The sequence below is a fragment of the Lissotriton vulgaris genome, chromosome 9 (genome assembly GCF_964263255.1).
Source record: "Lissotriton vulgaris chromosome 9, aLisVul1.2, whole genome shotgun sequence".
NCBI lineage: Eukaryota > Metazoa > Chordata > Amphibia > Caudata > Salamandridae > Lissotriton > Lissotriton vulgaris.
The window spans coordinates 1,072,881,688-1,073,975,744 of NC_141697.1; the positions used below are offsets into that span (position 1 = coordinate 1,072,881,688).

The following is a 1,094,057-nucleotide window of genomic DNA, read 5'->3' on the forward strand; positions in this document are numbered from 1 at the left end:
TGACACTATTCCAGCCACACATAGAAATCAGACGCTGCAGTATCCTGAACCCAGCAACACTGTTACCTACAGCTATGACAGATCCAGCTCCGCATGATTGCATAGAGATCATTAATACAGTAACAAAGCCCCGACGAGACTTAACGGATGTTCCATTGACAAATCCAGACCTGACACTTTATGTGGATGGTTCATGTATGAGAACAAGTACAGGAGAATTAGTGGCCGCGTATGCCGTGACCACTGAAACTGAAGTTAAAGAGACACATCGTATTGATACACTGTCTGCTCAAGCAGCAGAGCTCATCGCTCTGACCCGAGCCTGTATTCTAGCCAAGAACAGAAATGTCAACATATACACTGATTCCCGTTATGCGTTCGGAGTTGTACACGACTTCGGCATGCTGTGGCAAGAACGAGGTTTCCTGACCTCTCATGGTGCCAAGATACAACATGGTCCCCTCATTCAAGCACTGTTAGAAGCAATACATCTGCCTTCAGCCATATCCGTCATGAAGTGTAAAGCACATATTAAAGTCACAGATTCTGTTTCCCAGGGTAACGACCTGGCAGACCAGACAGCAAAACATACAGCACTGACTCACACTCCGACAACTGACATGACAAAGACAATAGGACCGACAAATTGCATGACAGTCAGGGATCCCGCACTAGATGTTATCGATATTCAGACACATGCTACTCCAGAAGAAATAAAGAAATGGATTGAACTAGGAGGGATCCAGACAGATCAAGGTTGGATGACGAAGGGAAAATCTACATGGTTTCTCCCTGACTCTATGGTTCAAGTTATGATAAATACAGCACATAGCCCAGCACACCTAGGAGAGAAAGCGATGTTAGACAGTTTACAAAATCTTTGGAACAATAAGCACTTACGAGCAGCCGCAAAACAGAAAGTGCGTACTTGCATGATCTGTTGTCAGTTCAATCCAGGTAAAAGCGTCCCTGTAGAGCAAGGTGGATTTCATCCTCCCGATCACCCTTTTGAAGTCCTCCAGATGGATTATATCCAGATGGACCGTTGTCGAGGATTTAAATATGTTCTCGTAGTTGTCTGTGCTCTGTCCCGCTGGACCGAAGCATACCCAGTTCCAGATTACACTGCTCCGACCACTGCCAAGCAGCTGGTTCGTGAATTCTTCCCACGATACGGTTTGCCTCGTGTCGTGTACTCAGATAACGGTCAGCCATTCTCGTCTGCATTAATGAAAGAAGTTTCCTTATTACTAGGATACCAGTGGAAGTTCCATTGTGTCCGACATCCCGAAGCAGCAGGCCTTGTTGAAAGGCATAACCAGACACTTAAGATCCGCCTTGCCAAAATATGTCAGGAAAAAGGGGTCGACTGGATAGTCGCCCTGCCAGTGGCACTATTCTACATGAGAATGGTTGCCCATTCGAGATCAGGGCTATCCCCGTACGAGGTGGTCTTTGGCAGACCACCGAATATGTGGGGGACGCCCATTCCGAAAAGGATTACTGATGTTGATTCTAACATGTTGACAGATTACCTTGCCTCCTTGATGTCTGCACTCCAATCATGTCGTTCACAGGTTGCCGCAGCCTTCCCTGACAACACTGATGTAAAGCCACACGACGTCCGTCCTGGCTACCTTGTGTTCGTCCGCAACTTCGACAGAAAGAGTCCGCTGGAGCCCCGCTGGAAGTCCCCGAAGATCGTTCTTCTAACAACAAGGACGGCCGTGAAAATCGAAGGAAGAAAGGGGTGGGTTCACACGAGTCATATAAAAAAATTCTCTGGACTAAAACCTGACCGAGACTCGTCCACCCCCACCAAAGACTGTGTCGAACAACAAGACTTTACCGAATCTGAACGAGAAAGAACTCCTCAAGAAAATTATCGTATGAAACTCCGGTCTAGCAAGTCAGACAGTTTAATTGTTTAAGTCCTCCCCTAGGTGAATCGGTTAAATAGTTTCTGACATGTATCCCCTAGATCGAGATAGAGAGAGAGAAGCAAAGAAACGTACATATTGTAAATCACTTCGTAGTCACTGTATAGTGACACTATTAATCATGTTTATTCTCAGTATTCTAATCATTGTTGCTAGCATCCTGTTACCTATCTATTACCCTATTTTCAAGCGTGAACAATCTGTTTATAATGTCTCTGCTGAACACACTTTTAGTAAGTTACCTCCACACGAACTTTCCTACAGACTTGCGCTGCGCAACAATACATTCATTAGTATGCTACATCATTCTCATCAAACTAACAATGCTACAGACTGCTGGATATGTGGCCGACTCCCTCCCTTCCAGAATTTCAAGGGAGCTCTGCCCCTCTTTCCGTACCCGTTCACTCATAATGGCTCCTGCGGAGCATGGTTTAAAATAATTAATTCTTTAGATCCTGATATTGCTGTTTTCGATGGGGGCTGGGTTTGGGGAAACCTGAACTTGGTCCTGCTCGACGTCTGTTACCCAGATAAGGAAGGACTCCCCACTAGAATAGGAACTGATCTAGAAAATGAAGTGTATGGATTAGGTAATTATACAATTAGCCTTATGATTCTTACTGTTGAATCCGAAGACACACCTGTTATACCCACTATGTCAGTATTGCCAGTCACTGGCGCATTATGCATCAAGAAGAAAGGTTCTGTACACTTAGGTCATAGTAAATGCACTACTGTGGTCGAATTCAGTGATCATGGTAAGTCGTCCTTTAAAGCTATTAGTCATTCTTACTTTGTTTGTGGTCATACCGCATACATACGTCTACCTCCAGATTGGGATGGTACCTGTTACATTGCATTCCTTCTGCCACCTGTTTTCCTAGCTCCCCCTGATTACCATAGAAATACTAATCTAGTAAAGAATAGACACAGAAGAGATATCCCACTTGTCGACTACACAGAAACGGCATGGGAACAGTACACCGATTTTAATAAAGGATTCTTTTTCTTTTTAGGACCTGTCCAGAATAGTAAATTAATACGCAGATTAACTAGAACACTTGAAGCAGTAGTGAATGAAACTGCCTCCGCCTTAGGTAACTTAACAGAAGAGCAGTCCGCCATGCGGGTTGTTGTCCTTCAGAATCGTCTTGTTATTGACGTCATCTTGGCAGATAGAGGTGGAGCCTGTAAGGTCATCGGGTCAAGTTGCTGTGTTTTCATACCACAAAACGCACCATCTGTATATCAAGCTATTACACGTCTCCATAAAATTGCTAATCAGATACATCAGAATCCAGGCACCTGGACTTGGTCCGGTTGGTTCTGGACAACATTAACAGCTTGGGGATGGAAGATCCTATCCTTCCTAGGCATTGGCCTAGTCCTAGTATTCAGTTGCTGCCTGTGCCTGCAGTGTGGGCCAGCGATTTGTGGACTGTGTGCCACCTCTTGTATTGAACATTCCAGTTTTCTCTCAAAACGTAACCAAAAGAAAGAAGAACAAATGATGTTGCAAGAACAAACTGATCGATTCATGAGGATCGATATATCATGAAGGGTCCGTAGGGAACAAGGAGGGAATGAGGAAAATTATATTTTTGGTCATGTTATGTTCCCTAGCGCGTACCCCACCGACTCCATGTACCAGCTTAAAGTGCATGTAATTTCCCTCCTGTGCCAGCTATGAAAACGCAAATACATTTGCGTTCAACGTTAACTTGTCCTCTTTCAGATCCACCATGAATGGATTATATAGTCCGTTCTTAAATATGCTATGCCACCGTCTTTTTGTAGTGTACTTTACATGTTTTTCCTGCTCTGACAGAGTAGGCCCTGAATTTCTGCCATCAAACCTCTTTTGTGGCTCCTGACTCTGACAGCCTCTGCCCAGGCTACCTCTGTACCCGTGAACTCTGACTTACTTTCAGCACGGCCCCTCGCGCTCAGCTCAGCCTGCTTTCTGCCAAGACTGACTATAACCTTCGAGTTATCTGTTCCGCTCCCCGAGAATACATTCCTGCCTACTAGATCCTGTAAACATCCTCCCCAGCTGCAGAGCCAAAGGGCCGACCTGTCTCAATGCAAGTAATTCATAGCCTCTGTTACCATGCTTCCATGGAAGGCCTCGTGCCCCACGCTTCTCATACAGACACTTAGGCGCTTATACACGCATCCACAGTTAGCATAGAATAGCTTTTGCCTTAGAGACCTTTCTGCCCAGATAGTATGGTTCCTAAACATCAGATATCAGATACGATAAAAGTACAAGTTGATCTGACATGCCAGACTTCTGTCTCTTTCCGTCAGTGTAAATGTCAAGTCCCCTGCACCCCGTCAATCACACGTCACACGTCATGCAGCTGCGCACGCATCCAAGTTTCCGATTTCTGCTGACATTGCAACTATTCTGTTAGCACCACCCCTTGGTGCCACCCACTTGCGTCACCTATCAGTGACGTTTCTAGCACACACCTCTGATTCACGCCTAGTTCACGCCTCTTGATTACGTACTAGTAACACGTGTATACTGTTATCTTGTCTTCTCTCAGCTGTTACGCCTCTTACATTGATTCTTATGGTGTAAATCAAGTATATAAGCTATGTATTGTTAATAAAACGGGAGCGCTCTATCCCTTCTGACACCCCTGTGGTGGTCAGAACATGATATCCTGATCAGACCATTCCTTTATGAGGAATAAAACCCTTAGAAACTCTAACACCACGGACTCTGTCTTTTTTCATCCGATCTGAGTTATTATTGATTAAGTACTTACCTGCATAGAAATTAAGAGAGTAAATTAATTATTTACGTCAGCTTGCTCCCCACCCTCGTGAAGAAATGCCACTGAGTTTAGGAAAACAATACATATGCCAGTGCTGTGTGTGGGTTTGCATGTAAAGCAGCCTAAGAACCTGGAGTTTAAAAACAATAGTCAATGCTATCAAAGCACAAGAACCAGTTTATTCAGTGCATTGTAAAACCACTGCTCAGATAATAGCTGCCAATCATTGTAGATATGATCCAAAACAACGTGCTTCCATGGCATGTCCCTGACATGACTTCAGTACTTAGTTGTCCAAACTGGGAAGTACTGAATTAGTGGAACTGGACTGTTTTGAAAGACAGCACTGTAAAAACTGCTGAGCATGTGAAGATCCAAACAGAAATATTTAAAAGGCTCATCATCATCATCATCATCATCATCATCATCATCATCATCATCATCTCATCCGTGAATGTCCAAGGCAAGTCCTGCAACATTTGCTGGCGTCCCCTGCTGGAGCTTCGGAGCGGTTCAAGAAGATATCGGTAGATCAAACTGGAAAAGGACTTTGCAAGCTTTGTCATAAACCCCCAAGAAGATGAAACCTCCTAGACTGATTGTGGTAATTCGGGGGACAATGCCAGCAAATAACCTAGAAGAAACAACAAACATTACCAAGATGAAGTTATAATCCAGCAGAGTCAAGTGTACACAACAAGCATTCAACACAAGATAATATTAAAAAAACATGTCCAGAACATTGCAATAAATTTCTAATTAATGCGTTCATATTAGGAAGAAGAATGTCTAAAAATAGCATTGTTAATCTTAACAGAGCTCTAGGGCAAGCTCATTTCATTAAAAGCACATTTAATACCCTACTACAAATGTTCACAATGCAAGTAAAATCAATAAAGTCATGATAATGGCAGGAGTGGAACCCAACACCTACCTGGCATAAAAGTTAAAATCAACCCCATAGCATGAAACCACAACTAAAATGGGATCATCTGGGCATGGTTGGGTTGTGGCAGCCAATACTACTGGGCATGGTTGGGTTGTGGCAGCCAATACTGCTCTTCAACCGGCCCTCATTCCCGCCCTCCACGGGTGCAACATCCATAGCAATATTAAGAATTGGACAATTTTAAATACATAATAGACCACTGGCACCAGAACAAACATGCTAACATTGATTAGGAAGTACTGAGCTGGAATATTAGTCAGTAATGAGTACATGAATCACTGAAGCAAAGAAATGCGCCGTCATACAAGAACTCTCACAGTCTTAGTCAATGGAGAAGGCTTTTACCAATTTTTAGAGACCTTTCACCACCTGCCTGAAAGGACTGTGCAACAGCAGTCCTCTTTTCTGTGCACACATCTCTGCCTGCTCTCAGCGAAGAAAGAGAAAATGGCTGACATAACCAACTTCAGCCAGGGCTTTATTAGGTTCCTCAACTGATAAATGGTGCATATCACAGCACTGGTGCCAGCTGTCATATTTTCTGACCACATGAGACTTTTCTATATAGGTTAAGTAAAGCATTGGACCATTGTTGGAGATGGCCCTTTTTGCAGGGTTATCCCTAAACTTTTTTCTTCTTCCTCCTATTTTTTCCTGACCTGCTGTTGTTGGTTTTAGGACTCTGGGCACTTTATCACTGCGGATCATTTCTAAAGTGCATTTGCTCTCTGTGTAAATTGTGTTATGGATTGGTCTTTCCATGATTGGCATATTTGATTTACTAGTCCGCTCCTAGTAAAGTGCACTGAGTGTGTCAGGGCATGTAAACCAAATGCTACTAGTGGGCCTGCAGCACTGATTGTGCCACCCACATGAGTAGCCCTGAAAAGGTAGCTCAGACCTGCCACTGCAGAGCCTGCACACAGTTTGTAACTGCCATGTCAACTTGGGAAGTGCACCCACTTGCCAGGCCCTACTCATCTCTTTTCTTACATGTAATTCACCCCTAAGGTAGGCCCAAGGTACCCCTGTGGGCAGGGTGGGGTGTATGTGAAAGGTAGGACATGCCTTGATATATGTGGCATGTCCTGATAGTGAAATACTGGCAATTTTGTTGTATAACTATTGAATGGCTATCTGGCCCATAGCAAAGCACGGGAGTTAATTTAGAAGATCTAATAAATATAACTTCTCAATAGGACCAGATAGGAACATACAGTTTAGTATGCCTTTTAGTAAAGGTCATTTTTACATTCTTTGTTTGTAAATACCAGTCTTAGAAAGTAGGTATTTTCTTGCATAGCCATCCTGTGTGCCTCTGCTAGGATGTGTATTGACTGTCTGGCTTTGGAGTGACAGGGGCTGGGGAGGAGAAGTTCCTCCAGAGAGTCTAGACAGGTCAGGGATGGGCTAAATAGACCTGGGCTGCATTCAGAGTAGTGGGAGGAGTTGTCACTAGCACCTGAACATGCCTGGTCTGCATTTAGAGTAGTGGGAGGAGATTTCACTTGGACCTGAATAGGTCCTGTCTGCCTTGGACAATGCGGTCTCCCTCTCCTGCTGGGAAGCTGGGCCAGAGAGGACACAACTGGTTTGGACTAAGCACAGACACTCTCTGCCTGAGAGAACAAAGGAATTTGGGGTATAAATACTGGGGCCCAGACCCCAAAACATTAGAACTCTTTTGGACCAAGAAGACTGCCAAGAAGAAGAGCTGGAGAAGCTGTGAGGAGGAACTACCACTTTGCTGTATTGGCCTGCAGTGGCTGCTTCTGTCTTGGGCAGTGAAAGGACTGGACAGAACTTTCTGCAATCAATTCTTGTGAGTTTCTCCAAGGGCTTGTGGTAGAGCTTGCCCCCTGTTCAGGAAGTCTCAGGAACAGCAAAGACTTCAAGTTCTTCTGCCCTCAGCACTGGGGACAGTGTGTTTTGTGCTGCAACCCAAGAAAAAGCAACCCAACGCCTTCCATGACGCCGCTGCTGACTCTGTGTCCTGAAGGCACCGAAGCAACGCCACACTGCGACCATGGTCTCACCGACGACGCCTGCTGATGTTGCCACTGAGCAGCTGTGGGCACCGCACTCCGCATCGCACCGCTTCGCTTCACGACACCGCCTTGGTATCCCGGACGCCGCCGCTCCACGCCGAAATTAACGCTGCTGCTTGCACCGTGGTTCGGGGGCACCGCTCGTAAAGTTGCACGATGCACAGCCCTCATCCCACCCCGCAGCCTTGCCTACCAACACAGTGCCAGTGACTCAAGTTTGTTAGCTGACGACAGCGCTTCATCAATGACGACGCCGCTGTTTGCACCGTGACCTGCCAGCACCGCGACGAGCACTGCATCACTGTGCACCGTGAACCTTGTTTCACCGGCGCCGCCATCTGACGCCGCCACTGAGCCACTGTTCGCATCGTGACCTGAGAGCATCGCACGCCGCACCGCTGCACTTTGTACCGCAGCACCAGACGCCACCGTTCCTGACTTCAACCGCGGGGAGTTGGATCTGCAACGTGTGTGACTTCAAGGGCCAGAATACTCCAACACCGACCTCCAGACAGACGCCTGCGGACGCCGTGCTTTCAGAAGCTCATGAACATGTCGCCGACGCCCTGCATTTCTAAAGGTACTGTTTTGCGGGTCTTCCAGACACTGAAGCTGGCCCGAGACGCTGCGTCAGCCAGAATTGTTTGGATTTGTTTGTTCACGACGCCGTGACAGCCCCAGAGAGAGCTATTGACTTCAAGGAACTGTTTTTCGAGGTTATTTTGATAACTGAAGATGTCTAAGTACTGTATTGTGGATTTTTATAATTTTGGTCTTGTCTTAAGTATATAAAGATATTGGATATTTTTCTAAACTGGTGTGGTGTCCGTTTGTGGTGTGTACACTGTATTACTGTTGGTTATGTACAAATGCTTAACACACTGCCTCTAAGATAAGCCTGACTGCTCTAGCCAAGCTACCAAGGGGGTGAGCAGGGGATATTTTAGGAGTGTAACTCCCTTATCCTGACTAGAAGGAAGGGTCCCTATTTGGACAAGGTGCAAACCATTGCCAACTAGAGACCCCCTTTTCTAACAACCATGCTTCGATGAGACTTTATTTTCAAATTGTCCAGCCAGGTCGCAAAGATTTTCTACCAATACAATTTTCAACGTATTTGACTTGAGAAAGTCAGTTGTATGTAAATAGATACTAATGTTGGAAAAAAAGTACTGTAAAATGAAAAGACTACTTTGAAGAAGCTGTACTATGTTTCTACGGTTCACGTATACTGGCACAAACAGGTCTTTAATACTGGACTTTAGAGATGATGAAAAAAAGGACTGTTGTCGCAAATTGCTACAATGAATGTGCAGAACCACATCTACACTAATTAGGTGAAATTTAATTTACACCAGCACAATCGTACATCATTTCCGGAATATCATGATACCCTGTGAAATGCCCATGTTTATGCCATTATGCCACATCAGGCAATTGAGTTTGGAGTGGAGTAAAAATTCTTCAGCAGGAACAATATGGACAAACAGAACTTAAGCGGCTGTTGTTTGCATACCTTGCCACTATTTCTTAGCACCATATGCCCAATTGTTTCCAAAATGGATGCAAGATTGTGTTTTGCACTAAAAAATAACACAAAATGCCAGATCTCTGTAATAACATATCATGTGCGTTTTTTTAAACATTTTGAGTAATTGCAGCAAAGTAAATTAAGTCAATTTTGTCCAGACTAGGCCTAGTAGTAGTAAATATTTATAAAGTAGTAGTACAAGTATTTATATAGGTCAATTACTATCTTTAATCTTTGGCATCTTCACATATCTATTCCCTTCATATAGGAACATGCTACACAATACAAAGAACTGAGAAGAGGTCCCAATTGGGATCAGTCAACACATCAGCCGAACAGACTACTAGTGGACCACCTATGCAAATGGAGAATCTGCAAAAAAGATTGCAACCAAAATGTAATGCTTATAGGATGCATATGAGACACCCAAACGGCTGTCTTACAGAATCCAAACAAATATAGGAAATTTGAACAGCTATGCCTTAGCTTACATCAGGGGGAGTGGACATGAGGGGCGGGAATGTCTCCTGCCTGTTAAATGTGAGTGTACCGTTGCAATAGGTGACCCAACTGCATGGAATATCTGGTATCTGACTTTTTGTGGCCAAGCATGTGTGCTGAGGAATAATTCTTTCGTTTGATTCTGAGGTCCATAGTCTAGTTCTGAGACCTATAGATAGGGTGCACCAAGTGTACCCTATAACTGACATGGGACTGCGGTCCATATCTTGGTTTGCTGACACTAAGCAATGGTGGCAGCTTGCTATTTCTATAATCCTAGCACAGAACAGACATTTTTCTTTGATTCATTGGGGGGGGGGGGGGGGGTATGGTAGCTACCGGTCCCCACCCCTATAAAGCACCACTGGCATGAGGCATCCAGACCCTTGCGCTGAGCATGCATGTGCATGTTGAATGCATTATATGTAAAGCGATTCAGAAAAGGGGGTGGTGATGGACAGAGTATCTGAATATAAAAGAACACTCATACCCAGTCAACAGATCAGGGCTTGATCCATCACCGTTTTTTAGCTCACTGCACCATCCCAGCTCAGAACCTGGCTACATGCAAATTAGTCTGTCCCTGGCCCAGTGCATCATGGGAACAGGGCAGACCAAACTACCAAGCCAATTCTTATACTGGGAAGGAAACAAGCTTCCGGGGACCGGTTTCTGGCATTACAGCCGTCTTCGGGCCGGCTTGCTTGAATCCTGATAGTGCAATGAGCAAGGGACTCACATCTGAGTATACCCTTCCACGCTTATGGTGGACAAAACGATTCAGAAAAGGGGGTGGTGATGGACAGAGTATCTGAAGTAAACAGAACACTCATACCCAGTCAACAGATCAGGGCTTGTTCCATCACCGTTTTTTAGCTCACTGCACCATCCCAGCTCAGAACGGGCCCAGCTTGCTTGAATCCTGATGGTGCAATGAGCAAGGGACTCACATCTGAGTATACCCTTCCACGCTTATGGTGGACAAAACAATTCAGAAAAGGGGGTGGTGATGGACAGAGTATCTGAATTAAACAGAACACTATGTAAAGCGTGTACAATAGAAGGACACTGCTTCAATGAGTCTGAGATTGTTGAGACCTGCAGGATCCAGGGGGTGTGGCTTACGCGCCATGAAGGAATGGCGGATCCCGTGTGAGCTCCGCTTATCGGCGCAACTCTTTGCCGTTTTTGAGCCTCCTGTACCAACTATGAAGGAGTGCCGCTCTATGTGAATCATCCGGATGCTGCGGTGAGCCCGAGGAACTTTTCCCGAAGGACTCCCGACGTGATTTCACCATCTTGGCGGTTCCGGTAAATGTTGCTCGTTCCGTGACACGAGCGGCCTCCATTTCAGGCCGCCTTGCTCGTTTGTCTTTTTCAGGCTTAATTATTCAGCATTTTTTTTGATGTGGAACTGTTCTTCTCATGCTGCGACTGCTATTTTACCCGCTTTCATATTCTTGGCATCATTTTTGTGAAGTACTGTGGAAGTTTTTGTTTTCCTCAACATCGATGCTGTGGTGAAGTGCCTTGGATGCGAGAGGCCGCCATTTTATGGTCGCTGAGCTCGCGTCTTTCTTTTCACCGTTTTTCTCATTGCTGCCTCTACAGTTTTCACTGCCAATATTCAAATAACATCGTCTGCTGTTATATTCTCATCTTCAAACTCAGCACGGATTTTAGTTAAGTACCAATTAACCAAACTCATGACTTTACTCACCATGTGGCTTTAAATTTCATATTGATATTGACTATGTGGACTATCCTGCTATAACCTCCACATATAAATATATTATCTTTTTTTAATCCTCTGCTGCAGCTGTCAATGGATTTATGTTTTGCTGTATAGCTCCACTAGAGTCTGCAAGTATCAAGCTGTTCCAGTCACTATACTATTGTTGTCGTTTTCTTTGAATAGCATTGTGACAACAGGCATCTTTTGCTTACTCAGTGGCTTAGCAATGGCAATGTACTGATTTGCCTCAGTTTGTTTCATGTTGGTTCTGACACCTTAAGATATTGGATCCTCTATTATATCTGGGTTTTTTTTCTACACAGTGTGTCTTAATACCTGCTCTCCATCTGTTTTTTTTTTTTGCATTGCGAAAACTTGCTAATTTTGATTGGCAAACTATTTTTCCAATTTGGCGCTCTTAATATTCATTTATCTTCTTGTCATCTCTGTGGTGTTTTCCCTGCATCCTATAATGGCAAGTGACCTGCATTCTGCTAGATTCTCCGTCACAGGAACCAAACCAAAAAGGCATAAAAATGACCCTCCTCCCATTTATTCCTCTCAAAATCCTGTCTTAGATTCCAATTAGATGAAGTCCATGGTCTTTAACCCTTTAAGTCTGCCACCAACGAAAAAATGAAACAGATTGAAGATCGATGGATTATTATGGAGGGTAAGGTATTGGATCGGGAACAACGGGTCAGTGACTTACAGGATGCTTCTACAAAGATACCCTTACTTGAACAGGAAATCCACAAGTTAAAGATTCACACTGAGGACCTTGAAAATCGTAATCGTAGGAATAATTTACGCCTTTTTGGTTTATCAGAAAGTATTGAAGGTCCTAATATGGTGACATTTCTACAGAAATTGCTACCGGAACTTTTAGACCTTCAACCTACATCATCTCCTCTTAATATACAAAGAGCACATCGATTGGGTCGTCTCAACTCTAATGCTTCTAAATCACGTGGAATCATAATGCTCTTTCTTGAATTTACTGTATTAATGCATATCCTGAAGGCAGTTAGAACTAAACGACGTCTTATTTGGTCTGGTCATAACATTTTCATTTCTCAGGATATTTCCAATGCAAAAATGCTCGTCGCAAGGAATTTATTGCCTTACGTCCTCAAATGCGCCAACTTAACATCCAGTATGGAATTCTTCATCCATGTCTCTGCAGGATAACTCATGATGGCAGATCACGTTCATTTGATGACCCGGAGAAACCTAAATCTTATCTTCAAGGCCTTCCGTCGTCTGGAATGGATATTAATCCTTAAACTTTGCCTGCAATGTCTACCATCGTTTGGACTGGATGCTACTGTTTGACTTTTCTCCTTTCCAAGATTGTCACTTGTTTTTGATATGTATTTTCCTTCACTCCTTTTATAGGTTATATGTCTTTATATATTTATGAGGTTCTTCTTTCCTATCTTATTTTATCTTAATTTTATGGGGCCCAATTCCTACTGGCGCCTCCATGCTCCTCTCCTGTCATCTGCTTTTTGTCTTACAGATTTGTATGTTTTTCCTTGATCTGTTTTTTCTTTTCTTCTTCTGTCTCTTTTCTTTTCAATCTTCTTCTATTCTGTCTTTTCTCCACTGATACTATATTTTGGTAAAGTAGGTCTTTTTGTAATTCTATTTTATGTAGTATGTTTCATATGTAATTCTTTGTTGTGTGTTTTCCCTTACAGTTGTGTCCTTGAGATGTGTCATCTCCAACTATGTTCTACCCTCCCTTACCTCCATTATGTGTAATTTCGTTACGTGGAACGTACTTGGTCTTGGTAATCCAATCAAGCGACAAAAGGTACTGTCTCGTTTATCAAAACTTAACTCACAAATTTATTTTCTTCAAGAAACTCACTGTAATGGTGTTGAATCTCTTAAACTAAAAAGGCAATGGGTAGGCTAAGTTGTTTTCTCTCCTGCTATCCACAAAAAGGGGGGGGGGTTGCTATATTGTTCCATAAAGCTTTAGCAGTACAAATTTTATCCTCACAATTTGATTTTGATGGACGATGGGCAATGGCAAAGATTGTGATACAAAATAAAACGTTGGTTCTTTTGAATATTTATGGTCCTGTTAAGCCTGAACCCAAATTTTGGAACCATATTAAAGTCCTCCTTTCTTCAATTGAATGTCCCAATATTATTGTTGCCGGTGACTTCAACCAATGGTTAGATCCCTTTTCTGACAGATTATCCAAATGTAAATTTCAACCTGATAAATCTCACAAAGCTTTTCAGTCGGCCATTGCCTCTCCTCCATTATATGATGTTTGGAAGACTTGTAATCCTGACTTAAGTGAATTTACTTTTTTTCTAATGTACATCACACCCGCTCCAGAATTGATTATATTTTGACCAGTAAATCGTGCTCCCCTCTATCCAAAAATCTGACACATATTTCTCCTCAATTCAGTCGATGGAAATTTAATACCTTTTTGTTGAATGATACGGTTTTTCTAAAAGAAGCTTCCTCTTTTATTAATGAATTTTTTAGTCTTAATGACCCATCAGATACCTCTGTTCCTAACAATTGGGATGCCTTTAAGGCTGCTTTTCGTGTCTTTACCATCTCTTTTGTATCGAAGAAGTCCAAAAGAAAGAAATATGAAGATCAACTGCAACAACTTAATAGCTTAGAATATACATATTTTACTTCTCGTTCCTCTAATGCCCTTCATGATTTAATTAAGGCTAAATCTGAGCTTAAAAAGTTAGCAACAACTGATGCATGTCATATTTTGCTTAAGATCAAATCGAAGTACCATGGTGGGCAAAATAAAGCGGGGAAATTGTTAGCTAACTATTTAAAGATTAAATCTGAGTGTAAGCCTATTGGCCCTATTCTTAATGAATCTACTAATAAACTAGGATCATCGGATAAAGACATTGCTGAGGTTTTCAATGACTATTATAAATCTCTTTATTCCGATGAAACATTTTCCACTGATTTGAACTTAAAAACTTTCTTTTCCGGCCTACCCTCCCCTCCATCTCTACCTGATGAATTTAGTGTATTAGAAAATGACATCAATTCTCAAGAGATAACGAATGCTATTAAAGCCCTAAAGAAATCAAAAGCCCCGGGACCTGATGGATTATCTGTTGAATTTTATAATACTTTTTACTCCATTTTGGTCCCTAAACTTCTTCTCCTTTTTATTAATTCATTTATTGCGGACGCAAAAGCTTCTGGCTCTTTCATGGATGCTTTTATCGTTATCATACCCAAACCTGATAAAGATCATTCCTATTGTAAAACTTTTCGTCCCATATCTCTAATTAATTATGACTGTAAAATCTTTGCCAAACTTCTTGCATCCCGACTTGACACTATTATTCCTCTCTTGATTAAGACTGATCAAGTTGGATTCGTGAAGGGCAGATTAGCATCTGATAATGCTCGGATGTTTACTAATATCATTTCCTATGGTAAAAACTATAAATCTCCCCTTGCAGCGATGTCCTTGGGTGCCGAAAAGGCCTTTGATCGTATTAATTGGCAATTTATGTTTCACACTCTTAAATGGTTTGGTTTTGGATCCTCTTTTATTTCTTATGTAAAGCTCTTGTACTCCTGTCCCAGAGCCAAGATTTTTGTTAATAATCACTTTTCTAGTTCATTTTCTCTATCCAGAGGAACGAGGCACGGTTGCCCCCTCTTCCCTTTACTTTTTATCTTATGCCTTGAACCCTTCCTAGAACGCATTCGTATTAATTCCCAGATTGCTGGTATTAAACATAATTCTGTAGAAACTAAATTATCTGCTTATGCAGATGACATCCTTATTTATATGTCCAATCCCACTGACTCTCTACCTCATTTTTTAAATGAGGTTCCATTGTATTCCAGTATCTCCGGTTACAAACTTAACCTCTCCAAAACTGAAGTGTTACCCCTAAATTCTTTATGTAATCAATTTATGTTCAGTGATACTAATTTTGCTTGGTGTCCTTCTAAAATTAAATATCTTGCATTTGGTTTTCGTCTTCCCTACACAACACACTTAAATTCACTCTTGATGCATTATTAAATAAAATTAATTCACTCCTCCTTATTTGGTCACCACTATATCTCTCCTGGTGGGGCAGATTAGATACTATTAAAATGATGATTGTGCCTCATGTTTTATATACATTATCGATGCTTCCTGTTAAAATTCCTACTACATATTTTTCTAAAATAAATTCTATATGCATAACATTTTTGTGGAATAATAAACACCCACAAATTGCTTTACACAAACTTATACGCCCTAAGGATGAGGGTGGTGTGGGTTTTCCAAATGTTACTGCTTATCATTCTGCTTTTTTGATTAAACAATCTTTTTCATTAGCGTAGGATTTTGTGGATAGCCCTGTTCCCAAATGGGTTCATTTTGAACGCTCCCTCTTAAAAGATTTTTCTTTTCAACAGGTAATTTTTATGTCAAATTATCATTTTGCTTTTTGTCTACTAATCCCATTTTAAAATACTCCCGAGCTTTGCTCTATAATACTTTTTCTAAGGATTTTACTCCTCTCCAATGCTTCTTGTCTTCCAGTGTATGGTACAATAAATTTCTCAAATATACAGGTAAATCATTTTACTACAAATACTGGAAAGAAAAGGGTATTATTTTTGTTCATCAATTATTACACGATTTTTCTATTATCCCCTTCACTACCTTACAGGCACACTATCAATTACCTGATTTCTCTCTTAATGAGTATGATATTATTGTTAATGCCATACAATCTCATCAAATTACTTTTTCCCTCCCACCTCAGGTACCGTCTCTATCCCCTTCCACACCTTTATATACTTTATTATCAACTCACAGACCTAAAGCCGCTATTGTATATACGTTATTATTGTTAATTGCTGTTGACCGCCCTAAGTCTCCAATTGAGAATGCTTGGGAAGCAGATTTATCAGTTTCTTTATCTGTTTCCACTGGGATAAAATATGGTCCAAATTATTTAAAACCTCTGCTGCTGCTCATATAACTCAATCCTTGTGTTTTATCTATCAAAGAGCATTTATTACTCATGTTAGCATTTGTACAGTTCCACCTTCATCATCTCCATTATGTTGGTCATGTTGCACTGAAATGGGCACGTTAATACATTTACTTTATGAATGTTCTAATGTTTTATCCTTTTGGAATTCTGTTGGAATATTTGAATGTTAGTGTTTAACTTTACTACTACATTAACTTTACAGAATGTTTTCCTTGGATATTTATCTCCTGATTTAGATGTTGCACGTTCTTCTCCTAGATTATTTGATCTTTTTATTGCATTAGCTTTTAAAGTTATTTTGTCATCCTGGAAGGATAATTCAAAGATTTCTCTACTCACTTGGTGGAATTTTATTAGTGATGAACATCGGATTGCTTCCGTTTCTTCCTCTTCTGTTTCCCCAAAAATTAAATCAGATCTTCTTTGGCTTCCTTTTACTTCTTATCTTTCTACATATCGTCCTGCTCGTTAATTCTCTCTCTTTTCTCCCTTTCTCTTTTCTGCTCTTTCTTTCTTTCCTCCTCTTTTTAATTCTAATGTCCTTATTTTGGTTATTTGCTATTTGCCTGCTTATTCATCTTACTTATGTTATATATGATATTTTATGGCTTGTATATGTACTTGAAAACTTAATAAAAATTTCTTAAACAAAAAAAAAAGACCTGCAGGATCCACTTTGGATTGCCTCTTATTTTACATGGCACACAATAAAGTTTGTAATAAACACTCCTCAAACAGTGGAAGTGTATTTCCTACATTCCAGAGCTGGAATGTTTAACCCGGACACTGTTGTGCGAGAGGATGGAGACAGAGCTGCCTCTAGTAATTTGATGGTAACCTCTTAGCAGGGAATCAGGGATTACCTCAGCACAGCCATTTGGTGTATTGGTGGGAAGATTGTGGTGACTCAACAGATTCTGTTCATAGGGTATGGAGGCTTCTAGGCAGCCTCTTTTATCTTTCCCGAATGCTACTTCAGGAAGGCTGGTGACAGCCAGGGGCAAGGGTTTCACACATCCTTGCACTCATGTTTTCGTGGCTAACCCAGCCTGAAGTCAAAGTCGTTACTACCTGCTGTGAGAGCCTTCAACTTTTACAAATACTGTGTGAAGTATAGGAAGAAAATGAAATATGTAAAGAAACCACCGAATCCAGTTACTGGCCATGACAACGCGATTAACATCCCCAGTCTGAGAAGTGTCTATACACTAACCTGGCAGAGATCCAAGTTCTTCAAGACATCTTGCCCCAAGAGTGTGATGACTCTACCTTCTGCACACCAAGACCCAGACCTGCACCACCGACAAGAGGATGGAAGCCAACCTCCACGACTGCTGGGACTTGCTTGATCAGAGTCAACTTCCGAAGAGCTGCTGGGACCTGCTTGATCATAGTCAACTTCCCAAGAGCTGCTGCCTCTGCACAGAGCCCTGAGTAAAGAAGTTTAAACCACCTTGCTGTGGCACCACACCAGTATCTGCTCATTTGTTTGGTTGTGGTCCGCATGCTCGTGCTCAAGACTAACAAGCACCAGATATCTCTTATGAAAAGCATCACCTGAACTGAACATTGACAATGAGCTTTAAGACAGATATATGTGGTGCTTGAACAATAAACCTCTTGAAAGAGAACTGTCTAGTGAAGAAGATTGGGATTGACCTACAGGTAAAAGGAACCAGGGATGTATGTCATTACATCGCATACTATTACCGCGCGTGCCATTACAACGCGGTTATTACTACGCGATGTCAATGACATCGCATGCCATTACATGGCATACTTTTACCATGAGTATGCCTTTATCACGCATGCCATTACAACGCAAAGGCATGCGTGGTAAAGCTATACTCGTGGTAAAAGTATGCAAGGTAAGTGACAACCCTACACCTTCTCAACACACTACTCCCACCCCTACACTACCCCTAACCTAAAACACTACAACACTACCCACTCTACTCCCACACCTACACTACCCTAAATCATAAAACACTACTACACTACAACAACACCCACACTACTCCCACCCCTACACTACCCTAAACACTAACACACTACTACACTACAACACTACCCACATTACTTCCCCCTACACTACCCTAAACCCTAAAACACTACTACACCACCAACACTACTCCCACCCCTAAACCCCAAAGCTAATGATGCCATCTGTCTTATTGGCAATGTCTGCACCCTCTCAGATAAGGACATTTCTGATATATATTGAAATGCTGTGCATTAGGGGTAGACATCTTCTAATGGCCCATTGTAGTATTCTTGCATTACGTTTCATTTCCCATGATATCTCCTATGTTATCCTCTCCCTAGCTGCTCAGCCTGTGTGAGTGTTCTGAGTGGAATGTTGGTGTGTGGGCTATGAGTGGAATGCATGAGTATCTGGAAGAGTGATGACAGTTGGTAGATGGGGTTGAGCAGCTAGCAGGCTGCTCCTGGGGGGGGCTGTTGATAAGGACTTACTGAGGATTTATACTACCTGCCTACTTACCTGAATAAACCTACTTGGATTAGAACATACAAGTGTGCCATCATTACTACACCCATTCTACCCATCTTCCCTATTTTGCTCCACTCTTTGAAGGAAAAGGAGATTTTGTAGTTCCATAAGGGGTTTAAGGAATACACATGAGCTGCAGAAAATATTTAGTTGAACCAGACTGTTCCCAGTATCAGCCCAACAAATGAATAGGTGCATGGCCCGGCTAGCCTTCCAAATAGCCTCAGAGCTTGTCAAAAAGGAATATTAAAATGGCCGAATAAAGTCTTTGAGTCTCTCAAGTTCAGACAAGGTGTTGGTAAAATATTTCCAACAAAGGCGCCTCGAAAGGAGTTTATAAAGGACAATGGTGTGCAATTTTGTTCTAATGAGATAAGCGTTTCTTTTTTTAGCGAGATGTGGTGTCCTCCATCATCAAAGTGCATTTCAGAGCCCTATAGAGAATGAAATGAGCAAGAGAGCAATTAGAGGGATCAAGGAGAGTTTGCATTAAGCAATAATTTAGTCTAATATGATAGAGGAAATGGTATTAGCATATAGAATCACTCTTGGTGGTGAGAAAGAGCAAAGCTCATTTGGAGTAATGGGGTGGATGAATCTGTGTGTAAAGATGTGTATCATGATCTGAAGTAGCTATCACAGCAGGGAAAAGGCAAACAGCACTGGAAAGAGAGAAATCTCAAAGGTGCAAGTAACAGTAAATTTGTACTTGGCGATACCTCGCTGCCCAGTAGCTGGAAAGGTTTGGGTGATGTTTTGTCAGGCTAAAGGGTGGATTCTGGTGTAATGTGGATAGACCAGTGCAACTGGGGCCATATCATAAAAGTGAAAAAGGGGTGTTTGAGCCCCCTGGGACACTTTGGTATTACAGAAGGGGCTGCAGACGCTTGTGCATCCCCTTCTGTAATACTGAATGCATTGGCGCAGTGCTTCCTCGAGAGGACCTTCCCTCATTTGCATAGGGGCGTGACCCCATGCAATGAGGAAATCCTTGTGCCTCTGCGTCATCGCTGTATTACAGACGCGGAAGCTCCCAGGAGGCACACTGACAGTGAGCCACCTGATTGCAGTCCTCTGGAGGGGGGAAAGGGGAGCCCCATGGACCCCCAGACATCCCCTTGCAGACCGGTGCAGTCACTCACTGCACCTGTCTGTACTGTGAAAACACGGAGTGGCTTCAAAGCAGCTGCTCCATTTTTCACATTAATACGCTGCCCCCAGGGCAGTGCGAATTCATGGCTGCACTGGGGGCATCGTACTGACCCTAATACAGCGCATTTTCCTTGACTCTGTATAATACGGCCCCTGGTGTGAAGTCTGGTGAAGGTACTTGATTAGGCCTACAAAGGAAATATATATGGCTGAACAAAGGCATGTCAAGCAGGAGAGAATACATTCAAATAAATCATATTTAAAATGTAGAGGATCAAAAAATATCCCCAGTTGCATAGCTAACTCAAAAAAATGTAAAACACACTAGTATTTTTCAGTAGGGCTGCTATCCCTTTAATTAAACAGTATAGGCACCTCTCTGCAGAGCTGCCATTATTTCAATAGTACAGAACTGGCAATTGTCAGCAGGGCTTGAATACATGTAATGGAACAGAGCTGCCATTTGTCAGAGGAGATGCCATCCTTTTAATATGACAGTACAGAACTTCTCAGCAGGAATTATATACTTTTAGCAGGATAATGCAGTTAATTCTCAGCATCACTGCATTACTCGCTATGGGCAGGCCCAGAACATTTCCATTGGGCTGCTGTACTTTTAGTGGGGCAGTAAGAAGACTTTGCAGTAATGGTTGCCATAAATTTAATAGGAAAGTGGTGCTACTCAGTGGCGTAAAGAAACTTGAGGGCGCCCCCCAGTAAAGTACATCGAGGGCCCCCCTCCAGACTCACTCAGGAGCTCTCAGGCCAGGGTAGTGTGCTGATGGGGCCCCCAGCACTGCGGGGGCTGTGGGGACCTTAGCTACGCCACTGGTGCTACTTCCCAGCTGGGGCAGATATACATTGAATGAGAAAGTACTAACACTTCTTAACAGGTTTGTAACCCTTTTGCTAAGATACAAAGGTACAGAGGACACTTCCTTGTGTAGAAAATAAAGCATGATATTTCCAGAAAAAGAAGGCTTCAGACCCGAAAACGTTTGTCAAGGAAATCCAAGTTTATTCGCAAAAGTGACACGGCTTGACAAGTAAGGTTCAGCCACTGAACAACTCCCAACTGCCAACCCCCATGTATATATACGTTTACCCCCCCCCCACTTAAATATATACAAAATACCTTCCAACGTGCAAGGGCTTGTTACAAGTGGAAGGGCCACATATGAAATAGGCACGCGCCACGCAACTGTGTCATGCTGTGTTCATTTCATAACAGTACATCAAGATAGAAATGTAAACACCAACGCACAAGCGTAAACAAAGACTACGCTCCCGCACATGCAACACACCTTCTCCCTTTACTTTTTTTTCCATGAAAAAGGTTGTCCTGGAACCTCATGGGTGGACCCCGAGAACTCAGGGGCGTCTCCTCCATGTGGGCAGAGGAGCGTTGCCCCACTGCTTCTCGCAGTACAAGAAGCAGAAACCTAAATTGGTATTTTAAATACATTTTTATGTTTCTGCTTCTAACGATGCGAGAAAGCAGAAGGGTATGCCTGGTTGGGGGTGGGCTGGTCTGCTGGAGTCCAGGGGAGGAGTGGCTTGCCCACTCTGGGTGAGCTGTCTGTTTGTTCAGCCCCAGGGCCGACCAAACCAGTCATACGCACTCTGCAGCCTACATAGAGAAAATGGCCTCCCCATAGACGCCTATGGGGTCGGCGTCCCAGCGAATCACAATGCTGCGATTGCAGCGTTGTGATTGGCGGAGGGGAGAGAGGCTGCCTGTGGCTACTTACTGTCAGAAAACGACGACATGGGACGCACCTGCAATCGCATAAGTAGGTTAACTTAAGTTAACCTACGAGTCATACTGGTTGCGACTGCGAGATCTCACACTTCTAGGAGCTTCTTTGACAATATCTGCAACACCAGAATGAGTGTTTTGAACAGACTCCTGTTCCTCCACATCCAAAAATGCATTGCTCCCCAGCTTATCCAAACACACCTTCCTACCTGTAAACAACGGAGGTATATCAGGCGGCTGGGATCACAAAGCAGGATTAGTCCGCTTTATGAATGAGGGTGGTGGTGTGTTCGTGAAATGTGAACATGAATGAGTGATTGGGGGGTTAAGAGTTAGCTGGTTAAACGTAATGGCCGATGAATACAGAAACATTTTTAGAAAACGTTTTTGCTCAAAGTAAAGAGACACTTGAATATGGGCTAACTAACTGCATGCAGAGAAACATATTCAAAATATCGATGGCACGTATTTTTGGAATGCTGCTTCTATAAATTGAAACAAATGTTAATTTCTTGGAAATCCCAGTACGCCAAGATGTTTGACTGGGATAGACGTGCCCTAGATGATGACAGTGGCTGGATAAACTGTACAGGCTGGGTATTCCGAACCACTAATGGCCCATGGGTCAGCGGCTATCTAGAACTACTGATGGTGTTGGAGAGAACCCCTACCCCACACCTACCGGAGTCCAGTGGGCTTCTAAAATTATGTTGAGGAGGACATCTTTGCCTATGAATACTGACTTGCTCTCTCCCCAGAAGCATTTCTTTTAGAACGCGAAGTTAAGTCTAAGGAAGTAACCGCTGGAGGTTATGGAACAAATTGATCATGATCTTTAAAGAATGAAAGCTTTATCTGGCTAGAAGAAAAACTGTGGGCTCAGCAGAAACACATGGTTAGCTAGCCATCAGTAATGTGCTCATGAATAATTTACCCATTTTGTATTGCGGATAGAGCTCGTCTGTAGGGGCATCAACATTTTATTTTCATCAAACTGGAGGCTGAGGCCTTGTTTCTGCACTCCAGGCGTGAAATATCGAGAGATGAGTTAAACCTGCCAGTGGCTCTATAGACCTGTGTTAATAGTGATGGCTGTAATGTCAATGAAGTCTTAAGACATCAACAGCTTCTAATCAGTTGCTTCTTTGCTCACTCAAATTAATCAGGCATCTATGATCCTAATAGTCATGGTGTGGGAGCAAGGAGAAGTACCAGTAAAACAAGAGCTACATCAAGAAGGTTGTAAATGTCATGATGATGTTAACCTGCTTGAGGGAGAGTCTGAAGCACTGATAGAACTTTTCCTACTAGGTTTGAACCTTTACCTACTACTCCATGTGGGAAGTTGAAGCTTTGAAATTGCGCAAAGTAGCATCACCACCACAGACCTACGCGGGTGTGGGAAGACAGACACTGAGCATTCTTTGGAAGCCCTGTGACTATTGCTCAGTAACTATGAAGTTGTCCGCCAGTCAGTTGCTTCTTCTGGATCTCTTGAGCCCGTTGGTCGACCTGGCTCGATGTTTAAACCTGTGGCCCAGATTTACAAAGTGTAGGAAGCAGTCTCTTTATATGATATACCAAAGTGAGGTATGTTGTGTAAAGAGTCTGGGGGTTCCCTTAAGAGTGGATCACCTGTGATAATGTTAGCTGACTGATCTTCCATTTGAGAGCCATTTAACAGAACATCAGATATTGATTTTTGTAATGATCTGATAGAGGCATTTCTGGATGCCACCACAATGTCAGGGCTCTCAGCAGAAAGGGGTTGCTGAGCAAACATTGACTTTTGAGGAACCAGTCACTAAAACTAAGCAAGGTTTAATGTACAAAACGTCCATCAGGAATTCAGGAGAGTTGCACAGACATAATTGGATAGGAGTCTTGAGGTCTCAAAGGCGCAATCGATGACTTCATGGTGAATCTACCACTTCTGTGGATAGTGAAAATATCTGCTCAGGCTGTCTGCCCCGGTGTACAATGAGCAGTTTGGATCTCATCAACGGTAGGCAGAGCTAGGAAGATTGTCTTTAGCTTCAACACGGTTATGTGGAGATAAATATTTGGCCTGTCTCACAAGTACTGATGGAGAGTTACCTGTCTAAGCTTCCTGTCCATAAACTGAAGATTCAGTTGTGATGTTAAGTTGTGGAATGCACAGACAAAAGAGGCAACCCACCGTGAGTTGTAGGATAAGGCTGGGATCAGATACAGCATTGAACTTGGGCTCTTTGTCCAGCAACTGATTACAATGCTCTGCCAGTTAAAGTTGCAGTGACCACAGGTGGGTGACCAGCCCTTGATGTGGCAGTTAATCCCAGGAGAAATTATCTACTAGCTGGCCGATGGCCGTAAGTCTCTATGAAGGGGAAACACATTTGCAAGACCAGAGACGGACTTACTCAGAAAAACCAATGAGCATAATTGTCAGTTTACAGGGAACCCAAGGGTGAATAGGGACCTGATGTTATGGCTGATGAAGACTTGGACTAGATTTGTATGCCTTCCTTGACACTACTTTGACTATGCAGGTAGCAATACACAAAAAGGGGTGGGATAACACTGCCTGGCATACCAGCACATAATTCGCCCAGATGCATTGTGGTAAATGCAGTGCTTGATAACACTCACTTGAGTAGAACGTCTTTAGAATTACCATTGTTTTTGAAGCCAGATATGGGGTTCACTAGTAAGCAATCTGGTAGAAATAGGCCTTCCTCAACAGCAGAAAAGAAGCCATGGGTTCAGGATTTTGTGGAAGTCTCTGGAGCTGCATTGAATTGGAAGAACCCCATACTGGCAATGTTGCTCTCCCAATGTGCATGGTGGTAAATTCTTCTGTTCCTGCAGGATTGGTTTCCATCAGTGGCTCTTGAGATGTTGACTGAGACAGAGGTGGCCATGATGATGGTGGCTGGAGAAACTGTACAGGATAGGAATTCCGAACCGCTAACAGCCTGTGGGTCAGTGGTTATCCAGAACTACTGATGGTGATAGAGAGAATCCCTACCCCACACCTCCCGAAGTCCAGTGGGCCTTCTGAAATTATGTTAAGGAGAACATCTTTGCTTCTGAAGGCTGGCCCGCTCTCTCCCAAGAAGCATTTCTTTTAGAACGTGGAGTTAAGTCCAAGGAAGCAACTGCTGTAGGCATGGAAGAAATTGATCATGATCTTCAAAGAATGAAAAGCTTACTCTGCCTAGAAGAAAAACTGTTAGCCATCTACAATGTGCTCATGAATCATTTTGACCATTCTGTATTGGTGATGGACCTTGTCAGTAGGGGCATCAAATGTTATTTTCATCGAACTGGAGGCTGAGGCCTTTCTCCTTTGCTCCAGGCTTGAAATTTCAGGAGATGAGATAAACCTGCCAGCGGTTCTACAGACCTGTGTTCATGGCGGTGGCTTTAATGACAAAAAGTCCTAAGACACCAACAGCTTCTATTCAATTGCTTCTTTGCTCACCCAAATTAACCAGGCAGCTATGATCCTAATTAGGCCTGGGCGGTGAACTCTGCTTGGCCAGTGGAGTTTGTGCAGATTTTGCCACTCGTGCTCCGCTTGGAGCACAGAGTTCAGCAAAAGCTGCACAACCACCGCGTAGCAGAGTTTACCAGCTAGCGCTCACCCCAACTTGAAGTTCTCCACTTCTCTTGCTTACTATTCGCACCACTCACTTGGCTGCCCAAGCCCCTGTTGGCTGATTGAATGATTGATTGAGTGAGCTCACGTCCTTACGCAGATCTGAGTCCCGTGCTTCGCCTTTAATCAGTCCCTCCTCCCTTGAGTCACATGTTTGCTCTTTCTGGCCTCATCCAGCAGTTCGCTTTTGGGCCACATACAATCCCTGCAAATCCTCATTGTAGGTTTGGACCCGCTTCATGCTCACTCTAGAGCCTGCGAAAGTCCAGTTACCACGGCCTCCTGCAGCATTGTCAGTCCTGTCTCCAGTCCCAAAATGACGGCGTCAGAGGATTTACAGAGGCACCGACCCCCGCTCTTCCTGCTGCCCGCTGCCTTACCCACAGCTACAATATCGGACCCCGATGGCCCATGGGCCACAGGGGGTACCCTCTATCCTGCAACAGCAACACACGACTTACAGGCTGGACCAGGCAATGGAGGAGGCAGTTAGTTACCTAGGGCATCCTCAGCCTGAGCGGCTGCAACATGCAAAATTTCCCAGGGGGCGGCCACGACATGATGGACAGTCGGACACCACACAAGCAGGTGTGCTCGGAGGTTGTGGTTTTTTTAAATACTGGAATGGTTGAGCCGTGCTTTTTGATTATTGACAAGAAATATTGGTGCATGGATATTTTGGATTGCTTTGTTTGTGTACTTCCCAGTGCGATAAATTGTGCCAGCGATGGCCCATTGGTGATGTTGTTGGCCTTACATATCACTTATATCAAGTGATGCACTCTGGTCCTCTAAGTGTTATGACTGCACCGGTTATCACAATATCCGCCGATCAGTTGTCTGATGCCATGTCAGTTCATGATGCTAGCTTTTGAGCCTTTATAACGTGTCTCCATTATACAGCTTTTTCTTTACACTGGCCATTAGCAACACTGGTGCGATGTGGCCATGGAGGCCAGCGCCAAGGGGTCTCTGAGGTAGCACATAGCTGGGCTCCTGTGCGTGAATCCTGCCTGCTTCCACCCTTGTGCACTGAGATGGCTCCTGGTGAGGGGAGTCCAGTTGGTGCTGGCTGTGGCCAGCTATTCAGAACTGCACCGATGGCGGTGGCACAGAGAGAGTCTGTTTGTATCCTGCAGAGTCTTGATTGTTGTCAGTGCCAGCACCTCTGTGAGTACAATTGATGCGGCGCCTCTAGCAATCGAACAGGGTAGCTTCCACTCGCTAAGCATCAAGTGCACTGTGCGCCCACTGTGCTGGGCTCCCCTACCATGAAATCACAGGAGCTGCGGGGGACAGAGGTTCTATGTTATCATGAGCAGTGGGATTGGGCCTTCCATGCTCATTGACTGAGATACAAAAGGGGGTGGTGATGGACGGAGCATCTGAATCAATCAAACACTCACACCCAGTCAAAAGATCTGGGTTTAATCCATCACCGTTCTTTAGCCCACTCTGCCACCCCAGTTCAGACATGGCTATATGCAAATCAGTCTGACCCTGTGCCTCATGGGTACAGTCCAGCCCGAACTGCCAAGCCATGTCTTCCCTGGACCGGAAACAAGCTTCCGAGGACCGGTTTCTGGCATTCCAGCCGTCCTCAGCCCGGCTTGCTTGAATCCAGTGGCAAAGTGAGCAAGGGACTCACGTCTGAGCATACCCTGCCACACTTATGGCGGCCAAAAGCGGTACAAAAGGAGGTGGTGATGGACAGAGCATCTGAATCAATAAAACACTCACACCCAGTCAAAAGATTTGGGTTTAATCCATCACCGTTCTTTAGCCCACTCTGCCACCCCAGTTCAGACATGGCTATATGCAAATCAGTCTGACCCTGTGCCTCATGGGAACAGTCCAGCCCGAACTGCCAAGCCATGTCTTCCCTGGACCGGAAACAAGCTTCCGAGGACCGGTTTCTGGCATTCCAGCCGTCCTCAGCCCGGCTTGCTTGAATCCAGTGGCAAAGTGAGCAAGGGACTCACGTCTGAGCATACCCTGCCACACTTATGGCGGCCAAAAGCGGTACAAAAGGGGGTGGTGATGGACGGAGCATCTGAATCAATCAAACACTCACACCCAGTCAAAAGATCTGGGTTTAATCCATCACCGTTCTTTAGCCCACTCTGCAACCCCAGTTCAGACATGGCTATATGCAAATCAGTCTGACCCTGTGCCTCATGGGAACAGTCCAGCCTGAACTGCCAAGCCATGTCTTCCCTGGACCGGAAACAAGCATTCGAGGACCGGTTTCTGGCATTCCAGCCGTCCTCAGCCCGGCTTGCTTGAATCCAGTGGCAAAGTGAGCAAGGGACTCACGTCTGAGCATACCCTGCCACACTTATGTGCCAAAAGCGGTACAAAAGGGGGTGGTGATGGACAGAGCATCTGAATCAATCAAACACTCACACCCAGTCAAAAGATCTGGGTTTAATCCATCACCGTTCTTTAGCCCACTCTGCCACCCCAGTTCAGACATGGCTATATGCAAATCAGTCTGACCCTGTGCCTCATGGGAACAGTCCAGCCCGAACTGCCAAGCCATGTCTTCCCTGGACCGGAAACAAGCTTCCGAGGACCGGTTTCTGGCATTCCAGCCGTCCTCAGCCCGGCTTGCTTGAATCCAGTGGCAAAGTGAGCAAGGGACTCGCGTCTGAGCATACCCTGCCACACTTATGGCGGCCAAAAGCGGTACAAAAGGGGGTGGTGATGGACGGAGCATCTGAATCAATCAAACACTCACACCCAATCAAAAGATCTGGGTTTAATCCATCACCGTTCTTTAGCCCACTCTGCCACCCCAGTTCAGACATGGCTATATGCAAATCAGTCTGACCCTGTGCCTCATGGGAACAGTCCAGCCCGAACTGCCAAGCCATGTCTTCCCTGGACCGGAAACAAGCTTCCGAGGACCGGTTTCTGGCATTCCAGCTGTCCTCAGCCCGGCTTGCTTGAATCCAGTGGCAAAGTGAGCAAGGGACTCACGTCTGAGCATACCCTGCCACGCTTATGGCGGCCAAAAGCGGTACAAAAGGGGGTGGAGATGGACGGAGCATCTGAATCAATCAAACACTCACACCCAGTCAAAAGATCTGGGTTTAATCCATCACCGTTCTTTAGCCCACTCTGCCACCCCAGTTCAGACATGGCTATATGCAAATCAGTCTGACCCTGTGCCTCATGGGAACAGTCCAGCCCGAACTGCCAAGCCATGTCTTCCCTGGACCGGAAACAAGCTTCCGAGGACCGGTTTCTGGCATTCCAGCCGTCCTCAGCCCGGCTTGCTTGAATCCAGTGGCAAAGTGAGCAAGGGACTCATGTCTGAGCATACCCTGCCACACTGTTCCCATGAGGCACAGGGTCAGATTGATTTGCATATAGCCGTGTCTGAACTGGGGTGGCAGAGTGGGCTAAAGAACGGTGATGGATTAAACCCAGATCTTTTGACTGGGTGTGAGTGTTTGATTGATTCAGATGCTCCGTCCATCACCACCCCCTTTTGCACCGCTTTTGGCCGCCACAAGTGTGGCAGGGTATGCTCAGACGTGAGTCCCTTGCTCACTTTGCCACTGGATTCAAGCAAGCTGGGCTGAAGACGGCTGGAATGCCAGAAACCGGTCCTCGGAAGCTTGTTTTCGGTCCAGGGAAGACATGGCTTGGCAGTTCGGGCTGGACTGTTCCCATGAGGCACAGGGTCAGACTGATTTGCATATAGCCATGTCTGAACTGGGGTGGCAGAGTGGGCTAAAGAACGGTGATGGATTAAACCCAGATCTTTTGACTGGGTGTGAGTGTTTGATTGATTCAGATGCTCCGTCCATCACCACCCCCTTTTGTACCGCCATTGACTGAGATAGTTCCGCATTACACGATGTCTTCACTGCCTGAAAGTGTTTGAAAACATGCTTTTTGCCATTTGTTGGCAGCCCGTTCATAACAGATTGATGGTTATTGGTGATGTGAGAGGAGAGTTAGGCTGGAAGGTGTGATACTCCCCCGCTTGAGGAACTTAGCGGAATTCTTAGGAGTTTTAGGTAACTCCGCTGAATTCCGCGGAGTGAAACTCCGTGAGCCCCACCCTGGCCTATCCTTAATGGACCTGGTGTGAGCGCACAGAGATGTACCGGTAAAACACAAGCTATATAGAGAAGGTTGCAAATGTTGTGATCATGTTAACCTGCTTGAGGAAGAGTCTGAACGAACTGATATATCTTCTCCTACTAGATTTAAAGGTTTACCTACTCGTCCATGTGGGAAATTGAAGCTTTGAAATTGTAAGAAGCGGCCATCACCACCACAGACCAAGGCGGATGTGGGAGACAAACACTGAGCAATCTTTGGAAGCCCTATGACTATTGCTCAAGTCTATGAAGTGGTCCGTCCAGTCTGTTGATTCCTCTGGATCTCCTGAGCCTATTTGTTGACCTGGCTCAGTGGTTAAAACTGTGGCCCAGATTTACAAATTGTAGGAAGCTTGCTCTTTATATGATATACCAAAGTGAGGCATATTGTGCAAAGAGTCCAGGGGTTCCCTTATGAGTGGAAAGGGTCTTGCTCTAGCAATCCCAGGGTGCTCTTCTAGGGGGTAATGTGGTCGAGCAGCCTTAGGCTTATAAGAGAAGAATATTAAATAACTGCACATACACACAATAGTCAATAAAGGATGCACATGACTCAAGTTATAAAACTAACACGTATCTTTATATATCTTTAGGCCCCAGAATCAATAAAATCAGGTAAGTACGTTTTGCAAGAGAAATACTTTCATGTTTAAAAAGTCGAAACAGTGCATTTTTCAGAAGCTGCAAAGTGTCCTATGGGAGGAAAAACAAGTAGGGCATTCAGCTAGAGTAAAGCCACTTACGAGACAAATCTTCTGGATTTACGGTGAGTATTAGGCAAGGTCCAAGGCAGCACTAGCAGGTAGCTTACAGCAGGCACTAGTCCGGCGATTGCAGGGGTGCAATGCAGCGTCTGGTGACCAATGTTTGTCAATGGGGATAGGTCTGCATGAAAAGAAGCTGCAGGTTGGTACTGGGAGGCCAGTCAGGCTGAACCAACAGAAGAGTTAAAGTCTTGCGATGATAGGGGATGTGGGGGACACAAGTGGTCCTATTCTCCTTGGGTCGGGGCGGCCGGGTGCAGAGGGTCTTTGAAGTGTCAGGTTTCTTCATCTGGGAGCACTTGTGGTTGAAGGGTCCTGATAATAGGGGCTGCAGTAGGCATCAGGGAGTTCATGAGGGGCGAAACCAAAGTAGACTATCTCTTGGTAGCTTGGGGACACGCTGACACCATCGGCCCACTTTGACATGGGCTGGGGGGCATGGGTGCAGAAGCGCTTGGTGGCGACAGGTTTTGGCCTCACAGTTTTTCTTGGGGTGCCTTTAGGAGGCAGGGAAGCAGTTCCGCTGCTCCACAGGAGTTCTTGAGTCTTTATTGAAGGCAGGCTATCTTACCAGGCTTTGGAGGCATGACAGCTACAGGACAAGACGTCTTCGGTGCATGTTCTACGGGCAACAGTGGAAAGGCTGGCAGGTTGCTCTTCTTTAGTCTTCGGCTTTCAATCAATCAATCAATACATTTATAGAGCGCGCTACTCACCCGCGAGGGTCTCAAGGCACTGGAGGGAGAGGGGGGGGGGTGGGCTACTGCTCGAATAGCCAGGTCTTGTGGTGTTTCCTGAAGGTGAGATGGTCCTGGGTCAGTCGTAGGTGAGCGGGGAGGGAGTTCCATGTATTGGCGGCCAGGTAGAACGATTGTCCTCCAGTGGTGGCTCTGCGGATCCGTGGGACGGTTGCGAGGGCGAGGCTGGCGGAGCGCAACTGGCGGGTAGGAGAGTAGAATGAGAGGCGGTTGTTGAGGTATTCGGGGCCCATGTCATGGAGTGCTTTGTGTGTGTGGGTGAGGAGCCTGAACGTGATCCTCTTGCTGACGGGAAGCCAGTGCAGGTTTTTCAGGTGGGCCGATATGTGGCTGTGGCGAGGGATGGATGAGATGGCGTTGACTTGTGAGCGAGGAGTCCAGGATGAATCCCAGGTTGCGTGCATGGTCCGTGGGTGACGGTGCGGTGCCCAGCGCAGTGGGCCACCAGGAGTCGTCCCATGCAGATGGGGATTGTCCGAGGATGAGGACCTCTTTGAATGATGTCCTTTTGGTGGTGCGGATCAGCTGGTGGTGGTTGCGAGTGGCGTTCTTGGGTTTTTTCGAGCGTGCGGCATGATTTCTTTGAGTCTTTGAGGGCGTCGGTGAACCATGTACTTTTCCTGTTACTGGTCTTGCCTGGGAAGTTCTTCAGCGAGCGAGGTTGTCGGCGCAGTTGGTGATCCACTGTGCGAGATTGTGAGCTGCGTCGTTGGTGTCTGGGGTGTCGGCTGGTGGGTTCTGGCTCAGTGATGTGGTGAGCTGGTCTATGGTGACTTTGCTCCAGCATCTGCGGGGGTTCTGTAGCGTGCGGTAGTGTGTTGTAGTCTTTTTGTAGGTGAAATGGATGCAGCTGTGGTCGGTCCAGTGTAGTCCGGTGGAGTGGCTGAAGGAGACGTGGTTACTGGCGGAGAAAATGGGGTCCAGTGTGTGGCCGGTGTAGTGGGTGGGGGTGCTCACCAGTTGCTTGAGTCCGAGGTTGGCGATGTTGTCAAGCAGGGTGGTAGTGTTGCTGTTGTTATTCTCTAGGTAGAAGTTCAGGTCCCCTAGGAGGATGTATTCTGGTGAGGTTAGTGCGTGCGGGCTCACAGCTCTTCAGCATCCTACTTGTTCGTAGGCCATCGGGATCTGATCTTATGGTGCCAGAGTTCACCTAAATACAGAATTTAGGGGCATTAGGGGAGTGTAGGGTAGTAGCCAATGGTCTACTTAAGCCTGGGGTCACTACGCCAACTCTATGACCACTTCCTGCGGGAAGTGGGCATAACTCTGTCCCAGAGTTCCTAAAGTTGCCATCACCAAAATGGCTAACTCTGAAAAGCCATCTCAAATTGAGGTAGCCCACCTTCGGGGTGGTACTGGCCTGAGGGTGGACAAGCCTATCTGACTAGCTAATGTTCCCACCTGTTGAGGTGCCAAAGGGCTCTGGACAAAAGGGGTCAGCCTCCTCTCCTGTGAGAGAGCCAGATTCACACACCAAAGGCAGTGGGCTATTTGAAGTTCTCTTCCCTGGGAATACTAATATGCAAGTCATCCTGAGGGTGGGAGTGTAAGCATGCTCTGCCTGAGCAGGCTTGATTTCTGGCCTCCTGAGAGCAAAGTCCCTCATCCTTGGGGGACCAGGTTGCTCTGGTGGCAACCTGGTGAAAAACAGTCAGTCAGCACACCAGTAGATGGTAGGTCTTCAGGTATGCCTCTAAGGTGCCCTCTGTGTGCGCGCATCTATATATGCAGCTCTGGCATCAGTGTAGGTTTATTAATACAAGATGATTGATGCCAAACATCCCATTTTTCAGCGGAGCCATTATGTATCCGGCAAACTAATTTTCATCAGTGTCCATTGCATGTACTCAAAATGGTTCCCTGTTCACTTGTACTGGCAGCAACAGAGCTGACCAGAACAGGGGCATATCTGCTCGTTCAAATAGGCCCTCACATATACTATAGTGAACCCTGCCTTAGAGCTGTAAGGTCTGCCGTAGACGTGACTTAACTATACTGCGTGCAGTGTCTGTTGGCTGGCACACAGGGATGTGTGCCATGTTGTGTTTTCACTTATGACTGCACCAAGACACACAGTCTGCTGTGGCAGTCTGTATGTGTTTGATGAGGGGTCCATTAGAGTGGCACAATTTGTGCTGCAGCTCTTAAGGTCCCTCTTTAGCTTCCTTGCCCTAGTTACCAGGGGCACCACTTACAGGGAGTGCTGTAGGTATTTTCAATTGGGATACAATTGCACCGTTTTAGGAAAAGTGATCTGGCACTGTGGACCTGGTTAGCAGGAACCCAGTGCACTTCCAGACAAAATCACATCAAATATCAGGCAAATAGTTGGGGTGACCAGGTCAAAAAGGGCACTATCCTAGACAAAGGATTTGAGTTGGGTTTGTGTTACTTTTTTAAAGCAGACTCAATGCAAAATTGCGTTTGGGATTTACAAACTAACATGTCATTGAGGCGTTCCATTGATGGTGAAGGGCATTTACATGCACCAACCCATGGATTTTGATGTGAATTAATATCTACAAAGACTTATGAAGATGGATTTACACCAAAATCCTACATCAACCTGAGACTGGCATACTGAATGGAAGTATGTTTATTTTTAATTGTTTTTTCCTCATTCTGCATTATGCATACATAGAGGAAATAACTTCAAAGCAACTATGCAGACCATAACACAGACACTCTTGCATTATGGTGCAAGGGTGCCTGCATTGGCACATATTTGTGCAAAGTGGGTTAGTGCATGGACTGTGTCACCTCCTCGGAGAGATGGTGCTGGTCTGCTCTTTCCAGTTTACGCAACACAGGACAGAATCTTTGCTTGATGCCCTGCACTGCATGAACTCTTAGTAAATCTGGATATGGATGTTTTGGAAGTGAAGGTTGCCACCAAAGCATAGATGAATCCATTCTGTGGCATGGTACTGAAACCTTACAGGCCAGAGCTTCCTGGTGCGCAGCAAGTGGCAGTGTTGCAATGAAATATGGGTCTTCATGCAGGACGTCAAATGTCTAGATCCCCTAAGGCAAAACCTCTTGCAGGGAGGAGATATGTGGGATAACCTCGTGAGAGCCTCACACTTCTCTGATGGATTGTGGACCATATAAAGAAAAGGAGCCAGAGAAAACATTGGTGGGATGCTCACCGGCTGGGACATGCACAGAGGGCACTGGAAATTGAGGAGGGAGGACTGGGACAGTTATCTTCTTCTTCGGTTTCATACTCAGAGCATCCAAAAATGAGTGTGAGCGAAGGATGGAAGTAAACATGGAGGGAAAGCCTCTGCCTTAGTTCAAGTGACCTGGGAAGACATCACACCCTGCAGCTCCTGATCCGGTTGATCCCATGAGCATGACTTTTCCAATATGGAGTCTACCTTTTCTGAGAGGGAATGGGCAGGGCTAAATACAAAAGTGATTTGGTCCTCAACAGAGATAGATTGCTCGGACAAGCTGAGACCCAGGAGAGGCTCAGAGCCTCTGCCTGTCGTGAGCATTCTGGCTCACAGTTCTGCTCTTGTACGACCTGGAATGACACAGAGGACAGTAGTGTCACTTACTAATGGGTTCTTTTAAAAGGAAGTGGTGTTGGATCCAAGATGGCTATGGGTGGTTGACCTGTGAAGCGGACTCAGCAGAGGCACCTGCCTCCCAGTTTCTTCATTTGCCTCTTGTGTTTTGGGGTGTGAGTGAGCCTCAAACTTTCGTTATTTCGGTCTTGCAATGAGGCTACTCGATGACCAAATGGGAAGTTCTTTTACCCTTTTTAAACATGCTTTTCTGCTGAGCTATCTTGAGCATACTGTTTCCTCCTTCCTGCTCCACCATCACTGTTGCCAAGTGGTTTAGTGTTCGACTGTGAAGTCCAGTTCGAAAGTCTTGCTGCTCCATTGCTGTGCGAGCTGCATGGCAATGCTAAAGGCAAGCTCACCTTTGTCCATTCTCACCATTTCCCCACCAGCAGCCAGCTACTGTACCACACTGAATCAATATGGGTCTGGAGCTTGGGGTTAGAGCTGGAATAAGGGGGATGAAAATGCTAGTTCTGTTGGGGACACTTTTTGCGACATCCTAATTTCACAACAACAATTAAGACATGGTACCCTGAACTGCACAAAGGTAGGCAGGCAGGCTTGCTCTACTTCTCAGTGGAATGTGTTTGAAGCACCACATATAGAAGGGAATATTTTCTCAATTGCATTAAGCAAAGGTGGTTTGGGACTCTTTGTTAATGTGTGGAGCTGTGCGCCGCCCTGATGGTGCAACAGAGCCTCTGGAGCTGAAGAGAGTTTGGTTCCTGGTGCCCTCAGATACCCAAGATCCTAACATGACTTTACCAACCAGGTCAAGCACAAGTGTGTTGTGTGGTTCTGGGAGAATAGTGATAGGGTGTTTTCATATCCTCCAAGTTTAACAGCACCACTAAAGTATAGCCAATAACAGTGAGGGTGTCTCGCATACAGAAGAGGGACCCTGGAAATAGTGCCTCACTAACGCACTAGTGTGAAGTTTACCCATCACTGCGCCTGATGGCTTAGATTCTGAATCTATATCTTGACACTGCTTCATACTGATGAAATTAAACATTTTCTTGCAGAATATGTGCATACCTGTTCTGAATGCAAAACAGACTAGTTCAAAGGGACCCCAGATAGATGGCAATATACAAAGCACGGGCACGCAGTGGGTAACTGTGGTCAATACGAGAAACACAGTGGCTGTACATGTCACCTACTGCATTGTGTCAGTATCACAATATACATAGCTTAAAACCAGACGACTGTGGGGGATGATAACGGAGCTAAAAAAAAATTGGAAAAATAGATCAAACTGGATGAATGTTGTTTGGCCCTCGACCTTGCTACATATTTTCTGAGATTAGAGAGGAAGATTACAATCAACACTGGTAGAAAAAAAGAACCGCCAAGAAGACAAAAACATGCAAGGATGACGGGAAGATGCATAGGACGTGCACGTGCTTGTGTGGTAATAGCAAACAAAGTTATGTTTTATTACCGTTTGAGGCCAATGCCAGTCCCATTGACAAGTGCCCAGGAAACCACATGTTAAGAAGGGGAAGGAGAAAGAAAGCATGAGTAATTAGCATTACTTCAATATTTTAAAATGGGCCTCCAATGTAGAGAAAATAACTGTTCTTGTAACAGTATCCTATATCTCTAACAATCATGTACAATAGGCATTCTAGGATGTTGCTTTGTTTGAAGTTATGAGATCTGGTTGAGTAGTGTTGTGGCATCTTTTAATGAATCACCCTAAGATGAAAACAGAAGCATTAACAAAAAAAATAAAAAGGAAACAATATTTTTCTCAATGCTGATTTGATGATAAGATTTGCAAATACTGAAATTCTGCACTGTATATTTTTACCTAGACCACTGGCAAACCCACTTTAATGTGGGACTCTTTTGGACTGTGGGTACATCACTGAGTTGGGTAAGGCGATTATTAGGAGGAACAGGCTCTTAACCTACGTTAGCTCTCAAACCTTCCTTACACACAGACATAAAGACACACACACAATATCAGTAAAAAAAAAACAAAAATCTCTCACACCTGGATTTTTCCGCTACAGTATTGGCTTTATGACATTGCATAAGTCACCAGAAATAATCCCGGCCCCCTGATATAAAAAAAAATTGATGTCCAGAGATTTCCATTTTTTATTTATGTTTTGGGAACATTAGAGAAGTAATTTAGCTTGGGTAGACATTGCTGATCCGAGCTTAGGAGCCGATTATGGTGGCGGACGGACCCGAGTCCGTCCGCCACCATAGAGTAGGAGGGACCGTCCGCAGCGGCAGTGGCGGTCCCTCCATGCAGATTAGGATGTGACCGCCAGGGTGGCGGTCACATCCTCTATTTTTAACATTGCGGCGGGTGCAGCTTCAAGCTGCACCCGCCGCAATGTTAAAAATGCATGCACGGCATTTGCGTGCACAAAGCGGCAGGCACCGCGGGGTGCCTGCTGCTTTGTTCACGCAAATGCAGGGGGGGTACCATAGGTACACCCATTTGCACCCCCCACTCCCCCTTCACCCAGGGGGCCCGCAACGGGCCCCCGAAGTGAAGGTCCGTATGCTTTTCCACAGCGGAAAAGCCGCCGTGGAAAAACATACTTTCTACTCCATCATAATATGGCTGTCGATGTCTGATAGACACCGCCAGCCATGGTAATGCTTTTCCGCTGTGGTCGGAAGGGGAGCGCGGCGAAAAAGCGGCGGATAGATTCCAAGACCCACCAGCCATCCTAATTTGGCGGTGGGTCTTTCAAGCATCCGCGGCGGTTTTCCCGCATTCTCCGGGCCGGCGGTGGCTTCTGCCGGCCAGGAGGATGCGGGAAATCCGCAATCGTAATAGGCCCCTAAATTTTTCTGGACGACATTTTTAAAAATGGCGGATGTGTTGCAGTGATGATGTAATATTTCAGGAACCATGAGAACTATATGCTGCATTTTGGTCTCAAAACATAGGTTTTGGGGGTCAAGTAGTCTTATAGAGACAGAAAATAAAAGCAACTCTTCCGCCATTTTCCAAAATGATGGCTTTAATAGAGGAAGACGAGACCTATACAGAAATGAAACAAGTAATAATGGTTTTTAATCCTTTTATGTATACACCAAACAATTTTTATGATCCGAATATGAAAAAAGAAAATGTTTATCACTCCTGTTTAGACACATTTTCATAGTTCACATTATTTATTTGATTTGGCAATCACCTGTGGTACATTTGCAGAATTTTGAACATTTGAGAAGAGTACATTGACAGGGACATTTTTTTGTAGTGCAGGTTTTGCAAGTACATGTACAAGGTCTGTGGGTTGAGGTTTTAGAAATTTCGTAGCTTTTAGCATCCCATCAATATCTTCCCAACCAAATTCACAAGGATCTTTCTCTACATATGCATGATCCAGAACATTTACACATCTTCTGATCAAGAGGCATGCTCTTCTAATGTGTCCACCTACAGAATAGTACGTTGGGAGAACGTCACTTAGCAGGACTGATCCCTTAAACTCACTGTACCAAATGTGTGACAGTCAGACCTAGTTTTCCACAGATGCACAAGGCATTTTTCTACGTCTTGAAAGTCGCATTCTTCTTCTGTCTCAGCAAATCTTTTTAGAAACTTCACAGGTTCAGCAACTAAAGCTCTAAGCTGTGATCCAATTTTGCTCATCGTGTCATCTCCCGTAATAATATGTGCCTTGATAAGAACACTGGGCATTTCCGGGTCAAGTTGCTTGTACAGAATATGGAGCAGGATTAAGTGTCTTTTATCCGCTAATCCATAACTCTGACAATCCATGACTTATGAACATTGCAACAAATTTAGGTAGCACAATAAGAACATCTGTCATTTGACAGTAAAATTACTCGATTGGACCATTTTGAACAGCCCACTCAATAAGTGGCACAACATGAAGGTCAGCTTCCTCGAATTTGCTGTTAAGTTTTTGAACAATATGGCTCACACCTTTTGAATATTTCGCTGCACGCACCAAGTCCTCATTGACAATCACTCCACTTGCAAATAATTGGAAATTCAGTGTTTACTGAAGCATCAGCAAAATCTTGGAGAGTTAACATCTCCAAGTACATCTTGTTCGATGTTGATGACCAGAAATTATCAAGTTGCACACGTATAGGTGTCGAATTTCTGATGCAGGCAAGGTCAATCGTTCCATTTGTAGACATTCGTCTGATTCTCTCATATTCTTTGATAAATAGTTCGAAATAACTGTCAAAGACAATGTGAAGTTCTTGCAAAGCACACACTGACATCTGTAGAACAGTCTGAATGACCTCTCCGAAGTTTTGCATGGATGAAATCTTGCCCATTCACAGTTGTGACACATAGTCCACAACAGCAGTTTTCAATGAGGACAAATTTTAGAATTGAAATTCTTCAGGTGAAAGGATTTTTTCGAGCTCCTGTACAAGTTCGTGCTTCGCTGGTTTGGTTGCAGCATCTTCATCAAATAATATGTTTGTTGGAAGATGACCATGCAACTGAATTTCCTTGATAAATTCACCACTTTCTTATGCTACATCCATCTCTCTATGTGCTTGCTAAAGTTGTTTTTTTGTAACCTGTGTTGTAGTGGCTGGTTGGACGAAACTCTTACTATGGTAATTATGGCGTGGTAGTTAAGCTTTAGTCATTATGTCAAACGTCTTTTTTTCTTTCAGTACAAATCTATGCTGCTTCAGTTCTGTGTATAGTTTCGATCCACGTTCCAGGACACCTAGTAGACGTGTCTTTATATTGTTATCCATATATTGTTTGGTCACAAAGTTGTGTAGTCGCACAAGCTCACTCAATTCAAAGGGGTTTCCTTGCTGCTGCATGAAATAAAAAAGGCTGCCAAAATGTTTTTTAAAAGGCTCCCACATCTTTCCCACAAGTTTGTGGTGAGGAACAGTTTCACAATGGTCCATTCATTTTGAATTTGTCATCTCTCTGAAAACATTGGAAATAGAAAGACCTCATGGTAAACTGGCTGCCATTGAGCAACATATTCACTTTTAGGTGTCTGACGAAAACTCCCCTTGGAGCTTTTCTGTGATCCCTGGATTGTCTGTTACAGTTTCATATCTGGATCCACAGCATTAAACCTTCCCATTGTCTTTCACCATAAAATGTCTTTGGGTAAATTTTCTGTAGGGGTATGGTTTTTCCACCTCTAGTTTCTCCACTCTTTCCAAATACCAGAACCCATATCTCACGTAGTTTACGCAACAAATTCCCGAAACACAGTAATCAGTGACTCCAGTCTTCACATGCAGCTCCCAATCACCTTTCCGATCAGCATGTATCAATTTATTCACTAGAGCTATCATGTGTAAAACATTTCCACAGTACTTGCAAAGTTCTGATTTTTAATCATATTCTTTGACAAAATCTACGAACTTGTTTTTTTAAGGTTTCCTGAATTTGAACTGAGTGTATTGAACATTGCCTTGCTTTGCACTATGTCTTTAGAATGAAGTGGACCCTGTGCCTTTTTCACTCCTGAGCTAAGATATGCAAAACCTAATTTGTTATTCTTGTTCCAGAAAGCATTCCAAAAGAATGTTTCTATAGCCTCAGACAATTGCAAAGCGAAGCCCCCTGTTTTGCCAGCTAAGTGGGAGTGCATGGAACAGATTAAATGGTTTTACGGTCCTTCTTAACTTTCATCTCTGGCTTGCAGGTCATTGTAAGGCAAAAGGAAAGACGTTTATGGATGGGGAAGGGGCGTAAGAGCTCAAAAAAGCTTAAAATGGTGACAGAATGGAAGAGAAATGTTTTGAAAAGAAAAGAAGAAATACGTTAGAGGTAAATAAAATGAAATAACTTGAAGGAAGGAATAAAAAATGCAAATAACCGAAAGAAGAAACATTAATGGAAGCAGAATGAAACATAGGTACAAAGGGAAAAAGAATGGTAGGGGAAGAAAAGAATGAAATTTGGAAAATGGAATAGCAGGAAGAAACAAATATATAAAAATGAGAGGAAAGAAAGAAAATAAGCTGAAAATTGAATGAAAAAGAAAGGAAAGCTGAAAATAGAATGAAATATTGGAAAGAAGAATTGAGAGATAGGTAGAAGGTCAGTGGAATTAAAGAAAAGAAAGAATTAGCAAATGGAAGGAATTCACGAAGATGATAAAAAGAGAGGAATGAACAAGAATGTGAGAATGGGACTATGTAAAGGAAAGATAGAAAGCAGGAAGAAAAACTAAACATGAATATAAATAAGGACATCGAGCTCAGAATGCACCTGAAAAAAGGAATGGCTAGAACCAAAGAAAAATGGAAAAACTAAATGAGAAGCAAATGAAATGGAGGAAATAAATAAATAGAAAGTATATCAAAGAAAGAAAAAAGTAAATGCTGGCAAGTGTCAATTTTTGGCCACATTATTTGTAAATCATGCTGTAAAATGCATAATTCTGAAGCATTTTCCTCTGAGCAACAATGCACACAATCTCCTTAATAGAAAGGGTTGGGATCAATCACTTTGCTAGGACACTTCGTTCCAGGTGGCTCAAAGTGGGGGGTATTTTATTTTTATGGCTCCTCCCTAGACCTCAGATATGATGCACATACCTTGTGAAGGGCGAACATGAGTACCGCTCAATACTGACTGGCCAGTTTTGCTTCCAAAAATTTCAGCCTCAATAAGTGCATCGTCTATGTCACATCCACTGAGATAACTTCCTGCACACCACAAAGCAACTTTTGTCACACGGAAAACACCCATCAATGGATAAACACCATTAAATTCTACTGGATTGCTCACAAAAATATCAGCTACAATACAGAAAACAACTTAATCGCAAAGATTTGGCAGGATAGGCTGGTCTTCAAGCTGAGCAAGCACATTTTAGAAACTTTTTATAGCTGTGTATACTGTAGCGTAGTTTGTGACTGAAGATGGTATTACTAGTAAAAACCCAACCTTCTTCAGTGGAACGATATTCCTGGAATCAGAGCATGAATTCCAGCCCATGGAGAACGTAGCTTTTCTTTATCCTTCAGTCCGCACTGAAGAAGCGATATGATAAATTGAGGTAAATCAGCTTTGCGGACCGCAGAATCAGGTAGAAGATCCATGTCCTCAGACACTTTGAGACTTTATGGTAGACTGGGACGTGTGATGGCTTGTAGTGATTTTGCACATGTTGGCAATGCAGTTGGGTTATAAGTTTGCAGCTTTGTTTGTTTATGCCTACAGCTGACACAGCTTGTTTTCCAGCAGCTAGTTCATTGGTACAGTGTTGAAAAAGCACCATGACAGTATCATGTGTGCTGGATGTTCCAAAGAACGACTGTCTTCAAAATCAACATCCTCAAGAGCCGAAATTGTAAATCCTTTCATGGTAAAATGACTTGGAAGTGGCATATGGTCTGATTTTACAGCATGAGATGCTAATAAGTTCCTGCTCCGTATTATGTCATAACTTGTTGCTACACCTGTCCTATTCATTGAAGCGATTAGCTCTCTACTTTTGCACTTGTCATAGATTGCATGGGAAGTCATCGTGTATAGCAGAGTTTTATTTTTTACGTGAGGTAATTCATAAAACATGATTTGGAAAAGACAGTACATTTGCACAGCATAAACTGTCGGTTCATGGGATTGTCTTCGACTTCTTCGCTTATATCTTCAAAGCCATAATCAATATTGTTGGCTTAAGTTCCAAGCTCAAAACTTTAGTCCATAACAGTTTTGCTTTGCGGATATTAAGCAATGATGTAAAAAACGTTGAAACAACATCAGGCATTCTTTTTGATTCCCATGATGTGTGGAGCTCTGCGGCATCACAAAATTATTCATGAAGTCCAAAATCTAAATCTTTCAGGACATTTCTGAAAATGGTTCCTGCTGATTTTGCTGCATCCTATGATCTTATTTTGGCAGCAAGAACATCAGGAGTCAAATCTGCTGAGAACACCATAAGTGGCTCAGACTTTTTGTTAGACTGACAAAAACAAGTTCTGTCACTGTACATTCTCACCAAAAAAATGTTCATGTCATTATTATGGATCAATACAGTTTTATCAATGTTGACCATTGTTTCTCTGATCTCACGGAGTGTGAACCTGTAGCCAGTACTCAAGAGTGGCTTTAAAACTTAATTTGCTTTTTCAAAGAGTACACACTTAACTGAAGGCTGGTGGGTATGTTGCTGCTGGGAGCTCATTGTACATTCATATTTTCGAAAGTATGCATGCATGCAGTTCGGGTGGGCATACAAATCCACTGCAAATGCATTCACCTCGCGGTTTACATCAGCTACTCATCTGAAAACTTCATCTTGGAAGAAACTAGCAGCAGATAAAGATATGTTTCACCTTTGAGACTCACATACTCTGCACTTTTCATAAGTCCCTTTAACTTCTGTTCTGGCTCAACCATTGATAACACATTGAAGATCCTTTCATTTCTTATCAGCTGTTGGAGGTGAACAAGGGGTAGCCATTGATCTTCCAAGTGGATGGGCATTGGATTTGGTTGTCGTCGCTTTCTCAGAAGCCTCAGATTCTTGTTGTGATTCACTGGTTTCTGCAATTTTTTTAACCATTTTTTCTAGACTTTTTTCCATTTTATACGACTTGTAGCACTTCTTGTTACAATGATAAAATATTTGATCCTCCTCACCCATCAGTTTCAATCTTTTGTTAGCTTTCTTTCAGATTAGTTTGGCGTATGACACATTTTTCTTTGTTGAAGGAGTCCTCAGATTTTTTAGTTAGCAACACTTTGTCAGGAGGTAAAGATTCTCTTCTATCACCTACTTCACTCATGTTTAAGAATTTGAATCAATGGAGAACCTAAAACAAAAATAATATTAAAATACATTCAGTTAAACATGATGGCTAAAACACATCATTATGGAGCTGCCATTTTGGAAAATGGCGCAAGGGTGTTCTGAGGAGTTATTTTCTATCACTGTAAGACTACTTGACCCCCAAAAATTATGTTTTGAAACTGAAATGAAGTATGTAGGTCTCATGGTTCCTGAAATATTACATCATCACTTAAACACATTCGCCATATTTAAAAATGTTGTCCAGACAAATTCAGCCCGGATTAGCAATGTCTACCCAGGCTAAAATACTTCTCTAATGATACAAAAACACAAATCAAACATGAATATCTCTGGACAACAATTTTTTTTTACGGAGGTATATCATGGGGCCAGGGCTAACAGCAACAATGATTGTGCTTTCGCCAGTCTTATTTTTGCGCTCCTGACTGGCTGGCACACTAGAAGGACTCTGTTTAGTCATTTTGTAAATAAAGCCTGCCAAGAGCTTGTGGTAAGCCTGCAGATGGAAACATGCAATGGCTGCCCCAGACAGCAATTGTATCTATAATCATAATTGCAGCTTTAAAGCAAAGTAATTTGTACACGGCACCTTCTGACAAAAATCTTATAGTGGAAATTTCAGAAAAAGTGCTCTACACTATCATTATGGTGTAGTCTTTCATGTGGCTTCCGCTAAAGCCCTAGAGTCATTGAAGTAAACTACTGGACACAAAAACCATTAAAAAGCAGTCAGACTCGTTTTCTAACATTCTTAAACTTTCGCCTTTAAATGCTGTGCCGACATCTCAATATTTGTAAGTAGTTAAAAGACATAGCATGCGTGGTACCGCAGAACAAGATCCAAACAAGCATTGGTAAATGCAACATGTTTTGCCGAGAGTGATTAATAATATTTTGTTTGTTTGTAATCATTTCAATTTATCATTTTGGGAATGAAACATTAATCCAGGCAGGTAACTGCTAGAGACCTTTACCAGGTTTTATACTAATGTGCATTCTATTTATATTATTGTACCTGTCCTTGGCAAAAGAGGAAGCGAGCCATAGACAGAGAAGGTGGATAGAGCAAGGACGAGAAATAAGGTAAGAGAGAGAGCATTAGAGAGGTGCATTGGGAGAGCGCTTTGGGGTTACCCGTACTAGAGGGGAAGATCTTGCTGCAGGTCAGGATGGAGATGTATTTTCAGGACTGATTGTGGGTGCTGGCAGAGAGGTGGCAGCTGCATGCCAGAGTTGAAATCCATGGCAGGAGCTGTGCAGGGGTCCTCAGTTTTAATGACTGTGGGTCCTACAGGCAGAGTTGATGTTTGCTGGATGCCAATGCAGCTAGTGGTGCACGGTTTGGGCTTGGTGCCTTCTGTACTTTAGGGAGGCTGCTTGCTGAAGGGGGGCAAAGCGAGGGGCATACTTATCAGAATGAAGTGTATTTTTACAAGTCCCATTACCCATCGGGTTCTTTGTGGTGATTTTCCCAGTATGACTGCGTTTCATTTTATGGGCGCATCAGCAATCAGCCCTTCACTTTACAGGTTGAAAATTGTGTATGGCAATTGCTCGGGTTTCAGTAGGAGGTTCAGGCCAATTGTTAAGTTTATTGCACCTCGGTGAACGGTGATGAGGAAAACACATTGTTATAAGCTACAATGATTTCAATCAATCAGTATTTGAAAAGCGCAGCACTTTCCCCCCTAGGGGTATCTGGGCGCTGAGAGCACTGTGTCTCCTTCAAAAAGCCAGGTCTTGAGCTTCTTTCTGAAGTCCGCCAGGGAAGGTGCTGCATGGAGGTGGGGGGGCAGGTTTTTCCAGGTCTTGGCAGCGATGTAGAAGAAAAAGCGGCCTCTGCTGTGTTTGTGTCCAATGTGGGGGTTCTGTGAGGGCGAGTGAGGCGGAGCGCAGATGCCTTGATGGCAGATGGAAATTCAGTCAGTGGTTGATGTAGGATGGTCCTTGGTTGTGTAAAACCTTGTAGGCATTTGTGAGGATCCTTAACTGGCATCTCTTCTGGATGATCAGCCAGTGGGGGTTCCTGAGATGTGGGTCCATTTGGGGAGGCCCAGGATGAGTCTGGCAGCAGCGTTCTGTATGGTCTGGAGTCTTCAGAGGAGCTGGGTGGAGCTAGGTGGAGATACCAGTGTGGAGAGCATTGCCGTAGTCGAGGCGGCTGCTGACAAGTGCCTACATGGTGGTCTTTCTGGTGTTGCTCGGGATCCATCTGAGGATTCAATGAAGCATGCAAAGGGTGTGAAAGGAGGAGGAGGCAATTACGTTGGCGTGCCACTTCATGGTCGGTTGAATGTCGAGGATGATGCCGAGGTTGCATGCATGGTCGGTCAGTGTGGGTGAAGGGTCGAGTTTGGCTGCCATCAGATGTGGTCCCAGGTAGGGTGAAGAACAAAACTTCAGTTTTGTCGGAGTTGAGTTTGAGGCAGCTGTCTTTCATCCATTCGGCTATGTTGGACATTCTGTTGCGGAAGTTGGAGTTGGAGGGGTCCTCGGTGAGCGACAGGATTAGTTGAGTGTTGTCTATGTAGGAGATTATGTTGAGTCTGTGGGGTCTGATTACGTCTGCAAGGGGGGTAATGTAGATTTTGAACAGAGTGGGGCTGAGGGATAATCATTGTAGTATGCCACATATGATGTCCATGGGTGTGGACGTGTAGGGGGCAGTTGGGTGCTATGTGTGTGTCCTGTGAGGAAGGAGGCGATCCATTTGAGGGCGTTTTGCTGTATGCTGATGTTGTAGAGTCTGTTGGTTGATGAGGGTGTGGTGGGAGACAGTGTCGAACACAGCAGACAGGTCAAGAAGGATCAAGGCCACAGTTTCTCCTCGGTCGAGGAGAGTTCTGATATCATCTGCGGCAGCAATCAGTTCAGTCTCAGTGCTGCGGTTGGCGTGGAATCCTGATTGAAAGTTGTCAAGGAGATGGTTGTGTTTTAGGTATTCGGTAAGCTGTTGGTTGATGGCTTTCTCAAGTCCCTTTGCAGGGTAGGAGAAAAAGGAGATTGGTTGGTAGTTTTTTAGGTTGACATGGGTTTCTTTAGGAGAAGTCTGACCTCTGCATGTTTCCATCTTTCCGAGAAGGTTGCTGTAGAGATGGAGGATTACGATCACCTGCATTGAGAATGCTGGTGAGTTCTGTGCTGATTGGGTTGGCTCTGAAGTTAAAAAGATGGTGGGGGCAGGGGTCGGTGGGTGCCCCCCGGAGTGGATGGATGACATGATGGCTGTGGTGGTCTGAGTGATAAGTGGAGACTAGATGGTGATCGTTCTGCTGGTGGGAGGTTGAGGTTATCAAGGCTGAGCAAGTTGGGGAGGGGGGTTGAACTTGTAGATAGTAGGGATTTTGCTGTGGAATTAGTCCGAGAGTGTGTTGTAGAGTTCTAGGGAGGGGTGGACATTGTTCTCAGTGGTTGTCAGATTTGGAGAATTCCTTGAATATTTTGAAGAGCTCCTTCGTGTGGTTGGCTATGGTGTGGATGTGGGCAATAATGGCTGCTCTCTAGGCTTTCTTGAGGGACTAGTGGTAGTTGCTGTGGGCTGCTTTGTGAGCACCCCTGTTGGAAGGGTTCTTGGTGGTGTGCCATGCCTTCTCGAGTAGGTAGCAGCTGCACTTGGTGTTTCTCCGCTCTGGGGTGTACCAACTGAGGTGACTATGTTGGTGCAGTTGGTGAACCAGGCGGAGAAATTCTGGATGACCTGGTCAAGGTCTGCTGAAGTTACAGGTTTTGGGGGTGCTGAGGGCCTGTGTCCATTGTATCTCGGTTATCGTGCCCCAGATGCGGTGGGTGGCGCTGTGGTGCAAGAACAGCAGGAGGAACTGATGCTAATTCTAGGGCTGGAGAAGGTTGGTTTAGTGTACTGGCTAGGCTTTGAGTAGGGTGTATGTAATATTATGGAGAGGAAAAATAGGCATGCACTTCATATAGATTACAAAATTGGAACTGAGGGCTAACAGCGCTTCAGTAATTGACAAGGGTATAAATAGCAGTCTGTCGTTGACGCCAAAGTACCTCAGAGGACAGATAGGATGTGGTCTATGGTGTGAATTTCCTGGTTAGAATGCAAGACTCCGACATAATCAAGGGGTTGACCCTTGTCATGTGAATGTCTCCTCAGTCTTTGGGTTAGTATTGCCCTTATGTGCTGTCTGCCCCTCTTGCTCCAAAAGAATGATATATTGGACTATCAATGGCGCACTGCAATCCAGTGCCTGTCGAGCACTGTACCTGGTGGTGGTGATTGTTTGTGAGAGTTTGCTGAGTCCATTTTTACACCTGTGTGATTAGTTAGACCAGCCTGTAGGTAGAGTATTTTCAGGTTCTCCTGACTGCAGTCATTTGTTGTGTCTTGTGGATTGTTTTGACATTTGATTTTGCTAGTGGTAGCTTTTTGTTGTATGTTTTCCATTTTGAATTTAGTGATGCTTGCTCATGTTTGTGTGAGGCAAAGCCTTCTTGCCTTGACTATGTTCAGTATGGAGTATGAACCATTTGCATACTCTGTTTTCATAGGCACTAAATTCACATGCTACTAGTTTTAATGAGGAGTTGTAGTTGAGTTTTGTACAGTTTACACGTGTTTTAGCCCAATACATGTGTTTTCTTTTCTACATGGATGAGAATGGGGGGTTTCCACATTTAAGGACAGGGAGAAGTAGGCAGGTGAGACGGATTGATTAGTCAATTGCCTGTCCATCTTCCTAAGCCCATTTAATGCTGTCTTACATGTTAATTTTTTATATGTCAGGTAACATGCTGAAGTGCATTTGTCATCATACTAACTAATGAGTAGAATACCATAAAATTGTTCATGGACCCAAAACATCCTCATACACATAGTCCCAATTAAGCATATAGCCTACAATTGCTAATAATATAATAATTGATTTATTTAGCGCCAATATACCACAAGACTACCTTCAAACCACTGAGACCAGAAAATTAGAAAGGAGGGCCAGCTTCAACTAGGATACATTAAAATGTGAAGAATATCTTTAAAAGCAGAGGAGATCACAGTTACGGGTACAGCTGGCACAATAGTCAAATCGTCACATACAACACATATGCCACTGGTCTCTGCACTCATTATGGGTGGACATTTTAGAGTGTGGGACGATAGACTGCAAGTGTCTTGCCCCTTACCATAATCTTGTAATAAACTGAATGAATAGGAGGAAAGACTCAAGAAAACAATGAACCAGTAGGCACACTCTACTTTGACCAGGTTGTCTTATATGGTAGGTAAAGCATCTAAAATGCTATTCTTCCTTGGACAGCATGACAGTGGAGAGTAGGTAATAAAATGAAACATGGTTCCCTGATGCGAAGAGTTAGATTAGATGAAGAGTCTAAAAGTCTTTTCTAGGGTAGCACCAGTTAAACCCATTGCAATAATCTTGGTTAAATAAGGTGTTTCACAGCCCCAGGCTCACTTTGTCTGGTAGAGAGAACAAACTGAGGCTATTACTAATGGTATGAAGGCTACTAACCATATCACTGACCAGTTGCTGGGCAAAGAAAATAGTACTTTTCATGTCTTGCTTGCCAGACTTTGCAAACTTTCTGTTTGTGGAAAGACCTGTTGTCAGCTTACAGCCCACCCACTGCCTACCATTGTTTGGCTTTATTGCCACTCTGATTTGCTTGCTTTTTAATTGTTACCTTGTGTTGGCTTTCATTCCTCTTATGTGTCTTCCTTCCATGGAGTCTGACTGTATTACATAGACGTTTTAAGGCCTGGGCAAAGTAGGAAATTGCTCAGGGCCCCACCTTCCAAGTCGACACCACCTTCCAAGTGGGCCCCTTCATCTCTGTTCTCGGTCTCTAATACTTTTTATCACAACCTCTCTCTCTGCCATTACCTCTGATTGTGCATCTCTCCATCCAGTGTTATCGTATGGATTTTTAAGGGGACTGGAAAATAAAGCTTTCTACTGTTTCTGTGATCCTGTTTCTGAAATGTTAATACATATTCAGCATTGTTTGGCATGATGTGGACTTCAAATTGCAGGAAAAGGGTAATAAAATTCTAAGTTATTCTGAACAGGGTCCCCCAAAATATCTCTTGCCCCTACCCCATAATCCTGAAGCTGAGACAGGCAAATGACTTGTCCTTCCACTGCTTACATTTACGGAACTACTCTTTTCTTTTTTGCTTAGGCACTGCACAAGAGTGCATGTATTTTCCAACTATCTCACTTGTGAGCTTACCTACCACATCTGCACTCATGTTGCTCTCTCTTGCCTGTGATCTTCTCTCCGCACATGCAACTGTGTCCTTTCCTTGTGTTTCTGATCTCCGCTCCACTTTACTCTGCCTCACCCTCTGCTTCTCCCTTGCCCTCCATGTTGCTTTTGATTCCCCCTGTGTTGCTTTCTCTGCCGAACCCACTGTGTTGCTTCTGCCCCGTGCCTTCTGTGTTGTTTTCGCTTCTTGCACCCTCCATATTGCTTCTAGCCATGACCCTCTGAGTTGTTTACCTACAATCATGCACTCTGTGCTGCTACCCCCACCTGGTTTAAAAAAAAATTGGTGCTACCTTTTTTTATATACTACTTGAACTCAGATTGATACAGAAAAAGAAAAAAAGTACCTGTGTCATTTTGTAGATATGTGCCCACAAAATGACCTGCCAAACCATGTCATAGACCTTTTATTTCTGCCCTTAAGCCATGTTGCATAACATCCCAAAAAAACACTTGCAAAGCTAATAGATCACAAGGCGAGATCTATTGGTTTTTCCAATACTTGTTGAAAGTGTGTGATTGGGACTATGAGTGGGGTGATTCCAGAATAAAACTTCGAAAACGGTACATGTGGATGCACTTCCTCCTCATAGGGCGATTTAGCATCCACCACGTCATTGACTGCAAGCATTCAGTGAAGTTAGTGGGACACCAGGTCTGCTGGATCATCAAGCGCACATCGGAACCACTGGAAGACATATGAAAATTGAGGACTAACAATTCTACTGTAGCTATGAAACGGGATGTGCAGCGATGCAGGTGCCTGAGGCACACTGCTTACCATGGTAAGGCTTAAACTGCAAGCGGTGGTCCTGAAGAAATGACTAGAACCACAGCAGAACCATGTGTGTAAAGCTGATCAGCTCTTTCTCCACTAAATGCCCCTGGTTTAAAATTACATTTTAAGTAGATCCTCCCAGGTTCAAACTAAATCTAAATCAGCACTTATGCTAGTGTTTTAAACCCCCTAAAATGAACCTAAAATTCTATAACTTTATAACCATTTTTGTCTTAAAGGGCAGCACCGAAATTTGCCTAGTTTCCAAACACAGAAGGACGAAGGCTGGGTTTTGCCAGAATGAGAGCCACTGCATATCAAACACACAGATGTGAACACGGCTGAAGCAGAAGCTGACCAGAAAGGTTCAATCCAGCTGTGCCAACAGCTGAACTCAAGGACTGGCATGATACACAGCATAAATCCTGGGCAAGGCACAACCTGCAAAACTTATGACAGTATCAGTTGTGCAGGTTCTCCTCCACGTGAAGCCAATTCCGCCTTCTGGTGTAGATCAAGTAATAATTTATTGACCTACAGAAAATATGATTATGAAATATGTATTTTTTTAAACCTCACTGTTATTATCTTATCTTATCTTATCTTAGGTGTCATTTGTAGAGCGCACTGACGCCGAAGCTTCCTGGCGCTAAGAGACAGAGTGAGTGAGGGGAAAGCAAAGTAGCGGGGATCTAACAAAGGGGAGGGAAGAGGTGAGTTTTGAGTACTTTCCTAAAGTTCAAAAGAGAGGATGAGGTTTTGATGGAGAGAGGGAGGGGGTTCCAGAGTGCAGGGGCTAGATAAGAGAAGCGGAGACCGCCGAATTTCTTAGTTTTGATTCTGGAGGTGGCAAGTAGTTGACGATGGGCCGAGCGGAGGTCACGCTGAGGACAGTAGGGATGGATGAGAGATGTTATAAACAATGGTGTGGGTATGAATGTGGAACACAACACACAATTAGTAAATAAAAGATAATTAGCAAAAAAAAACATTTAAGAGGAAAATTGTAAACGACTCAAAAGAATGTAGACCATCACTTAAAAATCGAGAACGGTCTTTGTCAGATGTTAAGCTCTATTTTGAAACAGTTGAAGAAAAATGTCTTTTTACCCTTGCGTGGTTTCCAACTGTGACGAAAACAGGATAAACGGAAGCAAGTGAACATCAAAGTTTTATCAGTTGCTTTGAAAAGAATAAAACATATTTTGGCTCCCAAACTTCACCCCTGGGAGATGCCAAAAAGGCATAAACCAGACAATTCAGCAGTATTCTCGTCTGTCTAGACGACGTGGAAAGTATTTCCTTTCATTACCTAAAAACTGTCACATCCTAAAGGGGGGTTTCTAAGTGCTGTCCAAAACGCTCAAATATATCAAAACGCTACCTGACATGCTTGTTCAATTCATGGCTAGCCCATATTTTCTCTGGGAATCAGCAATCATGGTAGCTTATAGCAGTGGGAGAAACAATTCCCACTGTAATTTGAAAATGGCAGAAATAGCATAACGTGGAAAGAAGCTACTGATAAAAATAGCATGTCTGTGTACATGTGGTTAAACTCATCGTTGGAGTGCTAAAGAACAAAGGATTCATTTGTGGTCTGGGACACCTTTTTTCTGAGTGAGTGTTTGCATGGGTGTTTGGTTGTTTGGTTGTTTGAGTTGTGTGGGTGGTTGTATCAGTGGATTCTTTTATGAAGAGGTACACTGATGTTACAGTTACTTAACTATAGTACTATTAATAGTTCTAAACCTGAAAACCCTAAATCTTGATTACAACCCTGTTACTTTCTCACATTTCTCAATCAACAATCGCTAGGCCATATCTGCCTTTACATTGTTTGAAATGAAGTGCTGGGCATTTGGAGTTAGAAAAACTCTCTATAGCTCCGAATACTCCTCTGCATTGGACGATTTACACTTTGAGAGTAAATCATGATCAGGAAAGTGACAGCTGTGTTTTAATAAAAGTATGCATCCACACTGTCTACTTGGAAACAACCGATAACATTTCATCAGGAAGTCCTGTTTGTAATACTTAAAAGAACAATGTTCACAGACAAAATTCACTAAAGGGAGGGAGGAAAGTAAGGAATGTAGGACTGCGAACAGTAGGAGTAGGACTCCCAGTACTTAATTTGTCCGTGTAATTGCAAGAGGGCACCACAGGCCCTTACTTCAGGGGGGCACCACTTTTTGCTACGCCCAGCATTTCATAGTTCTGGTTTGCATCTGCCTTAATTTAGAAAGTGTCATGGAGAAGCCGACAACTCCATCTTTTATTTCCACTTTAGGAAAAAGGGTTATTAGTTGTGAAGGATGCGAATCCTTCCCAAGTATTAAGCCCAAAGAGGAATTAGTGTACTAGGCACCAGTGAATACAAAACTAAAAATAAATAAATACATCTTACAGGTGCTATATTATGTGCGTAAAGGTAGATTTTCATATAAAGAGAGTTTCAATAGATGGCTATATCAGACACAAATAATGACCTGTATTGTTTATGGTCTTAGGTGTCAAGGATGCAAATCTAATAAACAACTAGCATGCTTCACAGATCGCATATGTAAAAGAAATTTCCTGACTAGTAATGACCATTGTATGTCGTCATCTAGACAATAATAATGGATTTTTAATCTGAACACCTATTGTTGTTCTTTTCCAACGAGTGTGTTGTTAATGTTTTGATTGTGTTGCATTAATAATTTAAAAATTACCCACTACAGGTCGTTTTAATTGCTGCCCTTTTTCAAAAACATGAGTTGTCATTTTTGTTGTTGAACGCTGGCAGTAGATGGTGCTCCGAGGCTCATTAACCTCTTCCCAGCGTCGCGAATTCCGCAGCGGCGCGGTTGGGGCTAGGGGGTGGGCGTGGCGCTTTGGTGCTCATGACGGCTCCACGCCACGCCATGTGCTCATGACGGCGTGGTGCCGCCATGACCCTGCCCACTCATTAATTCGCCTGCACAGGCGGGGAATTAGTTCCGGGTGGGCAGAGCGGCAGCGGCATGACGGCTCCACACAATCATGAGCATACGCCTACCGTGACTCATGACGGCGTGGAGCCGTCATGAGCACCCAAGTGGTTAATACAGATTGTTACTTTATGGGTTGTCATCCTGATATACTTCAGTTGTAATCTTAAGTTACTTTAACTAAGTCACTTTTTCTATCTATTTATCCAAAATCTAACTTAACCATTACAATGATTTTTTAATAGTTATTAAAACAGTGGATGGATTACTTCTGTAGCTTATCCCAAACCAGAGTTACTAAAATGGTATTTTAATTGCACACTATTTTTCATGATAGAATCAGCCACATCCCGTACAGTAAACCTACTTAGGGTGAACTCATTTCATATTTAAAAGTAGGGTTCTTTACTGTCACAAAGGGTTTTTCTGACCGGTTGTATGCAGGTTTCAAAGCTGCACCTTTCAGACAACCTGAACCCTTGTTTTCTTTGTGAGCCTAGTGGATGGCACAACATTTCCTCTGTCTACAGGAGACATTTCATTTTCTAAGCAACTGGTGAGTTTTCTTGCTGCATATATTATGGCCTTGAGGAAAGTTGAATATTCCAGTTGCCCATTAGCTAATTTTATCATGTTTCGGGGTTCAGAACACATACACTTGGGGCTGGACATCAGTGTCCCAGTGTGCAGAGTTCAAACCTATAGCATCAGTGCATTAAATGAGGGTGACAACAAAAAAGGGTTACTTTTTCACATCCACTATGGTCTATTGAAACAGAAGGAAGCCTGATTTTTCATCTTTCAGTGCACTGGCAGATTCTATTTCCACAAACCACGATGGAAATAAAAGATGCCTTGTGACAGACTGCACTCTGCTCGCCAGCCAGGATGATTGTTGAGTCGATGGGCAAGGCGCAACAAGAGGTGGCGGGTGCGCTCCAGTCAGAAAGCTGATGAAAAAATTAGGAAGGTAATCTCTGCTTTCCTAGCCCACGCCTCTCATTCAGTCTCCCAAGTAAAAAAAAAAAATGGGGGATAGTCAATTATTTATTTTATTACAAATTAAGCACTGATGAGTGAGTGTACAGAGGCTTGCCAGTAAGTAATAACAAAACTACCACTTGATTCCTCTTTCTTGCCTAATTCATTAAATTATGCAGATATACCAAGTACTGACAAGTACTCGACCATCACGCCTCCACAGCTGCTCACAAAACATATGCCGCTCATGATTCTATTGAATGTACTGGTTCAGAAAAAACATTTAGAAAGACATAAAACTGTCTAATGACCCATAAAATCAATTGTCACTCTAAGCCTAAATTTCAGGTTAACTGATCTGAAAAATGGCAGCTTTAGTAATGGACGGGAGGTGTCAAAGTTTGGGACACAAAGGTACAACTTAATGTGTATTGGAGTCCAATCTTGAAAGTGTCGATCCTCTTGAACCAGGAATGGATAGACTTCTAAATAAGGGCCACATGTACATAGAAATAATTTGGTCAGACAGCCAGTTAGTAACACACAAGTCATAGTTGCTGAGAGCACATCAGAAAGGAAGAAATCCACTAAAAGACATTTTCCTCTGGCTGTGTCAGTGCCCCCACGTTTCCTGCTCCGAGTAGAATGACACATATTAAACTTACAAACAGCCGCGACCCGTGATGAGGGAAAATTCATGATTTATTTATTTTTCCCTCGTTATTGTCCATCGAAATCACCCCCACTTGGCCCCCACCGCTCTTACCTGCACGGGCCGCGGCTGCTTACAAAACAGATATGATCACTTCCCCCAGCACTAGGACACAATTTAAGGCAAGACTGAACACTTTCTGCACAGTCAGTGAGTAGCCCGACTCTCCAAAGAACCATGAAGATTAACTCTGCACTTCTTATGGGCAATTCCCAGAAAAGCAGGAACTGGCACCCATAACAAAGGTGACAGGACTAGTATAAAAAACATCTTGGCACATCAGCCACAACAACAAAAAAGCAACACCAAAGGATTAAAACAGAGGTAAGAGGACAAGGACTGACCCATCCTCAAAAATAAAATAAACAGTGGTACCTAGACATTAAATGAAACAAGCATTTGCAATGCAATAGGACTCGTATTTGCGCAAGACCTATTGCATTGCATCGTGAACAACGGGAGGGGGAACACAGACAATGGGAGTGCGGGCAGGGCGAGGGTGGAGAAGGGGGCGAGAAGGCACAGACAAAGTCTAAATAACACGGACTATAAAGTGTAACACTCGAAGGAAAGAGGCCAGTAGCCATGGGAGGGTCCAAATGACCACATGGCCATATTAAGGAGGGACTAACAGGCCTCATAATCAATCAGACGGCAGCATTTAAGAAAAACAATGACACAAATTAAAAACATGTTCGGAGAATGGGCGGAGCTTCCACTGAGCTTCCGCTCCATACTCAATTACTGCATGCCTTGTAAAGCGAGCAGCGCATGCACACTGTAGCTATTGGCTCAACCTAAAAAGGAAAAATGGTCAATTGCTGATATTAGATGAAGAAATATAGAAAGACACAAGCATTGGTGCAAACAAATAATAATAATAATAATAAAAGCTTGTAAAGCGCCTGCTTACACTAGAAACAGTGTGTCCCCGCACTGTGTAGATTCACTAAACCAGCTCGTACCCCTTGCCAATGGAAGTAGCGCCAGGATCCGTAGGGCCCTCCTATCTATTTAGGGGGAAAAGGTGGGTTTTAAGTTTCATCCTAAATCTCCTCTCTGATGGCTCCATCCGGAGTTCCAGAGGCAACGCATTCCAGTGCTTACTGACCAAATACTTGAAGGAATGCCCACCCATCCTGGCTCGATGGATGCGGGGAACCTGAAAAAACATACCGCCCAGTGATCTTAGCTGTCATTTAGGTTGGTACAGGGTCATTAAGCTTTAGAGATAAACAGGGCCCTTACCCTGTGCGATGCGATGAGCTACGCATAGAGTTTTAAATGTGATGTGCTCCTGGACCGGAAGCCAATGCAGGTTAGCCAAAGCACGGCTACCTGAAGATTTTCTAGAAAGATTCAGTGCTAACCTGGCAGCCGCATTTTGTACACACTGCAATCTATGAAGCCCCTTTTGACGCAAGCCAGCGTACAGTGAGTTGCCGTAGTCAAGGTGAGGAGTGACCAAAGTATGGATCAGGATTTTTCTACTGGTTTACTGGGAGGAGATCCAAAGTTTTACGCAGGCATTTTAAAATGCCATAGCATTTGCATGCCATCCCTCTAGTGTGATGTTCAAAAGAGAGGTTGGTATCTAATATGATCCCCAGGTTCTTCACCTGTCCTGCCGGACACGGTGTGGGTCCTAACTCCGATGGCCACCAGGCAGAGGACCAGATGGAGGGAGCTTTCCCTACCACAAGGACCTCCGTTTTGTTTGCATTAAGGCGTAAACAATTATTGGTCATCCATTCCACTAATTTCCCCAGACACGACGAGAAATTCGCTGCTGCCTCTTCTGGGGGCTGAGACAGTGTTACCACCAGTTGGGTGTCGTCCGCGTAAGACACTATCTCCACCCCAAAAGTTTCTACTAGCTTGGCCAAGGGCTCCATTTACAGGTTAAATAGGGTAGGGCTCAATATAGAGCCCTGAGGAACCCCTTGTTTTAATGCCCGCACTTCCGATTTGTAGGGAGGGCAGTAGACCTGAAATTTTCTGTCCGTCAGGAACGCCTTCAGCCAATCATGGGCCGGCCCCTCAATCCCTGCCATCCTGAGTCGGGAGAGCAGCATGGGGTGCGCGACGGTGTCGAATGCCGCAATGAGATCTAATAATAACAGCGCAGCCGTCCGCCCTTCATCCACTTTCCCGCGCACCAGTTCGGTCGAAAAGAGCAAAGCTGTTTCTGTGGAGTGATTAGCTCTAAAACCCGATTGAGAGGGGTGCAGGAGTTGGTGGTTCTCTATGTATTTCACCAGCTGTGCGTCAACAATTTTCTCCACTACCTTCGCACAGAAGTGGAGGAGCGAAATGGGTCAGAAGTTGTCTAAGTGATCTATGCCAAGATTGGCTTTCTTCTTAATGGGGATGACCTGCGTTGTCTTCCAATCCTGTGGGACATAACAGGCCTTAAATGACAACCCTACCATATGACTGATATGGTTAATGAGGAGTTCAGCCTGATTCCTAAAAATCTTCGGTTGAGCTGCATCTTTAGGAGAGCCAGATTTAATGTTCTGAACTATTTTCAGCAGCTCAGGGTTACTCGGGACACCAAACTGGCAAAGGCCAGTATTTCCTGACAATCTCCCTTCGTTCCTTTGTTCTGTGGAAGTTCCGATTGCTCCTCTTACGAAGGAGTTGTATATCATTTCGACCTTTTGGACAAAAAAGTCCGCAATCGCCTCACATGTCTTTCTCGAATGGGTTTCTGGAGCTGAGGTCCTTTCCAGGGATGTTAGCTCCTTATATATGCCAAGTAGCTCCTTAGTCGAGTTCTCTGCTGCTATAATTCTATTATTCGGAAAATCTCTCTTGGTCTTCCTGAGTAGACAATGATATTCTTTAATACCATTTTTGTATTCCCGTTTGGCTGTTTCCTCATAGTTTTTCCGCCAGGAGCGTTCTAAGCCTTTACACAGGGATTTAGCAGTTTTTAGCTCAGCGTTAATGGGGGAGTATGCCAGGCTATCCCTGACAGTAACATGCCATCTGTCAATACGGTGCTCACCCACTCAGCTGAAGAATTTGGAAAAGGGTTAACAAATCTACCTTATCTAGGAAACATTCCCAACAAGAAAATACTGTTAGAAGCTTCATAGAGAGTACCCAATCTTCAGCCGAGAAATGCGGGAGAGTGCAAGGCGAGTGTTAGATGAACCTGAAGCGAAGGAGAATGGAAACCATACTCAACAGCTCAGACCCAGGAATCGAAAGTAAGAACACTACAGGGTCAAACCTCAACACTTGCAGGAGAGAGTGTGTAATAGGGAAATAAATTGCTAGAGCATGACAATATTTGGAGTAGGAGATGCATTGGACTGAGACAGAGGTAGCATCAGTGCCACCTGCTTTGAAAGGCTAAGTTCCTCACATCCTCATCAACCTGGGAATCAAACTATTCCAATCAAGGAATGTTGCAACTCTTCACTACACTCGGGAAACATCATCAGTCACAGAACACGGCGCAATGAAACAGGAATAGCTTTCTATGTATCTCATGATGGCACCACACACTCTAAGGAGGAAGGGTCAACCATGAGATATTTCGGTAAAAAGTATTGTAACGCAAGATAAACTACAATAATGCTTGTATAAATGGGCCAAAAGACTAAATAAACCAGAAAAAAACATAGCTTACAGTAAAACAATACTCACTTTATATAGTAGATTAATTATTCTTTTAAGCAACAGAAAAAAAGTATTCATATTTTGGATCCATGAGACCTGTCATTGCAAGGTTCATATGGTCGTGAAAGTGGTTAACTACTTCTCGCAACAGTGTCACAAAGCCATTATCACTGGACCTAAGCAGATCGGCAGGAATGCCGAGGAGCAGCAACAGAATGGTGCATGGAAAATGTTACTTTTACATTTACTTTCAAATCTTGTTTTGGGAATAGCTTTACAAACTACTATTTTTGTCTGCACAGTATGTGTAATTAGGATTATATTATTTAAAACATAGTACTTGAGACCAACCACTCAGCATATTAGAACATATACACAATAAGGAGGAGGGGGGGGGGGTCCACTCCATGATCTTAAAACTGAAAAAGAACAAAGTGTTAACAAGCATAGAGACAGAAAATAGCTTGTCTGTAGCTAAACAAGACTGGAAATTCTACTTATAATCAATCACTAACTGGAGGTTTAACCCCGTGCATTATTACATGGCCTCCTACTCTCTGATCATTTTAATTTTATTAGATCTTCTAGCTCCTCCCTCTAAAAATTGTTAAATTGAGAAATATAGACCTCTCGCAAGGGAACCCTCAAGAGGTCTCCCACATTTGTGGCCGGCAATACTGCATTAGTATTACAGATAAATACGGGATCGGAAATTCTGGGTTACATTATTACCTGGAGATTATATGACGTAGAGAAAAAGAAGTGAACATCGCTGCAACATGATATTATTTTGTCATTACAAACCTTTGTCTGGAAACACATTGGTTGAGTTTAACCAGGAGGATTTGTTCCCGAAACCACTGCAATAGTAGCACAGGACTCATTACACCAATTTAGGTGGAGGAGTCTGCTTCCAACCGAATCAGTATTATGATCCGAATCTTAATGTGTTCCCAAAGGTTGCCTCCCCTGAATTGGGAAGTGAGGGTTGTTCGTATAATGTACCATAACATTTCTAGATGACCTTCCTCCTGTCATCATGTCTACATGCTATTGTTCTCTTTGCTCACTATATTCCAGTGAATACTCATGATTGCCATTCCTGCTTCACTAACCAAGTGAGTGTTGTGCCCAATTTACTCCTCTCCCTATGCAACTTCATGCTATATATTCTTTACATTCAAATTTGTGAATATCACCCCTTGCCATTAGGTAGTCCCTTCTCTTCAATGATGGTTCCTTAAAATGTCTGCATTTTAGAGGACTTCTTGTCTAGTTTTATATCTCACCCTATTGCATGTCGTCCCTGACCACAAGCTTGAAAGCTTCCCCTACTGCTCGCAAATTCCCTCATTCATTAAAATGCTTCAATATCGTCTACTCTAACACAACCAGACACAACACAAACAAAATGACAGAATATCTTATAGTGAAGCGAAAAATGTGTTGATTCACCTCAACATTTTATGAGAAATAAGATGTAAGCGCCCCCACTAACACAAATTATAACACCTTTTCAACAAGCGATGGCAATTTTATTCTGTTGGTATAAAATGCGTTAAATAATTTCTGGAAACCATTAAATTGAAATCAGGAAGTACGGTGAAGCATGCCATGTAGTTCTGCACTTCTTTTTAAATCTTGTAAAAAAAAAAAAGAATGATTATAAAAAACTATCGTCAAAAATGCCTGCTAAACTAATATGAATGTAATTGCAAGCTTGCTGCAATGCATTGAAACTGTCACATTAAATAAAAAGAAATTGTTTACAAAAGTTCTGGGCCTACCCAATTTAAACTGTAGCCACCATGCTGGGAAGTACTGTGTTTATCCCATGAACGTCAAGTAGCCTATTAAGTCCATTTTATGCATAGCAGTTCCTATGAGGAGTGTTAGTGAACTCTCAGTTAAAGTATAGCACCCATGGTGAGACGTGCTCTTGCCATATCATTAAAGGTATAGCATCCTTGTTGTGAAGTACTTTAGAGTGCCTCATGAAATAAATGGCATCGCTGCAGAAAAGTGAACATTCACTCCTTCTAAAAAGTCTCCAAAGTACAAATAGTTAGAGCCTGACAGCTTCTGGCCATTACTGTTGCCATTGCAGGAAAATACCCTGCATCATTTAGTGCAGCACCTGACTGATCAGAACAAGTCAGGGAAAGATGTTGACCATTTACAGCTCATTGAGAGAGGTGGCTAGGACTGTAGCTAGCCAGGATACATTAAGATGTCGGAAACCCTCAGATTTTCAGACACATCAAATCGCAACACGAGAGTCCTTGCCAACCAAATAAAAAGGGAGAATTATGCTAATGATGATAATGCCATAACACAAAAATAATACGTCAGCTAACACTGCTGCTGTAGATACATATTGTACATGCACATTGACAAATCCACACGTATGTCCCATCGATATTACGAAGAGCATGAAGCAAAACGGATACCATGCACATTTGCAAATAAGCAAGAATTACACAATAAAAAGCAGTGCGTAGGAAATATCCAAGATGCAACAATGTTTATAAGGGAAGTTGAACTTGATGGCGGTCAGAATAAAAATTGGGCAGTCATGGCTACTGCCACTATGAAGTAGCATGGCAGCAGGAGCGTCGGATGGGACGCGGCGGGGTTAGGAAGGGGGGGGATTGAGCGTTAGAATTAAAAAAAATGTAAAAACGTACCTCTTCCTGCGGCCTCCTCACACTTCGGTGCTCCTCTGTTATGCTGCTCCCGGCAGTACCTGGGACAACAGACTCTCCATCCAAACCAGACGCTGCTCTCATACTATGAAAGCGGCGGGGGGATTGTCCTGAGCGGGTTGGTTTTACACTCTGCTCAGGCACAGGGAGTTTGTGCCGTTCTCTAACCGGCTGTACAATACTAAGCGCACATGTCTGTTTGGCTGGCCGGCCTGCCACACAGACACGCGCACTTAGAAGTGCACAACTCTCCTCCTTTCCCCTCCCAATGCCCGGCCTGCCCCTCCCTACAACTGCTGGCTCAGAGGCAGCAGCTGAAAAATAAAACAATCGTAAAATATTGTTTTATTTTTCAGCTGCTGCCTCTGAGCCAATGGGGCAACATTCTTCTGCCATTGTGGAGGAGCCGCTGCTGAAAATGGTTGATTTATAAAAGCAATTTATTGAGCGTGCAAATACCTGTGTGTGTCTCGGCGTTATGGATCACACTAGCAGAAGAAATGGATTATTGATTAAAAAGCCATGTTTTTATTTGCCTCCTGTATGTAAGTAAGGAGGTGATTGTCTTAATTTGGGGCGGGAGGCTGTTACAAAGTTTAAAGGTGGCAACTAGAAAAGATCGCCCCATGAGACTTTTTTTGTTCTTGGAACCGTCAAGAGATTTGAGAGTAGGCATCTTGAGGGAGTATAGGAACGTAATGATTGTTTTAAAAACTGTGGTCCAGAGGAATGCATTGATTTAAAAGCGATACACGAAGCTTTGAACTGGGCTCTGTTTCTAACAGGTAGCCAATGTAGCTGTCGAATGATATTGGAAATTGGTTTAAATTTAGGGGTACCTGTAAGCAGTTTAGGACGATCAAGTAACAGGTACTGGTCTATAAAACTGGAAATTATGAATTCATATAAAATTAGAAGAGGTTTCTGAAAGTTAGCCTGCCATTTTTTAACCAATGCTTTCATTGAATTTGTACCATACACTTGGAAAGTAGTTTACATTTTTCTATCTCTCAGGTAAAATCATCCACCCTCTTTTAAGTAAGTTCCAGAAGTCCTAAAAAAAATTGAACTAAAGTTCAATCACACAATTATTGTTGCCTGCATAAGAATTTGTAGGCCCAAGGATGAGGGGGTTGGGGGGGGGGGCAAACAGTACAAATTCGCCATTTTGTGTGGTTCCCCAGATTTATGGGTTTTGTGACATCGGATTTACTGACATGGTCGGACTATGGGCACTGGGAAACTGCTAATCAGTCTCCAGTGCTTTACTCTGACTTGTAAACGTGGTATAAGAGTGGCTATCCCCAACTAGCTTGTCTAACATTTAGGTACGGCTGCAGTACAAATGTACAGAAATAGTACCATTAGCCAAAAGGTTTGAGTGTGAATTTATACCACCCATTGAAGGACTGGGTTCTTTAAGACCCAGCGGTGCCAGGGCACAACACCTGAAACCTTCGTGGGTAACCTGCTCCGGCGTACAAATCACAGAGACACGGGACACTTCCTTCGACGTCAAAGATTCAAGGTTTATTTGCTGCAGGGAACACAGATATCACAGGAAGTACATCGAGTGTAGTTCGGGGAGACTGCTTCAAATTGGTTCTGTGGATCGCTCCTTTTATACAGTTTTTACCCATAAGACAACATGGTACACAAAGGTTTACAACCCGGTTCCCACCATCATCCCCCAGAGGGGTCGCTTTGGTCACTTTGAAACACATGAGGTCCGGAACATAAGTGCGGAAACATTTGGTGGTTCCCAACTGTAAAAACCCATCTTCCCACCATTAGCGAATTCCAATCAGCAGTAAAACAGATCGAAATAGGAACAAGGACAGGTGCAGAGGAAGACGGAGACAGTGGGGAGATCGGAAAGGGTGTAAAAGGGGAGGTATCGGGAAACACGAGATACAGGCATCAAAGGGACGTGCCTAATGAGATGCACGGCTGAGACAATAAGTCCGTGCGGCAAGATGAGCCTCGAGCGGCGCCATCTGCCTTACAGTAGCATCCCCCTCGTCATAAAGACACTTACAAAGAACATGTGTCTTCCGCAAATATCTTGGGAGTCCCAGGGTCGCGAAGCGGACAACGTCCGTTCGCTGGCTACTTGAGGGCAAGAGACAAAATGGATGCCGTATCTAAGATGGAACCCGTGGGTACAGATAGAAATACCCACGTAACAGACGAACGGTTTAAGTTAGCGCAGCGAAACTGCGCACACTTACTAAACTCGTCATTTGCGGTTCATAGATACCAGACTCGACCATATTCGTGCGAGTCAAATGCACCACTTACGATTGTCACGGAACCTCAGACGCTCCTTTTGCCCTCATGTAGGCAAGCACTAGTCGGAATCATATTCAATATTCATCAGACCATCGAGATGTTGCTGTAGCATAGCTCTGTCCAACCAAGTCCCCTTGGTAACAGGTGGCTGTCTCATACACGTTGTAGCACAGAGGCCACATAAGGCAGGACCACACTGCACACAAAGGGAACACGTGAACAGGAACACCACAACGACTCCGATGATCATCAGAATCTTCCAACCCCAAGTCGACATCAGGCCCCAAAACCATCCAAGTAGCGTCCAATCCCCTACATCCACGTGTATGGATTCGGAGATTTTATGCAACCTCGAGATGGCTTGATAGACAGTTGGAGCGTTATCTGGAATGAAAATGCAGCAGCTCGAATGGATCACCTTACATACCCCACCTCGATCTGCTAAGATGACATCTAAAACCATACGGTTTTGTAACGTCATAAGTCTATCCGCCTGAAGTTCAGTGGTGATATTACCAAGGGCACTGGCAGTAATGTTAGCTGTTGATTCTACCACTCGAGTCAATTGTCTCAGGTTCCTACTATTGACCATAGGTCCCCAAAACGGGAGGAAACCCTTGAAAAAGTCTCCTGCCTCTTGACCGGCAGTATCCTCTTCGCTAATTACGCCTCGCACAACTCTAGTCTTATGATAATCGGCATCTACAGTGAACGTCGGAGGCAACAGATTTGCAATGAAACATGAGCCCATGAAGTCAGCGGGCAACCATGCGTATGCACGATCATAACAGATAAAGTATGTACCCTTGGCAGCCAGAAACACAGGGGACGAGAACATCGGCAGAATGTAATTTTCAGTGCAAGCACTCGCTCCAAGTCGGGCTTGCGATCTTCGACCACGACCCATAAGACAAAAATTACCAGTGTGGGGTACGACCCATATCGGAGGCGAGCTTTTAAGCTGCTTTTCGCTAGTGAACGCACTATATTCACCTCTACTTAGGACCCTATAGGCCTGTACCTCTTCCTCGGGAATAAGCGAGGGATCATAGATATCGCTATCTAAATCCTCTATAGCTATCGACAAAGGTTTTTGATACGAGGTAGGACCAGAGTAGGGAGAGCGTGGTTCTCGAATGGGGTGGAAACCCAGTGCGCTTCGAAACATTGTCTGAAATGCTCGAGCAGACCCTTGGGAACTATACGGTAACACCAGATATGGAATTCCCTTATCCGTAGTATGTGGCATCAACCCACACACCCAACAATTAGTAGTGTTAACCACTAACTGATGCTGATGGAGGAGCTGAATAAAGGAATTGTTGCGGAATTCTACACGTCTAGCCTGTTCGTGTTCGGGTAACATATGAAAGGAATGAGGAGAAACAGTAGAGGCAGGTTTAGGATCAGGAGTAGGAGTAGGTGTAGCAAAAGGTAAGAAGTAAGACATCATGTAATACACCCCACCCGCCAACAATGCAGAAGCAGTCAAAAACAAAACGAACAGTTGGAATCTAAAACATTTAGTACGACTGAGTTGCTGCAGCTTGAATCTGTGAACCTGAGCTCCTTCCACATCATTCAGCTTCGAGAATGCCATTCCCTACGACCGTCCGCAACGTTTCTTGACGCACTTCGTTCTGTGTAGCAATAGTCAATCCCTAGGAGTTCCCAGGAACCGACAGCCTTTAACCTAGCGTCAAGACCTACTATCCAGAAGGAAGTACGCGCGCGGCCCTACGGCCTTCAATGCACAATATGTATATATGCAAAAACAAAGTCTCTCAGCTGTGGAAGCAAAAAGTATAAGGAATGAAGCTCAATATATATATGTACAAAATAATTACAGTGATATGAATGTTCAAACTGATCACGGAAAACGGGATAATGCAGTTGTCAATACAGCAAAGCAGGATCTTTTATTAGTCTTTAGTGCTAGATCGTAGAAAGTATCGAGTTTTCCCAGGACGTGTCTGCTCGTCAAACAAAGGATCCGTTGAGGGGACAGCGTCCTGTTGATCAGCTGAATGTTTTGATCTCGAGTCTTTTGCTGACAATTGTTCGACAGTGTCTCTCTGCTGCACTGAGGATTCTCCGACAGGCTGTGCGTCGCTAAAAGGCACAAACGCCGGCAATACTTCGGTTTCAGTTGATGCAATGCCTTTCCTCACCCACGAGTCTGCTGGCAACGGAATGGGGACTTTCTTGGTGTGCGTGGCATGCACCCAATTCTTCCGCCCCTCAAGACGAACTGCAGTTCTCGTGGCAAGGAGGACCTGGTAGGGTCCGGTAAACCTCGGGTCCAGGTTATTCTTGCGTGAAAAAATTCTCTTCACCACCCAGTCTCCGGGCTGGAGCTGGTGGCCTGGACCCTCCGTCTGCGTCGGCAATGCTTCGGGAACCTGTTGGTGAATTAACCTCAGTTTAGCAGTCAAGTCATAAAGATAATCGATCAACATTGGGTACTCAAGATCACGAAAAATACCTGGCCTAGGAACCCCCCATACATTCGCAGGACGGCCGAACACTATTTCATAGGGACTAAGCCCTACTCGGGAGTGTACAGTCGCCCTAGTTGACAGTAATGCTAGAGGTAAAGCATCAGGCCACGAAAGACCAGTCGTAGCCTGAATCTTTGCCAGTTTTAGTTTAAGGGTGCCATTGTACCCTTCGACCAAACCAGCTGACTGGGGATGATTGGCGCTGTGGAATTTCTGATTAATTCCAAGGCCCTTACACACACTCTTCATCACACTACCCACAAACTCACTTCCGTTATCTGACCACACGACTCTAGGCATTCCATACCGAGGAAAATATTCCTTCAGTAGGATTTTCGCAGTGGACAAAGCAGTATTGTCTTTGAGAGGATAGGCCTCGATCCATCGGGAGAATGCACAAACCACAACTAAAACGTATTTCAGGTTATTGCATCTCTCCATATGGATGAAGTCCAATTGAATCACCTCAAAGGGATATGAAGGGGGAGCAAAACTGCCAGGAGGAGTCGGGGTTCCTTTGCCAAGATTGTACATCATGCACACCATACAATTCTTCACCAGACGTTCAGCACATTTCGTGATACCATCATTTTTCCACACAGGAGACAGCAATTTACAAATACCTTTTGCGCTAATATGTGCTAACCCATGCGCCATTGTCACAACGGCCAGCACATACGCATCCGGTAACATCCATCTTTTCTGATCAGACAAATCAATCCAACAACCATTCGCATCCAACTTTCCCGTACTTTCTTTCCACTTCGCCTTTTCAGTCTCGGTGGCCTCATTCTGAATTTCTTTCACACTTTCGATAGTGTCTTCACACATGCTCGATTCTGTAGGCCACCTAACCGGACTCGTCACATACATTCGAGTGCTAAGGTTCCGGGCAGTCTCCTTAGCAGTCTCATCCGCAAACGCATTACCACGACCAACATCATCCGTCACCTTACGATGCGCACTACATTTAACAATTGCAACTTGTTTAGGCAACGTAAGTGCATCCAAAAGATAATTCACAAGCTGGCCATGCTGAATCTTCGTACCATGCGACGTCAAGAAACCTCTCTCTCTCCACAACCGTCCAAAACTATGTGCGACGCCAAATGCGTATTGGCTGTCGGTAAACACATTCACACGTTTCCCTTTCGCTAACACACACGCTCTAGTAAGAGCAATCAGCTCTGCAGCTTGGGCAGAATTCTGATTTAATCTTGCAGTCTCAACAACAGTATTCAACGTTACAACAGCATAAGCAGTAGTCACATCGCCATTCGGCAACTTAAAACATGACCCATCCACATACAATGTACCATCCGGATCTTCCAATGGGGTGTTTTTAAGGTCCACTCGACCTTTTGTTTCCTCCTCTGTCCTCAAGTAGCAATCATGTTCTGCTACTTCATCTGACTCTGTGCTAATTGGTAACAAAGTTGCCGGGTTCAGAACATTACAACGTTTTATCTGAATGTGGCTTGCCAACAGCGTCAACTCGTACCCAGACAACCTCGCACTCGTCAAGTGCTGAGTTTTCGTACGATTCAAAAGAGTATCGACTGCATGCGGAACCATCACCGTAAGCATATTATCCATGACCAATCCTGCTGATTGTCGGATGGAGACCGCAGCTGCCGCAGTTGCTCTCAAACAACTCGGCAATGCTCTAGCTACTGGGTCCAAGGTCGAGGAAAAATATGCACATGGACGTTGCTTACCACCAAAAGGTTGCGTTAAGACACTCAAAGCACAACCTTCCCTCTCGTGAACATATAATGTAAACGGCTTACTGTAGTCAGGAGTACCTAACACAGGAGCCGAACACAATGAATCACGCAATTCAGAAAAACTTTTCTGACATTCGTCCGTCCATGGTAAAGGAGTTGAAACATCCTTGCACGTAAGAGCCACCAATGGTTTCGCTAGCAATGAAAAATTAGGAATCCATTGCCTGCAGTACGACGTGATACCTAGAAAGGCACGCACATCTCTTTGGGTTGTTGGCACAGCCATTCGCGCAATTGCTGCAATTCTCTCTGGGGTCAATCTCCTTCCCTCCTTTGACAATAAGTGACCTAGGTAGGTTACTTCTTGACAACAATATTGGAGTTTAGAAGGGGACACCTTATGATTCAACTCACAGAGATGTTGCAGCAACGACACCGTAGCGATATTGCAAATGTCCTGAGTATCAGCAGCTACCAATAAGTCATCGACGTATTGGATTAAGGCCGCACCAGCCGGCAACCTAAACGCATCCAGTTGACCCTTCAAGGCTTGGCTGTAAATAGATGGACTTTCACAGTAGCCCTGAGGAGCGCGTTTGAACCGGAAGCTACGTCCACCAAGAGAGAAACCGAAAAGGTCTCTGCTCTCCTCGGCAATCGGGATGCTGAAAAACGCATTTTTCAAGTCAATCACCGAAAACCACGATGCAGAAGCTGGAATCAGAGTCAGTAGCGCCGTGATGTCAGGCACAACAGGGAATTGAGGAACCACAATTTTATTCACCTCCCGTAAATCGATAACAAAGCGATAAACAGGCGGCTTTGAAGGATCAGTACGTTTAAGAATGGGCAGCACAGGGCTGTTGCACACGTTTCCCCGAGTCTCCTCAATAACATCTTTCTCGATCAAATCATAGATGATCGCTAACAGTGCTCGTTCACCATCAAGGGAGATACGATATTGGGGAATACGTGGCAAACGCACATTAGATTTCAACTGAACAACATATGGGGAGATATCAAGTAGGCCCACATCATTTGGACCCGTTGCCCATAAAGACGCAGGAAGAGAACTCAATTCCGGTGGGAGTTTATCGAGGGACAAGTACATGGGAGAGACAACCCTCTCTCTTAACGTAAGCTTTACACCCGCAGGAGAACAATACAAAGTCGCATACAAACGTTTAAGCAAATCCAGGCCCAAAAGATTTTCACCACAACCCGTAGTCAAAATCAATGGAGCTTCTAGCTCACGTGGCCCAATTTTAAGGGGCAAAGGGCGCGAAACTGGATTGCTAACAGGGGCGCCAGAGAATCCAACGGAAACATTTGTTAAGCCAGACAAAGGTGCGCCAGGGAGTTTCGAATGCTTAATGGAACTTTTCGCTGCACCAGTGTCCAACAGAAAAGGCTCAACGACGCCCGATGTAGCAACTGCGACGTAAGGCCCTCTCTGATCAACCGGAACTGATACCACTCCCTCTCCTTGTCTTTGGCTGTCCTAGTAATTACTGTCGTCAGTTCCCTGATCGACGTAATAATCATCTACATTGTACTGCGCAGATCGTCCTTGCGACGATCCACGTTGATCAAAACAATTATCGGAATTTGATGAGTTATCTGAGCGATCGTTCTGAGCACCACGACCTCTACCACGTGATGCCTGCTGCGAACCACCACGACCACCTCTCGATGAGTTACCACTATTACGTTTGTTTAGAACAGGACAATTGAATTTAATGTGACCCTCTTGTCTGCAATAAGCACATTGATTGTACCCTAACGAAGATCTTTGGGAAGAGGAGTCATTACGATTTTGAGATCTACTCGATTGCGACTGCGATCTATTCTGTTGCGAATTATTTGATTTGAACGCGGAGGATACGCTTGCTGAAGCAACACTTTAGTTTTCAGCTCTTTCGTCTTTTTATCAGCACGGTCGCTCTCTTCTTTTTCTCTATTCTCATAATATTGTGCCGTAGCCAATATCTGAGCCGAAGTAGAAACGGCCCATGCACTTTCCGAATTCTTTAATTTATTGCTCAAATCGGGCAATAAGTTCGAAACAAATTTATCCACAAACAACCTTTGACCACCCTCAGTACTCATATCCTGACCACTATGATCGATGAATGCCTCCTCGAACCTCGTAAAGAAGTCGGAAACACTCTCGTCCTTCTTTTGCCTACAAGCTGACAATTTGTCCCAATTTACCCTCATAGCTGGCATAAGAGTTTTCATTAGCGTTATAATTCTTTGAGGAAGGGCAGTAATCAACTGCTCGGGTTTAGCACCACCAACTTGTCGCGCATCTGCCACTACAATGGCAGCCCAAGCACCACCTAATTCGTTTGCGTGATTTTCCTGACGAATCTTAGCCCATACCGGTTGCGGTACAACATTGCCGAACAACATATCGATATCGGCTAGATTCATTACCGTAGCATCTACGAGCTGCGACAATTCTTTGTAATACCCTGCAGGATTCTTGCGAGGGTCAGGCAAAGATTGCTTCACCTGTAACACTTCCGATCTTTTCCATGGGAGATGTATCCACACTCTCTGGAAAAACGGCGGGACCGGAGGGTTACCTCCAGGGTTACCTGGCATCCAAACTGGCGGAACTTCACGCATAGGAAATTGACCAGACTCATCTGTCTGCCTTTCGACATCCTCAACAAACAAGGCTTGAGGTATTGGAGTGGGACGAAAAGATAGCAACCGTTCAACAGCACGTCGAACATTGGTGTCCACTATCAGTCCAGTCGAAAACTGAAGCTGTAGATCAGACAAAGCGGTCAGCACCTCGTCAGGCGCGTCGGCCGATATCTGATCACGAAGAACCTTACACATTTCCTCAAACACAAATCTCTGGGTTGGTATATTGAACTGACAAAATGTGTCGAGTACAACACGCGGTGGATTTCTAAGGGGGTGCGTCATCCAACCCATCGCCATATTATATAGCGAAGCACGTTCCCTATTACCAGGAAGCTGACTACGTCTCTGAGGACCATCTGAACCAGCGGACCCAAGAACAGGTCCGAGCGAATGAAAGAAGCTAGCCGCAAGAGGAGAATTACGACTACGAGTAGAGGGAGAAATATAGGACACAGGACTAACAAGTGAAGGAGTAGAAACAGAAACAACAGCAGGGGTTAACAGAGCAGGAGCAGTAGCGTGAGCAGGAGTATGTGGAAGCGGAGGAGCAGTAGGAATAGAAACAGACGAAGGAGCAGGAACAGTCGGAAGAACGGGTGCAGGTTGAGGAACAGGCAAAGGAAGAATAGGTGCAGGAACAGGTACAGGGGGAATCACAGGGGCTGTGGTACCCTGTACGTATGGAGGTGGCGACTTCATAAGATAGGACATTAAAGGATCCTCAACTGACTCATCCTTCGTTTCCGACTCCGTAGGCAAAGTAGGATAACATTTATCTATCGTCATACGCTGTAATCTATCAAACACTTCCTTTTCCCTAACTTCCTTATCATGCTGGAACTGCTCTGCTTTCTTTACAATGGTACCAGCACTATCTCGCTGATTTCGTTTAGTCTGTCTGATTTCTTTCTGTCGGGCTTCTTTGCGCCACAACCGAAAGGCATCAAACATGGCCGGCCTTGACTTTTTCGCGAACAATTTAACCTCTAGATTATCTAAGATCGGGGCTTCGAAGCTACCATGTGGCGGCCAGCGAAGGTCACCATCCTTCTTTGTATATTTGATCCAGTATTCATTAAAAGTAATCGGGCCTAGCCCATGTTTGCTATAAAGTTCATACGTGGGAGTTCCAACCGGAGGTATCGGACACGAGTCCTCCAGTCGGGAATCCATACCACAAGGCCTGAAACAACTAAACAAAGTACTGCGACCAGGCATCTTGCACACTAGCCGAGTTTCACAAACTTCAAGGGTTACGGGATTTACCAAGTCCCAGCAAAGAACAAAACCCTCGGTTTTTTGCGGCTGCAGTCGTCAAACAACACAACAAAGTACGCTAGCAAAGTGTCACCGACAAAAACACTCACACAGCGTTAACAACAAAAACACTCGCTAAAGTGTCAACAACCAAGAACTCTGGGAGCGACCCACAAATACTTAACTCAAAGATCGATGGCGTCTCCAGGAAGGCCCGTCAATCGTCTCGCTATACCAAGGTCTACGCCAGGCGCCAAAACAGGTCTACAGTCAGGGCAGCAGTCCGTCGCAGCCGTCAGGAGGCGGGAATCTTCGCGGGAAAAGTCTTCGGGCCACTTGTTTCGACAACAGGATCGATGAAGCGGAGTGCACCTTCCCTCGGAGATTTCACACGAAGTTCCTCACGATCGTCGGGCTTGGACTGGTACCACTGATGCAGCCCCACATTGGGCGCCAACTGAAGGACTGGGTTCTTTAAGACCCAGCGGTGCCAGGGCACAACACCTGAAACCTTCGTGGGTAACCTGCTCCGGCGTACAAATCACAGAGACACGGGACACTTCCTTCGACGTCAAAGATTCAAGGTTTATTTGCTGCAGGGAACACAGATATCACAGGAAGTACATCGAGTGTAGTTCGGGGAGACTGCTTCAAATTGGTTCTGTGGATCGCTCCTTTTATACAGTTTTTACCCATAAGACAACATGGTACACAAAGGTTTACAACCCGGTTCCCACCATCATCCCCCAGAGGGGTCGCTTTGGTCACTTTGAAACACATGAGGTCCGGAACATAAGTGCGGAAACATTTGGTGGTTCCCAACTGTAAAAACCCATCTTCCCACCATTAGCGAATTCCAATCAGCAGTAAAACAGATCGAAATAGGAACAAGGACAGGTGCAGAGGAAGACGGGGACAGTGGGGAGATCGGAAAGGGTGTAAAAGGGGAGGTATCGGGAAACACGAGATACAGGCATCAAAGGGACGTGCCTAATGAGATGCACGGCTGAGACAATAAGTCCGTGCGGCAAGATGAGCCTCGAGCGGCGCCATCTGCCTTACAGTAGCATCCCCCTCGTCATAAAGACACTTACAAAGAACATGTGTCTTCCGCAAATATCTTGGGAGTCCCAGGGTCGCGAAGCGGACAACGTCCGTTCGCTGGCTACTTGAGGGCAAGAGACAAAATGGATGCTGTATCTAAGATGGAACCCGTGGGTACAGATAGAAATACCCACGTAACAGACGAACGGTTTAAGTTAGCGCAGCGAAACTGCGCACACTTACTAAACTCGTCATTTGCGGTTCATAGATACCAGACTCGACCATATTCGTGCGAGTCAAATGCACCACTTACGATTGTCACGGAACCTCACCATATGACAGACTTTAAAATCATGAGGTGCAGACTAACATTGCAGGTTTGAACTTCTGCGAGCATAACTGCAGCAGGCATACGTTGAGGGAAACCATTTTTGACATATACAAAAATTCTACTATTTACATTTGTATTTCCTTTAATTAGCGCCTTAAATCCTGCAAAATCAGAGTCCAAATTGTCCAAATGTAGGTTATGCCTACTATTTAGATTCATTTGACTTGCAGTAAAAGGATTTAATACCACAGGCTATGTGTGACTAAACTTATAATTTTAAGGAGTACTACCCCTGACCAAAATGTCAACCATGGACCTTTCTTCCACAACTGTATCTTCACAGGAATCATGCTAGGTTTGCACTCTATAAATGCCAACTCATACATACACACACTTTTAGTTTAGTTCTGACCAGGCTCTTCATTCTCCGGTGGCAGTAACTAATTATTCGATAAGGTGCAAAATACCTTTCTTGGGAGAGATTAATAGGGTTGGTCTGCTGGCACAAAGGAGTTAATTACAGGCTATCAACTGGCACTTATCTTGGATAGTGAGAGAGGAAAAGGACAGTAGATGGCCCTTACAAAGAACTGTCTGAAGCCTTCCAGAGTAGCATGTTTATGGTAAACGGTGATATAGTGTCTGGGGTGCCTTTGAAACTTCTCTGCTAGGAACCAACCTGTCTTCTTCCACAACAGGTGGAAGGCATCTGATCTCAGAATCAGCCACAGCTAATTTTCCTAGGGAGTTCTCTCATCTCTATAGGACAGCCCGTAGCTGGGGATTGAGAGTTTCCCACTTTGACACAGTGATCCCGCCATTCTGGAAGGCTCCAGGACAGGGTTTTACAGGATTGTTTTACAGCAAACTGAGAGGAAGTGGTATAATGAGGGCTGTCAGAATTTACTTGTGACTGGCTAGTGACCGCTGTAGAAAAGGTTTCTACTGTAAACTCCTTGGAACACAAATGTAGTTGGAAAGAACAGAAGTGAAAGAGCCTGTGACTGTATCTACCTTTAAGAGAAAGGATTGAGGCTGGGATTTGCTATCCCTTCAGTCTAAGGTCTGGAAATGATTTTCAGCTGTCAGCCTGTACTCCAAGTGAAACAAAGGACAACAGAGGGCCTGAGATGGTCCAGCTAACCAGTAGGGAGTACACTGGACTTTCTGGAACAAGCTCTTGAGCTGGCTTCCTATGAGCCATCACTAGCAGTCCGGGAGCTGTATATGGGCCATGGTGGAAGATGTACAGCACATGGCAAAAATTGGGAGTCAATAATATTTTGACCTCTAAACAACTGAAACAAGGTGTCCAGGCTTACAGTAAAAGACATGACCTAAGCTACAAAGATGTGCTGGTTAGAGTCCTTTGGAGGATGATGTCCCTTAAATTTCCTAAGGGGAATTTCCTTTTGGTAGGCTAGTCTGTGCCTTGTCCAAATTAGGGTCAGGCACAGGATATATCTCAGCAAAGACCTGTTGTTTAAAATAGGCATAGTCAAAAAGCAAAAATGCCTGAGAGGCTGCAGGGAAGACACTTTTTACATATATTGTGGGGCTGCCCTTTGATTCTAACCTACTGGAATGGCATGCATGAGACATTAGAGGTGACAATCAGACTAGACATTGACAAATGAGCAGCAAGTCTACTACTGGGCATATGAAATGCAATTAAACTCTCTTGGTACCAAAATCTACAGGTTAACTAAGGCTTTGTAGCAGCGAAGGGGGATTTTGCCAAACAGTGGGGCAGTCCTTCACTTCTGTCGGTCGAGGAATGGACCAAGAGGGGCTGATATCAGGCCAAAAGGTAGGACAGTCAATAGGAATTTGTAAAACTATACAACATAGCACAGATGGTATTTGAGAGTCTGCAGGATAGGCACATGAAAGAATGGGTCCTGCAGGTCCAGGGACACTATCAAGTCCTTGGAATACACGGTCAATAAAACGTCACTGAGTGTCATTATTTTTAACTTCTCCTACTTGAGAATGAGGTCACGCCCCTGAAGCCCAAAACCAGCCTCATGTCCCATCCTACAAGTAAACATGTAACACAAATGAAAATGCAAAGAACAGAAGTGAAAGAACTTGTGACTGCGGAGAGGATGTGGCCTAACCGCTAGGGCAGTCAACATCAAATCAGGGAAACCGGGTTGGAGTCTCGGCAACGATGCTAAACATCCTATGATTCTGGGCAAATCACTTAATCTCCACGTGCCTAACAACAACAACAAAAAAAATGAATGTGTCCTTGTAACGCAACTGGTGCTCATGTAAAGAGCTCAGGTACCAGATAACTTCAGGTAAATTTTGCGCTATATAAAGCTCCGAAAAAAACAAGAAAAAAAATGGATTGTCACCACCAACATAACCTCAGTAAGGACCAAAGGGGCCAAAGTCAGGCTGAAAGGTGGACGGTAATTTTAAGGTTGTCAAGCCCCAGTACAAAGCAGATGAGTGTGCAGGATAGGCACATAAAAGTATGTGTCCTGCAGGTTCCGCAAACCATAAAGTCTTTGGGTTCGGAAGCCAAAAGAACCAGTGAATATTATCATTTTAGCTTCTCCTTCTTGAGAAATGAGTTCAATACGCTGAAGTCTGTGGGGGCTTGGAGGTATCTGGTATACTAAACCAGGTTCCTATGCTTCATGCCTGATTTCAGCATCATCACTAATTGGATTAAAATTGTCAATGATATGCGAAGATTTGAGCAAAAACTGGAGGAAACTGAAGCAGGGCACCTAAAAGGAAGTGCAAACCTTGTCGAACAATTTGAAAGACCATTTGTCTGACATAATAGAATGCCAATGAGGAAAACAACGCTGCATTCTGCCCTGTACAAACCATAGTTGACTGGTGGAGGGCAAGCTAAAGAGACTACATTGAGAAAAGAATTTTGATAACCTTTGTTTATACAGCATTAACAACAAGGCTCTCAGGAGTCGGCTACTGTGTCAGAAAAGTTGGATCTGCGGAGGCAGGTATGTGCTGTCTGGCAATAATGAGACTCATTGGTGGAATGCAGCAAGGTTATTCGTCTCAGTCTAGGCTTTATTAAATGGTAAAATGGGATTGGCCAGGAGAGAAAAAGTTATGTTAGAAGGTTTGCCTCAGTCTCCGGGTTAGCTGCAAATGTTGCACCTCCCCAGCTCTGCAAACTACCACTGCAAATGAGGACTCTCTTCCGTAGGGCTCCTAAACAGAGGATTCAGTTCAGTCTCTAAAGTGTCCATTCCACTTTGTTTAGTAGATCAAAATCTGAAGCTGGAATGGTGCAAGGGGGGGGAGGATGGAGGGGGGAAGGGGGGTAATGGCCTCTAGTGAGCCATGGCTCAAACCCACAACAACAGTAATACACTCTGTGCATCTGCCAGTATAAAAAACGGTATACACCTGTTACAACGCAACTTTTACAACTACCTACTATTACAACGCAACTTTTACAACGCATACCATTACAACGCATTGCACTGGGGGGCGCTCTAGGATAGGGAATAAGTATAATTTACTATCCAACACCTTCCCTAGTGTCCACGGGGACTGGAGTTGGAATAGTAAATTATACTTACCACTATCCAGCACCTCTAAGCGCTATGCGTTGTAATGGTATGCGTTGTAATGGTCGCGTTGTAATAGTAGGTAGTTGTAATGGTATGCGTTGTAACATGGTACATCCATAAAAAACGCACACACATGGCCCACACCCACACTCAACAACAGTAATACACTCTGTGCATCTGCTAGTATAAAAAACACACAGGGTACCACATGTGTAGTTTGGCTAAAATCTTAATGCGTCATATGAAAAATTTGCAAACACATTTCAAAAACAAAGTACATGCACTTTGGGCTATTCCTTGTACGTTTTGTGCAGAGCTGTCCAGCGGGAAACAGAATACAGGGGCAGAGGTTCCCAAAAGTGAACTTTCAATTTTAACTCCCATAGGATTCTTTGCTACACAAAACAGAAAATATTTCTCAACCAAATGGCACAATACTTGGCATGGAAGTAGAACATTACTCATGGGAGTGCCATTGCATAGTTTAGTGGAAATCCGTTCAGATGTTCTGGGGAAATTAGCTTTTAAAAAGTGTCCTGGGTTGGGCATGAAGAGGTTACATTTCAGAGACATTTCAACCGTTAATCCGTGAATTTCCGTAAACCTGGTTTTGAAAGACATCTCAAATCTAAAAAATCAACAAATACTCCAAACTGATTAGACGATTGGATGAGAACTTTTTTTTGTTTGGATATTTTGGGTTTACGATCCACCGCCTTAAGCGCAAAACTGAAACAATCTGATTGGCTGGCTGCAATTCCAGAGAAAAGTGTTGCAGCTGAAATTACAGGGTATGAGGACTCTGTCCCTGTGACCTTCAAATATTTTTGAAAGGGTACATAAGGGCAGGGTTAGTACATACAATGACCCATATGGGGCGACCCCAAGTGAACCTGCGAATCCTCTGATAGGAGCTGCAAATCTTAAGAACAACAGAGCCTGACCAAAGGCCAAGCACAGTGAGGGTACGTAACAACCTGGCTTCTGGCGAGGTTCTATGACCCACCCTCCACTGGCAGCTGAAGGAAGGTCACAGCAGGGAATGGGCAGGACCTGCTAAGCTTCAGCAGCGGGTTTAGGATGACCATGGAGGCTCTGGTGCAGGACAGAAACCAGGCCCAGTGGCCAACTCCTGCTGCACATGACCAACGTTTTGCACTGCAGGAGTTGACCACCTACCTAAGGTTGCGCACAGGGCATGTCTGGAAGCTAGGCCCTTTGCCTAATCCCCGCAACCGGCCAACAAACTGCACACAACCTCTTACTCAGTCTTGAAATCATTTTCTTACTCACTTTCTCTCACACACTCGCTCATACCCTTCTTCACTTCCATTTACTTACACTTTCTCGCTCTCCTGGTCACTCCCTTCGTCACAAACAAGCACTGTGATCCACTCACTCTCCTTGCGTCCAACACTTGCATTCACTCACTCAAACGCACTCAGGTAAAAAAACAAAATATATGTTCATCTTTTTTTAAACCATTACAAGTGATTCTGAAAAGAACCATTTTTTGTTTTGTTTCTTTATACCTTATGATTTTAATTTTTTGAGGAAAACAAAAATAGTTCTAGTTTCCGACACTGGTGTGGTAATACAAATCACAACATGGAAATCAAGAGCTGGGATAAATGAAGAAAAAAAATTGCAAGTCTTCTGGTGTTCTTGAATTTGCTTCCGCCAAGAATCCCTATTCTGCTCACCAGAGGAGATTACCCTGCCACACAACAAAGAATGCAATCTCACAGTATGGCGTCCATCCATTTAATCTCTCAGCAACTAACTAATGTTCAGGCCGAGCATTAAGATGCTTGCCCTTCAATCTGTCCCCGAAGCTGTATTTCTCTCAGTTGCACATGCTCAGTTTCTTCTTAAAGCAAGTGCAAGTAAGAAAGATCAATGCTATTTATTCAAGTTGGTATGGGATAAAACCTCCACACGTTGATTTGGATCTGGAAACTGATCATCAGTTTCACCAACTTCCAGTTCTTCTTGCCTCTCTTCCTCTGCATTTGATCTGCCTCAATCTTTTCGTCCAGTAGCCATTTATGAATAAGAACATTTTGTTTTAAAAAAAAAAGCACAGCGAAAAAACTTTATAGTCTCCTTTGATACAGAGCACTCTTATGGAAAAGAGTGCAATGATCTGAGCAAGAAAGTCAGGAGCTATTTGCATGTGAAACAGTAAATTTTCAGAAACCAATCAAAACTCTGCAATCGTCCATAAGAATTCGTAGGCCTTCAATGAACCTTAGAAAATAGCCAAGGGGGGCCAGAACGCGTTGGTCTTGCAATATCAGTAACAGGAACCTTGACTTCAACAAAGCTTAAAACTTAGAAAACTTCAAAAGTAACAATATAGCTATAATTGTTTACCTGTAGTTCGATTACTCCTACTTTCAAACAAAATATTAGAATTTGTAATCTTACCAAACACAACTTTTCTGAAAGTTTACAGGGCTTTTGGTACTTGTTGGATTTGACTGAGCAAGAGCCGCAAGTCTGGAAAATTACCACATGGTCTGAAAGTAATTCTTCAATGGGTGGATCGGCAAATTCTTAAATACCAAAACAAAGGAGCAATCTGATTGGCTGACATACAAATGATAGCAGAAAATAGGTTCCTATTCTTAAGAAACAAGTACCCCCACCCTTCTGTAACCATTTTAGAACCCACTTTGAACACAGGAGGACATTCAGTGGAGTGCATGTCAATATCTTCAAAAGGATAAGGACCCAACTACAGAGCCAAGAAACAGCAGGCTCCAGTTCACAACATACATTAATAGTGGCTTAAGATGAAGATATGGTTGAAGTAACAAGTGAGTATCCAATCAGAGAGTCCCTATCATGGAAATGTTTTACTCATTCAGAAGATTAGAAGGCGAATGCAAGAAAAGTCACCTGCACGTTGTGCAACCAAGTTTTGCAACATGTCCATAGTGATCTTTATTCATTTAGCACCACAGGGATGATAAAGCATCTGAGAATAATTTATGCCATTTGGTTGCCCCATGTTGACGTATAGTGGAGGAGACAAGAAAAGAAAGAGATTGGAGAAACAGTGCCTAGTGAAGTTCTACAAGCAGAGCGAAAAGAGGCTGATATACTTGCCTGAAATTGCAACCTACTGCACAAAGTGGAAAACACGAATAGAAGAAAACACAGATTAAACACTTAACTTTTGGACCATCGTCTAAAAAGATATTGAAAGAGTTTCTTTGTCTGCCTTATAGATTCATTTATTTTAAAAAAAAGGTTACACAAAAAAGTTACAATCATCTTAACCCCCCCTTTTGAAAAAAACTATTAAAACGCCCAAAATAGGCTGTAATAAAATATATAAAACAAATGTAAGCTAAAGGTTCACTTTCAGAGCCTATCAAAAAGCATTAAAGAAGGCTTAAGAATCTTTACAAAAATTAAAGAAGAAACCTATGCGCACTAGTGGTTGGCAGGACATTGTGTTTTGGCACAGAGCTGTGCAATGAACTGAGGGATTGGCTGCCCTTTTGAGGCAAATTTTTAGAAAACTTCAGAAATTCAATGAAAAAACATGGTTAAAGTGCAGTTAGGCTTACAAACTAAACATAAACGAACACCAATGTAGTTTGCCAGTTGTGGCTAAGTAAACTAAACATAACTAATGTATTGTCATGCAATACTCATGTGCCATGTTAAATGATATTGGTGACAATATCTATGATAGCGCTGTAGACGCTGGTCTGTGAACCATATAAAACTTTTTTTTAAATGTGCCTGCAGCCTTACACTGCATGGACTGACTGTGGAGGGATAGGCAAGGCTGTGTGCCCAATCCCTGCTAAACACCACCTGAGGTTGTTCGCATCAGAAGGTAGCTGCCTGCAGGGTTTTAGACGCAGATTCTGGCCAGAGGTGCACACATCAATGCCATGCACAGTGGGGTTAGCTGTATGGCATGGCAAATGACCAAACCATATAGCCAACCCCTGCTATACATAGCTGTAGACTGTGTGCGGTGTGAGTAAGGTCACTCACAGAGAGTTGGGCACAGGATTTGGTCCAGGGGCCAAGACCTACAGCGCACAGCCAAAGAGTATTGTTACCTCTGAATACTGTCAACAATAATGACATTAAACATGTCCTAAATTATGTCAAATGTAAAGTCATAAACAAGGCATGGCGGGTGTGCGGATTACGGATGGATTGCCTGGAAAATTGCAATGTTTTTTCGGTCTTATTTCGTAACCATAAATACATTTTAACCATCCCAAGCCAAAAGTGGCCATGGGGACACCATCCCCGGGGGTCTCAGGTCAGTGCCAGGGTGCCCCCCATGGCCCAAGCAAAACATTACATTGGAAGTGCTGCGGCGGAAACCCCACAGAGTCAGCCAGCATACTGGGTGCTGGTGGAAGCTGGCATCTTTCCTTTGCTCCCGCCTGGGTGGGAGCAGCATTTTTTAACTGCTCATGCTGGGCAGCAGCAAAGTGGAGTTTAATGCCTGGGAGAGTGTGGGCAGGGTATACCCACACTTTCTCGGGCAGGGAACTACAGACTCCTGGGGCTGAGCTCCCCAGGACACGTGCATTATCACACCCCAGGGTATGAGCTATCTGGGGCAGATATCAGCATGGGGAGGGGAGGCGCATGCTTCCCTCCACTCCTGTTAACATTATGGCACCCGGGGATTTTGTCCCACTCGCCTTCTTTAAAAACTTTAGCCCAGGGGTATGGAGTCCCTAGGGCCCAATGGTGGGTTGGGGACGGGGATGTGGAGTCTCGTGGGATAACGACTTTAAAAAACATACATATTTAGGCCCGCTAGGGAGGCATTGTACCCCTACCCTGCCTCATTCTATGTTTTTATTTTTTAAACACAGGACACAAGATTAAGTCCCCGTGTCCTGTAAATGGCTGCATGCAACATTTCTCTCCACGTTGCAAGCCACCACTGAAATTCACCAGCAATAGTTCAAAGTAAATATAACTCGTGCCCTGCCATGCACAGTTTTGTTCTCAATTATGTCATATCAAATGTTGTAGTCATGCAATGGATGATGTCAGAGATCAGGTCATGCACTGATATTTATATATGTGCTTCTTTAGATCAAAGCAGTCACAAGGAGTCTCCCATTGACCTTGTTTTGATCTGTTACTGTCACAGGCCCTAGGCCCAGCCCCACAAGTAGAGTAGCGTTTGTATCGGGACAGGTGGGGTAAACTGGGTGTTAGGAATGTTGTGGATTCTTGCTGATTTCGGAAGTTTTCATCATTTGTATATATAAGGAAAATGTGTGTTGTGAGCCAAACTTTGAGGTTTGCAGGGTATTGTGGGCGAGAAAATGCATGGGATCCACACAAGTTACAACACACTGCATGCAGTCTGGGCTAGGGTCCAAACTCCATAGCCAGTCAAGTTTTGGAAAAAAAGGGTCAGTTTTGAGTGAAAAAAATGATCTGTCCACGATATATTTTGGACTCTTTCTTGTCACAGGTGGTAGGCCCACACCCACAAATGAAGTACCATTTTTATCAGGAGACTTGGGGGAACGCTGGGTGGTAGGAAGAACTTTCCATCACAGAAATTAAGGAAAATGGATGATATTAAACAAAAAGAGGTTTGCAGGGCATAAGAAAATGTCATGGGATCCACGCAAAGCACACCACCCTGTACTCGCCCGGGTGTCCAGTTTTCAGAAATGTACAGATTTGGTAGGTTTCCCTTGGGTGCCGGTGGAGCTATGGCTCAAAATCCACAGCTAGCCATGTTACAAAAAAAAGTTCAGTTTTGGGTGGAAGATTTTGATTTATTTATGGTACGTTTGGTATCCTCTCCTCTTGTGGGCATTAGGTCAACCCACACAAGTGAGGTAGAACTGGGAGAACGCTTGTGGCTCCTAACAAAGTCCAGAACATTCCCTTAAAGAAATAGGAGGAAAATGTGGCTTTTAGGCAAACTTTAAAGTTTGCAAGGCATTGTGGGTCAGAAAACTTTGTGGGATCCACGCAAGTTACATCAGCCAGGACTCCCTCGGATGTCTAGTTTTCAGAAATGTGTGGGTTTGGTAGGGTTCTATGAGGGCCAGCTGAGAGGGGTCAAAAATTTGTAGCTGCCCACATTGTGATTTAGATTCAGATATTTACAAATAGCCACTGCTCCTGCACCCAGTACCTTCTGTACATTTCAGGAGTACATAGGGTTCCTTCACATCAATTTTTCACTCTTTAGATTTTACTATATGAATTGCTCTATGCTCTGTGCACAATGAAAAGCCTTTGTACGGTGCAGCAGTTGTTGGCTCTGGGTACCTTGTATTCTTGGAGAAACCTACAAACCCTATATATCCCCATGACCATAAGAGTCTAGAAGACATAACTGTATACAGCTTTTGTAAGTCGCTAATCGTGACAATAGTTACCGATAAAAAATTATCACAAACGGCTGTTTTTTTTATTACTCCTTTTCAATATTTTTTTTTCAATTTCAAATGAGTTTCTTTGGAAAAACCTTGAGGAATCTACATAAATGCACCCCTGCTGGATTCAAAATTGTGTCTACTTTTTCATAAATATATAGCTTTCCTGCATCACCCATGGGTTTTCACAAGTCTTTCCACCACATTAGGTTGAAAGCAAAAAAAGTTTAGAAAATGGGTGACCTCTTAGAAAAATGTCAACCTGTGGTAAAAAAAAAAAAAAATTGTTATACAGCTTTGCTTTTTCCTGAAAGCTGGGAAAATGGAGATTTTAACCCAGCAGGCCTTTTGTTTGTCTTGTTTTGTTAAGGCCTTTTTTAGGTGCAAATTTTTACCCATTTCTCACAAAGAAAAACAAATTTCAGCTATATTTCGGCTAACTTTTAGGTCCCCTCTAGGGGAATCCACAAACCATGGGTACCCTTAGGAGCTCTATGATGACGGGAAAAAAATAAACAAATGTAGCGTGCATACCTTATGTAAAAAAAAAAAAATTATGGTGGAGTAAGAGAAAAGTATCCCAAGTAAAAAAAAAGAGACTCAATACTGGAGTGGAAAAGCCTAAGAAGTTAAGGTGTGAACAACTGAATATTTGCATCCGTCATAGCTTTTTCATCCACATCTTTCATGTATACTTTATTTACATTTTCAAACTCGTAAGTAACCAGGGAAACGTATTCCTTCAATGAGAATGAAAGGAAAGAATGGGAGTTGAACTACGTTGCAGCTATATAAGAACCAACAACTGGGAAACAAATCACACTACATTTTTGAGGCACCTTGCATTCCATAAACAAGCTTGACCGGTAATGACCCCCAAAACCAGACATTTAAAATGAATTTAAGAAAGCCGGAAACATAGGTGAATGTAACATTTCTTAGCTATCTGGAAGGAAAGATGTGATTCTATTAAAGCCAAGGACAAGTGAATACCCTCTTCACTCCGCATACTTTTTACAGCATGCTGTCACAACGCGGTCGTAACAACGACCGCATTGTGACAACGCATACCATTACTCCACAAGTCGTTACGACTTGCGGAGGGGGGCACTGGATGTTGGAATAGTAAAATTTACTATTCCAACTCCAGTCAGTGCTGACTTTAGGGAAGGTGTTGGATTTCAAATCCAATACCTTCTTCCCCCCCTCCGCAAGTCGTTGTAACGACTTGCGGAGTAATGACATGCGTTGTCACAACGCAGTCGTTATAACAACCGCGTTGTGACAGCATGCGGTGTCACGGATGCGGAGTGAAGGTGCGTTTCCAGGACAAGTGTGTTCCCCAATCGACATACCTGCCGTCAGCATATGACTCACAGAAATGTTGGCTCGACAGAAATTTACCATGCAAAACTGACGAAAATTCAAAACATTGGTAATCTCTTCTGCTACCGGATTCACTCGCTATCCAGCTACCAATGATACACAGGTATTGCAGGCTGGTCTGTATGGCTTGTGGGTGCCAGTTGTATAAGCTTCTTTGATGATAAACACAGCCTGCAGCTCAATTCTTTTTACTTAGCAATAATCTTTGAAAGACACCAATCCATTATGTACACTAGACCAGCTCAAATCAGAGCATTTTTATTTTACCCTGTGTGCCACTCCTGAAGGAATGTACCTGTTGCTGTAGTGTTCATGGTCAATGACCAACTGAAAAGCACAGCCTAAATGTGAACAGGTATTTGTCTGGAGAGACAACGTTGTAACTAACAAAGTAAAAACTCCTGGTGTTATCAAAGACTCACTAGAATCAATTGGAATTTGTAATTCCAATAGGATTCCATGTTGGTCTAGCTTGGGAAGTAGCGTGCCATAACTGAAATCCCTTGTTACTTGCAATAATGTTAAAACCCCTTGGCTATTTTGGCTAAAAGGCAGGGTATTGTACCAACCACAAATCAGCCAGCCTTTTCCAGCCAATATGATGAGCCCTGCAACACTTGTGGAAGAGCCCTATTGATAGGGTCAGTTAGGACCTCCCAGAATTATTTGATTGGCACATTATTATAATGATGAGACTAGTAGCTGGCCTGCCATGAAACAAATAATGCCTGAATGCTTTGGCCCAACAGGACCAGGCTTGGAGGAACAGTTAGTTGGGTGAGCCCACACAGGAACTTTTGACCATAGGAGAGTTCTTCCAGTTCCTCGAAATAAGATGTGCGTCAATCACTATCACCAATTGAGTTCTGGGTGTGGACATTGCTGAATGTGTGCGGTCCATCGTCACTGCCTGCAGGAATAACATTTAAACTGCAACATCCATTTGTCCTTGTGAAAAAAATTAACTATGGTGAATATTACTTACTACAATTTGCACCTTTACTTAATTATTTTTTTTATTTAGATCATATTTTCATATTTGTACCAGGGCACTAAGAAAAATGGTGAGCAAATTAAAACTGAGGAAAAAAAATATGCCCATAACGCTAAAGCAGAAAAAAACAACACTAAGCAAAACAGGAAAAGCATAGCAAAGTTTAAGAATAAAAAAGGCAGAAAATACAGTAATTAAAACATAACCATGGACAAACAAAGCATTAATGGCCACTGAGTTATGACTTCATCCTATTAAAAGATTAAAAAAATGGAGCAAGGTATTGATAAAACAATAATCTTAAAATAAGTTTTACCCCAAATTTAAGACTCATTGCATTAAGTGTCTAGCAATTGCTTGTCTAAAACATGGTTAACATTGGCACAGTACACAAAGTTGAGTACTTTCAAAACAAAAGGCAGAGATGCCAGAGTGATAGGCACCGTTCAACTTTATGGGGGCATTCATTTCACATTTATTTTATAATTATTTCCATTTCCAGGCAAATCGTGTCATCATTCCACTTCAAGTCTACCAAATATGGCAATATGACACTAAGGGCTCGATTACAAGTTTGGAGGTGCGGCGCCTTGTCTGCCCCGCCGCCGCACCGCCAAAGCCGTGGTGAGGTCGCTAGCCAGATTACGAGTGTTTTTCATGTCTGGCAGGATTTTTTTGGTGTTCCAACGGCAGTGCCTTTAAAAACAAGCACCGCAATGGGAATGCCAAAAACAGTTTCTGCACGGTATGGAGTGGAAAGTCCATGCCGTGCAGGAACTGGTGTGCATGCACACAGGGGGGGGGGGGGAGCACAACCTGTGCATCCACATGCGGAGGAGGGACCTCCATTGTTCCCTCTCCGCCAGGGTTTACATGGAGAAAGAATCTCCATGTAAACCCTGGTGAAGAGGAAACTCTTAATATGCTTAGCAGGACCGCATCAGTCCTGCCAAAGATATTGCAGGCTCCTGACCACCGGAACACCACCAGGGAACAGCAGATCCCTGTCGGCTGCGGCATGGCTATGGCGGTCCACCGCCCGACTTGTAATAGGGCGATCAGGAGACCACCATTGCTGCGCCCCGTGAGTCTTACTTGTAATTGAGCCCTAAAAATGTGTTGTATTCTATGGCACGTTCCTCATGGGCAAATAGCTGGTATTACATTCTGGAGTAACAAAATGTAAATTCTAGAAAGTAAGTGATATCAATGAGTTATATCGAGTACAGGATGGAGTGTGGACCAGAGAGTGTTTGTTAGTACGTAAAACAAGACACGATTACGAGAGGGTCAGATTTCTGATTAGTGTACTATTTACTGCATCCAGTAATTACCAGCTGTGTTATAAATATTTCACCCTTTGTAAAAAGCAAGCAGTTCAAAACTTCTTGGATTTAGCAGTAATATGATGCATACTGTAACATGCCAATTTTTATATTTAAAGCACAAAAATTTGCATGTTATTCCCAAAAAACTCAAAATGGGTGCCCCCAATAAATCCTTAACCTTGGGAAGTCGCATTTTATCAGATGTGATTAAAAGCACTTATTTCTCAAACACAATCATAATCAGAACCGAAAAGGGTGAAACTATGTGGTAAACGACACACAAGTTTAGCATACTCAGGGCTCTGAAAATGAAGAAAGTAGCTGAAAGGTGTATGAGACAGTGTGGCGAAGGGTCTCAAAATGGGAACATTAACACTAGGTGGGTGACTTTCTGTCTCCACACTCACCCTGAGACAGTGTTTCCACCTTGTCAGACAAAATGAGTGAAAATGGGTCAATGGGCTTGTCAGGGAGAAGGAATCTAGGTCAGTGTTTCCCAAACAGTGGGTTGCAACCCACTGGGTCGCAAAAGTCCAAGCAATAAATAAAGATGTTTTTTAACATTTGCTGCACTTAAAAGACAGAGGTCATAGGTCAAGCTATGTCGTATGCCAAATCGCTGCTTATGTTTTTTAACATGGGGACTGCTGATTACAAACTCCTCTCACTTGGCAGTCACAGAAAGAAAAGGAACATGAATTATATCACAATCTTGCTGAGGAACAGGGAGTGTAAAAAGATGGTGCAGGATGTCATGTTATTCGTAACACACAACAAAATGTAAATACCTGTAAATGAACTGTACACATTAAGCAATTAGGAAAGCAAACATGAAGCACTTTTTTGTGTAATTCTGAAATGTGATAAAATAAGGGTTTAGTAGGATCAGAAAAAGTCAATTCACTTTACGTGATGATGAACAAATAATAAATATTCACTGAAATTCGATTTCCACACATCATTTGTGTGCAGTATCGTTTTATAAGTATAACTGAAAGTATTTTTTGATATATTTTTTAAATATTATTGCACTTTATGTTGTAACGGTTTTTACTTACTATACAATAAAAGATTTATTATAAGTATAACTGTATGCGTGTGCAAATTTAAATATAGTGGCCATTTCAGTGAAAAATGTGCTGTCTGTAAATGACAATGCGCTACCACATGATGCTTAAGTTTATGTTAAAAAATTGCCTGCCTCGTGTGCATTAATGCTCGGTGGTCCACAAAAGTCCGTCATTCTAAAATGTGGGCCCTGGTTTTAAAAAGTTTGGGAAGCACTGATCTAGGTGGTTCAGAATGGAAGCAGTGCCCACTGCCAATGAACCTCCTTCACACCACACCCCTCCCCCTCAGAGTCCGCCTGTAGAAGCAGTCAGTGGCTGAGCTTCTCCTGTTTCAGCAGATAATTGGCCATTTGTCATAACAAGGCTGTGTTTTCATTCCTGTCCAGACTGACTTAGTTTGATGTGTTAAAACACCAGGTTTCTGATTCTGAGGGAAGGCTGTTCACAAACTTCTAACGAGATAACAGCACGGGAAGCCCAATAGCTCCAAATTTAACTAAAATCTGAACAGTATTCAGCTGAGGCCAAACACCCGACATTTCAGGACCATCCAATATACTGCCTCCTTTAGAAATGAAATAAATGTGTTGCCTTTGTTGAATCAGCAATTGCAAACCTATGTCCAGTAGGCCACCACTTCTTGAAAAAAAATGTGCATGCTTCCTGCATTTATCCTGCTTCTCAGCGCTTCCAATATTTTGAAGCTCAAATGCTGAAGTCAATTACAATCACAGCGAGATAGCATTTGGACCAGGACTCCAACATTTAATAACGAAGGGCATCCTGGATTCCAAGTCAGGGTGCCAATGGTGATGGAAGGCCCTCTGGTAAAAAAAAAGTCAACACCACCATATGGATTCGGTCTGCCATTAAATGTCATCTTCGCTTGAGTCATTAGGCATGCTTGCTGTTGGCCCAACAAAATCATACTGGTAACAGAAGTAAAGCCGTAGGATGCATGAAGCTCTGATAATGTCTCTAGAAGTATCATTCCATGACATTCAACCCTTGATGACATCACATTACGAGACCTCACCCAATCTATGATCCTGATAGAATCACAAGCAGTGGATAAAATAAGCTGATAATATGTATAAACTAACAAATGTATTTATATATTCTTTTAAGCTCATCAGAGGAACAGAGGAGTCATAAGAAGAAGCATGTGTGGCTACAATCTGTAGCCTCCTAAATCATTACCGTCGCAGTTACTGTGCCACATGATTGTTGGCCAACAGCTTATTGCAGGTTCGGGCTAGAAGGGAGGCAAAGAAAATGTCCTGTGTCTCAGATTTTAGGAGTGCTAGACAATGGCAAGCTGCTCATGAGAACGCCTGGAATTGTGTGCAACTTGCTACTTCTGGTAACTCATAAATTACATCTATTCATGGAGACAAGATGATATTTCAAATTCAACTATACATGTCTTCAAGTGTCCATCTCCTAATGTGACAGGACAGGGCGTGTGTAGGACAACCCTGACTGATGTAAGCTCATCACAGAAATTACCTTTGGTACAAAAGGAAGCAAGTAAAGAGAACCTGGACTATGAATCACACCTTCAGACTTCATGAGATATTTTATGGACGGTATAAAACCAGATGAACAGGCTCCAAAGTTAATACAACTTTGCCAAACTATAGATCAAAATGCCATATCTTAAAATTGCTGTGCTGATGAATGAAGGAAAGTTGGCACCTATGCCAAGGGGCGGTGGAGGAATAGAAACAGAAACAAGTCTTGGAAAAAACCCTGACTGCTCCTGCGGCAGGGCCTCTGTTCAGCATCTCCCTGTCATCCTGCAGGCCACATGTGCACGTCTCTGCTATGCTTGGCTGATGGTCAGTACGAAAGCTTAGTTTACTTTTCGAGTATTGCATATGAAAAAAACATGCAGGAAATAGTTTCAATCCCGAGCTTTCATTCCAAACCTCGCAGTCAAGATTGTCTGCAAGCAGGTGTAAACATTTTTTCGTTTTTATTAAACCTGAATGAGATGCCACGTGTATTCTGTAGCTTAGACCTGTTTACTGAGACATAAAGCGCTTCGAATAGGTCATCTGGGGACAAACGCAAAAAAATAATAAAAACCACTAGCGTTCTGATGACTTCCTTTTAACTTTGCTAAGAAATCCAAGAATAAAGAAGTTGTATAACCAAGAGCACAATTGATGATCACTGAGCAACGAGACACTAGGGGCCAAGTATGACACATTTTGATGGTCGCAAACAGAGAATTGGGTCGTTTACGACCGATAAAGCATCGTTTTTCATGTACTAACCCTATTTTGCAAGTCAGTAACCTACCACTGACTTGCAAAATAGGGTTTGCGAGTCATTATTAGGAAGGGGTGTCAAGGGTGTCTCTTCCTAAGAGCGAGTCGCAGGGACATGTATGAATGCTTTGTGCCCGGAAAGCAGAAAACATTAATATTTTACCGACTCCGTGAAGGAGGTGGTAACCCATTCGCAAACGAGAAGGGGTCTTCAAGGGACCTCTTCCTCTTTGTGAATGTTGGCACTAACATTTTTTAAGAGCAGGCAGTGGTCCATTTTTAGGTTTCGCCTGGCGTCGGAGCTCCTAGCTCCGCCCAGGAGAAATCTTATGTCCCTACAGTGTAGGGCTTAGTCCCGCCCTCTGTTCCATTGGCTAGCTCCATAAATGGAGGCTAGCCATTGGAACAGAGATCTGTCCGTCATGGCCGGACCAGATTTGTGGGCGTTCCCGAGATTTTTTCGCTCTCCGCCTCTGCGATGTCGTCGCCGTGGGCGGGGTTTATTTTTTTTGCTCGTCGAGGTTTGTTTTGGCCATTCCGCGGCCGACCGAAGTCCAGGTGAGTTGCTTTCAGCCTCCATTCCCGTAACGTAATGCACTGCATAAAATCGGGTCGGCTCGGTTAAGATTATTTGAGTTTACATTTGAATTGATTCGTATATGTTTTCCCCGTGTTTCATTTGCATTTTATTAAAAAATTTGTGCCCACCATTCATCTGTAATTCTACATGGAGTTAATTTGTGTTTCGGGTGAATACTGTTAACAGACGTAACCTGTTTGATCCCCTTTAATTATTAACCCGTTGTAGGCTCGTGTACCTAGTCCTCTTTTGAGTGAAACAAGGAGTGCAGAGTGCAGAGTGGAGAGTGGAGAGTGGAGAGTGCAGAGGGAGTGCAGAGGGAGTGGAGAGGGAGTGCAGAGGGAGTGGAGAGGGAGTGGAGAGGGAGTGGAGAGTGGAGAGGGAGTGGAGAGTGGAGAGTGCAGAGGGAGTGGAGAGTGGAGAGTGCAGAGGGAGTGGAGAGTGCATAGGGAGTGCAGAGGGAGTGGAGAGTGCATAGGGAGTGCAGAGTGGAGAGTGCATAGGGAGTGCAGAGTGGAGAGTGCATAGGGAGTGCAGAGTGCGTGGAGAGTGGAGAGTGCATAGGGAGTGGAGAGTGTATAGGGAGTGGAGAGTGCATAGGGAGTGCAGAGTGGAGAGTGCATAGGGAGTGTAGAGTGGAGAGTGCATAGGGAGTGGAGAGTGCATAGGGAGTGGAGAGTGCATAGGGAGTGGAGAGTAGGGAGTGCATAGGGAGTGGAGGGTAGGGAGTGCATAGGGAGTGGAGAGTGGAGAGTGCATGGAGAGTGGAGAGTGCATAGGGAGTGGAGAGTGGAGAGTGCATAGGGAGTGCAGAGTGGAGAGTGCATAGGGAGTGCATAGGGAGTGCATAGGGAGTGCAGAGTGCATAGGGAGTGGAGAGTGCATAGGGAGTGGAGAGTGCATAGGGAGTGCAGAGTGCATAGGGAGTGGAGAGGGCATAGGGAGTGGAGAGTGCAGAGGGAGTGGAGAGTGCAGAGGGAGTGGAGAGTGCAGAGGGAGTGGAGAGTGGAGAGTGCATAGGGAGTGGAGAGTGCATAGGGAGTGGAGAGTGCATAGGGAGTGCAGAGTGCAGAGTGCATAGGGAGTGGAGAGTGCATAGGGAGTGGAGAGTGCATAGGGAGTGGAGAGTGCCTAGGGAGTGGAGAGTGCATAGGGAGTGCAGAGTGCATAGGGAGTGCAGAGTGCATAGGGAGTGCAGAGTGCATAGGGAGTGCAGAGTGCATAGGGAGTGGGGAGCGCAGAGTGCATAGGGAGTGCAGAGTGCATAGGGAGTGCAGAGTGCATAGGGAGTGCAGAGTGCATAGGGAGTGCATAGGGAGTGCAGAGTGCATAGGGAGTGCAGAGTGGAGAGTGCATAGGGAGTGGAGAGTGCATAGGGAGTGCATAGGGAGTGCAGAGTGCATAGGGAGTGCAGAGTGGAGAGTGCATAGGGAGTGGAGAGTGCATAGGGAGTGCAGAGTGCACAGGGAGTGCAGAGTGCACAGGGAGTGCAGAGTGCATAGGGAGTGCAGAGTGCATAGGGAGTGCAGAGTGCATAGGGAGTGCAGAGTGCATAGGGATTGCAGAGTGCATAGGGAGTGCAGAGTGCATAGGGAGTGCAGAGTGCATAGGGAGTGCAGAGTGCATAGGGAGTGCAGAGTGCATAGGGAGTGCAGAGTGCATAGGGAGTGCAGAGTGCATAGGGAGTGCAGAGTTGAGAGTGCATAGGGAGTGGAGAGTGCATAGGGACTGCAGAGTGGAGAGTGCATAGGGAGTGCATAGGGAGTGCATAGGGAGTGCATAGGGAGTGCAGAGTGCATAGGGAGTGCAGAGTGCATAGGGAGTGCAGAGTGCATAGGGAGTGCAGAGTGCAGAGGGAGTGCAGAGTGCAGAGGGAGTGCAGAGTGCAGAGGGAGTGCAGAGTGCAGAGGGAGTGCAGAGTGCATAGGGAGTGCAGAGTGCATAGGGAGTGCAGAGTGCAGATTGCAGAGGGAGTGCAGAGGGAGTGCAGAGGGAGTGCAGAGTGCATAGGGAGTGCAGAGTGCATAGGGAGTGCAGAGTGCATAGGGAGTGCAGAGCGCATAGGGAGTGCAGAGCGCATAGGGAGTGCAGAGCGCATAGGGAGTGCAGAGCGCAGAAGGAGTGCAGAGCGCAGAGGGAGTGCAGAGCGCATAGGAAGTGCAGAGCGCATAGGGAGTGCAGAGTGCATAGGGAGTGCAGAGTGCATAGGGAGTGCAGAGGGAGTGCAGAGTGCAGAGGGAGTGCAGAGTGCAGAGGGAGTGCAGAGTGCAGAGGGAGTGCAGAGTGCAGAGGGAGTGCAGAGTGCATAGGGAGTGCAGAGTGCATAGGGAGTGCAGAGTGCATAGGGAGTGCATAGGGACTGCAGAGTGCATAGGGACTGCAGAGTGCATAGGGACTGCAGAGTGCATAGGGACTGCAGAGTGCATAGGGAGTGCAGAGTGCATAGGGAGTGCAGAGTGCATAGGGAGTGCAGAGTGCATAGGGAGTGCAGAGTGCATAGGGAGTGCAGAGTGCATAGGGAGTGCAGAGTGCATAGGGAGTGCAGAGTGCATTGGGAGTGCAGAGTGCAGAGGGAGTGCAGAGGTAGTGCAGAGTGCATAGGGAGTGCAGAGGGAGTGCAGAGTGCATAGGGAGTGCAGAGGGAGTGCAGAGTGCATAGGGAGTGCAGAGTGCATAGGGAGTGCAGAGTGAGTAGGGAGTGCTAGGGAGTGCTAGAGAGTGCAGAGTGAGTAGGGAGTGCTAGGGAGTGCTAGAGAGTGCAGAGTGATTAGGGAGTTCTAGGGAGTGCTAGAGAGTGCAGAGTGAGTAGGGAGTGCTAGGGAGTGCTAGAGAGTGCGGAGTGACTGCAGAGATTAAGCTAATGGCAATGTAAATGACAATGCCATTTATTTATCTGTTTTCAAAACCAACACATAAATACAAATTTTGTCATTTACAATGCCAATAACTAACTTTTCCAAAGGTGAAACCATTGCATTGTAAATGCTTGTTATTTTTGAAATGCATACCGTTTTCGTTTAAGGAAACCAGGATGCATTTAAAAAAAAAATCACCTTTATTTAAAAAGCAATCACAAACATGGTGTCTGCTGACCCAAGCAGGCCACCATCCCTGTGATAACAGGCCAATCCCAATGGGTTGCAAATTGCGGCCTCCCACATGAATATTCATGAGGCGGGTCAATTACAACCTCTTTGGGAATCGCAAACAGTGTCTGAGACACTGTTGAACACCACATTTTGCGAGTTCCTAATTGCAACTCACAAAAAGTCGTAATTAGGAAGTCACAAAAAGTTTCCGTCGTACATGTGGCCCCTATGTCATTACCCAAATCCATGTGCAGAAGGTGCGAAAGGTGGTATGAAAACGCCATCGTCATTGAAAAACTTTTCTTTGGTCAATATTTCCAGCATCGAGAAACAAAATGTTATCCATTGTACCTAGATGCTTTTCTACACGAGCCTCTGCAAGAAAATACATCTTGCTTTTTCTTAGTGAGCATGCTTGGTAATTCGTGGACGTGTTTGTGTATGTGTGTTTGTATGGAAAGGCAACTTGGTGAATGTGGGTGTTATAAGAGTGATCCCAACCATGTGGATTATTGAGGATGAATGAATGGGTGTTTTGCAGCATAAATGATTGAATGGCTGAGAGGAAAATGAGTAAGCAACATCAGCGGGAGACAAGAGATCTCTGCCACAAATCTCACAATGGCACTCCATGCACTTACTCGCTCATCTTACCAATTCATCGATTCTTAGTCAAGTATTTATCCAGCCATATGCCCATGCATTGACTCACCCATTCAAACAGGAATTCACTTATCTGTGGAAATGTATCCATTCAACTATAAGTGCAGTCAATCACTCACCGATTCATCAAGCCATCAACCAGTACTTTTTCCTCTGACTCTCCAGCATTCACCATAAACCATCTAGCTGAGCTACCCCCACACAGACATACTCGTGAATCGACGAACAAGTACTTGCATTACAAAAGACACTCGGGTTTTTGCATATGTTTGTTTGTTTGCCACAGGGACTAAAGCTGTGAGGAAAGGATTAGACAAGCACTGGCGTTGCCAATAGGTCTCGCAGTAGGAAAGTTGGAGCTATTGGTTTTGTAAATGACAAAGCCCTTTATGTTTTAAAAATGATAAAAAATAAAAGGCATTGTTATTTGCAATTGTAATGGCTCCAACTTTCCTACTGCGATACCTATTGGCAACGTGAGTGGTGTTGCGTGTGTGAGTGGCGTTGCGTGTGTGAGTGGCGTTGCGTGTGTGAGTGGCGTTGCGTGTGTGAGTGGCATTGCCTGTGTGAGTGGGGTTGCGTGTGTGAGTGGTGTTGCATGTGTGAGTGGCGTTGCATGTGTGACTTGCGTTGTATGTGTGAGTGGCGTTGCATGTGTGAGTGGCGTTGCATGTGTGAGTGGCGTTGCATGTGTGAGTGGCGTTGCATTTTTTATTGGTGTTGCATGTGTGAGTTCCGTGTCATGTGTGAGTGGCGTTGCATGTGTGTGTTGCGTGCGTGTGCGAGTAGTGTTGCGTGGATGAGTGTTGTTGCGTGGATGAGTGGTGTTGCGTGGATGAGTGGCATTTCGTGTGTGAGTGGCGTTGCGCGAGTGAGTTGCGTTGCTTTGAGTGAGTTGCGTTGCATGTGTGAGTGGCGTTGCATGTGTCAGTGGCGTATCATGTGTGAGTGGCGTTGCATGTCTGAGTGGTGTTGCATGTCTGAGTGGTGTTGCGTGGGTGCGTTGCGTTGCATGGGTGCGTTGCGTTGCATGTGTGAGTGGCGTTGCATGTGTGAGTGGCGTTGCCTGTGAGTGGCGTTGCCTGTGTGAGTGGCGTTGCGTGTGTGAGTGGCGTTGCGTGTGTGAGTTGCGTTGTGTGTGTGCATGGCGTTGCGTGTGTGAGTGTAGTTGCGTGTGTGAGTGGCGTTGCTTGTGTGAGTGGCGTTGCTTGTGTGAGTGGTGTTGCTTGTGTGAGTGGTGTTGCGTGTGTGAGTGGCGTTGCGTGTGTGCGTGGCGTTGCGTGTGTGAGTGGAGTTGCGTGTGTGAGTGGGCTTGCGTGTGTGAGTGGTGTTGCGTGTGTGAGTGCCGTTGCGTGTGTGACTTACGTAGTGTGTGTGAGTGGCGTAGCGTGTGTGACTTGCGTTGCGTGTGTGCGTGGCGTTGCATGTGTGCGTGGCGTTGCGTGTGTGAGTGTTGTTGCGTGTGTGAGTGGCGTTGCGTGTGTGCGTGGCGTTGCGTGTGTGCGTGGCGTTGCGTGTGTGACTGGCGTTGCGTGTGTGAGTGGCGTTGCATGTGTGAGTGGCGTTGCATGTGTGAGTGTCGTTGCATGTGTGAGTGGCGTTGCATGTGTGAGTGGCGTTGCATGTGTGTGTGGCGTTGCATGTGTGTGTGGCGTTGCATGTAATGCTGGATTATTTGTGAGTGGTGCTGTCCTGTTGCAGAGATGTTGATGTGTTGGTGCTGAGTGTTGTTTGTGTTTTGCATAGTTGAGTAGTTGTGTTTTTGTGATGGTGTGTATTAATAGTTTTGTATATATGTTTGTTATGTAGTGTATTATATGTTGTTGCGTTATGCTTTGTGTTTGTTGTTTTATAGCAATTGTAAGATTTGATGTGTGAGTGTTATTGTGTTGCATGTATGTATTTTATTCTAACATGTCTTTGTATGTATTTATTTTTAAGTATGTGTTATGTGTTGTAATGTTTTTTGTTTTAACGTTGTGTATGAAGTGTTATTGAAATAAAAATGGCGGGCGCTATGTGTTTCCTTTACGTGAATTACGTTAAGTGTTTAGCGTTCTAGTCTTTTTTGTGTATTCTGAATGTGTTTGATGTATGACGTAATCCTTAGCCAATCGCAGGGCTACGTTTGGTGACGTAGCATTGCGTTTGACGTGCGTTAATTGGGAAATCCCCAGTTGTTCGGGAACTTTCGTGGGGGAAAGGCGTGTTGTTGTTCCGGTCTTCTTCCGGCGTCGTTTGACAGGTAGGTTTTTTTTTACAACTATTTAATGTATGATGTGAAAGTATTATAGACTATGTAGAGATGTATTTGATTAATTTTTACAGTTTATTATTAATGTTATACTTTTGTGTATCGCAACATTGTTTACGTTATCGTATGTATATTATTAAATATGTATTGAACTTTCTAAATTGTGAATGTGAAATGTTGTAATGTAATTTTATGTAATGTATAGCAATGTATTGATTTTAAGGTATAGTCAAAGTGTGTATTTTATGCATTTATTGATTTTGTGTACTTTTTTGTTTTTGCTAATAGTATTTCCCTTTGTTTCCGAGTTGTTAATTATTAATAATGTAATGTATTAAAGTATTGTCATGCTTCGATAGAATCGGTATATATTAAGTAGGTGTTGGGTTATTATTTCAGGTATCGTATGTACAGTATTGGTCTTGTATTGTTAATAACATGAGTGTATTACTTTTGTCCCTTTTTTCAAGTGCATATTTTGGGTGTAAATTGATTTTGTTTATTGGCGTATGTACAGGAATGGTATTTTAATTGTAATTTACAAGAGTTTTTTTATGTGTTAGCAAGATCTTATTGTGTAGGTGTTATTTTTGCCGTGTTATTTAGTCCATTATTACATGAATGCATTGTATTGTTTATTATTTATTGAAATGTGGTGTAATGCTATTATTGTATAGATGTTGTTGTTAATTTGTGATTTATATAGATAGTTAGATAGGTATATTGAGGGCGAGAGCTAACAACACATGCAGCATCACTTTCCAGCAGCCTAGCAACACTTAGCAACACAGCCGCATTAATTTTTAAACATTAGTATCATTGTGGTGTTGTTGTTTTGTCCATGTGGTGATGGAGAGTGGTGTTGTGATGGTGCTGAGTACTGTTGTATTTTGGAGTGTTGGTGTGGTGCTGTGTAGTGTTAATGTGGTGTTTGCGAGTGATGATGTGGTCCTTGAGAGTGGTGTTGTGGTGTTATTGGTTGTTGTTGTGGTGTTGCTGAGCGATGTTGTAGTGTTGCAGTGTGACAATGTTAATGTGCTGAGTGTTGCTGTGTTGGTGCATTGTGTTAATGTGTTGTTGCGGAGTGATAATGTTGTGTTGAATCGTGGTGTTGGGGTGGTGGTTAGTAGTGTTGTTGTGTTGTTGAGTTGTGCTCTTTTGATGCTGTTTGATGCTGTTTTGGTGTAGGTTGTTCCTGTTGTTGTGCACTTAGCACCTCCGAAACACTTCGTGCAACAGCAGCATGAGTTAGAGCAACACCAGAGTCGCGTGTTTTTGTGATTGCGCACTTTGTTTGCGTTTTTGTTTTTTGCTGGCATAGTTTAATGGTTTATTTATCCCTTACTTTAGTAAGTGCTTTATGTTGTGCATTTGTTTCCTTTAGCTCGCTTTGTCCACTTTTAAATTGTTGTATTATTTTGTGTATTTATGATCTTTGTGAAAGAAATGTTTTATTTTACAATCCCTTTATTCATTTTTGTGTATTAATTGCTGCACTGTCCTTGCGTTGCATTAAGTTTACATTTTTGAATAGCTATAAGTGTGTAATCTGATTAGTACGTATTAAAATAAATGTTGCCTAACGTTATTTATGTGTGGAGTTTGAGGGTGGAGTTGTAGTTGGAGGGTAAAGTTGTAGGGTGGTATAGTAGTTATAGGGTGTAGTTGGAGGGTGGACTTGGACGGTGTGAGGGTGAGTGGATGTGAGTGTTTGGGTGTTTGAGGGTGTGTGACAGTGTGTGAGAGTGATTGAGCGTGACTGTTTTAGTATGAGTGAGGGTGTGAGTGTTGTGAGTGTGTGTGTGAGGATGAGGGGGTGAGGGTAAATGTTGCCTAACGCTATTTATGTTTTTTACGGTGTAGTTGGCGGGTGGATTTGGACGGTGTGAGTGTGAGTGTGAGTGGATGTGAGTGTCTGTGCGTTTGATGTTGTGAGTGAGGCTGAGCGTGTGTTGGTGAGTGATGGTGTGTGAGGGTATGAGTGTGATTGAGGGTGTGAGGTTGTGAGAGTGTGAGGGTGTAATGTAGGGTGAGGATGAGTGAGGGTGTGTTCGGCTGAGGGTGAGGGTGGGTGAGGGTGTGAGTCATTGTGATGATGCCTATAAGTGATCATTTTTTCTCCGTGAATATTGTACACTTCAAATGTATTAATGTTGTGAAGCGTTTTTTGAGAAAGCTAATCCTGCCCTATGTAATGTTGATTGATGCTGTTGTTAACGCTGAATCAAAAAACAAACACATCAGTAACGTTTTTTATATAATGCATGTCAAAAGTTATTATTTTTTTGTAAGGTACACATCAATTTGCACTGCAAAAGCTTGGCTTGCATTAACATAGATGCGCATTGATTTTGTCTGTGTTTGCTTATTCGAGACAATGTTTACCTCCTTATAAATTTCCTACTACAGATGTGCATTAATTGTGGCAAAGTATAAGTATGAAGCCACCTTTAAAAATTGTATTGTTGTTGTTGTTTAGTTAGAGTGAAATACTTTCTTGTACTTATTAGTGAATTGCAAGTAGGATGTGAGGTCTAGTGCTCTTGTGATTACACACTTTCTTTGTTTTGTGGATTCTTTCCACCATTGTTTAATGGTTTATTTATTTCCCCTTACTTTAGTGACTGCTTTATGTTGTGAATTTGTGTCCTTTAGAGGTTTTTGTCCCCTTTTAAATTGGTGTATTACTCGCTGTGTATTCAGATGTTTCCCTTTTTCTTTGTATTTATTTTTTTCTGTAAAAAATGTTATATTTAACAATCCTTTCCTGCGTTTTTATGCATTAATTTGTGCACTGTCCTTGCGAAGCATTAAGTTTTCATTTTTGAATACCTACAAGTGTGTAATCTGATGTTTTGTTATTGAATTAAATGTTGCCTAATGCTATTTACTTTTGGAGTTGGAGGGTGGATTAGTAGTTGGAGGGTGCATTAGTAGTTGGAGGGTGGATTAGTAGTTGTAGGGTGGAGTTGTAGGGTGGTGTTGTAGGGTGGAGTCGGAGGGTGGACTTGTACGGTGTGAGGGTGAGTGGATGTGAGGGTCAGGGGGTGTGAGGGTGTGTGATGGTGTGTAAGGGCGAGTGAGGGTGACTGTGTGAGTATGAGTGAGGGTGTGAGGGTTGTGAGGGTGAGGGGGGTGAGGGTGTCTGAAGGTGAGGGGGTGAGGGTGTCTGAAGATGAGGGTAATGGGGTGTGAGTGTGTGTGATGGTAGGTGTGGGTGAGTGAGGGCGAGTGTTGTGAGGGTGTGAGTGTGTGAAGGTGAGTGAGGGTGGTCAAGTTTTAAGGTTGAGTGTGTGACTGTGGGTGAGGGTGGGTGAGGGTGTGTGAGAGGGTGAGGGGGTGATGTAGAGTGATGGTGTGTGAGGGTGAGTGGGGAGGGTGAGTGAGGGTGTGTGAGGGTGAGGTTGTTGAGGGTGAGGGTGTGTTGTTGAGTGATGGTGTGTGAGGCTGTGTGTGAGGGTGTGAGTTGGTGTGAGTGAGAGTTGTTGTGATGATGGCTATAAGTGTTTATATTTTCGCAGTGAATATTGTACACTTCAAATGTATTAATGTTGTTATGCGTTGTTTCTGAAGCTAAGAGACCTATGTAATGTTTATTGATGCTGTTGTTAGCGCTGAATCCAAACTCAAAGACATCAGTAATGTTTTTAATATTATACATGTAAAATTTTTTCATTTTTTTTTGGTAAGGTACACCAAGTTGCACTGCAAAAGCTTTGCTTGCATTAACATAGATGCGCTGTCATTTTGGAGGGTGGAGTTGTAGGGTGGTGTTGTAGGGTGGATTAGGAGGGTGGCCTTGGACGGTGTGAGTGTGATGGTTATTGAATGTGAGGTTCAGGGGGTGTGAGGGTGTGTGATGGTGTGTGAGTGTGAGTGAGGGTGACGGTGTGAGCATGAGTGAGGGTTGTGAGGGTGATTGGATGTGATGTTTAGGGGGTGTGAGGGTGTGTGATGGTGTGTGAGGGTGAGTGAGGGTGACGGTGTGAGTATGAGTGTGGGTGATGGGATGAGGGTGTGTGAAGATGAGGGGGTGAGGGTAATGGGATGTGAGAGTGTGTGATGATAGGTGTGGGTGAGTGAAGGTGAGAGTTTGAGGGTGAGTGAGGGTGAGTGTTGTGAGGGTGTGAAGGTGAGTGAGGGTGTCCGAGTTTGAATGTTGAGTGTGTGACTGTGGGTGAGGGTGTGTGAGGGTGAGGGTGTGTGAGGGTGAGGGTGAGTGAGGTGGTTTGTGGCTGAGAGTGTGTGATGTATAGTGAGTGTGAGAGTGTTGTGATGGGTGTGAGTAGATCGTGGGTGTGTGAGTGTAAGTTGTTTGAGGGTGAGGGGGTGTGTGAGTGGAGTTGCATGCGTGAGTGGCGTTGCATGCGTGAGTGGCGTTGCACGTGTGAGTGGCGTTGCGTGGGTGAGTGGCGTTGCGTGTGTGAGTGGCGTTGCGTGTGTGAGTGGCGTAGTGTGTGTGAGTGGCGTAGTGTGTGTGAGTGGCGTTGCGTGTGTGAGTGGCGTTGCGTGTGTGAGTGGCGTTGCGTGTGTGAGTGGCGTTGCGTGTGTGAGTGGCGTTGCGTGTGTGAGTGGCGTTGCGTGTGTGAGTGGCGTTGCGTGTGTGAGTGGCGTAGTGTGTGTGAGTGGCGTAGTGTGTGTGAGTGGCGTTGCGTGTGTGAGTGGCGTTGCGTGTGTGAGTGGCGTTGCGTGTGTGAGTGGCGTTGCGTGTGTGAGTGGCGTTGCGTGTGTGAGTGGCGTTGCGTATGTGAGTGGCGTAGTGTGTGTGAGTGGCGTTGCGTGTGTGAGTGGCGTTGCGTGTGTGAGTGGCGTTGCGTGTGTGAGTGGCGTAGTGTGTGTGAGTGGCGTTGCGTGTGTGAGTGGCGTAGTGTGTGTGAGTGGCGTAGTGTGTGTGAGTGGCGTTGCGTGTGTGAGTGGCGTTGCGTGTGTGAGTGGCGTTGCGTGTGTGAGTGGCGTTGCGTGTGTGAGTGGCGTTGCGTGTGTGAGTGGCGTTGCGTGTGTGAGTGGCGTTGCGTGTGTGAGTGGCGTAGTGTGTGTGAGTGGCGTAGTGTGTGTGAGTGGCGTTGCGTGTGTGAGTGGCGTTGCGTGTGTGAGTGGCGTTGCGTGTGTGAGTGGCGTTGCGTGTGTGAGTGGCGTTGCGTGTGTGAGTGGCGTTGCGTATGTGAGTGGCGTAGTGTGTGTGAGTGGCGTTGCGTGTGTGAGTGGCGTTGCGTGTGTGAGTGGCGTTGCGTGTGTGAGTGGCGTTGCGTGTGTGAGTGGCGTTGCGTGTGTGAGTGGCGTTGCGTGTGTGAGTGGCATTGCGTGTGTGAGTGGTGTAGTGTGTGTGAGTGGCGTAGTGTGTGTGAGTGGCGTAGTGTGTGTGAGTGGCGTTGCGTGGGTGAGTGGCGTTGCGTGTGTGAGTGGCGTTGCGTGTGTGAGTGGCGTTGCGTATGTGAGTGGCGTTGCGTGTGTGAGTGGCATTGCGTGTGTGAGTGGCGTTGCGTGTGTGAGTGGCGGAGTGTGTGTGAGTGGCGTAGTGTGTGTGAGTGGCGTTGCGTGGGTGAGTGGCGTTGCGTGTGTGAGTGGCGTTGCGTGTGTGAGTGGCGTTGCGTGGGTGAGTTGTGTTGCGTGTGTGAGTGGTGTTGCTTGGGTGAGTGGCGTTGCATGGATGAGTGGCGTTGCGTGGATGAGTGGGGTTACGTGGATGAGTATGAGTGGGGTTGCGTGGATGAGTGGCGTTGCGTGTGTGAGTGGTGTTGCTTGGGTGAGTGGCGTTGCGTGGATGATAGTGGGCTTGCGTGGGTGTGAGTGGCGTTGTGTGTCTGTAAGTGTTGCTGTGTGGGTGAAAGTGGCACAGAGCCTTTGATGTGACATTTCAGGTGCAGAGCATGAGATTGATGCAAGGAGCAGGCATGGGAAACAAAACCTTCCTGATGTGAGAGACGATAACGGGTGCATATGCATAGGAGGAGAATACAGGTATATGGCATGTGAAGATATCAGGTGGAAAGATTGGGTAGGGAAGATAATAGGTTCAGGGCTTGCAAGGCATGAGTAGAGTAAAGCATGACAAAATGGTGCAAGGCATGAAAAGAAAGTAATGCCAGGTGTGGAAATTGAGGAGTAAAAATAACGATACGGCATGAGATGTCCAGCAAGAGAATATAAAATGTGTGCCAAATTCAGGTGGCATGGGTAGGTAATGTAGTTCAAACAACTGTGATATAAGTGACATCACAGGCTTTGGTGTGCAAGGCTAGCGAAGGGCCGTCACTGATGTAAGGCTTAGGAAGAGAACATAAAACGTCGAAAACAAGGACAGCGAAGAAGATAGCTGTCTGACCATAGCTGATCCGAAAGTAGCCTTGTTTGCTATGATTACAAGTGCAAAGAATGTCCCGAGAAGGTAGGGAGTGCAAGGCATGATACAGGAAATTATGTGTGCCTTAAACCATGGTAATGTAAGCAAACTGATACAAGTTGATCGGCCGGGAAGCGGCCAGGAAACACAAGTACGGCCGGCCACATAATTAGGGGAGGAGAAGCTGCACAGCACACGCTGGGAGAAGCCCTTTGATGTGCTGTGCGGCCGCGATGCTCGCTCTGTGCTGGGGGAGGGGGGAGGGACATTAGAAACAGGACCAGATGGCCATGAAAGTGTATGGGCCAAATGCGCGTGCCTGTACGTGCACTCGAAGAAAACGCCACGGAAAAAATCGGTGGTTTGACTATCCGATGGAGCACATGAATTCTCCCCCATTTCCCATTGCTTCATTGTTTTGTTTCAAATATTTACGCACAAACAAGAACCCCCAAAAAAAAGCGAGGTCATTGAAACCAAAGCGGTCATTCGTCTGCACGTGATCAGATGACTCAAGGGATCTGTTTTTCATTTGTGGCTCTTTTTGACTGTTATTCAAAGAGACTGGCTCTTTCTGTGCAGTTGGCTCGGCGCTTCGTACATCTGCAGTTAAGAACAAGAACAAGTCGGGTTGGGGCGGGAGAGTGAGAGAGTGGGAGGGAAGAGCTGGAAAAGCCCAGGCTCGGCAGTGCAGCATGGCTGTGATTGCGTGGAGAGAGAGGGGAGGTGCTGGTGTGGGAGGGGGGGAGGTGCTGGTGTGGGAAGGGGAGGCTGTGATTGCGTGGAAAGAGAGGGGAGGTGCTGGTGTGGGAGGGGGGAGGTGCTGGTGTGGGAGGGGGAGGCTGTGATTGCGTGGAGAGAAAGGGGAGGTGCTGGTGTGGGAGGGGTGCTGCTAGGGCAAGGCTGTGTTTGCGGAGAGAGAGAGGGGAGGTGCTGGTGTGGGAGGGGGGAGTTGCTGGTGTGGGAGGAGTGCTGCTAGGGCAAGGCTGTGTTTGCGGGGAGAGAGAGGGGAGGTGCTGGTGTGGGAGGGGGGAGTTGCTGGTGTGGGAGGAGTGCTGCTAGGGGAGGAGAAGCCCTGGACGTGAATGCTCGTGCATGTTTGATCACGTGATTCACGTGAACTGCAAGAAAACCGCGGCTGAAAGCCCTTTGGTTTGAAGAGAAAATAGCCGACTTGAATTCTCCCCATTTCCCATTCCTGCGGAATGGTAAAGGCGAGACCTAAAAAATGGGTAGAAAGCAGAGAAGCAAATATAAAAATGTCAGAACAGCAACAACTTCACCGCTTTAATTTACTAGGACGGTTACACAGTGCCTTTTCAGAAAATACTCGGACACAGTGCAAAAACGAAGTTGTTGCTCCATCTTCACAGTGAAAGTGAATATAAAGCCCCTCTCTCAACTACAAGTGCCAACTTCCTCCATTATTTGCTTCAAATACTAAAAAAGTGGAAGTCCTGCTGCAGCACATTGTGGGGTCCTTTATTAAATTACGAAATATGCATTAAGGTTGTGTTGGACAGGCCTCGTGAAGGGCTCGCTCCCTCCCCGCATGACAGAGCCTGGACACCGGTTCTCCCGGTGTCACCAGAAGAACAACCCAGACGACCCACAGAAGCAACCCGCAACCCGTCCCGTCACTGGCCCGGGCCACCACCAGCACCATTGCCCGGCCCAGCCGCCATCTTGGACCCTGCACCACAAGGCCGCGTGGCCTCAGCTCGACCCCAACCCCGGGCCTGGCCAGGCCCCAACATCCCGGCACCACCATCCACCCAGGAGGTGAACGGACCACTTGGCAGGTCAATGGGAGAGAGGAGTGTCAATGGCTCTCCCCCGCCAGGTGCCGATCGCCCCCAGCCTCCCCGGGCGCTGGCTCCACCCCCCTGCTGGGTATCTGGACTCCCTCATCCCGGACCTCCCGACCTCCAAGTGCAAGGGTCCGGACATCAAAGGAGGCCAGACCTATAACTGGGGCAGCTCCAGAGCAGGAAGGCAGTTGTATCCTGGAGTCGAGAGACACCTTGAAGAACTCATCCTTGACGGACTGCTGGCGCTGCCGCAGCCCTGCCTTGTGAACCATCGTCCTGCCTGCCGGCGCTTCCGCGGCCTTCTGCAACCTTCCTCCTCGTCCAAGGGACCTGCTGGCGCTGCCGCGGCCCTCTGCAACCTACATCGTCCAAGGGACCTGCTGGCGCTGCCGCGGCCCTCTGCAACCTACATCGTCCAAGGGACCTGCTGGCGCTGCCGCGGCCCTCTGCAACCTACATCGTCCAAGGGACCTGCTGGCGCTGCCGCGGCCCTCTACAAACTACATCATCGTAGGGACCTGCTGGCGCTGCCGCGGCCCGACCTTCCAGAACTCCGAGCTCGAGGATTGTGAGCTATCCATCATTTCACCTCAATACCAGATCGGTATCAAGACTGTCCCGCTACCCCCTTTTCCTCCCAGAGACTAGAATTGAGAGGACCCTCTTGTCCCGATCTCACTGTACCGTGATACTTTGCTTCGAGAACTGCATATAAAGAGCGTTAACCTTATCCTTGTGTGGTGTCCATCTGTGGGGGGGAAGTTACTTGTCTGTACGATCGCTGGAGACGGCCCTCCCCGGAGGCCTCTCCCCTTGTCCTCGGCCGACCCTCCAGGTCCCTGTCTAACAGGTTGCATTACAGACAACTGAGGTATTAACAATTTGTGGGATGCAGGTGTACCATATAAAGCGGTTTATGCTAGAGGCATTACTTTAATGGAGGATTACATACCCAACTAAAGACATAAGCATTCTTCTGGTGTCGACATTTTGTAAATAGAACCCCTAAAGCGGTGCATTCTGAAAGTCAAGATGTCAGCCATCTGTAGCTTCCGCCTTTGACAGATCACCAGGAAGGCCGTACAGTTTATCTGTCTTCTATGTCCTTGGCCCTCTGTGCTGCTGGCTAAAAGGCCAATGCTGGCTGAAGGTGTTTCCTGTGACGCCCAGGAGCCATTTTGAGTTTTACCACCTGTCTATCCACATCTTTGAAACGATATTTTTGTTGCAGTCAGAAAGTAAAAAAGCCAAGAAACCGGCGGAGGATAAGAGGAAATCATTTAAATAGTTGAAAGTGAAACAAAATATAACCTTCTTTTAACATTAAATACTGGTAACTCCAAACAAATATAACCTTTATCTGTCCGCCTATGACATTTAATTTTTCTTGGGCAAATAATTGTCTAAAATGTAAACAGATCTATTCCTATTTTAAGACTCAAATATAAATGAATAAAACAGTTAACTGGTTATCCATCCTACGCAAATTCTTACCCAGCAATTCCTTGCGTTCTCCAAATACTACGGAGCGCAAATAACACATTCCCACGGGCAGTGCTGGATCCTGTCTGTGATACATGGAAAACATAAAACACAAAAAATTACCACAGTATCTCAGGATTCAGGTTCCTGAGTCTCAATTATATGCACAAAACACACAAACAGACACATACATACGCTATTGTACTATGTCGCTGCTAAAAAAAAATAGAAGCATGCATTGAGGATATTGCATTATTTACAAGATGCTCATGTTAATTCTCTCTACATCTGAATTTCAAAAGCCTGGCTAATTTAAGGTTGGTAAAAAACCCTTCCACTTCTATTTATTTTTATACCAGCTGTCACAAATGTTTGAAAGCATCACGTCGTGTTCATATCTGACTGATAGTAATACTCTGAAGACGTCCATATTAGCAGTAAATTTGCAATCTCTCTAAGTTAGAAGTTGGTGGAAATTTTTGACAAACTCTCAATAAACACTCATTACTTATTTATTAACAACCGGCTACTTGTAAAATTAATATATCTCAAGAGATTATTTCACATTACAGCCCCTTATTTCATTTACTTTTCAATTCTAAGAGACAAATTACAGCAGGTTTAACTAGACACATTTGTCCCAGCTTCTAGCCCTCTATGGTCTCTCACAGAATTTAATACAGAATTTTGGTCTCCTTCTTAGAGACATAAACAAGGTTATAGACAGACCCCACAGCTTATCAAAACGATATGACCTCTTGGAACTTCATAGTTTATTTACAATGCTGTTTCAATAAAATGAACTGGCTGTAAATGATTAAATCAGTTAAATTATTGTGAAACTAAGGGCCAGGTGTATGAAAGGAATTTGTAGCCTAAAGCGATTCATAAAATCAGAGTTGTGATGGCAAAATAACATTTCTTAATGGACTAAGCCCCTTTTCTAATTTGTAAATGCCTTTCCCAAGTACCGAAATGATAGTGAACAATTTGCATCAACTATTTGCGACCTGCTTGTTTCTACTTAAAGCCCTAAATGAACTATTTAGAAATGTCCTAATATTTCTGTGATGAGTAATGACCACCAGCCTAAAGAAGAGTAAGTGAGGTGTTCCCAGTAAAATGTACTTAAAAATAAAGTTCCTGTAGAAAGCACCACCCAGAAAGCTTAACACAGAACAGAAACAAATCAATGGAAACAGAGGAAAAATAGACCACACATATTACATACTCATGACATGTTCTATGACATCATATTATCACCATATCATATCACCTTATTCGGGCCTGGCGACCCCATTACCTGGAGTTGTTTATTTTTTCAAAAAGGGAGCGGAACCACGTGGCCCACCTTCCTGAGCTGGAGTCTCAGGAACCCCACCCCATGGGGCCGTCCGTTATTTAGAGGGGAAGGCAGGCCATGCAAACCGTCTCTCTGAGACTCTTTTAGCCCTGTGGAACCCATCCGCTGGGGTCGTCAGTCTTTTTAGAAAGGGGGAGGAGGACCAAGTGTCCCCCCTCCAAGCCTTATTAGGCCCCCTGGGATCCTAACCCCTGGGGCCATGTTATATCATAAAAAGGAGGGGGTGGTATTGTCCCCCTCCTCGTGCCTTTTTACATCCCATATTTTATTAAAAAGGGGAGGGAGCCACATGGTCCCCTGCCCCAAGCCTTATTAGACCTCAGAGATTTCATTCTTCAGGGCCAAGTAATTAATAAAGGGAGGGGGGCAAGTGGCACCCCATCCTGGAGCCTAATTAGGCCCCAAGGACCCCATGCCCGGGGCCAGTATTTAAATAAAAGGGGCAGGGGGCCACACATTCCCCTCCTCAAGCCATTATATGCCCTGGGGGAGCTCACACACAGGGCCACATTCTGTAACAGGAGGGGGGTCGTGCATTTCCCCTACATGAGCCATTATAGGAGCAGCATTCACTATAAATGGTGAACCTCGTGGGCTCCTATATCTTTATCTGTTCTTGATCCGTTTCTCTGCCAGCATCAAAGCAGGCAGGGAAACAGAATACCAGCATTCTTAAAGCTCCCACCAAACAATGTGCAAACACAAAGTCTTCTCACAGTTGGCGGGAGCATTTTTAAAGATCCCCACAAACGATTAGTAAACACAAAGTCTGATCCCACTATGCAGGAGCTTTGAAAAAGCTTCCACCAGCTGGGAGCAAACACAAGTTTCCACGCTGGTGCAGGCAGGGAAACCAAAATGTCCTGGGGTTGGGCCCCCCTGTGCACATACACCCCAGTTCCTGCACGGCATGGCCTTTTTAGTCCATGCCGTGCTGGAACTGTTTTTGGCATTCCCATTGCGGTGACCATTTTTGGGGCACTGCCATGGGAACACCAAAAAAGCCCACCAAACAACAGGAAACTCCTAATCTGGTGGGAGGCCTGACCACGTCTTTGGCTGTGCGGCGGCAGGGCGGACCCGGCACCACACCTCCAAATTCATAATGAGGCCCTTGATGTCTGCAGGCCTTTGGCCAGGTGCAGCAGTAATCTCTTGCCTCTGGCAGGCTAGTTTTCCAAAGTTCGTTGAGAACTAAACAAGGAACAGATTCTGTAGTGGTATAAATCCTGCAGCCGTTTAGGTATGTAAGTGCTGAGGACCAATTCAACCATGTGAAGGGTGAAGCATTAGTGGTTAAGGAGATAATCTAAAAGAGACTGGTGGTTTTTAATTTAGAATATTACAGGAGTTGCTTGCAATTCTGTGTGCTGTAGAAAGAGCAGTTTCGGATGGGTTGACAGCAAGTAGAGAACCAGGTATGGCTTTAGCTTAGATGGTGACACATTCATATGGCATTAGAAATTTAAATGTTATACTATTTACCAACTTTAGAGTATTACAGGCAGGAAGTGGGGGTGAAGAGACAATAGAGAACACAAATGTATCCATGTGCAAACAGTTTGGTACAATAGCAAAAGGGCGAATAAATAATATACTCGTCTACGCTTGCATGGCAAGATGTATGACAATTAGAAAAAGAGGTGTAGAAAATCTTCTTAACAGTAAAACCTTTCTATCATAAACTTTAATTACCAGTAAGTAAAATATTCACAGAATTGAGAAGCTAAAGTGTCACTTTAATAAACAACTAATGAAAGAACTGGAGATACTTTTCTATACAAAGATGTTATGATTGAGAAGTGAACGATAGAGGAAAGAGGCTTGTAACACTGTGAGTGACCTGTAAGAACCTAGAGTGGAAAGTTAATGATAAGCATGCTGTCATCTTTCCGAGATTAGAAAAAAGAGGTTTGATGCAATGTGCTCTGGTTGTAAAAAGACACAGCAAAAGAGACCAATACATAGTTTGAAACACATGTTATTTCTGTGAAGTCAAAAACATCTACAACAAAAATATATAAGACTACAATATCATCATAAACTTTGTAATGATGGCAAATTTTAACAATTATACACTATAATAAGTTGAAAAATATTACATAAACAATATATTCTATATGGTGAAAAATAAATAAAAAATCTAACTTATAAACATAAAATAAAAAATACAATTTAAAATACTTTCAAAAAATAATGAACATAATATTAAAAAAATAAAAGTATTATTTAAACATAAATAAAAATAATGCTAATAATTATAATACGGACACTACTACGATGTTGTTCGGAAAGGCTCCGAACGGGATTCGTTCGAATCTGATTTGGAAGCCTTGCTTCCGATCAACTCAGGAACATTTCAGAACTACCTATTATGATGTTCAGAAACCATTCGGACTGTTCGAATTGTTCCAAATTGCATTCAGAGTAACCGAGTCGTTCGGAGCCGACTCGTGTAGGTCCACGGACCGCGTTTCCGAGCGATAACGATGTCGAATTCGGACAGCCTTTCCGAATCGGTTGTTCCGACAGGGATCAGCTGTCGGAATCTGACTTTGGGGGCCTGTAGCAGGCCCCCCTTTACCCAGGGGCCTACTAATCAGGCCTGTGGGACACCATTTAGTCCCCTCTTTCCAAGCATGCACAGTGTTGCAGGCACCTTGGGATACCCCCCACAGGGAGCAAGATTTTCCGCAACCACCCCTTTCCTCAATGGGAGCCTGTGTAGTCAGTCGGAATACAGGCTCCCAAAAGTCCAGCCGAACAGTGTTGGGAACCATCGTAATCGTTCAGACGGACTCCCAGAATCTGATTCGGTCGGAAACCATTCCGAAATTGATCCGGTCGGAATGGTTTCCTAACTACATCGTAATCGACCCCTAAATATGAAACATTGAAACAATGTATACAATAATAATAAAATAGAACATATTATTACAGAAACAATAAAATAATTATTTACGTTAAACTAACTTGTAAAATTGGAAAGAAAACTATATGTATAAACAATTTAAAAAAATCTGATAATAAAATGAGATTTGGAGGGGTCAGATTTACCATTCTGACTCAAACGTAAACAACAGTAGGGAAAGAGCTGGACTTTGGAAGGTTCACATTTACCATTCCCACCCAAATGTAAACAGTAGGGAAAGTGTTGGACTATGGAGGTGTTATCTATACTGTTCCCACTTTAACAAAAGCAATGGTAGGGAAAGTGTTGGACTATGGAAGAATCCCCAGGCGATTACTATTAACACTCCAGTTTTAGCGACAGTAGGAAAGTGGTGGACTTTGGAGAGGTTAGATATACTATTCACTTCTTTACGACAGATGGGAAAGTGTTAGACTTTGGAGACATCAGATTTACTATTCCCACCTGGCATGAGCAACAGTAGTATAAGTGTTGGATTTTGGAGGACTGCGACCCACTATTCCCACTCCAGCATAAGCACCATTAGGTAAAATGTTAAACTTTACCAAGCGCAGATTTAATGTTCCCTTTCTAAAATCAATAAAAAATAAAATACATATATAACAAATAAATAAACAGTAAATATATTTCCATAAACATCTCAAAACTAAAAACCTTTTAACATGGTATATGTTATACACCTTATTACAAACTAAAAACACAACATCAGCATATACAATTACACATAAAATTATATCGAAAAATTATATTAATTAAAAATGTTTAAAAAATAGATTTACAATACTTGCGACCCTATTATCCTAAAATCCCAAAAACAAATTCAAATAATAGAAAACATAATACAATTTAAAAAAACTAATAAACTAAACAAAATTAGTCAAAAAACCTTAAAAATAACATTATTTAATATAATAATTAATAAAATAATTAAATGAATAACAAAACTTAGTTGACCAATTAAATATAAAATATTACCATATTTTTTAAATTATCTATGAAATAATTAAAAGCAATTCCGAGAACTAATTATCAAATTAACACATTGAACATTCTTACAAATGTATAATCAATAAAAAAATATTTTTAAAAGTTTCCAACCTATTATCCTACTAACACAACAACCCATTTATTTTAAATATTAAATGAAAAAATCTCAAACTATATTACAAAATAAAAAAAACTATACTAAAAATAATGAAATATATTCAACATTCAAATAATGACAAAAACAAAAGTAATAACACTTATCTAAATATTTTAAAACATTATGTAAAGACTTAAAAAAACAATATTCTTACCTTCAATATTTTATTCCACAACATTTTTGACATCACACCATTTGTGTCTCACAATATTTTTTAATATTATAATGGCAGAATACCTCACCAGCATTGAGTGAAAAACCAAACCTTGATGATGTGAGTAGGCCTCCTTGTTGTTATGTTTAGCTGGCAGATGCCAGATACAGAATGGGGCACTTTGATTCTGCATAGAAAGCTGTTTCATGAGAAGTATAAAACAGATGTTGACTGGGGAGTCTTGGGTTTCAGATTGTAATCAGTCAATGACAATGTTAGGATCAAGTGTAGTAAAGGAATCTAAGAGGTCAACCAGATCAACAGTGCTCAGCTTTATAATTCTACTATTCTGAGGAGATCAGCAGCTACAAACCAAAGAGGCTTCTATTCTGTGTGTCTCTCCGTAACAAGACTGATGAGAGTCCAGATGAGCAACTGTCAAGATTAAAGTGCTGCTAGGATCAAAACAGATTCTCCAGGATTTTCCCAAATAATAAGAGTGACGATATTTGTCAGAAGCCTTCTATTGCCTTTAGAGCCAGTGAAAGTTTGTCAGCATAAGTGTGTTTATGGCCTCTTTCAGTGACTTAGTAAAGATTCATGGAGAAAATCTAGTTACATAGAACGGAATTGGTGGACGAAGCAGGAAATGTTTCCTGTATTGGCAAGCAGCAGAAGTTCACAAGAAAACTTGATGAGCTGAGCTTCTGGATTAGGGAGAAAACACCCAAAAAGACACTTTTTGAGTTAAGAATAGAGGGATGGAAGATGGGAGTTGCAGACAGAGATAGGAGTGAAGAATGAGTAGCGGGGTTGGATTCTTAGTTGATCTCAATGTTGTTTTATAGGAAGCTCTGCACTTCAATGCACTGGTTCTTGAAGGAAGACAACAGAGGGGAATACTGGTGGATATTTTAAGACCAAAGCCCATTTAAAAAAAAAAAAAGAATTTTGGGTCGATTGGTAGCATATCATTTCTGTATACAATATGACTGCCTTTGGCAGAAGCATCTACTGTTGGTGTACTTCTTGGGTTTAACTTGACAATACAACTAGGGAAGAGTTTGAGTTACATGGCACTTTTTGATCATGATGGGGCACAGCTGCATTCACATTGCAGATACACCATGGGGCTCCCAGGCCTCACCCTCACAGAAAGATGCTGGTCCTTTTCCTCATTTTACAATCTTTGGTTCACCCCACCTATTCTACTTCATGGTCCATTTCCATAAGAACAGCATCTCCCTTGTGCAACAGAACCTGCAACGACCCTCCTGAACAGTTGTTTTTTTTCCTTCCCACAGAGCAGGGTCCAGGCAGCCCCTCATGAAAGTCTTGGCTGAAGTTTCCAGGTTTCTGTTACCGAACCTGGTACGGGTAATAGATGGTGGCTACCCCAAGCCACAAGTATAGAGAGTTTCTTGGTCGCCAAAGGTGTCAAGTCACCAGATTCTGATACATTGGCTTGATGTTTTTGCCCCATCTTTATAACAAAGAATGGCTGAGAATGGTTCTGAGCAGTTGCTGCCCTTTCACGTATTCCACTCAGCTGCACAGGCTGCAATCTTTGCAGAGTTTACTAGTAGTGGGTAAACATGTTAGTGATGTCAATTCAATTTCTGTTTAATGCCATTTGCACAACCCCTTAAATTCCTTAAATCTCTTCATCTGAATGTTCTTTGGGGTAGAAGGTTGGCAACCTGCTAGAATTGTCCCTTTTCTCTTATTTTTTTAATTAAGAAAGATTCATAGGCACCCTATGACTATTCTCCCACACACCTAAACATATGAGCCATGACAAAGGATCACAGGATTGTCCTAGAGAAACCCTGCTATTCACATTCATATCTGGGACTCCCTCCATAACTCCATCTTAGGTACCACTTGGATGTAGGAAACACAACATGGATTTCAGTGTGGCTAAAGCCACATGTGCTATACATATCAGTAATGTATACACAGGCGACATCCATATGTTACATAAATGTGCGGAAGACACTAAAAAAACAGAAAAATGTGAAAGAGGTAGGTCAGCAACTCTCCCTGGTAGAGACAGGGGAAAGGGCTTATCCTGCCACTACAATCTTCTGTCTGTCACTTCTGTCAGTACTCTACAACCCAGTGAGCTGATAGTAGTGGTGCTCTGTAACGATGGTGCACATGGTGTGACCCCACCAGGCCACACAACTCAGCTCTGAGTCGGAATCTATGTCAAAGAAAAGCCTTAAACTCACAGGAATGGTTATTGTGAGTGCTAAGTTAGGGGATCAAAAATCTAAAGAACTTGCAGACATGAACGGATGTCAGGGGTGCAGGCTCTCTAAAGCCATGTAGGGGACCTTACGTCATCCCAACATGGTCTCTTAAATTGCTGAATTAATGAAGGGCACCATATGTTCTCTGCTGTGGTCCTAAACAAATCATGCCTAATGGGAGTCCTGCAATGAGCCACGTGCATACTAATCTGATATTCATTACAGTTTAATGAGTTTTACCTCCCGGCACATCCCTTACAGGTTTAAGAACGGTTGCGATATCGACGGTATGTTTAGCTATAGTAACAGTGATCCATTTTACACTGCTTCTCCAAAAACGTCATATAACAGGGAGGGTGTTTTGAATTTGCAAGTTCAATAAAACACCCGTTCGGAAATACAACCAACCTCCCCTGAGGTTTGCCCACTAACACATCCTACATGTTGATGCTATCCAGTGAAATGTTTTGCTAAACTGTTCCAGGAATAGATTGGAAAACTTGCAGGTTTCCTAGTAGTGAGTAAACGCATTATTGATGTCAGCTGAATTTCGGTTTAATGATACTTACTCATCCATTATGAATTAAATACTCTCTTATTGTGTATTTTCTTATAGGCAGTAAGCTAGCAACCCTCTCTTTTTTGTCTGTTATTCAAAGAAGGAGGATTCGGCCTTTATGAAGAAAACATGAAATTGTTATTTGGCCCTCAGGTTTGTCCTGTACATTTTTATTTGTGAGGGTCTTAAATTTTTCTTCCAGTTCAGACAGCTGCATTTTCACTGCCATTTCCAACATGCTCTTTTCCTTGCCAGCTTGTCCTTCCTATTTTTAGTGTATACCCACAACACTCCTGGCATCCAGGTACTCTGTTCCCTAAGCAAAGCAAATTGTGAGATCATGAAATCTTTGTCAGGAACAGTTACCCACATCAAATACTGAATTCTAAGTCAATGGTAATCGATAATTATCTGATTTGCAGAGGAAGTGGTGAATCATTAGAATCCATCAGGAGAATTTCATTTCATAGGAATAATATAGCAAAGCTAATTCCACCTGTCAATAAATAATCCACTGGATTTATAATTTCCTCCACAAACCGGAAGATTTCCCACTAAAATCTCTAAAGCAGACTCTTAACTCTTGCAGCTTGATCAACAAGGGATTCGGACATAGTCCAATCCCCAGTATTAATAATGCGTGGGAAAAGGCAGGATTAGAGTTCATTTCATCTGTTCCACAATCAGTACCTGAGTCAGTAGACATCTACTCTTCTCATGTTCCTTCAGATACCTTCTGCCACAATTGAACTTCCTAGTTACATATTAGTTTTACTCTATCCATAAACCAGTAGTGCCAAATTATGAATCCCATTAAGGCACCTTTTATTATCTTGTAAAACTGCTTTACAACCTTGCAATCACCTGGAATGGTAGTGTATAAATTAACAACATATCTGGCTGCAGTTCTCTAATATATCTGCGTCACAGCAGCCAAAACAGCATCAGACTGAGAAGTGTAAAAAGAAAAAACAGTGGTGGCTGGCATGGATCAAGGGTGGTCGGGTAGAGGGGGGGAGAAGGAAGAAGAAAAGAAATTACACTTACCTCGTCATGGCCACGTCTCTCCTCTGCTTCTCTTCACAACAAGTCCTGGAAAGGAAGCAGGAAGCACACAGGCTCCCCTAAACCAATCACGACACTGCTGTCTCTATAACCGCGGCGTCATGATTGATCTGAGCGCCGTGGTTTGGCGCTCAGACAGGGACTATGAGCCTGGGTATGTTCTCCACCCAGGCTGTAATACAGCCTGGTGGAGAACATGCAAAGTGCGCCTGACTGTTTGGCCGGGCCAAGACAGCCTTCCAAACCGTCATGTGCAGTTAGAAAATACCCAAACCACTCCTTCCCCTGCTCTGTGAGCAGCCCAGCCCACCCTGCAAAACTGCCTCAGCAGGAAAAAATAAAATGATAATAACATTGTGTTATCATTTTATTTTTCCTTTTTAGCACCGCTGAAAAGTAATGAGGCAATGCTCCTCCGCCTTAGCGGAGGAGCCGCCACTGGAGGACAGGCCTTTTTAGGTCTCGGCCTGCGTCGCACTGCGTAAGCAGTGGGCTGAGTCCGAGATTTTATGTTTTGGCTACAGTGGGGCTTGAACCCGCCCCTCTTCTCCATTGGCTGGCTTCCTAAACGGAGGCCAGCCATTGGAAGAGAGGGGCATCACTCTGTTCAAGCCCCGTCTTTTTGCGATTCGGGGGCGTGCTTTTTGCAGTTTTTAAGCCGTGACATCATCCGTCACTCAACTGCTAAAAACATGCCCCCGAATCGTGAAAATGTCAGAGCTTTGCGGCAGCCATTTCAGGCCGACCGCCGCCGGAAGAAGTCGTCCTCAGGTGAGTGCTTGTTCTGTCCGTCACTGCCCCATGATGCCTCGTTCTCCCTCTTACTCTCTCTCCTTTACTTGTGTTCCGCAGCCTCTCTTTTGATCTGTGCACTTTCCCTCAACCTTGCTCTAAAGTTCACTCTCTCGCCCTCTAGATTCTGGTTTTTCCCTCGCTGTCTTTCTCACTGACATATTACATCTCTCTGCCCGTCACTCCGCTTGTTCTTTGTTCTTCGTCTGTGTTCCTATGCTGATAAGAGTTGTCATTCTGCGCAGCACCAGTGACGTAAAATTCTAGTCCTTCCAGTGCTTAATTTGTGCCGGTGCATAAAATATTTAAAGTTGGACACTGTGCCCGAATGCGTGGGTGAGGTCCCTCTAGAAGCTACAAATCACAATTGAAAAATTGATTTTTATGCCAGCCCGTGTCCGTTCGTCCTTGGCACAGAAATCTTTCCCCTTGAGGAGTCAGACAAATGCCGATCAGACCAGTTTGCCCAGTTTTGCCCCCTCCCTCCCCCCGCACTGCGCAGGCGCAGCGGCGCTGCTCAGTCGAGTCCACCCATAATCAGCAGTGTGTGCTGCTCTGACTGCTCAGCAGCGGCCTCGAAAACCAAAGGCAAAGTAAGTAACGATTCAATCACTTTAATATGTGGTAGTATTGTAGTGTGAAGCAAATGTGTTTTTAATGGCTGAGGACGAGTACATGCAAGGCACACATAGGGCGGGTTTGAGTCTGCATGTGGTGCTCAGTAGGGTTATCAATGCCCCCTTGTCGATGCCAGTGGTTGATGGGCATTGGTATATTGATTAGTGAACTGACTGCTGGAAAATATTGGAGCAAGTTCTCTAGGTTTGGATTCCTTTTTCTCTTGTTCCCAGGGCACTTCTTACACTAGGCAGGTTCAATAAAATATACCCTGGAGCCTCAGCTGCCCCAGTGTGGGGCGAAGGGGGCAGAGCTGTTGCATCTGATGTGGGATTGTGAGCGCCTCCGGCTCTGGGGGGAGATTGACTATATTAATGACGTCACTGAGCGCCATATTCTGCATTCACCGGTGACGTGTTTGTGGGGCTGTTCCCACGTCCAGCAAAGTATGAGGGCTGCTCTAGATTTATAGGATTGGATTTGATTTTAGCAAAGCGCCTTATAACCATTGAATGAATGGGGGGGAAGAGTTGAGGGGGCAGGTCCCTTTCTGCTTTGATCTCTACCAGCGGGACTCCTGGTTTCGCGCAGTAGGTATTAGTCAGTGAGCCCTGCCCTCGCCCCCTCCCTGGTGCTTTCCACCCTGTGTTACGTGCCAGGCTCCCTTTAGTTCTCCGCATGAACTTTTGTACACCTTGGAGCAGCAGATGTGAGACAACCGGTGGACTCGGCGGGGGAGGGGCTGCTAAAGGTTGAATGGTTTACTGTGGAGTCATTTGCTGCTGCTGTTTATGGTAATACTGATTCTCTGGCAGTGGGTTGTGGCGGTGCATGCATGCTGCATCCATGCCTACTGTTGGATGTGTGTGTTGGGTTCTGTGTTTGTAGCTTTTTTTGTAGGCGGGTCTGTGAAGGTGGCTGTGTGTGTGTGTAGGTGGCTCTGTGTGGGTGGCTTTGTGTGGGTGGCTCTGTAGGTGTGTGTGGCTCTGTGTGTGGGTGCAAATGCAGTAGGTCTCGCATGTGCGAGAGATTAAGCTATTGCCATTGTAAATGACAATGCCATTTATTTATGTTTTAAAAACAAATAAAAATAATATTGTGAGCAATGCCAATAGCTCTAACTTTAACAATGCCGACACCATTGCATTGTAAATGCTTGTTCACCTATGTAGCCAGCGTTGTGAACAACATCTTCCTATCTTCAGGACCGCCTTAATGCTGCTCCAATTTTGGAAAGAGTTGGAGACTCATTCACCTCTTTACAGAACCCTACATGATAATACATTCACAGCACACAACTCAGCTTGCTGTTCCATTAATCACAGACTTTAATCTTGTTCTCACCATGTACAGACGAATTACATCTGCAACGTTTGTATTGGCTGCGATTGTTTATTAACGTGTGAAGGAACTCTTGGTTTTTAAAGCTGTGCATTATGGTTTTAACATCTGGAAGACAGATGCATGTAAAGTAGCACAAAGGGTTGACAGATTTAAAAGGTACTTAAACGTTCCCACAAATAAGTACTCCAGTGACAACTGGCTCTGCAAACAGCCAGTCCACCAAAATGTGTCTGTAAATAAGTATTCCGATGTGTGATTGAAAAGTGATACGTTATAAAACAGGGCCATGCAAAGCGTTGACTCCCGAATAGGAACGGACTCGAATGCCTCTCTTTATTGAGAATGAAAGTAAACACGTGAATTAACGCAATCATTTAAGTAAACGTAATTAGGACAATCCCATTCTCTTCGTGATTGATTCTTGGCATCATGCATGCAGAATACGTCACTGCAGTGCTCCGCCCCCGCTTACCTTTGCCAGCATTATGCGTGTCTTAGCTACATCAAGAGGGGTGGTGACTGCGGCCGCACATCCGCCTGAAAGGATCATAAAAACACACAAAGCATTAAGACAGCGTTTGCTATTGGTACACATCCGTCACAAGCAACACGCACACCAGCCCCTGCCAAGACATTGCTCTAATGCGAAACACACAAGATCCCTACATATGCTAATACTTGTTCTGGCTATTTTCTCACTGAAAAGAAGTTTGCCCCATGTGGCTCCAATATACACCAAGTGATAGACTTTGGTTCAATCCCCGGGGAGCCAGACACCACAGCTGCGCTATTAATGGACATTTAATGTTGGTGCTTTGCAGGGCACTAGTGCCACCAACATATGTACTTAGAGCATCTCTTTTCCCTCACTCGCCCCAATCAGCTACACAGGCTAGGCCAGTGGCCTACAAACTTCTTAAAGCTGTGCCCCCTAGTGAAAAAATAAAATGAATCGCCCCCCCTCAGATTTTTTCACAATTATTCTTTTAAAGTGGCAATGTTTAAATATGTCTCGACTTATTTAAAAACAAAACATTTTTAAACATTGCTAGTAAATTACCGCTTTAAAAATGCAACCAAATACATGACTGCCGAATATGCCATTCTGGTCAGGCAGGTCTTACTGACGTGTACAAGTATCCACAGTCTGACTATTGGAAATGTGGGTGGGCTTTTTGAAGAATATTTGGAGCCTCTTCCCTTTTAAAACATACTCCCAGCTAGGATATCAATGATAAAAGATGTTAGTGATGCCCCATTACAGAGCGATTAATGGCACTCAATTATTTCTGCACTGCTATCAGCGTGCTTCTTTTGTTCAGAGCCTGGCGCCCCCCTGGGATTACTTAAGGCCCCCCTAGGGGGACCCACCGCCCAGTTTGAAGACCATTGGGCGAGGCACTACAGTAAAAGTAATTGTATTAACAGTGACGAAGCGGAGTAGCACATTACCCCAGAACTCAAAGGTTGATTAGTAGAGGGAACTAAAAATTGTTCTTCAGAGCGGTAGTAATGGTAAACATGTGAGTCTGTTAGTTGGGTGAATAGGATGAAGGATGGATAGAGGAAGGAAGAGTTTAGAAAGGATTATTTGAGTTTTCATAGTAGTAAAAGAGGTTTAGGATGAGTCAGAGAGCCATTTAGTTGGTTGAATTAGATAAAGTCTGGATGGAGGAGGGAAGAGTTTAGAAAGGATTATTTGGGAGTTCATAGTAGTAAAAGAGTTTTGGGATGTGTCAGAGAGCCTGTAAGTTGGATGAATAGGATAAAGGATGGAAGAGGTGTTTGGGATTTCATAGTAGTAAAAGAGGGTTGGGAGGAGGCAGGATATTTTGGAAGGGGAATAGGATGAGTAAAAGAGTGGTGGTTTCGGAAGATTCGTTAATTTTTTTTCTCTGCAGTGGGAAGAAAATATATACATATGTAGATACATAACCACATATAAGAGTTATACATACACAGAGATTCTAACATGATATGTTTGGCCAGTTTTACTCAGAATTAAACTGGAGCACGAACATTATGGTGCTTACTTTGCAAAATACGAAGACTACCTTTAATTTCTCAGTGTAGATATGAAACTGAACCGTGGCCGGGATATGTACCTGGTTCCAGATGATACAAGCTGGAGATGGTAACTTTCTGTAGGCAAATCAATTTGGCATACAGTGTTAGGTCGGTGCTCCATTAGTTAATTTGAATTTGGTCACTTGCAGTGACACAATACTTACTTTCACTATTAGCAAGGGAAGTCACCGGCGCAAGTGCAGCAGACACAGCTCGACAATGAGGTGGATCAGTCACCCTTCTACGTCTCAGTGTAAATCAAAACACACCAAATATACGTTACAAGAAAGCAATGTTAGTATCAAAGCTACCAAACCATGCTACTCCTTGACAATGACTATGTCTCAAAGCTGACCTCGCCTTTGATAGAAAACATTGAAACGCTTCTTTAAAATAAAGAATCCCAATATTCTTGTGCTGGGCTTCCAGGTTTGGCCCGATAATCCTGGCACAAAGCGTTTCTACTTCATTTATTTATTTATTTATTTATTTATTTATTTTAACTTTCATAACACATTTTGTGACATTTGGCATATTCTTATGTGACGCTAAATTCCGGAAGAGCATGTTAGTGCAATGATTTGTTGTGGTTTGATCTGCTCACAAGCAGTAGCGCTCAATACATGAATACCAGTGGGATTTAACTCCTTCTCTTTACTCTCATTGGTGCAGGAAAAGGACATCACCAAATGGGTGCCTCAATCTATCAGCAATGGGCTGAGGACAGGTAGACCTGAACTCCTTGGAAACTCCATAGTGACACAAGTGTGTAGTCCGATAACCTGAAACTGAACGTGGTTCAGATCCTTGTTGACCCTATGCCAGAAGAACAAATATATCAGAGCTGAATAAATGAAATACCATGCTGGAATGATAATCATTTGTCTAAACCATTTTGTAGGCTGTGAAGGATTCTTTTGTTTATTAAAACTTCAATGGTGCAACTAAACTATACTGTTAATAAACTCTGCTGGGTGGTATCAACATTTACAGTTTGTTTTCGCCTCTCCTCTGTGAAATGCGGTAAATATAGCACCAACTTCTTGCATTCTGGCAACTCAATTTGGGTATGTAATATAGGAGGGGGGATGTTCAAGTAATAACCTAATTAAAAATATTTTGGTGAGTGCCTCTGCCTCAACATGAACAGCCTATTTGCCAGACAAGTGTAGAGATTCAATAGCTGAATGTACACACAGGCGTCTTTCACATTCCCTGGTTACTCGTGCGAACCTGAGCTTAGAGACTGCGTCTTCCTGCAATAATTAGCGCTGCTGTGCCTCAGCCTTCCCCTCTGCTTTTATCTGCCCAATATACAGCCATAAATCTTCTCTTGAGAGTGGCCATCTTCGGTCCTCTTCGTAGATGGGAAAAAGACGTGAATGCTGTTGGCAACGACTAAAGACTTGCAAGAGTGTGTTTCACCACTCATCCTAATCAGCATGGAAAAGGAAGGTCTACTAAGATGAAGCCTGCACCACACATGCACTATTCACCCTATCCACAGAAAGGAAAAATATAGTTTTCAATATAGACACAGAAAGGGAAATGGGACATTCCAATAAAGGCCATGAACATGTGTGAACACCACAAATCCAAATCATAATGCCAAATGATTCTTCTTCTACTCTACTAGCTAGAGAAGAAATTCATTTAAGCTTCCCTGCTGATACAATTGAGATATGCCTCTTCAATGCAGTGGTAATCTGAATGTGATATACACAAATACGCAGCTACAACTAAGGGCCAATTCCGATCTCGGTCAGAAGGGCTCCGAATCGGGTTCGGGATTAGCGGGTTGGATTCGTAGGCTGAATTTCCATCCAGTTTGTACACGGGTCCGGACAACGAAGTACGATGTGAACAAGCGCGAAATCTCCGGCCCAATCGTTTCCAGGTCCAAACCGCTCCGTACGTCTCGGCCGTAAGCTAACTGGGCGCGCAATGGAGGCGAATTCCGACTGAGCCAGTACGATGCGCGATTCAGACAGCCGGATCGAGTCGGAGCTTCCGGCTCACAATAGCTCCCAGAGCTGGAATTTGGGGGTCCGCTTCGGACCCCCTGTTACCCACAGCCTTACGGCTCGGACACAGGGGGAGACCCATGGGTCTCCCCAACACAGGCATGTATGGTGCGGATGGCACCGACGCGTACACACTGTAGGGGGCGCACTTGTCCGGAACGTACCCATTCAGTCAATGGGAGCCCATGTACGCTTTGTACGACCGTCTCCCATTGACTTCAATGGGAGTCCGACCGAAACGAGTCCGACAGCATACGGCCGCATCGTACTCGCTCGTTTGGACTGCAGGAGTCCGGATCGGTCGGAAAACACCCCAGATCCGGCTCGGTCGGAGTGATTTCCGACCCAGATCGGAATCTGTCCCTTAATAGAAAACCCACTGCTCACTTTTCACAGATTTTACTGTAGATTGATTACTGTTCTACAGCTATATGACTCTAAAACTTGCCCTGTCCAGACTTATTCTAGAGATCATAGAAATAATTCCATCTTTTACTCCTACATATCCTCTCCCACTTGTGACCAAAACCAAAAGTCATATGACACTCTCCATCCTCATAATGGCTCAATCTTCTAGAAAGGCTGATCAAATCGGGTTCTAATTTATACCAACTAATTTCCCCTCCCAAGTTTTCCAAAATTTAGACAAAGAATCCTAATCACAGACCAATACCACTGTGTCCATAACGGGTGCCTGGAAGCAGACATTCTTTTCTTCTCCCACTACCCAGTTCACTGGGAAGAAACCCAAATTAAGGATATGAATGTCAGTGAGTTGAGAAAAATCCCACAAGGAGAGCAATTAGTGGTATCCTCACAACCCTTCTATGAAAACTTTCTATTTTCATTTTAATGTCTCTACTCCCCAACGCTCTTCTTTAAACTAAACGAAGACTACTTGAAGTCCGCACCCTTTCTCCTCAGTCTCAGAATACGTTAACATAGACTTCAGCTCGGTCACACCCACAACTTAAAATCCAACTCATCCTTTGGTCTCCTCATTTAGAAATTGCTTTCCACTTAAAGCTTATGTCCCGTATGATGCCACAATTGGGGGGAATGTTTATGTCTATTTGCATAACCAAAAATAAAGTTTATAAAAAAAAAGCTTATGTCCCATATCTGTGTTCCACACAAATGTGACCCATCCAGATTTCATGCAAATCTAATATAGCCCCCCCCACCTTAATCAAAGGCATTCTACCACCAAACGTCCAGCTGGCTCGGACACTAGCTGCAACTAATATTCTCGCCCACGCTAGTGTATCACTTTCGAACACTCCCTCTGAACAGCCCAAGGCAACTATGCAAGACCGGACTCCCTCATCTGCAGAACAAAATGTTCAATGGTCCGTGATACTGCAGTCTGCAACACTTTCCCTGCCTCTCTTTTAGAAAGGTGCCCAGCCTGAATATCAACTCCAGAATGTTGATGATGCTCAATATTGAGGGCAAAATATTGAGATTACAAAAACATCAAAGCAAGTAATAGCAAGGCTAAATGAATAGTTTTTTCCTTCAATAATAAAGGTTAAAATATTGATTACTAAAATATTGTAGTATTTTATATTGTTTTTCTGAATAGTATTTAGCTAACAAAGCGTAAAGTTATTACGTTTTTAATAATATAAAATAAAGTTTAAAAATTAAAGTTTTAATTTATTTGGGTTGCTGAGTTTTATTTGGGTATTGGGTGTGTAGTGTTTCATTTACAAAAGTCTTATTTTCTATGATGTTTGATTTTTTAATAAATCATGTATATTGTTGTTTATAAATATATATAATAATTGTATTCATTTTTAATTACAGTTTTATTGGAGGTAATATTGTAACACTGGGTGGGTGGTCTCTCAAATGAAAACATAAGTATTTGTAAATCATTATATATGTAAAATAAAAATATGTTATGATCTATTTTTTAAGATGGATTTTAAAATATATTAAAATAGTCAAAAAATGTTATTTATATTTCCAAAAATATGAAGAAAATAATAAATTACTTATTTTAAATACATTTAGAAATATTAACAAAATAATATCATTATATTAATATACTTTCAAATAAGTGTGCTATAGTTTAAAACTAATTGGAAATTAACAATGTGTTTAGGATTATATTTTGAATTAAAGTAAAGTTTTAAAAATGTTCTGAAGAAGTAGATCTATTTTACATTTAGTTTTATTATTAATTGTGATATACCCAATTATAAATACTTTCCACAATGTTTGTTGGACTGGAGAAGGATAGTAAATCTCTGCCATTACATGGACTTATTGGTATATATGTTGGATTGGAATCAGAATAGTAAATATGCTTTCCCCTTCCCCAAAGCTATATACACTTACCACAATATTTGTTGAACTGGAGCTAGAATAGTAAATATGACTTCTCCAAATAAATGCATCTTCTCCAATGTTAGCTGGATTGGAGTTAGAATAGTAAATCCGTCCCCGAATAGATGCACTTTTCCAATTGTGGTTAGAATAGTAAATATGGCCCTCACATATGCAAATTTGCAAGTGATAGCTGGATAGGCAAAGAACAATAAACATAACCCCCCCTCAAATGTATGGACTTTCTTGAATGTTAGTTGGATTGGTGTTAGTTATATTAGTAAGTTTTACAACCAAATATATGCACTTTCCCCAATGTTAGTTGGATTGGAGTTAAAATAGTAAGTCTGTCACCCTTTAATACATGCATTTTTTTCATTGTTAGTTGGACAGAAGCTAGAACAGTGAATCTGAATCACATAAATACATGCATTTTTTCTGATGCTAGTTGGACTGGAGTTAGATTAGTACATAAACTTCCCACAACTAATAGTCATTTTTAATTTTTTTTAAAATAATGTAAGTGAATGATTTTGTATTCCATATTATTTTAAGTTTACTTGGATCTTTCAGCTGGTTTACATTTAGTTTTTTTTTGTCAATTACTTTCCAAAATATATTGATGAATTATTATCTTTTGCTACACTGAGGTATGTGTAGGGTATGTGTTTATGTATATATGCCAGATTATTCAAATGTAAATGTGTGAAAATACTTTACATTTATGTACATTTAAAAGCAATATTTATAAATAATAAACATTAATTTATTTATGAAGATATATAATTTTATTTTTACATACAGGCTTCAAAACATTAATTTCGATTACATTTTTTGTAATGCAAAAAAAGCTATATTATTTTTCTATTATTTGTAATTTAATATATATATATATATATTGAAGCTACAATTACAAAATAAATTAATTTTAATTATGTAAAATATATTTTGAAAGTATTACTTTTTTGTTGTATTTTAATTAAAAATATTCAATATTTTTAATATGATATTTTTATACAATATTGTTTGATATTTATATTCTGTTAGTTTAAAAACGGAATATTATTGCAATCTCTATTTTTTTCGTTGATATTTTGTATGTTTAGATATTTTTGCGGAACAATATTTTAGTTTTTTTAAAAATAGCTCGATTTTTTGTAGTCATTAGGAAAAGCTACAACAGTTTTGAAGCAACTAACCAAAGGTGCAATCATCCCAACTCCAAAACGTCATTCATCTAAGAACGCACTTACACCTCACAATCTTAATTCCTTGACTGAAACACTGCTCATTCTCTTTTCGAAGTCAAATCTCTTATTTCCCCGCACATCCCCTGCATTGATCACCAAATTAGGGAACAAATGCAGCTACAATTTCCATTCCAGTATTTAAAAAAATACATGCATAGCTCTCTACAAGAACTTGCGGACCTCAAAACTGGAGTATTACAACACAAGTAAAATCTCTATCAACCTCCTATCTCCTGAAAGATACAGTGTTTATCCTTGAAAGTAGTTTCAGGTATCAGCTACACTCATTCAAGTGTACCATCAATATCACTAAAATAGTGCCACAACACCATGTATATAAAACTATTTAGCTTTACTCATAAAAACATAGCATCTATTGTACAGGTAAATAAATATGTGCAAATAATCTAGTGATCAGATTGTTATCCTTCTAGAGCATAAAGTTCTTATTGTCAACACAGTGACCATGATCCTCGATGTTGTACAATGTAAAGAATACAATTTCCTTAATTTCTTCTGATTTCACAAGCAAAAATCTTTATATAAACACCACTACATAAACATTTCATACATGTACATAAAAACATAAGAACATAAAAGCATAAGAAGGGAGAGTGCGTTAGACAATCATATTTGTCTTCAAAGAGTCACTAATCAATTGTAGTCGTTGGTCAAAGTGCAAAGGTTTATAAAATGATTAATATCTACAGTGTCACTCAATGCCTTCTCAGTTTTAGTGCAGAATTTATTATGCAGCTACGCATTTCGATGGATTCCTATTGTTCACAACCACCTCCTTCAGGAAAAATAGATGTCTCCCATCATTACAAAGTTAATTTGTTTTTCACTGTAGCTGGGGCTCAAATTTTTCTTATTCCTTAAAATTCCCATGTAGTCCCATAATCCTGTGGACCAATTTTGGTTTCATCCTTCTATTCATAAATGTATGTATTTGTTTGCGGGAATATATTAAATAATATTTCCAGATCTACTACATTAGAGGGCTGACACCACCAAAGAGAGCACTTCATTTACAATGGGCTGCACCATGTACGTTTAGTTTGGTGCCACAAGAAGGCAAAAGAAAAGCTGTATTCATGGCTGCTTGGAACATGGAATTCTAAAATAGCAACGCCATATTCTGAACAAAAGCAGAATGCTGCATATAGACACAACCCAGGTAAGTAGGTTGGCAAGCTAACGTGTACTGCTAACTGTCCTAGGGATATGGGCATATGAAAGCCATATATTTGAGTGAGCCGTCATAACTGGCCAGACCCCACAATCTTGGAAGAAAGCTGTGGTAGTGCCAATATTTAAAAAGGGAAATAGAAACGATCCGACCTGTTACAGGCCGATTTCCCTTATAGATGCCACATGTAAGGTGATGGGGAGGGTGATTCTGGCACGCTTGGAGTAATGGGCTGATAATGCTGAACTAATATCACATACCCAATATGGTTTAGGAAAGGAATGGGAACTGTCGAACAGTGCCTCAACTTGTCGATTATCATGGGCAAGTACAGGAAGGCCAGGGGAGCGTCGATCCACCTGGCTTTCATGGACTTGTCCAGTGCCTTCGACACGGTGTGCAGGAGCAAGTTGTGGGCTCTGATGGAAGATATGGGCTTCAAGGAACCACTTGTCACTCTCCTCCGCAGACTACATGCTTCCACTTCTGTAGTCATCCGGTATGGCCCAGGGGGAGAGAAGACAAAGCCCATCGTGTCGATGGAGGGAGTCCGGCAAGGCTGCATCCTAGCCCCTTTTTAATTTTTGGTTTATACAAATGGGCTGGAGCAGTTTCTGTTAAAAAAACATTTGGACTTCCCAAAAATAGCAGGTGTCCAAGTACCTATTATTGCTGACGATACGGTCCTGATGGCCTTGACTGCCAACAGACTTCAGGGATGTTTGGATGCTTTCACCGAATATATGGCGTCACTAGATTTGAAGGTGAATTATAAGAAATCCTTTGTCATGGTATGCTGGTCCAAATTAACGAAAACACGAAAATACACAGTGAATGGGATAGCTATTGAGAAGGTAAAACATTTTAGTTATCTGGGGAATGTTTTTAATTCTAACCTAAATTGGGACCAACTTTTAGTATCTCGGGTGCAACAAGCTTCAAGAGCTATTGAGGGGCTGTTTCGATTTGCGGCCAAACTTGGTCATAAGCCTGTTGCAGAGCTGATAATCCTATACAAATCAAAATGTCTGTCAGGAGCAACTTATGGTGGAGGAGTGTGGGGATATCAAAAGAGTACACAGATCCAAATAATTGATAACACATTTTTGAAGAGACTCTTATTTATCCCGACTAGTTGGCCTACCTTATTTTGTCACTCGGAGGTGGGCATGGATTATATTACAGACAGAATACACATGGCACCCCTGTTTTTATGGGGAGGGAATCTGGTCTGCAGAGGAACTTCATTTCTCCAGACTTGTCTTAAAAGATTGCATGAATCTAGACAATGCAAGGGCGGTACCCTGGTTACGCTTTGTTAAACAAACTTCTTATAAAATAGGGTTAGAAGATTTTTATGATAAACCTGAGTGTATACCGCCAAACATGAAAATGTCCATAAAAGAAGCTTTTGGATCTGAGCTGAGTATATCTTCTAGGTCCACAGACAAATCGGACCCCCCTTTTTTAAAACAGCAACAATTTTATTTGTCTTTTATTTTACAGGGAAATGCAAGTTTTTTAATGACCAGAGTTTGTTTAGGCACACTGCACTTTCTTGTGGCTTTTCCAAAACAGGTGGGGTGGTGTGAGAGGCTACCCCCCTGTCCTTGTAACAATACAGCCCAACAAAATACTATGCACCTTATGTTATTTTGGACATTATATAAAGAACCCAGGGCCCGTTTTCTTAAACCAATTTTAAACGGAAAATGTTCCTCTCCCATAGAGAGAGTTTTAATTATTTACATTTCCATTGTAGCTCTGTGTTTAGTTTTATTAAAAACAAAATGTATAATACGGAAACGATATGCAATGCAAAGGTATGTAATTGGGTGTTTTATTGTCTGCGAAAGATATCATTTATGCTTTTTTGTAAATATTGTCTTATTTTATGATTGTATGTATTCCTTGTGAACTTTCATCTGGAATTGAATAAAGGTTTCTGACTGACTGAGTGTGCCTAAACCTCCTAATGTTATCCGACCAAATGCTCCATTCTATTGAGAACTGAAAACCTATTACACAACCCCTTATGTGTTGTAATTGCATACATAAAGCCGGGAGCCCTAGTTGTAATGAAGAAATATGCAGGGGAGTGGTGAAAGGACACAACCATGACTGGATGAGCTAGTCTCAGTGCATAACCTTCAGGTGTCACATTGGTATCCAAAATATCTCAGAATATCCAAAAATCTATCATGTATACCAGAGAGCAACTTGCACATCAGTATGTTCTTTTCCCTTCATTAGAGTTGTAATCTGTGAAAGATTAGCTTAGTTGCATTAGAACACATCTTCCATACTTTTTACAATGGAGGTTCAAACTTGAGGATTAAACAGGGCACATATTCCTTGGGGAACTGCTCATATGTAAGCAGTATGGCTTGCCTACTTTTGTAATAGTTATAAGCTTATGGCAACAGGTAAAGTGCTTCCAAGTCTCTCGAGGACTCATAATGCAGGACTAGATACAGATTGGTGTTACCCTTTTATCCCCAAGCAATCCTTAAAACTCAGATTCTTCTTTTTTCATATGAGATCTCCTACTGGACCAAAGCATTGATGGGAATCACAAAGAAATACTTGCGGAATGTTTCCATTGAATAGTCTAAAGGATTTCAGATGACCTTTAGGTGTCCAGCGTATTTTGATATTGGCCTCCTGCAAGAATCTAAGCCCCTTAGGACAGCAAAGAGATACAAATTGGTAAGAGTGACATGGATTTCTTGGTGAAATGGAGTGGTTTTGTAATCCACCAAATCATTAGCGGTAAGCATGGTAACATGTTTATTTAAAAAAGACAGACTTGCAGGCCCTTTATCCCTAGAGGGCTGCAGATAAATATGCGTAGTTGTACTGGGAAAAATTAATTGGTTTGTAGATTGATGAAAAGTATGCAATCAAAAAGACTCCCTAAACACAAAATATTCTGAAGTGTTTTTTAATTGTTCACCAGATGCTCCAATAACACATCTGTCCTGTATGCAAGTCACTGTGAAGTTGATGACCTTGTTTGGACTTATTGGTGTCAGAACTCCGTCGCTGGTGAAGACTTCTGTCAAACAGAGCTTCTTCCCCTGAAGGGATGGTGGTCTTTGGCTTCTGAAGAATGGAAGTCCACCTTAAACTGGTATCCATATTTTCCAGATTATTCAAAGAGATGCTTAGCTTAGTGTTAGTCAGAATATGCAGTGGGTATGATGGATGGAGGATCTGTTGCTGGAGAGTGACTATTACTGTATGCTTATTTCAGAACTTTCTCTAGAAAGAAACACTTGTTCATGTTGCCAACAAGACTTAAGATTGATCATAATATTTTGCATCATTAAAAGTGGTGTAGTGGTTTTAACATTCAAATAATATCCACCTGCAGGCTTTTCAGAAAATGTTACCTTTAATTTTAAACGGCAGGGATAAAAAATACTGGAATGCACAATGACAATGTCGGTATTCTGGGAAAAGAATGTTGGTTCTATTTCTTCACTTATATTGATATAGTTTATATTCAGAATGCTGCATTTTGTTGAATTGTTGTTTCATATTTTAAATAAGTTTGAGTTTTGAATCATAATTGTAGTACTGTTAGGATGGTTGATATGTATATTTTTTAAGGTTTACTTTCTTTGCTCACTATCACAAATTCAGATTTCAGTTCAATGTAGTGATGGACGTTTGGCTGAGTGCCAGCAGTTTAAAACATATTTATATATCCTGAAATACATATTCTAAAGGTTGATGGTGGGAAAATAATCATTTTGCAATTGGAATCCGCATTTCATTTTCAGTCCTTTCATTTGACTCAAGAGGTTTGAAATAGCTGGTATCTGGGATGGGGATGTTGGAAGCAAGGAGGGTAGTTGGAACTCTGGATTAAATACTACTGCCAACCAGATGAAGGCATGGTTTTTACAGTATTAGTGACCCGAACTTGGGTGTAAGTGTCTTCTACAGTGCCTTTGTCATTTCAGTTTCATTACTTTAGAATGGCAGACCAATAACATCTTCAAAAACCTTAATATAGTTCTTTTGTGGGTATATTTAATATTGTTTTAAAAATGTTGGTCACTAAATAAATATGAACATTTATCTTGAATGTGTGTGTGGCTCTCATTAATTGGCAGATTCTACTTCATAACGTTTTGTATTAGATGGATAGAACACAATAAGTAAGAGGTATTCTGTAATTCTCAGGGAGCATACATACATCTTATCCACCACTATATGTTTTTCTCACATAGGAACGTGTTAGCCTTTCAAGATCAAAACCACACATTTTTTGCCCATTGTTTTGGATAGAGAAAATGTTGATCCAAGTTGAAAATGTATTTTGAAAAAGTGCCTTAGACTAAATGTTATCGTTTCTATTTTCTTAATGAGCTTAGTGCTGTGGTCCTATTGCCTAAACAAGTGTTCCAGAAATATATTTCTCTTTATTGGGTGTCCTCTTTTCTTTTTCGCCAAAAGTACTCATATCTGAAACCATAACTACTGAATAAACTGACCGATGAAGCGGTTCTCTGTACAAGAGGTAAATATATTTGCAACTTGCAAAATCTTTGAAACGCTCCTTCATGCGTATGTTTTAAGTTGCATATTCATGTCACCAGCATTAACCGACTGATAGTTTTTCATCAGATATATCATGTGCTGTTTGAGGTTTTGCCATTGTAGGACCTTTCCCTAAAACATAAGGCTAGTGCCTCGTTTACAAAAATTGGACTGTTTGTCATTCCAAAATAACTCTTTAAACATATTGATTTAGTTATTGTGAATATTTTAAAAGTGGGTCTTTTAACAATTTGTCATCATCAATATACGGTCTCTAATAGGTAACAAATGTTAATAAATTCAATTTATATAATGAGGCACCTTGGCCCACAACTGTCCATTTCCATATATTATCCATTGAGGTTTTAACTTTTGTCTTGCAAATATCATAAATATAATTATGCTTTGCATGTGGCCAATGTTATATCTGTGGATAATTACCTTTCTTTATTCCTTTTATCCCTGATCCCACCAAGGTGATTTCTTGCAGAATTTCTATAGCTAACTCTAGATGCTTTGGTGGTGTGCACTCAGATTTTAGTGCATCAAGAACTGGAATATATATGTTGTAGATGACCACTGTCAGTGGTTAGAAGCCCTACAGCAGAAAGGACCTTGATGGGACCAGAAGAAACAGGACATGTGGTTCAACTCAAAATCCTGTTGAAAGAAACATTAATAATCTAATGCCACATGGACAATTTAGCAAAGCAAGCTGGGGCTCGAGATGTAAACAAACTTAGTATCCATTAAGGTCATACATTTGCAAACGATTTTGTAAAATTACCCATGGGAAAGAAAATAAATTAACCATGGTACTAAAAGTATTCAGAGAATTACTGTGTTTAATTAGAGCTGACTTTTGTAGATCAGCTATGATCCATGAAACAAGGCTTGAAGCTAATCAGATGTTGCACAACCAATTGATCAATTAATCAGAATTTATATAGAACTGCCATTCACCCAATAGCGTATCCAGGCGCTTGCAGGTCCCGGAAGGCTAATTTGAACAGCCAGGTCTTGCGACCTCTCCGGAATTGATTAAGTGAGGTGATGGTCCGCAGCAGGATGGGGAGGCTGTTCTAGGTCTTTGCAGCGATGTAGGTAGAAGGAGCGTCCACCACTCTTGCTTCTTTGAATGCAGGAAGTGTGGAAAAGTTATAGGGAGGCAGAGCGTGTTCTTCTTGACGCTTGTTGGAAGTTCAGGTGTGGTTAATGTAGATGGTCCTTGGTAGAGCCTTGCATGCGTGGGTCAGCAGCTTGAATGGGCATCTCTTCTGTATGAGGTGACGAGTGGAGTTGTCTGAGGTGAGGTGTGATGTGGGCTTCTTCAGGGAGGTTGAGGACATGTCTGGCTGTAATGTTCTGTATGGTTTGGAGTCTTTGTAGGAGGTGTGTGGCGATTCTTATGCAGAGAGCGTTGCCATAGTCCAGTCGCCTGGTGATAAGGACCTGTGTCACTGTGCATCTCGTGTGAAGGGGTAGCCACTCGAAGATCTCCCGTAGCATACGCAGAGTGAGGAAGCAGGTGAAGGAGACGGCACAGATCTGTGATTTCATGGTGAGTTTGTTATCAATGATGATACCAAGTTTTCTGGTGTGGTCGGCAGGTATGGGTGCTTGTCCCAGGTCTGAGTGCCATCAGGAGTCGTTCCTGGGGTTGCCGTTGTTGGCGAAGATCAGTACTTTTGTCTTGTGTACATTCAGCTTCAGGCAGTTGTTCTTCATCCAGTTGGTGATGCTTGTAATCCATATGTGGAAGCTGGTCCTGGTGGCAGTAGGGTCATCAGTGCGAGAGAGAGTGAGTTGGGTGTCATCTGCATACGATGTTCGCCAGCAGTGTCATGTATACGTTGAACAGCGTAGGGCTGTAGGATGAGCCCTGGAGGACAACAAAGACTAGATACTTGGGTTCAGAGGTGAACATGGTAGGCTGACCCTCTGTGTCCTGTCAGTGAGGGAGTAAGTGATCAACTGAGTGCATTCCCTTAGATGCCGATGTGGTGAAGCCTTTCAATCAGCGTCTTGTGGGATATGGTGTCAAAGGCTGCCGAGAGGTCAAAGATGTTTAGAGCTGCTATTTCTCCTCGTTCAAGGAAGGTTCGGATGTCGTTGGTGCTGTTATTGCTGCGGAAGCTATATTGGGAGGAGTCGAGTAGCTGGTTCTGAAGGAGGTGCGTCGGGAGTTGCCTGTTGATAGTAATTTCCAGTACCTTGGCTGGGAATGAGTGCAAGGAGATGGACCAGTAGTTTTTGAGTTCTCTATGGCCGACTGAGTATTTTTTGAGCAGTTGTCTAATTTCAGCGTGAGTCCAGGGATCAGGAAATGTTGAATTGGTGATTGAGGTGTTGAGCAGGGTGGTGAGTTCCTGGCAGATTCTTTGGTTTCCAAGGTTCAAGATTTGGTGCGGGTATGGGTCTGTCCAAAGTGGTTGGATTACATTTTGAAGGTGGTGTCCTGGTTAGGGAGCTGGTTCCAGGTGGTCAGTCTGTGGTTCATGTCTGTGGTGACGATATGTCGGTCGAAGAAATCTGTGGGTACAGGCTGGAGTTAGAAGTTTTTGCATATGGTTGCGATCTTGTCATGGAAGAAGTGAGCGAGGTTGCTGCACAGCTCTTGTGAGAGTGTGATGTTGTTTTTACTGGCAGCCCAGTTGGAGAACTCTTTGACAGTGTTGGAAAATTTCGCACTGTTGATGGGGGCGATGCTGTAGGTGCAGTTGGTGTTCCAGGCGGGCAAGTTCTTAATTCCCTATTCCAGGTAGGTGGGGTCTGCTAGGTTGGAAGTGTTGAGGGTGTCCGTCCAACTGGTCTCTAAAATTTTGCTCCAGGTGCAGTGGGGGAGGTGGGGGGGGGGGGGCTGGACATCTTGGGAGTGGCCGTGCAGGGGTTTGAGATGATGAAGTGGTTGATGGAGAGGTCAGTACATGCGAGTTCTGTGATGTGCTATATTGGACATGGTTGCTGGAGGTGAAAATGGGGTCCAGAGTGTGTCCGGAGGTATGCATGGGTTCACAGGCAATTTGAGTCAGTACTAGATTGCTCATACTGTTGAGGAGGGGGCGGTGTTGTCATTGGGGTCATCAAGGTGGAAGTTGAGGTCGCCAAGGAAGATGTAGTCCTTGGAGTCCAGGGAGAAGGGTGCAAACAAGTCTGTGATAGTGCTGCACAAGCTGGAGCATGGGTCAGGGGGTTGGTATGCGAGGGTGCCTCAGATGGTTCTCTTGTCATCCATATGGAGCTTGAAGTTGACGTGTTCCATGGGGGTGGTGGTATTGTCTGGGTGGTGGTGCACTATATGGTCTCTCTGTTGATGATCGCTATTCCTCCTTCCGGTTTGTTGGTTCATTCCTGATGAGTGAATTTATACCCTTCGAGAATCACTACAGCAATGTCAGAGGCGGATGTAGGGTTGAGCAAGGTCTTGGTGAGGAAGGCGATGTCTGATGGAAGCGTGGCAATGAAGTCCCATGACTCTGTAGAGTGCCTCCAAATAGAGTGTTTATTGAGGATTAGGCAGTGGAGTCGATGGGTTGCCTTTGCTGTGGTGTGGTGAGTGGTCAGTGTGGTGTTTGGCGACATGACGGTGGTCGTGCTGGTGCAAGAGAAGGTCCATCTGGTGCAGAAGAACAGTCCTACCATATAGTGTGGTGCTGCATGGTAGCAGCGTTTGGCGGGCGACCGGTATTCAGAGCACAGAGGACGATGGTGTCGTACTTACGGGTGGGCCGGAAACCAGAGGTCCTGGTGCTGGGCGTGGTCAAGGCGCAGACAGGCACAGATGGGTTTGCCTTCGGTGAGCCAGCTATGCGTGGCCGCTGTGCCGCCAGGCTGTGGCCTTCTTTCAGTAGGTTGAGGCAAGTGGGAGGGGTGCTGGGTAGCAGGGGCAAGATTAGTGAGGGAGGGAAAGCAAGGTGGCAGCAGGGGAGCGTGAGGGTGGGAAAGAGCATGGAAGGCAGCAGAAAATAGAGGATAAAGAGGCAAATAAGATAAAATGGAGGATAAAGAGGTAAATAAAATGAATTAGATGATAAAAAGGCAAATAGAATAAAGAGGCAAACAGAGGGGGGAAGAGTAGAGGACAGAAAAGGCAAGTCAAAGAGCAATGGGTGGAAAGCGTCAAATAGTGGTTGGCATAAGGCAACGGATGGCTGAGGGTAGTAGCTGTTAGGGAGCCCAACAGCTATGAGGGGACAATGCCAAGACCTATAAATGTGCACGCTGACCCAGGGAAACCAGAGGAGCTCAAAATATTTATATAGAAAACCACTAAAATGTCTCATTTACCTTCATGAAAGAGCACGTCCGCCACTCCAGTAAATAGGATTGACTTCAATGCTAATCTTGGAGCCTGTGTTGAGAAACTGAGGCATTGTGTGAAGCAAATGAAGCTCTGGGATACCTTCCATTCAAAAATACCAGGTGGAAAGCTTTGGAAAGATGTTGCATACAAGATACGTTAGATTTGGCCTTGATCTATCTGCAACATGAGGCTAAAGTTATATCCACCAATTACAGCTTTGAGGTCCTTGCAGTACTTGACAGAGGTGATAGCATCGCCACCAAATACAAACTAAATACTGAGAGTAAGCCTCTATTGATGAGATGAAAGGCAATATTAATAATGGAAAAGGTGATGAGCAGCCCTACACAGTGCATTTAATATGACAGTGAGAATTTGCTTAAGGTGAAATTGGATCTTGGAGGAAAGAACCAAGGAATGAAAGGGGGACCCACTACAGATGTGATGGAGGGATGTGGCTTTGTTACAATGGTACTTTTAAACTGTCATGTAACCGAACTAGTGAAAAAAAGATGGATAGGCGTAAATATAGAAGCACACATCTTGCCACTGATTATTGGTCTGTATCTGCAAGTTCAGGGGCGAAAGATAATCTTCAGTTTTGAATATGATCTCTAGTGAACATAAAAACATCAGAAAAGCAAGCAAAACATACATGAGGATGAAAAAGATAAAAAGGAGACTTCCTAGAAGCTCAGTGCAGCAATTGTACAGGTTGTTGCCATTTAAAAGTGTTCCCAAAATATTGTGTTTGTGTACCTCTAGGAATAAGGACATTCCATCACTATTCAGAGGTAAAATTTCCTGAAAAGAAATGCACCTTCTCTTTGAAGAGGTTTATAATGATGATAACATGCAACAATCTATCAAGGTATGGTCTGAGATTGGATACTGGAAACGATTTGGAGAGGAGCCACAAATACAAATACATTAAGCAAATAGTAACAATATCAAAGGTTATTGTGAGTCATTCTTCACAAAATATAAAGTAAGAACTGCATTTGGCAAACATGGCTACCGCTACAGTGTTAATTCAGCTTTGGTCATGTTTTTAAATGCCCAAGTATGGTTCCTGATTGTTATGGCACTTCAGGATTGGTGGATACTGATTATGATCAAAAGCGTCCACCTCTTTGCAGGGCGCTAGGCATTCCAGTTTAATAATCTCTGTGTGCCATAGTTTCTGTTTATGAAACTGGACCGGCAATTTATGTGAAGCCCGATAGGCTGGTAAGTCTCATTGACACTGATGGCAAGCTCTTCTCCCCAGGAATGCTGGATAAGCTACAAGCCTGGCAGAGGAAAATGGGTGCTTGAGTTAAGTGAAAGGTGGCTTCTGGAAGTGACTCTTGACAAATGATCAGTTCTTTGTGTACTTCTGTATCATACACAAATAAGCCACCTTGAACAAAAAGCCTTTGTATGTTCCATATCTGGATGTTTTCAGTTTTTTTTACCTAGAATAGCAAGAAGAACTTTGATCAAAGATTAAAAGGATGGAGAGGGGTGATTTTTTTCTGGCTGTAATTGTGATCCTCGGTGAGCACCAACTGTGATAAAAATCAGCTAGTTGGTAAAACAAAGAAGTCACACGTGTTGTTCTTTTAACAAATAAGCAACAGCACTATGGGGGCACAATCAAGTTGGATAGAGAATATCTGGAAATGGTTAACATCTTCCCTTATCTTGGCATCCTGGCAAGCAAAGGGATTACCTGGTGCCCACATATAAAATATATAGCCAACACAGCATGAATAACTACTTAAGTGGATACAATATTAAGAGCTAAAGTAAAGTTGGGTATGGAACCCTTTATAAGCCATCTGAACATTCTAAAATGCATATTTGGAAAAATGTTCCTGCAGGAAGTTTTTCAACTGTACTAGGAAAACACAACATAGTGTATATAGCAGAAGAAGACTGAGTCAAGCCCTCAGAGTCAGTAACAAATACTAGTTATCAGTTGGTCATAGGATGGGAAGGGCACATAAAAATGTCCAAAAAGATTAAATCAATGTCAGCAATGATGTCAAGAACTGACAAAATGGGCCTGTGTCAGATAATAGAAGGACCAGAGAATACACTGATGTCTGAGACTGAATTCTCGTGCCCCAGTCTTGTAAGAGCTTAAGGGGAAAAAGTTCTATGTAAAAATAAAAAATACACTGCATTTTGGGCTGATATTTACTAAAAAGAAGGTCTTTCAGCAACGATAAAAGAGTTCTCAGACAAATCCAAAAAGAGAGACATATTTGCTTTGACAGGTTCTGACAGTCTTCCTCAGTGGACTTCCATTCCGACGCAGCAAACAGGCTATACCAGTGACGGCTCCTCTGCTTTGGCGGAGGAGCATCGCCGCACTGCTTTTAAGCAGTGCAAATACAGGAAACATACAATGATAATAACTGCAAGTTATTATCATTGTATGTTTCAGTGCTGCATTGCATGCGGGAGGATGGGCTGCTCTGCTCTTGGAGCAGGGGAGCAGTGGTTTGCCCTGTCCTAAGTGCACATGACTGTTTGGCCGGCCCTCTGGGAGCTGGAGCAGAGACGCAGGACCCGGCGGCAAGTTAAGAGTTTATTTTTTTTTCAAAAAACATTTTTATATTGCGCCCCCCCCGTGCCTAAATCCCTGCTCGCCGAGCCAAATCCACTGGGCTAAATTTCTTAAGTACTGCCATTGTACAGATGAAAAATAAAACGCACAACATTTGTCTTGCTCTTTCCTAGTTACCAGGTATTGAGAATGAAGATGGTGATGAGTATTTTGAGGAAGTGTTGACTGACAGCTAAGAAATCTGCAATGATAGCTCTTCTCACTAACCACCTCACCTCAGCTGTGTGACCGAAGTGTTATTATCATTCTCAGTTATAAAACATGTGTTTAGTATGCCTATCTGCAACAGCATAATGCCGGGTGTTATAATTCATATATATCTGCAATGTATGAGCGCACACTTGTATAATTCAAATTTGGGCGCAGTTATGCTTTTCGCACACAGGAACAATCGGCGTTGCCAGAACTGAACCCGATTGCAGATTTTTAGCACAGTGACTGTTAAAAATCTGCAGTCTGGTTCAGTTCTGGCACATGTTTTATAACTGAAAATGATAATAACAGAAACAGAATGTGTAGTGAACAAACTACAAGGCCCACAATCACTAGGAAAAGTGGAAAAGTGCCAGGCTATAAAGAGTGAAATAGAGAAGGGACAAATGTTAAAGACTACCGTGAACAGGAACGTTGGTTCGAAAGGCGTAGGAGAGATTTTGTGATCTGCAATAAATAACATCTTGAAACCAAGAGGTGTGCCGCGACTTCAGTTTTTGTGAAAATACTTAACGAGACATCGTCATGGTCTCGAAGCGAGCACGGACTGAAAAGTGCTACCTCCCACACTCAGGACTCTTTGTTGAATAATTATATATACACACACATATATATATATATATATATATATATATATACATATACACACATTCACACACATATATATATATATATATATATATACACACACACACACACACACACACCCCCACACACACACACACACACACACACACACACGCACATATATATATATACACACACACACACACACACACACACACACACACATATTACCTACTGGCAGTCGCCAGTAGGTAGTTAGAGTTAGGATTTTTTTCAATGCAAAATCTCAAAATTCTATTTGAAATAACTTTGGCGCCGGTTGACGAATCTGCCTGAAAATTTCCTCAAATTTGCCTCGTCGAGCTCCGGTCCTTCCCCGAAAGTTTGGGGGGATTCGTCAAGCAGTGGCCGAGATAAAAGGGGGGTCCCAAAACGTGTTTTCCCCATGTTAATTTCCATAGGGCGGTCGAACTCACTTTTAGCCCGAACGGCTGAATGGATTTCCACCAAACTTGGCAAAATTGTAGGGACTGGTAGCCCGGTGTGCCTTTGCTATGTCTCAAGATATGTGCTCCAGTGGATTTTGAGTAATTTAGGTTCAAAAAAATATATATATATCTATAAGTGCTCCCCGGTACGCGCACCGGGGTGCTAACCAGCGCGTCACGCGACTTGCGCACGGAAAGCTGATTGGCTCTCGGGTGTCTGTAAACATTCGAAACAGTCTGGAGCGGCCACCATCTTGTGTCTCGGTAGGATCGAGACACAAGAGGTGGCCAAAACAAAGGGGGAAATGACCATAAGGGGGCAGGGTAGACCCCCCTGACCCCCTAGGTTTGATGTGGGGGCTATAAAAGGGCCCCGTGGGGCAATTTTTTTAAAAAAAATTCGATTTTCGCGGAGGGAGCGCCCGGTACGCGCACCGGGTAGCGCACCGGGAAGCACACAAAAGAGAAAAAAGAATGCCAGAGTTTAAAATTTTTAGCAATATTTTATAAATGGGAGGAAGTTCTGAAAAGAACTTTTTTTTTATTCTTTTTGTTTTATATTTTTTTTATTATTTTTCTGAACATTTTTTTGTATTTTTGAACAATTTTATATATTTTTTGTGTTTTTTAAGGGAACAAACAAAAAACTGGGAATTGGAAATGGCTCAACAGGAGCAAAAAAGAAAAGAAAAGAATTACTGCTTCCCTTTCTTGCTGCATTGGTGGTTGTCCACAGCATTATTTATTAAGGTGACACTAAGTTCACCATAACAATGTTTTGCCACAGAAAATGCAAACTATTTTGATGGTGCCAAATTTGTGTTGAATATTTGGCACCATTTGGCGTTCTTCAGGACCAGAAAGTGAGTGTTCAGTAGAGGAGGTGCTGGCCACAGGGGGTGGGTTCTTCTGAAGTTCCTGTACTTCAGCCTGGGCTAAGTTATTGGGATGCCACCTCTCCATGTGGCGGATCATGGTAAAATTACCAAAAGAATATTTCATTTTGGGATTGCCCCTGGAGAGGACTTTGCCACAAATTAGACTGGTGACTTTGGGGGCGTTCACATTTTTTTTCTGGCCTTCAGGGAAAGAAAAGAATTGCCAAATAAAGTGCACTTTAACGTGCATTTGCCTTGGTTCTTCAGGCAGGAAGCGCCTTGGTTGTTCCTCCTCCTCCTCTTCTTCCTCCTCCTCTTCTTCTTGTCCTCCAGGGAACTGTGGTGGTGGACCTTCTTTTCTTGGTGGTGGTGGTGGTGGTGGGGGTGCACCAGCTGCAGCTACAAGTGATGCCATTGATTGATCCAAAATAGCTCTTGCTCTCTCAATGAAGAAAGTTAGAATGAGGAAAAAAGGAGGGGGCTTTCATCATTTGGAGAAAAAAAATGATGAGAACCAATGAAAAGTGTTATTTTCAAGTCACATGACCCAATGCGCTTACGTTACGCACTCCGGCGCGCTTCGGTTACGTGCTCCGGCGCGCTTACGTTACGCACACCGGGCCGCGCCGCGGAGCGCTTCCGGGTGCGTTTACGCAGTGCGTCATAAGACACATCGCGTGGCACCGCGATACGTCGCGCTTACGCGACGCGCCCTAAGACGCATCACGCGGCTACGCGATACGTCACGCTTACGCGACGCGTCACGATGTTGTTTTCGATCGCGGCAATAGCGCTAACGGGGCGCTCACCGGAGCGCGCACCGGGACGCTCCACAAAATTGCGCTTACCGGTGCACTCCCCAGTGCGTGCACCGGGGCAAAAAAAAAAACCATTAAACATTAAAAAAAATGTATTACATACATAGAAAATATAGTATACATTATAAAGAAGAATATATATTACAGCTATAGATATTTGCTATTAAAAAACCATTGAAATTCACTGAAAAAACCATAGGTTTCACACCAGTTATAGTTAGGAATTAGCATTTAAAAATCCTAGTAAATTCACTGAAAAAGCCATACGTTTCACACCAGTTATAGTTAGCTGGAAATTTTACTGACATAAAACCATTGAAATTCCACGTTATAGTTAGTTGGACTCACTATAACTTGCGCGCCTGCAATGCACTGCTGATGACGTCACATATTACATCACTCATGACATGGTCAGTGACATCACTCATGACATCACTGATGACACCATCCTTGTGACAGAGTCAGAGACCTCCTTTCAGTGTAATGTAACCCTTGAAACACATATTCAAAAATAGAAACAAAAATTTTCAAAAAAATGGAGATACACATACCAGTTACAACAACCAATTCAGTAATACCACCATCTATATAGACATCCACTCATTCACCAACAGTTCTATATAGTCACTCATACATATATTCACTCATCATATGTAGTGATACACCTATACATCCTGTTACACACCGACAGTCATCCAAAAGTTACTCACACACATACTCACACATGCAAATAAACTATTGAACATCCATTAATTTGCATATACGGGTATACACACACTACCACTTTACTTCTAAGGAAACTTGCACATACTCACTCTCTTAAACAATCACTTATAGAAACACATACTTATTTAAACAGGAACTCTTACAATCTCTCACTCTCACATATACTCACTTATATACATCAATACTCACATATACTAGATTAAAACATATGTCGTTACTAAAAGAGACAATAGTGAGACAGTCATATACACACTCATCCACCTATACAGTCCTGCACATATGCTGTCTTCAAAACACATACAAACAATGAGTCAGTCACCAACCCATGCAGCTACTTATATACAAAGTGAAACACTTATACATATATTTCAATATTTAAAAGTTACTTGTTAATATACGTATTCACTAAAATACACTTAATAAGGCAGTGAAACAAACAATGTATTTATAAAAAACATAATAAACATAAACATCCACTTAGACACATATTTTACCATTTATTCTTCCATCAACCTTTACAAATACATATATAAAACATATTTATTTTTCAGAAAGACACATATTCACTGGCTGGTGTCATCAGTGATGTCATGAGTGATGTCACTGACCATGTCATGAGTGATGTAATATGTGACGTCATCAGCAGTGCATTGCAGGCGCGCAAGTTATAGTGAGTCCAACTAACTATAACGTGGAATTTCAATGGTTTTATGTCAGTAAAATTTCCAGCTAACTATAACTGGTGTGAAACGTATGTTTTTTTCAGTGAATTTACTAGGTTTTTTAAATGCTAATTCCTAACTATAACTGGTGTGAAACCTATGGTTTTTTCAGTGAATATATATATATATATATATATATATATATATATATATATATATATATATATATATATATATATATATATATATATATATATATATATATATATATATATATATATATATATATGTTAATGTTTTACCTGTGCAGTAGCATTTATAACTTCTTTTATATTATTATATATTTTTAATTTAACTTTAACTTATCCCAATTTGTAAATGCTTGCACGAAAAGCTCTTATTATTGCAATGTGCTAATTGAACAAATCAAATGTATTAAAGGCTATGAAAGTGTTTTAAATGTGTATACAACTGAACATTTCTAAGAAACTTCTTAAAACCAGCTGTGGGAAGGTTGCGGATCTCAGAAGCCCAATTAATTCACAGCTAAATCAGGATGAAGTGTTTTTTTTCCTACAAGGGCACAGCGTTCATCATTGGAGATGCCTCAACAGACATGGAAATCACAACCCGTAGGCTCTAGGGAAATCTGAATGCTGAAAGTTGATAGCATCTCCCACCTGTTTCCTTTGTACACCGGGCAAAACAAGAGGCTCTATGCATACACTTTGGAACTGTTTGGGCACTAGAGATTATTTTTTTCTCAACACCATGCTCAATAGATTAAATGCATTGAAATGGCACATCACTAATAGTCAGGGTACAGCAAGACAGCTCACCTGAATCTGTGCAATTATCTCCTGCTTGAGACTTGGGTTGTGTTCCATCATATAAAGCTCTACAAACCTATGGCAGCCTTCCTTCTATACCATGGCTTCACCTGGATCCACTGAGTTCTGCAGCAGCAGCTTCCTGCTCTCCTAGCATGTACTGAGACTTCAGGATGGGAGTGTGTTAAGCTTTAACTCTACAACTGATCCCCTATTCACTAGAACAGGGGTCTCCAACCAGTAGCTCATGAGCAACTGCAGATCTTCAGCTACATCTGAGTAGCTGCCCAGTGTGCAGCTCAGCTTAATAAATTAGAAAGCTTTTGCTTGGTTGTATTAATATACATATTTAAAAAATGTAGATTTTACAACACTAATATTAGTATCTCTCAATGAGTTTCATTGAACATAAGTAGCTCTCAGTACAGAAAAGGGTGCAGACCCCTGCACTAGAAGCACCAGGGCATAAGAAAACTCTGCAACGCTTTCCAATGTATCTCTAGTCGTAGCTATTCTGTGTTCATTTGTCGTAGTTACTTGCCAGCACGCTGCAGCACAGAGACCTGCACTGCACACAATCAAGCATCATTGAAATGATCACATCTTTGACCAATACTGTCTCAAATCACAGTGCAAACAGTAATCGCACAGATATGCCATGACACCAAGATGCTAAAGTCATTGCTAATTCATGACTGCAGCATTGCTAATTAATGAGGGCAGGCAGGAGCATTCAAAGACACTCTTTCTGCTTCTCGAGCATTTCTTCATTGAGAAGTAAAACAAGCAGCAGCCTGCGCATACTTCAAATTCTCATTTATGCGTTAATGTACACTGAACAATATGGAAAAACTATTGAGGCTTCTCAGTTGTGTAGTAAGTGTACGCGAAAACAGGAAAATATATTTCTAAAATATGTTTAAGGATCGATTCATTCCTCATTTAGAATACGCCAAGCAGAGGAAAAAGTCTTATTAGAGGAGCAGTAAAAGCATAGTTCAGTGTATGTAACATGGTTGTATCAGTGCTTCCAAAAATGTAGACATATCACATCACAGCATAGTTCACTCATGATTGTTGCATCAGCAAAAACTGGTGCTACCTTTGCAAGTTTCAAAGCAGAAAAATCACAATGATCACAAGTTATCTACCATTTATTGCTATTAGTCATGGTAATATCATGATACTGGCTGCATGAACCGATTTACCTAACTGCGGTATTACAGCAGAAAATCTGACAAACACTGATTGCCAGAAGTACTACCCCTTTTTATGGTCGCAAAGAATCTGATTTGCAAAGTCAGAGCATTTGTTGCTACCTCAAAATTGCCTTTATCTATGTACCAGACCCAGTTGTGATTCAGTAACATATTACTGAATAACAACTTGGGTCTGCGACCGCATACTGAATTGATACTTGGAAGGGGCGTGTTTAGGACATCCCTCACCGAATAGCGATTCGGAATGGAATTCATCAATGTTTTGCAATTGAAATCTGCATGCAAAACAATATTTTATCAACATTTTAAAGGTAGTGGAAACCATGTGCGGGAAGGATGTCTTCGAGGGACCCGTTCTCCTTAGTGAATGCTGAAATAAACATTTTTTTTTAAAAGAGTAAGCAGTGGTGCTGTGAACCACTGTCTACTCTTAAAAAACTCATCGTTTCCATAGGAAAATAAACACTTTTTTTTAAGTGATTGCTTTATTTAAAAGCAGTCACAGACATAGCAGTTGCTGGCCCCAGCAGGCCACCGTCGTGTGATGGCAGGGAATCATAATGGGTTACAATTTGCAACCTGCCACATTAACATTCATGAGGTAGGTCGATTTGTGAACCTCTGCAAATCGTTATTTTACCGACCAACCTCTTGGTACATACTTCAGGTTGCAAAATACCAACTAATAGCATAAATACAGGTTGCAAATTATGACCAGTATTATGAGACCAGTGCTTAGGACATCTGGCCCACACCGAGGGTCTATGTGCATCTTCTGCTACCCTCACCCTTCTCTGACTGTGCTTTGGCCGGGGTTGGCCAGATGTCTGCGTCTCCGGTTGTGTAACTGAGAGCGCTTCAGCCTGCAGCCGTTTGCTGCAGTATCCCCTGCTCTCCTGACACCAGTTAATCTGTACTGCTGTCAAGCCTGCCACATGACCCGTGAGTCACGGACCTCCCGATGAAATCATTTAAAACCCCAGGAGAACTGCTTGGGGCAGACAGCTGCGCCGCCCCGCGCCCAGGCGGATTGTTCCCGCCGAGGAATTCACAGATCATCTCGAAAAACAACTCCAAAGCCTGACTGACAGGCCCGCCACTTCAAACAAGAGAAATTTGTCAAAAACAAATTGGCCGTCTTTCAAAAGGACACCTTTGTGCACTTTGCCCTCATCTCGCCTCCGAACTATCTCTAAAGCAGCTCAGCTTCTTGTTCCCGCGCGAGGAAAAAAAACACCTCAGAAAATCCTGCTCTTGCGCGCGCGAGCACCGCTTCACTTCCCGCCCGCCTTTGGCATTTCACAGCACAACGTATACTTCACCGCACCTGCGAGAGCTCCACAGACTGCAGACTGCCAAGAATCCACCACATGACCCTGCTTCCACGACCAGAGATCCTGCAGAGAGAGAGGAACGAAAATAAAAGTTAATAAACGTTGGAAACCATCTGAAAGCCCTCTGGGTTAACTCCGAGGATGGGAACTTATGGGAGAAGTTATTTTCGTGGCATTTTTCAAATGATGCAATGAGGGATGTTCCCAAAGAAACGTCACTGTGCCAGGATGCGAGCAGATGGTAGTCTGAAGCTGAAAAGCACACATAACAAATCACGTGCAGGACCCGTGATCTATTGCACAGCCCTGCAGCGATGCAGCTTTTGAAATATGCTAGAAGCTCATTTTTCCTCGGAGATGACAAATATGAAACTAAATACTGACGGGACGCTGTCAATGACGTGTTATGTGCCAGAGGGTAAACTGCAGCCTGTCTCGAGCTGTTTGTAAAACCAGTGAGGTTTTTGACACTCTTTTACTCTTTATTGTGATAGTTTGTCATAGGTATCACACAACCCTCCGCCTGAAAAGAATGGAAAGCCATTAAACATTACATTATCTTTAAAGTACACCACACTTAAACATTAAAATGCTCCTTATTTGTAAAGCGACTCACAACAAACCCCCCTAATGATAAACTTGAAAGTTTACTGCATTACCAGGGCCTGTGCTGCCCACTGGAGGTTCTTGAAATGCTCCAATTTAACTGATCAGTAGACGTCTCCTGACCATATATCTGACTACAGCTGCTGTATTATTCCTTTCTTACTGGCTTTAAGGATAGCAGCTCACTGACCATCTAGGGCCCAGTTTTTCCTCTTTCTTCACAGTTTCTGGGGCCCCATAATCTATAGGGAGTCCTAAAGTGACAATGTTGGCACTCATTGAAATTAGGCAGACCCTCCACTGGTCTCTCCACACTACAGTCCCAGTTTCCACAGCCCCTGACCAGTGGCAGCGTTATACTATTTGATGGTGCCTACCGGCCTAACCCATTACCATAGGTACAGTGGTTGCGGCAAACGGGACACCTTGGGGATGATTTTGCTATGCCTGTGCATGTTCACAAATATAATGTCCATAGTTTGCGAGATAATGACTGCCAACATTCAAAAGTGTGAGCCAGAAAGATTGTTAGCAATCATCAATAATGAAACTGACATTCTTAGCCTCAACTGATTTTAAATTTAAGTCTACAAGAAATGGTGAGTGAAAGATGGGAGAGGGAATAACTGCTGCTAACAGTGTAACAACAAAAAGGGCAGCCCCATCTCCAACTTTTTCTTCCTCACTGTTTTCTTTTGTCTCAAAGACCTGCTGGAAGAGAATACATAAAGGTTCCTGCTAGAGGCCCTGGAGGTTGCATTGTCATTCCCACATAGGAACTAGCCACCTCAGCGCATTCTGGGAAAGGGAAACGGCTGGACAAGCAGTGACGTAACTGACAGTGGTCTGATGCCCAACTGCAAATAACTGTACAAATATGCTGGCATCACGTCCCAGTTCTAAGACAAACTGTGACTTTGAAAAGCCCAGCATGCATCTTGTTGTGGAAGTTGAGAACGTTCAGCTGAAATAATGCTCATTTTTTCTTGGGTGAGAACAAGCCTAGAGGCTGTACTAAAGCATAACTTGCTTGCATTGCTGCTGATCTTCCTGCATGGAAGTCCGAGCATGTCCAAGGAGCCTAGAGCACGGACACATTACATTGAAGCTTTCTTTTTCCTCCAGACCAGAAGAGGGCTACCACAATAAACCATCATCATCAAATGCAGGTGAGTTGAGTGGTGACTGTCTGACTAGCTCATTACCTCCATTCCCCAGCTTTTGTTGTACAGCCTAGGAATGCAGAAGAACAGCACCCAGTGCCAGTGCTTAATTTGTAAATAAATAAGTGCCAGGGTCCTTGTCAGGACGCTACTGCAGTTTGCCAGTGGCATAACCAATACAACTACTAACCATCTCTCTCCTACAAGGGTGACAATTAGCGCTATTCCAGGTCCTCAAAGCTATAAGAATGGTTTGGGCAGCAGGTATTAGTCATTTATAATGTATAATGAATTAATAAATAACTGTTGTTGTGCTCATCTCTACATTAGGCTAACAACGCCACCATGTTGCAGAGTGCCATAGCGCCGATGTTGACAAATAGGTGCCGGTGCCAAACACCTGAAACCACCGGCTCAAATTAAGCACTGATTCTAGCCAGATCAGGAAAACGGGATTAACAACGCAGGCTTATGTGCAATGCAAGCAGAAAAAGCTTGCCTTAACCATGCACATGCATGGTTAAGGCAATCAGCGCTCCAGATGCAGAGTGGATGGGTGGGGGGAGGAACAGGAAGGATCGGGACAGGACGGAAAGGACAGGGACGCACCGTGTTAAGTAGGGCTGGGGTCGGGGGTGGGGAGGCATGGGGTAGGTTTTTAGGGCTGGGTGCGGGTTTTAGGGCTCAGGGTGGGAGGCCACGGTCAGTGTAGTGTTTAGGGCTGGGGGCTAAATTGTAGGGCTCAGTGTGGGTGGGAGCAGTTTTCAGGGCTGGCGATCAGTTTTAGGGTTCAGGTCAGGGGAGGCTGGGGCCAGGGTCGTTTTTCGAGCTGGGGCCAGGTTTTAGGGTTCTGGTAGGTTTTAGGACTGGGGCGGGTAGATGGCATGGCTTGGGGCCGCGTTTTAGGGCTTAGAGCAGGGGGAGGCTGGGATGTCATCTTTACCACACATATACCTTTCCTAATCATGCCTGGCATGTGTGGTAAAGGCATGTGTGGTAAAGCCGGGGTTATTGTTACGGGAGTTGTAGTTCCGTCATACAAGAAGTGACTGAGTGGTCCCAGTGAATGCCCTTTGTGTTTACACATGCCCCCACAAAGTAAGCCTGCCCTAAGAGTAGAGCCAGGCACTCAAACTTGTTAGGACCTACAGGTCATGAGATTTCCACAGCTATAGGGACTACCCACCTCCAATGCTAAATCAGGCGAGGGGCCTATGTTTTAAGGTTTATTTTATGCGCACCAAGTTTATTACCAAAACTGCTTTCTGCTAGGTTTCTTTTGGGACAGCATTCAAATGTATCACCAAATCTCACAACACCCACCCCTCAAATGCAAACATAACCATGACTTGTGGGAAAGCTTTTCTTTTTAATCTTTTTATTAATGTTTCAACCAGATGCTGTGAAAAACTGAACATTACATTGAACAATCAAGATTATTTTGGAGTACAAATCTTATTTTACTTCTGTGAACAGGCAATGCAACTGAGCTTTACACGTGCACTGAAAAGGCTTCCACAACTATGATTCACAGACCTTCTGCAAATTTCAATCAGTTATAGTAAGCGGGAATTTACTAGATCACTTGGAACTTCATTTGATGTCTAATGTACAGGGGGCTTAGAGGCTGCCTTTTGTTTGGCATTTGGTTGGTTTCATTGTCAGCTTCCATAGGCTTCCTTCCGCTTAAAATGTTTGTCCCTCCCCTGGGGCATGGACACATTACTTGTGTTCTTCTACTGCTCATTGTTTCAGACGCTGCTTTTTTCTTTTTGTTTGGGCACTCTACGAAAGTGGGAGTTTTTCAGCTGTATCTCAAGTACTGTGCATGTGGTTGCCCACCCCCTTACCACCCTTTGTCTGAGTGGTTGCCCCATCCCTCCCTTCCACCCTCTGTTGTCCATGTGGTTGGCGCCAGCCTATCCTTGCCCCCCTCTGTTGTCTGTCTGTTTGCCCCACTCACCATCAGTTGCCAGTCTGCTTGACCGCTCGCCACCCTCCCTTGTCCATCTGCTTGCCCTCTCTCCCACTCTCTTCTGCCTTGTACTCACCCACCTCCATTGCTCGTGTGCTTCTCCATACCCTCTTGCTTGTCCTTTTCTCCCTCCCTCACTTCCTGCCTCCCTCCCTCCGTGTTGCCTTGTGGGAGCGCCTGGCGAAAAGTAAAAAAGTGTTATGACACAGCTGATGTTGGCGGAGTCATAGCTCTTTTTCTTAAATACTTTCAGTGATGCTGGACAGCAGCCGCGCTGCTGTACAGCACAGCTACAAAACATTGACACAGCCAAATTATCTCATAGGCAAGACTTATTGGCTTTGACATTACTTGCTTAACATAATGACTGAAACCCCACTTGTATATCAATGACAACTCTTTCAAGAATCCGAGTCTCTGTAATCTAAATGGATCTCCCCATATTAACACATGCATTTGATTGGTTAGGGATGCATCCAATGATCTCTGAAGGAACACATCCATATATAGTAAATGCCAAGCAAAAACCTTCCAAAATTTCAATATAGCAGCATTCATAGGTCTTTTTTTCAGTACACCAAAGAAGGAGATTTAAATAAGACACACCCTTGAACCAAGCTAATGTGCCAATACTGGAGCCTGAACGCATCGGTAAGGTTTGAGGAACTTACAGTAGTAGATGGCTCCGCACTAGCTGTAGATAATAGCCTGAACACATGTATTAAATCCAGTGAAACTGAGACGATCCACCTCTCTCCTCCCACCCAGACGAGGCTTAGCCTTTTTCTCGAGCTTTCTCTACACTTAAAATAGTAATGGCTAGACGGGTGTACAAAAACCTCCTATCATGCCTGCTAGGGTAATTAAATTATAAAAGCATCTGTTGTGGCAACTATGCCTTTGGAAGCTCCCACCACAGAAAGTAAAACGCATACAAGGGTGACAAAGAAAACAAAATGGAAGGCTCAACCAGAGGCATGCAATGACACTACTGGGTCAATGAAAATACGAGACCATTCAGAACATGCAGGAGAGTCATAATGAAGCAGCCCTAGCACACCTGTTGATTAGCTGATTACAGCTTGTTTTAACTAGTTATTGTTCCTATCACCTAGTAAAGAGTTTTTAAATTTTTGTACAAAATGTTCAACTTTTAGTAAAGAAAAAAAAGCACAGTTGGAAGCATCAAGTCTTGCTTTGAAAACAGCTTTTAACAAGATCAATGTATCCTGCTTTTATAGGTCTCTCTTGGGTTTTCATTCTGTGCTATTAGGCACCACACATCTAGCTACATCCAGCTCTCCGTCATACTATTTAAAAGTAGAAAAAAACGACCTCAATATTTATTCAGTGAAGCGGTTTTAGGATTTCATTTTTTATGTATACACTATTAAGCATCTGTCAATATAGAATTAATGAAAAAGTAATCTGCATTTCTAGTAACAACTTCAAAAATGTCCCGAGGCTTCTTATGTAGCTGTTGAGGTGTGAGCCTGTCTTCGTGCCTACTTGAAAAATGAATGTGAGAGAAACTGAAGCAAAACAAAAAAGTTATAAATATTTATGAGCAAGAAGTGTTATTTTATAAATTAAATTACGAAACGAAAGTTTCTTATCATTATTAGCCCAGGGCAGAATACAGTGCATTTACAAATCAACAAAATCCAAGAACCTTCTTATCTTTTCAAAGTACATTGCTTGTAGATCTTGGCCAGGCTAGAGAAAGGTTGTGTAGCATTAATTTTCATAATATACTTCATGTAATCTCTTCTCCCTTTTCTCTCAGTGCCTAGTGCAACGTCGCTGATCATGCACAGAACGGGAACCATTTTATTTTTAAATGAATATTACATTTACTCTTAATTAGAATTCTGATTATAAGATATTAATATTGTTTTTGTAAGTTGTGGGTGCAGACTACGTGAATTTGAATGCGCCAGACAAATTACTAGAGTATATCTTTAAGGCATAGATTACTTAATCATGTCTCTTATTTTATTGAATATATTTTAAACTCGCTTTCGCACGCCCTACAACTCACACACATGCTAATTTTTTTAGCAGAGGACCCTACTTTACTTTGTCCTCAGTAGACTAAGTGTTTTTTAGAACAGTATAAAATGTTCACAAAAAAGAAGGTCGGTTTCTGGCCTTTCCAAATATATTTAGCGAATTATCAGGTATATATTTACCTAACAATAGCTGATGAATGTCAGAGGTTTTTAGGTATTGTTTTCTAACCGTAACTGCACAGCAACAGATTTTTTCTTTTATATGTTAAGGTCTTTTAACCAAATGTAGCACAATAGAATAAGCAACAACTCTGCCAGAGTGTACATAGCGGCCCCACAAGGGATCCTTTGCTTTAAGTAACGGTGACAAAAAAGAACATCAGAGCCAAGTACACATCACACAATTTTCATTTTGTTATTTCTAGTTTATTTATTATTCTGTTTAGATATTTTCAGGTAGCATGGGTCACGATCTGGTCCCTATGCTGTATTGAATAAAAGGAGGAAAGAACAACCTCTCATAAGATACATTTACAATATACATACATGTCCCACACACTCCCAGGCAACCATACTAAGGTCACACTCACTTTCACACTAATAAAAGCAATCACTCCCACAAACATTTATACATTACACTCATACTGTGCAGTAAAGGTGAAAATTAGCTGCATAAGCACAAACAAGACTGTGGAGGCAAGATGCGTAGGAGAAGATGGTTAACAAAGGCTAAGCTTCTGCCATCCACAGCCACCACGCCAACGCGCGTTTCGGTGTAGGGCCTGTTCAGGCCGCACCTTCTTCAGGGCGGAGATGTACCATGGGATTGGGGACTCACAAACTGCAAATAAAAATATTTTTTATAAACATTAAAATATGCAAAATAATGAGAAGCATACATTTGATATGGTCATATCTATCACATTTACTTAATTTATGTGTCAAGGCTCTGATATTAGGGAGTCACTCGGAATGATAGGGGTCTTTCCTCAATGGGATAGCACCAGTGGTCAAACATGATAGACCAGACGAAGAGGGTTAACAGCCCAGTGTTTAAACATTTCATTTAACATCCATCCATCATAACACATTCATACACTCAATCAATGGCGACAATGGGTTTTAGGCGGGAATCCTATCTATGGGCACCTCCTATTCATAGCACGTCAGGGGTATATACTAGTCAGGGTGAGGGGGGCGCATAAGGATAGGCGAGCACAAGTCCAACATTAGGAAAAAAAAGGCTCTGCCCCCATTGTTTCTCATTGTTTGGAGAAGTCACACACAGAGAAAGATCTCTGGTGGTTTATTTTTGGAGAAAATATCGGCCAAACCTGGAGTGGGCCCCACCTGCTTACGTAAGAAGAGAGAGGTCTTCTGGATTTTCATGTTTAATTCAGACAAAAATGGCCTCAATGAAGAGTGCCCCTGGCCGAATGCGCTTTTATAACGGGATATCTGGATAATATTTCAAATAAATCCCCCTCCCCCCTCCAAATGATTCTCTGCTCACATATAATTATTGGGCATCATTAGTGTCATCCGGCATTTATGGCCACTTATTCGGGTCCCCCCCTTACCTAACACATGAGAACGCAATATTAGACCATGTGTCCCCATAAAAAAACTCTTATAGTTAGAAAATTTGCCTTCATCTACAGAGCGTATTTGCATAACCAAAAGGGCAGTTATTTCTATATATTGGCCCCCCTTATCAACACCATATGTCAAGTTTTCCCATAATCTCATTCAGAACCCCCGCATGTGCCTTCTCTAAAACTCTTGCAGCTAGATAAATTGTGTTTATTTATCGCACACATTTATATAATCAAAGGGCTATTAAGCCTATATATATGCGCCCCCTAAATGCCATATTCTAAGATCACTAACAATTTTACTTTGACTAGCGGTTAGGAGGCGAAACACACGCTGGGAGGTGGGCCAATATGATAGACCAGTTCTCAGTACTCATCACCCTGAACATACACTTTTTATTGCCAACTCTGTTGAAATCAACTTTCTATAAGATGGCGGCCGATACGGAATCGTATCGTAATCAGTCCGCTTTCCATATCTATTGTCGAAAGCATCTGACACACCTGAGCTGAATCACCCGCGGGGACTCGGAGCCTTTAAAATCTGTGCTGGCCATGTGAGTTTTGCCAGTACTATCTGAGAATCGTTTTGCCACCCCGCGGTCCGTTTGGAGCTCGCCTCTTTCCCGGTAAGCTAGCCCGTGTAACGGGTTTCTTTATGACCCTCATTGCTCGCCCGAGACAGTCCATTCTGGATGCTGCACGTTCCCTATGAAGTACGGTGTAATAATCTGGGATTTTTATCTTTGCCTCAGGGGATTTGCCTTTTATCCAAGATAGACGCCCAACGCTGTATTCCGCATGCTGTTTACCTGATTTTATCTTCTACCTCAGACGGAATCCGCCACTTGTGGTGAGCTGCCCTTTGCCGACTAATAGCTTAACGAAAGTTTTTGATTGAGATACCGGCAGACGGTTATTCTCGTCTTCTCCCTTTTTCGCATCCCTGAGGGAAATCTATGCTTCATGTTTGACTCAGTGTACCAATCTGTCTTTCAGGAAACCACGCCATCCTTTACTGCTGTTAACGATAACCTACCCGAACCTTGAGAAATTTTGCTCGCCGTTTTTGCCAATCCAGCTAAAGGTAATATACATGTGAACCTGCAATAACACCTGAACAGCCCTCTGTGCTGCTAGTCTGGGAGGGCCTTTATTTGGAACTAGTATGAGAACCATCCTGATCAATGTATATATCCTTTTCTCTTCACTCGCAGGCTCCCGCTGTGTGAATCTATTTTGCCCTGACCCTACAGGATCTCCAACTGGAGTCCCCTGAGCCTCTATGAATGCATTTCGAGCCCTCTTTAGCACATACAAGATCGCAATATATTAAGGTCCCTATATATCGCTCTTATTCTCTTAGACCCTATGATGAAATGCCCTAAGAGACTCTCTGGTCAGGAAAAGCAATGATATATATGTAGCAGTTGACGCTGCTACTTTTAGTGGGCCTCTATCTGAAGCCCTGAACTGAATATCTCTGTCCGGCTTAAACATTCCTGTATTTGTCCAACAAGCATCCATCGCGCTATCTTATCTTTGACCTGACGAATCGGTGCTCCGGCTGGAGCTACTCGATATTTGACGCATCATTACTGAACGTGCTCCTTGGTACACAAAAGAGTACCATAATTACAGGTATAGACATTTTTATCTATTTTTTTACTCATTCATATGACAAAATGCCTGAAGAGGCTCTTTGCCCTAGAACATGCATTATATAGGCAATGAATGTATCGGTTTTCTCCCTAGAAAAGAAACCCCTGAATTAAGCCATCTGAACGGCTGCCTTGTCATCGCTATATTCCCTTCATTAATTTATTCCTGGTGAGTATACCCCCTCTCACCCTGACTAGTATATACCTCTGACGTGCTATGAATAGGAGGAGCCCATAGATAGGATTCCCGCCTAAAACCCATTGTCGCCATTGAGTGAGTGTATGAATGTGTTATGATGGGTGGATGCTAAATGAAATGTTTAAACACTGGGCTGTTAACCCTCTTTGTCTGGTCTATCATGTTTGACCGCTGGTGCTATCCCATTGAGGAAAGACCCCTACCATTCCGAGTAACTCCCTAATATCAGAGCCTTGACACATAAATTAAGTAAATGTGATAGATATGACAATATCACATGTATGCTTCTCATTATTTTGCATATTTTAATGTTTATAAAAAATATTTTTATTTGCAGTTTGTGAGTCCCCAATCCCATGGTACATCTCCGCCCTGAAGAAGGTGCGGCCTGAATAGGCCCTACACCGAAACGTGCGTTGGCGTGGTGGCTGTGGATGGCAGAAGCTTAGCCTTTGTTAACCATCTTCTCCTACGCATCTTGCCTCCACAGTCTCGTTTGTGCTTATGCAGCTACATTTCACCTTTACTGCAGGCCTGGCTGAACCAGTATGAGTATAATGTATAAATGTTTGTGGAAGTGATTGGTTTTATTAGTGTGAAAGTGAGTGTGACCTTAGTATGGTTGCCTGGGAGTGTGTGGGACATGTATGCTATTGTAAATTTATCTTATCAGAGGTTGTTCTTTCCTCCTTTTATTCAATACAGCATAGGGATCAGATCGTGACCCAAGCTACCTGAAAATATCTAAACAGAATAATAAATAAACTAGAAATAACAAAATGAAAATTGTGTGATGTGTACTTGGCTCTGATATTCTTTTTTGTCAACATTATTTAAAGCAAAGGATCCCTTGTGGGACCGCTATATACACTCTGGTAGGGTTGTTGCTTATTCTATTGTGCTGTTATACCCCCCTTTTTGGCCTGCCAGCATCTTAAATCCCAGGGATCTCCCTTCTATTTTGTTGCTTTTAACCAAATGTAACCATCCCTTCACATCACTTCACTTTACTATGTGTATATTACTTGGCATTCCTAACAATCACTCCAGTGGGGAAAGACGAGCCAGCACCAAGGGAGTTTACTTCTGATAGCAGTTTAATCGGCAGGTACAGGGAAACACAACACATTTCAACTATTCACAGTCTGGATCACATGACGTGTGGTTGTTGAACCCGAATTTTATTAGGGACTACTGCTGTCATTAACATAGTAAACAGACCTTGCTTCACTTGAAAGTGCTCTCACAAAAATCATAATGTTCAACAAAAAACGCAAATCCCGTTGTATATACCCCTTCAGTTGAATGAAAGGAAAACACAAAAATATGCTCACAAAAAGGAAGTTCCTTTCGGTGCATTTCAAACCAGTTAACTACGCACACGTAATGCCTATTGGATTTGGAACACTTGTTTCAAATGCTTCAGAAAGTATGTGGACAATCCCTATTTTTTTAAGGCCATGGTAGCCAATTACAGATTATAGGGATTTAGCTCCACGGGCTTTTAACAAACACTTAAAACCGTAACTGGTTGAAACGCGTTGTATGTACCTGCCGATTTAAGTGACTCAGTTGGTACTGGCTCGTCTTTTACCACTGGAGTGAGTGTTACAAGTGCAAAGTAATATTCCAGCAGTGACGCCCGCCACACAAGAAATATATATTTATATTTATTAATATCTTGTCTACTACCATTTAAAAGCTTCACTGTGATTTCTATTGTACAATTAATCTAAACTGCTCCTATGTTGTTGTTGTTCTGTTTATGACATGAGAGTGACATATACTCTGGCAAAATGTGCACGTGATCAAGGCTGCAGATGCAGTTGAAACGCGTTGTGGTGGAATAAACCTGGTTGCTATCTAACTTGGATTGTGTTTTTTGACCCTGAGAGCGCACAAACTTGTGACTATTTTTGTGGATTAATTTTGCCAGCACGCTCCGCTGGCGCGTGCGCCACCATCCACGGGTGCCCGCTGTCCGGAAGGAGGAGCAACGTTTATGGGTATATATATATATATATATAGATATATAGATATATATATCCATGAAAGAAGTGACTCAAACAGATAGATTCACCAAAGAACAAAAATATATTTCCACTACAACGTTTCAGCTTCCGCCTTCCTCAGGTAGTTTCAAGATGGTAAGCTCAGTGGCTGCACAGATGACACAGCTGAATTTTCAAAAAGCATCATGAATGAAGATTCCATTTGGAATGTGGAATCAATGCAGTCCTGAGAGTTCTTGAGATATGCAGTAATCAGGTTGTATTGTCAGTAATGTTCAGTCCATCTGGATGCAATGATTTTAAACGGTACATCCAGAAGTTTCCCTGGAGTCCAGTCGTTCTTCCTTTGAGACATGTTCCACGGGGAAAATCTTCAAATCTGATAGTGAATCATTCACTTGTGGATCATTCACTATCAGATTTGAAGATTTTCCCAGTGGAACAAGTCTCAAAGGAAGAACTATTGGACTCCAGGGAAAACTTCTGGATGTACCGTTTAAAATCATTGCATCCAGATGGACTGAACATTACTAATAATACAACCTGATTACTGCATATCTCAAGAACTCTCAGGACTGCACTGATTCCACATTCCAAATGGAATCTTCACTCATGATGCTTTTTGAAAATTCAGCTGTGTCATCTGACAAAAACCAAAGGTTAAAGTAACGTTGTAGTTTGGTATGATAAAAAGGTCTGTTTTTGTTTAATTTTTTTTTATATATATATATAGAAATTCACTGAAAAAAGCTAAGGTTTAAGTAACATTATAGTTAGGTGAGCCAGTGACAACATTAAAGTTTTGAACAAAAAAAAACATCAGAAATTCACCAACTAACCATAATTTGATCCCCCACAATGCACTGCCTATGAGCACACATATTACATTACTCATGACATGTTTTATGACATCAGTTATATCATTGTGCTGGGCTCTGTGGTCAACCCACCCGCAGGGCAGCCGACCTCCCTGCAGTCAGCCAAACTCACCCTGTGTACAGTCTTTCATCGCACACAGCATGGGGTTGGCAACAGGCAGTCACCCAGAGGCAGACAACTGACGGAGTGCATGGCCTTTTCTCATATGTGGCATGCTGCAGTCACGCACTGCTTCCAACTCCCTGCAGGCAGCCAACCACTCGCTGCATACAACCTTTGGCCATGCACAGTGGGTGTTGATCACAGAGCTTGGCCTGTGGCCTGGCCCTTAGGCCAAACCCCATCAGCCTGCCAGCACCACACAACCTCATCCCCAGAGCCAAATATAATGAAAAAGGGGGAGGGAGGCTGCATGGTCCCCCTCCCTGAGCCTTATTTGGCCCTGGGAACCCAATCTCACAGGGACATTTTTTTAAGGGGAGGGAGGGCCAAGTGGACCCCTCCCGAAGCATTTAAAAGGCCCTGGGGATTCGAGGCTTATTTTTAAAGGGGAGAGGGTTCCACGTGACCCCTTTCCCTGAGCCTTATTAGGGCCTGAGGAACCCCTCACCCAGGGACGGATATTGTTTTAAAGGGGAGGGTGCTGTGTGGCCTTCCTCTTGAGCCTTATTAGGCTTTGGGGACCCATATACTTGGGTCAATAATAATAAGTTAAAGGGAAGTTCCCAGGGACCCCATACCCCAGGGGCCCAAAGTATATTTTAAGGGGAGGGGGCCACGCAGCACCCATCCTCAAGCTTTAAAAAGACTGAGCGCTGAGGATTGGAGTCCCTGGGTCCGTAAATGGCTCATGGAGGATGACCATGTGACCCCCCCTCCACTTTAACTTAATTAGTGGCCCCGGATGATGGGGTCCCTGGGCAATATACAGGGACCCCATACAGCTCGGGAGGGGGGCTGTACAGACCCCTTCTATTATTAATGAATAGGGTCCTGGGTATGGGGTCTGGGGCTAAACACAGCTGGGGAGGGGGCTGCCATCCCCTGCATTACAAAATGTGGGTTGCCCTGTGCCACCATTTTGGTGTGTTTTCTTTCGATCCTGTGGGAGTATTGCTGGATCGTGGCAGAAAGTGCAATTTTACTTTTAATTTTTGCCCCGAGGGGTGCCTGTGGGTCCCCCTATGGGGCCTAGAGGGGCAGGATATCACTAACCTGCCCCCTTATATATTTTTTAATTTACTACTTTAGGATAGGGGACTAAGGCCCAGATGCATCAAGGTAAAATCCGCTCGCAAAGGGGCAGATTCTCAGAATCTGCCCCTTTGCGACCGGTATTTTTGCATTTGGGATGCATCATCCCAAATGCAAAAATCGCAAATTAAGAATTCGCTAAATTGCCATTTAAGGAGTCTCAAATTGAGATCCCTTAAATGCAATGCATCAAAGTTAAAAAAATTAGTGATTTCGCTAATAGGAGTTGCAAATTACCATGAAGTTCAACTTCATGGTAATTTGCAAAAACTTTGAAAAAGCACTTTTGTGCATTTTTCAAAGTTTCATGTTGCGTGCACACATGCCCTAAGGGCATTTGTGTGCGCAACATATGTGCACAGATCAATTTCAGGGGTGCAACAGGGTGTCCTTTGGACACCACTGCACCCTTGAAATTGCATTCTCAATTTGCGATTCACTAATTGCGATTCGCAAATTGAGAATGTCTTCCAATTCATTCCTATGGGCCTCTAGACCCATAGGAATGAATGGGGAGGTATTCCTTAATTGTGACTCGCAATTTGCAAGTCGCAATTAAGGAATTTTAAGAAATCGCTATTTTTTGAGCGAGTTCTTCTTGCATAGCATTTTGCTATTCCTTATTAGCGATTCCTTATTTTTCCATAATAAGGAATCGCAAAATGGATGCTTGATGCATCTGGGGGAAAGTCCTCGAGTCCTGTAATGGTTGCCAGAAACAATTTTCTGATGGTGAGGGCAGACAATCAGAGCACTAGCTCCCACAGGAGTCTGACTCTCAAGGGAGCGAGATGGCACGAGGGAAATAAAGCTCCTTGGGCCAATCAGAACACTCCATTTTTAAATTGGCCCGCCAGTGAGAGTCTCACAAGCCTCTACGGAACTTAACCATTCAGATATACAAATATTTTTTACCCTTAATTTCTAAAAAAAAAAAAAAAAACACTGAACGGATTTACATCAAATCACAAAAAAGCACCATCTGTGGATCAAGATCTAGCTTCTTGCCAAATTTAGTGTAATTCCGTTCATAAAGAAGTCTATGGAACATGCATGGAGATTTTGCTTTTTGGGACCCTCCTTTTTTTCTCGGCCCCCGCTTGAGGGATCACCCCAGAACCTTTCTATACACAAACTAGGCATAACAGCGCACGTTTCTGGAAAGTATCATGGAGATTCGTCCAATGTTGCCCAAGTTATTAGAAACAGAAAAAACGCATTTTCTATGGAAACACTGGCCTAAAAAAAAAAATATATATATATATATATATATACACACACACACACACCCACACACACACACTGCATGATGTATGAACATTCATGACATCACACTTTGAAGGAAACTACAGTAGGGTTTAGGATGGTATAGATTGATTTTAAATTTTAAATCAGAAGAACATTTCGGTATGAGATATGCTGCAATATGGTGTAGGGTGGAGTTATGTGAAATGGAATTACTAGTGCGGTGTGCCAGAGGGTGGTAGTGGAGGTGAACAGGCATGCGGGATACAGAGTAATGTGAATTATGGCAGAGTTGCATGGAAACGGTTGGTGGTAGTTGTCTGTTGAAGAACATTATGCGTGAATGTCTCTGCCGTGACGTAGTTTTCTGAAGTATGTGCAGATGTAAAGTATGCTTAGCTGGATTTTTTTTCTTATTGAATAGGGTGCAATACGGAAAGATGATAGGCGGTGTGTTGCACCAAACTGTGCATGACTTGATTTCATATTTTGTGAATTACTTTATTTGACTAGCAACATAGGTCAACATCACCTTCCTTGGCAATGAGTTATACTTGGAGAACAATCTACTTAAATCTGAATTCACAGCTGGCAATGCAACTTCACATGCTATAAGGAGACAGTCTTCACCACCAAAGATGGAGTCCGTGGCGTCCCAAAGGAAGAAGTAGTGAGAATCAGACGTCACTTCAAATAGGGACAAATGTTCACAAGTAAGGCACAAGTGGCAAAATGCAGGTTCAAGGAACAAAGGATGAAATGAAGCAGTTCTAAAAATCACACCTGAATACAGCAGCGAAAACAAACCACAACAGTTTACTTCAGCCAAAACAGAAACGCATGCAAACCAAAGAAGTTAGATTTTAAATATTTTCGATGGTCCAAAATTATGACCCCAATTAGGACAATATACAACGAACATTTCCAAAAAGCCTTGCGATCTCAAACGCCAACTGTGTGCCTTGAAATTTAAACAAGAAGGGAAAGCACAACAGATTTTATTTGCATTACGCAAACCACTTGGCTTTTTACATGCTCCAGATGTTCAATATGTCAACTAGGATTAACCAAAACCAGAGTTTCGCATATCAGGGTTCACTCAACCAAAAGATTAACCATCTAATCAACTGCAATAACTCTCACCTGGCGTGCATATTAATTGCTCAAGCAAGCTTTTGTGCCTTTGAAGTATTAATTGAAAACAAGAACACCACAAAACCATCAAGATATGCAGACGACAAAACCCCTTACTTAAAAGTACAAAATCACACCCTAAAACAAGCAGGAATTTCAAAAACAGATTCTAAAACCAACACACATTGGCAATAGCTCTTGCCAATGTGAGATTTATTGACTTTGTTAATGTTTTTTAGCTATGTTGGGAATGGCTGAAAGTAATGTAAAAAAACCTGTATGGCACTGCCAGTGTTGTCTGCGCTATTGCGCTTTTTTCAGTTATGCTACACTGAAGCTAGCACTGCTCTATAAACACATTGACAAAGCCAATAGTTTGAGACCTATTGGCTATGCTGAAGCTTGGTATGTTAAAGAATGCCCTTGCCAATGTGTTAGTGTGCCCAGATTCAGAAGCAGTTTAGTACCATACAAAAACTGTGAAAATGTGCCCTATACATGCACTGAATATAACATAAGTTGTAGGTGAACAGAAACATCTAATTTGCAGCTTTTATTACAGTGATGCTTTAGGCTATGTGTTACTTTGGATGCAATGGTTACAAAAGAACCCAAAAAGAACTCCTGACTGCTTGTTTAGTAGGAAAATATAGCATTGATCGGTGTTCAGTAGGTGTCCTAGACCTTTTGGCTCCAGTGTCACTGCACTTGCTGCACCATTAAAATCATGACCCTAGTGCCTGCAAGGTAATTGCACTTGTGACCGCTTGTTTAGCTGTAAAATATAGCAATGATCAGTGTTCAGAGGGTTTCCTAGACATTTTGGTCACTGCGCCACTGCACCTGCTGCACCTTTCAAATCATGGCCCTAGTGCCTGTAAGGACAAATGAGGAAATCATTTATATCCAGCAATATATGTGTTCCAGAAAAGCACAGTTGCAGATGGAATACATAATTATGTAGCTAAACATAAACACAAAAGCTTTCATAAAAAGTGCCTTTAAACTTAATTATCTAAATCTCCAAAACGAGTTGCCACAGATGTCATAAATAAAGATGCCATAAATATAGCATATGCTATATGAAAAACAAGCATTGTTAAATTATGTTACAATGTGGCTAGCTCTTTCCTGTGAAAAGATCTTATCCTGTGCTTGACAGTGAATGGGCCCTAAACAGTGTACACTGTCCAAGATCACCATATGTTATGTTAAGCTGATACTGAGACTGAAATGTGGTTTTGTACTTTGTTCCCAAAAAGGCTGTTTCACAAATTAAATGGACTCAACAAAGAGGAATTTTGAAAAAAACGTGCAAGTGTTTGTTGCAGCTGACGAAAGAGATACCTTTTGAAATGGCTATGTCTAAAATAAAATTTAAAAAAGGGCACAAGCAGGCTACATGGAGAAAGTATGCTCTTTCCTATAAACGCTATTACTTCAAAGTCATCTGAAAGCAAAATTAACACCAGACTCCCACGAAAACACAGCTGGACATTTGACCTCGATCTTTGAATGTCCAGCAATGTGACGAAATAACAAGATTTAAAGGCCTGTTTATTACAAAAAATAAGTTTATGGAAGAATATTGTAAACATAGCTTTAGCATGGGGAGGTACAAACTGAAGCTGCACAGCGTAAAGCAAATAAAGCCAGCAAATGAAAAGGCAGAAAATGTGAGTTACAAACCACAAGGCCAATAGCAAGAAACAGGCGAAATGCATTTCCAGGTCAACTTTCTGAAAGTCCCTAAAATGTCTTTCGCATAGCCAGACAGATGCACTGTCTGGTAGGCGGCGACCTAAAAACCACACGTGACATATGGCTGTTCAGACTGGATCAATGTAAATGGATATAAAAAATGAAAATTATAAAGAGTGAGCTCAAACACCATACTAAACGGCATATATTCCTAATGTGCTGAAAGGGATTTTTACAGATAACAGTTAGAATGACAAGACATTTGTGCAGCAAATGGAAAAAGAATATATATATTTTTTGAGCAGCTGTCTGTAAAACGTTAAAAAACATAACAGTGGGGGGGCGTGGCCAAGATGGCGACCTGATCGGACGTAGGTCTCAGTGGCTCCCTGCCCCGATCCCTCCTGAAGCCCCTTGCAATACAGCCTAACCCCCCCCGAGCACCACATACCTTGGCTGCCTGGTAACTACGATCGACTGTCACCCCCGAGGTGTTGTCGCTAGGTCTGTGTGACCCCCGGAACTGCTCTGAAGACGGAAGGCTGCTCAGCCGCGACTCCCGAAATGGCGGCCGCCCCGGAGCGGTGACCAGCTTTGCGCCTACCTTTCACCGGCCTCCAGTTATCGACGTGGCCGGACTGCCACCTGCGGAGCCTACAAAAGAGCCCTACTATCTGCGGCCCTGGGTCCGGGGTTGAAGCAGAGCGCTGGCTGCCATTGCGACCTGGCCGGCGGAGTAAGGAGGGGCCGGCCGAGAGTCGCGAAAATCGAGGCCCCGGTCCCGGGCCTATCCGGGACGAACAGCCGGCGCCTGCACCACAGCCTTGCCTGGTTGTCTCCGGGGTGCGGAGGCGACACCCGGAGCACATCCTACATGTTGTGATCCCCTGACAGCGTGAGACGGGCCGGCCGGGGGTCGCGAGACTGGAGACCCCCAGCTTCGGGCCTGGGCAACTGCCGAGGCAGGAAGGACTGCAGCACGAGGCCCAGGGCAGCTCTTAGAGAGGCTGTAAGGAGACCCGGCCGCCGCGACCGCCAGGCGAGGTGTGGCGGAGCCGGCCCAAAGGAGCAGCTGGCGTAGCCGAGGGGCCAGAGCTGAGACTACGTGTACCCTGGGCACCCTCGAGAGCGAAAAGCTGCAGCAGACCACCGGACAGAGGTGAGGAGCGCGACGGAGGGTTTCTGAAGAGGAGGCTCGGGGGGCATAATCTAGCTCCCGGTGCCGGGCCTGGCTGGGCCCGAGGGCCGCGCTGCGCTGACGAGGTGGTGGTGGGGCCACACGTTCTCCGGTGGCGCCATTGGATGCTGAGGCCCTGTCCACTGCTTGCCCTCCACGCATCTGATCACTCGGGGTCGCTAGAAGACAAGGGTTGGTACTTGGCTGGGGAGGCCTACCCCATTACACAGGCCTGTCTGGCTGCTCCCGCCCGCTGGCTGAGGTTCATCGTTGGCCAGAGGTGGGACGCCGGGATCCCTGAGAAGGCCGCCCGCTGACTTGCTGCCCCTTGGTGTCCCGGAGCTGTGGCTGCGGAACCTCAGCCTCTCAACCGCGCTAACACACGCAACGACGTGGACCGTGGTTGCGCTCCTACACCACAAACTTCCTCGGTTCTCCCCGGGCTCCCTGCCCGCAATCAAGAGAGGCCGGACACGAGGCTAAACGTGACACAACAAGCCCCAGAGAGGGACTCGGACACTCCCTAAAAGGCTAGCAGTGACCCAACCGTGAGAAGCAAGTACGGGCCATCCCTGACGCGACGGCTGGTCGCCGCGCTCCCAGTCGCGGATCCCCGAGACAGCGGTGACGAAGCCATTCTCCCTGTAACATAGATTGCAGTCACCCGTGCAATCTCCAAGCCTCTACATTTATTCCCAATCCCCTGAAGGTCTACGGGTGGGACCGCTCCAGCGGCTGGACACGACATGGCAAGCCTCAGGGGGAAAAAAGCTACTCAGACACTCCCGGAGATGCTAGCAAAAACCCAACACAAACCTGGCAAAGAACCACCCTCCCCTGAGGCCGCAAGAACACCGCCGGAGCCATCTGGGGACCACGTGCCTATCACCAGGTCCTTTCTGGAGACTTTGTTCAACTCCCTCAGGGATGACTTCAAGTCCCTGAAGCAGGAAGTGGCCGGAGAGGTTCGGGAACTCAGGAGAGACGTGGAGGGTCTTGGGGAATGAGTGGTCGCCATTGAAGAGGCTGACCAGACCAGGAGCAGCGAAATCGAACAGCTCCAGCAGGAAGTCCTGAGACTCACGGATCAACAGCTAGACCTCCAGGCCCATACAGAGGACCTTGAAAATCGCTCCCGTCGCAACAACATACGGGTCCGGGGGGTCCCTTAGAAAGCAGAAGGGGCGGATGTCACTGGCTACCTACAGGACCTTTTCCGAAACATCTTAGGGGAACCTGCAGACTTTGTCATCCGGATCGACAGGGCACATAGAGTGGGGCTTCCCGGGCATGCTGCCGCCCCGCCGCCGGACATCTTAGCCTTTCTTCCTGATTTCCCGCTCAAGGAGAGGATTCTTCGGGAGGCCAGGCAAGCACAACCTCTTCAATTTAAAGGTCACCCTGTCACCCTATACCAGGACCTCTCGGCCATCACACTACAAAAACGGAAAACATTTAAAGTGGCGACTGATTTTTTGCGACGGCAAGGAGGTTCCTTACTCCTGGGGCCACCCGTTCCGGCTGATATTTAAATGGAATGGGGCCCTACACCAAATGCGTTCGCTCAAAGACACTTGTGCTCTACTGGGACTTGACTTAGAGGAGGACCCATCACTGGTGAGAGCATCGCAGGGGCCTCCTAGAGGAGACTGGCAAACAGGGGGGCCGCAGAAGATCCCAGTTGAAACGTTTGAAGCCCGAGGCCCACATCACTACGCAGGAGAGGGCGACGGCCGTGGCGGAGGTGGCCAGGGACACATCACCCTCTAAATGATTTCTACACCCGGCGGGGGGGTTGTTCATAACGCATACCATCCTCACGGGCTGTGGGGGTGCCGGGCAGGGGGCCACGATGGTCGCCGCTGGACATGACCCTTGTAAGTAACTTTACCACGGCCCTGTGTGGACTGACAGGAGTGGGACTATGCATTCTTATGGTTTGGGGGTTGGGGAGTGGGCGGTGGGTGGGGGGGGATGAGCATTTGGGTCTGGGAATTGGGGTTGGCGGTTCGAGCTCCCGGGGTTGGAACGGGGATGGGGTAGGCGGGGCATGGTTTCAGTTGGGGTTGGTTTGGGACAGCGGGTGGGACTGCGGTTGGGAACCAGTGTGCCAAAAGGGATTTGTCAGTGATGGAATTGCTATACTTTACATTTGTCTCCTATTGCCTCACTTGCTTCTTCAGCTAGCGCCTTCCCTTCGCTCACCATCTCGATATGTCTTTAGCCACACACGACGCTTCATGTACACTTCCCTCCAGGACCGGGGTCTCGGGGGGTCCTCCTGTGCTGACTAGCTCACTACATCTCCATCTGCCACGGATGCGTGCCTCTGATTTTGCGACATACCATCTACCCTCCTTACTATGGCTGATTCCAGTTTGAAGGTGCTGATCCTCAATGTGAAGGGGTTGAATAATCCTATCAAAAGAAGGGCTCCCGTGCCTTCCCACAGCAGTTCTTTTCCTCTCTCCCAACGAAGAGGGCTGGGGTGGCTGTTCAAGTATCTAGGCACTTCCGGAGAAGGGTGCGGGACAAGGCGGGGGAGGTCAAGGGTCGCCTCTTGGCTTATACCTTTCTGATAGGTGACCGACGCCTGACGATAGGTTCCATCTACGCCCCGAATACGGGACAGGAGGCTTTTTTAAAAGGCGCAGTTTCGGAGTCACTCCAACCCTCTAACTTGCTCCTGCTCATGGAAGGGGACCTCAATTTGGTTATGGACACGAACAAAGACAGGTCAGGGCATCGCTATGGAGACTCAGGTGCTATCACAGCCACTGGAGCAGAATGGCTGTGGGAGAGAGGCCTGGTGGACCTCTGGAGGACCAAACACCCTAACGCAACGCAATTCACCTTCTACTCCCACGTGCACCGCACATATGCCAGGCTAGACCATTACTTGGGCTCCTCTGAGCTGCTTACGACCCTAAGCGAGGTTTGCATAGTGCCTGCAGCCCTCTCAGACCACGACGTGGTGGAGTTGCCGCTCAAGATCCCTGCACCCCTCCGCCCCCACGGGTCGTGGCGCCTACGCAAAACCCTCCTACAGAGACCGGAGGTCACCAAGCAGCTTCACAAATGTATCGTCGACTACTTAACCATTAATGATACTCCGGAGATATCGATGTCAGCTCTGTGGGGAGCCCTGAAATCGGTGGCCCGCAGTGAACTCATCGCGATAGCAGGAGCAGAGGCCAAGGACCGTAGGGCGAAGAGAGACGACCTCACCGCTCTAGTTTCTGAACTGGAGAGGGTTCACAGCCGCACCTGCGCTCCGCGGGTCTGGAGGCGGTTGAAGGCAGCCAGGGCCCAACTAGCCAGCCTAGATACTGACAGGGCAGAATTCGCTGCTCTCCGCCTCCGGCATACGTATTACGTTGGGGGTAACAAAACTGGCCACTTACTTGCTAGTGCTCTGAAAGCTAAGACCCAACGCTCAAAAATCTCCGGCCTTACAGACGACTCCGGCGTCATCCTCACTGAGGAGTCTCAGGTGGCGGAGGCGTTTCGGACCTACTATGCCTCATTATACGGGGCCGACACTGTGTCCCTCGGGGAGGTCGATGCTTATCTAGACTCAACGGCGATTACCGAGCTGTCTCATGCAAATGCAGATGCCCTAGACGCCCCCATCCGTCTAGATGAGGTGCTGGCCGCTATATCCCGCCTTTGCCCGCTTAAATCCCCGGGACCGGACGGCTTCTCGCCGGTTTTTACAAAACCTTTAGCCAGCTGCTAGCTCCTGTCCTCACCCGGCTTTTCAACACCTTTGAAGGCCCGAGCTCTATTCCCCCGGATATGTTGGCAGCCGAAATAGTGGTGCTGCCTAAACCGGGTAAGAAACCCACTCACTGCTCCGCGCTCCGCCCTATTTCGTTGCTAAACCTGGACCTGAAACTCTTCACCGGAATTTTAGCTGCACGTCTTGGTCCATGCCTGCCTGGGATCTTGGAGCCTGACCAATCGGGCTTTGTGCCTAACCGCCAATGCAGCGATAACACCAAACGGGTATTCCATCTGATAGACAAGGCCCATTTCCAGGACTTGGATTCTACACTGTTGGCCATCGACGCTGAAAAAGCATTCGATCGTGTTGACTGGACCTAATTACAGCGAGTCTTGACGTGCTTTCGGTTGGGAGACCGCTTTCAGTCCTGGATCGCCTGCTGTTACCACCGCCCCAAGCTCGGGTCCACTTGGCCTTCGATCAAACCCATTTGAAATCCAGCACGACAGGGGTGTCCCCTCTACCCCCTCCTGTTTGCCCTGTACATAGAGCCCCTAGCGCAGAAGATCCGGGATAACCCCGCTATCCGTGGCATCACATTCGGCCGAGAACCCCACACGATCGGCCTTTATGCCGACGACATAATAGCCGCTCTCGACCATCCAGACCACTCTGTATCCGCTTTTTTGGAGGAGATGGACTCCTTTGGTGCTGTCTCAGGCTTTAGAATCAATAGGGGGAAATTCCTGATATTACCTCTGGGCAAAAACGCCCACCCCGGCGGGTCTGCCTCCACATATGAGAGCGATCTCCAGTTTACCACACAACTCCCATACCTGGGCGTCACTCTCACTTCCTCGACAGAGTCGACAATAGCACTTAACTACAAAACCATAACTGCTCAGATCCGGACGGACCTCACGCGTTGGTCCAAGCAACCCCACTCCCTACTAGGGAGAGTCACAGCGGTAAAGATGTCTGTCCTACCTAAGATCTGATATCTTATATCTCTTTCAGACCCTCCCGGTCGCGCCCCCCGTAGGCGTCCTAGTGGACCTACAGGCCGCCCTCCACCATTTCATCTGGCAGGGGAAACGATCATGATTACATAAACGGCTGGCATACCGGAGCATGGATGAAGGGGGTCTTGGAGTCCCCAACCTATTGCAATACTTCCAGGCCTCTCAGCTCAGCCATTTGGTGGAATGGTATAGGCCGGAATCCGAGAAGAGGGGGCTGTTCCAAGATAGGGCAATGGCCCAGACGCCCCATTGGAGGGTTCCTTTCCTCATCCGACAGCACCGGCCGCGATACCTCTTGAAGTCACCTATCACCCGCACTATCATGCGGGTTTGGGACACGGTCGCTGTCAAGAGAGGTTTGACAACCTTTCCCTCCCCGTTTACCCCCATCCTAGACAACCCGGAGTTCCCGCCGGGCAACGATCCCCACGCCTTTTCGCAATGGCGTTGTACCAACTGCCGTTCTGCCGGCGACCTTTTAGATTTACGGGGCTTTCTTCCCCTCTCGGACATTAGCCAAGGCTATGATATAGCAAACCCTCACCTTTTCAAATACTTCCAACTCCGACACTGGCTCACCAATCCGGTCACCGCCACTCTAGTGGGTCGACCGATGACAGTCTTTGAGAAATGGCTGATGACAAAAGACACAGATAGACATCTTATTTCGGACATCTACAAAATGCTCACACCCGCAACCACCCCAGGCAAAACAGCGGGTCAGAAACGTTCGGAGGCTGAACTTGGCAGGTCACTAACACCTAAGGAATGGAGCTATATTTACTACAGGGCCTCACACACCACACGCAACACTGCGGGCAGGGAAACTGCGGTGAAGCTGGCAATGTATTGGCATCTCACACCGGTCCGGCTTCATAGGGGGAACCCGACCCGCAGCGCATTGTGCTGGAGGGGATGTGGGGAGCGAGGCACATTAACCCATCTCCTCTGGGACTGCTGTGAAGTCCGGAGCTATTGGGAGGCGGTCCTGGACGACATTGACTCCACCTTTGACACCGAAATCCCGAGATTCCCAGCCTACACCGTTTTGGGCCTACCTAACAAACTCACTTTTCCTTTGAAATCTACCCGGGGTCGCCAAATGGGGATTGCCATGCAAGCAAAAGGTTTGGCTCCCGTTGCTATCCCTCTTGTCCAAGGAATTGAACGAGATCACATGCCCCAGATATCTCCGCATTCTGCGCCTTACCGAAGCTACGCATGATCCTCCGTAATCTCATGTATGGTCGCAATATCCACTATTTGATTGCTTCTGAGACTGTTTCTTGCGCATGGCACACTGGTTGGGGTGGGGGGAAGGGGTGGGTTGGGAATGGGGCGGGGTTCCTGGTTTTTGTTCTTACAATTCTGCTCTTACACTGCCTACCATTTGTTTCCTTGGTATCATACCTCTGCTCGGGCATGTGTACCTCGCCTACTGTTTGATTTACAGAGAAGACGTGCCCGTCTGTCTCCTTCACCTTATATGCCTAATGCCTTTCCATCGTAATGTGATGCCTATTTTTGCTCTTAAAATCAATAAAACACATTTGAAATTAAAAAACATAACAGTGTACATTTTTGTAAGAATTCACACATTTTCTGTCTGTACGTACACACCCATAGTTTCAACTTTGTGACAGAACATACTGTGGTGGATGTCAAATTGTATAGGATATGTGTACATGACAGATTTGTGCAGGGGTTGCAACTGCAGTCCAATTGTAACCAGGGCCTTAAACTTTGCATCTTTGGTATAAGCAGAGGACACACAGCCTAAAACTCCACAAACACAGCAATATAAGTGAAAAGTTGCAAATGTGCTTGGCTATACCATTTGAACAAAAAGGTAAGTGAATAATGGGTGACAAAGGTAACACAAAGGAGTTCAGTGGAATGCTTGCAAAAAACTATCAGCCAGATTCATCATCGGCATGTTTTGCGAGTCTGTAATAGCGAATAATAAGGAATCGCTATTACAGACTCGCAAAACGGGATTCATGTAGGAATCGCTAAATAAATTGTGATTCCTACACATTCCTTATTTGCGATTAGCAAATTGCTAATCGCAAATAAGGAATAACTCCCCATTCATTCCTATGGGCCTAAAGGCCCATAGGAATGAATGGGAAGACATATCAATGTGCAAATCGCTATTAGCGATTCACATTTTGATTTTGCGATTTCAAGGGTGATGGGGTGTTCAATGGACATCCTGTTGCACCCCTGAAATGTAAATGTAGCCTGATGTTGCGCACACACATGTCCAAAGGACATGTGTGTGTGTAACATACCACTTAGAAAAATGCACTAAAGTGCATTTTTCTAAGTTTCCGCTATTTACCACGAAGTTACACTTTGCGGTAAATAGCGGCCAGAAATAGCGAATTCGCAAATAATAAATGGATAATGAATTGCATTTAAGGAATCTCTAATAGAGATTCCTTAAATGTAATTCCTCGCGAATATGCGATTTCGCAATTAGCGATTTTTGCATTTGGGATGATGAATCCCAAATGCAAAAACTGCGAATCTGGCCCTTTGCGAGCGCAAAATCCGGCCCTTTGCGAGCCGATTTTTCTTTCATGAATCTAGCTGTAAGCTACTTGCAACCACTCTAAGCTGAATTTTAGTGTATTGTTTTTCATCCACTATGCCACTTTCGGCAGAGACCAGCCACATGAAAATCAGCCTTTGTCCTGCTCCAAGTGGGCCATTCTAGCAGCTGAAACTGCCAGACCTGGTCCCTTCCGATTGGGAAAATAAGCAATCCCAAACTGGTTTTGACCTATTTAGTCCTTGTCAGTGAGGTATGAGTTCTGTGGCACAGTGAGCAAGGGACAAACATCTGGGAATACCCACTAAACTTATGCCATCACACTGAAGAAAACACAATGGTAGTAGGCTGTAATGGCTTCAAAGATATTAGCGACGGGGGGGGGGGACATCTATTACAAAGCAGGAATTACAACGCAATGCCTTTACAATGCAACTATTACAACGCAGGCACCATTACATCGCATGCTATTACAACGCATATACATTACAACGCATGCCATTACAACATATACTATTACAATGCCTGCTATTACAACGCATTGGTAAGTATAGTATGGTAAGTATTTTTTGGGTAGTTGTATTCATTTTTAATTAATATTCAGGTATTTTAATGTATAATATTTATATTTTTTATATGTCTTCTAAATATTTTATATGCGTTTATTTTAACACTCAGGGATTACATTTAGTACTAAAGTATTATTATTATGTGTTTTAAATATTTAGGATCTCGGGCGGATCGCCACCGCCCGCATGGCGGTGGCGATCTGCCCGAGATCTGTCCCCGCCCGCCACCCATTTCCCCCAGCCATATTACTATGGTGGGGGGACCACGGTGGACGGAAAGACCGTCCGCCGCTTTTCCGCCTGTGTCTGCTAGACACCGCCACCCATATCATGATGGGGGAGGTCACATGCCTTTCCGTGCCGGCAACAGCATGCAGGAATCTCTTGCGGGGGCCCCTTGTGGGCCCCCAGGGACTCTGGGGAGTGGGGGGGGTGCACATGGGGGGGGTAACATTGCAATGTACAACGTGGCAGGCACCGCACAGTGCCTGTCACGTTGTGCATTGGAATGCATGACGTGCATTTTAGCATTGAGGCAAAGTCCGCCCGCCATCCTAATGACGCCCTTAATATATTTAAAAAAGGCTATTGTTTATTTTAATACTCATGTATTCCATTTAATACTAAAGTATTTTTTTAAATAAATATATTTATCTATATATATAAAAACGAAAGTATGTCTGTCTGTCCGTTTGTCCTTTATGCATTACTACACCATTCATTCGATCGCCATGAAACTTTGGGAAGTTGTTGAGTACACTCCGGCGAAGGTTTCTGTCAAAAAAGTTTTTTAAAAATCGGCCCCCCGGGCCCTCAATCTTTTGAATACTGAAATAGACAGAGAATTTGCCAGAATCGTCGACAGTTATGACCTCCAAACGGAAATCGATTGGACAATCTACATCAGAAGCACGAAAGAAAAAGGCATTGCAAGCTTCAGAAACAGACAAGCAACGGGAAGCAAGATTAGAAGCTGTTCGAATACAAACTGCTCAAGCCCGTAATGCTGTTCGGATACAAACTGCTCAAGCCCGTAATTCTCAAACAAACGAGCAAACAGAATCAATATTGGAAGCCGATCGAGTACGCACTGCTCAAGCCTGTTCTTCTCAAACGAACAAGCAACGAGAATTAAGATTGGAAACAGATCGATTACGCACTGCTCAAGCCCGCTCAAATGAAACAGGAGAGCAACGAGAATCAAGATTAAAAAACATTCAATTACGCACTGCTCAAGCCACACTTAGAAATGTTTTCAAAAATAAAATGAATAAGTTTCAATAACAATGACACAATGTAAATGTAATGTTATCATAACGAGTTTCGTTGAATTTCCTTTCTTCTGAGATCGCAGCAACGCGTGACGGGTAAGCTAGTAATTATATAAAAGAGTGAATGTTTAAAAAAAATTAGAAAGAATAAAGAATGATGGTTGAGGAAATAATTGTTAATACTCATGCTTTTAAATAAATACTAGAGTTTCTTAAAAAAAATTGTAAAATTAATGTATTGTGATATATTAATATTATCTGGGAAAAGAGATTGATTTAATACATTCAAAAAATTCAAATAATTAATTAAGTAAATTGTATTTAATACTCCGGTACTAAAACAAGTATTAGAGTAATTTTAAGTAAATTTTTTAATAAATGCATTGATATATAGTAGTGTCATGGGGAAATGTATTATATAAATAATAATAAAATAGTAAATTTTGTGGATATTTAATAAAATATACATGTATGTCAATTAAAACTGGAGTTTGCATACATTTTTTTAAAGAAATGTTTATTATTAAAGTGAGAATTAAAGGGAGGCGACATTTTCCATAAAAATTCAATTTAAAAAAAATTGGTTTTGGAAATTTAATAAAATACTTGGGTAATAAAATTAGTAGTAGAGTACATATTTACAAAAAAATATATATTTGAAGTTTTGTGAAAATAGTCCTGTTAAAGGGGATTTCAAACTGTTTTAAAAATATATTATATTAATTGATCACAATTAAAAAAAAGTTATATATATATATATTGTCTACTGTTTATCATAATTTAATTTAATATAACATGAAGAAAGAAAAAACAGACATGTAACTAATTATTAACATATTTTTATAAAAAAAATAATATTATTATATTATACATATAAATTATAAAAAATATTCCCCAAAAAGTTTTTACAAAAATAAATTTGTAATTTATTATGTACATGAACGTTTTTTCACACATTCTAAACAAAAATTCCCATGCTTTTCAATGAAGTCAATGGGAGAAAATGTCCTTTTTCATTTTTACAGAAAGACATGGGGTTGCTGCGTATATGTAACTTTGCCATTACGAGGATCGTCGCGCTATGGATCAGATGCAACGGAGAGCACTGTCAAGGTAAGACAAATTTAAGTTATTAAAATACATTGTTTAGTAATGTTTATTGTAAGGAGATAGGAGGGAGGAAGAAAGATGTAGTAAATGTGTTATTGGTACTTTTGTTGTATGTTAACCAACTATTTCACTCAATAACAGGTAGCAGTAGTAGGCCCCCGCTGGGTATCGTTTTTTGTAACAATTTTTGTTTAATAAAGTTATTAAAAAGATATACATTGAAAACTTTAATAAACAAAAGTGGTTAGAAAGGTATTTTCTTTTCTTTTTGCAACTTTAATTTTTTAAAAGAAGGATTTTTTCTCTTTGCGGTTGGATGTATTTTTGATATGATTGAAAAAAAATTCATTTTGGAAAATAGAAGATTGGATATTTAAACATCCACTTCTTTTAGGTGTTTTGATTTTGGTAGGGTAAATTACATTTTTTCGAGATGGATTTTCGGCGAAAGATTACGGAACTTGGAATCAAAATGGAATTGTTTTAGAAATAGATTGGTTGGTATTGCTGGATTTTGTTGTGTTTTTTTCAGGAAAAAAACAATTTTTCATTAATTTTTTTGTGTAGATTTTTTAAAGTATGCACTGATTTTTCTTATTGAAAAAAAAGTGCACATTTAAAAATATACATTTGGGTCATGGATTTACAAAAAGGAATGTGATTATTGGCAATGGATTTAAAAAAGACAAAGGACTCTTGGTGAAAAATGGATGGAATTAAGTCCAAGAGTTGAAAAAAGAAGACATCTGAAGGTAAGGAGACTCGACTTTTAATATTAATTTTAATATTTAAATAAAAATGCCAAATGAATTGGTGTTATTTTTTTAGGGCAAAACAGGCAAGTAAGAAGATAGGGTAGGTTAGAAATGGAGGATGCGTGCAAGATTATCAAGGTAGCCTGAAGGCACCACATATGTAAACTGTGGAATTGTGTCCGATAGTCTTTCAGACATTTCCTTTGTTTTTTTTGGAAATCGTGGGTTCAGACTACCTGTTAATGATTGAGACATTCCCATTTCTTAGAAACTTTGCTCCTCCCTCAAATTTTCCAAGAAATAATCGAAATTAGGGTGAGGTTTGCCAATTGATTTATTGAAGGAGTTGTGCCATCCCTCTATGGCATTGTTTGTTTTTGATCCTCCCTCTAAGCAGGTTGTGTAGCAGTTCCACCACTCCACATGGAAACGTGGCTTCCTCCTGCGATCCAACCTGCTTAGATGGCCAATCCATATGTCTTCAAAATAATTTAGAATAGGTGCTATTTTATCTTCCTTTGAGGTAAAGTATTCAGACGCAGTTCCCGTGCTCTCCAGGCCACTGGAATCAAGCTATCCTGGCTGAAGAGGGGTGAAACCCCAAAACCGGTCCTAGGATGCTTGTTTCCAGTCCAGGGAGAACCTGGCTGGGAAATTCAGGCTGGACTGTTCCCATGAGGCACAGGGTCAAGACTGATTTGCATATAGCTGGGTTCAAACTGGAATGGCACGGTGAGCAAAAAAACGATTGATTTAGGCCCAGATCTCTGTACTGGGGTGAATGTATGACATTGTTCTGCATTCTGCCCATCAACTGTTGTTTTTGGATTTTTCCCCCCGAGTGGGACGGGTATGCCCAGACGTGGGTCCCGTGCTCTCCATGCCACTGGAATCAAGCTATCCTGGCGGAGGAGGGGTGAAACCCCAAAACAGGTCCTAGGATGCTTATTTCCAGTCCAGGGAGAACCTGGCTTGGCTGTTCGGGCTGGACTGTTCCCATGAGGCACAGGGTCAAGACTGATTTGCATATGGCTGGGTTCAAACTGGAATGGCATGGTGAGCAAAAAACTATGGATTTAGGCCCAAATCTCTGTACTGGGGTGAATGTATGACAGTGTTCTGCATTCTGTCCATCAACTGTTGCTTTTGCAGTAAGCACCCTTTGGAGTAGGAATAGTAATTTTGCCCCCACCACTATACATTAATTTCTCTGAGGCAAGCACCTGTTAGAGTAGTATTATTAGTTTAAAACTTTACAATATTCTACTCTTTTTTAATGTTAATACACGTTTTTGTATTTAAAAACATTAAATATTAAAACATATATAGTTTTGTTTACTTACACCATATATTTTTTCTGTGACTGGGTTTTCAATTGTGTTTAAATAATGGTAGATAATTTAGCAAATTAAAGTGTGTTAATGTACCTTTTTTGGGGGCCTCGTCCTTTTATACATATTCTTTAAAATGTAATAAGATGTGCATTTAATTTAAATGTTCATTAAAAAATTATATTGTAGTTTATTTAGCAATTATAAAATGTTTTTTATGTGTAATAAATATATATATTTAATAGAGGTATATTTTTTATTGCGCAATTATAAAAAAATACATGAGTATTAATTTTAGTACTCGGGTGTTGATTTCAATATATAGTACTATTTTGAAATACTGTTTATTAATACACGAACCCACCCAAATCCCCCTTTTTTTGCATCCTGTCCCATTGGTTAGTAGAAGATCTTTTAAATAAAAAAAAATCTGTGAGTATTAATTTTAGTACTCTAGTATTAATTTAAATATTTAGTGCTATTTTAAAATACAGTGTGCTAATACACTAACCCACCCAAATCCCCTTTTTTCTATGCGTCCCGGCCCATTGGTTAGTAAAAGATTTTTCAAATAACATTAATACAAGCGTATTAATTTTAGTACTAGTGTTAATTTTAATACTTAGTACTAATTTTAAGTATCCGTGTTTTAATACACTACCCCACCCAAAACCTCTATTTTCCCTGCATCTGTCCCAGTGATTTATTATACATTTTAAAAAAATGAGTTGTAAATGTATAGTATACATTGTAAATGTTTGTAATGCTTCATTTAATACATTAACATTATTTGGCGTTGTAATGGTATGTGGTGTAAAAACATGGGATGTAATGGAACTTGCATTGTAAAAGCATGCGTTGTAATGGTTTGCATTGTAATGTCACATATTCACTACTGGCAATTGCTCAGGCCACATTCCAGTCAATTGTCTTTCGCCTACTATGCCACTTCAGACAGAGATGAGCCAAAAGAAACTCACGATTGGTACAGCTTCCACAGGAACAGCCCAGCCCAAACTGCCAGGCCAGGTCTCCTCCGAGCGGAAACAGAAGCAACCCCAGATGCTCCTTACATGGAGGAAAAGAGGTTGATGACCAAGACAGACGGCTGGGAACACCGGTTGGATGCGAGACCACCCCCAGTGAAGGTCATAATCTTCTGGATAGTTGACACTGTGCTAAGTCGTCCGTGCATCAAGTATGTTACACATATGTAATCAAACATTCATTCATAGTACCTGTCTTCCCAATAAGCTAATTCATATTCGTGCCTCCTCTTTTACCACTTCGTATCCTCTTACATTTTAATGAGCAAAAACTGTTGTTTTGTGTGGGGTGTAAAGTCTCTATTTTGAGAAACTGTGCTTTATTTTACTTCTTGAAACCAATTAAAATGAGGAATTCTGTTTCTTCTCACAATCATTCTGCTAACGAAAGAGAATATCAAATGGTGTCCTGCATCAACACTGCCACATTTGACAGCACAAAGAATTACAAAAGGATGCGTTGCCGACCAGTGAACTGACAGTAGATGCTCGCAAGCAGAAATTATGCCCAATTAGTAATGTCTCATCCAAAAAATTGAATTACTTTGGTTAACTAAATAATGCGTATATCTAATTGCTCAAGGCTTGTTCTAATGAGAACAGCATGAGTATGAACAATGTAATTTCTTTCATGGCAGTCTGCACTCCCACTAACATCTGCAGTCATAGAGCAGAGAGGCCAGCAGTTATTACTAAATTGACAATGATGCAAGCCTGTGTTATACGTCCTTTAATAAAAGAAAGACTGAGGCAACATTGTGTTGTACTTCAAAGGCACTATCTCTATCGCTCGTTTTTCCTCTCATGAATAACAAATTGTAAATAATTAGTCTGGCTAACATAGAAAGAAGAAAAAAGCAATTAAGCTCTTATTTATCTTCCAGTTGGAAACTGGTTCCAACTGACATTCATATGTAATCACATACACGCGTAACGGAGGGGGCTACACACTGCACATGCATCTTTTAGTCATGTACATTTACTGCTCATGCTTCAGGGTAGTCCGGTGAGAAGAACTTCTTCATGGTCTGCGTTCTAAGCTGTCTGGAACACGTCATCATTATCACTTCCCTCCTACAAATCACCAACAGGCTCCAGATCCTGGCAAACTGTCTATCTAAATTACTCTATTGTAGCAACACAAAGTAAAGGTATCCTACAAGGCTACTCCAAAACTACATAGACCAGAACCATCTCCTCCTCAACTACCAGTCAGGATTTAGAACCTTTAGCGGCACAGAATCGATTCTAGTCCGTATTAAAGAAAAACAACTCCTCTAAATGTACGAAGCTAAAAAAACAGCCTTGGTGTACTCCTCATCCCCTCTGCGTCCTAGGATATGGTGGACCACAGAACTTTTCTAAAAAGACTTTAACGCTAGGCAGACATAATTTGTCTATTCAAAGCCAAGAAATCAGGATAGGGTCACTGGAGTCTTTTTCACAATCAGTGTCACATGGTATACCCCAGCGCTCAGTCCTTTCTTGTCTATTTCTCAACATCTATGTTTGCTGGTAACACAGATATCCTACTCCAACTGGAATTTAGACAAGTTGCTGCCAATATTACCTCATGCCTGAGCCATGTGTTTCAGTCGATGAAGAAAATCTTCCTTCAAACAAACAGAGAAAATAAATTGAGATTCTAGTTTTAGGAAGGGAAGAGTTGTTGTGGCGACCAAATGTTGGGACACTTATGGCAATGTTATAAAAATAAAAGAAACTGGGGATCCTCTTCAATGTGTACGCCTCTTAGAGCTGCAAATTAATACAGTCAAGATTTTAGTCAATATGCAACGCTTCATTCTCTGAAAAATACAACAATTTTCCAAACTCACCATTGCGTGGAGCTTGGTCTTGGGATACCTTTACTATTGCACAACACAAAAACTCACTGCCAAGTCTGTGTGATCCTCTTCAAATGTCAAATAACTTAACTGTTGGAAATGGCCCGTTTTGCAGGTTTATCCCCAAACTTTTTTCTTCTTCCTCCCTTATTTTTCCTGACTCTGGGCACTTTACCACTGCTGATCAGTGCTAAAGTGCATATGCTCTCTGTGTAAATTGTTATTGTAATTGGTTATCCATGATTGCCATATTTGTATCACCAAGAAGTCCCTAGTAAAGTGCACTGAGTGTGCCAGGGCTGGTGATACAAATGCTACTATTGGGCCTGCAGCACTAATTGTGCCACCCACATGAGTAGCCCTAAAAATGGTGTCTCAGGCCTGCCACCGCAGTGCCTGTGTGCAGTCTATGAACTGCCATGTCCACCTGGTCAGTGTCCCAGGGCTAACCCTTCCCTTTCTGTACACATTGGTCACCACTATGGAAGGCCCAAGGTACCCCCTTGCGGAGGGTGCCGTGTATGTGAAAGGTAGAGCATGTACTAGTGCAGGTGACATGCTCTGGTAGTGAATGACAGCCATTATCGTTTTTCACTATTGTAAGGCTACCTTGCCCATAGGCAATCATGGGGAATGCTGGCTACTGTGGCTACCAGCATATCTTCCCATAGGAGAAAGGTAGGACATAAAAGTCTGGTATCCCTGAACTCAGAATTAAATAACACATCTTTTAGGAAAGGTGGTTTTTAAATCCTGTGTTTGAGAACAGCACTTTTAGAAAGTTGCTGTTCTCTTGTCTGACCTTTCTGTGTGCCTTGGCCTGTTTGTGGATTGACTGTCTGGTTTGAGAGTGACAGGGCCTGGGGAGCCCCAGGAGGCTGGCTGAGTCAGCCCTAGGCTTAATGACTGCATCTGCATCTTGAGTGGTGGGAGGGGATAGCACCTGGGCCTGAATAGGGCAGTGCCTGCATTCCACAATGCTGGCTCCACCTCCTGCTGGGTGGCTGATGACCCTGCTCCTCTCTGGAGAAGCCTAGGAAAACAAAGTGCTCAAGGAACACCCTGAACTGGTTCAGACCGGGTTCAGAGCCCTCCTGCACAAAGGGAACAAAGACTTTTAGGGGTATGAGTACAGGACCCCTGACTAGAGAAAATTAGATCATCCTGGAATCAAGAAGGAACCTCTGCCAAGGAGAAAGCTGGAAGACTGAAGAAGGAAGACTGTCCTGCTGTTGTTTTGCTGGACTGACCTGCAGTTGCTTTGCTGCCAAGGAGAGGGGAAGGACTTTGATTTGTGCTGTGTCCCCTTGCTTGAAGGAATCTCCTAGGGCCTGAAGAAGAGCTGGCTCCCTGTTAAGAAGTCGCCGGAACAAAAGGACTTCACCCCCAGCTTCCTGAACTCTGCTGAGAGAGTTCTGTCCTTCCTAGAGTGCTTGGGCCAGTTGTGGTGCCTCTGGAAGTTGTACTTGTGTTGGTAAGCTGGAAACCAAGATTTTAAGAACTTTCTGCAAGTTTTCACGCATTGTTCGCTTGCGGAGCGCATCCCTGTCAGTGCGAGGAAATTCCCGCCGCTACGAAGGCCGAGATCGTCGCAGCACTTCTTGATGCTGTCAGAGTCGTCGCATCCTTTGTTTGCGGGACGCACCAGTCCGGTGCGTGAAGATTACCATTGCTGCGAGTATCGTCGTAGAGCCTGTCGTCACTAGGTGAGATAGTCGCACCACTTGCTTGCGGACCGCATCACGTCGCTGCAAGAATCGTCGCAGAGCCATCGCATGGAGGGGCCGCGAGAGGAGAAGATTGATGCTGAGCCGTGCATCGTCGCCGCACCGGAGATCGTCGCCCCCCGATGATCGTCGCATCGCACCTTTTGCAAGCCGCTTCCACTGAAACCTGTGCACCGGAATCCACGCACGGTATCGCATCCCTCCCCATACAGACCGGAGTCACCGCAACACGCCTGCTGCGTCCAGCGGGGTTGTCGCATCGCCTCCCCAGGGTCTCAGGAGTGGCACATCGCTTGCTTTTCAACGAGACAGCTTTCACTTGGAACTTTTGTCGCATCTAAAGGTACTATGAATAAAAACGTGACGCAACTGTGGATTACTTTAATGCAACCTTAAGAACTCATTTGAAACCATATTCTTGAACTGTGTATGTTGGATTTTTGTCATTTTGGTCTTGTGTAGTTTAGATTAAATGCCTTTATTTTTCTAAAACTGCTGTGGAGTCAGTTTGCGGTGTTTCCACTGTGTTACTGTGAGTGTTGATACAATTACTTTGCACATTGCCTTCAATAAGCCGGACTGCCCGTGCCAAGCTACCAAGGGGGTGAGCAGGGGCTATCTGAAAAGCGTTTCCTCCTTACCCTGACTAAAAGCAAGGGTCCCTATTTGGGCAGTGCTACCTACCTCTGCCAACTAGAGACCCCCAGTTCTAACATGAGCCAACCCCAAAAGTGTTCCAGGGGCTACTGCTGAACGCAAGGTCAAGTTTAAGACAATTTTCCCATTCATAAAGCCTATAATAGAAGAGGACCAAGTTACTTGCGTACGCTGTACCTAGCCACCAGCAATCCCCAAGCAGGAACCTAAACTCACCTACTGGTCTCTTAACCAACCAAACATGAAACATGACCTTCAAAAGCTTTTGGTAAAGGAAGAACCACTAAATGTGGTCAACGCTATTCTCTACATGTACACTAATGGCAGGCGCTCTTTTTGGCTGACATCCTGAACAGATGAAAGTTGTTATGCATTAGTGTTGCTGTCCATGCTAAATATGAAACTGAGCTGACCCATGTGTACCAGAGCTAACCTTGCCAGTAGACATATAATCATCTTTTAATACATTTTAGAAATAATACTGATGCTAGTTATAAAACTCCTTCCATGACAGTGGCTCATCTTGAGACCAATTATATCAAAATACAATAAAAATCATCACTGCCAATACTGAGAAAACACCAGTAAGCAAACCGACCCCGCCCTTCCAGCCTACCAGGTAAACACCCAGTCCGGCTAGTCTAGCCTTGCCCTATGGCATCTGGTGCATTTGAAAAGGGACACCAAGGCTGTGCTGTCACACATGCAACACTCGATTCTAGCCTTACTGCATCTACCAGACCCTAAAGGAGCCAGCAAGCTGCGGCACTCAGCAGAATGTACCAGCAAGGCGAATGCCAAGGATGACGAGAACGCCAGTTCCAGAGTTTGATGAAAGACCAAAAGATACTTGAAAATAATTCAACCACATACATTTCTTGCCACCAATGTATGTGAATTAGAGATACTGTGATGTTTGAGTTAGTTGAACCCACTAGCTTCCAGCAGTATGGAACCAACTCCAAGTACTCTCAAGGGAGGAAGATATAACTTTTTTGCAAAGATGCAAGCTGTATATAACCTTTGGCTGTATTATTCTCCTCACAATTGCCTCACAAATGCCTGAGTGATACTTTAGAACTTTTCCAGCGTAATTGCTACCATATGAGTGATGCAGTCACAGCATAGCTGAACAACCCTAAAGGGTATTTGTCTAGGAAATTCCAATATGCTGCCTCTCTCCATTGCTCAGTAGAGAACTACTACTGAACATTTTCAATAATTTGGCTTTAGGGTAAAGTACCTTCTCTTTGTCATATCTTTCTATAACTTTCTGATACCCTGCAATTACTTGTCTCATCACATCACCCTGGGCCCTATAGATTTTCATACTGATATATTGAGAGAAGTTGACTATGTAAAAAATAATTAAAAAAACATTATGGATTGGCCAGAGGGGTTTGCCAGACCAGTTTTATCCTCTATGATGGGGTATTTCAATATATTGGTGCATGCACCACATGATGTGGGAATCGACTTTGCTTAGCCAATTATGAGAAAGACCTTCACTGTTCTTTCACGACCCAGTGCATGATAATTTCCTCACACTAGTCCTGATGTTTTCCAAGGATATTTGTGTTCAAATTATTGTTATATACCTTTATGACAGATTTTAATTTCATTTTGGGTGGTTCCTGAATAGAATCAGGCTAAACAAGAGGCACACAGGTCTCTTCAAAAATGTGGCCAGTTTAAGTAAACTTGGAACTGTGTAAAACATTTATAGTTAGCAATTTCAATAAAGCCGTACAAAACAACGTACTCCATTTGCGAAGGACAATGCTAATTAACAATATATGGGGAAGAAAGGGCCTTTGCTCTCTGTGGCTCTTGATGATATTGTAGCATCCTGCATTCCTGAATGCAGGATGGTCATGAGGTCATAAAATGTGGGGTGAGATCGGTGGTGGCAGGCAAGGAGGGAGGTGGAGAGCACTGCAATAGCTTCCTCTTGTATGGGCTAACATACCATCTTAATTTAATCAGACTGAAGTTATCTTCTTCTTGGAACGTTATAGTGGCGGCGAGTGGAGGACCAACCCTGGCACAAGAGGGAAGCATTGGAATTGTTGCTTGTTGCTCTTCCTACACAGCACCGGTGACGGCAGAGGGAAGAACAAGATCATGTGGGGGCAGGAGGTGAGAATATGTAACTATAAGTTTTGAGGAACTCCGCTGTCCAGTGAAGGAAGGTACCAGTGCTGTTATTTACTATTTTTGCCAATTGCGTGGCAAGCGTGAGCTCCTCAGGCAGTTTAGCACATTAGTAATCGATGTACACACGCATCAGAGCGCCCCATGTGTTGCTTAGCAACAAAAGAACCTGCACGCGCTGGAGTTGAAGCGCTCCTGCTGCGCAACAAGAGAACTGTGTAAACACGCTGGTGCTACACTGAGGTTGCTAGGCAATTCAAGCGAGCCCTGGACTGACGCGAAACCAGGAGAATAGATGATGAATGCATGAATGGAAAATTACATCTGCTAAAAGTTACTGCCAATACAAATAAACAGAACATAATTTATAGCTAATTTTTGGGAAACATGAGATTGCAAGGCTAAGGCTATAGATTATGGGCACATATAAACCAAAACAAAAGCTGCTTCTGGAAAACTTAGGCTCATTTCTATAAAAAGAAGCAACAGGAAGAAAAAAAACCTTACATGAGAATACATTTATGCTTTAATGGAAGGAATAATTGCCCCTGCAACATTCCTAAACACCCCAGGAGAACCCACAATTTCATGGGAGGACTGGAATGAATGCTTTGAGGCCTTTGTGATGGCAATAAGAGCCGATATATTTGCGACAGCATGCATAACGGCAATGCTTAAGCATTGTTTAGGAACAGGAGGCTGATGGATATTGAAGAATCTTCCTTCTTTGACGAGGAGAAGGAGCATGATTTGGATGAATTCCAGATAGCTGTGCGGCCAATGGGTATCATTTAGGGGGAAAAAAAGAAATGTGGTAGTGATGAGATATAAGTTCCTGAAGAGGAGTTAGCGATCTGGTGAGACAATTGATAACTTTATGGCTGGCTTGCACCAACTGATGTTGACTTGTGATTATAATACCTTTCTAGATGACATGTTGAGAGATCAATCAGTGCAAAAAATTGGAGGCAAGAAAAACAAGAGAAATTGCTAAATACGGAGGGTCCGACACTGTGCAAGGCAATAGAGATTGCAAAGAGGGAGTGGAGAACTCCCAGAGAAAGACAGAAACAAATGGCATCTGGTGAAGTAAATAAAGTGACTGGTGAATCGCGGGAGGCCCGTAGAGACAATAGTGAAAAAATAGAAACACCAGGAAAGTCCACAGAAATTTTCAACGAGGATGTACCATGCTATAAATGTGATTACCTAGGCTATGTTGCAACCAGTCCTGATTGTCCTGTGAAAGAACAACTATGTTGGAAATACAAATCACAAGGACATTTTGCCAGTGTGTGCAAAGGCAAGAGCGGAGCATTTACTCGAATTCTAAAAGCGTGATTGCTTCTGTGAACGCGGAAGAAGAAAATGCTATGCAGAAAAGAGATCCTGTTGCAAAATTGGCGAAATAGGAGTAGTAGGTTAGTTGGATAACCCCTTTTGCACAATGTCTATTGACAGTGTAGAGGTGCCGATGATGGTTGATTCAGGGACACGTTAAACGTTAACTGGAGAATACATAAGCAAATGTCCTGGAAAAGACGTAACACCGCCAGACGTCAAATTGGTGGTGTATAGAAAATAAGCCAGTTGATATGCTGGATTACTTCAAAGGTACTTTGGAGTTTCAGGGTGTGTCGACCATGTCAAAGGTGTATATAGCAAAGGATGGGTTCTATTTGTTGGGCTGGCTGCAACAAAGGGAACTGCAGATGAATCTGGATCCCAATCATCCGGAACAAGTGAAAGGGACAAAGTCCAGCATCAATGGGGTGTTGCAGAGCAATTGGAAGGGGCAGTTCCCAGAGGTCTTCAGAGACAATCTGGGGTTCTTGAAAGGATTCACACATAAAATAAGACAGATAAGTCCAGTACCATTCGTCATGAGAGAGCCTTTGAGGAGAGAGTCATGCAGGTTATGTGAAGAGCACATCATCGAGGAGATAGAGGCATCGGAATGGCTAGCTCCAGTAGTGTTAGCAAAGAAGGCCAATGAAATCTGTGAATGTGCATGGATCTTTGTGAACTCAATGCAGCGCTATGGGTGGACAGACAGCCTTTACCCAATATAGGTGATGCAGATGTTGGTTAATGGGGCTAAAGTGTTCTCCCTTAGACTTCTCATCTGCATATCATCAGATCTTGTTGCATCCTGATTCAAGACCTTTGACCTCGTTTGTTACACCCGAAGGGGCATACAGATTTGTGCTTTGGATTTGCACCCACATTTTCTGAAGGGCAATGAACCATCTGTTCCAGGGTGTTGCGAATGTATCCTATTTCCAAGTTGACATCTTGATATTTGGCAAGGACAGGGAGACGCATGAAAAGTTGTTGCATGGTGTTTTGTCAAAATTGCCGGAGAGTGGGTCGAGGATCAGTTGGAAAACATTTAAAATCGAGATAAGGGGGTAGAGTATTTGGGGCGCTGGTTGGATGAGTATGGCGTGAAACTGGTGAAGGCAATACAGGATGCCCTGGCCCCTAAGGGCAAAGACCAACTGCACTCATTCTTACGATTAGCCAAGTACTACTCAAGTTTTATACCTAATTTTCTGACAAAATAGTGAACATGAGTTTAATGGAAAAAAATGCTCAATTTGAGTGGTGTGAACATGAATTTGTGTAATTGAAGCAGACTATAGCGTCCGCTCCCTCACTTAACCCATTCGACACACGTGACAAAAGCACAATCTGCACAGATGCCAGCGGTGTAGGTTCTCTAGACCATTGAAGGAGGCGGAATTGACGTATTCCACAATAGAGCATGAAGCTCTAGAATGTTGGTGGGGAATATGCCATTTTAAGAAGTTTGTGTGGGGAACTGAGCTTGTGTTGCGAAAGGATAATAGACCGTTGGTGAATATTTTCACCATGAAGGGGGTAGGAAGAGCTTGTCAGGATGGCGAGGTAGATGATGAAGTACACCTATATTGTAAAATATCTGCCAGGAAAGAGGAACATGGTGGCTGACCGCTGTAGAAGTAGCCAGTCAGTTGTTTCGAAGAACGTGATTCGAATGAGATAGATTGGATGGTGGCTAGAGTCAGTGTCATGGAAGGGGGGCAGATCTCCCACAAAGAATGGGTACGAGCCTTGACGGTCGAGGTTAAGCAGGAAGTCATGGGGTACGTGAAAAGTGGGTGGCCGAGGAAAGGAGAAGGTTCCAATCAGGCCAATGAGCATCAGCAAGTGGTGGATGAACTATTCATAATTGAATGAATACTGTGGTGGAATGAAGTTTTAGTGGTGGCTAAAGTATGGAGGAAACCTATTATGTGCCTTGCACACAAGGGTCATTTAGGAATGAGTGCGGCGAAGGGTAGGTTGGGATCTAAATACTGGTGGCCTTGCATGGATCGTGAGGTGGAACACAGCATACGTGATTGCTTGGTGTCTTCATGGAGCAATAAGTTGCAAAAGACTGACATACCCTTCTGTGATATTGGATAAGATGGATAACCCATGGAAAAAATAGGTTTAGGCATTTGGGGACCCTATGGTGTTTTAAGTGTCTAGTCTGTTTATGCTCCTGTGCCAATGGATTATCATTCCAGGTGGCTGGGGGTAAAGTTCACCCACCAGGTTAATACGAGGGAAGTGATTGTTTTCCTGGAAGAGATAAGGAACAGAAAAGGGGTCCCTGAGATGATAGTGACGAACAATGGAGTGCAGTTTATGACACGTGATATGGAGGATTTCTTGGAGACGGGGGGGGGTAGAGCACATTATTTCCTCAGTTTAGTATCCAAAAGGGGATGCACTTCTGGAGTGGTGGAAAAGAACGCTCAAAAAAGGTCTTCAACTGGCTCTAGGTCAGGGTGGCTCATGGAAGGAGGCTGTGTGGAAATTAATAAAGGTGTATCGTACTACTCCCAACGGTGCCACAGGCAGGACACCTTTTGAGATGATGAAGGGCAGGACACTGAGGATGTTATTGTCTATTGGAGTGCAGAGGCGGAATGTTGAAGAATAGGGTTGTCGGAGAGTATGGAAGGGGAAGTAAGAATAGCCATGGCATTGAGGTTTGTGATTGGATGCGTGTGGTAAGTGGGTGCAAAGGGAGAAAGGGAATATCAAAGTTCTCGGTACGGGTACAAGTGAAAAAAGTGAATGCTCAAACGGTTCTCCTTGGTGGCGGAAATGTGTGGAATGTGAAAAAGGTTAAGTTAGCAGATTGTATCACAAAGGAATCTGTGAGAACAGAAAAGACCTTGGAATTCAAGGGAATCTTGTCAAGGCAGGTTCCGGAAAGCACCTGAGTGGCTTATGGACTATGTAACGTATTGATACTTGCTCATAGCAATGGTTATGCAACTTATATATATTTTAGTTGCCTAGCTACGCAGTGGTGTAGGTATAGGTTTTTGTTGTTTTTCCCAACTATATTTATTTATCCTTTGTTCTTCATTATGTATATTGTTTTAATGTATAATGAGCTGCTTGTTAGTTATACTGGTATGCTTTATATTGTTTGTGAGGCGAGAGATGGGTGGAATCCTGCATTCCTGAATGCAGGATTGTCATGGGCTGTGAAGTCACAGAATGTGAGATGACATAATTGGCAGCTGGCTGGGATGCGGAGAGCATTGCAATAGTTTCCTCTTGTATGGAATAATAAACCACCTTACTTTCATCGGAGGGAAGTTTCCCTCTTCTTGGAACGTTATAGATATCTATGCAAAATTTCATCTTCCGCTGTTAATTGACACAGAGTATTCAATGCTATTCCAATCATGTTTGGGCTTTAAAAAGTGAACTCAAATATGATAAGCAATGTCTGTGACACAGCTGGGTGAAACCTGGTAATTCTCAGATATTTGATTAATCAAAAGGAGACTAGCTCATGTACTACGAAATTACCAAAAGTAAAGGACTCAAGTATGTTTCGTCAGGGGGTAGGAACACCTGGTAAGTGTGTTCATGAAGCCCTCACCCACCAACCTAGTTGGTGGCATGCTTCATCATCGGGCCCACCCAGTGACACCTAGCGTGTCCCGGGTGTGCTTCGACGCCTGATTACAGCGAGCAAGTATGTCGCTGAGTGTGCAGTGAAGAGTGTCAAGAAAGTGATTTTAAAACGGCTTGGCGGGGGTCCCAGTACCCAAGGGTAAATTAAACTTTAATACCTGGGCCTCCGTCAGCGGTTAAAAATAAGGCGGTTGGATGTTAGAGGCGAGTTACGACCTCTCACATCCAGTGGTGGGTCGAAATGTTTCAGCCAGTGCTTTATGAATATGCTGGCTTTCTTCAGGGCCTATATTAAAAATGTGGGTGTGATTAAACTAGTGGGTGTGTAATTCAGACTATGTGTATACACGCCCTAAAGTGTTTATCTATGTGTGAGAAGTGGCTAGGGGTTGGCCTTCCTGGGAGGCATTTTTAGTTTGCAGTCCAGCACTACAAGCTCCTTTTTTACCTGATCTTCCTTCAGGGGTTGGTTTCTCGAGCACCTTAGGGCCAATTTCATTGACCTTGGTCTCATTTTGTTCCTGAATACCAGCTCTAGCCCTGTGGAGAATCTTCTTCAGGTATCCTGGCCTCTATAGGTTACATTTGTCTGGGAGTCTGGTTTGCATGGCTCCCTTCTCCAGACCAGTTGTCTGCCAGGGCTCTTGATGCTCTCTCCTGCATAGGGGGCTTATTCCACATCCTCGCCACAGCTGACAAGGAGAACAAACACCTTCCCTGCTGCACTCCCCAGACGCCATGGTTTTGGTTTTCTTGCAGTGCACCTGTGAGGCAGCAATGGAGTAGTGGACAGTTCATAGAAGTCCCAGGAAATCTCTCCAGCAAGTCGATTCCCCCAACTACTCCTCAGGGGGCATAAGGAGGCCCTGGAGACACCAATCCAAGTTTTGAGTGCCAGCTGGAGTCAAATACCTCAGGTCTTTATTCTCAGTGGGGTTAAATGGCTTCTTCTTCCAGATGGGCACTATTATACCATTTTCGCTCCTAGGTCTAGTGTATTCTCAAGTGTCTCTACCTTGTGCAGGGGTTTTAAAGTAGAGGGTGGAAAGTTCTAGAAGCTTCTTTGCAGTCGGCTTGAACTTGTGACTATGTCCTGGTCCAGCACAACCAGAAATCCACAGTTGGCGCATTGTGCTTTTTGGTGCTATTTTCACTACAATCTTTATAATTGCATAGCTCAGGTTCTACTGACTTGATTTTTGTCATTTCGGTCTTGTTTTTATTCATTAAGGAAAGTTCTATTTTTCTAACTTGCTGTGGGGTCCTTTTTGTGTGGTATTTTCACATTATTACTGTTTGAAGTGTCACACTTTACAACTTTCATCTAACTTAAGCCTGACTTCTCTGTGCCAAGCTACCAAAGGGTTGAGCACATGTTAATTTAGGATTGGCTTGTGCCTCACCCTGACAAGGACTGTGGTTGCTGCTTGACTCGGGCTCACACCCCCGTTAATCAACAACTCAATTTCTCACAGATAAACAGATAAAAAATATCATTTTATATAGAAATGCACCATTAAAATTGAAAAAGTTCAAACCACAGTGGACAAAATGGCACCACCTTTATGATGTACCAGAATATGAGATCATTGAATTGCAGGTATACTATAAAAGAGGGAAACGTTGTTCCTATAAATTTAGCATTAATACTATGGATGGTTTCTTTGCATGGAGTAGACTGTACTCAGTTCATAATAAGTAGCTCACAGGGGGTAATGGCCAAAAAATGGCTTTGGAAAACACAAGGGATTCTTTTTTGCCCTCAGTGAAATGTTCCTGAGATTGTTTATGCCCTTTAGGCCTTGCTGATGGTGTTGAAGTAGGCACGTTTCAACCCAAAAGTATTTTGAGGGTGCCTCGTCAGGGTAGGGAACTGGTGTAGCCTTGCTACATGACAGTTAAACAGGAAAAAGGGACTAAGCTCTGTCATGTAGCTTCTGTTTGCATTAGTAAGTGGAAATCTCAAAGTATTGCCAGTCACTTGTAGCAGTCTAATTCTTAAAGTCAGCTGCTTGGCCAGAGAGAGCTCGTTCACTCAATAATTTTATGATAGTGCTAGGGCAAAACGTTGCTTTCAAAAACGGTTCTTAATAGTCCCAACGAGGGAAGAACATTGGACAAACTCAACACTGAAAGAGTATTTTTAGCTTTTGATTGAACCTCAGTACCCAAAGATTGGGACACTGCTGTCTGTCTTTGTATGGGCCAGCACGCGGGGCTTACTTCTGCACCCTGCACTGCCCAGCCAGCTTGCACCCGGCAGACATTGCTTCTGGTGCTGGCGCAGAAGCAGGCAACTTATCTCTCCTGCCTGCATCCTTGTGGGTGGGCTGGTGTGGTGTGTGCCCCGTTTCCCCCATGTATGGTTCGGGATGTGTGGGCCACACATCACAAGAGAGGGGAGTGCAGGTTTGCTTTCTGTCCTGGAGAGATCGGGTCTCCAGGGATGGTTTCTATTGCGTCGGACCATGTGGGATGAGGTCCCTTGGCCATAGTTCTTGATGGGGAGAGGGTCCCATGCAGTCCCCCTCATATTGGAATTAAATAAAATGAGGATGCGCTGACCCCCTAGGGCTTGGCCCTCACTGGGAGAATTTTAAAGACTGCAGTGGAACACTATGCACTCCCTTCTCCATCCCAGTCTTCCCCCAGATGCCAAGCTGCAAATACTTGTTTCTTTGGCCCAGTAGGCTGTCTTTGCTAATTTTGTCCTCGTTTTACTCCTGGCGACTAGCTCTAGGTTTGTGGAGAACTTTCCTCAGGTCTCTAAAGAGTACTTTTGTTGGGGAGCTTGGATTTTAAGGCTCCATTTGCCAAGACCTGTCCTCTGCCTGGGTTCTTGACACTCTTCTTTTTGAGGGATGTCTTCCACAGCCCCACGACAGCCACTAAGCAGAACACCCACCCGCCCCCTACTGCACTCCCTAGGCATTATGGCTTTAGCCATCTAGCAGTGCAACTGTGTGTTGTCAATGGCCAGTCTACAGAAGTCCACGGGAAACCCTCCTGAGTTACCCTAGTAGTCTTTTCCCCCAACTGTTCCTCAGGAGGTATGAGGAAGCCAGCACCATTGACCTTGGAGAGACCCATCCTACTACTGGGCGCCAGTTGGAGTCAAAGTCATGCAGCTGATTTTCTCAGTGGGGTCTAGTGGCTTCTCCTTCCAGCTGGGCATTCTTTTGCCATCGTCGCAACCAGGTGCAGTGTCTTCTCAAATTTCTCTCCCTTGTGCAGGAGTTTTTAACTGGGGTGGAAACTTCTGGAAGGTAGGCATCTCTCCCCAATCTGAAGACACCACATCATCACTCAACCCCTACCCAAACCCTCCTCCCATGTTAAGATGGCAAATTCAAGTGGTCTATAAAAAAAACTTTCTTTGGAAGCCTCAGCCCTGTCTTCAAAAGACCCAGTTGCCTGATCCCTTCACACCAAAACTTCTAAGGGAAGACCCTTTTGTGTTTGGCTCCAGGGGTCTCGCCTACCTCCTTTGTTTCTGTAGGTTTGGGCTTGCACAGGCTACATGCAATTTGAAATGGTAATTAACACAGGTAGATGGCTTCCCCACTCATTCCCTTGCTTGGAACTAGGACAAGTACTGTTAATAGCTCTATTGGGTGGGGAAGCCTTAGATCAACCTGCTGGCCAGCAGAGTAATTAGTGTGGCCTAGTAGGGGGATGACAAAGGCTAGAATCTAATTATGTCTGAGCCAGGGAAATGTGTCAACCCTCAAAGTGCCATATGGAGTTTAGTTATCAAAAATGTGACAGTGGATCTGCAGAAGATGTGCATGTTTACCCTAAAATTGAGACTTGACCGTTATCTCTAGGCCGAAGTATGGTGAAACTGTGCGGTGGCACAGATTTAACCCATGTGATATAATGAAGTGAATGTGCAGATTTTCAGTAAGCACTACAGACCTATACAATGAATGCCGACTCACACTATAAGGTCTACATGTCAGGCCCCTGAAGGGTCTGGTATTCAACTGTTTACCTGTGTGCAGGTATTAGGCTGAGCTAAATGGTAGTCTCGCCATGCTCAGCCTCCACACATGCGCACACATAGGTTCTCATGGGTTAGTTGTGTAAGCAGCTCAGAGCCTCTTACCCTAGCTGCCTTATCTTAAAAGGTGGACACTGACAGTTAGCACTCTCAGTCCATTGCCACATAATTCACTGTGATTGAGACTAAGTAACTGGTTTCACTCTAGTATCAGTCAAAAACCATATAGTCACGAAGCGAAAGATCCAGGCTTTAAATGGGCATAACCAATTTACTACAGCAACCATGTTATATGGCTGGGGGCGCGTAGAACCACTGCAAAATGCTGTCCCAGACAGGCTAAAGGTAATTTGTGATATAAAGGTCATCACTGGTGTGTGGGCAGCATCAACTGCAACATTCTGGCACTGGATTATTGTATGTCATTCTTGGCATAAGGAGTCAACCATGACATGACATAGTGATTTAAAACTGGCTCTTGCCTAATCTGAAAATTATTGAAGGGCTGAGACGGTGTGAGACGCCTGATCCCTTTCTGTGCTAACCTGATTAATCATGATAGGTGTGTATGCTAATCTGATTACAACATATTCATAGCACGTTTGTAAATTTTGAAGACTACGAGTAAGCTGAATTGTATCAGGGAAACACACTGCAAATCGCTACTTCCAGCAAAAGGCGTGTAGTCAGCCAATACAAAGAAAGCCAACTAAATATGTTTTATTGAGTCTAACATATTAGCCCCACTGATTTACCTTTATTTCATATATTTAATCGTGGAGTCTAAACCCAGAAAAATACCCCACCTCCTATTTGCAGCTTGTTACTAGCATAGCAGCACACAGTCACTAGATTTAGCTTTGCACCCTAGTTGAGTGCCCAGACTTGTTTCCTGCTCACCAGAGGGAAGTAAAACGTCATGAAAACATGTCAACACACAGTTGCCACCCTGTGTCACATGATATTGTCTCCCTGAACATAGTCATCCCATGAAGAGTCAATATCTGTGCAGGTGAGGAGAACTGGAACCCCCTGTACTTAGTGTACTTTCCAGTTTAGTCTTTGGAGGCTCTAGGCAGCCGATGTACAGTAAAGGGTATGGAAATACATCAGGACAAAGGCATCAGCCTCAGCAACCCCCCACAACCACTAACCATGCACACAACCTCAGCCTCATCCTCGCCTCCTCGATCTCATTGAACCACCAAATCAACGCTGTCTCATCCTCCTGCTTCCACATGCTCCGGAAGATTTTCAAGTGGATCCCCACTGAGTCCATGAGAAAGGTCACCCATGCGCTTGCTATCCGCAAGCTTGACTATGGCCACGCACACTACGTTGGCACCACCCAAAAACTCCAAAAGAAATTGTAAAGCATCCAGAATGCCTCTGCCAGACTTACCCGGACTTACCCTGGGCATCCCCCACCGCAGCCACATCTCCGGTCATGTGAGAGAACTTCCGTGGTTCTCGATCAACAAAAGAATAACCTTCAAGCTCCTCACGCACGCCTACAAAGCCCTCCACAACACAGAACTATATCCCAAGGATTCGCAAGACCTCAGCCGGAAGATCCTTCTCCTACCTCGATGCGAAGATCTAGAACTCTCTACCTCTAAAACTCAGGCAATCACCTTCATTGCATAAACACAGAAGGACCTCAAGATCGGCCTCTTTGACTGAACTGCAGAACCCCCTCCCCCATCGCCTTGAGACCCTAATGGGTGATTAGCTGCACCCTATAAGAACCTGATTGAGTGTGCAACCTTTTTTATTTTTTTGAGAGGTAAAGAGGTCGATGGGGGGGGGGGAGAAATGGTTGCCATGCAGCACGGAACGGGTTAAAGATGCTGGCAAATATGTTTTCTTCTTACTACACTTTGTTCCAATCTCAGTGAGCAGAATTCACAAAGGTTTCCGTGCAACTTCGTTTCAATGATGTGGGCAAAAATAGAAATTTAGGAGTGAAGAAGGTTTTACTCTTGTAAAGTACATTTATTGATAAAGAGAATAGTCCACTGTCGTGTAAATGACACATTTGCGGGTTAGACAGCGAGCATTCTGTAGTAGCGCGCTCTAGTGTATGCACGTCACGTAAGCCACGTGACGTGCCACGCCCGCGTAAGACTGCGCACGCTGCGTAAACCAGTGGCGCGAAGAGCCGGTACCGGCAGTAGAGGCTCGGGGCTCTTTAGGGATAGACGTATCTAATAAAGCACGGTTAAACCAGTACCAAGGTTGCAGCGTCATCTTTGGGGGGAGGAAACAAGAACATTACAATGGCGACGAGGGTGGGATAGCCGATCCCCAACCCCCCACAGCAAACACCGACGGCAAGAGACGCAAGCAGAACAGCAGCCACCAAACAGGTACCCTAAAGAGCGCGGCAGAGCCAAGGAACCCTGAGATCCCAAGGGGGGCGAATGACGGCCTGAATAAGGGATAGAACCGAGAAAGACACCGCAAGAAGTGCGCCATATAGGGCCAGCATCCACCGAGTCAAAGGAACGAGCTGGATACCCTAGTAAAGAGCGAGGGGGCTGACGCAGGTAGTCCCCAGGACCACGCAGACAAGGAAGAACAAGACAGCGCGCCGGGAAGTCCCAGGGGCCAAACGAGCCACCAGCCCACGGTCAAGAGCGAAAGGATGAGTGTGCAAACAGGATATGCGATGGCGCCGGTGCAGTTTCTACCCAGACCGGGAGAACCGCTGATGAAGTGGGAGGACTGGAGAGAGTATATTGACAACTTCATCGGGGTCCTGGAAGATGAGAACGAAGAGACATTTAAACCATCGAGGAAGAAATGCATCTTGCTATTGAACTTAGGCCCCGAAGGGTTGAGGGTCTACAAAAGCTTGGTGCCAAAGCAAAGAGCCAGCACAGACGACGACGTGTACGCCCACGCGATCGACGACCTTGACGAACATTTCAGACCGGCTGTGTGTGTGTGTCGGTGGACAGATTTAAGTTTCAACAAAGAAAGCAACGCTCAGGAGAGACAGTAGAAGAGTATGTAGCAGCAATAAAACGTCTTGCAGCCACGTGCAAGTATGACAATTGGGAGAAAGAGTTCATAAAAGACCAGGTGGTGATGCACACCACATGCACATCCGTGCAAGACAAGCTGTGGGCCAGCGGAGACACCACCCTGAAAGACGTAATGGTCATCGTTAAGAGGGCAGAACTGGCAAGGAGGTGTGCGGACGCAACAAAGAAAGAGACAGCGTCCAGCGACATGATAAACAAGGTGGACGAGGAGGAGCCCCGTAAGGACCACCAGACCAAGAAGGCAGTGGACAGAGGAAACACCAGGTGGAGTAGCAGTGGGGGTCCGCCAGGAAAGCAAGCAGGAACCAACCGGAAGCCATGCTACAGATGCGGAAACTGGGCACAAGAGGCACACAATAGAACATGTCCGGCGTTTCGCGCCAAATGCATGTACTGTGGAATAGTCGGACACTATGAGAAGGTGAGAAGGAAAAAGGCCTCCAAAGGCATGGTGAGATTAGTTGGCCACGACAGCGACACCCAGGAGGAGGCAACGGAGGAAGACGTTGTCACGGTATTATGCATATATGACCAAGTACTGGGAGTGGATAGACAAATCATGAGCATCGACGGCAAAAGAACCATGAAACCTGTGTTGGAGATGGCCATAGGAGGAATCACGATCAGCGTGGTGGCCGATACCGGCTCACCGTACACCATCGTCCAGAGGGCAGTGTGGGAGGAGAAGTTTGCACCACGGTTAGGCCCGGAACTAGAAAGACTGGATATCCGCCCGGTCACATACAATGGAGACCGCATTCCGATGGCGAGGTTTCGACCGTTGAGATTCGAGTTCCGGGGCCGATCCGCCTACTGCAAACTCTATGTGTCGGAGAAAGGTCCCTCCGTGCTGGGGTGGCTGGACCAGGGCGACTTAGGCATCAAGCTAGATCCTGGAGGCAAGGAACAGATCTTGTTAACGGTACAAGGAACATGGCCAGACCTGGACAAATGGAGAAACGCATTCCCCAAGGTATTTGGCGGCACGGTGGGGAGGTTAGAGAAATTCTCGCACAAAATAATCCTGAAAGACAAGGCGGTACCAGTGGCTCACAAGGCCAGGAATATCCCCATTGCGGTGCGGGAGGCAGTCCAGGAAGAACTCCAGGACCTGGAAAGGAAAGGGATCATCGAGCCCATCACGTGCGCGGAATGGCTGGCGCCCTTGGTGGTAGTTAAGAAACCTAGTGGCAAGGTCAGGCTGTGCGTTGACTTCAGGGAGCTCAATAAGAACATTGTGGTGGAAAAGTTCCCTCTACCGAGAATTGAGGAGATGCTGGCTAGCACCCGGGGCATCAAATGGTAGTCCACCATCGATTTGACTTCCGCCTACCACCAGATTGCCCTACATCCGGAGAGCCGCCATCTCACATCGTTTATCACCCCGTTTGGTTGTTATCAATTCCGCCGCATGCCATTTGGGTTGGCCTCAGTGGCAGCGGTCTTCCAGAAGTTGATGCACCAGCTCTTTCAGAAGACCACCGGCGTCCAATACTTCCAGGACGACATCCTGGTGATGGGCCGAGACAAGCCGGACCACGACGCAAAACTGGAGAAGGTGCCACAGATCTTGGAAGGGAAAGGCCTCACGGCGGAATGGTCCAAGTGCCGCATAGGAATGGAATCAGTGACATACCTGGGCCATGAAATAGGGGTGGAAGGAGTGACCCCAAAGGCTGAAAATGTCAAGGCAATCTGCGAGGCACCCCCACCTACCATCAAAGACGAAGTCAGGTCCTTTATCGGCATGGCAGAATATTACGGAAAGTTTGTGCAACATTTCGCCTCGAAGATTCACCACATGAGATAACTGACACAAGATAACACAGAGTTCCAATGGTCAGAAGAAGCACAAGGTGAATTTGAGGCAGTCAAGAAGGCAATCGCTGAGGCCATTCCACTTCAAGGGTACGACCCCCAAGGAAGAACAGTCCTGAACACGGACGCCAGCTATAAAGGACTGGGGGCGGTCCTCATGCAGGACAGGGGACAAGGACAAATGGACACCATAAGCTTCGCATCACGCACGCTGTCGGACACCGAGAAGAGGTACAGCGTGATAGAGAAGGAGATGTTGGCAGTGGTGTGGGCTACCTCGAGGTTCAGACAATTTCTGTGGGGCACACGGTTCCTACTAAGAACGGATCATAAACCCCTGCTGAAGGTGCTGACGTCGAGTGGGCACGCCGAGGCAACACCCAGGATCTCCAACATGTCTCTGAAACTACTAGAGTTCAGGTACGACGTAGAGCACATACCAGGAAACAAGAACAGAGTGGTGGACTATCTAAGCAGGGCAGCCGCCATGGAACCAAGCGAAGAGAACAATGCAGGAATGGAAGAATGGGTGGCACTCACCGAAGATCAGGAGGCGTCCATCAGCCTCCAAGAATGGAGACAGGCATATGAGGAGGATTGGGCGTTGAAGGAAGTAAAGACATTTGTCACCCAAGGATGGCCTGAGAAGAGGCTAATCGGGGTGGAACTCAAACCCTACTATGAAATCAGAGAAGAACTGTCGATGGATGACAAGGGAGTGTTTGTGCACAGGGGTGAGAAAGTAATACCACTCGCGAACATCATCAACAAACTGTTAGACGTACTCCACGAAGGGCATCTTGGAATCTGCAAACTAAGATTGAGGGCCAGACAAGACTACTGGTGGCCAGGAATGGACTTGAGAGCGGAAAGGCACGTAAGGAACTGCAATAGATGCCAAGGGGCCGATAAAGCCCTTAAGCCACTCCGCCTCGAACTGGGGAAATTCGAGTTGCCAAGGAACCCATGGGAGGAACTGAGTGTGGACATCCTGGGCCCAATTCTGGACATACGAGGAATTCAAAAGTACGTGTGCGTCATGGTGGACCGGTACTCGAAATGGCCTGAAATAATGATAGGAGAGACCATGGACGCAGAAACCATCATCAAGTTTCTGGCAGATACATTTGTGAGGGAAGGTATCCCTAAGGCGGTGCTTAGCGACAACGAACCCCAGTTCAAGTCAGAGAGGTGGAATAACTTCATGAGCAGGAATGGCATTGTAGCCAAACACACAGCCATATACCACCCCGCCGGGAACCGCTTAGTGGAGCGGTTCAACAGGGTGGTGATGGGGTCGATCCAAGCTGCCATATCCGAAGACAAGGACTGGGAAGTGGAAATCTGGCACATGGTCTGGGCCTATAGGATCACTCCCAGAAGCACGGGCTACAGCCCGTTTCAGATATTGAGAGGACGTGAACCATTTACACAAGACAACAGAGTGTGAAAAGAAAAAACAGTCACGAGCGAATGGTCCCCCGCCGTGGTGCGAGCCAACCTTGAGAAGGCTCAGGCAGTCTACACTAAACATTACGACAACAGAAGAAATGTACGGAGTACAGGCCTAGAGAAAGGAGAGTGGGTACGAGTAAGGTTGGCCACCGCGCAGAGGAAGGGGGAGAGCAAATATAGCAAGCCCATGCAAGTGAAAGAAGTCCTGGGCAGGGCAGCCTTGCTGAGCGACGGGAGCGTGTGGTCGCAGGACCGCATGGCAAGATGCAACAAGATCTTAAACTGGGACCAAAGCGCCAAGACTTCGGAGATGAAGAGACTGAGTCAGCCGAGCAGGAGCCCCCAGAGACCACGGCTGGGGAGGGCGGAGAAGGCTCACAAGGACTAGAGACAGTGGAACATGATCAGGAGCAGAGGGCAGGAGGATGTTGTAATGAGAGAGAAGGAGGCGCGGCCGCGCAGGCGAGTGAAGGAAGCAACGAATGTGAGACCACCAACACCCCGGTAAGACTGACCCGCAGGGGTAGGGTGGTGGTCAAACCAGCCAAATTCAGAGACTATGAAATGAACAGTGGACTGTGAGTTATAGCTTTTGCGTTGGAAAAAAGGGGAGATATGTAGTAGCGCGCTCTAGTGTATGCAAGTCACGTAAGCCACGTGACGTGCCACGCCCGCGTAAGGCTGCGCGCGCTGCGTAAACCAGTGGCGCGAAGAGCCGGTACGGGCAGTAGAGGCTCGGCGCTCTTTAGGGATAGACGTATCTAATAAAGCACGGTTAAACCAGTACCAAGGTTGCAGCGTCAACTTTGGGGGAGGAAACAAGAACATTACACATTCCAGTGTGGATGACATTACACATTCCAGTGTGGATGGCCGTGCACATTTTAGAGACCGCAGAATAATAATCAATTTGCAGGTAGTTTTGCACAAATGTACTCCTTTGAAAGCCATGAGCATGCACCTTTCCAGGACGAGCAGAGTAAGAGAGCACCTCTCCATATATATTTAGTTTGTAGGAAGGATTTTACCACTGGGAAATTATTTCTCATTGAGGCACAACAAAGTTAATCCTGAAAATGCTAATTTTATTGCTGTTAACGCATTCAGATGTTTTCCTGGTGTAAATTCTGCACATGTATCAAGCATCGGAGTGCTGAGGAAACCTACGACTATCGTACATTTCCAGCAGCACTCCTGACATTCTTTTCGGAGTCAGAATACTACTCCAAATAAAGGAATACATCTGGGGGTTCGAATATTTAATCGTTGGCTTTGTGAATTTGGGACCACAGCCTTGCGTAGCTCGGTAACAGTGCTTATTTTGAGCCGAAGTTTGTCGGTGGGGGCCACCGGCTCTTCTTTTTGGGGAGCGGCTCTTATTTTTCCTCATCAGATATTTACCGAGAGAAAAACACAGAGATAGGAAATACAGAGGAACAGAAAGATGCGAGACTGCCACAAAGGGAGAACTTCAGAACCTGCAGGAGTGAGATAAAAGGGGAAGGGAGTGTGGTAGAGGTTTAAAGAGGCACGAGGTGGATTTAAGACCACCAGCCTTGGTATTCTGCGCGCGGGCTTCTGAGCAGTGCATCGGCTCCGGCACTCTTTATTTTACAAATTAAGTACTGCTCGGGAACAAAGACAAGTGGCATAATTATGATATATGGCCCGAGCAGATAAATTGCCCCAGAGGAGAAAATGTCCCTACGAAAGGCCTTGTGGGACGTTTTAACTGTGCATATTATACAATATTAACCGTCGTGTTATGTATTTTTCGACAGATGTCGGGTGCTGCAATAAAACAACGCTGTGTTTTTTGTAAATTAATCTTTCCCCACAATTTGAGACCTTTCAAGCATCTGACAGTAAACACGGGAGTGAAAGCAGAACTTGTGCAGGGCTGTTAGTAGTTTATTTCACAAATGTGCGCAGATGGTGTTGGGATTGCCTTTGAAATTGTGCACAGGCAATGTGAATGACAGTTATTGTGACGTTAACACAGTGGGCTTTTTGTGGACAACAGCTGTCTGCTTTATGGTCACTTTCCCTGAAAAATGTGGCTTTATACAAACGGTCCTCCAATTCATGGGCCCGGAAAGCAACCAATTCCCTTAAAAACACCCACATGCTTTCTACACAATAAATATTCAGCCAAATTAACAGAATTCAATCTTGATAGATAACAGCAATACATATATTATGCTGTCATATCAAGTGCTAGTATATGTGAAATCTGCTGAGCATTCATTGGAGATTTCATCATTTAAAATGCTTTTTTGAGACTGTGGTATGAACTCTTAGCATGGGACTCTATAATATATCAGGAGCGAATATACCTCAAAACAGTCCACTTCAAATTTCCCCAAATTTGACATGCACAAAAATCATCCACTTGAATCACAGGTGCACATAAAAAATGGTGGAAAATTATCGAGACTGTGTTTTTTGGGGCGGCGGGGGTAGTTCAAACAAGGTTTGCAATTTTCCCTAATTTCAACCATGCAGGAAGACGAAGGGCCAGGTGTATCAACATTGTATTTTGCGAGTCCTTAATAGCGAATTTTACCGATTCGCTATATGGACTCGCAAAATACAATGTATGTAGGTTTTGCAAATTGCGAGTTGCAAATAAGGAATGGCTTCCCATTCATTCCTATGGGCCTAGAGGCCCATAGGAATGAATAGGTACTCGCAAATTGCGCAAGCAATTTCTAGGGTTCAAGGGTGCCAAAAAGACACCATGTTGCACCCCTGAAATATGCATGTGTGCACATGTGGCGCACATACATGCCTTAAGGGCATGTATGTACGCCACATGCCACCTAGAAAAATGCAAACAAGTGAATTTTTCTTGGAATTCACAAATTACCACCAACTAGAAGCAGGACTTTTGTCAGTTGGGAAGGACAACTATGCATCTTGTTGGACAGTGGCTATTGTGTGTCCTTTCCTTCACTCATCTCAGAGTGAGAGCATAGTATAACAGTTTCCTGCAGCTGAATATGCAGTGGGATAACACACAAGCAAAGTTTATATTTTGCACACGTTTAGTTCTACGATGCGAGTGAGGGGTTCCTGTGACATGATAATCACGAGGCAGAGTGGTTTGTACATTCCAGCCGAACTTTATAACAAGTTATCTGACATGCCATTTCTTAGATTACAATTTTTTAAAAAAAAGTAAAATATACTTTTAAAACACTACTGCACCCTACAGCTGTATGCTGTGTTATACTATAAAACCTTGTATCCTGGTCAAAAATTGAAATCTATAATTCACAGGGCTAGTGTAATTCCCAAAGATTTATGGAAAGCAAATTTCGCATAGGTTTAACAACATTCCTGTGAAACATGTATTTTGAAATCAATGCCAAAAGGACATTATTATAATCATGATTCAGAACTTTAAATACATTGATTTTCACCATTTATGGTTAGGTATGGTGAGATAGCGCTCCATGATTCACAGGTCATAGCCTGTGGTAACAGGACATGTTTATGCCGAGTGAGTACTGGTGCAGGCAACGGCTAGTGCTCAGGCCTTGTGCTCAAGTGCCTAGCATCCAGTACCCATTGGGCACCTTCACCCTGGGGCAAATGCTTCCCCCTGCAGTACAAGTAAGGCACTGAGCACAGGACATGCTTAATGGTCCCCTACATTAAACTCTACATTACTAAGAGATGTAACTTTTTCCACTTGTCAAAATATCAACAGATGTCAGAGCCTAAACCAGCAGATGTTACACAACCTCTTTGTTTTTTTTTGCTTGCTCTTATGTGCATCTTCATGGCATACCTGAGCCGCTTCATGGGCCTCCTAGGGCCAAAATTCTGGAGCCGGTCTTTCCCCCAACCCTTCAGTGGGCCACCAATCCTTCAAGGGGCCCCCATTCTGTCCAAGGGCAGTGAATATCTGTGAGATATGGGACACTCAGGACCTCACATTTTGCACGGGGGCCGCATCATTTTGGGTTACGTCACTGAGTGGAAGAGGGCAGCAATGGAGATAAAGTGGATTAGAGCAATAGCCGCAAAGAGCCCCAAACTCACAGAAGGTTTGTCGACTTAAAAAAGATAGTAAATGCATTATACCTATTTCTGTGATACCAAACGGCACTTGCTCTGGGGAGGTGAAAAGTAGCAAAGTACTGCCTGAACGGCTCCATTATGTGCACACGCTCGCCAGTTTTGGATCTGTGAAAAATGTTTCTTTAATACTTAAAATCAAATGCAATGGTTCGGAACGCTGGTCTACTGGCAACGCCCCCATGAGGAAAATATTCCACACACACACACGTGAAAAATTTGCTTTTCTTTCTGCTAATGCAACTTTCTTTATTATTTTAGCATAAACATTCATAGAACATATGTGTCCGCCATCTTTCATGAGCATCCTACTTTCTCAAAGATTTTGAGAGCCTCATTTTCACCTTCTTTTTGAAAGTATAAATGATCTTGTTTGCCTTTCCCTGGAGAATGTCCATGGTATTTTCTGTAAGTCACATGGTGAATGTTGCAGGCATATAGAAAATAAATGATCCTTGTCATCCCTGTGTCCTCTGGATGATGATTGTTTTGTGGAAAAAGAGAACCCAGCGTTGGCATCTTAACAGAATCAAGGGCATTATTCACAGCATGAAAGCAGCTCCAAGATTGGATAGAGCAGCCTCTCCCAGCGTTCCTAAGAGCACTGGAGGTCTGCGCTTTCTCTAACCCAGCTTCCTAAGACAGCTAGGTTGGAGAACTTTTAAATGTGCATGCCTGGCTGGCCAGCCCAAGTCAGACAGCCAAAGAGACATGCGCATTTTACAGCACACTGTCACAGCTACCTGCTGCTGCCACTTGGCAGCACTGGCCCCGCCCTGTGCTGACACTTAGTTCAGGATGGGTTACTGAAAAATAAAACGGGAATAAATAAACGTTATTACCATTTTATTTTACAGCCTTGGGGCTTGTGGGGCGACCGCCTCCACTCAAATGAAGGAGCCGCCCCTGCATAATGGCGACCGTATTTCTATCTGGCGCCATTACGTAAGCCAGAAAGACATAAGGAGCGTACTCCGCACTCGACATCAATGTTTCAATCTCTATGGTTGTTCTGAGCTTTTTATTGGCATAACACTTTTTTAATAGTGCAGTATTAAAAAAGTCGAAGCATTCGCACAATAGTGAAAAACATCTTAAGTATTTGCTCACCAACATACTTCCTCCACTGTAAGCTACCATCTCGCATTAGTTTCTTTCTAAATTATAGTCCTCAACCTTGAGAAGTCATTTGCCTAGGATCTTAAAGGCAGTGTTTGAGGAAGTGGTTTCTCTTTTCATATTTCAGTATTGAAATTTTGTAGCGGTGAAAATGAGCTTCAAATAGGCAAGATGGCGGACTGACCGTGTCAGGGGTTGCTGCAGCTCCTCGTCCTCCACGGCGCTGTAACTGGATGCTAAACTAATATTACCTCTCGTTGTGAATCTCCCCCACGGATTGGCATGAGGCTGGTTGATGCCAGAACTCCGCTGAAAACAACGCTGGTGTCTGTCATATATCATCTACTGACTCGACACATTCACTGCTCCCGCGTTCTGGCCGTCGTATCTTCGGGGCTGTGCCAAAAGTCCTAAGGATGCCGGTGCAGCAGGAGGGACCCGGCTTCGAACAGCAGCAGCTGCTATGGAGGGGTCGCTGCGCCAGCCAACGTTAACGGAAGCTTTCTTCCTGTCCTCACCTGTTCTTTCCACAGCCCAAACAAAAAAACGATAAAAAAGAATTTAGCAGGTGCAGAGGACATGACAGATACATGGGGAAAAGGAGTGCTTGTTCAGCCGGGCTCACCTGCATGGCTACACGCAAAACCCGGACAGGAGCAGGATCTCCAGGGGGGGCCAGAGTTACTTCTGGCTAATCAAAGTGAAACATTGCCAGCAAATCAGCCAGAATTAAAAAAGCAAATGATCTAAACGACACAAAAGGCATAGCAGAGTCACAGGGTCGGATTGGGATCACAATTTGGCCCGGGCACTGTCGAAAAAAGTGGCTCACATTCAAGGGGCGTGGCCCACATTCAAGAGGTGTGCCCTTTCATGAAACACCATTTGGTTACTCTTTGAGGTCTAATTTGTAGAGAAATATTTAGTAAATTAAGCCTTTTAAAGCTTACAGAGCAAGTAACATTGGTAAAGACTAGGAGGACTGCAGTTCTGAAAACTAAATACCTACTTGCAGTCTTACCGCTCTGCACAATGTCGTTAGATCCGCTTTCCCAACCAGCTATGTCCTAGACTCTAATCATCACATAAATCAGAAATCTAGTACAAAGTCAAGGAGAAAGGGTAAGACTGGAATCTCTGGTAATGGAACATGTAATAACAAAAGTAAGAATTCACAAACGAGGAAAAGGCAGTTTGGGGTGTAAAGAATGCTGAAAAATGTATCTGTACAATCCAGTCATACATTTATTTCACAGCCAGCAGGTGATGTCCATATACAAAAAACACAGTTTTATTCATATCTGTTGCTGCCTTTAAGTCTTGGCCATGGGGAGACTGAGGATTACTCAAGAATCTTGCCCTAATGACCATGCATACTCCTTAAATACAATTTTTTCAAATTTATTTTTAATATGGGCGATGAGTAAGAACCTATCACAGAGATTTTGCAGAAAAATGTGTTTGTTTCATGCAACATCCATAGAAAAATGTCTTTGAGACAGAACAGGCCATCACATATGAGAAATGGGAGGATGTCACTGAGATTATTTTCAGTAATTTTAGTGAGCTGTTACTGTGTTGTAATATTGAAAACACACGTCAATGTCCTTGAATATTAGATGTAAATACATTAACAATTTGGACAAGTATGGTAGTGCACTGACCAGCTGAAAGAGGGGATCAAAGAGCAGGAATTGGATTATAAATTCAAATCTGTTCCGAACAGGGGCCCAAAAATATGTTTGTCCCAGGGCCCCCAAAATCCTTAAGATGTTTGCCTCAGACAAGGAATGAAAGTGAGAGGATACTGTTCTTGCACAGGACACAGGGCCAAGGTGACAATGGCCTAAATGCTGAGCAACTAAAAAAACAGCAAGGTCCCTTTCTTTCACAAAATTATTCGAGCCCTCCAGGGAAGGAGCACCTAATAAGCAGTGAAGCCCCTGCTATTACTAACCTACTCAGCCCTCCCCAGACCTTCAGCTCAGGAGCACATGAATAGCAGTAAGGCCCCTGCAATTAGTAAATTAATCAGCCCTCCCCAGCCCTCCAGTCCTCAGGGCAATGTCCTGGCAGGGGAGCACAAAACACAGCTGCTTGGTCATCCATGGTAGCCAGGGGGAGGCTGAGGTGAAGATGGTGCAAGTTGCAAAGATCTCCTGGCCCCCACAGCAAGACCCATTCTTCCTCGCCCACTATGCCCTGAATGTGAAGGGCTGTGGGCGAGGTGTTAAAACTAATACTGTTTATGTGCTGCGTGGGCCCCTGGGGGGCCGAGGTAAAAATGTCTCAAAGGCCTGAGCAACACCTGGCCCCCAGGGAGGCCGATTTTTGCAAACAATCACACCCTACCCAGCCACCCTCAGCGTGATTGCTTTGCAGGGCAGGGGGGTGAAGGAGAGGCCACAGCGGATAATCGTGCGGCCGCAGAGTGAAGCTGCATTCATTTCTCTGTCTCCATGCCCTCTCTGGGCTGTTTTTTTCCCTCCCCTTTCCTAGTCCACAGAGAGCACGAAGACAGAGACAGAGAAATGAATGAAGCTTCACTGTGTGGCTGGGAAAGGGGAAAAAAAAAGTCCCACAGAGGGCACGGAGACACTGGTCCTTCGGCCGATGCCCGAATGCCCGCATTGCCAATCCGCCCCTGCAGAGTCAGTAGAGTCAGCGGACCCAGTGGATTCAGTAAATCTATTTGACCCCTCACAAGTTGTGCTCCCCCAAGGTCGATCTCTGGGTTGGCAGATAGTACGAAGTCTATAGCAGTGAGCAACACGGTGTTAGAGGAGCCACCGGAGGCACAGGAAAAGAATAGGGTGGAATTTGAAAGAGCAGAAGAAGCTGAATGCAACGGAGGAGTCAATGCTGGTGCTAGCTCGGTTGGTCAGCACGCTCTTCCTTCTGATGCTACTCTTGTGATCCTAAACTAATACCAATATCCAGCCTTCTGATGACGACAGAGCACGGCTCCCCTGAGACGGAAAAATTATTTTCCCTTAACGATGACTCTGACTCAGCAGCTCTCAGTGATTCCAGCATAATGGATGATACGGACTCTGGAGAATCCTCTACTGTCCAAAAAGCACTCCACAGTAAGCCAATCCCAGAAAGGCGTAGAGTAAGATCTAAGGCAAGTCCCTCAAAAGTTGAATCTAATACAGTGCGTAATCTGGAATGGGATTAGATGTTAGATGTTAGGTTGGTCTTTTATAGCGCACGGCTACTCCAAAGGAGTGTCCCGGCGCTTTAATTAGTGACCAGAAAAGACAGACATCAACAACATAAGACAGGACTACTTCAAAGAGTAGGAAGAACCAGCACTGGAGAGAAAGAACGCTATCGGGCAAAGAGCCATGTTTTAAGGCCCTTCCTGAAGGCCATTAATCAGCGACAAGTTTGAGTTACGGGAATGGTGAGCAGGAGACAGCAGGAGGCTTAGGGGCATCCTCTGGCAGTGCTCCCCCTCCGTCGTTGGAGTTAGTATATATGACTCTAAAATAAATGCAGAGTGAGGCCAGAATTGAAAGTAGGAATTCTCCCCAAACAACAAAGAAGCTACAGGCCTCTATTTGCAAAGCAAACAAACTCTGCACGGAAATGGCTGAAAGGGTCACACTTGTAGAGGATAGGACAGTTGCTTTGGAGGAGGCGGTGGATAAGCTACAGATGTCCAAAGGACAGCAGGAAAAGCAGGTACTGGACATGTGCTGGAAACTCGTGGATTTCGAGAATCGGCAACGAAGAAATAATGTCCGCCTACTTGGGATTGCAGAGAACACAAAAGGAGGGAATATAATGCTCTTCGTTGTATCCTTGCTAAAAGGAGCATTCCCGGAACTTGCACACTGGAAGTGGGACATGGAGGTCCAACGTGGCCACCGATTCCCAATGGTACAGAAGGGGAACCATTGACCCGGGCAAGAAAATGGCCTTAGGGCAATATTGATCTACATTGGGAACTTTCTACCCGGCAGGCTATAATAGACTTTGCAAGACCCAATGCTAAGCGGACTTGCGAGGGACATACCTTCTTCGCACGTCCGCACTTCTGCCATGCTATGGTGGAGCGGAGGTGTAGGCTTCGACAGCTGATTCCCGCTTTTCAAGGGCTGAATTGTGAGGCCTTCCTGCTTTACCCCGCTCCCCTTAAGGTCACAGTAAAGGGCTGAGTTTGTATATTTTTTTCAGAAATCCAGGCTCAAGAGTTTTTGTCAGAGCTGAAGGGTCCTAAGGGGAGGGGGGGATGTTGTCTGATGTATTCTGTTGCTGCTGGATAAGATGCTATGATATTTGATATTATTGCTGAAAATTAGGAGGGGAACGGGGGAGTTAATCATTATTAATTGATAGTATGCATATTATTGTATACTGATACTAGTTTTGCAAGGGGGGCTCTTCACAGGTGGGCCTTCTTTTTTTCTTGGGGTGATAGTATTTATGGACACGGAGGTGGAGGGCATGCAGCGGCCCGAGCCGTGTGTTCAGCCGTCACACATAGGTCATGACTGACCTATTTGCCTTAGAAGGAGGTGGGGGGAGGGGGTGGCGGAGGGCTTTGTCCAGGGGAGGGTTTAGGGTTGGAGGGGGGGGATTGGTTACAGCACAGCACAGCACTATAAAAGAGGAAATTTGGTATCAAAAGTTTTGGGAATCAGTTGGCAGGGCTTTTGTTTTGCAAGGAAGAAACGCCTAGGTTGGCAACTAGGAAATGGAGATGCAATAAGTTTACGTCTAAGGAAACTTACTCAAAAACTGTTTAATAAGCCTCACTAATCTTAGAATCACTACAATTAATATTTGTGGGCTCAATGACCTGGCCAAGCGGCAAAGGGCGGCCATTATTCTGAAATCTATGCACATTGATATTTTATGTGTCCAGGAGACCAATATAGAGGGTAGTAGAGGAGGGGTCATAGAACAACTCGGTTTTCGCTTTTTGGGGCCACTAAACAAGGCACCAAGACTAGAGGGGTTGCTATTCTTACCCGCAGTAATGATATCATTGTTAAAAAGTTGTTAAAAAGAACCTTCTAGATAAATGGGGCGGTGGGTTATATTGGATTGTTTATTTGCCGGGGAGCCTTTCACTCTGTGCTCGGTCTATGGCTCCACTGCCGACGATCCAAAGGTTTTGGAATAGTTAACTGGCCGACCCCTCTGTTAATGTGCGGCGATTTTAACATCAATGGGCTTGGCGGGCTGTGGGGCAGTATGGGAGACTTATACTCTGGTCGCAAAAAGAAGGTATATAAGGCCCTTTCTAATATAGTCGGAAATCATTGACTTATAGACCTTTGGTATTATTTAAATGGACAGGATCCAGGTAGTACCTTCTTTCCGCTCCACATAAGGCAGTCTACAGACTTGATTATTTTTTTGTTTCACACTCTTTAGTGCACCGGGCCAAAATACAAAAATATCCCAGGATAATAGCCGATCATAACCCGCTTGTTTTAACCCTGACATTTACAAATGGTGTTCGGGACGAGCGGTTGTGGACTTTTGAAAGAGGGCTTCTAACTGACCCCGAATAAGTCTCCCATATGAAAGGCTGGATTAAAACCTATTGGGATATAAATAGATACAGTGCCAGTGCTGTGGTGGTCTGGGACGCTTTTAAAGCCGGGGTTAGAGGGGAGACACTCCGTTTTAGTTTGTCTCGACAGAAGCAGGAAGCACAACGGGTTGAAGTGCTATATAAAAATCTAACTAGAATTGAAGAGAAGCTGGCAACAGCTGCAAATTTAGGGGCAGTAACAGAAGATATTTTGCTTAGGCTGGCTTGGGCGAAAGTGGAAATCGGGGATCGGGCTGCCAAAAAAGCAGCAGTGCTCTTTTCAGCAAAAAGAGAACACTGCCACGAGTTTAGCGAACGGGTCGGCCACACTCTGGCAGCTAGACTTAGGCAAAGCAAGTGAGATAAATGAGATCAAGGACGTATGCGGAAACTTAGTCACGGACCCACTTGGGGTTTAGAAAGTGTTCCGGCAGTTTTACCAGCGATTATACAATGAGGGTCCCCAAGTACACCAGACTTTAGCCCAGGGATATCTTAACAGTATACCACTGTGCAGTATTGTCTCAGAGGATAGTAGTAAATTGGAGTCAACCCGGACACAAGATGAGATTTATTGTGCCCTGTAGAACCTTCCCTCTGGAAAGGCAGCTGGACCCGACCAGATCCCTTTGGAATTTTATAAAATCTTCTTGGAAGGAGTCAGACCTGATCTGGCGGAATTATTATGTCTATCACAATCCGCGGGCTCGGTCCCCGATTCCTGGTTAGGACCAGACATAATAATTTTTAAAAAAGGGTAAACTACCTTGGGAACCAGGGTCATACCGACCAATTACTCTTATAAATTATGATGTAAAGATCTTCTCCAAGGCCTTGGCAACTAGATTAAAGATCATTATAGGGAAGGCGATCCACACGTACAAACATGGGTTTATCCCGGGGCGAGGGACCACTCAGCATACTCGTCGGGCAATAACCTTATTCGATGCAGCAGAAGTCTCAGGAAACCCTATGGCTATGCTGCTGCTGGACACAGAAAAAGCTTTAGATAGGGTCTCCTGGGACTACTTATGGGAAGCTATGAGATGGTTTGCCCTCGGAGATGGGTTTATTAAAGCCATCAGATGTCTGTATAAAGCACCTACTGCTCATCTCAGAATTAATGGGAAATATACTGCATCCTTTAGGATTAAACTGGGCACTAGGCAGGGGTGCCCCTGCTCACCCCTTTTATTTGCCATTTACATAGACCCCCTAATTAGGCAATTTGAGTCCGGTCGGGAAATTGAGCCTTCTATTTATTAAGGGATAGCGACAAAGGTCCTTGCATATGCGAACAATGCTGCCCTGGTCACCCCTAATCCTTTAACAGCAATAACCGCAGTTCAGGAGTTAGCTTTAGCTATTGGGGCGATCTCTGGATACGCCCTGTATAATCAGAAGACCCAGATCGTAGTCAATGATAAGGTCTGCCGCACTGATCCGCGAATGGTAGACTCAGCGATATATCTCGGGATTACCATAACCCACGACCTGAATAGTCTAGTCGATGTAAATATTGACCCGGTAGTTCAGAAAGCTAAAAGCGATTTTGATAAATTCCATAACCTGCATTCATCATTGGTAGGCCGCCGCAATGTGATCAAAATGCAATTTTTTTCCTAAATTCAAACCTATATCCGAATCCTTGAGGAGTCTCCACTGGCTACCTGTTAGGAACCGAATCAAATTTAAGACGCTATGTATCGTCTACAAGGCACTACACCATCAAGCGCCTCAATTCCTGTGCGACCATCTCGTCCCGTACATTCCCACCCGAATGTTACGATCTGCAGGACAGAATGACCTGGTAGTGCCACGGACCAGATTGGTCAATTGGGGAGACAGACGTTTTGTAGCTGCCGCCCCAAGATTATGGAATACGCTTCCACAAACCATAAGATCAAGCCCAAATCTATTGTCCTTCAGGAAGAAATTGAAAACCTGGCTATTCAACCTCTGAAAAACTGCACAGATCATATAGGAGGGTAAAACAGTACAGCGCCGAGACGCCTGCGGGCAATTGTTCGCGCTTAATAAATGCCAAAAATAAATAAATAAATAAATAAAATAAATAAAATATTTACCAAAAATATTGTATTTGTTTAGGGTAGTTCCTCTCGAATTTGGCAAGAAGTGGCTTACCATGCTGGACAATATGGTTAATCGATTTATATGGGCGCGTGGCAAAACAAAGCGGGCTTTACGTTTTATGACTTTGCCTCTAGTTTGAGGGGGTTTTGCAGTCCCAGATTAAAAATGTTATTATTGGGCTGCAGCTCTCCAATATATGTGCGGGATGCTGGGTGGCAGACCGGAGGATCCTGCTAGTGAAGCTAAGTCTCCTGATACATATAGGCTACTGGTGGATGAGGATGCAGTAACCTTCTTCTTGAAATTTAGCGAGCCCCGCTATTACAAGAGAACTAAATTTAAGACTATGCAGGCAGCCTTTAAAACCTGGGCTGCCTTTAAGAAGAAGACAGGCCTTGGGAGGTTGAATTTTTATACCCAACTATATGGCAACCCTACGATGCCAGAAATTATCTCGGATTACATCATGGCAGAGTGGGCAGAGCGGGGCTTTTGGAAAGTTGGGGATATATTGGCTTCAGATGGCTTCTTCCAATTTAAGGATATCCAGGACAAATTTGGTATTGATACTCGATATTTTTTTTAATATATTCAAATTAGGAACTTTGAGTAAAAAAGTTGGCGGGCTAGCGGATTCAATAAGGTGAAAGCTATGGATGTAATAAGAAATGGGGATGGTTGCTCTATTAAAGGAATTTACGCCGAATGAATGGCTACTAAACCGGACGATTTAGAAAAGCATGGAAAATAATGGGAAGATAGGTTAAGTATGGATTTGGATGACTTTACTCAATCTGTAGAACTGGGACGGACAATTTTATGCTCTGCTGGGCTTCAGGCTCAGCATTACAAAACAGTTTTTTCTCTATATTACACTCCGGCAAAAATTGCACAATGGGGAGGGCAGGAGGGCACTAGTTGCCCAAGCTGTAACTCTGCTAATGCAGATCTTATTCACATGTTTTCCATTTGCTCTCACCTTGATTTACTAAAATCTTCTATTACAGGTTTTTCTTGAATCTACCATGGGTATAAAAGTCAAGTTAACACCAGCTGTAATGCTTCTAGGGGTTGATAGTAGCCAGGGGCAAACTGTGCCCTTCCGGTTTCTCTTCTTGGCTATGGCAGTATTACGGATTTGTGTAGCTGCAGGATGGCTTGATCAAGCTGCCCCTACATTTCAGCTGTGGCTTGCTCGGCTCCTCTCAGTATTTAATCATGAGAGGGGAAAATATGAAAGGAAGGGCAAGAGAGCAAAATTACTCGGTAGACGAATATGGGCCCCTATCTACACTTGGAAGAAAGCACTTTCGCATATTGGCCCATAAGTCTATGTATTTAACCCTTTCGCTGCGGCGGCTATTCCGCCGCAGCGCTAACAGGGCGGGGGGGCGGCCGCACGGTGGCCGCATGCTGGTGACAGAACCGCTCCGTCACCAGCCGCGGTTGAGCTGTGCTCGTGACGGAGCGGTTCCGTCATGGCACGCCCAGCTCAATAGAACGCGCCGCGCAGGCGCGAAATCAGCACCGCGCAGGCGCGGCGGCCGAGCCATGACGGAACCGCTCCGTCATCAGCACAGCGCCACCGCAGCTGATGACGGAGCGGTTCCGTCATCAGCAGGGGAGGGGTTAAATAGCTGACAGACATTTTGTAGTTGGGGAACAACTTTGTCAACAAATTTCCTTATTCGAACTGTGTTATCCATTGGTTTTCTCTAGGTAATTTTGTTTTTTCTTCTTTGTTTCCAGCATTTGCTTACTTCCTTATACAAAAGAAACTGTTTGGTTAAAAGCTCATTCTTGTAAAAATTTCCTACGATGTAATGTTGCTCTGCAACTTTGGTTTGATTATTCCTCATTTTTAATCGTGATTGACACATGCTGTGCTGTATAATGTAAAATCAATAAAAATATTTAAAAAAAAGAAAATGAGCTTCAAAAATCACCTACCACAATAGATTATTGATGTAAGCCATCACAAAATGTATCCCAAAAAACGAATTTGTAACTAAAAGATAATGCATTTTAGTATGAAACAGATATTAGTTACAATTAACCGTTGACATGGGTGAACCAAGGTGTTCACAGCTGTGCCACATAACCATTAACCCGTCATGACCTCACCAGTCCAACTACTTTGGCGCAATACCTTTGTGTGAAGTTAATGACATGTCTTCATATATTCGTCTTAAAATAGTCAGGCCGCTTCACCTTTAAGCCTAATAGGAACCCTTAATAACTATGTAAATCCTCTGTACTTCAGTTTCCATTTTTCGTGCAGTGATGTAAACAGCTGATGATTCTCAAATACAAAATATTAATGAAAATTATTTTTTTATTTTGATGAACTTAGATTGAATAAGAAGTTTTGGACAGCAAATCACATTTAGTGGGTAAAAATCAAGTAATTTTGTCAGATGCTTGGGCCATAATACGTTGTTAATAACTGGAACCATATTAATTGAAATGCTGTTCAAATTATTGAGGTACTTGCATAATTATTGTTACGCACGTCATTGTTATTTATTTCTGTCAGACATTTGGGCATAAATGTGATGCGATTATTTGAAGTTTTAACAAAATTAGATAAGTCACACTTTTCTTCAAATAGACCAGAAATTAGAAAAAAGTTTGATAAGACTTTTATAATATAATAAAAGTCTTATCACGAAGAATTAGTATTCAAACTTATCTAATCGTAGTGCTGCTTTGATTTTTTGATTGTCTTTCTCTTTTTCCTCTTTTATCTTTCTTTAGATTGATCTTTTCTCTTATTAATCACTTCATTTTCATTGGGATTTATTTGTTCCTATCTGTTCTATCTATTACAGGGTTCATGACTTTAATGACTTAGGGCCATATGTATCATAGTTCCGTTTTGCGAATTCCAAATAGCGAATTTTACCATTCCTAATTTGCGATTAGCAAATAGCTAATCGCAAATTACCCATTCATTTCTATGGGCCAGGAGGCTAATCGCAAATTAGGAATATTTTCAAGGGTGCAGGGGTGTCTCAAGAACACCCTGCTGCACCCCTGAAAATGATTTTGGGGCATATGGCGCACATACATGCCCTAAGGGCATGTATGAGCGTCATATGGCACCTTTGGTTTTTTTGAAAAAAGCTTTTTTAAAAGAATTCGCAACTTACCACCAACTAGAAGTTGGTGGTAATTTGCGAATCCCTAATGGCATTTTTGGAATATTTTTACTTTGATACATTGCATTTAAGGAATCGCAAAATGTGCGATTCCTTAAGTGCAATCGCAAAATAAGGAATAGCAAATGTTGCGATTCCTTATTTTGCATCAAACATGTTACATACATACCATTTAGCTAATTAGCATTCGCAAAGGCCGAAATTCGCTGAATTTCGGCCTTTGCGAATGCTAATTAGCTTGATACATATGGCCCTTAATTTCTATGCTAAAAATGCAGTTTTTCTTATTTGTTACATTAACTATAAGCCCTGAAGGAAAGACAATTAATTGTAAATGTTGCGTGTTCCCTTTTTTCCTGTCTTTATAGTGGCATCACAAGATGGAAATTCTATTTTTGAAAATGATTTAATGTTCAAGTAATTAATAAACAATGCAGAATTACAAAGACTAAATCTGACGACAAAGTTACCTTTTAAGACCTCAATTCTGTCTGTATTATGTTTACATTATGCAAAGGTAGGAATACTTTGAGGTCTCTCTGCCAGTCTACTGAGAGGCATTCTTCCCATTATTGAGCGCTTAACAAATCATAAGAAGGTCTCTGGATTAGCAAGTTACCTATGTGGAAGTGCTACTAAGGTGGCAGCGTGTCTTTGAGTTCCAGACCTGCCTAGCTCACACTGGCATAGTTTCTCTCTCTTCTGTGCTGCTGGGGGGCATTGAGGTGTTGCAGTGGGGAGGCTCTTTCACCAGCGGTCTGCCTAATGCATGCCAACATAGGAATACAAAAATGTGTTTGCATGCAGTTCATGCACAAATACTGTTTAGCAAATTAAAATCTTATCTATTTCAAATTGCTAATCCTGGGGAAATGTAAAGAAAAGTATGACATTCTACTCTGAATGCATTTATGAAAGAAAGAATTAAATGTTTCACAATGAATGACAATTAAGTGAACTTTTCAGATGTAAAATATTCCCTCAGACATTCCAATGAAAGCCCTTCCAGAAAGGTGGAACAATACATCACACAGCCAATAGGATGAGGCGAGAAACTAATTATTCTTTGGATGCAGCCAAAGCATATTCTATGGTTATTTTACATAATTGGTAAAGTGGACTGTGCTGTCCAGCCAGGCCGAAAATCGCTACTTGAGCACTGAGAATGGGGGAATGATTACAGGATATGGCCAATGGTCACAATATAAAGCTATGTCCGGCTTGCAGTCAGGAAGGGGAACTGAGTGCAATATGTGATTGAAGGCCACTCCCTGTGCCCAGTTACAGATGGGCACGTCTGAAGCCTCTCCCTAGTCACTTTTAGGGCACTAGGTGTAGGGAAAAGCTGTAGATCACATGCTATACCCATTGAGTACTGGGGTAGGTAGACTGCATGTTGGTTGAGGAAAAAAGCTGACACCATGTTCCAGGTTCAATCAAGGCGAATGGTAGTGGAGGCAAGGAATGGATGAAGGTCATGCACGGTGCCCTGTAGCCACTATGCATGGTAGAAGGCCATTCTAACCACGTACTGGTCTGGGGGAAAGACAAAAGGCTTCAGCCTGTACACAGTGGGTCCTAGTATTCTGTATTGGGTGCAAGACATGACTAACAACTGTGACGTGAACAATATGCTGTGCACAGTTGGCTCTGGAGGCAAAGGCACCCGGGCAATGTTCCCAGTCCAGAGCAAGCTGTGTGTGTGCATAGGTGGGCTTGGGGGAGGGGGCGGAGTGGTCTAGGTGATGGTCTGGTAAAAGGCAATGTTCCGTGCTTAATGTCTGTGTCAGTTGAGCAGGGGATGTGCAGTGGTCTCTCAGTGTAGGGGTACTGTAGGCAGTGTGTGCCCCAAGCCCACTGCAGAAAACCAAAGGCTGTGTGCAGGGGACTCTGTGGGAAGGGCATGACCAAATTATATGGTGCGGAGAGCTAGTCCGACCCCAGATGCTGTGGATTCCGTGACCCCAACCGGACTGTGGGTTCGTTGACTTTGACGGGTCCCCTGATGTATAACCTTCTCCATGGCCGGTATGCCTGACTTGGACTGATTTCCTGCTTCTGGCTCAATTCCCCTCCCCCACCACCCTCTATGCTCCACAGGACTTGTTTTTGTGTCATTTGTTCTCTTACAACCGATGTAATAAGTACACCTGTTTTCTTACTCCACATCCATATAAAGCGCCCTGAAACCTCCTGGTCTAGTTAGCGCTATACAAAACTCTTCAAATAAATAAATGAATAAATATCCCATGCAGTCTGAATCCATTGCTACTTTCTTCAGTGGACAACGTATATCACAACAAATTAACATCCCAAAATTGTCACTAAGTTATGTTTGTTTAATCACATGGCAAAATAAGGTATGTTAACTAAAATCAGAAATTCCTATAAAAATCCAGCTGTAAATATTTGCATCGGGTGTATTACAGTCCCAGGAAACTAAACAGGATGAAGTCAGGCCTACACCCCCACTGTTTGCGCTGCAGGGTCAAGCGGAGATCTCTTTTCCACACAATCTGTAAATGTCCGACTACACAACGATATTGGGGTCTAGTGTATCATGTCATGCTGCAGGTGGTGCACAGGCAAATAGTGCCAGAGTCCACAATGGTAATATTGGACCTTATGGACCAGTGGGGAGGAAGGTGTCATAATAGACTGCTCATGGCCGAGGGCCTTCTCATTCCTAAAAGAGATATTGCACATCATTGGCGATCAGCATCGGCTCCAACAGGGACTCAATTGACTCGTGGGGGATGGATTTTTGTGCCAAAGCAGAACGATTTGTGTATAAATCAAGGGGATGTCCTGAGAAATATGTCAAGGTTTGGGGGGGGGGGGGGGCTGTGTTAAATATTCTATACTGACTACTACTTTTAACTGTTTTCCTGCTACATTGTCTTTGATGAAGATACATCATTTACTTGGAAGGTGTACTTTATATTATTTGTATTAGGTCTTCTAACATTTTGTTCTTTCACTCTAAAGATGGTTGACACACATGTTCTGTGTATGTTTACAACAAAAATAAAGAATGTTGTAAAAATAAAAAATAAAATCCAGCTGAAGGGACGTCATGATTCAATTGCCATGAATTATATGCAGTAAAAGGTAGCAATTCAACCATAACTCTCCTTAATAATCATCTCATCACAGAAAAAACCCACAATTTACATCATGGAACATCACTAAACTTGCAAATGATTGCACTATTTCACATCTGTTGACTGGCCGATTAAACCCAGCCTTTTCTTCTATGTGCATCCTTCACAAAGACCGAGATCTAAGCTGTAAAGTAATGGCCATGTTCTAGGCTGTTTATTGTGTAGATATTTTGAGCTGGTCAGATCCTGGCAAGGGATGTGAAGATGCGCATGGACCAAGGCTGATCGAAGGCCAGGCACAGTATAAGAGTCTTCTGCGAACAGCCAGAGGGTGAGCTCTGGGGACCCTAAAACCATCTAGAAATCAGTATCTGGGTGGTGATCTGTTTCAATGATGTCAGCTATAAAGTCAATAGTAACACGATGTGAAATGTCGCCAATGATATCATCAATATGTCAATTGTCATGTTTTTTCTTCAAAACGTGTGAGATTTTCAGCATTTCATTGGGGGTGTTAAATTTGCGCAGATGATCACAACTGGTAAATTTCAGGGCTTTCTTTTTTTTAGATCTTTACTGTACCCCTAACATCTTGTGATTCCTTCAACCAACACATTATTTTGTGATGTGTGTAAAGAGTCACAAACTTTCTGGTCCATCCCCCCACTTTTGTTTTATGGCTGCCGTCACTGTTTGAAGTATCTGGTTAGAGCATGAAGAGCAAGGTTGCTCATTTCTAGGGGTAATCCCCCTGACTAATGTGTAGACAGAACCCTAAAAGTGCCTCTGTGACGATGCACTGAACTATGACTTACAAACGCTGCTGCTGTTTTGGTTAGCAGATGAATACTGCAATGTTTGAGAAATAGTGTCAGGGGAAGTTAACAGCCCTAAAAATATCTAAAACATGTTTTTACAATTTTTCTCTTCTCAATAACTAAATAAACTAATTGTGAGCGGGAAATTTGTAAAATAAATGAATAAATACAAATTTGAAAGGAAAGGTTAATTTAATGGAGAAAGCCTCAGAGTAGTCTTCGAAGGAAGTTGGAGATGTGTATTTGACACCTCTTCTTATTCAAGAGTTAATCCTTTAGATCTGGAAACATACAGAAGAGCGTTTTATAAGTAAAGTCCTGATCTCTCTTGTTTTGAGGATCGTCAACACCTTCTTTTCTTTGAAACTTTTGCAATCTATTTTGAGAAAAGGCGCCTCTCTAAGGAACATCATTCCGACCTTGGGATGCTACACTATCTAACCCAACTGGAAATGGAAGAACTTTAAAAGCATATTTCACTTGTGCCCATCATCTATATTAGAAATGTCATTCAAGTGCCAGATATTTAAGGATTCACTCCAGAAATGTTACGTGCCCATAGTTCATAACGTTTCACTGTTCCATTTATTGATAAAAAAGGCATTAAGCAGAAATCTCAAACCAAAACCCGGGAAACCCATATTTGAAAATGGAATGGCATTAAAAACATAAGAAATCATTTTGAGTGAAAGAGGAATGGTGCTCCAGGTGTGTGAGGTCCATTTGAAGGGTGATTACGAGAGATGGCACCAGAAACAAAATGACGTAGTAATGTCTACTAATATTTACCATCTTTAGCAGTGGACAGTATTATAAGTAGCAACTGGCCACCACAGTATATGGAGTCTACTCAGTAGTGACAAGGACCTAACCTGCTGGATGTACTGATTCCCGGTGCAAATCAGTGTGCTCCACAATAGAGACAGGGCTACATGGCAAAACATAAATAATACAATTAGGCCACTCAAAAAAGTGCCTTAAGCCGTGCAAGGGATTGGCAAGCACTATACAATACCAAAATAATGTTTCTGTGCATATGTTTTTTTCCCACATAGATCCATAATACCACAAACACTTAACTATTTCACCAAGAAACCATGCATTATTAGAATAAAGATACCAAGTTGGTGGTGTACATTGTGCCTTGAGATGTCATAAATAAATGAAAAAAATACAATTTCGTGTTTCCCTTCCCAGTAAAGTACTTGTGTATATTGATTGACCCATGCAGAATTACATTGTTGAAGGTAACCATTCTAACTTCTTGAAATATATATATATATAGTCCTCCAACTTTTTATCCTCAGCCATCCTCGAGTAAATACATTTTCCTTGGGTCCTTTATATGACATAACTAGTCATATTTTTGCACAATCAATAGGTCAAGCGTCAGATATAGGGAATATATGGAGCAAACTTTAAGGGAAAATCCTTCAATATTCATAACAATAATATTTGATGGTGCTTTTGATATTTTTTCCATAGTTTTGTGTTTGAAGGAAAGCAGCAATAGGTTTTAGGTGTGTTGCACAGTTTCACTCGTATAGTCGGTTGTGGCTTGGCATAACTGCTCTTCCACCCCCATTTCAATGAACCACAATCCAAATGCGCCACTCCCCTCTTCCACTATATGCATGTGTGACATTTGGTACTTTAATGGGTATTTAACGACCCCTGGTATCAACAAGACAAACAACGACATCCTTACTTACTCTTCCCTGCTAAAGTGTGCCCTAAATGATGTGTTGGTGTCTTTGTGTGGTGCCTCTAATGAAAGTCAACCAGATAGTTGATACTCAGCACCAAAAAAACTCAAAGTATGCATTGTTGGGTAGGGTTTCGCCTGAACTACTCATTCTCCTCCCATCCTATTCCAGAGGTTTTGTGCAGCAAGAACAAAGGACGCAGTGGGCAACCACATAGGCATTTGCTGGCGCTGGGCTGAAAGGAGCAAAATCACAGCAGTACGGCTTACAGTGGACTGACTGTCAAAAGACATCCCCACTCCCTCTTCTTGTAACTATTGTGACAACACTGTGTCTCCATGAACATGTCTGTTCCCCCATTTGCCCCAAAACACTTTGAAAATCACCGCCTTAGAAAAGGTGCCATACAGAAGACATTTTAGCTTACCTTGAAATACTCCCACAGGGGAAACTGCACAACAGAGAAAGGAATCTGTAAAACAAACGTCCATGTATTAATAGAGCACACATGATTGTATGTCAAAATAATACCAAATAAACATTGGGGGCAGTTATGTAATGGACATACATTGAAAATCAATAAGGGAAAGCAGTTTGTTTGCAAGTCTTTGAAAAAATATCCACTCAAAATTACATGCTATATTATTTATATATAAAACAAATTATACTATATTAGTTTACAAAATATATCTTCGATTCCATACAAATATTTCCTAAAGTTAGACATGTTTTTGGAGGAGCTTTCTGCATAAGAACTGATCGTGCCAATATTTGTGAGACCTTACAAAAGTGGCAAACATGTCTGTTCATTAGGCAAGGGAGTATGTTTATTGGGAAGCGTTGGTAAAAGACAAGCTTTCGATTTCTCCCTGCAACAGTATACTGCATATAGCCGGTCACACCGCTGTATAACATGGGTTAATTTACTGTCCACAAGTTTTGTCAGTAAGGATGGAAGTTCAGTTTCGAACATGGTGGATAATAATAACCGCCTACTACAACCAAGTGAACAGTTGTAATAGTAGTATGCGTAAAACATCAGCACATGTTTTAAGGAATGTGGCGCTTTGGTCAGCAACACCACAGACAACTTCGAATTGAATACTGTATTTGTGGCAAAGAACGCCTTACACAAGTGTAATCTCTAAATCAGTTTGTAAACCCTCTACCACAGTATTGTCTTCCAATGTTCTAGTACATTTTTATTAACAAACAAGTTATTTTAGATTTCCAATTTTTCGTAATAATTTTTCTTCGTATAGTGTACCACCCAGCACCTTAAGCGTAGCATGCAATGTGAAATAAATACAAACTCAGCGATTTTTCTATTCATCAGGAGAAGTGCAGTTTACAAAATCACTAGCCACATGTTGCACTCAAACAGTGGAAAAAGCACTGAACCCAGGAGAAGCAGTAGATTGGCCATGCTGATCTTCTGTAGGTCACTCTTTTCTGGCAGGACAGAGAACGTTCTAATGTATTTTAACAATTTACCAAGTAAGAGGTTTCACCCTTTTCAGCCTCTGCCCATCTGGCTATAGAAAGCCCCATACCATTTCTATCTCCTATACAATACTAAGATAACACATGCCTGATAGGAGCTCTATGGCAGAAGGGACCGCAGGACATAGTACTGTGATAATGAAGACTGGGAGACAGGGTACCAGAATACAAGTAATTGATTGAGTCAGTAACACCACACCCATCTACTATCTTACATTCCTTGGGATATGAGAATGTGGCAAATGCAATGATCCTCCAGTATGCCTTAAGAAGAAGTAAAAACAGAAACCAAAAGTACACCTTGTGTTGTATGAACGCATTGTAGATACTTAAAAAATTGACGGTTCTTAGTGGAGCATTTTATGGCAAAACAAACATCCACCATATGACAGTGGTCAACACTGTGGCCACAACCACTGACGGCCAAGGATTTCACCATAGTAAATTTCTGCTAAGACCAGTTTAATGTAATTCCCAAAGTGATCCAACTTATTTTGACAGTCAGAACCACACTAGCTTGACTGCATGTCCACTCATGTGAATAACTAGTGAAATACATGGCATTGGATTGAGAAGCCTGGTGGCAGGATGGAATTAGCACTGAAAAATAGGACAAAGCCAGACACAAGCAGGGCTTGGCCATCAACCAAATATGTATTTGCCAACTGTGACAAGCGTTGGATCTACAAGGAAAGAAAATTTCCTAAACAAGCATCAAAGCAGCACCTTTTCCGTCAGTTAAGAGATTGCTGATAGTCAAGATCCACTCGCTCACCAGTCTACAGAACTGAGTCCTTAGGAACAGTTTCCTTGTTTATCAAAGCATATTATTGACTATTTTGTCTGTGTTAACTGGTGTTCACTTGTGGCCTTAGCATACAGGACAAAACAGTAAGGAGGATTAAAAAGCCGACAGACTTACAATAGTGGCTGCAATTAGACAACAGAGGCCCAAAATATAGACTGTGCCACTCAAAAGACTGGCACCCATCTCTCACATGTGGAAAGATGCATAGAGATATGGAAGTTCAGAGTGACTCCCTGATTATGAGGGAAAAGAAGCAAATGTTCCATGAAAACCATAGTACCTCCACACTTTCTAAATGAAATAAAGCCACATATGCAGAGGCACGGGTCGTACTTCAAGCCAAAATTTGCTAGTTTACGAAAGACAGCTAAAGATTTTGAAAGCCAATTTCTTTATAGATGCTAAGTGATAGGAGCTGAAATTTGGTTTAGATATGCTGGTGTTTGATGTGAATGCTAGAAACAAAGAAAGGCAAAGTCTTTGTTGGTCTGTTTGTTTAGGTAGGCAAATTATGTAAAAAATGCAAGAGCTTTGCCAATTTAACTGTAATTCGTATTGGTAACTTTAATTGCTTCCAAGCTGACCATTCTTATTATAACTGGGATCTACTGTAAGCATTGCGGTTTGAAAATAGTGGCCTACAATGCATTTTATAAATGCCAAATAACCATAACAACGCATCTAAGGCGCTTACATACTCCAGAAGGAAACTTCTAAGGTCTACGAAAGTCAGCCCCACAAGAACACAGCTAAATCGGATGGAAAACGTAACTACAGTTTTTGACAGTCCCACTAAAAAGGAATACTTTCTACTGGGCCAGTAGTTTGCCGTGCAACCACGCCTAATGTGAAATAAAGCCACTTTAAATCATCAAAATAAAACACAGCAAGAATGACCCTACGCACAGACTTCAGAAACCTGAATGTGAAGTACTTGTTGAGAATTTTGAAAACTGTGGTGACAACGTCCTTATTTTTTCACATTTTGCACATACGTCTCAACAATAACTTGGCCACTATTAAAAAAGGCCTCCAGACTTTGACACTAATTCAAAGCCGATCACCGTCCTACAATTTAGCTCAAAATGACTGTGCAGCATACGTATCTGTAAAGTACCCAACTGTTGCAAGGTATTTTTGGTCTTGAAGAGTATGGACAACCCAATTTGAGTGTTAAAGCTGTAGTCTGCACTTGACCGTAGACACCGTTTGGGATTCAAACAAGAAAGTTAGGGATCTGTAGGAAATTGGTTTTTTGGTGGGGGGAGGAGAGGGGAGGGGTGTGGGAACCAGTCTCAAGCAACAATCCCTGTCAGGGCGAATCGCAAAAAGTCACATAATTAACCTAAGCTTAGCCCTTCGGTAGCTTAGCACAAAAGCAGTGAGCCTTAACTTAGTGGCAATGTGTAATGTATTTATGCAGCACACAATCAGTAATAAAGTGAAAACACAACACAAGAAAAATTCATACAAATTTAGAAAAACACAGAAATAGTTAACGAATTACTTGACACCAAAAAGACAAAATCCAATCAGTAGAACAGGTGTTATGAATTTTAAAAGGTTTTAGTTAAACTAGCATCTAAAAGATGAAAACGCCAACCATGGGCATCTAGTCGAGCGAGACAGGGCTAAGTCAAAAGATGTGGCCATTTGCGATTTAGCGCATTTCGAATACACCACGGGGATTGGACCTAGTCTCCGCTTACCTTCGGACTTCGAAGATATTTCTAAGAACAATGTCTGAGAAGGGAAAGTTCAGCAGGACAAAGCAACTGGATGTGTCAGAGGAAGAGGAAACGCTGTCATTGGAGAGCCGCTGGATGAAGTCAATGTGAAGATTTCTCCATTCTGACATTTGGCTCTTTGGATACCTTTAGCACCTCTTCCATGGATCCAGGACTGGAAGGGCACCACTTGGAGGGTAAGACTCACTTCAGGAGGTAGGGTTCAGGTGCAGGGCTCTATTGCTGGAGCTTTTTGTGCACCCGTAGCTCAGAACAGGAGGCCAGTCAACTAACCCTTGGATTCACTCTGGTAGTCTAGGGTTCAAGCAGCAGAGCACTGCTCAAGCAGCAGGGCAGTCCTCTGAAGTACAAGGCAGGCCTTCTAAGTGTCTGTCGCAGGGCCAAGAGTGCATAGAAGAGTGGATCTGAGGGTCCTATTTTTATACCTGGCACCAGCTTTGAAGTGGAATAAACGTCTAGAGATTTCCCCCACAATAGGTTTAAGAATTTCCTTCTTCCCTACCCAGGATCCAAGAAGTCTGGGGTGACAAAAGACTGGTGTGAAGTTCTTTGTGAGTGTGTTCAGGCAGCTCCTTTGAAATGTAAGTGGGGCAGGGAACAGCACCACTTCTCCCATCCTGGCAGGATGGCCCAGGACACAGGCTACAGGCACCAAATAGTTAGGACAAGAAAAAGCCAACTTCCTAAAAGTGATATTTTCAGAACTGTGACTCAAAATCCATCCAATGATGCGATTAAGGAGGATTTTAAATTACAATTCTTTAGAGGTCAAACATGATATTTCTACCCTTTCTCAAAGACAGGTTATAACTTAATAAATGTAATGAGGTACCTCAATGTTATCCTATGTGAGAGGTAACTTTCATAGTAGTGAAAAACGAATTTTGAGGTTTTTCACTTACCAGGACAAGTCAAACTTAAATATTCATGTCCAATTGTTTACATACACTGCACCCTGTCCTATTGGCTCTTTACAGCCTACCTTAGGGGTGACCTACATGTATTTGAAATGGAGTTTTAGGCCTGACAGAAGGTTTATTTTGCAAGATCAAAATGGTAGTTAAAATTGCAAATAGGCTACAATGTCAGGCTTGAGGCATGTTTTAAAAGGCTACTTCAGTGGGTGGCACAATAATTTCTGCAGGCCCAATAGTAGCATTTAATTTACAGTTACTTGGTACATGCTGTGCCACATTACTAGGACTTAAAAGCATAATAAATGTGCCACTCGTGAGTAGGCCAATTTTACTATGTTTTAAGATGTGAGCTCAAGAACTTTAGCACTGATTAGCAGCTGTAAAGTGCACAGAGTCCTAAAGACAACAAAAACAAATGTCAGTTTACAGGACGGGAGTAGGCAAGAAGTTTGGGGAAATACCACCCTATGGCTAACATGTCTAACATGATGAAAATATATAGCCCAGCTCAATCTTGAACATTTAGCCTAAGTCATCCGTGGATTTTGAGCTAACTCAAGGGCAAGGTTGGTTCCCATACTCAATTTAGTGTGAAAGGTCAGCTACCGTTTTGGTAAGGCAACTGAGCAAGTGTGAGTTATGGGAATTAGCATTTGGGGAACACCACCGTTTACTGTGTCTTGGGTCACACTTGAGAACCCTAGATTCGAGTGCCTATATTCCAAAACAGATTACAAATCATATAATAATTCCTATAAATAAAAAACGGATGAAATTAAGCACCATCACTGGCCTCTCAAAAACATTACAGAAAGTACCCGTTTTATTTGGAAACATATCTGACTAAATGTAGCTCTGGTTCAATACATAAAGAGTTAAATACTTTCTGTTTACTGTTTCGCAAATAATGATTAATAAATGAGTCTCCTTCAGTTAGGCTCGCTGGGAAAACGAGGCTTGACAGACACCTGCCACAAAAAAATTGTTATCTCTCCAGACAGGAAGTGACAGTGAGAAGAAATCAATGCCTCTGCAGAACGCTGAGCTGACAAGCTGAAACCTCAGTGGAAGTTCGCTATTTGGAACACTGAGGACTATCCCACGGGGGCTCTCAAAGTCCCCCAATAAAGGTCAAACGTGGGTCTTATTTATTGGGCTCCTGAAACTCTAGTGTAGCGATTCAATTACCTTTTCGATTTTGGGTGACAACATCCAAGATTTTTTTTTTTTTACCGTAAAGCGTGCTTGCATATTTATGAGTAGGCATACATGAATGCACCGTGCCCTATTGCTCTGCAGTCTACGACTTCATCTGTCAAACACAGTGACATTCTGTGCAATGCTGACATGAATGCCACAAAACCCCGTTTAATTCAGATGACCACAATATGTAAATCAATTAGTTAAAAAGGTATAGCGGCAAGTACGCCCAAAGTGCACGTCGGACAAATTTAATTACTAGTACCGACATGCAGTTAGTCCCTTATTTTGACATACTAAAGTAGCTGTCATGGGATACCTTAAAATGTGCTGACGCTGTGCTACGAAGGTGCAGTATGTGTATTTACCAAAGAGTTTAACCCTTGCACTACTGATCAGGGGCTGTGCCACGAAAATGCTCCCTCTTACAAACAACTTTGTAGAGTATGCTTTTCTTGCACAAGAAAGACATCCAAAATGTATTTTTGGGGCAGTATATGTTTTTATGTGCATGTGTGTTTAGATTGTGCCTGCGCGCAAAATGTGTTGGGGTGTGTGAAATGTTACAATATGCGCAAAAAGCATTGCTGCATGCATGATACGTATTACTGAAAATCCACATGAATGCAAGTGTTGATACATGAGCAACCTATATATATGACCAGTGGCGGCTGGTGGATTTTAAAAGTGGTGAGCCAGAAATCTTAGACCAGAAAGGGTATTGCATACAAACTCAGTATATGGATTTTATATGTGCATATGCACATAGATCCATATATACTGGGTTTATACGAAACTGTAAAAAAAGAACTACTAGAACCCAGGCAGAAAAAACCTCTTTGTTAATTTTTTAAATGCCAATCCCTGTGCGCACTAGTTAAGTTGACACCCAGCCACACCTGCGGGCATCAAGCACATAGTAAAACTCCAATTCTCTAGACATGACCACATTGCGCATGACAATGCAATGTGGTTTAAAGGTGGACGAGCCAACAAATTAATAGAGAGAGTCGACCCAAGAGACTGGCTTGGCTCCTAGAGCTCCTGCTAGAGCCCAATCCCAAAAATGTTTCTATGTAAAACACACAACCTCACTTAAAATACAATAAAGACTCTTTAAAAGTCTAAAAACGATATTTCTTTAACATACCAAAGATTTGACATAATTATGTCACATTTTATCAGTGCACTGAGCGATATTTATTAAGAGATAGTTATAAGCATGATCAGGCTTTAAGTGGGATGAAAAAACTGGGGGGGTCTCTCAGAGGGGCGTGGCCAATGTAATTAAGGGCATGACTTAAAAACACGTAAACTAAAAATCTGTGCTTAGCATAGCGTGCAGCCCAACTTGTATTTTGCTGTTTCTGTCATTGCATCCAGATATATGATACAACAAGTAACATCATACCTACAAGTCAGGACTATTGGATCTGTCAATGGTTGTTAGTATCATAAGATAAATAAGCAGCAACCATGGCTTGTATATAATATTGAAACAGCTTCCACTTAAAGCCCTCGTGACACCCCAACGATGTTGCTGCTCCTGAGTTTCAAAAAGAGAAGGGAAATCCAGAGAGAAAATGACTCTCTTTAAAGGAGTTCCCTTCCCCTACAATGCTCACCTGGCATGACGTCATGCCGAATCTTCTCCACTAGTGAGAAGTGAGCAGTGTGAGCAGCGCACATCGATGTGCCTGCTGTCACTGCAGTCCGGAAAAAAACTGACCACCAAAACAGAGCCCGATAGAGACTCGTTCGAGGCCTTCTTTAAAAAGCTGTGAGTGCTCAGCACCATTGAGACCGGGCCCGCTTATCGCCCTGAGCACAGGGCCGGACTGGGAACCACAACCGGCCCTGGCAAAGTGCTCTGCCCCCCCCAACCGCCCCCCCACTCCACATTCGGGGGGAGTTGGAGGTGCCGCCGAGCTCTTTGCCAGGGCCGGTTTTCGGCTGATTTTGGTTCAGGGCCGATTTTGCAGCTACGGCCCCAGGGGCCCAAAACCGGCCCCCACCCGTGCGGCGCACCGGGGGATTGCCCGGTGTCCACACTATGGCCAGTCCGGCCCTGCCTGAGCATGATCTTAGAACGGTTCCTGCCCCGCCCTGGTGTCATTGCTATTAGTGGACTTAGAGGCGATTCAGTTGTCATGTGCACATTGTATGTGGCACAAATTATTATGGATAAAACAACAATACAGTCTGTTAATTTAAACACAACATATTCTGAATTCACATATTTGAAGGAGAATGGGCGAAATAAAATATTTGCCGAAGATTACACAATTTGGTTTAGGGAAATGCAGGGATTAATCCCATGTTTTCCAGGTTCACTTCCTGCAAATCAGGAATTATTTGTCTCTCATAAAAATACTAGTTAGCAATTGTAGGAGAGTAGGGTCTGCAATCCTATGATCACCCAGATTTTTTTGCTTTTGTTTCACTGGTTTACGACTTTCTCTGGCTGTGGGCCTGCTAATCAGACCCACAGCCTGGCTGTTCTCTTTCTAAATTACGACATGTACCCTAGGTGCATTTACCAATTGGTACTGGGCCACCTTATCAGACCCTGTAACTCAGGGCATAGGTGTACCCAGGGCCGCAGCATGTATTATGCCACCCCTGGCTGGCCTCCTAAATTTGACACAACTGGCTGCATGACAGCTGGGGCGAAGTCGTGTAATCACACTTTGCTTTAGATATAGTAGCCCTATATCTAACCATACAATGGACACCCGAGTTCCTATCAGTCACTCCTATGGCAGGCCTTGACAATCCTGAAGGCAGAGTGCGTGGGCTCGTGTGAACTAGGTTCTGGCCCGAGCCGAGCCCGGTTGCAGCTTGCGGAATGAAGACCCAATGGCTGTTCCATGATAACGCGTACCACATCAGTAACTTCGGTGTCGCGTTATCAAGACATGTCGAGTAAGGTGTCATACGAATCGGGATGCTGCCCTCTCACCAACTCTGGCGACGAGGTTAGCATTCCGCCCTTCTAGAGGGACACGACATGTACGTAACTGTGAACCCCGGTTAAAGTTAACTAAAGCCTCAGCTCCACAAAATGGATGCTGCCACCACAGACACGAGTCTGACCTCCTGCTGCTGGGAGTCCTTCCAGCGAGGAGAGCTTGGACAAAGGGTTTCCTGTCGAGGGCGGTGTTCGCACCGTCCCAGACAGGGTTTGTGTATTCTGGGTAGGTAGGGCTTTTGCGAGAAGGTGACTGCGGAGTGGCACCCCGGTGCTCACTACGCATCTGCCGGTTAGAACCAGTTCCAGGGGCACCAGCCCTGGCCTGGGGAAAGTCCGGCAGGGGAGAGGGGTGTAACTACCCCCCTTCCTGGTCCCACCCTTAGGGCAGGACCTAGTCATGTACCCGCCCCTTTCTTTAGGATAAAGACCGGAGCGGGGACCCTTCCAAATTAGATCATCTTTGAATCAAGAACTACTTTCTACGAAAGGACTTCGAGACTCTTCTCAAGATTTCTCCCTTGTGGCTAAGGAGTAGTCACCCTGCATCAGCGGGCACCATCTAAGAACTCTGCGGTTTGCTGTAAGTCCTTCCTCAAGGAATCCGACGGCCCAGCTCGACGAGAACCGGCTTCCCTGGCACCTCAGACCTCTACCCACGTCATCAGCTCAGCTGTGATCTGTGGGTGCGACGAGACCTCGAGGGACCGGCCATCATCAAAACCTGCACGCTTTCGTAACCAGCACGACCATCAAAGTAATTCTCTGGTGAGTGCTCTGGGGTCCGAGAAGCCCCGACCCTGAGCCGCTCCAGCACCGAAGTGCAGTCCCCCAGCATCTCCACGATCTGCGTGGGGCCCTTCTGCTCGCTGCTCAGCACGTTGTCTGGTCACTAGCCGCTGGCTTGTGCCCTTCTGTGACGACATCCGACAATCAACTCTGCTGGTCTGGTTGCTCCAGACTGGCCCTTGCTTCCATCTTTGCGAGAAGCACCCCGGGCCCTCCTGGTCCACTCAAGACGCCATCTTAGGCCCACCACGTGGCCCTGAGATCTGCCAAGGCTTGTTGCCCCATCCTGGGCCCAGCGACGCCGACAGCATCATCCTTCGTGGGACAGCTCGCACCTCCACCGTGGTCGCCGACAACGCCTCCTGGTCCGTGAGACTGCAGAGCCTAGCGTCGCCCACTCACCTGGTCGAGGTGACGGCCAACCGGTGCCTTCCTGGTACCCTCTGATTACTGGCTAGTAGTACGAACTTGGTCCCCTCTGCTTTCAGGTATCATCAAACTCTGATCCAGGCTTGGATCTCTACGAACTATTCAGCACTGGTCGCCGGCCAGCAACTCCTTTCTTCCGGCTCCTGGCTCGTCAGCGAAGACCCCGACGCCTGTAAGACTTGTGCAGCCGCAGCCCTCGTGGCTAGGTAACTCGGCATTTCGGTGCCTGCATAGCCTCTTTACTCTAGGGTCCCGAGTCCCTCGCTTCCGACTTGCCTTATCGGGTCCGCCCGAGACCTTAAACTTCCCGTGTCCTCGGACACTTGTTTTAATTGTGCACTTGAAGTATTTTCCTAAGAGATTTGGTTTGTGCTTAGTACCCTGTCCTCATAAAGAGTCCAGGGCTGTTGTGAATCTTAATAAATATCCTGTTTATTTTCATAACACTTGTGTGGTGTCCTTTCACTGGGTGTTCAAGGGGTACATGTGTGGTAAACAGCTGGCTTAACGCGCCCTCTCGAGTCTTTAGCCTTAGACTGCTCGTATCCACGCTACTAGGATAGCTGGTCTATAGGTTGACTTACAACCAAACACCATAAGGGTCGTTGGAACGATACATAGCGGTCGCTAGAATAGCGAACGTTGCATATCGGGCCAACTTCTCACATTGGTGAGCAGCGGTTGGGATTTGAGCTTGCTGTTGTTTTACCACACGTATCCTAAGAATATCTTGTTGAAAGATCACATAAGTACTGTTAGTACATATAACTAAAGCTTAGAATACTCTGAGTTCTACTGAACCAGCTGTTGCAGCTCCTCAAGGCTTAGCACACCTTGGCTGCAACTCTTAGCAAGGGAACAGTAGGTAAACACATAGTGTAGGTAGGTGCATCCCTTACACCACACTAGAAACAGTATGTCGGACAAAGGAGGAAACTCTGAGTCTCCCCTTGTGTCAGTTGACCCTCCACAGGTCATCCCTTCGAGATATACTGTGCTGAGCTTCAAGGAGTTAAGACAAGTGTGTCACTCCAGGAAGATCAAGCAGGGGTCTAACCCCACAACGTCCTTTCTGATTGGTCTCTTGGAGACTTATGATGCCAGAAAAGCTGAGACCCTTCCCAGCTCTTCTAATCCAGAAGGAGACATGCCTCCCCTCGAGGGAACCAGAGACGATCCTGACCTCATCCACCTCGCAACTGAGAACGAAGATGTGGAGGATGATGAGGATGAGGATCCCTCTGGGGATGAGGCAGATAAGGGACAGGTAGAAGTCGTAAGACTAAGCAGGTCCAACTTAAGCAGACATGACAGTGGTACTGGGGGACCCCTGGGGCCGCTATCAGGTCAAGTTAACATTGGGAATGGACGAGCCCGATCTCTGTCAAGAGACTCTGGCAGATCCCTTCGAACCAATGGCTCTCACAACTCTTCTCAAAGAGGGATGACGTCCCCTCAGAGGAGAGTGTACGAAGCTAAGGAAAGGGCAGCTAATCTGAGGATCGAAAGGGAAGAACTTGCCCTGGCCAAAGAAAGGCTTGCCTTTGCTAGAGAGCAACAGTTAAGTGGGGTAGTCCCCACTGGTGGCAGCAATGTACCTAGCATTAGGGAAAGGAGTTTTGATACGAAACACCTTGGTAAGATAGTGCCCCCCTTTAAACAAGGGGACGACATCCACAAATGGATAACTGCCTTGGAGAGGGCCTGCACTGTGCAGGGTGTTCCCCAGAGTCAGTGGGCAGCTATCTTGTGGCTCTCCTTTGAAGGTAAAGGAAGAGACAAGCTCCTCACCACAAGGGTGGAGGATGCGAACGATTACCAAGTCTTGAAAAATACACTCGTTGAAGGGTTCGGCCTAACCACTGAGCAGTACAGGGTGCTGTTCAGGGATACCCAGAAAACGCAGTCTCAAGATTGGGCTGACTTTGTCGATTGTGCCACTAAGGCTTTTGAGGGCTGGTTGCTGGGCAGTAAGGTTACTGATTACACAGGATTGTATAATTTGATGATGAGAGAACAAATTTTAAACAATTGTCAGAACCAGTTGTTGCATCAGCATCTTGTCGACTCGGATCTGACCTCTCCCCAAGAATTGGGAAAGAAGGCAGACAGGTGGGTTCGTACAAGAGTCAAACAGAACCAGGGCCAGAATCAAGGTGGTCAGAAGAAAGCAGACCAGAAGGGTAAAGATTCTAAGGGGGAACAAAATGACCAGAAGTCTTCGACAGGTCCCCAACAACCCAAAGAGGGTGGGGGTCAGGCTCCCCAAAAGAAGAAAGAAGGCCAATCCAAAAGATGGTGCCAGTACTGTAAAAGTAAATCTCACTGGTTTAGTGAGTGCACCAAGAAAGGAGGAGGGCAGACTCCTGCCACTGCAGCCCCTAAGGCACCTGTGCCCCCTAGTACAGTCAGCAGTGGTAGTGCGCCTCCCAAGGGTTTAGTAGGGTTAACCCTGGGTTCTGAGGGGCGTGACAACTTAGTTGGCACACTCACTCAGGCTGTCCTTGTCAGTACAGGGGACGTGGACGTGTCCCCCGACGTAAGTCCCAATACTTTGGGCAAATACCGACAGACGCCTTTCATAAATGGAAAGATGGCTCAGGCCTATAGGGACACTTGTGCCAGCGTCACCATGGTGACGCCTAACTTTGTGGACCCTGGACAGATCATGCCAGGTACAGACTTCCTGGTGACCAATGCAAGCAATGTCACTACCAATCACAGTATGGCAATTGTAGCTTTCTCCTGGGGAGGGGTAACTGGCCAAAAGAAGGTTGTAGTTAGTTCAGACCTCCCAGTGGATTGTTTGTTGGGCAATGATTTGGAGTCATCACAATGGTCAGAAGTGGAGCACCGGACTCACATGGAAATGTTAGGTTTGCCAGCACATGTGTTCGCTGTGACCAGGTCACAGGTCAGGAAATGCCCCACTGAACAGGTGCTGGATCCTGGAACAACGGACCAGACACCTCCCAAGAAAAAGAGCGGTAGGGTTAAGGCTGCGCCTTCCCCCTTGCCCCAGGTCGTGGATCAAGTCTCAGAGGAGGCTGACATACAGGAATTGAGGGAAACTGAGCCTAGGGAATTCGAACTTGATCAAGTTGAATTCTTGGGTTCAGGGGGACCCTCAAGGGAAGACCTGGGGAAGGACCAGTTAGACTGCCCTTCTCTTGAACCCCTCAGACAGCAGGCTGCTGCTGAGGCTGCTGGGAACGCCACAGGTACCCACAAGGTATACTGGGAAGATGGACTCCTGTACACTGAGTCAAGAGACCCCAAGCCTGGCATGACCAGGAGGCTGGTTGTACCCTTGTCTCAGCGAGGTTTCCTACTTACCTTGGCCCACGAGATTCCCTTAGCAGGTCACTTAGGCCAGATGAAGACGTGGGACAGGCTTGTCTCGCACTTTCACTGGCCTCACATGAACGAAGATACCAAGGAGTTTTGCCGCTCCTGTGTCACTTGCCAAGCCAGTGGTAAGTCAGGTGGCACGACAAAGGCCCCCCTTATACCAATGCCTGTGGTGGGGGTGCCCTTTGAACGGGTGGGGATTGACATCGTCGGTCCCATGGAACCACCAACAGCATCAGGGCACAAGTTTATACTGGTGGTAGTGGATCATGCCACCAGGTATCCTGAAGCTATTCCCCTTAGGACCACTACAGCACCTGTTGTGGCAAGAGCCCTAGTTGGAGTATTCTCCAGAGTGGGCTTCCCTAAGGAGGTCGTCTCCGACAGAGGTGCAAACTTTATGTCGAGCTACTTAACTGCTATGTGGAAGGAATGTGGTGTCAACTACAAGTTCACTACACCCTATCATCCACAATGCAATGGGCTTGTTGAGAGGTTCAACAGGACACTGAAAGGGATGATTCATGGACTACCAGAAAAGCTTCGGCGTAGATGGGACGTCCTGATCCCCTGCCTCTTGTTCGCCTACAGAGAAGTCCCACAGAAGGGGGTTGGCTACAGCCCTTTTGAACTTTTGTACGGACATCCTGTAAGAGGACCCCTATGTTTGGTGAAGGAAGGATGGGAGAGACCTCTCAAAAAGCCTGCAGCCAACATAGTGGACTATGTGCTTGGCCTCCGCTCGCGGATGGCTGAATACATGGAGAAGGCATCTGAAAACCTTAAGGCCAGCCAAGAACTCCAAAAAGCTTGGCATGACCAAAAGGCTGTCTTGACTGTTTACCAGCCCGGACAGAAGGTGTGGGTGTTGGAGCCAGTGGCCCCAGCAGCACTCAAGGACAAATGGTCCGGGCCCTACACCATCCTGGAGAAAAAGGGAGAGGTCACCTACCTGGTCGACCTGGGAACTCCCCGGAGCCCCCACAGGGTGCTTCATGTCAACAGGCTCAAGGCATGTGTCGACAGGAAGGACATGAGTTTGCTCATGGCCCTAGATGAGGGACAGGAAGAGGAGAGTGACCCTCTCCCCGACCTGCTCACTCAGAATCCTGACGATGGATCGGTAGATGGTGTTGTCTTTTGTGGCAGCCTCTCCGAACATCAACAGAGCGACTGTAAACAGGTTCTTCAGTCGTTCAGACATATGTTTTCTCTAACACCCAGTCAGACCAGTTGGTGCACCCATGAGGTCGACACTGGTGACAGTTTGCCCGTTAAGAGTAAAATCTACCGGCAGCCTGATCACGTTAGAGACTGCATCAAGAGTGAAGTGCAGAAAATGTTGGAGCTGGGAGTCATTGAACCCTCGGATAGCCCTTGGGCTAGTCCCGTAGTTCTAGTGCCGAAACCTCACACCCCGGGCGGTAAGAAAGAGATGAGGTTCTGCGTAGACTACAGGGGTCTCAATGCAGTCACTAAGACTGACGCCCACCCAATACCAAGGGCAGACGAGCTTATCGATAGGTTGGCTTCGGCCAACTACTTAAGTACGTTTGACCTGACAGCTGGGTATTGGCAAATCAGGTTAGCTGAGGACGCCAAGCCTAAGACCGCATTTTCAACCCCTGGTGGGCATTATCAGTTCGTGGTGATGACCTTTGGTCTGAAAAATGCACCTGCCACCTTCCAAAGGTTGGTGAATCAAGTCCTTACTGGGCTGGACGACTTCTGTGCGGCGTATCTTGACGATATTGCTGTCTTTAGCTCCACCTGGGAGGATCACCTGGTCCACCTGCGGAAAGCGTTAGAGGCCCTGCAAGCAGCAGGCCTCACTATCAAGGCCACCAAGTGCCAGATAGGGCAGACACAGGTTGTATACCTGGGCCACCTTGTAGGTGGAGGCCAGGTTCAGCCACTGGAGAGCAAGATACAGTCAATCAGGGACTGGGCTCCTCCAACCACCCAGACTCAGGTTCGAGCTTTCTTGGGCCTGACTGGATACTACCGGAAGTTTGTCAGGAACTATGGTTCCATCGTGACACCATTAAACGAACTGACAAGCAAGAAAATGCCAAAAAAGGTTCAGTGGACAGCGAGCTGTCAAAAAGCATTCGATGACCTAAAGCAGGCCATGTGCACGGCGCCTATCCTCAAGAGTCCGGACTACTCCAAACCATTCATTGTCCAAACAGATGCTTCTGAGTTGGGTGTGGGAGCTGTTCTTTCTCAACTGAATTTTGATGGTCAAGACCAGCCCATTGCTTTTATAAGCAGAAGGCTGACCCCTAGAGAGAAGAATTGGTCAGCTATTGAGAGGGAGGCCTTTGCTGTGGTTTGGGCCCTGAAGAAGCTGAGGCCATACTTGTTTGGCACTCACTTCAAGATTCAGACCGACCATAAGCCCCTCTTATGGCTAAATCAGATGAAGGGTGAAAACCCCAAAGTGCTTAGGTGGTCCATTTCCCTACAGGGGATGGACTTTACAGTGGAACATAGACCTGGTACTGATCATGGCAATGCCGATGGGCTCTCCAGATATTTCCACTTAGAACAAGAAGACTCACCTGGTCAAGGTTAGCTTATCGTTCCGACGTTTGGGGGGGGGTCATGTAGGAGAGTAGGGTCTGCAATCCTATGATCACCCAGATTTTTTGCTTTTGTTTCACTGGTTTACGACTTTCTCTGGCTGTGGGCCTGCTAATCAGACCCACAGCCTGGCTGTTCTCTTTCTAAATTACGACATGTACCCTAGGTGCATTTACCAATTGGTACTGGGCCACCTTATCAGACCCTGTAACTCAGGGCATAGGTGTACCCAGGGCCGCCAGGGGCTGCAGCATGTATTATGCCACCCCTGGCTGGCCTCCTAAATTTGACACAACTGGCTGCATGACAGCTGGGGCGAAGTCGTGTAATCACACTTTGCTTTAGATATAGTAGCCCTATATCTAACCATACAATGGACACCCGAGTTCCTATCAGTCACTCCTATGGCAGGCCTTGACAATCCTGAAGGCAGAGTATGTGGGCTCGTGTGAACTAGGTTCTGGCCCGAGCCGAGCCCGGTTGCAGCTTGCGGAATCAAGACCCAATGGCTGTTCCATGATAACGCGTACCACATCGGTAACTTCGGTGTCGCGTTATCAAGACATGTCGAGTAAGGTGTCATACGAATCGGGATGGTGCCCTCTCACCAACTCTGGCGACGAGGTTAGCATTCCGCCCTTCTAGAGGGACACGACATGTACGTACCTGTGAACCCCGGTTAAAGTTAACTAAAGCCTCAGCTCCACAAAATGGATGCTGCCACCACAGACACGAGTCTGACCTCCTGCTGCTGGGAGTCCTTCCAGCGAGGAGAGCTTGGACAAAGGGTTTCCTGTCGAGGGCGGTGTTCGCACCGTCCCAGACAGGGTTTGTGCATTCTGGGTAGGTAGGGCTTTTGCGAGAAGGTGACTGCGGAGTGGCACCCCGGTGCTCACTACGCATCTGCCGGTTAGAACCAGTTCCAGGGGCACCAGCCCTGGCCTGGGGAAAGTCCGGCAGGGGAGAGGGGTGTAACTACCCCCCTTCCTGGTCCCACCCTTAGGGCAGGACCTAGTCATGTACCCGCCCCTTTCTTTAGGATAAAGACCGGAGCGGGGACCCTTCCAAATTAGATCATCTTTGAATCAAGAACTACTTTCTACGAAAGGACTTCGAGACTCTTCTCAAGATTTCTCCCTTGTGGCTAAGGAGTAGTCACCCTGCATCAGCGGGCACCATCTAAGAACTCTGCGGTTTGCTGTAAGTCCTTCCTCAAGGAATCCGACGGCCCAGCTCGACGAGAACCGGCTTCCCTGGCACCTCAGAACTCTACCCACGTCATCAGCTCAGCTGTGATCTGTGGGTGCGACGAGACCTCGAGGGACCGGCCATCATCAAAACCTGCACGCTTTCGTAACCAGCACGACCATCGAAGTAATTCTCTGGTGAGTGCTCTGGGGTCCGAGAAGCCCCGACCCTGAGCCGCTCCAGCACCGAAGTGCAGTCCCCCAGCATCTCCACGATCTGCGTGGGGCCCTTCTGCTCGCTGCTCAGCACGTTGTCTGGTCACTAGCCGCTGGCTTGTGCCCTTCTGTGACGACATCCGACAATCAACTCTGCTGGTCTGGTTGCTCCAGACTGGCCCTTGCTTCCATCTTTGCGAGAAGCACCCCGGGCCCTCCTGGTCCACTCAAGACGCCATCTTAGGCCCACCACGTGGCCCTGAGATCTGCCAAGGCTTGTTGCCCCATCCTGGGCCCAGCGACGCCGACAGCATCATCCTTCGTGGGACAGCTCGCACCTCCACCGTGGTCGCCGACAACGCCTCCTGGTCCGTGAGACTGCAGAGCCTAGCATCGCCCACTCACCTGGTCGAGGTGACGGCCAACCGGTGCCTTCCTGGTACCCTCTGACTACTGGCTAGTAGTACGAACTTGGTCCCCTCTGCTTTCAGGTATCATCAAACTCTGATCCAGGCTTGGATCTCTACGAACTATTCAGCACTGGTCGCCGGCCAGCAACTCCTTTCTTCCGGCTCCTGGCTCGTCAGCGAAGACCCCGACGCCTGTAAGACTTGTGCAGCCGCAGCCCTCGTGGCTAGGTAACTCGGCATTTCGGTGCCTGCATAGCCTCTTTACTCTAGGGTCCCGAGTCCCTCGCTTCCGACTTGCCTTATCGGGTCCGCCCGAGACCTTAAACTTCCCGTGTCCTCGGACACTTGTTTTAATTGTGCACTTGAAGTATTTTCCTAAGAGATTTGGTTTGTGCTTAGTACCCTGTCCTCATAAAGAGTCCAGGGCTGTTGTGAATCTTAATAAATATCCTGTTTATTTTCATAACACTTGTGTGGTGTCCTTTCACTGGGTGTTCAAGGGGTACATGTGTGGTAAACAGCTGGCTTAACGCGCCCTCTCGAGTCTTTAGCCTTAGACTGCTCGTATCCACGCTACTAGGATAGCTGGTCTATAGGTTGACTTACAACCAAACACCATAAGGGTCGTTGGAACGATACATAGCGGTCGCTAGAATAGCGAACGTTGCATATCGGGCCAACTTCTCACAGCAATTAGCAGAAGTAATTGTTCCTTTATGCATGTGCAAGTAACATGGAACGGGAAAGAGAGGCCAAACTTAAGGTGAAGTTAAGTTTTGGAGCGCAAAGACTCTGCACGTGACACCTCTGTGGACTCAGAGTCTGTCCTCTATGGTGACTGCTGGCTCAGGCTAATAGTAGGAGGATTGTTAGTAATCAATGAGCACTAGCTCTGATTTAAATTGTTTGTATGTCTGTGGGTGGAGGAAAACCATTAGGTTTTATGAAGTCCCTCACCCACCAACCTAGTTGGTGGCATGCTTCATCATCGGGCCCCACCCGAGGTACCGAGTGTACCTCAGGTGTGCTTCGACGTCAGATTACTGCAGAGGGGGTTTTTTTGGTTCGTGAGGGTGCTGTGAGTGTGCTCTGAGTAAGGTTTAAAATACTGTCCTGGGTATCCCAAAGACTGTTTTAATGGTGGGCCCCAGGCAGTCAGTAAAAACAAAGGCTATCGGACGTGCACGGTAGGCTTATGGCCTCCGACGTCCTGTGCGGTTAACTAGTTTCAGCCAGGCCTTTTCTTCTTATTGCCTTCGTCAGGACCTTATCTGTGTAGGGTGTTACAGGGATTAGTATGAGTTTGTCAGTGCCCTGTGTGTAAAGCACACGCTACGGTGCTTATATGTGCAAGAGGTGTTTCCTCTCGAGTTGTACCTGTAGGGGGTAAAAAAAGGACAGACATAACATTTAAGTAAAGGCTCCTTGTAGCGGGCTGAAAGCATTTAGTGAGGCCGCGCCAGGTGCCATGGACAAGGCGGCAGTGTTGGCGTCAGTGGAGGGTAGTGAAAGTGTGGCCAGTCTCACAATATGCGTTTTTATATGTGAAATTAGGCCTAAGTACTGTACCCACAGTTGGCGTAAACAGTGGTGAAGGAATAAAAACCATTAAAATGGAGTTGCTTACACCTGATTTTAGCGAACAACTCAGCATGGAGCTCAGCCGGGGGCCAGGACCATATGCACTCTAAATTGGAGGAAAAAAAGGAAAAAGGCTGTTGGGGGAGGGGGGTAGTCTGCACCCAAAAAGGTAACGGTAAAAGGATGCACACACAAACATGGCCGGGGGCAGCATGAATGGTGGCTGTATCGTTAGCAAAGTCGAGTTCAGGTACTTACTGCGCGATGTCGCTGGGCCCTGTAGTAGAGGAAACAGAAGAAAGACTCGCATGCAGGTGTATGTAGCGCTCTCTCTATTTATTTTTATAGTGCAATTGAAAGTCTAAATTGCTAACATGCACGTGCAAATGTGCTGTTGTCTAGGGGAGTGCTCCCCTCTACTACAGGCATCTCCTCGAGACAACAGGAAGCTGAACACGCCCATGACACGTGGCCAGAACACCTGACACAGCTAACAAGCAACACCTGGCGCTTTCCACAGGTATTTAAGCGCTTTTCATACTGAAGCTCACTTCCCACTGAGCCTCTGCCCGGACAACAGGTTAATTGCGGGCCCAGCGACATCACGCAGTAAGTATCTGAACTCGACTTTGCTAACGATAAAGCCACCATTCATGCTGCCCCCAGCCGTGTTTGTGTGTGCATCCTTTTAGTGTTACCTTGCTGGATGTAGACTACCCCCCTCCCCCAACAGCCTTTTTCCTTTTTTTCTCCCAATTTAGAGTGCATATGGTCCTGGCTCCCGGCTCAGCTCCATGCTGAGTTGTTCGCTAAAATCAGGTGTATAAGCACCGTAGCGTGTGCTTTACATAAAGGGCACTGACACACTCATGCTAACCCCTGTAACACCCTACACAGATAAGGTCCTGACGAAAGCCAGTAGAAGAAAAGGCCTGGCTGAAACTAGTTGACCGCACAATTATGTCGGAGGCCATAAGCCTACCGTGCACGTCCGATAGCCTTTGTTTTTATTGACTGCCTGGGGCCCACCATTAAAACAGTCTTTGGGACACCCAGGACAGTATTTTAAACCTCTCAGAGCACACTCACAGCACCCTCACAAATCAGAAAAACCCGCTCATCAGTAATCTGGCGTCGAAGCACACCAGAGGTACACTCGCTACCTTGGGTGGGGCCCGATGATGAAGCATGCCACCAACTAGGTTGATGGGTGAGGCTCTTCATAAAACCTAATGGTTTTCCTCCACCTGCAGACATACAAACAATTTAAACCAGAGCTAGTTCTCATTGATTACTAACATATAAACTGGGGAAAGAGACTAGCCTCTCTAGTTCTCCTCTCTCTCTTTTTGATTACAACATAATAGTAGGAGGAGACCGTCCTGGCAGAGAGCAGAATGGGCCCAGCAGTTTCAAAACTCACTTGATGTACAGGGCCCGGCGGGCAGAATAATGAATTCTGTTGGTTTCTCTGTGTGTGGCCGTGGGCTTTGTCTCTTGAGTTCTGCACTCTCCCTAATCAAAAGCACAAAGAAATCCCCCACCACTGGTATTGCACAGTGTTGTCCTGCTAATTAAGTTTAATAAAGGGGTTAGGCACTGTAAACGACAACTAGATAGGGCCTGTCAATAATTAGAACAACAAATTATATAGTCATCACCTTTATCGCAGTATGTTACTTAAACAGAAGCAGACCATAAACTAATTTCTTTAGTCTGTAGTATTTATTTACTTATTATTTTGAAAACATATTAATTGTTCATTTACAATCGGAACACAACGGAAACACATGATTCTTTCCACATTTGGACTTGAAATAAATACTACAGACCAAAGAAATTAGTTTATGGTCGGCCTCTGTTTAAGTAGCATGCAGCAGATTAAGGTGATAACTAGATAATTTGTTGTTCTAACTGCTAATTAAGTTAGCAGGATCCAGTCAACTAGTTTGGCGAAAGTGCAAACTATTAAGTCTCTTTAAAGACGAACATGCACTGGAACAAAAGTAATACAAACTATACTTCTCCTCGACTTGGTTAATTAACCTGAAAGAAGCTGTGCCACTTCCCCTACCCCAGCCCACCAATCACATGTGAGTCCTCACCAACAGCACCAATTGCAGGGAGGCAAAGGAGGAGAAAGAGATCAGGGACACACCCACTCCTTCGTTATCATCAAAGGCTTCTTTGCCGCCAGCCATTTAGGTTAATGGCAGTGTTTTATTCCCACTCCGAACCATGTAAGAAACGCCCAGCAGGAAAACTGGTATGTGAAAAGGAAAATCCACCACGCCCCCAGTTTGTTGTCACAGGCCTGGCTTATGCCTATAGGGCGAGGAATACTTTGACCTGCCAACACGTGCGCAATGCTGAGGAAGCCTATGGTCCCATTCCTCGCCCCTTTTCCTCAGAAAAAAACAGGGATTAACACCAGTTCATCACAGAGCAGCAACAGCAATTTATTTACAGCTGCTGGGTCTTTTCATCTTTTTTTCCCCCCAGTTTGGGAGATCGACGGCTCTCGCGCCATTTAAAAGCAGCCGCCCGTGATTATGACACATATGGAAAAAAAATATATCGCGCCATTGATGACTTTGCACAATACGTATGGCACAAAATGTGATGCTAAAACAAGACATGCAGAAAATGTGTTTGCATCATGCACACCACAGGCCAAGGCCAGAGGAATTATGTGATTTTGTGGCTTTGGCGTTTTCTGCAAAAATATGAACATACTGCATTAGTTACATGATCCATCATCTGCTGTATAATCTGCAAATTTTAGCAAAAAAATTTGTTTCAACTGCAAACGGATCGAAAGTAAAAAAAAAAAAAATCGCCAACATGTGTTATTAAACAGTGAAAGGCCCTTTGCAACGGTTTACTGGTCAACTTCTCTTCTTGCTTTATTTAGGTGTTTAAATGGGACTAATGTGGTGAAACCTATGACCAGGCAGAGTTAGGCAGTGTAAAAATGACAAAATGATCAAGTAGTACTATCACAAAATGTGCAGCGTTATGTTGCCTAATGGACCTCTTCTTGTCGCATTATTTAGTCAACCGTGTCGCATAATTTGGTCTTCCATTCCTGCATAATTCTAGTGACCCTGCCATAGGCAAAACATTTCTTACAGAGCCTGAGAACTTAGAAGGAAACAAAAGTAATGATCTTGAAAAATGGAACTGTTTATGTCTAAAGCTGCAATGTGCTTGCTGTAGAGCCAGTCTAGGATAGTGGAGGCAACCAAGGGTACTGTGTGCTGTGTATACTGCTACCTCACTTACTATTTCTACCCTTACTTAAAACATGCCGGTGTTTGCTACCTAGTCTAAACTAACATGCCTTACGAGTTGATGGAGAGCACCTCAAGTCTGAGATGTGCCGGCTACAATTAGGTAAAAGTTAGAGGTAAAAGCGCACCGCTTATATTGTTCAAAGTTGTGTAGAAATGCAATCAAACAATTTCTCAGAGTTCGAGAGTGCCGCCCAGGGCGGCGTCTCTTGTCAATGGCGTCCTGAATAATAAATCAAAAGTAGTGCTCACAATAGAACATTGAAAGCATCCCCTGGCGCACTTCTCTATAGACTCCTGGGGTTACCAGGATTCCTTATTCAAATGATACTGTGGAGTCAATAGTTCATGTTATCCAACGATCTGATTTTATTCATAAATCCGTAGGATATTCTTTATATGTCCTTTTAACTTATTGTTTTTCATTTCCTCTCAATTAACATTCTCTTAATTCATCAGTCCAATGCATTTCGGGCTATGCGGCCCTTCATCGGGGACCATAAGCTGAAACAAGGTACAATAACGGTGTAATCAATATGACATACAATTAAAACATTCTCCATAAAGCCTCATCCTAGGCCTTGGCAGTAGTCCAAACTATGTCAAAAACCTAAGTGAGATTTTATCTATTTTTTTTTGCGGTGCCCCAATGTATGCTTGTCTGATTTTGCTGCTGTTGGAAAGTGGATTATTAGTAGTGGTAAATATGCATCTACCACTGGCAATAAGGCCACAAACACAGACTAAGGCTCAGAATAGGTCTTAGAAAATTATTCTCATGCGCAACCCTTGCTGGCTTGGCTGTGAGCAGGAAGGCTTAACTTCTGAAATGTACGTAAAGCACTTAAAAACACCAATTCAGTAAATAATTAAGACACAACACGCAATAAAAATCCAAAACAAATTTATAAAAATAGGAAATATTTTTATCTTTAAAATGATACCAAAATTAAAAAAAATAATCCAACGTTTGGAACTGAAGGTATGAATTTTCAAACATTTACCACAATATTCACATAAAAACATATAGAGTTTGAGTTTAAATCATTTCTAAAGCGCACGTACACCTGACGGTTTCATGGCGCTGTGAATCACTGAACCTCAATTAGCCGAAGGGACCAGGGGGCAGAAAGAGGAATTATTGAGGGAAAGCCTGTGAGAAAAGAAATGTTTTTAATGCTTTACGGAACAAAGAATATTGGGTGAGGGACCTGAGGTGGAGCGGGAGTGAGTTCAGAAGGTCCGGCGAGTGTGGAGAATTTGGAGCCTCCCCATTTTTTTTCGCCGAAACCGGGGAACAGTCAACAGGTGTTGGGAGGAGGATCGCAATTCCCTTGCAGGGGCATAGGTTTTTATCTCAGAAGAGATAAAGGCAGGGGCGGATCCTGACTGAGCCTGGAAAGTAATGCAACCCATTTTGAACAGGGATCGTTCGCGAATAGGGAGCCAGTGCAAAGTTTTTAGAAGCGGGGTGATTAGATGGGACTTGGCCAACTTATAGACTAGGCGAGCGGCCTGGTTCTGCACCAGCTGTAGCCGTTGAACATTGTAAGCGGGCATACCACAGTATAAAGCGTTGCCGTAGTCTAATCTAGAAACAACCATAGCCAGTACAATAAGTTTTAGGGCAGGGAAAGAGAAAAAGCGGGATACCTTGCGAATGGTGCGGAGAGAGAGGAAAGAAGAGGACACCACTGAACTCACCTGGGAGTGCAAAGTGAGGTGATCATTGATCTTGAAACCGAGCGTTTTGACAGAAGGTGAGGGGGATGGCTGGGAACCAAGGGAAGGGGGCCAAAAGAGAGGAGACCAGGGACTGGCACAACCACCTGTCAAAACCAATTCGGTTTTGTCTGGGTTTAATTTCAGGTGGTTGTGGTTCATCCAGTCCCGGATGAAGATCATAGTGGTTTGAAAATTAGACATGGAATGAGGGGATGAAGATAGGGTGAATATGAGCTGGAGGTCATCCGCATAATTAAATACGGAGACCTCCATTTGTTGAAGGGCAAAGATGAGAGGGGCAATGTAAAGATTAAAGAGTAATGGGGAAAGGGAGGAACCCTGGGGGACCCCACAAGGCACCTTACAGGGTTCAGCCGAGAAGTCGCCCAGGCGCACTGCTTGGGTGCGGTCCCTTAGGAAGGAGGACAGCCAGACCAGGGCTACCCCGCCGACCCCGGCCGCCCTGACACTGGAAAGTAAGATGGAGTGGTCCACCGTGTCGAAGGCGGCAGAGAGGTCGAGGAGAACCAGGGCCTGGGAAAGGTTGGTGTCCATACCTTCTCTAAGGTTGTCAAGGACGGATAGCGCCACAGACTCGGTGGAATGGGCGGGGCGAAATCCGGCCTGACAGGGGGCTAATACCTGGTTTTCTTCCACAAAGGTGGTAAGGGCTCTGGTCACATGTCGTTCCAATACTTTCCCTAAAGAGGGTAGTAAAGAGATGGGTCGGTAGTAGACAGGAGCAGAGGGGTCAGCGCCAGGTTTTTTGAGGATGGGAAGGATTATGGCTGTTTTTAGAGTAGGGGGAACAACGCCCTGAGATAGGGAACAGTTGAGAAAAGAGAGTGGGGGTAACACATAGGTCGTGAAAATGAGCCTGAGGATGTGAGCAAGGCACGGGTCAAGAGGGGAACCTGACTTAACCAAGGATAGAAGGGAAAGGAAGGATTCTTCCGTTAAGGGGGGGAAAGAATCAAAGCGAGCCTTTGCAGGAGGGCTAGGGGGATTGAGGAAGGAGGAGGGAGGGATGTTGGCTTTGATTTTTTCAATCTTGTCCAGGAAATAAGTGTTCAGAGAATTGCATAGAGACTGTGAAGGAGAAGGTTTGAGGGTGGTTCTGTCAGAATAAGCAAGATTGTGGATTATAGAGAAGATTTCTTTAGGCTGGTTCTCGGCGGCTAAGATTTTGGAAGAGAAATAGTCTGTTTGGTGGTTGAGATGGTTTTCTTGTATTGCGACAGGAGGGAGGAGTACTGGGCTTTAAGGCTGGGGCAGTAATGACGTCTCCAGGCTTGTTCGGCGTGGCGAACTGAGAGTTTTAAAGCCTTAAGTTCCTCATTGAACCAGCGGTTGGAGTCGTTAGGCCGTTTAGAGGAAACTCGCCTGAAAGGGGCGATCGAGTCGCAGCCTGTCCGGAGCCACAAGTTGATAGAGTCTGCTTGAGCTGTAAGCGGTAATCCGAGTAGATCTGGGCAGGAGGGAAAGAGTGTGGAGGCCACTACGGACGCCTCAATCCGGCCTCAAGAACGTGCCCAGATATTTTTGGAAAGTGGGAGCTTAGTGGTTAGGTCAAGAGGTGGAGTAAAGGAAATCAAAAAGTGGTCAGACCAGGGACAGGGAGAGGTGGAGAGGGACATTATAGAGCAAGTTGAGGGACCAAATCTGGTCAAGGGTGTGACCCTGAGTGTGAGTGGGGGAGTGGACATAGGAATTGAAGTTGAGGGAACGAAGGGTGTTTGAAAATTCTTTGGAAGTAGAGCATTCTGCTGGATCAGAGGGCCAAAAGTTAAAATCACCTAGCACCATGATGGAGGAGTTATTGACCGCTAGGGTGGCCACCAGCTCTTGAAACCCAGGGAGGAAGGTTTGAGAAGGTTGGGGGGATATAGCGCCTATTGGGACATAAGGTCACGCTAGACCGGGAAAAAGTCAAAGTTTCAGCCAACCGTGATGGAGTTCTACATGGCTACCCCTCGCGGTAGGCCTCGGTCACAGTTTTTAACCTTCTAACTTAGACACATTCCTGGAGCTTTTTCTGCACGGGTCCCTCGATCCTCTCCACCTGTATGGGTTAGGTGAGGATTCGTCGGCTTGCCTTTCGACGAGCTCACAATCAAACTATGGAAGTCGGACCTCTGGGACTTTCCAACAGGACGAACCAGGCCGGTTCGCGGTTGAAGGCGGGTGGCATGACTCTTGCGGTCGGAGCTGGTCAAGTCTTTGTTTTCCACCAGGGTCCCTTGATGCTCTTCACCAGGCCAGGTTTGGTGGGGGTTTGCCGGCTTGCTTTCGACAAGCTCTCGGTAAAACTCTGGAAGTTAGACCTCCAGAGCTTTTCGAGGGACGAACCTGGAGGGCAAGCCAGATCGCGGCTGAGGGTCACTTGCATGGCTGGCCAGGTTGAGTCGGTCCACTTATGGAGCTTTTTTCCAAAGTTGCTCCAAACTTCTGGAACTTCTTCCTGAAGTTCCTTTTGCGGTTCCAAAGTGTCCAAAACACAATCCAAGGTTCTAGAATATCCAAGATGATATTGAAAGTTTGGGACTTCAGTTCCCACAATCCACTTGGAAGTAACCCTTACAAATCCACTGGATGCACTCCAGGCAGAGAATTCTTGGTGGTGATGGTTCAGGTGAGCTCTTTGTTTTTGTTTTTTTTGTTCAAGAAGCTTTGTTTTTTAATAATGAAAAACAATACAGAGGAAATGAGAGGAGAAGAGAAAACATCAAATAATACACATGACATTTGTCTGATGTGTACATAAATGTGATACATACAATTGTTGATGTTAAGTACATGAAATAACAACAGACATACAGATCAAATGGGTTAACGACTCGAAACCTTGATGGCAGAGGTAGTCAACTTTGCTTTGAATTATCAGCCTTTGCTAATGTCCTAAAAAGGTCTCACTCAAAAATGTTGAGTGAAAGGACTTTAAAGCTCAAAAACGTTTCCCTTACCCTAAGGGAGAAGATGAGTTAAACAATCTGGTCCAGGGCCCAATGAGGAATTGCATGTAATATAACTGCCATTTCAGCAGTCATAAAAAACTGTCCAATTAATTGAAGTTGTGTAGCAAGGCCTTAATTTCAGACTAAATTGGGATGTTCATCCTGAAGGCCCTTTTAATCTGTAGCTTGAAGGAAGTTCTTGAAGCAAGTTAGGTCCACAGGGCTGTAGTTCCAGATGATGAAGCAGGCACAGTCAGTCAGAGTGCAGGGCCTGGTTAGTGCAAATCAAACTTCCAGCTTCGACCCTTCTTCTTCTCTTGTTTTAAGCAGCAGATATGAAAGGCCCTACCTCGTTCAGATACTTATTCAGTGTTCTCTGGGGTCAAGCAGGAAGGCACTCCTATCCAATGAGGTGCAGGGCACACCATAGAGCATGACCATTTCCTTCAAAGTGTAGCACAAATGTCTCTCAGAAAGCACTATTCTTCCAAAATTCTATATGGCTAAAGTCTCAGTAGAGAAGCAAGATCTAGCTAAATCAACCTCCATGATGGTTAATTTCCATAGCTCCCCACCCTCCAAATCTGTAAATTCCTTCCATAAGCATAGCATCTAACTCGGTTTAGAGTGAAAGGGGGGTAGATGGACCTGGCTGTCTCTACCTGTCCCCTTCTACCTTTGAAGCTGGTGCTTTAGGATCCCTGCCCCCTGCTCTTGCATTCCTGTGGAGCAGGTTCCTCTTACAAGAGCTAGCCTTTCTCCCGGAGTGCCACTTATCACTTCATCAAAGCACCCTGGCTTAACTCTGACCAATCAGGGCAGAACATTGGAAGGCTGAATTTTGGCTTACAGACAAGAAAGTCTTATAACTTCTTTTCCGTACATTTTAGGATAAATATAACAGAACATTGTTGGATTTATCAATATCACTCTCCTAAGTCATGGAATGATATTTTTCGGTTGCCCTTTGTAGTAGTTATGAATTCATAAACTATTGCAATGTTAACCTATGTGGCTGGGGATCTAAAATGGGGAAGATTAAATGGTCAATTTCTCCAACACCAGGACCTATAAAACTGCTTTTATAAGGACCCTGCTTATAGCTACATGACACCCACTTCTGGGACACCTAGGGGAGACTTTAGGGGTCCTGAATATACAAAAATAATGTAGATCCTCACTCAACAGTGTTCCTAGCACAAAAGTCGATTTTGGGAAGCACTTTATTTCAATGAGGGAAGTGAAATGTGCAATTTCTCTATCCTCAGGCCACATAAAACTCCATTTATAAAGGTCCTCCTTATAAATACCTGTCCCCAACTCCTGGGACACCTAGGAGATACCCTGAGAGTACCTAATATGTCAATATAGTTTAGTCTATCCGTTTTTAAGTACCCCAAACAACAACATTGAGTTTGGGCACAATTTACATTTAAAAGCAGTTCTGCAACACAGGGCTGCTTTTAAAGTGACATCAGACTCTCAGCAGTGCACACATGCAAGGCCTCTAAACTGCCATGCCCTATCATATACTAGGGATTTAAAGGTAGTTTTAATACCCCAGCTCTATTATGGACTAGGAACTTATAGGGCAGGTTAAGCCAAAAATAGGGGTACCCTAACCCACAGGCTACACTAGTGTGTGTATGTGTTTTTACTGTATTCTAAGTGTTTTCAGCAAGCACTGACCCTAGGCCTGGTTAGGCAGAGCCGAGGGACAGTGAGAATCAGTTACCACCAGTACCAGTCAGCAAAAAATGGGGGTGGCCAGTACACATGATGACTTTGCAATTGCTGCCTTTAGGACTCTATGCGCTTTACCAATGCTAAGCAGTAATGACGCAATTTTGCACCTCATAAGATATGGGTTGTACATTAGAACTCTTTAGTTGCCCAAGTTAACTTCCCTATAAGTCCAATGTAAACAGTGTCTAAAATACACCCATGGAATGGAAGCTTAAATGTCATACATTGGCTGCAGTGTGTATTTACAACATTGACATGTATGACACAACTATATGTCTGCCAGGACACTCTGCTCTGGCTAGGCTGCTGCTGAAATGCCTGTGACACAAGAAAAGAAAAAATGCCTTTGCCATATAGGAAAAGCCTTTTTCATATATTCATAAACTGCTCAAAAAATGTGCGGGGAAGGTGCTAATAAATAAAGACAGGGGATGTTACATATTGGGGTTAGTGTGAGTCACAGTGAAATAAAACCCAAATGCTATTTCACAGTGTAGGCTTTGCTAGACGTTTCCCTGAGCAGGGGATTCAGGGATGGGGAATTCCTATAGCCCAATGTCAAGGACATATTGTTTGCGGTCAAGGGCAACAAGTTTTCATGTGTATTTTGTCCTTGGGGCAAGTAGGCCCAACCTCCTGCAGCACAAATCATTTGGCTGCCAGTTTGCAGTACCACATTATGGATCAGGGAAGAGCACTGTCTACAGTTAAGGTAATATTTTTGTCCATGTGTTACTGCTGTTCAAACTTGTATTTATGGTTTATTAATTGAAAGCATTTATTATTAGGGTGCGCCCTCTAAGTAAATGTTGTAAGCTCTGACTGCACTATAGACAGTGGTTCCAGATTTCTCTAAACTACTGTAAAATTTCCCGTACCAGTTCTTTTCAGAATCAATTAGTAAAATGTGTTGATGAATGCTAGTATTTCCCATAATGGAAAATCAGTATAACCAGTTTTAATAAGATTATGGGAAACAAAAAAAAACAAGCATTGGAAAAGTCAGTATGTCTGACATTGGTGGGCAGCTTTTTAGTTTTGTCATGGCATGAATTGTTTTGGCATGTTTTTTGTAAAACTAATTGTTGTGGAAGCTGCCTGGACCTCACCATTATAACAAACATTGGCAAAAGCAAAACATTTTTTTGGACTCAAAAAGCACACACTGCCACAGTACTTACTGGCACTGAACAAAACTACTTTATGTGCCGATATGCTCCTTGTGAAAGAGCAAAATGCTGTCAATCACAGTGAAGCCAGCCAGCTGATACAGAGAGAGAGGGAGAGAAACAGAATTTGAATAAACTCAAAAGGTCATAGTCACAACCAGACCAGATTAGGGGTCCAATTATTAAAGAAAATCTTAAAAGTGCACCTTTGGTATCTGCCCTTGCATTAAGTGCAACTACACATCTTTTGTGAACTCCTAAGAATTTACAGAAGTAGGACAAGAAATAGTGCTCCTAGAAAATATTTGTGAACTGCATTTTAGCATGAGCAAATTTGCATGTGTAGATTTGCTCATGCGACAAGCTGAGCGTTTGCAAGTTCACTTTCCCTCCAACCACTTTTTTACCAACTCTGGAAGAAGGTTTACATCTGCCATTGTGAGCAGTAAATTTCCAAAAAATCTCAGTATGGGAAAATATTATAGAAGAGTTGTTGTATACCCTAAAAATATGCAAGTTGGTAGGTTTTCACAGACTAAAAGGGGCATTGTAATGCTGGAACTATGCCTTACCAATACCTTCAGCCCCAGTATGTAGATATACGGAAACACTACTATGGTATGAGCCCTGGCATATTCAGAGAGGCTATCTCAGAGTTCTTATATAATGAGATTGTTGCTTCACTACATGGCACCAAAGGGACAAGTGTATTTTGTTACAGGACAAATAGATTTATGAAGTAACCTGCACTATGGACAAGTAGATATTTTATTAAATTCTACAACCCTAGGATTACAATCTTCAATTAGAAAATGCTCAAACAATCTTTTACATATAATTCCTACTTAAGTGTCAAAATATGCTTTAATAGCAACATCAGATTTGTAATAGTCTGAGTGATTAATAACTATGAAAAAAGTAGGTTAGGTTAAATGAGCCAAACCTGAGGCATAAGAACCCATTAAGTTCCTTGGCTGGGTAAGTTAACGACTGTGGCTCAGAGGACAATAGCCTGCCTCTGAGCCAGGAAGAGCAGATAAGTGTTAACTGGTGAAGGCTAAGAAGAGAGCAGCTATTTTGGAGTTGACAGAAACAGCTGAAAAACTAAGAGCAGCTTTAGAGCTACCTCCTTTGAGGTATTCCCAGGACTGTCCTACACAGCTAGGTTCCAGTCACAAAAGAGGAGAGAAACTGTTCTGACCCTAGCAGGTAGATGGCAAGCTCATTTAAGTAGAAGAGTGGTGAAAGAGCTGATTACTAGCCTGCTGGTGGCAGACAGTTTCTGTTATCTTGAAAAAGGGGGCTCCTGGGTAATTTTATAGTAAGGGAAAGAGGACGCTGGCTACTGTTCAGGAAAAATCTGGCACCTCAACCACCATATCCTCAGAGCTTACCAAGACCTAGGGAAACAACTGAAGAAAAAGACCCTGCTGGAAGAAGATGACTCACTCAAGGAACCTGCTGGCACCAAGGGACTGGTCTCCAAGTGTCAAGTGGCTGGACGCTTCTTTGCTTTTTTCAGGGACACGAAAAACAGAAGGACTCATGTTTCCAAGAGGGCCCAACTTAACATACAGGATTGGACCCTGCAGAAGTCCTGGCTGGAGAGAAATCTGGTGCCTAAAACTCTGCACGGTAGAGCTATGGGCTGCAGGACTGATCAGGAGGAACTTTTCCAACACTCCGAAAAAAAGTGAGACTTACTTATTTTTCCACCTCAGGAGAATGGGACAAGAAGCTGAGACTTTCCAAGAGGTCCCATCCAGGTTGGCAATACAACTATATTTGTTCCGCTCAGAGCTTTTTGCCACCCTGAAAACCTGTTTAGCTAGACCTCGCAGCTAAGGTATCTGGCCTTGTGGAACCCTGCTACAGCTTCCAGTCATGCCCCCTGGAGGATTTTGACTTCAAAAGAAGTTCAAGAGTAAAACATTGGACTGGACTGAGAAAGAAAATCTATGAGATCCACAAAGGGATCTCAGCCGCTACAAAACCCTGGTTTATACCGCTTGCAGCTTTTGATGCTAAAACCAATGGTTTCAGTGGGAGGTTGACAATGATGTATATGACTTACAAATTGGTTGTACCTCGACACTCTGAAATTTAAACTTAGGCAATTTGCAATTTGGTCATTTGGTATTATATAAATGGCCAGTGCTCAAATATCCTATAACAACGATTGCCTCATCAATAAAGGAACATTGTAGTTTTATCCAAAAAGAAGAGCAGAGAACCTGCCCACACTGCAGGATTGCCCCGGACGTTGGACCTCACCTGTTATTTTCGCAAGGACATATCAAAGCCCTGATTGCCACATTAAATACATTTTTAATAGGCTGTATGGCATGTTATTAGAGAAATAACCCATTGATGGGTCGGGAATTTTAACTGGGCGAGGTCCGAATACTTTACATGCCAGGTCTTTTGATGATGGATCTTATCTAATTAGGTTCTACATTCCATGGTACCCCACAAATCGAAAAAGGGGGTAGATATATGACTTGCAGAATTTTAGATTTGACTTTACAGACCAAGTATTAAATCAGGCGAATACCCAAACGGTTCATTGTTGTATGAACTTTCTAATATACAGAAAGTAAGCCTTGAGAAAGTTACACATATGTAACAAAACACGTGTTGGCTGTCATTGGCTGTCTTTCAACCACCACGACCTGGAAGGCCCTAGGATTAGGACCCCTAGTTTGGCCGCTACTCCTGTTTTTTGTAGTGCTCAATGAATCAGCAACCTATGTACCTAATGTGAACACCATATGTACTGTTTCTGGATCTCTTGGAGTTTAATGTCTAGAGTTCTGTACAATTATTATGACAAAATATTGGACTGAAACAATGTTAAAAGGAATAAGATAAGTACTTGACCTTATGATGTTCTCTTCTCTTCTTTTTGGATAAAACTACAATGTTCCTTTATTGATGAGGCAATCGTTGTTATAGGATCTTTGAGCACTGGCTCCTTTAGTTAATATGAACACAACAGGGAGGGAAGGGTCCAAGGGGAAATTTACCGACCTAACACAGATACACCCCCCAAAATAAAGACAGTATAAGCTAACACCTCTCCGAGATGGCCCAGAGGGACGCCCGGAGTACCGACGGTCAGAGCGGTGCTCTGTTTACCTGCGCTGCAGCCAGGTGAGGCAGAGCTTTTCTCTCCTACCAAATAGCTAGGAGAATGATTACACCTAGGATACCCAGGTGATATCTTATATTATACTTTGTTTATTACCAATTTTTAAGCAGTAGCGATACCCGGTCCTGAAGAATGCAGGGAGCACCTACTTGGGCCTATAAGACTGCAGAAACATGTTGACCTATTGTTACACATAGTAGCTATTTGTTTAAACTACTATACTTTTGCACTGATTTTATTGATTTGGAAGCTGAGAGGTACTTATTAAATTCATTTTCCTCTTTTCTATCCAATTTTAGCTCTGTTTGCACCTTTTTCACCCTCACTTTATTCACACACTGCTTTTTAGTGATCAGTACACGCTTACATACCCACAGCCCACTGGAGCACCCACATTTTGATCTTACTCATAAGTGGCTGTTATGTCTACCCTTCCTGGTGTGAAGGGTTCCAGATGATGACAAGGGCGGTATTGGTCAATAACTGATGGGTATTTTTCACATCTGGAAAGTATTCATCTGGCCATGTATTAAATTCTTAGATACATTTTTCCTTTTTCTCCTTTTGTGTTAGATTCATAACTAGTCGAAAAGATTATGTTTGCCCTTTAGTTAATACCCAATGACCAAATTGCCTAAGTTTAAATTTTAGAGAGCAGAGGTACAACCAATTAGTAAGACGTTTAATAACAGGTATGCATACATGTTGATTTGACATCAGTGGTAGTGGGATGCCTCTGTTACCTTGAACGGCACCGTAGTCTCCATTTATCGCAAAACTGAAAACATAGAACATTTTACTATTGAGAGAATTAGATATGCGACTGTTCTAACCACCACTACTGTCCTATGATATAATGATGTATATGACTTTGAAGAAACTTCTATGACGACAGCCTTGGACCGCTTTCCCTGCTGATACATTTTTAATCCAACTTCAAAGATGAAATCAGCAGATACAATATTTCACAAGGACGACTTGTGTGATGTATCTTTATCACTTAATTGTAGTCAGCTTGAAATCGCACCTGGCCCCTGGCCAACTGCGAACCATTACTTTTGATTGGCCGTGGACTTTTTCTTGGAACTCTTTGCCCTGAAGTTTAAAGATTATATTTGCTGGTTCCCTTTATCCTATTTTCAAAATCTTAGGATACATTTTGCCCATTAAATGTTTCTTGATGGTGCAAAATTGCTTGAAAATTTGAGTGCATTCTGTTCTTTACTTCAATTCCTGCTGCTTGTGTCTTAACTACCAAGGGCTGAGCATGCATTATCTAACTATTGGGTTTGGACATAACCCGAGTGGATTTATTAAGTTGGTTGGGGTACCCCCTACCAAATTAATAACCCTGTTTCTAACATTAACAAAAGAATTGCTTCTTTTTCAATGTATGTTAGGACAATAGAAAGAATTGCTGAACATACCCCAATTTCATACCACCCAAACATAATTGAATGCCTATCGGAATCTTTAAGTTGGGTCCATTTGATAAATAGAGTGAAGGTATTCGGAGAAGGATGGTGGGAGAAGATACAAGATTGTTTTGGGAGTTTTATCTTTGCATCAAGCAATTATATTTAACATATTATTTAAAAAAATATATACTGGGAGATTAAGAGGGCATTCAGAGTTTGGCGATCCATCCGGCATGCAAAAGTTGTTCATTCACTCTATTTAGAGTCGGGCGAAGCATTAGTTTTCCAATTTAACAGCACAGATTCTGCTTTCATTCTTCAGATCTGTGATGAACATAAAAGAGCAAGACTCCAAGGATTTAGTGAATTATAGGGAAGGCTGATGATATGACCATGTATTAGAAGGAATAAAATACACTCTGCTCTACATCAAAAAGGATACTGCAATTCACCTTGGAGTTCATTGACCTTATTAAGGAACTCGTCCTTCAGATTCGATCTTTTATAAGGCCTCAGCACTCCTGAGTAACTTACAATATCCTTATAATGTACGGCACAGGATACGTTATCCCATATATGATGGCCTGTAATTATGGACTGTGGGAGGCAGTCGAAATATATGTGATGTTGCATCTATAGCTCATACGGTTAGGGGACAAGTTGCCACTGCAAGTTCCTTTCTAGTCTGCAGTTTTCCTCTTTATTACCACATATGTGGGTTTGTTAGTCAAATTTTCTTAGACACATGGAACTGGAATTCGTGATTTTGCCCCGTGATCTTAAACTGTGGACGGGTACTCAAGTGATCAAGATAATAATGATTAACCTCATAAGTGCTGCGCCCAGTCCAACGGCCGACGGCACCACTACCTTGGGAGTGCTGCCGTCGGCTGTTGGACGTTCCAACTGCACCTGCGCAATGGAACGTTCAGCACTGGAGCTGGACGTTCCATAGCTGCTAAAGTGTTAAAAAGTGCAATTATGTTGATTATTGCTGCTGTTATTATCAGTTGCTCATTTGCACTTTTCCTTTCCTGTGTGCTGTAAATAACAACTGTTACACAATGTAATGATACTCCATTTAATGTTACTGAATTAACCACCTTACTTGGCTCTCCCAAGAGTCAAAGATGAGCCCTGTCAATCACAATAGATATCAACAAGATATCCTGCTCTAAGAGTAGCCCGTTTAGAAAGTTATTGTCACATTTCACCCAGAGATGTCCTATTCATATCCCTCGTCTACCTTCATTGAGTTAAGGCAAATGTGTATCTGTTATTCTACGTGCACCATGGCAACGGCATCCGGCAAACCACTGCTTGGGAATACCGTCACTTACATCAACCATTCACCCCCAAGGGTTCTTTTTTAACAGATTTCAATATATGGGCACAAGCAAACTAGTAGTACGAAGTTGAATTTCTCACAAGCCAGCGCTTTACTAAATATTTCAATAAATATATTAAATAAATGAGTATTTAAAAAATGGTGAGAAGGCTACTTGCGAAGACAACGACAGCTGCAAGGTTGGACTAGGCTCCAATGCTTGCAGCTTTATATTGTATTCAACTGAGAATGCATATATTCCATCGAGGCCTTCAACGCCAGGTGTCTAAGTATTACATCATGCTCCACTGTATATTATTTGGAAATGTTAAACCGCGTTCGCTGAAAGGGAGAGAGCATATTATTTCTAATTTAATTCACACATATTGCATTTCAGAATTCATTGGTAAGCACTGGGCATCTTCTTGAATTTAACACACGAAAATAACGCCCCCACTTTCCACTCATCAGCTAAGGTTAGTTGTTGGAAGCATGTGTCTCACAGAATCTTAGAATATGAACTATTTCCAATTGTTATTAGTTGCCTGGATTTCGCACACTTCACCTTTACCTAAAATAACAAAATGCACCGAAAATGATGCTTTCCTGAATAACTGGAGCCAAACGGCTGACGTCGAACATGTCCAGCGTGCAAAGCAGCTGCGAGCACTTTCCCACACTTCCGTTCCCATGTGCCCAAGCCCTGATGTGTGGCATCCATCTCGAGGGGACTGGAGCGCTGTTTGGTTTACATACTCTTACAAACCATGGCATTTCACTGGAGATTGCCAATTAGTCTGTCAATTAGTGACAAATAGAGATTGAGAGTTTTTTCTTTTACGATCTAGGCATATAGATTGGCAACCTGTCATGTCATGCAAAGCATGAATCCTTTGGGCGGTGGTTGTGGAATGTGCATAGGAGGAAGGGATAACTCTTGATGGCCATCAGTTTTAAATTTACTTTTGGGATCTGGCTTGGTAACTGCTTACATCGTGCATTTAGAGTGTGAGTGTGTGTATGTAGAGAGAGAGAGAGAGAGTGAGTGTGTGTATGTAGAGAGAGAGAGAGTGGGTGTGTGTGTGTGTGTGTGTGTGTGTGTGTGTGTGTGTGTGTGTATGTGTGTGTGTGTGTGTATATGTAGTGTGTGTGTATGTACAGTGTGTGTGGTGTCCAGGGCAAGCGAGACAGCACTTGCAGCCCGGGTAGGTCCTGACAGACACCCACCAAGTCGGTAGCAAGTTGAAGCCTAGACCCGTGACTAAGGGGCCCAGACAGGTGGGCCCCCTTCCTTGAATCTGGTTGGCTGAGACTGCAGAATGATAGCAATATACTGTGATGATTGTAAAGACAATAAAATGAGTTACATGGATATTGTAAATGATCATTACTAATGACCATGAAAGTTGCAAAATGTATAACCATGTTATGTTTGAATAAACTGCGACTTTTTAAGGCACCAAAGCAAATTGTCAGTGGTGTGATTTAGAGGGTAAGAGGGACGCAGTTGAAATTGGGGAAGGGATGACTCGCCTCTTGGGAGGGGTTTGTGTGTGTATGTAGAAAGTGTGTCGGTGTGTACGTAGAGAGAGTGAGACAGTGAGTGTGTGTGTGGATGTGTGCCTTTTGCTCTCTCTTGGCTTTAATCCACAGGACTAGTCAACTTTCTTTTGAGAGGAAATTGGTTATCAGGAATAAGAGAAACGTTTCAAGCACTTTCCATTTACAAACTTACATTAAAAAGAAAAAGAAAACTAGCAGCATCAAGCATCGGTGAGGACTTATGCACTGCAGGCCTGTCTATTCTCACCCCAAGGGCTTGAGGCACAATTCTCATGCACAAACCAGGGATGTGCCATTTGCACATGAAATAGGTTGCAAATAGGAATGCAATGGGCAGGTCATAAGTGCCACAGCTCTCATCAGGAGGCCTCTGCAGTTTGCACCACACTTTGCCCTGCTATGCAGCCAATGACAGTAACAATGCAGCTCCTCACCATCACACTCCTACAAGTGTGACAATTCAGACTATTTCAGGCCCCCAAAGCTACAAGAATGGCTTGGGCAGTACGTAGTATTCATTTTTAATGAATATACCATTAATAATGAACTGTTGTTGAAGTCATCTCTAAATTAGCCAGACAGCGCCACCATGTGGCAGGATGTCAAAAGCGCCGGTTCTGACAATTAAGTGCTGGAGCTGAGCACCAGAAACCACTGGCTCAAATTAAGAATTGAGGTGCCATCTCCTATTTGTGAGTCAAACAGTCGCAAAACCCTTTTAGACTTAGAAGTTTTCTGTAGTTGGAACCCATGTGATTTTGTTAATCATAGGCTTTACAACCACAGCACCAGTCTGTAGTTTATCTATTTCTACTGTTTGCTCTAATATGGCTTAATCCACAAGTTCTTTACAACTGAAAAAAGAGGAACAAGTTGAAAGACGATAAAGAGTTAAACACACATGCACTCTGGCATGCAAGCGCTTAATGCTTCCTGTAGGAAAGTACCCCTTTTTGCATGGTTGCCCCCCACTTTTTGCCTAATGCTGATGATGTTTGACTGAGTGTGCCCTGGGTTCTTCCCAACCAGGTACCTAGGGCCTATGCTGTTTCCCTAAAACTGTACTGTTGCACATCCAGTTAGAAACTCCCTGGCCACATGCAAGTCCATTGTAAAAGGTACCACAGGTACCAAGGGCACTGTGACCAGGTAAGGCCTCGAAGGGCTGCAGCAATTATTGTGCCACCCTTAGAGGCCCTGTACCTTTACACACACACACTGCCATTGCAGGCTGCATGTTTTGGTGCAATGCAAAGTGAAGAGTCGACATGGCACAATTCACTGCCATGGCATAGGTAAGCCACCCCTCTAGCTGGGTGCACTATAGGGTGCAGGTAGAGGAGCCCTATACCCCTACAGTGTCTAGGTCTATTCTTCGACACTGTTAGTGCAGTAAAATCATGATGGCTTTACTGAAGACTGGGAAGTTTGATATCATACTTCTCAGTACATTAAACCCACACTGATGCCAGTGTGGGATTTAATGAAAAATGCACTCAGAGGGTATCTTAGAGATGCCCCCTAAAAAAACGACCTGGCTTCTGTGTCCTGGCTGAGTGGCTGCTCGCCAGCTGTCGCCACCAGACATGTTTCTAGACCCCGGGTCGAGAGCCTGCCACTCTCGGGTCCTGAGACATAGCACATCCTCGGTCGAGGTGCCAAGCCTCCTCCTCCAGGATGGGAAGGGTACGCAAAGGGGAAGCTTCAACGGCTTACTGCCTTTGTAAGCCTACCCAGCCCTTTGCTGCTCCCAGTAACTGGCCCCCACCGGTTCTGACCCCCACTTTGGGCGGGAGAATCGGCAGGAAAATCTAGATAGGAGGAGAGGTGTGCCCATCTTTGCCAACCCCACCCCTCAGGTGGGGGAGGTCAGGCGGAGTACAACTATCAGTCCCCGCCATCTTGAAGATGGGAGGACCCAGCCAACCAGAGTGAGGCTTATTCCCCCCTCCCACCGGAGGGTAGCATAATAGGGGCTGTGCCCACCCCAAGGAAGGGCCCCATTGGTCCAAACATCAGAAACACCCCTAACTGTAGTATTTAGGGGCAACCTGAACCTTGCCTCCTCAGACAAGAAGAAACCAGAAGGAGAAGGCCGGTCTGATTTTGCTGCTGTTGGAAAGTGGATTATTAGTAGTGATAAATATGCGCCTACCACTGGCGTTAATGCCTTGCTGAAGGAAGAAGAGGAAGACACCAACTGACTTCCTCCCAGCCCTACTTGCCTGTCTGGACCTCGATCTGCTCTAGCGGAATCCTGGTGTGGCCTGCAGCCAGCAGCCCCCCAGTACCCGGAGGACCTGACCTCCTTTCAATGAAAAGACTTTGTCTCCCGTGAGCACCAGATTTGCTCACCAACAGACTCTGGCCAAATTCGCGAGTCTGCAACAATCTGCTCCCCCCCCCCCCGACACCTACGCCTGAGTTTGAGTGGCCCAACACCACGAGGAGGTCTTCCCGGCGATCCTGACCTACCTCACGTCTCCCAACAACGCTTGCAGACCCTCTCCTACTGGAGACTGCTACCGGGCCCAAAGGCCCCAATTAACCCCGGCTATTCCTGGGCCTACTGTGGAGACCGAACTGCCCCTGCCAGCCAAAAGACTGGGAGTTGCCAGATACGCAGGGATGTTTTAAAAGCCCTACTGTTGAGTAATAAGGGTGGAAGGTTATCTGCCACATTTACTTCAATGTCAGGACTGTCACCCTGAAATTAACTGTTCTGCAGCTAAAGTTAACCCCTGGCTAGGGGACTGTTTTCTATAGACTGCCTTTAAGCAGGAGTTGAGTTGATACTGTTGATGTGCCCTGCCCTTAGAGGTTCTTATGTTTAAGGATCCTGGTATACTGGTTTATTGACCCTGCTTACGCCAATGTTGATGCTGTGCCTACATAATGAAATGTTGATTGACTTCTAAAGGAAGATTATTTCATGTGGTTATCTAAAGTAGTATTACCTGAGTTTCAAAGGAGGGATTGTACGGATGTATGACGTTTCGACGCATACTTTAACAACGCATACCATTACAACGCAATTTTTACAACGCAGGATCCTTTACAACGAATGCCTTTACAACGCATGACATTACATCGCAGATGCTATTACAACGCATGCCATTACAACGTAAGTATAGGTAAGTATATACTTTTAAAAAAAAATTTAATTAATAAATATTTAATTTATTTAATTAATTTTTTTATGTATTTGTAAATATATATATTTATTTTAAAATAATGTAGGTGCTTAAAAATAATATTCTAACTCCAGGGGGGTGTAATAGTAGGGTAAGTGCTGGATAGTGTAGGGGTAAAAATTACTATTCTAACTCCAGGGGGAAGTAATAGTAGGGTAAGTGCTGGATAGTGTAGGGGTAAAAATTACCATTCTAACTCCAGGGGGAGTAATAGTAGGGTAAGTGCTGGATAGTGTAGGGGTAAAAATTTCTATTCTAACTCCAGGGGGGTGTAATAGTAGGGTAAGTGCTGGATAGTGTAGGGGTAAAAATTACTATTCTAACTCCAGGGGGGTGTAATAGTAGGGTAAGTGCTGGATAGTGTAGGGGTAAAAATTAATTATTTTTCTTATTTTTAGAACTTTTTTTAATTAATATTAAAATTACTTACATTAATTTATTTAAAGTACTTTTTTATTAATAATTATTTGTATTTTTAATATTACATTATTAATATTTAATTAATTAAATAATTTTTTAAAAATTAAATAAATGTTTTTAAAAAATGATATACTTACCTATACCTACGTTGTAATGGCATGCGTTGTAAAGGCATTCGTTGTAAAGGATACTGCATTGTAGTAGTTGGGTTGTAAAAGTAGTCCGTTGTAATAGTTGCGTTGTAACGGTTGTTCCCCGTGATTGTACTTATGCCGATACAATGACATGTTGCCTAAGTTCCCAACAAATGGTTTTACTCTGCTTTTTTATGAGATGTTGCCTAATGAGTTGATGCTAAATTGATTACAATAAATTCCCTATCAACAATGAGATCAATCTAGATAAAAGCATATTGATTTTAAAAGACTAGCTGGTGTGGTGTCATTTATTGTGTGCGTTCCCTGTCTCAGTGCGAGTGTGTGCTGCACTTCTACTTTACACCTAGCTTTCGGGTGCCTTCCCGCTCGCGCCAAGCTACCCTCGTGGAATTGGTGACCCCAGTTCTTACAGAGCGCTACTCCCCGCCCATGTGCATTAGACTGCCATCCTGCAAGATGTTGCTTCTGCAGTATTTGAGCCTCGACTCCTTTTACCTTATAGGTAATTTACTTGCCATATCCGTTCTCGTTTGCAACTGGCCCAACATTGTGGTCGAAACGTTGACAACCTACAATTACGCCAGCACAGGCCTCAGTAGGTCGATTGAGCTGACACTTTGATCCTGAAAACCCTTATATCCTTGCATGCAATCACACCAACCCGCTCCCCCCCCTTTTCTCCCTCATCCCTTGGGGCATCAATTTGTGTTCTTTAAAATAAGCAATGTATTGTGTTTTTTGCAAGGTCCATTGTGATTAAATAACAGTGTACCCGCAGGATTGCCTGATTTGTCTTGTGATTATATCTCGTATAATTTCTATCCCACTGCTATTCCACTGTTATTTGTTGCTTTTAAATGAACGTGTACTGGGACCCCTTCTCAATGTACAGCATTATACCCAGGTCTCAGGGACATTAATTGGGTTTACCCTTTTTGGGAACTTACCTTTGGGGATCCACTGGTCTCTGTGCACACTATACATCACTTTGGTATAGTATATACAGAGTCAGCTTCCTACACTACCCTAACTTATTTTACAACGACACAATTACAGGTAGCACAAGAGAACTATATGCTTTTACGTTTGAGTCTTTGCCAGTCTTAGATGTGGTGAGAGCTTGATGGTACACCCAAGCACAGGGGGGATATGTTATTATTTATTTATAGTATTTATAGAGCGCACTACCAGACTGGTATCCTGGCGCTGAAGCAACAATTGTTTACAGGGGAGAAGGAGGCAGAGAACAGTATATACTCTGTAGTAGTCAATATGAATTACAGCATATTTTGTATCCTTATATGCTGAAGATAAAAGATGGGACTGAGGGTAAAGAGAGTACTTGTTTTGAAATAATCATTGATTAAAAAAAATATATATATTGGGATGGTGCTAGGGATAGTCTTTCACTCAATATGCAATTTAAGTCTTTTTTCTAAAAGTTTAACAAATTAATTTTTTTCAGTTTATAGAAATGTTTTTAGTGCAAATGTCAGTGTGCTGAATGATTGAGGCTGGTTTAATTTATTATTTCTATATAGAATGGTGTGGGTGTTAGCATCCTTGATTTGATGATGTATGTTTAATATTTTAGTAGTAGTAAAAATCTTTATTTTAGCCCATAGCCATAAAATATTTTATAAATCAACTAAAACATGAATAGAAGGTAATGTATGGTATGGTAAAAACCGAACAATTTGTGTGTGTTCAGGGTTGATGCGCTGTGTCTCTCCTGATACATATCAGAACATTGAGTGACTAAATCCTGTTTTGCAAAAATATAGAGTGCAGAATATCGACTACCACTACTTAGATGAAGTGAGTACGCATAGGCACAGCTTTACTATTCTTCATTCCCTAACTATGCACCTTGAAGATATATATTGTCTAGAAACAGAAACGTGGAATTAGGAAATATATATTCACCAACCTATTTAACTTGATGATTTAGTGGTGGTCAATATTCTGTACTCAATGTTGCTGCAGAATGATACTTAGATTCTGATATTGTGGTACCACATTGCCTCTCCAAGAACAGATATAGTTCCACAACCAAGAAACAATAATCCAAAATATTATAACGTTTCCCAGTGCTTTACTGAGATAATTGTTTTGCTTGGTATTTACATCGCACAAAAGCAGACAAACTGCGTCTCTGTCTTCGTCTTCAAGTAGACTGAACCTCATGAGGATTCAAATCATCCTTCATCACACAGTTAGCAGACGGTCGCTGAAAACAGACAGGTTATTAGCGGTCTTTGAAAGATATTATGGTTACTCTGTGACCCCAGAGGGAGCTACTCCACAATTGTTGCCATCTGACACCTGTGGGCACTTGTTCCCCTTCAGCTCTAGACAAAGCAAAGGATATTTGGGCCTTTTCAATTAGAACACTTGAGCTGACAGAAGACTCTGTACAACAGTATAAAGCCTCCACTTTGTTGTGTAAACATTTCAGCCTCCCTCAAGTTTACACTGTTAGGAATGAGTGAGTCGTTACAGCGTGCAGCTGGTAGTAACGATAATTGCAAAATTAGCATCAGGACAAGGTAAACTTTTAATCACGTTAGCATAATTTGCTTAATGATGGTGAATTAGAGTAACACATTTTCACTCAAAGAGGTTAAGCCCAGTAAAAGGGCCATTAAAAACTTTTATCTTCTGTCTTTTTTCTGGAAAGGTGGAAGACTGGATCCGACAAAATTGACTAAGTCAGATACACGTTGGCCGAGGTTTTGTGCCCAATGAAGTCCTCTCATTGGCCAGATACTTTTCACGCCTTCACCTAGTTACAATTTCTACTTTGGAACTTTGTCTCTTTTTTGGCCTTGAAAACATCCAGCGGTGCAAGCCTGAGAGCTGTGGCCAGTTGCACCAAAGCCATCTACCTTAAAAGGGAGAGGAAAAATACGTCTTCTTGTGGGTGGAAAAAAGCTCTAAGCAGGACCAGACTGGTTTTTATGACAGCTAAGGTCACACCTGGAGTGCTTAGTCCCAGTTCTCTGGAGGACAAACATTTTTTAAGGCCCAAATTTTCCAACTTTTTAGAGTATCGCTTTTTGTCACCCTCTAAGGCTATGAGAACCTCAGGAGCAGCACGTAAGGTCCAGGACCCAATCCATTCAGGGTACACTTGTTACTGGTTAACTGGTCACTCCAGGAAAAAGACTATTGCAGCTATTGGTGTCCCTGTAGCTAGACAAGAAGTCAGCCAACTGGCCTTTGCAATCTGCTTCTCAGTCTTGGGTACAGGTGGAAGCAGGATCAGTGCTTCAGTCACCATACAGGTCACAGACATTAGGCTTCTTCCTCTTTTGTTCTTTTGCAGATCCACGGGTGTTCTGAGGTGCTGAGTGTGAGGTGCTACTTTTATTCAATTTTCCAACCAATGAATGGTGGTAACTCTTGGTGACTCCTTAACCAATAGTTAAAAAGGATAACCCCTTCTTCTTTTCCAGCACATCTTGCTTGTCTTACTGCAAACTATCCCAGTCAAAGCCAAGATGACAGAACTATTTGGTCCTGGAAGAAGCTTATGATCCGCCTTGGGGTGAATCTGGGGTAACAAGCAGTTTTCTCCCAATCAACCACCCCAAACAGTTTCTATGGCCATCTCCCTTCTCCACTGAGAATGAATTGGGCCAAGAAGGCTGAATTGTATCCTGTGGTGAAAATGCCTCACTTCTCCATGGAATCAATTATCACTAAACTATAAAAAAACAACCTTTCCCGTCGTCTCTATCAAGTTAGTTCCTGGACCCTCCTCCCATACCCTTCTTCAGTTAAGGGTCACACAGACCAAGTTCCCGGGACAAAACATGGTCTCTGGTAATGGAGCTGTATTTCATAACTCATCAAAGGGAAGGACAGGTGGGGGCAGCTACAGGTGGGCTAATGTGAATTAGCCTCCTAGAACGTCAGGCAGGAAAAGTGTTACTTTCTAAAAGTTACTGATTCTATGTGTTTATCAAAAGTCCCACTTCACCATTAAACTGGATTTATAATAAATATTAAAAACAGTGGTTGAATGAACATTATAGCTTGATCCAAGTCAAAGATACACAAATAGTAATTTAGGTTTACTTCAACCAGCCTACAGAACAAGCCACAGTCCTATGTAGTGAAATAGCTCTTGTGAGCTAGTAAGGGCACAGACATAGACATGACAATCGTAATTTCTTAAATGTTCCACCTTTAAACAGGGGCTCACTTCCTAAAGACTGCAAGGCTTACTTAGGGGATACTTACATAATATTTAAAGAAGGGTCCCCTTCTGTCAAAAAGGGGCACTTTGACAGATCTGACGGCAGGTTAAAAAGCTGCATCAGTCAGATTAGACATGTAGGCCTGACGCAATGTTTTCTTGCAAGCATAGTGGATAACAACATATGTGCTGCAGAGTGCAGGTGGCATTTAACTTCCACACCATTGGTTTATTTTCTGCACCATATACTATGGCCTTATTGAAAAGTTAAATATGCCAATCTGGAATTAGACAATTTCATCACATTTTAGGGCTCATAGCATATGCACCTTGGGCGCACAGTTAAAAAATGAGCAAAATAAGTCCACAAAAAACGTGGGTCACCACGCTAAAAGAGGTACACCCTAACAAAAATATAATGTGTACCACAGCTTTTCAGTCACATAAATAAAGCTATTTCTCATACTGTTGTTGCACAGATCAACAGGCCTCAAAAATCTCCTATGATGCACATCTCATTTATTCATAGGAATTAAACTCAGTAAAACAGAAATATCATATGTTTATTATTAAAGGGTCAAGTACATTTCACAGTGGCATATTGTTGGGCGTGATAAGCATCACACACATTATCTTTTGCAATCTTTAAATATATTTGCTGAGATTTGCATCTGTGCTGGTACCCTCCTCAGCAGCCTGTCACTCAATACATCTTTATACCAAAAATCACCTTTAAGTCCAGTAATACACAGTATCTGTGGGCAAGCCAATGCTTCCCCGGGAGTAAACATAAAACCGCAAATTTAAGTCACATTTCCTTTGCGGGCTGGCCATGTAGTCCAGCAGGTGAAATGTAATATTGTATTGAACAGTTTAGCCCATCACCTCCACACAACGTATTAAGTATAATTTTCCTGTAAATGGTTAGTATGCCATGGGGCCACAAGGTATGTACAAATCTTGCCTGACCTTCTCCACACTTGGACAAGCAGATTTTCTGTAAGATGCAAACCTCAATACGCTTTTAACCGCATCGCTGCTGCGGTGATTTTTGCGCTGTGCGGCATTTTTTAAAATACCGCGTTACATGACGAGCTCAGCTCGTCATCAGCACACGCCACCCGTGGCTGATGACGAGCTGAGCTCGTCATCAGCATTGAAGGGGTTAATAACATTCACTGAGCTGGAGGAGGTATATATTCACAATGTTGCTTACTGCTAGTATAGATGCAAAAAATAAAGTATCAGCAATTCAATGATAATAAAGAAACTCAAAATGTTCAGGGGTGGAGGGGATGTGGACACCCTGGCTCAAGGAGTTCTACAGCTACTAATTTCAATAAGAGGGAACAGACGCCTGGTCACAATGTTACATAGGGCACTCTGGTAGCTCTCAGAGATAAACTGTGAGTGATATTGGTAATGATCTCAGTGATGAAGACTGGAAGTTAATTCTAAGTTAAGTGCCTTGGGCAAAAGTAGTAGAAGGCTAGCAGTAAATTTATTGATCTTGTAACATTATTGATAATGATGCAGATTCCTTTTTTTTTTACCATTTTTTTACTGATAACACAAGCAGCAAGGAAAACTTTACAAAAGTAGATCATTTGATCTGTTCGAAATAAAACAAAAACATCTGATTTGACAAGTACCAAGAACAATTAATACCAAAAAAAAGAGCAAAAAGGAAAAGAGACATACAAGCAGAAAAAAAAAAATGATATAAGACAACTCAAGTGACGAATAACAACTAAATCACATCACATCAGATCAGGCCTGGAAAAAGAAATCCCCAGATCTTATCTATTTTCTTTAGTGATCGATCCCCTCTTGTTCTGGCTAAAGAAAGTTCCATTTCATGTATTTCATTCACAAAGAACCACCACTCGTTTACATGAGGTGGTTGATCCGATATCCATGCCCTTGCAATGATCAATCTAGCACATGATAAAATAAAAACAAGATCCCCATATGGGGTAATAGTTGGTTGCACCCCTAGGAGTATCGTCTCAGCTGATAATGGAGTATAAATTAACTGTTTCTGTTTCAAAATATTTTCTAAATTGTCCCAAAATACACGTAATTTCGGACATGAAACGATTATATGCTCTAGGTCGGCAGCCTGCAGGTTGCATTTCGGGCATTTTGTACGATCATTAAGAGCGTTATTAGCAGACCACTTAGAAATTTGTAGCGGAGTATAATATAGCTGGCAAACAGTCTTGTAAGCTTGAAGTTTTAAGCTGGATGAATGAACAAGAGTATCAATATTATTTAAAAATGTAGAAATGGTGTTCGATGATATACCAGTCCCCAATTTGGAGACCCATTTCTGAGCCAGCTTAGGACAATCATCTGTTTTGAATTGGCTAAGACATTTATAGCCTAGGCTAATTATAGCTTTGTTTTTCTCCAGGGCCGGTCCTAGGATTTGTGGGGCCCTGGGCAGAATAGGAACATGCGAGGCCCCTATAATTCGCATCAGATTTAACCTGACAGGAAGTGACCTCATAGGAGGTAATATCAATTGGACATTAATTATATGGCATTGTTTGAAGCTGCTTTAAAAGAAGCAACTTACCTAGTTTTGATATAAGTAAAATGGTTAGAAATAGCTTTAAAAATCCTAATAAAATACGTACATAAGTGGAAATACATTACATTAATTTAACCTAGTTATTGTTCTCTTGAATGGGATGAATGAAAATGATATGCAAATCAGGAATTCTGGCACTAAGAGCTCCAAAGCAGAGGTGCAGACTTTACTAATGCGGAGAAAAAATAGTTTTAAGTGTTTTCCCAAAAATTGGAGTCACGTCATAGCTCATAGATGTTTGGGTATCAATATGCACAAGATATCAGCAATAAACCAAAGTACTGTGTGAGTAAGACTAACTGGGGATTATATAGATTGAACAGTGGAGACCCAATAAATTCCACAAGTCAGAGGTTAGAAACATAATAGAAATAGGTGGTGAGTGGATTGTTTCAGATTTCTCAAATCGGATACAGGTAAACCACACCAAGTGCATACTTAAATCCCAGGTTGCACTAGTTGATTTATAAGCACTGGCTGGGAAACAGTGTCAAATGTGGTACTAACTTTTAGTAGTATTAAGGCTGCTCTAACTCTACGATCAAGATTCAACCACAAATTATCTGTCTGATACAGCACAAATGCTACTTCAAACTCCTAGAGTTGTCAGAAGCCGGCACATTGTCAATGAGTAAATTACGTTTTATGAAGGACATTTGGAAGTGGACTTCTTTTTTCTAGGATTCAAATTTCTCTTGCTGTTTCTGACCCTTCTAACTTCCACCTCTCCCCTCCGGTCTCATCCTGCCCAACCTCTGACATCTTTCAATGGTACTGCTTTCTTTCATCCATCTCTCATCAATACTTCTTTCTCCATTCTGCTTATGTTCCCTTGCTGGTTCTGTCTCTCTACCACACATCTTATCCATACACTCCCCTTCAACTCTCATCTCTCCTCCAGCCGCATTACTTCTTTCCTTGTTCTGCTTCATTTACATCCACCTCTCCCCTTCCATCCTCCTGGAGCATCTTACCATTTCTTGTTGATGAGGACCCTTTTAAATTCACCTTTCCCTCAATGCTCTACTCTTTTTCTCATCTTTCCCTCAGCTTTCTGTGATTGAATCCAGAAATATAAGACAACTGACTTACATCTAAAAGAAGCCAAGGGTATTGCTTTTTTGTCAATGGCTGTTTAAGATAAATGAGTAACAACAATAAATTATTTTACGTTTACCCTGTCACTGTTATGACCAATGAGTACCTCCTTCACACACATTTGCAAAGAATACCAACTGCAACTGGAATACGGGACTGTTGCTCAGTGTGCTCTTCAGAGAGGCCAAATATTGAATGGCCATGTATTCTGGACACCTGACAGGCACAGTGTGAAAGTTGAACTACCTTCAGCCTCAACTTCAAACGGTAGCCTGTTATACACACTCACTACGATGTGTGCCCCATACAAGTGTAAAATGCTGTGAAAAGAAATACAGAAACACACATCCTGGGCATAGCTAACACTCTTGGGGCATGCACGATTGAGTAAAGCATGTGAAATATAAACAGGAACAAAATCGCTGTCATGGATTACCCTATCATGCAGTGAGACTGGGTCAGGAGATAGGCCTGGCACAAAAATAAAAGTGGCCCCCATTTGTGAATCAGTTAGCTAGAAAATTGTCCCATGTTTCAAAATTAGGGCAGTTTTTAACTTGTAAAGACATGCTGTTTACGTTTTTTGTAAGGTATGGGAGATTGCATAGATTTGATTATGTTGTAGGCATTGTTTGTTTGAACATCATGAAAATCAACATTAAAACATGTTCATCTGACCATAAAGCAGGCAAACAAACAGCCCAAAAAAAGGTCAAATACTAACCTGGCAGATTAGACCATTACACACTGTCTAATTGCCCTAATGTCCAACCCGGGCACTGTGTTATACAATTATTGTGCTGATACAGGATCATTGTTTTTGTAGGTAAAGTAAAGGACGAGAATATAGGGTCCGATAGGGGCCTGTTTCAATGTCGATTTTAATTTACCACCAGGTAAAGACTCGGGGGACCTAGCACACTGAAAGCCCTACTCCAGCCAATTTTACATTCTGATTGTGCTCCTCTTCCTGCACCTCTTGTCTGGCTGCTATCTCACACCTATCTGCGCCCCCTCTCACTTGATTCCGTATTTCCTTCACTCTGTGCTCCCTTTCCCTCGTCCTGGATGAGCTGAGCTGTTTTCGGTGTGAGGCGCCCTCATTATATCTTTTGTCCTACGCCCTGTGGGTTATCCTGCTTTTTATTCAACCAGGGGCAGGGCACACTTCACTAGTGAGGGCTCTTGAGTGACCTTCCTAATCGCTGCTATCCTCATGCAGATGCAGCGATTAGGCCAGGAGAGACGGACCGGCCGGCAGATATTGATTAAATCCCTTGGGCCTCCTGGGCCCCCTGGACCTCCAAACTCTTAAGTATTTGAAAGCGCGAGGCCCCCTGGCTGCGAGGCCCTGGGCAGCCGCCCACGCTGCCCATGCCTAGCGCCGGCCCTGTTTTTCTCACCCCCATACATGCATACCCAAAAATCTGAATCTGAAATAACTTTAAGCTTCAATTTGCCGATAAAAAAATCACGAATCTGTATGTATTTGAATTGCATATGTTTCGGTAATTTGTGAAGTAGCCTAAGTGTTTCAAACTCTAGAAACCCAGAAGAACCATAAAAATCTCCCAGCTTAGTTATGCCTAGATTGGCCCACATTCTCCACCCCGGCTCGCTAAAAATGCCCGGTAGTCCAGGATTGTTCCAAAGTGCTAGCTTAGGGTGAAAAATCTAAGTCTTATTAATAGCCAATATTATATTCCATATACGAATCGTGTCTTTAGCGGTCTTGAACCTAACTCTCTTAAAATAGTTTGGGTCGTTAGTTCTTGCAAGGAATTGTGTAGCATTAGAGCCCAACATAAATTGGTGAAAGTAATACGGATTACTGGAGTTGAAAAGACTGTGTAATCGCCCCAAGAAGGAAGCATAAAAATACATTTGGAAATCTGGAAAATTAAGACCACCTTTGATAAATGGTAACTTCAAAAAAGAGAGTGCTCTACGATTTTTTTTGAAGCCCCATATGAAGCTTCCTAAAATACCATCTAGCTTTCTAAAAAATAAATTATTGATAATCAAAGGAAAACACGTAAATAAATACATAAACTTGGGCAAAATGTTCATTTGAATAAGATTTATTCATCCAAAGAGATTTAGGGGGACCTTATGCCATTTTTTAATAAGAAAGTCAGTGTCTTTTAATAGGATATCATAATTAAGTGCCTTGATATTAGATGTGATTTTAAGGCCTAGATAGGTAGCTGTGTGGCAGATACCCATAACTGGAACCCTTGGTTTGTGATTCACTATAATTTGTGTTTTGTTCAGGTTTAATTTATATCCCGAAATAGCCCCGAAATCATCTGCTTCTTTGATAATTCCAGCCATGGTTTCTGTCACGTCAGCTGTATATATTGCCAGGTCATCAGCGTAGGCTGTAATTTTAAGTGAATTACTGCCATGCACAAATGGTTTAATACGTTCTTGGGACTGTATAGCGTTAATAAATGGCTCCATGGCAAGAGCAAATAAGAGCGGTGATAGAGGGCACCCTTGACGAGTGTCTCTTAAAATAGGAAAGTTAGGGGATAACAAAATAACATATCCTATTTTTGCGTTTGAACAGTCGTAAAGAGCTTGTATTCTATTGTGATTTAAAACCAATTTCTTTAAGAGTAGCCCAAAGATAATCCCACCCCACTCGGTCAAATGCTTTTTCAGCGTCGAGTAATACCATACCGAGTGGGGAGGAGATAGTGGCTGCAACATCAAAAGCAGTAATGGCCATGTTGACATGTAAGGTTGTATCTCTGCCTACCACAAAGCCATGTTGGTGTTGACTAACTAGCTTGGGCATAGGAGGAGATAGTCTCATAGCTAGTAATTTGGCGTATGCTTTAGCATCTGCATTAATCAGAGAAATGGGCCTGTAGGACCCACATTCTACCGGTGTTTTGTTCTTTTTTAAGAAAAAAATTATCTTTGCAGTTTTCCAAGAAGTAGGAACCCTACCGGTTTCACCTATCTGATTAATGACTGAGCAAAGAAGGAAAGCAGTTCCTCGATACAGCTTTTATATATTTCGATGGGAAGTGTGTCATATCCAGCTGCTTTCCCAGAAGGAAGAGAAAAAAATAGCTAATTTTAATTCAGTGAGATTAAAATCTTTTTCCAATTCTTCCATTACTTCTGTATCTTTTTCTGATACCCAATTCTTTCTAATATAACTCTGCAAAGTTTCTATCGCCGGGGAACGTTCCGGAGTATAGAGTTTGCTATAATACATAACAAACGGTTGTAAAATCTGTTCTGGTTGACTGTAGTTAACTCCATCAGCCCCTCTTATGCTTTTAATTAAAGAGCTGGCTCTGTCCTCCGCAACCTTGTAGGCAAGGATCTTATCAATTCTATCACCGCTCTCATATTGTGATAACCTATATTTGTGAAGTTTGGAGCTGATTCTGTCTCTAAGGAATTTTTTAGTCTTGTAGCGTAAAGTGATTAGTTTAAGTTCTAATTGAGATTTGTTTGGTGTAATTGTTACCCCTGTACTCTCTAGCCCAATAATTTCTGCCAAATATTCTTCTAGAGACGGGAGATTTGTTGTAATTTCCTTGATCTCATTTTCCCGTTTTGCATTCTGCCTAATAATGAATTGCTGGGCAAACCCTCTAATGCTTACATTACAAGCATCCCACACATAAATAAGTTGAGCGGAATCAATGTTAAACTCCAGAAAGTCTTTAATATGCTCTTTCAACTGATTAATAAATGTTAGATCCGATAACAAATATCTGGGAAAAGAAAATGACCTAGCTTCCTGGTTTTTAGTTGTAATATTAAACCGTAAAAGAATGGGATTATGATCCGAAGTTACTCTTGGGCAGATCTCCATTTTGCAGCCTTTAAGTATGTTATCAGAAGCCCAAGCCATATCAATGCGCGAGCACATTTTATGCGGTGTTGAATAATATGTGTATCCTGCCAGTGTGGGGTGAAGATTCCTCCATACATCTTATAAATTATGTATACGTGCAAGTTCTAGGATAGCCGCTCTTGTTTTGTGCATGCGTTGTGAAGGATTACGCTTAGTAGTGTCTTTTGAATAATTAATAACACCATTGAAGTCGCCCATTACTATTGGCTCTCCCTCCCAATCTAATAATTCTACATTAAGTCAGTCAAAAACTGCCGCTTCATCATGGTTTGATCCATACACTGCACATAAAACAAATTTGCAGTTAGACAAAATAACTTGTGCAATTGCCCAGCGACCAGCTTTATCAGAAGCTGCTCTAAGAACTTCTACATTAAATTTTTTTTTTTAAGTATAGCCACTCCCCGTATTGAGGCGTTTAAGGATGTACATGTTATCAGTTCATACCCTCCTTGTTCCATTATCTTCCTATCTTGAAAGCGAATATGGGTTTCGTTTAGAAGTGCGAAATGAGGGTTATACATTTTAAGTTCTTCGAACACGAGTTGCCTTTTACATTTGTTATTAAGACCCGAAACATTCCAGGCTAAACAACTAATTTGTAACATATCTTACTTCAAATATGTTCTGATTTCCTAACTTAATCTGACCAAAAATAATTTTGCTCATTCTTTACTTTAAATCTTCAATGCTTGTGTCATCAATTTCCCTTTAATCCCCCCACATACCACTTCCCTTGACCCTACCTTCAATCAATCAATCAATCAATCAAAGACATTTGTAGAGCGCACTACTTACCCGGAGGGTCTCAAGGCGCTTGGGGGGGGGGGGGGGGGCTGCTACTGCTCGAACAGCCAGGTCTTGAGCTTCTTCCTGAAGGAGAGGCGCAGGTCGGTCGGGAGTTCCAGGTCTTGGCGGCCAGGTAGGAGAAGGACCTTCCTCCTGTTGTCGCTCTGTTGACGCGGGGAACGGCGGCGAGGGCGTGACTGGCTGATCGGAGATGGCGTTTGGGAGCGTAGAAGTTGATGCGGTTGTTGAGGTAGCTCGGGCCCTGATCGTGTAGGGCTTTGTGTGCGTGGGTGAGGAGACGGAAGGTGATTCTTTTGTTAACGGGGAGCCAATGGAGGTCTCTCAGATGTCCGGAGATGTGGCTGTGTCGTGGGATGTCGAGGATGAGTCTGGCTGAGGTGTTCTGGATCCGCTGGAGTCTCTTCTGGAGCTTGGCGGTGGTTCCGGCGTAGAGGGCGTTGCCGTAGTCCAGACGGCTGGTGACGAGGGCCTGGGTGACCGTCTTCCTGGTCTCGGTGGGGATCCACCGGAAGATCTTCCGTAGCATGCGCAGGATGTTGAAGCACGACGAGGAGACGGCGTTGACTTGTGTGGTCATGGAGAGGGAGGAGTCCAGGATGAAGCCCAGGTTGCGTGCGTGGTCTGTTGGTTTGGGTGCGGTGCCCAGGGCGGGGGGCCACCAGGAGTCGTCCCAGGCGGAGGGCGAGGAGCCCAGGATGAGGACTTCCGTCTTGTCTGAGTTCAGTTTCAGGCGGCTGGTCGTCATCCACTCGGCTACGTCTTTCATCCCTTCGTGAAGGTCGGCTCTGGCGGCGGCGGGGTCGTTGGTCAGGGAGAGGATCAGCTGGGTGTCGTCCGCGTAGGAGATGATGTTGAGGTTGTGCTGGCGTGCGATGGCCGCGAGGGGGCTCATGTAGACGTTGAAGAGGGTGGGGCTCAGCGAGGATCCTTGAGGGACGCCGCAGATGACTTCGGTGGCCTCTGACTTGTACGGTGGTAGACGGACTCTCTGTGTTCTTCCGTCGAGGAAGGAGATGATCCATTCCAGTGCCTTCTCCTGGATTCCGACGTTGCTGAGGCGCTGCACTAGGGTGCGGTGGCAGACAGTGTCGAATGCCGCGGAGAGGTCTAGGAGGATGAGGGCCGCTGTTTCTCCGTTGTCCATCAGGGCTCGGATGTCATCGGTGGCAGCGATGAGGGCGGTCTCGGTGTTGTGGTTGGCTCGGAAGCCAGACTGTGAGCGGTCGAGGGATCCATTCGTCTCGAGGAAGGCGGCCAGCTGTTTGTTGACGGTCTTCTCGATGACTTTGGCTGGGAACGGGAGGAGCGAGATGGGGCGGTAATTCTTGAGTTCGGTGGGGTCCGCTGTAGGTTTCTTGAGTAGGGCGCTGAGTTCGGCGTGCTTCCAGCTCTCCGGGAAGGTGGCGGTGTCGAAGGAGGTGTTGATGATGTCCCGCAGGTGGGGTGCGATGACAGCGTCGGCCTTGTTGAAGACGTGGTGAGGGCAGGGGTCAGTTGGAGATCCGGAGTGGATAGAGTTCATCATGCGGACGGTGTCTTTGGTGCTGATCGGAGTCCAGGCGCGGAGGGTGGTGGTGGGGGGCGGTGGTTCGGTCGTGGCGTTTGTCGGTTGGGTGCTGAAGCTGTTGTGTATGTCCGCGATCTTGTTGTGGAAGTAGGAGGCGAGGGAGTTGCAGAGGTCTTGCGATGGGGTGATGTCGTTGTTTCCGGCGTTGGGGTTGGAGAGCTCTTTCACGATGTTGAAGAGTTCCTTGCAGTTGTGTGCGTTGTTGTCCAGCCGGTCCTTGAATGCAGTTTTCTTGGTGGCGCGGATCAGTTGGTGGTGCTTCCGGGTGGCAAGCTTGAGGGTGGTCATGTTGTCCGGTGTTGGTTCTCTTCTCCAGGCTTTCTCGAGGGCTCGGCAGTTCTTCTTGGAGCTCTTGAGTTCGTCGGTGAACCATGGGGCCTTCTTGCTGCCGGGTCTGCTGGGCGGGGTCCTCAGTGGGGCGAGTTCGTCCGCGCAGTTGCTGATCCACTTCGTGAGGTTGTCGGCGGCCTGGCTGGGGTTCGCTGAGCTGGCGGGAGGGTGCTGGCTCAAGGACGCGGGGAGCTGGTCGGCTGTGATCTTGTTCCAGCTTCTTCGAGCAACCTGTTGCAGGTGGTGGTGGATCGTCGTTCTTTTGAAGGTGAAGTGGACGCAGCTGTGGTCCGTCCAGTGGAGTCCGGTGGCGTGGCTGAAGGCGATGTCTTTGCTGGATGAGAAGACAGCGTCGAGTGTGTGTCCGGCGAGGTGGGTGGGGGTGGACACCAGCTGCTTGAGGCCGAGGTTGGCTAGGTTGTCGAGCAGGGTGATGGTGTTGCGGTCGTTGTTGTTCTCCAGGTGGAAGTTGATGTCCCCCAGGAGGATGTAGTCAGCGGAGGGGAGGGCATGCGGGCTGATGAAGTCGGCGATGTCCTCGCTGAATTGTGTGCCTGGTCCCGGGGGTCGGTAGATCAGGGTGCCTCTGAGGGTGGTTTTGGGGTCCGTGTGGATCTGGAAGTGCAGGTGTTCGGCGGTTGTCAGGGTGTCGTCGGTGTTGGTCGTGATGCGGATGGTGTCCCTGTGGATGATGGCGATGCCTCCTCCTGTGTTGTTGATGCGATCCCTTCGGATGATCTTGTAGCCCTCTGGGATGGCGATGGCGATGTCGGGCGCTGAGGAGTCGTTCATCCAGGTTTCCGTGAGGAAGGCGACGTCAGGAGCTGTGGTGTCGAGGAGGTTCCAGAGTTCGATGGCGTGTCTGTGGACGGAGCGGGTGTTGAGGAGGATGCACTTCAGGTGGTTGCTGCTGCTGTTCGGCTTGGCGGGTGGTGGTGCGGGACAGGTCCGGATGCAGGTGAACTTGCAGGCGTGGCAGCTGAAGGGTCCGTGGGTCCGTCTCGGGGTGGCTCGGTAGCAACCCGGGATTCGGCCGGTGTTGAGTGCGTTGATGGTGGCGGCGTCGTAGGTCCGGCGGGAGGGCTGGGGTCTGCGAGAGCCAGGGGTCCTGGCACTGGGCGCGGACGGGCGCAGACGGGCTTACCTTTGGCGCGCCTTCGGCCCCGTTGGCCACTCTGCCATAAGAGGAGAGTGGAGGGGGCGGAGCGAGGGAGGGGCAGCTGGGAGGCGGGAGCGGGGCGGCGAATGGGAAGGCCCTTCCAACTCCTAGGTCCCCCCATGAGTACCTACCAGGAAGCCTCCCTCTATGAACTGCTGCCGTTGTAAGGGGCAGCCAACCAGAGAGGTCTCCACAAGAACCCCTGTCCCTTCATGTTAAACTCATAAGCCCATTATACAAAAGAAGGTGCCCTAGTGATCAGCAAAGTGAACAAAATAAGCACAAAAAAAAGTAAGCATTAAACATTTAAGTGTCTGGCCCCATCTTAGAAAGAAATTGCTCAGCTTCTTTGACATAGTTGAATAGATAAGTATGGCCAGACTTCATAACTTTGAGCGAGCAGGCTCCTGAAGATACACCACCGCCCACCTTTCATGCGAGATGTTCTAATACGAAGGGGGAAGCAAGATGGCGGACTGAAGACGCCATAGAGAGGACGCTCTAACGAGGACTCCCTGAACTCTGCAATATAGAACATATATGGCGATTTAAAATAGAGTTCTAGTGATATAGGTATAGAAAATCACTTTGAAGGTGTTTTGTAAAAGCACGGAGCGGAGCGGTGACTTACCGAAGGCTGTGACAGAGACTCCGGAGCCTATGAGGTGGCGGGCGGCTGCTCAGCTGATTGATGCCTTGGTTTGCTTTGGTTTGCCGTATCGGATCGGAGCTCCGTGGCGGTTCTGAGGCGGCTCCGAGGACCCGAGGTCGGGGTTTTGAAAGGAGTGTAACGGAGCAGAGCGGTGCACTGGTCAAGTGGCTTCGATTCACAGAGGCTTAGAGACTGAGAAACCGGAGTTTGCGAGCGGCTGTTCAGCTGGCTGATTCCCTGATTGTTTCTGTGGGGAACGGAGCAAGGCGGTGCACTTTTCTGGCGGTTTCGATTCCTGGAGGCTCTGGGGGCTGAGGCTTTGGAGGCTTCGGAGAGAGGGTACAGATAGCGGCGAGGGCCAAAAAGAATAAAAAGATCAAGAAGCAGAAGGACAAAGTTATACATACTGCGTGGTGGCTCTTAAGTCCCGAGGTTGGGGATTGAAAACCTGTCGCTACGAGGCGCTTGTATATTCTGAGTTTGATTTACTGGTCTGACTGGCGGGGAAGCTGAGGCTGGTTGGAACTGGCTGGAGCTGTCGACATCTGCAGGAATCGCGGTGGCGAGGACTAGGAGCAGTAAGAAACAGAAAAACATTGAGCAGATGGCGCCCAAAAATCCTCCTAAAAATGTGCCACTCTTGAACAGAACAGCGAAAGATATCCCCCCGGATGATGAAGTGGAGGATAGGGCTAAGGCGGTGGCCTCTCTTAAACCAACTGTGGCGTCGGCAGTGATTAAGACTACACCTGCAGTGGTTAACTCTCCCAGCAACAAGGACAGACAAGGCGGTAAGCAACAGTTTATCCGTCCCCCTCTTTTTTTGGCCCCCGTGGATAAAAACACTCTAGCAAAATCTACTAATAAATATATGCCTGCTAAAAAGTATCCGTTAACATGATAGTTCAGGGGGACAGCAACAATGAGGCAGAGGCAGACAAAGCTAGAGAGGAGGGGGTGATTGAAATCTGCTGCAGAGAAATAGGCATACTACAGAGCTCACCTCAGAGCTCACCTCAAAGACAAGATGGGAATGATGCTGAAAGTAATGAAGAGGACTTGACTGTTCTAGCTTCTGATTTTGGAATGGATAAAACCTCTACAGTTAACATTTCGAAGCCTACTGTTACTACCTTGGCTGGGGCGGGTGTTATTGGGGCTTCTCCAACAACCCCACAAAATATAGGAGCTCATAAAATAGTAATCTCAGATCTTGGAACCTCAACAGTTGGAGGTGATGATTTGGACAATGCAGATGTATCAGTAGAGGAGTCTAATGATGAATATGAGGAGTTGGTGGAATTGAAGAAGGGAGGAGAGGAAACAGAGCACAACTCTACTTTAGCGGATGTAAGTAAACTCTCTGGCCTCAAAAAAGGGAAGGGAAAAGCTAAGAACAAAGAAAGAAAGAAATATGAATCTTACGACCTTATCGACTACACTAGCCTCTACAAGTGCTCGAGAGAAGTTCATTAAAGATCAGAGCCCCCCTTCGTAAATGGATTCAAGCAAAAGGCGGTGTGAGGAGTATGGCCATGCGGTTATCTGGTACTAGTCCCACAGAGGGAGACAGTTTGAAGAACTCTAAAAACGCCACTTCTCTTAGTAAAATTGCCTCCACAGAACCTTTGGAGGTATCTTTAATAGGTGCTCGGCCTGAAAATTTGCCATCTACTAGTCCTAGTGCTGTGTATGAGAGCATTGATCCCCTACCTCCATCCACTACTAGAGGAGAAGATGTATCCATCACACCTCATCACTGTTCTCCGGCTCCTCAGGCAATATCCTCTCTGGATTTAATTTTGAAAACATTAATGGAACATCGACAGGAGGCCCAACAGCACTTTCTTCAGTTAAGGGAAGACAACAGCAAAACGCAGTATTGCTTGCTAGAGGTTACAAGTAAATTGAATAGTGTTACCAAAGAGATTGAAGAACTGCAGCAAAGGGTGGTCGAGGCTGAGGAATCTTTAACTATTACAGTGACCACGACTAACCAACATGACAAAGACATTGCGGCTTTACAGAGTAAAGTTGAAGACCTAGAAAATAGACAAAGGCGTCAGAACCTGAGAGTTTTCGAAGTACCCGAGGGATGGGAAGGCTCGGACGTCCGAGCTTATATGGTCAAGTTGTTCCAAAGGGCATTTCCGGACCTTTTGGATTGGGATTGGGACTCGCAGCTCCAACGAGCCCACAGACTACCTATGTTTATTCGAAACAAGGGGAGTAAATTTCCACGACCTATTCTAATTTACTTTGGCAATTTTCTTTTAAGACAAGCGGTTTCCATCAAAGCTAGGCCAAATAATCCTGTGACTGTGGATAATGTAACTTTTTTTGTGAAGTCTGACCTTAGCAAAGTTACTATGGACAAACGTTGGGATTGCGTAAATTGAATGATGCAGATTCCAACAGTATTGGAATCAAAAGGGGCCACCTTGATGTTGAGAACGAAGGCTGACATGTTACAAAAGGCAGAGCTTGAAAGCGTAGTGTTACATATGGAAGAAAAGAAAGGGATGAAAAAGGTGTAACTGGCCCACTCTTGGGATAAAATAGTTAAATTTATATCTAGTTAAAATAATGATGAAAGACCACTATGAAGCCAAATAAGTAAAGATATTTAGTATCTTGTATATTAGAAATGGATGCTTATGTTACAATGTGAATGCACTTAAATGGGGTACTTTACTAAAGGGTATATGCAGATCTGAGACTTTACACCTTTCTCACAATGACAAGTGGACTTACCCCAACTAGAGTTGTATGGACAAGAGAGCAACAAGATGATGTGTGTTTTGAGGCTGTCAAATGCACCACAGTCAAATAAGGACTAAATAGATTGTTGTGAAAATACCATACCTACCCCAGGCATGAAGTTAGTCCCAGAAATATTTGTTTTAAGTAATTATTAATCTAAAAGCATATAATACAGGTCATTATATATTTTGTGTAGTAATAAACACTATTGCTTGATGTTGGTTTTTGAGATGAATCTACTCATGACACTTTTTGGGAAAAGAGGCTGCAATTGTTAAGCACTTCTTTCAACTTTTCATGATGTGAAAATAATTTTTGTAAAAGAATGTCCATGACATTATGGCAGTGATCTCTTCTGTGGTAAACTACAGGAAAAAGTAAAAAGGTTTAATAAACTTTTTTTAAAAAAGGTAAAAGTATTGTTATGCTAAATATTAATAAATTAATGTTATATATTTATTTTAAATGCAAAACAAAATAATACATAGCTACAGCACTATTGGCTTAATTTTGAATTAAACATTTAATTCCTTTAAATATAATAAAGTAACGTTATTGCTCATGGTTTATTGAAAAATAGGCCACCTAAAGTAAAATTCTTATGAATATTATGCATTAGAAATGACAAAAAGTTAGGTAAAGAATTAACCTTTATTTTCACATTTAAAGAGATTGATAAAATATGTTATCATAAAATAATATTTTCTAATTCTGTTTATATTTTAACATTAAATGAATTATATATATATATATATATATATATATATATATATATATATATATATATATATATATACGTGCAGCGTGAACAAGGGCTCTTTTGCTCGAAACGCGTCGCTGGTTCTGTTGGAGTAAATAAACAAACATCTTGCTGACTTCATTGGTCCGTTCCTCATTCTTGCTGGCGTGGAAGCGGTGTCTGCGAGCGCAGAGCGTGCTGAGGAGGAGCTTTGTTTTTTATATATATATATATATATATATATATATATATATATATATATATATATATATATATTTATATTAAGGGTGGGCGGGCAGCTACGCTCCGTGCACGGAGTGTGCGTAGTGCCGGCTTCTACGCATTTTGCGTAGCAGGCGTAGAATTCGGCACTACGCACGCTCCGCAGACGGTGCGTAGCTGGCCGCCACCCGAATCCCCGGGGCTCGCTCTCTTCATCGCTGCCGTCTTGGGTACTAATGCGCATGCGCGGGCGGCCGCGCATGCGCATTTCTCGAGAGAAATGCGCATGCGCGGCCGCCCGCGCATGCGCATTAGTACCCAAGACGGCGGCGATGAAGAGAGGGAGCCCCGGAGACGCGGCGGGCAGCGGCGGGCAAGGTAAGTGCCTTTTAATTCTTTCTAACATTTAAATTAAAGTATTTAGGGAGGGCGGGAGGGAGGGAGGCCTGCGGTGCGTAGTGGGGCTACGCGGAGTGCGGAGGTGGGCGTAGTTTCTCGCCCACTTCACGTAGCTCCGCGAAGCCCCACTACGCCCACTACGCCCAGGCCTAATATATATATAATATGCTGCAAGACGACTGGGCAACGCTGGTGCCGCTGGTGGCAGCAGCTGCCACTCTTTATCTTACACTAGTTCTCAATCCGACTATGTAGAAGGACACAGAGACGGCACACCAGGAGATCTTTGTACAAATCCTTTATTGTGCACTCATAGAACAAGGACGATGCGTTTCGGCGTTAGCCTTTTTCACTTTCTCTGTGTCCTTCTACATAGTCGGATTGAGAACTAGTGTAATATATAAATATATATATATACATGTATATATTTGTGTGTGTATTTGAAAAGTCAAAATATAATAATTTAATGTTAAATTAATTCCTATGGAGTTCTCGACTTATTACTGCTCCTTTTTGGCAATAGTAACTTACCCTCATAAATTTGACTCCACACTCTGTTTCAGGGGGTAGAGATACACAGGTATACACGTTTCATTAACTTTACACTCCTAAATAGTGAATTGCCAAAAGCAGTAAAGTAATTAAAAAGTGTAAGAGTAAACTTACACATATATTTTATTCACAAGTGTAATTTACAATTGTGAAAAGCCTGAACATGTTAATGACAATTGCAGATGCCTATGTCTAAAATCCATAAATTGTTTGAAAAACAAGCAGTTTGCTTATCGGGCCGCTCTATTTTGCAGTTACTCGTAGGCAGCCAACACTTAGCTTATACCACTCTTTATTTCATATCAAAAGAGGAGGATATGCAGTACCACTTCACGTGATGATGTCATTGCAAAATTTCGGAAAGTAGATACTTTTACATGAAGTTACAAAGTTAATTTACATGCGTAAAGTCAGCACAACAGTGAATTGGGTGGATTCTACTACTAAACCCTTTTTTGGGGGGGAAATCTTGCAAACCTTTTTTGTAGGACAGATGTATCTATCCACTTAAAGCATGTTGGGGGGGTTTGCACCACAAAAACCTAAATTAAGCTGATTTGGTGTATCATTTTTTTGTGTGAACTTTTTAAAAACTTCTCAAAGTTAAAATAAGCAAAATTTTACATTACCCTCTTACAGTATGAATACAAATGTATACCAATAGCACGCACCTTTGAAGACATTAATAGTATTTTTTTTTAATCTCACTTGATAAACGAACACAAAAGTATTCCAGACTCTTTGCCTGCGAGCAACAAATGTACTTTGGATCCACTGTATCCGGAAACCCAACCGACATCAGGGGCGGCCTTAGGCATGTGCAAGCTGTGCACCTGCACAAGGCCGCCAAACCCCAGGGGCCACCACGCCAATATATATCCTTAATATAATAATCCTCTGAGGATGGATACATATTTGCGTGGCGGCCCTGTTCCACTTCCAAACACCCTGACCGCACCCCTTCCCCCTTCACTGGCCTCCGCGCCTGGGTTCCTCCGGGGGGCTCCCTACATACGCTACCTGCCCAGGGCCCCCATGAGCCTAGAGCCGCCCCTGCCGACATGTTCGGTGTAGCAGCGAAGAGCAATACATTAATCAGTCTGTGGCCCATCAATAACCCAGTGCAGGTGGGAAGGCAATAGGGAAGGAACCTGAACGGTGCGCTACAAACACAGACCAATTACGGACGAATAGAGGAACAATTTAAATTAACACACGGTTCCGATCATATTCGCCTAACACAAATTCTAGATCTGCAGTCAAAAAATATATCATTAGACCTACGTTTAGGAAAACCTCCACAGACTGCAGGTATCTTGTTGCAGTAGGTGTTATCATGTAGAACAATTTCTCAAGGCTGTCACAATGACTATTTATCCCCGAAAAAAAATGGAAACAAGCTCTTTAAAAAGTATTTCACACTATGCACAAGTTACAAGAAATGCTTTGCAAGCGCTTGGAATTTTGCAAACTTTTTTTTAGCATTACACAAGCAAAAATATATTTATATAAAAACAACAATTTCTCAGATTTTGTTACACTGTTCGATTTTTTTTTTAAATATGCTTAGCGAAAAAAGTGACGTATCAGAAAACAAAAAACATACAATGTTATCAAAAGAAAGGAACTTGTATGATTGGAGTAGAAGAAACTTTGCATAAACCAAAAAACATATTCGACAGCACTTTGTGTATTCACCTATTACTCGTGCAAGCCACACAAACACACGAGTTTACAACCGTGGCACCAGTGAACGCCGCTTTTAACCATCACCAAACATCCTGCAGAATGACAGACGACTTTAACAGCTCAGAAGAGGAGGATATTGTCTGAACAGGAAACAGATGCATGTCAGATGGCAAACCCATTAGTCTGCCCCATCATGAAAGGAAACAGGATAACAGCGAACCATCTGAAAAAGTGAAGTGATCAGGAAATATACAAGCCGCAGCTAATCTCCTATTTATTGGTAGGTAATGCTTTTAAGACCTGCACACGCATCGAGTTTAGGACCATGAAGGACAAATCTTTGTTCACACGAAAAGGCCACAGCAGCAGAATCTTCGAGTTGGGCCCATGTTGGAAAGCACATCTGGAAGAAAAAAAAAAACCTCCGCGAAATGTGAAACAGCAACTTGTGTATTTAGAGGATTTGCAGCTGATGATGGCAGAAAAGGAACCCCAGCTGTGGCAGCAATCGCTCTGGTTATTACATCGAAAATATTTATACAACACTTCACTGTACAGTTGTCAGGTCACTCTATTTCAGCACAACACAGATTACATTCCTGTTTTTTTTTTAATTTTGTACAGATAGATGCATTAAAGAACCATTAACCTGTTTTCTTTAAGTGACTCAATTGGCTAAAACAACACAAAGATGGACGGAATGCTGATCATTGTAAAATATTCACCCCCAGTACAGAGATCTGGGCGTAAATCCATCGTTTTTTTGCTCCCCATGCCATTCCAGTTAGGGCCCAGCCATATGCAAATCAGTCTTGACCCTGCTTCCCATGGGGACAGTCCAGCCAGAACTGCCAGGCCAGGTCCTCCCTGGACCAGAAACAAGCATCCAGGGACCGGTTTCGGGATATCACCCCTGATCAGACAGGCTAGTCTGAATCCAATGGCATAGTGAGCACAGGATCCATGTCTGGGCATACCCTTCCCACTTGGGGTGACTATAACAACACAAAAAGTTTCTGGGACCTGTAATCTGTTTTCTTCAAAAGACCAGAACTGGTGACATGGTGCCCTTCGAACATGAAGGTATCTGGAAATCCTGACACACAGAAGCCTGGTGAGCCTCCAGGTATTAAGATATCTGAAATGTGCTGATTACATAGCAGTAAACTGCATCACCCCGCTTACACTAACTCGTCCCAGTTCCTACTATATGAGGTGCATAACCAACAGGTTTCACTTTTGGGAACTTTTGGCATGTTACATTTTTTTATTACACTGTACAGCATACCAATGCTGTGCAGCATGGCTAAATTAAAAAAACAAAAGCTCACTGCATCATGGTCAACATGCATGCGTGTGCCTGCAAAATAAGGCACCCACTTTTATTCTCCTTTTTATTTGCCAAACCAACTTGGATCGGCAAATAAAAAGAAAATAGTGTGAACTTTTTTTTTTCTTGGAAAGCAGCTGGGTAAAGCAACACAGGTGGTAGGCAAGCAAAATGGGACAGGGTGGAAACAACTAGGGTTGGGCGGAATTTGCGTAATCGCGTTACGCAAATCTCTGCGAAACGGTACAAAATCTCTGCGAACACGCAGAATTGCTTGTTCGCGATACTTTTTTACTGTTCGCAATCGCTGTTTGCGTGCTCGGGGGAAATAGCTCACGAACATGCATTTGAGAACGCGAGTACAAGCAAAATATTAGGCGAAGTCGCGGAACGCAGAATAGTGGGCAATTTCGCGTTCTCCGCGGAACGCAAAATTACCCAAAGTCTGCGAGCGGAATGGAATTTACCGCCCAGGCCTAGAAACAACATCGATGCACAGCGAGTGGGTTAATAACATGAACGGGGGGTGCGGAAGCAACATGGTGGCCAGTGGGAGCAGAAGTAACATGGGGCATGGAAACAACATATTTAGCTGCTGTGAAAGTTAGTTGTACTGTTAATGACCGGCCGTCTCTGTTGTCCTTCCTCTATCGCTAAGACACCTAAGGGTAATTGCACGCTTTATAAACCATTTCATTCATTCATTCAAGATTCAGGTGGGAGAAAGTAACATGGATGGTGCAGGTGGGGGAAGCAACACGGAGGGCAATGGGGAGCAATCGGCAAGATGGAAATCAACATGGAACACAGTGGAGAAAAATAAATGGGTGAGAAAGACTGTACCATCTATATGGGAGAGAGAAGAACACATGGGCAAGAAATCAAAGTCACAGCAGACCGAACATTGGCGAGCACATCACGGGGGGGGGGTGAGGCAGAAGCACACAAGAGAGAGAGCACTACAGCAAGTGAAAAGAAGCACAATAGGGAAACACCTGGAAAACACATGCACTCTTGTGGAGGGCTTTAACAAAGTAAGTAGCGCCTGAAAAAGCGAGCAGTGTATTGACACAATAATGCACCTGATCCAGGGGAAAGGGAACAGTCAAACACAAGGTGGTAAGCCCAGTGACTGACTCTAATAAAGAAGTGAGGACATGAGAGTTGAAATTAGGCCAACCAATAGTAAGGAATAAGCAAGCTGTAAGCTAACAATACGTCTCACAACATATAAGAGAAACTGGAGTACTGAACATTACCATTGAGTGGTCTGCGCATTACCTCTTCAACCCTTCCTTGTCCAATCCTTACAACAGGAGAGTATACCAGAGCAGTAAGCCCACAACCCTGTCCAAATAAAGAACACAAAACTTTTAAAAAAAAATCTATATTCATAAGTAAAGGAAAACAGCTGCAGTCTAAAAACAAAAAGGAACCATGTTCTGCAGAAGAAGACAATCCTCAAGCAATGCAAGAGGCACCAGAGGAAATGTAGATGGAGATGAGGCACAGATGTTACCAAAATCCAGATGTAGAAACCCCTACCCAGCCCAGACCGAGGTACAAAATACAGGAGGCAGTGCAAAACCGGCAGAAACACCTCTCCGGCACAAGCAAACCTCATTCAAAAGCTATAGAAAACCTGGGTAGTGGAACCACCCTATGCAACAGGGAATAAGAGATGGGGTATCATGGGCCATGGACAACCGATCTAAAGAACGGTGACACAGTGATTACCTAGAGACCAGCAAGAAACCAAGCCTATATATCCAAACAGCAGAACACAACAGACTGCCCACAGCAAAGGGAACTAAAAGAACCACAAAGAAGAGGTGACAAGTAGCCAACACATCAGCTTAACTGCAGAGCAGCCACAAAAGGTCACAGGGCAGAACATCACAGTAGCCTACATTAAGCATGGGTGCAAAATCCGTTCCGCTCGCGGATTTTGCGGATTTTCGGCAAATTCGCAATCTACGATCTCCCGCGAATTTGCTGAAAATCTGCGAATCCGCGAGCGGAACGGATCCGGGGGGCAAAAGTTCAAGCTTCAAGCTTGTAACTATTTTAGAATGTCGCCAGCAAGCTGCCAGCGCCATTCTAAAATAGTTACTAAGTTAGCTTCAACAGGAAGCACTAATAGAAGCAGGTGCTCGAGTTTAACTGAATTCGAGCACCTGCTTTATTTTATCTATTAGTGCTTCCTGATGAAGCTAACTTAGTAACTATTTTAGAATGGCGCTGGCAGCTTGCCGGCGCCATTCTAAAATAAAACAGGAGAGGGGCAGAGGGCAGAAGGGCACAAAGACGAGTGTGGCAGAGGGCAGAAGGGCACAAAAACGAGTGGGGCAGAGGGCAGAATGGCACAAAAACGAGTGGGGCAGAGGGCAGAAGGGCACAACAATGAGCGGTCTCGCAAAAAAAACCCACGAACACGCAAAGCGCCCCGCACACACGCAAAGCACCCCGCGAACACGCCCAAAAAAATCCACAAATTCGCGAATTTTGCGGATCGCGAATTCGCAAATCTGCAAATTTGCGAATTCGCAAAATTCGCCCATGCTTAGCCTACATTCAAGCAACACACCTGACCGAGGCAGACAGGGAAGCACACACAATGTCACTAGTAGAGAGATAAGACCACAGGATGAAAGATAGACCAAGCAGGAGGCCAATGAATGGAAGCTCACCAAAAGGCATCCTCTCCAAGACATCAGAAAGCAAAACACATGCCTCTCAAAATGTGTGACAATAGTCAACAGACAGGCTAAAAAACAGGCCTAAGGCAAGAACACCATGAAGGTAGGAAACTGCACTAGGGAATAGAGTTACAATGAGTGGCTAAGCTAGTCAAAATACAACAATCCAGAAAAGTATAGAAAAGAAGCCAGGCAACTGCCATCTAGCACCAAGAAGGAAAAGCACACAGAAGGAAACAGTCCCAAAGAAAAGGGGAGCGCTAGCATTAGCAACCAGAAATACAAATCTCGACAACAAGCTAAAACTACTAAGCTACCACTCCGCATCCAAGTAGCAGAAAACCACCAACAAGACTGATTGGAAGCAATAGAGCAACAAAACATTGAAACATGCTGGATTTTGGCCCAGATCTTTGTACTGGGGTGAATGTAAGACATTGTTCTGCATTCTGTCCATCAACTGTGTTTTTTGCAATTTTTACCCGGAGTGGGCTGGGTATGCTCAGACGTGAGTCCCAGGCTCTCCACATCACTGGAGTCAAGCTATCCAGGCTGAAGAAGGCTGATAGCCAGAAACCGGTCCTTGAATGCTTGATTTCGGTCTAGGAAAGACATGGCTTGGTAGTTCGGCCTGGACTGTTCCCATGGGGCACAAGGTCAAGGCTGATTTGCATATAGCCATTGTCTGACCTAGGGTGGTGTGGAGTGCAAAAAAATGATGGATTTAGGCCCAGATCTTTGTTCTGGGGTGAATGTAAGACATTGTTCTGCATTCTGTCCATCAACTGTGTTTTTTGCAATGTTCACCCCGAGTGGGCTGGGTATGCTCAGACGTGAGTCCCAGGCTCTCCACATCACTGGAGTCAAGCTATCCAGGCTGAAGAAGGCTGATAGCCAGAAACCGGTCCTTGGATGCTTGATTCCGGTCTAGGAAAGACACGGCATGGTAGTACGGGCTGGACTGTTCCCATGAGGCACAGGGTCAAGGCTGATTTGCATATAGCCATTGTCTGACCTAGGGTGGTGTGGAGTGCAAAAAGACGATGGATTTAGGCCCAGATCTATGTACTGGGGTGAATGTAAGACATTGTTCTGAATTCTGCCCATCAACTGTGTTTTTGTCCAACAGCATTGCACTCATGAAAACTCAAGAGCAAACAGGAGTCCAAGAAAAAGACTGGGACTGATACTCACTACTCTATCCACTGGAACACCATTGAGAGGCAAGACAGAAGAGCACTGCCTAAGCTTACAAAGACAAACCAGGTGGCCCCTAACCCATGAGCCATCCCAGACAATGGTAATCGAGTCAGCAGGACAACACATAACTACGGTTACACTTAGTTGACACAGCATGGCAGCTACACCCTGATAGAAGGACTGCTACTATTGAAAATCCGGATACTAAGGAATACAACATCAAGCCACAACCTAGGCCCCTAAAATCAAGCACCAAAGCCAAACAGAGACCGATCCTGGCACCAAACCCTCAAACTCAGAACATAGCTCAGAAGAGACCCCCAGGACCAATCCATTTCAACAAATGGCACCAGATAAAGCACACAGCTGGCAAGGACATCCCATTATTGAACCAGGAACAATCACACGTCATACCACAAAACCCAGAAACCTAGGAGAAGAGAAAGGACAGGCATGCCACTCCAACAAATAATAGTAAAGGGGACAAATCCCCCAAGCGCAGAAGGGAATACAAGTGAAGCCCAAGAACCCAAACCTATCCCAACCAACACAGTAGAAAGGGCAAGGGAACGAGGAGATAACAGGAAAAATAGCCAAAATAAACAAGTGGAGCCCAAAGCACAGCTCCACTTACAGCCAGCTGAGGTAGAGGGACTGCATCAAAGGTAGTCTAAACCAAGAGCATATAAGTGGCCGCAAGGTCTCATCCCGGCCGACAAGTCATCCACTGGAAATTGCACCTCATAGGCCAGGAGGAAACCCCAGCAAAGGCCAGACACCCATAAATGATATCGTCACTGGCCCAGAATGTAAACCAAAAACGTAGTTATTATACAACTATTGCTGTGTTCCTCTCAAAATGAGGGAAACAGCGCCACCATTTGGCAGGCTGTTCTAATAGCCAGTGTTGACAATAAAATGCCGGTGTTGGGCACCGGAAACCACCGGCTAGAGATAAGCACTGAGACCAAAACTATGTCCCAAAAACACACTACTGCAGAGGGATCACTAAAGGATTGGGAAATAACCAGGGAAATAGTACAGAGAGACAGCAACCATAAAGCCATCTGCAGTTGCAGCCTAACAGTAAATACCCATGGAGACAGGAAAAGGCAATACTAAGGCCAGCTAAGACACTCCTGGCAGACTAGAGACCAACTGTTGGCCCAGAACAATGCACAAACAGAACACCAGAGACCAATGGCAGCCAGGATTTCCCACATCAAGTGAACAAAACACACAAGGGAGCCCAACAAAAAACTCAAATCCCAGATGCACAGAGTAATGCCGGAGAGAAATCTCTAGAACCCAGAGGAACACAGCCTCTAGTAACATAGACGGGTAACACCTCAGGAGCATTCCTTCAGGGGGAGCAGGCCACTCCCGACAACCACACCCTGCAGAGCAGTAGGGGCCAACCCTAGTGAAAAGAATGGCGCTGGAACCCAGTGATAGCAAGAGAACGATCCAGGAAACTAAAAATCCCATAGGCTCCTAGCCCAAAGCACTAAGAAGGTCTGCGCAGAGCAACTACAATGTAATCCAAACCAGCCACCATAACCCCAACAACTGACAAATGGGGGCAGAAATATGACCGTAGGGGAAGTACCGCCACCTGCAACTTGAGGAGAAATGGAAGGCTTGACAACTGCAGGGGCGCAGCCACAACACAAATTTGATAAGCTCCATGACCAAGAGGGAGCACAGATTGAAGCCCAAAGTCAGCTTGTCACACAGGAAAAAGCAGGGGGACAAAACTGACCAGGGCAGAGAAGATCTCATAACATGCTATACCTTGCACACTCCAGAAAGCAGCCAGCACTCAGGATATAGCACCACCACCCCACTTCTGGGAAGAGGGTGACCACCTCCATGGCGAGGAACTGCACTACATCGCCAAGCCAGGGTCGGCTAGGCCAAACATAAGAACCAGCACCAAATACCTCTCAAGCCCAGCAGAGAGGCAAAGAAGGACAGGCCAAATACAAAAGGATGTCCTAGACAGCTTACCCATCCAGGAGGAAATCTAAGCCCCTGAATACATCCTATGGTAAAAAAGACTGATGGGTAAGGCAACCTTTGCAATGGAGACCAAAGCCAGGAGCCTGGATAATAGAAGGCAATTAGAAGAAACATCAACAAGCTCCAACAAACCAGGCGGCAGGGACTGGCAATATACAGAAAAGAAGCCCAAAAGACAGAAATAGGGCACAGACCCAAGAAGCCCCAAGTTAAACAGGGATCAAGGAAGATGTTCTGACCTCATAAACCACAGATGAAAGGGGCACTGTCCATGCAACTCCTTTTAGGAAGAGACCTAATACCAAGCACATTAACCATGAGGCATACCAAAGCAAGAGCAGGCCTCAGCAGTGTGCAATAACTATAACACACAAAGCCAGGTAACAATGGCATAGCCACTGTGGAGAACCTATTCCCTCAGCCAAGAGCCCCAAAAGGACACCAAAAAGCTTTGAGAATACTGAGTGGATGTTTCCATATACACAGAGAGGCATTTGCACATATAGGCAGTGTATACACATCTCTGCTGTGGACGAAAGTGTGAAAAACCGAGGCAACACAGTATTTTTGAATCGAGGAAAGTAAGATTTTAGGTTAGAAAGTTTGGTATTAGCATACAATAACGACTCACAGTGCATGTCTTTGTATAGAACGGAAACCTAATTCCTTCAACATATTGCCAGTGTGACAACCAAGAAAAAATACAACTTCCCTAAACAAGAAGTTGATATTGACTAACTTTAATAAAAGTTTTAGGTTGTAAAGCCTCCAAATTTGAAGGAAGGTCTCAAGCAAGAACCAGTCATCGGCATGATGGGAGAGCAATAGAAAAATGAAAAGCAAATGGGTGATCAATCGCTCACCTTCAGTCAAGCCCCCAGAGAGATCTTTTATCACTCTAGTAGCTGCACACTGGAAAAGTTGAGAAGAAACACTCATCAGCAGGGAAACTCAATCCTGGACAAACCTCAACAAAAAAGGAGCTTGTCAGTATACAGTGCTGAATAGGAACTATAGGATGTTACAGGAGAATGCAGATTTTTTTTCCATCACAATGTTCTAGAAAGAAGAGGTCAAGGAGTTACTTGTCACCGACTTTCAGAGGTTGCCGATCACCATAATGCTCAAACCCAATTGAGATGTAACGGAATTAGAGTGCTAGGATTCATGCTACAGTGTTGGTCATATAAAAGCTATATGAAGGGTTATATGTTCATAAAGCTCTACTATCACCGGGGGTTTCTTGGAGCTAAGACAAGATAGCACAACAGTTAACAGGTAGACAGGAGAAGGTAAAATAAAAGTTGGGTTTTGACAGTTTTCCTGAATTTAATAAGAGAGGTGTGAGGATGTACAACAGTGAGTGTCCAGAAGGCTATTCTGGAAAGAAAAAGGCGCCTGTATAGGCAATTCCATACAGGTGAAATCCTATCACGTCTATAAATACCTGCAGCCAGTCTGCAGCATTTTGGATCATCTAAAGGCAGTAGATCAGTCAAGTAGGTGGCACTGGCGTAGTGTAACCAAGACTGACGCAGGGATTTGATACGAGTATGTGCCATTTCTTATCAATTGAGGGGAGTCATTTTTCATAGACTCTTGAACTGTCCAAAGCTTTTCCCAGACACTTTTGTCACCTGTGCTCTAAGTCTTAGGCTTGAATTGGGAGTAAGGCGTACATTGTGGACAGCTGGGATTGCACAACATTAGGCCATGTTGTGTTAACCTAACAGAAGATTTTCCCAGAAAATCCAGAAAGACAGTTGTGACCTCTCTAGTCTTATCAAAACTGGACTACTGTAATGGCCTATACATCAATATCCAATCCACTCTTCTCAGAAAGTTGCAAACGGTACAAAATGCCGCTGCGAGACTCATATTGGATATCCCCAAACATCAGTCTGTTAGAACAGGGATTCAGGACCTGCACTGGCTGCTAGTCATTTAGCGGGTAAAATTCAAGGTGCTCTGTATTGCTCACAAAGCACTCCATACAGAAGATCTGAAATATGTATGGGACATTTTCAGATGGTATTCACCCAACAGACCTCTGCAATCGGCCAATTCCAATCTGATGCCTACTGTCACAATCAACAAAACTAACTGGGGTGGGAGGAGTTTTAGTTACAATACATTAAGGAATGGAACTCCCTTCCATTACATCTTAGGAAGATTCCCTCTCTTCTTTAGTTCAGAAAGCAACTAAAGACATGTCTCTTTTAGGAATAGTGGTCTGAAACACAGTATGGAGAACCGGAAGCCTAAGACAACTAAGGGTATATGTGCGCTATACAAGTCATAATAACATAACAAGATTTGTTGAGACTGTCAATCCTAAAAACATTGACAGTCTTTGTCAATCTAAAAATAATTATATCTAATTTAATGAGTGTCACTCTGAAAAACAACTAAAGGGTGGAACGGCACAGTTTTTCTTGCCACGCAAGTACTTTGTCATTTGATACACACTACGGCTTTAGTATACACCTTACCCTATTCATATGGCTTTACAAATGGCACTCTATGACAAAACATTCAAGCTCATTCACAGTAAATGATTTTAAAAACTGTAAACACCAAGGGACTGATTTGAAATCTGTGGATGGGTTCCTCCATCACAAATGCGACGGATATCCTGTCCGCCTTATATGGTATAATGCACTTGAAATAAAGCCAGACGGGTGTCTATCTGCCAAACCATAAATCAAGCCATATGTTTAAAAAGAACCCATTATTTTATTTTTCTCCTATTGTAATCAACCCTCCATTTACTTCTTCTATCCGTGGTTTCTCAATTTTCTTCCCATCCTTTCACCTTTGCAATTTCAACATTATAAAGCTGTGAACTTTAAAGAGTTGTGATCTCCATCATTGTTTTGCTATATTAAAAGCTTCACATACATGTTCTATTTAATTGTTCCATGAAAAAGAATAAAAGAATCCCTAGTTTTGATTCCCACAGAGGGAGAGTCACATTAACCTGGGCGATGAAGCCCTCTTGGATACAGTCAAGGTGAAAAGGGAAAGTAGGTAGACTGAGTGCAGTGTGGCACTGGGTGTTAGGAGATCAGAAGTGGTTAAAGGTGGCATGTAGCTGATGGGAACAGTCTTTAATTTGGGCACTGGGAGTGAGTAGGGCCATGTATGCAGATGTTGGTGCCATCTTTCTATGACTTACCACTAAAACAAAAGGAGCCAGTTAGATCTTTGAGGGACAAGGATAGAAGGATAGAGTTCCATGCTTTGACCTTAAGGCAGGAGTCTTCAAACTGGGGGGTGGGGGGGGGCTAGGATTGTCTCAAGTGATCCCAGAGGGCTGCCAGGCTCTGGCCAAAAGATGCATTATGCTGATAACAGTGCTTTGTTTTCAGCTGGGAAAAAAATTGTGGAGTTAGCCGCTCTACAATGGGCCATCACTAGCATCTTTTGTCATTTATATCCTGACTGGGAGAAGGTGTCTAAAGGAAAGGAAGTCCAAATATTCTTCAAAATCCCCCACCCCCAATTCTATTAATCACACGGTGGCCAATTTAATAGAATAATAGTGAAAAATTGTCAGGGGGGGGTCCGAAGATTTTTTTTTCGACTGGGAGGGTGGGGGGCTGGTGTGGGCACATTAAACATTAAAACGTTTGAAGACCATTGCCTTTAGGCTACATTTATTTTCAAACCAGTACCACAGTTTTTACGGAAAGTTTGAGGAACACAGAATTTGATAGAATAACCAATCACATCGACTTTGCTGGCAAAGAATGTCGTTTATCAAATGCTGCAAACTCCTAAGTCTCTATCCTGTTAACCATAACTTCCGCAATCCAAAATAAGTGCCGGCTGCAAGAAGCAAGATCATGCTGACTGAAGGCTTCCTTCCTTCAAACTAAGCCAAACCACTTGAAAGACCACAGCTGAAGCGCAGCTGGGTGGACACATCTGAATCTTCATCAAAGATGGGTCAGCGTTTTCTGAATCAGAAATAGTGTTTGGAATTCAAGATGTCCCCGGCTGTGTTGGAACAGCTCCACTCAGCCAGAGTCCATATTTAATACAACCATATTCATTCACGTCCATGCTTCCAAACCTGATATTAAAGAGCGAGCACCCAGAATTCTTATGGAAGCCCTTTAACAAGAAAGTTCAGGCAGGCATTCGGATGATACCTATAGATTACAAAAAGAACCAGTCCTAGCAGCAGCGGGAAATGGTACCCAACACACAGAAATTATTACTTTATAACAAACTGTATTCTCTATGTGCTTACAAAAATCAGCGCGTAAAACAAAAATTTATAATAAAGTATCTGCGTATACCATGCTTGTTTTAGCAGAAAGTGCTGTTAAGAAGTACTGTTAATCGACCTCTGAAAGATGAATGGCTGAAAAGAAAAAAAAAAAAAGAATGGCTGAGTCATTCTGACCAAAATTGATACTTGTGACTAACGGTTTACAGTTGGATGTCTACAGCCCCCCTTGAATCCACTGCACCACCACTTGCCAACGTAAACGGACTTTAAACTAGCCCAAAACTTTGGGCTTGCCTACAAAGAGAAAAGCATGTTAAATTGTTAAATTAAAAAAAATGCCCTTGCTGAAAATGCAAAATACAATCTTGGGATTTCTCCAATAATTACCAAGTAACATATTTATTAAAAAAACATTTTTTTTGTTTGGAAAACACTACGGAATAAATCGAGGGTTAAATAAATACTCTTCCATTGAGCACCCCCTGTTTGACCGCATATGTGGAGTTTAGGCGATTTATTTACTGTTTCAATGGAAGGAGGCAGCCCAGCGCGTGTTGCTCTAACGACCAAGGTGATAAAACCGCTGCTCGCCTGTCTTGCAGCAAGTAGTAACTCCGAAAGATAAATGGCAAAAGCCCTTAACCTGTCAGGGTATTTAAATAAAACCACAATAAAATTCCTGCTGGTAAGCTTCTAACGCACCTCACAAGCAGAATTTACATAAGCGGGCCCAGAGTTGTTTCAGGGCATGTCATAACAGTTAGTCAACGCTGGAAAAATTGGCCCCAAGATAAAACGAAAGCCTGCAGATGGCACGAGGATGTGAAGCAAAGAAGGGCAAGCTTCAGGCACTTAAAATGGCCTCTGGCTGCAGCTAGACGCCTAATTCCTTGACAGAATTTCATACTGGAAATAATATATTTTTTAAGTCTGTTTATTCGCGGTGGGCGAGCAAGGACATGAAAAGGGAGAGCCCGAGCTAGGGGTCTGCCTCGAAGACGAGCCGAGCCGTCGACATATTGGGCAACAAACGTAAAAGACTCTTCATATATATATATTTTTAAGGGGCATATCTTTAACATGCACTTCACATTGGTTTATATCATTGCATTGAGTGGCGTTTATTAGAAGTGACCGTTCCTAAACATTCATTTAGAAAGACGAATGAACCATGAGGCAAGTCAGTAGTCATATGAACCCCATATGTGACCTAGGTTTTTACTACAGATTGAACACAATTATAATCCAGTAAAACATGTATAAAGGGGATTGCAGTGCAAACACCCCGAACTGATGCGTTTCAGAGAGTCCTCAAATGTGGTGATGTAGGAAAATGAGGCACGGTGGAATTATCTAGAATAACTCAGTTTACTCAAGCAGGAAGGGCGAAATTCATCCAAGGTTGCTGGTTGTGGGGTTTAGACATTAGATGGACAGTTCTTTCTCCTATTTATGAGAGGATAACGCTTTGTTTTAAATTCTATAAGGATCTTCTTCAATACATTGGGTTAAAAAAAACTACAGGTATTAAATGTATAATTAAGTTTAAACTCTAATACTTTCTAAAAAAAAAAAAAAAAAAGTTAGGGCGGGTGGTAGGAAGGTTCGGCTTCTTTTGGGCAACGAGGCTCCACAGCCACAGCCATGGCTATCACTAGCGCCCTCAGTGGTTCGCCCACCTCTACTCTTAATTGTAGGTAACATGCTGTGCATTTGATCACTATGACATTTAGAGTAGGGCACACCACTAAAAACAATAACTATTGAAGAACAGCAAAGGTAACCACTATTGCCATTACGCAAATCACGTGGTTGGTGTAGAATAGGCAAAATATATGATACACAATGCATTTTGCATCAGGCCTTATATGTTCGAATATCTTTCTCACACACCAACTTAGCTAGTCACAGAGTACCCCAGCAACAAGTTCACCCCACAAACAATGCAGATATCCACAGTAAAATGTTGCACAAGATTTTTGTATGCTTACACATTTTTGGTGGGTTGGAAAAGACTTTGGTTGTGCATTGCATCATTTATATAATGCCTACTAACCCTTACAAGGCCCTTAGCACTTAGTTGCTCATGGTTGGTGGAGTGTGAGCTCAAATAATTGACTTAGGTGAGAAGAGTTTATGCTTTATATGTGAATTTCAGAGGGAGGCTCCAAACATGTCATGGCAAAACTTCATGTATTGCACATAAACATGGAGTAAAGTCAGAGTTGTGTTTCTACATACTTCAAGTAAAAGGCCATTGCAATAGATGTGCATGGTTGGTAGCTTCTGAGATTATAGAGTGGCCAATGTGAGAAGTGTTTAGTGTTGTATCCGAAGTTCAGAAGTGTCCTCCAAAAATGTGGTAAACTTGATGCTGCGCATAAGCGTGGAGTGAAGTTGAGTGGTTGAGTTGTGTATATTTATCTTCAGCTAGGAAGCTTCTACATTTACTGCGCATGGTTTGTTTAATATGGGATTATGAAGTGACCCATGTAGGAAAAATGTTGTTGTCATGATACGCTTACAAAGTATTTTTATTTTGCTCTATACTGGTGAGACTGAGGCAATGTTGGCTGTACTTACCTATATACTTTTCACCAGGCCTCAAATGTGTGCAGGTTTAGCATTCCAAGATAAGTGAGGGCCAGTGTTTTCATCGAATAGAATTCTGCATCCCTTCTAAGACTGTTTGATCCATTTCAGGAGATTCCACACAGATTCAGACCCCAGGATGTGAGCAGCTCATCGCCAGTGCTGGATAACTCAACTAAGGCAACATAAGGTAGGTAGTCCTGTTCTATGCCCATTTCGTTGTTGGCATCACAAAGGGTCACAACTTAGGGAGAAGTGGATCAAACTGTAAACTGTGGATTGTGTTGGGCTCAGATGCTACTTCTCCCAGACGCCCTGAAGCGGCTTAGCATTAAGGGATTGATAGGAGAGGACAGAAATACTCTTTTGGCAAATGTTGCTTGATCAAAGCAACTTTCTTCTTAAAAGTTGAAATTTGGTGCCATAAACTGAACTTTGGCGGCTGGGTGAATGCCGATCCAGGCCTTACCATAGATGGGACTGACACAGGTATATAAAATGTGCTTCAACCAGTGACTTGTGGAGGTAAAGGAACAAGACAACTAAGAAAGCTTCTAAAATCAAGACTGCTCCGAACAGGTATCAATAATGGATACCAGCTCATATTTAGTAACCTAGCCTGACAGTGCAGCAATCTTCAGACAAACTAAGGCCCAGATTTACAAAGGTTCCTTAAAATGCACAGCAACAACCAAAATGATTGCAACGTGTTGCTCAAGAGGGAAATAACGTGTGAAGGTATCACAGACTATCGATAATAACAATATTGTGACACCAAAATATCATGTCAAAAATATTTTCTACAAAGATAACAAGATTACATACTCAATAATTTCTAATTTAAATAGCTTCCTCCCCCATAGAAACCCACCCACCCACTGCAAAATTATAAATTAGCATACACTAGCATATAAATAAAATATATGTATACACTTAATATAAAAACAACATGTTAACAATTTAGAAAATACATCAAAATATTAGTAACTCAAAACCCCAAATAAACAAAAATATACTAACACAAAAGTATTTCACCATTAATTAAAAAATAAAAAATACATATATAATTTAAATAAAACATTACAATTTCTATTTATAATAATTTACACATGAAAGAAAAATGATAAAAAAACAATAAAAAAAATATACAACACTAGCAAAAGTGCTGGACTTCAAATGAGTCCGATTTTCTATTGTAACTACTGTTTAAGAAAAAGTGCAAAAAAAGTTGGCATGGGAAGGGTTAGATATACCATTTCAATTTCTAGTCTTTTAAAATCACATTTTAAATAAAAAATAACTTTATTATAAATAAAATTACATGTAAAAGAAAAAAGTATTTTCACAATTTAAAATGATTTAACAAATATGAAACAAAATAAATAAATGTTAAATAAATACACTTAACTCCCTTCTGCCCCAAAACCATCAAATACATCAACATAAATTATAAATAAGACATTAACATTAAAAAAGTAATTAAATAAAAGAAATACAAATAAAAGAAATAATAACTGTAAAAGTCAGTTTATTATTAAATATACTAAAGAATTAATTACCAATTAATTAAATTACAATAAATAGTTGACATAAGTATTCAATTAAATAATGGGGGGCGTTGAGAAGGGGGGGGGGGATTAAGCGCAGCATCCCATTGACATCGAGTTGCGCAGCTCACACTGACCAGATGCTGGATGGGGGGGGGGGGTTGGAGGGAAAAAGTTAAAAGCAGACAGCGGTTGATCACTGGATACGCCATCTAGTAATGGCGGAGATGATGCACTGTGTGAGACAAATGCCACCCGGCCCCAGGGATGCGGGTAATAAGGCTGTGTAAATATTTGTTAGCAGGAATGTGAGTAATTGGGATCCCGCATATACATACTTGCAAACTAACTGTAATGCTTGAATTGGAATCCGCAATAAAAATGGTTTTACAAAAAAAAAAGTATTCAATTAAATAATTTATATAATTATAAAAGCAATCTTTTAATTATCCTAAAAACAACATTATAAATATTACATGATAGTTAATATTTTTTACATTAAAAAAAATAAATCACAAAATACACTTAAATAATTATAATGAAAAGTACTCAATTACATAGTTTACATATTTGTCAATTAAATATCTAACATAAAACATTAATTTACAAAAAAATCATTTATAATTTAAATAACTTCCACCGTATTCCCTTTGATACACTAAAACCCACTGCTAAAATGTAAATTAGCAAATTAACTAGTAATTTAACTATAGAAACATGTAACTACACATTAAAAATACAAAATACACTCAAATTATTAAAATAAAAGTAAATTAAAGAATCTACATAGCTAATTACCAATTAAAAAATAAATTAACATAAAAACGTTCAAATAAAAAATAATAATGTATAATGTAAATAACTTCCTACTCTATTCCCCTAGAAACCAACAACCTGGTAAAAATTCTTAATTACACATTAAAGCATACAAACTACACTAAAAAAATACAACAATTGTTATAAAATTATTAATACCTAAAAATAATACACTAACTACTATATCATAAAATACAAATATATTTAATGCAACTATATTTAACAAAAAATATTATACAAATATATTTAATGCAACTATATTTAACAAAAAATATTATATATGATAGTTAAAAAATATTACATACATAAAAAACAATATTTTACCTTCTATATTCTATCCCTCAACATTGTTGACATGCCACAATATTGCTGCACCACAATATTTTTGAAACAATATTTTGATCATAAACGCAGAGTCATATTTACTAAGAGTGGCCATTGCTGCTGTCATCCACTATGCTGGCACAGAAACTGGCAGCCTAACAATATGGCACTGAGCAGAATGAGTACTGTCTAGCATGTTTATGTTTTATACTGGAAGCATATCTTTACCGTACACATTACTTTGCCCAGATAAACTCATAAGATCCCACACATTCACTGTGTAGTGTGCACTGTATCATGCATGCAATGCTTTTTTTTCTTTGAGAAACAAACACATTTCTCCTTATTTATATCTGTTTCCAGTAGGCGTTTGTTTTTGACACAAAGCCCAGTCACACTATCTTAGTAGGTCAGGCTTTGATTCTAAACCTTTGGAAATGTTCGCTGATCCGTCCCAGTAATGCCTCCTTGAAGCAAAGTTGCAAAAACAACAGGTGAAGCAAAGTGGCACAAAGTAGCATAAAATGCTTTATGCTCTGAGAAAGGGGCACATTTTCAGCATGAAATAACTGGAAATCAAAAACCATGGGATACCTTGCTTCACATTGTGCCGGTGTAAATCCTTAGTAAAACTGGCCCTACTGACCAATATCTGTAACAACCAAACAACAATAGATATGGAGAAATAAATAGCATAAATGCCCACAACAAGTTTAACTAAAACATAACATTTAATAAGAAACTTGACACATTTAGAAGACGTATAAGGAGTAAAAGGCAACAGAAAATAAAAATTAAAAATACAAATAAAACTTTAACTAAACATCACTAGGAAATTTAGAAACTGGTAGAAATGAGTGCACGGTATAGGATAGAAGCTTTAGGTTTATTCTGATGATGGCTTTACCTTCATACTCTGGAGAATGAAAGTGTTAAGTGGCACCAGACTAGAGGCTCTGTCCGAACAGAGCTCAAGAAGGTCAGATATGTATTGCAGGATTCTTTGCTGAATATTAGACCTCTAATATCAAAGGTTATCAGTGGCACAAGGTGCTTAACAATGCTGACCTATGAGTACACAATGGGGTCGATTACGATGCCGCTCGGTAAGGCTTTGAATTGGATTTGGGTCTACCGAATCCGATTAGGAAGCCTTGTTTCCCACTTAATCTGAAACATTTCAGAACGATCGATTACGTTGTTCGGACTTTCCGAATCAGTCCAGTATCTAAACCGGATGCCATTCAGAAAGTCAGAGTCCTTCGGAGTCATATCGTATGTGTCTACGGGCTGCATTTATGAACGACTCAGAAGCTTTCTGAACGAGCAATTACGATGTCAGATTTTGACAGCATCTCTGAATCGGTTGTTCCGACTCGGGTCGGCTGTCTGAATCTGACTTTGTGGGCCCGTAGCAAGCCACCGTTCACCCGGGGCCTTCTAAATAAGACCCATAGGGGTTCGCAAGGGACCACCCTGACATGCCATGCACAGTGTGGAGGCACCATGGGGGGCCCACCACAGGGTGCACGATTTTCCCCAGCCACCCCTTTCTCCAATGGAAGCATATGAATTCGGTCGGAACACAGGCTCCCCTTGAAGTCAATGGGAGTTCGGACAAATCATATCGGGAAGCATCCAGATGCATCGTAATCAGTTGTTTGGACTCCACGGATCTGATTTGGTCGGAAAACACTCCAAGATCGCTTCGGTCAGAATGCTTTCCAAATGACATCGTAATGGAACCCAAAGATTTCAAAAAGATTCTGTACGAGACATCAGCCAGTATTGGAAGAATAACACTGCGCCACCCCTGAGAAAATGGAAAAAAGCTTTAGACTGGTGCATGGCGATGGAACTCGTTGTGTTTCAGGCACAGAGTTGCCCACAAAAACACCGGAAGATATGGCAACGATGGTGAGAGAGCACAATTTGAGAAAAATGTATAAGTACACCATATGTACAATCTAGATGCACAAATTTAGTTAAAGCACTTAGAAGTGTCGAAAATATATAGAAATACACATACTTATGAGTGTTTAATCAATGTAGAATGCATATCTTAGAGTGTGAAGCTAAGTTGGAGGTTGGTTCGCCAACCTAGGGAAAAGCTTTATATGGTACATTTTGAAGCCTATCATCATAATAGTGATCTGTGTAATCATATTGTGGGGGTTAGTGAGGCTGTACCAATGGTATAGGGCAAATAGGTTGCAAAGATCCATGAGAGAACAGGAGACTAGCTGCAATGCAGGACAACCAGTACAGGAGTCTGAGGGCTCTAGAAATGATAAAGCAAGGGAGCATTGCAACGAGTTCTGTTTGATTAAATTCAATGATGGTGTTGTGATGGTGATGACCCCTAGAGGTCATCAAAGGGGGGAACTGAGAGAGCGCAATTTGAGAAAAATGTATAAGTACACCATATGTACAATCTAGATGCACGGATTTAGTTAAAGCACTTAGAAGTGTCGAAAATATATAGAAATACACATACTTATGAGTGTTTAATCAATGTAGAATGCATATCTTAGAGTGTGAAGCTAATGTAGTAAGGTTTAGAAATGCTAGAGTGCTGTTAAGACTCCATGTTATGTGGCTGTTGCAGAAGAAGATCTAATGCTGTTAAACGTAGAAATGTGCAGGCCTCATGGCAATGTATGAACGAAAACGTGCCTTTGCAGTTCACATAAGATGGATTATTATTACTATTGTTATTATTTAGAATGTTATTGATCATGCATTAGAAATCATGTTTTATAGAAGTGTTTCATATAATCAGAGTGAAATAGGTAGAACTTGTTTTAGTTTAAGAAATAAAGGTTCACAGAGTGCAGGCTTCTTGCAAAGTAATTTAGTAGGCCTGGAAAGATAAAGTTGCTTCTTTGATATGCATGTGCTAGATGAATTCGGGTCTCGTTAAGCATAAATTGCCAACCATGTTCGAAGTTTTACGACGTGAAAAGATAAACTGGAGGTCGGAATTTGGGGCCCAATTCATGGGTGTCTGTTTGCAGGTGCGAGGGGGTTCCAATCAAGAGAGTGATGAATAGAGCTCTGTCCAGGCAGACAGGCACAGGCCTGGAGGAGGCTCCAGGAATTTACTGGGGGGTACCGGCAAGCCGAGAAGAAGCCTGGGAAGCAAGGTCAACGCTAACAAGAGGCCCAGAGGAGTATCAGTATGGAAAAAGCCAGAACCGAAACCACGTGAGAGGTGTACGTGAGGGGCGTCTCTGAGGGGCGTTTCGACTGTAATTATGATTTTGCATTAGGGACAGCACCCTGGGGTGGAGTTAGAGCAGATGGCCTGAGGACCCTTAGAGAGCGGATGGGTAGGCAGAGAGGGCATGACTGCAATGCACAGATTTACATCAGAGACTAGGAAAAAGTGAGTGAACTTCTTTGGAAGTCACCACGGCTGACACCTTTTTAGGTTAAGATTCTGTTAAGTAGGGATGTCACTTAGTCTAGTGTAGGGACAGTCTAACCTGATTTTTCCTTTTTGTAAATGACGTTTAAGTTACATCTTGTGTCTATTCTTGCAAACCTGCTTATATTTGAATTGGCTTTAGTGGTATTTTCCTGTCGTCTAAGATCGTTCAGAGAATTCATGTTTGTGTTGGTGCCAGTATACCTTTTGAACCTTATATTGAGATGCTTGTATCTCCAGTTATCTTTGGCTTTATAATAAAACTTTAAAACTTATTCGTGGTAAGTGGTTCTTCAGAGTCGTGCCAATTTTTGGGGTTGCTTAACCTGGTAGTGGATTGCTTTTTACTCTATGACAGGCAACAAAGATTCAGTCGACCTAAGTGGGGATTTAGATCTAGAGTAATCAAATGCGAGATCGAAAATCCCACCTTCCCAGTTGGTAGCAGATTAGGATGGTTGCATTCTAGAGGAAGGTGACCTAGACTAGGTTAAGATTACCCCGAGGCCCCTAGAGATCGAGAGAAGACCAGCAGAAGAATCACCTACCGAAGAAGGTGCTGACGGTGCGAGAGAAAAGCAGCAGAGTCGGTCGAGAGTGAGTATGATAAAGGTCATGCGTTGTCAGATTGCGGTGTTTCATGTTGAATTTGTGTTGTAATGTCATGCGGGGTTGAATGCCTGTAGTGTGATTGAGGCAGGGTTGTGAGCGCGCGCAACCTGGTGAAAATCTTAAGTTCAGAAAAGAGCTTAAGTGGTTCGGGTGTATCGGACATCCAGAGTAATTGTCAACCGTTGTGAAGGGGGTCATGAGGTACCATTGATCGCCCGCAGGACCGTGATAGGGGGAATGCAAGAGTGAGTGTATGAGTAACGGACGCTGGTCGGAAGTTACTGTGTGTAAGTAACCTATCAGTTAAGACGATTGTCTAGACGTTTACGGAAAGACATTTCGTCAGTTGAGGTGACAATTACAGTTAGACTGTGGGCGTACAGTCAAGAAAAGTGATCGCTTGGTCGGAAGTAATCATTTTTCAGAGTATGAATGGGACGCATGCATGACCGGGATACGAGCTGAGAAAGGAGGGGAACTGCTGCGAAAGGGAGACGAGTGACGTTAGAGAGAGCCGCGCTGGGATAGGCCGGTTGTCAAGAGCCGCGCTGTGATAGGCCAGTTAGCAAGAACCGCGCTGGGATTTTGCGGATTGTCATCAGGAAGTAAACAAGCGCAGGGAATTAAGGAAACTGGCAGATTTGATCATGAAGTGTTTTAAAGGCTTGAGAGCGATCTTTAAGAGAGAAAAGAGAGAATCTTTTGATGGGGAAGAGGCCCCGCCAGAGGGTACACCAGCTCATTATATGGCCACGAATGTTGGGTTGCACACTATACTGTGAATTTCTGAGTGGAGTAAGAATACAGAGGGGAACGAGGAACTGACGTTTCCGAAATACGGAACGTTTAGATTAGAAGTATTGCACCAGTTAAAAGCAGTTATGACCTCAACGAGACCTCTGCCCAGACCAACATAGTTTGAAGCCCTTAATGCGTGGATTAGGGCAGCGCACGAAAGGAACCAGAACAGGCGTCAAGAAAGAGTGAGACGATCGGTAAGAGCAGTTCAGGATGCCAAATGGGATGAGGAAGCTAAAAAGTGGAGAGTGCAGACTATTGAAGTAGATAAATTGTATCCAGTGATAGAAGTTGCAGGAGACAAGAGACCACCAGAGGAGGATGATGAGAGCGAGACAGAGGACAGTCTGATAAATAGATTGTTGATAGACAGACCGCCTCTGTACAATAGAGGGATGGAAGGTGCCGAGCTCCAAAAGGGGGATGGGGCTGGTACAGGAGAGTATAGACCACCTCCTATAGCGGATAGAGAATACGCCAAAGGGGAGGAAACACCTCAGCCGAGCCCAGTACAGAGAGTAGTCGGAAGGTTCGTGGTACAAAAGGTGCCAGAAATGGAGCGTGCAAAGTCCTATCAATTGCCAGACGCTCTCCAAGTACCTGTTACTATAGGTCCTATAGTATCGATTTATGACCCAGAGAAAGCACGAGAGGAGGAACAGGTACGGCTAGACAGGGAGAGAGCAGAAATGGAAAACAGGAACACTATGATTAATTCTCGAAGGCAGTTGCCAGGACCAAGAGATTGGAGCACCCCATTAAATCAAGCAGGGGATCCCATAATAGATCAGGGGGGGTCCGAGAGGACTGATGGATCTGAGGGGACCACGGCCGAAGTCCTTCAAGGAATTGAGGGCTGACTTGAGAGAGTGGGATGCTAAAACGGGAATAAAGAGTAATAGGTCAGGGACGGAAGCCGAGTGGGGAAGTCGAGGTGATGGGACATTGTCTCACTGCGGGGCTAGTGAAAGCGGTCAGGAGTGCGATGGCAAAAGTCAGGAGAATAGAGGGGCTACACGTCATTTCCTTAATGGAAATGGACAGGGGCAAGAGGATAGAAGTGCAGAGTGTGGAAGGGTGTCTCGTCTCATTCACAGCGAAGGAGACCGAAGGACACAAGAGTACAGAGACAGTTTTAAGTGCACTCACCATGCACCTGGCGATAGCAGACGACACTGGGATCGCGGGAACATGGGGAGTTGCGAAGGGTCTTACCATGTGTTGAGCGATACTAGACAGCAAGGGAACTGCGAAGGCGGAGGAAACAATGGAAGGTCTTATCATGCATTTAGGGAGACCGAGCAGAATAGACAGAGTGAGACTGTGGGAAATAGAGTATCATTTCATCACATGCCAAGAGGGGATGGAACTGCATGGGACCTCGAAAGATGGGAACATGGGAGGACTCCCCATAACTCGCCTGAGCCCAGGCGTAGGGCTCGGAGCTGGGATGGGAGAGATGTCAATGGACCCTCTAAAAATCACTCATTGACAGCTGAGATAAAAGCCAGAAGGCTAGATGTGGCCAGTTTAAAATCTGACTTGGATGAGATAATAGATGGCACGTTGCCTTTAGAGAGGATTGACATGTACGAGCAAGATGAGGTACTGTTCATAGCAAAGGATATCACTCGGAAAGCGAGAGCAGTACATGAGAAATTATCTGAATTGGCAGACAAGTACATGGTAGACTTGTCGAGAACAAAGGCATTACAGGGTAACCATAGGTTGCATTATTCAGATCAGAACCTCGAAGAGAGGAGAACAATTGGATTGAAAACACACATAAGAGAACTGATCACAGGAATAAGGACATGGAGAGATCTGGACAAGTGGGAAGAAAGGTGGTCCAAGAAAGGGACTGTCAGGCGGAGCACGATTGTGATGTCCCCAGAGGGAGGGCTACAGAGGATGGAAACATACCCTTTGCGAGAAATAGCGAATGGGAGCTATGTGCCATGGAGTAGGGGAGATTTAGCTGCATTTACCAATTCCTTTCCTAAACTGAGAGAGAACCCCGTGGAGTGGTATAAGCAGGTAGAGAGGTTTGTAAAAATCTCTAAAGTACTGTGGATTGATTTGAACACCCTATTTGATATCGTAGTTCCAGGAGACTTATGGACAGCATGCAAGGTTAGCGTAGAATGGCCTACATCTGAACCAGAGAGGGATGCTCAGACTAATGGACCGTCCGAAAGAGTCATGGAGAAATATGAAAGGGTAATGACATGGCTGAAAGATAAGGTGCCACCGCAGGACATAGATTGGGTGAAAATAGATCGAACTAGGCAAGAACCCAAGGAGACAGTCCATCAATATTATGAGAGACTACTGAAAACGTTCAAACAATACAGTGGACTGGATGTAATGGATCCCAAAGACATAGGACAGTTTGTGTCAAAATTTGTTTTGGGATTGAGACCTGATATTTGCTTGATGATTCAGCAACATTAAATTTGTTGGCAGAATAAACCATTAGATGAAATTTTGAGGTATGCAAGGTATTGTAGTGATGAAATTGATTCTAAAGCAAAAAAACTTAAGGAAAAGCTGATGTTGGTTCAGATGCAGTCAGCTGGAAAGGGTGGACAACAGCAACAGGGAACAGGGACCATGGGAAGGAGATCGAATAATCAGAACAGGGACAATGAGGAAAATCCGAGACCTAGAGTAGACCTGGCTACCTTGAAAAAGACGACAAAGTGTCACCAGTGTCACCAGGTGGGACATTGGAAACGCGAGTGTCCCTATAACCCTGAAAATGGAGAACTAGAAATAGAGGAAGAGGAAGCTCAGAGCAGCCCAGTAAAGGGGACGACAATACCCAAGGGAAAGGTGATCAAAGGGGGGACTTCAGCTCCTCGAGCCCAGTTCCCTCAACCACCCAGAATAGCGACAGGGGGAAAGACCTATAGACAGATGCCACTTTTTGTAGGAGGAGAGGAGTGTTACTATGTTGATCCGTTGACTGGACAGCGTGTGAGTAGAACGGAGGACTGTACCCTCGGAGCAGTTCTAGAGGTGGACCAAAGGGGACCGTATGTAGAGGCAGAAGTAGCAGGGTGTCCTACGACCTTCTTGGTGGACACGGGGGCCACTCGATCCACTCTGAGATCAGCAGTGGTTCCGGACCTGCCAATGTCAGGGGAAACCATTGAAGTGGTAGGAGTCGCAAATAGAAGAATGACTAGCCCTTTGACGGAGCCAGTACTAGTGCGAATAGGAAAATACAGTGATTAACATCAGTTTGTAGTATGCGATTCTAGCCCTGTGTGTCTGTTAGGAAGAGACTTGCTGTGTAAATTAAATTGCACGATATACTGCACGCCTCAGGGAGTGGAAGTACAGACTAACGACGACGATGCCACCTTTAAGGTTGCAAATTCAAAGGTATGCATAGAGTTGTATCCTACCTTGACGGTGGAAGAGCTCCCTTGGGACTTAAGAGATACGGTGTCATCTGAAGTGTGGGATTTCACTGGGGAAGAGATAGGACTGTTCGAAGGAGTGGAGCCAGTGAAAATCATGATAAAACCAAATGTTGAATATCCAAGAACGCCTCAATACAAATTGACTCCGGAGACGATTGCAGGAATAAAGCCTGGGATCGACTCCATGATTAAACAAGGAATACTGAAAGAAATCGTGGGTAGTCCATGTAACTCCCCGATTATGGGTTTGCAGAAACCTAGTGGGAAATTCAGAAAAGTGCAGGACCTCCGAAAGATTAATAATATAGTTGTTTCATGTTGTCTAGTGGTACCGAATCCATCAGTGATATTGTTTCAGATACCATTCCAAGCTGAGTGGTTCACAGTGATAGACCTTTGCCAGGCCTTCTTTTCAATCCCATTAGATGAAGAGAGCCAATTTCTTTTCGCATTTAAGCTGGAAAATCGTGTATTAACATGGTGTCGTATCCCACAGGGGTATACAGAAAGCCCATCGATTTTTAACCAGCTGCTGAAGAAGAATCTTGAAAGTCTAGTACTGCCACAGAACTCGGTTCTAGTCCAGTACATAGACGACCTACTTGTTGCGTCAGAAACAGAGGAAGCTTGTAAAATAGACACCATCACCTTGCTGAACTATCTAGCTGAGAATGGACACAAGGTGTCTCCGAGCAAATTACAGTACTGTCTGACAGAAGTACAGTATTTGGGTCACAGAATTGAAAAAGGGAAACGGAAGGTGTCACCAGACAGGATAGAGGCGATCATGAAGATGAATTCGCCCAAGACACAAAGAGAGGCCAGGATGTTTCTAGGAATGGTTGGTTATTGCCGACAGTGGATAGCTAACTTTTCCCTGAAAGCAAAGCCCTTACAAAAACTGACGCACAAGGAGGTGAGTGATCCGGTACCATGGGACAAGGACTGTTTGATGGCATTCCTGCAGCTGAGAGAGGACTTGTGTCGTGCTCCTGCTCTGGGAATGCCGGATTACGAAAAACCATTCTTACTTTACTGCTGTGAAAGAGAAGGTTGTGCTTTGTCGGTTCTAGCCCAAATTCATGGAAATGCCCGTAGACCAGTTGCATACTTCTCGGCTACTTTAGATCCAGTAGCCGCAGCGTTGCCCGGATGTCTCAAATCCGTTGCTGCAACGGGTGTCAGCATTGAGAGGTGTGAGAGTATTGTCATGGGACAACAGTTAGTGGTGTATGTACCTCATTCTGTGGAACTGCTAATGACCAGGACCAAGACACAGCATTTGACAAATAACAGGCTCACGCGCTACGAGCAAGTTATTCTTGCTGCAGAGAACGTGACCCTTAAGAGATGCTCTGTTTTGAATCCTGCTACTTTGATGCCGCTCCCAAATGATATAGAAGATGAAGAATGTGAAGATCACGATTGCCTTGATGTGACTGAACTATGCACCAAACCGAGACCAGATATTGTAGATGAGCCGTTGACTGACCCTGATGAAATTTTCTTTGTTGATGGCTCATGTGTAAGAGACAATATTGGTCAGTTGAGAGCAGCTTATGCTGTTTGCACTATTACTGGAGTTGTGGAAGCCGCTTGCCTGGAAGGAGTACACTCCGCTCAGGTAGCTGAAATCATTGCATTAACCCGCGCCTGTATAGCAGGCAGCAAAATTCGAGTCACCATTTACACCGACAGCCAATATGGTTTCGGGGTAGTTCATGACTATGGGCAATTGTGGTCTCAAAGAGGTTACATGACTTCTTCAGGTTCACCTATTCGAAATGGGGAATTTGTACGATTGTTGTTAGAAGCATTGCAAGGTCCAGCAGCTATTGCCGTTGTTAAATGTGTAGCTCATACTAAAAACACAGATTTTGTATCCCAGGGAAATAGGTATGCAGATGAAGTCGCACGCTACTGTGCAGAGCAGGGATACTCTTTCACAGAAGTGGAAGTGGGTGGGACACAGGAAAAGACAGAACTAACTATGATGTTAGAAACTGTAGATACCTGGGATGATTTAAAAGGCATACAAGAAAAAGCAACAGACTGAGAAAAAGACATGGGAAACTGCAGCTTGTGTAAAAAGTGAAATGGATTTTTGGGTTTCAGCAGATGGAACGGCAGTGTTACCAAATGAGTTAGTGAGTCCAATGGCAAGACAGATACATGGTCCGGTACATCTAGGCAGAGATGCTATGCTGCGGGTATTCAGGCAAACGTGGTATAACCCCAAGTTTAGAGTAGCCGCAGAGGCAGTGTGCCAACGATGTGTCACCTGTCAGCAATTGAACATAGGGAAAAGGACACCAGTTACATTGAGTCACATTGGGAGGTCTGGTGGTCCTTTTAACCGGATGCAACTAGAATTTATTGAGATGCCAAAATGCAACCGCCTCAGATACGTTCTGGTGGTTGTCTGCATATTTTCCAGATGGGTCGAGACTTACCCTACACGCAGGTGTGACACACTCACAGTAGCAAAGTTGTTGCTTAGGGAGTTAATACCGCGGTTCGGGGTGCTGGCCTCTTTGGAATCAGATAGGGGAACACATTTCAACAGCGAAATTGTGAAGATGCTCTGCTCAGCATTGAATATTGATCAGAAGCTGCACTGTAGCTATCGACCAGAAGCTTCAGGAATTGTGGAGCAGATCAATGGGACGATAAAGTCCCGAATTGCCAAAGTGTGTTCATCGACATCTTTAAGCTGGCCTGATGCACTGCCATTAGTACTCATGAGCATACGTAGCACACCAGACAGGAGAACAGGTCTCTCTCCACATGAAGTTTTAATGGGGAGGGCAATGAGACTGCGTTGGAGAGGACCCTACCAGATCATATTAACAACGAATACTGCTGTTAAAGTCGGAGGGCTGCCCAACTGGATTCACGCCTCCCACACGCGGAGAGTTCCAGCACCCCTGGAAGAAACAGCTCCTCTCTCGGATGAAAATCCAGCTGTGGACGAAGAATCGATAGAGGGGACCAGTCAAGCTGTGGGGGTGTCGGAGGAAGCTGGGAGCATGTCAGATCAAGTGGAAGAAGGACAGGACGACAGTGAAACTGACGTTGCTACAGAAGGAGAAAGTAGCCGTGAGTACGAATCAGACACTGATCAAGCTGCAAGTGACCAAGAGTCGAGTGTGAGGACAAGAAGCAGGAGAACAAGGCGTGGAGAAACCAGTTGGCCTGAAAGAAGGAAGAGGCCGAGCTTGAAGTCAACTCCAGAGAGAACCCTTGCTCCTATATCCGAAGACTCAGACCTGGACGAAGGTGCACAGAATTCAGAAGCGGAGGGTCCAAAGAGATCAAGGAGGGTGCGCGTGCCCTGCAGAAGATACGCCACTCCTGAGTGGACCTACCTGGCAGCAGATGTCTTGTGCACAGAGATCCGAGAGGGTGAGGGAAGTGACAGTGACCAGCACTGATCCCATCATAAAGCTGGAAGTGGCGTTGTTGGTGCCTGGAGTTGAAGCTGAAGGGTTGCTGACACTCACTATTCCCAATCCTCCTTACCTGAGCAGAATAAGAGAACTGGTTTTAAACAGAGTAGAATTTCTGACTTTTGGCACAACAGTATCAGTACTCGAGGAGACCATTCTTCGCCTAGAACTGTTAGAATACGTGATTAGAGCTGCTGGAACACGGGTGATCGTAGACACCTAAAGACTTTTTGTAAATAAGCAAATTTGAGAAGATAACCTAGCGCCAAGTGGGAGAAGAAAAATTTTAGGGACCTTTCCATTTAGTTGACGGAGAAGGGCTAGGGTTGTCTGTTGTTGCGGTTCAAAGGACTGATTTCAAAAGAGATTGCCAGCTTCCTGAGGTGTAGTTCAAGAAAGACTGAATGAACAAAGAGAGACTGTTGAAGAAATAAAGAGAAAAGACTCTACATTAGAAAAGAGACTTAAAGCTACACTATCTAGAGAACATGGAGGCCGGCAATTCGAACCGTAAAGCGAAATGCATAATAGGTACACTTTTAGCGGGAGTAATTTTTCTTATAGTTTTAGCAGTTACTGTATCATATATATTGGGACATGAAAATGAAACAAAAGCAACAGAAGCTAAGGTTGTGGTAACATCAAAACCTACTACTGCTGGTAAAGAGGAGGACAATGCAGTGAAGGAAACGGCTTTACTAGCAGCAGAAGCTCCTAGGTTACATGTAGATGAGTCACAGGGAAACTTTAAATCGAACGCCTATGCCAAACTGCTGTATGAATACATTGACGCCATGGAGGCGAAGGACTGCTACGTCTGTATGCAGTTACCAGCCTCTGTAGACGAAGGTATTAGGTATCATCATCTCCCATTGACTTATGGGATTACATGTAGTTTGTTGCTTAGTATATTCTATGGACGAGATAGCTTTGAATACTATTTTTCAAATTTTGATGCTGTCTTACCAGAAGTCCCAGCTTACAAGCATATGAATAAATGGGACTATTATAAGAGTAAGTTGCGAACATGCCTTCCAATTAGAATACTACACGAAAGATTTCTTAAAGGAAATGCAGGTGATCCCAAATGTGTATTTTATCTGTGGAAGAAATGCCTACGTGAAACTGCCAGACAATTGGTATGGTTCATGTTATTTGGCAATTGTCTTCCCCAAAATATATCATGCTAAGGATTTAGAAATCAGAGGGAAAAGCTCAAGCCAGAGGGAGAAGGGATGTAGGCGATGCCGAGGTAGTTGGAGATGTATTCGGCGCTATGTTCCCTCTTCTGGGGTTAATACTCAATGATGTCAAGATCAGGAGATTGGCAACAGTTGTAGATAGATTATCTGCCAGTACTGCTAGATCTTTAATGCTGGTGGAGGGAGAGATGCAATCGATAAGGGCAATGGTTCTTCAAAACCGACTTGCTCTAGACGTCTGTAAGGCTTTGAAGGTCCAGGAATGTTGCACTTACATTCCAGACAATTCGAAACCTCTTGAGAAGTACATACGAAATATCACTGAGATACACCAAGAAATAGAAGATTTGTCAAGAGTAAATGTGTGGGAAAACGTGGGTCACGGAATGGGTAAAGTTGGAGGTTGGTTCGCCAACCTAGGGAAAAGCTTTATATGGTACATTTTGAAGCCTATCATCATAATAGTGATCTGTGTAATCATATTGTGGGGGTTATTGAGGCTGTACCAATGGTATAGGGAAAATAGGTTGCAAAGATCCATGAGAGAACAGGAGCAGAGACTAGCTGCAATGCAGGACAACCAGTACAGGAGTCTGAGGGCTCTAGAAATGATAAAGCGAGGGAGCATTGCAACGAGTTCTGTTTGATTAAATTCAATGATGGTGTTGTGATGGTGATGACCCCTAGAGGTCATCAAAGGGGGGAACTGAGAGAGCGCAATTTGAGAAAAATGTATAAGTACACCATATGTACAATCTAGATGCACGGATTTAGTTAAAGCACTTAGAAGTGTCGAAAATATATAGAAATACACATACTTATGAGTGTTTAATCAATGTAGAATGCATATCTTAGAGTGTGAAGCTAATGTAGTAATGTTTAGAAATGCTAGAGTGCTGTTAAGACTCCATGTTATGTGGCTGTTGCAGAAGAAGATCTAATGCTGTTAAACGTAGAAATGTGCAGGCCTCATGGCAATGTATGAACGAAAACGTGCCTTTGCAGTTCACATAAGATGGATTATTATTACTATTGTTATTATTTAGAATGTTATTGATCATGCGTTAGAAATCATGTTTTATAGAAGTGTTTCATATAATCAGAGTGAAATAGGTAGAACTTGTTTTAGTTTAAGAAATAAAGGTTCACAGAGTGCAGGCTTCTTGCAAAGTAATTTAGTAGGCCTGGAAAGATAAAGTTGCTTCTTTGATCTGCATGTGCTAGATGAATTCGGGTCTCGTTAAGCATAAATTGCCAACCATGTTCGAAGTTTTACGACGTGAAAAGATAAACTGGAGGTCGGAATTTGGGGCCCAATTCATGGGTGTCTGTTTGCAGGTGCGAGGGGGTTCCAATCAAGAGAGTGATGAATAGAGCTCTGTCCGGGGAGACAGGCACAGGCCTGGAGGAGGCTCCAGGAATTTACTGGGGGGTACCGGCAAGCAGAGAAGAAGCCTGGGAAGCAAGGTCAACGCTAACAAGAGGCCCAGAGGAGTATCAGTATGGAAAAAGCCAGAACCGAAACCACGTGAGAGGTGTACGTGAGGGGCGTCTCTGAGGGGTGTTTCGACTGTAATTATGATTTTGCATTAGGGACAGCACCCTGGGGTGGAGTTAGAGCAGATGGCCTGAGGACCCTTAGAGAGCGGATGGGTAGGCAGAGAGGGCATGACTGCAATGCACAGATTTACATCAGAGACTAGGAAAAAGTGAGTGAACTTCTTTGGAAGTCACCACGGCTGACACCTTTTTAGGTTAAGATTCTGTTAAGTAGGGATGTCACTTAGTCTAGTGTAGGGACAGTCTAACCTGATTTTTCCTTTTTGTAAATGACGCTTAAGTTACATCTTGTGTCTATTCTTGCAAACCTGCTTATATTTGAATTGGCTTTAGTGGTATTTTTCTGTCGTCTAAGATCGTTCAGAGAATTCATGTTTGTGTTGGTGCCAGTATACCTTTTGAACCTTATATTGAGATGCTTGTATCTCCAGTTATCTTTGGCTTTATAATAAAACTTTAAAACGTATTCGTGGTAAGTGGTTCTTCAGAGTCGTGCCAATTTTTGGGGTTGCTTAACCTGGTAGTGGATTGCTTTTTACTCTATGACAGGCAACAAAGATTCAGTCGACCTAAGTGGGGATTTAGATCTAGAGTAATCAAATGCGAGATCGAAAATCCCGCCTTCCCAATGGGCAGTGTCGTAGAGTCACTGGATTCCCTCATACAGCGGGAAAGTAATTTACTGGTGTAGTCCCCCGAGATTAGACATGATCATCCAGACCGTTATGGAGCGTCAATGATAGAGTGATGCAGGATGGGGGGTAGCCTGATATGTGCACAGTTTAGCATGTTAACTGATTATGTTCTTTAGTTTTCATTACTTCTTCCTTTCCGTATGATTATTATTTTTACATGGCGGCATCTATATTGAACTTTATCAATGTGTAGGTCTCTGGACTGCTATTATACCACATACAAAAGTGAATACAATTTGTTCAGAAAAAGATTCATGTGCTCCAGTGTAAGAAAATCACATGTCATAGCTGGCCTGAGATGAAAAAGTTGGAGTGACTTTGAAGGACAGCCAAATCCACACTTGGGGGGCGATTACGATCTCGTCAGGAAAGCATTCTGACCAGGTCGGTTCAGGAATGCTTTCTAAATGACTCAGATCGGGGGAGTCCGACAGAGTGCTTTTGATGCATCCGGATACGATTCGGACGGACTCCCATTGACTGTAATGAGAGCCTGTGTTCAGAACAAGAACACAGGCTCCCATTGACAAAAGGGGTGGTTGAGGAAAACCATGCACCCTGTGGGGACACTCCATGGTGCCTGCCACAATGTGCATGCATGGGTAGAGGGGACCCATGGATTCCCCCAAAGGCCCGATTTGAAGGGCCCGGGTGAAAGGGGGCCTGCTACGGGCCCCAAAAGCTAGATTCCAACAGCCTATTCGTTTCGGAACAACAGATTCAGAAAGGTTGTATGAATCTCACATCCTAATTGTTCGGCTGGAAACGCACTCGGTAGACTGCTACAATTCTGCTCCGACTGACTCTGTTACTCCTAATGCCTTTCGGAACTGAGTCAGACAGTTTAAAGGCTTCCCAGCCATCGTAATCGCTCGTTGGGAAACGTGTCCGAGTCAGTCCAAAAATCGGATTCGGACAAATCAAAAATGCCGTTCGGATCCTTTCCAGATGACATAAGACTCGACCCCTTACTGTACATTTAAAAAAATTGAGATTGAGCCAAGACACTTCTAAAGTATGCTGTACAAAGGCTTTGATGCCAATTAACCTCCCAATTCAAATATGGAGTTTACGGTTTCAAAAATTCAGAAACGTAAAACATCACCACCTAAAAGTTGATCTTTAATCAAATGTCATGACTAGTCTAGTCCTAGTAACCCAAACCATTTGAGGACATTTGTTTGTGTGGTTTTATTCACCATGTCAGGATTGACATGGACATTACAGCAGACCAGCTTACTGGTATTCTTCCCAGTAGCCATAAACTTTGTTTGTAGCAGGGTCTTCTCTAGTATCAAGAACACAAGTAAATGAGGCTAAAAGGAGGATCCAGAAGACTACAGCAGACAAGGTCTGCCCACAGAGGAGGAACCAGTCCATTCTATTTTCCCCAGTATGACCAGTTAGTCCTCCACTGGCAAGACATGGATACAAGGACAAACTCCAGGTAGACAGCATTCATGTTTATGTCCCCCCAGCAGGCAAAGTATACTGTTTGAAGGAGACACCTTCATCATTACCCTAAGATGCCAAATCAGGAAATGGGGCATGCCAAGCCAGGTCATTTTTTGCCCCTTCAAATCTTGATCTGAGGAGCATCAGCTGAGGATGAGTACTTGTTGATAAATCCTAGCATATCACTGGTAGCGACAGTTCATCCTTTCAAATAACAGTTCCAACACTCTACCCTACAACACTACCAACAGCATAATGTCAAAGAAGTCTTGAGATATGTAATGGGCGAGCGTGAGTATATTTTAGTCTGAGGCAAAAACACGCAATTCTTATAGTCCTTTGTTTATTTAAATCCCCCTTTGGACAGGACTGCTTTCAAAAGCAGACCTTTACATTATGATATATAACTGCTTTGAACTGTGTTGAGTTGAAGAGAATCATTCATGCCCCTTTATCTCCTACAGAGTTCAAGTCTTTACTTTGACCAAACTAGTAAAACAATGAGCTTGGGGTGGTAAAACATTCAGGAGTGATGAAAGCTTGGGTATTAAACATGCCTTTACAATATCTGCTTTAACACAACTTCAGACTCTGATATGTTGAGGGACTAACCTCAGCCTGTCACTGTCAAACCTTTGGGTAAGGCCGCAACCTAGAATCTTGGAAATAAGCATCTTTTATTATTGACGGAGACTAGGAGGATGTCAGAAATACCAACAAAATATTTGCCACAAGGCCAATAGCCAACAACAGAGTATGAGTGGGCACAAAATACAAAAAGAAACATTTAAGCTAGATGGACAAAAGGTCCACCTAGGAAATTTACATTATGAGCAGTGGGTTCTATCAGTGTATGTTAGAAATATTTCCCTCACGAACTAGAAACACTAGTATTTTTTTTTCTTTTTTTTCCAACTAAATAAAAATGGATGTAATATTCTTGTAATTCTATAATTAAAGGGATTAAGTATCATAAAATGTCTTTATAGGCAATTCATGTGACAGTTTTAGTCGTGTTCAGATTAACTGGATTGCATTTGCAAATAATGCATCTCAGATTTCAGCATGTCCCCCACGGCACATACGAGGCTCTTGGACGTGACATCACAGGATAAGTCTCAATAGGTAGTAGAAATGAGTGCAATGAGGGTAAAGTAGAACAGTGGACACATTGTGGACCACATATGTCCGATTTTATTAAAGGCGAAATACAGTATTATATTTCAACAACATTTTGTACAGGTTGCCTGCTGGTTGAATACTGCATTCTTAAGACACGGGAATCAGCCTGCAGCACTTTTATGCTAAGGATATTAAAGTAAAATAAACAGAAAACCTTTGGGTTAGACCCTTGTGTATTATGACGACTAATTAATGTCAGACAGTGCCTTTATATGTTCGTAACTTACAATTTTCATTTTTAGTTTACACTTGCCTTTAATACATCAGAAAAATAATATATTAAAAGTAAATGTCTTGATCTCGAGTCCAGAATGATATCAATGGCGAGACCTTCTCAGCAACTCAATAGAGCTGAGAAATGGCAGAAGGCTCGCTCTGCAACCAACAATGATGCAATCACGGGACACACTTCATTCAGTCAGTTTTAATCTTTTACAGGCCAACTTGATAAATGTCTCACGTTTTTTTTTATCCAAGCTAATATCTTGCTTCTTAGGGCAGCCTTTGGCTTATGCTTTGAAATTTGTGGACATAGTTGATAACAATACTGCCTTTTCCTGTATCTTTTTTAGCTAACTTCCTGTTCTTCACTGGTGGCATCTCCTCTTTGAATTTCTAGATCTTTCCTGTAGGGTGGTAGGAATGTTCCATGTACATTCAGAGGGGTAACATGCACTTTAAAACGGCCTAGCATTGGATGATTTCTCCTTCAACAGTGCTACTGTGCAGGAATCAGGTGACTGGGTTGACCTGATAAATCATTCACTGGGTGTGTCCCACAGTTTTCAGAGGTGACTGCCGCACCAGGTATTAGGTGCTAATTTGGGTTTTGTTTTGGTGGTCGATTTGAGTTTCGTTTTGGTGGTCAATTATGTCAAAAATATCTGTGAGGCATAGGGTGGTCTTCCTTCAAACTTTTTGCTGATCTGTTTTTGTTGGTCTTAAGACTTTGGGCACTTTACCATTGTTAACCAGTTCTAAAGTGAATGTGCTCTCTCCCTAAACATGTTTTTATACATAATTGTCATATTTAATTTATTTAGAAGTCCCTAGTAAAGTCACTATATGTGACCAGGGCCTGTAAATTAAATGCTAGTAGTGGGCCTGCAGCACTGATTGTTTAAAGTGATTCATGGGTGGGTGGCATAAAGTCTCAGGTCTGCCACAGCAGAGCCTGTGTGCACAGTTTACATTGCCATGTTGTCTTGGCATTTAAAACGCCTTGCCAAGCCTTAAACTTCCCTTTCATTACATGAAGTAGGTCCTAGGTAGCCCATAGGATAGGGTGCTGTGTAACTTAAAGTAGGACATGAACATTCCAGTTTTACATATCCTGATAGTGAGGCCCACCCATCGCATAGGTTAACATTGGTGATTTCTTATGACATCTAAAAAGTTAGAATTCCTGATTGAGAGGGAGTAGATCTATCATGTTTGGTACTTATGGACTTGTAATAATAAGTCCTATGTAATGGCAAAGTTGGACATACGATAACAACTTTAAAAATGGCACTTTTAGAAAGTTGGCCTTTTTTCTGCTCTTAAGCCATGTGTGCCTGCTGCTGTCTCCAATACACGTCTGGGAGGGGTGCCAGCTGGGTCTTGCGCATTCCCTCTAGACAGCTACACACAAAGGGAGCTTAGGTATGACTGATGGACCATCCACATCCTGATGGGCCATCCTGGGCAGGATGAGAGGGAGGATCTGTGCACAACCTCACACTTACACCTGAATGGGCTGTGTCCTGCCCACACAGAAAGGACTGCTTAACCCCCTGTAGTGAGTCTGGAGCCAGGGCAGGAAAGGGAGAACCTCTGTGCACTTCAAAGCCCCTCCTTGAAGTCTCCCCCACACCAAAAGGCACTACTGGGTATGAGTATTGGCCTCCTGACACCACCAACTCAGGATACTTCTGAACTTGTGGATCCTCTGCTAGGAAGCAGGACTACTGCGCTTCTAACGGATTGCCACTCTGTTGGACTGCTGCTCTGGATGGATTGCTTGTATGCTAGGCTGACCTGCTTGATGCCCTCTTTGCCTGGGAGACAAGGACTTGCCTACACCACTTGCACTCAGAGTTGCTTAAAGGGCTTGCTTGACTCCTGTTGAAAGTCTCAGGGACATCAAAGACTTCAATCCATTTCACAACTGTTAGAACTGGGATTTCTAGTTGGCTAAGGCTTGCGCCAAAGCCAGGCAGAAACCACTATTCCAGTCAGGGCAAGGGCGTCACATGCCAAGATAACCCCTGCTCACCCCCTTGGTAGCTTGGCACTAGCAGACAGGCTTATCCCGGAGGCAATGTGTAAAGCATTTGCGCACGCACACAGCAACAACATCCCAGGCACACCACAAAAGGAACTCCACACTAGGTTATATAAAAATTACTTTTGTATTCTCAAACCACATCAGATAGTAATCACACAATATACATTGTGCCAACTGGCACGGGCAATATTCACAAGGGATTATTTACACGGGACAGGGCCACGTGGGCCACTGTCAGGATCAACACTTAGCAGAAATTGGTACAAGAACATAGATCATAAACCTACAACCAGTAACTACTGGTAATCACTGTACTCCATCTCAACCTGTCACATAAACTACATTATGTACGGTCACTTCAGGCGGGAATTATATTCTGCGCCAATCCTCACCAGCATAAACACATTATGCAATCTCTCACTAGTCTAAGCACATTAGACCCTGCCTCCTAGGATTAACTCACATTTAGGGGCGTTAAGCACAGAGTGAAGTATCATCTCACTAGCATAAACCATAATATGCTACACAACCTCATAATCATAAACCACAGTTTTTGGAGGTATAAAACACAGGGTGCGCAAAACATAATAAATGCATTACATTGCCTAGCACCACATCACTCTAGCACATAAATCACATTTAGGGCCTTGAGCCCTAACCACAAACCAGCCCTCCTGGCCAACTGGCCATCTCAGGAAGGGGCTCAAATGCCCTGTGTCCAGAATGTCAGGGCGCCCTGCCAATGCAGCGCCAGTCAGGGGTGCGCCATCTGCGCAAGCCTAAACGTTACAGGTGCCCACTACTTGCCGGGCAGCTGGGAACAAGAACAGGACCTAAACGCAGCAGCTGGCACTAAGTGCTGCGCGGCTGTGGAAGGCCAAGTTAGGGGCAAAAAGGAGTGCAACTCACTCCTAGGTTCGCAAAGGCATGTCCCCTGAAAGGAAAGGCCTAAACAGGGCAGCTGCCTACTACTTCCTGGGCAGCTGGAAACTCAAAAACTGCAACATGGGCCCTCACTGGTCCTGTCTCCCGCCCTCACTCACTAGCTTGGGCAGGCTCTGGGGCGGCCTCGGGCAGCGTGGCGCGCTGCTCTCCCCCAGGCTCTCCTCAGGTGGCGGTGTCTCTTTCTTCGGTGCCGGGCTTTCCCAGCTTCACGGGAGCCCCGTGCTGACTTCCGGCGGCACTTCTCCTGCTTCCGTCCGAGAGCCACGTCCACAGTCAGGCGGGCCGCGGTTCACAGCGGCAGTGATCCTCCGGGGGCAGAAATTGAGGGGTAGGCTCCCTCGTAACACCAAATAAACCCTAAAGCGGGGTGGGCACACGTTAAAGCGCGTTTACCAAGGGGTGGAACCCTTAATAATTTTCTACACACAAACGGAGATGCAGGGTGGGCTTCCTGCACACTCGGGGGCATACACAGGGCAGGAGCGCTTCCCTTGGAGGGAAAACGACAGCGCTCTTCCCAGAAATGAAGAATAAAGCACTCTCAACTCAAAGCGCTGGGGGCACAGACAGCACCAAAAAGGCCCCAGAGATGACCCCTATAGCTAGAAGGGTACCAGCAACACAGGACAAGGCTTCCAGGGCAAGGGAAGTCTCCCAGCCATCCTCAGGCCAGGCAGCAGGGGCCCCAGAAAGAAGTCCTCCAGCAATCCAGGGGCTGGGCAGGTCCCAGGGAGGCAAGCCTTTCCCTGGGCCCCAGCAGCAGCACGCCCCTGGTAGATTCCAGTCAGAAACAAGAACATTTAACATGAGGTCACAGCCTCTTTTTATACACAGGAATCCATTGTCTCCAAAGGTACAGACAAGGGGCGTACCAGATGCAACTGGTTCCTGAGCACTTTGTTTTGCTCAGCCCCTCTGCCTATTCACAGGGTGGGTCAGGGACATCAGACACACCACAGGGGGCGGAGCCAGCATTGTGGAGGGAAAGCCCAGCCCTATTCAGGTCCCAGGTGCACCCCTCCATCACATCAACATGCAGATCTCTCCATTCACCACCGGGGCAGACCCATCCTGACTTCAGGAGCCAGGCACACCAGCCAGCTCCAGCCAATCACACGCCAGCACATTCACTGCACAGACACACCAACTTCTAGAAATGGCACTTCCACACTAGACACATTAAAGCCACACACATCATCGGGCAGCATTCAATCTTACGAGTTTGCACATACCAAACTCGACCCTGCACTCCCCACACATCAGGAACTATCATGGTCATACATATTCCCCATGTATTCCTATGGGAGGGCAGGTCAATCTCACACACGAACTCAGAGAGCGCACACATTTTACACTGGACCACAGTGAAAAAGTGCACAGAGGCCTAAAATCACCAACACCAGGTTACAGAAACAGGCTAGGAAAAAGCAAAAAGTTTTGGGGTGAGCCTGCCAAAAGGGCCAGGTCCAACAACAACCAGCACCTGGACTCTGCCATCTGAGTGTCTTGCCCTGCCAAATGGTTCCAATCTCGTTTTGGGCCCTTGGAAGTGGTTTTAAAGTGCTGCAGCTGCAAAAATCCATGCATCGTCGTCCTTGCGTTGCTCAGAACCATCTCATCTCTCTTGACGCCAACACATCACCTCTGCCGCCAGGATCGAGAACATCGCTGGCTGGGCGGCTCAACGATGATGCATCGCCTCCAACAGAGGGGTTAGAGGGCGACGCATCTCCTATTTGGGCGGCTCAGAACTGACGAATCACCTACATCCTAAGGATCAACGCTGACACATCACATCCGACTACTCCTCGCATCTTGCCTGTAACGGCGACACAACCCCAAACCAAGGTACTGTTTACAGCGTAACATGGTTGGCCCCTGTATCTGACCCTTGCTGCACCTCGGTTGGCCTGAACTTTTGGATCTGACAAGGTCTAGCGCTTTATGATTTTAGGCACTATATTTCAAAATATTTTTAAAAAATACATAACTCCGGTTCAACGTATGTGTTTTTTGTTGTTTTGGTCTTCTTTTGTTCAATATCTTAAGCTTTATTTTTCTATTCAGGTGTGGTATTTTTTGAGTGGTGTTTTCACTGTTTGAAGTATTGCACAAATACTTTGCACAGTGCCTTTTTAGATAAACCTGACTGCTCCACAGGTTAGTGTAGGGAATGTAGCTAGCTTACACTAACTAGGCTTCGGGGCGGGAGAGAGGGGGCCAGCGGGAAGCATGCGGAGGGAGCTGGCGGCTGGGGTGTTAATGATAGATATATATATATATATATATATATATTTTTTTTTTTTCAAATCACTTACCCGGTGCTGCTGGCCACCTTGCGCACCTCTGCTGCAGTTCCTGGTCCCAGTAGTCCCTGGGACATCATCATGACTCCCATCAAAGCCCCGCACTGCTCTCAAGCATGAGAGCAGCGCGGGGACTGACCTGAGTGGGCTGAAAAGATGCTCGCTCAGGCACAGGGAGTCTGTGCAGTTTCTCCAACCCGGCTGTACAATACAGCCAGGTTGGAGAAACCTTAGTGCGCATGTGCGTTTGGCCAGCCAAACGGACATGCACACTTACAAGTGCACATAACACTCCTCCTCCCCACTCCAATGTCCCGGACAACCCCTCCATGCACACTTGGCTCAGCCCATGAGGCACAGGGTCAGACTGAATTGCATATGGCCATGTCTGAACTGGAGTGGCTGAGTGAGTTAAAGAATGGTGATGGATTAAACCCAGATCAGTTGACTGGGGGTGAGTGTTTGATTGGCTCAAACGCTCTGTCCATCATCCCCTTTTGTATCGCTTTGTATCGCTTTGTTCGCCCTAAGTTGGCAGGGTATGCTCAGACGTGAGTCCCTTGCTCACTTGGCCACTGGATTCAAGATAGCCTGGCTGATGAGGATCATGAATCTGAAACCGGTCCCAGGATGCTTGTTTACGGTCCAGGGAAGACATGGCTTGGCAGTTCGGGCTGGACTGTTCCCATTAGGCACAGGGTCAGACTGATTTGCATATGGCCATGTCTGAACTGGGGTGGCTGAGTGAGCTAAAGAATGGTGATGGATTAAACCCAGTTGACTGGGGGTGAGTGTTTGATTGGCTCAAACGCTCCGTTCATCATCCCCTTTTGTATCACTTGGCTCAGTCAGCAGCTAAAAAATAAAACTATAGTAAGCGGCATATAGAAAAGCCCTTAAGGAATACCACATCCTTTGCAAAGTAGATCAAGCTGAGTTCTTTACACATAAAATCTCTCAGTCCCAAAATTGCTTTAAACCGCTTTTTAAGGTGGTTAAACAACTATCCGGTGCAGAAACCCAGACTACCCCCCTTGCTCTTACCAATGTAAAGAACTCGCCCTCTACTTTATTGATAAAGTTGAACAAATACACTCTGCGCTGCTTAGTAAACACTCTATACATTTTTCACCGGAGAACCAGACCACTGCCACAGTCACCCCTGAGTCTGTGGGACTAGGGTCACACATTAATAGCATTTCCTCCAATAAATTGGAAACTTGGACCCTCTTGGAACCTTGTTCCTTCAACAACCTTTTGGCAAACATGAAATCGGGGTCCCCATGACTTACTCCCCTTTCATGTGATTAAACAGCTGGACGTACCCATACTCTAGATAATTACGGATCTCCTCGGAACCTCCTTATTGTAGGGCGTTGTACAGCAGGTAATTAAACCTGCTATGGTGCTCTCTCTTCTGAAGAAAGCCAATGCCGACCCCACAAAGCCATCTAACGTTCATCCCATCTCGCTGATCCTGACCTTCTCTAAAATTCTGGACAAGCATATAAACGGTCAACTGACCACCTATGTGGAATCTCAGATCTTTCTCCACACCTCTCAATCAGGTTTTAGAGCTGGCTTCTCTACCAAATCAACTCTTCTTGGAGTTACAGAAATGATAAGGCACAGGTCAGATTAGGGTAAAACAGTTGCCCTTATCTTACTGGACCTTAGCACTGCATTTGACACGGTGTCTCACTCCATCTTGTTGAGAGCCTTGCAGGCTGTGGGCTTAGCTGGCTTAGCCTTGCATTAGATTGGATCTTCCCTAGCTGACCCAACCTTGCAGGTTTTCTCAAGTGTCAGCTAATTCCAACTCTTATCCATCCCCTTATGGAGTTCCTCAAGGTTTGGTGCTGAGCTCACTGCTGTTTAATGTGTATGTCCGTCTTCTCGCAGATGTTGTGGAAGAGGCTGGTCTCTCCCTCTTTTCCTATGCTGATGACACTCAAATAATGTTTTCCCTTTCCTCTGTTAAGGGGTCGGACTATCCTGCTCTTCAGTCATGTTTGAGTAAAGTTGCATCTTGGATGCAAAACAATCTACTCAAACTGAACGGGGAAAAGACCGAAGTAATGATTTTAGGGAAAAACATGATATGTGGGGTCCTCAGCACTGGCCCACAAAATGGGTGTGCTGCCCATACCGGTACACCACGTTCGCAATTTGGGTTTCATCATTGACGAGCATCTTTCTATGGAACAAGTCACTAAGATATCTGCCATCTGCTTTACTATTTTTAAATGGCTGGAAAAAATGTTATTGAGGATTCCCCTGTAACGCCCTGAACGTCTCAGGATCGTTTAACAGACACGATAATGAGGACGCAACCACTTGTGAAGGGTAGTTATTTTAATGAAGGCAAAAATAATACAAAGAGTAAACAAAAGTTATAGTCACTGGAATCCTCCAGGCTAAGTACGTTACCAGTCCACAGCACGGATGGTCCTAACCGTCCTCTGCATATACGCCGATCCCGGCGTATGCCAACAGAGGGCAGAAATGAAATGGCCGACAATGCCAATCGGTAGGCTGTGAGGGGCACGAAGAGTGTTGGGGAGAATCGAGGAGTCAGGGAAACACCCAGCCGGGGTCTCTACCTGAAGGGAGCAGCCGCTCAACCTCTTCCTCAGACTGCACCGGGACGCGGAGTCACCTCCTGGTGATGCGTCACCGATACCCCAATCAAAAGCAAGAAGACTGAACCGAGAGCAGCCGCTCGATCGATCCTGTGGACTTCCGAGTCTGTAACGCTGCAAACACCTCCTGGTGTGCGTTACAGCTGGCAGTCCCTGTATCTCTGGTCGGGCTGGGAGTTACGACTACAACCAGCAAAAGCGCCACTGCGCTTTGACTCAGCCGAGTCAAAAAGCGAAGCTCAATGGTTGACCGGTAGAGCTTCCGGGTCCTTCACAGGTGACGATGGGGCAAGACACGGCCCAGGGATTAACGACTCGACCTACCTCCGTTCTCGCCTTACTGGAGCACCACTCCGGAACACTGCTCTTCACGAAGCAGGTACGTCTGTGTAAACACAATATCCGACAGTGTTGTACCTCCCGGTTCCTCCCTTTATAGGGCGTGTTTTCCTTGAGTTATGTAACAGCTCTCCTGTTGACATAAGGGCGTGTTTTCCTTGAGTTATGTAACAGCTCTCCTGTTTACATAAGGGCGTGTTTTCCTTGAGTTATGTAACAGCTCTCCTGTTTACATAAGGGCGTGTTTTCCTTGAGTTATGTAACAGCTCTCCTGTTTACATAACCTCTCAACCGCTAAGCATCCTGGGAGATGTAGTCCGTTTTCGCTGGTTACCGTTTTCCTCCCCTCGCATGACAGGAATTCTTGACAGTACATCCTTCCTCACAGCGGCTCCCCACGGGGCCAGCGCTGGCAGGAAAACGCCGATGGAACAAGGAGACCAAGCGCGGAGCATGAACCCCTTCAGCCGGTTCCCATGATTGCTCCTCCGGGCCATAGCCTTTCCACGCAACCAGGTACCACAGCTTCCCCCTGCGCCATTTGGACGCCCGTATGCCCGACACTTCATACTCCACCTCCGACTCCACGCATACCGGCCTAGGTGTCCCAGACGGCTTGGAGGGTGCTGGTTTGAGCAATGATACATGAAAGACAGGGTGTATCTGCAATGACTGGGGCAAGCACACCTTCACGTTCACGGGACCCATACACTTGGTAATTCGATAGGGGCCCATGTACTTGGGATGGAACACACTGTTCTTTCGAAACCTCATGTTTCTTGTGGATATCCAGACGTAGTCTCCAGTGCGGTACAGTGGCCCGGGCCTTCTCTTCCTGTCTGCCGCAGCCTTGTATCTTCTCTTTGCCTCTATTAGGACAGCCCTTGAGCGCATCAACGTGTCTTTTATGTGTGCCACCCTGTCCGCTGTGGCGGGAATCCTGTCCTCTCTGAACGGATGTAGAAATGGCAAGAACCTGGGATGTTGGCCATAGTTGCTATAGAACGGAGATGACTGTGTGGAGCTGTGAGTGGCGTTGTTGTAGGCTATCTCTGCAACCCATAGCAAGTCGACCCATTCTTCCCTGCCCTGGTCCACAAAACATCGCCGATACTGTTTGAGCGTTTGGTTCAGGCGCTCGGTTTGGCCGTCCGTTTGAGGGTGGTAGCTGGTGGACAGGGCGGTCTTAACATGCAGCGCAGTGCACCAAGTCTTCCAGAATTACGCAGTAAACTGCGACCCCCGGTCCGACACGATCATCCCAGGTAATCCATGCAGTCGTACCACATTCTTTAGGAGTAGTGACGCCAATTCCCCGGCCGTAGGGACTCTCTTGCAGGGGATGAAGTGCCCCATTTTCGTCAAGTAATCCACCACCACCAGTACTGCCGTCATCCCCTGGTCTACCGGTAGGCCCACCACGAAGTCCAGTGATATGCTATCCCATGGTCTATCCGGGGTTGGAAGTGGATGTAAGAGCCCTTGGGTTCGGCCATGGTCGGCCTTCATGGTAGCACACGTAGGACACTCCTGCCCCCACCTCCTGACATCCACTCTCATGGTTGGCCACCAGAAATGCCGTCCCATGCTAGCCAACGTTTTTTCAAAGCCCAAATGACCTGCGCATGGAGAGTCATGGCACCAGATGAATGCTTGTTTCCTTAGCCTAGGCGTGGGTATAAATAGGCACCTGCCCTTCAGGGGTATCCCGTCCTTCAGCTGCCATTCTCTGTGACTGAGGAGCCACCTCCGCCATGCGAATGACCTGATCCCTCTCTTTATTCCCCTCAGGAAAGTATCCGGTTGGATAACCCCCAATACCATCCTCGGGGAAATGATGGAATGCTCGGTCGAAGGCAATGGTTCCTTAACTGCAGATTGACGGGACAGGGCGTCCGCCTTCCGGTTTTCCGTCCCCGGCCGATATGTGATGCGGAAGTTGAACCCCGCAAAGAAGATCATCCACCGCAGCTGCCTGGGAGAAAGGTGTCTTGTGGCCGTCATGAACTGTAGGTTCCGATGGTCCGTGTACACCGATACCACATGTCTTGCCCCCATCAACCAATGCCTCCATTCGGTGAAGGCGTCCTTGATTGCGAGAAGCTCCTTCTCCGCAATATGGTAGTTGCGTTCGGCGTCATTGAGTTTGCGGGACATGTACGCAACGGGATGAAGCACCCCTGTGTCGTGGTTGCGTTGGGACAAGATAGCCCCCAGCGCCACATCCGATGCGTCCGCTTCCACCACGTAGGGGAGATCCGGATCGGGGTGAGCCAACACCGGCGCCTTACCAAAGGCGCTTTTCAGGGCCTCAAAGGCTGTGTTCGCTTCAGGGGACCAGACAAACTCCTTGGACTTCCTCAGTAGCTGTGTGATTGGGGCCACCAATCCTGAAAATCCATCTATAAACCGCCTGTAAAAGTTGGCGAAGCCAATGAAACTTTGGACGTCCTTCACGCTTTGGGGCACCGGCCATTCTTTCACCGCCTTGATCTTTCGTTCTGCCATCTCCTGTCCCTCTGGACTCAGCATCACTCCGAGGAATTCCACGGATGTGACGTGGAAGTCACACTTGCTGAGTTTACAAAACAGCATGTTTTCCCTCAGCTTTTGGAGCACAGCTTTGACGTGGTGTACGTGCTCCTCCACACTGGACGAATAGATGAGGATGTCGTCGATATATACGACCACGTAGATATCCAACTCCTCTCTGAATACCTCATTCAGAAAGTACTGAAAGGCTGCCGGGGCGTTGCACAGACCGAACGGCATGACGAGGTACTCAAAAAGGCCGAACCTGGTCTTAAAGGCGGTCTTCCACTCGTCGCCGTCCCTCATGTGTACCAGATGGTATGCTCCTTTCAAATCCAACTTGGTGTAGATACGAGCTTTCTTGACCTGTTCCAGAAGTACACTGATGAGAGGCAAGGGGTACCGATTTTTTATGGTTATCGCATTCAATGCCCTAAAGTCCACACAGGCTCTCAGCTCCCCACTAGCCTTCGGGATGAAGAAGAGTGGCGAGGCGGCCGGAGATTTGGACGGGCGGATGAATCCTAGCTTGAGGAGTTTATCCAGGTACACCCGCAGATGCACGTTTTCAGGCTCCGTCAGGGCATACAGCCTGCCGCTGGGAACGCTGGCCCCTGGCACCAGGTCGATCTGGCAGTCAAACTGTCTATGTGGTGGTAGCACTTCCGCCTTCACCTCATCAAATCCATCCTCAAAACTGTGATAAGCCTGGGGGAGAGCCACATCTTTTTCTGCCGCTGTAGCCACCGTCTGACTCCCGCTGTCATCTGCGTCAAGGGATTCCGTTCGTATTCCACAATTCAGGGTGCAATACGGTGACGTCATTTCGATGCGATGTGTTGGCCAATCCACAGAGGGGTTGTGTTTCTGTAGCCACGGCAATCCCAATATGACGCCATATTGGGGCGCTCGGATGATGTTAAAATCGATTAGTTCCAAATGGTTCCTCCCATATCTCATCGGAAGGACCCCTGTGTGCTGCCCGATGGGCCCCGTCACCAATCGCCTTCCGTCTACAGCATAGACGTCTTCGGGTACAGCTTTGGGAAGAAGCACTAGCCCTAGCCTGCATGCCTCGTTGTGGTCCATAAACATGCCAGTGGCCCCTGAATCCACCATGGCCACAACGGGTATCCACTGGTCATGCACTCCCATGTGCACCGTGAGAAACAGGTGTCGTTGTCCCTTAGTGACCGAGTTGGAAAGTGAAGGGATGGATGAGTGACTCCGAGATGCCCCTTCTTTGGTCTGGGAGTCCTCTAGTTTTCCGCCGGTATGTCCACCACGGCTGTTACCGACCAGTTGGCCCGATAACGTGACGTCTTCGGTTTGGCAGGGCATTCACGTACGTAGTGGCCTTTTTTGCCACAATATAGGCACAATCCTTGTTTACGGCGTGACTCTTTCTCCGTGGCTGTGAGGCTCGCTCGTATTGCGCCGATGTCCATGGGTTCTCCCTTGGATGCGGTGGAAGTTTCAGGACTTCCCACCGTCACATAGGATGGAAGGGAATTTCCTTTTCTCCCATGATCCCCCTTTCTTTCACTTAGCCTATGTTCCAGCCGTAATACCAGGTTGATAAGGCCCTCACATGTCTTGGGTTGAGGGTCAATATGAGCCACGGCGTCCTTGAGCTCATCGCACAGCCCTTGATGGAAGAGCGCCGTCTGTTTAGCAACAGGCCACTTGGTTTCCGCAACCAGCCTTCGGAACGCGTTGAGATACTGCACCAGGTCGTTGGATCCCTGTCTGAACTCAAGCATTTCACGGTCCGCCGTGTACGAGTCAGCCCTTCTGTCGAATACCTTCAGGAATTCCTCGCGAAAAGCACCCCAATCACATAAGATGGGGTCGTCCCTGCTCACCAGAGGTACGGCCCATTGTGCCGCATTTCCAGCCAAATAGGAAATAAGGAAAGCCACACGAGCCTGACTCGTGGGGAACGCCTTTGGTTTTCACGATAAATGTAGCGCCACTTGTGTGAGGAATACCTGCACTGTGTTAGGATCCCCACTGTACCTCTCTGGTGTTGCCAAGGGGATGGCTACCGGCATTTCCACTACTACCGCAGGGGTCTGGTTCGTGAGGGAGGTGCTGGGCGTGAGCGGGTCCAATTGGATAGCATCCAGTCTGGCTTTTACATCGGCTGTTTCTTGCCTAGAGGCAGCCAATTCAACTTGCACGGTCGCTAAAGCAGCCAGCACATCATCAAGTGTTGCCATGTCTGTTATCGACCGGGAGACAGTTAGTGTTATTAAGGTCGGATATTTTGTAACGCCCTGAACGTCTCAGGATCGTTTAACAGACACGATAATGAGGACGCAACCACTTGTGAAGGGTAGTTATTTTAATGAAGGCAAAAATAATACAAAGAGTAAACAAAAGTTATAGTCACTGGAATCCTCCAGGCTAAGTACGTTACCAGTCCACAGCACGGATGGTCCTAACCGTCCTCTGCATATACGCCGATCCCGGCGTATGCCAACAGAGGGCAGAAATGAAATGGCCGACAATGCCAATCGGTAGGCTGTGAGGGGCACGAAGAGTGTTGGGGAGAATCGAGGAGTCAGGGAAACACCCAGCCGGGGTCTCTACCTGAAGGGAGCAGCCGCTCAACCTCTTCCTCAGACTGCACCGGGACGCGGAGTCACCTCCTGGTGATGCGTCACCGATACCCCAATCAAAAGCAAGAAGACTGAACCGAGAGCAGCCGCTCGATCGATCGATCCTGTGGACTTCCGAGTCTGTAACGCTGCAAACACCTCCTGGTGTGCGTTACAGCTGGCTGTCCCTGTATCTCTGGTCGGGCTGGGAGTTACGACTCCAACCAGCAAAAGCGCCACTGCGCTTTGACTCAGCCGAGTCAAAAAGCGAAGCTCAATGGTTGACCGGTAGAGCTTCCGGGTCCTTCACAGGTGACGATGGGGCAAGACACGGCCCAGGGAGTAACGACTCGACCTACCTCCGTTCTTGCCTTACTGGAGCACCACTCCGGAACACTGCTCTTCACGAAGCAGGTACGTCTGTGTAAACACAATATCCGACAGCGTTGTACCTCCCGGTTCCTCCCTTTATAGGGCGTGTTTTCCTTGAGTTATGTAACAGCTCTCCTGTTTACATAAGGGCGTGTTTTCCTTGAGTTATGTAACAGCTCTCCTGTTTACATAAGGGCGTGTTTTCCTTGAGTTATGTAACAGCTCTCCTGTTTACATAAGGGCGTGTTTTTCTTGAGTTATGTAACAGCTCTCCTGTTTACATAACCTCTCAACCGCTAAGCATCCTGGGAGATGTAGTCCGTTTTCGCTGGTTACCGTTTTCCTCCCCTCGCATGACAGGAATTCTTGACATCCCCTATCTGCCCAGAAAATGGTAGCCCATGCCCTAGTCACGTCTAGGCTGCACTACGGCAATGTTCTCTTTCTGGGCTCCAATAAAGCTATAGTCCAAAGACATCTAGTGGTGCAGAATGGGGCTGCTAGACTACAGTATCAAGTACCTAAATCTTCATCAATCACCAGCTTCCTTCGTAGCCTTCATTGGCTGAATGTGGAGAACCGAATAAAATGTAAAGCCATATGCTACATGTTTAAAATCAAAATTGGAGTGGCCCCCAGATATTTGCAAAAGTTAGTTGAACCCCACCAACCCTCTCGTCTTCTGCGTTCTGCCCACCAGATGAGGTTCTATGTCCCGAAATTCAAACTCTCTTGCATGTGTGGGCAGTCCTTTTTTTACTTAGGACAAACCCTGTGGAACTCTTTACCTATCTCACTATGCGAGGAACCCGTATATGGTGTATTCCGCAGAAATTTGAAGACTTGGTTCTTCAATTCTTAGTTCCACCTTGTTAGATCACAGCTCTCCTACCAGGTCGGCGTCGGGAAACCCCTCGGGGTAGCTGTGCACCCTACAAATTCAAATTCAATTCAAGATTCTGTTTTATTTTTCAGCTGCTGGCTCTGCCCCAGTGGGGTGACGCTCCTCAACCATTGAGGAGTAGCCCCCCGCTGCAGTATTTTAAGAGCTGAGCCCCACAGCTCCCATGTGTGATGCCTGCCTTGGCAAGGCCAAATTTATTATAGACATTGATGTGGTGAGGGTATAGAAATATTAACAAGACTCTTCTGAGCCCCATTTGGCCTCCATCTCCTTCCTGCTCTTAGCTAGTACTAACTGGATTCCCTTTTCTCCACATTCAAACATATGTGCAAAGAAGCCCACAACTCTTGAAGAAGAGCTCTTTACAAGCTAGACTTTCAGTTCCTCCTGTCCCACCCAAAGCATGAATATCTTCCATGTTATTCCAGGCTACCACCTGACCTGGGCCAACCAGGGTTTAGAGAAACCTGGAAAAGTGAAACATGGGCCACATTCAGAGCTTTTTGCTCTTGTAATTGTCTCTTTTGCACTGAATTTGGATGACATTTCAGGTGCTTTGATGAGCTTCCATGCTCTGAGGTTGGAGGCAGCCTTATCAGGGGCTCTTTGCAGACCCTTAAGCATATCATCTCATTTTCTGGCGCCCAAAGATTTAGTGGCACATTTTCAAATCAAATACCTCAGTGGATGCGTGGATGTGCAGGGGAATTTCAGTGATAACGTGCCTTCTAGTGTTCATCAAATCACTGCACAGATTATCCATGCTTTCTAATTTTGCTTTTTGGGTTAGTAATGAAAGTTTCATTTTCCATATAATGGCTATCTGTCGCAGAGTGAACATTTTCCAGCTACTCCTCAATCCAACCGGTTTTAGTTGCGCCTACTCAACTTTCTCAGCCAGTGTCTCAAATTTAAACTCTACTTCTGCAATCCAAGAGCCTATTTCATATGTCTTGGCACTCATTCCTTTATGCGTGGAGGTTGCTATCTGATCAGCATTTTCTGCAACTCGTCCCAAAGTAAGGACCTACTTGTGTGCTTTCTCTATGTGCTGTTTGTTGCGATATTTCATGATGTGAACCATTTGTGAGCTCTCCCTATTCTGTTGTTTCCTGGCATATAGACCTAAGGATCAATCGTAAGGCAGCAGAGCCGCACACCTAAATTTCACTCCTCAAGGTGCTTTCTTCCCTCGAAGTGATTGTGCCCGAGTCCTATAGAGTGGCAGTAGCTCAAGTGCATGCTGGGGACAAAGTGGCTCTGCCATCATGCGATAGGTTTGTTGGATCCGTGGGCAATGTGTTTGCCAGAATAAAAATCGTACCATCCTTCTCCTGTACCTCAACTGCTGATTTCTGTGCCTTGCCTCTTTCCTTCCTGAGGCTCCACCATGGATGTTCCCCTGTTCTGGTTAAGCCACAGTTTCTTAGGACTTACCAAGGGGTAAGAATTATTTCTCTCTTCATGAGTTAGGGGGGGGTGCTGGCGAACAAATCCAGCATTTGCCTCCCTGCGCGGCCACAGGCCCCCAACACTTGTGCCGCAGGGGCGCGCATCTCTCCCCCCCCCATTGCTACGCCACAGAGTGAGACATGCTGAGAGCTACTCCGGTCCTGGACGTATAGTATTTATGTATCCTAACTAAGGCATCTCTATAGCAACAGTAACGTTTACCTACACGAAAGCTAAAACACACGGCTTTCCCAAGGAGCAGTGAAGGTCTTTTTGCCTTTATATGTACATACTTAATGGTGGATAACTATGGGGCTCCACAAACATTGCCAAGGATTTTTCAAACATAGTTAGAGCACTTTGCTTTATTATGAAAATAAATGCTTGAATATGTGTCTAGACAAGGGAAAGGTGTGGCGCTGCGGCCAGGGTGACTGACTCCGGAATCTGGGAATCACGGTTCGATCCCCGGGGCCGGCGGCAGATTAGCCCAGCACCATGTGACTTTGGGCAATAGCTTGCTTAATCTTCCCGACGGCCCCCAGCGCCTAGAGACCCTAACGGGAGATGGTTCGCGCTTTACAAATGTGTATTATTATTATTATTATAAACTTGTAATTTTACAGGCTACTGGGGGGGGTGCTTTTCTCGGCATGCAAAGAAGATTCCCTGCACAGAAAAAGAGAGAAAAAATACAATCTGAAACTGTTCTTGGGAGAAAAGGAATATATCTGAAAATGCACATTTAGCATCAATTTCCAAAGTGTGCATTCAGAACAAGTATTGGCTGAAACCAACAGGTCTCGCCTGTGCGAGAGCTATTGGCTTTGGCAATGAGTTTTAACCATGTTGTACACCAGTGTGGCTGCTCTTCAACATGGCTGAAAGTTAGTGGGGTGGGGTGGGGTAGATAGGGGTAAAGTGGAATTGGGTAGAGTGGAGTAGATTGGCAAAGAGGGGAGCGGGGATAAAGTGGGGTAGAATGGAGTAGTGTAGATTGGGGAGGAGTGGGATAGATTGGAGTGGGGGTTGGGTAGATTAATGTGGTAGACTGGAGTGGCGTAGATTGAATTGGGAGAGATTCGGTGGAGTGGGGTAGAATGGAGTAGAGTAGATAGGGTTACGGTAGATCAGGTCGATTGGGGTAGAGTAGAGTGGGATATATTGTGATATACTGGAGTGGAGTGAGGTAGATTGGGGAAGAGTGGATTGGGGTAGATTGGAGTGGGGTAGACTGGGTAGATTATGGTAGGGTACAATGAATGGAGTGGGGATAGACTGGAGTAGGTTAGAGTGGACTGGGGTAGATTGGAGTGGACAGGGCAGATTGGGGGTGTGGCAGATTGGAGTGGTGTGAGGTAGATTGGTGTAGGGTAGATTGGAGTGAAGTGTAGTGGGGTAGACTGGAGTGGACTGGGTATACTGGGGTGGGGCCGATTAGGGTAGTGTGGAGTGGGATATATTGGGGTAGATTGGAGTTGGGCAGACTGGGGAAGAGTGGAGTGCAGTGGAATGAGGTAAATTGGATTGTAGTGGGGTAGACTGGAGTGGGATAGATTGGGTAAATTATGGTAGGATTGATTGGAGTGGGGTACATTGGGTTAGAGTACGGTAGATCGGAGTGCACTAGATTGGAGTTGAGTAGATTGGGGTGGGCGGGTTGGATGAGGAAGATTGGAGTAGGGTAGTTTGGGGCGGAGTGATGGACTGGAGTGGGATAGATTTGAGTGGCATGTGGTAGTATGGAGTGAAGTTGAATGGAGTAGATTGCATAGAGTAGAATTGAGTGTGTTAGATAGAGACAGAGTGGGGTCAATTGGGTGGAATGGAGTGGGTAGATTATGGTAGAGTGGAGTGGGGTGGGGATGAGTATACTGGAGTGGGATACATTAAGGTAGAGTGGGGTAGATTGGGGAAAAGTGGAGTGCAGTGGACTGGGGTAGATCAGAGTGGGGAGATTGTGTGGATTATGGTAGGGTAGATTGGAGTGAAGTGGGGTAAACTGGAGTGGAGTGGGTAGATTTGGGTAGAGTTGAGTGCAGTGTGGTAGAGTGAAGTAGAATGGAGTGGGTGGAGTAGGGTAGATTGAAATGGTTGGGTTAGATTGGATAGGGGTAGATTGAACAGAGACGACTAGTGTAGTTTGGTGTTGGGGTAGACTGCAGTGGGAGTGGGGTGGATTGGAGTGTGATGGGTGGAGTGGGGTGAAGTGGGTAGATTAGAGTGGGATAGATTTGGGAGGGTTAGATTATAGTAGTGTAGAATGGAGTGGGTTGGAATGGGGTGGAGTGGGTTAGAGTGGAGTGGAGTGGGTTAGATTGAGTGAAGTGCGGTAGAGTGGAGTAGGTTAGAAATGGGTAGAGTTGAATGCAGTGTGGTAGAGTGAAGTGGGGTAGAATGGAGTGGGTGGGGTAGATTGGGTGGACTGGAGTTGGGTATATTGTGCCAGATTGGAGTGGAGTCGATTGTGGTGGCGTCGATTGTGGTGGCTTTGATTGTGGTGGCTTCGGAAAGACTGGAGTGGAGAGGGGTTGATTAAAGTGAAGAGTCATTGGATAGATTGTACTGGAGTTAGGAGTGGAGTGTGGTAAATTGGAATGGGTACATTGGACTGGGTGGACTGGAGTAGAAAGGAGTGGAGTAAACTGGAGTGGAGTTGGGTAGATTGGAGTGGAGTGGGTTGGATGGGGTACATTGAAATTAGGTGGATTGGGGTAGATTGAGTGGGGTAGATTGGAGCATAGTAGAGTGGAGCAGAGTAGGGTAGGTTAGAGTGGAGTGGAGTAGATTGGGGTGTAGTGGGGTAGACTGGACTACGGTGGGGTTGATTGGGGTACAGTAGGGTAGATTAAAGAGGGGTGATTGGAGTGGGGTGCAGGGGGGTGGGGTAGATTGTAGTGGAGTGGGGTAGATTGGATTGTAGTGGATTGGGGTTCATTGGAGTAGAGCGGGGTAGATTGGAGTGAAGAAGAGAAGGATAGATTGTAGCGAGGAGGGGTGGGCTATATTGGAGTGGAGTGGGGTAGATTGAAGTAGGGTAGAGTGGAGTAGGTTAGAGTGGAGTGGCATGTTGTATCATGGAGAGAGTGGCTTAGACTGGAACGACATGGAGTCAAGTAGTGTGGCGTGCCATAGAATGGAGTGGATAAGCATGGTGAGGTAGCGCACTGCCATTACAGACAACACATTTTCATTGAGAATAAGCATTCGATTTGCACCAAAATTCTGTTTTAATGTACACAAACAATAATGTGTGCAAATATCATCTTCTAGTGTATTGATGTGTTTTGTTCGTATTCAAATATTTGTTTCCACCATACTTCAGAATTACCCCAAAAAAGTTTGCCATTTGTATTAATTCTGAAATATTCTGAAACATCAGCACCGTTCATTTTGTTGTTGTGTGCTTGAAAAAAACAACATAATACACCCTTTCCTCTTACATGAGTGCTCATCAGGATTACCATATAAATTCTCCCAAGTTGAAGTCAGAGATAGAAAAATATACACCAGGCTCCCTGGAAAAGACAGCCTGACATTTGGCCTCTGTCTTTGAATGCACAGCAAATGTGACAAGATAAGAACAATATTTAAAGGCCTGTTTACAGAAAGCGAGCTAGTGGAAGAATACAGTAAACAAGGTTTGGGCAACAGGGGGGACGAACTCAGTCTGGACAGCCACCAGCAAATAGAAAGCTAGAAAATGTGAATTACAAACCATAAAGCCAATGGCAAACAGGCGGCAGAATGCATTACCTAGTTTAACTTTCTGAATAGCCCCAAGATGTCTTTGGCAAACCTGACAGCTACGCTGTCTGGTAGGCTTCGACCTAAAAATAGGGAAATCTACATAAACTGTAGGAGTAAACCTATGTGGCCTTAATCACAAAGCTATTTGAACACGTGCATCCGACATCAAATATACCTTTTTATGGGTGCAAAACAACTTTTGTAGTTCACAGAAGACATCACCTCCTATGGGGGGTAGTGGGCATTTCACGGAGAGAATGGCATAGACATTTGTTAACATCCACAAACCTACACAACGACTGGTACTCAAACGATTTCTTTGACCAGTCTTAATTCTGAAAAAAGGTGTAAATTATGTAGATCCCTTTTACGGTTGGAGGGAAGATTGAAACAGCTGCAAAATTGTTGGAGGTGGTGAGAAAGGAAATTCTCTACAGAAAAAAAAAATTCCCTAAGGAGAAAAAATAGTTGTCAAACTGGTTGCAACTTGCTCTGTTTTTTCATACTTGAACACACATATATATTTGTTTCTCATATATGAACACACGTGTATATAAATATATATATATATATATACATATACATATTCTACCAGCGAGCAAGGCGACTGGGATCGCCGAAACGCGTTTGGTAGAAGGCACAGCAAAGCACTGTTTAAATGATTAAAAAATAAAATTACCAGCGGCTGCTGCTGATTTGAAGAGTCTGTCTCTCTCATCTTCTTTGGCGTGGGGATCACTGCGCAGAGAGTGGAATTTGGATATATATATATATCATCACACTTTTCCCTTGGTTAGAAAGGATATCGGGCGCACTCCCTTTGGTTTTCCACAAATTGATTTATTTTAAGCTATTTAAGCAGTGAAAGCAGTCGATCCCCGGGGCCGGCGGCTTTCATTGCTTAAAAATAGCTGAAAATAAATCAATTTGTGGAAAACCAAAGGGAGTGCGCCCGATATCCTTTCTAACCAAGGGAAAAGTGTGATGATAATTAACGGCGTGGTTCCGCCGTAGGTGCACGCACCCACAACGAGCACTCAATGGCCGGGGAACGGTGAACCAACGTGTGGAGATATATATATCTCCCCTAGTGTGCTTCTCTTCTCCCCTCCTTGCTCCATGTTGCTCTTTCTTGCTCGTGTGCTTTTTCCCTGCCCCTTCATGATGCAAGCACCCTCGCATGCTTCAACCCTATGTTGCTGTTTCAGCTGTGTGCTTCTCCCCAACCCAGCTTCCTGTTGCTTTCTTTCTCGCCCATTTGCTCTCAACGGGGCTCCATATTGTTTTCTCTCTCACACATTTTTTTATTTCTGCCAGCCCACCTGCGCCCTCGGTGCTGTGTTGCATACCCCAACTAGTGCCCCAGTGTTGCTTCACATGCGCTCCCTGTTGCTTTCACCCCCTAGCCCCTCCCTTGCTTGCGACTCCTGGGTTGCTTTCTCCTGCACCCAGTGTGCTTGCCCCCCCTCACTTTCAAAAAGAAAAATAATTGCACATGTTTTCACTTTTTATTTACCAATTCAACTCAGATTAGTAAAAAAACTGAAAAGAAAAAAGCACCCGTGTCATTTTGTAGGTGCACAGCTCCAAAATGTGGCAGTTGCATCATAGGCTTTCCTTTTTTATTCTTTTGCAGTATCGCTGAAAATGATGGGCACAGAAAAGGGGTCCTAAAGATGAGAACTTTTGGCTTGGACAATGCTTGTTAAAACTTGCGCACAAGATGTGTTTAGGTTGCAACCTGCCAAACAGTGCAGATTTCTAGTTTGCTAAAGACATCTTGGGGACATTCAGAAAGTTGACAATAGAATGCATTTTGCCCAATGATTACCACTGGCTTTGTAACTCGCATGTTTTGGCTATCTATTTGCTGGCTTTGTTTACCTTAGGCTATCCAGCTCAAGTTAATCCCTCTGGTTGACCAAACCTGGTTTACTGTATTCTTCAAAGAACTTGCTTTCTGTAAACAGGCCTTTAAATCTTGTTCTCATCTTGTCACATTTGCTGTTCATTCAAAGACAGAGGTTAAATGTCAGGCTATGTCTTCCAGGGAGCTTGGAGTTTATTTTTATTTTTTTTCTTCTAAGTGAGAGAATTTATGTGATAATCAGGCTGGCTAATGGGGCTGCCTGAAGACGACTAAGATGTTATTCTGTTTTTCTAGCACAAAAGAGAATTTAAAAGTCTGGAAATGAACTGTGCTGACAATCAAATCAATACATTGTGCGCTGTATACTTTTATCAGTAAAACTGTATGTGAGTGCGAATGTAATGGTTATTTCAATTGAAGCTGTGTTGTGTGTAATAGCAGTACGCTACCATACCATGCATTCTCCACGTTACTCCACTCCACTCTACTCTGCACCTCTCCACGCCACTCCACTCTGCGCCACTGCACTCTTCTCATCACAACTGCAACTATGCCTCACTACCCTTCACCACTCCACTCTACCCCAATGCTCTCTACTCTACACCACTCCGCGCCACTCCACTCTATGTCACCCTACTCTGCAACACTCCACTCTATGCTACTGCTCGCTACACCATTGCAATCTACTCTGTACCACTTCACTGTATGCCAAGTCGCTCTAAGCCACGCTAATCATCTCTGAACCACTGCTCTCTACTCTGAGACAATCTACTCTGCGCCACTGCGCTCAGCACCGCACCACTGTAATCTCCACCACTCTAAACCACTGTTCTCTACACCACTTTACTCAAAACCAATGCACTTTATGCCAATCTACTCTGCCCCACTGCATTCAACGCCATTGTACTCTGTCACTGCACTTTTATCTACTATGCATCACTGCACTCAACACCACTCTATTCTACTCTGCTCCACTGCACTCAGAGCCACTGCTCTATATGCCACTCTACTCTGCGCCACTGTACTCTACACCAATGCACTCCACGCCACTGTACTACAACACTACTGAACTCTGTGATAGTATACTTTGCAACACTGCCCTCTACGTTATGCCACTCTAAGCCACTAAACTCTACATCGCTTCACTCTACGCCATTGCACCCTACGCAAATCCACTCTAAGCCTCTCCCAACCACTGAACTCTACGACACTCCACTCTATACCACTGTATTCTACGCCACTTCACTCAACTCTGAAACAATCTACTCTATCCCACTGCAGTCTACGTCATTCTACTCCATTATGCGCCCCTCAACTCTACTGTAAGCCACTCATTAACACCCCCCCTATTCTATTTTACATCGCACCACTCCACGCCATTCTCCTTTACCCCACTAACGTTTAGCCATGCTGAACAGCAGCCACTGTGGTGTACAATATTGCTGAAACATATAACAAAGCCAATAACTCTTGCATAGGCGAGACCTATTGGCTTTGCCAATGTTTGCCTGTAATCGGGCCAATCACAATAAGTGGATACATCAATGGGCTGCAGCTTTGAGGTCCCCGAGCTGAGTCCGCGCTGGTGTAATGCGCAATTTTGAACAATTTTCTGGTGCAAAGTAACTGGGTCCAACAGTATGACACACTCCACAAATACCCTGATTAGTTTGCAACCACTGATGATACCTGTACAGGACTCGGGAGTTATCTGATTACAGTCATTTTCTTTTTAACAGAGATGTCAGATATCATTTTCACTTTTTCTCCAGCAACACCTTATCTTACAGCAGCTGTCAACTGCAACCTCCTCTCCTTTCTCACCCTCCTCTCCCCAAGGCGCACTTGCAGCATTCCAGGGCGCAATTAATGGGATAATAAACTATACACCTTGACAGAGGGTAGAGTGGCTTCATTAATTAGCACCTTTTAAATTAGGATGTTTAAACCTATAATTATGAAGAAGGATGAGCTCTGTCAAGTGCCGAAATAATTTACTACTCTGTGGGAGCATTCCAACCTCTAGCTTTTGTCTCCTGCTTCACGAATTCCATGCCGCATGTCACTTTTTGCAAATGCACCTCTTCGGTGAGTTCTTATGTCATCTGCAAGACTTATGTATTTTATCTTTTAATCTTCAAGCTGACAAGAACGTGTTTACTTTCAAATCGGCTACTTTGTACAAACAAATTGCTTAAACTCGGGGTTTGAATTGCTTTCTGTCGATAATTAGATTCATAGCCTTAGTCCAATTATGACAGTCAATAAAAGCAAGAACTCAGGTTGAGATCTGAACTTTGCCTGGGCTTGCCCCTTTTGCATTTGAAAACAGAATCAGGCAGTACACCCTTTCCTTCTCATTGCTATTAGTTAAATCTTCAACTCCTATTTAGTGCCCCATAAGTCTCCATAGCCTCTCTCGCTCACATGCATTTCTTAGGTTTTATAGTGCCACTCATACCAGTGTAGGGTGTCAGAGCACTTTACATCACACACACATTGCACATAGATAAGGAATCATATGTGTTTAAGCCAGTGTATAGAAAATGTTACATAAGACAGAGGAAGAAAATGTACGGGAGTCACATGTCCATACTGGTAGGCAGTATAGTTTAAGAGAGTTTGGTCTGGAAAAGCACAAACTCAGAATTTAAAAAGTAATCACAATGGTTGGGGGTTCTCTTCAGGGCCAGACTGCCTGTAGCAGGCATCGGGCGTTTGCTTGGGAGGCTGAAAGGGTGGGAGCCGGTTTTGGAGCAGTTGGGGCTTTTTTTGCTACTGGGGGACGGTTTTGCCCAGTCGGGTCCTGGTTCTCTTTAATAATAGGAATTGACTTATACTCAAATGACCCCTTTTTGCCACATTAGGATAATGAAAGACGGGGGAAGAATTTTAATGCACTAATTTATACCTTAGAGTTTACATACAGCTCTTTAATGACAGTTAATAGCTCACTGTTCTATATTAGGATTGTAACTTATGAACAGCAACTAACAAAAGGATCTCTCTGACAGCAGGCATATTAACCCCCTGTGCTACCTTATGATGAGTCAAAACTTTCACTAGACCAAACTCCGATCCCGCTCCAGGAAGAGCAATATCACCGGAGTTATCTTGACATTTTTATTGCTGCCTGAAAATTGCTGGAGGCCAGAAACACAGCAGCAGGTGCTTTTAAAACCATGATCTGCTTGCAAGCATGGCGCCCCCTCCCCTCACCATAAGTCAGCGTCCGGTGCCATCGCCCTAGAGCCGGCCCTGACTTCGCCCATCCACAAAGTTCATTCAGGCTGTAATAGGCCAAAGAATGACCTATAACCAGAGCATTTTGTTTTAGTGTTTGAATGACTTACTTCGATTTTAGCGCTATGGAAGTGAAATGATGATGATAATTAACTGATCCCTGTGCAATAGTAACTTGCTGCGGAAGACCTATGTCAACAATGAACGAATGAGTAAACATAAACCATATCACTGCCATAGGAGTGACTTTGAAGCATTTGTAGCTGAGGAGAGTGAGCTGATCATCTATCTGACCAATAACACAATTAACATTAGATCTCAAAGGTTCAAGAGGTTTATCTTAACTTTTTTACTGACAATGACAGCTTACCAGGCATTTTGGAGATGGAGCCAGCTGCCTCTTGAGTACCCTTCTACAAAGGGAATCACCAGAAGACTGACTTAGGCAAGAGACGGTGTATGCCTGCGTATCACCAACATAGCTGCTGAATGGTGTTAGCTCAGACTGATCGCTTGGAACCTGTTTGCTTCCTTAATACAGGCCAGTCTTTCATTACATGCTTTCTCAGTTAGGAAGAGGTTCCCACTGTATTCTAACATATATTATTAAATGTTTAGTTTATAGTCAACCTATAGAGAAATGGATATAGAAGACTGTGACAAATGGACTAGGTCGCCATAGAGGAAACTGTAGGCTGCACAGCTGGTTATTAGAAACAAAGATCACTACAGGAATACCTGATCCTTATCTCTATTTCAGTTTTTTTATTTTGAATATACCTTGAAGAAGTGCCATTGAAGGTCTAGCAGGTTGAAAATAAAGAATTCCACACAAGAAACAACTTCTGTATTCTTTAGTCAATGGTGGCCCTAAATTATCCTTAGTGAAAAGAGCAGTATCATTGAAGAATGGCAAACCAGAGTCAACATTTAGCACAAGCGAGAACACGTCTCGATCACAGGTGGGCTCCTGTAACCAAAATATTTATGAGCAGAAGTAAGATCATTCCAAAATAATACCAGGTTCTTAATGAAATAAAAGCAAATGAAATAGAGATTGCAGTCTTAATAGTTCACTTGAGATGGAATGCAAAACACCAGAATGCAAAGAAGGTAGAACACAGTCTGGAGGTAAGTGGAAGCATAATGCCATGGAAGCATAACACCACATTGTAAGGAGGAAGGGGGAGAAATATCCTAGCCTGCAATGATATTGAGAATGTGTTCATGAATAGGCAGGTTTCTGGATTTCCAAAGAGACTGTGCGAGGTATGTGTCTGAGATGCTTTTACACTTTACCATTCTGTTTTCAACTTTTCCATTCAGTACTTTACATAAGGTAGTACAGAAAAAATATAAACTCCTAGGTGTACGAACCAACACATATAAAATAATTTCTACTGTGTTAGAAAAAATCTTTTCAAGAGTTCTTTCTTATCCAATAGTGGAGCCGGTGTCTTCCATTAATGTCTGCTCTGAAAGGTCACACTAGCTGGTGGGCATCATTCCTTGCTCCTCTGGTGATGATTAAAAACAGCTTTATACCCTGTTTTAAAAATGGCCCAAGCCAAATCCATCAAATTATCATTTGACAGCCATGTTCAAAATATTTTCCAAAATATATCTAAAGAACTGTGCAATGGGGCTCCTGACTATAACTTACTATCTTTTGCGTTGGAAGAATTTTGTAGAGGCCTGTAAGTATATATTGCGCAATGCACTTGTATGCACGGTTATGGCTGAGAGAGGAATAAAGGTGGATACAACTGTCCTCTCATGTTCCAAGCCAGTAGAAATGGGTTCATCACGCCATTCTGTGCAATTTGTAGGTGAGATTTATTACAATACACATGTCAGGGTAAAGATGGGCTCTAAACAACATAATAATAGGATTAACTGAAATGGTGGAGTAAAACTTTGATGTGCAAACATTGCCTTCCTGTTCAATCCCTATAGAAGTTATTTTCAACTCGGTGACTCCTGTATTCATGCTCCCATCCATGCTGATGAAACAGATGTGTGAGCAATAATGAAAAGGGCTTTGCAAAAACTATCAATAGCATTCTGTGGGTGCAGTTACAGAAACTACTTGTGTGTAAGTATGATGAAAACATGGATCATGTCCTTGTGGCGTGGTAGAGTGAACAGCAGTTTGTGTGTCAATGATAGTGGGCACTTCTAAGGCAATGAATAGTGATACCCTAGAATGCCCATCAACCTGAAGCTCTCTTAGCGACCATTACCAAAACCTATGAGTAGATCTTCCTCTACTATAATGAAGGAATATGTACATGTTTCGAAGACCTTTTGATACTTTCAATGTCCCTTTGAAAAAGGTATGTGTGTTCTTTTTTATTATCACGACTGCCCGCCCCAATGTTGAACTCGGCTGGCTGGAGGTAACAAACCAAATATGTCGTTATCGACTTGTAAAACTGGAATCAACATTGTTCACAATGTTCTTCTACAGTTTTCAGCACAGAACAATCTGTGGACTTTACTGATTTTGCCATTGATTACCTACTGTGTATTAATCAATGATGCTGTTTACATTAACTATTTGCCACACAGAGAGTATAGTATAACACGTCTTTATTCTTCTGTGTGTAACCGCAAATTCAACATTCTAAACTTGCTTTCAATTCACCACGCTCCAACGCTTACATCACAGTTTTACGGAGTCTATAAGGAGCCAAAAGAGTTTTGTCTTTGCAAACTCACACTACTGCTTAGATATTCGATCTTGTTGGTCAGCAATCAAAGAATGGTTTAAGCCAACAGACATGCAATTGACCAGTGGAACTGCAAAATTTATCAAAGCGATTTTGGCAAAACTGGAAGCAACAAGTTTTCTCCAATGCTATCTCCACAACACACCACTTTGCCATCTGATGGTGATGATGCATTTTTTATGTTAGCACACGTTTTAATTTTCTATTTGTAACAGTTTATATTAATCACACAATATAATATTTCTATATGTCAGGCGCCACACCGGGGAAAAAAAGGAGAAGCGAAGCATGGAAAGAATGGTCATTCTCGCAGCAAACCGTATTGATCGACAATCCCATTTGTTGTGGCATGATACAAATTACTGAACTAAAATCCACCCCAGAGGCCTCTCCTGTACCATAGATGGAAGTCTGCCTCTAATTCTAGACATTCTTTCGTTTACTCGCTTTCCCTCCTTATTAAAGCCACATGTTGCAGCTGAATCATTTTATGCTTCATTTGAGACAAACATGCAGAAAATGATGGGGGGGAAACTGCAGCCCAGAGAGTTAAAAAGCGGCAAGACGTTAAAACCAGTGCAACCTCAGCCACCATGTCTTACGATGTAGAGGCTGCAGAACTGTATACAGCTGTGGTTAAAAGCAAAGCATTCCTGGAAGAAAATTGACCATAATTGAATAGTCATAACCTCATAGATTTCAAGATCAGATTATCAACTGTGACACAAAGTACTTGTCTCGAACTCAGCGTTGTCTAGGGGATAAGTGCTTTTCCTGAAAAGAGTTTTCTCTTAAAAGCTAAATAAGCTAGTGTAAAAAAGGCAAATTACAAGTTGAAAGCAAACAGAAGTTACAAGAATATGCTTAGACAAAAAGGGCAAACTCAGTTGAGACATGGCTGTGTGACATAACCAAGTAGTACAATACCAGGCATTAAGGGTTGTAAATCCGTTTACAAGGTATTCCCTAAAAAATGGGATTTCTTTCTTGTTTTGTTCCTAAACATTTTGCAGCTAGGATAGAGATATTATTCTTCGCCGCGGTATTTGTCTATGCAAACTACTTTTTGCAATACAGAGCTATAAACCTGTCTGCCTTTTCACCATTTATAAACCAGCATAGTACTGGATGTCTGCCATTCTGGCCAAACCAAGACAAAATCTCATTAACAATTTTAGTATTTTAATTTGGGATTTGTAAAGCACTGCTACCCACTGCATAGTGGCCTTATTGCCCTTACAATATGACGTCCGCAGACAGCAGCAAGTTCAACGCTTGAGGTCATTACTGTTTTACCATAAGCCAGATTCCATGAACAGAAAACATTTGTCACACGTTTTCAAAGCCCTACAGACTCCAAGGGAAAGAGGAGCAACTAAGTCAAAAGACTTTCATACATTCCAGCGTGTTTACAATGCAAGTTACATCCGTGGAGACTCAGAGATGTGCAGAAAATCAGAAGCTACGCACACTGAGGTTGCCCTGATATTGGAGAAATGCCTTTTCGTGGAACAGGCAATGCCTCTAACAAAACGAGAACGCCCTGAAGCAGTTCAAATGGAGAGCAATCAAATAATTAACAACAAATAAAAAAGAGAATTTTGTTTGCTGGGCAAAAAGAAAATATCTACTCAATGAGTAAAAGAAAACACAGGTTCATATCAGCCGTGTTCTGCATAAATCACTGCAGGTTTAGTGTGTGCACAGTGCTTCTGGTACAGAAGAATTGGAGGTTTTTTGACAAGTAATTTCCTCCTCACTTGTGTTTTGGTAAATGTAGGTTTTGTAAAGGCGCGGCAAGGGAATTCTGTGCAAAGATGCCCACATTTTTTGGCAGGGGATAACAATCAATTCAAATGCATTTTTTAAATTGCCTGGGGTCTGCACATAATCTTATCTCACCAATTTTCGTCTTGGATGCAACTACAGGGGCAACCATGATGCTCTGTTATTTGATGAAGTGTGTGGGGTGAGGGATTTCAATTTAAACACTGTAGAAGGTACTAGTCAAGGTAGTAACAACTGCTATCAACTAAGAAGGAGCACCAGATCCCAACTGTTCCTGCATGCTTAAAAAAATATCAGTGGTGTGAGTATTCTCTTTTACTGTTTAGTTCTAAACGTTGCAGGACCCGTTTTATAATTATGCATGGTATACTTTGCATCAGATATATGTTTACAATGTTCTTTTTTATTGTTATGGTTGAGAACGTGTTATACTGTTAACTTGGTGAGGAGTGGAAGGCATCCTGTTTTGATGTTACGCTTGGTGGTCATTTTATCATCATGTTTTTACTGGTCTCTCTACTACGGTGTGTCACAGAGAGCATACAAAGTGAAATGGAAAAGATGGAAGATTACACAGAACAGATGCGCGTAAAGGCCACTTGGCTGCAGACGTGCGTCACACTGGCAATAAGTCATATTAAAAGTACAAAGTACTATATTATCAGCCCAAGTTATGCAATGCCTGGTAAGTTTATGTGAAAAAAAATTCACTCCACTTTCGAAAAATTTTTTTTTTTAATGTTGGAACTGCTGTTGTAAGAGAACTTTTGGGCAACCGGAGAAACTGAAAGAGAAGTCTTGGACAAATGACAACAGCTATAAATTAAACATGTGTGAACTGTTTAATATCAACGCTTTGTTTTATTTATGCAAGAAATACTAACTAGGAAAAATAATTAAAACAACTTCAAATATGCAAGGTGGTTACATGCCAATCCATTTCTTGCCAAGTCCAGGTAAGCCAACCACTGGCTGGAATCAATGGTACAGAGGTTTTTAGCAATATTTAATTATCAGAAAGAAGTATGAAGTGAAAAGAAGACTAGCAATTGTGTACAATTGTTTAGGTATCGGAGGTCATAGCATTTTTTACCATGTGCCTGAGGTTCATTCATTTTGCCCATGTCTTGGGCAATGGAATCCACATTTGGAAGCTGTAGAAAGTTCTGCGGAGCCTAGTATTGCAGTTGAGACACAATGGTTTTATAAAAGGAAACAACTTCCTTAAGAATCCATTGACCGAAGAATGACAAAGCTACACAATCCTGCATCTACTACATGTGAATTTGGCGGAACATTTGAAAAATATTTGAGAGACCAATTAGCATTGCATTGCTATGAGAAAAAAGTACAGGAATAATTGCTATGTTTAAAAGATTCAAGTCTTTGTGAGACTGCCGATATTGCTAAGAGTATTGAATGCTTTATGTGGGCCTTTAAGGAACTCAACAAAAATTAGATCAGCGTATCCAATGCTGTTGCTGCTGTTACACATTATTCTAGCTCAGTTTCAAACAGAAATAGCACCAAGGGGTCAGAGAACAAATTGACGTAAGGGAGGAGTTACAGTTGTGGGTCAAGATTTCATTTAAACAATGCAGGAATGGAGGAAACTGTCTTTTCCTAAGTAGGAAATGCAATAAGTGTGGGGAAACAGGACATTGTACTAAAGTATGTAAAAGCAATCAGGAGATCGTGTTTGTTAGCACTGTTTATTGTTTAAAAGATAATGTAAGTCCAATTTAGTATTGTCAGCAAACATGAGGAAGCATAACAGCAAGTGCGTAAGTGGGACGCTTGTATGTGAAAAAACAATTGGGTTGATGTAACAGTAACTGTTGATTCTGGATCTCCTATTACCATTATGAAGACCAGTTATTTTATGTAGAATTGTAAAAGACATCCCTCATCCCGTCTGACATCAATAGTTTAGTTTTCAGTGAGTCTAAAATTGACATGTCAGGATATTTTTGGGGAAAGGTCAAAATTCCCATGAAGGTTCATGTAGCCAAAAGGGGTTATAGTGTTTTGGGCTGGCAAAATCAAGGTAGTTTTGGAATATTTTCGTGAAGCCAGTACATAATGCCCTATTTCACCAGTTTCAATTGAGATAAGTTCCTGCAACAAGGACCCTAATGCTGACATCAAGGTATTTGAGGACAAATTTGTGTTTTTGAAAGTTTATGAACAGAAAATTATCTTAAAAGAAAATGTATTGCCAGTTTATCACACGGTGTGCTATATTCCACTCGTTATTAAGAAAGATCTTCAGGAAAATATAGAAAAATTAGTAAGTGCTGGAATAACTAAATATGTTGATTCCGCTTAGTGTGTTGCCTCTATAGTCAAAGCAAAGAAATGTGGCAAGGTACAGCGGTGTGCAGACCACAGGTCTAAAAAAAAACTAAAAACTTTTCAACAGTTCTTATACTATACCAAAAATACTGGAAATGTTCAAGCAGTTGGGTTCAATATTTTACAACCATTAGCTTAAGACTGGTATATCATCAGCTACAGCTTTCGGAGAAGCCCAGTAATTCAGCACTTTTATTACACCATTTGGGGTTTATTGCTAATTGTGTATGCCATTTGGGATGGCCTCTGTGGCATCAGTGTTTACAAAAAGAATGTTTAATTTATTCAGAAATGTCTATGTGGTTGACACCTTCCAGGATGACATTTTGATTAATGTGGGAACGGTCACTGAGCACAACAACATTTTAGACTACGTACTGAATCATAGTTCCACCTATTCACAAGAAAAGATAAGTGCCAGTTACTCACAGATAATGCCAAATATCTGTTTTTCATAACTATTGCTGATTATGCAAAAGCCATAGGTGATGTACCTAAACCAACTGATGTTCCCCAGCTCAGAACCTGTTTGGGTACGGGTGAATATTTTTCTCACTTTATGAATCGTTTTGCAATCATTACAGAGTCCCTAATAAAATTACAGAGGAAAAGTTCGAAGTTTGAATTGACTGAATGTCAACAGAAGGTGTTTGAGACAAGGCAAAGGATTGTTCAGGCTCCTGCATTATAACAACATGTTGAGTGAGATCTGTGTGTTATTACTGTGGAACCTAGTTCATGAGGGTTATGTGCTGTGTATCAGATCATAGGAGTAAGGGATGTATAAAAATGACAGTGTTTGCATCAAGATGTTCATGCAAGGCAGAAAAGCACCATTAAGAGAAGAGGGAGGATTGAAACCTGCAGAGCATTTTTGAACATATATCTGTGGTAGAAAATTTAAGCTAAGTACAAGTCACAAGCCTTTGATATTTCTGATGGGTGAAATGGCATCAGTAAGGCTTCATGTAGATTAGTTAGATTGCTATCTAGAAAATACTAGTTCAATTTCAAGATACAATATGTTGAGGAAAACAAGAATTTGAGAACTCATTTCTTGTCTCATTTTCCAACGGATATTACAGATGGATTAAGAGATGAAGATGTGGAATGTGTAGTAGGTCTATTAGATGTGATTGATGTTTATGTTTAAACTGTCAGTCAGGAAGAATGGATAAAACAGTCTAACAATGACAAAGTAAAGCAGTAGGTCCAAAAATATCTTGTTCAGGATAGACCCAGAGAATGAGGTATCCAAGATGAGTTACAAGTTTGTCTAAAGTTCAGGATGTTTTAAGTGTTGAAAAAGATGTTATCACCAAAAAAGGTAGTCCACCCCAACTAATAATGTCACTATCCTTGTTAGGCCCAGTAACTGAAACTGATATTTTAATGATCATGACAACAACAAAAATTCAATAAGGGGAACTGGAGATATGAATTTTTAAAAGTTCTGAAAGAAAATAGTGCCAAAACGAGCACAACGACAACTGTGGGCAACTGGTCGCACTAAGACCCGGACCACGGTCAATTGTCCAGGTCAAAAAGTTACACTTTTTTCTTAGAACAAAATCAAGATGTTGACGGGTTGAAGACGGGTTTGTCGGTGTCGAAGGCAGTAGGCTAAAGCCAAAGAAGGAGTCAAGGGCAATGGCAATGGATAGCAGCAGGATGGGGTCCCGATGCTGTAATCGCAGAAGGTGGGAAGGCTGGAATGTAAGTTGTTCACAATTCATACCCAACAATGGCCTCATCATCAATCAGTGGTTGGTCAGTGTCTATTCCGGCAAAGTTGTGGGTGGAAGATCTTTGACCCTTCTCTGGAATTAGGGATTTTCTCAACGGAGCAATGTTGCTGGTTATAGCCAGTGAAGGATTCAAAGTCTTTGGATGCAGCTTTGACATCGATCCCCGTTGAAAACATAGTGAGAGCTGTGGGAAGTCAAATCGGCAAAGCACCCTCAGTGGATTAGCTGGCTGGTAGATCCCAGTCCTACATCAGATCTCTCGAAGAAAAGTGGGCAAAATGTTTTTAAATTGCCACTTTTAAGGTTAGGCAGGAGACGTTCACTCTGATAATGATTCTAGAGCCTGAGGAACAGCACTTGGGGGTCAGGCCAACAGAAGCCACCAGCGGGGTCCAGTAATGTGGAATTCTTGCAACATTTGTTTCCTTGTAGCTTAGCAGGAGATGAGCCAACTGACCCTTGGAGTCCACTACTTAGTCCTCACAGGTATCAACAGCAGGTGCAATCCTTCTTCTGTGTAGAATATGTCTAGGAGTGTTTTGAAGAGTGTACCTAGGGGTGCCGTGTTTATGTCTGGCACTACCCTGTGAGTAGGGATGACTCCTGGCCTCTCCCACACCAATAGGTAAAATGTTTCTTGGAGTAACCCTACCCATTTTGCAGCAGTTCCTGAATGCCCCACTGCAAACAACTTAACAGTACCACTATCTACCTACAATCAAGATGGCAGAACCTTTATTCCAATGTGCAGAACTCCTGTACCCACTGTAAAAGAGTGGCAAGGAAAAAGAGCAACCTCTCCTCTGTGGTGACGCAAAACTGGTTCTGGTGACAGCTCCACTGCCAATGGGATTGGTTCCCAGTTTACTACCAGGACAAAAGAAGGGAAGGCTCAGGTGCTCGCTACATCTGTCCATAACAGGGTAGGCCTCTTTGAAGATAATTAAGTTCCTGGTCACTGCCTAGATGGCCATCCTATCAGGGGAACAGAACACCTTCCCATACCCAAGGCCTTAGTCACACCCCATCAAGGAGCTAGTCAGATTCTGTATGACAGTTGGAAGCTCATGCAAAGGTGATTTCAGAGGTTTTAGGTAGGTCAAATGAGACTTTTTAAAAGTACCTGTTGTAAAATATTTGCAAAAATCAGACTTTGCCAATAAATTAGACTTGTGATGAATATTTTAAAAAGTACACTGATTTCTAGGCGGATATAATATTTATCATTTTAATATGAACTCCCAATGCTTTCCTATTGAACAGCTACTTTTTTTTACTGTGAAAATAGGTTTTGGGGCCTTGTCACTGTAAGAACATGTTTTACATTAAATCTTTACATGTTTATTTTAAATAGATGCACTCTGACTTAGGGGCACTTAATGTTTTTTTAGGGGTGACTGATTTTTACACAAAAAGAAGGTTTAGGCATGTCAAAAGAGGTTATTTTGACTGGTCGAATTTGAAATTCAAACCTGCAATGCCAGGCTACTGGTGTAAGACCTGCAGTCATGTTTTGAATTGTTACGTTAGCGGTGGCACAACATGAGATGAAGTCTACTAGTGACATTTAACTAACAGGACCTGGATTCACTTTGTATCATATACCAGAGACATACAGGTAAGTTAAATATCCCAATTATTAGTATAGTCAATGTCAACATGTTTTATGAGTTAGAGCATATGGAGTGGCGCCTGGTTAGCAGATTCCCAGTGCACAGAGTACAAAAATATAGCAGCATCTGTCCACAAAATGGGGTTGATTACGTAAAAAGAGGCATTTTCTTACAAAGGGTATCCAAAAAGAATTGTCTCTGACAATGGTGTTCAATTGACCTCTTGAGAAATTAAGGAATATTTGTGCAGCATAGGTATTGAACACTTCAGACTGATGTTGTATTCTCCACAGAGTGATTGTATGGTCAAACATACCAATAGGGTGTAAGAAATTAGAATATTATTTTGGGTAATCACAAATCTTATCAAGGTGAACCCTTAAAGTCACAAAATTAACCTGAACTCCACACCTTTGTATCAATGGCAAGGAGAAGTCAGGCTAAACTTAGGGCAGAGTGTAAAGTATTTATGCAATATCAAAACAGCAATAAAGTCATAACACTGAGCAATAAACATACCAAACCAAATTAGAAAAAGAGAGGGATATTTAATGAACAAAATGACACCAAAACAACAAACTTCCAATAAGGGAAACCAGAGATATTAATGTTTACTGTTGAAGTAGAAATAGTGACAAGAAAATGTAAAGTAAAGTACCAATGATAGCAAATGGCCTTGACAGACCGGGACCAATGTGTAATTTTAGGCACACCTCTATGGAGCCCGGGTCAGATACACCAAGGGCACCTTCGTCTGGGTAAAATGCTGGAAGTCGAAAAGTTGGAAAGCGTTTCTCTAACCAATGGTGTTAAAGTTCCCTGGGTAACCCTACCCTCTTTTTCAGCAGTTTCATTTTAACTTACTACAAAGTGGCCCAAAATGTCATGGCTCAGGGCATATTCAAGATGGCAGAAGTCTTTAGCCACACTAAAGTTGCGTTCTGAGGGTAGTGGGTATATTGAGGATGACCTCCTGTAATTACTGGTTTTCTTCCACATCTAACATTAGACTCCAGGTTGAAACAGGCACAGGCGTCTGGTAATACAAAAGCAGGCTCCTTCACCAACTAGACAGAGATGCACAAGAACTGTCCTGACATCCTGTTCTCTCTCTTTCATACGCATCAAAGTGTTACATGTGGCTCAACAGACCTGTCGGGCAGGATTTGACACTGAGGTTTCAACAGAAAGCCCACAGTCCCCACCCTGCATATTCTATTGAGCTTAGGGGAGTCGTCTCTGCCCATTCAGGCCAGCCTATTGTGGGCTCCTGTGAAGAATTTTACATCTCTTCATATCTCTTCTTAGGCTGAGCACACACTAGAATTTGTTGGACAGTTAACGCAAATTAGCCTCCAGGAACTTAAAGCAGGGAAAAGGTAAACTCTTAAAAGTTACTGTTCCTTAAAATTTATTAAAAAAACTGAATTTGCCAATGAATTGTATTTTTAATACCTATTAAAATAGCAGTTTAATTATTTTTCTAGCTGTCCCATTCCTGAGGTAGGTTATTAGCATAGTAATCTGTTCTCTGATTTTGTAAATAGGACAGCTAGGCCTGCCACAGTGAAAGTAGCTTTCAGGGGCTTGTACCTATAGGGACATGATAACATACATATTCCACCTGACACACTTTTAGATACCATGCACCATGACTCGTGGGCTACAAAGGGTTGATTTTAAAAGGGTGAGGTCTTACCTATAAAAAGAAAAAAGGGTTATTTTAACAGGTTGCACAGTAGGTTTTACATTCCACCAGTAAGGCTACACAGGGTATGCAAGTAGTTATGTTTACATGGCCACTATAGTGTATGGCACAAGAGGTGCTACAGTTCATAAGTGGCATTTACCTTCCAGACCCTGGGTGCATTTTCTTATTGCACCATATATTGGGGACTTACAGGTAAGTTAAATGTGCCAATTGGGAATACATCCATTTAACCATGTTTAAAGGAGGACAGAGAGTTATAAATCCAGCAAAAACAATGTCCTGAAAAAGGTGAAAAATCTGGGGCAACAATGCACAAGCAGATTTCCTACATAGGGTGTTTAAAGAAACCATTCAATTGGCATTGGTTTCTGGTTTAGCTATAGAAAAAGCATAGATGGAGAAAATTTGGAGTTACCACATTACAACACATTTTATAACCGGTATAAGTAATTTCCGGCTGTTGAGATTAAAGGAACAAGTTTTGAAATGTGTTCCTGATTACATTATAAGGTCTCCAGTCTGTCTTGATGAATTCGATTTAACCAAGGTGAGTGAGAGAGGGAATTGATACCAAAAGGAGAGTAGCAAGAAGTGTACCTCCTCGCATCATGCGATAGAAAGGAGATTTGTGGTGCGTGAGTGTGTTCTTCTAGTCCAGCATGACTATACTTTCAAAGGTCAATCTATCTTGTTTTTTCTGACACATATAGCACAAGTCTGTAAAGGATCTGTCACAGTTGAAGATGGTCAAATTGTGAAGTAAAAACAGGATTGCAAAACCAAAAGAATGGAGTGCTAACCCTGTGAATGAATACAATCGCTTGCAGATGCAGAAATGGTGTACTGCAACCCGGAATGGGAGTAGTTTGTCTGTTCATGTAGAGCACAAAATGAGTGATATCCAGGAGTTTTATCAAATGTGTGAGGTGGGGGATTCCAATTTAAATAAGGTACCAGCCCTTACAGCAACAACAGCCATGAACTAACAAAAAGCACTAGATCCCTAAACTCTCCTGCTCGCTTCAGAGAATTTCTGTCTTATTAGTATTCTATTTTCCATTTTAGTTCCAGATGTTGTGGGGCCTGTTTTAAATTATTATTTTGTATGGTATACCTTGTAACAGATGATATATTTTATTGCTAAGGAGAGAATGTGTCATCCTGCAAACCTATGCCTTGTGTTATATAATTCATCTGTCATAGTCTTGTTGCACTGGCGCAAGACTGTGACCTTGTCTATGCTGAGTCTGGCTAGGATGATCTCAGCGTTGGATTCAACTGACAGTTGGGATGAGAACTGGGAGACCAGAGCAGCTGGAATTGTTTGTGTGGTGCTGTAGTTTCTAGGAAAAATAAATGACCTTTTTTATTGACTCACTTGCATCTTCCCATCAGTTTAACAAACTCAGAAACATGCATCCATCTGTAACAAACTATCAAATATTAAATAAATGATTGCTGAATCATTCAATTCAGACCCAACATCTGGATAAGTGGCTCAACATCACAGCTTTCATCCAGCAGATGCCTTTTTAAGCAATTTTAATAGATGCCCGAGAATTGAGTTAGAATATTAAGCATATTAACTTAAACTGGATTATACTGCTTAACAATCTTTCACACTTTTGGGTAAGTAACAGGGCAGGTCCAAAATTCCTAGTAGTGTAATTACTTTACTACTATCCAACTTCCAGTGTGATGTATTTCGTGCTTATGAGTGTGCTCAGATGGCATGGATGTGATGTAGATGTCAACTAAAAGCTTGGTGCTGTGTGCTCAACAACTGCTGAGTGCTGTTGTATGTGGTTCTTGTTGTCAGAGAGGTTGCTGCATAGGCTGTTTGGGCTAGGGTTTTGATTGGTTACTAGGACTATGGATTACTATTGCACTTGGAGATTAGGGCTTTGGCTTTGATTGGCTGTAAGGGCTTTGGCTTTGACTGACTGTTAGGGCCGGGTCTCCCTTTGGCTCTAGGATTTAGGATTAGGGTTTGATTGGATAGGGCTAGGGTTCCATTGGCTAATAGGGCAATTCTAAGCATAGGGCTCAGGACGTCTCAGTCCAGGCGCTGAGGCTAAAGGTGGGGAGGACTAGGGCTGTTGCCTGTTTGGGCTGTGTGGAGAGGAAAAGGGCAGTTGCCTGTTTGGGCTGTGTGGAGAGGAAAAGGGCAGTTGCCTGTTTGGGATGGGGGAGAGGACAAGGGCAGTTGCCTGTTTGGATGGGGGAGAGGACAAGGTCAGTTGCCTGTTTGGGTTGGTCCTAAGGCCAGTGATGCTGCCCAATTTCCACTTCTGAGCTACCACCTTAAGCCCTATACAGCCACCAACATCCAAACAAAATATCAGCAAAGGCATTCTACTCATGCACCACAAACCTCATACAGATTTCAGTGTGTATTGAACCACTAATACACCCTACAGACCACACCTACACACAATTCTAGCCTAACTGCAACACCATGGCACCTGCATTCTCACACAAAACACAAATCTGTCCTATATCGCTAACACATCATCAACACAACAAAAAAACACATTATACATAACATTAATGCATCCAGACACATCCTTCCTGTTCAAACAAAACACCAGCTCTATCTTCCCCTTTTACCATGACAAAACCTATAATCAGCCTTCCATCACATAACTTTTGTCCTTAATGGCAGCAAGGGAAGTGACAGCTTATGACTCTTCATCCTGATTTTTCAAGAAAGATAAGTTACATGACCCTAATCACAATCGACATTGCTGAACTTCCATAATAACTGCATGATTAGTTTGGCGACATAACACAGAGAATTGTCTATTTAAGATACCACCTATATTATGGTACTGACTTGCTCTTTGAAAGGTTTGGAGCATAATGCTTGCTCTGAATTCAAGTAAGGGAGCGAAGAAAGTCAGACTTACCTTTTTAGTAGGTTTCTCCTTGCAAGAAACATTTAAAAAGAATGAACGAAATAGTGCATTTTAGATCACAATGTTCACGTATTTTTGCTTAAATGTAATTTGTGCAGAAAGACCACTCATTAAATATTCATCCCTGGGGATTGGCCATGCAGTGGGCTGGAAGACGGAGCCCAGGATGGGGGGCACCCACCCTAGGGCCCCCATCAAAGTTTCAGAACCATGTCAAGCAGAGGAAGAATCGATGGACCCCTGTCACAGGCCTGGGGCAGGCTAGAGCCCAGAGTGGGAACATCCGACCCTGGGCCTGGCAGGCCCCGGTTGGAGGTCCTAGACCCGGCTGGACAGGGGAGTTCTTAGTGGGCCCCCAGGACCCTGTCCCAGACACTCTGCCATTAGGCAGGCCTGAGGATAGCGATCAGGAGAGAGGGACTCCCCCCTGGGGCCAGCCGTGATCCTGGTCCAGGGCCATCTGGTCACTGGCTGAGAACCGCCAGACCACAAGGGGGTTCAGGGAACCTGTCCCTAGTAATCCAGAGGAAGGCTACTCTCCTTTCTTGTAGTCTGTGTGCACCGAGTGACAGAGGGCACCGAAGTACCGCATGCACCTAACCTCATGGAGCCCTGGCTGGGCTCATGGAAGCAAATGAGCCCTGAACAAGACTTCCAGGGCAGCCCGGCCAACTGGTAGCCCCAGTGGAGGGCTTGCGTGCAACCAAATGTCCAGGCTCAAGAGACTCTGTGCAGGGGTGCTCGGAGCCCCAGCTGGGTCTCAGGCACGGGGTTGCGAGGAGGGCGCTGATGGAGCTCCGACTCCGCGCCTGAAGGCACCTTATCAGGCTGGCAAAGCAGGGGATGTCTCCCCGGGCCTGAAGGAAACCTGTCCCGGGCCATGGGCGGTGTGGCAGGCCAGTGAACAGAGCCCGGGCAAGAGGGCCTGTCCAGGTGCCTGGTGAGGACCTTGGGCCCGGTCACAACTCCTGGACCCAGCCATGCAGGGGAAGGCCCTCTGGACCCGGAAAAATTGTAATAACATTTGCTCTACTGTTTTTGTTCCTCTAGATTTTGGACCCTAGATCAGCCATCACCCAGGGAAACCTAGCCAACCTAGGGCGATTCTGGCTTGGCTGACTTGCGTGGTTCTCATCACGTTTTCTTACCCAGAATTCCTTGCAAATCTCAAACTTTTACAGTAAAAAAACACATCTTCCTCACATTTTATGATTGAAAGTTTTGGAATCTGCAGGGAGCCACAAACTTCCTTCCACCTCCATTTCCCTATGTCTCCCGATACAAATGGCAGGGGAAGCTTTTCCCCTGCTCCAGAGACTGAAAAAAAAGAAATCCCACTGCTGTAAACAGCCAAGGGATTTCCTGGATGTGTGAAGAAGACGTAATGGTTACGTCCTCCACACATGGTCACCTTGCCAGAGGACGTAACCGTTACATCCTTGGCACAGTAAGGGTTAATTCATGGGTTACACTACATGACATACCACTGCATCCTTAGCCATGAAGAGAAATTTGGTAACCCAGATACAAGGGCGCTCAGCAAGGTATAGGGGAAAGGTCCAAATAACAACGTAAATCCGGTGCTACTAGGGGGGGAAAGGTGTGGTTACCTACAACACCCACCACGACCCACTAACGTGAGTCTATTACAATACACAGTTCTCCCCGAGCACTCCAATGTGTATTCCTAATATGTGTCCATTAATCTGTGAAAATAGGAACAATAAATTGACACAATCAAAGAAATCAAATGTCCATATAATGATCCAATATCCCAGATCTTTGTGTTGTCAAAGCTGATTTATTTCTCAATGCAGCCTTTATCTTCAGAAATTCACATCTGGGCCCCCAAAACCCGAAATATTGGGTCTCCCAGGAGCCTTAGCCATGATTTATGTCACAAGTAATAGGTCTGAATAATTGCAGCAGGCACTGGCTGGGCACGTATTTGCCAGTCACAAAATTCTGCATTCTACTATATAAACACAAAAATTTTCATATCATCAATAAATACAAGATACATTTCAGGCAGACCTGGTTTTATCTCTAGAAATTAGAAATTATGTTTATCTAAAAGTAACAGAAATGTCAATGGCACCATTGATCCGATTTGCCGAAATTAGCTGTTTGCCAGATTGACTGATCACAATTTCATACAGGGATGCCATGCAACAGAGGGTGAGATCTATCTAACTGAATATCTAAAACTCTTTATAGGACACTCAATTAGGACAGGTAATTGGAGTATCAAGGCAAGATAAGAAAATAAATTGTCTAGGAACCCCACCTGCACTGCGTTGGCTGTACATGTGGACAATATCATCAGTGGTTCCTCGGTGAGTAATCACTGTACTACAGTTAATCATCTCACTGTATCTCCAAGTGCTTTATGGGCTCAAAGGAGATTCTCATTCATATCCAAAGCAGAGCACTTCTTGTGCAAGCTGAATATGTAGTGTGGAATAGCTGTCTCCACCAACTACATGTAAGTCTTCAACCATCAAGCCATGTTAGGTGCATCTCTTTCAAGGAAACAAAGTGAACATTTCCCTCCTGAGATATGTATATGTATGCCTCTTGGAGACATAAGATATATTCATGTAACATTTCCAGTGTAAGGAAACACAGTGGGGCCAAAATGAGGGAAGAGTGGATGTAGCCACACTCCGTTCACCTGTCGGCAGCTACCTCTGGATTAGATGCATTTCAACGGCGATCCTATGAGTCAGTGCAACTATGACTCATTTATGAAGTGCACGTATCACATTATGGTAGATATTTCAAACTACATTCAAAAGAAGAAAACGATAAAGGTACAGTGTAAGTTCAGATACTTGCATTCAAAATTCTGGATGTTCGAAGTGGCATTTTGCCTATGCGATCATCTCTGGTAGAGGTGCTCACTTCTGTATTTTGTTCAATTGCATCTGAATATATGAGACACAAGACGTGCCTGAGAGCCAAAATAGCAGCCCATTGCCACTGACCCTTGCTAGATTTTTTGTATGTGGTCCATGATGAGTTTGTGTGTTCGCTGCCTCTGTTTTTCTTCTCTTCTTCTGTGTCGATGCGGTTTGGGACTCTGATTAATCTACACTCTGTTCTTCCACCCATTTGTCAATTCCTAAAGATCACCCTGGTGTTAAAGAACACAGAATTTTCACCAGTGAGGACATTTAATTTAGCAGGAAATACAAAGATGCATTGGTGGCCTAATTTGGCAAGCTTTATCATCACTGCTCAGCAAGAATTGCATTGCTGGACAACCATTGTGAAGTCTGGAAACAGCAGAACTTTTGTGCTGTTTAATTTAAAAGCCTTTAGTATGTGCTCAGTATCTCAGTAAATCCCATTCTGTGTTCTTCAGCAGCATGGCTACCAGAGGTCTGTGTAGCACACCTGGGGCAGGAGCACTCCTTAGTACACTATGCTCTCCCCATTGGGAACACACTGATAAGCTCTTTGGGACTAAGATCATGCTAAACTAGTTCTTGAGCTTAATGCTTTAGCCCGCAATATGTTCAGAAGACTAACAACTCTAACATTACTGCATCAGCAGTGCTCCTCTCTGTCATCTGTTCAAAATTCTAGAAAGCTAATCTATTTTTGCATGTCTGTGATGGAAGATTCTTACTCCTTTACTGATGGATGTGACCTACAGGCTTACCTTGTCGTGGAAAATTATCCTTTTGTCACCACCAGGTAGGTATTCCAATGAGTAGATTCCCATGTCTGATCCAGGTAGATTTACTTAACTCCTTTCATCTTAATGGTGACATATGTGTGTTGACCATGTGCTGTTGTTTTATGCTAAGTATCATGGAGACACTTATCTCAACAAGGCCACATTGTATTCATGTGTATTTAAAAATTACCTTCAGCTGAAATATTGGCATGGTTGTAGAAACATCAAATGAAAGTTCTCTTTGATTTCAGAGTCGGTATTCGGTTTCTAGAGTATAGGAGACATCTGACCCAGTTTTAGATTGTTGGGGCAGATATTGGGATAGAGGTGTGTTGAATATCACGAGTTAGACTGGAGCGAGAATGTTGAATTTCTCTTTGATTCTCTTGGCTGGCATGTTTAAGAAATATGGGGTGGGTCACATTTTTGCTAGAATGATTTCCTTATATTGGTTATTTTGGATGAAGTCAGGAGCGAAGAAGTTTTATTGGTGAGGTCTGCATTCAGTTTGGCAATTTTGCTCAAGAAAAATGTAAGGAGGCTGCTACATTGTGTTGTCGATGAGTATTTTCAAGAGGGCACAAATAATTGACGAGGAAAGATCACCAAAATGTCTGTGGGAGGAACTAAACACAGTTAGGAGGTTTGTTCATATCCAGTCTACTATGTGTGCAGTAGTGCTTTTCTCCACTAAAGAACTTACACAATGATATCCAGTTATCCAGCCTCTTTCATTTTTTTGGTGTGGACCAGGGTTCTCCAAAGTCGCTCCTGGAGGGCCAGATCCATGCCAGATTTTTAAAATAACTACATTTGTCTAAATGGGGATATACTAAAAATCTGGCATGGATCCGGCCCTCCAGGACAGACTTTGGAGAACCCTGGTAGATAACATGATAACAAAACAGTCAACTCAAGAATGGCTACTTCACTATTATAATTGGATACTGGAATGAGATCGGTATTAGTAAAAAAAGAAAACCTTATGGAACAAAACACGTTGATAAGTTGTGATTATAAATAGGTCCTGATCCTTGCAGCAAGTGATAGCATTGGTTGCAGCCTTAGCAGCTAAGCTACCCTTGGTTAACCTTCACTTTTCAGGGACACATCCACCCATTTATACATCTGTTTTTAGTTTAACGTCTTCTGTCCTCTCCTCTCTCTAAGCTGTTTGTCTTTCAGATTTTAGATTACATTTCTGTAGCTTGCCGATTCTGTATTTTCTATTCCTCCTATGCCAATATACTCGTTTCAATTAGAAATAATAAGAATTATTATAGTTTTAGCGACTTATTAGGTAACTTTATTATTATTTACTAACAAAATAACATCTAAAGGCTTCGTTTTATTGCTAGTCTAGGAACATACTGGAGTTTTGGAGTGCAGACTTCTTGTCTTCTTGACGTGGAAACTAAATATAGAGCCAAATGGCGCAGATGTGAGAAGAACATGTTCCAAAGCTGAAAGTGATTCTCATCGAAGTACGTCAATCTCCTCTGCACGTGCTCGATTGGCGTGCTTCTCTTTTTTCCGGTGACCTGCTTTTAGTCACTAAACTTTTGCACTTGTTGCCTGTTACTCCACGATTAACACAAGTGATCAAATAATGGCTCACACTCAGAGCAGATTTACAAGGACTGTTAATAATATGTTTTAAGCGGGAGAAGAACTGGTTAAATGTGACTTAGATTTATATATTCTTATATTGAAAATATAGGGGCTTGAAGACTTTTTCATGATCATCCAAACGCTGCCAAGTAGTGGAAGCTGTAAGTGGTCTAGACATTTGGCCATGTTGATCCATGGGGGTCAGTTCCGGAAATTAATGACCTCTTTATTGCAGCACACATTGTTATATGTTATGTGTGAGCTAACATGCTCAAGTGGTTCTAAGCCTAGCTGCCTACGACCAAGTCCTTAAATTGTTGTTAGTGTTCACCTCATTTGTCCAGCAAATACATGCATTTTTATAGCGTCACAGCGCATTCTCGTAATCCACAGTTGAGTTTTGAAATGGTTCAGCGCAATGCAAAGTGGGATGAAAAAACTGGGGGGTCGCTCAAAGTGGCGTGGCCAATGTAATTTCCGGCGTGACAAAGAATCTGTGCTTAGCATAGTGTGCCGACCGACTTGTATTTTGCGGTTTCTGTCATTGCATCCAGATATTTGATACAACAAGTAACATCATACCTGCATAAAGTCAGGACTATAGGCTTTGTCAATGGTTGTCAGTTGCATAAGATAAATAAGCAGCTACTATGGCTTGTGTAAAATATTGAAAAAGCTTGCACATAGGGGGGCGTGGCTTAGCCAGCGATCATGGCAGTCGTGTAGAGCGTGAGCTCCGACCAGCTGGCGATTATCCTACCAGCATATCCTGGCCCTGAGCATTCCCGAGGGCACCCAGCGTTGCAGCACATTGCCCCGCTCTGGGGGTATCATCCGGCGGCAGCTGTGGACTTGTGGCGGCTCCGTAGGGCGAGCGGCAGCCCGGCAAGGTGGAGGGGCCTACTGGGTCCTGCTGGGCCTGCGACCGGGCCTCGAGTTTGGCGCTCCCCGGGCCGGGCGCTTTTGGCTGGTGACGGCCGAGAGCTCGAGAGGCGGTGGTGGACAGAGCGTGGCTCGCTCGCAGCGGAGCTGAGCGCACCTACATCCTGGGGCTGGCGGGCCTGTGATCGCCCCCGGGGAGCGGAGAAAGGAGCCGCGGAGCCCATCAGGGCAGCGGAGGCACCGGCTCCCGAGGCGGTCGGCGGGAGCAGCCGCCATTTTGGGACCTCCGGGCTCCTTAGTGGGGGCCTGCGGACAGAGACGATCAGGGAGCTCTGCTGCTCAGCGGGGACCGCCCTGTGGATGAGGGGGTGTTCGGGGGCCCCACTGCATCTGGCCCGGCTGGGCAGGAGTGATCCGGAGAGCCTGTTTGCACCACGTCCATTGCGGTGAGTGGAGCCTGCCTGGAGGAGGTCGAGGGGCCCCCCGTATCTGTCGCAGTCGGTGTGGTCCTGCTGGGCTGAGGCCCCCAAGAGGTTGGGAAGCTTGGGGGCCGGATCGGGCCCGGTGGGAGTTGTGTGCTGGTCCCTAGGGCCAGTGGAGTAGCGTCCGTGCTGGGGGCCCCCCCCCGGGGCTACGCCGTGGTTAGCGGCTGCACTCTTTGCCTGTGACTTGGATTGGGGGCCTTGTGGATCGACCGTGTGGGCGCTGCCCGCTGGCGGACCGGCCTATGCTTTACCACCTAGACTATGCTTTCTGCCCCCTGGTTGTGAGGCTCGGGGGGGTCAGGTCGGGCCCCGGAGGTGGTCGGTGGAGTCCTGTGCAAGGGGCTCGCAGGGGGCCTAGGGATTCACCTTCCTGGGCTGGCGCAGGGGTGGCCTGGCGCCTAGCCCAGCAACTTTTCTCCTGCCTCTGCCCTCTGAAAAGCTGCGTCGAGTTGGCCGGTGGGCAGCCGTGGTAGATCGGTCGGCTCGCCTGGATCTCTGCTGACCTGCGGATCCCAGACTGTTACCATCCCTGGTGCAGAGGGGCCTGCTCCTAGTCTTGCAGCTGCGGCCGCCATGACGCGGGGCCACACGGGTGGTGGTGGTCTCTCTAAGCAGGGGACATTGGACAAATTCACTGAAGCTGGTTCGGCGGCTGGCGCTGCTGGATCACAGGCTCCGGCCCCGGATAATGTGCTGTTGTTGGCTGCGATCACGCAGTCTAGAGACATGTTGGATGCTAAGATCGGGGCAGTTGGGGTAGATGTCACACTGCTCCGCCAAGATTTGCGAAACGCAGTTGAAAGAATTACCAGACGGAGACCCGCATCTCCGAAGTAGAAGACAACGTCTCTGTTCTCAAGAAAAAGATGGCGGCAATGGAGAAGCTACAGAAGGGCCTGGCCATGCGCATGGAGGACACAGAAGGGCGGGCGCGGCAGAACAACTTACGCTTTGTGGGTTTTCCGGATGGTTGCAAGGGGGACAATGTGGAACGTTTCTTGGCCCAATGGCTGGAGGGCTGGCTCCCCCCGGACACTCTTTCCCGCTATTTTGCTGTGGAGCGGGCCCATCGGGCCCTCATGCAGAAGATTCCTGTTGGTTCGCGCCCGAGGCCGATCATCGCCAAGTTCTTAAATTACTCTGACCGGGACGCTATCCTGAGACAAGCAAGAGTGAGGGACCCGCTTATGCTTGGCAATGCCACTGTCCTCATCTTCCCGGACTACACGAGGATGGTTCAGCAACAGAGACAATTGTTCCTAGCATCAAAGGCACGTCTCTGTGGCCTCAAACTTCAATACCCCTTGCTCTATCCCGCGAGGCTGCGTGTCATCTACAAGTCTCGCACGCTGTTCTTTGACTCCCCGGAGGAAGTGTTTCAATGGACGGACGAGACAGTGAAGATCAGGGTTAATGCGCCCTTGGGAGGCGACTGACTCTTCCTCAAGTGGAGTGGTCCATGAGGGACTAAGAAGTCAACGAAGGCGTCGTAGAAGGTCGGGGTCTGGTCATGCATCTCGTGCGGGGTCAGCGTCTCCTCAACCTGGTCCGGAGCAGGGACTGCATAGTGGGGTGAAATGAAGAATGCGACTCTCACACTGAACCCAATATCTGTTCTTGGAGTGCTCAGGTGCCCTGTATTGGGCTGGACACCTGCCCTTTAAGAGTGGGTGGGTAGGGGTGGCGATTCCCTAGTTATAGGGTATGTTCAGGGGATCCATTGGAGGGGGTGGCTCACGGTCCCCCGTTGGGGGCCAGGCCGCGATCCGACCGCGACAGGAGCTTCCGTGTTGGGAGATTCCGGGTGGGGGGTGGAGGGGGTTGTTGGTAGTTGTTTTGGGATGGGGGGCTTTGGCTTCGCTTAATGTGTTGCTGCCTGTATACTGGGATGTTTGCATGCTGGACCGTCGGGGCCTCCATGGCCTATACAGTACCTTCTTCCAATGTCGACTGTTCAGGATGGGGGGCGGGTAGCTCCAGGCACACTACGTATTTTGAGTTGGAATGTGCGGGGGGTGCTAGATAAGGTGGAGCGGGGGGCAGTCCTCCGTTATGCCAAGAGGGCCGGGATAGATGCTCTGCTGCTTCAGGAGACCCACCTATTAGGTACAAAAGCGCTCTGCCTACAACGCTATGGATACACGCATGCCTATCATGCAGGTTACACGAGGGGCTCCCGGGGGGTTGCCGTCCCAATACATCGTAGAGTATCCTTTACACACGAACAGAGTTGGTCCGGCCCTCAGGGCAGCTACATCTTTGTCCAGGGGAGGGTAGGGGGAGACAGGGTGACACTTTGCAGCATATACGCCCCACCACCGCTGCAGTGGTCCATGGTGGAGAAGGTCATGTCTCTCTGGAGTGTAATGCTGGATACCCTTGCTATATTTGGGGGGATTGGAACGACGTGATGGACCTACGTATGGACCAGTGGCGGAGGGGGTGACTGACGCGGGTGTGGACGTGGAGGGACCTCCCACCAGGCTCCGTGCCCTCGCCACGGGACTAGACTGGGTGGATGTCTGGAGGTATAGGCATGGCGTGCGCCGAGAGTACACTTATTTCTCCTCAGTGCATGGCTCATTTTTCCAGGCTAGATTACTTATTTATCCCCAGGGGACTAGCCCAGAGGATCGTGTCCACGGACATCCTACCGAGGGCTCTGGCCGATCATTCACCAGTGGCCCTTACTTTTTGTGTAGGCCCTGTCAGGCACCCATTTCGATGGCGCATGTCTGGATGGCACTTGCTACAGACTGACTATAGGGAGCATATGTCTCGGGAAATTGACCATTGCTTGACTACCAACCATGACTCAGTTGACTCCCCGACGACCCTTTGGGAGGTCCTTAAACCTACCCTGCGGGGGTGGATATCTCCTGGTGCGCGGCGGCCCGGACGGGGAGCAGGCGGGAGCTGGTGCGGCGGGAAGCGGAGCTGGAAGTTTTGGAACGCAGGAGTAGGGAGGAGGGTGGTAGATCTATAGGGCGGCAGTTGGTCCTGGCCCAGCAGCAGTACGCAGCGGTCCTACTTGATGAGGCACGACAGGCCTGGCTGGCTACCCGTAGTCGGGTGTATCAATGGGGGGACAAATCCTGTAAGATGCTACACCGCCTATGTCAGGGCGCACTTCAGGCCCAGCCGCTGCCCCAGTTGTTGGACTCGGCGGGATCGCCGGTTTCTGAGCCCTCTGTTATCGCAAGAGCTTTTACGCATACTATGAGGGGCTATACGCGCCTCAGGAGTGTCTGTTGGCCGAGGTTGTTCAGCGGTTCATAGATGATCTCCCCCTGCGGTCGATCCCTGACGAGCCACGGGACCTACTGGACAAGCCTCTTACGGATGAGGATCTGGATACGGCCGTGGCGAACTCAACCCTGGTAAGGCGCCGGGCCCCAAAGGGTTCCCCTGTGAATTCTTTAAGAGATTTCATGTGCAGCTGGGCCCCCGTCTGCGTCCGGTGATCGAGGAGGCGCGGGAGAGTGGGGTGCTCCCGCCGGACTGGAGACACGCCGACATAGTGGTCTTTTTGAAGCCGGGCCGGCCCCCGGGTAGCCATGCGTCTTACCGCCCGATATCGTTACTTAACTCGGAGGCCAAGGTTTTGGCCAAAGCCCTAGCTAACAGGCTTAAGCCCTACATTGCTGATCTGGTCCATCCGGACCAGGCGTGCTTCATGCCCCGGAGGGCGACCCGGCACAATATCAGGCGGGCCCAGGTGGCGATCTCTGCCTAGAGGAATCTGGGTGAGCAGGCTGCATTATTCTTGGCACAAAACAGAGCCAGATAGAGACCCGTTTTGAGGCCCCCTTTAAAAAACTACCAGCGCTCAGCACCTGTGAGACCCGGCCCACTTAAAGCCCTGGTCCGGCGGTTTCATTTCAGACCGGAGTCTCATTTGGTTGGTGAACATGAAGGGTTTGTCAGGCTTTAGTTTACTATCTAAGGCGCTGCAGAGGTGCCATTGTCCTGGATTTCATCAGGGCCTACAGCGCAAATGCTTCACTATTGTTCTCGCAGCCACCCTCCAAGATGGCTGCACCACTTCACTTTAGAAGGGGTCCCACTTTCGTCATCTAACAGTATGGTTAAGTTGACTAAGTTTAACCGTTTCGCTGTGGCATCTTTTTGCGCATGCGCTTCACCAGGGTGCAGGAAACAATGACTGCCTGAATGCTGATGGATATTTCCACGCTGATCCATCGATATGTGTGATGTATTGTATGGGAATGCCTGAGGACGAAAGGTAGAAGCCAGGCAGGGGAAGCTGAGATTACGAAACAGGGGAACAGAGAGGAGAGGGTGAAATAAGGCTCTGTAAGGATAGATATATTGAGGTGGAGCTGAGGAGTGAGAAAGGCTTTTAGTTCCAAAAAGCTGAAGAGACAGGGGGAGTCAGCTAGCAGAGGTAGGAGAGAAGAGGAGCAGTGAGAGTCAGGGAGTGTAAAAAAAAAAGAGGCTAAAGAGAGTGTGAGGTTTAGACAGGAAAGGCTGAGGAGATTAAAGCCCTTAATGGTTCTTTAAATAACTCTGCAACCATTGAACGGATTTACATCAAATCACAAAAAGGCACTTCCCTAGACCAACATTTCTACCTTTCTGCTAAATTTGGTGTCATTTCGTTCAGCAGCTCGGGCTGTAGCCCTGTCTAAAGTTCCTATGGAAATTAATAAGAGGAAAATGCGTTTTGGAACCCTCCCTTTCTCTCCACCTGGCGTGATGGATCACCCCAGAATTTTCAAGACAGGAGCTGAAGTGAGCGCTGAACTCGTTTTGAAAATATCGCCAGGATTCATCTAACAACGCCAAAGTTATTGGCAAATGAAAAAAAAACACTCTTCCTATGGAAACTACAACTACCAACTGGCATATATATATATATATATATGTATATTTATATATAAAATGTATACCAACCTAGGGCCAGGGATCAGAGCTGGAGCGTCTTTGTGTGGGAAAAAATATATACATTTATATCCTTTTGTTTACAGCTCATGTACCGCAATATCCTCGGTTTAAGCAGGCGCGGACCACAGGTTGGTGCTTGAAAATATATTTATTTAAACAGCAATTACGCATTTCAGTCCAGCGGACCTTGTTCACATGACAATCACATATACATATACACATATACATGTGTATATATATATATATATATATATATACATGCGTATATATATATATATATATATATATATATATATATATATATACATATATACATATATATATACATATACATATATACATATATATATATATATACATATATATATACATATATATATATATATATATACATATACACACATATATATAGATATACACATATATATATATATATACATATACATATATACAAATATATATATATACATATATACATATACATATATATACATATACATATACATATACATATACATATACATATATATACATATACATATACATATACATATATATACATATACATATATATACATTACCTACTGGCGGTCGCCAGTAGGTATATATAGTTAGGATTTTTTTCCTATGGGATTTTTGAAAATTTTATGTCGAATAACTTTGGCGTTTGTGGACGGAATTGGCAGAAATTTTCAGGAAAATGGCACATTCTGTTTCTGAGCAGCCCCTGAAAATTTGGGGGGGGTTTCGTCAAGGGGGAGCCGAGAAAAAAGGGGGGTCCCAAAACGCGTTTTTAACATTGAGTTTTCCATAGGGCGGTTGGACTCACTTTTAGCTCGAACGGCTGAATGGATTTACACGAAACTTGGCAAAATTGTAGATATGGTTTGCCCGACGTGCCTTTGCTATGTCTCAATATATGTGCTCCAGTGGATTTTGAGAAATTAACGTTTTAAAAAACAGATATATCTGTGACAGCGCTCCGGTTAGCGCTCTGATTCTCCAACAGGTTGAAAGGGAGGGACTCTGTCTCAGGCTTGCGACAACTGCACCCTACTCCTTTCAACGTTGGCTTTCTCCATTCTTCGCTCCAAGTATGTCTCTATTTTTGTTATTTTGGACTGAATCACTATGCACTTTATTTTAGGTGATATTTTACCGTTTGCGGTAATTTGGAGTACGGGTTTTCTTTTGGCCTAATCATATCATTTTGGTGTAATCAAAGTTTTGCCTTCTTTAACATTAGTGTGTACTTTTACAGGAAGTTTATATAACATTGTCTTGCCATGTAAAACTGCCAATGATGTGCTGGACACCAACCCACTATCCAGGGTATATTACCATGTTGCAATCTAAGAATACCCTTTATGAGGGTAACGATCTATACACACTTGTATTTACATTCGCACCAACCAGGGGATACATCATCTTTATCTTGCCCTGTAAAACTGCCAATGATGTGCTGGACACCAACCCACTATCCAGGGTAATATGACATGGTGCAATCTAAGAATACCCTTTATGAGGGTAATAATCTATACACATTTGTATTTACATTCCCACTAACCAGGGGATACATCGCGCCACAGAGACAGTGTACACATTGTAGTGGGGTCTCGCCGAACACGTGTGCTCCCGTTTAGTATTTCCAGACAACCCATACACCAGGGGATCAATTCTGGGAAGGATATGATTTGCATTTGCTAAATCATATGCCATCGGCATCTATGGTATGTGCGATATGCACTGCTCGCTCCTTTGAGGTTTATTATTCATAGCAACCTTCCAGCACAGTTGATTGGACCAACATGCCCATGTGCCGGCACTGGGTTACAGTTACCATAACAGCCAGTCATCCATGCCTTTGATTGGGTAGGCAGGACATGTGACCATTCCACGCACGTCGGCTCTTCCCCTGTTTAAACTAGGCATTATTTCAGCTAGTTTACACACTAAGACATGACTTTTTCAAACAGACTTACTATTTACGCCATCATTATCATTAACTGAGACTATCAGGAATCTTGCAGACTTCATTTATGTTTTGTATATTTTACTGGTCTAGTCTGTCAATGAGCCTTGATTAACTAAATACTATTTTTTTAGAGATGCACTGCAGTACTGTGTATTATAACATGTATTTTGTGTAAGCTTATCGATGCAACGAGATAACATTTGATAACTCCAAGATGGCGCCACATATCATAGCATTTGTTTGTTAGTCCGTCATTTGTGTTGATACTAAGCAAACAGTAAATACGGCAAACTTTGTGATTACCATTGTGTGAACAAGCACTCAAGGAGTGCGAAACGCGTCACGTAGGGCTTATGGCGTGAATAAACCCTACCTTTTCTGACAGACCTACTGTGTGAGCGTGGATTTTTTGCATCTGAGAGCACGCTTGGAACGCCGCTTTGAATGGTATACATATATATATATATATACACATATATATACATATATATACACATATATATACATATATATATACATATACATATACATATATACATATACATATACATATACATATATATATATATATATATATATATGTATATGTGTATATATATGTATATGTATATGTATATGTATATGTATATGTATATGTATATGTATATATATATATATATATATATATATATATTCACTGAAAAAACCATAGGTTATAGACCATATATAGTTAGGGATTAGCATTTACAAAACCTTATTTTACTCACACAAAACCATTGAAATTCGCATATATAGTTAGTTGCACTAACTATATATCGCGCACCCGCAATCCACTGCTGATGATGTCACATAATACATCATTCATGACATGGTCAGTGACATCACTGATGACATCACTGATGACAACTCAAATGACATCACTGACAACATCACTGATGACATCATTCATGTGATAATACGATCAACCTCTTCAGACTCTAATATAACCTTAGATACACTCAGTGTAAACAGACACTCACAGATTGTCACTCATCCATGGAGTTACTCATACACCTAGTCAGTCATGCAAAGAATGAATCACACCTCCATTTCCACTACTATACAGTTATACACACCTTACTTATTCAAACATATTCTAACTCATATTTACTCTCTTTTACAATCACTGATACAAGTTTTAAATGATCCATGCAGCCACTTACACATTCACTGGCTCTTATACACAGTAATTTATATATGTCAACTCTCACTTGTACTGTGTTTTACAAATGTACTTACTTTGACATGTAGCACTGACATATCCATTCACTCACCAATACACTCATGTACACAGACAACCACCCATACAGCTGTTTCCACATTCAGTTTTAAACCCATACATCTAGTGAATCAACTGTTCACACATCTATGCACAGAGTCACACACCTCCCAGCCACCCACACACACACACTCACTCTCCCATACAAATACTTGGGCAACCAATCAATAACCCATATAGTTACTCATATAGGTACTGATCAACACATGCAGCACTTTACAGAACAACAGATATAATGATGCATAAATTAAGACAGTTTAATCACTAACCCATGCACTCAGTGAGACACATTTAATCACTCTCTCATACAGTCAGTCATGCACCTACTAAATCCTTCATCCAGACATTTATACATCCACTCATTCTTCAATATGTAAGACATATTTTAACTTTACATAAACATACAGTCACTGGATGTTGTCATCAGTGATGTCATTTGAGTTGTCATCAGTGATGTCATCAGTGATGTCACTGACCATGTCATGAATGATGTAATATGTGACATCATCAGCAGTGGATTGCGGGTGCGCGATATATAGTTAGTGCAACTAACTATATATGCGAATTTCAATGGTTTTGTGTGAGTAAAATAAGGTTTTGTAAATGCTAATCCCTAACTATATATGGTCTATAACCTATGGTTTTATCAGTGAATTTTCAAGGTTTTGTAAATGCTAATTCCTAACTATATATGGTCTATAACCTATGGTTTTTTCAGTGAATTTCAATGGTTTTTTAATAGCAAATATCAAAAGCTGTAAAATGTATTATTCTTTTAAAGGAAAAATATATTTTATATGTTTTTAATATAATTTTTTGTATGCATCTGCCAAACCCTTACCTCTTAATAGTGCACTGTGGTGGAAATGATTTGGGCACTATGACTGGGATTGGTCTGGAAATGCTTTTAAAGGACACCTTTCATCAATTGATGACACTTTTTCCCCAAACTGCCTTGGTATATTCCAATATATGCCAAAGACAGAAATGGAACTGGTCCAACCAATTTTGTCCACAATTTCAGAAATCATGGAAACATGTGAATAAATCTGTTTCTGCTTACATGAGAGACTTTAGAATGGGTTCAATATTCAACAATAACTTGCGTTACAACATGCAAGACATCTACAGAGGAGATGGTGTGCACTTGTCAGATGAGGGGAATAGAATATTCCTCCTGAATTTAAGACTGTGCATTGGAACCTACGTGTAGGTACCTAAATCAGCCACAGAACCCAATAGCTCTTTTCAGAGCTACCCTACCTCTGATCATTCTAAACGTTTATCTTTTTCTAAGTTTTTTCACTATTTTTCACCAAAGTACGCTCCCCGGTACGCTTACCGGTGCGCGTACCGGGTGCTCTCCACGCGATTTTTTTTTTTTTGCCTATATGAGCGTCCTAAGCCTCCCTCAGAAAACCTAGAGGGTCAGGAAGTGTCTACTGTGCCCCCTTCTACCCATTCCGAACATTGTTTGCCCTCCATCTTGTGTCTCAATTCTACCGAAACACAAAATGGAGGACTCCCGTAACGCTGCCGGTACGCGTACCAGGGCGCGCACCGGTAAGCGCTCGATAAAAAAAGGTGGGAAAGTAATTTACAGAAAAACCACTGGAGACACTTTCATCAAATATAGAATAGGCCCTACTACATAGCAGTCCCTACCATTTACCCAAATTTGATGGAATTCCATTGAGACATTTATGCTGTAGGCCTGACTAAATATCCTGAGGTAAATTACATGACAAAAACACGTATGAAGTGTTAGAATTGACAACCAATTAAAATGTTACTTTCATTTTCTACTATTATTTCATGACATTTGATTGGTTATGTACCTGAATATATATATAAAGAAAGAGAGAGAAACACAGCCATTTTGACTACTACTTCCTGAAGTACATTTCAAGAGCATTTTCACTGACAACTTAAACTTCTTTTTGAAAGGTAAGAAGTTATTTTAAAAATTTGAAAGGAGAACTATGTTATGCTAATTTGGGAAAACGTTTTCAGATAGTTATATACTGTCCCTCTGTAAGAGTTAGAGATTGAAATAGGCTTCTCTGTTATAATTATGGATTGAGTTAGGCTTCTCTGGTATAATTATGAATTTACTTAGTCTTCATCACAGGCACTTTTTAATAGTTCTACTTCCTGCCTGAATCCATACAGTGCCCAAAGATAACTTCGCTGTTAAAAACTCACAAGTACCTGTCTGAACTTAAACCCAACAGTGCCCTATCTCTACTGATATATTTATTTTTTATGCAATTTACAGCAAGAAAATGGAAGCACAACAGAAAGAAAATAATATTTCCTTTCAAATTAAGATTGAAAACAATCCTAAGGAAGAAAATGAAGAAATTGGCTTTTTGGATGACACTTTAGACCAAGAATTAATTAAATGTGTTGAAGAATGTGAATCATGGAATGAAAAGGAGGACATTCCAGATGAATTAATGTTACAAATTCTTTTAGATTTTGAAAAATCAGAACAATAAATTTGAATTTTAAAAGTTAAAATTGTTTGAGACATTATTCTTTTTTATATGAAAATTATGTATTAGTACCCAAAAAGATATAATATAAAGTGAGATTTAAAATATACTGTGCAACTTTTTTGTGTTACATAGTAAGTTTGCTCATAGTTACTTCCTTTCTCCAACTATATTATCTCCAATGTGTATTTATCATCTCTTAATCATCTCCTGCCTCCATATTGTTTCTGCTTTCCTGACAGACTATGGTATGAATTCCATATACTACAATAACTTCTGAAACAACATGCAAGATATCTACAAAGGAGACGGTGTATATTTTTAGACTCTGCATAGGTACCTTCATGTTGCTACTTAAATTAAAAAAAACCACAAAAAAAAAACCAACAAAAAGAACAATCAATAAACATACAATATTTGAAAAGTCTATCATTCTTTTTTCCCCATATTACGCTCCCCGGTGCGCGTACCGGGCGCTCCCCCCGCTAAAAATACAAAAACATTTTTTTTTTTTTTTGCCCTGCGGGGCCCTTTTAAAGCCCCCACATCAAACCTAGGGGGTCAGGGAGGATCTACTCTGCCCCCTTATGGTCATTTCCCCCTTTGTTTTGGCCACCTCTTGTGTCTCGATCCTACCGAGACACAAGATGGCGGCCGCTTCGGACTGTTTAGAATGTTTACAGACACCGGGGAGCCAATCATCTTTCCGCGCGCAAGTCGCGTACCGCGCCCGGAGCGCTCCCCGGTGCGCGTACCGGGGCGCGCTTACAGATATATATATTTTTTTGAACCTAAATTACTCAAAATCCACTATTGCACATTTCTTGAGAACTAGCAAAGGCACATCGGGCTACCAGTCACTACAATTTTGCCAAGTTCCATAGAAATCCATTCAGCCGTGGCTCAAAACTTGTTTTCGTCCGATGAAATTTAAGGCACTAGTCACTTTACCAGATGACATTTAAATTGCAATACAATGTAAAAATGTTTTCTGTAGACTTAAAATGAATTAAAAATGTCTACGAAAATGCATGGGTTGAGCTATGTTTTACCGCTTTTAATACATGTCTCGTAAAAACTACGAGTCTGTTTTCTGTGGCAACGGAATTGTAGTTTCATTCACGTGATTGAGCGTCATTGGGCTTTAAGTAAAGCAAACTTTATTCACACTGTGGTGAACAAGCCTGGTGAACAGGCGAAACGTGTCCCAGCAGCCGACTTGTGCAATAAACTTTTGAAAAAGCAGAACATGGCGTCGTCTTCCTGTGCCTGCATGTGAGGAGTGTTTTATACATCAAGGACTTGGTCGAGTCAGTCCTTGGCGACGACGCACTCTTCGTTTTGGTGCTGCGGTGGTTGAGACTCGGCAATTGGAGCCGCATTTCTACAAACCGCCGCCCCCCCCCGTCTTGACCGAACACCAGGAGCAGAGGTGTTCTACGAACGACAACCACATTGCCTAAAACCCGAGGATTACGGAAGGATTCCACTAGTCGGAGGACCCGCGGAAGACCGCTGGAAAATCGAGGTGAGCGCAGGAGATTGGTTAATATTGAATTAAGGGGAGAAGAGGAAGCCAGGTGTCACGAACTTAAACTTAAACTTTTTTGCTGCATTGCGCGGTAAAAACCTGGCGGTTTCTGCGGGAAGGATAAAAGTTTTGATTACTTTCCTAGTTTAAACACACAAACACACATTATGTCGGCTGAAGAAATTAAGGAGAGGGAGGAGGCTGCAGTAGCGGTGTTTGATCTTAGCACTAGTGGACCTCCCGCAAGACGGACAGAAGCAGCAAACACCACCAAAACAGATACACTTTCTCGTTTGAAAAGATTGGAAAAATTAAAGCGCACAGAACTTTCCAAGTGGTGGGAAGCGAAATCACTCACTAAATACCTGGAAGTTAAGCGGATTCCGAGAGGCTTAAGAATTTTGGTAGCACCAACATACGAAGAACCTGATGATAATATGCTAAAAGAATGGGCAGAAAACAACCACGAAGCCTCCGTTAAAATGTTATGCATACTTATCAAATATGCGGAGTCTGATAGGATAAAAATCATGGGGATACCGACCCTTTGAACCCACGGAGGCGGCGCAGCACAGGCGAACTCACAGGCGTACCTGCACAAGGCGACTCACTCCACTTCTTGCCGCACCCGCTCCGCGGGTGCCGCTTCGTCCAGGAGTGTGTGGGGCATCGCCACTTCATCACAAGGAGGAGGACCAGCAAGGCAGTCAGGGCGAGAGGCACGGCGGGGCTGCGAGCGTGCGGGGACTCCATCAACCAGGAGTCCCTGCGAGACCAGGGATACCAGCATCCGGTCCGCTCTCCCTGCTGGCCCGCCCCCTGCCCAGCTGAAGCTTGTTAAGGCTTCCTTCACCTTTCCTCACCGGGATACCGATCCTTTGAACCCACGGAGGCGGCGCAGCACAGGCGAACTCACAGGCGTACCTGCACAAGGCGACTCACTCCACTTCTTGCCGCACCCGCTCCGCGGGTGCCGCTTCGTCCAGGAGTGTGTGGGGCATCGCCACTTCATCACAAGGAGGAGGACCAGCAAGGCAGTCAGGGCGAGAGGCACGGCGGGGCTGCGAGCGTGCGGGGACTCCATCAACCAGGAGTCCCTGCGAGACCAGGGATACCAGCATCCGGTCCGCTCTCCCTGCTGGCCCGCCCCCTGCCCATCACGGCCCTATAATATAGCCCCTAACTCCCGCAGCGCGGGACGCAGCTCGGGGCAAAGTCCGGGCAAAGAGCGGGCCGTTTGAGGCCGTTCGAGGACTGAGCGGACTGGACTGGCCACCCTCTTTCGCCATTATTTCTCGAATACCCTCTACTGAGCTTAAATAGGTAAACTAATCTTATTATCCCATTTTCACTGCTAGATTGGCGATTGCCCTCTTGTACTAAAGCTATGTGTTCCAGGTTAACCCGGAGTAAGGCTGCCAATGGTGGCCCACCAATCAGTGGCCCCATGGATGACTTCATTACCCGTACCAATCTAGCTATAGACCAAGAAATTTCCAAACTCTAAACTCGGGTCTCCCTAGAATTGGTAGCTGCTAGAAGACTGTCCCAGGTCATTGCAATTTCTAAAAAATCCTCCCTAGGCCACATAGCCACTGCGGTTACCCCGGAGCGTCCTGCCATTCCTCATTGCGTAGTTACGCAGGTTGATGTTCACCAGACCCCGATTCCCTCCCTCCTCTCCCCGCCCTTAGAGCAACTATCTAAAGTAGACGAAGCAAACCTACCAGCTGTTTCTCGCAATCAGGATGCTAGTTTTAACCCACCCACCCGGGCAATTTCTAACGCGACTAGTGGCAAACAACCAAAAAGAAAACGCCATTCCCGCTCTGCCTACTCTCGCAAGAAGGCAAAAATTGCGGTCTCACAACATCTGGCATTGACTAGTGTCCCGGTATCTAGCGCAAAAGGAGAGCGTACCCCTAGGAATCAGTCACTAAGGGAGGGAGGGGGTGAGGGGTCAGCCACTGCTCCATCCACCACCACTCTAGAGGATGAGGGCTTACAGGTAGAGGGGTTGGGGAAAAATGAAGGGGAATTTATAGGTTTAGTTTGGGAAACCCTCAAAAAACTTCTTTCCCCCCTCGACCTCAGACTCTCACGGATTGAAAACAACTTGCTCGAGATGGAAAAGAGCATTATTGCTCTGGCCACTCTCGGCCTGAGAAGTCTTGAAGATCAGGGTCTCCCGGTAGCTGATCCAACACCATTAGCTCCTACATCTCAGGCTCAGCAACCTCCCCCCCCAGTACCAGTCTCTGTACGTCCGGTTCCCAAACCGAGGACCGTGGCTGTGGATCAAACTTTTGCTCTCACTAAACCTAAGGCTCCTAAGCGTGCTTTCCCGCACCAATCAGTAAACCCTAATCCCGGAGTCTCTCCTAGACCCCCTCCTAGTGAAGTGGCTTATCAGCCTATTCAGGGCCCTCCTGTTAAGAACAATTTTAGAGGGGGCTATATTGATCTTCCTCCAGAAGCCAATGATTATGTGGTTGTGTTGACGGGCGTCCCCCAGATTGGTAATGGTCAACACGAGAACCACTGGTCTCTGAAGAACAAGATAATGCATTGGCTTAATGTGAACAGACCTATCCCCAATGGCCGGAGAAGCAGAGTCCTGATGGTTCGTAGAACTCCCTGGGTGGGACCCTCAAAGAAAACCAGTCCTGGGGACTGTATAGTGGTGACTTTTGAGGATCCACACACGGCACAGTACATCTGTTCTTGGCCCAGCAGTGAAGGGTCTTTTGTCATACCCAGGCCGCTGTCCTTCTTTTATCCACCACGCCCCAGACATATGTTATGTTATATGTTATACCGGGGTTTTATATAGCGTACGGCTACTCGGAAGAGTGTCCCGACGCTTTGAATTGCGCACCAAACTCATAACATAACAGGAAAAACAGATAAAAGGCAGAGAAAAGGGAACCAGACAAGGCCAGAAAACTAAGAGGTAAAAAGCCAGGTTTTGAGCCCCTTCCTAAAGGCCAACAGGTTTGGAGTGCTGCGCAGGGCCACAGGCAGCTTATTCCACAACTGGGGCGCCAATAATTTAAAAGAGCGGCCTCCAATACGTGCTCTCTTCACACGAGGCACCGCCGCAAGAAACAGGGATTCTGACCTCAGCGACCTGGCTGGATGGTAGAAGGTCAGCCTTTTTTGGAGGTATTTCGCTCCGGAGGCGTGCAAGGCTTTGTGTGCCAGAGTAAGGGTCTTAAAAACTATCCGCTTCCGGACAGGAAGCCAGTGCAGTGCTTCCAGGAGGCCCGAGGCTCTGGTACGGCGAGATAATCCAAAGATGGCCCGTGCTGCCGAATTCTGGACCACCTGTAACCGTTGAAGCAGGTATTCTGGCAGGCCGAGATACAGAATGTTAGAGTAGTCAATTCTCGAGCCTATGATCGCCTGCACCGTGATCTTCCTGTGTTCCTCCGATAACAGGGGGAGAAACTTACGCAGCATCCGGAGCAGGCCAAAGCAGGTGCCAGTGAGACCGATTACCTGTGAGCGCAGTGTGAGGCCATTGTCGATCTTAATCCCAAGGTTTTTTGCCACCTGGGACGAACTTGCTGGTGGAAACATGTTCTCAGGCCACCACACTTTCCAGTCCGGATCCGAACTGCACCCGAAAAAGAGGACCTCGGATTTATCCGAGTTGCACTTGAGGCTGTTATGTTGGAACCACTGAAACACAGCCTCAAGGCAACCCTGGATCCTACCTCCATCGAAATCCGCACCCCTCTCACAGGTGAAGAGGAGCTGGGTGTCATTGGCGTAGGAAACGATCTGAGCCCCGAAAGACTCCGCCAGAGCCGCCAGAGGGGTCATGAAGATGTTAAATAGAGTTGGGCTCAATACTGAGCCCTGAGGAACTCCGACACCCAATGGCGACATCTCGGCGGAGCAAGCAGAAGCCCAGACCGTTTGTCGACGACCTGCCAGGAACGAACGAAACCACTGGAGCACCGTCCCCCGGAGACCAATCTCTGAGAGTCTTGCAAGAAGACCCTCATGGGGGACGGTGTCGAAGGCCGCCGACAGATCTAACATCACCAGCATCGCCCTGCCACCCGAATCCAGCACCTCCTTAATCGCCTCCGAGACTTCCAGGAGAGCTGTTTCGGTGCTAAGATTGGTGCGGAAACCCGATTGGGTGGGGTGCAGTAGGTCGTGGGACTCCAGGTAATCGGCAAGCACCTTGTGCACATGCTTTTCTATGACCTTCGCAAAAGCAGGCAGGAGCGAGATAGGCCTATAATTCGCCAACACCTCCGCATCCAAACCTGGCTTTTTGAGCAAGGGGATAATCATCGCCTGCTTCCAGGACTGGGGAACCACACCCTGTGCAAGAGAACAATTCAGCAGGGGGTTCACATATGGATTAATGGTGGCTGCCATTTTTGCCAGAAATTTTGCGGGGCAGGCATCCCGGGGGGAACCTGATTTAAGACAAGCCATCAGATCAAATGAAGCGGTCATGGAGAGAGGAGGAAAAACTGCCAAGTCCACACCTGCACTGGGCAGGGTAACAGCGGCATTCTCCGCCCGACCGGGCGTCTCAGGCTCCTGCACAGGGAAAGAGTCCTGGATCCGTTGGATCTTAGAGGTAAAAAAGTCCGCGATCGCCCTGACCCAAGGCGCAGGAGGGGGGGTCTGATTTGGTGCCACGCGTGAAGTTGTAAACTCCCGTACAATGGCGAAAAGCTCCTTACAGGAATTGGAGGCAGCTTCAATTTTTCTCGCAAAATAAGCCTTCTTCTCCGAGAGGATGTCCCGATGATAAGCTTTCGCCAAGGACCTGTAGGCGAGTTTCGCTGTCGAGTCGTATTTCACGCGCCATGCTCTTTCCGCTACCTTGCATTGCCGACGTGAGGCCGCCAATGCTTCCGTAAACCAAGGGGCGGATGCACCCTTGTCAAGTTTGCGGGGGGGTCTCAGAGGAGCAAGATCATTTAGCCTTTCTAAGAGCCAGGCCTGCAGTCGCTCAACATCCTCCTCTAAATCCCCAGTCAAAACACAGGGATGGTCCGCACAAGACTGTGCCAGCAGTTCCGGGTGGATGACTGATCATTGGTACATCACCATTCATGGAAGAGTCATCCTAACAACCAAAAGGATTTCCTCTTACATTGGAATGGCCTTCCAACCTCAAATAGGTTTGGTGGCCTGGAGGAGGTAGATTGACTCCTTAGGCAACCTGCTCATCAACTAATGGGAAAAGCACCTTCACCACAGGTCCTAGGGCTCGTAGAATCTCTTAGTTTGTTAATTGAACCTTTAGTTCCTGACCCTCCAGTAGGTCTAGTAGGACCACCACATAGTTTGTTTACTGACGGGGGGTTGATTGCTCCAAGCATTTTAGATCTTCAAGTCGTGGAAGAACGGCTGGATTCACCCTGTATGATTCCCCTGTCACCCATTCAGACTGCTTCAATAGATAGTAAGCTGACTGGTGTAGTTATGGCTCCTAATTACCACCAGATTGACCCACCACCAAGGCCATCTAGAGCGGCTGTGACCACTCAGCCTTCACCTATCTATTTTCCTAAGCAGACTACCCCAGGTGAACCCTTGCTAAAGATTCTAAGCTGGAATGTGGCAGGGCTTGCCCGTAACTTTGAAATCCCTGAATGGAATGCTTTCTTAGAACCCTATAACATCTGCCTCCTACAGGAAACCTGGTGCCAAGAACCCAGGCACAGAGTAGGTTTTTCAACCTACTTTGTCCCGGCTTCCCAACAACATGGATGCAAAGGTCGCCCGTCTGGCGGCCTTCTTATATGGGTCAGCATTGGACTAAGTTTAAGTGTAAGTCAAAGGTCCACTCAATCTCCTGACCTCCAGAGGATAACTATTCACTGTCAAGGGGGAAGGAAGTTAGAAGTCTTCAATCTTTATTTGAGGGGCGCCAGGGGCGGGGCATCATATCTAACCTCAACAGGTCTAAGCAGGGATCTAGCTGCTTGCAACATCGATTCTTATGTTCTTCTTGCAGGCGACTTCAACTGCTGTTTTGAGCCATTGGCTAGGGAAGACATTTTGGATACCTTTGAAGAGGATTCAAGGAGAGGTATCCCTATCCTGACCCTAGACCCGATTCCCAAATGGACGCAAAGTGCGATAGACATCAATGCTCTTTGCATGGAACACAATCTGAGACCAACAAATGGTCGATCCAAATCGGATTCTATGGGTGCGCATACGTATAACAGGACGGGTCATACCTCCAGAATTGACTACATCATGTTGAATTATACCCTTTGGTCATTCCATCAAGACATGGAGGTCATAGTGTCTTGTGATAGTGACCACAATCCTCTTTCCTTAACCCTTACGCCTCCTTGGCAGGTCGGGATCCAAGACAAGACTGCCCACAAGTGGAAATCATCTCATGATCTTGTTCCCTCAAACTGTGGCAGGCGCCTCAAGTGGGCAAAAGCAGCAGCGGACGAAGCAAGGATGGCGCAAGCCGGGACCATCTTGTCAGTGGTGGAGCCACGGCTTGACGCCTTAAGTCCCACCAGTAAAAAGGTCTTACCAATATTTACAGAGACTATAGTGGCCCTGAGCGAATTGTTTATCATTCCCCAATCCAGTGCGAGGGTTGTACCGAAAGGTGTTTCTAAGGCTAGAGACAAGTGGTATTCCTCTAAATGTCGAGCTGCTAAGGGGGAACTTATCTGTGCAGTAAAAAACAAGGACCCAGTTATTAGAATCGCGAGGAAACTCTATAAAAAAACTGTGGCTGAGGCAAAGGAGGCTCACGAATACAATTTTTGGTGGGAAATAGTAGAGGCAAGTACTAGGAAAGATTCCAAGGGGTTTTGGGATTTGCTGAGAGCTAGGGACAAGCCTCCTGATCAACAGATAACTTGTAATATCCCTGGTGACGTCTGGTTTGCCCACTTCTCCAAGTTATATTCTGCTCCACTGGGGGCACCTTATTTAAGTCTGGGTCCTTTGCCCAGTCCCACAGTTGACTTATCAACTATCGACGGCCCCTTCACCAGTCAGGAAGTAGAAAGGGCAATCAGGTGTATTGTATCCAATAAGGCTGCAGGCCCTGATGGGATTCCGGGTGACTTGCTGAAGAACTACCCATTATTGTGGAGCAGATTAATTGCTTCACTCTTAAATGAGGCCTTGCTGGGAGGTTCTCTCCCTGACTCATGGAGGGGCGCTGAAGTCGTCCCTATTTTTAAGAAAGGCTGTAGGGACGACCCAGCCAACTATCGCCCTATCAGTCTCCTGGACTCAACTCAAAAGGTTGCGGGCAAAGTGGTACTAGGTAGGATTTTGCAGTGGGCTCAAGAAAATCAGATCCTGTCAGATTTTCAAGCAGGTTTTAGAACAGGGACAGGCACCATCGAGCAGACATTTCGCCTTCTAATGATATATTGGAAAGTGGTGGTGCTGGGAGGGGGCAGTTTGTATCTAGTCTTTATAGACTTGCGAACAGCCTTCGACCTGGTCCCTCGAGCCCTATTGTGGAATGTCCTCGATGGGTTAGGTTTACCCCCTTACTTGCTGGCCTTGCTTATAAAATTCCATGAAAGCAATGTTGCCCAGATTAGATGGGGTGCCCAGGGGGAAAAAATTTCTCGTATCCCTGTAGATAGGGGTGTCCGCCAGGGGTGTGTGCTTGCCCCCACTCTGTTCTCTCTATACGTTAACGGAGTGGTGGAGCATCTCCTTCAACATCCATCAGATGCACCTTCCCTGGCTGGAAGGAAAGTCCCGACGCTCCTATTTGCGGACGACACCCTTCTAATCTCGAAATCACCAGCAGGCATCCAAAAGTTGCTTTCTAGTTTCAAGGCTTTTTGTGATACTAAGGGTCTGGCTATAAACATAGGCAAGACCAAATTCCTTGTCCTTAACCCACCCAAGAAATCTGTTGCCCCACCTGCTCTAGACTCTGTTCCACTCGAAAGAGTCAAAGAATTTGACTACCTGGGCATACGTCTCTGCGACACTATGAGCTGGAAGGCACACCACCAAAAGGTGTTTCTGACTCATAAGAGGGTCGCAGGTGCCCTGCTCAAAGAACAACGTGCCTCATCTATAAAACCTATTGGGGCACTATTAGACATTTATAGGGCAAGGGTCGTGAGTGCAGCACTGTACGGCGCAGAACTGTGGGGTATTCAGAGAGTTGACACCTTGGCCCACCTCGAAAATAACTTTCACAAAGATCTTATGAGGCTTCCCCACAGTACCCCTACAATTCCCCTCTTGCTAGATGCAGGCACCCGCCCAATTTGTGAGCAAGCAAAACTATGTCCCCTTTTATTATGGGCCAGGATATGGAATGTCCCTGAACTGTGTAGTTACGCAGATGCCCTAAGTGAACTTTTGTCCCTCTCGGGCTGTTATAAGGTAACTTGGCTCAGGGAGGTTAAGCGGCTTCTCTACGAGTTGGGGTTAGGAGACGCTTGGGTCAATAAATCATCACCGTCAAAACAACTGCTAAAGAAGGCTTATTGGTCATGGATGGATAACGAGAGAATGCGCAATCCAAAGCACTGTAAATCTGTTGCCCAGTTTCTGTTAGTTAAGGAGCTCCCCTATAGGGAACCCTATCTGGATTTAATCCATAACTCGGGCGACAGATCACTGTACTTTAAATTCAGGGTGGGGGTACTCCCCTTAGGGCTGCTAACTTCCACCTGGAAACCACCATTACAAACTGTACCATATTGTCCCTTCTGTGACTCAAGGGTTGAGTCCGTTGCCCATCTGTTGTTTGAGTGCAAAGTTTATGCGGTGCCTATAACGAGATGGCTAAAGCCTTTATGTAGGAGCCTGGGAACGAGATCACATTTGGAAGCCTTACGCATATTGCGTACAGATGCCCGACCCTTTTTTGCCTGCTGTATGGCAAAATTCCTAGGCTGGGCTTGGCGAATAAGAACTGCAAAGAAGTTGTTGATCCAGTAATGTCCTCTCTGCCTGTATTGTTTTTTATAATTTGCCCAATAATGTATTCTTTTAAATTTTACTGTTGATCCTGCAGGACATTTTATATTGTGTATCGTTACTTTTTTTACTGATGTAATGTATTGCTTTTATGATATGTTTTATATCGAAATAAAGCTTCAATACAATACAAAAATCATGGAAGAAATCAGACAGATTGAAGAATTTCTTTCCGCAGATACTGACCAGGAATTTATCATGAAATACAAAGGAGAAATACAGACAAGACTCGAAAAATTGGAAGTATCTATCAAAGAACGCAAAACACAAAAGTTTATGCTGGACAATTTGGATTACGAGAGAGGCCAGATTTACACATTCGCCAAAAAGGTTTGAATCGATTAGGAGACAAAAAATGAATAAAGCGACTGCTAACATAACACAAGGTCAAACGGACTTAAGCAGTGCAGTCAGTTCTGAAGTAGAAACTGACGCTGAAGAAGGTACGAGTGGCAGAAATGTAAATTATGGCTCGGCACCAACAGTAATTGACGAATTTGCTTTTTTAGAGCAGGAACGCAGGTTCAATTTAAGACCAAGGCAATTCGTTCAATATGCAAAACCTCCAAGAGGAAAAGGCAAAGGAATAAGAGGAGGAAAGGCGCAAAATTACTCCGGGCAAGGAGAGCCTGCGAAGAAAAAGAAGAACTGATAGAGGAGGACAAAACTTCCATTGTCAATTTAACGGACATTACACTAAACAAAGAAGAAGAAAAATATTGAAGTTGGGCTTGTCATTTTGTCCTGAGGATAACTTTGATTATGTCTCCACCAGAATTGATACCTTCAAATTTATAAGAAATTTGAAATTAAAAAAACATTTTCTGAACAGTGCCAATTTGACCAATCTGACTGGGAGTTCTATAGAGGTTATGGATGACAACAAATTAAGAGTAGATGATATGAACCTCATGTTGGAAGTTTACCAGATGCAACAGGGATCGCAAAATGAAGCGACATCACAGAGAGATAATATTGGACAAGCAACAGATATAGCAACAGAAGAAAATTTGAATATCATGAGCAATGATCCTACATCATTCAGACCAACCTCAAGATTTACCCCAATTACCAGCAGAGATTCGATTGACATTTATAGTGAATTGGTGGTAAATGATTTAAAAAATTTGTGCACAAAAATCCACTCTAAAAATAATACATTTTCACAGCAGCAAAAAGAATATCATGCTTTGGTGAATAAGTTAGCGAACAATTCAAACTGCATTGTGTGTAACGCTGACAAGGGTGGAAATGTAGTACTGTGGGGGAGGCAACAATATCTTATGGAAGCATATAAACAACTGAACATCCGACAAAACTATGTGAAAGTAGAAGAGTCGGTTATGATCAATAGCCATCTGATATATAATTGCAAATTATCAGAATGGTATATGCAAGGCCTGTTGAAAAAAGATGAAATGTCATTTCTCAAGATAGACAAACCTGTTACTCCAGTAATGTACCTAATACCGAAAGTACATAAAGATCAGAAAAACCCACCTCGCAGGCCAATAAACTCTGCGATACAAAGTGCCTTGTCTAACACATCTAAATACATCGACTCATTTCTGTGCCCACTTACCAAATCCCTCCCATCATATATTCAAGACACTGGGGACTTTTTTAAAAGAGTTTATGATCTCCCATGGGAAGAGGATTATATATTGGCAACCATTGACGTAACTAGCTTGTATACAAGCATAAGAAATCAAGATGGTCTGAATGCGGTTAGTTACTTTCTGGGAAGTAGACCAGTTAAATATTGGGCTCATACACAAATGATCTTGGAAATGACTACGATATGTCTGCAAAACAATTATTTTCTCTTCAATGGGGAATTATTCCATCAAGTCTGTGGTACTGCTAAGGGTACCTGCTTCGCCCCCAGCTTTGCTAATTTGCATATGGGCTGGTGGGAGGAGCAGGTAGTCCGGAAGCTGTACCCAGACATTTGGCAGACAAATATCATGCATTGGAGTAGGTTTATTGATGATCTCTTCATTGTGTGGAAAGGCATGGAAACTCAGTTGGTCAACTTCATTAAGAATCTGCAACATAATGATTTAAATCTGAAGTTTACCAGCAACATAAGTAAAACTGAGGTTAATTTTTTGGACCTCACAGTCTACATTGAAGATGGTAAACTAGAAACATCTCTCTATCGAAAACCAACAGCGGGGAACACGTTGTTACACGCAAAGAGTTTCCATCCCCAGAACCTGATCCGTAGCATCCCCTATGGGGAGAGTTTACGAACTATACGGAATTGCAGTAATGAAAACAAATGTAATGATGCCCTTGAAAATCTGAGTAGACATTTTAAAGCCAGAGGATACACTACAGAATGTGTTAACTAGGCAGTCACAAAAGCTAAGAAAAAAACAAGAAAGGAAATTCTTTTTGGGAAAAGTAACAGCATGAAAAGGAAAGAAAATGAAAACAAAAATACTTGTAGAATGATCACTACTTTTAACACTCAACACACTCAGGTTAGAGGTATTCTGAACAAGCACTGGCATCTAATACTGAGTGATCCTGTTCTAGGCAAAATTGTCACCAAAAAAACGCAGTTAACATTCCGAAAAGCCAGGTGCTTTAAGCAGATGATGGTCAGTAATACTCTAAAAGCTCCTCTCCCCAAAAAATCAGCTAAATTGTGGCTTATCAAAAAAGAGGGTTTTGTAAAATGTCAAAAATGTAAGGCATGCATTCATGGCAAAAATACCTCGACCTATACATCTAATCTCTCAGATAGAAAATTTAAAATCAAGGGTCATTACCACTGCAAAACTGACCATGCTGTCTACGTGCTCCAATGTCCATGTGGCTTGAAGTACGTAGGCAGCACCACCCTCCCTGTTCACATGCGAATTTTGCAGCATCTTCGAGCCATCTGAACGTCGCTGGCGCCACAAGTACGACCCCTTACTCAAGACAGAGTTTACCACTCTACTTAACAAATATAAATCCTCGATACTTGAGGCAAAGACTTCCTACTTTTCCCGTAAAATCTTGGAGTCGGCTTCAAAAGCCAAAGACATCTTCTCGATCGTCAATGAGCTCTCCCTTCCCGATCGCATCACTCTTCCTCCCGTGCCCACCCAGGCACTGTGTGATGAGCTTAATGCCTTCTTTCAAGATAAAATTTCCACTATTAAAAACAACATCTCTCCACCTTCCCCTTCCAAATCATTTCCCCTTCCCTCTGAAAACCCTCAGAAATTTCACACTTTTCCTCCTATTTCCATCACCGACTTCCACAGTCTTCTTCATAAAGTCTGTTCCGGTTCTCCCAAGGACTGCTGCCCCCCACATATTCTTAAAGAAATCTTCATGGCTTGTCCTGATCCTGCCTTGGCCCTCCTCAACTCCTCCTTATCATCAGGAGTTGTTCCAGAAGCTTTCAAGCAGGCTGTGGTATTACCCATTCTGAAAAAACCCAGCGCAGACCCACTTGTGCTGTGCAATTACAGACCTATTTCCCTTCTCCCTTTTCTGGGAAAGATCCTAGAAACCTATGTTACTAGGTGTCTGAGCACGTTTGTGGAGACTTCCCTTTTCTTGGATCCCCAACAGGCTGGTTTTCGCCCCCTCCATTCCACAGAGATGGTGATCGCGGCTGTCATGGACACCCTTAGAGCCGGTGCCGATAATAACATCTCCCAAGCCCTTGTACTGTTGGATCTTTCGGCGGCTTTTGACACGGTCGATCATACTATTCTGATCGACCGTGTCAGAAACGCCGGCATCCAGGGCATCGCCCTTGATTGGGTTCGATCCTTCCTGCAAGGCCGCTTCCAGGCAGTCCACCTTTCTACCTTCTCTGCTCCTTTCTTCCCCCTCACCTGTGGTGTCCCCCAGGGTTCAGCTCTTTCCCCGCTTCTCTTTAATCTATATATGCAACCACTTATGGTCTCCCTTCGTCACTCCCCTGCCACTATATATAACTATGCAGACGACCTGCAGTTGGTCTTCCCTTTGGACACTACACCTTCCTCCCGCTCTAATTTTCAATCAACAATGTTGTTCATATCTGACTGGATGGCTCACAGCCAGCTCAAGCTGAACCCGTCTAAGACGAAACTTGTTCTGGTGGGTGGTCCTACCAATCCATGGGATGACAATTACTGGCCCCCTTCTCTTGGCACCCCCCCTCGCCCGGTCAGCTCTGTGAAAAGCCTTGGAGTGGTCATCTCTGAGGACTTATCTATGAAATCCCAGATCTCGGCTGTTACATCATCCTGCTTTTTTCAACTGCGTAGGATCCGTAAGATCTGCCGATTTCTTACCAGAGAGGAACTCATTTTAGTCATACTGGCTTTGGTCATCTCCAGGGTTGACTTTGCTAACATCTTGTATGTGGGGATTCCTGCTTATCAGCTTCAAAAAAATTCAGAACCAGGCCGCCCGCTTGGTGTTCCACCAACCTAAACACCAGCATGTCTCCCCCCTTCTGAGGAACCTCCATTGGCTCCCAGTGGCCAAACGGTGCTCCTTCAAACTCGGATGCACCATATTCAAATCTATCCATAACCGCGCCCCTGAATTTATCTCCTCCAAGCTAAAGAGATACCTCCCTACCCGTAATCTCAGATCTTCTGCTGATAATCTTCTCTGCATCCCATCTAACCGCCGCAAAAAACACGGCGGAATGCGTTTTTCATTTTTAGGCCCTTCCTTCTGGAATTCCCTCCCTTCTTCTTTTCGCCACTGCCCCTCTTATGAGTCGTTCAGGAAAACTTTAAAAACTTTCCTTTTCAAAGCGGCCCCAGAATAATACCCTTTGTCCTGGCTCGTTATGTCTGTTATGAGCGCCAAGAAACCGTCTCGGTGTACGTGCGCGGTATTAACTTTTTAACATAACATAACATAACATAACATCAAAAATGGAGATAAGGCATATCCTGTCGCAAGACATTTTGACAAAAAACATGAAAGGAATTTGGCAGGATTGTCTTATTTCGTGATAGATGCTATCCAGAAAAATGACAGAGGTGGGAATTATGAAAAAAAGCTGCGAAAACTTGAGTCGATGTACATAATAAAGCTCAATAGCAAGTACCCGGGAGGTCTTAACATGGAAGAGGATCTTCATAGACACCTTTAATTTTCTAGCAGTAAAAACTTTCCGATGTTTGCAGTTGTTTTTAACATTTTTTCTTTATTTATGGGTGATATTAGGTTATATGGTTATGGTCCAGGAAAGAATGATAGACATGAAATGTGTTGCCTATAGAAACGCCCACTTGGGCTTTATCTATAAAATTGCAGCGGTTTAATTCCTATGTATTTCAATGGTTTGTAGCAGCATAATTCTTATGTAATACAATGGTTTACATGAGCACTTGCTCAAAACTTGTTTTCGTCCGATGAAATTTAAGGCACTAGTCACTTTACCAGACGACATTTAAATTGCAATACAATGTACAAATGTTTTCTGTAGACTTCAAATGAATTGAAAATGTCTACGAAAATGCATGGGTTGAGCTATGTTTTACCGCTTTTAATACATGTCTCGTAAAAACTACGAGTCTGTTTTCTGTGGCAATGGAATTCTAGTTTCATTCACATGATTGAGCGTCATTGGGCTTTATGTAAAGCAAACTTTAGTCACACTGTGGTGAACAAGCCTGGTGAACAGGCGAAACGCGTCCCAGCAGCCGACTTGTGTAATAAACTTTTGAAAAAGCAGAACATGGCATTGTCTTCCTGTGCCTGCATGTAGAGGAGTGTTATATATATATATATATATATCCAAAGCCCCTCCAGCATGCCAAAAGAAGAGGCCACGCACGGAATCCAGGTAAGTGCTTTAATTTGACAGCATACAGGCATAATGCATTTCGGTCGTGTGGCCTTCCTGAGATGCCTCTGCTAACCAAAGACAATGCCGCGCCTCCATCTTTGAATGGTCCTGCAGTCCTCCCATTGGTGGGAGCACCCTCCATCCCCAATCATGTGCTCGCCCACCGAGTGCAGCGCTGAAGGCACCGCAACTACCAAGATGCAGCATTCTCGGGCTGGTGTTGTGTGGGGGAACTGAATGAAACCAAAGTGGCTGGTGTCCTGCAGGTCAAGGCAAGGTATACTCAGTTTTATTAAGTCCAAAAGCCTCCCTGGGTCCCCGCATACGTTTCAACCACACAGATGGAAGTCCGTCAGGCTGAAGGCTGATTATCAGTCTTGCTTCGTGAAGTCATGCGCTGCCGGATGGCAGCAAGCCCTGATGAACAGCCACTGCGAGTGGGCTGGTGCCGTTCCAATCCCTTGTAGAACAAAAAAAACTGGATGCAGAAGCCAGTAAAGACACCTGCCAACTTGCCAACGGAGCCTCCTAATGCGCCTCTGGCTGACGCAACAAATGTCCAAAACCCTTCCAGCAGGCCAAAGGAAGAGGCCACGCAGGTAATTAAGGTAAGTGCTTTAATTCGACAGCATACAGGCATAATGCATTTCAGCCGTGTGGCCTTCCTCAGATGCCGCTGCTAACCAAAGACAATGCTGAGCCTCCACCTTTGAATGGCCCTGCAGTCCTCCCATTCGTTGGAGCACCCTCCTTCCCCAATCATGTGCTCGCCCACCGAGTGCAGCGCTGTAGGCACTGCAACTCCCAGATGCAGCATTCTCTGGCTGGTGTTGCGTGGGGGAACTGAATGAAACCCAAAGTGGCTGGTGTCCTGCAGGTCAAGGCGTGGTATGCTCAGTTTTATTAAGTCCAAAATATACATTTATATCCTTTTGTTCACAGCTCATGTACCGCAATATCCTCGGTTTAAGCAGACGGGGACCACAGGTTGGTGCCTGAAAATATATTTATTTAAAAAGCAATTACGCATTTTGATCACATGACAATCACATATATACATTGACGATCACTTTTTCAAAAGCTTTTGACTAAACACACGCACACTCAACGCCTACACACTCAGTGACAGGGTGAGGAATATTATAACATTCTTAGGCATAAAATTGCATGTGCTCATCATCTTATGTCTCTGACTCTTTTTGCATGGCTAACTACTCAAGCCTACCTCCACTTATGTATATGGTATACATTTTCGCCCTCCGAATTATCATCCGTGGTCATGGCTTGTTCTGTCCTTAGCAGAGCGAAGCCAGAGCTATTTGAGGTCCACATAATGAAATTCCAGGCCGTATGATCTCAGAACTGCTAGTCAGCCACATTAATGTGGCTGTTTGCAGAGCAGAACACATCAGGCTTTATCTGACCAAGATACTCACATGGATATTAGAGAAGTATCCAAAGGTAAGTGGGACCTGCCCCATCATAGTTGAAGAAAGGCAGAAGACACAGTGGTTGCAAATTAAAATTTCTACCACAGAATGCCCTGGGACCAACCCTTTTTCATATCAAACTGCTATAATGGGCTCTACTGTGACACCTTTCATTACTTGTGTTTACCTTTTATAAACCAGTGCTTGCATTTCATTGTATGTTCCCACAATCATACAACTAAGATACACAGCCACTGTATCATAATGAGCCAAGTTGGTTTTGGTTGCAAGCAAAGTGGCTGTTAACAGGAGTGACTAAATGTCTTGGTAACTCTCTTGAGGATCCCTGGACTTGCAAAAGGTTTTACTCATTGATCAATTATATTTTTACACCAGGTCAGGCAAATCAGCAGACACTGCCAATCAATTTTAGTTCAGATGATTGGATCATGCAACAATTTCAACAGATGACTGGATCATGCATCAATTTCAATCAATCATATCAGATGTTGTGAATAAGGCTTGCCTACAGCCAGTAGTTACATATCAGCAGGTGCTAAATGTTTTCCAAAAGTGCTCCGGATGAAAATGCAAACAGGCAAACTCATCCCCCTTGATTGTCGATTTTAATGCTGGGAGGCGCTATAGTGAGACTGTTGTCAAGGTGTGAAATTACCAGTAGTACACGAACACCATGACTAAGTAGACAAGCAGAATATTTTGCTTTTATTTACCTCCCATCTCATTAGTCATTTTCTAACCTATGCCTGGTTTTAACCTAAGTCTAATCGTGCAATTAAAGTAATGCTACCCTCACCCTATTAAAAAATCTTCTCTAACATTCACAAGTAAGGTTACCTGATTTGAAAATCTTGTCTAACAGTAATGATCCAAAAACAAGAGGGGTTTTGATCCATAATCTTTTAATCCAGATGAGTCTTCGGCTGTTAATGATTTCTTTTTTCCCCTTAAATTTCAGCTTTTCTCCTTTGTGGAGATCATTTTAGCCTTCATTTATTGATGCAATTGCTGATGTAATTGCTCCCATCCTGACCGGCCACAGCCTTCTAACAGTTCTACATGAATGCAATCTATGATCGAGGACACTACCTTCCCAGCTCAACAAGAACTACTGATAAGAGTATCTCCATCAATCTAAAATAACAGCACCACTAGTGCCTATTCAAAGCAGGCGACCCAAGACATATTTATTTTGCTGGAAATAGCCTGCTTGCTGTGGAACCTTTTATGCTTACATTGTTAGACTACCCTGCACTTTCCCTACACACATGATTAAAAAAATAAAAAACAGTCTGCTGAAACATTCCATAAGGCACAATCTTTCAATTTTAGGCCTCAACACCAAATACTGTGATATTGTGATTGCTTATATACTAGCTCCACTGACTAAGGATTCTTTGTTCTTTCACGTCATCGGTTTGCACATGCCCTCATTCAACAACTGTGATATCTTGCTCCAGGGAGACATTTTAGGAGAGTGACCGTGAAACCAAGCACAATTACATCAAAAACGTTTTAACAACGTTCAGGTGAAATAAATGCATGGTGCTGAGCCAGCAACAAAAAGGTAAGCTGGGTGAAATCAGGAGCGGTTCATCCTAAAGGGCGGAGGAGCTTTGCCTTGCCTGCTCTGAGCAAAGCAGGTAAAAACAAACAATATGTAATTTGCATGCTAATTTAATTGCTGCCGGCTTGTGCTGTGCACAGCGTGAGTGTGAGGGCGGGTCGGGGCTAATTCCTGTAATTGAAGGATGACACTGCTGCCCCTTCAATGCACGTCAGATTGGATGGCTGTCTTGAGACGGCCAGCCCGACATGTGTACTGTAGACACAGCAATCCCAAAGCTGTGAAACAGCTGGGAGACTGCTGGCACAGTCCACCAGCCTCAAAAGGAACACTGGGTTAGCTTGCTCCAACCAATCTTGGAGATGCTCTCATGCTGAAAATAGCACAAGAGCAGCTTGAGGATTGGTTGGATTTGCGTTCACTAAGCAGGAAGGGAGACCTTTCCTTTCCTGCTCGTCATCTCCAGGATCCTACCAGAAACACATCGGAAGGGACACAATCTTTATGTTAAGTTTTGGGGCATCGTGCCTGACCATATTTTCTTGGTGCCAGCCGTCACTGGGTTATAGGTCTTTCACGTCTGTGGACCAGAGATGCTGGATGACCTCTACTCTTTTTGCGTAGACTGAAAACTCATAACACAGGTAGGAGAGAGGTTTAAGGACCATGGAAATGATGTGTGCAGAGATCAAATTTATTACATGAATTGTAGTGTAACACAAAATTCCCATTTTAGACATAATGTGTCAGAGTTAATAAAAACGTATATTCTATGGACAACACTTAAATTGCTTTGCATTTTTTGTTCTCTGGTTGCAAAGGAATATTTATCTTTTAATGAAAGTGTGAGGAAAATTGAATCTATGATTATTTGCCTTTTAGGCCACGAAGCACCCTGATGAAAATGCGAAGAGAGGCTACATAATCCACTGTAAATTAAATATTGATATGGTTAAGGCTGGATAATTTTATTTACAAATAAATAACAAATTATACCGTGAATTAGAGAGTATTATGAATTATAAATATTGGCTGTCAAATGACTATATGGGCCAATTTTAAAATGTTATTGGCATACAAAAAAGCATTAAGAAGTTTGACCTTTGTTTTGGGCATATGTGATAAGCCGAGAAGCAAGAGGTTTCAAAAGTAGGATAGAAAAAAATTCAAATATAGATGTAATAATGGTGCTAACATATAATTGTTTTGGCCCGGGAAGATTTCCATCCAAGGACAACAAAACTGTATTTCCCTTTACCTAATAATATAAAATAAGCAATTTAGTCAAATGCTCTACAACCATCAAAACTATACTACAGTTTTACATTACAGTTTTGATTGTTAGGCAACTCTACTGCAAAATGTATTGATGCCATATCCCAAGGTTTATCTGAGCACAAATGGAAAATTCTGAACATATTGTTCAACAAATAGACTTGACCATAAATATCTTTTGACTGATACTAAGGTTTTAGCTCATCAGCGATGCCCCGCAGTTTTAGAATCATGTAGCCAACTTGTAATCTGCTAGATTGGCCAAAACACATGGTTTTCCTTTCATACAATAATATATCTTGTTTCTTGTCTAGCAGGACAAAATGTTAGCTTTACCATTATTGGAACCGTATCTGTAATTAATAAAAAAATATTTATTTAGAAAAGAACAAGATCCATCCAAATTGTTTGGGAGTTAAAGCTCTGGTCTGCTTTAACAATTACAAGGTTCTGTGATCTGTGTTTACTTTTGCAGTGCTTTAGGCTCCTAACAAATAAAGACTCCACTCCTCACAAGTTCTCTAAAATAGCTAAAAACTCTTTGCCAGTGATGGGATGAATTAAATGTGCTGGAGAAATTTCTTGAAAAATAGGCGACTGGTTGGACATACCGAATATCTGGATTTCCCTCAGATACACCACCCTCATTGCATTGGATTTGGCCTCCGTTTCAATAATAAGTGAATGCCCCTAACCAAAAGAAAGGTGTGCACTCCCGTTCTAAAAGTCATGGTCACCAATGGTTTCCACTTCACTTCGTTCCTACACCTACTCACAATCACCTTAATGAGTTTACCCTCCTAATCACTGTAGGAACCTCCAAGAGACCTCTATTGAAGGAACGAAGATACCTGATGATGGAACATCTTTCATTTTTTATTTGAAATACCTGTTCGTGTGAAATATCTGGTACTTCATGGACTGGGTCACTGTTAGAAATGGGGGACTCTAATTGGCAGAGGTATACACCTTGCCCAAGTAGGAACCCTGCCTTCTAGTCAGGGAAAGGGGATTGCAGACTTAGATAACCCCTGCCCCCCCCTTGGTAGCTTGGCATGAGAATACAGGCTTATCCCAAAGGCAATGTGTAAAGTATTTGTCCCCATACAGACAGTAATACAGTGCAAATGCCACAAATGGACACCACACCAGTTTAGAAAAATAAAGTATCTTTATCTAGACCAAAACAACAAAAATCTTACATACATGTATGAAAATATCACTGTTAGAATCGGGGGTCTCTGGTTGGCACAGGTATGCACTTGTGACAAACAGGGACCCTCTCCTCTAGTCAGGGTTAGAGAACTACTCCTTTAGAGATAACCCTTGCTCACCCTCTAGGTAGTGTGGCGCGAGCAGACAAGGCTAATCTTCAGGGCGATAGTTAGTTAAGCATTTATGATCACGTACAGGAAACCCACTGACCCACCACAAATGGACACCAGTCTTAGGATTGTATCAAAAATACGTAGACTTTATGTAAAAATATATGCAGACTTATCACAAGACCATATAACGTTTAGTGAATGAAGGCCACCAGATTTAAATAGGCAATTGTTCTTAAGTGTTCTTGGTTAGCAAGGTACGATGACGGGGAAAACAAACGTTGTGGACCCTGGATCCGATGCGAACTCGGGATAGAGTTCCAATGTACTTTGCAATGAGTGTCCGAGGCGTTTCAGGCGCGGCTACTGGTGAGGGCGGACCCTGGACGAGGCCAACGGTTCTCCAAAGGATCTATCCGGCTCGGAGCCCCCTCGAGGTGCGAGGCGGGTGAGCGGGACGGTGTGGAGGGTTGTGGTGATCCGGGATCTGATGCAGCTCACGGGGCGAGGCGCCGTTCAGGCCTGCGGGGCGTACTACTTCTTAGCACTCCAGGTCGTACCTGTGGATCTGGGTGGGGCGTCGCGCTCTCGGGCAGACGGGTGCAGCACCGGGCCTTCGGTACCACAGTACGGAAGGCCTTCTTGAGGTGCGGCACGGCCTTGGTATGCAGGAGGGCAAAGCAAGACAGTCGAGTACGTTGCGACGTACGGACTGTCCGAGGCTATCAGATGCGCTCCGTGCAGATTCCGGCGTGAGAAGATGAGAGGCGCACAGCGTGCTCCGTAGCAGGCGGGGTGACTGGAGAGCAGGCTGCTCGGCACTGAAGCGAAAAGCGACTCAAGCTTGAGCGGGGTTCTCTGCGGCGCGGCGGCCAGGCTCCGAGCTGTCACGACCATGGAGGGCGAAGGCACCAGAGTCACAACTCCGGCTAGGGAATAAGAACTAAAGGCCCAACAGCAAACGGGCACAGGCAGAATAGAACCCAATGGTCCTGGGGTTCCGTTCAGGGGGCAAGCTCGTGATCAAGCCGTTGGAGATAGTTTCAGGCACAAGTCTTCAAAGTCCTTTCTGGTCTTTTCCTCTCCGTCCTCAGCAAGGCACCACTGCAGGATTCCTTCTCCTCAGCTTCTGTTGGTCCTTCTAGTCGGGCAGAGGTTCATCGTGGTCAAAACTGGATCTAATTTCTTAGGAGCAGGGCTCCTACCTTTATACACAATTTCTTTTGTCTTGGCAGGCCAGGGGGCCTGAGCCTGTTCCAACCCGGTTTTGGAGTACTCTGTTGACAGGACGCTGCCGTCTTCTTTCAGGGTGCAGGGTAGGGACATCAGACGCTCCGCAGGAGGTGGAGCCAGCATTGTGGTGGTGGAGCACAACCCTATTCAGAGTCAAGGACTACTCCGCCCACCCATCCTGGTGTAAGCACTCTATTCACCACCTGGTCACCCCGACTGTCCCTGGGAATTCCCCAGCCCTGTCACTCACACAAACCCAGACAGCAGATACACATCCTGGCAGAGGCGGGCTGAAATAGACAGGCGAGCAAATGCTAACCTTCTAAAAGTAGCAGTTGCAAACACAGGATATTAAAATAAACCTTGCTAAAGGGAGTATTTTATTATTCTGAGTTCAGGCATACCAAACTCGACATGCCACCGTGTTCCCTGAGCCGGGACTATAGCGTGTAATAGTTCCAGCCGCTCACCTTGGCCTAAGAGAACAGGCAGCCCTTCAATAGTGAAGAACGAAAAAGGGCGGTAATTCACTACTAGGACAAGCCACACACATCAGGGCTTGTCCTACCTTACGTTTACAATGCACCCTGCCCTTGGGCCTACCATAGGGGTGACTGATATGAAGGTTAGGGAAGGTTTAGGGACTAACAAGTGTGGGCACTTGCACAGTCAGCGTGACAGTACCAGACTGTACGCAGGGTCTGCAATTGCGGACCCGAGACATCTTTTACGAGGCCGCTTCGGTGGGTGGCGCAACCAGCGCCGCAGGCCCACTAGCGGTATTTGTATCTACAAGCCCCGGGACTCCTGGTGCACGTTACTGGGGTCTGACAGTAAACCAAATAAGCCAATCATGGAAATCAAATACGGATACACTTTATATAGGGAGTACTTGCACTGCGGCACGGATTGGCCGTGGCGCAGTGCCCTGAGCATCGAACACCAGCAAAAACATCTGAGGCACATCAGCAAAAAGTGGAAGGGAGACTCACGCCAAGGTGCCAGGTCTAACAATCACTTTTAAAGGTTTCAAGCAATTCTGTCCATAGAAATCTATGGAAGCATGATTTCTTTACAAGTACTTCAAATGCGTCAAACTCAACAAGGCCAAACAGCCACAAAGTTGAGAAGCATTGGAAAACACGGTGACGAGTCAGTTCCTGAGCTCTTGGGGAGGCGATGCATCACTTCTACTGCCCCGCAGTTCTATATGGGGAAGTGATCATCAAAATCTAGGTGGTACGGTCTGTGGTGCTGTGTTGGAAAACTTGCCTCACAGGTGCGATGTGTGGAAATCTGGATGATGAGTTGATTTCTTCAGCAGCGGTCCTGCGATGGGTTGATTCTTTCAGCCGCACAGCAGGGCCTGCTTAGGAGTCAGTGCGGTGATCTTGGACTTCGGAGATCGATGCACGGGACTCGGTGTGCAGCGGATGTTTCAGCCAATGACAGGTGCTATATCGATTCTTTGGCCACACGGTAGTGGAGCGTACCAATGTTTCCCGCTTGGCGTTGCTACGTCAGAAAAAGAAGCGCTGGAATGACAATCCATTGATTTTCAGGTTTCATCAGTTCTTTGCAGGTCTTTGAAGCAGGATCAACCTCCAAGGGCCCAAACGTGTGTTGACACCACAAGCAGGTCAGAACTCCCAGTAATGGAGTTCAAGGATGCTACAGGTGAAGACTTTGTGTCCCTGAGACTGCAGAACAGGAGGCAAGCTCTGCATCAAGCGCATGAAAATCTTCTTTAAGCAGGATACCACAGCAGGGAAAATGGGTGGCCGAGCCTTCTCCCATCTGGCTCCCAGTTCCTGGAACAATCTACCCGAGAAGATTCAGTCCTGGTTGAGCTATCGAGTTTTAAGAAACTGTTAAAGACCTGGCTGCTTTAGGTGGTCCCTGCTTATAAGTACCCATTTCTCGAAGCGCCAAGAGATCTCCTGGGGATGATTAGTTGCGCTCTATAAATGAGTAAAAGTAAAGTAAAGGGCAAATGTTTCAGTCCTTTCCTCTACCCACAGACTGAAGCAGCAACTGCAGGCCAACCCAACAAAGCAACTCACAGCAAAGGGGCAGTACCCCTCCTGGCATTTCCAGAAGTGATTTAAAGTTCTGGGGTTTAAGGTCTACTACTTATACCCCATTTTCTCTTTGTAGTCTTTGTTTTAAGAGTCTCTGAGCTCAGTAAAAACCACTTTTGTCCTCACTGGTCCAGCTTGTCTACAGGTGGTGGAGATCGCATTGTGCAGAGCAGATACAGCCTATTCAGGTGCTAGTGAAAACTCTTCCCACCACTCTAGATGCAGAAAGGTCTATTCCGCCTGGGTAGGAGTCACCCCAGGGCTCGACAAATCCACTTGACCTCTCGCATTTGCGAGGTAAATCTTATGAGGTCGAGCTATTTTTAGGTCCTACTCGCCCTTTCTGGCGAGTAGGAAAACATACTAACTTTTGTCCTCATTCTTTGAAAACGGAGCAAATGTGACAAAATAACAAGATTCAAAGGCCTTTTTATTGCGCACATAGCAAATGAGCAATAAAGAGGTTACTGTTAGGTCGAGGAGTTTTTTTTAAAGTACTAGACCTGCAGGACTAGTACCATTTTACAGATTTGTCGAGCCCAGCACCCAGGAAAGGCAGGACACACCTCATCCTCCCTTGTGACTGTATAGAGTGAATGCACATCTCCAGCTCCTGTCACTCCAAAACCAGACGCTGAATACACAAACGGGCAGAGGCACACAGGATGGTTAAACAAGAAAATGTCTAATTTCTAAAAGTGGCATTTTCAAACACATTTAAAGACTACCTTTACTAAAAGGTGTGTAATTAAATTCTGAGTTCATAGAGCCTAAACTCCAAATCTCTAGCTGTTCCCAATTGAAAGTTACACATGTAAAATGTTACAGAGCAGCTCCAATGACAGCCTATGGGAGAGCTATTCCTTGCAATCATGAACAACAAAATATAGAGTATTTCACTATCAGGACATGTAAAATACACCAGTACATGTCCTACCTTTAACATACAGTGCACTCTGCTCATGGGGGTACCGTGGGCCTACCTCAGCGGTGACTTGCATGTAAGTAACAAGCATTGAAAATGCATTAGGTTTCGCCTTTGATTAAGTTAAAGCCATTTGCTTTGCTAATGGTATTGTATAGCAAAGCAAATGGCTTAAACTTAATTAAAGGCGAGACCTATTGTATTTTCAATGCTTGTTGCTCCTTTGCTCTGGGTCTCTCTATGCTCTTCTTCAGGTTTTTTTTTTGTCTTTGGGTCTAATGTCCCTCAGCTCCACTTATTCCCAGTCTCTCTGTGCTGAGGGCCTTATGCCTCTCTTTTTGCAGCTCTTTTCTTCGATATTGACAAAAACCAGTCACAGCAGTGCGTTCATTATCCAACTCTTTGCATCGCTCCGTGGATTGTCCCAGAGGGTTTCTGCAAATACTGGTGACACTGTGTGGACACAAAAAATAACCAGTCTGATTGCAACATTTCAGCAAAATTGAATGCTCTGTAATCTTTGACTGTGGTCTTTCGTAGGTATCAATATACACAGAAACCTACCTAGCTACAGACTACATCTTCTTGCACCTAGAGTCTAGTGCTGTGTTTCATTCTTGGCATAGGGGGTTACACAACCCAGTCTTATCGGTGGATCTAGAGTGCAGTGTAGATACTAAGATAAGACACCACAGCTTCGTGGCACCTACCCAAATGATCACAAGAGCTTGTCTGGACACACTAACCTAAAGGAACTGGTGTAGGGCAGGCGGCTTTGCTGAAACAACAACAACATTTGAATTGCTCGTTTATGGCTTTTTTGTTCGGAAAGTGTAGTCCAGGATCACTTTCATATCTACTTTACTGGGAGTAAAAAGGAGTGCAAATGGTACACTAGAGAGGGCGCTCAAACACAAGTTAATGCAATAGTGAAACCTTAAGATGTGGATCCAGCCACGCCACCACTCATATATCCACGCGTTCCCTCGCAGCACCGCGGAAGGCCGTCGGCTACCAGACAAGCAAAGTACATGCACCCAACCAAACATATATAATAAAAACAAAAACAAACAAGCAACATCTAGAGCTTTGCGGGTGTGTCGGTAGAGCCGCTCAAAGACTGAGAGGGCACAGGGGGAACTTTGTTCAGTACTCAGAATCCTACTAACAGACTGGATGCAAACGCAGCCGCGTGTATATTTTGCATCATGCTTTCACTTTAATTGAAAGTGCGATGCGGAAATAAACACGCGAGAGTCACACGTAATGCAACAAATCCCACCCATGGAGAAGTCAACATGAAACTTACCTGTTGGAACAGATTGCGTCCTGCAAACATCCAGCGGCGATTTTAAGCCAAGTAAGAAGAAAAAAGTGCGTAGTGACAAAAAATAGAGTGTCACGCCGCCGGTAAACGTTCCAATCCCTGTGGGCGTGGCCAAAAGGAGACAAGGCGGCAACAAGGAGGGACTAAGAAGCCTCCTTTACAATCAGAAGCCAGCGCTTATCAGGTAAGATGACGCTAACCAATTTTAAAGATGGGCGGGGCTTCAACTCCGCCTCAGAGCTTCGGAATCTGAATTGATTCCAAGAAGCCCTCGAATGCCGAGAGCAGCGCATGCGCTGCTTTAGACAGCCGAGACCTCAAAAGAAGGTTAGGGCCTGGCAAGTGGGTGCACTTGCCAGATCAACATGGCATTTTAAACTGCCCACACAGACACTGCAGTGGCAGGTCTGAGACACATTTGAAAGGCTACTGGTGTGGGTGGCATGATTCGTGCTGCAGGCCTACTAACAGTGTTTGAATTACAGGCCCTGGCACCCTCAGTGCACTTTACTAGGGACGTACCAGTAAATCAAATATGCCAAGCATGGATAACCAACCATAATAACAATTTACGCAGGGAGCACTTGCACTTTGACACTAATTAGCAGTGGCAAAGTGCCCAAAGCATCTAAACCAGCAAAAACGTAATCCAGCACACAGTCAAAAATGCAGGAGGTAGAGGCAAAAAAGGGAAGGGAATTCACGCCAAGGATGCCATGTCAAACAGTCACACTTTCAGAAATGTATTCTGCACAGATTTATAGTTACTTGGAAGGAAGCATGGGAAATGTTTTTTGTAAATGTCTTCTTGTTGTACACATTTTGCCAACAATGCCAATAGCAGAAAACATAAATGACACATTTGGGAGTCCTGTCGTTTATCTGTCAACCACCAACTAGAAAAAGATTGAGACTACTCAGAATTGCTGTCTGATTTCCCAGTTGTTAAATCCGGGCACATATGATGTGATTATGGTTCATATTGTCAACGAATAAACTGGCTGCCACTTGAATTACGTCATGCTGCACAACTCACTGTACAACCTCAGATCACAGGTTCAAAGCCCAGCCTTTCATCCTTGTGACTAATACAATTAATACTACTGAATTGCATAATAGCAATAATAGACAAAACCTTACAGAATAAATATATTATAAATATTATATGTTACATGCCAGACAACAACTTCACTATGTTATATGCCCTAGTATAAGATTTAAGACGGTCAAACTGAGATTGGCTGGGTTTCCGTTCCGATTAAGTTTATTAGTTTAAATACTTTTTCCGCTTGCTGACTCCTGAAGTTCCAAAAATTGTTATTAATCAATGAAGGTCATTCCTTAACATACTGCATTTACATTTATTAATTGAAAGTTACAGAAAAAAACAGGGAGAAAGTCAAAGACCTTTAATAATGGTTTTACCCCAGAACCTCCATCTCAAGGGCATACATGTTGTAAAAGAAGGAGTCACTTCAGTCCCACAGCGATGTCGCATAGCTTCGAGTCCAGTTTGAAAAATGTCCACCAATGACAACCAATGTTACATTTGAGACTGAAGGCTAATGTGTATAAACATAAAAAAGCATGTCAGTCAACCACAATACCCTAAATGAGGAAATGGTTGCATATACGCAGTCCGAAGGATAGCATGGGATTTTATTCTGGAGAAAAAATCTTTAGAAGATTAATCAAAATCAAAAATCTCTAGAAGATTAATCAAAATCAAAATTCTCAAGGAGATTAATCAGCTATGATTAATCTCAGAGAGATTGAGGTCACTAACATTTTTGTAATAATCTTCTGGAATTCTGAACTAAATCTCAGATTTTCCTAGTTCTAAATTGCTTTCTAGTTTATGATGAAGGTCTCACCTGTACCAAACTTAATATAATGCCTTCTGGTTTATGCGCCCATTCTTCTCATGTACCTTTTTCCTGCCTGTTACTCTTTCCCTCACCATGCCCCAACTGCGTACGCAAGTCACGCCATTACCATTATTTTATTCTTATCACTCCCCTTTTTGTTAAACTTAAATATAACCCTTAACCGAACTTAATGCAAGTCTGACAGGGATACTATTATGTCCCCCAACTGATTGTGGTCCCTTCAATGTTTTTATTCTCCCATTCCCTCATTATTATTTATACCAACCCCTTCTCCCTAGAATAATCATAAAACTATTCCTCATCCCAACTTTAATAGTACACTTTGATACACCTGTGCAATTACTGATTTTGCTTGTTTGAATGTTTTTGGTCCCCCAGTACATGGATTTGACCTAGGGAATCAAACAGAGTTTGCGAGAGAAATCTCTCATTTAGGTTGTGCCTTTTGACAACAGTAGAAGTGAATACATTAGCAATCAAAGAAAAAGAGCATCTGCTTGAACTATCAAAGACTGCAATGTGTTCAGTCTTATTTATGAGCTCTCCTCCATATGCCTTTCTGATCTGGTTAATTGCATAAATGATCAGCATACTTAACTAATTAGCGTTCCCAATGCTTTAAAGTTGTGCTTTTTTATGCACAAAATTGTACTGGTCATCAAGAATGTTATAATATGGAATAAGTAAGGAGTGGAAGAGTTTGATCATCTTTGATGAATACTTGGATGTATTGTGGATGTACAACACCACCGATGGGTTAGTACACTGTTCTTTACCAGACTCTCATCTCTTAGATGTTACTCTCTACTTCTGCTGGAGCTTGTCTCCACCCATGCTGCCCTACTTTACTTAGATCCCACCCTTACTGCCAAATCCATCAGGCAGGAAGAGGTGACCATTCTTAGGCTGCCACATTTATTAATAAAACACTGCCCATTTGTTTACATAATGCTATTCTGGAACAGCTGAGAGTTTGTATGTGGAAAAAGAATTTGTGTAAGATTACCAGTTTTTTTTTCTTCTAACATCGTTAATATTCATCTAGTTGCTACAATAATCTTTCTATAACGATTCGGGCAGTTAATTTTTTTCCAAATGATCTAGTTGCTATTTTAGGTTTTTTGGAAGGGTAAAAATACCCGATTTCCCTCTTTTTCTCAGTATTTTTTCAAGCCTGGATCTAAAAATAGAGGTAAGGCTGGTAAAAAGATATGCTGTAGTATCCTGAAAAAATGCATTCAAATGTGTATGTTAATTATTTGTGGTGCCTTAATGTGTTTGACAGTATGACATATTGAGTATCAGAAATAGGTTTGAATCACTAAATAATAAAAAGGGATCACAGCCATGACCACAAAAAAAAAAGAATCCTATTCAAGATTACTTTCATTACTGGCACTCTTTGGTTAGTGTTGCACTTTCTTAAAGTGGCATTTTCAAAATTGCAATTTTAAATCAGACTTTGCCAAAAGTTAAGATTTTAAATTAGGATTCCAGAGAAACCAAACACGAACTGATGACCTATTACCTTTTGGAAACGACAAGTATAGAATGTAAAAAGTAACACCAATGTTATCTTATGTACGAGGTAAGCCTTGCAGTGGTGAAAAACAAATATAAGAGTTTTTCACTGCCAGGACATGTGAACCTTAAAAGCATGTGTCTCACTTTTTGACTACATTGCACCCTACCCTCTGGGCTGTCCAAGGCCTACCCTAGAGGTGACTTAGGTTTATTAAAAAGAAGGTTTGGGCCTGGCAAAACGGTTTATTTTGCCAGGTCGGAATGGCAGTTTAAACTGCCCACACAGGCTGCTGCAATGGCAGGCCTGAGACATGTTTGAAGAGGTACTTAAGTAGGTAGCAATCCGTGCTGCAGGCCCACAAAAAGCAGTTAATTTACAGGCCCTGGGCACATGGAGTACCATTTAAGTAGGAAATTATAAGTAAATTAAATATGTCATTTGGGGATTTTATGCACTTTATCACTGGTTAGCAGTAGTAAAGTATGTGGAATCCTAAAGGCCAGCAAAAACAGGATCAGAAAAAAGGAATGCATAATGTTTGGGGAAGATCACATGTCTAAAAGACTCCTACAACACGTGAAACGGTAGAGCTGTTTACAACAGTGTGGACGTCTTTCTGAAGATGGAAATGGCTTGGTGGAGCAAGTATGAATCACTATGGTATGATGCAGTGGGACATTAAACCATTTCTACACCTCATTATTAACAGAGTTTAGCACTTTTAAATTTGAATTGAAATAACGAACAATGCTAAAATACTCAGCCAGCATTCCTGCTTTCACAAAGGATATTGCTCCTTCTTTTGCTAGATGCATATAAGAGATGCAGCTGTGATGCAAACCCAACTGAATAGTAGTTGGTACAAAACATCAGTATTTAGAGTTTTAGGTCGAAAACTACCAGACAGCTCAGCTGTCTGGTTTGCTTACGACTTCTTGTGGGCGTTCTGAAAGCTTCCCTGCAAATGCATTGTGCCCATTGCTTACTATTGTCTTTGATGTTTGTAACTCACAGTTGCTTTCATTCTATTTGCTGGCTTTTTTGTTTTAGGCTGTCCAGCTTAAGTTTGTCCCTCTTGTGAGCATCCTTTGAATACTGTAGCCTTCCGAGTACTTTCTGTAAACAGATCTTTAAATCTTGATCTTATCTTTTCACATTTGCTCTGTATTCAAAGACAGAGGTCAAATGACAAGCTATGTCTTCAGAGGAAGCCTGGTTGTTTATTTTTCTTTCCATGACTTCAAAGTGAAAGAATACATGTGACAATCTTGCTGAGTGAACAACACACACAGGAAAAATGAGGTAGGGTCAGACGCCAAAGTTTTAAGACCAAACTGGAATATGCAGCCCCAAACTAACATGTAAATACAAAATATAAACCAGCGTCTATAGAAAAAGAAAACAATTGGAGAAGCTCCTAAGCAAGATTTCAAAATGTGTTGCAAAACAACGACATATAACTTTATATGTATTGGATTCCCATCAATCACCAAGCCTGGTGATACGCTTCATAATTTGGGTATCCTTTATAGATAGTATGACAATCAAGCTCCATATATATCAGAGCTCTCGAGTGTCAAATGATATGTTTAACCAAGATGAGCAATGTTACGTTTGTGGGATCAAAGTATCATAGTGCAGTGCAGAAAGTGAAGTGTAAAAAGATATAGAGTGCAATGGATATAAAATTTATGCGTGAACAAACTGAGAATCTATTAATGTAAGTCACGATCAATGGTTAAAAACAAAACTCTAGGATCAGTTTTAACAAATAGCTGCCCTTAGCAAGAATGGTCAACATGTTTCAGCACTTCTTGGCCAAATATAAAGCCATGTGCTTTCGTCAGGACCTTTTTGAAGAAAAAGCTACTGCTATTTACAATACTAGAAAAGGATATGGTGTGAGTATAGCATCTCACAGCCCAGGAATCCTCACAGTGTTCGTGAAATTCTTGATAAGATAGAGGACAAAACCTCGCCCCACCTGGCAACAGCTCAGGATAAAGGAGGCACTGCTCTTTCCGTCAGTACCTCAGACGGTCAACAGAGCCGTCGGGGGGGTTGAAACATGTTGACCATTCTTGCTAAGGGCAGCTATTTGTTAAAACTGGTCCTAGAGTTTTGTTTTTAACCATTGATCGTGACTTACATTAATAAATTCTTAGTTTGTTCACGCATCAATTTTATATCCATTGCACTCTATATCTTTTTACACTTCACTTTCTGCACTGCACTATGATACTTTGATCCCACAAACGTAACATTGCTCATCTTGGTTAAACATATCCTTTGACACTCGCGAGCTCTGATATATATGGAGCTTGATTGTCATACTATCTATAAAGGATACCCAAATGATGAAGCGTATCACCAGGCTTGGTGATTGATGGGAATCCAATACATATCAAGTTATATGTCGTTGTTTTGCAACACATTTTGAAATCTTGCTTAGGAGCTTCTCCAATTGTTTTCTTTTTCTATAGACGCTGGTTTATATTTTTTATTTCCAATCTTGCTGAGTGCCCATGTGAGAGGAGAGGGTGTAGTATGTTATTTTTTCTAGCACACAACAAAAGTGAACTGATACATTTTCAGAACAAATGAGAATTAGGTAAGTACAAATTAAGTATTTTTTTGTACAATTCTGAAGTATGGTGGAAACAAATAATTAAAAGTGATCAAAACACATCAATACACCAGGTGATGACATTTGCACACATTTTCGTTTGTGCACAGTAAACTTGTATGTTGGTGCAAATGTAAGGATTATTTCAATTGAAAGTATGTTGTCTGTAATGGCAGTGTGCTACCACACCATGCATACTCCAGTTTACGCCACTCCACTTTACACTACTCCACTCTAAAACACTCTATTCCACTCTATGCCCTTCCACTTCACTCCACGCTACTCCATTCTACAACACTACAGTCTACGACACTCTATTCTACGACATGCCACACCACTCGACTCCACACCACTCACTCCATGACACAACACAACATTCTACTCTACTCCCCTCCACTCAACACAACTTACCACACTCCACTCCAACCTACCCCACTCTATTCCAACCTAGTCCAGTCTACCTAATCTACACCGCTCTATTCAACCCAATCTACTCCACTTTCTTCCACCCAATCTACCCCACCGCACTCAAATCTACCCACACTGTACTCCAATCCAAGCTCCTCCAATCCAATCCACCCACTCTACTCTACTCTACCCCAACAGAAATTAACTGTGATAAAGTTTCAGAACATATCAGAATTAGGTAAGTACAAATGAAGCAATTTTTTTGTGGAATCCGGAAGTGTGGTGGAAACAAATATTTAAAAATGATCAAAACACATCAATTCACTAGGTGATGACATTTCCACACATTTTCGTTTGTGCACAGTAAAACTGTATGTCATTGCAAATGTAATGGTCATTTCAATTGAAAATATGTTATCTGTAATGGCAATGCGCTACCACACCACGCATACTCCACACTACGCCACTCCACTTTACACCACTCCACTGAAAAGACGTCTATTCCACTCTATGCCCTTCCAATCCACTCCATTCTACGACACTCCATTCTATGACACTCCATTCTACGCCATGCCACATCACCTGACTCCACGCCACTCACTCCATGACACAACACAACACAACATTCTACTCTACTACCCTCCAACCTATGCCATTCCACTCCAGTATACCCAATCTACCCTACCCCACTCCAGTCTTACCCAATCTATCTCAACCACTCTAGTCAACCCCAATTCACTCCACTCCAATCTAGCCCAATGTACTCCACTCCATTCTATTCAATCTACTCCACTATCTTCCATCCAATCCACTCCGCTCCACTCCAATATAACAAACTCTACTCCAATCCAATCCAAAATTCCCATAGTCCACCCCCTCTACCCGTCCTCATTCTTTTCCACTCCAATCTCCCCCAACCTTCTCCACTCTCTTTTACTCCACTCTACTGCATTCTACCCCAATCAACCCAATCCCAATGTACCCCTCATCACTCTACCCCACTCCAATCTACCCCACTCTACAGTAACCTATCCCACTCACCCAATCTACCCCACATCACTATACCTCACTCAAGTCTACCTCACTCAAGTCTACCTCACTTCACTCCAAACTACCCCACTCCAATGTATCCAGCTCCAATCCAGCCCACTCTACTCCAATCTACCCCAATGTACCCAACCCGCTCTACCCAACTTCAATTTACCCCAATTCACCCCAATCTACCCCACCCCTCTCCAGTCCAATCAACCTCACGCCAATCTAACACTCCAATCTATCCAAATTCCAACTCCAATCCAATCTACCCCATTCTACTCCACTACAATCTACCCAAATCTACCCCCACAACAATTTACCCCATTTTACCCCACTCCACTATACCCCAATCTACCCAACTCCACACTACTCCAGACTATTCCACTCTACCCCAACCCGCCCCACTCCAATCTACCCTAATCTAACCCACTCCACCCTACCCCATTTGAATGTACCCATTGCACCCAATCTACCACATTCTACCCCAATCCATCCCAATCCACCCCAATCTCTCAGCCTCCATTCTACCTCACTCCACCCCAGTCTACGCAAATACATGTCAATCTACCCACTCCAATCTACCATGCAAATATGGCCCAATCCCCACTTCAATCTATCCCAATACAATCTACCCCATACATTGCACCATATTCTACCTTACTCCACTCTATCCCCAATCTACCCCACTTCACTCTACCCCAATCGATCCTCCCCAACCGCACTGCACACCACTAATGTGTAGCCATACTGAACAGCAGCCACGTTGGTGTACGACATGACTAAAACACATTGCCAAAGTCAATAGCTCTTGAATAGGTGAGACCTACTGGCTTTTCTAATGCTTGTTAAATAAGACTTTCTTTTTTACTTTTTACACTTCCAAAAGTGTGATTTACCTGCCTGGGTTTTAAATGACAACTTTAGCAATTTTTTGTTCGACAAAATCAGAGGGATCCTATAGGATATGAATTTGGACCGGATCAGTTAATACATTGTTTAAACATTCTCAGCCACTGCAGAACCACCTGGTATACTCATTAGATCTCAGTAGTTCCGCTTATGGAAGTTGATTCCATAACAGCACCATGCTACACGCCTAACTTCATTCTTCTTATAATGTGTTATATCCTATGTATACTCTTTTGAGGCTGAGGCTGAGGCTGCCAAATGCCTCTGTGTGATCATCATCACACTTTGCAATGTCTCTTTGCATCAAAGCAATACTCAAGCCGCAATAATCACTCCTTTCACTGAAGATTCTGTATTCTGCAGAGTACAACCTTTTAAGCCACCAAAAAATCTGGAACCAAGGGACGAAGTTTCAATTCCACTTTTATAGTTGTATTTCAGATTTTTGATTCCACTCTCAGGGTAATGGAACCGGTCCAAAGTGTTTTCTTCTCTTACTAGATTTCTCCTCTATAGAGCAGGCACAGTCTTCGCTTTAGGTTTCCAATGGTATCTCAAACTGCAGCACCATCAGCGTGAGCACAATTATGCATAAAGACCTTGCACCTGGCAGTCATCACTCTCTGGCAGTCACATCTCTGGGACAGAGAAAAGAAGCATACACTGTCTAGATGATTCTCTTTGCATAAAAAAGGAGCATGATGTTGCTACCTGCCTCAAACCTCCCATCAAGCCAGGGCATGCTCAGGAAGAAACAATCAGCAACCCTATGCTAAAACGGTCTCTGCTACATAACTAAAGTAGTGCGGTTTCCATCATCTTACTGGCCAATGCCAAAGATCAGGAAATCCAGCGCTACACTTTGCCAGTTTGGAAAGACTGTCTCTCAGCCTCCATCGCGTGTCACGCTTTACCAATAGTTATCCACAACAAATTCCACTGGCCTCACAGTCACACAATTAAATATGAAGTTGCACTATCTGACTCTACATATGCACACACTTAGGTATGTCAGCGCAGAGTTCGGGAATGCCATGGTAGTAGAATGTTACTAAGTGAGGTTGGAAGGCATCTCACTTTTCAAGGATAGGAAAATGTTCAGTCCTGTACAACAAACGGCATGCTACCACCACCACTCGATGATTATGATCTTAGACAATGACAGAAGCCCAGTGCCTTAGGAAGACACACTTGGTGTGCCTTTCGAGACCACATAGCCACGCACTGGTTCTTAAAACCTTTTCTAGTGAAAGCTACAGCTGAGTTACTCAGGGCAGTGGTGTTTATCTGTACGCCCATGCAAGAAAATTCCCATCCTTACAACACCAGTGAGTAAAATGGACTGGATAGTATTTCGTTTACATTTAGAAAACTATCTATAAGAAGGACTATGCAAGGATTCTGTTCCTCCTTTTTCATTCTATCAGTCTGCCACCTGTAACAGGGAGCTCCTCTCCAATAGTCTAACCCCCAAGTATACCTCAACCACATCTGGTGGTCCAAATTGTCCATCCTCACATGTACAATCTGTGCATAAGTAAACATTGATTGTACATGGTTTGGCATTCACTAAATGCTCAATTTGAACCTGAAAAGTCTTTGGATACCCCAAAATATAGCCTTCTAGCCCCCTGCCGTGGCTATACCAGTTGGTAAAGGCCCTGAGCCCTAGTTAAAGGCCCAAGCCGCAGGTTTTTAACAACTGGTAAAGCTTGAGGCAGAAAGGCTAGAAGGCTACTAAAAGATGCCATCCACTGAGGGTACAATGTTCTAAATTACAAACAGAGAAACGGATAAACATCGTAATGTTGGAGCTGAAGGCTTATACCAGGTATTATTAGCCCTGAGTTAGTTCATTGTCTTCAATGGAGCTCGCAGCATTCCTACGTTCTGATACAGCCTTACAGCACGCTGTAGCAGGCCATACCAGCCATTAAAGGCCTGCTCCAGTATTAACACGTGAGCAGGCCTTTAAAGCCAGTATAGCATACTAAGGAAGGCTATAGGACAGAATGTTCTAATTAGTAAAACAAAGGCCTGACAGAGCACGAGGGGTTGAAATCCCCTCAGACTCTGAGGCTTAAGTTCACAGCAACAGCTGGTAAAGGAAAACGTTGGAATGTTGATGCTCCGGGCTTTCTACAACCATTAGTCTTCTATGGAGCACTCAACATTCGATTGTTGTAAATGGGAACATCATACTTCTAAGCATATTTTACTCCATTTGCAAATCATCAAAGGTGTCTTGTTATCTACCACATTTTCTGTAGCCTTGACTGTGAAAGATCTGCCAGGCATAACACTGTGATGTTCAATTTGCACTAGACTGTAACACCTATAATAGAAACAAATACAGGATAGTACCTCAACTAATATTACTGCAGCAATAGAGATTGAGGCCTAATTTTTTTTTCTCCGTTCTACATGTTCCTGAAATTTGTGAAGATGATGACTTTACCAAGGCAAACTGTTAGTTGACTTTTTTAGGGTAAAAAACTGACACTTTTATCCGGATCACTTTTTATCCACTTTTCCCCCACAACTCAAACTCTACATATCTTTTCCTAATTTTCTTGGTCCGCTCCAAGGGAATCCATAAGGTGAGGGTACCTTTAGACTCCCGGGATGTTGGAAAAAAGAGATACATTTGGCGTGGATACCTTTTGTGAAAAATAAGTTATGGAGATCTATGCATAAAGTACCCAAAATTTCCAGAAAAGGGCTCCGCACTTGTGGGGAAAATGGTTAATGGGTTAATTGAATTACAATATCAGATCTAATCCTAACAAAATAATGCTGTGAATCATCATAAGAGGAACATGCATACGGCAAATATCATGGATAGGCATGATGTTAGAACGACGAATACAGGAGGAAGAACGCAAACTAGCAGCCCTGACCCAGGCAGTAGATGCGGGCAGGATACCGTTGACACAGGTAACAGACACCAAAAATACTTACAAAGCAGTGCTAGCTGACCTAAGGCGGTAGAACTTTATATAACACGCAGCCGGGGTACATAGGGAGGGGGATAGAGCAGGAACACTACTAGCATGGCTCACATGACAAGACACCAACGCATGTCCTATAACTGCAATCATTACCCCAACGGTGAACTGATTCCTTGACGCCCTCCCACCGCCTCACATCTCCCCACCTGACAGAACACTCTTGATGTCAAAATCACGGCTGCATGCGTGACAGAGGCAATATAAACACTGGCCAGAAACAAGGCTCCAGGTCTCAATGGACTACCGCTGGAATATGAAACACACCTTCACCACACTCCTGGCACTCTTGCTAGGGACATGTACAGGGCAGCGAAAGAGGATGTTAAACTCCCGCAATCACTCTGTGAATCCCTAATAGTCTCCTTTCTAAAACCAGATCACGACCCACATTTATTAGGGTCCTACAGATCAATTGCACTGCGATCGGCAGATTATAAAATGTCCTGTACGATATTAGCAGACCGCTACGCTCCGGTCCTTCCAGCATAGGTACACCTGGACCAATCTGGGATTGTCCCAGGCAGGTGCACATCCCCAAATATTCGGCAGCTGTTCTATGTTCAGGATCAGGTGTGGGATCGCTTTCCTCGTGCTGCGTGTTTGGTCCTGGAACTTGAGAAGACCTTCGATACTCTATCCTGGCCATAACTCTTCGCCATACTCCAATGTATGGGTGTGGGTCCAACGCTACAAGCATACACACGATTAATATATACAAACCCCACATCCAGAGTTTGACTTGCCCGCCTCATATCATTCTCATTTACGGTATCTCGGGGTACGCTCTCCACTCTTCTCTTTGCCCTGGCAGTATAGCCTTTGGCGATCCGTCTCCAGAGAGAGGGCAGGGATTGGGGCATCCCACTAGCATGAGTCACTCATAGTTTATCCCTACATGCTGACGACCTGCTACTCTATATAAGCGGCATTACGAAGGACCTCACACCCATTTTCACCACCCTCACACTTCGCTGTAGTAGCCGGTCTGAAAGTTAACTGGACGAAATCAACTGTATAACCACTTAGCATCGACCTCCCCCCACAAGTGATAAGTATGGAGGTGCTAGTCTTGCTTGGAGCACCCACGCACCTCACTTTCTAGGCTATAACAAGATATATATGAAGGCAACCATTGTAAAGCACTGGCAGGCATTCACGCCTCTATTGGCTATTGGAGGACCCTCCCCCTGTCTTCTCTAGGTAAAACTGCACTAGCCAAAATGGTCTTGGTCCCACGCCTTCTATATTATTTTGCTAATCTCCCAGTTATCCCTCCCTGCACGTTTTTCCAAGAAGTAGACACACTACTATGTACCCTTATATGGGGCAACAGGCACCAACGTGTCGCCTTGGCTAAACTGCAGTTGCCAATAGATCGGGCGGACTATGAACCCCATCATTTGAAGCATGTTTTCTGGCAGCCCATTTCCGGTGGCTATCATGCTCGGTGGCGGGAAGTGCACTGGAAGAGACAGCTGCAGCCACAGGACCTTTACCAGGGATCTGAAGTATGCTCCTGCCAGGCTCCCAACCAGCGTCGACCCACTCATTACAACTCACCATATACCCCCTCCTACCCCTCACGGGTCTACCCAAAGGTCATAAACATTATTCTACACGCACCCACTAAATCTGGATGGACCACTCACTCTTAGAGGCACAATCGTTCTTTGCAGATGGGCAGCTCATTCCTTTCGATGACTTCGCAGAGGAGGCCGGACTCCCCGGAGGTAAATTTCTCCAGCATAGACAACTAGTGTTGTATTATCGTCGAACCTGGCATATGACAGAAAGTGAGCCAGTGACACATCCAGTCATCCATGCCATATTCCAAATGGGTTCTGGGCTCCACATAATTACATGGATGTATAAAGCCATATGTGAAGTCACAGCTATATCGCTTACCCCCCTACGCCACAAATGGAAAGAAGAGTTCCAAACATGACAAGGAATGGGAGCAATCATTAGAGTTCCCGAAAAAGGTATCCCGTAATTCCCAAATTAAAAATTTAAATTTTTTTATGTTGCATCGAACATATTTAACAACTGAACGCCTCCAACGTTACTATCCGAACTACCCTCCGAACTTGCCCTCGATGCCAAACACCCAGCGCAACATTGCTCCACATGTTCTGAAGCTGCCCTACGCTACAATAGTGATGGAAAACAATCCATAACGCCATACAAGAAATAACAGTGCTCACCAACATATATATATATATGGGAGGCCTGCGCACTTGGTATAACTCAGCGCTGCACACATCTCAAATTCCAGACACGATTTACATCCCTGGCCCTTCTGTTAGCAAAATGTGGGATTGCCATGCAGTGGCGAGCACCAGCAGGACCCCTGTTAGCAGCCCGGACAGGTGCGGTCAACAAGTTGGAAGCGTCCGAAGAAGACGCACTCCGAAGGGACCCGGGGAAAACACGCAAACAAACATTTCCATACAATGGGCAGTGCTCCTTCAAGGCTTCAAACACATCACCACAAGCATCACGCCCCCTCGATATCACAACGAGCATCCCAAATGTCAACTGACCCACTCACGCTCACAGCCACGCATAGCATCCTCCCTCACCGGAACAATAAAGAGAACCTACCTGGAGAACCACCCCAAATGACCTCTCTTGAGACACAGACAAAAGATGCTTGTGCTACACTTATTTCCCTAGGAGCTCAAACAAGCCAAAACCGCACCCAGCCGCCCAACTACACCATCTACATCATTCTTATCACATCTTTTTCAGCAAACCCCCCAGTTCATAACCAACACCCACGTTCAATACGAGCTATTCCCCTCATATCTCATACCTATCATGCACTTCCACATGTAAAGTCATCACGATAAGACAGGCATGAGCACACAATAGAATATGATCTACAAAATACAACATCCATACCAACATGATATCCGATCGCAGCAAAATACCCTGTATGGCCAGTGATGGTACCAATATGAAACCTACAGCATGTATCTGCATATGCGCTCTTTACTTGATGAATCTGTATCGCTCTTTTCCTTCAATTGTTGTCTACATATAAATGATGAAAATCGAATAAAACATTTTTTTTTAAAACAAAAATACTGTGAAGAGCACAAGGTTAACAACACATCGGCGGACAAGACACAACTAAAAATATAATTAATGGAACAGTAGGATAATTGATATGCACGGTTTACCCTTCTAATTCTTAAACAGGACAAAGTATTGATTCAGATTACAAACCAGGTTACTTAAAAAAAAAAAAAAGACAAATTCAGTAGCAAATTAAAAATGTAATAATGTAAGAAACAATTAAAGTGAAATTAGCATCATGTTAACAATTTAAAATGCACTGATGCAGTGACACCTAAAAATAACTAAGTATACACAGTTCATGCAACCTACCTCCAATCAATCCAAAGCACTGTGTGTCGCCACAAACAAAATTACTAAAGCCCACTCAAAATCTCCCAGATGTGTAACAAGTTGCCTCAGGTTACCTCGCCATAGTCTAGAACATCCCATCCAATCAAGAAAGCAGAACCTGACTGCCCAAGTACGAACTAAAATCTTGTCCCACCAATTATAGGGGTTATAAAAGCATTATAAAAAGGACAAATACAAACAGGATGTATGAGTGGAGGATCCCAATCCCTGTAGATGAAGGGTTCCACTAGACTACAACTTGAGGTGCATCACTTTTAAAATCATGGTACAGGTGGACATAATGAGACATCTGCATTAAAAAAGAGATCAGATATGATAGTGCAATGGAGATAATTTTTTGTTAAATTGTTTTATTTAGTTTTCAAATGGATAGAATCACCTTATTTAAGGGAACATGAGCAGCCAATAAAACTATGACACTTACCGTACAGTAAACTTTGGATGACATAATACAGCATGCAGTTTGCAATCTCCAGCTGAAAGCCCCTGTTCGATCTACCTCTGAATTCATATATATTTTACATGAAAGCTTAGCTCCAGCTCATGGTGGCCTGCCATTTGGGTGGGCGATAATACTAGTGTATTAAGTCTTCCTCTGCTTTTTCATCTCTTCTAGTGAGTTTTATATGTTACTCATCAGTTATTGGCCACTCTTCCAAGCCGGTACATCTAGGGCTCTGGTTGCTATCAAATGTATGGCAATCCGCCTCCTTGACATCACCATATCAAGCACCATCATTCGTGTTTTCATTTTGAAGTGTTTCTGATGAAGCATCACATCCAACAAGCACAGTTTTATAGAGCCCTCCAATTACAATTCAAATACATTTGATAGTACACTCATTACTCTCCCCCCGAATTCCGCCAACTGTGGACAAGTCCATGTGATATGCCCAAGAATCTTCAGAGGACATTTTTAAATGTAAGGCATATGGCTGAGTAAGCAGGATAAATCTTTGTCAATTTTAACTGGCATCAAATAACATAACATGTGTACTTGTAAAGCACAAGAATCACCCAAGGGTATCAAGGTGTTGAATAACAGATGTTTATTGTTACATAACTCAACGGTACTCATGTTATTGACCTCAGAAGAATGAAAGGCTGTCTGGGCCCGCTGGGATTTGAACCTGTGACCATGACCTCAAAAAGAGGCCCCTACAGTGGATGCATTAGTCCACTAAGCTACGGGACCGAGCTTCTGGTCCTGAGCAAGTAATCAAATTGTATTACTGTTTTTAATGATGAAAAAAGTGTCCTGAAGAAGGTGACAATTTCTTTTCACCGAAACGCCGCGTCGACATATATTCTTTTTTCTGATGAATTGTTTTATGATGTAATGTTTTCATGAATAAAATGATGTTTTTATCAATACAATCCAAAACGTTTAGCAAATAAAAAAAGAGATACAATTTATTCCTTTGTTTCTCTGCCCTTATTGTATCTTGTTACTCATTATCTACAATTCAAATACTGTACGAAATGTAAATTTGTTAATCTGCCTGAAACTCTAAGCCCTACTCAGATCAGTTCCTTCACCCAAGATCTTTATGAGATAGTAGTCTCACAAAACTAAGGAAAAGGGAATTTTTGATTTTTGTCTACACATAAACCCACTCCCTTTTCTATAAAGGGTTCCTCCCAATATATTTTTCTATAGAGAGGTTTGTACAATATTTCGCAAGGCCCCTTTTGTGGATGGTATGCCACTATGGTCATTAAAACCTTTCTATAATCTATGGAAATAAATGGGATACTACAGATGGAGTGGTGGGAGCTGCAAACATGCAGGGGACCTTTACCTCAATAATAGATTCTTATCTTTTACACAAGCACAGAAGCAGTTTTGGCTGCAAACTAGGCAGTTCTTAAACTGTACCAGGTTGGCACATGTAGCCGAGGGAGGTTAGCTTTCTTTCCCAAACACATCTAGGGAGCATGCCGCTGTACGACAGTTACTGGACTTAGCGGGATGTAGGTGCTTAATTTTTGTCTACAAACCTCTCTATGCCATACCTCCGTGGTTAGGAGACTAAGGTACGGGAAACTTTTAGTTGTTCCTTTCTCCATCATGAACAATTCTAGTAGTGTGTGTCGGTTATTTGTGCCCACCAGAAGAGTCTTTGACCAATTAGAATCGTCGGCAAACCAGCTCACTGCATGCTTTAGTTGGGTGGCTGCATAATAATAGGAAGTGTGTTTTAAGGCATGGGCAAAGTGGGCACTGGCCCAGGGCCACAGCCTTTTGGGGGTCCCTCTGATAGAGACACCTCTGTTCTGCAGAGAGTCTCTTGCCTTGATAATCTTGAATAATTTTTAAACAGATTGTGTTAAATTCCATTTTCCTTTAATTTATTTTTTATATTGGTGCTGTGTGAGAGTCTATTACAGACATTTTGCAGAGAAATGCTGTGCTTATGTTTCATGCAGCAACCATTAAGTCTGTTTTAGATCAAAACAGGACCTCACATATGAGAAATGGGAGGGAGTCACAGCGATTATTAATAAGCTGCCGCTGTTTTACAAAATTGAAAACACACATCACAATCCCTGAATATTCGATGTAAACATATTTAGAATTTGGATGAGTCTGCCTGTGCAGTGTCAGTGACCTGGCCAAAAAGGGCACAATAATGTTGAAATTGGATCACAAAGTCAAAGCTGTTCCAAAGAGGGGCCCACAAAATGTGTTTGGCCCAGGGCTCCCAAAATCCTTAAGATGTCCCTTATAATATGAATAGGTTTGGCATTCCCAGTCTCCTTTCACTCATGGAATGCAAGGGAGAAAATAATTTGCAGAAAGGATACGAATACGAAATATCCAGAAAATGGCGGTGCACGGGACATTGAAAACCACAGTGCACCACTAGACTAAGTAAGTGATTTTGGAACTCTGCACATCCCTTCAAGAAACAAAATTAAAATAACTTTGGCTGCAAACCGATTAATATAGAGCAAATGATATGCCTTCTTCACCAAAAAACGTTTCACGGAGTAAACAAAATACTTCCGTGTTGTCAAACACTAGGCAATAGGACCAACTTTGGAAACAGTGCTGAATGCCTGGAGTACTGTACTAACAAATGAGGATTCTCTCCATTAAACCTTGTTTTCATCATGCTGTGAGCAGCTTCGTGACCTTTCGCCCAGCTCAAAATCTTCTTATGGGAATAGGTTATTGGAGCAAATGGGAAGACCAGATGGTTTTGTGAGCAGACTTCACACAGTGAGGACTATGACAGCCAGGTGCAAGTTTAGTATTCGCTGTGAATTCAATCTTTACAACCTAAACATGACCACATTTAAGAACACTGGTCTTACGGTATCTGTGAAACAAACACGTCCTGTTCTCACCCTAACTCTCAACCACTGTTTTTAAATCTTTTCAGTTCTGCGATTGTCCTCGATCCACAAGAGTTAGGAAGCAGGAAGACTAGAAGAAGCTTTCTGTTTCTAGACAACAAGAACATCAGTAAGTAACTCCAGAATCTAAACACAGATCCGCGCCTGGATATTAAGTGCAAAGAGGCAGCCAAAAGTAACACCTGCCCTGGAAATGTGAGCTTTTTATGCAAAAAACAATGACAGTACAACGTTTTACAGAACAGTACACCGAACGCCCAAGAAATAAAAAATGTAAATTCCAGGAATAGTTACGAGATTTCCACTTGAGAGGGTGTGATCACACAACAGTGTCTATTTTTATTGCTTTTTTCCGAATTCTCAGGAGGTTGTTTGCTGTGCTTAATCTCAGGAGGATATCATGAGTTGGCAGAAGAAAGTAGCTGGCCTTAAATTCCAACTGCATCCTTTGCAAAACGATATTTCGCTTGTCTGTAGTTTAGCTTAGGTCTGGAAAAAAAGCAATGGATCTTGGTACTAACCACCATCTCTTTTATGACCACTGTCATCCTTCACACCCAATGATCTCTTGAAGCTCAGCACGCTTGCTGCAGTAGCAGAGCCTATTAGTCTTGAGCAGGAGTTGCTTTTTCTAAGAACGGAAAATTTTCTAATCCAGCTCGAAACGCCTGGATTTTTTTTTTCATACATTATTAAAATCTTGCCTTTATCCTCATTCGTTTGTTTGGCCTTCCGACCTCTAGTGCTTATCACATTTTGCCAGAACTTTATAGTCTGCTCTGTGTCAAGCCTTCTCTGCTACCTTTCCATCATCCAGTATTACTTCTGCCTAGAGGAAAATCACTAAGACATTGTACAAATTGGTGTATCTATACCAATCCAAAGGTTAACATTTCATAAGGGATACGCCGTCATACAAATGTATTGAGATAGCAGCAGGGACCGTGATTGGATATCAAGAGCCAACTAAGTTGGCGAAACTCCTAGAGGCACTTTGTGGCAATGATAGCCCAAGCAAGCCCTAAGTGATCAGATCTCTATACTGCGAGCCATCAAATTTCATTTCTAGGACTTACACTTTAGATACATATATTTCACTAATCTAACAAGGCCTGATCTCTCTTTGTTCTTGGCTTTAGAAGTGCTCAGAATCTGAAATTAGAATGTTTGCCTCAAAAGCCTGTATATGCATGCATATTTATTTCATATATTATTTAAAATTGTTACAAAAAACAGCAATAAAACATAAGGCATTTTAAAACCAAGAATGTGCACCTTCTTGTAACTTGGGCAACTGCAATTTGCCACAGATTCATAAATTCACTTAACATAAGACTTGTTATAAAGGTCTTATGTACCATAGTCTTACAACATACTGGTTAAAACCTCCTATGTCCCACTACCATGGATGGTCTAATGACGTGGCACCTAGTAGAACTCTTGCCAATCTTCGAACACCTAAAATAATTAAAATATAGTGTACGTATATTAAAATTGTGTAATGACATCATCTGATTACATTGGCTCCAAGCTTTCAATCTATTCAGTATTATTCTTGCGTATTTTCCAAATCGAGCCAGCTTCGATATGTCACCTGAGTTAAGACAGAATGATAGTGCCTCATTGCAGGTGCGTGCAAGGAGCACCTGCAAGGAGGGGGGATATAGTTCCATGCAACAACAGAGAAGGTGAGTGATGGATTCTCTTTTGCAGTTGCAGAGTCTGCATTTTGAAGAAGCACTGGTCCTGCTTCTCCAGTTGGCTCTACATTCATTGATCCGATTTGTCAAGAAACTGGCAAGCATGATATTTCTTCTATATGCCCTGCTCCGTGATTCTTTCAGGTAGTGCTGTATGTATGACGTCTAATAGGAGGGAAGTATGGGTCTAAACTGGTCATAAGATTCTAAGGATTCTACGTATGATTTCCTCAACAATGCCAAAACTTGTCTCTTAAAGATGCACTTTAAAGCTGAATCAGAAAGACTGTTACTTTGAAGAGTATTTAAGTTTGGGTCTAAGTTGTAGAGGGCCATATCTAAGAATTTAGCCCGGTCGTGGTCTCCTCCCTTAAAGGTCTCTTGTAGCACCATCTTAAGTAACCCATCTTGGGCGTGTATTAAGGATGATAGTATTTAAGGAAGGATGACTTGCATACTATCTATTGTTTTCATAATCGAAATTCCAGAAATACCTGAGCATACAGAGCATACTGGGGAAACTGAAAAATGCATTTGTAGGTAATGCATTACAGCCTATCTCAAGTTAAATCAACTTTGGACGAAAAGGCTTGATAACTGTATGAGGTTGTAGAAACCAGCATTGCCTCTATAGCCCCTGTGGTGGCCTCCACAGCAGGTCTACATAAGTTTGTGTTTAGTCAACAAAGGCCAAAAGTTAAATGACTTGTTTTTTTCTAGATAGAAGTTAAGTAAGTTAGTGATTTGCTCGATCCCGTGAACCAAACTTCCAAATAGTTATATGTTGAAGAATAGGCGACCTTAACTAAGTCCAGTTTCCACAAGAACTTTGATTTGTTTGGATAAATCTCCAAAATAACATTACTTTTGTTCTACTTGCTTGCGCCAAGCTTATTGCTCAAGTTGTATTTTTTAAGTTCTTCTGTAGCCCAATTTTAGTCTGGTCCAAAATTACACCTTCGTAGTTTAGAATTGGAATATTATGAGGATCTATTCTTGTTAGAATTGTTTTTGCCTTTTTTAATGCACTGCCCAGGTCAGCAGTATATACATTGAACAACAGCTGGGCAACAGCTGGGCAAAGAGGCAACCTTGTGTAATGCCCCTGTTTATGTAGATCTTCTTCTACGCCTTGTCTCCATAGCCCAATATAATGCGCACCCATGTATCCAAGGAAAGTGCAATGGTCAGAAATGCTTGGGGAATACCACAATCGCCTAGTTTTCACCAAGTATTTGACGGTTTCTCCATCATATGCTGCCGAATAGAATACAAAGCAGACTAATATACATGGCTGGATAGGTCGGTTCGAGAGATGGGCCAAATAAAGTGTGATGATGTTACCTATGGTTGATGAATTGTGCCTATAAACCCAGTTTGATAGAAAGGTTACATTTTCATTTTCAACCCATTCTTTTAACTCTTAATAAGATTCTCACAAATGCTTTCGCCTCCATGTCTAGCAAGGCTATCAGCTGAAAGATTACCTGGTCCTTTGTGTTCCCCTTTTTGCGGGTCAGAGGTAAAAGGGAACCTTGTCAAGCTTGTGGTAACTGCTAGTATATAAAGGAAGCTTGATATAATGGTGTTGGGTGCCTTACCCAAAAGTCAATGTCTGCTTTCTATAGCAAACCTTGTCTGCTATTACCAGTTCTGTGCCTTCATCTAATTATGCCCCATCCATGAGGTTTCTTGAGTCAACAAGGATGGCAGAGTGAAGATTTGTGGTATTGAGTGTACCAGTGAAAAAAATCTGGGATCCAAAAGTAAGTTTACCGAATGATACATACCGTTACCCTTAAAACCCGGATAAAACCAAAACATAAGAACTCAAAGAAGCTCATAGGAACAACTACACGAAAATGCTCATGGGAGTGACCCTTCAAAAGTTTGGGGGCAACTTTGACTTTAAATGGCTAGTCGATTTGGAGCCAACTGCAACTGTTTCTGGCTATATACAGGCCCTGTTAGCTAGATCAGATGTGCATATTTTATGTAAAGAAGCTGGTTGCATGAGCAGAGAGAAATTCGAAACAACTTAGCTCTAAGTAACCCACTTCAGTCATACTTCACCATCTAAAACCCTGCATTTGATAGGAAATAAGCTGATTCACCTGGAAGATAAAAATATCAATGTGCCTGTGGAATCATGCCCTGCTACTTACAAAAATAGTTTTTTATACTCTGTAGCAACCACCATGACCAACAGGAGAAAATCACAAACCCTAGTCAATTAAAACACACAACTATCTCCTCATTCATAAAATAAACCCACAACAGACCCTTTAGTAGTGGCGAAACAAGAAACCAAATTATCATAACCAATCAAAATCTGAAAAGAGTAGTGAGAGGAAAACTAAAATAATATGCAAGACAAAAAGCAGCTGGTTCATAACCATCACCTGTATCCCAATTTACAAGACAGAAAGAATAAGAGATTGATGAAAGACTACAAGCAACTCTGACCATTCTCTATAACTGCTGGGACTTAAGACCAAAGATCATATCATATTGCTGTCCAGACCAAGAGCCAAGAGCCTGATTAGGGGTTTGGCGCTGTGGGTACCCAACAGCAACATTTGTGAATCATCGCAAACGGAGGAAATGCAAATCTATCTAATCCCTTCCAGCCCGGCTGAAAGGTATCCACCACTGGAGAGCAGTAAAAATGTAAAACCCACAAAGAAACCCTAACTCAACATTCCCCCCCCCCCCCCCCCACCCCGTCGCACTAAAGTCCACCCCAGAGCAGCACAGAACACATGAAATTTGATGCCGTGTGGAATCCACTATTGAGTTATATGCCGGTGGCCAGCCACACCAAGAACTGACTTCTCACCTGCAAGCACTATCCTTTCACCTGCCTCTAGAATGATAATAGGAGGCAAGACATGTGCTAGCTGGAGAGATGAGATTTCTGCTCGGCGCTTAATAGAATTGGTTGATGATTAGATCATTTGTTCAATATCCTGAAATTGCTTGCCAGCGGGGTTGAGTTTTGGTGAGAAAATTAAGGAATAGCGAAGTTGTTGTTTCCCCTTTGATTCTTTTCCTTAGTTTATTCCTTGAAGAGGCATTAGGTTGGCAGGCTGCATGATTTGTGTTGAGGTTTATCCAACAAATAGATTTGTTTTTAAAATGCAAAACAAATATAGTTAAGAAACGCAGCCACTCCGAGATGGCAAGGAATTTAGCACCAGTCAAACAGTGATTTTCTCCCTTGTGTCTTCCTGCGGTGTTCAGTTGAGCATCACATGCTGGCATGTAGCAGTAACAGCATGTGGATGCAACCACACCACTCCAGGAACGTCAGTAGTGATTTCAAAATGATGAAAGTAATATTGACGGATGCTGGCAATGCGTAGGGAATCACAAACTTGAATGTGCAACTCTGCTTCATGCTGTACGAAGGCACCATACGAGGGCAACCATAGATGACGATTGCCATGCTGAAAGCAAAATGATAGCTTCAATGCTATTTTAAAGTAGGATAGTGCAGAGAAAGTCCAATATAATGATATCCCTCTCTGCTACCTTGCACAACTGCATATGCACATATGTTTCTCCAAGACTGACACCACTCCAAAATGGCGGCTCTACTTACATTCTCAACATGGCGCCCATTAAAAATATGTTTGACAAGTGAATATTCTCAGCCTTCTCTTCTACTTGCGCTGTAAACACAATTGGTCACAAGGATATTTTAGAGTCACCAGAGGCTGGTGTCTGGTATTCATGGACTATTGGAGTACTGCTGACTGAGGTGGACTGAGGGTCCAAAGACCCCCACTAAATGATGTTTTCCTCTTATGGTGCCATGTGTTGGTGGAAAGAAAGGTGAAGTGTTTTTTCTAAGCTCGCTGACAGAGACAGGCACAAGTGAGACCATTCCAGTGTCTTGTCAGCAACACATGAGGGAAATAAAACGGAATGACATGCTATGCCTGACCTTGCAGGTTATTATGGACCTCTTCTGAAGCGGATTCTGAAGCTCACTGCAACAGTGAGTACTACCAAACTCCAGCGTAAACGGTTATTCCAGTTCTAAAATGTGGCACTGCATGCAGCACTTTGGATCTACCTATGGTCCAACACAAAGGTCACGGCTGTGGTGAGGCACGGCATGTGTCACATTAAAGAAGGTGTATCACTGCGGAGCAAAGTTGACTGAAAAACTTTTCTGTGTTTGAGATTAAATGTAAGTTCAGATGGTTACTATGAAGCCTGGTGTTTCGCTCGCAAATAAAACAGCTAATGATGGGAGACTTCATCAATTCGACAGTGACACCCAAACATCTTGGAGGCCATATTCGAATAGGTTTAGAATACTTGCATCGGTTACCGAAGGAAGAAAGTGAGAGTAACTCACATTGATGCCACTACACTCATATGATTTGAAGTGCCACTCTGCCTCCTACACTTCCTGTCCTTAGGTCGTTGACAGAGGCACCAGTGTACAGGGGTACAATGATCTGCTCCAGGATGCTAGAGTCAACCTGACATAATGGTCTAACATGCGGTACCATATAGGTGGACCAGTTCTCGAGAGACCTTTGTGAGACAAGGTTTGGATTATGGATTTTAAAGTAGACCTTTAAAAAGAAGAAAGCTGTACTTGATTTGGCATTGGCACATATTTTTGGGGGCTGAGACTAATATTTCACAAGCAGAATGTAACCCAGAACAAGAAAGAACATAACAGAAACAATGGAAAGAGGAGAGAAGAGAAAGAGAAGAAAACAGTGGCAGGAAGAAGAAGATGGACATGAAAAAACCTATAAGCATGAAATAAAGAGACAGAAAATATAGGTGGTAAAAGAAAAAGGCTAGAGGTGGAATCAAGCCAAAGCAGACTTGGAATTTGGCCACTCTGGCATTCAGCAGCTATGAACTCCTAAGAGAATCTTTGGGCCCTGCACTAATGTTTATTTATTTATTTATTTATTTGATCAAATTAAGTGCTGGCGGATCCAGCGCATTTACCTTAATGCACGCAGCTAAATTGAGAGAGATAGAGATATTGGAAGATGCATTTGTTGTCTCCGCTGCATCTGTGTGGTATAGTTAGCCTAACTTCAGTCAAACTTACCTCCTTACTTCAGCTCTCTCAACACAATACTCATTTTACTGCTCAGTGATTACTTTAGTTTGCAAAGGTATTTCTATGTGCTGTTTTGGAACAAACTGTAAGATGCTTGCACCCGCCCTCGGTATTGGCCAGCCCCCACTGCAAATAGCAGAGGGGTGCCATAAATTGCTCCATGGGCACAAGCAAAGAGGGAATCCTTGCTTGATGTTGCCACGAAGGAGGGTCCCCTGTGATGTCATCTCGGGGCGCCGCATGGGACTGTAGAATATAAGGCATCGTGTGGCAAGAGATTGGCCTATTTTCCTTCCACTGCGCACAGGATTCCACCCTAGTGCATTTTCACCACTGCCCATCCACTCCTGGATGAAGGCAGTATTGCGAGAATTTTTTGCAGCACAAAAGGGGGTATACGCCAAATGTGGACTGAATTACTGAACTTTCCCTGTGGATGGGTGTCGATTTGTGTGGGCACTGGGCAGGCAGGAAGGGGGATTGACCAGCTGGTGGTCGTTGACCTTTTTGCTCTACCCTGGGATGCCTGGAGTTGAACATTTTGGGGGTTTTGCCTGGTGACAGGTACCCCGGCAGGGACAGAGCGCTATGCGGTGCCCTGGTTATGTGTTGGTATGGAATGGCTGGTATTGCCTGCCCATCCCTCTGAGAGATGAGGGGAAGTTCCTACTAAGGTGTGGATTCCCCTGGTGGAGGGCGTGGGCAATGGATAAGGAAAGGGGCTTTCTGGCACTTTCTAACCTGAAGTGTTCAGCTGTGATGGAAGGTGGAGACACCTCTGTATCTTTGAACGGATTTGCTGGCCTGATGTCATGCATTCTTCTAAAAAAAAATGTCTTTTCTGATCTTATGTCCTGAATTCTCATAACAATGTGTACTTAAGTTCTGTATTTGCATAACAATGAGCCTAACTGTGGCTATCGTTTCTCAATGATGCTATGTAAATAAAAGGCTACGCCCTTGGTTAAAACACAGTAATGGCTTATGTCTCTCTCCTTGGGAGTTGTTGCAGTAAGGGGGTTGCGAGTTGCACATTGTGAGCACACTATTCAGCATTGCAAACTATGAACAAAACACATTTGTAGGCTGTGCCACGTTCTTTCTGTAACCCACGCTTTTTTCTCTACTCCCAGCTAGTCAGTTAACTTTGGGACTGCTGATTGCCAGTTGTTCAGACTGGTGAATTTCCACACTATTGCTCAATATTGGCCATCTTTCAGACTTACCTCATGCTTGCCAGGTTCATCTTGCCAACCACATGCTGGGCAGATGCTGTTGCTGACAGTGTGGAAGCCTGGCCTCAGTGTTTAAAGAGAGTGTGACTAGATCAAATCCCACTGGACCGAGCTGGTCTCCCTTTTATCTGTAATCTCCCAGCGAGCTTTCACATGACCCGGTCTATATGCAGCTGGCATTCCTGCGCCTTGCCTCAAATCTGGTTCCCTTGATGATCTGTGTAAGCAGCTGCTCTTGTCCGTTCATATGAGAGGCCCCACCAGATGCAGAACACCCCACTCTCGTCCCACAGGAAATTAAAGGGCTGCTGAAAATGTGGGGTTCATTGTTACCTTGGAGACTGGCTAAGATGCTTCTTGATCCGTTAGGTGAATACTCTCAAAGGCACCTCTGTCCTCAATTGGCTGAAGCTTCACTTTTTCCTCACCGTTCAGTCGGGTATATTTTAGCAAATTCAGGTTTGGCCTGGTTTTATCCCCTAGTTTTTTACCATGCATATTTGCTCTGTCTGTCCCCTTTACTTGAGCATCCTGTACCCAGGGCTTTAAACTGGGGAGGGTCTCTCATAGGGGCGTGGTCGCTGTAATTAAGGGCGTGGCTTAAAACACTTGCGCTAAAAATCTGTGCTTAGCATAGTGTGCTGCCCCACTGGCTCCTTGTGTCCATTCATCCAGATATATAACACAAGTAACATTACATCTACAACAAGCAAGGACTGCTCTGTCAATGGTTGTAAGTTGCATACGATAAATAAGCAACAGCTATCACTTCGGTGTATATAATATTGAAAATGCTACTCGCTTATGTGGGCGAGGGTGTGGCGTAAGGCCAGAGCAGCCGACCTTTGAGCTGAGAAAACAGGTACGAGTCTGACTGCCTGTGATTCAGAAAATGAATATGCCCCTGTTTAATGTAACTGGTGCTCATGTAAAGCGCTCCAATTTTGCGCTATATAAAACTAATAAAACAGTCTCTTTGAAGTTACATCAAAGGCAGTGACGGGTTTTACTATTGCAGAGTTAAGGTTTTTTTTCCACCCTGAGGGTAAAAATGGAGAGCACGATAAGGACCCGTCTCGGCACCTGCTTTTAAAAGTTGCCAGTGCTGAGCACGGACAGGACCCGGCCCACTTAATACCCTGCCTGTACCATGTCCCTGTCCTGTTCCTCCTACACATGAGTCACACACTCAACACACTTATGTCTTCCTCAGATTGTTGTATGATTATATTTGCCATCTATGTTGCTTGGTTTTAATTTTTCAAGGCCATTTAACAAAATCCTAAAGCAAACACATGTATGGCAGATCTAATGTATGTGTCCCATATTGGAAATGCATACGGCATGCTGTTCTCTGCATTATGTCAATATTACTAACACTTCAACACAATCCCCACAATAAAATCAAGTGGTTCTGTCCCTATATTTTAGCAAACAGTTCTTATCATGGGTTTGTTCCTTCAGTTTGTTTCCTGCCTTGCTGAAATGGTCGTAAAATATTGTTATAAATTAAATATTTAGTTAAATGTCACTTGAAAAGACAGGTAGGTCAACTATATACACAGATCAGTAAGCTACCTAGGTCTTTGTTCAGAAACAGTCCAAATGAAGCTGATAATTTGCAATTGGGGTGCATGTCTGAATCGATTATAACCTATTTTCTATAGTTAAAATGTCATGTTTCCTCATCTAAAAGTTGCATGTCCAATTCATTAATATTCAGAGAAATGCAAGTAATTAATTTCAAGCATACTATATGCTTGGAACAATGCATAACTTACTCATTTTGTCAACTTCAAACACATTTCTTCGAATAACTGATGTTACACAAACTGCTCATGGGTTGTATGTAACTTCCATACATTACGTGTAATCTTGATGGCACTTACAAAGAGACTTCTCTCTAGATAAGGATATTTTTTCTTATCTTACTTGTGAGAAAACAAGAGCACCTACATCCAAGAATAACAGCCTCAACAACTTTGCTTTTTTGATGAATTATCATAACAGCTGTTTGCAGATTATGAGCACCTACCTACAAGGCACTTTAGTAGCTTGCAGTTGCACATTGGTGTAATTTCACCCCCAATCATACGGATAGTGAAAGACACCTCACTAGCTTTTCCTGCCCTCTATGTCGAAAGGAAGTGGTATTACACAGCCAATGGCCCAGATGTCAGCAGAAAAGATGAGTCAACAAGGCCTATGACAACTATGAATCTAAAACAATTTCAGAATTTCACATAAGCAGGAAATACGCAGACAGGAGCAGAGCTGTCAGGTTTTCCAGGCCCTTTTGTGAGTAGCGTACCTCATAACTCATGCAGGCCAAATGTTTGCTGTGCATTATGGGATTTATAGTCTTTATTTTATAACTGGAACAACAGATGTGCAATTCCAGAGTATAAAGATACAAATTGGACCAGATTTGTTGTTCACGCATGAACCCACCAAACTTGACAGCTGTGTAAGAGTCACAAAAGGACTGCGGTAGCGGTTATTAGTGCATCATATACATTGGTTTTAGGGTTCAGAAGTGTGAGAGGCCTGTTGCACCCTGATTAAGGCTGTATTTTAGTAGTCTGCCAGAGGACAGGATGGGCCATATCTTACTTGTATTAGGACCCATTGTGCACTTGCAATGCCACTGCAAAGGACGGAGTAAGAGTTTCAGTCGCAACCACAGGTGATCCACAGTCGATCCCTGCCACGGTTACTGTGAGGTGGAATGTCTGGCCCACCATTAGCTTGAATTAGTGGGTGTTACACAAACCTGTCTGTATTTCTGCTTGCGAGTGGTATAAACTTCGTAAGGGGCTCATCTCAAAGGTGGAAGTCTTGTGAGCTTAATGGTTGGAACAGTAAGCCCTGAATAGCCGTTTGTATGCTGGCCCTTTGAAATACTGCATATACTGGAATCGAGCAAGGGCCGCATATGTCCTATATATGTCCCGGGGACACACTGGTAGGTGTAACCAGGCGCTTTAAAAACTCAGAATTATTATTATTATTATTCACCAGAGGCATAGCTAGACCTACTGCCACCTGGGGTGACCCCTAAGTTTGCCGGCTCAGTGCAGAAAAGAGGGGAAGACAGGTGGCGGCAGATGGACAACTTGTTCGGGGGGTGGTGAGGGGTGGTGAGCGGTGGTGGCCGACCAGGGCCAGACTGGCCGTAACGGGCATCGGGCGTTTCCCCGTAAGGTGAAAGGGGGAGGGCCGGCTTTGCAGGGGTGCTGCAATATCTAACCCCAGAAACAAAAGAAACATGCAAGCGTTTCCAGCCACCCGTGGCCAGGCAGGGACTAGTGCGAGAAAATTGCCAGGGCTGCTTTGGTTTCCCAGTCAAGCCCTGGCGGCCAACAGACAACTTGTTTGCGGGGGAGGGGAGAGGGGAGGCGGGGTGGTGGTGTTAGTCAACATAAACAACTTGCTCACCATCGCCCCCAGGCTATGCCACTGGCATTCCCAGGCACTTCTTCAAAGAGTAACCCCTAACATTCACTGTTTGCCCACAACGGGGGTGCCCAATCATTCTGTAATGCAATGATAACCTGAGGTACAGAGGTAAGTCCTATTTTCTCTTGAAGCTCGGGAATAAACTTTGAAATAACATGGAATCTTATTGACTTTCAAGTGCCCTTTTCAGACACGTTTAAACAGTGTTTTCTGCGACATCTCAGTAGAACTTTTCCCTTTCAAGATCTTTACGGTGCAGGCTGCTTCCTGTACTCAGTCCACGAGAAAATTAGAATAAAATCAGACAGAAGCATTCATCAGTGTGGGCCAGGGCTTTAAAGTGGACTGAGTCCTGCGAGTGCAGAGCACCAGCAGTTCTTAAAAGCAGGTGTCGAAACGGGTCACTATAGGGCTCTCCATTTTTACCTTCAGGGTGGAGGGGAAAAAAACCTTAACTCTGCATCCGTCACTGCTTTTGTTGTAGCTCAAAGCGACTCATTTCCAGTTTTATATAGCGCAAACTTGGAGCAAACACGAGCACCAGTTGCGTTACACAAGGACATATTCATGTTTTGAACCACAGGATGTTGGTGCCTGTTGTGATATATATCTGGATGAATGGACAGACGCAGTAAAATACCAGTGGGGCAGCACATTATGCGAAGTACAGATGTTTAGCTTAAGTGTTTTAAGCCACAGCCTTAAAACCGGCCACGCCCCTATGTGAGACCCCACAGTTTTTCATCCCACTTAAAGCCCTGGTGTGGGCAATCATTACAGAAACACCCTCTCGGTGTTCTAAACACATATGCTCATGGCAAAAAAAGTGTTCCATCGTCTATCACAAGCTTAAATCAAAATAAATATGCAAATGCGCGTTTCTTATTCTCTCAAAAATACCAAGGACAATAAACTGTATTGAAAACTCTGACACCTCGTACCCTCTTCTTTATAGCCACACGACCTCGCCTTGTTTGTGCCAAAATACAACGTAAAGCAGCTGTAGAGATGAACAACACACCACCCTGTAATTTTTATGTCATTCTTTTTTTTTTGTAAGAAACCGAACAAATCAAAGTTGGGCACAGTTCTCGCCAACTCCGTTCGCGCCCAGAAAGGATTCGGGGAGGGCTTCTCCGATACATGCCTCATTTCACTGGGTCTCAACATCCCGTGACGCGGCCATTCCTCTCAGCACGTCAGCCGTGACAGGAGGGCCGAGCGGGAAGAATGGCGCAGTGTCAGCGAAGGCCTCGGCCGCCGCTCCTTCCGTCGGCCGCAGTGTTCAGACAGGTTCAGTCACACACTGCGACATTCTCAAAAGACTTTCCCACAGACCAACAAGAAGCGACTCAGACGAGAGGCCCGCAGTGTTCCACTTCAAATAAGAAAGGCAGCAAATAAAGGATGGGTTTTTGCACAGGATCACACACTTTTTTTTTATTTCAGCAACGCCAAGCGATAGAAAATAAGGCAGGAAATGGGAACAAAAACGCTATTCAATTACATTCAAAGTGGCAAAAAAAGTTTGAAATTAATTTGGGAACATAATTCAGTCACTGGGAGCAAAGGCTTGCAGCGTTACAATTTACTTTTAAGATAATTGCATGCTCCTTTTGATGTGCAGAAAAGCACTGGTCCGATGCAAAAAAACATCTTGAGGGAATAGTTTGAAGGCAATTAAAAAGCAATCTGCAAGGAAATTGTAATAAGCAGTTTTAAAGGCTAGTTTGCTAGATAATACCGTGACAAACCGGCTCTTGAAGGACAGACACACATCTACTTCAGGAAGATTACTGGAATAATGTGCCGGGCTCTGAGATTCAGCGTACTAGCTCGACACCACAAAAGGCTCAAGTACGCCTGCACAGAAACAACTAAAACGACGGTGGGGTGTTTAAGAGGGGAAGGCCAACATCTTCCTGGGCACTTACTAGTTTTATTATACAGATGCGTGTAGCCTCAGTGAACTTAGTTTTGCACTGGTGAAAAAAACGGAAAATCATTTGTACTCCTTAGAACATTTCGGCGGGTCCATAATGCAGAAACACTTTCACACAATGGCCCTTATATTTAATATCCTGTGTATAATATGTTGCTCAACAAAGGAATTCGTTAAAAATAATTAAAATACCGATTTCGCCTCAGACTCACATCTTTCTAATTTGCAACATGGAAAATGTGCTTCCACCGTTTTATCGTATGGAGAAATTGCAACAATAGTGTGAAACCTGTTTGCTCTGTGTTTTGGCTCTTGTCGAAACTATATTTTTAGGGACTTACCCATCGCTCCATTCTTTATGACACACGCAGCAAAGTGGTGCACATGGATTTGCTGATTTTTTCACTAATGACGTGTTTCGGTAATATGATGTTAACTTGACACAATTTTTTTTCTATACTTAATTGAATTACTAATATATGTTTTAATGTCATGATGTTGTTTTATAAGAAATTGGTTTGAAACAAAACGCAGCTCGAAAGGGAATGGATTTTCACTCATGCTACTCAACTTGTATTCTTACTCTCAGTTACTACCATAGTTTTCATAAAAGCACAGTACAGTGAATTATTAAGGTATGTATTGATGTTTAACTATCAAAATCTGGTTGCAAAACATTGAGGCCTGATTACAATATCGATTGGTCGGACCTTTGACCGCTACAGCGGCGGCCAGGAGACTGCCCGACAAGCAGTGGCGGCTGGTGACATTTGAAAGTGATGAGGCGTAAAATTATTGGCGTACTGCTTCGCGGCGAGCGAACCCGAACAACCAACAGGGTGTTCGGGGTGGTTCTACCCCATGAAAATTTAGAAAAAAAGAGTGGATAAATGGTGCATTTTGAAGCAACTTTGAGGAAGCAGGAAGGTTAATAGAGCAATATGAGCACTTAGAATATCTGCCCCCATCCCTGACTTTCTGAACCATGACAGCTTGTTTCAAATCTGCCTGCACCCACCGCATGGCTGTGCAGCATTACTGCCTGTGCCGGCACCCACTGCATGCTACACCACAGCTGCCTGCACCATTAGCCGCTTGCGCCACATCCCACAGATGTAACACTCAAAGTACCCCTGATTACCACAGGAACGCCTCATAAAAAAAGCACATACTCCCGAAAACAGCACTGCACTAACCACAGGACACACTGAGCATCATTACACGCACTCATTTACGACCCCTACAATACACAATCACACGCACCTCAACGTACACAGGCTGTGGAGGTTTTGCTGTATTTTGAAATCAGATATATTTAGTGCTTTCGCCTTTCAGAAGCAGGACCCGCCAAATACACACAATATAAGCAAAAGGACCGCGTGCACCCACCAAAACTGACCGGAGGCACCAAAGTCTTGAGGACAGCATTTATGCACGCCTGATCTTTAGGGCACACACAGGGGGGGATCCCGCCTAAAGCACACTACATCTACAGGACCCACTAAAGCATTAACTGACTCTACCTCTTCAACACCCCAGCCATAGCACTCTCCGGCTTCAGTTCCAGTCCGAGGAACTATTATTATTTGTGGGAGGGCGGGTTTGATATACAGGCGAGGAGACTGTATGAGTTTGCGAAAAGAAAGATTTTTATTTTCACTAGTTGAAGTGCCAGGGGTGGTCTGTGTCCTTTCTTCCTGTTCTTCGTCCAAAGAGGTATGGGAAGAACCCGAGCTGGACGGTAATCCCACAGATGTTGGTGTTTGCTCCTCTTTCTCGGTGGAAGGATGGTCTCCCCGAAGGCTCATAGGAGAAAAAAAGAGGAGGAAGTCGTGAGATAAGGGCTTTCTGCTAATGTGACAATTTAACTCTTCACCACACCTTTTGTGCAGAACGTCGTGTTTTCCTGAAGGCGGGATAGTGAGGGAAGGAAGGGTATTTATTTAGTGCCTAAAGGTATTTTGGAGAAAGTGATTTGCGACTTATTTCAACGTATTATGAAGGGATGTTATAAAGACTGGCGCACTTTATGGGGTCAAAGTAATGTCAGACTGCTGCCGGGTTTTCCTACGGACTCCCCTGTGCCCCGAGGTCCAGGTACGTTCTCCCTCTATCCAAACCCTTCCCTCGAGCCTCTATTACTCAACGGCTCCGCCACAACTCTCCAGAGTTGGGGCCGCTCCCCAGCATCCTCCGGACACCACCAGTCTTCGCACCAGCTCTCGTCCTGTTTTCCGGTCTCGTCTGGTAGGGTCTCGTTCACGCCTTCGGGTCCGGCGTCTTCTCTCTCGGGTCCCGTATCTTCTCTCTCGGGTCCCGCGTCTTCTCTCTCTCCTTCTTCTGGGGTCCACGCACAGGGTCCATCTTCCCTCCTCGACGTGCTTCCTGCCTCCAGCGCGTTACCGGTCTCTGACGCCTCCTCTTGCTGGTGCCCTCCTTTCATTGGTCCCCTTGAAGTGTTTCCGGTTTCTGTAGGCAGTCTTTCCGGGTCATAGCCGACACCAGCGTTTGGCTGTGGGTAAACATGAGAGGAGTATGGTTGTGTTTTAGCCAAGTTCCGGTCTCGAGGTGCAGCCTGATTTGTCAACTCTCCCCACGGTGACACCCTGGTAAGTCCGTCATTGTTCTCCTGTTCCTCATATCCCCTTTCCCTTGCTGTCCTTCTAGGGGTTTGGTTTTGGGGAAATCTGGACAAATAATCAACATTCCCTTGTTCGCTCCCTTTTCTATGCTTAGTCTGGAATGAGTATGGTTGTAGGGATAAAAAACATCTGAGTACTCTTTCATTGTGTCCCTTGTTTCTAGCAAGCCATTCTAGGGGGGCATGGTCTGTAAAGAGTGTGTACTCCCTGCCTTCTAGATAATAGCGCAAAGATTCTATGGCCAGGGCCGGACTGGGAACCAGAACCGGCCCTGGCAAAGTGCTCGGCCGGCCCCCCTCCCCACCTCCGGGAGGAGAGGGGAGGGGGGAGAGGTGCGACCGCGCTCTGTGACAGGGCCGGTTTTCGGCCGTTTTTGTTACAGGGCCGTTTTTGCAGCATAACGGCCCTGTAACAAAAACGGCCCCAGGGGCCCAAAACCGGCCCCCAACCATGCGGCCCACCGGGGGATTGCCCGGTGCCCTCAACGGCCAGTCCGGGCCTGTCTATGGCCCACTTTATGGCTAATGCTTCCTTTTCATTGGTGGCATAATTTTTCTCTCTGGGGAAGAGTTTGAGACTAATGTATAATATCGGCTTCTCTCCTTGGGGTGTCTCCTGAGATAATACAGCACAGAGGCCCTGATCGGAGGCATCCGTTTGGAGTATAAAGGGACAGGAATAATCAGGACTAGTAAGAACCATGTCTGAGAGATGACAATTTCTTCAGAGTTTCAAAGGAGTGGACTACCTGAAAGGGGGTGCTTTCAAGATGTCTTCAGTCTTGACATTTTTTTGGAGGAGGTCAGTTAACGGTGCCGCCATTTGGGAGAATCCGGGATGAATCGCCCATAATAACCGAGCAACCCAAGAAAAGCTCGGAGATCCTTAGATTTTAGTTTTGGGTAAGGGTATTTGGGAGATGGCTGTTAGCTTTGAAACCTGAGGTCTTATTACTCCTTCCCCCAACAAGTATCCCAGATATCGGACCGTTTGGGCCGCCAGGTGACTTTTGGCAGGATTTATTTTTAAACCGTGTACTCCCAGTGTGTTGTACAACTTGTGAGAGGTGTAGTAAATGCTGCTCCCAGGAATCACTATAGATGATTATATTGTCAATGTAGGCACCTGCGTGGCTCTCATGGGGTTTTAACACCATATTCATGGCCCTTTGAAACGTTGCAGGTGCCCTGTGTAAGCCAAAAGGCAACACTTTGAATTGACATAACCCATCGGGAGTTGAAAAAGCCGTTTTTTCTCTATCTTGTCTCCGGAGTGGCACCTGCCAATATCCTGTGCACAAATCCAAAGTACTGATATATTGTGCTCTGCCTATCTATTCTACCATTTCATCTACCCTGGGAAGGGGATATGTGTCAAATTCCAAAATCTTATTGACTTTGCGGAAGTCGATACAAAAGCGCACTGACCCGTCTGGTTTGGTACCAGAACAATGGGCGAGTTCCATTCACTCACAGATGGTTCAATGTTGTCCATTTGTATCATCTTTTGTATCTCTTCCCTTAAAGTCTGACGACGGGCTTCGGGTATATGATATGGTCTTAACCGAACCCGCTTCCCTGGTGGGGTTTTTATGGCGTGTTCAATAAGGGTAGTTCTACATTGGAGAGGTGGACAAGGTATCGGAATGGGTTGTAATACCCGAGATAGGTCCTCTTTCAACTGCGGCGGCAAGCCAGGGTCAATACATTGGTGAAACAGGGGTGTCTGAGTCTCCACAATGTTCACTGATGCCAGCAAAGGACCCTCCCATTTTTTAAGCAGATTTATATGGTACATCTGAGAGAGGTGTTTGGCTGGATTGGTTTCAATGTGTTATGTCACAGGAGTCACCCGTTCCAAAACTTTGTAGGGACCCTGCCACTGTCCTAAGAGCTTTTGATCTGAAGACGCCATCATCATCAATACAAGATCCCCCACTTGGAATGACATTTCCTTTGTCCTTTTGTCATATTGTTCCTTTTGGGCATTCTGGGCATCTTCTAGGTTGGCACAGACAATAGACCGGATTTGACTCAAATGTGTTCTCAAATTGGAGACATATTCAGTTAGCGGTTTGATATTATTGGGTTCTGCTTCCCACCTCTTTTGGGCCATGTCTAACAATGTACGGGGCTTATGACCCTACAATAATTCGAAAGGGGAATACCCGGTGCTTTTCTGTTCCTTACATCGAATTGCGAACAGGGCCAAAGGCAACATATCTTCCCATTTCCTTGAGTTTAAAGCCAACAGTTTTTTCAGCGTGGTTTTAATGGTGGCGTTATACCGTTCTACCAACCCATCTGTTTGTGGGTGGTAGGCAGCTGTTCTGATCTGTTTGATTCCTAACCGAGCACAGACCCGCTTCATCATTCTAGACACAAAAGTCGTGCCTTGATCAGTTAGGATCTCTTTTGGGAATCCCACCCTGAATCCCACCCTTGAAAAGACACCAATCATAGCTTTGGATATATTAGCGGCATCGGGCCGGCGTAGGGGTATGGCTTCAGGAAAGCATGTAGCATAGTCTACTACGACCAGTACGTATCTACACCCGCTTCGTGATGGTAATAAAGGTCCTATTATATCTATGCCTATGCGGCGAAACAGTTCATCAATACTTGGGAGTGGTCGTAATGGAACCCTAGGGGGTTAATATCTGCTCTGTCTTTGACACACTGGACATTCCCTACATTATTGCTTAACTTGCTGGTATATTCCTGGCCAGTAGAATGTTTTTAATAGTTTTTCTGTCTTCTCTTTTCCAAAATGACCCCCTAATAGGTGACTATGGGCCACGTATAATACCTTTCCCCGGAATGGACCTGGTATCAGCAATTGGGCTTTCTGTGTAGGGTTCCCTTTCCTATACAATAACCCATTGTTTATAAAAAAGTAAGGACCTACGTGTTGGGGATGTTCGCCCTCAAGGGCCTTATTCCAGGCTTCTTGTAACACGGGATCCTCCTGTTGGGCCGCGTGAAAGTTTCGGTCTGCTTCCCAGGGATTTTCATCCAGTATAATAGGCAACACCAACGGCTCTTTTCCCTTTCTGGCTCTCCTTTGCCTTCGGCTCTTTATGGGTTTTGAAGGAGCCCATTCTATATCGGTCTCATGAGCAAATGGGGCTGATGACAACCATTCTTCGTTTTCATCTGCTGGGGAAGTGCTTTGTAACAGTTGTGACAATTTAGGATAATCGTTTCCTAGGATGGCCTGTTCCGGTCAGCGTGGTATCATCCCTACTGTTAAAGTGGTGCCCGAATCTCAGGGATGTTGGATATGAACTTGAGCAGTGGGATAGGGTTTTGTGTCCCCATGGACACACCTAATTGCAACAACCCCGTCTATTGGACCCACCTTATCACCGAGATCTTGGGGTCTTACCACACTATATAAGCACCCCGTGTCTGCTAGGGCCGTCACTGGATGTCCGTTTACTGATACTGTGCATCTGTAGGGGGGTGTTTTTTTTACCGTAGGGGAACAATAGTAATTTCGGGCCATCCCTATCTCCATCAGTTCCTCCTTTTGTGGACAGTATCTGGCAATGTGTCCTATCCCTCCACATTGGAAACACTGAGGGCCCATAGAGGGAGGTCGAATGAGAGGGGCACTGGGTACAATAGCTAATGGCTCAGGTTTCTTTACTATCGGATTTCGGGAAGGTTGATGAGTTGCCTGTCCCCCAGATTTTCCAGTGAGTTCCCTTCTTCCTTTTTGTATTTCCTGCGCTCTATTATAGGCACAGGCTATTTCAACGGCAGTTTCAAAAGTAAGATTAGCTTTCTGTCTAACCCAGCATTGTATGGGAGGGTGAAGAGAAGTTAAATACTGTTCTAGATAGATTTTGGCCATAATCCCATCCTTGTCAGTGGTAGCGGGATTTAACCATCTATCTGCCATGTCTTTTACCCTAAAGTATAAAGCTCGAGGGGTTTCCTGGGGTCCTTCCTTCATTTGTCTCAGTTTCAATCTATGGGTTTCATCGTCCACCCCTAGCCTTTCCATGATCCACCTTTTCATCTCGGTATAGGGGACTATTCCTTGAAGGGTAGCAGCCTGATAGGCCCTCCCCTGTAGGGAGACCTTCAGGCAGCCTAAGTATTGGCCCCATTTATCTGCGGGCCACGACGCCGCGGTGGCCATTCTCTCAAAGTTATTGAAAAAATAGTCCGGGTCTTCTCCGCTTACATAGCGCTGTAATACCACGGAAGGTAAGGTTGTGGGACCTCTTTGATGACCAAGAGCTTCGGTTATTTTGTCCATCGCGGCCCCATGGGTTTGATCTTGTCCTGTAAGAGCTTGTTGAAACTTGCTGCGGTCTTCTTCAACCACTGTTAGAAACCGTTCCATTACTTTCCATAGATGCTCCTGATTCTCAACCATTTTCGCCACGGCAGCCTCCATTTTGCCTTTCAATCCCACTTCTGACACCACTTGTGGGAGGGCGGGTTTGATATACAGGCGAGGAGACTGTATGAGTTTGCGAAAAGAAAGATTTTTATTTTCACTAGTTGAAGTGCCAGGGGTGGTCTGTGTCCTTTCTTCCTGTTCTTCGTCCGAAGAGTTATGGGAAGAACCCGTGCAAGACGGTAACCCCACGGATGTTGATGTTTGCTCCTCTTTCTCGGTGGAAGGATGGTCTCCCCGAAGGCTCATAGGAGAAAAAAAGAGGAGGAAGCCATGAGATAAGGGCTTTCTGCTAATGTGACAATTTAACCCTTCACCACACCTTTTGTGCAGAATGTCGTGTTTTCCTGAAGGCGGGATAGTGAGGGAAGGAAGGGAAGGGTATTTATTTAGTGCCTAAATGTATTTTGGAGAAAGTGATTTGCAACTTATAGCAATGTATTATGAAGGGATGTTATAAAGACTGGTGCACGTTATGGGGTCAAAGTAATGTCAGACTGCTGCCGGGTTTTCCTACGGACTCCCCTGTGCCCCGAGGTCCAGGTACGTTCTCCCTCTATCCAAACCCTGCCCCGGTTCCACTGACCGCTTCCCACTACCCACCTTCCACTTCCCTCGAGCCGCTATTACTCACCGGCTCGGCCGCTCCCCAGCATCCTCCCGACACCACCAGTCTTCGCACCAGCTCTCGTCCTGTTCTCCGGTCTCGTCTGGTAGGGTCTAGTTCACGCCTTCGGGTCCCGCGGCTTCTCTCTCGGGTCCCGCGTCTGACAATGCATGTCAGTCAGCATGACGCAGGACTACCCACCCCCCTTCAAACTCTGAAGGGGGTGGGCGGTCCGGCGTCATGCTGACTGACGCATTGTCAGTTTACTTCAGTCAGAGCCGCCGAGGGAGCTGCGGGGTTAGGCGGCTTGTGGGTCAATGCCCCAGCGCCCTAATGGATGCACCGCCACTGCCGACAAGCAGTTGGCGGTCTGACTGCCTAATTACGATAGGATCTCCGTGCTGGGGGTCGGAAAGGGCTCTTTAACACTGCGGCTTGTGCTGCGGTCCGGGAAAAGGGCAGCAGCACAAGCGACAGTGTTAAAGATCACTTTGTGCACATCCATGCACTATGTGCCATGCACAATGTGGTCTATGGCATATGGTGCATGGATGTGCATGGAGGCCTAACATGTGCCCCAAGGGCCACTTTGCAGTGGCCCACAAGGCACGGGGCCCTGTTTACCCCCAAAGTCCTTTTCCGACAGCCTTTTCATGGTGGTCTTCCCGCCATGAGCAGGCTGTAGGAAAGGGACATCGTAATCCCTAAGGCAGTGCCTGCCTCGGACCGCCTCTTGTTGGGACTACGATTCTGACCACTGCCTCGTCGGGATCGGAGATCCTGGCGGAGGCGGCAGTCTTCTCTCCGACTGCTGACAGTTTGACTGCATGCATCGAAATGCTGCAGTCGTACCGAATGGCTGTCTGTCGGGCAAACTGCCACCGACGGCCTGTCGGTGGTGGTCCACGCGAAATCATAAAAAAGCCCTGATTATTTACTGACACCTTAAAGGAGGTGGCAACCCATTTGAAATTGGAATAGGCCCCATTCCCCTTTGTGAATGTAAAAAAAGATTTGTTGGTGAGTAAGCAATGGTCCATAGGACCTCTGCAAACTCTATGACAAACAAAATAGCATTTTCTGTTTAAATTCACCCCCTCATTTCCTTGAAGGAAAACGGGTTGCATTCAAAGAAAAAAATGAACTATTCAAAATTCGATCACAGACACACTGGTCTGCTGACCCAGCAGGCCACCATCCCTGTGATGGCATTCAATCGTAATGAGCTGCAATTTGATATCTACCTCATTAATATTAATAGGTAGGTTGGATTGTGACCCAGTACAATTTGGAATTTTGTGAACTGACCTATTAGTACCTAGGTTGGTTGACAAATTTCTTTCCATTTGCAAAAAGTCAGTGCACGATTTGCGACTACTTTTTGCCAATGGAAAGTTTGCAGATACAGCCATTATTTCATAATAGTATGCCTGATACACAATATAATTTAGGATTTTCTAGGACGGTAATTGAACTTATGCTGATTGTTTCTTTACTAAGGAGGCTGCATTGCTGTTCTTAGTGATTTCGCTTTTGGCGACTACAGGGCACTATTTGTCTTTGAGGACGGCAATACTTGAGTGTGGCAGAGAACTTTATTTGACAATACTCTTACAGGTATTTGCTGCTTGCTCCCTGATGAAGTCTTAGGTTAATACCTATGGATGAAACACTTGTTGGCGCAACCTGTGGCTACCGGTTAAGATGAAGATTTGAAGTACATACTTTACGAGAATTGGAATAAAACATCAAGAAAACTACTTGAGAAGACTATTGCGTGGATTCATTCTGATTCTAATTCTATGACTGGCTCAGGACTTTGAATTTGTTTCTTGCTATACGAGTGTGGGCATTGCTCACACCCATCTAACACCATGGGGTGGTCGTTGTTCAATCTCCTAGGAGCACTATCATAGCCGAGAGAATAGAATTGCTTAGCTTTGTAATTTACAGTTACATCACCTTGCGCAGCCTGTACCCCACTGCACTTTCTCTTCTACAAAATAATTTATGGCTGAGCATTTGGCCATCTCCAGGATCGTCGAACAACATTAATACACCAGGAGCCTGAAGTCAGTCAACCTCAACTTTCATGTCACTCGTCTATACAGATATAAATGATTAATGGCCAGATCCATTCAGTAGTATGCTGTTCCGTGATTTTATCGACAACTCTGAAGCAAATTAAGAGAAAATTAATCACAGAGGGCTTACTTTAGTGGATGCACTGGCCCTCACACACCAAAGTGACATGCTTCATCATGGGCCATGCTCCTCGCTGGGTTGGTGCTGCAATAATTAGCAGGCCACTTAAAGGGGCTTGTTACCGGAGATCTTTTGATCTCAGTGTTTCCCAAACGAAAGAGTAGTGCCCTTTGTCGAATGTACTGGGAAAGTGGTAGGTTGGGTGGTGTGTTTAAAATTGGCTACATGCAAATTGAGGAATTATATCACTAAAGAAAAGCCCATGTCAAGATTAAAAACAATGACACAAACCAATTGGGATAGCAATGAACCCCTTGTTCAAATGAAGATCAACATGTTTCTTGCCTGTTTTGCCCATAAAGGGGTCAGAGCAATTCTTCAGGAACAAGTACTTCCTTAATCTACACAAGGGTTAGGTTGGCAAAAAACTAAGATATACCCTCAAATATGGAAGATGGTATCTTACAATTTTATAGAATAGGAATTACTTACAATGGAAATGTGATATGACCTTCTGAGACCTGCAAAAAAACAAAACGATAAAACAGAGCAAGGTTGTAAAATCTGCTTGGACGGATTCAAAATGGCCATCATGTGACCGCCGTGACCACTGCCAAGTCAATGGTGGCTGTGATGTACAATCGATTCATATAAATTGTAAAAATGCGCTTACAGTATCATATTATACATGTGCCCATTAGTGTCCCTTGGATCTGCTTCTTGTATATATGGACAACTTGAACAAACCTTAACTAGTCAAATACTGCAAGTATGTTAATGCGGCTTATGTTGAGCAAGTTGTCCTGTTCTATAAAAGGAGGCCTGGCACTTATTTGAGTACTGGAGAAGCATTGTCGTTATCCTACCCACTTCCAAGGTCTCAGGAAGTGAGAGTGGCAGGGCAGGTTTTCAACAGTTTCCCATCTTCGTTTCACCGGGTAGGCTAATGACGTGCTGAAGCCATGTGACAGGACATTGTACAGGAGCATCGGGATATTTCAGGGCCATCTTGGACTGTATAGCACTCCCCATAGAGGCTGAATGTTTCATATGTATAGCAGTTACGAGGCTGACAGGCTAACAGGAATAATCCTCATTAGTACAATCACAAATAATAGATAGAAGATCATGTATAAGTTGTATCTGCATGTTAGGTTACTTCAGCACCATCTTAGAGTGTAGAATATTCTTCATTGTGGCTCTGTATTCTAGATAGTGTCACTATAAAGAGACTACATTGAAAATATGGCCACAAAAAACAAAAAGAGTGAAAAAAAAATATTGAAGACAAAAAACTCAGAAAACTAATTGCAAAGACAATCATGCCTGTTCTGATGGTACTCAAACATAATGTATGCCAGAACCAGTACTACTGTTTTCGCCGAAAGGTTTGCCATGTGTTTTGTATCCCATGTGTCGGAGAATAAAAAGTCTATGGGTTGTTGCAAAAATATTTTTATGTTGCCCTTTTGTAGAACTTTGTGGGCATATAATTTAGAGTTTAAAATGTGGTAATTTATGAGGTGGCCAAAATCGGAAGGATTGTATTAAGACAGTAAATTCCAGGGTATTTAATCATGCAATCTATCCATATCTGTGTGCAGTTTGAAGACCCAGCGTTGTTCCTTCCTCAATTGCCGTACTTGTACATTTGGTCTTTCTTGGGTTTTCTCCAGGATGATCCAATTCATGTTGTTGTGGGTATGCTTTTTCTCCATGTAAAGATTAGTTCGTTTTGTAGCTGTTCTTTGGCATCTCATTGTGCTTCGATGTTCATTTATCCTTATTTTGACTTGTCTGGTGGCCATGCCTATATATTTCAACTTGCACATACATCGTATTATTTATACACAGTTGTTTGTGTTACAGTTTGTATAGCTCCATAGTCGCCACTTCCGGGAGATATCAAGATAAATCAATTACTTTAGTAGGTTCAATCAGGTGACCGGTGTGTACACGTATTTACATTATTGTGTTGTATGCTGATTTTGTGGTCCAAAAAGGAGATCTATTGGTCTTAATGAGTGTGAGTAAACTTCAAATAAGGGTCTAATATATTAATCCAACTAAAGAACTCCCCTGGGCTTGGTACCTTTCCAAATGACAAAGATGTTGTTGATTTATCTGCATCTGATCACTACATCTTCTTTACACGGATTATTTAAAGTTTAGATGTAAGTCTTCCCAGAGTGTGCAAACAGAGGCCAGTGAGACTTGGAGCAAATGTGATTCTCATGTCCCCTGGGTCTGTAAATATAAATGATCTTCAAACTGAAAAAAGTTTTCTTTTAGAGCGTTTGTGGAATAATCGATGACAACGTTGATCGAAGTGATGGATATCCAATCTGAAGATCTGAGTAATTTCTCTATGACCTTTATGGTGGCATCTTGTAGTATGCTTGCATTCAGTGTTTCTAAATTGACCGTAATAAGTAAATAGTTGGGTAACAGTATTGAGGAACTTCAATAAGTCTTTAGTGTCTTTTAAAAAGGATGTCATGGCTTTTACCAGAGTTGCATAAATGAATTCCAGAAAAAATACATAAAGACTCCAGAATAGAGCAGATGCCAGAAACAAATTGGTGTCCCAGGCATTGCTATTCTTGCTTTATGAATTTTGGAAAGTATTTAACCCCTCCCATGCACATGACGAGCTCAGCTCGTCATGAGCCACGGTTCCCGCGTGCTCATGATGAGCTGAGCTCGTCATGACCGTTAGAACATTCACACGCGGGATTAATTCCCCTGCTGTGCGAGCGTTTTAAAGACACAGGTGTGGTCATGACGAACTCAGCTCCTCATGAGCACACGACCACCGTGGCTCATGACGAGCTGAGCTCATCACGAGCACAGGGGCGCTGTGCGCGCACCCCTCCCCCCAGCACAGTGGGGGAATCAGTCCCGCAGGCAAGGGGTCAAAAAATTAGGAGCATTTGGAATCTTTTTCTGAAGGAACTCCGATTCTTTTTCAGTAATCCAACCCATTGTTTCAGGATCATAAACCCTTGTTCGTATTCTCTTGCTTAGAACAGTGGTAGGATGTAATGAGATTCTCTTGTAATTTCTTTTATCTGTGAGGGGCCACACATTCTTTTCTGTAGTCTTCTGTTGTCATGCCTTCCATTGCTCCCCCTGTGGTTTTATTACGATTGTTGTATTATTGGAGAGAGTGTGGATCGCTGCCCATTCTTCTTTTGCAGTCTTTTGAAAGCTGTTTTGGACCTAATTCGGAGATTTCCTTCAAAACTGCATGTTCAAAGCTTTGAATTTCACAGAGCACAAGTGAGAGTGGGGGGGGGGGACAGTTGTTTTGCAAAACAGTGTTCGATTTCTCCATTCTCTCACGTTTTTCTTTGAAAATAAACTTTAACTATATTTTTTTTTAAAAAGGTTTAAAGTTCACAAATAAGTAGGAACAAGTCCTCTTTTGGTGTGGGGACCAATCCTAGGCCACAATTTAACACTTACTTTTCAGCATTATTAAAGGTTCTTTGAGATAAGTTGACAATTAGGTTATCTTTCTTGTGCTGGTGTTCTTGGTCTTGCTTCTTCTTTGTATCTGGGAAGTTTCGGTCCATTGGTCATGGGGTTGTGGTCCTCTTTGTTGTGTTCTGCCTCATCCTCTTCCTAAAAAAAGACTGACAATTATGTTTTTTACTTTGGTGGATAACTTCCCACCGGAGACCAAAATGATGATGGGGTAAAGAGGTCAGCATGTCTTATATCCAGAGGTACATGTTATTCCTGGAAGGTCATTGCCACTGCTCCATTCATCTGAGCTGGATGTTTTTCTGTTGGTTTTTGGTTTCGTTTTCTGGGAGATGCTACTTGTGGTGTTTGGTAATTGAGAAGTGCAATATCCTACTCTTGCATAAGGATTTCCTAGGTTGAATATCTTCACATCCTTCTGAAGTTTTGTTGCTGAGTGAGACAATCCTTATTGCTGTTAATGTCATTGTTTAGCTCTTCTAGTTTTTTCACGTATAGACATAATTGTACTCTGATTTTCAATGCAATTTCAGCAATTTGGATTTTGACCAGAACGCCGTCATATACTCTTTGCCCTGTGTTTAAAATAGTGTTAACCAGTCCTTTGTACACTTCCTGGCTGCTTGTGCTAATTTCTTCTGAAAGCTCATATCATCTAGGAAAATCCTCAGTTCGTTGGCCGGTAAGAGACCAGGAAGGACAGTATGTGCACGGAGATATTCCATCATTATGGTCCTATGTATAGCGGTCTTGACTTGATTTTTCTTCATTAATTACAAAGTGGCCCTCTAGTCTTGAACAATGCTATATGGAGTGCTTTAGTCCTCCCCCAAGAGGGATGGGGTGTGAAGGATATCCATAACCGCTGGGTAGATTAGGGAAATACTTGGTCCTGAAGAACTGTAGCTGAACCTAGTAAGGATAACACAGGCAATAAACATATCGACTTTCATTTGAACCAGGGGTTCATTGCTGTCCCAGTTGGTTCACATCATTGTTTTTAAACTTGGCATGGGCTTTTGTTTAGTAATAAAATACCTGATGATTTGCCCATAGCCAATTTTAAACACACCATTCAGGCTACCACTTTCCCAGCACCTCTGACAAAGGGCACTAATCTTTCGTTTGGCAAACACCAAATACTGAGATCAAAGAACCTCTGTCAAAGAGCCCCCTTTGACGGGCCCCCTTTGACGGGCCCTCTGGGAATTGCACTGCCCACCCAGCGAGGAGCACAGTCCAATTATAAAGCATGCCACTTCTGTGGGTGAGAGCCAGTGCATCCACTAATGGATGCCTTCTGTGATCAATTTCACTTCATCTACTTCATAGTTGAATTGATGAAACTACGCAACAGCATGCTACTATGCATACATATTACTGATACGACATGTGCTGGACCAATAAGTACCTCTCCATCCCCTCTTTTGCATGAAGAACAGATCCTTTTGTATACAGGTATCTTCTCTAAGAATCAACGTATTGGCCCATCTAATACTCAGAAAAGGCTTCCTGAAGGGTCTGAGATCCACATTTTTCACTTAGTCTATAGCTTAGACCTACCTTTGTTCTGTTCTTCTGCGAAAATAATTAGGATCTCAGGCTGCCACGCTCTACCCTACACCCTCAGATCTGAAGCTCTTAACCCCTTCCGTGCCCAGTGCTGCCATCGGACAACGGCCGACAAAGCCTCGCCCACCCTTTAGAACGCCCGAACCGTGACAGAAAACTGCTGCGGTTAAGGGGTTAAATAAGAACTCTTAACTTATTTCCACTACAGTGTTTTCAATCATGACCAGTGTGCCGTGTATCTCATCAAACTCAACAAAGAGTTCAGAAGGCTTCATGTTAGAAAAATATTGTGTCCCTGAAATACGAACTGTAGCAATGCACATGTGCAAATATTAACTTTTGAAAGGGATTTGGAAATTGCACAAAGGTGCATTATCTCCTAAGCTTCATGCATATTATAAGAATGCAAACAATTAATGTATTTAATTGATCTGGGGCGCTTTCTAGTCAAGGACCTTGCTCCACAATTGTGTTATTAAAAAAAAAAATTGCTCCAAGAAGCAACTAAGCTCATTGGAGAACAAACTTTAAATCCAGCAGGAGTATCTAAGTCATGAGATGGACAACAGAACCTGGACATGAAGGGGAAGGAGTGGAGGCATACACATGGAACAAAATTAGAGAGCACATGTATACTTTCTCTTTACATAAACATTAAACATAGTTATACATTGCACTAGTTACATTTACAATTTGAAATAAAAGTATTCCGATACAGTTACAGTATTTTTAGTCAAGCTCTGAAGCAAGTGATGAGATCTCAAGTTTAAGTTTATCAAAGGTCTACAATGTAGCCATTAGATCACATCTTCTCTACATCAACAATCCTCTCTGTGCCAGCACAGCTTGGTACTAGAACCCCCCCTACCCCCACCCCCCTACCCCCAACAAGGCCGGTAAGTAACCATGCAGTCAGAAAACATAAAAATGGTTGCCTAAAAAGCTGTCTAAAGTTCATCTTATGGATGTAACTTATATTAGTGACTCTTGTATCTTCTGTGGGGGAACAAAAAAAGAGATGTTTCCTCCACATAACAAGAAAAAGCGGTTGAGGTCATGAATCCTTTTTCGGGTACATTTTGGGAAGTTTAATTTCTCGTGTACCCAAATACCCCAAAAAACCAATCAGTTCTGCTGTCTGCGCTTAAAATTATAACGCTTGTGAAACCACAAGCAATGATCAAGAAGATACAGGAAATCGTTATTAGTCATGGACCTGTCAAGGCCAGGGACCTGAACTTGCCTGGAGGCAAAGAATGCAAAATTTCAGTAGGGCTGAGAAATGTGACTGTTGCCAAAAAGAATTAAGAGCATCCTGACAAAAAGAACAATCACTCCCAGTACAAAAACAACATAAAAGTTCTTGAGCACCATAACTCTTAGAATTCTTCTTCATCAGAAATTGTTTTTGGTGCTATGTTGGTAAAAAAATAAAGGGTCATAATTTAGCATGCCACTGCCAGTGGTATATGTTGACTGCAGGTTGTAAGGACTCTTCATAAAAAATATTTTAAAATGTTTGGAGTCCTTGACCATGACTTTGCTTTCCACATAAGCCACGTTTTAAGGTGTAGGTCAGAAAAAAACTCCTTTTGCATGTAACCTATAACAGAATTTGAAACTCGTAATTAATTATATTGCTAATTGAATATTCAAAAACAACAGAGTCAATTGTGTCCCATAATACAATACAAAACAAGACCTAAAATCAATTTAAAAAACGGGTGGATAGCTGTAATTAATTATATGACTCAAAAACTGGCATGGTAATGAAACATTATGAAAGTGGCACCGTTCAATCCCATAGACTGAATTAAATCAAACCTAGTGAATTAATGTGTAATCAAGGTGCTCATATAAATAATGTATGAATGGGGCAATTCTGTTTTTAATCATAAAACCACGTCCATAGCAAAATATTGTGACAGGCATCAATTATTTGAAATGTCCCCAACCCTAGAATACTTTTGTTCACACTTCAGCAACTCAGTTTGCAAAACTGCTGTACCCGTCAAGAGATGTTAATCATCCCTTAATACAACTTTACAATGCCACCATTTCATGTAGATAATACTTAATCAATTATGAATATATTCAGTTGAAAGGATGTGCTTTACCGGGGAATGCTGCCAATTTGGAACATGGGAACCTGTGTCCTAATCCCTGCTTTGCTACTTGGCTTGATTGTGTGATTCTAGGCAAATCAGTTAATCTCCTATAGCTGATGGGACTAAATCTGAGGCGGCATGGGGAGCTAAGAAACAAAGGACTGGGATTTGGCCTGGAGAAATTGCCAGTGGCTGAGATTAATTCAAGCATTTCATCCTTTTTTTTAAACTCTTTACTTTTTTATATTCATCATGATGAAAATAAAAGGCCATCTCAGCAGATTTTCTTAAAATCTAAGAATAAAGTTGTCTGGAAATTGCTGCCTTTCATGATTTGTACTAAGGTCGGACCCACTATTACAATTTTGAAACATAATAATGTGACCGCTAATTCGGGGACAATGTTCAAGGCTGGTATACTAAATACAATATGAGCAGTGGGAATAATGAAAATATGAAATCCAACTTAGTACAAAGGATATCCAGAAAAATCAAGCAAACTTATTTCCATATTAAAATCTATGACAACTGTAACCATGGTGAAAGCATGGGCACTGAATCACGCTGAATGGACTTTTGTAACTAGCCAAAAGTGTATTGAGGTGAAATTCCATGGGTAGTTTCTGTGAGAAATGTGGATTCAAACATGGAAGTTTGTACCTTCAAGTCTGGGGAGCTTGCCCTTTATCCCACCAGGGGGGTACCTTAATCAGTGAGAAAAAGGGGTGTAAATCTCAAATTCCCGACCGCCCCCCCCCCCCCACCCCAAAAAAAATCAGTAGGCTGCAAAGAGGAGGGGTGAGATCACCAAGGTTTTGGGATGGTTTGACCCTGCCCTGGGATCACTTTAAATGCACTTTTACTGTATACACTCTTCTTCATCCTCACTGCAAGAATCCTTGATGGTAGAGTTGTCAAATCAGTGGATGGTAGCAGGGTTCCATGTTTCTCTTGCAGAACATTTAAACAAAAATATGACATAATATCATACAAATTCCAAAAAGAGTATTTCTTTAACATGTGGAGGCATTTCACCTTAGTACATCAGATAATATCACTGCATAGACAGACATTTTTTCAAAAGTGATCGTTTTAATAACATTCATGGCTCGCGTCCAACATCAATGCCATTACTAAATCAGGAGGAAAGTCAGTAGTAATGTAAACCCTAAACTTGGCCTTGATTCTTATAATGGATGGAGCAACATTACATTCTATCAAAATCAAAAATAAGAGGTATTTGTACAGTGAATGTCCTGAACTCAAGTATTTAAAAGTGCGCTCAGCCAATACGTTTCGCATATGCGAGACCTAATAGTGTTGTCAATGATTTTAAAGATGTTGTACATCTAGGCAATATGCCTCAAAACAGTGATGAGGGGCGGTGTTGGGGGTGTTAAGCAACCCTCCCCTCTGGGTAGAGGATGTGGCATTGTGGCATTACGGCCAGAACTGCTGACTGGGGAACCAGGGTTCAGTCTCAGCATGGGCTCAACATCCTGGGATACTGGGCAAATCACTTCCTCTTCCCGTGCCTAAAAAATGATACGTCATGTAACTGGTGCTCATGTAAAGCGTTCCAATACCTTCAGGTAGAGTTTGCGCTATATAAACCTGCAAAAAAAAGCAACAAGAGGGAGGAGGATGGGAAACAAAGGTGGTGGGGTGAGTGGGTCAAAGAGAACGACAGGGGTGCTGCTGAAAAGTTAAAAAAAAAGAGTACCCGAAGGAGCCTGTGGATAGTGGAAGGGCACTGGCCACAGAACACAGTTCTTGGTCCATGCTCCATGACAGGGACACAGACTGAAGCCCTTGAATAGGCTTGAGGCGAGGAGAAGGCACCCACTAATAGGACGCATTAAATTAGAGTCACCTGGGGGCCAACCAATGGTAAGTCCCTTTTAAGTTTTTTTTTTTTAAAGAATAAGTGCTTTTTATGGCATGTGTGTTGTAGGCAAAACCTAATAAAGAAAAAAGGACCTCTGTGAAATAAAATATGTTCCTAGGATCACACAATTTGGACAAGCAAGGAAGCAGGTAATGATTCCAGGTTCTCTTGTTTCACAGTTGGAAATATAACCACCAGAAGGGTATCTCTGTCTCTCTCGCTCTCGTTGACGCAACTCCCCAGTCAAGGATACTTTTATTTGTTGAGTGTCATTATCCAAATACCCCAACTTTAAGCTTTACCCCTGTATCCCACTTTGCTCCTCTGTTCCAACAAAGACTAGACTTTCTTGGTTCCTCGATATCATCTGACATGAAGCAAGGAGTCAGAAGTCTGTGGATAGACGCGGATCATGGTCACACTAGCTCCACCTCTCTGGGACCCCGATGCCCTCCCCTCCATCCCTCCCCGGCTCCCACCCCCACCCGTTTGTAAGTCCCCGAGTTGAAGTTAGAATTTGGATGGCCATTTCCAGATGCCCAATATGAGGGAATTTGGACTAGAGACAGTCATACACCTCAGAGAACTTTGGTGCACATAACTCTGCATAGTCTAGGTGTCTCCACGGGGCATTTACGGCGAAAGTGGTGAAGGGGAGCCCCCCCACCTGTTAACCGAGTCACCTGTCAGACGATATCCCCCGCCACCTCCAAGCAGAAGTATGGACTGCATCGATAGAACTGTAACACCCCTGCATCCACTACTTGTATGAAATGCATGAAATGTAAAATCCAAATAAAAAGGTTTATAAAAAAAAAAAGACTAGACTTAAAAATAAGGAAGCATGCTGAATATTTCTTTTTCCATCAACCACTACTGCCAGGCCTAAAGGGCGAGCACCTGCTCAAGCATGCACTTTCGCCAATGGATTCCCAAAAGTGTATACTGCCATCTGCTGGCAGAAATACAAACCCTTTCTAAAGAGCAGATAAAACAGAAGTAGGACCATTCATTACCAAACACTTCCAACTTGCTCCAGCTCCTAAATCCCACATGGTGATACCAGCAGTAATATGTTTCTTTGTTTCGAATGGTGAAAAAGAAACAGTAGGGGCAGCAGAGAGCGTCGTTTCACTTGATCCCAGACAATAAACGTATCGGCATGTTTTCAGTTAAAAAAGAGAATCAAGGCAGTGAATACCACCCGACCTATAATTTATTCATTGGCTTCGCTTGTTCCACCTTTGACACACCAGGCAACAAATAATTGCTGGAAAGAGCAGAGAAGCCCATCAATCACAATTAGGCGGGAGATGTACAGCACCATGCATTTCTCCTCGAGGCAAGAATAGCTTTCTCTTCTTCTGTGGTGAGCATTAGAAGGACAGACAGGCTTTAGCCTGCGAACATTTCTTGGCCTGCCAAAAATAGACCACGAGTCAGAAGTGGAAGTAACATTTTACAAAATGCTAAAAGGGACAGTTCGGTGTAATGATTTGTTAGGATTTATCTTATTTTTTTATTTTTTTCCCTCTTAAAAATGAGTTCTGAACTTGTATTACTTATATAAAAGTAATTGCTCAATTTAGAAGCCGTGACTAGAAAAGCCTGAAGCACAAGTTATTTTCCACGAGAAAAGGAGGTACAAATATCGAGGTGGTGCAAACACAAAAATATTACCCGACACTGTTGTTTTTTCCATTCATGTGACGGGAGTAAACCTTTTTGTTAGAAATGTAAATGAAACCCTGTAAATTCCATCTATAATATTGGGAGTCACTGCATTTCAGTCTCTCCATCAAAAGTCACCGCATCACAGGTACGTTTTCTTACACTTACATCCAGGGTCACTACATCCCAGGAGACATTATCATGCAATATATATTTGTAAGTACAAGCATATATATGGCAAAGTTAAGGACATAAAGAGAAAACAAGGCAAAGGCAACAGGTTTTGTCTTTTGGTTTCACCACGGCAGATATACTGGCTTTACCATGTTTTTGGAGATACTGTTACACAATGGCAAAAAGCAGAAATGACCAGCATCAGCCCCAAAAAAAGGAAAAAGGTTTAATGATGTGTATGGTCACATGCATCAACATGCATGCAGACGTTTTATTAATGACACCACGACATCCTAGAATGATGTACATGCATGCACTTGTCACAATACATGCACATGCATATGGTATGAAGCTATGGCCATTTTTATGTATTGTTCCAAGACAACAGATGACTACCTATGATGGATAAAAAAAAAAAAAGAATAAATGCATAAAATACATTTAACAAAAGAAGCAGTATGGCAGCAAATTAGAGCTGCTGGGTCCTCAAAAACACAATAATTAAATAGAAGGAGAGAGGACAACAGAAAAGTGGGTCGGATGATGGGCAGAAAAAAACGACAGGGTGGTGTGGAATGGCTTTCAATGGAATGGTGTCAATGGAAGAGCTTAGTAGGGGTGGACTTTCAAGAGAATTTTTGGAAAGTTGGACTGACAGGAGGAAAGGAAGAACTGGAGAGATGGGATTGGGGGGATGCGACATGTACAGCACACATGTTTGAAGGGGAAAGACAGCACACAAGGTAGAAAGCAAGAAAGCACATGGGCTGTAAGTCATTGTTCTGCATTCTGTCCATCAACTGTGTTTTTTGCAATTTTCACCCTGAGTGGGCTGGGTATGCTTAGACGTGAGTCCCAGGCTCTCCACATCACTGGAGTCAAGCTATCCAGGCTGAAGAAGGCTGATAGCCAGAAACCGGTCCTTGAATGCTTGATTCCGGTCTAGGAAAGACATGGCTTGGTAGTTCGGGCAGGACTGTTCCCATGAGGCACAGGGTCAAGGCTGATTTGCATATAGCCATTGTCTGACCTAGGGTGGTGTGGAGTGCAAAAAAACGATGGATTTAGGCCCAGATCTTTGTACTGGGGTGAATGTAAGACAGTGTTCTGCATTCTGTCCATCAACTGTGTTTTTTTGCAATTTTCATTAGAATGGTGTCAATGGAAGAGCTTAGTAGGGGTGGACTTTCAAGAGAATTTTTGTAAAGTTGGACTGACAGGGGGAAAGGAAGAACTGGAGAGATGGGATTGGGGGGATGCGACATGGACAGCACACAGTTTTCAAGGGGAAAGACAGCACACAAGGTAGAAAGCATGAAAGCACATGGACTGCCTTGGGAGTGGTGAAAGAAAAAGAAAAATAATAGATCCTATTTATAAGCCTTGGAAAGACACAAGCCATCCAGTCAAAATGATTAGCTATGATAAAGGAAAGGATCAAACACAGGCTGAGGAAGAAGAGTAATTAAGTTAGAAGCAAGCGAAGGAAAGTTACAAAAAAGCGAACCAATTTTAAGCAGTGTGCTGACTCAAAGCTCACTTTAAGCATTGGTACTGTCCACAAAAGTTCTTCATAACAGACAGCTAAAAACTGTCCATAGCGAGACAAACAAAATTAGGTAGGGACAAAGATTGATAAGGTTAAAAAAAAAAAACAGAGAAAAGATTATTATATATATAGTTCTACACTTATTTAAAAAATATTCCAAAATGTTTTAGGATATTTAGATGTAATTTAAATATATATATATATATATGTATATATATATATATTTATTTATAAAGTAAAAAGGTAGAGAAGCGAAATAGGGATTAGGTTAAGGGTACATGCATAGGAAAATATATATATTTATAGTTCTCCATATATCTTTCTATATATTTATCTGTATGTCTACATGCATATATATGATATGGTATTGCACCGTTACAACGCAACTTTTACAACGCACTACCATTACATCGCAACTTTTACAACGCAAATACCATTACAATGCATGCCATTACAACGCATGTCATTACATAGCAGATACTATTACAACGCATGCCATTACATCGTAAGTATAGGTAAGTATATCATTTTTATTTAATTTAACATTATTTTATTAATTTAATTAATATTAAAATTAAAATAAAATATTTAAAAATTATTTTAAGTAATTTTGGGGTATTTTAGGGCTGGGTTTGGTTTTTGGGGTACAGGGGTATTTTTAGGTTTTAGGGCTGGGTTTGGGTTTTGGGGTACAGGGGTATTTTTAGGTTTTAGGGCTAGGTTTGGGTTTTGGGGTACAGGGGTATTTTTAGGTTTTAGGGCTGGGTTTGGTTTTTGGGGTACAGGGGTATTTTTAGGTTTTAGGGCTGGGTTTGGGTTTTGGGGTACAGGGGTATTTTTAGGTTTTAGGACTGGGTTTGGGTTTTGGGGTACAGGGGTATTTTTAGGTTTTAGGGCTGGGTTTGGGTTTTGAGGTACAGGGGTATTAGGTTTTAGGGCTGGGTTTGGGTTTTGGGGTACAGGGGTATTTTTAGGTTTTAGGGCTGGGTTTGGGTTTTGGGGTACAGGGGTATTTTTAGGTTTTAGGGCTGGGTTTGGGTTTTGGGGTACAGGGGTATTTTTAGGTTTTAGGGCTGGGTTTGGGTTTTGAGGTACAGGGGTATTTTTAGGTTTTAGGGCTGGGTTTGGGTTTTGGGGTACAGGGTTTTAGGGCTGGGTTTGGGTTTTGGGGTACAGGGGTATTTTTAGGTTTTAGGGCTGGGTTTTGGTTTTGGGTTACAGGTGTATTTTTAGGTTTTAGGGCTGGGTTTGGGTTTTGGGGTACAGGTGTATTTTTAGGTTTTAGGGCTGGGTTTGGGTTTTGGGGTACAGGGGTATTTTTAGGTTTTATGGCTGGGTTTGGATTTTGAGGTATAGGGGTATTTTTAGGTTTTAGGGCTGGGTTTGGGTTTTGAGGTACAGGGGTATTTTTAGGTTTTAGGGCTGGGTTTGGGTTTTGGGGTACAGGGGTATTTTTAGGTTTTAGGGCTGGGTTTGGGTTTTGAGGTACAGGGGTATTTTTAGGTTTTAGGGCTGGGTTTGGGTTTTGGGGTACAGAGGTATTTTTAGGTTTTAGGGCTGGGTTTGGGTTTTGGGGTACAGGGGTATTTTTAGGTTTTAGGGCTGGGTTTGGGTTTTGAGGTACAGGGGTATTTTTAGGTTTTAGGGCTGGGTTTGGGTTTTGAGGTACAGGGGTATTAGGTTTTAGGGCTGGGTGTGGGTTTTGAGGTACAGGGGTATTAGGTTTTAGGGCTGGGTTTGGGTTTTGGGGTACAGGGGTATTTTTAGGTTTTAGGGCTGGGCTTGGGTTACAGGGGTATTTTTAGGTTTTAGGGCTGGGTTTGGGTTTTGGGGTACAGGGGTATTTTTAGGTTTTAGGGCTGGGTTTGGGTTTTGAGGTACAGGGGTATTTTTAGGTTTTAGGGCTGGGTTTGGGTTTTGGGGTACAGGGTTTTAGGGCTGGGTTTGGGTTTTGGGGTACAGGGGTATTTTTAGGTTTTAGGGCTGGGTTTGGGTTTTGGGGTACAGGTGTATTTTTAGGTTTTAGGGCTGGGTTTGGGTTTTGGGGTACAGGTGTATTTTTAGGTTTTAGGGCTGGGTTTGGGTTTTGGGGTACAGGGGTATTTTTAGGTTTTAGGGCTGGGTTTGGATTTTGAGGTACAGGGGTATTTTTAGGTTTTAGGGCTGGGTTTGGGTTTTGGGGTACAGGGGCATTTTTAGGTTTTAGGGCTGGGTTTGGGTTTTGAGGTACAGGGGTATTTTTAGGTTTTAGGGCTGGGTTTGGGTTTTGGGGTACAGGGGTATTTTTAGGTTTTAGGGCTGGGTTTGGGTTTTGGGGTACAGGGGTATTTTTAGGTTTTAGGGCTGGGTTTGGGTTTTGAGGTACAGGGGTATTTTTAGGTTTTAGGGCTGGGTTTGGGTTTTGAGGTACAGGGGTATTAGGTTTTAGGGCTGGGTTTGGGTTTTGAGGTACAGGGGTATTAGGTTTTAGGGCTGGGTTTGGGTTTTGGGGTACAGGGGTATTTTTAGGTTTTAGGGCTGGGTTTGGGTTTTGAGGTACAGGGGTATTTTTAGGTTTTAGGGCTGGGTTTGGGTTTTGGGGTACAGGGTTTTAGGGCTGGGTTTGGGTTTTGGGGTACAGGGGTATTTTTAGGTTTTAGGGCTGGGTTTGGGTTTTGGGGTACAGGTGTATTTTTAGGTTTTAGGGCTGGGTTTGGGTTTTGGGGTACAGGTGTATTTTTAGGTTTTAGGGCTGGGTTTGGGTTTTGGGGTACAGGGGTATTTTTAGGTTTTAGGGCTGGGTTTGGATTTTGAGGTACAGGGGTATTTTTAGGTTTTAGGGCTGGGTTTGGGTTTTGGGGTACAGGGGTATTTTTAGGTTTTAGGGCTGGGTTTGGGTTTTGAGGTACAGGGGTATTTTTAGGTTTTAGGGCTGGGCTTGGGTTTTGGGGTACAGGGGTATTTTTAGGTTTTAGGGCTGGGTTTGGGTTTTGGGGTACAGGGGTATTTTTAGGTTTTAGGGCTGGGTTTGGGTTTTGAGGTACAGGGGTATTTTTAGGTTTTAGGGCTGGGTTTGGGTTTTGGGGTACAGGGGTATTACGACTTTAAATAAATTAAATTAATTAAATTAATTTAATTAAATTTAATTAAATTAATTACAATATTTACAATGATAAAATTAATTGAATTACATTACTTATATTAATTTATTATAATTTAATTATATAATTTACAATTTTTAAATTAATTAAATTTCTTTAATTATATTAAATTAAATTATATTAAGTATTATTTTGATTTTAATTAAATTATATTTATTGTAATAAATTACATTATATTTTCTATTGAAAAATTTATTATTTCATTAATTATATTATTTTAAATATATTAAAATAATTATATTTTTAATATTAATTAAATTACTATAATTAAATTAATTACTGTTTTAACAATTTTAAAATTATATGTATTAATTTAAATAAATTAAATTAACTTTATTACATTTTTAAAAAAAAGATATACTTACCAATACTTACGATGTAATGGCATGCGTTGTAATAGTATCTGCTATGTAATGACATGCGTTGTAATGGCATGCATTGTAATGGTACCTGCGTTGTAAAAACTGCATTGTAACGGTCTGCGTTGTAAAATAACGCGTTGTAACGTCATAGATCCGATATGATATACATATATTGGTGACCAAAGGAGGAAGCTTAAGGGGTTATTCTCAATAAAGACAAAAATAATAAATATAGTAAGCCAGTGGTTCTTAACCTGAGGTCTGTGGACCCCTGGGGGTACACAACGCTTACTCAGGGGATCCACGGCTGTTTATACATTCATATAAAATTAGCAGACTAATAATGTAAGCGTAAATAAAAAAAATCAAATTGTAACATTTTCAAATGCTCTGTAATCAAGGCTAAAAAGTACGTTGGTATCACTATCCTGATTTATGAAAGCAGTGAAAGGACAGTAAGTGGAATGTAGTAGAGATGATTAGTGGCCTCTATTGAAGCACTGGTAAACACTGACAAATAGATAGCATGCTTTAGACAAAAGATGATGTTATTTGCGAGAGTCTCGCATATCACTTCCGTCTTTTAGAAATAATCCCTTCAACCTTCCCATTAAAATTAAAATTGTGACTTTTCTATTTTTTATGTTTGTTAACCCATCCCAAAAAAGTCCAGTAATGGAGAGTACAGCATTTTTCATCATACTGAGCCAGCCAATCCCATCACTCATTCCTGTGGGACTAGCCAATGAGAATGATTTTTTTTTGTACCCTCCCCACCCACAAGAGTTCTGTGGCAATAGATACCGTTATTTTTTAAACCATAATTCTTTAAAATGGCTGAGCAGTTTTACACCAAATCACAATAAAGTTCACCCACCTCAGATCCTTGCTGGACAGTTTCAGGTTGATTTGTGAAGCCTAAGGTGCTGGGAAAAAAGGAGGTTCCCATAGAAAAATTCCCCATGCACTTTTCCATAGGAATATTGAACAGCAATAGAATGAACATGGCTCTTAGAAATGACATCACATTTGGCAGAAAGCTAACTAGTCAAGAAAGCATGCTTTTTATGATTTGGTACGTTCAGTAGTTTTTAGAGAAACTAAGAGTTAAAAAAGTTGTATATCTGGATGGCTGCATTAGAGGAAACTCGTGAGAGTTTCATAATCAATGAACTTACAAAAATAAAACTGTCTGATTAGCCGAAGGGGCCACCTAACATCAGCGGGCATGAGGGCTTCCATGGGAGCTTGCACTCTGATTAACTGACCGCAATCTGAAAATTTTGCGTCTGCAATTACAGGACTCACAGACTTGGTGTCTTGTCCTGAAAAAGTTTTACAAAAAGAATAAAAGGGGGCAGAGTAGGGTTACCCAGCTCGCTAGCCCTTGCAGGGAGTGTCCCCGAGGGAACCCCCACCAGAGCTAAAAGTTTAAATTAAAAAAATAGAATTTTGTGGGGTGATCCCACAGTTCTCCTGAGGAATCTCAGTCAAAATAATAGGGCCCGTTTTCATTTTTTGATCAATGACCCCCAGGGTGGGCTGGGGCCTGACTGTCAAACCACATTCTTTTTTTTAGACTATAGGCAGAGGGTGGATGCATGGGGCCCCCACTCCCTGAGCAGATTTAGGCCAGACGGACCTCTATCTCTCGGGCCCGGTGCACTATTTTAAGGAAGCGGGGCATACTGCCCCTGAGTTTCAGCCCCAGTGACCCAATCCCCATGGCCTGATAGAATTTTTAAAATGGGAAAGGGTGTGGGGCTCAGTATCAAAGTCTTTTGAGGCACCAAGGGCAGAGGAAGGGGCATGCAAGGACACCATCTCTCTGGGCCAAATCTAAGCAGTGTTTTGGGTACAAAGACGGTTTACGTTTTATCCACACCAAACCATAGAAATTCAGGAGTTATAGGGATAGTTGGCCCCCAGGGACCCTCAGGATTCAAGGGGACTTCATCTCCCAACTTACAATGTGCTAGGGGGCACATATGCACAGTCATGCAGAGAGGGGGCGGGCCTGATGTAAGAAGTTAGCAATCTTGCTGTGTGCGACTTAATGATGGTAATAAAAGGGATAGTTTGCCCTCAAGGTTGACGTTGGGGACTAGCTACTCCTACTGTTACCTCCAGTAAATACCACACAGTGGGATTGCTAAGAGGTGTTTTGGAGCCCACGCTCACCTTTCTCCACCACTCTGGAACCACGACGGGTATGTTATAGTTAGAAATTAGCATTTAAAAAACCTTTGAAATTCACCGAAAAAAACGTAGGTGTCAGGGAAGTTATAGTTCAAAGTTAGTATTTAAAAAAACATTGAAATTCAGTGAAAGAAACATAGGTTTCAGGCACGTTATAGTTAGAAATTAGCATTTTAAAAAACTGTAGAAATGCACTGAAAAAAACATAGATTTCAGGGACGTTCTAGTTAGTTGGACCTTTCTCTCGTACAAAACCATAGAAATTGCCCCATTATAGTTAGTTCAGCTAACTATAACTCACGCACCTGCAATGCACTTCTGCTAATAACTTTGGCGCCATTTGTCGAATATTCACAAATGTTTCAAAACTAGGTAGCTACTCACTCCGGTTGCTGCATGGAAAGTCATAGCGTGATTGGTTAAGCAGGGACAGATAAAACAAGCATTGGAAATACAATAGGTCTAGCATTTGTTTAATTTAGAGCATTTGGTTTTGCTAATGGTATTGTATTTTAGCCATGTGTTATTCAGTGTATGAATGTGATGTCTAGTGGAATTATGTGGTTTGGATTGTAATTGTTAGCTGAGTAGCAGTATGAAGCATAGAGTAAGAGGAGAAGAGCAGTGTTTAAGATTTGGGAAGGAGTGTGAGGAGAAGAATAGCATGAGGGGGTGTCAGTGCAGCCTTGTTGTTCTCCTCTGTTTTGATTGTGTTTGGGCAGCGAAGCATGTCCAATAGCATATGGAATGTGAAACATGGCGATAGCGGTTTGCCTAGGACAGATAACAGCGCCTTCCTTTGACTTTGTGTGCGGAACAACACCAGTGTCTCATGTCATCGCCGTCACATTTAAAGGGCTCCTATCCTAGGTCTATAGGTTGGGATCATTCAGTTATTTCTTGTGTTTTGAGAGACTTTTTAGGTAGTGTGTTCTATTTGGGGGGTACCAATTCATGTAAGCATGGCTGTCTGAAAAGGAGCAGGGTAGCAACTTATTTTCGGGAGCTTATTTTGTCACAAATAACTCAATCATATTTTGACACTGCAACTCATTACTCGCTCTTTGTTTGGTGGAGCCATTTTTAGGTCTTTCAACTTGGCGAGATGCCGATGATAAACCAATTTTGGCAAAACCTAGACAGTTTTTTCTGTGACAGAGAAGAAAGGCTTGAATGCACAGTAACAGCAACTGGAGCAATGGTCGCTAAGACAGGCAGGGCGTAAATTCAGCAGACATATATAACTTCGAGAGGCAATGCCAGCATTTACTTTATTTACTTACTTTATTTACTTGTGAAAGGGGCGAGGAGCAATGGGCGCAGAACCTTGTCTGTAACATGGCGTTACATCACACTCAGAACTGTAATGAATATGCAAGGAATGTGCACCCTCCCTTGGAAGACCAAACCCTCTTCGTATCAATGTAGGAATCAATGCTTTTTCTGTGACAGAGAAGAAAGGCTTAAATGCACAGTGACAGCAGTGGGAGCAGTGGTTGCTGAGACAGGAAGGGCGTCACTTCAGCAGACAAATAACTTCCAGAGGCAATGCCAGCGTTTACTTTATTGCTAGTTTAGGACACCCCGCGCCGCACGGCCACCAGCTGCTGCGTGTGCCTCCCGCCTGCCTTGCTGCCCCTGCTGCCCCTGCTGCCGCCGCCGTGAGACCACGCCCCCTGCCACCGAGCGGCGTGGTCCCCTACGGTCTAGCGCTGTGCTGTTCTTGTGTGAATTTGTATTGTATTGCCTCTGCCTGTTGAGTCTAATTTTGTGAATCTGTACTGTATTGCTAAGTGTATATTTTCGCCTGTCCCTTGTTTTCTTGCTCCCCCCGGTCTCCTCCCTCCCCGCTCCTCGCTTCCCGCCTTCGCCGCTAACCACGCCCCCTTTCTTTGTGTGCCCTCCCCGCTCCCGCCTCCCAGCTGCTCCGCCCTCCCTCGCACTTCGCCATATATGGCGGCCGGGCGAACGCGCAGCGGGCGCGCCGATTGTGCGCCGAAGGCGCGCCAAAGGTAAGCCCGTCTGCGCCCGTCCGTGCCTGGACCGCGCCCAGCGCCCGAACCCCTGGCCCCCACCGACGGAAGACGACCCGACTGTCCTACAACGCCACCGAACTCAACGCACTCAACACCGGCCGAATCCCGGGGTGCTACCGAGCCACCCCGAAGCGCACCCACGGACCCTTCAGCTGCCACGCCTGCAAGTTCACCTGCATCCGGACCTGCCCCACACCAGCACCCGCCAAGCCGAACACCAGCAGCAACCACCTCAAGTGCATCCTGCTCAACACCCGCTCCGTCCACAGGCACGCCATCGAACTCTGGAACCTCCTCGACACCACAACTCCTGACGTCGCCTTCCTCACGGAAACCTGGATGAGCGACTCCTCGGCACCCGACATCGCCATCGCCATCCCAGAGGGATACAAGATCACCCGAAGAGACCGCGTCAAACAGACGGGAGGAGGCATCGCCATCATCCACAGGGACACCATCCACATCACGACCAACACCGACGACACCCTGAAAACCGCCGAACACCTACACTTCCAGATCCGCACCGACCCGAAGACCACCCTCAGAGGCACCCTGATCTACCGACCCCCGGGACCACGCACACAATTCTGCGAGGACATCGCAGACTTCGTCAGCCCGCATGCCCTCCCCTCCGCTGACTACATCCTCCTGGGGGACCTCAACTTCCACCTGGAGAACAACAACGACCGCAACACCATCACCCTGCTCGACAACCTCGCCAACCCCGGACTCAAGCAGCTGGTGTCCACCCCCACCCACCTCGCCGGACACACCCTCGACGCCGTCTTCTCATCCAGCAAAGACATCGCCTTCAGCCACGCCACTGGACTCCACTGGACGGACCACAGCTGCGTCCACTTCACCTTCAGAAGAACGACGATCCACCACCACCAGCAACCGGTTGCCCGAAGAAGCTGGAACAAGATCACAGCCGACCAGCTCGCCGCTTCCCTTAGCCTGCACCCCCCCGCCAGCTCAGCGAACCCCAGCCAGGCCGCCGACAACCTCACGAAGTGGATCAACAACTGCGCGGACGAACTCGCCCCACTGAGGACCCCGCCCAGCAGACCCGGCAGTAAGAAGGCCCCATGGTTCACCGACGAACTCAAGAGCTCCAAGAAGAACTGCCGAGCCCTCGAGAAAGCCTGGAGAAGGGAACCAACACCGGACAACATGACCGCCCTCAAGCTTGCCACCCGGAAGCACCACCAACTGATCCGCGCCACTAAGAAAACTGCATTCAAGGACCGGCTGGACAACAACGCACAGAATTGCAAGGAACTCTTCAACATCGTCAAAGAGCTCTCCAACCCCAACGCCGGAAACAACGACATCACCCCATCGCAAGACCTCTGCAATTCCCTTGCCTCCTACTTCCACAACAAGATCGCGGACATACACAACAGCTTCAGCACCCGACCGACGCACGCCACAACCGAACCACCGCCCCCCACCACCACCCTCCGCGCCTGGACTCCGATCAGCACCGAAGACACCATCCACATGATGAACTCCATCCACTCCGGATCTCCGACCGACCCCTGCCCCCACCACGTCTTTAACAAGGCCGACGCGATCATCGCACCCCACCTGCGGGACATCATCAACACCTCCTTCGACACCGCCACCTTCCCGGAGAGCTGGAAGCACGCCGAACTCCGCGCCCTACTAAAGAAACCTACAGCGGACCCCACCGAACTCAAGAATTACCGCCCCATCTCGCTCCTCCCGTTCCCAGCCAAAGTCATCGAGAAGACCGTCAACAAGCAGCTGGCCGCCTTCCTCGAGACGAATGGATCCCTCGACCCCTCACAGTCTGGTTTCCGAGCCAACCACAGCACCGAGACCGCCCTCATCGCTGCCACCGATGACATCGGAGCCCTGCTGGACAACGGTGAAACAGCGGCCCTCATCCTCCTAGACCTCTCCGCGGCATTCAACACTGTCTGCCACCGCACCCTAGTGCAGCGCCTAAGCAACGTAGGAATCCAGGAGAAGGCACTAGAGTGGATCATCTCCTTCCTCGACGGAAGAACACAGAGAGTCCGTCTACCACCGTACAAGTCAGAGGCCACCGAAGTCATCTGCGGCGTCCCTCAAGGATCCTCGCTGAGCCCCACCCTCTTCAACGTCTACATGAGCCCCCTCGCGGCCATCGCACGCCAACACAACCTCAACATCATCTCCTACGCTGACGACACCCAGCTGATCCTCTCCCTGACCAACGACCCCGCCGCCGCCAGAGCCAATCTTCACGAAGGGATGAAAGACGTAGCCGAGTGGATGACGACCAGCCGCCTGAAACTGAACTCAGACAAGATGGAAGTCCTCATCCTGGGTTCCTCGCCCTCCGCCAGGGACGACTCCTGGTGGCCCCCCGCCCTAGGCAGCGCACCCAAACCGACAGACCACGCACGCAACCTGGGCTTCATCTTGGACTCCTCCCTCACCATGACCAGACAAGTCAACGCCGTCTCCTCGTCATGCTTCAACATCCTGCGCATGCTACGGAAGATCTTCCGGTGGATCCCCACCGAGACCAGGAAGACGGTCACCCAGGCCCTCGTCACCAGCCGACTGGACTACGGCAACGCCCTCTATGCCGGAACCACCGCCAAGCTCCAGAAGAGACTCCAGCGGATCCAGAACGCCTCAGCCTCGACATACCACGACACAGCCACATCTCCGGACATCTGAGAGACCTTCATTGGCTCCCCGTCAACAAAAGAATCACCTTCCGCCTCTTCACCCACGCACACAAAGCCCTACACGACCAAGGCCCGAGCTACCTCAACAACCGCATCAACTTCTACGCTCCCAAACGACATCTCCGATCAGCCAGCCACGCCCCCGCCACCGTCCCCCGCATCCGAAGAACGACAACAGGAGGAAGGTCCTTCTCCTACCTGGCCGCCAGGACCTGGAACTCCCTCCCTCCCGACCTGCGCCTGACCCAAGACCACCTCTCCTTCAGGAAGAAGCTCAAGACCTGGCTTTTCGAGCAGTAGCAGCACTCCCCCCCCCCCCCCCCCTAGCGCCTTGAGACCCTCCGGGTAAGTAGTGCGCTATATAAATGTCTGTGATTGATTGATTGATTGCTTGTGAAAGGGGAGAGGAGCAATGGGCGCAGAACCCTGTCTTTAAAACGGCTCTACATCACACTCAGAAGTTTAATGAAGATGCAAGGAATGTGCACCTTCCCTCGGAAGACCAAACCGTCTTCGTATCAATGTAGAAATCAATGGTGGCAACCTGTCCCCTCTACACAAAGCTGATTAATGACCCCCACCCTCAACCTATGAACTTATTCCCACCTGTCGTTAGCTGGAGTTGGGCTACATAATACCTCCAATTCCAGGCGTTTGTTCAACGAAAGTCCGGGACTGGACATTGAGTGTATCGGCGGCACAAGACTCAGCTGGTAATCCTCTTCACCTGCCATGCACTCATTTCTGCATGCCCACACACCTGGGGGACAATTCAGATTCGGGAAAAATCGTTCCGAATAGCCATTCGGAGCGTTTTACCCGTACAAATCGTACCCTGCAATGTCCCCCGTACGTACGACGAAGTATGATTCGTACCAGGAGCTGGACTCCGTACGAATCATACAGAGACCGTACGAATCAAATCCCAGTACGAATCTCCCTCGGAACCCGCTGTACGCGACATCTGTACGGTTCGCGGCTGGATTTCCCGACCCAGCAAGTACGATTTGTTTCAGGTACGCACCGTACGACCCTTTTCCTATGGGAGCTGAAATCAGCCGTAAAAGCAGAGTTCGCCCCGAAACATGTACGGAACGCCCCCCCCCCACTGGGTACGGTGCGTACCCACCATGATCGCAGGGGTACGGTGTGTACCCCTGAGATCATGGGGTGTTCGCACCTTACCCCGCGATCATGGGGTGTACTGCCGTACCACATGTTCGGAGGGTTACGGTGCGTACACCCTGCGATAGCAGGGGTACGGTGTGTACTTCCCATGATCGCGGGGGTACGCACCGTACCCCGTGATCATGGGGTGTACGGACCGTACGGTGTGTATGTGATTGTGTGTGTTTCCGTACGAATTGCCCTTACCTGACGTGACCTGTACGAATCGCGTCCTCATACACCGGTCTGGATCGTACTCGTTGGGTCGTACGGCATGTTTACGAGTCGTACGGTTCACGGTTTCACCTTGCAATACGTACAGATAACGACGATTTGGACGGATTCACGAAATACGGATCGTACTACGCGACTCGGACGGACGGGTACGATTCGTACGGAGAGGCCTCCGGATACGAATCGTACGGACGTTTTTTTTCCCGAATCGGAATCGACCCCCTGGTGTCTTAGCTCTGCAAATTAACACTCTCTCGCATGCACCTTCATGCACACGCCCACACAGATCCCAAACAAACCCAGCCCTGCAACTGCACACAAAGACAGACAGTCTGCACACTCCTGCAATCCCTTCTGACCAACCGACGCTTTCCTGCTAAGCTGCACGGTCAGAGCTCGTTCCGTGCGGCACTTATATGCTTTCCAATTTTACATTATCCGTTGTACTTACTCCAGTACTTAGAGCACAGTTGGTCCCTCAAATGCACTCCTCACACACTCACCTCCCACATTCGCCACACTCCCCGCTCCACATGCTGAACCTCATGTAGCCCCTCTGCTCCCACAAAGCACCGCTCCGACTGTGGGGGAGGGACAGCTGCAACAATACCATCTCACATGGCTCCGCTCCACCACTGAGCATTAACCATTTCACTGTGGGCTGTGGAGTCGCGCGCCTTGCGTATCCTCTGGCCTCCAATCGATACCTCGCACTCTGACCTGCCCCCTTATTGGCCTCCCTTAGCTGTGCCGAGGCCGCTTGTCTTTCATGTCTGATTCAGAGCCGCACAGCACGCCGGAAAGTTGCCCCTGCCTTCCCTATTGCTCCCCTCTCACCGGCTTTGATCCTGCCCTTACAAGGCTCTAAATCTGTGAATCTGACCCCCTCCCCTAACACAGCCCCTCCTTCTCAAATGCCTCCAGTGACCCTCACCACGCGCTCTCCCTGAAACAGACCAGACTCATTTAACAAGCACAGGAGTGGTGCGTGCCGACTCGTACTAATCAAAACAAGACTCCTGAAACATGACCCGCCACTATTCGCCCCTTTAGATAAGAAATTCCTTCACAACAACCGTGAAGCTGACATCTCAGTTCAGATGGGCCGTCCAAAAGGGAGACAGCGCGGTAACCAAGAAGCACCCTTTTCAATAGGAAGCCAGCGTTTAGCATAAACGCTGACGCGACCCAATGAAAACGACGGGCGGGGCTTCAAGTCCCCTTCTGAAATCTCCTGATCACAATAGCCCTCGCAGAGCGAGCAGCGCATGCGCGCTGCAACGCTAGGAGAGACCTAAAAAGGGGGGACCCAAAACGTGTTTTCCCTATGCAATTTCCTAAAGGGATTTCAGACATGACTACAGCCCGAACCATTGAACGGAATTACACCAAATTTGGCAGAAAGCTAGATGTTGGTCTAGAAAGATCTCTTTTTGTGAATCGGTGAAAATCCGTTCAGTAGGCTTGGAGGTATTAAAGAAAAAGGATTTATGTAGATCTAAAGACGCAGAGGGTCTGCAAATTAGACAGACCTAAAAAGTTTGATTGGATGGCACCACTTCAACCAGGTAGTGGTGTCAGCCATCTTCGGATTTGAACGACTCACAAGAAAAATCATCAAAAAAAAGACAACGGGCAGGATAGGAATACCCTGAACCCCAGGACTAGTGGTGGGGTCCCACAAGGAGCCAACAACATTTTTTTGATTTAAACTTTTCCTGCGAATCCGCAGAGAACATTACAAAAACAAGTGCAGTTTCCCTTGCTTGTTTTTAATACCCCCCTGGGTGGGTCAGGTTTCGGAGGGGAATTATCATATATTGAGGAGGGTGCACAAGTGTCCTCTCCCTTCCTCCCGGGCTGATTTGGGCGCTGGGAACACCATCCCCCGGTGTCCGGCCTTAGCAAAAGAAGGGGGGAGAAGGAGGGCTGTGCAGCCTCCCTCCCTATACCATCTTCAACCATGGAGAGCCCATCCCTCGGGGCCCAGCTATGCTTAAATAGTTAGCGGGGCTGCATGCCCTCCTTCCTGGAGCCATTAATGGCCTTGGGGACCTCATCGGCCAGGGCTGCCTCCTGCTATGTCCCAGGGTGCCCATTCACGGAACATAGCGGCTTCCCTGCCCACACTGGCACAGGTACGGAAAATGGGTTTGGTCTCGCTTGGCAGGAGCAATTTCAAAGCTCCTGTCAAGCAAGAGCAACCACTAAGTCCGCTCATACCGGGCAGGAGCATGAAAAATGCTCCTGCCCACAGGGAGTGGACTTTTTATCTGTGTCCCTGCCTGCACTAAAGCGGCAGGGAAACAGATGAAAATATTCATTTTTTAGCTGCTCCCTGCAGGCAAGAGCAATTACGGCTCCCGTTGGAAGTGTTAGCTGGCTGGGGCTACTGGGGACTTGAGGCTCAGCCCGCGGCCTCCAAACAAGGATACAGTGGGTGCCTTAGGTGGGCTCCAGGGCTCCCACCCTTGATTGGCTGGGCCCCAGGGGATGAGTGAAGGCTTGTGCGCCCCCCATTATGTATTGGCCAGAACCTGCGGCATTGGGTACCCAGTGCCGATATTGGCCAGGAGAGGGGGGCTGTGTGCCTCCCTTCTTATTTAAAACATTTGGAGGGCCCTGGGGGATGGGGTAGCCAGGGCCAAATTGGCCTGGGATGAGGGGCAGCATGCCCCCTACTCCTTTATAATATGGTTAGGCTCCGGGAGATTGGGTGCCGGGGGCCAAATTGGCCAAGGGAAGGGGGCTGCGTGACCCCCTCCCCATTTACAATATGGCTGACCCTGGCAGATCGGGTTCCCAAAGCTGAAATCAGCCCGGGGAGGGGGGAGCCTCATGCTATCTCCCCATATATCCAGTGGTGGGCCACAGGGATAGGGTCCCCGGGGGCCGAAATCGACCAGGAGAGGGTGGCTGTGTGCCCCCCTCCCAGGTTGGCTGCCTTTGGAGGTTGGCCCTGTGACCAACCCACCGCAGCGTGCAGCCAAAGGCCGTGCATGGCATGGGATTGGCTGCATGCAGGGTTTATCATATGATAATTAAATGTTACTTTACGGTAGAAAAAAACCCTAGAAATTCACCCAAAAACACACAGGTTACAGAGACACTATAGTTCGGAAATAGAATTTAAAAAAGTTAGTAATTCACAACAACAAAAAAACATTACAGGGATATTACAGTTAGGTTCCGATTTTAGAGACACAAAACCATAGAAATTCAGCAGTTATAGTTATACTTAGCTCAAGAAACTATAAATTGGGCCCTAAGGTAACTATAACATGCGCCCTTGCCATGCACTGCAAATTATCCCACATCAGTCATGACATCTTCTATGACATAATTTATATTATCACTATAACATTTCCGATAAAGTTATCGATAAGAAAACTGTGCATGACTTATAGTTAGTATGTATATATATATATATATATATATATATATATATATATATATATATATATATATTATATATATTTATACTTAGATGACTAAAATGGCAATAAAGCACTCTATATACTGAAAAAACCATAGGTTTCAGGCATGTTATAGTTAGAAATTAGCATTTAAAAAACCTTAGAAATTCACTGAAAAAAACATAGGTTTTAGGGAAAGTTATAGTTAGTTGGACATTTCACTCGTACAAAACCTAAGAAATTCCCCCATTATAGTTAGTTCAGCTAACTATAACTCGCGCCCCTGCAATGCACTGCTGATGACATCACATATTAAATCACGCGCCAGGGCCTGGATGCGTGGCGTCGTCCTGACGGGCCTGGGAGCGTTGCGCTCGGATCGTGCACGCCGCCTTTCAGATCTTACCGGCGAGGTGTGCTTCAGACGCTCTGCGGCTTCTGGTCGGCTGTCTTCTACCCTGACGTCGCTGTGTTACGGGGCTCGGCCTAGTCCTGCCTTGAGCCGGTGTTGTCGCCACGAGGTAGGAGGTCTCTTCTATCTTTGGGGGTCGTGGACCTGATGTCCCACTCTCGTCGCCAGTGTAGCGTGGGCGCTGGGCACTAACAAGGCAACTGCTGCGCAGTCAGGTTTGATGGTTATTGTGCAAGGCCCACCTTCAGCTAATAGAACACCACGGACTACCACACAGATCACTGGTCGGGACCGGAAGCCTCGAGTGACCCCGGCCCATTCATTTATAGCTCTCTGGCCACGCCTGGCCAGAGAGTGATACATAGTGTGGTAGTGCTTCCGGATTCTCGCCTAGCCAGGCGAGCAACTAGAACGCTACACCATAGAGGGGCTGCCAAAGATAGGTTTGTAAATGGTTGGTCCCCGTTATTAATGGCACCGTGCAAACATTGCTGCATATGTTTCCGCATAAGATCGTTTCTTATGCGGATGACACCCAGCTCCTCTTCACCTGTGAGAGGGGTGCGGACTTCGATGGAGGTAGGATCCAGGGTTGCCTTGAGGCTGTGTTTCAATGGTTCCATCACAACAGCCTCAAGTGCAACTCGGATAAATCCGAGGTCCTCTTTTTTGGGTGCAGTTCGGATCCGGACTGGAAAGTGTGGTGGCCTGAGAACATGTTTCCACCAGCAAGTTCGTCCCAGGTGGCTAAAAACCTTGGGATTAAGATCGATAATGGCCTCACACTACGTTCACAGGTAATCGGTCTCACTGGTACCTGCTTTGGCCTACTCCGGATGCTACGTAAGTTCCTTCCCCTGTTATCGGAGGAACATAGGAAGATCACGGTGCAGGCGATTATAGGCTCGAGAATTGACTATTCCAACGTCCTTTATCTCGGCTTGCCAGAATATCTGCTCCAACGGCTACAGGTTGTCCAGAATTCGGCAGCACGGGCCATTTTTGGACTATCTCGCCGTGCCAGAGCCTCGGGTCTTCTGGAGGCTCTGCACTGGCTCCCTGTCCGGAAGCGGATAATTTTTAAAACTCTTACTCTGGCACACAAAGCCTTGCACGCCTCCGGAGCAAAATACCTGCAGAAGAGGCTGGCCTTTTATTTGCCTGCCAGGTCGCTCAGGTCTGAAGCCCTGTTTCTTGCGACGGTTCCTCGTGTGAAGAGAGCCCGCATCGGAGGCCGCTCTTTTAAACTACTAGCGCCTCAGTTATGGAATAAACTGCCTGTGTCCCTGCGCAGCATTCCTAATTTGTTGGCCTTTCGGAAAGGGCTTAAAACTTGGCTCTTTTCCTCTTAGTTTCGGTCTCTATTAGGTTTCTTTTATCTCTGTTTCTTATTTTATTTTCCCTGTTGTGTTATGAGATTAGTGTGCAATCCAAAGCGTCGGGACACTCTTCCGAGTAGCCGCACGCTATACAAAACCCCTGCATAACATAACATAACATAACATATGAGGGTCAACTCGAAAAAAACATATAAATTACTAATCGACTATATCATTTCCTGCCGCTAAAGAGGTCTCCTTATATATGTGGCTAGATGGCCCAGAGGCGATTAGCTGGCATGTTATCGGACTGTCATATACTGTTGCACGAGTAAAATCTGAATTTTAAGTGTTGATCAAAAAAAAAGTTTTAAGAAACTGGTACCGTATTCTGTACCGTAATACCTCGTATACGGCTTCGCGATCAAATAATCTGTTGTAACGTCACTCCGGTCTATAACTCATGAGATAGGACGAGAGTAACATTATTTAGTTTCTTTTGCTAGGAATTTAAAGACCTAAAATGAGCAGAACTTAAAAAAGTGTTCGTCCGAAAGAATACGGCGAGTACATTGTTTACTTTAACTTGGTTACTATACTACATTGTTTCTAAGATTTGGCAGACAACTTGAATTCCTAAAGCCAAGGCAGACGTCGCGCAAAACCTAGACCTACATTGCCCTCTAGTGGGCATTTGACATGAAGCAAGCGCTAATAAGCTGGTCGGTGGAATGGATATATATGTCCGAGGAAAACCTTATCGAAACCAATTCAAATTTAACGTCTCTAACCGATAAAACGTTCGTTTTAGTGGCATGTTGCATGGCTAAATAATATTCCAACGAGTGGTCCTTTTAAATTTTTTTTTTTGTAGCAGAGTACGGTCCTAAAACAAAATTCACATTTTGTAATTATTAGATTTTTTAAAATAATTACACAACATTAAGACATCAGCAAAATATTTTCATAACCTGTATCACATAATCATTTCCTCAAAGGTAAAATAAATTACATTTTTCTCAAAAGAGAGGATAATTTGCGGCCATGTTCAAAGTGACGCCTGGCATATTGTTTCAAGTTTCAACGGCAGTATTTCCCGATGACATGAATACAAAGATAGATTTGCGACAACAACAATGAAAATGTGAGCAAAATAATCGGTTTGGTTGAGTCTAGCCCAATAACAATTTTTAAATGCGTATCAGCTTCAATTTTCCAATAAAAGCTGCCTATCAGAAAGAGCGAAAGAGAGACGGAGTATATGTGTGTCGGGAGTGGGGATTGGGGAGCTGTTAAAAACAGTCCGAGGTCACTTCCCCTGACGTCATCAAGTGCTTCAAGTCTAGGCAGTCACAGTTTAGGTATTGCTATGTTTTGGTAAAATGATGCTTCTCGGGAGCTTACCAAAGCATGTTTTAAATAAAAATGTGGTCATTGTTGCACTTCATCATATATTGTTAGGTTAGAAAAAGTCACTAAATGTATTATATTTAGTGACAGTGTCTTTCCAAGCACCCTATGAAAATTATCAAGGCTTTCAGCGGTGAATTATTCTTTTCAATAATTCATATGACTTTATTATCCATAACTGCGATAGTGCAATTCTCCCAATTTGAAGCCCAACATATAATTTAACCATTAAATGGCGCACGCATTTATTCCAACTTCGATATATAAATTTCTAATCCTACAATGGTGGGGCACTGTATGGGGTAGTTTAGGGCCAGATGTGCTAAAATACTGGTTGCAAAAAGTGGTCGCAAATTCAAAACCGACTTTTTGACACAAGTATCTAATTTTGTGAACCAACCTATATATACTAATAGGTCAGTTCAAATATAAGGCATTGTAGGGGGGCGCCGTATGACCTGCCCAATTATTATTAATACAGCGGGGCTCAATTGCAACCCCCCTATGATTTGCTCCAATCACAGGGATGGTGGAGTGTAAGGGACAGCAGGTACCATCCCAATAACTGCATTTCAAAATTATAAACTTTTTTTAAGCAGCCAGATTCCCTTAAAGGATACCGAGCTGCTACAAAAAATAATAATTTTTGAACAGCTTCAGTGAAGGTTGGCAGAGGTATCCGGCACCTATGCCTATTGCTCCGGAAGCTGCCCCCCCCCCGCCCCCCCCACACCCCCTATTCTCAAAAAGCAAGGGGTTCAAAGGGCACACCTTCTTTATGAGTCAGCTAACCAAACCATCCACCTCCCAAAATGTCGACTCAGTAATTTATCAATGGTTTGCTACTGGAATAATGGCTGCATTGATGCATAGGGTTTAGATTCGGTAATTGCAAGGGGTGCCCGAAGCATGCATGCCCCTTCCAAATACCGAATCAGTAATAATTTCTACGGCCATTGTGCAATTCCGAAAAAAAAATTCAGAACCATAAAATGTGTTTAGTACATTAGAAAATACTTGTTACCACTCACAAACCTCTAATTTACGGAAGTGGATGGTGTGTGAGTGGTAAAATCGTTTGCACATCTGACTTTTAGATCCCTAAACCCACTCGGACTGGCTAAATAAACCCAGCAAACAACTTGCAGATGCGGTCAGAAGACTTCATACATTTCTGTCACCCACTTTCACTGAACAGATAAGGAAATGTTCTGTTCTGCTAAATCGAATTCTAAAGTACAAACAACCACCATAACAAGCATTTGCAATGCAATAGGTCTCGCATTTGAGAGATTTTGAGCGTTTGGCATTGTAAATGACAATGCCTTTTATGTATGCGTTTTGAAACCTGCAAGCAATGACTATAAGTACATTACATTGTGATGCGATCGTGGAGTTCGTAAGCAGCAGCGGGGAGCGAGCAAACTCACTATCGTTATTGGAATTGCCCGTGAAAGACATCACGCCACATTTAAGCCATAATTCCGCCGGAATGTAATACCCGGAAGTCCATTATTACGAAGTTTAAGAATTTCACCAGTAAAATCCTTCAATCAGTAATTCTCTTTTCTCAAAAAAAGAAGAAAAAAGAATGGCGTTCTCCATTTAAGACGGAGGCAATCATGAAATAGACAAGGAAGACTTAAAAGGTTGCACTTCCACGTGACAAAGCTTGTGGAAGCAATAGAATGAATCCCTCAGCTCCCATTCCTTCTGAAATGATCTGATACAATGACAACGCCCTGAAGAGATACCAGGAACTTTGTCCTGGAATCGAAACGCGTCAGCATTTAATAAGGAGGACTTTTGGTCATTCAAAGTATTAAACCAGCAAATGCTGGTCCAAATAGTCGTTATTTATTGACTTAACTCCTTTGATTTTTAATTGATTGAAGTGTTATTTTTCAAGGCACATGATTACATGATGTATGGTCTTGTCTAATAGTCTTGTGTTTTATGTAGGATGTTGATACTCATTTGATTTAAAGTTTTTTTGTAATGTCAACATTTGTTTGTATATTCCATTGTATATTAGTGTAAATATGTGGATGTACAGGTGTCTTATTTGCTGATAAAATGTTTCCTTTAAAAATTTAAACACAGATATAAGCAAGTGGTATAAATAAAAATACTTGGTCAAATTAGACAAGCAGTGTTTTTGACCTTTTGAATTTTGTGTACAAATGATGGTGGTTAGGCATTTTTGTGTTTTTCTTATAAGTACAAAGTGCACATAAATAAAAGGAATTGTCATTTACAATGCCAATAGCTTAAAGTTTTGAAAATGCGAGAACTAGTGCATTACAAATGCTTGTTAGTCCCTAGTAAGTGGGGTTTTCTACAGCAATAGCACATCTGGGTAATATTTTTTCAGAGACTGTAATTCTGTCTTCTCTTAATCTTTATCAGCCAAGCCATTCACTTTTCACTACAAAATATCTCACATCCCCACACATTTGTACACGCTCTTTCACACCAGCAGGCGTTATACATAAAGGACATGGCTGGGAAAGCCATGAGGTCTAACTAATTTCTCGTTAATGAACATCTAAACACCCCCTTTCAAATTCCACCCCATATCTTGCACACTAAGAAAACAATTACCCCAACTTCTTAGGGTTAAATACTAAGTTTTGGTCCATCTACACCCAAAATTCACATCCTTCCAGAACATTATGTGGCTGTGAAATACCCATGAAACCCTGCAGGCTTTCCCATTTGATGTGGAAACAACTCAATTAGTACTTCTAATCTCTGTCCTTTAATTGTGTGGCCTTTGAAGTACTCCTCACTCAATGCAAGTTACAAACTCACAAATCCTCAGCATTCTTTATGTACCTTTTAAGTTGCAAAGATACTAGGGGAGCCTCATTGGTTACAGGGAGTTGTTTTAGGTTGTGCAAAAATGATGTTGACACCCTCAGCTTTTTGTTGCATTTGAGCCAACAGTAAGTGCATAGGCTATGCCACACTCATGGTTACCTAGGTGAACTGTAGAAGGCCTACAATAGTGGATCTACTCCGGTAGAGAACTATTACCTGGCTCTCCTGGGGGACATTTACAAAAGACAATGCTGCAGCAGCACAGATTGCAAGCATTCCATATGTGAAATATGCAAAGCAGCAACATGGATATATGGGCATACCTGTGCATGCTTTCGCAAAGCTTTAAATGCTTAGATTTTATGCCCCCATTGTGCAAGTATGTGGGACAAGTCCATGTAGCTGTATTCGCCTCTCTGACCTCAGCTAAATGTTACGTCGTACCAGTATTCAGCTAAGTGACCCCCCCCCCGATAATCCATACTGTGAATAAGTTCCTGAGCTGGTGTACAGCTTGACCTGCAGCAATGCCAGAAGGAGTGGTGCTCTCAACTGTCACATGCAGGTATGTGCTTGTGAATCACCATCTTTCTTATAGGACTTCACTTTATTGCATGTTTACGCACCACCAACAATGTGCTGCAAAATGTTGGATCACTCCTCCTAACTTTGCTCCTGACAAAATCTTATCACATAGATTACAGTCTGTTACCCACACTGTACTATGTACAAAAAACGTACTGGTCGTGTCCGGACCACTGGATAGCGCTCAGACACCTGTCACGAGTATGAGGCGCAATACAATTTCTACAATACAGACAGAGTGAGAGATCTCCTGTTTGAAAAATGTTGCTCTAATCCTAAAGCTCAAGCCACCACCACAGGCCACGAACACTTTGATGCCAAGGGAAGTCATTCGAGCGACCATCAACATTTCTACATCTCTAAGTTCAACCATGAAGGCACAGTTTCCTGTTTGAAAGCCCGGATTATGCAGACAGAAAGCCAGACAGCCTCTCTGTGACCAGTCTTTGTTTCTAACACTCCCTGTGAGGCTAGTTGGCACTGTTAGTGTTTTTTTTTTTTTTTTGCAGAGTTTTATATAGCCCGAACTTGACCCAAACCGAATCGGGTATCAGAGCGCTTTACATAGCACCAGTTACATTACATGAGGCGACACATTCATTTTTGTTAGGCACGGGAGATTAAGAGATTTGCCCAGAATCACAGGATGTTTGGCGTCATTACCGAGACTCGAACCCAGATCCCCAGGTCCCAGGGTCGAGTGCCTTAGCCGTTAGGCCAGCTCCTCTTGTTCATTAGCACATTCCTGGGTAATTATGCTAAGTGACTTGCGTCTATTATAAGACCATCTTCTGCAAGCAGAGGCTATAAAAAATGCGAGACATATGGCATTGGAAAGAAGTGGCTGCCATTATCCCGGCTGCTTGAAGAGAGAAAGCACGCATGGCGCGCTGAATGTAAGCAAAGCACGTTGTGCCTGCAGTAAGAGAAACTCAATAAAGAAAATAGTGCTCACAAAACTAAATAACACGTACCGTGTAACAACCGAAGTAAAAGGGCCAGTCACCATGGGAGGTTACAAATGAAGTCAAGGCGGTACTAAGGAGGGACAAACAAGCCTATTTACGAATCAGAAGCCTGCATTTATGAAGGACAGTGACACAAGCCAATGACAAATATGGGTGGAGAGTGGGCAGGGCTTCTATTCCATACTCCAGTACAGCAAGTCTCTCAGAGCAGCGCATGTTCCCTGACTCTAGGCGCGACCTAAAAAATCTTCTTTTTTGTCATGTTACATGATGAACTATGTAATGCAGGACGCCAAACCTCAATTATTGCTACCCTGCCAGTTCTACACAAAAATAGCATATTTTCTTACTCAGATTTCTAGAGATGATGAATTAGAGCTAGAAATGAAAAACGTCTCTACTGGTGGACGAGTAGCACACACTACACCAGCAATGGACACCAGACGCTTACCATGTGCAGAGCTGAGCAAGTCCCTGTTGACTCTTGGCCTACCAACAAGACTGAACAGCAGTAAAGTGTGCCTCTGCCTTGAAAGGAGAAAAACATCAAATACACAAATAAGCCTAGGGTTCAGAAGCACAGTGGGAACGTGTGCAGGGTCTGATAAGAACATTTCAAGCAGGTGCACTTAGATTTCAGACTGAATAGTTTCTAGACATCCACAGACTTACCAGTTCCACCATCTCTTGGTAGATCTCAGGAAAGATTGCTCTGGTAGAGACCTTGTCTTGTGGTGGTATACATTAAGAGGGGTATTCTGTGAAATGTTTTGAGTAATATTCTGTGTACCTTTGATTGTGCTGCTACAACCCAGGTCTTTGGAGGTCCAGTTGCCTGCATTTCTCAAATACAGAATTTTTTTTTGCACAAGTATTCTCTCACCTGGGAATGCAACTTTCTGGAATCTAAATCTCTACCTTCACGGCAAATCAAGCGCCCATTGCTCCTGCTGTGTTTCTCTATTGATGTGAGAGACTGTCATCTATTTTGCACCCAGTGCTTAATTTGAGACAGTGGTTTCAGGTGCTCAGCACCGGTACTTAATCATCCACATAGGCACTTTTCTTGAGCACCAGCTAAGGAAATATTAATTTAAAGGTAGATGAAGTTATTTGCAGAGAATCACAGGATGTTGAGCAGATGCCGAGATTCTAACCTGGTCCGAAGTATGCAACTCTGGCCATTATGCCACAGCCTCGCTCCACTTTCATGGTTCGCAGTCGGTTCTGTTTTAGGCGGCGCTAGCAGGAGAAGTAGGCTGGTGCAAGCTGCCTCCTGACGAGAGCCTCGTCACTAAGGTTTTGTACAAATTAACCACTGAGGACATCACTTTCGAAGGTCGTCTTGACCACAGTAATGTTGTCCCAATGTTCCTTCTCACGTTCAGTAGAAAACAACATTGGCAGCAATGTTATCTTTAAAATTAAGGTCACTCCTGAAAACAAATCCGGAAATGGAGTTCAATATAAGCAAAGACTGTAAATGGTGATCAAGGTATTAACTCCAGTTAACGTTTAGCTCACCTGGAGCATCCAAAAATATGGAACATTGCAAATAACGAAAAATACACGACACAAGATGGTCAGCTGGTGGATAGGTAAAATTGAGAACAGACTCTCTGGCCCATATTCCTACCAACTCTCACTTTCTCTGGATAGACAAATTAAGTATTTTGTATACTTTCACATTAGTGACCAGACTTGTGGACGATGACATGCTGTAGAGCGGGTTACTGATTGAAAGCATATTTGTTCCATAAAGGGCTTCTCCTCTGGGACAGTTTTGTTGGCTTATAGCAAGGCCACAATTCTGTGAGCGAGGGCGTGAACATTGGGCTTTCAGGAGTATATATTGTATCAACAAAGGTGGATCAACATGAAAAGGGGAGCCTTTCAAATGGACTGGATTATGTAAGCTTTGGAAAGCAAGTCCTGTCTGAACCTTAGATATCCTTAGTTTTGCAAGTAAGCAACAACAGATTTTGCATTTGAAGTAGAGATGACCTAATTCTGGCAAACTAGCCCAGTGCTTGTCCTACTTTGCTTGTCCTTATGAGTTGTAGAAACGATCGGGAAAAATGAAGGTCTACCAGCACTGGGGTTAGGTTCAAGTGTTCTCCTGGTTTAGCCTTTGACTGGTGCTGGCTTTTTCATACATTTTTGTCTCATCGGACACAATACATGGCTTTATCCCGGTTTAAGTTTTTCCCAAACCTGTAAAAGAAAGTGTGTCTTAGGAGTCAGCCATTTTGCTTCTTCATTTTTATTTGTGGTCAGTATCAAAGGTTCTCCATGCTTTTTGGGTGATATGTGTCATCTAGGGCGAAAAGCACAGCTCACTGCCATGACCTAGTGTGAACATGACACCATCCCTGTTCTTTGCTTCATGGGAATCTTCTCGATAATCCAAAAAGTCTGATGGGTACTTTGTCCTTTTTTGGACTACCAACCAAAGAACATTGGCAGTTCACATTTTCCATTAACCAGATGGACCCAGTCATCTGTAGTGTTCCAGAACATTCTGGGAATACAGTGGTATAGCCTGGAAAATTCACTCTGCACGCCTCGTTAGAGGAGCGTTTGATATTTTAAGTAAAACCTGTTCTGTAGTTTAACCCTGGCTTCCCACCTTTGCCCTCACAGAAGGAAATATCCTCCTTGAACTAGTAACATTTTCTCAGTCTCAACTTCAAGATGACTGTGTTCACCAGCCAAGAACGTGGATTACCAGGGACAGGCCCTACTGCTGGTATCCTCCTATAAAGGCTGGAAACTAGTCCATATATTCGGAAATAGTCAAGCTGCTGTGGGCTGGAGGAGAGGAAGCCGTACTTCCCAGTGACAGGAGAGGAGCAGACCCCCTGCCCGAAAATATTAAAGCAATATCATGGGGAGAAGAGTTAGCCTAACGCAAGGATGGTAAACCTCGAACTTGGGGAACGGAGTTCGAGTCTCAGCTATGACGCTGAACATCCTGTAATTCTGGGCAAATCACTTAATCTCCCTGTGCCTAACAAAAATGAATGTGTCCTCATGTAACACAGCAGGTGCTATGTAAAGCGCTCTGATACCCGATACCGGGTCAAGTTTGCGCTATATAAAACTCCGTAAGAAAAAAAGTCACCCCAAATTTAATAAGATGGAAGCTGCAATATGGCAGCAGGCTAAACGTGCCATCCACAATTCCCCACCCCCCAAGAACAATAAATGGCAAGATGAAAGTAGGGCAGGGAAAACTCAGAACCTAGAGGAAGGAGGGCTGTTCCTTCACACTACAGAGCTAGAGCAACGTTAATTTTCCCCAACCACAGCTTAAATGAGTTTGCCGCTTCCTAAAGGCTTATTGAGATCACAAGTAGATTTATAGGATAGAAGGAAGAAGCGAAAGTCAGACCTTTGTGCAGGAATAAAGCACTCAAATGTACAGCCATGCCCAACAGTACCAGGAGAACCAGAATCACTAGCTTTCCATTTGTCCAGTGCAATGTAACGAGAATGAGCAGTGAGCGGTTCACCAATGACCCGCACCTCAGCAGCTGGTAAATGCAACCAGATGAAACCGGAGCAGATACCTTCCGTAAGTGCGAGGCACCCACGCCCATCTCTGGTACCTTAGAGAATGAATGAGTCAATGCACCGTCCAGAAATTAGCCAGTGCCTCCTACATTCCTTTGATGAGAAACACGCTCCAAACAACCAAAACATATAGGGCAAGCGGAAAATAAAAATCAACAATTACTGCCAAGTACAGCACCAAACGATGCAACCGTTATCATACACACACTGAATCATCAATATACATTTCACTGACTGAACTCCCGAAATCAACCACCAGCAGAAACTGAGCTGGTACAATTATTATAAATCATTGGATGGCACAGAGAGGTGGGAATAAGCAGACTGATGTGGGTTCTCACTTTCAAGCAAACAGCATTCGCTCGCTTGACCTCCCACAGTATTTTAAAACAGGAAGTTGTGTGAATATGATGCATGCCTGATATATCTACGTCTAGTCTTCATAACTAAACAATTTCTAAATGTATACATTTTCAAGAATAAACTCAGCAACTTAGTAACAAAAAAAACGTAATGAGCAGTCCGTTTTTGTCACCATAATCATACTGAGAGGAGTGCAGGCTTTCACGGATCGCAAATATGAATACACATTCCCAACAATATAATATGTATGTGAAAATGTGCATTGCATACTCTCACAATGGAGCTACACTTTAGCTGGGATATCATTTCAGGGTCACATGCTTACACAGAAGGGAAAGCCCAGCTTAACAACCTGCAAATCGACACGCGTTGATGCCCTCTTTGAAATAACAAACGTCACAATATGTAAAAAGCACAGCACAGAATAAATGAAAACCTTCAACACTGCTACAACCGGTGCTGTTCCAACCAAGAGCAACAAACCATTTATAGTTTATTCAGAAATATAAATAAATCGGTTACAACAATATCACTAATTATTTTGACTTCCAAAAGTAAAATCATTTCAGGCAGGGTATTTATTTGCATTTCCGTTGCCAGGTTACAGCCACCACATACATCTGCCACACAGACCGAGAATGCAGAGCATTCATCTTTCATGTGCAATGTGCTCTATATAGAAAGATGGAATGCCTGCCATGTCCCTCTTCCTCGTTAGATAGTATATTAGGAAACATGCGCTGACCTGTCACTCCGTTGTCTAACCGCTGCCACCAGTGTGCATTACTGCGTGGGCACACGGTGGGCGCACACTTGTGCTTAGAGTAGGATGAGACGTAGCGCCATTAGACTACATTTCCTGCGTGAGGAAAATCATAGAACAGCTCAATCTTCGTCGCCACTGTGATAATGCGAATACGTTCGAGTAAAGGGAGTTCTCACAATATTCTTAAGTCTAGTCTTCTCAACAAGTTGTGGGGTATGCGTCAGGTCAGACACCAAGCACCGAGGCTGCAGGGCGCAGGATGCTAATGTGTTTGTTTATTTTGAACACTGCAGGCCGACGTCTGAGGAGGTTCCTAGTCCGCTTTACATGCCAGCTGTTGGCCGGCATCTGTCGTCCTTGGCTTCACAGGCTACTCGCCAACGAATGCGAGCAATCTGTTTTCTGCTTGGTTAAAAAGCGACGAGTATCCAACAACTGTACTCCGGATCTGCGGGAATGCCAGCCATGCGTAGGGAGAAATTCAATGCATCCCAGCCGCGAATAATCAAACAAGCATTGGCTGCGCAACAGTAAAGCTGCACGGCCGTGACAGGATCATTTGCACATTAAAAAAAAGCCGCGAGCGTGCACTCTCCCGAACTTCCGGTCTCGGGATGTGCACGCTCACGGCAGTCGTGGGGCGGGACTTCCGACTTTGCGAGAAGCCCGCGCCCTCAGAGTGGATGGCAGCAGAAGTCAGGAGAGGCGGCTGAGGCGGTAAGTGGGGCTTGGCACCTGTATGTGAGGTGTGTATGGTTGCGTATGGTGTGTGGTGTGTGCGTGTGTGTGTGTGTGTGTGCGCGCGCTTCTGTGAGTGTGGCTGTGTGCGTGATTGTGAGAGGCTGCCGCTGTGAATGTGGAATGTGGAGCAAAAGATGTGCACGGCTGGGGGGGGCGGGGCATGATGCGCGTCCACGATGTGCAATCGGCGCTCGTGCACCAATCTACGTCCCTTGAGGAGCAACTTGGCCACGATAGGTCGAGAGAGCTCGACCTAAAAAGGGTGTCCTGGTTCTAACCTTATGGGGAATCACTGCTCATCAATCTCACACTGATCACTCAAAAAGGATGACTTTCAGGGATTTCCAATTTGAGAGGTGCTTTCCCTTTTCTAAATACACTTTTGAAATGTCCAGGCAGGGGCGTAGCTTGGCCAGAAAGACTAGGAGGGGAGAGGGAGGGGTGTGAGCTTCAGATTTTCTGACAATTACATATCATGTGAAGCAATATATGTGAAGCAGCGCATGAGGGGGGCTTAAGGGTCAGTAGAAAGGGAAAGGAGTGTGGATTGTGAGAGGTACTAAAAAACGGCATTTTGTAAAATAACCATGTTTTAAGACCTTCAAAACTGAGACACAAGAGTGTGCGTGTTTGTGATTGTTTGTGTTTCTGTCTTTGTGAGTTTAAAAATTCCAGGTAAAATCCGACAGACACCTTACCATACACAAGTGAAGCTCCTGTAGCCAACTGTTAATTAAATGATACATTCTTTAGGGGGGGGGGGGTGCAACACCCCAAACACCACTCCCCCTTGAAGCCACGCCCCTGTGTCCAGGTATAATTTTTTTGCAGCAAACCGATCTCCCAGGAATTAAGGACTAGGCCACCGCTTTCCTACTATTCTTGGTGAGGAATGGGAACATTTTTTTCACAATTTAAAATAGAAATGAAAAGGCGACAAGGTTGGGATGGTATGAGAAGGTCTGTTGGTGTTTCTGGTATCAGAGGACTTTGCGTTTGTTGTTGACTGAATCCTCACTGTTATGTTTGTAAAATAGTTGAGCATTTTTGTATTAAAATGTTTAGAGTGAAGAATGGATGTTTTTCAATAACCAACTCTCTCTTTGGAGTTAGTTTTTGGAGGATAAAAAAGTTTGCTTAATGTCTGCCTGAGCTTTCAAATACGGTGGGTTGTACTCCACCAGAATAGTGGAGTACATCCCTCCGCTGATTTGGTGGAATGGAGTACAACTTGTGAGGTTCTAAATAAGGCCAGTCATTTTCTGCATATGTCTCACCGTATGAACATCCTTCCATCGTCTGACTGGTTCAGGAAACTGTACCACAGCAATAGCTCTCCAGTGTCACCTGGTGGCACCATGAGTCTTCAACAATGACTCTACCTGATTGTCATGACTGAGTATATAATGAACCAACTATCAATTCTTGGTACTTTTCCACACCCAATCGAGCCTTGCAGAGATTAACAGAGAGAGTATTAATACCAGATATAACAACATTTAACTTGTTTGCATAGCTTTGCATCTTACTGTACACAACACTAACTCATCGGATGAGGTAAGAGAGCATGAAGGAATCTGTGGAAAGACTATATATCCACCCAAATTTTGTTACCAAAGGTAACATTTTCTTCTTATGGATACATCTTTTCACAGATTCCTGACCTTATGAATAAGTCACAAAGGAATACTTTCCTGAGAGGTGGCAACAAATAGTGCTGCTTAAACAAGAAGCCATGTAACACAGCCCTGGCAAAGTACCCTTCACTGCATTGCTTTGACTTTGAAGCAATAATGTTAGGTGCGGGAGCAAGATGGTGTCAGTTTGATTCCTCGTCGCTTAGCCGCGCACGCCGTGCATCTCGGATATCGGCCATGCAGACTTATTCAAGATGTCGAGGGTGAAGGAAAGCGGAACGCGAGTGCAGCTGCTCCGCTCTTCAGGCCGAAGAAGCCTGGAACTCACCTTTAATTTCGGGAGAGACGCCGCGCTGGTGGGAAACAATACTTTGTTTCATCCGCCTCCTGATTTCCTGCTACATTGTGCTACCGATCCTAGCGCTCCTTCTGGGGTCCCTGCCTTTGAGTCAGAGAGAGAGCAGGACACTAGCGTTACACCTCTGCTCTCAAACCCGGGGAAACACGAAAAGAAGAAGACGCGACGCGCTTTTTTTTTTTGCTACCTTCTACTGTTGTACCACTCGACTCCTTCGGTGTTTACTCCAGGATTGAATTTTATAAGCAGAACACCACATCAAAATCGGCAAATGTCATCCAGGGGCCCCTGAGCTGTGTAAACCAACAAGCCAAAGGTCCCCCAGCCTACGTCCATGTCAAACAACATTACTTTAGGGGAGGCTGCTGCACTGGACAGCTCAATAAAAGGTAAAAGGGAAGCTAACTGTTTAAAACGGACTACAGGAAAAGTCGGAGGAGGTGGGGGGGTCAAGGGGGTTAAGGAGGGCTCTCAACCTACAATTGTAGGAATGCTTGCAGGACCTAAGGCATTATCTAGGCCCGAACTAGAGCACCTGCTTATAGACTCATGGGAGCACCTGAACCCTGGAGTTAACCCGGGGGAGTCTCAAGAAAGTGGTATTCTTCTAAAAGGGGAGACTTTTCTCGGTGAGCAGTCCCTAGACGTAAATAGTACAGAGGATCCAGTGACTTTGGAAAAGGTACCCGCCGATCTGTGTACTCCTGCGTTGCCCTCCGAAGATACTGCTACCCCCTTAGACCCAATTTCTATCAAGATGATGGCCACAAGTAAGACTAGGCTCAGCCACCTCACTAAAGGTATTACGGATTACATCCTCAGAGTGGAACCTAATCCTGGCCTTAGAGCCCCTTGGACACCAGAAGTTGGTGGGGAACATTTCTATTTGGTCTCAGATGGCTCTTTGACCACCACTGACGAAGAACCAATCAGCTCTAGCGAAGACATTAGAATTGATCTCTCTAAAAATACAGGGACGGTACAACGTCAGGTAAAGAATAGAAACCCCCATAAGAGACGGATCCAGCTCAAATGGGACTACTCAGATTCACAAGTGGCTTATCCCCATGAGAAGAAGACGAACAGATACCCATCTGGGAAAATGCTAAATCTACAATTGTAACAGAACCTGTGACAGAACCTTCCTTATCTTCAATCTTGGCTTCTATTAAGGGTTTTCAAGAAGAAGTTCGCTCCAACAATCGAGCCGCTAAGGGGGCAGCTAAAAAGCTACAGGGGGGATTGCGGGAATTAAACAAACTGTGCATGGATATAAGTGACCGGGTCAGCATGGTCGAAGGCTGTACAGAGAGCTTAGAAACAGAGGTAACCACTTTGAAGAACCAGGGGTCGGCTCATGAGGCATGTCTAGCAGATGTCAGGATGAAAATGGAGGAACAAGAAAATCGACAGTGCAGGAACAACCTCCGACTGCTGGGCATTCCGGAAGGGTTTGAAGGTGATGACCCAAGGCGCTACATTATACAGTTACTACGCAAATCTTTCCTGACCCAAACAAACTCAAACTGGGACTATGAAATCCAGCGTGCGCACTGATTCCCCTTTAACATCAAACCGAATAGAAGTGGCAGCAACGCTTCCGATGGGAAGCCTAGGGCTGATTTAGTGTTCTTTGGGAACTTCCTCCTAAGACAATTTGTGTATGACCAGGCCCGTCCAAACTCTCTAAACCCCCCCCCCCCATATTTGTTGATTATGTCCCACATCGAACTTTGCGGTCTTTACATACATTCTGCTTCAAATGCAAAGAGTTAGAACAAACCAAGAAATCATTATGTAGCCAAACTCTTGAATGTGATGCCTACTCATTTGAAAAATAATCTGTCACTGTTTTGTTTCAGGAAATCGCTGAAAACTTTTCTGTTCAATGTTTAAACAATCTTTATATTTCTATATCATTGACAATTATTTCATTTTTCAAATGCTAGAGCATTAAGAAAAGTCTGTGGCCATGTGCAAAGCAAATATCCTTTAATATAACATAACCTACCCCACAATCATCCTGTTTCCATAGGGCTTTCAGATGTCTTTATTCACCCCTCAATCTGGGTGTGGAGCTGTACTTTGGGAGTATCCTTGGACAAGCAGAGTTTAGCTTTCAGCTTGGGTAGAAAAATAAACACCAATGGAATATCTCCAAGTGGTTTGGAGATTCAAGGAACAAAGCAGCACACAATACAAGGTAGGGGAGAATGCACAAAAATGAGACACCATGATGCAGGTCACAGATCTTGTCAACATACTCAACTTCCTCAAAGCCTATGAAGGCGATGCATTATCCTTCTCCTTCATCAAAGCTCTTCCCAGAAAAGTTCTCTCACCATTATTGACCAATGGTAATGGCTCCTTGATTCAAGGCATCTTCCCAGGAGCTGTTAAGACAAACCAGATCCTCCCACTCCTAAAGAGACCTACACTAGACCCTGATGACCTTGACAATTACCAGCCCATCAACCATTCGTCTTTTTTTAGCAAGAGTATTAAAAAAACAGTCAGCACTTAATTCCAAGAACACATCACTACTAACTATCTCCAGCATGACTGCCACTCTGTGGTCAGATCACACAGCAGCACTAAAACTGGTAACTAACATCATAGACAAAACCTTCCTGACCACAGATGAAAATGACACCTGACTTTTGAAATTGCCAGACCTTTCAGCTGCCACTGACACAGTCAATCATCCAACCCCAATTGACACCCTGGAGTCATGATTGGAATTCACTGGCAACATCTTTCACTGGTTATCCTACTACCTTTCCAATCGGGATCAGTTTGTTCACAAGGGTACTTCTAGCTACCAAAAGATCCCTATCACATACAGAGTTCCCCAGGGACCCAGACTGTCTCCTGTCATCTTTAACACCAACAAGAAGACAAATGGGGCTCCACTCACAGAAAAGAGCATCAAGATTCACCAATGTTCTGATGATACACAACTCCACTTGAAAGTCTCCTCATGTCAAACCGGGGGAAGCAAGATGGCGACAGGGTAGGCTGGCCGTCGTTGCAGCAGGTAAACACCATGGCCAAATGCACCTCATATGATCATAGATGGTTTAGCTAAAGGATGACTTTGGCGTTGTTGAATTCCTTATCAGAAACCCCACAGAAAAAGATACTGTGTAGCTCTTCTGTTCTGGCAACACTTTTGGAGAAAAACGAAATACAGAAGGAACTGGTTCTCACCTGTTGGAGGATCTGTTGATTGTTGCTCTATCCAGGCTGCTGCCGTCCGGACCAGGCGTATTTGTGTGAGGAGGCTGAGTTAAATCGGGAGGGAATGCCCCCAAAAGCCCCACCCTCAATGTGGGCCAAGACATGCAAAAAAGTTACTGCAGCCGGGCCTTCTCTGGGGGACGCAGCACCAGTGCCAGACTCTGGCAGTGGAGTCGGGCGCAGGAGCTGTGGGAATCGGAGCAGCTCGAGCATACGGACGCCAGGGCCAGAATGTGACCCGGAAGGAGTCCGCAGGCGAAGCTGAGAAACAGAGGTTGAGATCCGGGTCAACCATAGCGGAGCTGTTTGCAGGTACGAAGAGGTCGGAGAAGCATATCGAGAAGATGACCTCCAACGGTAAAGTGACTGCGGTAAATTCACCCGAGGGTCAGAAGCGGCTGAGCGAGACGGGAACTCCCGCAGACACCCAGCAGCATGGCGATGTAACAAATAAAATAACAGTATTGCAGATACATGAGGAAAGTGTGGGGGATGCTCTAAATTATCCTGCAGAGCCCATTTTACAAGAAACGCCCAAAGTAGTCAAATCAGGTCTGATTGAACCCTCTGAACGTTGGGGGGATCAAATGGAAGCAAGTTTGACTAAGGGGCCAAGTATGGGTGTTATGACTCGCAATGAAGGGGAAGATGACGGCAGGGAGGAGGCAATGGACAAACGACAGCAAGATAAAATTGAGTTCCCACAGACAAAGAATAAAGAGATATCTATAGAGAATACCTTACGTACACAGGCTTACCAGCTAGAGCCCCCCCCCAAAACGCAACAGCTTGGCACCGGAAAAAATACTGTGGGTCTTATAAAAGTTGAAGAAGATGTAAACACAGGAGCAAAATCTGTGGGCCCCTCCCTCGCACGGGTCAAACATTTCACGCAGAGGATTTATGGGGAGAAAGTGACTGATATTGAATCAACTGACTATTTTTATTCACTATCTGATGACACAGAATTAGTGGACGGCTCCCTCTCCATAAATAGCACTAGTGAACTAGAAAATGAGAACCTACAAGACCATAGTGGAGGGGATTTCGCTATGATGCTACGGATGGCTAAAAGCGTGACTAAGCCCTCAAAACAAATTAATTTAGATGGTCAAGAACTAAATTGGGATTATTCACCAGTAAATCAACTAGTGGGGGGTAGAACTAAACAAGCCCAGGATGTGGAAGATGCTCCTACTACAACATTCGACGCAATATTACAATCAGTTATGGCACAACAAGAAGAGGCCTGACAGGAGAGCAGGTGTTCTCAAGCGGCCATACGGAAGGTACAGGGCTCAGTTCGTAAAATAGTGAAAGTGTGCACCGAAATTTCAGATTGTATAACGGAACTGGAAACACGTACGGGGAATATAGAGGAAGATATGGTAACAATACAGGCTCAGTCGCATCACATGAGGCCAGGTTTACAGATGTTCAGTGGAAACTTAAAGAGCAGAAAAACAGTCAACGGAGAAACAATCTCTGATTTTTAAGTATTCCGGAGGATAAAGGAGGTACAGACATCTGCCTCTATATGATTGACCTTTTAGCTAAAGCCTTTCCTGAGGTAGAGGGCTGGAATTGGGCACATGAAAATCCAAAGAGCACATCGGGTGCCTATGACTGGTAAACAATCGTCAGCTGCAACTGGAGATGGTAGACCTCGAGCGGTACTTGTGTGTTTTGGGAATTATCTTTTCCGGCAGATTATTTTCGAGAAGGCTAGACCAGATCATAAGCGCAAACTGGAAGATGTAGAGTTTTTTACATGACTTGACTTCTGTCATGTAACTGTTGAGCGGCGCTGGAGACTAAGACAGATGATAAACCCGTTTCAAGTAATAGGAGCGCAGGCATATCTCATGTACCCAGCAAAGCTAAAAATTGTAATCGGAGATAATACCCGTTATTTTACATCAGAGGTCAAGGCGAAATAATTTTGGGAGAAAATAAACGGTAAGAAGTAGGATGGATGGGTGTAAGAGATATGGTTTGGTGTGACAAGTAACCCACAGTTATGATTTAACAATGTTGGACAATGTGTCAACCTAATGATATGATATGATAATATTAGATAAAATGACAAGAGGTTTACAGGAGGGGGGTGCATCATGGACCATGGTGTAATGCTACCTCATCGCCAACTAGACCATTGGTCTAGTTGCTTCCAGGGGGAGGAAATGGGGGGTAGGAGGAGGGAGGGTAGGGCGTGGTGGTGAGGGGCAGGGAGGTTGGGGGAGGAGGGGAGAAAAAGCCAGACAAGGTACATAGAGAAAATGAGGAGGAAATTAAGAATTGGAAAAAAAATAAGTATAGAGCAGGTAAGGTGGGATCTTCGAGGTGAAGGATATGGGTAAGCTAAAGATTTGCACAGTCAATGTGGCAGGGCTTAATGATAGGGCTAAAAGAGACAAGCTATATGAAATTCTGCGATAAATTAGCCCAGAAGTTATTTGTTTGCAAGAAACACATATTCCTTGGGGTAACCGGGCAGTTCTTCAGATAAATGGTTATAATCTGGCAGTCTGCTCCTCACAGACATCCACGATTAGGGGAGTAGCGATTTTTATTAAACATAAAGTAGGAATAAGTAAACGTACCTTGGCAGACAAGAAGGGCCGATGGGAAATTGTCTCATTGAGCACGGGGTTGACAATTGGGACTATCTATGCCTCAAATCAGGATGATCCAGAAATTTGGGAAGAGCTGGAGATAGAGTTAGCTACATGGCCAACCCCATTAATTCTATGTGGTGACTTTAATATTCATCTTGGCATCTCACGGGTGACAGATTTGGGGTATGTTGGAAGGAAACCTACGGTGAATCGTGCAATAATATGGTTAAGGCTAGCCATGGTTTAGAGGATGTGTGGGCGGTCAAAAATGATAAAGATCCAGGATTCACGTATTTCTCATGGCCACATCAAAAAAGTGTACCTGTGGACTATTTTTTGGTTTGAACTCAGATCCTTGGGAAAGCAGAAATTACAAAAATGCCCCAAATTTTCTTAGATCATAATCCTCTCATGTTGGGAATCACTCACTAGGATAAGGAAGGGAAGCCTCGTCCATGGACTTTCAATAGGAAATGACTGGCGGATGAAGAATTAAAAAAATTGATTAAAGATTGGACCAGAGAGTTTTTTTATATTAATCATTATAGTACCTCCCCTGCGATGGTATGGGATATATATAAAACTACCGTCAGAACACACTAATCTATTAGGGCAGGGAAATCCGGATAGGTTACGCGAGGTCAGGAAAGAAATAGCAATAGCTAAGGCAGAAATCAATAGTCTGCTTCAAGTACAAGTGGCCCAGGCATATCAAACATATCAAAGAGAGAGGTATAAATATATAGAGAGATGGCGGGTAGATTACTGGCTCTTAGGATTAGGCAGCGGGACTCGCATAACAATATTGCCGAAGTTAAGAACTCTGATGGACAAATTGCAAAATACTCCGATTAAAATTACGGAGGTGTTTGAACAATTCTACAACGAACTATATCAATTGGATCCGGGCGACTCAGGACAAGCAAGAAGTATGGGGAATTGTTTAGGATCTGGTAGATTGGATGCTGAGACATATTGTGAATTGGAAAGGGAAATCTCATTGGAAGAAACAAAGATAGCTCTGAATGCCTTATCTTCGGGGAAAGCATCGGGCCCGATAAAATTCCAGTTGAAATATATAAAGTATGGCAATCAATTCTAGTTCCAATATTACAAGACTTGTTTTTAGATGTACAATATTGTGGATACCCCCCAGATCATTGCAGGAGACCAACATTGTAATATTTCCAAAAAAAGGAAAACCACCTGAGCTGCCAGGATCATACCGGCCGATATCATTAATAAATACAAAATCTATTTAAAGGTTTTGGACAATCGGCCCCAGGGGATCATGTCTAAACTAGTTTCAACATGGCAGCATGGCTTTTTACCTGGTAGAGGTACTACTGACCATATTCGACGTGTGATTTCATTGATAGATATTGCAGAAGTTAGAGGAGACTGTTTAGCTGTGATCCTCCTGGATGCCGAAAAGGCTTTTGATCAGGTGACGTGGCAATATCTTTGAGAAATTTTAGCCGAGAGAGGGTTTGGCCCGCTGCTGATCACTGCTATTCAGGCGATGTATTATAAGCCCACTGCAAGGCTCCAAGTGATGGGGAATGCTTCTGATCCAATTATGATAGCACGCAGCACCAGGCAGGGTTGCCCCTGTTCCCCAATCCTTTTTGCTTTATATATTGATCCTTTTGTTAATCAGTTGATTTTAAATGCCGTAATTGAACCGTATCAAACTACCGGTAACGAAACTAAAGTGCTCGCTTATGCAGACGATATTGCCGTAGTTACATCTAGACCAGGAGTGGCAATTACGGACACTGAAAATATGGCAGAGGAATTTGGGAAAAGGTCAGACTACCGACTCAATAAGGGTAAGACTCAGATAATATGCTCGAGACAGTGTGTAATACAAGATCAGCCACAGACTGACTCTGCAATGTATCTAGGGGTAAGGATAGGATTTAAACTAGATAAGCTATGGGCAAATAATCTCGATCCTATACTTAAGGATATTAATGATGAGCTTCGGCGAACAGATGCATTACATTTAACTATAGTTGGCAGGATAAATGTGTTAAAAATTAAAATATTTCCTAGAATTTTCTACTTGCTACGCTCCATTCCTCTCGAATTGCAACCTTGCATTATCTAGAAAATGAATGCTATTTTTTCAAACTTTATTTGGAACTATCCTAAAGTATGACGGGCTTTAAGAACATTACCTCTCCCTCAGGAGAAAGGTGGCTGGGCTGCCCGAACATACTTTTCTATTATTGGGCAGTTTTTCTGCAGCAGATAGGTACTCTCTTGGTAGAGGAGAGGATGGGTGGAGAGGATGACCTGACCTCTATATATCAGCTTGCTATAGGAAAAGAAACAGAAGGGTTGTTTCTTAGACAATGGGAGGCGAGTTATTATAAGAACATTAGTTTTAAATGTATCAAAGCAGCCAGGTCGGTTTGGATAAAAGTTTGTAAGATTTTGAAAGTTCCCAAACGCAATATATATACGCCGCTATGGGGGTCATCATTGTTTACAGTAGAAATAAATCGATGGTATGGCTAAGGACTGGGAGCGGGCAGGAATAATACGGGCTTTGTGTTTATATAATGACGAAGCACAGATAATCCCTTTCTCGGATTTAGTAGAAAAGATTGGAATCGACAAAGCGACTCTGTTTAAATATATCCAAATGAAGGGGTGTTTAAAAACCTTGGCAAGGGGATCATTTAGTCTAGGAGCAATACCTATACTGAATAAAATACACCAGGGGGGGGGGAGGGGGCACTCGGATTGGGGAGTTTTATAACATATTGTTGGAAACTATACCAGATGATTTAGGTAAAACAGAGACACGATGGGCAGAGAAACTCGGGTATCCAGAGGTAGATCTAGACATGTCATTGGAATTAGAGAGAAATACCCTTTTGGCAGCCAATCTAAAGACGCAACATTATAAAACTATCTTTGATTTATATTATAACCCAGCCAAGCTGTATAAATGGGGGAAAAGAGAATCGATGAATGTCCTAGATGTTGCCAGGGCCCTGCTGATAATATTCATATGTTTTTTTCACGTAACCTTCTTAGCTCATTAAAAAAGGGAATTGAGAATTTTTCGCAAGAAACAACCAATTGTAGGATTACTATTACTCCTACCATGATGCTATTTGGGTATGATAGCCGAGCTGAATTATCTACAACCCATCAAGATTTTGTGTTTATTACAACTACTGTAGTCAGACTTTTGATAGCCTCAGTATGGAAAAATGTTGAACCCCCGTCAGTTACTGCTTGGCTATATCCAGTATTAAACATCCAGGTTCAAGAAATGGCATTATAAAACAACAAGGGCTGGCGTGCAAAAGAGAAGGGACGTAGGGCATGGAGACCTATAATTAACTGATCTAAAAAAAAAAAAGGATCCATTGCGCCACTAAATAGGACAGGAATCGCGTAGCTCTGGATGATTTAGAAAAATGTGTATATAATAATATATATGATGTAATAGGCTTTATGTTATTGGTTTGTGTTTTATGTACTAACCCTGCCATGATAATAATAAGATTGATGAATGTATGTATGAGATAAGTGACTTAACTTAAAGGACTTCAAGAAAGGAATGTTAATAATGAACTTAAATTATATGTGATTAAAATGTACCTTTAAAAAAATTTAAAGTGTCCTCTTGTCTAGACATCCAATGCCTCAAACACTGCCTGCACCTTGCCCAAACCTCGATATCCAGTGCCCACCTGAATCTCCAACTAAATAAGACAATTTCTGTGTTATTTTCTAAGAAAAAACAACAAGCAAAACATAATATAAACCTGGCTCAATGACATGAACCATGATGCTTAAGGGCATCCTATATGCCACCGCAGGCCTCATCTAGGGACACAATTATATGATCGCACCACTACCACCTTGACTGAACACCATTTGATCCCCTTGCCATCCCACAAAAATTCAAAACCTTCAGAATCATCTACAAAATCATCATGACCAGCCCCATGCTTATCTTACAAGCTCACCACCTTCAGTCTTTGAAGATCCACAGCCAGGCCACCATCAGGCTGGAAAATAAGAACTGTAAAAAAGAAAAACCAGGGCAGTGGGCCTCTTCAATCTATGCACCCAGGGTCTGGAACAACATCCCCCTAACTATACGGGCCTTCCCAACACTGCTCCAGTTTGGGAAAGAGTTGAAGAAACACCTCTTTAGAGAATACTACATCACAATTTGCTAACAATCTACTAACCAACTACCTCTCTTGTCGGTTGTGGACAGTATGCTTGCTTTTGAAATTGTTCAGCGCTCTGTTAAAAGCAAGGATAGGCTATGTTCACTTTATACAACCACCACATACATATATACAGCAAACTATCCATGATAGAATTTTTGGCACAAAATCAAGAGGTAAAGTTTAATAGTAGACGTTACTTTTCTTCTGGCCTGCGCCTCCCTGGTTAATGTGGTGGTAGTAGAAATGGAGCTTAATGTGCAGTAAACCTATTACCCTACTGCTCTGGGATAAATCCTGATTACACTAATGCTAAGATTGGTACAAATGTTTTTGTGCTTTTAGCCTCAAGCCTCGGTCAAAATGACCCCCACAACTAGGCTCCTCATTGCATCTTCTTCTTCAGAGATAACCTTTGTTTGCTCCAGTGTGTTGTGTAGGTACCAGCCTCACTCAATGAAATAATTATATTCCTTACCAGAAATCCTCTAGCTTCTCATAATAGGCTGGCAACAGGAAAATACACCCTACAAATCACAGAGTCGGCTGTGTTACAGAAACCGAGAGAAATAATGTATGGGCAGAGTAAAGATGACCATCAGAGGAGTCTTGCACTGGCTTGGTGCGTTTTGCTTCCGGACACTTTGAAGCTCTAGATCGCAGATGGTACATTCTCCATGTGCTCTGACGTTACAGTCAACACCATGCTTTACAAAAGCAATCAACTTCCGGCCCTTCCGGGCTATTTTCAGTCTGTGAAGGCCATAAGAATATAGTCAAAATCTGAGGCGAAGTCTATGATTGATATTTTTGTAGGTAAATGCTTGTTGAGTACAGGAGAGCCTTTTGTAGCTCCACTGCATTTATCTTTAGTTAAGGTTCACTGACTGGGCCCCAATTCTGGCTTCTTTCATTGATGTCCCCAGGTCAGCTAGCCATTGCATTTGTGGATGATAGACTGGATCTCCGTAGGCAAACCAACCTGGAACAAAGGGTAATCGATTTGATGTAACCAGGACCGGCTTTATGGCAGTGCAACCGGTGCGGCGCACTGGTCACTGACCTGGGGAGGGGCGCTGTGTTTAGCAAGAACATACAAATTAAAACCACCTTCAGCAGAGTTCGTTGTGCATCAGGTTTTAATGTCACAATGTCAAGATAACACTTGTGATTAATGTTCCTGCTAGAGAGAGCGATTAGAACTTGTCTAGTGGCAGTTTTGACTCGCCATAAAGTAGTGCAAAGGGTCAATATGCCTGCTGCAAAGAACAGATCTGTATTTTATGTGGATAGCTGGGTAGATTCCTGCTTTTATCACCGAGATCCTTTTGTTACAGCAGTTCATAAGATACAACCCTAATACAGAACAGTGACTTTTACGAACTATCATCAAAGAACTGCATGCAAACTACATAAAATGGGTTATGAAGTTATGTTTTTTCCCTAGTCTTTAATTATCTATTCCTAATGCGGCTGAAAAGGGTATGTTTGGGTAGATAATCATTTTTATTAGTAAAGCCAGCCTTTACCAATGCTTGAAAAGTAATTAAATGTATGTGAGAGACGGGCTATGGAGAGGTGAGGGGCACCTTTGACAGGTGTTAGTGAGGGTATCCGAGGAGGGGCACCAAAAATTATTGTAGCACAGGGTGCCACCAGCGCTAAAGCCAGATCTGGATGTAACCTCAAGTCCAACTGGTTTAGGCTGGCCTTTATTTGGTTGTACAAGTTTAGTCAAAGGTGTCCCTCAACAGTCGTGGTTTAAGGAGTTTTTTAAGTACTTATGGGGGAAAGGGTGTCACCAATAGGGGTCAGAAGAGCCAGGGACCGCCTGGATTGAATTATACTACAAATTCCCTCCCCACATATGATTGAAAAACAAGGCATTTTCATGTGTATTGGAGTCAGCTTTTAGAACAAAAGTATTTTAAAAATAAAAAAGATTGATGTAGAATAACAATACACGCTGTCTTGTCCCTGAACTTGAAATTTGAATGCTTTCTCGTGAGGTGAAAACTGCTATAGAAAATATGTCTCTGGAGCCTCAAGTATGGAGGACGTGACATATCCTTAATAAACAAAGCCTGCACTTGAATTGGAACAGAAAACTTTTAATCATTTATTTCATTTTTAAAAAGAAAACGCGATTCACTCCTCAGTACTTATTCAATTGGACAGACCGTGAGTAGAAAGCAATATTTCATCAGAAATTAGGTTTGAAGGTTCCTTTATTAATCTACATAATGGGAAAGACCCCAATTACATTTTATAAAAATGCTGCCATTTTGAGTAAACAAAGGTATCTTGCCAAGGTTGCACACACTGCCAGGATGCTGGCTTAAAAATTTATTTCCATCCTGACATATGTCACAATGAATTTTAAAGAAAGTAGCTTTCAGCTGAAGCGGTGTGTTTTATCTATTTGTTGGCATGCGGGATCTTGGTTCAGCAGCAACTAAATGTATTAATTTATTCAGACCCTCGGAGAAATAAACAATGCTTTCGGCTCCCATGTTTACCTGTCTCGAGAAGCAATCTAAGAGAATACGGTTTTTCAGTTCAGAAAATAGGTGCAAGATAAAGCTAACCTTGGCATATGTCTCAGCAAATGCCACGCCAACATCACACAAACGATATTTTCAAGCATCTAAAAATTCGGCCTAAAATTATTTCACATACTTTCCGATTAGAATAACGCTTAATGTCTTGCGAGTACCAGAAAAAGCATAAGCAAAGCATAGTGAATGTTTACAAGTGCAATTACGTGTGATCAACCCTAATAACAGAGTAGACCGCACACTGACAAATGTCTTAGTTTGTGCTTAGATTGAAAGTCATTTTTTGGTGCAGGGCACAAAGATGCCTGAGATTATACTTGCATAAGTGTTACCTTGCAAAAAGATACCCTATTCCGGGTTTGTGTTCTTCAACTAAATGATAGGAGAATATTTCCTGAGAATATAAAAGTAAGGGCGACAGATATGACGAGATGTGGTCCTGTGTTCACTAAGCCACAGCACTCAAGCCTGCGTTGGATTGTGTTCCCATCTGGAGAGTACTTTGCAAGGCAGTTCAGTCTGGATTGTACATAGTGAAGCGCTTGGAGCACGCTTGTAAATTTTAAGGAATTCTTCAAAAATTCCAGAAGCCCTTTTGTGAAACAAGGTCATAGTTTTCCAAGGATACTCACATAGGAAAAATATGCAAGTTGTCCTCATGGAGGAATCTTTTCCTTCGTTCCCTTTATTTTTCTATTAAATATGTGGATGTTTCTTACCCATTTCTACACTGGGAAAAAACACCAATCACTGCAGCTGATAAGGTGTTTGTGATGGGAAATATGCAAGGGGGGTATGTGGATTCCTGCAGGCTTAAACAGTTTGGCATTTCAGACTCCCCTGAACCTTGCTCATCCTTGCCACAGTCCTCAATTTATGAATGTCGTGGTGGAACTTCCAAATCTCATATAAAAGGACAACAGTACAGTTATTCTGAATATGTGAAGAACAGCGATGATTTTATCATAATGAATATATGGACCTAAGTTGAATTAAGTTGTGAAAACTGCTTTGTGAATAGAGATCGAGACCAGTAAATCAAGCCTCTTGCTCTGGATGTAACAGTGGAACAAGGAGTGTCAAAGGCCCAACAACCTTTCAATCAATTGACACTTCCTGCATCATGCTTTGCATTCTTTATATACTATAGAAGACCGTGTTTCATACTTAAATTCCAACCAAGTTTGGTCTTTTCAGATCACTATTTAGCATCGTGTAATAAAAACCAAAATTCAACCCAAAAAACGTTAAAAGCCTAACATGTTATTGCCAGCTACAAGTTGCCATGCTGTAGTAATGTAGAAAAACAAAAGTAATGTGACCAAGTTAAGGCGTGACTGGACACCAACGCTTAAGTCATTTCAGTGCCATTGTAAAACATGGCGCTTCGTAAATACAACATACAGCTCTTCAACCCTAAATACTCTTTACATTATCCCCAAGCACAGGTAATAGCCTACCTATAGCATAAGCAATATGTCATTTCTATGTTTTTAAATTCTCCGGCTTGATCTTTAACTTTGGAATATTACATATTTAAATGATTATAAAGAGGCTCTTTTAGCCTTTCTTGGCTGAAAAACTGCCTTATGATCCCACTATTCAGAAATATATTTCATCCATGCACAGGTAATGAGACGTATGACATTCTACAGCTTTTTAGTAAAATCTATACTTTTTTCTTATAATTCATTTAATACCAAACCTACTGTCTGGCGGCACTGTACGAATCACAAGAATCATAGATTCAAAACTATTGGCTATTTGATGTTGACGACTTTTAAGAAGTCTATAAAATAAAAATAAAAACTGATCTACTTAAAAAAAAAAAACGGATGAACTATCAACATATTGAAACTGCAAAAGACTGTATGCCAGACTAAACGTGTTCCATAACTGAATATATGCAGATTAAAGAGATTCAAATTCTACTTTATTTTAAAACAAAAACATACCAGGAAGAACTCCAAATGTCCAGTGTCCACAACAGACAATGAGTGTACAGAACGAAACGAATGGCAATAGTTTCTGGTTTGCCAATTGTAGAAAGTAAATTGCTGTTACTCTGTGACATGCATTGTAAGATATGAACTTTAAGGCTTACCTCTCTTAAAACTGTGCTTTTGTAACCACGGTAGAGTCCTCGAAAACCCTGTAAAGAAAGGCACATATAATTTAGAGTTCTGAAAGGTAATTTATAATTTAAGAACCACAGAGAAAGGATAATGGGTTAATTCAAGGCTTATTAGAAGTGGTAATAGAAGTACAAAACAGTTATAGAGCGCAAAAGGTTCCCCCTGCAAGGGCATTGTGGCACTATGATCCAAAAAGTGGAACAAAGAAAAAGACCGACGAAAAGGAGAGAGCTTACCAGAAAAGGTAGGTTTTAAGAGTTTTTCCAAAAAGAACGTGGGAGACAATAGTCACAAGTTTTTGAGAAAGAGTGCTCCACATTTACAGACTTACAACTGTTAGATTTATCCCACTGCCACTAATAGAGTGTTTGGTACAGTGCAAACACACCATCCTGTGACAATTACGATGCCTGATTTTGGACACATGGTTCGCTGACTATCTCTCCCATACAAGCTTGTGACTGCAGAGAATGTTTCCTCGGTTGCAACCAGGAAGAATATTTATCCCATAGTTTGGGTAAGTAAGAAATCCTTGAATGTTTGTAAGCACCCAACTCAACCCATGTGTGTGGTGTTGATTTCCAGTTCTCACACTTTTTCTACTATGGAGATTTCACCTTAACACTTATATTCTTATGATTACACATGAGGCATGGTTATTTAACCCCTTCGATGCTCATGACGGAACGGTTCTGTCATGAGGCACAGTGGAGCTGTGCTGATGACGGAACCGTTCCGTCATGACCACACCCATTATCATTATACTTCAGCACCGGAGGGGAATATGGCTAGCAGCGATGAGGTTAAGCTATCATAATTCTAATATTCCTTTATTCACCCATCTAGGTCTTCTTAGATTCATGCTAGTAAGGTATGGAACCATCACTAAATGACTGGTATGAATGTTTACAGTTAGTAGGTAGACAAGGATTCATAATAGCCCCGGTGAAAGCTTCCGACTTGCATGGGGTTACATTTTTGATTGAAACATTTTGTACATCTATGGATGTGTGAGTCATAATCACTCAATACAGATCTTTTTTTCACGTTTTATTCTTATATCTAGGACCCTGAATAAAAGAAATGCCTTTGGGTTTACCTAAAGGTAATTTCATTCACCTGGATCCCTCTCCATATCCAGTAGACTAATAAAGAACTCCCTCAAAAGAGGTCGAGCCCATCCTGTTTGCATTCTCTTTCAAGTTCAGGGTAAGGTTACCAACGATGAAGAATACCATGAAAAGTGGGTGAGGTTCCCTTAGCCAGAAACACTGGTCTCTACTGGTAATATTTCTGAGGGTTATTACATCAAATACAAATACTAATGATTTTTCTTCAGACACAGGACAAGAAGCAGCACCAAGACTATGAGGCCACAGTTTGCCCGTCCATCTGTATAGGGGACAAGCCTACCAGTAAAATGTCAGGTTTACTGACATTAAATTGTTGGCAGTTATTTTTCATCCAACTGTGAATTCCTGCTAAGCATTCTGGGGTAAGAGGTTACTAATTGTGTCTTGTTCATGTCCAAAAATGATCTGTGTATCATTTGGATAAGATATTACCGAACACCCAAAATACCTGATCAATGTTATCACAGGTAGAATGTAGATATTGCTCTGAATGAGTAATAACATGAAGTCTACACAGCTGAAGAACAGCACAGCTGATGGATGATTCCTTTAAATGAGAAGGATGGAGGCATATTACTTGGGTTTTGTTTTCTAGGAAACAATGAAACCACGTTAGTACCTGCTCAGTAATGTCGCAGCCCTCGATATGAGACAATAGAGTGTTATGATACCCTGTATCGAATGTTACAGGCCAAACCTGTAGGAAATTGGGCTATAGTGCAGGAGGTGAAGCCTGCGCAAGTAATAGATCCACAATTTCCCTTTATTAGAAGCCAAGCACCCCATTGTAGCGCTTGATTCTCTTAGGTTAATGAAGCAGAGGAATCCAGGTGGGGAGGTGGTGCGGGCTTCTAATCACCATTTGCTGGCATGCAATTATGACACTCAAGAAATCATTGTCCATGCAATATTTTTCTTTAGAAAAGGAAAAGTACATTTAAACACAAACATTACTAAATACTACACATTACTTTACAAATATATACATAAGTCCGATCAAAAATACCTTGGATCAGGTAATGAAATCACGTTTGATCCTCAAAATCATAGTTCCTCCCTCCTCCCATCTATACCAGACAACACATCACACTATAATTGGGTGGGCGTATCACTTTAGAAAAAATAGACCTATTGGCTTTATCAAGGGTTTACTGTATTACAAAACAAAAAAAAACATTTTAAAAACACCATCATTTTGTGTGTAAATGCAATAATCAATAATAACCATGTGTAAAGGCAATTATTAATGTCAATAAAGCATAGAAACCTTAACCAGTAAACACTGGCAACATTATTGTATCAATAAGGTATTTTAAAATTAACATACCATGTGTCTGAGTGCCTTTAATATAATTTCAAGGAACATAAAAGTTAACCATAAAAACAGCCCTTAGATGGTGCCGCTTTCAGACCATATAAAATGCAGTCATAGAACCAACCCCTAGAGAGGGCTAAACTATGCGCGTCTTCTTTATACACATTTAGACCACATAAAATGCAGCCATAGAACCAGCCCTACAAGACCCTGCACTCTCAGCTGCAGAGCAAAAGCTTCAGCTTTAGGAGTGCTTAAAAAAAGATGTGAAAATACTGAAGGGTCATGGATTTCTTGACCCCGCAAATGTAGGGTCAATTTTCAGAGATTATTTCTGGTGGGCTGCTGGAACTTCTCAGAGGAAGGAGTGAATATTTTTGCAGCGGCTCTTCTGCTGTTCCGGGAGAGCCGTGCAGGTGAGTTTTTTCTTGTTTGCCTCTTTTTTTGTTCAGACCGTACGGGTAACCCAGTTCTCCGCCACCTATCGGGCTCCCTGTGTGACTGGCTTCATCCTTGCTGGCATGGTAGCTGGTAGTCTTCCTTTCCCTGCTTGCTCCATTTGCCAGGTTGCAGCGTCCTGCAGTGGCTGCCCCACTCCTCCCAGATACGGGCACAGCTGTGACCCCTGGCGACCCCAAAATTACATACATGAGGAGCAGGTGTGGTAAGAATGCCAATCCTTCAATTGGGCGATGGAAAGAGCATAAATGATGGCAGGGTCACCAGGTAAGTAGTGTTTGTTTAGATGAGACTGATGTGGACTTAGGTCTGAGGGGCAGTATGGTTCCTATGGTATCAGGCAAAAGGCTGTACCTGGATGAAATACTGCCCGGGAAGCAAGGCTAGGAAGGTGGCACAGAAAGTGGTTAGTTCTTTCAAGTGAAAAGTAGGCTGGTGGTGCTACAGGCTGAAATGTACAGTTGCTGCATTGGGCGTCAAGGCTGAGGCGTGAAACATTGAACCTACAGGCTTTGGTGTGACAGTAGACCCAGATCACAGTAGAGACAGGTGCATTCAGGTCACAGAAATCGGGAGTCCAAGCAATTCGCTGAAAAGGCTGTTGCAAACTCTACAGGCTAAGTGAGTCAAAGCAAACAGTTTATAAAATCAGAAGGTGGAGAGTGGACCAAAAAAGCCAAGGTGAGAGGGATGTGAAGTAGATAGACAATGGGAGGCTTTGGACTGTTGATCTAAAGAGGAACCAATCCTCCTTGGATCATTAAAAAAAAGCTCCGGAGAGTACAGGAACATATATCCCTGAGGTGACCAACATTTTGGGGCCATAACTTCATGACAAGAACACAGCTACATAGAGGTCAGATCAAGCTACAATAATGTGGGGGCTCTAAGAAGATGGGAATCCGAATACGAGTGAAAAATTCAGGGAGTCGTGGTTAGTCGGAACTGAGCACATTTTCACCTTAGCATGTGGTGTGCAGCTCAGAGAGTGAGGCATGCAGCACTATTGTGGGGAGGGAAGACCTAATAGTCAGTGGACGTTTGGAGGCTACTGAAGGCCAATCATCAGGTGCCTCCAGAGGCTTAGTGGAATAGGAAAGATCCCAGTTTGGTTATAGAAGATTAGAAGTGAGTAGATGTCCCAATCTCCTGGCAGGAAGAGATCTGGATAGAAGTGTTTGTCATCAAGAACCTCCATCACTATTGCATACATACTGTGAAGTTCCTTTATTGCTTCCTGAAAGGTTTAGCCCTCTCCACCACTATGAACCTATGAAGCTAAGCCACTGGAAGTGAATGACCAAGATTTTTTTCTTCCCAATTTTCGTTATGCAAAAATGTAAGGATGGCAAGGGGCGTCAACATCATTTCATTCAAGGAAACCAGCCATTTAAGCCCTCATTGATTGCTTTATCACCATGGAGTCTGTTTCTGAAAGAACATGTAAAAGTGATCAGCATACGCACGGGTGCTATTGAGATGACTCGTCACGGCCGTTGGAAAGTTCGCACGCGGGGATAATATCCCCGCTGTGCTGAACGTTTGAAAACGGGTGTGGCCGTGACGAGCTCAGCTCGTCATGAGTGCAGCTGCACTGTGCCTCATGACGAGCTGAGCTCGTCATGAGCACAGCGGCGCCGCGGGAGGCCCCCCTCCCCCCCCCACAGCGGGGGGAAAACACCCCACAGCGAAGGGGTTAAACAACCAGGGATTCAAATCTTTTTGGTCAAGAACGTTTTCTGTCCTGGTTTCCAAAACCTCATAAAAAATCTATTTATTCTTATGTTTAAATCGTTTTATTGTTTAGAATACGTATTTTAGAAAAATAAATATAAGAATCAGAGGATCAATACAAATACTTTCGCCTACATCCAATGGCCGGTGAGGCAGAAGTAAGTGAATCGCAACGAAAAAGAAAACTAAAGAGAATGAAAGCCCAGTAATAGAAAAGATAGAAGGGGGCAAGCGGGTGGAGGGTACCATATGGGCTATCTAATAAGTGTTATGAGGTGCCAGATACTAGGGCCCCTCTGCTGAATAGTGCTGAATAGTGCTGGTGTATACCGACTCCAAGACTTTAAGTATTTGAAGCCTGGTCTGTGGGTGAGGTCTCTTCTGGTATTAGGCAAAGTATTCGAGGGTAAATCGGACCAGTCAGCTCCTTGAACTCCCCACTGAGATAACTAATGCAGGGCCCCCACATCATATCGAATCGTGATCATTTATTTTCTGCTACCGCTGTGAGCCTTTCCATTTCCAATAGATCCCACATCTTGTAAGCTATCTGTAATAGAGTCCCTAACCCTGTGACACACTGTGCCGCTTTATTTGCCCGTTTCTGTATGTCTGACCATTCTTTCGGTGTGAACTGCCTGTCACACTCTTTCTCCCATCTGACCTGCGCTTTTGTTTAAGTTTGTGATTGTGTTGTGTTCAGGAATGTGTATATATCTGATATAAGTTTTTTATCTGCATGTTTGGTAATAAGCCATTTTTCAAAGGGTAGCAAAAGTCTCCCATATAGGGCTTCAAGGATGGTTGTGTGACCCAGTGACAAATAATGGTGTATTGCCATTGAGCGGAGGAGGGTAACCCATATCCTTTTTGAATTTGCTGAAAGAACATAATATCCAAATGATAGAATAGGTCGCCCACTCTCTTACAATTTGCCTGCAGCCATGGAATGTAACCTCCCAGTGCAGTGATGCTGGGAAGTCTGGGTTTCCCAGAATGGGAGTCATGGCGGAAAGTCTTGTGGATAATTTCTTCAGGACCACTTCTGTACCCCATACACTGACTTTAGATCAAAGTATCGGAGAGATATATATGCCTTGTGACAGATGCGGCCAGGGGATCTTCCATATGTGTATGCCGGTGATGGCCTGGTCGATAAAGCACCAGTGCTTCTCAGTAGTGGGTCTGTTCCACTTCACCATATACCTGAGCTGGGCTGCTTGTAGTAATATTTGAATTTAGGGAGACCGAGGCCGCCATATGATGGTGGCAGGTACGTCAGGCGCTTGTCTATATGTGCCCTTTTCCCAGACCAGATATAGTGTTCCATCAAGTGCTGTAGTTTAGGTAGCACCTGGGGTGGGAGGAGGGGGAGGGGGAGGGGGGGGGGGGGTCAAGGTCTACATGACATATAGTATCTTGGGGAGAAGCGTCATTTTTACTGCCGCTAGCCTCCCCAGCCAGGACAGTTTATGGTCTTTCCATTTTTCCAATTCTGCATGTGTGTCTGCTAGTAGACGGCCATAGTTGCTCTCTGCTGTTTGCCTAACCATGGGATGTATCTGAAGGCCCAAATAGGTCACCCCCTGTGTAGCCTTGGGTATGGGTAGAGGTTCCGTATAATTTCTGTGTCTGGGGCCGGTATCGTGAGGTTCATGAGATGCAACTTTTGTGCATTGATCTTAAATCCTGATACTGCACCGAATGCTTCCACTTCAAGGACAAACTTTGACAGAGAGCGGAGGGGGTCCGCCACCATCACATCACGTCATCCGCATAGAATGACAATTTGTTGTCCCTACCTCCCATCCTTACTCCCAGTATCCCCACGTTTGCCCTTATTCGTTCTGCGAATGGCTCCATAAATAGTGCGGATAGGAGCGGGGACAGGGGACAGCCATGCCGTGTTCCCCATTCGATGCAGAAAGGCTGCAATATTGTCCCATTCGCCCACACTCTTGCCTGAGGCTTTGCTTAACCAGCTGACATCCATCCTATAAATCTAGGTCCTAACCCTACCGCCCGTAGGACAGCCTTTAGGTATAGCCAATTCACTCTATTGAATGCCTTTTCCACATCCACAGAGAGCAAGAGTGCTGGCGTCTTAGTCAGTTGGACCTTGTCTAATAGATGGCATAGTCTCTTTGTGTTGTCACTGCAATGACGCTCTGGAATAAACCTGGCCTGATCTAGGTCAATGAGGCCCTGCGTCATTGGGGCTAGGAGCGCAGCAAGAATCGAAGTAAAAATCTTCACATCTACATTAAGTAATGAGATGGGTCTATATGCTGTGCATTGAGTTGGATCTTTGCCATGCTTGGGTATGAACGTAACGGTAGCTTATCTCATTGTAGCCGTCAGGGTGCCTGTTTCGCTAAGGGAGTTACATAGCCAAGTAAGGGTCGGAGCAAAAACTTTATAAAATTCTGGGGGGGTACCCATCATGCCTTGGCACCTTTCCGGCTGGTGGGATATCGCAGTAAGTAACTCATTGATATGCACATCTTTCTCTACGGAAAAGGCATTTTGGTGGTCTAGACTACCAGATGGTGTGTGACTGAGGTAGGTTTCTATGTCAATATCTGAGTGTTCCTCTGCTGTATATCATTTCCTGTAAAAGTGTTGAAACTCCTGCGCTATCCGCTCATCCTGTTCAAATCTATACCCTTGGGGATTTACAATAGCTGTCACCCTCTGGATATTCGTCCATGCTCGGAGTCTCTGGGCCAGCAAGCGGCCAGCCTTCATCCTTGCTGTAGTAAATCCAGGACACAAGATGTAGGTTCTTGGTAGGTTTATTCCAAAGGAACAGCTTAACAACCACAAGTAGGTGGAGAAGTCCTTACAGCATCCAGTCCACAGAAAACTGTCCTAGTTAAGTAAAAACATTCTACATGACACAGAATAATTCTAAATGACACCAGGTAATTCCAAATGACATCAAGTCATGGAATACCACACTTGCCATGTAATATTTCTGTTTAATTCGCAATAGGGCATATTCAGCCTTATCCATATCAAGGGCCTTAAGTTACTTTCAAGCTATAGTAAGCTTGTGGCGTGTTTGATGTGTCCCCGATCTTTTGTACATTTTCTCCAGTTCTTCGACCCTCCCCTTCAGTGTCTCTTTGTTGAAGCGAGCTACAATGCTTATAATGTGCCCCTGTAAGACCGCCTTTACAGTGTCTCATAAGTGCGCAATTGGGGTATCAGGTGCATCATTAATTTCCAAGAAGGCCTTTAGTGCTTCTGTAATCTCAGCTATCACTGTCTTATAAATAAGTATTTTGAGATTCAGTCGCTAAGCGCTTTATCTGTGATTGGACAGGGGTAAGTTCAGTTTGATTTAAACAGGGAAATGGATGGACAGCACCGCTACTCCACTGTCTACCTCCTGTATACAGGATGATAAGGAACCTGTAGTGAGGAAAAGGTCAATTCGTGCACGAGTGTGATGCGCTGCCGAATAGTGGGAATAGGATCTCTCTGTCGGGTGTTGCTTGCGCCAGGTGTCTAATAGGTCATGTAGGGCTAGTTGGCATTGGCCTTGTGCTGATAATGCAATTGTATTACCCACCCTCTGTGCCGAACAGTCCAATGTTGCATCCATGACCAGATTAAAGTCCCCACCTATCAGCACGTGCGTATCTGTGGTTTTCATCACCCGTCATATTGCATCTAGGATAAAGGGTTCTTGTCGTTTGTTGGGAGTGTATATATTCGCAATGGTCACAGAGTTGGCCCCATATGGGATATACAGTGAAAGGAGGCGCCCCGGTATTTCTGCTTGTGTACTAGTGACTTTACCCTCATATTGTGGGCAAAAAAGTTTGCTACCCCTGCCTTTTTCCCCCATCCCCCGGAAAAATACTTGCGGTCGAACCAGCGAGATTTCTGTAGTCGCCAGTCCGCTGGAATCAGATGTCTTTCTTGCAATAGGCATATATCGCATTTAGACTCTTTTAGCACAGACAAATGTGTCATCCGCTTAGTGGGTGTGTAAAGCCCTCTCGCTTTATAACTAATTATTCAGACCATCTCTCAGTGGAGTGTGCTGTGTTCCAGCTAGGTCTAAGGATAGCCATCTTGACTTCCCAGAGGAAATGAGGTAGTAGGTAGTCCCAAGTGAGCCCCATCTAAAAAGTTGAAAACTGTCAGTAAAAGAAAGATATAAAACAAAGGATAATCAATACTCATCAGAGACTGGACATCGATTTCCCAACCAAATCGTCCACCACATGAGAAACGGGGTACATGGTATTGGAGGTGCATTGTAGAGGTCATCCGAATCCTCAGTCCATACACCCCACCGTCCAGCCTGTCATCTAGAGTCTCAAAGGGAAGGTGCGCCCTCGGGTCTGTTTTCGTCGTTGTGGAGGTCTAAAGGTTTATTGATCCCATGCTGTTGTCTCGCTGCATATTCTCTACCCTCTTAATTTGTTGTTCTGCTCTTCTAGCACCTCCTGATTCTACAGCTGTTTCAGCACTGCTTCCCTTTCTGTTCCACTTTCTATGTCCTATGACTTACTCACTTTTTCCCCTTGGCTGGAGGGATTGCTGAGTCCAATGCCTGCATGTTTTGGGTAAGTTATTATCTCCCTCTGCCATATCGCTGTGGGTGAGATTGTCTGTTTCTATCAGGTCTTTCGCTTCCTCCAGGCTGCGGACTGAATGGGTCTTGTTGGCCCATAGGAAGGTACGGTCAAAAGGGTGACCCCATTTATATCGAATTCCCTTTTGTTGCAAGAGTTCCGTGAGGGTTTTTAGTTGGCGCCTTCTCTTCAGCGTGATAGCGGATATATCCTGATATAGCTGTATCTTAATGCCTTCAAAGTCAATGGTGCTGTGATCTCTGGCTGCCACCATTAGTGTTTCCTTTTGGGTGTAGTAATGTAGGCATATGAGAATATCTTGTGGGGTCCCGGGTGTTCTTGTGGGGTGGCCAGCTCTATGCGCGCAGCCCAGAATGAAGTCTTGCGGAGCCAGCGTGGGGGCCACATGGTGGAAGAGTCGGCGAACATATGCCTCCAGACCGGTCGCCGTTGCTTGCCGTGGGACCCCTTTGATACATATATAACCCCTCCTGGACCTGTTTTCAAGGTCTTCCTTCCGGTATTGGAGCTCGGCATTCTTCTCTTGAAGGTCTATGAGTTCTCTGCGGTGAGAGTCTAGCTCTTCTGCCCTTGCGTCTCCCATTCGCTCCCGCGAATCTACTCTCTGGTCTATGTCGTCCACTTCTCTCCAGATCGCTTCACCTCGGAGGCTATGTCTTGCTTTAGCACCGCAAAGTCAGACTTTAGTGCTCCAAAATGGGGTTCCAGGAAGGTTCTTATCACTGGGGCTTTCTCCTCCTCCTGGTCTCCTACTGCCTTCTCTGGGCTAAACTTCAAGTCCCATTGTTTTTTTTGGGGGGTGGCTTGGTAAATAAGTCCTTTATGTTGCTGTCTTTCTTGGTGGGGGGTTTGGAGTTCGCCATTCCCTCTCCCAATGATGCAACAGTTAGGTATTCCTCACCTCGGCCTCCCAAAAATGGCTACATTGGTAAGCAATGATTTCCCCCAGCTCCTTTGGTCTCTGTCGTCGAGCCTATTGGGGGCTAACCTTGGGGCCGCCACTACACCTTGCCTCTTAAATTACTGATTGCTGCTCCTTTAGGTCTCCTTCGAGTGCAAGCCTGTTTAATTTAGGGATGCTGCTCAGAGTTCTCGATTTCCGGCACTCTGAGGCCCTGACTTGCTGTTTCCTCTACCGCCGGCGCGGAGGGACCTCCCTGGAGACACCATCCGTGTACAACAGGAGGGATCTTCGCTTAAACTGCTATGGCAGCGGGCTGGGGACTCCACTCACTCCAACCGCAGGGGTCCGTTGTGGGCCTTCTTCCGGGCTTCTCTGCTGCCCTCAGTCAGCACCGCGCTCCAGCTCGTGTCGGGCATGCACCGGGGCCTGCTCTGTTCCTCCGCTTCGACCACCACCCACAGGCACTTCTGCGAACGCTCTGGCAATTTCCTGGAGCACCTGGGGCTCCCCTGCCGGCGCCGAGGGTAGCTCTCCGCTATATTGCGCTGGCGGCTGGTTCCGCGTGGTCCTTTTCCCGGGCTTCTCTGCCGCTCACCACCAGTTTGGTGCCCAACTTGCGGGGTTAGCGCACTGACCTCTCTGACTCCCCGGCACGACCCTCGCCGTCTTCTCAGCTTGTTCCAGGCCGCATCCGGGTCCTCACGTCTGACTCAGGCTGCCAATCTCCGTGGGCCTCAGACCGGCGCCATTTTGCGCGACAGCCGGTGGCGGATTTCTTTCGCTTCCACGTGGCCCTCGACCTGTAAGCACGTCCGCCGTGGGCTCCGGCGGTTCTCACCTTTGCTGGCGTTTGGGAGCCCGAGGGCAGCACCCAGCTGTGTTATACTGGCGGCAGACAGCAAAACCCACAAGAATCGCTACTGCTCAGCGGCCATCTTGGCGACGCCCAATACCATGCCCATCTATTTATTCTTATAACACACTGGATCATCGTAATTTTGCTAAACTGGCATCAAAACCTCTACTGCAGTGGTATACATCTACTGAACTCAATTGTACACTGCTCCATGAGACTCACTAGTTGTGCGCATGAGAGCCAGATGAAGCAAATCATGGTTTGGGATTATGCCAGGTCATATTAGCTACAGCAAAACCAAATGCCTTGTGCTGCCTCTGATGCCCTCACCAATGAGCCCGACGTCCAATAGCAATGGAGAAAACCAGGGATGGTCGCCTTCTCCCAGTCTCTTGAACCCTGCTTGAACCGCTAATTTATTCACTGCATGCAGCACCAAGCAACCAGTGTGGATCACCAAAGCTCTCTACCAAGAAACCGCACAGTTGGGAAGAAGCCCTAGAAATGGGTGTGGTTCTTAGTCGAGATGAAGTACAATGATTTTGCTTTGCCACAGGAAGAGAGGTCACACACACTCATATATCAGAATGTCATGGCCACAGTGCAAACTTTGCTTGAATACATCATTATTGAACAATATACCTATTTGATACATATAAATCACACATTTTTCTGCATATACTGGCTTTACTGCTCAAAGAATATGAAATTACAATCCATCAACATTGTGCTGATACTCAGCTGTATCTAAGAATATTGTTTCATTGCATCATTTTCGTATCACAACATAGGAATTCCTAAAGCCTGCCTGTCAGTTTAAAAACGTTACTTATGTATGGCAATGACAAACGGAATGCTGGAAAAAAAAGTTTGCCTCTATAGATCATATGACATTAGGAAGCATGCCAATTAGTTTCTCCACCCACTCCAGTAAGTGAAGTGAAATCCATGGGTTGCTGGCTGGAAGCCAGCTTAATATGAAATCTAATTTGACAAAATAAAGCATAAGTCACTATTGGCAAAATATCAGGTATGTTTCTTTAATACCACACTGTACCATTCTTTTTGATGTGTCCTCGTTGCACATCACTTGTTACCATAACTGAACATATTAACAGCCACACACAGTCATTTTTCGTGTAAGAAGATAATTTCTTCTTCAAAAAGCATCAATTATAGCTTTACCGCAGAAATGGAGAAAGTGCAAGTGCATAAGTACAGCGATCACACAACATTGTACCACAATACAGTCCTTTTTAAGCATTCAAAGTGGGTGTGCGCACTTTGCCCTAGTGTTCAGTAATACACCCGAGGTATATGTAAAAGTCCCAGGGTCAAATTTGTTTGCAGACCCAAAAATAATTCTGTAATTGGAATCAATCTTTCGCATACAGTTGTATCTTTCAAGAGGAACTCTTCAAAGAACAAAAAGGGTCGCCAAGTTTTGACTTGTTGCTTTGTGGCCTCATCAGGACATAGTTACATTGGAAAACACAACAAGATGATGGACGGAGTGCTGAAACTTTTCAACCATTCACCCCCATTCAACAGTCAGGCTAGCTTGAATTGAGTAGCACAGCGAACAAGGGTCCCACGTCTGGGCATACTCTTGGCCACTTAGAGTCAACATAGGAAACACAACAAGTTGATGGACGGAGTGGTGAAATGTTAAACCCAGATCTCTTTACTGGGAGTGAGTGGCTGAAATGTTTCAGCACTCTGTCCATCATCTTGTTGTGTTTGCTATGTTCGCCCTAAGTGGACAAGTGTATGCCCAGATGTGGGTCCCTTGATCGCTGTGCCACTAGATTCAAGCTAGCCTGGCTGATGAGGGTTGATACCCCGAAACCGGTCCTAGGATTCTTGTTTCCGGTCCAGGGAGGATCTGACCTGGCAGTTCGAGCTGGACTGTTCCCATGAGGAGCAGGGTCAACACGGATTTGCATATGGCTCGGTCCAAACTGGTGTGACATGGTGACCAAAAGAACAATGGATTAAACCCAGATATCTTGACTGTGAGTGGTTGAATAGTTTCAGTACTCCGTCCATCATCTTGTTGTGTTTGCATAGTTACAGTGGACCAGGTAAAATTGGCTGGTGATTTGCAAGGGGAACTATTAATGGTGGGCATGCAAAATTGTTGTATCACCGGTAGTTCAATATGTGATTCGTCTCAGGTTGTAACTTTACAATTTTAATAGCTAGTGGTCCAGCGTCAATAATCTTGTGACTCTGGGCACGTAGGTGACTACCAAGGCAAACATGTATAAAAAAATAATTACCGATAGATACCTGGCTGACCGTGGAGCAACAAGCTTAGTGAAGAAAATAGAAGGCCCCTGCTGCACACAGCAGATGAAAGCTTCACAAGATCACTGACGCCGACCTAGAGCACAGTGTCTAATATCATCTCACAGAAGCGTTACCTGCAGTTCATGAGACCTTTAAAGCTTTAGGCATGATCACAATCATGGATCAAAACCTTTTTTAGATCAAAATTCTGTCAACACCCAAAACAGGATTAGAAGCCAAGTGACAATTACACCTGCCACAGGTGTTCCTTTTGCAATTTATGGCAACAAAAACTGCTAAATATAATTTGGCTCCCCCATGTGGAAGCGGTGTGTTGTTCCCCATTTCAAAATATTAACATCGTTAATGGGTGCAAATTGCAAAAATGAGCAGGCGGCCAATTTGCACATGTATTTTGCAGGTCGGTTATAATTGTGCCCCTAGACCCTTATGTACTATTATTCCATTCGCAAAAAGTGGATGTAAATTGCATACCAACTTTTTGCGAATGGAATTGTATTTTGCGAACTGACTGAAGTTAAACTAAGTCTTTCACAAATTACAGAACCACAGGAGGTTGCAAAACAACCTGTCTAATTAATATTTATCAGGCAGATCAGAATTTCTGACCCCATGCGATTGGCCACGATTACAGGAATGGTGGCATGCAAGTGTTAGCAGACCACCATGTCTGTGACTATGTTTAAATAAAGAAAACTTAACTTTTTGATGCAGCCCATTTTCCTTAAAGAAAAACAGGACTCCGTTAAAAAAAACATTTTATTTTCTCAAAAAGTTTCACTTACAGTTGGGAGTGGTCTCATGGATCACTGTCTCCCTGAAACTTTTTTCAAAGAGATGGGGCTAAATGGGATCCCTTCCCCTTTGCGAGTAAGACACCACCCCCTTTTTAGGTGTTGGTATTTGATCAATTATTTACGCCCACAATTGCAGGTGCAAAATATTGCTACGTTCCTCTGTCGAACATGTAAATAGGAGGTGGTAGCCACTTGTATGGCTCCTTGCGATTCAGGCAGGGTCGCATAAGCCTTTACACAAGTCCCAAAGATTTGCCCGACTCTTAAAAAGGCTTTTGTACAACATAGCCCTTTTTCTGTCTCAAATCCTATGAATTTGCAAATCGCAGGCTGTATAGTCGTAAAGGGGCTTTGTACATCAAGCCCTTAAAGTTCAACACAGCCAGACAGCTTCTGGATAAATGAGTTCTTCATCAACAGGGTGAGAACAGATCATGGGTAGCCTCTATAACAATTACTTGCACTGCCAATAGGTGTGGCTTGAAATGCAAACACAGGCATACACAAATGTGTCTGTCTTACCATGTGTTAGCCCATTAAGTTTGCATTACATGTTTTCCCCTCACACTCAGCACTCTGGATGACAGTCCATCAACATGGTGCTAATACTCAGCTTTATCCAAGAACATCATTCTTTCAGTGAATAATTGTTGTTTGGCAACATAGTAGTTCCTAAAGCCTGCCTGCCAAAGTTTCAAAAATATATTTTACAAAAACAGGCAAGTGACTAATTTTACAGCATGGACCAAAGGAATTTACATGCCATGTAATCAAATGCTAAACAACAAAGGGCAAAACGAAAGTAAAGACCGATATTCCGCCCTGTCTCCCAATCACAGACCTCCAAAATCTTACTGTGTGTCCCTTCCTCCACTGACACATCAGGTTATAAGATAAGAACGTTTGCTAACAAATTATTGTATTCATTGCTACCAGGGAGAAAACATGACGTGTAATCTACCACGTTCAACTAAGCCCGACTGTTTTGACTCATCCTATATATTAAAATGTTTCTTGCATGCGTAACATAACACCGGACTATTATGGCCCGCATCAAGAGCACAACCTTCATTCCTATGCGTCCAGTAGGGGTACTGTCTGGCCCATCAGAGTTATGAGTTCAGCACAAATACAGCTGACAATTGATATTGCACCTAGATATTTCCCTTAGGCAAAGTCTTCGGCTAGAACACTAAGGAAAATGTTTAAGTCTGTTTTCCACGTGTTATTTCCCAAAATAACATGTTTCCAATTATTTCCTTGCCACTGAAATTACCTAAATCCTTTAGAAATGGCAAATCTGGGGAAGCAAGGACAAGAATAAATTGATACTAAACCCGATTTACAAAGTCAGCTTTCCAGACACACTACTGCTGAGTTTGGTGAATTGAAATAAATCTGCTCTTGTGAGGAATGGCACTTCTTTCAGTGCTGGTTTACAATCCCCTTTGTGAAATGGACACCTGTTTTTGTTTTATCTCCTTATGGATTTGTTGAGACTCATCTAAACATTTTTAATATACCCCATGATAGTCACATCTCAGATTAAAACCATATTTAGGGTATCACATTTACAGTCTGTAATAGACCCACAGTCACCCACAGTGGCATGGAAGTCCAACCAGTGATACTTCATTTATTGCCACTTTTCATAAATATGAGCATTAGTTAGAAAAAAATATGATTCTCAGTGGATGGCCTTTCTTTCTGCAGACTGGAGTCTCATGAGACTTCTGCCAGCCATCTTGATGGAAGGCTATCCTGATCTACAAACAGGCAACCCAGTAGGGCGTCTAGCTTAAAGTCAAGACTCGCACTCGTATCCTGACGAAAGCATGACAACGTCTGCTGCATGAGAACAAAGTAGCACAAAAAGATTGCCTCCTTGTAGATTGGATAAGAGATACGCGGTTGAATGTGCCAAACTGTGTGATGATAGAGTGCACTTTCAGAAGTAAAATAATGTCCCTTATGCATTCTAATGGAAGCGCTACTAATGGACAGAATGACACACCAAACAGCCAAGGGAATGATGGCCAGACTACAATATTCCTCTGGCCTCATCCAAGATGAGACCGATGCTATCGCAAAGCTACGGCTGAAGGTGGCTGACCCAAACAAGCTGACCTGAGGCCACTTTAATTATGTTGTTAACAATAGGTCTTGCACTTTGAAAAAAGATTCAGAAAGGTATCAACTTATCTCTTGCTGCAGAGAGAAGTCCCACATTTTGTGCACTAGCAGGAAACAGTGGGACGATGGGTTTACAAGATCTGATTTCCTTGAAGCCCTTATTCAAGCAATGGAAACAGTAGACTGGAAGAATGCTAAACAAGGCAAGTGACCTACACATCCTTTGTACAAAGGCCTTAACACTTTTTGAACAGAGAAAGGATTGAAGTCCTAGGAAGCTGGTGAGCATGGTGGAGGTCTGGAGTGCATCACTGGTGAAAAAACATTTACCCAGACTTGATTTTTTAGAGACAAAGCAACCTACACTGTGCAAGTGTGCTTTGGTCTCTTCTGTTCTGGAAGGGAAGGCCCATCTTTACAGAGGAAGGGAACTGGGGTGTAGAAATTCAGTTGTAATATATGTGTATCCCTACACCCGGTGAAAGTTTAATAAAAATGTTCTTGTTTTATCTACTGCACCATACAATATATGCCTTTGAAATGCTTAGTTTGGCACAAAATAATAAAATACTAGGGACGGATCACTAAACTACTCTTTTGTTTGAGCCAAGGCATACACAGATTCCCTGCCAAATCCGCATTCGGTGCTTGGACCACACAGCCAGAGAGCCTTCCATCCATAGCCGTTTTACAAACGAAGAGTTCCCTTTAATCGCATATGATTAATTGGCAGACTCATTGTCAATATTCTCTTAGCACACACTGTACAGAGATAGCATGAAAAACACAAAGTGACAGGCTTCCCCCACCAGCTGAGACAGGAATCAGCTGATTTCACCAATAACTTCAAAAGAGGGAATATTTAAGTGACCCCCCTCTCAACCTGTCCTCCTTTTGATATTTCAAAGAAAAGAACACTGCGTGCTGCAGACCAAGTTAATAATATTCAACGTCTTTAAATTAATTTGAGGGCGACTCCTCCAACCTAACTTGTTTCAGAACACTTACATGAAGTTGGCTAGCGATTTAGGTTCAGACATAGTACAGTTCCATGATGGCTAAAATAAATACATTTCGCCCGCACAAATGATATTACCTCTTGGCGCAATGTGTTGACAAGCATCTGATAAGTTGAAGATGACGGACACACCTGTGCCCTCTGCTTAATAACTTCGGAAGGGACCCTTATGAGACAAGCAACCTGTTGAAAAACGACAACACATTGAGTGCATCTATACTATAAAACTACCTTACAGTTAATATACTTAAAACATGATCCCAAATTGCATGAAGCATAAAATGTATACATTTCACAATTAGTTAGATTTTATACGCATGTGTGTAATACAGCAGATGAAGGTAAAAATAATATGCGTTATTAGACTACAAAATTTGGCCTACAAATCGATTAAAATGCATGGCTAGTTTAGTATTGTGCCCTTCTGTTTATTTGGACATATTTTAGGATATACCTATGTCAGGGAGTCTTGATATAGTTAACATTCCCCGTTTTCGATGACCTATTGAAGCTGCTGGTGTTGCAAGGCATGTGTTTGGTTGGTCCAGCTAGAGGGTGCTTCAGTGGGGGGGGGGATTAACCTTCATGGTCATCAACCTCAATCGGTGTCTCTTTGTACCATTAATTTTGTTTCCTAATACTGGGTGTTTCCCCCATTACTATAGTCAGTGTTTCCTTGCTGTCTTCATGACCAGTTGTATTCTGTTGCTCTCATTCTCCCAGGCTTCCCGTTCCCCCTAGTATCTAGTTGTCGGTTATCACTAGGGATGTTTCCAGTGGTGGGGCTGGTCTTGTGACTTATCACCAACCCGAACAGGTATGGGGAAAAGAGATGTGTTGTGTGGTTGACGCTTCATTGATGTGGCTTGAGGTGTCTCCAGATTCCTTAATAGTACTCTCACTTATGTTGTGTTTACTGGGAATAGGATAAATGCATGACATTTATTTTCATTTTTGATTGCAATAGTAAAAATCGCAAGGAAGGAAAGTTCATCTTTTATAACTACAAAGAGCAGAATCGTTACATCTCCCTCATTCCAAGTCTACCACAGGGAGCTTCAGTGATGGAAGAGACAATGAGTCCTTGGCAAGTTGTATGCAGTTGTCTATGAAGAAATACTTCCTTTGTGTAGGATATTGTCTCAGGAGAAACAAATGCGAGACCTAAGTTGGCACTGAGTGCTTTTCCGACAGAGTGACGTTTCTGCAAATAAGGCAGAATACATAAAGCCTAATTACAGCGATGACTGCGTTTGTAAATGTTGTTCACAAGCTGCAAAATGGAGGAACTAAATCAGAAGGTTGACATCAGATCAGCCATTGTCGACAAAACGAGTACCCGTCTCTGGGCTGGGTCATCATTTCCCTTTGTCCTTGCCTTCTCAAGGCCAGTGTGTAGATATCAAGCTAACTCAGTACCCTGAAGAATGCTGCAACCTCTACTATGGGTACGGAGTGAAACACCAACACTCTCTAAAAAGGTATTAACATTAATGATGTTAATATGGCATGATCCGCAAAATGAATGCACGGTTCATGTCTCATGAAAATTCACAATTCTAATTAGTGTATGTCACTGGAGGCACAATAATAGACATTTAGTAAGTACAGTATGCAATAGTACACTTTGTAGAACACCTCAGCATTTTGATATGTAAGGGACTCCATAACAAAGAGCACTGTATGTTTTAGCAATAATTTAAAATGAATATCTGCTGCAAGTGAGTAGGCTATTCTTCCGTTACACCTTCAAAGAGTTAACTCACTACTAAACTACTCTTTATGCCACATTCGTTTCCAAATTGATAGTCTATTTTCGAATCTACCTTACATCCACGAATGCAGATGGTCTTTTTTGACATTCTCAGAGCTTACCGAAATACGATATCTCTCTACCGGTACACAGTCAAAATATCGAGTAGGAAATATCGACCTACCATAATATCGAGTATGAAATATCGAAGGAGCAGAATATCGAAGTCAAGAATATCGCAGGACAGAATATCGACCCTAAGGTAAGTAATATCGATATTCTTTATATCGATGTAAGTAATATCGAAGTTAGCAATATCGATAGCATATATATCGATGTTACTAATTTCGATGACACTAATATCGATATTTGTATTATTTTATAGTTTTTTATTATGTATGTGTTATATGTTTAACTTAAGTATTTAAAATAATTACTATTATATGTGTATTAATTTTATATAATAATAATTTAATTTATAAGAAAATTGTATGTTTTAGTACCGGAGCGGGTTGTGGGTTTATAGGGGAATAGGGTGGGAAGTAATTTAATTATGGTAAATTGATTATTAATTAGTAGGATTTATTAATAAATTATAATTAATTGGTAATTATTTGTAAATAATTGGAAATTAATTTTAATTAATTTATTAATTGATATATATGTTCTGTAGCGGGTTGTGGGTTTATAGGGAAATAGGGTGGGAAGTAATTTAATTATGGTAAGTTGATTAATAATTAGTAGGATTTATTATTAATTATAATTAATTGCTAATTATTTTTAATTATTTGGAAAAAAAAATTAAATTAATTGATTAATTGATATATATGTTCTGTAGCCGGATTTGGGTTTATAGGGGAATAGGGTGGGAAGTAATTTAATTATGGTTAATTAATTATTAATTAGTGGGAATTATAACAAATTTAATTAATTGGTAATTAATTTTAATGAATAGTTAATTAATTTTAATTATTTGCTAATTAATTTTCATTAATTCATAAATGGATAAATGTGTTATGTTGTGGGTAGTGGTTGTATAGGGAAATATGGTGGGAAGTAATTAAAATTTCATTAATTAATAATGTATTGAAAATAATTGTATTGTTAATAATATAATTGTTAATTAATTATTAATTGGTAATAAAATATTATTAAATGGTATTATTTAAAATTTATTTTAGGTTAAATATATTTCGCTAATCATGTATTTTATAATTATGTATAGGTATTGTATATGGTTTATATTTATTTAATAGTTTATATTTTAATAATTACAAAAATCTGTTATTTATAAGTATGTTATTTTAACCCTTATACTATCCAACACTTTCCCTACTGTTGCACTCTCTGGAGTTGGAATAGTTTTTTTTACCCCTACACTATCCAACGCTTTCCCTACAGTTGCACTCTCTGGCGTGGGAATAGTAATTTTTACCCCTACGCTATCCAATGCTTTCCCTACTGTTGCACTCTCTGGAGTGGGAATAGTAATTTTTACCCCTACGCTATCCAACGCTTTCCCTACTGTTGCACTCTCTGGAGTGGGAATAGTAAATTTTACCCCTACGCTATCAAATGCTTTCCCTACTGTTGCACTCTCTGGAGTGGGAATAGTAATTTTTACCCCTACGCTATCCAAAGCTTTCCCTACTGTTGCACTCTCTGGAGTGGGAATAGTAATTTTTACTCCTACGCTATCCAACGCTTTCCCTACTGTTGCACTCTCTGGAGTGGGAATAGTAATTTTTACTCCTACGCTATCCAACGCTTTCCCTACTGTTGCACTCTCTGGAGTGGGAATAGTAATTTTTACCCCTACGCTATCCAACGCTTTCCCTACTGTTGCACTCTCTGGAGTGGGAATAGTAATTTTTACTCCTACGCTATCCAACGCTTTCCCTACTGTTGCACTCTCTGGAGTGGGAATAGTAATTTATACTACTACGCTATCCAACGCTTTCCCTACTGTTGCACTCTCTGGTGTGGGAATAGTAATTTTTACCCCTACGCTATCCAACGCTTTCCCTACTGTTGCACTCTCTGGAGTGGGAATAGTAATTTTTACCCCTACGCTATCCAATGCTTTCCCTACTGTTGCAGTCTCTGGAGTGGGAATAGTAATTTTTACTCCTACGCTATCCAACACTTTCCCTACTGTTGCAGTCTCTGGAGTGGGAATAGTAATTTATACTACTACGCTATCCAACGCTTTCCCTACTGTTGCACTCTCTGGAGTGGGAATAGTAATTATTACCCCTACGCTATCCAACGCTTTCCCTACTGTTGCACTCTCTGGAGTGGGAATAGTAATTTTTACCCCTACGCTATCCAACGCTTTCCCTACTGTTGCACTCTCTGGAGTGGGAATAGTAATTTTTACCCTTACGCTATCCAACGTTTTATATAATTAATTGTAAAAAAATTAAATTTTTATTTAATTTTCTATATTAGTTACATTTTATTTATGATATTGTTTTATGTTTGTAAATGTATTAGTAATTTAGAATATATTTTATTAATTTATAAGTTAGTAAAATTATTAATACTTATTGTTCAGTACATATATATTATATATTTACTGTATATATTTAATGTATTATTAATATATATGTGTTATTTATTAATTTTAAACATTATTAGATACTTTTAACTATGTAGATTTAATTTATTAGTGTTATATACTTTATTTTACATTTAAATATTAAAAGAAAAAAAAACGATATTTTTAACATCGATATTTTTTACATCTATATTATTTTTTCGATATTTTTGTACTTACCATGTTGTAGATAGGATTTCGATATTCTTGCCCTCGATATTGTTGACTCGATATTCCTGTAGGTCGATATTTAGGAGGTCGAAATTCTGTCAGTGATCCCTTTCTACCATGCCTCCACTTGATACCTCACCCGACACAATTTCCACATTGTGCACGTTTATGGCCTAGACAAACACTTCTGTTCTACCAACGGTGAAATAAAGGGGTAGATTCTTAGTACTGGGAACGTCATTAACCCCTTCCACACTCATGACGAGCTGGGCTCGTCATGGTGTAGCCTCCTCATACACTGATGACGAGCCCAGCTCGTCATAAAACAATATAAAAAAGCAAATCCCAGCACAGGAGGGGAATTGCCTTAGCAGCCATGGAGTTAAAACAAGCTTGATGGCTCTCTAGGTCATAAAGGCCTACGAATCTTAAAGGGGATTTAGGAATTGTCTTTAGAATATACATGTGGGGGACAAAAGATTCAGAGGAATCTGAAAATACATCTCATTAACTTACATGTAGAACAATCCTGTCTATGGAATGTTGGCTCACAGAGGAAAAAGATGAAACTATCCTATGGGGAACAGACATCCTCCATGGCAATAAACAAAATATTTGCTTGGAAGCATTCAAGATGGCTTCTTATAGTTCTGTTCATGGCTTGGGGCATGATTTGGCTTGAAACAACATCTTTCCCTTATAGACTGAACATTGCAAGATTACAAAGCCTTTTAGTCCTGAAAGCTCCAAATGTATCCACGAGAGCTGGAAGGCTAAAAAACAGATCGGATACCTGGAAAAGAAATGTGTTTGCGCTCTATGGCCTAATTACATTAAAGGGCCTGATTATTTGACACAAATTAAAGCCCATCAGTACCAATGAAAATGAGACCAGGTATCACTGAGAGACCACATAGGTGGAATCAACCTACTGATCAAGACAAAGTGCTTTCCTTTGAATCTCTCTAGTGTGTTGCATTTGTTTCCCCAAGGGCAGGATTTAGACTATTTCGTTTGTAGGTTCTACCTGACACAGCATATGGTTCCTTGTTTATCCCCAGAGAGCACTAAAACATCCATCCTTTCACCCGCAACGAGTTCTCATTAGGAGAGAAGTGCCAACATGGATGCTAGTAATTCACCTAAAATCCTACAATTATAGCTTTTACCTCTCAACTCTATTTAGTGTCAAGAGAAGCAGCTCTTACAGTTTAGGCAAGATATCAGGAACTTGGAAGATCTTCCAAGGCAAGCATCAGAGGTGCTTTAAATCAATAACTACCCTGGAATCGTTCTCTGAAAGACGTACTCCTCAGGAGAAATGAGAGGACAACTGTCCTGTGCCACCTGCTTCTCGAACTCCAATTCCCTTCCCCTCTCCAGCCTGTCTAAATATTCTTCAGTGACATCACAAACATTTGCATGTGAAGCTTAAGTCACATGACAAGCTCAGATTGAACAACAAGTTTCTAACATATTCACACACAGTCATGTCCATCCCTCGGCCTCTAAACAAGACAAAATATAGAGACCAACTATTGTTCAATTGAATACATTCATTGCCAAACATAGTCCCAGAGTGATTTATAGAAAACAATGACATTCTCCCTACATTTGAGGAAATATTCCAGTGAACTAATTAATATCATTCCAGAATGCGAAAATGTACTACTTGAAACTGGGGGAAATAAATACGGCACAAAAGTCCAACGAGTGGCAAAAGTCCAACAAAGAAGCACTTCGAACTCTCTCTGCAGTATTCGGCAAGTAATGATAGGATATGAGTGCTGGATGGGTTACCTCCCAGTTTACCCATATGCCCAGACACGTTGAGAGTAGTTTTAAGGTACAATCCATACTCCAAATGTGCCACAGAATGTAAAAATGGATCCAAGTTGATTACAAGGATTTTTAAAGACTAAACAACCTGCAGTTATTCACGCCGGCACATATTTTACTCAGGCAAATTATGCCAAGAGTTTTTTCATTGCTACTTAAACTCACAGTTATCCTATAAATCAAACCAGTAGCGTCCTTGTCAAGAAAGAGCAAATATGGTTGTTATTTATAAGCTAAACACATAGTCTCTCTTAATACAGCTCTACAGGAGGAAACATAACAGGGATGTCCGAGAAATAGACAGCGTCAAGCACACTGGGGGAGAACCCGGCAAAAAAGCTCACAGCCCATTGTACTTGTTTCCAGACACAAAGACCCATGAAAACACAAGCAGACCAATAAAAGTTACTGAAGACAAAGGGGCAGATGTATCAAGATTCCAATTTGCGAATTCTAAAAAGCGATTTTTTGCGAATCGCTATTTAGAATTCGCAAAATGGAATGTATGTACAAAATCACTATTTTTTAGCGATTCCTTAATATTCTTCATTTGCGAATTCGCATTTTGCGAATTCGCAAATAAGGAATAATCTCCAATGCATTCCTATGGGCCAGGAGGCCCATAGGTATGATGGTGAAGTAATTCACAAATTGCGAATTCGCAATTTGCTAATCGCAATTTGAGAATTATTTCAAGGGTGCAGGGGTGTCTCAAAGACATCCTGCTAGACCCCTGAAATGTACATGTGTGTGCATAAGGCGCACATACATGCCCTATGGGCATGTGTGTGCGTCACATGCCACCTTAACAAATGACAATTTGTGCTTTTTTTAAAGAATTCGCAAATTACCATCAACAACAAGTTGGTGGTAATTTGAGATTTCTTAACCAAAATTCGCAAATTGAAATTGCTACATACATAGCATTTAAGGAATCACAAAAATTGTGATTCCTTAAATGCTATGGCAAAATAAGGAATCGCATTTTTTTGCGATTCCTTAAATTGCGATTTTTTCATGCATTCCAAAACATGCAAAAAGGCCGTTTGCGATTCGCAAAGGCCGAAATTCTGCGAATTTCGGCCTTTGCGAGTTGCAAAAGGCTTGATACATCTGGCCCAAAATCTTTATTTAGAGCAAAGGAACTTGAGAAAGAAAAGTTTCCCATGAACTTTCAGGAAGGTGCATGAGCCTCCAGAAACCCAAGAACAAAAGGAAATTATCAAACATAAGATGACTTCCTCATTAGATTGAACCCTCAACTCAACAGACGTTTACTACAGTTTACTCAAGTGGAATTTTTGGGACGTGGCTACTACCATGAAAATTAAAACAGAGGTTGCATTGGAACACGCTGATCACAGGACAAATGTCAAAACCAGAGAAAATAACAAATGCCACCTCTCCATATTTAGGATGTTAAGTTCTTTGTAGAGAGAGCTCCAAACTGGTCAACTGACAACTTGGGTGGTACTGCTAACATGCCAACAAGGGATGCCAGAGGGCACTATCACTGGTAGACGACTCCACCGCCTAGTCAGTAATGCACAGCTATGAATACTCAACTAATCAGGAAGGCAATGCAAGAAACCAAGACTTAGAGGGTGATCAGAAACCATCTGAGAATCAAGAATTCAAGCATCTGGCTGATTTCTAGATAGAATTCATATTTTTCAGTGCCCACTAAATAGTGCTGGCTGCTTTTCCTAAGATAGATCACGTTTTAGCCATTATACATAGATGTCAGAAATCCCATCGGACTAGAGTGACGTTCTACTTTTTTTTCACCTTTTAGACTTGAGCATCAATTTCCATGTTCAATTAAGATGGCGTTCATGATTCAATTCTGCCTCCAAGTGTAGCCAAGCTCAGTAGGTGGTCCTGTCACTTTGGTAAGCCACTAAAATGTCTCTGAGAGGTGCCAAATTGTAATAAGAGGAACGTTAGAAATCAGCTGTAACAGCACAGGTCATCATATCTAGCTACATTATTGTATGTGAGTGTGCAACTTAAAACCTGGATATTCGACAAGTAACTCCTCACCCTCCTCAAGCGCCTTGAGACCCTCTGGGTATGTAGCGCGCTATATACATCTCTTGACTTGACTTGACTTGGATGAGAATACTTTTTCCTCACCTCCAAACTTATGTCAGGTTGTCTATGAGAGCCACAAAAATAGTGGTCTTATGTGTATCAAATTTATAATTTGCCATTGAATTAATTTCTCAGGTTTGGTGACAGTTACCAACCTCATATTTACAATGTTTATGAAGCTTTGGCTGAAAACAAAATTATGTAAACATTCATAGTACTGGAGATAAGAACGTGTTATGTACTTTTCACAGGGTGTATGTAATAATGAGATAATTACACAGTCTGGTCTGTTGAAAAATAAATATGCCTCAAGTGAATGACCCTTCTGTGACTATTTCCATCGGGTTAGGACAAAAAAATGTACTAACACAAAGACAGATGATTATGGAGATGGGCCAACCTTGGGTTATATACTTATAGCATATAGATGTGAATTGGAAGCTAAAATATAGTATTGGCGATGGATGGGTGGCCCCAATTGAATTGAGAAATCCTCCAACCTCCCCATTAAAGTGAATTTTTTTATTTGTGAATTAAATAAAATATTTCATCATTTGTGCATTTGTTTGAGGAATGTTTGCTTCTATATTGTTTTGTGGTTCGAATCACCAAAAATGCTTAGCCAGAATCCCTGACTTCCAATTATGACTCAGTGGGTTCCCAGAGTCCAGTAATGATTTAGTGGGGATCCTTGGATTTATGTAATGATTAAGTTGGGGACCTTGGCTTTATATAATGATTAAGTTGGGGTCTATGTAAGTCAAAAGGTTAAGAACCGCTGGTTTAGAACATTTCACAGAAGTAGAATATTGAACGTATTGCAATGAGCACTAGCACAACCATAAGTATTTTGGTCATATGTAAAGAAAATCTATATGCATATATGTCCCAAACTCCATTTGCAACATTGATTCAGAAAAACCCACTTGCAATTGTGTTTTTCTCTATACCCTTGTAACCTGCCCTGTTAACACAAAAACACAGAACACCACATAGTTTGGAGCTTTTCAGTATGGCACCTTTCCCATATCTATTCGAGCAGCTCACACATTAGCTCGCTAGTACAGCTAACAATTACTTACTTGTATCTAAATGGCACAATGAACTAGTTTGCTTGCTCTAGGGCAGTTACTAATAAAGGCATGACAAATTTTCACACGCTGTTCAGAAACCTGTTTTACTCACTTTAGTGCAGTCTTTCTTTTAGGGAATCCACTTAGACCACACAATAGCCCCCTTTTCTGAATGACACTCTACACAAACACACTGCTACAAACAATATAGACTTTAGGAAAATATATGCTGCTAACTCACTGGATTCACTTTCTTTCCAACTGTTCTCCAACATAATCTTTTAATAAGTCATTAAATTAATTTCCAGGCAGTTCCCATTCGCCTTTCAGAAGGGGCTTTGGTTTTTCCTTATGTTGTACATCCCATTATAGTAGATCTACCAATTAATCATAAGCCTCAACATTTCTCCGTCACCTGAAAAATGCACCTCCTTTTTATGTTTTCATATATTTCCTAACTGCTTACAGGGTCTATTAAAACATTTCTTATTTATTATCAATAATATTAAATTATATTTAGATATACATATATATACACACACATATATATTACTTGGTGATCACCAGGAGAAAGTTATAGTTAGAACCTAGTTTCCATAGGAAAAGCATTTTTTGTTTTGCTAATAACTTTGGTGCCATTTGAAGAATCTTTACAAAAGTTTCAAAACTAGTTTGCCATTCACTCTAGCTGCTGCGTGGAACCTTTCGGGGTGATTTGTCAAGCGGGGGCTGAAAAAACGGGGAGTCCCTAAATGCATTTTCCCCATGCAATTTCCCATAGGGATTTTAGACACAACTACAGCCCGAACCGTAGAATGGAGTAACACCAAAAATTGCCAGAAAGATAGATTTTGGTCCAGAAAGAGTGTTTTTTTGTAATTCAGTGTAAATCTGTTCAGTAGTTTTGGAGTTATTAAAGAAAAAAGATATATGTATATCTAGAGACACAGATCCACATGCCAACAGCAATGCTATGTTTGGCTGACTGCAACCTGAGAGAAAAGTTGTGGATGCCATTTTCTGAATCGGGACATGGTTCCCAGGGGAATAAAGTAGAAATAGGATATAAGGGGTCACAATAGAGGTATCTTGACCTCAGAGGACTGATGGAGAGTTGTGCAAGGACCTCCATGGGGAAGAAATTGTGGAAATTATTTTTTGTTATGTACGTGAGGATCTGTGGATCCACTGCAGCACTCAGCAAAGCACCCCATGTGAATCTGTGGTGGATCCATGGATCCAGACCCCAATTAAAAAAACGCATACACCTCACTCACAGACTCTCACACCCTCACACAACAACTCACACCCCCACTAACACATCCATACACGCACTCATGCATGCATACACTACTCACACACCCTTTCATATACATATACAGTCACTGATACATCTACTCAAAGACCCAGAGAATCACTCACACACACACTCACAGACCCACACTGTCACTCACAGACACACACACACACACTCATACAGCAACTTACACACCGACTCACAGACCTACTCAGCCACTTACACAAACACCTACACAGCAAAATCACAGACATACCGACTCACACAACCATATAGCCACTCACACCCAACTCAGAGGCCCACACAACCACTTATACACCCACTCATACACCAGTGCATCCCACATACCCACTTATGCACCAACACAAAAACTCACACACCCATACAGCCACTCACAAACCCACTCAGAGACTCATACAGCCACTCGCACACTGACCAAGAGATCCAGAAAACCATTCACACACCCACTTACACACTCATACAGCCACTCACACACCCACTCAGAGACCAAGAGAACAACTCACAGGGGCACTCACACACCCATGTGCACACCCATACAGCCACTCACAGACCCCCACTTATAAATGCACTGACACACTCACCACACACTAAAGACACCCACGCAACCACCCACTCACACACACAGGTTACAGAGACGTTATAGTTAGGAAATATACCCCAAAAAAAGAAAAATCCCTAGAAAAAAGCAAAGGTTACAGGACGTTATAGTTAGTAAATAGAATTTAAACAACCTGAGAAATTCACTAAAATGGTCACAGGGACCTTATAGTTAGGTTCAGATTTTACACACACAAAACCACAGAAGTTCAGCAGTTATAAGTGCCCTAAGGTAACAATAACTCGGTCTCTCACCATGCACTGTTAATTGTCCCACATATTACATCACTCATGACATCTTCTACGACATCATTGATAATATTACTGCAAAATTGGCAGTGAATTTATTGATGAGAAAACTGTGCGTGGCACGGGTACGAGCACGAGCAATAGTTACCCAAGGGCACAAGCTATAGAAACTGGAGATAACAAAAGCTAGTTTTAAAACAGTCCCATTATATTGAGTTCATCCTTCTTAACGTCCGCAGATCTTTTTGTGCACATATCCTTTACTATTCCTTATTGCCTACATGGCACACTCTAACCATAATAATTAAAAGTACAAATAGGATATCTGCTACACATACATTTGAACAATTGCCTTGTGGCATGAGTCGGTAGGTCCATCAGCCAAACAGACTTCTTAGGGGACTAACCTTTCATTGAGTTTCCTTGAGTACACAAACGTTTGAACAGGTTCACAAATGTTATTGATCATGTTTCACTTCCATTCATAAATTTATGAAATTTGTGAAAGTTGGGCGCCTTCCTCTTCAGATGTCTATAAATTCAACCTCTAAAAAACCTGCCAGAGAATTTAATTTCAAAATTCTGCAAATAAATTAGAGGATTTAACACCATAAACACACAGGAGAAGCTGATCTATGTTTGCATGCCACGAGTCATTCAACTATGAGTTTTTTCTGTATTTCATCCCAATAAGCCCTCTGGTGTTAACATGGAGAAACTATGTTATGGGGCTATCCGCATAACTTACCCACCACTGATTAGTAAACACACATTGATCTAACAAAAGTGAATAATATTGTTTTATGCATTAGAGGATGATTAGAGGATTAAGCGTTGGGATACTTCCGGGTAGCCATGTGCTATATAAGAACATATTCTATTCTATTAGTCGAATTTCCCTAAAGTTATTACAAGATATGATTTTCTATTGCCTAACATATCTAACCATAAATTCAGAAGTTCTATTGTCAACACAAATTATATATATGATTTACGTGTTACAGAGTCAGCTTTCGAGCAGCACCAGTTAAAGCTGACATGACACTCTACGAGAAAAAGGTTTTCCTATTCTTAGTAGCTTTACTTCCTTAGCCAATTTGCACTAAAAGTATGTTATATACTGTACATACATCGAGCTTTCACCCCGCTAAATTTGGAGCATACCAGGGAAAGGTGGGAAGGTTTGTAATAGTAGGTCCCAAAACAAAGGTTACCCCATCTTACATGGACATCTCCATCATAAAATTTAGTCACGGATAACAAAAAATGGTTTAATGAAAGGACACCTAATTGTGCAGGCTTGTAGTGCTTGGCTCCATGTAGTGTCTTTGGTTTGTCTGGTTTATTTATGTTCAACTACAGTTATAAGCAACAATACAAAGTGGCAATTGTGCATGGACAGGTTTATGGTATTGGTAATTTTCACAGGGCAAACATCTCCCTTCCCCTGCATTTAAGAAAACACATTAATATGTTCAACAATTAAAAGCAAGGATAAAAAGACTAACAGGATGTTTAACTACAAAAATACATGCTACACCTCTGAGCAATGGTACTCGTGGTGTTTATTTTTTTCATTAGGGCAAAGGCATCTATATTTTTGGTGAAAAAAATCAGAGTAACCAAGAAGCTTTGTGTTGGAACTACTTTATTCTGGGCAAAAGCCCGACTGATCCTCAACCTCCCCATATAAATGCACGTCACCCCACAGCTCAAGAAAACTTCACTGGCTGCCCATCCACAAGAGATGCCAATTCAAGATGCTGAGCCACACCTACAAAGCCCTTCACAACCAAGGACGAGTATACATCAACCACCGTATCAACTTCCACCAACCCATCATACACCTGCACCCGCCTCTCTCTCCCTTGCTCATATTCCCCGCATCCGCTGAAGCAAGAGTAGAGGTCGAGCCTTCTCCTATCTCGTGGTGCAGTCCATGAATGATGTCCCCCTTTACCTCTGAACATCACCTTCTCTGCTGGAATTCAGGAAAGGACTCCAGACCAGTCTGTTCAACAGAACCCCTTCCAGTGCAGGGTTCTCAGCCCCTGGAGGTACTCATGAATGATTAGCTGCATTTTACAAATCATGTCTGATTGATTGACCACCACTTGTACTGCAATACAATCCCATAGCAATCAAAGGGGCCAGAAAATAATACTTTAGGAAACATCTCAAATAAACATTAAAATACATTTTACATTAAACTTTAAATAATTTAAATGTTTAAATTACATGCCATTTAATTTTTTATTAAAATATTCCTCAATGTAAATCTTTTGGTATGCAGAAAAATCTTTTATTTCAATATATTGTAAATAATGTATTTTTTTAAACAAATATTAAATCACAAATAAAATAATACATAATCTGCATCCAAGATAGGGAAACATTCAACACATGATACAGTAAGGCCAGAGGAAGACACACATATTTAAATTAATATTATTTAATTACAAAACATTTTAAATAATTAAAAAACTTTAAATATAAGTTAAATTGTATTACTATGTTACATTTGAAGGAAGTTGTGTTTCTTTTGTTACTGTGGTAGTCATTGCTGAACAGGAGTTGGGCAGAGATGTGTTTTATTTATTTCTAATAGAAAAACATTTATTTTGTATTAATGTTAATCTCCCTAAAATTCACTATTGTATTCAATAGGGAGAGCTTTGGCCTGGTGGAAATATTCATAAATAGGGCGAAAGCTAATAATAATGATTGTACACTTTTAAATTCAGTCCTAGAAGTCTCTCCCCCCTCATTTGAAGAGGAGGAGATTTGTATGTCTACATCTAGGTGTAAATCTATACATGGAAATGACGAATAGCACCAAAGTGCATACTTACACTATCGTGAGTAGAGCTCCATCTGAAAAAAATCCTTTGTGAACAGAGTTCATTGCTTTTTAACGACTCATTTGGGCTGTATAATTTTGGCAAAAGTATTGCTTTTGCAATCTGACTGAGGTAGAACATTGTTGCTTTCTACTTGCTTCCAATTTAAATTAATTTGGCACTGTCGAATGGACAAACGTACATTCATGGTCGTCTAACCTCTAGGCAGCTCTTTAACACCTTGGCTGCTTGAGATGATCTGCTCCTGTGCTGGGCCATAATGTTAATGGGTGTGGTCATGACAAGCTCAGCTCGTCATGAGCACACGTGCACCGTGCCTCATGAAGAGCTGAGCTCGTCATGAGCACGGAAGGGGTTAACACAGTCCACTGAATTACAATTATTACAATTATTTGCAACAACAGTTTTTTTCTTTTTCTCTCTATTGTGTTCTTCATGACTAGGTCCAGACTAGATTGACATATTGCATCAGTTTGTGCTATCATAATGGTTTCCTACTTTTTAGGTCTTGTCTAAGGACCATCTTTAGCTGTCTTTTAGAAAACAGATATTCAATATCAAGTTTTATAGCGAGGGCTTTGTGTCCGCTCCTTGCTCATAATTTTGTGGGTTTCTTCTCTAAGTCACTACTTTGCTCCGGAGTTGATGAATTTCCTCCTTATTTTTGTGTTTTTCCCACCCAAGGAGCATTTTGGCTTTTGATTGGATGGCATGCATCCTTCCACTACTGGTATCATACCTTGATTGTAGTGCATGAGGAACTATTTTATGTCCCCTTCTCTGTTATTTTCCTGCTACCCCGCTGTGCCTTTCCCGCCCCTTCTCATTATTAAAAAATGCGTCCGCTTCCAAATGGCTGCCTGGCCCAAGCCTCTTTGTGCACAACCCATTGGTTTATCTGCAGGCAGCTATCCTAAAATAGGGTTTAAACCACTCCAAAATGGCCACTCTTGCAAGCATGACATGATGGCCATCCTAGAATGGTTTTTCTTTGGCTTTAAGAAAAAACATTCTAAGCTAGCTCACGCATGTGCACATCCAAGCACCTTTTGATATGCGTTTGATTTTCCCAACATATGTCAGAACCCTGTTCAGAATGCAGGGCTACTGGGAAAACAGCTGCAGTTGAGGCCATTTATTACTGATGTCCTGGGGCCCGACTAACTATGGATAGCGAACAACTGGGCTAAGTACGCCTTCTCAACTTAACTCTCAGTGGTAGCTGTGGTCGAGTAGTCAAGGCTCGCCTTGGGGGGGCGGGGTTAATGGGCGGAGCAGAATGTAGCTACAGGTCAGTGAACACAACTCATAACTCAAAGTGCAAACAGTACAATACTTGCTTTTGTATATAAAAAGAAGTATTTTATTTCTAATTCTACACATTCACAGTGGTATGAAGGTGTTTCAGCGGTGCACCGCATACCCTCTCCATGGGCACTCGGCAGTCCAGATCCTGTTGGGGGAAGTTGGGCTGCACGTAATGCACGCAGCCGCAGCTAGCCGGCGTGAGCTTCCTCCTTCAAGTAGCACTGCAGGTCCTCTCAAGTAATAGGAGTTGCTCCTGCTCAGCAGACACAAGGTGAATCACCTTTCCCGTAACAGGGGGTGAGGGGCATTTAATCCTCTGGATCCTGACTGTTGATCTCACAAGGGTGCAATAGTTTTGGTGCCCTCAGAGTAGTCATCAAATAATCCGCCAAGTGCAGTTCACAGTTTGCGGGCATGACCCACCGGTCGCAGCAATCCTCTTCCCTACCGGGCAACAACCTGAATTATTAGCGACAGCGGTACTGGCAGCCCCTCCTGGCATACGGAATTGCTGTATTACCCATGGTCGGGCACAGACTTCTCTGCTGTGATTGCCCTCCCTACTGTGGTCCCTCCTGGCATATGATGTTTCTTATCTCGCCGAGCATAAGTCTCACGCTTCTGACCCAAATCAGTTCAACAGTAACCACTTCTGGCACATGGGGTCACCACAGCTAGGCAGTGCGGGCCTGGTGCTTCTGCGCTGCACTCTATGACATGGCATACAGGCAAAGACCCGACCGGTGTTCAGCCATTCTCCTCACACCAAACTTAGGGAGTCCTCTCGATGGGGCTTCCGAATGGACCTCGCTCCCTCCAACGCTCTCCTCTTCCTCACAGGGCACTCTGGTCATGGCATGCAGACAGGCGCTAGTGCTTCAGGCTTCAGGGCAGGTGATGTTGGTTTCCTTGGGCAGGGAGACCAAAAGACCTTGGCCCCCAGTCCTAGTCACAGGCTGAAGTCATACAGTGCTTCCCTTCCTCACACAGCCTGTCTGGCTGCTTGCCGGATGATAAAGTTTGGGGTCTCAACCTCCCCTTCTTATAGTCCATTTCCAAACACAACAATGTAATTTAGGGTCTGAGTCTCTGAAGTTCTATGTTGGGGTTATTTTGTAGTGGTTACTTCTCTTTTTCTTCGTTCCCTTGAAAGGATGTCTGTTACAGCAAGCATTACTCTGAAGCTGATTGATCCACAACAGATTTCATGGGAGTGCTCGGAGTTCACACCTGGATGTTAGTCACACTGATTTGGGCATCAAAAGGTTAATTCCAGCCCCCCATCCCTACTCTTTATCATTCCCTTATCAGCCCCAACTCTCTACCAGAGATGTGTCCAGGCTGCTTCCTTGTGATCTATCGCTGATTCAAAGAATAGTCTTTTGAAGTATAAACGGAGCCTCTCCCTTTTCACCCAGTGAGTCTCCCACCCAACTCACAGGAATGCAGAAATACGCAAATCTGTCTGGGGGAGGGGGGACACCTCTCCTCTTCATGTCTTCACCATGCTGGCCTAGACATCCCAAAATGGAACCCAAGGTGCTCCTTGTATTGTACAATTGAAGGCACATTGGCACTCATTGTACATTCATAACACACTTCCTCTTCAGCACTGTTAACTCCATGCATTGTGCCACTACACACACATGCATTCAGAACACACATTCAGTCTGCGCATGCTGCTCAAGACTATAGCTTTCTGTTTCATTGCAGTGTGTGCATACTGCCAGTACACACACATCATTTGCACGTTGCACAACATTTCACCCTTCATGTATTGTACTTCACGCAAGCACACATACATCCAGCGCATCCTATTTCCTGTGCATGTACTGCACAGCACTAAATCTTTCATTCACTATACACCCAATAGGCATACATGCATTCAGTAAATGCACTAACCACATATGTACTGCACAGTACTGCTCTAAACCTGTACTGCACCTTTCCCGGGCACACATACAACCAACGCAGAGTGACCACTCCTGCGCTCCACAGCTCTTCCATTTTTAGGTCTCGGCCTGCGTAGGCTGCGCTTGCGCAGTCTCGCTGGTGAGATTTTATGTTTTCCAGAGTGAGGGCTTGAACCCGCCCCTCTTCTCCATTGGCTGGCTTCCTAAACGGAGGCCAGCCAATGGAGAAGAGGGGCGTCTGTCCATTTAAGCCCCGTCTTTTTCGGATTGAGGGGCGTGATTTCTTAGGTTCTTTCTCTCCTCTTCCCATTGGCTGGAATTTAACATTTCAGCCAATGGGAAGAGGAGAGAAAGAAAACACGCCCCCCCCCCCCCAGTCGGAAAATGACGGGGCGTTTCTCCGACAAATTTCTGCATGACCTTGGAGAAACATGGTGGTGTTCGACTGCCCTCCTGATGGCTTGTTTTTCAAAAACCTCCTCGTTCTGTTGAAGAGGCCGTAGCAGTTATTCGGAATAACAAGTACGTAAATTTGAGGATAACGTAACACCGTTGTCTAGGGGCAAATTAGATCTGCGATATTTTTTTGTACTACTGTAATTGAGCAGTCGGCTGTGCATTTGGGTTGCCGTTCCATAGGTGGCGCTCTCACGCTTGTTTTGGCTTGACGGCGCACTTGCCAGCTTCTCGCTCTATCGCCCCTCCCCCTTCTATCGCTTTCTGTGAACGCCTCTCATTCCATTAGTCGTGTGGGAAGGTGAGTTACGAACAACCGCCGAGCCTCAATCCCTGGCTAATTGTAGGAAAGGGTTTTTAGTGGAAGGAAAGGGCGCTCTGCTGAAGTGGACACAAAAGTAATAAAAAGGATGTAGGTAGTAAGTGTTGGTGCAAACAGGTGGGGGATAAGCCCTCTAACCCCCTCGAATGCGTGTGTTCAAAGAGCACACGTATATAACAAACAATGCAAAGGCCTAATGCACACAACCAAAATTGAGTAGTAGTCTCTTGCACTTTTCTGTGTTGGGTGGACACAATTAAACATAGTAATACATATGTTGCCAACAGAGAAACCACAGTGCCTTTTAGAAACAAGTCTTCTTTAATGTTCTTATAGCCAGCCGACATGTGTTTCGTCGCATAACAACGCGACTCCTCAGGGCTGTGAGTATTCAGGTGAAAAAATGGAAGGTCGCTAAGCCGGTGATAATTCCAACCTGGCCAGGCTCAAGACCAGGTAAAGAAAGGAGTCACAGTCACGGTCACGGACTCCAAAATCCGATCTAAAACTAGTGTGTGAGTTTCCGCTGAATCATTCCTAATTTAAACATGAGTGGGTCACTCAGTATGGGCGGCGGGTGAAATAGCAGCTCTGTAAAGCTCAGGAAGGGTAATTCCGCCCCAGGTATTCCGCCAGCAGCCGCTGATGTTAGTCTAATGAGCGAGTGTGCTCCTTTGTAGTTCAGTTCCGATTTCTAGGTGATAGGCAAAAGACAGTGAGCTGCAAGTATCCAAGCGGAATCTCGTGTTACAGTGGATGCTTGATTCCGGTCCAGGAAAGACATGGCTTTGCAGTTTAGGCTGGACTGTTCCCATGAGGCACAGGGTCAAGGCTGATTTGCATATGGCCATGTCTGAACTGGGGTGGTGTGGACTGCAAAAAAACGATGGATGTAGGCCCAGATCTCTGTACTGGGGTGAATATATGACATTGTTCTGCATTCTGTACATCAACTGTTGTTTTTGCACTAGTGGGCCTTCAGCACTGATTGTGCCACCCACATGAGTAGCCCTAAAATGGTGTCTCAGGCCTGCCAGCGCAGTATCTGTGTGCAGTCTGTGAACTGCCATGTCCTCCTGGTCAGTGTCCCCACTGGCCAGGCCTAACCCTTCCCTTTTTGTGCACATTGGTCACCCCTATGAAAGGCCCAAGGTAACCCCTTGGGCAGGGTGCAGTGTATGTGAAAGGTAGAGCATGTACTTGTGCAGGTGACATGCTCTGGTAGTGAATTACAGCCATTTTTGTTTTTCACTGCTGCAAGGCTATCTTGCTCCATAGGCTATCATGGGGGATGCTGGCTACAGTGGCTACCAGCAGATCTTCGCATAGGAACAAGATAGGACATACGAGTCTAGTATCCCTGAACTCAGAATTTAATAACACATCTTTTGGGAAGGTTGTTTTTAAATCCTGTGTTTGAGAACAGCACTTTTAGAAAGTTGCTGTTCTCTTGTCTGACCTTTCTGTGTGCCTTGGCCTGTTTGTGTATTGACTGTCTGGTTTAAGAGTGACAGGGGCTGGAGATTGCCCAGGAGGCTGGCTGAGTCAGCCGTAGGCTAAATGACTGCATTTGCAACTTGAGTGGTGGGAGGAGATAGCACCTGGGCCTGAATAGGGCTGTGCCTGCCTTCCACAATGCTGGCTCCACCTCCTGCTGGGCGGCTGACGACCCTGCCCCTCACTCTGAAAGGAAACGAGAAGCCAGGAAAACAAAGTGCTCAAGGAACACCCAGAACTGGTTCAGACTGGGCTCAGGGCCCACTTGCACAAAGAGAATAAAGACTTTTAGGGGTATAAGTACAGGACCCCTGACAACAGAAAATTAGATCATCCTGGAATCAAGAAGGAACCTCTGCCAAGGAGAAAGCTAAAACTGAAGAAGGAAGATTGTCCAGCTGTTGCTCTGCTGGATTGCCCTGCTGTTGCTTTGCTGCCAAGGAGAGGGGAAGGACTTTGCTTTGTGCTGTGTCCCCTTGCTTGAAGGAATCTCCAAGGGCCTGAGAAGAGCTGGCTCCCTGTTTTGAAGTCCCAGGAACAAAAGAACTTCACCCCCAGCTTCCCCTGAGCTCTACTGAGAGAGTTCTGTCCTTCCTAGAGTGCATGGCCCATGTGTGGTGCATCTGGAAGTTGTACCTCTGCTAAGAAGCTGGAAACCAAGATTTGAAGACTTTGCTACAGAAAAGTTGTTGCATCGCTCGCTGCGGAGCGCATCCCAGACAGTGCGAGGAAATTCCCGCCGCTACGAAGGCCGAGATCGTCGCAGCACCTGTTGCCGCTGCCAGAGCCGTCGCATCCTTCGTTTGCGGGACACACCAGACCGGTGCGGGAAGACTAACATTGCTGCGAGTGTCGTTGCAGAGCCTGTCATCGCTGGGAGAGATCACCACACCGCTTGCTTGCGGACCGCATCACGCCGCTGCAAACATCGTCGCAGATCAGGAGCTGCGAGAGAGAGGATCACCGCTGGATCGCGCATCGTCGCCCCAGAGATCGTCGCAGCCCCTACGAGATCGTCGCATCGTGCCTTTGCGAGAACAAACTTCCTATGGAACCTACGCACCGGAATCCATACAAGTGGAATTCCTCCCCATACAGACCGGATTCGTCGCAACACGCCCGCTGCTGCAGCGGGACTGTCGCATCGCCTCCCCAAGGTCTCAGGAGCAACGCATCGCTTGTTTTCCACCACACCAACTTCTGCTTTTGGAACTTTGTCGCAACTAAAGGTACTGTCGTCTAAAGCGTGACGCAACTGTGAACTTTTCACGCAACTGAGGATTATTATTATCGCAACCGTAAGAACTCTTTTGCAACCATATTCTTGAACTGTGTATATTGGATTTTTGTCGTTTTGGTCTTGTGTAGTTTAGATTAAATACCTTTATTTTTCTAAACTGTTGTGGAATCAGTTTGTGGTGTTTTCACTGTGTTACTGTGAGTTTTGGTACAAATACTTTACATATTGCCTTCTGATTAGCCTTGACTGCTCGTGCCAAGCTACCTAGAGAGTGAGCAGGGGTTATCTCAGAGGATTTCCTCCTTACCCTGACTAGAAGCAAGAGTCCCTATTTGGACAGTGGTACCTACCTCTGCCAACTAGAGACCCCCAGTTCTAACAGTTTGTCATTTACAATGCCAATAGCTCTAACTGTTGCGAAGGCGAGACCCTTGCATTGTAAATGCTTGTTACCCATTGTAGAATTCCCAACAGGTATTATGTATAGACAGTTTCAAGAGTGTATGCAATATGCATTACAAGAAAGGAAAGCCAAGGAGTCAAGGATTTGGAGAAAGGGTAGTCTTATTTTCATAAGTAGTAGGACAAAAAAAACTTTTCAGGATTCAATACAGTTAAGGCAGCACTGTACAGAGTGGATCTTGTGACAACCCGGTGACACTTGGTGCAAGTGCTATATACAATCTGTGACAAGTGAGTGTGCAAGTGTTTAAAAACAACAGCATAGGCGACGCATCAATCAATATATACACATCAGATAATGGCCCCAACAGAGACAAGTAAGCATTACTTGAAACACATTAATTGATATGGGAGCACAAGACGTGAATTGCGTCGTGAAATTTGAGCTGTCTAGTCGACGGCGTTTCGATCCCGGTTGGTTGGGATCCTCATCAGGACTGGGTTGTCGATGAGAACAGTGACTTAGGCTCTGGTAGGATGAAGAGGTTTCAATCCTGGAAATAGAATCGATCGTCATGGGGTACTTAGTGAGGCTTCCATCTGAGCAGCGAGTGGCACTGGCGAAACCTGATTTAATCAGGATTTAATGCCGTAACCGGGGGTCTGCTGTCACAGCGTGGATAGGGCAGTGAATGCGTTCACTGCCCTATCCACGCTGTGACAGCAGACCCCCGGATTGTATATAGCACTTGCACCAAGTGTCACCGGGTTGTCACAAGATCCACTCTGTACAGTGCTGCCTTAACTGTATTGAATCCTGAAAAGTTTTTTTTTTTGTCCTACTACTTATGAAAATAAGACTACCCTTTCTCCAAATCCTTGACTCCTTGGCTTTCCTTTCTTGTAATGCATATTGCATACACTCTTGGAACTGTCTATACATAATACCTGTTGGGAATTGTTCTTATTCGCATTACACACCCATCCCAACGTGGTTTATGGGTTTTCTCCTGTTGTTTTCATACATGTTACCCATTGTAGGCATAAAGCACACAGCTGCAGAACTTTACAAAAAGTGTTTGCGCCTGAAGGCGTCACTCGAGGGGCACAGGGTAAAAAGAACTGTTAATTAATACTTATCACTACATGGTTGCTGCCATCACTGCGCATGTGCCGTTACTTCCTGGTGAAGGGTATGAAGGTAGGGCTTTGGGCCCCTCCCGGTACAACAAGACCACAATCCGTGGGACAGACCTATGTCATGGCACGCACGCATGATCTGTGTTCCTTATCACACAAAAAATCAGCATTAGGGATCCAGAAAACAGTACAGGTGGGCACTCAGGGCAGGGGTACACATCTCTTACCATGCAGAGGACTTTGCTGTCCCAACTACATATAACATACCTTCACTTCAAAGCATGGTGTACAGGTTAGCAGGTTGAAGGTGTTATGGAGATTCCTACAGATTGATTGTTAAAGCCCTATTAAAACGTGTGCTGTAAACTCCTGTATATAATTTGGCAAATGAAATTACCAATACTATATCAGGTATCAGTAACTTCAAGATACAGAACTATACCCCAATTACAAGTGAAACTCTGAGAAAGGGAAATAACCAAGGAAATATGTATTACTGCACCAAGTTTTGTCACTTTTTCCCCAGTTTAAGCCCATTTCCTACATGGAAATCTCAGTTGCTTTTTGCATACAAAATGTCTGCAGGAAACGTAGAGGATGCAATGTTGTTGCATTACTTGGAATTTTATGTGGTGAGTATTTTCAGTTACGAGCCACATGGAAACTCTAGTTTGTTTGCAGAAGACAGCATGTCTTGGCTGTGATTCACTAAAACATTCCCTTTATGTTTGCAAAGTGTAAAGGGGTATTTTAGACCATTACCCGCCTTGTCCAATTCAAGAAGATACCTTTTTGCCCTTCTCCCCCTCTGCTTTGTCCCAGTGTGAAGGCTTTGTTTTACCTCCTTCTGAGGCAAAAATAAAAGAATTGTGGTATCCCAGCCAGTAACAGCCTGCAGCCCAATGTCAGATGTTCTGAGCCTCATTCACCATCATTTTTATAAGGGTGAATAAGGTACATTTGATGGTGCATGAGTAGTTTAAAATGGTTCAACCCTTGACTTAACAGCGGGCTCCAACTCTGCAACTTGTTCTTCTTCAGGTCAACTGGATCTTAGTCACTATTTTAGAATGGAGCATAAATCAGTATCGATTTCACACTACTTATTATGTTCAGACAATGAGAGGTTAGATGAATTTTAAAAGCTTTATCTTTTTAAGTTTAGAGTTTTACTATCTTTATTCAAGTTCAAATTAGTTAAATCAGTTTACAGAAATATCCAGTTGGGGCCTGCATGACTCGCGGGAGGGGTGCTCAATAAAAAAAAAAAAAAAAATGTACCTCCCCGGGTCCCGCGGCATCTCAGCTCCTGGCCGGGTCCTGTGTTTTCTTGCTCACCTGAACAGGAAGCAGGCAGCCTCCCTCCCCTCCCCAAAGCCAATCACAACGCTGCAATGGCAGTGTTGTAATTGGTGGGGACGCCGACCAGCCAGGCATCTATAGGGAGGCCATTTTCTTTATGTAGGATGCATGCATAAAGTCGGCCCAGAGGGCCGACCAAACAGTCGGGGCCCACAGCATTGGGTAAGCCACTCCTCCCGTGCCCTTGAGCAGACCCGTCCACCCCCAACCAGACCTTTCTGCTTTCTCGCAGTGCGAGAAGCAGAATCATGAAATGGTAGTTTTACCATTTTATGTTTCTGCTTCTCGCACAGTGAGAAAGCAGTGGGATGACGCTCTGCCACTCCAATGGAGGAGCCGGCCCTGGAAATATCAAAAATAAAGGTTAGCAATCAACAGGAAAATATTACAGTGTGTTCCACAAAGGAAACATACCTAAATTCCTAGTCTACTCAAATAGAGCCTAACCTATCAGAACCCATGAAGAGTCCCTTAAAAAAGAGCAAGAATTTAACGGAGCCTTGGGAAATAGTATCCAGAAATTAGTTGAACCTCTCATGGACAGTAGTTCTGGACAACTCATCCGAGTCTTCTCTCAATCAGAAGTTAGTAACAGCAATAGCTCACAGTGAAAAGGGGCAAAAGGACAGTCACAGAGCAAGTAGCCTGGACCAGTCTGATCAGCATAACGCTATCAAAGCCTGTCTAAGGAAAGGGTTGTGGAAGCAATTTTTAAGTCTCCTAACTAGGAAGACGTATATTAAACACAAACAAGTATGTATCCATCTTCTTCGGTGCTAGGTCATCTTCAGCTAATGGTGAAAGGATCGTCCAATGGTCTGTCGCACCCTTCTTCATTTCCACGGTTACATACAACTAACTTTATCTTCAAGCTCCATACTAAGTTGCAATTGCCTACGTACCTTAGTTTTTCACATCGAGTTCCCACAAGAACCCTGCAGTTTTCCTCTACTAGCAATTCCGAATTTCACTGCCTAAATCAGAAACATTCTAGTTGCAACTTTTATGGATTTGCATCAAAGGCTTCACATTTCTCTGCATATAGCTATTCTTTTAATATAATGTTGGTTATTCATCATTAATAACAAGAGACAGCTAAATTATATCCAAGAGCGATGAGAACATGTAGCTTAGAAAGGACAGAAAACATGTATCTGAATCAGCACTTTCTATGAGGCTAACGTTAATTATTTATTTAATACTGCACCATGTCACATTCTATTACAAAAAAACGTATTTAATTAAGAAAGTTAAGATAAAGGAAATACAGAGAATAGAGAATGAATGAGACCTAGCTTAACTTGACAATGAAATGATGATAGAAATAGATGCTTACTACAAAAAATAAAATCAGGCTAAATATGTTACACGTTAATTTGGATGTTTAAAGAAATGCACATTTTCGTTGTAATGTTTTACAAGCTAGCCACATTATTCAAGCTAGAATTTCTAACTTTATCACATTCACTATCATTTGTATGAGGGAGGCACATTTAACTCTCAATCAGACATGCTCAGGAGAGACTTGTGATGTTGAGGAATAGGTCAAAAACTGAAATTAATTTATTCCGTCACGTCATATATGATGATGTTTCATTCATTTATGCAATGCAAATTGAGTCCTGTTGAAATCTAAAATGAAAAACTACCGCAACAACTGATCAACTTGATGCATAACTTCACCCAGCAGAAAATATTTTTATTTTCGGTTATTAATTTGTCGTTTTTTTTTTAAAAGGTGCTGGGCCATCGTAATAGTATGCAATGAAAGGCATCAGAATGTTGCCTAAAAGTTCAAGATATTGTGTAACCTTGAATAATACCGAGTAGGAAACGATGAAACTGCCTTTGCCCTTGACAATGCCTGAATGTTGGCATTAACTACTGTTTGACCTTATTCTAAGTTAATTAGATTCCGAATTCGATTTGTCTGGTTTGGTTGATATTAGGGGATGGGTACTAATAGCATTCTTGACCACATATTGTGGATCATTAACAGCTGTTAGTTACCCTTCCCATTCACAAAGCATATTAGCACTTAAATAATACCGAGTAGAATGGTTAGATTGGTTCCCCAAATCAGAAGGGCATTGAATGCAGGCATGAAGTACATTTTAAATTCAGTGATGGTATGCAGCAGGACCATGAAGCAGGGTGAGACACTTGGCTTGAGAATGTCTGCATGCAGCAGGTGAGATGTAGAGAACAAGCTCTAAAAGCCTCTGTTAGAACTGTGGTGTCTGATTGGCAGAGGTATGCATTGTGTCCAAGCAGGAACCACTCTAGTCACAGTAAGCTAGGTACACACTAAGAGATAACCTACGCTCACCCTCTGGTAGCTTGGCAAGGAGCAGTGAAGCTTATCTAAAGAGGCAATGTACAATGTAGTTGTGCAAAACACACAGTAACACAATGAATATACCACAGAAAATACTCCACACATATTTAGAAAAATAGATGATATTTGTATGAGTAGAACCAGACCAAAAGGACAGAAATCCAATAAGTAGAACAGTAGCAATGAATTTTTAAAGATTAAATCAAAATCTGGTCCACAGGGTCAAAGAACGCTAGGGGGCTACTTGAGGTCCCTCTGGACCAGGGTACATCCAAAGTTAAGGCCAACCGTGATGGAGGGCAGGCCAGCTACAGGACTCACGCAGGTCCCGTTGTAAAAGTACCTTGGATGGACCAAGTGTCGATGTCGCAGTCTCAATGTGTTGGTTTCAATGGACACAGACGATGAAGACTCGTCGATGAACCCCTTTACGATAAAGGCGTTGCGTCATTGTCGAGCCGCACAGTCTTGCATCATCAGCTATGCAGTCTGTCAAAGCAATGTCGCTGATCGGTGTTAAAGGACAATGAGTCGGTTCTGATCTGCACAAAGTCGACACTGCGTCGCTTTTGATGGTTCTGGACAGCAAGAATCACCTTTTAAAGTCCCAGGACTGGATAGGTATCACTCGGCAGGGCAGGACTCACAGACGGCAGAGTCCACGTGGTGTTGCAGAGTAGAAGGAAGTCTATGAGTGCCCTGAGACTTCAGAACAGGGGGCAAGTCCTTGGGGTCACTCTGGGTTCAAGTGAGATGGGTCCAGTCCAGTCTTTGTCTTCAGCAGACAGCAGGACAGCACAAAACAGCAGAAAAGCATTAGCTCTTCCAGAGTAGCAGTCAAGCAGGGGGGCAATACTTGTAACACTCCTGGCAGAGTTCTTCACAGGTAAAGTAGTCGGTCCAGTAGTGTACTGTCTTTGTAGGGTCAGAGCCCCAGTACTTCTACCCAGGTGTGCCTTTGATGAGAGGGTGACTTTAAAGCAGGCCCTTGAAGTGCACAGGTCCCTCTTTCTTCCCAGCCCGGCCTCCATACTATCCCTAGGGCGTAATTTGCCCTTTTTGTGGGAACCAAGACACTGCCTATTCAGATGTAAGTGTCAGATCCGCCTCTCTCTTCCTATCTACGAAGAGTTATCAGATTGAGGATGGATGCAGATGAGTTCTCTGTCCCACCCACCCTTCCTGTGTTTGTGGCTGTCTAGAGGGAATGCACAAAGTGAGGCTCTCACCCACCACAGACCATATTGGAGACAGGCTGCAAGGTACACAGAGTAGTAAGAGCAGAGAAATGTACACTTTCTAAAAGTGGCATTTCAAAAAACAGTAATGTTAAATCCAATTCTACTAGAAAAGAGGATTTTTCATTAACATTTCATAGATATGAAACATGATGCAGCTACTCCTGTCTAATCAGGATTTACAGCTAAAAAGTGTAGTATAGAATTCTCGTTAGCCTGCAAGTGGAGTAGGCCTCACGGTAGTGAACAACAAATTTGGGTCTTTGTCACTACCATGACATGTAAAACTTAAAAGGACATGTCCTACCTTTTAGTTCCGAAACAAACAAAAGGGGGAGAGGGAGCTCAAGTTTGCTGTGGACTCAGCCTCTTATCTTACGTAAGTAACCAAAAAGAATCCACCCGTACTTGAAATAACAGTCCTACAGATGAACTTAATAATAGTTTGAGGAAAACGATGAGTTTTCTTAAAATAACCCTCCCCCACCAAAATGTCCCATGGTGGCATGCTTCATTATTAGGTTCTTCCGGCCCTGCTGCGTAACGGGCGTGCTACGACCGACAGAGACATGGGAGCACTTTGTAGGGTGTTGAATATTAGGTGATTAGGTGATTGGCGATACGAGAGTGGTAGGGTCAAGCAAGTGCATTTTGTTAAAAAAATACCTGGCTACGTAGTGTCTAAATTTTATTCCATCCTATAGCTGGTACTATTAACAAGCATTTACAATGCAATGGGTCTCGCAACTCCTGTTTTACCAGGAAGAGAGGGGGGTTAAACAGAGCCCCCCCAATTGATTGCACACGGGCCATCCTGACAGACCCATGTACCTACCAACAGTATGTAACAGAAGCGTTCAGGCGAAGCACGCAGACCACATCCAAAGTGGTCACCGGGGCTTACTGAGGGCAGTAGAAGAAACAATCTAGCAGAAAGTCAACGTTGTTCAGCTTCAAGAGTGCCTGAACTCAAAGAAACACTCGGTTCTCTTAGGGGAATAAAGGGTAGTCTCTCTGGAACAACTCACGGGCCTTCGCTTGCCACTTGGGTCACTTCCCAGCCTGTGCTAGGGGGTATTTCAAGGTTACCAGTAATAAAGGTTAGGCCTCGGGCGAAGAGATATAGGGCGCACATAGAATAAACTATCACAAAAACGAGGCACGTCGGTTTTCACTCTAGATGGCAGATTAACTTCAGCCTGAATATTTCAGGTAATAAAAAAGTTTAACAATAAATGGGAAAAATGCTGCATTTTGGCGATAAAAGGGGATTATACCAGTCCAAGATAAGTTGCTTATTTTCGCTTCGACAACAAAACCATCTTCCAAAACGTTTTCCTTAACACCAGATTAATACAGACTAAAAAGACAACTGTACTTCTCTTGGCCACATAACAAATTACGCAACAAACCCTTAAGAATATTGATCTTGGTACTAAAAAAAAAAAAATAAAAAAAAAAAAAAAAACATTGCCGGGCTCCGTTTTTTGTTAATTGTCTCCCTTAGATTAACTCGCATGCTAACTGTGCGAGAACTCGGTGCAGTAAAGTTTTGCTCAACTCCTTAGGTTTGTCGCATATAGCTTTTTGCAGTGAAGTGCCCAGTTTTAAAATAAACAATTAACTTATTCAGAGCCCCATGGATTTTATTCATGTTTCTGAGAGCACATACTCCATCCCACCCCAGACAAAATACCTGTCTCTCTCACACATCAAAAAATTCCATTTGTATACCTGTACCCCCGCACACACTCGGTAAGCCAGCCTTGTTTCTCTTATCAGTATCCAGCCCTCTAAGTTCAGCCTCCGTTTGCAATCCCTGCTCACCTCCTCTGCCAGCGCCCTCTCTCGCACCGCTCTGCGCACTCTGAGGCAGATACACTGAACTGCGGGACCTCTGGGCTCAAAAAGAGGCATCATGTGACATCCGATCACCGCCCAATCACAGCTGGTGCCCAGCAGCAAGCAAGCAAGCCAGACCACGAGGGCAGAGGAATTTGTAATGTATCGGGGGCGGGAGCCCAACCAGAACATTCCAAGATAGTTTTAAACTGAGGGTTACAAGTCGTAAACTTCCTGATTACCGTGGACATTGTATTGCTGTTTAGTAACCATGGCTGTGTACAACACTGCATTGTAAACTCGCTTTAGCAGCATGTGGAGGAGTAAAACATTGGTTATGTTAGGGTGAGGAAATGCTAAAGGAGGCATCGGCATGTGCGCAACTCGGGGTTGGGTATAGTTACTAGCTCCGTGCACGCCCTGCTGCTACATTACAAGTGCTGATACGCCCACCGCCTCATGAGAAGGGAGAAGTGAAGAGATGCAGCGCGCATGACGAGCAACAGACGATGAGTCCAGTCCAGGAGGGCGTGGCCTATGGGAGACAAGGCAGTCACCAACCCCACTTCCAAAAGCAACTGACAACAATAGATCTTGCAGAGTGAGCAGCGCATGCGCTGCGACGCTAGGTGAGACCTAAAAATGGGGGCAGCAGAGACTTATACTGTGACAGGTGTCTTTCACCTGGTCTACATGTTTTGAGCCTATCCCCTGAGGCTTTTCGTCAGGACCAGAGTAAATGATCCCTTTGTCCACTCCTAAAAAAACCTAGTCGGTCTTCTTAATTATTATTTAGGTGAAGAGAAAATATATGGTGAATAAATACTATTTTCATGCAAATACAATACCAAGTTAGGTACATTCCTTGGGTTAAGATCTGGAAAGATAGGACATCATCGAATAAATAATATAATAATGCATTTTAATGTACAAACATCACCAACTTGTGGAGAAAGTGATATATTTTTCACTCGTGCACGACTAATCTTTTCGACTAATAATGGTTGTGGCGTGCTGCCCTCAAGAAAGACGAACAAGACAATACAAAACAAGTAACATGAATCACACACACTATGTGGTCGATTAATGAATGCTGCGCGGGAGATTGTGGTAGCTTCTCCATAGTTTAAATGTCAGGCCGTCTGAGCACTTTGCCAGGGCCTGTTTTGTTTCGCAGTCTGGCCCTGGTTAGCAGTTGTAGAGTGATCAGAGTCCTAAGGACAACAAAACAAAATGTTACAGCAAAAAGAGGATGTGAACAGGCAAAAGGTTTGGGGAAAGACCGCCCTAAGGATGACCGGTTTAACCGTCTCATTTCTCACATGCCACCACCAACTACTGTTGGTGATTGTCCCTCTCCTTATTATGCTCCTTTAGGTCAGGCCCATAATTGTACTTCGGGCAATTAACAGATATTAGAGCCCCAGAGAATGGGACAAATGTTTGACCATTTAAAACAATTGTGCTCTGTCAACAATTATATTAACCATAAGTGCTTGTCAAGAGACTGTATAGTTCTCTACTTGAATTAAATAAAAAAGAATGATAAATTATCATTTGAAAATCTGTAATACTGTAGTAAACAGAAGTGCTATGCAATTTCTAAAAAACCTTTTATGTCCAAATTTAAGGCAGGAAAACAAAGTATATTCATTGGTAACAACATACAAGGCGAGCTACCTATATCCGAAAGTTATTCCAAAACGACAGAGTTTCATGCGCTCTTCAATTTCAGGGTCAGAAATAACAAACGACCCCAATTTTGCAAGAAACCAGAATGGGATACATTTGAAGTTCAGCATAAATATTTATAGTGATTTACGCTCCACAACACCCCATGTCCTTACATTAGCTTTCAGTTTCTTAAAAAATAAAGAAGAAAAAAGGAAACTTTAAAAAGGCTCCTGGGTGAAATACAATCTGAACAAGTGAGGTGTCACAAAGCGCCCAGCATGGCTCCCTGACTTTAGAGTGACATCAATTTCGGCCAGAGTGGGAGGGAGGGAGGGTGAGAGGGATGAAGGTGCGATACAAAGTCATGCATGTATGCATTGCCTGCACATGCTCAGACAACCTTTCATTTTGTTCTTATTTTAACTTTGATCTTTCTTCAATTTGAATTTGATTTGATCTACAAGGGAATATTTCATTGCACAAGAACAAAAACCGTATTGCCTTGAATCCTGACCACAGAGTCTCGGTAAAGCCCTCCAAGAGCCTGCTGTTGGGCTGATCTCTGGGGCACCCCCTCCCTGAGCTCCAGACAGATTTGCACACTAGATTAGACAATAACAATTTCATGAGACATCAAAATGTGCTTGGCCTTAAGCAAACAAGAGCCCCCTCCACCGAAATGGCTTTGAAGAGGCAGAAATATATTCTCTTCCCAGGTTCACTACAATGCATGTCCATTTATCAAGTCCAATCACAGGCTAGAATGTGCCAAGCACAGCTCAGGCACAAGTAAGCCAATTAACTGTATTCAGAAATAAAGTAAATAAAAAATTCCGACGATCAGCCGCCATTCCTGCATGCATTTCAGTTTAAACAAGAACAGTCTGCTCTGTTCTGCGGTGTTCTTCCCTGTAGCGGGTGCACACACTTCATGAAAAACTAAAGGGCAATGATGGAGTCTTAAAATCCAAGAAAACCTCCTCCATCAATGGTTACGAAGGAGGCCAGTGAATGTAAAAACACGGACTCTCACATATACTATTAAGCATCAAAAATGAAAAATCAAAATGATCTCCAAATGTTAATTTTCAAACATAGCTTTTACTGAATGTATAAACAAGCATTGGCAAAGCCAATAGGTCTCACCTTTGAAATCGACTGGCTTTGCCAATGCTTTTTGGCAATGCGGTTTAGCTTTGGCAAAAAGATACGCAATAACGCTGCAAGCAGTCACTTTATTTTGTAGGCGTCTAAAGAATGACGCAAGTACCATTTTTTTATTGACTTATCTAAGATGCAGGAAGGGGTGGGAGCACACTACTGACCTCCCAGCAGAGTTTGCCCCTTAGCATTCTGGTAAATGCAGTTTGCAGTGCGCGCTTACTTGGTATTTTGCTAGAGTGTTCCAGCAAAGTTGGTGCAGATTAGTGCTGTCATCTCTAGACACATGTGTCTCTGGATTTTATCCGTCATCAGCAGAGATCAATAAACGATTTTCATCTGGGGGTTCAGCAGGCTGCCAAAATTCCTACAGGTCTCAGTACCTCTCACAGGCACACAGGTGCATTTACCACTAGCTCGTCAGCTCAGGAAGGTGTGGGAGCACACTGCTGACCTCCCAGCACAGTTCACTCATTAGCATTATGGTAAATTCAGTTTGCAGTGCGCGCTTTCTTTGTATTTTGCTGGAGTGTTCCACCAAAGTTGGTGCAGATTAGTGCTGTCATCTCTAGTGTGTCAGCCTGCTCAGCAACCCCCCCCTCCCCCAACATTTTTTTTATCTGTACTAATGACAGATGATATCCATAAACATGTGTCAATGCTAAGGGGCGAACTGTGCTGGGAGGTGAAGCAGTGTGCTCCCATCCCTTCCTGTTTGAAAAGGCTCCCTTAAGCCATTGAGCTGATGAGCTTGTGGAGATGACCCGGGCCAGGTACTGAGACCTGAAAAGATTGTGGCAGCCTGCTCAGCAACCCACCAAAATAATGTGTTTTTATCTGTACTGATGACAGATGATATCCATAAACATGTGTCAATGCTAAGGGGCAAACTGTGCTGGTCGGTGAAGCAGTGTACTCCCACCCCTTCCTGTTATCTAAGATGCAGGTGCCACTCAGATCAGCCTATAAAAAAGAACTCCAAGTGTACAAAATCGCTTTTGGGAAGGGCTGGCAGCAATTTGCTGCATGGACACCTTCCCCTTCTTGCCCCGCCCCCCTCCCCCCTCCCCCCCAAAACAACATCAGGTGTGGAAAGCAAGGTTGGAGACCCAGTGGCGAGCATGTTTGGAGAAGCAAGAGGAAGTGGGCAAGGGCACACAGGTGAGAGCAACGGGGCAGGGGAAAGCACACAAGGAAAACAGCAACCCTGCGGTGGGTGGAGAAGTTTGAGAGGAAGACAGCAACATGATGCATGCTGGGGGAGAAAAATACATGGGAGAGAGCCAGCAACCACGAGGGAGAGCCCAAACACAAATCACGGGGGCTTTGATTTGGCAGGGAAAAGGGTAAGGAAACACAAGAGGAAGAGAACTGGAAAACGCACACATGGAAGGCTTATTCAAAAAGAAAATATTAGTTCCCTAAAAGTGAGCATTGGAAAGACACACATCAGCCAGTCAACAGAATGGTAAAGAGAAAATGCTCCAGGGGAGGGCAAAACAAAAGATGGACAAGGAAAGCCATTGAACAAGAAGCAAGCAAATGAGAGCGTGGATATAAACTCACAGATAATGATTCTGGCAGCACATACTGAAAAAAGCTGACACCTGGTAAAAGCATACACATTGGAATTGAATAACCTAACTGCACTTTTATCAAAGGTATTCCTCTAGTATTATGTATGGGACAAACTCATATAAATAAGTATTGAGGTCCAAATTCCTCTTGCAGCCTTTTTCTAACAGTCCGTATTTCACCAACAGGCGAAAAAGATTTCCACTGTATGTCTCTTGAGCCCTTACCATGTGCGAGTATGCATGAGTACTAAAACAGCGGGAAAGTCCATCAGTCTTGAAGTCTACCTGATCCATCTGAAAACTTTCACCTTCCAAAAATATGTATTTATTTTCTCCAGGGTACGTCTACGGGATATTTGAAAATCTCACTGAAGATCTCTGAAAAGCTGCTAAATACGCCCTAACTTTCTACATTGTCAATAGCTCAACTCTCCCTGCCAATAATAGTCACCGGAAGTACAACACCGAGTGTGTCTTTTGGTATAAAATCGTTGATACAGCATGGCAATTTGGAACCGCACATTATTGTTTATGCATGTATAATGCTCTCCTACTAAAAGATTATTTCTAATATCTGAAAATTCGGTATTTGAAGTACTAAACTTTGACGAACTAATACTATATGCAGCAATATCGCCAGGGCGATGCAAGTCTGCCATCTTGTGGTTAGTTGTAGACATGGCTTTGATATTCATTTTTAGAATGTTTGTATTTGCTGCAAACTATTTCTAGTTTCCCCTCTTATATGCACAACATCTTAGGTTTTCCACATTTCAAGTTTTAATCTCCTATATTGTGTTGTAATTTCAGGTACTAAGGGACGGCTATATATAAAAGTACATGTATTTAATAACAACCTAAAATGTAGGCTCTTGGATAACAAGATAATTTAGAAATACTACGTATGTCATTAGGCTCCACAACCTTCGTATTAGCTAAGCATTTGGAGTACAGGTGCTTATTTCGGGATAGGTGTTACTTGCAACTTATTTCCTCAACCTCAGAGGGGTTAATATCTTGTAGCAGAAAATTGTCTAGATTTACTTGTGTTCCTGTCCAGAGAGAACTTTACTTCTCAGTTCGAGTAGGACTGTTCCTATTGGAGCAGGACTAACTCGGATATGAATATTGCTAGGGCATGTCTGAAGTGGGACAGCAGGCAAAAAATAATGGACTGGAATAAGGTCCAAGTAATTAACACTAACTGGGATCAAATAAATAATTCCAGTTTCCACCTATCCAATGTTTTATTCAGAAGCAACCTCATTAAAGTGCTGAAAATCAAGAAAGTCAATGATAGAATCTCGAGGATGGGTGAGAGTGATTGGAATGCATATTCTTCGAATGGCTGAGAGGTCAATGAGCTGAAATACAGTCAGTGCCTAGAGTGTGCAAGGGGGGACATGTGGCCCTTTCCTGCACCTCTGGGACACTGTCATATTGCATAAGGGCCCACAGACGCTTGTGCCACCCTTCTGTAATTCTGATAGCACTAATACATGTACAGAGCACCTCTATCTTAGAGTGTTTCACCAATTGCAAGGTGGTGCACAGTTAGGAGAGTCTGTAGAGGGTAAAATGAGCTCCATTGACCGCCCGCCCCTCCAGGCACCCCACGGCAGGCATGTTCAGTCAGTCACTAAACCTGCTTGCAGGGGGCTCTCTGTCCCCTCACTGAAGTGCAGGTGAGTGCCATCTGCACAGTGAAAGACGGGTTGGCTGCTTCAAGCTGTCACTCTGTCATCTACTAATGCTCTGCCTGGGCATGCATTGATGGTAATACAGTGCACTGCCCTGGGCTTGCACAGCTTGCTAAAGGTGCACCACTGAACAGACTGGTATTTGACACCTATGGTATCTCTGCGCTTTATAGGTGGTTTTAACATAACATAACTGGGACAGTGCACCCTTACCATATGCCACTAAATATGATATTCCATGATCATTTAAAGCCCATTTCGTGCTAAGCTCACAATTTAAATCTTTTAGAACAGCTGGGTTAAGATTAAAAATAGTTAGCCTTCTACCAATCTGTGCCATGTGGTACCCTGAGCAAACCACCGGAAAGAGGGCGGGTAAATCTTGGTTTACATGCACAGGAGAGGTAAGGAAGAAGATCTGAGATAGGCTTGATAAGTCTTGTTTTGGAAGTCCAGCAGCCAGCCAATCTTTCGGCTCATCATTTAATCATTCATTATTTGTCAGTCTGGATAGGGTCTCAGCCATCATTCCAGTTGGACTTGCATGACAGGAGATCATCCTTTTTTTGAGAGCCTTTGGGAGCATGGATGGGGGAGCTGAACCCCTGCTCAATTTAGCCTAATTTAGCCCAGTGGGTCTAGTTGAAATATGTGCCTCTAGCATAGCAGATATGCTCTGCTCATGTCAGCAACTTTGACTACTGTTCCACTTGTCAGCACAAACCATTAAGAAACACCACACCCACCAGAAAATAATAATGCGTGTTAACCCCATGGATGGTTGTCTAGTAGAAAACTATGTAACGAAGACAGGTTTATAATGAGGTTAGCAATTGAAAGAGTAAACTGGAAGTCTCTTCTACGTCAGTGAAGACTTGGAAGTATTATGGCTGACTGTTAAAAGAATATCTGCTAAACAGAACACATTTCGGAAGGTGTACATGGAAACTGACACTACAAGATTGAGGCCAAGGTGTGATTTGCGTTGATTCACTCTACAGGAGCTGAAGGGAGGGACAACTTGGAGCAAGTCAAGTCGAATGCACCTAAATACTTCAAGGCTTATGTTATTAAATAGTAAACCCAAAAAGAGGTGCTGGTAACTGGGGCAAACTAATTATTGTTGTACTGCAGAGGCATTGGAGATTGGAGCAGTATGAAGCCCCACTGCACCCCTATTATGGCTGCCTTGTAACTAGAGAATAGGTCATATCTATTGTCCTTGCTTGCAATAGGACTTAAGGCACCTTTAACACACCACGTGAAGCTGGTTTAGTGAGTGCAAATTGTCCCTGGAAAAATTAGGTATATTGGTATGTTTCGTTACAAGCAGTGGCGTATCAAGTGGAGGGTTCGGGGGGGGCGGTGCGCCCTGGGGGGCGCGAGTTTTGGGGGCTGTGGCAAAAATCTTCACCAGCACTGCCCCCCCTCTTCAGAGCGGCGTGCGGCGGCGGCAAAAGGCAGTGACCGCCACAGGCGGTAAGAGTGCCTAGCTACGTGCCTGTTTACAAGGAACTTCTAAAGCACACGTTCACCAAAAGGTTTCATGGCACTAAGAGCACAAGAAGCAGAGTGAATAGGTGGTTAGTCGTGGGCTTGTCTAAAGAGACAGGTTTTTAGCAATGTCCTGAAACACTCGAAGAAGGATGCTGTTCTTATGTTATCAGGGAGATAGTTCTAAACACCTGGAGTGAGCACATCTAACCTGGTCCCCCCCAATCTGTCCCTCTTAAATTTGGGAACCTTTAAGACATTATGATGTGCTGATCTGAGATTGTGTTTAGGGATGTAGTTCCAAATTCTGGAGGAGACAAAGATGGGGCTTTTACCATGGCAGATTTTACAAATTGTACATCCCATTTTAAACAAGGATTTTGGTAAACTGGGAGCAAATGTAGTTTCTTTAGCAGGGGTTTAGTATGGCAGTGTCTAGATTGACAACGCACCAATCTGCCTGTTTGGTCTATTACTCAGTCCCTTAGGAAGACCTAGGTTAAGAGCATTGGCGTAATCTATTTGTGACATGACAAGTGCAATTACGATCTGGATGATGGCCTTAACAGAAAAGAATTTCCTGATTTTCTTTTTATTTTACGAAGCTGAAAAATGCAGTAAGAGGTTGCTGCTCCAATCTGGGGCTTCATTGAGAGATCCTCGACAACAAGTATGCCGAGGCTCTTGACTGCTTTTTTTGGAATGGAAGGCAGACCCAACTCCAGAGGCCGAAAAAAAGTCTCCGGCAATGAAATTTGTAGTTGACCATCACCACCTTGGTTGTGTCCAAGTTCTGTTTCAGATGATGGCAATTCATCCAGTCACGGATAAAGATCATAGTGTTCTGGAAGAATTCTGTGGATTCTGGAGTGTCCTTGAGACAATCAGCATATTTGTAAATTTTTACTTTTTGCCTTTGAAGAGAATGTACCAACTGGTGGATATAAGGATTGAATAAGAGGCGATATAAAGAAGAGCAAGGAGGTACTCTGCAAATCAAATTGACCTTGGAAAAGCAAAGGGCAAACCAATTGAGATTGGCCCGAGAGGAAAGAGTTTATCCAATTTAAAGCCCAACCATGCAGGTCGGTGGCCTCACACAGTCGAGAAGGATGTCATGATCCACTGTGTTGAAGGCCACTGATAAATCCAAGAGGACCAATGCCTGGGCCTGACCTTCAACCGCTTCCTCTCTCGTGTCATCAACTACGGAGAGTATAACGGATTACCAAGAAGGAGGAGTCTTCGAGAAAGGTGCTGAGATGTTGGACAAAACAGACCTTTAAAATTTCAATGAGGATTAAGGCATCTTCTGAGGGTCTATAGAAGCAGAAACCCCAGCACAAGGACATGGGACCACTGTCCTTAAGTGCGCAACACCACAGCATACTGGTTGACGATATGATTTTCTATGGATGCATGTACATAGATCAATAAATGTATGACATAATGGATTGCAGTGTTATTTATGATATGTAGCTCAACATCAAGCACAATTATTTAATGTTCGTACCCAGTGTCATTAAGAGCATATTTTTTTTCTTTCAGGACTTCTTGGGGTGCGGCTAAGGGCTGAATGAAGACCTTTGTGAAAGTATTTCTGTTGATTGCAGCACCATCATGCGCTGCAATTAACAGGAATATTTTCACAAAAGCTCACAATCAGCCCGCAGCCGCGCTCCACTAACATAAAACATGCATCAAGTCCAAAAGCACGAGGTGTAAAGCACACATCGTGGTTTTGGACTTGCTACATTTTATTTCTTAATGGAGTGCGTTTGCCGGCTGATTGCGGGCCTTTGTGAAAGTGCTACTGTTAATCACAGCGCCGTCATGCCTGTTAATCGCAGCGCCGTCATGCGCTGCAATTAACAGACATTTTTTTTCACAATGGCCCACAATCAGCCCCCAGACGAGACCCATTAGGAAATGAAATGCAGCAAGTGCACGAGCTTCTTACTGCTAAATGCGTGCACAGGCTGCCATCAAAAAGCAAACATACCTCCTGCCACTCCCGGCGATGCGAACGCTTCGAGGGTTCTGCTGTGTGCGCGCTTTAAATAGGACACTGCGCGCTCTGAATGAGAGATGTGGGCGCGCGCACATGCGCGCAGCTTCCTGGGAACACAGATTTATATATATATATATATATATATAATCAATAATTAACTGATAGGAAAAGGTAGCATTAATGATAAAGAGACATGAGAAAGAGAGGGAGAGGTGAGAGAGCAAAACAGGTGACACAGAGACGAGTAATATGGAAGGGAGAAAAGACAAACAACCCAGTGGAGGAGGGATGACAAAAAAAAGCATGGAAGAGAGGGTGAGACAAGACAGAGAAAGGAAGTGGAAACCCATAGGACAGGGAAGATGTGAAGTAGAGAGTAAAAAGAGAAGGCAACATGAGGGAGAATATTAGTAGGAGAAGATACAAATGGATAGAGTAGCAACAGGAAGGGGAAACTTGCAGAGGAGTACAACACAAAGGAGAAAACTGAGCATGTCCTATTACAAATATAGATTAACATTCTGGTTTTCTATTATGGAGAATGTGCATGTATGTAGAGTGGTGGCCACTGTACAAAGAACAGCATTACCCGGTAGAGCAGTAACTCATCCTTAGCTATACATTTTCTAGAAATGGCTTGTTTTAAACAGTTTCTCAGTTGCCCAGTTTTCCGAAGGCAATATGTAACATAGGGAAACCACAAAGATGGCAAAGAAGGCTCCACTGGAATGACTTTTACAGTATCTCAGCGAGATAGGTCTCATTGGAGCTGAATATCCAAAATGTCTTCTGGGGCATCATCTTCTATTGACTATTAAAGGCACCAATCACCTTTGTAATAAGTAACTCTATGGGCCGGATATAATACCTTTAATTCCATAAAGCACAGCATAATCTGCTTTCTTCACTCTGTAAATCAATCACAATGCTTGGTCTTGAGCCATCTGGAACACGTTAAATCTGTCCAGCAGTTATCTTGTCATGAAGGACATTATCATAGGCCATACAAAATAAAATGTTAACCCTCATAAATGCAGCCCTATTCGTTAAGCCCAAGAACGAAACAAGATTTCGGACCAGTCTGGACTAAACTTTTCACTTCTTTTTTAATTTTGGTACCTAAAGAGAATTGATGGTCAGTATAGACATTTAGGATCTTAATGGTAGAGATGGTTCATGATGCTGCCATAAGGAACTCCGGCTAAGAAAACAGAGATTAGATGAAATAGCCACTCCATTTTGTGATATTTCCATTTTTCCGCCACTGAAAGCTGGTTTACTTACTCTCATCCCCACAAGAAACTGTTATTCTCTGTTATTCTCTCTCTCTCTCTATTGTCAGACATAAGGGGATGGAATACAACCACCCTCACTCTAAAATGGTGCATGCCTTCTAGCTTACAAGAGGGAGCACCATGCCTCAGGATGATGGCAGTCCAATTTCTGCCTTTCAAGATTGGTCTTTGAACTTGCCACTACAAATGGTTCTGGAGTGAAATGGTAATCAGCAGTAGAGTTGACAAGCTGCAGACTAGGCAGTGATAGCAAAGAAACCAGAAGCCTGGAGTGATGCACTGCTTGTTGAAATTCTGATCTGAAAATGCCTGGTAACAAAGGCATCTGTCTGACGCCAGCTGAATATAGTAGGCGAGTAGAAAAATAGCATAATGGTACTGAAAAGGCAGAGAGGACTATTTGAAACTGAAAGACTAGGAAATCTAGAAAAGTGGAAGAGTACACAGCCAGAAAATTCAATGAGAAAATTCAATGTTTACTTTGCGTCTAAGGAAAACATACTAAGACCATATGGGGTATTGTGTCACTTTTTATAATTTACATCATTTATAAATACCCCAACATTCTTTGTCAGGCTGAACACACAAAGTGAAATATGTTGTAATATGTGACAAAAGTGACATCTAGTGCTCAGTGATACAGATATAGTGCATAATATGTACAAGGTGATTAAAATATGTACAAGAAAATTGGAGGCCAGGAAACAGGTATTGGAAATTAATGATTCTGCAAATTGAAAGAATAAGTCTTTTTCGCAGAGCCTTAGGGATGGTCCAATGGATATTGTCGACGTTTCAATCCAGGGTCTGCTCTACTAGTGAGTCTGTGCGGATATTCATCAGGACATAGGCGGCGGAGGATGACAGCCTGATTCAAAGTAAACATTGAATAACTCATTGAATTTTTCGGCTGCTTAAGGAATATGTGATACCCGACAGAATCATTGTTTTTTCTATATACGATTGCCCAGTGTTTATTACTAAGTGTACAGTTTGCAAAAATAATTACATAAATATGCACACACACAAATAATTATGTAAATAAGTGCAGGGACCCTAAGTTTTTCTTAGGAATCCACTGCTGCCATTGCCAGATGGCAGGGTTCTGGAACACTAAGGATGCCTAGACTTCATTCCACTTCAAGCCTCCTTTTTCCACCGCCCTACACTTACTGTCTCTTTAACACACTTTTCATGATCTTTTTCATTTCTGCGTCCTCCCTTTATTGCCGTTTTCCAGTCTTAGCTTTCTTTCATTGTCAATGTTTACCCACCGTTTTCTTGCACTTTCTCATTTACAGCCCTTTCCTCTCTTGCTATGGGTGAAAGTCTGATCATTAAAAATATGTCCTGGTCCCCAAACATGAGGCCATACCCACCACCAGCAACAGCCAGCAGAAATAAAACACTGACTTTATCTGCTTGTCAGACATTCTTCCATATATGTAAAGTTGTGTTTTAATTGCCTTGAATTGTCTTTGATGCAGCGTAAGCTTGGTACCAAAGTATTTTATTCTCTTGCTCTTATTACTCCTCCAACGTACTGGCCCTCTACGATTAGACAAACTAAGTCAAATTAATTTACTACAGAGGCAATGATCCTTTGATTAATCTTTCTCCAATCTTTGGAGGGGTGGAAATTAGGGTGAACAAGCTCCACATTAGCTGTCCCATGAGGACCATTAATTGACAGCCAACTCAAAAGTTAGAAATCGGATTTAGATACACCACCCTTAAGACCATACTGTAGAAATAAAGAATAGCAACAGGAAGTCCCAACTTCCTAAAGAAGTTAAGACGAGTAAGGATTATACAAACCATTAGTTCTGCAATTGACACAAAAAACAGTAGAAGTAATACCTGGTGTTCTGACAGAGCTCGCTGATTCTACTTACATCGCAATTAAATCATTCGTTATGGTTGGAAGAAACAACAGGACTCCATAATAGACTCTGACATGTTTTAAATTTGGTTATTGTATTAAAGATGTAAAACGTCAGTCGAGAAAGCAGAAACAAATGGTAGTTATTACCGTAATAACTACCATTTGTTTCTGCTTCTCGCACGGCGAGAAAGCAGAAGTTCCTGGTTGGGGGTGCGTCCTGACTGTTTGGGCGGCCTGAGGCTGCCCAAACAGTCAGTATGAACAACAGTGGGCAAGCCACTCCCCCCTGCCCTCGAGTAACATCGCCCACTCTCCCTGTTCTCTCTGTATGCTGCAGCATACAGAGAGAAAATGATGCTGGTGGGTCAGCGGCCTGACCAATCACAGCGCTGCGGTGGAGGGGAGGGAGGCTGCCTGCAGCCTTCCTGATGACGTGATGTGCACTGCAGGAATTCAAAACCAGGACGGCGGGAGTCTCCGGGACGGTAAGTTTACTTTATTTTATATATGTTTTTTTTCCCTTAAACCTCTCCCGCCTCCCCCCTCATCCCCTCCGGGGCACGACGACTCGATTTCCACCCTCCTCCTCCCCCCCCGCCTGTAATGCCGGCCACGACTGTCACAGTCACCCACGTGCTACACTTCAGTCAGGGTGGCGGGTTTAAGGGCATTGTTGTGATGAAGCAGACACCTTCTCTAACGGAAATATACAGTATTGTGTCACTCTAAACAATTTAAAGGTGGACATTGTGAGGAGTTTGTGGCAGCAATGTGCATTGCATTACTGTCGATCATTATGGCTCGGACCATCTCCTGGGTGCTTTGAGCTTTTACTAGACGCCGCACTGTGCCACCGAGGGGCTGCTGTAACTAGTATCCCTAGTTATCTGCTGGCTCTGAAGCGTGAACGCTCGCACTGGTGTGCACAGGTGCAACAGGGAGCATCTGCAGGTATCATGCCGTGCGTGCACTTACACCAATGCACTACCTCTGCAAGTTCATTCAGGCATTGCAGGAGGGCCATTTTTCACTAACAATGACGCATTCTCTTGTCAACTTGCACTAACACACTTGATAATGATTGTGACGGATGTGTGCAGCCTTTGGTGTTGACACACTTTTAAAAGCACAGTAGGTTTTATGTACACCTTTGCAAGCATAGACAGCACTAATCATGTGCAGTTCACAATATATTTCCTATTGTTACTGAGAGAGAGCAAAACCGAGTTAGAAATTGTAGGGGTGCACCATATTCACGAGTAGTCAGCACCCACATATATAGAGGACTTTCTAATCATGTTCTAATGTAATGTAGGATTGAGAACTAATGCAGATGATATTAGAGTTACACTAAGGGCTAATGTAATGTGCTTCAAATATCAGTAATGCTGTTTTAACCTAGAGATGCCGTTTGCTGTGGAATGTTTCACTAATAAGAGTGTTGAATAATTCACCATTGTGCCTTTAGCTTTGCTTATTAAACTCGCAGTTGTAACGTTAAAAGTGATAGAATTGCTTAAGCTAGAAAATGTATTTTTTCTTTTTGCTTTAAGGATGAAGGCCTAAAGAACGAAATGTATTGCTCGTGTTAGGATGTGATACACATAAACGTGCAGAGGCCTAGTTCATGAAAATCGTGTAGGCCTGATTGAAAATGCTTTGCTTGACAATAAACCATAGAAATGTTTTTGAGACAGCTGCTTTTAGTTAAAGTCAATTGCAACATTATGAAATTGTGAGCCGATTCACATGCGTTCCTTTGCAGGTGCAGGACTAAGTAGAGATTGTAGAAGAAGGGCCCATTGTGTATTAGTGTTAGGATGGTAGTCCCAGACGTGGAGGAGTGTCTGAGGAATTTAGGGAAGCAACTTGAAGAGAAGAAGAGTCTGGGACCCAAGGACGTTTTAACGGACAAGAATGGAGAGATGCCATGGTGGAAAATTCTGGAAATCAACACCTTCGAGAGGGGCGTACCTTAGGGCGTGTCGTCTGTATTGTGGGGTTTTGTATTAGGGACAGCACCCCGAGGGTAAGCCAGAGCAGATGCGCGTGAGGGCGAAGGGAAGCGGTTGATCAAGCAGAGAGCTTTGCTATGAGGGAGCAGTTCTGAGACTAAGTCTGAAGAAAGTGAGTGTACTTCTTTGGAAGTCACCACGGCTGACACCTTTGTTAGGAGGGAACCTTGTTGAGTAGGGATGTCACTTAGTATAGTGTAGGGACAGATTAATCTGGATTTATTCCTTTTTCAAATGCATACTAAAACTCGGGTCATAGCAATTCTCGTTAGCCTGATGATTCTTGAACTAACTTTGGTATTGTTTCTGAGTCGACTAAGATTCTTCCGTAGGATTATGTTTGTATTAGTGCCTGTTTATCTTCTGAACCTTTTGCTGAGATGTTTATACATCCAATTGTCTTTGGCTTTGTAATAAATCGTTGAACTTGATCCTTAGTCAGTGGTTCTTAGGGGAAAACAATGGGAATTGTTGAAATTGATTGTCAACTGCTTAGATAGATTGCCTACTACACTCTATGACAGGTAAAAAGGTCTAGTCGACCTGTGACGGGATTCTGGAGAATGCGATTCTGATTCTAGAGAAATAATCCCGCCTTTCCAACTGCTACAGAAAAGTTATCTTTCTCCATTTCACGCTATAGAGAACTAAACTTATGCTTTCGTACCCCATTAAGACGTCAGCAGCTGGGCTGTGACCAGACTCCCGGCTGCAAAGTGGGCAAAGCTGCACATTTTGTCACCAAGTTACAAAACGCTAGGTGTGACAGTGAAGTGGGGAAAATAAAGATGTGACCACGCTCCTTCCCTTCATTTGTTCCCCCCATGCAGCTGTTATTTGTGTCTCCCGGCAGGCGGGTGTTACATCATGCTTGGCTCCTTGCATAATGACAGCTTTTTCAAAGCAGGAGGTCTAGTCCGTATTTTGTGCAGTCATCTCTTCTTGCTCGGCCTTGAAGTGGGTGACAGTCAGCCTACAGTGCGCGAACCAACCGAGCCCAGCAGCACAGGTCGACTGCCAGCCTGGGCACACTCTACAGAATAGCTTGGAAGAGCACTGATAAAATCTCGTTTTCCAGAGGTGTTTCTTTTGCTTGCCAATAATTATTTTCCTTTTCGATAGATACATAGGAAAACAGAATATTGAAATGATCTGTGTATTTTAAACTGTAAAAATATATGTAATGCTGCAACCCATGCCGATGGTAGCCCATCTGCTGGGTGTCAAGATATCTGTCCTTATTTGGACCCTGCCTTCTTTCTTCGTATGCAGATTCCATTTCAGACATGAGAATACTGTTGATAACTAACTGCATCAGGTCTATCGATTTGGTCTCTCATTGCTGCTGTAGTGGTGCTGAAACAATTAAAATGCACCATTTGCCCAAACTTTATTTTTTTGTTTTAAATTCTCTGGGAAAGAACATCCTTCCACAAAACCCTTTTATGTCAATTAGGCTTGCTCTCGAAATAACTCCCACCTTTAAAAGCTTTACGCCCTACTACTTTTAAATATCAGCAGCCGCCACTGTTAGATGGTTGCGAGTGAGAGACAGAGAAGGCGCGCCCGCTGGGGATAAAGAGAAAGAACACTACATCACCCACAAGGCCAGGTGAGAGGCCACGCCTATCGGCACAGGTGATGCAATTCCTGGGTGTGTCTTTAACAGCGCTTTCACTGTCAGTTTGCAACAACGCCACTGAAGAGAGGACTACCATTGAAACAAGTCTGGCGATTTTAAATTGAACACTGCTTTTTCCTGGATGGTTCCTGTTGGCAGGCTGCCTCCCAATAAATGCGAGCTTCAAACTTACCTTCGTGTGGCTCTGCGTCAAAAGGGTGCCTGTGACATATATATATATATATATCTCAAGCTACTGGTTGACACACGCAGTTTGGACTGTGCTGGATTGAGGACAGTGACGCTTGTGGGGGGGCTCATCCAGAGCTTAAAAGAAATGTGCTTCCATTTGAGGATTAATTTCGGACACTCCAATTCCCAGAAATCACCACAGTTCCATTCGGACAGCCCATTTGGGCGTGGCAGATGTTAAATAGACGTTAAAAGCGATGGGGGAGTGTTCATCATGGTATTGCCTCTGAAGAAGTGAATAAACGAAATGCGTCAGGCAAAAAAGTGATTTGCATTTATTTTCTGCTTGCAGGCGGATGCTGCCCGTACCAGTGATTCAAGGAACAGGTTGAGCCTTACGCAGCTGCTCGTGTGCCTTCCAAACTGCGTGTGTCAACCAGGAGCTTGAAATATATATATATATATATATATATATATATATATATATATATATATATATATATATATATATATCCTACTGGCGGTCGCCAGTAGGTAGTTATAGTTAGGATTTTTTTTAATGCAAAATCTCAAAATTCTATTGTGAATAACTTTGGCGTAGGTTGACGAATCTGCCTGAAAATTTCCTCAAACTTGCTTCGCGGAGCTCCGGTCTTTCCCTGAAAGTTTGGGGGGGATTCGTCAAGCGGGGGCCGAGATAAAAGGGGGGTCCCAAAACGTGTTTTTCCCATGTTAATTTCCATAGGGCGGTCGAACTCACTTTTAGCCCGAACGGCTGAATGGATTTGCACCAAACTTGGCAAAATTGTAGGGACTGGTAGCCCGATGTGCCTTTGCTATGTCTCAAGATATGTGCTCCAGTGGTTTTTACGAAAATTAACTTTGAAAAAATATATATTGGGCTATATATATGTTAGAGCCCAAATGTAGCCCAATGTAGCCCAATGTAGCCCAAAGATGGCCACCAGAGACAAAAAAACCAAATCTAGCCCAAATATCAGCTAGATGTAGCCCAACTATAGCCCAATGACAGAATGTCCCAGAGTGTTCTAAAGAACAACTAGAGCGCTAACAGTCTTACTTATGACAAAAGTATGGCACACCTGAAGTCATCTTGATTGGAATAAAGTGTTAACACTTAAAACATTTAATTTGCAAAGGAACAAAATGAGGGGGTTCATTTTGCCATAGAAATTAGGATTAGTGCTGAAGAAAGAAAAATTAGGGCACATTTTGAGTGACTTCTCAAATCCTCTTATATTTCATAAATTTTTTTTTGATATGCAGTCTCCCAAGATGGCCACCAGAGACAAAAGAGCCCAAATATCAGCCAGATGTAGCCCAACTATAGCCCAATGACAGAATGTCCCAGAGTGTTCTAAAGAACAACTAGAACGCTAACAGTCTTACTTATGACAAAAGTATGGCACACCTGAAGTCATCTTGATTGGAATAAAGTGGTAACACTTAATACATTTAATTTGAAAAGGAACAAAATGAGGGGTTTCATTTTGCCATAGAAATGTTATATATATATATATATATATTCACTGAAAAAACCATAGGTTTCACACCAGTTATAGTTAGGAATTAGCATTTAAAAAACCTATTAAATTCACTGAAAAAAACATAGGTTTCACACCTATTTATTTTTCAGAAACATACACATTCACTGGATGATGTCATCAGTGATGTCATTTGAGATGTCATCAGTGATGTCATGAGTGATGTCACTGACCATGTCATGAGTGATGTAATATGTGACGTCATCAGCAGTGCATTGCACACGCAAGTTATAGTGAGTCCAACTAACTATAACGTGGGAATTTCAATGGTTTTATGCGAGTAAAATTTCCACCTAACTATAACTGGTGTGAAACCTATGGTTTTTTCAGTGAATATATATATATATATATATATATATATATATATATATATATATATATATTCACAGAAAAAACCATAGGTTATAGACCATATATAGTTAGGAATTTGCATTTACAAAACCTTGAAAATTCAATGAAAAAACCATAGGTTATAGACCGTATATAGTTAGGGATTAGCATTTAAAAAACCTTATTTTATTTGCACAAAACCATTGAAATTCCATATATAGTTAGTTGCACTAACTATATATCGCGGACCCGCAATCCACTGCTAATGATGTCACATATTACATCATTCATGACATGGTCAGTGACATCACTGATGACATCACTGATGACATCTCAAATGACATCACTGATGACATCTCAAATGACATCACTGATGACATCACTGATGACAACACCCAGTGACTGTATGTTTCTGTAAAGTTAAAATATGTCTTACATATTGAAGAATGAGTGGATGTATAAGTGTCTGGATGAAGGATTTAGTAGGTGCATGACTGACTGTATGAGAGAATGATTAAATGTGTCTCACTGAGTGCATGGGTTAGTGATTAAAGTGTCTTAATTTGGCAATCATTATTTATGTTGTTCTGTAAACTGCTGCATGTTTAAATCAGTAGCTATATCAGAAACTATATGGGTTATTGAATGGTTGCCCAAGTATTTGTATGGGAGACTGAGTATGTGTGTAGGGGGCTGGGAGGTGTATAACTCTGTGCATAGATGTGTGAGCAGTTGATTCCCTAGGTGTATGGGTTCAAAAGTGCATGTAGAAACAGCTGTATGGACAGTTGACTGTGTGCATGAGTATATTGGTGAGTGAATGGATATCTCAGTGCTACATGTCAAAGTAAGTACATATGTAAAACACACTCCATGTGAGAGTTGACATATATAAATAACTGAACATAAGAGCCAGTGAATGTGAGAGTGGCTGTATGAATCATTGTGAACTTGTATCAAGGATTGTATAAGAGAGTAAATATGTGTTAGTATATGTTTGAATAAGTAAGGTGTGTATAACTGTATAGTTGAGGAAATGGAGATGTGATTGATTCTTTGCATGTCTGACTAGGTGTGTGAGTAACTCCATGGATGTGTGACAGTCTGTGAGTGCCTGTTTACACTGAGTGTATCTATGGTTATATTAGAGTCTGAAGATGTATTATCACATAAATGATATCATCAGTGATGTAATCAGTAATGTCAAATGAGATGTCAGTGATGTCATCAGTGATGTCATTTGAGATGTCATCAGTGATGTCATCAGTGATGTCATTTGAGATGTCATCAGTGATGTCACTGACCATGTCATGAATGATGTAATATGTGACATCATTAGCAGTGGATTGCGGGTCCGCGATATATAGTTAGTGCAACTAACTATATATGGAATTTCAATGGTTTTGTGCAAATAAAATAAGGTTTTTTAAATGCTAATCCCTAACTATATATGGTCTATAACCTATGGTTTTTTCATTGAATTTTCAAGGTTTTGTAAATGCAAATTCCTAACTATATATGGTCTATAACCTATGGTTTTTTCTGTGAATTTCATTGGTTTTTTAAAAGCTAACATCTATAGCTGTAAAATATATTCTTTATTAAGTGACGTATCACGTAGCCCGTGAGACGCCTCATGATGCATCGCATAACCGTGACGTATCGTCTCTGCAGCGCAAACCAAACCCAAAACGTAAGCGCGCCAGAACACGCTTAAAGATATATATATATTTTGTTAACCTTAATTAGACAAAATCCACACGTGCACATATCACAAACGTTCAAAAAACACAATATGTCGGACTCCCGTTACGCTGCCGGTTAACTGCCCGGTTAACGTACCAGGAAGCACCTTTACCGCGAAAAATCGCAATTTTTTTTTCTTTTGCCCCGCAGGGAACTTTAATAGCCCCCTCATCAATCCTAGGGGTTCAGGAGGGGTCTGCCTTACCCCTTTCATTCATTTACACCTTTTTTTTTTTCCACCTCTTGTCTCTCGATCCCACAGAGAGACAAGATGGCGGCCGCTCCAGACTGTTTACAATGATAACAGCCAATCAGCTTCTCCTCAGACTCCCGTTACACTGCCGGTTAGCTTCCCGGTTAGCTGCCCGGTTAGCTGCCCGGTTCGCGTACCAAGACGCGTCTCTACGGCGAAAAAAATCGGATTTTTTTTTTATTTTGGCCCCGCGTGGCTTTATAATATCCCCCTCATCAATCCTAGGGGGTCAAAAGGGGTCTACCTTGCCCTCTTTCCTTCATTTCCCCCTTTGTTTTGGCCTCCTCTTGTCTCTCGATCCTACCGAGAGACAAGATGGCGGCCGCTCCGGACTGTTTACAATGTTGACAGCCAATCAGCTACTCCTCAGACTCCCGTTACACTGCCGGTTAGCTTCCCGGTTAGCTGCCCGGTTCGCGTACCAAGACGCGTCTCTACGGCGAAAAAATCGGAATTTTTTTTTTTTTTTTGGCCCCGCGTGGCTCTATAATATCCCCCTCATCAATCCTAGGGGGTCAGAAGTGGTCTACCTTGCCCCCTTTCCTTCATTTCCCCGTTTGTTTTGGCCTCCTCTTGTCTCTCGATCCTACCGAGAGACAAGATGGCGGCCGCTCCGGACTGTTTAGAATGTTGACAGACACCGGAGAGCCAATCAGCTTCGCTTCGCAAAGTTCCGATACGCGAAAAGTTCGCGAACCGGAGCGCTACCCGGAGCGCTGTTACAGATATATATCTTGTTTTAAACGTTAATTTCTCAAAATCCACTGAAGCACATATATTGAGACCTAGCAAAGGCACATCGGGCTAACAGTCCCTACAATTTTGCCAAGTTTCGTGGAAATCCATTCAGCCGTTCGGGCTAAAAGTGAGGCCAACCGCCCTATGGAAATTAACATGGGAAAAACGCGTTTTGGGACCCCCTTTTTTCTCGGCCCCCCCTTGACGAACCCCCCCCAAATTTTCAGGGGCTGCTAAGAAACAAAATGTGCCATTTTCCAGAAAATTTCAGCCAATTCCGTCCACAAACGCCAAAGTTATTAGACATAGAATTTTCAAAAGTTCCATAGAGAAAAAATCCTAACTATATATACCTACTGGCTATCGCCAGTAGGTAATATATATATATATATATATATATTAGTATTACCTTATGTGTGTGTTTTCTTTATCTCACGTTTTAAACAAGCTTTCATGGTACTTCTGCTACACTTGTCTCTGCTTCCTGTATCACTGTGTCTATCGTGTGCAACGTGTACTTTAAACCTTTCATGTTCTCTGTGTATACATGTGTTGTGTATCATTATTTTTATAATCTCACTGGATAATCTTGCTTTAATTGTTTTGTCTTGGAATTGTCCCTGTTAAAACATGAAACATTCCAATGAACATGATAGATAATTAGCTGATGTTACTACTGTAATTAGACTGTAGTGTTCATTTAACAACTTCCTCTCGCACAAAGCCACCTGCCCTTTGTATAATAGAGCCATTGGTTTGGATGCTGTCAATATAATTTGCTTATTTACTTGATGTACTAATTGCACAGACCTCCCTATGGTCAAGATGTCTCTACTACATACTTAATGTGCACAACACAAGTCCTTTTTCCTTCACAGGAAATGCTGCAGAGAATGCACCTTAACCAGCTTCAAGGTTATCTACTAATATATAAAACCCTGTGTCAATTTCAGTAATAACTCTTTCTTTATTAACTTACATTTTTATACATTTATTTTCAGTAGCAAAGGTTCATTGTGATACTTTGAGCAAGGTGGCTGGTGGGAATGAGCAAACGTATTTGCCATCTAGACATAGACGTTAAATCAATTTCTGCCTTGATTTGAAGTGGAAGAGAAGTCTAAAGCCTGCGTCATAGATCAACGCACAACTCCTACCCAGAAGTGCGCAGAAAGCAACACCTGCAAAACAACGGCGTGCCCACAAGCTGGTGGGAGCCTGGTTGGTTAGTTGGTTGACAGCACCTAATTTGCTTGTTTCAAGCTCTAATTGTATGATGAATTTGTTGGCAGGGGTTATGGATTTCTGTCTCCATTCATCTTTATTTACAAGAAATGTCCAGCTGCAGCACTAATTTGAGTTTTCCATTATTTAACCCATCTTCTTCAGTGTGTTGTGAACCAGTGCTGGATAATAAAACCGGGTGTTCTCTGCAGCCTTTCACCTGCCGCTTAATCGAACGTCCTGGCTGGAGTGGACTAATTTGTACAGCACCACAGATGCAAATTCACCGATATTCATTTATGGATATTTCAAAATTAAAGTAAAAATTCTATGCTAATTATTAAATGAATGAATAATCTTTATTCAGATAAGAATATCCATAAAAGTACAGCTCGTCACCACCAAAACAGATACAAAAATATTAAAACATATAAATATACAATATCATCCAATACAAATACACAATACAGGGATAAAAACATGTTAAAAGGGGTTCGATGGGCCTAAAAATTAGCAGCATAGATGGCATTGTGCAAGATAGAAGTCTAGAACAATTTGTGCAAATCAGCCAGGGGATTATAATAAAGTGCATTAAAGTGCGGTCAAACTTGGCAGTGCAAATTATTTTAAGTAAATCTGTGCAACGTCAGCAATAATTTACATGAATACTGCAAGGATGTTCAGCAAAACAAAAATATCTTCCAAATGAGTCCCTAAAATTATTATAGAATGAGACAACCTTCACTAACAATTACAAGTATATAAAAACAAGATGAGCAGTGCGTACCACACTAGGATTCATTCATTGAAGCGCGAGAGCGAACAGCAGCTTGGAGGAATGTACTTACTCTACAAATCAGATCATTGTTTCCTAGTTTTAATATTTCAAAATATGCAAATTCCAAGTCCACGATAGCCCGAGTTTTGAAATATAGGGCGAGGTACCATTTGGTATATCTTACATAAAATGTACTAAAAAGTAAAAAGTGTAAGAGAGTTTGTTTGCTACCAATGCCACAAGGACAGGTCAATTACTCTAAATTTTTATTGGGAAGCAAAGTGAGCATTTGATGCTTCCGTCCCTGAGGCGATAGAGTAGGCTCCTTTTCCATCTCCCCATGTCCTTTCTAAGGTATTGTTGTGGCATATGATGTTGAGTACTAGGAGTCTCCAAAAGGGGCATATATCTAGCAACAGATGGTTTAAGATGCTCAGTATCTTGTCTTTCTTTGCGATACAGGTCGTAAAGTGCCCCCCTGACTGATCTTATATTTATTCCTTCCGCCTCTAAAGGACATTGAAAGATATGCTCCATGTCCACACTAACTAAACAGTTTTTTACTGCGGCTAACCAGGGTACACAGCCGCTTTTGTCGCACTTGAGGCAATCTGTAATTATTTCTCTAGTTAAGGTTGCCGCTGGATTCTGCCATATTTTCACCCAGAAAACAGCTGGGCGCGACCTAATAAAATCCTCCACATATTGTAAATTCAATTCCTTGTGGCATATATAATTAGGAGATGATATTAGCGCACCAAGGATTTTCCTACAGAATCGGTTCTCTTCGATTTGAATCCCACTACAATTTGCATGCCCCCAGACTTCGGCCCCGTAGGTGGCAGTTGGTACACATTGCGATTTATATATCTGAATCAAAGGTACCACAACCTCAGATTGTCTTGGTTGCCGAAGGCTGGTAATGGAATTTATTGCTTTAGTAAGTTTACTTTGCATGGGCCGTGTGTGCTTTCCATGAGCCAGAATCTGAAAAGACTAAGCCCAAGTAGGGAAAAGTGCTGGTGCATGTCAATAATTCATTGCCCACTGAAATTGATTTATTACAGTATTTTTTCGGCCCGCAGCTCATTATATAAGATTTGTTTTAATTCGTACATAAATCGAGATCAGCCATAAAGGACACAAATCCCTTGACTAAAGTGCGAAATGCATTGGGCGTGCGACCCATAAGGACCGCATCATTTGCGTATAAAAGTACGGGCAGTTGTTTACCGTTAATTTTGGGAACATCACTAGACATTTTTGACAGGAAGTTATGTAATTCATTAATGTAAAGAATAAAAAGCAGAGGGGCCAGAACACTACCTTGTCTGACCCCTCGGCCAATGGTGATGTCCCCAGAAACTTCCCCGTCGTTACTTATCCTCACCCTGCCTTCAGATCCCTGTGCAAATAAGCCAAAAAGCAAACCAGTGCCTCATCCAACCCATAATTTAAAAGAATTTCCCATAAACGTGATCTGTTAACAAAATCAAATGCGGAGGATAAATCCATAAAACCTAAATAAAGTGGAGCTTTTTGTGCAACCATGTATTTCCCCAAAATAAGATTCAAATTTAAGCACTGTTCAACAGTTCCAACATTACTTCTAAAGCCCAGCTGACAACAGTATAAAATTCTGTTATCTTCCGCCCAAAACCTGATTCTGTTAAAAACGACCCTACCCAAGATCTTCAGGGTGTTGTCAATCAAAGAAATAAAGCGGTAGCAGCTGGGGTTGGATCGGTCCCCTTTTTTAAAAATGGGCACGATAATACTGTTGACCAGGTGCTCGGGATGGTGGCATTAGTCAAGTTGTTAAAAACATTACATAAAAGGGAAGCCCAAAAGTCTGGTTCCTGTTTAATAAGATCAATAGATAACACGTCTGGACCTGGTGCTTTATTCCCTAAACTTTGATGTAAGGCCTCTTCAACTTCAGATATAGTTATGATGACCTTTAGGACTTGGCTACAAATATTATTGCTGGTAGTTATTAAGGAAGCGGTGTAAATTCCAGCAAAGTGCTCCTCCCATAGCTCACTAGATATATTACAGCTTATAGGGGTGATATTTGTACCCATGGACTTCATGCTTTTAACTTCCTTCCAGAATCCATTCGAATCTTTTAGGGAGGCAGCCCTAGCTAGATTGTCCCAGCATGCTTTCAGTATCTCATCTGAACGTGTTTTAGTAGCTTTCTTGTAGCGGGCTCTTAATGATCTTACTAGAGTTACATCCCTGGGTGAAGCCGCTAATGCTTCACGCAGATCTCTATTGGCCCGCGAACAAGAGCGGTCAAACCACTTGGGAGTCTTACTTATGTTAGTAGTTGGTTTGGAGATTATGTGTTTAATACCAGTACAAAGACCACTGAAAGTCTCAATTATATCCCCGCCTGTGGAGCTGCTTGACAAACATATATCTACAAGTGCGGGATACAACCTTATCGTACGTTCAAGTAGAGCTTTATTGTCTATCCCCTTCCATATCAACCTGAGCTTGTCCGTAGTTATCACCAGGTTTTTAGCCCCAATTTCCCTTTGAGTAATACATTTAGAGCGAAGTCTAATAGTAGTTAAAATAGGATTATGGTCGCCTTGACTAGTGCATAAAACCTCAGCCTTTACCGAAATAAAATTCCAATGAGGATGATATAAAAACAATCTATAATCGATGTTCATCCGCGTCCTCTATAGGTAGGCAAAGTTCCCTTAGTCGGGTGTACACCAGCTTTTTCCATTACATTAACATATTTCGGGGTAATAGAAAATTACAAAGTTCTTCCCCTCTTCTGCATGGGGTCACACTGACTGGGGTAATAGAAGTATTCTCAATATCACTAGACATTCAGGCATTAAAGTCTCCAGCTAAGAGTATACCATCTATTTTGCCATACCTCTGTTCGTCGTTCAATCCATCAATAAATTCAAACAATTTAATAAAATTTCTGTCTGGTAGTGACATAAAATCATTATTATAAAAATTGATTAAACATATTGAGGCCCCCCGTGTGTAAATAATGGCTTGTAAATTTGCATTGTTTGTTATTACAGATTTTATGCTACCCTTTGCCGATATTTTTAACTACGTTGATAACCCCCCACATGGTCGGCCTGATTTTGGTCTATCTACAATACAGTTATGGCACACAAACCCTTCCAGGAACAATTCATTTGTGAACCACGTCTCTTGAAACATCAGGATGTCAAAAGTACTAACCAAGTCAACCCACTCTATGCAATTCAACTTAGATCCTAATCCTGCTATATTCCAGCTTAAAACATTTAGATTCAGATCTAAAGTGGTTGATTTGCTAGGACCTATACATATTATAACAGGGTCTGCTGGCTCGGATATAGTAGGGAGTTGGTGGTTCGATAGTCAGTCCTGACTCTCCAAACTAGACAGCACAGCAAACCGGTTCTGTAGGTTCCAAGTTGGCGTGAAAAGATTGCGAAGGCCATCTGAGTAAGGAAAACCAGTGAACCTATTCTGAGTGTTCCATGTTGGTATAGGAGGAATACGTGGTCCTAATGGGGGTTTATGAAAAAATCCCAATGGTAAAGATTGTATGTGGGTTGGGACTGTGTTATAATTAACTTGTGTTTGCAATAGCCCTTTCACCAAAAGGGGGTGTCTAAAATTTATGATTATGCAATCACCTGGGATATTCTTTTCAGAAGACCCCACCCAGACTACACGTCGCACTATTAAGATATCGTTGGCGTACTCCATCCCTAGGCCTTTATATTTTGTTAGCCAATCACTACTCTTATTTTTAAGTTGTTCCCAAGATTCTGATTGGTCTCTCTTAAAGGGAGGGACGCCAGCAAGGATTACAACGTAAGGACTGGCTTCTGGGGGTAAATTAAGAACATCTTTGGCCACAATAGGAATAACTTTTGGGGCAGTTCTTTCACCTATGGGCACAGACAGGTAATGCGGAAGAAGTTGACACCGGAATCTGTGGCTGATTATTATTAATATTACTGCTTGACCCATTGCCGACTGTTACTGCATTTGGAGTGGACATCATGGTTGGGCTAGGTTTCGGGGGCGACTATCCTTAGGATTACTGCCCTTACCACAAGCAGTATTAACAATTGGGGCTGTACATATACCACTCGCCTGTGATGTGTCCTGGTCAGATACTCCAGTCTGATTATTGGCCCCCACGATTTTTTTAGCAATAGTAACATTACTTCTGTTAATATCTGGTTTTTTAACCACATTTTCCAATCTGTCTAGCCGTTTGAACAAAGCATTAAATTGTTTATCAATTAATGTTTTTAATCGGTCATAAACAGAGTCCGTTATGGAATCAATTGGAAAGTCCCCCGGCCCACCATGTATGCATGTAATCATATGGTCAGTTTGTGTATGGGCTGAGTTGATACCATCTGCAACTGTCAAGTCCACAGTATTATTCGATGTTACTGCGTTGTGCCCCTTGTATACCTCTTGGTCCTTGCTTCCACATACTTTGCGGGGTAGGTTGAGTTTTTGAGCGAGCCGGTTGTTTCCTTTTACAAGTGGTAAGTTTGGTTACACCTCTCTTCCTCTTGCCCCCTACTGTTGTTGTAGCCCTGGACAAGTTCCCACTGTTGGCATCGATATCGGACCCCAATTGGCATGCTATGTTAACTGTGTCGGCATCAGTAATTTCAGTAATTTCAGGCTCAATCTCGGGTCCCTTGGAAAACATATCTCGCTGGCTAAGGGTGGTAATCAAAAATTCTGGGGACAGCGGGAAAGGGATAGATGTATTGCTCCATTATTCTTCGCCCAAAAAAATGCATATTGGGTGTAGATAGGCTCATAGAGAGTCTTCTTTCAGTTAGCTCGATCTCAGTTGTGACCATAGTAACTGCTTCCTCAAGCATGCTTTCAATAGTGGGCACAGGTGGAGGTTTAGAACCAGTTAATACTCTACGTTTCCCCATGGTATTGATGGTGACACTCACCTTCTGATAGCGTTCAGAGGGATGGCCCAGCCCAGCCTCGTCCTGCCTCGGACGGCCACAGACGGCCCGCCTTTTGCCCGGTCTTAGCCCGGTCTTAGCCCGGTCTTAGCCCGGTCTTAGCCCGGTCTTAGCCCGGTCTTAGCCCGGTCTTAGCCCGGTCTTAGCCCAGCTTGCCCACGCGCGACCGCGACGCGGGGGCTGGCCTTGATTTTTAAGCGCCTCCACGCGTGGAAATCGGATGGAGCGGCTTCCTGCCGCAAGTCACCCTGGGAGTTGTAGTCCCCCCTCTCAGCGGCGGCGCCGAGATGGCAGAGGTTGCGGCGGCGGGGGGAGACAGGTGCCAGGAGCTGGGAGCGAGACCGGCAGCAAACAGGTGAGGCAGGGAATCAAAAAAGGGCTGCAGGCAGTAATGTCCCGGTATGCACAAAGAAAAAGCTAATTATTAAAGCAATATTAAAGTGCCTCTCAAAATGCATTGCCATTTTATCCTTTAATGATTCAACAGTTGGAAGGAAACTTTAAGGTTGTGTTAACTAAAACACCACCAAAAAAGTTTAATGTCTTTGAATGAAGGGTTTAAAAGGTTTACTATCATTGAAATTGCAGCCTGGCCATACTTTTATTTTTGTCACTGGTAGGATGCTAAGATAGTGTGGCATTTTTCGGAAGCTTTAATGACTCTAGATGTATACAGTTATATGTTGCTGAGTACCTGAGGTTTACTAACAGATACTTTTAGAATACCTTAAACACGTTCAAGGTTTCAGAATTCTGCATCTCAGTAACTTTCAAAACTGAACACAAAATTATATAGCAAAGTCGAATTTTCGATAAAATAACAACTGTCAGCATATCGATTGTTCCCACAGTTTTGCCATAGCGTTCAGCAATACATAACAGGGGTTTCTTTTATGGAGCACAGTGGAAATCAGTTTATTGATTTCGAAAGGATATTGGATCAGTGGCGCATTTTGGGATCCGAACCTCTGACTCTAGGCTACCTGTAGTGCTCGTCAGCGAGGGCCTATCTCACTGACCTGTCGCTGAGTACAGCACCCACTGCAAGCATGTGTGAACTGTGCAAACATGTATGCCTGGCTCTGCCCTATTCAGAGCCGAAACCTAAACCCATTCCAGACTCTTCCAAAAAGACTTTGCAGATCCGAATCCGATTGAGGAAAGACAAAGTATCCCAATCCAGGCAACGGAAATTCAAGGAGTCACCTATGCTGCAAACCCAAGTTACATGCTGGTGCTGCACTTTCTGTCTGGAAGACTCCTGTAGACAATATGGCGCTTGGAACAATCCACGAATTTGCTGCTCCTCAATGGAGACACTTAGAAGAAAATGGTTTCTGTATTGTTTCTACACGTCCAACAAGAGTCTATGTAACAATTAAATAAAGGAGTTTTGAGGGTCTTGGAAGGGACAGGCCCCACCATCCGCTTCCTACACATCTGAAGTGGCCTTCTCATAAATGGGAAAAGGCAGCTTCCGTTGTCGAGTCCCATTTAAAAACACAAGTGGGGTAAAAAAACAGTAAGGGGCCACGGGAAACATCCTTTAATACGCAACTTTTACCACGCAGTACCTTTACAACGCAGGTTTTTCAACACAAGTCATTACAACAAATTGCGCTGGGGGGGCGCTCTAGGATAGGTAATAGTTTAATTTACTATCCAACACCTTCTCTACTATCCATGGGGACTGAAGTTGGAATAGTAAATTAAACGATTCACTATGCAGCACCCCCCAACGCAAGTCGTTTTAACGATTTGAGTTGAAAAACATGCGTTGTAAAGCCATGCATGGTAAAAGCATGCGCTGTAACAACGTACATCCAGGGGCCAAAGATTATACACCAATGTCTACATTTAGCACTAAAAAAAGTGTTTTGTTTTTTCCGTGGTGGACTTTGTCTAGGTAATGTCTAAAACTTACATCTCAGAACGTTCCTCAGTAGGTATATAATGGTAACACACTTCAAACACCCTTTTGACAATCGAGGACATAATCAAACTTTGATTGGTCAACCAGTTTAAGCACTTCGAGGTGATAGAGATTAGAGTGTTTGTGCAGTACAAGGCACTAAATCGTCCTCAAAATCAATATTTTCCAGACTTGGAAGCCACTTAAAACCTCATTTAGTAGTAGATAGTAAAATAACCCCTTTCAAAAATGAGTGGATGGCCCGCCTGCCCACCTCTATTTCCCTGCATCATTTAGAGGTCCAGGAATATGACTTTCCCAACAGTGGTGCTACTACAAGCTCTGTAATCCAGAGAACTGTTGCACAAGCCCAACTCAGGTGAGAATAACGGATGGCAGGGAGCGTAATTTATAGCGGCCTTACAATGCCTTTAACACCAGCATTTTCCTGTCTGAGTGCAAATTAAACCATCCTAGAGTGTAACAACCCACATTGCTTTCACAGTCTGCTACCCTCCTTTTTCTGCATGTGATGCAGCCCTGCCAAGTACCACGCATCTGGTATGAGACTAACGCATTTTAGTCTGGTGATCCGCATCACCGCACTAAAATGCTAAATCAGGCATTTATAGCGCCTCCTGGCACTGTGAAGCCCAGAGCAATATGCGCTACAAAGCAGCACATGGTTCAGGCTGCTCTCAGACTGTGCCTGCTGCCAGAACTGGGGGCTAGTCGGTCTTCATTTGGCATTTACATGACACGGAGTCAGGAAAACTCCCTGCAACAATGTTTCATTTGCCCAATGCCTGCCGAAATGCGAGGCGCCACATATAATTCGGGCTGGCCACCTGCAGCGCAGGCACTAGTTATCCCGATTTCCTAAAGTTTCTGGCTGGAGCTAGCTCGCCGCTGCTCACACTGCCAGCAGTATTTGGTGTCTGATTGCAGCCTTTTACAAAATGCCTCTCGAGTGAAGTGATTACCGCCGCAGAGGCTGCCGGGCAGACTAGTTTGGTGCTGTTATGAGGTTGGACCAGGAGCGGCTGCTGGAGAGAATTTGGTGCCTGCACCCATAGCTGCCAAGGTTTCAGTTCGCTATGTGTGACATTTTCTTATTTTCAGTAATCTTAGGAGTGACATTCAACAACTAATGAGTGACACTTTCTCGCGAGTAAAATCAAGCAATGAACACTAGGTAAGCATTTAAATATCAGAAATTACACTAATTTAAGCAACCAGAAACTCTTGGAATATTTTAAAACTGCTGCTGCTAAGCACCATAAATGGAAGGGCAATGGTGAAACCGTTGTTATGTGCGAGGAGTGCCTTGGTAAAGATGCTCAGCACCACCTATTCAGCAGTCACGGACTCAGAGCACTTATCGAGAGGTTGAACACCTGTTAAAGTTGTATTACAAGGGCAACAACAGTTATTGGAGGCCCCGGCTGGCTAACAGGCAGGAAATTGAACATCCTGCCACAGCCTAAGTTGGACACCTGTAGCCAGGCGGCAGAAACAATTGTTGAGATGCTGCCTTAGGCAGCCTGTGCCAACCGTGCCTTCTGGCAGCTTCCTGGAAATTGATCCAATAAATGCAGCTTCATTTGAGCCTGTAGGCTCTCTCTCCAATGTGGGGTCCGATCAAATAAGCTGAGAGGCCCCAGCGGGTATCGCAGCAGCTATAATTTTTAAGGACTCGGTGAGTCACTGTCAGCTGGCGCACTGCCCAGCCCCGCAGTCTTAGCAGTCAGTTTTATCAGTGTTTGATTTACTTGGCTGCAGGAGCTTTATGGGAGTCAATGTGCTTTTAGTTTGGAACTTTTCTCCCCTGACAGGCGGGCCATTGGTGCCGCATTTCCTCCTAAAATAATTATTTTATTTGCGCTTAGGTTTCTTAAACAACATGTTTTATAGAGGTTCGCTATGTACAGGCGGTATCAGGCGGTATCCAGCTGGCACTTCCCCACCACCACTGCTCCTGCTTTGCTCCAGACGAGGCCTGGTAAAGGGCTGATGATTCCCTTTCTGCCTGGGAATCCTGGACCGAACAGGTGGGGCACGAGGGAACTGATGCAGGGCCTAGTCTGGTGTACTGCACCCGATTACAACAGAGAATAAGCCAAGCAGTGAGAGCTGTAACAGTCCCAGCACGGGGATGATTGCGATAAAAAAATAAGTATTTAAATTACCTGATTGAGACTTTTGATAGTCTGGCTCTGGCACAGCAAGTTACGGGTACCATTGGGGCAGCGTTATGAGAGGCTGCAGGTACCAAATTCTCTCCAGCAGCCGCGTCCGGTCCGACCTCATAACAGCACCAAACTCAGTCTGTCTGTCAGCCTCTGCGACGGTAATCACTTCATTCGAGAGGTATTTTGTAAAAGGTTGCAAGCAGACACCAAATACTGCCGGCAGTGTGAGCAGTGACGATCGAGCTCCAGCTAGAAACTTTAGGAAATCGTGATAACTGGCACCGGTGCCACAGGCGGCCCGCCCGAATTATGAGTGAAGCCTCGCATCTCGGCAGGCAGTGGACAAATGAAATATTGTTGCAGGGAGTTTTCCTGACTCAGTGTCATGTGAATGCCAAACAAAGACAGACCAGCCTCCAGTTCTGGCAGCAGGCACCGTCAGAGCAGCCTGAACCATGCGCTGCTTTGCTGGCGTATAGCACTCTGGGCTTCACAGTGTCAGGAGGCGCTATAAATGCGTGACTTGGCATTTTAGTGCGGTGATGCGGATCACCAGACTAAAATGAGTTAGTCTCACACCAGATGTTTGGTACTTGGCAGGGCTGTTTACAATAGAACAGTTACCAAAGGATTGCAGCAGGAGTACATTTGAGATGCAACCTAGCTAGAATTGAAACAGATAACTGGGAGATAGTCTGTACCAGAGTACAATTCCTGAACAATCAGTGCAAGAATACATTTGAAAGGCAACATTGTAAAAATTAACAGCAGACATTCTAAAGCGAGTGGGAGAAAAGGAATTTAACCCAAGTGTTTGCCAAAGAGCAAGGCCTTTCACTTCTGGGAATTCTGGGGGTGCTATACATTGACCCAGGTTTACTGCCACAGAGGGGGGGGCTTGTCATTTTATCTGAGGGCTCAGCAAAACCAGGTGAAATAACCCTGAAACCTGGGTCGTAACTGAATTAGTGTACTAAGTGTAGCACATGTGCCCCGAAGCATTTAATCTACACCCTTAAGGATGTTAGGGTTGTCAACTAACCAGCTACTGCGGAGGTAGGCAGTGTGTAAGAGATCAGTTTTAAACGTAAATTACATACTGTCTCAGTGTCTTTGCTGCAGATCAGGCCCTGATCTTCAGTAAAAACATTTAGACAGTTTACTTCACCAGAGCAGAGTAGCTCTGAGTCAAAGAGCAGGGAAGACTTTACGAGCTGCAATGGTAGGTAAACAATTCATATACCATGTATAGGCTGTGGCTATGCAAAAGCAGAATAGGCTTTTTTGTCCTTTACTTTCTATTTAATGTTTTAGGTTTTTGTTTATAAGTATTTGTTCATGTTAATGTGCTCTTTATTCTATATAGTGCTTTTGAAAAAAAGCAGAATAAATACTTTTATAAAATAAATAAACTTTTACAGCTTTGTGGCTTCTAATGCAGACGTACAGTTGAATGCTTTATTAACCTTATTGCTTTGTCAAAGTTGCTTGAAAATGCACAATTTGCCCCCTCTTTTTAAAAAAAATTCTCAGGGGAGAACCTCCCCCGATCCCCCCTTTGGTTGTTTGGGCTCGCTTGTTACACTCGCTTGTCACTTTGAACTCCACCGCAAATTTTATGACTCACCGCTTTCAGATGTCACCAGACGACACTGCTTTCTTGCGTCACTCCTCCCCGAGATTCTAGGCTTAGACTTTTTGTTCATGAGAATTTAAGAGTGCTTTGTTAGACCTAGGCACAAGACCAATCATTTCCTGTTTTCGAAGTCACAGACAAGCATGTGTTGACAGATACCAGGTATGCACCACCAGACTGTTCCCCAGGAACAAAGAGAATATCCCCTCCTTTCTCAGAAATACCACGCAGTGGTTCCGGACACAATGCAGCAGTTCCGAGTGCGATGCACTGGTGCTGCTACATGCAGACTGAAGATGCGCTAATATCTCTGGTGCAAGTATCTGGGTCCACTTCCAGTGAACCAGTCCCCGGAGCAGGGGTAGAGACTTTGATAGCCCTGAGTGCCAAGCAACAGGAGACAAGCCAACAAGCCCTGGGAGATCACTTAATTTGCAAGAGTCCAACTCTCCTCAACAGGGTCAGAGAGCAGCAGGCAGCAGGGCAGCACAGCAGAAAAGCAAGCCTTCCAGGTCAGCAGTCCAGCAGAGTGTCAGTTCTTCATGCAGCACAGCAGTTCTTCTAACAGTATCCAGTTGTAGGTCCAGAATTGTCTGATTTAGTGGGCCAGAGATCCAGTACTTATACCCATGTGTGTCTTTGAAGTGGGGGTAACTTCAAAGCAGGGTCTTTGAAGTGCAGAGAGGTCCTTTCTTCTTATCCCTGGCTCCAGACAACCAGTAGGGGGTAATCAGCCCTTTGTGTGGGGACAGGGCACTGCCTATTCAGGTGTGTTAGCCTTCCCTTACTGCCCAGGAAGTGCCATCAAAATGCAGATATGTGCTCAGACACACCTAATCTTTCCACGTTTGTGGCTGTCTAGAGGGAATGCACAAAGTGTAGCTGTCACCCACCCCCAGGCACGTATTGGAGACAGGCTGCACGCACACAGAGCTGTAAGAGAAGAGAAATGTCCACTTTCTAAAAGTGGAAATTCTAAAATAGTAATGCTAAATTCAACTTTACCAGTAAAGAGGATTTTACATGACCATTCCAAAGATATGAAACATGATTCAACTACTCCTTTCTAATCAGGAATTACAGCTTAAATGTGTTATAAGGAATTCCCAATGTTAACCTATGAGAAGAGTAGGCCTCACAGTAGTGAAAAACGAATTTTGAGGTTTTTTCACTATGAGGACATGCACAACTTAAAAGTACATGTCCTACCTTTTACTTACACAGGACCCTGCCCTATGGGCTACCTAGGGCCTACCTTAAAAGTGTCACCTTAGAGGTGACTTATGTGTAGTAAAAGGGTAGTTTCGGGCAAGTTGAAGTGGCAATAAAACTGCGAAAAACAGGCTCTGCTGGTGCAGGCCTGAGACATGTTTAAAGGGCTACTTGTGTGGGTGGCACAAACAGTGCTGCAGGCCCACTGGTAGCATTAAAAGTATAGGCGCAGGGCACATGGCATTCCACCTTGCGAGGGACTTACAAGTAAATTAAATATGCCAATTGTGTATACACCAAAGCTATCATGTTTAGAGGAGAAGCATGTGCACTTTGGAACTGGTCAGCGGCGTTAAAATGCCCAGAGTCTGAAGGCCAACACAAAGGTCAGAAAAATAGTAGGAGGAAGGCAAAAAGTTTGGGGAGACCCTTCAGAGAGGACAATTTTTCGAACAACCGCTATATGTGTTACACCCAAGGCAGGATCAGTAGTCTTCTGGCCACTAACAGGGCAATCTTGATGCACCACTAAGCAAACAGAAAAGACATCACATAGTGTGGGACTGTCCTAGGTCTCTCTTCACATGCTAGATTACTATAACAATTGGGGCCAAAATTAAAGTCAGGATACCAGATAAATACAGCATATGTAACTCAGAGTAGGAGAACACATCCATATACCATGCAGGGGACCCCGCTGGCAATACACAGCGGGAGGCTAACAAGACACTTCTTACTGAGGCTTACTTACTGGGCACCCCATAGCATAGCATATCTATACACTGTTCCCAGGCATGACTGTAATAATCTAAACTGAAGGGGTATTGGCTAAGAAAGCTTTATTAAGTAACAGTTCTGTCAACTCTCTCCACTTTCTATTGCCACGTTTATTTGCTATGTCCCAAGTGACCTCCTCACTACACTGCACTTAAAGGGCAAGAAGTTGATAATGTTATATTTTTTGTTGGAAAACTCAGTACAGCTCAGTTCGATCTAACTATTGTTTATTGAATGAAAGCTTAAATTAATGTGCATAACACCTTTGGCATTTATAAAACAATAAAGAAATATTTTCGAAAACACAGAAGACCTTCGATTTAAATATTGTGTGAATAATTTGTAGTGTCTTCCATCTTGGCAGCAGCAAGAGGATGTGGAAGAAGAACCTTTAATAGATAGCTTCACAACAAGGTAATAAAATGAATGTAACACACTGTAATCCAGTGAGAAGCATTGAAAAATACATTTGATTTTACAGGCTTTTAAAGATGCATTTATTTAGAATGATGCCTCAGAAAGGCTGGAAGGCTTGGGCAGATTCAGTTCTCATGTCAAGAATGCCTGGCAAAGTTTGGTTCAAGAGGCTCTTTGGGGAGTACAGTACTTCTCAATCTAACTGAAGATAAAAAGTGCCTACACCTGGAGCTTTAACAGTACAGGCAGTGCAGTGTGACATCTCCCCTTACGAAGGACCACAGACACCAAATCAGTAACACTATCTTGAGTCATTCCATCACTGGGTGTGGGCTACACTCCTAAGAGATCTCTGGTCCAGGAAGGTTAAGCATAACCAGAACATCCACACGTGGTTCTGAGTCCTACAGATAATCACTCACACAGGCTTACATATCGTGCTCACATATTCCTAAAAAGGGACGGTGGTTGCAATGCCATTAAAGTAGCACATTGCAAAACAGTATCAGGGGAGAGAAGGCAACGAAACATGGGACCATTGGCGACATTGGACCAATGTCTGCCCCCCCCCCCCTCATTACTGCAATTGTCCTTCATGGACAACTTTCACTTTGCAAATGCTCACCGACTGACAGAGGCAATCAAGGTCTCTACAACGGTTTGCTACAGTGCAGATTAGTGCATTGTTTTTTGCGTTTTTCCCTTATTTTAACCTGACAATTTCAGCAAAGTTGTCTATGAAAAGAGATAGATCCTACTTCAGGCCCTCAACTGAACTGTACAACCAGCTCAATCAATATCAGATAAATGACAGTCTAGGTAACACAAGATTTACAGCAGGTGCATCAACCCACTTAGCTACTGTAGGGGCTCAAAATGAGCCTAAAGGGTCCCTTAGGTGAGGCTTGTTTCATACGCTAAACCTGCTTCTAAGTGTGTAGCATTAACATACGTACACCCAATGCTGTTTGCTCCAGTGCTTAATTTGTGCCGTTTGCGGCAGGCGGTGGGCATTGGTTCTCATTTTTGGGGGACTGGCACTTCAAAATTTGTCATCCTCAGACTGACCCAGAGCAAAAGCGAGAAAGGCAAAAAAGGGAGAAAGAGGAAAGCTATTACGGCTCTGACAAAGGTAGAGAGTGTGCACGAAAAGAAAACCTGAAAGAGAGATAAGGGGAGAAGAAATGTAGGGTGGTGGAGGGAAGAGGTGGGAGGTTGATTCGTCAGTAGGCAGGCTTCATCATCCAAACATGGTATTTGGCAGCAGGACCTTAGAAAAACGTTGGGTCTGCTGTGCACTTTTTAATTTTAACAAATTAAAAACTGTTTTTATCTATCTAAACAATCTGAAAAGCACTTCATGAACAATGAGCGAGGTCTCGAGCAAAACTCGAGCAAAACTTCGCTGCCTGACTGGCTGTAACTGTCACGATTGGTATTTAGGTATGTTTTTGATAGCGCAGCTGTCATATTGACCTATTGCTTAAAATATTCACAATATGTTACATGAACAGCATGAGACACTACTTCACAACTATATCCTTGCTCACCTCTCCGGCTGCCTCCCTCCTGTATGCCTCACTCCAATGTGATAACTCCCCATGCGTTAGCACATTAAATACAAACTTACTGGCTTTGTCAGTGCGTGTTATTCCTCGATTCCTGGGTGTGTTAATACAAACTACCCTCTTCTGTGGACTGGACAATTTGGTTGCAGTCATTGGCTAGCCCACACCCGGCCCCTATGAATATTGTGTGTACTGCACATTGCTCACTCATCTATGGATGCAGGTACACACCTCTAGTTGTGGCTCATCATGTAACCATTGACTTCACTTACGGGGGGGGGGGGGGGGCCTTTCGAAAAGCTTTTTCCCCCTAGTTATTCTCTAATGTGTCATCTTTGTTTATTTTCCACGATAATACATATTTACATTTTCTAACAACACCAATCCCCGGGTCTGGATAAAGCTTAAAAGAAAGCTAAAATAAACATATGAAACCCCCAGTCCATTCGCTCTGTTTCAAATGCTTTCTGTAAGTCGACACAAAGGCAGCCACACACTGGCCCTTTACTTTCCTTACTCAACTACAATGTGTGGTCTCCTACTTCGTGAATTACTTATAGATATTAGCTCCTGCACAACGACTCCTAAACTGCTCCCAGCTACTGCATCTCTTTCTCGGATGGCAGAGTGGATTCCCGCCAACAACGCTTGCAGAAAAGGCTGCATTTGCAGTACTGATTCCTTCTTTTCTCTAATGACTAAATATGTCATCATTACATGCCTGACAAACCCAGGGCACAGTTCTATCCATCAAAAATATGTGAGCTAAGCAATTATGGCGGCCCTCTGGGACACTTTTAAGTGACAAACATTTCAGTGTATTTTATAATAACATGTAGAATTTAAATTCTATGGTATGCATGTATGTAAAGTGAATCAAAAATATGCATGTGAATTTAAATATAAAACATACAAATATACCTATTCATGGTGCTTTCATTCCATTGTTTCAAGACATATCTGCCTGCTATACCAAGCCACCCAGAAATACATATTTCCACTACTAAGGAACTGGGACCAGATGTACTAAGCAATGTAAGGGACGCAAGAGGTCCAGTTCGGGTGTGGATACTGGTTCGCCGTTTGGATGGGCCGAGCTGCAGGCTGCCCCTTTCAAATACGAATCCACTTCACATGTATCAACCTTTCACCAAAGAAACACAGTAGCAAAACATTGACATATTACCGACACCTTGAAGGAGGTGGTAATGCGTTCCTCAAAGGGACTGGAAGAAAAACAGGCAGTCATTTTTAGTTTAAAAAAAAGTTTTTTTTATTTAAAAAGAGTCACAGACATGGTGGTCTGTTGAATAACAGTTGGCCACTATTCCTGTGATGAGCTTCAATTGTAGTGAGTTACAATGATCGCCCTACCTCATTAATATCAATGAGGTACATTGGCTTGAGTCCAGCAGCTTAGCGTGGATTGCCAGCGTCCGGGACAGGCAAGTATCCTTTCACTTTTCTTTGAAAATGTTGCACCTTTAAAAATGCCCCTAAGAATTTTGTGCCAAGGGCCACCGCCCCTCTGCTCCCCACACCACTCTGCTATGCCACTGCTTGAGACTCACTGCAATTCCGAATTTTAGGAATCAATCTATGAGCACATAGGTCGGTTCTTACAATTCTTTATTGGTCGCAAAATGACTGGTCACAAATTTCGACCACTATTTTGTGATTGGTAAAAAGTATACCTGGCCCGCAGGTCTAAACACTAAGGAGTGCCAATTTCAGGAGCAGTGGCGGATTCGGGATTGTAGCATACACAGTTGGCTACAATTCTGAAACGTTATTAGTGTTATGATTGCTTTTGTTCTATTGTACTATAACTGCTGTTGTTGCTGTGGTATTTATCATTCATGGAAATAACAATATTGTGTTCTGCTATGGGTGTGCATAAGCAGGCCTATTTGGGAACTTCATAGAACAATAGGAAAGAATAACACAGCAACGTGGGTTGAGTATCTAATTGGAATCGCTTTAATGGTTCAAAAGTTAGTTTTAAGAATAATACAAATAATATCAGTGGCAGTCAAAATACATGCTTTTAATAATGCGCTTTCGTTCACATTAACGTGGCCTCTTAGTGCTGTGACTTGGTGGTACCTACACAAATAATAGCTGTTACTATCACATAACTCAAACGTAACCATGTCATCAATTTCAGAGGTGAGAGGATGCAGATGGAAACACTCGGAAGATTCAAGACATTAGACCTTAAAATAGGGATTCAACGTGACTGGGATTAAAATGCCCTCTTAAAATGACTGCTATTTGGAATATTGTCTCTTTGCTGGTGAACATAAATCTGCTTGTACGATGAAACGTTTTGAGGGCAAGGAAGGAATGATTTGTTCCAACCTGCTTGAACTACATTTAAGTATGACATTGTTTGCAGAATGCAACAAACAGCTGCACATTGCCCAATTAATTCCTGCAAAATATCTAGCTTTAACTTTCACCAAATGTGCAGCATTTTTACCTTCCATCAGTTCGACCTCGAACTATTTATTGTCGATGAATTCTGAAAATGATGCAGAACTTGTGGGATTGACTGGATGAGTGGTAAATTCATATTTATTTGGAAAAATGGATGATATCATCCAAGCGAGCTACCCAACCAGCACTGACAACAGCTTTCCTCTAATAAACCACAGCTGTGAACCATAACATAATACAATGCCAAAAAGCAGCAGCTGACAGCGGGTTGAGGCTGAATCTGCAGCTTCTAGTTGTCGGCGCTGCACGGAACAAAGGTTGTAACACCGACATGACCACACCACCCAAAAGCCCCACAGACAGGAACAGTGACAGGTCATTTGTCAGACGCTCTCGTAAAATATTTGCACGCAGCGCCCCCTGGTGTTCGAGCAGGTCCCTTGTCTTGTAAACCTTTCGGCTCCCACGCTTTCTCTGTGTTACTTCAATCGTAGCTGTGCTGAAAAACCCATCTGTAGCGTAATTGAGGCTGGGATTTGGAGGTTTGCTGCGCCGAGCCCTCCTAATAATAATCACACAAACTGGACTTTTCTCACTATTGCTTCATATCAAGTCCCATTGGATCGATTTACTGCCCGCCAAATTGCCAGCATACGGCAGAACTGTTGTAATTATAGTTTTATTGATTTGTCATTATATTTTAATCAAGCGCTTGCCACGGGGAATGGTTATTATTTTGTCAGTGGGGCTTCAGGGCGCTCCTTTCAAGACAAATTACTGCGGCGATAAAGGTAAAATGACAAGAAATATGATAAACGCAGCAAAGCCGTTACAACGGGGAGTTCGGATTTCTTCCAGTAACCAGTGGATTCTGGTAGAGTGGCACGATAAAAGGGGGGGCTGTGGGGGTCTGTTCTGCCCTACGGTGGCAGTGGTCTCAATGATCAATTATCACAGGTGTGAAAACGTGGCGGGATGGCGTCATTTAAGCGGGCATCAGAATAAAGGAAGTTGGACTCTATCGAGGGTCTGCTGTGGTCACCTAATGACTCCGGGTCGCCAAGGATGCAGTGCTCCGGTACTGGGTTTTTATTTGACAAATAACGGTTTTCAGCCGTACTGTTACTTTTGGAACAATTGAAGTCAAAGTGGACTACATATCCCAGGAGTCATTAGGTTGTTCAGCTAAACCCAAAACAGACGTACTCAGTCACTGGAAAAAAAAATGCAGGTGCAGAGGTGCCACATTGTGTTGTACTGTACTGTATTGTAATTGCATTTATATAGCGCTTACTACCCCCTGAGGAGGCGTCGCAGCACTTTTTCGGTAAGTAGCACGCTACTCCAGAACCCAAAAAGATTAGTGGTGAATGGAAAAAAATAATTCAAGCGGTGGACATGTTAGTCTGTTATTTGGATTGGAAAAGGGTAGTGGAGGGATAGAAGAGGGAAAGGTTTGCATTTATATAGTGCTTGCTGCCCTTGATGAGATGTTGAAAAGCTTTTCGCTGAGCAGCACGCTACTCCAGAATCCAAGAAGGATTAGTGTAGGGAAAAATTTTATTAATTTGAGCGGTGGACATGTTAGTCTGTTATTTGTATCGTAAAAGGATAGTGGAGGGATAGAATGGGGAAAGATTTGGATTTATATAGTGCTTGCTACCCACTGACGATGCTTCGAAGCGCCCCTCGGCCGGTGGCACATCACTCCGGAACCCAAACAGGACTAGAGGGAAACTAGTGTAGGGAAACACAAAAACAATTTGAGCGGTGGACATGCCAGAACACAACCCAGACTGAAAAGGAATAGTGGAGGGATAAAAGAGGGCTGGGTGTACAAAGCGTTTTATCTATTTTTTCTTTGGAGTTCATAGTAGTAGGCTGTGAACTCCAATAGTCCATAGCTAGACCTGAAAGCATGGCAGTTGCTGTCAAAGCGAGCAATTGCTATAATACAAGTGTGGAGCTGTAGTGCTAACAGGTTTCTCCAAAGTCGCTCCTGGTGGGATGGATCCATTCCAGATTTTTAAGATAACTACATTTATCCAAATGGGAATATGCTAAAAATCTGGCATGGATCCGGCCCACCAGGACCAACTTTGGAGAACCCTGTGCTAAAAGACCAAACTCAGGGACATGAGTGATGAGGACCATAAAGCGATAAGTAGCTGCACACACAGCCTTTGGGCAGGCATAGTGCGCACAAGGAGCACCGCTTGCGTAAAGCCATGCCCTGCATAAACCTACATGGCCCTCAACTAGCTATGCATGGCCTTTAACGATATGGCACAGGGCCAGGGTCTAGATCGTGACCTATCAGTGCTCACCGTACTTGGACTTAGCATCTGTGCTTTTTGAGGTTTTAACTTTTTCCCTGATTTTTCAAAATAACATCAGATATTGTTTTTTTGGAATTCAATAGAAGGAGGAAGAATGAAAGTGAAAATCTCTGCATTCACATATGATAACATTTACAAATGTTTAACTCTTTGGGGAGTGTGTAGTCACCTGAAATGCAAAAACTAACATGTAACTTGAATGAAAATGTGGTCATTAGCAAGCAACATGAGAAAACTGATTAACTGGTTATAATAAATTGAATCCAGTGAGGTTTGAATTGAAATGCATTTGAGAGTACTTTAGGGAAGATTATCCAGAGATGAATGCAAAAATCTTGATTTTTTAACGCACTAGCATTTAACAGCTTCAACACAGTTGTCAATGTTTATGATTTCACTTACTATTAGCTATAAGAAAATTAATTTGTACACAGATTATTTTTCACAATTCCCATGCTGGATGTCAATCAGTCTTAGGCAGGGGTGTGAAAATCCTTTAGCCCAATGCCCAGACATGTTGTTTGGGGGTCATGGGCACCAAATGTCCATGTTTATGTTGCCCTTTGGACAAATAGGCCGAACCCCAAGCAGCACTTGGGCTGCCAGTTCACAGGACCTCATTATGGATCTGTGAAAGAGCACTGTCAACAGTTATGGTATCCATCTGTTCATGGTGTTCAAACTTGTATTTATGGTTCATTAATGTAAATAAATGCAAAGTCTTTATTGATAGAGAGATCTCTATAAAGAAATGCTGTAAGGTCGGCATGCTCCACTGACAGTGGTTCCAGTATACAAATGTGCACACACTTTTTGCAAGTTTAACAATTTGAGGCTAATGCTCCCAGAATATGCATGTGAATGTTTGCTCAGGATAAAATCTGCTTAGCGTTTACAAGTTCCCTTTCCATACAACCCATTTTTACCCCACTTATAAATATTTTTTACTTCTGCCCTTGTAAGAAGTACATTTCCAAACAAGGGACAGGCAATTTTTTTTTTTTTGCAGGACAAGTAGATTTGTGAAGCATCCCATCCAGTGGACAAGCAGATATTCTATACAATTCCACACCCTGTTAGGTCACATTTACTTACATAAAGGAAAATCCCTTAAAAGGACACTTTTTTGGGGCACAATCTGTTCTACAAAAGTAGCAATATAAGTTTCTGTTGTCAGACTACTATATTTTGTAGTAGATGAGCGAAGTACATGCAATTAGTACATCTGAAATCGTGTACAGTAAAAGATTCACTGTAAATGATGTATTGTCTGTATTCATTGTAGTATTTAACATAGAATATGTCCGATCATCTGTTTATTATCTTCTACAATCTAGGGGCCATCTCCATACTTTTATTATGATGTATTATTTTATTTATTACTTGTAATACACATTTTTTTAAAGAACTTTTTTTTGTACTGCAATGGTTTTTTATAACCTGGCATTAAAACTTATTTTTTACTGTAGTACTCAAGACCAAGGTGAAAGTTAAAACAAGCCATGAACATGCAGCTTACTGTATGACTCTTGCTTCCCACAGGGATTTGATAGCAGTGACTTTAAACTTAAAAAGTTAGAGTGGCAAAGAAATCCATGTCCTAAGCATTTTAATAGAGTCTTGTCAGTGAGGGAGGACTTACTGTTGATTCTGCGAACCGTTCAGTCTGAGCTGATATTACAAGTGTGCAACTGAAATTTGTAATGATGTGTTACATAATAGGCCAAATCTATCTTTCATTTTAGTTTGCCTCCAGAGTGAAATTGAGGTTGTGACACTGTCAGGGTCTGCTTTACGAATGGATTCCAGAAAAATGCAAAAGTTCTCATTAAGTTTTTTGATTCAACAGTCTTCTTTTCAAATGCACAAGGGCTCACTGACAGAAATAGGACCGCTACAGCAGTGTAGGCTGTATTACAATACTAAATGGCAAGAGATCAACTTGCAACAATATTGCGTGCACAGTATCAACTGCCACTATATCATCAAGGTACGCAACTATAGATTTACTAGTCTTAACTCTTCAAACACTTACTTTGAAGATGTGTATATGTTGTTGGAGGTTAGATTGCCTTGTGGAACATCTTTGGTCTTGTACGATGTGGAAAGCATTTAATAACCTGCCAGATGTCACTGCATGCACAATCATTAGGATTCACGGAGCTCATGGATCCCCAAACTTAAGTGGCTTTCACATATTTAAGTTCTAGGAATACCCCAAGTCTAACAGGCTGTGCTACTAATTGGCTTTGGCTTTTTTCACCAATTGATCTGTTGACGCGCAATACGGAAACTGTTTATGAAGACCCAATGTTCAAGTATTACAAAAAGTTACAATAACGGATTTCAGAAGAAGAATAAACATGCTTAGAATTTAATATTCATTACGCCCTGAGGAGGCCCCAGGCCAGAGTGAGGGGGCGAAACAGGTGTTGGCTGCCAAACGTCTTTTTTTTATCAAGGGGATCTATTGATCCGCCTGTGTGCCGCACAAATCAAATTGTGAAAAGTCAAGCTCCAAAAATTAAACAATAAATTGGAAATTCTTTCCACATAAAATAGTGATTTCATTAACTTGTTCTGGCACATCCTAAAGCACTAAATGGGAGGAATTGTGAGACGATTTGGCACACTTCAGAACTCAACACCATGCATTTGGCTCCCTTTTTGGCCAGAGATCTGAATGGTAGACGTACGGCCCTAGAAGAAGATGAGGGGTTGCATCAACTGGAGCTGTTATGTAACATCCTAGATGCTTCATTTGGTACTATACCCACTTGTAGAAGAGACTGACATAATATTCTCAGGATCGAGCCAAGCATACATTCTTTGCATTATGAATAGTAGATTCTTAGACGATATGACAGCGAGGCATAACTTTACAAGTGGTTGCCTTAATTCTCCTAATGATTACTGCACTACAGACCATCACTCATTTAATTTATATAGAGGTTTTTGAGTTTTATTCTACCTAGTATGATAGCAGTGATCTGCCTATAGCTTGGATTGTAGGTCTTGAAGCAGAGCTACTGTGCATACAAATGTGTGAAATCAAGCAAATGTATAGAAAGGAGACAAAAATGAAGGAGACCAAATCGCAAGATAAGAAGCGGGTGAAAACTGAATAAAGCATATGTTCTCACTCATACAATGAACAAACTAGTTGAGTATCATGATAACATTCACAGTGAGCACATCAGATGTGAGTAGGCCTCAAAGTAAGCTTGGTATGACTCAGTGTCTGAAGAATCGCTCTGTGCTATGTATGCTACACCAGCATCTGGTATCCTTATTTAATGAATTTGCCTCAATAGATTACAAGACTCAAATGCATAAATATAAATCACTACTTTGACAAAAGAAAATCTAGCAAGATTTGTTGCATGGTTGACTATGGAGGAGATGTTTCAGTCTGGTGACTCTTAGGCTTGCTGGGCATTACTAGCAATGGGTACAGCAAGTACCCAGAATAATGTTGATTTGTTTATCCCAACATTAACCTGAAATAAATATCTGGATAGTATATATGTAACATTCCAGGTATTTCTGAACAAGTATTTCTATGTTTGCTCACAACATGACAATCTTGAAATGGTAATCTACCATTACTTCGCGGGCATTTCTTTGTATTACTATTACTGCACATTTTTTAGTTCACAGGAACTTTTAGTTTGCATGGTTTTACTTAGCATGCTGTTACTACGCAATTACTGTTACTTTGCAAAGTGAAATACTTTGAAGACTATCCACGTCGTTGTTTGGAAAAGGAGGCTCTTCCATTTGCAAACAACGACGTGCTGCTCTTAAGACGCTTTAAGAAGGAGAAGAGTGGATCCAAGAGTGAAGGTGAAGAGAGGGACCACGAGAGGATAGAGGTAAATGGGCAGTGTATTTTTTAGGGTCTTGCAGGGGGTTGTGTTTAAGGGTTGTGTTTGTGTAGTGTAATTTGGGTTTAGGGTAGTGACGGGGGTCGAGAAGGGTAGTGTTTGGGAGTAGGGACAGGACTGTGGGTCGGGGGAGGGATGTGCAGGTGGTAGTGAATTAGGGTTTAGGGTAGTGATGTGATGTTTTTGTAGTGTGGGTAGTGTTTTAGGGTTTAGGGTAGTGTCGGCGGAGGTGAAGTGTAGTGTTAAAGTGTAGGGTCCAGGAAGGGGAAGGTCGTGTAGGGGTAGTGTATTGGGGTTTAGGGTAGTGTAGTGGTGTATGAGTAGTGTAGGGTAGTGTAGTGTGTGAGGGTTTGGGTAGTGTTGAGATTTTATTGTGAAGTAGGGTTTAGGATAGTGGTGTGGTGTTTGTGTAGTGTAGGGTAGTGTTGCAGGGTCTAGGGTAGTGTTGGGGGGTCATGAAGTGTAGTGTTAGAGTGTAGTGTCCAGGAATGGGAAAGGTCGTGTAGGGGATAGTGTATTAGGGTTTAGGGTAGTGTAGTGGTGTTTGAGTAGTGTAGGGTAGTGTAGTGTGCAAGGGTGAGATTTCAGTGCAATTTTTTTAATTAGCATAAACCATTACAGGAAAAAACGTAGTTGTGCTATGCATAGTAATAGAATGCGGAATAAAAGCATTTAAAGTACATTTATAACCATTTGCGTTATAATGCATGTGCAGTTAAAACTTGCAAGGTAATGGTTTATGCTAAGTAAAAACATTGCACTAAAATCTTGTGAATTAATGGTATGCGAAGTATCGACATACATTCAAAATGGTAATATACCATTAGGCTTGGAAAATGTTTTATAACACATCTATGAAGACACTTTGTGCACTGGGCCCAGATGGTATTCATAAAGTAGTTATTAAAGGTTCTGCAAATTTTGGGCTGAGATCTATCTGAATCTCTTTACAAATAAAATGAGTTATACACCCCCGAATTCAGCGCAAAGCCCATTTTTAAATAAAGGGACAAGAGTACCCTTGTATCACAATGTCTTGTCTTACTATTGTACTCAACCTTTTAAGATCTTGGGGTAAGTACTTTTATAGGCTTTTGAGGATAATACACAGGAACTAAAACAGATTCCACAGGAACTGGCAAGATTTTGCCATTTCCCAAATACTGAACATGAGATTTTCTCAATATTGTTCCTTATACAGAAGTGCACATTACAAGGCAATGTATTCTTTGTGACTACGACACAACATTTGACTCAGTTGGCTGATGCGGACTGTGGAATAAATTGCAACGGTTTCTTATTCCATCATTTATTTTGTTTGTTGTTGAGGCCGATTAAAACTCTGTACCCTCTATTTGCCATCTCTGTGTCTAAACTCCATGGGGGGGCTATGCCCGCCTAAAGTAGCCAGGATATGCAGGGCCTGGAATAAAATTGAGGGTAGAGCATTGGAGGATCTACTGCTCTCCTCAAATGAGCCCCCTCCATTAGAGGTGGAGGCGGCGCTCGCACATTCCAGTTGGATTGATAAAGCCTGCAATATCCTCGCACCACCCAAACTACGCCGCCTTTCCAGAGCCCAGCCTTCAGCGCCATGGTTCTCGGAGGAATTAAGAAACCACAAGTTGGAATGTAAAAAACTGGTAAGGGTTTGGCGGAAGGAATACAGGGAAAGTGACAGATTGCTTCTTAAACAAAGTCTCCTAACATATAAAAAAAACGGTGGGGAAGGCAAAGCAAGAGTATTATACGTATCGTATAAACTCTGCGAAGAACTCTGCGAAGGAACTCTTTACAACGGTGACAGCTTTGGCTGACCCGGTTCCCGCGGCCATTCCCGCTAGTTCTGAATTATGTGAAGATCTTGCCAGTTTTTTTCTAGGTAAGGTGGAGACGATTTTTAAAGCCATCTCTAGTCAGAAGAGGTTGAATAGTCAGGCGGTTTCTTTAGAAAATGCTACGCAGTTACCCTTAGGACAAAATCTGGATAGTTTCTCACCAGTAAAGGGGGATGAAATTAGGCGGCTATTGTTAGCGGCAAAATCAGGTGCTCCGTCAGACCCTTGCCCGGTGGCTGTCATAAAAATGGCCCCAGATCCGATAGTTTTATCGCTGGTGACCATTTTATAAAAATGCTGGCGACAGGAGGTTTCCTAGCGTGTTGGAAACATGCCTCAATTTTGCCCCTACTGAAAAAGCCTAACTTGGATATCAGGGACCCAAACAATTATCGCCCAATAGCAAGGCTCCCTCTACCAGCTTAATTAATAGAAAAGGCGCTGAACACCCAACTAAGCTCCTTCCTGGCTGCCACTCAATCTCTGGACCCCTCTCAGCACGGTTTTAGACCTTACCATAGCACGGAATCCGCCCTCATTAAAACAATTGAGGAGATCAGAGCGGTGACCGATGCGGGAGGGAGGGCTGCCCTGGTGCTGCTGGACCTCTCCGCGGCCTTCGACACGGTCCACCATGAGATCCTACTTGACCGTCTGAAGGCCTGCAGAGTACAAGGGAAAGCGCTTGACATACTTAAAGCCTTCCTGTACGGCAGAGTCCAGAGTGTGGCCTTAGGAGAATATGTGTCTAAACCCTTCATCCTGCCCTGCGGAGTTTCTCAGGGCTCGTCTTTGAGCCCCATGTTATTTAACGTTTATGTTAGCTCTCTGGCTCCAGTTATCCGGGCACATTGTTTTGATCTCACATCATATGCTGACGACACCCAGATTGTGGTGTCTGTACTACCAGGAATGGAAGAAGATGCAGCAAGGAATTTCCAGGATTGTATGCTGGCGGTTGGTAACTGGTTGGCAGTTAACTGCCTTAAATTAAACTTGGCTAAAACCGAAGTTATAGTGTTTGGTTCAAACACTAACTTCTGGAGCCCAAGCTGGTGGCCAGACCAGCTGGGCAAGGCCCCCACCCCAGTAGCAAAGGTGAAAAACCAGGGGGTGTTGATCGATGATCAACTCACCTTTCATCCCCAGGTCAATGCACTATCTTCCTCGGTGGCCTATTTGCTCAAATCCATCCGTAAGATCCTTCCATTCATTCCTGGCAGCGAGAGAAAAACAGTGGTCACAACGCTGGTTATGGCAAAATTGGACTATTGCAATAGTCTATTTCTGGGGGCCCAACAGGGGGTACTCAATAAATTGCAGGTACTACAAAACGCGGCGGCTAGGCTCATTTTGGGGCTTCCAAAATGTGTCCCCGTGTCCCACGAGCTGGTTAAGCTTCATTGGCTCCCAATGCGAAAGAGAATTATTTTTAAAGCATTATGCCTAGTATTCAAGTCCTTACAAGGCAAGGGACCCCTTTTCTTTCAGCGGTACTTTTCCTGGTACCGTCCGATTAGAAATCTTAGATCAGCTGACATGGGGTTGATCACGGTGCCTCGTATCAGGAGAGCGCGCTGGGGAGGCAAAAGCTTTGTGCTGGGCGCAACCAAAGCTTGGAATGCCTTGCCCCATGCCCTCAGAAAAATGACTGACCTCATGGCCTTTAGAAGAGCTCTAAAGACATGGCTGTTTACCATCTGATCCCCGAACCTGCCTTTATCTCAGGAGCAATACTTAGCGCCAGGACACCTACGGGTAACAGAGCGCTGTACAAATGCCAAAAATAAAATAAATAAAATACCCTGAGTCGGCACTCCAGTTGGCAGACGAGCGACAACTCTCAGATTTGATGGATACATTTATTGGCTTAAACATCAGGACGCACCGGCAACCTTGCTCTTTCTGTTATACCTGTCTGAGCTTACTTGCACCCCTTCTCAAGCGTGTGGCTTCCTAGCACAAGTGTGTAGAAAGCCTATAAATGCACTACTATATGCAAAGAATCTAGTAATTATCTTCTGGTATGGCTTGAGCACCTATTATCTAACTTGGACACCTAATGTAAGAATTAAATACTATAATATTTGTAAACCAAAGAACTCAAAATTGTATGGTAAGAAAAATGCACTGTCCAAACAGTACGGACTAGTAAGGAGCACTGTTCAAGTTTATTATAAGGTATGAACCAACAGATATTCTTCTGATACAGATGATATACAACGTTGTATTCTTTGTGGATGAACAGCCAAAATAATTACATACCTTAAGCTCAATGCCATTAAATTTCACATCATTATTAGATCCAGGAAACGATCTTGGTTCAAGTGCAGAATAGTGATGCTAATCTATTGACCTTTCATTCATCTAGTAGTTATCTTCAAGAGTAATCTGAACAGGGATAAAATACCTTTGAATGCCTTAAAATAATCAATGTGCTAACGTGTTTTAACTTTCATTAGGGAAGCTTGTGTGTAGAACCGCTTTTAAGTGTTTTATAGTTACAAAATTTCCCTAAATAGCTCCACATGGAGCTGGTCCATTTAGGTCTCAAACAAAACTGACTTCAAGAGTTTACATTACAAAAGTTTTAAAAACCCTTTCCCCGGGGGGGCGTGGCTTGGCGCCTGAGAAGCATGGCAGCTTTGAGGTGAGCGCTCCGTTCGCGCTGCTGGGAACCGCGGACGGAGGCGCACCTCGACGATTTCAGCACCATATTCTGCAGTCGGAGGTTGCAGAGCATGCCATGAGCTCTACCCCAATGTTGCTGCGGCATTTTTAATCCGTTTTCGGCCAAAGTAAGTCCGGTCGCGGCTCTTCAACGGCCGCGACCGCCATTTTGTTTGTGCCGCAACGCACACATTCTTCAGCCCTAATGCCTAGTTTTCAGCGCCTTGTCGCATACAGCTTCCTTATACCTTGGCCTCGCCCTATTCCCTTGTGTATGGTTGCTGGTCCTTTCTATGGGCAGAAACAAATTGCGTTTAACCTCTAGTGTTCGGAAACACACTCTGCTCAAAAACTCTAAGCTCTTCTCCAGGTTTGCTCAGTTTGAGGCTTCTAATTTGTCTCTTATTCCCGATATATCCACTACAATGGAACCACCTGCACCAGTCTCAGGATAGGCTACTTCAAAGAGGTTAAAGAAAGATCCTCCCTCTCCACCTAAACCCATTTCCTCTGTATCTGTGGAACTTTTATTGGAGGAAATCAGGGCTCTTTGCCCCTTCATGTTGGAAACCGACGCTAAATTACCGATACTAGCTGATAATTGGTCGCAAATGGATGCAAGGGTCACTTCCGTGGAGCACAACTTTTCCTCCCTTCAAGAATCTTTCACCAAGATCCCATACTTGTCTTCACAGGTCTCCTCTCTTCAACGGCAAGTGGAGGAACTTGAAAACCGAAATCAGCGCAATAACCTACGTATCTACGGCCTGGTGGAGGGTTGCGAGGGGATTGACCCAATTGCTTTTTTCAAGTCTTTTTTCCCCAAGCTGCTTGATCTACCTGAAGGTACCTTGCTCAATATCCAACGTGCGCATAGACTGGGTAGACCTCCTTCTTCTTCATCATCAACTATTTCAAAACCACGAGGAGTCATTATGTATTTTATAGAATACACGGACCTTTTGAAAGTCCTTTCTGCAGGTAGGGCTTCTCCAAGGCTTACATGATCTGGTTCTCCTTTATTCTTTGCGCAGGACTATGCCAAAGCTACAGCTGCTCGACGTAAGGCTTTTCTGGATATGCGTGCTGATCTCCGGTCCCTTGGGGCTAGATATGGTCTCTATCACCCATGTCTTTTCAAAGTCACCTTCAACAACAAGACTACAACCTACGAAGATCCTGTTCGCCTTCGCAGCTTCTTAAATTCCTGCAGACCAGCCACTATGGATCTCTCTGATTCTTCTTCTTCCAATCCTCCTTGAATTTCTTGTATCTCTCTTCGTGCTTTTCTGACTCTTCTTCTTTTGCCCTTCTTCTGCATTTTTCGTACCTTTTCTATTGTTGCGCTTAGCACGGTATCATTGTAATCTTCTTGTTTCTTTTTTCTTGTTGTTCCTATATTAGCGATGTAGTGGTTATTCTTCTTCTCGCTCTTTTATTGACTGCTAATTCATGATACCTATCCTTGTTTCCAACAGATTCATCATTTATTACGTGGGTTCCCCCGGTTGTACGTTTCGTTGACCTTCGAAGTCTTGCCTGCTTGATGTGGCTCCACCCCTCCCTCCTTCCATTCCTGGTTTTGTTCTTGACTGTTCTTCCTCGCCCTCCCTCGTTTGTGGTTATGTTTTTCCCATCCATGATCTATTCCCTCTCTCCATTCTTCGTTATTCCTTCTTCACTTTTTTCAATTTGTTTCCTCTCCTTATTAGGTGCTTTTTTTCACTTCTCTTCTTTTCCTTCTTCGCTAACTTCTTTACATTGTCATTTGCTACTATCTTTGACAATATGGTCTTTATTTTCTTCTTTTCTCCAATTTCATAATCTCATTGTCTTGGTTCTACTTCCTGTTCTTTTTCCTACTTCTATTCACATTGTGGTGCGTTCTCTCACTTTTTTCTTCCACTTTGTTCTGCTTTTCAATTCTTCACTTTTATTGGTTTTGGTCTCTGCTCTTTATATTGTTCTTCTATTTGATCTGCCAACTCACGTTTATTATATTTTCTATTATGTCTAATGTCTGTAAAAGTTGTTTCGTGGAACGTTAAAGGTCTTAATTCTCCCATCAAGAGACAAAGGGTTTTATCTCATCTTACCAAATTGACTGTTGATTTTGCTTTCCTACAGGAAACTCATTTGTCTGAGACTGAGTCTGTCAAGCTCAAAAGAGGTTGGGTGGGTGAGGTCTTTTATGCTCCTGGTGATGGCAAACGCAATGGTGTGGTGATTTTATGTCGTAAATCTCTCCCTTATTCCGTGGTTGCTACAGAATCAGATGCTGATGGTAGATGGTTATATGTCAAACTTTAAGGGGTGTTCCAATCTCTCTTTTTAATGTATATGCTCCCACAGGGGGTGACCCTTCTTTTTGGCACAGGATTGCCTCCCATATCACGAGATTTGTGGATGACAATTTCATCATGGCAGGGAATTGTAATCAACCTCTAGACCCTTTTCTGGATAGACACTCCAAGGTCTCTTTTATCCCTAACAAGCCTCATAAGCTTTTTGTTCGAGCAATCTCAGACCATAAGGTCATTGATGCATGGCGCTTATGTAATACGGAGGCTAAAGAATTTACTTTTTATTCCCCTAATCACCACTCACAATCCCGAATTGATTATATTTTTTGTTTCCCATCAGATCTCCCAGACTCTCACTTCTGCAGAAATTGGCCCTATTTTGTTGTCAGATCACGCTCCAGTCATAATCAATATTGACATTTTACCAAAAATTACAGGACCTAGAAAATGGCGCTTTAACAATGCTCTTATTTTGGACCCCAAATTTAATTCTTCCTTTTCTACTTTCTTTAAAGACTTTTTTTGATATCAACGATACCCCGACCATTCCTAAGCACACTATCTGGGACGCTTTCAAAGCGGCAGCAAGAGGCTTTATAATCGATATTGTTGCCAGAAATCGCAAGAGTGCTCGAAAGTACACGGGGTATTCTCCTTCAAAACATTAAGAGGTTGGAACACTCCTACTTTACTTCTCACTCACAAGACAGTTTGACAGCTCTCATTGACGCTAAACTAAAATTTAACAAGCAATCTACAGAAGATGCTTCTTTATATCTGCTGAAATCCAGTGCAAAATTTTATGGAGGCAAAAATAAAGCGGGGAAGATTTTGGCCAACTATCTAAAAGTTAAACATAATAAATTGAATATCGAAGCTATCTTTGATGATAACTCTAATCTCCAGCATAAAGATGTTAACATTCTCACTGAATTTTCCCACTTCTACACTACCCTTTATTCCTCAGACACTCATCCTACTACCCAATCCTTATCCACTTTTTTTTCAGACATTCGCACTCCTCACAATTTTCCTCTTGACCTCACCTCCTTAGAAACTGACATTTCTCAACAGGAATTGCTCACGGCTCTTCAACACCTTAAAAAAGACAAGGTCTCTGGACCAGACGGGTTTACTGTTGAATTTTACCTTCAATTTTCTAACCTTCTCCTGCCTAAATTACACTCTCTTATAGACTCATTTATCCCTATGGATAGGTCATCAGATACTTTCTCTGACGCTTACATTTGTCTCATATCTAAGGAAGGGAAGGATGCCAGATATTGCAGAAATTATAGGCCCATTTGGTTGGTCAATATAGACTACAAATTATTTGCTAAGGTACTTGCTGCGAGACTAGACCCTTTTTTACCAGACATGTTGGGTCCAGAACAGTCTGGATTTGTCAAGGGGCGTTTTATTACTGATAATACGAGGCTTTTATTTAATGTCCTATTCAAAGCCCCGCATCTCCAACATTCCCTGGCAGCGATTGCCCTAGATGTTGAAAAAGCATTTGATAGGGTCGAATGGACATACCTCTTCTATACCCTTAAATGGTTTGGTTTTGGCCCTAAATTTAATTCTCTAATTTCCTTCCTTTACTCTAACCCGAGAGCGGCAGTTTCCGCTATTGGTTACATTTCCTCCATTTTTAATTTAGGCAGAGGCGTCCGCCAAGGTTGCCCTCTTTCCCCATTTCTTTTCAACCTAGCCTTGGAACCCTTTCTCTCTAAATTACGCCAAAATCCTTCATTTCTGGCTTTCAGACACTGCATTCTCATGTCAAACTCGCTGCGTATGCGGACGACATTTTACTTTTTCTATCCAACCCTGATGCTTCTGTACCTGCTTTCCTTGCAGAGGTTCATGAGTACTCTCTGATCTCTTGGTATAAATTGAACCGCGATAAGTGCAAAATTTTGCCCTTAACAAAATTTACATTTAAACCTGATTTTACTGCTTCCCATTTTACTTGGAGCCCCGCCCATAATAAATATTTAGGTCTGCATATCACTCCCACAATTACGGACACTGTCTCGCTTTGCCTTAATGAATGTATTCAGAAACTTTCTGATTTAACTACTAGACGGCATCCTCTATACCTTTCTTGGTGGGGTCGCCTTGACACCATCAAAATGATGTTAGCCCCTATAGTTCTCTACACGATCTCTAATATCCCAGTTCCCATTCCCAAGAAGTTTTTCAGAAAAATCAACTTAATCCTTTCTGCTTTTCTTTGGAATGGCAAGAAATCCCGAATGTCTCTTCTCAGACTTATACGCCCTAAATCAGAAGGAGGTGTTAACTTTCCGGACTTTCCCACATATCACAAGGCATTCCTTTTGCGACAGGCTTCTTTCTGGTTACAGGACCCTGACGCTACGTGTCCTTTATGGGTCACACTTGAATGTTTTTCTTTGTTTCCTTTCTCTTTTGCTGAATATCTTTCTTTTTCCCGCAAACCACATACCCTATCCAATCCTATTCATAGATTCACTACTAAATTGCTATTCTCTTCGAATCCTACCCCTCCCAACACGCTCACTGACTTCCTCAATTCTACCATTTGGAACAATAAACATTTGTTAATTGACAATAAACCCTTTTATTGGAAATCTTGGAGGCAGAAAGGACTCATTTGGATTTCTCAACTTTTCTCGGACTCTGCCATCCTGCCTTTCTCGACTCTACGCCAATCTTTCAACTTGCCTGCCTCTTTTGCCTGTAAATATACTTTACTTCAAGAGGTGGTTTTGCTACAACACTCCATCATCACACGATCTTTAGGCCAACCTCTTCTCCCTAACCTTACTTCACAACTCCATTCTTTTTTACGCACATTGCCCAAAGCATCCTCTATTTACAAACACCACCACACCACAGATACTACAGATTCTCCCCGGCCTAAATCCAAAGTGGAAGAACAATGGGAATCTGATTTTATCCTTTCCTGGCCCATAGCTTTATGGGACAAATTGTGGACCAAGCTCCGTAAGTCTTCTAGAGCAGCAAATATCACTCAAACCCTTTTCTTTATCTACAACAGACTTCTTCTTTCTCCACACACTCTACACAAACAATTCTCTATGGTGCCAGACCTTTGTTGGTCCTCCTCTTCACCGCATGCAACTTTATTTCATATGTTATTTTCCTGTGATGCTGTTCAGAATTTTTGGAAACAAGTTTGGTCCCAAATCAATGTATTCTTTCACAGTCATATTCCTTTTTCCTTCACTCACATTTTTAGGGTAGTCTCTCTACTGGCTGGGATGATGTTGAACTAAATGTTAAGATTGTTGATTTATTAATAGCTGTCGCTTTCCAACAGATTACCGCTAATTGGAAAGATTTTTCACTTCTCTTCCTTAAAGCATGGTGGTACAATGTTTGCCATAATCATAGACTGGACACTGCTTTCGTATTTCCTATTCATTTGGCAACCAAGCATTTGGACTTATGTCGTCCCATCACTTTATATCTCGATGTATGTGCCAAACGCTCATTTCATTTACGCCCAACTCAACTAGAAGTCCCAAAACCTCCTTAAATTGACCCTAACGTTTCCTTTTTATTTGCTTATTAATGTGTTTTCTTATTGTTTATGCTTGCCTTATGCAGATTGCCAAACTTTATATGTTTTCTTGGAAATTAATTTATTTTTCACCATTGAAGCACTGCTTTATTGTATTTGAATTGTTATTTCTCTTTTCTCTCATTGAACTGTTACTATTGTATTGGCACCTTTTATTTGACTAATAAAATTCTTTTGAACTTAAAAAATCCTTTCCCCTGTCACGTTCCGTGGGCACCAACATAATTCTGTTAGAACTAGGTTTCCATTCTTTGAAAAAAGAAGCAGACTTGAAATCAAAGTTTCCAGTCGATCTATGTCAAGGAAACAATGCCTCTATTGCCTAAGTGCTCCTTACAGATCTCCTAATTGGCAAGAACCAGTGGACATGCTCCAGAATCTGTATTTGGCAAAATGTCCGCATTAAATAAGAGGTTTGTATGTTTTATGAGTCCCTACTTTGGGATATTCTAGCGGTAGTGTGGACAAGGTGAAACTAAACAAAACATGTATACAAGCCTCATTTGAGAATGACATGGCTCGTGTTATGTCCTCTTGCCCGTTCAAAACTGGGACCCAAATTGTCATCACACACATTATTCTTATGATGTTTGGCACAGATTTCAAGTACTTTTATATTAAGAAAAAGATGCGATAATATATTGAAGAGGCTTGTTCATGTAAGACTGATTGCCATATGTCACATATATGTAGGTCACTTGCCCAAAATGGAAGGCTTTGCTGAGACTGTATTTGCATCAGTACTAAAGGAAACATCGTAGGAGTTACCAAGATACTTTGGAATTACTGTACAAGTGGCCTGTCGCTCTGTTGCATGTAAAAAGGGAATATGCATTTTCAACCATATTTACATGAGTGCTATGATTTGCTCAGAGGGAATTTGTTCCAATTGCGGGAAGTAACATGTTTGGGGGTTCACCTTACATTACATGCTGAGCTAGAGTTAATTTACTCCTTGTCAAATTCCGACATGTACACTTATGCATGTAAATTCCAACAAAGGTATTTTGCTGGTATACAGTATGAAATGTGGGAAATGTTCTTTAACTGTCATTTATATACAATGTGAGACTCGGGATTGTTATAATGTGTGTAGTGCACTGCATGAACTCTCACCAAAGTAATTCCAGGGCAGTGTTACATTTCTGCTCCAATGCACTATGTGGCAAGTGCAGCAAGCATTTTTCCGGTCGCAAATGGGCCGATTCGCAGGATCAGCCCGTTTGCAAATGGAAAAAGGCATGTTTCCATTCGCAATTTTTTTGCAATTACCTAAATTGTGAATGCATTTAGGGAATCGCATTGTTTCCCTAATGCCGATGCATGTTGCCTTTCCTACATGCACACTGTGCATTTAGGAAATGCTAATTACCATCAACTTGAAGTTCATGATATTTTGTGCATGCTTTGAAATATGCACAAAAATGCATTTTTCAAAGTGGCATGTAACGCACACATGCCCTAGGGCATGCATGTGTGTCTTGCACATGTGCCCACTTGCATCTTTTTTTGGAGTGCTTCAGGGGCGCCTTAGGCCACCGGCACCCTTGGCTTTGCATTCGCAATTTGCGATTACCAATTTGGTTATCACAATTTGCGAATGCATTACCATTCATTCCTGTGGGCCCGTAGGCCCATAGGAGTGAATGGAGTCACATTAGCTAATAGCGATTCACTATTTACAGAATCGCTATTAGCTCATGTGAAGGAATCGCAATTTTTTTTGCGATTCCTACATGCATAGGCATTTACGATTACAAAATAGCGATTCCTTAATAATCGCTATTTTGTAATCGTAAATTCAGATGCTGATATATGTGCCTGTAAGCCTTTACCTAAAAGCAAACAAAATCTGGGAATGGAAAAGAATTCCAATTAATCAGATTGGAGGTGGACTGTGGCTAAAGGACGAAAGAAAGGTAGAAATAAAAATGAAAATAAAAATACAATAAAAATATCTTCCGCAATATTTTGGCATATCATTCAACATGTTACCAATCTTTTTTCCTTGCTTGATCCATTCACGGCATGAGGGATTGAGACGTCCTGAGAGGTCAGGGTGAAATAAAGGGAAAAAGCAGAAGTTTGATTCATTATTAAGCCTCGCTCCTGCTTTTATCTAGAAATCTGCATATTCTAGAGTGGCCGGAGAACAAGGGTCAAAGGGTATGGGACAGGGAGAGTGCAAAGATCATATGGTTTGGTATCTTGAGCCAGTCTCTGTAGAAGACAGGACTTTCAGCCTGACTGGTCCCTGAGTAGTAACTTAAACGCAATGGACATCATGGCACTAAAGTGTACTTATGAAAAGATGGCTGCCTGTATTTGCTTTGAATAATAGGTGATGCCTGCGAATGTAATTCAAGCGATCCAAGCCCCACATTATGGGGTGCCACACATGCAAGTTTTAAACAGTTATTCATACACCAACGGTACACTTGTCATAAATGTGCAGAAATGCTGCTTGAAGGCAGGTGGTAGCATAATGTGCTGTCAAAGGTAATGAAACAGCCTCAAGGGCACTGCAACCGTTTGATTCATTAGAATGAACCGTGTCCTAATTCAAACGCACATGTATGCATTTTTAAATGACAATATACCGCCTAGCTGAGATCACAGAATGGACGTGTTCGAAATACTAAAGAAGTTTTATTTCACAAGCGTTATTTTCTCTTCATCCTTGTAATTCAAGCAGATACTATGGTAAAAGAATTAGAAGAATTGAAACTGACGAAAGCTCCATTCATCCGCACATCGGTAAAGAAACATTTCTTTTTGAAACCATATGTTACAACTCAATATTGCACCAAAAAGTTAGAATAAAACAACAGTTTGCACGCTCCCCTTTTTGCATAAACTCTGGGCCGGATCGCAAAACATTTTTGGGTGGGGCTGTTAAATGTCCTTTGGTCAAAGTAACCCCCCTTTTGTACCACCCCCTTCTTGTCCCACTTTGGTCATAGGAAAGCAGTGGGTGGTGAAAACACTTTTTACAACCAAATCACGCAAGCCAGCTCCTTGCAAGCACAGCTCGCAACCTCCTTAGCCAGTAGTCTGTAGACCTTTCTACAAACTATGGCAGAGGGAGCTGCGAGCTGTGCTAGCAAGGACCTGGTCCTGTGGACTCTATCTGTGGTCACCATACCAACTGGCAACCAAGGGCGGCTCCTTCGCTAAGGCGGAGAAGCTTTGCCCCACAGGAAAAATAGAACGATAATAACAATGGCGTTATCATTTTATTTTTCATTATTGGCTATGTAAAGGTGGGGGCGGGCCGAGACTGTGCTTCCCGCAGAGCAAGGGGAGGAGTGGTGGACCCTCTCTTAAGTATGCAAGATGGTTTGGCGGGCCTTCTTGGGCTAGTCAAACTGTGCCTGCCCGAGGCCACCCGGTGGCCATAAGGAGGGCGGGCCCCTTAGTCGCAGAGGGCTGCCCCCGCCCACCCCTGGCTGTGGCCAGCCACTCCTCCCCAGGGCATCGTTGCCCGGTAGGCGGGTCGCTGACGCACATCCGGGGCGGCTAGGCGGAGCTTGGGGGTATATCTCTCCCCTGCGCCTTTGCGCAGGCCTCTTTGCCGCTCCGGACGTCGTGCTGCATCTTCGGGACACTCTTTGTGCGGTGAGTGTGGCCTACGGGCTGAGGCCTACGGGCTATACCCCCCCTCCGCCTACTCCCTCCCTGCGGAGGTTTCTGAGATATGGCTAGGCGGCCCGCTTAGCGACGGGCCGCTGTGGAGGTGTGGGTTACGGGTTTCGATATCAGGAGTTTTCCCAGCTGCGGGCTGAGGCCTGTGGGCGGTGCCTCCCCAGCCCCCTCCGCCTACTCCCTTTCTTGTGGGGTACGAGCAAGGCTAGGCGGCCCACTTGGCTGGGCTGCTTTGGAGGTGGGTGTTATCGCCCCCCCCCCCCAATTTCACGGTTTCATATCACTGATTCCCGGCGGTTATGAGCGGCTCTATTTGGTGGCTTCGGCTCGCTCTTTTCCCCTAGATAGGGAGATGCCAGGTTGTTCGATGCGGCATTGTGCCACGTGCTCGGCACTAGGTTCTTACGGCATCCACTGCCACACGCCCGCCCCCCGCAGTCAAGTGTGGCGTCTATGTGCTTGTCTGCGGGTCCCCTTACCGAGAGTGCGCGCGCGTGGGATGTTACTCTGAACATGTACCTGAGACTGCCGGTGCGTCTCGGGATGTCATGGTCTGGGCCCTGTGTTAGACGTCTGTATTCTTTCTCTCCGTCTAAGCAGGTCAGGCTGGGACTGGCAGGATATGTCGCATGGTTCCTCGTCCACCCTCTCAGGGGTTTTTTCCCGTGGGTGTATGGCGGGGGCGGGTGGGTGCTTGACGGTTGTCCATCCTGGCTGCATGTCGCCATGCTCCAATTCACGATCGCGAGACATGAGCGATTTCCCTATGCATTTCAAATGTTAGTGTCTGCTTAACTTCTCCCCAGGCCTTGCGGCCCTCCCTCCCTGGGCCGCCGCTATTTAATGCCTTCAGACGGAAGTCACAAAGCCTTTCTATTAATCAGGATATCCTTGTACGCTGCTGGGTGTTACCGTGCACACAGTGTTGATAGGGGCAAATGTTTAAAACCGTCAATGTTTATTGTGCTACGCTGCCGCCCTGCCTCTTGTGTTGCTTACCTGTACAATGTTTTGTGAGGCTGCCATGCACTTGAAAAAGGTTCAGGCTGTTAATGCGGCGCTCGCGGGGGTTTTCTTCCAAATGTGCGAGACTATTAATGTGCAAACAAAGGTTTTGTAAGTTCGTCGGAAGTGGGTAAGGTACAATTTAACTGAGGTATGTGGCACAGTGACAGCATAGGGGGCCTCGAGGGGCTCATCTCGGGTCTCGGCGCAGCTCAGGGATCCGGTTATGGTTTCGCAATATGTTCGGTGGGCCTCCGGTGGTTCGTCATCGGGGCCGCGCTAGAGCGCCGGAACATGCGGATCTTTGGCTTGCTACACCGTAATCGGCCGCCCAGCCCCCCCCACACCCCCCCTCGACCCAGGGGCCAGCCGCGGCAGACAAGTTTTAGGATTCCCTGCTCCCGTCACTAGTTGTACAGCTTTCGGGTAATGTGCTCACTAGGAGCGATCGAATGCTGGTGCCACGGGTTTAAACCTCAAGAGTGAAGAGGCCTGGTCATTCAGCAGCTTTCATGTATACGACCAAGCAGCGGGGGTATCTTTCTGTTATGTTTCTATTTTGCCGCGAGGGTCGGTCGATATTTTATGCATATGCCGCTGCTCCAGCTACTACGTTAGCAGACACAGGCTTGGGGCTTCTATCCTAATAGATCATTTCCTTCCACGTTGCAGGCCTACTTGCGCGCTTCCTCCGGTGTCGCACAACATTCTCGCAGCACCAGCAAGTTACTGTGAGGTATGTATATGCACTAAGGGTGAGGGGCAGGTTTAGTTGTTGACATCTGCTATGGGGTCCCGGTTTGGGACTAGGCCTCACATATGTGGGGGCACGGTCTAGCGTAAGCCCATACGGGCGCCTTGTGTCCATGCTTCATAACTCTTTCCCTCTACAGCGCCCCCTCCACAGGGCATGTTGTGGTGCGTGTGCGTGTTACCAGCTAAGTCCGGCAGCTCGGGGGACGCCACAGGCCCCGTCTTACTCTTTCTTTTTCTCACACAGTGCTTGCCCTCGTCTCTGGCATCTGGCCTGGGGAGCTGCTCCTCTCCGCTGCAGCATCCCCCCCCCCCCCTTCACAGACAGCGCCAGGATCATTGCGTGTGAGGTATGTATTTGGGCCTGCGTCGCCCCTGGGAGGCAGCGTGTTTAGTGGGAGCTGGACATACAAATAGTCCAAGTGGTTTCATATGTGAACATTTGGTTCAAAGCGTAATACAAAGAGCATGTTCGCTGTTCCCCCCATTCTAGCTGGTGCCGTGTCTCGATGTTATCTTCCAGGTACTAACGTGAAGACAGTCATCTCTGGTTACTTTCATATGTGATCATGTTGTTAAAACCTTTATGCATTCCATAGATAGCATCGTGCCAGGATGAGTACTGCTAGGTACCCACATGAAGACAGTCAGTTCTGTTTTCTCCAACATTTCTTTTGGCATATGGTACATTTGGCTCACAGTCATTTTTTCTTTCAGGGGAAGAGCCAAAGATAGGCATGGAAAGTCAGGGGTCCCCTCCGCTTTTTACGCAGACGTCACAGGTCGACGACTCGGGGATAGGACCCTCTCAGGATGCGCAGATGAAGGCACTGCTAGACTTGATCAAGGCAAATGGGGTTGCGTGGGCTAGTGAACTCTTGACGGCCAACCCCCCCCCAGAGCCCCCGGGGCCAGCCCCGCTCCCCCCGCCCCAGAACAAGACATTGTGGAGGATACTGGTAACACCAGGTCCAAGCGTGTACGGAAGGAGACAGTGAAAGACTTCCCAGCGGAACCTCCCCCCAAAACCAGGGCGCCCGAACCTGTCAGGAATGTGATTGTGCACGCCCCCGCCTCACCCCCGGCGGTGATCCTGGCTAGCGCCCCCCCCCACTCCCTCGCCCGGTGGTTTCTACTGCGGACTTTGCCACCCGGGAGGACCTGGGTAAGCTCACAGATACCTTCTCTGTCTTTATGTCTGAGGTCAGAGCGGGTTTACTTGCCGCTCCCTCGCTGGCTTCGCCACCTGCGGGGCCCCTGGCGGTGGTGCCAGTAGTTATGGTTCCTCCGCCCACGGCATCAGTGGACGCATTGGTAGCTCGAGTGTGGGGCGGGCTTCCGGTTCAAGGTGGGGACAGCAGCGCAGCGCCTGATTGTCCCCTTGTCGATGTGGCTTCATCGGCGGCCTGCGCACTGCCTACCTCCGTTATTCCTCCGATCCCTGCCCCAGTGCTGCTTCCCGCTCCGCCTGTGCCCATAGCCTTACCCGCGCTCCCAGCTGCACCTGCGTCCGCGCCCAATACAGTCCCCCCTGCGCCAGCTGTTATGATGACTATGGCACCCTTGTTGTCAGGCAAATGTTCCCTTGCTTGGCAGGTGCCGCAGGCAGCAAAAGAGGGCATTTGGCGTAGGGAATTTATTGATATTTTCTCCCTCCTTATGTTGGGTGCCGAGGGTGTTGACATTAGGAAAATGGGTGCCAAGGATGAAGAGAAGAAAGTTTGTTTTCAGTCTTGGCCTGAGAAAACAATCAAGAACTGGAGACAGGCTTTCTCCATTTTGGCGGCAGTAATCACTGAGCGCTTCCCAGAGCAGGCGCAGGGTCTCTTTCAATATGCGAGTGTTATAACTGAGGAAGCGGAATCTTCTGCAGGCATGGGGTGGTACAGGTACGACTGTGAATTTCGCAAGAAAATGTCGGTCTGCCCCGAATTAGACTGGGATCAGATGGAGGTGAGATTCTGGATGCAGCATATGGGGAAGGGGAAATCAGAGGGTGTGGGCAAAGTCAGCACACAGGAAAAGAAAGCTGAAACAGGTAAGGTCCTGTACTCAGAGAAGAAAGGTAATTTCAAGCAGTCCTTTCGTGGGGGGGGGCGGCGGTGGGGGTTTCAATAGACAGGCAAACAGGAAAGGCTTCTCAGCAACTTGTAGGTTGTTTAATGCAGGTAAATGTACCTGGGGAAAGGCGTGCAGGTTTGCGCACTCTTGCAGTAAATGCAGTGGGGCACACCCTGGTTCAGCATGCGACAAGCGCGATCCCGCTTCTAGCGCAAGCAAAGACAAGTAAAAACCTTTCCCAAGCCTTGACCCCCTGTGCTCGTCCTGCTACTCTCGCACCCTCTATCCCCCCCCCCGCCTGGCCATGTGGATCAAATTGCTTGTGTTGTTTCTAGTGGGGACCCCTCTTCCCTCCACTCCAAGGGCCCATCTCCAGTCATCATCCCTAACCTGCTGCCCTTGCTAAGGTTTTCTAGAAGGTTTTAGGATCCCTTACCAGGGTCCCAGGGTCAGCAGGGACACTGAGAATCAGAAGTCTGTTAGGGACCTCCCTGAGATTGTAGGTAAGAAAATCTTCAAGGAAGTGTCTTTGGGAAGAGTGGCGGGCCCGTTCATGTCACCTCCCCTTCCTGATTTTGTGGTGTCCCCGTTGGGTGTGGTCCCAAAAAAGGAGCCGGGGGCCTTCAGGTTAATTCACAACCTCTCCTTCCCGGAGGGCAACTCCGTGAACTCATGGCTAGCAGAGGGGGCTTGCTCCGTTTCCTACTGTTCCCTGGACATGGCGGTTGACCTGGTTAGGAGAGCAGGGAAAGGGGCCTGGCTTGCAAAGGCAGATATTGAGGCGGCGTTCCGACTTTTGCCCATGCACCCAGATAGTCAGCATCTTTTGGGCTTTTAATGAAAAGGGGAGTACTATTTTGACAAATGCATGCCTATGGGTTGCGCCGTTTCGTGCGCCTTCTTTGAAGCTTTTAGCACTTTCGTGCAATGGGCCCTCTCCACGAAGTATGGTGTCACAGCAGTGTCCCATTACCTTGATGATTTCCTTTTCATTGGGAGGGAGGGCACGCAGGAATGTAAGGAGGGTCTGAATAGTTTCATTGACTTGTCGAGTTACCTGGGTGTGCCTTTGGCGCCTGGCAAGACTGAGGGTCCAGCACAGGTTCTTACTTTCCTTGGCATTGAGTTGGATACGGTAATGGGCGTGTGTAGACTTCCTGCCGAGAAGGTACAGGACCTGAAACAGGACATTCAGGATTTGTTGGGAAAGGACAAAGCACCTCTGGGGGTCATCCAGAGTCTCCTGGGCAAACTTAACCAGTGGGACGAGTTTTTGCTAGAAGGTTAGCCAGGGCCACTGCTAAGGTCTTCAAGCGTCATCATTTTGTAAAGCTGTTGGCGGGCCTGAAGAAAGACCTGTTAATGTGGGCTGAATTTCTGTCAGATTTCAATGGGACTGTCATCTGGAGGTCCCCGTGGGTGGACAGCCCCGAAATCAGCATGTTCACCGATGCCTCTGGCAGGGAGGGTTTCGGGCAATCCTGGGTGATCTGTGGTGTGCGCAGGAGTGGCCAAATGCTTGGCGTAAGCGTGGGATCACTTCCAACATAACTGTCCTGGAGCTCTTCCCTATCGTAGTGTCGCTACATCTCTGGCCGGGCCCATTGTCTAACAGGAAGGTTCTTTTATGGTCGGACAATATGGCGGTTGTACAAGCCATCAACGGTCAAACAGCTAGTTGCCCGTTGGTTCTTTGCTTACTAAGGGAGTTGGCCAGTAGGAGCCTGCGCTGCAATTTGGAATTTAGGGCTAGGCACATTGCGGGGGTCACAAATGTCGCGGCTGACGCTCTCTCGTTTTCAGTGGGACCGTTTCCGGGCCGCGTGCCCACAGGCGAGAAAGGAGATGACCCCCTTCGCACCAGGACTTTGGCGCATCTTGGAGTGGAGCAGGAACTGAGAGAGTTAGGGGAGAGGTCTCTAGCCCCAGGTACGAGGAGGCGCTATGGTAGTCACCTGGCCAACTTCCACAAAGCTATTGTTGAGTTGGGTTTGGTAGCCCTGCCACTGGAGGATAGAGTACAGGCCTTCGTTGTCTGGGCCAAGAAACAGGGTAAATCCCACTACTGGGCTTGCGGGCACCTGGCTGCCATCAGTCTTGATGCGAGGTTGAGAGGGGCAGGTGATCCGACCAAGTCTTTTGTAATTAGGGCAGCATTGAAAGGGTGGGCTCGGGAAGAACCAAAGATCCCTGACAACAGGTCCCCCATCGAGTTCCCCACGCTGCAGGCCATGTTGGCGGTCCTGCAGTCGGTGGTGCACTCGCAGTACGAGGCTTCTCTCTTTTCTGCGGCTTTCAGCATGGCGTTTTTCGGGGCATTCCGGAGCAGTGAGTTAGTTGCACGCTCCAGGGCAGATAAGTCTGGGGACGCTTTAGGGGTGGCGGACATAAATGTTAAGGAGGGTCTGTCCATCACTCTCAGACGGTCCAAAACCGACCAGGCTGGCAAAGGGTCAGTTATCCTGTTGGCCCCCCTGGGGGACCCTCGCTACTGCCCGGTGTCGGCCCTACAGTCTTACCTCGCGCTCCGTCCAGCGGTACAAGGTTACCTTTTTATCCACACTGATCTGAGCCCCTTGACCAAATTCCAGATGGATAAAATAATGTTAGCATGCCTGGATAGAGCTGGTTTGTTGAAGCAAGGGAAAAGGTTCTCCAGCCATTCATTCCGTATTGGGGCGGCCACTTCAGCGTTTAAAGCAGGCATGCAGCCAGAAAATGGCCAAAAAGTGGGGCGCTGGGAGTCTCCCTGTTATAAACGTTATATTCGCCCATGAACAGGGTATCCCCGCCTGTCCATACTATTGTATATATATTTGCAGTGTTCCTATTTAGGCTGTTACTCTCCCTGGCAATTTTTTTTTGGGCACTCTTGGTCAATAAACATTTCAGAATGTATTGCGTCTTTTCTTTGACAGGGTCAAGAGTGTGGATCTTGGAGTATTCCACAGTCGCCAAGTTGGGCCGGTGGGCAGCAATCAGGAACTGGACGCAGGGCTTCATGAACATTGACTGTGTTTGGCTGGGTTTTCCTGGCATGCGCTGGAATAGCTTGTTGCACAGGTTACAGGAAGCTCTTGCTACGGCGGGGCCTCCACCTCATCACTTGGTAATTCACCTAGGTGGTAATGACCTGACGAATTTGGGGAGATCTACTTTACTGCAGAAAATGAAAGGGGATCTCGGGGTCATCTGCGGGCTCATGCGTGAGTGTGAGATTTGGTGGTCTGAAATAGTGCCACGGAGACTTTGGTGGGGCGCAAAGTCGCGTCAAGCAATTGAAAGGTCCAGGAAGAAAATCAACAGCGCCATGAAAAAATTCACTCAACGGAGGGGCCTGGGTTTCATCAAGCATGAAATGATTCAAGACAAGATCAAGGGTTATTATGAGGCGGATGGTGTTCATCTCACGCCTGTTGGCTTAGACCTGTTCCTCCTCGATTTAAAAGAGGCACTTCTGAGCAAAGGTTGCAGGTAATAGAGGTAGCATTGGTGGGGGGCCCGCGCTGCGGCGGGGACCACCGCACGGGCTGTGGCGGAGTTACTGGGCGATCCGGAAGCAGAGAGGTGCAACACTGTACTTCAGCGGGCACATAGGGGTGCTAGAGCCTAACCTCGAACCTCATGGGAGGTCCAGGAACTCGTGTCGGCGCCTCAGTAGTCCTTCGGGCGGTTGTGGGCCTGTGCAACCGGGGGTTTGCCTAGACACGCCCCGGAAGGGGCGTGAGTAGTGTGATTATCATATTTGTGCAGCAGTTGGGTGGTTCGCCACTGTGCTGATTGGCTCAACAGGCGGGCAGGTGGCAAGAATGCGGCCTGCCCTTGGATCGCCCGTAAGATAACCCACCATGATTACATATGTTGTATGTAATAAACCTGCAGCAACTTTTCCCAATCTTAACACTTGTGTCTGTGTGTTATTTGCGGGTTTTTGGTATGTGGGGCGGGGGGTTCCTGTTGCCCTGATGTGACTATGTCATGCGCATTTTGCATGTTCTCCACCAGCTGTATTGCACAGCCTGGGTGGAGAACATGCACAACCTTCCAGTCCGTCTCTGAGCACCGAACCACCGCGCTCAGACCAATCCTAATGCTGCTGTAAGGCAGAGTCGTGATTAGCTAGGGGAGTTGGGAGCCAGCCTGTTTCCATGTTCATCGACTGAAGAGGACGGAGGAGAAGCGGCTGACGGGAAGGTAAGTGAATTTTCCTTTCTTTTTTCTTATAATTTTTTTTTGTTTTTTTGTAAGCGAGCCCCATCACTACTGCCTGGTCGCAGCCACTACTGTTGGCAATATTCCCACTGTAATGTACTAGTACATATTTTGTATTAAATGTCATTAGCAATAATTTACTGTTACGAAGAGAATATCGGTTGGTCAGATTGATTTACCGTTGTTCACATGATCTTAAATTAGGAATTGATTAATCAGTTTGGGCGAGACAAGTCAGCTGTGAAAGAATTGATCAAATGGACGTTTCGAATGACTGAATAATAAAAGATTTGAAAGCCTTCTACGTTGACTCCCCTCAATGCTTATGGACTTCTCGCTATTTCAAGGAAGATGCATTTCTTGCGTTACTGGGTGCCCACTGGTCCTTTTGTGATTGCTTGTGCACATTTATTGTGATTAATTTTGTGGTGGTGGTGATGTGTGTGTTGTTATTTGTGCTGTCGTGTTCGTGTAGCATTATTACATTGTGCTGCTTTCGTGTTGTTCAGTTTGTTGTGTTGTGTTAACTGCTGTGTTGTATCTTGTTTTCATCACATTGTTATGTTGATTTGCGTTATGTAACTGTTTTATGTTCTTTATTTTATGTGTCATACAATGCTGCTACTTTTCCAGTCAAAAGCGACACATTTCTTTAAAGTTCCAGTCGCAAACAACCATTTACTACTCTCAAAGGTGACACAGAACACTTCTTAAGCTCTTCCAATCATTAAGGCACGTCTGCCCCAAAAAATATCTTTGAGTCTGTCTTAAATTAGGCGTGCCAGTATCGGCTCTGTATGTACACCCTCCGTGTCCAAAACGTGGTGGGATTTTTCAAGTGTTTGGCATAATCCTGACATCACCGGAAATGGTATCACTCAACCTTTAGTCTGATGATGAGGCCGATTAGTAATTCTCTTCCTATTCTTGTTTGATGGACTTGGATTCACCTTTTAACACGTTTAATTTGGAGATTGTCCAAAAGCAGTTTTGTGACAGCGAGAAATCATCTTCTATAGTTTTCCCCAAAAAGATAGACACCCATCTCCTAAATCAGTAAAACTGCAAAGAAGGTGAGGCAACCATTGAAGAGTTTGCACTGCGCTTCCCATTTAGATATGAAGTGCAGGAGCTGTGGTTCAGAAAGAGTCAAATAACAGAGACTTTAGCAGACAATCTGCTTGCTTCATATCAACAGTTTATCATATGAGGGTGCTTAATCAGCAGAATATGCCCATCTGCAGCAACTCAGTACGGTAAACTAATTATCACCACATTCTCAGAACAAACACATCATTAAAGACATATTGATGCATTGGGATTCTGAACAGTGCTTAATTTGTAAAAAAAAAAAAAAGAAGAAGTGCCAGGGCCCTTGTTAGGAGGCCCCTGCAGCTTGCACAGCAAACTGCCCCTGCCAACGCTGCCAATGGCAGTACCAACACAATAACTAATATTCACACTCTTAAATGTGTGACAATACAGCCTACTATAGGCCCCCAAAGCTATAAGAAAGGCTTAGGCGGGGGCGGAGCTTGCCACAGCACAAGGTGGCCACGTGAATGAAGAGCTCTGCGAATGCAAAAACAACAATGGATGGATAGAATGCAGAACTATGTCATACATTCACCCCAGTACAGAGATCTGGGTTGCGAGCCATCGCAACTACGCAGCATTTATCCTCAGATCCATAATCGCTATTGATCCATGAACGGGAGGAGGTAGCAGAGTATCATCAGAGCTGCCCCCCGGTGCCACGTTTGAGGTCGGAGCCCACACAGAGGGGGGAGATCGCAGCTGTGGACTGTGCCGCTGTCACCCTGCAGGCCCGGTTGACTTCCACAGCCGGCTGGGTGACCTGTCCGAAACGGATTGCGGATGCAGCTGGGGCTCCAGTCCCGCAGCATCCGACTGCTTTCCCGCAGAGGGCTTTTGGAGCCAAGGCAAACACAACGTGCCCCTGTGGCTAACAGCTACTCCCCGTGGTGCGCCTTCCGAGTTGAGGCCTCCCCAGGTGGGCCCGGAGTCGAACGAGGTCCCGATCACACAGGCGGAAGGCCCACAGCAGAGTGACGATCCCGCACAGCCCAGCGCGTTGCCCCTGATCCGAACGAGGCGGTGAGTGCGACACACCGTGACTCCCGAGATTGGAGGTGGAGGTGCGGCCTGCCAAGTGAGTGCCGTTGCAGGCTGGGAGACCTGGGCCCATAGAACCCACACAGATACAGCACGGCCCTGGAGGGCCCTAAAACTTACATCGCTTTCTGCTTTCTTGTCTGTGCTCCAGGTGGAGGAGGGGTTGCCAGCCCTAACACAAAGACGCCTCAGACCCCGCAGGCCCCGCGAGACATTTAGCCTCATAAGACACAGGTCCCATGTTGGAAATGGCCCTTTTTGCAGGGTTATCCCCAAACTTTTTGCTTCTCCCGCCCTTATTTTTCCTGACCTGTGGTTGTTAGCAATAGGACTCTTTACCCCTGCTGATCAGTGCTAAAGTGCATATGCTCTCTGTAAATTGTTATTGTGATTGGTTATCCATGATTGGCATATTTGTATTACCAAGAAGTCCCTAGTAAAGTGCACTGAGTGTGCCAGGGCTGGTGATTCAAATGCTACTGGTGGGCCTGCAGCACTGATTGTGCCACCCACACGAGTAGCCCTAAAATTGTGTCTCAGACCTGCCACCGTGGTGCCTGGGTGCAGTTGCTAACTGCCATGGCCAGTGTCCACACTGGCAGCCAGGCCTAACCCTTCCCTTTCTGTACACATTGGACACCCCTATAGAAGGCCCTAGGTACCCCCCCGGGCAGGGTGCAGTGTATATGAAAGGTAGAGCATGTACTGGTGTGTGTGACATGCTCTGGTAGCGATTTACAGCCATTTTCGTTTTTCACTATTGAGAGGGCTATCTTGCCCATAGGCTATAATGGGGAATGCGGAGTATAATGTTTACCTGCATACCTTCCCATAGGAGGAAGATACAAAATTAAAGTCTGGTATCCCTGAACTCAGAATTTAATAACACATATTTTAGGAAAGATGTTTTTTAAATCCTGTGTTTGAGAACAGCACTTTTAGAAAGTGGCTGTTCTCTTGTCTAAACTTTCTGTGTGCCTTGGCCTGTTTGTGAATTGACTGTCTGGCTTGTGAGTGACAGGGGCTGGGGAGCCCCCAGGAGGCTGGATGAGTCAGCCCTAGGCTGAATAGCTGCATCTGCATCTTGAGTGGTGGGAGGGGATAGCACCTGGGCCTGAATAGGGCTGTGCCTGCCTTCCACAATGCTGGCTCCACCTCCTGCTGGGCGGCTGACGACCCTGCCCCTATCTCTGAAAGGAAAGAAGTCGTCAGGAAAACAGAGTGCTCCAGGACTGACCAAAACTGGTTCTGACAAAGCCAAGGCCTCTCTGCCTCCAGAGAACAAAGGAAAGACTGGTATAAAAAGGGCTACTCAGACTACAGAAAATTAGATCACCCTGGAATCAAGAAGGAACCTCTGCCAAGGAGAAAGCTGGAAGACTGAAGAAGAAGGACTGTCCTGCTGTGTGCTTGTGGACTGACCTGCAGTTGCTTTTCTGCCAAGGAGAGGGGAAGGACTTTGCTGTGTGCTGTGACCCCTTGCTTGAAGAGATCTCCAAGGGCTTGAGGAGAGCTGGCCTCCTGTTAAGAAGTCCCAGGAACAAAAGGACTTCACCCCCAGCTTCACCCTGAGCTCTGCTGAGATAGTTCTGCCCTTCCTAGAGTGCTTGATAAATTTGTGGGGCCTCTGGAAGTTGTGCCTGCTGTTTGGGGAGCTGGACAAGGAGAAAGAAAGACAATCTGCAATTTTCACGCATCGCCCGCTTGCGGAGCACATCCCCAACAGTGCAAGGAAATTCCCGCTGCTGCGAAGATGGAGATTGTCGCAGCGCCTATTGCCACTGCAAAAGCCAACGGACGCATCCTTCGCTTGCGGAACGCCTCGGCCCGGTGCGGGAAGACTCCTGTTGCTGCGAATATCGTCTCAGAGCCTGTCGTCGCTGGGTGAGCTCGCCGCACCGCTTGCTTGCGGACCGCATCACGTCGCTGCGAACATCGTCGCAGAGCCATCGCATCGAGGGGCCGCGAGAGGAGAAGATTGACACTGCGCATCGCCGCTTCACCTGAGATTGTCGCCGTCCCGAAGATCATTGCATCGAGCCTGTGCCAGACGCTTCCTACCAAACCTGCGCGCCGGAATCCATACAAGGTATCGCATCCCTCCCCATACAGACCGGATTTGTCGCAACACGCCTGCTGCATCCAGTGGAGCTGTCGCATCGCCTCCCCAGGGTCTCATTAGTGACGCATCGCTTGTTTTTCAACGCTGCAGCTTCCATTTGGAACTTTTATTGCATCTACAGGCACTTTGGGCTAAACGTGACGCAACTGTGGATTATTTTGACGCAAACCCTAGAACTCTTTGAAAATCATATTCTTGAACTGTGTATGTTGGATTTTTGTTGTTTTGGTCTTGTGTAGTTTAGATAAAGATACTTTATTTTTCTAAACTGGTGTGGAGTCTATTTGCGATGTTTTCACAGTGTTACTGTGAGTGTTGGTACAACTACTTTACACATTGCCTTTGATAAGCCTGTCTGCTCGTGCCAAGCTACCAATGGGGTGAGCAGGGGTTATTTAAAGAGTGTATCCCCCTTCCCCTGTCTAGAAGCAAGGGTCCCTATTTGGACATCGATACCAACCTCTGCCAACTAGAGACCCCCAGATCTAACACCCCACAACAACAAAACAAGGTTTCCGCTTCCTGCCCCTCGCACCTGGAGGGTATCCCAAGTGAAGAGGTGGCCCCTGCCTAATACACCTTCCCTCACACAGCACACCAAAGCAATTGGAGAGGGGGTCCCCGGCCGGAGGCCATCCTTGGGACGCAGGAGGAACACTGATCAGAATTCCTGGCAAACGATAATGGGGAGGCTCACTCCAGTGCGGCCGTAGACACCGACGGACACGGTGGCCTGTTCTCAGCGGCGCGGGCCCCAGGCAAACTTAGTACCCCAAACCACAGCACAAACGTACACCGGTCAGGAGGTGCACCCCAACGGATGACATAATGGGCAGTCAGGAGCTGCGCCCCAACGGATGACATAATGGGCAAAGTAGACAAGACCCACACATAACTGCTCTTCGATTAAATAAAACCAGAGCCAGGGAAGCGGGGCATCTTGCTCCTCGGAGGACCAGGCGGACGCCCGGGGATGTGAAGCAGATGTTCGCTGCAGTGCAAAAGAGCTTATTATTGATCAACGGTAAAATTGACTCACTTGTCTTCCGAATGGATAGAATATCGGAGTGCCTCGACAAACATGTGGAGTGGATAGACATGACTGAGCGCTGAGCAACCCAGGTGGAAGAGGCACAATCGGAAATGGACTCGATTAAAAAATAAATGGCTAAAGCGTTCATGACACTACAGGACAAGGCGGAAGATTTAGAGGCCAGGTTCAGAAAGAGCAACATCTGCATTACAGGTTTGCCAGAGTCCACCTCGATGGGCAATATGGAACAGTTCACAGAAAAATTCCTAATCTCCCTGCTGGGCTGCAAACCTTTCTCCTATATGTTTTTGGTGGAATGTGGAAATCGTTCATATAACCTGGCCACCTCCTGGGGCTCCTCCGCACCAGATGATAGTGAAACTGCTAAACTACAGGGACAGGGACGCTGCCCTAAGGCGGACCAGGGAGTTGGTGGAGCTACAGTATGAGGGATCTGCTATCTCCCTCTATCCGGACTTTACTATACAGGTCCAGGAAGCCAGATGTCAATTCAACTCTTTGAAGCGACGACTCTGTGACCAAAACATAGAATACGCCATGCTCTATCCAGCCAGGCTAACATTCACCCTGAACGGCAAGGCTTGTATCTTCTCGGACCCAAAATCATTGCAAAAATCCCTGAAGGACTTCTCCAAACAGGTGGCCCAAGATGCAGAAGCGGAGCGACTCGACGAGACGACCGGGGTGCGTCTGGTGGAGGCCTGGATGAGCAGGACTTAATTGACCGCTGTGCGCTGGGCCCCCAGGCTCTACGGCTGCCTGGGTCAGTTGGCGATGCACCCGGCTGATCGAGGTGTGCAGCAGTGATCTATTGCAGTCTATGCTCACTAAAAGATATCATGAAGATCGATGCTGCGGGGTGAAGCAACCCGAACTCTTGCAAGTATTGTTATTGAGAGTTCCTTAGGCTCGTAAGAGAGCCACCGTGCTCAGTACTGTTGCTATAGTTTTTTTTACATTGCTCTTTTAGAGGATGCTCTGTCCGCAGGGATGGCGATGCGGTACTCTCCCACACCATGGGTAAGTATCAATGATAGTTTAGATAGTCTCGGATGTGCCATATTTGTTTTGATGGCATGGCATACTGCCTGTTGCCATTAGTAGTGCTTAAGTAACTTCTGCCCCTGCGTGTTACACACTACATGGCTTGTTGCCTTTTTTACTTAAGGGTCAGGGGCGGGGGAGGGTGGATACCGACTGTGCTAAGATTGGGTTTGCATGGCGTGGGTGGGGGGGGGCGGGTTCTCTGTTTTGGGAATTCTTTCTGTTTCTATGTTTTAATTTGGTCACAGTGAGAGTCTTGTATCTGACATCTGCACCAGGAGTAGGCTATGGTATAGGGCTGATTAGAGGCAGTCGTGCTGCAGGACACCAGATAAACCCTGATGAGAAATTGTTCCCCCATTCCAGATGCAATTGGCGACAGGGTAAGATTGCTGACCTAGAATGTCAGGGGACTGAACGACAAGCGTAAAATCAGGAAAGTAATGACGTACTTGGCTAGGCATAATATAGATATTGCACTACCGCAGGAAACCCACTTTCCACTTGACAATACGACGCTGGCCCGTAGGAGGATACATGGCACATTCCACGCAGCTGGCTTCTCCACACATGCCCAGGAAGTGCTCTCCTGGGTAAACCCTAGGGCTGGATTCTCCCTAGAAGAACTGTATACAGACACTGGGGTCAGATATACTATATCTAAATGTAAGGGGAAAGGCATGGAATGTGTTCTCATTAATGAATACGGCCCCAACTACGATCACACCCAGTTTTTTAGGAACCTCCTAGACTTAGCAAGCCAATTACCCTCTCTGCCGCAAATCTGGGGAGGGGACTTTAACTGTGTGTTGAACCCAGCCATTGACCGATCTAGGGGCCCTGTTAGGCGTCAGTCATTAGCAGCCAAAGCGATTGTAGATGCAAAAACTGAACTAGGGTTGGTTGACGTCTGGTGTTCACAATCTGGAGACGATGGGGATTTAACCCATTATGCTTCCCCTTATGATCTGCACACCAGGATAGATTACTGGTTCCTGGCAGGTTCACTGAGGCATGCCATACTGGAATGCGAGGTGTTTCCCAACTCGTATTGAGACCACTCACCAATACTGCTGGACCTAGAGTGCCTTATAAAGTGCCCACCTCCATTTACTTGGCGATTCCCTCCATATGCACTATTAGATGACGCCCTTAAGGGGGAGATGTTAGAAGCCACAGACATTTTCTTTGCTACACACATTGACTCAGTCCCACAATTTGGTACCATTTGGGAAACCTTCAAGGTTTATATCCGAGGAATAGCTATTTCGAAGCACTCATGGGTTTTGAGATCTATCAGAGGGCGCTTAGCATTGCTGGAGCGGAAGCTGGCGGAATTAAAGCGAGAAGTCCTCGAGTGAGGCAGCGATCAGGTTATGGACGAACTCAAGAATACGCTAGAGGAATATCATGAAGAGGCCGACAGGGAGGTTAACCTAATGGGAAAATACGCAATAGCAAGAACATACGAGGAGGGGAGAGTCCCGGCGCCACGTTGGCGGCTACAAGGAGAGGTAGGCGGGAGAGTGCAGGTCCCATAGAGATTAGCTTAGACTCAGGTGAGAAGTCCAGCGACCCTGACGCTGTAGCGGAGCGCTTTAGGGGTTACTACACTGAATTATATGGCTCCAAATTCCACGGCACGGACATACTGAAATACTTGGACTACATAAAACTGCCTTGGTTGTCAGATGACCACAGAGAGTACCTGATGAGACCTTTAGAGGCCTGGGAAGTCCTTAATGCGCTGCTATCAATGCGAGCCAACAGCGCTCCAGGTCAAGATGGGCTCACGGTGGCCTTCTATAAAGAGTTCAGAGAGCAACTGACCCCTCATTTGATCTCTTTATTTGAGGAAATGGGCGAATGCGGATCCATGCCACCCACAATGCGTGAAGCCTTGCTAGTCGCTCTCCTGAAGCCGGGCAACCACTACACGATTGCGCCTCGTACAGGCCCCTATCTTTTTTAAATGTGGACACTAAAATATTCACCAAGAACCTTGAGAACCGATTAGCTCCCCTTATCCCATCTTTAGTTTGCCCCCTTACAGGCAGGATTCGTCCCTGGGCGTACATTAACCCACAACTTACGCACAGTGTTTGGCGCTATTCAACACACCAAACTAGATACTAAAGTGGCAGCGATCTTCCTAGACGCTGAAAAAGCTTTTGATTCTTTGGAATTTAATTTTATGCTGCTAGTGCTTGAGCGCATGAGGCTGGGCAGCCTCTTTATCCATCTGGTGAATTTCCTGTATACTACCCGAACGGCCCGAGTGAGAGTGGGTAACATTGTCACTTCCCCTCTAGGGATTTCCAGGGGCACTCGTCAGGGTTGCCCGCTATCTCCGCTTCTTTATGCGTTGGTCGCAGAGCCATTGGCGTGTTCCCTCAGGGAGTAACAGAGCCACAGGGGGATCTGGTTTCCCAATTACAATTTGATAATCACTTGCAGACGATACGTTCCTGTACATTCATGATTCAGAGTCAAACCTTTCTCCGGTGTTAAGGGAGGTAGTGAAATTTGAGGAATTTTCGGGACTTAAAATTAACTGGTCAAAGACTACTATATTTCCCCTCACCCCAGCGATGCTCCCAGTGGATTTGGATTTAACCCTTTGCTTCGTCTACTGACCCGGTGCGATACTTGGGGATCCAAGTACACACGTGCTCGGAAATAGTATTTAAGTAAAACTACGGCAGAGCGGTTGCTAGACTGGAAAGACGATATAAATAGGTGGATTTGACTCCCCTTATCGCTCCTAGGAAGGATATCGCTCATGAAGATGGTAATGTTACCTAGACTCCTCTTCTTGTTTTTAAATATACCAATTGTCCTCCCAGGTCATTTTTTCCAACATCTTAAGTCTTTGCAGGTCAAATTGGCTTGGGCCGGCAAACAACTATGCCAACAGGGCCAGATGTGACGTTCTTACTCTCGATGGGGGGGCTGGGAGCCCCGGATTTAGATCTCTATTATCGGGAAGCTCAATGCTCACATGCCTTTTACTGGTTACACCAATAAACCCCCCCCCCCCGCCCCCCCCCCCCAATCTCCACATAGAGAGGGTTGCACTGACACGTTCCCACTTGACTACAGCGTGGTTCCGCGCGGCGATAGGACGCACTGGGACCTTAGACTCTTTAAACGTGACCACACACGTCTGGCATAACCTAACTAACCACCAAGCGGTCTCCATCCTTTAATCCCCCCTCACACCCATTGAGTGGTGCGCTTGGCTCCCAACTCTCATAGAACCAGAAGTAGTTCAGGCCATGCAAACTCTAGACATATATCAGTAATTGGAAATTTCTTTGCAGATGGGAGGGGGCGGGACTGGGAAGAGCTAGTCTCTAATAAACCGGATGTTTCCCCCTTAACAATATTTCAATACTATAGAGTCTGACGTGCACTCCGAGAGTTGCTGGGCGAGGAGTTGTTGGAACCTCCGGAAGTTGTGCCCCTTAACACAATGTTACGCACGGACTCCCTGAGTAGGCTAGTCTCACACATATACAGTAGAACACAGGAACTTCGCCGGAATCAGTACACTAAGCCTAGGCTAGAGTGGCAATCGGATTTCGGGGCCCAGTTAGACGACGCCACATGGAAGTACTGCTGTGAGGCAACACAACGCATTTCCTTTAACTGTCGACCCCGTCTCATTCAATTTAATGTCTTAATAGAATATACCATACTCCAGTCCGGTTATATAGGTTTGGACTGCGTGATACCGACAAATGCAAAAGATGAGGAGAGGAGTCGGCTGGCTTCTTATACTTAGCATGGTTATGCCCCTCAATAGCTAACTTTTGGATACTAATATTCTCCAAACTAAGTGAGATTGCTGGTGAAACCCTGAGGCCAGACTCGCTGCTAGCTCTATTGGCCTTTATCCAAATGGGTTTGTAAAGATATTAGTCGCCTAATAGACATGGGGCTCCTGATAGCAAAACGAGTAGTGGCAATACATTTGGCGCAAGGTCTCCCCCTAATCTGACTCAATTGTCCAGAGATATGTTGTTATGCAATAAATACGCAATCTGAATCATACAGTGAACTGCTCCCCCTAGAAGTCGCCCTAAGAGTTTTTGGAGCTTATATAAGAGTTACTTAGAAGGCCAGAAATGAGTGAACATAAGAGCAGGAGCCCTACGTGAAAAACTAGATTAGGATTGTGTACAGGTGTCACTCTAGTCAAACAATCAGTGTATCATTCAATACCCTACCAGTAATGTACTTTGGTGTATGCTCACGATCGCTGTAACTACTTGTGTGTTAGCTTATTTCTTTATTTCCTTTTGGTTGAATTGTATATACTGTAAACAACCATTCTTGGTCATAAAAACTAATAAAGAAAATTAAAAAACCTTTTTTTTTTAGAAGGCTTGGGCGGCATTCAATAGTCATTTTTAACAGCGCCACCATGTGGCAGACTGGTACAAGCCCCTGTGTTGACAATTAACTGCTGGTGCTGACCACTGGAAACCACCGGCTGAAATAAGCACTGATTGGGAAAGCCAAAAGGTCTTGCATTAATGTGTCAACACAAGTAACCACGGTCATTCACAAATGTGGTCTGCATTTGCTGCATATACAAGGGATGTTTATCACATTAAAACATCCCCTATTTACTTTGTAGGTGCTGCGGAAAAAGTAGCAACAATGGTTTACTTTCTATGTAGAAAGCATATAGTAGATTAAGAACTGAATGTGGTGAAAGCGTGTACTTTTCAAATGTAAAAAAAGTTCCTCAAGCATTCAAATGCAAGCACTTCCTGAAGACGGAAAAACACACCAAACAGCCACTAGGTAGAGGTGAACGCGTGGTACTGCCCTGGGTGGAGCCAAAATCCACTAATTGAATATTATTTCGCCTTGGTAACATCCAAGCAGCTGTGCTGACAAGGCAGACAACAAATGGGTAATTATCAGGCATGATGGAAGAAAATGCAGCATTATAGCAGATCTCGCCGAGGGTGAACTGCCCTCAGAAAGAAAAACTTGGAGCACAAGTTCGATTGTTTCCATAAAAAACGCACAGTTTGAGCCCTAAATAAGCACAGCTCCTGATCGATTTCAAAGATGGATTCTGCAAGAGAACGAGCGAAAGCGTTGGGAGAAGAGTGGAGCATTCTTGCAAGTGCATAGACGGTGCCGTTAACTCTTTATACACAAATGTATCACTTGATCTCAGTTAGAGCAGTGTGGTCATGTTAGCACACTGACTGAGCTGCATTTCTTGTACAAAACAAAAGGACTTGAGTTACATTCAAAAGAGAGGTTTGTGAAAATAAATTATGCCTGCAAGCCTCTGTGAGACAACAAAGATGGCGACTCCTGCTTCTTGGGACTGACAGGACCTAACTCTTTCAAAGCATTGTTGTTCTTTTATCTATTAGCTGCAAATGCAATTTCTACTGCAGCACTGGTCCCCTGCGGTTTGCTTATGCTCCTCTGCCTCTGAACAGAAAGTTCAGGCCTACTATGACACCTGTTCACAGAGCTCGAGAGCTGAGGGATCTGCCAGACGGCCACTACTCCCATATGGCCAATCAGTGTCAGGCCATACTGTAAGCAGCATATGATTGGCTCTCCACGGGTCTTCAGTGCCAAGCTACCTCAACAGTGTTTCCATTGTTCACTGCACGCAAGTCTTCTGAAAAGCTCTGGAAGGGAAGGGTTAAATCGGTAGGGAATAGTACTGCCCCAACTCACCTCCTAAATCGGTGTGCACTTTTATTTAGGTTGCGCAATACCATCCATGCAATGAATACAAGTTATAGTATATGTGTTTACTTTAGGTAGCAATGGCCATTTATTCATAATCCGTCTATGTTACCCCTTTGTCTACTTCTAAGAGAGTTTGCCTCTCACCATGCTGCCACTGTACCAGTGGTCTAGGCACCTCATCTTTTCCTGTCCAAACCCACGTCACAGGAAGTGGTGAAGACACTGAAGAGTGTCCATTTCCTGTGGTCAAAGATCTTTATGACAATGGCACACTCGGGTCCCACTAAACACAATTGATCACTGAAAAGGAATACACAAAGGATACATTCTGAAGAGAAAAATGTATGCAGAGAGAAGAAAGGGCACAGTACAATGTATTGCAAAAATATCAGCACAGCCCCTCTCAGAGTATTTTTGCTTCTGAATTCAAGGATTGTTTGGTCAGTGAAGTTAAACAGTTGCCACTTGCCCTACCCTGTCATGTCATATTCAATTTCTCAGCAAGTCCTAAGAGACAAGTTTCACAAATGCAAGCCAGCCTTCCTCTTCAGTCTGATAAATGGGATTTCTGAGGCGGCGCCTAGTAAATGTGAATAAAGACATGACTGAATAACCATGTAGTTGCTTCAATGACACAAAGGCCTCTGAGACACATCCAACGTAGACAAATCCACAATAGTTTCTATTTCAATATATGCAATTGAAACAGCACAGAAAAATATATATTGAAAAAACCTTCCCCTCAGGGTCCGCCTTTTTCTACGACTATCACGTTGTGTTGCGCATAATTGTTTGTGTTCAAAGCGCTGAGCTTCTGTTTTAAAAGCTTCAAGGACACGGGCCCAGAGTACTGGTCATCGCTGGTGGTCCCCTATAGTTTTATTCGTAGCCTCAGATCTTCTGGGGCTAATCTGGCAACAGTCCCCGTGCAGAGCCCGCACGGGGTGCTGCTCTTTTGGCTTCATTGCCACGAATCTATGGAATTACAGCCAGACTTTCTAAGAATGGAACCTTCAGAAGCCATATTAAGGTTGAATGAATTTACAACGCATTCCGTTGTAACCCATGCCTTTACCACGCATGCCCTTTTCCACGAAAATGCCTTTTACACGCATATTTTTACAACGTTTTTCGTTGTAAAACTATGCATGTTAATGGCATTTTCTTGTTAAAGGATATCACCCTAAAAATTTACCCTTTAAGTGTACCCCTGCGCAACACCACCCCCTCATTCCTCCTTACCTCACCTCTCCATGATCTTCCGAGGTGACGTTGCAAGTCGTTTAGAGGAAGCGGAAGTGTCTTTCCATTTCCTCTAACGACGCCGATTACCGCCACATCTTTGATGACGAGCTCAGCTCGTCATCACCCACGGGTGTCGTGTGCTGATGACGAGCTGAGCTCGTCATGGAAACAGCAAAATGGTAATTCCCAGCACAGGAGGGGGAAAACGCCTAGCAGCCAAGGTGTTAATCGACGGAAACAGGTACTTTTTTTTGTTGGGGGGGGGGGGGGGGGGGGGTGCCCTCTGGGGGGGGGGGGGGGTGCCCTCCCAAGCCCCCTTTTCTAACTCACGCTTTTATTTTGGTGGGGGGGGGGGGGGGGAGACCTCCCAAGCTCCCCCTTTCTTTTTTTTTACTTTAGCACACATGCCTTTACTACATATCTCGTAGTAAAGGCTATTCGTTGTAACCACGCATGTGTTGTAATGCATGCGTGGTTATGGTTATGCGTGGAAACGGCCGCGTTGTAGTGGCCGTTTCCCCCATATTAAAGCATTTGTTAGTATTAATGTTTAATCTTGTTGAGGTATTGATGCATCTGCTAAAGTAACTAGGCCATGATATGTATTCTACCTTAATACTCTTGTATAACCGGTCCTATGGGTCAAATATGGCTACAAATACCAATAAAATATGTTGTGAAAAAAAGATCAATTATGTTGGCATTTCAGATGGTCTGTGTCCTTTATCGATGGTAATTTTGAGCACCCCTAGTGTTTCCTCCTTATGGACATTTGTATCAAGAGATCCTCTGTCAAGCACAACCAAAAGTCTCTTTCTGCGCATGGAATTCAGTGTGTATTTTGCGAATGAGCAGGCCTGTGCTATCTCTTTTGAAAGCCTGTGCAACAAATGATCTCTACGCAGTTTCTACGTGTTTACTCAAGGCTCTAGAGCAGAGCCACATACAGGGGCTACAGGCTGTTCCTGGTAGTTTTGAAGAGATGTTATATATTTTTGCAATGCACATCTGTTTGAAGGACCTAGACAAGATACATTTAGATAAATGTATTCATTTTCATTTTTACTCTGGCAACATTCAGTCAAAGGCATTTGCCATGGGGCACCTGATAGCAATTTGAATTTCTGGTAGGAGATCTGCTGATACTGTAGTGCTTTTGGCCGCAAATTTCCTTCTCATAGTCACTGCGATTCTGTAGGACTGTTGCTCTCCATTTATCAGAAGACTCGAGCACCACCTCACTTAATTTCTGTAGATGCAAAATGGCATCTTTTCATAGTATGTGCACAACGTGACATTCCCTCCTCCCCAAATTCCGTCATCTTACCGCTCGCTACGCCTAAGAACTCTCAGAATCAAGGTATGTTGTCCACGGCGTAGCCTTTTATTTACATCAAACCAAGTAATTTACCACAGACCATTACCAAAGAAAAGTATCCTTCTTGGATATATAAGACCAAGTGTATTGTGATGGAAACTATTGCCGATTTTTTTTAACAACATCTTGTGTTACAGTTGCAAATCTTCTTGCTTTTAGAAAATCAATGGGTTTTGATTCCTTATATGTTAATGTAAACCCGAATTTGACTTAAACATTCCCCCAATTGCATTTTGTTTAAAATGAGTATTATCAGTTGGCGTTTGCAGAGTTCTTTTTAGTTACGCTATGGGTATTTCATGAAGCACAACATTTGCCTCTTGTGCATCTAGCCGCTGAAAAATAAAAAAAACTGATTACGGAGATGCAGCACTAGAGATTTTTAATATTTTAAAACACGATGGGAAGCTAGGTAATCATTGACATCACTATACATAATATTTCAGAGCTATCAAGAGCTTTTGGCAACCAGATCATAAGCACCTCAAAAACTGACCATTTATCAATTTTAATACCTTTTATTTGAATTTTCTTTATCATAGACCCACAATAAATAAACGTTCAATATCCTCCCCATGTCCAACACTTCCATCCACCCCACACACTCCGTGTCTGCAGATCTTCATAACTTAAGGGGAGCCGCATCGTGTGTTTTGCCTGCCTGACTGTAAGGGACAAGGACTAAAACACCCAGGGGGCGTCAGGATAGCCCGCACCTGAGCCACATCACCGCCCCTACAAAGCGCCTCGCCGCTCCCGCTTCCCGGGAGCCGCATCATGTGTTTTGCCTGCCTGACTGCAAGGGACAAGGACTACAACACCCAGGGGGCGTCAGGAGAGCCCGCACCTGAGCCACATCACAACACCTACAAAGCGCCTGGCCGCTCCCGCTTCGCGGAAGCCGCATCGTGTGTTTTGCTTGTCTGACTGCAAGGGACAAGGACTACAACACCCAGGGGGCGCCAGGAGGGCCCGCACCTGAGCCACATCACCGCGCCTACAAAGAGACTTGCCGCTCCCGCTGCGCGCGCTCACGCCGGGCAAATCCCGGGCCAAGGGCGGGCCCGTCTGAGCCCGTCCGAGACAGGAGGAGACTGGGCTGGGCTACCCCCCGAACGTTGCAATTACTGTAAGACTTTATATCATTTTGTCATTGTTAAGTATCTGATTTTATAACTTGTCCAATTAGTTACAATATTTTGTATATTTGCTTTTTCTTTTTTGGGGTAGATGGCATAAAAAAATGGGAAAGGGAATAAGCCAGCAAATACTTGGAGGGGAGGGGGTGTTACTGTAACGTTAGATGCGTTCATTATCAGGGCCACATCGGTCCTGGAACATGAAAATGCTCTAACTGAACGCCGTTTGTCCCTAGACCCCATGTATTTGAGGCGATCATCATTGGGGGGTATAGGGTTAGCACCCTCCCCAGACCAAGCAGTTATATCAAATTCACCGGAAGATGTCAGAACCCAACACCTACTTGATAAATCAGTTATACTGGATTCTAGTACTATTGTTGCTAATACTGATTCTTCTCTAGTCTATATACCGACTAATTCTGGCCCTAGTGTATCTACTCAATTAATAAACATACACACCATCAATACTAAACTACCCGATCGATCAGCGGTTATGGGTTCTAATGCTGAGAGGAAACAGGGAGGGAATTTACAAAAGGGAGGCCGTGCAAAAAAGACCAAAGTCACAATAATACCTAAGGTAGCTGTAAAATTGGCACAGGGCACTAATCTCAATACTATACAAGCCCAGAATATCGCTCCCCTACCAAAACACATTTTATAAGTGTGGTGGAGCCATTGATAATGGAGGCCAAAAGTATGGAGGGTTTGTTGGAAAAAATGGAACTCCTGGTGAACTCTTTAATCCTCCCACTAGTGGAAAGATCGAAAAGGATTAGTGAGAAGTTAGGGCTGCTTGAACAGGCAACTCTGGCTAACTCTGCACTTTTGGGTAAATTAGTAGAGTCTGGGTCTATTCAACCTGGAAAAGTAACTACCCTTCTTGTTAAACAACTAATCAGCCCCTCTGAAACCTCGGTAAGACAAATCAATGAGTTATTTCTGCCAGTAAATGGCATGCAAGAGTGTGATAGAATACTATCAGATAGACCGAAGGCCCAAGAAAGAGGGGATCGTTTAGAGGGACAGGGAGTGAGGGATGAAAGGAGTTCAGAGAACGTAGGGAGGACGAGGAAAACTACCATACTCGATAAAGCATTACCACATAGAGACAAAGGAAATGGTAGTCGTCAAAGATTAGATCTCCCTCTGGACTCATTTCCCTATGTAGTTGTACTATCAGGTGTGCCGGAGCTGAAACATGATAAAATAGAAACGTATTATGAACTAAAAAATAAGGTAATGTTTTGGTTAAGTAGAAACAGACCTCTTAGACCGGATCTACATGGAGAAATTTTAAATGTTCGCAGAGTAAGCTGGGTGGGCCACAGAATAAAAGACATGTATGGGGACTGTATCATCGTTAATTTTGGAGATCCACGTGTGGCACAGTATATAAGTGGCTTTTACCATCATAGAAACATGGGGGGAATTGTTCCTTTGATTTAAGCTACTTCTATCCCTCTTCATTTTCCACATTCAATGGCCCTTTTTTCCATAACTCATTTCGAGGTGGCCCCACCCTCTCTTTGGAAAATCAGTTTAACGTTCCGACAGGTAATCGCTATGAATCTCTATCTGGGCTCAGGGGAGTAGATTGACCAAGTTTGGAGAAGGCAAATGCCAAACCCCCTGAAATTAGATTACCTGAAATGGTGACGGGAAACCATGATATAACAGGTCCAATCCAGCAATCCTCAGGAACTAGAGTTATTACAGAGTCAGTACATTCTGATATAGTAAACGAAACAGAAATTATGGACCATAGATTGAATAAAGAGTACAACCATGATAACATAGAAGATGCTGGGACTACTCGTATTGTCACTAATAAGACAAATAAGGATACTTGGTCCATCATGTACTGGAATATCGCCGGTCTGAGATCCAAGCTAGATTACCATAATTGGGTGAAACATATCAATGAATATGATATTGTTAGTCTACAAGAGACATGGGCGGTTGAAGTGCATCATTTGAGCGGCTTTAAAACTATATTTACACCAGCTATTAGCACATTGCGTGGCAGAGACAAAGGTGGGCTTTGCACCTATGTATCCAACCTTTTTAAATGTGAAAAAATAGAGATTGTGTGCAATAATTGTTTTTATCACATGGTTAGGATACATATTAACAAAAAAGTTTGTTTGATAATTGTGAACATTTATAACAATGTCCCCCCGGAAGACATTACAGAAGTTTTGAAAACTTTGAGAACTGATATTTACAGTTTGTTAGGTAAGGAAACTAAAGAGTCTGTTGTTGTGTGTGTGTGGGGGGTGGGGGGGGGGGCGTGATTTCAACTGTCCACCATGCAAAAGGGGAGAAAAGGGGACCTGTGGTCTGATGTTGGATAGAGACACGAATTTAACACATTTTGTCCACACTGAAATTGGAGATCTTTTGAATGAAATTATCTTTACATGTGATTTGGGGTTCGCAAACAAAATGTGTCAACCTGAGATGTCATTTTCCCCAACTTTTAACGGTAGAGGGGTATTCTGGACAATTGATTTTATTATGATATCTTCATGCAATAGAGAAAATGTTTTAAACTATAAAACGTTAGAGAATCCTCTAAGTGACCATTTCCCTATTAGGGTTGAAATTTTAAATCCATATTCGGTTCACGAGCATGATCATATATCTAGGCGTTATCCGAGTAATATCGCCTTTTTAAGATAGAATGGCTGTGCACTGAAGTGGTCCAAAGTAGTGCCCGATGACTTCCTAGGCAAATTAATTGAGACTTGTGAACCTAGTTTTAATGCTTGTATGAGTGAGGCAGTTGATAACACTGAAATAATTAACAACTTTAAGATTATTACCGCACAAATAAAGGCCAGCCTTTGGGTGGAAGTAAGAAACCCGAATAGAAAGAGATCTAGCTGGTTTGACACTATATGCACCAAGGCATATTCCAACATTAAACGTGCCTTGAATGCCCCTGATAGGATCTGATCAGGGATTTGCGTAGGGGAGATAAAGTGGATCAAAAGAGGAGAAAGGATGTATTGAAGAGGGAAGCTTGGGAAGCATTATGTGATGCTTCCCAATCCCGTGATATGACAGCCTTCTGGAGGGCAATAAATGCACCATTTTTTAATGATAACTCTAGGGCAAGGATTGAGATTGCCATTTCCGAAGCTGAATGGGTGAGGTTTTTTGAAAAGCTCTATAGTGCACCCACTCTGACTGAAGAAATGTTTGATTAGGTAGCAGAGCAGGGCGCGATGAATCCACCAAAGAGCAATTTAAATTTGAATTTTACTCTGGAGGAAGTAATTTCGAGCATTAAATGAAGCCTGGGAGGAAAGGCACCGGGCCCTGATGGCGTTCCGGTTGATATTTTTAAGAATAATATGACTTTATGGGCGCCATTGCTCACTCGACTTTTTAATGCCTCCTGTTCCGCTGGATTGGTATCGACATGGTACGAGTCTATTATAGTTCCTATATTTAAAAAGGGCGATAGGACTAGTTGCGCGTGCTATCGCCCTATATCATTGTTGGACTCGACAGTCAAAATCATTGGTAGAGTGATTTTAAATAGGTTACACATATGGGCAGATGAGCATAAGATAATTAGTGACCTCCAATATGGCTTTAGGGAAGGTATTGGCACTGTGGATCAGTGCCTTAATTTACATATAATCCTAGAAAAATATACTAAAACTAACGGAGGTAGGATGTTTTTAACTTTTGTAGATTTAACATCCGCCTTTGACTGTGTTACGCACAGTAAGTTGTGGTTAATTTTAGAACGTTTGGGGGTGGCGGAAAACATCATTTAATTCCTTAGGGATTTGTATAACGGTGCTAGGGCTTCCATTAGATTTGGAAAGAAAGGTGACTGCACTAGGATGTTTAGCATTGCTAAAGGAGTGCGGCAAGGATGCGTCCTTACCCCATTTTTATTTACCATCTACATTAAGATTTAGAAAAAACTTTGCTTCAGGAATGCCAAGACATGCCTATGGCCTTAAATCGCTCAATTCCAGCATTAATTTATGCTGATGATGCTGTATTGATGGCAAGGACTCCACTGGCAATGCAAAAAATGATTACATCATTTACTACTTTTATGACCAATTTGGATTTGAAAATCAATTGCACTAAAACTTTTTGTATGAACTGTGGTTCACGCACAAATAAGATAAAGAAAACTATGTATATTGATGCCAAACAGTTAGATTTTACTCAAACTTTTCCCTATTTGGGTATTTTGTTTGATTGTTCTGGTCAATGGTGTAACGCAGTAAAAACTAGGAGGTTGCTGTTCTCGAAGTCTATAATGGCCCTCAAATCGTTTAGGAAAAAAATGGGTAAGAAACCTATTAAAGAACTCTTATGTATTTATAAAGCAAGCTGTGTTGCGATTGCCACATATGGTGCGGGTATCTTGGGGGATTCAAATGTAACTACCCTTCAGGTAACAGAAAATAATTTTCTTAGATATTTACTATCAGTACCGGACGGTGTGTCCACCCATAATTGCCATGTTGAACTTGGAATTCCGTATTTGGAAGATTTTATTAAGGTGCAACCGGTCCTCCTGTGGCACAGGGTTGGGACCACAGAGGAATGTTCTTTTAACCGTTTCATTTTGAGGGATGCTATAAATCTTGATTGTGTCCACAAGTTGAGATGGTTACAGTACATTAAGACCTTCCTTGTAAATATTGGTCATCAGGATTATTATGAAGATCCCTTGATGATGACCCAGATCCCGAGGCAAGAGTTGAAAAAACTATGTATAACTTATCTGGAGGATCGTAGGGATAATGTGGAGTTTACTAAAAAAATATGTGATTTCACTTCAACTGATAATGACCGCGAATGCCATCCAACCATATATTACCTTACAGATGAGAGACTTTGAAAGGTTCCTATTTATCCATTTTAGATTTGGTATTCTGTTTAGGTTATTAAGTTTCCCTAATGTGAATGATTGGTTAAAGCGAATCATTAAATGTCCTTGTGACGATTTGTCCAATCAATCGGACATCCACATTTTATTCTTTTGTAAATTTTACACAATTCAGAGAAAATGGTGGATAATGCCTATATTAATGTATATGAATTTTAGACAATGTCGACCTGCGTTTTAAGCAATCCAGAAGCTTGATAATATTTTTACTGTCGCATTCCTCTCGACTTTTCTTAAAAATGCTTTTATTTCACGGAAATCGATAATTATCTAAACTGTAATGAGCTTATTGTATGAATATGTATGAATTCGGATAGTTTGTTCTTTTTTTATGCATAGTATGCTTATTTTCCTTTTAAATGATGTGATTTTATTGTACTTTTATGGTTATTGTGCACTATAACCGAATAAAGTTATCTGAACATAACTTAACGGGCCATCAATAGCAAATCTTGACAGTGTGCATTTTGGTCAAATGAGGCAGAGCTCTTAGTCTTGGGAATATGGCATTTCTAAACAGTCCCTATCCTTATAGCCAGGTATTCTTTGCCAGACTGACAGGAAGTCATCTTTGACCTTAACCAGGTGTCTTGTCACGCGCTCCATAGGCATTATGTCCAATACTTTATTGTATAACATGTACATAGTTGGTGGTGTAGTTTGTCCACATTCTGGCTAGTGCTAGCTCGGCCCAAACATTTTTCAGATGGGATGGGTGGGGTTGGGAGAGGGGTGCTCATCATCTCTTTAATTGCCACTAACACCTCTTTCCAGTATGTCATCAAGAGAGCGCAAACAAACCAAATGTATATTAGTTCCCTTCTCCCACCACATTGCCGTCAACACATGCACTTGTCAATTTTTATGCGGCAAAAACAGAGGGCTGCAAAGGTTGGTGGCTGTGTAATCCACTCACCATGTCTCAGTCTCGCAACAAACCTGTAGTAATGTGAACCGTTTACATTTGCACTGCTGTGATGTCCTCATTTGATAAACGTGTGGAACGTGCACGTGGCTCATTTAGTACGGGGTTTGTAGTTGGAAGTATTTCACAGAAGACCAAACCCTCAATTTTTTCATGACTCAATTTATAGATCTACAAAGCATTTTTTTTATCTATTTATTCAGTTATTCCAAATCAATTTGTAAAAATGATTTCGTATGTTATGCCAAGTGTTTTCCCAACATGAATATGTTTTTGATAAATGCATATTTTCTGGTAAAACAGAATTTATAGTTCAACCAAGTTCTTATTGCTTTTTTTTTACTTTCTTTAGCATCACTATCTCAAAACATACTCTAAACAGATTTAAAAGGGTGGTGTAAAAAATAAATAACAATAAAGGCACCAATGGATTAGGTAGTTCTGTACAGTCGGAGCCCATACTAACTGAAGTCGTAAGCTCTTACAACTGTCTGTCAATTGGGTCTGATAAACAATCCAATGAAGATCAGTCACCGCGACTGACATTTTGAGATTCACGGGCTGAAAACATTTCTCTAGAGGTTGGATGGTGACAGGTATTATTTCTTAGGCAGAGAATTTCATTTTCTAGGACACAAATATAAGACTCTTGACACACAGGACATTTCTTAGGAAATGTGAACAGCTCTGAACCATCAGACAGTTACTGATCAAATATATTTCCTATTTGGAGGCGTCATTTTTTTTCATCATTTTCAGACAGTGCTGGGAATTCAAGTGTACTTTCTCTTCCATGAAAAGGACACAACAAGCACCCATTCTGCTGACACCCAAACATATTATAAAGAAGCATTCACAAAATCAATTGGTCACCATTTGGGAACTATTTACTTGGTCAATAGTCTTTAGCCACACTGTACAGCATCTGGCATGCTGTGCAGCATGGCTAAAGTTTAAGAAAGAGAGAAAAAGTAGTTGATTCGACCCCAACGTCATTTACGTTAAGGTTTTTGCTCCTTGCTCCAGACAACAGTCTCAACCCCAGTCAATCAAATGGAGCTCGTACTTTAGCTTTGCATCACTGTCGCCTCCTTAACTAATAATTACTTTAATCAACACCTGAAGGCCACCAGTTCACTTTCACAGAGTGCTTAGATGGTGCAGCCTTGCACACTGTTTACAGTAAATTGACTAACTTGTCGTCCTTTTGAGACAGAAATAGTTTTTGTTAAAATCTGCAACAAATACAGCAGATGATTGGTCATGAAGATTGAAGCATAATAATATGAATACCTCAAAATTGCAGTTTATAACTGGCCTTGCACATATCTAAGCAGTACACAACACCAAACCATAAACTCTTTAAAATGTTCAAGCATCACTTTTTATGCAATCCGTGTCAGTGTTAAATGTGTAAATCATGCTAACTCCGTTTGTTTCACAGGATATTCACTTTGAATAGATTCTAAACATAATCATTTTCCATTTGAACGATATACAAGGATTTACAAAAGGCCCACGTTCTTTATGCACTTTTTAGTGTGGCACTATTTATGATGTTTGATACTTCTATAGAACAAACATGCAGGCTGCTTCAGAGTACTATACAACCATAGCCTAAGGGCAAAAATGATTTTGTAATGTTATTCTGGCATGATGACATAAGAACACAAGAGAAACATGAGGGTCCCTCACTGATAATGCAAGTAATAGGGAGAAGAAGGCAGGGAATACGCAATAAAACACTACAGATACTTCTCCCTATATACTTTAAAGCAAGATATTACACCCAAAAATATACATATCCTATAGACCAGATATCATATTATTCAAAATGTATTATCAAAAATATGAATAATTTTATACATGTTTTTTGATATCACAAGTATACATAAAATATCATAAAAACGTCAACATTTGCGGAGCCCCATAAATGAGACGAGGAACTGTGAACTTGATGTACACATCAGCAAGAAAGAAAAGGAAGGAAAAGGTACATACAAAAAGGCAAGACAATACAGGTTCTTCAATACCACAAGGCCAAAACTAGACACAAAATCATGAAAAACACACAATTACAAACATGCACACAATTTACAAAACGAAATTCTGAACATAAAATACAAAAAAACAGGAAATGTGCCGACGCGCGTTTCGGAATTGTGATATACACATGTTTGTCATACAGTGGAGAAGATGAATATTCTGTGTGAAGGGGTCAGTATCAATTCTGAATATTGTACAGGTCTGCTTTCTGAAGAGAAGCAAAGAATGCTAGTTCGGTTTAACACTGCATCACAGAGTAGATGGAGGGGCATTTCGGACATCTCTGACCGGCTACCCTGATGGATCCTTGCGTGTGATCATTCCGATTCCAGTTAAATTAATAATGGACGGATACTTTCCACCATGTAGGAGCTGAATTTTAAAGTCTTCTGACTACACTCGAGTGTAAGTCCCGGCTGGGACATACATTATAGTACATATCACGGGACCGAGTACTTTATTCTTTATGCAGGAGCAGGCCCGTTATAATTATTAGTATTCTGTGTGGTGCCTTGGATTTTATGCACCTCCATCTACTCTGTGATTTTTCACCTTCTACAGCCTGCCTAAATTAAATTTAAAATTAATATATCGAGAGTACTAAACCCGATGGTATATTAGCAGCATGTAAAAAAAAGAGCTCATAAGCATAGAAAGAAAGAGCCTACGATGAAAAAAGCCATGTTTTTAAAGATTTCTTGAATAAGACAAAGGAGTCAAGTCTAGCAATGTGGGCAGAAATGAAATTCCATAGCTTGACGGCAGCCCCGGAAATGTACCTGCCACTCCACCTGACTCTCGGGGAAACCTGGGAATTGAAACTTTCCTGGCTGAGGAAGATCTGAGTGACCTGTCTGGGGTGTACCACTTGAAGAGGGAGGAGAGTTGTTTGGACCCTTTGTGATAGAGAGCTAAGAAGACTAGGCAAATAGCCCTGAAAACAAAGCATTTCCTTATGGGCTATGAAGGGGTAAAATAAGGCACAAACTCCTATCTAGCCCAAGTGTATGAGATGAATATTTACTTGCACCAGGGCACCAACTCCCCCCTCATGTCATCACACCCTGGCAGCCTTGTTCAAGAGTTGTGAGGAGAATTACTTGCCCAAGACAGGGGATTTCTGACAGTCCCTCTCCCCTGACCAAACAGAGTTGGGATTTCCAGTCCAAGCAGAATAAAAAGAAGTATGACAATTATGTGTGCTCTTGGACTACGTTTCCAACAGCCAAGAGTGGGGTTGTGGGTATTTGAGACAATCCCTGCCCTGCCCAAGTATGGGTGGTGCTAACCAGACTCATCAGTGCTAGAATCAGTGCAAGCTTGGGTGAAATGATTCACTGATGATAGGTCATAAGAAGTTTCCCTCACACCCTTTAACTCCATATATCGAGGCCTCGACTGTCATGTCATAAATAGGGTCTATTTATTTAACTTGTCTGAATAACATCTACATAGATAGGGACCTCTATATGAGATTTTACATTCAGCTGTGGTACATTTTACATATATGTAGACAACATTCAGTTAATATGTGGGCATGGAATGCCTGTCCCTTGTTCAATGTTGGATATCTGCCAATTTCCTCAAATTAAATCCTTCTAAGATGTAATTGCTTCTTATACCACCTGATAGAATACACTGGAAAACATATCAGGCAACAAAACCAGTCCACAGGAACTTGCTTTCTTCAAAAGAAAATTATCAAAAGGTTTTCCTCATGTATGGAACCCCAGGTGACCATCTACACTATGAAAGCCCTGGTTCAGTCACGTCTGAACTATGGAAACTTGACTGGTCTTGGAGGAACAAAAATTCCTTTGGAATTTTTGTAAATACTGAAAAATTCTGCTTCTAGTCTTGTTGCAATGATGTTTAGGTCTGATCACATATCTGTTACTTTGCGGTCTCTGCATTGTCTGCACATCTGCAAAACAGTTATCTTCAAAACTATAATGACCTCTAAATGTGCATGATATGCTCCAAGCAATATCTTCATTCAGTTGACCAGATGATGCTACAGAAGCAGGGCATTCTCCATTGCATTTGCTAAGTATTAGAACTCTGTCTTTAGTATGTGTTCCATAATTTCAGACTTGCATGATACAGAAACAGGGTATGCCCCATGGCAGTTGCAAATAAATACACTTTATGGTTAGCAGATGGGCCACATGGGTATTATGATGCCTTTCTACAGCACCAATAACTTGCAGTAAATGTGTACTTTTTAAGTTCTATTAATGTGAAGGGAAATCCTTCAGATCCCTCCTGCAAAACCCAATAGTATGTGGGATTTTGACAGCCACTGTCTTACCCAAGGCTAAGGATAGAGTGAATCAGGTCCCAAACCCTGATCGGTCATGCCCATCATTGGGTACCGTTGCAAAAACAATAAAGAGCAACTTGCAGCTGCCCCAGTGCTGTCTTTGAAGATGGCATGAAGGCAATTGACAGTTCTGGCAGTCATCTGTGGCAGAATTGGGTGGGCCACAGAGAATCGGAGGAGCTGATATCAACCCAAGCGCCCTCTTTCCAATTGCAAATAGGTCACCAGGGCACCGGGCAGCTGTCCCAGTCCTCCATGGAACACAGCATTTAGCAGATATGGGAGGGATGGGATAGCTGACGGGTACCCCAGTGCCAGGTTCATAACCGACAGCATGGGCTCCGTCAGCACCACACCACGATACCGCAAAATCCTCTTATTTTCTTGCTCTAAGTTGAAAGAGAACTGACATTTTGTAGTCTCAGACTTAAACATCGATCTTTTGCACACCAAGAATGAATGAAAGAAATATATCTGCCTTCGTACATTCTCCCAGTCAAACCAATTCACAACACAAAAATTATATGGCCAAAATCTCGATCAATTCTTTCATTTGAGACCTAACTTAACAACCCACAGGATATCTTTCAGATATTAGACTGGATACTTCACCCATCCTATGATGGCATGCTTCATCAAAGAGGACTCCTCTCACTTGGGTAGGTGAATACCACCCTAGTGGGCTCAAACTAAGGAGGAACTGGGAGCTCGAGATAAGATGTTCCTCTGGACCAGCCCAGGGTTCCTGATAAAAACAACTATGGGAAAACACTGGCTACCTCTTTATTTAGCAGGTATCCATGTCATTGTTAAAAATCAAGCCTGGATGTGTCCTGTAACACAATGGATTCTGTATCCATTAATTGTGTTGCCTAAATATTTTAGGCGAAGACTATCTGCCCATATGAGTTACTCTGCTTCATTCATGACTAAAGACTCTATGCATAACTACCCGTTACTCTAAGGGAGTGTACCCAACATGGAGCCATAATGCTGTCCTATATGTCAACGTGGTTTTGTAGAACCTTTAGTAAAAATGAAAGATAGTCTTCTTTATATAATCATAATCTCATGTCTACCTCTGCTGGAATTATCTGATGTGGACAAATATCACAGAATATTGGCCTTCGAGTATTCTGTTCCCGCATCTCTTTCACCCAATTTAAGATATAAATTGCCCTTAATCACTACCCGGAATCTCAAATTGACTCTCCTACTTACTGCAACAAGGGTACAATACCTCCTTTCCGCACCTACATTTGCTTTCCTCTGCCATGCTGGATGTTGTGCATGTGCAGGACATCCTTCCTTGTTCTCCCCACTATGGATGTCGGCGCGTCATTCTCTACGCGCCACGGTCACCTAGCTCTGGGATCATTGAATATGTAGTTCACTGGCACACTTGCCTTCCCATATTGAGTGCTGGCCTTGTTATTGTGGCGGTTGTTAAACTATAGTAATGACAATTTCCTATTAATAATGTAACATGGCTTTCTACACACACATGCCCCTGTCTGGAACAATTTGGATATCAGAATATCAGAACAGGTTGTATATTGGCCACAACTGGCAAATAACCATGTTTTTCTGATGGAACTTTCAAGCCCTTTGAAGAAACATGTACAGAATTTCAATCGAGTTTCAATACATTTTTATACCCCCTACAATTGAAAACCTGTTTCTCTAACAAACTGAATAAACCCCATTGCTAGTTGGACAAGTCTACTTTGAATGCTTATTTAGAAAGATGATGGCTGAAAACTAGTCAGTGGCCTATATGAAACGCTCATAGATGCACTATACGCCAAACCAACTTTGTGACTACTGCATAATAAGTAGGAACCTCTCCTGCATAAATTGGGCACCAAGGCAAAATGAGCTGAATTAATATAAGACCATGACAGTGGCGTACAAAAGGTTAAGCTGAAACTCAGCTTTTGATTTTTTTTTTTAAATACTCCACGGCTGGCACCCAATGTGCGATGTTGGAGATGCACCAATCCCAGTGGAGATATGGCACATATTGCAGTCCTGCTGTTGCTGTAACCTTAATGGTACCTAAAATGTCATACACTGCAGACAGTAAGTGACCCGCCTATGCCACCTCCCATAGAATTGTCACTCTTCCATGATACGCAAGACATTGCGGGAATAACCAACGACAAGAAAATATGGTTAGACTCTGCTTTTGGAGTGGCTAAAATCTGCATACCGCGACACTGGAAATCCCCCTCCCTTCCCAGCTTGAATGAACGGCTTGAAGTCATGACTCCAACGGTCTCATAAGATTGCCTTATCAATAAACTGAACAATCAGTTAATTAAGTTTGAAGAGATGTGGGGAAAACTCCTGAGGCCCTGCCACAGCAACCGGATCAGACATGAACCAGCATAAATGCAATGCCCACACGCACATTGAACATTAGCACTAATTGTAAATGGTTGATGAATCCCATTAATAGACGTACAAAATGTAATTTTCATTTTTGAATTATAAGTTAAAGTCTCAGTTCTCCTTACAGGCTAAGGATCTGTCATATAATGGGTATTACTGGATATATGATATTGAATGATGGGTGAGCAATCGTCGTGCGGGTGGGATACTTCCATACTTGCAATAAAACGATTTGCAATGTCTGTACCTCTTAGTTTTTCTTTCGTTGTGCTCTAAATTCAACATGTAAATTTGAAATCCCAATAAACAGATTTAAACATGAAATTCACCAGTTAAGGTCAGCTCTGTAAACCATATCTCGTACCACTTCCATGCAAACCATAACTCGCACATCAAATGCAACACTCCAAAAAAACACAGTAGCAGTAACACTATCAATGAGATGACTATTAATATAGCATTATTTATTGCTTCCAGTAGGTTGTCACCCAATGATGGGGTGCTTTTAGGTGGGCTTTTTTATTGGCAGAAATACTGCGAGATCATAGCTGGAAAAAATTGAAAATTTAGAAAACAATGGAAACATGGAGAAAAAGAGGGAAACAGGATTTTGGGGGGAATCGGATTAATCAATCCCCTAGCAAATAAGATGAGTAAAACAGAATAATGTAGAAGAGTTTAGAGATGCTGCTTCCTACTTAAGCTGAAGATCTGGGGGAAAAGATGCCAATGACCTAAGACGTGGAGGCCTTAAGGAAGTAGGTGCTGTCAGCTCTGTAGTATCTCATCCAAACGGAGTGGATGAAAGGTACATAGTGTGAATGTAGTGGCAAGCTTATTACTCAACATTCAGGATAGGGCAGGCGGGTTACAGTTTCCCAAGGAATGGGGCCCATATCCTAAAGCAGTTACCCATTTAGTTCTGCACCGTACAGATAATCACTCACTAGGAGTTCACACAGAAAATCCATCCGTTCAATAATTGTTGGCAATACCAGAGAACCCCAATGGCTTAAAAATACAGATTTTCACCACAGCTCTGAGGTGTCATGTATGTAATGTAGCGTGGAAGTGTATACTCAGATGTGAGTCCCTTGCTCATTGCACCATCAGGATTCAAGCAAGCCGGGCCGAAGACGGCTGAAATGCCAGAAACCGGTCCCCGGAAGCTTGTTTCCTTCCCAGTAGAAGAATTGGCTTGGTAGTCTGGTCTGCCCTGTTCCCATGATGCATTGGGCCAGGGACAGACTAATTTGCATGTAGCCAGGTTCTGAGCTGGGATGGTGCAGTGAGCTAAAAAACGGTGATGGATCAAGCCCTGATCTTTGGACTGGGTAAGAGTGGCCTGCTTAATTCAGACACTCTGTTCATCACCACCCCCTTTTCTGAATCATTTTGTCCACCTTAAGCGTGGAAGGGTATACTCAGATGTGAGTCCCTTGCTCATTGCACCATCAGGATTCAAGCAAGCCGGGCTGAAGACGGCTGAAATGCCAGAAACCGGTCCCCGGAAGCTTGTTTCCTTCCCAGTATAAGAATTGGCTTGGTAGTCTGGTCTGTCCTGTTCCCATGATGCACTGGGCCAGGGACAGACTAATTCGCATGTAGCCAGGTTCTGAGCTGGGATGGTGCAGTGAGCTAAAAAACGGTGATGGATCAAGCCCTGATCTTTGGACTGGGTAAGAGTGGTCTGCTTAATTCAGACACTCTGTTCATCACCACCCCCTTTTCTGAATCATGTATGTAATACAGGCAGTCCTGCTCAGGGTTGAAGAGATAAGGCCACTGGTATCACTCAGCCATAGCACATGTAAGAGGTCACGTTAAGCTAGCCGGCGTTTCCAAAAAGTAGTTAGGACCGAGACCAGCTCTACAGAGGACAGGCGGCGTCCAATACCAGTTTTGAAGGATCTTATAGTAATCTTGCCTCCATGATGCCCCCATCAGAAATATCGACTGATCCCCCTCATTTTGGGACAGGATATGTTGCCAGGAGTTGAAAGTATCAGATGCGTCTCCAGCAGAAAATGAATGGGAGATTAATAAGTCATAAAGGCCAGAAGCAAACCCTTGTGTTGTCCCAAGGTTGTTAAAAGAAAATTATAGGCTAGATTGTGAAAGCAAAGGACAATTGTCCCAGTCAGCCCTTCAAGAAACCTTTTGACTGTTTAGCTTCATTTTTAGAACAAACTGGGATTGTATTCTGTGCATATCACGGGGAACGTCTTGATACTAATGGGGTTTCTCTACTCAGACCTACTCTATCTACTCAGACCTACACAGTACTTTTGCGGGTGGTGGGACAATAGATCTTGTGACTTCATGTACGAATACCTGCATTGTTTCACAGAAGGGAGAAAGAGTGCAGGAAGATGATGACTTTTAGCTTCCTAAGACAGTCAAAGCGTACTGAAGGAATTGTGAAACCATATAAAAATTATAGGTGGCCATTCTGTCCCTGATATATTGCTCTCTTAAACCTGGCCGACAAAGATATGGACATAGAAATTAAGTATGCCGGTTTAACCAGCTGGTGAGCTAGTTAGTATGATCCCAAACAAAGTAAACGGAATACACCCGACGAGGAGTCCACAAGCAGTTTGATTCACTGAAGGAAGAGTTTTGGTCCACCCAAGTAAAGGATCTGATGGACTGCTCTTTGTTTTAGGGTTTCTGTCTCGGAGTTGGAAGCATCGAAAACAGGCAATTATAGCTATCACCTGGTCCCTGGTCGATAGGGACAAGAGAATGGTGTACCATCAGGCAAAGTCACTAGGTTTTCAAGATATATGAGGGCCAAGGTTGTCTGCCACAAGGTTTTCTAAGCCTCGCAACAAAAGCATAGCCAGATATCCCAGTTTGACACTATCCAGCGAAACCAGTGATCATCCCTTACCACCATGGAGGTGGCCCATAATATAGCAAGAAATTCTTTTTTCTCTAATTTCACTCCATAAAATGCAAAACTTTCAAAACGTTCTAAGAGTGTCATTGGGTTGGGCTTTGAAGACCGAGATGTTGAAAGCATATGCAAGATATCATTGGCATAGAGTATCGCCGTAGATTCCAATGGACTTCTATAAATCCCTCTGATCACTAGTGATCAGCGTACGGCAACTGACAAGGGATCAAGAGCAAGAAGAAAGATTTGTGGAGGCGAAGGGCAACTCTATCTAATGTCCCTCATGAATTCAAAGACGTTTGACAAACAACCTCCACAATTAATTTGGATCTGTGTGCTCTCTTATAGCCATCAAAGTTTAGAGATTAACTGAAATGAATTGTTTTAAAAGGCAAAGAGGTTATAGTTACATGCATAATGTATTGTTACATGTATGTGCAAATATGTAATAAAGAAAAGTAAACTTATTGTGATGCACACAGTTCTAGATATTTTTTAAATAATAAGTATGGGGGGGGTCAGTGAGTCTGTTCATGGGAATGGTCATAGAAAATACTTCAAACAGATCTTATTTAAATACTAAACTGTAAAGCGGAGAGCATATTAAAATGGTCATTAATACATAAGCGAGTATTGATGCTATCAGTTTGGTTTTGTCAAATCATAAACTTTACTGAGAAAAATGACTTGCTCACACTTCCACATTTTAAGTGAGATCTTCGAGTTAACAAAACAGAGCAGCAGTGCAGAAAAATACAATTGTCTTTGTTTTCGATACAAGCACAAGTATTTCCCCCATCCCAACATTTTAAAGATGGCTGCCCTTAGCGTCTAGTAACTTTGTATGTTTCTATTAGCAGCATCAATGAACCAAGACCAAGTAATGGTGACAACCATAAAGGCTTGCAGTTGATTCCCCAACTTACTCCAAATAATCATCCTATATTCTCTTACCACTTCTCCAAGAGAGGCAGCTGCCATGTGTGTTACAGGGGACAAGTAAGACGATGAACCGGAACTGAGCAAGACCTTTCCATATTCGTAGGTAACAAAAAAGGCGGCAGCTGAAATGAAACACAATGACATTCTCAATCTACAGAACAAACATCCTAGAATGATCATTCAATCATTGTAACACTTCTAAAAAAGACATCCTTTGGTCAATTAATTAAGAATTCATAGGTAATATTCTTTCCAACAACAGATGAGATTAATTGGAAGCAAGTGCAAAGAAACATCCATTCAGTTGTGCTCCAAAGGCCTATTGATTAGTTGTGTAAATACACTGCTGTTTCACCGAACTCCACACAAATAATGAATCAATTGTTGGCAAAGCACAATGTGATAACACGTGGCAGTAGCAGCGCTTGTAGGGATTATTCCAGGAGGGACCAGTGGACAGAGAGAACTTTAGCTGTTAACTACTCATTCATGCAGCTCATTGAAGCTCTCTGGTGGAGACAGATGAATACACTGAAACAGCCAATAGCATTACATGAGAGATGAATCCTCCACTGGGCTGTGCCAATACATGATTGATAATGTCTCATGCCATTGGCAGAAAGACCTGGTTGAAAAAAGCCAATGGTTGAAAGGGGTGAACCAAGGAGCAATTTTATTTATAGGGTGGGCAATATGTCTCTATAATAGCTGCACTGTCAAAACCCGGATCTGAACAAGCATTGGCAAAGCACCTACGCTGAAGCCAAGAGCCGAGTTACTCCAAAAAACATGCCAGCAAGTGCTTTGTGCACCATGCAAAGGGTCTTTAAAAAACATCCTTTTATTCACTGGTAACTGAGATTTAACTGAAGTGCACGGAGTTAAATTAAGGAACAGATGTAGCAGCTGCATTTTGCACAACCTGAAGGCAACAGATAAGGTATCTAGGCAAGCCAAGCAAGGCTACATTACTAAAATCCAAAAGGATGAGAAATGTGCTTGGATCACCAACATTCCCCCTTTAACTAAGAGGTAAGGAAGAATTCCTCGTCGTTTCTTCAAAAGGCAGTACATGTACACGTACCAGAGGTCTTGTTAATATGCTGGCAGAAGGTAAGATCAACAGTGATACTAACACCCACATTTTTGGTCATATGAAAGAGCCTGGGACTACCAGACAGAGGTCCAGATCTAAGAGGCATTCCCTGGAAACAACACATCTGTTTTATCCGCATTCAACCTCAAAAGGTTATTGCTCATCAAACATGCGACTGAAGTAAGACATTCTAGAAGTTAAAGGAGAAAATCAGTGTCGCTATAACTTTATTGCTTCTGGTATTGAATATCAAAAGATTAGTTAGAAAAGACAACCTAGAAGAACAAATTAAAGCAACTAAATGGGATGAATAAACGTAAATGAACTTCATTTAAAGTACAATAATTCTTTAAAAAAAACGATATCTGGTGTTTTTACTTTTAAAATGAAAACAGTACTTTAAAAAAAACACACACACACACACACACACACACACACACACACACACACACACACACACACACACACACACACACACACACACACACACACACACACACACACACACACACACACACACACACACACACACACACCCCCCCCCCCCCCCCCCCCCCCCCCCCCCCTCATTTTGCGCCTGCGCGGCGCTCATTTTGCGCCTGCGCGGCGCGTTCTATTGAGCGGGCGGGGCCATGACGGAACTGCTCAGTCATGAGCACAGCTCACCCGAGGCTGGTGACGGAGCGGTTCCGTCACCAGTGTGTGAGCGCCGCACGGCCCCCCGCCCCCTTAGCGCTGTGGCCGAATAGCCGCCGCAGCGAAGGAGTTAAGAAGATCTCTTAGTATTAATACATGTACAGCTTCTTATTATATCATTTGTCAATGAGGTTACAACAGGAAATTCTTCTTAATGTATTTGCCACAGAGTTCTCAATGCAAAACATTTCCTTTTGCATTTGTCAGGGAGTCCCCCGTGTAAATCCTCTTCCTACAGCATTTGTCAGATGGTTAAAATGCAAATCCCATTCCTATGGCGTTTGCCCTTACACTAACAATGTAAACACGCTTCCTATACATTTGGCATAAGGTTTCAAAGTAAAGCACCTTTACGTGGTGTTTGTCATACAGTAGAGTTGCATTTGTGAGTGAGTTCAAATTGTAAAGCCCCCTTCCTATATAACTCCTTCCTATGGTGTTTGGCAAGGAGTTCACAATGAAAATCCCTTCCTTTTGTGTTTCTCGGTGTTCACATCGCAAAACTCCTTCCTATTGTATTTGAGAAATCTTTTTCAGTAAGTAGTTACTAGACCCAAGTTGTGTAGATGAGGTTCTTTCAACTTAGATGTCCTGGAGCCTCTATACCTCTGTCTCAAACTGTGGACCATGCACCCTTTTGGCACATGAATCGTAGGGTACTGAAGCAAAGCAGTCTAAGGATAACTCAGGGAGGTGATATGGGCTAGAAAATCAAAGCTCAACAATGCACAAAAATAGCAATAAATCAGTGTCCAGCCACTGCCTTTTTTAAAACACACAACTAAATATAATGCACTAAATTGCAGATATTTACAAGATTTCAAGTACAGTGCCAACTTGAAACCGCTTCTACAGGTGCCTCATATAATCATACAGTGCTAATCATTTACCCCTAAAACAATATCATAAGGGGCATCTAATATGGTCCTTCTAGTCTGTTCCTGTTATTGGTGTTGTACCAGGTAACAATATGTGCACCAACTAACTGCAACCCTACAAACTAGCAATACAGATATATGGGCCTATTGCAAGAAAAAGTTTTTCACGATCAACAAGGTTAGGCCTGATGCCTCGCTCAGAGTAATTCTAGAGTCAAAGGCGCCATTTAGGGGACCCTGAAATCAAAGAGTATGAGCAAATACAGCGATAAACACTGCTAGATTGTCCAGTTCTAATCCAAAAGGAGTCACAAGCAGAGGCAGACCAACAAATACTACATTCATAAACAAAGGAAAGATTCTCTAGATGGAGAAGATAAAAGGATAGTCAGGTATCGAATACAGGGCACAGATCAGGTCTATATGATGGCATAAGACCGAAGTGTCTTACCATAATACCAGTGAATTCAGAGAATTTTTGTATTAGAACCAGACTATTTAGCGGTGTTTATCACTGTAAGCTTTGCCCACTCTTGGATCTCATGGTCCCCTAATTGTGTCTAATTATGGTTTGCTTGATGTCCCACCTGGCTATACTCACCTATCTGGGTGTTTACTTTTTACATGCACACTTGGTTTTCTTTTCTATCCTAGTATGCTACTAGGGATCTAATTTGTAGCAATCTGTCTTATACACTCTGATGTCTCCTTGGGTATAGTTCTTTGGTTGTTTCAGTACGTTATCTTTTCAGACTGTGAATGCTGCTTTTCCATTCCATTGTTTCTTTTGATCAAGTTCCTTATTTCCCCAGGAACCCCCTGGCTCCCCCCAGAAAAAAGATTTTACCCACTTTGGGGTTTAGTTCTATCCTGTTTTTCTGCGCCCTGAAGAAGGTTGACCTCGGAGAGAGGTTTCTATGGAAACGCTCATCGCCGCTATCTCTACAACTATTTGTACCAGGACATTTGTTTTATTTGGGTACCATTGGATGGAGGAACCACTGGTCATGTATTAATTGACAATTCTGGAATATTTGGAAAAACTTGTTATCACTCAATTGATTCTTTTCTGATCTTTTGGAAAATAGCTGTGGTTGTTTTTTATTGATGAGTGATATGTTGGAACGATTGAAATGTGAGGTCGGTCAGGTTTGTATGGTTAGAGTGAATGGTAGTTTGAGTGAGTTTATTTAAGTGTTATTGCATTTCCAGGCATTCTTTAATAACGGTTTGTATATTAATGTATATATTGTATTCTTGATGTCTTTTTGTGTACAAATTGTCAAAAAATAATATATGATTACACCTTATTACGTTATTTAAAAAAAATGAATGAATAAATATGTTAAAATTTACCTCATGAAAAAAATTTATTATGAGAACCGTTCTGTGACGGTTTGCACACTTGTACGGACTACTAAATACATTGCTTAGATGTTGTTACCAGGCTGGGCTTTGTTCTGTTTTGCCATCCGAGTCAAGGGCTGTTCATTGAAGTCCCAGGGGAACCAAACCTGGATTTCCCAATAGGCCCATTCCCCCAGCTGTTCCTCAGGAGGCATAATGAGGCAAGTTCCACTGGCAATGGAAAGACCCATCAAAGTTCAGAAGGCCGGCTAAAGTTAAAGTCCTTCAGTCCCTCCTTGCAGTGGCATCAGGTGGATTCTCATGTCAGCAAGGCATTTGTTTGCTGCTGTTGCTTCAAGGCCCAGAGTCTTCTCAAAAGTCTCTACCTTGTGTAGGGAAGTTTAGGTGGAATTAAGTTTTCTAGAAGACAGGCACCACTGACCAATCCAAGGGTGCCATATCATCACTCCAACCATGTCCAAATGCTCTTGCACAGCATATTGGGGCTTTTCAGATGGCAAATTCAAGTGGTCTATGGGAAGACCTTCCACTGGAGCTTTAGGTCTGCCTCAACCTCACACAGCTGTTTGATCCCTTCCACACAAAACTTAAAAAGAGGGCCCTTCCATTCCTCCTTTGTTTCTGTGGGCTTGGACTTTCCCAGCATAGGTACAGTGTGAACGATTAATTCACACATGTAGATTTCCTCTCCACCCTTCTCTTTTTCGGAAGCTGGGTCAAGCAATGTTAATGGCTCTATTATGTGGGGAAGCCTTTGATCTCCATGCAAGCCAGAAGAGTAATTAACTTGACCAACTATGTAGGATCAAATGCCTGATTATAGATGAGCCAGAGAAACCTGAACATTCTCAAAGTGCCCTAAGCAGTGTGGATATGATGAAAGAGACTGTGGGTCTACACAGAGGATGCAGGTTTACATTAAGACTTATACCACATTGAACCCAGTAGGTGAGCAACACTGTACTTTGGTGTAGATGTTGCTTACAATATATAATTCAGTTAAGCTCTACAGACTTTCAATATGCTCTACAGTCTTAAACAGTGAATGCAGACTCACATTATATGACCTACCTCATGTCAGCACCTTGGAGAGGCCCTTCTATTACAGGCTACCAGCACACAGATACCGAGAGGTGCAAAAAAGTAGTCTCACATACGCAGGCCACACACATATGGCCATGTGTGCTCACATATACACGTGACCAGCCCAGAGCCTCTTACCCTCGCTGCTCAGCAGCTGCCTTATCATATAAGATGTATATTTACAACAAGGGGTGGTGAGGGACAGAGTCTCTGAATTAAGCAGAAAGCTCTCACCCAGTCAAGAGATCAGGGCTAGATCCAACACCGTTTTTTAGCTCACTGCACCATCCCAGTTTCAGAACCCGGCTGTATGCAAATTAGTCTGTTCCTGTCCCAGTGCATGATGGAAACAGGGCAAACCAAACTACAAAAGCCAATTCTTACACTGGGAAGGAAACAAGCTCCCGGGGACCGGTTTCTGGCATTACAGTCATCTTCGGCCCGGTTTGCTTGAATCCTGATGGTGCAATGAGCAAGGGTCTCACATCTGAGAATACCCTTCCACGCTTAGGGTGGACAAAAATATTTACAACAAGGGGTGGTGAGGGACAGAGTCTCTGAATTAAGCAGAAAGCTCTCACCCAGTCAAGAGATCAGGGCTAGATCCAACACCGTTTTTTAGCTCACTGCACCATCCCAGTTTCAGAACCCGGCTGTATGCAAATTAGTCTGTTCCTGTCCCAGTGCATGATGGGAACAGGGCAAACCAAACTACAAAAGCCAATTCTTACACTGGGAAGGAAACAAGCTCCCGGGGACCGGTTTCTGGCATTACAGCCGTCTTCGGCCCGGTTTGCTTGAATCCTGATGGTGCAATGAGCAAGGGTCTCACATCTGAGAATACCCTTCCACGCTTAGGGTGGACAAAAATATTTACAACAAGGGGTGGTGAGGGACAGAGTCTCTGAATTAAGCAGAAAGCTCTCACCCAGTCAAGAGATCAGGGCTAGATCCAACACCGTTTTTTAGCTCACTGCACCATCCCAGTTTCAGAACCCGGCTGTATGCAAATTAGTCTGTTCCTGTCCCAGTGCATGATGGGAACAGGGCAAACCAAACTACAAAAGTCAATTCTTACACTGGGAAGGAAACAAGCTCCCGGGGACCGGTTTCTGGCATTACAGCCGTCTTCGGCCCGGTTTGCTTGAATCCTGATGGTGCAATGAGCAAGGGTCTCACTGGGTAAGAGTGGTCTTACTTAATTCAGACACTCTGTTCATCACCACCCCCTTTTCTAAATCGTTTTTGGCCACTATAGGTGTGGCAGGGTATACTCAGACATGAGTCCCTTTCTCACTGCTCCATCAGGATTCAAGCAAGCCGGGCCGAAGAAGGCTGAAATTCCAGAAACCGGTCCCCGGTAGCTTGTCTCCTTTCTGGTGAAGAATTGGCTTGGTAGTTTAGTCTGCCCTGTTCCCATGATGCACTGGGCCAGGGACAGACTGATTTGCATATAGCCAGGTTCTGAGCTGGGATGGGGCAGTGAGATAAATAACGGTGATGGATCAAGCCCTGATCTTTTGACTGGGTAAGAGTGGTCTGTTTAACTCAGACACTCTGTTCATCATCACCCCCTTTTCTAAATCGTTTTTGGCCATTATAGATGTGGCAGGGTATACTCAGACATGAGTCCCTTTCTCACTGCTCCATCAGGATTCAAGCAAGCCGGGCCGAAGAAGGCTGAAATGCCAGAAACCGGTCCCCGATAGCTTGTCTCCTTTCTGGTGAAGAATTGGCTTGGTAGTTTAGTCTGCCCTGTTCCCATGATGCACTGGGCCAGGGACAGACTGATTTGCATATAGCCAGGTTCTGAGCTGGGATGGGGCAGTGAGATAAATAACGGTGATGGATCAAGCCCTGATCTTTGGACTGGGTAAGAGTGGTCTGTTTAACTCAGACACTCTGTTCATCACCACCCCCTTTTCTAAATCGTTTTTGGCCACTATAGGTGTGGCAGGGTATACTCAGACATGAGTCCCTTTCTCACTGCTCCATCAGGATTCAAGCAAGCCGGGCCGAAGAAGGCTGAAATGCCAGAAACCGGTCCCCGGTAGCTTGTCTCCTTTCTGGTGAAGAATTGGCTTGGTAGTTTAGTCTGCCCTGTTCCCATGATGCACTGGGCCAGGGACAGACTGATTTGCATATAGCCAGGTTCTGAGCTGGGATGGGGCAGTGAGATAAATAACGGTGATGGATCAAGCCCTGATCTTTGGACTGGGTAAGAGTGGTCTGTTTAACTCAGACACTCTGTTCATCACCACCCCCTTTTCTAAATCGTTATCATAAAAGATGGACATGGCGGTGAACACTCCCAGTCTATTTTCACAGAACGTACAGTGGGTGAGTCTCAGGTAGTGAGGCTCTCTCACAGTAAAACCCCAAAAAGCAAAACATTCAGGTCAACCCAACTACTACAGACCTGTTCCTTATTAGTTATTTCTAACATGATACTTCTAGATGTTTTCATCTTAAGAAGTAACTTAAAATTTGACCAGATATTTGAAGCATTAGTTAACCAATGCCATAACCTTCTGCAGATGCACAGAAGAACACAACATAAATTGAGTGCAGCAGAGCTGGGTTATCATCAAAAGCATCTGAATTGCAATAGTACTACTTTTAGGCCTACACCTCTAAACTGGCCCTTGAATTGTGGACGTGCCATGGCTGTAAAAAGACCCCTGGCACTGACCTAAATTGGTAGGTGAAGGTCAGGTGGATTCAACACACGCTCAGGGGAGACCGAAATGTAGGGGAATTGTAAAGAATTATAGGACCTCTCTGCATGTGGAATAGTGAGACAAAATGGACCAAAAGTATTAAGGATGTAAAAGCCAAAGTGGTAGTGGGTGCGGGGAATACAGCTGCCAGAGATAGAGGAACTACAGAGGTAGGAGACCATACATAAATATCATACACACAAAAATACAGAGGAACAAGCACTTAGGCACATAAGCGCAGGCGTACATGCATATTACATGCAGAAAGAGCAATTCAATTAAATTTCTCCAGTGAAGGAACTGATCCCTAATGGGAAAGATGTGCTCACATTATAATTTGTTTTTCATATAAATTACCTATGTTGCTCTTCTCCAATCTATGTTACCCAATGTGCCATTCTTTGAAGTATGGAAAGCTGAGACTGCTGTGCTAGGATTCAATCTTCATGAAAACACCAGCACTGGGCATTCGGCTCATTGTCCCAATGGTATTCCATTACAATAGAGAACTGCACTGCTAAACAAAACAGAGGAGGGGGAGACCCTTTGAATGTTGAGACGACAAACCACGAATGTTGAAAGAATTCAAAGCTTTGGCTAAGAAAGCCAGGAGCTCAAAACAAGATACCGGGCAGCAAACTAGGAGTGTCGGGAACCAACACTGTCATCTTGCAGTAGGGCTGGCCAGGGAGCGGCCTGGTTAACTGCAGTGCGTACTGAAGTCTTTTTTAACACTCAGGTGATTGCAGAAATTAAAGCGAGTCTAGATTGTAGGTTGGTATATAGAAAATGTAAAAAGCATGAAGCAAATTACTGTTATTCATGTTGATATTTATCTGAGAAAAGCTGCTCAAATAGCTTGAGAGTAAGAGGGGTGAATGGGCCAAGTTAAGTCAAGCTCCAAAGTATTGTTTCGCCTATGAAATGGGGGCCCTATGATAGAGAAATAAGATATTTCACCATTTGTGTTTAAACTGATTCTCAATTGGTTAGTGTTCTAGCTCTAAAGGTGAGGGGTCTTGACTCTTCCAATAAGAACTACATTTACAGAGAACACGACTACATATTGTAGAAACACGTATTAGGCTTTGGAAGCAGTCCATTAATACAACAAGCATTAGCAAAGCCAATAGGTCTTACCTTTGGGGCCTATTTGCTTTGACAATGTCATTTAGGGATGCAATACATAATTCCTGATGCTGGGAAACATGGCTAAAGAAGAAAGAAAGGCGCTATGGTGCCGCTGCATCATTTGTAGGTGTGTGCACCACACATAAGTGCACCTACAAAGTTACACAGGTACTTTTTTTTCCCCTTTTATTTATTTGCCAATCCACGTTAGAAGAACATGGGCAACACGGTGGCAGAGAGGGGAAAGAGAAGTACATGAGGGAGACAGCTGGGAAACACATGCCCTCTCATGGACTGTTTAACCAAAAATAACTAAGTAGAGTGTTTTTGTGGTTGAAAGACGCAAGTAATTAGGGCATGCTTCAGGGGAAGGACATACGCAAGAAGAGGAAGGAAAGCCCACATAATCGAACACATAAAACACAAGCAAATAAGAAAAACAATAAAACCAATGAATGGTAAGCAATATGTGAACTCTAAGCCTACTGTAATCTGACACTATGTCTTTATGCAAAATGACAGCTTGCCCTCTCTGATAGGCAAAACCTACAAACGAGTACCATTTATATGAATAATGCAAGTGTCTAGTCATCTAAGATCATAGAGAGGATTATCCCACCACTACTGCTATACCAGTGCTATATGACTACTGCTATACTAGTTGCCAGGGGTAGCACATAGAGAGAGACAATGATGGCCTATGTTAGATGAGTAGGGGTCCAAGCACTGAATGAGATACAGAGAGAGGATTTGGATGCCCTGTCAGGGAAAATTAGGGCTGTCAATCGCGGCATGGCAACCAGAAAAAACCCAGTGCTGCCATAGGTCCAAAACTCCACAAAATTATTGAGGAGGCTTATGAACGGAGATCCCTACCCAACACAATAAGAAGTAGTGATTGTGGCAATATCAAATATGGGGCAAAAAGTGCTCATGCCTGGTGGGTATTACCCCGTCCATTCTAAATTTAGATTACAAAGTTCTGGCCATGTTAGTAGCTGAGCCCACTGATGGCTAGCTTGGTGGAGCACGACCAGTCGGGGTATATTCTTACTAGAAGCATGGCAGAAAATGTACGAAGACTGACACCTGTTATGACAGTGTGAGCGGTGACACTGCAGCACGAACCTGCTGTGTCAATTGAGATATATTGGTTTGTGCTGCTTAAGGAGATGATATTTGGTGACAGGATTCTTCAGTGGAAACGGCTCCTCCTCCGACAGCAAAAGTGCATATGGGTAGAGCTATCTCTGAGGGCTGGTCAATTGAATGTCGAACCAGTCAGGGGTCTCAACTCTCACGTCTCTTGTGCACTCTGGCAATGGAGCCATGACTGCTAGCTCTAGAGGTGGGGCATAAAGGTAAGACAAGAGGTGCCATTTCATAATACCGGATGATGGGCTTCTGCATCTTAGAAACACTCCTGAGGGTGTGAGTCAGGCTATGATGGAACTAGAGAACTTTGAAGAAGTGACAGGCTTGAAGGTAAATATTGGAAAGTCCTTCATATTCTCATTTAGGGCCGGGGATGGACCTCCTACAGCTTCTTCTCTTAGGTGGAAGGGTCACACGTTTAAATACTTTGGCATGCAGATTCATCACGAGGAGGCAGAATTGATAACTGGTAATATTAAAAGTAAGGGTGGGCGTAAAATCCGTTTCGCGGGCGAATTTGCGGATTTTCCGCGATTTCGTGATCCGCGAATCTCGCGAAATCGCGGTAAAATCTGCGAATCAGCGGGGACGAATTTTCAGACAAGCAATGGTTACAGCAGCAGGTGCAAAAGTTGAACCTAATTTCTTTGTAACCTTTTACAAAAGGGTTACAAACAAATTAACTTCAACTTGGACACCTGCTGCTAATTGCTTCCTGGCGCCTCGTTGCCTACTTGCATCTATTCTCTGACCCTGCTCTGACCCTTGAAGCAGGGTCAGAGAATAGTTACAAGTAGGCAACGAGGCACCTGTCCAAGGAATTAAACCTCATCAGGAAGCACTTACAGATATAAAAAACAGGAAGAAGGGAGAGGATGGCAAATACACCCCTTCTGAGTTGTCAGGAGGGGTTAAACTAAAAGAGACCTTTACAGCACAATTTTCATATGCATTTTGCTAAAAATAAAAAGCTGTATGTTCTGTAGGGGCAACTCAGGAATCTGGCCCTTCAGAGATCCGGCCTCTCTTTCTTTCTCTCTTTCTCTCTCTCCCTCTCTCTTTCCCTCTCTTTCTATCTATCTATCTATCTATCTATCTATCTATCTCTCTCTCCCTCTCCCATAAACGACTGCATGGGTAACTTCGCTATGCAAGCGGCTCGCTAAGACGCAAAAAGCCCAGCGAACACGCAAAAAATCCCGCGAACACGCAAGAAACTCAGCGAACACGCAAAAAAACAAAAATCCGCAAATTCGCACAAATTCACGAATTTTGCGGATCGCGAATTCGCAAATCCGCGGATCGCGAATTCACCCATGCTTAATTAAAAGCCCTATTGTGCGACTCAGGGAAACTGGAAGAAAGTGCTGTTGTCTACACAAGAGAGAGTAGCTGTATCGAAAATTATTGTACCGCACAGACTGCTTTAATATTTTGCAATACTCCCGATCAGAATACAAGTAAGGTTGTTTTGGAGACTTAATAACTTACTGGCGGACCTGATATGGGGGTCTGGGAAGCACAGGTGTGCTTTATAGAACTGCAGCTCCTGACCACAGGGCGGGGACTGAGCGCACCAGTGATGGACCTACCTGGCGGGCCGGCTTCAATGAGTGGCAGGGTCATTATTAGATACGGTGGGAAAGGATGTGCGATATGCTATGGCTGGGTGAGAGGGGTAGAACACCTGTGCTGCCTGCCGGAAAGATATATGAGGCAATGTGGGTATACTACGTTGACCTTAGTCTTAGTCTTCATGCATGTCAGCACCTTGGCTACACGCGCTGTGTAGCCAAGGTGCTGACATGGAAGAAGACTAAGATTCCCTTATAGCTCAATATGTCACAATGGACTCTGCTGGCCTTTTTAAAATTGACTGGTGAGATACAGGTTGAGGCATGGGAGGAAGTTGCAGTATTAGCTTTTTAGGACATGCTCAAAGAACAGGAGTTAACAACAGCACACATATAATATCAGTTCTGGGCAATTCTTGGTGCATGAAAAAGTCCTCAACAATACAAACAGTACCCATATAGGGTGCTGACGCTGGTACTGAGTCTGGGCACCTCCTAAAGGGAAGTCGCACAGCTATGGATATATGATTAAACAACTACTGCATAAACTACGAATTCCTTAACCACGAAGGGTAAACAACGAGCAATGCCAAACCGTCTACATTGTTTACAACGAGTACCTAAACAACGAAAAAAATATTCAAATTGCTCAAAACCCATTTACACCAATATGTTCTTTAAAATCCGCATGAAATGCACAACTATTCTCCGTGACCACAGTCCCAGGTTATCTCCAAACCTAGGAAAGGCCTTTGAGGCACATTGTTCTGTGCGTGAAACACGTCTGTGCACTTACTTTCTTTTATATATATAGGAAGGTGGTCCTCGACACAATTTATGAGAAACAATTAATGTGAGTATTAGTTATTCACAACGAACAGATAATCAGATACAATCTGAACAACAACAGGAGATATATTATTAGCTTGTTATGCTATAAATGCAATGTACCCAACACAACAGTATCAAGTGAATTTATACTGCAGTTTATTTACATATTCATAAAATGAACAATGGGAAAAATAGAAAAGGAGGTGCTCAAGTGATGAGAGAAGGAAAAAGCTAAAGGCATAAGGTTTAGAATAATACAGTGCAACAAGGGAACAATTTACAATGCACTCAGTAAAGCCTACCCATACAATTTTATATACACTATTATACAAGGGGACAGGGAAATTGGTATAGGCTTTAAGAAAATAAAAGGGGGTGTGATCGTCGACGTTTCGACCCTGAGGCAATACGGGGAAATCACGACCTCTGCTGCAGGTCTTCTTCAGGACGAAAGTGGGGAGGGGACGGGAGGGAAGGGAGCACCACAATGACAAAGTGGAGGTGTATAAGGCCAGATCAGTTGGACGGGTCACCTATAACTGGTATGTCCGTTGAGAATCAATTAGTAGAGTTGTTTTAAAACAAGGGAATGATATGAATCGTGCCTGGTCTGGTGACACAGTGGACATGTAACCGGTCGCTCAAGGGACGTATCAACGGTCGCTCAAGGCGAGGAGGAATGGTCTATTTGAATTGACCTTAATTTGGTTCCTGTATATAGTACTGGAAATCAGTAATTCAAACACAGTTGCTCGTTATCGCAACATAGGTCCGGCACATCCCGTCTCTCACGTCCGGGAAAGATAGGTTTGATAGGTTTGAAATAGCACAAAAGAATGGGAACTCTGCACCCTCTAAAGAAAACTACTGGACCTGTGGGAGACAGAAGAAACACTGCACCTGCTGTTGAGACCTAGAAGGAGCCCTCAAAGGCTGTACCTGTTCCCACTTGCACCCAGGACAAGAAAATGGACCCCAAAGGTCAATTGGCTTACCTCCTGTTAAACTACAGGGACACAACAACCGTTTTCTAAAGGGCCCAGGTGACCAGTTCCAACTGGACAATCCTGGGCCCTGCTGGTGGCTTCTCCTGGAGTGAGTCTTGACACCCAAGTGTTGTGCTCAAGGCGCTGGGGCCCTTGGCAGTGTCAAAGAGTACACTTGTTAACACCCAGAACAATGTGAGACTTAGAAGCCTTTGGCTCCAAAGACCCCCAGAGAATGGGACAAACCTGCCAAGTCAATCCAACAAAGGTGTGTTGCCCCTATGGCAAAGATTTAGGTTGATCCTGATCTGAGCTATTACGCAGCAGCAAATCCATTTTAGTGGGACTTTGCGGAGAAGGCATCTGGCCTCATGGAGCCCTGTTTGGCTGCAGCGTACAGCCTCGCCCCGCTGGAGTAATCAATTCCCAAAAAAGTGACTACGTCTGAACATAGAAATCTTAATCGGGTGATGGTTCCAAAAGCATCCGGCTGCCGAGGAACCTTCCTTGGGCGCAAATATTGAATTTCACCTCGCTGATAGCTATCTGGCCTCACGGAACACATCTCGTCACAGCCTGCTACCTTGATCTCATGATAGTTTACTTCCATTTTAGAGAATGTCAGAAAACTTCTGGTTGGGACAAACCTAGTTTCGTTATCCGACCTGTACTCCATTGCAGCGGCCTTAAATAGTGCCTAGGTTCTGGGTCAAGTGCAGCCAGATGAAAATGGTTTGACACTTGGCTTTTTATCACACTATTTTTAATTTTCATTTAATCTCTCGTTCCCCTTATTGGATTTTAGTCATTTTGTTCATTAACCCCTTGTATGCTCATGACGGAGCCGCTCCGTCATGAGCATCGGCTGAGCTGTGGTCATGACGGAGCGGTTCCGTCATGGCCCTGCCGCCGCGCCTGCGCGGCGCTGATTTCGCGCCTGCGCGGCGCGTTCTATTAAGCGGGTGCGCCATGGCGGAACCGCTCCGTCATGAGCACAGCGCAACCGCGGCTCGAGCATGCGAGCGCCGCTCGGGCCTCATCCCCCCTAGCGCTGCGGCGGAATTGCCGCTGCAGCGAAGGGGTTAAATTATTCTCTATATTTAGAAAATGGAGACAGGGTTTATTGAGGTGTGTTTTCGACCTTAGCTGTTTTTAGGACTTCTAAATGCTTTCACATTTTCTAAAGTTAAGCCTGCCTGCTCTGCGTCATAGCTACTAGCTGTTGAGCTCATGTTTAAATGACTGAAATATTTACTGGACTTAACAAGAATAGTGACATTATTGCTTGTGGGGGACTACCACCCCCACTAGCTAATAATTTACTTTCTCACAAGTTCCATTTGTCTCGTTCTCACAATTCGTAAGAGGAAGTATTTAAAAGTACTAGTTAATGAATTCAGGTTACGTTCATGTAATTCTGTTCCTCAGTTGGCTCTTAGTGGCAGTAACACTAGATTGATTACATGTTTTGTAAAATGTTTGGATTTTACCCTTGTATGCTTTGCCAATTTATAACGTTGTCCTACATTAATTATATACTAGCTTGATTTTACAGGATGTACGATGTTGCATGTTGAACTGTTAGTGTTGTTGTTGATGTAATTAATCAGAATATGACACTTTACAACGCATGCGTTACAACGCGTGTCATTACAACACATCTTTTTGCATTGCAAAATCCATTACAACGCATGTTGTTATAATGCATGTAGTTACAACGTATAATCCATTACAATGCAATTACTATTCTAACTCCGCCGGGGCGTTACTTTGGGGAATGCGTTGTAATGGATTATGCGATGTAATGACATGCGTTGTAATGGATTTCGCGTTGTAAAACATTCATTCTAATGACACGCGTTGTAACGCATGCGTTGTAAACGATGTTTCCCAATAAATCAGGCCCCTACTTCGCTATGTCTTAACTCCCCAGCTGTCATTTCTTTAGTATATATATTTTTAAGCAATAAAATATTCTGAAGAACTTCAAAACTGTTATATAGACCTTTTTAGAGTTGTATTACAAATTGGCAGTAATGAGATAAGGGACAGTCTGTAAGTGATGCTGATACAGACATGGAGAAGGACAGCAGCAGGGTGTAAGAAGGAAGAGAGTGTCCGGCACAAGCTGGAGGGGAGCTGCAAAGTGCTCTTATTTTCACAAGAGTGCCTGGTGGAAGAAGGGAATGTGTGACACATGGATACTGTGTAGGAGCAAGTAGGACGGCCAGGCATGAGCAGAAACAGAACTGCATGGTGCTTTGAAGCCTATTGAAGTGTCTGCATTGATTTAATTTCTTAAAGGGGTGCGTGCACAGTGCTCAGGGCCCCTACTAATTTGTCCTACTAATCAACAAAGCAATGTCAACACCACTAATGTAAACATCTGTGAAATACTATAGTGAATTCAAAATGTAAAAGATACAATAGGCACCCAATGAGCGTTGGAGGGGGTTCACCCAAACAAGCCAATGGCAGAAGGGGGGAGGTCCAAAGCTCCTCTCTAAGTATTGTTCTTCTATTGATGTTGTGTTTACATGAGTTGTGATAGACAGTTAAATACGCTGTAACAGACCTTAGACAGGGCCTTCCTACAACCCTCTCCACTAACTCTCCTGTGTCCTTATACATGCACCCTCCAGCCTATGTCACATTGACTTGTGCTCCAAGCAGCAGAGGAAGGAAGTGGTGTTGTTAGGCGCAGTGGCGGCTCCTCAGCTGAGGTGGAGGAGTGTTGCCCCACTACCCAAAAAGGAAAAATAAAATTACAATAACGTACCGTTATAGTCATTCTTTTTTTTATTGCATGCAGTCAGTGGCCTGTGTGCAGTGTGGAGCGGGGCTGGCCAGAGCAGGGAATGAGTAGTTTGCACTCTTAAAGTGTGCATGAACTGTTTGGCCGGGTTTCTTAGGTCAACAAAACAGTTCATGTGCACGTTGCATGTTCTTACCAGGCTGCATTACACAGCCTGGTGAGGAACATGCACAGGCTCCCTGTTAGAGTCTGAGCGCACAATCACAACGCTGCAATGTGATTGGCTCTGGAGAGGCTGTGTGCCAGGTGCTTCCTGCTTCCGACAGGAAGGCGGTAGCCGTGCCAAGGTAAGATTCTTTCTTTCGTTAATTAGCCCACCGCCCCCCCCCCCCACCCCCCCCCCCATCCCCCCACCCCGTCTAGTAGCAGCCGCAACTGGTTAGGCCTGGTTGCAGTTCTTAACAGCGAGCTAAGGAGGCCTCGTCATCTCGTTCCATAAGCATGGCTTTTTTCCTCTCCCAGGGTCACCATGACACACAAAGGTGTTTGTACATCTGCCCATGTAACACAAACGCAAATTCTTTTTACATTGGTGTGAGCTATAATCAGTAAAAAAAAAAATTTTTTAAATACTAATAGAATTACCTGCCTCACTCTGGCAAATCGCAAAAGCAAATAAACAACACTTTCCCTCTACTTTGACAGAAATCAACACATTTTGCCAGTCGGCCTCCGAGTTGAAATCTACTGAAACCAAACGCTATTGATCGCGGCTCCATAGTATTTCATATGATTCATCAATGATCCAAGAAGCTCTATGCATATTTGTAATGATATATTTTATGCATGTTACATTACGCATCTGCTGTTTTGCGTGATTTCCTGACTGCCTGCATATGTCGCTATTCAATTGCACATCTTCAAACCATTAATTAAACTAACAGAAATTAATTGGTATATGGCCACAGCTTCTTAACAGCCAATGGCATTAGCGTTCATTTTTCGTAAGCTGCAAAAAAAAGTAAACATTGCTTACCATTAGGGAATGATCCTATGGCGGTCGACGGGACACCCGCATAAATCCCCCGGAAGCCTCCCGCAGGGTAAAATCCTTGCGGGCTCTGTAGTCGTGTTTTGAAAGTGTCAAGCGGGAATAACACCAAGTCAACACAAACACCTGCTACGCCTCCTGCCTAAAGAAATAAAAATAGAAGTTGGGCAGTTATCACCAAGATCAATTTGAATATAAAGGAATATAAAGACAAATAAAATAATATTATACGTCTTAACATTTGCCACTTGTTGGCTTTCTACTGTAAGGTCTCTATTAGGAATGCATTGTAATAATGGGAGACAACAGCTGACTACAGGCAATCGTTTTTTCTCTCTCCTTTATAGACCCTTTGTGATTTCTAATTTCTATACCTACAGCTGATTGAATTCTGTAATGTACATAAGTTGCCACGGCAGGAACAGTACCGTTTTAAAAATAAGAGCCATACATAGCTGCGAAGTATTGTGTATAGATTATATGCAGAACAACGCATAGAACATGTCTGTTCCCGAATGTTAATAAAACTTTCCTTCGCATATATAGGTTTAAAAAAAGACAACTTTTGTTAGAGTTCTCCAGATGGCTGCTTGAATTTACAAAGGGGAAACATAAGATACCTTTGGAAAAGAAGTCCGAAATAAAAATATGAATCAGTTAGTGGAGAAAAGAGGGGTAGTTATTGGCACATATTCTGTTTTAAACCTTTTATTTTCAAGGAATAGGATATTACAAACCGCTCTAATCCGAATTGTAGGATACTAGGAACAATAAACTATAGACTTCTCAAATGACACAGCGGTTCCCACCTGACAGTGCCCTGGATATGGTAAAAAGCAGTGATATTACTCCCCTTTTTACCAAGAATGACTGATGTGCAACTTTAGAGTCCCTGTACAATGAACTACTCCAATCCATCTCCAGTACTTCCAGATAACTCACTCTTTATCAGACTAGGAAAAATCGTCCAACAGTTCCCACAGACAGCATCTATAACTGCAGTGCCCTGCTCTGGTTTCCTCATTGATTGTCAGGAAGCGCTTCCAGATCCGATCAAATATGTATAGCTGATCATAGAGTCTGTAAATCAATCGGTCATGCCCTGCCAGCACCATCAATTCATTAACCCACTCCTCGTGTGTGGGGACATTGTCTCGATCATTATAGTTTGCAAAGTGTGGCAACAGCCACTGATGTCTCAGTCCACCTTCTCCAGTGATTCCTCATAAAAAGGGACGCCAGAGACATCTTGTGAAAGAGGTAATTATATACTATGCTTTGAAAACTGTAGCCACACTGAGATAGGCTATTGAATCTGCATGCAGAAGCACATCAAGACTGGGGGTTAAAGGAACAAAAAGTTTGGAGCATCCACTCTGAAACCCTAGCCAAAAGAATAAGATCCTCTAACACAATTATTTAATGGCTACCTAATCTCCTCCAACGCTGCAATTCTTTTTGCCAGCATTGGGATCTGAGTGGCCAAAGTTTCAGAACTTCATCTATGTTTTTTAAAATTTCCTGATGTTTCATAATATCAGTCAAAAGTTCATTGAAATTACTGTTTGAGGCATTTGAAATTATCTATTGCCCATATCCATGAGGATTCGAATGAAGGGCATTTGCCAGAGTAAGAGTTCAGATTTTTACAGTTCCAGCATCATGTTTTTAATTTTCGCCTAATCCAGTAATTTTTAGAGAGTTCTAAATATACCAAATAATGCTTTTGTGGCATCCATTAAGTGTTTAGATGTCTAAGTTTTCCATATTAAGTATGGACTCTCAAAATAATGTTAAGCTTTTTATTTTGTGGTTTGTCCTGCTGCCCCCTCTTCAAGTCGGCAAATTTCATTACCTCAGCCCTCTAAATCAATCTATTCCCACACACCTAGACCTCTTAGCTGCATTTAATACTATTTGTCACTGTACCCTAAAATCGACCCTTCTCCCTTTTTGTGTTACTGACAAACCACTTTGCTGCTCCTCCTCATATACATCAGGTTGACCTTTTCTATGTCTTGTGGTGCTTATCGCTCTCACCACCAGCTCCATTACCAGCGGTGACGCACAGGGGTCAGTTCTCGACCCTCGGCTTTCCTCTTTGTATGCTACATCTTTATGCATATGATACACATTTTTTTCACCTTTTCTACTCTTAGCCCGACATTCAAGATTGAATATATAACTGCCACACTACTATTTGGCATTGGATGACTATTTTCGCTCTTATACCGAACTCCTCATTGGCATAACTTAATGATCTGGTTACCTGATAAAAGTGCACCTATATCCCAGGCATTTTCTGATATCATTCTGATGCCATCAACTAGAAACCTTGGCAAGCTTTTCCACCTTACAATGTGAGTAAAGTTGATCATAACAAATACAATTATCGAAACTAGATAGCAATAGCTCAAAATCCTCAAAATACACTCTAACATCCCCTTGCATACTGGCAGAACATTTTTACACTAGGCTTCTGCAAGCTGGACTACTGGAACAGTTCATTAAAAAGGCGGCACACGTTGTTCCCCCTAGAAAATGTTTTACATTTCACCACAGGGTCTCTACAGCCTCCCCAGATATACACCTACCTCACACTATCATCAACAGATGGTTATCTGCCAAAAGCAGGGCCCTCTAGAAACATGCCATAGGGCGTGATTTCGAGTTTGGCAAATGGGGTAGACCATCACAAACATGACGGATATCCCTTCTACCTTACTACAAGTGCATTATATCCTATGGCACTTGTAACATGGTGAACGGTAGATCTGTCATGTTCGGGACATTGTAGCCCATCCACTAAACTCTACATCGGCCTTTAGCCTTCAAAAGTATGACTGAACTATCCACAACCAACTACCTTTCCAAAATCTGTGTTAGGTACTGATCTAACCAACCATCAAGCAATCTTCGCTCAGCAAACCATAATCTCATAGCCACATCCCAATTTCACTACGTGGCCTAAAGGATTTGTTCTTGTAACATGCTTACGATGGAACGCGCTCCCCACCGACTTGAGCTCCATCGACTCTCTCTCCACTTTTAAAACTCTATGGGCCATACGTATGAACACATTTTCCCATAGACACAGAATGGGTAAAACCCTTTGATACATCAGGCCCGAGAAAAATATACCTTATCAAACAAGAAGGAAAGATTGACTAGTCCATCATCAATGTCCTGTTTTTTTAACTTCTGTTCCTTCAGCTATGTTGAAAAGTTAGTCGTGTTCCCATGTAAATAAACACATTTATGTACTTAATGTCTGCAATGTTTTGCACGGTCTCTCACTTATCAAAACCTGTAATAACATCCTGTTAATGCTATCGACCAACGGGTTTTACATTATTTTTAACTACCTTGTTATTATGTACAGCATTCCTTGCTAAAATGCTCTGATTAATACACTATACATAAATATAAATGATGTATCTTAGGCATAGCTTCGACCATGCCCAGCAATCAACCACGCTTTGTTTGATTGTTTGTTTGGCAAAGTGGAGTTTGGGATCAGAAACTCTTGCATGTGAACAAAAAAAGTTAAAGTCACATTTTATTATAACCTTTGTGTTTTTTCAGGGAGTAGGGTCTCACGTGCAGATGGGGTCGGTTATTCCAGTTACCTGCCTCATTGGTTTACCCTGGTACTTGTAACGAGGCGCTTAGCTGAAAAAGAATGTAAAACATCCTGTTTTCTTCATCTAGTGTTTTCCCATCTCCAACAGAGCCTTGTTCAATTTAGCCTTTTAATAATATACATCTCACTCTTGGGTGTCGTTAGTGCTTTAAAGAAATGTGGGAAATGGAGTAACATGCTATGATGTTAAGTGACAACTGGATTAGAAATAGCCTAACGCCAGATTAGTGAGCTAGTGTGAAAGAGTGAGTGTGTGAGTGTGTGAAAGAGTGAGTGTGTGTTTGTGTGTGTGTGTGTGAGTGAGCGAGCGAGTGTGTGTCCTTCATGCAAATGTGTGTGTCGAAGCATGTGTGTGCTGTTTCCTTTAAGCAATTACAAGAAGTTACCCACAAAGAAAAGAACCAACATCATCTTGTTTTATATTTATTTTCCAAAAGGAGCTCAGCTGCTACCTACCAGTGACGCTGTAATCGATAACATAATTTCTCTTTTCATCTATCAAGCGGCTTAGCATGAATTGATTTACGCTTCATGCTCCATCAGCAACCTTATCAGATCAAAATAAAATGGATCAGGTTTAATCTGACCATCCAATAAAACATTAATCAAAAGTCGCTAATTGCATCTTTGGATTCTCAGACTTCATGAATTTAAATAGCCTCCAAGAAAGGACATCGAAAATGGGAGAATATGCAGCCTCATTGCACGCGCTGGCCTTAGACTGTCGCCTCAAAACACATGTAATCACCGTGTAACAACAGCATGTTGCTGGATGGCTCCCACATCTAAAATATATCTGAGTGTGAAGAATGCAAAAATGTGGTATGAATGCGTTGGGATCTGAGCAACTCTTACACCACAGTAAAATGGTGGCATGTGAGGATTAAGTCAACAATAGTTTATCTGGATAACACATAGCAAAACACTTGGAATAAGCTACAGAAATAGTTGTAAAATTACACTTTAAAGTCATTATCTATGCAAGTATCAACCAATTACCTATGCTATTTTGGGGCACTGTCACCTACAAAAGAGAAACTGAGATAACATAAGTGTACGTTTTCCCATTGTTCCATCTTTTTAAATTCCGAACATCCATTGGTTAGGTATGTAAATCTTCACGATTCATAGCTGAAGCTGTCGGCCTCTTTCCTCTAACCCTCCTAATCCTAGCTACCTCAGTTTTTTGGAACCATACTGCAATGCATTTCTTACTTTTCTGTAAAATGTAGGTTTTTATCTCCACAGGAAGAAAGTTCCATGAGAAGTTCTCCTTGTACTTCCAGAGCATCAAATGCTACAGCAATCTTGCATGAAGAAGTATAATTGCTGGAAATGTTGCTTGGGACTAGTAATAGCAAATAAAATATCACTAACGAAGGCTACCTTCTAGAACTAAACAATGGAGATGCATCCTTGTGCATAGCTCACAAACTCTAGTCTTCTTGGCCTTCTTCTTGAACGTCTGCCAACCACAGAGCGCTGCTTTCTCAGACGCTCTCCTAGATTCTGTTTCAGACATCAAACATTGACTACCCAAATCTGTGCATCTTGTGTGACCTCAATCTCTCATTAATAGAGCTGAACTCTACTGCACTGCTCGTCGCTAACTTTGAAGCTCTTGACCGCTACCAACTAGTCATTGGACCCACTCAAACGACAGGCCATGCTTTTGAGGCAATTATAGGACTGGTCTCAGTGGCAGAAAACATACCCTTCAGCTGGAGTGATCATCATCTTCAACCTGTACATGGCCGTCACACTCCTTATTCGGCCTACCTACACAAATACACTTAAAGAACATCAACCTAGGCTTCTATCAGTCAGAGCTGTCTGCTTGACCAGTGAACGCACTCATACCCATCAAGTTATCCCACCAAAGGCTATCCAACACTTTTGACAAAGTGGTTCCCATCAAAGCCTCATTAAACCAGCCTACCACTGGAAGGTTGGCTGGTTGAATTTGGATGTAAAAGATCGCCAGAGTATTTGAAATCATTCCCTTAATGAAAAGTTACAAATATTTACGATCCTCCACCAATCAGAAGCTAAGATTTCAGGTTTACATTTTTTTTAGGCAAACAGATTTTCTTATTTTAAACACGCAAATTTTATTTTTATTTTTTTTAAAAAGCCTTGACAAAAATTCACAAAAACCGACAAAATACGATGAATTTTAGTCAGCAGTTTTTGAGCACAAAAGTATTTTCAATACTTAGGTAGTGCGGGAATAGCCACAAAATGTCATCATATCCACCAAATAGGTATCCTTTGCCGTTAAAATGCCTCTGTATATATCCAGTATATACCATCACATGTGAAAATGTAACATCTCAAGCCACATCAGATCAGTGATGTTGTCTATGATGCCTTCAGCAGTGTCCTGTGTGTGAAGTCATGAACAGTACAAGGGAAATTGGGGTAACTGTGTTAAGCTGATGCTAACTGGAGAATTTGGGTGTTTTTCTGTTTTCGGTGAAACCTTAATGACACTCCAACTAAAGTTTTGTGCAAGGTTTTATTTCAGGTAGCTTAATATCTCTACTTAGTAGAGGTCACTATTGTACCAGGGTAACAAGAGTGTACAGGTCCAGGCCCAGCTCTCTCCGTGCTGCTGCATTGCTTGTGCGACTCTCTTCTCGCTGCTTCTTTCTCGTTTTCGGAGTGCTTTCTACTTGCTTTTCCCTAATTTTTCAATGTTTTCGCCTTCGTTTTCACCTGTTTTCTCTGTGTGCTTTCTCCTAGCTTTTCCATTGTTCTCACTGCGTTCTCCTTGCTTTTGCCCCCATTTTTTAGTGCCTTCTCCTTGCTTTTCTCTCATTCTCACTGCTTTCCCCTTGCTTTTTCCCACGTTTTTGAGTGCCTTCTACTTGCTTTTACTGTTCCCTCCTTGCATTTTCCCCAATTTTTTGAGTGCCTTCTCCTTCTTTCCCCACGTTTTCATTCTTTCTCCATTGTTTTCCCCTCATTGCCATTCCTGCTTACCCCACCGAGAGCCTCCCAGCACCCCTCCCTCTTCCCAGGACCTACTTAGTGGAGGCCGCAGTTCTGCCCATGTTGCTGCATCACTCTTGCACCTGTCTTCCCCTTATGCAAGGTTTCATTTTAGGTGGGTTAATATCTCTACATAGTAGAGACCACTAATATACCAGCGTATCAAGAGTGTACAGTCCCAGCTCTCTCTGTGCTGCTGCATCGCTCTTGCACCGGTATTCCCCTTGCTTCTTACCAGTTTTCTATGTGCTTTCTCCTTGATTTTCCCAAATTTTCAGTGCTTCCTCCTTGGTTTACCCCCTTTTTTTGAGTGATTTCTCCTTGCTTATTCTTAATTCTCACAACTTTCTCCTTACTTTCCCCCAGTTTTTGAGCGCCTTCTCCTTGCTTTTCTCTCATTTTCACTTTTTAGGTTTCGACCTGGCGAGGGCACGCAGTGCCCCGCCCAGATCGAAAACTTTTGTTATCAGTATGGATGTTCGGACCGCCTCTGTTTCCCATTGGCTAGCTCCATAAATGGAGGCTAGCCATTAGGAGACAGAGGCTGTCAATCACGCTTTCTGGTGAAAACGCGATTCGGGGGCGTTTCTGGGTCTTTTCTTAAGTCCCGCCCCTTGTCCCGGGCCGCGCTGTGATTGGCTGCTGGCCCGGGACACCCCGTGACGTCATTCCCCGGGCCGCGCTGTGATTGGCTGCCGGCCCGGGACCTGACTTGTTTTTTTTTTGTCTCGGCATCCGACCCGCTCCCTACTCCGAGCAGACTCCCGGAGGTAAGTTTTTTACTTGTAAATGCTTGTTTATTTTGCAGCGGTTTCCGGAAGGAGGGCGGCGTGGGCCGCTGGGAAGAGGGCATGGATGCTAAACTGGCTTCGTGGGAAGAATGATGAGGCTTTCCCGACTCCCGGAGGTAAGTTTTTTTCTTGTAAATGCTTGTTTATTTTGCAGCGGTTCCCGGAAGGAGGGCGGCGTGGGCCGCTGGGAAGAGGGCATGGATGCTAAACTGACTTCGTGAAAAGAATGATGAGGCTTTCCCGACAGGCGCCTTAATAGCTGGGAAAGCTGTTGCAAACCCCCTGAACCGCTAATCTGTTGGCTAATAAAGGCGCTAAGGAGCTCTAAGGCGAGTTTTATTAGCTCCTGGAGAACACCGGCAGCAGAGGGGGATCAAAAGCCCGGACCCCTGATATCTGTGAGAACAGCCTGCAGAAATATATTTACAATTACGGCGCCTGGCGGTGTCAGATCACAGGCACTGCCCGTGCCGTGGCACACAGCAGTGTCAGCACAGCGCCTGCAGCAGCCGAGCCAGTGTCTGGGCGCTAGGGGTGCATGAAATGGCACTCAAACGCCACAGAGACCCACACCTAACAGCAAAATACGTAGACATTACCACAGAGCTGTTCACCCGTCCCATGGAGAGAAACCGGCTCTAGAATGCCCAGGCTGTATACTTGCATTTCTAATGAACCACGTAGTTCCTAAACCGCTTTAAAAATCTTATACCGTGTTCCGTTTTTTTTGCACACCACCAGAGTTTTTAACCCGCTTCTGGGCAGCAATAAACCTAATGCCTGCACCGTTGAACCGCCTCACTGGGGATTTTACACACAGATGTAGAACGGGCAAACAACACGCCAGAGAAGTTAAACCTTAGCTGAGTTCCTGAAACGAATCCATATTTCTTAACCACGCCGCATCAATTCCAGGCCCGTCCCGTAGATATGAAGCCCCTTGCTGACTGAGCAACCTGACCTCAGTAATTCTACCCCATGTCACTATCCGATCATTTCCCAAATCATGGACACAGTGGTAAGGCGCTAAGTCCTCGAAGCGCTAGGCAGGTGCTTAAAGCCTTCTACGGGGACGCTGTCCACCGTCCCAGTCATTCGAAACCCCATCTTAGAAAAGCCTTTGTATACTGCCTAAACCCCACACCTGTGACCGGTTGTGGTGGAGAAAGGAAGGGATGTTCCACACTTTGGAATTGGGGAAGGGGGTGATCTCGCACCCCTGGAGTCACCTGGCCGTACCTGTTCAGCTCTCCGCATGCGGGCACTGCCAGTCTCCTGGTCGGGAGCCGTGCAGGTGACGAGGCCGGTAACAGAGGCATTAGCGGGGAGGCGCCTTATCGCTCTCGGTGTAATCTGTCGGCAATCTCCGGCTCAGAGGACTGTCTGATCCGAGGTAACTATGTCACAGCTTTCCCTCAGCCAGACAGCTGGATACACACAATCTCCCATAAACGCCTCTAATGAGGGGGGAGGGTCCGGGGATGTCAGTGAGCCCTCACCAGCTTGTGGTTCTCCGGTGCATCTGTGCTCCTCGGGCGGGGGTACCTCTGGGTACCGATGTGTCCGCTTTAAAGTGCCACGGCCCGGCGCCGAGGGGTTGCCTCTCACCCAGGTGCGCATGGGAAATACACCGTCCTGCACAGCTCGGTCCTGCGCGCACACAAAATGCACGCGGTGCAGGGACTTGTTTTGTATTGTAGCAATACTCGGGCTAATCCTTTTTATTTTTATTATTTCCTAGGAATGGCAGCTCTCATCCTGTAGCTTAAATGCGAGCTTCTTTCCATAGCCAATGTTCTTTCCATAACTAACGTAATAATTACGTTTAACTGTATTTCTTAAACATAAGTATCAAAAAACGTTGTCGACATGCAGCTTAAGCTTTAATAATTTTCTTTCATTATGCTCTAAATATTTCACATAGGCTCAGAGACCATGCACATATACTTTTACATGGTTTCATTTCATGCAGGTGGAGAGGGGACGCATCTGCTTCTGAAATATGCCAATTATAGACCATTGTACAGCTCCCCATGCAAACATCTTAACTAGGGTCATTGCACGAAACTCACTAGTCGCACTTTGGAAGAAGCACGCACACACTGGGAGCCACCATGGCAACCGGCAGGACCACTAGGCAGGATGCTAACTGCTTCTCAGAAAATAAAGAATGCATCTTTTTATGGTGGCGAAGAGGGTGGAGGAAGAGTATTTTCTGTTGCAAAATAAGTTAATTCTGTGGTTAGATAAATCTGCCTATAGAGCACAACCATCTACATTTTCGGGCTGAAAAATAACTGATATGTTTTGTTATTTATTTATTTATTTATGGAATTTTTAATGCGCAGCTACTACCCAAGGGTGTCTAGGCGCAGTATGATACTTTAAGATACAGTGGTAAGCACAAACCTATTGGTTGAAGAGCCAAGTCTTCAATGCCCTACGAAAACAGATGAGAGTAGGAGCAGTTTTGATATGTGAGGGTAGAGAGTTCCACAATCTAGGAGTTGCTACCAAGAAGCGTCTGTCTCCCCAGGTGGCGGTTCTTGTTCGGGGAACAGCTAGTAGACAACTGGCTGCTGATCTTAGGTTCCTTATAGGGGTGTATGGCTGAAATGCCTCTCTTAGAAATTTCGGGCCGGTATGATGTATGGCCTTATAGGCAATACATAATGCCTTAAATTTAATCCTGCTCTCCACTCTTAGCCAATGAAGATGGCGTATAGCTGCCGAGGTGGACTGGCGCCTTGGAATGTTGAGGAGGACTCTGGCTGCCATATTTTGAACGGATTGAAGCTTGTTCAGAATATATTTGTGCGTGTTAAAAAAGAGGGCATTTCCGTAATCAAGCTTGGAAAACACCAAGGTGGTAATCAGTGTTTTTCCAGCTGATGCTGGCAAGTACGGTAGCAGCTTTTTTATCTTTTTCAACGTGAAAAAGGCAACTGAAACAACCTTATTTACATGATGTTTGAAGGACAGATGTTTATCAAAGATCACTCCAAGATTCCTGACCTTTGCAACTGGGACCGGAGGTGGACCCATCTCAGTAGGCCACCAAATCGGGGACCATTCAGGAGAGATGTTACCAAAGGTCATAACCTCCGTTTTCTCCGCATTCAGTTTTAGGCAATTGCTGTGCATCCAAGCTTGTACCTCCAATATCCCCTCTTGAAAATTAGCTGCCACCACTGGGCCGTTCTTATGCACCGCCAACACAAGTTGGGTGTCATCAGCGTAGGTAGTTAGGCGCATCCCGTGAGATTTTATGACCCTTGCCAAATCTGCAACATAAATGTTAAAAAGCGCAGGGCTTAACGACGATCCTTGGGGGACCCCGCATGGCAGTTTGGAAGTCGACGAATAATAATTGCCCAGTTTAACTGCCTGTATGCGGTTAGCTAAAAAAGAAGCTATAAGATCTTTGGCCAAATTGTTAATCCCCAGGGCTGTGACACGGTCGACCAAGATGGTATGGTCGACCGTGTCAAAGGCCGCCGAGAGATCCAACAGAATGAGCACTGCTGCTCCTCCCGAATCCAAGATGTGTCTGATTTCATCGGAGGCCTTTATCAGCGCTGTTTCGGTTCCGTGTCCCCTCCGGAAACCGAACTGTGTATCATCCAGAAGTTCATGTTGTTCAATGAACTCTGAGAGCTGCTGGGTCATGATGGCCTCTACGATTTTAGCGGGAAAGGGCAGGCAAGCAATGGGTCTATAATTGGCCGTAACAGTGGGGTCTAAAGAAGGCTTTTTGAGCAAAGGTTTAACGATGGCCTTCTTCCAGATGTCCGGGTAGACGCCTGTTTTGAAGATGGCATTACAAATGGTGGTGAGCGGCTGAGAGATAGTATTGTGGAGTTGATTCATTATATCAGGAGGGCATGGATCAAGCGGAGAGCCTGATTTGATCTTGGCAGCAAGTATGCTGACCTGATCTTCTGTCACTGGCTTGAAACCAGAAAAAGAAGGATGGATCACAGCCAAGTGGGAGGATTGTTCAGTCCTGACTTCCGCCGGTAACTGAGGGAAAATTGAATAAATATCCATGACCTTGGTGGTGAAGAAATTGGCCAACGAATTACAGAATTCCTGAGAATGTTCAGTTGCGGAGCCAGTGGGAGGAGTAGAGAGAGAATTCACGACCTGGAATAACATCCTTGCTGAGTTCTGGGCTTGTTCAATTTGACCAGTAAAGAATGTGTTTTTTTGAGTGATGATAGCTTTCTTATAAATTGCCAGAGCATCTTTATAAGTTTGCTTAGCAGAGGGGCTATAATGCCAATCCCAAAATGAAAGAAACGTGATAATCTGATCTTAGTGCAAAATAGCATCACAATCTAAAAGATGTCAAATGGGGAATAGTTTTACGCCGTGAAAAAAAGTAATGCATAAATTGATTTCGCGTTTATTGCTGACATGATTGGCTAACTCCAGTGGCATCCTTGCCTGAAAAATGCGAAAGATAAATAAAAGTGTAGGTTTCAGTGATTTTTTTTTTGATTTTTTTTTTAAAGTAACAAACGTTATAGATGGAAATGAAAATTGGGTTCTGTTTTGCCTGAGATGACTCTTGTGGAATACAAACCTACTACAGCCGTGTGCCGCTTCAGCAAGTATCAGTAACACTTTCTAACAAGCATTTACAATGCAACGGTTTCGCCTTTGGAAATGTTTGAGCTATTGGCATTGTAAATGACAATTTGTATTTATGTGTTGGTTTTGAAAACAGATAAATAAATGGTATTGTCATTTACATTGCCAATAGCTCTAACTTTTCCAAAGGCGAAACCGTTGCATTGTAAATGCTTGTTTCTCCTTGCTTTTTCCCCAGTTTTTAAGTGAATTCCTATTGCTTTCCCTGTTTTCTTTGATTCAACACATCACCACAAAGCAGTTAGCAACTCCATCCCCTTGAGACCTTCACAGGCAATTTGCCGCACTTTATAAATTCTTGAATGATTGATAGTGTTTCTCACATAACACAACTAAGTAATAAAAAGCAAGCATTCCAGCATACTGTTAGTAGTTGCCTTCCTTTTTCGTGGGAAGAGATCTTATCTTGACAGTGAATGGGGCTTAAACAGTGTGCACAGCTTTAGCAGAAATATCATAAATGTGTGTAGCCAGGGGAAGTTAAAAAAACAAAAAAAGTTCCAGATAAAAGCAAAATAACATAATAATTTTGCAAAGGGCAATGATAAGAGCCCCCTTTTAAGATATATCAAATACAAGAGATATCACAAGTACAGCGCAAGCGAAACCTAAAAAAAAGGGGAAGAAAACACATCTGAATAAAGAAGTAAAGACAGAAGAAAACAAAGAATTCACTTGAGAAGTGAAAACTGCAGACATTAATAGGTACATTCAAATGTGGCCAGAACTGCAGTGGTTCAGAGGACAACGAGGAGGCAGGATCGGGGCCATCAATCCATCCAGATGCCTCTGCAAGTTCCCCACTGTTGGCGGCGTAGCATCAGAGGGCCATTCCTCAGAAGGCACCAAAGATCAGAAAACCATTGGTATAGTTTGACCAAAGCAAGGGCATTTTTTATTTCCAAGTGATCAGGCAACCTTTAATGGCTGAAGTTTTATGTCTGCATATCTTATCACGGGTCTCTTGAGCAGTGACACTGAGCTCAGCCTACTAATGTGTCTTCCTTTTACCCTTATTCAACCTTATTTCTAAGGGCATAACTACTGGTATGTAGCAAGTAAGGTACCTAAACAGGCTGTGCTCTCTTCTCCACTGCACCGCTCATTTCCTTAGATATAACATCAATTAGTTCACCACTGGTATCGTCAATAAGTACATTGAATATATCACACATAAGATATCTTCTATGACCTCATCAATGTCGCCACCGATTTCGACAACCACTTTGCAAAACCCCAGAATCTAGAGCCAGGCAAGGCCTCACTTGCAACTTTAACCCCTCAGCAGAACAGTGCTCTGCAGAACTGACAGATGTTTGGCATCACCACACCTGTCTCTTGCTTAGATTTAAATCTTCCTGACTAATATGGCTCTGTGCGCATGGGGAGCTTAAAAGCAGAAAAAAAAGCATGGCCCTTTATAAAAAAAACGTATTAATAAAAAAAGTATGTAAAGAGAAGCTGTTAAACCGAGCACTATACTGTGTATACACGCTCACAACTTGTAGTAATGTTCCTTTTATACCCCTCAGGTGCTTTAAGTCCTTTATATCTACTTCTGGCAGAGACATATCACGCCTAAAACAGAAGGTTTGTATCAATTCCATGTTTGCTCATCTCCGCTTACTATGCTCATACAAACTCTCGCTGACGGGCTTTACGCACTTTACACACCAGATTTACACCCTAGAAGAACATATTTATCAAACAAGACATTGTTATCCAAATGCTCTGCCTACACTCTCTTGACATTCATGTGCCCGATATCCACACCAATCATATCCACGTGCCACTCTCTTCTCGCGTACACGTCCTTCATACACACACTTTGGTCACTGTAATACTGGAGGTCCTCGTAACCCCTCCACATATTTACTTGGGGTATATGCTCTCAGTAGGACCACACTCTCTTCTGAAATCACATATGATGTACTGTGCAACTCCATGAGCAGTGCCCGGTGAGGGAGTAGGTGGGCGCATGGCTACCTTAGATGATGCAAATCAGAGGATTGCCATTTTAGGTGTACCACAGCTACAGATTTTTTCTGCAAAGTCCTATTTTAACTGGCAGATAACCTTAAATAAGCCAAGACTTTTTGGTGTATGTCACTTGTAAAGACATATCATGAAACATCTTAACTACAAGAATGTCCATGTCAAGAGTGTGTATTGTATTAAAATGATGTGTCAAATTAGAAAGCTATTGTTTAAGGAGTCAAATGTTCACATACGATATAAGGACAACCTTAACCCCTCCTCTCCCCAACAAGGATTATTTGCATGTGCCACATTTGACATCTTCTGTAGGATATGAGGAGTGATGACAACAACCACCTAAGTGCACCTGTTATCCGGTGTGTTTCATATTTTGACATGGTGCACCTCATCAATAAGTATCTAAGCAACCAATGGGTTATGTGACCACGCATGCAAGTCTAACTGCGATCGGGGTGGCCTTAGGCATGTGCAAGCTGTGCACCTGCACAGGGCCACCAAACCCCAGGGGCCACCACGCCAATATATATCCTTAATATAATAATCTTCTGAGGATGGATACATATTTGTGTGGCGGTCCCTGGTAGGGATTTGGCGGCCTCTGGCTCAGTTCCACTTCCAAAAACCCTGACCCTCCCCCAAACCCCCCCTCTTCACTGGACTCCACACTCCGCCCCGCCCAGACCCCCTCCTCCGGGGCCCCCAACCTACGCTCCCTGCCTAGGGCCGCCATGTGCCTAGAGCCACCCCTGCTGCGATGATACAACATGTAAGCAGGAAGAACTTTCTTCAAACATAGCACGGTAAATGTATTTAGTGGAGCCCTTATAAAAAGAAAAACAATGATTCAAATAAAATAATGAATACAATAGTGTTACAAGATTTCAGCTCGGGCATTATCTGCCATTTTAAGGACTGGATTCCTGGGTGACGGGGATGATAATTTCTTGACACAAAGCAAATACCTGCTGCTTGGGACGCCTCTTTGGGATCCACATTGAAAGAGGGTCAAAGATGTATGGGAGCAGCCTAAAGAATACTTCAGTACTTTGAGGGGGAAAAACTGCAGACCAGAAAAAGAAAACCTTCAAGAATTCAGGCAGAGCAGCCGGTCTAGAACACTAGATAAATGCTTAGCGAGGAGGGAGTTAAGCCACTGGAGCTAACTGCAAGAAAAAGAAGTGATGTTGCGCAACACCTAGTCGTTCATTCAACCTCCTTTTCTATGGTGACATCAAATATGGCCTGGAAGAGGAAGTGGCAAAAAGTAGAACCTGCCTTCCATAGCATCTCTGCTTCGGCTCTGTATTCGACTGAAGAAAGCCGCATCGAAACCTCAGGAGCGAACTGCTGATGGGAAGTCATCTCCATGATAGGACTGCCCCAAGGAGTGAACCAAAGTGCAGTACAAACCGTCCCTGAAAATCCCATAAAGGAGGGGAAGGAACCAGACTCTGCAGCAGAAAGTACCCACTTTGGGTATATTGTGGTAGAAAGGGTTCTGGGTGTAACTTTCCTCCTCCCCCAGGATGACCTGGTTTATTGGGATGATTCAGACTTTTTTTTAGACACGCACCATAACCCTAGAGTGAGCACCAGCCATCTAAATGCTATGTACCGGTTTTGATGGCCTAATAGTTATAACTATGCGGAGATACCCTGTCAATATTCATTCTATGGGGACATGTGGTGTAACACCCTTAGGGGCATACCAGCAGGAGATATAGCTTGACTGTGCGGCATAAAAGTATCATTCCATGTACGGGAATGCAAAGACCCTCTCCACCCCCCATTCTAAGGACAGTGTTAGTGTCTCCCATTTTAGCCTCAGGTTATGGACTGCCCAGCTTAGTCTGGTGAGTAGGGATCGTAAGTGGCGAAAGAAAGTCTGGTTTGGAGGTATTGGTATATTTTGAAAAAGGTATCGAATTTTTTGGCTAAATTTTCATTTTTATTATTGCAATACGACCCACCTATGAAAGGGGTAGAGTAATCCATCTTTCCACATGGCCCTGTAATTTAGCCAGTGCCGGACCATATTTATCTAGTATGTTTTGAGACTTATTCCTATTCAGTCTGATCCCTAAGTAACACACAGATCCCTCACACCAACTCCGGGGGAGCAGAATCTCTGGTTTACTAGCAGAATCCGTTAGTGGAAATGTTATGATGTGTGCCTCGTGAGGGTCTCGTGTGGTCTCGTGAATGCCTGTGTGTGTATTCTGAGTTTCCGCGGCCTACAGACAAGGATCAACTCAGGTCCTTTTTAGGACTAGTAGAATACTATTCAAAATTTGTTCCAAGGTTTGCGGATATTTTGGAACCTTTAAGGGTTTTGTTACGGAAGGGTGCTAGATTTACGTGGGAGCAGCAACAAGCTGATTCTTTCTGTCGCATCAAAAATGAAATTTGTAATGCAGGGATTCCATCTTCTTTTAATCCCTCTTGTAAATCGTTCATAACCGTGGATGCTAGTCTTACTGGTGTTGGAGTGGTATTTTCTCAGTTACAAGCAGGCACCGAAAAAACTATTGCTTTTGCCTCTAGGACGTTAACTCTGGCTGAAAGGAACTATTCAGTGATTGAGCGTGAGGCTCTTGGTGCAGCATGGGGTGTGGAACACTTTAGGGTGTATTTGTGGTGTGTGAAGTTTGTCATACGTACCGACCACAAACCTTTGGTGAAAATTTTATCAGCTGGGGTGCAGGGAAGGGTTCTGCACGTTTAGCCAGATTCACAGCCAGGTTACAGGAGTTTCTTTACGATGTGGTCTTTATTCATGGATGGCATAACGTTCAAGCGGATTGCTTGTCCCGTTTAGCTGTTGATTGGGAGTGTGTTGATGAAAATTTGTTTGAGGATTTGCATAATGAGAAAGCTGTTGCTTCTGTTGGTGATGTTTGTGGGGGTTCGTTGGGGGTTTTCTCCAAGGTCCAGTGGGTGTCAGAAATGGAGAAAGATTCCACTTTGCAGGGTCTCATTTTATTGATAAAGAATGGGGCTTCACGTGAAAGTTCAGTCCCGGTTTCTATCAGGCCTTTTTGGAAAATTCTGGATGAATTAGCTTTGTCTTGTTCAAATGTTATGGGGGTGATCGTTTTGTGCCACCTTCTGGTTTCAGATTACACATTTTCAATCTTGCGCATGAGGGCCATTTGGGACAAGGCTTGACAACTAGAAGGATCAAACAAGAGTTTTGGTGGCCAGGCATGGACGAGCAGGTTAAATGTTGGGTACAGGCTTGTGGTGCTTGCAAAGAGAGTGAGAAGAGACTGAAGATTGGCAGTCAGAGTGTTATGGGACAGATCAATGATCCAGGCAAACCTTGGTGCAATATTTGTTTGGACTTTATAGGTCCTTTTTCTGATTTGGGTGAAGATATGCGTTTTGCCATGGTGGTTGTGGATGTTCATTCCAGATGGTTGTGTGTGGAATTCATGAGACATCACTACAAGGTCAACTATTCTAGTTCTAGAAAATCTTTTAATGCATGAAGGGGTTCCTCAAATGATTTTAACGGACAACGGAACTCAATTAACATCGAATGAGATGAAGTGTTTCTTTGACAAGTGGGGTGTTAAACACTCGTGTACCTCTTTGTATAATCCCATGGGAAATGGTATTGTTGAAAGGACAAATAGAATGGTTAAAGGCACTATTCAGTTGGCTTTGGCTAATGATTTATCTCCCAAAACAATTGTGCAGGATATGGTGTGGGCGTATCGGACCACTGTACATTGTGTCACGGCTAAGTCTCTGTTTCAGGTCATGAGGGGACGTGTTCCTGGTTCACGGTTAGTTCCTGGTTGGCTTAAGATTTGGATTTCATCTGAGGGTGAGAGTGTTCCTGATGTTGTAAGCCTTTTAGCTACGAAGCGTAGTAATATCTTGTTGTCTTTGTGAGGAGAGAAAATGGTCTGTAGGTCTGGCATCGCCGACAGTCCTTGTCAGGGCTGTGAGGATTGCACTCTGGTGGTCGAAGAAAGCTCTCCACTATGCCTCTTGATAATAGTATCCAGGTGAGGTGATAGCAGATATGTGAATGTTTTATATAATTCTGCTGTAAGGCCATCACTGCCCTGGGATAACCCCTTCTCCGCAAGACCCACAATGGCCATGGTTTTTTCTTGTACAGTTACAGGTTCTACCAGAAACTCTATGGAAGTGCCCTCCATCCAGGCCAGTGAAGTCCCCTCCAAGTACTGGTTTATGTCAGCGTCTGAGGGGAGTGCCTTGCTAGTGTATAGGTTTGAATAGTAACAGTGGAAATATGGGGGGGGGGGGGGACAGCAGCCCGGCCCCTTATGAACTCTGCAATATCCAGCTTGAGGGAATGTATTGTCTTGTTGCTGCATGTTTTCCGCACCAACCATGCTAGCATGTTGCTTGGCTGGTCACCCTCTCCATACAGTCTGGCTTCAGTATCTTTGCTTGAAAATCATGTTTCGCTCTCTAGTAGACCCCTGCGTGATGTCACATAGTTGTAAAAGTGCTTGTGGATCCCTTGTTGAGGCATAAGTGTACTCCAGTCGTGCCATCTCAGTCTCCAGACGTAGTAATCCCATTCCAATCGACTGCAGAACTCCAACATATTTGCTCAGTGGGAATCCTTTAATGAATGGCTTGAAAGTTTTCCATACAGTTCCAAATCAGGAGGCAAAGGCAATATTAAATTACAAAATGTTGGTAGTAGCCAAACCTTCTGTGACACCATTGCCCAACAGTTCAGAAATAAAGTTGATCAGATTTATCACTTATTTCACCATCCTAAGAATCCAACAGTACAAATGGGGATTCATTTTTTTGTAAACAAACTTTATTCAGTTTTCCTTTTACCATATACATGACATTCTTCATTTCTTGTGTACAATGCTTTCAAGTATATATCATCATGCCATTGTTAGGATACAGTATTTCATGTTCACCCTCCGAGCTAGGTCGTCTTCGTCTTGTTACGGGCAGTGTGGGGAAACCAATATAACAGGCAAACACCTGGAGTCAGCTGCATCTCCCTGTCTGTCACCTCCTTTAGTCTGGCCAGGACTCCCCCCCCAAAACCCGTGTAATAGTGGACAGTCCCAGAGCATGTGTACAAACGCAGCATTTTCTATCTTGCACCGCGGGCAAGCTGTGTGGGATCCGAAAAACTCATTAATTTTGAAAGGAGTGGGGTACGCCCGATGGAACACGTAGAACTGTATTAGCTGGAATCTCGCATTGCGGGAGCATTTCCATGCCTGCTCCATCAACATCTCCCACGGCTTTTCCTCTGTATGGGTCCCCAGATCCACCTCCCACTTAATGCGCAGCCCCTCTAAGGGAGGTTTAGGCCCCTGTGTGATTCTCCTATACAGGCAGGTAACCGCCTTAATCTTCCCCGCTGATGTGACCACATACGGACAAGAAAGTCTGTGGCTCCTCCCTTCCTTTCTTCCAGTGTTTACGCATGGCTGCTGTCAATGCCGCATGCAAAACAAAGTCCTAGGCAGGCAGTTCATATCTTCCGTGAGGTCATGAAATTGTAGGAGGACACCCTCTTCATAGAGATCCCCAATAGTGGCGATCCCCAGTTCGTTCCAGTCCCGCAACCTCTGCCAATCTCCTCCGTGCGGCAACGTCTCGCACAGCCATACTGGAATCTCATGGGCGTACGCAGGACCCATCTTACCTCTTCTATGGCTCTGTTTCAGCATTGCCGCACTACCCACAGATCCCTCAGCACCTCTCTTTCGCGTACCGGCAGCTGGTGTAGAATCCAAGCGAGTTGGTGAAGTCCCAGGTCCATACCTCTCTGGTCCGTTTCTACCCTCATCCCCCGCCATACACTGCGTGAATCATTGGAATTGAGCCGCGTGGTAATATGCCTCTAAATCGGGTGCTACAAACCCTCCCTCCTGTCTAGGGCGCATCATGGTGTTCAGCGCCACTCTGCACCTCCCAGAGCGCCACAGAAAACTCGTAACCATAGAGTTTAGTTGGGCAAAATATTTCCCAGGCACCCAAAGTGGTAGCACCCCAAAACAGTAAAGTAGAGGAGGCAGGGTTATCATTTTTAGCAACGCCACTCTCCCCGCTACCGATAAAGGCAGAGTCCCCCAGAAATCAAAATGACTCCTGGTAGTTCTCAATGCACGCCCTATATTGCCCTCAAATAAGTCAGAAGGCTCATGATAAATTCTGACTCCTAAATAAGGCAAGTAGCTGCCTTCCCAACGCACATCCAGCCCCTCAGGTGGTTCCGCTCTGCCCCCTCGTTACCGGAAACAGACACGTCTTATTCCAGTTGACTTTGAGCCCCGCCACTTGACCCAGGCTCACCAGCAAGTCTCGAGCACCCCGCAGCTCCTCAGCAGCATTGGCGAGGAACATTAACAAATCGTCTGCATATAGCACAATGTAGTGCACCTGACCCATCCCATCCAAGCCCCTGTAGTGCCTCCCCGACCGTGCATGGACCGCTAAAGGTTCTATTGCCAGGGCGAATAGGAGGGGAGACAGTGGCCAGCCCTGCCTCGTCCCTCTACCCACACTGCAGGCATCGGAAATCACTCCCCCCATTCTAACCCTGGCTGTCGAGCGATTATACAGAATCCGCGTCCAGGCCGCAAATCCCTCGCCCAGGCCAAACGCCCTCAAGACCCTGAACAGATATGGCCACTCCAAACTATCGAAGGCCTTTTCAATGTCAATCGACAGCACGCATGCCTCCCCCTTATCCCCCGTCCAGTGTACCAATTTGAACAGCCTTCTTATGTTCATGGCCGTATTCCGGGAAGGAATGAAACCAGCCTGGTTCCAATACACCAGAGTGGTCATATGTACCATCAGTCGGCTGGCCAAAACACAGCACAAAATCTTATAATCAAGATTAAGCATTGCAAGAGAGCGATAGGCTGGACGGTCCCACGCCGGTTTGTCTGGCTTAAGGAGGGGTATAATTACTGCTTCCCTTGTTGAGGTTGGTAGATAGCCATCTTGCTTCGATCGATTAAATAGGGTTACCAGTTGGGGGGCCAGCAGGCCCACATACGTGGCATAAAACTCAGCCGGCAGCCCGTCTGTGCCCGGTGTTTTGTTCTTAGCCATACGTTTTATGGCTCCCCTGACCTCACCCAGCTCCACTGGCTGACCCAGGGTCTCTGCGTCCTCCGCCTCAATCTGCGGCAGGTCTATGTCCAGAAAATCCCTTTCCTCCAGAACCCAGTGGTCTAGCCTACTATGGTATAGAGTATTGTAGTATTCCAGAAACTGTGTGTTAATAGCCTGCTGCCCATACTATACTGCCCCCCCCCCCTCATTGCGTAGCTCTAATATCGGTGTCCCTCTGCGCACTGGATTTGCCAACCAAGCCAAGAGTGCCCCTGACTTATCCCTTTCAGCATGCGCCCTTGCCGCATATGCCCTGTAATCAAAGCACGTCAGTCTCTCCACTTGCGTCGCCATCTCTTCTTTCGCCCTAAACAACTCCTCTTGTTTATCCTCCCGTCCAGGCCTTTCCCTTTCTTTCTCCCTAAGCCACCGTTCCACCTGTTGTACCTCACCCAATAAGATTTTTCGGACTCCCACAGCCTCCCCAATACAACAACCTCGTATCACTACTTTGAATGCATCCCACTCAGTATGTAGGTTAATGGATGTGTTGGTGTTGTGTTGAAAGTATTATTCAATAGCATTACCTATGGTGGTGCGGAAGACCTGGTCCTCCAGTGTTTCCGTTCGGAGACGCCAACTAGGGATCGCCGTTCTAAGGTGAACCCAATTCAAAGACACCAGTAGCGGGTTGTGAGCAGAGGTCGTCCTAGCTAAGTACTCGCTCAACGTGACCGTCATATGCACATCAGGAGAGCAAAGTATAGCATCCAACCGGACGTGCAGCTCATGCATAGCTGAGAAATAAGAGTAGTCCCGTTCCCCAGAGTGATGAGCCCTCCAAATGTATTGCGATTTATATAGCGCACGTATCACCCGAAGGCATCAAGACGCTTGCTTAGGGAACCCGTCCTGGTATTCCCTTGTGAGATACCCCGGCAGGGTATCCGCAAGGTGAAAGCCAGGCATCCAGCTGCGAGGGGCCGTTGTGGAGATTAAGCAAGCTATTGCCCAGAGTCGCAGAGTGTGAACCTGTGAATCGAGTAGGCACCGGAGCGAGAATTGTCGAGTCCATGGACATTTTAGGACTCAAGACCCTGCCGAGCCGGGAATTGAACCCTGGTCCCGGGCTGACCTCTGCTTCCAGGTCTGCCTCCTCTAACCAGTGAGCCACACTTCTCCACTCCAAGTGTCTGTCAGTCCCCAGTACTGTTGCCAGTCCCGTCTGCGATCCTATGAGTGGGGGCGTCAGGAAGCGGAGGATGGGAACGGTCCAGGTCTATGTCAGTAATGCAATTGAAATCTCACCCCAGGAGTATAGGGCCCGTCAACTCCCTCGCCAATTTCTGCGAAAGCTGTGCGAAGAAGACAGATTGCTCAACATTAGGGGCATATATGTTTCTTGCAGGAGTGCAATTTGCACCCCTCTCCGCACTAGGTAGGCGTGCATTTTGTGTCACCGACCCATGGTACGCATCCCCCTTACATTCCAAGACATAACCTTGATTCCTACGGAGGTACATATGGCTCCAGATCTAGTTCCTGCCCCCCTAGCAACATGTCTAACCCTCCCCCATCCCTCCCCAACTTCAAACTTTACCCAACTCCCACACACCAGGACAGGTACTCAAGAACAGACCCCCATCCAAACCAAGGTATTCATACAAAGAACCATAAAAAGAAGGTGGTGTTTGACTCACACTCGATGCCCCCGGACCCCCCCCCCCCCGTCCCCCTCCCCTGAGAACTAATACTACCATCCGGGCCCCCGGAGTTCTTGTACAGTCTCCTCGCAACCCGCCACCATTTAACAGACAAGTCTCTAGGCCCCGTGGTCACAGCAGTCATCTTACCATCTTTTCCACATACCCTCTGCAGCCCCATCACCCAAACATCCTATCTGCTGTCTGCGGAGTAACGACCAGAAGTTCAGTGTCAGAGAGCCCCTGGGCACTACTCGATCTTGGGCTCTCCGCTCCACTTTTCTCGTTATAGGTGTTGTTGCTAGCCAGACTAACTGCACCCTGACTAATGGCAGCCACTGCTAGGACTGCTCTGTCTCGTTCCTGGCGCCGATCCATTGGAGAGATGGGCCTCTGTACTGGCGAAGTGGTGGACAGCCGTCCTTGGGGTGAAGTCGCCTGCGGTGTGCGTGCACCAGAGCTACCTCGGGTTTCCAACCAGTCCCAAGAGGCCTGTGGCGTGAGAAAGAAATGTGTTTCCGCATCTGCAGTCAACCTCAAGCGGGCCGGGAACAGCCTAGCGTAGGGGAGCTGGAGATGGCTCAGCTTTTGATTAACAGCTAGGAAGGAGGCTCTTTGGCGCTGTACCTCCCTAGTATACTCTGGAAAGATCATTACCTTGCTGTTCCCAATCTGTAAATTCTGTTGCTCCCGGGCTCTCTGCAGAATAAAGTCGTGGTCTCGGTAATGGCGCAGTCTCACCACCATTGGACGGGGTGGAGCCCCAGGTTTAGGTGGGCAAGCTGGGAACCTGTGTGCACGTTCCAGCGCAAAAAATGGAGACAGGCCCTTTGGTGCCACCTCCGTTTTTCGCCATGCTTCCAAGAACTGGACCGCATCTGTCCCCTCTTCACGCTCCGGAACTCCTACTATGTGGAGGTTGTTGCACCTCGAGTGCCCCTCACTGTCCTCCGCCCTCACCTCCAGCACTTAAACCCTATGCACCACTTCATTCAGCGACTTTCGCAAGGCAGTTACTGTGTCCGGGATGTCTTTCATGTTGGTTTTGTTGGTCGACACTCTCTTCAGTAGGGTGAGATACGAGCCAATGGCATCCAGCCTCTTCTCTAGCGCCACCCACAAAGCAATGATGGCCTGCATGATTTCTCCCAGTGTAGGGTCCCCAGATTGTCCAGGTCCTCGTCCCCCAGTGGCAGCCTCATCATCATCTGTATGCTGCTCTGGCTCCTCCATCCGCAGGACCTCAAACCCCTTTCTCCTGGATACCCTGCCCATCGTGGTATCCGTAGACAACAATGGTTAGCAGTGCCAGGGGAGACTATGAATCCTCTCCTCCTCAGCTAGGCGGTCCAGTGCCTTTTCACCTGCCAAGATAGAGCCACACAGTTCACGCCGGAGATCCCCTGGTCAGCTGACCCCCCCTCTCGCAGGGTCTCTGAATAAACCCTTCCTGAGTGCCAAGTATGCTTGAATCTGACCCTCCAAATGTCACCACTCCTCCTGCAGCGCGGGCCAGCAGCCCCCCCCCCCGTTGGCCCAATTCCCTCCACACAATTTCCCTGCTCCGGTGACACCTTAGTCGGAAGTTGTCATAGGGGGTTGTGCCTCATGTGCCCCTTAGCAAGCCTCAGTGATCCAGAGTGCGTGCCAATATGGTATTCAGCCGCACCTCACACTAAGTTGGACTGCACCAGTAGTTCACTCTGCACTCTCTCACGTAGTTCTGCAGCAAGGTTCGGGTCCGGGAAGGGCTGCACAACGCCCACCAATACCCCCTGATAAGGTGTCACTTCTGTAGTCCGCTTAGTGCTGGGTAGCTGGGCGTCTCTGGCTATCTGCCGCTCCCGCCTCCATGTAATTGCACCACCTCCATGCGCCTGCAACTATACTTTCTCCTTGAGATGCCACGCTATCCCTGCAAGTCCAAACTAGCCTCGCTGCACTCCCAATCTGCAGCGCTCTTCGCACTCCGCTCATGCCACAGCTCCCCCGTGCAGCTAGTCCTTCGCAGCTCCAGGCACCAGGACCATCCACCTCACCTCCGTGTAAAGTCCTTGGGTGATTTCAAGCCAGCCCAGGCACTCTGGCAGAGCTCTGTTTCCCCTCCGTGTGTGGTCCACGTGGAAGACGCGGCCCAGAGCTGTACAGCCTCGCCGCAACGTGGATAAGTGTCCTCAGTCCGCCATCTTGGGGTCAGGCAGCCTCACTCGGGCAGCCCGAGGTGTCTTGACCGCTTGTACCCCCTCCGTATCCTTTTGATCAGTGGGGCCACCTATACCTTGCAGCCGACTCCCGAACAGCTCCGGCCCCTCCAGCAAGCACGCCAGGGGTCTCACCATCTGCGTCGGCAGCCGTCATCGCCACCGGTCAGGGCCGCCATTTTAGTACTCGTTCTGGCGGGCTGCGACGGGGGAGGAAAAACCAAAATTCCTCTGTTTCTTCGCAACGTTGAGCTCCGAGGTATCTTCACAGCGTGCTCCAGGTGTTCCGCAGCAGGAACGCTGTCAACAGAGGGCGGCCGTGGAGGAGCCCGGGACCCACTGCCGTCTACATCGGCGTTCAAGCCTTGGGCATGGGGATTCATAAGAGCCCTACGACTAACAATTCCCCTCGGCCCACTTTGACTAGTTTTCCCCCAATCACAGTGACACAAACTTTAAATCTCATTCAGACTACTAAATCAGGGTCTCCAGAAGACCCCTGCCCTCCATTTGTGCTAAAAATCATTTCAGATACCATAGCCAAAGTACCTACGAATATTTTCAATTTTATGTTCAGCATATCTTTCCTACTCCCTGGAAAAGGGCTTCCATCCTTCCTCTTTTAAAAAACCCCACCTTTGACCCAGAAGATCCATCAAACTACCGGCCTATTTCCAGACCTCCATTTCCATCAAAAATAATTGAAAATATCATTAACAATAAAGTAAACCAATTTATTTTAGAGAACGATCTATTAGATCCCACACAATCTGGATTTAGATCAGAACATTGCACGGAGACGGCCCTTATTAAAGCAACAGATAAACTAATATTGACCCTAGATGGAGGAGGAACAGCCGCTCTGATACTTTGGATATGTCTGCGGCCTTCGATACTGTTGAACATCCAATGCTGCTCTCCTGCTTGGAGGATCTGGGCATAAAAGACATAGCCTTAGAATTACTTAAAAAATTCCTAAAGAACAGGGAAAGCACAGTGAATCTGGACAATTATAGTCCTAGTACCTTACTTCTACCTCACAGGATGCCATAGGGATCATCGTTTAGTCCCACCCTGTTTAATATCTACGTAAGAGAGCTTGCCCCCTCGGTCCAATCCTTTCGCTTCTCTCTTACTTCATACACAGATGACACACAGATCGTTCTATCTGCTGCCAATGACACCAGTTACACCAGTCATCAGCTTCATAATTGCCTGGGGGAGATTGGCAGATGGATGAGTAAGCACTGTCTCAAGCCAGATAAAACTGAAGTGATTCTTCTGGGAAACAACCCTCATTTCTGGTCTACCGCTTGTTGGCCAACTGGGAAACTGGGTGTTCTACCCCAACCCACCACAAAGTCAGATAATAAGCTTAACTTTTGCAAACAAGTCAACTCAGTTCTATCTTCGTGTCTTAGAGTCATAAGAAAAATTATACACTTTCTTCACAACAATTCTACAAACACAGTCATATCCTCTTTAATCCTATCTAAAATAGATTATTGTAATGGACTTTATATTAATCTTCAGGCGCAATATCTTAAGAACTTCAGGTATTACAAAACGCTACTGTCAGATTACTTCTTAACCTTCCCAAAAATCACTCTGTTTCGCAAGCAATCAAAGATCTTCATTGGCTAACAATTAAGAATTGCATTCAATTTAAGGCACTTTGCCTCACCTTCAAAGATCTGCATACCACAGGACCAGAAGTCCTGAGAAATTCAATTTATTGGTGCATTCCCAAAAGGAATTTGAGCTCAAGCGGATCTCACAAAGTTACCACCTACAGATTTAAGAAAACCAAATGGGGTGGAAGCAGCTTCCTGGCGGGAGCAACCAAGGAATTGAATCTTCTGCCATTACACATAAGATTTGCACCCTGTCTACAGGTTTTCAGCCCTCTATCTGTTCCCCCGCTCTCTGCTGAGATAGTGCCAAGACACCCTAGGGTTAACGTAGCACGTTAAAAGCATTTTTAACATAATAGCATCATGCAAATCTTTAGCGAAGACCACATCTCCCTGGGTACCGTTGCGAAAGCGCCAAGGTGGGAAAGCAGGGGGATCCCGCAGCAGCTCAAGCACACAAACCACAATGGAGTGGTCTGAGAGCATGCAAGATAAATACTAGATCTATACGATCCCTGGGAGGAAACCCAAAAATGTGTATGTGTCAAGCACCGTTAAGTAGTAAGAGTATATTCTATCTTTTCCATCTTTAGCCCTCCATACATCCCCATGCCATCCATATCTAGTATGTGTATTAGCACCTTGGTGTGTCGTGGATGGTCCACCTTATTGATGTTGGTGCTGTCAAGTATAGGGTTAAGGACCAAGCTGATGTCCCCTCCCCGGGATATTGTGAGCAGAAAGACATCTGCAGATGCAGAGTATGGATTGAAAAATCTCAGGGGAGTCCACATTAGAGGCATAGGAGTTGATCAGAGCGAGGTGCGTACCATTTAGCGTGCATTCTATGTGAAGAAATCCACCTTAAGGGTCTGCATGCAGAAAATTCAAGTGGAGGTATGGCGTATTTTTGATGAGTATGGCAATACCCCTAGAGTATGCACTGTAGGATGCATAGTAAGTGAAGTGTCCTCATGCTCATGAAAATGGAGTGGCAGCAGTCGGTGCCAGGTGTGTCTCCTGTAAGAATTCCACTTCCACACCGTACCTCTTCATATTTTTCAGGAGCTGGTGCTTTTTCTTTGGGTTGCCAAGACCTCGGATGTTCCACCTAATTGCTTTTATCTTGCTCATCAGTAGGCTTGCAAGTTCTAGGTACCAAGGAATGGTGTTCTTCAGCAAAAACCCATACAGAAAGTATGAACAATGGGTGGTTTTTCAACAGCAAACAAGTTCCCAAACCTCCCTGCCCACATTGAATTCCTCAGCCATCAGTGAAACACCTCTCATAACCAAACTGTCTCAAAAACAAAACCACAGGCATGTTGCTCAGGGGAAAGGGGTGGGTCCGAGCACGGTCTCCCGCTCCTAGTTTAAAAAAAGTATTACAAGGGGTGCGTGCCCCCAGAGGTCAAACAATGTTGCCCCATAGGGTTAACCCTTGATTAAGTTAAAATGTTCCAAAGGCCGCACACTGCTCTCATGACAGGGAGTCACCCCAAGTACAACATAGCAAAAAAGGATATCATTAGGTTTTAATAGCCCATTCAGGTTGAATCCTCTAAATTAGAGCTGCGGCTGGGGCTGCATCTCTCAGTGACGGGGTGACTACAGTCAGCTCTTGGGGGATCTTCTGTGTTAACGATTAAGAGTTGGTAGATTTTTGATGCACTGAAGCACCTTTTTATGATTGGAGAAGATCTGTGGGCCATCTGGAAGTTGGACACAGGCGAGCTGGGTATAGCATGGCATATTTTATGTTTTTGGCTCTAAGAAGTTTTTTTATGTCAATAAATTCTCTGCGGGCCTCTTTTACAGTCGTAATGAGGTTCAGGAAGATGGAATAGATCGCTGATATTTCAAGGGGCTTTCTCCCATTCCAGGCGCATCACGGCCACGGTAATACACCAATCTGGAGACGATAGACCTATGAGGGATCTGAGGCCTAGAGACCTCTGTGCCTCCTCCACAATCAGGAGTCTAGAGAATTGTTCCCTTTCCAGAAGTTTAGATAAGAAGGATTCAATGAATGGGTCAGGTTTATCCATAGCAGTAGTTTACAGGAGGCCCAACATGCATACGTTATTTTTACGCGATCTAGATTCCAAGTCTTCATTTTTTGCTATTACCTTCATGAGGTCTAGCTCAAGCCGTTGTAGTGTCTTCAACATTGGGGATCTCATCTTCTAAAGACGAAATTCTAGACGTCCACCTATCTTATCCAGGCTGTCCTTTATTAAGCCCATTCTAGCATTAAGGTGGTCTACTGCAGTGTCAATTCTCGTGAGGGTGGATTTCAGCTCCAAGAGGATTGATTTAATTTCTCCATTTTCACTAGTGACGGTACCAGAGAGGCCTGTCTGAACCGTGCCCCAGTCTGCCTCCTCTGCTCAAAGGGAAGTTTCCCCTGTTTGAGGTCCGAATTCCCCATAATAACAGCAGGTGTCCACTCACAACACGTGCAATCAGACCAGCTGTCTAGGGGGGCGAGATCGTCACACATGTAGGGCAGCTCCAATCCCCCTCCGGCTTCCCAGGATCCAGGAGCACACCTCGTGTCCTGTTGAGTGACCCAACTATGTGACAAATTTCCAGGTTAGGTCCCTGGATTCCGGTCCCATGGCAGACCACCTTCCCAAGATATCTGGGAAAGTCAGGGGGTCTTTCAGAAAGAACCAAGGTGGAGAGACAGCATTCAGTGGGTAGAATGCAGGCAGATCATCCTTACCTCCATGCTGGGGAGGGGAGCTTCCCAGTACCTGGTAAATAGTTTAACTACGCATAGCCCGGGTCCACAGGGAGTCCCTGCGTCCCTCAGTAGACATTTTGTCGCTTGGGGATTGCAGAGCAGACTTAGGGCGTATTGGAGGGAGATCTGGCAAGGTGTGCTAGAGAGTTTAAGCTGAGTTGCAGATTCGGGCAGCATGGTTCTCGAAGAAGGCAACTCTTCCCCTCCGTCGTGACCCTAGCTGTGATTGGCAGGACTAAGGCTGTGATCCAGTTCCCATCAGCCCTCAGGGCGCCTAAGAGCTACTTAGGGCACAATCAGCCTTTGGGGCGATGAGCGCGACTGCCATCCCTCCCCACCACTAAGGGCAGCAAGGCGTATCCCCAGTGTTGCGGCCTCCACTGAGCAGCCTGTACTGTGCCGAAGCACTTGTAGGCCCAGCCCTCCCCAGTGGCGTGGTGCAGTTGCAGCAGCCACGTAGGACAGCAGCTAGATCGCCTCACGTAGTGTTCCTCAAGACAAGTGGCAGGTGAGGTCACTGAAAATTAACATCATCGGCACCACTGGCTAGTTTGTATATAATTTTTTCTGGAGTGGGTGAGGAAGAGCTCTGCTTTACGCAGTCCTATTGGCCGGTACCTAGCCACGCCCACGCTGCATTTACATTTCTGGACCGAAAAACATAGCTTTGACAGTGCAATTAATATACAGGATTTGTTCTGACAACCAAGAGATTCCAAGAAGTATTGGACATCTGGGAGCAAGTAAATGCAATAATTTCTTGCGGTGTCGTATTGTAAGAAATAAAGGTTGTGTCTGTTCCCCAACTAATCCACCAACAGCTTCAATAACATGGGGTTTCATTTTAATCTCACAGAAATATAATGAAGATAGGCCAATTAGATATCCATAAAGGAAATAGATGCTACACCATCCACAGGAGATGGAACATGAATCAACAGATCTTGCAAATGTAATATGGTTTGTAACATAATAGATTCTGAATTAGGTGGAATATTAGTAACTTTCAACAAGGGCTTCTTAGAATTCTTACTTCTCTCTTGCCCTAGTTTTAAGGAAGAGTAATGTTATTGCTCAGGGTCTTCCTGGGATGAGTTTGACAGTTTCTGAGAAGATATGCTTTTTGGCAACAGTGCAAGCAATTGCCCATATTACTTCATCCCCAGTCAGTGGACCTCCATTTATTCCCATATGCATCAGCTCTTCTTGGTTTTCAGGGTTCTTGGAGACAGATATTGATGATGATCAAAAAGAAGCTAGGGTGGAGGACTTCAAACTGATTGATATCTTCTTTTTTTCCAGCTCGTCCGTCCTGAATTCTATTACCAATCTGAAAGACTAAGGTCAAAAGATCATAAAAGGAAGCCACCCCAGAGGTACATGCCAACTCACTTCTTCATTCTTCTACTGAACCTTTTCTAAAAATAGAGTAAACAAGTTGGAATCAGTCTTATCAGTCTCCATTCACACAGCCTAAAGGATAATATAGGTGTCTATAATATAGGTCTATTGGAAATCCAAAACATCTTCGTGAGCCACATATTGTTGATCTTGTTTACCAAACCTAGCCTTAAACGAGTTAAAAAAAAAACAAGAGAAGCTTGAGTAACCAAGGACTCTTTGATTTTTTGGGGGGACTACCATCTATTTTTCTGTTCTGATAATCCCTCTGACCGAGGATCTAAGGCACCTTGCTGAAAAACAACAAGAGACTACTGAAAATAAGCATTTTCTTTAGTGAGAGGCTGAACTTAAGCAGACAAATTATTAATATGAGTTTAAAGATCTTGAACTTAATCCATTTTAAGTTCAGAATTCGCTGGCATTGGAATCTGTCAAGGATTGGCTTCCAGGGTTAAGCAGAGGATAATTTCTCAATGTGACGAAAAGACCTGCTGCTTCCAAACGCCTCTTTGGAGTCCAGATTGTACAAGGATAAATGGGGTATGGAGGCACACAGAATAATACTTCCTTTTCCTAAAGGGAACAACTGGAGACTAGAAAAAAATTGTGAATTCAAGAAGAGAAGTCAAACTGCAAAACAAGAGAAATGCTGAACTAGAAGGCTGGAATACGGCAGAGGCAAGCAACAAGCTGAATTTAAGACACACCAAGAAGTTCTGCCAACCTCCTTTGGTATGCTCATATTTCATTTGACCCGGAAGAGGAAGTGAAACAGAAACAGGAAGTATTTCTTCCATAATGGTTTGGAATTACCTCAATCTAAACAAAAGGATTGTTTCTCCAACCCCAATATAAAATCAGATATGGACAAAGTGAAACATATACATAAATATAATTAGGAGCCAGTTTAAGACAAAGAAAGGTCTAGAACCACCAAAGTAAGAGAGCACCTACGCCTGACCAGGGGTTTAAATGGAGAGAGTCTCTGTCGGAAAAATGTCCATTGCATCTAAAGGAGAAACGCTGTCAGATGATGGGAGGAACAGGCCTTCAATGGTGTTTTCACATTGGTCCTGTAGTTGGGAGCAGAAATTCACAGCGAATCCTGAAGAAGGAATTGTGAAAAAAAGAGGTAATCTCTGTTGAAGTACAACTTCAAGATGCGCCAGCAGAACCAACGTGCGCCCACACCTTAAAATTAAACTAGTATTGGCAAAGCCAATATGTCTTGGCAATGGCAGAGATCCAAGCTTTTGGCGTCGTCAATTTGACTTAATCTGTGTAGAAAAGGGCGTAGAGGCAATTTGTGGCAGCAGCAGAGTAACTATGACACGCAGGATGCTACAAAAAATCCCTAGCTACTTTCAGTACCTCTGAGCTGCGGTAAAGCAGACTCAGCCTTGCATCCAGGAGGCTGTAGTGTCGAGGATAATTATTCCGGGGTATTGATGGCTAGTGATGGAGGAGCAGGGAGAGCGATGAGGTGGCAGGGTTTGTAGTCTGCAAGCTGTAGCAGAGAATGGATTGTAGTGGGCGATTTTAAGCTGTACATACACAGCTCTCACAAGTTAAATGTATATGAAGGCAGAGCAGGGGCTGCTGTAGAGAGAGAGGAGCCTGGTTTAGACTGTTCTCCTCACATGTGTGTTACAAGACTGGTGTGGGACACAAGAGATTAAATACGTGCCGTTCAGCTGCACACAAGGCAAAATACCTGCAAGTTCTTCTATCTATCTTTATAAGTACCCGGAAACCGCGGCACAGACAAACTAATAAAAGTATCTCTGCTACACATACCTGCAAAGTCTGCTATATAGACATTTGCATAGAAGCTATGTTAGACATACAAGCATCTCCAAGCTCTGTTGCACATAACGGACAAATAACAAGAAGCTCGGGAATAAAAGTGGCTCCGTTGCACATATGGAGAAATTCACACAAGCTTTCCTACATGAATGGATAAATATCTGCGGCTCCACTACGTACAAATAAAAGAAAGCTGTATTTCACCTACGGACAAATAACCACAAGCTATACTGCATACTCTGAAACTGCAGCACTGACAGACAAATACATGCATCTCATCTACAAGTACAGACATGCTAAACATACAGTCAATACCTGCAAGGTCTGCTGCTCACACATAAAATTATCGGTCAAACACATGCACTCACAAAGTCCACAAGCAGAAAACAAAGAACTTTGTGAGTAAAAACAGTATCGCTTGTGAAAAGGGATCTTAAAGTAATCAAAAAGTAGTCCCAAAACAATGCCTTAAAATGGCTGCTCGATACGTTTAGGAGTAGTTGGTCATGGCTCTCAGGGAGGGCTAAACCCTGGAAGAGGCATGCCATGGACAAATGTGTCCTGGCCAATGTAGCGACAATGGATCCAGCAAATGGGAAGCCTATGGGTAGTCTAAAGCCCACAAAGTAGATACAGCATGTCTCCAGTCATGACTTAAAAATGGAAGGGAAGGATCCAGACTCTGTCACTAAGTATTGGCATATGGCATATAATAGAGGAAACTGTTCTGGATGTAAAAGATATAGGTATTCTTATATGTGTACTGAAATGAATGAGAAAGTGTTTTTTTTTAATACTAGTGCTATACCGCAGATTTAGTTGTGACATCATTTGTTACATAAGAAATAACCTATGTCATACAAAGTATAAATCAAGCTCTAGTGTTGTTATGCATGGTTTCCCATAGGAAGCCTGTATTGTTTACACTAGATTCTAAATCCGGTAATTCACAGCTGTGACGTAGCAACAGTTGATAAGAAAACTTGCTACCCACTGTTGCTACATCATGAAGGGCCCTCCAGGCCAGGCTGACAGGGCTTTCTGAAAGCCTCTCAGCACAGCCTTGGTTGTCTGCTTTGAGTGAATGCAGAAATCAAAGCTGCAGGAGGGAGAAAGACAGAAGGGGAGGAATTTTTGTTCACATTTGTGTCAGGGATAAAAGGCCATGTTATGTTTCTACCCTTGCGTAGTGATTGAAAGGAGGGGCAGGTGATTTTGGGGGAACATACATAACATTCTCGGTGGGTAAATGGTGAATAACAGGTACGTTTTTCACCTCAGGGTTCTTAGTGACATCATACAAAACCCCTCTAAATCTCTCCTGCAAATCCCACGTTTTAAATGTAAAAAGTGGGGTGGAGCCAATTTCTCAACCTTGGCTCCCACCTTCTGGAACTCCCTCCCCGATCACCTACGTTCTGCCACACAATATTCCTCCTTCCGTAAAGACCTAAAAACGTTCTTGTTTAAACAGGCCTTCCCCTTGTAACTTGTCCCTCCTTGCTCTGCGCCAGGTTCACTCCGTCCTCAGTTGCTGGACCTACCACTATAGCGCCAAGAAACCGTACGGTGAACGTTGCGCTCTACAAATGTTTTAAATTCAAATTCAAATTCAAAACTCGTGCTTTGCTCTCATTGTCTATTTGATGTCACTCAGAACCCCTTGATGAAAAACATCCCCATAATTCACTATTACCCATCTATAATTGTTAATGTTCATAATGCGCTGTGTTTTGGAAAGCACTTTTCTGAAAAACATGTTTGCAGAGAAACAGTGAGACAGAATATTGAATTGTAGCTTTTATAAAGAGCTGCATACCAATGTTGAGTTCCCGAAGCCCTCTGATTAACGAAAAGTAATTAGGATCACTTCTTTAGAGTTAAACTTTTTGAAATACATTTGTTCAGAGTAAAAACATGATTAAAAACTTTTTTGAATAACATACGCTTACATGTGTTACCACGCAGACGACACCCCGCAACACAGTTACTGAGTAAATCAACTCTGGAAGAAATATTTTCCTAAGAAACTGCCTACACCAACTACGATCTTGGACGGCAGACAATTTTCATCTTTTCCACCTGCAAAAGATAGAAGTTTTACTTTTGTCGCCATGCAGTAAGTGAAAGCTTGACTCCTCCATTCTAAAAGCGCAAAATCTAAAAGGGGTCTCTGCCTCCCCACCGAACTTATGAAAACTAACTCACCTCTTTAATTCCCTTTGGGAAACATCAGGCAGCACATCTGTTCACATTATTCTTTACCTAGCATTTCGCCAAATTAACTTCAGTGAATTCTATTACAGGACCGGAGGCTTCGGAATATGCTATCTCTTTCTTTACTGTATTAAACACAGCAGCCAATAAAAACATTCAATTAGTTGAAACAAACTACATTGCATTGAGTCTTAGCAATGGTAACGCCTCCTTGGCCCTCCATAAGAGCCCTGAGTCCAATCCCATCATCCTCTTTCTTTGCTGCTCACAGCAAGAGATAAGTGCCCATCTATTGCTCCACATATGCTAAATGTTTAGTTGATTTAATGTACAGTGTATGTTTATTGCTTGACTTAACATTATGGTTGTGTAATACCTATTGTTAATCTTACCCGCTGCCTTGTTTGCGGTTTTATCTTGCCCGATACTCTGCCTTTCAGCTTGGGGATGTCTTGTTTGTTTGCAGGGCTTAGCACGCGCTGCGCACGGTGACGGGGCTTTGTCCTGAATCTTGACCGTTGCTGGGCCCTGCTTCGTTGCATGTTCAAGCACTCTAGTGGCGCAAAAACCGGACCGTGTACCACGGTCTCCTGAGCCATTTTCGTTTGGCTGCGCAATCAGCGCTGAGGCGCTCTGGCTCCCCTAATCGCCGAGCGTGACGCTTGAGCCGGGTGGTTCACGGCGGGCGTGCGCAGCTCAAGCGATCCCATTTGGCTAGTTTTGGGCTGGTTTTGGGCTCGCATTGGGCTGCGCACGTCGCGCTCGTGCCAATTAGAGACACGTTTTTCTTAGGAGAAATAGTTGGTGGAGGTGATGCCTGAGTCGACTGCAATTAATATCTGCCTTTTGGAGTGAGAACACGCTCCTGGAAAGTTCTTTGGCTCAGACACCTCATTGGGGTTGCAAGAACAGTTGATTACAGCTTTGCTGAGGGGGCCTGGTACTAACTTTAGCCATCAGTAGTTTTGTGCTATGGGGCTGCCCCCCCGCCCCTGTTACTCCTCATTAATACTGGACTTCTTTTATGCAGATTGTTTTATAGTGTTTTATCTGCATAGTACACCACAGTCTTTGGAGTATAATGGATGACTGGGTGAAGATGGCACAGAGGAGGTGTATTATAAAGGTCAGGAAGAGACTGTACTTAAAGATAATATCGTGGAGGCCTTGGACGCTTCCGTCCAATTCTCAGTCAATAAGCTATTGAGAGCACAGTTCCAAACACTGTGCAACAAGCTCTAGCTGCTGCGCTTAAACCCATCACTAAGCAGCTAGAGAGCTTTGCAAAAAGGCATGGTTTCACCCAAAAAAAGGGAAAAGCACTCCACCAACTGCAGGCCGCATGCCAGGGCTTTAAGCGATCTACCTCCTCCTCCCTCGGGAGAACATGGATATTCAGTTGGCAGCAAAGCAAAGAGTAAACAAAAGGTTTACCCCGATACCGATACAACCAATACCGATACTACAACTTTGGATGGGGAACCCCTTCCCAAAAAGAAAGCAAAGACAAGACGGCGGCTCCTGTCGCCCCTGAAAGTGCACCCAACACCCAGTTCACCTTCAACCCTAGTGACATCGTGCACCCCAGATCCTCGGATTTTTCTCCGGCACCGGAAGTCACTGAATATCTTCATGAAAAACTTCTAAAAGGTTTTAACAAGGAGGTTTGTAATCGTCTCAGGTCCGAATGTCCTCGGCCTGAGGTTCTGGATAAGGTGGCCGAGACCTCAGAAATAGATGTTAGTCTTCTCAGCTTTCTAAAGAAGTTTGCTAAGTATCCCAAGAAGGGGATCGACCGCGCCTGGCGCGGGTGTCAACATAAACTTCTTGATGTCGTGAGTCCGCTTGCAAAAATTCTATAAATGGCCCTGGTGGCCAAGGAGGCAGCAACCCGGACATATTAGCAGGTTGGACCCAGAGGGCCATTTGCCTATTAGGCAATGCAAATTGCGCCATATCCACCGAAAGGCACAAGTCCTTGCTGATGCGCATGGACACCAACCTTACGGATCTTGCTGCGGCGGAACCTGGGCCCCTGGCCGATGGTAATCGCTACGGGGACCGCTTCGTAAAGGACGTTTCAAAATATGTGGGTACATTCACCTCCCTGGATAAGGAGCAGTCAGGTATTAAGCACGTTTTTCAACGAGGCCTTTTTAACAGGGCGGGGCGAGGCAGGGGACGCTCGTCACTCGTGGATATACCCAAGGTCCCCCCCAGAGGTGACTATGGTCGTGGATGAGGAGAATGGGACTCAACAAGAGGGGGCACCTTTTACCCCACTCGTCGACGTTTCAGCAGAGGGAGTTTCCACAGCGGTGGAAACAGAGCCGGTTTCCAGGCTCAGAATTCCTCAGGTAAGCGTATCAGATGTATCTCTACTTCAATTGAGAGGTCGGACTCAGTACATTGTTCACAATTGGCGTATCTTAACGCAAGATGCATGGGTAATTCAGACGGTTCAGGGTTTCCATCTGGAGTTCTACAGTACACCACGTCAGGGCAGTTTGCCCAAACCTCTCCATTTTTCCGAACTAGATTGCAATTTTATAGACTCCAAAATAGCAGAAATGCTGCAGAAACACGCGATTACGCCTTACGACGGCAGGCCTCACGGCTTTTGCAGCATTGTCTTTCTAGTCTACAAGAAAGATGGCGGACACAGACTGGTTTTGAATTTGAAGGAGTTCAATCAGTACCTCATTTACCAACATTTAAAAATGGAAGGGATACACCTTCTGGCGGATCAACTGAAACATGGGGACTGGATGATCAGGTTAGATCTCAAAGATGCCTACCTCTCCATTCCGATATTTCCTTCACACGTCGTTTCCTGCAATTTCAATGGAAAAGTCGGTGGTACGAGTATTCGGCCCTTCCTTTCAGGCTTTCCTCTGCTCCTTGGTGCTTCACCAAGGTAATGAAGCTGGTTGTGGCCAACCTGCGGGAACAGGGGGTGCGCATGATTATTTATCTGGACGACATCCTAATCATGGCGCAGAGCCTGGAGTTGGTGGCTCAACCTCTTCAAATGACAATGTCCCTATTGCAGAGTCTGGGTTTTGTGATCAATCATGCCAAATCTGTACTGATTCCGTCGCAGACGACGGACTTTCTGGGGTTTGTGATAGACTCTCAGTCGGCACAATTGAATCTTCCCAAATGGAAGTTGAAGGATCTCAGGAAAGAGATTACGTCACTTCTCAGCAAGCAGCAGGTGTCTCTCAGAGTTATTGCAAGAATAGTGGGCTTATTAGCTTCGTCCATTCAGGCGATCTTCCCGGGACCGCTGCACTACAGAGCACTGCAGAGACTGAAAATCCAACATTTACAGAAAGGCCTCTCTTACACTGACTTGGTTCCGTTGACACAAGGGCTGAGAGAAGAGATGCAGTGGTGGCTGGGCCACGTGAAAGCGTGGAACGGAAGAGCCATTTTTGGCTCCCAGCCAGAAATTATCATTGAATCCGACGCCAGCTGTTGGGGTTGGGGAGCGCGCTGCGGAGATATCTCCACAGGCAGTCTATGGTCGCCCCAAGAATTGTCATTACACATAAATTGTCTAGAGCTCCTGGCGGGGTCTTTCGCCATTCGGATTCTATCCCCAAGCAGGCTTCATGTTGCATCCTTCTACGGATGGACATCTCAGCGGTGAGATACATAAACAAGTTGGGGGAACGAGACCGTCTATTCTAGTAGAGATTGCCAAGGATGTTTGGCATTATTGCCTGAATCGACAGATCACAATGATAGCGGAAAACATCCCAGGTCAGTCCAATCTAGTAGCGGACTGGAATTCAAGACACCTCAGGGATTACAGAGATTGGCAGCTGAATCCGAGAGTGTTCCAGTGGTTACAGAATCTTTGAGGTCCATGACAGATAGACTTGTTTGCGTCCAGGTTGATTCGTCCGATTCCCAGTTTCTTCAGTTGGAGGCCAGACCCAGCGGTAAAAGCGACGGACGCATTCCTGCAGAACTGGTCGGGAGCATTGAATTATGCATTCCCGCCGTTCCTCTTAATACCCAGGGTTACGTCACACATTTTCAAGCAGCAGGCGGAAGTGATTCTGGTTACACCCCTGTGGAGGTCGCCAACATGGTTCCCAGTGTTGCTGAAGATAAGTTTCGACCTCCCCAAGATGCTGCCGTGGTCGAGGTCCCTACTCCTGGGACCTCACGGGGAACAGCATCCGTTGATCTTAGTGGGGAGGCTGTCCCTGATGGCATGGCAGCTTTCCGGCAGCAGTGGGAGATACCAGGGATTTCGGAGACTGCTTCAGCATTCATCAAGCAGGCTTGGGCCCCGTCCACTAGAAAACGATACACTTCAGCCTGGAAGGGCTGGATGGGTTGGTGCCTGGAACGGCACCTGGATCCCGTGGGGGCAGGCCTATCCCATGTTGTAAATTTCCTTTCTGACAAAGCTGCAGAGGGTTTGGCATACCGATGGGTAAATAATTTTAGATCGGCCATATCAGCGGGACATAGTCAGGTGAATGGGAAACCTATTGGTATGCATCCATTGATATGTAAGCTTCTGAAGGGTATACAGGTGGCGAATCCACCTAAACCTAAATACTCTGGCTTATGGAATGTCTACCTTGTTATTTACTTGTTTAATAACTGGCTGGTGAATAATCTATCCCGGAAACAGTTTTTTGCCAAGTTGGCAATGCTTCTATGTCTTTCTGCATGCAGGCGTTCATCGGATGTTCGAGCATTGGAAGTTACCGGTAGAGTATTTATTCCGGAAGGAGTTTCTTTTACTATCTCTGGTCGTACTAAAACTCTATCTAGGCATATTTCATACAATGCTTTTCCAAGCAATGAGAAACTATGTGTTGTGCACTGTTTAAAAGAATACGAGGAATGTACTGGGATATTGAGACCAGAGGGTTCCACTCAACTGCTCCTAGCAGTACAGAAACCTTTTAAGCCAGTGTCGGCGGCAACTATTGCCAGATGGCTACGTTACATTATGAAAGAGGCTGGTATTGACATTCAGAAATTTGGGGCACATTCACTTCGGGGTGCCATGGCATCTAAGTCTTACATGTTAGGATCTAGCATTCAGGATATTCTGCATTGTGCTGATTGGGCTGCAGAATCAACTTTTAAACAATTTAATTATAAGCTGGTGGGAGACATTTCATCTGTGGTATTTAATAAAGCGTTAAACTAGCATAATCTGAAGCCTCCGGTCCATTTAATAGAATCAAAAATTTGCTAGCATTCGTGCCAAGAATTTTCTATTTTATTAAGGCCACGGAGGCGAGGATTATCCCACCCGGCTATGTACAAGACTGTTGTTCATATTACCCACCCGTTTGTAGAATGATGATGGTTTATGACACACTGATATCACGGGTTGTTCATTCTTTTCTAGGCGCGGACAAGAAGTCTGAATAAGGAGTTCTTCCTGTTGACGACTAAAAGATGGATCTTGGTTCCGTATTAACTTCCATGTTGGAGGATGTTCTGCAGTTATTTGTTGATATATGGAATGTTGCAGTTCGAGAAGAAAGAGGATGATGGGATTGGACTCAGGGCTTTTATGGAGGGCCAAGGAGGCGTTACCCTTGCAAAGACTCATGGGCAATGTAGTTTGTTTCAAGTATTTCAATGTTTTTATTGGCTGCTGTGTTTAATACAGTAAAGAAAGAGATAGCATAATCCTCGCCTCCATGTCCTTAATAGAATTGAAAATTCTTTGCGCGAATGCTAGCAAATGTTTGACTCTTCTTCACCCACCTACAATGGGCTTTCTTGTGTTGCTAATAACCTAAATGATATATAACCTGTTACTCATTTCAGTTCATTTTTAACCGCTCAAACACTCTCTTGGTCATGTGGTCATGGAGCACTTTATAAATGTGGCAACAAATAAATACACAAGTGTATGTTATATTCATACATGTAAAAGTAGATACATACATTTTTGCAGGAATTCCTCTTGCATTTTAAAGTCTCTTACCCATAAATCATATATGCAATGTAAAAAAATCCTTTCCTTTATAGCTAGAGGGCGAATGACAGCCAGAACGTGGTAGGTGGCCAGCCCGACGGCCCCCAGCGCCGAGACGTGAGCTTTAAAAAAAAAAAAAAAAAAAAAAAACTGTGGGAAATCTTACCACTGTCAAGAAAACTGACTCAATCTTTGGAAAATATCCAAAGGAAAAAAGGACATACATCAGCTTGCTATATACGGTGAAGACTGAAACGCTGATCAGATTTTCACCCTGTATTTCTATATTGATATTTACTATCCTGCTCGTAAATAGAGAATTGAAACAACCCTCCGTGGAATTGTAGCGTGTGCATTCTTACAAGATATCTAAGCTTCTTCTGCCATCTAATGGGCAAAATGATGAAGTGCAGTTTGTGAACAGTTTAAAATTGCTCAATGAACTTAATACATAAACGATGTAAAAAGCAAAAATATCTTATTTGTATAGCTATGAAATTTGGAGGATCATCTGTAGTGCTATGACATTTGAAACGTCAATCTCGCTGACATCTGAAATGTGTTTTTTTCCTCAGAGAAACAGGCGTGTGAGTGGGTGAGATAATAATAATAATTATAATATTATGTAGATTTATAGAGCGCCTGGTTACACCACATCGGTGTGTCCGCACGCTAAAACCAAGACCAGGTTGCAGAGGCCCAGCAGAAGTGACAAAGAAGGCCTATGTGGGCAATTAAGCGGAACTAAAGAGCCAGGTTTTTAACAGATTCATAGGCTCGGCTCTTACGGTGCAGGAAGGAAATTCCGAATATTGGTAGCAAGGAAGGAAAACGATTTTGCCCCAAACAAGTCCTTAAGGACTTGGAAATTTGCACAGGTTTGGCTTTAGAGGATCTTAAGTAACGTTGTTGGTAATCGGGCTGTATCAGAAGGTGTAAGTATTTGGGACCTTTGAAAGCTAAAATCCTGTGGGAAAAACAAAGAGCCTTGAGGCACATTCTCTCTTTTCCAGCGAAAGCTAGTGGAGGGTGGCTAAAACTGGTGTAGCAGAAGCCCTTCTGGGAACGTTAAGGACCAGGCGGGCCACAGCATTTTTCACTCTTTGGAGCTTTTTTCGGCTTCCCTTCGTAGCTCCTAGGTAGAACACATTGCAGTAGTCTAACTGGGATGCAACCAGCACATGAACCACTGTTTTACGTGATTCAATAGGGAGGAGGCCCAGCGTCTTTCTTAACCTTTTAAGAGTGCAGAATCACTTCCCAGCCACATAGCTGATTTGGGGTTTGAAAGAAAGATTCAAATTGAACCAAACTCCCCAGTTTTTAACTTTCAGCTTAGGTTCAGGGATCTGGACAAGGGAGTCCGGCCACCACGTCGTTGACCATATGGATGGGACCTTGCCAACTATCATGATCTCCATTTTATTGACATTGAGCTTTAAGCAGCTCTCGGTCATCCAAGAGGCGAGTTCCACCAGGCAGGATTTGATCGGAGAGCCGAACAATCCTAATGCTGAGAGAGAGTTGAAATCAATTGCATGTCAATAGCCTATGATACTACTTTAACATTATGTTTTTCAATGACCTCTGCTAGAGGAAGAATATAAACATTAAATAGAATGGAGCTCAAAATAGAGCCCTGGGAACTCCTTGCAGAAGAGTCAGTGTCTCAGAGGTGAAACGTCTCTGGGCGACTTGAAATGTGCAGTTTGACAAGAAAGAAGAAAGCCATCTGAGGGCCAGGCTGCCAACGCCGAATTCCCTAGCCTCTGAATCAAGAGGCTGTGGGATACGGTATCAAAGGCTGCACTCAGGTCAAGTAGTATTAAGGCAGAGGTGAGACCATAGTCTGCATTGTGTCTTACCGTTTCAGTGGCAAGAAGCAGGGCAGATTCTGTTGAGTGGGCAGCCCGAAAACCTGATTGAGAGGGGTGAAGTAGTTCTCCTTCTTCTAGGAAATGAGTGGGTTAATGATTATTAACATGTTTTCTTAAAATATTTGCAAAAAAAGGGCAAGAGATAGATGGGTTTAAGCAGGCCCGGACTGGCCGTTGAGGACACCGGGCAATTCCCCGGTGGGCCGCATGGTTGGGGGCCGGTTTTGGGCCCCTGGGGCCGTTTTTGGTTACAGGGCCGTTTTGCTGCAAAAACGGCCCTGTAACAAAAACGGCCGAAAACCGGCCCTGTCACAGAGCCCGGTCGCACCTCTCCCCCCTCTCCTCTCCTCCCGGAGGAGGGAGGGGGGCCGGCCGAGCCCTTTGCCAGGGCCGGTTCTGGTTCCCAGTCCGGCCCTGGGTTTAAGGTTGTACAAAATCGAGAGGTCAAGAGTGAGTTTTTTCCAAATGGGGAACACAATGGCATTTTTCTATTTCTTGGGTACACACCCCAGGTTTAGAGACATCATAATAACTTCTCTGAGGTGGGGAAGAATGGAGAGTATTCCTAATCAGAGAATCCTAAATGGGCCAGATCCAAGGGGGACTCCGATCAAATATGTATAAAGAGATCTTGTAATTCCTCCTCGGAAGGGCTGGTAAAAAAAAACAAAAAAACAAGAACGCTCTGAGTGAGTAAGTTATCTGTTATCACTAACATAGCACTGTGTTTCTTGGCTTTTGGTTGGAATGTATAGTAAATTTTGACTACTTTGAGGGAGAGGTAACCTACAACTGCTGACCTTGGAATCAAACTCGGGCCCCGGCCTCAGCTCAATATCCTGTGAATCTAGGCAAGTCACTTAATCTCCCTGTGAATAAAAAAGCAAGTATTATGTAATCTAGTGCTTGTGTAAAGCACTCTAATACAAACATGCCAACATTTTAGAACAGGTAAGTGGGGTACATTTTGAAAAATAAATCGGAAGAATGGATTTTCCCCATTGAGTACTAAAGCAGAGGACATTTCTGTCCCGAGACAGCTATAAGAAAGCCATTTTTGGCTGCATATATTGGGATTCTCCCACCTAAATCGGATCTATTGGCATTTGTGCTAATGCCATTGGCCATGTCAGCGTTATAAAACTGCAACAAAAAAAGCATTTGCAATGCAATTAGGTGTAGTATTAATGAAAGTTTGAGCTATTGGGGTTGCAAATGATCATTTTTGTTAGATTTTATTTTTTGTCAAAAATATTCCAGCAGTTGCAAAAGTAATAAAAGAAAATCCACAAAGCAGGTAAAGTACCACAGGCTGTTACTAGGTCTCCCTGTGGAGTTGTAAAGTTGCCTCTATTAGCCACATAAGATACTGCACCCTAAATGCAAATATAAAGAGAAAGATTGCAACTGAGCATACTTCCAATAAAAACAAATGGAAACGTAGGTTCAGCTCCAATTCTTTTTATTCATAATTACATTTAGGGTACAGTACCTTATGTGGCTAATAGAGGTTCCTTACAGCTCCACAGGGACACCTAGTAACAGATTGTGGTACTGCACCCTTTCCTTGTGTAATGGATTTTATTACTTTTGCTACATCTGGGATATTTTTTTACAAAAAAAATCTCACAAACATTATCGTTTGCAACGTAAGTAGATAAAAACTTCACTAATGCAAGACCTATTACAGAGGGACCGGGAGCTTCCTGAAAAACAAACTTTTGCAGAAATCACGACGAAGCAGAACAAGAATTGTCAAAAGGCTGGCGGCCAAAGCCAGACATATTGGGTTTGAGAAATCTTTGTTTAAAAATGGTGGTTTATTGAAAAATTTGCAAGATGCCGACTGGCAGATGGTTCACATAATAACTAATAATAAATATGCTATTAGAATGCCTTCTTGCTGCCTATCTCCACCAAAACTGTAAGAAATAAATCAAGTTCTGCCATGGATGTCCACTGCAAACACTAGCCAAATGTGCACGATGCATAGTAAAGAGACTATTGTCCAGAAAAGTGTTTTCGAAAGCGCTTCGGGAAAATTTGCCCTTTGGGCAATTCCTCAGGATTAGGCGTAATTGCTCCTCTATTGAAAAGTATAACGAACACGCTGATGCCCGGTCAGAGACCTGAAGGTGAAGCATTATCCAGCACCTATAATTCGCAGGTCACGTAAAAGAGCAGCCAACAACAATAGAGAAGCACTACTGGAGATCCCATTGGAAAAAGAAAACAATTCCAGACTGACTTTCGTCAATACATTTTCAGGTTATTCTAATCCAATAAAGAAAAGTATCATCCATCATTGGAAGATACTAAACACAGGGAATAACAACATTATTGTCCCCATGTTTGCATACAAGAGAAGTGCCAACATTAAGGACAAGCTGGTTCATACTTGGCCAAAAGAGAACAAGACCAAGGAAGTACAAACTCCTTTATGGAACCTTCCGCCTGTAACGGCCCATTTTCCCTGCGGAACATGTGCAGTATGTCCGCAAACAGAGAAGACGACACAAATTGATATTGGTACGGTGAGACCTTGAAGCATACCAACTGTAACAGTGAGAAGTTAATTTATCTGATTTGGTGTCCCTGCAAAACTCCGATATGTCGGTATGACGACAAGAAAGATAAAAATCAGAATACAAGAACATAAGAGCACAATTCAGTGCAGCAAGAGATCAACTAAATTGACTAATCATTTCCTAGACAAAAACCACGCAGAAACTGGCCTGCATTGGGTTGTCTTGGAACAACCTTGGATTCCGTCACATATTACAGATGTTTCGAAATTCCTACTAAGATGAGAACAACGGTGGGTGTTCAAATTGAAAACTGATGTTAATGGCCTGACGATGAAATACCGTGGTTAGCCCTGTAAGATCATACATTTGGCGAAAGAAACCATATATACTGAGTAACTATGGTTCGAGAAGAAACATTTTCACAAGCCTTTTTCATCTTTCATCACCAGCAAAGTGTGTAGTATACCACTTACTCTAGAGAAATGGAACATATCCGCAAAAAAATAGTGTCAGGACCATAGTAAAGAGGGTCCTAGAAATATTTAGCATAATAATCCAATAAAATATGTTCTACCTGTCCTTACTTTTGTTCTGATAATTTTTTGAGAACAGGGACATATGCAAACAACTGTTAAGGTCTCTATTGGGTGTTGTGAGAATATATAGTACATATGAAACTTATTGTACATAATAACACCATGTGACATGCATCCACATAAAGATACATAGCAGATCCTTTATGTATACATTCTACATTAGCAATAAGAGACTGGATTCGCTGGTGCTATTGAACTGTGATACTTGGTTAAAATTAGCAGTAAGAGAAACCTTTCCAGTTTATATGAAATAATAGTGTGAAAATAAGCAACCATGACAGATGGAGCAAACAATTTAGTGTAGAATCACTATTTAGTTACCTTTTATTTAGGAGAATCGAGTTTAAACACTAATACTGCGACATGGGACTCGATTGGTGAATGAGGCACCAACTAGTACTCACACTTGATGGACAATGCTTCTATCGGTACACTGAGCAAGCGCGATATTATGTTGATGACACAGCTCTTTCGCGCATGCTCAATGGTAACATGGAGAACCTTTATTGAACATTGTGGGGTCATCGTATGGCTTTACGGTATCCTTTTTAGTGATGCCACAATTGGAACTTAAGCATGGCTTATAATTATGGTAGCAAGTAGGTTGCCTGTGATTCAAATTTTCAAATGCTATAGCCGAGCTTTGCGCAGGCGTGGTACTCATTACAACAAACACTATGTTAGAGCGCATGCCCGTACATTTTAGTGTGCTATCACTGCACATGCGCATTGGATTCTACGTCCTGCAGGCAATGATGAAGCCACCTAAAGGCCTGACAGAATTGCGCGCCGTTTGAAAAACAAGACACTATAAAATCAGGCATACCTGTCAGGTCGGTACCTCCCGGGGCAGGCCAAGAGGTACTGACGGACAGGCAAGTGGCTAGCTTTCTTTGATTAACTGCTCTGCAATTAAAAAATATCCTCTCAGGAAAGGCTTTTCATTGGATAGTTCTCTAGATAGAAAGAATGCCTCATAGTAGGTTGTAAGTTAGAAGGTAGAGTGGCATTGTCTTCTATGATTCCTTGCTTTTTGTAACCATATGTACTCCCTCTGGGGGCCCATAACCAGTCATAGCCTCAGTTTAACTGATTTTTTAAGGATGGGATTCAGTATTATCAAGACAGCTGATTACAGCCAAGCAGTACCATTTGCCTAAATTAACATAGATAGGTGGTATACAGCCAACCACCATATGAAAGTAAGCTAGATAAGCAGTTTTTAACAGTGAGTTAGACATGGACACAGGATAATGTAGTTTTTACTTTAGTTCTTAATTTATCCTTTAGAAAAACAACAGATATGTGTTTTGATATCTGGCAGTCTGGCACTTTTGAGTACACTGAGTATCAGAGTCACCCCAAGAAAACTGGTGATGTTTTGTTTAGGTGTGACTTATAGGTGTAAAAAAAAATATTTCCCACAAACCGGGGCCTCCTTCCCTGAGCTGCCTGCCAGGTTGAGGTGAGGTTTGAATATCCTACTATAGAGGGTAAGTGAAGCATGATTTACTATTGATATCTAAGGCTATTGACAATGTGATGACACATGATTATGTCAGTAGCAGAGCACTTCAAATGATGTATGTGTTTGTTCTCTTCTCTCTCATTTATTTTTCAGATATTCCATGTATTACCTGACATAACGACGCAGGAATACTGGTTTTGTATTATTTATTCTTGTTGGTCCTGAAGAAAGCCACTGATACAGGAAACTGATCACATGGCTGAATCATGCCGACCTTGTACCAATAGTAGTTTTAAATCTATACTACTGATTTGCATTGCATTGTAATCCTGTCAGGGAGAACACATGAATACATTTGTGGTTTTACATCAAACTAGGCAGATTTAACTTTTCACTTTTTTCTTCAGTTCATCACATTATTTGTCTCTCTTTTACGCTGCACCCTCGCTACTCCTTGAGGCTCACATATGCGATTTAGCATCCTACCCCCATAGACATAACAGAAAGAAAACATCTCTGAGCTCCTTCATCACAGTGAAGAAGTCGTAGCTCCCAGTAGGACTAGGTTTTCCTACTGGTAAGGAGGAACCCACATGGTGAAGCATGTCACCTGCGGGTGAGTGAGGGTTCTAATCCCAAAGGGATAAATTCCCCCTTATTGGCACTTCTTGATTTTGGTTTAACACATTTTTTTTTCTTGAGGTTTAACGAGAGTTTAGATATAGACCATATTCTACAACCCAGCATAGGCCTATGGTGCTTTGATAAGACCGGAGGGGATAGCCTTTTCCCCAGAAGGGAATTCCACACCGGATTTGCCTCCCAGGGCTCCAGTTTTGGACATGTTAGATCCAGATGACCTGTTGGATCTGTGCTCTGCAGAATGGGCCCCTGAACCAAAAGTGGCCTCCTATGTGGTGGGCTGTTTGAGAAGACGCTGGACAAAGAGGTGCATAGTTGACTATGGGCAGAATACCCTTGACATTCCCTGGAGGGCAAAGTGGACCTCACACACAAAATTAACGCCCAAATCACTACCTTCTTAGCTAAATGTATGTGTGACCCAAAAAGGGGATCAACAAATGACTAGATGTGGAAGGGCCCCTACCAAAAATGCTAGACTTGGCCCAAGATGCCAAGGCATCCAGCTCCCTATTTCCCCAGAGGCATTGTCCAATTGGGCTCAGAGAGCCATAATCTTTCTAGGAAAGGCCAACTGTAAAACGTTAAAGACTAACACAGACGCCGAATACGTTCAACTAAGAAGGTAAAATCAAATATAAAAAGACCTGACAGTGTCATCAAAAAGGTGCAGGCTAATTAGGGGGGTAGTTTAGCTACTACCCTTTAAACAATCTAAAGGGGTTCCTAGTGCCCTCTAATCAGAACTCAACATTAGTACCTTTAATAGTTATAATCAGGATATTTCCAAGAACAGTTTGGGACATCATTTACTCCATGTCTCTCCCTCAGCGAATGCCTTATTCCCGTGACATAATTTAAGCAGGTATTGTTACAAAATATATATGAATATCCATATAAATTCATGTGTATGCACTTCCAAAGATCTCCTGCTTATATAAGATCACATTAACATGAGGCCTGGAGCTCAAAATGGCTTCCTATCTGACCTTGACTGGACAAGCTTCAACAAGCTATTCTGTACACACTAACAGGTCACCTTGCTTGTCTTGACTACATGATATGCAAATGTTACACAGTGCAGAGCCTGCCTTTCTGGACTGCCCATATCTGGCTGTTTTGTATGGTGCAGACATTACACATCCATGTCAGCCATATTTGGCTTGGTGCCTTATTCTAAGTTCCGCTGACATGGCATTGCATACAGTATATAATACCTAGAAACTTGTCACTCTGGGAAGAAGCGGTCTGAGAGCCCCTAAGGTGGCAGATCTGACTTCTTCCTTGCTAATTAGCAATGATGCATGCTTTTGGTACCATTTAATAAATACATGTCACTCTGTTTCTGAGCAACCTGCTATGTCTGGTGAGTTTCATTCATGATATGCTCCTGGGAGGGTGCCAGTATTTCCCCATCAGAATGGTGTCAGAAGTGGGATATATTGGAGGACTGTGATGTCACCAGTTGATAAGTGAGATGTAAGTTAAATAACTAACTTGCCTTGCTGCAAATGACCTTTCAGTCTTTCAAATATGTATTTAACTCATAGTATTAATAAAAGGGGCATTGACTGGCATTTAAAATAGACAGGGGACTGTAGAGAATGTTTTTTAAAAATATTCTCTGTATCAATAAGCTAATTGATATGTGGATGCACTGCAGGAGAGCCTGGGTTAGAGAATAATTTATGTGTACCTACTCATATAAGAAGTAGTGAAGCAGGTGACTGATAAGTAACTAAGTTACTTTATGTCAATAAATATTGACAAATGGCTAGACTCTTTGGGAGTTTTATAAAATCCATTTCAGGAGAGCTCTGCTAGGAGGGGGTATTAATTTTACCCACAAAAAGAAACCCTCCCAGAATATAGTGAGTGGAGCTTCTGATTTGCTGGTTGCACCGGAACACAGGGAATAATTTTGAAATATGCATAGTTATGTCATGGATGAATAACTGCATTTGAATAGGTTATTGATCTTCAGTACTGAACGTATATGCTTCATGATTTATATAAAAATAAAGAGCATTACGGCATGAAAGAAAGAAATTGCCCTAAACACTTTTTCTTTGCAGGCGATATTTTGAATTTATCTTTCAGGGTAAGCGCACATTGTAAGTACAAAGCAGACATCACAAGACAAATGTAAATAATGGTAAGCGCACTAGAAAGCTGTTTAAAAGACCGTCAGGAGAGAAAAATTCAAATGAAGGTAAGAATATGAAGTAAAGCAATATGGACAGTGAAGCAAGTACAAAGTAGGGTTGGAATGCCTTTTTTGAGTCTGTACAAACCTAGTGACTTGCGTGTTTAAGAGTTTGCACCAATTCTTCTAAAATATTCTCATAATGAGAGGGGTTGGAAATGTACTTTTGACAGTGGCAGACATAAAAGTTCTTCCAGTGTTAGGAAAAAGTGGTTGGAGGAAAAGTTAACTTGGAAACACTTAGATTTTCACATGAGCAAATGTACACATGCAGAGATGCTCATGGAAAAATGCAGTTCACAAATATTTTCTAGGAGTACCATTTCTTGGCCTATATATGCAAGGATAAACACCATGCCTGCACTTTTGAGACTTTGTTTAATAAGTGGGCTTTTAATTAGGCCTGGCGTTAGCCATGACTTTTTGTGTATATTAAAAGTATGCCTGTCACTCTCTCTCTCAGCTGGCATTACTGTAAATGACTGTATTCTGCTCTTGCACAAGGAGCATATTGACCCACAAGTAGTTTTGTACAGTGCACAGAATTCCTGTGGCAATGAGTACTTTTGAGACCAAAAACGATTTTTGCTTTTGCCAATGCTTGTTAGAGTGGTGAGATCCCAGTAGCTACATCACTGATATGGGTTTAGAAAAACAATGCTTAGAAAAAGTCATGCATTGAAAATAAATAAATAAATAAAAAGACCTCCAATTTCAGACCTCCTGGCTTTGGCAATGCTTAATAATATTGTTTCTTATAAATGTATTTAGACTACTTAAACTGATTTTCCAATATAAGTACTTTGGGAAATACTAGCATACATTCTCATGTTACTAGGAGCATTATACATAGCCTCACTGGAATAACCTTCTGTAGAATAAGAAGATTTTGGCAGCAGCTGTTGGCCCAGGACGTGACAGAAAGGGCAGTGCAGGGCCTGGGGTCAAGCTTTAATAGATTTGTGAAGGGAGGGGTGTTTAGGAGCACGGAGCAAGATAGTGCGGAGGAGAATATGGGATTGATTCACTTATATCTATACCATTGTTGTATTGTATATCTATGGCAGTTAATTGAAATGTTTCTTTGTGTGCTTTCTCTACATCCTGTTTTATTTGGAGATATTTGTTGGCTAGCTCCTGCTCTGTAGGAGATAGAATTCTAACTACGGAGATTGAGTGGGTGCTTTTGCTGCACCATTGCTGTGCCATGGAAAAAGGCAATAAATAAGAAAAAGTAGGCATCACGGAGGAAAAAGAATTTGTGTGATTCTACAAAACTAGGACATAACAAACATAAAAAATATACATTGATGTGGAATAGATTTGACTATCCTTAGATACATGATATTACATATTAAAAGGCATTCACATTAATTGGTGGCTGCTCAGGGTGGCTGCACAGAGGATGAGCTGCTGTAAAATAAAAAATGCTAATAGATTTAGACTGGTTTGGAATATTTAGCACTATTGAAAATTATTCAGTGCAAAGTATATCAAAGTATATATCCAGATTTTAATGCGCACATTAAAATTTATCTCCAACTGGTTAAAATATGTTGTTGCACCACATGAAAAGTGTGGATATTAATTTATCTAACAACACCAATATTACTGTCTCTTAGTGACAAACTTAAAATGTAGCATGGCCTAATGGCTGCAGTGTCAAATACAAAGGCTTTCAAAAGAAATGCAGAGTAGCTCTAGAGACCTGCATGTATGCAATCTTTTGCTTTCATGTACAAGAATACTGGGAGAAAATTATGGCATTCTGAAAATTGAGACGTTTTGAGCCACTTTTTGGGGTGCTGGAGGGGCGTAGTGCTAAAGAATAAAATAAATAATAAAGATCCTACCTTAAAAGAAAGATATATGGGCGTGCTGGCGCGGAGCAGCAATATTTTTCAGCCATGCTTCTCGAGAGATACTTTCCAATGTGATTGTACCTTTTAAAATATCACCACGGAGGCACGGACCCTCAGTCTTGCTTCTGGAGAAGTTCCTTCAACAAATAACACACATAGGGAACGCCTTGGAAGAACAGCTGCTAATAGGTTAGAAGGTCGAGGTCCACATTTAGAAGCCTAAAAGGGCTAAAGAGCAAGGAGTGTCTTTGACATTTTTGACCTCTTAAAAAGTTTGAAAGAGGAGATGGCAGCGCAGGGAGAGACTGAGAAGTTTGCGTACTTTGTTTTTGGCCAAAGCAAGAACTATATGCACTCATTCTAAGGGAAATGCTGCTTAAATATGCTATTTACTTCCTAAGACTTTGTTTATGCCCAGTTTCTACATATACATGTTGACAGAAGTGAAAAATATTTCAGGTTTTCTACTTTCAAAATGGGGCATGGTGGTTAGCTCCTGTTAAGGGTACGAAAAAATGTGGTTGCTCTCTCCTTTTCTCAATCTCTTTTGAGCCTGTCTAAACTGTCTATGAAATAGCCATGAGACATTTAATTGGCGATTCAGTAATACGGTTTTAAGAAGTATTAGCATTAATAAAATGAATATATATATATGTATATGCTATGTTAAAGCCCATCCTGTCTGATGTTTTATGTATTAAATCTTTTATTGAACAAAGATAAGCATCATGCACCTCACCACATCATTCGGGCCGGAGTCGATCTGGGGAAGCCAAAATCCAGAGCCCCATTGTCGCCTATCGCATTTCCTAGCGGGGAACACTGTTCGTTAACACAGCAAGCCGCCTACAACCCAACCGGGCCGGCCGCGTCAAAAGAGGTGCTATAGAGGTGCAGGCTGAACAACAATAGTGCAAGAACGTAGAACATTAAATAACCCCCCCCACCCTTCCCACCCTACCCCTCCCCTCTCCTTGTCCAGTATTGGGGACCAATAGTAAGCCTCTGTTGTCCTCTACAGGTCAGGCATCGCTGCGCGTGTCGGGACTTTGCGCTTGTGGGTGCGCGTCTTGGGTTCCGGGAGAGGGGTTTCTGCGAGTCGCAGTAGACGTAGGTAACGGGGACAGCTTACCTCCCGGAATTCCCCCGTTAGTAGGGTGAGGAAGGGCCGCCAAAGCTCCGCAAAGTCCGTCCCCCTCCCTGCTGCTGCCAATGACAGTTTTTCCATCCCCAGGATCGCCCAGAGCCGGTGTAGCCAACCCAGTTGCTGCGGAGCCTGGACGGCCCTCCAATGGGCCACTATATTCTGGAGTGCTGCCCCCAGAGCTAGTGCAATCAGCCGCCCTCTCCAGGATTTCAGGGGGTACATGAGATCGTTCGGGAGGCCTAATATGATGTAGGCTGGGAAGCGAGGCAGCTGCGTGTCTAGGTGTGAGTCTATGAGGTCCAGGATGGGGGTCCAATAGGGGCGGAGTGCCTCACAGCCCCACAGCAGGTGTTCCAGTGTTCCTAGTTCCCCGCACCCCCTCCAACATCTATCGCTAACCCGGGCATCCCATTGGTGTAATCTCTCGGGCGTGTGATACCAGTATGTGGCGACTTTGGTTAGGGTCTCGGTGAGCCCGGTGTGGTGTGCTGAATGTCGGGCTCTATGATACACCCCTTCCCATTCTTTCCTAGTGAGTTGTCGCCCCAGATCCCTCTCCCACCTAACCTGCCCTGCGTTGTATGTGTGGACATGAGTGAGGAGCAGCTGTTGATAGAGGTCCGAGATCAGTTTTTTATCTGATGTGCGCGTTAGCAACCACTTTTCGTAAGGTGTGAGGTGTCGTTGGGCACCAGGTTGGATCGAGGGGTGAAGCACCCAGTGTCGCACTTGTAGGTACTGTAGGCATTCTGTCTCGGCAATGCCGTAGTCTGTCTTAACCTGATGAAACGGGAGGATCCCCTTGAGGTCGAACATGTGGCCCGCCGCTCTGCAGGGCGTTGTACGCCAAGTCGAGAACGCTCTGGTGTCCAAACCAGGCGTGAAGTCCGGATTTTCGAAGATGGGGGTCATAGGCGAGGGAAAGGAGGTCAATCCCTTGACCACAGCTACTCTGTCCCACACTTCCAGGGTGGTGCTCGTGATGTCGGAGGCGTAGAGGTTGGGGGGTCTATGCCGGCGCGGCAGGAAAGGCACGCCCTGCAGGGTACGTCCGGCCACTGCCTGGTCCTGGAAAAGCCAGTGCTTGCCTGACTCCAGTTGGTACCACTCTACGAGGGTGCGTAGTTGTGCCGCCTGGAAATACAGGGTGAGGTCAGGCACACCAACCCCCCCATGGGCAGGAGGCAAAGTGGCGAGGGTATGCGTAAACCGCGGCCGACGGCCATTCCAGATGAATCGCGACAGCTCCGATTGGGTCTGTTGAAGCCACCCAGCCGGGGGCTTCAGGGGTAGCGTCTGGAACAGATATAAAATCTGCGGCAGCAGCGTCATTTTGACTGCGGCAATTCTGCCCAGCCATGATAGCGTAAGTGGTTTCCACCGTCTCAGCTGCTCTCGAAGTTTTTTCGTGAGCGCCTCATAGTTGACCCGTGCCGTACCCCGCACTGTCGGGGTCAGGAGGACACCCAGATAAGAGACGGAGGGGTCCGACCACTGCATTTTGAACTCCGCTTTGATCTCGGCCAACACGTCAGGTCGCAGTGAGATGTTTAGGGCCTCCGATTTCGCTTCGTTGATTTTAAAGCCCGAGGTCAGGGCGAAGGCGTGGAGCTCCACAAAGAGAGCCCGCAGTGACTGCATCGGGTTGGTGAGGGACAGTAAGATATCGTCCGCATAGAGACTGATTTTGTGTGTGTCAGCACCAAACTGGATGCCAGAGATGAGCGTGTGGTGCCGCACCCTCTGTGCCATCGGCTCCATGTAGAGCGCGAATAGGAGCGGCGAGAGTGGGCAGCCCTGGCGGGTGCCTCTGCCAATGTCGAACCTCGGGGAAGTATGGCCGTTCACCCGCACCGCCGCGTTGGGCTGGCGGTAGCAATTGAAGATGCGGTGACGAGTTACTCCCCAAACCCGAAGTGGCCTAACACTTGGTCAAGGTAGGGCCAATGCACCCTATCAAATGCTTTCTCAGCATCGATGGTGAGGAGCATACAACCCGGCCTAGTACGTGACCCGGCTTCAATGAGGTGCAGTACCCGCCGAGTATTGTCACTGGTCTGCCGTTGGGGGATAAAGCCCGACTGGTCAGGGTCTATCAGCTGCTGTGTGTACGGCGCTATGCGACTTGCGAGTATGCCGGTGTAAAGCTTCAGGTCTATGTTCAGCAGCGATATAGGCCTGTATGAGCCACAATTAGTCGGGTTGCGGCCGGGTTTAGGAATCACAGAGATGGAAGCCTCTAGTAGATCTGGGTGTATGGCTCCAGGCTGATCAAAGGTGTTAAACAAGTCGCGCAGGAGGGGGGCAAGCTGTGGACAGAAGGCCTTGTAGAAGGCCGCAGTATAGCCGTCAGGTCCCGGGGATTTCCCCACCTTGAGTCGGGATATCGCCGAAATGACCTCCTCCAGGCCAATAGGCCGCTCTAGGAAGTCCGCTTGGGCCTGATTGAGGGTGGGGAGCACAGCGCCTCGCAGATAGGCCGGGCCGGCGTCGGGGTCCAGGTGATCCGCATCGTAAAACGCGGCGTAGAAGTTGCCGAAGGCTGCCGCTATAGCTGCGTCCTCCGTGATCTGGGTGCCACTAGCAGATTGGAGGGAGCGCACCTGCTGTCGCTGGGTCTGCGCCCGTAGTCTGCTCGCCAGAAGCTTCCCGCAGCGGTCGCCCCCGGTGTAGTACGCGTGTTTGAGGCGCATGGCGGCATATTCCGCCACGTCTTGGTCCAGGGCAGCTAGCATCTTCCGCTCGGCGCACAACTGGCGCCATGCCCGCGCCGCCCCCGTGCGTTGGTGCATCTGTTCCAGTTCCGCCACCCGTTGGGTGAGTTCGGCTCGTTTCAGAGCCCTTTCTTTGTTGTTGGCGGTGGCGATGGAAATAAGCTCCCCGCGCAGGACCGCCTTGAGGGCTGCCCACTGTGTGGCTTTAGTGGGGTCTTCGTTAGCGTTATGTTCCAGGAAGCGGGCTATCGCGGTTTTAAGCCGTTCTTGGGTGTCGGGCAGGTGCAGAAGGCCATCTCGCAGCCTCCAGTGTCGTCGGGGAGCCGGCGTGGGCCCTACTCGGAGTGTCGCCACGACTGGGGAATGATCCGACAGCGCGGCCGGGAGTATCTCCACATCCTTGACCTGTGGCACCAGTTGGGAGGAGCACAAAAAATAGTCCAGTCTCGCATAGGATTTGCGTGCCGCCGACTAATATGTGTAGGCCGTCGTTTGCGGGTGAGTGTGTCTCCACAAGTCCATGAGGCCTAGCTCTGCTATGTGTGCATGCCCTGCGGTGGTGAGTGCCCCTACCTGCCCAAATCTCTGACCTGAGCGATCTGCCGTGTTGTGGAACACAAGGTTGAGGTCCCCACCGAGTAGTAAGTGTGCGTGTGTGGTAGATGTGGCGGCTTCTAGTGCTGTGTGTAAGAATTTTTCCTGACCCTCGTTCGGGGCATAGACCGAACCCACCAGCAGAGTGCCACCCGCGATCTGGAAGCTGTAGAGTAGAAGCCGCCCTTTGATTTCAGCTTCCTTCTGAAGGACCCTCCCCTCGAACGATTTGGCCACTAAAATTGCTACCCCAGCCACCTTTTTCTGGGAGGAGGAGAAGAACTGCCAGGGAAAGGCGCGCGATTTAAGCCTGTGGTGGTCACTAGTGACAAGGTGTGTTTCCTGGAGGAGGCATATGTCCGCTTTCGATCGCTCCAAAAAGGACAGTATCGCCTTGCGCTTGTTTGGGCTGTTAAGACCCCGCACATTAAGTGAGAGTATCGTCAGGTGACGTGTCATGTCGGGAGTAATAGGAGAGATGCTAGGTCCCACCCGTGGGCGGTGGGCATGAGCCGAAAGACCATGACAGGCACAGCACGGGGATGTCCATCGACTCCGTCAGTGAAGTTAGAGCCCCTTGGACAAGGAGAGCCCCCCCGCCCCACCCCCCCATCCCCCAACTCCCCCCCAGCCCCAATCCCAACTAGTGCAACTCCCCCCTCCCGGATCCCCCCCCCGCCCCGTTGTCCAAACATTGAAAAAGATTCGAGCAAACATAGTCCCAGGTCCAGGTGGTAGTCCGCTGGACCCGTGGTAGGGTAGTCTCTTGGTAAGCAGGCAATGGCAGCGGTGTTGGTGGATGAAGTACTGTCCCGGCCGCCCCTGTGGGCAGAACGGGACTGGGATAACAAAGAAAGGGTGGTGAGTCCGATGCCGTCACTCCCGCCGCCGGAGCGAGCAATCCCGGCTTCATCAAAAACCGACGCGGTCTGTGCAGCTCGTGTGGGAATCAGCCACTGTCCGGATTCGCTAGGCCCTGCGCGACGGTCTCCACCGCCGCACGCTGGCCCTCTTCTATCTCCTTAGTGGCGGGGCGCCGCGGTTTGTGGCGGCGCCGTTGCTGCTTCCATCTCCCGGCAGTGTCCTCACCGGAGGCGCCCCCGCCCGGGGGGGGTCTCCGTCTACTGTCGGCTCGTCGAGGCCCAGGAGGGTACAGGCCTCCCTGAGGGAGCGCAGTTGGTGGAGGTTGTTGCCCATTCTAAACACCAGTCTAAAGGGGTGGCCCCAACTGTAGGAGATGCCGCGTTTACGCAGTTCAGCCGTGACCGGCCGGAAAATGCGGCGCTTCTCCAGGGTAAGGGCTGCGAGGTCCTGGTACAAGGTTGGGGCGTGTGCGCCGAAGGTGAGCGGCGCCATCTGGCGCGCCTTGTTGAGGATCTCCTCTTTGGTTCGAAAGTCTTGCACGCACACAAGTATGTCCGCCGGGTGTGCCGTGTTAGCCCTGGGTGGGCCCGTCCGGTGTGCTCTATCGAGAACTAGGGGAGCGTCCGCTGAACGGCCCAGGATGTGATTAAACAGGCCCCTGGTGAAGTGAAAAAGATCCTCCGTGTCCGGGGAGTGTTTAACCCCCCGAATCCTAATGTTGTGCCGCCTGGAGCGATTCTCCAGGTCCTCGGCGTGGGTCTGGAGGTCCACTTGTTGATCATGAACGTGAACCAGTTCCTGGCGCAGCGCCTCGAGTTCCGCGTCGCGCGTGTCGCATTTCGCCTCCAAATCAGCCACTCTCTCCCCAATGGCGTCAGTGTCACGGCGTACCTCCTTTATTTCCTCCTGCAGTTCCTTCTTCAGGGCGTGTATGTCCTCGCGCAGGCCGGTAAAGAGAGACTCCAGGAAGGAACGTGTGACCGGGGCCTCCGGGTCCGCCTTTCCCAAGGACGGAGAGTCCGGGGCTTTCTTCTCGGGGCCCGCTCGGTGGCTGGTTGACGCGACGTCATTTCGCTTCCCCATTGTGCCAGGGGTGAAGAGCTCCGTGATAGTGCGGGTCTTCCGGGTCTTCCCGTTGGACATGACCCAACTAGGTCTCCCCCGACGAGCCGATCGGGTGCCACTAGCTCCAGTGGTCTCAGGCCCCCAATGGTCGGGTACCCCACTTGCCCGTGGACACTGTAGTGGTTGGGCCGCCTTAGTCCAGCGCCCCACGCGCTGCTTGGGGGGGCGTCCGGTCCCTCAGTCACGACCCCCCAGTGAGAGAGCACAGGCCGGCTGCCCGCGCTCTCCGATGCGTGGCGCTAGGCTCCCCAAGATGGCGGCTGGTCTCGGTGCTTGGCCCCGGCCGGGCGAAGGGAAAGGTGGGCGCTCTGCAGGAAGGGGGGGCCCACTGTCACCGTCTCACCCCCACCCGCCTTCCTCCACTCAGTTGCCGCTGTCGCGTCGCGGGTGGGGGCCGGTCATTCACCCCCTGCTCCTCACCTCTGGCGCCACCGGGGGCCGCTTGATGCTGCCGTTCAGGCCGCTGCTACACACCGGCAATCTTCTGGGCGGGGGCGGCTCCGGTATCTGGGCTGGGGCGGCAGGTCCGCAGAAGCCTCCGTAAGGGTTCACGGGAGGCCTCGCGCGGCGCCGCGCGGGCCGGACCTGCCGCTACTACCGCCGCCCGCCTGGGAAGTCACAAAGGCGGCCTTCAGGCCCCGCCCACCTCGGCCTCGCTGCCGCCGCTCCGCACTCTCCAGGCCCCAACGGCCGCGGCGAACGATCGGGACAAGGCTGGGCTCCCTCCGCTGTCTGCACCACCGCAGTCCCCTCCGCCGCTGTACCGCCGGTTTTAGGCGCCGTGTGGGACCTTTCGGGCCGGGATAGATGCTTTGTTGGTGCTAGAAGACGGCGTCCGGCGGCGGGAGCTCAGCAAAGCCCATCCGCTCACACCGCCATCTTAGCCACGCCCTGTCTGATGTTTTAATGAGAGGATAAGTAGTCTACATTGCTTTATTAGCTAGTCTGTGTAAATAAGCTGACCCTGCTTATTGGAGCTGATGTTGCATAGTTTGGATCTTGAAGAAAATGTACCCACTAGAATGCCTGTAGAATGAGCAGTTTGGAATTTTCCTGCTGTAGGTGCTTTTATTAAAATAAATAATTTCAGAAGTGTCTGCAGTCCTGTACAAGTAATGTGAAGTCTGTCCATGCAGGGAGTTTTGAGCATTTTGTATCTGAGGTTAAGCCACTGTGACAGTATGTGATTTCTACATTACACTATGAAAGCTTGTAATGTTGAAGAGTAGTTTAAACAACTTAAATTCCTTTGTATTAATTAAAAAGCCTGATTCTACCATTGTGGGGTACAACACTACAGGTAAATTTACATTTTGCTCTAATAATGTCTAAATATATAATGTGCCTAGGGAAATTAGGGCCCAAATTAATTCTCAATTCATGGTCATAATATTAGGGATATCACATTAGTCTTCCTGGAACAACATTGGACACCAAAGATCTGTTTAGGTACCATTAGCTAAAGGGTAAATAACATTGTTTTAGGAGCAGATGGGGGATATAACTGTTTTTTGAGAAATAATAAATTTGCAGGAAATATACAGGGTGGGTTTAGTCCACTGAATAACATTAGCAAGGGGTGCAGCGTAGATACCAGAGGGTAGATAAGAGTATGGGATCAGTTTTATTGTTGCACAGTGTATCAGGATGAAGATATCAGACATGCCCAAGGAGAATTTCATGGTTCCACTAAAGTGGAAGATGTTTCCACTAATGTGGGAGATAAAGGGATACATTTCACAACTTTAATATAAATAAATATAATTTTGCAACAAGTATATATATCTATATTTTTTTTTAATAAATGGAATTTATTCACAAATGCCTAATGATAGGTTAGAACAGAGCAAGTACTGTTTACAGCTTCAGTAAGGATTCTCTGTTGTATACAACCTCTGTAGTGCACGTATGGATGTGTTGAGAGATGATGAATGATGCTGTTAGACTGCAGTTTGTTACATTTGAAAAGGAAATGGATGGATGTTCACATAACTAACAAGAAGTTTATAGATATAGGGAACGGCGAGGTTTTGGATAAATGTATTTATTATAAAGTTTTATATAGTGCGAACTTGATACCGAAGGGTATAATGCCCTCACAACAAAATGATATTTAAAATAAATTAAAAAAAAATTAAAAAAAAGAGAGGCTGGTGAAAACATGCTGTCCCCATAAAGTGATTACCTTGAACTTGTGGTCCCCTTAGAGCCTGTTGTGCCTGACACCAGTACAATATTATTATGTATACCTGTAGAGGCAGAGTACTTTTCTCTCCTCAGTGGGTTTTAGCATTAAAGTCCATCGACTGGGTGGAAAACTCTTTGCCATCATACTGAGATACCAAATCCACTATGTTCACTGTGAGTCCCAAAGTCAATGCGCAGGCAGTAAAGAGAGACTTGGGCCACCTATGCCTGGAAGGCGGTAGATTGTCTTGCAGTAAGCTGATAAGCTCCTTGTGACATCTCCATCACTTGAGGCCTGTGAAAGACTGTGACAAAAGACACTGTAGCTCTGCTAAACTACCTCCAGGAGAGAAGAGAAGCCTCATTGTCAAAATGCCAGTGCTGCCAAAATGAGATGACTTACCTGGGTTTTATGATATTCCAAGGTACCCACAGCATATCACCTGACAGAATTAAATTGTTTCAGGGCATTCATCTCCTGCCCACCAACATAGGAATGATGTCCTTCCTGGGGATAATGAACTACTGCCACAAATGGATAATGAATGCAGATGCTATGACTGTTACAAAATGAACTTGCAAACTGTTTCAAGAAATTGAAAGAGACATTGTGTACTGCACTTTCACGGGGACTGCTGGACTGCCTGACTACAAACTGCCTTTCCATCTCTGTTTCAGAGCAAAATAACATTGCAAATGAAGTGATGCTGCCAATGATGTGCTGACACAGCTGGAAAAGAAAGGCCTGTGGGACACAACTATGTGACTTTGCTTTCTGCAGTGACTAGGGGTCAGCAGCTGTGATGGTGGAGAGGATGGCTCTAATTGTGTTGGACTATACCTGTATTGTCTAAGTGCCATATTTGGTGCAGTTGTTGCTGTCTGGATCGACAACATTTTTTCTGCTAGCAGGCACACAGGTTATAATGGCACCATGTAAGATGCCCACCTGTTAATTTGTCAAAAGTGTTACCTGCAATAGGTTATGCTGATGAGATCCACTCTCTTAGGAAAAGATATGACCCCTAAGTAAGTTGGTGTTGAGATTGTAGAAAACGGCACCCGCCAAGATTAGACTCCATTAAAAAAGGTAGACTATAGGAGTGGTACACTGATGGTTCCTCCTGCAGACTGATAGACACGGATTACAGAGCAGGGTATGCTATAGCAAAAGTTGAAGTGCAGCTCTGCCACTTGGAACATCTACCCAATAAGATGAGCTGTATGCTGTGACAAAAGCATGAATACTAGTCAAGGGTAAAATTGTTAACATTTAAACTGACTCACATTATGCTTTGCAGTTCTTATTTGTGGCCAGCTGTGAAAGTATCACAGATTCATAACAGAAACAGGGCGCCTTATTAAAAATGGTCCTTTATTAAAGATCTTGTTAAAAGAAATACCATTGTACACTAGGATAGCGGTAATAAAATGTGAAGCATATACAGAAGCTAATACTAAGTTAGCCAAAGATGGTGCCATTGCTGACACAGCATTAAATGAAAATATGTTACAGCCAGTGCAGATGGGACTAATGAATAAAGCATTCCAAAAATACAACTCATTCAGAGACAATTGTTGTAAGATAATGTAAAGGAAGAACAATGGTCTCCAACAACAGATGAACATAGAGGGAGGATTGATGATGGATGTGAGCTGAATAATGAAGAGAGTATGGGCCTACCAGGATGAGACAGATGCCTGTTTCCCCACGCAGTATGTTACTTTCCCTTAAAAGACTAGAGCAGGGACACTCTGATATTGCACAAGGGAGGAGGAATGCGCAGATGCATGTTGCTTCCCAGTGAATGGATTTAAATATTTGCTGGTGTGGGTGGATATGTTTTCAAAATGAATGGAGGTGTATCCAACAGGGAAGAATAATTCAGCAACTGGGGCGCAGCACTTCAGTAAAGACATCTCTCCAAGGCTAGGGACCCAACAGGGCATAATTAGAGATAAAAAGGAGATCACTTAGTGACTACATTTATGCAGAAGAGGTTGGTTTTGGGAATAAAGTATAACATGCATACCCCATACCACCCTCCAACTTGAGGCCAGGAGGAGTAAATGAACTCCAAAATAAAAATAAAAATACAAAAATAAATTATTAGTAAAAGTAACCGATGGAACATTCCTGAAATGGCCTAAGGCTCTGAATTTAGGACTGCCTGCAATGTGGCAAGGACTTCCAAGGTGATTATGGATACATGGTCATTGCGGGAAAAATAAAAGCTGTTTCTTTTAGTTTTAGGTGGACTGGACCACAGACGGCGAACGAACGCCATGAATGGATTGAGGGGAGAAGACGCAAGGCAGCACCTCAACGCCTGAGAGGACAGTACCAGAAAGAGATGACCATCTGTCACCAGAGGACCTGAGCAACACAGCAGTCAAGAAGAGGACAGACCAGACCATTTCCACGATCCATGAGGGCCCATCATAAAGTGTCAGAGGGACACAACATCTACATCTACTGATGCTGCTGAGTGAAGTACACATGATGGTCTGCACCTGCACCTGCAGAAAAATAGACTGAAGAGGACAACGCAGGGCAGGTCCGTGACACTGCCCCTGAACAAGACTGCAGACCAGGAAGAGAAGCAGACGACCGCTTACTGAGTGCCTTTAAATTACTGACACTTGCAAAAGGTGCCCTGGAACTGAGTTAGAATGTCACTGTAGCACTATGCATTGCACAGAGACAATATTTGATGGACACTTACTACTGGTATCACAACAGCCTGCTGATATAATATTGATATCATCAAGATGTATCAATGTGACAATATATGCATTTTACGCAAAGACTGTGTAATGCCATCCAAAAATATGTAACTAATGTTTCCTACATATATAGATATATATATATTTTGGTTTTACATTAATGTTGGATAGGTATATCCAAAAGGGGGGATTGTTACAAAATATATATGAATATCCATATAAATACATGTGTATGCACTTCCAAAGATCTCCTGCTTATATAAGATCACATTAACATGAGGCCTGGAGCTCAAAATGGCTTCCTATCTGACCTTGACTGGTCAAGCTTCAACAAGCTATTCTGTACACACTAACAGGTCACCTTGCTTGTCTTGACTACATGATATGCAAATGTTACACAGTGCAGAGCCTGCCTTTCTGGACTGCCCATATCTGGCTGTTTTGTATGGTGCAGACGTTGCACATCCATGTCAGCAATATTTGGCTTGGTGCCTTATTCTAAGTTCCGCTGACATGGCATTGCATACAGTATATAATACCTAGAAACTTGTCACTCTGGAAAGAAGCAGTCTGAGAGCCCCTAAGGTGCCGCTCGTAGCTGTGTCTGTGACCGCGTTGCTGTGAGGATTCCTACGTGCATTTTATCCGCTGTCAAAAGGAGCAAGGAGAAGGCGTCTCTGAGCCTGTTCATTTACTGGGAAGCCTGCTGCATCAGGGGACGGGACTGCGAGACCCAGGGTTCCGCGCAGGACCATCGGAGCGCACCTGGAGTCTCTTCCCGCCCCCTGCTCCTCCCCTGACTGATTGCCTGCACACTTTAAAACAGCTCGCGGCCCCCGCTCCGCGGGTGCCGCTCGTAGCTGTGTCTGTGACCGCGTTGCTGTGAGGATTCCTACGTGCATTTTATCCGCTGTCAAAAGGAGCAAGGAGAAGGCGTCTCTGAGCCTGTTCATTTACTGGGAAGCCTGCTGCATCAGGGGACGGGACTGCGAGACCCAGGGTTCCGCGCAGGACCATCGGAGCGCACCTGGAGTCTCTTCCCGCCCCCTGCTCCTCCCCTGACTGATTGCCTGCACACTTTAAAACAGCTCGCGGCCCCCGCTCCGCGGGTGCCGCTCGTAGCTGTGTCTGTGACCGCGTTGCTGTGAGGATTCCTACGTGCATTTTATCCGCTGTCAAAAGGAGCAAGGAGAAGGCGTCTCTGAGCCTGTTCATTTACTGGGAAGCCTGCTGCATCAGGGGACGGGACTGCGAGACCCAGGGTTCCGCGCAGGACCATCGGAGCGCACCTGGAGTCTCTTCCCGCCCCCTGCTCCTCCCCTGACTGATTGCCTGCACACTTTAAAACAGCTCGCGGCCCCCGCTCCGCGGGTGCCGCTCGTAGCTGTGTCTGTGACCGCGTTGCTGTGAGGATTCCTACGTGCATTTTATCCGCTGTCAAAAGGAGCAAGGAGAAGGCGTCTCTGAGCCTGTTCATTTACTGGGAAGCCTGCTGCATCAGGGGACGGGACTGCGAGACCCAGGGTTCCGCGCAGGACCATCGGAGCGCACCTGGAGTCTCTTCCCGCCCCCTACTCCTCCTACATAATACGTGCATCAGACGCACAGCGGGACGCGTGTGCGGGACGCCGGACGAAGCCCGGACAAAGGGCGGACAGTCTAAGACAGTCCGAGACAGGCTGAGACTGGACTGGGCACGTCTCTCTGCCCTGTAGTTCCCATTTGTCAACAATCAGTAAGACTATAACTCTCAGAAACCTCCAGTCCTCCTCTTGTTAATATTGTATTATATCACCTGTGATTTTGTGTGTTCTGGTTAGTGGTAAATTTCTAGGACCTAATATTCAATTAAATTTAATCATGTCAAAGAAGAAAGTAGTGACGGGGGGTAACTCCATTGAAAATTATATGGTACAAGTAGTGTCAAAGATAAATACCGATAGGAGACAATCTTTGGGACTCAGTCACTCCCCAAATTTATCTCCTCTAAGTCCTTCACCAGATTCACCTTGGTTAGATATTCCTTCTCAGGCTGAGGGTAGCTTAATTTTAGACCCTGAGGCACCTGAAAACGGCCCATTAAACATGAGTTTAGCCCAGGATCAAGATATAGCTACAATCAATGTGTCAGACTCACAAACAGTAGACCCTGAAGAAAATCATACTGTACAAGACAGTGAGCAAACAAGCATAGAAGCCGACCCCCCTGTTTTAACACCGGCTGCTCGAGCAATTAGAAAGTGCAGAAAAATCCAACTGCCTCGAGGTGGAGCCATCATAGGGAGGAAGAGGGCTGCGTCACCACTGAGAAGCAGGGAAAAAGGTAGGAGGAGATTAGAAGAGGATGAAAAATTAAATATGGATGAGGAGCTTGTCTCCAGATTGGTAGATATAATTGACACTAAATTCAGAGCCTTAATTAAACCTGTAGTGGCCAAACTGGATAAGTTATCCGCAGACGTAAAAAAGCTGGGGGTAGATCAAAAGAAGCTAATAGATGAAATGTCCATAATATCCGGCACAGTAAAAAATTTGGCAATTCCCGTAAAAGAGGTACTTGGCCTCCAACCAGATACAGGTTTAATCCCTGATATCTCAAGGGTAAACCTTCCAGCTCAGATACCCAACACTGTACCTACCCAGTCGCCGGTAAGGGATATTCACCCTCAACAACCGCGAGGAATAACCCCTCCAAGAGCTGGTGAAGATACACTCCATTTTATTGAGGATGCAGCCCCTCTAGTGCTGGTTTTAGCTAATGCTCCCCCTCTAACATCAGACCAAACTGAAACACCTACGGCATTAACAAGTAAAGCCCTGCATTGGTTAACGGGCAACATGCGGTTGGCCCCTTGGGGGAAGCAACAACTAGCCAGAGATATTAAATCTGCTAGAAGGGCCACTTGGATAGGCACAAACCCTAAAAAATTTAAAGGTGACTGTATTATAATAAATCTTGCAAACTCTGCAGTCTTACCAAACATCCTCCCAAATATTTTACCACCACAACGAAGGAGTGGTACTATCATTCCTCTCACTCTGGAATTCTTTGGTAAAAAACAAAGGAGTATGATATACCCTAAGTCTGACTATAATCATACTTACACTAGACACATATGGCCTGAAAAAACAAACGGTTGGGGTTTTGATGCATCAGCTAATAACAGGGGTTTTAGTAGGGACGGATACGACCAACAACCACGACCATATCATACAGACCCCTATTATTTTAATATCCCCACAGCAAACAGGTATGATATCTTTTCTGCGGAGGGAGGGCTGGATGGTGTAGAATGACTACCAGAAGACATAGGCATAGCGGATGTGAATACTTGTTGTACTGTAATCCCCATTACCAACTCCCCTGTTACAGAAAGCACGAATAGAATACAATGTGGAGGCCAAAAATGTGCGGAGGGTCTCCTCTTGTTATCATGGAATATAGCCGGACTTTCTGACAAAATGCAAGATAAGGACTGGCTGTATTATGTTAAAAAACATCACATACTATGTTTTCAAGAAACTTGGGTAACAGGGACAAACTTGTACATTGAGGGATATCAGAGCTTTATAATCCAAGCAATACCATCTGCAAGTGGAAGAGCTAAAGGGGGTTTGGCTATCTTCGTTAGCTTGTCACTTAAATGTCAGAAGATTGAACATAAATCTGGTAACAAAAATATTCAGGTTTTGGAATTTAGAAGGGGTAAAATCCATTTTGCACTGATTAATTTTTATAACTCTGTGAACCAGATAGGAGATTGCAATATAGAAACCTTACGTGATTTGCTAGGGGCAATTGATAGCTCTTTGCCACGCTCAAAAATATTAGTAGGTGACTTTAACACACATATATGTGGGAACCCTAGCGTGGGACCTGTTGGCCAACTGGGATGTAATAGCATGGAGGGAATACACTTTGAACACTCGCGGAGGGGCACAGGGCTAAACGAATTAATGAATGAAAATAACCTGTTCACTGCAATGTCGACTGTGCCAGATCAAACTGTATTCCCAGTTCCTACTTTTAAAGGCCATGCAACAGGCACTTACATAGACCATATCCTCATTTCAGCTGATTTTGTAAACATCATTGAGGACTTTAGGATCTTCACGAGTATCTACAGCGATCACAACCCTTTATGCATTACCCTGGAAATGAGTTTATTTGAACACCACATTCCTCGTGAGGACCGTGGTCTTTTAAATTGCATTAATGGGAAGCGTCGCTTGAAATGGGCTATGGTGGATAGTGATCAATTCTATACTTCTGTTAGTGCAGTCTGTAATCAAGAATTAATGATTTGTACATCCCCTACGTCAGCTCCTCTGCAAATCCTGACATCCTTCGAGGAGATAGCTAAGAAGGTGGAGTCTCTTCTAACGGTTCCCAATAAGGGAAGGTCAAATTCTAACTGCAACCCAAAATGGTTTGACAGTGTTTGTTCAAAAGTCAGTCGCGAGCTCAAGAAAGCTCTAAATACCAAACCAAGAGATCTACTGATCATCCGGGGGTTGCGGACTGAATACAAGAAAGCTCTGGCTACCCGTAAGCGTGCAGTTAAAAAAAGTGTTTGGGAATCACTCCTAGAGCCCGAGACTTTAAAAAATAGCTCGAAGTTTTGGGAGATAATTAACAAACCTATATTTGACTGTCCTTCCATCCCAAATGTGGGCACGAATATTTCAGAGGACGAATGGATAGACCATTTTAGCTCTATTTTTATAAATAATGCTTCACAGACAGAATATAATCCTGGTACAGGCAGAGATACATCTCTATGTTTCTCAAATGAGGAAATAGTTAAAGGAATTAAAGGCCTGTCAAATAATAAGGCACCGGGCCCCGATGGACTTCCGCCTGATCTTTTTAAGTCACGGGAAGCACTATGGGCGCCGGTAATCACAGCTGTACTTAATGCAGCTGTGCTTTGTGGATGCCCCAAATCATGGGGGGTATCTACAATAGTCCCTATATTCAAGAAGGGAGACCGTAGTAGTCCGGCCTGCTACAGACCGATATCTTTAATAAACTCTGTGGCAAAAGTGATAGGAGGTGTAATTTTAAATAGACTGACTAGTTGGGCAGAGGAAAATCATATAATATCGCCAATCCAGTATGGCTTTAGGCCTGGACACTCTACCATTTCCCAATGTCTGAATTTGTACCTCATAGCCGGGAAGTACACCAAGGCACGAAGAGGAACGATCCATATGGCGTTTATGGATCTCTCTTCGGCCTTTGATTGTGTGAACCGTGGGAAACTTTGGTGCGCCATGGAAAAAATGGGCGTCGACAAAAACCTAGTAAACCTGTTAGAGGATATACATTCAGACACTAAAGCGAATGTTAGATATACCCAGGATCTAAAGGTGACCAAAGATTTTGGAGTGTTTCGGGGCGTTCGGCAAGGGTGTATTCTGGCCCCGTTCCTCTTCAATCTATATATTAATGACCTGGAAGAGACCCTCTTAAGCACCAACACAGACTATCCTTACATTGGCCGAAAAGGTCTGCCTGTTTTATTATATGCGGACGACGCAGTCCTTTTATCTAGAACGGCCAATGGACTTCAAATATTATTAGACTCCTTTTACACATTTATGAAAACCAGAGATTTAAGTATTAACAACACCAAATCCTACATAATGAAGATCGGTGAAGGTTTCAAGAAACCAAATCGCCTAAATGTAGAAGGAGTGGAAATACCTGTAACGCACACATTCTCCTATCTCGGGGTCCTCTTCGACAGTCAACTTAAATGGGGACCCGTGATCCAGAAAAAAAAGGGAGACGTTACAAGGGTAAACGCGGCTATACTGGATTTCTCTAAAAAGCTGGGAAATAGTCCAGTTACCGCGCTACTCCAAGTATACAAGGCCAAAAGTGTAACCACAGCTTGTTACGGCAGTGAAATATGGGGATATGTTCCCTTGGACGTACTTCAGATAGTCGAAAACAATTTTTTAAAACAGATTTTAAGGGTTCCAAGGGGTACAGCAAATTTTTCTGTACATGAAGAACTGGGGGTTCCGTATGTTAGTGATAAAATTGCTCTGAATCCCATGTTATGTTGGATGAATAGCTGGTTAAATGATAGTATTCCGTTGACCAAGCTTATTCTAAAAGAAGCCCTTACATGGGATAACAGGATGGAAATTCCCTGGCTCAAATATCTATTGAAATGTTTTTCTGATTTAGGCCGTCCTGAACTCTTTTTACGTCCGGAATCCATTGTTAAATTGGATCTTATCTTAATTAAAAATGCTTTTATTGACTTAAGAGAACAGGAAAGGGAATCATGTGAATTAAAAAAAGAAAGTGTACGCAAGCACATACTAATTAAAAGCACTTTACTTACGGAACCCTACTTGACATGGCAAATGTCTAGTTATGACCGTTTTTTATTAACTAGGTTCAGGTTCAATTTGTTTCACCTTATGTTGGCGGTACCTAGGGGTTCCCATAGAGGTCAAGTGTTGCCAGCTTGCGGCTGCGACGAAAAGTCTCCGCAAGACCTGGCACACTTTCTGTTCTTCTGCCCTTTTTATGAAGTACCAAGGAAGTTATGCTTGAAACCCTGTTTGAAAGAATTGAATTTTCGTCAATATCGTCCAGCACAATATTTTTTACAGCTGCTAAATTGTGATTGCACTTTATTTGTCTGTGGTTTTTTGAAAATGGCGATCAAATTCAGAAACAGTATGGAAGGATAATTATCTCTGATTATAACATCTAAATCTACTGTTAAAAGAAAACTATTTTTAAAGGGTCTCCAATATCTTGATATAGTGATGTATTTTTAACTCTGTGATTTTTATCTGTAATTGATTATGACTTTTTAAGACCGTGTGTATGAAATGTTATTATCTGTAGTGCAAATACTTTTATGGTTGTCAATTCGAACAACCGAATAAAGTTATTTTTGACTTTTTTTTTGACTTTGACTTCTTCCTTGCTAATTAGCAATGATGCATGCTTTTGGTACCATTTAATAAATACATGTCACTCTGTTTCTGAGCAACCTGCTATGTCTGGTGAGTTTCATTCATGATATGCTCCTGGGAGGGTGCCAGTATTTCCCCATCAGGTACTACAAACGCCCATTGCATAACTTTGGTCTGACCATCATGTAATCCCTTTCACTACTCCTTTCAGAACAAAACCAACCATGCCAGAACTGAGTGGAAGGGAAAATTATCAAACACAGTAAGATGTTTCTGCTGAATTTTTGTTTCAAGCTATCTATTCCTCGAAAGGTCTGGCAAATTAGGATCAATGATCCTCCTAAATAAACACATTGAAACCCAACAAAACACGCTTGATGAAGCCCCCCCTCTACTGCACAGAAATTCATTACAGGGAAAAACAACAACCTTTGGTTTATCTCTGAATTAAGTATGAGGAGAGAACTATGAAGCCTTGGACGCAAGAAGCACACCACGGGAATTCATTACAGGGAAAAACAACAACCTTTGGTTTATCTCTGAATTAAGTATGAGGAGAGAACTATGAAGCCTTGGACGCAAGAAGCACACATAGGAAGTAAAGCTAAAGTGGCTCATTTTTAATAGCAGTTATACAGCAACTGTAAAAAAAACATTGATTTCACTGACCGTATTCTTTGGCTTCCCATCCTGTGTAGAAATTATTTTCATTTGTGAAGCCACACTGGATATATTCACTAGTGAGATCTTCCAGAGCAACAGGATCTCCTGAAGACGTATTAGCAGCCAAGCTTCACGCAGATCACTTATTTATAGATAACCCCACATACGAAAGGGGCGATTGCACCATAACACACTGAGAAAGTTAGAAGTGAACTGAAACCCACCATTGACTCTGCTGTCCTAAAGAAAATCAGCCGCTACATCTTCTGGAGAAAGCGGTTCTAGTCAACTACAGGAATATGTTAAGATAAATTCTCTTCTTTGTCCGCTGCAACTCCCTGCCTCTGCACCTCAGGCAATCACCATTGATGATGCAATTCAGGAAGAATGAGTTCTCAGTATCCCGGTTTAGCACTGACCATTATTCATCCCCATAGCCACACGCCACCCGCATGCCACACCTGCTTTAAAGGAGCACGCCTATCTGGCATTTTTTATGCATGAACTTTTCCGTCCTGTTATTTTCCCAGACACGCTGATAAACCCGCCTGAATCACCTAGTTTAACTCGGCAAACCCACCACATCACTTACCCTCCCCGCATGTTACGACCATCATCACATCAGACAATATTTTTACACCCCGCTATGTCTCACTGTTGTTTTCAGAAGCTCCCAGATGAAGGGTATACAACCCGAAATGCATTGGAGCCATTTCAGAAGTGTATAACTTACGTGAAATTCCACTGTCATGAAAATAATGACGAGAAATGTTGATTAAAAATATTTCAACAACTTAATGATTGGAGGCTTATTCAAGCACCCACGGTGTGCACAGAAGACAGGGATGTCCCCAAGTTACATGGGTACACAATAACCACTTGCATCTTTAAAACGCACGTAGGACGGACGTGCCACCTGCATGTAGCACCCAACCTCTAATAAACCACAATAACTTTTTTTGAAACCTCAACTAAAAACAGCTGTGCGCTCCCAACCAACCCAATAGTCAATTCCATTATCCGCCCAGCGGAGAGCTGCACGCAATATGCAATACGAAGAAATAGCCAGATCCACGGAAGCAAGGGCCGACACCCTTGCTTTTGATGAAGAAGAAACCACGCGCATCTATGCGTTAATCAATGAAGACATAGCGACCAACACCTCCAATCGTACCAAAGAACAGTGTATTCGGCAACTAATGTACCTATCTAAACGAGAAATCAACCAAAAACTCCATGCCACCACGCTGTTAAAATACCATCGATCGATGCGGATTCCCAGAGGGTTACGGCTGGCGTTGAAACCATCACTCTGTAAGAATTCGAAAGCCTTCCAAGAAAAATGGAACGCCATTTTGAACAAGTGTAGCCTCGACTTAATTTTGCTTATCGTTCAAGAATTATCAAACATCATTATTGAACTCAACAAGGAAATCAAAGAAGTAGAGGCCGAATTAACAAAAATGATCACGACTGAGGAGTTGACACAGATCCTGGAAGACACCAAAACACAAATAGAGAAACACGCTAAAGAAATAAACGATCGGAAAATCAGGAAATTCAAAAGAGACACACAGGACTAGAAACTAGGGGAGGTATACACGTGGGCAGACGTGTATGCCCAGAGGAGACGTAACAAACCCTTTAACCCCCAGACGGATACATCCTCATCAGAAAGTGATACATCCAATCGACCACCTAGGAGAGAAGGACAACCACGAACCCAGGAGACCGCACAAACAACTGATGATAACACAACTGAACTACCCTCTGCGGTTCCTTTTTTAGTGGAAGGCCAAGACAACCAAGACGACCCAGGAGGGGCCTCAGGAAGAACAACAGAAAAAGAACCTCCACAATCCAACACGAGAGGCTCAAAGAAGACCAAAAAGAGAAACACCTAATTATCAACATCTCTGACACTATCATGAACCCACATGAGATCAAATTATTATCCAGAGGTACATCGTTTATACCAACCACCAAGACCAACCACCTGGAACTTCAAGTAAGCACATACAAACTCATAAGGAAACTTAAGTTGAGACATTTCTTCGATCACATCACCTCACCAACTAGTAATAGGACCGACCAACTCATGGGACTAAGACCACCTAGCACATTTGAGGCTCCCACGAGCCATAAAAGCATCGACCTATTTGAGACATTGATAAAACAGGACATATCTAAGTTTAACTACAACAAACCCACCAATAGGAACTTGACACAGAAAGATTTGGACACACTACGCAGGATTTCACAGAACTCTAATATTAAGTGCGTGAAAGCTGACAAGGGAGGCGCACTAGTTGTGATGAACTCCAGCATGTACAAATTGAAGATGGATGAACACATCAATGATGAACTATTATACCTGAAACTACCCAACAATCCCACCAACCAATTCAAAGAGGAACTGGTTCAAATCATCAACAAAGCACATGAGAGGACAATCATTGACGACCGTACTAAGAAATATCTGATAAAAACATTTCCCAGAAGCCCGACCATTACTATGATCCCCAAGATCCATAAGAATCTGATGGATCCTCCCTGTAGACCCATCGTCTCAACAAAAGGTTCCCTCCATGAACCAGTAGGGAAATTCATTGACCGGTATCTCCAACCGATAGTTAAGAACATGAGCAGCTATATCCAGGACACTACGGACTTCTTAAAGAAATTGGCACAAATAAAAGCGGGCCCCGGCCAACAATTTGTTCTATGCACAGCAGATGTACGATCACTATATACATCCATCCCCCATGACGGAGGGATAGAAGCAATGGAGAAGGCCATTCTAGAAAGCAACATAGAGAAAGAGATGCAAATATTCCTAATGGAGCTAATAATTTTCACGCTATATCACAGCTACTTCCGACAAGAGGACACCTGGTACCTGCAAAGGTCCGGAACTTCGATGGGCAATTGTGCCGCACCGACCTATGCGAACATTTACATGAAGCTCTTTGAAGAGGAAAACATCTATAACAACCCCAACTGGACAGATCACCTTGAAATGTACGCTAGATACATAGATGACGTTTTTATCATCTGGAAAAGCACCGAGGAATCTTTAACACAAGCATTAACAACTCTCAACTCGACAAATGACAGAATACAATTCACGTGGGAAACCAACCAAAGGACTATTACCTTTTTGGATGTGAGAATCACAACGACAGAGACTGGCTTTGACACTGACCTATTCCGTAAGCCCACAGACAGAAACAACACACTGCTGTACACTAGTTTCCACCAAGGATCCCTTAAGCGACACTTGCCGACATCTCAGATGTTACGAGTAAAAAGGATTATCTCTAACCCCTCAGTAGTTGAGATGCGACTGAACAAGATTGGCAAAAGATTCCAGGACAGAGGTTACCCAGAAGGAATCATAAAAGAAGCTATGCAAAAAGCTCGGAACACTCCAAGAGAAAATCTATTAGCCCGAACCACCAAAAAGCAAGAAGACAGGATGGTCGTTGTATCAAGATTTTCCACACTCAGCACAGCTTACAGAAAGACCATTCTAAAACACTGGCCAATTTTGGCAGCAGAACAAGACTTTGGTGACACATTCAAAAATCCTCCCATCTTCGCTTACACTCGCAGTGCAAACATCAAAGAAATCCTTAACAACGATACAACCATCAAACATCAATATAAAGGTACCCAACCATGCATGAACTGCGGCAATTGCAATTGCATTATCAGAGGTCCTTCCATAAACCATCCTATGAAAGGAAATAAAATCAAACTGAAAGTCAACGCCACGTGTGACACGCAGAACGTCATTTACCTAATCAAATGCCCGTGTGGCAGCACATACGTTGGAAAAACTGAGAGAAAAATAAAAATTCGTATTAACGAACATAAGTCGAACATAAGAACAAACAACATAAGATCCAATGTAGCAGTCCATTTCACAGAGTCCAGACACAACGTATCACAACTCAAGTTTTTGATACTTGAAGTTATTGAGAAACGAGAGGGCATAGACAATCACAAAGAACTTCTCAAACGAGAGATGGCATGGATTTATAAATTACAATCGATGAAACCAACAGGACTAAACGACCGTTTAGAATACTCATGTTACTTATAGAACACCCCCGGTGTCTTATGCCGTTTACTGACTGCCCTGCAGTACGATTGGCCATCCATGTGATGATATAATCACCAAACCTCATCTTTTTTATTATTTTTTTATTATTTGTCAATTATTATTTTTCACACTATCTGTCATATGTACTTATGCTTTTTATTGTGCTTTAATAACTGATTTGACTTTATGCCTGTTAAGTGTTCAAATCGCACTTGCCCCACATACTGCACACGCATCCTCGTAGGATTTACTCACTTAATATGGCCGCCACCCGCAGCCCACTTTCTATTTTTATGCACCACCGAGCAACCCTCACTCACTTCCTGGTCCGCGAGGAGTAGGGGCGCTAAAACAGATTACCCGCATGAAACGGAGCACACCGACACCCTGTAAGTACCGCGCCATGACCCGCGCTGAGAGGTGCCTTACGCACACATTTGACCAACGCTAATTGATAGATTATTAAAACGCACCCATATCTATCTTTCACAGAAACCGCATCTTACCGGTCAAACGTGAGTTCTCAGTATCCCGGTTTAGCACTGACCATTATTCATCCCCATAGACCACACGCCACCCGCATGCCACACCTGCTTTAAAGGAGCACGCCTATCTGGCATTTTTTATGCATGAACTTTTCCGTCCTGTTATTTTCCCAGACACGCTGATAAACCCGCCTGAATCACCTAGTTTAACTCGGCAAACCCACCACATCACTTACCCTCCCCGCATGTTACGACCATCATCACATCAGACAATATTTTTACACCCCGCTATGTCTCACTGTTGTTTTCAGAAGCTCCCAGATGAAGGGTATACAACCCGAAATGCATTGGAGCCATTTCAGAAGTGTATAACTTACGTGAAATTCCACTGTCATGAAAATAATGACGAGAAATGTTGATTAAAAATATTTCAACAACTTAATGATTGGAGGCTTATTCAAGCACCCACGGTGTGCACAGAAGACAGGGATGTCCCCAAGTTACATGGGTACACAATAACCACTTGCAATTCAGGAAGAACCTCAAGACCTGGCTCTTCAACTGATCTGCAGACCTAGCCCCCTCCCCCCCTTTGCGCCTTGAGACCATCACAGGTGAGTAGTTGTGCTTTATAAGATCCTGATTGATTGATTGATTGAACTGTGAGATCCCTCTTAACTAAAATAGACCTGAAGCTCAGGGAGTTGGCCACATCACAAGAGGGCCCCCACGTGCATGGGGTTCTTTTTGGGTACTCCTTTAGCCGCGAATCTGGAAAATTGGTTAACACCTTTAATTCACTGGATAAGGCCCAATCTTTGATCGAGAGAATTTTTAGGTTTCGCCTGTCGAAAGCTGCGCACTGTGAAGCTTTTCGCGCAGGCGAAATCTTATGTCTAGAGTATGTGTGTGTTGTCCCACCCCTCTGTTCCATTGGCTAGCTCCATAAATGGAGGCTAGCCATTGGAATAGAGATCTGTCCGTCAATGCCGGAGCAGATTCGTGGGCGTTCCCGAGAATTTTAGGCTTTTGCCCACGTCATGCGGCTGTGGGCGGGTGTTATTTTTTTTTTTCGTGTTGTTTTGGTAATTTTCGAAGTGCCTTTATCCGGAGTGGTCTGCGAGATTGAAGTTGCCAGGAAGTTGTTTTTATTTCCGATCAGGTAAGCAGCATTTTGTTCATAATTTTGTTTTCCCTTTGTACGTGTACCCCGTTTCATGTTGTCTCCCCGTTTGTTTTACGTTTTTGCGTGTTTTGTTGCTGTTCCACGGTATATTTTTACGTCTTTGTGTGTCTAGAATCCCGTTCCCGCCCCCCTCCCGCTGTCCGTGAGCCCGTTCCCGCCCCCCTCCAGCTGTCCGTGTGCACGTCCCCCCCTCCCGCTGTCCATGAGCCCGTCCCCCCTCCCGCTGATGCACCAGAGGCCTGTGGCTGAAGAGCGTTGAACTAAAACATGAATAGGCAGCAAGGAGGTCGGGCTTTATCTCAGGGGCCCAGATGAACATACTGCGAGGGACACGCCAAGCCCCATGCAGCATCACCTCCCCATTCACACTGTGCAAGTACGATTTGCAATTTGGAACCAGAATGGCCACGTTGAGAGCATGCCCCCCTCTCCTTGGAACTTGTACGGCCAGCAATCAAAGTTGCGTGAAATAGAAAGTGGTGCCCTCCCTTCGGTCGATTCCTGTTCCATAACAGCAGTTTCAGAACGCGCCCCTTTGTTTGTGGCATTATACCCTTCACCTGTGGCAATGGGGGCACGTCCAAAATAGAGACCCGACCCAGACTTCTGCTGTCGCTTATTTAAAAGCTCTCTGCTGTTTTTTTTTACAACCAACTCAAGCCTTCCTTTATTTTGAATCAAGCCCCCCCCCCCCCCCCTCATCAGTGTTGTGTCTCGGCTCGCGCTCTGCTCCCACCTCCCCCTAATCCTTCCCCTGCTGGGCTCCGGCGACGATGAGTACCTGGGGTGCCCGAGTGCCTGTCCCACCCAGGGAGTCGTAGTAGCAGGGGTAATGATTGTGGCGGGTCCTTTTGAAGCCTATCCGATCTTTATCTGTTCCTGTCCGGTTAATCTCCAGGAGCAAGCGCCCACCACACCATCTCCCATCACACCGCTATGGAAGGGCTCGGGAGGGGCTGGGTGATAATGAATGAATGGATGAATCCCAGCGGGTCCCACGGAATCGTTCATTATTAGACTGATGAGGTGCACGCCATTCCGTCATGGTAGTTGATTCTGTCAGCCTCAGGTACTGGAGCAGTGTTTAAAAACAATTCATTGTTGAGACCAAAGCTCTGTGGAAGTCACGGCATCTCTTCCCGTCCGGCCATCATCTCAAACCATTCTTTACAGGCCCGAGTCCAAAGCGAGCCAAGTTCAAACTGCATTTCTCAGAATGCACCGCCATGATAAATGAAACCACGGCTTGGACACATGCACAACTGCCCTGCCAGGCATGACATTACATGGTGACCTTACACCTGTTAGAGTTAGTACATCTACTCGAGAGATTTGCCTCGCCCATTGAAAATATGCTCGTTAAAAATGTGATATCAAAGAACAAAAATGCACATTCCAACGTTGCTCTAGTTCTTCCATCTGCCAGATAAGACTTGTAGTGCAGATGTATGGGTTTTTAGTTAAATAAGTAACACTGATATGGGTGGAGAAATTAGAATTGGCATTTAAAATGCAATTGATCTCGCATTTGCAATATATATTTTTTAATATGCTAGCTGTGGGGGTGTAGGGTTAAACGCGCTAGTGTGTGTGGTATAAACAGTATGGGCTTTAAATGTGCAGTCTGGAGAGTTTTTCTTTAGCGTCTAGATGCGCTGGAGTTGTTTGTAGTAGAAATAAACTGCAAACGTTTGCTGCAGGTGGTAAACGATTCAGAAAAGGGGGTGGTGATGAACAGAGTGTCTGAATTAAGCAGACCCCTCTTACCCAGTCCAAAGATCAGGGCTTGATCCATCACCATTATTTATCTCACTGCACCATCCCAGCTCAGAACCTGGCTATATGCAAATCAGTCTTTCCCTGGCCCAGTGCATCATGGGAACAGGGCAGACTAAACTACCAAGCCAATTCTTCACCAGAAAGGAGACAAGCTACCGGGGACCGGTTTCTGGCATTTCAGCCGTCTTCGGCCCGGCTTGCTTGAATCCTTCCCAGCATAAGAATTGGCTTGGTAGTTTGGTCTGCCCTGTTCCCATGATGCACTGGGCCAGGGTCAGACTAATTTGCATATAGCCAAGTTCTGAGCTGGGATGGTGCAGTGAGCTAAAAAACGGTGATGGATCAAGCCCTGATCTTTGGACTGGGTAAGAGTGGTCTGCTTAATTCAGACACTCTGTTCATCACCACCCCCCTTTTCTGAATGGCAGGTGGTAAACAGCACAATTCTGTGGCTTAACATTTGAAGGGGAAATTTAGCACCTTGGCCGATTTTCATCCATTTACCTAAAGCGGGCGCCAAGGTCGAGACAGACGTTAGACAAAGGAAGAAGACGAACAAACTTTACTTTTCGGCGTTGAAAATTAAGCAAGACATCACCATAGTCGTAAAGATCTATATCGTGTTTACACCCGGAAGATGTGCAGTGTTTAGGCTGAAGATGCAGTTAATAAGTGCACTTCAAAGGATTGATGAATTTCTTCTAAGGCCAGGAGCATTTAAAATACACTAAAGAAGAATAGGCAGCCTGGGGCTTAAAATGAACGCAAAGATGCGCTGAAGAAGAAGAGGCAGCAAAGCAGGATACTTCAAATGCGGGGGCATGGTCAGATGTGGCTGATTAGCTCCTTAATGTATAGATGCATAAACAGCTAATAATGTACCCAATTATCGAACAGAAGAGGTCTCTCACTCGAAACGTAGCATACTTATGAAACACAATGTGAGCATATTACCGTAAACAATTACTGGTCATGGATGGTATTCCTTATAACAACATGCACTTTTAAAATAAAATAAGCATATGGGGATAGTTTCCAGTAAAGTCCAAATAAAGACAACAGATTCCACTAGCAGGCTCACCGCTGTATTCACACGTGATGAACAGCTGCCTGTTCCAGGGTGGACGGTGAGAAAATGCTTATTAAACTCCAGATTTCATCTTCTGATAAGAGACTGCGCACCTGTTTTAGACCCCAATGCTTCAGCACGAGTTGATGTCCTAAAGAATGCTGCAGTCGTAATCTGACGTGCATAGTGTTGTTTGCCTGTGGTTTAAATCGTGAATTAGTAGTTAAGCCTTGTTGCTGCTCCCTGTAACTAGACATGGAATTGAGTTAGAAGGCATCACGCAGGTGTTAACAAAAACCTGGCCAAAAACGTCAGTGTCACTGTATACTTTATCATTACTAACCGTTACATACCATACCCTCTGGGGCCCGCTGCAACGACACTAAATAAAACCAAAAACAGGGAGAGGGAAAGAAATCGTTTTATTATTAAATGTTAATTTGTTTTCCTGGACAAGTTTTATACAATGTTATTTTAGCCTCCGCTTTGACAAGTGTTTATCTGTCTGTCTATCCTTGCCTACTCACTTCTTTTCCTCACTGTTTACCTCTTACCAACTGCCACCATTTATCCCTGCAACCATCCACCCATGCATCATCCATCCATTCGTCCGTCCGTCAGTCCATCCATCCATCCATGCAGTCATTCATTCATCCGGATATCCATCTCTCTTTTGGTCGTTCTTTCCTGCCGACCTTGCTCTTTCCCTACACCCCTCATTGCATCCACCTGTCCATCAATCAGTCCAATCACCCACCTATCATTATATTCGTCATAACTCCCACACATGTTAAGCTACCATATTCATTCACTTTTAACTCACTTTTAATATCAGTATTCACTGAGGGCTCTATTCTTATCTACATTAAAATAAACTTGAAAATAACTTGTGGCTTCCGAGAGGACTAATCTTCATAAGCATGCTCGCCCCTTCCGAGTGCTGGATGCTGACTTGTAAAAGAATTACACCCAAGGTGCCCGCCAATAGTGAATTCTCAAACAGAGCCTAGTTGTGATGGTTGTTTTGAGATCTGGCCTTTCAGTCAGATTTAGCCGTATCACCAGTCTACTGTTTTTTTGTTTTGTTAGGTCTGGCCTTTAAGATATTTGTTTTCTCTAAACATTTCCCTCATAATCTATCCACTTAGACGGGCTTTGGTCAGAAAATCTTCTTCCGTAAATCTGTTAAAAAAAAAAACAGCCATCAAGTCCAGACCTATTGGTTTTGCCAAAGCTTGTTTGCTGGTGTTTGTCAAGTTTCTGTCTAGTGTTTGTCTGTCGAGTAGTCTTTTCTCCGCCTTTATTCCCCGCTCTCCCCTTCAGTCTTCAGAGCTTGTTGCTTCCATTCCCTTTTGAAGCCGGCTTCTCTTCTTAACTCCTCGCTGCTGACATCAGCCATTCGTACCTCCGCTCTCGGCTCATGCGGTCTCATCTCCTCTGACCTTCTTCCCTCTCTCCCTTTCAGTCTTCAGAGCTTGTTGCTTCCATTCCCTCTTGAAGCCGGCTTCTCTCCTTAACCTCTCGCTGCTGTCATCAGCCTCTCATACCTCCACTCTTGTCTCGTGCTGTCACTACAGCAGTCTCTACTCCTCCGCCCTTCTTACCTCTCTCCTCTTCAGTCTTCAGAGCTTGTTCCTGTCTGTATCCCTGGCGCTGCTCGTCCCCCGTCGCACCGCCTCCCTCCTAGCTGCCCAGCCCTTCCCCTCACACTACTTAATAGCGGCTGTTGCGCGGTGAAAGGAGCAATCTCACTGACCTTGTCAGTGAACTGCTTCCCTTCGCGCAAACTCTGTCTCGTAGCTGCTGCCCCTGATCCCTGAAGGTCTGAGAGTTTGAGGCCCTCCTCCAGCTCTGCTGCTGCCCTGCCCTCTGTGTCTCTGCTTTCTGCCTTTTCTCCTCTGATCTCCTTGTTATCTTCCTTTCATCTTTTCTGCTACTTTGTCACTTTCTGCTCTATTTCACTTTTTGCGCCTTATTCCTCTCTGTGTCCCTGCTGCTGCTCATCCCCGCAGCCCTGCCCCCCTTGAGTGCCATTTTACCACTTCCCACTTTCATGCCTTCCAGCTGTCCAGCCCCCCTCACATTACTTAATGGCCGCTGCTGTGCTCCACCTGGTAGCTGCTGCCCCTGGCTCTTGCAGGTGTATGAGTTTGACGCCCTTCTGCTGCTCTGCCCTCTGTCTCTGCTTTCTGCCCTTTCTTCTCTGACCCTCTTGCTACCTTCCTTTCATCTTGACTGCTTTTTAGGTTTCACCTGGCGTCCGCTGCGCAGCAGTTTTCGCGCAGGCGAAATCTTTTGAGAAGCAGTATGTGGCTTTGTCCCGCCTCTCTCTTCCATTGGCTAGCTCCATAAATGGAGGCTAGCCATTGGAAGAGAGATGCGTCCGTCATTGTCCGAGGCGATTTGTGGGCGTTCCGTACATTTTTTCCCTCTCCGCCCCTTTTAAAACGTCATGCGGCGGTGGGTGGATGTTTTTTTTTTTCTCACGGCATGTTTTGGCCATTTTGGACGTGTCTTTTGCAGGGGTGGGTTGCGCGATTTCCGTGTCCTGTTGTCTCTGTGTACTGTTCTTCGTGTCTGTTGGTTGTCGGCTCACACTTTGCGCCCCGTACTGTGCGTGGCATCTTGCCGGTACGGTGCGCATCGAAAAGACTGTGTACTTCAGGAAAACTAACTGTATGCTTGGCAGCTCGCCCGTAACCTGTGCGCACCATTCTGCCCATCTGGACTGCCTTTAAAAAGAATCATGCGCTCCCACTGTACTCTGCCGGATTATAAACTGTGCGCTTCATATTCGCTGGTGAACTGTATGCTTCCGCTTCCCCCTTTTGAAAAGACCCGTACACTTCGATCCTCATTGCGAAGTTGTACGCCACGTACGGTTGCTCACGCTAGATGCGTGAGCATTGGTAGGGGGCGTCCATTTCTCACGCTAGATGCGTGAGCATTGGTAGGGGCCGTCCATTTCTCCCGTTCGGAGCGCACAGGAGCGCTACGAAGCAAGCGTACACCCTGCCCCAAACTTGCTAAAAGTAGCAGAAACGCGGGGAAAAGTATTTTTAAAGGACTACAACCTTTGTTCAGTGTGTGTGTGGCTCTGGGTGTGTGTGTGTGGCTCTGGGTGGGTGTGTGTGTGTGTGTGTGTGTGTGTGGCTCTGGGTGTGTGTGTGTGTGTGTGTGGCTCTGGGTGTGTGTGTGTGTGTGGCTCTGGGTGTGTGTGTGTGTGTGTGGCTCTGGGTGTGTGTGTGTGTGTGGCTCTGGGTGTGTGTGTGGCTCTGTGTGTGTGTGGCTCTGTGTGTGTGTGTGTGGCTCTGGGTGTGTGTGTGTGTGGCTCTGGGTGTGTGTGTGTGGCTCTGGGTGTGTGTGTGTGGCTCTGGGTGTGTGTGTGTGGCTCTGGGTGTGTGTGTGGCTGTGTGTGGGTGTGTGGCTCTGGGTGTGTGTGTGGCTCTGGGTGTGTGTGCGGCTCTGGGTGTGTGTGTGTGTGTGTGGCTCTGGGTGTGTGTGTGGCTCTGGGTGTGTGTGTGGCTCTGGGTGTGTGTGGCTCTGGGTGTGTGTGTGTGGCTGGCTCTGGGTGTGTGTGAGTGGCTGGCTCTGGGTGTGTGTGAGTGTGTGTGTGGCTGGCTCTGGGTGTGTGTGTGTGTGGCTGGCTCTGGGCGTGTGTGTGTGTGGCTGGCTCTGGGTGTGTGTGGCTGGCTCTGGGTGTGTGTGGCTGGCTCTGGGTGTGTGTGGCTGGCTCTGGGTGTGTGTGGCTGGCTCTGGGGGTGTGTGTGTGTGGCTCTGTGTGTGTGTGTGTGATAGTAATTGCTGTCTGCTGAACTCGTCCGTAGGGTACAATAGGTCTCACATTTTTGAGAGATTAAGTTAATGGCAATGTAAATGACAATGCCATTTATTTACCTGTTTTCAAAACCAACACATAAATAAAAATGTTGTCATTTACAATGCCAATAGCTCTAACTTTTCGAAAGGCGAAACCATTGCATTGTAAATGCTTGTTACCCGCTGTTTTAGCTGCAGCCAGTTGAAAAAGAGGGTGCTTGACCAGCCGTTCCTTCCATCAAGCCTCCACTGGCGGTTCGGATATCCAGTGAGGACAATATCAAGACAACACACGGTGAGGAATTTTCTACCCGACCAGAAAGTACCCTGCATGTGAAGTTCGAGAGGAGGCTCCAGGGGCAATGCCTCCTACAGCACCCCTCAAGGTGAGTGTTCAATCTTCCGAGGGGACAAACTTGGGGGGGGATTGGCAGAATTCTTTCACAATTGGGAGGTTATTACAGCCTATGCTTGGATTCTTCAAACCACCGTGCCACTGCTCTGCGGAAGATCGCACCCCCCACCCCCAATTATTACTTTAAGTTGTCTGGCGGGCAGCAGCATGGTGGTTTTCCCTGCAATGCCCTTTAAAAGGCGGCATGCCTTTTAAAAAGGCTCCGCAATGTGAATGGTTCACAGGTTTCCTGCACAGCATGGACTCGAAAGTCCATGCAGTGCAGGAACCTACGTCAATGTATACATGGGGCACATGTTATTCCCCCCTGTATGCATCCACGAATGGTTGTGACCCAGAGGGGCCATGAATGGGCCCCCTCTTTTCCTCTCCGCCAGGCTTTTCATGGTGGAACCGCCAGGCTTGAAAGGAAACTGGTAATATGCTTGGCAGGACTGTGGCAGCGTCGGACTGCCACTCTTACGTCTGGTAACGGCGGTTCCCTTGCGGAGCCGGCAGTCCTAGTGCGGTCTGACTGCCCAAGTCGTAATCAGGCAGTCAGACTGCCAGTGCGGCGGTGGCTGGATCCACCACAGCCACGCCACCACAAATTTGGCGGTCCTTAGAGCGCCAGACTCGTAATAGGTCCCTAAATGTAATTCGAAAATTGTGTCATACCCAGTTTTTACATATGTTCCATCCTCATGGAGAAAAGCAACTGCTCATTGCCCAACCTAAACCTTGTAAAGCAATTTCTTACCCTACCCATACCAGGTGTGTCAAATGGGCCATATAAGACACTGGTATTGAAACTTCCGTTCTGGGGCCCACTCAATGAGAGGGCCATGGACTCAAAAGCATTTTCACTGGGAGCCTGACTGGAAGATATTCTTTGTGCAGCAGACTGGTCCTCAGATTCTACGTTTAAGAGGTTCTATTTTAAGCTAGTCACAAACATGGCATCCTTGGTGGACAATTTTTAAACAAGCCAAATCCTCACCTCTAGTCCTTTCATAGAATGAAACATTTCATAGCTATTGTAACGGAAAGTTTAAATTATATTAAGGAAACAGAGGGGAGGATTAGCCCACTCTTTCATACTATGTAATTTTCTACCCACCCTACACATCTAGATGTCTATCATTAAAAAATCCTACAAAGACGCCTGAGTTACACGTAGGTAACTGTTGATTTGCTTAATTACATATTGTAATGTATAACAGATATAAGGTATTGTGCTTGTGCACAGATTGTGAATTCTTAGGTTGTAAAGAACCTTTGGGAATGGAATTTTACATAATTGTGGTTTTTCTTCAAGGGCAGATTCCAATAAACAAAAGTGATCAATGAGTCATCGGCTGAGGTCGCAGAAGAAGGAGGGGGATTGATCGCATGGAGGGAGCCTTGAATGACTTGCTGGACTCTGACTGGACATTACGTTTGTGTCCTTTTCCTAATGTTACGTGGGAAATTGAGTCTTCTGAAGTTATAAAATACAACGTTTAATGGCTTCTGGAAAAATAAAAGCGGAGAAAGATAGCTAGGACATTTTTCATCCTTCTAAATCGAACAGGATGATTATTTGGGCATCAAACTACCAGACTCTCATTCTTGGTCCTTCTAAATTATTAAAAGCAAATACCTTGTAGATCACAGAGCAGCTGCTGCATTGAAATGTGCACATTTATCAACCACTTATTTCACATCCACTGTTGTGGACATTTCTATGGCTAAAGCTCTTAATGCAACTTTACAATGGGGCTGAACTTTAGAACCATTGTAGAACTTAGGCATTGATAAAGTTCTTGTGGAGCACCCCCAAGGTTTCTGTTACAGCATGATCTTGCTTTTAAAACCATCTTGCACATTGAAAATGAAACCTTGAGACGCGCAAGCTTGCGATAGAAGACGGCTGCCGCCTGGGAAGATCCGGCGCGTCGGACCCGTTTTTTGACCAAATAACGCCGAAATTCGATCAATAAGGCGGCTTATGTTTTCAAGTCTGTACCTGTATGGTGTGGCAATTCTTGATGATTGTTAAGACAGGACGCAGCTTTCTTCCTCTATTCTGCCTCTGCCTCCAGCTCTGCTCTCAGAATTATCCAGGTCAGTCAGTCAGGGGGGCGGAGCAACTCCTCAGGAAAGGGTCTGGCTTGGGCCTAGCCACTCCCATTGCCCAACATAGCTGCTGCACCAGCTTTACTGTGGTTTTCTTCTTGCGGTCTTACACTTTTGCTCCTATTATAAATGTTTCCACATCATTTTTTACTTCTCTTACATACTTACAATGGAAAATAAAAATCCTATCCATACCAAAAGAAGGCAGCAAGTTTTGCCTCCACCAATTAAGTCTAAGGCAGTTGAATCATCAGAACCCTCATTATCTCCAATTTTAGAGGAAATTCAAGCTCTTTGCATTAATACTGACTATTGCTTCAGAAATTAAAAACGTTCGAAAAGAAATGGCGAGTTTATCAATGAAAATCTCTGATAATGCCATTAAAATTCAGGATAATAAGACTAACCTTGACGGGGAAACATGGCGGCCGTCTGCTAGAGCGGTCCGCACGCTCTGAGCAGCCTTCCGAGACCCTGCACCGCTGGTAACGGAGCTATGCCGTAGGACGCAACCTTACAGAATACTTCGATAGAGGAGCTTGCGCGGCTCTGACTTTCTATCCGATTGATCCCCGACGGACTCTGTGGATGTGTTTGCCTGTAGTACCTCCCTTTCCTACCTCCGCCTTTCTCCCGTGCTGGAGGCGGGCAGCCGTGGAGTTTAGGCGCGGCCGCTGCTCGGGGGCTGCTCGGTGCAATTTTTGGCGGTAGAAGAGGAGGTGGAACGAAGACGAAGGACACTGCCCTGCCAGGATCTTTCCTTCCTCTGGCCGGTAAGACATCGGTGCCGGCTGCGGAAGGTGAGGCGGCTGTCTCGGCTGACTCGAATGACTCGGGAGACTCCTTCACGTCCAAATGTAAGGTGACTGGGCTGGTCAGGGTTGGATTTAATACGGGCAGCAAAAGTAAAGATCTATTTGCAAGGGACACAAAGAGCAAAACTAGGAAGCGAGGCAAGGGGCGCAGATCGGAGGAAATAAAACTACAGGTCCCAGGGTGCACCACAGGGTTTGTTCCAATTACAGGTCAGGAGTGCGAACTAAAATTAAGTGAAGCCAAGGGTGCAGCCACAAACGAGGGAAGTAAAGGCACTAAGCAAAGAAAACCCAAAAATAAAAACTCGAAGATATCCGGAGGTATTACACAATCGCTGCGTTCCTTTTTTAAAGTTCTCCCCCAAGTGTTAGACATCTCACAAGAGATGGCAGCCTCTAGGGGAGAGGTTTTACAACAGGATTTGTCTAGTCCTGCTTCTGGTTTGGTCTCCCCTTCTACCCTGTCTTCCGAAGCGGTAGCGCCTTTGGTTCCCTTAGATGTCTCCACTCTCACAGATAACTGTTCACCTGTTGCTTTACCTGATGTACCGTCTGACCCACTGGCATTCTTAGAGACTACCACTGTGGGGGACGCACCTATCTTACAAGATGAGCTGGCAGATGAAGAGAGACAAATGGCAATAGCATTAGGAAAGGAGACGAATCGGGATGGTGCGGATCGGGGTCAAGGGGACCTGGGAATAGGCAATACACTCGAGGCCCTGGTTAGTTCCATAACTGCGATGAGGGAGGAGATAGAATGTGATTTTGCAGTCTCTAGGGCCAATCAGAATGATATAAGAGCATCCTGTGAGGTGCTCGAACAAAAGGTGGATGGCCTGTGCGAAAGAACTGAGATATTGGAAAGTTCTGTGGGTCTTTTGACATCAAACTTAGAATCGGCCAGATCCAAAATACATACACTGCAAAGAGATGGGGAGAGTATGCGGGAGCGGATTGAAGTGTTGGAAAATTATTCCAGACGGAATAACATTCGACTTCTGAAGATTCCGGAAGGAAAAGAAGGCACAGATCTCAAAAAATGTATAACCAAGCTACTAAAAGACTCCCTTAACCTCGACGAAACAGTTGAAGATTTAGATAGGGATATCCAGCGAATACACCTCGATCCTTTTCGCCTGAATCCAGCAAGAAGCAAACCTAGAAAGGTTTTAATAAACTTCCTGACATACGCACTCAAAGATAAGATTTTGAATCTCGCACTGAAAGCCAGAACGATGCAGGGCCCAGACTTCTCCTTTGAGATACGGTCAGATCTATCCAAAATTACTCTGGATAGACAGTGGGAGTTGGGGCAGCGCATGGACAAGTTTAGGTCATTAGGTGCCACAGTCCAGGTGAGATTTCCGGTATTTTTGCGGATCATGTATAACAATAAAATGCACAACATCCGTTCCCCACAGGATGCCGGTGAGTTATTAGAGACCATCCGAGATCATGCCCAGGCCCAGAGTGCAATATAACTCCGGCTAAGTTGGAATATTACAGCTATGCCTATATGTAAGATTTCCCAGCTTTTGTAACAATAAATTGAAAACTACTAATCCTAATAAAGGGATAAGTAAGGATTAGGATAGAAATATTAAAAACAAAAAGGTACAAAGGAATAAAATGATAAAGGAATAAACAAATTAATAGACGGGGTCTATAGCTAAAAAAAAAAAAAATCACATGTGGTTTATCAAAGTATGAAAACCTCCCCCCCCCCAAAAAAAAAGGGATAGACATAAAATACATTAAAAAGAAGTTTTAGCACTACACTATAATAGGTATCCTTGGGATATCACCTAAGGTTTTTCTTTGCGTCCATATTGGTTGGTAACTGCAGCTTGCTACCTCGGATTACAGCAGCAGTGTGGGGTTGAGGGGTAAGGCTGTTGGCGGGTGTAAATTTGGCCAGAGTAAGTAGGGGTGGGTTTCCCGGGTGGAGGGGGTGGAGAAGGAAATTAAAAATAGCAAAAATTCCTCATGAGTCTGCCCTTTTTTGTTTCCTAGCTTGTCCTTTTTTTCAACATCAGATTCTTAAAACGTCAACATTAGGAATCCGCCAGTGGGGGCGAGGAAGTGGGAAGGAGCATTGGATAGTCATTACAGTATGACATCCGTTCATTATATGTCCTGGAACGTCAATGGTCTGCGCGTGAGAAGTAGACGGGATCGTATTCTACAATATTTGAGAGACTCCCAGGCGCATATCATTGTCCTTCAGGAGTCACATCTTCTTAAAGCAGAGGCCACTACTATACTTAAAAAAACAGAGGTGGAATGATAAATTCTGCTCCACAGACCATAATGCGAACATCAGGGGGGTACTATTTATCTTCAAAAATCCGTAAAAGTCCAAATTTTGGATTACAAAGAAGACCACACAGGGAGATGGCTGATATTGAGACTCTCGCTGGACGGTCAGATTCGTATCTTGGTGGGCTATTATGGCCCCAACTCAGATGACCCATCACATTTGGATGCTGTTAGGAACCATCTGGTAACCTTATTGCAATCATGACCCAGCTTGGCTTGGCAGATTTGTGGGGATAAAGAGCTGGTAACAAAATGGGGTTGTCCTTCCGGAATAGCCGTTTCAAACATAAATCTAGAATTGATTATGCCCTTTTCAGCTACTGCTTGAAGGACACTGACATTGATAGATTATCTTCCCTCCCATCTGTCAGACCATTCTGCTTTAACATTCACTTTGAGATCCGAAAGTAAGATTAAATTTCCATCTTGGTCGTTTGATCGGACACTCTTGCTTGAGGATGAAGAAGTTAAGTTTTTGGTAGCAGATTCCTCTTTATTTTTTAAGTAAATCTGGACTCCTCAGCCTTGGCTGTAGTCTGGGAGGCATTTAAGGCTTTTTTAAAAGGTCAGATCACTAATAGAGCCTCCTATCGACGGAAAAAATACAGAGAAAAGACAGCTAGCCTGGAGCAGGAAATGAAATTATTAGAGTTAAAAATTGGCTCGTCCCTAGGATCATCAGAGGAGCAGATGAAACTGGCTGAGTTTAAATCACAGCTGGAAAATATCTACCAAGAGAGGGTAAACAAAAGGTGGGAAGCGAGCAAGATCTCCCAATTCGAATTTGGAGAAGCCGCAGGGAGGGTATTGGCATGGAAAATAAAATCAGACCAAGCTCTCAAATACATTCGAGAAATAAGGGTAGACGGGGAGGCTACGTCAAGATCCTCTAATTTAGACATAGGTAATGCCTTTTTTTTATTTTTTGAGGCGATCTATAGGGAAGATCTTCCCAACGACCAGCTGGCAAGGGACAGATGGCTGGAAGGAATTACGCTCCCAACCCTTTCAGCAGTACAGAGCAACACTCTAGAGATGGAGATAACGGAGGCCGAGGTGAGGAAAGCAATGGGCCAAATAAAAAAAGGAAAAGCGTCAGGCCCAGTTGGTCTCCCGGGCGAGATTTACAGAGCTTTGGAGGATGTCATCGTCCCAGTGTTGACGGCTCTTTTCAATGGCATTCTAAGAGAAGGAGATTCACCGCCACAATTGTCCTCATCCCGAAACCAGGGAAACCTCTCTCGGAATGCGGGTCTTATCGACCAATATCGTTGCTGAATAAGGACTATAAAATCTTCACAAACTATTATTTCGGCAAGATTGGGCAGTGTAATTGGCACCATCGTCCATCAACACCAGAAAGGTTTTATCAAAGGGCGACAATTATCAGACCTAACACACAACCTGATCGGGGCCATAGAAATTGCCTCGGCCTTTTCCTTACCATTGGCCACCTAAGGCCTTTGACAGGGTCAACTGGCCCTATCTGAATGACGTACTAAAAAAGTTTAACTTTGGGGAGGGCTTCTGTAGAACTATAGTCCAGCTGTACGGAGCCCCCTCGGCTAGGTTGCTAATCAATGGGGTCTTGACGGAAGCCTTTGACATCACTAGAGGTACGAGGCAGGGCTTCCCGCTTTCCCCCCTCCTCTTTGACTTATATATTGAACCGTTTGCCCAGGTCTTGCGGGAGGAGGCTAATATTCCATCTTTCAAGTTTGGGGAGTGGGACAGGCGGGTAGCATTATATGCTGACGACATCTTGGTTTTTACATCTGATCCAGTACTGTCATTTCCCGCTGTCATCAGGCGGGCAGAGGAGTTTAGGCACATTTCTGGATACAACATCAATTCGAGTAAAACTGAAATAATGGCATTGAACATACCTGATATACGGGTGGGTGTAAATATTTCAACTTCTATGTGCTACCTCAGGATACGAATCACTCAAGAAGTGGGCAGTACTGGTGAAACCAACTTGGATAGAATAATTAGTGAGAGTAAAAGGCTTCTGAAATCTTGGACACACTTGCCACTCTCTATAATGGGTAGGGTCAATCTGGTAAAAATGTGTATCTTTCCTAAGTTCACGTTTATTTTTAATGCTATTCCCCTGGTGTTCGACGTCAAAATGATTGATAAGTGTCAGCGAGAAATTAACTCCTTCATCTGGAATTATAAATCTACCAGACTCGCTAGGAAAAAGTTGAGGAGGAGGAGAGAAAAGGGAGGTCTTGCTCTGCCTGATTTATTATACTATGCATGGGCCTTTCAGATGTCTCACTCTAGGATGCTTTTAAAAACCCCATCTAATCTTTCCAGTGGGTCGCTATATAGAGCCATGTTAACTGGGGCAAATTTACCAGAGGATGGGTTCATGTTCAAGTTTGGGAGCCAGAAATTCTTTAAAAAAAATCAGACTTAAAATTTTACAGTCATGGGCTAACCATCAGAAAAAGATTGGGGCTGTCTTACTATTCTAACTTCGCCCCAATATGGGACTCGCCTGGTCTACCACTATGTTTTAGAGATAGCCTGTCCTCTTCATTAGAGTCCGCCGGGATTATAAGATGGGGTGAGCTATTGAAAGAAGGATCGGTAATAGCCTGGGATGAGTTATATGACCATATTGGCCCTGGGCTCTTCAGATTTAAGTTCATCCAACTGGACAGCTGGGTGAGAACCCAGTGTCGTAAAGGTGTACAACTTGGGACGGCCAGCATATTGGAGCGGCAGTTAGTGGAACGACCTAGGGGAGGAAAGGAGGTAGCCCTATGGTACTGACAGCTGTAGGAGGAAATTGATGGGGAGTTTGCCCTTCCAGATAAGCTGTGGGGGGAGGCGACTGGCCTTCATTGCGAGGAGGTATGGTTAAACTCTTTCGGCCTCCTCCACAAAATTGCGAAACCGTCATGGCTAAGACAAAACCATCTCTTCACAGCTCATCGTGCATATATCACACCGTTGAAACTTTCTAAATTTCTCCCGGACAAAAAATGTAATAAATGCAAACTTATGGGAGCATCTGATATCCACATGTTCATGGATTGCCCTGACATCTGCCGGTTCTGGGAGGAAGTGAAGTCTACCTTAAACTCCATCCTAAATACATCACTGTCAATTACTTTGCCACTCATCATCTTTGGCTTCGATGATAACATCACTGGCAAGGCCAGGTCCCTCCTTTTTTTGATCACGAGAACGGGCATAATAATTAAATGCAGGGTTGAAAGACTACGGTTCCCGGCATACCATGTCGCATTCCTGTGACGTCACACATGCGTCACGTTGGTGGCGCATGCACACGTCACGATGGCGACTACACTGAACAAACAAATAATGAACACTCTTTCTTCCCGGCACCTCCCCGAGCAGCACAGACGGCTGCCTAGTGTACCGACGGGCAGGTAAGCCCTTCAGTCTATACCTTTTCTCGCCCTTTTTCTGCCTAATCGGAGCATGATTAGCGTGTGGGAACCAGCTTAGAACCACCCGTTTTTTAAACCTGAAATGCTATCAGATTATCTTGCCTCGCGCTACTGACAAACAGCAGGGTGAGCCTGACAACCAGTAGGGTGAGCCTGGGGTCTCCAATATAAGCCTTTGGTAAGACTAGATGCCCTGTCACTAGATTTCTAACAACAGTTCTTAAAATATGTCTGTGAGGTAATACCGGCTTACATTATAATAGCCTGGAAATAAGTGATATCTTTCGTGTGGGATGCAAACTTTGCCCATTTTTGTCTAGATTCATTATTTTTGTCTAGATTAATTCCTTTTTAGAAGTTATGCTACTTGCTCCAGTTAACGAGCAAGGATACCTAGTCCAACCTGGTCTAGCGAATACTCAGCACCACCAAATACCCTGCCCATCTGTGCGTTTTTCGACATGGGGTAAGGTCTGGTCATACATCACTTGGGGTATTTTGCCCTCTAAATTAATCATCCAGTGAGAGAGTGATACAGTCTGAGATTTATTCCATATTGATGCCATTCAATATTTAATGTTTCCAGTGTGACAAACCACTAAATATAAACAATTGATCAGATGACATGAGGTCTTTCACCCCTATGTTCCAGCGACGATTTGGTGATTAACCTCATGCCAAGGATACTATGATAAAGAGTACAATTGATATATCTCAATTCACTGTGGCGCCTACATGTCGGGCACTCGCGGGTGTCTTTCATTTTTTGACTTTATTCCCTATTTCCTCTACATTTTAGAGCGGTGCACTATCCTCCTGAGCTGTGGCCAGGTGAGGAGTGGCACGTTCCTCTTACCCTAAAGGTGAGCGAGAGGAGTCTTAGTTGATGAGTGATTGGTAATTGATATTACAGGAATGCCATATCATGAATCAATAATGTAAAATGACTTAAACTAATATGTTATTGTCGTTTCTATTTTTGTATGTGTCTTTTCTATCTGTGTTGTCTGTGTCTGGATGACGCCTTCCTGGACCTCCCTTACACTCTCAGGAGGATCACCAGGTTTGATCAGGTGATATCTGTATCAAACTATTGATTTTTTCGCACATTGAGCAGTAGCATATACCTTAGGTCCTGATGAAGCGGGTGATACTTAGTGATCTATAGACCGCAGAAACATGTCGACCATTATGACAACCCAGTGACTATTAGGGTTACTCACTGGTTATATTGCACTGATTTTTTTAACCTTGGAAATGAACGGTACTAGAATAAAGCTCCTCAGCGTTCATTATTCAATTTTAATATAGAGCACCTTATTCTCCTTTTTTCACTCTTTTTTTGCACTGCTCCTCAGTTATCGAGTAAGTACCATTCACTTTACCGCACACATCCCTTTCCTTGTTGAAGTGGCAACAACTCAGCTTCCACACTCTGGGAAGGGTTCAAATGATGACAGGGCGGCAAAGGACGATAAACTGATGGATATCTTCCCCCTTAGTGCGATACTCTGTTGTGTGCTGTTCTAACAAATTTTTTAACACACACACATAGTCACCATTGCACACTCTAGAAAAGACACATTCCTCCTGACCCATAGTTATTTTTGTGTATTTGTACTTTTGTTCAGGGGCTATAACCATGTGGTCATAAAATATTCCCTGGGACCCTCCATTTATAAGTTTGTTGTCTTTTTTTCCCTCCTTTTCTATGCCATTTTGTTGGCCAGAAGGCAAATCTGTTTACATTGGGTAGAGAAAACAGCCCCATCACACTCTGGCTGGCTTACATCCCTGTACGAAACATCGAAGGTTGACCTGAATAGACCATGCAGTAAACGTAACTTGGCTTTTTGGGAACTGTTGACCAAGTGGAGATAGTACCCCGGGCCCATAGGATTCCTTCTCATCGCAATCCTAAGAATACTAAACCTCGTCAAATGATTTTCAAAGTTCCTCGACATCATCATGTGATTTTGATTCGAAAAGCGGCAAGAGAGATTCCTACCTTGATGGACAATGGGAATAAAAGTTTCATTTATCAAGATTTTGCGAGAGTAACAGTTTCAATTTGCAAGGAGTTTTCTACTATGCGTTCTCAATTGCGAAGTCTTGGGTTCAAATATAGTCTTTTTGACCCTTCTACCATGCGTATCTGGAAAGACAATTTTTCAAAATCTTTTCAGCGTCCTAATGATCTACGTCACTTCTTGGACCAACAGTCGCACCATGCCATGGATACTCATAACTATTACCTGACTTCAACTAAATTCTTATGCTCTGACCTGATAATTGCATATGTTTACTTTGGGCTCCAACGGTTCCGGTCATACTTGTAGAGCGTATGTGCGTGTCTTTTTTCATATTAATGTATTTTGTCTTTTTCTCCCGGTTTTCTTTTTTCCTAGTTCACAAAGTCTAGAGTTACTGTTTTCCTCTATTTCTTTTCTTATTTTTCTTCGCCTATTCTTCTCTTATTTTTACTTCTTCTATTTCTAATTTATGGCAACCATTCATAATATTAAAGTTGTTTCTCTAAATGTTAAAGGTTTACGTCACCCAGTTAAACGTAACAACATTTTAGATTATTTAGGCAGTCGTAAGGCAGATATTTGTTTCATTCATGAGACTGATATTGATGATAAAATATTAAATTATATGAAAAAAGTGGGTTATTATTGTTTCATCTCCTGCTAATGGTAAGAAAAACAGTGTGCTATTTTCTTTGCAAAAAAATTACATTGTCAAGTTTTAAGTAAAACCTCAGATGTAGATGGTAGATACTTAATAGTTAAAATTAAAATTCATGATTCAGTCTTATTTTTACTTAATATTTATGGTCCTACTGCAGACGACCCTGTTTTTTGGTCTAATATTACCACAGAAGTCTTAAAGTTGGGTAAAGTTCTGTTGATTGTTGGAAGGGATTTTAATATTATTGCTGACCCATTGTTAGATAGATTATCTAGTACTAAATTTTGCCCTCCGTAGGTTTTTCATTCTTTTAAATCCTTTATTCATACCACCAAGTTAGCTGATATTTGGTGATTACATTTCCCTGACAAATGTTTTACATTTTTCTCCAATCCCCATAATTCACATTCCAGAATTGATTATTTTTTAATTTCTCCTCAACTAATCCAATCTGCATCTAATCCTCTGATTAGCAATATTGATATATCTGACCATGCTTTAATTTCTTTTGTTATAAATTCAAATTCCTCTTTTTCAAAACAAACTAGATGGCGCATGAATACTAGCATTATCCTGAATGAACATAATAAGCCCAAAATCTTAACGGCCATTTAAGACAATGTTTTGCTCAATCCTGAAGATTCCACTTCTATAGTCAATAGATGGGACGCCTTTAAAGCTTATATTAGAGGGGTTACTATTTCTATTATGGCCTATGAAAATAAAACTTTCAATGCTCATATCAACCACCTAGAAAAACAAATAGCGAAATTTGAATGACTTTTTATTACATCCAATGATTTTCAATTCCGAAACAAGTTACAAAAACTTAGACATGAATTTAACTTGATCCTTAGTAAATGAGCAGGCATTCAAATCTCTAAATCTAATGCTAAATTTTGTTTTAATGCTAATTGATCTGGAAAGCTCCTAGCGAATTATTTGCGTATTAAAAAAGATAAGACGCACATTACTTCAATTCAAGGGCCTAATGGCAAAATTGCGTTACCCCACATGATATTGTTAAAGAATTTTATTCTACTGTATATAATAAGCCAGATTTACATGACGCATCGCTAATCAACTTTTTCTTAAATTCTTGTGATTTGCCATAAATTTCGCAATCAAATAGGCTTGGACTTGATTTACCCATTACTACTGATGACATTTTAGCAGCCATAAAATCTCTTCAAAAAAATAAGTCTCCTGGCCCTGACGGTATTCAAGCTGAATTTTATAAAGAATTCCAGTCCCAACTTTTACCTTATCTATTTCAACTTTTTTTTTTTTTTTGGTTCTACTGAATCTGTCTCAGGATCTTTTACAGATGCATTATTATTGTACTTCCCAAGCCTGATAAAGACCCTACCCTTGTTTCAAATTACCGTCCTATATCTTTAATCAATCAAATTATATGCTATCATTCTTGCCTCTAGATTAGCCCCTATACTTGACTCTATTATTCACCCTGATCAATCAGGCTTTATGAAGGAGAGATACTCTGCTAACAGAGTTCTTCTTTAATTGCACCTTCAGGAATTATGGCTTTAGATGCTGAAAAAGGCTTTGATAAAATTCATTGGCAATTTTTATTTCAGACCTTACTATCATTTAATTTTGGACCATTGTTTATTCGTATGATTTCTGCCTTGTATTTTTCTCCCACTGCTCGGTTATTTATCAACGGTCAAATATCAAGTCAATTTTCCCTTTTTAGAGGTACAAGACAAGGCAGTCCCCTTTCTCCACTTTTATTTCTAATTAGCATTGAACCTTTCCTTAGTCATATAAGAAAATGTGACAATATCAAAGGCATTACGGTGAAAAATGTTACTGTCAAAGCCTTAGCTTATGCTGATGTATTATTATTTATTAGTGATCCTAATTCCTCAATCCCTTCCTTATTAGATATTATTACAAATTATTCCTTGGTATCTGGTTACAAACTCAATATTAATAAAACTGAATGTTTCCCTTTAAATGCTTTCTGCACTCCTGATATGTTACCCATGACTGATATTATTTGGCAAAAAAATACATTTAAATATCTTGGTATTCTTTTTTCATCCTCCGTCAAATAAACATTAACATTAAATAGTACCTTTATCCTAAATTATATAAAAGATAAAACTTCTAAATGTCCTCACTTTATCTCTCTTGGTGGGGTAGAATGGAGTCCATTAAAATGACTATTGCTCCCAAACATTTGTATAACCTAGCTCTGATTCCTACTCAGTTCCTGTTAAAATTTCATAAAGATGTTGATAAACTTTTATCCAAATTTCTTTGGAATACTAAATCACCTCGAAATGGTTATAAAAAACTAAAAATACCTAAATGTAATGCTGGTTTTGGTTTACCTGACTTTTTTTATCATAAAGTATTCATATTGAAACAAAGTTCTATATGGTTTGATTATTCTTCTGTAATTAATCATCCTATTTGTTTCAATATAGATAAATCTCTTGTTAACCCTTTTCCATTATCCTCCTTGCTAACAATGTCTAACAAATCTACAGTCCTACATCATTCGGTTATTATCAAATCTTCTAAATTAATTTTTAATGATTTTGATTCAAATTTTTTATCACCTGTAAGTAAAACTACAGATCTATCGTTATGGCATAGTAATGGTATTAAATTGAATAGAAATGTGACCTTCTGGAATTCTTGGATTAAAGCTGGTATCTTTTATCTTAAAGACCTATATTGTAATAATGCCTTAATTCCCTTTGAAACTTTGCAATTGAAATTTAAGCTACCCATATCTGACTTTATTAAGTTTGAATTTTTATGTAATTCAATTTTAGACCCTTTTCTTCATGGTATCCCATCTACTGTTACAACAGATTTAGTAATTTATATTCAAGCGGTTTCTTCGTCTTCTCATGCAGTTTCTATTTTCTACAAAAAATTAGTTAACTTGTTAGGTACTAATTTAAATACAATTTCGTTATTTTGGAACAATGAGCTTTCTAATGACATTTGGAAAATTATTTGGCTTAGTAGCATTTCAGGCTGGTTACCAGTATCGCTTTACCAGACTAACTCTTACATCTTATTCAATTGTTTATGGATCCCATTACGCTTATTCCATGCTAAAATGCTACAATCTGACACATGCTGGCATTGTAAACTGCATCCAGGATCCTTGCAACATATGTTATTTGACTGCCCTTTCATTTATAAATTTTGGTCTGATATTTGAGATATTATACTAAAGATATTATCTATTCAAAATGTTCTTTCTTATAAATTGTTAATTTTTAAATCAGTTGGTCTTGAACATAATCTAACTGATTTAGAAGAAAAACTGTTAAATGTTTTAATATTAGCTGCTTTAAAGTCCATTACTTTTTGTTGGAAAAATATTTCAGATCTATCGGTGCATGCTTGGTGGTCATGGGTCATTTTTACAAGATGAGGAGCGGATTTATCTCTGAATGGAATTAATCATAATTCTCATTTTTATCAAGCCTTTTGGTTACCTGTAGATAATTATTTGTCATCCTAAATGTATTTTTGCTCCAGTTATATAATCTAATATCGTTATATCGCATTATTTATATGTTAACAGTAACTCTGTTTTATAAAGATGATATGTAGTATTTACTCATGTTCCCCCTTCCCCTTCATTTTGGTTCTTCTCCTTTTTCCTCTCATTGTGTATTGAACTTTCAATACCTATTATATATTATTGTTCTTAGTATATTTCTTGCTATTTTGATTAGGTATTTTCGCTCATGCTTAATTTTTCTGTATTGTCTATTTATGTTATTATTTGGAAAATTCAATAAAACTATTTTGAACAGGAAATTAAACCTCAATATATTGGATGCATGTTTGACCACTGGTGAACAGGAGTCGTACAGAGAGGCATTGTGAGATGCTATTCATACGCCTGCAGACGTCAAAATTTCATAGGTTTTCAATGCAAAATTTTGGCTAGATACTTTGGGTCTGGCCGATTAATGGCCAAATCCCGAATTCAAGCCAAAAATGACTAATATATTAAATAAATAAACTAGAAAGCTGTTCTTGTTGAATGGCTATCTTTGTAAGTCAGTGGAAGACCTTCAGGTCGTTTTTTAATAGTTACCTTCAACCAGCCTCAACTAAAGCACGTTATATCAATTTCAGACTTAGTACTCTCCCAGTGTAGCAGCTTTACAGAAAATCCCAGTGTGAAATATGCATATATCAAGTCTCGAAGGATTGGGGCAACTCTTGCCACCAGGAAAGTATTTTCAATTTTTTAATTGACGTGTATACAACATAATTCCCAGTGGTGGTGGTGGCGGTGGTGGTATAAAAGCCTAGCCCATCAGCCACTCTGAAGCTACTGGCTGTTTGTGTGAAGTACAATAATTTGTGCTAGACGGCTTTTATTTGAATATATTGCTTAATTATGGAGGACCACACTCAATGGCTGCTTTGAGTACATTTGCATGGTGTTGCAGCAAGTAAAACAGGATGGAGGACCCATTTGTTTTTATGACACCTAACTACACCTTTAGGTGTCATTAAGGATGTATGTCCGCTTCCTGAAGACTTGCTTCAATGTGATGCAGGCCAGGATGAAACTTGCCTCGTTGCAGCTCTTTTAGTGAAGGGCAGACTCTCTGCGTGTTTCCCTCTGAGGAAAAATACAGCATTTGAAGCCATTTATTTTTTCATTATTCATGTATTTGGCAGATTAATTTGCAATCACAGTGGCCATTAAGGATGTATGCCCGCTTCCTGAAGACTTGCTTCTATGTGATGTACGCCTGGATGAAAGTTGCCTCTTTGAAGCTCTTTTGGTGAAAGGCAGACTAGTGATTTCAGGGGTTTGCAACACATTGGAATCTAAAAGCGTATTTGCTTGCAGTTTCTTATACTTAGTAAATCACAGGCTCAAATGTATTTTCATTGCAGTAACCAAGCTGCGGAATGCATGGCCGGTGTCCCTTTGTCTAGCATCATCCTATTTTTAGATCAATAAATGAAATATGGAGGTAAAATTACTTGATGTGCAAGGACCAAGATTTTGGAATACCCTCAGCCTTAATTTGTGATCTGAATCCAACAAAAAGCAGATCAAAAATTTTCTAAAACCTGAGCTATTCACATTTGCCTTTATTCAAACTCAAATCAAGAAAGAGGCTGCGATTGATCATTTCAGACACCATCATTTAACCGGACTGTACTCTACTGTTGCATTTTAATCGACCTCGTTCAGAACACACAAAAAGGAGACAAGCAGCACTCTATAAACCTTCTTGCCATAAATAACATTGGGTATTCTGCCAGTCTGAATCTTGTTCAAATTGCTCGATTTAGGAGACAGATGAAAGTAGCATGCATCTCTTTTCTTGCCTGCTCCATGTGGGAAAACTCTATAAGGAACTTTGCCTTAAGGAAGAACATCTTCCACTCAGGAAAAGACTAAAGGCTGTTTTTGTTTCTTAAGTATTTTTGTGGTAACAGTCATTACTGCGCATTAATTCCATTAAGCCTATGCAGATAAAAGTGCATTTGATAAGAAAAAATTGAAAGATATGTTTGCTGAGCTTTTAGCAATAAAGTGGGTATGCTTAGTTTCCTTTCTATTTGAAGAAGCAAGTAGTAGCTATTGAATGAATATGAAACAACTGCTGAAACCATCAACTCCAAGTGATAAAGCGTAACAAACCTTAAGTGAAGGGTCATATTAAGGACATGGTTTAGGAACCATCACATTCCATTAGAGGCAGTAAACTGTACATGTCATACCTTATCAACATAACTATCAATTGCACAAGCACCTTTGTAACTTAACCAAAATCAATCTTAAAATAATGATTGTTGCGGAGTTGAATATTATTCATGCTGATCGAGCCTCAAATGATTTATTTCAAGAGCTGGTTTTAAGGAAAGCCAGAGTTTTAACAATGATACAAAGGCAGGCAGGTAACATTACGAATCTTCTTTATTACAATGTCAATGAGCAAGAACATATTTAGAAAATGTGTTTTACTTTTTGTACTAGTTTACTATAGCAGCAGGGCCGAAATCACTCACGTCCTCCATTTTATACTCTTGCTGGCTCTAGCTTACATATGCATGTGTATGATAATATTTCTAGAATCAGAAACTTTTCCTTTAAAACAAGAAAATCAGCTGCGGTAACAAACAACTTTAGCGTTACAAAAAACAGTGCACTTCAACAGAACAATAAACCATGGATGGATCCTGTCCAAGGGAGAGAATTCTGGCCTTCAGCAGGCTCCACTGATGAAGCTATCCTGAAAGGACGGTCTCCGACCCACTACCCGCCGGAACCGGATCCATCATGGCATACTGTCAAAACAGAAGCACACGGAAAGACATCAGCATACTGAAAAGCATCATTTTACCTGTACTATTGCTTATGATTATCAGATTTTAAATAGGATGCTGTGATTGGAAACATAATACAGGAGAGTGCTATCTCATCTAAACATCAATCATTAAATCCCAGCTTTCCATCAAACCAGCTATTAGGAAATGATCATTGTACGTCATATCTAATGTAATGCACATTAAACAGGTCTCAACATGGATGTATGACATTACAACGCATGCTTTTACCACGCATGCCTTTACAACGCGGTTTTTACATCGCAAACCATTACAACGCATAGTGCTTTGGGGTGCTGGATAGTGAAAAGTTTAATTTACTATTCCAACACCAGTCCCCGTGGACACTAGGGAAGGTGTTGGATAGTAAATTAAACGTATTCCCTATCCTAGAGCGCCCCCCAGCGCAATGCGTTGTAATGGTTTGCGTTGTAAATACCGCATTGTAAAGGCACTGCGTGGTAAAAGTTGCGTTGTAAAGGATGTTCACCCACAACATGGTTCATATTTATGCGGCACATCACAGTCAAAGCTTGGACTACTGTTGCATTGCTTATTTTACACATCATCAAAAACTATTTTGTTTGGTGACGTCCTAAATAATTCACCGATCAAACATGGTCACTGGACCCAATGCTTCAACCTTTTAGCATAATAAGTTAGCAACAGACATTTGAAAAAAATAGCTGAGGCTTAAAAAAGAGATTTAACATTTTCTTGCCTCCTGCCCCTTTTTTATATATAAATGGTAACCTGTGCATGGTATCTGAAGAGAAAGCCACAAAGTAATAGCGGATCCAAGATAAATGTGAATCCCAATAACTTAAAATGAATACGATTTCAGGCTATATTTGGTGTGCAACACCATTCGCCACCCTTTTCGCACAAAATGTTATGTATTAAGCTGGCTGTTTATCAAGTTAGAGAGTTCAAGATGACCGCTTACAAGCGTGTAGAATCTCCTTGCCCTAAATAACCTCACAGACACATACACCACCACTCGTGAATTCTAGCGGTATCTAGGCAGCCACATTTGTTTTTCCCATGACATTTTTTTTCCATGTCCTGGGTGAGGATCTAGAATTCTAAAAAATAACAAGGAGTGACGAGATACAAGAAGAAGGAATTGTGAAGTAAGACTGTAGTAGTAAGTATATTGGTGACCAGCAAAATTGTGTTCCTTTACATAGCCACCAACAGTGATCCTCCTAGGTAGGAGTAATTCATCCAATCGGAAGGCTCCCACACACGCTGCCTCAAAATTGGTGCTCTATTGAAGAAGGTGTCAAGTGCCTCCAATCTCAAGCTCTTTCACCTGTGGTAGGTACAGAGGGTTAAGGGAGACTTACAGCACTCTATTATTAAATTATTCATGAGTTTAAACCGATTAATTTCATTAGGAGCTGGCATTGATTTGTGTCTGACAGAAAGGTGAGAGAATTCCTCATATGCGTTAGCTCTGCTCAACCCCTCATTAATATGCCTCTATCTGTTTCTTTTGGCTTCTCATATTACTCTATCCTCCCCAGCAATGGTTTGATGCTCAAATGGTTTGTCCACCTTTGCTACCATAAGGAACAGGGCGTTTCAGGAGAAACTCGAAAATTCCCGCATCATTCCACGAGGGCACCAACATGCACATGCATGGAGCATCTTTTACCTTGTGAGCATTAGAACCTTGAACAGCACTCTCATACTATTTATCAGTAGTGAGTAAACGATTAGAGCCATAACAGTACACTGAACAGGGGCCCCTCTATAAAACATGGTGCTTTCCACATTAGGGTTGCTAGTGTTTTTGTGCTAGGCCTCTGCTCAGTCTCACAGATTCACGTCTATCTCCTCCTTGCCAAAGGGATATTCTCTTTTTTAACATCATCCATGGAAAAACACAAACTACCTAGCCTTATTCCAGAACTTACGTTTTCAACCTTATCTAGATTTGACCTCAACTACCACCAACCTATTCCATTAACTAAACTCGCCTACTTCAGCTAATATTTCTAAAATTACCTCTCGGTCTTGATACTCCACTTATTTTTCCACGGACTACAGAAATAAGCCAGTGGATGCTTTCTTTCTTATTATCTTTTTCAGTTTCTTTTGCTGCCGATCTCTAGAAGGTACTCTGGAATATTATTATTTCCATGTTTCTGAACCTAAGAGCTCCCCAAAAGTTTTAGATTTCCTCTTCTAGGATAGACAGACCATACAACAGATATTTAAACTTCTCTTTTTGAGAGTAAGCTAGAACATCCACATGTCCGGTTTATCACGAAGCTCCACAACTACTTGTCCACAATTATCTGTCCTGACCTATTCAACAGTCAACACACAAAGAGATGATGGACGGGTCAAGACTGATTTGCATATAGCGGAGTCTGACCTGAGGTGGCAAAGTGAGCTAAAGAACGATGATGGATTCAACCCAGATCTGTGACTGGGGGCGAGTGTCTGAAAAGTATCAGCGCTCCGTCCACCATCTCCTTGTGTGTGCCAGATTCAACTGTCAAACATGGCATATTAATCCGCCACTATGGATGGTGTATTATCTGAGCCAAGGTAAGTGGTAAAAGACTGAAATTACATACATCCACTGACAAAACTCACAATTTTAACATTAGAATCCTTGGCAGGAAAATGAGTATTAGACTTGACGATGGTGGATTCTCATTCAACTATTTGACATCCTGTCCACAAGCTATGGAAATAATGGTTCATTAATGTGTTTTTTGTTCAATTGTTGTTGAATTGAGTAGTACTGTGAGTTTCAGAGATACTGTGCTGAGTATTCTCGGCTATCACAAAAGGAAAATGTCATTTCATTTGATGTTCTGGTTTAAACTCCCTGATCAACAGACTGTGTAAAACAAAAATGCTGGCCTTCATGAAGTACGGCAGAGATTTTTTTCAAGAAGTGCACTTCACACTGAAAAAACATGAAAAGCACACATTATCTAAAGCAACACCCTACCGCCCAACAGAAGTAAAGTATGGGGGTGGGACAGCTGCTTGGTAGAGACTTTCCATCCAGATTGCTACACACCAAAAATGTCAGAGAATGGAAATACACAATGGTAGTAGGCCCTCATGACCGACAACTATTCCTGTTTGCGGGAGCAACTGACTCAACTCATAAAAGGAAGGATTTCTTCACCCCCTGATCTTCATTCTAGCATTCTTGGTGGAAGGGGAATATTCTTTTCAGACGTCTTCAATCCCTGGAGACATCTTTAAATGGATAGAGAGCATGTGTCTGACAATAGAGATCCAGACAAATATAAAGGATGCATGTGTTTTTGATGCTAGAGGAAAACGCACCATATGAAGAATTACTCATACTCCCACAAAACCTACAAAAGAATTAATTCAACTGAAACATTCATAACTGGTAAGCTCTATTGTACCACACCCTGTATGTGAGGAAACTACTACTTAAACTCAAGCAAATAAGATATATCACTGGGAAACAAGGGGACTACCTATTAAGAGACCCAGTGGTTATGGCCAATAGGGTCAAACAGATTGAGGTACATCTACCACTCAATAATAATGCAACTATGATCGTTCTCTGGAACACAAGCTACCACTGACACAACAAAGTTAAACAATATATGCAATGTTTATTCACCCAAAGATGGTGGCGTGACTGGAAGGAGACCCAATATAAGAGCACAGGTAATAAACCACGTCAAATGTATCAAACAAGTGAAGGTGCTGCTAACCACCATGAGAAAAGATCTCATTCAAGAAGACTGGAGCTAATTTAAGGAGCATTACTTCAAACAGGTTTCACACCAGTCTTTTTTATTTAATAGACTGTTGTTAAACAACAAACGGCAAGATGAATCAGGCAGTGTATGTTATCGATCACTGATGACCTCTTCTAAGGAAAAAACTCTAAAAACATCTTTGCTGACAATGTCTTATTGTCATTTCATGACCCTGAATCCTTACTGGTGAAAACTATTTAGAGATTACTGCTGGTTAGCTTATGGGTTTAACCCGGTCATTGCCAGGGTATTAGTGCAGAAAACAACAAAAAAGAGGAGTGGGGGGGGATTAAGTTGTACCCATAAAGGTTTTTCCATAACATTTAGGGCTATGTAAGTGCAAAACTCACATCAATATTTAATTGCAGACTAAAGACATAATAAAAAAATGGGGATATAATATCAGTTATTTCCATTACTGCAGAGACCGCTGTTCAATGAGGTTTGAGAAGAGGGCCTGGTGTGTGCCAGGTACTGCTCCATACTTCCTCCCTTACCAAGCAGAGCCAGATACTTATTTTACCTTCCTTTTCCTTTTTTTCCTGAAAACTCACAAGTTGAAATCAACTCACCGAAAATGCTGCTATTTTTTAGGATTGCTGTGGATTTTCCATGCCTCTGTGTACCACAGACTACTCCCTTGGGGTCGGCCACCTTTGGAACTTACCTCACCAATTCGCAAGTATCAATATGACTGAATAATAAATTCTATGTCAGGACTCGGAGGCAAGGATTATGCTATTCTTTCCTCATTTATTTGCATAGCAGCCATATCAACAAATAACCACAACAACAAGGACCCAGTGGTTATGGCCAATAGGGTCAAACAGATTGAGGTACATCTACCACTCAATAATAATGCAACTGTGATCGTTCTCTGGAACACAAGCTACCACTGACACAACAGTAGTCCCCTTCACCAATTCATACTTGTTAACCCAATAAGGTTCTACTCATGTATTCGGCACTCTACCAAGAAACAATAAAAAGGGAGTTTTCCCAGTTGTTGCATGTGGAGATAACCTATACTCTTCTACTTTCATCATGACTTCTTTTTTCCAGTTTTAAGCCATAGATTTGGCTAATGCAATGGTTTCCTTAATACCTTTGTTAAATCTCTCAGCCATGCCATTTGCCTCGGGATGATAAAGAGAACAAGTTGCATGCACAATACCTCTAGAAGATAAAAATTGTTCCATCTCCTTAGAAATTAGTTGTATGCCATTATCTGTTAAAATTAATATTGGTAATCCTTTTCTGGAAAATAAATTTTTCAAACATTGAATCACACTACTAGAATCAACAACAGATAAAAAGAAAACCTCAGGCCACCTTGAATACATATCAATAACTACTAACAAAACATTTTGTGATTCCTTTCCATGTATAGGACCAACAATATCAAGAGAAATGTCTTGCCAAGGCCCATTAGGCCTCCTTCTTAAAACCATGGGTGGTATGTGCGTACTCTTGGACTTCTCACTAAGCGCACATGGAATACAATCTCTTATTACACGCTCTACCATTTTATCCATTCCAGGACACCAATATGACATCCGTAATCATTCTTTACTCTTGGATAAACCTGAATGAGAAGCATACACCTAATCAATCAACTCCTTTCTAAGACAATTAGGTGGAATCAATATTGTGCCATGAAACAAACCATTTCCACCAATAGCTCATTACATATGACCCAAAATGATTTTGTAGATTCAGAACCCTATTTGTTACTATTCCACCTTTACTTAACTAAAGACATCACTTCTCACAAGGTTACATCAAGCCCCAATTCATCAGACCATCTTTTCTCCGAAATGATATCATGATCCACAACACACACCAACTCTTCATCAGCAGCAGAATCATCATCCTACATATGATCAATAGAAACTAGGCATGACAGCACATCAGCTACACCATTGTCTATTCCAGGACTATATTTGATCCCAAATCTATACTCTTGTTAACAAATAACCCATTTGGTTATCCTACCTGAAACAAGATCCAAGCCTTTCTTACTAAAAATCTCAATCAAAGGTTTGTGATCTGTGTACACTTCAAAATCCGAACCCCAAATAATTTTTTTTCGTTTTTTTATTGCCCAAAACACTGCCAGAGCCTCCCTCTCCAGAGTATCATGTTTCAGGATCCCTTAGACTACTTGACAAGAACACAATCGTTTGCATTCCACTGGGACCAATTTGTTTCAACACAGCTCTCAAGCCTTTCTCACCCGCATCCGTAACTAAAATGGACATGTTTGCAGGATTAAAACTTTTAAGAGAAGGAGCTTGATTCAGACTATAAGAAATCTACCCCCTTGCGTAACAATTGTCTCATGTTAACAGTAGCATTAGCAAAACCCATCACAAATTTAGCATAGTATTCAATCATACCTAAAAATTTCATCAACTCAGGTTTATTTGTATGTGAACACATTTTTGTGTTAGTGTCAATCAAATCAGCTTTATGTTTTACCCCTTCACCAGTTATATTATGACCCAAGTAGTTAATTGAGTCGATCTAAATTTGCACTTTTCTGCTTTGACTGTGAGATTATGTTTGCATAAATTCTTCAAGACAGATTTAAGCCTTTAATCATGTTCAATCATATCCTTATCAAAAATTAAGATATCATCCTAGAAAATACATACACCAGGAAGATCCTTTCACACCCTTTCCATCACACGTTGAAATACTGAAGAAGCAGACACCAACCCATAGGGCTGCAATGACCGGAGCCAACCATTCAGATCCTTCAACTTCTTCTATGATTCCCCAATCTTTTAGTTTTTTAATTTCTTTTTTCATATCCTCCTTAACGGAGAGTGGCACATTCCTAATTTTACAACACACACAAGGGTTATTCCCTTATTGCTTGAGACCTTACAAGATCTGTTGTTCCCCTTATTGTTCGCAACCTTACAAGGGCTGTTGTTACCCCTATTGTTGGAAACGTTACAAGGTCTATTACAGACTATTGCATATTCCTGAGGGCCTCCCATACAAGTTACTCCCTATTAACTGGTGGGTGGCCATCGTCCCCTATTTATCTTTACAGCTGGGTTGTGGCACGACTTTAATTACCTCGTTGAGGATTTTGGGGACCATTATGAGGAGCTTATTTTCCGGTCACAGATGAGTTCTGTGATGCGGTGGACGCCTCCACAGTCAAGGCTGTCTCGGACACAATGACCCCTCTGGAGAAGAGACTTATAGATATGGCATAACGATGGCTTCAACCCCTCGCAACAAGGGAAGACCATCTTGAGCGTTTAGCCCCAAGACATCCAGAGCAGGTTGCTCAGCCCCCATCCCCATACGGCCACCTTCTTGGTCAAATACATCAAAGATCCGCAGAAGAGATGGTTATCAAGCTTCTTGGCAAATTTGTATCCACATTTAATTCCCTGGACAAGGCCCAGTCAACTGTCAAGCACATTTTTAATGTGCATGGTTTCAACGGGGCCAGGCGTGGTAGGGGGCGCTTGGCTATTCCACCTCTAGCAGGGGCCATCCATCCCAAAGAGGCCAATGGCAGGACTCCTCGTGCTTCGGGGGATTCTACCCTACCAGGAGGTCAGTCACGCCTTAGAGGAGACTGCAACAGACCCTGAGGCAGAAGAGCCACCGCAAAACTCCTATGGTGCTTTTTTCCATTGCTTTATACACTTGCTTACACTAGCACAGTTTATAGACAATTGATGGACTCTTACGGCCAATGCCTGGGTGCTTCAGACAGTTCTATGGGTCCCCTTTTCAACCTCCACCCCCCACTCCTCTTCTCCGGCCTGCAGGCAGCCCTTATTCAATGGGAGGTCCAGGAACTCTTAACAAAAGGGGCAATTTGCCCTGCCAATCAACAACACTCTGGGTTTCTAAGTAATCGGTTGTTGGAGCAGAAGGTGGATGGGGTTCAGCCCCCGGTGATCAACCTTCGGGGTTTCAAGACTTGGCTGGTGTACTGGCACTTCAAGATAAGGGCATCCACCTCTTCGTGACCACCTTCGGGCCAGCGAGTGGATAGCCCAGCTGGATCTCAAGGATGCGTACCTCACGGTCCTGATCTTCCTGCCACATCACCGGTTTATCCAATTCCAATGACAGGGCCAAACTTTAGAGTTCACACCTCTACCTTTCTGTCTGTGGTCTACCTCTTGGTGTTTTACCATGGTTCTAAGGCCAGTGGTAGAATGCTTGGGAGCGTCTGAAGTGCGAATGATTGTGTACCTGGACGACATGTTGTTCGTGGACCATTACCTGCAGGTGGCAACTAATCACCTTGGGACGGCGGTGGATTTCCTTCAGTTGCTGGGGTTTGTTATCAACTGAGCAAAGTCCAGTCCCTCCTAGTCCCGTTCAATCACCTTTAAGGGTTTTGTAATCAAGTCTGTGGAATGTAGGCTGAGCCTTCCCTCTAGGAAGTTAGCAAAAATCCGGCACAAAGTGAGGAGGATGCTGGCTTGGCCACGGACCTCTCTGCACCAGATAGCCAGGGCAGTAGGACTGTTATCTTCCTCTATCCAGGCCAATTTTTTCAGGGCCCCTTCACTTTCGGGCTCTACAATGGCTCAAGGCATCTCACCTTTGTCACGATCTCACATACTGCCAGTGTGTTCCCCTGTCAGACGAGGTCAAGCAGGAGCTGAATTGGTGGCTCTCCCATTGTGGAGGTGTCGAATGGACAAGCCATTTTCGGCTTGCAATAAGATCTTGTGATCGAGTCCAATGCCAGCGGTTCGGGCTGGGAGCTCGTTGTGGGGAGTTCACCACCGGTGGAGGATGGTCCGCCTTAGAGCAGTCCCTTCAAATCCTGTGTCCATTTGAAGAGGGACAACATGATGGCAGTCTGCTACATCAACCACCGGAAGGTACGCGGTCCAAAGATCTCGCGGATCTGACCAAGAACTTCTGAGAATACTGCCTGGATCACCATATTTAAGTGATAGCAGAACATCTTCCAGGGTCGGCCAACCAAGTGCTGGATTGGCAGTGTCGCCATCTTCGAGATTCGAAACTTTCTCCAGCAATGTTCCAAGTTCTTCTCCCTATGTGGGGCCCATTCACAATCGATTTGCTTGCGTCTCGATAATCACCTTCCCCGGTACTTTAGTTGGAGACCGGATCCAGGAGTGGTAGCAACAAATGCCTTTCTCCAGGACTTTGCCCCGTTTCCCATGATCATGAGGTGGACAACTCAGGTGCGCCGGCAGAAGGCAGACTTGTGAATGTGGAAGTCGCAAGTATGGTTTCCAGTTCTGATGAAACTTTCCTGGGCTTCTCCAATCAGTCTACACCATTATCCTAATCTCCGGAGTGATCCATCTGGGAACGCTTATCCCCTGGTGATGAGCTGCAACCTCCTGCTTATGGCATGGAGGATTACAGGTCTGGATGGCAAGTCCCTGGCCTATTGAGAGACGCAGCAGATCTCTCTCAAACCTGGGCGGATGGTACTATCAAGAGGTATCACTCGACCTGGCTCGATGAGAGGGTTGGTGTCTGCAACGAAGTTTGGATTCCGTTGGGGCAGATACTGTCCATGTCCTCAGTTTCCTCGCTTCCCTAGCTTCAGGTGGAATAGCTCATCGTTCAGTCAATAACTTTAGGTCAGTAATCTCAGCAGGATATGCTGTCATTATGGGTCTTTCGGTTGGGGAACATCCTGTGGTTAAAATGTTGCTCCGCGACATTCGGCTGTCCCTTCCTCTGGGACCCAGATATTCAGGCCTTTGGGATGTTAATAAAGTTTTGAACCTCTTGTCTTCATGGCCTAATAACCGGTACCTTTCCCGGAAACAGTTGTCAGCTAAATTGGCCAATCTTCTGTGTCTGATATCCTGTGGGAGAGTGTCAGATTTCGGAGCCCTAGACATTACCGCCCGTTCCTTCAGTCCAGATCGGAGGTCACCGACCATGTGGTGTTGTATATAGTTTTAGGACCCTAGTGTAATTTTACCGATTCATGCCCTTATATAGGTATAATTCACATTACCCTTACATAGGCATCCAAATACGGCATGGCTACTTCCACTAGTTCCAAAAAGCCACAACGATTTCTGGGAAAACTCGGCTTCAGCAGTCAGGGACATCCCCTTTCTTGAATATTGATTTGTCCTAGAAATCATGGCGTTTTTAAAGTATTACCGTTCTTTGGCGACGTTATGATGTCCAACCTTACGTTAATCCAGGCACCTTCAAGGTATAAATATGCCGACACTTGCCCTAGCAAAGACATGGTGGTTTGAAACAGTTCGACTATCTACTTGCCCGATGCATCTCGCTACAGCAAGTGCCGAAGAAAGCCGACCCTCCAGCTGATGCACTGAAAGAGAGGTTGCCTTTCTCTCGCTGAGAATCCAGCTCCAGTGTTTCCAAGCTCCCCTTGCGGGGTGTTGGGAAATCGAGTCCAGAAAAAGCGATACCAGACCTCCTTCATTCTAAAGCAAGGTACGGAGCTGATTAGACCCTAAGAGAAATCTTGGATATATTCTTGGCAAAGAAACTAAAACTTATGCTACACCATTACTTCTTCCCTCGTACTAGACTTAGGTTAGGTGCATCGTGGTAGGCGTATTTTAGAAGCACCAGTTGAGTACCTTTAGTCTTTGTTATTTATGTATGTATTTTATGGCTTAGAAACCATACCATGCTTTTACAGTATTATTTCATAATACTCTTCTTGCTGTACGCATTATACTTTACAGCCAGTATTACGATTGTAGCAGTTCATTTCTTTTGCATGAGAAAGAAGACTGTTCAATAAATACTTTTATTGAAAGTGCCCGTCTCTCTATTTCTCTGCACCTCTGATGAAACGAAGCATGCACGACTGACTGAGTGAAATATCTATCTATTGTTTCCACGACTCTGAAGATCAGTTTTATCTTGGGGAAACAAAGTTGTCATGTTTATGTAGTTGTTAGAAACTAATCCCTTCTTGTTCATTCCAGAAAGTTTTTAGTGATCTCTGAGCTAGCTGGCACTCACAAGTAAGTCTAATATATTCGATAGAGACCCAGTCGACCTAAGCCCTACGTCAAATCTATAGGATATATTATTCCAATGCGCAGAGCCTATTGGGAATATAGGAACTACACTAAAGTGGATCGTCACACTAAGTGTCATTCTCAAGTGATTTCTGATCTGTTTTTTTCAGATGCACCCAAGTTGTGCGTTGTCAGATGTATAATGGCCTATGAGACCATGACCGCAGAGCTTCGGCCTCATGGGTAAAAGCAGCTCCTCTCTTCTTTGAGGAAACCTTTTTCATCACAGAACATCGTGCGAAAGGGCACCGGGGGATTATGCAGGAAGCAGGCATCAACACCAACATTTTAGGTGCACACTCTGCTTGGGGCGCAATGGCCTCAAAAGCCTTTGCTTTGGGAGCTTGCTTGGAGTATATTTTGAATGCAGCGGACTGGTCTTCGGATTCAATCTTCAAGAGGTTCTATTTCATACCAGTCTCCTCCTTTTGCAGCTCTGGTGGTGGACCAGCTTTAAACTAGCATAATCCTCACCTCCAGGTCCTGACATAGAATGAAAAATTTCCTAGCTATCGTAATGGAAAGTTTACATTCTATTAAAGACTCAGAGGCGAGGATTTGCCTACCCAAAGATGAATCATGACCTGCATGGGTTAATGGATCTGCTTATTGGTGTTAGTAAGGTGTCTTCCTTTTCCTTGCAATGTCAAGCTTGCATGGTTTCTTTTTTTCAAAAAAAATTTATTTAGTATTTTGCAGAAAAAAGAAGATAGGAAAGCAAAGAAATTATACAAGCGACAGTCCCGCAATATTCCCCACACAGGGGGTGCTGTAGTTGGCTTAAAAAGGAGGCAAAGGGAGGCAGCATAGTATGTCAGTAAAGTTCAGTTCTCAGAGTCAGTGCATGCCAAAGAGCAGAAAGGAAAACAAGCTCAAACCCCTTCTCGGTCAGCCGACCGGTAATAGTCTTGCAAAGAAGGGTGACGAAGCCCACATGGGGAAATGGTGCTGCATAAGGCTCAAAAATCTGTCAACCTCCACAGGCTATGCGGTGCCGAAACAGGTAACAAACTAACATACCCAACTGAGTCCCCCCCCACCCCCCACTCCCCACTCCTCCCCCCCCCCCCCCGGCGGTGGCGACAACACACACAATCATTTTAAACCCCTCAGTCATACAATCTGATAAAATCTGGAAAAGGTGAAGAGCGCGAAACGCGGATGGGCAGACCGCAGAGGGCAGGCCTTGTGATAAGAAGCGGACTAGGGGACCCCATCGGAACAGGAAATTCTTAAAGTTGCCCAGGAAGATGTCCGCCATTCTCTCCATGCTCAGTAGTCTCCATAGTCTCGCGTGCCATAGTGATATAGCTGGGGCATTCGGTTTTTTCCATGCTGCAGCTAGCGTGAGTTTGGTGTCTCCAAGGCAGAGCCACAGGATATGTTTATCCGCTTTTGTTTGATGTTCTAACATCGGGTCGCGGAGCCCCAATAGGACATGAGCCATCGATTCCGGATAACCTAGGATGTCCTTGATGTGGGACAGAATTTCAGCCCAGAACGGGCGGATGATCGGGCAGTCCCACCAAATGTGGAGGAAGTCCCCCAGCAGACCACAGCCCCTCCAACACCTGTCCGAGAAGGCAGGAAATATTCGATGTAGCTTGGACGGGTAGAGGTACCAATATAGCATGGTTTTTAGGTGAGCCTCTCCGAGATCTACCGAATGGTTGTGCGCCGCGATATCTCGCCAGAGACCTTTCCATTCTTCGTCGGTAATGTCTCGGCCCAGAAGGACCTCCCAGAGTTCCATGTAGCGGGGACGGGGAGATACCGCGGTGGAAAGCAACCGGCCGTACAAGAAGGAAATCGTCCCCTTCATAGAGGAGGTGCGAAGCTTAAAGGCCTCAAATGGTGAAAGTGGTCTCGTAGCGGCATCTCCTATTGCCGCTGAGGTCGCCCAGTAGAGGAGCTGGATGTGGTGAAAGCGTTCAGTGGCTGGGATCCCATAGTCTCGCATGCAGTTATAAAATGTGAGAGGTGCCGATCCGTGGAACAAATGCGTGAGAGCTCTACATCCTCCCTCTCTCCATAGGCGGAAGGGTCCCTCCTGCATCGCCGGCGGGAAGGCCGGGTTGAAGTGTATGGGGGTAAAGGGGGACGGAAACGTGGTCCAGCGGTCATCACCGGAGACCGTATCCCACACCTTCAAGACAGTGCTAGTGGGCGTGCTGATTTAGGCATTCTTGGGCCTGTCCACCTTGGGCTTCCAGGCCAGATCCCAGATCGATCTCCCAGCCACACTCCTATCCATATGCAGCCAGTGTTTCTCTGAGAGCTGCTGGGACCATTCCACCAGTACTCGTAGCTGCGCGGCTTTATAGTACAGGTGCATGTCAGGGAGCCCTACTCCTCCCTCCTTTCGCGGACGTCGCAGCGTCGTGAAGGAGAAGCGCACTCGCCCACCCTGCCAACAAATCTCAGCATCAAGGTTTTAAGGCGCCGGAAAAAATCCACCTCTATTGGGATGGGGAGGGCCTGGAAAAGATATAGGAATTTAGGGAGGAGGACCATCTTGAGAGCATGGATCCTGCCAAGCCATGAGATATACTTCGGTTTCCACCGATCTAGGTCCGCTTGCACCGCTGCTAGCATTGGGGGGAAGTTAGCTGAGAACAATGATCTTATGGTAGGGGTCAGCCGAACTCCCAGGTATAACAGAGAGGTAGACGCCCATGACAAAGGCGTGAGCAAGCGCACTCGCTCCACTTCCGCCGGAGGGAGAGTCAGGTTCAGTATGTATGATTTGTCAAAGTTGACCTTGAACCCGGCCACTGCTTCAAATTCGGATAGCACCGTTTGAATATGCGGCAATGAATGAGCTGTATCACCCACCGATAACCGCACATCATCCGCAAAGAGTGATATTTTGTGCTGCTCACCCGTAAAGGGAAGGCCCTTTATCTGTTCCCTCTCCTGCACCGCAAGAGCTAGAGGCTCGATACTCAGGGCAAAGAGGAGAGGGGAAAGGGGACATCCCTGCCTCGTTCCCCGTGAGTGAGGGAAACATGCAGATCGATGCCCGTTAATCACCACCCTAGAGCTGGGGCTGCTGTAATTTGCATGGATCATTGTTATGAACTGGTGCGAAAAGCCGAAGGCGTCCAGGGTGCGGAACAGGAATCTCCAATCAACGCGGTCAAAAGCTTTTTCCGCGTCAAGCCCCACCAGTATCGCCGGGATGCGAAACCTGGTGGCCTTCTCTATCAGGTGTATCACCTGCCTTAAGTGGTCATGTGTCTGCCGTCCCTTAATGAACCCGGATTGGTCCGGGTGAATGAGGGCCGGCATCAGGTTCCTGGAGCCTGCGGGCGATGATAGAAGAGTATAATTTAGCATTGATATTGAGAAGAGCTATTGGGCGGTACGACGAGCATTTGGAGAGATCTTTCTCCGGCTTGGGGAGCACGGTTATCATGGCTTCGGCCATAGTCCCAGAAGTCCTCCCAGTGACAGCCATTTCATTGAGAAGGGAGACCAGATAATCGCACAGTTCCGTTGCAAATGATTTATAAAAAAGGGCAGTGTAGCCGTCCGGGCCCGGCCCCTTATGGAGCTTCAGGGCCCTAATAGCGTCCAGCACCTCCGTTCTGGAGATGGGGGGAGGCCAAAAGCTCATTCCACTCCTTAGAGACCTGCGGTATGGGGAGGTCAGCCAGGAACCTGCCTTGAGCTTCCTGATCCAAAGAGTCGCCCTCGTAGAGTGCAGCATAAAAGCGGCCAAAGAGGTCTGCCTTGTCCTCATCCCGATGCTGCAGGGACCCTGCCGGGTCCTGGATCCCTCCAATGTATTCCTTCTCTCTCTTGTCCCGGAGCTGACGGGCCAAGTGCCTTCCTACCTTGTTCCCTTGTGAGTATGAAACACGCCGAAGCCTCAGGAGGGTGAATTCGGCTCGATTGTTGTAATGGGCCTTTAATTTTCCCCGCACAGCCGTTAGAGGCCGAAGGGTCGCCCTGGACTGGTTCGATTTGTGCGCCTGTTCCAAGATAGAAAGTTCTGCCTCTAAGTCCTCCCGTTCCTTCCACCTCAATTTATTGAGGTTTGCATTGAGACCTAAGCAAGTGCCCCTCAGCGAGGCTTTGCATGCGTCCCACGTGTTGAACACTGATGTGTCCGATGCCGGGTTAAGAGCCAGGAACTCCATGATGGCTTTCCGTAGCTCCTTACAGGATGTATCGTCCCGGACAAGCGCAGCTGGGAAGTACCATTTTCGCAAACCGTCCCCCCTCACCGACCAATGCAGCCCGAGGACCAACAGGCTATGATCTGACACGGAGAATAGAAAGACGCTGGAATCACGGACATCTCCCCTGAGGGCCTGGCTTAAAAAGATATCGTCTAGGCGAGAATAGTAATGGTTGACGTGGGAAAAGAAGGTATAATCTCGGGCCTGGGGATGCAAGGAGCGCCAGCCGTCAATCAACCCCAAATCACCCACCAGGCGTTGCGTTTCGGCGGAGAAGACACCGGTGTCCGCCCTCTGGGCGCGGGAGCTGTCTAGGTCCTTGTCCCAGACCATGTTGAAATCACCCATTAAGAACAGATGCCCCTCCACAAAATTCCCCACTTTTTCCAACAAGTCCTGGAGAAAGCTATTCTGCCTAGCATTGGGAACATACACCACCACAAAAGTGCACAATCGGCCGTATAGCAACCCCTTAACCATCAACCAGCGACCTTCCCTATCACAACATACCCCCATAGGCTGGAAGTGAAGGGATGCCCTAAAAAGAAGAGCCACCCCCCTGTGTTTGGTGGAGGCAGAAGACCTGTAGATGAGGGGGAAGTGTTTGTGTCGGAGCCGGAGCTCATCTCTTCGCGCCAGGTGGGTCTCCTGGAGACCCACTACATCTAAGTGATAGTCAGACAAGTATTTCCAAAGTTTTTGGCGTTTCTGTGGGGAGTTGAGACCCTTCACATTCTATGTGCCGATACTAAGAGGCATGAGGAAACATTAGGTCCCATCGCTTTGCACTCGTTCCGTTAACCTGCCTTTGCCCTCTCCCCGCCAAAGGCAATCAGGCGTCCCCTCGTTCCCCATTCCCTCTCTGCATGTCCCCATCCAGCCCCTCCCCTCCACACCCCCACTCCCGGCACCAAGCCCAAAAGACCCTCAAATCCCGGTCCCACAGCAGCAAGAAAGTATTTTCAGCCATAGCACAAACCCAGTGGTTGCGTCCGCTTAATAACCCGGTATCCAAAGGCCTATGTGACACACATCCAGAGAGGATAAGACTCATAGCAAGCACACATCGGTCGCCACCACCATCCTGCCCACCCCAACCCAGTCCCCAACTACCCCCCCACCCAGTCCACCCCCAAAACCCTCCAGTTCCCCCCCCCCCCAGCAAGCAAACAAACAAGAACAATGTACTTAGCAGTCCCAGTGGATAGTAGTTTGTAGAGTTCTCCCTGGGCTGGGGTCGGGACACCACTGATGGGTCCCCCAGGGCCACGGTCCGGGGTGTCTTCTCAAAAAGTACAAATATACCCACTGTACCTGAGTTCACGTGCCCCTCCAGCACCATACGGCCATCAGCTCAAGGGTCAGGCCGCTCCGGAGCTCTGCTGGGAAGACGCCAACGTCGCTGAGGCCACAGATGCCACCGCCTCTCCCCTCTTCTGCAGGCTAGTTGTGCGGTCAGGCCTTCTACGATCCGTCTCCGGACCCACTCTGTGCCATGAGGAGGACCGTCGTCGCCTCCGCGATGGTGAACTGCCAGCCTCTGGTGCAGGAGTCGAGTCATCAAGGCCCAGAAGTTCTTTCGCCACCTGGAGAGAATGGATTTGCGCCAATATATTTTGCCACCTAAAGATGATACGAAAGGGGTGACCCCACGAGTAGGAAATGTTACATTCTCGCAGAAAGGCGGTCACTGGGCGGAACTCACGTCTCTTTTGGAGTGTCGATGCTGCTAAGTCCTGGTAAAGTTGAGGACGGTGCTCTAGGAACTGCAAGGACGGAATGTCCCACGCTTTCCGCAGGATACGCTCCTTTAACTGGAAGTCATGCACGCAGACTAAAATGTCAGGGGGCGGTCCTCCTCCACGTTTAGGTAGACCAACCCTGTAGACTCTGTCCATCTTGATATCATGTATGTCCTCCTCGCCCAGTATCTGCAAGAAAAGTGCCTGCACATAGCCTCGTAGGTCACCTGCTTCGCCGTCCCACGGCACCGCACGTATGCGGATGTTGTTCCGGCGGGAACAGTTCTCCAGATCCTCCGCGTGGGCCTGGAGGTCTAAGTTCTGCTCCATGAGCCGAATTACATCCTGCTGCAATTGGTGGACATCGTTCGCCATGCGTAAATCGTGATCCTCCAGGGTAGCCACTCGCTCTCCGATGCCATCCACGTCCCTTCGCACCTCGCGGAGATCCGACGCCAGTTGAGAGCGGAGCTCAGAGATGTCCTCCTTAATAGAGGCGAAAAGTTCCGTCATAAAGGCCTTGGTCGCAGGGGCCTCATCATCTTTCTGCCCGGGCGATGCGCTAGGACCAGGGGATGCCGGTTGTTGGGATCCTTTGGGTGGGCCATCCTTGCCGGGCTTCCCCTTGCGCAGTGTGGAAGACATCGCAGCACCCCTGTTCTGTCGAGTATTCAGGGCGGGAGATCGCCTTTCAACAGTACGCAGCTCCGTCGAGGCGACCGCACACTTTCCCAGTCCAGGTCACCGCCCAAGCGCTCACAGTCTATTCCAATGGCCCTTCGGCAGGTCCGGAAGTCCCAGGCGGCATATGGCGTCACCACCTCGCACCCTCTGCGGTCGGCCGAGCAGGACCCTGGAAAAGGCGGTCCCGGGCCTGCAGTCGCAATCCCAAGGCCTCAACAGAACAGTTGCTCATGAGCCAGTAGTACTTCGGTGCAGGGAAAAGCACAATGTCCAGGGGCCCTCTACGCCACGCGGCGCCACCAACTCGGTCCCTTACTGCCGTAGGTCCGTAGGCCCCCGTTCTGAAGCTTGAGTAGTCGTCTCCCGCAACGAGCTTCAGCCCGGTAGTACCCCCAGCGCACCGAGCCGTCTCTCCTTCCACAGCGGGGGGGACGAGGTTCCCTCCAAGAGAGCCGACCGGCCCGTCAGCAGTCCACCACGCGGCCCAGGGGTTCCTCGGTAGGCACTCGCGTCTCTGGGCCGTCTCACCGCACTGCACGCAGTGGAGCACCGCGCTCATTCACCACACCCAAACTCTCCGTGGGTGTAAGGAGTCCAGCAGCAGGGTGGGCCGCAACGCACGCTCCTTTCCGTCGCGGCAGCCAGGCCGCAGTCCTCGGACTCGCGTAGTTCGTAAGGCCGGGTGGCGCAGTCCCCACCACTCTGGGCCGTGCCCCCTCGCTCCCGCCAGGAGCCGTTGAGATATCCCGGGCAAGTCTCTGCTACTTCGGGCAGTTGAAATCGCCTCTTGCACGCCCCACAGCACGTTCCGTGCCGCCGCTGTGTCCAGGCCGAAAGCCTCGGGGTCGCATAAGCAGCAGGCCGGAAGGCGCAGTCCCCCTCTCGCTCGGGCCCCGTCGCCGCACGTCGGCCAGGATCCGTAGATGTGACCCGGAGATTTCTTGTCTCTCCGGGCGACCTCGATCGACACCTCCAGGGCAGCCTCGTTCCACAACTCCCTCCGATCAGGCCGTAACCCCCAGGGGCCGCACAGCGCTACCGCTCGTCTGCGGGGTACGCCCGCTCCAGTCCTGGCGCCGTTCCCGGGGCGCCTCCGCAGCCAGTTCGGGGCCGATAGTTGGACACGACCCCCAGGAGATGCAGGGGTGTCCGGAGAGCCGTAAACTAGCCCGGGGCCGGGTGCTTTACAAGGCTATAGAAGGCCCGGTGCCGGAGGGACTCCAGAGCACGTCCTACTCCGCCGCCATCTTGGCCGCGCTTGCATTGTTTCTACTTAGGCTGAAGTTGTTGCCAGACGGGATATTTCCCTTGTTTAATTGGTGTTCTCTAAATTAGAGGAACGGTGTCTTTCAAACAGGAGTGAACATCTTCCACTGTCTACTTTGTCGCAGTAAGAAAGAGGAAGATAAATGAGGGACACCACCATTTACAGGGAATGGTGGCACCTGATTGGACATAAACTGGTTTGTTTGAACCTCATTGTTTACCTGGGATTCTGGGAAATTAATTCCTAGTTGCTGTGGTCACTTGTTGATATAGCTACCATGCAAATAAATGAGGAAAGCATAGCATAATCCTTGCCTCAGAGTCTTTAATAGAATTGAAACGTGCTATTACGATAGCTAGGAAATTTTCCATTCTGCCCTATTCCAGCCAATAACATCATCATTTATTTATTATTTATTTATGAAATTTATAAAGCGCAACAAATGCCCAAGGGCGTCTCGGCGCAGTGAACTTGGCAGTAAAAGAGGGGGGAAAAGAGGGTTTAGTGATTGAACAGCCAAGTTTATATTTTTCTTCTGAAGGCCATCAGTGTAGGACAGGATCTGGTGTCCTTATCCAGAGAGTTCCATAGTTTGGCTGTGGTAACAACGAATCGACGATCGCCCCAGGAGGCGGTTTTGGTCTGTGGCACAGACATCAGGAGTGCATTAAAAGATCGTAGTGATCTGTTAGGGACATGAAAGGCTAGAGAATTGAGGTGAAACCGTGGTCCTTGCTTGCGGAAGGCTTTGTAGGCAGTGCACAGTGCCTTAAACTTTATTTGGTTCTTCACCGCGAGCCAGTGGTAGCCTTTAATAACTTGGGCAATGGGTTTGAACTTTGGAGTTCCTGAAAGCATTTTTGCTGAAGCGTTTTGCACAGACTGCAGTTTTCGAATGACTTTTTGTTGGGCATTTTTAAAGAGTCCATTGCAATAGTCCAGTGAAGACATCACAAAAGCTATAACCAGTGTTTTTCCTGAATTAGGGGGGAGATGGGGGAGGATTTTTTAAATAGTTTTGAGTTTGTAAAAGGAGGCTGAGACAATGGTGTTTGCATGAGCAGCAAATGTCAATTTGTCATCAAGTAGTATTCCAAGGTTTCTGACCTTGGTAACAGGGTTAGGCAGAAGACCTAGATCTGTGGGCCACCAGGAGTTTGACCAAGTCGGGTAAAGCTTGCCAAAAATCATCACTTCCGTTATTTCGGAGTTTAATTTAAGGCAGTAATGTTAACCCTTTTAAGCCTTCTCAGCAACTTTTATAAAAATTAATATCTCAAAAACTACTAAACCAATTTGCAACAAAGCAAAAAAAGGACATTTCCTGACAAACTTCTACTTTAATGCAAGTTGTGTGCAATTTCATTCAGTCTATAGAGGAGTGCAAAATTTCCCTATGGAAACTAAAATGGGCAATCACTCATTTTTTTCACTCCCCCTTTGACTCCTTGTCACAAAAGTGGTCATGCCAAAACGTAACTAACTGACTTCACACACTAACTAGTTTTGCGCAAATCCATCCAAAAGGCCAAAGGTTATGGGCAAATAATAAAATGCATCTTTAATGGAACGGGATACTCAACCGTAACTACACTTTGTATCTTGCTGCCTTTTAATAGAGATTCAAATAATCATGAATCTTGTGAATCACATTTGAATATTATCAAATGTGATTGGCTGAATATGTGATAGCTAGAGGAAACCAGGTCGACGGACGGATCTCACATGATCCGCTGGTTGGCATGCTCTACGAGCTCTCTCTCGCTACATACTGCGTCCGCAGGGAACACTTCCAGATGAGACTGGGCTGCGAGGAGAGCTGCAAGGAAGAGGGTGTTAATGCGGTATAGCTTTCCGCTTGCTTGCTGTTCTTTGTTGGGGTTTCAAGGATGCATCTACCACTGAGATTGGCCTCACAAGAAGTTATGACGTGAGGCATCTCATTTGAAGATCCAGGCGTATCAGGAAGCTGTCAGGGTTAGTGAGCGATTTGCTACATCAGCTTGGTGCGGTCTCTAGCTCATGGTACAGGGTCGCTGGGTTGGCTCCCTATTGGTGCTTTGTGCGCACGTTTTTTGAGTTGTATAGGATCACCACAGTGGCTTTTTCAGTTCTTTAACAACTTTCCTTGGTGAAAGCCATTGGTGCGGAATACATGGCAGCCACATGACAGAGGCTCCAACTCTGAAACTGCCAATTCGTCCCATCAGCTAGGGAAAGGCAAAAGGAAGTTAACGTGCACTCCTGCTCTGCGCAAGGAGAAAATAGCCAGCAACATCCAGTCAGTGTTAATGGCAAAGGCAGCATCATCTTTGTATTTAGTGACCCAGATGACATATGATGGTGATAGCTTGGCTACTACAACACCGGGCGCAGAGGGCAATCAAGGAATCAGGCGCTGGATTTAAGGCAATTCAGAAAAGGGGGTGGTGATGAACAGAGTGTCTGAATTGAGCAGACCACTCTTACCCAGTCCAAAGATCAGGGCTTGATCCATCACCGTTATTTATCTCACTGCCCCATCCCAGCTCAGAACCTGGCTATATGCAAATCAGTCTGTCCCTGGCCCAGTGCATCATGGGAACAGGGCAGACTAAACTACCAAGCCAATTATTCACCAGAAAGGAGACAAGCTACCGGGGACCGGTTTCTGGCATTTCAGCCGTCTTCGGCCCGGCTTGCTTGAATCCTGATGGAGCAGTGAGAAAGGGACTCATGTCTGAGTATACCCTGCCACACCTATAGTGGCCAAAAACGATTCAGAAAAGGGGGTGGTGATGAACAGAGTGTCTGAATTGAGCAGACCACTCTTACCCAGTCCAAAGATCAGGGCTTGATCCATCACCGTCCCGGGAGCTTGTTTCCTTCCCAGTGTAAGAATTGGCTTTTGTAGTTTGGTTTGCCCTGTTCCCATCATGCACTGGGACAGGAACAGACTAATTTGCATACAGCCAGGTTCTGAAACTGGGATGGTGCAGTGAGCTAAAAAACGGTGTTGGATCTAGCCCTGATCTCTTGACTGGGTGAGAGCTTTCTGCTTAATTCAGAGACTCTGTCCCTCACCACCCCTTGTTGTAAATATAGGATTTAAGGCAGGCAGCAACTAATTCTACTGTGCTATCAGCGGCCGTTAACATGGGGGCAGGGGCCATCGAGAAGGAGGGAGGAGGCACCCAGACCCATTCACAATCATTAGTACAGACCCAAGATGTACTGAATGTTAAGAACGCCTCGAGCACTAGCAAGAGAGACAAGCCTTTGTTTTTTTTTATATTAAAACATGAATAATTTGCTGGTGCTGCCAGATGCAGTGGTGGATACAGCTAAGAAGCCAGGACATAGTGAGATTCAGGAGATCATACCAGAGCTGGTGCCAGAGCAGGTACCATTGGACTCGATAAGATAGGAGAGCCCAGATAGGCTAACAGATAAGCAACCGTCAGAGGATCAATTGTCTGAGTCACAGCCTGAGCAAAGTCAGCAGCAGGGGGGGGGGGGGTGCCGAACAGGCCTGCCCCTAACTAGTGGAGAGATCTAAAATTCTGCAAGTACAGGGCGAGGCAGACCAGGCTCAGGCACAGTCATGGTTCTTGCTTGAGCCTATCTTGCATGAATTGCAGGAGCTGGGGGATCCGCAAAGCAAGGAAAGTACTGCGCTCATTTAGAGGCTGGACAAAATAGAGGAGGCGATGGGTCAGATTCAAGCACAATTGCAAGAGTTAGAGCAAAAAATGTCAGATCTGGAAAATCGTTCTCTGGTTTGGGATAAGTAGCTGAGTAATGTGCGAAAGAAGATAGGTGTGTATCTCAGAATAAAATCGAAGATAGGGAAAACTATGCTAGGAGGTCGAACCACTGTTTTGTGGGGGTACCGGAAAGGGCTGAGAGCATGGTTAACCACCAGAATATGTTGCAATTGATGGAACCGCTGATCAAAACATATGTTTTGGAGAACCCGCCAGAGGACTTAACAATCTTGAGAGCCCATCGTATTCCGCTCAAAGGCCAACAAATGCAAAGCATCATCGTAAACTTTGCAGCCTACAAAATAAAGGAACAGATTATCAAAAAAGAAATAATTGTAGCTAACGGAGAAAAACCAGGTTCGATATGTCAGTGATATCGACACACAGAAGGAGAGACATGATTGGACTGTTCAGTGCTGGAGGGTCAAAACTAAAAGTATTCTCTAAAGGTCCTTTCTTTCTATGTTCATAACTTGAAGAGGCTCAGAACCTGTTGAGCAAGGTGCAGTCCAGTCGAGAGTTGGGGAGAGTGATGGAAAAATGTTTGGGAATATATGGTTTGGTTCTATGTGTTCTATATGGTTAATGACGATCACGATTAGATCCAAAGTGAGGAGAGGGGTGGTAGATATTTTCTTCCATCTGAGCATGCCAGGGTGCTATTCCAGGGCACCGAAGTTCGGTAGGGATGGTTGGGGGTAGTGTGGGCTATTCTCTCTCCAAGGAGGGATAGGCATGGGGTGGTGGGGCTGGTTGTGCACTTGGGGTGAATTAAAAGTAAAAAAATAGCAGATATTCCAACAGGAGCGTGGGTGTTGTCATAAAAAGAGCAGGAGAGCTTTACATGTTGAGATGCAGAAGAAAAATGGACCAGCTTCAGTCGCTTTTCTATGGGAAGGCAGCAAGACTAAGGCAGGACAAGTGGAATGTGTAAGATTGGGGTAGTGTGATGTAATGTTAATGAAATCTTAAACAGGCAAAAATATGGAGCTGTAATGGACTGGTTACCTACTTAGAATTCCAAAGCTTTATATGTTCAGGAGATGCACCTCAATGAGATTACTCCAAAAATGTGTATCCCTAGGAGTTATTTGAATGCCTTTTTTGCATTGGCTGGATTGGCAGTTCAGGGAGTGACTATCTACCTTTTTAGATCAGTGGATTTGGAGGTAAGGAAGCTGATAAGAGATAAACAGAGTAGATGGATTTAGTTAAAAGTTCAGGTCCAAGCAGCTTCTTTTAGTCTTCTTAATTATTATGGCCCTGTACAAGATGCAGATACCCCCTTGAGGGAAATGTTTGGGGTTACAATGGGGGAGGTGGGGCTTAATATTGGGAGGCATTTTCAACAGTATTCAGAACCTCAAAGAGGATACTTCTAACAGAACAAAAAACAAAGCTGAATCCTAAAACCACTCACATTCTTGACTCAAATATAATTTGAATCTGGTCTATCCGTAGCGTTTGGACCATCCTAATTAGATACAATATACATGTTTAGCTAGTTGGTATAATACGGCCTCATGACCGGACTTTTTTAAATTTGAAATTCCTTGAAATGGGGCATAACGGTGATTTGGGCTAACGCGTTTTCAGATTATTCACTGGTGGTCATCATAATAGAGATGTAAGAATCTAAAATCTTTTGGTCTTGAAGGCAGCTAGGTAGGACACTCTTGGCAAATCAGATCTGGGTAGATGCCACGCATTAATTAAATAGGAGGTGGGCTGGACATACCTTTGACCTTTAAAGGGTAAGTAGTGATAAGCTTCTTAAAACAGGTAAAAATCCAATCAGCGCAAACTCTTATCGCCCAATAAGGCTTCTCAATACAGATTACAAGCTATTTTCAAAGATCTGGGCATCACGTATAGTTATGGTTGGGCAGACACTTGTCCATAAGGAGCAGCATGGGTTTTTACCAAAGCATACAATGGCAGCAAATACACAGTATTTGGTTCAGGCTCTAGATTTTTTCTCCAGTGGCAAAGATAAAGCTGCAATTATAATGATCAATGCAGAAAAGGCATTCAACCTTGTCAGCTGGGATGCCTTGCTATTTGCACTTAACAGGTATGGGTTTCCAACTAAAATGGTGATAATGCTTAAACTATATCAAAGGGGAAGAAGCAAGGGTAATAATAAACAACATTTGCAGGTACAGTGCAAATTAAATGTGGCACTCAGCAGGGGTGCCCAATATGTCCCCTTGTCCTTTTTGCTTTATTCATTGAACAAATAGAGGAAAGAATAAGTTGTGCCGATAATATTACCGCTCGCTGTAAGGGATGTCCAAACTTAAACTGTTTGCGGACGATATGGTCTTGTCTTTAAGAGCCGAACAGGTTAATATTAAGAGTGCTCTAAATGTTAAAGAAGAATAGACAAACCTGGGGGGTACAAGGTTAAACAAGATAAAACCACGACTTTGCTTTTTAACGTGCAGCCATTGGTGCTGCCTGTGGATAGAATAAAGAATTATAATAACACTCATCCTATCCTTCATCCTGGGATCTTTGTGACCAATAAATACACAGACCAGTTTAAGTTGAACTACGAGAATACGTTGGAGAAAGTGAAAGGCCTTGTTGCCTCTCACATTAATAGGGAGTGTTTCATTATAAAAACATCGATTTGCCATTGTTTTTAATTTTATTTGCAAATAGTTTAATTAAGTATTTTTAAAGTGCTGGATACCCTCATAATAAAACTTTTATGGAAAGGAAAACATTCAAGAGTGAGATACTCAATACTTCAGCTGGATAAGGAACAAGGAGACCTGGCTCTTCCGGATTTCCAGACTATATGGCTACATGGTTCGATATTATGGTTAGAATGGGTACAGATATGGGAGGTCTGATCTCTTTTTCATTGAGAGGATGGTGCAGGTCAGTAGAGGCAACCTTCCATTTTTTTGTAAAGATTACAAAATTGCCGAAAAGAACTAGATATAAGTTTCTAGGCAAAAATAAATCGATAGTGAAAAGTGTTCTTTAAAGCTACACAAGTCAGTGTGGTAAAGCTGCAGGACTGCCAGGGATTAGAATTGGTGGTATCAAAAATGATTTGTAGGATATGGAACTCTCAAGGGTATTGGTCATTCGGCAATTTCTATCTAGGAAACTGGGATGAAATGCAGTTACTAGTAGGGACAGAGCACGAGAAGCTGTGGCACAGCTTTGTTCAGATTAAAGTCTTGCCAAACAGCTGCTCGCAAGAAATGAGCCATTCCTCAGAGGTGTTAATGAAAGTATGGTATAAAATCCAACTGATGGGGATAGGGAATTGGTATAGGTCCCTTCATAACTACACAGACTCCTAGTTGATTGAAGACGCATTGAGAAAGATAGAACAGGAGACAGGATGCCAGCTGGCAGCGGAGAATGGGAACATATCTTGATACGAGGTTATAAATCCTTTAGGGCAGCTAAATTCAAGAGAATTTATTTTTATCACGATGGATGGCTTACTATACTCCGAGATCAATTCATAAAATGCATTCACCTATCCCTAACAAATGTTTTAGATGCACCCAAGGGGGAAAATAGGATTGGTTACAAATCTTTTCGAGTGTTCTAAGCTGCTACAATTGTGGAGGCAATCTTCTGAGCATTAAGTCAGGATGTCCAGGCTAAAAAACAGCCAGAAGCAAAGCTGATACGGTTTGGGGTATCTAGCCAAACTGTGTGGCTAGACAAGTATGTTCAGAATTTTATTGCAGCATCTCTAGCAGCGAACAAATCGTTGATACTACAATGTTGGCGAACAATCATGGTGCCGACTTTTAAGATGTGCCTAGAGAAGCTACAAAGGACAAGGTTGTTTGAAGAAGCATATGCCAGGAGAATGGAAAGCTTGAAAACATATATTGCTGTATGGGCACCATTGGAGGATATAACCTAGCATATAGTAACATTTAAGCAGGTGTGTTCCAGGGGTGATCGTACTTTGATGGACTGTTTGAGAAAATTGTTGCTCCTATAGCTTAGAGGGACTTATCAGAATGATGAAGATGATTTAGCACTGTAGCACTATAAAAATGTACAGTGTACAATATACTTCGAGACTTCGGCCTTCAGTGCATTATTTGTGTAAGTACTGTAGCACTTTAGTAATGAAGTGAGGGACGAAGAGTTATCGGAGGCCCCTCAACATACACTTATGCTGGTTTTGCACGGATACTCAAAAAGAAGGTTGCTGTTTATTGCTATTCTTTTTTTGCACGTTTCTCTCTTGCACTTTGTAACAGGAATTTGCGGCTGCACCTTAGTTCAATTCAAAGATCTTTATTTCGATCATAGAAGATCATAAAAGATATATACAGGAAAAATTGATCATTAAAATGCATATAAGACACGTTAAAAGCATTCTACAAATATACTATTTAGAGTCCAATTCTGTAAAAAATGGATGTGCCAAGTGCTATGTATGGGACAGTGTCAGAAAAGTAGCTGTGCCAATTGCAAGGAGTGTGGAAGAGGTATTTCACGGAGTTGTAGTATCCTTAATTATTCGTGCACGTGCCCGCCACATTGCAGTTAGAAATGTTGCCATGGCAAACGCTGTTGACGAGGATAGATCCGTCTTTAGGACTCTATAAGCCGGAGCGTATGTTCTGAAGCCCAAGTTTTTTAGATGAGGGACCAGCCAGTATCTCCTAATTCTGGTGTATGCTCCACAGAACAGAACCACATGCAAGTCACTCTCCAGTTTATATGCACAAGCCGGGCACGCCCCTGTCTCCGATCCGCCGACCCAAGCCTTTGTAAAGGACCTTAGGGGAAGGGACCCATACCTCCATTGCAGAAAGATCTTCCGTGTAAACGCCGGTGTCATGCCATCCAGTACACATTCATGCCTATATAAGTCTTTGACTTTAGTGAAGAGGTCAGTTAGGGACCCTTCCCTGGTGGTATCCAGTGTTTTTTGAAGCGTGAAATTGTAGTACAAAGTGGAAAGTGCTTTTCTGGAAATCCTTGCGGACGCCCTTTCCGGATCTGACCATAGCTCAGGTACTCCGAGAGTCATACACATTTTCCTGATGTACTTTAGCCAAGGGATTTTAGTGGCGTTGGGTAACTTAAGAAATTCCTGAATCTCCTCTCTATAGTTGACAAGATCCTGGCTACTCCACAGGCGACGCCAGTAGGTCAGCGGTTTGAGGCCCAGTTCTTCCGTTATAGGTCTCAAGGCCAGGTCTAGTCTTAGTGGGAGAAGTGGAGTACTTGAGGGGAGGGCAACCAGCTGTCTAATGAATTTGTTTTCTATGGTCTGGATAGTATGTGTCGAGGTGTGGCCCCACAGCTCGCTACCATAGATGATTCCCCCCCGAGCCTGAGCTTTATAAATATGGATGGCTGGTGCCAACGGGCGAAGTGGGGATTTCCTAGCAATTCTCGTGATGCCTCCCGCCCTCTGAGCTAATTTCGTACTAGCTTTTGTTATATGGGCCGACCATGTTAAATTCTGGTTTAGGGTTATTCCAAGATATTCTATTGTATAAACCCTTTCCAGACGTGTTGTGCCCAGGCGGGGATTTAAACGATTGTTGGCCTTGGGGTTAAGGATCATACATTTTGTCTTTACAGGGTTGATTTCAAGCCCCCTATCATTACAGAAGCCTAAGAAGCCATCAAGGACCCTCTGTAACCCCATTGGCGATTTGGACTGCAGCAGGGTGTCGTCCGCAAACATAATCGCGGGCACCCTGCTGCCGTTCAATTTTGGTGCATCAGTGTTGGGAATCCTCCTCAAATGTTCTATCACCCCGTTCACAAAGAGGCAAAACAGGGTCGGAGCGAGAACACAACCCTGCCGTACCCCTCTGCGAATGGGGAACCTGTCAGTCAGCTTGCCACCCTTCCCGCATAAAATCCAACTGATGGGGATAGGGAATTGGTATAGGTCCCTTCATAACTACACAGACTCCTAGTTGATTGAAGACGCATTGAGAAAGATAGAACAGGAGACAGGATGCCAGCTGGCAGCGGAGAATGGGAACATATCTTGATACGAGGTTATAAATCCTTTAGGGCAGCTAAATTCAAGAGAATTTATTTTTATCACGATGGATGGCTTACTATACTCCGAGATCAATTCATAAAATGCATTCACCTATCCCTAACAAATGTTTTAGATGGACCCAAGGGGGAAAATAGGATTGGTTACAAATCTTTTCGAGTGTTCTAAGCTGCTACAATTGTGGAGGCAATCTTCTGAGCATTAAGTCAGGATGTCCAAGCTAAAAAACAGCCAGAAGCAAAGCTGATACTGTTTGGGGTATCTAGCCAAACTGTGTGGCTAGACAAGTATGTTCAGAATTTTATTGCAGCATCTCTAGCAGCGAACAAATCGTTGATACTACAATGTTGGCGAACAATCATGGTGCCGACTTTTAAGATGTGCCTAGAGAAGCTACAAAGGACAAGGTTGTTTGAAGAAGCATATGCCAGGAGAATGGAAAGCTTGAAAATATATATTCCTGTATGGGCACCATTGGAGGATATAACCTAGCATATAGTAACATTTAAGCAGGTGTGTTCCAGGGGTGATCGTACTTTGATGGACTGTTTGAGAAAATTGTTGCTCCTATAGCTTAGAGGGACTTATCAGAATGATGAAGATGATTTAGCACTGTAGCACTATAAAAATGTACAGTGTACAATATACTTCGAGACTTCGGCCTTCAGTGCATTATTTGTGTAAGTACTGTAGCACTTTAGTAATGAAGTGAGGGACGAAGAGTTATCGGAGGCCCCTCAACATACACTTATGCTGGTTTTGCACGGATACTCAAAAAGAAGGTTGCTGTTTATTGCTATTCTTTTTTTGCACGTTTCTCTCTTGCACTTTGTAACAGGAATTTGCGGCTGCACCTTAGTACAGTGGAATGACAAGAATGTCTGTGCCTATTATTTTGTTAACACCATGGCAATTTTATTGTGCTTTATCCAAAATGTGTATATGTTTGGTTTATTGATAATATTGTACATTGAGATTTGGGCCGCATAGAAAATGTACATGCCGTTTCCGATAAAGTATGCAATAGGCTCTATATAGGATTTAAGATTTGGAAAATTATGCTTTTATGATTTATTCTGTACCGTATCTGGGAATCTGCTCAATAAAAATCTTTTTTTTTTTAAAGTGTGATTGGTCGATGAAGGATATACATTTTTGTCCCACCATCTTGAAATCGCAATTTTTGAACTGTGATGAAAAAAACTTCCACACCCATGTATCTGGCCCCCAGAGAAATGCTGAGGGAGGACGTGCATACAAAGTCTTGGAAAAATGGGCCACAAAATGACAAAATAACTGGTTTAGTGTGGTAAAACCAATATATCTCAGCTGCTGTTTTTTAAGCAGCAAAAGAGGCACCACTTTGTGCAGATTTTTCACAAAAACTACAAAATTTAAAAATGGGAAAATAATTTTCCATAGGGGGAAAAGCCCACTATGCACAGCCAACGATGTGCAGTTGACTGCTAATGTTAGCCATGGGAAGGCCCTCCAGCCAACTTCTATTCAGGTTGGCCTACATGATGTGTGAAATAGGGGTTGTCAGCCTGAGCTGGGTTGGCATTGGGCCTGGACACAGGCCAGACCCAGCGGCCAACACCCCCATTGACTCTGCAGCTCGTGGTCGAAACCATAAGAACAAGAGGCTGGACACTCATGGCCACTTTGGGGCTATGCCTAGCCAAGGTACTGTGCAGGTCCGAAGGCAGTGTGCTGCAGGTATTGCTGGGCCTAGCTCAAGCCTGCAGTCAACACCCACTGCACACTGGTGTGGATGCTCACAGCAAGTTGGGCGCAAGACCTGACCAAACATGAAGGTTGTAAGCACCAGGGATTTCAAGCTTGTGCCTGGTTTGTTGCACATTGTTGTGCACTGCCTAGGTTTTTATGCAGCACAGATTGACAGTAAAGTACATTTTTTTTTTTTTTTTTTTTTAATTTTTGAAAACCTTTATTGTGCATCAATAGCATACATATACGGGCCTACAGCCACCTGGCCAGCCTCGAGAGCAATTTATAGCACAACCGTTAGCAATAAGGCAACTCAGCAGTCCCCCCAGCACGAGATACAACAGTTTTACCAAAATAGGACTTCAGTTTGACGCGACCACTGAGTTACAGGATTAGGTAAGGTTATTTTTTGATATTATGAAAATAAAAGGATCAGACGCAATACAATCAACCGAGGACCTAGGGTGAGCAATGCACGCACCAATGTATCACAGAACGGGAGAACATAAACTAGGTGTCCGAGCTGAAATACACTCATCAGGATGTAGAGCACGCATTCAATTTCGAGCTAGTCATCGCCCACCCCATAGACGTAAGGCTACTGTAGTAATGACTACAAAGAAAGGAAAAACCAGCTACCAACAGCGCAAAAGGCGCAATGTCTAACCGTCATGCTGACCCAAAAAAGAAAAGAGAAAAAAGAGGAAGAAAAGGAGAAGGGAAGAGACAGATAGCGGCCCATGGAAACTGAAAAAAGACAAAACAAGAAAAAAACCCTCCCCTAACCCCCCACCCTGCACCCCTGCAGAGGCCACGGCCTACCCCCCCCCAAGCAGCGTGCCTGTCGCCCATGAGAGTACCCGAAATTTAGTATCAGAAAAGAGAAAAGAAAAGTTTTATATATAAAACTGGAGGAGGGCCATTCGTACTGGCTCCCGGTCACCCCGTCCCGTAATATTCACTCCTCCCCAAGATACATAATGCACCACGTTAAGCAAGCGAATCAGTCAGTAAAGGGGAGAATTAGCAACATACTGCACTAATAAACGTATCTGGAGAGCGCGTGCCCTTCACCCCCGCCAGCCACCTGAATGTCAACATTTAAGAATACTGCTTATCCTTGGCCAGTCCTCGCAAGTCCCCGGAGGCATGTCTGCCAAGTAATTCCCTCATCCGCCGACATAAAGAAACCAAGTGTCCAAGCAAGGCCAGAGAGCGACATGAGCGTACAAAATGGATGCCGCGGGCCATCAACAGAGTCATCCGCAAATACGGCCATCTTCCCCAATGCAGTCCCAGAACACGTACCCCACATCAAGGATGTAAAGACAAGGGTGGAAGAAGCAGGGACAGGATCCAGTCGTTGCCGTGACAAAGCAGAGGACATCAGTAGTGTTACAGAGTGCGAAGCCACCATCATCTGCTGTGAAAGGGAACCATCAGAATAGTCCAAATCTCCGGCTAGTTGTCGAGAATTCACAGCATAGTCCAATGTCATCACTGCCCCCTCGCACAAAAGGGTGGCCGCAGCACCCTCATCGGAGACAGGCTGGATGAGATCCTCGTGTGCCAGGGGGTCGCCCGACCGTAAGTGCCCCAGCATGAACGTAACACCATCCAGCTTCCTCCCAAGCTCACGGACGCCGTGGTCCCAGGCAGATCGAAAGGCACCAATAGCAGCAAGGATGTCGCCACAAGAAAACGCAGGCCCTTTCTCCCGTACCGCAGCACCCTTTGGCTGTACACATTCCCCCTTTTGCTGTACGTCGATAGTCAGGATGGCAGCCTCCATCGCTTCTCGGCGGCCCCTCGGAGTTTCCGTGCAACTGAGGACAGGGAATCAGCCATAGGCGAGTCCAACACGGTGCAGCCACTATCCGAGTCGCAGGGACTGTGTAGGCAGATCGCCTAAGGAGCGGTGTCCTGCAGTGTTCTTCGTCGCTCTGTTCCGACGCCAGCCCAAAAGTCGGGAGCTGCCCGCGAAAACCGGGCCAAATCCTGAATCGTGTCGAGGCACACACCGTCCGCGTTCCACATACATACAAGGGTTCCACCAGGTCACCGCCTCGGGGGTACTCCACAGCCGCGTTGCTTGGCAATCAGGACATCTGTGGTGAAAATCGGGCGGATGGACAGTGGGCTCCAGCAGACCGATGCCGCGCCAGTGGAGATGGCCGCTGTTGTTGTCTTAGTTTCCGGCCATGTTAAGCAGCAGATGTCCCAGTTGTAGAGTCTTTCAGGCCGCTGAATGCCGTCGCAGATTTCTTCGGCTATGGGGCCGGCAGGGAGCCCGGGATCGCGCTATCAGTTTCAGCGCTAATTCCCAAACTTCAAAATGAGGCACAATTGCAGGATGGTGAGCAGGATAGTCGTGCGGGGCTCGGAGGTTCACGGAGCCGGGAGCCTTACGCGTCCGTCCCGATCGCCATCTTGGCTCCTCCGTAAAGTACATTTTAAAATAAAACTCTAAAATGTCACTTATAATAAACAGCTAAAAACTAAGTTATGGCTATAGTCAAAGTCAAAAAGTCAAAAAGATTTTATTTGTGATGGTACTCCACCGAGGACCACAAATATAGAATACGTTAAAAATAAACTTTACATATGGTTAGTACATCAAATATTAGAATAAATTTAACATAGATTTAAAAAATTTGAACAAATTATAGCATACAAATTCATTCGTGGGTTTTATAACCGTTATTAAAAATTCTTTTTCCTTAGATAACCTGCAGGATCTGTAGATCGATGTAATATACTGAGCACGAGCTGCTACCACTTTAGAGTTGGGGCAAACGAACATTAGGTGCTCAACAGTCTGCTCACCCCCTAGACATAACGAGCATAAGTTAGAGTGATCTCCGGGTAACCATTTTGATTTATAAACTTGTACAGGTAAAATCCCGGCTCGATACATAAAGATTACCCTCCTTGCACTGTGTGAAAGACAAAAAGAGATATATGGCTGAATACGTTTGTACTCTATGGTTGTAGTAAATGGCTTGAATGTTTTTAACCTGCAGCTATGAGCCAAGTCCAAGTCATAACTTACCCTAGGTGTAAAACATTTGAGAAAGAGTTTTAGTTGTGACAAGGACCAAGCTTGCAGAATTTCAATGGAGATTTCAGCCATTTGGAACGCCACAGACATATTCTCTGAAAAAGTTTGTTTAACATTATCTGTGCCGAAAGTCTCTTTTTGTAGTAGATATCTTAGAGTTCCCTCCGTGGCATGGAGCAGCTGGTAGGCCCATCGAATTATGTTTGCGATGGCAGTGGCAAAGGCGCTGGTAATTCCGAATTCCAACCTCAGGACCTGAACTGGAGTAGCTTTTGGGACCCTCATTATTTTCTTCAGGATTTTTCCCTCCTGGCGGTCCATAAAGCCCCATTGTTGGATTGGGATATGTTCTGTAGCATAAGACAGAACTGCTGGTATTTTTGCCCTGTATGTTTTTATTAGTGGGGAAAAATGCCTGCTCCCCGTGGCGTTGTATAATCTCGTTAGTGCTCCTGCATGCAAGTCGGATTTCTTCATTAACTTTTCGATGTGCTTTGTATTTGATAGGTTCTTTGAAAGAATCCTTCCGAGGTAGATATATTCTTTCTCCTCATCGACCTTTTCCTCTCCGAGCTTCCAATTGTATTTGACACTTTTCTTCCTCCCCGAAAAGGCCACGACTTTGGTTTTCCTCACATTCGGGATTAAGAAATTGTCATTTGAGTACTTGAACAGGATGTCCAGGGATTTTTGTAGACCATATGGTGTAAGGTCGAATAGGACTATATCGTCCGCATAAAGGAGCAGGTGAACTCTTTGTTGATTGATTTTTGGGGGCAGGCTAGAGCCCCTTTGCAATTGGTTTGGTAAGTCATGGAGATATAGCGAAAACAGCATTGGAGCTAATAGACAGCCTTGTTATAAGGCCGTTTTCGGTGGCTATTATTTTCGTTAGTCCTTTTTGGCCCCCCATTTGAACACGACACCATGTTGTTGTGTGGAGACTTATTATTGCCTGTAACAGGTGATCGTTGATTCCTAGTCCCCGCAGTTTTTTCCACAGTGTGGGCCGATCCACTCGGTCAAATGCTGTCGAATAATCTATAAAAGCCATGTAGACCGTCTGTTTTCTTCGTGTGACGTATTTGTCCAAAAGAAACTGGATGATTGCAATATTGTCCGTCACAGAGTGTTTGGGTCTGAACCCTGCCTGGAACATGGGTATCAAACCCGTCGAGAAAGCCCAGTTTTTTAATTGCAGTAGTACCTCTGCTGCAAATATTTTCCCAGTTGCGTCCATTAGGGCAATTTGGCGGTAGTTGCCTGCTACCGTTTTGCAACCTTTTTTGTGGATAGGAATAATAGTGCTCCCTTGCCATGATTTAGGAACCTGGCCAGTGATGAAAATATAATTAAAAAGTGGGGTAAGAAAAAGGCTCCACTCCCTAGAATTTGTTTGTATAGCCTTTATAGGGATTTGGTCAGGTCCAAAGGCTCCCGAGCTTCTTGCCCTCCGAATGTGGGTTTCGACCGTTATTGTCGTAGTTTTTGGGATTGATTTCTCAGTGACTTTTACTTTTACCTTATCTGGGCTGTGTGTTTGTAGTTTGCCCAGGTTTTTTTTGTACAGCTCTGTCAAGTAAATTTCCCACTCTTTTGGAGGAACAGGTACTGCTTGTAATTTCTTTTTTGTCCCGGATAACTTGGCTATTATAGACCAGTAGGTTCTTTGGTTTGGTTCCTTAGCAGCGATTTGTAGATCTACCCAGTTACGATCTTCAAGGAATTTCCTCTCACATGTTTTTTCTCTCCTGAGTTGGTTTTTCAGTTTGTTGATTTCTTTCTTTTTAGTGGGAGAGAAGTGTGAGTATTGGGCACGTATCAGTTTATTTATGGTTTTCTTTGTCATTGAGTTCCCTATTTTATTATTAGATTTCCTTTTTCGGGTTATATTTGTGCTTTGCAGATTCCTCTCAATTATTACCTCCTTGAGTTCAATGAGCATGGTCTCGAAGTTTTCTATAGGGTCGTCTGAAAATAAATTCCTTAGAAACTGTTGATGTTCAACCAGATTTGTCATTTTACTCAGTGAGGAAGGATTCCAGAAAATACGTCTCTGCTCGCTGCTTACCAGAGTTTCCTTTCTGTTGAGGGTCATCAAGCCTTCTTCTGCAGACGGAACCAACCAGCTTGTTGCAAGTAGCATGACGGCATGATCACTTTCAAAAGTAAAATTGGAGCTCAAATGGAGCATTGTTTCGTGCTGGTCTTTACCACAAATAATATAGTCTAAAATAGATGGTCTCCCATTTCCCTGTCTTGTGTACACTGCCGGTATATCGCCTTCCACATTCCCGTTAAGGATTATTCCGTTTATGGAGAGCAGTACTGTTAACAATGTTTTCCCTCTTTTATTAGATCGAATATCGTTAGGGAATTGAGGGATTACATGTTCCATGCTTTCTTCTTCCAGGATTTTTCCCCATTTTTTTAGTTCTGTGTTGGAAATTTTCCCGTTGAAGTCTCCCATAATTATATAAGGTGAGGGTGCATGGGCTTCAATTACTTGTGTGATAATTTGCAGGATCTCGTCAAATAAGCTGTCGTTGTTTTTTCCTGGTGGGGCATATATGTTAAAAAGCAGAGTAGGTTTAGTTGTGATCTGATCGAAGGCTTTCATTGATAGTTTCAAACATTGCACATTCTCACTTTTAGTTTCCACTATCTCTTGTGCCCACAAGTGATCCTCTCTTATTAGCAGAGCCAGTCCCCCTTTGGCATGGCCCCGATTTGAGGCTTTAGCACAAATACTATACGTATAGAAACCTTTTTGAGAAATGGGCTCTTTTGCCCAGGTTTCTTGTAAGGACAGTATATCCGGCTGGTGTCTGAGGACTTCTTTCATTTTTTTCGTTGTTCTACCAGCGATGTTCCACGATATAATCTTAAGACCTTCGCTAAACAGGGTGTTTTAGATGGTAGGAACCTTTGTCATAGTTTAGTATCCCTGGGAGCCAGGTCCATGAGTTCTCCATTTTATTTTCTGCACTTTTATCCTTTGATTCAATGTGCCACACTTCCCTTTCCCCTTTTCTTATTCGGATTTTCAATATCTCTTCTCCCTGTTCCATGTCTCTGTTTTTTATAGCCTCTGTATATCTTAAAGTCCCCGAGGTTCTGTGTCCCTCGTTTGATTGCAGGTTTGAGAAAAGGGTCATGTTATTATTGAACGTTGAAAGTTTTTTGTTTCCTTTAGGCTCAGCCTTTTCTATAACATCATAACCGAATCGGTATATTATCTCTTTCTCCCTCAAGATTAAACTTGGTATCACTGGAGACCAGAACGAGACTATTGCGGTTTTATTTTGACCTCGTGATGGAAATGATACTAGGTCAATATCTCTGCTTGTCATAGTTTGTAAAGGTATAATGTTCTGTAAAAGATGTAGAATCCTGCTTCTATTAAGAGGGATATTGTCAGTAGGAAATAGTTCTACAAATTGCATTATCTTCGATTGTGTAGCATTCCTGTATTCATTTTCCTTTTCAGAAAAGATTTTTCTTGCAATTTCATCTGTTGTCGTAGAGGCTGAGTTTACAGGGAGATATTCCTCCGCTTTTGGGTTCAGGGTTTTCTTTCTATCTGTGATTGTTCCTTTGGGGAGTGCTTCTATATTGTTCCTACTCGGAGTATTTTTCTCGTCGTGCTTCTCTTGTGATTCTTTTTGTGGCATTATGAATTTTTGAAATTTCAATTTACGTGCATGCTTTTTATGAATCCTTCTCATAGGTTTTTTCTTCCTTTTATGCTTTTCCTTAAGCGTAACATCCTTAATTGAGTTTGGTGTCGTTTCTCCTGGGGATATTTCAGGTTTGATCTCAATATTAGAAGCCTCGTCTACGTTTTCAGAGTCGTTGTCGGGTCTTTCCATACCCGTTTTTTTGTTGAAAATCGGGAAATGTTTTTCTTTTTTTGGAGGATTTTCTCGAAACAGATGTTTCAATGAAAATAAAGTGGAATCATTAAGATTTTCCTTTTTTTCCTTTTTTCTGGTTAATTTGAAGTCATCATCTGTCTGAGTAGATGAGTGACAGATGGTTTGTTTATTATCATTTACTTGTCGCCCGTTATTATCCTCAGATTTTCCTTCTATGTTTTTAGAGGACTCCTTTTTTCTTTTTTCTTCATCTAAAAATTTCTCCTTTTTTCTTTTTTCTTCAACTAAAAATTTCAAGATACCAATTTGTACATCCAGAGTTTGGTCGGAGTTCTCGAGGATGTTACCTTGGAAGGAGAGAACTGATTCGAGAATTTCTTGCAAAGTGAAAAAAGCCTTAGATAAGGGAATAGAAGATTTTTCAGGGATATTGCTTTCTATTAGAAAGGGGTCTAAAAAGGAATCTTGATCGTTGATAGAAAGTTTTGTTGAATCTGTATTTGTTAACTTTATCTCTAAACTGTTTTCTCCTATTTTTTGATTCGGAGTACATGAATCTTTTAGTACTTTTGGACTCCCGTTGTCCTCTATCAAGAAGATGCCAGAGATCACACTTTTTTGTTCTACTGTGTTATTTAAAATACTCAGGTCTTCTGTTTTGTGGGCACCCTCATAGTTTTTTATTGGCGTTGATGATTTCACCGTGGTAGAATTGGTATTTTCAGGTTGTTTTTTTGTTCTTATGACTGGAGACTTTTTGTTAAACACAGTGTCACTGATATTGTGAGACGGGTGGGGGGGTGCCGATAGACAAGGTCGGTCTCCCGAGGTTCCAGGTGTTATAATTTCCATGGTAGACTTTGCTTTATCTGGTTTCTTTTTTGCCGATAGTGACGAGAAGTATTCACTGATTGCTGGGGTGAGGCTGCTGCGGCCAGCTTTAATCCCTTTATCGGTGGATTTTCTAACGGCTTCCTCCGTCCCCATTCGTTTCATAAAAATTGTTCGTGAGCGCAGTTTCTTTAGACCCATTTGTGAAGAAGCAACCCCAGGTATCGCAACACGGGGCGTAAGAGAAGATTGATACCTTTCTTTGTTGTTTTAGGTCACTACGATGATCACTTTTTGTTTGTGTTAGAGGATGTAGATGTTAGAGGGGTGACCCGTCCCGTCCTCAGTCGTCCCCTGACGGCCACAGACGGTCCCGCCCTTGTCCCGGGCTTCTCCCGGCGCCCTCCCGCGCGCTCCCGCGCAGCGGGATGGTCACTTAGTTTTTATAGCTGGGAGAGTGAGGAGTGTGGGCGGAGCCGGCAGGGAGAGCAGCCCAGGTGGTGACGGGCGCGCGGGGGCTCCTGGTCCTTGGAGTCCCCGCTGGTGTGCTCGCAGCCCTGCCGGTCAAGGAAAACGCCCAAAACTTGAGCTGGCTGGAGAGATAGTAACAAGGCTGTCAAACCGCGCAGCGGGACCCGCGAAGCGGGTCCGGCCAGTCGTTGCGGTGACAGTAAGAAACCCAGCGGCAGCTTCAGGCAGGGAGCCGATTTCAGTCGCACAATCCAAGAAGTAAGGCTTTAAAGGAATCCGTCAATAACGGAGTAGACCCGTGACTCTTCAGGGCTTGTTGCCGTGATAGGGAACTGAAGTAAAATACGTTGGTTCTCCGGGTGTGTGAGACTATAGTTATGGCTATAGATTAAACACACAAAAACACTTAAATGTAGTGCCCACCTTACTGAATACACCCCTTTGACAACTGTACAGGTAGAAAAGGCAGACTATTGAGAGCTAAACATGGTGGATGACGTGGGTTAAGTGTGTTACTAAGCATAAGCAGTGCCCTTCAGGGCTTTTGTGCTAATTACCTAGAGCCTCATATATGGAAAAAAACAGTAAACAATAACTACACCCTTATTTATTTATTTATTTGAAAGTTTTATAGAGCGCGAACAAGACCCTTGCGGGTATCAGAGCGCTTTACAGTAAATGTGTATAGGCATATCAAAACAATAAAAATAAGCAGGACCGTAAGAATAACATCAAAAAGCTTAATAAACGAGCAAAAGGACAGATCAAACATTTAAGGGTAAACATGGCCATAGAGAATGGTAGCAGAGAACAATCAACAGATAAAAGGGCACATCAGATAAGGTGCAAAAACTGGACCGGTCGGTTTTGAAGGATGATGGAAATACATTGATGATGACAACGTCACAATAAGTGGAACAAAACTGTACATATAAATAGCCAAGCATTAGTTTGGTAGGTAAAAAGAGTGGAATGGGGGTTCTCCACAGTCATGTGAGGCTATGTTTGCGTAATTTTAGCCATAAGGATGCCTTTTACTTCCAATTTGAAGGAGGAGGTGGAGGGGTTCAGTCTTATTTCTGGTGGTAGGGCATTCCATATCCTGGTTGCCATTCCTGAAAAGGAACGATTATACGTTTTTTCTTATTTAATTTTTGTGGTTTCATAAGGAGGTTTTCCGCACTTCTTGTTGATCTTGATCCTCCAAATATTGTGAGTTTTTGTGTGAGATAGCTGAGTGCACTATGATGTAGGGCCTTGTGCGTCATGCAAGCTATTTTCAGGTGGATTCTAGCTTCAAATGGCAGCCAGTTTAAAGATTTTAGATGCGGGGAAATGTGGGAACTTTTTTCGAGCCAGTGATGAGTTTTCGCTGCCGCGTTGGTGGAGGCTCTTAGAGGAGCTGTGGTGGCTTTGGGGAGACCGCATAACGCGACACTTCCATTGTCCAGCTGAGGTAGAACTAGAGCCTGAACCGCTAACTTGAAGTCATTGGGAGGTAGGAAGGGCTTCAGCTTCCTTAGTGTATTGATCTGAAAGTTTGCTCCCTTTGTTGCAATACTAATATGCTTCTACATATTGAGGTTACAGTCCAAAGTTATACCCAGTGATTTCGCCGAATCCACAATGGTTGGTTGAACATCGAGTGCTGTGAGATGTTTTATCAAATTGTGCATAGTAGGGACTTTGGCGGGTGGAGCAATAAGGAGGAATTTCGTTTTTAAAGCATTTAGTTTGAGGTGATTCACTGCCAGCCATGTTTGGGTGGTCTTAAGAGTATTGTTGAGCAAACTAATGTCATCCAAGGTGTTGATCTTGAGGTAGAGTTGGGTATCGTCTGCATACATGTGGAATTGCACGTTGGATGTTTGTAACAGATCGGAGAGTGGTTCCATGAAGAGGTTGAAGAGTGTCGGGGATAACGAGGAACCTTGCGGAACTCCTCGCGTAACAGGAACTGGTTTGGACAGTGTGTTGTTGACCTTGAATTTTTGAGTCCGGTTATGCAGAAAAGAGGTAAACCAGTCGAGCACAGGTCCTGAAAGACCCATTCTGTGTTTCAAAAGATCTATCAAGTGTTCGTGTTTGACCATGTCAAATGCTGAGGAGAGGTCTAATAAGATGAGGAGACATTCTTCGTTATGATCAAGTAGTTGAAGTGCATCATCAATGATGTGTGTCATGGCTGATTCCGTGCTGTGATTTGCACTGAAGCCGGATTGGTGTTTATTTAGGAGCTTGAAGTGGTCGATATGTTTTGTCAGTTGGTGATAAACACATTTTTCCAGAAGTGTGGCCAGTGTGGGAATATTGGAGATTGGGCGGTAGTTGTTGAGTTCCGTGGGGTCAGCTGTGGGTTTCTTAAGGATGGGAGACATTTGCGCTACCTTTAGGGAGTCCGGGATGCAGCCTTGTTGAAGTGAACAGTTGATGATCTTGGTTCATATGGGTAGTAGCATAGGAGTAAGATCTTTAACCGCATTTGCGGGGAGTGGGTCAGTTAGGTGATTGGAAGGATTCAGGGCACTGAGAAATTTCCCTATAGCTAGTTCAGAATAGGGGTAGAAGTATGGCCATGTTTCGTTGTTTTTCAAGGTAAACGTTAATGTGATTTGTTTGAGAAGTGTTTGGGGGTAGGGGGGGGATTTGGTGAAGGGGTCAGAATGAGAGATTAGGTCCTTGAGGAGATCTTTCTTGATGTTCTCAGTCTTTAAGTTAAAATGGTTAGAAAAGTCATCACAAGATGGTTGTGGGTGAGTTAGTTCAAGTGGCCGTTGAGGTTGGTCCTTAGATTGCGTTTTGATTAATTCAAAAAGTTTTTGGGGTCGATTTCTTGCCTGGTCAAGTTGTTGGGTAAAGAAGTCTGCTTTAGTGTGTTTGACCTTACGAAATAAAGCATTTCTCTTTCTTTGTAGAGTCAGGAGGAGCAGGGCGGATGGTACTGATCTCTAGTTGCATTCGCCAGTTCTGAGAGAACGTCTGTCATCGTTAAGGAGACCGTTGAACCAGGGTTTAGAGTCTTTCGTGGAGACTCTCTTTAGTTGCAGGGGAGCAAGTTCCTTAATTATCGAGGTCATGGAGTTTAGGTAGTGTTTGGTGAGGTCAGTTGCGTTGGAAGTTCCAGCAGTGGGTAGAATTAGATTCTTGCTAGAGGCGGGTAAGGTGTTTGTGTTGAGCTTTTTCCAGTCCCTTTTCCATACCTTAGGTTTTGTAGTTTGGGCAGAGGTCAGCTTGTTTGTTTCATTGATGAAGAAGGTGATGATGTGATGATCAGACCAGTCACAGGGGAGGATCGATTCCAGATGGGTGGAATCAGTCTTAGCGATTATTAAGTTCAAGATTGCGCCTTTATCGTGTGTCGGGCTGTTGCACAATTGGTTGAGGTCTAAGGCATTGAGGAAGTTTTTGAAGCTGTTGACCACTGTGTCGTTAGGGTCGTTCCAGTGGAGGTTAAAGTCACCCAGGAAAATTTGTGAGTTTCGTCGACCAGTGAGTGATGTTATCAGGTCTATGAGGTGTTCTGTGAATAGGAGGTTGTCGCCAGGTGAGTGATAGATGATGTGGAGCGAGCAGACAGGTTTACCATTACTGTTGATATCGAGGCTGGTGTATTCACATCAAGGGAGTAGCAAGGGTATGGCTCGATTTATGGTGATGCTCCTACGGTGTATACACGCAATACCACCTCCAATCTTGCCTCCCAACCTGTCTAGTCTGATGATGTCATAGTTAGGGGGAACCTTGGAGCAGATAGGGCTAGAGGCTTAAGGGGGTTGACACCTTAAAAAAAGGAACCTGAAATGGTCGCACTGCACTGAACGAATCAGCAGGGAGCACACTTGTGGCCAGATTTAGAGTTCGTAGTAACCATCATCTGAATTAAGGCTTGATCGCCAGCAGACAACTCTGGTCATTGACCGGAACCGCCGTCACAAATGTTCCTGTCAAGGAGTGAAAAGTTAGGCCAAAGCTCTGTCAAACACAATGGCTGCTTGTCAGAACTGTAACTTATTTTTGTTTCTTCAAAAACAAACTACCAATGAGAGATTTTGTTTTTTGCAAAAATAAAAACTAATGACCACCACACCATGGGAATTTTCTCCCATGGTGTAGGGGTCATTTAAATGTTTTAACTCCACCTTATTGCCAGGTTTTTAAACCATGCAAACACAACAGGTGATGGACCGAATGTGGATCAATGTCACACACTCACCCCAGTCCAAAGATCTGGGCCCAAATCCATCGTTTTTTTGCACTCCACACCACCCTGGGTTAGACAATGGCGATATGCAAATCAGCTCTGACCCTGTGCCCCATGGGAACAGTCCAGTCTGAACTACAAAAGCCAGTCCTTCCCAGAACGGAATCAAGCATCCGAGGACCGGGCCGGTTTCGAGGAAACACCTCATCAGCCCGGCTAGCTTGACTCCAGTGGTGTGGAGTGCCTGGGACCCACGTCTGGGCATCCCCAGCGCACTTAGGGCGGAATATGCAAACACAACAGGTGATGGACCGAATGTGGATCAATGTCACACACTCACCCCAGTCCAAAGTTCTGGGCCCAAATCCATCGTTTTTTTGCACTCCACACCACCCTGGGTTAGACAATGGCGATATGCAAATCAGCTCTGACCCTGTGCCCCATGGGAACAGTCCAGTCCGACCATGTCACATGTCTTTCAAGACTAGATTATTTCTTCATCCCCATGCTGGCGATTCCATGTACAAAAAATGTCGAACATTTGACGGAGGAGGATCTTTGACCACTTCCCACTACTGTTGAAGGCAGGAGGACACAAGCTACACAAAAATACAACTTAGAATTTAGATGCCTGGGAAATGAAGGGCAGAAAGACTGTTCAAACCCTACCGAAGGACACAACAATATATTTGACAGGTAAAGAGGGGTCGGTCCTTGATTGTGGAGGGTTTTTTGTAGGTGTGGGTCAGCATCTTGAATTGGCATCTCTTCTGAATGGGGAGCCAGTGGAGCTTCTTGAGGTAAGGGGTGATATGGGTCCGTTTGAAGAGGTAGAGGATGAGCCTAGCCGCTGGTTTCTGTTTGGCCAGCAGTCTCCTCAGGAGGTGCAAAGTGATTCCTACGTGGGATGTTGCTGTAGTCCAGGTGGCTGGTCACTAGGGCTAGAGCGACGGTTAGTCTGGTGCTGATGGGAAGCCATTTGAAGATCTTACGAAGCCTGTGAAGAATGAGGAAGGAGACTGCATTGATCAGGCTTTTCATGAAGAGTTTGCTGTTCAGGATGATGTTGAGGTCACAGGTGTGGTCTGTTCAGGTGATTGAGGGTCCTAGTTCTGCGGGCCACCAGGAGTCATTTCAAAGAGTGGAGTTGTTCCCGAAAATCAGAACATCCATATTGAGTTTGAAGCAGTTGTTCTGCATCCAGTCAGTGAAGATAGTCATGCACTGACAGAAGTTGGCCATGGTGATGGAATAAAGCCACACCTTTCATTCATTGGCTGTTGAGGTATAATTATGAAAGAGATGCGCCCACTGGTGGGTATGACACTAGGAACATAACTAACTTGAAGGGTTTTTGGGAATGGGATAACACTGGCACATCAAACCTGTGGTATATATGCTGATAAAGTGACAATGACTTCCCACCAAATGCAGAGGGAATAGACAATGTCCCCCACGCAGGGTCCAATACTTATAACTGCTACACTTCCTGAGTCCACGCATAATTTACTGGCCAGGGCTACCAGAAGCAACACCCTTAGAATGTAGAGCGCTGCCAGTGAGACGGGCTAGAGGAGACATATCGGCCATCTGTGTTTATTTTAAATGAAGTGCACCTGATAAAACACAGACTCTGACCATGTCCTTTGAACTTTGAATCAAACTGTAGAAATGTTTACATTCAACCTTAAAACTACGAGATGTGTATGCATTTCTGAAAAACCTGTGTTTGAATGCTGCATTTAGTAGAAGCTCACAACACCTCATGAGAAGAAAATGGCCTCTGCGGTTTCATGTAATCAAATATTACTTTATCAAAGTAAAAAGTGAGTAGCACCAAAGTGACTCGACCCCCAGCCATAGAACCCCACATTCTCTTTTGAACCCAGGCTCTACTGAAATCCAATAGATGGTACTGTTTTCGCGAGCTCACAATGATCAAAGGCTGTGTCGGGCAAGACACGATTCGGTTCAGTGACCTGCAGGTCCTGGGTAGAAGCTCACGCCTTGACCTCTTACCGAGAAAGTGCAAACATTTAAATATATCGAAATCCGACTAAGGTTTGTGAGGTCGTAAACAATAACATCTATGCGAGTCTATAGCATATCTCAACAATTACAATTATCAACAAGCTTTTGCAATACGTCTGTCTTTAAAGGAATGGTGTTTGTTATTGTGAAGTATTACAAGTAGATAGCTTTGGAATGTTGAAGTATTTTGAGGACGCAAGAACTGTAGGATAACATTGGCGTAGGCTAAAAGGTCAAGAGACAGATGCACAGTCAAGTCAGAAGACCTAAAAATTCATGTTGGTTAATGCTCACCGCTGACATCTGTTGTAATTTGCAAAGCATGCAACATACATGATGTAAAATTAAGATAAAGACTCTTAAGTGAAAGTGAATTCCTTTAACATATGGAGGAGTCTCACCTTAGTCAGATTATATCACTGCGTTTCGAGACAGAATGTGATAGTTTTCAGGCATGCCAAAATTTTAAAGATGGAAGTCAGTTGTCATGTGCACCCCATATGCAGCTTAGTTTCTTGTAATTCATGAAGCAACATTATAGTCTATTACATCAAAAACTAGACTTTTTTTGTACAGCGCACACCCCAACCTCATGCATTTAAATGTTCTCTCATAGATGATAATGAAAAAAATTAGGATTGGTGAAAGAAAATATTTGCATGGGATTCCACAATTTGGTTAAGCCAGGAAGCAGAGAGTGATCCCAGGTTTTCTGGTTTCACATTGTGCAATTCAAGTAATATATGGGTACCTTCTTCACGCTCCTATTATACATCAAAGGTTAATGCTTTCTCTTTAATTATTGGCGCATGCGGTTAGAGTATGGTTGGTAGATAGAGGCCACACGAAAGCACAGCTTGTTTTGGGCTCGAAGATCCAAGAGGACCTCGAGAAGAGCCAGAGCCAGGCACCTGGCTCAAGCTTTCAGTGATTTGCCACCTGTAACTGAGGAGTGATATGAACTTAAAATTGATATGTACAGGACAATAAAGGGACGACCAGTGGAAAATGAATTGAAAGAGAAGTTTATTTAGTTTGCAAAGTTTTGCCTGCAGAGGCGGTATATAAATATACACATGATAAATCAGAAAACCTTACAATAAGATGATGCTGTTCATTACAAAAAAAGAATACCTTTTTATTTTGTTAAAACCGTGAATTAGAACAAGCTTTAGCAAAGCCAACAGCGCTGGTATTTTTAAATAGCTGATCGCAAATACAGTCTTTCCCTGTGTCCACATCACACTTTCTCTTACACACATGCATAACATGGTCAACACTTAATGCTCTTACACACAAACCAATACATACATGAATGTAGTGACTGCAGTAATTATGATGGTAGTAACAGTAGAAGTAGTAGTGGTGGTGGTGATCATGGTGGCCAGATTAATTGTGTAGATGGTGCTGGTAGTGCTGCTCAAAGAAGTGATACTGGGAATGGTGGTAATAATGGAAGTGGTGGAATTGTGTGCTGTGGTGTTTGTGGTACTATTGTTGACTGCGGTAATGATGATCTTGTTAGTTATTAGTGGTAATAGTACCAATGATGGAAGTTGTGTTAGTAGTGGTATTGGAGGTGGTAAAAATGGTATCATTGATTATAGTGGTGGCGGTGGTGGTGGTGGCGGTGGTGGTGGTGGTGGTGGTATTGGTATCCATGGTAATGTTGGCGGGTGGTAGTAATATTGAAGATGGTGGTAGTAATAGTGGTGTTCAATGGTAGTGCTGGTGATGTTGGATACTTTTTCTTTAAATTTAAGAATTCATATTATGTTTCCTGAGTTCATACTAAATTTTACTGCATGTGGCATTTGTCTACAAGGACGCATTTTCGGATGCAATTAATACAAGCATTGTTAAAGCGTATACATCTAGCCATTGTAGGAGTGAACGCAATTCTTCTTTGTTTTGATAGTTTGTGTCTTTGGTTTGGCGATTGGATAAATGTGAGAAAGATTTAAAAAGTTGATGGATCAATGGGGGCTGCATGCATGAATGGGTGAATGCATGAAAGGACAATTTTATGGGTGAAAACATGTATGGATGGAGACATCTTTCAGGCTGATGATTCATGCAACAGATGTTATATGCCAAGAATTAAGAAAATTACTCATGTTCAGATTTCCCTAAATACTAAGGGCCCCATTAGGATGGGGAGGCGGATTGCCCCCGCCGTGCCGGCAGTAGTCACTGCCGGCCCGGTGGGGGCAATCCGCTCGCCATCCCCGCAGAAAAGACCCCCGCCATATCACAATAGCTGGGGGTCCGCGGCAGACGGAAAGACTGTCCGCCGCTTTTCCGCCCGGTCAACATGTCGACCGGGCGGAAAAGGCTTCAATATGGTGGCGGTGTCTGACAGACACCGCCAGTCATATTATAATGTGGCCTAATACATGCCTTTCCAAGGCATGCAGAGTCTGCTTGGGGGGCCCGTTGCGGACAATTGATTGTGTACCCTGAGTAGCTGCCGATCAGCTGGAAGATTTGTAACACCCTGTGGACTGATCTATACAGGTTAGTCAGATACAGCAATTTATCCTCTGTGTACATAGATATCACATCTTCCCAACTGCCTCCTCCCTTGATTTCTGATAGGATTGGGTCATTCCTGACCCACCCTCCCAATGGTTTCAGGGCCAGTGCAAAGATCACTGGTGACAGCGGGCAGCCCAGTTATGTGCCTTTCCTTAGTGGGAAGGAACGTGAGACTACCCCATTTACCTTCACGCTGGCTATTGGCTCTTGGTAGAGAAGTTGCACCCACTCACAAAACTTAGGGCTGAGTCTGTGTAGAATTTCATACATATACTCCCATTCCACACTATCAAATGCCATGTGTGCATATAATGACAGTATTACTGCCTATCCTGTCTGTATCTCCTTAGACCAATGCAATACCCCATACAATCTCCTCAGATTAAGCCTCGTGCTTCTTTGAGGCATAAACCCTGACTGGTCTGGGTGTACCAAATCTGAATTCATCGTCTGCAGCCTGGTCGCCAATGCTCTTGTTTCTCAGTAACGAGAATGGTCTGTAAGACCCACACTCAGTTGGTGCTTTCTCTTTCTTTGGTATGACCACTATTGTGGCTTCCCGGGCCTCTTTTGTCAGTTCCCCTTTTTCTCTTGATTCCCTATACATATTTAGTATGCGTGGTGTTATCTTACTCACTACACATTTATACTTTTATAAATTTATACAGGTAAGCCATTTGGGCCCGCTGCCTTCCTGGATTGTAAGTCCAGAAGGGCATTTGTTATTTCCTCAACCGTTAAGTCCTGGTCTAATGCATCTCTGTCGTCTGCTGTTAACATGGACATGTTTATTTCTCTAAGAAAGTCTGCACAATCCTCAGCTGTTAGAGTTGATGTTGGGGTGTCTAGTGTTTCATAGTAGTTTGCAAAGGCCTCTGCTATATCTGTCCCAGAGTTATAAATACCTCCCTTCTTAGAGTGAATCTTGAGCACCCAGTTCCGTTCCTGATCTCTATTTTCTAGCCAGGCTAACATTTTATCCGCTTTGTCTCCCATATCGTACACCTTTCGCTGTATCTCAAGAATATGCACATGTGTCTTGGATTCACTTAAGTATCTAAGTTCTTGCCGGTTGTGCCTGAGCTTACGTGTTGCTTCTGGGTGTATGTCACGGCCTTCGCCAGTGTCCTTTTCAAGTGAACTGGTCTCCCTTTTGAGCGCCTCGTATTCCTTATTTTGTTTTTTTTCTGTATTCCCATTTGTGCCTTTACATGTTCCCTAATCACTGTTTTATACGCCTCCCACAATGTGGATGCCTCCTCCACCGATCCTTCATTCTCTTGGAAATATCGTGTTGTGCATTCTAGCCAGTCCTCCTCGTTCTTTTGTCCCTGAAATACCATGGGTTCAATCTCAAGGACAAAACAGCATTCATACTACACCCCTGCAGTCGGACCTCCACTGTGGAATGACCCTAAATCCCTCGTGCCTTATGAGCTGCTCCCCTGAATTGACCCACCTGCGTCTGGAGTGTAAATAAATAGTCTATCCGGGACGGACTGTTGTGCGCCACTGATGAGTGCGTGTATTGGCATACCTGGGGATTATGAGGCTTCTGTCACTTTGTCCATAGAGTACAGCACTGAAAGGCAACCGCAGTATTTGTTAAGTTTTTTGTTGGGGGGGCGGAGCTTGCCAGTGCCGAAGATGGCCGCCTGAGCGGAGCGCTCCGCACAACTGTTGTGTAATCCGTCATAAATTAGGTATTTACTGAACGAACAACGCTACCAGAGTGTCGCTGTTGCTCTTGGAAGAACTCAGGTTCGAGAAGAATTGCCTCCGTTCCCTTCAGGTGCCCGGATTAAGGAGCAGCAGGCCCCCGAACTATGGCGTGCTGTACAGGCCTTAAGCCCCGGCCTGTCATAACACCCTATGCCCGCCGGAGGTGAAGCTGCACTGCGACATGGGGCGCCCTGGAGAAGGCTGTTCAAAAGAGACAGTGGTTGCGACTCCTGGGGCCTCGCGACCAACCTCCGCACGTGGTGACTGTCATACCCCGAGTGCGGGGGCCGGGTGCCCTAATTGTTTGAAGACGTGCCAAGACTTGAAGGCGTTTCTTGGCCGGAGGCCCGAGACAACTGGCGCGCATCCAGAAGCGGTAATCGGTGGACCCCCTACTGCGCCCCTAAGCTCCGTGGAATAGTGCAGCCACAAGGCCATGGGGTCTGAATTGAAAGTGCCTGGGTGCAGTGCGGGGTGTGGAGCGAGGCCCGCCATCTTGTGTGACCAGAGCTGTGGTCTGCTCGCCTGCTTCCTTATACTGGGCTACCCCTGGAGATGCGAGGGGACTGGAACTTGCCCTGATCGGCCCTTGGAAGCCTAAGAGACACTAAAAAGGCGCCCTCTGCTGCTGGGAGATGGAGGATCCTGCGTGACCCCGCTGCCCTGAGTGTTAAAGCCAGCACTACTGGTTGTATTGGTGACAATGTAACCCGGGGCGGGCCTGTATCTGCGGTAGTGACAGTCACTGCCTGCATGCCAGCGAGGTAGGGAGCGCATTGTATCGTCGGTCCCCTGAGCAATTATCACAACATGGATTGAGACGACTGCGTCTGATGCAGTGCTGCCCTTGCGTGGCACATAGAGAGTCACAACTGGAATTAGGAACTTGATCCTGTCTCGGCGCTGCGGTCTCGTTCTCCTAGATGGTCATTCAAGCCAGCACGCTCGTGTGTCCGGACTTCAGGGACCTATATAGGCAAGGGAAGATGGTCAGAGTTGATAGAACGCAGCCGGAACTGTCGTTTGATCAGAGGAAACCCAGGGGGGAGAGGCGTCTACTGAAGACGGAGAAAATGGACAGGAACTGCCACGGGAGGAACCAGATGGCGACATCAGATCCATGCTCACATCGATGGAGAAAGTCCTACAAAATTCACTATCAGTCTAGGGCTCAAAGATGGACTCACTCTCATACCGCATGGATAGAATGTCCAAGAGACTTGACAAACATGCGGAACGTATCGATATGGCTGAGCGCCGCATCTCAGAGGTGGAGGAGTCGCAGACAACGTGAGACTCGGACCACAAACAACTGGGTAGTGTGCTGCATGTGTTACAAGACAAAGCGTAAGATCTGGAAGCGAGGTCCCGAAGGAGCAACCTGAGAATTACGGGCCTGCCGGAGTCGACGCCGACTGGCAATATGGAACAATTTATCTCAAAAACTACTGGTTGTGCTCGGTGGTAGGGACACCTTCTCACCCATGTTTGTAGTTGAGAGGGTGCATCGCTCCCTGGGCCTGCGCCCGCAGCCTGGACCCCTCGCTCCCTGGGCCTGCGCCCGCCGCCTGGACCCCCCCCCCCCCCCCCAAGGCAATAATTGCAAAATTACTAAAATATCGCGATAGAGATGCAGCGCTGAGAGTGGCCAGGGAGAAGCAGACCTTACATTACGAAGGCTCTACGCTCTCGCTGTTTCCAGACTTTACGCTAAGGGTTCAGGAGTACAAACGCCAGTTTGGTCCACTCAAGAAGCAGCTAAAAGAATACAACATTGCCATCGCCATGCTGTGCCCGGCTCGTCTTCGTGTCAACCGCCAGGGACAATCACGTATCTTCACTGACCCCAAGGCTTTCCAGAAAGCCATGAAGGACTGGGCCAAAGAACAGCGTCACAGCCCGGACAGGGCTGCCTTGGCTGGAGCGGACGGAGGTCCTTTAGATGAAAAGACTGAACTCATGCTCGACAGCATTGCAGATAAGATTATTATATTGAGGGTGGAATGGTATAACATATTGTAAAATGTTAGAATACTCTGTGCCCATGGGACTCTGGTTGTGACATGGGTCTTGGCTGAACTATGGGATCCATTTTTAAGTAGTTGTTCCCAGACCCCCCCCCCCCCCACCACCCCCCCCCCAGTTAAACGTCCAGAGAAATGGCACTGTTAGGATAAAGTCCGACCTTATACTTCGCAATAACTGTGGGGGTTGGAAATCCTCCCTTTTTGGCAAATGCGTAATATTAGCTTGATGGTGTGTGGGGTGGTTAGCTTACTAAGCCTTGAAGTTTTGCTGGTCTGGGTTGGCAACCTTTGCCCACGTGTGAAGCACACACTAGGGGTATTGTTATTTTTGGGTGGGTGGTGCAGGAGGGGGGTTTCTTTTGTTCGTAGCTGAACAGCTCCTCAGCTAATTGGTTTATTGAAATGTGGCGAATGGGTTGGTTGTTGGGAATCCGCCGCAGCTTAGATGGGGTGGCCCTGGTGTGCGTGGGGGGAGGGAGGGTTTGTAGAATTAGTTGGACATTTATTATTGTTGGAAGCTACTAGTTACGTTCCAAGATGAGTAATGTGATAAGATGACACCAGCAGCTCATACATAGGAAAGCAAGCAGTGATCCTGCAAATTGGACAACATGAGGTAACCTGTGCGCGCACACATGGAATGAGAGGTCACAATGACCACAGAAAGTTGCGTAAGGTCTTGGCCTATTTGACGAGACACGAGATAGATAAAGCGTTGCTGCAGGGTACTCACCTTCCCCTCAGCAGCCCCATGCTCTCCTGCAGGGGATTGCAAGGCTGCATACACCCTGCAGGCTTTACCACACATGCTTGTGGTGTCCTCAAGTGGGTTAATTCCAAGACCTCCTACACAATAGACCCTCTACCACTGACAGCAATGGGCGGTATGTCATATCAAGGGTGAGGGGTGAGGGGCTAGACATGCTCATAACTGACAAATATGGTCCTTCTTATAACAACCCAAATGTCTATGCTTCTCTGTTTGAGAAAGCAAGCTCTCATGATTGGGAGCACCAGCTTTTGGGGGGGGGGGGGGGGGGGGGGGGGGGGGAGATCTAAATTTGGTCTTGCATCCGGGTCGAGATAGATTAGGTGGGCCGGAGCGCCAAGTCACAGCTGCAGCCCGAGTGGTATCCGCCGCCTTGGTCCAACTTGGCTTGTGCGATGCCTGGAGGCAGAGGTTCCTGAACAGAGGGGGATATACCAATTACTCAGCTTTTCACGATCTCCACACACGCATAAACTACTGGTTTGCCTCCGTGCAGTTGTTTGAAAATATCCTATCCTGCAAGGTGCTTCCTCATACACTTTCTGACCATTCCCTAATATTGTTCGAAATGTGGGTGCCCCGGAAGACTGTCCTCCCATTTACTTGGAGGTTTCCTCTGTACTCCCTTCTGGATGCGGATTTTAAAGAGGAGCTTGCAGAAGCTATTGAAACTTACTTTGCCATCAATGTCTGCTCTATAGACAGCTTCCAAGTGGTGTGGGAAGAGTTTAAATTTTACATTCGCGGAGTAACTATGTCCAAGCACTCTGGCATCCTCCGTGCTATTCGCCAGAGGCTTAATGCTCTGGAAACGAGCCTGGCTGGCATGGAGGCACGTCTCCAGGTTGGTGTTGATGATGACCTCCTAAATGACCTTAAGGCCCAACTAGAGGAATATCATGAATCTATAGATGCATAAATTAAGCACCTAGGCAAATATGCTACAGCTTGTACCTATGGAGAAAGCGAGCGTCCGGGTGCAGTGCTAGCCCGGCTATTGAAGAAACACCAGGAAAAAACGGTAATCGCGGAAATTAAATCAGCTGATGGTGATATACTTACTGCCGAACCCGACATAGCGGAAGATTTCAAAGAATACTACTTGCAGCTCTACTCGACTCTGTGGGGGGGTACAGACGAGGAATTCTTAGACTATCGAGCCTACATTAAGCTCCCATGGCTCACGAACACGCATCGTGAATTCTTGATGCGCCCACTGGAGAGGGAGGAACATCGCCTTATCCAGCATGAAGCCTGCCAGCACGCCGGGCACTGACGGGCTAACCGTTGCCTTTTACAAGCCCTTCCTAGACCTTCTGATTCCACGCTTATCCACTCTTTTCGATGAAATGTGTATTTCGTGCACCATGCTACAATCGCTGAGAGAGGCGGACATAGTAGTTATACAGAAGCCAGGCAAGCCCCCTGAGGAGTGTGTATCGTATAGCCCACTCTCTTTACTAAACGTTGACACAGAAATATTTGCAAAGATCCTTGCGAACAGGCTGATCCCTCTGGTCCCTACCCTAGTAGCACCGGAGCAGGCAGGGTTTGTCCTTTTCAGGCTGTGGAAGTGGATACAGTAGGTCTAAAGGAGGGCAGTCGCCAGGATATAAATGGTCCGGGCGTGAAGATGTTCCCCCCCGCCACAAGCCTAAAGAGTATCGTTTCTGATACTGTAGAATATTTCAGCCCTCACGCTTTGGAGGGAACGCACGAGGAAGTTCCTGTGCATGGTTCACTTTCAAGTTTGTAACCTCTTTTTTCTGTTTTTAGTCCCCCAGGTGATGGTGGTACCTTAGAGTGTATCACCAACAAAGGTGACTTTCTATCTGTTGGTCCTGATGAATGCTAAGCCGACCTTTGGCTACTTGTAGCAGAAACATGCTGACCCCTAATTCTTTATAGGACTTTCCTGGTTCAAATTTACACAACCAGGTATACGTCCGTTTTGCACTAATGCTTTTAATGGAGTTAGAGCTACCTCTGTATTAAATAATTTTTCTTCACTGGGGAGTAGCCAGCACTCCTTTTAATTAAATCACATTTCACTACTGTTGGATATTATCCTCCTTTTTTTCAACAAGAGCCCAATGACGACAACTGGCAACCGACTTCCTGTTGGTGCCTGAGGGCTCTTTTTCTAACACCGTGCATGCATCTGCCTAGTATTCTTACTTTGGTGGTGGAAATTCCCTTTATGGTTTGCCCCCCGTTGCCCATTTGTTTCTTAGGTTGCTCTTCTGTTGATTTGTACTAGGGTTTGTCCCGGGCCACAACCTTACCTATAACCTCCGCACTGTGTTTGGAGCGATGCAGTTGCGGTCTTCCTTGGAATGGAAAAAGCCTTCGACTCGGTCAAGTGGCCGTTTATGTGTCAGGTGCTGCGGAGGATGGCAAAACACACAAGATGATGGACGGAATGTAGCACAATGGCAAAACATTCACCCCCAGTCACAGATCTGGGTTTAATCCATCGTTATTTTGCTCACCAAGCCACCCCAGTTCAGTCATGGCGATATGCAAATCAGTCTGACCCTGTGCCTCATGGGAACAGTCCAGCCCGAACTGCCAAGCCATGTCTTCCCTGGACCGGAATCAAGCATCCTAGGACCGGTTTCTGGCTATCAGCAGTCTTCAGCCAGGATAGCTTGACTTCAGTGGCGTAGTGAGCAAGGGACCCACATCTGGGCATACCCTTCCCACATGGACCTGGGCGAAGTCTTCCTGCAGCTTATAGGGGTACTATACAGTTCGCCCACTGCTAGGGTCAAAATCGGTAGTCTGTTGACAGAACCTTTCCGCATCTCTAGAGGCACGCATCAGGGCTGCCCGCTGTCACCCAAACTTTATGCACTGGTGGCCGAGCCGCTGGAGTGTGCTCTGCCAGAATACCATAGGTACAAAGGTATTAGGTTTCCTGACTATGAACTCGTGGTCTCCACATACGCTGATGCCACGCTCCTCTTTATTTGTGATCCTGAGCGCAACCTCTCTCCAGTACTGCCTGAAGTGGTGCGCTTCGGGGGGCTGTCGGGGCTTCGAGTCAATTGGCCAAAATCTATTATATTTCCTCTTCCGCCAGCTACTGTCCGGTTCGAACCGGATTACCCGCTACAGTGGACGTCGGACTCGGTCCGATACCTAGGAATCCAGGTTCATATGGACTCTGATGTAGTATTCAGGGAAAACTACGGCGTTGCTATCAGTAGGCTGGAGGATGAGGTGGAAAGTTGGATCACTGTTAAGTAGACTCCCCATAATGAAAATGGTGGTTCTTCCCCACTTACTCTTTCTTTTCGCCAATATTCTATTGGTGCTTCAAGTAAAAAATTTTTAGGAGACTCACAACACTAATGGCCAGGCTTGCGTGGGCCGGCAAGCAACCCAGGGTCAGGTGGCACATACTCACTCTCCCGTACCACATGGGTGGGCTAGGTGCACCTGACTTTGATTTGTACTACAGGGCCGCACAGTGTGCACACGCTCATTACTGGATACACGGTCCGAAGGACATTCCCCATTTATTCATCGAAAGGGTGGTGGCCTCCCTCAACCAACTACTGTCTCTGATTTTTTCCCCTCCAGACCGTAGGACGGGTTAAATGGATGCAATCAACGCAACGGTCCATGCGTGGCACCACTTACTACAGCTACAAGCAGGGGCCATTCTGTATTCGCCACTTTCCCCTCTTGAATGCTGGCCAAATGCAGAGTGGCTATTTGCTGGTCATCAGGGCAGCCTCCCACAAAGCACAGTGGGCCAGCGACATGTTATATTGTAGTACTCAAAGAGAAAATTATAGTGACCTTCTCCCTCCACGCAATAGGCCCAAGAACTTCTGGGCGCTGTATAAAACATATAGAGCTACACTTGAGGAGAGTGCCGCACCCACGGGGGAGACACGCCATGATCTGCTTGAGACCAGTCACGGGGATTAGGTCCGAGCGGTTGGGACATAGTTATCACAAGGGGATAGGGGAAATATGTGCTGCCACATTGGGCAAGGCGCCTTCCAGTTCTCTGCGGGGTCTCTATGTCACGGTCATCTGCACCATATATTCATGGGATCCAGGGGGAGGTGTTGACCGATAACGCATGATTTGGGAATGTCTCTGATTGCTTATTGTTCTGAAATATATTTATTTATCTCTATCTGGCAGAATTGTACATTATTACATCCTGTGAAAGAGGCGGTGTTCTTTATATATTGTACTTTCCTTAATAAAGGTTTATAAAAAAAAAAAGTTATTTGTTGAGGGCATGCTTCACATTTGTACTTTTGATAAAAGCTCAGCAACTAAAGTATGTGACCAATGTAAAACCTATTTCAGTATAGGCATATAAAGAGAGTGGCACTCAAGCAGGGATGTGGAATTCCTATAGCCCGACGCCCAGGAAATATTATTTGGGGTCAAGGGCAAAAGGGTTTCATGTGTATTTTGTCCTTGGGACAAGTAGGCCCAACCCACCCCCTGCAGCACAAACACTTTGGCTGCCAGTTTGCATTACCACATTATGGATCAGGGAACAACACTGTCTGCAGTTAAGGTAATATTTTTGTCCATATGTTAATGCTGGTCAAACTTTTATTTAGGATTCATTAATTGTAAGCCTTTATTATAATGGTGAGCACTCTAAATGTAAGACAGTGGTTCGAGTATAAAAATGTGTACACAAGTTTTCAAGGTTTAGCAATATGAAGCTATGTTTAATGCTCCCAGAATGCTCTCTGATGTGATGCAAATATTTGCAGAAGCTTGAAAGCAGGATGGGGGTTCTTTGCTTTCAAAATAAAATGTTCATAAAAAAATGAAAGCGGCAAAAAAAAACATTTTGCTAAACTACTGTAAAATTTCAGGTACCATTTTCTTTCCAGCATCATTTAGTAACATGTGTTGACGCATGCTAGTATTTCCCAAAAATATTCATAATGGAAAATCAGTGTAACCAGTTTCAATAAGATTATGGGAAGCAAAAATAAACAAGCATTGGCAAAGTCGGTAGGTCTAAAATTGGTGGTCAGCTTTTTAGTTTTGTCAATGTGTGGCTTGTTTTGGCATGGTTTTTGTAAAACCTTATTGGGGTGGGAGCTGCTGGGTCCTCACCATTATAACAAACAGTAGCAAAAGAAAAAATTGTTTTGGTCTCAAAAAGTACACACTGCCACAGTAGTTACTGGCAATGAACAAAACTACTTTGTGCCGATATGCTCCTTGTGAAAGAGCAGACTGCTGTCACTCACATTGAAGCCAGCCAATACGGAGAGACAGAATTTTAATAAATGCAAAAGTCATGGTCAACGTCAGACCAAATTAGGATCAAAATTATTAAAGAAAGTCCCAAAAGGACACCCATGGTATATGTCCGTGCATTAAGTGCAACTATAAGGCTTTTGTGAATTCCCACAAATTAACAGAAGTAGGAGAAGAAATCATACTCCTACAAAATATTTGCGAACTGCATTTAGCATGAGCAAATATGCATGTGTAGATATGCTCATGCAAACATCTGAGTGTTTGCAAGTTCACTTTCCCTCCAACCAATTTTTTCCCCAACTCAAAAGGGCATTCTAACCCTGGAACTATTGCTTACCACGGTCTTCAGCCACAGTATGTAGATCTGCGGAAACATGGCAACATAAGGGGTTGCAAGTATTCAAACTCTACTATGGTATGAGCCTTGGCATTCTCAGAGAAGCTATATCAGAGCTCTTATATAAAGAGACAGCTGACATAATTTGTTGCCACACTACATGGCACCAAACAAGTGGACAAGTGGATTTTGTTACAGGACAAGTAGATTCATGATGCAACTTGCCCCATGATCAAGTAGATATTTTATTAAATTCCACAGCCCTACACTGGAAATGTGGCTACCTTCTTAGAAGGTCTTGAAACGGTTGTTTTTTTAAGCAATATCTAAACAATTAAGTCCCAGTCCACCTTTCCTGGCCCATTCCATGCCTCCCATTTTTCCATAGACCTTGCTGCTGACCACCTTCATTAGAAGCGGATGCAGAACTGGGTGCAAGCGGCAATGAGCCTCAAACTGTGCGCTGTAGTGATCAATAAGTGCAAGACTTCATGAACTTCATGGAATTGTGTTAGATGAAGGAGTGCCACTAAGGCATATATATGCAGTGACTCTCTTCATACAATGCCAAGGCAAAGAGTGCTTCTAACAGAAGAATGAACATTGCCACCAGTATCGAGATAGGGACGAAATGCCTGCTGTGTCCCCTGCACTCTGTCACCATGGTCAGCTTTAAAGCGCATTGAGCAATACGGTAGGTACCAAGAAAAACGCCACCAATAGCTCAATGAGGGACTGTTTAGCCTGCAGGTACGTGGACCAGCTATACAGAAGTGGAGACAGGGGCAATGCAACAAAATGCAATCACTCAGGTGTTTGACACATCAAAAAACAAATGGCAATCACGAGAGTGGAGTCAACATGCATATGATACCTGCAGAAAGCCAGTGGCTGACCCACGGCCCCATTGTATAAATGCAGTTCTGTGGCGTGAATAGACATGAGAAGGACACTCCTACTAGCCTTCGGCAGTTATGGCCTCACACAAAGTGTTTATATTTATGCATTAATTTATGGTATTCTCGTGATTACATGAGACTTCCAAACCTCTAAAGTGATTTCTAGGCCAAACTAAAAAAAGGCGTTTGTGGCATAATGTAGAGAAGTGAATAAAGGCATACCGAACATTTACTGCAGCATTTGTGGTTAAAGTTGTTAAGAGGAATATCTCCACAGATACTGTATAAAAATTAATTGAAAAGGTTCAAAGTAACGCAGATACTTTTTCCCACTCTGCAGTACTGTTCTTTATAGAGCACTTTGTGATAGACTATCTCATTCCCTGCTTTCCATTACTGGTCTGATTGTTTTCGGTCAACAAACAATGGCATTGTGAAACAAGTTTTGGTACAACCAGTAGGTCCCGCTTTGTTCAAGTATAAGGACTGCTCTATCACTCTCAAAACACATACCGATTGCAACACACGTGTGATCTACGCGATACTCTGCCCTTGCAACAAGATCTATATAGGTCAAACTACTCAGAAAGTCAAGGCCCGAATACTGCAACATTGCAGCAGGATACGTTGTAAGACACCAGGGGCTCCACTTGTTGAACATTTTCAAACCTTTGAACAGCGGCCTGAATCCCTGAAGTGGGTGGTTATTGAGGAAATCAAACTAGGAACTTGAGTTCCATTCTGAACATCCGTGAATGCAAATGGATGGACCGTTTTAATGCAGTTCATGATGGCTTGAACGAGATGGATGCAACTTATGCACAACTGTCCACTCTACACAACGACTAGGGCCTGCAACCCTCCTAGTGGGTACATGTTAGCTTTAATCCTTGAGTAATACCATACGAGGGCACATTAGGTGTTTGACCATGTACAACACTATAGTAGCATATTTGGAATCACCAACACAATGTGTATACAATTGTGTCCCCGTTTTGAACACATATGATCATGGTTGTAAGACTTGGGTACTCTCCCTGCGATATTTTATTTTGGAAATTGTACACTCCAACTTTGCTCACTCCACATCCATGAGGCCCTTTGTCCCATACATGCTACACATTTAACATAAAAAGTCTAAGCATTTTTGCCATCATACAAAAATGTGTGCGTTTAGCACACTAAGATTTGTAACCCCAATAATGTATTATGTTGCTCCACTAGGGTCTGTATTGCTCATAATTAATTTATATATTAGGATTATCAATTGATGCTCTACCTATAATGTGCGCTACAACCTGAAGACAGGAAAATTCTTGACAATGCGAAGGATCCTAATGGTAGCCCTTTTTTTGTTGACCATTTTAAGGGTAATGAAGCGGATCGTACGGTTATGTTACATCTATTTACTGTTACCAAGACTATAATTGCCTTTTAAACCGGTTATGTGTCAGGATTATTCATTGATGTTCTACCTACAATGTGCGCTGCGACATGCAGACAGAAAAACCATTTACAATGCGATGGTTTAATGGTAGCGCTCATTTTGTTAAACATGTCAAATGTGAGAGGCTGTTTAATGTGCTGCTAGTATTATAATATAGCTATTAATTGTTCCCTAGTTATCACCCCCATGCTGGGCTTGAAAATTCTATTTCAATTGCGCTGCACCACGAAGACTTTCAACCCTCTGCCACTAAGAGGAATATATCATTCTTTTTTCTCTTAAATCAGTGCGTTCTCTATCCAAGAGAAATATTATGGGACATGTTTAATAGACTTCTAAAAATACCATCCAATAATCCTTTCGTAAATGAGTGTTGGTCAAGACATGTAGGAATTATTTCTTCCCTTTCTTTTGTGAACGTAATGTGTGCCCCTGACCATCTGGGTCGTAAAACAACAAGTCATGTTTCAACGTGCACGTACATCTTTTAGTGAAGTTGGGTTTAACACTCTGTGTTTGAAAAGACCACTTTTAGGAAGTAGGTATTTTCTTGCCTAACTATCCAAGCCTGCTTCTGCTAGGTTGGGTATTACTTGTCTGGAGTTTGAGTGACAGGGGCTGGGGGATTCCAGGAGACGGGGTGAGTCAGCACAGGGCTGAATAGAGAGATCTGCAGGTAGATTGGAGGGAGGAATTGCACCTGGGACCTGAATATGGCTGTGCCTTCCCTCCACAATGCTGTCTCCACCTCCTATGGTGCCTTGGATGTCCCTGGCCTACTATGTGAAAAGTAAGAAGGAGTCTTGTCAACAAAGTGCTCGATGAGTGATGAGAACAGGTTTGGACTATTGTAAAATTGTAAAAATATGTGTTAAGCGCGGTTGCTGCCCGTAGGCGTCCAAGCGCTGAGTTGAAGCAGAGAAGTGACGGGAAGAGGAGCTAAGGTACATAGGATTTGGCAAACAGCAGTGTCTTTAAGTTTTTACGGAATGAGAGGAGGTCTGGGTTGGACCGGAGTGAGAGGGGGAGAGCATTCCATAGCCTGGCGGTATTCAAAGAGAACAGCCTACCCCCAGACCTGGCTCGCTTCACTCTGGGAACAACGGCGAGGAACGCCTCCGTCGACCGAAGGTTCCTGTTAGGGTGGTAGGGGATGACAAGGTCGTTGTTAATGGCTGGGCCCGTTTTCCAGAAGGCGCGGTGCGCCAAGCACAGCGCCTTGAAGGCCACTCTCTGCCTCACTGGCAACCAGTGGAGACTTTTTAGAGCAGGTCTGGCTGACTGGGTGCGCGGAATTTTCAGCAGGGTACGTGCTGCACAGTTTTGTACAACCTGCAATTTTCGAAGGGTCATCTCAGGTGCCCCCACGTATAGGGCATTGTTCGAGTCCAGGCGAGACTGGATAAGACCTTGTACCGCCACCTTTTTGGCCTCTAGGGGAAGTAGCGGGAGAACCTTCCTCAAGATTCTAAGTAGGCCAAAGCATGTGGCGGACAGTTTTGTGGCCTGGGTGGAGAAGGAGAGTTTGTTGTCCAGCCACACTCCCAGGCTTTTAACACTTTCCTTAGGGGTGGGGGGGGGGGGGGGGGAGGCCAGTGCACTGGGCCACAAGGAGGTGAAAGGCATAGGAGAGGTTGGGCCTAGGAGCATGAGCTCCGTCTTTTCTCCGTTTAGTTTTAGGGAGGAGTTGGTCATCCATCCCTTAACGTCCTCTAGGCATTTTAGCAGATCGGCTGGGGAATGCCTGTTGTTCTCAGTGGCCAGCGAGACCACAAGCTGGGTGTCGTCGGCGTATGACACGATTTTAATGCCATACTGTTCGATAAAACCCGCCAGCGGCCTCATGTACACGTTGAACAATACAGGGCTCAGGGAGGAGCCCTGTGGTACTCCGCAGCTCAGGGGTTTGCTAGAGGACACTGTCTCTCCGTCGAAGATCTGAAACGACCTCCCAGACAGAAAGGAGTCAAACCACCTTAAAGCGTCACCTGAAACTCCGATGTTATAGAGACGGTCCAGCAGGGTGGTATAGCTGACCGTATCGAAGGCGGCACTTAGATCAAGGAGGATCACTGCCACTGATCCTCCCTGGTCTAGTATCCTTCTAGTTTCTTCGGTGACCGCTAACAAGGCGGTATCCGTGCCATGCTTCGGTCTGAAGCCTGTCTGGGATGTGTGTAATAGAGAGTGGTCCTCCAGGAACTGGACCAGCTGCGCGTTTATATACTTCTCTAACACCTTGCTAGCCCAAGGGAGAAGTGAGATGGGGCGGTAGCTGGAGTGGTCATCTGGGTCTAGGCTGGGTTTCTTCAACAACGCCCGTACCATGGCCTGCTTCCAAGCTATGGGGACAGAGCAAGCGGATATGGACGTATTTAGAAGATCCAGGATTACAGGCAGGGTGGCTTTGCTTGCCTGCATCAGGACTTCTGGAGGAGCAGGATCACAAGGAGAGCCCGACTTGACTTGTCGTGCCACTTTGCTTAAAGTGTCGAGGTCCAGAGGAGGGAAGTGCTCGAGGGAAGGCTGGTCTGGGTGAAGAGGTGGTCTAGGGGGGAGTGGATTAATCGCATCCGGGGTTGTGGCTGCAGTTGGGAAGGTAGAGTAAATTTTTAGAACTTTGTTGTGAAAGAAATCCGCAAGCTCGCTGCATTGGTCCTGGGTTTTGTTAGGAGGGGGTGCCGTGTTGGCACTGGAACATTGCTTTATAATTTGGAAAATTTCTTTGGGCTTTGATTTCGCTTCTAGTATTTTCTCAGAGTAGTGGGTTGCCTGGGCCGTTCTGATCCCTTCTCTGTAGGCTTTGATCGCCTCTTTGTAGGAAGCCTTTTTATCTGGGAGGAAGTCTAAACGCCAGGCTCTCTCTCGTTGCCTGCAAAGGCGTTTTAGCTGTCTTAGAGAGTCGGAGAACCAGGGGGCAGATTTCTGTAGTCTCTTCGAGGAGGATCTACGAAGCGGGAGGATCGAGTCTAGCGAGTGGGTGATCCAACTTTCATAGTTGACGTTTGCCACATTGGGGTCTAGGCAGGGTGACGGGCGAGTGGAGTCCAGGTTATGCAGCCAGGACTCCAATGGGAGTTTTGACCAGTTCCTCCTGGTGGTGACTTGGGGAGGTAACTGGGGGGTTTTGTGTGTGACCCAGGCAAACGGGACCAAAAAATGGTCTGGCCATGGAAGGGGGGTGGGTTGATCAACAGTTAGATCCAGGCAGTTACTAAATATGGGGTCAAGTAAATTGCCTTTTTCATGGGTCGGGCTGCAACCAGTTGGGACAGTTGGAGAGCTTCCAGATCATCTAGTAATTCCTGAGCAATGTGGTCTGCCTTCAGAGAACAAAGGGAAAATGAGTATAAAAGAGGGGACCCAGACCCCAGAACTTTAGATCACTTTTGGAAAACAAGAAGAAACCTTTGCTGAGGAGAGGAACCAGAGGAACGGAGGAAGAGACTATCCCTAAGCTGAGTGCTGTCTGGGGGATTGGCCTGCAGTGGTTGCCTGCCTGCCAAAGAAAGGAGAAAAGACTTTGTGCTACTTTTATTCAACTTGTGAAGGATCTCCAAGGGCTTGAGATAGAGCTTGCCTCCTGCTGAAATCTCAGGGACAACAGACTTCACCCACCAGCTCCCCAAGAGTTCTTCGGAAGTGCCTGCAGTTGTGTTGGGCTTTGAGGGACTGCATGCCGTAAGGAGCTGGAAGCGTGACACATGAAGAAGAAGCGCGCCGCCGCCGACGCTGTCGTCACATCACTGAAGAAGGGTGTCGCCGCTGTCGCTTCGCCGGAGAAGAGTGTCGCTATTGCATCAGACGCCATCGCATCATCCAGGAGTGGGTCACCGGCGCAGCCGCTGTCGTCGCATCACTGAAGAAGGGTTCGCCGCTGCAGCTGTTGCATTGCATCGCGGATACATCTCCTATCACTGGGGAAGAGTGTCACCGTCGCATCAGACGCTGTTGCATCACCAGAGAAGCGTGTCTCAGGGTCTGTCGCGGGTCAGAAGAATGGGTGAGTCGCAGCACGGCCATCGCGCGTGTACGCATCATGTTGCATCAATGAGAAGACACCATTTTTATTTAATTGCACCGGATCTTCATCGCATCACGGCGCTGCGGGTCGCATCGCCATGGAAGAGCAGTAAGAAACCGACGCAACACCTCCCTACGTCGAGAAGAACCGACGCATCCCCTACACATTAGTAGGGACCGGACGCATCACCGTTCTTGCGTGTAAGGAACCGACGCATCACCTTCCCTGCAACACTTTCGTTGTATAGCGTTACGCATCCAAAGGTACATTGAACTTAAAGTGTCGCATTTACCATCTAAAGAGGACTAAGCTAATTCTACCATTTTTAAAGTACAGTATTGTGGATTTTTGTTGTTTGTGGTCTTGTGTTAAGTCTATATAAAAATACTTCTTTTTATACTACAACTTGTGTGGTGTCCATCTGTAGTGTTGTCACTGGGTTACTGTATGTGTTCACAAATGCTTTACACACTGCCTCTGAGATAAGCCTGTCTGCTCATGCCTAGCTACCAAGTGGGTGAACAGGGGTTATTTTAGGAGTGTACCCCCTTACCCTGACTAGACGCAAGGGTCCCTATTTGGTCAAAGGTACCTACCTCTGCCAACTAGAGACCCCCAAATCTAACAGCTATCTTCAGAGTAGCTAGTAGACACTAGACATGCACTTTGGCAGTGCTCCATTTCTTTCAATGGAAAGTACAAACATATGACTGTAGTTTTAATCGATAGTCCATCAGTTACACACTCAGGTCTCTCCAGATTAATGTCTTGTTAAGAAAAAATTAACCCTCTGATAACTCGCAGCGCTACAAATCACTCATGAGAAGAAAGCATCGGGAAAAAGCATCAACATTTTAATTGAGGTATACGTATAGTTTGAACAATTTAATATTGCGGTTGGTTAAGTTGTTTATTCAACAGCTTAGAAGTAGCATCAAGTAGCAGAAAACGGAGGTGGAAGCAAGCACCTCTATACCTTGCCAACATCATGTATTCTGCATGCAGTTTTTTACCTCATATGTACAATTAGAATGGAAAACTGCATACCCCAGAATGCACTGTGCTTTTGGGTGAAAGGTGGAACAGACAGAAGGTGTCACTCATGATGTCGACAAACTTTGCTGCTCTTTTTACAATTTTGAGTGGCCGAGTATAGCTTAAGTACCCTTTATTTTTTTTAATGGCAAGCTGAATCGTAAAAATTGATAGAAACAAAAGTTACCAGACAAAGAGAAAAATTATTTGTCCACAGCAGGTTTTCTATTCCTGACTTTTTAATGAATGAATGTGTGCATTGACGAGAAAATATTTGATTTGTAGAACGAGATGAGTCCTATATTTGCTTGCGAGCCTCTTATGTTTCAAGCACTGACAGAGTGAACCATAACGTATTGTTACGCAACAAAGAGGCAATTCAGCGCCCTGAAGCCAGGCACAAACATATAATGCTGCTCGGTGAAGGGGAACGGGGCCAAAGTGCCAGGGCTGCTGAACACGCCACCCATGGGCACAGAAGCAGCACTGTCTGTGAGGTCAGACCACCTCCAGGCATTTGGAAATGGGATGTCATGCTGCTCCTCCTCCCACTATAATGCCTCAGATAGCTATGAGGGGTACGAGCCGACCATTCATTGTACCACAGACTCGGCCGGTGTCATTTTGTTGACCATCGTTCCTTGGGAAAAAAAGGAAGGATCACAACTTAGGAAATACGTAATTTGTACATCGGCCACTGTGTCGGCAAGCTACTTCCTTTGTTAAACCAGATTTCTAACTTCACAGATAACACGAATCCTGCAACAACTAGCCACATAGTGTCACTATTACTCTTTTGTACCTATAAATATGTATGAGTAAAGCATAGACAATCTGAAAAAGCATAACTTCAGGGGTGTGGAATTTAATAAAATCTCTGCTGGTCCATGGGGTAGGTTATAAATCTACTTGTCCTGTAACAAAATCTATTTGCCCCTTTGTTGCCATGTAGTGCATCGACAAACTATGGCAAAATCTAATTTTATACGAGCTCCAAAACAGCCTCTCTGATTATGCCAGGGCTAATACCATAGTAGTGTTTGAATACCTGCAATCCCCTTATGTTGCTACGTTTCCACAGATCTACATACAGGGGCTGAAGGTAGTGGTAAGCAATATTTCTAGGGTTAGAATGCCCTTTTGAGTCTGTGCAAACCTACTAACTTGCATGTTTTGAGGGTTTTCAACAACTCTTCTCTAATGCATTCTCAAACTGAGAAATGTAAATTTACTCATGACAGTGGCAGATGCAAACCTTCTTCCAGAGAAGGGGGAAAAAAAGTAGATGGGGGAAAGTGAACTTGCAAACACTCAGATTTTCGCATGAGCAAATCTACACATGCAAATTTGTCCGTGCTAAAATACAGTTCACAAATATTTTCTAGGAGGACTATTTCTTGTCCTACTACTGTAAATTCTTGGGAATTCACAAAAGTCGTATAGCTGCACATAATGCAAGGACCTATACCATGGGTGCATTTTTTAGACTTTCTTTAATAATTGGGGCCCTAATTTGGTCTAGTGTTCAATGTGACATTTTGTGTTTATTAGAATTCTGTTTCTCTCTCTGTATCGGCTGGCTGCACTGTGAGTGACAGCATTCTGCTCTTTCACAAGGAGCATATTGGCACACAAAGTAGTTTTGTTCAATGCCAGTAACTACTGTGGCATTGTGTGCTTTGAGACCAAAAAACAATTTTTGCTTTTGCCAATGTGTGTTATAATGGTGAGGGACCCAGGAGCTCCAACACCAATAAGGTTTTACAAAAACCATGCAAAGACAAGTCATACATTGACAAAACTAAAAAGCGGACCAGCAATTTCAGACTTACCGGCTTTTCAAATGCTTGTTTATTTTTGGTTCCCATAATCTAATTGAAACAGGTTACACTGATTTTCCATTATGAAGAGTTTGGGGAAATACGAGCATGCATCAACACTTGTTACTAAATGATGCTGTAAAGAAAGGGTACCTGAAATTTTATAGTAGTTTAGCAAAATGTTTTTTTCCTGCTTTCATTTGTTCATGAACATTTTATTTTGAAAGCAAAGAATCATCAATCTTGCTTTCAAGCTTCTGCAAATATTTGCATCAAATCAGAGAGTATTATACATAGCCTTATATTGCTAAACTTTGAAAACATGTGTACACATTTTTATACTGGAACCACTGTCAGTAGTGCAGTCGGAGCTTACAACATTTACTTCGAGCGCTCACCCTAATAATAAAGACTTTCAATTAATAAACCATAAATGCAAGTTTGAACAGCATTAACATATGGGCACAAATGTTACCTTAACTGTAGGCAGTGCCCTTCCCTGATCCATAATGTGGTACTGCAAACTGGCAGCCATAGGGTTTGTGCCGCATGGGGTTGGGCCTACTTGTCTCAAGGACTAAAATACACATAAAAACTTGTTGCCCTTGTCCCCAAACAATATGTCCTGGGCATCGAGCTAATGGAATTCTACGTCAGGACCGGAGGTAAGGATTATGCTTTATCTTTCTTTACTTTTAATACAGCAGCCATTTTAAAGTCACCAAAACAAACCAATCATTCCCATGAACCATCGGGAATAACAACAAGCATTGGAAATGCAATAGGTCTCGCATTAGGAAAGTTTGAGCGATTGGTATTGTAAATGACACTTTTTATTTTTGTGTTGGTTTTGAAAATAGCAAAATTAATAGCTTTGTCAGTTACAATGTCAATAGTTTTAATCGCAAATGTGACACCTATAGCATTTGTAATGCAATGTGTGTTGTATTTACGTGACTTAGATGTATTGATATTACAAATAACAATGGCTTTTAATTTTGTTTAATTTTGTAAATAATTAATACTTAAATAAAATTTATTGTAATTTATAATGGCAATAGCTTAAACGTTTGTAAATAACTTTTGTGAAGATTATGTTCAGTGTATTTTATTGTGACGAAAATCCAAGAACATTGCATTTGCACCTACACACACACAGAGCCACACACACACACACACACACACATATAGATGTGGTGGTGGTGGATCTGGGGGATATGGTGGTGGTGGATGTGGTGTTGGTGATGGTGGTGGATGTGGGGGTGGATGTGGTGGTGGTGGTGGTGGTGGTGGTGGTGGTGGAGGAGGTGGTGGAGGAGGTGGGGGTGGATGTGGTGGTGGAGGAGGTGGTGGTGGATGTGGTGGTGGTAGAGGAGGTGGTGGTGGATGTGGTGGTGGTGGATGTGGTGAAAGTGGTGGTGGATGTAGTGGTGGATGTGGTGGTGGAAGTGATGGTGGGTGTGGTGGATGCGGTGGTGGATGCGGTGGTGGATGAGGTGGTGGATGAGGTGGTGGATGAGGTGGTGGATGTGGTGGTGGATCTGGTGGTGGATGTGGTGGTGGATGTGGTGGTGGATGTGGTGGTGGGGGTGGATGCGGTGTTGGTGATGGTGGTGGATGTGGGGGTGGATGTGGTGGTGGTGGATGTGGTGGTGGAGGAGGTGGGGGTGGATGTGGTGGTGGAGGAGGTGGTGGTGGTGGATGTGGTGGTGGTGGAGGTAGTGGTGGATGTGGTGGTGGTGGATGTGGTGAAAGTGGTGGTGGATGTAGTGGTGGATGTGGTGGTGGGTGTGGTGGATGCGGTGGTGGATGCGGTGGGGGATGAGGTGGTAGATGAGGTGGTGGATGAGGTGGTGGATGAGGTGGTGGATGAGGTGGTGGATGTGGTGGTGGATGTGGTGGTGGGGGTGGATGCGCTGGTGGTGGATGTGGTGGTGGTGGTGGATGTGGTGGTGGTGGATGTGGTGGTGCATGCGGTGGTGGAGGAAGTGGTGGTGGATGTGTTGGATGTGGTGGTGGATGTGGGGGATGTGGTGGTGGATGTGGTGGATGTGGATGTGGTGGTGTATGCGGTGGTGGTGCATGTGGTGGATGTGGTTGTGGTGGATGTGGTGGTGGATGTCATGGTGGATGTGGATGTGGTGGTGGATGTGGTGGTGGATGTGGTGGTGGTGGATGCGGTGGTGGTGGATGCGGTGGTGGTGGATGCGGTGGTGGTGGATGCGGTGGTGGTGGATGTGTTGGTGGTGGATGTGTTGGTGGTGGATGTGGTGGTGGATGCGGTGGTGGTGGAAGTGGTGGTGGAAGTGGTGGTAGATGTGTTGGATGTGGTGGTGGATGTGGTGGTGGATGTGGTGGTGGTGGATGCGGTGGATGTGGTGGTGGATGTGGTGGTGGTGGGTGTGGTGGATGTGGTGGTGGTGAATGAATGTGGGGCCTCTTCCTTGACTGTTCTCTATATAGGAGAGACCCAACGTGTACCCCCATCAACTTGGAGCACTTCTGTGTTTATTATCTGATGTTTCTTTATGGAAGTTGCTTTATGCGGAGCCAATTGTCCTTAAGGGATTACTGTTGGAATTATGTCCTCTGTACATTGTAGCCTACGCATACAGACGATCTGATGTGTAAAATATGCTGTGCTTTAAATTCCATGCCCTTTCACCATCAAATCAATAAAGAGGTTTCGAACTAGTCGAACTAATTTAATAAAACAATAACCTACTGTGCAGGCTTTGGCATCGCAACACCCCGTGCTTAATTTGTAAAACGAACGAAGTGCGGGTGCCGGACAGCCTGAGAAGGGGGGGGGGGGAGGAGAAATGCGACACGGCGGGCAGGGGAGGGGGCGGAGCGGGTTAAAAAAAAAAACAAGACGGAGTAACATATGCTGTGCTTTAAATTCCATGCCCTTTCACCATCAAATCAATGAAGAGGTTTCGAAAAAAAAACACACATTTTTTTTTTATTAAAGATCACTTAAACTGCTCACAAATATAAGTGGAGGGACTTGAGGTGTTACCCTCGGCCGAACACAGAGAGTAGAGTGCAAGTTGATGGGTGCTAGGAGGATAAAACACCCAACGATAGAGGTGTGTTTGTGCCAGGATGGTCAGGCAGTGGAGGATTCTGAGCTTGGAATGGGTATGACTTAGGAGATGGGGCAGTTCGAAGTGAGACTGTAGATGGATTTGAATACCAGGCTGAAGGGTTAGTACACGGCCGAGTTGCGAACTGTGTCCCAGCCGGCCTGACAGGGCGAAAAAGGAAGAGACGACCTAGACAAAGTGGAATGGGTGTGGGTGACAAAACTGACGTTTCTGAACGGGTGGGAGGGCGAGAGGACAGTAAATATTTCAAGGCACTACGAGTATTGCCTTAGTTAGTTACCGGTAATGGATGAGCGTTAGGCGCTGCAAGGCCCTTCAGTGACTAATGGGAAAGAGATGGGCGGACATTTCATTTCACAGATGAGTGTAACTATCTCTGAAACTAGGCCGCCCATCGGGAAACAGGCGGTAGGAGGGGGATATAGAGGCTAGAAAGAGGGATTTGGGTCGAAGCCGTGAGGGACGTACATGGGTCTAGTCGAACTAATTTAATAAAACAATAACCTACTGTGCAGGCTTTGGCATCGCAACACCCCGTGCTTAATTTGTAAAACGAACGAAGAGCGGGTGCCGGACAGTCTGAGAAGGGGGGGGGGGGGGAGGAGAAATGCAACACGGCGGGCAGGGGAGGGAATGGGTGTGGGTGACAAAACTGACGTTTCTGAACGGGTGGGAGGGCGAGAGGACAGTAAATATTTCAAGGCACTACGAGTATTGCCTTAGTTAGTTACCGGTAATGGATGAGCGTTAGGCGCTGCGAGGCCCTTCAGTGACTAATGGGAAAGAGATGGGCGGACATTTCATTTCACAGATGAGTGTAACTATCTCTGAAACTAGGCCGCCCATCGGGAAACAGGCGGTAGGAGGGGGATATAGAGGCTAGAAAGAGGGATTTGGGTCGATGCCGTGAGGGACGTACATGGGTCTAGTCGAACTAATTTAATAAAACAATAACCTACTGTGCAGGCTTTGGCATCGCAACACCCCGTGCTTAATTTGTAAAACGAACGAAGAGCGGGTGCCGGACAGTCTGAGAAGGGGGGGGGGGGGGGGGGGGAGGAGAAATGCGACACGGCGGGCAGGGGAGGGGGCGGAGCGGGTAAAAAAAAAAAAACAAGACAGAGGGAAGGCAGAGAAGGGGAGGGGGGAGGAGAAATGCGACACGAGTTATGCAGCAAAAGAATGCAAACCCAGGATGGATCCATATTCACGGGCTGGAACGTCTTTGTTTAGTGGTTATTGCTCGTGGGTGAGCAGCTGCTTAAGCAACAAGACGGAGGGATGGCAGAGAAGGGGAGGGGGGAGGAGAAATGGGACACGGCGGGCAGGGGAGGGGCGGAGCGGGGAGAGGGTGTGAAAGCAGCAGGGGCCTGGCAGATGGCTGAGAGAACTGAAGAAATGCGACACGGCAGGCAGGGGAGGGGGCGGAGCGGGGGTGTGGGAGGAGTGCAAGGCAGGCGGCTGGGGGCATGTGCACGCGCTTGTAAGCTCAATGCGCATGCGCATTGACCTTGATTTTCACGGGCACTGCAAGCAATCGCCACGATTCCTTGCAAGTTGGTTAAAGACTGTTTAAGCCCCCATAGTCTCGCAAGCTCGATGCGCATGCGCATCGACAGGCGAGACCTAAAAACAATAGAGTGTCCATGACCATAATGTCCTCCATCTTCTGCACCAATTACAGGGCCCCTAGGTGAGTATAGTTCTCTTTCACTGCCCAATCTTCCTCTTTCTTTGCTGCTTGCCGCCAGATAAGTCATATTTCCTTAACTCTCGCAATTCAGTGATATAATATTGCAGTTTGTCTGTTTTACTTGTATTTGCGCTATAACAGTGTGTTACACGTTCTATTGTGCATATTTTCTGTCGGATTTTCTCTTGTGTTCCTTTCTGGCACCACTCTAGAGCCTTCGAGCTCTCACACAGAGCCTTCGCGTTCTCGTGTAACAGCTGGGGCGCGCTCCCTCGGTCAGCCGTCTCGCGCCATCTCCTTCTATTGCTGGTGCATTTTCTTGTGGGCGTAAAGCTTTTTTGTCCTCGGTGTGGACTTTGGTACAGGAGTCAGCCGCTACTCGGCCGACTCGTTTCCGGCCGCGGGAGCGTTCCTCCCTATTGGCCGTACATTGGTGTGGCTCGCGGTGTGCTGTTGTCGCCGCTAGAGGGCGTGTGTGAACGTCCTCCTCGCTGAGTGCGTTCCTGAGATTCTTCGCATTCCGCGTTTGAATCCGGAGCACACTGCAGCGATCGAGCTTCTGCCTGCCTGGCACCCTTTGCAGTCTATTTTGTCTTTGGCATTTTTGCTCTTTTGAACGCCCCCTGAACACCGTTGATCAAAGGTCGTTAGATTGCTTGTGGGGCTGTGAGTTTCTGAGAGTGCCCAGCCTCGGGAGTAAGTATTTTGTAGGCCTGTTTTGAACGCTCTTGGGAGTCTGTATTGCAGGCTGTGGCCTGCGGGGACCCTTTTCATTGGAAGGCTGCCCTTTCATTGTAGTTTGGCACCAGGGCTGTTGGGTCCCAGGGGCTAGTTCCCGATCTCAAGCTCTGCTTGACCAGAAGTCGGCTGACACCCAGCCCCCATACTACGGAGTTGCCCTCCGTTCACCTGTTCCACTTACCTTGCTAGTAGTGTTGCCTCGCCATGGAGGAGTTTCAGGATGACACTTACCTGGAGGACCAGTGGGAAGAGGACCCTCTCCCTGCATTGCAGTGGCATGAGGACTTCTATGATGCGGTAGATTCCTCTATACACAAGGCGTTGGAGCAGGCGATGGCCCCCTTAGAAGATCGCCTCCCCCGCAAAATCGAGCTTGCCTGTGATAAGTTGGCCAAGGCAGCTCAGGCTACTCCGGCCTTTACCCCAACTAGCGATGCTTCCGCTGACTCTTAACCTCTTACCGCCAAGCGTGCCAAGGACACAGGGGTTGACACTGATGCTTTCGCTCCCCTTAAGTGAGCTTTCTTGGCTAGCAAGCCCCCTGCGCCCACCAACTCTGATGACCCTGCTCAAGGGGATGATGAGGAAGCTGGTCCTTCACGTCCCTGGCGTCCTTCGCACCCAGAACCTTCCACCCCTGTTCCTAGCGCAGGTGAGCAAAATCTCTGCGTGGATATTTTAGACCACGATGACATCTTACACAAGAGGTCCTCAGATTGGGCGCCCTGTGAGAAAGTCTCCCAGTACGTCGCTAGTCGCATCTGCTGGCCGTTAGAGGCCTCAGTGCGCAACTGTCTTAGGGCAGAATGTCCTGGTCCCTCTTTAAAAGGGAAGGAGGTGGCAAGTCCCGAAATTGACCTGCACGTGGCGACGTTTCTACAGAAGTATGTAAAGGACCCAAAAAAGAGGATCAATAGGTCTTGGCGGGCTTGTCAAGATAAGCTTCTTGACATTCTAGGGCCCATAATGAAAATCCTTGATATGGTGGAGAACGCCAAGTCGTCGGGAGACTTGATCTCTCCAGACAACCTCTCCTTTTGGGCCCAGCACGTGGTGGTATTCTCAGGGAATGCCAATTGCGCTATATCAACCGAATGCCGCAGATCCCTCTTGATAAGGGTGGATCCCAAGCTTGGGGATCTAGCGGATTCCGAAGTAGGCCCTGTTGCCTAGGGGGTCTTTTTAGAGAACCCTTTTTGAAGGAATTCGGACGCTTCGTGAATACATTCACATCCCTGGACAGGGCGCAAACTTCTATTTGAAAGGTTTTTCGCCCACTGGTTTTCAGACGGGACGGTCGAGGCAAGGGCCGCTCGTCCGGCCGTCCTAACCAACAACGAGGAGGCTCCAACCAAGCAGGCTATCAAGACCAAGCTAGATTCTGCAACTTCTACCCGACCAGGGGACGGCGAGGAAAGAACCGTGGTTGTAGAGGCGGCGGCATCTCCAGTTCTTCAGGTGAGCGTTCTACCTTCTTCCTAACTAAGAGTGTGGGGCCGGCTGGCTAATTTTTTTCCAGGCCTGGACTTCTGTCACGGGCGACGCTTGAGTGCTCCAAACTGTCCAGGGTTTTCATATAGAGTTCCTCGGGGAGTCCATCCAACCGACCCCGCCGTGCCCGCTGGTGTTCTCGGCAGTAGACAAGGCTTTGGTCGATAAGGAGGTCCAGTCTCTTTTGCACAAGGGGGCAGTGGTGCAGACCACTTCTCATGCTCAGGGTTTCATCAGCAATCTGTTTGTAGTCAACAAGGCGGACGGGGGGCCAGCGGCCCGTCATCAATTTGCGCCAGTTCAACAAGTGGCTGGTTTATCGCCACTTCAAGATGGAAGGAAGCCATCTTCTTCTCGATCTTCTCAGGCCAAACGACTGGATGGTGCGTCTAGATTAAAAGACGCATACCTGACCATCCCAATTTTTCCACCGCATCGGAGGTTTCTGCAGTTTCACTGGCAAGGCAAAAAGTACAAATTCACCACACTTCCTTTCGGTCTTTCCTCTGCTCCTTGGTGTTTCACCAAGGTTCTGCATCCGGTGATCGAACGTCTGCGTGCGTCCAGGATGCGTCTCATTGTTTATTTAGACGGCATTTTACTCATGGCGCAATGGCCCACAGCCCTGACTCAACAGCTTTGCACAGCGGTAAACCTCCTCCAAAGCTTGGGCTTTGTGATCAACGAGGCAAAAATCCATGCTCGTTCCATCCCAGAAAGTGAACTTCCTGGGATTCTACATTGATTTTGTCGCGGCTACACTCAGCCTTCCGTCCTGGAAACTGACGAAAATCCGTCACGAGCTGAGGAGAGCTTTAACCCAACATCAGCTCCCCCTACGGCAGATAGCCTGCATAGTGGGTCTTCTGTCAGCATCCATACAGGCTATATTTCCAGGCCCACTTTATTACAGGGCCTTGCAGCACCTCAAAGCCCGACACCTTCGCAAAGGCCTTTCTTACTCTGAGAAGGTGTCCCTCTCACCAGAAGCCAGGGAGGAGATTCAATGGTGGCTTTCCAATATGGAAGTCTGGAATGGTCGGGCGATTTTCGGTTCCGCGCCAGATATTGTTATTGAATCAAACACCAGCAGGTCAGGCTGGGGCGCCCGGTGTGGCAAGTTCACAACATGCGGTGTGTGGCCTCCTGCAGAACAACAGTTGCATATCAACTGTCTGGAGCTATTCGCGATCCAATGCTGGACCAAGAACTCGGAACGATTGTGTGTCCTGCTCAAGATGGACAACATATCAGCCGTTCGGTATATCAACCGCCTTGGGGGCACGCGCTCGAGGGCTCTCTCGGACATGGCAGAGAATTTTCGCAAGTATTGTCAGGACCCCATGTGTCCGTGACAGCGGAAAATCTTCCGGGCTGGGACAATCAGGTAGGTGACTTTCAGTCTCGTCACCTCTACGACGGCAGTCTTTGGAAACTGCATCCGGGGGTTTCCGCGGATCTTCAATCTCTTTGGGGTCTGTTTTCAGTGGACCTCTTTGCGTCTCGCCTGGATCACCAGCTGCCCCGGTTCTTCAATTGGAGACCAGATCCCCTGGCAGCGCGGACGGATACATTTCTCCAGGATTGGCAGACCGAACGGGGCTATGCCTTACCCCCGTTTGCCATGATCACAAGGGTGTCAGCCCAGGTGCGGCATCAGAACGCGGACGTGGTTCTCATCTCGCAGATATGGAGGTCTCAAGTGTGGTTTCCAGTTCTTCTGGAACATGGGATTTTCCAATCCCACTTCCCCAGTCTCCGACTCTCCTCCTCAATCCGGACGGAGTCCCTCACCCATTGATAGAGCAGGGCTCTCTCGGTCTCATGGCATGGAGGATTACCAGGGACGCTAGGCGGTTCCAGGCCTTTCGGCAAAGGCTTAAGAGCTCATGTCCAAAGTTTGGGCCGACAGGACCGTCAAGCGGTACCGGTCTACCTGGAGAAAGTGGTGTTGTTGGTCTGTGCGACTGGATCTTGATCCCGTGGCAGAAGATGTGACCTTTATTCTGAATTTCTTAGCCTCTGTGGCGGAGGAGGGCTTGGCTTATAGGACAATCAATACCTTCCGCTCAGCCATTTCGGCGGGTCACACCAAGGTCGACGGATCCACGGTGGGTGAGCATCCCTGGGTTTGTCGTCTCCTGCGAGGCATCCGTCTCTCCCTACCACCTGAGCCTCGTTATTCACACCTCTGGGATGTTAACCAGGTTTTAAAATCGGTTACTGTCTTGGCAGCCGAATAGATTCCTCTCCAGGAAAGAATTATCAGCGAAATTGGCAATGCTTCTCTGCCTTATCTCATGCAGACGGGTATCAGACGTCAGACCACTTGATATTACTGGTAGGATTTTCTCTCCCACAGCAGTCACTTTCACGATTCGTAGACGCACAAAGTCTGGGACACGTTCCATCTCTTATTCGGCGTTTACGGATTCCCCAAAGCTATGTGTAGTGGAGTGTCTCAAAGCTTATGAAGAAATGTCCGAGGGGTTTCGTCCTCCAGTAGAGAAGCAATTGCTCATTGCACTTAAGAAGCCTCATAAAGCGGTTTCTTCACCTACCATTGCCCGCTGGGTAAGGTGGGTCATGCAGGAGACAGGCATTAGTCTTCAAGCCTTCGGCACTCACTCGGCCAGAGGCTCGATGGCCCCCAAGGCATTTACCCTGGGAGCTCATCTGGAAGACATTCTGAATGCAACAGATTGGTCTTCAGACTCTACCTTTAAGTGGTTTGATTTTAAACCGGTTATTAAAATGGCTCACTTGGTCGTGAACAAGCTTTAAACTAGGATAATCCTCGCCTCCGGTCCAGACATAGAATGAAAAATTTCCTATCTAGAGTGACGGAAACTTTCAATTCTATTAAGGACTCTGAGGTGAGCATTATCCCACCCAGGGTACAAGATCTCTTTGCTTCCTTCCGGCCCACGTATTAGGGTAAGTAACACATTTTGATGTTTATGGTTTCCTCTGATGTTGCTGGCATGTCTCAATGATTATGGTATCAATTGATGTTGGTGTAAGCTTCGCTCTGCTGTTTTCTTTGCAGGCTAAACCTTAGCCACGGTTATCGCTTACATTTTGTCTTGCGTTTCAGGCGATTCGGGTAAACAGGATTTGTGAAGTCTCTGGAAAGAGAAAGATTGGGCAGTGAAAGAGGACTATACTCACCTCTGGGCCCTGTGATTGGTGCAGAAGACGGAGGACATTCTGGTCATGGACACTATTGCTTTTGTTATTCCCACTGGTTCATGGGAATGATTTGTTTGTTTTGGTGACTTTAAAATGGCTGCTGTATTAAAATTAAAGAAAGATAAAGCATAATCCTCGCCTCTGTGTCCTTAATACAATTGAAACTTTCCGTCACGCTAGCTAGGAAATTTTGTATTCCACATCCCTGCGCTTTCTTTAAGCAAGCGGATTTCTTTTCTGTTTGGTAATGCTGGATGCCAATGCCAATGCTTTGGTAATAAAATAACAACCAGCGATGAGTGAGGGGTGTGGGAATGGACACTAGGACATGAATTAAAAATCCTCTCATAGAAACAGAGCTTGGAGCGTAAACACAAGCAATTGTGTGAAGTGCTCTTATCCAAATAAACAAGCAGCAATGCGGAAGAGGGTGGGAGCACGTAACAGGCACCCTCTGATAACAACATCTGACATTTGATCTCAATCTTTGAATGTTCTGCAAATGTGAGAAGATAACAAGATTTACAGGCCTGTGTACAGAAATGAAGTGGAGCGAGAGAAAACAGGACAGATCGGATGAATTGCTTTTCAACAAAGAAAAAAGGAGTTCCTAAAACAGATGCTAAAACGGGACCAGAGGATTGATATAGTAATTGGTCCCTGCTCTCAGGGAGGGCTAATCACAGGAAGATGCACGACACATGCATACCATGGACAAATGGGGAGAAAATATTGGTGAGTGATGATGGATTCAGCAAATGGGAAGCCTATGGGTGGGCCAGAAGCCCAAAAAGTATTTCCAACATGTCCCAATGAGTGCGCAAGCACTGTCTAACTGAGACCTAAAGATAAAACCAACACAATACATCAGTTTGGCCGATTGATCTGTGTACAGATATTAGTGCACACCGGATTAGCATGCATGTGTCCACACTTCTACAAAATTTCAAAACAATTTGTATAAGATCTAGAAGCATTTATTCTTACTAATGTGTTTATATTAACAACTAAAACAGCAAATGCTGCAGTTAACTTGTTTTAAAAGTGTCCATATATGACCTTAGTCTCGTTCACTGCTCCATGTTTAATATTTTTTCCACATTAAGAGCAAATGCCACATTAGACCTTTGCAGATGCTATTCAAAAAGACATCAAGCACTGAAAGAAACCACTCATAAAGGCAAACCAAGAAACACATGATTAAATTAAAATAACATTCAGAAAAGATATCGCCACAAAAGTAACCATTTTACAGCGGAAATCATTGTATGTATAATACTGTTTGCAAACGAGCATGGTGTAGATACTTGCATACAGTAATGTTTTCTGGAAGAAAACCGCTCCAACAACCCACAGCAGTAAAACTCCCTAGATACCCAATCAAATCCTACCCTCAATGGACAACAAAGCCACTCAATTTAAGTGACACTCGAACTATAGAATGATTTTGTGGGTGTCAATTTGAAATGAAACTCACAGGGCATGAAAACAATAAGCTGAAGGAAGGGGCCTATTCCCACTGTCTGCTTGCTTCAGGCTGCCAAATCAACTTTTGAGTGACACACCTTCAAGTGAATTACAAAAGGTGGCTGACCTTAAGCCCCTTTCTCTATGTATGACTGAGGTATAATCTGGGCCACTAGAATTATGCAGCAGGGCTAAGTAAATTATGTGGCAAGAAAAAACAAATTATGCGTTTTAATGCATTTTGTAACGGTATTACTTCATTTTTTTGTAATTTGTTTAACTAGGTAACACTTTCAGGGCATTGGTTGCACCTCATTATTACCAGTTTAGCATCCAAATATAGCAATAAGCGACAGAAAGCTACGCAGTCATGGTTTGAGAAGGGACTTTCACAGCCCTGCAACACGCCACTGCATTTTTACTAATGTTGGAACAGTTTGATCTAGAAACAAAATGTATTTTTTGTTCAAAGCTGCAGATAATGGATTATGTGGCATATGCAGCAAATGTATGACTATACAAAAATCATGGCGGACGCACAATCGCATAATTCCAGTGGCTCTGAGCATAATGTATTAATTTTGAAGATTCAGACGGGGAAGACAGCTAAAGCCCTCTTTACGCCAACCCTAATAAATTAAGGCTCAATATTTTAGTTATGCTTTTCCCATAGACAAAGTCTGTTGGTAAGGGAAATGTTTCTGATGAAGGAATCTACTTCCAAAATGAACAGAAATATGATAACTCTAAATAAGGTTACAATTCTGCAACAAAACAATAGATAATATTCATGAATTACAACACTTGTCTGGAAAAGATATAGAGTTAATGCTAAATTAAACGTATGATTAGAATACACTTTTTTCACTACGAGATTGAGTGAGTTTTGTTGCACAATGGGAGTCTTGGTTACAGGGTTACAAGTTGATTGATTTGTTTCGGCAATAGTGATGGATTGTGTCCTCACTATATGGCAGGAACAGGATTACCATTTTTGGTTGCTGTTGAATTTTTAATGGTTTTGACATTTCTTATCCCAAAATTTCTCATGTTTTCGGCACTTGATGTAGGCTGTTATTTTAGAGTCTGAGCTGAGTTTGATGGTTCTTGTAGTGTTGTATGAGCTTGTAATGACGGAACCTTTGTGGCTCCTGATGGATTTTGTAGAACTGTGACGTAAGCTTTTAGCGCATAGTGAATTCAATGCATGTTTGGAATGTTGAGTTTGCGGTTACACACAGAAGCATAAAGACGTGTTATACTAAGGTCCATGCATGGCCATTGGCAAGTAGCCGGGCTGGGGAGATCACTACAGCTGGCGACGAGATAGGGGATTAGTAACCTGAAGATTGACGGTTTTCTATACCATGTGCGCCTCCATGGAAGTGCAGAATCGTCATTTGCCATATGTGGAGTCAAAGCGCAGCTCGAGTTCTGTATAAAGCAGTTGAAGTTCATGAAAGCTTCACTTAGAAGTCTACAATTGGAGGTTGAAAGGCAGCACAAAGAGGAACTGTGCTACCACGCAACAATACTTTCATACTCAGTGATAACACTATAGGCTGCTGCAACCAGGTTTTGAAAGAGCTGCAAAGTGCAAGATGACACTACAAACAGGAGGGATGGGAGGCAGAGATCATCCAGGTGTCAGAAGTACAAAGAAAGGCTTAAAGACAAAGTGACACAAGAAACGGTCATTTGTTTACCAGTACTGAATAAATCGAGTCATCATAAAACAGCGCTGGAGTGAGTGACCCCCAGAGCAAGCAACCGGGTTGTGCTTCCTGAGCCATCTATATTCGAAGCGGCACCTCAAAGCTGCTGAGTGGGGCTCAGAACAACTCCAAAGGTTTTTGAAGTGCAGAAAGCCGGGAGCAGCGATTAGAACCGTGACAGTTTGCTTCTCGAATGGAGACCAAGAAAGGGTTTCCCATGTTGCAAGGCATCAGACATGTTTTGCATAAACAAGATCACCAGGCAGGGTCAGAAAAACTATACTCTCCACGCCAGTAAGTTTCACCATTGGTTACAATGCTGCTGCCTTCTTGAAACCACCACCGCTATTCAATAGTGGCAAAAAGTTGAATATTGGTGACAGATGGATAGTGGCATTTGATGATTTAATTTATGCACTTGAAGAAGGAGTCAACAAGAAGATTATGAAGTACCTTAAGAATCTTGCTGGTGGAGGTGTGAAAGAAGTCCTACAGAAAATGGGACGAGCTGACAGTCAAATCAAAGCAGCCTTGAATCTCAAGTTCTAGCCAATGCCAAATGTAGATAATGACAGAAAGCTGGTGAAACCATTGATGAGTTTGTGGAGGGAAGGGGTATGCTCAAACACATGATCAATTAATTTAATGACAAGGCTATATGCCTCAGAGCGATTGATAGATGCTTGTCAGATTTGTTCAGACAATGAATGGTGAGGGAAACTTAGTCTGGGGTGGGGGGCGGGGGTGGGTTGTGAAGGTGGTGGTGACCAAAAACATTGAAAACTCTGTGGCAAACATAAGGTCTAAGACTCTGATGGCCCATCCTGCGGGGGATAGCAGAAAAAGAAAAAACCACCTTTGTTTTTCCTACAAGGTCTAAGAAGGCGCATTCTGTTTCTCCTTCCCCAACAGTTGCACTTGTCACTGGTGAGGTTCGCTCACACATGGATGAGGATGTGGCTCCTCACAAGCCTCCTAACAAGGAAGGTAATTCGAAGACGCCTTCTAAGCGAAAGGATAAATTAAAACAAAAAAACAGATAAAGTAATCAAAAATCGATATTCCCCACATTTTACACACTGATGGCAATTTAGGTGACCAAGATACTAATGATGATAATTATAATCTGGGTGCCTTTGATCCCTCTTTCCCTCCTTCAAATAAAACCTAAATTGTTATTCTTTGATCTCTTTGAGGCACAAACTAGTCTAGATCCTCAGGGCCTCCACATGTTTAACCCTGGTCTCATCCATCATCCAAATTCCACAGAATGGTTTCCTATTGAACATGTTGACAATTATATAATATCCACACGTAGTTTGCCTTTGGACAAGCAAACCAGGGCCAAACTAAAATTAGAATGCCCTAGACCTTCTCTGTCCTCTAATATTACATCAACCCTGCTATCAATCCTACCCTCAAAGTTTTTTTCTAAATTTGGCAAGAACCGCGGAAGGATGTTGACAAAGCTTGGTCTAAATGCAAGACAAATTGCTTGATCTTGTTGGTCCGTTGGCTCGCATTTTTGATTTGGCAGAATCCGCTGAAGTGGACAACGACGAAGTGGACAACGACACAGTGGGTTCCGAAGAACTTTCCCTATGGATAGAAAGAGCTTTCTGCATTTTGGGCAATGCCAATTCCACCATCATTCATGAGCGGAGATGAGTCTTCTTCTTAAATTAGATCCCAAGTTGGCTAATCTCGCCTTCTTAGATCCAGGAGTTAACGCTCATGGCATGTTGTTCAGAGATTCTTTTATCAAAGAACTTTCCACGTCATGGTTTGGATGGGAACTAGATGGTGTTATTTGGGTCCTGTTCTGGGGAGGGTGGGCAGGGGTTTGGTTAACATAAAAGTTGTTGAGTTTTGGTTGGGGGAAATGGCCGCCATCAGTGCTGGGGTGATTGTTGTTCGCTCTTTGTTGGGACCCAGATGGGGAGACTTTGCACGGACAGTATGGGACAATGGCTGACGTTGCTAATGTGAAGTGTATTACTTGGAACGTGCGGGGGCTTCATACCATGTCTAGGCGGCACAAAGTCCACGCTTATTTGGTGCGTAGGGGAATACAAATGGCGCTGCTGCAGGAGACCCATCTGAACAAGGCGGAAGGGGCGGCGCTACAGCGTAGGTGGAGGGGGCAGGTCTTCTTCACGTCGTACTCCGCGTACGCCAGGGGGGCGCTAATCTGGATTAGAGCTGGGGTTCCCTTCCAGGTCACAAACTCAGTAGTGGATCCAGAGGGGCGCTATGTGGCCATCTCGGGTAAGGGACCTGAACGTTTGCTGTGTATACGCACCTAATATGGACCAGATTGCCTTCCTTTCTAGGTTGTCGGCTCGTTGGCCCACTTTTTCACGGGGCCCCTCCTGCTCGGTGGGGACTTCAATTCAGTAGTGGATGTGGAGACCGATCGCTCGCACCCGCCCCTCCCTGATTCCCCGGTCCGCCGTGTGGCTAAAGGTCGTAGGGACTGGCAGACACGATGGGGTCTGACGGATATTTGGAGAGCGCAACACCCCGACGCTAGGGACTACTCTTACTTTTCGGGCCTACATGAGTTGCACGTTAGGTTGGACGGGTTTCTTGGCTCGACTGAACTGGTTTCAGCGGCGATCCGTTCCGAATACTTGACTAGGACCATCTCGGACCATAACCCCCTCCTGCTGGCCCTTCGCTTGTTTCCGGGGGCGCCGGCGGTGCCCACCTGGAAGTTACGCCCTGAGATCCTCGAGGACACTGTATTCAGAGCGGATTTAGGTGATAAGATCGAGGAGTATTTCACGTCCAACGGGGGCTCTGCGAGCTCGAGAGCGCTGGAGTGGGACGCTTTTAAGGTGGTGGTGAGGGGTTATTGCATCACCAAGAAGGTAGGTATGAGGCGGGTCATCCTCGATGACTTAGACGTGGCTGATCGGAGGCTTCGGGCGTTGGAACTCCGCCGCCCCGGGCACCCTGAACTCCAGGGACGCACGGCGGAGGCGAAGGAGGCGGTGGCGGCAGAGGTCGAGCGGCTGCGCTGCTTCGACTACAAGGCCTATACGGTTCGGTCCCTCGCAGAAGGGGATAGATCGAGCGCATTGCTGGCATGGCTGGCTAACCCTACGCGCCAGACCTCACTAACGACGTCCATGCGCATGGCGGATGGGACCATGGTGCACACTCAATCGGAGATCTTAGGCTGCTACCGGCACTACTATGATCAGTTATATCGCAGTCGTGCTGCCAAAAACCCTGACCTTCTCGAGGACTATCTGAGGCCCCTGGAGCTCCCAACGGTGGAGCCTGACGTGGCGAAAGCCCTGGGGTCCGATATTGAACTGGGGGAGATCCGCAGCGCCATTAAAAAGATGGCGCGGAATAAGACCCCGGGTCTAGACGGCCTTCCTGTGGAATTTTACGCGGCCTATGCCGACCTCCTAGCTCCGAGACTGGTGATCGTATATAGAGAGGCGAAGAGGCTTGGCCGACTACCTGGCTCGATGCGCGAGGCCCTGGTGGTTCCCCTCCTCAAGCCGGGGCGGGACTCGACCGATCCGGCGTCCTACCGTCCCTTATCGATGCTGACGGTCGATTATAAGATTCTGAGCAGCATCTTGGCCTCGAGACTGCTGGGCCACATGAGCTCCCTGGTGCATGAGGACCAGGCGGGGTTCATCCCCAAGCGCAACACGACAATGAACATCCGTAGGTTGTTCCGCTTGCTGGGTGAACCGCTTGTGGATGCTCCGTGCCCGGTGGTCCTATCGGTGGACTTAGAGAAGGCGTTTGATAGCCTGGAATGGGACTACCTGCACGCGGTGTTGCGGCGGTTCGGCCTCGGCGGGGGTTTTATCAGGTGGACCGCGGTCTTATATACATCCGTATCGGCCAGGGTTCGGGCGGGTCCGTTAATTTCCTCGCAGTACCCGGTAGAAAGAGGCACGAGACAGGGCTGCTCGTTATCCCCACTTCTCTTCGCGCTGGCGGTGGAGCCTCTCGCATTGCTACTCCGATCGGGGGCTAATTACAATGGCTTCTGGACACCTTCGGGCCCACACCACATTTCGTTATATGCCGACGACCTGTTGCTCTTCCTTGAGGACCCAGTCGAGGCCCTACATGGTGCTGAGACGGCGCTCACGGCGTTTGGGGAGGTCTCGGGCCTACGAGTGAATTGGGCTAAGACGTGCCTTTTCCCGGTTCACAGAGGCACCCCTAGTCCAGTCCTCAATAGAGAGCTTAGATGGGAGCCTGAATGCTTCAGGTACCTGGGAGTATATATTTATCATGACCCATCTGACCTCCTGGACGGGAACATTGCCAGGTGTAGTCGAGCCCTACGGGGTAATACGGACTTCTGGGCTACGCTACCGCTTTCGTTGGCGGGACGGGTCGCTCTCCTCAAAATGGTGGCTCTTCCCCGGCTGTTGTATTATTTCCGGGCGCTACCGGTTTGGGTCCCACCAGCCACATTTCGGCTCCTACGGTCGATGACAGTCGGATTCCTCTGGGGCTCGGGCCGCCGAAGAGTGGCCCTTAAAACCCTGATGAGGCCAAAAGCCGAGGGTGGGCTCGCGGTGCCGGATTTTGAGAAATACTATCTGGCGGCGCAGCTCCAGACCCTCACTCAGGAGATTGCAAGGGAATTCCGAGGCCCGGAGGACAGGAGAGGTATAGGGATGGCCAGGCATGTCCTATCCTTCATAGCTCTACGCCAACGTTTGACCTTGCAAGACCTGACGCTGGAGGAGAAGACCGTTCGCCTGTGTTGGAACCGGGCTCACGCCCGGGGCCAATTGCGAATACCGTATGCGCCTGAAATACCATTGGGGATGTTGACGGCCTTACCCCACGGCGGGGATTGGTCACGATTGGCGGACTGGGAGGACGCGGGGTTGCAGTTGGTGGGGGATCTTTATGAGGCTGGGGTACTCTTGCCCTTTCAGGAGCTCATTGACCGCTTCGAGATTCCCCGTGGAGACTTCCTGTTGCACTCGGCCCTGGTCCGAGCGATCCAGGCGCACTGGAAAAGCGGACAGGAGGAACCTCCTACGTCTCCGGTGTGCCAATACGTCATGATGTCTGCGGGCACGGTGAAGGCGGTCACCTGCCTCTACGGTAGATTGATCAATGAAGGGCTGACCCCCCTCACGACCCTGAGGGCCCGTTGGGAGGCAGACATAGGCAAGGAGATCCCGGAAGCGACCTGGTCTCAACTCGTGCGACGAGCTTGGAAGGGGACGCGCCACGCCCGTTTTCAGTTGGTCCACTATTATATACTCCATCGGGCATACCTGACCCCGGCGAAGATCCAACAGTACTTCGCCACGGGCTCGGCAACCTGCCCCAGATGCCCGGCGCCGGAGGCAGACCTCCTCCATATGTTGTGGGCCTGCCCGGGTTTGTCCTCTTACTGGGTGGAAGTAGGGAAGACCCTGACGGAGGTGACGGGGAGACCCCTATCGGTCGATGCGGCGATGGGACTTTTGCATTGGTTTCCACATACCCCCAAAAACAAAATTTCCAGTAAATTTATTGATTTGGGGCTTCTTTTGGCCAAACGAGAGGTGACCAGGAACTGGAAGGCACGAGCTGGTCCGACGGGGAGCAGATGGCACAGCGAACTCTTGAAGTGGGCGGCGGGAGAAAGCACGCTGAGATACCAACTAGCTGGGAGACAGCGTAATGAAAAAGCACAGGAGGCAGCGCTAGAATGGGAAACACTAGTGCAGGCCCTCAGGGACTATTGCGCCCCCAGCGACTCTGATAGCGAGAATGCAGCGCGCCCCGAGTCCCGATAGGCAATTGCGCTTTCTGTTTCTGATACGCTCCTCTTGGGTCCTCTCATGAATCCTACTGCGGCTGCTACCATACACTGATGGCGGGGCTGGGATGGGGAGGGATTTCTTTGTAATTTAGTGTTTTGTGGGTGGGACTTTCTTTTGGGTTTTGTGGGCTTGTTTAGAAAAGCAGATGACGGACAGTGGATCATCCGGACCAGCTTTGCTCTCCTGCTGAGCCCCCACTGGATTTTGTCGCCCGACCTTTGGACTGTGGGCTGAACGATTGTAAATGAAAACATGCTGCGGGGGGTAGATGGGATGCAGTTAATTGATTTTATTGGATTTATGATGCTGGTCATATATGTAACAGTTTGCTGATTCCTGCAATAAAAATATATTTCACAAAAAAAAAAAAATCAAAGAACTTTCCACGTATGTGACTACGTTTACATTCGTTGATAAGGCATAACAATCTATGAAAAAAGTATTTGTCCAGAGGGCATTTTTAAGGGCCGGTGGAGGCAGGAGCTGCTTTTCCAGCCGTAAATACTATTTCCAAGGACATACAGGCTCCTTCTCCTGTAACTCCGCCTACAGTCACAAAGAATATAAACCTTAGCTCTATCCGCAATGAAGCAGAGGCTATCGAGGTTGGGGACAAAAGCTTCCCAGAGGAACCATTCAACAAGATTAGCCTTTTTCCTGTCCATCCTCCAGTGGGAGGGTGTCTTGGTCCTTTTCTTCCTTTAATCGCTGATGCTATAGAGTTTTACACAGCACTATCCCGGCCGGAACATCCTCCTCTTCCCATAGAAAAGTCCCACATGATAGATCAAGAGGTTCAGTCTCTTCTGCAAAAACAAGCAATTCAACCATGTATCCCCGATTCTCCAGTTCCAATTTTCTCAGTACAAAAGAAAAACAAGAAGATGAGACCAGTCATCAACCTGAAATTTTTCAGTTGCTTCGTGGTGTATCACCACCTCAAAATGGAGACCATTCTTCATCTTTGAGATTCATTAATTCAACATGATTGGATGGTCAGGTTGGATCTTCGGGATGCTTACCTTACCATTCCCTTTTATCAAACTTGCAGGAAGTTCCTTCAATTCCTGAGGAAGGGTCAGGCCCACCACTTTTCCGCTCTTCCTTTCGGCATTTTCATTGGCTCGTTGGGGTTTTACCAAGATGATGAAACTTGTTGTCACTTATCTCAGATCTCAGGGAATTAGTCTGATTATTTATCTGGACAAGATTCTCTTAATGTCTCAAAATCTTTATTCTCTCCGTTCTCAACTCATAACCTGCTCACTCCTTACAGACCTGGGTTTTCTTCTCAACATAGAGAAGTCAGTCCTAACTCCAACAAGACAAATGGAATTCCTAGGGTTGCTAGTCGATTCTTCCAATGCCACTCTTCATCTTCCTTTGGCAAAGGTCAGTGCAATAAAAGACAAGATACTGTAAATTCTTCAGGGTTCATAGATTTCCCTGAGATCATTGGCTTGGATCGTTGGTCTTCTTTCTTTCTCAATTCAAGCTCTATTTCCAGGCCCTCTTCATTATCGTACACTCCAGAAACTCAATGAACGGCATTTGCGAAGAGTCTCGCTTATTCAGACGTCATGTTTCTAGATCATGAATCCCGGTTAGAACTTCAGGGGTGGATAGACTATTTAGATGCCTGGAACGACAGGAACATCTTTGCCTCAGCCCATGATCTAGTATTAAAATCTGATGCAAGTTGAACGGACTGGGGCGCCTGCTGTGGACCAATCTCAACTGGAGGCTCATGGTCGTTAGAGGAGTCCAGTCTCCATATCTACTGTTTAGAGATACTTGCAGGCTCCATTGCAATCAGAAGCCTTGCACAAAACTGAGAGCATGCTCTATCTTCTCCTCATGGACAACATTTCTGCAGAGCAGTGTTCCAATAATTTAGGGAGCACCAGATCAAAGCCCCTCGCAGAGTTGGTAAAAAGCTTTTGGAATTTCAGTCTTCACAACATCATCTCTGTTTGTGCAGAATATCTTCCGGGAGATCTCAATTCAGTGGCAGAATAGCAATCTCATCTTCTTCACGATTCCATCGATTGGAGACTTCCAACCAGAGTCTTCAACGGGCACTCTCGCAAATGGGGTTCTTTTCAGATCAACTTATTCGACTCAACACTAAATTCCCATCTACCATGTTTTTTTCAGTTGGCGTCCAGACCCCCTGGCCTTAGCAACAGATGCCTTCTTACAAGACTTGACACTTTTTCTCAATTATGCTTTACCCCTTTCATAACGATAAACAGAGTCTTAGTCCAAATTCAACATCAAAGGGACACGTTAGTGCTAGTAGTCCCTTTTTAGAAATCCCAGGTATGGTTCCGTCCCCCATTTGGAATTGGCGATCGACTTTCCGGTCCTTCTCCCTTCCTTTCCCAATCTTCTGTTGAATTGTCTGGGACAACCTCACAGTCTGGTACTAGACAACTCCTGTGTTCTTTCGGCTTGGAAAATTGCAGGAACTCCCAGTCTTGCTATTTCATTTCATCAGAAGCTTCAGCCTATATCAACAAGTCCTGGGCCCCCAGGTACTTCTAAAGCCTACAAATCAGCCTGGTCTCTTTGGGCAAGCTGGTGTTTGGAAAAATCTGTTAATTCCTTTTCAGCAGATATAGTCTATATAGTAAACATTTTGGCTTCCAAAGTTTCAGCAGTTAAGTCTTAGCGCACCATTAATTTATACAGATCAGCCATGTTCATGTCTCATCCTTACATCAATGGAAAACAAGTGGGAGAGCACCCGCTCCTTTGTCGTCTGTTACAGGGAATACATTTTACGAAACCCCCGGTTCCCTTATACAGTAAACTTTGGGATGTTTCTGTTGGTTTGAAGTTTTTCATTGCTTGGCATGATAATTCTGACCTTTCTCTCAAAATATTATCTGCAAAGCTTACTATGCTGTTATGCCTTGTTTCTATTAAATGTATTTCTGGCATCAGAGCATTGAATATTAGTTCTTGACAATGTACCCCCACAGGTGTCTTTCTCAGTCCACAGGCATACTTAAAACAAACTTAACCTCTGTGTTTTACCCCTACTTTCCAGCTTAACAAAAGCTCTGTGTCCCAAACAGTCGACCTTAGAATGTTCTTTCAGTCTCAACTGCTCATTTCCTTCAGGAAACCTCACAATCCAGTTTCCTCTCCCACTCTTGCTTGTTGGGTCAGATGGATTATGTCCCTTGCTGGTATCAATACCTCCTTTTTTGGAGCTCACTCTTCAAGGGGCACTATGGCCTCTTCTGCTTTCTGGGCTGGTTCAAGGCTAGAGGACATTCTCAGATCGGCTGATTGGTGTAATGATTCTGTGTTTCGCACTTTTTATTATAAACCTGTTCACAATGCTGCTTCTGTTGTCGTGGTGTAGTGTAGTTCCTATATTCCCAATAGGCTCTGCGCATTGGAATAATATATCCTATAGATGTGACATAGGACTTATGTCTACTAGGTCTCTATCGAATATATTAGACTTAATTGTGAGTGCCAGCTAGCTCAGAGGTCAGTAGAAACGTTCTCGAATAAACAAGAAGGGATTAGTTTCTGACAACCGCATAAACATGACAACTTTGTTTCCCCAAGATAAAACTGATCTTCAGAGTCGTAGAAACAATAGATAGATATTTTACTCAGTCAATCGTGCATGCTTCGTTTCACCAGAGGTGCAGAGAAAATAGATAGACGTCAATAAAAGGATTTATTGAACAGTCTTCTTTCTCAAGCATAAGAAATGAACTGCTACAATCGTAAAACTGGTTGTAAAATATAATGCATACAGTAAAAAGAGTAGAATAAAATAATACTATAAGAGCATTGTATGGTTCCTAAACCATAAATAAATACATACATAAATAACAGAGGCTAAAAGTACTCAACTGGTGCTTCTAAAATACGCCTACCCCATGTACCTAACCTAAGCTTAGTACGAGGGAGGACGTAAGTGAGGTGTAGACTAAATTGAGTATTATTTTGCCAAGAATCTGTCCAAGATTTCTCTTAGGATCTAATCAGCTCCGTACCTTGATTTGGAATGGAGAAGGTCAGGCTCAGGACTCAATTTCCCAACACACCGCAAGGGGAGCTTGGAAACACTGGAGCTGGAATTCTCCGCAGGAGAAAAGACAGCGTCTTTCTCAGTGTGTCTGCTGGAGGGTCGGCTTCCTTCGGCACTTGCAGTAGCAGGATGCGTCGGGCAAGTAGATAGTCGAACTGCTCCAAACCACTGTGCGTTTGCTAAGGCAAGTGTGGGCATATTTATACCTTGAAGTTGCAGAGTTTGACGTAAAGGTGGACATAATATTGTCATAAAAGAGTCTCAGTTCTTTGAAAACGCCATGAATTCTTGGACAAGTCAGTTCTCGAGCAAGGGGAAGTCCCTAGCTGCTGAAGTCGAGTTTTCCAAGAAATCGTTGTAGATTTTCAGAACTAGTGGAAGTAGCCCTGCCGTATTTGGACTGCATGAGCGATGTCGAAATATGGTTATGATTCTTATGCCTATATAAGGACATATTGATTTATACCTATATAAGGGCATAAATCGGGAAAATTACAATAGGGTCCTAAAATGGTACACAACAACCACTCCACGTTATCATGTTCATCTAAGATCAAGCACTAAAACATATAATCTAGAGCATGTGTTTACAACCCCCAAAAATTCATATAAAATGCATTTGAAATGGTTGCACACGGAAAAATTAGCATTTGCATAGTACGCATTAAAAAAGAAATTATGTCATTGTAATATGGGAAATGCTAACCCAATCAATCATGAGATTACATTTATGAAATGGCTCTTAGTTAGAGAAAAAAAATTCAAGACCATCTCATAGCAAAGTATATAAACTGTGTTAGTTTGTAGATAAGGTCAAAATAGTTTCAAGGAAGTATTCAAAGAATTCTTGTTCTCGAAGTATAGTTCTACTTTAAGCAGATTACTTTGTGCCAAAGTTCAGTTTTTAAAAGGTAGTAAAAAAATCAAATTAAATCGTAGTGTAATAGAGTTCCAAACTTGGAAGCCTTTGTTATGAAAAAGCAAAGGTTGAATTCAGAGTTCATAGAACGCTGTGTGCTAACTTCAAAAGTTATTCTCGGTTTCAGGAGAAAACATTAAATCGTCTAGGCTGGCAAAGAAATCGTCTACCACGGTCGATGAAAGTTGAACCACTTCATTAAGTAGATCAATTGTACACAGATGTGAAGCATCGCCATCAGCGTCAGCCGTGTTAGCAATGTTCATAGCAGATGGTACCTGTGTGCCTGTTGGTCCGTGTATCTCACCATCAGCTGGATTTGCCGGCGAGATCTCAATGAATGCCGTCATCAGGATTGGTAGCCGTTGGGGGCAACACAACACATGAGCCGTTAATGGACCCAGTAATGTGTAAACATCTGTTGGCATTGCCGATGGTAGTGTTAGATAGATATCTAACACGCATTCCTCTCCAAATAGCAGGCATCGTAGAACAGGTAAGATGCAACCTTGCCAGATTGGTCTGAATGACAGGAACCATGTGGTATTCAGATTTCTCAAACGAGCCAAGCCAAGGATCTGTTTTATGCGTTCATGATACTGCATCGCCAGAAGAGCATTTTCCATGGTAATCTGGGTATCTTTGGTGACTGGACTTGCCATATCGGAGCAGAAGGAACAAAAATAGTATCCCTGCTACGAGTCCCAAGATGAGAGGCAGGCCGCCGAACACAGAGTGTACGAAGTTAGGAAAAATTCCCAGGACTGCTTCAAAGGGTGCTAACAGTCCCGAAAAAATCGCCTTAAATACATGTACAATACCACTGGTATTAGACATGTTTAAGATACGACCTGACACTTCCTCCCCCAAAGTGGTTACTATTCAGATGAGGCTCCGGTTGGTGCAGCTTAAGATCTTGCATAGGTCATATATCACGGGGCCTAGGTTAGTGCACATGGGGCGGGTGATGAGTGGAGAATGTAGAAGGGGCTGTGGGGAACTCGGCACTTTTTTGCATATACTATGGCACTGTGAGGAGATACAATCCTTCTGGGCAGCGGTACACAATGAGATCAAAGGAGTATTGGGGGTTGAGATACGACCAGAAGCCCAAAGGTGTGTCTTGAATGTATGGGAGCCCACGGATTTGAACGGATATCTGAAGCAGTGAGTAACGCTGGCATGTATGGTGGCCAAGCGAAATATTGCTCAGCTGTGGGGAGCTAGTAGACCACCCAGGATCAATAAATGGGCCGAGGATCTAGATTGGTGCATGTTCAGAGAAAGGGCAGTATATGTGGCCAGGGGTTGTCCGGAGAAGTGGGGGAAGATTTGGGGGGTTTGGAATAGTTATTGTGGTGAATTATGTACACCACCGATACGACAAAGGGAAGTAGAACCACTGGAATCTCCGTGATCCCAAGATATATGTATATTGTGATTATTGTTTCTGTACGAATGACAACCCAAACCTTACTATGATGTCAATTATTGCTCACCTGATGCCAATGTTTTTCTTATGTTTATTTTAATAAAAGGATTTATAAAAAAATTAATTAAAAAAAAGATACGACCTAACATTTCTGGGAAATGTATTGGGCAGTTTGTTGATAATAATGCATGTATCTCCGCAGAAGTCCTTGCAACTTGCAGATCATACGTCTCTCTGGATGAGGTCAGTGGCACAGTTTTTTGTAAAAGAATGGCTTTCATTCTGCTTAAAGTATCAATTCGTATAGAAGAGATGTTCAGTGAAGGCCATAGCGGCGACTCCCCGTCTGTCTTACTTTTAGGAAACAATACTTGCATACAACAAGTGACCCTGAATGACACACTAACGAGATGGGCTATTCCTGGCATCATTCCACAACAGCTGAGATCATTTAACATAATGTAGCTACCGTTGGAAAGCTGACTAAAAATTGGATCTATCACCGCTGTGGGCAAACCCTGCAGGTGGCAAGAAAGGTTATTGGAAGAACCCTCGCAGGCTCCGTGTAAATTAATACCTTGACACAACAGTGTACCGCTTAGTGAGTTTTTAAAATTTTTACCACTAAGAAATACCTCTTTTCCCCCAATCCAACATTTGTGTGTGTATGGTAAATCTCAGGTCGACTTAATGTATTCTTTACTCAACCTTTTATACAGGCCTGCTGGTATATGTTTTAAGCAATACTGAAACTGGAAAATCGTCACTGGTATCGTGATGGTGCCATGTATTATCCATTCAACTGATGGTTTCTCAGAAATGGTCAATGGTAATCTCTCAAGTTTTTCTATACTGAGCACCGTATAGTTTGCTCCCCTCTGTGCCAAAGAGATTTGTTTATCTGTAAGGTTAAATACAGTAAACAATGACGTAGTGTTGATTAGACGCCAAGGCACATAGCCAGAACAAAAGTTTTGTAACGTCCAGCCTAACAGCTTTATAGAACGTAATTGAGACTGGCCATGTTGTAACATTAGCAAGTCCTGTTCCATTATGTCTATGGCAGAGGATACAATGCTGTCCAAAGAATACATTCTGGAGGACAGAGTTGTTAACCCATTGACAACTACAGAGGGTGCTTTCTCTAAATTAATACGATCAATGTCTCATATTCTTTCAGCTGTTTCCATTTGCGTGGCTTTCCATGCTTCATTATAAGCAGCGTATATAACGGCGTATATGAAACGTTTATGACGTGGATTACGAGGTCCAAGTAAGAAGTATCGTAAGTCAACGCCATCTTTAAGCAAAGATAAGTGTTGTTTTATTTCTGGAAGTGTGGATTTCTGCAGCCACTCAAGGCATAGTTTTCCTACACTGAAAGTTGTTATTATCCCTGGATGTTGTCTCTGGACATATCTTGGATCTGGCCTAGTTACTGTAAACCCCTTGGACTTGTTCAGGAATCTATTTTGACAGATAGTCGTGTCTGTGGGCAGATTAACCATTTTTTCCAATCAGGATTAGTTCTGTTGCAAAATATAGTTTACGTCTACCTCCTCATCTGTAGTTCTATTACTATCCGGTGTGGGTTTAGGTATAGAGGGTTTGTTTAAATCTTTTATCTTAGCAAGGCCAAGACAAGATGTCTGTTGAACAGTGTCATTTAAAAACATCATTAGTTCTGGGATGATGCAGGCTCTGAATAATGCTTCTAGACCTTGTACCTACCAGTCCTTTGTGCCCCAAACAGTTTTTGTCTCAATGTTGTCTTTCCAATAGTTAAACCCCAATGTGAACAACTGAGCATAAAAGGCCGCAGAATAGATCTGTTTACTATTAGTCAACATACTTTTCATGCCTGTCTTATTAACATTTCTAAAGTAAAATGTTTCTGGATTTGTGATATTGAACCCTGAAAAGTATGGAAATTTTCTATAGAATGTTTTAGAGCTACCCTTCGGTGGCGTGGGACAATGTTCCCATTGATTATACCTTAAAACATTCCTAGGGTGTGCAAATAATGGTGACCAAAATTATTAAAACAATACATTTGTTCATAATCTGATGAACCTTCTAAGTAATCATGATTTGTAATTTTGCTGACATTTCTAAGTCTGCCATCATGTTATTAACACTTTCAAAGTCCCAATCATCAGAAAATGTGCTCGGTGACACAAAATCACTCAAGGTAACCTTAAATTGGTGTGGAATTTTCAGCAGCTCAACAGGGCCATAAATGTCATAAACAGTTTGGTGTAACCTTACTTGCTGTGACTTCCCCGTTACCCACCCCTATCCCCTCTCCCCACTTGGTATGGTCCGCTCTGCCTCCGGGAGCGCGAGTTAGAATGTTCGTAGTGAGAGTAAGCCGCCAAGCTGGGAGCACCTGTTTACATATGACTGAATAAAATTCAATCTTGGAACCTTCTTTGAGTAGTGATTCTTTACTACATTTCTGGCGACGAGGACGCGGAGCTGAGCCAGGGTCAGTGTGGTGCCTTCCCCCCTGGATAAATGTAATGCTTGTGCGGAGTTTTGAATTGAAAAGGAAGACTCACCCAGTTGATGATTGAAGATCACAGGACAGCGGACATACCGGCAATACAGGCTGTACTCGTCGAGGTGTTCTCTTGGGGGACGTGAGGTTCTCGCTTCTGGAACGTTAAAGGAAGTCGGGTGTGTGGCCTCGGTGAAGGTGAGCTTGTGCCGTGTGGAGGAGAGGAACCTTCCCTCCTCGTTTGAAGTCTGACTGGCGTCGGTGGATCTGGTAACCAGTGTCCCTTTGGAGTGTCCTGCGGTGGTAAAAGCAACATATGAGGAAGCAGCAGCAGGTAGAGCCGGGACAGTTGGGTGTGACGCGATTGGGTGAGAATTGTCCCGTAGCGGAACACGGATCTGTCACAACTGTGAGAGAAGACGCTGAGGTGGAGCGCGTGAGGAGGAACGACTGCTGTTGGCGTTGAGGAGGAGTTGAGCTGGACTGTCGGGGCAGAGCAGTTCTGGCACATTCTTCTTTCGTTGTCCGTTGTGTCGAAGACGGGATCCGTCAGTAACAGTGCACTCTACATCTACCGTCTTCGTGACAAGATTTGGGCAGTCTTCAACCAGACTGGTTGCGGATAGGGAGCAAGGGCTGATTTGAGAAGCTGGCCCAAGTAGTGAATCTTTCGGCTGGATAACTCACCCCTGAAGAAGTTGAAGTATGACATCGTGAGGTGTTTGTTTTTCACAAGATGAATATATGAGTTAAGAAAAGGAAAAAAAAAAACCTCCGTGAAGTCTGTTAAAGGTGAAATGTGAGTGAGTTATTTACAAACTTCCTTGAACTGAAAGATTACATAATTATTCAAGTAATTTACTGCATAACGTTGGGAGTACTCGTGTTTGAAATATTGGATAAAAGTATTACCCAATTGGTAGTACAGTGATATCTCTCTGAATTCAAGAGGTGCGCACTTAAGAAAATGAACTTGAGGAGGAGTTGAGCGAGGCAAAGGTTTAACAGTTCTCTGATACCGCAGCTGTAAATTTAAAGTTAATCAGGCGCTAGTTCTTTATTCCAAAAGTTATTCCCCACATACCTCTCATCTTTGTTTTATTTTTGGTATCAATCGTCTCCTACAGCACATAAATAAAGCAAGCGCCATATTGCACTTCCACCTGGTGGGCCATTTTTTTCAACGCACGCTCATTACAACTTTTGTTCGGAAAAAGAAGGGATAAAGACTGTAACAATTTAAAGACATGCGGTGGTACTAAAAATGATAAGGGGGTACCAATTAGCACATTAGTTAATTTGTTGAGAGATTTAGCCGCTTAGAATAATCGGCGTGACTGAAAGTGGCAATATCGCCGGACATGGAAGGCTACGTTCATTGAACTGGGTCATTTGGAACATTCCAGTAGGTTGAATTCTCATACTCAAGCTCGAAGGTGAAAATCTACCTAGTATAAAGCAGCGCAGTAAATATTTAATGCTTTAAAGAAGAAGTGTGATGCATTTTAGCGGCGGAATTCATTGATAGTGCAGGCTGTAAGTATAACTCAATATCTGTTCACTTCGTTGCTAGGAACTAGACCCATCCTCACCAGTAAACCAACCGTGGCCAGTTTTTAGTGTCCGTGCAACATTTCTCTTTAAAATTTCTAAAGGGAGATCCGAGCCTTAGATTTAAGAAGTTTCTCTTCTTCTCTCTTCATTTATCTGACACAAGCATTTTGATTATCCTTGAGGCGCACAGCTTGTGCATTACTTTTATCAGTTTGGGGCGCCAGAGAGTCCAACGAGGTGCACTCATACCACCATCTTTCTGTTGGGGGTGGATATTACATCTTCACGTGAATTCCTGAATATAATAGCGCATTTAACATGGAGTGGGGTCGGAAGTATAATTTTCCGCCACCAGTGCCGTTTATGGAGGAGGATGAAAAAAACATTACAGAATGGAGTGAGTGGAAAGAATATTTTGAGAATTATATATCAGTTTTTGAGGAAGAGGAAGTACCTCTTATACCTGAGGAAAAGGCTGAAATATTACTTCACAGTTTAAGAACTGGGGGACGGAAAATGTACCACGAAATGGAAAAGGTATTCATGAAAGGAACTGTCAGAAATATTTATGAGAACATCTTGAATGTGTTGGATGAACATGATATACAAGCCTCGTTTGTAAAGGTACAAAGGGATGAAGTGTTCAAGGAAAGAAGGGATAGCAAAGAGGAAGTTAATGCAAGTAAAATAAACCCGGTGTGTACCATCTTCATAGGCGGAGTAGAGACAGAAATATTCTCAGATTCAGGATCACGTTATAGTGTGGTAAGCAAGGGTGAATGGAATAGAAAATTAGCTAAAAAATATGGAGATGAATTGAAAGAGGCCAACATATCCCTAAAAACGTTCACAGGGGAGGACATCAACGTAATAGGATACAAAGTTATGGATTTAATTTACAAGGGAAATAATACTAGGAGTACCATATATATAACGGAAAGTGGACCCACCATGCTAGGGTGGAAGGACCAAAAGAAATTGAGAATATCACTTAATGGAAAAAGAAAAGAACACATGAGTGAGCTGGCACGGATCCAAAGCATGCATGTAACAAAGGGTGAAACATTGAATGCTCGAACGCCGCCATCTAAGGGTTCGGTAGTTTTTGAAGGAGCTGCAAGTAATAAAGAATGTGGAAAAGAAGTAGCTAAGGACAAACTTAAGGAAAAACGAGAAACTTACCAAAGTTGGGTGGACGAAAGAGAAATACGTAAGAAACACGAGAGAAAAGGCAGTGAAGGTAAAGTTGGGAAAAATGGAGAATTCGAAAGAAAGGGAGAGCGCATAATTACTACAGCAAAAGAGCGGGAAAGGATAAAATGTAAGAGTAACCAATTTAATCGCAAAGAGACGTGGCAAAGAACCACATCGGCCGAGTTCAGGACCAAAACGAGGGAGGAGTATGTGGACAATTATGAACAGGAAAGAGAAGTGGACTCAAGTTTGTTTGAGTCTAAGGGTGAGAATAAATGAAAATACTTTCAAAGGCCTTATAGAGGTAAGTTGGAGAGTGAGAGTAAGGAAATGCAGAAAATACTAAAAGATTCCCCATTTAAAGTCCTGTCAGGGAAGAAGGGTCTACTCTATGATTATAGGAGAAAGCATAAGTGTCGTGGCCCAGAAAACACAACTGAGTTCTCCCATGGTAGTCTCGTGATGGAACAGGAGGACAGACTTAGGGCAGAAGAGGCTCATGCTAATGATCTGGAGCTGTTTGAAATGGAATTCGATAAAGGTTTGGATTCTGGTTACGGCCAAGGAAAGGAGGGTAGAAGATGGCCTAGACCAGTCACAGAGGATGACATTGAAAGAGAGACTTATTGTGTCAGAGGGAGTTGTCGGGGAGTGTCCTGGCCCAAGTTACTGCCTAAGGAAAAAAAGAGCGTTACCGCCAGGATCACCCTTCCTGAGGGGGATGGAAAGACTAGTAAGAGGAGTGCGGAACTCTATGGTGAATTAGACTGTTGGGCATGTTCAGACAAAGGGGAGCCAAAGGTGAAAAAGTGATGTGGCACACATACCTGTTTTTAACCTATGTCATGAGGCTTATCAAAGAGATAATAGGAAGAGTAATGGTGGGGTGGTAGAAGAGATGTTCAAGGGATCGGAAGAATCGGCTACACCCATTGTAAAACAAAGTTGCTCATCCCTGTGTGAGAAAGGTCAGGACATAGTGTGGGACCTAGCGGAACATATGAACCAAACGTTCTAGAGTTCTTCCAGTTAGTTCGATACAGAGGTTAACCAGAAGGTTTTATAGTTTACTTTTAAAGTTGCCCATGATAAAGCTCCATTCCACTTCCCCTGTTCACCCCTGGGACAGTCTCCGCTGGCACTGGGTTGGGGGACTACCCTTCCCTTCCAGGTTGTTCTTTCTTTGAAACTTAAGGGGGTCGTCTTCCCTAGACTCCTACTTTTCATGTTGCGGTTCTTTTTCCTCTCTCTTGTAGTCTTTCCCTCTCCCCTGTTTCCTTTTCTTTTGTTGTTCTCTTTCAGTCTCTCTCTCTCTCTCTTTCCCCCCCTTTTCCGTTTCCACGCCTCCTCTTACCTCACCCCCTTTTTCTCCATTCTCCCTCTAACTGCTTTCTCTCTCCCCTGCCTGGAGCTCTGTATTTCCATTTCCTCTGTTCTCCTTAGGGGGGAAGGTGTGTTGTAACCTTACTTGCTGTGACTTCCCCGTTACCCACCCCTCTCCCCTCTCCCCTCTCCCCACTTGGTATGGTCCGCTCTGCCTCCGGGAGCGCGAGTTAGAATGTTCGTAGTGAGAGTAAGCCGCCAAGCTGGGAGCACCTGTTTACATATGACTGAATAAAATTCAATCTTGGAACCTTCTTTGAGTAGTGATTCTTTACGACACAGTTGTATCCCATGCTATCCCACCAGGTAGAGGAACCGCTGTGATGTTCACTGATGACAGGTCTCGTTGTTCACGATGAGATGATTTGTGTGGCTTCAGGGGCAAGTTGATGTTCTTACTTGCTGTGTCCATTTTACATCTATCAGCTTTCCCAAACTTAAAATGAGAATCAGCCATAGTAGTGGAAACAGTACACCGAACACAATCCAAAATTCAATCCATGGTGAAAACGAGATATGTATTTGCAAGCTGGTGACAAAGTTCCGTTTATTCTTCCTTGAAAGTTTTATTTGCTGGCGTTGTTTCAGGTTCACTGGGATCCTCAGAAAAGTTATCAAAGTTGATGAAATAGCCAGAGGCAGTTCTGTCAATTGTTGGTATTGCATTTGGGTTATTTGAAATCGCTGGAGCTGCTTGTTCCCTTGACATATTCGTATAGTCAGATGCTACATCATTGTAGACGGGAGTTTCTTGACAAACTGTTATTTGGGTTTCAAGAGACACAAGTTCCATGGGTTTGTTGCATAGTCCTTCTTTTCTCACTGCAGATTCTTCAAAGGTGATGAGTCTTTCAGTTTAAACCTCTTGGATAGTAGCAAGATTTGGTTGTCTGCTACATCTTGGGAGTCCACTGGGCCTACTACTTATTATCGGCCACATGGTGTGGTTTTAGCAGGTCAATTGATACAGACCGGTTCGCCTTTCTTCCAGCAAGGGGCGGCAGTAATACTGTTCTTGATCCGTGGACTGCTAGTACAGGTACCGGTTTTCTGTAAGAAGGCCCAAATTCCTTCTTGTCCGCTATTTTTTCTCTGGCCAGATCCCCAATCTTTGGAATCCAGACAGGTCTTGCTGGGACAGGTGGTTTTTCTTCAGTGGTCGTTGGCTTTTCGCTGGTGTTGCTTAGAATTCTTTTGTTTCATTTAAGTCCTGTAAAACAGCCAAACGATCTTTGATATCAAACGGTTTTTGTTCTACCACTGAAGTATGACGATCGAGGTCTAAAACCAACATTCTAGTACCAAAAAGGATTTCATATGGAGTGATTCCACCCAGAGAATTTCATGGCAGGTTATTAAGACTAAGTTGGATACTTATTTGATGTTTGACCCACCTGTCACCCGAACCTAATACCCTAGCTGTTATAGATTGCTTTAGGTCACGTTTTTTTCTCTCCACAACCGAATTTCCCTCGGGATGGAAAGGACTCGAAAATCGCAATGCAACGCCCAAGCTGGCCATGGCCTCCTTGTAAGCCCTAGAGCTAAACGCAGGACCCTGGTCTGAATGTAGTGTGCCGATTGCGTATGTGCCGATAAAGACTCTCAAATCTTTTATAACAGTTCGGGCGTCAGCCGAGCGCTGAGGCCACATCCAAATGAATTGTGTCCTAGTGTTTGCGGGACCGCTTTTTTCCATAGGGACATCTTTAATAACACCATGTATGCTGAGGGATACTTCCCAAAAGACTGGAAACAGGCATCCATCCTACCACTATTAAAAAAACCAACCTGGACGTCACCGATCCGAACAATTTTAGACCTATTTCTAGAATCCCTCTCCCAGCAAAGGCTAAAGAAAGGAACATCAATGCCCAATTGAACACCTTTCTGATAGACACCCAGGCACTAGACCCAACTCAGTTTGGGTTTAGAGGTGGCCACAGTACGGAAGTGGCCCTCGTGAAATCCACTGAGGAGATCAGAATGATTTTAGATCACGGAGGAAATGCTGCACTAATTATGTTGGACCTCTCGGCGGCATTCGACACGGTCCACCATGTGGTATTGATGGACAGTCTACAGAAGATAGGAGTGAAGGGCTCAGCAACTCATTTCTGACAGACAGAACACAAACTGTAGTTCTTGAGGAATTTGAAGCAAAACCATTCTCGCTGCTTTGCGACGTTCCACGGGACTCATCTTTGAGCCCGACCCTTTTTAATATTTATGTCTCCTCATTAGCTGCCCTTATTGAACCCTTTGGGTTCACACTATCATCATACGCTGATGGCACACAAATAGTGGTGAACCTTCTTCCAGGCGGCACTCAGGCAACCTCTTTGAGACTTCAGAACTGCATGAGTGCCGTGGGGGATTGGATGGCCCAAAACTGTCTAAAATTAAATTCCAACAAAACAGAGGTGGTTTTGTTTGGAAACAATCCCAATCTCTGGACGCCAGACTGCTGGTCTGCAGGCATGGGCCAGCTTTCCACGCCAGTCAGGAAAGTCAAAAATCTGGGCTTCTGGATTGACCAAAAACTGAGCTGCAGGGATCAGATCAATAAAGTGGTCTCTACCACTACTTACATCTTAAAAACCTGTAAATAAATATTGCCATTTCTCCCTATAGCAGCAAAGAAAACTGTGGTAACAGCACTAACTATGCCTAGGCTGGATTATTGCAACAGTTTGTATTTAAAAATACATGAGGGTTCTCTGAACAAATTACAGGTTCTTCAAAACGCCACGGCTAGATAACTCACCAACACACCCAGACATGAATCCATCTCTGCCCAAATTAGAGCCCTGCACTGGCTGCCAGTAAGGAAACGCATTGAGTTTAAAGCGTTGTGTCTGGTTTTCAAGGCCCTCCACGGAATAGGACCAGAATTCCTCAAACAATCGATTCACTGGTACACCCCTACCAGAACACTACGCTCATCAGATGCCAAACTGGTAACTGTACCCAGGGAAAAAAGCTAACTGGGGAGGCAGAAGCTTTACAGTCAATGCCTCAAAAGCATGGAATGCACTTCCTTTTTCATTAAGATGCACACCCAACCTTCTTGCCTTTAGAAAGACTCTTAAAACTTGGCTGTTCACCAAAGCAATCTAACCAATGTCATGATCTCCTCATTCCGCGTAAACTTCTTGTTTAGGCCTTCTTCCAGCGCCAGGACACCTTTTTGGTAACAGTTGCGCTTTACAAATAGCTATAACATAACATAACATAACATAACATAACATTTGAGCGTGATTAGTCTAATGCTATCTAACAGTGGTGTCTGTATTGGGCTGGCTATGCTGTAGTCAGGAATCTGGTGGTGCTCCAAGCTGTGATTTTTGTAACAGTCATCACAATTAATTCTGAATTCGTATTTGTGAGCTTTCATCTCTCGCCACCAGTACATCTCTTCTAATTCTAATAGGGATTTTGAGATCCCTTGATGTATCAGACCTTCTCCCATATTTGCTTTGTGAATCAGAGCACCTCTCCGGTTCCTGTTTGGAATTACCCTATCCCCCACTCCAGGGATTCGAGCAAAAGGAACACAGTTTGCATCAATTATGTATGTATACTCGAGTGGATAATTTAGAGGTAACGCAGCTCCGCTGCCTTTGCTCGTGGCATTGACAGTGAGTATGGTTTCACCGTCTATTTTTGTTTTTGAACGAGTGATTGTAGCTACGGAAGCCGTTTGCACAGCTGCCTTCGCAGCTTCCTCAGCCAATGAATTCCCTTCAACGTGAACGCTATCACGCTGATGACTCAGTGTATGGATCACGTGAGTCTTTTGTAGTTCTTTCTGTAAAAGAACTACTTGTTCCCAAAGCATTTTATACTTGATTGTGCCACCTTTTGCGTCTTTAAATCCATTTTGAACCCAGATCTGCAGATATTCATTGTAAGACTGGACGCAGTAATACGAATCGCACACTAGGAGTGTGGGGAATTCGCGATAGGTATTTTCAAGCGCCATCTTGAAAGCTTGGAGTTCAGCTCGCTGATCTGTACAGTCTACGAGAGATTGAGTTTTTGGGACCATGGGTCTGAATTTGCCATCGCGCTAGCGACCTTTAACAATCACGCATGCAGCACTAGAAGCTTGTTTACCCCCAATTGTGGGCTGTGCTGATCCGTCTGTATATATTATACAGCCGTAATGTTCTAGAGGCAGAATTTCAGAGGGCAGAGAACATTCTTGTTCGTATTGGAGAAATTCTTGTGTCTTCAAGTAAGGATCGAAAACGTATTCAACGTCTGTTGCAGCAAGAGAGTTAACCCATTGTATCCATCTTGGATGTAAAGCTTTTGCATTTGGAATGCTTGCCTTTGTCACTGCCTCTAAGGCACGTACAGGAGTAACGATTTTTATGAGTTTACCCTGCGCGAGTGCTCTTTCTCTTGCCACTGCAGTTTGAACCGCTGTCAGAATTTTTTCTGTTGAAGTCAATTCTATTTCAGCTTGTTTGTACAAGTGTGACTTGTAAGCTATTGGTACCTTTTCACCTTCATTAAAGGTTAGGTATGTGAATCTGCATCTCCCTGGGATGATTCGGATTACAAGGTTGCGTACATTGTCGCGCGTTTGTAAATGTGTTGTTGCTAACATGTCTGTTTGTACTGAACGCAAAATTTCTGTGTATTTTTGATTCCAATTAGTAGGTTTGAAATCAGGTTTGATTAATTCGTAGAGAGGTTTAACCCTTTCTGCTTAATTTAGAATGCAAGTTCTTCCGATATTCAGGAATCCCAGAATTGACTAAGTTTTTCAGCGTTTTTGGAGGTTGGAGCAGCACACATTTTTCTAAAAAGTTTGCTGCCAGGCTTTTGCCTTCACTTGAAAGTTCATATCCTAAGAATAGGACGTTGAGGTGGGCACTTCTTGATTTTTTAAAGTTGAATTTATACCCTTCAGAGGCAAATCCAAGTATTATGGTGTTCACACAGGTCAAGTGCCTGCCCAAGTCATCGTCTGTAAGATAGATGTCATCGACATAAGAATGCCTCATCCTCATACATTTGTAGTAACTCTGTTACTCTAGCTGAAAATAACCCTGGACTATTCTTGAATCCTTGGGGGAGACGGCAAAATTGAAGCCGTGTCCCCATTATTGAGAAAGCGGTCAAATACCTGCTTTCTGGTGCGATATTTTGACAGAAGAAACCATTTGAAATATCTAATGTGGTTTTATATTTCTTGCGCACAATGTTATTCATCAGTGCTGCACTGTGTGCATTTTGTACTGCAAAAGTTTTGCAACAAGAGTTTAAATGTCTGTAATCCAAAACTAGACGATATGTTTTGTCTGGTTTGGAGACAGGAAACAAAGTATTGTTCATTGATGAGGTGCATGTTTCAATCACCCCCTGGTATTAAAGTTGATCTAAGATCTCCCTGCCTTGTTTTTTAGCTTCCTGCTTTACTGGATACTGCCCCTGAGCAGTAGGTTGATTTTTTTTAACTGGATTTTATGGTGAGGAGAGTCCTCATTCCATCCCACATGATTTTTATATAATGCTGGAGCCTGGGCCACAGCCCATTTTCTGGCATAGGTGTATTTTTTCTGAATAGGAATAGGATTAGAGAAGTCTGGCATAATGATCTCTTCGCCATGTGGGTACTCCCTGACAATTTCTGGTGGCCAGTCTTGTTCAGCCAGAAGGATGTCATAACCCTTTGATAGTTTTTCCCAAAGGAATGCTTTTATTTTCCTAGTTATGTCCCCCTCTATCCAGATTGTTACTTCGTATAACTTACACGAACCCTGGTGTCGGCAGTTTCAACCTGAATGTATTCATTCAGATCCACTGTCTCCAGATGATCTTTCAGGATCCTGCAAGCTATTATGACCTCTGCTGCGCTGTCCAGCATTGTCTGGGCCCACTCCCCGTTCTTGAGTTGGGTCCTCAAGATCCTCGGCATGTCTGATTTTAATACTGGCTACCTTCTTTTGGGAGAATTTAGTTTTCTTATTTTTTGGAACGTGTTGATCGTCTTTGGACTTTACCTGTTCTTTGTGTTCTGATCGTCCTTTTCTTTCTGATTTCTGCGAGGAAGTCTGAAAGGTACAAGAGGAACGTGTATCAGCATCTTGATATCTATCAGGTTTTCTCAAATTATCCCTATTTCTGAGGTTATACCTCTTTTCAGAGTGCTACTTTTGAGGAGATCTACATCTGGACTGAGAGCGCTTCTCTTCTATTTTCCCATTACTTTTTAGGAGTAGTTAGATTATTTTTATAGAACTTTTTCAGGATTTTCTGTTAGTTCGGGCTTTACAGGTTTCCCTCCCAAACTATCTCTTCATAGGATTTTTCAATAATTCTGACAAGTTCATACGGTTGCTCAGTAATATCGAGTTCTTTTAATTTTTGGCGGATTGCCACGGATGCTGCTTCACCTTTAATGTTAGCTAATAAGATAGCTGAGACCTGTTTGAAATCTTTCAATAATTTCATACCAAGATTCAAGGCCGGTTCTAGTCCGTATTCATTTTGAATCTGTCTCAGGACGTCTGGTATTACCGCCATAGACGGGATACCATGTGTTTTTGTGTAGATTGAAGCAAAGAGTGTACCCCAAGTGTCACAGTCCTCCAAGTGTGGTGCTATCCCCATTGGTAAACAGATTGTTAGAATCCTGTGTTTGTCATGAAGTGTACTATCAGGAAATACTGCCTCTATTTGAGTCATTTTCTGGGCTAACCAGAATGGAATTTGTTCCCTTTGTGCGGGCAACTTACCGATGACTGACTGTATAGTCTGTGGTGTGATTTTGTTTGCGTTTCCCTGATGAGGGGTGTGCTGTGGAATTCTTATAGCAGGTTGCACTGTTAGAGTCCGCATGACATATTGTACCAATTGTCTATGCATTTTTATTATTTGTTTTAGCTGAGCTAACAGTTCTGGACCTGTCATTTGTTCAATGGCAGGATGTGGTGTATAGCTGGCTAGTACAGGCCATGTTGCGCCTGGTCTACCTAATGGACCGAGCCTGGTAATGTGATTTTGATGTTGTAGGGCGCCTTTAAACCAGAGCTGATGCTCTTGGTAAGTTAGTGGAATTTCAACGTCCTCGAAAGGAGCGTATTCCGCTGGGGGTTCCTCCGTCTTGTAGAAGTGAAACACATGTGTTGTTGGATTTGATTGTGGAAAGATAATCCATGAATAGAATACCTCTGTCTGCCGATATTCATGTGCCTCTATGACAAATATGACTCTACCACCCCTTGCTGATAGGCCATTTTCTATAAGCTTTATAGCTATGGCTTTCCTTACGTTTTCCGGGATGATTATAGCATCCACGTCGTCTTCATTAAACCCTGTGATGTCAAAACCTGGTTGAGGATTTCCAGATCCACCGGCTTCGGTGCAGTAGACATTGTTTAATGAAAGTTTGCAGAGCAAGTTTCAAGGAAATAAAGATAATGTGCACAATATTTTGGAACACTGTATCCTTCAACGTTGAACAAAACCAAAACTAATACATAGAGATTTTTCGTCCTACTCAGTTTATGGCAGATATTTTTATCCTTTAACCCACTCCAGATGTCTATGGGAGGTTTTACGGGAAAAAGGGGTCACTGTGAAAAGCCCGACTGAGTTACTCTAGTATCTAGCGTTAAATTAGTGCCTTTACCAAGCGTTGGGCGCCATGAAGTGTAGTTCCTATATTCCCAATAGGCTCTGCGCATTGGAATAATATATCCTATAGATGTGACGTAGGACTTATGTCTACTAGGTCTCTATCGAATATATTAGACTTAATTGTGAGTGACAGCTAGCTCAGAGGTCACTAGAAACTTTCTCGAATAAACAAGAAGGGATTAGTTTCTGACAACCGCATAAACAAGACAACTTTGTTTCCCCAAGATAAAACTGATCTTCAGAGTCGTAGAAACAATAGATAGATATTTTACTCAGTCAATCGTGCATGCTTATTTTCACTAGAGGTGCAGAGAAAATAGATAGACTGGCGTTTTCAATAAAAGGATTTATTGAACAGTCTTCTTTCTCAAGCATAAGAAATGAACTGCTACAATCGTAAAACTGGTTGTAAAATATAATGCATACAGTAAAAAGAGTAGAATAAAATAATACTATAAGAGCATTGTATGGTTCCTAAACCATGAACAAATACATACATAAATAACAGAGGCTAAAAGTACTCAACGGGTGCTTCTAAAATACACCTACCCCGATGTACCTAAGCTTAGTACGAGGGAGGAAGTAAGTGAGGTGAGGAATAAATATAGTATTCTTTTGCCAAGAATCTGTCCTAGATTTCTCTTAGGATCTAATCAGCTCCGTACCTTGATTTGGAATGGAGAAGGTCAGGCTCAGGACTCGATTTCCCAACACCCCGCAAGGGGAGCTTGGAAACACTGGAGCTGGATTTCTCGGCAGGAGAAAAGACAGTGTCTCTCTCAGTGTGTCTGCTGGAGGGTCGGCTTCCTTCGGCACTTGCAGTAGCAGGATGCGTCGGGCAAGTAGATAGTCCAACTGCTCCAAACCACTGTGTGATTTCTAAGGCAAGTGTGGGCATATTTATACCTTGAAGTTGCCAAGTTTGACGTAAAGGTGGACATAATAACCTCATAAGAGAGTCTCAGTTCTTTGAAAACTCCATGAGTTCTTGGACAAGTCAGTTCTCGAGCAAGGGGAAGTCCCTAGCTGCTGAAGTAGAGTTTTCCAAGAAATTGTTGTAGATTTTCAGAACTAGTGGAAGTAGCCCTACTGTATTTGGACTGCATGAGCTATGTCTAAATATGGTTATGATTCTTATGCCTATATAAGGACATAGTGATTTATACCTATATGAGGGTATGAATCGGGAAAATTGCAATAGGGTCCTAAAAATGGTACACAACAGTGGACTTGCTTTAAATTAGCATAATAGGAGCCTCCGGTCTTGCAATAAAATGTAGATTTTCCTAGTAATTTAAGAAGGAAAATCTTAATTTTATTAAAAACTTGGAGGCGAGAATTGTTCTGCTTCAACTGTGTTTAATCAGATGCTTTTTCCCTCCCTCTAAGTGGCTCCAGCTTTGCCTGCATCGTCCCAACTAGATTTGAACAGGTGCTGTTCTTTCAACCTCCGAAAAGCTCGCTTCAGATTTCTCACGACCATCTTCCTGGGAGGTTCCTCTTTCTACTTTTGCCCTTAGATGCAAGGACCTTTGCCAGGAACTGTTACATTTTCCCTTATCTTGTTTTCTTATTTTACCCATCTTTCTTTTATTTATGGACCATCGTTGACTTCTCGCAAACAGAAAAGAGGAGCTGTTCGCAGTCAAGGGATCTGATATAGTGTTTACTGCAGTTATTCGTGCAGCTTTGTTCTATTGTTTCCCATCCGTTTCTTTCAGCCTCATGGGATTTGGAGTTTTATTTTGTATTTTTCTTGACTGCTGCTAATAATAAAGCAAGATTATAGAAGGCATAATACTAGCCTCCGTGTACTTAATAAAATTAAACCTTTCCTTCATAAATTACTAGGAAAATCTACATTTGTAGCAACAATGAAGCATAAGAAAACAAAGGTACAAGCACCCATTTATGTTCTTCAAGGTACAGCGTCAAGCTCAGCTTCAGCACAGCTGCTGATATGGGACCAATATCTGCGAACTATAATATGAATGCCCATCATGAAATAGTAAATCACGCAAGGGTTTGGAAAGCTCAAGACTAGGAAAGACCAATTACACATTAATGAGGACGTCGAACCTATTGCTCAAAGACACAGACGAATTGCATTTCACTTACAGGAAGCTGTTGAAAAAGAACTTGAATCCTTACTCAAATTGATATTATTGAGCGTTTCAATGGTCCAACTCCATGTGTTTCTCCCATAGTGGTAGTACCGAAAAAGAACACTGAAGGAGCTGTATGCATCTGCGTGGATATGCATCAAGCGAACAAGCCAATTGAAAGAGAACGGCATCCAGGTCTGCATATTGCTGACATAACACAATTGAATTCTCCGAAAGTATTCTCTCGCTTGGATCTGAATAAAGGATATCTTCAGTTGGAACTTGAGGAGAATTGCAGGTACATTACAACCTTTTCTACACATGTTGGTCTGTTCCGTTACAAGAGACTACCGTTTTGGGCTGTCATCAGCTGCTGAGCTATTCCAAGATGTCATTCGAAGTATCATACAGCCTGTCATGAATAATTTCAATTATAGCAATGACATAGTTTTCGTAGCTACACAGAATGACCATGACATAGCTCTCACGCAAGTTTGTGAGTGTCTCTCTGATGCCATTTTAACTTTGAATACTGAGAAATGTGAGTTACATAAGACAAAGTTAAAATTCTTTGACCATATCTTTTCTGATGGGGGGAAAAGCATCTGATCCAGCTAAAGGTGAAGCACTGTCAACTACCAGTCCCCCACAAGATGTTTCCATGTTACGTTAATTTCCTTGCACAGCTAGCTATTGCTCTAGATACGTACGAAATGTTGCCACTGTCAGTGCACCATTAAGAGACTTGACAAAAAAGAATGCTCATTTTCTTTGGTCACATGAATACGAGCATAGCTTCCGGAAAATAAAACAAGCTATTTAGAACACTACTGAAAGTGCATATTTTGATTCAAACCTTTATATTGAGTTGTTGACATTAGCTATGTTGCGTAGAGCACCATCCTTGCAAAGCACAGCGGACAGCCAAATGCTCGTTGACGTATTGTGGCATATGCAAGCCAAAGTTTGTCCCAAACTGAACGAGCTTATTCACAACCTGAGACACAAAGTTTAACAGTGGTTGGACTTGTGAACATTTCCACGTACTCTTGTATGAGAAGCCTTTCATGCTTGTGACCAATCATCAAGCATTGTAGACTATCTTTGGCAATCCAAAAGCAAAAATACCTTCTCACTTTGAATGTTGGGGTCTGCAATTGCAAGAGTATAACTACACCACCATGCAGCGTCCAGGGGAAAGATCAAAATCCTGCCACCTACTTCTCACTAGTGCTCTACAATGCCCTGGTACTCATTCTAAGATGGCTTGAGCTTACATACATTTCATAGTGAAATCAAGCACCCCAGCTGCCATTTTGTTGGAACAGTTTGTCACTGCCACAAGTCAAGATAGTGACATGCTGAAACTGAAAGACATTTACTACACATAAGTCTTGGTACCAGGACCCTAGACCTCTTGCCAGTGAATTTCAAAAGTTTAAGAAGGTAAAAGATGAACAGTCCATTACTCAGGAAGGTATTTTTCTAAAATTGTTGACAATTGTCATTCCAGAGAGTCTGACAGTTAATTAAAGTGGCCCATAAAGGACATTGTGGAATTATTGCCATAAAACAAGCTCTCCGAGACAGAGTCTGGTTTCTGCATTTCGACGAGAGAGTTGAAAAAGAATTAAAGGCCTGTCATCCATTCAACTGCCTGCCATCAAAAACCACTCAACATCCGTTAAACATGTCAGAGTTGCCAATGCATGCATGGGAAAAAATTGCAGGAGATTTCTTCGGTCCTCTTACAAACAGACATCACCTGATGGTGATCTTTGATGAATATTCCAGTTTTCCATTGATCGAAGATCTCTCATCTACCACTCAGGAACGTGTCATTGAGAGATTAGACAGCATTTTCATAACCTGGGGTATTCCTGCAATCTTAAAGTCTAACAACGGCTGTTGGACCCGGCCCGTTGGGCAGGTTCACCCCTAGACTTTTTGCTTTTTCCTAGCCTGTTTATGGAACCTGGTGTTGGTGATTTTAGGCCTCTGCGCACTTTTTCACTGTGGTACAGTGTAAAGTGCTTGAGCTCTCTGTATGTGTGGTGAGTGACCTGCCCTCCCATAGGAATGAATGGGGAATATGTATGCCCATGGTAGTTCCTGATGTGTGGGGAGTGCAGGGGCGAGTTTGGTATGTATGAACTCGTGAGAGTGAATGCTGCAAAATGATGTATGCGGCAGGACTGTGTCTAGTCTAGAAGTACTACTTTTGAAAGTTGGCATATTTGTGTAAGTTGGTGCTAGAGTGTGATTGGCTGGTGAGCCTGGCCCAGAGTGCCTGGGCCTGCTTGTGGATTGACTGTCTGGTTTGAGGATGACAGGGGCTGGAGAGCCCGGGAGGTTGTCTTGAGTCAGCCCATGGATGAAAGGCAGCATCTGCTGCCAGGGAAGTGGGAGGAGATGGCACCTGATAGTGAAGGGCTGTGCCTGCCTAACTACAAAGCTGGCTCCACCTCCCGCTGGGCGACTGTCACCTCTGCCCCTGATACCTCTGCCCCAGCTGGTTCTCACACTGAGACTTCAAAGGCTTCAAAGACTTTTCACTGTATAAGAAGGGGCTGTGTCCCCTTCCAAAATGTTCTTGTTTCTGCCCAGCCCCTGGATGCCTGGAGAACTTCTGGGGGGACCCCTCTGCCTGGCCTGGGCTGAGGGGGGGACTTTGCTGGACTTTCTGCCCCCCTAAGCACCTGGAAGTGCTTTTTCTGTGCTGTAGCACTTGGGAGCGCTGGATTTGTCCTTCTTAGCGCAGGGAGCGCTTTAAATTTCCTTTAGCGCTTAAGAGCGCTTTATTCCTGCTCCTGGGAGCGCTGTGGATCGTCATGTAGCGCTGGGAGCGCTTTATTTACTTTGCGAGTGCCCACCTCGCTTATTTTTAATTTTATTAAACTTCGGCTGCCCACGCCGATATTTTTAATGCCTGCCCGCCTGCCTGAATCGGGCCGCCGCGCTGCCCGCGGCGACCCGGAAGTGCTCGGCCGGCCGGCCAATTGCAGCGCGGCCGGCCGGAAGTCCCGCCCCCGCAGCCCGGGTGCCGAGGAATGGCGACCGCGAGCCCGGGGAAGGAAGGGAGAGAAGAGGACGCATGGCGGCGGGTCGGCCGGGCTCCCGTGAGCTGAGGGAGCCCGGCGGCATCTGCGGAGAAGTGCTGGGTGATCACCGCCGGGCCCGAGAAGAGGAGAAGCTGCGTGGCCGCTGCTGGGGGCTCCCGGGCGTCGAGGGAGCCCCGGCGAGGGAGAGGAAGGCCAGCGCGAGGCTCCCCGAATGGAGGGAGAGCCTCGAGTGCAGCTGAGCTTGCAGGCGGGGCTCCGTGGTGGAAGAGGAGCCCCGCGCTGCCCAGAAGAAGAAGAAGCCGCCCGGAGGAGCCCCGCACAGGAGAGCCCGGTGAGTTGAAGGGCTGGGGGGCTCCGTGTGGACCGGGTAGTGCTGTTGCTGCTCCGTGAGGGGGCAGATGGAGTTTTGTGGCGTCGGGGCACATTACTACCCCCCCCCCCCCCCCCCCGTGGGCTGCTAGCATGTAGGGCGGCCCCAGATGGCAGCGGGCCGCCCCACCGAAGAGGGCATTGTTGGTGTTGAGCCCTGAGAGAGGCTCGTGGGGGCATTTTGGTCTATTTGGAGCCCGAGGGGCTCCCTGCCGCATTTCTTTTGCTCGAGTCCCCCGTGAGGGACTCCAACGACCCCCGCAGTTTGAGAGAGCCTGTGTGGCTCAGAGGGGCCATATTTTGTCCAGAGCCTGTGTGGCTCCAGCGTGGCGCAGTTTGCGCCTGAGGGCTAGTGAGAGCCCTGCCGCAGTTCTGCATCCCAGCTGCCCAGCAATTAGTGGGCGGCTGCACCGTTTAGGCGCAATTTCAAGAGAGTCCCTGTGTGGGACAGAGAGGGCACAGTGGTGCCCGGCCTTCACAGCTGCGCAACACTTAGTGCCAGCTGCTACGTTTAGGCATTTTGTACTTTGAGACTGGCGCTGCATGGCAGCTCACCCTGATATTGAGACTCAGGACATCTGAGCCCCAACAAGGCCAGTTGGCCTAGGGACTGCCACAGGTAGTGGCTTATGTAGTGTTGGCGCAATGTGATTTCTATGCTTTTTATTAGTTATTGCTAATGTGAGTTTTTGCGCTATTGATTTATTATGCACCTCTGAATGTGTAGGTTTATGCATTATGTGTCTTTCTTTCCATGCGCTGCACCTCTGAATGTTTAGTCATCATGTCTTCTTGCGCTGCACCCCTGAATGTATTTTATTGCATCATGTGCTCTATTCTTAACACCTCTGAATGTATTTTATGGCATCATGTGTTCTTCTTTATTACTCCTCTGAATGTGGTTCCTGCATCATGGGTAATGTGTTCTGGTGTACCCCTAAATGTGGTTATTCTTAGGTGGTTGTCTTTTCTGCTCCTCTGAATGTAGGTTTATTGCATCATGAGTAAGGTATTCCTTCTTAGACCCCTAAATGCTGTGTGATACTTAGGTGGTTCTTCTTTTTCAAGTACAGGTGGTCCTAGTAAGGTCCTGGTTCCTGTTACCAGTGGTTACTGGTTGTTATCTTTGATTATTATTTTATGTTACATTTATTCTTTATTCTAGAAGTGATTTTATATTCTACATTTTATCTAGAAGTACTATATCTGATTCTGACAGGCGCCCATGTGGCCCTGTCTGGTGTACATAATCCCTGTGAATATTGCCCGTGCCAGTTGGCACAATGTATATGTGTGATTTTATCTGATGTGTTTTTACAATACAAAAGTTATTTTTTTATAATAACCTTGTGTGGAGTCTCTTTTGTGGTGTGCCTAGTATGTTGTTGCTGTTGTGCGCTGGCGCAAATGCTTTACACATTGCCTCCGAGTTTAGCCTTACTGCTTGAGCCAAGCTACCAAGGGGGTGCAACATCCGTTAAACATGTCAGAGTTGCCAATGCATGCATGGGAAAAAATTGCAGGAGATTTCTTCGGTCCTCTTACAAACAGACATCACCTGATGGTGATCTTTGATGAATATTCCAGTTTTCCATTGATCGAAGATCTCTCATCTATCACTCAGGAACGTGTCATTGAGAGATTAGACAGCATTTTCATAACCTGGGGTATTCCTGCAATCTTAAAGTCTAACAACGGCCCACTGTTAGACAGTTGAGAACTTAACATCTTTCTCCGTCATCTTAATGTGAAGCATCAGACTGGTAAAGAAAAGAGGGTATGCTGTTCCTAGGGGGTGCGGGATGAGAGATGTGACAGGCCACGTCAGTAATGTCAGTTACAGAAAGGTGCTATATAGGACAAGATAGTGCGTGCTCGTCCAGGGATAGCTCCTATAAGGAGCAATGGTCCTCAAACACCCCGAGGGGTGTCATGCTTCATCATAGGGCAGCTCCTTGTTGGGCCAGCACTTCAAAGCCCAACAGGCCCGCAGTGGGGTTTTTGCCAGTTGTCCTTTTGGCTAATCCTCACTTGCCACCCCCTCAGAGTAGATAAGGATAATAAAGTCCTGAAGAAAAGCCTAGAATCTTACGAACTGAATAAGGCATGAAACATGTCGACCTCTTGCACAACTCACTAAAACCTTAGAACTGAGACAGGTTTTATCCTCCCTCCTCAGTCTACTACTCCTTAGTCTGTTTTTACCTAGGTACTCCTCGAATAAACTCTCTCTGGAGAAGCCATTTTTAAACCACACGCACACTATCCCATTTCTACTCACTGCACATAGGCACCCTCAAATAACATCATTTAGCTTCGCGACGGCAAACCAAGAAGGCCTCCGGCAAAGAGCCCCTCTGCGGGTCGCGTTGGGCATTGCAGCGCCGGCCTGACAAGGAGCTGTTCTATGATGAAGCATGACACCCCTCGGGTGTGTGAGGGCCCTTGCTCCTTATTGGAGCGATCCCTGGACGAGCATGCACTATCTTGTCCTATCTAGCACCTGTCTGTAACTGACATTACTGACGTGGCCTGTCACATCTCTTAACCCGCCCCCTCTAGGAACAGCATACCCTCTTTTCTTTACCAGTGTCCCCGGGGACTGTATGATGGACCTACCAATCCCCTCGTTCCTCCCTGTGAGACTCATAAGCATCAGAATGGAACAGGCCTTGTCGAAAGTTTCATGAGTACTCTAAAGAAAGCAGTCTAGCATGCTGTACTAGAAAAGCTCAACCCTAAAGCGGTCTAAAATTCCACTCTTCGAGCTTACCGCTCAACCTCTCACTTAACCACAGGTGAAAGCCTTGCATCCTTGCTGTTCAGGAGAGCGATGCCGACCAAGTTACTTCAATGGACCAACAGAAAAGCAAATACCGAGAAAGAAACACACATGAAAAACTTGAATCGTAAGAGGAAAATGAAAGCCTATGCAGACAAGCGCCGACATGCAAAAGATACTACTCAAGAAATCGGGCAACCCAATATACCCTTGGAGGCTTGGGTAATGTGAACTAGGAATCGGGTAACAGTGCCTCCAAGGAATTTCTTTTAAATACAATTCAGCTTGATTTTTAACATACAAATTGTGAAGGCCCAAATTGGTGACTTGAAATATATGAATTATTGAAAATCAATTACAAAAAAACACATCAGAGTAAATCAAAAGAACAAACTAACGGGTGTATACTGTTACCATACAAATTCATGTAAATAAAGAATATAGAGGAAGGGTACAAAATACAGTTCACATAAACAAAAATGCCTGAGGTCGATAGTCTTTACAATAATCTTGTCTCATGATCACTTTTGTGAAAACCCATCTCTTGTACTGCTCAGTACATGGAAATCATCATTAAAATACAATGATTGACTCCTGTATAACAATATAGATGAAAGTGGGTAGCAAATATCGATGTTTCGGTCTTATCTTGTGTAGCAACTAGAAGAACATCTATAATAATATTAAAAAGCAACATTCAGGCTGGGATAAGATGTTCAAAAATAGACTTCCATTGAGATTTGTATACATATGTGAGCTCATGGTTACCTACTTTTAGAATACTTGTTCCAAATCACATACAGGAAAGGGCAGTGATGCCATGCGAATGGCAAATTATACACTATAAAAATGGTACCAATGTCGTTTCTACAAATATAAACGCGGGAATATGCCCAGGTGCTCTTATTTGGTCAAACGAGTTGCTATAACATAAGTATTTATAGGTCATAACAGTCACCCCCTTGGGCCTCTCAGCCAATTGAATGGTAATATGTTTTTGTTACCTTCTTCAAGGATAATCGATCTTTGAAAGATGAAAGACTGAGTGGATAAGGGATATAGTCCACTAAGCTACCAAACACAACTTGTGCACTAAATAACTTTAATGTCCACTTTCACCATTGAAATACCCTTGAACAATGTGTGCGCTTCAGTTCTAAAAGGCACCCTAGGTTTACTCTGCTGGGACAGAGAGATTTGCCAACCGAAACGTCATCCCCGGGGTGCACTGCTAGTGCAAATATTGGTTTACCAGCTCAAAAGGTTAGCCGATGGCTGCCCAGCTAGTGTTAAAATATTTTACCAGTTAAAAAATATTTCATGGCCTAGACTGTTTTCAAAGTTTCTAGGAGGAAGTCCCCTGTCAATCCCTATCAAGGGCATGGGGATTGCTCACTTCGCTTACTAAATTGGATCTAAGGCATGCACTTTCGCCTCCCCACTTTTCAAGTTCACCAACCGCCACTGCACATCACCCCCACCCTGATGGAACTTAATTGGCTCCCCTTTCCAGCCTGCATCGTCATCAAAACCCATTACATCATGTACAGAGCCCTCAAGACGAGCAACCCGATTATTTAGCAGACAAGCGCACCATCTTTGGTGGTTTTCTGCAAACTTGCAGCAAGGATACCATCAGACTGCAGTCTAAGAAGTGTAAAAAAAGAAAACAAGGCAGCGAACCTTTTCTATCAATGCACCCAGGATCTGAAACAACATCCCTGTATACATAAGGATCAAACCAAAACTGTTACAAATTAGAGTTGAAAAAGCACCCCTTTAAAAAACACAATATTATAAATCATTAACAACTTAAAAAACAGCCACTTCTCTTACCAATTATTGAATTATGTCCATGCTATAGAAATGTCAGATACATACAAAACTCTCATTTTTTTGTGTATGAGCACCACCTTAACATACTGATGATCAACATTCCTAGCAGACAAATAGCCCTCAACACATTTTGTTGCTTCCTGGTATAATGAACAACACTGACCTTGTACATCAGCGATCTTTTGACTGTAGACATTTTCCTGACAGAATTTAAACTGGTACTGTTCTTTGTTGTGTATGATATTGGATCAGCATTCATCCAGTGGGACACTGGATCAGATAGGCACTACTTTTCCTCTTGCACTAATATCTGCTTGTTGTACATCCAGTTTTTGTACCTGGCATATATTGTTTTTGTTGACACATGCTATATGATTTTCTGTCTTGAAGTAGTGTTGCTACTAAGTACTGCAATATTTTACTAGATTCCATTCAGAACTCCCAGCACTTAATATACTTTTAAAAAACTTGAAAAATGGTACTGTAAAATGCACAAGTTCACCCTATTTTATTACACTTTATTTTGTGAAGTAACCGCTTCTTAGAACAATCTGGGAAAGTTCATCAATGCGCCTGGATATGCTTCGCCGTACAAACGACATAACACATTGCTCGCTTGCTCAGTTTTAACAAATTTGGCGAGGCTGTTTTTTGTTCTCAGTCCGACCTTGTTATTAAGGAGCATATTACTGATATTACTGAAATGTAAGCGTTCCTATTGGCAACATAATGACAAACAGAGATAGTGTACTTTAAAGGCAGGCAATTTCAGATGAAAAATACCGAAACACCGAAATGCAGTAGTCCTTTTGAGAAAATCTAAATCACAGCAGTGGAGATTGAGCACGTTATGCTGTATGTCATCAAATGTATGTCAGCCCTACTGTAGAACACAGGCACCAGATTGCCACGCTTCCACCACATACCTTCGCAACAATGTCAAGAGGCAGTTAGAAATCAATATCACACCGAAAAGCCAACCGCTGTTTTACTTAACAACGGCTAAACCTTTCGACTTCTGGCAATGCTAGTTTGGCAATTTTGTCACGCTGCCAGCTAAATAAGCAAAGGTATGACTCGGTCTTTCTGGAAAAGCGAAATACAACACTAAATTGCACCCACAAAATGTTAGCAGCGGTGTCATACATAAAGGAGCACTCACGGTAAGAGAGACCAGGAAGTCACGCCGCTCCATCCCGCTTAATATCACTATGCCAAGAACTCCATGCCACAAGAAAACTCTCTATAGTACACCATGCGCCCTTCTGCGCCGCCAGGTCGCGGTTGGAAGAGAAGCACAAGTTACTATCATGAAAGCGCCGGTCCTGTCAAATGGAACCGAAACAAGCTCGGCGTCACATAAAGAAAGATAGCCAAAATAAAAACCTGCCTTTTCAAAATGATATATTAAGCAGGGGTCGCTTCCATTATTTACTAACAGATTCCTACGCTCATCTGCATTGTACTGCCCGCATTCCTTTTCGAGCATCAAGTTATCGTACCTCACTATAATATCATTAAGGATGATTATTTTCTGGTCAGAAAATACATTCACTGACATTATATTTAATCTAACTACGAGTTAATTTAAAAGAACAGAGCATGAATATTGGAACTGTTATTTCCTGTCATTTTGTTTCTATTACTGAAACAGCTCCATTGTAAGATGGCCGCTACCATTGTCAGTAATTTGTGCACAAGCGCGCCAACTGACGTATGCACGTAGAAATAGGACTAAAATGTGCTGCATTCGTGAACAGAGGACAAGCGATAAGGGTTAGGCATATCTTGCAAATTTTCGGTTTGCTCATTTTGAACTTTTTTTGCTTTCAGTGCACTTTTGTATGACAAAGAGCCCACGACTTAATTTCAGTATGCTAATGTGTGGCATTTCTAGTTTTACATGAGCTTAGGCATACATGCCAACATTTCAGGAGAGCAAAGTGGGAGTTTTAAAAAAAAAAATCGGGAGAATGGGGCTTTGAATCGGGTTACTGGCATGTATGGGCTTTGGAAGTGTGCTGCTGTAGGATCGGACATTTGAAACGCAAATGCACGTTTTTTTCTTACCTTTCAGAAGCATGGAGCATAATGGGAGGCAGAGAGCGTGATGCAAGTGTTCGGCACTGGCCTGTCAGGTTGTTGGAAGTGCATGCACCCCCCACCCCCCTGTTGCAGCCGGGCTGAAACAGCCCCCCCCCCCCAGTACTTCGCAGGTCTTTAGAAGGCGATCCCCTTGTTAATGACGCTTTGTTGTTTTTTCACCCCCTCAAGAGCCCCTGCATCGCCACTCTTTGCTGGAAGAACTAGCACTTTACACAATACCAAGCCCTGTCAGCTGAAACCCCAGAGGAATCGGGTTTTTGCTTGTAGGAATCGGGAGGCGGAAGACTAGCCTTCAAATCGGTAGTCTCACGCCTGAATCGGGAGGGTTGGCATGTCTGCTTAGGTATGACGATTGCACACTTCAAGTGAGACACTTTTAGGGACAGTTCATAGCAAGTAAGTGAACGTGAAAAAACAACTCGTATCCTCAGTAAATTGTGGCTGTGAATTTGGGTACTCCTTATTGGGTTTTTAATTGAAACAGCAAAACTGTTAGTACTAGATCCGTTATCTTCAGCCAGTCGACCGTGAGCTACTAGTAAATCTCGGGCGCTTTAAGACTGAGTAGCCCATAGCCTGGAGTTAGTTTTTTAGGTCTCGCCTACGTAACGCGCATGCACTGGTAGAAGAGAGACCTTTAGCCATCGGCACTGCTTTGGGGGCAAAAACGTGCACGCGTTGCATTGCTTGCAATGGCAACGCATGCACGTCTGGCGATTCCCTTACGGGACCGCGCAGCGCCATATGGTGGAGTCATATGCTCGCAATCATCGCGCAGGCCCCCTCAGCCTGCTGCTGCGCGTTATCCGAACAACTGACATTATTTTCCTCGTTTTTCCCGTTGTGTATTTCCTCCTCCCCCTGTGACACTTTGATTTAAGTGATGTAACTATGTAACCTGTAACTCGCTGTACCTCATGTAAAGCGCTCTGATACCTCCGGGTCTAGCCAGGGCTATATAAAACTTTTCAAATAAAATACATAGTTTTACATGCTCCCAGTGACGTGGACACGCTGACAGAGTGAGTAACAGAGAATGAGATAATGTATCACACCATTGTGCCGCATAAAAATTGCATAGCATCACAGAAGACTTCAAAAGGACCCTTCAGCGAAGATTTCCCAGACAGAAGCATTTCTGGTTACCGGCATTTCATTTTTAAATATGCTAGAGATGGTAATTGCAGTAATACATGAGATATTTGTGTTTTCTTTGTTTGGGTGGGTATTTGCCAGTTCTTTACACCAACAACTTTGGTTGGATGCGCTAAATTGCCCTTTTGTCGATGTTGTGGTTATAGCTGGATTGAGGTTCATTTAGATAAAGTGTGCCTTACAGGCCGTGGAACAACAAAATGTTACCTGCAGATGAGAATTCAGATTTCATAGTACTGAACCTTCTCGACGTAATGGGCATTGCTGACTCTGTCCCTAGTAAATATGTTAGGTCGTGACCGTTATTTGATTAATGGGCGGCAAGGGCACATCTGGAAGTTAAAGTCCAATAACTAGCGTTAGTGACTGACAGTAATTCTATTATCCTATGTATGTTTCTGCTCTGCAACTATCCTCCTCATCTGAAACAACAGATGTCTGTTGTGAGAGTTGCAGCTGAGTACGGCATTATAAGTACTGTGATTGGCTGTCCCTTGCACAGTATTTCAAAGAATAAGACAATTAAGCATTATTGCTTGCACCTGCGGTCAGAAATGCTGTTAATTAGCTACTCTCACAATCTGGCTCTAGAACATAAACAGAAAATGTTTTTTTAACAAATGTTATTTTTCTGATGCATTAGAACCAGCTTCTCTGTGTGCCAATCACCGCGGCCCAAAACCATCAAAATGATCAAGGCCCTTGCACCCCTTCACCACATCTCCCACACTGCACCCAACAATGCCTGACATCTCCTGTCCCGGTTGCCCCTTGATCCTGCCCACCCCACTGGAAACCCTCTCAGGTATAACACTGTGCTACTCCCACCTGACACCTAAGTTCATTTCATTTTAACTTCCCTCCTTGTTACTCCCCAACCACAGTGAGGGAAAGTGCGCTCCTTCCCTTTCAGTATATGCTGATGCACTGGTGGCAAACCGGAAGTGCCTCGATCACAGACAATGTGTATGCTGTCTGTCTCCGGTGGCACTGGTGACGAGCAGGAAGCACCTCAACCACTGCACAGGGCTGACTCCCCTCCTACTTACCCCCACTCCCGCACAAAGTTTCTTCAGCCAATCACTTGACTCTTCAGGTACCTCCGTGGCTGTCAGAGGTTTTGGCACTCAAGCTGATCCTGACATTGCAGGAGACAAACGATCATCCCCACTCGAAGGAAACCGTCTCTTCCTCCAATAATAAGGTGGAAGGGCACAAGCCTCCAATGAAGACCAAGAGAGTAAAGGGTCAAAACATACCAAGCACCGAAGGGAGGAACTAGCAGTCACAGCCGTGCTGGTGAGTAGGAAGAGTAGTGATTGCCTTCAAAGCAAGTCTTCTGTGTACATCATGGGTTCACTGTCACGCATCCAAATTCTTCTCAAAGTCCAGGAGGGGATTGGAAACAAAGTAGCTCCTTTGGTTATACAACCATAAGTTCAGTGCTTGATTACAGAAACATGTTCCTTCCCAAAAATAGTTCTCAATGGAGCCATCATTGCCCAGTAAGGAGACAGGACTTGGGTAATATCCCAACGGGTGAAAAACATCTGCAATCCAACCTTGACTACACGTTCAAGGACCATATACTTGGATCATAATACAATGGATAGTGGGGAAGATGTGTAGCATCTCTGGAGTTGTCCTTTCTCCAACCAGACAGTGTTATATTTTAGCGATACTCTCTTTTCTAATTTATAACCTTCAGTGATACACCCAACCAATAAATTTACCCCAACAGTGACAAGATTTTTCAGTCCATACCCTGCACAGAAGTTCCACATTTTTGTTAAATCCTTTTTGTGGTCTTGGTCAAAGGGGTCTAAAATTTCTCTTAGCAGTTCACTGACAGCACTAGACAATGAACGTAAGAGCTGCATAGTCTTTATTCCATCAATCTCTTCATCGTGTCTACATCTCACTCATGCATGTTTCTTACTTTTATTTCTTCCTCTCTCTATTGCTCTCAGTCAAAACCTAATAATGAAAAATAAGTCACGGTCCTCAGAAATGAGCACCACCAGCAACCCCCAGCACAAATTAAGACCTGACTTTATTCCTTTGGGTGGGCTGGGGGCCATTCGAAGGAAGGTGTCCCCAGTGAAAGAGGGTTTTGGCTTTCCTGGTTTTTTATCCCCCAAAAGAAGTGTATCCGAAAGTTGTGAGCATGTACATGTAGGAAGTTCCCTGAAAACATAAAGGAACTAGGGTGATCAGACCATATTTAACATATAGTTAATATTTACTGCACCAGTCAATGAGTGGCACACACAGTTTATGCTCTTCCTTTAATGCAGCTGTGTTCTTTAATGCAACCCTTCTGAATGAAGATCTTCTGAGGGTGATTACTGCATCTAGATACTCTTCTTTATCCTTACATTGCAATGGCTCAGACTTCAGTCAGGTACTATTAACAGGAGCAGTCTTGAGTTTAGATCCAGAGCAATGACTAAACTCCCAATGCAGCCTATTCACACATAAGTGTCATCTTTGGGGTACTTGTATATATCTGCACCTCATTTTGTAGCAGACAGTATTTTAGCCTGATTGGGCTGAGCAGGAACCTTGTCATAAAAGTCTCCATAAATAGAGCATGAACAAGACAGGCATTGCGCCTCCTCCATACTTCCATCCTGCTCCCACTATCCTTGGACCTGATTCACAAAGGTAAACATACACTTTTATGTAAGTTTAGGATTTGTTTCCTTTTCACCAAGGTATTTTACGAGTAGTATTTTTACGACAGCAGAGTCTCCGCCAAGAGTGCAGAGACTCCGATGTAAAAATATTATTTGTAAAATACTTTTGTGAATAGCAAAAAAAGACTGGCTTATCTTTTTATGTGCAGAGTTTCCGCAGCGAGTGCATAGACTTTGCAGTTGAAAAGCTACTACTCGTAAAATACCTTTGTGAATAGGAAGAAATCGTAAACTTACACTGAAGTGAAAGTTTACCTTTGTGAATTGGACCTCTTGCCTCCAGATTGAAGCATTCCAGCCCTAAAGAAAAGTGCTAATGTAAACTCACCTGCAGAGAAGTACTAGAACTGTCTGAATGAACATATATAATGCCCAACTTGAAGGGAGCCCATGTGAGAGGTACTAATCCACCTCTAAAAACTATGCAAGCTTAACAAATAATTCTCCCATCTTAGCACCTGTAACCTAACAAATGCATACATAGAAGAACGTAAACAAAGAACATGCCAGTCTCTGGTAAAACAAGAACAGCTGATATGTTTTTATAGAGTGTTCTGTGTTAAAGTCTTGACTTTTAGGACCTGATGTACAAAGCCATTTTGCGATCACAAATGCTTAGTTTAGCAAAGTCACAGAAGTGAAACTGTGAAGTGTCTTTTTAAGTCTCGCTGAGCTAGCGCATGCGCTGCTCTGCAAGACATTTAGTGTGTGGGTCCAGAAAATGCTACCACACGCTTTTGCTTGTGTCGGCCTAGAGCTTGCTGTTACGCGCACAAGCGTGCGTCTCGTTCTGCCCCTCCAATGCTCTCTATGCCTCTCCTTCTTCCTGTTTTCTTAAGGCTGAAAAGCAATGAGGTTCGAGAATACTTCTGAGGGGGGCAGGGGGCAACATATGTGATTGTGGTTGCTTTTTTGAACGATCGGGGACGGGCAGAGAAGTAAAAGGACTTTGTCTCTTCCTTACTGCCCAGAGACGACACAGACAATGTCCTCTTCTTTTCTGTGCTGGCAGCTACCACCCCCCCCCCCACCCCACCCCCAGTATTATTCCCTCTCTTTCTGCCTTGATCCTCACTTACTGAAAACCGTGACTTGAAGAAATGGTTCACAACCTCTCTTTCCTTCTTTCATTTACTTGCTTCCCTGTGAAATGTATCCAAAAAAGAAAAACACTCTTGCGGGAAATTCCCTTTTTCTGCCATTTTTCTATTTCAAAGTGCAGCCTCAGGATGGAGAGAATTAAAAGGTTTTAAATGTGAAAAATAAATACATAACTAAATAAATAAAGACAGAGTGGTTGCAAAGTGGCCAGATTGGTTATATTCACATCCAAACACATCAGCCTCACTTTACAGACTTTACAGTGAAGCACTACTTTTATGGCCAGAGGTGTCGAATTTGGAGCCGGGTTCAACCTTCATGATCAGTCCCCCAGACCACTCTCCTGAAGGAGCACATTCCCATGCTAGACCTTAGAAAGCCCCACTACACCTTAGAAGCCCAGGTGGCTTAGCACCAGCAGGTGGACCTTTGCAGTGGCAAGTGTGGGTTAACCTTGAAGGCCTGTCCACCACAATCCATACTGAAGTTCACCTCCAGCCTTGCGGGCAGGTCACATGAACCTTGAGCAGGTGCGAACAGTGTGACCGCACTGGGTACCTATTTCGGGTGGGTGCGTAGTGTTTGCAAGTATATTATGGTTTTAAAAAAACTTGCTGCCTCCTTCCTGTCCTCCAGCAACTTTCAGCAACAATAAGAATGTCATGATAACTTCGGTTATTAATGTTCTTCCTAGAGAGAGATCAGAGTTTTGTCTAGTGGAACGGTTGACTCCTGGAAAGGTGGCACAGAGGGTTAATGTGCCTGCTGGAAAGAACTTGTACCATGCAGATCACAAAGTGCACATACTGTTAATTAGGTTAATAGGTTACTGCTTCTGTCAGAGAGATCCTTTTGTTACTTGCAGTTTATAAGTTAAAATCCTAACATAGAATAGTGAGCTATTAAACTATACTGCCTACTAGTATGGTTGTCATGTGGCTTCTACACCTTGTAGTCCTTTGTCTTATGTAACATTTCCTATACAGTGATTTACGCATGTTAAATGATTGTCTCTGTGTAGTGTCCGAGTGTAGGTGATCTTTGGGGGCACCAACAAACATTGTTGCACAGGGCACCACCAGCACTAAAGCCAGCCCTGCCATAGAGGCCAGTCTGCCTCACCCATTGGTACCTACATTGGCCTTGTTTCAGCAGTAGTAGCTGCAACTCACCAAGGATCGGCAATGCAGGATTTGCACACACACCAAACTAAGTTTGCAAACTTCACACTCTCTGCTTCATGCACAAGCACTGTGCTACCTGCTCTGGAGCCAATGGAATTATGCAGCAATGGGGTACAAAATGATGCAGCAGTGTTGACTAGATAAAGCAACAAAAAAAAGGCTGCAGCGTAATCAATATATTTTCTTATACTTTATTATTTAGACATTTTTACACATGTTAAGTCTCTGCAAAGAATCTGCCTCATTAGTATCAGTATAACATACAAATGCAGCAGTGAGAAAGGTGATCAGTCAACCTTTGCAAAGGGCCGTCCACTTTGCAGCAACTCAAGTCACGTTTTTTAGTAACTTTTTATCCGTTTGAGCTACAAAAATGATTGGGTAAAACTGCAAGATTATGCAGTGGATGATGTATTATGTGACAAATATGTCAGAGCCATAATTATATAGAAAACATTTGCAAAGTAGGATATTTTGCCATTCATGTTTGAACTGCTCTTGTGGAAGAAGGGAGGAGAAGTGCTGATGAGAGAAACTGCATGGCTTGGAGACAAATGGCTTGTGATTCCCTTTTAAGCGTATTGGGGACATTGTGTGATTGGAAATATATTCCACTTTGTGAATGTATTTAAATGCCAATAACTCCTATTAAATCTTAAATAATCAAGTGTATCCATTGGTTGAATTAAGTTAGACATTAAGCTGTAACTGTCGGTGAAATGCCAAACAAATACTAAAAATTAGGATGTTTGGCACATTTTGGCCACACCTCTGACTCCGCCCACTGATCCAATCCTTGGGTTATCCCTGCCCTCGGAGTCTCTGGCCACAGTTCCCCTATTTCCCCCCCCCCCCCACTTCGACCACTGCGTACAATCATGGACTTGAAACAGTGCAGCAAGGAGATGTATATCTACTCTGTGTGGTGAGGAATTGTAAACTCCGGAAGTTTAACTCTTCATCACCCTGGGATTACGCTCTCTTGCGCGCATTCCTTCTCTCTCTTTTTCCTCTCTCTCTCTCTCCTTCCTTCACTGCCTCTCTCCCTCACTCTAGTCCTCTCCTTTTTCGCCTGTTCTCATCCTTTCTTTATCTCGCACTTTCTCTCTCCATCTCTGTATCCTCTCCCCCTGTCTAATTTTCGATCTCTGTTGCATTGTCTGTCTAAAGCACACACACTCTTCTTTCTCCGTTTATCTGTTTCCTCCGCCCACCCCGAAACTCTTGCCTTTTTTCCCCTATTAAGTACTGTTTGAATGACGCAAGAAAAATATGATATCTTTATTTAAGGTGTTAAAAACATCGTAACATTTACATCCAGAAAGTCAGATTAGAAATATTTTTTCCTTTAAGGGCAATAAAAAGTTTTATTTAAATCTATATCCCTAGAAAGCATTATAATTTCTAAAATTGAAAAGTCTTTTCTCCTAATGGAAATTAAATGTTAATGTTTCTGATCAAAGCATGTATTTTTAACACGCGCTTTTTAATCAATGTGTGTTATTTTTAGCTCCATTTAGCTTCAGAGCTATGTGGGTGCAATACAGATTCCATATGCTTTTCTCATCCGTTTCTGGCAGCCTGTTGTAAATCGTGTAGACAACTTGTCCCCAAATGGAGCTAATCACCCGGGACACCGACCCTTATTCCTTACAAACTTGCCACAGACAGTCTCAAAGCTCTCCCTGCAATGCCCCTTGACCTGTCTTGATGTTCTGCTCGCTCGGTAAAAAGACAACGATTCGAACAGCTAAACATGTCGAGGCTGACTCGGGACTTACGGGGCATGTGTTTGCCAAGGACAACTGTCTGGCTTCCCAGGAGAGGAGCAGTAACTCATTTGCCTGGCCAGTTTTGCATGATTTTATTGTCTGATTGGCACTTCTTAGTGACACCTGTTGGGTACTGCTTTGAGACAATTTCTTAAGATTAGGTGTCTGGGGAAGAAGTATCCCCTGTGTCCGATAACTCTTTTTATGGTGTATAATCTATCTTCTGCAGATTCTTCACCCCTCCCCCTTCTCTCCTTTTGAGGTTGGGCCAGTACTAGAAAGGTTCCATTGTAGGTTTGGGTTGATACTTACATCTATCTAGTTTCCCCCTCCTTAGGCTTTGGTTGGCTGCCAGGAAAAAAAAGCATTGGCATAGCCAATAGGTCTCGCCTTTGGGACCTTAAAAGTGTTTAGCCATGCAGCAGTTGATTTTGATGCACCAAGGATATTGTGCTGCATAACTAAATACTTATAAGGTCCCAAAAGCGAGACCTATTTGCTATGCCAATGCTTGTTAAATAAGAGCAGGGTCACATTTCCCTTTTGAAGGCTGTGTTTATTTTACATCATCATCAGGCTGCAGACTGATAATGAGCATGCTCAGTGAGGTTTATGACTCAAGCTGGGGCACCCAAGACAAACAGGGTTACTTTATGAGCCATCCTATAGTCATCTGATGATCATCCAACTACATTGGAAGTCATTTTCACATCATCAGACATCATAAAGCTCTTGAAGTCATCAGCAAAGCTTTAAAGTTGAGCCTGATGATTTGAGGATGACTTGAAAATGAGTATCTGATAACTATAGAATGTGTCATTATTCATGATGATTTAAGGATGACTTGAAAATGAGTATCTGATGACTTTAGAAGATGTCATTATTCGTGATGCTTTAAAGATGACTTGAAAATGAGTATCTGATGACTTCAGGTGTCACTATTCTTGATGATTTAAGGATGACTTGAAAATGAGTATCCAATTACTTTACAAGATGAGATTGTTCCTGATAAATGAAATTTTAAAATTAGTATCTGATCACTTAAAAGGTAGCACTGTGTTTCCAATAAGATGTTTTTTCTTCTTGTGAATTTATCATAAATTGTTGGTTACTTCAAGAGCATGTCCCCCACTTTGGTTTCAGTTTTATAGAAATATTCAGACTGTTGGATGAGTGCCCGATTAATTGCAGATGAACGCAAAATTACACACCAGTTTTCTATTATACACACCTGAGCATGCTATATGCCTCAGAGAACTGTGCATAAGTCACAGCTTATTTTTAACACATTTTTTTATTTTTGCCACTTTCTTTTTGTACAAAATAGGTAAAACAAGCATCCGCTGTTAAAATGCTCAATGCCTAACATTAATAAAGATGAACATTGGTCATTATATGCATGGTCACTGAAATTAAGTCACAATGATTGATGAAATGATGTGGCAGGGTTGACTAAATGTAACAAAAAGAAATGATGCATATTATGCAATCACTGGAGACACATTATGCAGCAGATTCTTTATCTAGCCATATGATATTTGATGACTTGCACTGCAAAACAATACACAGAATTACAAGCATTCATCAAACAAATACACAATGATGAAATATGTTATTTAATTCCCAAACAAAAGTAAAAAAAACAGCATTTTACCTATAATCGACAGGTATAAATTCAATTCAGACCACCCATTGGCCATAATGTCTTCTATTTGATGTACTTGCACTGCTCTCAAGAATCAATCTTAGGAGACTAAATGAATTATTAGCCTCCAATTTCTTACTGCTGCACATTAACAGAACAGTTTTGAATTTTCAGTTGTACATTTTGCTTCTATATTGATAAACACTTTATTATTTGGTCATCATTATTATGTTTTATGAGCAGTCTTAGACCCCTGCGTAGGTTTCCCAGACCCCTAGGGGTCCCTGGAACACATGTTAAAAACGCTGATGCAGATGATTTCAAATCAAATGCGCTATATGAAGAGGCATGCATGTATATCATGCTTTGCCAAAATCTATTTCAAATCGATTTGCCATTTCACTTACAAATGATTGATCTATACCTGAATGTAAAAGCAGGAACATTTTATCATTGATATCCTGATAGCTGTGATGTTGTTAGCTACTACTACCAGATAAACTGGTTCCATGATGTCATGGGATTCACACTTAAGTTGTGGATGGCTCCTGTGCTCCTGCATCGTCTGGGCTCCACAGCCGCTACATCAATGCCTGCATCCTATAGCAAGCACCTCTGACATGGCGTGGAATCGTGCTCCTGCTCCTCCTGGACACCTCTGGGTAGTTTGGACTCGGTCCCCTATGCTTTCAGGTACTTCTCGTGCAGAATCCATGGTTGTGTTCCACCAACCTGGTCCACGAGACGTTGTAGCCGCCGGACTTCAACGATCCTCCATTGACATCAACAAGCGGTTCCAACACCACTTCGCACCTATTCATCTGGGCTCTCTGGTGTAGATAGCCTGGTTCCCTGGGTATCCATGGGTGGGTGGCTCTCTAACCTTCCTTGATGCAACTGGTTTCCTTGGGTCCTTTGGGAAGGGTCCTGAATCCGTAAAATACCAACCACAACTTTCTCTGTGTTAGCCCATGGACATTTGACCCAGTGTAACACCTCTGCACCTGGGCGCCTGGAGGTATCTAGCTACTGACCTTTGGTGGTTCTGTGTTTCACAAGGCTTCTTCATCCTTGGTATCAGTCCTGGTTTGGTTCTCACCTTGCATTCAATTTTCTTAGTATATGGTTTGGCCCCCCCATAGGGGCCTGTGTTTTCTATGCTTTACTTAAGTGTTTTTATGTATATTTCTATGTGGATTGATATCGCTGGATTGGAGATATACCGCAGTAGTTCTTAGTGTTGTGTTTAATAAATACACAAGTTTTTTTCTATAACTGGTGGGGTTTTTTCTTGTGTGTAATCCTCACTGGCTGACTGTGTGGCAATGTATTCACTTTACACCTTCCTGAATAAGCGATAGCTGCTCTCCACAGCTACCCCTTAAAAGCTTTGCATATCAGGGACCACTTCTACTATCACTAAGGGCTGCCTGGCCTCAGACCACGGTGCCTCACCAATAGGTGTACACCATATAGAGAGTCAGCCTCCTAAACACATTCCTTTCCATCGATAAGTTAAACAATTCTTCTGTAGATGGTAAGAACTGGTAAAAAATACAACGTGAGAAGGGAAGAGATTACAGAGAGAGATAGATAATGAAAGGCAGGAAAAAGAAACTCGAAGGAAATGGTTAGAGGGATGACTATGATGAGCATGAGAGATTGCATTCAGTGCAAGCGATTTAAGGGGACGGGGAAAAGATCATAGGGGATGCTGCTGATAGGGGTAGGGAGCCAGAAAGGTATACGTTGTAGAAATGCGAGAGGAATATTGTAAAGAAAAATGAGTACTATTAGTGGGTGTGATTCAACATGATGGACAAGAGGATAGTGAGTGGGGTTTAAGAGGAGGAAGAGAGAATGTGACAAAACACAGTAGGTTAGTAGAAAGAAGATAGGAAGGAGGGTATGGGGACCGGAGGAGCGGTCCTGACCTGAGTTGGTCTGAGGTCTTGAAATGACATTTTTGTGATACCCTGGTCCTCACTGTTCATAAAGGATATGTGGAAAGACCCAAGAAGGTGCAGTGGTCATGTATTCCATTGCTTAGATGATTTGCACAGGCAACCTTTGAAATGGTTAAAGAAGGATGGGGGGCATAGAGTGTATGTTGTGGGAGGTCTTGTGAGGGATGCCCTGAAGTTGAGCCTAGTGTATTATTTTTTGTATCACGACACAGAAGGAGCCTACTGCAGAAGGCAGTTGTAGGCACAGGATTCCTATAGTGTATTTACAGCAGCTGGACAGGGAAAAGCAGTGGAGGGGTGGGGTAGCGTCGCGGAGTGGAAGAAATAATAAAAATAAATACTCCTTACCTTTTTGCATGCCGCCGCCTCTCCTCTGTTTTCTTCAGCTTCCTTATTCCTGCAGTCCCAGCAGCAGGAAACACCTGGCTCCCGAGCTCCTCTGAGACAATCACAACACTGCAATGCAGCGTTGTGATTGATCTGAGCACCATGGTTCAGTGCTCAAACTTGGAAAGGAAGGCTTTGCCAGTTCCTCACCAGGCTGTGTAATGCAGCCTGGTAGCGAACATGCAAAGTGGGCATGACTGTTTGGTCAGCCCAAGAGGGCCAGCTAATCAGTCATGTGCACTTAGGAGGTGTGCAAACCACTCCTCCACTGTGCCATTAGCCCCACCCTAACCCAGCCCTGAGCTACAAAAAATTAAATGATAATAACAACGTTATTATCATTTTATTCTTTCTGCTCTGAGAGCAGTGGGGTGATGCTCCTTCACCTTAGTGCAGGAGCTACCCCTGTGCATTTACTAATCTGATGAGCACACATTTGAAAGGGGCTGTCTCAAATATGTTTTTTAAAAGTGTATTTTGACAATGACTTTTAATTTGTAAACAACACAACAAACCGGGGGTCTAAAAGCCAATAATATGGCTGGCTATCTACACTTTCACAAAGGTGAAGTGGTGCATAAGTCACTACTAAGCCAAAAATGAAGAACTCACAACAAAAGGAAGAAAACCTTGCAGTGATATATGGTGAGATCCAACCTCATTAGTCTGGATAGCCATCAACTTCTCGTTGCGATCAGTATTCTCATTTGGTTAACCAGCTAAAGAAGTGGTATATCTCTTGATCATAGAGAACACCATTCCTATGGTAATGGGCTGGATCTTGCCCACATTCACTTAGAGAAATACAATGAACAACTGTATAGTTGACCACCGAGAAGATAAGGTGCAGTGCAAAACACGAAAATATGTGGTGATTTAAAATAGGGTGATGTGGCACAAAATGGAAAACTTTTTATTAAGGTGTGAACACATCCCCTAATTAAAAACAGAACAGTGCAAACGGCAGTTTAAACAAATAACTGCCAAAAACGGCCAACATGTTTCAGCCGATCGGGCAGACCGTCCCTAGGTTTTCTTCAGGGCCTCTGCTCTCAAGTATTGCTGTTGCATATGCACGTGATAATCCTACACCGTGAAACTATGGTACTAATCAAGAAGGTGAAAAATTCTTAATGTTAATCATGAATGAAATGACACCAAAAAGGTTGTAATGGATCCAACCTCTAGTATTCTAATCCTCCGCATCGAGGAATGCAGATGGCATCCAGCTTGACCGGGGACTGGACCTCACCTCACCTGGACCGTGCTCAGGATTAAGAGGCCCCTCTCTGTCCGTCGTTGCCGCAAGACTGTCCTGAGTCTGGTCTTTAAAATTTCCCTATGACTCTTCTACCGGTATTGTTGTCAATGACTTTTAATTGCCATCATGTACTTTGCCTGCTTTGTTTAATCAATTGGTGTTTATAGTACACATGTTTAATAGCGCAAATACATTTATGTACCATTGGGAACCTTCATCACAGAATTTTACATACGAAATAACCAACTCACTGGGCCTGCCTGTTCTATTCCTTTCTTGCAAAAGTTATCAGGAAACACAAATTGAGAGCAAAGGAAAGGTGAGGCAGAAGGAGCTTAAGAAAGAAGCACAAGAAAGAGAGGGCATAAAGTGGATAAGTGTTCAAAGGAGGGTGGAAGCATGTGCAGCGAATCTCTCTTTCACAAAAGTGGGCAAATCAACAAATTAACAGGTTGAGCTGACCCAGAGCCAAGGGCCTGGCTTGCCATTTCTCACATCCAGTGTATGAGCAGAGTACTGCAAATGTTTGCCATTTAATCATACAACAAACATCACATAAAATACGATAAAGTTCCTTCAAAGTTTAAAAAAGTTAATTTCTTTAACATGAAGAAGCTCGGACATTGATACGTCCACATTATAGCACTGCACTGAAAAGTACTTCTTAAAAGTGATACTTTTTGCATGTACTTTGAAGCATTCCTGCCTCCACCTTGGCGACAGTGCCATTAGTGAACTGAGGGCCAGATGTACAAAGGTTTTTTGCGTACGCAAATGGGTTTAGACCCATTTGCGTCCGCAAAAAAACCTGTGTCCCATGTACTAATCCCATTTTGCTAGTCCCAAATCAATTTGCGACTCGCAAAATAGGATTAGAATGTTTTGCAACTGCAATTGCGGTTGCAAAGAACTGCAGTATTTAACGCTTAAACAAATGTCCTTGTCAACTCAATATTAGAACATGAGAACAAAATTATGTTGCTGAATGCTTTTAAATAGGAGAAAACTAAGTTACCTTAATGATTAGGTTAACTTTTCGGGGAGAGGGTGTGGCCTGACGGCTAAAGTGGTCAACTTCAAAGCTGGGGATTCGGGTTCGAGTCTCAGCATTGATGCTCAGCATCCTGTGATTCTGGGCAAATTGCTTAATCTCCCTGTGCCTAACAAAAGTGAATGTATCCGTCCGTAATGAAACTGGTGCTCAATGTAAAGCGCTCTGGTACCGGGTATCTTCGGGCTGAGTTTGTGCTATATAAAACTCCCCCATCCCAAAAAAACTCTTGATTTTAAATTACTCTTATTTCTAAGTGCTGTATTTACAAACAGCAGGCTTCCTGCTCCCAGTGGCCAGTGGACATCGTCCCATATGTATAACTGAAAAATACAGTGTTTGTATTTAAGTGGGAGAAATTTAAAGTGCATAGAAATGTTACATACTTTGAAAATGTTTGCAGAAAATGTTTTCTCCACTTTAAAGTTCTCCCATTTAAAAAAAATTATTGTATGTTTGTGTTATACATGTAACAGTGGCCCACATGGTGAAAGGTATGTCCTGTGCCACAAGTACAAATGGCACAGGCTCTCAGTTGCCCAATCACATATATCCCATTCACACGCATGTGTTCACTTCCCAAAGACCAGGCTGTCATGACACATGACAGCCCTGTCATAGTGCCCCTAGTCAAATTATTTTTTTCAATCCATAATATCTAGCTGTATGGACATAAGCCCTAAAGTTAGTGAAGCTGAGTGTGGGGGTGGGGGGTGGGGGGGGGGGGGGGGTGTAGAAACAATGCATGAGTTGTTTAGTCTTCAGTAGCTCACAATGACTTTCACTGATCAGAAATAGCTCTCACTACAGAAAAAGTTGGAGACCCTTGTAACAGAACGAGCGAACACGGATCATGCACAAGTGGTGGAAGGCTAATGCCTTGACCAGGAGTTACACCGCATTAGCGCGGTGTTAGCAGCATATGTGTTTTTACTGACCAGTAGAGTAAACAGGCCTTTTTACATGTGTGGTGCCACTTGGGCAACTGTGGTAACGTTCTGCTGCTGTTTGCTTAACCTACCCTTGGCCTCTATTGGATTGTGTGTAACACTGGCATTTATGTGTGTCTGTGGAAAGATACAGTGCATGAATAGCGCACATTGTTGGCTATGCACGGTGGTATACACAAGTGCCTGCAAGAAGGTACAGTGCATCCAGAAATAGCATGCATGGCTGCGTTTGCGTGCCTGGATACACGTGTGCCTGTGAGACGGTACAGTGCATTAAGAATTAGCATGCATGGTTGCATGTGCACACTGGGAAAAAAGTGTGCTCGCGAGAAGGTGCAATCTTTCAGGAAATATTTCGAGTGGATTTGTGTATGCCCGGGGCTATATTTGGGTCTCCTCCTCCTCAATTTCTTGCTCCTCCTCTTCTGGGACATCAGTCCCTGCATTCTAGGCCTCTGTCCAGGCTCTCAAAGCTGTCTCTTGTTCCATGTTCTGGGTGACAACTCTCAAAGATACATGAAACACCTTGCAAAAATCCTTAAGGTTGGCCACAGTATAGGATTCGAACATGTCCAGCTCAAAATCAATGACTTCAAGTGCAGGTGCTGATAATCCAGAGAGAAATATGGTTTAGCGAAAAATCTAAAAGCCAATTAGGGAGAACTGAAAAAGGTTCAAATTGGTCTTGTATAGAGTTGTATTGAACAATGAGTTACTATATGGTATTACACAAACACAAGTCCTATACTCACCGCTGATCACCAATGTTAGAAATGGGGTCTCTGGTTGGCAGAGGTGTACACCCTGTCCAAACACCACCACCACTCTAGTCATGGTAAGCTAGATACACACTAAAACATTACCTGTTGTCACCCTGTGGTAGCTTGCGCAGAGCAGTCAAGCTTATCCAAAGAGTCAGAGTGTAAGAATTTGTGTAACACACATATACACACACAGTTACACAACAAATACAACACAAAAAGCCTCTACACAGGGTTAGAAAAACAAGCAATAATTTTATGAATACATCAACACCAAAATAACAAAAATCCCAAGAAGTAGAACTGGATTTATGAATTTTTAAAGATTAAGTGAAATTATAGTGCTTAGAGTCATTAAGCGCCAACCAGGGACATCTGTTCACACTTGACTGGAGTGAATCTAAAGTTCAGGCCAACCGCGATGAAGCGCAGGTGAGATACACGGACCAGCCATGGCCCACTGAAAAAGTACTCTGGATGGAGGATGCATCGATGCCATAGACACGATGCACGAAGCAGAGGAAGTGATGCGTCATCATCGATCTATTCGATGTAGGCGATGTGTGGGTTCCGATCCATACAGTTGGCGAAGCTTCGTCAGCGAGCTTCTTTTCAATGCCGGTAATTCATCGTCGTTGACCGGCACAGTTGTCAAAGCAATGTCCTCGACCAACAATGCGTAGGTGTTGAAGTGGATGCATCAGTTCTGATTGGCGCAGTAGAGAGCTGGGTCAGCACAGAAAAATCACTTCCAAGAGCCCAGGACTGGGTTTGCACCACTTGACAGGTTGGGGACTCACAGGTGGCAGACTCCAGGTGCTGCTGCAGGGTTGCAGGAAGTCTTTGAGGTTTCTTAGACTTCAGAACAGGGGGCAAGCCAGCAAGCCCTTGGAGTCACTCTGGGTTCAAGTGTGATGGGTCCAGTCCTTTTCCTCAGCAGAACAGAGGGTAGCAGGTTAGCACAGCAGAGCAGGAAACAGTTCTTCCAAAGCAGCAGTCCTGGAAAGGGGCAGTGCTTGTAGCATCACAGCAAGCCTTCCTCCTGACAGAGTTCTTCACAAGTCCAGTAATGGGTGGTTTGGTGGGGTCAGAGACCCACTACTTATGATCAGTTGTGCCTTTGAAGTGGGAGTGACTTCAAAGAAGGGTATTTGAAGTGCACAGAGGTCCTTTCTTCGCAGCCCTGGCTCCAGTAAGAGATAATCAACTTTTTGTTTGGGGACAGGATTCTACCTATTCAGTTGAAAGTGTCATCTCCTCCCTCCCTTCCTGCCCAGGAAGAGCCATCAGAATGCAGCTGAGTGCCCAGACACACCTAACCTTCCTGTATTTGTGGCTGTCTAGAGGGAATGCACAAAGTGTAGCTGTCACCCACCCCAGACGTGTATTTGATACAGGCTGCAGGCACACAGAGTAGTAGGAGCAGAGAAATGCCCACTTTCTAAAAGAGGCATTTCTAAACTAGTAATGTTAAATCCAATTTACAGTAGATAGGGGTCAGCATTACCATTTTAAAGATATAAAACACGACACAGCCACTCCTTCCTAATCAGCAATTACAGCTCAAAAGTGTATTAAGTAATTCTCAGTGTTAATCTATGAGAGTAGTAGGCCTTGTAGTAGTAAAAAACGAATTTAGCTGTTGGCGCTACCAGGACATGTAAAACTTAAAAGGACATGTCCTACCTTTTATTTAACATTTCCACAAGGAACTCCTTTTCCGATTCTCAATGTGAGACAAACAAAAATTATGCTAATGAGTTCAAGAAAAGATATGCACACCTTGTCATCCTTGTTTAATCCTTTCTTAACCGTTTTAGTTTCAACAGCGTGCAATGACCTGCTTCGCGCTTCGTCTCGTGCGCTGTGCTTTTGTGAAACATTTACGCCTACCAAAAGATTGAGTAAAATGAATTGACTACAAAACAAGAGTAAAGGATTAAAACGGTTTAAACAATGAAGAATAAGCAAGAGAAAAGCAGATAATACATTGATTTATTTGATTCAATTCATAAATGTGGCAGTGCAGCTTGACGGAATCAGAAAAGGGGTTCCTTGTGGAAATGTTATTTTGACACAGCACACCTAGACGAAGCACGAAACAGGTCATTGCACGCTGTTGAAACTAAAACGGTTAAGAAAGGATTAAACAAAGATGACAAGGTGTGCATCTCTTTTCTTGAACTCATTAGCTACCTTTTATTTACACAGCTCCCTGCCCTAGAGTTACCTACCTTAGGGGTGACTTATGTTTAATAAAAGGGGAGTTTAAGGCTTGGCAAGTGGTTTTAAACGGCAAGTTGAAGTGGCAGTAAACTGCATACACAAGCAGGCCCGAGACAGGTTTATAAGGCTACTTGTGTGGGTGGCAAATCAGTGCTGCAGGTCCACTAGTAGAATTTCATTTTCAGGCCCTGGGTATAAGGTATACCACTTTACAAGGGACTTATAAGTAAATTAAATATACCAATTGGGTATGAACCAGTGTTACCATGTCAAAAGGATAGAGCACATGCACTATAGCACTGGTTAGCAGTGGTAGAGTCCTAAAGCCAAGAAAGAGGTCAGAAAAAGAGGAGGAAAGCAAAGCATTTGGGCTGACCCTTCAGAGAGGGACTTTTTCCAACACAACTCTTAATGTGATGTGGAGTCAATGTTGAGCCCCGCCCGTCTGCCGCCCAACGCCCCCACAGATAGATGTAAGAAGAGAGCAGGAGCTGAAAAGGCAAATAATAAATCTGTAAGGAAAGCATTAGATAAAAATTATCAGACAATATGTCAGCCTACTAAGACCCTTTATTTTATAGTAATAAAGAAAGGGAAGCGAAATCAGAAACTTCCCCCATCAAATGATTCCAAACTGTTATTTATTTTTTAAAAAGAGTCCCCGGGTTACTTGCAAAAATGACTGGGGATTTAGATCTGATGGCCTTTTGAATGACAAATGAGGGGGAAAATTAACCAGGGTAGAGTTTTGCTCCAACATAGTAGCTGCCAAGGTAAGTGAGAAAAAAGTTGAACTATCTATTTATGGTGTAATATTAAGCGAAGACCCAGAGCCAATGGAGAGACATAAATGCATCTCCAACATGTTCCCTGTAACACAAATTTCATGGAGGATTTGTTCCAACTCAACTTGAGCTACCTAATTTACCAAGGTCTTGCCCGGCTATGGGCTTTTTGTTGTATTTTGCAAGAGTTGAACAATCAAACCATAAACAGCAATCACATTTGTTAACGAAGAAGAAGAATGAAGCCCCCATCATGAGGAATGGCAACGTTATAAGCCAAGTGAGCGAAACCCGGCCAACTTTCAGAACAGGGGAGGTGATGGCTTCAGATGCCTGGGCATTCTGTAGCCTTCAACATTTTGGTTTAGAATATACATCGTTTTTGCTAATTGAAAGAATCCTCTATTTAGAACTCAATTTCCACTTTTAATGTTGCAAGAAACTTGGCTGCGGGAGAGCCCTTCTGCTGATGGTTCTGCTGCAAATAGGAAGTGCACAAATCACTGAGTCTCCTCAGGCCGATTCTCAGGAGGTCTGTTGTTTTTAGCCTCAATACTTATTGTAAAACAAGTCATTTGTTTCGAAACAACTTGTAAGGGGTTAGCTAGCTTCTGTAATTCTGCTAACAATTGCATTAAGAATAAATACTTTGTTGAATTGCTTAAACATCCATATTCTATTATATTGGTCTCTCCAACTGTACATCAAGAAAAAATATATTGGGCAACCCTCTCAACCCCACCTTCTGTCAACAGCAGATGTAAACACCTCTCTGGCGGTGGGGGGGGGGTTATAGACGAAGTGAGCATAGGGCTTGTCTTTTACCGTCTCCCTCAGAGCCCTCTCTTTGTCCAGCTCCACGACCGACATCTCCGCCTATCTCCAACTGCCAAATCTTATTCATGTCATCTTGTGCATTCCCTTCAAACCCTTCATCTACTTCCTTACCAATATACGATATATCAATTGATGAAAACCCCACCGTTTTTAACCCCCATAAGAAACCGTTTGACATTTCACAAATATTTCAGCTTTTGACAATTCAACTAAAAGTTCTCTAAAAGCGTCCTTTACTTCATGTGGAGGCACCCTCGCAGTATAAACTGAAACACAAATGTATATGCGAATGAGAAATTACATGTTTTCACAATTAGATGGAAAGTTAACTTGCACACGTTTATGAGTCTCTAGTTTCTACAGTGAATTCATTACAATGACGTGTTTGCTACATTTCATGTTAATAAAGTTAAAGCTCACAATGTATATAGTGTCAGGTGTTCATGACCATTGCACTTCTGTTACGTGTAAGGGTAGAGCCTAAATGGGCTGCTATAGAGGACACAATCTGCAGGAACTCCACTCCGGGCCTACACCAGACACAGTCAGAGTAAGACCGCTTGGGTCACTGAGGACAATGTGCCATTGACTCCTGGCATTGAGCTCCCATTAAGAGCCTTTTTACGACTCACATCTTTATGGTGTTTTATGGATTATAGTCTTGAGGTACTGACAATAGGCCCGATTCACAGAACTAACTTAAGACAAAATCCTAAACTTACTACTTTTGGTATTCACAGAAGTTAGGATTTTGTCATAAGTCTGTCTTAAGTCTGTCTTACGTTTGTCTTAAGACAAACTTTAGACAAAATCCTAACTTCTGTGAATACCAAAAGTAGTAAGTTTAGGATTTTGTCTTAAGTTAGTTCTGTGAATCGGGCCCAATGTGCGGGCGAGGTAATGGGGATGACGAGACAGTGTTCCACCACCAGGATCCTGTCACTGGTTCTCTTACAACAAGAAAACAAGAGAAAAAGAAGCAGGAGATGCCCCACTCAATCAGGGCATAAAGCCCATGTCCCCCAACACTGTTAGAGCTACTAATCTGTGCAAGCTTACGCATGCTTGTGCAATTTTTAGAGGGGAGGTGATGAAGCGGCGAGGACAGGAGGCAGGGGGTGCTGAGCTCCAGCCACAAGCTACACCGGTACCTAGACTGGTCGACTCCATGTGCTTAGGCTCCTAGATGCTCACCCCCACGCCCTCGTAGGCTAAATCGCTGGGGTGCAGAAAGGGTCCGGTACCTAGACTGGTCGACTCCATGTGCTTAGGCTCTTAGATGCTCACCCCCACACCCTCGTAGGCTAAATCGCTGGGGTGCAGAAAGGGTCAGATTGAGATTCAAATTAGGCCCAGGCACCCAAACAAAAGGGCCCGCATATATGGATAATGACCTTTCATGAAATGCTTAGTATCAGGGGAGTAACTTTGAGAGATACCTGTGATAAGGTTACTGAAAAACATGTTCACCTGAAAGGCTATGATTCCAATGTTTATTCTGAGGCCAAATCATCAGGTGCTCTGCTCACCCTAGGGACCTGAAGCTCCTGTTCTCTACCAGTTCCCATAGAGGACAATGAGGCGAGCCGGAACTTCAAGAGTACTGCTCAGTTTAGATATCTGAGGCACCAGTTTACCTAGATTTCCCTGAAAAAATTGCTCAATCTCATGTCCCTTATGTTCTTACTTGTCCCCAGACCTCGGTTCACCCTCAGTTTGCTAAGGCTAATGGTCGCAGGCAGACAAGCTTCCTGCGCATAACATACGTCCCTGAAGTTCTCATGTTTTCCCTAGGGTCACTGAAGTTCCTCCTCACTTCACTTTCATGCCCCTGAAGTACCTGATCACTCTTGAACCAGGGGCTTTCTTGGTCACCTTCAGATCCTTCATAGCTTCCACCCACCCTTAGGTGACTACCAAATTCCCTTGGAAGTTGCAGCAATGAGCAATGCATCCACGGTCGTGCACATCAGAGTTGTGCACGGTTTCCTCTTTTAGTTGTCACTAAGCATGGGCGAATTTTGCGAATCTGGCGTTCGCGAATTTGGGTATTTGCGAACTCGCAATCCGCAAAATCCGCGAATTCTCGCGAATTTGCGGATTTTTTTGATTTTATAGTGTTCGCAAGGGTTTCTGCCAGTTCGCGAGGATTTTGTACCAGTTCGCGATTGAGAACTTACTTGTCGGCACGCAACGGTCGCGACTATGTTGTTTCTACGTCTGGTTCATCATCACAGGTTCACAGCACCCTCTGTTTCAACACTGCCACCCTCTGTTTCACCCATGCCACCCTCTGGTACATCAATGCCACCCTCTGGTTCATCATCATCACTGTAGATTATGGGGGGAAAAAGCAAGCACACCTGCCCTGCTTCAACTGACATGAATTAATTTGGGGTTGATTTATTAAAGTGTGACTGTTTTAAAATTCCAGTCTGGCACCTGCTTCCTTATCTGTAATTTGCTTTCTGTTGCAGTGCAATTTTTTTTTTCCAGGACCTTTGTGGCCTACTTGTAGCTATTCTATGATCCGGCTGTGAGGGTCAGAGCAGGGTCATACAATTGTTGCAACTAGCAACTGAACTCTGGAGGGGCCCCACTCAGGAAGCACTACAAGGAATGGTTACTAATGATGAATTTGAACTTTTGCACCTGCTGCTGAGTGCTTTCAGTTTAGCAAAACTCGTTTTTCTGCAGAACAGCAAACTTACTTGTGAAAGTTTATTTCTAATTCAAAAGTGATCCAAAGAAAGTCAAAAGGCCTCAAATCCAAAAAAGGGCAGGCAAATGTCAACCTGAGGAGTTATTCTGATAAAAATCATAATTTTCAGAAGGTCTATGCTGCTTGTTAGTGGATTTCTTGTGCAGAATTGCAAATTTTGTAATTTCGCGAGTGCGAGATTGTTGCTGCCCGCCGCACCTACATGTTCGCAATTGCGAACTTACACCGCACGCCGCAAAATTGTATCACCAAGAAAGAAAAATCCGCTGCGTGCGAATTTGCGGATTTTCGGTAAATTTGCGAGCGTTCGTGGATCGCGAATTTACCGAAAATCCGCAAAATCCGCGAGCGTAACGGATTTTCCGCCCATGCTTAGTTGTCACCCAGCAGCCTCTCTGCAAGTGATGTGTCTGGGCACTGCATACAGCTTGGTACTTGATGTCTTTTGTAATGTGGGGAGAGATTTGACCTGGAACTGGAAAAGCCACAGGAATTCACTCCAAATGCAGCCTTTTTTGGGGGGAGTTTTATATAGCACAAACTCGACCTGAAAGTATAGAGCACCAGTTGGGTTACAGACGGACACATGCATTGTGTTAGGCATGGGGAGATTGAGGGCCTCATTATGATGTCTGGCGGAAATCCATCCGACAGCTCTTCGAGGCTTTCTGCCCAAGATCAAAGGTTTCCGTCCGACTGCCGTATTACAATACTGGTGGTCGGAGAGAAACCCAGGGGGGAATTCCGCTTCACTTCTGACAGGCTCACAGAGCCCATTGGGGCGGAATAGTTATCACATAATGACGGCGGAGCCACCCTCGGCTCCGCCATCGGGATTACGATGTCACTTTCCGCTTGCCCTTTCATGGTGGTGCAACTGCAATGGGGCTTGGGGGGCCCCTATGTGCCTGTCACATGTTGCTGTGATGTTTGAAACCATCAATTTTTCAATTGCAACATGTGTTGTGGTCCTTTTCCGGCCGCCGCGCAAGCTGCAGTTGCAAAATGGATGTTTCCGACCACCCATCTGGTGGGCGCATCCTAATTCAGCAGGTGGAACTGCCGATTTATGGTTGGGCAGTTCCATTCCGCAATGGTGTCGGTCAGACGCTTATCTGACCGACATCGTACATAGGCCATATGTGATTTGCCCAGAATCACAGGATGTTGAGCGTCCTTGCCAAGACCCAAACCTTGTTCCCCAGCTTCGAGGTTGACCTCTCTAACCGTTAGGCCAAAATTCATCTCCTAGGAATTATCTGCCCCATCGCTCTCTCTCACAGAAACACATATACATACCTTCTCTTTTCTCACCCCATTCTCTGGTCAATCATTTCACCTCCACTATCACCAAGTGCAACTATCTGTCTGATTTCCTAGCTCTCTGTATTTCTGTCTGTCCATCTATAACACTCTCTTTTCTTTTTCTCTCTCCCCTTCTGCCTTTCTTTCCCTCTGTCTCCATACCTCTTTCTTACTAGCTGTGTACATGTCTTTTTGATTTGATTTAATTTATAATCTTGTAGAGCGCTTGAATCACCCCTGAGGGGGTATCTCAGCGCTTGGAGAGGCAGCAGGAGCAGAGTCATGGAAGGTTAGAACAGGGCGGATTTCAGGATTCTCCTGAAGTTTCGATGGTCTTGGCACTGTCTTAAAGCAAGAAGGAGTTGGTTCCAGATGAGTGGGGCTTGGTAAGAGAAGGACTTGCCTCCCGTTCTAGCCTTTTTCATCCTAAGCATTTTGAGGAGAGATTGGGAGCTGGAGCGCAGGTACTTCCTCTTTTGATTTCCCATTCTCTACTTCTTCTCCTTTCTATGGTGTCTTTATGGTGTCTCTTATTCTATCTATGTTCTTCACTCTGTCTCATTTTCCCTTGCGTTTGCTATCTTTGTTTTCTCTGTCTACAAATCCCCTTCCCCTTTCGCTCACTCCTGTGTCTCCTTTGTAGGCTTTACTTAAGTTCTTGTTATATCTCTTATACCTTTATTCCTCCTCTCGTTTTGTATCTCTCCTTGGAGTTTTATTTAATTTCTCTGTCTTGCAAACCTTCCCTTTTACCTTCAGTAATGCTCGATCCTTTTAGTCCTACTCACTTCACTTCCCTTAGCCCCTTAATCTCCTTTGTATCCTGTACTACACCTAATGTTATAGACTATTGTGTGCCATTTATTGCCTTGCTACAGAGAGGAACGGAAAGTTCTCCTTGCGTTTGAAGGCAGCGCTAAAACCAAAGGAGAATCCTGTGGTGGAATTGTCTTTATCATTCTGCATCTTTCATGAAGGAAATTCCATAGGTGGAATGCACTCTACGTTTTGCGTCTTCCTCGTGGAATCACAACAACCTTTAAACTAAGATGTAGACTGTGGGAGAGTGCTAGAAGAGTGCATTTGAGGTGGTATCATTCATTTATGTTCATAGAACAGGACACCTTTTGACACCCTCTTCTGCCTTGATCTCCTCTCCTTCATTTCTTATGTCATTCATCTTCCTGTGTCTATCCTCTCCAATTTTGCTTTTTAGTTTTTGATCTCTCTCTGTCTTTACCAGTTTCTCCCCTTCTCTCCGCTTTCTTTCATCACTTCTCTCCCAAATCTTTTCTCCCTCCCTCCCTCTGTCTGCGTTATTTTCGTTCAACGGAGAACGGGAGCCCCCTCGCACTTTTTACATTGACGCGGTGCTAGCAGGCACCGAGGGTCATCTGGCTGTTGCGGGAGACAAAGGCAGAGCTTCATAAAAGGCCACCAATCGTAATCCGTCTCACTGCACAGCCCCTTCCCCCTTGGCCAATTTAACGTTAGTGCTGGTTGTGATGCTCATAAACAGCACCGTCGCTCCCAGAGGCCTCACTGTCGCGCTCAGACACTCAGGATGGTAGGAGACCCACCACATGCTGTGCCTCCACAGTTTGGCACATTGTCAGTGCTTAATTTGTAAAATAATAGGTGCCAGGTCCTAACAAGGAGGCCACTGCAGCTTGAACCACCTATCGCCCCTGTCATCACTGCCAAAACAGCTACAACCATCTCTTTTACCTGCAAGTGCGACAGTTCAGATTATTCCATGTCCCCAAAGCTAAAGGAATGGCTAGGGTGGCAGGTATTAGTAATTTGTAATCTACATTAAATTCATAAACAACTGTTGTTCTGCTCATCTCTAAATTAGATGAGAAGCTCCTCCATGTGGCAGAGTGTCATAAGTTCGGTGTTGACAATTAAGTGCCAGTGCCCTGTATACCAATTAAGTGCCAGTACCCAGCACTGGAAACCACCGGCTCAAATGAAGCACTTCATTGTCCTACTGCACGTGACAATGAGCCAGCTAGGCTTTGTACTTGGTTTTATTGACCTCTGTTCTAAGGCGGGAGAAGCTTTTCGGGTTGAGCGTCAGTGGCCAAGCCTGTCCAGGCAAATGTGAGGTTATTTACAGCTTAAAAAAGCGGCCTTTGTCACAGGCCCCACGCGTAATGGCCTATTGCCCGTTCTGCCAATCCGATCCTGGTTGCAGAACTACTGCCTGTTGCCTCTGACTCCAGCTGGCAGAATTTGCTGCCTCTCCGCTCGCCTCCTCGCTACACCAGGCATCGCCCCTCAGAGCTCAGACCACACCTTCTTCCTTCCTCCTTCCTTCGCTGGGAGTCTGACTCTGATGAGTGTTACAGGTCCTTTTAGAGGTGAAAGGTGGTAAAGAATATATATCATCAGGCTTGCTAGAGAGCAGTCTAGATTGGATGAACCTCATTTAAAAGGTTGTGCTAAAGATAAAAGGAGAGTGGGGTAATAGTAGGATCTGCAACCTCTAAATTCAGTAGATGGCACAGGAGTTAAATCCACATATTTAAAAAGTGAGATCTCACTTGATTTTGAAAACAAACCATTGCAGGATGTTAATGCATCAATTGAATTATCTAAACAATTATCTATACATATTTGGAGTGGAGAAGTGTGGCTCACTGGTTAGAGCAGGCAGACCCTGAAGCAGAGGTCAGACCCGGGACCAGGGTTCAATTCCCGACGCGGCAGGGTCTTGAGCTTAAATGTCCATGGACTCAATAATTCTCGCTTCGGTGCCTGACCTAATCATGGGTTCACACTCTGCAACTCTGGGCATTAAGCTTGCCTAATCTCCACAACGGCCCCCCGCGGCGGGATGCCTGGCTTTCACCTTGGGGATGCCCTGTAGGGGCTATCTCACAGGGAAAAGCCAGGACGGGTTCCCAAGGCAAGCGCGGAGATACCCCTTCGGGGGTCGATTCAGGCGCTATATAACAAACATAATAATAATAATAATACCAACATGCAGCATCAGAAAGAGGGAGTCTTGCTGCAAGAAGAAAGGGAAATTGAATTGCTCCACTAGCCTGTGTCATACTCTTGCTCATCACAGTCCCCCAGGCAGGCTTCCTCCTTACAGCGGAACTGCACATGTTCAGACATCCTTGACTATAGCAAGACCAACTGGACAGTGGACACTGATCTTACCATTGAGGAAGAGTACGACTTAGAGCAATAACGATTACCTGTAAGTAAGCCGTGCTTTCTTTCTTTGCCCCTCTTTCTCTTCACACTCTGTACAAATGATCCCACATGAAGAAAAAAGGTTTTAATTCACCCAGTGAACCACAAACAGGGAACAGATCCAGAAGGAGCAGAGTTCAGTCTACATAGAGCAATCCAACGGGAGCAGGCGAATCCAGAATATCAAAATGATAGTTAAATATAAGCATGGTAGGGGAATCTCTAAATGCATCTCTACAAATACCTGCTTTGACAATCCCCTTGCATTTATCTCACTTGGATGCCATTCGCCTCCTGGACTATCCATCTGCATCAAAATAGAACAACATTGGCCAAATCATATAGCAAGGTGGTGTCGTAACACACTCAACTACTGAGGTTTGTCCCCGAAGTTTTTTGTCTCAAACTCCCTCTTTATGAAATATATATAGATCCACACAGCGTTCCCCACATCAAACTGGTTAAAGGCCAGTCCATCTGTACTTGACATACAAGAACCAAAGGCAAAGAAAAAAATATATATTTTGATAGATGGATCTTTGGTCTTTACTACAGATGTAAGTAAGTAAGTGTGTTTTATAAAGCACACAATTCCCCAAAGGTGTCTTAGCGCTAGCGGTTAAAAGACAGAAATCAGTAGGGAAGAATTGAATTGATTGAGCTTACCTAATTGATTTAGCAAAAAGCCATGTTTGTAACTGTTTCCTAAACTGCAGCAGATTGGGCTGAAATCTCAAAGATAAAGGCAATGGGTTCCAGAGTTTACTTTCACCGCAGGCAAAGGTTCTCCCACCCCATCTAGCATTTTTTTTTCTGGGAAAATTTGTCAATCTGTCTGAACTGGATCTAAGGGTCTGATTAGGAGATTGCCATAGGAAGATTTTTTGAAAATTTTCTGAACCGGTCCGGTGGAGGCCCTTGTGAACAAGACACAGTGCCTTATACTTGATCCTGTTCCTCACTGGAAGCGAGTGTAGCCTGTGCTGCTCCTGAGAGATAGGGGCAAATTTGAGGACTTTCAAGATCAGTCTTGTGGCTGCATTTTGCCGAGATTGGAGTTTATTTAACAGTTGCTTTTAAATGCGATGGTACAGGGCATTGCAGTAGTCTGTCCTTGAGATGGCAAGTGCCAACTTCACTGTTCCTTGTAGCTCTGGTGGAATGAACAGGATAATCTTCGAAAGTGTCCTGAGCAAGAAAAAGCATGACGTTGGGATTTGGTTGATTTGTTTTGAGAAGCACAGTTTGGTGTCAAAAATTAGACCCAAGTCTCTCGCTTTTTGAACAGGAACAAGAAGGGGGCCCAAATCAGGTTGATTTCCAGAACGAGATATGATTCCTAAAGAGCAAAACCTCAATTTTATCTGAGTTTAGCTTCAGGCAGTTTTCCTGCATCTACTTGGCTGTGTGAGACAAGCAGCGGCAGAAATGTATAGCCTCCTTTTCCATGTCAGATGATATAGACTCCACAATTTGCATGTTGTCAGCGTTAGAAAAGACGGCGAAGCCGTAACTGCAAATGAGCTTTATCAAGGGAGTGACATAGACATTGAAGAGAGTGGGACTGAGGTAGGACCCCTGCTGAGGGAACCCACAGGGGAGAGAGAAAGGGTCTGAGATGCAGTCTCCCAGCTCCACGGTCTGATGTTGGTCACTTAAGAAAGAGCTCAGCATAGCCAGTGCTGACTTGTCAAAGCCAAGCACCTGAAGCCGATTAAGAAGGAGTGAGTGTTGGACCGTATCAAAGGGGGCAGATAGATCTAATTAAATCAATGCCGCCTTTCTGCCCTTGCCCACTGACATTCTCTATTCTTCTGCGGTTGCCACCAGGGCCAATTTAGTGCCCCGGTTCACTCTGAAACCATACTGTGAGGCATCAAGGAGCTGATTTGCTTCTAGAAAGTATACAATTTCATCATTCATGGCTTTTTTCTAATATTTTCACTGGAAAAGGAAGGCGAGATATAGGCCTGTAATTTTTCACATCATTCGGGTCCAATGAAGGTTTTTTCACCAGCGGTAAAATAGATGCTTTTTTTAGATAGCCGGGAAGTGGCCCATGGTCAATATTTTATTTAGTAAATCAGTAAGCGGCCCTGCTACTAAACTAAAAATCATATGTAGGACCTGAGGGGGGCAAGGGTCTGAGGGGGCCCCGGATTTGGTGGAAATAATTAATTTGATCATGTTTTCATTAGCAAGTAGACTACATTTTTCAACATTTATGTCATCTGGGCTTTTGAGGGATATTTGTGTATCAAGGCCATCTGCGGTGGCCAGAACATCTCCTACACAGGAGGTTGTTTGATTTTGCTTAAAACTTGGAAGATAGTGTTGACTTTGGTTTGAAAGAAATCTGCAAGTTGATTGCAAAAGGATTGGTCAGGGTTAAATGTGCTGCCAAGTCTAAAGTTGGACAAGGTCTTCACTGTTTTGCTTAGCTCTCTGGTGTTACCTTTAGCTAAATTTATATTTTCAGTAAAGTATTTGATCTTAGCTGCAATAATTAGAACGTTCTAATCATTAAGGTTTATTTATACTTTGTCTTTTCTTCTGGGCAGTAATCTTTCCTTCATCTGTGCTCTTGGAGTTTACATTTCTGTTTAACACGGGGCAGGTGGGTTTTTTCTGTGGTACTTGATCAGTTTTTCTGGCACCAATCTGAGAACTGACAATTGCTACCATTGGCTGTAATTCTCTGCAGCAATTTCTATGTCGTTATCTAGGACTGGCTTTGAGATTGTATACCCTTTAACTTTTCAGAGTCAAGATTTTTCCATGGTCTGTATTTGAAGGTTCTAGATGCGCTTGCGTTTGGGCCTTTGTTGGAGGAACATTTAGTGAGAGAAAGGTGGCCTTATGATCAAATCATACTATCAGCAAGACTTTAACCAAACTCATGATATGGTTGTTAGTAAATACTCCATCAAGGACTGGCTTTATGAGTGGGTTCGTTTATGATTTGTGAAAAGCTGAAGCTGTTGAAATTGTCCATCAAATAATTAGTGCGCGAGCTGCTTATAAGTTCTACGTGAAAATTAAAATCTCCCAGAAATGTAAAATTTGGAAAAACAACACATGATTATGTATAGTTCTGTATTTTCTGGATAAAGTCCTTCCTGGGCCTGGTGGTCTATAGATAAAGAAGTCCCTTTAAACAAATGTGTATTGCTCAGTTTCAGATTGAATCTGAGTGCCTCACATTCTAGATGAGGGACAGGCTGGAAGATTATTTTAATGAATTTACTCTAAGCTACCACAATCCCTCCCCCCTCCTATTTATCTTGCTGCTGGGTTAACTCTTTCAATGTTGAAACCATCCGGAATGGCAGTTTTAAGATCTGGGCAAGAGGATTTAACTGCTCAAGTCTCAGCGATAAATGTAATATCGGGTTTGTGTTGTGCCATAAAATTAGCAAATTCATACCTGTTTTTCATTAAGGACCTAGGGCCATATGTAGGTAAAAGTGAAATTCCGAATTCTTAATACCGAATTTAACCGATTCGGTATTAAGAATTCGGAATTTCCGATGTAGGTAAAAATTCGGTATTTTTACTGAATCGGTAAAAATCGGAAAAACATTACTGATTCCTTAATACCGATCGGTATTACCGAGTCTGTATTACCGAATCGGTTATTAAAATCATCAGCAAATTAGGAACCAGCCAATCCTGTGCATCCACCCTACCTCCCAACCAGGAAGTGGCCACACCCATGCAGGTGCACTGAATCAGAACCTTCTGGAGAGGCTGGGAGAGCAGAGGAGAACACAGGAGCAACTGGGAGAACTTTTCCTGTAAAACCTGCACAATGGCTAACAAGGAGACAGAAAAAGAAGGTGCTGAAAGGAAACGAAAGTGAAAATTCAGTGAAAGAGAGCTTCAGGTCCTGATTGAGGAGGTGGTCAAACAACACACAAAGCTGTTTGGGAAACAGTCCTTGCAAGTGCCAGAATCAGAGAAAAAGGAAAATCTGGCTGGGAATACAGGCACAAGTGAATGCAATTGGAGTGACTCCCCGGAAAATTGAAGTACTAAAAAAAAGTTTGTACGATCTCAGGAGCCTCACAAAGAAGAAGATGGCTGAGAGGAAAAAACAAGCCAGCCTGACAGGAGGAGGAAGAAACAGGGCACCTGCACTGATTGCACTTGAACAGCTGGTGGAGTTCACCATAGAGCCTGACAGCGTCAGCGGAATCGGGGATACAGACAGCTCAGCCAGAGCTGCCAACAAACGAGGTAAGAAGCATGCACACCAATCTGCGCCCCCCACTCCCTATCCCCATTCCCCAATGAGGCAGTGTGAATCTCACTCCAGCACAGGTTTTACTGAACACCAGCAATGCATTATGGGAGATGTAGTCAGTGTAACACGTATCATGACAGTCATCCCACTGAACACAAAGGCATGTGACACACATCAGTGATAAGCAAGCAGAGGACAGGAAGATATTGTGCCAGAAATGAAAATGTATTATTGCTACGTAGTGCTGCCAGAGTAGTGAGCTAATGTACAATTTGTGTCCACAGGCGAAACATTGCGCAGGTCTGCACATAACAATGCAGGAAGGGCACCCCGGAAGGAGAGATCGGAGGAGGCTATTGCAATTGCAGGGCACACCACACCACCACCACCGGCATCACCACAACTGCCAGCATCACCACCACTGCCAGAATCACCACCACTGCCAGCATCACCACCACTGCCAGCATCACCTCCACTGCTAGCATCACCATCACTGCCAGCATCACCAGCAGCGACACCACCTGCAGTGACAAGACCCAGGAGGCATGCAGTTGCCAGACTCCAAGAGATGGAGTTGTCCTTGGAAGACACCAGGGGTGGAGAAATCTCGACTGTGCCAGTGGATGGCAGTAATGCAGGATCGCAGTCTACCACAGAGAGAACACAAACAGGTGCCAGATGCCGCAGGGCTAGGGAACCCAGTCCACCTTTGCAGGGTGAGGAGTATGGTGTGTTTGCAGGGCTGGAGGCAAACATGGTAAAGGTTCAGCGCCTGCAAGGGAAGGCAATACAATCTGTACAGCGGCAAATTAGACACCTGAATACAAACGTGCAGAACATTGAGAAGGGCAGCAGGTCAATGACCTCCACGCTGGCTAAGGGTATGAAGGAAATGGCTGAGGGCATGAGGGACATGTCCCAGTCAGTGATGCTGCTGTGCAGCAAACTTGATGAGGACAGGATGGCTCGGTGCAGGGAAAGGCAGAAGATGGAGAACCATACAAAGGTGGTGAACCGCCTCTCAACTGCCACTTCCCTGCTCTGCAGGCGCTCCGTGGCATGCAGGAAGGGATGGCACACTGCAGCCGTGATGTTTTTAGGGGGCTTGTTAAAGTCAAAACTGCACTTGAAGTGCTTCTAACTACTCAGGCTGCCAATACTGGTGCAGGTGATGTGGGGGACAGTGAGGAGACGACCAGTCGCAGCAGAATAACACCCCCTGCAACTGAGACCAGGAGGAGCAGCAGAGTCATGGTACTGGCACTGGATCGATTGCCAGTTAAGGCAGTCTGATAAGGGAATCCAGCAGTGTTGTGCGTGGCCACAGGCGGTAATGCAAGCCACACTTTGTGTACTCAACTGGGTGACTTAACCCATGACATCCTCGTAGGGTGGTTACAAATAGGACTTGCAAGTTGAGCCCTTCGTGTAGTGGCGTAGTGCCAAAATATTAAATTACATCATTCAAATGCAACAACTGGATGTGTCTCCTTCTCACTCAAAAATAGTTGCGTGTGATCTCTGCCCGTCTTTGTCTCCCATCTGGTGCTGGCACCATTCCTGCTGCGTTGGGCTCTGGCTTTGCAAATTTATCATCATCGTCCTCAGCGTCTGTTAATTCAACTTCTGTACCTTTCTTAGTGGCAAGGTTGTGCAGCATAGCACAAGTTGGGATGGTTTTGCAGCAGATGATGGGTGTGTACTGACGTGCGCCTCCGCTTTTGTGGAGGCAGCGGAACCTGCTTTTCAATAGTCCAAACGTGTGCTCCACAACGTTGCGTGTTGATTTGTGTTCCACATTGTATCATCTCTCACTTGGGGTTGATGGGTTTAGGTAAAGAGTGAGGATGAATGACCGCACAGCATAAGCGCATTCACCTAGGTGAGAAAGAGAGTGCGATTAATTACAAACACCAACACATTTATCTGCAGTATCCATCAGGGTGTGTCACAGTGATTTACCTAGCAGGTATCCTTCTCCAAATTCTCCCGCAGCCAGGCATGTGTAGATCCCACTGTTCTGGAAAATGTATGAGTCATGGGTGCTCCCAGGAAATTTGGCCACAATGTCGGTGATTATGTTGGCTGCATCGCAGTTTACCTGCACATTAATGGAGTGGGTGGATTTTCGGTTTCTGTAGATATACTCAGTGGCTGCAGGTGGGCAGATTAGAATGTGTGTCATATCAATGCACCTATTGACATGCGGGAACTGTGCCATTTGGTAAAAGTCTGTCTTGGTTTTCAGTAGTTCCGCCTTTGTGTTTGGGAAGCTTATGTAGTGATGCATTCTCTGCATCATGGCATCCAGGAACTTCTTGAAGAAATGGGACAGGCAACTCTGTGACACCCCACCTACCGCAGCTATCACCCCCTGGTAACTGCCAGATGCAAGTAGGTGTAGGCTACATAGCACCTGCACATGTGGTGGTATAGCGTGCATCCTTGGCGTTGGATGCTCCAGAAGAGGGTGCAGGTCCCTTATCAGGTCCAGGATGGTGTGAGGGTGTAGCCTGTACCTTTCATGGATCTCAGCCTCACTCAATTGGAAGAGTGTGATGCGCTGTCTGTAAACGCGCTCCTCCCGTCTCCAGATCCTCACTCCTGCTGCCTGTAGCCGTAGCTGCCTTGCAATTACATAGAAGACCGCCATAGTGATCACACTGTTGCATTTTGGGACTGCTTATATACACTGCACCTGATTACCACCTGCTTTCAGTCAGTGTTAATTACCGACTCCTAAATACCGAATTTTAGGAAATTCGGTATTACCAAATTTTTCTACTTTTCTTTTCTCGTTTTTACCGTTTCTTATTTACCGATTCGGTATTTGGGTGTTCGGTAAATCTTATTCGGTAAATTAGAAATCGGTAATAAGGAATTGGTATTTACCGATTCCTTATTACCGATTCCTTCCCTACATCACGCATGTCTATATACCCGTCGGTAACGGTGAAATTTACCGATTTTCACCGTTACCGACCGGTATTTGGCCCACCTACCTAGTGTTTAGTAATACACAGGAAATCCTCCTTCTTGTGTATTTCCTTTCTGTTCTCATAGCAGGGGGGGAGATATAATGGTGGTCACTGCTGGATGGAAGCCTCCTTATTAAATGCAAAGTTGCATTTTTTACATTTATGTTCGTCTGAATCTATGTTCCATTCTTTGATGTGGCAGGAAGTAGGCTCACCTACAGTACGCATCTTCAGTAGTGCTTCTCTTGAGTAGTTGTGTTGTGTATATTGAACAGGGAGCCCAGCGCCTGGTACCGTCTAGGCGCGAGCAGGCGCAGACGGGCTCGCCTTTGGTGCCTCAACGGGGCACTCGCTGTGCGCCCGGGCCATTATCACGTTTTGTCCGTAGAGGCGCGGTGCACTAGTCTGCTAACCTCTGAGATGGCAGCCGGAAATAGCAGGCAGAAGTGAGGATGTCCCACTCTTGGCTTTCTAAGAACAAATGGGAAACCTGATGCAGACCAGAAAGTCAAGTGGTACTCATAGAGGTAAGTGGCACTGTTAAAAATTCAATAAATACATTTTGTTTAAAAACCCTGCAATACTCCTAATTTCGTTTGCATTTGTTTGCATTAGAGAAATGGGAGGCAGCTAAGACTAGCCGCCATCTTAAGAAGACTGCCCCCCTTCCCCAAGACAGAAACTGGGCTAAGCTTAATGTAGAAACCTGGGTTGATTCCTGTTGTCTTCTGGATTTATCACCTATGGTAGCATTGAGGAAGTATATACCAACTGGGAAAGTTGGATTCATCCGTCTTTGGAGGAATCGGCACCCAAAATGAACCCTAAACCAATCAACATCATCAAAAATGCACCTTGGTTTAACCCTCAGCTAGCAGCATAAAAGAAAGAGTGTAAAAAGCTGAAAAGGGAACGGAGAAAGACCTATGACCCTTTACTTAAAGATAACTATAAGGTAGCAGTCAGAACCTATCATACTCAAATGAGAGAGGTACAGGCAGGGTTTGTTAAGGACAAGATTGCACTGGCTAAGAACTCTTCCGAGGAGCTGTATAAATTGGTGAAATCCCTGACCACGATTACACAAAACGCCCCTCATCAGCAGGCCTCAAAGGAAAAATGCCATGAAAGAGATCACTATATAACAATAAAGGGTATGGCTCATGAGCAGCAAGGCTGAGCACAACTACATGAACAACCAGAAGGAAATGCCAATACTGCTTGTTGTTTAGAAATTAATTATATCTAAAAAATGTGTGGACATGCCATCAGACCATTTTCAAGCTTGTTAATCGCTTTTATTCTCAAAGAGTTTTTTTCAAAAAGTTTTCAATCACATTAACAAATATCTAATACACTTTTTTCTCTGTACATAAAACCAAAAAAATGAAATTACATTTGACAACCTCAATTTTCTCGCCATACAACATCCAAATCAGCCACTCTATTAAGAAAATTAAACATCAACCATTCATACTCATACTTCTCATACCAAACAAAATTGCACTGAATAATAAATCCTTTTACATCCTATACAATTTTTTCTTATTGTCCATACTATTTAACAATTTTACATATTCATATCCAACCCGAATTGGTTATTTCAAAACCAGTTGTTATGAGCAAGTGTTTGGTAGTTCCACGGTCTACTGTTTCCAAACCCCTTTTACATCCGGGTTCTCATCAGAACCAACCTCACTGTAGAAAACCAATAAAAGAAAACAGTCAACACTCAACCTTAATACCTATTTTGCCCCTCTCTAACCCGCCACTCTTAGCTCCACCATCTTACCTTAATTCCAAACAAGCATCACATCATGTATTTTTCAAAATTCAGTGTGATGAAAACAGGACCAATCTGCCCATCACCGACACACGGGAGGATGGAAGAAAAAAGAGGAAGGGATCAAATTAACATAACCTGTCCCCTGTGTGCTTGTTGTAAAGTGTCTTCGTTTAACTAGTTCACTTACTCTGGAAATCTTTGTGTGACTCCCTTGATTATGTAGCTTCCTTATGTTTATCTGCCGTAAATTCTGTCTCGAATGGTGATCTACATGAGGGAAACATACGTATGTTCTATGAATCCCGCTATTTTTATTTAAGAATCTCTCTGCAGTTGACAATGGGAGCAGTTCTTACCTCCTCTGTCGGGTGTAAGGTTTATCACGACTTAAGACATGGAACAAAATAAGTTAGTATTAATATTGGAGATTGGGTCCGTGTCAAAAAGGTGATTCCCAATTCTCAGAACCTTTTCAGGTAATTGAAATTCTACTTAATGCTGTAAGAGTCAATGATGGGAGAATTTGGAATTTAAATAGAATTGCTAAGTGTCAACCTGATCTTGCCAACCATAATTGGAAACCTGAGGATTTAGATGGAGAAGGTTCAATTTTCAGAGCTAAGCTCAAAACTGCTCTATTCGCCTAGTAGGTGTGCCGCTTTTGTAGGGTCCAGGAACAAAGTAGCTCCTCAGCGCGGGGACACGCCGTTGTTGCGTCACCATGCGCTTTACAAAACCCCCAAAATAGAAATAGAAATAGATATTCCTTCCAGCGAATCTTTAAGTACTCAAAACTTAGATGAGACAAATGCAGTCCCTTTTGACTGTTCTTCTTCTTCTGAAGACTGTAGTACTGTTTTAAAGGAACTCATTCCTTCTACCTCAGTACCCACTTTTTCTACCTCTCAGAATGACGGATCTGATTCTCTTCGTCATTCGTTAAGGAGAAAGGTGGTGCCTTCTTGGCAGAAAGATTACATTATTGATAATAGATAAATAGTTTCATAATTGTTAAGGTATAGAATTAAAACTATAATTATAACTTATTTTTTACATTTTTTTAAAAATATTTTTTTCTTTTATGTCCGAAGAAAAGAGGATGTGTTGTGTCTACATTATTAGTATGTATGTTTATTAACATTCCCTATGATGTAGTATAGTATGTTGTAGATGTCATTTTAGAATGTATCAGTGTCGTCGTAGATTGCATCTTTTGTAATGAAGACAGTTACAATGCTTGCTTTTACTGAAGCTGCATGCATGCTGTTGAGCTCTTCGATTGCATTAAAGGAAGATTAACTACAATTGAGACTGATTCCTTTATTACAATTTCAGCTGTTTTTCAGGCTTTTAACTGTCAACGTCCATTAAGGGGTGTGAAAACACCCCAGGACATCGGCACCAACCTCACAAAGTTTTATTTTTTGGGGAGCGGGATGGGGGGGAGTGTGGGGCAAAAGTGCCTCATAGGTACTTCTCGGCAAGAGGCCAAGCCCCCTCCAACGGACCTGCCCCCTTCTCACACAGTGAGATTTTGACTCAGGTTGGCAGGTCTGCAATGTTCACAAAAGGTTGGAGTGTATTGAGTCTATATGAATGGAAACATTGAGGTATCAAATCTCTGTTGATCTAACATAACAAGCAGACACTGCCTGGTTTCCAATGTAATTTTTAGATTAATCTGGTGCTGTTCTGTGATGATCCCGTGCATTTTTTAAGTCCGCTTGGCGTTTTTGTCTCCTCATCTTCGACTTGGAAGGACAGAGATGAAGCCAAAGAGAGGGAAGAAGAGGCCGTGGATGAAGGAGAGGGATTATCAATAGTTCAGTGCGAAAGAGAGAAATGGTGAAGTAAAAGATGGAGAAGTAAGAGAGAACTAGAATGAAGAGGGGGCAAACGAAGGGGGGCAAATGCAAAGCTAAATATCAAAAGAGTGCATAAAAAGTGCAAAACAGCTCTTCGGAGGTAAAGTTATTTGGACGGGGTTAGATGGGGTGATTTGCCTCTCCCATCTAACTCCCTCACTGGGTTACAAATACAATTGTGTGCTGGACCCGCCACCCTCTTCTCCCCAATCCAGTCCTGATGTTGAGAGGGGCTTATTCACTACCTCTGTATGCCGTTCCTTTTCACTGAGGTAGACGTCACATCGGCTCCTTGTCTCTTTCTCCCTCACGGAGCCTGCAGCAAGGTCCTCTCAATCAGAATGTAACACTCTATCAAAGGCTGCCTTCCTCCTTGCCTGGGGTTCACCTGAGGCCTGAAAGTACTTGGCTACTGCGTGTTAAAACAACAGATATCTCATCAACAGATGAAGTGCGCGGCCTGGGAGTATGTAAGCACCTTCAACTCCCAGAGGGAACCCTGGAACCACATTGAATCAGTCACCCATTTCAAAAATAGAAAAGCGGCTCATGCTTGTCTGCAGTGCGCGGCCACGCTGGATCCCATCCCTACACTGGCCACATTGTTGCCGAGTGTGGTGACAGGGATGCTGAGCATCAGAGACGCCTTGTGACTTCTGCATGAATCGTGCTCCACATACACTGAACAAGAATTCACAATGCTATGGCATTGTAAACAAGCCTAAAACAAGCCCTCTCCAGCCAGCCACACTCCCTTGCAGATGCAGAGGGGCCTAAGCAGGGACCGCTGGCGAGCTGCTCCCTACCGGCTTCCGTGGGGGTCGCGGGCGAGTCCATGGTGAAGCCGGAGAAGGAAGATGAGGAGACCCGCTGCGGCTGCACAGCGAAGTTGTCATGTCGCCTCCGCGCCACCCTGTTCAGCTCCCCAGTGCAGTGTGCATCTGAAAGAATATAGTGCTCACTGAGTACAATTAGATCGACAGTGTAATGCCGCAAGTAAACAATCCAATCCTGAAGGGCGGTCCCAAAAGGAGACAGGGCGGTAACAAGGAGGGACTAAGAAGCCTCATTTTCAATCAGAAGCCAGCATTTACCAAAGACGATGACGCCAGCCAATGATAAAAATGGGTGGGGCTTTGACTCCACTTCTAAAACATACCCTACTACATTATGCCTTGCAGAGCGAGCAGCGCATGTGTGCTGCAACGCTAGGCGAGACCTAAAAACGTCCCAGGCTAGCAGGAGAGTTGGGCTGCTTTTTAACAACTTTTATACGTAGTGAAATGCTGCCAACTTGGGAAAGTGCAACTTTTATTTTTTTAACTGTATATTAATGACTCTAGTATTGACTCCCCCCATCCACTCTTTAAGTAAAGTTAGTTGGAAGGTTTTCATGAGAAAGTACATTAATGCACAATAGCCGGTTGGCCACTTTACAAGTCGTCTTTGGTGCTTTGTTGGAATTATGCTGGAATTTGCAAAAGTAAATTAACCTTTTGCGGGCTAAAGATTGATAAGCCAGCAAACTCACTGGGAGAGCCCAGCCAGGGACCTGGCTTTGCTCCAAGAGGCGCAACACAGCCTCAGCCATCAAAAGATTTGGCATGTGTTCGACACAGCAAACGTCAAATAACATATGATGGTGACTCTTTCAAATTAAAAATGGGTTGTTTATCGAATGCTTTTGTTTCTCTTTGGTGTATTGACATCTGTTATAAATAATAATCTTAAACATGAACTTTTACCCACAAAGTTTTTTTTTTTTTGGAGCGGGATGGGGGGGGGGGGGGGTGGGGCAAAAGTGCCTCTTAGGTACTTCTCGGCAAGAGGCCAAGCCCCCTCCAACGGCCCTGCCCCCTTTTCACACAGTGAGATTTTGACTCAGGTTGGCAGATGTCACTGCCAAGGATACACCAAGAGATGCCACTTTGTCATGTGCCAATACCATCCGGACAAGATTGTTGTATGTGGAGAAATATTATTGTGCATTAACCCATACACATGTGAGTTTTTTAAGAGCACACACCCTAAACAAATTCCTTCGATGTGCCTAAGATTTGGTAGTCAGTCAAAATGGAGCACAGTGAAGGAACACGATTTGCTTAAGATCACACAATTGATCACGTAGGGAATGTGAGAACTAAGCAAGGTTTCGTGGTTACACATTGTATTAATCAGCCTTGGGAAAACTATCTATTTCTGGTTCCCCTTTACCATTAAGGATAGTACTTTATTTTTTTTATAACACAATTTATTATTGATTGCAAAGTTGACATGGTGAAAAACAGGGTCAAGAAGCATCATACAATCCTTTTTCCATGTCACCCCTCTCAATTCTATAAATCAAGTAAAATCAAAGCACTATTTCCTGCACAGTACATTATATCACAAGGATAGTACTTTATGTTCAATTATTTCAAGAGCTAAATTAGTACATTGTTTACTAAATGCCGGTATTACATATTAGCCTGGCCTGATCTATGTATAAACATTGCTTTCTTTTAAACCGTACAACGTTAAGCAGTTTTTTAGATTCCATGCGCTCCTCTGTCCTGTGGTGTTTAGTAACTTCTTTCGGGATAAGCGTAGTGCCTAGTAGCTGTATATGGGCTCCCCACTCAAGGGCTGAAGCAGCAAGTCACCCTGACCCAGCCAGAAGAGGGACAGTTCAGGACATAGAGACATGGAACCAGAAGACACAATACAAGGGGGCGTGGTGGGTCAGCCCCTTTTAGCAGTGAAGACTGGTGATACATGGTAGCAGGTCCACTCGTGCCCTTGTTTCAGAGTAAAAACTACACATATTGAACTTACTGTCATGGTACTGGCAAATGGCGACCCGTGTGTAAGGCTCAGGGCCCTAGGCCCTCATGATGTTGCAGGGTCATCTGACTGGTTGTAGGATGAGTGTGGAAGCCAGCCCTCAGGGAGCGGCTGGTGGAAACACAGTATTTTAGAACCACTAGACCGTGACTAGCCGGTCACTACATCCATCCCAAACTTTATTAAAATGGGACACTGAGTCCAACATGTGGGAGATAACAAAATGACAAAACAAAACTCCACTGGGTCTATACAGATTGCTTGCAGGACAGGATGTGTGGACAGGTGCAGCTGGTGGCACCAGGCATCATGGCACACCTCTGTCCGGATTTCTTAATCGCCAGTCCAAGTTGTCACAGTCCACCTAGGCACTGTGGGTCCTGTCCCACCTGGTCTCACTGTGTGGAAGTATATTTACAAAGTTCACTGTGAGGGTGCAACTGGACCTTGGTGGAGTCTGCTTTCATCAAATACGGCCTGGCTCATGGATTGCAAGCCTCCCAAGACAGATGATCTCACTGCGATGGTTGAAGAGTCGAATTGGATACCGCAGTGCTTCCTGGTGCCCGACGGTGATGCAACCTCAGGATTCCCTCTCTTACCAGGACTCTCCTCTCACAGAATGTCCCTTAGGCGAATAGCCCTGGCTTTCACTGGACTGTCTGGACAGCGAGGTAAGTCTCCCAGGAAGTGCAAAGTGGCCACTGGGGAACCACCTACAGGACCACATATAAGTCCTTGTTACGTCGCAAGGGTGGTTGTTCTAGGATCCAGGTACTCTTACCATCAGGACTCTGGTGCACTGGCATTGGCTAGTCTTGGGATAACCAGACTCTGACTGCGACCTCAAAGCTTACCGGTACCTGCTGTGGAGCTGCTGCAGATGAAACTCTCGTGTCGGGATTCCCCTCTCACTGGAATTCCCCGAGGCCCTCGCCCGGGATTGCCATTGGCCTCTGTGGATTGCTCGGAGACTCTTTTGGACCCCCTCGACCAAAGCCACTGACGAAACCCAAACAGGACAATGGACAAGTCTCTCGTGCAACCCCAAAGGTGGATGGTACGAATTGGGCAAGTATGCTCTTGTTAGCAGGCGTCCGGTTCACTGGGCACACAGCTGGTCTCTGGGTTGCCAGCCTTCCATGGCCTCACAGATACCTTGTTGACCTCTGGGTGTTTGAAAGGCACAGGGCTTCACTCTAAATGTCCGGTGCTCCTTGAATGGTCTTAGTGATGCATTTAATAATGATGACATTCACAGTCATCAGTCTGTAATTTACGGTGTGACAGATGTCTACTACATACCATTCTCTTCTTCCTTCGTTTTCTGAGCACTCTAGTGCTGTGGCCTCGTGCTACATCATTCTTCTCCTTTTTCATCTTCTCCACAATGTATCAATATACCCACTTGCCACACTCTTCACCTCTTTTCTCTTCCTCTCCACCTCTTTTCCCTCCCACATACCAAGATCCTAGACCAGACTTAGGCGTAAGAAGACACCATCGTTTGTTATTTTATCCACTTCCCTTTTCTCCGGAGTGTTCCCTTGCATTGCAGTGTGTTATGACTCTATGGGAGGTTGCGCTTAGGGGAATAGGGGGGCTTCTCTGCAATCCCTCGTCCCCGCTAATGGAATTAAGAGGTTAGTGGCATGACTCGTTTTGCACGGCTGACAGATCCTGATAGATTGTCAAGCCCAAGACTGTTGCCCAGCCTGGACTATGGATACCAACACAGTTTTATCCTCTCTTCTGGAGAGCATTACGTCTCCCCAGGTAGAGATCCAAACCTCCTGAGCAGAAAACCAAGAATTACGGAAGGACATGGGTACATTACGCAGAGAAGTAGCAGACCTGTCCCGTAAAGGGAAACCCAACAGTACAGGAACGGGGTCCTTCATTAAGGGTGGACCCTACCTCCTCCAGTACATGCTATGCATACACCCTCCAATGGTAAGGTGCAGAACACAGGGTTTTTTTCTGCAGCACAAGCATCCTCTCATGCTTCGGAGCCTACTTCCACTATCCAAGTGATACAGAATTCAGGGATCCCTTTAGCGCCTCCTGAACGCTTCTTTGTGGATCCGAAGAAATTCAAAGTCTTTCTGAGCCAATGCCGGTCACACTTTATGTAAACCTACGATGTTCCAGGTGGAACTGGCTAAAACAGAATTTGTGATGTCCTATATGGGGGTGATGCTGCGAGTTGGACTATCCCACTGATCGAGCGAAATGACCCCATCCTGCACAATTTTTCGAATTTTTGTCTCAAAATGAGGAAATTGTTTGATCGGAAATCGCATGTTATGTCTCTGGATCGGAAACTGATAACCCTCAGACAGGGATCCCAAGTTTTGCTGACGTACATAACTACGTTTAATCGACTCCTAGTGGAAACCGATTGGCCACATGAGAAATGCACCACCCTGTTTTAACAGGGACTACGCAGGGAACTAAAGGACGTCCTGTCGCAATTGGTTCAGTTGCCCCAGACTTGCGAAGAGCGGATTGATCTCACTATACAATTAGACCACAGACTACAGGAATGAAAAGGGGACAGAACGCGGGGGAGAATCGTTTTTACCTCCCAAGGCCTAAACCAGTCACTAAAGAACATGCTAGAGCAGCAGAAGGAAACAAACCCATAAAGATTGGGGGAATCCGGGGACCTCTTATAGCTGAAGAAAAAGAAAACTACATTGCTCAGGGTCTATGAAGAATACAAACCAGTATTCGACAAACAGAAAGCCACACAGTTGCCGCCTCATCGGACATACGATTGTCGTATTGATTTGCTGCCTGGAGTCGCTATACCGTGTAGTTGGGTCTATGACTTTACCAAGCCTGAGACACGGTATCTGAAAGACTATCTGGAAGAAAACCTTGCTTCCAGCTTCATCAGGCATTCCTTGTCCCCAGCCTCTTCCCCTCTCTTCTTCATTCCTAAGAAGTATTGTGATGATCTTAGGACATGCATAGACTACAGAGCCATGAATAAGGTTACCATTAAAAACCAGTACCCTCTGCCGCTCATACCTGTACTTCTGGACCAGCTTAAAGGTGCTCGATTCTTCACTAAACTAGATTGGACCGCAGCTTACCATTTGGTAGGAGTAAAAAGTGGCAATGAGTGGAAAACAGCTTTCCGAACTAAATTCGGATTATACAAATACCAAGTGATGCCCTTCGGGCTGTGCAACGCCCCTGCTGCTTTCCAATATTTTATGGACGAGGTACTTTGTGGTTTCCTGGAGAAGTTCTGTATTGTCTACATCAATGACATTATTATCTATTCAACGACCCCCCCCAAGAACATGTTACCCATGTGAAAGCAGTGCTCGACAGACTCCAACAACATTCATTATATGCTAAATTGGAGAAATGCCTCTTCCATGTCGAAGAAGTCAGCTTCCTGGGCTATGTAATAAACGCATAAGGATTCCAGATGGATACTGACAAGGTCAAAGCAATTACGCAGTGGAAGGCTCCTCATAACATTACATCTGTACAGAGCTTCCTGGGTTTTGCTAACTTCTACCGGCGCTTCATCAAAGATTTTACCAAGATCATACATCCTATAACCAGCTTGCTGAGAACGAATGCTCTCTTTGTGTGGAGCGATAAAGCAGACCGGTCGTTCGAAACCCTGAAACAAAGTTTCACTCAGGCTCCCATCTTGCGACCAGTGGTGTAACGAAAGTTTAAGGGGCCCCCCTGCAATGTACACGGAGGGCCCCCTGCTCCATATTTAATCTGGAGCGCTCAGGCCTCAGTACTGTGCTGAGAGGCCCCCTTGCAGCTCCGGCCCCCCCTGCACTGTGGGGGATGCGGGGGCCTGTGTTACGCCCTTACTTGCAACATCCTGACATAAAACTGTTGTCGAAACGAATGCCTCTCAGTATGCCTTATGGGGAGTTTTGTCGCAACGGCATCCGGACATAGGACAGCTACCTCCCGTGGCTTATTTCTCCAAGAAACTCACCCCCTGCGAAGTAAACTACTCCATCACAGACAAAGAGTTGCTAGCTATAAAAAGGGCCTGTGAGGAATGGAGGCATTATTTACTAGTAGAACATCACACTGTTGAGATATATACATGCCACCGCAATCTGTTATTCCTAAACACTTCCAGAGCCTTGACGCCATGTCAACTGCGATGGTCCCTCTTTTTCTCTGATTTTGATTTCATTATAAAGTATCGACTTGGTCCCCAAAACGGAAAAGCAGACGCCCTCTCCCGTACTGAAGGACCCAAAGGAAACCTACAGGAACGTATTCCTGAACCACCTTCAATCCTCTGCGAAACCCTATTCAACTGCAAGGCTCTCACATTAATTACATTACAAGACTTCATAGAGGACATAAAGGTGTCCTCCGCAGACGTGGATGTTCTGGCCTGGAAACAAGAAGACCCTGAACACCGAACAGAAAATGGGAATCTACTGTACCATTGTCATGCTTTATATATACAGGTTACTGCTTGCAACTACACGTACTGGCTTGGGCTCATGATTCACTGTTAGTAGGGCATCTAGGAGAATACAAAACCATTTCCTGCATTGACTATTCGTTTTGGTGGCCTACGTTATGGAAAGATGCAAGGGAGTACCTGAAGAACTGTGCTGTATGTGCACAAGGGAAAACCAGTCAGACGAGACCCATAGGGTTGTTACGTCCATTACCCATTCCTTCTCGCCCTTGGCACACTGTGTCAATGGATTTCATCGTGGAAATGCCCCCCTAGTGACTGGTATACCACTGTCCTAGTTGTAATAGACCACTTGATGAAAATGGGGCACTTTATTCCATTGAAACATCTGCCCACCTCTTCTGAATTGGATGTCGTCTTCCTCCTGCACATAGTGCGGGCCCACAGAATTCCCTGTGTTCTCATCACAGATTGCGGAACTCAGTTTACCTCACGATTTTGGAGAGCTCTTTGTGACACCATGAGGGTGGAAGCCAGACTGTCCACCAGTTATCACCCTCAGATGGACGGAAAGACAGAACGTCTGAACCAGACGTTGGAACAGTAGTTACGCTGGTTTACCCTGCAGAATGCTATGGACTGGTACACGTCAATCTGGATGTTGGAGTCCGCCTATAATAATGCGGAACATTCTACGTTGGGCTGCTCCCCTTTCTTCTGCGTATATGGGCATCATCCGAACATGCTTCCTTTCGAATGGCCTATACTATAGTTTCTAATCACCCTCCCATACAAGAATACCATGCCCATATCAGAGTGGTGTTAGTCGACGCCAAACATCATCTGGCTACAGCCCAGGAAACGCAGAAACAGTTCAATGATAGGAAGCGGGCTCCGGAACCCGACTACCATGAATCTGGCTCACAGCGACGAATGTTGGCGTCAATGTGGGGAAAAGGCATGCTTACGCACTTACTCTGGGAATGCCCGGGACTAGCAACATTCTGGGCTTCAGTCTTGGACGATATTGACACCCATTTCTCTACTCAGCTCCCCAGATTTCCATCGAATACACTATTAGGCCTTCCTAACCTGTTCACTTACCCTCGCTCGTCCTGTAGGGGGCGCCAGATCAGCATAGCTTTGGGGGCTGCTCATCAGACAATCCTGGCCCTTTGGAGTTCACCCACCCTCCCGACTCATATGGCTTTGCTTAGACGCCTATAGGACATATTGAGGATGGAAAAACTCACCCTTACACTGACATCTCGGGGCGAGACATTCCAAACTATTTGGCAGACCTTTCTAGCCTTGTTAAGGAATTTAGAGAACTGACATGTCCCCGTCACCTGCAGCTACTGCGCTTACCCGAATTAGACACAACCTAAACTGTTGAAAATTCACGTGTGTAACCTACAACTACCCTGACAATGCAGCTCTCGTAGCTAGTGGTATTGGGGTTGGGGGGAGGCATTCGGGTGGGTTGGGAGGGAAGGTGTTTAGCCCCTTTACTTCGCCCCCTTTTCTTTTTATTGGGATTTGAAAAGTATCGTTATTCTGCAAGTTAGGGAGATTTTCTCTTAGAGTGTATGCATTTTCTGATTGGTCTATTCAACAATAAAAACAGATTTAAACCTAATGTATACAGTGTGTATATGGGCGGCTGTGGGTAGGGAAGCAGCTGCCATTATATTCAAACACTAGTGTAACTAATTAATTTGTAAACTGGTAAACACATTGTATCGGAACTAGTGCCGTTTTGCTGAAGTTTCCACTGCAGATACGGGACCATGAAAGATAGGAGTGGGAAAAAGAAGGTGGTGTTATTCTTTCTTCACTAGTTAAGAGTGACCTCTCCATTTAGTGGCATGGTAGGTATCACGGTCATAATAGTGAGTGTCAAATGTTCATTCACATGACTGTCAGTAACTCTGTTTACAAGTGGAATACAGACTCGAGCGGTCTCTAGATTTGTATTTATTTCCTTGCAACGTGATGCCTAAGCCCAATGACAAGTCCACGCCAAGCATTTCTTGTTTTTTGTTGTTGTTATTTTAAGTGACCACGAAAATACACCGAGCTGGAAATACTTTTCTATTCATTTACTAGCTTCCGACTGTAGGTGGCAGTATTGTTACATTTTTTGAACAGTTGGATGTAGCTATCCTGGCATGTCCTTACAGGAATCTATTGTCCCATTCTTTGAAGCTTAATTTAAGTGCAACAGGAAAGTGTAAAACGTTCTGTATTGCAATAGGTATATCTAGAGTTCTGAGCTAGCCACGGTGTAACAGGGGACTGTATAAGCAAAATCGTATCCCAGCTTCTTGTTTCACATGCAGCATAATATATCCAAATATACAACCGCATGCTTAATTGTTTACAACTCGTGACTGTGTGTTTCCTCTCGCTAGCCTTCCCTTCTGTAATTCGCTTTGCCTCAAAGCGCGTGTCCCAAGGCTAGATACTAAACAAATGCCAGATGGTACATAACAATAGACAACCAGAAGGCAAAAATGAATATTTCAGTAAAGTCTGAACAAAGAAAACTGCTCTTTACAAGTATACGACTTTGTGACAGAGCGGCTACTTTCAAAGAAGCACATGAAACTGTGCAATAAAATACGTATGTGAATCAGGGCTCGAGTCGGGGTACCACGCGGGTGGACAGCGTCCCCCCACTTATTTTACCGGGAGCTCGATAACTGGAGCAAATGGAGCCACACATGCACTCTTTGGCCTCCCTGGGGCGAGATCGGAGCTTGTTCAGAATGCTGCTCACGCGCTGGCTTCTCTGATGCAATTGCATCCAAGGGGTGAGCGAGGGGAGGCAATGAGTCTGATGGTGCAAGCCACCTTTCGTGACGTCACTTCCTGTCGTGACGTCAGTGTCCCCCCACTTCTTTTTTAGGTCGGGGACTGCGTCGCACTGCGTAGCAGTGTGGGCGGAGCTCCGAGATTTTATGTTTCTTAGTTAGGGGGCTTGAACCCGCCCCTCTTCTCCATTGGCTGGCCTCATAAATGCTGGCCAGCCATTGGAGGAGAGGGGCGTCACACCCTTTAAGGCCCGTCTTTTTCGGATTCGGGGGCGTGTTTTTTAGGTTCTTTCTATCTGTGACGTCTTCAGTCACTCAAACCTAAAAAACACGCCCCCCCCCAGTCTGAAAAAGATGGATCCCCTGGATGACGCTCCCCCGCATCCCCACCCGCAGCGCCTAGAAGCCCCTCGCTTCGCTTACCTGTCCCAGTCAAACGCAAGGAGGCAGGCTTACTATTCATGGCAATCGTAATAGCCTTTCCAACAGACTAGTAGGTCTTAAAGGGCTGCCGCGCTATGTGTGATGTTACTGGAGCGGAAGCAAAACCCGGCAGCCGATAGCGCTGTACTACCGGAGACAGCGTATTTTGGACCGATCACCTGCAGTAACGCCCACGCTTTTCCCGAGAGGAGGGGGTGAGAGGAGGGGGTGATAGGGCGGGGAGGTGACATCCGCCCCTGTGATTACTCAGCAATCCCTATTCAGAGTCACATTACCCAGCTTTTGTCTCTTATCAGATTTCCCTGAAAGGTGCTGCTCCCAGGCGCCAAGAACACAACATATTAGGGATGCCAGAAGTAAGAGGCCCCAGGAGGGACAGTGCGAGGAGCGATCTTTACACAGAGTGCAGAAGAAAGTAAATGGTGTCGGATGCAACAAAAATTCCAACCACCACAAATGGCGACAGCATTCCCGCGAACCAAATCCAAACGTTAGTGAAAAGGAGCACGAGGCTTCGGCGCTGGTGACAGGACTGGAGGTGTGCGCAACACATGTCTGACGAGGGCGGCTTCGAACTGGTTACTCAATTATCAGACTCTAGCATAAAATGCTGGAAACTAGACTAAATACTTAAACAATGGGTTGTCGACGGTTGACTGGCCATCACGCTAGGACTGTGCAAAGAGGACCACTAATTCCACAGCCCGAAATCCCATCAACAATCGCTCCCACATTCACCACGGAGAATGAACACAGAGGCGTGCGGCGTCCCCTCCAAACAAACGGGTATTAAGGTGCAACCGCAGTCTGATCGGTACCGTTTAATCTCACTTGATCCCCCTCCACCCGCAACGCCCCACGCTCGAACTTGCACCAGTCCAGTCTCAGCCACTCACCAACAACCAGAAGTGCCTGGAAGATACTCCTACAGGCATCAGCAGCGCCTAGAAGCCCCTCGCTTCGCTTACCTGTCCCAGTCCAGTCCCACTTGCCCACAGTCCATCCCCAGGCCTCGCGCTCATCTTACCTGCACCAGTCCCGTTCCTTTCCCGCTCACTCACCCACTGTAGTCCTTGGAAGACGCTCCCCCGTGTCCCCACCCGCAGCGCCTAGAAGCCCCTCGCTTCGCTTACCTGTCCCAGTCCCACTTGCTGACAGTCCATCCCCAGCGTCTCGCGCTCCTCTTACCTGCACCAGTCCCGTTCCTCTCCCGCTCACCCACCCGCTGTAGTCCCTGGAAGACCCTCCCCCGCATCCCCAACAGCAGCGCCTAGAAGCCCCTTGCTTCGCTTACCTGTCCCAGTCCCGCTTGCTGACAGTCCATCCCCAGCGCCTCCTGCTCCTCTTACCTGCACCAGTCCCGTTCTTCCCCCGCTCACCCACCCCACCACCTGCAGTCCCTAGAAGATGCTCTCCATCGCAGCGCCTAGAAGCCTCTCTTACCTGTACCAGTCCAGCCCCTTCTCGTAGCCGCGGTCGAAGTAGTGGGGTTCGGCCTCCAGCGCCCGCACCTCCGGGTGGATCCGCAGGAACTCGAGCAGCGCGCGTGCCCCCTTCTTCACACCCACGATGATGGCCTGGGGGTAGCGCCTGGTGCCGGGCCCCGCTGAACACCGGCAGCGGGGCGCTTTCCTCAGAATCCTCCTCGTCGTCCTCCATTGCGGGCGCTCCTCCCTCGAGGGGCCCTGCTCCAGGGGCCCGGGGGTCGCAGCAGGGGCCACTGAGGCAATAGAAGAAGTGGCTGCAGAGAATGATCATGCTGAGCAGGAGGCACCCCGAGGAGGGGCCCTCAGCAGCACCCCCGGGAGGGGGGCTCCTCCCATGGGAGCCGAGGACAGATCCCTGGGAGATGGGGCCGCATGCTCCCCCCTGAGGAGGACGCTGCCCCCTCTTGTGCTCCTGTGCCAACCTCCTCAGCGCCGCAGGTGCCAGCAGAGCCCTGGCACCCGGGGTGCCCTGTATCAGGAGAAGGACCTGCAGCACCCCCACAAGGGTCACCAGCTAGTGCCAACCTGCCCAACTCGCCCACTCGGACCAGCTCTGAAGTGCACACACTTTAATGCCTGACCAATTGTGCCCACAGTCCTAAAATGGGACAGGCTCTGTCCACACACATTGAAATTGGACAGTCTCCGCCGATACTCCTTAAAATGGAACAGGCTCTGTCCGCAGACCTTAAACCGGGACAGTATTTGCCCTGAGTCCTTAAAATGGGACAGTCTCCGTCAACAATCCTTGAAATGGGACACTTTCCGCCCTGTCCTTAAAGTTGCACCATCTCGTCCCACATGCTTCAACAGGAATCAACTCTGTCCACCTTCTTGGAAACCGAACCTCATGACACAGGGTACACTCTGTCCGCAGCCCTTACTGTTGGAGCACTTTGTCCACTTTTCTGACAGAAGGGCCAGTCTGTACACTGCCCTTAAATCTGGGTCAACTTTGTCCGCACTGAGGTTCAGGAGTCAGCTCTGTTCACTGTCCTGGAAATGGAACATGCTGCGTCCCATTTCCATCGCCACTCTGTCCACATTCCTTATCTGGGATCAACTCTGTCCTCTTCTGAGATCAACTCTGTGTGTGTGTGGCTCTGTGTGTGTGGCTCTGTGTGTGTGTGTGTGTGGCTCTGTGTGTGTGTATGTGGCTCTGTGCGTGTGTGTGGCTCTGTCTGTGTGTGTGTGTGTGTGTGGCTCTGTCTGTGTGTGTGTGGCTCTGTGTGTGTGTGTGGCTTGGTGTCTGTGTGGCTCTGTGTGGATAGCTTTTTTTGTAGGTGGCTCTATGTGTGGGTGGCTCTGTCTGTGTGTAGGTGGCTCTGTGTGTGTGGGTGGCTCTATGTGAATGACTCTGTGTGGGTAGCTCTGTGTGTGTGTGTGGCTCTGTGTGGGTGTAAATGCAATAGGTCATGCATATGCGAGCGATTAAGCTATTGGCATTGTAAATGACAATGCCATTTATTTAACGATTAAGCAATTGGCAATGTAAATGACAATGCTATTTATTTATGATTTAAAAAAAAAATGTCATGAGCAATGCCAATAGCTCTACCTTTAATAATGCTGAGACCATTGCATTGTAAATGCCTTTTTAGGAATTGTGCCCGGGTGAAATAAAGTGACTATGGAGTCAACTTCATCCTTCCCTGCTTGTATGAAGTAATATCCCGGCATATAACAGTGTCTTGTGGGTATTATGCGAGCATAACCTTTGCGTTACTGGAGTGGTCCTGAACCAGGTCATAAGAGCAGCGTCTTCCAGGCGGGTTGTCTAACAGGGCCTGAAAGATGCCTGACTGACTCCGGTGCCCGTTATTCCGCTGTAGGCATGTTCCCCTGCCATCTCATAGTGATAGTGCTTAGCTAGTAATAAGGTCAGAACGGCAAAGAGAGCCGCCGTTTTGTTATAATTGGTGTGTTTGAGGAGGACTGAGGCACACGCGCCTCCCAGGTCTCGAGACTGTGGTAGTTGGTGACAGAGGCAGAGCTGAGTGTTATTGTACACAGTAGTCAGTGACCCTGGGAAATTACATAGCATATGCTGGAGATTCACTCAGGGATTGTTACTGCGAGAACAGCGAATGTTGGCACCAGGAAAACATTTGAGTAAGTCTCTCAGGTGTGAGCTCAACTCTGTGGAAAATTAAACTGAATGTTTTAGAACCGGGGGTTCCAGGCAATACTGGTATTGATGGAGCAAGGTTTTGTATGTAAAAAAACTTGCTTGGATACAATCCTCTCGAAAAAAATATGTAATAATATAAACAACATGTTTGTAAAATACTAATAATTGCACTACACGACATTTATTTAATCTAGGAGAAGCTTTCCAATGTGCTTTACTATCAAGTAACCCGAGTGACTAAAGATGGCTGCTGAAAATGCGGGAACTCTTCTGCCCATGCGTCTACTGCATCTACGTAGTATGACGTTGTTCGCTTTGGTGGGAAATCTTTGCAGCTGCGCAGTAGTATTTAAAATGGCCGCTTGAATCTCACACGATAATGCACATGCTACGCTGAAACTAAACCTCGCTTATTTTACTAAATTGCTAATGCAATAGTTAAAATAAATTAAGGGAATTAGAGTAGGAATAAGTAGTATACAGTGCATTCATTTATATTTGTATGCTAACATGTTTTTCTTTGATTTTATTATAAGTTTGTAATTGGGCCTGGAGGGTGACTAAACCGCCATCTTGTCGTGGTGGATGCAAGCGCATTGGGATTTGTAAAACATCACGATATGACATTGAAAGTCTGCAAAAAGTACAATGACCAGAAGATGCGCCTGGGAACAGCACCTCTGACCCAGAGAGGGGAAGCAGAATACAATATTTTGCATACAATGTTGTAAACCCAATGTGAAATGCGGGTGGGAAGAATAAGGCATGGGAAATAAGTAAGGGGAGGTAACATAGAACAGTGAACCTAAGAACATCTGACATCACATAGTATGGTGTGATGACTTCTCCCATCCCATTGTCCAATCACCTGTAGGGGATTCACGAATATTGAAACATTAAGGGGTGGTACATACACCGAGAAGAGTTTAACTAAGGTAGGCTTTGCCAGTTAGATTGTCACCGACTTGTCAGACTTATCACCGACATGTCACCGGCCCATCATTACTGCAGAAGACGCCGGAGGCCATGGAGGTCAGAGACGCTGCTCGAGCACTCTGACAGAAGAATCGAGAAAGGAGAGCTGGTGAGAGAAAAGAGATGGAGAGATCGCTGAAGAAGACATACCTGTCCATCTAGAAGGGGAGAATTGAGAGCAGTACCAGAGAGGGGTGTAACGCAGGCTTTGCACTTAGAAGAGGTTACCTGTCCAGACCTGAACCTGTCATGATCTGTTGGCTCCTGACTACTCGGGAGTCCTTATTTCAGCCCATGGCCATGGGTTGCTCCTCACACCATTCTAGGTAAATGTAAATCTGTGTGGTATGTACTTGTACCGTTTTCCTTTTTTCACCCATCCCAGGTACCAATGTCAATGAGAATTTACTAAATCTTTATGTCTTTACTTAGATCATTATTTTCTCTTTGAAAAGTTTGGTGTTTGACATGTATTGGTAGTTCACTCACAAAATTATTGCATAGGTAAAATTTTCAAATCTCTCCCCAGTCTGTGGTTACTTAAAAGATAACGGTAAATGTCATTTATACCTATTATGCTAACAACCTGATCTATCTACCTGAGGAAATTGAGAACTATGGTGTCAAGGTATTGGTAAGAAATGGTGTACAGGTATAATTCACTACAAGGTAAATATAAACCCTGATCAGCAGCTGGTATAATCAGCTTATTATATGCTTGTTTATGGGCCCAGGTGAGTATGGTGTTTTAGAAATAACCCCAAGCTGGTAATCTCGCGCCATCAGTATGCAAGAAAGCTTTCCCACTCTGTGTCATGTCGCACTCTCCCTATGTAAGTCACTCAGTTTTCGCAAAGCCTACAGAGTGACACATGCATGTGTTATCCCAGGGCCCAATGCAGCCACCTAGTTAGTTAGCATCCAGAGCCCATTGTTAATAGTGCTTACCTAAGGACATGCGTTTGTGGCTCCTCTGCTACAATGCCCCAAATAGTAGGCCAAGTGTTAGTCGAAACCTTTCACGATGTGAGGAAGTATCTGACGGATTGAAGAGAGACGCAGATTCATGTGTTGTGGTTGGGGAACATTTTGACTCCAGCTCGAATGGATGACTATGGTGCCATAATGTGGCAAGCATCAAAATTGACTTTTTTTGAAACCTCTTAAAAAGCATTACATTTGTCGCATATATAAAAATAAGCCCTGATGAAGTTCAGTTTAGCTGAACGAAATGCATTGGCTTTATTTAACCTTGGCTGTTTTAATGAAAAGACAACAACATTTTCAATGAAGGAAATAACCAATACTCAAAATGAATTCTGGATTTTTTCATGGGTGCACCATTCTGTGGTTTACTCTTATTGTTAGTCGAGACTGTGAAGGGCCAGAATTGGTCCTTGTAAATGCTGCTCTGGTCAAACGTAATGAGCTGTCCATCTTGAAATAAATCGCCCAACGACACTAGGCCAGTAGCATTCCTTCATTCATATACAGTCTAAAGAAAAGAGGAAATTACCAGTTAATTATGTCACATAAAAAACATGTGTATATGTTCCTAAAAGATTTTTAAAATATATATATAATATTTGTTTCTTATGATTCTTTATTCATTTTTTTCCGTTTATATGATTTAAGGACACGTAATGATGTATCTATGCCAGTTTTTGAAATTGTTGCGAAGACTCAGCCAACACATGCTTCCCCCTATATTGACGAGCAGGCATAGGGCTTTTTCAAGGCTGAAAAATAAAGAGATACAACAACAGCAAAACAATGCACGTAAAAGAAAAACTAGACAAAATAGAAAATGAGATTCCATTGATTTAGATATAAAATTAAATAATGAAAATTTAGTGAGCACACACAGTGAAGTACTGCAAATATGCAATATAAATCTTTGGAAAAGCTGTGACTCACGTGTGACGATCTAAAGTGAACGCAGCTCATTCATAGACAGATAGCCTTGGTGTTTGGGTAGGCCCAACAGTGGTATGGCCGGTGCATGGGGTCTAACATGTCCAATAAAAATAAAAATTTTCCCTATGATCTTACATGCCCTGATAGATATGGTTAACCCAGTCATCCACAATATAATAAACTCTTCACTGTCTACTGGGGAGGTTCCTAATGAGTGGAAACTTGCATTAGTTAGACCTCTGCAAAAGAAACAGCTAGCTGATCCTTCCACCCTCTCTAATCTCCGCCCCATCTCCCTCCTCCCTTGCCTAAGTAAGATCGCAGAAAAACGGATCAATTTACAACTTACGACCTACTTGGAAGGAGCCAACATTGTACGCCAAAACCAATCAGGTTTCAGATCGCGGCATTCAACTGAATCTGCCCTCTTGTTCCTGGCTGAATCTCTAAGAGCTGCCATGGACCAGGGAAAAAACGCTGTGCTCCTGTTGGACCTATCAGCCACTTTCAATACGGTCTCACATAACATCCTCCTAGACCGTCTCAAAGCCTATGGCATTTCCCATCTTGCACTGGCCTGGTTAGGATCTTTTTGCCAAAATCGAAGGCAAGTCATTACCCTTGGGCAATACCAGTCAGCAGAAAAACCGCTGCTCTCTGGGGTCCCACAAGGTTCCATCCTCAGTCCAGTGTTTTTTAATGCTTATATGGCTCTGCTAATCAAGCTAATTTTGTCCTTCAACATTGAGACCATATCATATGCTGACGATGCTCAGCTGGTATTTGTCCTAGACAAAAACACTGTACTGGCTGAGGAAAACATGTGCCACTGCCTCCCAGCTGCCTTCCACTGTATGAAAACCAACCACCTGAGATGCAACTCAGAAAAAACAGAAATCATGCCGTTGGGGTAGGGTAACAACTTCTGCCTCAGTCAATGGTGGCAGATTGACATCCCCTCTCCCCCTTAAATGGTAACTACCACCAAAAACCTGGGGGTCAGATTTGATTCTGCCCTGTCCTTCCATCAACAGGCGCTATCTGTAGCTGGCACCTGCTTTCATTTAATCAAATCACTAAAAAAAATGTTGTACCTACTTTCCTTATTGACAAGGCAGACGATCGCTACAGCCCTAATCACTTCTAGACTGGACTATTGCAACAGCCTTTATGCAGGAACCAATAAATCAGTCCTTCATAAACTTCAGATGGTCCACGCTGCAGCAAGATTAGTACTCAAATGGCCCAGAAAATCCTCAGTATCAGCTGCCCTTAAAACACTGCACTGGCTGCCTGTTCATACAAGAATACTGTTTAAACTTCTAATAATCACTTTTAGAAGCTTTTACTCCTCCGGCCCCCAGTAAATCAAATCAAATCAAAATAAGCTTTATTCGGCTTTTGAGTTTAAAACCATAAAAGCAGCAAAATGAAGTACATTTCATACAAGAATATCTCAACATAACATTTCATAATTAAAATAGGAATTGATTAGAATCCAACTAAGATGATTTAACAAACAAATCTACTATTCAAAATAATAACCCAAGGTACAGAGAATCCCCCCTATTTCACCCGGTGTTATGGTGATTCGGTGCTCGGGGACCAGGATAAAAATCGTGCAGGTCCCAGATACAGATGGAACCATCTCAAGTTTGGGTTTGGTAGATCTCAAATAGGGGGCAATGTTCCTGTATTTAAATTTAATTAAGATCAAGTCCCCCGAAACATTTTTGGGTAGATGACCAAGCCACCCCACCCTTCTGACGCTCATTATCCCACCGTCTAGCGTAGGTGGTAAAGATCTATTGTTTTTGAGCCAAAAAATGGCTTTGTTCAGTAGGTCCTGGTGTAGCTCACGTTTGCCCGGACTGAGAGGAGGGACCCCAGAGAGAACAGTGACGTATGGGGCAGCTTCTGGGGGAAGATCAATACGATTTCTTCTTTCTCGGGGGATCAAATTAGTTCTATGTGGGGCGTGTTCAAGATTACAAGTAGCTTTTTTTCCAGTATGAATGGGTGGTGTCAGAGGGGAGTTGCAAGTTTGAAGTGTCCTGGGAGCGTTGTTCATAGACCTTTCCCGGGTGTTATGGTGGATGTTAGAGGGGGTAGAACGTGTGGGTATAACAGTATTTCCAATTAGTGGATATGACCCACTTACAGTTTTTTCGATCCTAGTCAGCCTGTCCCCCAAGTCATGTATTTTTGCTACCAGTGGAGATAGAGCAGTGATGAGCAGTCGCTCAATTTGGGCCAAAAGGGTCACCTGCAGGGGGGATACAGAGTCATTAGGTCGAGTCTCAGCTTTTTCCAACGTAGATAAGGCTGGGTTGGGGGCAAGTAGAGAGGAGCTGCAGTTATTGAATAGAGGGAGGGTTATATCGGGAGATGCCTGGGGAGAGAAATGTACAAGATCAGTGTCTCTGGCCACTATGGGGGGGGTTGATGTATCCGGGATATAGTTAGTGCCGCACAGGGCGTTCAGCTCTTCCCAGATGGACATAGTCTGGAACCGGAAGACAAGAGTAATTAGATCAAAGCGATGGAGGTTAAGAGGATAGAAACCTGACTGTACCTTATCCTGTGATGGAGCCAAGGGTGGTGGCCCGTCCCGTCCTCTTTATGCCTCTGAGGGCCACAGAGGGCCCGCCCTTGTCCCGGGCTTCTCCCGCGCGCGACTCGCGTGGCGAGTTGAGAGTGCGAGCTGTTATGCCCCTCCGTTCGCGCTGATGCCTCCTCCCTCGTGCGCGTGTCCCGGGGCTGCTGGGTATTGTAGTTCCCCGATGGGAACTACCGCCGTTCCCCTCACGGCTTTCCTTGGCTGCTCGGGCCGTTCCCCTCACGGCGCGGGTGCTGGTCGGAATACCCCACTGGCCCCCTGCCATGGACTGTGCAGGTGAGGCTTGCTTTCAACTCCCGCTGGCTCGCCGAGAGTGCGAGCTGTTATGCCCCTCCGTTCGCGCTGATGCCTCCTCCCTCGTGCGCGTGTCCCGGGGCTGCTGGGTATTGTAGTTCCCCGATGGGAACTACCGCCGTTCCCCTCACGGCTTTCCTTGGCTGCTCGGGCCGTTCCCCTCACGGCGCGGGTGCTGGTCGGAATACCCCACTGGCCCCCTGCCATGGACTGTGCAGGTGAGGCTTGCTTTCAACTCCCGCTGGCTCGCCGAGAGTGCGAGCTGTTATGCCCCTCCGTTCGCGCTGATGCCTCCTCCCTCGTGCGCGTGTCCCGGGGCTGCTGGGTATTGTAGTTCCCCGATGGGAACTACCGCCGTTCCCCTCACGGCTTTCCTTGGCTGCTCGGGCCGTTCCCCTCACGGCGCGGGTGCTGGTCGGAATACCCCACTGGCCCCCTGCCATGGACTGTGCAGGTGAGGCTTGCTTTCAACTCCCGCTGGCTCGCCGAGAGTGCGAGCTGTTATGCCCCTCCGTTCGCGCTGATGCCTCCTCCCTCGTGCGCGTGTCCCGGGGCTGCTGGGTATTGTAGTTCCCCGATGGGAACTACCGCCGTTCCCCTCACGGCTTTCCTTGGCTGCTCGGGCCGTTCCCCTCACGGCGCGGGTGCTGGTCGGAATACCCCACTGGCCCCCTGCCATGGACTGTGCAGGTGAGGCTTGCTTTCAACTCCCGCTGGCTCGCCGAGAGTGCGAGCTGTTATGCCCCTCCGTTCGCGCTGATGCCTCCTCCCTCGTGCGCGTGTCCCGGGGCTGCTGGGTATTGTAGTTCCCCGATGGGAACTACCGCCGTTCCCCTCACGGCTTTCCTTGGCTGCTCGGGCCGTTCCCCTCACGGCGCGGGTGCTGGTCGGAATACCCCACTGGCCCCCTGCCATGGACTGTGCAGGTGAGGCTTGCTTTCAACTCCCGCTGGCTCGCCGAGAGTGCGAGCTGTTATGCCCCTCCGTTCGCGCTGATGCCTCCTCCCTCGTGCGCGTGTCCCGGGGCTGCTGGGTATTGTAGTTCCCCGATGGGAACTACCGCCGTTCCCCTCACGGCTTTCCTTGGCTGCTCGGGCCGTTCCCCTCACGGCGCGGGTGCTGGTCGGAATACCCCACTGGCCCCCTGCCATGGACTGTGCAGGTGAGGCTTGCTTTCAACTCCCGCTGGCTCGCCGAGAGTGCGAGCTGTTATGCCCCTCCGTTCGCGCTGATGCCTCCTCCCTCGTGCGCGTGTCCCGGGGCTGCTGGGTATTGTAGTTCCCCGATGGGAACTACCGCCGTTCCCCTCACGGCTTTCCTTGGCTGCTCGGGCCGTTCCCCTCACGGCGCGGGTGCTGGTCGGAATACCCCACTGGCCCCCTGCCATGGACTGTGCAGGTGAGGCTTGCTTTCAACTCCCGCTGGCTCGCCGAGAGTGCGAGCTGTTATGCCCCTCCGTTCGCGCTGATGCCTCCTCCCTCGTGCGCGTGTCCCGGGGCTGCTGGGTATTGTAGTTCCCCGATGGGAACTACCGCCGTTCCCCTCACGGCTTTCCTTGGCTGCTCGGGCCGTTCCCCTCACGGCGCGGGTGCTGGTCGGAATACCCCACTGGCCCCCTGCCACGGACTGTGCAGGTGAGGCTTGCTTTCAACTCCGGACCCCAGTATATTCGATCTACGTTTACCCACTACGTACTTTGTCGTATGCTTAGATCTTCCAACTCAAATCTTAGAGAATTCTGGATGTGCCACCTTCAGTGGAAATTGAGGGCCTGGCAAGCTCCCTTCAGAAAAGTTTGCAAGCAGTGTTCCCGGGGGTGTGCGTCTACATGTGACGTCACAATTGCGAAGGCCATCGTGTTATGAAATAAGAGTCCCCTCTGGTGGATTTTACTCCCTTTTTCAAATTGCCATTTCACGTTGTAATACTCTACCCACCCCAGGGCCACGCACATACACCTGTCAAACAGGTAACCCAAAACCAAATACCCTGGGGAAATGCAGCTCCTAACCAGTAAACAAAGCGTTCATCACTTTACATTTAATTCAGACTAAATGACACTCTGAATATTATTAAGTACACAAGCATCATACCTACTAAAAAGATATTCCAATTTTAGAATTCAATTATGCACTTCATGAGCGCTTATTCATGCTTTTAAGAATGCTTTATTATTACAGTTCCAGCTTTGGATCAGTGTGATATGCATAAATATTAAATACAAAGACTTATTTCCTTTAGTGCTACCTTCTCTGCCTTTAACACCAAGTATTCGATTTCTAATACTTGTGCTAAGTTGCAAGTGGTAATGTGCTTTTTTATGTCCTATAAAATATTTTAACCGTAGAATGAGCAGGATAATTTGTTGTTAGTTCTGAAGTGCGCCCTATTTCGATTCAAGGGCATTCAGTTGAACTCTTTTTACACATTTGGCTTAGCTGCGAACCATCTCATGAAAGTTTTTCTTTTTGAAGCCAAAACCTTGGCCAGTACCTTGGCAGTTAGAACACCATTCCGTTGGGCTGGAAGGTTATTCATTGAGAGTCATGTTCAAGGGGAGTATAGGAATTCTCTTTGCAAGGTATGTGATACCTGTTAACTAATACCTCGATGAGGGATGTACCATGTTACAACGCATACCGTTACAACTACCTACTGTTACAACGCGACCATTACAACGCATACCATTACAACGCATAGCGCTTTGAGGTGCTGGATAGCGGTAAGTATAATTTACTATTCTAACTCCAGTCCCCGTGGACCCTAGGGAAGGTGTTGGATAGTAAATTATACTTATTCCCTATCCTAGAGCGCCCCCCAGCGCAATGCGTTGTAATGGTATGCCATGTAAAAGTCGCGTTGTAATGGTAGTGCGGAGTAAAAAATGCGTTGTAACAGGTGTATACCCTCGATGAGTAGCGATAGGGCCCGATGTTGTTAGGCCTTTGGTGCCCTATGGTAAATGATTTTGAAAGGAAGTGTGGAATGGTCATTCCAAGTAAAGGGAAAGAGCTTTTTCTTGAAGGGTTCTCTCACAATTCCTTGCTCTAAGGTTACTGACTCACTCAATCTCACTTGATCTCACTAATTCACACATTCTCACTCATTCTACTCTGGCCCACTCTGTCTCACACAGTCCCACTCATTTGCACTCAGTCTAAATTGTTCAGTCTTACTGTGACTCATTGTCACACACAGTAACACTCAGTTACACTCACTGTCATTCTTCCCCACTCACTCACATTCATTCTCACACATGCTCCATCCATCAATCCACCCTCTCCCTCCTCCCTGCCTTTCACTCTTTCATTCTTATCTCCATCCTTTCACTCATTCATCCGAGCATCTATCCATCCGCCATTTTATCCATCCATTCACCCATTCTTCCTTTCACTCAGTCACCCTCCCAAGTTAAATATGAGCCTTTGGCTGCTGAGCTGCAGACAGAAAAGGGACATCAAGAACCCCACCCCACTGTAGCTGCTAAAGCAAAGGGGGGTAGGTGTTTGATGATGCCCCTGATGCAGGCAGAAGCTTAACTACACATTTACCTCTTAGTCCACTAATGCAATTGTTGTCCGCAGCTGGTTACTTCCCTCTCTTGGGCTTCTATGATCAAGATAAGGAGCACTCTGTGTGCTCAGCCCCATAATGCTTTTTTTCAACGTGAAACCAAGGTAATTTATCACCTCTGTCCCCCCCCGGGTCCACTGTTCATGCACCCCTAAAACACCTGGATCCATGGTATTCTAATTCAGCACTCCCTCTGATGTGATGTCACTGCTCTACTTGTGCCTACAGGTCGAAGAAAACCTTGTCCAGCTGGCGCTTGCACAGTAGGACATCTGCAAAATTCACTAGAGTTCACCCAAGATGGTGGCGCATTGGCTAAAACAGCGTGTATCACTCCATCATACACACCAGGTGGATTACTCTCTCCCCCTCAGCTGCACTACATATTTATCTCCCATGCTGTATTTTTTTCTTTGGTTTGCTTCCTTACTGCCGGCCTACTATGTAATGTAATGTCCTTCTGCTGTTTACTGTGTGTATGTGAAGCGCTCTGATACCTACGGGTTAAGCTAGTGCTATATAAAGCCTTATAAAATAAAAAAATAAAAATAAAATAAAGACTCTCCCACTCTCTCACTGACTGACTCACTCACTCTCACTAACTAACTCACTCACAGACTCTCCCACTTTCACTGACTGACTCTCCCACTCACTCACTCACTCACTCACTCACTCACTCACTCACTCACTCACTCACTCACTCACTCACTCACTCACTCACTCACTCACTCACTCTCTATAACAGACTCTCACTGACAGACTCTCACTGACAGAATCTCTCACTGACAGACTCTCACTGAAGACTCTCACTGACAGACTCTCTCACTCACTCTCACTGACAGACTCTCTCACTTACTCTCACTGACAGACTGTCTCACTGACAGACTCTCACTGACAGACTCTCATTGACTGACTCTCCCACTCTCTCACCCTACTCTCCCACTCTCTGTTACTCACTGACTCTCCCACTCTCTCACTCACTGACTCTCCCACTCTCTCTCTCTCTCTCTCACTGACTGACTGACTAACTCACTCACTCACTCTCACTGAAAGACTTTCACTGACAGACTCTCACTGACAGACTCTCACTGACAGACTCTCTCACTCACTCTCACTGACAAACTCTCACTGACAGACTCTCTCACTCACTCTCACTGGCAGACTCTCCCTCTCTCTCACTCACTGACTCTCCCACTCTCTCTCACTCACTGGCTCTCCCACTCTCTCTCACTCACTGACTGACTGACTCACTCATCCACTCTCACTCAGACTGACTCACTCTCACGCAGACTCACTCTCACTGACAAACTCTCACTAACTCTCACCTTCTCTCACTAACTGACTCTCCCACTCTCTCTCACTGACTGACTCACTCTCATTGACAGACTCTCCCACTCTCTGATTGACTCTCCCACTCCATGACTGACTCTTCCACTCACTCTCAACCACTGACTCACTCACTCTCAACACAACACATATTGCATTACAAATGCAATAGGTATCACATTTGCGAAAGTTTAAGCTATTGGCATTGTAAATAACAATGCTATTAATTTATCCATTTTCAAAACCAACACATGAATAAAAAAATTGTCATTTAAAATGCCAATAGCTCAAACTTTCCTAATGCGAGACCTAATGCATTGCAAATGCTTGTTCAGATTGCCTATGTGCAGGGGCATAGTGAACCCTGCTCCACCCCACCCCTTGCTTTAGGTACTACAGCGAGGGTGGAGTTCTTGATGGGTCTCATAATTATTGTGAAAAGGTGAGTGAGTAAGTAAGTGAAGGGATGGATGGATGGATGGCTGGATACATGAGTGAAATGATGGATGGATGGAAGGTTGAGTGAAAGGGTGGATGGCGGGTGAGTGAATGGGTGGATGGGTGAGTGAAATGATGGATGGATTGATGAATTGATAAGTGAAAGGGTGGATTGATGAATTGATAAGTGAAAGGGTGAATGGATGGACGGATGAGAGAAAGGGTGGATGTAAGGCTGGATGAGTGAGTAAAAGAGCGGGTAGATGGAAAAAAGGATGGATAGATGAGTGAAAGGATGGATGAATGATAGGTTCAATGTATGGATTCATGAGTAGATGAGTAGATGGGTGGGTGGATGGAAGGATGGATTGCTAAGTGAAAGGGGAATTGAAAGAGGAAGGGGATGGGTAAATGGATGACTGAATGGGTGAATGGCTGGATGGATGAGTTAATGGATGGATGGATGGATGGATGAGTGTACGGGTGGATAGATTGAAAGGGTTTATGGATGGATGATGGATGAGTAAAAGGATGATTGAGGGATGTATAAGTGAAATGATGGATGGAAGGAAACGTGATGGATAGGTTTGTAAATGGATGAATATGGACATGGATTGGCACACAGATGGAAGGACAGAATGAATGGTGAAAGACTGAATGATGGATGAAAATATGATTACACATTCTAAGCTCCATTATCTTAAGCAACATTTCCTATACATTGACTTTCCCATTTATATGAGGGATTGTCTCTATATAATATGTGTGAGAAGAAATTAAATACACATGAGAGAGGGTCTATGTGAAGATGAGGGGCCCAATTGGATGGTGGTATTAAGGCCAGACTGGCCGGACCGGGCGTCAGGCGTTTTCTCTGGGAGCTGGAAAGGAGGGGACGGTTTTGTTACCACAAAAAGACCTGCACATTTGCTTAAAGCTGCGCGAATACTGACAAACCATGAAGTGCACAATTGTCTCAACCTATTATAAACTTATTTTCACTTGTTCTTTAGTGGTTGTCTATTTACTTACTTATATACTATTGCGCAACCTTCTCTGATGTGTCTGTAAACCTTACCTTTTGTCCTGAATTTTGAACTCCTGTCCTGAATTTGTGTCCCGAATTTGGACCCTTTGTCCTGAATTTTTACACTCACTATATTGACTTTGCACCCATGCCGGTTGGTCACCCTAGGCATCACGGCAACCCCTCCAGGTGCCAGTGGTTGGGGGGGGGGCGGGGATCCTCGTTGTTCAGATGGAAGCAGGGGGCTACCAATGACAGAGGTGACAAGTGCAGGCGCCCTGCAACCCACTCATCAACACCACATGAAGGAAGAAAAGAACCCGGTCAGCTCGTCGACACAACTTCAAGGAAAAAACTTTCAGACGCCATGGAAAGGCAGCAGCATTTGCTGTCTTTGAGTCTGTCAAAGTAGATTTGTACAATAAACCCATTTGAAAGGGAAACTGCATTAAATGTCTGCCCCATCACGGTCACCACTCAGCGTCTTCAATCCCTTGTTCACCCCTCTTTTAAACCTCACGTCAACTTGTCTCCCTCAAATTTCGGGAGGGGGGGGCGAATTCATCCAGCCAAAGCCATGTACAAAGTGGAGATGCAGGGGCTTAAGTAGGGGTGAAAACACAACAAAGCCTCATTACCAAGTAAATGGTCTTTTAAAGACCTGTGTGAAGTACTCAGATGCAGCTATGTGTGTGTGGTGTGCCGGGAAGCTGTCTCAACCAGGCACACACATTCTTATAACATTCACACCCCTCAGAATGACAAATCACCACTTCTAGCTCCCTCGTCATGGTGTGGGAGTGGGAAGATGTGCACAGCAGGGGGAAAGGGATGGCCAGTGCAGGTGACGCTTTTCTTTTGCATAGGAATTTCTGCTGTCATCATAGCCCAGGATTTGCTGTCTGTGCACTTGTAGAGATGAGTATTCCATACAAGTGCACAGACAGCACACCCTGGGCTATGACGCCAGCAGGAATTACTTTACAAAGGAAAAGTGTCACCTACACTGCTATCCCTTTCCGCCTGCTGTCTGTGCACTTGTATGGAATACACATCCACGGCGCTGCTCACCAGATAAATGGTGAACAGGGCCATGGATCAATCAATCAATCAATCAGTGACACTTATAGAGCGCGCTACATACCCGTAGGGTCTCAAGGCGCTGGGGGGGGGGGGGGGTGCCGCTACTGCTCGAACAGCCAGGTCTGCAGCTTCTTCCTGAAGGAGAGGTGGTCTTGGGTCAGGCGCAGGTCGGGAGGGAGGGAGTTCCAGGTCTTGGCGGCCAGGTAGGAGAAGGACCTTCCTCCTGTAGTCGCTCTTCGGATGCGGGGGACCCCGGCGAGGGCGTGGTTGGTTGATCGGAGGTGGCGTTTGGGAGCGTAGAAGTTGATCCGGCTGTTGAGGTAGCTCGGGCCTTGGTCGTGTAGGGCTTTGTGTGCGTGGGTGAGGAGGCGGAAGGTGATTCTTTTGTTGACGGGGAGCCAGTGAAGGTCTCTCAGATGTCCGGTGATGTGGCTGGTTCGTGGGATGTCGAGGATGAGTCTGGCTGAGGCGTTCTGGATCCGCTGGAGTCTCTTCTGGAGCTTGGCGGTGGTACCGGCGTAGAGGGCGTTGCCGTAGTCCAGTCGGCTGGTGACGAGGGCCTGGGTGACGGTCTTCCTGGTCTCGGTGGGGATCCACCGGAAGATCTTCCGTAGCATGCGTAGGATGTTGAAGCACGCCGAGGAGACGTTGTTGACTTGCCTGGTCATGGAGAGGGAGGAGTCCAGGATGAAGCCCAGGTTGCGTGCATGGTCTGTCGGTTTGGGTGCGGTGCCCAGGGCGGGAGGCCACCAGGAGTCATCCCAGGCGGAGGGGGAAGAGCCCAGGATGAGGACCTCCGTCTTGTCAGAGTTCAGTTTCAGGCGGCTGGTCGTCATCCACTCGGCTACCTCTTTCATCCCTTCGTGCAGGTTGGCTCTGGCGGAGGCGGGGTCGTTGGTCAGGGAGAGGATCAGCTGGGTGTCGTCGGCGTAGGAGATTATGCTGAGGTTGTGTTTGCGTACGATGGCCGCGAGGGGGCTCATGTAGACGTTGAAGAGGGTGGGGCTCAGAGATGATCCTTGAGGGACGCCGCAGATGACTTCGGAGGCCTCTGATTTGTACGGTGGTAGGCGGACTCTCTGTGTTCTTCCGTCGAGGAAGGAGATGATCCATTCCAGCGCCTTGTCCTGGATTCCGATGTTGCTGAGGCGCTGTACTAGGGTGCGGTGGCAGACCGTGTCAAATGCCGCGGAGAGGTCTAGGAGGATGAGGGCCGCTGTTTCTCCATTGTCCATCAGGGCTCGGATGTCATCAGTGGCGGCGATGAGGGCGGTCTCGGTGCTGTGATTGGCTCGGAAGCCGGACTGTGAGGGGTCGAGGGATCCGTTCATCTCGAGGAAGGCGGCCATCTGCTTGTTGACGGTCTTCTCGATGACTTTGGCTGGAAACGGGAGGAGCGAGATGGGGCGGTAGTTCTTGAGTTCGGTGGGGTCCGCTGTTGGCTTCTTGAGTAGGGCGCTGAGTTCGGCGTGTTTCCAGCTCTCAGGGAAGGTGGCGGTGTCGAATGATGTGTTGATGATGTCTCGCAGGTGGGGTGCGATGACAGCGTCGGCCTTGTTGAAGACGTGGTGAGGGCAGGGGTCGGTCGGTGATCCGGAGTGGATGGAGTTCATCGTGCGGATGGTGTCTTCGGTGCTGATCGGGGTCCAGGCGTGGAGGGTGGTGGTGGGGGGTGATTGTTCGGTCATGGTGTGCGTTGGTTGGTTGTTGAAGCTGTTGTGTATGTCCGCGATCTTGTTGTGGAAGTATGAAGCGAGGGAGTTGCAGAGGTCTTGCGATGGGGTGATGTCGTTGTTTCCTGCGCTGGGGTTGGAAAGCTCTTTCACGATGTTGAAGAGTTCCTTGCAGTTGTGTGCGTTGTTGTCCAACCGTTCCTTGAATGCTGTTTTCTTGGCGGCGCGGATCAGCTGGTGGTGCTTCCGGGTGGCAAGCTTGAAGGAGGTCCTGTTGTCCGGTGTAGGTTCCCTTCTCCAGACTTTCTCGAGGGCTCGGCAGTTCTTCTTGGAGATCTTGAGTTCGTCGGTGAACCCCGGGGCTTTCTTGCTGCCGGGTCTGCTGGGCGGGGTCCTCAGCGGGGCGAGCTCGTCCGCGCAGATGCTGATCCACTTCGTGAGGTTGTCGGCGGCCTGGCTGGGGTTCGCTGAGCTGGCAGGAGGGTGCTGGCTCAGGGAGGTGGCGAGCTGGTCTGCTGTGATCTTGTTCCAGCTTCTGCGGGCGGCCTGTTGCTGGTGGTGGTGGGTCGTCGTTCTCTTGAAGGTGAAGTGGACGCAGCTGTGGTCCGTCCATTGAAGCTCTGTGGCGTGGCTGAAGTCGATGTCTGTGCTGGAAGAGAAGACTGCGTCGAGTGTGTGTCCGGCGAGGTGGGTGGGGGTGGACACCAGTTGCTTGAGTCCCAGGTTGGCGAGGTTGTCCAGCAGGGTGGTGGTGTTGCGGTCGTTGTTGTTCTCCAGGTGGAAGTTGAGGTCCCCCAGGAGGATGTAGTCAGAGGAGGGGAGGGCATGCGGGCTGACGAAGTCGGCGATGTCCTCGCTGAATTGTGTGCGTGGTCCAGGGGGTCGGTAGATCAGGGTGCCTCTGAGGGTGGTGTTCGGGTTGGTGTGGATCTGGAAATGCAGGTGTTCGGCGGTGGTCAGGGTGTTGTCGGAGCTGGTCGTGAGACGGATGGTGTTCTTGTGGATGATGGCGATGCCTCCTCCCATCTGGTTGGCGTTGCGGTCCCTCCGGACGATCTTGTAGCCCTCTGGGATAGCGATGGCGATGTCGGGAGCTGAAGAGGCGTTCATCCAGGTCTCCGTGAGGAAGGCAACGTCAGGGGCTGTGGCGTCTAGGAGGTTCCAGAGTTCGATGGCGTGTCTGTGGTCGGAGCGGGTGTTGAGCAGGATGCACTTGAGGTGGGTGATGCTGGTGTTCGACTTGGCGGGTGCTGGTGTGAGGCAGGTCCGGATGCAGGTGAATTTGCAGGCGTGGCAGCTGAAAGGTCCATGGGTGCGTCGTGGTGTGGCTTGATGGCATTCTGGGAGTCGGCCGGAGTTGAGAGCGATGAGGGTGGCGGCGGAGTACGTCAGGCGGGTAGGACGGGGTCTGCGTGGGCCAGGGGTCCTGGCGCTGGTCGCGATCCGGTCGCGAACGGGCGCAGACGGGCTTACCTTTGGCGCTCCTTCGGCGCACAATCGGCGCACCCGCTGCGCGTGACCGCTGCGCGTGACCGCTGCACGTTCGCACGGTGGCCATATAAAGGCGAAGTGCGCGGGTGGGCGGAGCAGCTGGGAGGCGGGAGGGGGGAGGGAACAGAAGGAAAAAAGGGGCGGGGTCTGCGGTGGTGGCGGGAAGCGGGGAGCGGGGAGGGAAGACGGAGGGCGGCGAGGTAGGCGGGCAAACAGGAAGGACACAAGCTGAAAAATACAGGCACTAATGGAAGTTAAAAAACGCTAACACGGGCAAGAAATACAATTTAGCAAGCACAAATGGCGAACAAAACAAAAACAAAACAAACGACAACAGAGTCAGCCGGCGGCGAGGCAGGACACGGGCAAGAAATACAATTTGGCAAGCACAAATGGCGAACAAAACAAAAACAAAACAAACGACAACAGAGTCAGCCGGCGGCGAGGCAGGCAACGCGGCAGGGACAAGGCTAAGGGGCACACGCAGCAGCTGGTGGCCGTGCGGCGCGGGGGTGTCCCACAAGTGATCTGTCTCTTTTTGCATCCAAGGGCACCGACGAAGAAGCAGAGGAGGCCCAGGCAAGGAGAATACAGGAGACATTTGACCCACACCTATCTAGAAAGTGAGACCTTCGGGAGGGGCTGGATGCCAGGACGACAGTGCTGCTGATCAGCCCGACTCCACTGAATAGTATCAGAAGAGCAGGCAGCAGTTTTTAAATAAGTTCCAGTAACTTTAATGCATTCTACAGCATTACCAGCATTAGCTACTGGCTGCATATCTAGGTTACGGTGTTTTAGACTTACATGCATGGAAACGTCAAGGAGGACAGTCCCCTCCGAATATGCCCCGTAGCGTTCAGCTTTTGGGATGCCAGTGGAGTAATTTTAGGGTTCAGGGTGGGTATGGGTTTTGGGGTAGCAGGGATAATTTTAGGGTTCAAGATGGGTATGAGTTTTGGGGTGCCAGGGGTAATTTTAGGGTTTAGGGCGGGTATGGGTTTTGGGGTGCCAGGGGAAATGTTAGGGTTCAGGGTGGATATGGATTTTGGGGTGCCAGGGGTAATGTTAGGGTTCAGGGCGGGTATGAGTTTTGGGGGGGCAGGGGTAATTTTAGGGTTCAGGGTGGGTATGGGTTTTGGGGTGCCCAGGGGACAATTTTAGGGGTCAGGGCGGGTATGGGTTTTGGGGTGCCAGGGGGCTAATTTTAGGGATCAGGGAATGTATGAGTTTTAAGGGGCCAGGGGGGTAATATTAGGGTTCCTATGTGTGCTCTAATTGTTGTCCAGTTTCAAATGCAGAATTCACCACTTTTTTTTCTCAGCTTGGCCTGAGCATTACCCGATCCTGATTGTTGCCATTTTAGCCCCGCCCCTATTGATTAACATTAGCCATGCCCCTTCGTTTGCCAGGTTAGCCCCCCTCCCCCTGGAAATGTTTTTGCGGATGCCCATGTGCCTGTCTGGGGTTGAATGAATGGAATATCGCAGGACTGGAGTTGATGAAGGATGGGACAGAGTGCATGAATGGGGCAGAAAATATTGCAAGGCGCAAGGGTGGTGTGCAGGTTGCGTTAGCCGCAGACTGCAGATCCTAGAGGGACGCACGTCTTGGGCAGGTTCGGGTCAGAGTGTGCGGCAGGGACAGGTTTATGGAGCAGAGTCCCGTCTGACTGCCCTAAAGCCTGCCCGGAGTGGAGCACTTTGTGTGTGAGGTAAAGGCAGGTAGGCGCAGCTTGTTGGAGACAGGAAACGTGTCCACGTGAAGGGACATGCACTATGTGTGAGGGTGGTGGAGACAGGCTTTCTCTGTGGTTAAAAAAAAGCAGAAGACAGGTCTGTGTGTGTGAAAACAGAATCCCTGCGCGAGGAAGCAGAGCAAGAAACGGGTCAGTGCATGAAGAGAGTATTCAGCCTGTGAAGGAGAGGGTGACAAGCATCTATGTATGCATCTATGTAAGACTCTGCATCACTTGGTAAATATGTAATTGTTCTTTCTTACCTCCGCATGTACTTCTGATACTTAGAATGCAATATAGCAGTTATTTTTTAGATAAAGGGTGCAATATTCTTTATATAAAATAATAAACAGTAAAATTAATTACATTTGAGGTTAAAGACACCCAGAATAAAGCCACAAGATTAATTTGTAAATTACAATATGGGTTGCTATGAACGTTCTTGTCAAGCTAACCTGCTCTTTAACAGCAAATACATTTTATAGTTCCAACGCTCATAAACATTACACTACAATTCGGTTGTATGCCTAATGTTTTTATGAATCGTATTTGTCTTGTCGAAACTATGACAGCTCACAAAACGTATGCACAGTAATCATAAAAGAAGAAATTTAAATCAAATTAAAGTAAACCAAATGCGAGCATTTCATTGGAAAGGAATGTTTGTGTAGCATGACTCAGAGAACACTGGGTATCAGGTGTGAACTGAGGCACCATTTTAGGAGCTTTTATTGCAGGCTCGAATTCATCCCGTCCCAGCGTTCCACACCATCTCCACGATCAGAAATGCTCCCCCGCCTCGGTCCCATAGAGGTGGTGGTGGAGGATGGGTGAGGGGGGGCATTGTGGCCAGTAAAAATAAGAGGCGACTTCCCACTGTAGACGCTAAGTCTATCTTTTTTATGTGCACGCAGGGTAAGACTGGTTTGGTTCTGCTTTCTCCATACGTTTTACAGGGTTCTGCTCTTTCGAGGTGTACCACACACACTAACAAAACCGATATGTAAACTACATGTTAATAAGCTACTCGTCTGCATGCATTTGAGGGAGGGAGCACCAGAAAGTGGAAATGAGATGTTCAGTCTCGAACTGAGTTACATGTAGATTTGAGGGGTAGTGAAGCGTTGCTACAGTCCTTGCAGTACAACGTCCTGTGTTTAACGTGAGTTTCACTTTGTGCTTCTCCCATGAAGGACTGGTGGTGGCACATGCAATTGTTTAAAAAAAAAGTGCAGAAAGCTAATAATGCACCTACTGTGTCACGCCGCCGGTAAGAGATCCAATCCTGCTAGGCGTGGCTAAAAGGAGACAGGGGGGCAACAATGAGGGATTGACATGCCTTTGGTAGAATCATTGCACTGCCTTTGACATAATTTGTGACGCCAAATGACGCGCACGAATCAAAGCTGAAGGCGGAGATGGGACATGGCTTTGGAATCCGTATTGATTCCAAGAAGGCCCTGCATGGCAGAGCAACGCATGCGCTGCTTCTGCCAGGCCGAGACCTAATAACGCTGTTCCCAGCTAAGTCAAGGAGGTGATTAACCTTAGACACTCAGAAAACAGCATAACACAATACCCAATAATAATTGAATGGCCAGTCAATGCTTCGCTATTATAACAAGAAATACACGTCAAAACACATAAGTTGAAACCTACATAAAGTACAAATACACAAAACTGAACCATAAAATAATCTCCTTCTTAGCCATAGATCTGGCCACAAATGTTATTACAGTGCCTACGCACTTACCACTATATTTCCTTTAGCTTTGGAATCTATGGCCACAGTTAAGTCAATGGAAATGTCCGGGATCAGTTCTCTACTTTTTGAGGCCACAACCAAGGCCCACTTTTGAGCATGGTGAACAGGGCCATGGATCTGTCTCTTTTTGCATCCAAGGGCACCGACGAAGAAGCAGAGGAGGCCCAGGCAAGGAGAATCCAGGAGACAATTGACCCACACCTATCTAGAAAGTGAGACCTTCGGGAGGGGCTGGATGCCAGGACGACAGTGCTGCTGATCAGCCCGACTCCACTGAATAGTATCAGAAGAGCAGGCAGCAGTTTTTAAATAAGTTCCAGTAACTTTAATGCATTCTACAGCATTACCAGCATTAGCTACTGGCTGCATATCTAGGTTACGGTGTTTTAGACTTACATGCATGGAAACGTCAAGGAGGACAGTCCCCTCCGAATATGCCCCGTAGCGTTCAGCTTTTGGGATGCCAGTGGAGTAATTTTAGGGTTCAGGGTGGGTATGGGTTTTGGGGTAGCAGGGATGATTTTAGGGTTCAAGATGGGTATGAGTTTTGGGGTGCCAGGGGTAATTTTAGGGTTTAGGGCGGGTATGGGTTTTGGGGTGCCAGGGGAAATGTTAGGGTTCAGGGTGGATATGGATTTTGGGGTGCCAGGGGTAATGTTAGGGTTCAGGGCGGGTATGAGTTTTGGGGGGGCAGGGGTAATTTTAGGGTTCAGGGTGGGTATGGGTTTTGGCGTGCCCAGGGGACAATTTTAGGGGTCAGGGCGGGTATGGGTTTTGGGGTGCCAGGGGGCTAATTTTAGGGATCAGGGAATGTATGAGTTTTAAGGGGCCAGGGGGGTAATATTAGGGTTCCTATGTGTGCTCTAATTGTTGTCCAGTTTCAAATGCAGAATTCACCACTTTTTTTTCTCAGCTTGTCCTGAGAATTACCCGATCCTGATTGTCTGCCATTTTAGCCCCGCCCCTATTGATTAACATTAGCCATGCCCCTTCGTTTGCCAGGTTAGCCCTCCTCCCCCTGGAAATGTTTTTGCGGATGCCCATGTGCCTGTCTGGGGTTGAATGAATGGCATATCGCAGGACTGGAGTTGATGAAGGATGGCACAGAGTGCATGAATGGGGCAGAAAATATTACAAGGTGCAAGTGTGGTGTGCAGGTTGCGGTAGCCGCAGACTGCAGATCCTAGAGGGACGCACGTCTTGGGCAGGTTCCGGTCAGAATGTGCGGCAGGGACAGGTTTATGGAGCAGAGTCCCGTCTGACTGCCCTAAAGCCTGCCCGGAGTGGAGCACTTTGTGTGTGAGCTGAAGGCAGGTAGGCGCAGCTTGTTGGAGACAGGAAATGTGTCCACGTGAAGGGACATGCACTATATGTGATGGTGGTGGAGACAGGCTTTCTCTGTGGTCAAAAAAAAGCAGAAGACAGGTCTGTGTGTGTGAAAACAGAATCCCTGCGCGAGGAAGCAGAGCAAGAGACGGGTCAGTGCATGATGAGAGTGTTCAGCCTGTGAAGGAGAGGGTGACAACAAGCATCTATGTATGCATCTATGTAAGACTCTGCATCACTTGGTAAATATGTAATTGTTCTTTCTTACCTCCGCATTTACTTCTGATACTTAGAATGCAATATAGCAGTTATTTTTAGATAAAGGGTGCAATATTCTTTATATAAAATAATAAACAGTAAATTAATTACATTTGAGGTTAAAGACACCCAGAATAAAGCCACAAGATTAATTTGTAAATTACAATATGGGTTGCTATGAACGTTCTTGTCAAGCTAACCTGCTCTTTAACAGCAAATACATTTTATAGTTCCAACGCTCATAAACATTACACTACAATTCGGTTGTATGCCTAATGTTTTTATGAATCGTATTTGGACTTGTCGAAACTATGACAGCTCACAAAACGTATGCACAGTAATCATAAAAGAAGAAATTTAAATCAAATTAAAGTAAACCAAATGCGAGCATTTCATTGGAAAGGAATGTTTGTGTAGCATGAGTCAGAGAACACTGGGTATCAGGTGTGAACTGAGGCACCATTTTAGGAGCTTTTATTGCAGGCTCGAATTCATCCCGTCCCAGCGTTCCACACCATCTCCACTATCAGAAATGCTCCCCCGCCTCGGTCCCATAGAGGTGGTGGTGGAGGATGGGTCAGGGGGGGCATTGTGGCCAGTAAAAATAAGAGGCGACTTCCCACTGTAGACGCTAAGTCTATCTTTTTTATGTGCACGCAGGGTGAGACTGGTTTGGTTCTGCTTTCTCCATACGTTTTACAGGGTTCTGCTCTTTCGAGGTGTGCCACACACACTAACAAAACCGATATGTAAACTACATGTTAATAAGCTACTAGTCTGCATGCATTTGAGGGAGGGAGCACCAGAAAGTGGAAATTAAATGTTCAGTCTCGAACTGAGTTACATGTAGATTTGAGGGGTAGTGAAGCGTTGCTACAGTCCTTGCAGTACAACGTCCTGTGTTTAACGTGAGTTTCACTTTGTGCTTCTCCCATGAAGGACTGGTGGTGGCACATGCAATTGTTTAAAAAAAAAAGTGCAGAAAGCTAATAATGAACCTACTGTGTCACGCCGCCGGTAAGAGATCCAATCCTGCTAGGCGTGGCTAAAAGGAGACAGGGTGGCAACAATGAGGGATTGACATGCCTTTGGTAGAATCATTGCACTGCCTTTGACATAATTTGTGACGCCAAATGACGCGCACGAATCAAAGCTGAAGGCGGAGATGGGACATGGCTTTGGAATCCGTATTGATTCCAAGAAGGCCCTGCATGGCAGAGCAGCGCATGCGCTGCTTCTGCCAGGCCGAGACCTAATAACGCTGTTCCCAGCTAAGTCAAGGAGGTGATTAACCTTAGACACTCAGAAAACAGCATAACACAATACCCAATAATAATTGAATGGCCAGTCAATGCTTCGCTATTATAACAAGAAATACACGTCAAAACACATAAGTTGAAACCTACATAAAGTACAAATACACAAAACTGAACCATAAAATAATCTCCTTCTTAGCCATAGATCTGGCCACAAATGTTATTACAGTGCCTACGCACTTACCACTATATTTCCTTTAGCTTTGGAATCTATGGCCACAGTTAAGTCAATGGAAATGTCCGGGATCAGTTCTCTACTTTTTGAGGCCACAACCAAGGCCCACTTTTGAGCATGGTGAACAGGGCCATGGATCTGTCTCTTTTTGCATCCAAGGGCACCGACGAAGAAGCAGAGGAGGCCCAGGCAAGGAGAATCCAGGAGACAATTGACCCACACCTATCTAGAAAGTGAGACCTTCGGGAGGGGCTGGATGCCAGGACGACAGTGCTGCTGATCAGCCCGACTCCACTGAATAGTATCAGAAGAGCAGGCAGCAGTTTTTAAATAAGTTCCAGTAACTTTAATGCATTCTACAGCATTACCAGCATTAGCTACTGGCTGCATATCTAGGTTACGGTGTTTTAGACTTACATGCATGGAAACGTCAAGGAGGACAGTCCCCTCCGAATATGCCCCGTAGCGTTCAGCTTTTGGGATGCCAGTGGAGTAATTTTAGGGTTCAGGGTGGATATGGATTTTGGGGTGCCAGGGGTAATGTTAAGGTTTAGGGCGGGTATGAGTTTTGGGGGGGCAGGGGTAATTTTAGGGTTCAGGGTGGGTATGGGTTTTGGCGTGCCCAGGGGACAATTTTAGGGGTCAGGGCGGGTATGGGTTTTGGGGTGTCAGGGGGCTAATTTTAGGGATCAGGGAATGTATGAGTTTTAAGGGGCCAGGGAGGTAATATTAGGGTTCCTATGTGTGCTCTAATTGTTGTCCAGTTTCAAATGCAGAATTCACCACTTTTTTTTCTCAGCTTGTCCTGAGAATTACCCGATCCTGATTGTCTGCCATTTTAGCCCCGCCCCTATTGATTAACATTAGCCATGCCCCTTCGTTTGCCAGGTTGGCCCCCCTCCCCCTGGAAATGTTTTTGCGGATGCCCATGTGCCTGTCTGGGGTTGAATGAATGGCATATCGCAGGACTGGAGTTGTTGAAGGATGGGACAGAGTGCATGAATGGGGCAGAAAATATTGCAAGGCGCAAGGGTGGTGTGCAGGTTGCGTTAGCCGCAGACTGCAGATCCTAGAGGGACGCACGTCTTGGGGAGGTTCGGGTCAGAGTGTGCGGCAGGGACAGGTTTATGGAGCAGAGTCCCGTCTGACTGCCCTAAAGCCTGCCCGGAGTGGAGCACTTTGTGTGTGAGCTAAAGGCAGATAGGCGCAGCTTGTTGGAGACAGGAAACGTGTCCACGTGAAGGGACATGCACTATGTGTGAGGGTGGTGGAGACAGGCTTTCTCTGTGGTTAAAAAAAAGCAGAAGACAGGTCTGTGTGTGTGAAAACAGAATCCCTGCGCGAGGAAGCAGAGCAAGAGACGGGTCAGTGCATGATGAGAGTGTTCAGCCTGTGAAGGAGAGGGTGACAAGCATCTATGTATGCATCTATGTAAGACTCTGCATCACTTGGTAAATATGTAATTGTTCTTTCTTACCTCCGCATGTACTTCTGATACTTAGAATGCAATATAGCAGTTATTTTTTAGATAAAGGGTGCAATATTCTTTATATAAAATAATAAACAGTAAAATTAATTACATTTGAGGTTAAAGACACCCAGAATAAAGCCACAAGATTAATTTGTAAATTACAATATGGGTTGCTATGAACGTTCTTGTGAAGCTAACCTGCTCTTTAACAGCAAATACATTTTATAGTTCCAACGCTCATAAACATTACACTACAATTCGGTTGTATGCCTAATGTTTTTATGAATCGTATTTGGACTTGTCGAAACTATGACAGCTCACAAAACGTATGCACAGTAATCATAAAAGAAGAAATTTAAATCAAATTAAAGTAAACCAAATGCGAGCATTTCATTGGAAAGGAATGTTTGTGTAGCATGACTCAGAGAACACTGGGTATCAGGTGTGAACTGAGGCACCATTTTAGGAGCTTTTATTGCAGGCTCGAATTCATCCCGTCCCAGCGTTCCACACCATCTCCACGATCAGAAATGCTCCCCCGCCTCGGTCCCATAGAGGTGGTGGTGGAGGATGGGTGAGGGGGGGCATTGTGGCCAGTAAAAATAAGAGGCGACTTCCCACTGTAGACGCTAAGTCTATCTTTTTTATGTGCACGCAGGGTGAGACTGGTTTGGTTCTGCTTTCTCCATACGTTTTACAGGGTTCTGCTCTTTCGAGGTGTACCACACACGCTAACAAAACCGATATGTAAACTACATGTTAATAAGCTACTAGTCTGCATGCATTTGAGGGAGGGAGCACCAGAAAGTGGAAATGAAATGTTCAGTCTCGAACTGAGTTACATGTAGATTTGAGGGGTAGTGAAGCGTTGCTACAGTCCTTGCAGTACAACGTCCTGTGTTTAACGTGAGTTTCACTTTGTGCTTCTCCCGTGAAGGACTGGTGGTGGCACATGCAATTGTTTTTAAAAAAAAAAGTGCAGAAAGCTAATAATGAACCTACTGTGTCACGCCGCCGGTAAGAGATCCAATCCTGCTAGGCGTGGCTAAAAGGAGACAGGGTGGCAACAATGAGGGATTGACATGCCTTTGGTAGAATCATTGCACTGCCTTTGACATAATTTGTGACGCCAAATGACGCGCACGAATCAAAGCTGAAGGCGGAGATGGGACATGGCTTTGGAATCCGTATTGATTCCAAGAAGGCCCTGCATGGCAGAGCAGCGCATGCGCTGCTTCTGCCAGGCCGAGACCTAATAACGCTGTTCCCAGCTAAGTCAAGGAGGTGATTAACCTTAGACACTCAGAAAACAGCATAACACAATACCCAATAATAATTGAATGGCCAGTCAATGCTTCGCTATTATAACAAGAAATACACATCAAAACACATAAGTTGAAACCTACATAAAGTACAATACACAAAACTGAACCATAAAATAATCTCCTTCTTAGCCATAGATCTGGCCACAAATGTTATAACAGTGCCTACGCACTTACCACTATATTTCCTTTAGCTTTGGAATCTATGGCCACAGTTAAGTCAATGGAAATGTCCGGGATCAGTTCTCTACTTTTTGAGGCCACAACCAAGGCCCACTTTTGAGCATGGTGAACAGGGCCATGGATCTGTCTCTTTTTGCATCCAAGGGCACCGACGAAGAAGCAGAGGAGGCCCAGGCAAGGAGAATCCAGGAGACAATTGACCCACACCTATCTAGAAAGTGAGACCTTCGGGAGGGGCTGGATGCCAGGACGACAGTGCTGCTGATCAACCCGACTCCACTGAATAGTATCAGAAGAGCAGGCAGCAGTTTTTAAATAAGTTCCAGTAACTTTAATGCATTCTACAGCATTACCAGCATTAGCTACTGGCTGCATATCTAGGTTACGGTGTTTTAGACTTACATGCATGGAAACGTCAAGGAGGACAGTCCCCTCCGAATATGCCCCGTAGCGTTCAGCTTTTGGGATGCCAGTGGAGTAATTTTAGGGTTCAGGGTGGGTATGGGTTTTGGGGTAGCAGGGATGATTTTAGGGTTCAAGATGGGTATGAGTTTTGGGGTGCCAGGGGTAATTTTAGGGTTTAGGGCGGGTATGGGTTTTGGGGTGCCAGGGGAAATGTTAGGGTTCAGGGTGGATATGGATTTTGGGGTGCCAGGGGTAATGTTAGGGTTCAGGGCGGGTATGAGTTTTGGGGGGGCAGGGGTAATTTTAGGGTTCAGGGTGGGTATGGGTTTTGGCGTGCCCAGGGGACAATTTTAGGGGTCAGGGCGGGTATGGGTTTTGGGGTGCAAGGGGGCTAATTTTAGGGATCAGGGAATGTATGAGTTTTAAGGGACCAGGGGGGTAATATTAGGGTTCCTATGTGTGCTCTAATTGTTGTCCAGTTTCAAATGCAGAATTCACCACTTTTTTTTCTCAGCTTGTCCTGAGAATTACCCGATCCTGATTGTCTGCCATTTTAGCCCCGCCCCTATTGATTAACATTAGCCATGCCCCTTCGTTTGCCAGGTTAGCCCCCCTCCCCCTGGAAATGTTTTTGCGGATGCCCATGTGCCTGTCTGGGGTTGAATGAATGGCATATCGCAGGACTGGAGTTGATGAAGGATGGCACAGAGTGCATGAATGGGGCAGAAAATATTACAAGGTGCAAGTGTGGTGTGCAGGTTGCGGTAGCCGCAGACTGCAGATCCTAGAGGGACGCACGTCTTGGGCAGGTTCGGGTCAGAATGTGCGGCAGGGACAGGTTTATGGAGCAGAGTCCCGTCTGACTGCCCTAAAGCCTGCCCGGAGTGGAGCACTTTGTGTGTGAGCTGAAGGCAGGTAGGCGCAGCTTGTTGGAGACAGGAAATGTGTCCACGTGAAGGGACATGCACTATGTGTGATGGTGGTGGAGACAGGCTTTCTCTGTGGTTAAAAAAAAGCAGAAGACAGGTCTGTGTGTGTGAAAACAGAATCCCTGCGCGAGGAAGCAGAGCAAGAGACGGGTCAGTGCATGAAGAGAGTGTTCAGCCTGTGAAGGAGAGGGTGACAAGCATCTATGTATGCATCTATGTAAGACTCTGCATCACTTGGTAAATATGTAATTGTTCTTTCTTACCTCCGCATGTACTTCTGATACTTAGAATGCAATATAGCAGTTATTTTTTAGATAAAGGGTGCAATATTCTTTATATAAAATAATAAACAGTAAAATTAATTACATTTGAGGTTAAAGACACCCAGAATAAAGCCACAAGATTAATTTGTAAATTACAATATGGGTTGCTATGAACGTTCTTGTCAAGCTAACCTGCTCTTTAACAGCAAATAGATTTTATAGTTCCAACGCTCATAAACATTACACTACAATTCGGTTGTATGCCTAATGTTTTTATGAATCGTATTTGTCTTGTCGAAACTATGACAGCTCACAAAACGTATGCACAGTAATCATAAAAGAAGAAATTTAAATCAAATTAAAGTAAACCAAATGCGAGCATTTCATTGGAAAGGAATGTTTGTGTAGCATGACTCAGAGAACACTGGGTATCAGGTGTGAACTGAGGCACCATTTTAGGAGCTTTTATTGCAGGCTCGAATTCATCCCGTCCCAGCGTTCCACACCATCTCCACGATCAGAAATGCTCCCCCACCTCGGTCCCATAGAGGTGGTGGTGGAGGATGGGTGAGGGGGGCATTGTGGCCAGTAAAAATAAGAGGCGACTTCCCACTGTAGACGCTAAGTCTATCTTTTTTATGTGCACGCAGGGTGAGACTGGTTTGGTTCTGCTTTCTCCATACGTTTTACAGGGTTCTGCTCTTCGAGGTGTACCACACACACTAACAAAACCGATATGTAAACTACATGTTAATAAGCTACTAGTCTGCATGCATTTGAGGGAGGGAGCACCAGAAAGTGGAAATGAGATGTTCAGTCTCGAACTGAGTTACATGTAGATTTGAGGGGTAGCGAAGCGTTGCTACAGTCCTTGCAGTACAACGTCCTGTGTTCAACGTGAGTTTCACTTTGTGCTTCTCCCATGAAGGACTGGTGGTGGTACATGCAATTGTTAAAAAAAAAAAAGTGCAGAAAGCTAATAATGAACCCACTGTGTCACGCCGCCGGTAAGAGATCCAATCCCGCTAGGCGTGGCTAAAAGGAGACAGGGTGGCAACAATGAGGGATTGACATGCCTTTGGTGGAATCATTGCACTGCCTTTGGCATAATTTGTGACGCCAAATGACGCGCACGAATCAAAGCTGAAGGCGGAGATGGGACATGGCTTTGGAATCCGTATTGATTCCAAGAAGGCCCTGCATGGCAGAGCAGCGCATGCGCTGCTTCTGCCAGGCCAAGACCTAAACACGCTGTTCCCAGCTAAGTCAAGGAGGTGATTAACCTTAGACACTCAGAAAACAGCATAACACAATACCCAATAATAATTGAATGGCCAGTCAATGCTTCGCTATTATAACAAGAAATACACGTCAAAACACATAAGTTGAAACCTACATAAAGTACAAATACACAAAACTGAACCATAAAATAATCTCCTTCTTAGCCATATATCTGGCCACAAATGTTATTACAGTGCCTACGCACTTACCACTATATTTCTTTTAGCTTTGGACTCTATGGCCACAGTTAAGTCAATGGAAATGTCCGGGATCAGTTCTCTACTTTTTGAGGCCACAACCAAGGCCCACTTTTGAGCATGAGACTGGGCTTATCCATCGTTGGTCATTTTCTTTAATGGGGTCTGTTTACACAGTGTGCTTCTGAGCATGGGCACTGGCAGTCAAAAATTCAAACAATCTCGGGTTATCAAAAAGCACAGGTTAGTAGCCACGAATCAAGTTGCTACACCTTAAATGAAAAATGTCTCTTTGTTTGCACAGCTTAGATTAGATTTACTGTGTAAAGAATTTCACAAAAGTTTCAGTGCTTCTGCCACACACCTATAAGGCTGAAATGCAATGCCCAGAGCGTGCCTAAAGGGGCAAAGAGCTCAAACAGATCTTGAGAAACCAAATGGTAATTTTATAGTAGAAGGGGCACCGCCCCGTGCCTCCACAAATAACTCTTCCACCAAAGAGATGTTCCTGAAGTTTGTGCATTATTGGTATTATTTCCATGCTAAGGTCTCCCAGTGGAATGCTAATAGGGACAACACATGCTGGCGACACTGCGGGCAGACATGCACTCTTACCCATCTCCTTTGGCAATGCCCCAAGATAAGCTCCTTTTGGAATGAGGTATTAACTGCAGCAAATGACATGTTTGACACAGATGTGCCTAGGTCTCCCAGCTACGTTTTACTTGGCCTCCCAAGCCCCTTGAAATATGTCTAAGGACGTGCTATTACTTTAGCACTGGGAGCTGCCAAACAGACCTTACTATCACACTGGGGCTCCAAAGTGATCCCAAAACAACTCAATTGGCTACACAAACTCTGAAATTGTTAGAATGGAAAAGTTGACGGTGGTAGCAATCCATTCATTGCACGTGTTTGACAAGACCTTGGGACCATGCATCCGGTACCTGTCAGATGAATTTAGAGAATTGACATGCCCATGATACCTACTAACCCTTTGACTGACACATCCTGATTGTGAACCTCTCTAAGCTGGTAAATGGTCGTCGTTTCACTCACTTACACTCCCCACTACCCCTATTCTTTGACTGGTGTCCTGCTCCCTCTTCGGGTTGTCCACAATTCCACCTACTCATCTCACATCCTACCCTGCTTGTTTCCCTCTGTTCCTGTCCCTTTTGCGCTCATGTTATTGATCATTGATGCTTCCCAACCAGCAATTGGATGTAGGCGGGATGATTGTTGTACCTTGTTCCTTCACTAATACTAATAAACGAGATCTTAAATCTAAAATAGAAGGGGTAACGTCTAGTGCCTGGTGCAGGATGTCTAGATGAAAGGCTACTGATGGGAGGTTCCCAGCTGGTTCAATATCACATGCACTGAAATCCCTGTACTGGTCACAAGATATTAAAAAAAACTCTGTAACTTTGGAACTGTAGGCTGTTTAAATATTTTTCGTGTCAGGGGTTCCCATGGATCCATGTGCTCAGACTCCGGTGGTCATGGCACATCCAGGCACAGGTTTAACTGTTGCCGTCTTGGAAACCAGTCAGTAGATTGTTGCATGGTCAACAGTTCCTTATTCAATGGCATCTCGCCTAGCATACTCTCTGACTTTCCCATATCAGGGGATGGAGCAAAAGGCATCCTACAACTCTTTGAGGCGGTCAGGGGCACACACAGATTCCTCAGCAGCATAGACATGGTCACGAATGAAACATGCTCACTGTTAGGAATTGGGTTTCTGGTTGGCAGATGTATGCACCCTGTCTAAGCAGGAACCACAATCCTAGTCAGGGTAAGTGTAGTACACACTAAAAGTTTACCTGTGCTAATCCTTGGATAGTTTGGCACATAGCAGTCAGGCTAAACTAAAGAGGCAGTTTGTAAAGTATTTGTGCACACACACACACATTCACACAGTAAAAACAGTACTCCACACCAGTTAAGAAACATATCCAATATTTATCTGAGCAGAACAAGACCAAAACGATAAAAATCCAACATAAACAAGTAAAGATACTAATTTTGCAAGCTAAAATCAAAATGCAGGGATTAGAACTCAATAGCTACATCTGGGGCTGTCTGGTCGTGCTTGACCGGGGCAAATCCAAAAGTTCAGTCTCACTGCAATGGAGCACTTGCCAGATACAGGAGTCACACAGACCCGCTGACAGTATCTTGGATATGTCAAAGCTCTGGGACGATGCGTTGGGCAAAGGAGGGGATGCTTCATCTGTCGAAGGTGATGTGTCGTTTCCGAAGTTTGCGTAAGTTTTTTGATGCGTCGATGTCAAGAAGTGATGCATCGACGTCGAACTGCTGGGTTGCATCAGGGTCCGGGGATGGTGCATTGCCGAAGTCGGTGATGCGGTATCCGGGGCCTGGGCAGTAGCAGTGATGCGGAAGTGCTGCATCAGAAAGGTTGGGCTGCGTTGTAAGTCACTGTTGTTGCATTGCAGTTGGTGAGCAGTGTCCGTGGTTCCGGTGCAGGCAGCAGCAATGCACCGATATCGCAGATAAATGAGCCAGTTACAATCAACACGTCAGTGTCGATGCAGTGATTCTTTGGGTTGAAGCACCAAACACTCAATTCCAAGGGCCCAGGACTGGCTTAGGCACCCCTTGGCGGAGCAGGACTCACAGCAGACGAGCCCAGGTGCTGGTAGCAAGATGCAGGTAAAGTCTTTGATATCCCTGAGACTTCAGAAACAGGAGGCAAGCCCAACAAACCCTTGGAGACCCTTTAGAGATGCAAGTTGTAGAGAGACAAGTCCAGGCCTCTAACTCCCTGGCAAAAAGCAACAGGCCAACACAGCAAAGCAAGCAGCAATGATGCAGTCCCTCCTGGCAGCACAGCATCTCTTCTTCCTGGTAGAATGTCCTCAGTTCCAGAAGTGTTCTCCGTGTAGGGTGTCAGTGGTCCAGTACATATACCCCTTTTAGCCTTTGAAGTAGGGAGACTTCAAAGAAAGGTCTTAGCAATGCATAAGAACCTGGCCTTACTGCCCTGGCTCCAGACTCACTACAGGGGGTATACAACCCTTTGTGTGGGGCAGGCACTGCCCTATTCAGGTGCAAGTGGCAGCTACTCACACTTACTCTAGGTCAGGAAGACCCACCAGCCTGGTGATGGGCCATCAGGATTTGAGTGGCACACTTCACCTCCCTTTGTGTGTGACTGTCTTGAGCAAAGGTCTTCAAACTTTTGGATGCCGAGACCCCCCCTGTCAACATTTACAGGCGTTAGGACCCCCTCCTGACAAAAATGTCTAAACCTCTAGGCAGGGCTACTGGAATTATGAGGCAGGTGAGGACCAAATTATGCGACAGGCTTGACTAAATTGTGTGAGTAGAAAATGTAAATAATGTTCTGTGATGCTGCGCATTTAGGGATAGCATTGCTTTATTATTTTGAAATTTTTTAAACACAGTAACACTGAGGAAAGATTTCACCCCATCAGTGCCAGTTTATAACCAAAATACAGCAATTAACATCAGAAAGATGTCTAGTCAACCTTTGTGAAGGGCCTCCCACTCCGCAGGAATACGCGCTGCCACATTAGAAGCTCACCTGGCCATGGCCGGGAGCAGCAAGGGTCTCTTCAAACCCTGGCGGTCTTGTGCAGAGTTAAGCAGTTTACCTATGCCCCTTTCCTCTCACCCCTTCCTTCCATCCCTCTCTTCTCTCCTCTCCCAACCCCGATCCCTCTCTCACATTGCAGGCAGATGGTTATTAGCCCCATGACACCTTTTGGTAACAGTAGCGCACTACAAATGTAAATAATAATAGGCAGAAGCAGGGGATCCACTAAACCCGAACTTCAGGGGGTTTAACACTCCCAGCCAGGGCTGGCCCTAGAACTGGTCGCACACGGTGCAACAGTCTTTCCACCTTCTCCATGAATTCCCGCACTACCACTCACCAACAATACACCTCATCTCTCTAGAGCACCTGTCTGACAAAATACTCATAGTTTACTCACACTCACTTCTGTGATGTGAATGGTACATCTTCTGTGTACCAGGTACTTTAACCTTCTGCACTGTGTGGGTGACAAGAGTGCCCATGTGACTGCACGGAGAGCAATGCAACAGTGTGAGAGTAGGGTAACAGGAGTGACTACAGGTTGAGTGAGGTGACCATATGAATTTGGGTTCGGCTGTAAGTGCAGAGTGGGACAAATTAGTGCATGGTTAGTGATGGCCTTGTTTGTGTGAGCTACAGATTGAGCAGTGAGGGGGGGACAGGTGAGTGAAGTGTCACATGAGTGCAGGATAAGAAGTGTGCTTGTGTGACTGCAGGGTGAGGTACAGAGTGAACAATGGAAGCACATTTTTAGTGCAGAGTGATCACTGTGAGAGCAGGGTGAGCGGGTGAATGGTGTGAGTGCATTGTGATCAGTGTGAGTGCATTGTGATCAGTGTGAGTGCATTGTGATCAGTGTGAGTGCATTGTGATCACTGTGAGTGCAGGGTGAGCGGGTGAATGGTGTGAGTGCATGGTGATTGGTGTGAGTGCATGGTGATCAGTGTGAGTGCATGGTGATCAGTGTGAGTGCACGGTGATCAGTGTGAGTGCAGGGTGAGCGGGTGAATAGTGTGAGTGCGTGGTGATCAGTGTGAGTGCATTGTTATAAGTGTGAGTGCATTGTGATCAGTGTGAGTGCATTGTGATCAGTGTGAGTGCATTGTGATCAGTGTGACTGCATTGTGATCGCTGTGAATGCATGGCGATCGTTGTGAGTGCATGGCGATCATTGTGAGTGCATGGCGATCAATGTGAGTGCATGGCGATCAGTGTGAGTGCATGGCGATCAGTGTGAGTGCATTGTGATTGCTATGAGTGCATGGTGATCAGTGCGAGTGCATTGTGATCGCTGCGAGTGCAGGGTGAGCGCGAAAGTGAAGGCGAGAATGAGAAGTGATTGTCTGAAAGCAGGGTGCATTCCCAGAAACTTGAAGTGTAGGGTTTCAGATATTAGTTAAACTATTGCTATAATGGCATTAATCAGGGATTGAGGGTGGAGGAAATATATAATGTGCGGATCCTGCAACAAACTACCAGTCTTATGATTAGGGTTACCAGCTCATTATTTTGATGGCCCAGAAATAAGCAGTCACCTAAAGCTGTATTTTTAGCACTTATATGTGAATACTTAGAACATCAAATATAAATAGAAAGCACTTTTAATTGTGTCACCTTTAATTGTGTTCAAGGGCTGCCTCAATGATCCATGACTTAAAATTAAAGAGAACAAAGACAGAAAAGTCACATAACTAATTAATACATACTTTTTTATTTATAACTCTATTTAGTGTCAAGAGCAGGCATTTTTCTTCTGGCAACCCAAATTTATATTCCTTTTCATTAAATGAATTCTCACACTACAGCAAGAAGTGTGAAAATACAAATGTAAGGAATAAGCAGAGTGGGGGGCCAGGGGGTACTGGAACCATAAAAAACATTAAGCCTCTGTAACCAGTTTACAAAGGCATGTAAATATGCTAATGGTTTTTAAAGACCTGTGAAAAACTCGGGCGTGCCGGAGATGAGACTCAAGACACTGCCCAGCCCAGCCCCCAGCAGCTCGAGTTTCAATGCAGCAGCCGGGCTGAGACACAGGATGTGGGAAGAGTGGGGCTGAAGCCATGGAGGCCAGGGCAGACGTGTGACTGTGAAGGCGCGACCCCCTTCACACCACGCCACGGCCCCCCTGGGGATCTCGCCCCACAGTTTGAAGACCCCTGGTCTAGAGGGAATGCACAAAACTCAACTGCACCGACCGGTTAAAGTAAGAAAATGCTAACTTTCTAAAAGCGGCATTTTCAGACCTGCAATTTAAAAACCAACCTCACTAAAATATGTGTTTTTAAATTGTGAGTCCAGAGACACCAAACTTAGGGGCCCATTAGGATTGCCCCCGCCAGGCTGGCCGTAGCCACCGCCGGCCTGGCGGGGGCAATCCGCCCGACATCCGCAAGTGAATTCCCCCCGCCATATTAGTATGGCGGGGGGACCGTGGCAGACGGAAAGACCGAAAAGGATTAATAAGGTGGCAGTGTTTAATAGACACCGCCAGCCATATTGCGATGGGCCAATTCCGATGCCTTTCCGTGGCGGCCCCCAGAGTGAAGGAGGGGTGGGGGTGCTCACAGGGGTACATGTGGTACCCCACAACATTTGCATACACGAAGCAGCAGGCACCGCGCGGTGCCTGCCGCTTCATGTATGCAAATGCATGCATGCATTTCTGACATTGTGGCGGGCCGTGCAGTGAGCACCGCCCGCCGCAATGTTAGAAATGAGGGGTGTGCCCGCCACTGTGGCGGGCACATCCTAATGCTAACCTCGGGACCCCCGCCCTTAAGGCGTCCGGTCCTGTTTTCCGCAAGGGTGGCGGGAGGGCAAAGTCTGCCCGCCATCCTAATGGGGGGCCTACTGTTCCTACCTTTTACCTAATTTGAAGCTTACACTTGTAAAGTGGTACAAGGCAGCTCCAATGCGAACCTATGAAAGAGATAGGTCTTGCTGTAGTGAAAAATGAATTTAGCAGTTTTTCACTACCAGGACATGTAAAACTCAAACGTACATGTCATACCTTTTAAATACACTGGCACCCTGCCCATGATGCTACCTAGGGCCTACCTTAAGGGGGACTTATATGTAATAAAAGGGAAGATTTGCGCCTAGTACGTAGGTGAACTTGCCAGGTTGAAATGGCAGTTTAAAACTGCACACACAGGCTCTGGAGTGGCAGGCCTGAGACACATTTTAAAGGGCTACTCCAGCGGGTGGCACAATCAGTGCTGGGGTCCAACTAGTAGCATTTGATTTACAGGCCCTGTGCACATGTAGTGCACTATACCAGGGTTTTATCAGTATATCAAATATCTCATTCATGGAGAAACCAAGTGCCATTACACTATAGACTCAGAGAGCACGTACTATAGCAGTAGTTAGCAGCGAAAAAGTGCATAGAGTCATAAAGCCAACAAAAACAAAGCTCAGCACACAGTCAAAAACAGGAGGTCAGAAGGCAAAAAGTCAGGGAAAACTCGCTAAAATATGCCAGGTCTAACACTCGCCAACAGGTGAATAAGATATCAACTGTTCTCCAGGGCCATAGGTGATGCAGATACACAGGTCGTCATGGGCAACTGGGCTGAGGAACTTGACGTAGCAGGCAGGATCTATTACGTAGGGTGTAATCAGGTGTCCTCCTACACAGCAGCTAGGCCCCCATCCATTCCAGGAGGACTGATAGCAGGACTCTTGGCTGAGACTTGCTCCTAATCTGGCAGGGGGTAGCAATCTGTAACAGGCTACCCCAGAACTCACCCTTTCCCATCTGTTCTAGTGTACTGCACTGTCTTTAGTTGATGGAAATTTCTATAGCAACTAACCGATTAAAATTGACCAATCTGCCTTCTTGCATTGTTCAGATTCTGAGGGTGGTTGATGCGTGGCCTTCTGAAATCAAAGACTGCAGGGCCCCTGCATGGTCAATTCATGTCATAGCCATGGACAGCATGAGTCTCTCCAGGGCTGGCTCCCACTGGCCCATGAACAATATGTATTCAGGCAGCAAGCCCTAAACTTGAAAATGCATAATAGTCAGGAAAAGGCAGAGGTGCGTGGAGTCTTCTGATATCCCTGCCCACTAAAGAGGGGTGTACATATGGGTATCAACCCATCAAACTGGGCAGAACCCTCAATGAGCTCATATTTTTGTAAAATCTGGTTGAAAGCTTATTCCTCTGATCTTAAATCTCAGTATTGCCATTAATCTAAAATGTATAACTCTAAGGTAAGCAAAGCAAAACATGTATTACATTAATAATCTTTGTCACTTCCCTAACTTACCAAAGGAGCTATTTGAATTCTTAGAGAGCTCCAGGCTCCTGAAGCATAGCACATAGTATTCCCTATTCTGAAAGCTTTTGTGAAAACCTTGCAAATGTTTTAGATAACAACATTTTATGATTAATGATTTCATTGCATCCAAAGTTATTCCTAACCTGGTAACCCTTTATATGTCTGCAATGCACCACACCTGTTCCAATAAGTTGTCTAACTTTCCTATTGGCTCCAAAGAAGATATTTTAGAAATTCTTACTAACAGCTGTCTTCTGACTCACGTCAAGGCTGAGCATGAGCTAAATGCCTTTCCTTACTTAGGAGCCCATTAGGATGTCGGGCGGTGGTGCTGTTCTTCTGACTCACGTCAAGGCTGAGCATGAGCTAAATGCCTTTCCTTACTTAGGGGGCCATTAGGATGTCGGGCTGTGGCACCACCGCGCTGGTGGCGGGGCGGAAATAGAGCTTTTTCCACCCGCGAGCAGCGAAACTCACGTCCACCACATTAGGATAGCAAAACATAGGTCATTTGCCGTCCGCCGCGGAGCGCCGCGCACCGCCATCAAAGTGCACCCGCCACCGCGGCGGTGGGAGCCAATCGAGACTCTCCGCCGTGCGGAATGACGTCCGCCCGCACAACAAATTAGGATGGCCCAAACAGGTCGACGCACCGCAGTGGAGACACCGCCCATTCTGAGCTGGCGGAAAGTCGACAGCGGAGCGAGATAGCCGAGCCCCGGTCCTGAACGCCATGAACCCAGCCCTCCATATGCATCTGGTGATGTTCCTCCTACAACACTGTCATCAGATGGGCCGCCGCAACTACACAAATGCAACACACAACACACAGGCCGACACAGGGTCCAATCACCATACAGACACCCTGCTGGGGGTCACAACACATCCACAAGGGCACCCACACATCACCCACCTGACAACATGGCACCCCTCAGCATCCGGGACACACATCGTCCGCCAACCAGCAGCAACGTCCCGCTCCCGGTCACGTCACCGCCGCAGTCAACACATGCGCACTATGCAGAAGGCAGGGCCACTCCAAGGCATGGGCAGGGCACAAACACCACAGGGCCACACCACCCCAAACCACACTGCAACACACCCCATCAAGTCACAAGCCAGGTGCCCATCCCGTGCACTCCAATGCACACCAACAAGCACTGCAACAACAAGCGCAATACACACTCTCTGCGCCACACCACACACAACCAGGGAGGCAGCCACTGCAGCAGTGGCTGACAAGGAACACACAACACCAGTGCCACACACACTGAAGGCTCACAATCCTTGCCAGCACATACACACACAAACAAACAAACACCCTGGGTGTAGCCACAAACACAACATACACACAGGGATGCCTCAACAAATGCCTGCACAAGAACAACACACAAACACTACAGGAAGACATACTGAACTCCAACAGAAACAGACATACCCTGTACTCACAAGTGGGGGGAAAGCAACGGGAGCACAGACAAAAAAGGAGTACACAACATCATTACTCAGGAACAAAACACACACACCATAACACAAATCACACAAGAAGTGCATCTGGACAAACACACACTGCCACATCAAACCGACCACAGATGCAGATCAAACACCAATTAACAAACACCACAAGGCATCAGGGGATGCACATCAGGCAATGCCAAGGCCACATACACACAGCACTGCATGCTCAACAAGCAGTGTGTGCATAACAAGCACAACAGCCACACACACACACATGATTAACACAACCACATCACACACACCACAAATCAGCATTGCACAAATACAACAGCACACCCAGGAACTGAAGCAATACCACAGCCAACACCAACACATCCAACACAACAACTACACATGCACCACTCTGGGACACAAGAGCCAAGCCATCTCCGCCAGGGCACTGGACAGCACACACAGCTGAAGTTCACATGACCACTACAGAATGACCAATAGCACAAGGACAGCACACATACACCATTCTGGCAATGTCCAGAGTGGAACAACACTTACTGCACCACAAAGCACAAGCTCAAAAATGAAGTGATGGGGAGGCACACACACATGGAAACCAAGTGGACAGCTGACATCAAAGTGAAATACCCTGCATGTCAGTAGCAGACATGTAATGGGTGTACCACAAACAAATAGAGGGAGGGAAGACCCACAATGGCAATGCACAAGTGGCACACATAAAGGATGGCGTAACACCACACACACCATGCCATACAGGAGGAGAAAAACCACCATGTGCCTGCAATGCATGACAAACACAAACACAATGCCAGTGTGAAGAACCGGGTTTTCAGAACCCAGCGGCGCCAGGAATAACGCCCGATGTCTTCAGATTCCCCTGCCTCGGCAAACAGAGACACAGGACACTTCTTCGTGACGTCAAAGACCAAATTTATTGGCTGCAACCAGGAACAGAGGTCTACGAAGCACAACACGGGTGGTTCGCTAGAGACTGCACAAATTCATAGAGCGGAGCATCGTCTTTTATGCTAAAAATCACATTCCTGGCTAGCATCAATTACATACAAACTGACCAATGAAACAGTGACATTTCAAACATATCGCATGACGACAATCCCACTTTCCGTTGTCCGGCCCACCAGAAATGACCAAGCAAATTCCAGCATTCCTGTTCGATCAGGCCGGGCAAACTCATCATAAAGACCTCAACCCAAATCAGTGTTTAAGCCATAAAGGAAGGAACAGAAGCAGATGAGAAGCAAGATAGAAGAGTGTGTGCATGTACCATAAACTCAGCAATGTCCTGCTCTTTGATCTCTATCTGACCAGCTGTTTAACAAGGAACTGGCTCAATGAAGTTAGCCTCTGGCAAGGAGTCAGTTCGGCCAGGTCACTCAGAAGTCAGCCAAGGGTGTACGTTTCCCAAGGACTTGTTTGGCCATAGTCATCGGCCTATGTGAGGGCAACCACACAAAATGGCTGTCACACACACAAAATGGAACCCGAGGGTTCAAACGGAATCACTGAATACGTAGTGTTCTCATTGATCGATTATGACGAAAACACTCGTACATACCGCACTCATCATTTGCGGTCCGCTGATACCAAAATTGTCTATATCCGATGACCTTTATTGAACGGGTTCAGAATCTACGAACACAGACCCTCGAACCACAGAACCACAGACCTCCTTTTGCCCTTACATAGGCAATAAACCCAAACCCATGTCAATCTGAATCCAGGTCTATATTCATCAGATCATCAAGATGTTGCTGTAACATCATCCTAGTACTTGGCAACTCTCTCTGGACAGGTCTCCTTGCACACGAAGTAGCACAGAGGCCACATATAGCAGGAGCACACTGTACACAGAGACAGAACAGGAAAAGGATAGCTAAGATCATCCCAATGACCATCAGAATATTCCATCCCCACGTGGATATCAATTCCCAAAACCATCCCATCAACGACCAATCTCCCTCGTCTATATGTACAGACTCGGAGATTTTATGTAGCTTGGAAATGGCCTGGAAGACTGTCGGAGCGTTGTCTGGAATGAAAACGCAGCAGCTCGATTGAATCAGTTTACACACTCCACCTCTATCTGCAAGTATGACATCAAGAGCAACTCTGTTCTGAAGTGTCATAAGTCGATCCGACTGGAGCTCAGCAGTCAAGTTACTAAGGGCACCGGCAGTTTCAATTATGGTGGACTCAACCACTCTCGTCAACTGTCGAATGTCCCTGCTGTTGGCCATAGGTCCCCAGAACGGCAGAAAACCCTTAAAGAAATCTCCCAATTCTTGCCCTGCGGTATCTTCCTTACTGAAGACACCTCTAGCAACTCTCATCTTATGGTAATCTGCCGCAGCTGTAAAAGTGGGAGGCAACAGGAACGAAACAAAACATGTGGCCGAGAAGTCAGGGGGCAACCATGTGTACGCTTTGTCGTAACAGATGAAGTAGGTACCCTTAGCTGCTAGAAACGCTGGGGAAGTCTGAGACCCAAATACATAAGTCTCAGTGCAGACACTCTTCCCTAACTGAGCTCTCGGATTCTTGCCATTACCTTGCAGGCAATAATGACCCTGATGGGGCACTATCCAAATTGGTGGAGAACTTTTCGATCGCTGGTTAACACTCATTCTAACTTCATATCCAGTAACGTTCCAACCAATGTATGCTTGTGTCTCATCTCTCGGGATAGTCTCATACGAACTAATTCCTCTAATCATGTCGACTATACCCTTGACCAGAGCACTAGTCTTCGGACTATCTTTCACAGAACGTTGGGGATAGACTCCATGAGCATAAATGAACATCGTCCTATATGCCCAAATAGAACCATTGTAGCTGAAAGGCAAAACCAGATACGGAATACCTTTATCGGTCGTATGGGGCATAAGGCCACAAACCCAACAGTTTGTCGTGTTCATTACTAGCTGGTGTTGGTGCAGAAGCTAAACAAAGGAATTGTTGGCAAATTCCAGTCTTCTAACGATTTCATGTTCAGGCAAAGGGTGAAAAGAATGAGAGGAAACAGTAGGAGGAGGCATAGGCTATGTAGTGGGCATGAACGTCACTTGAAAAGAGAATGTCACATATCCAATTAAAAACATCAATAAGCTAAGCAACATAAATAAACACAATATTAAAAATCTTTTTCGACTTAGTAATATACATATTTTGCTTTTAAAGCTTATTCTTTCAACAGGTCTCTCCATCTCGAAAAACTCCATCCTCTCTAACTGCTGCTCGCGGTGGTAGGGTGTTCTATGCTAAGGAATGCTTCTGTCAGTCCAGGGCAACTCCCTTAGACCAACCAGAACCGTCGACCTAATGTCTTCGGCTTGCACTCCAAAGACTTCAGCAACCGCGACCCTACAGCTGAACCCGGATGGCGGTTCGAAAAACAAAAAATCAAAGTAGTTCCTCAGAGGAGAGTTAACCTGCAAAAATCAGTAAAAAACGTTACGTTTTTATTTGTCCTGCGACTCTCGGTCGTAAATTATAACGCACTTTGCTAGGCAACGTCTGTTCTCGGAAAAGGAGTTCAGGTTGAACAATGTTCAAACGGTTCAATGGAGGCACAGCTTCTTGGAGAAGATCGTCACTCTCTTGCTCAGTGTTCCTTCCAATCAAACGGGCATCGCTAAAAGGCAGAAAACGAGGCACGGTCTCAGTTTCAGAATCAGGAAGTCCTTTCTGGACCCAACGATCGTACGGCAGAGGCAAAGGGGCCCTCTTACAATGTACACCGTGTATCCAGTTCTTTTTACCGTGCACTCGTACTGCAGAACGCGTAGATAACAACAGCAAGTAACGTCCTGTCCAGCGGGGCTGCTCGTTCTTGGTTCGCTGTAAATTTTTCACGAGCACCCATGTGCCAGGTTCAATGGCGTGTCCTAGATCTTCAGAAGCTTGTGGCAATGAATCGTGAACCTGTTGATGCAAAACACGCAATTTAGCCGTCAATTCATACAAGTAGTCAAACAACACAGGATGTTCTATTTCACTGAATTTTGTCGGCCTCGGCACTCCCCAAATGTTTGCCGGGCGACCAAACACAACCACATACGGACTCAGACCCATTCGTGAATGCACAGTCATTCTCGTGGACAAAAGGGCTAGAGGCAAAGCATCTGGCCATTGTAAACCAGAGCTCGCTTGAATTTTGGCCAATTTCAACTTGAGAGTGCCATTATAGCACTCGACTAGACCAGCTGATTGGGGGTGATTTGCAGCGTGGAACTTCTGCCTAATACCTAATCCATCACTTACTCTCTTCATCACTTGACCCACAAATTCACTCCCATTGTCACTCCAGATCATTCTCGGCAATCCAAACCTAGGGAAGAATTCCTTAATAAGGGCTTTCGCTGTGGACAAGGCAGTATTGTCCTTCAAAGGGTAAGCTTCCACCCATCTAGAAAAAGAGCAAACAACCACTAACACATACTTTAGGTCGTTGCACCTCTCCATGTGGATGAAATCTAGCTGCAAAGCCTCAAACGGATACGTTGGAGGAGCAAAATGACCAGCTGGAGTTGGAATTCCCTTACCAGGATTGTACATCAAACACACCATACAGTTCTTAACCAGATTCTCTGCACACTTAGGAATTCCAACATTCTGCCAAACCGGAGCCAACAACTTGCAAATCCCTTTCACGCTGATATGAACCAATCCATGAGCCATTGTAACCACTGGAAGCACATACGCATCGGGTAACAACCCTCCCTGATGCTCTGACAAATCAATCCAACAACCATTCGAATCCAATTTACCCTTGCTCTCTCTCCATTCATTCAACTCTTTCTCTGTAGCTTCAGCTTGGATGGATTTCACACTCTCAATCGTATCTTCAGACATACTTCCATCTGGAACCCATCTCGCAGGACCCGCAACATACATTCGACTCATCACATTTCTCGCAGTTTCTTTCGCGGCTTCATCTGCAAACCCATTACCACGACCAACATCATCCGTAACTTTCTTATGCGCACTGCATTTTACAATCGCAACTTGCAACTGCAAAATAAGAGATTCAAGAAGTTCATTCACCAACTGACCATGGTGGATCTTAGTCCCATGTGAAGTCAGGAACCCACGTTCTCTCCAAAAACGTCCAAAACTATGAGCCACACCAAATGCATACTGGCTATCAGTATACACAGTCACTCTCTTTCCTTTCGCCAACACACACGCACTCGTTAATGCAATCAACTCTGCTGCTTGCGCTGAATTATGTGGGATACGTGCAGCTTCAACAATCGTATGCAAAGTCGTAATAGCATATGCCACAGTCGTATCACCATTCGGAAGCATGAAGCACGAACCATCAACCCATAAGGTACCATCACACTGTGGAAGAGGAGTATCCCTAAGGTCTATCCTCCCTTTCGTTTCTTCCTCAGTTCTAAGGAAACAATCATGTTGTCCAGTATCGTCTGTCTCAATTGAAATCGGCAACAACATAGCTGGATTCAACGTGTTGCATCTCTTTATATGCACATGACTCGCTAACAAGGTCAATTCGTAACCCGACAACCGAGCACTAGTTAAGTGCTGTGTCTTGGTACGATTCAACAAGGTATCCACTGCATGTCGAACCATCACCATCAGTGTATTGTCCATCATCAAACCAGCAGACTGTTGAATCGAAACAGCCGCTGCTGCTGTAGCTCTCAGACAACTCTGCAATGCTCTAGCTACCGGATCTAAAGTTGACGAAAAATAAGCACATGGACACTGCTTATCGCCAACTTGTTGAGTCAAAAATGACAATGCACATCCCTCTCTCTCGTGGACATACAATGTGAAAGGCTTACTGTAGTCGGGGGTACCCAACACAGGAGCCGAACACAACGAATCACGTAATTCCGAAAAGCTCTTCTGACATTCGTCAGTCCAAGGAATAGGATTTGGAGTATCCTTAACAGTAAGAGCTATCAAAGGTTTCGCAAGCAACGAGAAATTAGGGATCCACTGTCTACAGTATGATGTAATCCCTAAGAAAGCACGTACTTCTCTCTGTGTCGTAGGCACACTCATTTTCGCAATCGCTTGAATTCTTTCTGGAGTCAGTTTCCTTCCCTCCTTCGATAAGAGGTGACCTAAGTAGGTAACTTCTTGTCGACAATATTGCAACTTCGAAAGAGAAACCTTATGATGAAGATCAGACAAGTGACGTAACAATGACAAAGTAGCCTCTTTACAGATCTCTTCATTGTCGGCAGCAACTAACAGATCGTCAACGTACTGAATAAGAGCAGCACCATCAGGTAAAACCAGCAAATCAAGTTGTGTTTTCAAAGACTGACTATAGATCGATGGACTCTCACAATAGCCTTGAGGAGCGCGCTTAAAGCGGAAACTTCGTCCTCCTAAAGAGAAGCCAAAAATATCTCTACTTTCCACGGCAATCGGGATGCTGAAGAAAGCATTCTTCAAGTCAATCACCGAAAACCACGTGGCTGTAGCCGGGATCAAAGTCAGTAAAGTGGTGATATCAGGCACAACAGGCAATTGCGGAACAACGATCTTATTAACCTCGCGAAGATCGATCACAAACCTATATACAGGAGGCTGTGAAGAATCAGTTCTTTTCAGGACTTGCAAAACCGGACTATTGCACACATTACCTCTCGTTTCCTCAATCACACCTTTCTCAATCAGATCGTAGATGATCGCTAAAAGAGCTCTTTCACCATCGCTAGAAATGCGATATTGTGGAATGCGTGGTAATCTTACATTGTCTTTCAACGTCACAACATATGGCGGAATCTCTAGAAGACCCACATCGTTAGGACCAGTAGCACAAAGAGAATCAGAGAGAGAAGACAATTCAGGTGGAAGTCGATCTTTTGACAAATACATCGGAGAGATCACTCTCTTACCCAACGTAAGGTGTACTCCTGACGGAGAACAATATAGTGTCGCATACCATCTCTTTAACAAGTCCAATCCCAACAAGTTCTCACCACAACCTGTCGTCAGAATGAGGGGTGCTTCGAATTCACAAGGACCAACAGAAATAGACAACGGACTAGAAATCGGAATCGTAACCGGGGCACCAGAAAAACCTACTGAAACATTCTTTAAGCCAGACAAAGGCGCGCCAGGGAGTTTAGAGTGCATAATAGAACTCTTCGCAGCACCAGTATCCAACAGAAAAGGCTCTGACACACCTGATGCAATCACTTCAACATAGGGTCCACTCTGATCTACTGGAACTGAAACAACTCCCTCTCTTTGTCTATGGCTGTCCTAGCAATCATCACCATCCATATTCTCACCTTTGACGTAATAATCGTCCGCATAATACTGTGCCGTCCTACCAGACGCACCATTCTGCTGATCAAAGCTATTCATAGAATTCTGTGGAGGCAAGGAACGCATGTTCTGACCACGACCTCTACCTCTAGGGGCTTGTTGAACACCTCGACCTCTCACACCAGAAGCACCATTCGTGCGCTGTAACAGAACCGGACAACTACTCTTGAAATGACCCTCTTCTTTACAATACGCACACTGGTTAGGACCTACAGGAAAACGCTGTTGTGAAGACTCGAACCTTTGCGAGTTTCTCTGAAATTGCTGAGGCTGCTGATAATCGCGCTGATTATTACGAGGCGGATAAGCTTGCTGTAGAAGAACTTTAGTCTTCAATTCCTTAGTCTTCCTATCCGCTTTCTCCATCTCATCCTTGTTTCTATTCTCATAGTACTGGGCAGTAGCTAAAATCTGCGCTGATGTAGAAACAGCCCAAGCACTCTCAGAATCCTTCAAACTATTACATAATTCTGGAAGTAAATTATGAATAAATTTGTCAACGAACAACCGTTGACCACCTTCGGTACTCATGTCCTGACCACTGTGGTCTACAAATGTCTCTTCGAACCTAGTGAAAAAGTCGGACACAGTTTTGTCTTTCTTTTGCTTGCATGCAGACAGCTTGTCCTAATTAACACGCACAGCCGGCATCAAAGTCTTCATATAATCAATAATCCTACCAGGGAGTTCAGCAATCACATCCTCAGGTTTAGCACCACCTACTTGTCTATCATCTGCAGCTCTAAGATTATTCCATGTATCACCTGATTCCTGTGCATGATCCGTATGACGAATCTTTGCCCAAATAGGCTGTGGAACAACATTCCCAAACAACATATCTATATCGGCTAGATTCATAATGCATGAATCAGCAGTCTGAGATAGCTCCTTATAGTACCCTGTTGGATTTTTATGGGGATCAGGCAAAGTCTGCTTAAGAGCTAAAACTTCAGCACGCTTCCACGGAACATGTACCCAGACACGCTGAAAGTGTGGCGGAATAGGCGGATTAGCAACTGCATCACCTGGCCTCTAAACTGGAGGAACCTCTCGCATCGGATATTGACGCGCTTTTCTCCTAACTGATGAATCAGGCTCAAACAATCGCTGAGAAGGAGATTCACTCCTAAACGATAACAACGTCGCAACTGCTTTCTCAACGTCAAAACCCACAACAGTTCCTTTCGCAAATTCAGAACGTATACGGTACAACTCAGGCGGAACTTGTCCACAATCACCATTTTTCCATTCTTCACGAAGGAAAGAACACATCATATCAAAGCCATATCTTTGTTTCGGTGCTTCCCATTGATGGAAAGCATTCATAATACCCTCAAGGTCATACTGCGAAGGATATGTAACCCATTTAGGCGCTAAGTGATCTAACACTGTCCGTTCATCAGGACCAGGCAATTGACTACGCAATTGCTTACGCTCTACAACTGGAGACATACCCAATGAACCCAACAAAGGAGAAAAGAATGCAGCAACCGCATCAGTCATTCTCTGTCGAGCAGAAGGAGAAGTAGATAAAAGAACAGGAGACGGAGCAGAATGAGAAGAAACTAAAGTCGGAACAGTAACAGAAGGAACAGACAACACAGGTGTAGGAGTAGCAGACGAAGGAGATAGCCAAGCTGGCGGCCCTTGAGACGGCTGCACCAAAGCAATAGGAGCCAGTGGAAAAGGAGCTGGCTGTTGAGGAATCGCAGGAGGCAAAGCAACCGGAGGTTGCGCAACTACAACTGCACATATGGGGGTGGCAAACTCAATAGATGCGACATTAAAGGATCTTTCACAAGATCTTTCTTCTCTTCTTGTTGTTGAGGTGGCAAAGCTGGATAGCACTTGTCTACCGCTAATTTACGTTGCCTAAGCATCTGTTCACTTTCTTGTTCTTCTTCATTATCCCTAAACTGTATAGCAGCTTGCACCATTGACATACCTCGTTCTCGTTTATTATTCTTCGCTAGCTTAATTTCTTTCTGTTTGGCTTCCTTTCGCCATAAGCGGAAAGAGTCAAACATCGCCGGCCGGGCTTTCTTCTTGAACAATTTAACTTCGAGATTGTTTAAAATCTCAGTTTCAAAGCTACCATAACGGGGCCACTGTAGGACACCGTCTTTCCTGGTATATTTAACCCATATTTCATTATACGCGATGGGGCCCACTCCATGTTTTACGTAGAGCTCATAGGTCAGAGTTCCAATTGGAGGAACCGGACACGAATCCGCCAATCGGGAATCCCTAGTACAACCACAACCAAATATCTTTCCAAGTCTGCTAAGACAAGGCATCTTCGCTCACTAGTCTAGCTTCAAACTTCAAGGGAAATCTCAAAACGATAGTCTCGTGAATACACGAGTCCCTCGGCTTTGGGGCCTGCAGGTACCAAATCAAAGCGATCCCGAAGGATACCCAAACAAAACTAAGGACTGGGAGACACTCCACTCATACTTAACTGAGATGTCGATGGCGTCACCAGAAGACCCATCTATTGTCTCGCTCTACAAATCGTCTAATGGCTCCAAGACAGGGCGACAGTCAGGGCAGCAGTCCTTCGTAGCCGTTGGAAAGCGGGGAACCTCGCAGCAAAGACTTTCGGACCACGACGACATACAGGGGTCGATGAAGTGGCAGGCCTTCCTCCAGAATTTCCACACGAAGCTCCTCACGATCTTCAGGCTTGGACCGGTACCGCTGAAGTCGCCCGACGTTGGGCGCTAACTGAAGAACCGGGTTTTAGAGCCCAGCGGCGCCAGGGATAATGCCCGATGTCTTCGGATTCCCCTGCCTCGGCAAACAGAGACACGGGACACTTCTTCGTGACGTCAAAGACCAAATTTATTGGCTGCAACCAGGAACAGAGGTCTACGAAGCACAACACGGGTGGTTCGCTAGAGACTGCACAAATTCATAGAGCGGAGCATCGTCTTTTATGCTAAAAATCACATTCCTGGCTAGCATCAATTACATACAAACTGACCAATGAAACAGTGACATTTCAAACATATCGCATGACGACAATCCCACTTTCCGTTGTCCGGCCCACCAGAAATGACCAAGCAAATTCCAACATTCCTGTTCGATCAGGCCGGACAAACTCATCATAAAGACCTCAACCCAAATCAGTGTTTAAGCCATAAAGGAAGGAACAGAAGCAGATGAGAAGCAAGATAGAAGGGTGTGTGCATGTACCATAAACTCAGCAATGTCCTGCTCTTTGATCTCTATCTGACCAGCTGTTTAACAAGTAACTGCCTCGGGCAAGGAGCCAGTTCGGCCAGGTCACTCAGAAGTCAGCTAAGGGTGTACGTGTCCCAAGGACTCGTTTGGCCATAGTCATCGGCCTATGTGAGGGCAACCACACAAAATGGCTGCCACACACACAAAATGGAACCCGAGGGTTCAAACGGAATCCCTGAATACGTAGTGTTCTCATTGATCGATTACGACGAAAACACTCGTACATACCGCACTCATCATTTGCGGTCCGCTGATACCAAAATCGTCTATATCCGACGACCTTTATTGAACGGGTTCAGAATCTACGAACCACAGACCCTCGAACCACAGAACCACAAGTGTGGAGCAGCAGGGCCACACAGTCTACACAAACACACCCAAGACACATTGAGGATCAATCAAACACAACACTGATGTGCAACTCACACACTTTGCACACTTCAAACTTACAAAAACAACAAGGAGGAGTTACACACAACAGAATGGACACACCAACACACAGCACAGTGCTCTACAAACAGCTCACACAAGAGCATACAATCTTCTACACAGGGCAAGACAAAACAAACAACAGGCATACAACTCCTGGGTGACACATGTGTGTCTCTCACAATACAGGGGCACACATACATCCACTATAAACTTACACCCTTCACACTGCACACCTCTGCTAGACCCAAGACCACACATCTCATGTAGGCCATGGTACCAGGACTAAGGGCCAACACAAGATGACCATACACATACACGGCTGGGCACACATAAAGGAATCCACACACATACATCATGACATATCCCAACCTGCTTCTAACCCTTTGCACAGCATCACACCCTGTGCTGGCAGTGTCCCACAACCTGACTTGTGAACAGTGTATTCAACAATAGCAAATCACTAAGAAGATAACTGCATGGCAGGTAAAATAGCCATCACAGATTTCACTATTATCAGGGTCAGAATGGACTGAAGACCCTGTCACCCCTGTCTAAAAATCTAATGCCTGCAAAGAGCCTTGCAATGTTGAAGTGATACATAGAGCATGGGGCACAGCCAATCAAATGCAAACAGAAAAAGAACTATAATCAGCAAGGACACTGACAAAACACACAACAGAAGTAACTTTATTTATTCACATATTGCACAGATGTAGCAGTAGAACAATAGTAGACAACAGCAAGGCACAAAATGATGTACAAATGCAAGATACTATACACAAGTGAAACACAAACAGGAAGGCCAGTGGCCATAGCACAAGGGAGAGCCCAACACAGCAGAGGAACAGGGCCAGTGTCCATGGCAGGTGAGAGGCCAACACTACAGAGAAACAGGGCCAGTGTCCATGGCAGGTGAGCCAGCAAGTACATGAGAGGCTACACAGTGTGGGTAGGAGAGGTTGGAGGGGTGCCCTTCCACTTTTTGGGAATATGAAATGGCTTCCCTGTCTTGGGGTTGATGGGAAGTGGTGATGACACAACTGGCACACACCCCAACTGTCCCACATCAGGTGCAGATCCTGGCACCACCTCTGGAGATGTGCTGGATCCTGCGGAACGCTTGGTCTGGCTACGTCTCTGGACCACCTTCACCTCTTTTCCAGGTGTACCCCCTACAGTGCCCTCCTTCGACTTCTTCCCAGGGCTGGTCACTACTGTGCCCTCCTTTGCATTCTTGTCAGGGCTGGTCACTACTGTGCCCTCCTTTGCCGTCTTGCCAGGTGTACCCCCTACAGTGCCCTCCTTCGCCTCCTTGCCAGGTGTACCCCCTACAGTGCCCTCCTTTGTCTTCTTACCAGGTGTACCCCCTACAGTGCCCTCCTTTGATTTCTTGCCGGGGGTGGTCTCCACAGTGCCCGCCTCCACCTGCAGCAATGGTCGTGGAATTGGGATAGATGTGGTGGGTGGATGTGTCCATGTGCTCTTCCTAGGTGTACCCCTGATATGCAACACCTCCTCAGTAGGCACAGACACTGCATGGGTAGGTTTGTGTGATGTTTTAGGGACAGGAGAGTCTATTGCTGGTGATACCTGTGCGGCATGTGAGCCTGATGTCTGCCTGATTGCTCTTCTGGCCTTGCTCTTCCCTGACTGGCTCTTGTCTGTGTATTCTGGGGTGGACATGCTCTTCAGTGGGGATGGTGTCTGTGGGCGGGAGTGTTTGGCTTGTGTCTGTTGTGTGCTCCTTGTGCTGCAGCTTTTCGTTGACGCAGGTGAACCGTGGTCACTGTCATCTGATGTGGCCACTGACTGGGGGGTGGACAAAGGAACCTGAGCTTCAATGGGAGCATGTGCCTGTTGAAGGGCTGACGTGACTGTGGATGACAACGCCTAGACTGTACGATGTAGCCCACCCACGTCAGAGTGTATGCCCTCCATGTATGCAATCACCTGGCCTAATTTCTTGTCATTGTCACTGAAGGCATTGAGCAGGGGAGACTGGCCCACAAAAAGCTGGCGCAGGAGCTCTACACACTCTGCACTGAGTGCAGCAGGGGGAACAGGTGCAGGGGCAGTGGTGCCAGGTGTGAATGTGACTCGTCCCCTCTTAGTGACACCGATACGGGCAGCCCCAGAGGAAGTGGATGTGGTACTCTGTGTCACAGCCAGGGATTCCTCCTGCATACTTCTGTTCCCCTCAGATGCGCTGGTGGGCTCAGTGTCACTTGCCTCCCTTGCAGGTGTAGTGCTACTCTCGCCACCACTGGTTTCTGGCTCATGTTCCTCCGTGGTCTCTTGCGAATCTGCATTAGAGAGAAATACAGGGTTGTGTAAATGTCATCATCTGGTCACACAAATTCAAATCAATGCAGTACAGGAGAGGCCCAAATCTATATGGTAACCACAACACCCTGCAATCACTGTGCAGCAACAGTGCCCGTAATGCAGAATAACTGCCAGGAGTGAGGCATGCTGATGCCACACAGCACTACACCCTGCCCGTAGATGGAGTGCCCCCCCCCCCCAACTTGACCTGCCCTAGGGACATGATATGGGTACAACACTTATTACCACTGACAGACCTTCAGGGAACAGGAGGGGACAACACTCACACCTATTATGACATTACATGCCACAATGCCACGTAGGCCATAGCAAGCCCCATGTGGTAATCTGGGTCACATTGTTGTCAGATGCGTGGGCCTCAACCATCATGGTGCATGCAAAGTAGGCATATATGAAGTCATACTCATAAAGTTGACACAGCAGTTCACCACAATATAGATTCCCCACTCTATCCCAATGATGAATGACCATGTGGAGCCTAACACATCTGGCAATGCGAAAGAACAGCAGAGAGGATCAGCTCAGTAAGGCGAGGGTGGCCCAATGCCTCATACAAGCACACATCACAGTAGCCACTCACATCACACAGCACAGCATAGCAACACACGCACATCACATGGGTCACCGCTGCCACAGGCCCTGTACACATGCATCCACTCCCAGCTAAAGCCACCCTCCCCAGATACTCACCACCCCTGCCTTGCTGCCGATGCTCCTTCAGACGTGCATCCAAGTCTGGATGAGTCACTGCCAGTATGCAGCCCATGAGTGGAGTCATGCTGCGCCGTGCCAAACGCCCTGTGCGTGGTAGCATCCCCAAGGTCATCTCTGCCACTTGCTTTGCCAGCCAGCTGATTTCGTCCCACCTCTTGTGACAGTGGGTGCGTCGTCTGTTGGAAACCCCCAGGGCTCGCACCTTTTCTGCAATGGCCCTCCACAGGGCCTTTCGCTGGTGTACCTTGAGCTGCAGGTATGAGAGAAAAGAAGGGTAAACGAACAGTTACACAATGTCAGATAACAACATCTATCAGTGCAGTAGCAAGACACAGACTCAGGACTCATTGTAACCTCCCTCCCTCCAAAATTGGGGGACCCCTCACAAGGGCACTCTGCATGGCCCCAACATTTGTGATTGCATGCCTACATTGGGGCGTGTAGGCTCCATGATAATCTCACAAATGCAGGATGCCTCAACACAATATGCATCGACAGAAATGTGTAAGTCTGGAATTATACAGGGCACAGATGGGGCAAATCTACTATTCAGTGTGAAGGAACAGGAGCATGTGAGTTTGGTGATGTTTTATCATTTGGGTGGGCAGCCACTGAACCTACTCTGTGGGTCACACTGACTCAGACTACAGGGGCACACTGAAATATTCACACAAGCAATTACTGTCCTGGCACCTACATGGCTAACATCCGTTGGCTCTGTATGGCTGACAATGTAACACACCCCACTCACAAATACAAGTACAGGCATAAAAAAGAGTGACATTGGGACACACACACTCTCTCGACCTGGAGACAGCTTGTCTGTCGGTGTCTTACACAACCCCACACCCTCAGGCATATACTGCAGCTGCACAACTACACGTCTGACACCCTCTGTCCTACAGCTACCTTCATGGAGACTTACCACTACATTGGGACCACCAAACAGCCTTTGGTACTGTGCCAGCACCTCGTCCACAAGGACCTCCAGCTCCTCACTTGTGAATGGACTGGCACAGATCTTCCCTGTCCTTGCCATCCCTGTGGACATGGAACACCTGTGGTGGAAGTGAGTGGTGAGGGGTCCCAGGCAGCAGCAGGAGAGGGTCCCAGGCAGCAGGCTCTTCAGGCAGCAGCAGGAGAGGGTCCCAGGCAGCAGGCTCTGTGAGCAGTAGAAATGTGAGGCTAACTCCCACAGATTTATAACCCCCTGGGGTCGTCTGTAAGTTAAAAAGCTGCTACAATTGGTTCTCCAGGTGTGCCTCTTTCAAAAGCATCCAATGTCCGCCTCCGCGGTGGCGTTGCACACCTTCCTCGGTGGTGCTGGTGTCACACCGCCGCGGACAGGTGTTGCTAAATCGATTCATGCGGTGGAGCATGCCCACCGCCATCTACACATGTCTCCATGCCAATGGCTACCACAATTGTGAAGGGGGTGGTGCTGGTGTCACACCGCCGGGGCCAGGCGGTAGCTACCGCGATTCATGCGGTGGAGCATGCCCACCGCCATCTACACATGTCTCCATGCCAATGGCTACCGCACTTGTGAAGGGGGTGGTGCGGGTGTCACACTGCCAGGGCCAGGCGGTAGCTACCGCGATTCATGCGGCGGAGCATGCCCACCGCCATCTACACATGTCTCCATGCTAATGGCTACCGCACTTGTGAAGGGGGTGGTGCTGGTTTCACACCGCCGGGGACAGGCGGTAGCTACCGCCATTTTCATAACATTAAATGGCTATGTCCATCGTGAACACTGTATCAGTACCCAGCAGCAACATGGTGAAGGGCACATCCTTGTACACATAATGCCATTCTTCCATATCATCCACAGGTAGACGCACGTTCTGTGTGCACACTTTGGTCTGTGGTCCCTGCCATGTTAGTTATGCATTTGATGGTTGTTGATGCTTGACACTCTTGAGCTGGTATCAATGATGTTGAAGAAATCAATGTGTTGTGGGTCAGTGCTGACCTTGACAAGGCTTGTGTCGCTGTATGGTATTGTACCAGACTGGTGCTTTCACATCAGCTCATGCACACAACTGAAGGTTTTCCTGCTACTGTGATGAATGTGTGGATGGATGTGTGCAGACTTTACATGATGCATTGAGGTGTGACAGGTACAGCAGATGTGTATGATACAGTCATGGTAGTTTCAGACACATTTGCAGATGTTACAGCACCTGGCGTGCACATGTGACATGTGTGGTTCAGTATGTGTGCATTCACATTCACCAATGTGTTTGTGGCACTCGTGTATTGTTAGTGGAGAGGTGTGCCCTCTGTGTGTATCAAAAGGCCACCCATGTAACCTGGTGTGCTAGGCATCTCTCAGGCAGTCTTTGTTTTTCCATGACATCGTTGATGGTATGTGCTGTGGCCATCTCATGATGGTTGTCACTGACATTTTCAAATTTACATCTCAACTAGGAGGAGGCTAAATCTCCTACGTCACCTGACAGTGTTGGAGGACATGGAGAATGTTGCAATCATTCGGAAATTCCACCTGGACAAACCAACACTGAAGATCCTGTGTGATCTTTTGGAGCCCCATCTGCAGCCTCGCCATCACTATCCAACTGCATTCACACCCACATACAAGGTGATGGCAGCCCTCCACTTTTTTGCAACGGGTTCCTTCCTTCCCATGTGTGTGCAAGATTTCCTGGCTCCGCACATGATTCGCACGTCATGAGGAACAGCATGGTGCCCCGGATGATGTAAAATCTGCATCCTGAGCGTGCTTGGATTGTGGGTGAGTATGCCTACTGATATTGCGTGTTGTGTGTTACCTGCTGCACTCTGGCTGTGCAACATTGCAATGGGTGTTTGTCATTCACAGGTGACCCTGCATATCCCAGTAGGCCATGGCTGTTGAGCCCCCTAAGGAATCCCAGGACCCCGGCTGACATCCAGTACAATGAGGCCCATGGCAGGACCCGACGTGTAATTGAGCGGACATTTGGCGTGCTGAAGTCAAGATTCCGCTGCCTTGACAGGACAGGAGGTGCACTGGCATACTCGCCTGGGAAGGTATGCAAGATCGTTGTGGCATGCTGTATGCTGCGCAACCTGGCCATCCACAAGGGGATCCCCCTGCTTCTGGACGATGGTGAGGAACCAAGGCCACCACCTGCTCAAGGACCTGAGTCCAGTGATGAGGACAGTGGAGAGGAGGAAGGAGTTGACCTGCGCCAACAGCTCATCGACCGCTACTTCACTTGAAGGTGGGTGACGACGTACGACGTGTACATTGTCTGGTGTTGTTGCTGTTGTTGTGAATGGCTATGCGCAGATGTAACAGACAGACACACGTACAGGCACCTGTGTGTGGTTAATGTGACATTGATGTTCCATATGGGGACGTATGCTGGCCTCTATTTGTTCACACTGCAGCCCATTGTCTTGTATGCCAGTAGTGTCTTGTGTATGTTTTGTGTAGTGTTCTATCTGTGATGCCACAATAACACCAGTGACTGTGGTTCTGTTGTGTTTTCCTAGGTGCTTCAGAATAATCCTGCCCTACATACAGTACATCATTTGGACACATTATGGACATTGTCAGCACTGAAAATGTTGTACTAAAAAAGAAACTGCACAAATTCTGGTGCGTCAGGTATTTTATTAGTAAAGTGGACATGTGATTTGTGCGTGAATATTTACATGAAGGTGGGGAATGAGCAGTGAGTTGACAGTCATGGTCTATGAGATGCAAGAGTAGACACCACATGGATGTGGTGACCCAGTCCAACAGACAAGTGCCATTGCCAAGGAAATGTGGGAAAAGACAGTCCAAACAGTCAATGCAGTGGGGAAGAGGGTTGCCATCAGGGCTGGCTCTGTGACTGGCGTGTGGCAGGTGCTTTGCCTCCGGAGACTCGCAGGCTCTTCTTTGGACACCCCCTTGATCTTTTTGGCGGTGGGGGGTCTGCTGACTGGCCAGCGGCGTCAGGGGACTCGTCCCTCTCTGTTGGAGCAGGGGAGGATGGTGCACTGTTATCCTTCGGCACAACAGGAGGGGGCTGTGGTGTTGTTTGGGACACAGGCCTGTCCCTCTGCAACGCCACTTGCTGACCCATGAGGTCCACCATCTGTCCAAGGCGGTTGTCGATGGACCTCATCATCAGGATGAGCTCCCTTAACAGTTCATCAGACCGGCCACTTTGTCCCTGGACCTCTCGGTATGCCTCCACAACTCTGGTGAAGTGATCCAGGGATGGTGTCCACTCCTCCCAAGGTCTGGTGGTGACCCTGGCCCTCCTACCTGCCCTGCTGCCACGGACCTGTTGCCTCGCCACTGTGGGTCCACGCACACTCTCCCTGCCCTCCACACATGCTGGTGTGGCCTGGTCATCCCCTGGGTCAGGGAGGGTGCTGCAGGTGGTACTGGTGGTACTGGTGGTACTGGTGGTGGTGGTGGTGGTGGTAGTGGTGGCGGTGGTAGAGGCAGAGGCCGTGACTGCAGGGGTCTGCTGTTCTGTTGTTGTTGCAGCAGACGTGGTGGTGGGGAGGATGGGGTCTTGGGACCTCTGGGTCTGTGGCACACCAGATGGGCCGGCCTGGAGCTCATAATCCAAACTGTCCTGAGAGTCAACATCTGAGAGTCCATGTACCGGGGGTGGAGACTGGCTCTGCTCTACGTTGTCGTGGTCCTCAGCAGTGAGTTCTTCATCACCTATGGGTTAGATGGGGAATGGTCAGTGTTGTGCACTGTGCAAGTATTGTATCATCTGTGTTTTATTGACTGTCTGTACACTACACAATTATGAAGTCTCCACTAGTATTATTGATGGCAACACTGTGTGTAATTTCATAGTGCAGAGGAACATCATTTACTCATACATGTCAGGTGTTGATGCATTGCATTAAATTGTTGCTTTATGTAGGGATGCAGGTCTTACACACACACACACATCAGGAAGAGATGAGATGGCTACCTACCTGTTAGCTGAGGGAGAACAGTGCGATGGCTGACACATGTTCCTGGGTGGGGGAGGCCTCCATGCTGCTGGAGTGTGGGACAGGGGGCATGCTGGGAGTAGTGATACAGGCCTCCCACCCCCAAACAGTGCTCCAATACATGATGGCTACCTACCTGTAAGTCTGTTTGTTGAACAGTGCAATGGCTGACACATGCTCCTGGGTGGGGGAGGCCTCCATGCTGATGGAGTGTGGGACAGGGGGCATGCTGGGAGTGGTAGTGCAGGCCTCCCTCCAACAGACAGACATCACATGCAAGAAAGCTACCTACCTGTTAGGTGAGGGTCAACAGTGCAATGGCTGACACATGCTTCTGGGTGGTGTTGGGGGGATACATCTCGGTAGGCTGTGGTAGAGGGGGTATGGTGTGAGTTGTTGTACAGACCTCCCTCCCCCATATGGCCTCCTAAGCAAGATGGCTAGCTACCTGTTGGGGGAGGGTGGACAGTGTAATGGGGTTTGGGTTGTGCAAGGAAGTACGTCTCAGTGTGTTGTTTGGCATGTGTTTGTACTTACCAGCCTCCGTTCCCCCTGCTACTCCTGTGAGACTCTCAGGATGCAGTATGGCAAGCACCTTCTCCTCCCATGGTGTAAATGTTTTCGGTGGGATGGAAGGGCCAGTGCCAGTCACGTTCGCCAGCTGCCAGTTCTTGCTCCTCTTCGACAACCCTCTTGAGATCATGCCACCGCTTCATGATCTCCTTCTTGGATCTTGGGGTGGTCCCTACTGCATTGACCCTTTGGACTATCCTTTCCCATATTTGTGTCCTCGTGACTAATGGTGTCTGTTGGACCAGGCTACCAAACAGTTGTGGCTCAACTCTCACTAGCTCATTGACCATGACTGTCAACTCACTCTCTGTGAATTTGGGCATTTTCTGTGATGTCATGGTGTGTGGTGGTTGAAGTGTTTGTGGGTGCAGGTGTGTGGGTGGTGGTTGTGGTGTTGGTGTGTGTGGTGTGTTGTGTGCTGGGGGATTGTTGGTGCTGGTGTGATGGTGGTAGTGATGGTGGTGATGGATGTGTGTGTGTGCTGTGCTCTTTTGCCTCTCCTGTCAGATGTAGTGTATGGCCTTTTCTTCTGGAGTGTTGCAAAGGATTGTGGTCTGTGAAGGTGGTGGTTTTCTACTCAGCTGTGTGGGTGTGTCCAAGTGGAATTTGACTGTCACGTGTGTTGTGGGAGTAATCCTGTGCTGTTATATTTATATTGGCATTATTTATTTTTATTTGTATGTGTTTTATTTTTTGGGGGGCATGGCTACTTTGATTTGTGCAATGTTTGGCATCACTGCGGTGTTTTGGAATCGTCCACCATGTTTTTCATGTTTAGTCCACTGTGGTGGCTATGCTGCCGCTCTTCCGTTATCTCTCCCATTCACTCCTGTGTGCGACCGCGGCGGTCAGGAACAGTGGTTCCGACCGCGGGACCCTCTGGGAGATCCTAATTTCCCATGCGGTGTCTCCGCTTTCCTTGCGGGAGGTTGTTGTTTTCCGTTGCTTTTCCGACCGCCGCGGTCGGTATTTTTGCCCTCACCGCCCGCGTCGGGCGGTTTTGGTAGGCCCGCTACCGCCGCGGTCAGTCTTTTGTGGCGGTTAATCCTAATTTGACCGCCGGTTTATCCGCGGTCCTGGCGGGTGGTTGTTTTCTGCATCCATGGCGGTCGGGGTGATTTTCCGCCCGCTTTCCTAATGGGGCCCTTAGCATTCTTATGGTTGTTGATTTGCTAACTATTTTTAACTCACGATTGCTACCAGGTTCTTTCCCTGATTTATGAAAAAATGAAAGACTAAACCTGTGATGAAAACCCTCCCTCAATCCCTCTGATGTTAGCAATTCCAGACCTCTGCTTCCTTACAGGTTCCAGAATCTTGAAAAATTGCTTTTTTAACAGATTCAAAATATCATAGTAGACAATCCAGTGGTCTAGAATCTCTGAGATGTTCCTTGGGATGTTGTGACTACAATTACCACAATGCACCTGGCCAAATCCTTATACCTCCACTGGACACACTCCAGGATGGGTCTTCTTGGTGTGAATGATGCAGGGAGGCTCTTAGTTGCTTTTCAACTCTTCCATATTTATGCAGTGTTCCTGAGCATCAAGCAGGGGGGCACCCCTGACCAATGTTCTGAGTTGTGTATTTACCCGATAGTTTCCCACTATTCTGTAGCTCGCGGATCGTGGAAGATTCTCAGAAATGCAGGGTTGCCCCATAGTGGTGTATTCCCGTGAATTAACCCTAGTGGATTTGCCCCAAACAAGTTAAAACAGCAGGGTTGTCCCACAGTGGTGTATTCCCGTGAATTAACCCTAGTGGATTTGCCCCAAACAAGTTAAAACATCTGTGAAGAACATTCATTTTAATGACATTGCAGGGGCCGATAATGTTTATCGTGAGCCTATTCCAGAGGCGTAGTTTACAAATGATGGCCTAAAGCAGTTGCTCATAGTTTGGTTTAAAAATAAAATCGACCTGTGCACTAATGTAATTCCCAAGTATGTGATATTGGGATGGCTGGCTTGTAATTCAACAACAATTGAGTTTTAGCTATATTCAGTTTATAACCAGAAACCAACCCATATTTCTCGGCCTCCTCTACTATACATTTCATAGCAACTAGTGGTTTAGGAGAGTAAGACTACATCATCAGCATATGCGCTGACCTCCAATTTACATTCTCCAGAGACCATGGACCCAATCCCATCATTCTTCTGTAATGAGGTTAAGTGGGCGGCGGACAGAGGGAGGGCATGGACAGACAAGGAGTGGGCGGTGATACTAGCGGGCCCCCGCAACATTCCCCGTAATGCACGCTTCAAACAAATCCAGTTTTATATCCTACACCGAGCATACCTATCCCCGGACAAGATAAATTCATACTTTCCGGGCGCGGCAGCTGAGTGCCCAAGATGCAACACAGAGGGAGCAGACCTCCTACACGTGCTGTGGCGGTGTCCCCGGATCCAAACATACTGGCAGTCGGTGCTACCGCTGCTGGAGCATAGCATGACGATGCCGATCCCACTCTCATGGGAAGCGTGCCTGCTGGGACTCTTCCACAGGACCAAGCATAACAGGGTGCCCTCCCGCTTCTGGGACCTCGGCCTCATCACGGCAAAACGACTCATCACTAAGCACTGGAAGCGGGCAGAACAGCCCACAGTAGAGCACTGGCGCGCCTCACTGGACAACTGGGCAAAAGGGGAAAGTATATCCCTACATAACGAGGAAACGGCGGGGCTGCGTAAATTCCCCATAGCGGCGCTCTGGGATGACATGCTCCGATCCTTCCACAATGGACCCCAGACGCCAGAGCCGTCCGAGGGTCAGGCCTCCCCAGCGGGGAACACAGAGATAGATGCCCCACCCCAGACGCCGCAGAAACTGGACAGGCTGTCCATGTGCCCGATGCATAGCGGAAAGGAGGGCTGCCCCCCTGCGCGCCTCAAATACAGCTCAAATAAGAGAGGGGAGAATGGGCACCCCTGCCGAGTGACCTGCTGGATCTTAAAAGGCGATGAAGATATGCCAGCATATACTAGTTTGGCTGAAGGAGACCTGTACAGGGACTGTACACATATGCAAAATTGATCGCCAATCCCGAAGGCCTCATTGTTGCCCATAGACAGTCCCACGCTATGTGATCAAAAGTCTTCTTGGAATCTAGTAAAATCATGGCAAGCTTTGTTCCTGTTCTCTCCGCTACCTCAAAAGCAGTGATTGCCATGTTAATATGGCTTGTGGTGTCCCTGCTTGGGATAAAACCATGCTGTTGTTTTGCAACTAAATCTGTTAAAAGTGGGGCAAGCTGTATAGCTAGAACCATAGCAAAGATCTTTGCATCAGCATTAATTAGAGAGATGGGTCGGTACGAACCCATCTCTTCTGGTGATTTGCCCTTCTTCGCAAATACCATGATATTAGTCATATTCCAGGTGTCCAGCACTTTGTCAACCTCATCGATACACTGCATTACCCTTAAGAGTGGAGGAATTATAATGTTCTTGAATGTTATATGGAACTCCAACAGGATTGAATCTTCCCCTGCAGCCTTGCTCGATGGCAGAGCTGTAAGAGCAGCCTCTAGCTCCGTGGCAGTAATATCTGTCTGTAGGAATAGTACCTGAGATTCCTCCACGTTCAGCAGCCTACTACTCTGAACTTAGGTCATCAGCTCCAACACACATGAGGTTTAGGATTGACTATACAGTTCTTGGTAAAATAAAGAAAACTGCTCTGCATTAACTTGGGGGAAGAGTATGAACAGATCCATCACTGCCTATAATACACTGAATCAGAAACCTAGCCATTCTATCTGAGATTTGATGGGCCAAAACTCGGCCGACCTTATCCCCGTATTCATATTGGAGAGCCTTATTTTTGCAGACTCTAGCAGCCACCTTCTCCCTAAAGGTTTGACCGAGCTGAGATTGTCTATTGATAAAATGGACATGCAGGGCTCTTTCCTCAGGATTCCCAGACCTGATGGCTGCTGCATGGGATACTTGCAATTATAAGATTGACTGGGCCAGCTGATTGATGCCATTTTGTAAGTCCCTGTATTTCCTGAAAATAAACTGTGCCGTGATACCCCAGATATAAGCTTTCAATATATCCCACACAACCAGTGGTGAAGCTGTGTCTGTGTTATACCTAGAAATCCTGTGAGAAAGTTTGCAACAACCTTACATTAATCAGAGTTAGTAAGAAGGTGCAGAGGGAACGAAAACTGGTGACGTCTCCCCCCCCCAAAAAACCCTCATAGATTTACGAATAATAATATAGGATTGTTGTCAGACAATTTCCACTTCTCAGAGAATGTCCCTATTAATAAAGATCATACTAGTCCTGGAATAGTGCCTATGGGGGAATGAGTAGTATGTGTAGCCCAGGGTAAACAGTCTAAACATCGACTTTTTTTATTTCAACAGACAATAATATTGAGTTCAAAATTTCCGAGGGACAGAATATCGAAATCAAGAATATCGACAACCAGAATATCGATGGTAAGAAATATCGTTTTTGTTAATATTGAAGTTAGTAATATCGGTAGCAAAAATATCAATGTTACTAATATCGATATTAATATTAGTGTTATGTTCTCAAATTCTCAAATCAAGCTTTATTCGGTCTTTAAGTTTAAAACCATAAAAGCAACAGAAAGAAATACATACATGTATAAAGACACAATAGTTCATTGCAAGATTAAGAGAGAAAAAAACGACTATTTAAAGCAAACTAAAATCACACTTGTGCAGAATAAAAGCGCATGGTACACAGGGACCCCCTTTCACCAGATATTATAGTTCAATACTCTGGGGCCAGGATAAAAGTCAAACAAGTCCCAGATACAAATAGGGCCATCTCCAATTTTGGGCTGAGAAGATCTTAGATAGGGGACAATGTTCCTGTGTTTGAATTTAATTAATATCAGATCTCCCGGAATGTCTTTGGGCAACGTACCTAGCCATCCCACCCTCCTGACGCTCAGAATTCCGCCATCTAGATCAGGTGGCAGCGGTCTATTGTTATTGAGCCAGAAGATGGCTTTGTTCAGCAGGTCCTGGCTTGTTTCGAATCTGCCCTGACTAAGCTCTGGGGCCCCGGAGAGAACAGTCACGTAGGGGGCGGCTTCAGGAGGTAAGTTAATTCGATGCCTTCTTTCTTGAGGAATCCTAGGTGCTATTAAAGAGACACGAGTGGGTTTAGAAGTAACATTACGGCCACTTGGAATGGGTTTGCTAACAGAGGAATCAATTGGTCGTGCTTTCCTGTGTTCGATAGACTTAGGTTTCTCATGGTTGGTAGAGAGCGTATAACATAAGGGAGTAGCAGTATTTACAGTTGATGGATTAATCCTTTTTACTATTTTTTCAACACTGGACAACCTGTCTCACAGATCCTTAATTTTTGTGACCAGGGGTGATAGGGCTGCGTTCAACAATCGCTCAATATGGGCCAGTAGGGTCGATTGGAAGGGGGAAACAGAGTCATTTGATGTAGCCCCCGCCTTATACGGCGTTGATACAGTTGGATTGGCGGGGGATAATGAGGGGCTACAGCACATTTGATCAACATTTGCTGGAATCTCCTCGATGTTCCTTTTGGTGGTTAAGCCCCGGGGCAGCGTGTTAGTTTGAGAAAGAATTGTTTCAGGAGATAAAGGTACATCCTGGGGAGTGCAGTTTATGAGGTCAGTATCTCTGCCAAATGTAGGCGGAGTTGATATGTTAGGGGCATAGTTTGTGCCACACAAGGCATTCAGCTCATCCCAGATAGACATATTAATTGGACTACAAAAATCCCAAAAACGACACTAGGCGGTTCAAGGACAATAAAAAGCAAAGGGTTAGTTTTCTCTGTACCTCCTTCTTTGATGGAGCCAAGTGGGGTGGCCCGTCCCGTCCTCCTCAGGTCCTCTAAGGGCCACAGAGGGCCCGCCCTTTGCCCGGGCTTCGACCGGCGTCCCGCTCGCGTCCCTTCGAGCGGAGCGGAGCTCTCCTTTAAGGCGCCTCCTGGCGCTTCCCTGGTGCGTGTGGAGCAGCGCCGCCGCTAGGGCCGCCGGGATATGTAGTCCCGGAGCGGCGGCGCTGTAGGCTGCTCGAGTGGACTCCTGGTGGTGGTGGCAACAGTGAGGGCTTGCTCTCCTCCCCCCTCCTCGGTGCCGGTAAGATCAAGTGCCCCCCGCGCTCCGCCGAGCGGAGCTCTCCTTTAAGGCGCCTCCTGGCGCTTCCCTGGTGCGTGTGGAGCAGCGCCGCCGCTAGGGCCGCCGGGATATGTAGTCCCGGAGCGGCGGCGCTGTAGGCTGCTCGAGTGGACTCCTGGTGGTGGCGGCAACAGTGAGGGCTTGCTCTCCTCCCCCCTCCTCGGTGCCTGTAAGATCAAGTGCCCCCCGCGCTCCGCCGAGCGGAGCTCTCCTTTAAGGCGCCTCCTGGCGCTTCCCTGGTGCGTGTGGAGCAGCGCCGCCGCTATGGCCGCCGGGATATGTAGTCCCGGAGCGGCGGCGCTGTAGGCTGCTCGAGTGGACTCCTGGCGGTGGCGGCAACAGTGAGGGCTTGCTCTCCTCCCCCCTCCTCGGTGCCGGTAAAATCAAGTGCCCCCCGTTAATGTTATGTATTTTATATGTATATGTTTGTTTTTATAATTTTTGTTAATTATTATACCAGTGTTTAAATATATGTATTACATTTTAAAGAAGTTAGTAATGATTTAAGTAAATTATGCGTTTTAGTATTGTAGCGGAATGTGGGTTTATAGGGGAATATGGTGGGAAGTAATTTAATTATAGTAAATTAATTAAATATATTATAGGCATTATTAAATATTTTTAAATACATTTTGTGTTTTAGTTCTGTAGCGGGTTGTGGGTTCATAGGGGAATAGGGTGGGAAGTAATTCAATTGTAATTAAGTAAATATGTAATTTTTATTTATTGGTATTGATAAATATTTTCTTGTTATTTAATTATTAATGGGTAATTAATTTTTATTAATTGCAATACATTTTTATTAATTGATTAATTGGTAATTATATTAAGTGAATTGATTTAATATTGAAGTGTATTGTGAGGTTATAGGGTGATAGGGTGGGAATTAATTTAATTGTAATGAAGTCATTATTTTTTTGTGTTGAGTACTGATAATTAAATTATTGTTAATCAATTATTAATTGGTAATACATTTTTAATAATTATTTTATGTATTTGAATATTTGTTCATTAATTGTTAATTGGTAATTAATGAATTTTAATTGTTCATAATTTATTGGTATTTATCAATAATGTATTGTTAATTAATTATTAATTTCCTTATTTTTTTTAAATAATTTTTGTTTTTTGGTATTTATTTTTTGTATTTATTATTTGTTAATACATTTTAATAATTATTATTTAATTGTATTTATTTTAATTGTTAATTAGTTATTAATTGGTAATTATTTTTCAATAATTATTTATTGGTATTGTTAATTAATTTGTTGTAATTTAATAATTACATTATTTATTACAAAAAAAGATTATTTTAATTATTAGTAAGTTATTTTGATCCCTATGCTATCCAACACTTTCGCTACTGTTGCACCCTCTGGAGATAGAATAGTAATTTTAACCCCTACACTTTCCAACACTTTCCCTACTGCTGCACCCTCTGGAGTTGGAATAGTAATTTTAACCCCTACGCTATCCAACACTTTCCCTACTGTTGCACCCTCTGGAGTTGGAATAGTAATTTTAACCTCTACGGCTACGCTATCCAACACGTTCCCTACTGTTCCACTCTCTGGAGTTGGAACAGTAATTTCTACCCCTTCGCTATCCAATATTTACTGTTTTAGTTAATGTAGTGTCTAATTTATTTAAAATAAAAAAATTTAATTTGTTATATATAGTTTTGATATTTTTATTTATATTATTGTTGTATGTGTATGTATGTATTTATAATTTATAAAATGTTTTTAACAATGTATAAGTTATTAGAGTAATTAATTGTAAATATCATTATGTATATATATTATATTTTATATGTATATTTGTTTTTGTTTACATTATATGTATTACTTATAATTTTAAATATATTTTTAACGATGTTCATTTTAATGATATGTATTACTTATTTATTTTATGTTATTTTTAAACATTAAAAAAACAATATTTTTTACGATATTTTTTTCTCGATATTTTTGTACTTACCTTAATGTAGATAGGACTTTGATATTCTTGACGTCGATATTCCGCCTACGATATTTCTGACGTCGATATTTTTGACGTTGATATTCTGTCAGTGATTCGTAGCCCAGTATAGTAGGGTATAATGTCCACCAGGCATCCATAAACCCCTTGTCTTAACCATGTAAGGGGAAGCAAGAGGATTGTTTGAGACTACTGTGTGGTCAATCACACAATTAAAATCACCCATTAATAACATTTCACCGGACCAATCTAATAAATCTAAAGAAAGCATATTCAACATCTCAGGGTCATCTACATTTAGCCCTTAAACAACACAGGTTACGAGTTTCTGGCCAAATACTATGAACTGAGCAATCACCCACCTGCACCTAATATCAGAGGCAGTTCTCAGAGACTTATGGCCAGATGTAGGTAAAATAGATTTACCGATTTTTAATTACCGAATTTTACCGATTCGGTAATTAAAAATCGGTAAATCTAAGGGGTGGATATGTAGGTATTCCAGATGTGCTGGAATACCGATTCGGAAGAATTCGGTATTTACCGATTCGGTAAATACCGAATCGGTAATGCCCATTCATTCCTATGGGCTTTGAAGCCCATAGGAATGAATGGGCATTACCGATTCGGTATTTACCGAATCGGTATATACCGATTTTCACAAGGGTGCAGGGGGTGTCACTTTGACACCCTCTGGCACCCCCAAAACAGGCTCGGGTGTCATGTGGCAGGCATACATGCCCTAAGGGCAGGTCTGCCTGTCACATGGCATAGGTGTGCATGCACACATGTGCATGCACACCGGAATCAGTATTTTACCATCAAATTGGATTTGATGGTAAAATACCGATTTGGTAAGGCCTCTGGGACTCTGAAGAGTCCCACCTTCATCTGGGTGCCTCAGAATCGGTAAAATCACCGAATTTTTATTTTACCGAATCGGTAAAATTACCGAATCGGTAGTTTTACCGATTCGGTAAAATAATGCCCCCTACATACCTGTCACCCATTTACCGATCGGTAGCGGCCAAAATCGGCCGTTACCGCTCGGTAAATGGCCTCAAACGGCCACCTACATCTGGCCCCTAAACTCTAAACTCTTCGCCGCCAGAATAGCCACCCCTCGAACCGGGGCAGTTTGTGACTTACTTGCAACTACATTATATCCGAGCTGTTAAAATAGGTGGTGATCTTTATAAGCCAAATGTGTCTTATTGTGCGTGGGATATATATTTTAATCTCCTCCCATACCAGCTGTCATTTATTGGAGGAATTCAGGCCAGATACATTCCAACACATGCACTTTAATCTAGTCATTGCATAAATTCCGACCTCGACAAACCCAACCCATACCAAGAAACAATGCCTTTATGCACCTCCAGTAGTATCCATTCATAATGCTGCATCAGACTAATCTGACTAGTTTCATCCCTCTGATTCCTCCAGCCTGTCAAGTGCAAGGACGTTATCCACATATCTTAGCCACGTACTCCACCCACAACTCCCCCCTGCCTGCTGCAGGAGCCCACCTCGTCTCTGGCGAGGGGAGACTTCCCTATCCTCAGGCGGTTGATGGTTGGAACTGCCCCCAAGAGACAGCCACCCCATGCCCCTGAGCATCCACCAACCCCACAATTACCCTTACAAATCTGAAATAGAACAGCCCAATAAGAAATGTACGTACACCCGGACCCAGAGTGGATTAGAGCGAATCTTATTACTGTCTCAATTTAGAGGCAACCGATGCGCCGAATGGATCTGTGAGTCCATGTCCCAATCGATAAGATAAGGGAAGGCTTTCCCAAACAGCTGCACTGTATACCCATGTTAGCCTATGGCGCTGGTTTTCAACAATGGGGAATACCACCAGGGCTTATAAAACATCCTTTATAATGTCCCTGCTTATAGTTACAAGGCACACTGCCCCTGGATCACCTAGGGGAAGCCTTAAGGGTGCCTTATATGTAAATATATGGTAATTTGAGACTTTGGAAGTACGTTTAAATACAAAGTTCACTTTGAATATAAATGTAATGTTAAGGCAGCCTGAAAAGCAGTGCTATCTTTAAATGACATCAGGCAACACAGTGGTGCATACTTGAGTGCACTAAATCTACTGGGCCTCTAAACCTCCATGCCCTATTTTATACTAGGGACGTACAGCTATACTGTCAGTACCAATTGTAATTTGGGAAACATTTGGACTTTAAACTGTTGCTTTTGCTCATGTTGCCAATTGAACAGTTTGTGTTTTAGTTTTATCTCAAAGTACTCGGTAACATACATTTTTCTTGTCAAGCAACGCCATGCTCTGTTATCAATGCCATGGTTCTATTGTGATTGGATTGCAGCAATTCTACCTAATATATGTTCATGACAATTTAATTAACCGACTTAAAATGATTCAGAATGCAGCTGCACTTTTGATCGGTTATCTGCCTTGATGTCAGCATGTTATCCCACTACTTACAGGAACTTTATTGACTTCCAGTATATCATATAATTTGTTTCAAGGCCATGTTGTTAGTTCAATCTACTCAGACTTTGTCTGCTACATTTTGCCGGCAAAAATAATTTCATCTTACCGGTCCGAAAAACAAATTGGTATCCTTTCTGGGATAAAGTTTTTTCAGTTGATGCAGCCACAATGTGGAATTCTCTACCCTGGTTATTAGGTTCTCAGCCACCATTGCTTCCTTTTAGGAAAGTGCTAAAAATCTATCTATTCACTCATCAGTCACATTTCACCGACGTACCTCAGCTGGTTATTCCATCACCAAGAAACTTCGGTGAGTGTGCGCTCTATAAATATCCATTAGTGTACTGTACTTGGGCAAACCAGATGTCATAACCACAGTCTTGAAGCTCAGGAGGTAGTGCACAACACTGATGCTGAATACTCAGTTTCTGATCATATATGCTAAGTAATGTTGTTGTTTTTACTGTTGACGTTTTGCTACTACCCCCTCACCATATTATTCTATTGCAAATAGATTCCTCCAGATGTTCAATGGAAGTAAGGACTTGTGGTGTTATCGGTGTTTGTTTTGGAATCTTGGGAATCTCCCCTATCATACTATAAAGTATGATAGGGGAGGGCCCAAAATACATGACCAAAATCTTCCAGCCCTACACTCCAGGGCGCCTTTTGCGCTCTAGTCATCAGCAGCTACTGCAGGTACCCAGAGTAAAAAAGACCAGACAAGGCGGCCGTGCACTAGCCTATGCCGGACCAATACTCTGGAATTCTCTGCCCCCAGAACTAAGATCTCTCTCTAGTCACCTGACTTTCCGGAAAATTTTAAAAACCTATCTGTATCCTAGTAAATAATACCCTGTAGCTTTTTATCTTCTGTTTGGACACACAATCATAATCAGAACACTCTTTGTTGCAGCAACAGCGCGGAGATACCCCTTCGGGGGTCTAGTCTGGCGCTTTATAAGAATATAAAATAAAAATAAAATAAATAAAATTGGGCAGGGGTCACGGACTAGTTATATTGGTGTGTCTTTCCAATTCAGATGAATTGTCTAATTTCAGGTATCTCTTCTCCCCTTTCTATTTAGGGAGGGTTGAACTACTCTGAGGTCCATTTCTTTGTGGTTTAGGTCTTCAGTACAAAGTTTAGAACCCTCTTTTTGTTTGGCATTTCATGGGCAATGATTGCTTAGTTTACCAGCCTTAAATAATAGGTGTGGTCTTTGAAAGGAATCAAGGCAACCTGTGCTATAACAGCTATGGCTGTTCAGTTCCTCCCCAATACTGTTATATGTGAGTATGGAGGATGAGCTCTTGGTATCTTGCAGGTTTGGGCTTGTGCATTCCCATGCTTGGAAACATGTCTGTTACTCTTCAGAGCATTTGTGTATCTTTTTAAGTCTTGTGGTCAACCTGTGGCTGGATGGTCTTTTTACATCTATTTATGCATACTGATGTACATTCATGACAGGGATGTCTTCTATTGCCATATTTGGTGGTGTTCACTCACTCTGGGGCTTAGTTTGCCCACATCATACATTGCAGTCTCTAATTTCAGCCATGATTGAGAAAAACTTTCTGTGCACTGATTTTGGGCAAGATTTCACTCCATGTATACATCAAATAGTTTGGAGCCAGGGTGCTCCTTGGACAGTGGTCCTTGATATCAGTTTATTATGTCTGCTGTCTGGCATTTATGACTGCATGACATCGGGATTTGGCAAAATGTAAAAAGTCCATCAATTAACTATATGCTTGTTTTTTTTCTTTTTGTTAGGCCACATTCAATATTTGTGCTATTCTATGGTGTCAGTATGCAAAACACACCACTTGCTGGAATGATAAAGCAGTCGCATTGTCCCGATTCATAGTGATGATCCGTAGCATTGTGGAGGTTTGCCTTCTAGATCTCTCTCCAGACTTGTGGAAACAGAGGTTACTCGTAGAATGGATGATTTGAGGCACAGTATTTCCTGTCTCTGCTTCTCCAAGTCACTGCACTTAGGATGCTGGTCTGCTTAAGCTCTGGGTCCACAATGAACTGGTGTGTCTATCCTTATGCTTTTCATTTCGGCGGTATCTTGATTGTTTGGGAGAGAGGGGTGGGGGGAGAGTGAGCAGACCCAAAAACCATTGAAGTGTGAAAAAGGCCGCTTTATTGGAACAGGTGCACATTTACAAATACACAAACTCGGCAACCGCCTCACAATCTAAACCACAACCCAAATTTTTGTTCGTTTTTATTTCAAACCCCAAACCCCGCCCCCACCCCACACCCTCCATCACACCCGCCCCCACCCGTACATACCCAACACAAAAACCATACAAACCCCAATAACATTATAACATTGTAACATCACCTAACAAATACCAAATATCACATCTCCGACTATAAACCAACTGATCATATCCCCCGACCCATATTCTCCGAACCCCACCTCAATCAGTCTAAAAAATCCCCAAACAAGATCCGATTACAACTAACGGGTCCAACACTGGCCCAAAACTGACAATCACATAGCAAAACCGCCACGCACCTGTCCCAAGCGACAAAAGAACAACGTAAAACCCCATGCACACATGTCCCAAACAGCAGCCAAAAAATTAAATAAATAATCGAAAAATCCCCAACCAAGGGGAGGGAGGGAGGGACAAAAATTCTAAGCTCAACCGGCCACCAGGTCACCAAGCCTAAAATGGTGCCCGGAGCGAGGAGCCCCGCCCATTTATAGGGGCCCGCACAATACAACTAAAAACCAGCCCAAAAACGCCCAAATGGAATCTGCTAGAAGAAATACCCCCACCCAGATCTCCCAAACCGCCCGGGGGAGGAGACCTCCCAGGGGTCGGCTGCCCTCCCCCAAGCCCCCTTTGGGAGAGAGGGGTGAGGGGAGAGTGAGCAGACCCAAAAACCATTGAAGTGTGAAAAAGGCCGCTTTATTGGAACAGGTGCACATTTACAAATACACAAACTTGGCAACCGCCTCACAATCTAAACCACAACCCAAATTTTTGTTCGTTTTTATTTCAAACCCCAAACCCCGCCCCCACCCCACACCCTCCATCACACCCGCCCCCACCCGTACATACCCAACACAAAAACCATACAAACCCCAATAACATTATAACATTATAACATCACCTAACAAATACCAAATATCACATCTCCGACTATAAACCAACTGATCATATCCCCCGACCCATATTCTCCGAACCCCACCTCAATCAGTCTAAAAAATCCCCTAACAAGATCCGATTACAACTAACGGGTCCAACACTGGCCCAAAACTGACAATCACATAGCAAAACCGCCATCCAGAAAGCGTGGGGTGAAAGACTGATACGGAGAGAGCCCCACCTTTCTGCCCCCCACAAAGACCTAAAACAGGGGGGGGAAGGGGGGGGGGGGGTTGGGGGAAACCAGAAAAGCAAAAGATTAGACCAAAGCCTACAACACATACGACCACCTATTCACCAATAAACTGGTGCACAGTCAGACAACGAGATAAAACCTCCCGCAGCTCCAGCAGATATAAGTCCATACCCATCCGGGACAAATGGACACCGTCCCCCCTAAAAAATTCCACCGCATCATATTTGATGTCACTATGTACGATGCGACCAAAACCCAAATCCCTGCAGAAACGGGAAACCTCCAGATTCACCTTCCTCCGAGATTTATCCACCGCCTTCGGCTTCACCGCATTCCTCCAAACCCTCCTTGGCACCATTTCAGTCCACAGGACATGACAACCTGACCACTGGCTATGCAATAGAGCCAAATCCTTTTTAATCGCTCGAAGCAGGACAACCCCCTTGACGGAACCCAAGTCATTTTCACCCAAATGAAGAACCAGAACATCCGGGCAAACCCCCCCTACCAACCAAGAATTTAAAGCAGGGATCAGTTCCTTCCATAACATACCCCCCTTACCCTTCCAAACAACATTAAACAAACGATCATTGAAACCCAATGATGAACCAAAATAACTTTGACGAGCTTGCACTTGAGCTCTCTTAACGAAGGAATGGCCCACGATCCAAACTGTAATGAAAGCAGCCCGAGGACCAGCCACAGAACCTGAAAAAGAAAACAGAATCAGACAGGCAAAACAGATGAAGACGCCAGCGCACCATCAGCCTCATTACGAACATAGCGCCGAAAGCAATCAGAAGTCCAGCGCCCCAATCCCATGATTTCCTCCCTCGACCAGCCCTGTGGAAAGCCTCCGTGGCCGCCCCAATCCGGAAGGAGTGAGTACCGTATGCTGATCCATCTAAACCAATATGTCGCAGCGCTTTTCGCAGAACCATGCGCAGTTGATAATTCGACACACATGAACCATTTGAATGTCGAAAAACTTGAAGGTCCACTGACCCACCCGACATTTTCTTCCAACAAAGAGCCCAACGTAAAGGGCACGTGTCCGGAGGGGACACCGCCTCCAACCAGACACCCTTACCCATACTCCTTTGATCCGTCTTGGAGTGGGAGAGCCAAATGTGGACCCCCCTTTCCGATATTTGAACATCCCCCCACAGTAGGCCAGGAGAGGACTTGTTGCCAAGCAATTCAGACACACGAAAGGCTCCAAAAAACATCCACACCATCAACGTGGAGAACAAACACGCTTCCACTCGATCAAAACACACAGCCGGGAGAACAGACATCACCTGAAACAGCTTCTGCCACGACAAAGGGGATCGCAAAGTGCGAACCACACCACTCTCTCTAGACCACCCTTCCAACATTCTCCTACCCAACTCCCCAGCCGACGGAGAGTAACCCCACAAAAGCTTACCCATGAAAGAAACACCCGCCAGTTTGCCGGAAATAGTAACTCTAGACAACTTCTTATCCATCAGACACAAAATGAACTGAACCACATCCTCAGACCGTTGCCAATCCAGCTCCCGCCAACACGCACCGACTCCAAAAATTCTGTCCAGGCTAACTCATACGCTGTCCTCGTGGAAGGAGCCAGGGAACCTAAAACCAGGTGAATGACCCGGTGTTGCCTACCGTCCACAGGTGGTCTGGCATGGGAGTCGGCTCCTCGTCTGCCTCCAAAGCAAGCCCACGGAATCTCTCCCACTGTGAACGAGACAAAGCATCCGCAATGTCATTGTCCACGCCAGGAACGTGCAGGGCCCGAAAACAGATATCATGTTTCAGACAACCCAACACAAATACTCGAAGGAGCTTCAAAATCTGGGGATCTCTGGCCGACTGTTTATTAATTACCTGGACCACAGCCATATTATCGATCCGGAAAAGAACCCTTTTGTGGGCCAAATCCGCACCCCACAAGGTGACAGCAACAACCACAGGGAAAAGTTCCAGAAAGGCAATACTTCTACCACCATTCCTCCATTGCACAGGCCACTGTTGGGCACACCACCTTCCTTGCCAGTACAGACCAAAACCCTCACTTCCAGCAGCATCAGAGAAGATCTGGACATCCCAACACCAATCCACCTCCCAACACAAAGGCACACCATTGAAGGAATGTAAGAAGAAGACCCACATGCGTAAGTCTTCTTTCACCCCCGCGGACAGTCTCACCCTATGATGTGGAAGTGAATGACCAGACAAAGCCCTGCCTAACCTCCTACAGAAAGTCCTACCCGCCCGAACCACTCTGCAGGCAAAATTAAGGTGTCCCAGCAGCACTTGTATCTCTTTCACAAACACTTTCTCTTTTCCCAACATGGTTCCAACCAGTTCAAGCATTTTTTGTTTCTTGTCCAATGGAAGACGAGCCTGCATCAAATGAGAGTCCAGCTCGATCCCCAAAAAAGACATGGTCGCGCAAGGACCCATGGTCTTCTCCGGGGCCAATGGTACACCTAAATAACTCATCAATGATTGAAACGATGTGAGAGCAGCTTGGCAAATCAACGAATTGGCAGTACCCACAAAAAAGAAATCGTCCAAGTAATGAGTGACGAGTACATGGCCACTCTGTTTAGTAAACCACCATTGTAGAAACGTGCTGAAAGTTTCAAACAACGCACAAGACATGGAACAACCCATTGGCAAAGCCTTGTCCACGTACCATTTTCCAAGAAAATGGATGCCCAGAAGACACCAGTCTTCAGGATGGACTGGAAGGAGCCGAAATGCGGATTTGATGTCGCATTTTGCCATGAGAGCATCAGGGCCCGCTGTGACAACCAGTTGCATAGCTACATCCACCGAAGAATAAGATACCGATGCAGCTTCGTTGTCAATGAAATCGTTTACCGACCCACCTTCAGGCCATGATAGATGTTGAATGAGCCGGAACTGACCAGGCTCCTTCTTTGGGACCACACCAATAGGGGATACAATTAGGTTCACCAGAGGCCAATCATCAAACGGGCCCGCCATTCTTCCCTCACTCACTTCCTTGTCCAATTTTGACTGTACAATGGCAGGGTGTTCACTTGCCGACCTCAAATTCTTGGACCAACGTCTCAAACGTGGTCCCTCATACCCCAAACGAAAACCAACCTGGAAACCCAACAACAAGACTGACCGCAGCTCGGCAGGCTCGTAATCCCGCAAAGCAGCGGCCAATCGAGTAACATTAACCGGTGTACGAGCCTTTGGGCCCAGCACCGGATGAAGACTTCCCTCCCCTGGGAGCTGAAGGTTGCTGGGGTGGCACTAAAGTTCCTGAACTCTGTTGGGAACCCTGGGGGCCTGATGTCCTAGGACCCCAGCAACGGGACAACGGATGGCTCTTCCTACCACACTGTGAGCATTCGTGACGGAATTTACAGAACTGTCTAGTACAAGTCCCGCTGTTAAAATCCCAACACGTGCCGGTAGGCGACTGGGTGGTAGAGTTGGCCCCCACCCCTCCCCGGGTGGGACGGGACTGAAAGGGACGATAGACTATAGGGAGACCACTGGCTGTAAAAATTGTTTTACCAGAGGCAGACGACCCCATCGTGTGCTGCCAAAGGTCAGAGTCCAACTCACCCCATTTCGCCTCGGGATCCCAAGCCATACGCGCCCTAAATTCTTCATCATATTGAGCCCAAGCATAATCATTCCTAGTCAGCTGAGCCTTACGTATGACATCCATGTACTTAAATAAGGACACGCAGCGCTCAGGGAACTTTTCGCAGTAGACGCTGGCATAAATTAAAAAGGCCGCCGTCCAATTCTCTATGGTCAAAGGTACCTTAGGGCGTTTTGCCAATTCAAACTCCTCCTCCTTGGAACCCTCTTTAGCACGGACCTCCCTGTGGAGCAATTTCAACAGTTCCACATACTCACCATTCCATATCCTTTCCTTTGTACTAAGCATCAAATGAGCCCCCAAAGGCTTCGTAACACCCATATACGGCAACTTTTTGATTTTTAGTTCCTTACTGTGAAGTACATTTTTAGTGCCCAAACCAACAGTGGACGTGCCGCTATCCACTTTTTCACCTGTATGAAGATCATCCCCGTTTGTACCCACACCTTGATCTCTTACAACACGTCCTTTGTGTAATTTACCATCCTTTTCAGTAGATATTAAATCTACACCAACACCAATAGACACCATATTTGGCCGCACGGCCTGAACCACATTCTCACCTGGGCGTAAAAGAGGCGGTTGACTGGCTTCCGTCCTCCACTCTGTCTGTGCACCGTCGTCCGCCCTCCGAGGAGCCCTCACCGAGGGGCCGAGCACTCGTGGCCTTGACGATTCCGCACGACTCCGAACCACCTGATCCTGCAACATACTATGAGAAACATTAACATGCCCCCCCCAGACACAATCTCACGAACTTCTCCCTCTTCAGGGCTATCTTCGTCATAATCTAAAATGAGCGATTCCTCTAACTGAGGAGGGGCAGTGACAACCACCGAAGTCTGCCTTGACTCCACCGTGTTCGAACGACCATGGGCCTTACCAGCCCTCACTCTTGACCTAGGCGGGGAGGACGACTGAACTCGTCTATACATCCCCCCAGCAGAACCACTGACAACCTGTTGATGTCCTGAAAAAGATAAACCAGCATTATAACCACCACGTGGCACGAGAGAGGTCGTACGTAACCCGCTCCCATGTACAACGTTGGAGTCCACCGCTGAGGCCGGGAAGGTCGCGCTGGACCCGGATGCACCGCCCATGTTGAAATCCCTCGTTGGGGCCATCGAGGTCGTAGTAAACCTGCGTGTGATGGCCGCGGCGGGATCCCTCGATGGTATGGGACGTGCCGCGCCAGGCTCCACCCGCACTTCTCCTCGGCGTACCTGGGCTGCCTGCCGCCCTGCCAAGTCTGCTGCCGTAGGTCGAGCTTCCTCCTGCAAAGAAAAAGGCGGGACTGGTGTGCCGGGTCCCTTACTAAAACCAACCCTATGTGCAGAAGACAAATCGCCAACCGTAAATCCACCACCCCTGCCAGACACCACCAAACTCCCAGAACCAACAGCACTTTTCCTCTTTAGCGCATCGCAAAGCCGAGGAGACGGAGGACAAACCTCCTCATCCGAACTAACATCCAACATTGCCTGAATAATCCGCGAAGCAGGACCCTGAGCAGCCAAATCCTGAACCCCCCTACCATCAAAAGAACCCCGAGAGACAGGCCCCGAAACCACTCTCATACCAGGACACTGAAAATCCCCTGCCAACCTATAAAAGGAACCTTCACCAACCGCATGTTGCCGAACAAAACCCTCTCCACTCCCGACCCCCCCGAGGGGAAGGCCTCCTACCATGTCCAACGGGCGGCAACTCCCCACTGAAACGTCCGCACCACACAAATCCACTCCAGGTAAAGGAACGTCAGTCCGCCCAGTACCCTCCCCCAAACCCATCTGGGCCCATTCCCCCTCCCCCAAAGAACTGCAACCTACGGACACAGCTTCCCCTCCGACAGACCCCGAAGGAGAAAACAATAACGGACTACTCAGATCCCTCCCCACAGACCGTACAAGCACACCAGGGCCCTCAGGCCTGACCACTCCCTGACCCGCTACCAAGGGCCGCGCGATGGACACACCTACCGAACCACCATCAACCGTTACTGGGACCTGAACCACATGGTGGCGAATAACGCTCAAAGGAGCGACCACCTCCCGTATGTCTTGACCCGAAACACCCCGTAACGGCTGCTGCGTCACAGGAACCACATCCAAAATGGCCTCCGCCCGTACCATCTCGGTGACATCAGCCCCCACACCCGCGGAGGCCGAAGCCGAACGCCGCGTGCAACCACGTTGCCTGGAAGCACGACGGCCCCGCAAAACGGGAGCAGAGGCCGCTCTTTCCCGCAAACCAACATTGGAAGCCTCCCCCACCACAGAAGGAAAACCACCTTCCCCAACAACTTCCACTAACGAGGCATCCAATGAAACAGACGGATCCGAAGAACCAGAATCACTCCCACGGCGGGCCCTAGAACCCGCCCGCCGAGACCTGGAACGACCCCGTTCACTTACCCCGTCCTGCCTCCGGCGTTTCGGAGAGTAACATGCTGCCACCACAGCCGACACCCTCGCAGAGGCCTCCCGCTGGGGGCGCGGGGTCTCGGTCTGACCCCGGTCGCCAATGACCAGGTCCAAACGCCCCGCCTCGCTAAGCAGGCGAATAGCCTCCAACACTCGGTAATCTTCACCAGCCATGCTATCGAAGCGGAACAGCTACAAGGAATAATGAACAAACTACCAAAATACTGACAAAAATTCTAAGCTCAACCGGCCACCAGGTCACCAAGCCTAAAATGGTGCCCGGAGCGAGGAGCCCCGCCCATTTATAGGGGCCCGCACAATACAACTAAAAACCAGCCCAAAAACGCCCAAATGGAATCTGCTAGAAGAAATACCCCCACCCAGATCTCCCAAACCGCCCGGGGGAGGAGACCTCCCAGGGGTCGGCTGCCCTCCCCCAAGCCCCCCTTGTGGTATTTTGTAAATCATTTATGGCATTTTTTTTTATTTCTTGTTTCTGTGCCCTCCAGTGTCTGATCTTCCCTGTGGTCCTCTTCACTTTTTATCTCTATGACATGTCCAGGTTTCAGTCAGCATGGCCCCTATGTTCATTAGATTGCTTTCGGTCTGTTGCAGGTCTGGTTGGGTGTGGCCTTGTTTGGTTGGCCTCTAATCTTGGCTGTTTGTACATGGATTGAAATGTGGCCACTTCTGGGCATTGGATATCGAACTTTTTGCTGGTGCACTTCATGATTCTACAGTTGTTGGTTTCATATTGCAGCTGCAGGGCTTCTGCCACTTATTTGGCAAGGCATAACAGTCATTTGTGTCTTGGTCCTTGTAAATTGCTGTGCTATGGTGGCTCTGCAGCTGGTAAAACTGATGATTTCCTGAGGTTACGTGGAGGTTTTCCAACAGTTGCTTACCTTCCAGACCCACAGTTATTTTTTTAATGGACTGTAGGTCACACAAGGCTAACCTTGCGGAGCCTTTTGAGACATGTCCAAGCCAGTTGGTTCGCTGTGTTGCAAGCCATGATACGTTACAGCGGTCACTTCCTTCCTTTCTCCATATCCTTTTCCTTAATTCTCGTCTCTGGTGGAAAAGAAAATGGTCTGTGCTGATTTTGGAACACGTAATTGGGTTTCTTCCATGTTTGCACATGCACCTTTTTGTGTGTGCCAATAATCAACGTCTATTTATGTTGGAGTGATTTCATATCATGTTGCTTTCTGAAGCATATTTGCCTTCAGCACTTTAGAATGGGAAAAATGATTCATTTGCAAAATGCGTTGATTTTAAGTATAAATGGTGCATGCTGTACAGTTCAGAAATATTGTAATTGCTCTGTAGGATTAACGAACCTTGACGCATATGAATGTACATTTTGCTGTTAGTTACGGAAATTGGGTCTGCAATTAAATTCAACTAGAAAATAATTTAAAATGTTCCTTCGAGTCGTTTTCATTTTCTTCACTGACCATTTGTCACTTATTCTAAAGTTTTGAACACTTGTTTTATAAGACTTAAAAATAAACTTGGGTATTGTTTTCAAACAAGTTAGCCTATGAGACTTTATGAAGTTATCACACTTATGGGCCAGATATTTGGCTGCATTACCTTTCGTGGTAGTCAGAAAATGAATTACAGTATGAGAATTGCTTATGTGCACAGGTACATGACCTTCCTCTTGTAATAGTTTTTGTTGTGAAGAAAAAAAACATTATAAGATGACCGTCTTGGGTTTCGTCACATTACAGAAATTTTGCAATGGTACAAAAAGAACAATGCTTAATTTTTGTTGCTGTGTTTGGACCAAACATATTTCCCCCATGTTTCCGGTTAACGAATTAAGAAATCTTTAAAAACATTTCCTCCACCTTCGAAGTGGGAAATAATGGTCCGTGATTGATGCCAAATCAGTCTCTTCTTTTCTTTACACAAGGAGCAATAATAGTGCAAAATGATTAGGCTAGAAAAAAAAAGATTACAATGTCTTTATTACAGTGTCTTAGGACCTTATTACCATAGAACCGCCATAGTCGTGGTAGCGGTCTAACCACCGCCACACTGCGGGACCGCCTGCAGTATAATAGGTGTGGCAGTAGGACCACCAGTGAACCGCTGCTACAGCTGAGGATCAAGGATCCTGCCTCGGTGTGGCAGCAGTTCAAGGCCAAAATAGGCTGGCGGTGCCACTGAGGCACTGTGGAGCATGTTTTGAGCTGCCTAACCACCACCTTTTTATGGCGGTCGCACCACCATGAAAAGGGTGGCGGTGAGGCAAAATAGAGGCCGTTCAGGGCCCCTGTGCACGGGGGTGCATTCTGGGGGGCACATGTTGTGCCCCCCTGTAGTTTTGCACCACCAGTTCCTGCACAGGAAGGAAAGCACGACATGGTTATTCCTTCCCGTGCAAGAACGAGCACTGGTGGTCCCGCGACGGTGCTGTTCATGGCTTACAATGAGCCTTTAAACATCACAGTAGTGGGACTGCCATGCCGCCCCACTGCCAGACCACAATATTACTTGTAATATGGTGGGTGTGCGACAGTGAATTTCTCTGGTCCTGGAGCGGAGCGGTGGAGTGCTGCCCACTCCAGGACCACCAAAACTTGTAATAAGGCCCTTAGATGTCTATGCAATCAATAGCAATATATTTGCTGCATGCGTATGGTTTAATAAAACATGGTCCCTGGTCCAAAAATCTTTCTATGATGTGGGTTGAAGCTGCATCTGTTTGCACAATTCTGCAGCATTACACAAGGGGCAAAATTATGCAAATTGATATGTCTTGTTTCTTTTTGTTTGCAGTGCTTAGTATTGTATTTGATCCAACCATGAAGAGGTATTTGGAAAAAATATTGGGTTTAAAATATCATGACACAGAAATATTAAAAACAAATTTTGTTGCTGCAGAAATATCACAAGAATATCATTGCCAAGAATATTGATTATTTTATAAGAAATGTGTTCACAAATATCATTGTTTTTAATATTATTGTCATGAACATAGTTAATATAGTTGTAAAAAAATATTGGTTTTAGTTAATAGATACGTTTCAGGAGGTAATATAGTTAAATTGTATTCATTTTTAGGTCTCGTAGCAAAAACACAGCGCGTCAGCGCTGTGTCTCGCCAGAGATCTTTTGTTGCTGACTGTGCTTCCCAGGAGACAGTGCCGGCCGCGCGCATCGCCTTGGAGGCGATTTGAAACTGGAACGCGCGCTGTGGCCAGGTGCTGTCTCCTGGGAAGCTCAAGCACCACACACGCATGCGCATACACACAGACACACACACAAGCGCCCATGCACGCACGCACATACATACATACATACAGAGACACCCCCCTCACACATACACACACACGCGCGCACACACACACAAGTGCACCGAGGCCCCCCTCCCCCGCCGTCACCGTCGCACACATACATACACACACGAGCATACACACACACACACACACACACACACAAGTGCACCAAGCCCCCCCAGCCTTTTGGAACTTACCTGGCTAATGTCGGGGACTCTGCTCTCAGCACGCGGCGCCCAACCTCCTGCTGGCGCGGCCCCGGGGCTCTACACCGCTCACAGGAGCCCCGGGCCGCGAGACGCATTGACTCCGCCTGCCTCCTCTTCCGGTCTGGACGTGCCCCGCCCCCGTCACAGGCGACCGTGCCTGACTTCCGGGGCGGCGGGATTCCGGGGGCATTTTAATAGCAGCCTCCTGCAATTGTAATCACACAGTGAAAACCGCTTTTGCACAAATCTTCCGCGTGAGTGTCAACTATTCCTAATTCTGAGCATTTCACTTTTTTCTATACTAAGCAGCATCCAGCCCTGTGATCGTATAAGGTACACTTTATGAATTGTTTAACTAATATATCAAATAAGTTTTCCTACCTGGCAAAGATGCTTTTCCGAGGCATGTATCTGCAGTGCTTTTAAACTGCAGCCCAGCCATTACACAAGTCTGCAATCTAGATCTGCCCATTTTTGCCATGTTTGTGTGGGTGGTAGAAATGCCCTTGAGCCCATATATGACGTTTAACATCTGTGCCTCTAGTGCAATTTCGTCAGTAACGTACACTAGGCTTACTGGTGAGTTACATGTTAAATACAGCGATTTGCTCGAGCCTATTTTACAGGACCATTTTAGGGACGGATCACTCTTACTGTGGCATTAAATGTCAGTGTCCGAACACAGTCTTTATATCAGCAATAATATGGTCCAGATAAAGTCAAAAATCCTAGTTGACCATGCACCAAAGGAGATATTGCAACAATTACCTTTGGATGACAAGTTTCCTAAGATTCTTTATTGCTATTAAGAGCTCAGTCCACCTTCCTTCTTCTGTTGCTACCACGCACTGTTGTATAAGGTGCGCTTGACTACCAAAGCATTCTTGATCGAATCAGCCTTTTTTTTTCGGAACCAACAGTTTCTGATGACTTAATGAGTCATGTTGTAACAATGAATATCATATGCCGAGAATATTTCCCTTACATATAAAGTTCGCCTTCACATTTTAAACGTCCACAGCGCGCTTCATCTTCATTTTTAGGTCTCGTAGCGAAAACACAGCGCGTCAGCGCTGTGTCTCGCCAGAGATCTTTTGTTGCTGACTGTGCTTCCCAGGAGACAGTACAGGCCGCGCGCATCGCCTTGGAGGCGATTTGAAACTGCCACGCGCACGCGAACGCGCGCTGTGGCCAGGCGCTGTCTCCTGGGAAGCTCAAGCACCACACACGCATGCGCATACACACAGACACACACACAAGCGCCCATGCACGCACGCACATACATACATACAGAGACACCCCCCTCACACATACACACACGTGCGCACACACACACAAGTGCACCAAGGCCCCCCTCCTTCGCCGTCACCGTCGCACACATACATACACACACGAGCATACACACACACACACACAAGTGCACCAAGCCCCCCCAGCCTTTTGGAACTTACCTGGCCAATGTCGGGGACTCTGCTCTCAGCACGCGGCGCCCAACCTCCTGCTGGCGCGGCCCCGGGGCTCTACACCGCTCACAGGAGCCCCGGGCCGCGAGACGCATTGACTCCGCCTGCCTCCTCTTCCGGTCTGGACGTGGCCCCGCCCCCGTCACAGGCGACCGTGCCTGACTTCCGGGGCGGCCGCGGCGGGATTCCGGGGGCATTTTAATAGCAGCCTCCTGTAGTAGGGGTTGATCTGGCCATTTTGTCAGCTATTGGAACTTCCTTATTTCCAACAAAACACCGGCTGCCCTTGTCATAGTTTCTCGGGCCATTCCGCTCCTAGCGATACAGCACCGTGTGCGACCGATGAACTCGACATTCTGCTGTAGGCAGAGGGCCTTGTGACTTCCTCGAGATTATTTTGCCTGCTCAACTCTTTCGCCACGAGAGACAGGCAGCAGCTATATTATTAATCTGAAAACGTGTTCTTCCTGGAACGACGGCCCACTTACGGCTGTACAGTCATTGTTAACAAAACAGGTGATGGATAGAATGTGGATCAATGTCACACATTCACCCCAGTCCAAAGATCTGGGCCCAAATCCATCGTTTTTTTGCACTCCACACCACCCTGGGTTAGACAATGGCGATATGCAAATCAGCTCTGACCCTGTGCCCCATGGGAACAGTCCAGTCCGAACTACAAAAGCCATGTCCTTCCCAGAACGGAATCAAGCATCCGAGGACCGGACCGGTTTCGAGGTAACACCTCTCATCAGCCCGGCTAGCTTGACTCCAGTGGTGTGGAGTGCCTGGGACCCACGTCTGAGCATCCCCAGCGCACTTATGGCGGTAATTGCAAACAAAACAGGTGATGGATAGAATGTGGATCAATGTCACACATTCACCCCAGTCCAAAGATCTGGGCCCAAATCCATCGTTTTTTTGCACTCCACACCACCCTGGGTTAGACAATGGCGATATGCAAATCAGCTCTGACCCTGTGCCCCATGGGAACAGTCCAGTCTGAACTACAAAAGCCATGTCCTTCCCAGAACGGAATCAAGCATCCGAGGACCGGACCGGTTTCGAGGTAACACCTCTCATCAGCCCGGCTAGCTTGACTCCAGTGGTGTGGAGTGCCTGGGACCCACGTCTGAGCATCCCCAGCGCACTTATGGCGGTAATTGCAAACAAAACAGGTGATGGATAGAATGTGGATCAATGTCACACATTCACCCCAGTCCAAAGATCTGGGCCCAAATCCATCGTTTTTTTGCACTCCACACCACCCTGGGTTAGACAATGGCGATATGCAAATCAGCTCTGACCCTGTGCCCCATGGGAACAGTCCAGTCCGAACTACAAAAGCCATGTCCTTCCCAGAACGGAATCAAGCATCCGAGGACCGGACCGGTTTCGAGGTAACACCTCTCATCAGCCCGGCTAGCTTGACTCCAGTGGTGTGGAGTGCCTGGGACCCACGTCTGAGCATCCCCAGCGCACTTATGGCGGTAATTGCAAACAAAACAGGTGATGGATAGAATGTGGATCAATGTCACACATTCACCCCAGTCCAAAGATCTGGGCCCAAACCCATCGTTTTTTTGCACTCCACACCACCCTGGGTTAGACAATGGCGATATGCAAATCAGCTCTGACCCTGTGCCCCATGGGAACAGTCCAGTCCGAACTACAAAAGCCATGTCCTTCCCAGAACGGAATCAAGCATCCGAGGACCGGACCGGTTTCGAGGTAACACCTCTCATCAGCCCGGCTAGCTTGACTCCAGTGGTGTGGAGTGCCTGGGACCCACTTCTGAGCATCCCCAGCGCACTTATGGCGGTAATTGCAAACAAAACAGGTGATGGATAGAATGTGGATCAATGTCACACATTCACCCCAGTCCAAAGATCTGGGCCCAAATCCATCGTTTTTTTGCACTCCACACCACCCTGGGTTAGACAATGGCGATATGCAAATCAGCTCTGACCCTGTGCCCCATGGGAACAGTCCAGTCCGAACTACAAAAGCCATGTCCTTCCCAGAACGGAATCAAGCATCCGAGGACCGGACCGGTTTCGAGGTAACACCTCTCATCAGCCCGGCTAGCTTGACTCCAGTGGTGTGGAGTGCCTGGGACCCACGTCTGAGCATCCCCAGCGCACTTATGGCGAAGTGTGGCTCAGTGGTTAGAGGCGGCAGACCCGGAAGCTGAGATCGGCCCTGGACCAGGGTTCAATTCCCCGCCTCGGCGGGTCTTGGGCTCAAAAATTCCACGGACTCGATAATTCTCGCTCTGGTGCCTTCTCGACTCACGGGTTCACACTCTGCGACTCTGGGCAATAGCTTGCTTAATCTCCACAACGGCCCCTCGTGGTGGGATGCCTGGCTTTCACCTTGTGGATACCCTGCCGGGGTTATCTCACAGGGGAATACCAGGACGGGTTCCCTAAGCAAGCGCCAGGAAACCCTTTGTGGGTAGCTGTGCGCTATATAAGCTCAAATACATTTACACACACATACATTTATGGCGGTAATTGCAAACAAAACAGGTGATGGATAGAATGTGGATCAATGTCACACATTCACCCCAGTCCAAAGATCTGGGCCCAAATCCATCGTTTTTTTGCACTCCACACCACCCTGGGTTAGACAATGGCGATATGCAAATCAGCTCTGACCCTGTGCCCCATGGGAACAGTCCAGTCCGAACTACAAAAGCCATGTCCTTCCCAGAACGGAATCAAGCATCCGAGGACCGGACCGGTTTCGAGGTAACACCTCTCATAGCTTGACTCCAGTGGTGTGGAGTGCCTGGGACCCACGTCTGAGCATCCCCAGTGCACTTATGGCGGTAATTGCAAACAAAACAGGTGATGGATAGAATGTGGATCAATGTCACACATTCACCCCAGTCCAAAGATCTGGGCCCAAATCCATCGTTTTTTGCACTCCACACCACCCTGGGTTAGACAATGGCGATATGCAAATCAGCTCTGACCCTGTGCCCCATGGGAACAGTCCAGTACGAACTACAAAAGCCATGTCCTTCCCAGAACGGAATCAAGCATCCGAGGACCAGACCGGTTTCGAGGTAACACCTCTCATCAGCCCGGCTAGCTTGACTCCAGTGGTGTGGAGTGCCTGGGACCCACGTCTGAGCATCCCCAGCGCACTTATGGCGGTAATTGCAAACAAAACAGGTGATGGATAGAATGTGGATCAATGTCACACATTCACCCCAGTCCAAAGATCTGGGCCCAAATCCATCGTTTTTTTGCACTCCACACCACCCTGGGTTAGACAATGGCAATATGCAAATCAGCTCTGACCCTGTGCCCCATGGGAACAGTCCAGTCCGAACTACAAAAGCCATGTCCTTCCCAGAACGGAATCAAGCATCCGAGGACCGGACCGGTTTCGAGGTAACACCTCTCATCAGCCCGGCTAGCTTGACTCCAGTGGTGTGGAGTGCCTGGGACCCACGTCTGAGCATCCCCAGCGCACTTATGGCTGTAATTGCAAACAAAACAGGTGATGGATAGAATGTGGATCAATGTCACACATTCACCCCAGTCCAAAGATCTGGGCCCAAATCCATCGTTTTTTTGAACTCCACACCACCCTGGGTTAGACAATGGCGATATGCAAATCAGCTCTGACCCTGTGCCCCATGGGAACAGTCCAGTCCGAACTACAAAAGCCATGTCCTTCCCAGAACGGAATCAAGCATCCGAGGACCGGACCGGTTTCGAGGTAACACCTCTCATCAGCCCGGCTAGCTTGACTCCAGTGGTGTGGAGTGCCTGGGACCCACGTCTGAGCATCCCCAGCGCACTTATGGCGGTAATTGCAAACAAAACAGGTGATGGATAGAATTTGGATCAATGTCACACATTCACCCCAGTCCAAAGATCTGGGCCCAAATCCATCGTTTTTTTGCACTCCACACCACCCTGGGTTAGACAGTGGCGATATGCAAATCAGCTCTGACCCTGTGCCCCATGGGAACAGTCCAGTCCGAACTACAAAAGCCATGTCCTTCCCAGAACGGAATCAAGCATCCGAGGACCGGACCGGTTTTGAGGTAACACCTCTCATCAGCCCGGCTAGCTTGACTCCAGTGGTGTGGAGTGCCTGGGACCCACGTCTGAGCATCCCCAGCACACTTATGGCGGTAATTGCAAACAAAACAGGTGATGGATAGAATGTGGATCAATGTCACACATTCACCCCAGTCCAAAGATCTGGGCCCAAATCCATCGTTTTTTTGCACTCCACACCACCCTGGGTTAGACAATGGCGATATGCAAATCAGCTCTGACCCTGTGCCCCATGGGAACAGTCCAGTCCGAACTACAAAAGCCATGTCCTTCCCAGAACGGAATCGGACCGGTTTCGAGGTAACACCTCTCATCAGCCCGGCTAGCTTGACTCCAGTGGTGTGGAGTGCCTGGGACCCACGTCTGAGCATCCCCAGCGCACTTATGGCGGTAATTGCAAACAAAACAGGTGATGGATAGAATGTGGATCAATGTCACACATTCACCCCAGTCCAAAGATCTGGGCCCAAATCCATCGTTTTTTTGCACTCCACACCACCCTGGGTTAGACAGTGGCGATATGCAAATCAGCTCTGACCCTGTGCCCCATGGGAACAGTCCAGTCCGAACTACAAAAGCCATGTCCTTCCCAGAACGGAATCAAGCATCCGAGGACCGGACCGGTTTTGAGGTAACACCTCTCATCAGCCCGGCTAGCTTGACTCCAGTGGTGTGGAGTGCCTGGGACCCACGTCTGAGCATCCCCAGCACACTTATGGCGGTAATTGCAAACAAAACAGGTGATGGATAGAATGTGGATCAATGTCACACATTCACCCCAGTCCAAAGATCTGGGCCCAAATCCATCGTTTTTTTGCACTCCACACCACCCTGGGTTAGACAATGGCGATATGCAAATCAGCTCTGACCCTGTGCCCCATGGGAACAGTCCAGTCCGAACTACAAAAGCCATGTCCTTCCCAGAACGGAATCGGACCGGTTTCGAGGTAACACCTCTCATCAGCCCGGCTAGCTTGACTCCAGTGGTGTGGAGTGCCTGGGACCCACGTCTGAGCATCCCCAGCGCACTTATGGCGGTAATTGCAAACAAAACAGGTGATGGATAGAATGTGGATCAATGTCACACATTCACCCCAGTCCAAAGATCTGGGCCCAAATCCATCGTTTTTTTGCACTCCACACCACCCTGGGTTAGACAATGGCGATATGCAAATCAGCTCTGACCCTGTGCCCCATGGGAACAGTCCAGTCCGACTGTTCCCATGGGGCAACAGGGTCATAGCTGATTTGCATATCGCCATTGTCTAACCCAGGGTGGTGTGGAGTGCAAAAAAACGATGGATTTGGGCCCAGATCTTTGGACTGGGGTGAATGTGTGACATTGATCCACATTCTGTCCATCACTTGTTTTGTTTGCAATTGCCGCCATAAGTGCGCTGGGGATGCTCAGACGTGGGTCCCAGGCACTCCACACCACTGGAGTCAAGCTAGCCGGGCTGATGAGAGGTGTTACCTCGAAACCGGTCCGGTCCTCGGATGCTTGATTCCGTTCTGGGAAGGACATGGCTTTTGTAGTTAGGACTGGACTGTTCCCATGGGGCAACAGGGTCAGAGCTGATTTGCATATCGCCATTGTCTAACCCAGGGTGGTGTGGAGTGCAACAAAACGATGGATTTGGGCCCAGATCTTTGGACTGGGGTGAATGTGTGACATTGATCCACATTCTGTCCATCACTTGTTTTGTTTGCAATTGCCGCCATAAGTGCGCTGGGGATGCTCAGACGTGGGTCCCAGGCACTCCACACCACTGGAGTCAAGCTAGCCGGGCTGATGAGAGGTGTTACCTCGAAACCGGTCCGGTCCTCGGATGCTTGATTCCGTTCTGGGAAGGACATGGCTTTTGTAGTTCGGACTGGACTGTTCCCATGGGGCAACAGGGTCAGAGCTGATTTGCATATCGCCATTGTCTAACCCAGGGTGATGTGGAGTGCAAAAAAACAATGGATTTGGGCCCAGATCTTTGGACTGGGGTGAATGTGTGACATTGATCCACATTCTGTCCATCACTTGTTTTGTTTGCAATTGCCGCCATAAGTGCGCTGGGGATGCTCAGACGTGGGTCCCAGGCACTCCACACCACTGGAGTCAAGCTAGCCGGGCTGATGAGAGGTGTTACCTCGAAACCGGTCCGGTCCTCGGATGCTTGATTCCGTTCTGGGAAGGACATGGCTTTTGTAGTTCGGACTGGACTGTTCCCATGGGGCAACAGGGTCAGAGCTGATTTGCATATCGCCATTGTCTAACCCAGGGTGGTGTGGAGTGCAAAAAAAACGATGGATTTGGGCCCAGATCTTTGGACTGGGGTGAATGTGTGACATTGATCCACATTCTGTCCATCACTTGTTTTGTTTGCAATTGCCGTCATAAGTGCGCTGGGGATGCTCAGACGTGGGTCCCAGGCACTCCACACCACTGGAGTCAAGCTAGCCGGGCTGATGAGAGGTGTTACCTCGAAACCGGTCCGGTCCTCGGATGCTTGATTCCGTTCTGGGAAGGACATGGCTTTTGTAGTTCGGACTGGACTGTTCCCATGGGGCAACAGGGTCAGAGCTGATTTGCATATCGCCATTGTCTAACCCAGGGTGGTGTGGAGTGCAAAAAAACGATGGATTTGGGCCCAGATCTTTGGACTGGGGTGAATGTGTGACATTGATCCACATTCTGTCCATCACTTGTTTTGTTTGCAATTGCCGCCATAAGTGCGCTGGGGATGCTCAGACGTGGGTCCCAGGCACTCCACACCACTGGAGTCAAGCTAGCCGGGCTGATGAGAGGTGTTACCTCGAAACCGGTCCGGTCCTCGGATGCTTGATTCCGTTCTGGGAAGGACATGGCTTTTGTAGTTCGGACTGGACTGTTCCCATGGGGCAACAGGGTCAGAGCTGATTTGCATATCGCCATTGTCTAACCCAGGGTGGTGTGGAGTGCAAAAAAACGATGGATTTGGGCCCAGATCTTTGGACTGGGGTGAATGTGTGGCATTGATCCACATTCTGTCCATCACTTGTTTTGTTTGCAATTGCCGCCATAAGTGCGCTGGGGATGCTCAGACGTGGGTCCCAGGCACTCCACACCACTGGAGTCAAGCTAGCCGGGCTGATGAGAGGTGTTACCTCGAAACCGGTCCGGTCCTCGGATGCTTGATTCCGTTCTGGGAAGGACATGGCTTTTGTAGTTCGGACTGGACTGTTCCCATGGGGCAACAGGGTCAGAGCTGATTTGCATATCGCCATTGTCTAACCCAGGGTGGTGTGGAGTGCAAAAAAACGATGGATTTGGGCCCAGATCTTTGGACTGGGGTGAATGTGTGACATTGATCCACATTCTGTCCATCACTTGTTTTGTTTGCAATTGCCGCCATAAGTGCGCTGGGGATGCTCAGACGTGGGTCCCAGGCACTCCACACCACTGGAGTCAAGCTAGCCGGGCTGATGAGAGGTGTTACCTCGAAACCGGTCCGGTCCTCGGATGCTTGATTCCGTTCTGGGAAGGACATGGCTTTTGTAGTTCGGACTGGACTGTTCCCATGGGGCAACAGGGTCAGAGCTGATTTGCATATCGCCATTGTCTAAGCCAGGGTGGTGTGGAGTGCAAAAAAACGATGGATTTGGGCCCAGATCTTTGGACTGGGGTGAATGTGTGACATTGATCCACATTCTGTCCATCACTTGTTTTGTTTGCTTTTGTGTACAGTCATTGTTGGCACGTTCTGTTCCGGGACAGCACGTTTTTTTGTCGCTGTGAGCATATGTGCGCGTGCGTGGTCCGACTCACACATAGTGCTTAGCATGCAGATGCTATAATGTCTGGAGTTAGATCTTTAGCTGGTAAGGAGCTAGAGAATACTTATTTTGCGTATCTATACTATATGTGCTGCATTTAGTTCATATGCATTAAAGTGCTTTTTTTTTTTTTTACAGTTAAGAACGGATGACAATCCAGTCAATGAGGCACTGCTTTGTTTTTCTGTTGCCTAAGTGTGTACGCCTCATCACTTCCTGCATTAACATTTGGGCTGCTCTGTTTTTTTGCCGTTCATAGTGAAGTGCTAAGGGGGAGTACTTAGTAATTTAATTCGGGATCGACTAGTCATGTGGGCCCAGGACACGAGAAGCTACTCCAATTGTCAGAGTTCCCGGTGGAACCACAGCATCTGTCTATTTATACTAAGAATATCTCGGCCTTTACCAGTTTCCTTCGGGAAGGTGCAAATCAGGGGAAGACCACGCTTTTCTTGTGTACTAGTAACTCCTTTTGTTTTTAAAGAAGAACCACTTTGAGCACTTCGCTATGGGTCTTTAGGGTGCCTGTTTGTGGGTCCTACCACGGTCACGATGTTGTTACAGTTAAATCGCTTTCCCAACTATTTGATGGTGGACACTAGTCACTGTTGCTCATGCAAAAAACGTGGAGGGGCTTGCTCGACAGAAAGAGGTGGCAATTGCAGACTTATGTGAAGGAGATGGAACGTGGCAGCTTCATTTGTGGTGGAAACTGAGAATTGTAGGCAAATGCTGGAGCTGAATATTACCCGAAGTTCCTTGTTGTTGGGGCAGAATGCAAAGACTAATTACCTTTTCACCCCAGACCGTCAACAACTCAATGCTCATCCAGCAAGAGTAATAACAATGATTTTGGTGTAGGGCTGTAAATACCTTCTTTTGATAAAAAGACAATCTCTGAATGGGCACTATTCACAAGATCCAAGCTAAAGAAGATATACTATTGTCGGCGTCTCATTCAGAACCACGCAGTCTCAACAATCACAAATCACAGTCTTCGATTAAAAAAACCTCCGTTCGGAAAAGTGCACCTTGAAGTCCATTTGGACACCACCACTGCCATGCACACACAGACACCACTACTGCCATGCACACACGGACACCACCACTGCCATGCACACACAGACACCACCACTGCCATACACACACGGACACCACCACTGCCATGCACACACGGACACCACCACTGCCATGCACACACGGACACCACCACTGCCATGCACACACTAACACCACCACTGCCATGCACACATGGACACCACCACTGCCATGCACACACGGACACCACCACTGCCATGCACACACGGACACCACCACTGCCATGCACACACGGACACCACCACTGCCATGCACACACAGACACCACCACTGCCATGCACACACGGACACCACCACTGCCATGCACACACAGACACCACCACTGCCATGCACACACGGACACCACCACTGCCATGCACACACAGACACCACCACTGCCATGCACACACAGACACCACCACTGCCATGCACCACATCACTCAGGGGCACCGCCACATCACTCTGGGGGCACCACCACATCACTCTGGGGGCACCACCACATCACTCTGGGGACACGACCACATCACTCGGGGACACCACCACATCACTCGGGGACACCACCACATCACTCAGGGACACCACCACATCACTCTGGGGACACCACCACATCACTCGGGAACACCGCCACATCACTCGGGGACACCACCACATCACATTGGGGACACCACCACTTCACTCGTGGACACCACCACATCACTCGGGGACACCACCACATCACTCGGGGACACCACCACATCACTCGGGGACACCACCACTTCACTCGGGGACACCACCACTTCACTCGGGGACACCACCACACCACTCTGGGTCACCACCACATCACTCAGGGGCACCACTCGTCACTCGGGGACACCACCACATCACTCGGGGGCATCACTCGGGGACACCACCACATCACTCGGGACACCACCACATCACTCGGGGACACGACCCACTTCACCCTTCCACCAACTCAATTACAATAACTTTTATTTAAGTATTAAAAAAATGAAAAGCCATTGTTATTTGTAATATTAATACATCTAAGTCATGTAAATACAACTCATATTGCATTACAAATGCTATAGGTGTCACATTTGCGAATGTTATAGCTATTGGCATTGTCATACACAATGCCAATAACTCAAACTTTAATGCTGCGAGACCTATTGCATTGCAAATGCTTGTTAAAATTATAGTCAGTAATTTTAAGTTCTTCAATAATTTATTTTTAATGTAATTAATACTTAAGTTTAGTCGCAGGTTTGGGGTTTGTAGGGGAATAGGCTGAAAAGTTAATTGAATTATAATCAAATAAATTCAATGTTAATAATTGTTGTAAGTATTTAATTATTACTAATGCTAATTGTTTAATTGTTATTTACATTTTTCATTTTTTATGTTAATGTATATGTTATTCTATTATTAATAACAGTATGTTATGTTTTTGAGTAGCTGGTCGTTCAGTTTGTAGGGGAACAGGGTGGAACGATAAATACATTATAATTAATTTAAATGTAATGTAATTCTTAATTCTTAATTATGTTGTGTTTTATTATTGAGTTACATTTTTTCATTTTATTTTTTTATTTTAATGAATTTTATTTTTACAATTATTAATAGTATTTAATATTTTAGCAGCAGGTTGTTGGTTTTGTTGGGAGATATGGTTGTCAGATAATTAAATTATAATTATTTTTATTTTCATGGCATTTATCTACTGTAAGGTAATTATTACATTTATTAATTATGCTGTGTTTAATTGATTGTTGATTGTAACACATATTGTAGTTTTCATTACAACTTGTTTTACTAATTAATTAGTTTTTTAAAGATTATTGTTATTTAATATAGTGTTACATTTTTTAGGTATTTTAATTGATATATTATTGTTAAAAGTCCAACGCTTCCCTTAATTTTGCTTACACTGGAGTTGGCTTACTGCACACAGAGGACTGATCTCCCAACAACCGAACAGGTGGATTTTGGGCCAGGTAGCTCTTGCCCCTATTTTCCGCCTCAGAGAAGGGAAATTACAGACGAGGGCTCAGAGCTAAGTGGTGCTAGGCAAGTCGAGGGAAATGAGGCAGACGGACCTCAACCCACCTCAGTGATGGAGGGTGCAAACTCTCCGATGATGGACATTACAGCGACGGGCCATATCAACAGCTTGGGCAAGGATAAGGAGAAAGACAAGGACGTCACTGGCATTCGTGATAGCACAGTAATAATTGGTGCGAATGCTGAGAAAACAGCCTCCCAGTTAACTCAAGGTCATTCTAATATATCTGCACAAACTCAGCTAAATACAGATACATTGAAGATCAATGATGGCAATTTTGGTAGCACCTCTGGCGAGCAGAATAATCAAGGGACTATATCAACTTGGTCGAGCGCTCCCCTGCTTTCCCCAGAAGGAGATTAGTTCTTCTCGCTGAATGACGAATCAGACACATCTCAGATTAGTGAGCAGGAATCATCCCCGGCCACACAGAAGAGGCATCGCAATCAACTTATGACGTCTAGACGACGGGCCAGGACCAAAGTTAGATCCTCGGACTCAGCTAGCAGGCGGCTTTAGTGGGACTACTCTGCATCTACGCTGACAGCTTGTACTGGCAGCGGACCAGAATTAGGGAATGAGCTACAAGGTGGTATAGATGGTTCCAGCAACTCTGGCAAGGCGCCTCTCTCCCCGACACTGGAATTATTGTATGTGACTCTTAAACAAATGCAGGGGGAGGCAAGGCAGGAAAGTAAGAGATCGCAACTTGCTACCAAAAAACCTCAGGGGGCCATCCGTAAAACGAATAAGTTATGTTCTGATATGTCTGAGCGAATAACCCACGTGAAAGAGCGAACTGTCGCTGTGGAGGAGGAGGTTGAGAGATTGCATATATTTAAAGCTACACACGAAAAACAAAACACGAGATGTATGCTGGAAACTCTTCGAGTTTGAGAATCGGCAGCCCCACAACAATGCCCAGCTGCTTGGTCTGGAGGAAAACGTGGAGGGAGAGACCATGATGACCTTTGTTGTGAAACTATTGAAGGGTGCTTTTTTCAGACCTTGCCCACTGCAATTGGGAGATGGAAGTACAGCGGGCTCACCGTTTCCCAATGTTTAAGAGATCCCAATCGAAAAATCAAGGAGAACGACCTAGAGCCATATTGATTTTCATTGGTAATTTTTTGTTAAGGCAGGCCATCATAGACCAGGCTAGACCTGACTCAAAAAGATCATTTGAGGAGCACACCTTCTTTGCTTGGCCGGATTTCTGCCACACAACGGCCGAGCGGAGATGGAGGTTAATTCAGATGATCACCCTGTTTCAGGGGGCGGGGTGTGAAGCTTTTTGATCTTTCCTGCTCGGTTCAAGGTTATCTATAAGGGGAGGGTCAGAATGTTTTTCTCTGAGATAAAAGCTCAAGAATTTCTCACGGAAGTAGCTGAATCATGGGAGAGAGGGTCTTAGCTAAAGCTGCAGAAACAGGGGCTACACGGAATGTCTGATGGTTTTTTCTTTTTTTTTCTTCTTAAGATGGTAACGGTAACTGAACATGAAGCTTAACTCTGTTAGCCAGCATATGTTATCAATGAGCTATGGAGTATGGGGCAAAAAGAAAGTTTATTATGAAGCATATTGTCTGTTTGTTGTTAGGTACTCTTTTTTTCTTTTTTCTGGAAGTCTGGAATTCTGGGGGCTGGGGATGGGCCTCGCTGATGGAATGACTTTAAGGATTTGCTCAATGAGGCCAGGCAGTATCTGATGTTAGGGGACACGTGGGGTGGGGGGGGGGAGGTTGGTGCTGTCAGAGAGGGAATCTCAGCGGCCATATTTAGGTCATGCTTGACCTAATTGCCTGTAAGGGAGGTGGGGGGGGTTGTTCTTTTGGAAGGGTTTGGTGTTGGTTCAGCACAGTATGAGGTATTTCGATTCGTGAGGTTAAGAAAGGAGCAGCATAGCTGGATACAATATGTTTTTGTCTGGTCATTCAAGGAGGTTCAACCAATGAGTAAAAACATAAATTCGGGAAGGGAGAGTTTAAATGAAAGAAGGGCTCACTCTAAAAAAATGAGAAATCTTAAACCATGATTTTGCAGATTTTGACAGTGAATATTTGCGGGCTAAATGACCAAAAGAAGAGGAATAGGGCAGCAATTTGGTTAAAGTCTCTTCGAGTAGACTTCCTTTGTGTTCAAGAGACACATATAGAGGGCAGTAGAGCTCGTATATTGGAACAACTGGGGTTTAAACTTTTGCCACACACAAAACAGGGTTCTCGTACTAGGGGGGTGGCAATTCTTTTTTTTTTAAATTCTGTTTATTGTTTTGCAAACAAAACCATACATGTGTATCTTCTTCTCGCACAGTAATTGGCACAGTATCAGTATGCTATTATTACAGTAAAGGGGTACATCTGGGCATGTAACACTTTACAATAAGGCATTATGCAGTTCCTACGTGGGCAGCACCGGTCATGGGACAATAAGCAGAGTAGCATTCAGCACTACAATCAGGGTAGCTTTAACAGCCATGCATAACACAACATCAATAAGCAGCCATGTGTTCATTATATCGATAGCTCCAACACACCCAAAGGCATCCTGGCCGCTCCAGTCTCTGCAGTGTGTCAATCAAACAATATGAGGCAAAAAGGGCTCCACTCTGTAGCGGGGGACCGCCTTGGTATTATCTAGTGTGTCCAGAATCTTTTCAGGTCTCGAGCACCCCGGCCCCAGGCTCAGAATCCTCACTTGGATGCGCTATCAGATAATCTGTCAGGGGTCCCCATATGTCCCTTGGCCTGGAGGGTACACAGTCAAAATATCGAGTTTTAAATCTCAACCTACCAAAATATCGTGTTTGTAATTTCGAAGGTGCATAATATCGATGTCAAGAATATCGTTTGACAGAATATCGACCCTAAGGTAAGTAATATCTACATTCTTTATATCGATGTAAGTAATATCGAAGTTAGTAATATCGATAGCATATATATCGATGTGACTAATTTCGATGACACTAATATCGATATTAGTATTATTTTTTTGTTTTTTATGTATGTGTTATATGTTTTAGTTAAGTATTAAAAATAAATTATATTATATGTGTATTAATTTTATATATTAATACATTTATTTATAAGTAAATTATATGTTTTAGTACCGGAGCAGGCTGTGGGTTTATAGGGGAATAGGGTGGGAAGTAATTTAATTGTAATTTTTAAAATATTTTTGCACGTATAATTTATTTTCTAATTAAATATTAATTGGCAATTAATTATTTTAATTGATAAATTAATTATATAATTGGTAATTAATGTTAATTTTAATTAAATGTTATGTTTTAGTACCAGAGTGGGTTGTGAGTTTATAGGGGAATAGGGTGGGAAGTCATTTAATTGTAATTAATAAAATATTTATTTATGTATAATTTATTTTGTAATTAATTATTAATTGGCAATTAATTATTTTAATTGATAAATTAATTATTTAATTGGTAATTAATGTTAATTTTAATTAAATGTTATGTTTTAGCACCAGAGCGGGTTGTGGGTTTATAGGGGAATAGGGTGGGAAGTAATTTAATTGTGTTTAATAAATTATTTATTTATGTATCATTTATTTAGTAATGAATTATTAATGGGCAATTAATTATTTTAATTGATAAAATAATTATTTAATTGGTAATTAATATTAATTTTAATTAAATGTTATGTTTTAGTACCTGAGCGTGTTGTGGGTTTATAGGGGTATTGGGTGGAAAGTAATTTTATTTTAAATATTTAATTATTTATACATTTTTAGTTATGGATAATGTATTAAATAATTATTAATTGGTAATTATTTATTTTAATATATAATTATTTTTTAAATTGCCAATTAATATTTTTAAATTTTAAATATTTTTAAATAACTAGAAAAATTAATTAAATATTGTTAAACATTTTTTTAAAAACAATATTAATTTGTATAATGTATTTTATTTTTAATATTGATTTAAATTAAACTAATATTTTATTGTTATGATAAATAATGTATTCTTTAATATTTATTATTTGGTGAGTAATATTTAATAATTATTATTTATTGGTGTTTGTTGTTAATTTAGCAGCGCAAATGCCACATATTTATTTTATTTATTTATTTATTTAGCGATTTATAGAGCGCCTGGTGACCCGGAGGCATCCCCGCGCTGTAGCATTTGTGGAGACCAGAGGGGAGAGGGGACCTTATTTTGGGAACAGCAGAGTTTTCAATTTTTTTCGGAAAAGGAGATGGCTGGGTTCCAGCCGCAGGGGGCGAGGAAGTGAGTTCCATCCTGAGGACGCTTTTACAGAAAAGCGTCGGCCGCCGGTGCGTACCTTCCTGAATCTGGGGACGTTGGCCAGACGCTCATTGTCCGAGCGTAGGGACCTGGGGGCCTTGTATGGGGTGACCAGGTCTCTCAGAATAGCAGGGCCAAGACCGTTGAGAAGTTTGTGTGCGGTGCACAGGGCCTTAAATTCTACCCTTTGTCGTATTGGAAGCCAGTGGAGGGCCTTGATCGCTGGTCTGGCTGAGACTCTGGAAGGGAGATTCATAAGGAGCCGGGCAGCTGCGTTTTGCGTACGCTGAAGTTTAGCCATGGTGGCTTCAGGAGCTCCCAGATAGACCATGTTACTGTAGTCTAGCCGCGCAAGGATCAGACCTTGGACCAGGAGTTTCCTAGATAGGGGCGGAAGTAGTGGGAGGATCCTGCGGATGGAGCGCATGAGACCAAAACAGGTGCCTGCTGTTTTGGCTGCTTTAGTTTTCAGAGACAGCTCGGGTTCCAGCCAGACTCCTAAGGTCTTAATTTCTTGTTTCGGGGTGGGTACTTCCCCGAAAACGTCTGGCCAGACCGATGGGGGGATGGTGGTCCATTGCTTGCCCAAAAGCATGACTTCTGTCTTTCATCCGTTTAGCTTGAGCGATGACTCGCACATCCAGTGGTGAATTTCCTGGAGGCAGTTCAGCAGATTGTCTGGGTGGTTGTCAAGATGTGAGAGTGAGACGACCAATTGCGTGTCGTCCGCGTAACTCACTATCTTGATCCCGAAGGGGGCGACGACATCCTCGAGGGAGGCCATGTATGCATTAAACAAAGTGGGGCTTAGTGAGGACCCCTGGGGGACTCCGCTCGAGAGGGGGAGGGAGGCAGAGTGGGAGTTGCCATCCCATACCTGGAACGAGCGCCCTGAAAGGAAGGATTCTATCCATGTGAGCGCAGAACCTGCGAGCCCTGCCACGGCCAGCCGATGGAGAAGGACACGGTGGTTAACCGTGTCAAAGGCTGCGCTGAGGTCCAGGAGGATCACTGCCACTGACCCTCCTGAATCCAGAATGCACCTTGCCTCCTCGATGACAGCGAGAAGGGCGGTATCTGCGCCGTGGCCCGGGCGGAACCCAGTTTGGGACTGCCGCAGAAGGTTGTTTGATTCTAGAAACTCTGACAGTTGCCCATTGACCAGTTTCTCAGCCATTTTGCTGACGCATGGGAGGAGTGAGATTGGCCGTTAGTTCGCCATGTCGGCGGGGTCCAGATGAGGTTTTTTTAGAAGTGCCTTGACTACTGCACTCTTCCAGCTTGGGGGGACAGAGCCTTGAGAGAGCGAGATGTTTATCAGCTCCGTGATCGTGGGCACGATGGCAGGGGCTACTGTTTTCAGGAATCTAATGGGGGCGGGATCCAGAGGGGAGCCGCTTTTCATTTTGGCCATGGTTGCGCCTACTTCGTCCAGTGTTACTGCCCTGAAAGCGGTCAGCTGAGGATGCATGTTGTTTCCTGTGAGGTTGGTAGCTGCATCATTGTCCATGTGGTTCGGCAGGCAGGGAGGGGGGAGGGAGACTAGGATATGGGCGATTTTGGAGTTGAAGTAGGTTGCCAGTTCGTCACTTCTGTCCGCAGGGGGTGTGTTGGAGGAGGGGGGAGCTGGTATTTTCAAGAGCTCTTTGGCGATGAGAAAGGATTCTCTTGCCGAGTTGGTGGCGTTTTTTATTCTAGTGTCGTAGTGTGAGGCTTTAGTGAGCTTCAGAGTTGATTTGTAGATTCTCACTGACCTCTGATAGGCTTCCTTGCTGGCGTGCAGCCAGTCTTTCCTCCATAGTCGCTCTGCTTTTCTGCAGTCTTTGCGGAGAGTCCGGAGTTCCGGGGTGTACCATGGGGCTGAACCTAGTTTCCCGGTTTTATCCTCACGGGTTTTTATGGGGAGGATGGAGTCCAGTGACGTGGAGATCCACTCCCTGAATTTCCTATCGACGGTGACCGGATCTTCCGAAGAGGTAGGGGTAGTAGAGTTCAGGGTTCTGGCCCATTCCTCTGCGGAGAGTCTGGACCATGCCCTGTCCCTGGTATAGGTAGTGGGTTTGTGGAGTTTCTTGAAGGCTCCTGGTAGGCGGAGAGGGACCATGAAGTGGTCCGTCCACGGGAGGGGGAGGGGCTCTTTGGCTTGAAGGGTGGGGATGTTGGTAAACACCGGGTCAAGCAGATGACCTTTAGTGTGTGTGGCTCCGGAGTTGGTGAGGTGGAGACCGTAGGCAGCCAGGTCTGCGATCAAGTCGACTGCCCCTGTGTCAAGGGGGTCATCGAAATGGATGTTGAGGTCTCCTAGTATCGAGAAGTTAGATGTGGAGTGGGCCTGAGACGCTATGGCTTCTAGGAGAGCGCTGGCAAAAGTGCCAGAATGGCCAGGGGGACGATAAACTAGGAGGCCTGACAATGAGCTAGTCGGCGCTAACTGGATGGTGAAATAAAGGCTTTCGGAGTCCAGGATGTGGGCGTCGTTGGTTCTACAGGAGAAGTAGTCCCGGTAGATGATGGCCAGTCCTCCTCCTCTGCCTGATGGACGAGGTAGGGACTGGATAAGGAAGCCCGGAGGGAGGGCTAGAACAACGTCTGAATCCGAGTGGTCAGTAAGCTACGTTTCAGAGAGGAACAGAAAGTCGAGCTCGTGGTCTTCTATTAGGTGATTAATGAGCAGCGCGTGCATAGGGAGTGAGCGACAGTTCAGAGTGGCCAGTTTAAGAGCCGGAGGAATGCCGGGTCGACTGGGGAGTTGTAGCTGAACTGGGCGGCAGAGTGTGCAGCTGGTAAATGGTCCTTCTAGGCCATGAACATAGTTACATGAGCTGTCATTGGTGGGTCTGAGACTGAGTAGGTCCCGAGGCGAGTAGCATACCCTAGGGGAAGCTGGGTCCAGCATGGGTTCTGGCCCTGAGCCCGGCCAAGCGCGGACGAGCGCAGACGAGCTTGCCTTATGCGCGCCTTCGTCGCGCATTCGTCGCGCCCGCTGCGCTCGTCCGCTGCGCTTCCGATACAGACACATGATTATAGTGTGGAGAGGGGTCAAGGGGGCGTGGCCTCCGAGTGGGCGTGTCCGTGTTCGTTCCGCTGTTTGGGGCAGTCCTGCACCAAGTAATCAGGTGTCAGGAGAAGGGTGGGTTCGTTTTTTAAAAGGAAGATTTCCCAGCTTTAAAAACAGTGCAAACAAACAATAAGGGTGCTTTCTGCTACCTACTCCCGGCTGTGCCTCAGGAGGTGCGTTACAAACAAAGGCGCTTGAGATTCAGCGTGCTTTTAAGCAGTAATGAGGGGGCGTGGCCTCCGTGTGGGCGTGTCCCTGTTCGTTCCGCTGTTTGGGGCAGTCCTGCACCAAGTAATCAGGTGTCAGGAGAAGGGTGGGTTCGTTTTTTAAAAGGAAGATTTCCCAGCTTTAAAAACAGTGCAAACAAACAATAAGGGTGCTTTCTGCTACCTACTCCCGGCTGTGCCTCAGGAGGTGCGTTACAAACAAAGGCGCTTGAGATTCAGCGCGCTTTTAAGCAGTAATGAGGGGGCGTGGCCTCCGAGTGGGCGTGTCCCTGTTCGTTCCGCTGTTTGGGGCAGTCCTGCACCAAGTAATCAGGTGTCAGGAGAAGGGTGGGTTCGTTTTTTAAAAGGAAGATTTCCCAGCTTTAAAAACAGTGCAAACAAACAATAAGGGTGCTTTCTGCTACCTACTCCCGGCTGTGCCTCAGGAGGTGCGTTACAAACAAAGGCGCTTGAGATTCAGCGCGCTTTTAAGCAGTAATGAGGCAGTATGCGCTGGTGTGCCTGTAATCGTTTGACATACTCAAGCAGGGCCATTCGTGGCGTGGGTTCTACCCGGGTACCTGTAATTGATTCTAATGCTTGGAAAACTTGTCCCCAATAATCATGTACTGCCGGGCATTCCCAGGCCAGATGCAGGAAGTCCGCGCTTGAGGCCCGGCACCTGTCGCATCTGTCTGTATCCCGCAATTTATACTTGTGCTTTCGGGCCGGGGTGTAATATAATCTGTGTAGGAATTTATAATGAGTGATACGTAACCTACTACTAGCTGAAACCCGCTCAGTCTGCAAGCAGCAGTATTCCCATTGCTCATCAGTCAAAGCAAATCCCAATTCCTCACCACATCTAGTTCTAGACAGTGTGGGCGGTTCTTCCCTCTGCGTGTGCACTGTGCGATATATCAGGGACACAAGATTTTGGCTGACGTACTATTGAGAGCCAGTTGTAGCAAAGCAAGCACCGGCGGGGGTGGCAATTCTTACCCGGAGGAATGATGTTAGGGTTCTTAAAAAGACCGTAGATCAATGGGGTCGGTGGGTGGTGATTGAATGCTTGCTGAATGGATTTAAATTTACACTTTGTTCGGTGTATGGATCAACAAGTGACGACCCAGAACTGTTAGAATCTTTAGATTCCAGTTTGGCTATGTGGCCCACTCCAATGATTATCTGTGGGAATTTTAACATTAATGGCTTGGGGGTACGATTGGGCTTGCCAGGAAGTAAGTATTCTGGGAGAAAAAGAAGGATTGGTCATGCCTTAACACATCTAGTTTGCAATAATGGCTTGATAGATGTATGAGCATATTTGAAACCCTCAGATTCAGGTAGCACCTTTTTTCAGCTCCGCATAAGGTTGTTTCCTGTTTGGATTTTTTTTTGTCTCAAATCAATTTATCACTAACTCTGGCATCGAGAGGCACCCTTGGATAATGTTGGATCATAAACCGCTAGTTTTTACAGTTAACTTCTTAATGGGGGAGAACTAAAATTGGGATGGACTTTTGAACGGAGGTTGTTATATGATCCTAATTATGTCATATTTATGAAGGCCTGGATCAAGGAATTTTGGGACTTTAACTGAGGGAGCAATAGTCTGGGAATTGTTTGGGACGCTTTTAAAGCAGGGGTGAGAGGAGAAACAATCAGTTATAGTCTGCGTCACCAAAAGAAGGAGCGAGAACATTAGGAGGAAACTAGGGAAAAATTAAATAAACTTGAAGAGGCCTTAGCTACTGCCATTAGTACAGGAGGACCGATAGATGAAATAATACTTCAGTTGGCTATAAATAAGGCTGAGGCGGGGGACCATTTTGCTAAGAAAGCAGCAGAGTTATATCTGGCTAAAAAAGAGCACTGCCATGAATTCAACAAGCGGGTGGGACATACTCTGGCTTTAAGAGTCACGCAAAAAATGGCAGCCGGGGAGATCTCTGAAGTCTATGATGCTGAAAGGAAGGTCATAACAGACGTATTAGATATCCGAGAGACTTTTAAGCTCTTTTCTCAGCATTTATTTAGTAGAGGACCACCAGTGCTGTCTCAGGACATTCGGAAATTCTTAGATAAAATAGCTGTACAGAAGGTAGACTCTGTAGATAGGGAGGAACTTGAGAGGGTGTTCTCCCCTGATGAAATAATTGGGGCTTTGCAAGATTTGCCATCTGGAAAGGCAGTAGGTCCGGACCAGATTCCGTTGGAGTTTTATCAAATATTCAAGGACTCTATTGGACCAGATTTAATAGAGGTTATGCTGTTGGCTCAAAAGGGGTGGCCGGCACCTGAGTCCTGGTTGTGCGCAGATGTTGTGGTGTTTTTGAAAAAAGACAAGCAAACCAGAGAGCCGGGCTTATATCGCCCTATTGCATTTCTAAACAGTGATGTTAAAATCTTCTCTAAAGTTATGGCTACACGATTAAAAGGCATATTAAAAAAACAATTCAACCCTGTCAACATGGCTTTATAATGGGTCGTGAAACCACACAACACGTACGGCGGGTGATTACTCTCTTTGATGCATTGGAGAGCTCAGGAGACCCTATGGCGGCTTTGTTATTAGATGCTGCAAAGGCATTCAAAAGGGTCTCCTGGGATTTTCTATGGGAATCACTGAGATGGTTTGGGTTGGGAGAGGGGTTCAATAAATCTATCCAAGTACTTTATTTGGCACCTACAGCTCGCCTTAGAAAATGGGAATTACACTTTGCCTTTTAATATTCAGAGGGGGACACGGCAGGGGTGTCCGTCTTCACCCCTGCTATTTGCTATATATATGGATCCCATAATATGGTTATTTGAGGCCAATAATGGAATTTGCCTAGTTGTAGTCAGGGGGTTGAATCCAAAGTCCTTGCCTATACCGATGATGTGGCTATTATGACCAGCAGATTCACTTTCGGCGTTGGCAGTGGTCGAGTCAATTGTACAAGAGTTTGGCACATACACTGGGTATGCACTCAATAGATCTAAGACTCAAGTAATGAAGAATCGGTTTGTCGACTTCAAAGATCCCCGTGTCACAGAATCTGCAATATATTTATGTATAAGGATTATGTCTGACCTAGAAAACTTGGTGGCTAAAAATATTGAGCCAGTAATTAGGAAGGCTAGAACGGACTTTGATAGATTGAATAATCTTCACCTGTCTCTTGTGGGACGGTGTAACGTCGTTAAGATGATGTTTTTACCAAAGATTTTGTAGTTGTTTAGGGCAATCCCACTGGAATTTAAAAAATCTTGGTTTATCATTTTAGAAGGTTTAGTCAATCGATTTATTTGGGCACACGGGAAAACTAGGAGGGCTCTTTGTTTTATGTCTTTGCCACGTGAGAAGGGGGGGTTTTCGGCTCCTGATTTTCGAATTTATTTCTGGGCAGCCGCTTTGCAATACATGGGCATATTGGTTGGGTCTAGCCCAGGTGATATGGATGGGGAAATAGAGCTCCCTGATGTCTATAAACTATTATTGGGGGTAGACCCAGAGAACTGTTTCTGGAAATTTACGGAGCCCAGTTACTACAAGAGGACAACATTTAAGACTCTGTTAGCGTCTTTTAAGATCTGGGGGTGCACTAAAAAAGAAGATTGGTTTGGGGAGACTTAATCATTATACTTTGCTTCATAAAAACCCCACTCTTCCTTAAATTTTCTCCGACGAGGTCATGGCAGGATGGGCAATAAAGGGAGTTTGAAAGACTGGGGAGCTGATTAAGGGATTAAGGGTTTCGCCAATTTAGAGATATTCAGCTGGACTTTTGGCTGGAAAAGGTAAATGTTTTAAAAATATTTACAGCTGTGAAGGTTTTTCGGCAAAAAAATTGGGGGGGTTTTGGGTTTAATAGTAATGCTATTATTGACATCATGCAAGGCAGCGCTAAGGGCGCCATTAAGCTAATATATGCAGAGTTGATCAGCTTAAAAGAGGACAACTTAGCCAAACATGAGAATAAATGGGTCGAGCGTGTGGGGGCAGCGCCAGACGCACTTACAAAATCTTTAGAGCTGGCCCGGACGGTTTTGTGTTCTGCCGGGCTTCAGGCACAACATTTTAGAACTATTTTTTATTTATATTACACTCCGGCTAGATTAGCACATTGGGGTGGGCTATCAGGCATTACTTGTCCTCAGTGTGGGGGGGATGGCAGCAGATCTTATGCATGTGTTTGCATCCTGCCCACGTTTGCAGGGCTTATTGGAATCTATTATGGAATTTTTAGATCGCTCTCTTGGGGTAAAAACTACACTAACCCCTGAGCTAATTATGTTGGGAATAAGTAATACAGAACTAAATGAAATGGCCTACTAGTTTCGCTTTGTTGCTATGGCTGTATTAAGGATCAATATTGCTTCTGCCTGGTTAGACCCCCTTCACCCAACCTTTCAGCAATATCTTGCAAGGTTGATGTCTATATATATATTGGAAAGAGCAATCTACGAAAGGAAGGGGAAGAAATCGAAGCAGTTAGGACAGAACATCTGGGCTCCCCTAGCAAGATGGAAAGAATCAGATTAACTGATAGAAATTAGGGGAAGAAGCTAAGAATGATGTTGGAGTAAAATTGGATGAGCTTAGCTCAATGATGTGTTCCTCTGAATCAAGATCTATGATTATGACTATCTTTGTTGTAATTGTTCTCTCCCTACCTCTTGTTTATTTGTTTTTGGTTAATTTTTTCTTTTGTTCTCTGCTGACTTTCTGTGCTTGCTTCCGTCTAAAAACCTTGCACTACTGTTGTTTTTTTATTTGGTTGTGTTTACTTTGCTGATACTCGGGGAAAAAATGTTAAAACTCAATAAAGATTTTTTTTTTAAAAAGGAGTCGGAATAGTAAATTTAACCTCTCGAAATTCCCACGCTTTCCCTACTGTTGCTTAGACTGTAGTGTTAGTAAATTTAGTTTATTAGTCAATTAAAACCATAAACAAAATCACACGGTTAAAAGTACATAACGAATAACAAGGTAAATAGATGTAAGCGGGTATGTCATACAACTAACCTCAACTCTTCACACTACATACCCTTTGCTTTCTTAACTTTCCTTCCTAGAGTTTTTAATCGGGATACCAAACACTAATCTATGTTAGATAAAAAGTGACTAAACAGGAATTTCCGCACAGATAAAGTCCCTTATGTAAATTAATATATGTAGTTCAGAATCAGAATCAGAAAATGCTTTATTCGACTTTAGCAAGAACATAACATCATAAAAGCAACAAATATATATAGACCATTTCATACAGGTACCATAAGAAAAACATTAAAATAAGATTAAATAATTACAGTTTAACAGGCTAAAACCTTTCCTTAATACAGTTAACAGGTTATAAAATTTCGTTTCCTCAGGATACTTTAAAAAAAAAACAGACATAATCATAATGCAACATTCATTTTCCAATTGTTGAAGGAATAAGTATGCTGGCCGGCATTGCCGCCAAAATCCCTGCTTCAGATACTGCTTAATCCACCTTCTACGTTCGTTCTCATATTATTTACAAAATAAAACCACGTGAAATGTGGATTGCAGTGATAAGTTATCACACGCGCAAAACTCCAAATTCCTTGACCAGTCATTTTTAGCTGGAAATGTTACAAGGCGATGGAATATTTCAAATCTAAACCTGGTCAAAATAAATCGATCAAAACCCTTTGTGAAATTAAATAAATAAGGTTGGATCGTGTAACAGGCCAAGGTCATTTGATGTTGAATCACTGATATTTTAGTAATTTCGCCCGATGATCTGAGCAGTTCAAAGTGGTTCATACATAAAATGTTTTGTTCCTTTCTCGATATCATGCAGATTAGTTCAGGGTTATTAGACAGTTCAGGTCTATGCAGATCTGTTAGCGTTTTTCTGTCTTGAGTTATCCAAAGCCATTACATCCTTAATGATTTCTCGATTAAGGCCCAGCGCGTCTGCAGAACATACTCTCTGCCAGAGTAAGATTGGTTGTAGTTTTATGAGGTCTGTGATAAACTCCATACCTAATTCTGCATGACAGTTAAAAACTGAAGTGCCCTGAGGAAGTGCTAAAAGATATCTAAAAAAGCAATTCTCTGCAATTTGTAAGGACGCAACATTATGGAAACCCCAGATACCCGCCCCATAAAGTGTAATACTTCTACATTTGGCTGTATATATTTTTAGAAGGATCTCCGGGGGTCTTTTCCCTAATCTTTGGGCAAAGTTCGTTAATGCCACTATTGAGCGTTTAAACAATAGGGTCCAGCTCTTAACCACGGGATCCCATGAGCCCGAACCATCAAAAAGCACCCCCAGGTAGTAGGAAAATGTTTTGGTATGTTCGATAGAAACATCCCTTACCTGGATAGTTTTACATTTAGGCTGACCTTTCCCACTCTTCATCACAAACGATTTCTTAGCATTTATTTTTAGGCCCCTTTTATCCATGAACTCAATATATTTGGAAAGAGCCTTCTGGGCTCCTATTTTGATTCTGGCCATTAGCACTGCGTCGTCGGCATAGAGCAGGGAGACAGCCTGCTTATTGCTGTATCTTGGAAAGTCTACTACACTGGCCTCCAATTCCTTCTCCGAAGCATTCGTATATATGGAGAAAAGGAATGGGGCCAGGACGCAGCCCTGTCTGACTCCCCTCTCTATGCGGAAAGGCTTGGTGCATTCTCCCTTCAGTCCATGTCTCACCCTTGCAGTGGTTCCTGTATATAGTTATCAAAGGAATTGCACAATGGCAGGTTCCACCCTTATGTCTTCCAATACTTCCTAAAGCTTATTATGATCTACACAGTCAAAAGCGGCCGTGAGATCGATAAATATGGCATATAAACACCCTGTCTTTGCCTGGGTATATTTCCCTTGTAATATCACAAAATTTAGAACCTGCTCCACAGTATCCATCCCCTCCCTAAAACCATACTGTACTGGGCTCAAAATATTATTATCATCAGCCCAAGTTTGTAATTTGTTTAAAACCACCCTTCCTGCAATCTTCATAAGTGAGTCCAGGAGTGATATAGACCTATAGTTAGCTGGATTTTCTCTGTTCCCTTTTTTATAGATGGGTATTATTACCGATTCAGACCAGGTTTTTATAAATCCTTTGGCACAGCAGGCCGTTAGGACATGTGCCAAAAGTGGGGCCCAAAGCTCGGTAGTCAATTTAAAAATATAATTTGGAATCCCATCGGGACCCAGGCTTTATTTCCTTTACTGTTATTAATTGCCAGTAAAACTTCCTCTTGTGAGAACTCTATAGGTATCGGAGAGTGTTCCTTGATCATGTCCATCCAGCTCACTGTTTTCTAAGGGCCTAACAGGATTTCCATCCTCTTTATTATATACCTTCGAGAAGAAATCGATCCAGGTTTTTTCATCTATCGCGATTTCTATTCTCGAGGTGTATTTTTTAGAAAAGTAAGGAGCATTCACTGCCTGCCAGAACAATTGGGAATCTCTAAATTGGGCGGCCTCACACAAGTTTTGCCAAACCTGTTCTTTTATTTTTTTCGTTGGTTCCTAGCTAAGTTATATGCTTTCCTGCACGCTCTAATTTGTTCGTAATCCCTTATTTGTGTGCTAAATGCAGCCTTAAGTAGAGAGTAGGTTTTAGTGCAGTGGGTGTCAAACCAGCCATTACTCTTAGCTTGTCTCTTTTTATTTGGCCTAGAGAGGGAGTTTTGGATAACTATAGTGACCTGCATGAAAGCATCTAGGATCTCAGCGTAAGGGGTCTCTTCATCTAAACATATAAGGATAGGTGTTAATGCCTTTGATATGATATCGATGTTCATTTTTATTGGATCCTTTTACCCCACTTCAGTGCAAAACCATTTTGGCGAGCCATCACAATTTCTTGTGACCATGCCAAACCCTCTATTGTGGAGGAATCGTTACTACCAGGTAATTTTAGATGCAGACTATGGGGCAAATGGTCACTACGGCCATTAGGGCAAATCATGAATTTTTCCACCCAGTTAGAATATCGAATAGGAAGGATAATAAAATCAATCACAGATTTAAATCCTCAGCCTATAAAAGTGGGACTAAAGTTTACCTTTAGGGAGCACATTATGTTTGCAAAACCAAGGTCGAACGTGGCCATAATATCATTAATTTTTCCCCCTCACTCTGTGTGGACAAAATGATTCATGCCACCATTTTCTTCCCATTCATTTTCCCCGAAGCCGCACGCATTCAATTTGCATATACTTATGTTAAAATCCGATCGCCTTAACAAAATTACATCTCTTCCCTTTGCAGTGGTTTCATCATTTAAATCTTCTATAAAAGTTTTCATCACATCCGTGAAGTTAGAATTATCAATGTTATTATAGAAGTTTACCACCAGCAACTTTATAGGTGAGTGTAAGTAGATGGATACCATTTGATAATACGGGGAGCTCTTTAACATTTTAACACCCTGCACCCTCAGCATATTGGATACGTAAACACAGATTCCCCCTTTGTGTCTCCCGTGTGTGGACCACAACGCTGGAGTGTTGTAAGTTTTGTAACCGTTCAGATGCTTTTTATGTATGAGCCAAGTTTCCTGGAGGCACATTATATCAAACTCCTGAATAAAATCTCCCCAAGCATTATTAGAAACTTTACTTTCAAGGCCACAAACATTCCAGGAGGCTATCCTTACAGGCCCATGGGTTATTGGTGCCCTGGCAGGTGGATTGCAATCATCATCATTGGTAAACGTTGGTGCTCCCCACTTCCTAGCAGCATCAATGTAATCCCTATCCTTAAAAAACACAGTATTCCCCGCTTCAGGTCTTACTTGTTCACTGCGTGGAAATTATTAGACTTACACATTGGACCATATTTCTGTCACAGTCTAAGCCGTCATTGTGGGTCACATCTTTAGTGTTCGGGGAAACTACATCCTGTGACAAGTTAACCTCATTCTGGGGCACTAATGCAACCTTATTTGAGTGATGCACTAGCGATGTATTCACTTTCTGGGCTGAGCTACACATTTTATATATATGTAGTTAAAAATGCCTATAAGCGGGACTAAGAAGTATGAATTCGGGGCCAAATGGACTGTGAGACCCACTATTAAAAACAATTTTGCAAGAATTCACAGCATTAAAAATACAGAAATGGGTAAAGTAGTTATCCGAGTTAAGTATGGGTCAATCCATAAAACAAGCTCCTTCCAAAATGGATCAGGAATACTGCCCAAGTCCCACGGAACATCCTTGAAGAAGAATTAAGCACGCTTATACCAAACACGACGGAACACCCCTCAATCGCAGATCTCACCTCTCTCTACCATTCCAACATGATGTCCACCCTTGACCGCCTGGCACCCTGGAAACTAAAAAAAACAAGAAACACTCCATCGAGACTTCTCAGATCCCTAGAAAGAATCTATAGGAGCAATCCCTCTGCCCAGCACCGCGAACAACTCAAGACAGCACACAGAAACTGCAATAAACTCATCAAGGACAAAAAATCTTCTTTCTTCTGCTCCGCTCTAGATAATGCTAAAAACTGTCCCAAAGAGCTCTTTAGCATCATCAGAAGCCAAACATCCAAATCTAACACATCCGACTTAGTGTCCTCCAAAGAACAATGCGACAACTTTGCCAGCTTTTTCAACGAAAAAATCATCAAGATCGACCTCTCTCTCAGCACAAAACCCCCCCTTTCTCAGGGAGACCAAGACACCATCACTGACTGAAAGCACCCTATTGATCCCACCCACTCAATGATCAGTCTTCACGCCTATTCAGCCACCGCCTAAATCAACAGCTGATAGCTGGTAAGCCCCTAATTAAATAGACACGATTCTGGTTTGATACTCATGAAACCGACAAAATGATTGATCTAGCAATATTGTTCAATTTCCCACAGTTCATCGACTTCTACATTTAAAAAAACGAGGAAATATATTCTCGCTCCATCTGCAGATGAGGATGCGGATCTATCGATACCTTAAAACGATGTAGACAGCATTCTTAGATCCCCACTCGGTATTTGAAATAATCAATCTTACGTTATTTTATTTTCTACAGTTCGGCAGTAATTATTATAAGCGAGTTAATATACACTCCGCTTATTTCGCAGGTTGTTTTAGTATTATATTTTGCTCAGTACATATGCTTGATTGACAACTTCATATTCGAACAGGAGCTTTTTTGATTTTATTTACGGACTCTACGGTTTGCAAAAGACTCGAAGTAGGTCAAATTCTTTCTCCTCTCAATTACCTACCAAAGATACTTATTCACTAGATTTTAACACTTAAACTCTGTATCTCTTCATCTAGACTCAGCCAGAATCCCTTTAATTGGCCATCAGTGCCACATTCGAACTTCTGCCTCATAACACGAGGTAAGACAACATAATAAACATATCCCTGATCATGAGTCATAAATAGAATGTATCATAAAATAAAACATAACAAGAAAAGTCACAAGTTCTTATAAGAAGTATACATCAGTTATTAGTGATAAATCTCCAAAAATGAAATTTACATGAATTGGAAAGCATTGCATGTAATAAGTTTCCTTTTTTTGCCTTTTCTTTGACAGAACCCCTGACGAAGGGACAAATTGGTCCCGAAATGCATTGGGTTAATTCAAATGTTATTGTTATGTGTTATGTGAAATGAAAATCTCTCCTATTGCATTATGAAACGACGATTTGTACTGTTAAACAAATGTTGAAATATTGAAATGAACTAATGCATTGAAAACATGAATTAAAATGTTTTAAGAGGAATACCGCTTTCTTAGTAGTGCATGCTAGAGTCCTAGCAGCCTCACAGGGGCTAGGCCACTTACATGACTTATCCCCCAATGCAAGCAGGAATTAATCTGGCATCGCACACTTATCACATAAGTAGTTCAAATTAGAATACTGAGTGCAACTCCCGCATACATTCATTGCTACGAGAATAAAGCATAATGAATTGATGGGAGAATTTTCAATAAACATTGGAACAACACAGAACTGAACTCTCAGCCCCGGTGTCTCTAAGTTACAGGACTCAACTTTGGCAAAAACCCTTAATTAGATGAACTTTTCAAATAATTGAGTGGATTATATGACTGTTATTACTACACAATATTGGAGAACATTTTGAGTGCTCAGCGAGAAATTGTCTGCCTCCAAAAGACCTTCAACAGGCCACTCAAGCACTGGTGCTCTTCAGAATTGACTATGGAATCGTAGCACTGACTGGATCAGCTAAATCACACCTAGGTCCCTTGAAAACCACCCTCAATGCCGAGGCCAGAATGGTCACAGGAAACAAGAAATTCGAACACATTTCTCCAGCGCTCAAGGATCTGAAATGGCTCCCTATTGAACAACGAGCCAACTTTCGAACAGCATGTCTTACACACAAAGCCCTTCAAACAGGTAAACCAGAATACCTGGCTGCGAAACTCAAAAGGGCCGGCCAGTCCAGGAATCTCAGAAGCTCAAACACGCTCCTTCTCATTCCATTGAAATCGCGGAAATGCAAAACTACAAGTAAATCCTTTGCGGGTAATGCACCCAAGATCTGGAACGCCATCCCCCCCCCCCCCCCACATCAGAATGACCTCCTATTTCCCAAAATTCAAGACTTTACTCAAAGCCCTCTTCCTTGAATGCACCTGAACTGAAGGGGAAGATCATAGAACCCCCTGTAGACCTTATGATCTGTATGATTATGTTATTTGCAATGCCTATAAGTTGTCCAGATATGGTTTCTACCTTCGCCGCTAAGGCACATTGTTGTACCGGTTGTGAAGCGCTCTGATACCCTTGGGTCCAGCTAGCGCTATACAAAACTAATAATAACAATAATAAAGAGTTGTCTCCAGTGACCATGTGTGTGTTACTATGCCATTGCGCCGAAGGGCGCAGGGGTCCCTTGAGTGAGCTGTCCATCATAGTGGGTAAATGGCGGGAAGACGGTGCACACCGCTAGTTTGTGGGCGGGGCCAAATGGGCGGGCCTTCTATGCGAGTTCACATGCCTCTTGTGTGTATAAAAGGTCAGAGACCGATCAGAGCAGCAGATGAGGAGAAAGAAGCTCCTGGTTACAGGAACTGCACGGGGATTGCGCTCGTGAAAGTTAAGGATGCAAAGGTCTCTATCCAGCATCACAGCTAATTTTCGACGGTAGATATGGGAAGAAAGCACACCTGCCCAGCCTCAACAAAGCTCACGATTGTTTTTGGGCTGATGAATGCGTTACTGAATTTGAGCTTCAACTCGGGCACCTGCTTTATTTATATCTGTAAGTGCTTCCTGTTGAGGTTTAATTTTTGTGACAGGAGCATCGTGCCAGAATGAACCCTGCCCTTCATATTTATCCAAGAAGACGCCACAGTTTTGAGAGATACCTCTACTCAACTGGAATACTTTCTACTGGCTAATCAGTAAGTGCTACCTCGTTGGGTAAATGTATAGTGCTTTTCCTACACTACAGCTGCGTAAAGTGCCAGAAGAGTTGTCTCCAGTGACCATGCGTGTGTTGCTATGCCTTCGCGCCGAAGGGCGCAGGGGTCCCTTGAGTGAGCTGTCCATCATAGTGGGTAAATGGCGGGAAGACAGTGCACACCGCGAGTGTGTGGGCGGGGCCAAATGGGTGGGCCTTATATCCGAGTTCACATGCCTCTTGTGTGTATAAAAGGTCAGAAACCGATCAGAGCAGCAGATGAGGAGAAAGAAGCTCCTGGTCACAGGAACTGCACCGGGATTGCGCTTGTGAAAGTCAAGGATGCAAAGGCCTCTATCCAGCATCACAGCTAATTTTCGACGGTAGATATTGGGAGAAAGCACACCTGCCCTGCCTCAACAAAGCTCACAATTGTTTTTGGGCTGATGAATGCGTTACTGAATTTGAGCTTCAACACGGGCATGACTTAGTTGTAACTATTCTCTGACCCTGCCTCGGGCACCTGGCTGCTTAGGGTCAGGACAGGGTCAGAGTATAGTTGCAAGTAAGCAACTTCAACTCTGGCAGCTTGCCGGCGCCATTTGTAACTATTCTCTGACCCTGCCTCAGGCACCCGGCTGTTTAGGGTCAGGACAGGGTCAGAGAATAGTTGCAACAAGTACTCTGTAATAGTTTCCTGTGGAGGTTTAATTTTGGTGACAAGAGCATCCTGTCAGGTCCAGGAGTCCTCGGGATCTTACGATGCTCTATGGGGTCCACCTCTCGACAGCCCCTGGGTCTGAATGAGAACAGACACACAGGAATGATCGAGCGAGGGATTTTCAGGAGGGGAAGGAAGGGAGCAGCTGGGAGGGGAAGCTGAAACGAGAACAAGGCACCATGAGACAAGCACAGACTTATAAGTACAACACACCGCTAAGTAACACTTCACCCCCACCCTAGTGTTAAGTGAAGGCGGTATACCTGGAGAGGAATAAATGGTTGGCTTTGCCTGGCAATCAGAATAGTTGAACTTGTAGCTCAATCTAAAAACACAAGAACCATGTGGTCAGTTTTCCTCTTTGATGTTTGTGCACCAATAACACCTGTAATGATTCACATACCAACGTAAATGTCTAATATGGCTTCAACAGGGGTCAATATGGTAGGTAGCCAGCCAGGCGAAGCTCATAAGCCCCTGTTGCACAAAATAAAGAAATGAAGACAATAGTTATTGTCCAATGCCCCGGATATGCAACGCCTGGTTACCTCACCAGACAGATACACGATGCAGCATAAGTGAGCAACACAAATAGTTCTTGATCCTTAAGTAAACATATATTCTGCAACAGGAATAATGCTGAATACGTCTTAGCTTGACAATACTCCCCAGGTTAGTAGAGCACTTCTTGGCAATCAAAGTTATATACACGTAAATCCAAAATTCCCCTACTCCGGTGGGAACTTAGGCAATGAGACTGACGTTTGACACGAACATTTTCTCCTTGAATCAGGAAGCCTGTCTTTTCAACAGAGCATAGGAGGAATTCCCCCGATCACCGATGCTCACCCGGTAATCCAAACATTAAGAAAAATACAGATGAAGCCGCTAGGCAACCGGCGGACTTCAAAGGAAGTTCAAGAAAGGAGCCTCAGCCGAGGACTCCGCCGGAATGGAAGGCACTGCAAGGCGCCACACACCAGAAGAAGCAGAGCGCTCCGACTGTACTCACCAGCCAGGACCTTCAACAAACACCAAAAGGATACACTGGAAATGCTCGGAACAGCCTTACCGTCTAACCACGGAACCAGAATCAACGGCGGGCGCTGTTGTTTCCCTTCCGGTAATGTTCCTTACGCGTGTGACGTCATCAACACTGGCGTCGCTCGCGGAACCTGGAAACATGGGAATTGTAGTTGAAGTTACCGCAATGCGTCTCAAGGCAGGGTTCGAGACTAGACCCCGCCGTGAAACCTGACAGTACATCCCTCTCCCGAAGAACACTGACAGAGACATGGTTTGTTCGGGAAGCGTTGATGGAACTGCCTTACAAATTTGGGTGCATGAACATTTGAGGCAGGCTCCCAGGAATTTTCTTCATTACCGAAACCCTTCCATGCTACCAAATACCACAATCTGGTGCGGTATATCTTAGAGTCGACAATTCCTCTCACCTCATATTCTTCTTCGTTATCCACAGCGACCTCTGCAGGAACGAGTTTTCTGTGTGTTCGCGTGGGTTTCACCAAAGACACGTGAAAGGCAGGATGGATGCGCAAGGAAGATGGCAGAGCCAGTTTAACCACCACTGGATTGATCAGTTTGATAATCTTGTACGGGCCTATATATTTGGGATTGAAAACACTATAACGCTTAAAGCGTATGTTCTTGGTGGATAACCAAACGTAATCACCCACCTTGTATACAGGCCCTGCTTGTCTGTGCTTGTCCCAATAGGCCTTGTACCTCGCCTTGGCCTGTCTTAACTGACTCTTGACATGCTGCCATGTCTTACGAATGGTCTTTAGTCTTTCCTGTACTTCGGGGACAGGGGTGGCTGAGGCAGGATGGTGAAAAGGCAAAAAATTAGGATGAAACCCATATGTGCTGAAATACGGAGCCGTCTTGGTGGAACCATGTACTGCACTGTTATATGCTATTTCAGCTACCCATAATCTGTCTACCCAATCTTCCTTAGTGACCTCTACATAGCATCGCAAGTACTGCTTTAGTGTTTGATTGACCCTTTCTGTTTGCCCATCGGTTTGGGGATGGAAACTCGTAGATGTGCTAGATGTTATTCCTAAGGCCTTACACCATGTCTTCCAGAACCTTGCTGTAAACTGACTGCCTCTATCTGAAATTATCACTCTGGGTAATCCATGTAGCCTCACTATGTTGGTGAGAATTAATCTGGCTAACAAACTAGCAGAAGGAACCTGTTTACAGGCGATGAAATGAGCCATTTTGGTTAAGTAATCGACCACCACCAGGATGGCAGTGCACCCTTGATCTCTCGGCATGCCCACCACAAAGTCCATTGAAATGTTTTCCCAAGGCAACTCAGGAGTGGGAAGTGGTTGTAGCAATCCTGCTTGTCTGGAGTGTGGTACCTTCATTTGACAACAAACAGGACACTCAGCCACCCACGCAGCCACGTCCTTCCTAATGTTAGGCCACCAGAATTGTCTTTGTACTCGTTCCAGTGTCTTGCTGATTCCGTTGTGGCCCGCACACGGTGCACTGTGGCACCACTGGAACACTTGTTTTCTTAATGCTTGGATGGGCAACAACAGCTGTTTCTGTCTCATCGGAAGACCCTGAACCATCTTCCACTCCTTGTGTTCACTTAACCATTTCTTCCATTCATCTTTCTGGATATTTCTGATAACACTTCTGAGAAACATCTGAGTACAGGTGACGCCGATCACCTTCTTCGGGTTGATGATGGACTCCTCCCGTACTTCAGTTGGTTTCGTTTTGGTGAACTGCCTTGATAATGCGTCCGCCTTTCGGTTATCCTTTCCTGGTCGGTATGTGACAATGAAGTCGAAGTCCGCGAAATGCATCATCCAGCGCATTTGCCGAGGTGTTAAATGGCGGGCAGCAGCCATGTATTGCAGATTACGGTGGTCGGTATACACAGTTACTACATGTCTCGCTCCCATTAAGTGATGTCTCCATTCCAGAAAAGCGGTTCTTATCGCCAACAACTCTTTTTCGGCTATTACGTAATTCTGCTCCGCCGAATTCAGAGTGCGAGAGAGGTAAGCTACGGGATGTAACTGGCCGGTATCTGAGTGACGTTGGGACAATACTGCTCCTACAGCAGTATCGGAAGCGTCCGCTTCTACGATAAAAGGTTTACTGGGATCAGCGTGTACCAGCACAGGAGCAGAAACAAAAGCCTTCTTCAGGTCATCGAAACCCCTCTGAGCATCCTCCGTCCAGTTAAAGGGCACCTTCTTTTTTAACAACCTTGTCATTGGGGATGCCATAGCCGAAAAGTTTTCAATGAACCGACGATAAAAGTTCGCAAACCCAATGAAACATTGAATGTCCCTTACGGTTTTGGGTATGGGCCAATTCTTCACTGCCAGAATCTTTCTCTCAGACATTTCTTGACCATTGGGTGTGAGCATTACTCCTAGAAACTCCACCGAGGTAGTGTTAAACTCGCACTTGCTGAGTTTGCAGTACAGATGATGTTCCATTAATGTTCTTAAAACAGCCTTCACATGTTCCACATGTTGTTCTGTGTTGTTGGAATAGATCAGTATGTCGTCTATATAAACAACAGCGAAGCGATCTAAATAGTTCTTGAGTACGTCATCCAGGAAAAACTGGAAGGCGGCAGGCGCATTACAGAGCCCAAAGGGCATTACCAGGTACTCGTAAAGTCCAAAGCGGGTCTTGATGGCCGTCTTCCATTCGTCGCCTGAACGCATCCGAACCAGGTGATAAGCCCCCTTGAGATCCAGCCTCGTGAAAACCACCGCATCTTTAACTTGTTCCAACAACACGTTGATGAGGGGAAGTGGATATTTATTCTTGACTGTAATGGCGTTCAAAGCCCTGTAGTCCGCACAAGCGCGAAGTTCTCCATTAGCTTTCGGGATGAAGAACAGCAGGGAGGCCGCTGGGGATTTGGATTCTCTAATAAACCCAATCTTCAAAAGCTTGTCTAGGTATTCACGGAGGTGTACTGTTTCCGGTTCAGTAAGCGCATACACACGCCCCGCTGGGATTTTAGCCCCTGGAATTAGGTCAATTTGACAGTCGTAGGACCGGTGCGGTGGTAAAGTTTCTGCCTTTCTTTCACTGAACACCTCCGCCAATTCACGATACTCGAATGGAAGTTCTACATCCTGTTCGATAGCGGTGGCTATGTGATGTATGCTAGCTAAACCAGAAGCAGGACCTGATTTCACAGGATAACAGTTATGTTGACAGTAGTCCGACGTGAAGTGTAGGGTTTGACCTTCCCAATCTATGATTGGGTTGTGTCTACGCAACCATGGAAGACCCAGAATCACCCCGTACTGAGGTGCCTGAATGATGTTAAAAAACAACCTTTCCTGATGTTCAGCAACCATCGTCATACCAAGCTCCCTGGTCTGCAATCGGATGGGACCCGAATCCAACTTTCTACCATCCACGGCATACACTGCTTCTGGAGTCTCTTTTTCTTCTAGAGCAAGTCCTAAACCGATAGCCTTGGCATGATCCATAAAACAACCGGTTGCTCCAGAATCCAACATAGCTCTTATCGCTAACGTCTTCTTTTGTACTTCCAACCTAACATCTACAAAAAAATGTAGACCTTCCTGTCTCTCATCTCCATCCAATGAAGGGATAATGAACTTACTTGAAGGAATCCCTTCCTCCACCTTCAAGCTTTCTCGTTTCCCGACTCTTGTTCAGAGGCCACCACAGACACCTTCTTGTAATCGGTCCTTGTCTTGTTTCTGTTAGGGCATTCCCGAATGAAGTGCCCTTTCCGGCCACAATATAGACACAAGCCCTTCTTTCGTCTATATTCCCTTTCTTCTGTAGTTAACGGAGACCTTACAGCGCCTATTTCCATGGGTTCAGGTTTAGACGGGCTTGCCCCCTCTAGCCCTCTGGGATTCTCATATCTTGGTGTTATCCTGTCCTTTCTTCGGTTGTCACCCTTACGATCACTGAGGCGATGATCCAGTCTCAAAACTAGGCTGATCATGTCTTCGCAGGTACTGGGCTGAGGATCGATCTGTGCAAGTACATCTTTCATCTCCTCTGTGAGGCCGGTATAGAAAATGGCGTGTCTTTTTTCTTCAGGCCAATCTGTTTCCGCGATGAGCCTTCTAAAATCGTTGAGGTATGCTATCAAATCTCTATTACCCTGTTTCAAGCCTAACAACTCCCTGTCTGCTGTCAGTGTAGCTGACCTGCGATTGAAAGTCTTCTCAAAATCAGAACGAAAGGCCTCCCAGTCTCTTAATAGGGGATCATCTCTTTTCACTAATGGCACTGCCCATTGCGCAGCATCTCCTGCTAGGTACGAGATGAGAAAAGCTACCCTGGCGTGATTGGTGTTAAATACCTTGGGCTTACAGGAAAAATGTAACAACACCTGTGTAAGAAACACCTGCACCTTACTACTATCCCCGTGGAAACGTTCTGGGGGGGCCAGGGGTATCGGGGCGGGAACTTCTACTACAACGGAAGATGCCTGCTGAGTACCAGCACTGAAGGGATTACGACTCAACCTATCCACCTGAGCCTGCAATGCAGCAGTCTCTGTCCTAGATGCTTGTAGCTCAGTTTGGACCAGCGCCAGGGCTGCCAAAATATCATCCATAGTGGACATTGTATCGTAAAATCGGGAGGACTAAATTTCTTGGGCCGTTGATTCTGTCAGGTCCAGGAGTCCTCGGGATCTTACGATGCTCTATGGGGTCCACCTCTCGACAGCCCCTGGGTCTGAATGAGAACAGACACACAGGAATGATTGAGCGAGGGATTTTCAGGAGGGGAAGGAAGGGAGCAGCTGGGAGGGGAAGCTGAAACGAGAACAAGGCACCATGAGACAAGCACAGACTTATAAGTACAACACACCGCTAAGTAACACTTCACCCCCACCCTAGTGTTAAGTGAAGGCGGTATACCTGGAGAGGAATAAATGGTTGGCTTTGCCTGGCAATCAGAATAGTTGAACTTGTAGCTCAATCTAAAAACACAAGAACCATGTGGTCAGTTTTCCTCTTTGATGTTTGTGCACCAATAACACCTGTAATGATTCACATACCAACGTAAATGTCTAATATGGCTTCAACAGGGGTCAATATGGTAGGTAGCCAGCCAGGCGAAGGTCATAAGCCCCTGTTGCACAAAATAAAGAAATGAAGACAATAGTTATTGTCCAATGCCCCGGATATGCAACGCCTGGTTACCTCACCAGACAGATACACGATGCAGCATAAGTGAGCAACACAAATAGTTCTTGATCCTTAAGTAAACATATATTCTGCAACAGGAATAATGCTGAATACGTCTTAGCTTGACAATACTCCCCAGGTTAGTAGAGCACTTCTTGGCAATCAAAGTTATATACACGTAAATCCAAAATTCCCCTACTCCGGTGGGAACTTAGGCAATGAGACTGACGTTTGACACGAACATTTTCTCCTTGAATCAGGAAGCCAGTCTTTTCAACAGAGCATAGGAGGAATTCCCCCGATCACCGATGCTCACCCGGTAATCCAAACATTAAGAAAAATACAGATGAAGCCGCTAGGCAACCGGCGGACTTCAAAGGAAGTTCAAGAAAGGAGCCTCAGCCGAGGACTCCGCCGGAATGGAAGGCACTGCAAGGCGCCACACGCCAGAAGAAGCAGAGCGCTCCGACTGTACTCACCAGCCAGGACCTTCAACAAACACCAAAAGGATACACTGGAAACGCTCGGAACAGCCTTACCGTCTAACCACGGAACCAGAATCAACGGCGGGCGCTGTTGTTTCCCTTCCGGTAATGTTCCTTACGCGTGTGACGTCATCAACACTGGCGTCGCTCGCTGAACCTGGAAACATGGGAATTGTAGTTGAAGTTACCGCAATGCGTCTCAAGGCAGGGTTCGAGACTAGACCCCGCCGTGAAACCTGACACATCCTGCCAGAATGTAAATCCGTCCGCGAGCGGATTTGCAGTTTGTTCGGCAATTTCGCCAGATTCGCGGATCGCGAAATTGCTGAAAATCCTCAAATTCCGCAAGCGGAACGGATTTTGCGCCCATATTTAATCTGAGTCTAACGGGATAGGGAACTACTAGTTTCAGTCCCTAGCATCCCGTTTTTCACAGTTACTGGGCATGCTCGGTTAAGATTAAAAGTTTCTGCGTTATTACAATTTAAAATTACATTCAGGAACCGCCTCCAGATTACACATCACATATCCTGTTAACTGATCATTTTCTTAAAACAAATCAATAACTGAGTCAGTCTAATGTTCAGCATGGTGTTGATTGGGTCCAAGGACTCCACCAGTGCCTGCCTGCATGACCTAATTCCCCGTTCAAGGAACTCCTGCCTTAATAAAGTTCTTTGTTGAACCATCAAAGCGGGACAAACACAGACAATGTGAAGCAGAGATTCAGGTCCCTGGTGGCATAGACGGCAGGACTGGTCTGCACTTTGACTGGACATCCTCCGTTTTGGCATAAGGTCTAGCTTGGGTATTTCTCCAAATCTTAGGGCCAAAAACAACTGTTTGATCTTCCGGTGGTAAGGTGCAGCTAGCAAGGCTGATTCTCTTTGAGTGGAATACGATTTCAACACCAGCCACCCGTGGCAACGTTTTGACAGGATTTCTTTGTCTGCCATCCAACTTTGCAGTTTTGTAGATTTATTTACAAGCTTCTTAAAGGTTTGCCCGGAGAATTCCAAATGTCTGGAATGGAAATAATATATCAAGCCCCTAAGATGTCCAGCCCTTTCCCCTATTGAGTCTTAGACTTGAGTGAGAATAGTATATCTAAGCCCTCTGAAGTCCAACACTTCACCTACTATTGCTTAGACTAGAGTGCGCACAGTAAATCTAACCCCTCTGAAGTCAAGCCCCTTCCCTACTGTTGCTTAGACTGAAATGGGAATAGTTAATGTAGCCCTTGGAACTCCAACACATTCCCTACTGTTGCTTGGACTGAGTGGGAATAGTAAATCTAATACATCCTAAGTACAGTGCTTGCCCCACTAATGCTTAGACTGGAGAGAGAATAGTCAATGTAACCCCTCTAAAGTTCTGTGCTTTCCATACTGTTGATTAAAATTTATTTCTAATGTTTATTATATTGTGCTTTACTGTTCTTTTTTTGTTTAGAAATGCTTTTATTTGTAGAGAAATTTTGTTTTCAATTTTTTTAGTTGATAAATATTTTACATATATATTGTTTTAGTTTATTTATAAGAATGTTCATGGATTTTTTTAATTATTAAAATATTATTAATGTATGTTAAATAGATCAGTGTTTTACAAACTATGGGTCGCCGAAGTGTCGCCAAAGTCGAGCCCGTCTGCGCCAGTCCGCGGCCGACTGCGGGCTAGGGCGACAACCCCTGATCCAGATGGTAAAATCTACTGGGACAGGGAGCAGCTCTTCAGCCTACGTCCGGAAACCACCTATCCATGTAGGCATGGCATGACTATTGAGGACGCGGAATGTGCTCACTGACGGTTCCGCTTCATCACCGTGTTGCAGGGTACTGGGGAGCAAGCCGCGCTAATATGCGGTCTTCTTAATGTGAGATCACTGCGGAAGCATAGACTTGACATATTCGAGCTGCTCATGGAAAGAAAGTTTGACCTTCTGTTCCTTACGGAAACGTGGCTAGACCAGTTTTCTGACTCGGATATTATCGAGGCTATGCCAGAGAATTACTCCATGGTTAGGCAGGACAGGCCAGTGGGGAAGGGAGGGGGGATAGCGATTATTTTTAAGAAGACTCTTGGTTGTCTATTGGAGTTGACCCCGGTCGCAGATAGTGAGGTGGGAGCTTTCACCATAAAAGTTAATGGGGGAATGACGATTAAAGGCTTTCTTATATATAGACTCCCGGGGTCTTGTACCAAGTTCTGGGAGAGTTTGTTAGAGAATGTAACAGAGGCAGCGTTACGTAGGGACAAATTCCTCTTACTGGAAGATTTGAATTTGCACCTGAATAGCCCAGGGGATAAAGGAGTTGAGGAGTTCTGCAGGGACATGCAAGCCCTTCAGCTTGAACTTAAGATCTCAAGTCCCACTCATCGTCAAGGTCAACTTCTGGACCCGGTCTTTGCAAACTGGGGAGGGGTTGAGGTCTCTACAGTCGAGCCGATCCCCTGGACAGACCACTTTTTGGTGGTATTCTCCATAAATAGCACTAAGGCCGTAAAACATAGTCAGGCACCCCTGAACTATTTGAGGAGGAAGTGGGCGAAATTCTCCTTGGAGGATTTTAATGAAGCATTGACAAGGGAAGGCCAGCCAGGAGGAGAGGATATAGAATCGGCTGTTTTTAACCTGAATAGGCGCATTAAAGAGGCGCTAGATCATACCGCACCACTGTGCCGAACATCCGCGAGCGGCCGCATGGAAAGATCAGCCCCATGGTTCAATGGAGAGCTGCGGCGGACTAAGGCGGAATGTAAGCGAGCTGAAAGAGCATGGAGGGTAACATATGACATTCAGGCCAGGGAACTGTTTTTAGAAAAAAGGCGGCTGCATCATAGGCTGATTAAAAAGTCGAAGGCGGCCTTCTATGCAGGAAAAATTCTAGGGGCAAAGAACTCGGCAAAAGAGCTCTTCTGCATTTACAAGTCTTTGACTACTATAGACTCGTCTGCAGACCCGGAGAGTTGTTCGACGGAAACATGCGATCGCATCGCCGACTATTTCTCCACTAAAGTCGAAAAAATCTACTCGACCTTCCCTAACCCTCCCCCCATAGGGGCTGAGTTTGAGGTAACATCTGAGGGCACGGAGATTTCGGGGCTCCTCACAAACTTCATCACTCCCCCTCCCGAAGAGCTAGTCAGGGTATGTCCCTCTGTAAAATCTGGCTCCCCTTTGGATCCGGTGTCCCCTAAACGGTTGGGGGACAGCTTGGAGGTCCTGGGGCCCTACATAAGGCATGTCCTGGATGTCTCCTTTAAGTCTGGCATGCTACCCAAGGGGTGGAAACAGGCAGTGGTGCTCCCTCTCCGGAAGAAACTTCACATTAGTTTTGAGGTGTTAGAAAATCTGAGGCCCATCTCACTCCTGCCTTTTTTGTCCAAAGTGGCTGAGAAGGTGGTAAACACCCAAATTATGGAATATGTGGAGGAGGCGGGCTTGCTCCACACTACGCAGTTTGGCTTTAGACCGCGCCACTCAACAGAGTCTGCCCTACTGATGGCAACAGAACATCTGAGACAGGGTGTAGATGAGGGGCAAACGATGGCCTTGATCCTGTTAGACCTCAGCGCGGCGTTCGACACTGTAGCACATTCCACCTTGCTACAGTGTCTGAACAGAGGTGGCATCGCTAACACTGCGCTGAGGTGGATCCAGGCCTTCCTAACGGGAAGAAGCTTCCAAGTGAGGCAAGGCGACTGCTACTCCAAAGGGGTACTTTTGGGCCAGGGCATGCCTCAGGGCTCGTCCCTGAGCCCGACCCTTTTTAATCTGTACGTAGCGCCTGTTGCCTCCATTGTAGAAAGTCATGGCCTCCAAATGGTATCTTATGCCGATGATACGCAACTGGTCATCTCCCTGTCGCATGCGCCCTGTCTTGCTGCAGATGGCTTCCGATCGTGCATGAAAGATCTTGCCGATTGGATGGCCATGAATTGTTTGAAACTCAACGGCAGCAAGACAGAGGTGCTGGTGGTGGGGAGAGCCCAGTCTGCTTGGTCGTCGGCTTGGTGGCCACCCTGTCTAGGACCGACCCCCACCCCTTGTCAGGAGGCAAAAAAACTAGGAGTATGGTTTGATGCGGGTCTCACTTTGGGCCCCAAATCAACCGTGTGGTGGGCATGTGTTTTGGGGTCCTGAAAAGGCTGAGGAAAGTCCTTGAATTACTGCCGATGGAAGCTCGTAAAACCCTGGTACATGCATTGGTGACCGCAAGGTTGGACTATGCGAACTTGCTATATCTGGGGGCACCGGGGAAGAGTTTTGGTCGCCTTCAAGTGCTGCAAAATGCGGCAGCACATTTGATACTCAGGTTGTCCAAAAGGGCGCCTTCGAAGGAGGCCCTGCAGAAGCTACATTGGCTCCCTGTGAGGAGCAGAGTTGAGTACAAGGCCCTCTGCATCTGCCATTGGATTTTGAATGGCAGGGCACCTAGACCACTGCAGAGCCTGATTGAATCCTACGAACCTGCCCGAGCGCTAAGATCTGCGGGTGGGGGACTGCTGAGGATCCCCAAGGTGAAGAAAGCCCGCATGGGAGGCAGATCCTTTAGGTATTTAGCAGCAAACCATTGGAACAAACTCCCAATGGATCTACGTTTGGAACCGGCAGAATCTAGGTTCCGAGCTAAATTAAAAACTTACCTCTATGTCAGATAACTGCCTGCCCTGCAGCTAAAAACCCTGTTTTCCGCCTCTCTCATCTTAGCGCGGGGACACGCCGGTGTGCGTAACTCAGCGCTCTACAAATGCCCCTATTATTATTATTATTATCCGCTCCAAAGGGGAAGTCACACCTCTCCAAAGGGGAAATCACATAATTTCAGAGCAATAAATAAAGATGCATTTAAATTCTTTGTTTAACTTGTCACATCTGCTGGTGATTCAAAGACAGAGATCAAAAGTCAGGCTGCTTTCTTCTTTTAACATGGGCATTGGTGTGTACTTTTCTTTCTCTGACTGCAACGTGAGAGGAGTTTTTAAAGTTAATTATGTAACAATGTAGGATGTTGGTTTTTGCAATGCACAACAAAATGTAAATATCTGTAAATGAACTGTATGCATACACTAATTAGGAAAGCAAAAATTAAGCACTATTTTTGTAATTCAAAAGTGTGCTGGAAACAGAGATTTCAGTAGGATCAAAACACTTATTGGTGATGCACAAAAGATAAATATTCACACAAACTCGATTTCCAAATATCATCATTTGCATCCTCTATAGTTTGATCAGTAATACAGTGTGTCTGTGCAAAGGTAGTTGCCATTTCAGTGGAAACGGTGCTGTCTGTAAAGGACAAATCGCTACCACGCGATGCTATAGTTATGTTTAAAAATCGCCCGCCTCATGTCCATTAAAGGTAAGTGGGTCACAAAAGCTTGTAGTTCTAAAAATGGGCAATGGTTCTAAAAAGTTTTTGGATGACTGAAATAAATTCTTTTAGTTTCTAAACTTAGTGCACACTATAACAGAGTACATTTTATTTTAAAATGGGACTCATAATATTTTATTTATGTTTATATATATACATATATATATGCTTGTTCATTTTTTATTTCTTTTAGGGCCTTATTACAATGCTGGTCGAAAGTGCATCTGACTGACATAGTTTCAGAATGTGAACCATCCAACAAGTAGTTAGAGGTTCCATCCGACAAATTAGGATGCGACTGCCCTGAGGCGGACAGAAACATTGATTTTTCCATTGCGGGTTGTGCTGTGGCCCCCATGCCTCATAGCAGAGGTCACCGAGGGACAGGGGCCCTGCTGAGGACTCCCAAAGCTTGATTCCGACATTCTCTCTATGGCAGTCAGACAGCCATTGAAAGGGACATTTTATTTGTCGGTATTGTATTCTGACCAATGGTCAAAAAACGTCGGTCTGTCCCTCCGCCCACTGCCTCCTAACGGCATGCATCTTAATGCGGCAGTTGGGCTGTGGAACCAGATGTCAGTCGGACTGCAACCGGCAGCCTGTCGGTTGCGGTCCGACCAACATTGTAATGAGGCCCATACTTTTAATACTAAAAAATAGAATGTGAAAAAAAATGTTCATTATTGGATTTTTTTAAATTATATATATAAATCTGTATATTTAATTTATTAAATAAAAAATATATTACATTTAAAGAGTGAAATGTTTAAAATACACTGCTTTAAAGAGGATATTATTTTTAAAGGATAATTTTGTCAGTTTTTGTTCGATATTAATGTAAACAATATTTTTGACATGATATTTGTTTTTCATTTACATTTTAAGTATTGGACTACAATATTTTTGATGGTGGTTTCACCTTGTATTATCAATATCCACTGCCCTTTGTCTTGAGTTTGTGGGGACAACATGTGCAAATAGAAGACTTACTAATTAATGCAAAGCTGGTACCGAACCACAGAAGAATTCTCGGTGTATCTGCAACTCTTACCTTCTTTCTTTCACAATCAAGGGAATGTTCTCTGAGCTCCTGGCACTCAGAACTGCATCTTTAAGGATGGGGACAAGAGCATTAGTATTGGAATCCACTAAAAGTATCCTTTTAAGTCTCACATCTTACATCATTCGCCACTATTATTAGAAAAGGACTCACAACGCAGAGAGTAAATTTAGAAGGTCATCATTGTTGTTTATTTCGGATTACAAACCAACAAAACATTCAATGAAACATAACAAAATAACACTGTTTAAAATTATTTTTTTATTAAAAAATGCACATTCTGTCCACTAGAGAATAATTAACTATTGTAACTTGCTCACATTCACAGTACAGATGTAATACATTTTACAGCATTCTGTTAAAGCAGAACAATAACATTTACTTATAAAACTATTCTAAAAGGGGCATCAGCTCCAAAGGGGAAGTCACACCTCTCCAAAGGGGAAATCACATAATTTTCTACTCATTATCTTATCGATATCTTGATTAGAACATGGGGGAGCTATCCCATAAAATGGTGGCACATCCACACATCTCATAGATCTATATCCTACACCTCAGGCAGTTGCACAATTGTTCCTTTTAATCATTTGCGAATTATCCAAGCAATAGCAATACAAGACTTACCAATCAATGCAAAGCTGGTATCAAACCATGGAAGATGCCTTCGTGTTTCCGTAACTCTTACCTTCATTCTCCCGCAATCAAGGGAATGCTCTCTGAGCTCCTGGCACTCAAAACTGCCTCACTCTTTAAGGGTGGAGTCTTGGGTATTAGTATTCGAATCCACTAAAAGTATCCTTTTAAGTCTCACATCATACATAATATGCCACTATTATTAGAAAAGGACTTACAAAGCGGAGAGTACATTTAGAATGAGACCACTTGATAGCAAGGTGAACAGATATACAGTAGACCACCAAACTCTGTCCCCTACAACATAGGATTGTGTAGTAATTTCTTTTGCAATCCATAAGCTTCCTGTTGTTTAAAATGTAAAATGACGGAGCATAGTCCTAGAGACTGTTAACTGACTTCAAATCAAATCAAATCAAACACATTTATAGAGCGCGCTAGTCACCCGCTAGGGTCTCAAGGCGCTGGGAGGAGGGGGGGGGGGGGGGGGGTGCTGCTACTGCTCGAAGAGCCAGGTCTTGAGTTGCTTCCTGAAGGAGAGATGGTCCTTGGTCAGCCGTAGGTGGGTGGGGAGGGAGTTCCATGTCTTGGCCGCCAGGTAGTAGAAAGATCTTCCTCCGGTGGTGGTTCTGGGAATCCGTGGGACGGTGGCGAGGGCGAGGCTGGCAGATCGGAGCTGGCGGGTGGGTGTGTAGAATGTGAGACGGTTGTTGAGGTATTTGGGGCCCATGTCGGGGAGAGCCTTGTGTGCATGGGTGAGGAGTCTGAACGTGATCCTCTTGCTGACGGGAAGCCAGTGCAGGTCTCTGAGATGGGCAGAGATGTGGCTGTGACGGGGGATGTCCAGGATGAGTAGTGCAGAAGCGTTCTGTATGCGCTGGAGTCTTTTTTGTAGTTTGGCTGTGGTTCCAGCGTAGAGGGTGTTCCCGTAGTCCAGTCAGCTGGTGACGAGGGTCTGGGTGACCGTCTTTCTGGTTTCCATGGGGATCCACTGGAAGATCTTTCGGAGCATGCGCAGGGTGTTGAAACAAGATGACGAGACGGCGTTGACTTGTTAGGTCCTCGTGAGGGAGGAGTCCAGGATGAAGCCCAGGTTGCGTGCGTGGTCCGTGGGCTTGGGGGCGGTACAAATCCTTTCTTGACCGGATGTATCAGCTGGGGGGGCTAACTTAGCCAATCTCCCTGCCAAAATGCTCATGAAAAAAATATAATATAATATGTAGCTTATAGAGAGCACGGCTACCCCCAACGGGAGTGTCCCGGTGCTGAAGCGGAGACAGGAGGAGTAGGAGGTCGGCTCAGTGGGGCCCTCATGAATTACAGAAGACTAAAGAGACAGATCTTTAGTAGCTTATGGAAGCTAGGTTTCGAGGAGGCTTTTCTGATTTGCAAGGGTAGGACATTCCAGAGAACCGTGTTTTAACGGAGAATGAGCGTCCACTCATTCTGGCTTTGGCAAAGCGGGGGGTGACCAGAAGTTTTAGGTGATTGGACCTTAGATTTCATGTATGGTGTAAGCATGGGCGGAAAATCCGTTCCGCTCGCGGATTTTGCGGATTTTCGGTAAATTCGCAATCCGCGAACTCCCGCGAATTTACCAAAAATCCGCAAATCCGCGAGCGGCGGATTTTTCCTGGGGCAAAAGTTCAAGCCTGGCCTGTTGTAACTATTTTAGGATGGCGCCGGCAAGCTGCCAGCGCCATCCTAAAATAGTTACTAAGTTAGCTTCAACAGGAAGCTCTAATAGATAAAATAAAGCAGGTGCTCGCACCTGCTTTATTTTATCTATTAGAGCTTCCTGTTGAAGCTAATTTAGTAAGTATTTTAGGATGGCGCTGGCAGCTTGCCGGCGCCATCCTAAAATATTTACAACATGCCCTTCCTGTGACCCTTCCTGTGACTCATTCGTCGTCGAGGCAGGTGTGCCTTCTTCCCAAATCTACCGTAGAAAATCAGCTGTGGTGCTGGATAGAGGCTTTTGCATCCTTGACTTTCACGAGCGCAATACCCATGCTGTTCCTGTGACCAGGAGCTTTTTCTCTTCATCTGCTGAACTGATCTTTCTCTGACCTTTTTTTTTTTTTATGCACACAAGAGGCATGTGAACTCGCATGGAAGCCCCGCACGTTTGGCCCCGCGCACACACTCGCGGTTTGCACCGTCTTCCCGCCATTCACCCACTATGATGGACAGCTCACTCAAGGGACCCCTGCGCCCTTCGGGGCGATTGCATAGTAACACACACATGGTCGCTCGAACTAGTTGATGCTCAAATTCAGTGACTCATTCATTAGCCCAAAAACAATCATGAGCGTCTTCGAGGCTGGACAGGTGTGCCTCTTCCCAAATCTACCGTGGAAAGTCAGCTGTGATGCTGGGTAGAGGCCTTTGCATCCTTGACTTTCATGAGCGCAATCCCCGTGCTGTTCCTGTGACCAGGGGCTTCTTTCTCTTCATATTATTGTGTTCGCACGGGTTGCTGCAAGTTCGCACGCGTTTTGTACAATTTCGCAATTTGCGAAATTGTACAAAACCCTCGTGAACTTGCAGAAACCCGTGCGAACATAAAAAAAGAAAAATCTGCAAATTCGCGAGAATTCGCGGATTTTGAGGATTGCGAGTTCGCAAATCCGCAAAATCCGCGAACGCGAGATCCGCAAAATTCGCCCATGCTTAGTATGGTGTGATTTATAGATTCTTTTTTTGAAGGCAGTGGGGAGCAGTTCCATTTATAGCTCTGTAAGCAAGGGTAAGTGCCTTGAATTCTTGGCATTTTTTCTTACTGGTAGCCAGTGTAGGCTGCGTAGATGTGGTGAGATATGGTGTCTTAAAGGGACATTTCTTATAAGCCTTGCAGCTGGGTTTTGTATTGTTTGCAGCTTCCTGAACAAGTAAGCTGGTAGACCCAGATACAGACTGTTAGCATAGTCTAATTGTGATGTTACCAATGCATGGACAATAGTTTTTCTGCACTCCATTGGTAGAATGTGGAGGAATTTCCGAAGTGCCTTTAGTTTCCAGAAGCAAGTGGAGGAGATATGTCCTATCTGGGTTTTGCAAGATAGTGTATTGTCGAATTTAAATCCCAAATTCCTTGCCGATGAAACAGGGCATGGGGGGGATTGAGCTTTGTAGGCCACCAGAGTTCAGGTCATGGGGCGATGGTTGATTAAAAAACAATACTTCTGTTTTTTCTGCTTTAAGCCGCAAGCAGTTTGAAGTCATCCAGCTGGAGATGTCTGTCAGACAGTGCTTGAATTTAGATAAAGCTGTATCTGAATGGTCTTTAAAGGAAAACATAAGCTGTGTGTCATCAGCATATGAGATGACAATAACTTCATGTTGCTCAATGATTGGTGCTAGGGGGGCAAGGTAAATATTAAAAAGAGCGGGACTCCACATATCAGGGGGCAGGGCGACGAAACGTGCGGTTGTAGTCTTATTTAATGGACTCTTCCCTCCAGGAAGAAGTTAAACCAAGCCAATACAGTCCCAGTAATTCCTAGTTGTCTGAGTCTGTTAAGGAGGATCTTATGGGACACCGTATCGAACGCCACCGATAGGTCGAGCAGCACCAGCATCGTGCAGCAACCTTTGTTCAAGGTTTCTCTGATAGTTTCAGCTACTTCTAGCAGTGCTGTCCCAATGCTGTAACTATCTCTGAATCCGGACTGCGTGTCATGTAACAGCTTGTTGGATTCTAAAAAGCTGGATAGCTATTTCTGTACCTCTTTCTCCAGAACCTTGGCTGATACTGGCAATAAAAAGATTGGTCTAAAGTTTTTTAATATAGCGGGGGTCAGCATTCTCTTTTAAGAGGATGGGTTGGATGAGTGCCGTTTTTCAAACGGACGGGTAGGTGACAGTTTTTAAGGATGCGTTCCAAAGCATATTTAACGGAGGGTTAATCAAATGAGCCAATAGTTTGAAAAACCTAGCTGGAAATGGGTCCAAGGGGGAGCCGGATTGAATTTTTTGCAGTAACTTGAGAGAGGTTTCAGGGCTAATAGGGCTGAAGTCAGACCAGGTTTATGAGGGCAAGGGTAAGGGTGTTTCCGGTATCTCAATCTCAGTAAACGAGGTGTAGATATCTTCTATTTTTTCTTGAAAGAAAATCGAAAGATTCTCACAGAGAGTACCAGACGGGGTGATGTTACTTTTCATTGTCTCTGGTTTCATGAAGTTTTGGACAACTTTAAAACTTCTTTAGTAGAGTTGTCTGATAATTTAATTTGGTTGCCTATGTAATTTTTTATGGTGGTATGTTTAAATTTATGGAATTGGTTCACTGCCTTCCTATAGATGTTTTTCATTTCGGTATTATAGGTTTTGCGCCATGTCCGCTCAAGCTTTTTGCAGCAGCTTTTTTCTCTTTGTAATTCCTGCGTGAACCAGGGTGAGGAGGGTTTATGCCTGGCGGATTTCATGACTTTCATGGGGGCAATAGTGTCTAGAGCGGAGGTGAACGGTTCACCGGAAAGTAATAACGGCGTGTTATGTAGTGCAGGACCAATGGTTTCAGGAATGACTTTCCGCCAGTTTCTTCGGACTTCAAGTTTGTTTTCCCTGTAGCCTATTTTAGTGGTGAAGGTTAGGTTGAATGGTATCAGGTGATGATCTGACCATGCCAGGGGGATGGAATTCTCTGCTAGTAAGGTGGTGATATTAGTAAAAATTAGATCTAAAATGTGTCCAGCTGTGAAGATTGTATAGTCTGCATTTATCAAGGAGATTGGATGATAGGAGTCTGACTTCTTAAGATCCTTGGCAGGTTTTAAATCCAAAACAATTATGGCCTCTTTCCATGATTTTGGAATCTGTCCCCCACTGATATATTGAACTAGATAATAGCTTCCTTTCTGAAACAATCTCCTCTACTAGGAGCTTATAAAGCTCTGATGGTATTGCATCCGGACCAGCAGCCTTCCCACTCTTTATCAGTAGGAGATGCGCCCTAATTTCTCCCTTAATTATTGGTGCTTCCAAACATTCTCTACCCTCCATTATAAGCACCGGAAGCTCTACACTTTTCAGCCAATAGCTACGCCTCTCCGAGTCCGGGTGAACCTCTTCAGCATACCGTTCAGTAAACAAGGATACCAGGAGGGCCTGAATTTCCTCAACCTTATTAGAGACATCTCCTGTGAATTGACGACCAATTCCCTGATGTGATTCCTAGATCTCTCAACTCTTGCATTCCAGGCTAGCAACACCCCGCTCTCTCCATATTTAAAACATCTCACGCACCCGGTTGGCTCTCTACACTTCGTATATATTTAATCTTCTAATTTAACCTTGCCTCCTTCAGCTGGTAAGATAACTTCTCCCTATCAAGCCTTGCACTTTGCTGCTGAATCTCAGCTTCCAGTGTCCCCACTCTTTCCTCCAATCTGCTACGTTCTGCTCTTTCCACCTTATTTTTGAAGTGTGCCTGACTTTGCAACACCCCTCTAATATAAGTTTAAAAGCGTCCGGCGTTATCAATAAAGAAATCAACAAAGGCTTTTTTCAGATTGGGGGGTAACTCAGGTTCTAGGAGGATAGCCCTTTTTAATGTCAACCTTGTGTCATGTCTGACTCTTAAACACGTAAGTGACACGCTAACTGCAGCATGATCCGAGATGTGCACCGGTAGGAGGATGACCTCTTTTTTTCCCAGCTAAAACTCTATCCACTAAAAATTAATCCAGTCTAGAGAAGTGTCTGTATTTTTACTATGAAAAGTTTAGCTCCTCCTTGTACCCTTTGAATATCTTCATGCATCTATCAAACCTATGTCCTGGAGCATATTTTTAAGAGCCTGTCTCATCCTAGGGGCTTCAACACAATTATTCCAGGTGGATCTATCTAAAATCCAGGAGGGTATTAAAACCACCCTCAATAATCAACTGGGTTGTTACCTCCACTAGGTTCCACTCCAGAGTTCCCATATGCTGAGGGTCATCTAAGTTTGGGCCTTATAATCCAACACACACAAACTCAGAATCAGTGCATCTCAGAGTTGCCAGGGGCCCCGGCCCACCTACCTGAGCAAACTTTTTTGAAGATATTACATCAACACCAGCACTCCTCCTTATCAGGATAGCCACACCCTTACAGTGCTCTGCCTGAACTGAAACAACATAGCTTTCCACCCATTTAAAGAGACATATTAGCTAAGGTAACAAATCATTCAAAACTACCCCAATGGGCCAAGGATGAAAGTAAGCACAGGTTAGTGGGAAATATGGCAGCATTCGCTTTAGATTGGCAACACAAAAGAAAATAATTCATATTCATTAGAAACTCCACAACTGACACATATTGCATAGGCAATAGTGAATGTGATCATACTTTCGACGTTCAAGGGAATTGGGGATTATACTTAGATGGGGCAGATCTTGTTTTCCATGGAGTTTATTATATTTGTGGGAAAATGCATTTTAGAGGTTATCCATGAGATGGTAAGGGACATGTTACGTGGAGATAGTTTTTCCAAAGATTTATCAAGTGGGACAACTTGATGTTCCAACAGAGGAACAACATGTGGGAACAGAGAGAGGTGCTAGTGAAATTGTAGGAGACATTGTTGGTGCTCTAATGCCCTTTATAGGAATGATATTCAATTAACACAAGCTTAGACAGCTTTCTACTGTAGTTGATAAGTTATTCACTAGTACCTTCATTTCGAAGTGCCAAATAAACGTTCCCTACATTCATTGCATTTGCATGGATGTCTCTCAAGTGCAAAGCAGATGGTACTTAAGGTCACATGTGCCACAGAAAGTCTTCTCACATTCATTGCACTTGTATGTTTTAGGTACAACCAAGATTGTTGCTGCCTCATCATGCACAGCCTTTTTATGTGCCAAATGTAGAGTGCCTACATTACGTGTGAACATGCCAGCGCCTAAGGAAGGTGACAGACATGATCTAGGTACAATTGGCTGCATTGTTAATAATTGAACATACAGGTTTTTGGTCATGAATGGGGCACACATTTTCTATCAGTCGTCTTTCAGTAAACTTCCATTACACAGTACATTTTATTTAAACTTATCAAATCTCTTTTACACTTAGGAAATACAGTGTCCAGAGAAGCTTGGGACTTCTCTGTCATGCACATATAGTTAGACATGTTTCATGAGAGTAGGCACCACACTGCATTTTTTCAGAATATTTGGGATTTCATAAAATACAAATGACTGAACAATGATCCTAACCAAACATTTACAACTGAATAGCATGTTATTTCCCACTTTACTTAGAAAGCAATTCAACAAGAGCAGCACGAAGCAACCTCAATTCATTGACCACAGGTTCTTTAAATATTTGTTTACAAAAATGTTACACATGTAAACGACTCTACCAAACTAAAGTAGCACCTGTATCAGTACAAATACAGCTGAAGAAAAGGTATTTCAAACACAAGATTAAATGTATTCAGAAGCAATGAACAATTTGAAACTTCTGCCTTCGAAAGCAGTCTTTGTTTTTTCAGTACATCATGCTTACCACGTGACTTGATTTTCTGGCGCTGTTTAAACCTCGCCAGAAAATCTAGTCACAACTGACCACTGCTTGTCACGTATTTTTGAAGCTCAGATGCAACTGTTACTTACTTTCCCTGTATATAGCAATATAACATTATTGGGCTCATATAAAGTGGTGGTGTCAGGACTTTACATCACGGTGGTCACAGTACTTTATTCTACTCGATATCATGTCCAACTCAAGACAGATGGTAAACTGAGCTATCGATTTAGAACATGGATATCAAGTTGGCCTCCTTGAAAAACATGACCAAGGTCTTTGAGAATCCCAACTTATATTTACATTTTAGAAAATTCTACACAACTGGACTGCCTAACCAGATCAAGTATGGCTCAAAATCCAAGATGTTGGAGATGTAATCAAGAGGAGGGTACTCTATTCCACGTTCTGTGGGGCTTGTCCATCATCTCTGTCTTTTCGGCCGATGTCCAGGATATGCTGTCTACATACAATGTCATACTCTTTCAACCATGTATGACATTAGCATTTATACACAATCTCTTTGAGATCCCTGAAATTACTTTTTTCTGGTGGAAATGGATAGCTTCCTCACTCACAGTTGCAAAGATCAATGTTTAATTTAGCAGGTGGTGTCCGGTGCTCAACACTTGGTGTAGGAGTTTGGGCCCTAGCGCTTATTTTTAACAAACGAAGCATGTGCAAACATCTGTATCTTCTGCCCCTGGAAATCCAGACTGATGAAACTCTTCTGACTGGTTTCATGTGAAAGAGTGATATATAGGATACAGGAATCTTTGGAAATCTTTGAAACAATATTGAATACTTGTTACACCGGTGACTCTTGATACCAATTTCGGTATGCTATATTTTAATATTACCATCCGATTTTTTATTATACTAGCAGATTAGTACGGTTCCTACCTCCCATATACACACACTCAAGCATCATTATAATGTCACTTGGATATATGGATCTTTAATCATTTCTCCCGTTCTCACCTACCCTAGCCTCACGTTATTCTGTTAAGATTGTTAATGCTCCTTTTCTTTATTTTCACGGTTTACTTATTTCAGAGTGATAATTATGATTGGCTACTATGTAATTTTAATAACTATTGAATTATTTTTCACAATTATTACACTGGCCTGGCATATTACATGAACCATTTTACATGAATTTTGCAAGACACAGTATTGTCATTGACTATTTGCATATTGAAAATCAAATAAATAATTAGTTTGAAAGAAATGCTAAGAAGGTGCTCTGCACCCTGTCACATGGACCATCCAAAGAGAGCGGTGGAGCGTGAAGCCCAATAATTTTTTACTGTGGTAGATAGAGAAGGAGAGAAGTCTGAAACTTAAAGTTTCTTAAAAAGCAGTGGGTCACGCTTATTCACGTATTTTACAGTCAGAAGAAGGAGCTCAGCTTTCTGGAAGAAGAGCTCCAAGAAAGTCTCAAACATCCAATCAAGACATTTGAGAAGAACTGAGCGAAGAGTTATGACGTCATATAAGGAGGAAGGTTTTATGTAGAAACGTGTATCATTCACAAACTGGTGAATGAAGGCTCCTGGCGCCTTGCACGGCGAACAGAGTGGAGATATTCAGCCTGACTACTGTGGGGTCTAAAATAGAGCCCTGAGGTACCCTACAAGTCATGATAGAGGAATCTGAGGTATGGCAAACAGTCTTCTCCATTTGGGACCGCTTAGTTAAAGAAGTGGTGAGCCACCTTAAGACGCTCTGAGAAGACCCATGCAGTGTTCCAAAATGGAGACCATTCTACTATAATCATAGCTCTACTGACTAACATATCCACCACTCCAATTACTTTCATATACAAATTCACCACTAATCCTTTATGGGTTCTAAAGTAGCGTGCTACTCGCTGAAAAAGCACTTCAACACCCCATCAAGGTTAGCAAGCACTATATAAATGCAAACCTTTTTCCCTCTCCTATCACTCTGCTATCCTTCTCAACCAAATAACTGAATAACGTATCCACCACTTAAATTATTTTCATATTTTCACTATACTAATTCACCACTAATCCTTTATGGGTTCCGGAGCAGTGTGCTACTCGCCGAAAAAGCGCTTTGTCGCCTTATCAGGGGTAGTAAGTGCTATATAAATGCAATTACAATACAATAATACAATACTCAGCTATATGGTAAGCTGCCATGAGTTTGAGATGTACAATAAGGCAGGAATCGCCACCACCCAGGATACTTCCAACGTCACCAAGGATCTTGAGGGTAACTAACAATGCTGCAGCCGGCATTAAGGCAAAATTGATGAGTTGCTAATTTTTTACGCAGGCCTTGAAATACAAAGAGTCGTTCTTATGCAAAGGTTGGAAGTGGCTTAGCGCTTAATACAAAGTTAAAAACTGACTGTGCTTCAAATACGTGATAGAGATTTTGTAACATAAATTGGAGGTTTACAAATTCTGTCTCAAACACTGGTTGATTGCTGTCATTTGTATTAAGCCAATTGATACAAATATTTCAAAACTTCTCACTTCATAATAAGTCCATTAACACGTGGTTCTGCAGCTGCGTGGCATGACCTGGGCGATCCCTTACATCTGTAATGCAGCTGTTTGGCTCCTTAATCTGAATTAACATTCAGACACACTTATTTCTGCTAAGGGAGTGTAAGTCAGGAAGTCGTCCGTAGTGTTCCTTCCTGAGGTTTCGTCATCCGCCAATTTCCTTTTACACTGTGTTTAAAACAAATAGTATATATGACTTTTCCTCTGGAAAAAAGTCATCAAGCTAAGGCCAATATGTTAAAACTGGCACAAAACAAATACAGTAAAATAAAAATAGCTATTGAAATAAGACATGACGTGATTATTTAACATGAAAAAAATGTATATTTACTAATGAATATACCCTTTCAAATCTTAAAATACCATTACACATTCTGTTAAGTTCATCTTTGCTATATTGTTGCCGGAGAGTTTATTCTACAAAACACATCCTCCATTATAGCTATTGTTCCAGGAACATGGGGCCCGATTCACAGAACTAACTTAAGACAAAATCCTAAACTTACTACTTTTGGTATTCACAGAAGTTAGGATTTTGTCTTAAGTTTGTCTTAAGACAGACTTAAGACAGACTCCTAACTTAAGTCTGTCTTAAGACAAAATCCTAACTTCTGTGAATACCAAAAGTATTAAGTTTAGGATTTTGTCTTAAGTTCGTTCTGTGAATCGGGCCCCTAGTTAGTTAGATAGGATGTTACCCTTTTTGAAAATAGGAGAGTGACTTCCCCCATTTCTTTATAGTTTTAAGGAGCTTAAGCCTCATTGTCAAAGATATGTATTTAATTACAAACATCTACATTGAAAACAACATCTGTTTACTTGTCTTGCTCCCCTAGTTAGCAAGTTTAAGAATACTTGAACACAGATTCAGTTGAATAATCTGATATTTTACCTGGGATTGCAAAACGTATTTCAGATTTAAAATCAACTCGGCAGTTTCAAAATCTTTTTCTGATGCATTCTCGCTCTTTGAACTTTCTTCCAAAAGGCTGGATATGCCCGGAGAACATTGGCATTTAAAAAAAAAATACAGAACTCGAAGGTCTATTTTTTGGTATTCATCTGTTCGTTCAACTGCCTCCTCAACCCCTCTAGGTCATTATCATTCTTTATTCGGTCGTCCAATGACCATAAAAGAAGCAAAGTAAAACCATACATAATACATGACAAAATGCACATAAAACAATTATTAAAATATCCAGTCCATAAAAAACAGGCTTGAATTAAAATATCAATTTACAGAACTATTGCAGACCTCAAGCTGTACAAAAGTTACAATTAAAAAACATATCATCACAGTTGGTAATAAATCATTCCACTGCCGACCTACATTGCCTATAATTGACCTGCTTTAAAACGGGTAGTATGTACATTTTCCTTAACGAATAAACTTGCAGAAAAGGATAAAGTGCAACTTGCTTTGTGGTGAACAATCATCCCATGGACAGGGAGGTACATTAGCAGCATACACGATCTGCGTGAGGAAAGCAACAAGAAAATGGATGGTGTTGAGCCTAAGCCTAGTTAGCAGAAACCTGCGGTGTGTGTTATTAACAGTGCTTAATTTGTAAAAAAAAAAGAAGTGCCAGGGCCCTTGTCAGCAGGCCGCTGCGGATTGCACCAACCAGTGCTCCCGATGCGCAGCCAATGGCAGTACTATCACTGTTAGCCATCACACTCATATAACATTGTGACAATTCAGACTTTAAATACACATTTAAATCACTAATACATGCCTCCCAAACTATTCTTATAGCTTTTGGTGCAAGGTGTTAGTGATTGTAATGTATATTTAATTATTAAACACCAGCTGTTGTGCTCCTCATAAAATAAGACAAACAGCTCCACCACGTGGCAGGCTGTCCTAAGAGCCAGTGCTGACAATAAAGTTCCGGTGCCGTGCACCGGAAACCCCCGGCATAAATTAAGCACTGGATTAACCCAGATTAGATGGGGCTCAATGCAGAGGCATGTACATATTTGGGCATAGGCAGAAACAGTGGTTCTGTTGGCATTTTTCTGCATTCTTTCTTCCGCACATTGGTCTAGGAATAGTTTCTGCAATGTTTTAGAGAAACTAAAGGAAAAAGTGCCTGTATTATCAAACAATTCAGAAAAGGGGGTGGTGATGAACAGAGTGTCTGAATTAAGCAGACCACTCTTACCCAGTCCAAAGATCAGGGCTTGATCCATCACCGTTATTTATCTCACTGCACCATCCCAGCTCAGAACCTGGCTATATGCAAATCAGTCTGTCCCTGGCCCAGTGCATCATGGGAACAGGGCAGACTAAACTACCAAGCCAATTCTTCACCAGAAACAAGTCGCATAAATCCAAGCGCTGGCATGTATTTTACAAATATGAAATCCATTGTATTCTTAGAACCTTTTCCAGCTTGAGACAATTGTCCAGTATTAATCAGTTTAGTGAAGTTTGTTCCTTATTCCATAACTTTAACCAAAGTAGGAGGGGTTATACCTTTACTACATCATTTATGTACCCTAACCCAATGACATATAAAGTTAATAGTGGATTTGGGTACAGCTAGCAATCTTTTTGAAGAAGCCATTTCCCACCCTCTCCAGCCCTGGTTGGTCACGGATGCCCCATTCACCAGCCCCAAATGTGGCACCTGGGCAAAACTTGGCCTTATATATTGTTATTAGTTCTTTGATCGGTTTATTTCCCAATCCGGATGCAAAGCCATAAACCGCCTCCGTGCTTCTTGCTGGGGTGACTGCCCTACTAGTTTTCAAAGTTCCCCAGGTAAATCTGTCATCAAATAGTATGTCTAAATAGGGAGACGAAGAAAACGTAGTCATTTCTGTATTATTTATCCTAAAGGTATTAATGTTTCTTATCCCTGCGTCAAAATGCCTTTGTATGGGTTTTTGCTTGATTAACCACCATGCCCAGGCTTCTCATAAAAACACAAAAGGGGTCTAGTAAAGGCTGCAGTACAATGCAGTTCTTTGTAATAAAACCATATCATTGGCATATATCAGAGCAGGTATGCTGTGGTTTCCCATCCTATGACAATCTACCTTTTGATGCAATAAGTGCTTCTCTAGACCTTTAACATACAGTGAGTATAGAAGGGGGGTCAGAACACAGCCCTGATGCACTCTCCATTCAAGCCTAAATGCCTCAGTTGTTTCTCTAGCTGGGCCAAATCTCACGCTGGCTGTTACCTCTGTATGGAGCTTCTTCAGGAAGTTCACAATTCCGGGCTTCACCCCTAGATATAAAATAATTGCCCTGAGTTTTGACCTGTTAACAAGGTCAAAGGCCAAGCTCAAATACATGTAAGCAAGATAAACCTTGCCTTCCTTGGAGATATAGATCTAAGCACTGCTCGACCGTCCCATGACCAGAATGAAAACCAAACTGGCACCCAGAAAGCACCTTTTTGTTTCTTGCCCATACTTGTAATCTTTCCAGCAAGACTCTGCCCGTAGTTTTAGCAGTAGAATGTATTAGTGTGATAGGACGATAGCATTGCAGATTCCCCATTCAAGCCTTTTTTCAAGATAGGGACTGTTGTCGCATGGGACCAGAACTTGGGGGGGGTCGTAACATTAAGGAAGCCTTAAAAACATTTGTCAGGAGGGGAGCCCAGAGGTATAAATTTGCCCTGAAGAGATCCACTGGGTTCCTATCTGGCCCTGGGGTTTTTCCTACAGGGCATCTATTAATGGCCTCAATCAGATCATTCAAATTGATCTCTGAACTACACAAGGGTTGGAAATGAGTCTTAGTGGTTTCAACTGTTGCTGTCTTTCTCTATCAAAAAAGGGCCCTCCCAATGAACTGTGCCTGAATAGAGTTGAGTAAAGTGTCTAACCCAGACCTCAGGGAGAACCACTTTATCAATCTCAGTCTGATGAGGTTTCTCAGGATAGTAACCATTTACTGTTTGCCCAAAAAGTTTGCTCTCCATGGCCATAATTAGGTTTAAATAGGCTTCCTCTGTTATAACATTTTCCGGGCCAGAAGAGTCTTCTTATACATTACTCTATGGATGTGCACCCGCGCTGGATCCCTTGATCCTGCTTTGAGTGCTATCAGCAATTGGTTGTGGGCCTTAGTATAGTTGTGGTCAAACTAGCTTGTTCATTTGGTGTGATGAGTTCCATTTGTAACCTCACCTCCCGTATCTGAAGTAGCAGATGCAGAAGTTGCTCCTTCTTCTACCTAGCAGTGAAGACATGGATGAGCCACTCTTTCATCTATGGACCGCCCCATCTGTTCTAGAGCTCAGAAAGTCCCTGAAGATGTGGCTATTCCGTTAATCAATTGGACCTTGTCAGTGCCTGGGTACCCTCACGGGTGACAAGCAGTGCTCTACAGATCAAACAATTTGTTTTAACTGGTAATAGGTAACAGCAAAATCCTAGCAGGGAAAAAACTTACAAGTACAAGGACCAAAAGATAAGGCAAGGGGGCGAAGAACTCACCAGCATAAAGAGAATGGGGCATTTGTGATGCAAAGTCTAGTATTAAACTGAGATTCTAAATAGGAAAAGACACAGGGAGCAAAATAAAATCAGGAAGTAGTGTCTATCATCTTGGGTTAGAAAGTAAAATAAAGAAACAAGCCAATGACCTCCATGGTGGAATGCGTTATTTCTAAGTGTTTCTTTTTCCGCAAGCTAGAAGACAAGTTATGACGTTTTATGATGTTTCTCCTGGAACTCACATGCTCCCCTAAGACAAGTCAAGAACACCATCAGCTGTGCCCCTAAGGCAAGGCAAGAACACCATCAACTGTGGGTTTAACTGAAGGAAACCCTGCTCCTATGAAAGAGACTGAAATGACCTGGCCTCTTCCCTTTGTGACCGCTGAAGCATGGCCTCATGGGGTACAGCAGTGAACTGTTGCACAGTAAGCCTCAGAAGGACCATGGACAGTTGCCAAGCGCAGTGTTGGAAGATGCTTGAAGTAGGAGAGTGGACAGAGTGGAGGTTTGACTAGGCTTTCAAAAGAACTTTACCCAGCATATGGCTTACTCATGAAAGTCTGCTGTATTGTATCAAGGTGTATGCGATAGCGCGGTTTTCTGTAGTATGACGCAAACTACTCGAAATGCGTAATGTTGATCTCAGTGATGGTCATCCAAAATCCTCAAGGACTCTTGAACTCAACCAATGTTGGTTCTTAAGGTTACATATAAAGATTGGTTTGGAAGGACATGTAGCTAAATGCTGGATATGTGAATGAGAACAAAATCGCTTGACAAAACACCCTACGCCTGTAACCGAGGCATAGCCCTGGCAAACTCTGCTGATGGGTTTGATCACATGACTACAATGAGTCTAGATTATGCTCCTTTGTGCCAAATACACCCCTAATAAGGGCTTTTAACTAAAAGAGTTTTGCCTGAACTCGAGCAAATCTTGATTTGCTTGTAGGAGGAACTTAAAGGGCAAGATGCTTTCAATGGAGCAGAAAGAAACTGCAAAGAGTAATGTGCTACAAACAAAAAGGAAGGGGACATCTCTGTCTATGGTGTTCACTGTAGTAATGTAATCAAGGACATGATATGTTTCAACTTTGTTTAACTTTCTGTCCACCAAGGACAATAATGCATATCATCCCTAACATGGATATTAAACTCAGCTCAATGCGGGTTTAATGAAGACTGTTTTTGTGTTTACAGGATGAACTGCACATGAGGGTTATGTTATGTGGATAAGATAAGGAGAAAAGGAAGGACTAGATGGTCTGACCAAAAGTGGTACATGCATTCTCAAAATCAGAAATCACCAGTAGCATGCCATTGAATAGAGAATAACCATATCTGACAAGTACACCAAATACTTTTTAAGATTTTGGAAATATACCAGTATATTAGAGAGAGGGATAGAGTGAAGGTGCATATTGTGTTTTGGATAGATAGACCAGATACAGTTTACCCGATGGGTTAAACGAAAGCCAGAACCACATATCCTTTATTTGAAATTGGTGTAAGAACTAAAATGAAGTATAAGGAAATAAAATGTAGGGACCTCGTGGCTAGAATGCATGAGTTGAGGGAAAATCAGAGCGTTGAACATTTTGTGGCTGCATTATGTTCTTAATGTTGTGGCCTGTACCGGAAGGTGAGCTTCGCAGCACAAATCTAAGCTTTGTTTTTAGGGTTGACCAAATGAATGACACACACACACACACTAGTTGGCAGGTTTGGTGTAAAGACCTTGAGTGTTCTTCACCCATTTATTTTATAACTTTGGGCCACACCTGGCCCAAGGGTTGTGCAAGACAGCATCTGGCGCGCCCGCCAGGACCGCTGACTATCCACATCCCAACTCAGTCTTTTGCAACATGCAACAGTCCGCATGCTACTATTTAGCCGGCACACAAAGTTTTTGAGCCCTATGCTCGGTGGAGGGTTGGGACTTAGGAGGTATCGCGGATGGTGATTGTGGCCGGTCAATTCTTGTTGGGTTGCTGAGGGTGGAGCACTGGGAGCATGACTGTCTGAGATTATCATTGCAGACCTGTTAGTTGGTTCTGTGTCAAGAGTTGATTCTTAACCCCCTTCAGGCCAATCCCCTTCCTCGGTTCCTTTCTCCTCTGGTGTTTGGCGTTGTGGGGCCACCTCCACCTTCTTGAACCTATAAATGTTCCTGCCAAGGTCTCCTGTCCCTTCGTGGCCGTTAACATTGTTCCTTCCAATCTTCTTATTGTCCACAATCCGGGCTTGTATGATGTCCTGAACTTCAAGCCAGGCCTTTGGTCCTTTGTGATCACCTAGTCCCCTGGTTGAAGGTCCCGATGTTTGGCCTTCTTTTTGCACCTGGCTAGTGCGTTCCACTGTTCCCTTCAGGCATATGTTCCTCGGCGCCCACCGCGGGCATACGGGGATTGTGTCCCTGCACGGCCCTTTAAACATCAGTGTCCACGGGGCTTGTTGGGTGTTGCTATGTGGCGTGCTTCTGTAGTCTCTCAGGAACAGTTACAGGTGGTGGTCAGGGTCAGCATACTCAGCCGCCGCATTCCGCATAGTCTTATTGAGTGTCCTCATGAACCTTTCAATTTCCCTGTTGGCTTGTGGCCACTGGGGGGTGTTGTGGTGGCGTTGCCCTCCGTAAAGTTTCAAGAATTTGCCAAACTCCCTGCCTTGGAAGGGTTGGCCATTGTCACTCTTGATTTCGCCAGGGCAACCTAACATTGCAAATACTTTCTCCAGTATAGGAGCTACATGTGTGAACACCCTTGAGCTAACGACTTCCACAATGGGGTATTTAGAATAGGCATCCATCAGCACTAGCGTTACTCTCCTGTCTGAGAAACACCCGAAATCCACACTCACTTTCTCTCAAGGCGCTTTGCATGGTTCCTCGGTGATGATTGGCGTGGGACTGTCAGGGATGCCCGTGAGTTGCCATGCCGGGCATCGCAGCACGGTCTCTTCCACCAGTTCTTCCAGTCCAGGGAGCCAGACTTTTTCACGCATACTTGACTTAATTTTAATTGACCCCTTCTGCCCCTGTGTGCCAGCTTTGTTACGTGGTGAATCAGCGCCGCTAGGATGATGATGCGGGTTCCACGTAGGAGGACACTCTCCTGGGTTATGCTCAGTTCATTTCTCACTCTGCACATTTTTGTGAGGTACTCTCGGTCTTGTCCTGACCAGTCATTGTGTAGAAAATTCTGCCAGGTGCCTCCCTAGACAGCGTCCTGTATTTTAGTAAAGACAGGGTCTGTTTCCACGACTTCTCTGTTGTCAGTCAGTGTCTGGGCTTGGGGGCACGCTGCGGACGAGATCATGTTGATATATGCCTCCGTCACCTCAGCATCTGGGGCTGTGTCTTGGGTAACAATTGTATCGGGTGATGGGCAAAGAAGTCAGCTGGGTTCTTCGCTCAGGGCTGTTAGACGACTTCCATCAGATACTGTTCACCCACCGTTCGATTCTGGGAGGTGGGTGTGGTGCTGATCCCCAGAACAGTGGGACAAGCCGTTGATGGTTGGTGATAACTTTGAAGGGCTGACCATTTACGAAGAGATGGAAATGCCGGCATGCCCACTTAATCGCCAGGGCGTTCGATTTGGGCTTATCATGCCTCAGTAGGGGAGAGTGCTTTGCTGGTGAATGCTAAGGCTGCTCATGACCCTGTTCTTGTTCCTGGGCTAATACTGCTCTGAGGCCCACTGGGCTAGCGTCTACTAGCAGTTCAGTGCGCTTGTCTGGGTCGAAGTATACCAACGTGTTGTTGTTAATGAAGGCATGTTTGATGTGCAGGAACGCTGCTTCTTCTCAGTGGCTCCACTCCCATTTCGCATCTGTCCGGGTTAGGGTCCTTCGTGGTTCTGCTATAGTGGCCAGCTCAGGGATGAACAGTACGTGGCCATCCCAAGGAAACTTCGCACCTTGGACACAGTCGTGGGTGGCGGTGCTTACTTCATCACTTAGGACTTCCGGGAATCTACCTGTATCCCATTTTGGTTGAATACTTATCCGATGAATTCTATTTCCTGTTGGAATAACAGGCACTTGTTGTGGTGTAGCGTGACGCCATAGTCTTGAAGGCGTTTCAATGTGTCCCTGAGGTGCTTGTGGTGTTCAGCTGCCGTGGTGGAGTGTATGAGGATGTCATCCCTGACGTTTAGAACATCTAGTCAGTTCCGTTAGGATCTCATGCACGGCATTCTGGAAAACTTCGGCTGCCGAGGAGATCCCGTATTTATTTATTTTAAAAGTTTTATATAGCGCTGGCTAGACCCGGAGGTATCAGAGTGCTTTACATGAGGATCCGCAAGTTGCAGGGTACGAAGTTACACCAGTTGCAGTTGCAGTTGCAAGTATCATCGGAGGAGAAAAACATGAGATTGCATGATAAAATCACTTATTAGCGCATAGCCTAAACCAAAACCCGCTTCATATGGGGAAGGAAGGTGGGGGGGGGGGGGACAGGGGGGAGGAATGGGGATAGTGACAGGAAGACCGGAGAAGGGAAAGTACTGCAGGGGGGGTAGCGGAATGAAAGCAGCCCAAGGGGAAGACAGATTAAACCGAGAAGAACTGTGAAAAACAGTGTCCGATGTCCGGCTGAGTAGTTCACGGCTGAGGGGGTGAACCATAGCCAGACTCCTCTATAGCTGCATAGGACAGCTCCACTGTGCAACGACCAAGGGTTGTCAGGTTCTGCAGTAAGTACAAATATTTTCTGTTTCCGCCCATGAGGCAGTGTCATAGTTCCATAGAAGGCAACGGTCCAGGTGTTACTAGGAAACGCTGTCCTCCTCCTCCAGTTCGCCCCACGAAGTTGAGGCGTTTATAGCAGTGTAACCCCAGGTGTCTGCTGAAGGTAGTTATATATCTGCTTTCTTCCGCAAGGCTAGTTGATGGTATCCGCCATTCAGATCCAGTTTGTTGCCTTAGAACTCTACTATTAGAGACCTTTTTCCTGGATTCAAATATCAAAAAACTAAGTTTCAGGTAACTTATATCCAGATGGATTTGTTACCCTAGGGATGATTCACCCATGTTCTGTTTATAACGTTTTATTGCATTTTTCTCTTTTACATTCCTAAATATGCTGTGGACACACCATTACATGGGGGCATCAGCATTGTTTTCCTTCTACAAACCTTTTTTCTGTATGCACACAGCGATAATCGAAATTATATTTTCAGATCCTTACTGGATGCACACAGCTACAATTGCTTTCATTTGATATGTTCTTTACTCCTTCTCGGGCCATTATTTGCCCATCACTATCTCTGTTATTAAGCCGAATGCGGAGATTAGACACTCCAAGATGTCCGACAGTATTTGTTTTACTACTATGCATTAGCCCATCAAGCATGATGCTGTTCAATACGCCACGACCCTTGAGCTCTACATCAACACACCTTGGGGCTGATGAATTGCCCACTTTTAACCTCTATTGATAAGCAGGGTACTGAATGTACTGTTCCAAGATGGCCAACTTCTTTGGAGCAGGTACAGTCCTACAACTGTTTCTGCTCCCAGGCCCGTATAAAAGTGTGTTTTTCCTGTGGGCCATTAGATCTCCAGCGTACAAGCCGGAAGAAGTTTTGTTCATCACAGAGGTAAGCGCCCATAACTAATTGAATGTTCTCCTGCAATTAGCGGTACAGTGCTAATTACGCTAGAAACGAGCATCTGTGTTTGGGGGCATCTTTTAAATGGGGGTCTGTCTACTCGCTTGTTCTGACACACTTTCCTTTGATCCTTTTTATTAGTCAAAGGTCTTGTATTAATACTTGCAAGGATATGGCTGCCGGGTATTTTCTTTAACACAACCTGGATTTAATTTATTCATGCCTGAATAAACTTGCACTACCACTAAATCCTCGTTTAAGGTACGTGGGACCACATTAACATATTCTTAAAGTATATAGAATATTCCCCTGCCATTTTTCCTTTGGGTGTATTCTTATATGTAATTAGGCCGTCTTCCTTTATTTACACATCCTCAGGGACTTCTTATAGGGAAACACATCCAGGATACATATACTGTGAATAGGAGGGATTATTTCTGAAGACACAAGGCATTTGTAGTCTTAACTATGTGTCTAAAATTAGATCCTATTGTCACTGTTGACTGTTTAGGTTAATATGTCACAACTGGACTCTTAAGGAACAAGCATGCCTTAACTCCAGACCAGTTTATTCTATATAAGAGTGTTATTAAAATGTTTCTAAAATTACACTAGTTTGTCACTAAACAACCGAAGTGACACATTTAAGACAGCATGGGTTTCCAGAGGCTCGAGTAGGCAACATGGGCTGAATCTTCAAAGTTAGTCTGTCACAATGGGGAACTGACATTGGATGCTACTGTTGCATACATTTCATTCCCAATTCTGTACTATTGTTTGTTTCTTAGACCTGAAGAAGTCGCTACACACAACCGTAAGCGCGACGAAACATGTGTTGGCTAAGGCTGTTGTGTATAAACTGAAGCGCATGTTCCAGCAAAGACACAAGCTTTTGTTACTCTGTTATTGATATAATTGATATACTGTTAGAGCGCGCAAGGGACTGTTGTTCTGTTTACCAGTGGATATCCACACATTGGGGAGGAGGGTAGCTCTCCCTACTCTTATGCACTGCAATCCTCACTCAGTACTAGAGTATACTTACCTGCAAATTGTCCAGGAGCTCCAATACCCTATAGAACCACCTACCAAGCAGTTTCAGTTTGGAGAATTACTGGGAGCCATTTACGCTGGCTACAATTTCATCCATGGTTGGGGTTTTGTGGTGCTCCCTCCGAAATGCTTTATTTGGGAGCTGAATGCCTATGTACATTCATATCTTTCTGGTTGTTTTGGCTTCTCAGCTATGACCATCTGGGAGACCCATGGGGTTGGTTCTGACACATTTTCTATGACCCCTTGTTCTTCTAGTTTTTGTAGTTCACTATCCACCAGTAGTTGGAGGTAGAACGGGATACGTCGATGCCGAAGTACTGTCAGTCCTATCGTAGGGTCGATGTGCAACTTAACGGGTGGGTGCTTGATGCACCCAGTCCTTCAAACGGTTCGGGAACTGGTCGAGTAGGTCCTCTATTTGATTTGACTTCACGCTCCTTGCAAATGACACCTAGGTCTTCAGCAGAGTGGCTGCTGATTAGCGTGTCTGCTTCTTGGTTGATGACGTGAATTGTTGTCGGGATCTGGTTTCCTTCTAATTGAACAGGTACAGTCAACCATCCGCGGAGGGGAAAGGATGACTTGCTTCCATATGCAAATATATATTGGTGTTTGACGCCACTAGCTGCGGCCTGGGCCGTAGGCGATTGTATTGCTGCATTCCCATGACATTCACGGAGGTCCTCGTATTGATAACCGATTTTACTTCCGACCCTGGTATACGTATTGTACATGTGGGTTGTGGCCTTGCACGTCTCTTCACCTCTCTTGTGAATGAGATGAGGAATGTTTCCTCTTCTTCATCTTCTTCTGGTGAGGAAACTTCCACTTGATAGGTCGATTGAGAGCTACTCTTTGAGTCGCTGGCATGTGTGAGGGTGACGCGTGACAGATGGTGTACCATTTTTCTCAGTGGCTTGCTGCCTCGGGGTCTCTGCCTGGGGTCTTCTTTCAGAATTCTGAGGTGAAGTGGTTGGGAATTCCACAGTGGGAGCATGTTCGGCCTTGGGCAGACCAGGCGTTGATTGGGTGTTCTTCTCTTCCACAGTATCCGCACCTGCTCTTTTGTGGCTGGATTGCGTACCTCCTGGACAATTTCCTCTTTCTTTTGTCCTCACTACATCCGCTCACTTGGCGACAATGGTCGTGTCCGATGTTCGTGTTAGTTCTAGGTCCATCTCGTCAGCTCTTGCGGCAGATAGGTCATGTGACCTCGCGAGGATCAAAATGTCGTCTAGGTTTATGTTGGAATGACTCAGGATTAGGCCGTGCAACGTCTTGTTGTGGCACCCCTGTATTAGCTGGACGTGGATCTCGGTTGATCATCAGCTGTGCAGGTGCTCGCTAACTCTCGTAGCCTGGATTAGAAGGTATCGATTGATTTTCTTTCTCATTGTCTGGCCTGGCGCAGTTTAACCTTTCAAAATCCGGGGTTAAATTGCAGATCAAAGTCAGCATTGAGTGCTCTTACTTTGGCGTTGGAGTCGGTGGGTATGCCTGTGTGTTCGGTAGGTGTTTGGAAAGGAGGTAGATTTCCTCTCCCGAGTAGTGTAGGAGCAGTGGCCTTTTAACTGCACCATCCCTTTCCTGTGTGGTCATCCAGACGCCCTACCCATGTCTTCCATCTGGGGGAGGCAGTTACGGGATTGGCCAGTTCACTGAATGGGGGTAGTACCC

The 1,094,057-nt window shown here is 44.5% G+C and overlaps 1 protein-coding gene across 2 annotated transcripts; it reads right to left on the bottom strand.

Moving 5' to 3' along the window:
* Positions 1–4,886: 4,886 nt before the first annotated feature.
* SLC25A26 (solute carrier family 25 member 26) lies at positions 4,887–889,993 on the bottom strand. Of its 2 annotated transcripts, XM_086936841.1 has the most exons (10): positions 889,799–889,993; positions 670,419–670,575; positions 653,122–653,231; positions 522,552–522,656; positions 505,168–505,215; positions 222,700–222,744; positions 146,941–147,010; positions 119,346–119,410; positions 106,660–106,733; positions 4,887–5,363 (listed from the first exon to the last, which is right to left on the bottom strand). In XM_086936841.1, the coding sequence occupies exons 1-10, from the start codon at positions 889,829–889,831 to the stop codon at positions 5,243–5,245; spliced, it is 828 nt and encodes a 275-aa protein (XP_086792967.1). In that variant the 5' UTR covers positions 889,832–889,993; the 3' UTR covers positions 4,887–5,242. The 2 variants fall into 2 exon arrangements, with proteins under 2 accessions (XP_086792967.1, XP_086792968.1); XM_086936842.1 differs by lacking the exon at positions 106,660–106,733 and having other exon boundaries at positions 5,150–5,363; positions 889,799–889,959.
* Positions 889,994–1,094,057: the final 204,064 nt, after the last annotated feature.

What these genes read in the sequence shown, in the direction of transcription:
- SLC25A26 (XM_086936841.1), bottom strand. Translation starts at nt 889,831, where the DNA reads ATGGAGCGGCGTGACTTCCTGGTCTCTCTTACC. An exon ending in ACTTCCTGGTCTCTCTTACC is followed by an intron (nt 670,576 to 889,798) that starts GTGAGTGCTCCT and finishes TTATTTCTTTAG; the next exon opens with GCAGGAGGCGTAGCAGGTGT. An exon ending in CATAGGATCATTCCCTAATG is followed by an intron (nt 653,232 to 670,418) that starts GTAAGCAATGTT and finishes GTTTCATTTCAG; the next exon opens with CTGCCGCCTTTTTTGTTACC.